The sequence below is a fragment of the Triturus cristatus genome, chromosome 2_1, assembly GCF_964204655.1.
Source record: "Triturus cristatus chromosome 2_1, aTriCri1.1, whole genome shotgun sequence".
Lineage (NCBI taxonomy): Eukaryota > Metazoa > Chordata > Amphibia > Caudata > Salamandridae > Triturus > Triturus cristatus.
The window spans coordinates 411254742-412361022 of record NC_140581.1 but is presented as its reverse complement, the minus strand read 5'-3'; the positions used below and the strand labels follow the sequence as shown (position 1 = coordinate 412361022).

Here is a 1106281-nt window from a genome sequence, read left to right as displayed (position 1 = left end):
ATTACTCAAATGAGGGAGCTCCGGGCTCTGAGGACCAGTCAATCGTCCTTAATTCGGCAGCCCGGATCTTGCCTCAGAGGTCCCCCGTGTCCTCACAGGTATCCTCTCGGCGCTCGCTTGGCAGTGGAGCTGGTAGACACACTGGGAGTCTGGCAAACTGACGTTGTTAGCGGCGCAGCACATTGATAGGACGGGCATGCTAATGTGGTCCGTCAATCCAGCCCCCATGCACCTTACACACTCACCCTATCGCATTCTCAAGAATATCTTTTGTGATATTACTTCATTCCGTGCTATAATTAGAAACGCCAAGTGGCATCAGAGGAAAGGACACGAGCACACCAAAACGAATTTCTAAGGGGTTTGGAGGGCAGAGCCCTTTTACACAGCTCCACCCAGAAAAGTTTATTTTATCGAATTCGAAGCTTCTTTGCTTTGCTGTATCACCATTAGACAAAACAGCCGTCGTATTTTATGCAGGGAAGCGACGCACATAGGCATGCTTTGCTAGACTATTATACAACACTTCTTCGGGCAAAACATTTTCTTCATCAAATGCTTTATAGCTGCTAGATGGATTATTGCAGACTACGACTTTAAAATCACAACACTAATTGTGTGTAGACCCACCGTATATTATATACTGGTCTCGGGTGAACACATTTAATTGGGGCCAATTTATGCATGCTTATAACTCTTTATAAATAATTATTCTCAACTGGGGCTATAGAATACAAATATGTAGGCAAAATGAAATAGGCAATACCACTGCACTTATACACATCGTAGTTAGATATATTTCTACAACTAAGTACAAAAAGATTTGTCTGACAACATATGAAATATTTGTCACACCAAATCCATGGAGATTTCCTGGACAAACTCTGCTTCCCATTCACTGTTCGTGTAAACACAAGACTTAGATAATGCAAAATATTGTTTGGCCACCATTGGACTTTTGTAACTGCCTTCTGCACCATTTGGACAGAAAGTGCTTTCCTTCAGTTCACGGTGAGAGCAACTAACACGTGCCACAATTTTTCTTCTCCATGTCAATGAACTTCAGCTGATTTCTTGTATTCGCTTTGTACCGCTATACTTCAGATACATGTACATAGATTAGAACCTGGTACACACAGTCCTCTATGTTTTTTAGAAAGTGTCATGCTGTCCAATAATTCAAGGCTTCTTACAATACTTATTATGTTTTACGTACAATCTTTGCCCTGTTGGAAATTTTTTCTGCAGAGCGGAACATGCTGAACACAAGTCATCAGCTGTCACCTGCACACAGAGTTATTCTTCAATACAAATATTTATAACATGTTCAATACCTCTACACAGCTAAGATGCATTAGGAGCACATGCGTTTTGTAAATACTTACATCCATTAGCTGGACCCAGCCTGTACAAAATTGGGTAGAAAAGTAATATGACAGTTACCTGAGACTATGTAAACTGTAAAAAAAAAGCAGACTCATTAGATGATGTCATGAGTGATGTCATCAATGATGTCAGTTATGTCATAAAAGATGTCATGGAACATGTCATGAGTGATACAATATGTGAGGTCATAAGCAGTGCATGACGGGGGCACAAGTTATAGCTACTCTGCTTACTATCACTGGTGAATTTCTGTGTTTTCTTTTTAGTTCAGAACGTTAATGTTGTCCTGACTATTCTCTTAACTATAACGTTACTTTAACCTTCAGTTTTTCCAGTGAATATATAGGCAGTGAAGGGATTAAATCCCAAATTAATAACGTAACAAGAGACTCATTTCTTACACAGAGAATATAACGACACATCTACCTCTAATGTACCTTTTCACACAAAATGTACTCCTCTCTAGGAAGAGTAGAATAAGGAAACAGAATTTACATTGGGCTCTGCAAAAAAACTGATCACTAAACTTCCAGCTGCTCGACTATTCCTTACGTAAACAAAAAGAACCATATTTCGCTGGCACTGAAAGCACTCCGTTGGCTAAGGTTACCACACGTATTGTTATGTGCCAGAGTTAGGGCCATGTAGCAACGCTGCACATTTTCTAACATTGTCCTCTATCTGCACAATAACATTTTTTGCTGTGACCTTTTGCACAGTATTTGCGTGCATGGCAATGTTGGATTAGTTTCACTGAAACTGCTTTGCTTATACATCTGGCTTTGTGCAACATTATCATGATGCGTCGAACACTGAGTACAAGGCCTTTACGCACAATGTACAAATGTTGTTCTATCTTCATCCACGGGGCAACAGGGCTATCTGCATAGTCATAACAATGCCAGTCTGTGTATACATTTATGTACAATGTACAAATGTCGATTTGCCTTCATCCACGGGGCGACAGGGTTATCTGCATAGCCATAACAATGGTAATCTGCGTATACATTGCACAATGCTTTTTATTATAAATAAAGAACCATTTCCGGGGGTAAGCGGAGGAAACACTTCTGCTGACATCAAAAGGTCCTACATGCTCAGGCTTCGCTAAGCAGCTGTCTAGCATATGTCCATGAGGGGGGTCCAAGTCGTGACCAAGACGGGGTCCTGACATTCTTTCCCGCCAGGTAATGGGGTTGGATCATCTCAAGAGAGGGGGGGTTCTTGGCTCTACACCTACACACACTCTATAAATACCCAGAGTAGGAATTGCATAGTAGGAGTATGTCTGAGTACTACCTTGTACTGTATGCCTGCATATATACTCTGTCTTAGCACCATGGTGGAACTATATCTACTATTTACTCTTTTAGTGCTTGTAATCACTTTCATTTGCTTCTGTTTACTGATTATCGCAGCACATGTATTCTATACAAGAATTACGTTGGTTCAATAAATGTATTGAAAACGCCCCATTCTGTATTCTTTGTATACTTCTCTGATAACAAGGGTGCACGAGTAACTGAGCAAAAAGGTTCTAGATCTGTTACCACGATCCCTGAGGGGTCAGGGTTGTCATGTCCAGGGGTTGCCAGAACCTTGTTCAGGTTAAGGGGGCTTATGGTGACACTGTGAGCTAGCTGGTCTCTAGGCCAACATATACTATTAGGGTGCATGGAATACGTCTAGGCACCTCACCCAAAGTTTATGTTGTTCACAAACGAGCAGATCATAGTGATTAGTTGGAACTACACAACAATATATCCATCACAGCTTTTAGACTTGCCCATCCATGGTCTGGGAACGCACTTACTACAATGAAACCTAAAACTATACAACCAAAGGAGAATCAATTGGAGAATCTGGAGACTCCAATGGAATTGGCAAGGTTTGCAAAGTTTGCATATAAGACTAAAGAACTCTTAGGTAAAGCCGGCACATCGCACCTTTGAATCGAAATGATTTGACGCGAAGAACTCATGCTTCATTTAGGATTGTACATTTTTTACTTCATTGAAATGAAACCGCCTACGTATATTTAGTACTCAGTTTATTTATGCCACTGTCGGACCCATTTATTTTACAATAACATCGAAACTTTTTACTCAAAGCATAGTTTGAACATTCCGAAGATAATTACGAATGCATTTTATAACTCTGTCACTCCATCCCTCCCCTGCAACACTTGCTAAGATTGCACACAAGGGGAAGGACCCTTCAGTATTGAATTGATTTATTGGCTTTAAATCAGCACCTTATTGATTTTATCTGTTTTAAAGCCCCGTTTGTTAAAAGCATCGTTGTTTGTTTTAGTAGATACAATATATCAAAGCTCGCTTGGTATGTATTAATTGTAACGAAGTAAGTGAGATTTTATTTGAATTTTTGTAACAATTTTTATTAATTGACACAATAAACTCATTCATTCATTCATTCATAGTTGTTAAGTTTGTGCTCTTGATTTTCTCCATGTTTAGTAAAGTTTGAAGCAGGGATAGAATGAAAGGAATGGATTTGAAAAGGGGAAGGCTGGAGTATGGATAGAATGCTAGGAACGGAACTGAAAAAGGAAGAAGTATGTTTTTTGTAAGTAGTGGTCGAGTGTGCCTGTTAGTTGAGTGGCATAACTAAAAAGGAGGAGTGCACGTTTTTAGAAGGATGTTTGGGAGATCATAGTAGCCACAAAGGTTTGGGATGAGAGAGGGAGGAGAGAATGGAAGGACGAAAGGGATTTTTTTGTTTTTAATAGCAAAATGTAAATAATTTATACATACATATATATACACACATGATGCGTATTCAAGTTATATTTGCTTGATTAAACCTCTCTATATAAATACCCATCTGTACATTAAAGCAGCAATATTCACATGGTTTGCTGTCCATATTTATCTTGTGGTACGTTTGTTTCGAATAACTGTAATTAACTTATATATACATAAATAAACAGATGCGACTTATTGTAGTTATCAATAGCAGGCATAATCCTCCACATGTGCATCTTTATGGACATAGAAGCAGCAATTTTTCCATGGTCTCTATATATGTTTCTTTGGTGTGATAGTTTTCCCCTTATAAAAATGTACTCAATTACTACAAAAACACACAGTTGGTAGCAGTTGCATTGGATAAACGTAAAGGTATTGAATAAACTCTCAAACAGAATCAGACTGATAAACGGCCATACGGAACTCAGACTTGCTAGACATTTTAAGTCAGGTTCGTATATGCTGCATGCAAATCTACCGCTACACAATTTTGCTTTTAGCTTCATGCATAGTCTGATCACATGCTACTGCGAAATGTAGCACACTTTGTAGCATAATGCTTGACGTGCATGCTCAATATGATTAGTTGACACCACTCACAACGTTCCTGCAACCAAGCACAAATATTCTTAAACCAATATCCATTGGTTCTTTTTTTTTTATAAACAATTTTATTGGTTTTTATAAGCAACAAAATGAACGGTGCATCACATTGACATATAAAGCGTTTTAGTGCATTTGTTAAAGTTTCCCCCCTCTGGTCCCACGATAAACAACCCCTGTGTTGCTCCCCAAGACTTTCAAACATTTCCTGCGAACATCAGCCCAGCAAGCCCAGCAATTTGCCCGATATATGCTCGCGTTTGGCCGGGCAACTTCTTGCCTCATACATAGATTTTTCTTGGATGGCGCACCAGTCCACTCCTCTATGCCACTTCACAATGGAGGGAGATGCCAAGTCATTCCAGGTGGCTGCATTGTCTCTCTTGGCTATCAAAATGGAAGTCCCTAGGAACAATTTATCAGTACGGGAACCATCCATCCCCTCCATCACCCCCAAGAGAAGGGCAAGAGGACTAAGAGGGACCACCCAGCCCAGTATGCTACTTAGCTGAGCCACAATCGAAACCCAGTATTTTGAAAGGATGGCGCAGGATGGTAAAAATCGTCTGCCTCACCACAGGGGCATTTTGGGGTTGGGAGGAATCTCGCTTTGTGTAGCCGCACAGGGGTAAGGTATGCATAATGGAGATAGCAGATTTGAATGAGGCGGAGCCTAGACAATATGTTTAGCACCCTAGGGGCTATCAATGCATCCCTCCAATCCTCCTCCTCAAAAGGGCCTATCCAGTGTTCCCAGCGAGTCCCAAGGGAATCCAGTGTGGACAGGTATTGTTTATCAGGGATCGATAGATTTGGGATAGTCCCCCCTTCCCCCAAGTTCCCCATAAGGAGCTTAGCTTCCAACAGACTAAATTCTGGAAATGCCATGTGGAGGGCGAGTGCATGACGCAACTGGAGGTATTTGAAAAATTGAGTCGAGTGTAGGGAGTGTGTTCGCTGCAGTTCCCGGAAGGAGGACAAATGTTCTCCCCTCCATACATCCCCCAAGCAATTGATGCCTATCTGGTCCCAATTTTGGAAGGCCGCTAATGGCCCAACCTCCCACAGCCAAGTCCCATGCCAGAGGAGCGTTTGTAGTGTAATTTTAGCATCCTATTGGGTGTGCCACAGTGCGGACCGCCACACAAGGAGGGCAGTTTGGGGTACTGCTGGTAAAGTGTGGGGAATTGGACCCCCATAGAGCATAGCCTGGACCTGAGAGAACCCGAGGCTCTCCAGTTCCAGTCAGTAAGCTGGATCTGACCAACCACCATTAAACCAGTCGTGGATTACCAGAAGATGGATGGCCAGATAGTACAGGAAGGGGTTTGTCATCCCCATTCTCCCATCATATTGGGCCCATTGGCAGTCATGGCCACCCCGTTCAACCTACGGAACCAACTGCGGGAAAGGTGGAGCGGGAGATTCTGGGATACATACAGAAGACTTGGCAGAACCATAATTTTGAACTGGGCGGTCCTACCAAGGGGGTTGTGTGGAAGCGATTGCCATCGACGTAGGTCGTCTTTTTTACGTTTGAGCAGTGGGTTGACATTGTGGGACTAGGTCAGCTCCGGAAGAAGGGCTACCCAGATTCAGAGATATTTAAACGAAAGTCTTTGCAGGGCGATAGTTGTTTGCCAGTCCACCCATTCTCTTGAAGCATGAAGGTTAAGGCGTAATCCAGACGCTCTCTCAAAGGAGTGGAGGATCTGGAGGCAACTAGGTCCAGATTGAGCTGGGACAGCTAGAAAGAGCAGAACATCATCTGTGTATAGGGCAATCCAATCTTCATGGGAGCCCTGGCAGCGCCATCCTGTATCCGGTCATTGGCCCGAATGAGACAAGACAGAGGCTCTATTGCAAGAGCAAATAAGAGAGGGGAGAGTGGGCACCCCTCCTGACAGGGAATGCTTCCGATAATGCTCCCTTTATGAGGACCTTGGTGGATGGGCTGGAGTAGAGGACTCCCACCATTCTCCGATACTGGGGCCGAAGCCCGCTTTCTCCAGCACGCTCCCCAAGTAGTGCCAGTCGACCGAATCGAAGGCTTTCTCAAAGTCGAGTAGCACTGGAGCTAGGTATGGAGAAAGGAGGTTACGGTGAGCAAGGACCACATGGAGGCGTCTCAGATAGTGCCTTGTGCTTCGATGCGTTATGAAGCCACATTGATTAGGGTGTATGAGAGTGTGGCATCCCTGCATCAGACGGGTGGTGAGAACCATTGCATACATTTTAATCTCAGTATTAAAGAAATTGGGCGGTAGTTGGAACATAAGGCTGTGGGAGGGTCCGCTTTAGGTATAACCACGACTATGTCAGTGTCGGGGGGGAAAGGTGCCTTTTTCTAGAACCTCCTCAAACAGGGTATAGTGTTGTGGGGTCAAGATTTCCCGAAATGCTGCATAGTATTCCGCAGGGAAACCATACGGACCAGGAGTCTTAAGGGTAGCTAGTGATGAGATCGCTCCACCATCTCCCCAGTCGTGATGAGCTCATCCAAGGCCTTAATTTCATTCCCTGGAAGTTGCGGAAGAGGAATACCCTGGAGGAATAGGGAGCTGGCAGCCGGCCTTTGCGAGTGATCAGTTGAGTTAAGCATTGCATAGTAGCTCGCAAAAGTTTGCGCAATTTCAGCAGAGGCACGAAAGACTTGTCCTTGTGCGTCACGGATTTCAAGGACGATTCAGTTGGCCAGGGGATGGGTGGCAAGCCAATGAAGCAATTTGCCTTTTTTCACCCCAGCCAAAAACTCTGGCCACTGAGGACCTCCAAATCAATATAGCAGACTCAAGAGAAATTATTTTGATCTCTTCACGTAATAAGTGGAGCTGCCGGTGCTCCGCCTCCCCATCCATCATGGCCAAAGCCATTTCCAGGCGGAGAGCCTTCGCCTCGAGCTGAGAGAGGTGGCGGTCTTGGGCCTGCCATCTGTGTTTAAGGAACCCCTTGGCATACCCGTGGATCGTGGCTTTGCCCGCCTCCCACAGTGTGCTATGAAGTCGCACTGTTCCCTCATTGGTGTGGAAGTAGTTTTTCAGTACCTCCTTGATACCCTGTTTATATTCTTGGTCCTGAAGGAACCAGGTGTTTAGTCTCCATATAGGCCGTGGAGCTGCTGTGGAGCCCCCGATCTGTAGGGGGAGTGGTCTGACACCGCTCACGCCAGGATTTGTATCTCAGAAACTGTCCTACAGTCCGGGGAAGGCATGAAGATAAGGTCAGTACAAGAGTGGGTATGGTGTGCCGCAGATGTGTGGGTATATTGTAGTGCACTAGGGTGCCAGGTACGCCAGACAGGCCCAAATGGAAGCCCAATCTCCGAGACGTCTAGCACCTAACCTTCTGTGGGAGGATGGTGTACTCATGGTATCCTTAGCGGGTTCTGGAACAGCATTGAAGTCTCCCCCTATCACAGTCATACCTTGGGGGAGGGAGGATATTATCGCCACCGGGTCCCAGAGAGTGGACTCTAGGTTTGCCGGGGGGGCGTATAATGACATCAAATTGATAGTGGTGTCTCCAAGGGTACCTGAGAGGGTGACAAATCGGCCCTGAGGGTCGCTAGTTACGTGGACTGGCTTAAAAGTGAGGGAGCGTAGCAAGAGGATCGCCGTTCCTCGAGCCCCTCAAGAGAACCCAGAGTGCCAAACCCTGTCGAATCCCGGCGTGCTAGGAAGGGACATCGGTTTCCCAACAGGTGAGTCTCTTGCAGTAACAGGACATTTGGATTGACCCTCCGTGCATATTTTAAAATGGCTGTCCATTTAATTTTATCTAGGAGTCCATTAATGTTGCATGACAGGACTCTAAGGGGTTCACCCCTGCTACATGGCTGTGGATTTATGATAATATGTCAATGTGTGGGGTCAATGGCCTGGGTAGCGTAGGTGCTCTGGGTGGTTAGGCCTTGGGAGCAGTTGGACACGGTCAGGTTCACTAAGAGAGCTGCCCGGGGGCACGTCATGGGTTTTGTACATTGTGTTGCAGAGAAACAGAATAACACAAACGAGCAGGGAGAACAATTCCTACCAAAAATCCCAACCAACCCCTCTTCCCATATTGAAGCATCTGTCGCCTAGTGAACTGAGATTTAGCGTATGAAGAGACTAACTATTGGAGTGTGGTGTAAGGGCAATGTGTCATTTAAGGATTAGAATTCCTCCAGTTCAAGTAATGCTAATGGTAGTGCTTGGAATCAGATTTGGGGGCTGTGTGAGAGGTCGGTGTCATCAGAGCTTGGTTTTGGGAGTCAATGGATCCCTCCTCGGTCGTCAGGTCCGATCTGCCAGAATTTTCACGGAGTCTAGATGGCTCTTGGGATGCCAATGACCCGTTCTTCCCACGAGGGAGCCAGCGGGCAAGGCAGATGCTGTTCCACGGGTGTTGCACAGTCCCCGGGACCCGATGTGTCGGCCACGGGAGACATAGGTGCACCTACTCACGTCCTCTTCGGACGGTCGGCTGGGGTGGCGCCCTTCCCTGGACGAATTGGGCATTCCCCAACCACCGAGGTCCATGCTGCCTCTGGTGTATCAAAGAAGTATGACTTATTTTGGGGAATCACTTTGAGCCTGGCTGGAAAGAGGAGTCTTATAGGGGCGATTTAGGTTCCGCAGCTTCTGTTTTACATGGATGTATGATCTTTTTTGGTCCTGCACTTTTTTGGTTTAATAAGGGAAGATCATACTTTTGGCGTCAGTGTGGAACAGCTTGGGAGCGGGCTGATTGCAGGATGGCATCTCAATCCCTGAAGTTTAAAATCCTCGCAAATATTGACCGGTGCGGGGTTCCTGGAGGCGACCTGGGTGCCAGTGAACGGTGGGCCCATTCCACCACAAACCATGAGGACAGGGCATTTGGGGGCATCCATTACTTGATCCAGTCTTTGATGAAGGTGTGTATTTGTGAGGGTTCTGTTCCCTCAGAAAGGCCCACCTGGTGGAGATTGTTTTCTGCATCTTTAGCCCGTCTATGGGGATCGGCCGTGTGGGATAGCAGCTGTTTAACCTACATCTTTAAAGTTGAAACATCGTCTTCGACCAACGAAAGGCGGGATTCCGTCCCCGGGATTTGAGCAGTTCCATCGTGGAGGTCTTGGCGGATGAGGGCCATGTCTACTCGAACCTCCCCAATCTTGGTCTTTACATGCCTTGATAGCCTGCAGGATGGTAGCCAGGTCACCTACTGGGGGACTGGACGAGAGGGGTCGGGCTCGCCATGACCAAGACCACTGACCGCATACTGCTCCATACGGGTCTGGGTCGACGGGGGTTTCGCCCCTCTGTCTTTCCCCATGTCTGTCCGGTTTCCCAGAGGGGGCAGTCCGAACCCCCCACATAGTCTCCGTTCAAGTTCCTGGAACGTTGGCTGGCATAGCCGTAAGGGGAGTGTCACCAACCTGGTGATGGCAGCGCAGCAGCAGACAGTCCATTCCTCCTTGCCTGGCCCTGGAGTCAGGGACAGGGGAGGAGTCACGTCATCCCGTCTGACCCAGATCAAAAGGGAGACGGAAAGACGCGCCGAGAGGAAGGAGAAAGAGAAGACGGGGAAGAAGGACAGAACGTTGGGGAAAACGGCAGCAAAGAAGGTCCGTGAGGAGCAATGCGGGAAGGAGCATAACAGAATGAGCCCGTGTTGTCTGCAAAGATACAGGAAAACCCGGACGAGAAGGAGTCTCCTCGCCGCCAGTCAACCGAGGAGTGTGGCTCCGCCAGGTGCGTGTACGTTTCTTTCAAAGAAACCAACATTAGGGCGAACTAAAAAAGGAGTGTGGAGAATAAAAAGAGGGGAGAGAAACACAGAATAGAAAAGAAAGAAAAAGGATACCCCAAGAAAGGAGCTAACTAAACCCTAGAGAAGGGGAAAAGAAAAGGGAAAAGAGGAGAGAGCAGAGTAGACGCCAAAGGGGCTGAACAGACAAATGCCTACCTCTGTATATTAAGGGAAGAAAGGGCACGAGGGCCAAAGCTATTCAAGTAGTTGTTTGAGGCTTTCCTCTATTATTTTTTTTTTTTGTTGAGTTAAACTTCTTTTGTTGAGTCAAACAAAAAGGTAGCATAGGCACACCCCCTCCCCATAATAGTACAAGTAACCACTACTTCTAGAAAACAAGGGAAGACACTTACCTGCTTCTTTGTTTCTGTCGAGGGTGCTGGTGGGGGAAGAAGTCCGAAGAACCTGAAAGAGAAGAAGACGACGGAACACCTGAATGAATGACTAGGCTCACTTGACAATAAGATACTGTATACGACTAAATAAAGAAGTGATAACGCACTTTAAGACCATCCTGAGTAGTTTCCTAGCAACCGTTTCAGGCATCTGGTCACATTTGGTGGAGAATGCGGGCATAAGCCCTACCATTGAAAAAAATGGAAGCCTTGATAGAGCACCTTGTACAAGGGCAACGAAAACTCGAGTGGGCTTTGGACCGCCAGATGACTTCCGCCCAAGCCAATCAGTAGTTGCTTCGGGACACTCTAAAAACTCAGACAGATCATTTGGCTAAATTAGCTCAAGACCAGGTACAGGCGACATCAGGAGAAACAAATTATAAAACAATCCCGTCCAATGCCCCAATGGTGACTTTACAGAAACTGCTACCTGACGACGATCTTGACGCCTTTTTAACAAACTTCGAGCGTACTGCAAGGGCATGTGCCTGGCCCCTAGAAAGACGGCCCTTTTATCTAGCCCCATTGTTGTCTGGAGACGCCCAGGCAGCATACCAAACCGCCAATCCTCAAGCGACTGCCACCTATGAGATAGTAAAGAAGGTACTACTAGACAGGGCAGGTCTTGACGAAGAAGCATATAGACTGCGATTCAGGCAAGAGAGGGAAAAGCCCGGCGACACCCCAAAAGTGTTATCTTTCAAACTGAGAACGGCCATTGAGAAATGGCTAAAACCCCTCGATCACACCAAGGAAGATATCGTGGACAAAATCAGTCTTGAACAGTTTTTTGAAGGTCTTTCTCACCAAACTCAAAGGTGGTTACGCCAGCATTCAGGACTCACTAGTGAGCAAGCTGTTGAAATAGCCACTTCATTCTCACAAGTTCAGCCCCGAATTGCCTCCCATAAAGTGGAGAGACCCCACAGACATAACCCCAGAGCCGACAACCCTCCATCCAAACTAAAACAAAACAGAACGATCAATGAGAGTAAGAGAGCCAACCAGATCAAACCTGACCTTCAACTTCCGTCTGGTCCCTAAAGTTTCGAATGCGGCGAATGGGGCCATATTGCCAATTTTTGTAAAAATAAGAGAGTATCAGACGAACCAATGGAGATCAATTATGCCCCAAGCCCCGTATAATATACACAGGAGATGGTTCCCGTCTTTCTTGTAAGTGTACAGATCAACAGAAAGTCAACAACTGCCTTGTTAGACTCTGGCTGTAAGCAATCTGTTATAAGGGCAGACCTTGTTTTACCTTGCCAGCTCTTGCCCGAGAGATACATACATATCAGATGTGTACATTGGGACGTTAAACAGTACCCCGTTGCTAGACTGGAGCTTTCCACATCCAACGGATCTACTAACATAGAAGTAGGATTACTCCCTAACCTACCCAAAGACCTCATCATAGGGACTGATAACCCTTATTTCATAGAAATGTTCTACACCATGCTGACCCAATTAAAAAGGAACCAAGACTCCGTTCCCAAGACCGCCCTTCTAGCTCCTGAACCATGGATGATTGATCGTAACTTTCGTTTCACTCAAATGAACGACATGCTTTTACAACCTATCTGGGACAAAGCCCGACAGAACAACACCTAGGCGTTTCCCCATTTCCAAATACGGAATGGACTTTTGTATTGAATCCCGGGGCCCACAGATCCCCCTCAATTGTTAGTACCAAAAGAATTTCAAGACCAGATAATGTTTTATGCCCATTCCCATTTGCTAGCTGGACATCTGGGCTCAGAGAAAACAACCAAAGAAATCCTTACCAATTACTACTGGCCTGGTATTTTCGCCCATATAAAAAAATATTGCTTAGAATGTGAGGTGTGTCAAAAGAAAAAAACCCTACTTACCTCCGAAGGCACCCCTTCAATCCCTACCAATGATAGGTACCACATTTGAGCGAATCGGGATGGACCTAATTGGCCCCTTACCTAAAACCAGCAAGGAATGCCAATATCCTTTTGTCATAGTCGATTATGCCACTCGCTATCCAGAAGCCTTCCCTCTTTGTACTTCTGATAGCAAGTCCATTGCGAAACACCTGATAGAGCTGTTATCCCGTGTTGGGTTTCCTAAGGAAATCGTCCCCGACCGAGGCACCCCTTTTGTATCATGACTCATGAGCCAAATATGTAAACAGTTGAAAATCAAACATCTCAAAACCTCCGTATAACATCCACAGACCGATGGTTAGTTGAAAGATACAACGGTTCCCTTAAATTACTTTAGAAAAAGATTTTGTCAGGGGAAGGAAGACAGTGGGACTAAATGCTTCCACTAGCTCTCTTTGTGCTAATAAGCCAAATTCAGAGCAGCTTAGGCTGTCCTTCCTTCGAATTGCTCTACCGCCAAAAACCCAGAACCCTTCTAGAAATCACCAGAGAAGCATGGGAACACAACATAAAACCCGAAGCAGACATCTTATTAGAATACACCCAGCAACTGAAAGCCCGTATTGGGAAACTCCGAGAGTTAGCGACAAAGAACTTAGAGAAAAGCCAAAACAAACAAAAACAACTATATGACAGAGGGAAGAGACAACGAATATACCGACAAGGCGACTGGGTTCTGGTACTATTACCTACCACTTCTCATAAAATACAGTCCGAATGGCGGGGCCCTTATAAAATTATAGCCAAGGTTGGCAACCTCTCTTACAAGTTAAAAATGTGAAAGCATAGGAAACAGACTTTCCATATAAACTTCTTTAAAAAGTGGCTTGTTTCCTTACCCCGAAGTGTACACCTAGCATGCCTAGAATCTGGCTTTCCACCCACCCTAGAACAGCTATGTATCAATGAAGACCTATCTGAAAAACAAAAGGAAGAACTAAACAGAGAATTACAACCGTTTGCTTCAGTCTTTTCCGATGCCCCTGGAAAAACCCACTTAGCACAACACTCTATCCTCACTCCCGAAGGAAGCATGATAAAACAAAGGCCCTATCGAATCCCTGCAGCCAGAAGAAAGGCAGTACTGGAAGAGCTAGAGCAGATGTTAAAAATGAAGGTGATAGAACCTTCCCAGAGCAACTGGTCCTCCCCTATTGTTTTGATTCCCATACCTGATGGGAGTATAAGATTCTGCATAGATTTCCGGGCAGTCAACTAAATTTCCAAACTAGACACTTATCCTCTCCCTAGGAACTACGAGTTAATTGAAGGGATAAGAGATGCCAAATACATTACCACGATCGACCTTACAAAAGGGTATTGGCAGGTTCTCTTGAGGAGTGAGGACAAAGAGAAAACAGCTTTCTCCACCCCTTTTGGTCTGTTCCAGTTTACAGTGCTACCTTTTGGACTCCAGGGGGACCCGCCACTTTCCAACGACTAATGAACATAGTCCTTGATGCCCATCTTGAATACTCCTCTGCCTACTTAGATGACATCATTATATGCAGCCGTTCATGGGATGACCACTTGAAACATCTACATGCAATCTTGGCAGAGCTAGAAAAGGCCAACCTTCACATAGACGCAAAGAAGTTGAGAATAGGATTCAACAAAGTCAAATACCTGGGCTATTTGTTGGGCAATGGGCTGATTGAACCCCAAACCGAGAAGATCAGGGCCATTACTGAAATCCCCTTTCCAAACAACAAAAGGCCGCTCCGATCCTTCTTAGGATTAGTGGGTTATTATCGTAGGTTAATTCCTAGATACTCCATCATAGCAGCACCTTTGACTGATTTGTTAAAAAAGGGGACATCTTCTACTTGGTTCCAAAAGCCTACCAACGAAGCGCTAACAGCTTTCCACTCCCTGAAAGAGAGCATCACATCCTCCCCGGTCCTCATTGCACCAGATTTCACCAAGGTCTGAATTTCACAAACAGATGCATCCAATGTAGGTATAGGGGTTGTGCTCGCACAAAAGGATGATGAAGGGGTAGAGAAACCGATTTTATATATCAGCAGAAAGCTATTGGTGAGGTTAACTACTCCACAATAGTGTTTGTCCATTAAGTGGGCAGTTGAAAAACTCCGATATTACCTTGAGGGTAAACCTTTTGTGTTATATACAGACCACGCACCATTCACTTGGTTAAGTAAAAACACCCCAGGGTGCTTAGGTGGTTTCTCTCACTACAACCTTTTCAGTTTGAAGTGTTCCATAACTCAGGAAAAGACATTATAGGGACAGACTTCCTATCACGTTTTCCCCTTTTTCCAAATCAGGAAAATTTAGGGATGGGGATCTGTCACCAACCTGGTGACAGCAACGCAGCAGCAGACAGTCCGTCTCTCCTTGCCTGGCCCAGAAGTCAGGCACAGGGGAGGAGTCACGTCATCGCGTCTGACCCGGATTGAAAGGGAGACGGAAAGAAGCGCCAAGAGGAAGGAGGAAGAAGGAAGTTGGGGAAAACGGCAGCAAAGAATGTCTTCGAGGTGCAACGCTGGAAGGAGCGGAAGACAGTGAGCCCGTGTCGTCCGCAAGGATACAGGAAGACCCGGACGAGAAGGAGCCTCCTCGCCGCCAGCCAATCGAAGCTCCCTGCCGCATCCCAGGAGGGGCATAGCTCCGCCAGGTGCGTGTACGTTCTTTCAAAGAAACCAACATTAGGGCTAACTAAAAAAGGAGTGTGGAGAATAAAAAGAGGGGGGAGGAAACACAGAATAGAAAAGAAAGAAAAGGTTACCCCAAGAAAGGAGCTAACTAAACCCTAAAGAAGGGGAAAAGAAAAGAAAAGAAAAGGGAAAAGAGGAGAGAGCAGAGTAGATGCCAAAGGGGCTAAACAGACAAGTGCCTACCTCTGTAGATTAAGGGAAGAAAGGGCACGAGGGCCATGCCTTTCTAGTAGTTGTTTGAGGCTTTCCTCTATTATTTTCTTTTTGTTGAGTTAAACTTCTTTTGTTGAGTCAAACAAAAAGGTAGCATAGGCAAACCCCCTCCCCATAATAGTACAAGTAACCACTACTTCTAGAAAACAAGGGCAGACACTTACCTTCTTCTTTGTTTCTGTCGAGGGTGCTAGTGAGGGAAGAACTCTGAAGAACCTGAAAGAGAAGACGACGTTGTTGGAAGACCTGAATGAAAGACTAGGCTCACTTGACAATAAGCTACTGTATATGACTAAATAAGAAGTAATAACGCACTTTAAGACCATCCTGAGTAGTTTCAGCTATCCGGTCACAGGGAGGTCTTGTGGCTCCAAGAAGAGTTCTGTAGCCAGGTGGAGCCCGTGAAGGCCCAGGCCGCCGTGGTCTCCCGCTCCGATCGCCTGTACTGCGCGGAGGTGGTTTAGTGCGTAAGGAGCATGTAAGGTGGGTTTAGGCTGGGCGGGGGGCAAATGACAGTCCACCCCTGGGGATGACAGGAGTGTGTGGACACTTGTGTGCCAAGAGTGCAGATTAAGGAGCTAGGGGGCTCGCTGGATCCACCCAGGCCTTTGACTTCACCATGTTGTCGTCCGCCGATCAGGGGTTGATCAGTGGTATCCCCCCTCTCAATGGGCCTCTCGATTCGGGCAGGCTCCCCCACATAAGTTAATTCTGGGTCTCGGAGTCTTTGACTTCCTCCGGGGGGTGTCCTATCAGTTGGGGGCCGATGCGGTCCCTATCTCCTGCAGAAACACCCCACAGCTTGGGGCAAGTGACTTCTGTAGGTACTCACCGCCACTACCGAGATGTAGGGAAACCCCGCTGCTCTTGTGGTTTAGCCACACCCCCACTTTCAGCCTTCGTGTAGTGGGGGATGAGGGCCTCTCCTGCAGGCAAACGTGCACTCCAGCCGATCGCGTGCCGATCTGCCCCTGCTCCTCGTATCAGGGACCCAAGGAGGCAAGGCCCGCCAGTTGAGGGCCCACCACAGGCGTTCCGCGGAACGCGGGTCTACAGGCTCAGTTGCCTCCACTGCCCAGGAGGATCCCGCGGTGTGCCGACACCCCCAGGGGTCACATCAGGCCGTCTGCCTGCCGGGCCGGGGGTAGGAGATCCTCCAGCCCCACAGCTCTCAGGATGTCCACTGGCCCCAGCGCGTGACCTAGCCGATCGCAGGACGGGAAGCGCCATAGTTTCGCCCCCAGGGGCAGCTGATGGGCCCACCCCAGGCGCCCCTCACAGTCAGGCCCTATGCATCACATCTGCCAATGGTTCTCGCGAGGTGTCCTGCCGACCACAGGCCAGATGCCTCTACAGCAATGTGCAGCTGGCCATATTTTGGCGTTGGGGGCCCCCTCCATCTTTGATGGGAATGCGGCTGCCCCGCTGAGCCTTAGACGTGCCCACTCCTCACCTCGGGTGCCGCAGCAGATCTTTTTGACTCTATTCCCTCCTAGGGTGCCATCTCAGATGCCGCCACCTTGGTAGGTCCCCAAAGCCACGTCCAGCAGCAGCGGTGTTAGCGGGTCAGACCAGTAGGTTCCTGGAGTCGGTCAGGCGGTGGGGACTCTGGTTTGGCGCATCCCGCGGCACACAGACAGCAAGCCTCCCCGGTGCTGGTTACTTTGCGGCCATTTTGCCGCAACCCGGGCAGTTTCACGGGTTGCCGCTGGCCGCCTCCTCTGTCCCAGTCCGTGCCGGTTTTGGGGTCAGGGCTGCTACAGGCGTGGGCGCCCTACTGCTTGGGGTGCCGAAGCCGGATATCTTGCTCTGGAGGAAAGTTAGGATGACAGGGTATGTTATGTTCCATATAGGTACCCCAATATAGGCTCAGGTAGTCACCTAACCTTTCACCTCTATTCTCCCTACCATTACACTACATAACAGTTCTTGGGACTGACCTTTTACCTAGTTACGGTACTGCATACAGGACGTGGGGTTTTCCCCGAAAACTAGCCCCACCATTCTGCATGAGGATTCTTGGAAACTCAGCAGTACTACCATCTTCTGCATAATAACTATGTACAAGGGTCATTCCTTCTGTCATCCGCAGTCCGACATGACACAGCAAGGTAGAATCCATGAGGGTACCACTTTGGGTATTTAAACACCATATCTTGCTGAGGTAATCAGAGGAGAAAAGGACTTCCATGCAGACACACTGACAGGAGAGGCTGAGGTTCCTTCACGCAGACACTCCAGCTCGCAGTGGTCTGACATCCCTTGCCGGGTGTTCATCACGAGACCAAGACAGGGGTACCACAGTCTCTCAATTCAGGTAATGGGGTTGACTTTATCCTAGAGGAATTCTTGGCTTATACAATCACATACATGCTAGGTACACTTGGGTACATCTAGTTAGGGTTGCATCATAGGAGTACGCATTCTACTGTCATATATTTTATATACTTGCCTGTATTCATTGTTTTAGCACAATGGTAGACATCTACTATCCTTTTACTCTGTTAGTGCTTATAATCATTTATATCTGTTACTGTCTAATGGTTGTTTCAGTACACCTATTTTACACTAGAATGACTCTGGTTCAATAAATGCTGATTGAAAAACGTCCCCAATGTTTATTCTGTGCATTTCTCTAATACGAAGAGAGCACGAGTGACTGAGCGAAAAGTATTGCACTGTTTCCACGATCCTGAGGGATCAGGGTTGTTATGTTCGATAGTTGCCAATGACTATTCTCTCCTTGGTAAGAGGGTTTCTAGTGGCACTGTGAGCTAGCTTGTATACAGGCTAACATACCCGGTAGGGGTGTGTAGAATCAGTCTAATACCAATCTTACAGTGTATGTTGTCTAAATGCGTAGATCCCATATAGGTTCATAAGAACAACACGACATGGCGCCGCCAACGTTGGTTTGGTACTTATTCAACAGTCAAAACTGAGTAGTTTAGTCGTGCTATTCTCAGAGACCCCTACTCACATTTCCCCAGAGACGTCTGGAGTGGGAAGGGAACAGTCTGCCACAGCTGAGTAGGTATATCCTATGTATTGGCTGTAGGTTTATCAAGCTTGAAGGACAAATTGTTACTATTGTGCATAAAACCATAGCTCAGTTTCCTTGAAACTCTTCCTTGAGAAACCTTTGTCAACAATGGCTGACGAGGACGCTGCTGTGCGCGCACAACGTTCTGTAGTCAGGGAGGTAGAAGAGGAAAATGAAATCAACATTTCAGAAAATGTTAGGACTGTCCTTACTCAAAAGCTAACAGACTACGGAGTCACAGCTAGGGGTAGGACAGTAACCTTCGTGATTGAGGCTCATGAGTCATATAGAACAGAGGTATTCTATTCATGGGTTAAATTCCCACAAGCGGATGCACAATCGAATATGTTTCATTCTTACACTGAAGATGAAACACCAGATGAATACTGTCCATATGAGGACATTGAAGTTCCGCTCACCTACCAGGAGCACATAAATGGTTTAAAGGCACCCACCCCACGCAAAAGACAAAGTAGGACTAGGTCGGCTCGGAAGAGATGGAGCCACTTGGCCTGTCCTACCAGCTTACACACCACATCCAGACATTGACTCAATGCCAGTGGCAGACTTACGTCCACTTCATGAAGAAATAATAAAACTATACAGAAACCTGACACAGTTTGTGATGAGAACACTCACACTTCAGCCAACAAGGGCTACACAAACAGGACAAATTCAGGATCTACAACTAAAATTACACCACAAATGCTACACGCAGTAATGGGTAAAATACCCACTATACGTGAGCAAATGCCATTCTGAATATATCAGAAAATAACACAGCTAGAGTCGGTATTTCCACACAAAAGCCCTCAAGAAAAACACAGAATGTTAACAATCTGCTTGCCAATGGGGATAGCTCCCCAGATAGTGGATTGTACCTCTTGGTGTACAATTTTCGCTGCCATATATACCAGAACTCATGGTATCGCTTCATTAGCAGTAATACCAGATGTATTAAGACAAATTCAAACTGAGTATGGAGCAGAAGCTGCTCTGAATTTAGGGATGACATTATTAGGTAATTTTGCCCAGGTATCAGCTGTAATATTAGCAAATATAAAAGGGGAGGCAGCGGCAGTGGCAATACACCAACGCCGGAGGGATTTCACTCCTGTACAACAGGAACGTGAATTATCTAAAATTATTGAACACACCTATGCTGAATTAGGTAGAGATAGTTTGGGAGCTAGAACAACAAAACCTCAACTCACGGGTGGTCCTGAAAAAGATAACAGCAAGCAAGCACCTGATTCCTCCAAGAAGAAATGGGATAATAACAACAAAAACCACAAATTTAGAGAGAATAGATCTCTATCAAGGAGTGGGTCTCCTTAACAGGAGCCCTCCGAAAGGAGTTACAACCTTAGGAATAGAGATAACATTAAAAAACCTGACAGGTATCAGGATACTGATACACGTTCCACTTCCTCTTGTTCCTTTCAGGGTTCACCAAGAAACTTTGAGAGGGAAGGACGGTCAGAACACAGACAAGAAGAGCATACAAAGTTCAGAGACACGCCACGCACATTAGATCATACTTCCAAGAAAGAAGAGAAGCCTAAATCAAAACCTCAATTTAAAAAGAAGAAAGTAGCAGGTTTTAAAGTTAGACATGCCCAGATTCTAAGGTCTCAACTTCTGAACGGGGAATGCGCTCTGACGATGCTAAACAGTGCAGCAGAAGTAACAATAGCTCGCCAGAACCTGATGGAATTTCTGGCGACAGCGGAGTTGAATGAACATATCACGGTGGAGACACCTGATACTAGGGTAAGTGTCCCACATAGGTTACATGAGATAACACTCCAAATGGAGAGGGACAAACCCAGAAAAATTAAAGGTCTCTTTCGGGAGAACCTGACTTTTGGCTATGACATCCTTTTAGCTGAAAAAGATTGGCTGCCTGAAATTGTTATGGATTATCCAAAGGGAGAAAGAGTTATTTTACCGGCTTTTTCTGACCTCGTTCCAATTTACTTAAAACACACATATGCGCAGGTGTGGGCGGTAGCCCTTGCTCTGGCCTTATATCGCAACCATGTTGGGTGGGATGCTGAGTCTCCAGACCATGTAATCCCAGTAAAAACTGCTCCAACTCCACAGAGACAGTACCCAATAAAACAAGAAGCGAAAAAACAGGTCAGGGAGATCTTAGATCAACTTGAATACCAAGGTCTAATTAAAACTTGCACCTCCTCCATGAATAATACTTTGTTTCCCGTAATGAAACCAGATAATTCATAGTTTTATCATAGTTTCATAGTTTTAGACTACAGACATCTGAATACATGCACTAAAACATTTGCAGTACAGAATGCACACAGTGCCACATTAATGAATAACATTGTGTGGAAAAAATACAAAACAACACTAGATATCTCAAATGGATTTTTCTGCCAAAGTATAGGGCCTGAAAGCAGGTATTTAACTGCATTCTCCACGCTAGACTCTTAGCCTCAATTTTGTCGACTCCCCCAAGGGTATAGGAATAGCCCAGGTTGTTTTCCGCAAGGGTAAAAGAGTTACTTCAAAATTTGGATGAAGAAGCAGTGTCCTATGTAGATGATATTTATCATGACAGATGATGATTTAAAGGATCACTTGGCCAGGGTAAGTAACATAATTTTGGGGTTTGCCTCTGAGGGCTACAAATGAAACTTTAAAAAATTGAAAATAGCCCACCTCAATGTCCTATTTTTGGTATACGAGTTATCAAGGAAAAAGCCTGGTAGCAAACTTCTTAGAAAAGTGTGCGCTACTCCAACCTCCAAAATTGCTGAAAAACTTACATTCCACATTGGGATTTTTAAATTTTGGCAGAACATACATTTTAGATTACGCAGAAAAAGTAAAACCTTTCTAAGACTTAATAAGACCTGAATTCACAGTTAGGCATTAGAGACAGGAACACAGATATCGTTCATTCCCTACAACCTGACATGATAGGTTCAAAACATTTACAGACACGCGTAAATGTCCGCAATCTGGTGATCCGTGTTATAGCGGGTCAATCCGAGTACACTCACCTAACCTTCATGGAAGGAGAAATGGTACCCATAGCATACAAATAACACTTGTACACAAATGCTGAAATGCACTTTGCTTCTACAGAAAAAATCCTGACAGCAGTACAGACCGCTGTAGTAAGATAAGGAGCACTGGGTCAGGGGAAACGAATAATTGTCGTAACTCTGGTACCGGCCTTAGAGGCTGCTTTCTAATGCTAAAGCCTTACAACCGCGATGGATACAATGAGCTAATTCTCTCACTGCTATGGATGTAGACTACAGATATGACCCTAGTTTAAAAACACAAGCATTGGGGGCGTGGCTTGGTGAGCCAAGATGGTGGACGCGCTTTGAGCCGGCTCCCGCCCGCCCGCTTCACTTATCCTGCTTAAATATCCTTTCCCCGGAGCTGAGGTGCCCTGCTTGATGGCGGTGAGGGGCGACTAGCAGCGGCGGCAGCCTGAGCGATTCTGACGGCCCGGGACCCCCGCGAGCCACGGAGTGACCGAGCGGCGGTTCCGGCCTGGTACGTCGCGTGAGCGGAGAGGCGGGGCCTGGCCTGCCTGCGTGAGGCTGCGGCGGTGATACGTCCCCGCGCAGGCGGTGACCGGACGGCGCCGATTGCGGCTGGAGGCGGAGCAGCACCCTGGGGACGACAACTTGGCCCAGCCTGAAGGGGACCTGTGGAGGCATCCTGGGGCGCCCTGGCCTGGAGGGGCCCACGTGGCGGTGAGGTGCGGTGAGTGTCCCGGTCGGGCGGTGGGCCCTGAGTCGGTGCGGCGTTCCGGTCCCCTGTGCGCCGCGCTCTGTTTCCCGCTCCCCCCCGGATGCACCAGAGATTGGGAGTTCGGCGGCCGATTCGGGTCGCAGGGGGTGAGGAAGACCTGTGGGGAACGACAGAGATTGACAGACAGCTGTCTGGCCCGGTTGGGGAGGGCTGCAGCTTCCTGGACCCCTGAGACGACGGGGCTTGTCTGAGTTGGCCGGCTGGGTTGGTGTGGACGTCGCGCCTGCCCCGGGGCAGCATTGGAAAGGCAGCGCCTGGATCCTTCTGGTTGAGATTGGGCCTGGTCCGGAACGGGCCGGGTGCAGGCAGATCGGCCAGGACCCTGACCCCCATGGTTCTTCCCTGACGATTGGAGCGGAGGACTCGTATCAGGGGCAACATCCCGGAGGTGGCTACGTAGGGGGTGGAGGGGACCTACCATCGAGCCCACCTGATCTTGTGCGGCCGTGGCGTTGGAGTAAAGGGCTGCGACAATGACCAAAGACAAACATGGTGGCGGTGCGGCGAAGCAGGGGCCAATTGATAAATACACGGGCCCGGGCCTGGCGGGGACGGTCGCGGGGGGCTCCTCGGTGGCTGCACCGGACAATGCAGCCCTCCTAGCAGCTATAACGCAGTCCCGAGACATGCTGGATGCCAAGATTGGGGCAGTTGGTTCGGATGTGATGCTGCTGCGCCAGGATCTGCGCAACGCTGTGGCCCGCATCACAGAGACTGAAACCAGGGTGTCCGGTGTATAGGACGAGGTGGCGACGCTGAGAAAGCAGGTTGCGGCCCTGGAGCCGACCCAGCGGGGCCTGGCGGGCAGGGTCGAGGGCGCAGAAGGACGGGCCCGCAGGAATAACTTGCGCTTTGTGGGGTTTCCGGAGGGCTGCGAGGGGAAAAACATGGAGCGCTTTCACTCCCAATGGCTGGAGGGCTCGCTCCCGCCTGAATCGCTGTCCCGCTGCTTCGTGGTGGAGCGGGCGCACCGGGCACTTGTCCAGAAACCGCCGGTGGGGGCCCGTCCGCGGCCAATCATTGCTAAACTCCTGAACTATCATGACAGGGATGTCATTCTCCGCCAAGCCAGAGAGAAGGAAGCTCTTCAGTTTGAAAATTCCCGTATCCTCATATTCCCAGACTATACGCGTATCGTCCAGCAGCAGCGCCAGTCTTTCCTGGCGGCCAAGGCCAGGTTGCGAGAGCTTCATCTATCCTACGCTCTTCTCTATCCAGCACGCCTGAGGGTTGTCTATGAGTCCCGAACACTGTTCTTTGAATCGCCAGAGGAAGTATTTAAATGGACGGATGAGACAGTAAAGCTGCGTCCTCATGCACCCCCGGGTAGAGAATCAGACTCATCCTAGAATGAGGCGGCGGGAAACAATTCTAAGAGACAGCAGCGTTCCAGATCCCGCCGTCGCAATAAGTCCGGGGGGGCCCGGCGTGGGGCTGGCCCGGAGGCAGGCCGTCCGCCGGCTGGATCCTGAGGGCCCGGGAGCTCCCTTGGCTCAGGTCTTATTGGTCTCTGCATCATGGACTAGCCGTCGGCTGCTTCATCTTCCTTTGTGCATGGGGTTGCCTTGGCCCGGGGGAATGATGTGAAGGGCAGATACCACCGTAGCAAGTTGCGGGTGGGGATTTTGGGGTTTGGTTGTGGGAGGCAAGTTGGGGATCCATTGGTTGGGAACTCCTGAGGTTCACGGTTTGGGCCTTGGGAAGTCTCTCACCGCGACGGTACTCCAATGTTTGTGAGGTATGGGGTGGGGGAGGTGGGGTTGGGGGGTCAGTTGGGTAGTTTGGGATTTAGGTTAGGGGTTGACCGCACCTTAGTACAGAGCTGGGCTTGGGCGGGGACGGACGCCGGAGTCCCTTCGTGGCCATTATGTCACGGTTATGATCCCCATGGCGGCAGATTCCCGGGGGTCTAGTGGGCGATTAGCCACAATAAAAGTGTTGAGCTGGAATGTCCGGGGTGCCCTAGATAAGATTAAGAGGGGGGCGATCCTGCAGTACGCGAAGAGGGCCTCTGCGGATGTGCTGCTCCTACAGGAGACGCACCTGTTGGGGACGAAAGTGCTATGCCTCCAACGATATGGATACACACAAGTGTTTCATTCGGGGTTTGTTCAGGGTTCCAGGGGTGTGGGTATATTGGTACATAAGCGGGTTCCATTTACGCATCATCAGACTTGGGCAGACACACATGGGAGGTACATCTTTGTTATGGGGCGGATAGGGACGGAACAGGTGGTGTTTGGTAGTGTATGCGCCCCCCCACCTGTCCTGGACATTTGCTGAACAACTCATGGCGCACTGGGAGGACATCCCGGATTATAGGGGGGGACTGGAATGACGTGATGGATCTCCCTAGGGACCGACAGTCAGGGGGCCGGGGGAGAGGGGAGGGTGGATGGACGAAACTCAATGCGCTGGTAGGCGGCCTGGCGTGGGTGGATGCCTGGAGGTGATGCCACGGTACTGCCCGCGCATACACGTACCTGTCGGCGGTGCATGGCTCCTTCTCCCGACTCGACTACATCTTCCTCTCTGGGGCCACGGAGTCCCGGTTGGAGGCAGCGGAGGTTCTTTCGCGAGGGCTATCGCACCATTCCCCGGTGTCTGCGGTCATAAGGATGGGGGGCGTGGGGCAGTCGTTTCGCTGGCGGTTCTCGGCGTGGCATCTGCAACAAAATGACTGTAGGGTGCATATGACTACGGCGGTAGATCAATATTTGGCACGGAATGTGGGATCCATGTCCGGGGCGGACATGTTGTGGGAGGCGCTGAAGCCGACACTACGCGGAGCGGATATCTCATACTGTGCGGCGGCCCGCCGCGAGCGCCGAGCGGGGCTGGTTCGGGCGGAGGCTGAGGTCATGGAGTTGGAGCGTAGGGGCCGGGAGGATGGGGGCGAGGCGTATCGTCGGCAGCTCCTTTACGCACAGCAGACATACGGCTCTCTATTGCTTGACAAGGCACGTCAGGTGTGGCTAGCCACTAGGAGTTGATTGTACCAATGGGGGGACAAGTCGGGTGCAATGCTGCACAGGCTGTGTCAGGGGGTGTATCATACCCAGGACCTCCCCGGGATAGTGGACCCAGGGGGCATGCCTCTAGTGGATCCGGGTGCGCTCGCCAATAGCTTCGCTACATACTATGCAGGCCTATATAGTCCCTGCGAATGCCTCACGGAAGCGGAGGTGGAGCGGTTCCTGCGTGATCACCCTATCACGGCTTTATCAGAGGCGGCAAGGATGGCATTGGATCTTCCGCTAACGGTGGAAGAATTAGGGGAGGCGCTGGGTGGCCTGAACCCGGGCAAGGCCCCGGGCCTGAATGGGTTCCCGAGTGAGTTTTTTAGGAAGTATTTCCTACAATTAGGTCCACATTATACGGCGGTGGTGGAGGAGGCCCGAGAGCGTGGATTGTTACCCCGGGACTGGAGGCATGCTGAGATTGTAGTGTTCCACAAGCCGGGCAGACCCCCGGAGGAGCACGCCTCGTATCGTCCGATCTCCCTCCTCAATGTGGAGGCAAAAATTCTGGCGAAAGCTTTGGCCAATCGTCTTCTGCCATACATCACCTCGTTGGTTCACCCGGATCAGGCGGGGTTTATGCCCTCCCGTGCCACGCGACATAACATTCGGCGGGCCCACGTGGCGATCGCTGAAGTGCAGCGGTTGGGGGTTCCAGCAGCCCTGTTGTTGGCGGACATGGATCGGGCATTCGACTCCCTTAGCTGGCGATATATGTTCCTGCTGCTGCAACGCTTGAACTTCGGGCCGCGGTTCATATCCTATGTGCAGCTTCTCTACACGGAGATTACGGCCTCGGTCAGGGTAGCGGGGGCGTCCTCATTGACGTTCCCCGTACGGCGTGGAACATGCCAGGGGTGCCCCCTGTCCCCGTATCTGTTTGCCCTGGCCATGGAACCCTTGGCGGTGTGGGTGCGGATGGACGCGCAATTCTCCGGATTTGAGTGGGAGAATGGACTGGCTGATCGTATAGCCCTTTATGCGGACGACATCCTCTTTTTTCTGACAGACCTTGACCGCACGGGGCCCCGGCTACTCCGTATTATGCAGATATTTGGTGAGACGTCGGGTCTCTTCATTAACCCCCGGAAGTCTACCCTGTGGGTATTGGGGGGTCCAACTCAGTTGCAGGGGTGGGCGTCCCCGGTGCGGATGGCGGCAGGGGGGCTTCAATATTTAGGGGTGTTCTTATCAACTACCCCGGCGGTTTCTTGGGGGCGTAATGTGGTGCCCGTGTGGGAGCGTGTTTGTCAAGACATTAAATTGTGAACCCGCATGCCGCTCACCATCTTCGGCCGGTCCACGATTTTCAAGATGGTGGCCCTTCCCCGCCTTTTGTACCAGCTGCAGAATCATCTGTATGTGATTCCACCGTGCTGGTTCCATCGGGTGAACTCGACCCTGGGTCAGTTCCTGTGGGAGGGTGGGGTGGTTCGGGTGACCCTGCGGACGTGCTTCCTCTCAACCTATGAAGGGGGTCTGGCTACGTCAGATCTGCTCTCTTATTATCAGGCCTCCCACCTGCTAGTTCTGAAAGAGTGGTGGTATGGGGATAGGAGAGACCCGGCATACGCAGTGGAGCGGCGGCTCATGGTCCCACACACACTACACACCCTGCTATATTCCGCCGTGCATCGGGCACGCTTGCCACCGGTGACGCAGGTAATCTTTCAGATTTGGCGCCAGGCGCTGACACGAATTGGGTGGTGGAACGTGATAAAGCGGGAAACCCCCCTGTGGCACAATGGGCGACTACCACATATGGCGGCCCTGTCAGGGTTTGAGGGGTGTGATCGGATAGGCATCTCCACCATAGGCGATGTGGTGCGGGGGTGCGCTTTGAAGTCCTTCCAGGATCTTCAACAAGAATTCAGCATGCCGCGGACACAGTTCTATAGGTACCTCCAGTTCCGTCATGCACTCTCCCCCAGCCTGGCGGGCTTAGACTCCATAGCTGATTTTAGCCCAGTAGAAGCGAAGCTCTTCATGGGTGACTTACAAGAGCGGAAAATCTCCAAGATATACCGAACGCTCGTTATTCACAGCTCCCCCTCGCTCCAGCATCTCAAGGGAAAATGGGAGGACGATGTTGGCCCCCTCGACGAGACGGACTGGACGGAGGCATTGGCCTCGCCCCGGGGGGGCAGCCATAGCTATCCGACTACGCCTAATACAATTTAAATACCTGCATAGGGCTTATTTTACCCGTAGGAGGCTGTGGCGGGCGGGCCTAATTGTTTCTCCGGAGTGTCTCCGATGTGGGCGGTAGGAGGGTTCCTTCTTTCACACAGTATGGCTCTGTGGGTCAATATCCCGTTTTTGGAGAGGGGTGTTGTCTTGCTTATCCGAGGTGCTGGGTTGGGATCTTCCCGCCGACCCTAAGTTGACACTTCTGCACGTTATGGACGATATTGGTGCCAATATATATAAGAGACATTTACTGCTGTTGGGCCTTACACTGGCCAAGAGGGATATAGCCCGGGCATGGAAGGCTCCGGCAGCTCCCTCTCTGAATGTATGGAAGAGGGGTTTGGACTTTAGCATGGGCTTGGAGCTCCCCATATTTGCAGCTAGGGGGTGCCCCCGTAAACATTACAAGATATGGAAGCATTGGGCAGACTACAGGGGTCTTCCCCTGGAGCCGGTTCCGGAGGAGCGGGAGGAGGTGTCCATCTAGTTCCCCGGGGGAGAGGGGGCGCGCGCAGGGACTGGGGTCGGAACTGTCTAGCTTATGTTCATTCAAGATGTCGCTTGTTAGATATGGTATGGTGCGGTCGGGGGGGATCCGGGAGGTGGTGGTTGGGGAGGGTTGGGGGTTTGTTTTTCAACTGAAGTGCATTTTCAAGTATCCTACTACGGTAAAATGTCAATGACATCATGGGTGCAATGCTTGGGCCGGTACCCCTGGGACTTCAGGGGCCTGCAATGTATGTGTTTGTTGACGAATAAAAACTATTTAAAAAAAAAAAAAACACAAGCATTCCTGCAATCTGAACAAGAATATCCTCTCCGAAATGAAATAATACCTCTAGATCAGTATGAATATGTCATTAACACTGACGGATCTGTTCAGCCGGCCATAGGAAGTAAACAGCAATACAGCGCCGCATGTGCGATTGTGAAGGGTCGTAGGCAGGATGGCAAGTACCATCCCAGCGATAGGAAGACACGGTCTCTAGGAGACTGCACGGCTCAGCTGGCAGAACTAAAAGCCATATTACTGGCACTTATAAATACGGATCGAGAATTCCCAACACTGATTGTGTGCGATTCCTTTTACTGTGTCCAGCATACAACAAATATCTTCACTACTGGGGTCAAAATGAGTTTAAAGACTCAAAAGGGGAACGCTCACACCTACAGCGCCGGCCGGGCGCGCTGGGAAAAGGAACTCAACATGACAATTAGTCACAAGGAGTGGGAGGGGGTATATTATAGGGCCCGCCATTCTGCATACCATATGGGGCTAACAGAGACCCTTACCAAAGTGGCGACTTATTGGTATTATACCCCTTCATTCAATAGATCCCACACAAAGTGTGACATGTTGGCGGGGCTGTGATAGTGTAGGTACCCTGATGCACCTCTTATAGGAATGTGAGTATATCCAACCCTATTGGAACCAAGTCTTGGACGAAGTAGATATGCATTTTGGCACAGAAATCCCACGTTTCCCAGCATATGTCCTCCTGGGCCTCCCAAATCCCCTGACTTACCCACTGCGATCCCGTAGAGGTCGCCTGATAGCAATTGCGTTAGGCTCTGCAACACAAAATATTCTAACACACTGGTGCACGGCCCTCATACCAACCTTCACCGGCTGGCTCTATCGCCTGTGGCACGTCCTTGGAATGGAGAAGTTGACCTTGACCGTAGCTGGGGAGGGGGCGAAGTATGCCGAACTGTGGAAACCCTTCCTGTCTCTCTTGGCCTTCGAGTTACGGGAGGTCACCTGCCCCAGGTACCTCCGCTTATTGCGCCTCTCCGATACCCAGCAGACAGAGAAGTGATGAAGGACAAGTACAGGCTTAGATAGTTTAGTTAGTGGACACAGAACACGGGGGGTGTATGAGTTTTTTCCCTTCTCGTTTTTATTCTTCTTCATTGCGGGTTTTCTGCTTTCTTACAAGCCTGGCGTTATGTTCCCGCTGACCTTATTGAGCCAGATGGGCCTTATGCTGAGTATAGCCGCTGACATAATAGCGAACCCTGCATTGTTATGTTTTGTATGTTAGATTTTCAATGAAGAGGATTAAACCACATATGGAACATTTTTTTAGAGCCTGTAGACTTCAGCGGGTCGCATTTTCGACAACATGGACTCATTGCTTTCTAACTGATTTGACCGCTTGTCCATGGCACCGCTTAGTAGTACTATTTCTCCCTTTTGTACGCGGGCGGCCCGGATGGGTTGTAGGCGGCTTGCTGTGTTTAATCATGGAAAGTTTTGCTTTGTTCGTTGCTCCGATGGTATACCCCACCTGCAGCTAGCCGGGCTGCTGGGTTGTAGGCGTCCTGCTAATGTTCCACTGCTTGTGTTCTGTCAATAAAACAGATTTAATACTAAAGACTCAAAAGGTGGCACAATTAAGCATAAAATGCTATGGGAACAGGTAGCTGAGTTGAAAAATGAACTACCAAGAGTTCACGTAATACACACCCTGAGTCACCAACGTGATGGTGTTCACGTTGAAGGGAATTCATTGGCCGATGAAGCCACAAAGGGGGCAGTACAAACTGCTGCCGTAGCTGCAATCACTTGTTTGAAAATGAGAATAGACGGACAAATAATGGTAGCTGTCATTGCTTCACGCAAAAACAGCACAGCCTTACCAAAACCCTTTCCACTCAAGTACTCCTACAAGTTAGATGCAAACAACATTCCGTATGCTCAGATTCCAGGAGTGGGGGATAGAGTAATACCAACCATGGATCGCGGATTGGGTTTAATACTAGCTGCACACGAGGGTCTAGGTTCTGCACAGGCAGGGGTTACCGTGACGGTGTCTTTACTGAAACAACACTATTGGAGGCCTCGTTTAACAAAACAGACGTAGAATTTTGTATTAAAATGCGACATCTGTCAGCAGATGAAGGGTTCAACCATAGCACGCCCCGTGCAGACACCATTACTGATATCAGCCAGACCACTCACGTGTGTCTATTTGGACCACTGTTGCCCCCTACAATCAGATGGGGCTTACAAGTGTATTTTGGTGTCAGTGAATTCATGCTCTAGATTACTATGGGTATGGCCTCAGTGCTCGGCTGACGCTCAAACTGTTATAAAAGATTTGCATGTCTTCATAGGGACATACGCAGTTGGCACATTACTTTCTGACTGTGGCCCTGCGTTTAGCTCTAGGGCTTACAAGAAAGCCATGGAAGGTTTGGGTATAGCACTGCTGTAGTCCTCTCTGTACCATCCAGAGGGAAATTCGGTGGTGGAGAGGAAAAACCAGGACTTAAAGCACTCTTTAACAGCAAGAGTATTGGGTTCAGGTGGTAATTGGGTCAATCACTTATATGGGGTACAATGAGCCCTCAACAACATGCCAAGAAGTTCTCTAGGGGGTGTCACTCCTTAGAAGGTCCTAATTGGGATGAGAACGTGGGTACCCGATCTCGATTATGAAAGCACAATGGCGGATGAAAAACCATTTGATATCAATAAATGTTTGGCTGTTTTACAGGATCTGAATGAGTTCCAAGCACTAATAAGTAACGTGCAAGTAAAACGCACCGCCACTGGGGAAGTCAAATCAGGCACGGCAAGACCTGTCTGGATCCCAAAAGTCGGGGATCTGGTCGGAGAAAAGATCGAGGACAAGAAAGAATTTGGGCCATCATACAGAAAGCCTGTACCTGACCTGGCTGTCGAAGTAACAAGAACAGTACTTCTTCCGCCTCTTGCCAGCAAAAAAGAAGAGATTTGCCTCCATTGATCTGATCAAACCACACAATGTGACCGATACTAAATAGCAGGCCTCGTAGGCTCCAGGGTAGCTGACGCTCTCCTCTCACTACCATACATGAAGTTCAGACAGAAATACTCATAACATTCGAAGAGTCACCAATACAAAATGATGAAATTTCCAACAATGACATGGTACTCGTTCCTCTTGAAACAGAACTTCAAAACACAAATGAAAGATAAATTTCAATTTGGCTTAACACCGATGTCTACACCAATACGCCTCGACAAGAGACACCTGCCGGTTCCACAAAACCTGCTGAGCTACCAAAGATAGATCAAACTGCATCTGGCTACTTCATCGATTGTGATACCTTCTCTCTTGATCCCAGTGAACTCGATTGGCTAAAAACCCCAACACTGTCCCAGGTGAAACAGCACTTATCCTTACTCCAAGATGAGGTGGATGTAAGGGATTTTTTATTAGGTCCCCGAATGCCACGTCAGAAACGTTTGTATTACGCTGTCTATAATGAAATCTGGAAAATCTCTCAGCAAAAAGCTGCGGAGAGACTCTGTGAAATAGATCAAATTAACCTGGACGCTGCAATCATTGCGCACTGGTTATGTGCCTTGGTGATTTCTCAACAGCATGTCCCTATTTTCTGCATACAATCTAACTGAGACGCAGATAACGATGGCACAGAGGGGAGCAAAATATACAATGCTGCGTATTGAAAAACTGGACAAATTACCTTTTACTGTGGCAGAGTCACCATCCACAGAATGGTTAATCCATGGCCATATAACACTACTGGTCAGAACTTTCCAGTTTCAGTACTGCTTTGAACAACAACAGGCAGGCAGATATGAAGCGATGGGTAGGGAATTCATCAAGGAATCTTGGGAATTACCATACAGATTTCGATGTAGGAATGGGGAGATGGAAGTGTTTCTTAGTGGTAACGACTGCGAGAACTCTTTAAGTGGATCTCTCATATGCCAGGATATCATGCTACACGGAGACTGTAAAAGTTCAGTTGCTAACTTATCCTGTCACTTGAAAGGTTCCCGTGAATAATCCGGTGTTCAAGTTACTTTCGAATAGGAGTTACTTGATGCTGAATGATCAAAGTTGTTGTGGGATGCTCTCAGGCATTGCATATCTTGTCACTGTAAGCTCCAGGGTTACTTGCTGTATGCAAGTATTGTTTTCATTGACCTATACAGTCAGGGAGGCGCTGTTATGGCCTTCGTTGAATGTTTCTTTTTTACGGTTTGATACTCTGAGCCGAATGAAAGCCATGCTTTTACAGCAAACCAGGCCCTTAATCTCCGCCCAAGAAACTTTTGATCTCCAGGTTGCAAGGTCATCGGCTGAGATACAGGCACTAGTACGGACAAACTGCCCTTTCCACTTCACAGAAATGGTACAACTTATCTTTAACATGTCTGATACGACGGGCATAGTCCACCTATTTAAGACCATAAGTTCTGAACTGTTAAGCACCTTTCAGACAATCCTTGAAATTATTCCCAACTTCATACACCCTGTATTCAGAAGCATTTTTGGAGGGCTTCCGCTGATCCTGTTCTTAATAGCAGGTATCCTGATTGTAATTTTTCAGTTACGCAATGGATGTCTCAGTCACCAAGGAGATGGAATAAACACTCCTGGAGCGTCGATACTGTGATCGCATGGGCACACCTCGCCTTCGCAAACTGAGTGAATCTTTGTTCTCATTATTTAGACTAGTCTGGATCGACTGTATTCTGACTGTCCTTCGATGCCTGTTCTGTGGACAAGAATGTGTGTTGGACCTCTTTCTAACAGTTCCATCAAGTTGCGCCTCCGGACGTTTATGCTTTACTGGACTCAATAACGGCCCGTGTTCTGCAGTGTCCTCAGCATATTACAATGCTGATGTCTACATTCTTAGAGCTACCACAGGATGCTTCAGCTCCTGTGGTATGGATACCGGCTCTTCAACAAATGCTCAGGCCTTGGTTTTCACACAAGCATCCCCAGCAGTGGTTGTGGAGAATACGGAGGAACATCTGTGCTCGATTGACCTGCTCTGCGAGGTGTTGCAGAGACCATCATCTGCAACTGAAGGCAACAGTGATGTTGTGTCTCCCAGCCAGGACACATAAATATTTGGCTCATCGAATGCTGGGAAAATTTGGCTTTTTCAAAAACAACCAAATTTGGAATTTTAAACAAGACACTTTTTCTAAACTGCATGGCTTTCAGTCACTCATTGTTCGGACTATATATACGAACATATTTAGTACAGACTTCTATCGCATGCAATCTTTTATTTTTTTAGCATTTTTTAGAAATGTTACGATAAAAAAAAAAGAAAAGAACAATTTTTAATGGAGTTATTAATAGTTTGCGTACAACATTTTACAGAATTTTTAGTATGTCTTCCATTCGGATGAGGAGTGGGTGTTATGTTCCATATAGTTACCCCAATATAGGCTCAGGTAGTCACCTAACCTTTCAGCTATATTCTCCCTACCATTACACTACATAACGGTTCTTGGGACTGACCTTTTACCTAGTTGCGGTACTGCATACAGGACGTGGGGTTTTCCCTTATCCATTATGCATAGGGCTCCCAGTTTTATGGTATTTATTTTTTTGTCATTTCCGTCTGCATTTATCCATATTTATTTTTTGGGCATTTCTTCTGTATTTATCCACATTTATTTTTGCCACAAGCAAAAGTCGACGCTACAGCTAGTATTTTTCAACATTTATTTCAATTGACAGTGCACATATGAGCTCGGTTGTTATTGGTCAACACAAAACATTACAAACAACCACACACAAGTAAGGGCGCAAAATCCAGCTGTTCAAAACAAAATAGAAACCAACAGGGCTGTCTTTAATTTGATAGCGCATGGAGGCAAAGGAAAGCACAAATGCAGTTTGCCTGAACCAGCACACTGAAGCCTAACCTGCTGATATGCCACTGCTCTGTTCCAAGCCCACTACTGTTGCTGTAATCCCATTCTATCAGATGGCACAGCAACTTAAGTGGTGGTTTCTGACATATCGTAAGCTCAAATGTCGGTAGAGTCACCTCAGTCTTTCATCTTTCAAAGGATGGTGAATTTAAATCCATAACGCTGGTTTGGTTTGCATTTGTTTTTTCAGAGGGGGTGCTCATTTTTACAACAAGTACAGTGTCCAACATGTTGTCTCTTTATCGGAGGTTTAGTAAAGATATTTTATTATTTTATAAACCTGACTGCGTGCAGGCTTCCAGCAAGGTCTCAAGAGCAGAGCTGCTGTCCATCACCTCGCTTCAGGAAAGTGTATCTTTCTAAGATCATAGTCATACAAGAGCTTTCAACAGGCAAACACAACTACTCGAAAACACAGCTCGCAGAATACAATGCACACTCCCTGAGCTGCAGTTATCCTAATCCTTCGGCTCAATGATTGTTAATTGCTGTTCTGAAGAAAACAAAACAATACGAACCCCCCTGGTGCTGCCGGTTCATACGTGGTGGTCACAGGTTCGAATCCTGCCATCTCCATTTTAAAGCATTTAAAAATACAAATGTCATTCTCCAATGAAAACACAACGAATACATGTGTTTGCAAATGTATTCCACTTTATACTGACAGCTGGTATGCAATATTTGAAGTGCAGGAGGAGCCTAGCGCGCAAGCAAGATGGCCGCGTAGGTGCGAGGCTCCCGAGGACCTCCGCAACCTCCTACGATTATCCTGAAATTATCCTGCCCTGGATGAGGGGACTATGTTGGTGAACCTGAGCTGAGGTGGCACCCGTTTCCCGCTTCCGAATCGGACCTCGGACACCGGAGTGAGCACCGATTGAGGTTTGCGGCCTTCCCCTCGCCGGACCCCGGATTTGCGCTGTGGGGTGGTCCAGTGACAAAGTGAACAACAGCGGCAGGCAGGGCCTGGCGACTCGCGTACCCCGCACTTTCACTTTCGCATTCACACCCCCTTGTCGTCTCTGCGAGGTTGGGTCACGGAGCCCTTGGTGTTGGTGTGGCCTTGCTGGGAGACCCTGCCTGCCTGCAGGCTGTGATCCACCCCGCTGCTCTGAGGGGGCCCCCCCCGGAGCTCGTGGCCCTGCTTTCCTGCCCTACACGACGTGGCTGGTGCGACTGGGAGACTGGTGGCCATGGCCACGAAACAAGATGGAGACCGGGCAAAGACCAAATCGACCCGGAGTGGCGCCGTCCATCAGGCCAACAGTATGGACCGCTATACCCTCCAGAAGGGATCTCCCGATGGACCGCGCAAGTCCCCTGAGAGCCCTCCTGATGCCCCAGACCTGCCCGCAGATCTGACTCTGCGTGATGTCATGGGCGCCATTGCCGAGATGAAGGCCTCGGTGGGCCAGCGGTTTGATACACTGGCGCAGAAGATCGACTTGGTCCTCGTGGATGTTGGCCTGGTGAGGGCCGATCTTTCCAAAACCAACGACCGAGTAGATTCTTTGGCCCACACCGCATCGGGCCTAACGACAGATGTGGCGGCCTTGCAAACAGAGGTGCGCCGGCTTAGTCAGGCGAGTGCGCTTATGGATCGACGCCTGCAGGACTTCGAGAGTCGGGCACGGAGGAACAACATCCGCATTATCGGGGTGCCCGAGGGACGGGAGGAGGCGGCGGCGGATCTCTTTGTGGAGGACCTGATTGCTACCCATCTCCAGCCACGGGGGCTGAGCAAACTCTTCGCTGTGGAGAGGGCCCACAGGGTTCCCGGGGGAAGGCCGAAGGTCGGAGCCCCTCCGAGACCTCTCATCGCCCGGATTTTCAATTTTCGGGACAGAGACGCTATCCTGCAAACCTCCAGACTGCATGGACCGGTCAAGCTTGACAATATGGAGGTTAATTTTTATCCTGATTTCACCCCAGCGGTCCAGAAGCAGAGACTGAGCTTCCTAGGCGTCAAACGCCGTCTTCGGGACCTAAACCTCAAATACGCCATGCTCTTCCCAGCCAAGCTGCGAGTGGAGGTGGATGGTCGCACGCACTTCTTTGATCGTCCCGAAGCGGCCGGGGACTGGCTGGATACCCTGCCCGGGGATCGTGATCGGGGGGGGGCGGGGGGGGGGGCGGCGGGGGGAGACGGCACGCTGGATCGGGACTGAGGGTCTAATATTGGGCCTCACTCTGGACGAAAATGATGCCACTTTCGATTCTGCGTCACTTTTTTATAGTTCCCCTCCGCCTGACAAGGAGCATTGTAGCAGGAGCTTTACGGCGCTGCTGCGCAAATTTTAATATTTTACCTGTTTTTCTTTTTTCCTTAGGTTTTCGGTCTCGCGCAGCATCTCCCCCTCACACGCACAATAATTTGGGTCCCTCACCGCCGTTTGGCGGGCTGGTTCCGGGCTCCGGGGTGGCAGACATCTTGGGTTGGGGGCGAGGATCAGGCTCACAGCGCTTACTGCGCATGCGCCAGATGGGAACGGGCATTTAACGCTCCTCCCCTAGCGCAGCGGGATCGCGCAGCGGGCGTGTCCTCGCGTGGCCGGAGTCGTGCCAGAGTCCTGCCCGTCTGCGCCCGTCCGCGCTAAGGACGCGCTGGACGTCGCGGTACTCTGTGTAAGGACCATTACTCCATCCTTGGGTCAGCCATGCTAACGTACACGCGGGATCGCCTGTTTGCCATCGGCCAGGTAAGCCGCTGTTGCACCCTACCACCGGTACATCCATTGCGTGGCCCATATCATTGCCCCTGCAATGAGTGGGCTCTCGACTGTCCGCATCCTCTCCCAAGGTTTATTTCCTCGGAGACCCGCCGTACTACAGGCACTCTTACCACCCTGAAGATCTTGAATTTAAACGTCAGGTCTGCGCTGAAACACTATCAGCAGATTTGTGACCTCATTGAGGAGGAAGCTCCAGACGTATTTGCCATGACGGAAACATGGCTACAGGACGCTGATACCGCTATTACTAATCTAGCCTGCCCACCCGGCTATTCTATGTACACTCTGAATAGGCTGTCTAGGGGTGGAGGTATCGCGTTAGTGGTAAAATCTATCTACCCGTGCGTCTGGGGTGCCCTAAACATCTCTGGGTGTGAAAGTGCCATGTTCAAGGTCTCTGTCAGCCCCGAGTTTACCCTGTCCGGGATGGTCGTTTATCGCCCACCCGGCAGTGATGTAGCGTTTAGAAGTGCTTTCCCCGACACTGTTGGCCCTTTGGTCGCCGACTGTGCCAACTTTTCTATCTTGGGTGACCTAAACCTACATTTTGATACTCTCTCTGGCCTGACAGTGCGCTCCATCTCTGCTGACCTGGAGGCCTTTCAACTTCCCCAGATGGTGTCCCAGCCTACTCATCCGGGGGGGCATATTTTGGATCCCCTGTTTTCTAATCTGGTGGGGATTCAAATTAATTCTGTCTCTCCGGTGGAATGGACGGACCACTTCTTGGTGTCCGTCCTTTGCCCGGTCTCGGCCACTCCTTTCATCTCTTCGGCCAGAAGGGTTCTGAAGAGGGCATGGAAAAAGCTTCGGTTAGAGGACTTACATCGTCTTCTATTAGAGGAGCCGCTGGGCCCTTTGACGGATGTGGAAAGGGGGTATGACCTCTTCTGTTCTTGGATAACTAGGGCCTTGGACTCTCTGGTACCTATTGTGTCAACTAAAATCAATTCCAGAGAGTCGAGTCCCTGGTACGATGGCACTCTCCGGGCCCTAAAGGGAGCCTGTAGACGAGCAGAGAGGGCTTGGAGGAAAACCTATGGGGCTGAGCTAAAAGCTGCATATGCCAAGTCCGTTAAGCTCTACCATCGGGCTATCTGCCGAGCCCGTGCGGCTTTTTATGCCATCGAATTCCGGAACAGTCCGAATCCGTCAAAAGCTATCTTTAAGGCCTTAAAAGATCTCACAGCAAAGCGGACTACCTCTACGACCGTAAGCTCCCTTTCCCATTGTGAATCCCTTGCATCTTACTTCTTGGGGAAGGTCCAAGCTATATATAGGACATTCCCTAGCATAGGGTCCACTGAGGAAAGTATAATTGGGGTCCATCACCAGACTACCCTGCTTGTCTTTCCCCCCCTTACCTTGGATGGTTTTGATAAACTTGCGTTGCAAGTCAAATCTGGGTCCCCATCTGATCCAGTAAGGCCTACTCTCTTCCGAGATCAAGCTTTCATGGGGCGTACAGCCGTATGCTCCTTGGTCAACCTTTCCTTGGAAACGGGAACTGTTCCATCTAAGTGGAAACAAGCTGTGGTGTCCCTGATTATTAAAAAGCCCACCCTGGACCCTTCTAAGCCTGAGAGCTATCGCCCCATCTCGTTGTTGCCCTGGCCAGCCAAGATCACGGAGGCCCATGTTAACCTGGCCCTGTCTGAACATTTGACTCGGACCAATGCCCTCGACCCCTCACAAAACGGATTCCGTGCTGGGCACAGTACGGAAACTGCGTTACTTGTGATGGTGGAACATCTCCGGGCAATGTTGGATGCTGGTCAAACGGCGGCGCTTATTTTGTTAGATCTTAGCGCCGCCTTTGATACGGTAGATCACAGCATCCTCCTGCGTCGGCTCGAGGAGACTGGTATTGGCGGTCAGGTGTTGCAATGGTTCCGCTCCTTTTTAGATGACCGTTCCTTCTGTGTTGCCATCCCTCCCTTCAAGTCCAACTACCAACCACTGGCCATGGGGGTTCCGCAAGGGTCCTCGCTGAGTCCCACGTTGTTCAATCTTTACGTGAGACCGCTGGCAGATGTCGCTAGGCAGTGGGGCCTTACTTTAGTCTCATATGCTGACGACACTCAGCTGGCGGTTACTCTCAGCGGGGATGCGGAGATTAAGGCCCCCAGGTTTCAGTCCGGACTGAAGGCGGTGGCTAGTTGGCTGACAGGCAACTGCCTTCAGCTTAACGCCACTAAAACAGAGGTGATGGTCGTCGGGAAGGGAGTGGAGCTGTGGGGCGACCACTGGTGGCCCTCAGAGTTGGGACCTACTCCGATCCCGGTATCAAAAGTGAAAAATCTGGGGGTATGGCTGGATGCGGGCCTCTCCTTTGTTGGCCACACTAAAAAAACCGCGGCCTGTTGTTTCGGTCTTCTGAGGGGTTTGAGACCTGTTCTCAAGTTCTTTGACGCCCCGACCAGGCAACTGGTGATCCAGGCTACTATCATCTCTCGCCTGGATTACGCCAGTTCTCTCCTGGCTGGGGCTAATCAGTCTGAACTAACCCGTTTACAACGGGTTCAGAATGCTGCGGCAAGGGCGATCGTGGGCCTGCCCAGATTCTGCTCGGTGACAGGTGTCCTTCGCTCCCTACACTGGCTTCCGGTTAGGAAGCGCATCCTCTTCAAGGTACTGTGTCTTGCTTTTAAAATCTTGCGAGGTACAGGCCCGGAGATCCTGTCGAGTTGTCTGTCGTTCTATGTTCCTGCCCGCAGCCTTCGCTCTCAGGGTCTGGCCCTTGCGGTGGTTCCCAGATTCAGGCTTAGCCGCATGGGAGGCCGCTCGTTCAGGGTTATGGCTGCGTCAGCATGGAACTCCCTGCCTGTTGAGATCCGCATGTTGGAGGACCTTTTGACCTTTCGGAGGGCTATAAAAACCTTCTTGTTTTAGCCCTCTTTTAGTATCTGTTTTTAGCCTGTGGTTATGTTACGTGCTACCTTGTCTCTGCGCCAGGACGCTCCTTGGCTGGAGTATCTGTGCGCACAATAAATAACCGTAACATAACATAACATAACATGGAGGTTGTGTTGGGTCTATTGGGGGTTCTCCCTCCTCCTCTAGGGGGTCTAGTTAGTCTAACTATATATGGGGCGACAGGCACACTGCACGTTGGGGGGGCTGTTCGGGCTCATGCAGGGGTGCAGGGAGGGAGGAGTTCTGTTGGGGTGGGTGGGTAGGGATGGGGTGTTGTTCGTTTTTATCACAAGGCAAACGTATTTTTGTGTTAGTTCTAAAGTGCTTTCCGGGGGACGAATGATGGCTTCTGTATATGATGGGGGGTAGGGAATTAACTTTGTTGTCTTGGAATGTGAATGGACTGGGGGACAGGATCAAACGAGGTGTGGTCCTGCAGTTTTTTAAGCGAATCTCGCCCGATGTAGTCTTTCTGCAGGAGACACACCTCATTGGCAACTCCTTCTGCGCCATGAATCGGCGTGGCTATCGCCTAGTGGCTCACTCGGGTTTCACGTCTGGCTCAAGGGGTGTGGGCATCATGGTGAAGAACTCGCTCCCGTTGGAGATAGATGAGGTGCTCCACGATGACAGGGGACGTTACACGGTCTTGGTGGGAAGACTGGAGGGCAAAGTGGTTGTCTTTGTGTCAGTATACATCCCACCGGGGCTGCAGTCGACCACCTTTGCGGACCTTGGGCGCCTTCTCCTTGGCCTTCCGGGGGGGCTTTTAGTTGTGGGGGGGGAATTTAATGCGGTGGTATCTGGGACTGTGGATCGTCACCCCCCTAGGGACCTCCCCCGGGCACAGGCGTGGCTACCCGGCCTCTTGGATACATTTGGATTAGTGGACTGCTGGCGTTTAAAACACCCCACGCAGCTGCAGTACACCTTCCACTCGGGAGCCCATGGTAGTCTCTCACGACTAGACTATGTCCTTGTCCCGGCGGCCTATGTTGGGAGGGTGGGAGAGGTGCGCCATTTGCCACGGGGTATTTCGGACCACTCCCCGCTCCTACTGCACTTTGATGTCTTTCCGAGGGGTGAGGGTAGGGTGGTCCCAATCAATCCTTGGTACCTGCGCGACCCCACCATTCGCGCTGCATTGATTGAATCCCTTCAGCGATATTTTGATGAGAATGTGGGGTCCGTGCCTTCGGCTGTACCGCTATGGGAGGCCTTCAAGACAGTACTCCGAGGGGAGGCCCTATCCCTTATTTCCCACGCCCGGAGGCGCGAGCGGGAGGAGGTGACCCGGATGGAGGCTGAAATAGCCGAGTTGGAGGGTAATTTAGAAGGTGGGGTGACGGATGCCGCATTACATGTCCTCCAACTCAAGCAAGCGGCCTATAGGGCCCTCGTCACGGAGGCGGCCAGGGGCCTCAGTAGAGAGCAACAGGGGCGACTGTATGATGTGGGTGATAAGGCTGGTAAACTTATAGCGTGGTTGGACAAAAAAGAGAGAGCGAATCGTGTGGTCCCGCTGATTGAGAAAACGGATGGTGTGTGTGTAACTGAGCCAGAAGAAATCGTCTCCTGTTTCGCGGATTATTTCCGTGGGGTGTATTCCCCGGTGTCTCCCTGCTCGGAAGAGGATTCCCGTGCCCTGCTCAGTGATATCGCGCTGCCGTCCCTTTCCGGGGATGACAGGGTGTCGTTGGACGCCGCTCCCACCTCCGACGAGATCGCCCTCGCCATACGCTCGGTCGCTTCCGGCAAGGCCATGGGTCCGAATGGTCTCCCTATCGAGTTGTACAAGTTGCGACCGGATACGCTGGCACCCCACCTCCGGGCTATGTTCCTGGCGGCACACTCGGTGGGCTCCCTCCCGCTGGACCAGCGTCTGGCTACAATCGTGGTCATCCACAAGGAGGGGAGACCTCGGGACCGGGTTACATCCTATCGGCCCATTTCGCTACTGAATGCGGAGCCCAAGATTCTCGCCAAGGTACTGGCCAATCGGCTGGTCGGCGTGGTGGGCGATTTGGTTCATCAGGACTAGTCTGGCTTTATTCCCCATCGCAACACAGCCCTTAATCTGCGGCGTTTGCACGGTGTGCTCGCACGTGCCCCGTTCATACGGGAGCCGGCCATTTTGGCGTCCTTAGACGCCACCATGGCGTTTGACACGCTTGAATGGCCATATATCTGGGCGATGCTTGCGAAGTTTGGATTTGGCCCAGGGTTCATCAGTTGGGTCAAATTGCTGTATTCGGGCCCATTGGCGCAGGTGGTGGTGAACGGAAGAGTATCGGCTCCGTTCGAGCTGGGCCGGGGCACACGGCAGGGCTGCCCCTTATCGCCGCTCCTCTTTGCACTTGCCTTGGAGCCCCTGGCGGAGTGGCTGCGGTGGGAGCCTTCCATCCGTGGTCTCCGCTGGACCCCTGAGTATGAGGACCGCGTATCCCTATACGCTGATGACATCCTCTTGTACCTAGCTTCCCCACGTAAATCACTCATAGTTCTGGTTGATGTTTTGCATTCATTCGGTCGTAACTCCGGTCTGGTCATCAACTGGGCTAAATCGTGTGTGTATGTTCTCTCCGGGGAGGCTCCTATCCTCCCGCGGGGCTGTCCGATCCAGGTCGCCCCGCAGGGATTTAGGTACCTGGGTGTCTTCATTACTCTGGACCCGGAGGCTCGGTATGATCGGAACTTGCTTCCCCCCCTCCAGCGTCTGAAAGAGGATGTCGCGCGCTGGCGGCGTTTGCCGCTTTCGCCGCTCGGCCGGGCGGCATTGTTTAAAATGATGCCGCTGCCGCGTTTCCTGTACGCGTTGCAGAACACTATGGACCTCGTCCCAGCGCGCTACTTCCGCGAAGTGGAGAGTTTGCAGCGTCTCCTGTTCTGGGACGGGAGGCCACGTATTGCCCTGGCTAAGCTTACGCTCCCATGGTATGACGGGGGGATTGCCCTCCCGGATATCAAACGGTACTATTGGGCCTCCCAGCTAGCTGCGATTAATCAGGGCCTATATGGGCCCGCCTTAAACCCGGCGTTTGAAATGGATAGGATGCTACTTCCAGGTGGTGACTATAATCGAGCGCTCTACTCTAGCGCGCCCGACGCTCGCCTAACGGGCCCCACGCGTGTCATGGTGCGAGTGTGGCACGCGGCCAATGCAGCTATGGGGTGGAAGGACCGTTTGACCCGGGCGTCACCACTATACGCGTCCGAGCGGTTGGGCTCCTTGTGGACCTCGAAGGGCTTTGAGAAGTGGGACTTAATAGGCATTAGCAAAGTGGGGTATCTCTGGACGAGGGGAGGCTTTAAAACGTTCGAGATGCTGCAGACGGAATTTCAGTTGCAGGGCAGCGAGTACTTTCGGTATTTGCAGGTCCGGCATGCGCTGGGCTCCGTCTTTCCGGACGTTGCCTCCATCCCGGAGTGTTCCCCCCTGGAGGATAGAGTGCTGGATGGACACGTCCCTGACAGCACGATCTCACTGATCTACAAAAAATTGATCAACGACCGCTCGGACTTGTTGACGGCCCTTCGTGAGGCTTGGGTAGCCGATGGGCTGGAGCTGGACGACGAGGACTGGATCGCCGCGGTGGCCTCCCCGAAAGAGGTGGCCATACCGGCTCGCCTTCGTTTCGTCCAGCTCAAGATACTCCACAGGGTCTACATGACGGGGCCAAAGCTCCTGCGTATGGGCTATGCTGAGGACGGTTTGTGTAAGCGTGGGTGTGGTGCGCTGGGGACTTTTCTGCATATCTTGTGGGAGTGCCCGGAGGTGGAGGGGTTCTGGCGTGGTGTGCATGAGGTGCTGCGAGTGGTCACGCATGTGGCGCTGTTGCCCGAGGCGAGGAGATGCCTGTTGAATGTGTGGGAGCCTACCGATTACTCGGTGCCGCAGACGTGGTGGGTGACTCTGGGGTATATGGTTGCCAAGCGTGATATTGCCCAGCTGTGGGGATCCCAGAGGCCCCCGACTGTCTCGGCCTGGAAGGAACATATGGATTGGTGCATGTTTCGGGAAAAGGTGGTGTATGTGGCGAGAGGTAAGCCTGCGACATGGGTGAAAGTGTGGGGCCCCTGGAACGCCTACCGCGGGGGAATCTGTGCTCCACCGTTATTGCCTGATCCATCGCCGGCCCCGTCCCCTTAGCCAACTCATCCCCCCGGTACCTGGGCATTAGGTGTACCCAGCCCTAGTTCTGATCTCTCCCCCCTCTTGAGATTCCTATGGATGGCTAGGATCCCCCCTCTAGGGGAGCACGTGTTGCTATTTCCGATTGAGGATTGCCTTGTGGGTTTGTTTGTATTTGTTGTTCTTTAAGTTTAAAATGGAACCGTATAGTGGGGTCTGGATAGTGTGGCTCGCAACGATGTTACCTCCTGTGCATGCTCAGCCGCAGCACCATGTGTTTTATAAATGTATATCGTATGCTCCTTTCATTGCTAGCGGCCGGCCGGAAGGTTGTAGGCCCATATTTGTATATTTTTGAGTCTTGTAATAAACGGTTTCGAAAAAAAAAAAAATAATAATATTTGAAGTGCAGGGGCACAAGAGCCGAGGGAACAACAAACTAAAATGGCAACAAACTCAACACACACCGATCACTTTCACAAAGTAAGGACACCACAAGTCCCCACCCCTCCCCCCCACCCACATGAGGACTGATGTTAGGAACCCCTGGGGACACAGCTTGAGATAGTTGCACCCATATTGAAATACGGCAGCTGCCGGTTCATACGTGGGGGGGCCGGAGCCAGACCTCGAGGCTGCAGCGGGACAGACAGTGTCAGGAGCGGCATTCAAGGGGTAGTGTCCTGGGTCGCTGTGACGCCGCCATTAATCTGTCCCCTGAGGCCACAGAAATACCCTTACCTTGCGAAATGGCGTCAGGCTAGCGCAGAGCTCACTTGAGCGGCAGAGCCCTGGAAATGCAGAATTTTAAAAGAATCCAGCATCAGAAACAGGGGCGTGGCAACTCTGGGCTGAAGCACGACAGCGCGGCAAAATTTACTAGTATTTTGCCGTTTCTAAATATAAATACAGACAAAGAAAAAATTGTTTTCCGTCTGTATTTATATGTAGAAATCCATTTAAACGGAAAACCGGGAGCCCTAATTATGCATGAGGATTCTTGGAAGCTTAGCCGAACTACCATCTCCTGCATAATAACTATGTACAAGGGTCATTCCTTCTGTCATCCTAAGTCCGACATGACACAGCAAGGTGGAACGCCTGAGGGTACCACTTCGGGTATATAAACACCATATCTTGCTGAAGTAGTCAGAGGAGAAAAGGACTTCCATGCCGACACACTGACGTGAGAGGCTGAGGTTCCTGCACGCAGACGCTCCAGCTCGCAGTGATCTGACATCCCTTGCTGGGTGTCCATCTCGAGACCAAGACGGGGTTCCACAGTCTCTCAATTCAGGTAATGGGGTTGACTTTATCCTAGAGGGATTCTTGGCTTATACAATTACATACATGCTAGGTAAACTTAGGTACATCTAATTAGGGTCACATCGTAGGAGTACGCATTCTACTGTCATGTATTTTATATACTTGCCTGTATTAATTGTTTTAGCACAATGGTAGAAATCTACCATCCTTTTACTCTGTTAGTGCTTATAATCATTTATATCTGTTACTGTCTAATGGTTGTTTCAGCACACCTATTTTACACTAGAATGATGCTGGTCAATAAATGCTTATTTAAAAACGTCCTGCCATTTATTCTGTGTATTTATCTGAGACGAAGAGAGCACGAGTGACTGAGCAAAAAGTATTGTACTGTTTCCACGATCCTGAGGGATCGGGGTTGTCATGTTCGATAGTTGCCAAGAACTATTCTCTCCTTGGTAAGAGGGGTTTTTAGTGGCACTGTGAGCTAGCTGGTATACAGGCTAACATACCTGGTAGGGGTGTGTAGAATCAGTCTTACACCATTCCTACAGTGTATATTGTCTAAACGCGCAGATCCTATATATGTTTATAGGAACTACACGACAGGGATACTAGAGGGGCCGGAGCATTCTTCGAGTGCGACTCCCATCTTGCCTCACCAAGCCAAGCCCCCTATCCTTTGGTTCTTGGGGCGTTTTTAGGCCACAGCTAGTGGCAGAAAAAAGAGGAATTGGAAATACTTTATTACAATACAATATATAGGTCCCACTCTGTAGCTTCCAATCTCAGCACACGCCTATAACTTTGACTGAATAGAAGTTATTCATCTGCTTGTGACTGCAGCTGCCTTCTTTCTCCTTGACTGACACCTTGTAACTCACTTTAGTGCATTGGCTGCGTACAGGACTACCTTGAGGTGGAAGGCACTATTTATTTTTTATTGCTTGATTCTTGTTGCTTCTTGCTGAAGCGTGCTTTACTGCCCGGGGTAGATATCCCAGTCTTTGTAGCCAATTACACAGACTACACGCTGCAAGTGAAGACCGGAGACAAGCCATAGGACTGAAAAGTAGTTCTCCCTAGTTACTCTCAACCTGTAAGAGTATACCTAAATTGCTCCACCAGGGGCTTGGTGTCTTCCCTACACCGTGCTGTGGTCCTCTTATAATCGCAAGTGAATGACATCCAATGCTACACTACAGAAGAGCTGTCACATCATACTTTCAAAGACACCATCAAGAGCATAAATAAAGGACAGGAGACTACAATATTGCCTCTCTTTATGTCATCATGTATGAATGGGTTGACGCACGCACTCCAGGGTAAACAGAAGTTTAAGCATGCAATTCATTCATCTGATCGCGACCCATGGCTCCCTACATGAACGATGTCTTACGACGAGTTTTCTAATCTAAAGGATAAGAGAGGTGACAGATTAGCATTTTCTGACAATGAAGCACAGAGAACATATTCACTAATAGGTGAAGTAGAAATGTCCTTGTCTGGTACTGGCTCAATCAAAAGCAACATCAAACAACTGTTATACTTCTCAAGGAGGGAGATAAGCCAACACTTACATGCTAGCACACTGATCAAATACCATTCAGTGCAACGGATAACAAGAGTAACCCTGGGCGTAGTTCGCGAAGTAGCACTTCGCGATGCTACGCAAAGTGCAGTTCGCACTACGCGAGCTACGCGTAGCACTTCGCGAACTGCGTAGTACCTTGTTCGCACTGTGCCAGATGTCGTTTTCAATGATTGCACAGTGCGGACAAGCAACCGGCACTGTGCAATCATTGAAAATGGCATCGTGCACAGTGCGAGCTGTAGTTTTCTGCTGCTCGAGTAGATTTTTACTCGAGCGGCAGCTTTCTCAACGCGAAGTGGTAGTTTCTCATCGCGAGCGGTCGCGAGCATACGCGACCACTCGCAATGAGAAACCTGACCCCCTCGCGTTGGGAATCTCGCCGGTAGGTTTATTTTCCATGCTCGCGATCGCCAACTTGATTTTGCTGATCGCGAACAAGGAAAAAGTCTCGCCGGGATGTCATTTTGCTTGCTCGCGGTCGCCAACTTGACGTTGAGGACCACGAGCAAGCAAAAAATGACCGCAGCACTACGCAACACTACGCTACGCGTGTTCGCACTGTGCTACGTGCAGTTCGTGTAGTGCGAAGTAGTGCGAACTTCGCAAACTACGCGAGAGCGTAGCGTAGTGCTTTGCCCAGGCTTAAACAAGAGGGCTCAGGATTCCTCTAAAACCCTCTTCATGCAAAACCAATTCCAGATTCATAGACAAATGGTGCCAAATCCTCAATAAATGATCCCTTGACTTAATCCTGCTAATTGTGGAAGAATTATCTAAACTTCTTGAAGAACTTTCCATCGAGATTCATCAATTAAAAAGTGAATTATCTTCTAAAATGGAGGCTGACGAGTGGTCGAATACACTGGCCGATATTAACAGCCAGCTTACCAGACACACCCAAGAAACCAACAAGCTTAAGATAAGAACATTTAAACGTGACACCATTGATTATAAACTTGGGGAAGTATACAATTGGGTACATTTTTGTTGGTGGTGAACACTTATATTACCAGCAAGAACATTTCTCATTTCATTTTATTGTTTCTCTACAGAACTTTTCCCCTGAGGAAGGCCCACTATGGCCCAAAATGCATTGGGATGATAAGAATTAATTGCCATTTGATGCATGTTTGACGAAAGGACATGTTGCTATCTAATTGAATTTTATCTCCCTCGGAAAACTTTCATTCCTAAGCTCTTTGTAATAACTTTATTTATTACATTGCCACATTACTTACTACAAAAGCCCACGATGCATAGCAACAGAATAACACATAGGATACACCCATCCCCCCTTATCCTTCCCATAAACAGATGGCAGATATAATATGCATCGCAGTATTAACATATTTCCAACACAATTGAAGTTAGTTTAGACTTTCTGATCTTACAAAACAATACTAACACAAGATTACGAGTTACCCTCAGGCAGTTATGACATGTCCGAGTGTTCCAACAAGTACGCTGTCAGTGGTGACCAAAAGTCCTTAGGCCTGGAAGACATTGGCAGCTCCTCAGCATATACCTTCATTTGTTCTTTACAATACACAAGGTCCCTGATCCATTTTACCAAGGTTGGAACAGTTCTGCCCCCCCAAATACATTGCGACAGCCCGTTTTCCAAACAGAGTAGAAATAGCAAAGATATGTCTATTGCATAGCTTTACCTTCTTCATCAGCCCCACCAGACAGAGCTCTGGCATACATACATTCAACCATATCCAGGGTCATATCAGGTAGTACCATTACAACGCGCTGCAAGAAGTTGTGTAAAGTAGCACATCCCCAGGCCAGGTGCATAAAGTTAGCCCCATTATGCCCGCATCTTACACATCTACCATCCTCTCGCAGTCCTTATTTCATCAGTTGCGCAGGGGTATTATACAGCTGATGCAGGTATTGAAAATGTATTATTTGAAGATTGCAATTGGCAGTTAGGTGCCCAGTCTGTGCGCAGCCTGCCTCCCAGTCTTCCCAGGGCATAGGGACAAACAGCTCTTTATTCCATTTATCGAGAGAGGAGAAGCGAAACCAGTGATTTTCCCTTTGGGATGCACTGTATAGTCTAGTAATTCGCCCTTTGCTTCCCCCCACCGTTAAAACCACTTGTAGCGCATTCAGCATCTTAGGCTCTAGAGGGAACTCGGGGTATAGAGTACCCACAGCAATGCGCAATCTAGTGTACGTGAAACCCTGCATAGTCTTATATGCTTGCCCAGCCAGAAAGTCATCCAGGGATAGAAACAGGCCATTCATATACATGTCCCCGAGCCTAGTGACACCTGCCTTTTGCAGAAAGCTCAATGCCGCATGCTCCTGCGCCGCAGAGATACCCGGGTGTGCAGCGATTGGCATGTCTGGCGCATACAGATACTCCCTCCCCGCCCATGCAGCCAGAGCCCCCCACGATCGGGCAGTGCTCCTGACCGGATTGATCTCTTTCCTGGTACCCCCATCGCCATTATGTAGGACCATAGCAGCTAGCGGAGTTGGGAAGGCAGGGTCTGCCTCCACAGCTAAGTGCGGTAAATAGCGCTGTGGGAAATGCCAATAATGTGCAAATTGCGCCTGCGTGCATAGATAGTACAGATGCATATCTGGGGTCTCAAATCCCCCCCCTCCCCCCCCCCGTTCAAATGGCAGCGTCAGAGTGCTCCAGCCGCATCTCGGCTGCTTACAAGCCCACACCAGAGCCAACAAGCAGGACTGTAGAGTTTTAAATAGTTCAATGTTCAGCATTATTGGAATGTTTGCAAACAGGTAGAGGAGTTTGGGAAGAATAGTCATCTTCACTACCGCAATTCTACCGCAATTCTATCTGCCAAAGACAATGGGAGACGTGTCCATCGGGCAACTTGTTCGGTGATTTTGGTTATCACGCGCCCATAGTTCATACTGAGCACCATATCGGGGTCCCTATGCACCCAGACCCACAAATATTTAACTGGCTCCGTTGACCAGGAAAGGCGATACTCCAAGACAATTTCTTGAGTGCAGTCAGTTAATGGAAAGACCGTGGACATAGCCCCACTTATTCCCAACCCAAGTGTCTCCCAATTAGAACGTATTCACGTAATATGGATGCCAGATGCATGGCCGGCTCACGGACGTATAACAACATATAGTCCACATATAGCTATATAGCAAGCGGGTGCTGCCAAAAACCGAAAGCAGCATTAGCATGTCCCTGTCTAATCTTATAAAATGATTGGATAAATCAAATCGAGTGAATATCACAATCAAGCAAAATTAAACAAAATACAACAGATCCAATATCGTTGAACTGTACTTACTTTCCCTTTTTGGGGACCCCCGGCAGTGCATCCAAGGGACGTTTGCCACCGCGGCAACGCTACTTTGAATCATGTATGTTTCCCAACTGTAACAATGGTATGTGACATGAAGTTAATTTTCTCAACATAACTTTTGAAATTACCTTCTTAAATAATACTTTGTGGTTGTATGACAGTGAGGTATCAGTGTTTAAAGACAGAATTTGTTTAGGGAGTGAGGGCAGTTAAATCAGCAAATGGCAAAAAAAATTGGCTATATGTTTGAAGCAGAGACCGGGCCAACCACATTTCTAGAAATTACAAAAAATATTCTATTTAGAGTGTGACTTGTGGGCTTATACTTTTCAGATTTTTTTTTATTTTCAGAGTTCATTTAGTTTGAATATATAGATTCATTTCCAAAAAGACTTTAAGCTTTTTGAATGACATCTAGACTGCCTATTCAGTAAGAGTCTATGATCAGATTAAAATCACACCTCAGGATTACAAGGGAGAAACAATACGAAATGACACCTGGAGACCACGGAATTTGAGTGAAGTTGTGACCAATTAACTATCCATAATCAGACTGCTGGTTTAAAACAGCTGTATTGAGAGATTCATGTAACAGGATGTCAGTGCAATTTTCTACCTTTGGTTGGTGGACATACAAAACCAGGATTACTGGGCTTTGGTCACGCTTCCTGTCAGGAAAAAGATTTTTTATTTGTGGGGTGTGTGACTATATCATCTTAATTAGGCACTATCTTGCTAGGTTACAACACCATTCACTGAAAAAAACTATACTCAACTGCTCTTATACCTCAAAAGATGAAAACAAGAATAATTTACTGTTCACCAGGAAGGTCAGGGGCATAGAGGTATCTTTAATGCAGGTGCACTCCAATAATTTAAATCTCCCTGGTACTCTTCTGCAAACTCTAGTTATAGCTCCAATTGTGAGACAGATCTCTCTGTCCCTGCTTCTTGCTACATCCAATTTCTTGAAAATATTTGAAAAGTCACTCTTGGTCTCTCCCGCTGCTCTCTGGTCTCTAGGAAAATTTCCTAATTGAAGGTTTCCCTCCAGTGAGAGAGAGAGCAGTGCAGTTCACTACCATCTGGATAGTTGCTTCTCCAGCACAGGATAGATGAAGCCTGTCTTCAGCCATCTGTGTCCCTGAAGCAGTATGGGTGCAACCTATTGGCTGCACTCATGGTGCTGCCAGAGGGGTGCACATTTTATCTAATGCACTAATAAGTTATTAGCGATTTGCATAGCCCTGCAAAATTCTGGCTAAAACAAGAACCCCCACTTCATCAGTTCCTGTATAACTTGACTGTAAACCTTCCCAGGAACATAGATCTAAAATGACAGAAGTGAGCCTCCCCATCTCTTTCCCCCCACCGATCTCCTTCTAGCAGGGGGCAGAGCATATTGTCTAAGATGCCTATTTTAGTGAAAAGCTTCTGTCACTTGAGCATCCTTGTGGTATCTTCATGTCAAAAGTCATGTCTGCTCTGGTCCTTTGTAATACAACCTGCTTGACTACTCCAAAATCATTGCTTGATTTGAGCCAGCGGTTTCCAGTGCTCAACACCAGGACTTAATTGTGAACACCGGCACTTGTTACAGTCTGCCGCATGGTAGCACTGTTTGTCTAACTTAGAGATGAGATGTTAAATCCGACTTTTCCTGTAAAGAGGATTTATTATTACCATTCCAAAGATAGGAAACGTGAAAAAACTACTCCTTTCTGATCAGGAATTACAGTTTAGAGGTATTGTAAGGAATTCCCAATCCTAGCTTATGAGAGGAGTAGGCCTCACAGCAGTAAAAACAAATGTAGCTGCTTGTCTCTACTAGGACATGTTAAACTTAGAAGTACATGTCCTGCCATTTACTTACATCGTGAACTGCCCTTTGGGTTACCAAGGGCCTTCCTTAGGTGTGACTTATTTGTAATTAAAGGGGAGTTTAAGGCTTGGCAAGTAGTTTTAAATGGCAAGTCGAAGTGGCAGTAAACTTCACACCAACAGGCGCTGCAGTGGCAGGCCTGAGACATGGTTAAGGGGCTAGATAAGTAGGCGGCACAATCGATGCTACAGGCCCACTAGTAGCATTTAATTTACAGGCCCTGGGCACATGAAGTGCACTTTACTAGGGAATTATAAGCAAATTAAATATGCCAATTTGGTATGAGCCAATGTTAACCATGTTTAGGGGAGAGAGCACAAGCACTTTAGCTCTGATTAGCAGTGGTAAAGTATATGACCTCCTAAAGCCAACAAAAACGAGTACAGAAAAATGGAGGGATGCAGGCAAAAAGTTGGGGGAAGACCACCCTAAAGCTGTCAGGTGTAACAAATACTATAAAAACCAGTACAGAAAAATGCAATAACTGTAGAAAAACATGCACAAGGTGATATTGCTGTGCTTACTGTCTCCCTATTTGCCACAATGTTGTCTTTTGATAAAAGTCTAGAATGCGTACCTGCTCGCTAGATGACAGAGGCCATCAACAATAAAGGGGTTTTCTTCTTGAAGTAACTTTCACCATAGTTTTATTCTTATATCATGCTATAAGCCAGACCTCCTCTTTCCAAATGATCCTTATATATGGTTACCAAGTGAGCAAGTTGAAAAGGAAATGCTAAAAAATAAGAAAAACTGAACCAGGTCCATGCTGATAATCCAGAAATAAAAATGTTTGTATGGGTCCATGACCAGAGATCAGACAAGATGGCTAATTTAGCCTAAGGCCCTATGATTGTCTGGCCTTTACCGCTACTCACTCCTGCATGCATTGAGACTAATATAAAGTAAAACTAACAATCTCATAGTACAACTCCTCCTAAATGCAAGAAAATGTTACACTGATTTATGGATACCACAAACCTTGTATTTTATGTCCCCCATATATATACAGGATTCAGAACATTTCCTGAATGTGTGTTTACAGACTTATATTTTCGAAAAGTGAAAAATAAAATATTTGTCTTAAAAAGAAAAAGGACCATTGGCATCCAGATATCAAGCCACTTATTGAAACATTCAGTACATTCGCGACAAAACAAAGTCTGTCCGTACTGAAGGCAAAATAAGTACAGATGTTATTTTTGCACTTGATGTAGTGCATCAAGATCTTGCCAAAGGTTGCATGGTGCTTTCCAGTTGTGGTATTGTATAACAATGAACAATGGGTCCTGGGCTCACTGTGCCACTGGAATCAAGCTATCCTTGCTGAAGAGGGGTGAAACCCCGAAACCGGTCCTAGGATGCTTGTTTCCGGTCCAGTGAGGACCTGGCTTGGCAGTTCGGGCTGGACTGTTCCCACGAGGCACAGGGTCAAGACTGATTTGCATAGGGCTAGGTCTAAACTGGGGTGGCATGGTGAGCAAAAGAATGATGGATTTAACCCAGATCTCTTGACTGGGGGTGAATGTTTTGTTTTGTTCTGCATTCCGTTCATCAATTGTGTGTCTTTAACAATGAACAAAACACATACAGGTGATAAAGCAAGTGTTATACAATTTCAGGGAAATAGCGCAATCTATGTCAGATCAGGTTCAGAGAGACTAGATATGAATGGCAGGTAATAGATCATGTGAGTTTTTTTTTAAATAGAAAGTACTGCTTGAAGTCACTGATATTGTCACAACCTGATGGATATGTGCCAGATCAGCATTTCAAATCATTGGTGCATTATCAGAGGAAGGTTTTCTTAAACTGAGAGTGTTCCGCTTGAGCGGGGCGTTGTTTCTTTATGTCCTGCTTTTGCCAGAGAGCAGGAAATGGTGTGAATGATTTGGGTTTGTTCATGTGGATCGCATTAAAGTAGTGTATGGAGTCTCATTCGCCTCATGGGAAACCAGGTGACATCAACCAGGGATGTAGTGACTGGTGCCATGCACTGAAATATTTTTCTATAGAAGACTAGACAGGCTACAGAAGGAAGGACTCCGTAAAGGGGAGCTAATAAAGATTGGTGCAGGCCAGTGCATAGCACATTTCTGCATTCTATATGTGAAAGGACTAGGGCTTGAATAGTTAATTTAAAATCTTATTTTGGGAGGAAAATCTTGAGGTTGCGGAGTATTTTCAGCTGCAATCTGGTGTTCGTGGACTTCTCTTTGACGTGGTGATGAAATTAGAATATCTTGTTAGGTGTGCAGCCAGATGTTTTGCTGAGATGATCTTTTGTGCAAGACCCACTTAGCAGCAACTTTCTTTCCTCTGTTCGGGGAGAGAATGAAACTCAGGGCCATATTCTCAAGGAGATATCGCCGAATTAACAGCACTTTAGCGCAGCCAAACTCGCGTATAAATTTATCACCCCATTCACAAGCTGGTACTAACAGCCCATAGCACCAGTTTACCTGTGATAGCAGCTGAAAAAAACATCGCCACAGATGACCCCGGCAACTATCGCTAATGAGATGCAGAGTAGGCGTACCAGTGCAAAAAGCCGCGACAACACCACTCCTCAACATTCTCAACGACCAGCCACATCGGCGATACGACCACAAAATATGCGATAAGATGCGTTAGCAGCAGGAAATTAACACCTGCTCTGATCTGGTGTAGCGTCGGATGGCAGCCCGCACCAGAAAATGGAGCCCATCCCACAGCCACACCTGAAGAACAACAGATGCCATGGAGCTACTCATCATGCAGCTCGGAGCCCCAACAGGCTCCCAACACCCACCGCCACCACCCCGAGGCCCACCAACACCCCCCAGATACCCCCCGCACCACCACCCCGGACCACCACAGAGGCAGCGCAGATAAAGACCGCGGACCTTCGGAATACGCACCAGCCTCACAGACATAACAACAGAGTATGTCATTGCCCACTACAGGCTCAAAAGGACAACCATCCTCCGCATCCTGAACATCATTGCCCACAGGCTGATGGTACCAACACAGCGGATAACCAACATCCCACCTCAGACAAAGCTGCTGGCTGTACTGCACCTGTTGGCTTCTGGTACCTTCCAACCAACAACCACCAGAGTCGGAAGGGTCTCACAGCCAGCCCTATCAAAGTTCCTCGAACCAGTCCTAGATGCCATCATCAGCTTGGTACCCCAGTACCTATACTTCCCCCACACTGTGCAGGAACAGCTGGAGACCAAGCAAGGCTTCTACGCCATAGCTGCATTCCCACACTTGTTGTGGGCAATTGACTGCACATATGTTCTACTTGTGCCCCCTGCCGACACTGCACACAACTACTGCAACAGAAAGCACACGCATTCCATCAATGTGCAGGCAATAGTGGACCACCGGGGACTCTTCACCAATGTCATCGCCAACTACCCAAGCAGTGTGCATGATTCCTACATCTTCCGACAGTCCATCATCAACCGGCGCTTCCAGGATGGCACCTATGGAAATGCTCTGCTCGTTGGTAAGTACCAAATAAAAACACCACACACCTCATCTCCACAATCGTGCATCTCACAACTCTGGGAATGCACACGTTACAAACTCACACACAACATGCCCACCTACCAGACACGACAGCACAACTTACTGTGGGCTAGCCATGTACACAAGCCATCAACGGTATGGCACCTCAGCCACACAATAGCAGATTGTGGGGAGAGGTGGGAACAAGGCATGTGCGAAGGAGGCAAGTGACCCATTAATAGGCATGCATAGAATGCCAAGTGTGGCGTGGATGTGCTGGCCAGACTGTAGTATGCAGACCACACACATATCCATGTCGACACACACTGCTGGTGGATGGAGTGTAGTGGACAGTGGACGCAACCATATCACCCCAGCCAGTGGGGAAGATCCCGGAAATGTAGCTTGTTACGTCCCCCCTGTAAGCATGAGCGGAGTGGGCTGGCCCGGCGTACAACAGTACTGTGTAGGGGTGTGGCTCCTACACACGTGGATCTGGGTGTGGTTCAGTGTGGGCCTTGCCAAGGATGTGGCTGATGCGTGTTTCTCTGTTGTAGTGTCTGCGCCACCTGTCACGCAATCGACAATGTTGCTATGTGGCATGTCCCCGGTCTGCGTGGTCGGCTGAAATGGTACATGGGGGAGGGCATGCCCGCTCGGGGTCAGGGATCACAGATGCCAACTGTTGTGTGTGTCGCTATTAGCGCAGCATGAGCCAAAGATGTACCCTCAACGGCATGTCGAGTTCAGCCAGGCAGGTGCTCTACATCTGTGTCAGCACTGTCCTTGCAATGAGCCTACACACACATGGCCGGCCACATTATACGCAGCTTCATCACTGTGTCGTACTCTGGCTTGTAGACATGCGCAGACAGGCATGTCAATGATGTGCCGTAGGGGTGCATGTGATGTAATCGCGCTGAGCACACTAGTGAATGTGCTCGGGGGGAGGTGCAGCAGTGAGGCTAAGTAGTACACAGTGATGCAGCTCATTTGCAACATGCAGTACATCATACAGGAATCACTAAAACACACATATCACACACCAATAAATCAGCGAGCCTGCAAACACATCATGCTGTATGTAGTCGTGACTCATGTCTCTCTGCACTGTCACAGGTGACCAAGTATATGCACTCTGCGCTTGGATGATGACACCCCTCCATGGCCCGAACACACAGGCCCAGAGGCAGTACAATTTGGCCCACAAACGCACCAGGGTCATCGTGGAACACACATTTGGCATATTGAAGTCGCGTTTCAGGGGCCTGCACGTCACAGGTGGTAAGCCCCTGTACAGCCCAGACCTCTTGTGCAAGATGATCGTTGCATGATATGTGTTGCACAACATATGTATACGCAGCAAAACCCCATGGATACGAGTGCCAGATGCACCGGACGATGATGATGAAGATGAGGCAGGTGGACCACACCCCACTGCAGCCGCAGCAGTAATTGCCCGTAGGGACTACATCATTGACAGTTTCTTCTCTGGTTGACGTCACTTTGTGTGGGTCCTTCGCAGTAATGGCACGGTAAGTTGACTGCCACAGGCACTGCATGTGCTAATAAAAGCATTCCGATATACATTCCCTGCATGCATGTCACTCATCTGTACAAGCACTTCACTCAGACAAATGAGGGTGCGACATGTTGTGCTGTCAATTGAGGAATTTGTTGATGGATGGTGGGTGTCATTTCTGTGCAGTGAGGCTGTTTATGGTGTCACGTATTCTAACTGACAGTTCTGTGTGTCACAGTTGTTAGGGTATCCCACTTTTCGGCGTTTCACATGTGTCCCATATCATTCCATTTTGGCTGTCATTTGTGGCCTACAGGTGACAACAGGGATTCTTTTGTGCTCTGATATGTGCTGCCATGATGCAGGGATGCACTCTGTGACACAAGGCCCACAACATGGGCAACATGTGCGAAAGGGGGAGTCACGGCTCCTGCATTAGTCCGTGCTTTCATTCTTGTTTGGTCATCTACATGGCACGTCGGTGTGCAGGGGGTGTTGTTTGTCCCTCTGCAATGTGAGGGGGAGATGCGGTTTCACAGTGTGTACCATGTTTGTTTCCGCATTGGCGCAGGTTACATACTGAATGCATGTCTATGTGCATTGTGGCTGTTTGTGGGTAAATGCCTATCTGATTTGGACAATGGTCATTTGTTCTGCGTCACAGCTGTGGGGTTGTGCTCGCAGGTTGTCATCTCACCGTTTGTTTATTCTGCTTTTATGTTGCATTTTCGCGCCAGACGCCAAGGAATTTGCTGGCTGGTCGCTGGTTTTCGGTGATTTTTGTACCGCGATTGGCCTCATCACAGGATTTATTGCGTTCGCGTTTCGCATTTTTGCGGCGTGGCATTGATTTTAGCGTGGCCAGTTTACGCGTTATCTGGTGTGTATCACATGGTACCGCCATGTTGTGAATACCTGGTTAACACTGCATAGATTTCCCACGATGGACTGTGCGTTAAGCAACTTTTGCGATGGTTATCACACGTTCTTGAGAATATACCTCTCAGTGTTCTGAGTGCTCAAATGTAGTTTTAAGCTTGTCATTAAGGTCTGAATGTCTCTAGGTGAAGGTGGAAATGGTATTGTGTATCATCTGCATAATGTAGAAAGGAGATACAATGTTTTGTTAGCACTGCCTCTGGTCATTCCACATATAAAGTGCAAGGAAGTGGAGTGTAAACTGGAGTCTAGCGAGTTTTCGCAGGGGGATTTTATTGGATTAGTGAAGAATCTCCTATTTTAATTTTAAGATTATGTCCTAACTGGATGTGAGAATGACATCCTAATCAAATTAGAAAAATATTATCATGGAGATGTGGCTGGCCTGGGCCCAAGACAGCCATGTAGTCATGGAGCTATGATCCAGTTCCCCTCTCTGCTGCTTGTTTTGCAATCTTCAAGCATCACACACCTCGCCAAAGGGGAAAGGGCTGTGAAACGGCGCGGTAGCTGCAGCCTTGTATGAAGCCCCTTAAAGGCGAGATCCTAGTGCCCTTCTCTCTTCGCTCCCTCCGGACTAACTGCTGAGTTAAGCAGGAGCACACAGACTATGTTGACAAAGCACTTGCAGCCCTAACTGGCTTTCCTACTTGGTAGAGGGGGTAGCTACATATGACATAAAAATTGAAACAGTCAAGTGAGCACGGATGGGGAACATTCTGCCAGTGTGCCATGGCCGAACTGAGGCAGTGGCAGACAATTATGGACATCATCCAATCACAAGAGAACTCCACTGGATATGTGGAGAGGGGAACTAGAGGCATGGGGTTCTAGGAGCAGCAGCCTCCAATATTAAGTGTTCATCACAAAAGAGCTGCTCCTAGTGTGATAACCCAAATGAGTTACAAGAACGTCGTGAGTGTGGGCATCTCACAAAAAGATACGGACTGGTCTCACACACCACCTGGTGTCATGCTTCATCATTGACCAGTCCTCGCCCTCCAAAACCTTCGTTTGATGGAGGGCGGGCATACACTTGACGACAAGGATGCACTTCTAAGTGATGGAGTGGGGGCCCGTGACTATGTGAGTGAAGTTAAAAATCATTATAGTAATCAGTAGCAATTCTTTAATGTGAGATGAAAACTATATGATATTAAAATATAAGTACGACGGTGATTGGGATGTTTATTGTTCCCAACCGTCTAGTGAATGATCTCGTGGATGGTCGACATGTTTCTGCCTGGGTGGCCCCGAAGGGTCCGCGGCATTCATCAGGACCTAAATAAAAGAATACTGGGCTCCGTTCTTACCACATTTGGTAATGTGTCACCACTGCATCCTATGAGAATACCCCTCCTCCAGCACAATATCGCCTGCACAGATCTCTCGACGCGTACCATTGGCCGCTAAACACCCAGCCTCCTCTCAACGAATCACGTGGGTCTCCAGAGACTCTCACACGCCTCCTTCCGACATCCTTGCTCCAGGCAGCAGCAGCCGGGGACACCGGGAATCATTTACGCGCTGTCAACTCACGCTAATTGTTCCGTCCTACCCAATTAAGCACCGGGAAGTAACCATTATATATTCTCCGCCCGCGCCCTGTCATTCTCACATTCGGGAGGACCGGGAGCGGACGTATAGGTTGCAGGACGCGCTGATCACCAGCTACAGTAAGAGTGTGTCTGAAGTGATTGATGGTAGATTGAGCAAGACAGTATGGGCATGTGAAAAGGTGGAACGGTACTGACTCACCTCACGAGTCTGGCTAAACATGACGATACATCCCTTTTTAACATAACGCTTTTACTGAAGAACTGTTTTATCATGTTTTCTCTTACAGAGGAAACACAACTGTGGTTTTCTTCTCCGCCTCTTCTCCCATGAGGTAACTTGTCCAAACTATTAGGGTAAGCCTGGTGGCAGCACCGTCTGCCACCACATTTTTCGCACTAGTGTACACAAATAGAGTGCCACCAAGTCACGCACACACTTGTGTCACGCACGACACCCAATGCATGCATTGTTTTGTCTTTTTTCCTTCCTCTTTTCTTTACAGGTACAAACGACCCAGCGAGTTACATTGTCTTTCAAAACTCTATTTCAGGCTTCACTATTGGAAGCAGCTCTTAGACGGTGAAGTGTGACCTATGCCACACTCCCGCAGTGGTGACACATTACCAAATGTGGTAAGAACGGAGCCCAGTATTCTTTTATTTAGGTCCTGATGAATGCCGCGGACCCTTCGGGGCCACCCAGGCAGAAACATGTCGACCATCCACGAGATCATTCACTAGACGGTTGGGAACAATAAACATTCCAATCACCGTCGTACTTATATTTTAATATCATATAGTTTTCATCTCACATTAAAGAATTGCTACTGATTACTATAATGATTTTTAACTTCACTCACATAGTCACGGGCCCCCACTCCATCACTTAGAAGTGCATCCTTGTCATCAAGTGTATGCCCGCCCTCCATCAAACGAAGGTTTTGGAGGGCGAGGACTGGTCAATGATGAAGCATGACACCAGGTGGTGTGTGAGACCAGTCCGTATCTTTTTGTGAGATGCCCACACTCACGACGTTCTTGTAACTCGTTTGGGTTATCACACTAGGAGCAGCTCTTTTGTGATGAACAGACAATTATGGACACCTGAAAGGCTGCTGGGAGGAGCCGGGGAAGATGCTCGGAGCCCTGGGAGGGCTCAAATGATTCGGGGAGACAGCATAGGTGACTAGAAGAAAAGACGGAAGGAGCAATGCTAACAGGAGGGGCCCAGTATGAGCACCGTCCCAAACTCCTCTGAGCACTGGGAGCGAACACCTGGAGAAGTCACCCTTTTGCAATGACTAATGTGCTTCACACAGACCTAGCCTAGAAAACAAAGAATGAGGCAGGGGTGGAGTAGCTCCAGCACATGCTGGAGGGGCTTTCTGAGACAGTGAAAAGGATGGCCTAGAGTCAAACAAGGTGGTGACAGCGGCATCTTGACTGACAAATATGACTCTGCGGTCTCAAATTGGGCATCCTGCAAAGCCAAATACAGTATTTTGAAGTTGGACTCCCACCAGGATCTCCTAGATAATCTTTGCAAAGGGGCAATCTTCTGGTGCAGATGGTGCCTTGGAGACTACTTGTAGATTCTTTATCAGATGAGATGGATAATGTATTGAAGGGCACGCTTGGGCTGCTCTCAGAGCCAACACAGCCAATTGTAAAGCATGCATATCGTCTCCCTCCGAAGTGACAACAAAGTGGACAACACATCTGGAGGAATAGCAACGGTCACTAATGCCGGCAGATTGTGGCAGAAGATTCTACTTTCAGCAATTGGTTAAAAAAAGACAGTGACTTTTGGAGTGAGCTGCTTATTTGTCTTTCCTGACCCACACCTTGACAGTGAAGGGGGAGATGGTTGCTAAGGACCTTGTTGCCCATGTGGAATTCCCAGTAAAGCTCACAGTGGAACATAATGGAAAACATTAGGTTTTCACTCAGATGGAGTCAGGTAGAGCATTTCAAGCAGTTTATCCATCAGCCCTGGTTAATGGTAGTTTCATGCAAGTGTTATACATCAGCCTCGGCTTCTGGCAGTAGCAGGACATAGAGGCATCTGCAAATTTTAGTCCCAGGGTACTTTTTTGGTGGGTTAGGAGTTGATTCAGGGTTGTTTCTGTTGACTGTCATTGTTACCAGTCTGTTGTTTCTCTGCTATCCTCCTCTCCTTTCAGTCCCCTTTGTTCTGCATGTGCTTAGAGTTGTATCTGCAAATAGTTTACGGGATAATTGTTGGATATACATTCTGAGGGTTTTTGTTTGGAAATATTTGCACTCCACTTCACATTTGTTTCCTAGAATAAACAGATTTTAAGGTAAAAAACGTTCCCAAGTATTTAAACACCATGGGCATAGAATAGTGAACAAGCCTCTCACCTCTACAGAAGGATGAGTTAATCTGGCAACAAAATTTTAGCTTTCCAATCACGCCTGGTTATTTGACCGGACTCTCATTACACCAGTACTTTTAGTCAAAAAAGACAATTTTCCTTTTGTGGCTCCTACAAACCTCTCACAACTAGGGGCCTGATTTCGACCTGAGTCCGTCCGACATCGATTTGGCACTGGGACGAACCAACCTCCTGCCGGCGGACCCAACCCGGCAATTAGTATGCGACCAAACACTGTTCGGTCGCACTTCTATTTTTTAAAATGTGAGCATGCATTCCGACCGGAATGCATGCTCTCATTGTAAAGAGAAGATGTGCAGTTCATCCCTGCACCTAGTACGGTGCCTGCCACGGGGTGCAGGGATCAACAGGGGGGCAACATAGGTGCCCCCTCGGCCTCCAACTGGAGGCCGTGCACCCATGTGGGCCCTGCTGGAGGCCCCCAAAGTCGACTTCCGACAGCCTTTCTGTGTCGGAAAGGCCAGCACAGAAAGACTGTCAGAATCCGACATTGTAATCTCTCGGGCGGAAAGAGACACCCTTGGGATTACTGGAGGCTTTCCGAATGGCAGACAGGCTCCCCAAGCCTGTTGGAAGCCATCGGGAATCCAGTTTGGATTCCTTTCCGACTAACTCCATCCAAATAGGTCGGTCGGAAATGAGTCCGAACAGCTGATTACGATGCCGTAGGAATGGCTCCGACCAAAATACCCATCCAAACCAAACAGTTACAGTGGAGAGGTTAAGCTGGACCTGTAATCCAGTTTCACAGGAAACTCGTAACACTTTTTAGGTTGGCACCCATGTAAACTCTAATTGCATCTTTACTAACTGTGATCTTCATTACTCTAGTTCTTCCTTCCTTCTCTATGTGCTATAATTCATTGAGGCCTCCAAATAAAGCCTCAGTCCGCACCCCCGACTTCATGACTTGTCCGGTGGCAGATGTTTCATTGGCATAACTGATTCTTGCTCCATCTGGTGCCTCATCAAGACAGGCACTCTGAATAAATGCTATCTGCAATCCAAAACCTACCCCTGCCCGTTAGTTATGTCCTACCAGCTGCATGGGTCATCAAGTGCGGGCACACCCACAACAATCTCTGCTAGTGCCAATGAAACTAATCAGAATTGTAGAAATAGCTAAAATGGACGGCATTATATAAGCACTGGGACATGGAAGGGAGAATCACAGTAAAGAGCATTAGTTAAGTAATCAAGCCTCACCTCCTTTTTCTTTCCATTACCTATTTGATTGAGGATATAGCAAGCAGTATTTCTTCATAGGAATGTACACAAAGGAACAAAGACAGACCAGAGTAAAACACACTCCCACCACTGCCACAAGCAGACAACGGGTAAAACTCAGTCCAACCGACGGTCATCAAGGTTGTAGGACTTAAAGGTAAAACCGAAAAGGCTCAAAAAGAAGCACCACAAGACTGCCATCTGGTGGTGAGGGGCTCAATAGAAGGAAATCCCCCCAAAGAAGGCCAACCAGATCTGTGCCATACTTCACAGTAATAGAAATAGCCAATGCGGCCTATAAACACCAGAGCAACACCCAGAACAGTGTGGAGGGTGAGACAGCAGCTCCTGTAAAAGCATTGGCTGTCCATATGATCAGACAACAGGAAGCCAAAAAGGAAACAGAACTGACATCAAGAAGCCTAAACTGTGAAGCCACACCTATTCAACCATCATGAATGGGGTTGTTGCACAGGAGTGGCTGAAAAAGTAGTTACTAATGTGAGGACAGGACACCATTCAGAGGGCTAATCCAAGACACCAATCTCCAAACAGGTAGAACAATACAAGTACTACTGAGTCAAAGCTGACCCATTGCTGCGGGCCCTGCATATCTCATCAGGAGCCTGTAAAATAGGCAACGAGCATTAGAAAATGCAATAGGTTTTGCCTATGTGATTATTAAATATTTTGTTTTTGTAAGTTTTAGCTTGGTGAGCAAGTGTGAAAATATGGTGAACTATGCTACGAGGTGAGAGAAATTGATAAATAATGAGACAATTAATAAAGGAAAGCATAAGAGAAGGAGCAACTGAGGAAGCAAGCAAATAGATAAGTAAGGATTTAAGAAAAATGAAAGAGAGGGTCAACGAGCAAGTAAAAAATAAAAGGGAAAAGAAATGAGTGAAATCCGGGTAGTAAAAAAGAAAAAACGGATATGTGTAGTTTTGGATGAATTAAATAAAGGGTTAGAATGCTCTGGTCGCAGCACATACTCTCTGGGCAGGATAGCTGTAAGCAAGAAGAGCCACTCGCTAGTGCAGCTACAAATACGCTGCAGCGAAACTGTGCCATGAGAGGAGGTTCAAAATAAAACGAGAAAAGCTGGGGTAGGGGAGAATGGAGCAACCAGGAGCGGGTGAGGGAAGGCCAGACATCGAATGGGAAAGCAGCAGGTGAGGGCGGGAGGAAGCGGATCGAGGGGAAGTAAGACGAACCGTGCGCCGGACACTGTCCAGCCGAGCCCACAGTAACTCAATGTCTGTGTGTGTGTCCTGGAAGCGGCAGCAGCCCGGGCTGAGACACACGAGGGAGGTGGTGGAGCAGGGAAGCTCTATGGATGATGTGTGCCTGCTGAGGATTGCATCAGGGCTTTCTTTCTCAATACCAGTCTCTGATGAAAATACCCACTGAGTGGAACGGACGATAAATTGGTTCAAATTCTAAGCAGTGGTGACACATTACCAAATGTGGTAAGAACGGAGCCCAGAATTCTTTTATTTAGGTCCTGATGAATGCCGCGGACCCTTCGGGGCCACCCAGGCAGAAACATGTCGACCATCCACGAGATCATTCACTAGACGGTTGGGAACAATAAACATTCCAATCACCGTCGTACTTATATTTTAATATCATATAGTTTTCATCTCACATTAAAGAATTGCTACTGATTACTATAATGATTTTTAACTTCACTCACATAGTCACGGGCCCCCACTCCATCACTTAGAAGTGCATCCTTGTCGTCAAGTGTATGCCCGCCCTCCATCAAACGAAGGTTTTGGAGGGCGAGGACTGGTCAATGATGAAGCATGACACCAGGTGGTGTGTGAGACCAGTCCGTATCTTTTTGTGAGATGCCCACACTCACGACGTTCTTGTAACTCGTTTGGGTTATCACACTAGGAGCAGCTCTTTTGTGATGAACAGACAATTATGGACACCTGAAAGGCTGCTGGGAGGAGCCGGGGAAGATGCTCGGAGCCCTGGGAGGGCTCAAATGATTCGGGGAGACAGCATAGGTGACTAGAAGAAAAGACGGAAGGAGCAATGCTAACAGGAGGGGCCCAGTATGAGCACCGTCCCAAACTCCTCTGAGCACTGGGAGCGAACACCTGGAGAAGTCACCCTTTTGCAATGACTAATGTGCTTCACACAGACCTAGCCTAGAAAACAAAGAATGAGGCAGGGGTGGAGTAGCTCCAGCACATGCTGGAGGGGCTTTCTGAGACAGTGAAAAGGATGGCCTAGAGTCAAACAAGGTGGTGACAGCGGCATCTTGACTGACAAATATGACTCTGCGGTCTCAAATTGGGCATCCTGCAAAGCCAAATACAGTATTTTGAAGTTGGACTCCCACCAGGATCTCCTAGATAATCTTTGCAAAGGGGCAATCTTCTGGTGCAGATGGTGCCTTGGAGACTACTTGTAGATTCTTTATCAGATGAGATGGATAATGTATTGAAGGGCACGCTTGGGCTGCTCTCAGAGCCAACACAGCCAATTGTAAAGCATGCATATCGTCTCCCTCCGAAGTGACAACAAAGTGGACAACACATCTGGAGGAATAGCAACGGTCACTAATGCCGGCAGATTGTGGCAGAAGATTCTACTTTCAGCAATTGGTTAAAAAAAGACAGTGACTTTTGGAGTGAGCTGCTTATTTGTCTTTCCTGACCCACACCTTGACAGTGAAGGGGGAGATGGTTGCTAAGGACCTTGTTGCCCATGTGGAATTCCCAGTAAAGCTCACAGTGGAACATAATGGAAAACATTAGGTTTTCACTCAGATGGAGTCAGGTAGAGCATTTCAAGCAGTTTATCCATCAGCCCTGGTTAATGGTAGTTTCATGCAAGTGTTATACATCAGCCTCGGCTTCTGGCAGTAGCAGGACATAGAGGCATCTGCAAATTTTAGTCCCAGGGTACTTTTTTGGTGGGTTAGGAGTTGATTCAGGGTTGTTTCTGTTGACTGTCATTGTTACCAGTCTGTTGTTTCTCTGCTATCCTCCTCTCCTTTCAGTCCCCTTTGTTCTGCATGTGCTTAGAGTTGTATCTGCAAATAGTTTACGGGATAATTGTTGGATATACATTCTGAGGGTTTTTGTTTGGAAATATTTGCACTCCACTTCACATTTGTTTCCTAGAATAAACAGATTTTAAGGTAAAAAACGTTCCCAAGTATTTAAACACCATGGGCATAGAATAGTGAACAAGCCTCTCACCTCTACAGAAGGATGAGTTAATCTGGCAACAAAATTTTAGCTTTCCAATCACGCCTGGTTATTTGACCGGACTCTCATTACACCAGTACTTTTAGTCAAAAAAGACAATTTTCCTTTTGTGGCTCCTACAAACCTCTCACAACTAGGGGCCTGATTTCGACCTGAGTCCGTCCGACATCGATTTGGCACTGGGACGAACCAACCTCCTGCCGGCGGACCCAACCCGGCAATTAGTATGCGACCAAACACTGTTCGGTCGCACTTCTATTTTTTAAAATGTGAGCATGCATTCCGACCGGAATGCATGCTCTCATTGTAAAGAGAAGATGTGCAGTTCATCCCTGCACCTAGTACGGTGCCTGCCACGGGGTGCAGGGATCAACAGGGGGGCAACATAGGTGCCCCCTCGGCCTCCAACTGGAGGCCGTGCACCCATGTGGGCCCTGCTGGAGGCCCCCAAAGTCGACTTCCGACAGCCTTTCTGTGTCGGAAAGGCCAGCACAGAAAGACTGTCAGAATCCGACATTGTAATCTCTCGGGCGGAAAGAGACACCCTTGGGATTACTGGAGGCTTTCCGAATGGCAGACAGGCTCCCCAAGCCTGTTGGAAGCCATCGGGAATCCAGTTTGGATTCCTTTCCGACTAACTCCATCCAAATAGGTCGGTCGGAAATGAGTCCGAACAGCTGATTACGATGCCGTAGGAATGGCTCCGACCAAAATACCCATCCAAACCAAACAGTTACAGTGGAGAGGTTAAGCTGGACCTGTAATCCAGTTTCACAGGAAACTCGTAACACTTTTTAGGTTGGCACCCATGTAAACTCTAATTGCATCTTTACTAACTGTGATCTTCATTACTCTAGTTCTTCCTTCCTTCTCTATGTGCTATAATTCATTGAGGCCTCCAAATAAAGCCTCAGTCCGCACCCCCGACTTCATGACTTGTCCGGTGGCAGATGTTTCATTGGCATAACTGATTCTTGCTCCATCTGGTGCCTCATCAAGACAGGCACTCTGAATAAATGCTATCTGCAATCCAAAACCTACCCCTGCCCGTTAGTTATGTCCTACCAGCTGCATGGGTCATCAAGTGCGGGCACACCCACAACAATCTCTGCTAGTGCCAATGAAACTAATCAGAATTGTTGAAATAGCTAAAATGGACGGCATTATATAAGCACTGGGACATGGAAGGGAGAATCACAGTAAAGAGCATTAGTTAAGTAATCAAGCCTCACCTCCTTTTTCTTTCCATTACCTATTTGATTGAGGATATAGCAAGCAGTATTTCGTCATAGGAATGTACACAAAGGAACAAAGACAGACCAGAGTAAAACACACTCCCACCACTGCCACAAGCAGACAACGGGTAAAACTCAGTCCAACCGACGGTCATCAAGGTTGTAGGACTTAAAGGTAAAACCGAAAAGGCTCAAAAAGAAGCACCACAAGACTGCCATCTGGTGGTGAGGGGCTCAATAGAAGGAAATCCCCCCAAAGAAGGCCAACCAGATCTGTGCCATACTTCACAGTAATAGAAATAGCCAATGCGGCCTATAAACACCAGAGCAACACCCAGAACAGTGTGGAGGGTGAGACAGCAGCTCCTGTAAAAGCATTGGCTGTCCATATGATCAGACAACAGGAAGCCAAAAAGGAAACAGAACTGACATCAAGAAGCCTAAACTGTGAAGCCACACCTATTCAACCATCATGAATGGGGTTGTTGCACAGGAGTGGCTGAAAAAGTAGTTACTAATGTGAGGACAGGACACCATTCAGAGGGCTAATCCAAGACACCAATCTCCAAACAGGTAGAACAATACAAGTACTACTGAGTCAAAGCTGACCCATTGCTGCGGGCCCTGCATATCTCATCAGGAGCCTGTAAAATAGGCAACGAGCATTAGAAAATGCAATAGGTTTTGCCTATGTGATTATTAAATATTTTGTTTTTGTAAGTTTTAGCTTGGTGAGCAAGTGTGAAAATATGGTGAACTATGCTACGAGGTGAGAGAAATTGATAAATAATGAGACAATTAATAAAGGAAAGCATAAGAGAAGGAGCAACTGAGGAAGCAAGCAAATAGATAAGTAAGGATTTAAGAAAAATGAAAGAGAGGGTCAACGAGCAAGTAAAAAATAAAAGGGAAAAGAAATGAGTGAAATCCGGGTAGTAAAAAAGAAAAAACGGATATGTGTAGTTTTGGATGAATTAAATAAAGGGTTAGAATGCTCTGGTCGCAGCACATACTCTCTGGGCAGGATAGCTGTAAGCAAGAAGAGCCACTCGCTAGTGCAGCTACAAATACGCTGCAGCGAAACTGTGCCATGAGAGGAGGTTCAAAATAAAACGAGAAAAGCTGGGGTAGGGGAGAATGGAGCAACCAGGAGCGGGTGAGGGAAGGCCAGACATCGAATGGGAAAGCAGCAGGTGAGGGCGGGAGGAAGCGGATCGAGGGGAAGTAAGACGAACCGTGCGCCGGACACTGTCCAGCCGAGCCCACAGTAACTCAATGTCTGTGTGTGTGTCCTGGAAGCGGCAGCAGCCCGGGCTGAGACACACGAGGGAGGTGGTGGAGCAGGGAAGCTCTATGGATGATGCGTGCCTGCTGAGGATTGCATCAGGGCTTTCTTTCTCAATACCAGTCTCTGATGAAAATACCCACTGAGTGGAACGGACGATAAATTGGTTCAAATTCTAAGCATTTCTTTATAAGTATCTTACTTTTTGCTTTAATAGACAGTTCTCAAATATGACAAATTTCTTTCTGTACCTGGTACTTAAAGTTTATAAATGAAAGGTTTAAAATACCAAATGTATGTCACAGATTGTTTTCCCTGCTAGTTGTATTGGTCTTGACATAAAAATATAGACCAGGGCGGTAAAATACTGGCCAGACGGCAAGTCTACTTTCTGTGCCATTCCCCCATCCCTCAGCTAACGTGGTACTACTGTTCAAAGTGAAGAACATTTCTGCAAGGTAGGTTGGTAGGTTGGAGACCGGTGAGTTGTTGCCGAGCTGCATGGGCCGGTGCCTGGGGAACCTGCGTCTTCCCACCAATGATCTGTTTAACGGGTCTTTTAGCAGTTTCAATAGCAGGGAGCCAAGTTCTCAACTTTGACAAGCTGAGGAGGCCACCCAGTCAAGAATATGCACGAGTTTGCTTCAAAACTGGAGCCGCCAAGGGAGACACGGAAGGAAAGCGTGCCATGGGCAGAGACGCAAAGCTATATTGAGTACCTGCACTGCTTTAATTTGAGAAGAGAGAGTATCTGCGCCTCTCAGTGGGCGACCGAAACTTTAAATGAGCCTGTGCGTGCACTTCTCAATAGCACACAGCCATTGACTGTGTGAACCCCCGCTGTAGAAACTACAGCAGGGGTGAGGTTCTTTACGTGCCTCTTCTGTCTGCTACTTGGCAGACAAAAGGTCATACTTAATGCTTTAGAAGAATAAAGCATCAACAGAAGAGCAAGGAAGAACGAAAGACGGGTAAATAGTAAAGGAAAGGATGGAAGGAATATTGAATGGAAGGAAGGATGGACGAGTAGGTGGTGAATGAGTGGGGGATTGCATAACTGTGTGAAAGGACGAGTGAATAAATGGCAGGATAAAGAGATGATGAATGGATAGGTAGATGGATAGGTGAAAGGGTGGCAGAGCAAATGGACGGTAGAAAGATAGACACTTAAAAGGGTGGCAAAGCCAAAGGATGAATGGATGAAATGATGAGTGAAATTATGGCAGAGTGAATGCGTGAGTGAATGGATATCACAGTGAATGGATGGATGGGCGTAGGGCAGAGTGGAAGGCTGTATGAAGAATGGTTGTATGGATGGCAGAGTGGATGTATGGAATAGGGAAAGATTGTAGGATGGATAAAATAATGAACGGATGACAAAATGTAAAGGTTAGATAGTGGATATCAGCAGATCGATGCAACAGGGAAAGGCTGAATAGATAGATGCTTGGATTGAAGGGCTCACTTGCTAGTTGCCATCAGAGTATTGGTTTAAAGTGGGGGTATTTTAATTTTTGGGTTACTCCCTTGCACATAGGTACTCAGGGGCAGTGAATACCTACACTATAATTTAATTTCAACAACTAATTACAACACAATACATATCATGCCCTTTAATCATACAGGATACGCATATGGAACATAAAACCACCAGATGAAGGCAGATGGCCAAACCTCGATGGTGGCAGGGTACCAAAACAGTGCCCACGAGCAATGCATGGCTAACTGTGGTTGAACTTCTAAGATTTGCACGACCAGAGGTGGTTGGGCCGCCAGAGTTTATTTTTGTATTTATTATTGCAGATTTATATAGTGCAAACTCGACCTGAAGGTATTGAAGCATTTTACATGAACGCCATTTACATTACGTAAGGATTGATGTATTTATTTCCAGTAAACATGGGGAGATTAAGTGATTTGTTCAGAATAACCGGATGATGAGTTGATGCCGGTTTCCAAACTGGTTCTCCGGTCCCTACGTCGGCAGCTCTGGCCCGTGACATGATGATGCAAGGCGGATTTCTAATGGAAGGGTGGAAGTTTGCAAATAGAGGGCTGTCTGTGACATAGGAAAGGTTGTCTAATCTGCCAAGCTCACAAGGCTGAACTGCATAAATATAAGTTCCCACCTCCCCCGTCGTCCCCAAGTGAAGAGGTAGGTTCCAGAATGTGCACCTTACCTCTGCCAGAGGATATTTAAAATTCGAATACCTTTGGCTTTGAACTTTAGCTAACTTCAATTTAAAAGAAGCCAATGAGAGAAAAATGAAATTCTAGATCCATGATGAGTTGCAAGCGCAGCTTTGTGGCTACAGTTCTTCTCAGTCTCACAATTGAAGAAAAAGAATTACCCGCGTGTCCAGGAAACACCTTTCTCGCTGCTGCTCCAGAAGTTGATAGCCCAGTCATACGTGCGCCGGTGTTGTGTAATATCTGGTATCTCTGTAGGATCCTGTATCCTCTGCTTTTCGGCAGACTTCAGCGGTCTTGCCTATTGGACAGCTTGAACAGGCCCAGAGCAACCCCACCCACTTCAGGAGAGGCGGAGCAGGCAAACGCAGCAGCGCTGTGCCACAAATTCATCCATTGCTCTGTTTATGGGGACACTCAGAAAGGGTTCCAATAAAGTGCTTAACTGTTCCATTTGTTTTTCCTCCCGTGACCTCTATTTGCGGTGACAGCCTCAAAATATTAATAAAATGTAAAACGAAAGCGACAAATTAATGGAGATCTCGAATGCTAACGAAAAGATTAGTTTAAGGAAATTAACACGAGGAAAAGAGACTAATAGGCACGCGTGAAATGCGTTCAACCATGTGGAGATTATGTAAACAAGCAGAGCGAAACCTAAAAAACAAAAGAGTCCCACAAAAGCATATGACAGAACTTGGGCCATGGGACACTGATAAGAGAAACACAGTAGTGGAACAACAGGAAATAGTATGCTACAGCTAATAGAAATGAAGGAAAAGTAAGTTTTAAGATCTGAGTCGAGTCTAAGAGCGGTCAAGGTGGCTTAGAGGACTAATGCATCCACTGTAGAGGCCTGTGTTCAACGTTATGGTCACAGGTTCAAATTCTGGCAGGGCCACTCAGCCTTTGATTCTTCTGAGGTCGATAAAATGAGTACCATTGAGTTGGGTAACAATAAACATCTGCTATTCAGTACCAAGATACCCTCGCGTGAAAGTGCGCTTTACAAATACATGCTATGCTAGGTTATATTAAATACAATAGATTTCACAGGCAAAACCTAAAAAGGGAGTGACTACCAGCAGAGCAACAGCTCAAAAGGCAGCAGAGCATTGATCAAGTAATTCACCGAAGCAGATCAAACCAGGTAGTGCCTACGGTGGAGGGCACCATAGTTAAGAGACACTGCAAAATACCCTAGACAAACGGACACAAGGCTCCAGTTCTAAACACTACATGTGCTGAAGGGGGAACAGCTATGGCCAGAGGAGTTGATAAAAACAACAGAATGGTGAACTCATTTCTGCTAGGAAATGTCATGGAGCATGGAATCTAGAAGCAAACAAGTCTATGGCAAACAGAAAAAATCTGGCTGAGGAGAAGACCCAAAACCAGATCAATGAACTAAAGGGAACAGGCCCCAGTTTCCACTCTGAAGTACTGGGAATTTTAAGCCCAGCGGTGCAGGGGAACACACCCTATGACTTCGGGTTCTTCCTGTTTCAGACCTACAGAAACACAGAGCCTTCTGGGTGAAGTCAAAGATCAGTTTATTGGCTGCAGACCAATTACAGGTATCCTAGAAGTACAACAGCGTGTATGTTCTCAGGAGACTGCTAAAAATCACAGAAACGGGCTTCTCCTTAAATACAAAATATCCTGCTTCAGGCATACATTCCTAGTTTTATGGCATGGTCATTTGGATGTATACATTTCAAACGAAAAGGCAGAGTCATGATGACCATCCCACATTCCAGTCAAACCAGCCCACAATTATTTACCCAGCAAGGCTCAGATCCCACATCAGATATCGGTAGGCCCCAATAAACATGAGCATCTCCTGTTTGGAAAACAAGCCATAAAGCAGGAACAGTCAGGTGCGAAAGAGATTAGCTGGAGGCTCGTGTTTAATGTAAAGGCTTTATGGTGTGTCAAGCCCTGATGCTAATCACAGGTGGCCGGAGGACGGGGAGCTCGTGAGACCGGACTGACCTGGGGCAGCGGAGCCAAGCTGCCCAGGTCACAGAAAAGTCAAAGAAAGGCACATGTGCTCTAAAAGGCCCGTATTTGCTTCATGCTATGTAGCCTATGTGAGGGCAACCATAAGATGGCCACCGCTCTAAAATGGAACCCACGTAGTGATGTATAATAGCGTATACACAGTGCATTCATAGCTAAAACGTTACACAAAGCACTTGTACATACCGCATTAACCATTCGTGGTTCGCTAATACCGGGATAGACAGGGGTAGGGCCCTGCCTCCTACGCGGTCCCAAATTCTAAAGTACGACAGACCCTCCTTTTGCCCTTACATAGGCAATAACTATACTCATTTCAATCCGAGTCTAGGTCAATATTCACGAAGTCATGGAGATGTTGCTCTAGCATCATCCTATTACTTAGCTCGTCCCTCGATACAGGTTTCCTTACACATAATGTAGCACAGAGGCCACATATCGCAGGAGCACACTGTATGCACAGACAGAACAAGAAAAGGATGGCTAAGATCATTCCAATGACCATCAGAACTTTCCAACCCCAGGCAGATATCAGTTCCCAGAACCACCCCACCAGTGACCAATCTCCTTTATCCACGTGTATGGACTCAGATATTTTATGTAGTTTGGAGATGGCTTGATAAACTGTTGGAGCGTTATCTGGTATGAAAATGCAACAACTAGATTGGATAACCTTACATACCCCACCGCGGTCTGCAAGTATGACGTCTAGAACCATGCGGTTCTGCAAAGTCATGAGGCGATCCGCTTGGAGCTCAGCTGTCAAATTACCAAGGGCACCAGCCGTAACATTAACAGTGGATTCAACCACACGAGTCAGTTGTCTCAGGTTCCTACTATTGACCATAGGTCCCCAAAACGGCAGGAAACCCAAAAAGAAATCTCCCGCTTTCTGACCGGCAGTATCCTCCTTACTAATCACGCCTCTCACAACTCTGGTCTTGTGATAGTCAGAGGCGGCAGTAAATGTTGGCGGTAGCAGATTTGCAATATAACATGTGCCCGAGAAATCAGGGGGCAACCATGTATACGCTCGGTCATTGCAGATAAAATATGTACCCTTGGCAGCCAAAAACGCAGGGGAAAACTGTGACGGAAAAGTGTGCGTTTCAGTACAGTCACTTCTTCCCAGCTGAGCTCTAGGATTCTGACCATTACCTTGCAAACAGAACCGACCTAGGTGGGGTACGACCCAGATTGGGGATGAGATTTTTCGCTGTCTTTCACCCAGACTAATACTATACCCCGTCGCGTTCCACCCTACATAAGCTCTCAACTCTTCTTTGGGAATAGATGAGTATGCGTCGATATCTCTGCTCATATCGGCAACTCCTTTCATTAAAGCTTTGTTATTGGTGCTAGGTCTGATGGAACGCGGTTGTCGCGGGGAGTAGGCATCTAATGCAAAGAGAAACATGGTCTGGAATGCCCATGACGATCCATTGTAACTAAACGGCAGCACTAGATAGGGAATACCCTTATTAATGGTATGTGGCATTAAACCACACACCCAGCAATTGGTTGTATTCATGACTAGTTGGTGCTGGTGCAGGAGCTGAATAAACGAGTTATTCACAAACTCTGATCGTCTAGCTTGTTCATGTTCAGGCAGAGGGTGAAAAGAGTGTGAGGAGATAGTAGGAGGAGGTATAGGCTGTACAGTGGGTGCAATGGGCTCTTGAGAGGAGAAGAATACAAATCCTACAGTAAACACGATCATACTACATAATACAAACAGGCATAAAAATACAAAACGTTTTCTCTTCATTATTTTACACATTCTTGCTTTAAAGTTCATTTCCTCAGCGGGTCTCTCCATCTTGAAAAACTTCATCCTCTAATCGTGCCGCTCGCGGCGGGTGAGTATCTTCTGCTAAGGAGTACGCCTGTCAGTCCAGGGAACGCCCTAGACCAACCAGAACCGTTGACCTAACGTCTTCGGCCTGTACCCCAAAGTCTTGGCACCGCGACCCTGCGGCTGAACCCGGATGGTGGTTCGAAAAACAAAAATCAAGAAAGTTCTTCAGATGGGAGAGCTCTGGTATCAAAAACAAAAGGGTAAGGAAAAAGAATATTTATTTGTCCATAGGCCTTGGTCTTAGATTATAATGAAAACGGCCAGGTACTGTCTGATCTTGAAACAAGAGTTAAGGCTCTGTAGTGTCCTATCGAATTAACGGTGGCACAGCTTCTTGCAAAATATCGTCACTCTGTTGTGCTGAAGTTGTTCCTTTTATGCATGCATCACTGAACGGCACAAAACGAGGTACAGTGTCTGTTTCAGAGTCTGCGATACCCTCCTGGACCCACTGGTCATACGGCAGAGGGATCCTTTTCACGTGGGCGCCGTGGATCCAGTTCTTCTTCCCCTTTACTCGAACAGCTGATCTTGTAGACAGAAGTACGAGATGAGGGCCGATCCAACGAGGCTCATCGTTGCTTTTGCGCTGGAAATGTTTTACCAAAACCCACGTGCCAGGGTCGATAGGGTGTCCTGGAGCCTCAGAGGCCTGGGGAAGAGTATCGTGCACCTGTTGGTGTAAAACACGTAATTTAGCCGTCAATTCATACAAGTAATCAAGCAGTACTGGATGTTCGATTTCACTGAATTTTGTCGGTCTTGGCACACCCCATACATTGGCCGGGCGGCCAAAAACGACCTCGTAGGGACTAAGTCCCACTCGTGAATGCACGGTAATTCTGGTGGACAGGAGTGCTAGAGGCAGAGCGTCAGGCCATTTAAGACCTGAGCTCGCCTGGATTTTGGCCAGTTTGAGTTTTAGAGCACCATTGTAGCGCTCTACTAATCCAGCTGATTGGGGGTGATTTGCAGCGTGGAATTTCTGTTTTATCCCTACTCCCTCACACACATTCTTCATCACTTGACCCACAAACTCACTCCCATTATCACTCCACACCATTCTTGGCATTCCAAACCTAGGGAAAAATTCCTTCACAAGGGCTTTGACTGTGGATAGAGCAGTGTTGTCCTTTAGGGGATAGGCCTCCATCCATTTTGAAAAAGCGCAGACAACCACCAACACATATTTCAGGTTGTTGCACCTTTCCATGTGGATAAAATCTAGCTGCAAAACTTCAAATGGATATGATGGAGGCGCAAAATGACCAGCTGGAGTTGGGGTTCCCCTACCAGGGTTGTACTTCAAGCATACCATACAATTCTTGACCACATTCTCTTCACACTTAGGAATTCCAGCATTCTGCCATACTGGAGCCAACAACTTACAGATTCCTTTCGTACTGATATGTGCCATTCCATGTGCCATAGTAACCACTGGAAGCACATATGCATCAGGTAACAACCATCGCCTATGTTCTGACAAATCAATCCAACAACCATTCTCATCCAACTTACCCATACTTTCTCTCCACTTGCTCAACTCTTTCTCTGTGGCTTCAGCTTGAAGGGACTTTACACTCTCTATTGTGTTTTCACACATTCCAACATCACCAACCCATCTGGCAGGGCCTGCAACATACATTTGAGTCTTCACATCTTTTGCTGTTTCTTTCGCGGTTTCATCAGTAAACGCATTACCATGACCAACATCATCAGTGATTTTCTTGTGCGCACTGCATTTCATAATCGCAACTTGTAACGGTAGGGTCAGTGACTTTAGGAGATCATTCACCAACTTGCCATTCTGAATCTTAGCTCCATGCGAAGTCAGGAACCCACGTTCTTTCCACAATCGCCCAAAACTATGAGCCACGCCAAAGGCGTACTGGCTATCCGTATATATGTTCACTTTCATTCCTTCAGACAGTACGCATGCTCTCGTAAGGGCAATCAATTCTGCTGCTTGAGCCGAATTTTGTGGCACACATGCAGTTTCCACAATCGTGTGCAAAGTCGTGATAGCATATGCAGCAGTCGTATCACCATTTGGAAGCTTAAAACACGAACCATCCACCCATAAGGTACCATCACACTCAGTCAGGGGAGTATCTTTAAGATCTACTCTTCCTTTCGTCTCTTCTTCTGTTCTGAACAGACAATCATGTTGCTCAATCTCATCTAGGTCTGCTGGAATTGGTAATAGTGTAGCTGGATTCAACGTGTTGCATCTCTTTATGTGTATATGGTTTGCTAACAGTGTCAGCTCGTATCCAGATAATCACGCACTAGTTAAGTGTTGTGTCTTGGCCCTGTTTAACAATGTGTCCACAGCATGTGGAACCATAACAATCAATGTATTATCCATTACTAGGCCAGCAGACTGTCGAATAGACATAGCTGCGGCGGCTGTCGCTCTCAGACAACTTGGCAATGCCCTCGCTACCGGGTCCAAGGTTGACGAAAAATATGCGCATGGACGCGGTCTATCGCCAAAAGGCTGTGTTAACATTGATAATGCGTAACCATCTTTCTCATGAACATGCAATGTAAAAGGCTTGCTGTAGTCAGGGGTACCCAACACAGGAGCTGAACATAATGCATTACGCAATTCCAAAAAACTTTTCTGACACTCTTCAGACCATGGGATAGGATTCGGTGTGTCTTTGCATGTTAATGCTAACAAAGGTTTTGCCAACAAGGAAAAATTAGGAATCCAATGCCTACAGTATGAAGTAATGCCCAAGAAAGCACGCACTTCTCTCTGTGTTCTTGGCACACTCAACTGTGTAATGGCTTGAATTCTTTCCGGGGTCAGTTTCCTTCCCTCCTTCGATAAGAGATGACCTAAGTAGGTCACTTCTTGTCGACAATATTGCAGCTTTGAGAGAGACACTTTGTGATGAAAGGCAGACAAATGACGCAACAATGACAAGGTAGCCTTTTTGCAAATCTCTTCAGTATCCGCCGCGATTAGCAAACCGTCAACATACTGAATAAGGATAGCGCCACTGGGTAAAACAAGTGCATCAAGCTGCGCTTTTAAAGCTTGGCTGTATATTGATGGACTCTCACAGTAGCCCTGGGGAGCGCGTTTAAAGCGGAAGCTTCGGCCTCCTGAACTAAAGCCAAAAATGTCTCTGCTCTCCTCTGCAATTGGGATGCTAAAGAAAGCATTCTTTAGATCGATCACTGAGAACCATGCAGCAGAGGCTGGAATCATGGTTAACAAGGCAGTTATATCAGGGACAACTGGAAACTGTGGCACAACAATCTTATTAACTTCTCTAAGATCAATCACAAATCTGTACACAGGTGGCTGTGAAGGGTCCGTTCGTTTTAAGACAGGTAAAACAGGACTATTGCAAACGTTGCCTCTTGTCTCTTCAATTACATCCTTTTTAATCAAATCACTGACAATTGCTAACAATGCTTTCTGACATTCATTGGAGATCTTGTACTGGGGAATACGTGGCAATCTGACATTCGCTTTTAAAGTGACCACATATGGCGGTATTTCCAAAAGACCCACATCATTGGGACCAGTAGCCCAAAGGACATCCGGAAGGGATGACAATTCAGGTGGCATTGCATTTTTAGACAAATACATCGGGGAAATCACTTTCTTGCCTAATGTAAGTTGTACTCCTGAGGGAGAACAATATAACTTTGCATGCAATCTTTTTAGCAAATCTAATCCTAGCAGATTTTCACCACAACCTGTCGTTAGGATGAGGGGTGCTTTTAGCTCACAAGGTCCAACAGAAAGTGACATAGGACTAGAAATCGGGTTCCTAACTGGGGCGCCAGAAAAACCTACTGAAACATTCATTTCGCCAGACAAAGGCGCGCCAGGGAGTTTTGAATGCATGATTGAACTCTTTGCAGCACCAGTATCCAGCAAAAAGGGCTCCGTTACATTTGCTGTAGTTACTTTAACATAAGGTCCGCTCTGATCCACTGGCACTGAAACAACTCCCTCTCTCTGTCTACGGCTGTCCTAGTAATCATTATCTTCTACATTGTCGTCTTCTGCATAATAATCATTATTGTAGTACTGAGCTGTATTACCAGTCGCGTTGGCTTGCTGATCAAAGCTATTTATGGTATTTTGAGGCGGAAGAGAACGCTCGTTCTGGGGAACATTTCCACGCCCTCTGCCTCTAGGAGCTTGCTGACCACCTCTACCTCTTGCGCCATACGCATTACTGTTACGCTGCATTAATTTAGGGCAACTATATTTAAAATGACCTTCCTCTTTGCAATATGAACATTGGTTGGGACCTACAGGGATTCGTGGTTGATAATACCCGTTCATTTGCTGATTATTCTGTAATTGTTGGGGCTGCTGATAGATACCTTGTGTTTGCCTATAATTATTCTGCCCTCCACGTGGTGGATAGGCCTGCTGTAAAAGGACCTTTGTTTTCAGTTCTTTCGTTTTTTTATCTGTTCTATCCATCTCATCTTTGTCTCTATTCTCATAATACTGTGCAGTAGCCAGTATTTGCGCTGAAGAGGAAACAGCCCAGGAACATTCTGAGTCTTTTAATTTTTTACACAACTCGGGAAGTAGATTCTGCACAAATTTATCAACAAATAACCGTTGGCCACCTTCAGTGCTCATGTCTTGACCACTGTGGTCGATAAACGTTTCTTCAAACCTGGTGAAGAAATCAGACACTGTCTCATCTTTCTTCTGCTTACATGCGGATAGTTTATCCCAATTTACGCGCATCGCAGGCATTATAGTTTTCATGTAGGTAATAATTCGACCAGGGAGTTCTGCTACCAAAGGATCAGGTTTCGCGCCACCAACTTGGCCAGCATCTGCAGCAATGATATTAGCCCATGTGTTACCCAATTCTGCAGCGTGATCTACATTACGAATGGATCCCCATAAAGGCTGTGGAACAACATTCCCAAACAACATATCTATGTCAGCCAAATTCATTACACATGATTCTGCAGTTTGTGATAACTCCTTATAATAACCGGTAGGGTTTTTACGGGGGTCAGGCAATGTCTGCTTAAGTGCTAACACCTCAGATCGCTTCCATGGGACATGCACCCAAACACGCTGAATATGAGCTGGAGCAGCAACAATATTTCTAGCGGCATCAGCCGCAACGGCTTCCTTCCATACCGGAGGGACTTCTCTCATAGGGTATTGTCGCGCTTTTCCCTTCTTCCCCACAGGGAATTCCTGTTCGAACAATGATTGCTGACAATCCCCATTTCTGAGGGACAGTAAAGTCGCAACTGCTTTATCTACATTGGGACCCACAATCGTACCTTTTTCAAAATCAAATCGCACTCGACACAATTCCTGTGGGTTTGGGTTTGCACCATTATCCTCCAATTCCTCACAGAGGAATTCACACATTTTATCAAAGACATACCTCTGTTTTGGGGCATCCCATTGGTGAAAAACGTTAACAACTGATTCCACATCATAGAGTGAAGGGAAACCAATCCACCTACGCGCCAGATGATCTAACACCTCTTTCTCGTCGGGACCAGGCAGCTGACTGCGCAATTGCTTACGCTGTAAGGCAGGAGTCGCACTAGGTGACCCAAAGAGAGGCGACATTAGACTAGTAACTACATTAGTTAGTCGTTGTCGTGCTGAAGGAGAGGTTGAGGCGAAAACGGGGGGATAGATAGAGGGAAGAAAAACAGATTCAGATACAGGTACCTGGGTAGTGTAAGAAGGAGCGCCAGGGGAAGCCGCTGGCGTGCTAGGCAAAGTCGCAGGAAGCGCAGGGGTAACAGGTAGCAAAACTGGCGGCCCTTGAGAGGGCTGCACTGCAGGGATAGGAGCCAGCTGAGGAGGAGCTGGCGGCTGTGGGAAGGCTTGCGGCATATTTACTGGGGGCTGCACATTTACAAGCTGTGGAGGTGCGGTGGCATTTTGCGCATACGGGGGTGGCGAACTTAGCAAATGGGACATTAGGGAATCTTTCTCTTTTGTCTCATCTTGCACAAGGGGTGACAAAACAGGGTAACATTTATCGATCCCTAGTTTGCGCTGTCTATGTAATTGCTCATTCATTTGTTCCTCCTCATTATCTTTAAATTGCACAGCTGCTTGCATCACTGACATACCTCTTTCTCTCTTATTCCTTTTCGCTAGCTTAATTTCCTTCTGTTTGGCTTCCTTTCACCATAGGCGGAAAGAATCAAACATCGCCGGCCGGGCTTTCTTTTTAAACAATTTCACTTCCAAATTATCTAAGATATCTGTATCGAAACTACCATTTTGGGGCCATTTTAAAACACCGTCCTTTCTGGTGTATCGGATCCATACTTCATTATATGCAATGGGGCCCACGCCATGTTTTACATAAAGCTCATAAGTTGGAGTTCCAATTGGAGGAACCGGACATGAATCCTCTAACTGGAAATCCCTTCCACAACTCAAACAAAATAATCTTCCAAATACACTAGCACCAGGCATCTTCGCTCACTAGTCTAGTTCCAAACTTCAAAGGATTATCGATTACGATAGTCTCGTGAATACACGAGTCCTCTGGCTTTGGGGTTTGCAAACTCCAAATCAAAATAATCCCGAAGGATACCAAATTCAAACTGGGAGACGCTCCACTTATACTTAACTGAATATCGATGATCAATGGCGTCACCAGAAGACTCTCTCGATTGTTTCGCTCTACCAAAATCGTCAAGGGTCCAAAACAGGGCGATTAATCAGGGCAGCAGTCCTTCGTAGCCGTCGGGACGCGGAGAACCTCGCAGAAAAGACTTTCGGACCACGTCGACATGCAGGGGTCGATGAAGTGGCGGCCTTCCTCCAGAATTTCCACACGAAGCTCCTCACGAACCTCTGGCTTGGACCGGTACTGTTGAAATCGCGCCGAGTTGGGTGCCAAACTGAAGTACTGGGAATTTTAAGCCCAGCGGTGCAGGGGAACACACCCTATGACTTCGGGTTCTTCCTGTTTCAGACCTACAGAAACACAGAGTCTTCTGGGTGAAGTCAAAGATCAGTTTATTGGCTGCAGACCAATTACAGGTATCCTAGAAGTACAACAGCGTGTATGTTCTCAGGAGACTGCTAAAAATCACAGAAACGGGCTTCTCCTTAAATACAAAATATCCTGCTTCAGGCATACATTCCTAGTTTTATGGCATGGTCATTTGGATGTATACATTTCAAACGAAAAGGCAGAGTCATGATGACCATCCCACATTCCAGTCAAACCAGCCCACAATTATTTACCCAGCAAGGCTCAGATGCCACATCAGATATCGGTAGGCCCCAATAAACATGAGCATCTCCTGTTTGGAAAACAAGCCATAAAGCAGGAACAGTCAGGTGCAAAAGAGATTAGCTGGAGGCTCGTGTTTAATGTAAAGGCTTTATGGTGTGTCAAGCCCTGATGCTAATCACAGGTGGCCGGAGGACGGGGAGCTTGTGAGACCGGACTGACCTGGGGCAGCGGAGCCAAGCTGCCCAGGTCACAGAAAAGTCAAAGAAAGGCACATGTGCTCTAAAAGGCCCGTATTTGCTTCATGCTATGTAGCCTATGTGAGGGCAACCATAAGATGGCCACCGCTCTAAAATGGAACCCACGTAGTGATGTATAATAGCGTATACACAGTGCATTCATAGCTAAAACGTTACACAAAGCACTTGTACATACCGCATTAACCATTCGCGGTTCGCTAATACCGGGATAGACAGGGGTAGGGCCCTGCCTCCTACGCGGTCCCAAATTCTAAAGTACGACAACTCACCATGCGCCCCTGCACCCAAAGCCATGCACAGGCCTGGGGCCACAACCACTGCAAAACCAGTGGGGTCTAAGGCAATCACTCATACTGGCAACAGTAAATCTGCCCCAGCACTGGTGCTCTGCATGTACCCGAGGCAGGATGGACTGCAGGAGTGAGAGAACAAGCCATTGACTCACAAACACAGTATTCAAGAAGCTAAAATGTAGACTGATGCAATGAACCCAGCAACAAGCTAAAGGATCCCAAGAGGAGGATAAAAGACTAAGGGCCTCATTTACTATATTTTGACGCATGGCAGTGCAGAAAGCATTCCTGCTCTGCTGAGATGCATCAAATAAAAGGGCAGGAATGTGCCATAGCTACAAGATATGGCGCATTCCTGTCCGTCTCCCCTGTGCCGACACAAACAGCAGCCGTGCGGTAACACAGACACCCTTGCACCAGGATGAAAGGACACCTTCCTGCACAAAAACAATTATTATTGGCGTTTTGCTCCTTCTATCACATGGAAAGAGCAAAAAACGAGGAAAAATAAAAGTATTTAGGGGTAGTAACACTAACATGTAATATTCTTTATTGCTTGATTATTCAAAATCATTGCAATTACAACACTTTACATCTCAATCTTAAAAACTAAATTAATCATTAAAAAACTTAATTACAAGCAAAACATCTTCCCAACACATAAAATAAGAAACTGTCCCATATATACAATTTAAAACTTATCAATAAGATCAAATCCAATCACATAACATCAATAATTACAGCCTAATATTGCACATCTTATATTTTAAGATGTCAGCGTGGACAGCATACTATTTCCTTATACATAATTTGAAGATACTCTAACAAATGACAATTACTTTCAGCTAAAAAACTTTACACGTTGTAATTCAAAGTATTAATACTAAGGTGCAAAATTAACTAATACGAGAAAGTTTCTAATGTACGTATTCCTGCACAATTTACATTTCAAGGTACTAATGTGCAATTATTGCAACAGCCATCATATCAAAGCAATAAAGTGCTTCAATTTACTGTAAAGTGCTAAAGTGCGATTATTACGGCAACCATCGTATTAAAACAATAATAAAGTGCATCAATTTATGGTAATAGTGGCACATTTGTTTGTACATTTCAAATTGTCACCCTCACAACATGATCACTAAGTATTAAAGATAATATGCCAGAGAAAACTATTAGTCAAAAGAGCCGTAAAAATACTGGAGATCTACCTTATTGTACCAAACATTGTTCAACTGCCAATAACATTTTTACCAAATGACATAATAATGGAATTGATTCGCCGGATAGTGGAATAATTAAGGCCTGACGAGCAGATCTTACCCGCTCTTCAAGAAAGGTGGTCTCAAAACTGTACGTCGAAGCTTAGTCAACATGGGGCAGGCACACACACACTATATGAGCTAGAGTTTCCTGAGGCCAACCACAAAGTTTACAGTTAGAGTCCAGCCACTGCTTGATCCATGATTGCGAGTCCTCCTTCATTGGGTTTACTCCCATACGTAACCTTAAAAACATATTTTTAAGCTTTGCTGAAAAAAAAACATTCAAATACGGCGGAATACGCAGGGTTTGGTATGAGTTAATCACATACCATGCATACATTTTCTCTGCTAATTCAATTTTATCCAATTTAAGTGATTCAGTTTTGATAAGCTTTTTTAAAATTAACTTATAATTGGGCATTTTCAGATCTTGTAGTGCAATTTGCAGGCCGATATCTCTTAAGGAAGTTTAAATATAAGCTCTCCAGCTAGCCGCAAAGACAGACTTGTCTATTTCTTGCCAACAAATGTTCCCTAGAGATGCTGGGGTTGATGTTGACAATGCAACCATACATTTAAAAAAAAATCCTTTTGAAACCAGGCTCTGTCTCTGGAGACCAAACTCCACTCTTATTCCTGCTTGACACACTGATTTGGCAATCCCAAAAGTTGCTTTGAAAACTTTGACAACCAATAGGTCAAGCACCTTTGCATCTTTCCCTCTGATAATGGGATGGCCATATATGAGGGTTGGATGTAATTTGGCTTTAATTACTTTAAGAATAAAATCATATGATTGGCAGTTCAATGATTTTTAAAACATTTAAAAGCATGGATCAAGGACTCAGGCTTGGCCCTTCGGTCCTTAAAATGAAATTTTAAAAACACACGGTTGTCAAACAACACCCCTAGGTATCTATACGTCTTAACAATGTCAGTTGTACCTGCTCTGGGCTTCCAGGAATTAAACTTCTGTTTGGCTACACCGATTTTCATCACTTTGTTTTTAATAACATTCAATTCAAGGCCATTCTGTTGGGTATAGTCGTCAAAGGCGGTAACTGACTCACGAGGATGGTGTCATCAGCATACTGGAGGTAACTCATTTTCACCCCCCCATCCTAGGAACATGCCCATTAACAATATCCAAATGCTGGGAAAGATCTGATAAGAATAAATTAAATAAACAAGGGGCAAGAACACAACCCTGCTTTAGGCCGTTATATGTTCTTAATATGGTGCCCGTCCATTTCAGTTGCAATGGGCTGTGTGTCACTACTCAGGTATGTTCAGGGGTAGCTTCATGGAGCTCTGCTCTGGCACTTCTCTTGGCTATATTTTCTAATCTCATTCAGATCCTTATACTAGAAGTAGTGCCGCTTACACTGTTAATATACTATCCATTCTTTATGAGAGTGACAACTATATAAGAATAGAACTATCTTCGGCAATTTCTTAGTTCTGATTAATCCTATCGGTTTAGATCTACTGCACTACCAGTAATGGCCATACTGGAGAAGGCTGATCAGAATACGACAGTTAGACGTGCTGCCTTACGTTAATCATAAATAAACACTCCTCAATAAGTAACCCTCTTAAAAGGAGGCTTTCCAGCTAAATATCTCTCCTATGGGTCTCTGTTTTATGTATATACATATAGTCTCTGGGTTAAACTTTTTTTAGCTGTGTAACATAAGGGATATCACTACCCTTAACGATATATAAAAAAAAAAATGTTCATGCCCCCCCTTCTTTTTTTTTTTCAGCTGGGAGTTTAATTGAGACCTCATACAAAACAGAGTGATTTCTCCCGCTCGGACAACTATTTTGATGTTGATATACATTGCCTCTTCTTTGAATTACGCCTTTGGATTGAATTCAACATATAATCGTTAGTAATTTGTACAGGGTAAGGAATTTCCCTAGGGAGGTACATTCAATTGGGCATTAACCATAACAAGGTACCACTTATTCATACGTTTCTTTCTCCCATCTATATAGACTAAACCAGCATGTTGTTGGTTTCGGCATAATTTTGTTTGCCTGGCTTAATCACAGTGAAGACGACTAGCACCTTCATTCATTGCAAATCGTTTTACAGCCGAAGGTAGAATCATTTCAGAATTAGCACCATATAAACTACAAATCTTCTGGGTCACATATATCGGGCTTTCTGTGAACTATTTCCAGATCCTTCTGCACAAGTGACTATGTACTTGGGAAATTCTATCTATCTAAGGTGAAGGTGTACCTTTTCATCTCCCTTTCTCTTTCGAAATATCACTCGGGATGAACCATGAGATCACCACGAGTCATGGGAACACGGGATCCACTTTTGAAACATGAAGTCACAGATTTTTATTAAATTAATCACTTCCTGACACTTTGTTTTGATTAAATTAATGCATTTGAATCTTTTCAGATGGCCCCCAGCTCTTTTGGGTGGGCTTGAGATTCGTTTCCATCTATTATTGGTCCTGAGGAAGGTGGTCTTCCACGGAAAATCAAGTGCTATCCCTGTGGATTGGTCCTTGGAGACACAGTGTCATCAGAAACAGTTCATTCCTTTTTTCCCTCCTATTCATTTGCCTGGACCCTCCATAGGACTGAATCGTCTGCTATTTTTATAAGCATGTGGATGACTGATGTATGCATGTAGCAGTGTGTATGGTGTTTAGTTTTATCTGTAGCTGAGGGGTCAATATATTTACAGTTTGTTATTATGTATTAGTTGTAACCAATGTTGGTTTTTTGCAATAATTGCAGATGTCATTTATATGTATACAAATACAGTGTTTCTCTAAAAGATTGAAATAATATCACAATGAGAAATGTGTTATTAGACATATGATTTTATAAAAAAAAATGTTTTCTTGTAATAAAGAATATAAAAGAGTTTAAAATATTCTTCTGTAGTATTTCCATGATTACATAGATATAGGTTTTCTTTTTTGTTGGCAGGATAGAACCTGAACAGGTCAAACTCAAAGAAATATAAGTCTTGAAAGAGGTTTTGTTATTGTAGTTCTCTTCCCTTCCCCCTCCTCTTAGACTTCAAATTAACTGCAGGGGGGCCTTTTCTCCTCATGATATTTGGAGTTCTTGCTTCTTTATTGTTCTTTCCATCCTTAAAGATTCCTATAAACCCATTTGCTTTGGCCTACTTCTTCAGCTGCCTGGTTTGTGATCCACTTTTTGATGTTTACTTCAGTGGACTTCCTGTTGCCGAACTTTGGAAACCTTATTTGTTCCGTGGTGCAACTTGTCGAAGACTTTTAGTAATTTTTGTTGGGTGTATTAAACTCATTTTCTTTATACTTTCAACCTTTAAACTGAGCCATCTTAAGTTGTGGTACTTTGTAATACCTGGATTTCCAATTTTGGGGATTTTTTGGTTAGTATGCCATATTATTTTTATGATCACCCTTTGGGGCTTCCTTACAAAACTAAATGATTGTCACAAACTGTATTCAACACACAAAGCGGAGAACAACAGCCTAGATCGAGTCATGGCTTCTAAAGGAATGCGTAATTTTTGCCTAATTTAGAAACGCCCTGTTTTATTTAGCCTTGTAGCTACAGCCATTTTTGGTCCATTTCTTGGCAGCCAACCAAAGGGATTTTTATGAGTGTGTCCCTGATTGTTTTACCGTTGGAATCCATGGCTCATGGACTTTTTCATGAATTGGGAAGTTGTCTTGGTGGAACATGGTTGGATATGCTATTGTGATTCCCACCAACTTCTGCAGTCCAGAAGGCCAGCCTACCCTTCTTCCACCTGAATATGTGCAAGAATTGAATTGGAGATCCATCGGCACGCTGAATTGTATTAAGAGGTTTTTTGCTCATCACATGAGAAAGACTTATGGTTGTGACTATTCGACAAGTGGGCTTTCGTTTCACACCCTTCATTCTAAGCTTAAATCCTTCATGGAACTCCGTACAGTAGATGGACATAGACATGATACCTATATTCTGTACTACAGTGGACACTCCCACAGTAGTGGAGAATAGGCATTAACAGGTGGTGAGACGTTCCGTCTGGACACACTTTTGGAATGGTGGAAGGAAAAGAATGGCATTTTTTGTTCTCAACTAATATTTGTTCTTGATTGTGAAAATTCTCAACCGTGGATAAAAGATGTTAAAAAAGTTAGTAACCTTTACATTGCTGTGCAAGAAGCAGAAATTACAAAAGTTGTAGATGTTGAGGATGCAGATTTTCCTCAAATAGGAGATGTCCCTAAAGAATGGGTGGAATACAACTGTAACCTAGAAAATAACATCAGCTGGTCTGAAAAAGGGCGTATGGTGAAAGCAGTGTATGGGGTGTCAAGACACTGGAGTGACTATTCTCTACATTTACCAACAGAAAGCGACATTGCCAAGCACTGGATGATTTATTTCCCACGCATTACATATCCATTGGTATATTTAGCAAACTGGTTTTGTGGTCTAAATCTTTTCTGGGTTTGCAAGACCTGCTACAAATGCATGAAACGATTAAAAATAAATTAGTTTCTACCTGGGACACAAGACAAGGCTTTAAGCTTCTCAAATCCCATCTGAAATCCAGAGCATCTTGATAGACCTCAAATGTTTTGCATGAAAGCCTTTGTTATTATTTTTCCATGAATGGTTAAACAAGCTTCTCTTAAATGGCAAAGCTACCATGGTAGCCAAGTCCCTTTTTCATCTTAGGCAGCACTCCAGGAGACATGTTAACTATGTCACTGCACTAAGTGGTACCATTGTATTTAAACTTTGTTACTGAATTGTATATAAATATGTAAAACATATACATTAAAGAAAGAGTACTCACATGTTTGCCGAAGTGTTTTATTAGAAACATTGCCAGGCTGTTTTCTGTAACTTTCGAGATGTTTAAGGAGTTTGGGCATCATCCTAGGCGGTTAACTGTCATCCAAAATTCTTTTGAAGTTGCATTTCGATTTAAATGAGGCCGCTTTGCCCAGAAGATATCTCCCCTCTTTTTACTTTTCTCTCAGATTAATATCCAATATTTTTGCCTTAATTCCTGGAAGAGTTCCTCAGATGTTTGTTTTCTGGGTTCTTTCATAGATGTCTCCAAGCTCTATTTGTTTTTTCAGTAGTCGTCTTGCTTTTGACAGCGCTTTGCTATCTTTTGCTGACACCAATTTTGTGTTACATGTTGCCTTAGCTTCATTCATTGTGCTTATTGCTATTTATTTCCGTAAGAACGCCTCCCAGTTTTCTGATGGGGTAAGCTATTTATCATGATTGTCCAGAATCGGTTCTTATGACATTTTTTTCTAATGCCATTATTGTTTTTTCAGGGCATTTGAGTCGCTTATAATCTATTGTATAGATCGCTTTAATTGATGGGGCTGGTGTTCCCATTAAGCTATATGCAACCTGTAGCTCTCTTCTTCAAGAAACGTGATCACTTTCACATTTTCAGATTTTAATATGATGTTATGTACCTAAAGAAGGAGAGGGATGTGATTTATAGGCTGGAATTCCCCATTTAGTATTCTTTGACCCAGCTGGGCTACCTATGTACAGGCCTCAAAAAATCATTAAAATGTTACTAGACCTGCAGGTCTAGGAACTTGAAAAATCTACTCAACCTAACTGTAATGTACTTCACACATAAACTGGTATTATGCCACCCTAGGTAAATGTCTTATTTTGAAGAGCCACCTTTTTCTTCATTATCACATGAGAGCACCTTTCAATACGTGAGGTTAACGTTTCTGCTGTACAAATTTATTTATTTGGTTTGATTTACTAGACTAAATATTTGCTCCATGCATAGAATCTAGCCCACATATAGGGTACCCATGACTCTTGACTTGCCTCTCAGTTCACTAATAGCATTGCCATCCGGGCAGGAAAGGAACGATTCTCAGTTCATCTTAAAAAACTAATTTATAATAAATATATTACTAAAGCATGAGATGGCAGTGCACTGTCATTTACAGACAGCACTTTCTCCATTGAAATGGCTAAAACATTCCCACTAACATGCAGTTTTCCTTATAAAATAATATAGTGTATGAACAACCTGTGGAAATTGGGCTTCAGCAAACATATTTATCATTTTCGCATCACCAAGTAAAGTGTTCTGATTTGTTTTCATCCTATTAAAATATTTTTTTCATCACCCAGAATTACAAAACAAGGGCTTTCATAACTACTGAAATGTATTTTGAAATGTTTGTACAGTTCACTTGTTAGCTATTTAAATGTGTTAGAATAAAACATGAAATCCTACAGCCGTTCATTTCACACTTTTTGCACAGTATGTTTGTCAGACAGTTCACTTTACAAAATCCTCAAACTTTGCAGTCAGAGAAAGAAAATTAATTGAGGATGTAAACTGACTTTTGTCTTCTACTTTGTAAGTGAACAGAACACCTGTTGTTTGGGAGCTCCCCAAAAGGGGCGAGTAGGCCCTAAATATAGCTCGCCCTCATAAAATCTGACTTGCCAGAGAGAGTGGGTGAATTGATTTGTTGAGTCTTCAAGTGGCAAGGTTCATCCCTTTTTTGTCAGCTCCGATTAGATGATACTTTTACTTTCCCATTGGCTGGACTTTCCACATTTGGTCTATGATTAGTTGTTGTTATTCTGACTGTGAGTGGTGAGGTTAATTCATATTAAAGTCCCCTGTCATTACAAGATGAATCGTGCCTGGGAGTTTTAGTAATTCCATTATTAGTGCTACTAGTTTCTCTGATAAATTTAGCTTTGAAGACGATTAAGGTGTAGATATACATGTATCTTTGCAAAGGTTGTTCCTTCTTGCCGATTCCAGTTTTCTATTAGTACCACCAAATTCCAGGGTCTTCCAAAGGCTCACATTCAGACTGAATGAATGCTCTAATGTGAGTTACCAGTCCTCCCTTCGGGTGTCCTTTCTGTAGTGATTTTTGTGTGGGGTTTGTAATTTCTATAAAGCCAGGGAGTGGAATAGGCTCTGTTGACCATGTTTCTTGCATGATAATTATGTGAAACCCTTTCCAATAATTTAAAACATACACGTTATGGATTTTGTTTGGTTGAACTCCAATATTCTATTAGGGGCTGCTTATGGGTGTTCACCAAGTCAAATAGCTACACTACCTCGTTTTAAACTTGGTATGGTTGAAGCACTTAGGGAGGCATCCCCAGTGTGAATTGTTTGCGTTGTTCTCATTCCTAATTGCACTGGAGGCCTCTTGGTGTATTTGGCTTTGTGCAGTGATTGGTTTTCCCACTGCGTGCCACAGTACTGAATAGATCATCCTCTCTTTGGGGTGTATGGATTTCTCTTCAAGTGCTGACCAGTCTTCCAATAAGTGGGAGTAACCTGGTACTTCATACCGGGTTAATTTTATGCCCCATGGTTTAATTTTTTTCCCTACTGCCAGGATCTCTTTGGCCATCCTTGCTGATGCCAAGGTTCCTAGAGTCACGTGTTACTGTTTATCTGCCTGCGGTGGCCGAAACTCTATTGTTGCTATATCGCTAGAAGAAATATTTTTTGATATCTCCTTTGATTGCAGAAGTCTTAGAATATTTCCACGGTTTATGAAATCATGCATACCCCTTGACCGAGATTAGTCTGTCTCCCTGACACTTCCTCGGGTGGTTCTGCCGGAGCCCAGTTGCCCTGCCCACTATAGCTTTCCAGTTTCTTCAAAGGTTTGCAAATTATTTTGATGTTTTTGCCCTTTTTGACATTCAGTGGTGATGGGGAGACATCCATCCCATTGCTAGGTTCTCAGGTCGGCCGGGTTTGTCTTCCTGACCCACCCTCATGCTGGTCTGCCAACAGCTAGTTGTCCAGGACCGTTTGATTATTCGTTCCCTTCAGGGGCTTTGTGCTTGTTGTGGTGTAGCTGCCTTCTTTAACATTAGCCGCTGGTAATATTTCTTCTATTGGTTCCCTGAGTACTGGGTCCTGTGTGCCTTCTTGTCCTTCCTCAAGTGGTACTCCCTCCTGTCAGTGGTTATCCGTTTTTTCTTTAATCTGGTGTGCAGTCCTTAAATGGGCTGCTCCTGTTGTTAGATAATCTTCTTTAAACCTTTCCTGCACGGCTGCTGTGTTCTTTTCTACTTCTCTAAAGATATCTCTTTCAGGGCTTTCTACTTCTTTAAAAATTGGCAACATTTTTCTTGGATGCTTACTGCATAATTTGGTTTCTTGAGTCAGACTATCCTTTGCCTCTTTTGCTGTTTTTTTGTCAGGCTTTTGGCATAAGTCTCCCATGGAGGAGTCATCTCTGTGCTCTTCTGTGTAATATTTGAAGGTTTTAAATTCAAACTTTCGTCTTAAGTTGCGCAGTGGTGAATATCCGCTTTAATATGCTGTAGTCTTATTCCATTTTTGGCGTTTGCGATTTTACTGGTAATTTGTGCATCATGGGAGGATCTAAATCAAGTTTGGCAGGTCCATTTGTGTGGTCTGCGGTAGTTGTGAGTCCTGCTGCGTATCAGGGTGCTGCTGTGTACTGTATCAGGGTCAAATTCTGTCGAGGGCCTGTTCCCACAAGCCTAACAAGTCCTGACCATGTCTGTTGTAAACTTTGTTACTATTGTGTTTATAACTGCTGAAAATCTACAGAGTTTGTCTATTATTGGTGAGCACTGGCAGTTTATTTCCTGGAACTCCGAACTTCCCTGTACTCTTTTTACCATGTTAATCAGGTTGCCCAATTTACTGTCTATCCCTGAAGCAAATACTGCCAGTATATTTAGCAGATCTGCTTGCAGTTCTAGTTTTTAGGTCGAGCATTTGAGGCCTCTTGTATATACTTATATGTGTATGTACTTTGTGGGCTCTGGAGATCAGCCCTAGGACTTGTCTGCTTCCGCTTAGGGACTTTTTTTCTGTTCAACTGTCTCTATTTAACAATCTTGATAGAAAACGACCAGTAGAGGTCAGTAAAATACCAGAATTGCTTTCTGCTGAGGGACTTTCTTTTTGATATTTTTCTGGCAACTTCCTCTATTTAACTTTCTTGATAGAAAATGACCAGAAGTCAATAAAATACCAGAATCACTTTAGCATTCTCTAGATTCCAGTCCATAGAAATTGTCTTCCAAGAGCACCCATAGACAATAATAATTTTTTCAAATCTTGTATTTTGAGTGATTTTAGCACCCGAGGACCTGATATTATATTAAAAACAGAACTTTGGACTATACCATCTCCCGCTGAAAGGCACTATTTCTCTCCATGTGTTCCCATACCTGGCGTGTCATGCAGTTTGGTGCTTACATTCCCTCCATGTTAAAGAACAGTAGATGTTTCAGCACCCAGGCTAATGTTCTGCATAGCTGAATACATATAAGGTTCCCAAAGGCGAGACCGATTGCATTGCAAATGCTTGTTTTGATTGGTAGTTAAGGGTGTCCACTGTTGAGTGGTAGCTTTTTAATAGTACTGCCAATGTGTCTGTATTCCCTATTTTATTCACCTGTCCAGAAGTGATAGTATAGGCACATTCAAATTGTGCTCTGCCTGGGTCCTATGTTGTGGCAGTTGTATTGTTCAGAGGTTTATCTGTACGTTCCCATTCCTGGGTGAGTCTGGACTACTTTCCTGACTCTGTTCTAGCTTTTAATCCAGTTTCGGCTTCAACCTGCCCTGCCTTTGTTCGTAGTAGTTCCTTGAGGTTACAGATGCCCTTCGTGTTCGTCGCCTCTTTGTTCTCTTCCTTCGAGGTCTGCTAAGCTCTGTCAGCCAGTTTATTTCCTAGGTTGACAGCATCCATGGCCTTGTATAATTCCACTGTGTGGTCTGCTTGATCTGCTATTTAAGAGGTCTCTCCTCTATGAGGGCTATTTGTGCCTGAATACTTTACTTCAAGCGTTAGCAGGTGTGCTGCATCAGTTGTAGTGAGCCCCTGGTTCAATCGGGTAGAGGTGTTTTGTGTGCATGATTGCTGTCTTTGATCAAATCATCACTGCTGTTGAGTGACTGCTCGCTCTCTCAACGTCCCCTTGGAGTATTGTACCTTGCCTCATCTTTGAGAGTTGTAATAATGCTTAGAGTGGGAGTCACTGGTGATAGGAGGCATACTCTTTCGTCTACCTGTTGAGACAGTAATGAGAAGGCGAGATCCTTGTCCTTGTTGAAACTGATTGTTTCTTGAACATTTGCAGCACCGAGGGCATTGGTATCGGCATTGCTTCTAGCAATGTTCGGTGCTCATCATTCTTCAAACCCCAGCTTGTTTCCACCTGCTCTCATTTCCGTTTGGTTAGACTTAGTTTGGGTGTTACTCATTACTCATTACGCTTAACTTTCTACTACTTTTCTGCTGTCTTTTAAAGTTTTTGAAGTTGCTGGTGAGGATTATTCAAGTTTCGGCACTTCGGGGTTTTAAGTTGAGTGAGCTTGCTTGTGCCCTTAAATTAATGAGGTGTCTCTAACCGGTTTTCTTGTGGCAGCAGGAGAGCAGCAGGATAGGCTGTGGATGTAGGTGGCAGGGGGATAGCAGGTGGAAGCGGCAGCTTGCAACTCTGCTTGCAGTGGTCCACGGCGGCGCCGTCTCAGCATACTCTTGCACCGCTTGCAAGTGGCTCAATTGGTTGGGGCGGATCGGCAGGGTTTGCCTCCTTCACACGGTCGTGCTATCCGAATTCCAATACGTTGTCTTGGATTAGCCTCAGTCAGCGGCCTGGCAATGACGTCATAGAGGCCAAATGTGATTTAGGGTCTTAGTCTAAGACGTTTGAACTGGGGGTCTGATCCTTTTGAAGTGCCCAGTCCTCTGTTCTGCCCCTCCTCCAGAGAGCAGTCTGTCTGTCACATCAGGAGTGACTCTAAATCAGATAGCCCCAAAATACAGGCCATCAGAGTGACTAGAGGTTCACGCCTGGATGTCAGCCACAGTGACAAGCATCAAAAGGTTCCCCCTGAGTCCCAGCCTTAATCTTCTGAATTTCTTATCAGGCCCATCTCTTTCCTAAGATGTGTCCAGACAACTTTTCAGTGACCAAAGAGAACATTTTGAAGTGTACCAGAAGAGCCTGACTCTTCCTTCCTCCTGGGTGTGTCCCACCCAGCTCTCAGGAATGAATCAATCAACAAATTTGGGCCCCTCCTTTGAGGGGTGGTGGGAGAGCGTTGATTGGTACACGCACCAAGAACGACCCATTTATGAGGCCTGTGGCTGCCCTCGGAAGCACGAGAAGGTATGGTGGAGATGGTGTACCCACTATAGACTGCCTCTGTAAGGCTATAATTTGGTTGGAGGACTGTCAGTGTTCAACAATTGGATCCAGGGGAATGATATTCTTTGATTTTACTTATATGTGGATGTAGCTTTTTATTACAAAATTCAATAAAATGTGGTTATTAAAAAAAAAAAAAGATGACACGCCAGCATTTACTGTGTCATAGTGCTTTTTTCCCCTTTTTTTAAAAACTGAAAGCCATGTTGCGCAACAGCTCATGAGTTGAGGTCATATATGTGTTAGGTTTTATAATACAAAGACTTTCCCAATATTCCTCACTTCCAGTCATAAAAAGCATGTTTCAGTAATGAAAAGATCATCACCTCACCTTAAATAAACAGCAAGTTAGTGTTGACTGTACTTGTCATATTTATCCTAGAAGCCTTTATTTATGTATCTGGCTTAGCATATCGGCACCGCAGCTCTATGCTGACTCTACTAGGCACTCTCATCCACGGACACTCAAGCGCATGCCTCGCAACCAACATGCTACACACACATTTCAATTGAACACACAAATGATTGACACATGCTGTCGAGTTCCTACCCATTTGTAGGTTTACATGCGTAAGCCAATAAACACGGGGGTGTTGAGCAAAACTGAAACCAAGCTCTAACAGACGTAGCCAATTAGGGAAAAGTAGAAGGAATAAATAGCTTTTCCTCCAGTTAAGAGTGGTGCTGCTCATTTATACTTTCAAATGGCTCGTTATAACTGACAAATAGGTATTCTCTTTTAGAGGTACTATAAGGCGGTTACTAGTTCTGGAATGCATCCCTTAAATGTAGACCTATAAAAAAAGGTTTCTACTAGGTGCAGTATGATTGCTTCCTACAAAAAATATAACACTTTAAAGCTCTGTAAGCACTTAAACACTGATTTTTTTTGCATATTTTGTGTCACCTTATCTTTTACTATCTTATACCGGGTGTAATACATTTCTACTGTTTACGGCTATATGACTTCACTCTTAGTTAAAATAACGTTGAACCCTGTCTCCCAGCTTGTGGCATGTTTCATCATTGACTGTGCTTCTATGTTGAAATAAACATCCACAGCATAAGCATGTAGTAAAATGTCAAGTTGGTTTAAAAGATGGATTAACATCAAAAAGGAAAAAATTAAGTATATTACTAAAGCAATCCTTAATTACCACAATGCAAAATAAAAATCCTGGGACACAGAACGAGGAGTGCTTGACGTTGGCTAGATTATTCCGGCAGCCATATGAGATAAATGTGGGTGCACTGGAATTATAGGACGTTGTGAAAACCCAGAATGGCTGGGGCAATCTTAGACTTCCACTGGTCTCCCCACACTTTACATTTTTTCCGTTGCCTCTTTAGTTGATTTTGCCGGCTTAAGCTGAAAATGTTGAAGTGGGGTTTAGAACACTGGTACTCGGAACCTCATTAGCAGGAACCCAGTACTGTACAGTAAAAGTTGCATCACAAGCCAGGCAAAAACGTGTGTGTGGGGGGTACTGCATCAGAAACTCACTTTCCTACAATGTGTAGGAAAGTGAGTTTCTGATGCAGTACCCCCCACACACACGTTTTTGCCTGGCTTGTGATGCAACTTTTACTGTACAGTACTGGGTTCCTGCTAATGAGGTTCCGAGTACCAGTGTTCTTTCCCCAAATCTGTACCATTGTTACCACAATTGGCACACCTCTGGCTCACAGAGAAGTCCCTTAAAAAAGGTACTAATTGTACCAAGGGCCTTGTGACCAGATAGGATCTATAAGGGCTGCAGCATGTATTATGCCACATTAAGAGACCCTCACCAAACACAGGCATACTGCCACAGCAGCCTGTGTGGTTTGGTGCAGATAAAAGTGAGGAGTAGACCTAACACACATCCCTGTGTGCCAGGCCTGCCAGCACTGAAAGAGGCATAGGTAAGAGACCCCCTACAGCAGGCCTTACAGCCCTAATGCAGGGTGCACTATACCTCCAGTGAGGGCATAACTGCATGAGCATATATGCCCCTATAGTGTCTAAGTCCATTCTTAGACAATACAAGTGCACAGTGAAGCCATACTGAGTATATAGGCTGGGAGCTTGTCATTACGAGTTACAAAGCTCCATGATGGCTTCACCGAATTCCAAGATGTTTAGTACCAAACATCTCAGCTTAATAAACCCACACTGATGCCAGTGTTGGATTTATTAAGAAATGCACCCACATGGCACCTCAGAGGTGCCCCTTGAAATCCTACCAGCTAGCTAGTGTGTCCTCACCAGCCTACTACCTCTAGACATATTTCTGACCCCCTGAAGAGGAAGCCTTTTATTCTCGTGGTTCAGAAACAAAGCATAGAAAGGCAGTTAAGCTCAAAGGCTTCCCTTCCTTTGTTATGATGACCAGGGTCTCTCCAGCTAGTAGATTTTCTCGTCCCCAGACCAAGACACAATTTTAGCTGCAAGGTCGGCGGGAAAATTATTTAGCAAGAGAGGTGTGTCCCCTCTCAACCAGTGCCACCCTGAAGGTGCCCTGAGCTGAACTGACCCTTTCCTTTCAGAATCCTCCATATTGTTTTGGAGGACTTTAGCCAATAGGGTTAGGAATATGCCCTCCCCCAGAGGGAGTGGACATACAAATGGTCTAGTCACCCTAAAGGTAAGCAGCCCATTGGCCACTACCTTCTGACCCCTGTAACACACCTAAAAGTTAGTATTTAGGGGCACTCCTGAACCTTACTCCTCAGATTACCGACAACCTACGAAGAAAAGGACAAAGAAGAGCCGTGTAGAATTGATGACAGGAGACATCAAATGACTTGGCCCCAGTCTTACCGGCCTCTTTAAAACCCTCAAAGACCCTGCTAAAGAAGATAAAATCATCCCCCAGACCAGCATTCTCCAGAACCCCGAGAGGACTTCCTGCCTTCTAAATAGACTCATATTTCCCCGTGGACAGTGGACCTGTCCAGAAGAATATCAACTTTAAAGACAAAGTTCTCTGCCTGCGGAATAGCAAGACCAACCACATCTGCACCCAATGCCCACAGCCTGAATCCAAGTAGCCCACTGGTCCAGCAAAGGTTACCCAGCACTCCTGATCAAGAGTCCATTGCGGGTGAACCCTTGCCAGACTCCACGTCAACGCCTGAAGCCTCTGCACGATGATCCCCTCCACCATGACCTGCACCGGTAATCTGTTTTCCGACGTCAAAGGACACCCCTTCACCCGGCACCCCTGGGCCTTGGGGAGATTAACCGACGGTGTCCCGATGCTCGAGCACATCCCAGCATACTTGTGCAGCTGCAAGTTTCAATCGATAGGCCTCCTGGCCTTAACCTTCAGCCTTGTCCAAGTTTGAGATTCCCCAATGGTTTGCATTGGGCGCCTTACACTGTGTTGGCACTCTGCACCCGGCCGCCCCAGTGCCGCTGGAGGTGTAGGTTTGGTGCAGTCTTGTGGCCCCCCACTGCTTACCTTAACCGCCATAGTCTGGGTTATCAAAAAGTGCTACTTACCTGCAAGTAGTACCACTTTGATTGCCCCCTTTCTCCATTAGATAACATTGGCACCAGATCCTGAGTTTGACCTCTGCACCTGGCAGGCTTAGTGCCACGAGTGGTGCAGTTTTATCACTTACCTGAACCATACCGGATACTGATTCTTTATCCAGAAACTCAATGTTGTAAATCGTTTACTTACCTGCATATTGCTGACTGTGTTTTTCTCCCATTGGATAAAATTGTACTGTTGAAAAATGCACAGTGTCCAATTTTTCTACTGAAAAGCATTGATATTGCAAAATGTATTTACATGCATAAATAATCTTTGGCTCTATAAAATAAATGTACTAAAAGTTATATTTTTACAAACTACTGGTCTTGGATTTAGTTATTGAGTGTGTGTATTATTTATTGCCTGTGTGTGTACAACAAATGCCCAGCACTGCCCTCCGATAGGCCTAACTGCTCACCCATACTACCACAAAAGAAAGCGTTAGTGCTATCTACTTTAGCCTCTGTATAGCCTCTGGGGATCCACTGGACTCTGTGCACGCTATACCTTACTTTGGTACATTATATACAGAGTCAGCTTCCTACACCCATTTCGATCCCGCCACCTTTCCCAGAGTGCAGCCAGGGTCTCGCATGTTCGTTTTTCTCGAGCACCACACAAGGAGATGGTTTTGATTAAATCATTGCATTTTAATACCAAACCCTTTTCTCTCCTCGCAGCTCTTTTAGGAGTGTTACCCACTGCTGTGCTTTCAACTGCTGAGTAGATGGTTTACCATAAAGATTTCCTGCCATCCTCGAGACCAAGAAGTGCCCTCCTGGGCCAACAGTGTGATCACAACAGCAGGAGTACCGAGAATGCTGCTGATGGCCCTACCCTGGAGGAACCATGATGTTAATACCCCTCGGGTTTAGTCTTTTAAGAAAACTGCTGAGAGGCAAACAGTTGACATTTTTTTTTGTACGTGTCCCATTTTCATTAACGTGTCATAATTAATGGAGTTATGGTGACTTGTAGCTGTAATGACTTCGAAACATAATAATATCATTCTTTCTAATAAGTGAGCACTGCTGGTGTTTAAAGGCATACTAAATCAGGCACCGTACTATAAACGTATTCACTCTTTCCCTCAGCATCAGCTTGAATAGTAGTTATTTACATAAGAATACATCCTATTACCCGCCAGCAGGGCAGGAAAAAATTATGAATTATTCATATATTTTTTAATTTTTTTTTGCAGTTTCTATATAGCGCGAACTCTACACAAAGATATTGGAGCGCTTTGCATGACCACGAGTTACATTACACAAGCAAGCACACATTCACTCTTGTAGGCATGGAGGGGCAGATTTATGTTGCCTGGCGCATCCCTGCAAATCAGCAAGGATGCGCCAGGAATGATGCGTCACGCAAGTTTACCCTTGCGCCACACATGATGCGCCGCATTTATAATGCGGCGCATCATGGCGCAGGAATAAACAGATGCGTGACGCATCCAATGGCGTAAGGTTGGCGCAGTGCTTCAGTTGCGTCGCAAGCGCGACGCAACTCCAGCACTGTTCCAACCAACCCTATCCCTAACATGGTGCGTCAAGCCTTACGCCTGCTTCAAGCAGGCGCAGGGTTTTGGCGCATCAGCGTTGGGAAAGTGACTCAGTCAAATCTTATAGATTTGACTGAGTCACTTTTCAGGGGCGTTCCTGCGACGGAACGCCCCCCCCTATGTCGACACGCCCACGTGAAACCTGACGCAGGTTTTACGTGGCGCAGGCCTTTACATCGTGACGCATCTCCATAGATGCGTCACAATGTAAATATGGCGCAACGTGGCGCAGGGTTTACACCGCCGCTGCGTCACAAAAGTGACGCAACGGCGGCGTAAAAGTGGCGCATCTCCGACATAGATCTGCCCCGGAGAGATTAAGTGGTTTGCGCAGAATCGCAGGGCACGCTGCCCGAGACTTGAACCCAGTACTCTAGCTCCAAAGCAGGTAGCTCGAGCCGTTACGCAACATCCTCTCCCACAATCAACGTGATTGATTTGCATTTCTAAACAGTGATGATGTTTATGTCAGACTTCAGAATAGTGTCTGTACACTGTCCCTTTTTCACATCCACTTATTTGGCCTCGTTCAATTTTATGCTCATCTGTTTCCCTAGAACATTATCAGTGGGACAGGTCCTAAACCTTTCATACACAAATCAGAGACACTGCACTCCTCCCTCCAACTGCTAGAATGGCAGCAGCAGCAGTTGGGCACTTTTGGCACTGTCACAATGCATTTTGATTGCCAAATGGCTGCATTACTGGATATCTCGGCATGAGATTAACATTGAGCCCCTCAAACATCATGTTCGAAGGTAGGTGTAATGCAACTGAGGGAATGCAACGCTACTTTTGATGGCTCACCAGGGTGTCGACGCGCACAGATTGGGAATGCTGGGTATGTGCATTATATTTTCCATTGGTTTACCTGCAAGTGAAAGGCCAATCAAACAGTTGTAAATATTCAGCTCTTTTTGAGCTACATCTCTGACCCCACTCCAACTGGACCCAGCAACAGTTTACATGTTTTTTGTTATGCACTTCGACACTGTGTTTTAAATCATCTTCTCTATAACATGTTTCAAAGAGTTTACTACTGGTATACAGAGTAGTGTGAAACTTGGTGAGAGAGAGAATAACATCAGTGATGATGATAGGAAACGTGGAAAAAGTGAGAATGAAAAACAGTGAAAGAGAGCGAACAGGCGGTGGAACGTATGTGTATCTGGCTTAGCACAGTGCCACAGCGGTTCTGTGCTGACTCTTCTAGGCACTCTCATTCTTATTATTATTGAAAGCTGATATAGCAACTGTAGAGAACGTTACCGTTAAACTCCGCACTTCGCAACGGAGATGAGGTTTTATTTTGGTTAGTGGGCTAGAAATGTATTTTCGTGTGCGTGGGAGTGACTTGCTGGGCGCTCGCCCACGATATTTTCAGGGCTGTTCAAGGGCATCACAAGATTTGCTAGCCGGCTGCATGCTCCAGTGAGATTTTGCAGTGGCCAACACGTCATTCGGGCATACAAGCGACGTCCGGCTGATGTTTTCTGCCATACACAATTCTCTCCTCAAGCATCAAAATCTTCCCAAAATGACAATTTGGAGTTAAAAACCTCCTTAAATTGAAATTTGACGTTTTTTTGTGCGCGGAGTCCTTTTTTTGTTTACTTCTTTTCCAACTGGAAGGAAGTGCCCTAGAGTTGTTTCCAACTTCCTGTTCCTGTCCAGCAGGATCCTCCCAGTGCTCTGCCCATCTCCTGGTGACTTTTTGTCAGGATCAAGTGCTCTTCTCCATGCACAGGAGCAGACTGTCGTAAGTTCCCAATGCCACACCTAGATTTCTCAGCGACGCGCAATATGCAGCGAGTACACCAATGAAACCTGGGGGGGGGGGGGGAGGGGACGGGACAGAGAAGAGAAGGTCACTCTCCGTCTGATTCTTTCGCAGGGGCGGCTGGTGACTTTTCAAAGTGGTAGGGCGTACAAGTTAGGGGCGAGTTTCAATTATCAAGTGAGCCCAACTGATTTAATGGCGGTTCGGGGGCTTATTGCAATTTTCTATTCATTGACGAACCTGGCCCATGTTTGTAAGCAGTCGTTTCTAATTAGTTTATGTTTACATGGTGATGACTACTACAGTATTGCAGCTCGATGGATTAGTGTCGCTATAAATCACACTTATTGCTAATCACCTACCTCTGTGATAGTCTCAGTCAGCTCACCTGAACTCTGTGTGGCCAGTAGGTGGCAAGGAGCTCTCTGCAGCAGATTCATGAACCCACCAAGCTAACTGCCGTGCCACATTAAGTGCTAATATTGAGAGATGGCATTAGAGTTTGACGAAATCAATAGATATTAGATTGGAAGTTTGGGCTCTCATTTTATTCACGTTGTTTAAAATTGCACCTTTTCTTTTGTAGCTCCTAATATATAGAACAGAAAAGTTGGCTTCTATCATTTAGTGTTGCCATAATACTGATTGTCATTCATCCTGGACTTTTAGGTTTCAAACCATTACTATCTGGTACGTCAGGCAGTTTAATTCAATCAAAGGACTACAACTCCCAGAATTCTTTAGGTTGTCAAGTGAAAGCCCGAGAATGGAAACATGGTGTCCTCAGGACACAATGCTTTGTGGCAACCTCACCCATTCTATTTTCTACAATATCGGCATAACAGATAAACTTAAATTGAGACCGTGTTTGATCTTACAGCATAACCTTGCCATGCAGGGTCAAACTGCTTTAAGCTTTTTCTGAAAATATTTTCCGGAATAAGCAAATTGCCCTCAGAAGAACCAGCTTCAAAGCACTAGAGAGGGCTTTGCAATAGCTAACGCCAGTGTCTTTGGAGAACATATCACCAATATATGTTGTAATGTCTGCGAGGCAATGTTTTTTAGACCTGTATATTAAGCCCCTCACACTGTGCAGCCCATTCACAAAGCCATTTACAGACGTAAAACCCTACGGACAAAAGTGGCTCCAGTTAAACATGCCATCTTCTCGCAAAAGGAAACTTGTCAGACGCAAATGGTTTTAGTGCTGTGTAATTGGACAGCACAACTGCATTCAGTGACATGGGACAAACCGTGCTTTATGCCTCCGCTCGGTGCGCCTAAACCTATTGTTTGTGTTAACTTTCCCATCAAAGGTTTTATGTGTGAAAGCATTGTCCCTGATAACTTGTGTGAGTAAACATATCTACCAGGAGATCAATTAGCATTCGGCCGGCAGTTAGTACCCTCTTGAGAGAATTGCGCTGCCAATGATTGCTCTCATGCCAGGTCTCATTTCGGTGGGTTTATGCTAGTATTTAGTACCGCCACTAGAGGGTATCTTGTGCTCTTTTAATCCACTTTACCATTTAACTGTGACTCCATTAGGTTTTGTTTTGGTTATAGGGTGTCTCCGACCTGAATTGTATGTCCGTAATCAGGGAAACTAAATTCGTGAACAGGAAAATTGCCTGTGAGAGACAATACGCTGAAAGTCATATGTTAGCATTTTTCAGTGGCTTCATTCATTCATTCTGCTCAAACAAAGCTGCTTTCGTTTTCTTTCCCAAACCATGTAACATTCAAACACGTCCTTTTGTAATGCTGACGCAAATAAATCAAAAACGCTAGTACATGAGTCAGCTAACACATTTTAATAGCTTCTTGCATGTAGATAAGAACGGGTCGCAGTTGTTGCTTTTGATGTGCCAATTGCACTTGTATGCCCCCAGTCGCGGCTCAAGGGGGGGAGGGATCGCGTGGGGGTGATGTCGCGCGGGGGGGGGATGTCGCGTTAAAATACATTAAAAAAAATCCTTATCCTACCTGAGGTCCTAAGCACATCCGCGCCGCCTCGGGTCCGTCCATTGGCGCCTACAGCCCCTCTCAGGCTCTCAGCCAATCCTGGCGGTGCCAGCAGCGCCAGGATTGGCTTAGGGCACAGAGTTGCTGCTCGCCCGCCTGCCTATTAGGAGACCGAGGTTTGAGCCTTTGCTCAACCCTCGGTCTCCTAATGGGCATGCGCCAGCCTGTGCAGCCACAAGTGCGCATGACTGGGCACGGAGTGAAAATTCGCTCACCTTCCCCAATCATGCGCACTTGTGCTGCTGCCGGTTGCCCCTGCCTGGTCTGTCTGACAATCATGTCAGTCAACATGACGCCGGACGGCCCACCCCCTTCAGACTCTGAAGGGGGTGGGCGGTCCGACGTCATGCTGACTGACATTGTCAGATCTCCCTCTGCTTCTTTGAACTTAAGTAAACTGATTCAGTTTACTTAAGTTCAAAGACGCCGACGCTGCGGGGGGGGGGCTACGCCCCAACGGACGCACCGCTACTGTTCTTTCTTCAGCTTCAAACGCCCTTCTAATTTACTTCTTATCTTCTCCTTGGCTGGACAGGTTAGTATTTGTACTGTAAGAAAATGTTCACATTAATATATATATATATCAACCTTCTAACTATTCTAAAATGTGCGTGTTTTCCCTCCTTTTCACCTACCCTGTCTTGTAGAGACCAATGCTTCTCTTCTTTCTAGTTAATCTTTTTTCTGATGTCTTCTGGGGGCTGTGAACTAGAGATATTTAATGTGTTAGCCCTTTTTTCTTCCTCAGCGTCTTTTCTAATCTCTTTTTTTGTATTTTTGCAGATTTCTCATCTAATTATGTTCTGGAAAGTGCCTTTAACTGGATTCTGGTTGGGTAAGTAGTTCTTCCTTATTATAACTACCCTTGCTTCCACTTAAAAGAATTTATCTTCACTGTTTGTCAACCACTATGTAAATTCCTGCCCACTATAATATACTCGAAGTTACTTCACTCCTTACAGCAGTTCTAATGAGAAACTCTACTTACAACTAACTGTACATGACTCTATTTTCAATATTTCTTCTTTGTGGTAATTCTCTAACTTGTGCTGACTTGAATATCATTTATGACTACTCGTGCGTTTACTTGAAAGACTTGTGCTGATTCTGAGAATTCACTGCGAGATCTCGCACGTTAACTGGGAAGTTGCTCAGCTACTGTTATTGGAACCACATGCACATGACTGAAATAAAGACTCTTCCTCATTAGAAGCACATGCTCCGTCTAAACAAACATTAAATCTGAACAGTCTTACTTCAATTGCATTCCTCCGTAATTCCGCTTGCAACGTGAATACTATGATATGCGCAACGAAGTTTTTTCCTTCACTAACTTCGCGACGCTGCTCCTAAACGACTTTCTCTCCTCAGAACTTCAGTGAAGTGCGCCACTACACAGGCACTACACCTAGATCCTGGTGATTGCTGCCAAACACTAGAGCGCCAACCTGCTGCTCACACGCTCCACTCCTGGCGGTCATTTTTGACACTGTTCTAGCTTTAGATTGGCTCTTCCTATAGCGCTTCTTCTTTTGATTGCTTGACTTGAGAACATTAGCACTTACAGTGAGTCTTTTCCTTAAATGAGGTCTGATAGTCCTGACACTTTTTGTTTGGATTTGGAGCTGGAAGGCTCACTCTTTATGCCTGCTGCCTATCCCATTCGATTTAAGGACTTTGTATTTGAGATTTTACAAGTAAGTTGAAAAAACTGGTGGTGTTTGATTGATTGGGGCCATGCACCTGGATTTATTTGTACTTTTAATGGATTTTTAAAATGTACTGTGGTGGGTTTCCTGTTGTTTCAGTACGAGCCTAGTGATTTCTTTACATTTCATTTTTCTTCTTTTCTAAAGGAAACATGATGTACAGTTTACTACATTTTCGCCATTAAAACATTTGCAATATTGATTTGATTTACTATGAGGCCTACTCTGCTAATTCGCCTTGCCTTGGGCCCAGAGCTAGTCATGGGTGCATGAAACAACAGTTGTTGTGGTGTTTGTTGAATATGAAACACCATTTAGGCCATGTATGGATTTGGATTGAAATATAAAATGTGGTATTACACGTTTTTTTCCCCGCAAAAAGTGTAGAGTAGGTGGGGTCATGCCTTTGAAGGATGTGCGTTGTTGTAAACATATTTATTTTAGCCCTGTTAATTCTCATTGTTGGCTTCGCTGAATTAATGTTGTGTTCCTTTGTCTGGCCATTGTGGGTGGGTGTGTTTGCCATTTGCCTTTGTATCACATGCCATGTGGCTACTGGCCATTTTGTATAGTCAGTGGACTGTCCATAGGCCTGCATGTGCTCTTTGTTTTACATGGCTCCTTGTTGTGAGTGACCATGTGGCTGGCGGCCATTTTGTGTACCTAGCCAGTGCGCTTGTGCCATAGTCCTGCAAGTCTTCTTTGTTGTGGCCATGCTTTCTTGCTGGTTGTTGTGACCATGTGGCTGGCAGCCATTTGGTGTAGGCAGCCAGTGTGCTTTTGCCATATTCCTGCATCCGTTCTTTGTTTTCTAAGCCTCCTGCTTCTTGTTGTGACCATGTGGCTAGTGGCCATTTTGCGTAGGCAGTCAGTGTGCACTTGGCATAACCTTTCATTTGTTCTTTGTTTGTGGCGATGCCTCCTTGCTGGTTGTTGTTGTTATGCATATAATTTTTCTAACTTTCTTAAGAAAAAATGTTGCACAGTTTAGTACATTTTCTCCAAGTCTCCTAATACATTTGCAATATTCTTCTATTTGAATTCACTATGTGGCCTAGTCTGCCAATGGGCTTTCTAGCCTGTAGGCCCAGTACTAGTCATCGGTGCATGAAACAATTGTTTCTGTGTTGTCTGTTGGATGAAACAGCTTTTTTAGGCCACGGATGGATTTGGATTGAAATACAAAATTAGTTTTTTCTGTGGTATTTCATGTTTTTCTTTCATGCACACTGTGTATGGGTGGGTAATGAATTTGGATGTGTATTGTTGTAAACACTTTTAGCCCTGTTAATTTTTGTTTGTAGCATTGCAAAATTAATACTTTATTTCTGTTTTACCATGCCTTCTTTGTCTGGCCCGTGTATGTATGTGTGTATATTTGTCATAGGCCTCCATTTGCCTTTGTTCCACATGTCCATCAGCCTGCGTGTGTTTTGTTTTCCAGGCCTTGCCCTCTTGCCTCTTGTTGTGACCATGTGACTGACGGCCATTTTGTGTAGGCAGCCAGTGTGCTTTCCCTATAGGCCTGCATGGCTTTTCTTTGTTCCCAATGCCTTCCACCTCAGTGTTGGTGTTGTTGAGGACAATGTGGGACTGGCTGGCAGCCATTTTATGCGTCCGGCCGGAGTGGCCCTTTGCCATAGACTGCATGGATGGTTGAGCAATGAGATAGCAGTTTAATAACTTATTATATATTTTAGGATAACTACACTTATGTTTAGTTTATTTTTATTTCTTCATTTTTGTTATTAATTGGCACATTATATTTTTTCCATTTTTTTTTCATATCATTTTACACGACATCTAGCATCAATCAACCCCATGTCTGCTATAGGTACACAACGCGGAAGGGTAAATATGCCAACAAGGGGTTTTGTTTTAGAGTGATCTATTATTCGTAAATTTCAATGATCTGAATCAATAAACATGTTAAGATGAAATAACATCACTGTGAAATCAATCAACTGATATGAACATTTAAAATATATATAATGACAACAACACACACGGGGGTTCTTTTTGTGATTAAAGCACAATGATTTTTATATTTTCATCCAAAGTAAAAAGAGTACAAAAGAGACATCAATTGGAGCAATATATCATGAAAACAGGGGACGGAATTAAGTCCTCATTTCATCTAACAAACACATCTATTCCTGATTCGTTTGAACAGAGATAAAACTCTTTTTGAGCATATAATCTACTGTACATAACATTTAAACTGGAATTAGATGGTAAAGTCGACGTTTCGGTCTTGGGTGGTGTCAATCCGTCAGACCATCTTCAGGACAATAATTGCATAAAACAGACTCCTAAACAGACACAATGCAAATAGTTACAAATATGTAAACATTTTTTGCGCTAACAAATTAATGTAAAAAATCTAAAACATGAACTCCAACCCGTGTGCGAGAAGTGAAATTGTCAATTTTATTATCTAAAGAATTTAAGCTACGCCCATCTTCTAATGTTGAACAAGCTTTTACCAGTAATTTATTTGAAGCCATTACTTTCTATAAACACAAATAATTTTAGTAAGGGACCATGCTTACTTCGAGGTCTCAATAGTGTTCTCACGTAACTTTGATTAAAATCATGGGGATATTTACACTGAAAACGAAAAACAACGGAAATTTAGCATCTAATTAGTTGAAAAATAGTGGTATTGTATCAAGGAGATAACAAATCATATCCTACCATGAAGTACTTGGCACCTGCAGTTGCCTATTCGTATTTATACGGGAGTCAATCCTGCCGTGATTTTATAGCTGTGTGATAACAAAACCGAGAGGTATTATGCACATATTTGTCTGTATGTTTAATGTATCTACTTCGCATAGCCATAGTAGTGCTAGCTCTCATCGTAGAAACCTAATCATATGCTACGCTGTAGGTGATCTCTGCAGTCATTTAAAAATAGATTTCCTAAATAGTATGCATGAGTTATAATCGTCACACATGCAGCGCAAAGAAGTAGATGCTGCAATTTAAGACTAGGTGCATTACTGGTCTACACCCCAATCCAATATTAGAAAAATGTCTAAAATGGGGAGAGAGTTTTAACGTCTTGATGATTGTATCTAGATTTAAACAGACATGATGTAACTTATTGTGTAGATAGTACTAAAGGGTCATAGAAATACAATGATTTAAGCGTGTAAAGCTAACAGAGCGCGTAGCTAACTAACCTAGATATTGCATGGATTATGGACGACTTACATTTCTGACGTTAGTCTTCAGAACGCAGATGGGGGTCCGCCTGAATCGAAACAGCCTAATTTAGTACTGAGCTAACAGTTGCTTTTAAAGGCTAGCTGTGGCTGTAATTGAACACAGCTGAGAGCTGAAGAAATAGACAAGGTAACAGTGTTGACACCGTGGCGGCCATCTTGAAAGAACCTATGTGCACCCAATACCTCTATTGTTATTATGGAGTGCCGTTTATTGAGACAATTCTAGGATATCCACAATTACTGGTTAATCATTGTGAATTTTTTACAGGATAAGGTTATCAAGAGCTGACCAATATTGTGATTCGGTACAGCTAAAATCAGTAAGAATATTCGGTTTGAATCGTGGCAGCCATTTTAAAGTGTCTAGAAAACACGTGAAAACCGTATTATTACTGCATCATTTTTCCAATGCATCCCAGCCTTGTGCCTAATTGAAGATGGTAGTGTGCCACTATGAAAAAAGGGGCGTAGATATTTATTATTTTATTTTAAATTGCTGTGTAACTAAATGGTGGCTATCCACTTGATACATACTTACAAAACCAGGAATTCAAGATAAAATACTAAATGTGTATAGAGTACTCAACATATATTGACATTTCAAAAAGAAATTTATCAAAATGCATATTGTTCAAATCAACCGCTTATTTCCATCAGTGAGTAATACACAAGGTTTCTTAAACATGGCATAAGATATTCTGCCTATATACATTCTATTAACATAGGTATCTTAAACTAACATGTGGTTGTCTAGATTACTGATCTAATGTACATTAAACATTGATGTCAACATTCTCTAGAAATTTTTATCGATGAAACATCAAGTTAATAGTGGTTATGTATCGCCATCATATAGAGATTAGATCATGGGCAGTGTAAGTAAGAAGGAAAAGCCACATTGATAATATCTTGTTCAGACATATGAACAACCAAACTTGACTAACTTGAAGCACATTATGGGAGCACGAATCTGAAGAGACGTTTTTAAAACTTGATTGGACCGTGCGAACCTAGATCAGAGATCTTATGGTTAGGGAAATATAAATGCACAAATACTCTCAAGTAAAGAATCAACAACGCAATTTCAGTCTTGTCCAGATATCAACGGCTAATACAAGCCAAAGAATGCCACTCAGTGGCTGAGTTCAGACCTTGTCTGATGTTGTCAGTACGACAAATCCAGCGGTTTTCCCTCAATGTCAGTATGTGCTCAACATTGGTCTGTCGTATCGTAGGCTTTACCACTTCGATGACCCACCAGAGCATTTCTTTCTCAGTATGTTTCAGTTTAATGTAGTGCTCCACTAGTGGTGCGGTCTCAACTTTGCATCTGATTCTAGATTGGTGTTGTAGGATCCGTTTTTTTACCATTTGAGTGGTCTTACCTATATACTTTAAGTTGCATGGACATTGTATACAGTAGACCACGTTACTGGTATTGCAATTTGAGAAGGTTTTAGCCATGTGATTCTCGCCAAGAAATTCAAAAGATTTAGTGGTCCTTGTAGTAGGACATGCTGCACACTTGCCGCATTTATAATGACCGATAACTGGTGCCAGTTGACGCATATCATTGATTACATTGTGGTCTGTTATATTGTAAGCATGTACAAGCCGATCTTTGAGGTTAGTGCCTCTCTTGAATGCAAACAGTGGTTCCTTAGTAAACTCAGGTAGTGCAGACAGAAGTGACCAATGTTTTTTTACAATTTTCTTAATCCTATTGGTGGCCGTGCCAAATGTAGTGACACAGACAAGTTCAGGTTCGTTGTTCTTGGCTTTCACTTCAAGTAAAGCGTTACGGTCATTGTACCATGCCCTCTTTAGTGATTTTTTCAGTAGTTTGTTCGGATAGCCACGTTGGTGTAATTTCTCTTTGAGCTTTCTAGCCTCCAGAAAATAATCATCTCTCCTTGAACAATTTCTCCGTATGCATGAGTTATAATCGTCACACATGCAGCGCAAAGAAGTAGATGCTGCAATTTAAGACTAGGTGCATTACTGGTCTACACCCCAATCCAATATTAGAAAAATGTCTAAAATGGGGAGAGAGTTTTAACGTCTTGATGATTGTATCTAGATTTAAACAGACATGATGTAACTTATTGTGTAGATAGTACTAAAGGGTCATAGAAATACAATGATTTAAGCGTGTAAAGCTAACAGAGCGCGTAGCTAACTAACCTAGATATTGCATGGATTATGGACGACTTACATTTCTGACGTTAGTCTTCAGAACGCAGATGGGGGTCCGCCTGAATCGAAACAGCCTAATTTAGTACTGAGCTAACAGTTGCTTTTAAAGGCTAGCTGTGGCTGTAATTGAACACAGCTGAGAGCTGAAGAAATAGACAAGGTAACAGTGTTGACACCGTGGCGGCCATCTTGAAAGAACCTATGTGCACCCAATACCTCTATTGTTATTATGGAGTGCCGTTTATTGAGACAATTCTAGGATATCCACAATTACTGGTTAATCATTGTGAATTTTTTACAGGATAAGGTTATCAAGAGCTGACCAATATTGTGATTCGGTACAGCTAAAATCAGTAAGAATATTCGGTTTGAATCGTGGCAGCCATTTTAAAGTGTCTAGAAAACACGTGAAAACCGTATTATTACTGCATCATTTTTCCAATACATCCCAGCCTTGTGCCTAATTGAAGATGGTAGTGTGCCACTATGAAAAAAGGGGCGTAGATATTTATTATTTTATTTTAAATTGCTGTGTAACTAAATGGTGACTATCCACTTGATACATACTTACAAAACCAGGAATTCAAGATAAAATACTAAATGTGTATAGAGTACTCAACATATATTGACATTTCAAAAAGAAATTTATCAAAATGCATATTGTTCAAATCAACCGCTTATTTCCATCAGTGAGTAATACACAAGGTTTCTTAAACATGGCATAAGATATTCTGCCTATATACATTCTATTAACATAGGTATCTTAAACTAACATGTGGTTGTCTAGATTACTGATCTAATGTACATTAAACATTGATGTCAACATTCTCTAGAAATTTTTATCGATGAAACATCAAGTTAATAGTGGTTATGTATCGCCATCATATAGAGATTAGATCATGGGCAGTGTAAGTAAGAAGGAAAAGCCACATTGATAATATCTTGTTCAGACATATGAACAACCAAACTTGACTAACTTGAAGCACATTATGGGAGCACGAATCTGAAGAGACGTTTTTAAAACTTGATTGGACCGTGCGAACCTAGATCAGAGATCTTATGGTTAGGGAAATATAAATGCACAAATACTCTCAAGTAAAGAATCAACAACGCAATTTCAGTCTTGTCCAGATATCAACGGCTAATACAAGCCAAAGAATGCCACTCAGTGGCTGAGTTCAGACCTTGTCTGATGTTGTCAGTACGACAAATCCAGCGGTTTTCCCTCAATGTCAGTATGTGCTCAACATTGGTCTGTCGTATCGTAGGCTTTACCACTTCGATGACCCACCAGAGCATTTCTTTCTCAGTATGTTTCAGTTTAATGTAGTGCTCCACTAGTGGTGCGGTCTCAACTTTGCATCTGATTCTAGATTGGTGTTGTAGGATCCGTTTTTTTACCATTTGAGTGGTCTTACCTATATACTTTAAGTTGCATGGACATTGTATACAGTAGACCACGTTACTGGTATTGCAATTTGAGAAGGTTTTAGCCATGTGATTCTCGCCAAGAAATTCAAAAGATTTAGTGGTCCTTGTAGTAGGACATGCTGCACACTTGCCGCATTTATAATGACCGATAACTGGTGCCAGTTGACGCATATCATTGATTACATTGTGGTCTGTTATATTGTAAGCATGTACAAGCCGATCTTTGAGGTTAGTGCCTCTCTTGAATGCAAACAGTGGTTCCTTAGTAAACTCAGGTAGTGCAGACAGAAGTGACCAATGTTTTTTTACAATTTTCTTAATCCTATTGGTGGCCGTGCCAAATGTAGTGACACAGACAAGTTCAGGTTCGTTGTTCTTGGCTTTCACTTCAAGTAAAGCGTTACGGTCATTGTACCATGCCCTCTTTAGTGATTTTTTCAGTAGTTTGTTCGGATAGCCACGTTGGTGTAATTTCTCTTTGAGCTTTCTAGCCTCCAGAAAATAATCATCTCTCCTTGAACAATTTCTCCGGAGACGGAGAAATTGACCTACTACTATGGCTATGCGAAGTAGATACATTAAACATACAGACAAATATGTGCATAATACCTCTCGGTTTTGTTATCACACAGCTATAAAATCACGGCAGGATTGACTCCCGTATAAATACGATTAGGCAACTGCAGGTGCCAAGTACTTCATGGTAGGATATGATTTGTTATCTCCTTGATACAATACCACTATTTTTCAACTAATTAGATGCTAAATTTCCGTTGTTTTTCGTTTTCAGTGTAAATATCCCCATGATTTTAATCAAAGTTACGTGAGAACACTATTGAGACCTCGAAGTAAGCATGGTCCCTTACTAAAATTATTTGTGTTTATAGAAAGTAATGGCTTCAAATAAATTACTGGTAAAAGCTTGTTCAACATTAGAAGATGGGCATAGCTTAAATTCTTTAGATAATAAAATTGACAATTTCACTTCTCGCACACGGGTTGGAGTTCATGTTTTAGATTTTTTACATTAATTTGTTAGCGCAAAAAATGTTTACATATTTGTAACTATTTGCATTGTGTCTGTTTAGGAGTCTGTTTTATGCAATTATTGTCCTGAAGATGGTCTGACGGATTGATACCACCCAAGACCGAAACGTCGACTTTACCATCTAATTCCAGTTTAAATGTTATGTACAGTAGATTATATGCTCAAAAAGAGTTTTATCTCTGTTCAAACGAATCAGGAATAGATGTGTTTGTTAGATGAAATGAGGACTTAATTCCGTCCCCTGTTTTCATGATATATTGCTCCAATTGATGTCTCTTTTGTACTCTTTTTACTTTGGATGAAAATATAAAAATCATTGTGCTTTAATCACAAAAAGAACCCCCGTGTGTGTTGTTGTCATTATATATATTTTAAATGTTCATATCAGTTGATTGATTTCACAGTGATGTTATTTCATCTTAACATGTTTATTGATTCAGATCATTGAAATTTACGAATAATAGATCACTCTAAAACAAAACCCCTTGTTGGCATATTTACCCTTCCGCATTTATTTGCCCAAGCCCTCAAGGGTATATTGGGTCTGACCCTTATTCAATCTCATAGGTACACAACAGCATTCATTGTCTAGGGATTATTCCTTCCATTGACATTTGTCAGCTGCACCTCCCTGAGTGCCACATCACACGAGTGATGTCATGTGACGCACATAAAGCAAAGTTTCCTCTGTATGTTGTTGTTGTTTTTGCTCTCTTTTATCCTTCCTGAGTGTACAGTCAGTCACCATGAAAGTTTATGTTAGTGTGGTTTTCCGCTTTACAGATACATCGTATTATTAATTATTTATAATAGGGAGTAACCAGTGACCCCACTAAATGATATTGCATTTGTTTGTACTACTAATTGAAATGCAACAATGCCACGTTTCACTGATGTCCTTCTTAACTTTTAGGTGCACAAGAGATAACATCACCCACAGTGCTGCCAGAAAGAAGGCGTGTGCACAATGTGACGTGTGAGTTACCCACACATCACAGACATCTCTTCAACTTGTGAAGCAAAGTGCCACTGCTAACTGAGAGCTTCAAGATGGCCCCACAGAAAGGTGCTACCAAGAAGGTGGCCAGTGAGAAGAGGAAGGAGCTTACCACCACCACTGGTATGTCGCCGCAGTTATTTTTTGGGGAAAAAAAACTGTGCCTTCCGCTCTGGGGAGCAAGCTGGGAGCAGCACACCCACATCAGTGGACCCACCCCATCTAGGCCCAAGCCCATGTCGGTCACAGACGCAGCCAGTCTAATCATGGCAACGCTGACGAGCAGTGATGTTAAAATTGACTTATCGCAAAGAAGTACCCAATTGTTGCAGGAAACTCAGAGAAGTAGACAACATTAGCCACAACCGCCAATAGCAGTTCCACCCAAAGTAGGAGCAGTTCAAGAGATTGAGCTTCATGCTGAGGATGCAGAGCAATCTTCTCTTTCAGAAGATCCATTGTATTTCAGATCTCTAGCTAGAAAAAGGAGGGTTAGTGGTGCATCATCTTCTTCTTCAAGCTCCCTTCTGATGATCTATACACCACTTGGACTTCGCCTCAGTCCAAGAGTGAGACACGCCACGAGGTTAGGAGAAAGAAAGGTTCCAGAAAGCCTTAGAGTTATGGAGACAGATGTAGAAGAGGAGCATGACGACGAGCCAGTCATCACAGATTTTAGCCCAGCCCCAGTGGAGACCGACATTACCCCCTCCCCAACTTCCTGGGGGGATGTGGCAGTGGCACCAGAGATCCAACCATCGCCAGCTGCCATATTTGCAAAGTCCCAGCAGCGACCTACATTCACAATCAACTGAGTAGAAGTAGGTACTGCAGAGAGTCAAACATCAAAACGCCCACCTACCGCCAGTTCATCCGACATTGGCAGTGGCACCAGCGTCAGAAAGTTGAGCTCTCCAGTTTGGGACTTCTTTTCAGCTAGCCAGAAGGAGGTGACGATTGCCATATGCTCCCTTTGTGGAGCAAGTGTTAGTCGGGGTAAGCTTGGTACAAGCTATGGTACTGGGAGCCAAACAACCCATTTGGGAAAGCACAGTTGGGAGATGCACCTTAGTGGCCAAAAAACTGCAAGTGTTGTTGGTGAAGGGAGTGAAAGCCAGCTGAGCAGGGAATCCGAATCCGATCACCGTGGAAGGTGAAGCAGAAAAAGATGTCTTTGTTATGCAGAGCAGCCCTCTCCCCAGGAGTGCAGTAGCATCGCCCACATCAGCAACATCGCAATGGCACAAGACTCAGGTCAAGACACCAAGGCAACAGAGGATAGTGACTGCTCCGCAGAAAAGCACATTGAGCCTACCACCTCCTTTTTCTTTTGTCGAAGATGTGGGTTTTCTTGAATTTGTGGCAGCCCGAAATGGAAGGTTCCCAGCTGTTCCTATTTTGCCAGAGTTGCTGTTCCAGCACTACATTATGATCTGCTGGAATTGCTTGGATAAGCTTTGCGGCCGAGTGCTGTTCACAGTATCCACCTGACAACAGACATGTGGACCAGATGCCAAGCCACTGATTACATGTGCATCACTGCACATTGGATCTCTTTTGTGGGGGCTAGAGAATAAATATCTGCAGGTGTTGACACTGCTGAGATTTTTAAGGCTCCTCGGAAGCATGCAACAGTAGCCACATTTACCATGGAGAAATCCCATACACCTGCCAACATTTTGGACGAGTTTAACAACATGGTTTTGGATGGCTGGGACCAAGAGGGCTTAAGATTTGATTTGTTGCCATGGACAATAAGAGTAATATAGTTAAGGCCATTTCAGGGTCCTGTGTTTGGCCCACTGCGTCAACATCATTGTACAGGACTTTCTCAAAAAAGACCAAGTAAGCAACTTACTGTCCACCTGCAGAAGAATCTGCACTCATTTCAGCCATTCATTTAAAGCTCGGAAACAGCTGAGAGTAATTAAACGTGATAATAAAATGCCAGTTAAAGCATCCATACAGGAGGTGCCAACACATTGAAACTCGAGTTATTACATGCTTGAACACCTGTTTGAGCAGTACAGACCTATCAATGAATATGTCATGCAAAGAGGGGATGCAACTGTGAAAGGCATAATCATTGAGAAGGACCAATGGGCCCAGTCAAATGCCTGAAAGAGACGCTGCTTCCTTTTGAGGTGTTCACACGGGAAGGCAGCAATGAGGACAGTACCATGGGCCAAGCTATCCCGTTGTTGTACATGCTACAGGAACAGCTAAAGGAGGTGTATGCAATGTACACAGGTGTGGAGGAAATAAAAGGTGTATATGAGTGGACAGCTTAATCCTTCGCTTGTCTCCTAATACAAGGGTGCAAAGAAACATTGTGTACTTCAAACATTACATGGATAGCTGAGGAAGGCAGTAAGCAAGAAAAAGAACAGCAGGAAATTAGAGGCCCACCGCTCCAGGGCTCAAGTCCTTCCGGGCAGCCTTCAAGTTCAGAGCCTGAGGGCAGTGCTGTTGGCTCACAGCAGCCAAAACCAACGATAACACCATCAACAAGACCAGGAGCAATGAGACCCAAAATCTGCAACTGAGAGGTTTCTACTGGCAGGGCTTAAGTTCAGTGCAGAAGAGGGAGGCAAAAGAGATCAAGCAAGGTGGCGCACCAACAATGCACATTGAGAGAATGGCCAGTGCTCAGCCGTCTGGCAATAAACTATCTGGCTTGCCCGGAGCCAGTGTCTCCGCTGAGCGTGTTTTCAGTGCTGCTGGTATCGTTGTCACAGTGAGGACCAGTCTCGCCCCAAAACATGGAGAGATTAACCATGATCAAAATGAAAAAGAACTTTATACTAAATACCTAAAGTACCACAGGAGGAAGATGATGAAGATTCAGGTCATGGAAGTAGTGTGTTAAATGACCTACTTCTGGGCGAACCACCAGAGTCTGACAACTAGGCCTGGGCCAACAACAACCATAGAACTTTCTCTCTCAGTCTCTAGTCTATCGCTGATCTGCTTTCTTTCTTTGACGCCCCCAAAAAAAGATATAGCTACTAGGGAACATTATTATTTACTTTATTATTTGTTTGTATCTGGTTGACTAATTCCTCCCCACGTCTTACTCTTAGACACATTTTATTGTCGGATTGGACCTGCAACTGTGTGCAGTGAAGGAATCCCGACTCCCGCCATACCCATTTCCCTCAAGGGCATCGGTTGGGTAATACAAACAAACGTGTGCCTGCCTCCAACCCTGGCCTGTGACTATCTATCCTTTCCTACCCTAGAGGGACTGCCCAAAATGTGACATTATAATTTGTTTTGACACTGGCCATTCTCTGCTTTGTGGACAAATGGATCTGTATTCTACAATGTACCACGAATCATTCATGGTGAGCACACCGGAAGAACAGGTAAATGGCATGCATTGCATGCTGAGTGATTGTTGTTTGTTGTGAACATGTGATGTGTGTTGAGAGATTATTCATGTGGTGGCAGGCAGTGTGACACTGGGTGTTTATCTATAACTAATACACTCAAAATGTGTTTGTGATGATTTACAGTATTGGTGGCCTACGGACGGCTGATCAATTTGCACCTGAAGGTAATTTATATTCCTTCCCCTTTAAGAGCTAGCGAGATTGCTTCAATAGGTCCACTCCACAGTTCACGCTGCTTTGTTTTATTGTTTTCCGCTCTATACTTCTCAAAGAGTCAGACCCGACCAGTCCCTTAGATAATGCAAACAGTCTACACAAAAAATGATTAAATCTTTCCTTTCTTGTTGTGCAACAACACAATTGTACTATAGGCTAATCTACTGCATTTGAGTCGAGACTCTGGACACAGTTGGTACGGAGTTGGATCAGAGATGATGGAATGACTCAGGGCGTGGGAGTGACAACTTCGAGAACTTCCACCAGAAGAAGATGGAAGTTTTCAAATTCACTGAAACTAACTGATTTGGTGATGACTTTGAAATGGCCTAAAGGTAAACAACAGACCTACACAACTATGTGAAGTGGTGGTGAGTGACAGCGGTGCGTTGATTTTACTTGATTGGGAAAATGCTATGTTGCTGGGTCTGTGTGTGTGTGCTCAGTGCTATCTGGCTCAAATTCGAAGCTAGGTGGTAGTTGGGTGAGGGGCCTGTTGTTGAAGGTAACTGAATACAGTTAGCCATGCTGCCTCTGAGTCTTCTCGGTTCACTCCTTATGTAGTTTAACTTTTTTCACCTTGATCCTTCAATATCTTTATTGTTTTTCAATCTATGGCCCTCTTACCCTGCTCCATACTGTAAAACAATATAACATACTAACACTTACCTTACCAAACCACATCCACTAGGCACCCACGATTAACAGACAGTCCAAGAAGAATGCAGATGCAATTCCCAATTTGGCAATACAGTATCATTCTCTTCTTTTTAATAATTAGAAGTGTGTGTATTGTTTATGTTTACTTGACTCCTACAGATATGTTAATTTTATTTGCTAACTTTCAAAGCTCGGTGCCATAGAACATAATGTAACTTAGGTCTCTCTGGGGGCAGACGTCCAATTTGATTTAGTTTACTTGTCCTATTCATCATCATTCCTCCATTTTGTTTTCCTCCCATTACATATTTATGATGGTCGGCTGCCAAAATGAATGTTGTCCTAATGTAGTGTTTGTCTTTATCAAACCTTTCCCTCAAATCCCCCTTCGCATCTATTCATTGAAGCCCTAACCCTCTTCCTCTGCGCTTTATTGAGGTGTGACTGAATTACATTTGCACCATTAATTGATCACACACTTGGTGTGGCAGATGTGGTGAAAGCAACACCTGTGCAGAGCGAGGATGTTCTTCAGCTCTAAGTATAGCCTACACTGGCAATATTATATTTGGATTAGCCACACACGCACAGTATTCAATATTTAACATTTTTTCAGAGGAACATAACTGTCAGCATCATCTTTCAGGTACTGTATTGGTTGAAAGGTTACGCTTGTCCACTTCGTCGTCACTCAAGTCGATTTCATTTTGTAACTTTTACTAGCTCACCATTCTGATTAATTTAATTTAGCATTACTTATCATATTTTCTCTATTGTCTCTCTTCTTCTTGTGTACTAGTAGTCTAGTCTCAAATGACTGTCTCATTTTTTTGTAAAGCTTGCTCATAATAACGGCATTAACTCAGTTTTTATTTCAATTTAATTAGTTCTCTGCAGTAAATATGCCTTATCTTACAGTTTGAGTTCAGCTAGGAGGGAGTGGGACCTCGTTCCTGGATCTGTTGCTGTCACTGTTCGACTAGTGCGCTAGCATGCTGCTACTACTAATACCAACAACATAGCACCTTGGAAAACCATGCAGCCACCGCTTTACCTAATCAGGTAAAAGAAGAACTGTGGAGGATTCATTGCTGAACTGCAATAATCTATACACAATGGAAATTCACCCCCCCCCAGTCCTTAGGGGTTAATATAGATGTAGAGACTAGGAGGAGAGTAGTAGTAGGACAAGTGAGGGTACCACATTACTATTTTGTTGTTGTCACAACATCAACAGATTTTAAAAACTGGCTGCGGGCCTGCGGCAAGGCAGCAGTGTGAAGTAAAACAGTAACCCACCCAAAAAGATTTAAATCATATGTACAACTATAAAAAAATGATTTCCCTAACAAATGTAAATAAACATATTAAACCCACTACAACTGACCCTCCCCTCTCCCAAACCCCAACCAATATCCAAAGTAAAAGTCCAAAAATGAAAGTGTCCATAATAAAACCTCAAAATTCCCCAACTTCCACTTTCCCCAACAAGTCCTACCCACCAAAAAAACAAGCATTTGCAATGCAATTGGTCTCACCGCTGGGACCTTATATGTATTTAGCTATACAGCACATTAGCCTGGGTGCTGAAACATCTACTCTTCTTTAACATGGAGAGAAAGTAAGCACCAAACTGAGTGAGACGCCAGGTATGTAAACGCATGGAGAGAAATATTGCCTTTCAGTCCCATGGCTGATCTCCAGAGCCTACAAAGTACATACACATAAGTATATACTAAAGTATATACAATAGGTCTCGAATGCTGGACCTAAAAAGATTAAAAAAGGGCCAAAAGAGGTCTAGCGGCAGGCTAGGAGCTTCCTTCCAAAGTGTCCAGACGCTCCTCCATCCTGGCTTCCAAGCGGGCCAGCCTCTGCAGAATGCGGCGCTGAAAGGCTCTAAAATAGGGGGGAGCAGCAGTGGTGGCATGGTAGCGGGTGGCTGCCTTGTAACTGCGGTGACGGACTACCGGAGGCACTGGGACCTGGCTAGGGGCCCGGGCATTTGCAGCTTCTGCTGCCTCCTCTTCCTTGACCACCAGCCGCTAGTATTCAGCCTTGATGGCCTCCAGCTTCCTTTGCCGGGTCCTGCCTGCCACCTCCTGCCTGTTGGGTTGTGTCAGATTAGCAGGAGTAGCTATATCAAGAAAAAGAAAAAGACAAATTGTAACCAATACTCATAGCAAAATATATAAAATTATGTAGTGGCACAGTAGCACTAGCAATTTTTGCTGGTATCCTTGGGCCATTCGATTTTGATGCGATAGTTTCCAGCATTATGCACTATGGAGTATACAAGTATTCTTCTCTCTCTTGTTGAGCTAAATTAATGTAGGCAGGCCAGCTCAGCTTGCACCCTAGACAGACATAATCATGTTGCGTTAATTTGCTACTGTCTGCAAGTGGGGCAGCTGTACTAGATGATTATCTCTTTTCTTATCATGGCCATGCTCTGCTAAATGCCTCAATTTCACCCTGACTACAACAAGGCAGATGAATACCTACTATGAATGATATACGTCACATGAGGTACTACTAACTGATTATAGAGAAAACAATTATGCAGACAAGCATCCTCCTGTCTAACCATGGGAAAAGCAATGCACTACAGTCCAGGGAAAAGATTAAGGAACATGTATTGTATTTGGCACGTTCATCACAGACTATCCCATCTACAAAATGCAAAGTTACCTAGCCTTACGTCCCACTTTACTCCCTGGCCTCACCCTTCGTCACCACATTTGACATTACTTGTTCCTAACAAAAAGGATTTGCTTGGCAGTAAGGACAATATTTATTAACTTAGTCGACTGCAGGTAAGTTAGAGGGAATTGGTCGGATAGGTAGATATTTCACTGATCATCATCAAGTGCCTAAGCTTTTGCTAGTAGTGAGTCAATTTGTTCGGTAATTGCTGGAAGGCCAAAATTTGAACTAACGTAATCTGTTATGGAAGCAATAATAAAATATTTCACCTGGCCAAAGGAAAGTGGCGCATGCAAAGAATGTTTTATTTTTTTATTTTATGGATGGCTGGGACAGAAAAAGGAAGTTAGGAAAGGAGTTACTTATGTACTAGGAAGTGAATGAGCACTGGGAGTGAAAGGAAACACAACTATTTATTTTTCACATTACCATGACAATTGTAAAGGAGACTACACATTAACTGAGGCAGACACACATTGCACAGCCAACAATGCAGTACAGCCGATGTAACCAACCATACAGCCGATAGGTCACCTATGCCCGTCACTGGCGAAATGCCATGGGTAGGGACTCGGAGGGAGGTGATCGATGATGATGGGTGGGTACTAGGAAGGAAACATAATATATGTTGCGCTTGAAAACTACTGTGATTCAAGGGAGTAGTCTGAAATACCACCTCAACCCTTTGAATCAAAAACTCTTCTTCCCAGGGATTTTTACATTCCTCATTGCATTGATTCTTCTAGTATTCTTATTCTTTACACTTGGCTTTGCTTCACAGTCACTGTTTAAGTTTTATATTCTCTCCATCCAGTCTTCACCTAGGAATACCATCCATCCAAACATGGCTCTCATTCTCAACAAACCTTTCCCCAACATACATTTGTCATTTAACCACCCACGCCTCCTTTAACCCATCAAACCTACCAGAGGATTCTTTTCACCCATACACTTTCACCCACCCAGGCAGGCATCCTTTCACCTTTCATCCATCCTTCACCCACCCATGCATCCTATCAGCCACCTATAGTATATGCACCCTTTCACCCACACATCCTTCTCTTCCGATCCTATTACATTTCACCTGTCCTTCCTCCTTCCATCATTCTTTCCCTTTTCCATCAACCCATCAAGGTCTGACTCTTCATGAAACGTTCTCTGCTGAATTGAAGTTAGAAGAGGCCATAGTTACTCAACTCCTGTTGTATATGCTAAGTAAAGAGGGGGGTGTTCAACTGTTCACAAATCTCAACAGTACAAGTACACCCTTGCAGAAAGTATATAATTGTTAATAAGCAAGCAATTGCTGGCTCACCCCCTACCGTTGCCGCATCTGCTACCTGGCTGGCACCGCCGTCACTGCTGGCCCAGGGACTGGTGGTCAGAGCGGCTAGAAAAAACAAAACACATTTTTTAGATGCCAGATACGCCTCCACGTATATTTTTTTTAATACCAAAGTGGAAAATACACCACACACATCACTACAATTCGGATACAGACAATATATTCCATCAAAAATTTCAGGTTGGGCATTTTGTTGGTGGCAATGTTTAAAAAGCCTCTCAAGAAGAGAAGCCAACCTGTAAAGGACTGGAGTGGCGAGAGGTATTGATGAATCTGAGTTTTCTGGCCACTCCCTCGTTTTACTGATTGAGCAATGACATGAGAAAGTAATAGAAAGCCTTCTGATCTCAACAAACATGCATTGTATATCTTATTTGGAAATGCAATCTGCACTGCAGAGTAGAAGTACATGACCATGACCAATGGGTTCTCTGAGTCTTACTGTACCACTACTAGGAAGTCCACAAAATATAAACGGGTAGGGGGAAAGCTGACTGAAAAACCAGAAGAAAGGAAGCTACAGACAGACTAGTAGAGACAGTTTGAGGTAAAATACAGACACTAGGAATATGGAAAATAAGTAAATAAGATAATACAAAGATAAAAGAAATTAGAAATGGATAGATGGAAGAGGATTTGGAAAAATAATAATTAGGAAACGGGTAGAAATAAATTATTCAAAATAAGGAGCGGGTAAATGTTAGGGAAATATTAACAACAGGAGGATTTACTGGGGCCAGCAGAGCCATTGGCCGAGGAGCGTTCTTCACTCTGGGAGGTACCTCCAGCTTCCTCACTGTGTCGGGTGACCTCTTGCCCATGGATGCTGATGTAAGACATATAAAGACAAAAAATGTTTGGTGGTAAATAAATAATCTCTCCAAAAAGATTTTTTGACAGGAAACAGCAATTGCAATAACATTGAACTTTCCCAAATCAGGCCGACTAGTAGTAGACTAGATTGCGGACTATCCTTTTTATTTATTCCACGTTTCCTAAACCTACCTAGCCCTCCTATTCCAAAGACTTCGGAATTACTATTGCAACAAATGATGTTTGCGTCGAAGTAACAATCTCATTTGCAATCATTCTCAACCCCCTTTGACGGGCCAATTCACTAAGCCTGCATTTTGTCTTTAAATACATGGATGGGAGCATGCATACACCAAATTGGTTGTTTGCTTGTCACTGTATGAGCTGCAAAAAAGGTCCCAAGAACTGAAGTGAAAGGACGAGCGCCACTAAATTACTAATACTAACTATCACCATCTTAGTGACAGGACAAAGAAGTCTCTAGTCTGCATTACTTATGTTCTTACATAATCTGCCCAAGCAAGCACAAACAATTACGATTAGGTAGCGCCGAGCACCTGTCTAGAATAATGATCACATTATATGAGAATTGTAACCGTAACTTACCTGCATGTGACCAGCATGCTTGCTATTTGGGAAACAAATATTAGCAATAACATACAACACACAAGTAATAATAATATTAATAATTAGCTACTCACAAAGCCCCACGAGCTCAACCCTTATGAGGTCCTGCTGTTGGTCCAGGATGTCGGACCATCGGTGCGTCAGCTGATTATGGGTGCACCGGATCCTAGAGCAGCGATACACTGCCCGGCACACCCTAACCCAGTGCTGCTGGAGTCCGTACCCAGACTCAAGCCTGCCGCCTGCTGCCAGGGTGGAGGGGAGGTGGCACTGGACAAAAGAAAACAGCGCTGTCAGTTCCACCTTCGAAAACAAGGCCTGGGGCTGCACCCCTTCCGGGCGCTGCCTTCCGCATGGCGCGCTGACGTCATTACACTGAAATTGAAACTGCAATTTATTTTTAGTTTCACTGTTTTGGTGCTCGTGGGGCTATCACAGCTCCCCTAAGCACCAAAACACACAAGAGATGTATCATTGGGAAGGGGAGACTCTCACCTTTCCAATGGTACCCCTCCCTAGTGGATCCCTGCTTGGGGATTGCCCCAGGAGGGAGATCCCCAAGCGGGGATCCACCCACTAGGCCCAGGGAGGCGCGGCCCCTTAGGCAAGGGTCTTTGTTCCCCCATATATAAATGGGCATAGTCAGTCTTCCTGCCCCGTGGGGAGGCAGTAGCCCCCATTCTGCTGTCCCCCGGGGTGGGGGGCAAAGAGCACCCTATACAACAGAGATTCTTTTTTTCATAGTTCAGGGGTGGGGGCTGCCCAGAATGGGCATGCCAATGCCCTAACCCTTCCCTCCCAAAAAAGACAAAGTCTTTCTGCACCCCAGGAGACAGATAGGGGATTTGGCCCCTGATCTGCCCCCCAGGTTGGCAGAAAGCCCACTGGGCACGAGGGATTAGGGTTTTTTTTTATACATAGGGGTGGGGGATGCCCAGAATGGGCATGCCAATGTCCCCGCCCAAAAAATATTGCACAGTCTTTCTGCCCCTCTGGGGAGGCAGATGGGAGCAATAGGCTCTTCTCTGCCCCCCGGCGGGGGTGCGAAAGCCCACTAGGCATTATTCTTTTCTATTATACGTAGCAGTGGAGCCTGCCAAGAATGGGCATGCCAATGCCGCCACCACTAACATAATTAGCCACAGTCTTCGTGCCCCCCTTGGGGGCATATCGGGGCAGTAGCCCCCAATCTGCCCTCCCCCCAGGGCAGCAGAAAGCCCACTGGGCGCCGACCCTATTTTCTGCAATGTGCCTAGCAGTGAACTTTGTCCCCTAACAAAGCCACCCCCTTAGGAAACCTAGCAAACCTATGAATTTTTGAAAACCAGGCTTCCAGGGGAATTTAGGATGGGGTGACTTGTGTGTCTCTTACCACGTTATGTTACCCAGAATGCCTTGGAAACCTCAAACTTTGTAAATAGAAACACATTTTCCTCACATTTCGGTGAAAACTTCCACCCACCCAGCATTTCCCCAAGTCTCCCGATAAAAATGGTACCTCACTTGTTTGGGTAGGCCTAGTGCCTGCGACAGTAAACATCCCAGAACACAACATGGACACAACATGGACACATCACATTTTTCCACTGAAAACTGCCCCTTTTTTCACAATGTGCCTAGCTGTGGATTTTGGACCTTAGCTAAGCCAGCACCTAGGGAAACCTAGTAAACCTGTACATTTTTGCTAACTAAACACCCAGGGAAAGCCAGGATGGAGTGATTTGTGTGGCCCTTACCATGTTCTGTTACCCAGAATTCCTTGTAAACCTCGAACACTGCAAACAGAAACAGATTTTCCTCACATTTATGTAATGGAAAGTTTTAGAATCTGCGGGGAGCCACAAACTTCCACCCACCCAGCATTTCCCCAAGTCTCCCGGCAAAAATGGTACCTCACTTGTGTGGGTAGGGCTAGTGCCTGCGACAGGAAATGGCCCAAAACGTACTGTAGAGACTCCAAAATTATCGATCACAAAAAGACTTGATTTTGCGAGGGAGTCATCTGTGTTTTTGGTCCTGGACTCGGTGGGCATCTACGGAAACCTACCAAACCCAGACATTTCTGAAAACTAGATTCCCCTATGTTTTCCTACCCAGAATTCCCTGCAAACCTCAAATTTAACTGAATAAATCACACTTTTCTCACATTTCTGTGTGGGAAAGTTGTGAGATCACAGGGCCGACACAATTTCTTACCACCCAGCGTTCCCCTAGGTGTCCCAATAAAAATGGTACCTCACTTGTGTCGGTGGGCAAAGTATCCGTGGCAGGGAAGTGCCCAAAACGTATTGTAGAGGCATCAAAATTATCTATCACAAAGCTACGTGGTTTTGCAAGGGGGCCATATACGTTTTTGGTCCCAGGCTTGATGGCCAGCTAGGGAAACCTACCAAACCAAGACATTTCTAAAAACTGGAAACCAGGGGGAGTTCATGGGAGTATGTGTTGCATGGATCCCCCAATGTTTTCCTGCCCAGAATCCCCTGCAAACCTCAAATTTAGCAACAAAATAATCACATTTTCCTGATATTTCTACCTGGGATCACCACGCCAGCTCAAATGTCCTACCACCCAGCATTCCCATTGGTCTCCTGATAAAAATGATACCTCATTTGTGTGGGCGTCTAATGCAAAGTCAGCCTAAAAAAATATAGCGCTTCGAGCTCGCTGTGCTATTTTCTCAATTCCTATGTTTTTTACCCTTCCCAGTTGTAGACCTTTGGCCCACCCACACAAGTGAGGTATGATTTTACTCTGGAGAACTGTGGGAACGCTGGGTGGTAGGTATTTTGTGCCAGCACAATAATTCCAGACAGAAATGAGAGGAAAATGTTATTTTTGAGCTAAATGTTAGGTTTGCAGGGGATTCTGGGTAAGAAAACATGGGGGGGGGGGGATCTACGCAAGCAACACCTCATTGGACTCACCTGGGTGTGTAGTTTTCAGAAATGTCTGGGACTGGTTGGTTTCTCTAGATTGCCGCCCAACCAGGTACCTACAACGCAGGTCCCACTTTGAAAACCAGGTCGTTTTGTGATAGATATGGGGCATCTGCAGTTTTGGTCCTGGGCTCTGCGGTCATCTAGGGAAATGTACCAAACCCAGACATTTCTGAAAACTAGACACCCGTGGCAGTCCAGGAAAGTGTGGCTTGCTTGAATCCCCCAACGTTTCTTACCAAGAATCCCCTGCAAATCTCAAATTTAGCTGCCAAAAAAAATCACATTTTTCTCCCATATCTGTGTGGGAAAGTTGTGGGATCACCAAACAGACACAAACTTTCTCCCACCCAATGTTCCCCCAGGTCTCTTGATAAAAATGGTACCTCCCTTGCGTGGGTGGGCCAAGTACCCGCAGCAGGGAAGGGCCTAAAATGATTTGTGGAGACATCAAAATAATCTAGCACAAAATGACCTGGTTTTGCAAAACGGTCACCTGCAATTTTGGTTCCGGGCTCGGTGGCCATGTAGAGAAACCTACCATAGACATTTCTGAAAACTAGACACCCGGGGCAGTTCAGGGAGGTGGGACTTGCGTGGATCCCCCAACATTTTCCTACCCAGAATCCCCTGCAAACTTCAAATTTAGCTGAAACAATCACATGTTATCACATTTCTGTGTGGGATCACCGGGCTGATACAAAATATCTACCACCCAGCGTTCCCCTTGGTCTCCCCAGTAAAATGACCAATAATATGACCTAGATGGCCACTGCTGAGAAGCTCACGGCGGTAGCTCCCGGGGTTTGTGATTATCGACTGATATTTATCCCAATCTAACCCTGCCATACAAGACACATACTCATCCTTGGAAAGCAGATTACATGAGGATCTTAGTGAGACATTCAGTTTTAATACTCACATGCTTGATCTTGTTGTTTTCTCATCTTCATGAGTAACCAGTACCCTTGTCCACGCCAAAACCTGGGCTGATGATCCCCAGTCCTCATCTCGCTGACCACTTTCATGAAGCTTGACAGCGCGGCACTATGCAAGGAGAGATCGCTGGTCTGCCGCCTGAACTTGATGGAAAGGACCGGATATCCAGGTTGCAGTTGGGTTGAAAAGTGTTTTGGGTGAGTGCCCCCACCTCCCCTGCCTCTGTGTGCAATCCTCTCGTTCTCCAACGCAAAGGGTATTCACCGACGTGGACTCTTTGTTCTCGTCGCCTGTATTTCCCCAGTTTTTTTGCTGAATGTAGCTTCGCCGCTGCACCTGGCTTTGACCTCCGGGATCAACCGCATTTGTCGTGTATGGTTCCATTTAAGCCGGCAGCTACCCGCCCCCCACTTTAATGATAATGACATCAGCATCGTGGAGGGCTCTGGTGAGTCGCGCTGGCTCTCTCCCTTACCCCATCAGATCGCTTCTGCTCTTGGGCGATTCTGAGTCCCCTCGTACGCCCCTGTTTTACCCGAGGACCACACATAAGATCCCTTTGTGGACCTGTCTCCTTGTTTCACCACAGTTGGGAAGAGCTCCCAAATCCTTTTTCCTTTGTTCCTCGGCCTTGTGTAAGCAGAGACGCAGGACACGTTTGGCGCCAGTGGGGGTGCCCTTGTTCCTTCATCTGGGCATAATTGTTAAATCCTCCATTTTGGAAATTACATTGCCACCGATTCGACAGGTTTTCAGAAGACGGAACCCCCTCTCCTGAAAAGACACCAAAGTGAAAACTGAAACTAAAGCAGGTCTACCTTTTACCTGCACTCTACCCAACAATAATGGCGGCCATCTTTGACTGTCTGTACCGGTTGCCTGCGTCTTACTGATCCTTATTATTTTTTTTTGTCATTATTGAGAAGGTTATCACATTCAAGACAATCCAATACCCCTTCCTTCAGGCCTATTGTGGTTCAGACAGAATAGTATTTATCTCTTTGATTCTATTTGTATTATCACTTTATATCACAACTCTGTATTAGCACAATAGTAGTTACTGAAAAAGGTCGCTCTTCTGCATTTTCAGCCTACACACCTTCATGTTGTTACTAACGTGGCAGCTATCTTGATGGGAGCTATGAGTCACTCACAAGCATAATGATCCTCCTTCACACATTGCATCTATCGGCACAGTATTCCTGTTGTTTCCTTGGATTTTATTCAATGACCAGTCCTGATCCCTTGCAGAGGATCATTAAGAAGGACCAGATTCATCCTCAACCCTGATTTCCAACTAATGACCTAATTTTGCAAAGAGGATCCCCCTTGTTATGCTAATCTCTGCCTACTCGCCTAAGGGCTCTTCATTTTTGCTCCCTAGTCCTAAAGAACCTCAACTTGGCCCTCCTCAAGAATGGATACAAGGCTTTTCCCCACTAGTCGACATGCCTTCACGATCATCTACCCTCCAAACCTCTCTAAAAATGCGACCAAAAAGCACAAACATTGATTACTCAAAACGCAACCTAAAATACTTATTTCTGATCTTTACTTCTGTGCCTACAAAGGTTCCCTAACTAATGACCTTATCTTCTACTCCAGGAAACGGGCACATTGGAGGAACGTCTTCTATTCCATTCCATGCTTCATATAACGGGTGCCAGGAAAACTTTGTATTGCCTCAAACTGTCAGCTTTTGCCCTCGACCTTTTACAATGCTCATGCCACCATCTCCCTTTATAATAATGGTATTATCCTAATTCAAGCCTCGAATGACAATCTAGTTAAGATGGATATTATCTTCCCCAACCTCAAGACGGTGGTGAATTCTAAGCCTCCTCACCCCTGCTTAATCCCCCCGATTCCAAATGATTTCACATGCACACCTCAGGTGACACCAACCACACATACACCTCCTCTCGCCTTAGGCGAGCCCTGAGCCACTCAGTTCCCTTACTTAGTATCTCCAGAGCCGACAATGTCCTCAATATCAGTGAATCAATCGACTTTGGGACCCACAGCGTCACTCACTTCCCCTAACTCCACAGGGTTACATTACGGGACCATTGCTGGGGAATCCTCTCTCACTCCAATGCTCTCTCTCTCTCCCGGTGAACTTCCATGCTTGATCCTCCCTAACTTGCCTTCAGCCCAGTCTGTGTCCCACATCCTGCCCTCCCCAACCCACTCTACCTCGCTTCCTCCACATCCCATCCACCCCACTTAAGCCCTACCACCCGCCTTACACCCACGGCTCCTCTCTAATTGGTAATCCACAACCCCACATTGACTCACCAGCTCCCTCTGACTATCTTATGACCACTCCGGCCCCCTCAGCTATCCCTCGAAACCACCCCTCCCCTCCAGAACGCCCCACATAATCCCTACCAAACACTCAATTCTCAGACTGGCCTTGCGTCTGGATGAAATCGCCAGCCACCAGCACCATCTCACAATGGAACTCCAGGATTTTAAATCCATCCCTATCGAACACTTCCCTCTACTCAGATCCCTTAGCACTTTAGAGAATCGACCCTTCTTCCTGTCTGGCGCAGCTCCTACACTGGTTACGCAAACCTGTCACCATACTGCGAGAACCTTTCCTCTCCCGAATGCCCCTTCCCGCACAAAAAGACTGAAGGCCGATATCTCGACCAGTGAGATTCGGGATCTACTCCTCTCTTACTTCGATTAACTAGACTGTAACAAGTCCCTAACGGGGCAAATCCAAGCCATCCACGCCAACCCTTACAGAGAATCCTCCCACAACAAGAGGAATAAATATTGACAACCTTTAGCGCATCAATATCCTTTCGGCTTCCACATCACACTTGACTGACAAATTGAAATTCGTACTTCTCAACTGCAGATCAGTGAACAAACATGCCTCCGACATCTATGATCTCATCGTAACTAACGAGCTTGGTATCATTATCCTCACGGAAACCTGGCTAAACTGCTCCTCCGCCCCTATCCTTGACCTTTTAGTCCCGCAAAGCAATTACATAATTTGTATGGACAGATTTATGAAACAGGGTGAAGGAATAGCCTGTATACACCGAAATACACTCTCGTTTTGACACAGAGATTCCACCATGCCAACCTCCAACGAATATCTATCCCTCAACATTTCCAGCAAAAACTGTCCTGTCTGCAAACTACACACATTCTACCACCCCCCTGGTGCCAATCTTTCCTTCATTGAGCAATTAATGGAAATCATCTCATCCAATGACGACCCTCTAGTGTCCCAAATCTTCTTGGGAGATTTCAACCTCCACTGGTCTAACCCAAATGATCAAGCAGTGAACTGTCTTAAATCCTTCCTATTTGATCATTAGCTGACACAATTCTATAATAGTCCAACCCACGAAAAGGGAGAAATTCTAGATCTCATCATATTGAAAGGTAACACAATCTCACTGGACTACATTATCCCTTGCGACTGGTCCGACCAATATTGCATCTTCTTGGTGAGGTGTCCGCGAAGAGCGATCAACCCAAGAAAACGAAGCAATGGAAAAGGAACCTCAGAAATATCAACACTGAAGAGCTAGCAATCTGCTGTTCAAAGGCCTGGTCTCCCCACTCAGAAATGAAGGATGTCCTCACACATTTCTATAATGCCTCTATCTCTGGTATCATGGTCGCCATAGCCCCTGTACAACAAAAAAATGCCTCATCTAAAAACTCCAAACTGTGGTCCAACTACACCCTAAACTCCGAACGCCATATTCTAAGTGCAGCTGAAAGATCCTGGAGAACCATACCATCTACCGATCACCTAAACCACCTTAGAGCTGTCAGGAGGTCTTACAACAAAAAAATAAAGAGTGCAAAAGGCGACTTCTTCCGATCCCAACTTAATCGAGCCAAAAGCCGCCCGAGAAACTATTTGAAATTGCTAGTCAACAATCGTTCAAAGCGCTCATCCGCCCTGACTCTGACGATTTGGCTGCCTTCTTTGTCCAAAAAACTTCAAGCATCAATATCGATCTAGAAACAAAGAGGGCTCTTCTTCCAATTGCTGGGTGTACTGCACCTCTTAACCATCAGGAGCTGCTCCTCCCCCCCTAGCTCTAGACCCAAGAACAATGCCTCTTGGCACACCTTTACACCCCTTAGTGAAAGCGACATTTACAACACTCTTCTTGTGATCAAATCATCCAGCCACTTCAACGACCTTTTACCGCCTCCCATATTCAAAGAAATAAAGGCTGCCATCATCCCCATTTGGGCAAAGATTGTCAACGCTTCACTATTGCAAGGCACGATACTGTCTAACAGCAGCACAAGTATCCCCCATTCTAAAAAAACCTAACTTCAGACAGTTCTGATCTGAATAACTTCCGTCCTATTTCCAAGAACCATACGCTGGCGAAACTTTTAGAAAAATGTGTGCAATCTCAACTCTGTTCTCACATTGAGAAATTCCAAATGTTGGATCAACATCAGTCGGGCTTTTGGAGAGGCCACAGCACAGAATCTGCACTCACGCACATCATGGTCGACATTTTAATGTTGCTAGAGCAAAATGAATCCTGCCTCCTGATTCTCCTTGACCTATCTTCTGCCTTCGACAGGGTTATCCACAGCAAACTACTATCCACGCTAGAACACAGGATGGGACTATCAGGTTTGGTATTGCAATGGTTCCCTTCCTTTCTTCATAACCGATCTCAAAGAGTCAAAGGGAATCAATCCTTATCTCAGCCGTCTACAGTATCAATGGGGGTTCCCCAAGGGTTCACCCTTTCACCCATTCTATTCACTGTCTTCCTGAAACCATTAGCTAATACCCTAAACACCGCAAACATTATTTTTCATATGGTTGTGGATGACGCTCAAGTTTTTCTGAAAGTCTCCTCCCCGGAAGACCTCATCTCACTCAATTCCATCCTGAACACTCAAAAATGGCTCACTGAAAATTACTTCATGCTCAACACCTCCAAAACAGAATTCTTTCTCATCGCTCTCCCTAACCACGCCCCCAAGATTGACTTCTGGATGCAACATCTTTCAGCCTTCAATTGCCCCCCACACATTGTCGAGTCTGCTAAATCTCTAGGATTAATTTTAGGCAGGCACCTGAACATGCAGAAGCATATCAGCAATGCTACCAAGGGAGCTAAACACCAGATGAGGGAATCTCAAACCATTCCTTCCACAGGAAGATTTCAAAAGGGCAGTTCAAGCTCAGGTATTGCCAAGGTTAGACTACGGTAGTTACATACTCTGTGGTCTTCCAAAACAAAACTTGGCTCGACTTAGGGCTTCCATTAATGCCACAGCAAGATTGATTACTGGTACAAAAAGAAATTATCACATATCACAAGCTTTAAAATGGCTACCTTTCGTAGCTAGGATATAACTAAAGATCACTTGCATGACTCATAAAGCCCTGCACTTCAAGACCCCCATCTACCTGGCTCACAAATTAGAATTATCAGGGGGTGGCCATCCGTCTCGTAGTGCAAAATCACTGCTCCTGAAACCACAGTTTTCCACAAAAAGAGAACAAGAAACAGAGCTTTCCTTATGCTGAAGTTCCTGCCGTAAAGAACTTGGCTCTGCTGCTTCTATACTGACATCTTCTCTGATGCTCTGTCTATTACACGTTGATACACCCGGGATTAACAGTGTTAGCAGGCCATTGAACATTTTTGTATTGTATTTATGGAATGTTCTTCCCCCATTCCTGATCGTTGTCTATTTACATGTGTGTAATCTGATGAGGAACAGTGTTGCAGACTATGATCATACTGGAATTGGTTATATTGCCCGCTCCTCTCCCATTATGGGATCGTCAGACCTTGATTGTTTAAGTGCTCTGCATCACGCCGATGTCATGCTCGCGCCTTGAACCTATTTGCAACGGAAACCATCCTTTACAATGCATGCGTTACAACACATGCCATTACCCCGCATTTTTTACTCCGCAAAATCTTTTACAATGCAGGGGTTTACACCGCAAACCATTACAACGCATTCCCCAAAGTAACGCCCGGTGGAGTTAGAATAGTAAATTATGTTTTATCAAAAAAAACAACGGTGGACCTCCTATGCAGCACCTCGTGCCAGTTCCTATTTATAATTTCGCTGTGCAAAACTACCCCTGCGCCAGCCGTTGAGTAGCCCCACTGTGCTCCAGATCTACGGAGCAGGAAGTGTTCGTGTACGACTATCAGGCCTACACAGATCCTTTTTGTATGGGCAACGGTGCAATACATTGTTTGATCTGTGAGTATAACACAACATCGTTCTAAACATTTTGATACTCTTGGACCACGGGACTTTGCTTGAGGATCTCAAGACAACTTGGAGCCCTGAGGAAGTTCCCCTTTGGGAATGAAACGCATTGGGTGGGTATTTTGTGGGTATCTTATAATTGATGTTTTTTTAAGAAAAGAGAATTATCAGAATAAAGAAGTTATTTTTTCTAACTATTGGTTCGGATTGGACTTCCTGAGCTGCGCACCCCCATGAATCAGAATAGTAAATTATGTTGTAATGCAGAATGCATTGTAAGGGATTGCATTGTAAAGCCCTAGGTTGTAAAAGATTTTGCGGAGTAAAAAATGCGGGGTAATGGCACGTGTTGTAAAAGTGCGTGTGGTAAAGTGTCCTATTCATTTGTAACGATTGCTCTTGTCCCACTTTTGTATCCTACCTACCCTAACTGTGAAGCACTTTGATACCCAACAAGGTCATGTTCGCGCTATACAAAATGTCATCAATAAATAAATAAAAATAAACATAAGTAAATGATACATCACTTGTGTGGGTGTGACTGACCAAAAACATAGGGATTGAGGGGTTAGCACAGCAAATTCTTTGCGCTATATTTTTTTAAAAATGTTTTTACTTTAGGGGATTCTGCATTGGACATCCACACAAGTGAGGTATCATTTTTTACCAGGAGACCATGGGGAATGCTGGGTGGTAGGACATTTGTGCTGGTTTGGGGATCCCACACAAAAATGTACGGAAATGTGATTTGCTTAGCTAAATTTGAGGTTGCAGGGGATTCTTGGTAGGAAAACATTGGGGGATCCACGCAAGCCACACACTCCTCCTCTCCCATGGGTGTCTGGTTTTCAGAAATGGGTGGGTTTGGTAAGTTTCCCTAGATGGCCGCCGAGCCAGGGACCAAAAACGTCTGTGCCCCTCTTGCAAAACCAGGTCGTTTTGTGATAGATAATTTTGATGTCTCCTCAATAGGTTTTGAGCCCTTGCCTGTTGCGGGTACTTGGCCCACCCACAAAAGTGAGGTAGCATTTTTATCAGGAGACCTGGGGGAATGCTGGGTGCTAGGAAGTTTGTGTCAGCCCGGTGATCCCACAACTTTCCCAAACAGAAATGTGAGAAGATTTGATTTTTTCAGCTACAAGTCCTATATATCCCTGCAACCAGAAGAGTCCAGCGGACTTAACGGTATCTTGCTTTAAAAATATCTGCCATACTTGAAGTTACAGGTGAAAACATTGGCACAAATGTCTGTTTTTTTCAAACTACATTTCAATATCTTTTTATTTGAATTGGTAGTTTCTATAGGAAAACCTTCAAGGATCTACACAAATGACCCCTTGCTGAATACAGAATTTCGTCTACTTTTCAGAAATGTATAGTTCTCCAGGATCCATTTTTGCTTTCCCACCCATTTCTACCACTAACTGGAAGGGGGTTGAAAGTACAAAAAAATGGGAAAAATAGGCTATGATCCAGTAAAATGCCAAGACTGTGTAGAAATGTTTGTCTCTCTGACAAAAGTCTGCCTGTTCCTGAAAGCTGGGAAGATGGTAATTTTGGCACCAGAAACCCTTTGTTGATACCTTTTGCAGGGGAAAAAACAGATGCTTTCTTCTGCAGTACTTTTTCCCCATTTTCCCTAAAAAACAAAAAGAGAATTGCTGTATTTTGGCCAATTTCACGTAGCCCTCCAGAGGAATCGACAAACTCTGGATACCTTTAGAATCTTCAAGATGTTGGAAGAAAAGGATGCAAATTTGATGTGGATACCTTATGTGGACATAAAGTTATAGGGGCCTAAGCGCAAACTACCCCAAATAGTAAAATACAAAATAAAAAAGGTTTAGCATGGTGGGAGGCCTAGCAGCGAAGGGGTTAAAGAAGGATCACAAAATAGGTCCCAGCACCTCAAACAGAGTAAGAAACAAGATGGCTGTCCCATGTGTGACTGTGTGGTAAAGTTTACGAGATAATTCTGCCCGTACATGCAATCCGCATTGCCGTACGGCTGAAATATTACGCGAACTGCAAGCAACTCCACCCGCTCGCAGAACTCCACCCGCTCGCAGAACTCTGCATATTGTGGTGGAGTTTTTTTGGCGGCTTTGCGGAGTTTGAGTAGTGCTGCTATGCTACCTCCGTCCACCCTTAGTTTAAGTAGGCCAGTCTGAAGGAGCTGAAAGAGCAAAGTCTTTAATTATTTGCAGAAATTGGGAAGGGAGGCACAGCATCTCAGGGACTCTGGAAGGGAGTTTCATAATCGAGGGCCGAGGAAGGAAAAGGATCGGCCACCAATTGGGTGAGTTTGACTCTTGGAAGTACAAAAAGAGATTGATTGCTTGAGTGCAAAGTACGAGCAGGATGGTAAAGAGAGCCCAGGTCTTGCTAATATTGTGGTCCTGAACAGGCATGCATTTTGTACATGTAGCAGAGAGCTTTGAAATGTATTCACTTATCCACTGAAAGTCAGTGTAGTTGGCAAAGAAGACTAGATGCTGAGGAATGTTTAGGGAAGCAAAACAAGAGCCTAGTGGCGGAGTTCTGGACCATCTGCAAGCGTCTCAACATTGCCTTGTCAGCCCCTAGTTACAGGATGTTGCCATAATCGTGCCTGGATAATATCATGGTCTGGATGTCTGTTCTCTGGGCAGAGAAAGGAAGTATCCACAGAATCTTATTAAGCCATTTCATGATAGCAAAGCATGTGGAGGCTACTCTGACCAATTGTGGCTTCATAGACAAGGTGGGCTTGAACCATAAGCCAAGGTTCTTCACTTTATTGGTGGGAGTAGGTGGTGTTCCTAACATGGCAGGCCAATGCTGCGGCCCCCAAAGCTGAGGGTACCATCACCTCTGTCATTTCACCATTTAATTTCAGAGAGTTTGTAATTATACAGTGGAGACTAGGCTGAGGCAGGAGTTGAGGTCCTTCGAGTTAACTTCCTGCCAAGACGACAGCAAGAAAATAATCTGGGTGTCGTCTGCGTACGAGTACAACGTTAGCCCACAGCCTTCCACCAGGTCTGCCAGAGGACGGACATAAATGTTGAAAAGCATAGGGCTAAAGGCGGAGCGCTGAGGAACTCCAGAGGTATGTGGGAGAGATTCAGAAACAGTGTTCGACGAGAAGATCTGAAATATACGAAGCGTCAGGAAAGAAGAGAGCCGTGCCAGTGCCGTGCCATGCCTTAAAGGCCAAGCTGGGTCAGTCTATCAGCGATAATTTTGTGTGACACAGTGTTGAAAGCCACGCTGAGTTCCAATAGGATCAGCACAGCTGTTCTGCCCGCATCTAGGAGTCACCTTAGATGCTCTGTGACTACTAGCAGGGTGGTTTTGGTGCTGTGCCCATCTCTGATGCTTGACTGAGAGGGGTGAAGGGCACATTGTGTTTCCGCAAATAAGGTAAGTTGAGTATTACATGTTTTTCCAATATCTTGGAAAAAATGGGTAGTAAAGAGATAGGTCTAAAATTGAACACACTGTCTTGGTCCATGTGGGGTTTCTTTAGCGGGGGGGGGGGTTCATTGCATGTTTCCAGGCATTAGGTAAATACCTCTTCTGTAAGGAAGAGTTTAAAAGATCCAGCACCAACTGCATAAACTCTGGGCTCAAGGTGATCAATTTAGCAGGTGGGAGGGGATCTAGAGGAGATCCGGACTTGATTGACAGCAGTAAGTCCATCAGGCGAGGATAGTCCAATGGGAATAGACACTGCAGTCCTGCAGACACATATCACTGTCGGGTTTTCAATCCTAATTGGGGGTATAGTCAAAGAAGAACTACCATTCCTCGTTGTGGCCAGGGTGGTCCTAATATTTGTCACCTTATTAAGGAAAAGTCAGAAAGAACCTGACATTGAGCCTGTGACAGTGAGGGAGCAGGGGACATGTTGATTGGATCTGATAGGTCTTGAACAATTTTTAAAAGTGTTTTGGGACAGTTTTGTGCTTGAGATACTGTTTCTGAATAAAACGAGCACGATCCTTCCTGCAGTGCAAATGATACTGGTTCAGAGCCAGTTTTTATTTATTCTTTGAGTCTGTATCATACAGTTTCCTCCATGCCCTGGATTCCTTCTTTGTGCATGATTGTCAGACCGCCACCCAATCTCTTTGGTCGGTCCTGTCGAATGATGGAATAGCTGGGAGGAATGAGCAGTCTAGAATTGCTGTTGAGGGTTCATTGAGCCATGTTTCAGTGAGGAATGCAATATCGATTTCATTATCAAGTATGGCTTCTGCAATATCAGTGGCGTGTCTAACTGCTGATATGCAGTTTAGGAGCATGCATATTAGCAGGCTAGAACTATTGTTTGTGGTATGAAGTGTCTGAATAGTGGTGCATGAGCAGGCGGTCTAGGTGAGGTGAATGTTCTAGGGATTCTTTTTGTGCCCATGATTACTGAGCTAGTGGACAGAGGAGTGTGGACCGTATTCTAGGTCATAGTGATGTAAGATACTAAGAGAGCTTCGGCTTCCGAATCAGATACATGACTGCAAGCTCGGTGGGGTCTGTGGGACACACGACTCAAGGGAATAGTGGTCCAATAGGGAAGATGGCTCATAGTTGGAGAACCTATAAATGGAGACAACTTCTCCCTACCAGGAGTGTGGTAGAGGGTTAACTTTGCCTGGATCAGAAGGTCCTTTTTTAAATGTGAGAAGTCTGTAGCTAGTGAATCAAGTTTTTGTTCTATTCGATGCAGGAGCTGGGAAAGTCGTTCAGTGAAGTTTCCCTCTCTAGAAGAGGGTGTATATGCAACCAGTCTCATGGTTAAAGAGGGTGAGTGAGCTTCACTATAGGGAGGGCCTGCGTCATTGAGGTTGGAGATGCAGACATTTTGTGAGAGCTGAGAAAGGTCAGCATTAGTATAACGGGGTGAGCCCATGGTGAGTGGTCTGGAGTTGGGTTTGGGCCATCGGGTTCTGGGTGTATGTCTGTGAGTTTTGTTATCGTTAGTTCATTGGTTGTGGTGGGTGCCATTGAAGTCAATATAGTATTTACTTGAACGCGTGTGTCAGAGGGTTCAATAAAGGAGCGTAACGTGTCAGTGGAGTCAGCAGGGCAGGGCATGTTCCTTGTCCTAAAGATAGAAATGGAGAATTCCCCTCTAAGGGGCCGATTCCGATCTCGCTGGAAAAAGGCTCCGTCTGACTCGGATCTGGAGGGTTTTCCAACCAACTCGTGCTCCGAGAGCCCGAGTACGATGGGAACAAGCGGTGACTGACACGGTTCGTTCGAAGCCCCGTTGAAGTCAATGGGAGCCTGTTGTACGACACGTACATAGACTCCCATTGATGAACAAGGTACATTGCGCACAAAGGCGCCCCCTGTAGCGGGGACGCGTCTGTGCCACCCGCACCGTACATGCATGTGTAGGGGGGTCCCTTGGGTCCCCCCCCTTTGATCGACTCGTAAGGCTACAGGTGAATGGGGGTCTGGCGCTGACCCCCGAAGACTGCTTCCCGGAGCGTTTACATGTTGGAGACTGGGACTCGATCCGGCTGTCCGAATCGTGCATCGTACTGGCTCGGTCGTAAATCGCCTCCACTGCACGGCACGGTTTGCTTACGGACGAGACGTACGGAGCGGTTCAGACCCGGAAACGATTCGGTCGGTGAATTTCGCGTTGCTCGCATCGTACTTGCTCGCTCGTACAGCTGTACGAGTCGGACGGAAAATACGCGTACTGCTTGTACTTTTTCCAGCCGGATCGCATTCGGAGACCTTTTGAGCGGGATCGGAATTGGCCCCTAAAGGTTAGGGAGGGGGATGTGGTGAGTTTAGTACCGTAGGGGATTTTGATAGATTTGGGGACTTTTAAGTGAAAAAGGTTGATGATACTGACTGCAATGTCTGGCCTCTTGGTCTCTGCCGTGTCACACTCATGGCAGAGCCTGACGTCAGCAGCCGTGTTACACCGGCTGTGCAGCCAGGCTTCTCCCATGCTGTCTGTCGCATAATTCAGACCCATCACGCTGACTGCGGTGCCTGGCACCTGTCACACTGGCTGGTCTCGTAGTCTCTGTCTGTCACACCAACTCCCTGTGGGCCCACATGGTCTGTAATTATTAAAGAAGCTCGTAAAGCATCTCTGCGTCCATGGATATATCATCATCTCCATATATATAATAACCGCCATGACGTTGTCCAATTTATTAAAGAGTTGAAGACACACGTCTTTAACTAACACTACATCACAATACAATAACCAGCCACCTAGCGACATCTGGACTGTCCTAACCTGTAACCCTATCCAGTTCTCCCCTGAGTTTTTGGCTCGGTTCATGCTATAGACTATATAGATCTGTAGTAGCGTACTACTCGCCGAAAAAGCACTCCAACACCACATGAGGGGTAGCAAGCGCTATTTAAATGTAAACCTTTTTACCTCTTCTACCCCTTCCCTATCCTTTCAATCCAAATAACTAACATACTCACCACTCACATTCCTGTAAAATTTTCACTATACTAATTCACCACTAATCCTTTATGGGTTCCGAAGTAACGCGCTGCTCGCCAAAAAAATCGCTTCAACACCCCATCAAGGGTAGCAAGCGCTATATAAACGCAAACTTTTTTCCCCTCGTCTATCACTCCACTATTCTTCTCAATCGAAATAACTGACTAACATATCCACCACTCAAATTACTTTAATATTTTCACTATACTAATTCACCACTAATCCTGGGTTCCAGAGTAGCGTGCTACTCGCCGAAAAAGCGCTTCAACGCCTCGTCAGGGGTAGTAAGCGCTATATAAATGCAATTACAATACAATACACATTTTGTGGGGCGTTTAGAGTAGAAGACAAAGTTGATTTTCTTGTTGCCATTGCTCACGCTAAAGTAGGTAGCAGCTATTCATTTTTCCGGACATTGTTTGAGAAAGCTGCCTTTGAACTTCTTTATTGCACTGTTCAAGAGATTATTAGGATATCTGATGCTCCATGAGTTGGGGCCAAATCTCTCAAGTGCAGTGTCAAGGGATTTGGGGAGGAACAGAGAAAAATTCAGAAAGTCTGGTCATCCAGCAAATCAGAGTAGAGGTAAGGATCTGCTGATGGTTGCGGGCTGATCAGGGTACTATGAGGGAGTTGCCTCACAGGTCTGGGAACAGCTTTCTCATGAAATGCGTTTCTAAGAAGAAGAAAAAAGTTCCAACCACCAACGTTTATGGGAATGTGTAGTTAGGTCACGGGAAACTAAGAGAAAGGGAAAAGAGGGAACAGCCTACAACCAATAGAAACAGAGAAAAGTAAACTGGCAAGCATACAGACCAATAAAAAGTGAAGGCAGGATGTAAATCCCTTTTAAGATATATTAAAAACAATAGATTTCACAAGCACAGCGCAAGTGCTTTGCAGGCGAAACCTAAAAAGTCCTGTTCACTCCTATTGATCTCTACACGGTATGCTACCACTAGGGGTGGGCGGAATTTGCGAAATTAACTTTCGCAAATTATCGCAAAAATGTAAAAAATCTCCGCAAACACGCGGAAATATCGCGAAGATGCAGAAGTTTTTTTTCCCGCCCGTTCGCAGTATTTTCTGCGTGGTCGCGGCTCGCCAACTTACCCATGCAGTTGCTCGCGGGCGCCGCCATCTTGTTTACACTTGTCTCGCGGTGCATGATCGCGAGAAGAAAGACGTGATCGCGCAACGAATGACGTTACTGCGGGCGCGAACTGTCGCGAGACAGCGCAAATGGCTACCAACAATCCAACATTTCGTGGAGAACGCGACCGGATCGGGAAAACTTGTCGGCGAACGCGGGGATTCAGGTAAGACGATCGCGCGCACGCGAGAATGTATTATTTTACAGCGCGAGCAAGCAAAAAATTTCCGGTAAAATGCGGATTGCGGAAATTTTTACATTTTCGCGCTCTCCGCGGAACGCGAAAATGTCAAATTATCGCAATTTCCGCTAGCCTTTAAACACTATGAGTGTTGCGCTTTGGGTATCCCTCCCAATCAAACAAGACCACAATGCATGAGACAGGCCTAATTTATGGCGCACAAAATGATGATCCATGTTCGCCCATCAATCAGTACCATAAATTCAGATATTTTTTAAACTGGTGGCACTTGGAGCAAGTGTGCACATCTGTCTCCATGCGAGGAACTTTTACGCTGCCAACAGCAACAGTTGCCACCACAAGCCTTGGAACCCTAGTATTTGGACATGAACCAGGCTTAAGTCTTTAACAAGAAGCGGGCATAATTTAAATCACAGGCAAGTGATTTAAAGATAACAATGTTTTCTAATGATTGTCATTAGTAGACAAACGGGTAAAGATAAAACGAATAAATCTATCATAAGCTTCAGAAGGATTGTCTGATTGCGTTTTACCTGCAATAAATATTTCCATCGTATACTGTCAAATATTTGACCCTTAAATGAAGGGGATAACAGACGTTTAAAACGATGATCCAGTTAAGGTGGAGGGAGGGAACAGTATTTGTGGAGCGTGATACAGTATTGAAAAGAGGTTGACGCAATTGAGGTCTGTGGAGGCATTTTGATTGTTTTGGGTGAAAGGGGTATGTATGGGAGAAATCGATGGGTGACAAAGACTAATCAATAATCAAATAAGGGTGAGTTAACAGGTATGCTTGTTTGTATGCTATAAAGAACCTGAGTACCAATGTAGACAGGAGCAGGAGAAAAATAACAGAATTGTAATCCATAATCACGCCATACAAAACAATGTAAAGTAAATCCCAGGAAAGGGTGCACCACCTTGGAGTAGTACGCTGAACTCGGCTATAAACACACAAAAATATCCGGGGAGACCTCCACAGACAGGTCTGCGCGGGGCCGCCACCGAGCGGAATTGTGGGAGTTGCGGAGAACACGTGAAGGATTTCCGGAATCAGAGGATACCAATTAACGGGAAGTTTTTTTTAGATTTAGGCCCCATCTGCTTCGGTTTCATGAACATGTCTGAGGAGGGGAACTCACCGTTGTCTCTAAAAGGCGTTGAGTCGTCTCCTACGTCGCCGTCTTCTATTGTCTCTCCTAGCGAAACGCCATCGTCGTCTCAGACTCGACGGGCTTCGTCATCTGAGCCAGATATACATTCGATTGAGGAGGATCCGCTGGGCGCGTTGTACGACTTGACCATCTTACACTTCAACGACGTGTATGAAGTGGAGCCAAGACAAGAGGATCCCGTTGGAGGAGCTGCGAGGTGAGCGTTTGCCAGCGTGCCGTTCTCCATAAGCAGCTCGGCCCTTTTCTTTGTGACGGTGCTCTACAGCACTGGTTAACACTTTTATCTCTCCTCCTTATTCCCCTTTCCCTAGGATCTCTCCATACTTTACTTTTCTATGGCCCAGTCTCTAAATCCCGTCATCATTTGTATGTACCTTGTTCTGTTTTTTTGCAGTTATAACTGCTTTTATATGTGCTACAGGCAGTGGTCAAAGTGGGGGGAAAAGTAGGGGAACTGTGGGCGGAGAATCAGAGGGTGGGACTAAACCAAGGATTGCATCAGTGGGTGGAGTCAGACGTGTGGCCAGAATGTACAAAACATTCCAATTTTCAGTATTTGTTTGCCATTTCCCTGCCCAGGTACAGCTTATTATGTTATTTAATTCAACCAATGGATATACATGATTATTTAAGGTTTAATATGAGTTATTGACAAGTGGAATATGTTTCCAATCACAGAATGTCCCAAATACGCTAAAAAGTGGAAGTACGAGCCATTTGTCTCTGAGCCATGGAGTTTCTGTCATCAGCACTCCTTTTTTCCACAAGAGCAGTTCAAACATGAATGGCAAAATATTCTAGTTTGCAAATGTTTTCTATATAAATATAAATTTGATGTAGCTCAAACGGATCAAAAGTTACTAAAAAATGTGACTTGTGTTGCTGCGAAGTGGAGGCCCTTTGTAAAGGTTGATTGATCACATTTCTCACTGCTGCATTTGTACGTTACACTGGTACGATCAAGGCAAAATCTTTCCAGTGACTGTTAGCGTGTACAAATGTCTAAATAATAAAATATCAGATATGATATTGCATTAAGCTGCAGTCTTTTTTTTGCTGCATAATTTAGTCAACACTGGGGCATAATTTTGTCCTCCTTTGCTGCATAATTCTGGTGCCCCCAAGGCAGGCAGCACATGTTGAAAGTGCTTTTGAGTGCAGCAGAGAGACCGTGAAGTTCGCAAACTTAGTTTGGTGAGTGTGTAAATCCTGCGTTGCCGATCCCTGGTGAGTTGCAGCTACTACTGCTAAAACCTGCCAATGGAGGCACCAATGGGTGAGACGGACTGGCCTCAAGGACAGGGCCGGCTTTAGCACTGGTAGAGCCTTGTGCAACAATGTTTGTTGGCACCCCCCAATGACCACCTCCTCCATTGATTCCCTCACTCCCACCCTTTAACAGTGCCCCTCAAGTCTCCATAATCACACTCTCTTAGATGCATTTCATTTTATTTACAGCACCACTCGTGCCAGTGTAGGGTGTTAGAGCACTTTACATCACACACATTACATAGAGACAATCAACTATACATGTGTAAATCACTGTATAGGAAATGATGCACAAGGCACAGAACTACAAGGTGTAGGAGTCACAAGGCAACCATGCTAGTAGGCAGTATAGTTTAATAGTGATAGGTCTAGAGAAACACAAACTCAGAATTTATAACGTAATACAGTGGTTGGGGGTTCTCTTTAATAATCAAAATTGATTTCTATCCAAAAGAACACTTTTTGCAACATTAGGATAATCAAAGACTGGGAGAACAAACATAACACTCTAACCTATACCTTGTAGTTTGTATGCAGCTCTTAGATGACAGGTAATAGCTCACTGTTCTTTGTGAGGATTTTAACTTCTAAACTGCAAGGAAAGGAACGAAAGGAACTTTCTGACAAAAGCAGTAACCCACTGACCTATTTACATTATGTGTAATTTATGATCTGCATGGTACATGTTCTTTATAGCAGGCGGATTAACCCACTGTAATACCTTTCCATGAGTCAAAACTTACACTAGACAAAACTCCGATCTCTCTCTCTCTAGGAAGAAAATTATTCACCAGAGTTATCATTACATTTTTATTGTTGCCAAAAATGGCTGGAGTCCAGGAAGGAGTCAGTAAGTTATTTTGAAGTCAAAATATACTTGCAAGCACGATGCCCCCACCCAAAGTTAGCGCCCGGTGCAGTCGCACCAGTCACAAGGCCCTAGAGCTAGCCCTTCTCAAGGGTTCTGTGACCTCCGTGAGAAAGTCACGGTTGCTCTAAGGTGTGCTGCTTCGTAGGCCTGCCCGCATGACTGGTGGTGAACTTAAGTATGTATTGTGGTGGAGAGGCCTTCAAGGTTAACCTACACTTGCCACCGCGAGGGTCCACCTGCTGGTGCTAAGACACCAGGACTTCTAAGGTCTTGCAGGCTTTCTAAGGTTTAGCATGGGAATGTGCTCCCTCAGGAGAGTGGTCTGGGGTACTGGTCATGAAGGCTGAACTTGGTTCCCCAGTTCCAAATTCGGCAGCTCTGACCATAGTGCTGTAGAAGCTGAAATAGAAATATTAAGGAATAATACAAATAACACAGATCTCTGTCAGCACAACTGTTAGCAAGATTTATTGGGGAACAACAAATAATGCAAAAGTTCGTGCAGCACGGAGGCAGACAATAAAGATACTGAATGCCCAAAGATGTGACGTTGGTGACAGCTTTTATAGGCCAAAACCACAAAGGATGCGGCATCATCACATACGTAGCACAAATTAAGCCCTATCCATTTGACCAATTAGCAAAGGCCTAGATTGTGCTATACCTTTTAAGGTCCGAAATATACTGTTGCTAACCACGTGTCCCAAGTGGGCAGCTATGGGGACTTTCCACTGTAATGTAATCTATCAACGTTGGTACCTTCCCAGTTAATTATTGCAACATAATAGAAAGGACCAGACATATTGCAAAATGTGCTATGCTGAAATGTCTGTGTCTACGAAGGCATCTTCCCTGTCACGTATTATTCTTGAGCAAACTTTGTGTTACAAAAGCTGTGTCTCTGAAGCAAATGGAAAAGTACAAGCATTTTGTGCACTGCTTTTTATGTCAACTTAGCAGGGCCTAAAATCTTACAGCATTTGGTATCATACAAGAAAGATGGCTTCTACAGTGCTACACCCTCTTCCCCCACTGAACACCATGCTGCCTCACTGAGAGAAACTCGCACTGCCTTCAACTACAACGCAATTGTGCCCCGCTAAAAAAAAAAACCTGGATGCGGGTCAATTTAAATTACGCACTAGACAAGAGCAATATGCTGCTTACAAACAAAAGTAATAACATCCTGGAAAAAGCAAACACTCACAGGGAATGCAAAATTAAGTAAAGCATGTGAAATGTAAGCAGGAACAACATGGTTACCTTAATGCTCTAACACTCACTATTAAGAAATCAATGAGTGCTTTTGCCTGAAAAGTTAAGGACATGACTACAGGGCCTGGAATGGATCCATTTCAATGTCCACTGATTATATCCTTACAAAACATAAGCAGTATGGTAAAAAAGACCACATCCCAGAACACAGAGCCGCAGTACACATTTTGTTTTCCAATCTACGCATTGCATTACCTCCAGGATTGGTGCACTAGTTCCCCGCCTGGGGAAAACAATGCTGTTCAAAGAAAGACAAGAAAACAAAATGTAGCGCTTCACTGACACTCTGTAAAGTGACGCTGAATTGTTTGGGTGTGAATAAAAACAATATGGTCACTTTGCTACCACTCTGTCTTGCTTTATTTAGTTATTATTTTTCATATTTTTAACTTTTTATTCCTGAGGCTGCACTTTGGAATAGAAAAATGTCAGAAAAAGACGACATTTCCAGCAAAAGTGTTTTTCTTTTTTGTATCCATTGCACAGGGGAACAAATAAACGAAAGGAGGAAAGAAGTCACGATTTTCAATTATTGAAGAGGAGCTGCTAGACAGAAAGAGTGGGAATAAGAGGAAGAAAGAAAGGGGGGGCAGCTGAAGGGGCAGAGCAGAAGTGGACACTGTAGTTGTATTCTGTGGGCAAGAAGGAAAAGACAGAGGGCCAGATGTACGACCAGTGTAAATTGCAACTCGCAATTTGCGTTCAATTGCGAGTCGCAAATTGCAAGTCGCAATTTACAATGTACAACAGTGTCAAAGACTGCATGGCTTGTGACCTCCCCTATGTAACTTATCTATGTGTCAATCTCTGCAGACCTCTTGCAACTCTGTTCTTCCTCCTCTGTGACTAGGCCCCATAACCGGGCCTGCGTTGGTCATTCTAAAGTGACCCTGTAGGCAGCAGCCATGTGGGGACATTTATTACCCCTAGCTTATATGTTGCACTACTATGTTGACCATCTTCATACGCCAATCATCATTTAAATTTGTTTTTTTAAAACTTATTACAAGCTATCATCTCTTTTGGGGTTGTAGCTTGTCGCCGCCCTAAGTGTGAAACAAGCGTACCTGCTGTGTGTTGCCATTTAGCGCATAGTTACAGATACCCACCGCTTTTTTTTGGGCCTTGTGTGGTTGGATGATCAGTTCCTGGGGCTACCACAGTTTCCATTGCTAACTTGTGGGCTCAGGACTATTGCTGACCTGAAAGGTGTGACTGCCATAATATCTGGAATGTGAAATTCTGTTGTTGGCTGTCTACACATGTCTACACTTAAGGAGTTCTACTGCTGGCTGTTATTCCAAGCCCATGAATCCTGTGTGGCCCACAGTTCGGACCGGTCTAAATGTGATTCATAGAACCCAATCTGCATGCCCTACCGTTGTTAGGATATTCATGACAATATCTGCATATTTGGTGCAAATCACTCCGGTTCTGTTTGCAGGTCAGGTTTTGCAATCCCTGTTATGCCTATGGGCGAACTCCTTTTGAAGAGTCTTTGGACCAGGTCAGATACAAAACAGTGCATCTCCTTGAGAGCATAAAGATAGCTGAAGTATCACTCTGGGGTTATGGACCAAAAGGCAATGTGTATACCTGTGTGGAGGAGGGGGGAAGGGGGAAAGGTTGTTACCTCTCTGGCACTGTGGATTCAAAGTTAGGGATCCTAGGCACGAATGACTCCCCTGCCAAGCTGAGTTGAGGTTGCACTGACTAGATGCACATTGACAGACATTATGATTGTAAGCTGCGTGAATGGAACCAAGCACACTGACCAAATGTGGTTTACTATTGATTCAATGTAAGGGATCCCAGCCACAAATGACTCCCCTACCATACTGAGTTAAGATTGGACTGGATGCACATTGAACGAAATTATTAGTGCAAGCTGTGTGGATGGAACCAAGCACATCGACCCAACGTGGTTTAGCACTGCAATCTAGACTCTTGCCATGCGTGGCCTTGGCTCCCTGAGCAGATGCCATTGCAAAATGGCAAAAGTTTGAGCTCCACGCCTTGTGTAAATATGTGATAACTGTGACCATTTTCATTGATCTGTTGAAAATGAACCCAGGACAGACCAATAAATGTGTGGGAGCAATTACTCTCTTGGCACATGTGGCTTTCTCTACCTTTTTTTTTCTTCCTTCTTTTTCCTCGACATACTGTTGGGGCCTACGAGTCACCAAGCCTACACCTACTGTAGTGGAGACGGAGCTCCAGGTACACACATTGCTATGTTAGCATAAGCATCTTCAAATTAAAACGCCATCTTGCCACTTTTGCTGCTTTTGCACACAACACTACAGGTAGCTGTTATTATAAGAAAACTGCTTGCTTGCTTTTTTCTTCACATGAGAAACGGTCTGTTGTACACATCCCTAGACGTGCACCGCAACCGTGGTCTGAACACTGTGTGCAGAAGCAGTCGGGATCAAATAACAATGTATGCTTTTGAATTCATGTTGATCGGCCCACGCTCTAGCCATAACACGCACACAGCTGCAAATTTCTGAAACTCAAGTGCCTTTAATATTGCATTTTGCATGCATGATTCGGGCACTTTGGAGAAGACCTTTTCCAGACACAGAGCAGAGCTGATCCTGCGATGTGATTCACCTAAGCTGATCTTTACGGTATGGGGTTCCCCACTCAAACCTAGAGACCTTCTATTAGTTTAATAATACTAGCTTTCTTATGAAGGGAGGATGACTATAATACACTATCATTTATAACATGATTTCTCCCTTCATTTTATTTGGTATTGTAACAATGCTGAGGGTTTTATTTTTAATCATTTGTCTGCTTATGTTAGCTAAAGTACTGCATCTTAGGGCACGTAGTTAAAAATAAACATTTTAAACTATATTGTGTCTCTGATTACTCTTGTTGTGGATTGATATGAGAATAAAAATGAAAGGGTGTTTCTAATTCCCACCATTCCTGAGAGTACTCTAAGTCGCTTGTTCTGGGTTAGCTAATCATTGGTAGCTTCGAGATGATCCTGATAACGAATGAGACACTGATGCTTGTCTGATAGGGGTTCTGGGTACTGAGGTGAGTTTTTGGTACACCGCAATTCACTGAGGTCCTGGTTTCCTGCACATAGTTCTGTGCATGAGTAGAATCCCTGCAACATGGCGCACCTAGCGTTTGGTCTTATGATTTGAGACGCCTTAGTAGTGCTTATATTACGTCCACTACGCCCTCACTCTTGTTTCCGGATAACAGGAGTGACGGTTTTAACCTGCCTAATAGTTACTGTATAGGTTCAATCAAGCTTGTCAATTAAAAAGGTTCTTTTGTTGTACCCTTTTTGTGCGACTGTTAGTATAGATTGTTTTTCTTCTCTGTGTCCTTATGGCTGAGGTAGCTATTGCGGCGCATAGCCGCGCACCTCTCCGGCATCATATCCCTATGAGTTGTTTTACTCTTGGGTTACCTTGCTGGTGGTGAGTGCGGAAGATAATACGTTTCACTCATACTCCTACGGCAGTCCCGGTGGATGATACGCCATATAGGACGCAGGAGATTCCTGTTTCAGCTTGGTAGCATCGTATTTGGTTTAATGGCAACCTCCCCCACACGGTTACACCGGTTCGAATGGGCCCTTTGTCCATTCCAGGGGCCACTTGGCCAGATTTACACCTCATCCTCGTTATTTACGTGCCACGGTTGATGAGTTACGTCAACTCCATACAGCCCTGATTACAGTACATCGGGCTTTGGTACAATATGTTACGCGCAATTTGCAGGTAGGGGCACCTGTTGTTGTGGGGCAACCTGCTGGCCCAGCCGGTTAATTCGGTAATGGGCAAGCGCCCCCAGAATAAGGACGTTTTGCCTTATTGGCTTCCTGAGAAATTTGACCAGCTGGAAGCAGTATTTCCGAACTCTGCTCCTGTGGAGAAACACAGGATACTCACCATCAGTTTGCAGAAAGACTTAGTCCCAGAGGTGGCCGATTGTGATAACTGGGGTAAGGTTTTTGCAGCGGTCTACTCTAAGTGCTTCGGCACCCCGTCTATGGCCGTCTATGGCCGTACTGCCCTCCGTGATCAAACGTTTTCAAGATCAACACGGTCCGGAGGCGGCGGTCGAGTTGGGAATGAGGCTTGTCGGTGTGTTCGACGTAGTTGCCACTCTCATCCTTGTTAACGTCTAGGGAGATGCGGTTCACTTTCAGGTGTCGAATGCTCTGGCCCTCGTAGACGACGTCGATAAACCCAGAGAGTTGCCTAAAATTATTGCGGAGGCATATAGGCCCATAGGCCGCCGTAGTTTAGGGGTTAAGCCTTCTGTTCAGACCGCAGTTGTGCAAGGGGCAAACTAGGATGGGTTCGTCTTTCAAGGACGAACGTCCGGCTTTTCCTAAACAAAATTGGAGAGCTAAGAAACAAGAGAAGCAGCAACAGAAACGGGGGTCTCGGCCAGCGTCGCCTGTGCTAGTGACTGTTGAGCGCACATATGACTTGCGCGATCGCACTAGAATTAGGTCTCCTGATAGATTTCAGGTTACTGAACAACGTTCTCCTCGTTCTTCACAGGAAACATCGGTCTCACAGTTTTGGAGGAGAACGTGGCAAAGGTCGGGGTGCCCAACAAGGACGTGAGCAACCCCGTCAGCCTGACGGTAAAGGCAAGCAGGACGAGTTTGCACGTCAACGTCCCCCGTTTCAGAAGAAGAAAGTTGCTGCACTAACAGCGAGGTATGCCACAGATAGTGAGAACGCAGCTTCAGAACCTGACATGGGCACTAACGCTGCTCGACAGCGCAGCGGAGGTTACAGTAGTGCGGCAAGCACTGCGTCCATATCTGGAGGCGACAGCAACTGACACGTTCATTACTGTAGAAACTGCGGATACTAGAGTGGCTGCCCCTGACAGACTATATGACATAGTCCTTTTTATAGAAGGTGACTTACAACGTACCATAAAAGGGATTTTTTGGGAGAATCTGACCTCTACATATGACATTCTATTGGCAGAGGCGGACTGGCCCCCAGCTTTCGTTTTGGCTGCTCCTACAGGGGAGGAGGTAATCCTCCCATCTTTCGCGCACACTGTGCCAAAGGATCAGGCTCAGAACTTAGCAGAAGAGTGGGCTCAGGTGCTTGCTCCGGCTTTGTACCGTACTCAGGTTGGGTGGGATAAATTGTCACCAAGCCACGAGATTCCTTTGCGGTCTATGCCCCAGCCGCAACCCCAATATCCCATGCGCCGCAAAGCTAGATCTCACATCGCAGAAATCCTTGAACAATTCGAATATCAAGGTGTTATTGAAACGTGTGTCACCGATGAATAATCCTCTATTCACTGTAACTAAACCTGATGGGTCGTACCGCCTAGTTTTGGATTACCGGCATTTGAACTCTCATTGTCGGACCTGTGCTGTACAGAATAGTTGATAGTCTTGTGAGAAAAAGATTTAAGACCACACTTGACATATCCACTGGCTTTTATAGCCATAATCTGTCCTCAGTTAGTAGTCAGTGGACATCCTTTACTTCTGGTGGCAAACAAAAACAGTTTAAAAGATTGGCCATGGGCTATAAAAACAGTCCAGGCGTCTTTGCCACACGTGTAGTCTCTCTGTTAGACCGCATTGACCCTGATGCGTACTCGTATGTTGATGATATCTATCTCACAGATGAATTATGGCCACATCTGTGTCGCGTTGACTGCATCATTGTCATGTTTACGGACTTAGGTTACAAATTCAACTTTGCAAAGTCACACATTGCAGAGTATACAGTGTTGTTTATGGGCTATGAACTCAACAACGAAGGCAGAGGATTAGCCCCTCACTTCCTGGAGAAGTGAGCATGTTTGTGTGCTCCAACAACACTGAAGAAGCTACAATCTTTGCTGGGTTTTCAAAATTTCGGGCATACTTACATTCCCGATTATGCCCAGCGTATCAAGCTGCTATATGCCTTGGTACAACCTAATTTTTCCAAATCGAGCTGGCTGCCAGAACATTCAGCTATCTTGCAATCTTTTCAGGCTGATCTTCTTGCTTCGAAATACTTACTGACACGTGATAACGACACTAACTTGGTAATAAGAATAGTCCCCTGTGCAGTGGGTTTCACGTACTTAACGTTCAATGAGGGCGGCACAGTCCCCATTGCTTACAAATCACACTTGTACACTTCGGCTGAAATGCGCTTTTCCACTGTCGAGAACGTTTTGACTGCAGTGCAGATGGCGATTCTGAAAGAGAGAGCGCTGTCACAGGGAAAACGCATGTTGGTTGTCACACTGTATCCTGCTCTAGAGGCAGTGACAAAAGCCAGTGTACCTAATTCTAAAGCTTTGCATCCACGTTGGATACAGTGGGCCACTTCATTGACATTGCCGGATGTTACCTACATCTTTGATGCCTCATTGCAGACTCAGGAATATTTGCAGTATGAGTTCGTTCATCCAGCTCCTCTGTCTTTGCACCCGCTTGAAGATTATCATCGTGTCATTTACACTGACGGGTCAGCGCAACCGGCGACGAGATCTAAGCATGCATATTCAGCGGCCTGCGCAATTGTGGCTGGTACTTTTGTGAATGGTGAATTCAAGTCTGATGTCGTGCATACGCAATCATTGGGTGATTGTACCGCCCAGTTGGCAGAGCTACATGCTCTGGTGCTCGCACTGGAGTTTGCTGATCCTCGAGTTACAACTCTTATAGTGAGTGACTCATTTTACTGTGTTCAGTCTTTTAACGACAATTTATTATTTTGGTCTCAAAATGAATATCGTGATTCCAAGGGTGGTACAATCAAGCATAACATGCTTTGGGTTCGAGTAGCAGAACTTAAACAGAATCTGCCTCTCGTGAGTGTAATTCTTACTCTTGGGCACCAGCGTGTTGGTGTCCACGCTGTCGGAAACAGCTTAACTGAGAGGCAGTGAAAACCGCAGTGGCAACATATCTAGTAGCAGCAGTTACAAGATCCGAAAGTAAGATTGATGATGACATCTTGGCAGCTATTGCTGTGACCGAGAGGGGAAGTAGTTACCCAAGAGGTTTCCCTTCTAAATGCTCTGGAGCGAGCGCACATAGTGCCGGCAACACCACCAAAGCCAGAAGCTCCGCCAAGGCACATACTGGCACACTTGCTGCTTTTTCAAGACCGGGATTACATCTTGCAGAGAGCCCGCCAAACACGTGGAATGCAGATTGGCAATAGTGCCGTAATTATTTTCCCAGACTTCACAAGGGAGATTCAACGAAACAGGGAATCCTTTTTGGCTGTCAAAAAGAAGCTACATCAGCTGCACTTGCCCTACGCAATGTTGTTTCCTGCGCGCCTTCGAGTGGCAGACCCGGTGGGAACTCGTTTTTTCCCCTCGCCCCAAGATGTTTGGGAGTGGCTCGAGACACTGGGACCGATGACCACTAGTGCCTCCGCCCTGGACTCTCTGCGTCAGAGCCCTCGCAGTCCACAAAACTGGCTCCAACGCCATTGCCCAGAGAACTTAGCCTGGAACGCAGCAAAGCATTGCAGGCTGTAGCGACACGTAGCTAAACAAGTCCCAGCCCTTCATCGAGCAGGAGCTGTCTGCACACTGGAGGATCAGAAACGTCACCGTATCGCAGCAACAATGACAGCTCGGTAACAGATTTGCCAAGGATTATGCCCCGGTCTGCAGACGATCTCATGTGATGTATGTATTGTCGAGGAAGGTGCTTAGGATCTCAAGGACACGATAAGTGCCTGCAGGCAGAAGAATGCTCAACGACTCGGCCGTATAACACACTGCTCTCCAAGCCGCAGCTAAATGGCCCAGGGTCAAATGTCTGGGTTATTTACTGGGGGGGGGGGGGCGGCGGATTGGAGAGTCTGAGGCCCATACTGCGGATCGTTCACCCCCACAACTGTCATTAGATGTTTGTACGCTTCAGAAGTGTTTGGCTGGGACCTAGTTTTCCGGTACCTGTCCTGGGGAGTGGGGTTTTTTCTTTTGGTTGGGAAATGTTGAGGCGGTCCAGGCGTGTCACAGGGGGAGGGGTGGGTTTAATGCATGCAGGAAATTTCTACGACAATGGGATCCCCACTAGCTCTAAAATGTATTTCCTGGAATGTTCGGGCGATGCACTCAATGATACGACGTCATAAAATACACTCCTATTTAGTCCGCAGGGGTATTCAGATCGCATTGCTTCAAGAAACCCACATAATAGCAAAGGAAGGCGCGGTATTGCAGCGTCGCTGGAGGGGTCAAGCATTCTACACCACTTACTCCGCATATGCACGGGGGTCCTTATATGGGTATGGGCAGGGGTACCTTTTCAGTGCACTAAACAGATAATAGATCCAGAGGGCAGGTACGTGGTAGTATCGGGGAGGCTGGATGGCAGGGACTTAGTTCTAGGCAGTATATACGAGCCTAATTCGGACCAACCAGCATTTTTCTCACACCTCTCTAGGAAACTAGCGAACGTCCTTGTGGGTTCAGTAATGTTGAGAGGCGACTTTAATTGCACGTTAGATGTCAACCTGAATCGCTCTCACCCCCCACTCCCTGATGCTCCTGCACACAAACTGGCAGAGATACGCTGCAATTGGCAACAGAAATGGGGTTTGATAGACTCCTGGAAGGCACAACATCCTGCGACCCAGGATTATTCCTTTTCCTCAGCCTTACATGAATTGTATGTCCGGCTCGATGCCATATTGTGTTCCCTTAATGTCCATTATGTGATTTGTAGCAGTGAATACCTCACTTGGACTCTCTCAGATCACAATCCGCGCTCGACCCAAGATCCCTACGTGGCGCTAGCAACCTGAGGCTTTGGATGACCCAGTATTTCATGCCACCATAGGAACAGCTATTGCTGACTACTTCCAAGATAACGCTAACACTGCAACATCCTTTTTAGTGGAGTGGGATGCTTGTAAAGCAGTCATCAGAGGGTGTTGTATCTCTGAGATGATGGGGGTGCGGTAGGTGCTCCTTAAGGAAATAGAAAGGGATGACCAGCGGCTGCGAGACCTGGAAAGAGATAGGCCTGAGAACCCGGCCAAGCAGCAGGAGCTTTTGGAGGCTAGGGAGGCAGTAGGAGTACAAGTAGAATGGCTGCGATGCTTCGACTATAAAATATATATCACACGCGCTCACTCGGAAAGAGACAAGTCGGGAGCCCTTCTGACTTGGTTGGCTAACCCCGCTAGGAGAGGCACAGCGATACTGGAACTTAGAGACCAGGTTGGGGCGGCGCGTTATGACCAGCGGAGCATCAATGACTTGTTTCTGGCCTATTATACGGACCTCTACCGGAGTAAACTGACTCCAGCGAAGGAGTGCTTACACGAGTTCACAAGGAATCGGGAGCTACCAGCTGTAGATGAGGACAGCGCAGTGGTACTAGGGCGGGAGATAGAGCTTGGGGAAGTGAGAGTGGCTATTAAGTCCATGGCTCGCAATAAAACTCCGGGGACGGATGGCCTACCAATCAAACTCTACCTAGCATACATTGATATATTGGCTCCCAGGCTGGTACAATTATATAATGCCGCGAAGCGGGTTAGCCACTTGCCTGCGACTACTAGAGAGGCGATCATTATACCGTTGCTCAAACCGGGGAAGCCGTAATGGGACAAGACTGCATATCGCTTGCTGTCTATGCTTAATTTAAAGTTTTCAATCAAAGAGATCCACCGTAAAGGGTGTTTATTTGAAATTCGGTTCTCACTGTGTTAGGGAAGTGTGTTTCTCATCCCGGTGTGGGCGCACACAGTGTTTGCTTAAATACCCCTCGCACACCCAAAAGGCCCGTAGTGTCATGCTTCATCATAGGGGTCTTCCAGTCCCGCTGCGGGACGGGGCGTACTACGACCTGCGGCTACGCGGGAGCACCATTATTACAGTACTATGTGTGGTTTAAGGGTAGTGAGAGGAAGGGTCTGGAGTGAATATAGAAGGTGATTTAAAAAGGACCTGGCCTCATGGACTTAAAAAAATCTTTAATAGGTCATTGAGGCTGGACCTGTTAAAAAGGTGATGCGGAGATGTCCTGCGTACAATGTGCGGATACTCCTATAAGTCAACATGTTTCGAAGCAAAGGCTTCTTCATCAGGACTGAAAGATCCCCTCAGTACTCACTATGTTGATATCAGATTTGAAGGTGTGCTAAATACCAATGTGAAAAAAGTTGAAAAAATGCAGGAATCTCATGCACTTTATACGATACCTAATAGTACGTCTAGAATGATAATCTGAAAGAGAAAGTACAATTATTTGTGCCTTCCTATGCGCAAAAAAAGAGCCAAACCTGTGAAGAAAATATATCAGAGCGCCACAAGGTGACTGTGGTGTATTTAATACTACTAGTTTGGTGATCTATCGGTGCAGTGACCTGTGGGGAAGGAAAAAGACGTACGAGACACACATACAAAAAACAGAAATCACACACTCCATTTTTGTGACTAGAGTAATTGTTCGAGGTTTGTATGTAAATATATCATACACTGGTCAATACCTACTATATAATGTAGGAGATAATGCTCCATGAGCCTCTGTAATGGGTAGGGAAGGGTGTTGCCCACTGAATTCTGTTAGTATAAAGTGGGAAAAAGAAGAGAGTTTTGGTAATTTTCGGGGGATCTCTTTGATTTCAGTATATTAGAGGAGGACGTATCCACCTCGAGTGTCCGTAGAAGACACTACCTCTTCACTCCCTAATTTTGATATTTGAAGCTATTTTGACAGCGTACAGCTGTGGGAGTAACCCAGTATTTCTATAAACAAGGGGATCTCGGTCAGTGCACCGTTTATCCCGCTCTCCTTTACTAAACCGACCTATTTTTCACAGACGCACACTTTTTTTCGGACAACACACGCTCAAAGAAACAACAGGCCTCACCTTCAATGAAGAGGAAATCGATAGAATCCTGGCAGCCCTAAATCCCTTTGAGGGTCTGAACAGCACCAATCCTGGTCCAAACAGCGCAGACTGGGATGAGTTGGCCAACCTTAGAAGAACCCAGACCAAGACTGCATTACATGGCCTATTAATGACAGAATACCTCAGGGCTAACGCAGCACCCCAAGGTCTCATTGCACAGAATGAACCATTTATATTCACGCACGACAAGTCCTTTAAAAAGAATTGGTCACTGATTTCGTAGCACTGTACCAGGGACTGGCTGATCCTTATCAAGACGGCCACCCGTTTGCACAGGAACTCAAGATCGATATAAGTCCAACTTAGAAGCTACCAATCTCATACGATCTTAAAGAAAAGGCTGGATGAACTCAACCAACAAATGAGTGAATATGAAATTACTTTGAAGCAAAGTAAATTCAAGAAATTGAAAAAAGACAACGCAGCCTTTAGCCACGAACGTGTGTACCCCTCCATATGAGATGACTATGTAGCCAGAAGATCCAACAGTGAACAGAGATCAGAATTTTCTGACACAGGCTCAAGCGATTCGTACTCCAGCCGTGGGAGTAACTCAAGAAACCAGAGAGGAGGAACATAGCACCTGATACCATTCAGGACCCGAGGCAGGGGTTGGGGCCACTACCAAGGCCCACCGATCTATGCGCACTACCCATATGGCCCTCCACCAATCGGTGGACCATATCAACAGTGGAATCCACCACCACAAGAATACAACTACTACGGACCTCCTACTTTTTTAGGAGCACGTCACAGACCCCCGAGAAGAAGGAACCGGAGAGGCAACCAGGTCCACTGGAACAACGAGTCAGAAGATGCAGCCAGAATGGCAACGAGGAGCATGACCGCAACGGCGAACCAACCCACAACCAGCAGGAGGGGCAACTAGTTGTCAATCTTACAGAACACACACCCACAGAGCCACAAATGAGCGTCTTTGAGAAAGGCCTGGGTTTTGTCCCCACCAATAGGATGGACAAATTCAAACTCTGTCTCGAACTAAAAGAGTTTATGAGGAACTTGAAATTACGAGCATTTTTTGACAAAAAAGAGACAACGGAAACAATTGAGGAACAGACCTCGGATACTTGATTACGACCCAAATCCACCTTCATGCCTCCGGACTCAACACTAGCAGTTGAACTCCTTACCTTTGAGAAGGCCGTGATGGAAGAAATAACTGGTTTGTCAAACGAAGACAAAAAAAACCTCCAGAATACAACACGCCAAGAAAAGGAAGCATTACAAGAACTAGCCAACAATACCAACCTGGTAATAAAACCTGCTGACAAAGGGGATGCCATCGTGATTCAAACAACACTCAATTACGACACCGAATGCAGGAAACTACTGAATGACCCAAGGAACTATGAGATCACCCATGATGACCCCACTGAGGAAATACGGATACGGATTGCAGTAATGGTCGAAGAAGCGACCACACATGGTTGGATACCAGGAAGGAGGCTGACTTTCTGATTCAAAATCACCCAAGACGCCATCCTTTTATACCATCCCTAAGATTCATAAGAACCTGGAATACCCTCCAGGACACCCCATCATGTCCGGGATCGGCTCCATCCTTGCGCCACTCTCTAAATTTGCCAACGCTTTCCTCCGGCCCCTGGTCCAGAAAACAGACACCTACCTAAAAGATACTAAGGCGGTACTACAACTACTTGAGGATCTCGACTTTGACCCAGACCAACATCTCTTACTGTACAAAGGGGTGCACTACCTACATAGACACAGGACCAGCATGGGGAGCACCTTCACCCCCAGACTGGCTGGTCTTTATATACTTCACCTAGAAACCACCAAGATATTACATCAAGACAACCCATTCCATGACCGCATCGTTGTCTGGAAACGGTACATCGATGATGTCTTTGTGATATGGAGAGGCGACGCCGACTCTGTAGGGACCTTCACGATGTGGCTGAATCAGCAAAACTCTTTCCTGAAATTTCCAGGACCAATCTGGTATTTTTGGATTTAAATATCTATCCAGACAATGGCAGGTTGAAAACCACGACCCATTTCAAAGCTACTGCGAAAAACTGCCTACTACCGTACAATAGTTTCCACCCATGACACCTGCGGGACAATCTCCCATATGGACAAATCCTCCGCCTACAAAGGAACTGTTCCGAACTCACAGATTTCAAAAGACAATCCTCAGATCTAGAGAAGAAACTACTGAAACGTAATTACCCGGAACGAATCGTCAAGAAAGGGCTAAAACGAGCAAGGAACAATAATAGAGAAGCCCTTTTGGAGAACAGTCCTCCGAGGCAACAAGAAACAAGACCTATCTGTGTAACCACTTTCAATAGCCACTCCAACCAGGTGTCAAAAATAATAAACAAGCACTGGAGAATACTGAACTGCGGTAGCCTCAACTTTCCCAAACTGATGTTCTCCCACAGAAGAGGTAGAAATTTAAAGGACATCCTGGTCTACACAAGACCGCGACCGACACCAAAAAGAGACCCTTCTTTACTAAATCTCGCACCTGTACAAGGCCACCACCCCTGTGGCAACAGCAGTACATGTAACCTCACCAAGAAAAGCAGGAACATCACTTTCACGAATGGAGCGGTCTGGGAGGAAAGAAAATTTAGTAATTGTAACAGCAAAAACGTGGTGTATATCATCACGTGCCCTTGCTGACTGGAATATATCGGCATGACGTCCAGACTGTAAAAACCCGCATAGGCGAACATAAGAGCAATGTACGCTGTAAAGAAAGTACCACCAAAATGGCGAGCCACTATCTGACCATGGCCCGCACTGTGGATGATCGAAGGTGGACCGTAATTGAACAAATCCACAACGAAAAAGACTTGCTAGAAAAAGAACAACGGGTGTTCCGTCTGGGGACCAACGATGACATACGATGGGCCCAACTGTCTTAAGAACTATGTCTCTACTTTTTCCCAAACCTGAATTATGCAACCTTATTAGAGGGCGGAAGGGGTTTCTAGATCACATGAGTTATTAGTACTCATGATCACCACATCTGCTCATGCCCTGAGGTTGATATAACGCACCCTAGGTTGCAGTTTCAGGCAATAGTAATTAACTTATAAAATGCACCAGACCACACTATGGTGTTTTTGAAAAATTAGGACAACTGTCAATCTAAGCATACCAGTCAACCCTCAACCGTCTGCCCTATGTGGAGATATCCTTTACTCCATTGAATACAATAATATTTCTATCATAGGTGCTTTGCCTTATTATTTGTATTAATTTTATGTTCCATTTCCTCCTGATAAAACACTTTTTAGCGTTTTTCCACAAGACTCTCATGGACCCAAACGGGTCCGTGCTACCGCAACTCTTCTGTTTTCTTCATTGAGCCGATCTCCACGACACAGTGCTCTAGTTGCGAGCCCGTACCGGGCCTTTCACTCACTTCCGCTGCATCTTTGGTACGAGCCACAGCGTTCTAGTGCATGCGGCCGTGATGACAAGCAGGAACTAATAGAGGTTTAGTTCCGGTGCCAATGGGGCGTGTCTCCTCACAGGTGCAGCCACTTCATACCAATTAATGACAACATAAATAGAGCCTCCCCGCGGTCTTCCTTCTCACCATGGAGCCGCGGGTTGGCGTCATTTGGAGCGAGGCAGTGTCGACCGAGACGTAAGTACCGCTTAGCCGTCAAAAAAACCCTTGTGTTGCAGGCGCTCAAAATCGGCCAGCAATTACCAACACTCTCTTCTTTTTCCCACTTTATATTAACAGAATTCAGTGGGCGACACCCTTCCCTACCTGTTACAGAGGCTCATGGAGCATTATCTCCTACATTACATAGTATGTATTGACCAGTATATGATGACATCATTTACATACAAACCTCGAACAATTACTCTACTCACAAAAATAGAGTGTGTGATTTCTGTTTCTTGTACGTGTGTCTCGTACGTCTTTTTCTTTCCCCACAGGTCATTGCACCGATAGATCACCAAACTAGTAGTATTAAATACACCACAGTCACCTTGTGGCGCGCTGATAGATTATCTTCACAGCTTTTGCCCTTTTTTGGCGCATAGGAAGGCACAAATTATTGTACTTTCTCTTTCAGATTATCATTCTAGAGGTACTATTAGGTATCGTATAAAGTGCATGAGATTCCTGCATTTTTTCAACTTTTTTCACATTTGTATATAGCACACCTTCAAATCTGATATCAACATAGTGAGCACTGAGGGGATCTTTCAGTCCTGATGAAGAAGCCTTTGCTTCGAAACATGTTGACTTTAGACCCTTCCTCTCACTACCCTTACACCACACATAGTACCGTAAGAACAGTGCTCCCGTGTAGCCACAGGTCGTAGCACGCCCGTCCCGCAGCGGGAAGGGAAGACCCCTATGATGAAGCCTGACACCAAGGGCCTTTTCGGTGTGTGAGGGGTATTTAAGCAAACACTGTGTGCGCCCACTCCGGGATGAGAAACACACTTCCCTAACACAGTAAGAAACTAATTTCAAATAAACCCCCTTTACGGTGGATCTCTTTGATTGATTGCAGTATATTTGAGGAGGACGTATCCACCTCGAGTGTCCGTAGACGACACTACCTCTTCACTCCCTAATTTTGTTATTTGAAGGTATGCTTAATTTAGATAAGCAGGATTTTTATGCTACTGCCTTGCTCCCCCACATGACTGCCCTGATACACATAGATCAATCCAGGGTTATCCCCACCAGAAACACGGTGCTTAACATTTGGCGCCTCCTACGAGTCCTAGAGGCTGACTCTTATAGTGTAGCCAAGGTGACGATCTTCGCCGTTGATATAGAAAAAGCATTCAAAAGCCTGAAATGGCCTTATTTGTTCCATGTGATGCGGAAAATGTGGCTTTGTAAGGATTTTGGGGGTTGGACAGCTCTCTTATATGCCGACTCTACTGCCAGGGTTAAAACTGGGGGGCTAATATCAGACACCTGTAATGTGGGAGGGGGGCACCCTTTCTCCCCTGCTGTTTGCCCTGGTGATGGAGCCTCTGGCAGCGCAAGCCAGATCAGAGCGGGCGTACCAGGGACTAACTGTGCATGGACAGATCCATCATATCGCGGAAAGCTATCAGGGGAGCGAAAAGCAACTTTGACTTCTGGGGCACATTGCCATTATCTGTGGCTGGCCGCGTAGCCCTGCTCAAAATGGTCACTGTCCCGAGATTACTATACTAATTTGGGACCCTGCCGATCTGGATCCCGACAAAGTACTTTGCCTAGCTCCGATCAATGATCACGAGTTTTCTCTGGGGTACTGGCAGGCGCAGAGTGGAACTTGCTACACTTATTCGGCCAAAAGCGATGGGCGGGCTAGCGCTACCTGACTATGAGACTTATTATTTGGCGGCGCAATTTCAGTGGCTCACGCAGTGGGTAGCGAGTTGTACCAAGGGAGAGGATGAGCGGAGGTTGGAGTTTGTGTCGCTGAGGCTGTTATTTCACATCATCTTGAAACTCCCTGCCAGACCTGCAGTCCTCACCACTGAGCTCGACGCAACATGAAGATGCTGGAACAGGTACCTGCGCAGAGCTAAAATTAGACGCCCTTATGTGCCGGAAATCCCGCTACTCATGTGCACGGCCTTGCTGCATGATGGTAACTGGCAGAGGCTGGAACTCTGGGTGGAACAGGGGTTGACTAGCATAGGAGACCAAATGAAGAGGGCGCTATGATTCTATTCAATGATCTACAAACCCACTTTGACTTACCTAGGGGGGATTTCCTATTGTACACAACCCTCACGGCCGCTGGGGAGGAGGACTCCCAGAACCCAAAACATCATTGGGCTGTCAACAATACATGGTCATGGCAACAGGTACTTTCAAAGCAGTGACATGCTCATACAGGCGTATGACGAGGGAAACACTACTCCCCCTGACTGAATTGCGGCTTAGTGGGAAACTGACCTCGGGGAGGATATCCCAGAGAAGGCCTGGGGGGAGTTGGTAGAGAGAGCCTGGAAAAGCACCCGGAACGTCAGGTTCCAACTAGTATATTTTTATATCTTACACAGGGCATATCTTACCCCGGGGAAGCTCAATAAGTATTTCCCAACCCAAATAGCGGCCTTCCCGCGCTGTAATACCGAAGGTGCAGATTTGAAGCATATGTTGTGGACTTGTGTCATGCCCCGCGGTCACGTCTGGAGAGGCGGAAGGTATTTAAGGAGCATCGAGGGCTTCTAACGCTGCTTAGCGTTCTAGCTGTTAGCCCGTTTCCGTCCCATTGTTGTGTTGCCTGACTTCCTGTTTGGTAGCGTTTCCTGTTTCCGGTTCACAGTTCGTTGTTTGCCGCGGACTGTTCAGGCTCCGTGCTGTTCCTTGTGCGGCAGTGATTGCAGTTCCCGGAGTTGTCGGATGACATCCTCGATAGTCGCACGCTGATTCCCTTTTCCCTGCTGAGGTCGCCCACGGTCCCGAAGCCTCGGTCAAGTAAGGCCTCGGTGTTAGTAGCGCGGTGCTACTCACGGGGCGGTTCCCTTCTCTGTTGTGAACTTCTTGTGTTGGCATTACCCGAATCCTGCGTTTAAGGATTCTCTCTGTCTCTTCTGGCCAGAGCATATTATTTTCTCATTAAGTATTTCATTACCCTCCCATTAGGCGGGAGAAGCTGGCGTGGACCCTTGGGGTGTATCATAGGTTACAGTGGTATTCATCATCGAACACGGTAACCATTGGTCATTGCATGAATATATTTGGGAGACAGTAGTTCGTGCATATCTCTTACCTTTGTTTCCGCTCATACTCCCCTACAGCTCTTCGTTGTTACATTAATCTCCACTTATCAGTGAACACCCAAGGAGACTAGCATCCCGCCGATGCACACTCATTAGTAGATAGGGGTAAGAGCCACCATCACATTTATAGAAGTTTGATCCAAGAAGGTGGTGAACGTGGTTATAATCTTTGCATATTCACATAGGGGTCTTGACATCTACATTAGAATACATACGGAGAACCCCCAAAGGTCAAGAACAGCATGCTGTGAAGTTCTGCCGGCTATCAAGAAAGTGGTGTGCTGCAAGATCTACCTTCTTCCCCCGCCTACCCTTGTTTTGTTTCCCTGTTTTCCCTAGCGTCCCTCCTGACTCTAGTGTCTGATAGAGCGGAAGGGGCGTGGGGGACGACAGTGGACTTCTCTTCAGGATTCCTGGCGCTCCTGCGGAACAAAAACCATTGATCCTTACAGAACGCTAAGCCTAAAATAGATAGTTCTGCCCGAGCGCCATGGACCTGGGAGCAGTCACACTAGCTGATTTAGCTGGCATGTTGGGTAATCTACAGGCGGAGACACAGGCTTTGTCGACCAGACTCGACTCTCTGCAACACGGGCATGGGCCAGGTGCTGCTGGGGGAGGAGTCGATCATACGCCCTCCGTGATCCATGTCACTACCCCTACCTCCATCCCTCTGGCCCCTCCTGAGAGGTTCTCGGGTGATGCTTCCAGGTGCGGGGCTTTCCTCAGTCACTGCCAATTGCACTTTTCGTGTAAAGCCTCTTGCTTTCCCACGGATCAAGCCCGCGTGGCCTTTCTAGTGTCTTACCTCAGTGGAGCAGCCGCTGATTGGGCTATACCCTTAATAGATCGAGATGATCCCCTCTTGTATAATTATTCTGCCTTTACAGGGGAATTTCGTAAACTATTCGACAGGCATACTTACACCCATTCAGCTGACACCGAACTGCTGGCTTTGAGACAGGGTAACCAGGATTTAGTGAGTTACATCACCTCCTTTCAGAGATTAGTGGTTGAGGCAAATTGGCCCGAAGAGAAACGAGGCACTTTATTCTATAGAGGGCTTCGTGACGATCTAAAGGATGCGCTCTCTCAAATTGTTGACTTGCCCTCTGCCTGTAATGAGCTGATAGATTTAGTGGTGAAAATTGAACATCGCCTCCAAGAACGAAAGCTCGAAAAAGGAAAGGGGGAACCACGATTTATACCTGCTAAAGAGAAGAGAGTGGAAGCTGTGAAGGGTACAGATGACAGTGAGCCCATGCAGATAGGGATGGTGAGAGGGCCGTTGTCAGCGGAGGAGAGGCAAAGGAGAAGAACAAATCGGCTCTGTTTGTATTGTGGAAAGGCTGGTCATTTCCTAAGAACTTGCCCAGTCAAACCCAATACATCCAAGAGTTCGGGAAACTAGAAAGCCGGGGTTTCGTGGAGACGGGAGCCTTGGGCAGTTCTGGTCTAACAGTCTCCTCTACTGAACATGACATGACACCTATCCCTCACCTCTATGTATCCACCTATCTCACCGTAGACAATCTTGGTATCCATGTATCCACCATGATCGATTCAGGGGCCTCTGGGAATTTCATGGATGAGGAGTGGGCAAGGAACAATTTGATTCCCTGTGTCGTGAAGGACGTTTCCACCAATGTCTTTACGATAGATGGGAGCTCGCTTGTCTCGGGGCCAGTGACCCATAAGACAGTTAATCTCGATATGCACATACAACCTGATCATCACGAGGTCCTTGAATTTGATTTAATTCGGTCACCACAAATACCTGTTCTACTAGGCATCCCATGGTTACACAAGCATAACCCCATTATTGACTGGAAAGAAGGGACCCTCACGTTCCGCCCTCTTCCACACGGTGAGACTCGGGTGGCAGTGGTGCAGCATCCGCTCGAGATTGACGTAACCAACCCTGTTCCTGACTTACCTGCCTGTTACAAGGATTTGTACACAGTTTTTGATCCCAGGGAAGCAGAGGTCCTTCCTCCGCATAGGGTATATGACTGCAGAATAGACCTTGAGATTGGAGCCAGGATTCCGTGCAGTAGGGTCTATGCCCTAACGGAGAAGGAGAACCTATATCTTAGAAAATACTTGGATGAGATGTTGGAAAAGGGGTTTATTAGACCATCTAGATCACCTGCCTCTTCGGCTCTGTTTTTCATTCCTAAGCGTGAAGGGGGCTTGCGGTGTTGTATTGACTATAGGAGACTGAATACTATTACCATCAAAAACCGTTATCCCTTGCCTCTGATCGCTTTCCTCCTTGACAGAATACGCAACGCCAAGTACTTTACTAAACTAGATCTGAGGGGCGCCTACCATTTGGTACGGGTCAAGGAGGGAGACGAATGGAAAACGGCCTTCTGCACGAAATATGGATTATTCGAGTACTTGGTGATGCCTTTTGGGCTTTGTAACGCCCCAGCGGCATTTCAATTCTTCATCAATGAGGTGCTCTGGGATATGCTGGACGTTCATGTCATCGCGTACATTGATGACTTATTGATCTATTCTTCTTCCCTGTCTGAACATGTGGGTCATGTCCGAAAGGTGCTAGAACGTTTGCGTGATAACAATCTATACTGCAAATTGGAAAAATGCTCCTTCCATACGCAAGAAGTGCCCTTTTTGGGATTTATTGTTACGCCCCAAGGTCTCCGCATGGATCCCATCAAGGTCAAAGCAGTCCTTTCGTGGCCGGCACCTGGTTCGATCAAAGAGCTTCAAAGGTTTTTAGGGTTCGCCAATTTTTATAGGCGTTTTGTTCAGAATTTCTCAGAATTGGCACTTCCTCTCACTGCGCTATTGCGAAAGGGGAGTTTGTATGTGTGGTCTGCTGCGGCTGAATCCTCCTTTCAGCGCATGAAGACGGCCTTCACTTGTGCACCTGTCTTACGACATCCTGACCCAGCCTTGCCCTTTGTGGTGGAGGCAGACGCCTCGCAGGTGGCAGTGGGAGGGGTCCTGAGTCAAACGGACCCAGAGAGTGGCGAATGTCATCCTGTAGCTTATTTCTCTCACAAATTTACTCCGGCTGAATACAACTATGCTGTGGGTGATAAGGAATTATTGGCAATAAAGAAGGTTTTTGAGGAGTGGAGGCAGTACCTACTGGGAGCCAGGTTTCCTGTGGTTGTATACACAGACCATCGCAACCTTCAATACCTTAAAACTACTAAGGCACTGTCCATGAGACAACTTCGTTGGTCTCAATTCTTTTGTGAATATGAATTCACTATACAGTTCCGTCCTGGATCTAGAAATGGCAAGGCTGATGCCTTATCCCGGCTGGGATTTCAACATTTGGAAAATCCGGTGGAAGCTCCATCTATCATTCCCGAGAACTACATCATTGGAGGAGTGATCACCGGAGAGGTATTTCAGGAACAGGTTAAGGAGTGTCAGCTCTCGGCGGACATGCGGGCCATTGTAGGGTCGCATGAGACTCGTGAGGTGGATGGGTATGTTTGCGTCCAGGGAGGAGTAGTATTACCTACATCCGGTTTGCAGGCTCAGGTGCTAGATTGGTATCATTCACATCCCCTGTCAGGGCATCCTGGTATAAAGAAGACTATTAAGACCATACGGGAACGGTTTTGGTGGCCAACCATGTTGCGAGACATAGAACACTACGTAAAGACATGTCATGTTTGTGCCCAAACCAAGAGTTCCCATCAGAATCCCGTAGGTCTTCTCCTACCTATTGCCTCTCCTCCGGGTCCCTGGCATACGGTCTCCCTAGATTTTATAGTGGATCTACCAGTAACAAAGAAAGTGAATAACACCTTGCTGGTAGTTGTGGATCATTTCACTAAGACTGCACACTTCATCCCTTTACCTGGTCTACCCAAAGCTTCAGAATTGGCCTCTATTTTCCTACAACACATTGTCCGCCTCCATGGCTTGCCTTCGGTTCTGATCTCAGATAGAGGGGCTCAATTTGTATCTCGGTTCTGGAAATACTTATGTGCTCTGCTACGGATTGATGTGCGACTCTCTTCTAGCCATCATCCGCAGTCAGATGGCCAGACCGAGAGGGTCAATCAGTGTTTTGAACAGTATGTACGAAATCAAGCTTTGCACTCAGTGGCTGACTGGGACGAGTGGGTATGGTTGGCAGAAATATCGTATAATAACAGTCCACATACATCCACCACTATGACACCTTTTTTCTGTTCCCATGGTTTCCATCCTAAGTTGTTGCCTGAAGGGGTCTCGATGGACTGTCCTACTCCCGCTGTCACTGATCTAGTACTGAAACTACAGAACCTACACACTAAGACATTGGAGGAGCTAGACATGGCCAAAACACGATATAAAGAGGGGGCTGATTTGCACAGAAGGTTGGAGCCGATTTATGCTCCAGGGGATAAAGTGTGGCTTTCCACAAAGAACATTACACTCAAGGGTCCTCGCAAGTTTACTCCCAGATATATCGGTCCATACTCTGTCCTTAAGGTGGTCAATCCAGTGGCGGTGAAGCTCGAGTTACCTGCTTCGTTTCGGATCCATCCGGTTTTCCATGTGTCTTTGATTAAACCTGTTGAGCCTGGCACGAGTCTCCCTAGCGCACCCGCTCCTGTCCTTGTTTCGGACGCAGAGGAATATGAAGTGGAGGACATTGTGGACTCACGTACCCGGGGACGTTCTCTCCAATATCTGTTGCATTGGAAAGGGTATGGGGTGGAAGAGCGCACATGGGAATACGCTCGTGATGTACATGCCCCCCTGTTGGTACGGCAGTTCCATCGTCGGTACCCTGACAAACCCAAACCCAGGGGAGAGTTTCTTAGGGGGAGTGTGCTGTCATGCCCCGCGGTCACGTCTGGAGAGGCGGAAGGTATTTAAGGAGCATCGAGGGCTTCTAACGCTGCTTAGCGTTCTAGCTGTTAGCCCGTTTCCGTCCCATTGTTGTGTTGCCTGACTTCCTGTTTGGTAGCGTTTCCTGTTTCCGGTTCACAGTTCGTTGTTTGCCGCGGACTGTTCAGGCTCCGTGCTGTTCCTTGTGCGGCAGTGATTGCAGTTCCCGGAGTTGTCGGATGACATCCTCGATAGTCGCACGCTGATTCCCTTTTCCCTGCTGAGGTCGCCCACGGTCCCGAAGCCTCGGTCAAGTAAGGCCTCGGTGTTAGTAGCGCGGTGCTACTCACGGGGCGGTTCCCTTCTCTGTTGTGAACTTCTTGTGTTGGCATTACCCGAATCCTGCGTTTAAGGATTCTCTCTGTCTCTTCTGGCCAGAGCATATTATTTTCTCATTAAGTATTTCATTACCCTCCCATTAGGCGGGAGAAGCTGGCGTGGACCCTTGGGGTGTATCATAGGTTACAGTGGTATTCATCATCGAACACGGTAACCATTGGTCATTGCATGAATATATTTGGGAGACAGTAGTTCGTGCATATCTCTTACCTTTGTTTCCGCTCATACTCCCCTACAGCTCTTCGTTGTTACATTAATCTCCACTTATCAGTGAACACCCAAGGAGACTAGCATCCCGCCGATGCACACTCATTAGTAGATAGGGGTAAGAGCCACCATCACATTTATAGAAGTTTGATCCAAGAAGGTGGTGAACGTGGTTATAATCTTTGCATATTCACATAGGGGTCTTGACATCTACATTAGAATACATACGGAGAACCCCCAAAGGTCAAGAACAGCATGCTGTGAAGTTCTGCCGGCTATCAAGAAAGTGGTGTGCTGCAAGATCTACCTTCTTCCCCCGCCTACCCTTGTTTTGTTTCCCTGTTTTCCCTAGCGTCCCTCCTGACTCTAGTGTCTGATAGAGCGGAAGGGGCGTGGGGGACGACAGTGGACTTCTCTTCAGGATTCCTGGCGCTCCTGCGGAACAAAAACCATTGATCCTTACAACTTGCCCGTTCCTGGACAGTTACTGGGGGGGAGATAATGACGGTACTGACTGAACTTACTGACCGGGAAGTAGAGCCGACCCAGAAGCACTGCATTCTACACTTGTTCCCCCACATGTCCAAGAATAAAATCACGAGTAAGTTCTTAGACTTGGGTCTATTACTGGCCAAAAGGGATATCACCATGCATTGGAAAGCTAAACAGGGTCCAAGCATAGCACGATGGAAAGCAGAACTGTTAAGTGGGCTGAATGTGAACGTGTGATCAGACAGCAGATAGCCAGAAGAACAGGGAGCGAAAGGGCACTAGAAACGGCGAGGGCCTGGGAAGCGCTTGTCGTGGCACTTAAATCCCCGGATGAAGATGCAGATTTTATAGGTGTTCCCCCAGCGGACATACACTAAACTGCAGGAGGGGGAGGGCTTCCTGAGATCTGGAAGCAAGGTATGAGGGTGGCCCTCTGCTGCCTGGATGGAATGCGATCACCCATACTGCTAATCCAGTCAAGAGTGGCACCCAGATTGGGGCACTAGTCTACTGTACATTAAAGGCCTAGGGGTTAGTGACACGCCTGGGGGGGGGGGGGGTGTAGTTGTGGGAGGGGAGGTTTCAGTCGGGGCTGGATGTCTGCATATGTATGAGACCACAAATGAGTTTCGAAAGAACCAGATAACCTGGACTGATTAATGATCTGTACTAATATCCCAAGTTGGCTGAATGTAAGTTTATAGGTTTACAGGGTTGTAGCATAACATCTCAATGCACCTTGTGTTAAACCTAATAAAATCTGTCTACAAAAAAAATGGACTGAAGCTATAGTCCTTAGATCTCACAAGTAAACTCATGACTTGTTGCCTGTGAAGCTCCATGTGTTCAGAAAGCCTTACAAGTCCTACTTTCAAAATGTAGCACCTGTGCTGATTAAAGTCAGAATGCCGTTTGCATGAGGATAAGACAGGTCGGCTTCTTCACTAACTGTGAGACACTGGATGCCAGTTAAACATCTGGCTTATTTGGCCGATTTATTAATCTCAGTCTTGTATTGAATGTTAGTTGCCCTTGTGCTGCTTGTTGGCATTAGTCGCTATTGATATGCGTGGCAGCTGCTCTACAGCCATGATGTCGAGCAGTACTTGATTGTCCAAGTGATGCTACTTTGCTCTGCCGGGACAGTGTCTCCTTAATGATTTTTGGGTACCCCAGGCAGGAAATCTTCTGGGGTGGCCCCTGTTAAGGAAAACTGAATTTTCTTATTTATTTCCTTCCAGTTCCCCATAACACCAAACAATATTGAATTCTACATAAAAGGTTGACACCGTGGTAGATATCCATACAGTTCATTCTTCCAGGGGGCTCTTGGATGATTGGGGGGGGGACATTGGGCACTTGCCCACTTTGCCTGAACTTAATGCCTCCATGCAGGGAGCATGTCTTACTGACTGCCTTTGTGTGGCAATTATATAATGCCCTTCTTATGTCTAAAGAAGACAGTGCAAACAAAGTACTATTTGCATCATGCTGCAAATGAAACTAACTGCTTCTAGAGCAATACTCTCCACAGCATTGTTTCCTAAAATGTCTCTGGTTTATTTAATTGTTTCGATCCATATGCTGTACTCCTTCCCTTCTAATTCCAGCCCCCTAAAGTCAAATAATCCTGAATTCTACAGTAAAGTTTGACTCACTGTAAAAGAAGTAAACCATAGATGAAGTTCACTTTCCCATAGGGGCTTTTGAAAGGTGGGGGCCATAGGCGGTTGCACACTTTGCACAGACTTTAAACACCTCCATGCTGGGATACTCTTAGTCCGAGCCTTAAGTGTGGCAACAATAGAAGCTCTTATTGTGTAGAAAGGAAATGGGGCAAATGAAGTATGGGAAACTAACTGCATGTACAGTTAGCCACACTTTTGTATATTGTTGAAGTTAGCGTCATGTCCCTGGTTAAGGAAACCTAACTAACAGCATTGCTTTGTAAAGCTGCTCCGGGTTCCGCTATTAGTTTCAGTTGATATGCTGTATAGCAGCTTTGCTCTGACATCTTACCTAATAGTAACCTGCTAACATCATGGAGCTGAATGGTGTAATGATTTAGAATTGAAATTGCCCAACCATATGAGCTCTTGAACTGAACCTCAGCTGGGTTGCGTCAACTTCCTTGCAAAGCTAGGAATGGCAACAAAGTGTAGATAGTACCTGTTTCTAAATGGTGCCAGCAGATATTCTGCTCAAGGGCTCTTGTTGCCAATTGCACAATGCAGTTTCAACCTCATTTCAATGCACATCTCTCATTGCATTGTTATTGCGTGCCTGTACTACAGCCACTGTCGATGGAAATGCCACCCTTTCCTGCTCATGAGAGTAGCAACCATTGGTAGTTCACCATTGAAGCAAAATGAATTAGATGCATCATGTAAATCGAACTAACCTTGTTCCACTACTTTGAAAGAGTAACAAAATTAAGTGTGGAATCCTAAAAGTATGGGTGACTTCCCTCAGTTTGTGATAAAGATATGTTGTTATACCCCAGGACCGGGGACCACTCCAACAATCTACTGTCATATAAACAATATAAGAAAACCATTGCGCTGAGGGGCCACCTAAGAAAAGTTAGGGAAAACTGATTGATAATTGTCATACATAGGCATGGATTTATTCTTCCATGCTGCTGATATGGGGGCAGCTATAAACTGGAGACCCCAAGGATACAGGCAGCGTGCAGGGTAATTATAATGCCTTACTGTGGTAATGTGCAGGACGAAACCTTAAACTGCAATGCAACCAGACAGCTGAAGTTGTGAATAGAATTAATGTAAGTTACAAAGAAAGTAGAAAGCACAATAATTTAATAATAATGAGAACACTAATTTAATCATCTGTGTGAATAACAATTGCGTACTGCCTGATATGCCTTGACACCATACCCAAATTCAAATAATTGTTGAGGTATGTGAATTGCGACAGTCCCCAAATTATTAATTTAATTTCAATAAATGTTGCGCCGCTAATAACGCCTCTAAGCACAGGAATAGGTGTAAAGATGTACTTGTATTAAGCTTGTGGCCGACGGCAAAGAAAGACAGAACCTGGGCATTATATCTCAGTTTCCTAAAGTAAGAAAAGGCTACCGCATTGTGTGCCCGCAGGTTTCAAATTCTCATATTCTTAGAGATGCATATGCAGACGTGGTGTACCCCTAATTGGGGAAAGTTAAAAACCGTGTTCTATGAGGAATGCCTTAAGCAAAAGTGCCCAAAACAGAGAGTTGTGCAAGTGAGCTGTACGTTCTATTACCCATTAAACACTGTTCTATTCTTAATAATCAGACAGTCCAGTCAGGACCCTTTTCGCTTCTAATTAACACAAAATGAATAAAAGAGCCGTAGCCTTATCTATACATCACGAAGGGACAATGAAAGGCGTTACTCTTTGCCTTAAAATCAGAAGATGATTCGGAAAAGGAGTCAACGGGCGGAAAATAGTCGACACACCATCCTCATCCTAGCCACATTCATACATAAATCAGCCTTACCACCTTTTTCCTAATCCCCTGCTGTAACCTTGTGGCTGGCAACTGCCCCTACACCCCGGTGAAGTTAATTAACACCGTTTACCATGCTTGACCACTGCAACATAAAATCTTGTGTTGCTTTGAACTTCGACAACAAACTAAAGTGTTCAGCTACAGGACCCAAGCCCAATGGGAGGGATATTGAAGTCTACAATATACAATACAGACTCTGGCCCAGGGACCTTATAAAAAAGATCATATTGATTTTGGGCTAAGGAATATTAATTGATGTGCCCAGGATAAAAGAGTTGCGAGCTGGCTTCGAGCCTCGAACCTGGTCACTCATTCGAAAACAGTTTGTCCCATAAGCTACCTATACCCTCTGCGTGATCAGGACTCATGGTGCTTTTCTCCCTATTACATTCAACTAGGACACCGACATCCCTTCTAATGTACCCCTGCGATTGAAGTGGCCATCGGACACACAGAATCACAAGATGTTGAGCCAAAGCTGAGACTCAAATTTTGTTCTCCAGTGCCATATTCGGCTGCTCTCGCTTGCCGACAGGCCACATTTCTTCCTAGCAAACCCCTCCCCTAGAACCGAGGCTCTTGCCTTTCGGTTGCCAGCTTATTTGCCTATTGCTGGGTGGCCTAAATTGGAGTTCTGTCCCTAACGCATACCCCGACCGATGCCTACTGACAACTCGCCGACATGCTGAATAAGAGGAGACTCTTACAGTCAGACAAGCATTCTTTTTCATTGTTTATTTATTTATTCAAACATCGGCCCTGCATTAGCACAAAAGCACCCCGCACTGGAAGAGCGGCTGCACCCAGGCTCATCCTGCCTCTCGAAGCTCCAAACTTTCCCAGCATCGCCGCAGCCCAATGTTCCACTCAGTGCCCTCGGCCCCAACTGGGGGCTTTCGCAGCAAGGGTAGCGAGATCTGCCTGTAGATTTACGAGCACCCGGTGGGTCCCCAGGATGCTGAGGGACTGGGGAAAGTGCCCGTTCTGGAGCCACAAGGGGGAAAGGCGACAAAAAAGCGCAGTCCAGATCCCTGCTCTCCAGACTGGAACCTGCCCCATCCATACCCCCACCAGCGCAACAATGCGTGCAGGCCGGGAGCATTGTGTGTCGGACAGTTAGGCACTCTTACTATCGCGCCAAAGCCGACATTGCTTTGTGCCCCTAGAACCTTAACAACAGGCCTCAGCAAGCTCTCACTAAGAGAGTAGGCGCCCAGACCCCCGACAGGGAGTACTCTTTCACGCAAAGATGGCCGAACTTACTCTAGTCACTTAAGATGGGGGGGGTCTTTACCGAGTCTCCTGACCAAACCCAGCACCCACAACTGCCACACGTTCTGCTGAATGGAGGGAGCACCACTGGCACGGTAATGTTGGGCCCGCTCCTTTTGGCTCGACAGACTTCGTATACCCTGTAGACCATTTATATGCTGCACAAAATGGAACTCCGCACAACTCTGCCTAATGGAAGTGGGGCGACCGAATAAAGTGCTACCCCACGTCATAAGAACAGAGGTAAGTCCAACTGTGACGGGGAGGGAGGTTGGAGGGCAAGCTGGTAAATGAAATGCGGCTGTCCACGTTCCCCGCAGGGGCCATTCCAAAAGGGCGTCCCTTTAGTGCCATTTGGACTCAAATGCCACCCTACTGGCTAAGGGTTGGACTCAGGGAAGGAGTCCTTTGCCTTGGCGTGCTAGGCGCGTCACTTTTGTCACACAGAGGTCGGGGGAGGGTACTTATACCTCCCCCCCACCTCTCTGGCGTCCTCTTTGCGCCAGACACGCCGTCTGTACACGTTCGCCAAGGTTGTTTTCATTGTGTCATCGAATTAGGCAGTGAGTGCTGGTCTGGATAAGCTAGGAGAGGCCGTTTTGTCTGGGCCGGCTAGCCCCCCCCCTCCTTTTCGTTGTGGCGGGCGCTGAGGCCATGAGGCCGAATGGGGAGGCATTTGTGTGGGAAAAATCAGGTAGCCAAGGAACAGCGACTTGGATTGTTTGTAGGATGCCTTCCTCCTGGGAGCAGCGTCGGGGTCTAGCTTTAGGATTTGCGGTGAGCCTAGCTGGGTACCCTCTCCTCCCCCACAGCCCAAATCGTTCAAACTGCACCTGGCCTTTTGGTGGGATTTCAATATTGAACTCTGTTTGTAGTAAAGAGTTGTCGTAAGTGTGATTGGACCACGGTTAGGCCACAACTTTGGTGCTCAGGTTGTATACCTTGGAGACGAAAGTGTATTCAGCCTGGCACCCGTCCCCACCGACTGCCCATAACTCCTGGTGACGCGCATGGTCCGACTAAGCTATTCATGGGCACATTGTTCACTCTGCTGCCGGCGCGAGGCCATAACAGTGTGGTCCAATGTGAACAGGCACAGCGCATGGATATACGCTTACTGTTTAGGTGATGGAACACAGTTCAATCTGCAGTTTGGGTTGTGCATCATCAAGATTCGCGGTATAATGGTGCACATATCAGATGCCCTTCGTTGTTTGGGTTCATTGTACGGCCATGTCTAGTGAAATGGGTGCTTTTGTTCCTGTTATCTGTGAGCTCTGTCCGCGGTGTCGTCACGTGAATATCATTCAGTGCACACACCATGGGGTAGTTGAGGGTTTCAGAGGGGCTCCCTAGTACTCTGGTTTGTGCGCCAGCAGCCGCGCAAGCCCCGTTGGGTGGGTGGGGCTCTCAGCAATGGAATTTGATTCGGGCCAACAGCTGGCCTGGGGCATAGACCAGTCGGGCACTGGCAGGTGCCCCCAGCTGGGGGACTTCCTTGACGGAAGTCTTGTTTCATGTTTGGAGATCTTTCATTGACGGGGCAAGAGTGTTGATGTCAGGTTGTAAGCCCCCTCAGTTCACCGTTCCTCACAGGGGCACGACGTTGTAATTTAATGTCGGTTTACCGTCTTTAAAAGAAATCATGGCATGAGGCGCGCATGAAATACAGAAGCAGTTTAACGGTTGTAAAGGTCCGTTGCCAGTGAGTGTGTCCAAGGTGCGATTTCTTATAGTTAGAGGGTGGCTCATTGGCTACTCTCTGAATTTGAGAATCATTAACCTCTTCCAAGTGGCAGGCATGCGGAAGTAGTTTTTTTAGGCAAGAACGGCGCAACTCTAATCTGAGCACTATTTTCTTACGGGATTGCCACTTAAAGGAGCAATTTGTCGCCGGTTTTTTCATTTCATTTCTCTATATAAGTATAATCATACATAGGCACACTCCAAGCACCGGAAATGTTTCACAATAAGCAGCCTTAAAATCTCAAAGTGCCAGGTAGGAGGGTTCACGGATCGTTTTGCTAACAGGTATTCTTCTGGCTGTGCAAGGTGGTTGTGAGTTTGGGAAACTGTGTTAGTTTTGTACTCCTGCAGTAGTGGGGAAGGAAGATAGAGCATGGCTCATCGCAATCGTGCTGCTCTTAACCTACACACCACGGTTAGCAATGTCTCCCGTCTGCATAATCGTGTTATTGCTCGGCGGGCGTCCTTCTTGCCCGGAGAGCCCATTTTGCCTGCGGGGACGTTTTTCTCGTGGTTGGGTTCATAGCGTCATCAGAAATACAATTTTCGTCTGCTGCTACAATCTGGCAAGCCTTCCCTCCATCTTGCTATCTTGAATAGACATTATACTCGAATAAAGTTTGATAGTGTTGATGAACTCCACAACACATTTCATCACTGAATACCCCCTCATTGTGTTCTGTCAACTACCTTGTTCTGAAATGTGTAGGAGGTAGCTGGCATGGGTAGGTTGGATATGCACCGTATCATTGTTTGATTTTGCTCGCAAGAAAGTGTAATTCATAGTCTTATGAATGTCACTCACAGTTGAACTGAAATGATGAAAATGTCACACATAGCAATCTGAAACCTTGGCAGCTATGGATGGGGGCAGCTAGCTCTCGTTTGGCTATGCAACTGAGCTATAATTGTGGCTTATTTCATCTTATGCAAATAGAAGCACTTATTAGCCAATAGATGGGCTTGTTGTAGGTAGTGCTCCTTTTGTAGTAAATATAGGGATGCAATGACATGTGCTGAATATGTAATGTAACTGGCGCTCATGTATAGCGTTTCAATACCTTTGGATTCACATACACGTTACATTTGTATAATTAATATGTAATTCTCAATGCATGTTAGATTAACTCTATGCATGGCGGACCGGTCAGGGTTTTCAGGGAGCGGAATACCTAGTAAATGCGGGGTGTGCCGGTGGCCGGTCTGAATGCCGTAGTCGTTGCCTGAGCAAGCTGGAGATTAATTTTAACTCTTAAACAATCCTTTTTAGCTTGCTCAGGTCTGTTGGTGTCTTTTATATTGGCCAGGTCCTTCTGGAACTCTTCACCGCTGTGTCCAGGACCAGGTGAAAGGTGTACACATCGCCTTCAGCACCTATGCTAAGCAAAGATTTAAGCTTAAGTTTTGAGGGTGATATAATGTTCCCTGGTCTTTCTGAGGGGCTCCATAGGGTAGGATGACCCAGCGGCAAGGAACAGCTAGGGTAGTTTACGTGTGCATTATCGACAATGAAGCCAAGTATGCATCGCAGGGCTCTGCTCACAGTAAAGTGGGCCAAGATCACACAAAGCATAGGATAAGAGTGCGGTGTCAGTCATATTGGCGATTTATGAGAATATGCCGGAGGTAGCGACTGTGACATCACAGACTTGATTTCATTTTTGCGTTGCGGGGTGTCTGCCTTGGCAGTAACCTGACAGGGTGCCCTGGGTGTGGCAAAACAGTATATCAGTTTGGGGTTGATTATTGGTGCGTTAAACCAATTTGTATGGCCGGGGTGCCATAAAATGGGAAGGCCACTTGGGGGCAGTGTTTCTCACTTTGACTGCACATGAATGAATAATGTCTTCATTCCCTAATACCAGTAATGGGCATTGCTCCATCCTTCTCAGCAAGGTAGGCCATAGCGGTTTGATGTGTTGTTTGACTTTGATGAACAATTCATTCAATGCTTTTCTTTCAAAGAACTATTCTCGCCAATTTTAATTCAGTAGTTTGGATGGCGCCTATGTCTCGAATCCATCAATATTTCTTTGACGATCTGGTGACTCGCATTCAAGAGGATGTCCATGGTTCTTTGCATGGTTAATTAATGTTTCCAGTACACAAAGACACCCGTTGCTTAAGGCCTCATGCCCCAATACGAAGGGTAATTAAATTAAACTGGTATGGAGTCTCTTCTGTGCCACGGTGGTAGTGCGGTTGGCTCATTAAATTTACACTGCCTCTGGGATAAGCCAAAGTCTCTGCCTAGCCAACCTAGAGGGTGGGCAGGTATCAGCCTAAGTGTGTGCTCCCTTCTCCCGACTAGAGAGGTGCATACCCTAGCCAACCAGAAACTACATTTACAACATTGGTAGAGAATGCCTAGGAGTGGTTTGCAGTCCACTCGCAACCGCCCCACCGGGCGAATGTTTTATGCCACAAGGTTTGTGGAGGGCTATATTGTGGGAGCCTGGTGAAGAGCTACGGTCAGGCTAGGTTGTCTTGTGCTTTCACCGCACTGTTGAGTCCCAGTCACAAGCGGATTCTATCAGGGTGAGCTGGCTGTGGGTCTGGAAGCGCCAAGGCATCAGTAGCACTGAGCGGCTTACAGCCAGAGGCGGTATCCGATGCAAGAGGCATCGGTTAGATTGGTGCCCTACTCAGAGGTACCGCCTTAAGTGCTTCGAGGTCTGTTGGCACCGCCTTTCAATGGAAGCCATTGTCTAGCGGGCTGCTCTGAGCAGAGCATTTGCAGGCATAAGTAACAGTATCAGCTGCCAGTTCAAACGTGCATCTTTCACTAATTTACTCAGATAACTGCGACAGGAAGTAAGGCGGGCTGGATAACTCTTGCTTCTACCTGCATTGGCACATCTTATCCGGAGTGATTATCAAAGGGATTGCACTTAAGCCAGGTAATGTTAGCACCCATGCACACCAAGCCGATTGTTTAAGGTCACCCTGGGCCGCATTTACACAGCCCAGCAGTAGGCCCTTGTGGTTGTCAGTGCCATGAATTACTAAATTGAACTGAACAGGAGGCGTGTCCGTGGGTTACACCAGCAGAAGTTTGGGGAGAGCTAGACTCCACCCATGGTCAAGGTGTTGGTTTAAGTAGTTAGAGTGGCACTCTTAGTTGACCAGGGGTTCGATGCTACACGAGGGCATCGCCGCATTGCAGCCAGAGCACGGGCATTGGGTGTTTCCCAGGGGGCAGCAAGTGGAGGCAAGGCTCTTTCCAAATCTGGCACCAGAACACAAAGTAGTCAGGGCCAACTTGTCTGTTTGGTGACTTGTGTAGGCACCTGTGTAGTTGTCACTCCACGAAGGGATGAGTTGTCTCCAATAGTGGGAACAATACATATATGTGTGTCTCTGGCCTTACATCTGTGTGCAGCCTGCCTCATTTAGAGGTACGCCCAGGTGAAAATTGTGTATTTAAGGTTTGCATGACCAATGCGGTTTGTGGTATCTCCTAGCGGACCGACTGAAGGTGTACTGCAGCTAAACAGGGAACTGGGAGTCTTGGTTTCCGTCACTTTGGCAGGTTTAAAGCATCTAGGGTTGGAGATGAACAGTAGGTACTGTGCATCTGTGATCCGACGGCAGTTAGGCAAGCGGGGTGCGCTGCGTAAGTGTAATTGCACGAAAGGGTGAGATGTCTCCAATAGTGGGCACAAGACATATATTGTTTCAAACCAGCTTTGATACCATTAAGGTGTTCACCAGGGTTTAGCACAATCAAAGGGGTTTGTGCAACCATCTGGTCAACGGGGGAAGTAAGTGCACCTCAGAACCAAGGGTAGGTGACATGTTCCTGCAGTTAAGCTCAAATGCCCGCCCGGTAAGCTATGGTAGCCTCGCTGGGTGGTGACGCTGTCAGCCAACATAGTGTGCTGCCGTCCCAAGAAATGGGTAAACAAGGTATCAAGCACAAAAGGCTACTGTGTAAAAGAACATTTGGCACGTCCAGTGATCAACAATGATTACAATTTTACCAGGCAGGTAATTTTCCACCTATGGGGTTGCCCAAGGGTGGGCAGTGTGAACGCCCATGCCCCCCTTTTCGGGAATATTGTAGGATGGGGGTTAGGGAGGACTAAGTCAATCCTTAATGTTAGGCACCATATCGCTCAGTGCACACTGTATTAAATTAGACAGATTCTCTTAGCTGGTATGCCTAGGGGGTTTCACCACAGAGGGAGCTGAGCTGGGGGAATTCCCATAAGGAATAAGGAATGCATGGCAAGGGCAGGAGGGCACCCTTGCTCAATGTCACATACTTCTAGGAGGCCTGGAAATGAGCGGTCTCATGTGTGAAATGTGCTATTTTGGTGAGATCAGCAACTACATGGGTCAATGTGAGCTCTGGTGGTCTGAGATGATCCCCCGCAGAGGTTGCACGGAGCTAAGCCAGAGGAGGCCGTTGAACATCCTTGTAAGAGGGAACTGTTCATGGCATAAGTTCGCAGACCTGAGGGGTCTGGGTTTCATCAGACAAGAGTTGATTCAGGCTAATGTTAAAGGCTACTTTGCTACAGATGGGGTCCATTGTCACCATTGCCATCTAGGCGTACGCATAGGTTAGGTTGACAAACATGGGGTGCATTTGTCACAGGTGGGCATGGACACTTTCCACTGGACATGCCAGTGATAACTTTATTTCGGTCGAAGGACCATAAAAGTGCACATGCGTACATCAACAATTACAATGACACAATAAGACAATAAATAAACATATAAAGTTAAAAGTTTTTAAAAAAAAAGAATTAAACTTCAGGTTATCAATGTGGAAATAATTAAGTTAAAAAAGTTTGTCTCCTACGCCACATACTGTGCAAATAGCGGGATACAGCAAAGACAATGTTGGGATGGGTATCATAGATTAGCGACCTGCAAGCCTGCTTAAAATGACGAAATCCAAGATTCCTACAAATAGGAGTCAGCCAACATTTCCTGATTGCGTAATAAGCCGGACAAAAAAGTAGTACATGTGCAACAGACTCTGTTTTATGATTACAAGCAGGACAACTTTCCTGGTTTTGAGTCTGCCACTTAGACGAAAAGGACCGAACCGGTAGGGTACCATATCTTAACTGAATATACAATTTTCCAGCAAGTGGGGGTTCAATTTGATCCATGAATTCCTCTAGTTTGGGATCTTGCTTAACCATGAGGAATTCTAAGGACAACCTACCCATAGCTGAAGAGCTCGAAAAGGAAGAAAAGTTTTTCGTGGATATCCGGGAAAGAAGCTTTTTCCTCGATATCCCAGGGCAACTTGCTTCCGGGTTTGCCCACAATTCCGGGAGTCCTAGTTGGATACAAGCTTCATTAATATGTAAAAGCCAAGGGATCTTTTTATATTTAAGAGCAGGCCAAATCTCTGCAAATTCTGACCTATACGAGGTCAGTTCAGGCACTGACCACAGCCTCTTCCAGTACAAAATTGGTCTTGCACTGATGATCTCCTCTATTGGGACTAGCCCAAGATCAAGCCTAAGGGGGATCAACGGAGTGCTGGAAGGAAGCCCTAGAAGGGATCTTAGAAAAGACTGCTCAGCCTTGAGGAGAGACACTGTCTGCTTATGCCCCCAGAGTTCAGCCCCATAAATTGCGGCCACTCTTGCCTGTCGACAGTACATTTCAAGGGCAGGGGACACTGGTTTAAAAATCGATTTTTTAAAAACTTTATTTAGACCCCCGGCCAATTGGATAAGCTTGAGCGTTGACTTAGCGGTCTGAGAATTCCAGCTAAAGTTCTCCGTTAAGGTGACGCCCAAATAAACGAAAGTTTTGACCCTTTCAAGGGGAATATCAGATAAAACTGGGTTTGGACGCACCCGCTTAGGGGGGTTAAAAATCATATATTTTGTGTTCCCCAGATTTATTTCAAGTCCTCTTAGCTCACAAAACTTCGCAAAACCATTCAGTGTATTTTGTATGCCCGATGACGTTTTGGACAATAACAAAGTATCGTCTGCAAACATCAATGCGGGCACACGACCTGATACCAATTTAGGGGCATCATTATCTGCCACACGATTCAGATGGTCAATAAGACCATTAATATAAAGGCTGAACAGTGTGGGGGCCAGGACACACCCTTGGCGAACACCTTTTTGAACGGGAAAACGATCAGTAAGCTCGCCATGTTTACCACACCTTACTTGGGCAAAATTGTTATCGTGAAGCCTAGTTAGGACGGCCAATAGGTAAGGCGGAAGGCCCAGGTCTGCCAGTACTTGCCACAATTTAGTTCGTGGAACTAGATCGAATGCTGCCCGCAGGTCCACAATCACTAGGTAGAGGCTGCCACCCTCAACCAAAGCTATTTTCCAATACAAGACCTGCAGGCGAAAAATCTGATCTAGAGTAGAAGTACTAGCCCTAAAGCCTCCCTGAAGTGTGGAAAGAATCCCGTTCTCCTCGATCCATCCCAAGACCCTGTCCAAGAGAACCCTCCCCATTAATTTTTGTGAGGTATCAATAAGGCTGATAGGCCTATAATTGGAGGGGGTTAATGGTCAGCCCTTTTTAAAGACGGGTACTATTTCAGCCCCAAGCCAGGTAAAGGCTACTTCACCCCCCTGTAAAATACGATTAAACAGGACAGTCAAATAGGGAGCCCATATCTTTGGTTGAGCCCTAAATAGGTCCCCAGGCAATTTATCCAAGCCTGGAGCCTTATTTGGGAGCATTTTTTCAATTGCTGTTTCCACCTCAACCAAAGTGAAGAGTTCAGATGGGGCATAGCACACTGGGACTGGTAGAAAATCTGGGGTGTCAACAGACAAACTATCAAGATCACTCGCGCCATAGAGATCACTAAAATGATGTTCCCAAATTGAGGCAGCAATATTAGGGACAGGGGCATGAGAATGCCCACTAACTCCAGTTGCAACAATAGTCCAAAAGGATTTAACGTCCTTACAGCTGAGCGCATGGCCCAGCTCTTCCCACAGTACAGCCTCCCCTTCCTTCTTAGCATCGCTGATTGCCTTTTTATATACAAGGAACGATTTGCTCTAATTGCTTCCCTGTCCTTAGTTTTTATTGCCATCAGCAGGTCCTTTTTGGCTGTGCGGCAGGTTTTGTTAAACCACCTAGCTGTTAAGGCCCGGGACTGTTTAACCCTTTTTACTGGGTACAGAGTGTCCTTTAATGCAACAACCAGTTTGCCATGAATATCAGTAGGGCTACCCAGAGGCCCAACTCTCCCCATCTCTTCGATGAATGGTATTATTATTCCATACAGTTCCGCCAGCTTACTAATGGACATTTGAAGTTCTGGCCACTTTACTCTCCTTCTGCAGTTTGTGATTGTCAATGGATCAATCACAAAGTTGTCACCCGGGGCAGGATTTTTTAAGTCCAAGACTCCCCGGTTTAAGGGTCAGGACTAGAGCATTGTGGTCACTATCAGACCTCTCGATGACCTCAAATTCATGCCTGTCCCAATGTCTGGCTTCGATAAAAATGTAGTCGATTTATTGAGGTATGGTTTGCTATGTTAAACGTTACTTTACCAGGTCTGTCTGGCATCACCCTTCCATTACATGCTCGCAGTGATGCAGCTAAGGAGAGTGACTGCAGTTGCAAGACAAGGGGGGTCCATACCTTGACCAGAGGGACCAGTGGGTCAGGAATATTCCATAGTGCATCTACTTCATCACGATCTCCCGTATTTGAGTCCAAAAGAGGCTCAAAGTGGCAGTTAAAGTCCCCGCCCAGGATTAGCACAGTAGAGGAGTCAAGAGACTGTAAGAGTTTGGACATTACAGTAATAGCCTTTGATTCAAGGCCCCTCTTAATAGGTCTTGAATAAACATTTATCAGGGCAATACTCGGGCCATTCACTACGTCCAATAATACAAGTTGTACATCCCGAGAATCAGTTGGGATGTCCTTTGCCTTAATCCCCAGGTGGGAGCCAACCCATATGGACAGCCCCCCCAGGGCCTTCCCCTACCACTCTTACATGCTAAAATATCAAATGTTGCAAAACCCGGGGCCGCACTCTCTTTAAGCATCCAGGTTTCTTGCAGCATGCAGATGTCAAAGGAAGAGATAAATGTACCCCACTCAGGATTGGGGAGTTTATTTTTAAGGCCTGCCACATTCCATGAAATGATTTTAACACCTTCAGCGTTAGGGGCTTGCTTAGTTGTTTGGAAATCCAGTAAGCCAGCGGGATTACTCAAAATGGAGGACCCAGCATCCGCCCCCTGTTTGGTTACACTTTTTGGAGGGGGGCGTGGAGTAAAGGGAGGGACATTTGGTTCTGGAGTCAAGATCCTCTTCAACTGACTTTGTCGTTCAATTTGTCCAAGATTACCATTTTGCAGTAGCCCGAGATGTATTAATGGGTCAGACTGGATTACGACAGGGGGCAATTTTATCATATGTCTCATCTGTCAGTCGCAACCATCAAGGTTCGAAAAGACCTCATATCGGTTCGAAACATCCAGTGGCGTAAAAGGGATCAAATGGTCCAGCCTCCCAGTACGGTTCCCATGGCACCATGGCAATACAGTGTCCCACCTTGGAATGCTATCAAGGATCATTGGTTTAGGATTAATTTCGAACATTTTATGCTCATTTTTATAAAATGGACGAGAATTAATCAAAGAAAAGGAAGGAACCCCAGGGTATCTTGCTCTACTCCCTTGGTTTCTAGGGTAAGAAAAGGTTAACTCCAAGGGAATAATAGAAGTACCAAGTGTCTCTGCAGGCCAATTAAGAATATGCCTTACGGCCGCGGGGTCCCTAAAGTTAATAAGAATTAGATCCCCCTTAATATCCTTCTTCCTACTTCCCAACCAATCCAGTCGGCGAACATGGAGAATTTCGCCATTGATGATATGGGGGAGTGGGCGATTTTGACTCAGCCAGTGTACAGTCTTATTTTTAAGCTGAGAAAATCCCTCCCTCTTTCCATCCGGCAGTTTAGGAACTCTCGCCAACACTACCACATAGGGAACAGCTTCAGGAGGTAATTCAACCTGGGGCTCCCTACAATTTGTGCCCCTAGCAATACTGGGACTCATACACTCATCAAAACCCACGTTTTTTCCATCTCGTTTATCCCCAACCCTCTGAGTTTCATTTGGGACTAACAAGGCCGAATGTCTTGCAGGTTTAGGGATTGATTGGGACAGCTCTTTAGGGCCAGTAATCGTCACACTAGCTCTAGCTGGACCTTCTCCTACGACAGAACATGGGAATAGTTTGGTTACAGCGGGAGGGCGGTCCAACATCACTTTATCTCTAGTCTGTCCCACTTTGTTACTAATGGCCAATTCTATATTCCCCAGCCTTTCCTCAACCCTCTTTAGCCTCTCAATAATAGGTAAAATAAAGGACCTTATAAGGTGCTCAATACTTTCCAGAGGGTCATTTAATTGTATTTCCTTAGGAGGACTATGTTGGGGAGTACCTGCTTCCACCAGGTTTGGTACGGTATTCGAAACAACTTTTAGGGTTTGTACAGGCAACGTGGGGGCTTTAGGGATAGTAACGACAGGTTTAGTAATAATCGTATCACTTCTCCCAAAGTCAGTGTGACTAATTCTAGGTCTACAAACATCTCCGCCCTTCTTTCTCCTTTTCTTAAGTGGTGGGCCGGGAACTTTAGACTGCAATAGATTTCTGGTCTTCCTTTTAGTAGACTCTTTATATACCAGGGAAAGAGTTGGTAACACTTCTGTTCCCTGCAAAGAGTCGTGCGGGCAGGAAATAGTTATTAAATGTGTAGAATCCAAGGAATTAGATGGGGAAGATGGAGGAGATAACTCCCGAAGAAGTGCAGGGACACCATCTAATGAAATCAAATCATCGCTAGAGGGGTTTACAACCGACTGGGTAGCTTGTTGTAGTGAATCGATGGGAGGCCTATTCTTCAAACACTCAATTGACTGGCGGCGCTCGGCCCTGCGCTCAGCTAGTACATCCTCCCTCTCTAGGTCCATGATAACCTTACTAAAGTATCGGTCCAATGTGCCCTTTGCCAAACCACCAGGCTTTATAGATGACAAATACTCTTGATTCTCAGCCATAGTGTCTTAAATAAACAAGCGATCACTACAGGAGAAAGGGAAAGGAAAGAAAAACCACCTCAGGCGGAGAATAACACACACTATAATAGTCCAGATAAGTCCCAATCAAAGTCACTGGCCCACAACAGGCCTATCTCCAGCCCGTGGCAATCCACAGGGAGTGACAAAGTATATCCTAGTAATCAGGTGCTACTAATATGGCCAGTCAGGGTAGGTCCAATATCACAAGATAGGAGGGCAATATGCAGATAAATAAATGGCAGGACAGGCAGGCGCTTTCAACACTTACAGATCTGTAGAGGTGTGGCGGATGTCAGAGGGTATGCCCAGCCCGGCCTCGAACGGGCCTGGACGGGCAAGGACGGGCCCGCCCTTGGCCCGGGCTTCGCCCGGGCGCTGCCCGCGCGCGTCCCGCGCTGCGTGAGGTCACAGTTGGTTTTAAAGACCTCCGGCGCCCCTAGGTGATGCAAATGGATGGCGCCTCACTGGGAACTCTGGGGGATGTAGTCCCTTCAGTGCCCGGTGCCGTTTCCCTCACGTCAGGAGCGAGAGACCCTGTTGTTGGAATCCGTTCCCCTCACGGTAGCGTCGTCTGGCAAGGTAAAGTAGTGATAGCCAAAGAAAGGACAGATGCAGCGTTCATGCGTCCCGCGCTGCGTGAGGTCACAGTTGGTTTTAAAGACCTCCGGCGCCCCTAGGTGATGCAAATGGATGGCGCCTCACTGGGAACTCTGGGGGATGTAGTCCCTTCAGTGCCCGGTGCCGTTTCCCTCACGGCAGGAGCGAGAGACCCTGTTGCTGGAATCCGTTCCCCTCACGGTAGCGTCGTCTGGCAAGGTAAAGTAGTGATAGCCAAAGAAAGTACAGATGCAGCGTTCATGCGTCCCGCGCTGCGTGAGGTCACAGTTGGTTTTAAAGACCTCCGGCGCCCCTAGGTGATGCAAATGGATAGTGCCTCATTGGGAACTCTGGGGGATGTAGTCCCTTCAGTGCCCGGTGCCGTTTCCCTCACGGCAGGAGCGAGAGACCCTGTTGCTGGAATCCGTTCCCCTCACGGTAGCGTCGTCTGGCAAGGTAAAGTAGTGATAGCCAAAGAAAGTACAGATGCAGCGTTCATGCGTCGAGGCCCTAGAAAGCAAGTTGCAGGTCAGAAATGAGCTGTTTTGGTGGAGGGGGGGTGCTCTGGCGGCGACAGGAGCTGCCTCAAGATCTGTGGCAGAGTTACAGGGCGATCTGGAAGCAGACGGGTACAGTAAGGGTACCTCTGCGCGGCACAGTAGGGGTGCCAGAGCCAAAGACCAGGAGCCTCAGCGCAGGTTCCTGGAAAACCGCGACGGCGCCCTGTTAGTCCTTCGGGCGGTTGGGGGCCTGACCAACCGGGGGTTTGTCCTGCTACGCTTCGCCCTGAAAAGGGCGTGAGTAATAAGAGACCAACGTGTCACTTGATCCGGAGGAGGATCACAAAAAGGTGTAGCTCTGATTGGGTGTCCCACAGTGCTGGCTCATCAGGCGGGCGGGGCAGCATAGGTTGGTACAGCTGCCTGCCCTTGGATCGCCCGTAAGATAACCCACTATATTGCATACTTTTGTATGGAATAAACCTGCAGCAATATTTCCCATAACAAAAGTGGTCTTGTGTATTTATTTATTCATGCATGCTCAGACTGTGGGTAGGGGGAAGTTGCCGATAATGGCACTATGCGACTGTCCGCAGCCCCCGCAGCGGGCCATTCCAAACGGGTGGCCCTTTAGTGCCATTTGGGCTCTAACGCCTCCCTACTGGCTAAGGGTTGGACTCAGGGAAGGAGTCCTTCACCGTGGCGCGCTATATGCATCACTTCCGGCGCACAGAGGTCTGGGAGGGAACTTATACCTCCCCCCACCTCTCTGGCGTCCTCTTTGCGCCATACACGCCGTATCCCACCCTACCGCTTACCCGGCGTGGGGTTAGCAGGCTGTACGTTGTAATGTTTTCTTTTTTCGTTGCAGGCGGAGTTACAGGGCGATCTGGAAGCAGCCGGGTACAGTAAGGGTACCTCTGCGGCAGACGGGTAGAGTAAGGGTACCTCTGTGCGGCAAAGTAGGGGTGCCAGAGCCAAAGACCAGGAGCCTCAGGGCAGGTTCCTGGAAAACTGTGATGGCCCGTTAGTCCTTCGGGCGGTTGGGGGCCCGACCAACCGGGGGTTTGCCCTGCTACGCTCCGCCCTGAAAAGGGCGTGAGTAATAAGAGACCAACGTGTCATGTGATCCGGAGGAGGATCACAAAAAGGTGTAGCACTGATTGGGTGTCCCACAGTGCTGGCTCATCAGGCGGGCGGGGCAACATAGGTTGGTACAGCTGCCTGCCCTTGGATCGCCCGTAAAATAACCCACCATATTGCATACTTTTGTATGGAATAAACCTGCAGCAATATTTCCCATAACAAAAGTGGTCTTGTGTATTTATTTATTCATGCATACTCAGACTGTGGGTGGGGGAAGTTGCCGATAATGGCACTATAGAATAGAGGATACTCCGTTACCGAAATTGTCTGACACATTATTGTAAAAAGGAAACACTCGTTCAATCACCAGTGTCTAAGCTGAAATAACCGATAAACGTCGCCAGACCAATACCCGGTGATGCAGGCACAGCATAATTACAACACGCTCGCCTTCTCACATGTGACAAACCCAACGCTGCCTCGGTTACTCTCCTCTTGCCGCGACATCTGCTGCTGGCCACCGAATTCCTCTGCTGATGGCCACCAAAAGAGGAATATTCAGGTGTGACGCTCACCTAAATACCCCACTGACCTCCTAGAAGTGACATCATACCGGGGGTCACGGGGAAAACGAGATCTCACACTCACAGTGGCCTACTTCAAGGCCAGGTGGCCACAGAAAAATACTACCATGGGCAGTGAGGAAACACTAAGGGGCTGTCCCCTCTTGTCCCCCTGCTGGTGAAGTGGCCATCCTCCTTCCAGTCATTGCACGATGGAAGATTTCAGCTGCTTAACCTTCAAGGGATGTCTCATAGCAGGATGAAACACTGCGGTCACCCTCCCCTAAGCACAAGTGTAGAGATTCATTATTCTGCTTTCAGTGAAACACATATGAATCAACAATTCACAGACTCCAAAATACTTGCAACAATTTAATTTGTGTGAACTACTGCAGCCTGGCTCCTGAAACAAGGAAAAGAACAGAGCATTTAAAAATGCATTTTTATGTTAGTGTGAGTCATTTAAACTGAAGCCTACATTAACTATGTCTAACAAAGTGAAAATCACGCTTGATATATGGGTATGCGATATGCAAATTACTATATATATGTTAATGTAGGAAAGTAGGATCTGCTTTCATGGTCACCCCCACTTTTATATTTGACTGACTAGTCTGACTGGGATCCTGTTAATAAGGACCCCAGTCTCTGTGCTTCTTCCCTAAATTGGACATGGTGAGTACACTCCAGATTGGCTACTTGTGTACCTCCCTTATAACCGGGGTCTCCCATGGGCTAAAGCATGCATTATGCCACATACGAGAGACCACTCAAATTGTGACTTCAGGCCTGCCATTGCAGCCTATGCAAGCTGGTGCTAGCTCGACTTACAGCAGATATAAGTTTCCTTACATCTGAGGTCACTGCACTTAAAACCTATAAGTCACCCCTAAGGCAGGCCTTTGAATCCTGAAGGCAGGGTGCTCGGTTCTAAGAGTGAGGGTGCCCCTGCATGAGCAGGACACCCCTACAACCTTCGGAGTCCATTCTCCCGGGTTGTAAGTGCATCAGCCATGAAGATACATAGAGTGGCCATGCGTCATTACGCAATGGCTATCTGTAAACTGGCTGTAACAAGCCCTGTTGTGTTTGCTATCAGACATGTTAGAATCACGGTGTGGGAGGTATGATTTCATGCAGTGTAAAGCTCCTCCGGGAGGCCCTGAGAGCTCCCAGTACCAGTCTTCTAAGCCCGGGCACCAAACTATGGCTGCTGCCGACAAGAGACACGATTCTGCCCTCCTGCTGCTGAGCCAAGCTCGAGAAGGGAAAGGCAGGACAATAGGTTTCCTGTCACAGAGAGGCGTGACCACCTCCCAGACAGGACTTAGTGTATTGGGAAGGGTGGGGACGCTTGCCAGCACCACTAGACTGCTTTGAAGGGTACATTTGGTGCCCTCCTTGCATACGCCAGTTGAAGCCAGTTCAGGGCGCTGTTGGCTTCTGCTCTGTCGCGAAACTGGACAAAGGACATGGAAGTATCCTCCCCACTTTCCAGCCCCTCCTCTGGGAGGGACCCCTGAATTGTCCCAACCCTTTCCTTAGGGCACTTAAAGCATTACCTGTGGGTGGGTCCCTAGATTTGTGGGACAAGATTCAGATCCCAAACCACTTCTACTTCAACCGTCTGAACACTCTGGATCTCGCTTGACTACGCTTTGGGAATTGAGACTGCAACTGGGAAGACTCCTGCTGCTCCTGGTCTCGACGTGCTACAGACAGGCTCTTCACAGGGTCTGTGGACATCCAAGACACCCAAAGGAATCTCCCTTGGAGTGAAGGAGTCACTCCTCTGCCTCTGCAGGCACCGCAACACAGCTGACCGGCCTGCTGATCCTGGGCTCCCACAGACTCCGAACAGGCTCAGCAACACAGGTGGTAGTTCTGCAACTCCCTCAAGGCCTGCACTGTCTTCTCACCCAGTTTGACACCAGTGTCCCTCATTGGAACCGCATGAACAGAATCCCCGTGAACCACGTCGACTTGCCGTTGCTAAGGCTTGCTGACTCTCTACTCCAGAGATCTTCAGACTCCAAGAAGCTCCAGCCTCAAGCATATCCTTCAGCCAAAATCTTCGCCTGCAACGCATCCTTTGCACCGTGGGCCTTCATCCTTTGGCGAGATCCTCTTGCGACTCCTGTGCCTCCAGCCAGTGGGTCCTCTCGAGGGTCTTCTTTGGCTCCAGTGAGCTCCCCTGCTTGCTGGGGGCCTGCCCTGATGTATCTGCTCGTGGTGAATCACTTGGACCTTGCTGGTCCCGACACTGTACCTTTTTCTACAACTACGTTGATTGCCGTTGCAAAGTTTTGTTGGTGTCCCTGCCAGACACTGACTCCTTGGCTCTTAACATCCGACGTGGGACAGCTTGTGAACAGATCCTGGTGTTCCACAGCGATGCCTGGTCCGCACAGTTGCAACTTCGAGTGCACCGTCAACTCTCCTGCATCTCTGACATTGGTGTGCATTCTTCTTCCGTGCCTCCTGGTCACTCCTCAGTGGCATAGACTCTCGCACCTCTCCTTGCAGTACCTCTCATCTTGAATCCACCTTTGGGTTCCACTAGACTCTTTTGCCTTCTTCACCAGCAGCATCTTCACTGAAGTCCTTCATTGTGGTCCACGGCGGTTTCCGACGTCACTTAACACTTATGCACGGGCTTCCCTGGAGGAGGTATCCCGATTCCTGGGATATCCATGGATGGCATGACTCTCCAACCTTCCATGTTGCACAGGGTTTCTTCAGGGTCTACTGGGAAGGGTCCTTCTTCTTAAAAACTAAAAACACGGCTTACCCATTGACTTATATTGAGTCCACGGCCGTGCTCCCACTCTGCACGTGGCCTCCATGGGGTTCGTGGGAACATACCTTGGGTGGTTTCTTGGGTCTCCGACTCTACGTCTTGTGTGTCAGTCTTAACTTAGGTTGTGGTTCGTGTTCCACTATTTTAGTATATGGTTTGGCCTCCCCCTGGAGACCACTGTGTGTTTGTGGTACTTACGTGTTCTATTGACAAAGTATTGTGTCTATTGTCTTTTATATCTCCAAGTAGGAGATATTGCATTGAGTTAGTGAGTGTTACTAATAAATACATATTTATAACTACACTGTGTGGTTCTTTTTCACTTAACCTATACCATAAGTTTAAGTACTGGTAAAACAAGCTGCTTTAAACTTGTCTTGGACTAAGCCTGAAGGCTGCTCTCCACAGCTACCAATTAGAGAGCTTTCTAAGGTTGTCTAAGACCACGAAAATCACCATAAGGGTTGTCTGGATTAGTGCAGGTTGCTACACTTACATAAGTGTGCACCATATACTAAGCCAGCCTCTCGCAGTTAAGTAAGATGAAACATGGTTACAGAGCATCCCCACTCATGTGATATTTTGCATGTGTGCATTGTGCGTATGTGTGACATGACATTTGAATTCCTTAATGTGACATCTTGAAAACCTAACCAGATTGGTAACATGTGCAACATGTTTTGCCTTGCTCAAACTTCTTTCCTAAAAGCAAATTTTCATAATACACTTGTTTCAGGAATGGATGAAGGGAAGGGTCATTGTTTCCTAGGGCTCTGCATCCATGTTGCTATACATGTTTACATTTTAAAGCAAAGCTCTTCCATTTGTTAATGACAAGGAAGGGTACAAGGCTAATTCCATTGAATGGTGCCAGTTGCTGAATTTTTTGTGCTTGTTCAGGGCATATGTTCGATAAACTTTGAGGTGGGTTTTCCTCTGAAGGGACCTGTCTTAGTTTGTTAACCAAGGCCTTTAAAAACACCTGATGTGCCTGATCTTGTACACTCTTGTCATGACCTGATTACAAGAATGCACAGTTTATCCACCAGCCTCCCAAACTCCTTATAGGGCAAAGGGAAACATGGTGATAGTAGGTAGGCAAAGAAACAACATTTATAAAGCAGCCATGGGTAAGTAAGCCAGGAGCACAGCAGTTACTGTAAAGTAAAGAATTAATGGCACAATAAAATCTTGACGGCATTCAATGTAAAACAAAAGCAGATACGCGTACCACTGTTGGAAATTGCCCTTTTTGCCGGGTTATCCCCAAACATATTTATTCTTCCTCCTATTTTTTTCCTGACCTGCTGTTGGTTTTAGGACTCTGGGCACTTCACCACTGCTAATCAGTGCTAAACTGCATATGCTCTCTGGGAAAATTGTGTTATGGATTGGTGTTCCCATGATTGGCATATCTGGCCTAGTAAAGTGCACTGAGTGTGCCAGGGCGTGTAAATCAAGTGCTACTAGTGGGCCTACAGCACTGATTGTGCCACCCACATGAGTAGCCCCAAAAAGGTAACTCAGACCTGCCACTGCAGAGTCTGTGCGCGGTTTATAGCTGCTATGTCGACTTTACAAGTGCACCCACTTGCCAAGCCCTAACCTTCCCTTTTTGTACATATCAGTCACCCCAAGGTATGCCCAAGGTACCCCTGTGGGCAGTGTGCAGTGTAACCAGAGTTTTTTTTCTTTTTTTTTTACTTTCAATTAGAAATTGCGCCGCTAAGCCTAAGTATGTTTTACCTTCATTCTCTGAAATGGAAGTGAAAAATACTCTGTGGAGCAAAGCAGCAGGCTATGTCTGTTTAGGGCTCTACAATGTCGGATAGCCATTGGACAATATCCTGTTGAAGTTGGTGACTTTTAGCCGAAAGGCTCAGAGAGGGAGAAATCTGTATTTCATGCCCAGCAAATGTCCCCCTCTTGGCTGGATCATTTTGTCGCCCTCACCTGGTGAAGATTTCTACGTTTGGACTCAATTCGTTTTTTCCAGCTCTGATTCTTCCAGTGGGGCAAGGCTGCAGCTGAACAAGGCTATATGAGGCTGGATACCTTCTCAGCAAGCTCTTGATGAACTGGATGTGCTGCTGTGGAAAAGTTGGGAGCAAGAACAACCTGCATGTTCAGCCCAGCAGTAATACACCTTTGTCGGATCAACTTGGTAGGTTGGTACTGGCACTCTGAAGATATTTGGAGATAAAAATGTCTATGTCTGATATTTCAGGAGATGTTAGGAGGAGTACACTTTACAGAGCTATGGGTCCTAGTCTCTTGGGTACACCACTTGGAAGGTGGATGGTGGAGCCAAGACACACTACAGAAGAAGTCAGCAGCAGGGTCTAGAACAGCTCTATTTTGAACTGCTCAGCTGGGCATTTGTAGGAAAGGCCTCTTGTAGCCTGTGGTGCCCCTGTAGCTTAAACAAGAGGTCAGACTTATGGCCCTTGAAGTCCACTTATTTGTCCTGCATATAAGAGAAAGAGAGCAAATCTAGACCTTCAGGGCTCTTCTCAGGTCTCAGACAGCAACGTCTACCCTCTTCTGATCTTCTTCAAGTCCAATAGTGTTCTGAGGAAGGTACGGTGAGTGCCACATTTATGCCTGGCAACAGCCGGTGGGTTGGGATGAATCCTGCCTTCTCCCTAACAAATGGAGTAAAAGTTTCCAGGGGGTCCCCCTACCACTTTTTTTTTTAGAATTTCCTGTGTGCCTCAATACCTTTCTCCCCTTGTGCAGAACGTGTATACCCGCCCGAGGTGTGGTGATGGGAATGAACAGCTTCTCCTCAGTGGTCACTCTAAACCAGTTCTGGGAGTAGGTCCTCTCCCTTTGTGATTTGTGCCTGCCTAATAAAATGATTCATCTAACATTAGCCTGTAACAGAGTAGGCAAGCGACAGTTGCCCACAAAGATGGTATAGAATGCAGAGAAAAGGAAGCTCACACATGAGGGTTTATTACGATGTATGGCAGAGTTGCGGATACAGGTCTGACCGACCTCCTGTCAGCGGTCCCGACCGCTTGATCATGATGCGACCGCAAATGTTGCAGTCGCAAGCTCCCTTATCTGTATGGGAGCTTGCGCTGCGGTTGTAAACCGGCCGCAGCACGAGCTCCCATACAGAAAACGAAATTTGTGTTCATCCCTGCACGGCATGGCAGGCACAACAGCGCATGTTTTGGTTGGACAAGAGCGCACAACAAGCTTGCACGCAAAACACTCTGCCTTTGAGTATTTCTTGAAACAAGCAAAGATTGTGCAAAACTTGGTGTGCATGGACTTATTGTCTTGTTATATTGCAAAGTGTTGTCCCACAGTCTATTTGCACCCAGACGCTGAACTGTCCTAAAACAGTAAAATTGCCATTTAGGAACGTAGGCCCTCTTGGGGTCATGGGATATTATTATACAACTAAGAGTAATTTTTTAACAGTGATGCATAAAAGTAGAGGATAGTTTCTGACGAATATATTCAAATTGAAGTGGTGCATTTGAGTTAATAAGAGCATGTTAATATGTATTTTTTTTTACACACATTATTGTTTCAGGTCACATTACTAAATGTGTTCTATGTAGTTTCTGTGTATTTCTGATGGATACATCTGCCAGTGGATTCCTCACCTTGTGAATATCCCCTGCGCCAGCATTCCACGGAACTTTTCTTCCCCAGCACTCCACGTAGGCGACGTCATAATGCATCGGCTCCCCTCGCGACTCCGTATGACGTTACCGGAGCCATAAGAGGCCCACGTCGGTGTGATGACGTCAGTTCCCTTTTTTCCGCGCCGTCGACGCGCAACGGTTTTTTCCAGTGCTCTCCTGATACTTAGTATTTGTAAGGTGTTACTGTTGTAAAATCTGTAATGTCTTCGACGAGGAAGTCGGGCTTTAAGCCCTGTAGGGAATGTGGCGGCCACATGTCGATGACGGACCCACATGAGGACTGCTTGTGGTGCCTTTCGTCGGACCATGATGTTGAAGATTGTGCATGCTGCAGGAGGATGAATCCTAAGGCGTTGAAGGAAAGGAAGGCGAAGCTGTTTATGGCAAAGATCGGTAAGGAGAAGAGAGGAAGAAAGAAGGAGAAGTCGAGGCCGGAGTCGTCGACTTCGAGGTCGTCGAAGTCAAGGAAGCATCACAAGAAAAGAAAACATTCTTCACGACGCCGGTCTTCGAAGAGCAGGAAGTCAAGGTCGGCTTTGCCCCGGCGACGTCGAAGTAAGGACTTGTCACCTTCTCCTTCTCCTTCTCCTTCTAAGTCTCTGGGAGGATCTCCTTCGCCGAAGCGGGCTCCAGCGCGTTCACCGGCACAGTCCCCGGCGCCGTCTCCGGCGTCGTCTCCGGTTCCAGTGGAGTCGCCTGTTTCGGATGGTGAACAGGAACAAGGGGAAGAGCCTACTCCGGTGCCTGAAGATTCTACGGCTCCAGTAGAGGACACTACGGCGCCGCTGCCGAGTACTCCGCAGAGGGATACAGGTTCTGTACCTTATCCTCAGTTTCCTGCTCCAGGTACTGACTCTACACAATTCTTAAATGCCATGTATGGTATTTTTAATCCGGAGCACCAACTGGTCCCGTGGGTCCCATGGCGTATTCGTTAGGGGTGCCGCAGCATTACGCTCAGGCCCCCTTTATGCCCTTTCTGCCGATGGCGCCTTCGTGGCAGTTTCCGTCGTCGTCTGGGGATCCGTCACGGCTTCGGCTGGATCGTCCTGCTTCAGAGCCTTCCTCGACGCCGATGCCGACTCCATCGGCGCCGCGTCCGGCACCTCCGACTCCGTCTATGGCGCCGCCGACTCCTATACCTCTGGCTCCACCGATGCCGCGTACGACGTCGACGACGCCGGCTCCCCGGATTCGATCAAGAAGGGAGGCCCAAAGGTTATTGGAAGAAGGAAGGTATAGGGCAGAGGTAGAGGAAGGTGAGGTTGACACATCCTCTGATGAATTTGAAGGAATACAAGAGGCTAGTGGCCTGGATACGACCCCGGAGTGGGAGCACACCTCATCAAGATCCTCTCCACCACAAGAGCTGGCACCCTACCATACTGTTAATAAAAAGGCCGCAAAACTGTTAGATTTACAGTTACCTTCAGTAGAGTATAAGTCGAACTTGCTGACGGAGGTGCTACACTCTCCAACTTCCACGTCAGAGCCTTTACTGCCTTTTAATGAGGCCATCTTGGAGCCTGTTTTGGAGGTATGGCGGAAACCACTTTCTTCTCCGGCAGTTTCCAGACAGGTGGCGAGGAGATACAGGCTGGCGCCTGGGGATCCGGATTTTCTATCTACACACCCGTCTCCAGAGAGCCTAGTTGTGCAGGCTTCCTGCTCAAAGCACGCTTCGGGGGCTTTCCCTCAGTCTCCCGCAGATAGGGAGTCCAAAAAGGTGGACCAGGCGGCTAAAAAGACTTTCTCTTCAGGAAGTATGGCACTAAAGTCTTCCAATGCCACGTGCTTGCTGGGTCGTTACGTGCATGCCTTGATGGACTCTATGAAGTCTTTAGCCCCTAAGCTGTCTGAGGGCGATAAGACGTCCTTCTTGGAGGTAGTTGCAGACACTCAGGCCGCTGCCAGACAGGTAATCCAATCAGGGCTGGATACGGCAGATTCGGTGGCGAGGATAATGGGCTCATCCATAGCCGCAAGAAGGCAGGCATGGCTTCGTTCGTCGGGGTTCTCCGCGTATGTTCAGGCCACTTTAGTGGATTTGCCGTTTGATGGGCAGAAGTTGTTTGGAGAGAAGGCAGACTCTGCCCTACAAAGATTTAAAGACAGCAGGTTAACGGCTAAGTCTTTGGGTCTGCAAGCTCCTGCTAAGGGTTCTGGTTTTAAGAAGTTTAGAGGATTTGGAAGATCATCCTTTCGCTTCTTCCGGCAGCCTCAGCAGCAACAGCAGCAGCAGCAACAGCAGAATCCCCTCTATAGATCCTATAGAGGGAGACAAAGGGGTCGGAGAGGTTCTGGACGCAATCCCTCTTCTTCTTCCTCCTCCTCTGCTCCCAATGAGGCTTCAGGGAAGTAGCCCTAGATCCCCCATCCCGGATCATGTAAGACCTGTGGGGGGTCGGGTGTCCCACTTTCTGCGAGGTTGGAAATCTGTTACAACAGACCTTTGGGTTTTGAACCTCGTGGAGACTGGGTACGCCCTTCCCTTTCGGGAGTTTCCTCCCCCTTACCCTCCTTGCCATGGTTACTGCTCGGAGGACCATCTGCTTCTCCTGCAGAAAGAGGTTCTAACTTTGCTTCAAAAGGGTGCAATAGAGGTGGTTCCGGAGCAGGAAAGGGGTCAGGGATGCTACTCCCGGTATTTCCTGATTCCCAAAAAGGACGGCAGATTGCGTCCGATATTGGACCTCAGAATCTTGAACTTTTACCTGAAACAGGAGAAATTCAAGATGCTGACCCTTGCGCAGGTTCTTCAAGCGTTGCAGCAAGGAGACTGTATGGTGTCGCTCGACTTCCAGGACGCATACTTTCATGTCCCAATCCTGAAGTCGCACAGGAAGTATCTCCGTTTTACGGTTGGGTCGCAACACTACCAGTTTGCGGTCCTCCCGTTTGGTCTTACTACCACACCTCGAGTCTTCACAAAGGTGATGGCAGTGGTGGCTGCTCATCTCAGGAGGTCGGGGATTCCAGTTTTCCCCTACCTGGACGACTGGCTTCTGAAGGCAGAGTCCCCGGAGATGGTGCAGCGTCATCTGCAGGTAACATCTCAGCTGTTATTCGACTTGGTTTTTTCGATCAATGTGCCCAAATCTCACCTGGTGCCCTCTCAACGCAACCTGTTTATAGGGGCGGTACTGGACACTACTGTGTGTCGAGCATTTCCTCCTCCACAAAGAATTCTCGACATTCAGGAGATGGTCCCTTTCTTCCACAATGGAGCGGTTGTTCCAGTTCTGAAGGTCCTTCGCCTGCTCGGTCTGTTCGCTTCCTGCATTCTGTTGGTCAGCCATGCACGCTGGCACATGAGGGCGCTCCAGTGGTGCCTCCGCAAGCAGTGGTATCAGCACAACGGAGATCTCAGGGAGTCGATCAAGGTCTCCAGAGAAGCTGCAGTGGATCTGTGGTAAATATTTCATTACCGGTACTATTTTTTATGCGGTAAAGTCTAGTAAGAATAACTCAGTAAATATAAGAGGCAGAATCCGTGGTATTAGAGGTTTAAAAAGGCTTTATTCCTATACAAAGGAATGCAATTCGAATGGCAGGCTTCTATTCCATCACCACGAAAGTTCAGGAAGGAAGGGCATACATTATTGACAGATAATCGGTTTTATAGAAAAATGCATTACAGGGAAACAGATGCAAGAGGCGTAACAGCTGATAATACAGATAAAATGTGCATACGTAACTAATAAAGGCGGTCATATGGGCGTAATTTGATAAACTTCATTATACATGATGTCACAAGTGGGTGGATCCATAAAAGAATCCTGCGATGTCAGCAGAAATATTTGGCAGAGATGCGCGCGCAGCCGCATGACGTGTGATTGACGTGCAACTAGAGGGTGAAGGGGACTTGACATTTAGCTCTACATGTGGAGACAGAAGTCTGGGGGTTATGTCAACCTACTCCCAAATCATATCTAATATCCTATGTTTAAAGAACTGTGTTATCCAAAAGGAAAGGTCTCTAGGATAGAATCTATTCTATACTGCCTGTTAGTGCGTGTACAGGCGTCTAAGTGTCTACATGAGATGCGAGGGGGTAGGAATATTCCATGGTAACGGGGCCTATGAATTACTTGCATGAGGACAGCGAGGCCTGGCCCTTTGCACGGTAGCTGGAAGAATGTTTACCTAAACTACTAGACAGGAATGCATCGGCTGAGGAGCGGAGCAGATAATCTTGAAGGTGAAATACAGTTTTTGGCAGGCAATATGCTGGATCAGGCACCGTTAGCCGCGCAGGGAGTAGGACAAAGTTCATAGATACAGATGCAGGCTCAGACTGGAGCTTTCAGAGGCAGAAGACAGGAAAAGGCTTAATGACAGAATTCAGGGCCTACTCGCCTGAATCTGTAAAATGTGGAAAGTGAACCATATAAAGTCGGTGGCCTTTCATACTTAGGAATGGAATATCTGACCCATTCATGGCGGGTCTGAAAGAGGACATGTTGACGGTGGACGCACATATATTTGCGTCTTTAAAGCTGGAATTGGAGGGAACATACATGTACTTGTAGCATGCACATGGAGCCGTTGGGGTCTACGATAGGGGACATAGCTGATCACAAAATTCATATTTCCTCATTCCCTCCTTGTCCCCTACGGACCCTCAGGAGATATCGATCTTCATCAATCCATCGATCTGTTCATATAGCATCATTTGTTCTTCTTTCTTCTTCCGGGATCTTGAACGAAAACGTGGATGTGGGATACACGATGTGGCACACAGACCACAAATCGCTGGCCCACATTGTAGACATAAGCAGCAACTGAATAGTATGAGAAAGCCAATACCTAGGAAGGATAGGATCCTCCATCCCCAGGCTGACAACACGCCCCAGAACCAACCGGACCAAGTCCAGGTGCCTGGACTCTGGTGTATCTGGCTTATAATCTTATGAAGGCGGGTTATGGCTTTATATACTGACGGCGAATTTTCTGGTATGAAAATGCAGCAACTTGATCCGATGACCCTACAAGCTCCGCCCCTATCGGCCAGGATGACGTCAAGGACAAGACGGTTTTGAAGCACAACAATCCGCATAGCAGACTGCTCTTCTGTTAAATTGCCTAAGGCGGAAATAGTTTCGTTCACTACTGCTTCAAGGGTTCTAGTTAATCTACGTATCAGCTTACTATTAGTGACTGTACCTATATAGGGAAAGAAACCTTTATTGAAATCTGTGTATTTTTCCCATGCTGTTTCAGTGTAATCGACAATTGGGAGATCTCTCTGTTGTCTATTGTGTACTAAATGGGTATTTCTGTGATAATCAGGAGGAGCTAGGAAGACAGGTGGCAGAAGGAATGCTATGTAACAGGTACCATCCCAATCTAAAGGTAGACATATATATGCGGTCTGGCCACATATGAAGTAGGAATGATGGGAAGCTCTAAATGTAGACTTGCCTTGATCACTGAATTTTTTTACAGTGGTGCATTTACTATGGCCCATGTGTATGGAACCATTCTTTCTTACACATAATTCCCCTTTTACTGGGAATACTGACATGGCGGGCAAGATTGGTGTAGCTTCAGATTCAACGTTCAGGATCATGAGGTTAAGTGTAAAATTACCTAATCCATATACTTCATTTTCTAGATCAGTTCCTGTTCTTTTGGGAAGTCCCTCCTTGTTAGGGTAGCAGACTTTAAGCAAAACTAGGTTCAGGTTTCCCCATACCCAGTTGTCTTGATAAACTGCGGAATTTGAATCCAGGGAATTAATCAAACTAAACCATGCTCCACAGGAGCCATTGTGTGTGAACGGATATGGAAAGAGGGGCAAAACTCCCTTATAGTTCTGATAGGGAGGGAGTCGGCCACATATCCAACAATTTGTGGCATTGCTGGTCTGATGGGAATGATGTAACATACTAATGAATGTGTTGTTGCGCAGCGCAAATCTATAGGACAACTCATGCGGAGGTAATTCGCTAAAAGAATGTTCTGCAGTTACATTGTAAGCACGCTTAAGAATAGGGTAATACATATGCAATAGTATGCTGAAAATAATGATCAGAAGACTTAGGAAAAACAAAATTAATAAGGTTACTGTGCAGTGACTACGAAGTGATTTACAGTACGCATGCTTTTTATGCTGCATCTGTTGATTTCTTTCTCTATTCCGGTCTAGAGGATACATGTCAGAGACAAATTCAACCGATTCACCTTGGAGAGGACTTAAACAATCAAATTGTCTGACTTGCTAGACCTCAATTTTAGTTTGTAAAGTTCTGGTTTTGACTGCTCAACCAAGGGGAGCTTTGAGTCTGTCTGTGAGGGAATACAAGGTTGAGTATTCACACTGGATGGTAGTCCATAAAATTTCTTGATATGACTCGAGTGCAACCACCCTTTGCGTCCCTCGATCTTACCGGCTGTCCTTGTAGTTAGTAGAACTAGCTTCGGCGACTTCCACCTAGGCTCCAGTTGGGTCTTCCGGTCGAAATTCCGGACCAGAACCAGGTCACCAGGAACCACGTCATGGGGCTTCACCTCAGAATTATCGGGAAAAGCTGCGGCTACCTGTGAACGACAAGATTGTAGTGCAGACATCAAGGAAGCTAGGTAATCTGTCAGCATATTACAGTCAACATCAGTGATTTTGCGAGGTACAGGCGTCCCCCACATATTTGGTGGTCTACCGAAGATCACCTCGTACGGGGATAGCCCTGTTCGAGAATGTGCTACCATTCTCATGTAAAAGAGCGCAACTGGTAAGGCTACTATCCAATCGACACCTTTTTCCCTACATATTTTGGACAATCTAATTTTCAGAGTTTGATTATGGCGTTCCACGAGACCTGCTGCCTCGGGATGTCGGACACAGTGGAATTTCCATTGGTAGCCTAACAAAAGGGAAACGTGTTTCATTAGTTCGGATGAGAACGGCTGGCCGTTATCTGAGTAGACAACACGTGGTAAACCGTACCGTGGGAAGAATTCTCGAACTAACTGTTTGGCAGTAGTCGGGGCGGTGTAATCTGAAACCGGGTAGGCTTCTGTCCAACGGGAAAGAGCACAGACAACTACGAGAACATATTTGAATCCTCGACATCGTTCCATCTGGATATAATCCATCTGGAGGACTTCAAAAGCATGATCGGGAGGTTGAAATCCACCCTGCTCTACGGGGATGCTTTTACCTGGATTAAACTGACAACATATCATACAGGTACGAACTTTTTGTTTAGCTGCTGCTCGCAAGTGTTTGTTGAACCAAATGTGTTGAATGCTGTCTAGCATAGCTTTCTCTCCTAGGTGCGCTGGACTATGTATTGTATTAATGATGACTTGAACCATGGAGTCGGGAAGAAACCATATAGATTTTTCCTTCGTCATCCATCCTTGATCCGTTTGGATCCCTCCTAATTCAGTCCATTTCTTTATTTCTTCTGGTGTAGCATGTGTCTGTATGTCAATTACATCAAGGGCGGGATCCTTAACTGTCATGCAATGTGTTGGTGTCGGAACTATTGTCTTTGTCATGTCAGTTGTGTGAGTCTGATTCTGAGCAGTCTGTTTAGCTGTTCTGTCAGCTAGGTCATTACCCTGAGAAATGATATCGGTAACTTTTGTGTGGGCTTTGCATTTCATAATCGATATTGCAGTAGGTAGATGAATCGCGTCTAATAGGGCTTGAATGAGGGGTCCGTGTTGGATGTGGGCACCGTGAGAAGTTAAATAACCTCTCTCTCGCCATAGTACGCCGAAGTCATGGACGACTCCGAATGCATAACGTGAATCTGTGTATATGTTGACTTTCTTATTCTTGGCTTGAATACAGGCTTGTGTCAGAGCGATGAGCTCTGCTGCTTGAGCTGACAAAGTGTTAATACAATTTGTTTCAATGACTTCAGTGTCTGTTGTGACTGCGTAAGCGGCCACTAACTCTCCTGTACTTGTTCTCATACATGACCCATCTACATACAATGTCAAGTCTGGATCCGACAAAGGGATATCTGTCAAGTCTTGTCTGGGTTTCGTCGTGATAGTAATGACTTCGACACAATCATGTGCCAATGGATCTGTTCCGCCCACTGGTAACAGTGTGGCAGGGTTTAACGTATTACAACGTCTGATTTCTATATGTGGCTGAAACAATGTCAGTTCGTAACCAGTGAGTCTCGCTATAGTCAAGTGTTGTGTTTGTGTGCGGTTCAAGAGAACCTCTACTGCGTGTGGTACTTGTACTGTCAATTGATGTCCTAACACTATGGCATCGCTTTGTCTGATAGCTAAAGCTGTTGCTGCCACCGATTTCAGGCACGCAGGAAGAGCCTGAGCTACTGGATCTAATGTACTAGAGAAATAAGCACATGGTTTGTGTGATCCTGCTTGTTCCTGAGTGAGTACTGACAAGGCAGTACCTTCGCGTTCTGTAACAAAGAGTGTAAACCGTTTACTGTAACATGGTGTTGCTAAAACAGGTGCTTGGCATAAAGCTTTCTTTAAGCTTTCAAAGGCGTGTGTATGTTCTTGAGTCCAAGGGAGGACAGTCGATGTGGCTGCCTCCTGTGTTGTTAACTGGATGAGTGGTTTTGCTAGAAATGCATATTGAGGGATCCACTGCCTACAGTATGAAGTGAGGCCTATAAAAGCCCGCACCTCTTTTTGTGTCTTGGGTGGTGGCATGTTAGCGATTAACTGGATACGGTCGGGTGTAAGCTGCCTTCCCTCCTTGGACAGCGAGTGCCCAAGGTAAACAACTCGCTGGACACAGAATTGCAGCTTAGAAGGGGACACCTTGTGCCCCTTGTCGGCCAGAAATTTTAAAACCGTCAGTGACGCTTTTTCACATTCAGGTTCGCTTCGGGCGGTGATCAGCAGATCATCGACATATTGAAGCAAGGCAGTGTTAACTGGCATGTGGATACTGTCAAGTTCTCGTTTCAGTGCTTGGCTATAGATGCTAGGGCTTTCTGTAAATCCTTGAGGTGCGCGTGTGAATTTAAAGCTTCGTCCATTTAAACTGAATCCGAACAGATATTGACTTTCCGGATCTATTGGGACGCTAAAGAAAGCATTCTTGAGATCAATTACAGTGAAGAACGTTGCTTCTGAGTCAATAGCTGTTAGTAATGACGAGATATCTGGGACCACAGGGTATTGTGGTACAATACATTTATTTAATTCGCGCAGATCAATAACTAATCGATATACTGGTGATGCTTTTGGATCCGTTCTTTTAAGAATCGGAATTATCGGGGAATTACATACATTGGAGTCGGTTTCGACAACCACTCCTTGTGCAATGAGCTCGTCAATGATTTGCAGCAAAGCCACAACAGCATCGGGTGGTAACTTGTATTGTCGCATTCGTGGTAGTATTACTCCTGTTTTTAGTGTGACACGATATGGTGTAATATTCATGCAACCAACATCAGTGGGGCCTTGTGCCCATAAATGTGTAGGTAAATTCTGCAGTCGGTGATCCATGTCTCTGGACACGTAGTGACCTTTGAAGTCACGTAGAAATAGTCGTACTCCTTCCGGAGAACAACATATTATGGCTCCTAGAGCTTTCAATGTTTTTATACCTAACAAGTTTTCTGGACATGATTTAGTAAGCAATAAATCTGTAGTACGTGTCAATGGACCAATCGTAAGTGGAAGAGGTTGTGTTACGTCATTAATTATGGGTTTTCCTGAGAATCCAAGGGAAATATTCTGTGAGCCTGAGAGGGGTGCCCCTGGAACTTCACTGCGTCTTATAGTTGTTCTGCTTGCCCCTGTATCAAGTAAAAACTTTCTGTCTTCCCCTAATAGTTCACTATGTACATAAGGTCCCTCTTGGTCTACAGGAACTTCAATAAGGGGTAAGCCAACTTCCCTCTCTAGGCTATTTCATGTATATCGCTGATAATCGGGATAATCTGCTTGTGCATACTGATACATCTGTTGTGTTGTTGCTTGTGTTGCAGCAATAGGCTGCGCTTGTGGTGGTGCTACGGTCTGTTGTGGAGCTCCCTGTTGCGGAGCTAGTTGTTGCGGAGCTAACCTAGGTTGGGCATGCTGAGGGATTTGTTGTTGATTCTGATCCTGTCTAGGTGGACGTGGTCTCTCCTGGGTTCTACCTGTAGCAATATTATATTTCAGGACTGGACAATCGTGTATATAATGACCTGGTTGTTTACAATAGTTGCATGTCCCTTTCGTAGGACCTGCGGAATCACCCTTTTGATGACCATCAGCTGGGACTGACTGAGCAACAAGCATTTTCATTTTTGTATCTTTCATACGTCTTTGTTCGTGTTCTTGTTCTTCTCTAATTCTATTGTGGTGATATTGTAACATCTGTAACATCTGTGATGGGGTATTACCTTGCCAGGTACTTTCGAATTTCAATACTCTATTCTTGACTTGCAGCAGAGAATTTTCAACTAATTTTGTCACAAACAGATGTGGATATGACTCACTACTGGCTTTTATGCCACTATTTATACCAAAACATTTTTCAAATCGGGAATAGAAATCACTAGTGTCTTCATCTGGCTTTTGTTTACAGGCTGATATTGCACCCCAGTCTTCCTTTTTCGTAGTTAATAAACGTGGCAGTACCTGCACTAGTAGTCCTGCTAGTGCTGTAGTCTTTTCCCCAAGTCCTGCTCCTGCAGCTCGGGCCCTTTCTTCGTTTTCTAATGCTGTCCAATCTATCTTTTGGTCTCCCACCTCCCATTCCTTTTCTTTAAGTTTCTCATAAACACCAGCGGGTAATAGGACTTTTAATATTTTCATAATGTCGGGGTAGGTATACTCTCCCATGAGTAACATGTCCTTTATTTCACGGTGGAAACCTGCTGGATCCTTGTCATGGCTTGGTACTACTTTCTTCATTTCTAATAATTCCAGTTTAGTTATAGGCGTGTACACAAACACGCGTGTAAAGTTATTACCGTCACCTCTGATTGGGTGTACTTCGCGTAACGGGTTCTGTCTATCTATGTGATACATTTTTCTTCCTATGATGGGAACTGGAACGTGTTCTGGGCATACGAAAGTTAAATATTGGTTTCGGAATTCTAGAATCTCTTTAATCAAATCAGTACCTGACCCTCTCCATATATTGGTGAGTAGTTCTGTCAATATGTCAGGTAAGGGTCCTGGATCGGAGTGTTGGCTTTTATATAATATAAGGAGGTGTTGAATCATGTATATACTAGCTAAACGCTGTTCGTATGGGTCAAGATTCAGAAACGTGTGTGCAAGTACATCATCATTGTAGTCGCTGGGACTGTCAGCCCATTGTACTGCTGACCTAGCTAATTCTTGTTCGTCCATGGAATCGAGCATATGGTACCCCCTTCGATCTCGGAGTAATTTATCAGCGGCTTGGAATAGGTGCTCGGGGGATTTTGTATTTAACATAGGATTTGGAAAATGTCTATTATATTCTGGACGTATTGGACGTATCTGATCATTAAAGCCTCTAGTATTATTATGGGGTCTTCCTCTACTTACGTAAGCTATCGTCTCCAATTGTTCTGAATTTTGCTCCTCCTCTTCTTCTGATTCTACTCTGTCTGTTTCTCGTCTTTCTTTATGTATTCGTTCTAGTTCCTTGCGGATTTTTCGTCACATGGCGATTATACACGCCTGTCTATCATGTTTCTCTTCTGATATGTTCTGACCCCATTTGACAAGTTTTTGCATGGTATCATGATCTGCCCCGGGCCTGTCTTGATTCCTAATTACACAATTTATGAAAAAACGTAGTAGTTGTCTTTGTACGTCCACTTTCTGGTATTCCATAGCTTCGTTAATACTTTCTGAACCTCGCCCTGTTTGGACAAAGCGATATATATTGTCTAGGTGTTCAACCATTCCTGGTATCGTCATTAAATATAATGTAGCTCGTCGTATACGTAGTGATGATATGAGCAATTTGTCCTGTCTACCTGGCACTGGATCGTATCTACAATCCACAAGCTGTTCTTTAAACATGTCGGATGTCGCTAATTGGGGTGTACGTTGGAGTGCTAAATCTCTAAGGGTCTGTTTATTTCGCGGCGGGGTGGCAAACATGTCTGTCGTACCTCCTGTAGCACCATCTGAGGCGCTAGGCACGAAAGGATTCGTTGGACGTAGGATAGAGATTGTGGATGCGGGAAAGACTGTAGAAACGGACGGACCTGTGGGAACTTGTGTACGAGTTTGTAGTTGCGGGGATACAGGCGGATGCTCTTGGTGTTGAACACCATCGGCAAGCGGTATGTGTGGTATGGCATTAGCATACTCGGGAGCTACGTCATCTAAATAGGAGGAAAGGAAAACGTCCTTTGCTGTTTTGGGATGTGTTTTCCGGGATAGCCTTAGGTAACCCTTCGGCCAGAAGAGGATACATACCATTCATAAGAGTGTTTCTTTGTCTATCTACTTGTTCTGAGTTTACTCGGGTACCTTCCTCAAGTAATAGATTCTCTCGAGTTTTATTTGAATTCTCTCTACCTTTCTCTTCCTGTCTGAGTGCTTTTTCTGTACGTCTATATGATTCTTTACGCCATAATTCAATGGCATCTTTCTGTGACTGTCTGGCTTTCTTTTTCCATAATTCTTCTTCTACTCTCATGATGCAATCTGCATCCCAGGTCCCCGCTGCGGGCCATCTCTGACTCTCTGGTAATTCTTTGGTGTAGTCCACCCATAAATCAAGAAATAATACGGCATCTAGGCCATGCTTATGATACATAAAGTATCCTGGAGTGTCCCTAGGTGGAATGGGAACAGCTTCTTCGAGTACCCCTTTTCTGGTTTTGATCTGTCTTAGTTTCGAAAAGAGCGGCATTTTTTAGACCTTATTACTAGAACACACTTTATACAATAAACACAATAATGAACAGTCATTCACACCACAATGTATAGAACGTATTAAAACATTTAACATTTAACAGTTTTAACGAACAATGATAACTAATAGAAAACTAGTTACTGACATAATACTGACACTAGATAATACTTATTTATATGCAAGACATACTATATATACTGCTAAACAGTACAGATACACTGCTGAAACAGTGCAGACCGGATTTGTGTACCCAAACCCGTCTTGACCGGCACAGACTATGTGCACGTTAAATGCCTCCCCGGTAATGGTACTCACCGGGTAGCTCGGAACGGAAGGCCTCGGAACGGAACTGAAACTGGACCGGACTGGACTCGACTTGATTGGACTCGGAACTTCGGAACCTGGTGGGCCTCTGTATACCTCGGATCTTGCTCTCTCAGCTAGGCTCTGGTCGGGATACTTCGCACTTCTCACCGCCTCGTCTGGGTGTTGATCGCAGCCTCAGTCGCCCCCGCTTGGCCGGAGGGAGATACAGGAAATCCTGCAGGTACGCGTTTTTGTCCGTTCAGCTGTGGCAGGAGACCGGGCCTGCAACGCACCTCCGGCGCGTGAGATGAGAAAGTGTCCCTATTCGGGCGCCAATTTATGTGGTAAATATTTCATTACCGGTACTATTTTTTATGCGGTAAAGTCTAGTAAGAATAACTCAGTAAATATAAGAGGCAGAATCCGTGGTATTCGAGGTTTAAAAAGGCTTTATTCCTATACAAAGGAATGCAATTCGAATGGCAGGCTTCTATTCCATCACCACAAAAGTTCAGGAAGGAAGGGCATACATTATTGACAGATAATCGGTTTTATAGAAAAATGCATTACAGGGAAACAGATGCAAGAGGCGTAACAGCTGATAATACAGATAAAATGTGCATACGTAACTAATAAAGGTGGTCATATGGGCGTAATTTGATAAACGTCATTATACATGATGTCACAAGTGGGTGGATCCATAAAAGAATCCTGCGATGTCAGCAGAAATATTTGGCAGAGATGCGCGCGCAGCCGCATGACGTGTGATTGACGTGCAACTAGAGGGTGAAGGGGACTTGACATTTAGCTCTACATGTGGAGACAGAAGTCTGGGGGTTATGTCAACCTAATCCCAAATCATATCTAATATCCTATGTTTAAAGAACTGTGTTATCCAAAAGGAAAGGTCTCTAGGATAGAATCTATTCTATACTGCCTGTTAGTGCGTGTACAGGCGTCTAAGTGTCTACATGAGATGCGAGGGGGTAGGAATATTCCATGGTAACGGGGCCTATGAATTACTTGCATGAGGACAGCGAGGCCTGGCCCTTTGCACGGTAGCTGGAAGAATGTTTACCTAAACTACTAGACAGGAATGCATCGGCTGAGGAGCGGAGCAGATAATCTTGAAGGTGAAATACAGTTTTTGGCAGGCAATATGCTGGATCAGGCACCGTTAGCCGCGCAGGGAGTAGGACAAAGTTCATAGATACAGATGCAGGCTCAGTCTGGAGCTTTCAGAGGCAGAAGACAGGAAAAGGCTTAATGACAGAATTCAGGGCCTACTCGCCTGAATCTGTAAAATGTGGAAAGTGAACCATATAAAGTCGGTGGCCTTTCATACTTAGGAATGGAATATCTGACCCATTCATGGCGGATCTGAAAGAGGACATGTTGACGGTGGACGCACATATATTTGCGTCTTTAAAGCTGGAATTGGAGGGAACATACATGTACTTGTAGCATGCACATGGAGCCGTTGGGGTCTACGATAGGGGACATAGCTGATCACAAAATTCATATTTCCTCAGATCTATCTTGGTGGAGCGTGGAGGGCAATCTGTCTCAAGGAAAGCCCTTCCATCTGACTCCATCGGTGGCCACGGTGATAACGGATGCCTCCACCTTAGGGTGGGGTGCTCATCTGGGGGATCTGGAGATCAAGGGTCTTTGGTCTCCAGAGGAAAGGTTGCTTCACATCAACCTTCTGGAATTGCGGGCGATACGTTTGGCGCTCAAGGCCTTCCTCCCTTCCCTTCGCGGTCAGTCGATTCAAGTCCTGACAGACAACACTACCGCGATGTGGTATGTCAACAAGCAGGGAGGAGTGGGGTCTCTTTGTCTATGCAGAGAGGCCTTACGTCTATGGTCCTGGGCTCAGGACCATCAGATTTGTCTGATGGCAAATCATCTGGCCGGGGTGTTGAACGTACGTGCAGACAGCCTCAGTCGGCAGTTCTCCGCCGATCACGAGTGGAGGCTCCATCCGGAGGTGGTTCGTCACGTCTTTCGGACGTGGGGGACACCTCGGGTGGACCTGTTTGCCACTTTCGAGAACGCTCACTGCCTGTCATTCTGCAGTTTCCAGTATCCGATGCAGGGAACGTTGGGGGACGCGTTTCAGTTGAGTTGGGGCTTGCAACTCCTTTACGCGTTTCCTCCCATACCCTTGATTCCTCGGGTTCTGAGGAAGATTCGCCAAGACCGGGCCCAAGTCATATTGATCGCCCCGGATTGGCCAAGAAGGGTGTGGTACACAGATCTTCTCCACCTCTCCTTGTGCCCTCTGCTCCTTCTCCCTTTGAGGGCAGACCTCCTCTCGCAGTCGGAGGGGCAGGTTCTACACCCCCACCTCCAGAGCTTACACCTTCATGCCTGGAGATTGAACGGGGCAACCTGAGTTCCTTCTCTCTCCCGCCTGATGTGGTGGATGTTATTTTATCGGCCAGGCGACACTCCACCAAGTCCATTTACTCCTATAGGTGGTCTAATTTTGTAAAATGGTGTGGAGAGAGGTCCATTGACCCTTTAAAGGCCCATCTTTCTAATGTGCTTCAGTTTGCTCTTTCCTTGGCTCAGCAGGGTTGTGCTGTATCCACGGTTAAGGGCTATTTATCAGCCTTATCAGCTTTTCTATGCCTTCCTGATCAACCGTCACTATTTAAATCTCCGGTTGTTCTGAGGTTTATCAAGGGCCTTACAAACATGTTTCCTCCCACTCCTTTTGTAATGCCACAGTGGGACCTTAATCTTGTTTTAACCTTTCTGATGGGGTCCCCATTTGAGCCTCTACATAGCTGTCCTCTGAGGCTGTTGTCCTTTAAGGTGGTCTTTCTTGTAGCCATAACCTCGGCAAGGAGGGTGAGTGAGCTTCAAGCTCTTAGTTCTGAACCCCCTTTTCTTACATTACATGCTGAAAGGATGGTTCTCAGGACCAGGGCTGGTTTCCTGCCGAAGGTTGTTATTCCGTTTCATTTAGGGCAGTCTATTACTGTCCCTGTTTTTTATCCACTTCCTCATCCCTCCAAGGAGGAGGAAAGACTCCATCGCCTGGATCCAAAGAGGGCTGTGAGTTTTTATCTGGACAGGACTAAAGACTTTCGTCTAGATGATCAACTCTTCATTGGCTATGTTGGTAATTCAAAAGAAAGAGCAGTGCACAAGCACACTTTGTCGAGATGGATTATCCTTGCCATCAAGATCTGCTACGCCCTGGCTGGTAAGACCCCTCCTGAGGGTATTAGAGCTCATTTGACTAGAGCGAAGTCGTCTACATCTGCTTTGGCCCGGGGTGTTCCTGTGGCAGATATTTGTAAAGCCGTGACTTGGGCCTCCCTCCATACTTTCGCAAAGCATTATTGCTTGGACTCGGAGATGAGGAGGGAGGGCCACTTCGCGCGCTCTGTGTTGCAAGACTTTCTGGTGTAGAAAGGTGGACACCCTCCTCCGGGAGTGGGGACTGCTGTGGGAATCTATTCACAAGGTGAGGAATCCACTGGTAGATGTATCCATCAGAAGAACAAGTTACTTACCTTCGGTAATGCTTTTTCTGGTGGATATAGTATCTGCCTGTGGATTCCTCACTGGCCCACCCGCCTCCCCGTTGTCCACCTTTGTATACCTTGAAATAGGTCTTGTTTATATGTTTTTTTACACTTTCTTGTACATTTGTAGGAAATGCTTGTTTATTTAGCATTCTTTTCTTTTGTATACTATGCATATGTGTTGGTATATTGTATACTGTGTATAATTTGAGTCTGTCGTTGGTCCACCTGTTCGCCTCGAAGGCACGGAAAAAATCGGTGGAACTGACGTCATCACGCCGACGTGGGCCACTTATGGCTCCGGTGACGTCATACGGAGTCGCGAGCGGAGCCGATGCATTATGACGTCGCCCACGTCGACGTGGAGTGCTGGGGAAGAAAAGTTCCGTGGAATGCTGGCGCAGGGGATATTCACAAGGTGAGGAATCCACAGGCAGATACTGTATCCACCAGAAAAAGCGTTACCGAAGGTAAGTAATTTGTTCTTTTGGTTCAACAAAGTCAGTCTCATGGCTGGGTTTAATTAAATAGGTTGCACCTGCGGGTACTAGAATGGATTTAAAACGTACATTTCAATTGCTTTGAGAACACCTTCAGTTTGAGCATAAATGAGAAAGTTAAGAAGCCGGTTTTCGGGGTTTAGAAAAGGAAAATTCTATTTTTACATACCTGTAAAGTAAGCTTGCAATAAGATGTATAATAATCAGTGTGGCATGTTTATTCATTTGGTCAACACAGGGCACTGTTTACAAAAAATAACTTTGGGTTTGCAGCGTTTCAACACTTTTATTCTCGGTGCAACAGCACACGTGCTTTTGGTTTCTGGAGTGTTTGTGTGTTTTTATTTTGCCATACACTGCTCACAGTATAATCGAGCACATGGAGAGTGATGTATAGCACATTAAGGGAATGGTTAAAACATTATGAAGGTTGAGTTTGTTTTTTTGTGGTGTAAGATTTTCTTTAATTGTAATGGGCTTTCCTTAAATTTCAGTTACCCCTGAAGAAGGGCTTTCAGCTCGAAATGCATTGGGTCAGTATCCTCATGATTAACCAGGATGTACTAATAATTCCATCTTGTTTCAAGATAAAGCCTGGATGGGCATGTCTAGCATTTGAAGCTTGGAATGAAGTTGCCTCCATTATGAATTAAAAAAGACTGATGAAACATGAAATAAATATGATTCAGTTGGAAGAATTGTTGGAGTTATGTTTTCACTTGAGCAAACTCACGACAAATGCTGTGCAGCTTGTAACTGGAGCGAAGTGACGCACCGGTTTGTTTACATTACTTTAGACAGGGCCATGTGTAAAGTATTGTGAAGGAGGATTGCGACCCCCTCTGTAGACTCTGGTGTAGATGGCATGGTACACCATATCATACCCATAGCTTGCTAGGAGGGGACAGGTATTAACCAACAGGTGAGTTTCTTGGAGGATGAGGATGGCTGGGGCTTGTCGTTTTTCAAAGCAAAGAGCCGCTCCCCTCTTTACACAGTAATAGTCAATAACTCATACATGGTATCGGTGGCTTGAGAAGTGAAGAAGCTCGTGAGCCAGCATCATTGGGGGCCATGTCTAATGTGTGACATCTGGCTTCATATCATCAGAGTGGTGCAAGTGTTCTTTTGTGCATAACAGTGAAAGCGTAGAAACAGTATCACAAGAACAACTTCCAAATGGGCTAACAGTTGTAACTCCTTACCCCCACCCCGCACTTCCACCCAGAAGCATCGGTCTCCCTTCCAACAAAACGAGGTGCAAGTTCAGATAAGTGCTTATTTCGCAGCCCTGCACGAGTGACAATACATGAGTACATTGGTTCTGATGGAAAACAAGGTCACATCATGGGGCCAGTCAGAGCGTCAAGTCCCAGTATAGCAGGGTTCTCTGCATCCAGGAAATGAAGGGAAGGTGCTCTCTCTAGTAGTGGTGTCTCCAGTTGGTCAGTGGAGAGCCTTGGAGGAGTAATTTCGGGGTCTGAGGAACCTTCATTGTAGATTTGAGATTCCGTCTGCCGGATTTATGGTGTGCACCTCGTTTTGCCTTGCGATTTGAAGGCTCATCCTTTGATCACCATGGGAGTGTTTGGCTTTTGCCGATTGCTGTTTGTTCATTGCCCCGTCTCAGGCTGACTCTGAAGAGAAGGATTTGAGGCATCTAGCACTTAAAGTTTTGCAGGACATAAGTGTTTATTGTATTATGAGAGCTCATAGTTTCTGCTTGACCTTGTCTTAGGATTTCCTTCTCTGCTGTACATTGTGCGTGTAGGCTGGGAATATCCTGATGCGTTGTGATTAAAAACGCAGCTCTCCCCCTAAGCATGCCGCTTGCATGATCTGCATCTCTATGGTTAGGGATCTTTGATATCATGAGTTTCAAGGGGGCCCCCGGAGAGAAGGGGTGGGGAGATTCTATGTTAGGGCTCTGTGAATGCGTACAGTGATAAAGGAGGCATGTAAGGATCCAGGTCAAGAGCCATTGTTCGAGGAAGGCCTTAGGTGTTGCACCCTCAACCCCGTTGAGGAAGTCACAAAGCATAGGTTGCAGCTGCTCGCCCAGTTGTTAGTTTTCCAGTCTGTCCTTTCACAATTCTGCAGTTGCGTAGAGGCAGACAACCGTAGAGATGATCTCATGCATCTTGTCCTCCAGTTCTGATATACACCTCTCCACTTCAATGACTTTATCAGCCACTCCACATAGATCTTGATGCAACAAAGAGACCTCTATCCCGGCCTCCTCCTATTTTGAATTCAAGAGCAGAACGGGATGTCGGGATATCCTGTAGGATAATCTCAGTGTCCAGGAGATTGGTTGAGTTGTAATGCATTTGGGGGCCCATTACTGGATACCGATGTTAGAGCCATACATTTATCAATTAGGTGATAGGGCAGCCAGCACATGCAGTCTGGGGAAGTTCTCAAGGTAACCGCTGGACCAGTATTTAGCACGGTCTACATCGCTGAGCCCTGTGGTCCACAGTATGCAGGCCCAGTGGATTAAACCCGGCCCAGAGATCCTCTTCTATCTCGGAGTATAGCACCATGGAGTAGTGCCACTCATTGGGAGGGATTCAGTCAGTCAGCCCGAGCTGTATTTCAAGTGGTATTCAGGTGTAGGAAGAGGGAAGCAATGACTTAGGACATTACCACAGCTCCAGCAGTGGCTCGATGGTCTCTGCTGGGTCAGTCAGTTTGAAGTGGGGAGCTGGGACCCCAGAAATCTAAGTGGAGTGTGGCGGGGGAGTGGGAACCCACCCCAGACTCCTAGGTGGTGTCACTTTGGTGGCAGCAGAGAATTCCCTCTCTACCGCACGGACCCGGCTGTGCATGGCTGCAGTGGCCACAATTCCTTCTTCCGGGCTGGTCTGTTCTCCGGTTTCTCCCAGCATCAGTGGATGAGAGGAATGAAGGCAGCTATACTGGAGGCATTAAGGTTGGGGTAGTCCCTGGCTCACATCTTGCTGTCCTGAAAGCTTTTAAGGCTAGGGTCGTCACTGGCTCACAGGTTGCCTGTTTCAGGGCTTAAGTTAGACAGGAGGTCTCCATTGACTGGGTGGCCCCATCCACCTGTCCAAGGTTAAATGGTTGCACCCTCCACGCCAGCCTGACAGGCACTTTATTTTTAGTTCGGGTAGCTTTGCCGGGCTGAAGAAGTCACAGCTCTTGTGGGCGTGAACTCTTAAGCCTGGCAAAGCACCTTGAGGTCCTGCCCCTCGTGACGAGGGGGATCGTAACTGATTGGCTATAGACATCTGAGCCCTGAAGTGCCCATGGCTGAGTGTCAATCACTGACACCTCATCACAAAGTGGGATGGGGTCAGCAGTCTCACTGACCCTATCCCACTCTGTGACGAGTGAGAGACTACTGCCTTTCAGGCAGCAGTCCTAACCTTCTTTGTATCTCCGAGGCAGAGCTGCTCAGAGAAGTCTGATTTTATTTGTAATGTTTTGTGCGTGCTTGCATGAATATTTGGGAGAGAGTGTTGTGAATTGATTTGTGTGCTTGCCTGTGTAAATGCATGAGTGTGAGTGTTTGTGTGCTTTTGTGCCTAAACCACCCCCTTCTTTGCTAAAAGTACAGGCTGCCACTGATCACAGCCATCTCTTTATTTGACAAAGCAAACCTGATATAACTCTACCAGATGTGGTATTACATTGTTTAGCTTTGCACTAGTGCTGTGGAGGTTTGTACCTGGCTTGGGTAACAATGTTATTTCTGCCTCTTGCATTTAATTATGTCACTTCGTCATCCACAGTAAAGGTGTTCATAAGCCTAGGCAATTGCATTCCTGGCTGTGGTAGTAACATTTTTGTAAAAGCTCGTTGGGCATCCACCCAGGCCTGGTGTTTTATGTATTTTATGTGAATTTGCAGTTTTTAATGTTGGCTGTATTTTTTCCTCAGTAATGACCACTTGTAGTGCTTCCAAATAATTTCCTGGCTGCATAGGAATTTCACAAGAGTCAACAAATTTCCTATATCTTCTGGGCCCTTAGTGTATCAGCTCTGGAGAACATATTTCAAGTTATTCCTTTTATCTTGTGCTTTGGTCGCCCATTTCACCTCGGTTTGTCTGAGTTTCCCAATGTACTCTGTGTGCATAGCCTGTGTGCCAGTGTAGACGAATCTTGTCTACCTTTTCCTATATGGTTTGTCCTAGCTTTGGCAATGCTAACTCGGCCTTATTAATTCAGAAGATTGATAGCTATCCTCTCAACATAGCCAGTTTTCTGTATCTCATTTGTGTTGATTCTTGCTTATCAAATGCTTCAAGTTCTCTCATTTCTGCTGTGAGTTTGTTACTAGTTGTCTATCCCTTGTTACCCGAGTTGATATAGCTATGAATGAATGAAGGAATACATTTATTGTTTCAATTAATAAAAATTGTTACAAAAGGCAGGGCGTGGTGTGTCCATCCATGCACCTTATTCGATCATTGGTAAAAACAACATTGTATCATTTCATTTGACACATTTTGAACAATTACACACTGCATAAAATCAAGAGACCATGACATTTTATATATATTCGCTAGTTTGAAACTGTGAGCAGCCTTTAGTCCATGGCTTAATCTTTACTTATAAGTTCTTTAAGCTGAGGTGCACATTTTGCTAATATAGCTCTGTCCTGTCCCCTTATTGTCAGCTTGAAAGCATCCCATCTTATCAGGGCTGTATGAGACCAGAGTCAATGCACTACGGTGTGTTAAACTTTGTTTTAGTGATTGATTGCTAATATGAGGACTTTGCTTAGCCTCTGCTGAATATTTAGGGTGAATGTACTTGTCAGCTGCCAAAGAACCTACCAACTAAAGACATTGCCAGACTTTGGCAGCTGGCATCAACTGGAAGGGGTGTGGCAGGGGTGCACACTCAAATAAAATAAAAAAATAAAAAATAAACAGGCATGCGTGCAAATATAAACTTAAAATATATTAAGTGAAAACACCTGACACCAGGACCTCCTGCTCCAGACCTCGCCGCGCTGCAGCCCGGACACCAGGAAACTCCCTTGATCAATCAGGGCGCTGCCCTCACCAGAATGAGAGCAGAGTCCCTGATTGGAGGGAGTGGCCTGTCTCTGCGGTCCACAGCGCTGTGAAGGTCTGCGGTTGATCTAACCCAGCTGGCTTAAGACAGCTGGGTTAGAGGTTTCAACTGCGCATGTCTGGCTGGCCATGGCAAGACAGCCGGCCAAAAAGCCATGGGCACTTTGAAAAGTACACATACGACCCACCCGCCTCCCGTTCCCTACTGCTGTCTGAGGCCCTACCCCCGTCCTGATGCTTGTTCAGGAAGGGAGGATGTCAGAATGAAAAATAAAATGGTACAGATGAATTACCAATTTATTTTTCATCTCAGGGCTCTGGGGCATTTAAGTTGGGCGACGCTCTTCTGCTCCAATGGAGGCGCTGCCCCTGTTGCCAGGCATTGACTAGAAGGCAGCTTTGGTTTAAGTACTATCAAATTGCTTTTGCTGCAAAAGCGAAAGATCAACATGGAACCAATGCCAGCCAACTTGGTTTTGTGGATCGGCTATTATGGAAACGGAGGTCATGAAAAGGTGGTGGCCATTTTAAATTAGGCCGGAATCTAACCAGACGACGGGAAAACAACCTGACAGCTGTCCTGGTGGCCATCATTGCCATCTCTCAAAAACTGGCAAGCAGGAACTCCTAACATCCTGCGAAGAAGATGGAGAAGCAGGCAGCAACTTTTTGCTATCCCCCGAAGAATCGTGAGTCTCCAAAAATCCTCCGACAACTGTTATTCTCGTTACATAAATCAGTGACAATGGTTGATCTGTTCTTCGAGCCTACCTGAACTTTAATGTATTCAGAATAATTTGTGTATGTGCCTTAGCACTGTAATACAATGGCTGCCAGAGTTTAAATTATACTAAGCTGGTCACCTTCATGCCATGCTTTTCTCCAGTATATCATGAATCTCCGTTATATTATAGGAGCCAGATTATAGGAGATATGGGTGTCTTGGATGCACATAACAGGGCAAAAATTAGAACCATTGTGCAGTTGGTGCCCACAGTATGGCAAGGAATTAACTATATTGCCAGATCTACCATTGTGCAGTGAATGCCCACAATATGCCAGGATTTACACCATATTGCCAAGTCTGCCATTAGTAGACAGAACATTTCTAACTTTTTTTTAAAATAATTTTTTATGCATTTTTTATGAAACTAACATAACATAAGCCAAGTCTGGCACATGGCTGATACATATTGTTAGCAATTTGGCATCATCCCTCCACAATACCACTGAAAGCCATATATCCACATCCTAAGGACCAGATAGTTGTGACCCTGGCTGTCGTCAACAGAAGTCAGGTCATCAGCGGAAGTCAGGACGTCCAGCACACGGTGCATCCCCCAATTAGATCTCAATAAGTTGTAAATTCAAAAGAGTGTATCTTGTGTTCCAGAAGCCAGGGCCTAGATGGGCAGGATTCTAAGAAGGTTTTTCAATTGTCTGTCCAGTTTTTCCAGCTTTTACTATTTTTATGAGGGCACCCTCTAGCCTGGTACACTGAATGCTCCAGGCCCATTCAAAAATCCATGCCCTTCACCCATCCCTCCCAAGACAGGACCTCTATACTTGTTCCATGCTCTTGCAATGTCTTGCTTAACCACAAGTAATTTCAGCCACAGCAGCACCCTCTGGTACCTATTGTCCGCCACCTCTTCTGCAACATGCAGGAAGATCAGTTTCAGTTCCTTGTACACCCTCCATTCCAACCCCGTCCCAAAGGTCCCCAGCTCTCCCTTTCAGAAGTGTGTAAAGACAGATCAACTCCAGAAGGTGTGCAATAGATCCCCGTCATTGTCGCAGCAACACAAGCAAGTCCTGGAGCCAATCAGTCTCATACACAAGCGTGTCCGAGTAAGGTATGTGAGATGGAATATTTTAAGTCGAATAAGATGCAACTGAACTGCCACTACAGTCTCCCTTAAGTCTGCCAATGCCTTTCTCAAGTCTTCGTTTTAAATGCGGTCCAAATGTCGGGCTCAAGCCTCCCTCACGGACACCATTGGGTTGAATATGTTGGGTTCTGCCTCTTTTGGTGTAACAATCTTTGATAAAGTGTTGATAATTTGTGTGTTTTGATATCAGTTAGTAGGACTTTTACCTCTAATGGCGGATAACCTGGAATTTCAGTGTCTGAAGGTAAGAAAGGTGTATGGGCATGTCTTAACTGGAGGTAGCAAAAAAATTGTGAGCAATGCATTTTGACCTCTTGTGAAACAAGACTGTGCACACGTTAATTACACAGTATTTAGGTAAGTTACCAATTTGTATCAAACAAGATTCATGCAATGTAATAATTGGATATTGAGGGATCACAGGACGATCAAGTAGATTCAGTTTCCGTTTTTATGGTGAAATTCAGAACAATCCAGCCAGCCAACACGTGTTTCGTCATGGGGTACACACACCCCCCGACTTCTTCAGGGCTGGTAAGAAAACATATACAAGGTATATATCACAGACAAGTATCTGAATATAATGACATACAACGATCTAGTTAAAATTCTAACTAGGATGGTGGGAAAACCGACACAAATAAATGTACCATGGATTTGAGAAAGGTGTCCAGGTGTTAAGGGTAAATCACCCAAAACCGTATAGAAATAAACTATAATTTGATTATTCTTGACCGAAACAGAGAGATAGAAAAATCAATAAGTATGCAACGTCCTTAGTGCGTGAAAATACTATGAAGACCCCTTCACAGTAGGTGCCGCGTGAACGAATGTGTCCTCTATTTTTACACGGTGTTACGAGTGCGAGTCTAGTGTATTCAAACTTCATGATTGAGACTATATTACACCGGGTGAACCAAGTGTATGTGGCGAATCTTATTAATAGCCCCACTCAGGGAGAAAATTGCAATAAGCAATATGCATGCGAGAAGATATCGAAGTACCCCTACCTTATCGTAGTATGGCCAATGAATCTGACCTATAAGCAAGCACAAAAAAACCCATACACTATCACGATCCGTTTCTTAATTACTGATTAACCATGAACACACACTGAAAAGTCCTTAGATACACTTTTAAACCATATGCGGTGCAGTGAGTACTTCGAGTCCAGGCTTACCTTACACCTGGTGATAATTCCGACCCAGGGGGTCATATATTTCCAAACACAACCTGTGCGATTAAGCGTTGTCCGCATTTGTTAAGGTCCAAACAAATCTGTGACTAGTGACACTGTTCCGATTCCGACATTCAGGCTCTGCAAAGAGTGATGTAAATCAGTCACTCGCACGCTCTAAAAAGATCGAATGGGGCCAACATTATAACAGGAATCTCCCAGCTCTGTAGTAATTCTTACCCGTTGACGAGTACGTCTATCCGTAGGTGCTTGGTGTTCTCCGCGTGTATTAGCGTTTCTATTAATGCGCATACCCGGAAGTGTTTATATCGGGAAACCGAGGCAAACACTAGAACGTATGTGTGTGAATACGTTTAGTGGTGCGCATGCGTTAGATTGAATTTGTGTCTATCTCCAAGTTTGTCAAGAAACGCGAATTCGAAAGAATAGTAAGAAACAATTCTTGCATGAAAACATGACAGAAAACCATATATAAACTGAACGGTAAAAAGAGTATTTTCTCTTCACTTGATGGATTACATTGGAGAAGCGGTACAAATTACAGCAAAGTATCAATAGGTATTGAAAAAACACTTCTTACAGAAAGGCAAACACATCATGGTGCATATCGGAGAAGAAAGTGAGACACAATATTTATCGATGTATGAAATGTCGTGACAAAAAAGGTCTGCATTACACATTACTCACCATCTGGTATCGTTCTCGGTGTACCCTTGTTCAAATTTCAGAATTAATTGTGACATTTGTCCCTAAGCAAAGGTAGTGTGGTGTTAGTGTTGGTACATGATGTTACTTCCCTCATTTAATACGGTTTATGATTCAATGGTGGTCATTACCGTGTATATACTTTGTCGAGACGATCACATGTTCAGGACCATGCCCCAGAGTCAATAACCCCTCGGATTTCAAAATAAAATGAACCTATCAGTCTCCTAGGAAATAGTGCATCTCATTGTCACTATTAAAACCTAGGTCGTAGGTTCTCAAGCGCATGATCCAAAAGGCTTCTAGTCTCCTTAAATTGAGCTCCCTGTTACCTCCTCTAGGGTTCTGTTTGCAAAAATCTATACCATAGAATTTGAACTTCTTGGTCTGGCCCTGTGTTGGACACTCCCAAATGTGTAATGCCATGGGGTATCTTGAATCTTTCTGTTTTAAGGCTCTTACGTGTTCTGCAATCCTTTCTTTCAGGCACCTTATAGTGCTGCCTACATATTTACCTCCACATGTGCATTCTAGTACATACACTACAAATTTGGTGTTGCAATTAATGTTTACCCTGATCTCATATTATTTATTTGGGCCTTGAAACGTCCTTTTCTTGTCATCCGCCCATCTACAATTGCCACAATATCCACATTTGAAAAAACCTTTGGATCTTGCGCTAAGCCATGTGTCTGGGAAAGCGTTGTGTGTGTAACTCGGACTGAGGCGTGCGCGTAGGGTTTTACGCGTGCACAGTCTTGTTTCACGTTGTATAGCGGGCTCAGGCCCACTTTTAGAGGGTTTAGGGGTTATTTTTCCCTCTTCGGTTGCACCGTTTCTGATTCATTTCAATTTGAGACAAGAACGTTCAAAAGAGAGCGCTCATCAATAACCTGGCAGTGTGAAATAATACCCCCACTTTTGCTAATTATCGCATTTTGACCTCTGCCTGCAAGTCTGATAAAGCCTTAGGGGACCAGCTCATTAAGACATCTCCCAGCATCGTGATGCCAATGGCATCTAATTTGGCGAACCAGCGGAGGGCTGATACCTGGGGAAGTCTGGTCCCCTTCCACAGTGGGATCTCTAGCTTCAGCTGGTCAGCCCATTCCATGGCCTCTGTTGCCTCCTTCCAGATGGTCAGTACCACTCTTGTGGAGGCAGGCATAGTGTACGACTCATCACCACTGTATTGTATGTGTGAAAGGCAATCACGGCCCAGGACCCATCCCTCCACAGCATAGGCCCAGTAACCAAACCCATCAAACCAACAGTCATTAAATACCATAAAGTGCTCCACTTGATAATATAACAATAGATTTGGCGTTGTATGACCCCCCTGAAAGGCGGGTATGCACCACTTTGCAAGAACGATACGAGATTCCTCCCCCTCCATTCCACAGGAGCTCTTACAGTAGAGTATTAGCCCTTGCAAATAAGCTTTTCTGTACTGGAAATGGGAAATTCTGGAGTTGATCTAGACTTCTCGGCAGTGATACCATCTGAAAAATAGCAGAACAAAGACAGTGGAAAGGAAGTCCAAAACTTGACATCCCCGGCCAGTCACTCGAGCTGAGAATGGAGATTGAGCTTATGTGCCAATTGTCTTTGGTGATGTATACCCTAAAGTACTTCTACCCCTGCGTTAGCACCCGTACCTCGGGGGCCAACGACATGACCATTGTGTAATGAGAAATGGGTTATACAGATGATTTAGCTGCATTAATCTGCACGCCTGAATAAGCCCTAAAGATGTTCAAGATTTGTAAAGCTTGTGGCCCCCAGTTAGGAAAATCATCTAAGAAGCAGAATATCGTCTGTATACAGTGAAATTCTATCACTCACTATCTAAAACCATTAGAAGTCGCAGAGCAGTGCATCCACCTGCACCCATGCTGCCAGAGGCTCTATCATAACCGCGAAGAGCAGGGGAGAGACCGGACATCCCTGACAGGTGCCCCTCCCAATGGGGAACCAAGGGGAGGTAACGCCGCCAATCCGTACCCTGGCCAGGAGGTTTCTATAGAGTAATCTAACATAGCTAATGAATGTAGGGCCAAACTGTAGGTGTGTTAGCAGTGCAAAGAGATATTCCCAGTACACAGAGTCAAATGATTTCTGGAACTCAACCAGAAGCCTGCTGTCCGAGCAGGCCAGAGCTCATTTCAGTGGCATTGTTGACTCTTCTCATATTATGCCTATTAGCTCTTGGGAGCATGAACCCCGATTGATCCAGGTGAACTAATTTCTCAAGCACTTCAGACAACCTATTGGACAGTACTTTGGTCCAGACCATAACCTCTATGTTTAGATATGAGATTGGACAGTATTCCTTGCAGCGCATGCCACTCTGACCCTGGCTTCAGGATCACAACTATGTCTGCCTACCTCTCTCTTTAGAGCTTCCGGAAATACCTGCAGTAGGAGCAGGCCAACCTTGGGCCAAAACAGTGCTTTTCCTGGTGCACCAAGGCAGCCCCTAGCTCCTCTGAAGTGACTTCTGTTTCCAACTGTACCCTAGCCACTAATTCCAGCTTGGTCACTGGGAGGTCCTCTATAAAGTGCTGCAAGTCCCTCTGTCATCTCACCTGGTCGGGCTGTAAAATTGTCAATAATATGAGGCGAAGGCGTGTTCTATGTCAGAGCTGCCCTTGACTCGTAGATCTTGGTCAGTGTGAATGTAGGATATAGGGTTACTGGTGGCGTAGGGCGTGCGCAGCCGATTAAGGGTCTTACTAGCATTGTCTCCCCACTGATATCCAGCTATGGGTAGCCAACCAAACAGCACGGGCCTCCTTTCTGTATTCCAGTCACAGAAGTGTTTGGGTGAGCAGTGAATTCCTTAGAATTGAGGCTTCTGCCTCGTTAAGGTATTGTTGCTCTTGCTCGCTTATACGGGATTCCAGGTCAGAGATTTTTTGTTGAGATCATCCCCTCTGACTAATAATTTCTAATAACTAATAACTAATAATTTCCGCTCTCAGAGTGGCCTTAAGAGCCTCCCAAAGGACGCTTGGGGACTCTACTACCCCCCGTCCTTTAAAAAAAAATAAGAAATTCAGTTTTTTTTGTTTTAAAAAGACACAATAAAAAAACTAGATACAGTCGACAGTATGATAGGACACTTTATTGTTTTTTTAATATTTGTATTTACATTTTATTGTTTAGTATCTTAAAATCCACATTTCGTGCCATTTGCAATAGTAGCACATTCAATATGGAATGTTTTTCATGAGGAGGGTATAGAAGTAGAACAGCAGTAAGCATATACGTGTTCGGGTAATTACCCATATTTCCTTTCTTAAGCATCTTACATGTCTTAGTATTGTATTTTTCTACTCTATAAGTTAACCTCATGCTCCTGGCGTAACAATGGTTCGTGTGGGGAGTACATCGCGTTGGCTGCCAATATCTTGTACCGATGTCGCTCTATGTGCTGTATACTTTTTTTTTTTTTTTTTTTAGAAACAAAGGGGCAGATGTAGGTAAAAAGATATATGCGTATGCGAGTTCTTTATAGCGATTTTTACCAAATTGCTGTTGAGAAATCGCAAACCGCCATGTAGATAAAAAATCACAAATGAATTGCGATTCTCTAAAACTCGCAAACCCCCATACTGAATCGGTATTACCAATTTGGAATTAGCTAAATCGCAATTTTAAAAAAATCGCAATATGCCATTCAGGTGCATTCTGATGACATCACACACAGGAAGTGGCCACACCCATGCTGTTTCTGAGTCCTTGAGGCTATGGGAGAGGCAGAGAGCAGGAGCACAGGAGCTTTACAGGAGTGTTCAGGCAGACACCAACTGACAGGATGGACACACATGAGAAGGTAAAGGAGCCTGCAGAAAGGAAAAGGAAGCAGAAGTTTAGTGAGAAGGAGTTGGAGGTCCTCATTGAAGACGTGGTGAAGACACATGACCAGTTATTTGGAAAGAAATCCCCGCATATCCCTGAATCCCAGAAGAGAAAGATCTGGCCATTGGGGTCAACCAGCGCTGGTATGACTTGCGCTCCAGGGCGAATGAGAGGTAGCAGACAGGCTGAAACAAGCAAAGAAGACAGGTGGCAGACCATCCACAGCGCCTGCAACCACACCCCTGGATGATTTGGTGGAGTCTACCCTCCAGCCTGAGACCATCATTGGCATAGGAGACGTGGGCAGCTCAGCCCGAGACAACACCAGAAAAGGTAAGATGCATGTACAGCATGACCTGAACCCACCCCCTCCCCAATCCCCAATGAGCAAGTTAGAATTCCACTCCAGTCCATATTTTGCAAACAACCAGCAATGCATCATGGGAGATGTAGTCCCAAAACCCATATAGCATATCAGTGAGATTTGCGAACACAATTGCAGGGGCCTCACATCAGTCAATTACCAAACGGAGGACTGTTAGTGTGAATAGCAACTCATGTAATTTAATGTAACACAAATGCTGCAAGGTAAGTCAGTAAATGGACATTCTGTATCCACAGACAAACCTGCGCCCCAGACAGAAGAGAGGGAGACAAATGAGGCACATGGGCAACAACCTATTCAGGAGGAAGAATCCCAGACACCCACAGATGTCACACCTACACCACCACCAAGACCTTGGAGGTACACAGTGGAAACACTACAGGAGATGGAGGGGGCAGAGGAGGAGAGCACGGGAGCTCCACAGACCATGCCTGAAGAGCCAGCTCAGTCTCCCGAAAAACAGTCACCCATGCAGCATAGCCACACCAGTAGTCTCCGACGCAGACCAAGGGCACACAGTCCATCTGAGCAGGGTGATGAATCCAGTGTCTTCGCAGGTCTTGAGGGCACCATGGTGAAGGTGCAGCAGCTGCAAATGAAGACAATGCGAATAATACAACGGCAGCTGGTGTCCATGAACAAGAACATGAGGTACATTAAGGAGGGCATCAATGGACTGAACACCACTGTTGCTGAGGGCATGCGGGACATGACTGAGGCAGTACGGCAGTTATGCAGAAAATCGGACAGTGAACGTGGCGCAAGGTGCAGGGAAAAACAGCGCATGGAGAGATACACAAAGGAGGTCAACCGCCTAGGCAATGCCACATCTGTCCTGAGCAGACGCACAGTGGCTATGTAGCTGGAAATGGCCCACTGCAGCCAGGATGTTGCTAGGGTGTTGGTGCAGGTCACCACTGCTGTTGAACTCCTCCAGACAGCCAACATAGCTGCCACAGGGTCTGGGGATGGTGGAGACAGTGAGGAGGTCACCAGCCGCAGCAGCATAACTCCACATGTTGCTGAGCCCAGACGGCGTAGTGCAAGGCAAGGGCCATCAGCAGAAAAGTCCTTAAGGGAGGGAAGTGTACACACTGAGCAAAGCGCTACTGTGCGTGGCCGCAGGAAATAAGTCCATTCTGTTGCTGACATTCGCTGATGGGTGAGGTAACCCATGTGACCCAGTGAGAGTGCATGACAATGTGCATGCAGTGTGGGCGTGCCACGCTGGGTAACTCAAGGCACACAGAGGCCATTATGGTGAGGTGGTGGTCATACATATTGCCTGATGTAAGGACAATAAAACACCATTAAACAATTGGCAGTATTCGCTTTGTGTCATTACTTACTTAGAAATAGTTGCGTGTGATCTCAGCATGCCTCAGTCTCCCATCTGCCTCTCCTACAACACCTGCTGCTTTTTTTTTTTTTTTGCGTTACGCATCCCAGGTACTTTGAGACCGAGTGTCACATTTGATCAAGTTTATTTTTGCAACAACCTTTTTAAAGACATTCTACTAAGTAACTGTATGTTGGATTTTTGTTGTTTTGGTCTTGTGTAGTTTAGAAAAAGATATTTTATTTTTCTAAACTTGTGTGGTGTCCATTTGTGGTGTGTTCCCTGTGTTACTGTGAGTGTTGTTACAAACACTTTACAGATTGCCTTTGGGATAAGCCTGTCTGCTCGTGCCAAGCTACCAAGGGGGTGAGTAGGGGTTTTCTAAAGTGTGTATTCCCCTTACCCTGACTAGAAGCAAGGGTCCCTAGTTGGTCAAAGGTACCTACCTCTGCCAACTAGAGACAACCAAGTTCTAACACTACTAAAATCTGATTCCATCACACTTTAAATTACAAAAAAGTGCTTAATTTTGCTATCCGAACTTCTGAATGTGTATAGTTCGTTAACAGGTATTTGCATTTTGTCTAATGTTAGGAAACAATGACATCCTCCAGCTTTCCTTTTACACTTCATGTACCCCAGCGACTGTCACATAGTTCATTTTACTTTTCTTTCCCTGATTGCAAAGTGAGATGAGTTGGTAAGCACCAGTCCCAGAGGACATAGCCTAACATTTGACCTGTCTTTGAAGAACGCAACTGTTATGATAAATGCCGGATTTAAAGGCATCTTTATTAATTGCCTGGACTTTGCTGACCTGCCAAAAATTGGGTTGCGACCCACAGGTTGGGAATCCCTGGTCTAGAGGAACACTGCCTGCACCCCCACCCCAATGTCTTCCCCACCCCAATGTCTTCCCCAAGAGGAAACACTTTGTTTTAAGAAGCTCCATTTTCTTTAAGGAACACAAGATTATGTACTGCTTTAAAAAAAGATTCCTATTTGAGATTCAAATAGAGGGTGTGGTTTTCCTTACAGAAGCCACACCTTGTTTTTTAGCCAATCACAGTGGGTCATAAATAGCGACCTGCCTAATTTACTTTCATTAGGAAGGGCTTTCTGTAACTCTCTTGACTTGAGATTTTACAACATGATCGATTAGCACGTAGCTCATATCACAAATAGTGAGTGCACGATTTACATACATGCTCTCTGCAGGCGCATCAGGCCCATAGATTCTACATTATTCATCAGAATAGCAGTAGAGGCGTCAGAACTCTGTTCTGAGGGCCACGGAGCATGCAGGAGTTACTGAGCCCAAACGGGGGTGTTGAGGCTGTTTACTCCTGATGTTCAGGGGCCCAACTTATAGACCCTGAGCAAATGGGCCAACAATCCTCTTCAGCACTTGACTCTCAGAAATAGCACAGTTTGAGCTTTTCCAGGTTTCTTGGTGTGGGAGGTAGACACATGCGTGAACCCAGGCTCACAACTCAAAATTCATGCAACAGCAGCAATAAATGATTGTCCAGTCAAATACTTACTTTTACGATTATGAAAAAAGAAGTATTTATATAATACCACAAAGTAAAATATGATATTCACAGTCGATATACACAGTCCCCTGAGCTCAGGGCTCTAGTGTTTCATAATGGAGTCCCTGAGTCCCATTCCCTTCCAGCTAGCTGAAGTGGTTATTCCCCATTCACTATAGCTGACATTTAGATTAAGTCCCACTAGAAGTCAGCCTCAGGAGTCCCACTCTGACTCTCGATTAAAGTCGGAAGTGTTAAAGTGTCATTGACACAAAAATCTGTCTTACCCACACCAGCAGGATCCGAGTGACTGGAATCTCTAAATGCACCTCCTTCATGGGCAGTGAAGCTGCAGCGGCTGCCTCCAGTAAGTTTTTCACACACGGACAAGGAGAACTGTGGTTCGTTGTCCTTGAGTTCCTTACACAATGTCCTGCAGCGGCTGAGGGATTCTCTATGCTCCTCTTAAGCTTGGTAAGTTCCTTGGGTTCCTTCCTATGGATAGGGGGGATGGGGGTGCGATGAATTTGATGCTTGTCCTCTGTCACGGTTTGAGCCCTCTCGTGTCACCAGGGTGGCCTCCTGCCTCAATTGATGGCTTTGGTCAGACCAAACTTCTTGCTTTGTCCGTGTGGCCCCAATGGCATACAGAGTCACAGTGTTTCCTCTCCACACGGGCTACGACCCATCTTCGCAATGGCAAACTTCACAGCGGCTCCACCTAGTTTATGGGGTCAAGAACTTGATACCGCACACAGGCTACGGCCTGATCAGCACGGCAGCAATCTTAATGATGGCACTACCTAGAGTACGGGGTCACCGACTAGGGAATGCACATAGGCAATGACCTGTTCGGTGAAGCAAGGATGACAGCTCACTTCAAGGCGGCCCTAGTATGGCATATGGGGTCCCCAGCTTTTCTCTGTGCACTGGGAATTACCCGATCTGTGCCGCAGCTGCTTCCTCACACCTTGCCATGGAGATCCAATTGCCAGGATTCCTCCACTGGACCTTTATCCCTCAAACGCTCTCCCTTCCCTCACATTCAGACTGGTTTTGGTAAACAGTCAGTGCTGGTGCACCATGCTACTGAAGGCAGGTGGTCTTAGATTCAACTTGGTGATTTCCCCTCACCCAGCTGGTAGACTAACATGCCTTGGCCCCCGGTCCTGGTCACAGTCGGAAGTCTTGCAAAGCTCCCCCTCCTCGCACAGCCCAACTAGCTGCTTGATGGTTGACAATTTCTTTATAGACCATTTCCAGTCATCAAATGTGTTTTAAACTCTTGAGTATTTGAAGTTTCTGTTGGGGGTCGGCTCTCTTTTTAAGTGCCTTTTCCTGTGTTCTGTTTTCCTCCGGAAAGCAGTGTGTCACAGCAGGAGTGACTCCAAATCTGATAGTCCAACAGAAGGCCATGGGAGGGACTAGAGGTTCACAACTGGACGTCAGCCACAAGTGATATGTATATCAAAAGGTTACCCCAGGGCCTCAGCCCTACTCATTTATGATTCTCTTATCAGTGCCATCTCCTTCCTGAGATGTGCCCTGGGCCCTTCACTGAATTAAAGAGCACACTTTGAAGTTTACGAAGAGCTTGGATCTCCCTTTCTCCAGTGTGTCCCACCCAACTTACAGGAATGCAGAAATTCACAAATGTGTCTGGGGGATTCCTCTATCTCCTCTCCTTATGTTCCACCAGTCAGCCCTGGGTCTCCCAAAATGGAACCTAAAGTCTTCCATGCACTGTAGCATTTACAGGCACACATACATCCTTTATGTATTGTACCATTCACAGGCATACATGCATCCAGCACATGCATATAATATACAAGTGCTTAATTTGTAAAATATTAAGTGCCAGGGCTCTGACCAGAAGGCCACTCCAGCTTGCACCACCCATCGCCCATTTCACCGCTGCCAAAACAACTTCTAACCATCTCTCGCACATGTAAATGCAAGAGCTCAGATTATTCCAGGTCCCCCAAGCGAAAGAAATGGCTGGGGAGGCAGGTATTAGTAATTTTTGTATGTACATTGTTTTCCTAAACAACTGTTATACTGCTCATCTCTAAATTACATGAGCAGCACCACCTTGTGGCAGACTGCCGTAAGTGTGGTGTTGACAATTAGGTGCCAGTGCCGAGCACCGGAAACCAATTAAGTGCCGGTGCTCAGCACCGGAAAACTCCGGCTCAAATTAAGCACTGTAATATACACACACTGCACAGCACAGCATTATCTCGTTATTGTACCATTCAGAGGTACATATACACCCAGGACATGTATACCACACACACATTGTGCAGCATTACACACTAAACTTATTTAGGCCAAGGGTAAGTTAAGGACACAACAGCAGAACTTTAAATGAGTGATCCTGTAGGCCTAACTCTAGGGACATTCGTGAAAAGGACCTGTTCACTCCTACTTATCACTACACGGTTTACAGCCAACACTGCACTTGTGCTACTTAACTCATAACAAAGGCAGTAGCCTTTCACCACTATAAGGGTAGCTCTTTGGGCACCCCTCCGAGTCTGAAAAGGCCACAATCCATGGGACATGTCTAGGTATTGGCGCACACTCCTGATTTGTGTTCGCCCATGACCTCAAAAATCAGCAAATGGGATCCAGACATCAGTACAGAAGAAGAACTCAGGGCAGGGGTGTATGTCCATCACCATGCAAAGGACGTTTCCGTCCCAACAAGAGGGTGGCAGGTGGGGGATGGCAATTGAGCAGGGAGACTGGGGATAATGGGATTTCCAAACCACACCAAATGTAGGTCTAGCCACCAATCAATAGTCAACTCAGTGTGGATGTTATTGCATAATTTAATTTAGCCTCTAATCTCTGGACCTATTCTCTAAGAATGATCATCTAAACCATTTTAGGACTGTACCCTCTAATCCCATCCTATTTTTTATGCGATCGAGTACTCTGGCATGGTTAACCGTGTCGAATGCCGAAGAGAGGTTGAGCAGGATTAGGAGACAGGTTTCATTGCGGTCGAGGGCAAGTAGAGCGTCATCCACGATGTGCAGAATCGCTGTTTCAGTACTATGGTTAGGTCTAAATCCTGATTGGAAGTCATTCAACAGATTGAATTCAGAGATATGTTGGCTCAATTGTTGTTCGCATTTTTCCAGGACTTTGGCTAGCATGGGAATGTTTGTTACTGGTCTAAAATTGTTAGGGTCAGAGGGGTTCTCTGTTGGTTTTTTAAAGATTGGTATTAAGCATTGTGCCAGTGAAGCGTTGATGATCTTTGTCCATGAGGGGATGAGCAGTTGGTTTATTGAAGACCAACACTTTGCTGGTAAAGGATCGTTGTAGTGATTGTTTGGTTTAATGGTCGAGATGATCTTTGCAATATCTAGGTCCCTGAAAGGTTTGTATTCTGACCATCCCACATTATATTTAGGCGTTTCCAGAACTGGTTGCAGTTGAACCTCATCTGGGTTGCTCTTAGTGATTCAAGGGCCTTCAGCTGCTTTTTTGAGCTCCACCTCCATCAATTTGGCTTTGGCTGTGAAAAAGGTGGAGAAATCTTCACTACTTAAATTCGAATTTGTACTAGTTGGTGCAGATTTGCTCGTTTCATTGGATTGATCTTTTAGCAGATCGAATAGTTTCCTTTGTCTATTTTTTGCGTTTTTCAGTTCTTTCCTGAAGAAGTCTTTTTTTGAGTTTAGAATGCTTTTATTGTATGCTTTCCTGGCCAGTCATAGTTGTATTAGATGGGGTAAGGAAGGGTTTTGTCGCCATTTCCGCTCTGTGAATCTGAGTGACCTTCTTTCTTCGTTGAGGTCACCGTTAAACCAAGGGTTGCATCGAATATTAATTATGTAGGAAGAAATTTACTGCCCCTTGTTACAAACACAGGGATTATTATCTTCAAGGGACTGTACACCTCAGTCCTTGCACTTTAATTCCCAAACATATTTTTTTTCTTTTAAGAATTCTGCGTATTTCTAAAAGGAACCAGTTCTGCTTTAATAAAAAAAAAAAAAATCATATTGAGGAAGGCATTTGGGCGAGCAGGTATTGCTCCCGTGGACTGTTGCCTGCTCCCCACATGGCCACCAAACATGGTTCCCAAAGGAAAAGGTGTCTGGTATGGACAGCTTCTCTTTAGTGAAACCATTACCATCAGCTATGAAGAGTCAATAACTTTTCAGTGGTTTGTGACTACAGTTGGAGTTGCAAACCATTGATGCATTTCATTGTGATTTAGGATTAGGAGGGGGCACCCCTGTCCCTCCTTCTATCAACTGTGATTTGGAATAATTTCATGAAGGATTTTTCTATTCGCGAATTGGGTTTCATACATAGCAAAATGTTATTTTGTGATTGCAGACTAATTTTGCGAATCAATGTTTACGACCACAAAGTAGCTTTAGTACATCAGGATCAAAGTCTCTGTACGTAAAGCCACTATTTTACTTTTACCGTTATTAGACAAATAGAGGCTTTACCCTGAAAGAGATGGGTCCCATTTTGAACTTTTGGACTTGAGCCAGTTATGATCCGTGTTCAAGGAATAAGCCCTAAGCTATACAATATTCAACCAGCATTACTTCAGAACATTATATCAATTTCATCTTGAATACAATAGATACATTATACACCATTCAATGTATACAAAACTGGGTAAAACAGAAAGAAAACTCCATGAAGGGTGTTCCAGGACCAAGGAACAAAGACAAAGAGGAAAGACTTAAAAACATGGAAATGTGGAACTTCTCATGGCCCTGCATATGGTAACCCTTGAAGGGAGGGTATAGTATGAAGGACTTAGACGACCAAGGTCCTTGGTCTCTACCCAACCAGATTACTTATAAAATGAAATTCCAGGATTAGGCCAAGCCAAGGCAGTGTACTTGATGTATAAGGGTCTGTTCTAATCTCTAGCATTTCATATAATAACAGAGTGCTCTACATGGTCACAGGCAAGCTTAAAGTCGATGAGTAACAGAGAAAGTTGGGTTGTGGACGGTTAATGCTTTGTGATGAGGTATTCTTTATAGAGTTGGGTCTTCAACTCTTTCCTAAATTTTAGCAGAGTTGGGGGCAATCTTGAGGGATATGGGGACATTATTCTAGATCCTGGGCACATAGATAGAAAAGATCTGCGGTCTTGGTTTTTCTTTTTTGCACTTCTTAGTCTGCAGTCTGATGTTGCCATGACTGCGGATGTATCCAGAACTGCCAAAGTTGAGATTAGACAGATGACTCATGTCCTGATGAGACTGGCATATTAAGTACACAGGGTAGAAATGTTGAGAAGATTCCACGGGTATATTTGAAAATATCATTGATAAAAAGACCCAGAACATGCACTTTGAAACACTTAAAAAGACTGGGGTATCTCAACAATTATTCTACATCAGAGTACTCAATTTAACATTTGTCTCATTTGTGTACTGCATAGTCTGCACTAATGTTGAATATATACAGTAGTATGATACTGCAATAATCCTGCCCAATGATTTTTAAATAGTGACCCTGTTCTTGAAACTGTGAAAATAATTCAGGTTAGATTACCTGTGTTGAAGACAATCCCACGTAACAACAATATAATATTTGGTTCATGTACAACATGCATCAAATTATTGGCTCGTTTGAAATATAAGGACAGAGCAACCTTCTATGTGTCCGAGCAAGCTTTCCTTTCTCTTCTCTAGGGTGGCCTAACCCTATCTCATGGCAAGTTTAGGGAAAAGTAATGGGCTAATTGAAGTTACTTTCTGCACTTCCTAAATTTAGAAAATGCAGTAGGATGTGCGGAGTCTGGCCACCTACTGAAATGGTTACCTCCATATGGAGCTCCTTTGGTCCGCGGGAATATGCATCGCCCAAACAGCGACATTGGCGTACATAACCGTCCTCTGTCAGGGAAAATGATAGCCCGTTGTAGGAGGGGACAGAAGATCTGCCACCCACTGCCCAAGCTTTTTCGGAGACTACTCTAATGCCTTTAAGGAGGTGCCGTGCACCTGCGCGGATTGGCAGCCCCCTTCCTATTGTGGGCAGCATATTAGTAATATAGGAAAGACAATGGTTCCTGTGGAATAATATAACCTATACTTGTAATAAAATGCACAATCGCGATACAGAGGGTTTAACTAATGTCAGAGGGCGAAGGAACCACCAAGACCTATGATTCAATATAACATACTTTATTCATTTTCAAGGGAGACAAAAAAATATATACATTGTTCCAGTTCTATTGAAGAAGACATTTGTGCATAGTGTCCCAAGTGAAACGGGAACCTAAACCTAAGTGATAGTGTGATTTTTATGTATAAGGTTTCCACAATTTATACAAATCTACCATTATCAAATACATTCAATGTGATGAGCAGCGATATACAGTGATACCGGCTGGGTAATGGTTCGCTTCTTCTGTTTTTCGACAGCGTTTCGACCCTCTAATCAATATGGGCTCTCTTCGAGACTAATGATAAAGGGACATCTATGAGAGACAATATGGAGAGCATAAGGCCCATATACCGGCACAAATGCGAAAAATGAAAAGGATATATGATGGAGGGGGTACCTGAAATTGCAATTGCTCAGCCTCGTGAGAATGATGTGCCACACATGAAAAAGAAAATAAGTTATTACTCACATGAGGACACCTCCGGGTACTAGTGGTCTGACAGGAAATGAAAAGAGGAAGAACGTGGTTAAACAACAGTTGTGGTATTAAGGAGAATGCTAAAAGAAGGGAAGGAATCCGTGGTTTAAAATAGTTGCCCAGGAAGCACTTACCTCAATGTGAGGGAGGCTGGCAATCGGAGGATGTAAATCGGCCTAATCGGCTCCTTGAATAACACGCTACAGCCGTAGCGATCTTGCAATTCCCTTGAAGGTGAGGACGGCGATGGAACAGTGTCAGTGCACTGAAATTATTCCTACGGAATTAGAAAAGAGTTTGTTGGTTGCAGAAGGGTTACGGGCGTGAGGCTAAAGTGGCAATATTTGCCGATTTTTACCAGGATCATGGATTAGTGTAGAAACGCGGGACAGCGCACCGCGTATGTTTTCTCCAGAGCTGCCTGAGTGTTTGTGTCCGGGTACGATGACAGAGATTCCAGGGCAAATTGATGCTTTAGACAGTGTTTTCCCGCCCTCTAGTCTCAGGAGCAGCAGGCCTGGCTGGCAATAACTGCTCCACCGTTCCATCCGGTTCTCGGTAACCGTAAAGAGTGAGGAAAGACCTCAGTGGGAGGTGGGGAAGTGTGGCACATAGTGGAGTCGCCGCGTTAGTGGCAAGTGCTAATATTTATACTGTACAGGCGATTTATACTTGGTAAAGGGAGCAGGTTAGTATATTTTGCATAGCGTGAGGAACGTTGATAAATAAAATAACAATTCATACTGGCTTTGGCAACAGGTTAATAACTTATTCCTTGGTATGGAAAGAGTTGAAATAGGATTTCCTTGATGATATAGACATGTCACAATAAAGGATTAAAAAACATAAGCAGATCGAAAGTATTAAACCACGTAACATCTTGAGTGATTGTATGTGCACACCAGTCATTCAATTACTGCTGATAATGCATCCAAATTTCTATGACGGACCAAATCCTGTCTAAGCAATACTGTTCAATACGTAGGACATGCATACAGTAGAGCCGCATTGCGACCAATTATTCACATAATATACTGTGCCATAGATATCATATAAACAGGTACGTCCTAATCATACTGCAGGTCAGTTAACAGAGTCACAAAAAGTGTGTTTAGAGAGAGGAATTCTACACCACTGTTGGTAATCAATATAGACAGAACACCTGGAGTAGATTTAGAAGGAATCAACCAGTGACAATCTCAGAATCCTCGGGGGGGTTCAGACGATTCTGACACACAACCAGGCCCCAGCCGAGCAGACAATCATCCAGGTCAGCCTTTTTTAGATTGGGAGGCAAAGCCAAGACCAAAACCTGGTACCAATACGCAGGAAACACTATCAGTGGGGTCCCCAACCCTACTAAGTCACAACATGAACCAAATGGAGACTATCCCCATCTTTAATCTATCTCATCATGTTATGTCATCTGCAGAGATTTCACTCTTAAGCAAGGGGTTGTCCTTTTGTTATTATGGAGAGAACCAATTTCTTCACCCTAAAAGCAGACATTTTTCAGTTCTTTAGAAAGATAAGATTACAATTATTTTTCAGAGATAAAGAACCCATGACACAAGATTCCCTGACAGGACTACGACCACCATCTACTTTCTAGCCCTCAAATTGCATCACGCTACCAGAACGTTTGACTTTTGAAAGGCTGGTCATACAAGGTATTGACAGAATGAAAACAACGAGATCATTCATACCCTACAACATCACACTACAAGAACGACAAGCTCTTAGAGCACTCAAAAGTGATGGGTCCATAATACTGAAACCTGCCGATAAAGGCAGTGGAATTGTGGTACAAGATTCCAAAGATTATGAGAAAGAAATCCTCAAACAAATCGGTGAGAAAAAACACTACAAGAAACTAAACACCAACCCCCTCACAGAAATCCGAAATGAGATTTTACAAGTCACCACTGTGGGTAGAGCTGAAGGATACATCTCTAAACACGAATTCAAATTCCTGAATGCAGACAATCCCAGAACTCCAGTGCTCTATACCTACCGAAGGTACATAAGAGCACCACGAGCCCCCCTGGTCGCCCCATACTATCGGGTTGCGTGTCTATTTTAGAACCCATTGGGATGTACATAGACCATTTTATTAAGGAATTTGTCCCCTTGCAAGACACATACGTAAGAGACCCGATGTACATGTTCAATCTTGTAGACGGTATGCCTTTCAATATGGAAACTGACCTGTTAGCAACCTTAGATATTAGCTCACTACACACCAACATACCCCAAACTGAGAGTATCAAGGTTATAGACAAACTGCTGGAAACTAGGCCCAAACCCATTCATGTACCCACAAGTTTTATTATCACACTATTGCGCATTGCTCTACAGAGCAACTACTTCTTGTCAGGTGGTAATTACTACCTGCAGTGCTCCGGTACCAGCATGGGAGCCGTTTTCGCACCTAATCTGGCCAATATCCTCATGGACCATGTGGAGCAAAAATTTGCCCTCAACGACAACAATATGTACCGCTCCAACATTAAGTGTTGGAAGCGGTTCATTGATGACATTTTTCTGATTTGAACAGGCAGCGAGACTGACTTTAACAACTTGGTCACTTACCTCAACAGTATTCAGACCCATCTTACATTTACATCCACAGTACACAAGCTTACCATAGCATTCCTGGATCTTAACATCAGCCATGATAATGGGACACTTTACACTTCCCTCCACAGAAAACTGACGGAAAGGAACACTCTCCTCTCATACCGAAGCCAACACCCCCGTGCATTAAGGGATGGGCTGCCCTTTGGCCAATTCCTCAGGGTATGCCGCAACTACACACACAAAGCAGATTATATGCGAGAGGCTGAGATACTTGAAACCAAACTGGTCACAAGAGGTTACCCCAACAGACTAGTGAAGAAGTCCTTAAAGCGTGCTAGGGACTGTCCCAGAGAAGAACTTCTCAAAACTAAAGACAAACCTAATCTTAACAAAATTGTATGTGTCACATCCTTTGGCACCCACACCAACCAAGTCCGTCACCTGATCACAAGAAACTGGATCATAATTAAAAGTATTGATCCCACAATAGACACACCTCTGTTTGCTTACAAATGAGGGAAAACATGAAAGATCACCTTGTTAGGTCAGCAACAGACAAACACACACAGAACCAATACACTAATTACTGCCTGGGGTCTACCAAAAATGAAAGGGCACCATAAATGTGGAAACTGTGTTTCGTGCAATTTCACATTTAACACCAACACATTTGAACATGGTAATGTCAAACACAATTTAGAATCTTTCTCTAACAGTAACACACGGAATATTGTGTATTGCATATGGTGTCCATGTGGCATCCCGTATATTGGACAAACACAACAACCTATCAAAGCCCGTATTAGCCAACATCGCAGTCGCATACGGAGATCTGTTAGAAATGCCCCCCTGGTATCTCATTATAGCGACAAAAACCACACAGCAGAGGAGATAAAGTGGCAAGTAATTGACATTGCCACCCTGCCTGAGAGAGGAGGTGACATCTCACAGATACTACAACGGAATGAATGCTGCTGGATAGACAGGGTTAATTCAATAGAAGAATGGCTCAACTCAGATGAAGAATGGAAGGGATATGTCACTACCCTTCACTAAACACTCTTTTGTGACTCTGTTAACTGACCTGCAGTATGATTATAAAGTACCTGTTTATATCATATCTACGGCACTGTGAATTATGTGAATAATTGGTCGCAATGCGGCTCTACTGTATGCATGTCCTACGTATTGCACAGTATTGCTTAGACAGGATTTGGTCCGTTATAGAAATTTGGATTCATTATCAGCAGTAATTGAATGACTGGTGTGCGCATGCAATCACTCATGATGTTACATGGTTTAATTCTGCCTAAGTTTTTGAATCCTTTATTGTGATATGTCTATATCATCAAAGAAATCCTATTTCAACTCCTGCCTTACCAAGGAATACGTTATTAACCTGTTGCCAAAGCCAGTATGCATTGTTATTTTATTTATCAATGTTCCTCATGCTTTGCAAAATATACTAACCTGCTCCTTTTACCAAGTATAAATCGCCTAAACAGTATAAATATAAGCACTTTCCACTAACGTGGCGACTCCACTATGTGCCACATCTGTATTCTTTCTTTCACTTCCCCACCTCCCACTGAGGTCTTTCCTCACTCTTTACGGTTACCGAGAACCAGATGGAACGGTGGAGCGGTTATCGCCAGCCAGGCCTGCCGCTCCTGAGACTAGAGGGCGGGAAAACACTGTATAAAGCATCAGTTTTCCCTGGGATCCCTGTCATCGTACCCCGACACAAAGCTGACTCAGGCGGCTTTGGAGAAAACATACGCAGAGCTCTGTCCGCGTTTCTACACTAATCCATGATCCTGGTAAGAATCGGCAAATATTGCCACTTTAGCCTCACGCCCATAACCCTTCTGCAACCAACAAACTCTTTTCTAAACCCCGTAGGAAAACATTCAGTGCACTGACACTGTTCCATCTCCGTCCCCACCTTCAAGGGAATTGCAAGATCGCTATGGCTGTAGAGTGTCATTCGAGAAGCCGGTTAGGCCGATGTACATCCTCCGATTGGCAGTCTTCCCTCACATTGAGGTAAGCTCTTCCTGGGCAACTATTTTAAACCACGGATCCCTTCCCTCCTTTTAGCATTCTCCTTAATACCACAACTGTTGTTTAACAACATTCTTCCTCTTTTCATTTCCTCTCACAACACTAGTACCCGAACGGGTCCTCATGTGAGTAATAACTTCTTTTCTTTGTCACTTGTTTCACATCATTCTCGCGAGGCTGCGCAATTGCAATTTCAGGTACCCCCTCCATCATATATCCTTTTCATTTTTCGCATTTGTGCCGGTATATGGGCCTTATGCTCTCCTTATTTTCCCTCATAGATGTCCCTACATCATTAGTCCTGAAGAGACCCCATATTGATTAGAGGGTCGAAACGCCGTCGACAAACAGAACAAGCAAACCATTAACCAGCGCATATCACTGTATATAGCTGCTGTTCACATTGAATTTATTTGATAATGGTCGACTTGTATAAATTGTGGAAACCTTGTACATCGAAATCACACTGTCACTTAGGTTTAGGTTCCTGTTTCACTTGGGACACTATGCACAAATGTCTTCTTCAATAGATTTGGAACAATGTATATTTTTTTTGTCTCCCTTGAAAATTTATAAAGTATGTTATACTGAATCATTGGTCTTGGTGGTTCCTTCTCCCTCCGAGATTAATAAAGTTAGTGCATTTTATTACAAGTATAGGTTATATTATTTCACAGGAACCATTGTTTTTCCTATATAACAAATTATCTTTCTGTCACCCCCTTACCTCTCGTGGCCCCACCCCTAGAATACATACTGGTTACCGATTATGGCCAGCGGCAAAGGCAAAATATCTTCCCTGTTTACAGAACTGGTGGGGGGCACTAAACCGCCTAGCACCTCAACTATGACCCAGCAAAAAGCCTCCATGGAACTCATCCTGAAAGCGATATTGTTGGTGTGAATACAAAGATGCATGGGCACAAAGATCTCGGAACTGACAACAGAAAAGAAATCCCTACAAACAAACATGGGCTCTTTTGAAGCCAAAGTGAATGGCCTGAACAAGTTAACCACTTTGCTGGAAGAACTATTGGACAATACAGACTCTTGTGGCCCGGACATGTGGCACTTCAAACAGTAAGTGTTCGATTTTGAGGACAGGGCGAGATGAGATATCGTCCGATTCTGTGGAATCATGGAAAAGATGAAAGCGAACAATGACATCCATAGCTTACTGCTGTGTCTACTTGACATGACTTTTGCCCACCCTCTGGAACTACAGTGGGTCAACAGAGTTTGCTCCAGAGTTCCACCTAGAGATAATGTGACCAGATAGAGACCGATCATAGTTTGCTGCCCACATGCAAGCAGGCGTACCTGATTTCAACAGAATCCCAGAAACGTGGCCCTTTTTACCATTATGGCCACAGAATCCAGATAGCTGCAGATTTTTCTCCCTGTGACACCAAGTTATCGGGAATCGGCCTAACCTACTCAGGGTGTATTTCATTGGTGTCATCACAGCAGACAGAGGCCCGTTCGGGTGGTAATTGGGGTAGCAGTTACCCACTCTGCAAGGTACCATGGGTCACAGGGGCTGTATCAACATCTTCACCCAGTTGCTGGAAGGGCACAAGAAGACCAGCTCATTGCGGGGAGATAGGTCTACGGGGGATCCGCTGGATCTCCTCATTACGAATCGCATCCTCATCCACTGTGCCCCATTAACACAGGGCGCTCCTCCAGGCCTCCATCTGCGTGGCTACCGGTGAGCAACAGTGTAGGGTAATGGTGCACTTTGCCAGCAGTAGTGCAAGGGCAGCAAATCGTGTTTGCACTTTGTGGTGCTTCCTTTCTGTTAAAGATGCGGAAGGAGCATGCCTCCCATGAGGTTATGTCCGGCAGCCTGGTGACCTCCCGGTACATGTCATGTATGGAACACCAGTAATCCTGAAGGGCAAGATATGACCATAGCATGTGCATAAGTGGGACGTCCACAGTGTGGCAGCGATGGCATTCGAACTGCATGTCCGAGAAGTATTGGTGCAATTGACGGTGTGAGGTATGCCCTGTGTAGTATAAAGAACTGTATATTTTTTTTATCTTTCATTGCAGGAAACTTTCTTTGGGAATTTGAGAGCACATTCCCACTCCTTCTCATGGAGGGGACGTGCGAATTCCTGCAGAGGGGGAGGAGCGAGGTAGCCGTCAGGCCATGTATGGCTTTATGCAGCCAGGTGTTGAGGTGGCGACCCAGCCCCATGGTCAGTATGATCTGTCGGACCGAGTGTGTCTCGGGTTCTCGCCCGGAGAGGTCCCAAAGGGTCCCACTCGAAGGATCTGCCGGTGAAGAAGGAACTGTCCCGGTGGTAGCCCCCTTTCCTCAGGCAGTTGGGCAAAAGGGAGAGGGTTACGTTTCGCAAAGAGGTCTCCCACCTCAACAAAAGAATGCTCAGTCCAGACCCGCAGGTTCTTCGTGGTGTAATAGTCTCGCTCACAGGGCAGGCCGATGAGGGGCAGGCCAGGAGTGTATAATGGGACCGCCCAAGAGAGGCAATGGATTTTGGACATGCACATCCATGCCACCGCCACCTGCGGGGGCCAGGTGGACGCAGGGCGGGAGACCAGGAGTAGTCACCTGAGAGCTGGAATCGGTGACCTGCCTCTGCTGAGGCTTCATCAAGGTAGAGTCTAGCTGTCCAGTGGGACAGCCATTGCATATGTGTCTCTAAAAAAATATGCCTCAAAGGATGGCGCTTCACGGCCCCCGGTTCAGGCGGTAGGTGGAATTTGGATAGAGCCACTTGACGGTGGTCAGATCCCCAAATGAGGGAACAGAGGAGGGAGTCCAGCTCCTTAAAAACGGACCAGGTAGGAACCACTGGAAGTTTCTCAAAGTGATAGAGGAGGTGAGGCAATGCCACCATTTTCACTAGGGCTATCCAACCTCTGGGAGCCAGAGGTAAGGTGCTGCAGAAATGTATCTGGGCCCAGATACTCGCCAGTGCCCTGAGGAGATTCCCCTTATAGGGATCGCTAGCAGATTGGTGAAGGCGGATTCTCAAATAACAAGGGTTGAGGCTCTGCCAGTGGAGGCAGGCGGTTCCAAGAGTCACCTCTCGCGGTATCTGCTCAGGATGGAGCAGGTATATGACCAGTTTTTCCCAGTTGCCCAAAATCCCAGCCACTAAGGCATACTCCGCCAGTGTGTCCCGACTTGGCTTAAGATCTGTCACTATATCTCCCACATAGTGGAGTAACTCACCCGTGTATAGAGATATCACACGAGTCCTGTCCACCAGCAGGCGCACGGCAAGCGGCTCCATAGCGAGCGTGAACAGTAAGGGGGATAACAGGTATCCCTGACACGTCCCGATGCACCAAGCACGGGACCGAAATAAGGCAGCCCAGCTGCAAGCAGGAGACTGGATTGGAGAATAACAGTTTAGTTAATCCAGGGGCCTTGGCCCTATCCCCAAGCGGACCAGGACAGCAAATAGATCGCGCAAGGATAAGGTGTAGATCGCCTTCTCCAAGTCTAGAATAAGGCACGCCGCCAGGGGAATCTTTCCACGTACGTGGTCCTGTATATGAAAAAGACAGCTGAGATTTTGTGAGGTACTTCGGCTCGGGACAAACCCGTTGTGATCAGAATGTACCAAGCCTGAAAGGATCTGATGCCTATCGGGCAGCAAGCTTCTTGCCTAGTATCTTGTAGTCAGCCCCAAGTATGGTAATGGGTCTATAAAAGGAAAGTCGTGTGGGATCTCTATCTGGCTTCGGGATGGAAACCAAAAGGGATTCACATAAGGATTGAGGGAGTATCACTCCTTCCACAGCTGCTTCATTCATACCTGCCATTTATGGCGACCAGAGGGCCGAGAACGCATGGTAGTACTCCAGGCACAACCCATCGAGCCCGGATGTTGACCTGTGGGCTAGGTCGCAAATTGCTTGCTTTACATCTGTGGCCGTAATTTCTGCATATAAAGCAGTTCTTGTGGTGACAGGGATTCGGGGGAGCGGGACACTTGACAGAAAGCCATTTGGGTAGCCCGCGCAATACACCGACGAGTAATATTCATGTAAGGCTTGCATAATGTTGGCTTGCGATCAGAGTGTGGCACCTTGTTGCGACACAATTTCTGTGATAGATTGGGTTTCTGTGTCTTACCGAGCAAGCAGCGCCAAGAATGCCTGCTTGTTACGTAGGCTACAAAGTTGTAGCGACGCTGGCCTTCCACAAGGGTTGTGTGAGCCAGTTGTAAGATGAGGGCAATATCTGTTTCTTCTGCTTTACTTAGGCCCATTAGCGTTGTCTACACTCTACCGATGTCCTTCTCGAGGATCCTGTGGACCCCAGCAATCTGGTGGATGCAAGCTCCCTGGACGACCACCTTAAAGGCGTCCCATTCTAGCATTCTAGTGGACGCCATGTTGTGGTTTTCTGTGAAGTACTGTTTGATGCAGTGTTCTTGTTGTCTCTGGAACACATGATCGCTGAGGCAGTCTCGCGCTAACCTCTAGGCCGGAGTAGGAGGCAGAGGAGGCGCCCACTGGAGACCCATATCCATATTGCGCATATCGTGGTCAGAAATTATCCTACCCAGGTAATAAGCGTGTCAGAGTAGGGGAACCAGTGTCAGATTGCAGACAAAGAAATCCAAGCACACAGACAGGTCGTGTGGGGCTGAGTAGAAAGAGTAGAGTGGGGGAAGTGTGGTGATCTGTATACCACATATCTGCAAGGGACTAGTGGTGTATCCAGGTTCGAAAGCGTTCTGCCTACGCATACAGGAAGGACCGGGAAAGTGGAGGACGGGATCCGCCTAGTTTGGTGTCTAGAACACAATTGAAACCACCTCTTAGGACCCAGAGCAGTGTTGTGCGTTGTGCGAATGTACCTAAGAGTGGTTCTTAAGAAGTACCTTGCTCGGCGTTCAGGCGTGACTGCTGCCCAGGATAATGGGCTGGTCGTCCAGTCTACCCTCCAAGAGGGCATAACAACCATCCTCGTCTACTTCCCTGTTAAGTTCCTGAAAGGGGACTCCAGGGCAAACTGTAGGAAAGTGCCTCTTTTTGCATGGTTACTTGCTGCTTTTTGCCTGAAACATGATGCACTTTGACTTGGTATGCCCTGGGTCGCTGCTAATCAGGCCTGTGTTCTTTACCAAAGCTGTACCTTTGTACCCACAATTGGCACATCTCTGGCAACAGGTAAGCCCCTTGTAAAAGGTACCATGGGTATCAAGGGCACTGTGACCAAGGAAGGCCTCTGAGGGTGCAGCACCTATTGTGCCACCATTAGAGGCCCTGTACCTTAACAGTCACACACTGCCATCACAGGCTGCGTGTTTTGGTGCAGAGACAAGTGAAAAGTCGAAATGGCACACATCCCTGTTTGCCATGCCTGCAGCACACTGTCTGGGGTCTAGGTAAGACACCCCCCTAGCAGGGTGCACTAACCCCCAGGTGTCTGGGTCCATTCTTAGACATTGTAAGTGTAGTAAAGCCATAAAGTGTATATGGTCTGGGAGTTGGCCATTACAAACTCCCCAGATCCATAATGGCTTTACTAAAACCCGGGAAGTTTGGTAGCAAACTTCTCAGCACATAAAGGATTTAATGTAAAATGCACACAGAGGTCATCTTAGAGATGCCCCCTGAAAATAACGGCCCTTGTGTGGTTCCTTAATAGCTGTCAGCCATTTGCTATCATTAACAGGTTTCTGGACTGCTGGGTAGAGAGCCTCCGCTCTCTGGGTCCAGAAACAAAGCCCATCTTGGCCAGAAGGGTCATGCCTCATCCCCCAGGATGTGCTGGGTCCACAAGAGGGGATAGCTTCAAAGGCCTGCCACCTTTGAAAGCTGTCCCTGCCTTTTGCTGCCCCCAGCAATTGGCTTCCACTGGTTCTGACCCCCGATTTTGGGCGGGAGAATCGGCGGGAGAACCAAGCTAGGAGGAGAGGTGTGCCCAACTTTGCCAACTCCACCCATCAGGTGGGGGTGCCGAGGTAATGCACTCATCTCAGTCCTCTCCATCTTGGAAATTAGGGGACCCAGCCAATTAGGAAGAGGCTCATGCCTCTCTCCTACTGGAGGATGGCATAATAGTGGGTGTACCCTCTCCAAGGAAGGAACCCATTGGTCCCAACCTGCAAACCCCTTTTTGATGCCCCTCAATTCAGTATTTAGAGGGAACCTTAACCTTGCCTCCTCCTATTCGAGGAAGAAAGAAGGACCAAAGAGCTATGCTGACCTAAGAAGAGGTCACTTATTGCTTTGGCCCCAGCCCTACCAACCTGTCCGGATTTTAACCTGCCTACAGCGAGAACCCCCGGCGAGTACAACAGCCAGCAGGCCGCCAGAGCCTAAAGGACCTGCCCTGCACTCATCTAACAGAATCTGTCTCCCGTGAGGACCGGATTAAGGACTTAACCACAGAATCCGGATCCAGGCAGCTCTGCGATTCTGCACACGATGTCCGCGTCCCAAGTTCTAATGGTCCAACCCCACAAGGAGGTCTCCCCAGCGATCCTAACTTGGGATCTGGTGATCCCCGACCTCCCTCAAGCTTCAAGATGATGTCTGCAGCCTCAACCTGAAGGGCCTCCCAGACCGCGACCGGAGTTGGTAAGAAAACCTCATGCCAAAAGAAACCCCGGGATCCGACGCCCCACAACCTTGGGTGGCCCAACCGACAATGTCCAGGCAACCCCCAAGAACCCATCTTACCTCTCCAGCTGGTGGTCGCCTTCAGGAAGTCTCCCTGCCAAGCCAGCAGCCTCTTCACCGAACCAAAGGTCTCCATTCGAATCCATAGGGGCCCCGACATCTCCTTGGCACCCTGCACTCGGCTGCCCCTGTTGAGTTGACCTTTTGCCATAAAAACAAAGTAACTGTGCTTTAAATCAAGAAAAGTCTTACCTACCTTGTATTGTGAGATCCCCAGTGTAGTATGTTGGCATACCACCCTGAGTAATCTAAAAGTAACCAATGGTAATTACTTTGTAATTTAAAATGTTTTTGAACGGTTGTAGATTCAACCACAACTGCATTTCCTTGTAAAGTCTTGAATTTGAGAGTATATTTCACTTACCCTTGCCAAGACCTGCTTTGATCTAAAAATAAAAGATAAGTATACCTTTTTTATACTTACCTAAGTGGCCGGGATTCGGTCTCTGAGTGCGTGCCATCAGTCTTGATTGAGTGAATACAATAAACGCTTAACGCCCCCTCTGGATAAGCCTAACTGCTCGCTCACACTACCACAAAGAGAGCTGTTAATACTTACCTAATTTAGCCTCTGCTATTCCTCTGGGGACTCCCTGGACTCTGAGCACACTATCCCTTACTTAGTATAGTATATACAGAGTCCGCTTCCTACACGGATCCACACCAGTGCCCTCCAAGCTGAGTAAGTTGTGGTGCAGAATATACGCCCCCACCTGCGCAGGTGGTCGAGTTCCCTCTCAGTTAATCTCCTTACAGGAGATTGACTGTCGCCTTCTATCTCTTGGTAGAAGAGTAAATAGCATAGTGCTTTCTAGCAGTGTACATGCTGCAAATGTTGAGGGTAAGGTATCTAATGTCAGTGGTTGGGGTCATGGCTTATCTGAAGCGGTGTGTGCCTGGGGCAGGTAATGTGGGTGGGCAGAAATATGCAGGGAAACACTTCTGTAACTGGATAGGGCTAGAACTCCAAAACTGAGAGCCCATCGCAAATGGTGATTTGTCCAAACTGCAGTTCTTCTGTGTACTTTAGAGTACAGTGGGGGGTTGAATGAAGATAAGAAACAATGTCTGGGCTCGTAGAGCAACCAAGAACCCATCAAAGTCAAATATAAGGTTATAAGCCATAGAGATGGACTTCTAACAGCAGTGTAACAGCCGACTTTCGCTCTTGATGGGGTACTCTGGTGAAGAGCCTAGATTAGGGTTTCCACTGTCTGGGGAGTTGCAGTGGTTGTGAGTCACCATGGGAATCGTCGGAGTGGAGAGATTCCTCCTCAGAGGAGATCAGGTGTGGGCTGCTGTCATCGTCAGAGTTCGTTGGGTGGGGGCTCAAATTTGTTGCCGCCTGGATAGTCTTCCGATCTGTTCCAGATTGGGGGAACTGGTGGGCGAGATACGGGATGGCGGCTCCGTCACGCTCTGAACCAGTCTTTTTGTCTTCCTCCGACCTCCTCTCTGTCGGACTCACAGACCCTCTGAGTGCTCAGCCAGACCCACCACAAGTCTGCCCCCTTGCTGCTCCGCCCAATACAATGCTTCCTTAAGGACAGTGAAGAACACAGTGGTCCTGTCAAATTATTTTGGGATGGGCAGGGAATAGCAGTGACTATTGCACTCCTTATTGTTGGAGATGGCGCTTGACTTCCAGGAAAGAGAAGCAGTGGCATTGGACGGCACATGCATAATCTGGAAACAACATAACAACCTTGTCCTCCTCTCGAAGAGGTCCAGCTGATCTGACTGCTCGGGAGTATTTCGCCACCGTCCCTGAAGTGGAGCAGCTTTGACAACATCAGGCGAGGAACTCGAGAGTGGCAGACGTGCTGGTAGACGACACGCCCGCTCCAAGAAGTAGAGGGTAGTGAGCTCAAAAGCCAGGGTTAATGAGCAAAACCAGAAGTCCTAGTAGGCAAGGGGGTCCGATTCTTCGACATCATCTGGGAGACCCACAAGGCAAATGTTGGTTCTCCGGGAACTACCCTCCAAATCCTCTGCCTATTTCTCCAACTGCGCAGCTTGGACCTGCAGGTCATTAATGTTGGAGCTGTTTTCCTTAGTGAACAATTGCAGGACTGCAAGGGTCTTCTCCCCATCCATGACTCTGGCAGCCAGCTTGCATTGATCGTCCCAGAGGAGTGCGAAGACGGTTGAAAGTGACCCGAAGCGGGTCTCCATTGTAATGCGGAAGTGTTCAATGGCCACCAGGACCCTATCCAGTTCCTCTGAAGTGGTGAGGGTCAATCCACACTCCTCAGTCAGGGGATTAGTTCTGTCAACATGGGGGCCTGCCGCAGCCGGAGGCCAGGCGCCGGATGTTGAACGCTGGCTCCCCATCATGCTGTTGATAGTCGGGTCCAAGCAATAGGTTCCAGTGGGAGAAGGGGCGGAGAGTGAGCAAAAGAGACAGCGGACACCCCCTGCAGCGCCCCGACAGTTTCAATCCAGGGTGCCCCCATGTCTGTTTGACTGGGGCAAGGGACCCAGAGGTGCCACCCTGGGCCTGCTCAACATTGCAGCTGCTCTAATAACTTATGGCCCTTAAGGGTAGCCCTCTTCAGACAGTCCATCTGTGCAGGAGGGACCAGCAGGAGCCCACCACTGATAAAACCTCATCCAGGGCCTCACAACTGTGTTAGCCTCGCACTGGAGTGCTGTCTTGGGGAAGGAGGGCGTGTGCCTCGATTACGGCACCGGTGCACCACTCAGAGGAAGCATGTGGCAAGTGAGGCTTCTCCTCAGGTCTCCTCATGGCCAGCCAGGTCCAAGGTAAAGTTGCTCCCAAGTGGGAAAAACCAAGATAAAGTCCAGCGGGCCTCTCGCTGTTAACTAGGCCCACAGGGCCTCACGACAAGACTAGCATCGCCCCAACAGCACCGTCTCGTGCATATCTCGATTTTTTGGCGCCAGTGTACCACTCAGAGGAGGGGTGTGGCAGGCAGTGGTTCTCCCCAGGCCCCCCCCTGCCGGCCAAGAAGTTCCAAAGTAAAGTTGCTGCCAGGTGGGAGAAAATAATGTAAAGTTCAGCGGGGGCTCCCGCTGTTAATTTGGCCCGAATGCGTGCTAGGAGGATCAGGCAGCAAGGGGGGATTACTATATTTGTGCGGCCTGTTCTCCTGGCCTGCCCGCACCACCTCTCACCTTGTCATGATGTCTCCTCTGTGTCCAAACGGAGGTTGCAGCTGCTTCTACACGCCTCTCTCAACTTCTCTCCCAAGTCATCAGCCCGCTGCCTCCCCACGTGGTGGAACAGCAGCTGCCCAGGACTCAGAACTTCAGCCCCGGTGGTCACAGCTCACCCGGTAAGTTGCAGCAGGGGCTCCTAATTGGCCAGACCTCGGGCCAGCACTGCCAACTCTCCACGAGTCTACAGAAATGGGGGCACCGGGGGAAGCCTCTTCGTCCGTAAGGGATTGTCGTTCTTGGGCCGACTCCGATGGGTCACACCGCCCTTTCGATTCACACCCCACCTCTTCCATCAGGCCGCCAAGCTCCCAGCAGGAGTTGCGACCCATGGGGTCCGCTGCTGGTCGAATCCCTCCACAAAGGCGGTTCATTGCTGAGAGGTCCATCTACAGTGATGTGCCCCTGGTGCCCAGGTGCCCCACACCACGCATCGGCCTCCTATGCCAGTGCCATGCTGAACACAGTCACCACTCTCAGCAGGCGCCAGGTCGCTGTGTTGATCACCCCCATTCTTCATGTGGCTTGTCTTCGAGGGGGGCCAAAAAGGACCACTAATGCCTTTGCGCCAACAAACTGTTGTATGGCTCTGATGAATGCCGATAGTCGTGCTGGATTGCGGAGCACTACTGAGTCGCATCTGCCATCTTGGCTGTCCAAGCCATGTTCCCTGTATGCACTCATCTCTTAATCTAGCAATGGCCATCTTTTACCTCGTGGATTCCGGCACAGGTCTGGAGTTTTAGACCCACTTACGAAAGACATGCATCGATCAGTTACCCACAAATCCCCTACACACTTGGCGTTTACCTATAAAAACACACATTACAGCAATGATGGCCGGCCCGGTCTAGTGGTAGACCTATACTATACTAAGTACAGGTTACCCCCCCACACATTAGCTCCCTCCTCTGAACCCCAAATTACCCTACTGCCACCATGGAAGAATGACCATTACAGATACTTCCTCTCAATGTAAATAGTTAAACCAACTGTATTAAAAGGAAGAAAGTTCTCTCCTACTTAGCTTCCAAACAGGCAAACATTGCCCTCCTACAGGAAACACACCTGTCCTGAACAGAAGCCTCAAAGCTCAAACGAAACTGGGTGGGCCAAATGCTCTTCAGCTGTAGGAGCCTCACCCTTTCAGGCACCGAATGACTTAGTGGCACACTCAACATCAAGGAAATATGGAGTAATCATCCTGATACTGAAATTACTGGAATTAAACATTCCACACTGCTAGGTAGATGATGATGGAGGATTGGGGCATTGTCGTTTGGATGGGCTCTGTCTTCACCCCACAGTGAGAAAATAACCTTTAATCCTCCATCTAAATAAAGTACTGACATAAATGGGAACCTCACTAATTATCTGGGGGGCGAAGGGGGAGGGGGGGGGGAGGAGAGCAACCTTACCCCAGATGTAATCCTGAACTGGAGTGGCCAAATGGACACAGCCATGGTAGAGACAGAGCCACACTAAGTGAAATAAGGGAAGACCATGGCCTGACCAACATATGGCATCTCCTACACCCCTCAAACAAGGAGGTTATTTCCTCATTGCACACACTGTCACACCACGGGTCCTTGACAGTCATAGACTAGAGATTGCAATGTCAGACTACTTCCCCATTAGCTTAACAATTGACTGATGCCTGACACGATTCCATAGGAAATCACGGCGCCTCAACATATCCCAACATAAAGGTACACATAGAGCACAATTGAAGTAGCACATAACCACCTATCTGAAAAACAATAAAGACTCAGTCAGATACCAGCAAATATTGTTGGTGGCTGAAAAAGCCACAATAGGGGACGAACTGTGAGAAACTCGGCGCTGATAAATGGATGCAGGGTTAATCAGTAGAGGCCCTTAATAAAAAAATTTAAATCCTTGACACAAACCTCCTTGCCAACCCAGCAAAGAACTCCATACGTTGGCTAGGAAAGGCCATATTGGAGCTCAGTACCCTGTGGATCAAGAAAGCTTAATATATGCTATACAGATGTAAAGCTCGCCATTATGAACAGGGAAAAAGGCAACCCTGATAGAGAGGCGATGACAGCCATCTTTGCCATCTATCACTCTGCAGGATAGCCATTTCCAAAGCCACAGGAAATCCCCACTGCATTTGCAGATTACTATAAAGCATGGTATAGCTCCAAAGTTGGAAACAGCAAATCCAAAGAACATTCTTCCTTTCCTCAGTGACAAAGGAAGGACTTTCCTCACAGGGGGGAAATAACAAAGGAGAAATTAGCCCAAGCAATTTCCAACCTACTGTACAATAAAGCACCCAGGAAAAATGTTTTTCTGGGTGAGTTCTACTGGTGGGTGAAACCAGAAGCAGTGGACTCCCTTTACAACGCCTATAAAGAGGCAGGGAAAACGGGCAGCCAAGCCTCCTTCTCAAATAGGGCAATTTTAATAGTCCTACCTAAACCAGGTAAGGACCCGCACGACTGCCTCCTGAGAGGATGTGGTCCGTCGGCTCAAACTGCCGACTTTGGTGCAGGAAGCCAGGGTTCGAGCCTCGAGGTCGTGTCCACATCCTGTGATTCTGGGCAAATCACTTAATCTCCCCGTGCCTGAATATGTAATGTAAATACGGTGCTCATCTACAGCGCTCTAATACCTTCGGGTCGAGTTTGCGCTATATAAAAGATGCACTAAAAAAAATGCTGATATGGCCAAGAGACTCAAACATGTGATGCCCACACATCCATATCTCATAGTTAGGGTTTGTACCAGGCAGGGCGGTAAGTTTAAGAGAGTGGTCTCTGGGTTCTACAGTCTCGTAGCACATTACCTCCATTCACAGCCTCTCTTGGCACAACTACACGCTAAATGACAGGGACTGACCAAATAGAATACACAGAGGATAATTGGGTCAAAGTGATTGGGAATTGCGATTCTCCTATTAACATGACGAGAGAATCTGGTTTTCATTAAAGACTCGGAGGCTAACATTATGCATATCACTTTTAATGCGTCTCCAAGCAGCCGCATACATCATAAAGCATATGTGTTCCAGAATAGAACACTCAAAGCAAGTAAAAGGCATGAGCCCATAATAAACAGCCTCTTTTGAATGTGGAGTAAAACAGGAAAGGTCTTCTAACGTTGAATAAGTTGTTGAAAAAGTCGATCAAACAGTCCATTAAGTCAAAACCAAACGAAGAATGTGAAGAACAGAGGGAGCGATGGATGTCTGGATCAGTTCATGAGAGATTATATGAAAGAAAGGTAAAGATAAGAATGTAAAATTTCCAAAAAACTAAATAAAGAGTAAAATATTGCTTGGATAAAAAGGCATTCCTGAAGGGAAGGAAGAAATGTGAGTTAGGTATAAAGACAAAATTACAATTGAAAATTAAGCTGTAAAAATGTTCTAATAAACAAATTTAGTAATATAATACAAGGATAACATTAAGTAAACAGTGAGTAATATTAAGGTCCTAGGGGAAAGGGTGGGTGGGATACTGTTAGCCTCTGAGTCTTTAATAAAATCCAGATTCTCTTGTCATGTTAATAGGAGAATCACAATTTCATTACAAGATCGAAGGCTACATTATGCATGTTGGTAGCCATGTAAAACTACATCAGACATGTGAGTAATAGGTTTGCAGTAATGCTGAGAAAAGGTACTAGCATTAGACCAGTCGGCAGCTTTAAGAATATCATCCAACTTACCACCAGACCAGAAAGATTTGCTGGCCATAGCACCTCTGATCGAATGAGCTTGGAACAGGTTGAGATCGATGCCAGCTAAATTCATTACAATTTTAACCCATCTAGAGATAGAAGAAGAGGATATAGCTTTGTGCGGTTTAACAAAAGAAATGAGAAGTTGGTTAACACCAGGAGGACGAAGAGGATTCATTCTGTAGTCATATTCTTTCATACAGTCAACTACACAAAGTTTTTTGCAAGAATCGAAGCGAGGATAGAAAATAGAATCGGACATAGTCTTGGTTCTTTTAAAAAGTTCGAATTTGACTCTGAACATGTTATAGGACCTAGAAGAGATCTCCAGAGCTTTAACTTTGGAGACCATGCGACAAGAAATTAGGCAAAGTAGAGTGGCCAGTTTGATAGAGAGGTTTTTTCTATTGAGGTGAATATTATCGGGCCAGCTTGAAAAAAGATCAAGAATTAGATTAACGTCCCAGAGAGATTGGTATCTGGGTTTGGGAGGTCTCCTGAGTCTAATACTTTTGAGGACTCTACAAATAATTGGCTTTTTACTAATCGTCTTACCATTGATCAGAGAATGACCTGCGGAAATAGTGGATCTGTAACAATTGATCGATCTATAGCTGAGACCTCGATCGAATTGTTCGACGAGGAAGTTAACTATGTCAGTGATAGGTGCTTCCACGGGATCCAAGTTCCATTCCAAGCACCGACGTGACCATGATTTCCAAATGCTGTTATATCTGTAATGTGTGCCGGGGGCCCAGGATTCACTGAGGAGAGTTGCAGCAGATGACAAAAGTTGTGAGAGTAGGTTGGATCTCCTGACACTCTCCATGCAAGAAGGGTCAAAGTCCCTGCTTGAACCAGTGGGTGAGTTAGACCGTCTGTGTATGTAAGGAGGTCTGGTAGTGAAGGAATTAGGAAGGGGAGGTCGTAAGCTAGTTCCAAGGCCGTGGGGAACCATGCTTGAGATGGCCAGAAGGGAGTTACTAGAACTATTGAGCAATGTTGTTGTCTCACTTTCTGAAGGACTCTCTGGATCATTGAGAAGGGGGGAAAAGCGTATGCGTTGGTCCCCTTCCAGCATTGAAGGAAGGCGTTGACTGCTAGAGCACCCGGGTCGGGCATCCAGCTGAAATAATTGTCTAGTTGGAAGGTTAGTCTGCTCGTAAAGAGATCTAAATCTAGGGGACCCCAAAATTTGTTGATGGAATTGAAAACTGAAACGTTTAATTTCCAATCGCTTCGGTCTAAGAGGAATCTCGAGTTCCAATCTGCTGAAAGATTGGTTTCTCCTGGAAGATATTCTGCTTTCAGTGCGATCTTGTGTTCCAGGCAGAACATCCAGAGTTTTTTGGCTAAATTCGAAAGATCCGCAGATTTCGTTCCTCCGAGTCGGTTTATATAAGCAACAGCGGACATGTTGTCCATCTTTAAAATCACAGATGTGCCCTGAAGAGAATGTTTGAAACTCATGTGGGCATAGAGGCCGGCGGTGAGTTCCAGATAGTTTATATGGTGAGAGGATTCCTCTCGAGACCAAACTCCGCCAGTGTTTTGGTTTAGGAGACAGGCTCCCCAGCCATGAAGGCTCGCGTCGGATTCTAGAATAAATTCTGGTGTAGAGCCAAAGATTGCCCTGCCATTCCAGGCATCCAGGTTGTCTAGCCACCATGTCAGTTCCAATATGGCTTCCTGGTCTAGAGAAATGAGATCCCCGTAGCAAAGACCAGATCTTAGAGCTCTCCCTTTTACTCTTTGGAGAGCTCGATAGTTCAGAGGGCCTGGAAAGATGGCTTGAATGGAGGAAGAAAGGAGACCTAGAAGTCTGGCGAGTTCTCTTAAGGATAATTTGTCTTGTTTCAGGACATGTCTTATCTCCTTCCTGATTTTTGAAATTTTGTTTGGTGGGAGTAAGAGAAGGCACTTGGTAGTATCTATAGTAAAGCCCAGGAATTCCAGGGATCTTGAGGGAGATGATATCGATTTTTCTTTGTTTATAATGAAGCCAAGGTTCTCTAGAAGATCTATTACAGACTTCAAGTCCCGAAGTTGTTGAGAATGGTCCTGTGAAAGGATGAGGATGTCGTCTAGGTAAATGATTAGACGAATTCCCTTTTCTCTTAGGGAAGAAACGATCGATCTCATCACCTTGGTGAAACACCATGGTGCTGAGGAGAGGCCGAAGGGGAGGGCTTGGAACTGGAAGAGGTGATTCTTCCACATAAACTGGAGAAAGGGTTGGTGATGTTTGGCCATAGGGATGGTGAAGTAGGCGTCTTTTAAATCTAATTGGACTAGCCAGTCCCCTTCCAGTAATAAGTCTCTGAGAAGATGGATGCCTTCCATCTTGAAATGTCTGTAGACGAGATATTTGTTGAGCTCTCATAAATTTATGACCGGTCTCCAGCCTTTGTCCTTTTTCTTTACTAGGAAGAGAGTACTTAAGAAGGTTAGCGTTTCCAAAGGAACTTCTTTAATCGCACCTGTCTAAAGCATGGAGAGTATCTCTTCTTCTATTATTTTCACTTGATTTAGGTTGAGAGGGATGTTTCTGGGGAACGAAGATTTTTTTACATTTTTTTATTTTATATTTCTTTTTATTAAACCATTTCGACTGTCATACATAAAAGGACACAGTAGCAGGCGACAGCAATTCCCATCAGATTAGAGTCTTACAGTTCAAAAATAATTACAAGCATCTTTCCTGGCGGTTAGGGGTTTTCCATAGCCTCATCCTCCGGGTTTTCCATAGCCTCATCCTCAGATGGGGAACGAAGATTGAATCGGAGTGTGAATGAAATCTATTGTAAAACCTTTTATAGTATTCAGAACCCAAGGATCTTGAGTGATCAATTTGCCACCGACTTTCTGGGAAAGGGAGGGTGGGGGAGAAAGAAAGATTGTACTCACTTTGTGAATTAATGTCGCTGGAGATACCTCTTCCTCTGAAGCCTCTGGAGCGTGGACCTCTTCCTCTTTGAGGGTAAAATTGAGGGGGATTAGAGGGATGGTAGCCTCTCCCAAATCCTGTTTCTTGGGTATGGCCTGCGGTTGAAGCGGCCGCAAGGTAGGCCCCGTAATCCGGCCCTGCCAAAAAGGTTATTGTTGAATACCCTTTTCATGTTTTGGTGAGCCTTATCCAAAGCTGTAAAGGTCATAACGTATTTGCCAAGGGTCTTGATAAGATCCTCTCCGAAAAGTAGGCCTCTAGGATTGGCTGAGGGTTCTTTATCAGCCAGGTTGCCTAATTTCGGACTAATTTTGGTGAGGACCACCCTTCTCCTTTCAGAGTTTAGGCTAGCGTTTGTGTTGCCTAGAAGGATTAAGGCTCTTTGTGACCAACCTCTGATTGCTTCGGTGTCCAGAGGTGTGCCGTTGATGTGGCTCTCTTCTGCAGAGTCGATGATCCTTGCTAGGGGGCCTAGGATGTCTAAGACGCGATCCTGGCAACCTTTAAGGGATCTCTCCATGCCTTTTCTTGGATCCCTTCCAAGTTTGAAGAGGTATTTAATTAGCTCGGGATGAAGATTAGGGGTCTGACATACTTTATCATCGATACAGGGCCTAGAGCATTCAGCTCTCAATAAGTTACGGGTTTCTCTCTCCAAAGAGTTTCTTAACCACTTCTTAATAAATTTACTCACATGCTCTTGAGGGTACCATTCAGAGCTACGAGGGTGTTTGATATTAAGGGGAGAGAACATCTCCTCTCCTGAGGTATCTAAGATTACATCTTTAGAGGTAGAGGGGAGTTCATCGTCTAATGGTTGATCGTAAAATTCTTGATCATCATTGTCTAAGTCCAAGACTTATTCATCGAAAAAGTCTGAGGCATCATCCTATAAAGAGTCATCATCATCTCTTAATAAATTACTTTGAGCACTAGGATAGTTTGTGCCGCTAGGGACACCCACAAATTGTGTGCCGCTAAGGACACCTTTATAAGTCGTGCCGCCAAGGACACCTGAAGTGCTCTTGGGGGTCATATAATCAATGTTTTTATTCTTTTTACTTCTTTTCCCCCTTGTTTCGGTGAGATCATTAAATGAGTTATTTTGCGTGTCGCTGGTAACGTCCACCACAATAGGGAGTGACCTCTTGTGAGGCATGACTTTGGACAGAGTCTCCAGCATGCAAGATCTCATTTCGTTGTGGATGATGCTCTTAAATGTTTGGTTATCCATATTAGGGATAGGTGCGCTGGCCTCATCTGAGTCTATGTCAGACATTATGCCTATGCGCCTTGAAATTTTATTTGATATTAAAATTAAATAAAAATTGATGTGAATAAATAACCAGGATATTATAGCTCTCCTTTTTAAAAAAATGTTTTAATGAAATTTACATTAAAGAGAAATACCTTAAATTAAATAGAACTCCCCCCCTTTTTTTTTTTGGGAATGTAATCAAATGAGATGTCTCAAATTAATTATATCTCCCCTTATTATTATTATTTTTTTTGATGTATGAACTAAGTTTAGATAAAGAATGGTACCCTTTGAAGATTAAGAATTATTTAAATGAATTTATGGGAAGGATAAATGCAGAGAGAGCAGTAGCGCGATGAGAATCCCCAGCTGATCTGTAAACGCGAGCAACTGAAAGCTTGCTCGCGCGTCGATCAGCTGGAGAGTTAATTGTGACAGTGTGGGTTGAGGAAAGATCCCTGGCAACGCGAATTCGTAACATGGGCGTTGCCAGGGTATCTTCCTCTAATTCAGAATAAGCAATGACGTACGCGGGCAAAGTTTAGGCGGCAGGGGCGCGACGGGACAGAATGTATAGAGAAGCGCCGGTCTCCGTAAATTGGAGAGCGGAGGGATCGGGGCAATGAGAGAGAGGAGCGCAAGCGTCTCGGAAGGGAAAGAGGCAGCGAGACAGTAATATGGTAAAAACACACATTATTTTACATTTTTAAAGTATACACAATATACAAGGTTACCTGAAAAGAAAGAACATCATATGACTAATTGAAATAAACTATGACTAATTAAAATAAAGTAAGCAGGTAAAAGGCTAGAGATATGGAAAGTGAACTTATCTGCTCGTTGCCGCATTCAAAAGAGGCTGTTTATTATGGGCTCATGCCTTTTACTTGCTTTGAGTGTTCTATTCTGGAACACATATGCTTTATGATGTATGCGGCTGCTTGGAGACGCATTAAAAGTGATGTGCATAATGTAGCCTCCGATCTTGTAATGAAATCTGGACCAGGCGGTTAAAGAGGCCAGGAGGAAATGTACTCTCGTCAAAATACTCAAACTGGTACTAAACACCACAAAAACTCCAGACAGCAGGACTACGACAACACACTACGCCACACCATACCAACTGCTGGAGGTGTGCACAAGAGGGATGTGACATACCAAATATACTCTACCACTGTCCAAGCCTGAGGCAATACCTGTCCTCCGTGCAGACCACCCGAAGCGACACTTCACTCACCCATCACCTTGTCGTGTAGTCCTACATTGTGACACAGCAGACCTCCCGACCCTGACAAGTCACATGAGACAGTTGATAGCTACCTCACTAACCAATTCAGAAAAATGCAATTGTAACACTACAGAGTGCCTTAAAGCACCTACCCATGATGAGTGGTTGATTGAAATGTGTAGAACAGCAACATTTGGAAGGCTTATTTACAGTCTACAAGACAGTGCAGAGATATTTACACGAATATGGGAACCCTTCCCAGATGGTTTGAACCCCGTCCTCCTAGACCATTAGGGAAGCAAATACAGCCATCATCTGTGTTTGTAGCACCGGCAAAGACCATAAGACACAAAAGAACCACACACTCATTGTTCATAACCCCTATCATCTTCACCCCTCCGTGCTTGATTTGTTGGGATTGTTAGGATAATTGCCTCTCTAAGTTACATTCACGACTCCTTCTTCTGTGACAAGTAACGAGAGGAATGTTATTGCTACTGTTATTAGTATTGCCATTTTTTGCTCATACTTGCAATGTTACAGGCAATATTTTAAAATTTTATTTTTTTCCTTTGGGTTATCCGAATCTAGAATGTGTTTTATGATCCGTGCAGCAACCTGACCTGAACTGAAAGGTACTGTGCTTCCTGACCCAGGGTGACTCAGACCCCGCAGGAACCTTTGGCACTCCTTATGTTATTGTATTATATTTCACTTGTTTTATCTTGTTTTATGATACTTTGTTATAACTTGCTATGTCACACGCTCCTTTTATCCCTCACCCCCCCCTCCCCGCCCTTCCTACCCCTTCCTTGCTCCACCCACCCAAACAAGGACAGGACTCTGCTTCTGGTTATAAGGCCTTTTTTTGAGCCTTTGTTAAAAAAAGACATGACCATAGACAATTTTAATTGATGCTGGTCTCTAGTTTTGTTTCCTCTCCTTTTCTAACCTACTGACCACGCTTCTTTTCTCATGTTCTATATTTGGAAAGGAGGGAGATCTCCCTTTATATTGCAGTGTCATAATGCTTTCTTTTATATCATCTGCTCTAAAATAAACCCCCAAGAGAGCGCTGCCTCATATTTTGGATTTGATGCTAAATCGATTTCGAGGCCGAGTCCAGCCTCGCCGCTAGCACCAGCAGGATCCCCTTCGTTTTGGACGTTTTTGATGGGAAAAAGATATATATACCTTTCAATAAATATACAAACAAAAAAAGTACAATAGGAAAGTCGAAATACCAATTTATACTTAATTTGTGAGATTTTTTCTTAAAATCTGCTGCTCGGTACTTAATTGTATTTTATTTTGGCTATACTGTAATCAATTTTAAATGATCAGTGGAAAAACTGTAGTCCTCAACACAGCTCAAAAATCTGGTAATTTGTTTATAACATACAAGACATGACACTTATTTATGAGAGCTTGCATTTATGTCAAAACCTTTTTGTTTATCTGTAACTGAATTTATTTTCTGTAATGGCAAACTAATTATTTCATTCATGATAGGTTTGCAACAGCTGTGAAAAAATTCAGTTCTCAGAATCCACTCATTATCTTCAGCGGGGATTGTTTAAATCCATCGGTTGTAAGTACGATAACGAAAGGTAGACACATGATTTCCATCCTCAACTCAATTGGAGTACATTTTGCAGTGTTTGGTAAGTACATATTTATCACAATTGAAATTAGTTACAAGGCAAGTTGAATTTGTTGTCTACTAAATATTACCCATGTTTATAGAGTTCTCACACTGCCACTTATAGTGGCTTTTTCGAGCTGAGGCAGCAGTATGGGGATGTGTTTTAGTGGGCACTAACAAACTGAATATGTAGCACATCTGGTAGCCAAGTGGATAGAAGATCCGGGTAGGTCCATACATTTGGCTTAAGATTTGCAGTTTCAGTCCTTTGTTTTACTAACCGATTTTGCTATCTAGGAAGGGTGGAAAACAAAGGCAGTACCAGAGCGATGAACATTGAGAATGTATTGATACCCCCACCCACCAAACTGTTTTATCGCAGTGGCTTGCACAGTAACTTTGGGAGGATTGGGGGAGGGAGTGGGAGTTGCAGACCGTATGTCTCTAGTCTGGTGGCATGAAATCACCAAACTCGCTAAGCAAACCGAGGATGAGCATGCAGAGTCTGTGTAAAGCATAGTATTTTGTATTTATCTACACCAGTGGAACACTCTAGGTATGACGGTTTCAGACTGACTATGAAGAAAGTCACATATTTCTGTACCTATTGGAGCTTCCCATGATCTTACATGGAAATCTGACATGACTTGGATTTCAGTAGTCCACCCTAGAGATGACAATTATGAGTAAATGTAGGCACAAGATAGGCTGATGAAAGATTGCATTTGGTTCTATTGTTTATCTGTGGACAAAACTAGAAGACAATTGACATACAATCTCCAATGATGAGAAATGGGCTGTGTACATTATGGTCCTTGTTAAAGTAAAAAATATGTGGGCAAACAGTCAGGCAAGGAAGCAAAAACGAGCTGCTGTGTAAGGTTAACTAGAAAAATCAGTTTATTAAGTCTCGCCTACGCAGTGCGCATGTGCTACATAGGGTGGACCTCTTGTAATCGATCCACTTTTCTCCCCAAAAACGTGCACGCGTTGCATTGCTTTCAATGGCAACGCATGCATGTTTGGCGATTCCCTTGCAGATGGTTCCTGCTTGTTTCCGCAAGGGAAACAGGCGCAGGCCCCCTCCTCTCTCCCCTCACCCTGCTGCTGCCTCCTCTTGTGGAAATATGGATTTTTCTGGTCAGTTATGTCCCCTATCTTGGACCCCAACAGTTCTATGTACATATCACAAGTACATGTATGTTCCCTCCAGTTCCAGTTATGAAGACGCAAATACATATTCGTCCACCGTCAACATGTCCTCTGTCAGATCCGCCATGAACAGGCCGGATATTCCATTCCTAAATATGAAAGGCCACCGGCTTTGTAAGGCTCACTTATGCCATTTTACAGTCCAGGCAAGTAGGCCCTGATTCTGTCATCAAAACTCCTTTTGCCTTCTGCCTCTGAAAGCTCCAGTCTGAGCCTGCATCTGTGACCATGAACTTTGTCTCATTCTCTGCGCGGCTCACGAAGCCTGACATCAGCCTATTCTCTGCCAAGAACTGTATTTCACCTTCGAATTATCTGCTTCCCCCTCAGCCGATGCATTCCTGCCTAGTAGCTTAAGTAAACATTCTTCCAGTCACCGAGCAAAAGGCCCGGCTTCTCTACCCTTATGCAAGTAATTCATAGCCCTGTTACCATGGAATATTCCTACCCCCTCGCATTCAGTGTAGACACTTAGACGCTTGTACATGCACGCACAGTCAGTATAGAATAGATTCTGTCCGAGAGTCCTTCTTTTATGGATAACATAGTTCTTTAAACATAGGATGTTAGATATGATTTGGGATTAGGTTGACTTGACCCCCCAGACTTCTTGTCTCCACATGTAGAGCTAAATGTCAAGTCCCCTTCACCCCCTAGTTACACGTCAATTACACGTCATACTGCTGCGCGCGCATCTATGCCAAGTATTATCTTATAGATCCACCTATACATGACATCACAACCAATTATGTTCCTTTTTACTCTTTATTACACCCATTTCTGGTTACGCAGACAAATTGTCATTTTCCTTATCTATTGTTACGCCTACTGCATTCGCTTCATTGTAATGTATGCACTATAAAAGTTACTTCTTGTCAATAAAGTATGTACTTCACTTCCTGAACCTCCGGGGTGATGGAACTTGAAGCATCCGATTATAATCGATTATTGGAATAAAGCCCATTCCGAACCTCTAATACCACGGATTCTGCCTCTCATTTTACTGAGCTATTTTATAATGTTTCTGTATCAAATTCAGTCCCGGTAAAGGAATTTTATTTACCACATGATGGCGCCCGAATAGGGACACTTTCTCATCTCACGCGCCGGCGGTGAGTTGCAGGCCCGGTCTCCTGCCACAGCTGGACGGACAATAACGCGTACCAGCAGGATTTCCTGTATCTCCCTCCGGTCAAGCGGGGGCGACTGAGACTGCGATCAACACCCAGACGAGGCGGTGAGAAGTGCGAAGTATCCCGACCAGAGCCTAGCTGAGAGAGCAAGATCCGAGGTACACAGAGACCCACCAGTCCGAAGTCAAGCCCAGTGTCCGACGAGTCGAGTCGAGTCCAGTCCGGTTCAAGTTCAAGTTACTGAGGCCTTCCGTTTCCGAAGCTACCCGGTGAGTACCATTGCTGGGGAGGCATTTCTGACGTGCACATAGGTTGTGCCGGTCAAGACGGGTTTGGGTACACAAATCCGGTCTGCACTGTTTTAGCAGTGTATCTGTACTGTTTAGCAGTATATCAAGTATTCCGAAGTATCCAGTTATTGTCAAGAATTAAGCTTGGTGATTAGTTATGCAGACGATCATCATTGTTGTTTCAGTTAAAGGCTTAATGTTAAATGTTTAATGTGTTTAAAACGTCCTGTATAGTGTGGTATGAATGACTGTTCATTATCGTGTTTATTGTATTAAGTCTGTCCAAATTCAAGTATCAGGTCAGTTGGTCAAAATCAAGTATAAGGTCAGTTCTCAATATGCCGCTCTTCTCGAAATTAAGACAGATCACTACTAGAAAAGGGGTTCTCGAAGAAGCCGTTCCTATTCCTCCTAGGGACACTCCAGGGCACTTTATGTATCACAAACATGGCTTAGACGCTATATTATTTCTTGATTTATGGGTAGACTATACCAAGGGATTACCAGAAAGTCAGAGGTGGCCCACAGCGGGGACCTGGGATGCAGAGTGCATCATGAAAGTCGAGGAAGAGTTATGGAAAAGGAAAGTCAGACAGTCACAGAAGGACGCCGTTGAGTTATGGCGTAAAGAATCTCATAGACGCACAGAAAAAGCACGTAGACAGGAAGAAAAGAATAAAGAAAGTTCAAATAAAGTTCGAGAGAATCTATTAATTGAGGAAGGTAGCCGAGTGAAATCAGAACAAGTAGACAGACAAAGAAATGCCCTTGTGAATGGTATGTATCCCCTTCTGGCCGAAGGATTACCTAAGGCTACTCCAGAGATACCGAAAGACTTGCCACCCCCATTATTCCCAATCAAGGTACATCCTAAGGGGCATCCTAGAACCGCAGAAGATGTTTTTCTTTCCTCATATTTAGATGACGCAGCTCCCGAGTATGCTAATTCTGCCCCACATAGGCCGCATACCAGGGAGGTTCAACGCCAAGATCCAGTGCCCGTATCCCTACAGCAACAAATCGAGTCACAAGTTCCGGCAAGCACATCTGTTTCTGTATCTGTTCCTACAGCTACTTCTATAGCTGTGTCCACACCTATAGTTGCTGTGTCACGTTCGACGAATCCTTTCACACCCGACGCCCCAGATGGGGCCACGGGAGGTGCTACCAATATCTTTTCTACGCCACCCAGAATAAATAAACTTACTTTTCAAGAGTCAGCGCATTCACGTACACCCAAATTCGTAAGTGCCCGTGCACTTAAAGAGCTTCTCGTAGATTGTAGATATGACCCGGTGCCCGGTATAGAGGACGAAATGACCCTGGCCTCATTGCGTATCAGACGAGCCGCAGTGTATTTAGCGAAGTTACCAGGAATGACTGCGCATCTAGACGAAATATATCATTTTGTCCGAACAGGACGAGATCCAGAATGTATTAACAGAGCTATGGAGTACCAGAAAGTAGAGATACAGGGGGAACTGTTACGTTTCCTCATAAACTGTGTGATCAGAAATGTAGACCGACCGGGGGTAGACCCGGAAGCAATGCAAATTCTTACCAGATGGAGTCAGAACATATCAGAAGGGAGACATGACAAGCAAAATTGTATAATAGCCATGTGCCGAAAGATCCGTAAAGAAATAGAACGCCTACACAAAGAGAGATTAGAGGCAGACGAGTTCGAACAAAGCGAGGAAGAAGGGTCAGGACTGCCCGCAGGACAGTCGGACACCATAGCCTATGTAGGTAGAGGAAGATCTTGTAATAGGAATCAGACTAGATGTCATACTGACTCAATACATCCGATATGTCCAGATAATAACAGGAATTTTCAAATACCTATAATTAATATAAGGTCTAACGAGCATTCGTTCCAAACCGCCGACAAACTACTCCGAGAACGAAGGGGTTATCATTTTCTCGATTCTATGGACGAACAAGATTTAGCCAGGGCAGCTGTCCATTGGGTGGACAGTCCCGGAAAATATAGTGATGATACAGTAGTACGCACATTTTTGAATCTCACCCCAGATGAACAGAGGTTAGCTGGGATTTATATGATTCAACAACTCATTATACTATATCGGAGTCAGCATTCGGACCCTGGTCCCTTACCTGACATACTGACTGAATTGCTTATGAATAAATGGAGAGGTCCAGGTACTAAATTAATTAAAGAAATTCTAGAATCAAGAAAGCAGTATATTCTTTTTGTATGTTCAGAGCATGTTTCATTGCCCGTCAAGGAAAGAACCACGTATCACATGGATAGACAGAATCCTTTACGAGAGGTGCACCCAATAAGAGGCGAGGACAACGAGTTTAGGCGCGTATTTGTATATACGCCCATATCAAAAATAGAATTGTTACAAATGAAGAAAGTGGTACCCAGTCATGACAAAGATCCAGCGGGTTTCCACCGAGAAATTAAAGACATGTTACTCATGGGAGAGTATACCTATCCCGACATTATGACAATATTAAAGGTATTGATGCCTGCTGGCATTTATGAAAAACTCAAGGAAAAAGAGTGGGAGGTAGGTGACCAAAAGATAGAATGGTCAGTGTTAGAAGCGGAAGAAAAGGCCCGAACTGCAGGAGCAGGACTTGGGGATAAAACTAAAGCATTACCAGGTTTATTAGTACAGGTACTGCCACGTCTATTAACTACGAAAAAGGAAGATTGGGGAACGATTTCAGCCTGTAAGCAGAAACAAGATGAAGACACTAGTGATTACTATGCCCGATTTGAAAAATGTTTTGGTATAAATAGTGGCATAAAAGCAAGTAGCGAATCATACCCGCATCTGTTTGTAACAAAGTTAGTGGAAAATGCCCTGCCCCCAGTAAAGAATAGAGTATTAAAATTCGAAAGTACCTGGCAAGGTAACACTCCATCACAAATGTTACAAATGCTACAGTACCATCACAATAGAATTAGAGAAGAACAAGAACATGAACACAGACGCATGAAAGACACGAAAATGAAAATGCTAGTTTCCCAGACTGTTCCAGCTGAAGGACATAAAAAGGGTATGACACATTCCGATTCAGCAGGACCTGTAAAAGGGACATGCAATTATTGTAAAAAGCCAGGCCATTACGTACACGATTGTCCAGTTTTAAAACATAATATCGCCATAGGTAAAACACAAGAAAGATCACGGCCACTCAGACAAGATCAGAATGAACAAGGAGCTATGCAGCATGCCCAGGCCATGCCAGCCGCACAACAGCCAATACAGTTTGTGCCAGCTGCACCACCGTTGCCTGTTGCTGCCACACAGACAACAACACGACAAATGTATCAGACCGCACAGTATGAATATCCTGAGTATCAGCGTTACGCATGAACAAGCCTAGAGAGGGAAGTTGACTTACCCCTTATTGAAATCCCAGTAGACCAAGAAGGACCTTATGTACATAGTGAATTATTAGGCCAAGATAGAAAATTTCTACTCGATACAGGGGCAAGTCGAACAACTATAAAACGTAGTGAAGTTCCAGGGGCACCCCTCTCAGGCTCTCAGAATATTTCCCTTGGTTTTTCAGGAAAACCTATTGTTAATGAAGTGTCACAACCTCTGCCACTTACGATAGGACCTCTGACCCGAACTACAGATTTATTGCTTACTAAATCATGTCCAGAAAATCTGTTAGGAATTAAAACCTTGAAAGCTCTAGGAGCCATAATATGTTGTTCTCCGGAAGGTGTAAGGTTGTTTTTGCGTGATTTTAAAGGTCACTATGTGTCTAGAGACATGGATCCCCGACTGCAGATTTTACCTACACGTCTATGGGCACAAGGCCCTACTGATGTTGGATGCATGAATATTACACCATATCGAGTCACATTAAAGGCGGGAGTGGTGCTACCACGAATGCGACAATACAAGTTACCACCAGATGCTGTAGTGGCTTTACTACAAATCATTGACGAGCTCATTGCCCAAGGAGTAGTTGTGGAAACAGACTCCAATGTATGTAATTCACCGATAATTCCGATTCTTAAACGAACAGATCCAAAGGCCCCGCCAGTCTATCGATTGGTTATTGATCTGCGCGAGTTAAACAAATGCATTGTGCCACAATTCCCTGTGGTCCCAGATATCTCGTCATTACTGACAGCTATTGATTCCGAAGCAACATTCTTTACTGTAATTGATCTCAAGAATGCCTTTTTCAGCGTCCCAATAGATCCGGAGAGCCAATATTTGTTCGGATTTAGTTTAAATGGACGTAGCTTTAAATTCTCACGCGCACCTCAAGGATTTACAGAAAGCCCCAGCATCTATAGCCAAGCACTGAAACGAGAACTAGATAGTATCCACATGCCAGTTAACACTACTCTGCTCCAATATGTCGATGACCTGCTGATCACCGCGAGAAGCGAACCGGAATGTGAGAAAGCATCACTGACAGTTTTACAATTTCTAGCCGAAAAGGGGCACAAAGTGTCCCCTTCTAAGCTGCAATTCTGTGTCCAGCGAGTTGTTTATCTTGGACACTCGCTGTCCAAGGAGGGAAGGCAGCTTACACCCGACCGCATTCAGTTAATAGCTAACATGCCAATACCCAAGACACAAAAGGAGGTACGAGCTTTCATAGGCCTCACTTCATACTGTAGACAGTGGATCCCACAATATGCATTTCTAGCAAAACCACTCATCCAGTTGACAACCCAGGAGGCAGCCACATCGACTGTTCTCCCTTGGACTCAGGAACATACACAAGCTTTTGAAAGCCTAAAGAAAGCTTTATGCCAAGCACCTGTTTTAGCAACACCATGTTACAGAAAACAGTTTACACTCTTTGTTACAGAACGCGAAGGTACTGCCTTGTCAGTACTCACACAGGAACAAGCAGGAGCACACAAACCATGTGCTTATTTTTCTAGTACATTAGATCCCGTAGCTCAGGCTTTGCCTGCATGCCTGAAATCAGTAGCAGCGACAGCTTTAGCAATCAGACAAAGCGATGCCATAGTGTTAGGACATCCATTGACAGTTCAAGTACCACACACAGTAGAAGTCCTTGTGAATAGAACGCAAACACAACACTTGACTATAGCGCGACTTACAGGATACGAACTTACATTGTTTCAGCCACATATAGAAATCAGACGCTGTAACACATTGAATCCTGCCACACTTTTGCCAGTAACCGGAACAGACCCACTAGCCCATGACTGTATTGAAGTTATTACTGTAACGACAAAACCCAGACAAGACTTGACCGATGTTCCATTGTCCGAGCCAGACCTGACGTTGTATGTAGATGGTTCATGTATGAGAACAAGTATAGGAGAATTAGTGGCCGCTTACGCAGTCACAACAGATACTGAAGTCATTGAAACTAATCGTATAAATACTTTGTCAGCTCAAGCCGCAGAGCTCATCGCTCTGACACAAGCCTGTATTCAAGCCACGAATAAAAAAGTCAACATATACACTGATTCACGTTATGCATTCGGAGTTGTACATGACTTCGGCGTGCTGTGGCGAGAGAGAGGTTATTCAACTTCCCACGGTGCCCACATTCAGCACGGACCCCTCATTCATGCCTTATTAGATGCAATACATCTACCCACTGCAATATCAATTATGAAATGTAAGGCTCATACGAAAGTTACTGATATCATTTCTCAAGGCAATGATCTAGCCGACAGAACAGCTAAACAGACTGCTCAAAGTCAAACCCCCGACATGACAAAGACAATAGTCCCGACACCGACACATTGTATGACAGTTAAAGATCCTACTCTTGACGTGATTGACATACAGACACATGCTACACCAGACGAAATAAAGAAATGGACTGAATTAGGAGGGATTCAAACGGACCAAGGATGGATGATGAAGGAAAAGTCTGTATGGTTCCTTCCTGATTCAATGGTCCAAGTTATAATTAACACAATACATAGTCCAGCACATCTAGGAGAAAAAGCTATGCTAGACAGCATTCAACACATTTGGTTTAATAAACATTTACGAGCAGCAGCCAAACAAAAAGTCCGTACCTGTATGATCTGTTGTCAGTTTAACCCAGGAAAAAGCGTTCCCGTAGAACAGGGTGGATTTCATCCTCCTAATAATCCTTTTGAAGTACTCCAGATGGACTATATCCAGATGGAACGATGTCGAGGATTCAAATATGTTCTCGTAGTTGTCTGCGCTCTGTCCCGTTGGACAGAGGCGTACCCGGTTTCAGATTACACTGCCCCGACTACTGCCAAACAGTTGGTTCGAGAATTCTTCCCACGATACGGTTTACCACGTGTTGTTCACTCAGATAACGGCCAGCCGTTCTCATCCGAATTAATGAAACACGTTTCACTTCTGTTAGGTTATCAGTGGAAATTCCACTGTGTCCGACACCCCGAAGCAGCAGGTCTCGTAGAAAGACATAACCAGATACTGAAAATCAGAATGTCCAAAATATGCAGAGAAAAAGGTGTCGACTGTGTAGTAGCGTTACCCGTTGCACTCTTTTACATGAGAATGGTAGCACACTCACGAACAGGGCTATCCCCGTATGAGGTGATCTTCGGTAGACCACCAAATATGTGGGGGACGCCTATACCACGAAAAATAACTGATGTTGACTGTAATATGCTGACAGATTACTTGGCTTCCTTGATGTCTGCACTACAATCTTGTCGTTCACAGGTAGCTGCAGCCTTTCCTGACAACACTGAGGTGAAACCCCATGACGTAGTTCCGGGGGATCTCGTCTTTGTGAGGAATTTCGACCGAAAGACTCAGCTGGAGCCCAGGTGGAAAGCACCCAAGTTGGTTCTGCTCACCACAAGGACAGCCGTGAAGATCGAGGGCCGCAAGGGCTGGATTCATTCAAGTCATATCAAGAAATTTCATGGACTATCCTCGGATATAGACATTGTGCCCTGCACTCCCTCACAGACTGATTCCAAACTTCCTTTGGTTGAAAAAACTGAAACTGAACTTTACAAACTAAAGCTTAGGCCCAACAAGTCGAGCAATTTGATTGTTTAAGTCCTCTCCAAGGTGAAGCGGTTGAATTGTCTCTGACATGTATCCCTTGGACCTGAGTAGAGAAAATACCCGGAAAATGTTGAAACGACAGGCGTATTGTAAATCACTGCGTAGCCACTGCATAATGACATTATTAATTTTGTTTTTATTGAGTCTTTTAATAATTGTTACAAGTATGTTGTTGCACATATATTACCCTATTTCTAGACATGTTTATAATGTTGCTGCTGAACATTCTTTTAGTGACTTACCTCCACATGAATTGTCTTATAGACTTGCGCTGCGCAATAACACTTTCATTAGTATGTTACATCATTCCCATCAGACTAGTAATGCTGCCAATTGTTGGGTGTGTGGTCGGCTCCCTCCCTATCAGAATTATGAAGGAGTCCTGCCATTCTTTCCACACCCATTTACACACAATGGCTCCTGTGGAGCATGGTTTAGTTTAATCAATTCCATAGACTCAGACACAGCAGTTTACCAAGATCATTGGGTATGGGGAAACCTGAACCTAGTTTTACTCAAGGTCTGCTACCCTGACAAGGAGGGTCGCCCCAAAAGAACAGGAACTGATCTAGAAAATGAAGTATATGGATTAGGTAATTTTACACCTAATCTCATGATTCTAAATGTCGTATCCGAAATTGAACTAGTCTTGCCCACCATGTCAGTATTCCCAGCGAAGGGTGAATTATGTGTAAGAAAAGTTGGTTCCATACATATGGGCCATAGTAAATGCACCACTACAGTAGAATTCAGTGATCAAGGCAAATCTTCATTTAGAGCTTCTCGCCATTCCTACTTTGTATGTGGTCAGACTGCATATATGCGTTTACCTCTAGATTGGGATGGTACCTGCTACATTGCATTCCTTTTGCCACCTGTTTTCCTAGCTCCTCCTGATTATTATAGAAATATTCATTTAGTACACAATAGAGAGCGGAGAGATCTCCCAATTGTCGATTATACTGAGACGGCATGGGACAAGTATGTAGATTTCAATAAAGGCATCTTTCCCTATATAGGTACAGTTACTAATAGTAAGCTGATACGTAGATTAACTAGAACCCTTGAAGCAGTAGTGAATGAGACTATTTCCGCCTTAGGCAATTTAACAGAAGAGCAGTCTGCTATACGGATTGTTGTGCTTCAAAATCGTCTTGTCCTTGACGTCATCCTGGCTGATAGGGGCGGAGCTTGTAGGGTCATCGGATCAAGCTGCTGCGTATTCATACCAGAAAATTCGCCATCTGTATATAAAGCCATCACTCGCCTTCATAAGATTGTAAGCCAGATACACCAGAACCCAGGCACTTGGACTTGGTCCAGTTGGTTTTGGAATGTGATATCAGCCTGGGGATGGAGAGTTTTATCCTTCCTAGGTATTGGCCTTCTCCTACTATTCAGTTGCTGTCTATGTCTACAATGTGGACCAGCGATCTGTGGTCTGTGTGCCACATCGTGTATTCCACCACCAAGATTTCATTCGTCACGGAAGAAGAAAGAAGAACAAATGATGCTATATGAACAGATCAATGGATTAATGAAGATTGATATCTCTTGAAGGGCAAGTAGGGGACAAGGAGGGAATGTGGAAATATGGATTTTTCTGGTCAGTTATGTCCCCTATCTTGGACCCCAACAGTTCTATGTACATATCACAAGTACATGTATGTTCCCTCCAGTTCCAGTTATGAAGACGCAAATACATATGCGTCCACCGTCAACATGTCCTCTGTCAGATCCGCCATGAACAGGCCGGATATTCCATTCCTAAATATGAAAGGCCACCGGCTTTGTATGGCTCACTTATGCCATTTTACAGTCCAGGCAAGTAGGCCCTGATTCTGTCATCAAAACTCCTTTTGCCTTCTGCCTCTGAAAGCTCCAGTCTGAGCCTGCATCTGTGACCATGAACTTTGTCTCATTCTCTGCGCGGCTCACGAAGCCTGACATCAGCCTATTCTCTGCCAAGAACTGTATTTCACCTTCGAATTATCTGCTTCCCCCTCAGCCGATGCATTCCTGCCTAGTAGCTTAAGTAAACATTCTTCCAGTCACCGAGCAAAAGGCCCGGCTTCTCTACCCTTATGCAAGTAATTCATAGTCCTGTTACCATGGAATATTCCTACCCCCTCGCATTCAGTGTAGACACTTAGACGCTTGTACATGCACGCACAGTCAGTATAGAATAGATTCTGTCCGAGAGTCCTTCTTTTATGGATAACATAGTTCTTTAAACATAGGATGTTAGATATGATTTGGGATTAGGTTGACTTGACCCCCCAGACTTCTTGTCTCCACATGTAGAGCTAAATGTCAAGTCCCCTTCACCCCCTAGTTACACGTCAATTACACGTCATACTGCTGCGCGCGCATCTATGCCAAGTATTATCTTATAGATCCACCTATACATGACATCACAACCAATTATGTTCCTTTTTACTCTTTATTACACCCATTTCTGGTTACGCAGACAAATTGTCATTTTCCTTATCAATTGTTACGCCTACTGCATTCGCTTCATTGTAATGTATGCACTATAAAAGTTACTTCTTGTCAATAAAGTATGTACTTCACTTCCTGAACCTCCGGGGTGATGGAACTTGAAGCATCCGATTATAATCGATTATTGGAATAAAGCCCATTCCGAACCTCTAATACCACGGATTCTGCCTCTCATTTTACTGAGCTATTTTATAATGTTTCTGTATCAAATTCAGTCCCGGTAAAGGAATTTTATTTACCACACTCTCCTCGTCATACTTTTTTTTACTATTAGCACGAGGCGCGCGCGTTTGTTCTGTCTGTGCTGGGTGAGATTGTGGAAGGGTGTTGACAGCTTTATTGTCGAATAGGGGTCACTCGAGTTGTGGGTGGGGGGGGTTAAGAGCAGGATGACATCTTTTATTTGCCCATCCCTTGTTTGGCACCTTCAAGTTTCATTCAGGCACATCATTTTGCAAGCAGGCAATTTACAGTGATTAACACCCTCTGTAGAAGGGATTGCCTGTTGTCAATGCCATAAAGAAAGGACAATAACGTTTGGTTAATCTGAGAATGTGTAGCCTTACTGTGCAACTCGCGACAAACTCATGCATATGCTTGTCATCCGTTTCTGTTGTAGTATTAGCTGCAGGTAGATTTGAGTTGGTTCTTTCCTTCAGCTGTGTCACCAAGGTGACTGCCCTCGCACATCTGTAGCAAAGTTAACACTTTCATCCCAAATGCAGGTTCAAGTAATATAACACACTTGCTCATAGCTCCAGGCAAGGTGTGAGGGCAAAAAAAACAGCAGCATTCCTCCGCCTGATATAATACCTGTGCCTCTGTGGCTGTGCAGAACATAACAATAATAATTTATTAGCTTCATTTAAAATGTGAATATCTTATTTGCTGCATCTGGCAAATGCAAGATAAAAAGATTCCTATTTCTAACAAGCAGCTATTACATAGATTCACACCCGCAAAGCTGTGTCACGGGGAGTTCTCTCTGAATGACAGAAACAGCCGTGGATCGTGTGCATTTTTTACTTGGAAGAAAACGTGTTCGTTTTGTGTTTTTTTCCAGAAGGTGTAATTTCTTCCACCTGTTGCCTTCCCATCCAGCCAGTCACACACGTCATTATTGAATAGAGATGTGTGGCATATGGCCGAACTCAATTTCGCAGTCTCCCTAGGTTACACACGAACTGCACCAGTATGTCATATATTAATTTATTTTGAGCATATCTTGTTTATTTTGTATCCACTTTTAACAGAAACGAAACATAAGCCACATCAACCTGTGACAGTAGGTCAAACACAGGCAGTCATCTTGCCAGTAAAGGCACCGAAATAGTAAAACAAGCATTGGCAAAGCCAATAGGTCTGCCATTGGCTGCCTGTTTTTGGGATTGGTCATTGCTTGCGTTGTTCTGTCATGGATTTTGTAACATTTTATTTTTGATGAGCTGCCAATCTAAAAAATTAAACATTGGCTCTAGGCAAAATTGTTATTTTAGCTTCACAAAACACAGTTTGCCATGGCAGTCGTTGGAAGAGAAGGGAACTGCTTTGTGAAGATGTGCTTTTTGTGAAAGATCTGAACGCCATCACATGCAGTGAAGTGAAGTTAGCTAATAGCAGAAGTGGGCTGACCTATTGCTCCTACTGTATGCTGCAGTGGTTGGAAGGAAAATGTGACTGACATAACGGACCAATGGGTGAAGTGGGCAGGCTGGAAGCATATTTTATATATATAACTTTAGTAATATCAGAATATCTTGGCTAACATCAGACCTAAAATGACTGTGTTTGTCATGTTTTTTTACTTCATGTTCAGGAAAGAGAGAGCTTTTATGGAGCACCCGGGTGGCTGCTGTACAAATTAGGCTAATGTAGCACTGTGACTTTTTGTTACATTTAATAGTTAAATTAAGAGCAGTCTAGAAACAGAAAATGGGCGAAAATGTACCTTTTCTGTCACAAACCGCTGCTGAAAGATATACTTCATAAATCTGCCTATTATGACTCAACCAAATCTGTTTTCCATAAAATAAGTTAAACAAGCAATGGCATAGCCAATAGGTCTCGCCTTTGGGACCTTATAAGTGTTTAGCCATGCAACAGTTGATGTTGTTGCACCAAGGATATTTTGCTGGATAACTAAACACTTCTAAGGTCCCAAATGCGAGACCTATTGGCTATGCAATGCTTGTTAATTGTTGGAATGTTTTAAAGGTGGGGTTTAGTATTTATAAAGTGACTGAGGTTTGTTTGTAGAGAATAGTAGTGGTAGATAACCTTACCATGTTGATGAAACTTGTTTGTAGATTTAGTTGTAGGCACAACTGACAGTGCCACAAGGCCTGATAAACTGACATTATGCTTGATGAAGGCTGGAAGTTGAACATGGAGAACGTTTTACAGCTTAGCACTCTCTTTTCAATAGGCTATTGCCCCAGCTATGTTTATAGTCTGCATCATCAGCAACAGTAGCCAGTGTGAACATATTGGGCTGTTGCATTTGATCACGAGAGTACTCTGAGTAGCAGAAGAAGCAACACAGCAAGGCCATGAATGTGGCGTCTCTGGTGCAGTATAAGTGATACCAAACTTCACTATCAAAACACTAAAATGAGCTGTAGAGAAAAGCTGCTGATGACAGTTGATGGAAACAGATGCATGTTAACTCTTTCATTAACAGAACAAATCCATCATTAATAAGAGGATGAGCTGGTGGATTCGTACATGTCCCACAGATGACTAATCTTCATTTAACATGAGATTTCTGTTCAAGTTGTACGAAAGGTAACAATCCAAGCATCACTACTGGTAGTGTTAATTCAGAACGATGTCGGATGTCGGCTGTATTAATTTCTCAATGCTCTTCATCAAGAAAGGACTCCACAACTGACTTTCAGCAGTCCATTGCACTGCCAAATCTACTTCAGTCCTATTTCTAATTGAACCTGTGTGCAGATGACGTAAAACATTATGAACAAATGCACGACTGCTTCATACCCTTCCTCGTTGCATCCAAGTATGTATTATATGAATATGAGTCCCTACGTAAAAGAGTCAACTCTGCCTGTCTTTTAACCATACTTTTTTTTAAGCCTGTACCCTTTACATGGGTACTCTTAAACCTGATATCTCTCGGATAGGGAACTGTTTATCTCTATTGCTGAAAGTCTGGCACCACACTGTCATTATATGTGGCCGTTTTGCTTTTCTTGGCTTTGTTTGGAAGGTGCACCAGAAATGGAGTCAAAATCGCAAAATCAGTCCAAATATTGTTCTTTATTTGTAAATCAATTAAAATCAACCATCAGCCAATGCTTTTCATTCTTATCGCATTAAGAACTTCAGCAGGGCTTTGTAAGTCAAATAGTGTGGTCACAAAGATAAGGATAGCAGTTGTAGTATCTCACCAGGATATTCACCCACACGTCAGGTTTCAGATTAAATCAATTCCCAAATAGTAATCTTGTATTAAGGGGTTCCCAGCCCAAGCATGGTAGCCAGCAGAAAGTTGATCACTTTTTAGATTACTATTTGGGAATTGATTTAATCTGAAAACTGACGTGTGGGTGAATATCCCGGTGAGATACTACAACTGCTATCCTTATCCAGGTGAACATACTATTTGACTTACAAAGCCCTGATGAAGTTCTTAATGTGATCAGAACGAAACACGTTGGCTGATGGTTGATTTTAATCGATTTACAAATAAAGAACAATATATCGACTGAATTTGCGATTTCAACTCAGTTTCTGGTGCACCTTCCATACAAAGCAATTTATCTTCTCTGGATTACAGTGGCGCTAAAAAACAGCAAGGGACGGAAGTGGATGCACAGGACTATACAATATATTACGACAGGAATTGAGGTGCTGAACCTGTGGTCAGCCGTTGGGAGCTTTGTGTTTATCTATTTTTTCTTTTCTTCGATAGGATGAACCACAAAAAGTCCCTAAATTAACCTGTGCTGAACCTTCTGGTAGCTTGTCACAAAAGCAGTTTGGTTTATCTTGGAGACAATGTGTAAAGTATTTGTGCAGCACACAAACAGCAATAAAGAGAAAACACCACACCAGAAAAACCCTACACCAATTGAGAAAACAATAAAATGTAATACAATATTTGACACTAAAATGGCAAACATCCAACCAGTAGAACTGGAGATGTGCAATATTAAAGGTTTCAGGTAAGTATAGCGCCTAAAAGCACAAAGTGTTACTCGTTTGAGACCAGGTGGAAGGCACCAGTTCAGACTGACCGTGATGGAGCACAGGCTGAATACATGAAACAGGTTACTATACTCCCACTGAAAAAATTACCTTCTAAAATCCAGTGCAGAGATTTCCTTTCCCGGTGGAGGAGGCTGCGAAGAGCATGGAGAGCATCGCAGATGGTCGTCTATGTATCGTGAATATCCTCTCGGGTGAAGCCAACTGTCATTGCTAGAGATTCGGTTCGGCGGTCATTGCTGGCTGTTGCTGTAGCACTTTGCGAGTCGCAAAAGCAAATGTACAACAGTGTCAGAGTTGCCCATTAATATTCATGAGCTACGCATTTTGCGACACCATCGGGAATGGCTGGCCCTCCCAGTGATGGTAGCCTGCTGGGTTCAGCAGACCTCCATGTCTGGGACTCCTTTTCAATAAAGCAGTTTTTTTTAAATTGCAGCCCGTTCTCCTTAAAGGAAAACGGGATGCATTTTTTTTTTTAAATGAAATGTTTTCGTTTCAATTTTTAAGGGCAGGTAGTGGTCCCTGGGACCACTGCCTGCCCTTAAAACATATTTCTGAGCCAGTCACAAAGGGGAAAGAGTCCCCTGGGGACCCCTTCCTATTTGCGACTGCATTACCACCATCTTGAAGAGGGTTTTGCGACTGCAATTGTGGTTGTAAAACATTGGTACATGGCTCTGTGGTCGCTAAAAGGAAGGGAATGCTCCTTCCAAATAGGTAGTCGCTAAACGCTATTTTGCAACTCGCAAAATAGTGTTTTTACATTGGCCACAGGTTTTTAGCATGGGCAAACAGGTTTCAAACCCGTTCGTGCATGCTAAATACCATCGTACATCTGACCCTTCCCCTATTATGTGGCTGTCTGGTAAAAAATGCAAGGGCCAACTACAATTAGTGATGTGACCCAGGAACAAGCTGTAGGCAACAAATGGTAAGAACAAGAAAATGCCAACTTTCTAAAAGTTAGGACAAGGAAAAGGTTTGGTCATGCAATTCAAAATTAATGCATTCATAAATAACCAACTTGGATTCTAAAGCAGTTATATTGTTTTCTTTACACTTTTTCTTTGTTCATTTATTTTCAGAACAAACACGATTGACATTAAATTCATGTCTTAGAGAAGAACAATGAGTGCTACAATACATCAAAACTACAAAAATCACAATACTTTGGACATTAACAAATACTTAAACAGTGACAAGCCATGACAAAACACTTGACCAGTCCTTATTTAAACAAAAGAAACAATGGCAGTACACATTTTTTTTTGTTTCAAAAATACAACCTGCCATCTACAGCTAAACAGCCCTATGATTACAACAGGCTGATTGCCCTGTTTGTACACAGTGTTAATCCGTGAATTAGTGGTGGTTACTGTTAGATGGGTAGGGTCGACGCGTTTCAGAGCCCTATTTGATTTTGGGGTTCTCCTCAGGACCAGGACTTGGTCGAACACTACGACATATAATAAAATGTGGAAATGTTTATGAGTTTACTGTCCCTGGATTGTAGTCCCCCATGATTTTTCCCGATAACTCAACCTATTCTTACCGTTTTGTGGGGAGAAGGTTAGCACCAGTGATACTTGGCAATTAATGTAGGTGCCATGGGTTATCTCGAAGTTAAGAGAGATTGAAAAAATTGTATGAGCTGTAAATCAAACAGCTGTAGTTGAGGATGCACTCTGTTAAAAATGCCGCGAATGACTGGGTAATTAACTGTAACACGGCGTTTGTAAAGATGCTCGTAGTTACAGTGATATCTCATTAACAAGCATTTGCAATGCAATAGGTCTTGCATTATTAAAGTTTGAGCTATTGGCATTGCTAAGTAATGCAACACCAATAGCTCAAACTTTAATAGGCTCTTAACACCAACAGACTCTGTACCAACCAAGGCACTACATGTCTCTAGTTTCACAGCGCCAACCACTTGTTTATAGCATGGCGATCCCAAAAGTCCTGCTACATTAAAAAATGTACCTATCTGATTGCATAGCAAGTGTTATTATTCCCCAACGTGGTTGTACTCCTTGTATAGACTCACGTAATGCAAATATATCCCAGTAGCGATAGCCTACCTCACTGTCCTATGTTATAAGCTAAAGAGAGGTGTGTGGGGTTGGTGGGTAATATTCCTATGTGATGAGTGAATATATTGTCATGCTATGTTCATTTAGCACCCTCAGATGGAGCCGCGGTGCCTTCAGGCTGCTGGTACTTATTTTTTAAACTTTTTAATAAAGTGCCGAAGTAGTTATTGGATCACAAGTTTGAATAGTGAGTGCTGTGAGGTCCAACACAAACAGTACAATTAATGGTGGTGGAAGGGAACATCACAGTAATGTCTCCTGCAATAGAACGCTTTTCAGCGAGTCGAGAAGTCAAAATCATGAACGTAACTGGTGCTATGTAAAGCGCTCTGATACCTGATTGGATTCGGGTCAGGTTCGCGCTATATAAAACTCTGCAAAAAAAATAAAAAATAGGAGGGGCGCTGAATGTCAGGGAGGGGGGGAGGGGACGGGGTCTTACGACGGTGCAGAAAAAAGAAAAATCCGGTATATGAAGAAGGAAAGCTGATGAAGGGCAGTTATAGGAGGTTGGAGAAGTTTTTGAAAATAAATGAAATGTGAATAAACAAGAGAGGGTCAGTAGTGTGTTGACGAGGGAGAAGAGAAGTGGGGGCAGTGCGATGAGGAGGGCTAGCAGCAGTGCAAGGAGAAAGGGGAGCAGTAACACGTGGTGTAAAGGGGAAAAGCAGTGCCACTAGGTGTTGGAGAGCAACAAAGGAGACGCTGGGGGGAACAGTGGTTAGTCGGCGGGGTGAGGGAGCAACGGAGGTGCTTGAGACTGACCAGCTGCACGAAGAGGACGAAATTATTAGCAGAACTTTAAAAACCGTAACATGCTCCTTGGAAAATGCATTTACAGTGAAGAAATTTGTGAATGTGTTTGGGTTAAGTTTTAAGTGAACTTTACGTTACCCTTCGGTGAAGTTACTGGCCTTCTAAAAGATAAGAGAGCCAGACTGCAGAAAGAAATAAAACAAACGAAAAGGGCTACAAAGGGACAATGAAGGAACGAGGCAAGTATAAAATAACAAACAGGAAGTGGGATAAGGGAGGGGGTGGCAAATGGTGAGCACTTTCGCGGCCGCTTTGATGTTCTCAGTGGCCGCGCGGCTCACTGAGAACATCAACGCGGCCGCGAAAGTGATCAGGCGCCCGCCGCACATGCACTGTATTTGGAGGCCTGAAAAGCACTAGTCTGCACTACCAAATCCCTGCTTACTAAAGCTCTCGCCAGAGAAGCGCTAAAGCGCTGGCTCAGGCGAGACCTAAAAAGACTTGCCTCGTGTTTGTGGCCAGATACGCCATCAGCGGTTGTTGGAACCTCAGCGGGAGGATGCACTGAGATCACTCTGACAGTAAAACCTGTTGAATGTAAAGTACACCCTAATTAATAATGGAGCAGGCCTTACTACATTAAATCATGGCCTACATTGGACTGAACTCACGTGTGTTAAATTCAGAGTGGAACGTTTGCCGGAGCATTTAATCGAGTTTTTTTCAGGGCCCTCACATGGCTCCTAAGTGAAAAAAGATAACAGGGACCTAGGGTTGGTGTGTTTCAATGTGCAAAGTGGTATTTGGCGCATATTTTCGAATGGCATGCAACTCACTTGTAACTTGTTTTATTTCCGTGATTTGTGAGGGAATTAAGGCCGGTTCATGTATTGCGGCGCACCGTGTACAAAAACGCATTAAATATGTTCGCATTAGTCTGTGATTCTGGTTTCGAGCAGTTTGAATATTTACAGTATACATTTAAGAAGGTGGCAATTCACTTTTGTTTACAAAAATGTTTAGCCGGTGGGTTCAGGCAACTGTGGCCATTTCGCGTGTTGCGGCGCAATCTTTATTCCAAAGTATGGACCAGCGTAGGGGAACGCGTTAGAGCGCTTAGTTTAGGGCTCTGCTCCTAACTGGTACAGAAAATGAAAAAAAGGAAAATCAGCTGCCGCTCAGCTAGCCGCATCCGCGGTGGATTACATTGCAGCGCGCGCGTTGCTTGACTTGCAAGAGCCAGGTTGTCAGTTTCTGTGCTGCGTTCAACCCTGGCCTCGTCTTTCCAGCATCCAAAAAATGCAGAAGTGAGCGCCGCCACTCTACCGACGTTACTTGTAGATTCGAGGCGTGTGGCATGCATTACGCTCTAGTGCTTGGCATGCTGGTAATTGTAGTATGTGATGATAATAAAGGATGATTTTGGACGTCCCTGTACCGTGTTACTCAAACATAAGTACTGTGGGCCACAAACAATTGGAACAACTTGACCATAGTTGCTACAAAAATAGCGTTGCGCTGTGTACACTAAACTTGATAAAAATTGTGATACTGCCTGCAAGTCTGGTGACATTCAGAATGGTTGGAGACATACATTATTAAAGACATGACATTTTTTGTGGGGCATGTGAAATTATGACGACATGTAATTTTACAGTCTGTTAGTCTCAGACATTTCCTTCAGTCCCACAGAGGCAGTGTTAAAACGCATGATTAAATAGGCTTCTCTCTGAAACCATGTCCTTTCCAAATCCCCCTCCTCAGGGGTTTGGTTTGATTACACTCAAGACCGTCCACCAGAGATCTCTTTCCGTATGTTTGAATTCCTGAAAGTGAGCCACAAGGGGTGCATTCAGTACCTTGTTTTTGATTCTGGATCGGTATTGGCTTATTTGTTGTCTGATTTCTTGCAAGGTTTTGCCAATGTACACCAGAGGACAGGGGAAAGTGATGGCGTAGACCACATTCTTGGTCTTACAAGCAGAAAATTTGTTGTGGTTCTACTTATCAGTTCCATTCGTAAACTCTGTGCCTTCAGCAGTCGAGCTACATGCCTGACAGGTGCCACACTTGTGATGTCCCACTATGGGTTGTAAGTTAAAAAAGGGCGTAGTGACTCTACTCTTTTGGGGTCAACATCTGATGCCCTAATGATCCGCTGTCCGATACTGATGTTCTTTTTCAGAGCGAACAAAGGTGTTTGCAGATCCTCATCACTATCCTTTACCAGATGCCAATTCTGTCTGATGATTTTCTTGAATGAGTTGGTGTGTGGACCGAAGGTGGAAACACACACCAGGCGGGTCATAGGTTTTTTTGGTTGTTTCTCCAGCAGTATTTCCCGTGGTGTAAACCATGCACGTTTGCATGAATGCTTAAATAGCTTTGAGGGATAGCCCTTTTCTTTAAGTTTCTCAGTCAGTAGTTTAGAATTTATTTCAAAGTCTTCTTTGCGTGTGCATTTCTGCCACACTCGTAAGTACTGACCAAACGGCAAGTTGTCCTTGAGACTTTTTGGGTGGTGGCTTTTGAAATGGGGTGCTGTATTATGTGGCTGTATGGAAGAATATGCAAGGGCCAACTACACTTAGTGATGTGACCCAGGTACAGGCTGTAGACAACAAATGGCTAGGACAAGGAAATGCCAACTTTCTAAATTGTATATACGTGTAAGTTCATGTGTGAATTTGATAAGTCTGTGTTTCTTTTTCAGTCCAAAAAATAGTTTTGATCAATTTTTAAATTAATAAGAAACAGGAATGATCTAATAAAAATTCCATTCGGGCAGGTAAAAGAGTTGACTGTTCGTCACTCCATGAGTAGTAGGAGTGTACGGTAGTACGGAGCCGGGTTCATTGTTTTGTGTTCTGAATTTTGCATAGCCCTACCTGGCCCCGGTCGGTTGGGCTTAACCCCTATAGGTTTTTGCAACTTTCTAAAAGTGGCATTTTCAGAATTGTATCTTAAAATCCAATTTTACAGTTAAAGAGGGTGTAGGAAAGTGGATTATTATTAGGAGCGGGTATTTAACTCCCCTGCTAAAAGTATTACAATAACTTATAGGCCCAGTCAAATCTCAATAAATTAACCCTTGGTAGCTTGGCAAACGAGCAGTCATTCTTAACTTAGGAAACTGGTATGTGTAAAGCATTTAATATCACGAAAACAGTGAATAAGTAAAAGACACAACACAATAAAAATTCAACACCAAGTTATAACTACTACGTATATTTTCTATCTTTGAAATTACACCAAAATGACAAAATCCTAATGTAGGGAACCAGAAATATTAATTTATAAAGATTAAATAAAATATTATGCATTCTAGTATCAAAAAGCTTAAAACACCACTTGATCTGGTTGTTTCTGGATTCCTTTGGTGAAAAATAAGGGTCCAGTAGATGATCCTGAATCGCAGGATCGAAACGCCGTCGACCGTTCAGCGCAAATAATAGCGCATCGTTCTCTGTGGTTCCTCCTAATATTTGTCTTCATTGAAAAATGTGCTTATTCATTACTAGAACCACCAACACTCACTGTATATATCTTTTCACCATTCTTATCTTGCGCCGTGTTCCGCTGATTACACATTGTCACTTGCGTCGCCACTTTGTGTGTCACCTACACATTTAAACACCAAGTCCAATTTGGGTTGTTTTCTTGCATTTCTTGCCTACAGTGCTGTTACAACTGTACTTTGTTTCATTTTATTTTCATGTTATAAACATATGATGCCAAGTGCACTACTCAAAAAAATTCTTGCCGGAGTCTCCCTTTCTCCTCCTTGCAAATGTCGTGTACATGCATGTATAATTGTCCTGTATAATGATACCAGTTGAGATTTGTTGTCCTTTACCACTCGTACCTACCCACATCTCAACGTGGTCTATGGGTTACACTCCTGTTTATATACATAAGATTGTGAGCAGCTGCATAGCTGCAAGAGTTGGTCCGTTTGAGTATCTTACTTTCGGATTAATTTATTTGTCCTTTCTCTTCTGCCATTCACTTGACAGTTAGAATATCTAGGGAGACTATCTTACACAGAAGACTACATTCAACGCTTGATTGGGGGCTCTTCCCTCCTCTCTGGGCCTTCCGTTAAGTCGAGGACTGTGGCTGTGGATCAAGTTTCCATAACCGCTAAACCTCAGGCTACCAAACCGCAGATTCCCACACGGAACTCTAAGCCTGGAAAAGTAAATCCAAACCTGGTAGCATCCGCCAGACCCCAGCCTGCCGAAACCCAGGGTCCTCGTCCAAAAGAAAATTTTAGAGGAGGCTATATAGACCTTCCACCAGAGGCCAATGACTATGTGGTCGTGTTGACAGGCGTCCCTGTGATTGGCACTGACCAACACGAAAACCACTGGTCATTGAAAAATAAAACTATGCATTGGCTTAACGTCAACAGACCGATTCCCAATGGCAAAAGAAGCCGAGTAATGATGGTCCGTAGAATACCCTGGGTGGGCCCAACCAAGAAATCTAAGCAAGGGGACTGTGTAGTTGTAACTTTTGAAGACCCACATACGGCGCACCATATCTGTTCCTGGCCAACTAGTGAAGATTCTTTAGTCATACCAAGGCCGCTATCCTATTTTTACCCCCCACGCCAATTGCATACCCAAGCGGATAACTGGTCCTTGGTGCAGCACCACCCATGGAACATCTATCCCATGAGGCAAAAGAATACTCTCTTACACTGGAATGGCCTTTCAACCTACAATAGATTTGGAGGCCTGGAGGAGGTCGATTGACTTTCTATGTTCCCAGCATGCCCACAACTAGAAAAAGCATTGTCTCCACATGTTATAGACATAATTGGAAATCCAACCAACGGCCCTCCAACTAGCCAAGCAGGGCTTCTGACTCTCTTGCCCCGGGCCATGGAACCGATCAAAATGGCCATTTTAGATTGCAAAAGAGTGGAAATGAGGCCAGACAGCCCCTGTTCGATTCCCCCCCCTCCAGTACAATCTAATCCAATGGAGATCGACCTGCCTGATAGAGTTGCCTCCCCAGGCGATTCTTCACTGAGGGTCTTAAGCTGGAATGTGGCTGGCCTTGCACGTAACTTTGATAACCCGGAATGGAACACCTTCCTGGCACCCTATGACATTTGCTTGCTACAGGAAACATGGTGCCAGGAACCTAGACATAGAGTGGGGTTTTCGACCTTCTATGTTCCGGCTGTATGTCACCAAGGTTCTAAAGGACGCCCATCCGGTGGTCTTCTCATCTGGATCAACATAGCACTAGACCTCAGTGTTTCTCAAAGGACCACCGAAACACCTGACCTTCAATGGCTAACAGTGCACTACAAAGGGGGAAGGAAACTAGAACTATTTAATCTCTACTTAAGGGGCAATAGGAACGGAGGATCTCTAAACTCTTTAGGCTTAAGTAACTACCTGTCTGCCTGTGACGCCGACTCTCTCGTCCTGCTGGCAGGCGATTTTAATTGCTGTTTTGAGCCTTTAGCCAAAGAAGATATTCTGGATACCAACGAGGAGGATAACAGGAGGGGCATCCCTATTTTGAACCTCGAACCGATCCCTAAATGGACACAAAAGGCGATCGATATAAATGCTCTTTGCATGGAGCATAACTTGAGAGCAACGAATGGGCGTTCTAAATCAGATCCCATGGGTGCCCATACATACAATAGGACGGGCCACTCATCCAGAATTGACTTTGTTATGCTCAACTATAACCTCTGGCCATATCATCAAGACATGGAGGTTATAGAGACCTGTGACAGCGACCACAACCCTCTTGCTTTAACCATTTCTGTTCCCTGGCAAACTGGGTCTCAAGAAGCTACTAATCAGTTATGGAAAGCTTCACATGAGATTCTTCCCTCAAACTGTGGCAGACGTCTTAAATGGGCAAGAGTCTCAGCGGATGAGGCTAGGATGTCACAAGCTGAAACCATCTTACTAGAGGCTGAATCTAGGCTTGATAGCACGAATAGTGATAGCAAGATGTTTTTATCGTTATTTACGGAGACTGTAACGGCACTAAGTGGGCTGTTCATCATTCCCAAACCCAGCTCCAGAACTGCTTCAAAGGGGGCCCTGAGAACAAGTGAAAAGTGGTTCACAGCCAAGTGTCGACTTGCTAAGGGTGATCTTGTTGCTGCAGTAAAAGGAAAAGACCAAGCTACCATCAGGTCTGCAAGGAAACTTTATAGGAAAACTGTGACTGAGGCCAAGCGGACATATGATTTCAACTTTTGGCGTGATCTAACGGAGGCGAGCACAAGGAAAGATGCTAAGGGGTTCTGGGACTTGCTAAGATCAAGAGACAAGCCCATTGATCAACAACTGACTTGTAATATCCCTGGTGTTGCCTGGTTTGCCCACTTTTCGAAATTGTATTCGGCTCAGACAGGGCCTCCGCAACCAGACCCGCTCCCAAGGCTCAGTTCCACAGATCTCCCACCAAATGAAGTCCTATTTACCACCTTGGAAGTAGAGAAGGCAATCAGGTGTATTGTTTCTAACAAAGCGGCAGGACCTGATGGGATCCAGGGCGACTTGATAAAAAATAATCCCCCATTTTGGAGCAGATTAATTGCTGCTCTTCTTAATGAGGTTATGTTGGGGGGGTCTTTCCCTGACTCTTGGAGGGGCGCTGAAGTAGTCCCCATTTTCAAGAAGGGTAGCAGGGAAGACCCAGCCAATTACCGCCCCATCAGTTTGCTGGATTCGACGCAAAAGGTAGCGGGGAAAGTGGTATTGGGCAGGATTCTGGAGTGGGTGGATGAAAATCAGATATTGTCTGATTTCCAAGCGGGTTTTAGATCAGGGACAGGCACCGTCGAGCAGACATTCCGCCTTTTAATGCTCTATTGGAAGGTAGTGGTGCTAGGAGGGGGCAGCTTATACTTAGTCTTCATAGACTTAAAAACAGCCTTCGACCTGGTTCCAAGAGCATTATTGTGGAAGGTCCTTGACGAGTTAGGTCTACCTCCCTATTTGTTGGCCTTGCTGATAAAATTCCATGAAAACAACTTTGCCCAAATCAGATGGGGTGCCCAGGGAGAAAAAACCCCGTGTATTCCAGTAGACAGGGGCGTCCGCCAGGGGTGTGGGCTTGCCCCCACTCTGTTTTCGCTTTACGTCAATGGAGTGGTGGAGCACCTTCTTCAACATCCTGCAGATGCACCATCCCTGGCTGGAAGGAAAATCCCGACGCTCCTGTTTGCGGACGACACCCTCCTGATTTCGAAATCACCTGTAGGCATACAGTCACTACTTTCCAGCTTCAAGGCCTTCTGTGACACCAAGGGACTGGCCATAAATATTGGCAAGTCCAAATTCCTTGTCCTCAACCCCCCCAAGAAATATGTTAAACCCCCCACTCTAGACTCTGTCACATTAGAACGGGTCAAAGAATTTGACTATCTAGGCATACGTCTTTGTGATAGTATGAGCTGGAAGGCCCATCACCAAAAAGTGTTTCTAACCCATAAGAGGGTTGTTGGTGCGTTACTTAAAGAGCAGCGTGCTTCCTTCATAAAACCTATTGGGGCACTTCTTGATATCTATAGGGGTAGGGTTGTGAGTGCAGCACTGTATGGCGCAGAACTTTGGGGTACCCAGAGAGTGGATACTTTGGCCCACCTAGAAAATAAATTTCACAAAGATCTGATGAGGCTACCCCAGAGCACCCCCACAATCCCCCTCTTGCTGGACGCAGGTACCCGTCCAATCTGCGAGCAAGCTAAATTACGCCCCTTACTACTATGGTCTAGAATTTGGAACGTCCCCGAACTCCACAGCTATGCAGACGCCCTAAAAGATGTACTGTCCTTACCTGGCTGGCATAAGATCGCCTGGCTCAGAGAGGTCAAGAGGGCATTATACAAGCTCGGTCTGGGAGCTGCGTAGGAAAATAAAACAGCACCTCCTAAACAAGAACTGAAGAAGGCTTACTGGTCTTGGGTGGATAACGAGAGACTTGGTAAATCAAATCACCCAAGATCTGTTGCCAACTTCTTGATGGTTAAAGATATTCCCTCCAGAGAACCATATTTGGACTTGATTCACAGTCCACATGATAGGGCATTATATTTTAAATTCAGGGTTGGGGTCTTACCTTTATGTCAGTTCACCTCTACCTGGAAACCACCACTGCAAACTGTACCCTATTGCCCATTCTGCGAGCTAAAAATCGAATCTGTCGCACACTTTCTATTTGAGTGTCGAGTCTATATGGCCCCTAGACGGAGGTGGTTGAAGCCTCTTTGTAGGAGCCTGGGAACTCGCTCACATCTGGAAGCTATAAGAATACTGCTCTCAGATACAAGACCCTTTTTTGCCATTTGTTTGGCTAAATTCCTAGGCTGGGCTTGGCGCATAAGATCTGCTAAACAACTGACGATACAGTAAAGTGTCCCTTTTTCATTTTTCATAAATTTTAAGATTATCCCGTGTAAATATGAAATGTTTTTAATGGTAATATGAATTGTAAATTGCTTTGTTTCGACCATTGTTTTTATGCTGTCATGTTTTGCTTTTATGATATGTTTCTATATCGAAATAAAGCTTTACTACTACTACTACTACTACTACTATAACGGGGGAATTTCAATGGTTTTGTACGAGTGAAAAGTCCAGCTAACTATAACGCCCCTGAAACCTATGGTTTTTTCAGTGAATTTCTAAGGTTTTTTAAATGCTAATTCCTAACTATAACGTGCCTGAAACCTATGGACTTTTCAGTGAATTTCAAAGGTTTTTTAAATGCTAATTTCTAACTATGCCTACAGAGATAGGACATGTGAAGAAAGAAGAAAAAACGCACAGAAAGAAAAGAAGAAATGCAGAAAGAAGCAACAGAAGTCCTCAAAGACGAAGAAAAGTGCAGGAAGAAGGATAACGTGCAGAAAGAACAAACAGAAGAGCAGAAAGAAGCCTTGTTGCAAAATCATCCTGTACCCTCAACTTTTTCAGACGGATACTGGTGGTAACTGAATCTGACTAACCAGTCCTAGAGCCAGTGCAATGTTAAAAGACACTCAGAATACAGTGAAAACACCTACATACACTAGGGAACACTATGCGTTGGCGTCCCCCTGTGATAAGCATGACCTCCTCTGTAAGCCCCTAGTATATAATAGGGCAGGGGATTAAAACTACGTCTTAAAACGCGCCACAGGGCGTGTTTGCACACGTCATCTCAGGCCCCGTTACCTCCAGTAAGCGCCAAAGAGCTGCGTTGCAGAGAGGTGTAAAAAGTGGCACGGCCTGGACCACCTCTCCGCAACGCAGCTCAGTGGTGCTTACTGGAATCACCTGTTGGGCTAGTTAGCCCCCAGAGGCCCTCAGGATTGAAGGGGAATTATTTCCCCAACTTAAAATGCGCCATAGGGCGTGTTTGCACATGTCACCTCAGGCCCCGTCCCCTCCCTTCTCCACTGTGTAAACACGCACTGTGGCCGTTTTAAGTTGGGAGATTAAGTCCCCTTGAATCCTGAGGGTCCCTAGGTGCAAAATAGCCCACTAGGTACGTCCAGTAAGCGCCATTGCAGAGAGGTGTAAAAAGGGACCCGGCCTGCACCACCTCTCTGCAAGGCAGAGCAGTGGCGCTTACTGGAAGCACCTGGTGGGCTAGTTGGCCCCCAGGATCCCTCAGAATTGAAAGGGAATTATTTCCCCAACTTAAAATGCGCCACAGGGTGGGTTTGCACATGTCACCTCAGGCCCTGTCCCCTCCCTTCACCACTGTGTAAACGTGCCCTGTGGCCATTCTAAGTTGAGAGATTAAGTCCCCTTGAATCCTAAGGGTCCCTAGAGTCAAACTAGCCTACTAGGTACCTCCAGTAAGCGCCACAGAGCTGCGTTGCATAGAGGTGTAAAAAGGGACGTGGCCTCAGAACACCTCTCTGCAACGCAGCTCCCTGGCGCATACTGGAGATACCTGTTGGGCTAGTTGGCCCTCAGGGACCCTCAGTATTGAAGGGGAATTAATTCCCAACTTACAACTGGCCAGGGGGCGCGTTTGCAGAGTGCTGCAAGAAGGGGGCGTGGCCTCCGGCGCAATGCCGGTCTTTTATTTATTTTATTTTTTAAGAAGGAGGGCTGTGTGGCCCCCCTTCTTTTTCTAATTTATTGGCCCTGGGTACCCCATCCCCCAGGGTCTGCACCCTAATATTTTTAGTTGAAAAAAATAAATTTGGAAGGGGGCCGCGTGGCCCCCCTCCGAAAGCCTTAATCGGCCCCGGGGACCCCAACCCCCGGGTCATGGCCTTTTTAAAAAAAATTCTTTAGGAGGGGGGCTGCGTTGCCCCCCTCCTCAGGCCACTTATTGCCCCGGGGACCCCATCCCCCGGGGCCGGCCTTTGTTTTTTAATTTAAAAAATATATATATATTTATAGAAACACCTAGGACATGCTGGACAAAGCGTATGTACCTATCAGTATGACGATTTGCGTGATATTCATTAAAAGGCGAATATGCATACAGTGAATCCATGTGGAATGTATTTACACCGCTAGTGAAGCACTGACGTGTCTGACGCCCTACCGTGCCTAATCCCGGCGCCCCCGCCGGTGGGTACTCTCCAAGTAGACACCCTTGCCGTTTATTTATACAAACATGGGTAGCTATTGACGGGCAAATTTAATACACACACACACCAAGCCATTCAAAGGGGATTTGACAAAAATTCAACCAAACTATGCAAGAAACCCCCCTAACGGTTAATAAAACACACATCCACCGCCGGATGTGTAATACTTTTTATTTTACTCTCTGGAAAGGAGACGAACCTCACTTGAGAGTCACAGCGTGCTCCTGGCTGAGCCCAATGCTGTGTTACACCCACCAGTGCCCACCGAGTGCCACACACCGCTGTGTTGCATTCCACCAGCTAGTGCGTATGCTATGACACTCTCTAGCCCATGTGCACTGTAACACCACCCCGTGATTGTCATGCCACACTTGCCTTCGCACGGGTTATATTGCCCCATCTAACGTGCCTTCCTCGATGCCTATGTTATAACGCACAGCGCTATGCCATACATATTACAATCTGGGATCCATATCTTTGTCACAGTGCATATGCAACGTTACACTCCCCAGCACATATTTTATATTACAACTTTAGAGACTAGTTAGGTTACACAACACTGCCCTGTGAATATTACACTCCAAGGCGCATATCGCATAGAACGCGCTGGTGCCTGTGCTATCTCGCGCTCTCCAATTAATCTGTCATTGCGCACAATGTATTGCATATTATATTTCACGCCCGGTTCATCTTATATCACACTTTTTGGTGCATAGTTTATACCATATACTATATCTAGTTTTCGTTTTCAATCGTGCTCTCAGGACTATGTTCTATATAACACTCCGTCCACCTACCCTTTTTCACGGGCATTACATTTTGCGATGGGGGGTGGAGGGTCAGGGTTTTTTTCTGCCAAATGAGCCCGGAGTCAGTCACAAACGTCCTCTTCTTCCTGAATAAAAGCGAGATTATGCTGCATACATGTTCATATTTTAAGTAGTTCGCACAGACACACATTTTTAAAACAATAAAGTTCCTAATACCCACCTTCTCTGAACAGTTAGCTTGCTGTCCCATCCACCTCCTCCCTATCCTCTGTTGTCTAAATCCATGGACTAGCCTCCTCCCTCCTGCCATGCATGGTCTGATGTGCTGCCACTGCCCTCCATTTAGCATGATGTACCAGTCCACTCCTCCTGCCCTCCATTGCCCAATTCTATGGCCCATCATTGACCTCCTGCTTAGCCTCTGTGCTTAGCTTGCTGCCCCTATTCTCCTTCCCCCTGCCCTCCGATGTCTTTGTGCATGCCCCTGCTCCATCCTTTTTGCCCACCATGTTCCATGGACCTGCCACTCCTATCTACTCTGAGTGTTCTGTTGAGCTGCCACTCCCCTCCCACCTGCCTAGCATTGTCAGATGACTGTAACCTGTCCCTGCCACCTCCACCCTGCCTGTCCACATGCCATGCCCCTATCCCCTTCCTCCTGTCCTCCATGGTCCATTTTACTGCCACACCCTTCTGCCCTCCCTGGTCTGTTGTGCTGCAACTGCTCCTCCTGCCTGCCCCACGCGGTCTGTTGTGAGGCCCCTTCCCCTGAACTCTCTTGTCTGTGCCCAGGTCCTGACCCTCCCTTCTATCCTCCATGGTCCTTTGTGCATGCCCCTGCACCCTCCTTCTTGCCCATCATAGCCATTGTGCTGCCACTAACCCTCCCGCTTGCCATGTACGGTCTTCTGTGCTGCCATGAAAACAAAACTGGGGTATTGATTTTCCCCTTTGAGTTACATTGAAAAACAGGAGATTGTAGACAGGAGACAGATCAAATAAAGCCCATTTGAGCTTAAAAACATTGGACGTTTCCTGGCTGAAACGGGTCTGTTGGCATGTATGGTTGTACTACCACTGCCTCTTCCTTCTGCCCACAATGGTCTATTATATTGCCACAGCCTCTCTTGCTAGTCCTGTATTGTTGGTTTGTTGCCCCTGCCCACCTTTCCACTGCCCTCCATAGTCTGTTGTGCTGCCACTGCCCTTCCTGCCTGGCCAGTGTGGTCAAATTGTTGCCTCTGCACTCTCCTACCTGCCTTAAATTTTCAGAGTCCGTGCCCCTGGCCTTTGCCTCTCAACAGTATCCCAATGAAGAACTAGATTGCTAACATTCTACATTTATTACAAAAGTGTGGAACGCCTGACGTCATCTTGATGTAATCAAAACTGTAATACCTAGAGCATTTCCTTTAGAAATTACATATATGAGAGGGTCTTATTTGCATCAAAATTATGGTTAGTGCTCTAAAAAACTAAAATGAGGACATATTTTCTGAGTTTTCAAATAGCGACAAAGATCTTTTAAATTATTTGTAATATTTATCTTTTTTTTATCCAGTTGACCACTTGATTAAATGTTGCACTTAGGGGAGAGGATGTGGTGTTACTTCCAGATCTGCAGACTTTGCAACTGGGGAACCAGGTTGTAGTTTCTGCTTCAGCTCAACATTCTGTGATTCTGGTCAAATCTTAATCTCCCCATGTCTACAACCAAAATGAATTTGATCTTTTGTGATGTAACCAATGCTCATGTAAAGCACTCCAATACCTGACAAGTCTGCACTATACAAAACTGCAAATACACAAAAAATAAGTGTTTTGCACACTTCTGTCATTGGGCTACATGTGGGCTACATCTGGGTGATATTTGTGCTGCATTTGGGCTCTTTGGTCTATGACGTTTCCTAATTTCCTCATTTACTACAGTCTCCTCAGTAGGAAATACTTTCAGTTTTTTACTTTGATTCCACCAAGAAGGCATTCAGATGTGTCACACATTTGCCATAAATTCAGAATGTTAGCACACTAGTTGCTTATTAGATCACTGTAGTAAAGCTACTGCTCACCAGGGAAGTCTGCTGCTGGTATTGAAAGTGCACGTTTCAGTCTGCATGTCAGAATCTTTTAATGAAATAGAAGAGGATTTGAGAAGTCACTCAAAATGTGCCCTAATTTTTCTTTCTGCAGCACTAATCATACTTTCTATGGCAAAATGAACCCCCTCATTTTGTTCCTTTTTTAATTAAATGTTTTAAGAGTTACCACTTTATTCCAATCAGGATGGCTTCAGGTGTACAATACGTTTGTCATAAGTAGGACTGTTAGCGCTCTAGTTGTTCTTTAGAACACTCTGGGAAGCTGCAGTAGAACACAAAGGAATCAACTGACAGTCTCTGCCCTTGTTGGATGTACATGTTTTACTGAGAATGTCAGACTTCATTCTCACATGACTGAGAAAGATAATGTGAATTTACAGAAAATATGCTCTCAGTTTAGCTTATAGATCACCTTCCAAACCTCTGTGGGAAAAGCATGAGAAAATAGTTTTCTCTCAAACATGGTTCATGATATCACAGCAGAAGGCTTTTTCACATGGTAAAATCACCTTAGAACACACCACAATTCCTAAAATGAGTATGGTACCATCAACAAATGATTTATAATGTAACTAAAGTCTTAAAACCTTATATTAACTGCAATGCTTTTTAATGAGGTGCTATCATGTATATTGGTCCCAAGATGGCTGCCAACACTTCTTGACTGAAATACTGACAGCCAATCAGATCTCACGATGAGATGTGTCGTTAGGCTCCGCCCAGATATATCTATCTTTTTAACTCTAATTTTCTCAGGAACTACTGAACGGATTTACACCATTTAAGCAAAAGGCACGAGTCTGAACTGAGGACTACCTCTTTGCCAAATTTGGTGTAATTCCGTTCAGCAATGAGAGGCAGAATCCGTGGTATCAGAGGTTCGGAATGGGCTTTATTCCAATGATCGATTATAATCGGTTGCTCCAAGTTCCGTCACCACGAAGGTTCAGGAAGTGAAGTACATACTTTATTGACAAGAAATGACTTTTATAGTACATACATTACAATGAAGCGAATGCAGTAGGCGTAACAATTGATAAGGAAAATGACGATTCATATGCGTAACCGAAAATGGGTGTAATAAGGAGTAAAAAGGAACATAATTGGTTATGATGTCATATATAGGTGGATCTATAAGATAATACTTGGCATAGATGCGCGCGCAGCAGCATGACGTGTGATTGACGTGCAACTAGGGGGTGAAGGGGACTTGACATTTAGCTTTACATGTGGAGACAAGAAGTCTGGGGGGTCAAGTCAACCTAATCCCAAATCATATCTAACATCCTATGTTTAAAGAACTATGTTATCTCACAAAAAGAAGGACTCTCGGACAGAATCTATTCTATACTGACTATACTGACTGTTAGTGCGTGTACAAGCGTCTAAGTGTCTACACTAGATGCGAGGGCGGAATCTTCCATAGTAACAGGGCTATGAATTACTTGCATAAAGACAGAGAAGCCGGGCCTTTGCTCGGTAGCTGGCAGAATGTTTACTTAAGCTACTAGACAGGAATGCATCGGGCAGGGAACGGAGCAGATAATTTCGAAGGTGAAATACAGTTCTTGGCAGGCAGCAAGCTGATGTCAGGCTTCGTGAGCCGCGCAGAGAATGAGACAAAGTTCATGGTCACGGATGCAGGCTCGGACTGGAGTTTTCAGAGGCAGAAAGCAAGAAAAGCTTGATGACAGAATCAGGGCCTACTTGCCTGGACTGTAAAATGGCATAAGTGAACCATATAAAGGCGGTGGCCTTTCGTACTTAGGAATGGAATATCCGGCCTATTCATGGCGGATCTGACAGAGGACATGTCGACGGTGGACGCACATGTGTTTGCGTCTTCATAACTGGAACTGGAGGGAACATACATGTACTTGTAACATGCACATAGAACCGTTGGGGTCCAAGATAGGGGACATAACTGACCAGAAAAATCCATATTTCCACATTCCCTCCTTGTCCCCTACTTGCCCGTCAAGAGATATCAATCTTCATTAATCCATTGATCTGTTCATATAACATCATTTGTTCTTCTTTCTTCTTCCGTGACGAATGAATTCTTGGTAGTGGAATACACGATGTGGCACACAGGCCACAGATCGCTGGTCCACATTGTAGACATAGACAGCAACTGAATAGTATGAGAAGGCCAATACCTAGAAATGATAGAACTCTCCATCCCCAGGCTGATATCACACTCCAAAACCAACCGGACCAAGTCCAAGTGCCTGGGTTCTGGTGTATCTGGCTTACAATCTTATGAAGGCGAGTTATAGCTTTATATTCAGATGGCGAATTTTCTGGTATGAATACGCAGCAGCTTGATCCGATGACCCTACAAGCTCCGCCCCTATCAGCCAGGATGACGTCAAGGACAAGACGATTTTGAAGCACAACAATCCGCATAGCAGACTGCTCTTCTGTTAAATTGCCTAAGGCGGAAATAGTTTCATTCACTACTGCTTCAAGGGTTCTAGTTAATCTACGTATCAGCTTACTATTAGTAACAGTACCTATATAGGGAAAGATGCCTTTATTGAAATCTGTGTATTTTTCCCATGCTGTTTCAGTGTAATCGACAATCGGGAGATCTCTCCGCTCTCTGTTGTGTACTAAATGAATATTTCTATAATAATCAGGAGGAGCTAGGAAAACAGGTGGCAAAAGGAATGCAATGTAGCAGGCACCATCCCAATCTAGAGGTAGACGTATATATGCAGTCTGACCACATATAAAGTAGGAGTGGCGATAAGCTCTAAATGAAGATTTACCTTGATCACTGAATTCTACTGTAGTAGTGCATTTACTATGGCCCATATGTATGGAACCAACTTTTCTTACACACAATTCACCTTTCGCTGGGAATACTGACATGGTTGGTAAAACTAGTTCAACTTCGGATTCGACATTTAGAACCATGAGATTAGGAGTAAAGTTACCTAATCCATATACTTCATTTTCTAGATCAGTTCCTGTTCTTTTGGGGCGACCCTCCTTGTCAGGGTAACAGACTTTGAATAAAACTAGGTTCAGATTTCCCCATACCCACTGGTCTTGGTAGACGGCTGTATCTGAGTCTATGGAATTGATTAAACTGAACCATGCTCCACAGGAGCCATTATGTGTAAACGGATGTGGAAAGAAAGGCAGGACTCCTTCATAATTCTGATAGGGAGGGAGCCGGCCACATACCCAACAATTAGTTGCATTACTAGTCTGATGGGAATGATGTAACATGCTAATGAAAGTGTTATTGCGCAGCGCAAGTCTATAAGACAATTCATGCGGGGGTAAGTCACTAAAAGAATGTTCAGCAGTAACATTGTAAACGTTTCTGGCAATAGGGTAATATATGTGCAACAATATACTTGCAGTAATTATTAAAAGACTTAAGAAAAACAAGATTAATAATGTCACTATGCAATGGCTACGTAGTGATTTACAATACGCCTGTTGTTTCATCATTTTTCGCGACTGTCCATGATTCAGGTCTAGGCGATACATGTCGGAGATAGATTCAACCGCTTCACCTAGGAGAGGACTTAAACAATCAAATCGTCCGATGGCCTAGGCCTTAATTTTAGTTTATATAGTTCTTTACTGTCGACCTCAGCCAGAGGTAGTTTTGAGTCAATTGGTGAGGACACACGAGGTGGGCTGTTTACATCTGAAGGAAGTCCATGAAATTTCTTGATATGACTTGAATGCACCCATCCTTTCCTGCCCTCGATCTTCACGGCTGTCCTTGTGGTCAGCAGGACCAATTTGGGTGCCTTCCACCTGGGCTCCAGCTGAGTCTTTCGGTCGAAATTCCTCACAAGAACAAGGTCCCCCGGAACTACGTCAAGGGGTTTCACCTCAGTGTTGTCGGGAAAGGCTGCAGCTACCTGTGAACGACAAGATTGTAGTGCAGACATCAAGGAAGCCAAGTAATCTGTCAGCATATTACAGTCAATATCAGTTATTTTGCGTGGTATAGGCGTCCCCCACATATTTGGTGGTCTGCCGAAGATCACCTCATACGGGGATAGCCCTGTTCGAGAGTGTGCTACCATTCTTGTGAAAAAGAGTGCAACTGGTAGTGCTACTACCCAGTCGACACCTTTCTCCCTGCATATTTTGGACAATCTAATTTTCAGTGTCTGATTATGTCTTTCTACGAGACCTGCTGCCTCAGGGTGTCGGACACAGTGGAATTTCCACTGATAACCTAACAAAAGTGAAACATGTTTCATTAATTCGGATGAGAACGGCTGGCCGTTATCTGAGTGAACAACACGTGGTAAACCGTATCGTGGGAAGAATTCTCGAACTAACTGTTTGGCAGTAGTCGGGGCAGTGTAATCTGAAACCGGGTATGCCTCCGTCCAACGGGAAAGAGCACACACAACTACGAGAACATATTTGAATCCTCTGCATCGTTCCATCTGGATATAATCCATCTGGAGGACTTCAAAAGGATGATCAGGAGGATGAAATCCACCCTGCTCTACGGGAACGCTTTTTCCTGGGTTGAACTGGCAACAGATCATGCAGGTACGGACCTTTTGTTTGGCTGCAGCTCGTAAATGTTTATTGAACCAAATATGTTGAATGCTGTCTAGCATAGCTTTTTCTCCTAGATGGGCTGGACTATGGATAGTGTTAATAATGACTTGGACCATTGAATCAGGAAGGAACCACACAGATTTTTCCTTCATCATCCATCCTTGGTCCGTTTGGATCCCTCCTAATTCGGTCCATTTCTTTATTTCATCTGGTGTAGCATGTGTCTGGATGTCAATTACGTCAAGGGTAGGATCTTTAACTGTCATACACTGTGTCGGCATCGGGACTATTGTCTTTGTCATGTCGGATGTTTGGGTTTGAGCAGTCTGTTTAGCTGTTCTGTCGGCTAGATCATTGCCTTGAGAAATGATATCAGTAACTTTCGTATGTGCTTTGCATTTCATAATCGATATTGCAATCGGTAGATGTATCGCATCTAATAAAGCATGAATGAGGGGTCCGTGCTGAATGTGGGCACCGTGGGAAGTTAAATAACCTCTCTCTCGCCACAGCACGCCGAAGTCATGTACAACTCCGAATGCATAACGTGAATCAGTGTATATGTTGACTTTTTTATTTGTGGCTTGAATACAGGCTTGTGTCAGAGCGACGAGCTCTGCTGCTTGAGCGGACAAGGTATTTATACACTTAGTTTCAATAATTTCAGTGTCTGTGGTGACTGCGTAAGCGGCCACTAGCTCTCCTGTACTTGTTCTCATACATGAACCATCTACATACAACGTCAGGTCTGGATCTGACAATGGGACATCGGTTAAATCTTTTCTGGGTTTCGTCGTTATAGTAATAACTTCAATACAGTCATGGGCTAGTGGGTCTGTTCCGATTACTGGCAAAAGTGTGGCAGGATTCAATGTGTTACAGCGTCTGATTTCTATATGTGGCTGGAACAATGTAAGTTCGTACCCTGTAAGTCGCGCAATAGTCAAGTGTTGTGTTTGTGTTCGGTTCACAAGAACCTCTACTGCGTGTGGTACTTGTACTGTCAATGGATGTCCTAACACTATGGCATCGCTTTGTCTGATTGCTAAAGCTGTCGCTGCCACTGATTTCAGGGACGCAGGCAGAGCCTGAGCTACTGGATCTAATGTACTAGAAAAATAAGCACATGGTTTGTGTGCTCCTGCTTGTTCCTGTGTGAGTACTGACAAGGCAGTACCTTCGCGTTCTGTAACAAAGAGTGTAAACTGTTTTCTGTAACATGGCGTTGCTAAAACAGGTGCTTGACATAAAGCTTTCTTTAGGCTTTCAAAAGCTTGTGTATGTTCCTGAGTCCAAGGGAGGACAGTCGATGTGGCTGCCTCCTGTGTTGTCAACTGAATGAGTGGTTTTGCTAGGAATGCATACTGAGGGATCCACTGTCTACAGTATGAAGTGAGGCCTATGAAAGCCCGTACTTCCTTTTGTGTCTTGGGTATTGGCATGTTAGCTATTAACTGAATGCGGTCTGGTGTAAGCTGCCTTCCCTCCTTGGACAGCGAGTGACCAAGGTAAATAACTCGCTGGACACAGAATTGCAGCTTAGAAGGGGACACCTTGTGCCCCTTTTCGGCTAGAAATTGTAAAACTGTCAGTGATGCTTTCTCACATTCGGGTTCGCTTCTAGCGGTGATCAACAGATCATCGACATATTGAAGCAAGGCAGTGTTAACTGGCATGTGGATACTGTCAAGTTCTCGTTTCAGTGCTTGGCTATAGATGCTGGGGCTTTCTGTAAATCCTTGAGGTGCGCGTGAGAATTTAAAGCTACGTCCATTTAAACTAAATCCGAATAAATATTGACTTTCCGGATCTATTGGGACGCTGAAAAAGGCGTTTTTAAGATCAATTACAGTAAAGAATGTTGCTTCGGAATCAATGGCTGTCAATAATGATGAGATATCGGGGACCACAGGGAATTGTGGCACAATACACTTGTTTAATTCGCGCAGATCAATAACCAATCGATATACTGGCGGGGCCTTTGGATCTGTTCGTTTAAGAATCGGAATTATCGGTGAATTACATACATTGGAGTCTGTTTCTACAACTACTCCTTGGGCAATGAGCTCGTCAATGATTTGTAGTAAAGCCACTACAGCATCTGGTGGTAACTTGTATTGTCGCATTCGTGGTAGTACCACTCCTGCCTTTAATGTGACTCGATATGGTGTAATATTCATGCAACCAACATCAGTAGGGCCTTGTGCCCATAGATGTGTAGGTAAAGTCTGCAGTCGGGGATCCATGTCTCTAGACACATAATGACCTTTAAAATCACGTAAAAACAATCTTACTCCTTCCGGAGAACAACATATTATAGCTGCTAGAGCCTTCAGTGTCTTTATTCCTAACAGGTTTTCTGGACATGATTTAGTAAGCAATAAATCTGTAGTTCGGGTCAAAGGTCCTATCGTAAGTGGAAGAGGCTGTGATACTTCATTAACAATAGGTTTTCCTGAAAAACCAAGGGAAATATTCTGAGAGCCTGAGAGGGGTGCCCCTGGAACTTCACTACGTTTTATGGTCGTTCGACTTGCCCCTGTATCGAGTAAAAATTTTCTGTCTTGGCCTAACAATTCACTATGTACATAAGGTCCTTCTTGATCTACAGGGATCTCGATAAGGGGTAAGTCAACTTCCCTCTCTAGGCTGGTTCATGCGTATCGTTGGTAATCAGGATAGTCGTACTGTGCGGTCTGGTACAGTTGTCGTGTCGTGGTTTGTGTGGCAGCGACAGGCAGCGCTGGTGCAGCTGGCACAAACTGTATAGACTGTTGTGAAGCTGGCATGGACTGTGCATGCTGCGGAGCTCCTTGTTCATTCTGGTCCTGTCTAAGTGGTCGTGGTCTTTCTTGTGTTTTACCTATGGCGATATTATGTTTCAAAACTGGACAATCGTGTACGTAATGACCTGGCTTTTTACAATAATTGCATGTCCCTTTTACAGGTCCTGCTGAATCACCGGAATGTGTCATACCCTTTTTATGTCCTTCAGCTGGAACTGTCTGAGAAACTAGCATTTTCATTTTTGTGTCTTTCATGCGTCTGTGTTCATGTTCTTGTTCCTCTCTAATTCTATTGTGATGGTACTGTAACATTTGTAACATTTGTGATGGAGTGTTACCTTGCCAGGTACTCTCGAATTTTAATACTCTATTCTTTACTTGGGGCAGAGCATTTTCTACTAATTTTGTTACAAACAGATGGGGGTATGATTCGCTACTTGCTTTTATGCCACTATTTATACCAAAACATTTTTCAAATCGGGCATAGTAATCACTAGTGTCTTCATCTTGCTTCTGTTTACAGGCTGAAATTGTACCCCAATCTTCCTTTTTCGTAGTTAATAAACGTGGCAGTACCTGTACTAATAAACCTGGTAGTGCTTTAGTTTTATCCCCGAGTCCTGCTCCTGCAGTTCGGGCCTTTTCTTCTGCTTCTAATACTGACCATTCTATCTTTTGGTCTCCTACCTCCCACTCTTTTTCCCTGAGTTTCTCATAAATGCCAGCAGGCATCAATACCTTTAATATTGTCATAATGTCGGGATAGGTATACTCTCCCATGAGTAACATGTCTTTAATTTCTCGGTGAAAACCCGCTGGATCTTTGTCATGACTGGGTACCACTTTCTTCATTTCTAACAATTCTATTTTTGATATGGGCGTATATACAAATACGCGCTTAAACTCGTTGTCCTCGCCCTTTATTGGGTGCACTTCTCGTAAGGGATTCTGTCTATCCATGTAATACGTGGTTCTTTCCTTGATGGGCAATGAGACACGGTCTGAACATACAAAAAGAATATACTGCTTTCTTGATTCTAGAATTTCTTTAATTAGTTTAGTACCTGAACCTCTCCATCTATTCATGAGTAATTCAGTCAATATATCAGGTAAGGGACCAGGGTCCGAATGCTGACTCTGATATAGTATAATGAGTTGTTGAATCATATAAATCCCAGCTAAACGCTGTTCATCTGGGGTGAGATTCAAAAATGTGCGTGCTACTGTATCATCACTGTATTTTCCGGGACTGTCAACCCAATGGACAGCTGACCTAGCTAATTCTTGTTCATCCATAGAATCGAGGAAATGATAACCCCTTCGTTCTCGGAGTAATTTGTCAGCTGCTTGGAACGAATGCTCGTTAGACCTTATATGGACTATGGGTGTTGGGAAACTCCTGTTATTGTCTGGACATATCGGACGTATCGGGTCAATAAGACATCTATTACTATTACAAGATCTTCCTCTACCTACATAGGCTATAGTGTCTGACTGTCCTGTGGGCAGTCCTGATCCTTCTTCCTCGCTTTGATCGAACTGGTCTACCGCTAATCTTTCTTCGTGTAGGCGTTCTATTTCTTTTCGGATCTTTCGGCACATGGCTATTATACAATTCTGCTTATCATGTCTTCCTTCTGATATATTCTGACTCCATCTGGTAAGAATTTGCATTGCTTCCGGGTCTACCCCTGGTCGGTCTTGATTTCTGATCACACAATTTATGAGGAAACGTAACAGTTCCCCCTGTATTTCCACTTTCTGGTATTCCATAGCTCTGTTAATACATTCAGAATCTCGTCCTGTTTGAACAAAATGATATATATTATCTAGATGCGCAGTCATTCCTGGTAACTTCCCTAGATACACCGCGGCTCGTCTGATACGTAATGATGCCAGGGTCATTTCGTCCTCTTTTCCGGGCACAGGGTCATATCTACAATCTATAAGGAGTTCCTTAAGCGTACGGGCATTTATGAGTTTGGGGGTACGTGAATGTTCTGACTCTTGAAAGGTAAGTTTATTTATTCTGGGTGGCGTAGAGAAAATGTTACTAGCACCTCCCGTAGCCCCATCTGGGGTGTCGGGTGTGAAAGGATTCGTTGAACGTGACACAGCAACTACAGGTGTGGACACAGCTATAGAAGTAGCTGTAGGAACAGATGCAGAAACAGATGTGCTTGCCGGAACTTGTGTCAGAACTTGTTGCTGTAACGATACGGGTACTGGATCTTGGCGTTGAACCTCTCTGATAGGCGGTCTATGTGGGGCGGAATTAGCATACTCGGGAGCTGCGTCATCTAAATATGAGGAAAGAAAAACATCTTCTGCGGTTCTAGGATGCCCCTTAGGATGTACCTTTATTGGAAATAATGGGGTTGGCAAGTCTTTTGGTATTTCTGGAGTAGCCTTAGGTAATCCTTCAGCCAGAAGGGGATACATACCATTCATAAGGGCATTTCTTTGTCTGTCTACTTGTTCTGATTTCACTCGTGCACCTTCTTCAATTAATAGATTTTCTCGGACTTCATTTGATTTTTCTTTACTCTTCTCTTCCTGTCTACGTGCTTTTTCTGTTCGTCTATGTGATTCTTTACGCCATAACTCAACGGCATCTTTCTGTGACTGTCTGACTTTCCTTTTCCATAACTCTTCCTCGACTTTCATGATGCACTCTGCATCCCAGGTTCCCGCTGCGGGCCACCTCTGACTTTCTGGTAATCCCTTGGTGTAGTCTACCCATAGATCAAGAAATAATATGGCGTCTAGGCCATGTTTGTGATACATGAAGTACCCTGGAGTGTCCCTAGGAGGAATGGGAACAGCTTCTTCGAGTACCCCTTTTCTTGTTGTGATCTGTCTTAATTTTGAAAAGAGCGGCATATTGAGAACTGATCTGATACTTGATCTTGAACAAACTTAATACCATAAACACAATAATGAACAGTCATTCATACCACAATATGCAGAACGTACTTAAAACATTTAACATTTAACATTTACCTGAAAAATGAACAATGATGACGATCTAAGGAGAACTTAAACCACTAAACATAATACTCGACATTAACTGAATTATATATTTGATATACTGCTAAACAGTACAGATACACTGCTGAAACAGTGCAGACCGGATTTGTGTACCCAAACCCGTCTTGACCGGCACAAACTATGTGCACGTCAGAAAGCCTCCCCAGTAATGGTACTCACCGGGTAGCTTCGGAAACGGAAGGCCTCAGAAACTTGACTGAACTTGAACCGGACTGGACTCGACTCGAACGCTTCGGACACTGGACTCGACTTGGGACTTCGGAAACTGGTGGGCCTCTGTATACCTCGGATCTTGCTCTCTCAGCTAGGCTCTGGTCGGGATACTTCGCACTTCTCACCGCCTCATCTGGGTGTTGATCGCAGCCTCAGTCGCCCCCGCTTGACCGGAGGGAGATACAGGAAATCCTGCTGGTACGCGTTATTGTCCGTCCAGTTGTGGCAGGAGACCGGGCCTGCAACTCACCGCCGGCGCGTGAGATGAGAAAGTGTCCCTGTTCGGGCGCCATTCATGTGGTAAATAAAATTCATTACCGGGACTTAATTTGATACGGAAACATAATAAATATAGCTCAGTAAAATGAGAGGCAGAATCCGTGGTATCAAAGGTTCGGAATGGGCTTTATTCCAATGATCGATTATAATCGGTTGCTCCAAGTTCCGTCACCACGAAGGTTCAGGAAGTGAAGTACATACTTTATTGACAAGAAATGACTTTTATAGTACATACATTACAATGAAGCGAATGCAGTAGGCGTAACAATTGATAAGGAAAATGACGATTCATATGCGTAACCGAAAATGGGTGTAATAAGGAGTAAAAAGGAACATAATTGGTTATGATGTCATATATAGGTGGATCTATAAGATAATACTTGGCATAGATGCGCGCGCAGCAGCATGACGTGTGATTGACGTGCAACTAGGGGGTGAAGGGGACTTGACATTTAGCTTTACATGTGGAGACAAGAAGTCTGGGGGGTCAAGTCAACCTAATCCCAAATCATATCTAACATCCTATATTTAAAGAACTATGTTATCCACAAAAAGAAGGACTCTCGGACAGAATCTATTCTATACTGACTATACTGACTGTTAGTGCGTGTACAAGCGTCTAAGTGTCTACACTAGATGCGAGGGCGGAATCTTCCATAGTAACAGGGCTATGAATTACTTGCATAAAGACAGAGAAGCCGGGCCTTTGCTCGGTAGCTGGCAGAATGTTTACTTAAGCTACTAGACAGGAATGCATCGGGCAGGGAACGGAGCAGATAATTTCGAAGGTGAAATACAGTTCTTGGCAGGCAGCAAGCTGATGTCAGGCTTCGTGAGCCGCGCAGAGAATGAGACAAAGTTCATGGTCACGGATGCAGGCTCGGACTGGAGTTTTCAGAGGCAGAAAGCAAGAAAAGCTTGATGACAGAATCAGGGCCTACTTGCCTGGACTGTAAAATGGCATAAGTGAACCATATAAAGGCGGTGGCCTTTCGTACTTAGGAATGGAATATCCGGCCTATTCATGGCGGATCTGACAGAGGACATGTCGACGGTGGACGCACATGTGTTTGCGTCTTCATAACTGGAACTGGAGGGAACATACATGTACTTGTAACATGCACATAGAACCGTTGGGGTCCAAGATAGGGGACATAACTGACAAGAAAAATCCATATTTCCACATTTCAATAAAGGTTTTGGGAAACAATGAGAATGTGTCCATGTTTTTTAAGTGCTAATCCTTGATGATGTAGCAGACATATGAGTAAACACAATAAAAACGTATATTGCAAAGTAAAATAATTGTACAAAAAGTGCATAAGCAAAAGGTTTTGCCAATGTGCATTAAAAATGAACTCCAACTTCCACAATGCCTCATAAGAAAGCAACTGTGGGAGGAGTATATAAACAATTTAGAAAATAGCCTCACCTACAGTTAGAAAGGCCCTGTGAGTTTGAAACGTGTTCATGAAGTAGAGGTGTTCTCAATAAATAAGAATTAACCCAGATTTATCGAGTGCGACGTATCCGTGGATTCAAAATTGATTTTGGGCTACTTGGTCAGTCCCATGCCAGCACCCGCAGTTGTGCACACCAAGCAGAACCACATTGTTGGGAGCAGATCAATCTCGGGAGTGCCCAGTACAACCCAAGAAGAGGATGAATACTCACCAGGTTGAGCGTTGAAGGATGGAGCCGCCAGTATGGGAGTCTCCTGAGGAGGTGAGTTCGACATCAAATTGCAGCAAAGAGGAGCAGGAAGCAGTCCTTTTAAACCTAAATCTACCTTCCTATCTGTAATGCCAAAAGATGCTATAGATATTTACCATGAGAGAGTCACTGAGACATTAAAAAACTTTACCATCAAGTCAAGCATAAAAAAACGTGATAAACAGTACAATAAAGCACAGTATGCCAAGCTGATCAAGAAACTGAAAAATAATCATGAGATATTTATTAACAAATTGGACAAAGGCTGAAATATTGTGTTATGGCCTAAAAATGAATATTTGCAGGAGGCAAAGCGGCAACTAGCCAATGTAGAGTGTTACAAGAAATCAAACATGAAAGATTACAACACTTCAAGAGAAACCCTGAAAAAAGAACTCCAACAGTGGAAAAGGAAGGGACTCATATCATCCGATGAATATAAATATATGAGCATTGAACATCCAGTTGTCCCAATCATGTACTTTATCCCTAAGTTCTACAAGAACACTATTGCAATTCCAGGCAGACTTATGATTTCTGCAATACATAGCGTGGGAGAGCACATTGCACAATATGTAGATTTCTTTTTACAGATCATGGTCGAAAGGATACAGGGAATTTCATAACAAAATTAGGTGGGATATCATGGGCTGAAGATCTAATGCTCATCACATTAGATATTGAATAACTCTACACAAGTATTGAACACCAGACCGGTCTAAATGTAGTGAAGCATTTTCTAGATACAAGACCCCTTAATTGTTATACACACAACAAAATGCTGCAAGATCTTATCTCATGGTGTCTTCATAATAACTATTTTATGTTTGGCAAAGAACTGTTTAAACAACTGAGAGGTGTAGCAATGGGGGCCTGTTTCTCCCCCAGCAAGCCTGTTTGCATGTTGGCTGGTGGGAGGAACAGGTCCTCAAGACTGTCCATCAAGAAATGTATGAACAACATGTATTACATTGGCTACGTTATATAGATGACGTTTTTATAGTATGGAAGGGTGACAAAGTTAGTGCCACAGAGTTCATTCAAAAATTCAATATTAACTCTGCCAGCCTCGTATTTACATTACACATGAGCAAAATAAGTATAGATTTCCTTGATGTGAGGGTGTACATCAATGAGGGGAACATGCAGTGCACACCCGAAGCACCTCATTAGGAGTATCCCCTACGGGGAACTCCTTAGACTGAAACGCATCTGTAGCACACAGAAAGATTACATAGGCTGCAAACAGCAAACACTCAACAGACTCAGAAAAAGAGGTTATAATGAAGAGATATTGAGAGAGGCGGAACGAATGGCTGAAGAAGGACCCAGAGCCACTCTGTTACCCAATAATGAGGAAGAAAAAAATAAATCCACAAAGTTTGATGATGGTCCCAGACTCATCACAACTTATAGTAAACAGTAAAGGAAGATGAGGTCCATAATCTGCAAAAACTGGTCCATTGTCCTTACGGATGGTGTGTTAGGGACTAGGCTCCCCACACAACCTATTATTACATTCAGGAAATCACTGTCCATGCGGTCCCATTTGGTAAAAAACAGACCAGAATTAAGTCCAACTTGCACATGGCTTCAACCGAGACAGGGATTTTTCAAATGCTCATCCTGTCAAGCATGCACGTTTGGAGTCAATACCACTCATTATACTACTCCATTCTGCTCTGAAGAAGTTGCCATCACAGGAAGTTACAACTGTAGAACAGAATATGCAGTGTATGTTCTGACATGCACCTGTGGCTTGAGATACGTTGGGAGTACCAAGCTGCAGGTGCATGTCAGAATACTACAACATCTAAGAGCAATTGTTAATAATGACACTGCATACCCGGTGGCCCGAAATTTCACACAACAATGATTTGAAATGCTTAAGTTACTTTGTTGTTGATGCCATCCCCAAACCCAGGAGAGGTGGAAATAAAGAGAAACATTTGAGGCAAGTGGAAACGCGTATGATTCTTGAACTGGACTGCAAAATACCAATTGGGTTTAACAATATGGAGGATTTACATAATTTCTTGTATCGTAGATTTTATGATAAGTATCACCATCAAAAGCTGTGACTATGTAGATTTTTTTAGCAACATGATGATAAAATGATTAACTGCTGCAGCTCAGATCCAATCTAATGTTAATCTCAGGTGATTTTAATTGGTATATGTTTTATTCACAGCACTAGCACTTTTTTTCTTAGATGAAACATTGCACTTTTCAGCACTCAGCACTTCAAGGAAGCATAGTTGCACTTTAGGCTGATGCTGTAAAATATATAAGCACTTTACATGAGGTGATGAACCTATGAGTTTGAAGAAAAAAAGTAAAAAAAAGTAAAAATGTAATAATGTAAAAAAGGTATAAAATAAAACGTGACTCTTATTACCATCTATTAGGACAAATAAGCAGGGTAGTATAGATGAACTATGCTACCATTGTTGAGTAATTACAATCCAGCATTTATGCTGTTATATGGCAACTTGGCGAACGTACAACAGAGCGATAAGCAGGCTTGATTTCATTGTAATATGTTTACATGGTATTATTAAATGCGATGTTTTGCACTAATTGGGTCTGAAGATTAACATATCTAAAGACTATGGCAGCTACAAAAACCATGTACAAATCCTCCTATTTAAGTATTTATTTATTTATATATATGTATATATATATTTATATATTGTGACGGAGCAGGGACCGAGGAACACAGTCGGGTAACGGACTGGTGAATGCACAATACGAACTTACACCCTCTTATCCCCCCCCAGCAGAGAGAATGGCTTCCGTCACCTGACAGGGGAAGCCCTCTAGAGACGGACGACGACGGGCCCTTTAAATGGAATCCCGATGACAGCTGGTACACCCCCCTGAGTGATGTCATGACGCAAGAGACGTCAAAAGGGAAGGAGAGTCAGCACAGGACGGACGGCGATCCCCGGAGGAGTTTAGGAGATGATCTGCGACGAGGCGAGGAAAGGAGTGAGGAGAACGAAGGCGAGGAGGAAAGCGGCGGACGGGAAGAGTGAAGCGACTTGGAGGAGGCGTCCAGAGGAAAGGAGGAGAGATCCGGTCCGGAGGACGACGGAAGGGAGAGGAGCGAAGATGGACGGAGAACATCAGGAGGCTCAGGACACCGCGAAGCGCCCCGCCACACTCCCAGGGGAGGGGTGTGGCTCGAACAGGTACGAGGGCGTATGGCGGGTTGGATGGGCAGAGGGGAGAAAACGACCAATCCCCCTGTGTGACCCGTGCTCCCCTAAACACCCTACCTGACCGTAAAACCGCACTACCTACACTACGAACCCCCACACGGAGGTCGAGCACGTATTGAGTGGCACGTTGACACAATATTATGGTAGTCCCTCACCCCTGGCCCTGGTTTTAGGGTGTACCCCCTCAAGAGAGACTATTCTCCTGAACGATCCTTTTCCTTTCTTTTCTTTCTGGGACCCATCCTGTCCGAGTGGGAGAGAACCAGTGACGACCCAAATCAACTGACGCCCACGAAAGCCTGAAGCAGACGGGAGAGAGGGAGAAACCCCCACCGAGAAGAAAACACAAAACCCTTCATCACGGACCCCAAGAACATAAAGGTGCCGATCACGATCCGGTAAAAACCGGGTACGAACCGTCGGACGGAGCATAATCTCCGTCCGACGCGTACCCGGTCGTCAATTCATACAAACAAGGAATTACGATTCGCACGGGTACACCATCACCGTACGATTCGTAAAAAAGCCCGACCGAACAAAAAAACCCTACCAATGCCATCCGGGAAAGCGCCGACCTGACGTCGGGACGCTCGCAGCCAGCCATTCACGACCCAGGAATTACGATTCGCACCGACGTCATCCCGCACGGTGAATATTTTCCGGCACCCAAAAACTGCCGGGAAATCAGGACGACGCGAACAAGGACCACCAGTACGCGACGGACAGACAGGACGACGCGAACAAGGAGGACCAGTACGCGACGGACACACAGGACGACGCGACCAAGGAGGACCCGTACGCGACAGACAGACATGGACCCGAACCTACGAGTCATCCCTGCCCTCATAGCAGTCCACCTCCTCTACAGGTGGCATAGCAGCCGCTGTAAAATCTTGTTACCCGTGTGTCTGGCAGAAAAGTTCAGTGGCAGCTTGTGAAAGTGCGCATTTCAGTATTACCCTATCCCCTCACTTTACGCTGTCTGGACTACTCATTTACAGACCTCCTGGTCCTGATGGAATTTTCCGCCTTAGTCTTCCTGAGGTCGTGGCGTCTCTAGCTCTGAAGACAGCCAATTTTACAATTATCGGTGACCTCAACCTCCACATGGATCAACCACTCACCAGCTCAGTTGGTACCTTACTGGCCGATCTGGAGGCCCTTAAAATTGTCCAGCTGGTCGACCAAGGGACTCATAGCGGAGGACATATACTCGACCCCTTTCTTACGAACATTCCGAATGTTCTACTTAGCGCCCCCACACCCATGGCCTGGACAGACCATTTCTTAGTACAAGGTCATATTACTTTATCGTCCCCTGTGTTTGAACCATTTTCTCTAAGCGTTTTTAAACGCCCTTGGAAGAAGCTTCAATTAGAGGAATTTCAGCAGTTTCTCTTGACACACCGCGCTCCCCTTTCTACAGAAATCACTTGTAGCTATGATAGCTTTTGTGAGTGGCTTACGTCAGCACTTGACTCCTTCATACCTGCCAGGTGGACTAAAATTAGATCTAGTCCCTCGAGTCCTTGGTATACGGACTCGCTCAGAACTCTTAAATCCGCCTGTAAAAAAGCGGAGCGTGCCTGGCGCAAAAGGTATGACGTTGAGCTCAAAAAAGCTTACAGATCCTGTACGAGGCACTACCATCAGGCTATCTGTAAGGCCAGAGCCACCTATTATGCGTTGGAAATTAAAAATAGCCCAAATCCGACTAAGATCATTTTTCAAATCTGTAAGGAGCTAACTAGTAAACAGACTGCTACTCCTGTTAAAGCTACACTGACTCAATGCGAAAAAATAGCCACTTTTTTGTAGAAAAAGTAGAGGCAATCTATAGATCCTTTCCCCAAGAATCTCGGGCGCTATGTCCGTCTAGTATCAAGCTTAACACCACCCCACAACTTCTTTCTATTCGTGGCCCTAATCCAGAGGAGTTTAAAGAATTAACTAGGAAAGTTAGATCAGGTTCCCCTACGGACCCTTTGCGCCCTACACAATTCCAAGAGCTCGAAGAGTGCTGTTTTCCGGCGATCCTTGATCTTATTAATTTATCCTTTGAAACAGGAAGTGTTCCAGTCAAATGGAAACTAGCAACCGTTGTGCCCATTTTGAAAAAACCTTCCCTGGACCCCTCTCTTCCCGAGAGTTACCGTCCCATCTCTCTCCTCCCCTGGATTTCCAAACTAGCGGAATCTCATGCCAACTGCGTTCTGTCTTCCCATTTGTTGGAAGCTAACATCCTCGACCCCTCACAAAATGGGTTTCGAGCGCATCACAGCACTGAGACCGCTCTCCTTGCGGTAGTGGAACAAATCAGAAAGCTGCTTGACAGAGACCAAACGGTAGCGCTGATCCTGTTAGACCTCAGCGCTGCCTTTGATACCGTCTCCCACTCCATCATTCTCCAACGACTTTCGGAAGCTGGGGTCGGCCAGATCGCTCTCGATTGGTTTCGGTCTTTTCTTACAGACCGATCCTTTCAGGTGTCCACACCGCCTTTTGTCTCCGCCTCCCGTTCTATTTTGCAAGGTGTTCCTCAGGGGTCGGCTCTCAGCCCAACCTTGTTTAATCTATACGTCCAACCCCTGGCCGAGGTAGCCCAGAGATACGGTCTCACCATGGTGTCTTACGCCGATGACACTCAGCTGGTGGTGGCACTTAATGGTGAGTCCGCAATGGACGCCGCTGCCTTTCAGGTCGCTTTACGAGGAATTATGGGATGGATGTCGGACAACAAGTTGCAGCTGAATGCCTCAAAAACCGAGGTTTTAATCTTCGGAAAAAACACCGACCTCTGGGGCAACCAGTGGTGGCCCCCGGAGCTTGGCCCTGCTCCGGTGCCTGCTGACGAGGTCAGGAATCTTGGGGTGTGGTTCGACAATAAGTTGTCCTACATTCCCTACACTAAAAGACTGGCCGGGATCTGTTTTGGCACTCTACAGTGTCTCAGACCAATCTTTAAATTTTTTGACCCTACCACCAGGCAAATCATAGTTCAGGCTATGGTCCTAAGTAGATTGGACTATGCTAGTTCGCTTCTACTGGGACTTAATAAAGCGGAGCTTCTCCGTCTTCAGCGCATCCAAAACGCGGCGGCCAGGATGCTGGTTGGCCTGCCACGTTTTTGTTCTGCCCGCCAAACCATCCAAAATCTGCACTGGCTCCCGGTGGAACAGAGGATTAAATTTAAGGCACTTTGTCTTACTTTTAAAATTCTAAAGCTGTCCACTCCTCCTATCCTTGCCCAGACTATATCCCCTTATCTCCCGAACAGAGCGCTTCGCTCTGCGGGATCAAATCTGGCAATTGTTCCCCGCTTCAAAAGAGCTAGAATGGGTGGACGCTCTTTTTCGGTGCTAGCCGCCTCACTTTGGAACACCCTCCCCCTTTCGCTCCGTTCCATTACTAACCTTTTTCCTTTCAGGAAATGTCTGAAAACCTTCCTGTTTGCCACGATTTAGGTCCTTTAGCTCATCTATGACCAGTATTCTCTCACCGTTATGTTTTACCATCTTCTCAGCGCCAGGACGCCACTTTGCTGCGGCATCTGTGCGCTATACAAAATTTAATAACATAACATAACATAACATGATATGCTGGTTGCATCAGGAACAAAATAGGCTTGTGTTACTGAACCATTTGGCAGTAAGTGGGCATAAAGTGTCGGCATGAAAATTACAATTTTGTCAGCTAGAAGTTCTTTATGTGGGATATCACATTGAAAAAGGAGTCAGAAAAGTGCCTCAAGATCCGAACAATGCCATATTGCAGATGAATCCGCTGAGTACACTAAAGGAAGTTTGAATGTTTTTGGGAATGGTTGGATATTGCAGGCAAATTTTTCAATGGTAGCCAAGCCCTTCCGAGGATGACACACAAAGACGTGTCAGATCCTGTACATATGGATGAAGGGTGTATGCGTTCATTCCTTGAACTGCAAAACAGTTTGTGTCGAGCTCCAGCATTGGGAATGCCTGACTTTAATAAGAGTTTTACTCTATTCTGCAGTGAACTAGACGGTTGTGCACTTTCAGTTCTGACGCAAATGCACGGAACAGCACACCGTCCTGTGACATATTTTTCAGTCACATTAGATTCCCATGGCTGTTGCCTTACCTGGATATTTAAAAGCTGTTGCTGCAACTTGTGAAAGTTTGGAGCAGTGTGAGATGATAGTAATGGGGCATCCATTGAAAGTATATGTGCCAATTTAATTCGAGATTTTGTTAACGCGAACACGTACGTAGCATATTACAAGCCGCCGCTTAACAAAATATGAGCAGGTGATATTGGGTGCGGAAAACGTGACTGTAACAAGGTGTATGCGTCTGAATCCAGCAACATTGATGCTGCTCCCGAGTTGTGAAGTGGTTGTGGAAGGAGATGATCACGATTGCCTTGATGTGACTGACTTGTGTTCAAAGCCGAAACCTGACATACAGGACACTCCGTTGCCAGAATCTGACCATGTTTTGTTTGTAGATGGAGCATGTTTGAGAGACTCAGGAGGTACCTTGTGAGCTGCATATGCGATCTGTACAGTGCTGAGTGTTGTTGAAGCATCATGGTTGAAAGGAGTACATTCAGCACAAGTTGATTGCACTCACTAGGGCGTGTTGCATTATGGAGCAGATGCGAGTAACCATATTTACGGACAGCCAATATGGTTTTGGGATGGTGCATCTCAACGGTTGTGGTCTCAATGTGGTTCATGACCTCTACGGGTTCACTTATACAAAACGGAGAGTGTCTGCAGAACCTACTGATGGCATTGCAGCTGCTAGCCCAAATTGCTGTGGTAAAATGTTCGGTTCTTCAATCTGGACATGACTATATGACTGTTGGCAATAGATATTTTTAGGAAACTACACGTTATTGTGCCCTAAATTCATATGCATTCAATGGAAAATCCTTAAAAGAACAATCTGATGAATCGGAATGCAGACTAATGTTTTCAGTTGCTGAGATATGGGGAGAGATTTGAGAATTGCAAAACTCAGTTATCCAGACAGAAAGGGAAGGGTGGATCAAAGCAGGATGTACACGTAGACCAGAAGATGAAATGTGGGTTTATACAGATGGAAGACCAGTGTTGTCAGATAGTCAGTTGTCACCAATGGCAAGAGTCTGCCGTGGACTGACACATATGGGCAGAGATGCAATTATACAACCTTTTAGACAGACAGCAAGGTCCAGGTGAATCACCACAAGCAGGGGAGTTAAGGCAGACCCGAGCAATCAGGAGAGCCCGCAGAAATCAAAGAAGACCCTCATGGGGACCCACAGGCCAGAGGCACTGGAGTCTTGAGAGGATCTCGAACAGCCCACCAAAGTTGCAGGCCCACGCTACAAGTGTTGCGATGAGGACAAAGATCTTGGTCATTGGAGATGTTTGAGTTAGGGCTACTTGGATCCCGAAGATCTTGGATGAAGGAAGCCAACAACCCTTTGCATCAGCAAGTCGATGCAGTGCACAGGAGTTCGGTTCCTGTGGCTCCAACGAGGGATACTGGCCTCAAACTTGGTGAGAGGACAGGGCATGCCTTGAAGGATGTGAAGAACCACCTTCTGTGGCGCTGAGCCTTTAGGAGACCATAGGAGCTTGGGATCAGCAGACCGGTCAGCTTAGTTGCGGTGCCTGCAGATGCAGGAAAGGCGCTCCGTCACTTCAAGGGAGATTCCTTCAGGTTTCTTGGATGTCCACAGGCCGTAGAAGGTTCCTTGTATGGAGCACAGGCACGGACGTTGCAGCAGACGAGCAGGGCGACGAGACCAGGAGCAGCAGTTCCAGTTGCAGTCTTGATGCCCAGAGCGAAGTGCAGCGATGTCCAGAGTGCCCAGACGGTCAAAGTAGAAGTGGTTTCTCTGAAATGAATCTTGGCCCACGACGAACCAAATGTGCCCTTCAAGCAGAGTGAGTAGCGCTGGCAAGCACTCCCACCCAGCTCCAGTAGACTAAACCCTCTCTGGGAGGTGGTCACATCTCCCTGTTGCAGGATACCTATTGTTCTGCCTTCCCCTGCTCGAGCTTGGCGCAGCAGCAGGGGGGCAAAATCGTGTCTCTGGTGGGCAGCAACCATGATCTGCTGTTTGGGTTTAGAAGTCTGGTACCGGGAGCACTGAGGGCCTCCCAGAGGAGCTTTACAGTGCATGGAATCATGCCTCCCTCACCGTTTACGGAGTGGGTTTATGATTCCAACATGTTTGATATCAAACATGACAGGGTTCGTTACACCCAGTTTAGAGATGGTCTTTGCGTAATGACGCATGACCGCTCTATGTATCATAATTTCTGATGGATACATCTGCCAGTGGATTCCTCACCTTGTGAATATCCCCTGCGCCAGCAACATTCAGAAACTTTTGTAGCAGTCCACGCCGATGAGGTCGAAGACGACGTCACAGAGACACGACTCCGCTCGCGAGTCCGCTGACGTCACCGGCTCCATAAGAAGAACGCGTCGGCGTGATGACGTCCGTTTCCTTTTTTCCGGGACTCTCTCTGTAGCTGTATTTGATACTTTGTTTTCTACTGGTAACTGTCTCTCTCTTCTTGTCTTCAGCTGAAAATGACGACGAAGAAGTCTGGTTTCAAGCCTTGCCGAGAGTGCGGTAAGCACATGTCAATAACGGATCCGCATGAAGACTGCGTATGGTGTCTTTCATCGGACCATGATGTCGATGGATGTTCTTCCTTTCGCAAGATGAGCTCAAAGGCTCTAAAGGAAAGGGAAGCCAAATTGTTCATCGCCAGGATGAAAAAGGAGAAAAGAGGCCGGAGAAGATAGAGGTCGGCGTCAAAGTCGACTTCGGGACATGCTTCTAAGTCCAAGAAGCACAAGAAAAAGAGGAGGCATGGATCTCTATATCGCCCGGATAGGGATACGGCTCCGAGATCGACCTCGCCCACCCGACGCCGTAAGGACTTTGTATCTCCTTCGCCTGTTCCTGATTCTCCTGCTGACCTGCCGTCACCTGTGGCTTCACCGGAGCATTCTCCGGCACCGGCTCCATCTCTGGCACCGGCTCCATCTCTGGCACCGGCTCCATCTCTGGCACCGGCTCCATCTCTGGCACCGGCTCCATCTCCGACGCCGGCTCCATCTCCGGCTCCGGCTTCGTCTCCTGTTCCGATTGAGGAGCTTCCAGCTCCGGGTGAGCCTTCGGCTCCGCAGATTCCACAGTTGGCGCCGGTCGGCCCGAGTCAGGTGATGCCTGAGCCATATCCATCGTTTCCAGGCCCAGGTGCATTATCTTAATGCTATGTATGGGGTCTTCTCCAGAGCCTTGTACCCCTCTGGTGCACCTTCGGGTCCTATGGGTCCTATGGCCTTCAGTTTGGGAGTGCCCCAAGCTTATCCTCAGGCTCCCTTCATGCCATTTTTTCCGGCGACGCCGTCTTGGCATCTACCGGCGCCGAGGACATCGACGCCGCTTCCTTCTTCACCGGCGCCGACTCGACCCCGTTCGACGCCGGCTGTTCCTTTGGATCCGTGCTTGACGCCGGGTCTGGCGCCGTCGGATTCGGTCACGGCGCCGCCGACTCCAGCTGTGAGGATCGAATGGGAGGGAGGCCCAAAGGGTACTGGAAGAACAGAGGTACCTGATGGAGGAAGTAGAAGAAGGTGAGCTGATGGAGTCGGACAATGTGTTTGATGAATTGAAGGAGGCTAGTGGCCTGGATTTGTCACCTGAATGGGAGATTACTCCTCCTGCTGATGCTCCTTCAGAGGATGTGGTTTCATACCACACTGTTATTACTAAGGCGGCTGAACTTCTAGATCTGCAGTTTCCATCTGCAGAGTTTAAGCCTAACATCCTGACAGAGGTTCTACACACTCCTTCCTCTGCATCGGAGCCTTTGCTCCCTTTAAATGACGCCATTATAGAACCGGTAATGGAAGTATGGCGTAAGCCCTTCTCTGCTCCTGCAGTTTCTAAGGTCATTGCTAGGAGGTATAGGGCAGCTCCAGGGGACCCAGACTTTTTAACATCTCAGCCTTCTCCGGAGAGTCTGGTGGTTCAGGCTGCCTGTTCCAGAAAATCTACAGGTGCTTTTCCCCAAGTCCCGAGTAACAGGGATGCGAAGAAATTAAGACCAGGCGGCTAAGAAGGTCTTCTCTTCTGCCAGTATGGCCTTAAAATCGACGAATGCCACCTGTCTTTTGGGCCGGTATATCCATGCTCTTATGGATTCAGCAAAGCAATTGGCCCCAAAACTGTCAGAAGAGGATAGGATGAACTTTAATGAGGTCTTGTCGGATACCCAAGCAGCTGCACGTCCGGTAATCCAAAGCGGCTTGGATACAGCTGATTCGGTCGCAATAGTCATGGGTTCTTCTGTTGCCACGAGGAGGAGTGCGTGGCTCAAGTCTTCTGAGTTCTCCCCTGATGTGCAGGCAACGCTCCTGGACTTGCCTTTAGTTGGCTTTGGACTTTTTGGCAAAAAAGCGGATGCTGCGCTTGAAAGATTTAAGGAGAGTGAGGCCACGGCTAAATCTTTGGGCCTTCAAACTCAGCCTAGGGGTTCGTTCAGGAGATACAGGGGTTTGGAAGGTCATCCTTTCGTTCATACAGACAGCCCCAGCAGCAGCAGCAACAGCAGCAGAACACTCTGTATAAAAGCTACAGAGGCAGAGTCCGATGTCGCACTCGAGGTCAGCAGCTCTCCTCCTCCTCCTCTTCCTCCTCCTCAGCCCCTCCCACCACTGCAAAGCAGCCCTAGATCCACCATTCTGGATCATGCTGGTCCTGTGGGGGGCCGGCTTACCCATTTTCTACAAGATTGGGAATCGGTTACTACAGATCTTTGGGTTCTAGATCTTGTAGAAAATGGGTACGCCCTTCCCTTACGGGAATTCCCTCCAAATTACCCTCCTTGCCAAGGTGCTTGCTCGGAGGACCACCTTCTTCTCCTGCAGGAGGAAGTCCTGACGTTACTAAAAAAAGGTGCGATAGAGGTGGTTCCAGAGCGGGAAAGGGGTCAGGGATGCTACTCCCGGTATTTCCTGATTCCGAAAAAGGACGGCAGATTGCGTTCAATTTTGGACCTCAGGATCTTTAATCTCTTTCTGAAGCAAGAGAAGTTCAAGATGCTCACCCTTGCGCAGGTTCTTCAAGCGCTGCATCAGGAGGACTGGATGGTGTCGATCGATTTGCAGGATGCGTATTTCCACATCCCCATCCTGAAGTCGCACAGGAAGTATCTCCGGTTTACGGTAGGGTCGCAACATTATCAGTTTGCGGTCCTTCCGCTTGGTCTTACTACTGCACCTCAAGTCTTTACGAAGGTGATGGCAGTGATGGCAGCCCACCTCAGAAGGTCGGGGATTTAAGTTTTCCCCTATCTGGATGACTGGCTGCCAGAGAAGGTGCATCATCATCTGCAGGTTACAACTCAGCTGTTGTACAAACTGGGTTTTTTGATAAACGTGCCCAAATCTCACCTGGTGCCCTGTCAGCGCAACCTGTTCATAGGGGCGGGACTGGACACTACTGTGTGTCGGGCATTCCCACCTCCACAAAGGATTCTCGACATACAGGAAATGATTCCCTTGTTTTACAATGGAGCGGTTGTTCCAGTCCTGAAGGTCCTTCGCCTGCTCGGTCGGTGTGCTTCCTGCATTCTGTTGGTCAACCATGCACGCTGGCACATGAGGGCGTGGTATCAGCAAAAAGGAGATCTCAGGGAGTCTGTGAGGATCTCCAGAGAAGCTGCAGCGGATCTGTCTTGGTGGAGCGTGGAGGGCAATCTGTCTCAAGGAAAGCCCATCCATTTACCTCCATCGGTGGCCACAGTGATAACGGATGCTTCAATTTTAGGGTGGGATGCGCATTTGGGGGATCTGGAGATCAAGGGTCTATGATCTACAGAGGAAAGGTTGCTTCACATCAGCCTTCTGGAATTACGGGCGATACGTTTGGCGCTCAAGGGCTTCCTCCCTTCCCTTCGCGGTCAGTCGGTTCAAGTCCTGACGGACAACACTACAGCGATGTGGTATGTCAACAGGCAGGGAGGAGTGCGGTCGCTTTGTCTCTGCAGAGAGGCTCTGCATCTCTGGTCCTGGGCTCAGGATCAGCAGATTTGTCTGATGGCAAATCATTTGGCCGGGGTTCTGAACGTGCGTGCAGACAGTCTCAGTCGGCAGTTCTCTGCCGACCACGAGTGGAGGCTACATCCGTAGGTGGTTCGTCACGTCTTCCGGACGTGGGGAACTCCTCGTTAGACCTGTTTGCCACTCACGAAAATGCTCACTGCCCTTCATTTTACAGTTTCCAGTATCCGATGCAGGGAGCGTTGGGGGACGCGTTTCAGTTGCGATGGGACTCGCATCTTCTTTACGCGTTTCCTCCCATACCCTTGATTCCTCGGGTTCTGAGGAAGATTCGCCAAGACCGGGCCCAAGTCATTTTGATCGCCCCGGATTGGCCAAGAAGAGTGTGGTATACAGATCTTCTTCACCTCTCCTCGTGCCCTCCGCTCCGTCTCCCTCTGAGGGCAGACCTCCTCTTGCAGTCGCAGTTCTAAACCCCCACCTCCAGAGCTTACACCTTCATGCCTGGAGATTGAACGGGGCAACCTGAATTCTTTTTCTCTCCCGCCAGATGTGGTAGATGTAATTTTGTCTGCCAGACGTCATTCCACCAAATCTATCTATTCCTATAGATGGTCTAAATTTGTGCTCTGGAATGGGGAGAAATCTATTGATCCTTTGAGGGCTTGTTTATCTGACATTCTTCAGTTTGCCCTTTCTCTTGCTCAGCAAGGTTTTGCTGTAGCCACTGTAAAGGGATATCTTTCAGCCTTGTCGGCATTCCTTTGCTTGCCGGATCAGCCGTCATTGTTCAAATCGCCTATTGTTTTACGATTTCTGAAGGGCCTTACAAACAAGTTTTCTCCTACTCCTTTTATTGTGCCTCAATGGGACTTAAACCTTGTCTTAACTTACCTGATGGGTTCTCCCTTCGAGCCCTTACACAAGTGTCCCTTGAGACTGTTGTCTTTCAAAACTGTCTTTCTCATTGTTATTACCTCGGCAAGGAGTGTAAGTGAGCTTCAAGCTCTGAGTTCAAAACCCCTGTTCTTGACCATTCATGCTGAAAGAATGGTAATCAGGACCAGGGCTGCTTTTCTGCCAAAGGTGGTAACTCCTTTCCATCTGGGGCAATCCATTACCCTTCCTACCTTCTATCCTCCCCCTCACCCTTCCAAGGAGGAGGAGCTGCTTCACCGCTTGGACCCTAAGATTGCGGTGAGCTTCTACCTTGATAGGACTAAAGACTTTCGAGTGGACGACCAGCTCTTCGTGGGCTTTGTTGGCTGCAGGAAAGGCAGAGCGGTGCACAAGCGCACCCTTTCCAGATGGATTGTCTTGTGCATCAAGATATGCTACTCTTTGGCCGGTAAGGAACCTCCAGAGGGTTTAAGGGCTCATTCTACTAGAGCTAAGTCTTCCACGTCTGCTTTGTCTAGAGGTGTTCCTGTGGAGGACATTCGTAGGGCGGCAACTTGGGCCTCCCTTCACACTTTTGCAAAGCTTTACTGCTTGGACTCCGAGGTGAAGAGGGACGGACATTTTGCTCGTTCCGTCCTTCAGGACTTTCTGGTATAGAAGGGTGGACACCCTCTTCCGGGAGTGGGACTGATGTGGGAATCTATTCACAAGGTGAGGCATCCACTGGCAGATGTATCCATCAGAAGAACAAGTTACTTACCTTCTGTAACGCTTTTTCTGGTGGATACAGTATCTGCCTGTGGATTCCTCACTGACCCACCCGCCTCCCCGTTGTCCACCCTTGTATACCTACAATTGTGATGATGATGTTTAAAAAAATATTTGTTACTGTCAAAGGCATTGTGTTATTTCTTTTGCCTTCCTTTTTATTCTTCACACTGTCTGTGTTGCATTGTATATCATGTACTGTGTATATATTGCTGTCAGTCTGTCCGTGTGCCTTGAAGGCACGGAAAAAAGGGCGGAACTGACGTCATCACGCCGACGAGGTCTTCTTATGGAACCGGTGACGTCAGCGGAGTCGCGAGCGAAGTCGTGTCTCTGTGACGTCGTCTTCGACCTCATCGGCGTGGACTGCTACAAAAGTTGCCGAATGTTGCTAGCGCAGGGGATATTCACAAGGTGAGGAATTCACAGACAGATACTGTATCCACCAGAAAAAGCGTTACCGAAGGTATGTAACTTGTTCAGCTGAGGCACTTACAACCTGGGAGAATGGACTACGAAGATTGTAGGGGTGTCCTGCTCATGCAAGGGCACCCTCACACTTAGAATTGAACACCCTGCCTTTAAGATTAAAAGTCCTGCTTTCGGGTTTACTCAAAGGTTTTAAGTGCAGCGACCTCAGATATAGGAAACCCTATATCTGTCGTAAGTGGTGCTAGCACAGGCTTACACAGGCTGCAATGGCAGGCCTGTAGTTCCATTTTGAATGATCCCCCATTTGGGGCATAATGCATGCTTCAGCCCACGGGGGACCCCTGGTGTACCTATCCCCTGGGTACCTTAGTACCTGATACTAGGGACTGATAAGGGTACACCAGTGTCCAATCTGGGATGTATCTAAGTACTTACCATAACACTTTAGGGGTGGAAAGCACGGAGACTAGGGGCCTGATTAGCAGGATCCCAGTCAGACTAGTCAAAAACAGCATAGCACCAGGCAAAAAGTGAGGGTAACCATAAAAGCAGATCCTACAATACTCCCATGTCCTTTGTCCTGTTTGGTGCCAGAGCGGGAGCCAACGGTTCCCTGAACTGGTTTCAACTGAAGTATGCAAGGAGGGCACCAAATGTGCCCTTCAAAGCAGTCTAGTGGTGCCGGCAAGCGCCCCCACACTGTCCCGATGCACTAAGTCCTGTCTTGGAGGTGTTCACATTTGTCCTGCCTTTCCCCGCTCAAGCTTGGCTCAGTAGCAGAAGGGCAGAATCGTGTCTCTGGTCGGCAGCAGCCATAGTTTGCTGTCCGGATATAGAAGACTGGTACCGGGAGCCGGGAGAGCCTCCTGGAGGAGCTTTACAGTGCATGGAATCATACCTCCAACACCGTTTAAGGTGTGGGGTTATGATTCCAACATGTTTGATACCAAACATGGCATGGCTTGTTACAGCCAGTTTATAGATAGCCATCACGTAATGACGCATGGTCACTCTATATTTCTTAATGGCTGATGCACTTACATCCTGGGAGAATGACTCCGAGGGTTGTAGGGGTGTCCTGCTCATGCATGGGCACCCTCACACTTCTAACCGAGTACCCTGCCTTCAGAATTGAAAGACCTGCCTTAGGTGTGGCTTATAGGTTTTAAGTGTAGTGATTCAGACATAAGGAAGCTTATATCTGTTGTAAGTGGTGCTAGTACCAGCTTACACAGGCTGCAATGGCAGGCCTGTAGACATAATGTGAGTGGTCTCGCATGGGTGGCAGAATACATGCTTCATGCCCTTGGTGTACCTATGCCCTTGGTACCTTAGTACCATATACTAGGGACTTACAAGGGTACACTAGTAGCCAATCTGGAGTGTACCTAAGGACACACCATGTCCAATTTAGGGGAGAAGCACAGAGACTAAGGTCCTGATTAGCAGGATCCCAGTCAGACTAATCAGTAAAACATAATGATACCAGAAGAAAGTGGGGGTGACCATGAAAGCAGATCCTACTTTCCTACAAAACCTCTCTCTAAACGCTGCAGTCCTTTCTTTTGACTCAAGGAGTTATGGTGGTCGGGGATGACTTTAACGCGGTCCCCGATACGGATTATGACGCCTCCACAGCATCATACTCTGGTAGGAGCACCCGGTCGGCCTGTCTCTCTTCTTGGGCCGACTCTGTTGGCCTCAGTGACACGTGGCGCTCTTGGCATTCTACCCTGTGTGAATACGCACAGCGGCGCATGCTGCAGACTTTTGCTTAGATTTTCTGTGGCTGCCGGCAGCATACCTCCCTGTTGTTCCAATCCCTACATATTCTCTCAAGCGGCATTTCTAACAATGCTCTTCTTCTGTTTTCTTGGGGACTCCAACCGACCTCTTTGCGCCTGGGTTGGAGATTTAGTGCTTGGTATTTACAAAGCTGAGTGCGCGGCCTTTGTGGAAGAAGAATTAGAGGTGTTTTTGAAGCTTAATGTAGTATTGTTTTCCTCAGCAGCGATGTTGTGTGCAGATAGGAAGCCCTCGTTGTGTGGCCATCTTAAGGGGTATGTCAGCCGAGCCAAGGCCCAGTGGGTGACCGAACTTGTAGGTAAAATTCTACACCTGGAGGCTGCTTTGTGTTGTCCTGAAACCCATGACGTCCGTCGTTCCCCGGCCATAGCCTGCACGGAACAGAGACAGGTCTCTCTTGATGAGCCCAAGCATTGCTGGCTGTCCTCCGTACAGAATGTATATGTGTCAGGGTGACAAATCGGGAAAACTACTGTACTGGCTTGCGACCTGTGGCATCGCTGATAGGGTGGTACCGGCGATTCGGGACTCATTGGGCACCTCCAGGAGGAATCATCTGCCATATCCCAGACCTTCGCTGATTTCTACCAGGGGTGGTTATCATGACACCCACCGCCATCGGTTGAATAGTACACCAGCTTTTGAATGACATACCGCTCCCATCCATACTGGGTGCCTTGGCTCAGGAACTGGATCTGGACCTGCAGCTTGAGGAGGTGCAGGCGGCGGTGATGGCGCTACAATCCGAAAAGATGTCTGGCTCATCTGGTATCTCGTTGAATACTTTTAAGTACTCCAGAGATATTCTATGTCCCCATCTTTTGAACTTCTATACAGCTGCAGTGTGGTGAGGATCATTTCCACCTGATTTACACTATGCCACAATTGTTGTCTTACCTAAGGAGGGCCTTCCCCATTAAAAGTGTTTGACCTACCGTCCGATCTCCCTCATTAATATTGATTTAAGATCTATGCGAAAGTCGTAGTGACGCCGCTGGGACGTGCTGTTCCACTTCTGATAAATACAGATCAATGTGGATTCATACCGGGTCGCAGCACACGTCACTTAGTCAGGAGGGTCCTTGTCTCGCTTCATCGAGGGCTTCTTGGCTCTCCTGTTAATTGACTTTACCAAGGCCTTGGACACAGTATCATTGGATTTTCTCGATGGTGTGTGTAGGAGAGTAGGAGCTGCTCCACATGGGTACCCCACTTTTTGCTGGTGTTTCACTGTTTTTCTACCTTAGTCTTGCTGTGGCCCTGCTAATCAGGACCACAGCCTAGCTGCTTCCTCTCTAAAATGGTTTCCATGTACATTAGGTACATATCTAATTGGATTCTGGAGTGGCTTATAAGCCCCTAGTATATGGTATACTATGTACCTAGGGCATAGGTACCTCAGAGGCCTACCAGGGGCTGCAGCATATATTATGCCACTCCTGGGAAGCACTCCAAAATGGCACCACAGGTCTGCTACTGCAGCCTGGGTAAGGGTGTGCTTGCACCCCTTACAGTGGTATAAGCTACCTATACCCACACATATATACAGACACATATAAACCTATAAGCCACTCCTATGGCAGGCCTTGACAATCCTGAAGGCAGAGTGCTTGGTTTTATGTAAGAGGGTGCCCAAGCATGAGCTGAGCCCCTCTGCAGCTTTCGGAAATACTTCCTTATGGCTGTTCTGTGATACAGCCATACCATATACTCTTAAGTGCATTATAACCTCCCGGTAAATGCTAACTTTGGAATGGCTGCATCCAAACATGTTGTGTTTGGTGTCAAACACTTTGGAATACTACCCCCCCCCCCCCGCCAGTTCTGGCGGCGGGGGTAGCATTCCACCCTTCTAGAGGGAGAGACATGTTCACACTGGTCAAACCCGGTAGGACTTTCCTGAGCCCTGGCATCACAAAATGGATGCCTCTGCCACAAACACGGGTCTGGCCTCCTGCTGCTGATCGAAACTCTGGCAGGGGAGGCCTGGACAATAGGTTTCCTGTCGAAGGGAGGTGTAACCACCTCCCCAGACAGGCAGATGTGTATTGGGGCTGGGCGGGAGCACTCGCTGCTGCTTTGAAGTCCTGCACTGGGGGCACATTTGCTGTCCCTATGCATAGCCCAGTTCAAACCGGTTGCAGGGGCTACCTGCCCCTGCTCTGGCACGTAACTGGACAAAGGAAACGGTGTAACCACCCCTCTTTCCAAGCCTACCCATAGGTGGGGCCTTAGAGTTAGTCCATCCCCTAAACTTGGTATAAGAATAGGAATCCAGTCCCTAGGACTTTAGATTACCCTGGACGAAACTCTGCAACATATATCCTGGACCTTCGACGTTCTACTTTAACTAGAAGACTGAAGAAATCTCCCTTGGGGTTAAGGAGTGACTCCCCTGCTTGGCAGGCACCAAAGAAGCAACTGACCGGTCTGCATCGCTGAAGCTCCCGCCGGACGCCGAAGTCTTTGCATCACCAGAGGTGGATTTCCAGACTTCCCCGAGGCTACCCTGAGTTCACAGCCCAGCTGAGGCCCATGGCTATCGTGGGTGACGTGGAACCATGACCCCTGGACACCGTGAACTTTTGCAGCAACACTATCTTCCTGGTCCTCCTCGAAGTTGTGCTTTGGGCTCTGAGTAGCCCCAGCCTTGAGCACCTCCTGCACCGAAGGTTGTTGGCCTCCACTCCACGAGTGACCCGTGGGCCAGCTTCAAGTGCGACCGCTCGAGGCTCCTTCGCGATCACTAGCCCGTTGGCTAGCAGGTCCCCACGAAGGCAACTCCTTTTCTAATTGGGCTTACCTGGTTGCTCCAGACGTGCCCTGACTTACCCTCGCTGGGTGAGTCCCTCAGACCTTGCTGGTCTGCACCGCAGTCCTTTCTCTGAATTCCAGTGACTTGCCGTTGCCAAGGCTTGTTGAGTACAATCTGGTCGCCGACACCGCAGCACTCGACAGACTTTGTGGGACAGCTCGAATCCGGCTCGTGGACTTCGTCGGCGCCTCCTGGACCTCGTGGCTGAAGAGTCAAGACACCCATCAACTCACCTGAAGCATCCGACATCTGTGGGCATTGGCCCATCCTGCCCTTGGTCACTGGCTAGTGACCCAGACTCTGTCCTCTCTGCTTTCAGGTTCCTTCCATCCTAGATTCAGGCTTGGATCTCTTCGGACACTTCTCCTCTTCAAGGCAGCAGCAGTTCTTTGCAGGCTCCCATTGAAATCGACGACGCAACCCGACACCAAAAGACACCTATGCACCCGGCTTCCCTGGGTGAGGTAACTAGAGTACTCCGGTGCTCCCGTGGGTGCTAGCCCTAGAACTTCTTAAGTCCAAAAGGGTTTGGTCCTGACTCGATTAGAAGTGTCTCTAATCTTTAAATTTCCAACCGCGACATTACCCATAGAAGCTAACGGGAACCCACGATTGTGTTTACACACTGCATACAGTCCCCGTGGGTCCCCTGTGTAACTACCTTGGGTGGTTCCTTGGGGTCTCAGCGATTCTACAGGCTCTAGGCCTTGTGTCTATTCCGGTCGTGGTTCTTATACCACTTTTTTGGTATATGGTTTGGTACGCCCCTAGGGCCTAAACGTGTATTTGTGCTATTACTGATAATTGCTGATTTGTAAACAAAGTCCTTCGAACTCCAGTCTCATAAAGAGACTAGATGGGTGTGTTTTATCTTAAATACATATATTTTGAATATATACCTGGTGTGGTTGTCCTTTCATTTGATCATTCAAGAGATTATAGACTGGTAAAACAAGCTGCTTTACATTCCTTCAAGACTTAGCCTGAAGGCTGCTCTCCATAGCTACCACTAGGATAGCTTTCAATAAAGGTTGTCTCTAACCATTCACCATAAGAGGTTGTTTGGACTGATACAAGGTGCCCACTAGAACTAGTGGACAGCATATATCAGACCACCTTCTCACAGTGTTCTCAGGCGGTCTCAACATTCCTGTCCAGCGCAACTTTTTAAAATATTTAGGGATTCATATATCCCCCTTGACAGACCTGGTGTAGAATCTTAATATCCAGGTTCTGACCCAAACGCTCTAGCGCAACCTTGGCCGCTGGGTGACTCTCCTGTTGAATCCTATGGGGCTTACGGCCCTCTTTAAGATGGTGTGCCTGCCATGGTATTTACATGTCTTAGGTAACTACCCCCACCCCAGCCCTCGCAAATGGTTTTACTCGCTGAACGCCAAGATCACCAACTTGGTGTGGGCGGGTGGCAGGCACAGGGTGGCTTTTCATACATTGCGCAATCTCCCCTTTGATGGCGATCTGGGTTTATCGGACATATACTTTTACTACCTCACAGTCCACTTGGTACCGATTAATGAATGGTTTAAGGGTGGGTAGGACAACCCGGCATACTGCCTAGAGATATATTAGCTGAGCTTGGATGGTCTGCTTGATCTCCTGTATGGAGCGTGTCTGCCCACCACACTGCCCTCATGTACGCGGGTGTCTCTTTCCTGCTGGAGGGTGGCCCTTCGGCTTGTCGGGTGGGACCATCGGCTCACTGAACTGACTTCTTTGTGGCCAGGAACATGGCTATGTCAGCTCTCAACTCTGGAGTGCTTTGTCCCCTGGGACCGGATTAGGTTTTCTTACCTGGGAGATGTCTTTAGATGGGGCCACCTCAAGACATTTTGGGATTTGAGGTTTCGGAACTCTTTCCAAATCTCAGTTTTTTTCAGTATCTGCCACGCCCTCCCAGACGCATCACTATCAGAATACAGTCCGCTCGAGGCAAAGATTTTCTTTGGGCGTTTGAGTAGGGGAGCCATCTCAAAGTTTTATCGTTTGCTGGTCATCCACGCACCTGATGGCCTTAAACGTGCTAAGCAACAATGGGAGGCATAAGTGGGAGACCTGAATGGAGGGAGGCTTGCATGACACTGTGAGTTGGCAATTTCAGCGCAGCTGTGTATGATCCAATTCAATTATCTACACTCCACATACCTCGCTACCAGCGTTTTCAGTGCTTCTCCCCCAACGCCCCCGCTGCTTGCATTCGGTGTGTGCTTCCAGCTGCTGATTTTTCGGTTGAGCCTGGGCAGCGCATGGGCTGCTCTACGAGGCATGCTGATTGAGTTAGGGACTTGAAGCTCCGCCCATGTCCCGCCCTTTTTTTCAATTGGCTCCTGTTACCGTCCTTGCAAAATCGTTGCTTTTCATTCCAGAATAGGCTTGTTAGTCCCTCCTTGGTACCCCCTTGTCTGCATTTCTAACCTCTCATAACGACTGGACCTTTTGCTTGTCTTTTTACACGGTCTGCTTTATCTTGACTGTGAGCACTATTTAGTTCAATGATTTGCCTCTATTCCACCCACTACATCGCAGCATGCCACCTGCTTTTATTTTAATAAGTCATGGTTGTCCGCTTTAACTCTAGCGGACACGTTTCTTAATTTATTTATTTTAGTAGCACAGTCTCCTTTAAGTATAGCGGAAGCACTTGTTTATTTGTTTTGTTTGTTTACTAGTGCCCATGTGGCGCTTTCACATTAATGGAGGCCGCGCCCCTTTCTTTAGACAAAAGAAAGAAAGGTGCGCGGCCGCTATTAAAGTGAAAGTGCGGCAATAGTCGCTTTTACGAAAAAAAGCATTTGTTTGTCAACTTGACAAGTAGATGCTTTTTTTTGTCAAAGCCCCCATTCCCTGGTTTCACTTTAATGTCGGCCATGGCCCTTTCTTCAGACGCAGCTAGTCTAAAGCAAGGGGCGTGGCCTCCATTAACGTAAAAGTGCAGCATGGGGCGCTTTGACACAAAAAATATTTCAATGCAATAGGGCTCACATTTGCGAGAGTTAAAGCTATTGGCATTTTTCCATATGGCATGACACTGTCCAGCTCTGAGGCCCTACTGGGAGGGAATAGGTTGGAAGCTTTCTTCTGTCCTGGGTCGCACAGTGGAACTCACTCCTCGTCATGTACTTTTGGGGCTGGTGGAGGACGTTGGAGGACCACGGGCGGGTCTTTTTGGGGGTGGCTTGTTTGGTCGCCAAGAGGGTATTAGCCTGTGGCTAGAAGCAGCGAGCTCCACCGTCTAGCAGGTTCTGGCGTAAGGGGGTGGGCTGGTGTATGAATCAGGAAAGGCCAGTTTTTGTGGCTCATGGCTCTCCTCAGAAGCACGACCGAGTATAGGGGAAATAGTGTAACTATTACAGACTGTCATTGTAATTCCATGCAGTTTGGCTATACTGATGTCAGTTCCTGCAATGTCAGTGCCTGTACGCGATCTCTGTTTTTGGAAAATGTGCCTTGTCGCAAAACTTTCAATAAAATTGGCTATAAAAAAAACTATGTCTGAAAGGGGAGGAGGTAAATGAATGAAGCCACAAAACAAACTATACCTACAAAGATCTCATCCATAAATGTAATTGGATCTGGCCAGCAGAACCACCGGATGATAGTTTGAAGGCACACTGTCTACTGTTGATGAAATCACACATTGAGATGAAAAATATTTTGACCAAAGAAACATTGCTTGATTGTCTTGCGGGATATTGGTGAGGTTTGTTAATAAGGTGTCGCAGATGGAAATGTGAGACTGTTCATTAGTGAATTCTTTGGTTGCATGCTTTTTTGGTAGTAAGAGGGACGATTCAGATTCCGTGATTCCATTGAGGCTCTGATCATAATATCCAGTGTGCTCTGGGGGTAAATTTTGGGTGATTAATATGAACCTGATTAGTGGGCCTGCCAATTAAATATAACTATTGAATGGACTGTCAAGGGTATTGGCACGGTCAAAACATTAAGGGCCTAATTATGATGAGAGTTGGAAAGCCTCCAACCACCGGTCTCATCGCGGTTTCAGTTTCGACCCCCGCATTACGATGCAGGCAGTTTCAATTGAAACCGGGTGGTCATTCTGGCTGGATTCCGACTGGCTCAAGGAGCCCGTCGGCCAGTCGGAGGCCTGCCCGTAATCTATATGGATGGCGTATCCACCGTAGGGAGTACAATGTCGCTTTCCAACAGGCTTTCCATGTCGGAATTTCTGACATAGAAAGCCTGTCAGAAAGTGACACTGGGGGCCCCTTCACCCTGTGGCCTCCGGTTGGGGCCCATGAGGGCACCTATGGTGCCTCCCTTGTTAATCCCTGCACCCCAGGCAGTGCAGGGTGGAACATATTCTCTCATTTGTCTATGGGTGCTTGTGCTACAGCCGGTTCATGGCCGCAGCACAAGCGCTCATACACAAATGGGACTATGCAACTGCTCCATGTGCGGTTGCATTGTAATCGCAGTGTCAGGACCGCCGACTGGGGGTCGGTCGGTCCCGGGACCACAACGGTGTTGGACAGACATCGCAATTAAGCCCTGAATATCCACACTTTTCAGAAGAGGAAAGTTGCCTTCTTGCAGGAGACACACCTCCACGTGATGGTGTAAAAATTGTAAACACACATGATCAGGTCAGACATTTTACGCTTGACACACCTCTTTTTCTAGGGAGGCTCTTTTTTCGGTCTGATATGGAACATACATGGACAGGCCAGACATTTTCCACTTGACACACCTCTTTTTCTTCGGTCTGATATGGGATTCTTTTCTGGACTGGAAGCGGCAGTTGATCCAGACAATAGATTTGTGCAAGTGGAGGGAAGGTTACAATGACAATACTTGTTAATGATGTATCCATGTGTTCGAGGCATGTGGGCTGCTGAATTCATATCTGTGCATAGATCGCCGCCTAGTGTTGGGTCCGGATGTTTGCACGTTGTTGTCCTGGAAGAGTCTTCGAAGTATCCTGGGATAGGTGACTCCTCCCCTGGACTACAGTGCGCATGGGCATCCTCTCCATCCTCAGATTGTTTTTTTCCGCCATTGGGTTCGGATGTGCTTATCTTGACTCAAGTTAGGAAAAACTTTTTACAGGCCAAAAGGCCTTTAGTTCGCGTCGGTACTGTTCCCGATCGGTATTGATAGTATATTGTTAGTTTACTAACTTCCAGAACCAACTTTTTCGCATTTTCCCCGACCATCGACCCTTCATCGACGATGGAATCGAGGACACCATTCAAGCGGTGTCCTGTATGCAATGCGAAATATCCCCATATCGACGTCCATCAGGTGTGCAACAAATGCCTTTCACCGGATCACGACGAATCTACATGTATGGCCTGTGCCCGATTCCGATCCAAGAAGACTCTTCGGAATCGACGAGCAGCAAGACTCGAAGCGCAGCAAGCGGCACCGGCCCCAGCCAACATCTTCAGCGCCGAAGACGAAGATGTCGAAGACGTGGAGAACCTACCCTCCAGCCCCGCTTCCGAACACGACTCCGTATCGGAAGACGTCGAAGAACAACTCTTTTCCAGAGATGAAGCCGACACCGAGGTAGGAGACTACAATGAGGCCTTAGGGGCCGAAGAGAGTAGCTCCGGTGACGAGCAAGGCCTACCCGTACAGACTGAGGATATCCCAGTGAGCCAGTCTATGGATCCGGTCGAGGGATCGCCTTCGGGCCTTACCCAAGACCTATCCCGCAGTTCTTCGGCCCCGCCCTCTGGCCCGGCCTCGGACATTCAGCGGCAGCCATTACTACTCAAAAAGGCTGGTTTCCCTTCTTCGAAACCGAAACCGAAAGCTGCATTGGTTCACCAGAAACCGAAACCGAAAGTAACGCTGGTCGGATCGAGGCCCACCACACCTTCGACGCCAGCAAAACCCGTCGGCGCCGACCGCACCAAACGAGATTTCGGTGCCGAGCTTGCAGCAGCCGACGTCGGCGCCGACACACGGAAAAAGAGCTTCGGTGCCACCAAACCTCCTCGGCTACCGGCACCGACACAATCGGCTCCGACCCCAAAGGTCAAACTGCCTGCTGCGTCGCACCCCGCTTCGACAGCACCACCAAAGGCACACTCATCAAAGACGTCGACGGCCATTGCCACCCCTCGACTCGATGACTCACCGGCACCGAAGAAGTCCACGCCCGCCTCTACAGAAACGGCCGGCACAAAGGACTCGATGGCACTCCAGGTGCGGACCGTTGCTGCGCAACGCCCCAAACACAAAGCAGTCCTCCAGGACACGTCAGGCTCCGAGCCGATAAAAGCTCCAACGGCCTCTTCGGCACCGACCAATATCACTTTTGGCCTGCCGCCATCCACGGCCCCAAAACTGTTCCAGATCAGGACACGGGTCACCCACACCACGTTCACGCCTGCCGAACGCTCTCCTGCGGAGTAGTCTCCGTCACATGTCATCGACGCCGACACCGGCAGGATGGTGCTCCACAAAAGGAGAATAACTTCAGAGTCAGCTTTGGACTCCTACCGGATCCCGCTTAAGAAAAAGCTGCCGGTGACTTCGGAACCAGTTCTTTCCGAACCTCTCCACTCCTTTTACCAGGATCCACAGTCCTTCTCTCCCACACACTCCGACACTGACGTTTTGGAGGACTACATGGGTGACCACGTCCCCTACCCCGGAGAGATGGACCCTGAAGGCCAACAGGACCCTGACCAAGCTTGGGATGACCCTGTAGACTCGGGTGCACCTATGGATACACAGGACCCGCAACTCTATGGAGCAAAAACATCTCCTACAGAGGACTCTGCCGCATTCAACGCCCTAATTGAACGTGCTGCGGCCAATCATGGGGTGCAACTCCACTCTGACACCGTGGAGGACGACTTTCTCATGGATACTTTCGCATCCTCCGAAAGGAATATAAAAACTCTACCCATGTTAAAGGGTGTCCTCAAACCAGCAAAGGACATCTTCAAAGAACCCACCAGGGCAAGAGTAATAAACCCCAGAATCGACAAGAAATACAGGTCGGCGCCTGGGGACCCTACGTACATTAGAGGCCAGTTACCTCTAGAGTCCATTGTAGTTGCGAATGCTCGCAAACGGGCACACTCGCAAACAACAGGTGATGCTCCTCCCCCGGACAAAGAGTCCAAGGTGCTAGAGACCTCCGGCAAACGGGTTGCGGCCCAGGCAGTTAATATATGGCGCATTGCCAATACTCAGGCGCTCCTCGCCCGCTACGATCGAGCACACTACGACACACTAGAACAATTACTCCAACATCTCCCTGACCAATTCAAAGAAGGTGCAGAGATCCTCATCAGGGAGGGACAACTCCTCACAAACGCATCCATCAAGTGTGCACTGGATGCCGCAGATACAGCTGCCAGAGCCATAAACACTAGCGTCATGTTGCGACGACACGCCTGGTTGCGAATCTCCGGATTCAAACCTGAGGTACAAAATAACATCCTCAACCAGCCTGTCAACCCCGACTACTTATTCGGGCCGGAGGTTGACACCACCCTAGAGAAAATAAAAAAGGACACGGACACTGCAAAGTCCATGGGGGCTCTTCAAACGCAGTCCTTTCGGAGCGGCTCCTTTCGTCGCCCCGGAAATAGAGGAGCAGGTAGAGGACAGGGGTCACAGCAAACCTACAACAAAGGCAACACACAAAGCACCTACGATAAAAACACCCGGGGTGGTTATCGTGGCTCAAGCACAAAGGGCAGAGGACGCGGTTACGGCAACACCAGGTCCTCCCCCAAGAACAAACAGTGACGCCCTCTCCCTTCCTCCCGACCACCTAACACCTGTCGGGGGAAGGCTACAAAGGTTCCTGTCCACGTGGAACTCCATCACCACGGACAGGTGGGTCAAAGACATTGTCAAATACGGTTACTGCCTAGAATTAACCTCAACTCCACCCACAATACCTCCAAAACACCGTCCTATGTCCTCAGAGCACTTAACGCTCTTACAGCAGGAGGTGCTAAGCATGCTACTAAAAGGCGCAATAGAGGTCGTACCCGTCCACGAGCAAGGTACGGGGGTGTACTCCCTGTACTTTCTAATACCAAAAAAGGACGGGTCACTCAGACCTATATTAGACCTGAGACCCCTGAACCGCTACATTCTCTCCGAGCATTTTCACATGCTCACTTTACAGCAAGTCCTCCCGCTGCTCAAACAGGGAGACTTCCTGGCCACACTGGACCTCAAGGATGCGTTTTTCCACATACCCATTCACCCCTCACACAAAAAATACCTCAGGTTCACTGTTCAGGGGCAGCACTACCAATTCAAAGTCCTTCCCTTCGGCGTGACAACAGCACCCAGGGTTTTCACAAAGTGCCTAGCTACTGTGGCTGCACATTTACGGAGGCAGCACATACACGTCTACCCTTACCTGGACGACTGGCTCATTCAAGCAAAGTCAGCCCAGTAATGTGCCAGCCACATGTCCCGCACCATTCACCTCCTTCACAGTCTGGGATTCTCACTAAATTACCCAAAATCCCATCTCCAGCCCGCACACGTACAACAGTACCTAGGTGCGACTATAGACACTCTGGCGGCCACAGCTCAGCCAAATTTAGTGAGGATCAACAGCATGCAAATGCTGATTTCCAAGTTCAAACCCCAACACTCCCTTCCTGCGCGAGTGTTCATGCAGTTGATAGGCATGATGGCCTCCTGCATTTTCATAGTCCCACACGCGAGACTACATATGCGCCCGCTTCAGGAGTGCTTAGCACGTCAGTGGAATCAGGCTCAAGGACAGCTGAAAGACCTAGTGTTGGTGAGCGGTCGGGCATACAACTCTCTGCATTGGTGGAATCCACAAAACCTTTGCAAGGGCCGACCGTTCCAAGAGCCTGTTCCACAAATAATACTGACAGCGGACGCGTCTCTCCAGGGATGGGGAGCTCATGTACTCCACTACACAGTGCAGGGACTATGGACAACACAACAGAAGAAGATGCACATCAACCTTCTGGAACTGATGGCAATCTTCCTGGCAATGAAGGCATTCAAAGTACACTTGTGCAACAAAGTCGTGTTGATCCGGACGAACAACATGACCGCCATGTACTACATACAGAAGCAAGGAGGAACACACTCTCCACAGTTGTCTCATCTGGCTCAGAGCATGTGGAAGTGGGCCATTCAGAGGAACATGTTCCTCATGGCAGAACACCTCCCCGGCAAGGACAACCAGATGGCGGATCTGCTCAGAAGACACAGCCACCAGATGCACGAGTGGGAGTTACACCCATCAGTACTCCAACCGTACTTCCAGCAGTGGGGTCATCCACAGATAGACCTATTCGCCACAAGCGAAAACGCAAAATGCCAAAGCTTTGCCGCCAGGTTCCCACATCCGCAGTCGCAGGGCAATGCGATATGGATGAACTGGTCCGGCAGATTTGCGTATGCTTTTCCCCCAGCACCACTGATACCGCTGGTGGCACGCAAACTCAGACAACACACACTGACACTCGTCCTGGTTGCTCCAACGTGGGCACGCCAGCCGTGGTACACCACCTTTCTCGAACTTTCCGTGGTGCCGCATCAAAGGCTGCGGATCAAACCCGCGCATTTAACGCAGAACCATGGAGAGATTCAGCACCCAGATCCGCAACAGCTGAACCTGGCGATCTGGCTCCTGAAGTCCTAGAGTTTGGCTACCTAAACCTGCCACCTGACTGTATGGACATCATTAAGGAGGCCAGGAGACCCACTACCAGAGCTTGCTATGCAGCCAAATGGAAAAGGTTCGTCATTTATTGTACTAATAATGACATTAACCCGCTAGACGCATCCATACAAAACATAATTTGTTACCTCTTACACCTATACCGATGCAATCTGGCGTACACCTCTATACGTGTCCATTTGACCGCAATATCAGCCTATCTGCAGACTAGGCAGCACCTCTCTCTATTCAGAGTGCCTGCCATCAAAGCATTCTTGGAAGGACTCAAACGAGTCATTCCACCAAGCCACCCACCGGCTCCAATGTGGAACCTCAACTTGGTCCTCACACGCCTGATGGGTCCACCCTTTGAACCTCTACACTCATGCGAGCTTCAATTTCTTACCTGGAAAGTAGCTTTCCTAGTAGCGATCACTTCTTTAAGAAGAGTTAGTGAACTCCAGGCACTAACCGTTCAAGAGCCATTTATACAGGTTCACGCCAACAGGGTCGTACTACGTACCAACCCCAAATTCATGCCCAAGGTGGTATCGCAGTTCCACATAAATCAAACTATTGAACTGCCTGTTTTCTTTCAAAACCCACAAACTGTCGCAGAAAGAGCACTCCATACACTAGATGTGAAGAGAGCCCTCATGTATTATATCGACAGGACTAAGATCTTTAGGAAGACAAAACAACTTTTCGTTGCCTTTGCGCCACACCACAAAGGTAACGCTATCTCCAAAGCAGGTATAGCCAGATGGATCGTTAAATGTATTCAAATTTGCTATCAAAAGGCTAAACGCACATTAACGATTCCCCCACGAGCCCACTCAACACGTAAGTTAGGGGTCTCCATGGCTTTCCTAGGAAACATTCCCCTGCATGATATATGTAGAGCAGCCACCTGGTCCACTACACATACATTTACCAAACACTATTGTGTAGATATGCAATCAAAACAGCAGGCAGCTGTAGGTCAGGCTGTTCTCAAAACTCTTTTTCAGACCGCTGCAGCTGGCACTGGTAGCCGCCGCTAATAGAGGGCACTGCTATGTATTCTATGCACAGATATGAATTCAGCAGCCCACATGCCTCGAACTGAATATGCTACTTACCAGTATGCATCTGTTCTTGGCATGTAGGGCTGCTGACATTCATATCGCCCTCCCTCCTCCCCGGCGCCTGTAGCAGCTGCAGCTCTCAGAATTACTGTAAGCATGGTCATCACTTTCTGTATCTACTCCATCACTGCCACAATGGCGAAAAACAATCTGAGGATGGAGAGGATGCCCATGCGCACTGTAGTCCAGGGGAGGAGTCACCTATCCCAAGATACTTCGAAGACTCTTCCAGGACAACAACGTGCAAACATCCGGACCCAACACTAGGCGGCGATCTATGCACAGATATGAATGTCAGCAGCCCTACATGCCAAGAACAGATGCATACTGGTAAGTAGCATATTCAATACTGAATGTGGGCATATTGTAATTCTTGGACAACTTATCTAAGTACCTGATGCACAGAACACATGCTCTGTCCACATGTATATTAGTAGAGTAGGAGAAATTATGCAGTATTTTTTAGAGAATGCATACTCTGCCTGAGATATCCTGATAGAGTGGTAAGCATTTAAGGTATTCATCAGCACGAGCTGTAACTGCGAGTTCTACTAGGAATGTTATCTGACAAATTCCAAAGCTCCTAGTCCCCAATCTGTGTAATTCTACATAGCACAGGTTGAAACTAATGGAAAATGGGGCCTGTTGTGCAAATGGACAATTTTGCTTTGTTTCCCCTGTGAAGAAAAAAAGTTCTTCTCTATGGAGATAACTGTTGCCTTGCTCTTCCACAAAATCTGGGGGGTGACCCATTATCCTTCCCTTTCAGGAAGGATAGTTATTCTTTTGGCTGGAGTAAATGTCCAACAAGTTAGTTGGGGTTTGCAAGCTTACAAAGCTAACCATACTTTCACTACCTACCCCTTCCGTGGAAGTTTCTACAGTGCATTTCTCAACAGTCATCATGGATGAATCTTCAGTAGTAAATCCAGTTATATCTGCAAAGATTCCCTTTGTGAATTTCTAACAGATGTAAATGTAGGCGTTTATGGGTGAAAATGCCTTTGTGAATTGGCTTTGTGGTGTCAAAGTTGAACTGAATTAATTTTATGGTGTGCACCAAATAAATAAATTTAAAAAATGGCACAGTAGCATTGATGTTGCACTTGTTACCCTCTGAGGCTCTGAAGTAGCAAGTTTCACTGTAGGGTGGATATATGCTTGAGATTGTGGTATTTGATGTGCTATTATATGGGAAGCATATTGGTATCATGTGTGAGTGAACAGAGAGGTGCTTTTTTTATCTTGGGGCATAGCACATAGTGATGTAGAAAGAGGTGTAGGAGATGGGCACAACATTTGTAGGTAGCTATACGAGCAGCTCCAAAGTACCACATTTATTATACTAATGGTTATAAAACGTATGTCCATTAGTGGTATATATAATCTTTATTATACTTTTAAACATCACCAGCTATAAAATTTACATTAAAATATAAAAATCATTTGGCATATTACATAAACATTTCCCTAAAGCGATCAGAATAATGTAAAAAAAAAAGCAAAGCTTTCCTGCAACTTCTTATCTCAAATTTCAAAACATTGAACACAGAAATATTATTGTAATGACAAATGCCTATAGCCTTTTATTACAATATGGGTTGCTGTACATCTCCTTTTTAACATACAAATTCATAAAACTTCATTTTTGTTAACTATTACAGCCAAACCAGGTATTAATCATCATTGGAAATTGGGATACTGGTTTAAGGGGTGAAACCCTATTCAAGCAGCAACCACAATCTTTCAGGGTGAAACACAAGCAAACCCCAAACTAACCTGAGCTTACACATCTGGTAGCTTGGCACAAAAGTAGTCCGGATTATCGTATAGGCAATGTGTAAAGTATTTCTGCTGCCCACTAAGAGTAATAATATAAAAAGACATCACTCAAGAAAATTCCCACACCACTTTAAAACAATAGAGTATAAGTGTAATAAAATCCAATCAGAAGAACTGGAGATGTGCAGTTTTAAAGATTTCAGGTAAGTAAAGCACCAAAAAGCACAAATCACCACTCACAGTTATCTAGTAATGTGAGACCGGGTGAAAGTTACAGGTTCAGGCCGACTGCGATGGAGCATGAGCCAGATACAGAGACCAAGTCCGTTCAGCTGAAAGCTTTACCTTCAATGTCCAACGTGAAAAGTTCCCTTCTTGCGGTGGTAGTGGCTCTGGTGAGCAGGGAGAGCGTTACGAACGGTCTTTGATGTAGTGAGAAGAGCAGGCCTGGGTTTGCAGACCGTCGTAATCTTATTGCGAAGATCAAGTCTGGCGTTGCATAAATCGTTGCTGGAGCTGCGCATTGGTGGTCACCGTGAGCTGCCGATGCTGTAGGGTGAAGTGCAAATCTCATGCTGCTGGGCATTGTTGGTGGTTGCTTTGGCGCAGTGTTTTGTTTGGCAGAACTCTGCATTGGTGGGCATCAGGATCTTGGCTAACTTCAGTATTTCTCCTTTTCTTTGGAGAGGAGCTCAACTAAGGGCACACCAAGGATCCAGGACTTGAGGGGCACCTCTTTGGGGTCAGGAACTTACTTCAGCAGAGGCCAGCAGGGCTCAAGCAGGTCCCGTTGCAGGTCAGTTGGGAAATCACAGAGAGTCTCTGCAGCTTGATATGTCCTTGTAGCTCAAAACAGGAGCCAGTCTGCTGACCCCTTGAGCCACTTCAGCCTGGGATGAAGGTTGAAGGTCCAGACTTCCTTCTCAGCAAGCAGGGTAGCAGGCCACAGAGCAGCAGAGTAGCAGGGCAGCAGAGTGGCAGTCCTGACAGCAAGGCAGCTCAGCAGTCCTTCAGTTGTATTTATTTAATTTAAATGTTTACCATTTATGAAGTGCATGGTTACACCCACCGGTGTGTTCCCGCACTAAGATTCTAAGAAGCAGCAAGAGAGGGGAAGGAAAGCAAGATACAGCCCGGAGTCATGAGTGACCAAGCCAGTCAGATAATAGCATGGCTAAACAGTCCCTGCCAGAGTACTAAAAAAACAGGTTTTAAGCCCCTTGTGAAAAGTCCTTTCCATAGGTTCTGCTCTCAAATTTGAAGGCAGAGAGTTCCAATTTTTGGCCGCTAGATAGCTACAGGACCAGGCTTCCATCCTGGCCCTCTGCACTCTCGGCACCCTTACACGGTGAGCCTCTACAGATCTAAGGTTCCGTGAACGCATGTAGGGCGTTATCATGGATTGTAAGTAGCTAGGGCCTTGGTTTATCACTATTCTATGGCATGGCAGTAACACATGGCTTTATCCGTAATCCTCTTCTCCACTGGAAGCCAATGTAGAGTAGTCAGAGCTTTTGAGGTAGCTGCTCCTCTGAGGAGATTTTGGACCAAGCAGGCAGCTGCATTTTGAATGCGCTGGAGTTTAGTCAAACTCCCTTTAGTGGCCCCAAAGTAGAGGATGTTGCAATAGTCTATTTGTGATGTAACTAGAGCATGGGCAACCGTTTACCTGGCCATTATAGGTAGTAGGTCCAGAGGTTTCCTCAGGACCTTAAGGGTCCCGAAGCACTTACCGGGTCTTTAGGTCTAGCATTCGAGACCTCTAGTATATACTTATATGTATATGCACTTTGTGGGCCCTGGAGATCAGCCCTAGGACTTGTCTGCTTCCGCTTAGGGACTTTTTTTCTGTTCATCTGCCTCTATTTAACTGTCTTGATAAAAAACGACCATAGAGTTCAGTAAAATACCAGAGTTGCTTTCTGCTTGTTCAACTGCCTCTATTTAACTGTCTTGATAGAAAACGACCAGTATAGGTCAGTAAAATGCCAGAATTGCTTTCTGCTGAGGGACTTTCTTTTTTAAATTTTTCTGTCAATTGCCTATATTTAACTTTCTTGAGAGGAGACGACCAGCAGAGGTCATTAAAATACCAGAATCACTTTAGCATTCTCTAGATTGCAGTCCATAGCAACTGTCCTCCACAAGCACCCATAGACAATAATATTTTTTTCAAATCTTGTATTTTCAGTGATATGACCACCGAAGGCCCTGATTTTATATTAAAAACAGAGCTTTGGATTATACCATTTCCCGCTGAAAGGCAATATTTCTCTCCCATGTGTTCCCATACCTGGCGTGTCGCACAGTTTGGTACTTACTTTCCCTCCATGTTAAAGAACAGTAGATGTTTTAGCACCCAGGCCAATGTGCCGCATAGCTAAATACATATAAGGTCCCAAAAGCGAGACTTAGAAGAAAGGAGGTTAACCATCATAGTGCTGTACCCCCGACCCTGCACCACCTTAACCTTTGAAGGAGTTGGTTGTGCGATACGGTGTCGAAAGCTGCGCTTAGGCCAAGTAGAATCAGAGCGGTTCTTTGTCCTTCATCCGTTCACTGTCTCAAACTTTTGTTGGCGAGAAGCAGGGCTGACTCCATAGAGTGAGAGGCTGTGAACTCCGATTAAGTTGGATGGAGTAGATCATTTGAGTTGATATAGCTTGTAAATTGATTATTCACAGTATTCTCCATAAGTTTTGCAAAAAATGGCAAAAGTGAGATGGGGCGCAAATTCTCTAATTGCATGGGATCAGCAGAAGGTTTTTTCTGAATGGGGAGCACTATCGCAAGCTTCAATTTTTGCAGGATTTCACCTAAACGAAAAGAAAGAGAGATCAGCTGTTGTAGGTGAGGAAGGATAACCTCCATCTCTTCTACCAAAAGTTAAGGTGGGGCCGGATCTAGAGGGGATCCTGATTTAATGCTCGTACCAAAACCCTTTAGGTCTTCCAGAGAGGGGGTCCTAGATTAATTGAGACTGTTCTCCTTAGGTGAATCATCAAAGAGGGTATCTAAATTTTAAACAGTTGCGAGATTCTGCCAGAAAGATGTCATTTATCATAGTTACTTTAGAAGGAAAGAAAGAAGCGATCTTGCTACAACTATCTAGAGGTGATAGTACTGGGGAAGCAACACCTTCTAGAGAGGACAGAGAGTTGAGGATACAGAATAATTATTTTAAAGAATTATTAGCATTATCTATTTTTGTGGTGTAAAAATCACAACGCGTTTTCCTAATGAGCATGTGGTACTGTTTAAGTTTGTTTTTATACCTAGCTCTGCTGGCTATACAGTCGCCTTTCCTCCAGATGCCCTCTTAAGCATTTGCATGTTTTTTGGGCTGCAATTAAGACATAATTTAACCAAGGAGCAGTGTTCCTGGACCTAAGTTGGTTCTTAGTTGTCATGGGGGCTGTCTTAGCAAGTGCTCCTAATATAAATTTCTAGCTTCAAATTAGCAGTATTGACATCCTCCCCAAGCTTAAGATCAGTTTTCGTGAGAGTATTAGAAAAGATCTCAGGACTGATTTTTGCCCACTTTCTTGTAGTGATCATATGATTAGACTTGTTGGCAGGTGTAAGCTCACTTAGCGGCATATTAAAAGCTTCCAGATAGTGATCTGACCAAGGAACTATTATCGGTGTGTCGACCTTAATAGTGGAAAAGTTAGCAAATATCGGGTCAAAAGTATGGCTTGATTGATGGGTAGGAGCTCTCACTTTTTGATCTAAGTTGACAGTTTCGAGCACCCTACTTAAAAATTGTGCCTCAGATTTGAGGCTATTATCAAAATGCATAATGGAATCACCTAGTACTATCAAATTGCTGTGACGTAGCGCTTGATGAATGATATTCTCTGCAAGGCTAAAAATTAACTGTGCAGTTGGGCCTGGAGGGTGATAGATTAAATAGCCTGTTAGGGCACAGTATTTTCTAGGTTTAGAGAGAAAAAGATAGCCTCACAATTTGCAAGGTTAGTTGCCTTAATAGCGCATTTCACTGTCAATTTATAAACTATTGTTATCTCTCCTCATCTTTTTAATGTCAGGTCACGTCTCGATATTCCATAGCCTTGTGGGGTAGCATCTAAAATATCAGGTGCTGAGGACTCCACAAGCCATGTTTCCGTCACAAATAAAGCATCTGGCTGCTTCTCCGAGAGGACCTAAAAAATGTTGTGTTTATGTTTGACCAACGACCGGCAGTTTATCAAAAGAAACTGCATTTGATGGTTGGATGTCAGCGGAATCTTCCCTTGCCTTAAATTGAATCCACAGTGAGGGCATTTGAGCGAGAGGGAATCTACCTTTAGCGCGTGCAGACAGTCTTCAAAGGTCTTGGCTGCTCAACATCTCAGCTGTTTAGAGGAGCATCGGATAGGTTGATGGGGTATGGGACTGGCAGGCTTCCGCGCCATAGCCAGCGAGAAATAGTCCTCTTCAAATGGATGTGGCCAATCCCCAGCCAATCAGATGTCAGCAGGACGGGCAGTGAATTCACTCGCCGCGCCCAGCAGTCGATTGCTCGTCAGGTAAAACGGTATACTAAGGTTAAGTGACACACAACAGGATTTAAAAGTATAAAGAGGAGCCAGGCATCTTCCTGCACTGAAGTGCTACAAGGAAATTAGATCAAACATAAAAGGGAGCCAGGCCCCTCCCAGCACAGGGGTGTGGAATTTTCCAAATAATCTAGTTGTCCAAGGGACAAAATGCCACTGAGATCTACATGTCCTGTAAAATCCACTTGTCCCACCTACCCCCGTTCCACATCAAACCGAAGGGCTCCGGCTGACAGAGAAACATTAATATATTTTTGCTTTTGTCAAGAATTCCTGTCATACAAGGGAAACACGCCCTTATGTAAACAGGAGAGCTGTTACATAACTCAAGGAAAACACGCCCTTATGTAAACAGGAGAGCTGTTACATAACTCAAGGGAAACACGCCCTTATGTAAACAGGAGAGCTGTTACATAACTCAAGGAAACACGCCCTTATGTAAACAGGAGAGCTGTTACATAACTCAAGGAAAACACGCCCTATAAAGGGAGGAACCGGGAGGTACAACGCTGTCGGATATTGTGTTCACACCGACGTACCTGCTTCGTGAAGAGCAGTGTTCCGGAGTGGTGCTCCAGTAAGGCAAGAACGGAGGTAGGTCGAGTCGTTACTCCCTGGGCCGTGTCTTGCCCCATCGTCACCTGTGAAGGACCCGGAAGCTCTACCGGTCAACCATTGAGCTTCGCTTTTTGACTCGGCTGAGTCCAAGCGCAGTGGCGCTTTTGCTGGTTGGAGTCGTAACTCCCAGCCCGACCAGAGACACAGGGACTGCCAGCTGTAACGCACACCAGGAGGTGTTTGCCGCGTTACAGACTCGGAAGTCCACAGGATCGATCGAGCGGCTGCTCTCGGTTCAGTCTTCTTGCTTGTGATTGGGGTATCGGTGACGCATCACCAGGAGGTGACTCCGCGTCCCGGTGCAGTCTGAGGAAGAGGTTGAGCGGCTGCTCCCTTCAGGTAGAGACCCCGGCTGGGTGTTTCCCTGACTCCTCGATTCTCCCCAACACTCTTCGTGCCCCTCACAGCCTACCGATTGGCATTGTCGGCCATTTCATTTCTGCCCTCTGTTGGCATACGCCGGGACCGGCGTATATGCAGAGGACGGTTAGGACCATCCGTGCTGTGGGCTGGTAACGTACTTAGCCTGGAGGATTCCAGTGACTATAACTTGTTTATTCTTTGTATTATATTTGCCTTCATTAAAACAACTAACCCTTCACTAGTGGTTGCGTCCTCATTGTCGTGTCTGTTAAACGATCCTGAGACGTTCAGGGCGTTACAGCTTTATTAAAATCAGTAAACCATTGAATGCTGTGCAATAATAATGCTAAAGGAAAACTTGTCAAGCGATATTATCGCGTCCCTGCCCCCCTGCGCCCCCTCCCCTTAACCCTGACGGCAATTCTTTTATTTCTATTCCCCTTTTTTTTCATTTTTTTTGGCTGTGTATTTATTCCCACAAAATACATACATTTCAAACCATACGTAATGTACTAATTTACCGTCACCCTTGGCTGTGTATTTTTTTTTTAAAAACACTTTATTGCATACAGAAACATAAATGCACCTTGCATCATTACATAATATTCCAACGCAGTATCACCATTAGCATAGTGTCCTTTCCAGACAAGCCACAAAAATCAATATCCCTACACACCCCCACCTGTGATAGCCACCCCCCGTCTCCCCCCGCTCTCCCCTCCATCCCACATCACGCACCTCCCCAGGCCGCGAGGATGGTACGACTTCAGCTTCAGTCACTCAGCTCGCACTCTGAGTCTGCCACCGGGGGTTCACAGATATTGCCTCTAAACGTGTTCCATTTTCCCCAAATTCGTTGCCAGCGCCTGGAACAGCCCCTGTTCGCACACACCACCCTCTCCGCTGTCATGGCACTATCCATGTCGCGGGCCCATCTCCCGTGTGAGGGGGTTACCTGCGCCCCCCAATATTGCGCTATGGACCTCCTCGCCATCGCTAGCCCTAGAGTCACCCAGGTTTGATCAGCCTGGTTAAGGTCAGTAGCATCCCACACATTCAGCAAACACATTCGGGGTTCCAGTGCGACCACGTGACCGGTAACCTGCGAGATCGTCCCCATGACCTCCCCCCAGTATGCAGCTATGTTCGGGCATTCCCACAGAGTGTGGTAGAAGGTGCCCGGCAGTCCACACCCCCGTAGGCATAGCGGGCTGCCAGCCCTCCCTATTTTGTGGAGTGTAGTTCTGGTGTAGTATATCCGGTGCAGTATTTTCAGCTGCACCAGCTTTAGTTTGGACGGGATGGCCACTTCCCGGGGAGACGCTAGCGCGTCGAACCATTCTAGTTCGTCCATGGGCCCCACTGCCGCCTCCCAGTTTCGCTTGAGGAGCTCCGTGGGATCGTTTTGATGATTCACCAGTTTACGGTAGGTCAGTGAGATAGCTTTCTTGGTGAGGTAGTCTGCAAGTAGCCGGTCCTCTAGCGGGGAGGGCTCTGGTGGTGTGGTCCCCCTGGGTATAGCTTTCTGTAGTGCATGCCTGATTTGTAAGTATTTAAAGTGCTCGGTCTGTCTCATCTGGTAATCTGTTTGCAAAGTCTCAAACGGTACCACCCCACCCCTCCTCCAGAGATCCCCGACCTTGGAGATGCCTATGCGATCCCACCCCTCAAATTCTTTACGCAGATGACCTACTCCTATCTTAGGGGAGATCCATCACGGTGTTTGTCTCGTGATCACCCCCTCCCATCCCAGCCTTCGCTGTGCCGCGCGCCAGACCTGCACTGTGTGCGCCATAGGGCCCTGCAGCCTGTTCGCCCCCGACCTAACATAGAGGGCTGGGAGGACTCCGTGGAGGCCTAGCTGCGCCCTGTCCAGTCTCAAAGCGGGTTCATCTTGCGCTGCATGCATCCAGTGATTGACTATGATAAGTTGTGACGCCCAATAATATAGACGGATGTTGGGCAGCGTGATCCCCCCATCGTACCAACTCCGCATGAGCTTGCAGAGCGCTATTCTAGGAGGTTTACCGTCCCACAGCAGATAACCCACCTCTGCGTTGATAGATCGAAAGTAGGAGTCTGGGACTAGTGCGGGCGCATTTTGTAGCGCGTAGAGGAAGCGAGGGAGAGCCATCATTTTAAATAACGCCGCTCTCCCCAGCAATATCAGCGGCAGGGAGTGCTAATATTTGACATCACTTTTCAATCGCTTGAGGGGTGGCAGCAAGTTGCTTTCCAGGAACAGCGCTGGGTCCGACGTTATGTGAATACCTAGATATTTGAAACCATCCTCCGCTCGTGGTATTACTACTCCATCAGGGAGTTGCGGTGGAGGCCCTTGTAGGACGTAGAGCACAGACTTTGCCCAGTTAATCGAGTAGCCCGAGAAGCGACCATAGGAATCACAGATATCTAGTAATACAGCTATGGACCGCTTAGGTTGCGTCAGGTAGACCAAGATATCGTCCGCATAGAGGGAGATACGATCATCCCAGCTCTCTGTCCAGCGAAGCCCGGAGATAACCGGATCTTGCCGGATCCAGGCCGCCAAGGGCTCCAGAACCAGAGCAAAGAGTAGTGGGGAGAGAGGACACCCCTGCCTAGTGCCTCGTCCCAGCGCGAAGTCTCTCGACAGTCGGCCATTCACCGTCACCTGTGCCAGAGGGCCTGTGTAGAGGAGCCGCACCCACGCACAGAACCTGGGCCCAAAACCAAAACGCACCAGCACCGCAAACAGGAAGGGCCACTCCACTCGGTCGAAAGCCATAACTGCGTCCAGTGAGAGTATAACTGCATCCTCCTGGATGTGCGGTCCACTGGCCAGTATGCCATGCAACCTTCTGATGTTCATTGCCGTGTTACGCGCCGGCATAAAGCCGGACTGATCGGGATGGATAAGTGTGTGCAGATGCGACTGGATACGGGTCGCCAATAGCTTCGCCAGTATCTTGGCTTCCACATTCAAGAGTGAGATAGGCCTGTAGGAGGTGCACTCGATGGGGGGCTTACCAGGTTTCAGTATTGCGACCAGCGTCGCCACCCTGACATCTCGCGGAAGCATTCCCTCCGCCAGGCTGGCCTCATACATCTGCAGGAAGTGCGGCACTATCGTGGTTGCCTCTCGCTTGAACAGCACCACTGGGATCCCATTCGGTCCCAACGCCTTTCCCGACTGAAGGCCGCGAATAGCGAGGGCGATCTCCTCCGCCGAAAGACTCTCTTCCAGCGTAAGCGCGTCGTCCGGGGCTAGTGTCGTAAGTCGGATGTCCGCAAGGAATTTTAGATTATCCTCTACAGTGGTCGTCACTGCGGAGGTATAGACCTGCTCATAGTGGGGCGCGAAGGCCGTCGCTATGTCGTCCGGGTTTGTCACCTCCTCCCCTGATGATAGGCGCAGCCGCGCCACCCAGCGGTTGGCCCTCTCCTTTTTGTCAAGCCACGCGAGCAGGCGATCCGCCTTCTCCCCCAGCTCGTATATTGTGTGCTGTGTTTTTTCCAGGCGCAAGCTGGCCGCCTCCCACTGATGGTCTCTATACGCTTGTTTCGCTAGATTGAGTGTGTGAGCGTTCGCCTCAGTGGGGTCTTTGGTGTGTTCGTCTTCTGCCACCCCCACTGCCACCTCCAGGGCAGCCACCTGCCGCGACTCCTCCCGCTTATGAGCTGTGATTACTGCAATGGCCTGCCCACGCAGCACTGTTTTGTAGGCCTCCCAGAGGACAATCGGCAAGGCGACCGAGTGCAAGTTTTCTGGAAAGTACTGTTTCGTATTTTTATAGCAATGTCTTTCGGACGCCAGAGACCTTAAGATAGCCAGGCTGTATCGGGAAGGTGCGCCTCCTACCCGAGAGGCCCGAGGAATATGTTACCAGCAGTGGGGAATGGTCGGAGATGCCCCTGGGGAGGTGTTTAACCTCCTGTAGGCGGGTGTCACACGTAGGAGAGGTGAGGAGGCAGTCAATACGCGAGAGACTGTTGTGCACGCTAGCATGATGTGTGAATTGGCGGTCAGTGGGATATCGCATGCGCCAACAATCAATCAGCCCCATGGCGTCCAGGAAACCTCGCATGGGTGTAGGGGTCGCGCCAGGCCATCTTGGGGGGTGCTTATCCCATTCCGGATCCACTATGGCGTTAAAGTCGCCCCCCACTATTAGTTCTCCTTGGGGTAGGCCCAGTATGAACTTACCAAGGGCTGGAAAGGCTAGCGAGTGAAGCGCAGGGGGGAGGTAAACCGTGACGAAATTAAAATTACAGCCCTCCCATTGGCCCGACAGCGCTGCAAAGCGTCCCTGGTCATCAGCCCAGGTCCCAGTCACTATCAAGGGACAGCTTTTGCGGAGGAGGATCCCCACCCCTCTGGAACCGGAGGTGAACTCGGAGTGCGCTGCCATTTTGAACCCCCATCGATCCAGTGCCTTCACGGCCGTGCCAGCCAAATGAGTCTCCTGTAGGAGAGCCACCGATGGCGTGTGTCTCTTAATATGCTGTAAGACCAGCCCCCTCTTAATCTTATTACCCAGGCCATTTACATTCCAGGACATCACTGTCAGCGGGGCACCCGGACCTTGACGATCACTCACTGATATATTCGCCATTATTTCGCTGCGGTGCGCGCCGTGGGTGTGTGCAAATATGTGGCAGGAGTAAAGTCTGTGGTGGACTCTGGAACATCAAAACAATGGTAGTACGCAAACGGGCTGCAAGTGGGTGTACCCTCTCCCCAAACCTCAGGTGCATAAACAAAAACATCAGAGCAGGGAACAATACAACAGCCCCGCAAACCAACAAACCAGAACCCCCCCCAATCACCACCCCCCTCCCTTCTCCCCTGCTAGACGTATCCCCATCAACCCGCCTCTCCAGCCGCGCATAGTGTCTTCTGTAAAACTGAACCCTGAACAAAAAACACCAATATTTTGCTTCCCTCTCCCCCACCCATCTCCCCAGCTCCCCGCTCCTCCAAACCAAACTTTCACTGACATGTAGTTGTCCCTCTGGTACGGTGCATAGCATAGCCAACAGTTGGTGCAACAATGACCCCAACCATTGCAACTGTAATTGCATGTTCATCATAACGCGGCTACCCCAGAAAAACCAGAGGAAACCATACACAACCAAACAAGAAAAACATCCACCCTCACCCACCCCCCTCCCTGTGTCCCTGCCAGACGGACCCCCAACTATCCGCCACCCCAATTTAGCAGAGTGCTTTACTCCCATTAACAGTACTTGCGTGTGGGAGAAAAGAAGTCCGTGGAGCACCGCCGCTCATCCCCTCCTCAAACAAAGATTGACAACAAGAGCGTGCCACAGCCCCTCCATCCGTCTCAACGTTGTAGTTCTGTATCCGCCACCGTCAAGTGGGAGGATCATGCTGAAGACAACTGGGCCCTTGTAACATTTACCTCCTCCATCTTAATGAAGCCATACAACGTCCTTGCGGAGGTGCGACTCAAATAGGCCAGAGGACATGGGTTTATTCCTCGGTCATAGTCTGTAGTGAATGGCCGACCCCCGGCTCTCCTACTTGTTCCTGAGTGTCCCCCTCTGCCCTGCGTTGCTGCTGCCTCCTCTCCGTGCCTCTGGGTCCCGGCACACGCCGCCACCCCTCGAGCCACTCATGGGCCTCCTCTGGGCTCTCAAAAAACCAGGTTTTTCCATCCACCACCACACGCAGTTTTGCCGGGAATAACATAGAATAGGACAGTTCCCTGCGTCTGAGTTCCCTCTTGATGTCAAGAAAGCTCCTGCGACGCTTGGTTACCGCTGCCGTGTAGTCCGGGAAGAATGACACCACTGAGTTCTGGATCCGCAGCTGCGGGGCCACCCTCGCTGTCTGCAGTATAGCACCCCGATCCCGGAAGTTGAAAATGCGAGCTAGGACTGGTCTAGGGGGAGCCCCTGGCTTGGGTCTACCCCCCAGGACTCTATGCGCCCTCTCCACAGAGAAGGAAGCCGAAAGTCCTCTGGGTTGGAGTTTGCGTTTTATGAGATCTTCAAAGTACAAATCCATAGCTGGACTCCCTTCACTTTCGGGTTTGCCTATGATACGGACGTTATTGCGCCGAGAGCGCCCTTCCTGGTCGTCCAGTTTTTCCATCATAAGCTTATTGTCTGCTTCCAACTGACCCACCCTTCGAAGTAGTGCGGAGGTGTCCTGCGATAGCGATTTTGTCACCTGTTCAACCTCTGTTACCCTGGCCGTCATCTTTTGAAAATCTGCCCTCAGGAAAGAGACATCAGTTGAGATGGATCCCACCGTGGATTGCACTTTATCGAGAGCCGCCATAATATCTTCTAGCGTCACTTTCGACGCTCCCTCTTTCTCCGAACTGGTGGCAGGTACGTCTTTGCGCTCGGGTGGAGCGGGAAGGTCTTTATTATAGGCGTATTTATCCAATTTGCCCTGCGAATGCGTCCGAGGACCTTTGCCCCCCATGTTCGCCCACTTGCACCCTGCGCTAGCCAGTAGTCGCCGCCTGCCGCGGGGGTGTAGTCCACGCGCAGCCTGTCGGGTTTCCCGGCGCGCTGGCAGCTGTACCTAGGCAGGGCCGCAGACCCTCGACGTGTCTTCAGTAACTGCGGCCAAACACCGCTACGCGAAACGCCACGGCCAATCAGACAGTGCTGCTGGTGCCTTTAACTGAGGAGCGCGGGTCCACGGACAAAGTTCATCGGCTCACTGGCCGTCTGTCCCCTGCATGGGCTGCCAGGGTTTTAGTGCACGCTCCACACCAGGCAATACAACAGGTATACTGCACACCGTTACCTGCACGAGGCCCGCCTCTGTAAGTCCCCTGCAGCTCGCGAATCAGCCCCTGTGCTTCTCTTACTGGCAAGATGCTTGAGCGCTTTGTAGTGCCTGGATCCTGGTCCTTTCCATGTCCATTTCCGCGCGCTCCTCAGCACGGGTCTCGCCTCTCCCCGTGTGTGCGGCAATTCGCCTTCCACATAGATGCCACACACATCCGCCACATGGGCAGCAGGGGCGCCGGGTCAGAGGGCGGGGGCCAACAGCCAGCGCCCCCCCGCAGCCTGGATCCTGTGAAGGTTTTTCCCCTTGCGTCTCCACTGGGGCAGCATCGGCCGCCACCGCCACCGGCCAGCGCCTCCTCCCGAGCGCCCACCACCTCTAAGGTCTTCCTTCCCGCCTCGCGGGCCTAGGCAGGGCCGCACACGTCCCGGGGGGGACAGAGATAACTCCTCGACGCGGCCGTTACATGCACTCAGGCACCAGAGCTAGTCACCACCTCCGACCCGAGCGCCACTCGCACTCCGCGCCGTCTCACCGCACAGCGTCCGCTCCCAAGGGGGTCCACAGCGTACTCCAGTCCCCGGCTGCCGGCATGCACGCAGGCCACAATCTTCGGTGCGCACCCTCCTGGGCTCCGTCCGTCCGTTCCTTCCGGAGAGCAGCGCTATCGGCGTCCGGCACCTCCGGTTGCTGAGTAATGACGTTTGAGGTAAGATTAATGTGCGGATTTATGCTCGGATTGATCGGGGAGTCGGTGTCACCGCCGGAGCTCCTCTAAGTTGCGGCCATGTTGGTCGGCTGCAGGCCACGTCCCCCCTGGCTGTGTATTTATTCCCACAAAATACATACATTTCAAACCATACGTAATGTACTAATTTACCGTCACCCTTGTAAAAACGTATGGGTGGGATATAAAAGGTGTCAGCCAGCGTGCCTCCTGCCATTTCCCCCTCACTTTTGCAGCTGGCCAGACGTGAGCCCTACGTTCCTTGCGAATCGGTAAGTTGTATCGAAAAAGAAACAGCAAAGTTGGGAGCTTCCTTTAATAATAAGAATCGTTTTTTCGCCAAATGTACCCTCTTTGCAACATTAATCAATTGTGTAATGTATATTTGTCGGTGTGTTTACGCAGTTATGGGCTGAAAGTTAATAGCTCACTATTCTATATTAGGACTTTAAGTTATAAATTGCAAGTCACCAACGGATGTCTCTTTTGAAAGCATTAATCTGCAGATCTGTTCCCATCCTATGCACTCTGTAATCGACTTCGTACATGTTCTTTGCAGCAGGCATATTAACCCTCTGCACTAACTTCACCGAGGTCACAACCTCAACTATACAAAACACGGATCTCTTTCCAGGATGGTAATTCATCACACGAGTTTTCTACATTTCTGTGAGGCCTGGTAATTGCCGGCGGAAAGAAACGCTGCAGCAGGTGCTTCGAAAGCTTTTAGTGCTGGCTGCGCCGTGTGCGACAATGTTTTTTTGCCCATAAGCCAAAGGAGTGAAAGTGTAGGAGTCACATGTCACCCATACTGGTAGGCAGTAGTTTAAGAGTGCTTGGTGTGGAGAAGCACAAACGCAGAGTCGAAAAAGAAACAGCAAAGTTGGGAGCTTCCTTTAATAATAAGAATCGTTTTTTCGCCAAATGTACCCTCTTTGCAACATTAATCAATTTTGTAATGTATATTTGTCGGTGTGTTTATGCAGTTCTGGGCTGAAAGTTAATAGTTCACTATTCTATATTAGGACTTTAAGTTATAAATTGCAAGTCACCAACGGATGTCTCTTTTGAAAGCATTAATCTGCAGATCTGTTTCCATCTGCGGTATGAAGGCTCCGGACCCGCAATGTTAATCCCGCGTTGCGATGGCAGAGCGTGAATCTGAATTAGTTGTAATCGGTGTTTCCCCCATCAAGCGGTGGTAGCGCAGCGCGCCTGCTTGCGATACGCTTTTTTGAAGTCCTCATCTGAGGCGCCGAGGCGGGCCAGGCCTAGGCTTTTATACTAATTAATCTACCCACGCACGGTTGCTAAAAATATAAATAAAAGAAAATCGCAGCAAATATCACACAATTCAAGCGGGCAAAACTGCTTATTTTACCTGAATGCTTATTGCAAGCCTCGTGGCGGCCACGGACTACTGCTTGCAGAGGCTGAGTGACGTTTCACTCCCCCAGCCAATCACTGGCTAGAGCCCAGTCATGGGCTGCTAGCCAATCAGATGCCGCCAAAGGCTCTCTGCAAGCTTCGGATTGGCAGTGAGCCCCAGAGTGCCCACAGCCTGTTGTTTTAACGTGATTAAAACGTGATTAATGTCTACATGTCCGTCGGACATAGACAATAAATCTTCTTGCCCGTCAATATAAACAACATGGTTCGGGCGTCGGGCGATATGATTCCCCCACCCCTGCAGCAGTAAGTGCTACAAGGAAAACAGATCGTAACAAGGGAGCTAGCTACCTCCCAGTACAAAGGTGCTACAAGGAAATAAAACATTCTGGTCTGAGTGGTAGAAACACTCAGAAAGGAGTGGGACACATTCTAAGGTCCTACCGGAGGTCCGATGCAGATGCTGTAGCATCCACATGTCCAGGAGTGTACTGAAGAGTGTGGTCAGAAAGTCCAATATTTATATGTGGAGCCCATTTGGAAGTAGGAGAAGTTTCTAGAATGACCTTGGAAGTTCTTGAAGTTTCCTTCCTCTGCTGGCTCAATGCTGGCTGCATGAACAGTGCAGTGCTGACAAGTCCTTTGTGTGAAAGTAATGCACAGTTTATTCAGTTGCAAGTGTGGCAGTGCTCAGCTCCATCACCCCCCTCCCCCATCCACGAACACCTAGTCCCATTATTGTGTTGTTGTCTGGGAGGAATAAACAAAGTCCGACTATCAACTACACCCAGTCATGTGACCCAGGAACAGACAGCAGTCACCAAATAGAGCAGGAAAAAACAAACTTTCTAAAACAAACAGGTGCCAATACTGACCTTACTACAACAAAATAAGTTTGTGATCACACAGTTGAATTACTGTGACCACCATTTATTTTCAACATTGTTTATGCGAAATCTCTTTTTTCGTTTCTTTCAGAAAATAGTCGTGAACAGTGAAACAGACAATCAGAACTTACATTAAATCAAAAATAAATTGGGGATGATAGCCCACATCACCTATAACATAATTTTTTGTTGTTATGTATCAATTAAATATAACTATCTTCTAGGTGATGTGGCTATCATCAAAAGTTATTTTACTTAATGTAAGTTCTGTTAGTTTATTGTTCCACTTCCTAAAAAATCAGCAAAAAGGTTTTGCATAAACAATGTGGAAAATAAATGGTGATCACAGTAATTCAATTGGGTGATCACAAATGTAGAATTTAGGTCAGTACTGGCACCTATTTGATATTACAGAGTGGCCAAGCCTTGCTGGCATTAAAGTGGCCCAACTCCCCTCCTTTTGTCAACTTTCTAAAAGTGGCATTTTCAGAATTGTAACTTTAAACTGGAAAATCGGACCGAAACAAACAGGCAGGGACAAGGAAAAGACTGGAGCAAGATAAATAGGGTGCTGCTTTTGGCATAACCCTAATACACACAGCTTAATGTACCCCTCAGAAAATCGGCACACTGGACCTGGGCTGAGCTCGCCCATGCTAAAGGACGGCCCTGGTACTACTTTATAATGTGTATAACCTATGCCCACTGCACCACATGAACTAGCTGAAGCCAACCAAAAAACTTAAAACAAAGACACCCTCGGTCACTCTTTCATGCCCCTCCTACCAATATTTTTTTTTAATATATCTTTTTATTAACAAAAATCGACATAATTGTACCGCAAACATGACAGATGTAATTACAGTGGAGACAATTACTTATACAGATACAGTAGGATAATTCATTGGAAATCACGGTGAAGGGGCATCATCACAATCAATATTGCAGGGCGGAACACAAATATTACCACAGTAGGTATTCCAGGGGTCCCAGATCTTGGACCATTTCCGGGGGCAGCCTGGGGCCAAGTACACCGTCTTTTCCTTAAACATACACCAGTCAAGGTCTTTTTTCCAGTCTATGATTTTGGGTGCATGTGTAGCCCCCAGAACTGAGCAATGTTCCTTTTGGCAACCATGAGACTAAGTGTGACCCATAATGTAGTGTGGGTGGAGAGGTCAGTGGGCTCCCAGACATTTAGGAGGCATCGGCGCGCCTCCGGGCGGAGCATAACCCCCAGAGTTTTTCCCATCACCTCATGTATTTTCTGCCAGTATTCTTGGATATGATCATAGTGCCATATTATGTGCATATACGTGCCCAGTTGATTGCTTCCCTGCCTGCAAGACCCGTCAGATGGCCCTCCCATGTGTAGCAATTGGGGACCCGTTATGTAAATTCTGTGCAGGATCTTCAACTGTACCAAACGGAGATTAGCTGGGATTGCAACAGTTCTAGGAGAGGAGATTTTCACTTGCCAATCTTCGTCATCCAGTTCAATACCATCTCTAACCCATTTTTCTCGCAGTGGGCGCTAAGGGTCTTCCATAATGTTGATAAGTTTTCTGTAAATGAGGGATATAGCTTTTTCAGGCAAATGACCATCAAGTACTCTGTCCTCTAGCGGGGATGAGTCTGGAGGGGAGGAGTTTCGGGCAGAACTGATCGCAACGCGTGTCGGACGTGCAGATACTGGAAACGTTCCGAATCGGCCAACTCATATTGGCTCTGGAGAGTTGCAAAGGGTTTCACGTCACCTGCATCCCAGAGGTCTTTGATATGCGATATGCCTATTAATTCCCATTTGTTATTCACAACTACTTGGGCCATAGGTTCACAATACAACAGACACACCCATCGGGTAAACCCTGGCCCAAAACCCAATTTTGCGAGTACAGCAAATAGGTAAGGACACTCCACCGTGTCGAATGCCATGGTGGCATTCAGGTAGACTATAATCGCCGATTCTCAAATGGTAGATGCCCTACCCAGGACCCCATGGACCCTGCTCAGGTTTAAAGCTGTATTTCTACGTGGCATAAATCCTGATTGATCAGGGTGTATTAGGTCCCGAATTACTTTAATCAATCTATTAGCTAGTAATTTAGCAAGGATTTTGGGTTCTGCATTTAACCATTACATAGGGCGGTGGGAGGCACAGTCTGTCCTGATTTTCCCTTCCTTGTGTATTGTGACAATAGTTGCGAGTCTCTGGTCCAGGGGCAGTGATCCCATCTCAAGGCTATCCTCGTATACTGCCTTTAGATATGGGCCAGTTTATCCGGTCGGAGCTTGTAGAGTTCTATAGGGATGCCGTTTTGTCCCAGGGCCTTGCCCGGATGTAGGTCTCGTATCGCGAGCGCTATTTTGTCGGTGGAGAGGTCACTGTCCAAGAATTCTCGGTCTTCGTCCGAGAACACAGGGAGGGAGATGTCTCTTAGGAGATCTGAGGAGTCGTCTTCGGTGTACGGTGCCACCGAACTGTATACAGTGCGGAAGTGATCAGCAAAATGGTTAACTATATCTTGGGGGTCTGTTATAGGTGACATGTCAGTGTTTTTAAGCTTTGGGACGAGCCTGCTGGCATGTTCCTTTTTATCAAGCCAGGCGATCAGTTTTCCAGCCTTGTCCCCCCAGTCGTATATCCGACCCATCCTGTCCTGTCCCATTGTCTTAGCATGGTCGGAAACTAATGCCCTGTATTCGTCCTGACGGAGACAGAGCACATGTAGGGCTTCACGTGTGACATCTGAGCCCAGGTCTTGTTCAAGACCCTCCTACCAATATTGCAATAAGGAGGGCCAAAGCACGCCACTATTCTTGTTTTTTTTTTGTCTGCTCTACCGATATTACAAATGAAGCCTGAGGTAAGCTCTTGGGGACAGGGCCTCTTCGAGTTAAAGTTCCAGGTCTCCTCTTTGACTCCTGTTAAGTAGGAAAGTGTGTGAGGCACTGTGCCAGGAAGAAAAGGATTTTATTTTTTATTGGGGTAGCCAGTTTGTGTTCTCTATTCGTAATCAGATAATATATTATCTTATATCATCTTATATTATATTATATCATCAGATATTATGATATTATGATGGCGAGGCCTCTAACAATTCTGTTCTGGGATTCTTTCCTATATCTTTTCATGTTTTTAGCTCCTAAATTAGGACCAGTCTTACCAGAATTATGCCAGGTTGCAATGTACATTATGGCTGTAGCGAGTGAACAGGCTCTGCTTCTTGCTGAAGAGGATCTTCTCCCCTTCTGCAGTCCGGTAGCTGATACCTCTTTTACATTGCATGCCACGTCATTAAGGAGCATCTTGATGCTGGTTCCATAGGAAAACGCATACTCATCCTCTGAGTTCTTGCGGTGTTCCTGCTTGAGTGGCTTGACGATTGCCTGTTCTCAGGTGCGCATCTCCCTTGGGAAGAGGGCTCACATGCTGAAAAAGCGGAAAGGCACATTCCTCTGGCTACCTCTTGTGGCCTGATGGAGAGCTCAGATAACTCTTTTTGCTAGGTGTTCCTGTGCTCACAGGTGTTTAAGACTGCCCTCATAAACTTTTTTAAATTAACATTTTTAATTTAAGAATATGTTAATTATGAAGATGACGGACGTCCCACCTTCCCAGGAACTCTGCGACAAACTCAGCTCATACTTCCATCTGAAAATCAAGACCCTCTACGACAGTTTCAGCGAACGGACGCCGGACACCCCTTCCCCCCCAACGCCGACGACAAACCAACCATCATGACCTGGGATCCCGCCACCATCAAACACATCACCGCCACCATGAAGAAAACCCACTCGGGAGTCCCAACGGACCCCTGCCCACCGCACATATTCCAGGTAGCCGCCATCGCACCCGAACTCGGACTGAGCATCAACGCCCCCTTAATGTCCGGCATCTTCCCTGACGACTGGAAGCCGGTCGAGGTTAAAACCCTCCTCAAGAAGCCCATGGCCGACCAAGAACTACCGGCCCATCTCTCTCCTTTTTGTGGCCAAAGTCACCGAGAGACCCGTGAACACCCTGCTGACCACCTTCATCGAAGAGAACTCCATCCTAGACGCCTCTCAGTCTGGATTCCGCAGCAACCACAGCACCGAGAAAGCCCTCCGCACCGCCACCGACGACATCCGCATGCTACTCGACCAGGGACACACCGCGGCCCTCATCCTTCTAGACCTCTCCGCAGCCTTCGGCACCGTCTCTCACTGCACTGTCGCAGCCAGACTGTACGACGCAGGGATACAGGGAGCAGCCCTCGACTGGATCCGTTCATTTCTCTCCAGCAGAGGATCAGACTCCCCCCTTCCTCTCTGAACCCACCAACAGCAACTGCAGAGTACCCCAAGGCTCATCGCTCAGCCTACGCTCTTCAACATTTACATGGCCCCCCTCGCCACCATCGTGAGACAGAAGGGGCTCAGCATTGTATCCTACGCTGACGACACCCAGCTCATCCTCCCACTCACGAAGAACCCCGAAGACACCAGATTCTGCTTCCAGGAAGGAATGAAGAACGTGGCAGCCTGGATGAAAGACAGCGGCTTGAAGATCAACTCAGAGAAGACCGAGGTCCTCATCCTTGGACCCTGCACCTCTGCCTGGGACAACACCTGGTGGCCCCCCGCCCTCGGGATTCCACCCACTTCTACTGACCACGCACAAAACCTCGGCATCATCCTCGCCTCCTCCCTCTCCATGAACTGCCAGATCAACTCCGTCGCCTCCACCTGCTTCAACTGCATGCGCATCCTCCGCAAGCCCTTCAAATGGATCCCCTCAGACTGCAGAAAGACTGTCACCCACACGCTCATTACCAGCAGACTTGATTACGGCAACGCCCTCCATGCCGAAATCAACAGAGCCCTACTACACAGACTCCAGACCATCCAGAACGCCGCTGCCAGACTCATCCTCGGAACACCTCGTCACAAACACATGACCCAATACCTGCAAGACCTCCACTAGCTCCCCATCGAGAAGAGGGTCACCTTCAAACTCCTCACCCACGCCTACAAATCCCTCAACAACATCAGACCCAAATACCTCAACGCGAGAGTATCCTTCCACGTACCCAAGAGGAACCACCGCACCGCCAACCTTGCACTGGCAGAAGTCCCCCGCATCCACAGAAACAGAACAGGCGGGAGAGCCTTCTCCTTCATTGCAGCCAAGACCTGGAACGAGCTCCCTGTGAACATCAGACGCTCTCCCACTCTGCACACTTTCAGAAGGGACCTCAAGACCTGGCTCTTCAACTGAACCGGAGCTGCCCCCCGCCCCCTAGCGCCTTGAGACCCTCGCGGGTGAGTTGTGTGCTTTATAAACCCTTGATTGATTGATGTTATTTTTATAGAAATTAATTTTCATGTAATTAATTTAATGATATATATAATAAACAAAATGGCCTTTCACAGGTACTATATAAGGTCAGTTTTCGCTTGGTTCTGTGTTCTTTAGCATAGAGGACAGGAAGCACGCTTCTAAATTATTGTTCAAGAGATAATGGTGATGAGAAAAGACAGAAAAAATGAGTTACTCCTGTTCCTTCTTCTGGAGGATTTGCGCTTTCTGAGGAGGAGGAACAAATGCAATATTTGATTGCCTCTTTGTCGGATGGTCTCCACATGTCGAAGGATTAGTCAGTCCAGAAACCGATATTCTCCTTCTTCTGCCACAGCTTCAGATTCTTCAGTTAATGTTTCCTCCCCATCCACTATTTCCACATGGCTACCTACTGAGTATATGATGAGGAGGTAGCTCAGTTCTATAAAACCACACATAAGAGTAAATACACTCAGAAAGATGTGCTTTCTTCCTTTTTTAGGTATCTGGGCGATAATCGTCAGATTCCTGTGGAAGATGAGATGCTAAGAACCAGCACTGGCCAATTCAAACAATTACAATTTTATCCTCTGTCTTGTTTGGCTATAATAAGGAGGCCATGGACTTGCTTAATAAGGGGATGGAAGAATCCGGAAAAGGCAGATCTTCTGAGGTTTCTGACTCAACCACATCCTTTGGCAAAGGGTGATATGAAAATTACTACAACCATTAAGATTGACCCGAAGTAGGGTAGCCTCCATGGTGATATCTGTAGATCGAAAAGTGCAAGTATCCCTGAAAAAGGGCTACTCGGGACTAAGAGCAGCAATATATGTAGCTATATGCTTCTTAGGGCCAGATGTAGGTGGCCAAATAGCGATCGGTAATGATGAAATTACTAGAATTTCAGCGTTTGCAATCGCTATTTGGCTGCGAGCAATGTAGGTGAGTTCAAACCTACTAGCAAAATAAGGAATCGCAAAATTGCGATTCCTTATTTTGCTCTTGCATTTAAGGAATCGGAAATTGCGATTCCTTAAATGCAATGTAAGTAGCACAAAAGAAAGTGCTCGTTAGCCTTAAGGAATCGCTAATTACCATCAAGTTGGTGGTAATTAGCGATTTCCTTTAAAAAAATCACTTTTTTGCTTTTTTTAAAGTGCCATGTGGCACAAATTCATGTCCTTAGGGCATGTATTTGCGCCCCATGTGCACACATGCACATTTCAGGGGTGCAACAGGGTGTCCTTTTGACACCCTGGCACCCTTGAAATAGCGCCCGCTATTTGCCATTCTTTAATAGCTAATCGCAAGTAGTGAATATCTTCCCATTCATTCCTATGGGCCTCCTAGCCCATAGGAATGAATGGGTAGGTATTCCTTATTAGCTAATCTCAATTTGCGATTCGTTATTAAGGAATGTTAAGGAATCTCTGATATTTTAGCGATTCCTACCTACATTCAATTTTGCGAGTCCTTGATAGCGAATTGGTAAAATTCGCTATTAAGGATTCGCAAATTTCATTTTACCTATATCTGGTCCTTAATCACTAGTAAAGGACTTCAAGCTCTAACCATAACCATTCAGCAAGGTGTGGAGTATTCACAATTGTTCTCCAACATAGAGATGCAGGCCAAGATCTCTGTGGATGTCTCATGATATTTTAAAAGTTACTGCCTTTTATATGGTCTCCAGTGTGGCTGCCAGGCACTAAATCTATCTAAGGGATTGTAAAGTGGAGGGTGCTCAGAAGGCAGGGTTACTCCATATGCCTTTCTATGGAGATCAATTGGAGGATATCCTTTGAAGGGGCTCTAAAAATCTAAATGCACTGCTATTCAGAGCCCAAGTTAAATCAGACACTCTTCGAAGGATTGTAAGAAAAAGATGTCAGAAAGCCTTAAAAATTTACTTTCAAACATTAAGAAACAAGTCCAGTCAGCCCTACGCTCCCGGAAGTCAAAATTGAAAGTCTCCTCCTCCCCACCCCCAAAGCCCAGGGTGTGTTCCTGACTATGCAAAGCTCCAGGTCAGAGGACACTTATCCTTTTCTTGGCATAAGTGGCAAGAAAATATTTGGGATGCATAGATGCTGCAGATATTGGTAAAGGGTTATGCATCCGAATTCAAGGAGATCTCCCCAGACTCTGGTCTGATCCATTTAATGTATTCAAGGATCCGGTAAAGACCTTGGCTTTCTCACATTAGATTTCTGAACTATTAATGAAAAAGGCAGTATGTCCAGTTCCAGAGAGCGGAAAAGGAAAAGATTTTATTCCACTGTCTTCCTGGTCCAAAAATCATGGGGGAAGTACAGGATAATAATCGGACTGAAAATACAGAATGTGTTCCCCAAAACGTCTTGCCTCAAAATGGAGACAGTTCCGAAAATAATTCCTCTTATAACCCCGGGGGAATGGATGTCCGCACCAGACTTGAGGAATGCTTATCTACACATCCCATTTACCTCCCTTCTCAAAGGTTCTTCAGATTGCATGTGGAAAGTCATCATTGGTAGTTTCAAGTGCCTCCATTCTGACTGACGTCCTCATTGAAAGTATTTACAAAAGTTCTGGCACCCACTTTAGATAATCTACACAGCAGAGGAATATTGATACACCCTTATTTTAGACGATTAGCGTATCCATTCTCCATGATAGACAATGCTTCAAAACTACACCAGTATAGTTTGTGAAACATGAGAGGATTATGGCCTGTTAATTAACTCTGAGAAGTCTCACCTCACCCTTATCCAGGACCTGGAATTTATCAGATCCTGTTTCCAGACTCATCCTGGGAGTGTGAGCTTACTACAATCAAAAGTTGAGAAAATATAGAACTTCTTGCTTTCACTGGGGCACTAGTCAGAGATGTCTGCCAGAGAATGGCGCCAAGGTCACATAGTAAGCTACTTTCTATTAAGGAAGTTTCCTTCATATGATTTCCTTCTAGAAGGCTACATGAACCCTTTGTATCTTTCTCTTTTCTACAGTTATCGTGTTTGTGCCTTGGGCTCGCTTTCACCTTGGTGCCCTAGTCCGTCAACACCTAGCTCACTGAAATCAAGAAACACACAGCCAGGAACAAATGGGGCCTGTAACAAAATACATTTAGGACGAAATGCAGTGGTGGTTAGATCCAATACATCTATCCAAGGGAATCCTATAGCTATGCCAACTCTGTGCATTTTAACCATAGATGCAAGCAAGAAAGATTGGGCAGGCATTTAAGGCAGTCAAACAATTCAAAAGAGGTCACTGCCGGAGGAGATGTCTCGCTACTCGAACTGGAAGGAGATGAAGGCTGTTTATCATGCACGCCTTCAATTTTCTCACCTTTTGATGCATTAAGTTGTAACAGCTGATACAGTCCTAAAATCCTACTTGAAGAAACAGTCAGGCACAGGGTTCCAGTCATTTGCATAAGTCAGGCACATAGTCCCATTGCCTGACATATCTCACCTCCCATATAGTCTGCTGGGTGGCAGGTCAGGTAATGTCTCTCTTAGCAACTTACTTTTGGGGGAAGGACAATATCCTAGCAGACAGGTTAGGCAGGCTATTGCCCTCTTCTCACGATTTTTGTCTAGCTTCTTGTATTGTATTTGCCAGTGCAGATTTGGAGGTAGTGGAGGAGGACTCCCACAGAGAACATACAGGAGAGACTTCTGCCAATTGATACCAAACCCGGAATATCTACCGAAAATAGCTAAAATATCGAGAACAGCTATAAGAGATTTCTTAGGGGCTCGCTACCATCGTGAGACAGCAGGGGCTCAGCATTGTATCCTACGCCGACGACACCCAGCTCATCCTCCCACTCACGAAGAACCCCGAAGACACCAGACTCTGCTTCCAGGAAGGAATGAAGAACGTGGCATCCTGGATGAAAGACAGCTGCTTGAAGCTCAACTCAGAGAAGACCGAGGTCCTCATCCTTGGACCCTGCACCTCCGCCTGGGACAACACCTGGTGGCCCCCCGCCCTCGGGAATCCACCCACTCCTACTGACCACATACAAAACCTTGGCATCATCCTCACCTCCTCCCTCTCCATGAACTGCCAGATCAACTCCGTCGCCTCCACCTGCTTCAGCTGCATGCGCATCCTCCGCAAGCCCTTCAAATGGATCCCCTCAGACTGCAGAAAGACTGCCACCCACATGCTCATTACCAGCAGACTTGATTACGGCAACGCCCTCCACGCCGGAATCAACAGAGCCCTACTACACAGACTCCAGACCATCCAGAACGCCGCTGCCAGACTCATCCTCGGAACACCTTGTCACAAACACATGACCCAATACCTGCAAGACCTCCACTAGCTCCCCATCGAGAAGAGGGTCCCCTTCAAACTCCTCACCCACGCCTTCAAATCCCTCAACAACATCAGACCCAAATACCTCAACGAGAGAGAGTATCCTTCCACGTACCCAAGAGGAACCACCGCACCGCCAACCTTGCACTGGCAGAAGTCCCAAGCATCCGCAGAAACAGAACAGGCGGGAGAGCCTTCTCCTTCATCGCAGCCAAGACCTGGAACGAGCTCCCCGTGAACATCAGACGCTCCCCCACTCTGCACACATTCAGAAGGGACCTCAAGACCTGGCTCTTCAACTGAACCGGAGCAGCCCCCCGCCCCCTAGCGCCTTGAGACCTTCACGGGTGAGTTGTGTGCTTTATAAACCCTTGATTGATTGATGTTATTTTTATAGAAATTAATTTTCATGTAATTAATTTCATGATATATATCATAAACAAAATGGCCTTTCACAGGCACTATATAAGTTCTGTTTTTGCTTGGTCCTGTGTTCTTTAGCATAGAGCACAGGAAGCACGCATCTAAATTATTGTTCAAGAGATAATGGTGATGAGAAAAGACACAGAAAAAATGAGTTACTCCTGTTCCTCCTTATGGAGGATTTGCGGTTTCTGGGGAGGAGGAACAAATGCAATATTTGATTGCCTCTTTGTCGGATGGTCTCCACATGTCGAAGGATTAGTCAGTCCAGAAACCGATATTCTCCTTCTTCTGCCACAGCTTCAGATTCTTCAGTTAATGTTTCTTCCCCATCCACTATTTCCACATGGCTATCTACTGAGTATATGATGAGGAGGTAGTTCAGTTCCATAAAACCACACATAAGAGTAAATACACTCAGAAAGATGTGCTTTCTTCCTTTTTTAGGTATCTGGGCGATATTTTTCAGATTCCTGTGGAAGATGAGATGCTAAGAACCAGCACTGGCCAATTCAAACAATTACAATTTTATCCTCTGTCTTGTTTGGCTGTAATAAGGAGGCCATGGACTTGCTTAATAAGGGGATGGAAGAATCCGGAAAATACTGAATACTGAATTCTGAAGTACTTATAAAGCGCTCGAATGCAGAGGCGTCTTGGCGCTGTAGTGACAGAGAGAGCGGTGAAAGCAGATCTTAATGTGAGGAGAAAAGCCAGGTTTTCAATGCCTTTCTAAAACAGTGTTTGGATTTTTGTGAGCGCAGATCAGAGGGCAGAGAGTTCCATAGTCTGGAGGCTTGGTACGAGAAGGACCTGCCGCCCCATCGCATTCTTCTTATTCTTGGCTGACATATCAGATCATGATTGGCTGACCTTAACGTACGCAATGGCACATAACGAGGGAGAAGTTTGGACAAATCGTCTGGTCCCGTGCCGTACAAGGATTTGTGGACCAGACAGAGGGCCTTAAACTGTATTCTGGCTCTAACTGGGAGCCAGTGAAGTTCCTATCTGGCTTTGGACGTTGGGTGACGATAAGGTAGATTTAACAGAACCCTGGCTGCGGCGTTTTGGATTGCCTGAAGTTTATTAAGTTGTTTTTCACCTGTGCCCAAGTAGAGTGAGTTACAATAGTCCACTCGGGACATTATCAGGGCACCCATTACAGTTTTTTTTAGCGTTGGAGGGATGATAGGTAGAATTTTCCTAAGAACCTTAATGGTATAAAAGCGGGTGGAGGTGACCTGGTTAATCTGCGCTTTACAGGAGAGATCTTTATCCACCAGGAAACCAAGATTTCTGACCTTGTCTACAGGACTAGGACAGGTGCCTGCCTCCGGAGGCCACCAAAGGTTGTTCCAAACGGACAAGTTCTGACCGAAGTCGATTATCTCGGTTTTGTCTGTATTTAATTTTAAAAAGTTACAGCTCATCCAGTTTTTTACATCAAGAAGGCAGTTTTTAAAACGCTGTGCCGTGGCTTCAATGGTCTGGGATACTGACACAATAATTTGAGTGTCATCGGCGTAAGACACTAATTGTAGGCCATGAGATTGAATTAAGGCAGCTAAGGGGGTAACATATAAGTTAAATAGGGTGGGCGACAGCGCCGAGCCATGAGGGACCCCGCCTGGGAGGGAGAATTCATCCGATTGAAAGCCTTCCCAGTGTACTTGTTGGATTCGAGAATCCAGAAAGGATGTTAACAAAGTTAGTGCAGTACCGGAAAAGCCTAGAATTTTTAGTCTGTTTAATAGAATCGAATGGTTCACGGTATCGAACGCCGCTGTAAGATCTAATAAGATCAGGGCCGTTCTACCACCCTCGTCCATTTTCCTTTGAATGTTTTCAGTTGCCATGATCAGGGCGGACTCTGTTGAATGGAAGGGGCGAAAGCCATGCTGAGAGGGGTCTAGGAGCTTGTTGTGGTCAACATACTTCATCATTTCTTGATATATGGCTTTTTCGAGAATTTTAGCTGGCAAGGGTAAGCAGGATATTGGTCGGTAGTGCTTGAGTACCGTTGGATCTAACGAATCCTTCTTGAGGATCGGTCGAATGCAGGCGTTTTTCCAGCAGCTGGGAAAGTCATCAGACGTGATATTATGTAGCAGAGGGGTCAGGACAGCTGCCACCGTCTGTGGAATCATGTGTAATATGCGTGGTGGACATGGATCTAATGGGGACCCTGATTTCATCTGTACAATTAGGTCTGTCACCTGTATCTCCTCTAACAACGGAAAACAGGAGTAGCTGGACCCAGTCAGGGGGGCAGTGTCATTGTTATCATTAAGCAAAATTAGTGCAGATGAGCTAAGATCATCGTACACAGTCTGAACCTTTTGCTGAGAAAAGGTTGCAATGTTAGTCACGAGGTTCTGATCAGGGCTGAAGACAGTGTCGCGGGGACTCTTGGTCAAATGAGTGACAGTTTTAAATAGTTCTCTAGTGGTATTAGAGGCTGCCTGAATTTTATTTGTGAAATATGCTGATTTGGCCTGAACTATTGCTGTCTTATATTCCTGTAGGGCTTTGGTATATGCTGATTTATTTTGTGCACTATAATCCGAACGCCACAACCGCTCAAGTCGTCGACATTTCATTTTTATGTGCTTCACCTCTGCGGAATACCACAGCGCAGTTACAGATCTTCTGAGGTTTCTGACTCAACCACATCCTTTGGCAATGGGTGATATGGAAATTACTACAACCATTAAGATTGACCCGAAGTAGGGTAGCCTCCATGGTGATATCTGTAGATCAAAAAGTGCAAGTATCCCTGAAAAAAGGGCTACTCGGGACTAAGAGCAGCAATATATGTAGCTATATGCTTCTTAGGGCCAGATGTAGGTGGCCAAATAGCGACCGGTAACAATGAAATTACCAGAATTTCAGCGTTTGCGATCGCTATTTGGCTGTGAGCAATGTAGGTGAGTTCAAACCTACTAGCAAAATAAGGCATCGCAAAATTGCGATTCCTTATTTTACTCTTCCATTTAAGGAATCGGAAATTGCGATTCCTTAAATGCAATGTAAGTAGCACAAAAGAAAGTGCACGTTAGCCTTAAGGAATCGCTAATTACCATCAAGTTGGTGGTAATTAGCGATTTCCTTTAGGGCATGTATGTGCGCCCCATGTGCACACATGCACATTTCAGGGGTGCAACAGGGTGTCCTTTTGACCCCTTGAAATAGCGCCCGCTATTTGCCATTCTTTAATAGCGAATCGCAAATAGTGAATATCTTCCCATTCATTCCTATGGGCCTCCTAGCCCATAGGAATGAATGGGTAGGTATTCCTTATTAGCTAATCTCAATTTGCGATTCATTATTAAGGAATGTTAAGGAATCGCTAATATTTTAGCGATTCCTACCTACATTCACTTTTGCGAGTCCTTAATAGCGAATCTGTAAAATTCGCTATTAAGGATTCGCAAATTTGATTTTACCTATATCTGGCCCTTAATCACTAGTAAAGGACTTCAAGCTCTAACCATAACCATTCAGCAAGGTGTGGAGTATTCACAATTGTTCTCCAACATCGAGATGCAGGCCAAGATCTCTGTGGATGTCTCGTGATATTTTAAAAGCTACTGCCTTTTGTATGGTCTCCAGTGTGGCTGCCAGGCAATAAATCTATCTAAGGGATTGTAAAGCGGAGGGTGCTCAGACAGCAGGGTTACTCCATATGCCTTTCTATGGAGATCAATTGGAGGATATCCTAAAAATCTAAATAAATGTACAGCTATTCAGAGCCCAAATTAAATCACACTCTTCGAAGGATTGTAAGAAAAAGATGTCAGAAAGCCTTAAAAAGTTACTTTCAAACATTAAGAAACAAGTCCAGTCAGCCCTACGCTCCCGGAAGTCAAAATTGAAAGTCTCCTCCTCCCCACCCCCAAATCCCAGGATGTGTTCCTGACTATGCAAAGCTCCAGATCAGAGGACACTTATCCTTTTTTTGGCATAAGTGGCAAGAAAATATTTGGGATGCATAGATGCTGCAGATATTGGTAAAGGGTTATGCATCCGAATTCAAGGAGATCCCCCCCAGACTCTGGTCTGATCCATTTAATGTATTCAAGGATCCGGTAAAGACCTTGGCTTTCTCACATTAGATTTCTGAACTATTAATGAAAAAGGCAGTATGTCCAGTTCCAGAGAGCGGAAAAGGAAAAGATTTTATTCCACTGTCGTCCTGGTCCAAAAATCATGGGGGAAGTAAAGAATAATAATCAGACTGAAAATACAGATTGTGTTCCCCAAAACATCTCGCCTCAAAATGGAGACAGTTCCGAAAATAATTCTTCTTATAACCCCGGGGGAATGGATGTCCGCACCAGACTTGAGGAATGCTTATCTACACATCCCATTTACCTCCCTTCTCAAAGTTTCTTCAGATTGCATGTGGAAAGTCATCATTGGTAGTTTCAAGTGCCTCCATTCTGATTGACGTCCTCATTGAAAGTATTTAAAAAAGTTCTGGCACCCACTTTGGCTAATCTACACAGCAGAGGAATATTGATACACCCTTATTTTAGACGATTAGCGTATCCATTCTCCATGATAGACAATGCTTCAAAACTTCACCAGTATAGTTTGTGAAACATGAGAGGATTATGGCCTGTTAATAAACTCGGAGAAGTCTCACCTCACCCTTATCCAGGACATGGAATTTATCAGATCCTGTTTCCAGACTCATCCTGGGAGTGTGAGCTTACTACAATCAAAAGTTGAGAAAATATAGAACTTCTTGCTTTCACTGGGGCACTAGTCAGAGATGTCTGCCAGAGAATGGCGCCAAGGCCACATAGTAAGTTACTTTCTATTAAGGAAGTTTCCATCATATGATTTCCTTCTAGAAGGCTACATGAACCCTTTGTATCTTTCTCTTTTCTACAGTGATCGTGTTTGTGCCTTGGGCTCGGTTTCACCTTGGTGCCCTAGTCCGTCAACACCTAGCTCACTGAAATCAAGAAACACACAGCCAGGAACAAAGGTGCCTGTAACAAAAGACATTTAGGAAGAAATGCAGTGGTGGTTAGATCCCATACATCTATCCAAGGGAGTCCGATAGCTATGCCAACTCTGTGCATTTTAACCATAGATGCAAGCAAGAAAGATTGGGCAGGCATTTAAGGCAGTCAAACAATTCAAAAGAGGTCACTGCCGGAGGAGATGTCTCGCTACTCGAACTGGAAGGAGATGAAGGCTGTTTATCATGCACGCCTTCACTTTTCTCACCTTTTGATGCATTAGGTTGTAACAGCTGATACAGTCCTAAAATCCTACTTGAAGAAGCAGTCAGGCACAGGGTCCCAGTCATTTGCATAAGTCAGGCACATAGTCCCATTGCCTGACATATCTCACCTCCCATATAGTCTGCTGGGTGGCAGGTCAGGTAATGTCTTTCTTAGCAACTTACTTTTGGGGGAAGGACAATATCCTAGCAGACAGGTTAGACAGGCTATTGCCCTCTTCTCACGATTTTTGTCTAGCTTCTTGTATTGTATTTGCCAGTGCAGAGAATGCTTTTCTTCCACATTTTCTAATAAGGTTTCAAGAGCAGGGCATATATGCTCTTTGTTTTACGCCTTTCTGCCTTTTCTTCTTATTCCCAATCTGTTAGCCAGGTTGAGTAAGATTGGGGTGGTGTCCTTTACTGAAAATGATGGCAAGGGCATTGGAATGGGTCAATCTGATAAAACAGTGTCCCTTCAATCTCCACTTCCTCTCACCATATGCAGGAGGATGCAGTTGACGGCATGGCTGTTGAGAAGAGGGGTTTAAACAGATTAGGACTTTCTTCACCTGGCTTATTCAGTCCAGCAAGCAGAAATGTTATCCAGTAGAAAATCCTGTGATCACCATTGGCCATCCTTCTCTAAATGATATACGGACAAATCTTTAAATCCAACTGATTGCAAATCTAGATGGATCTGGCAATTTCTGCAGGATGGTTTTGACAATAGTTTAGCTGTGGGCAGCAATATGGGTAGTTAGAGCACCTTGGGTTTTCCTGAAATGGATTCCTTTGGCAGCAGACTGCTGAAGGATTTTTATTTGCTAAGACCAGATTTTTAATCAAGTTGTCCCTTTTTGGCACCTTCCTTTGATTCAACCCTCTAACCACAAGTAGAGGTAGACCTGAAACATCTGTCTTTGAAAGAATCATTGTTGTTGGCCATAGCATCGGCTCGTACACTGGGACAATTCAGTCTATTAAGCCCCCTTATTTAAGAAACTTCTCAGCTAGGTTGCTTGTTAAATTAATTGTCTATTTTCAGACCTAAAATAATGACTTCTTTTCATCATAAGCAAGAAATATTTTTACCTTATTATTTCCAGCACCTACTACTACTTCTGAAGAAGAAGCCTTCTCCAGTATTGTATCTTTATAGATTCATATGTTTGAATCTTCCCCGTCATCATGGTCGGAGTCCCACGGGAACAGTAATAAAAGCAGTGCTTAAGCATTATCATTAAACGTCACTGAAAAAACTGTAGTAGTTAGTAGCCAATTCACATTGATTTAAAACACCCAAACTGTAGTCAATCAGAGCAGAGACCCTGGAGCACTCCTCTCCTGCAGAACCACCATACTTCATTTTTTATTTTTCATATATTTCAAAATTTTATATAAGCGCTAGCTGGACCTGTAGGTATCAGAGCATGTTACATACACACTGTAAAAAAACAGAAGGAAATTACATTACATAGTAGGCAGGCAGTAAGGAAGGAAACCAGAGATAAAAAAATACAGCATGAGAAATAAGTAAACAGTGCATCGGAGGGGGAGAGAACAAAAAACAAAAAAAAGGTGGTTAACACAGTCCGGTCACCAACTATTCTTGAATGTCAAGAGAGAGAGGAGTCAACTCAGATATTGAAGTCTAGGTTAGTTGACGTTGGCCAGGAAAGTATTTGTTAAGGAGATGGAGTTTCAGGTCCCTTTTGAAACAGGAGAAGGAGAGGTTGCATCTGAGGACTCTAGGGAGAGCGTTCCACATCCTGGGAGCGTTGCCAGAAAACGATCGGTATTGGGTGGTTTTCTTTTTCAGTTTCGGAGGAATAAGAAGGAGTGAGTTGGAGCTTCTCAATGTTCTGGTTTGACCTGCTCTCACCAGTTTGTTGTTCAGGTAGTTGGGGGCCAGAGAGTGAAGTGTTTTGTGTGTGATGCACGCCAGCTTGTAAATACATCTTCCTTCCATGGGAAGCCAGTTGAGGGAGTTGAGAGCTGTAGTGATGTGTTCAAATCTTTTTACTCCAGATATGAGTCGAGCGGCCATGTTCAGCACTGCCCTTAGTGGGGCTAGGTGAGCTTTTGGAGTCCCTGTTAGGATGGCGTTCCCGTAGTCGATTTTAGAGAGAACTAGGGATTGGACTACTGTCTTGAGGTAATCATGGGGAAGAAAAGGTTTCAATTTCTTGAAGTGTTTTAGAGATAAAAGAGCACTTTTTGCAGAGTTTTTGATGTGGGCCTCCATTGATAAGTTCTTGTCAAGGTTGATACCTAGAGACTTAACTGAGTCGGATGGGACGAGGGGGCAGTTTAGGGCAACCAGATTCTTGAGCCACTCTTGGATTGGTCGATGGTTGCTTTTTGGAGAGAAAAGATTAGTTCCGTTTTATCTGGGTTGAGCTTTAAGTGGTTAGCGTTGAACCAAGTTTGGATCTCGGTTAGGGTGAGATTGAGGTGTCGTATGTCGCAGGGAGACTTTATTTTGAAATAGATTTGGGTGTCATCAGCGTAAAGGCGGTAATTCACTCCAGCTTTTTTCAAGATGATTGTGAGGGGCTCCATGAAGAGATTGAAGAGGGACGGGGAGAGGATCGAGCCTTGCGGGACCACAAGTGTGACTTTTGTTGGCTTCGAGAGACATGAGTTGATTTTAATTTGTTGCGAGCGGTGTTGAAGGAAGGAGGTAAACCATTTTAGTACTGTGCCATTAATCCCGGAGCACTTCGACAAGGTCTCCAGAAGAGCTGGATGATTTACTGTGTCGAATGCCGCAGATAGGTCAATAAGGATGAGTAGGCAGGTATCACCTTCATCTAAAGCCTTGTGAATGTCGTCAGAGACGTTGAGCATAGCTGTTTCCGTGCTACAGACTTTCCTGAATCCTGATTGAGAGGTTTCGAGGAGGTTGAACTCATCAATGTGTTTGTTGAGTTGGTGAAGAACGCATTTCTCCAATGTTTTTGCAAGGAATTGGAGGTTGGCGATAGGTCTGAGGTTGTTAAGATCATTAGGGTCGGCCCCTGGTTTCTTGAGAATGGGTGTGATTTGTCCTAGTTGAAGGGAGTCTGGGACACAGCCTGAGGTGAGAGAGGCGTTGATGATTTTTGTCCAGAAAGGGGAAATGGTGTGGTTGAGTTCTTTTATAATTGTGGATGGGAGGGGGTCCATAGTGTGGGAGGAAGGTTTTAAGTTAGAGATTATACTGAAGACCTCGTTTTCCGACATTAGCTCAAAGTCGGACCAATTCGCATTGTTTTTAAGCTGGAGGCAGACCTGATTGTCCTTGGTAAGAACTCTTTCTGAATGGTCAAGGGTGGTTAAAAGGGGGCAGGTTAACAGGGAAGGAGGGTTAGCGGTTTGGATGAAGGATTGATCAATTTTTGAGACTTTATTAGAGAAGAAGGTGGCAATTTCTTCACATTGCTCTTTGGTGGCTTTGATTTCTTGAGAGGGAGTGAAGTTTGTTTGGCTTTTGACAATGTTGAAGAGTTCTCTCGGTCTGTTTTTCGCCAGATCTAGTTGGCTGCGGAAGAAAGATGCCTTTTCACTGAAAATGTGTTTTTTGTATGCCTGCCGAGCAGATCTAATTTGCGCTAGGTGCAAGGTCTGGGGGTTTAGTCTCCAAGACCTTTCCGTTTGTCTGAGTTGACGCCTTTCATAATTCAGATCCATGTTAAACCAGGGTTTAGATTTGGTTCACCTCAATTGTTGAGTTTGAGTGGAGCTACTTGGTCTAAAACCTCTGTCATTTTTGAGTTAAAGTGTGTAGTGAGGTCATCGGCCGTCCATGATGAGGGTTGGAGTTGAAGATGGGCATGAATCCTGGATTCAAGTTTGGATAAAGGGACTTCTTTGATGTTTCTGGTCCAGTGTTTAGGTTTGTCATCACAAATAGGTTGGTGGCTGACAAGTGCATCAATCTTGAACAGAATGAGGTGGTGGTCCGACCAGTCAATGGGAGAAATCGCTCTCAGAGAGACCAGTTCATTGTTGTTAATGATCGCATCCAGTGTTGCAACTTTGATGTGAGTTGGTTTATTGCAGAGTTGATTGAGGTTATATATTTCAAGTAGGTTGGATAGGATCTGGACAGTGGAGTCTTCTGGATCGTTCCAGTGGATATTGAGGTCACCCAGGAACATGTCTTTAGAGTCTGTCATGGAGAACCGTGTTATTAGGTCTGTTAGTTCTTCGGGGTGAATGGTACGCTCTCCAGGAGGATGGTAGATGGTGTGGAATTTGATGGGTGAGGTGCCCTTGGCAGTGAGTTCGACACCCAGGTATTCAAACGAAAGGTATTCTGCAGGTTTAAGTTTGGTAATCTGTATTCCAGCTTTGTGAATGATGGCTAGTCGCCCTCCAGTTTTGATTGGCCTGTCTTGTCTGATGATGTTGTACCCTGGAGGGGTGAGAATGTCAAGAATGGGGCTGGAGTGGACATTTAGCCAGGATTCTGTGAGGAAAGGGATGTCAATTTCTTCAGCGAGTAGAGCTTCAGCAATGTCTATGGTGTGTTGTACAGCTGATCTGCAGTTTAGGAGCATGCAAGAGAGAGTGTGGGGAGCCTCGGTGATGGGGGAGTTAGGTGGATAGAGGAGTATTGAGCAGGAGGTCTAGTTGAGTGGACAGTTTTAGGGATTCTGTGCCAATAATAACAGGGATGGGGAAAGGGGCTGACTTCTGTCTCAAAGCGAGGTAAGAGTCGTTGATCTCATCAGGTTTCCGTACCGAAAAGGGTTGGCGATCCCGGTTTGGTCGAAGTGCCTGACTCGCTGACGGACTGGAGGGTTGAGGGGTGCTGTGTGGGGCCATGGGAGAGGTATTGAGTGGGGTAGGAGCAAATCTACCCGGGGAGAGGGAGTACGGTGGCTTGGTCCTGTTGAGAAGGTCTTGTTGTAAGTATAAGAAATCGGCAGCAAGGGAGTTAATTTTCCACTCCATTCTGTTCAGTTGCTGTGCTATTGAGCTGAAAAAGTTTAAGGTTTTAGGCAGGGGCCGAGAATTACTTGGGTCTATGGAGGGAGAGTGAACAGGGGTCAGTGATTGGCTGGAATCCGTGGGATTAGGAGAGGGGAGAGGTTGTTCCCAATCAAGGAGTTCAGATTAGGAGAAGTGGGACTAGTGTCCAAGTGAGGAGGGAAAGAAATTCTAGGAAGGAGGTCAGAGTTCCGGGGAATGTTAGTGAGATTAGCGGTGGAGGCAGGTTGTGTATGTGGATGTGCGACGGCGGAAGGGGAGTGGCCAGTGATAATAGGGGGAAAGTGTCTGCTGGATTGGTGAAGGCGTTGGGCATGGGGATGTCACGGGGGTTGTCAATGAGGTAAGCGGCGGAGACAGGTTGTTCCTGTGGATGTGGGACATTGGAAGGGGAGTGTGCAGTGGTAGCAGGGGGAGAGTGACCACTGGATTGGAGATTACGTTAGGCAAGGGGGAAGTAAGGGTCGGGGGAACAGGGTCTGTGTAGGATGAAGGGGTAGATTGTGAGGGAGGGTTCAGATTCCTTACCACACGTCGTGTGTTAGGGAGTCTTCCTGAGCTCTGCTCAGTCACAGAGGTTCACTTTTAACCTTTTTGACCTGCAGTTTCCAGTTCATCTCTTAACCTCATATCATCATCTGAGGTACAGTTGGGAAGTATGTTTGGCTGTGCTTTCTAATTTCTGAGGCTAAAAAAGGGGCTTTTTAGGCCCTGCAAGACTTGTGGAAAATCCATGCTTTTCTCTGAGGATCCATGTTTGTATTGCCTTTATCCTGATCATAAGCCCAGAGAATGCAAGTACTGCTGTACGTTTTCCGCAAAAAACCCTCAAAGAGTGGAAGGATAGATTGTTTCTATGGCTACAGAAAAAGAAGGCTGTCAAGGACGCAGGCTCTGAGTGTGAGGAGAGAGCTCATACCTCCTCCAGAAAACGGAAAGAAGTAGAACCGTCCTCTTCTCACAGAGACACAAAATATCTAAGCCTCAAAGCAGAGAATCTTCTGAGAAAAAAGATCAAGGAGCCGTCTGGCCCTTCTTCCTTGCATCAAAGATCAACACCTCCTTCTGCTCCTCACAGCCCCTTCAAGGAGTCCTCTACAAAAAATGTCCATCTATCGACGGCCCCTTTGACGAAGCACTCACTGTCATCAGCCTCTATGTCTCCAGGATCAGGTGAACCGTCGACGGTCTTCTTGCCGCCTTCCGCTATGTGGACGACGACTGCTTTGTTGAATAAGAAGGAAATAAGGACACCGTCGTCGACAGTGTTGTGACCTTCTCCGATGACGAAGATTTCCTTGTCGATAACCTCAACGTCTACGGCTGTGCTCACAGCTGCTCTATGGACTAAGCTTCCTCCTCACGCTGCATCATCAGTGTTGCCGTCAAGGATGACATTGGCGATCCCATCGGCGGACCATGTTGACACCTTCATTGACTGGGGAAAAAGAAGTTGTGCTTCCTCCATCAAAAGGCCCCACTCCATCTCTACTTCAGGATTTTTCCAAAATGTCTCCATTGTCCCCATTTCGCCTCCTGTGTTTCCAGGAATCGGAAGATGAAGGTCCATTCGGTCCTTGATACAGCCCTTCACAATTAAGAGTCAAATGTCAGGAGTCAGAGGAAGATGAGGCGGAAGACGATCTGTCAACTTACCTTTGGGGCGACTACTCCTTCTCTCATAGGGAGCATCCTTCTGCTCAGCACTTGGATACCTTCCAGGAAATTACCCTTACGAAGGCCAAGAAGATTAACACCATCAAATCCAAGAACCTTCTATTAAAGTTCCAATTTCTTTTGTCACAGACTTACGTTTCATTCTAAATGATTACTACAAATGCTTCCCTGATGCCAACTCTGCTCAGTGGCCTCCACCTTGGCAGGTAGTCCCTATTGCCACTCCTTCTCCACAAAGGGTTCGCTTAGATGTCAAAAAGATAAAAATATCCCACCCCCTATATCAATCCCAGGTAATTTAAAGGACAGCAACGACGAATTGGAAGAGGGTGTGCTCTAAACAGATCCTGATGTCATGATGAATGGGATGATTACGTTCCACCAATGCCACCCTCTCATACTCCACCAGCAGCCAGTTTGCTGCCTGCTGATTTCAAAACCGGGATAGTGAGCTCCTCTTTGGTGCTCTCAGGCAGTATTCCTGTGTCCCAAGCTCCTGCGTACAATGAGACCAGCCTGGAGGCTTGGTCCCCACTATACGCCAAATAAAACTCCGCTGGTAACCCGTCCGTACCCAGGGTCTTATTATGCGCCATATGCTTGATTGCCACCTGCACTTCCTGTTGAGTGATGTCTGCCCCCATCCCTTTTGCCTCCTCAGGTTCTACTTGGGGCAGCTGCAGTCCCTTTAAGTATTCCCCGATCTCTGCACTGTCACAGGATGTTGTACTGCGATATAACATGGAATAATATTACGTGAAAACTTCATTGATCTTCTTCTGTGCATATTGTCGACAGCCCTTGGTGTCGTCCGTCTCTACTATTAAGGAGCCCCTGCTAACTGGGTTGACAAGCCACACCAGGAGGGATCCAGTTTTGTCCCCTTCCTTATGTGTGGGGTCTAAGTATTGTTTATAATCAAAGCACCTAAGCCTCTCAGTCTGTTGTGCTGCTTCTTCTTGGGCCACTTGCATTTCCTGTTGTAGCTCAGGATGTCCCGGTCTCCTCCGCTCCAATTCCCTAAGACTATTTTCAGACTACTCTACTTCTCATAAAAGTGTGCGCCTAACTCCTGTGCTTTCTGCTATACATTGCCTCCTCAGGATCACCTTGAAGGCATCCAACTCCGTCATTAGAGAGGTGGCCTCTTTCATTGTCCCCGAAGTTCTGAGTGATCCTCCCTCTTATTACCTCCCTGAACACCTGATCCTCTAGAGCTTCAGGGCAGAGTCTCCAGGTAGGAATTGCAGGCCCAGGGTGCGTCCATCTTAGGCCTAAGAGAGTCTGGTTATGGCCTAAGATTTACTGGAAGAGAAATTAAACTGTGCATACTTAGCGATGTGCATCTGCTGTGCATAGGAAGGTGTCTAGGCGTGCATGGACGTCATGTATGGCTGAGAAAAAGGAGTAGTCACAGTCGTTGGGATAGAGAGTTCTCCAGGAACACAGTAACCCCTAGTGGCGCTGCCAGTCTCTAAATTCTTGTGCTGCTCGGGCAGTCGATGAGTCGCGTAGTGGCGGGTGGTATCTGTCCACATGTATATCAGCTACGCTGTTAAATTCTCCCTCCAGTAGCGTGGCGCTAGTCAGGTATTGGGCTAAACAAAGAGACAAGCACACAAAAAAGGTGGGCTGGTCAATATTAGTGGCATATATTGTGGTACTGTAAAAATCGGAACCGTGTAGGTGGCATGGTCCCACCATGCCAAGTTTGGTATCAGCGAACCGCAAATGAGCAACGCGGTATGTATGAGTGTTTTCATCATGTTTCACTGATGAATTCACCGTGTATACGATACTATCCATGGGTTCCATTTTACAGTAGTAGCCATTTTGTGGTTGCCCTCACATAGGCTGCGCACTAAGGCCATGCCTAGGCTTAAAGGACACGTTCACCTTCTGTGACTTCTCTCTGACCTGTGCAAGCCGACTCCGCTGCCCGAGGTCAATCCTGTCCGGCCGGTTCCTTTCTCGCGGCCTAATGTGATTAGCATCAGGGCTCGACCCAACATAAAGCCCCTGTTCGCACACGATCCCTGACTAAGCTGTTTTCACACCTGACTCTGTTTCCTACTTTATGGCTTGTTTTACGAGCAGGAGGTGTCCGTTTTATTGGGGTCTGCTGTTATCTGATGAGGGTTCTGAGCCTCGCTGGGTACAATAACTGCATGCTTAATGAACTGAAATGTGGGATTGTCATTATGTCTCTGCTGTTCCTTTGAATCTAAAATATGTGAATGACCACTTGTAAAACAGGGGCGGTGTTGCCCCCAAAGCGTAATTTTGTGTATATAAGTCAAGACTCTTTTTTGGTTCAGGAGCAGTCTCCTGAGAACATACATCGTGTTGTACTTCTCGGATATCTGTGATTGGTCTGCAGCCAATAAAGACGTTCTTTGAATTCACCTAGAAGACTCTGTGTTTCTGTGGGTCTGAAACAGGAAGAATCCGAAGTCTTAGGGTGTGTTCCCCTGCACCGCTGGGTTCTAAAAACCCGGTACTTCAGTTGGCGCCCAACTCGGGGCGATTTCAGTGGTACCGGTCCAAGCCAGAGGTTCGTGAGGAGCTTCGTGTGGAAATTCTGGAGGAAGGCCGCCACTTCATCGATCCCTGCATGTCGACGTGGTCCGAAAGTCTTTTCTGCGAGGTTCTCCGCGTCCCGACGGCTACTAAGGACTGCTGCCCTGATTAATCACCCTGTTTTGGCCCCTTGACGATTTGGTAGAGCGAAACAATTGAGAGAGTCTTCTGGTGAAGTCATCGATACCTCAGTTACGTATAAGTGGAGCGTCTCCCAGTTTGTTTGGTATCCTTCGGGATTTTGGTATCCTTCGGGATCGCTTTGATTTGGGTCTTGCAAGTGCCATAGCCAGAGGACTCGTGTATTCACGAGACTATCGTATTCGATAATCCTTTGAAGTTTGAAACTAGACTAGTGAGCAAAGATGCCTGGTTCTAGTATATTTGGAAATTTGTTTTGTTTTGGTTGTAAAAGGGACTCCCGATTGGAGGATTCGTGTCTGGTTCCTCCAATTGGAACTCCAACTTATGAGCTTTCTGTAAAACATGGCGTGGGCCCCATTACGTATAATGAAGTATGGGTCCGATACACCAGAAAGGATGGTGTTTTAAAATGCCCCCAAAATGGTAGTTTTGGCACAGAGATCTTAGATAATTTAGAAGTTAAATTGTTCAAGAAGAAAGCCCGGCCGGCGATGTTTGATTCTTTCCGCCTATGGCGAAAGGAAGCCAAACAAAAAGAAATTAAATTAGCAAAGAAACATAAAAGAGAGAGAGGTATGTCGATCATGCAAGCAGCTTTGCAGTTCAAGGATAATGAAGAGGACCGAATGGATGAGCAGTTGCATAGGCAACGCAAACTAGTCATTGATAAATGCTACCCAGTTTTGCCACCCCTTCAACAAGATGAGTCAAAAGAGAAAGATTCCCTAATGTCCCATTTACTAAGTTCGCCACCCCCTTATGCGCAAAATGCTACAGCGCCTCCGCAGCCCGTAAATGTGCAGCCTCCAGCTAATGCACAGCAAGCTTTCCCGCAGCCGCCAGCTCCTCCTCAGCCGGCTCCTGTCCCGGTAGCACAGCCTTCCCAAGGGCTACCGATTTTGCTACCTACCACTTCTGCGCCCCTTGCGACTTTTCCTAGCACATTAGCTGCCTCTCTTGGTGCCCTACCTACTGCTACCCCTGTATCTGTACCTACACCCGTTTTCCTTCCCTCTGTTTTTCCCCCGGCTCTTGCCTCGACTTCTCCTTCTGCACGACAGCGAATAGCTAGTGCAGTCACTAGTCTTATATCACCCCTCTTTGGGTCGTCTACTAAGACCCCTGGTCCACAGCGTAAGCAGTTACGTAGTCAAATACCTGGTTCTAGAGAGAAAGAAGAACTGGACCGCATGGCACGTAGATGGATTGTTTATCCTTCTAGATATGATGTAGAATCTGTTGTTAATGTTTTTCATCAGTGGGAAGCGCCACAACAGCGGTACGTTTTTGAGAAAATGTGTGAAATTCTATGTGAGGAATTGGAAGATAATGATGTAGACTCCAGTCCGCAAGAGTTGTGTCAAGTGCGATTTGAATTTGGAAAAGGTACGATTGTGGGTTCTGATGTTGGGAAGGCAGTTGCGACACTGCTGTCTTTCAGGAATGGGGATTGTCAGCAATCATTGTTTGGACAGGAATTCCCTGAAGGGAAACAAGTAAAAGCGCGACAATATCCGATGCGTGAGGTTCCTCCAGTTTGGAGACCTGGTGATGCGAATGCTAATCCACCTGTTTTGGCACATTTTCAGCGTGTTTGGGTACATGTTCCCTGGAAACGATCTGAAGTTTTAGCCCTTAAGCAGACATTGCCTGACCCCCGTAAGAATCCTGCAGGATATTATAAGGAGTTATCGCAGACTGCAGAATCGTGTGTCATGAACCTGGCAGACATAGATATGTTGTTCGGGAATGTTGTTCCACAGCCCTTGTGGGGATTGATTCGCAATGCAGATCATGCTGCAGACCTAGGTGACACATGGTCTAATATCATTAATGCAGACAATAGACAGGTTGGTGGTGCCAAGCCTGATCCCGTGGTAGCAGAACTCCCTGGTAGAATAATTAATTACATGAAAACTTTAATGCCCGCAATACGTGTAAATTGGGATAAATTATCTGCGTGCAAACAGAAGAAAGATGAAACAGTGTCCGATTTCTTCACTAGGTTTGAAGAAACATTTATCGACCACAGTGGTCAGGACATGAGTACAGAAGGTGGCCAACGGTTATTTGTTGATAAATTTGTGCATAATTTGCTTCCAGAGTTGTGTAAGAAATTAAAAGATTCGGAGAGTTCCTGGGCCGTTTCCTCTTCAGCACAAATACTGGCTACTGCACAGTATTATGAAAATAGGGATAAAGATGAGAAGGATAGAACAGACAAGAAAACGAAAGAGTTGAAAACGAAGGTTCTTTTACAGCAGGCTTTTCCGCCATGTGCAGGTCAGAATAATTATAGGCAAACCCAGGGTATCTATCAGCAACCCCAACAGTTTCAGAATAATCAGCAAATGTATGGGTATTATCAACCGCCTGTCCCTATCGGTCCCAATCAATGTTCGTATTGCAAGGAGGAGGGTCACTTTAAAAATAATTGTCTCAGATTGTTGCAACGCACAAATAATGCTTATGGCGCAAGAGGTAGAGGTGGCCAGCAAGCCCCAAGAGGTAGAACGCGCGTCCTCTTCCGCCTCAAAATACGATGAATAGTTTTGATCAGCAAGCCAATGCGACCGGCAAGACAGCGCTATAATATAATAATGACTACTATGTAGAAGATGATGATACGGAAGGGAATGATTACTAGGACAGCCGTAGACAGAGAGAGGGAGTTGTTTCAGTGCCAGTGGACCAGAGCGGGCCGTATGTTAAGGTGACTACAGCGGGTATAACAGAGCCCTTTCTGCTGGACACTGGTGCTGCAAAGAGTTCTATTATGCGCTCCAAACTCCCTGGCGCGCCTTTGTCTGGCGAAGTGAATGTTTCCGTAGGTTTTTCTGGCGCCCCGGTTAGGAACCCGATCTCAAGTCCTATGGCCCTTTCTGTTGGACCTTGTGAGCTGAAAGCACCCCTCATCCTAATGACAGGATGTAATGAAAACTTGTTAGGATTAGACCTGTTGAAGAGATTACATGCGACATTATATTGTTCTCCCTTGGGAGTACAACTTACGCTGGGTAAGGAAGTGATTTCTCCCATGTATTTGTCAAAGACTGAACTACCAGCTGAATTGTCGTCTCTTCCTGATGCTCTTTGGGCCACTGGCCCTAATGATGTGGGCCTTTTGGAAATACCGCCTTATGTTGTCACTTTAAAAAACAATGTTAAATTGCCCCGCATTCCCCAGTACAAGATCTCTAAGGAAGGTGAAAAAGCGTTGTTAGCAATTATCTATGATTTAATTGAGAAGGATGTAATTGAAGAGACGAGAGGCAGCGTTTGCAATAGTCCGGTTCTGCCTGTTTTGAAACGTACTGACCCTTCGCAGCCACCTGTTTACAGATTTGTGATCGATCTTAGAGAAGTCAATAAGGTAGTTGTGCCACAGTTTCCAGTGGTCCCTGATATAACCGCCTTGTTGACCATGATCCCAGCTTCCGCTGCTTGGTTCTCAGTAATTGATTTAAAGAATGCTTTCTTTAGTATCCCGATTGCAGAGGAGAGCAGAGATACTTTTGGCTTTTGTGTAGGAGGTCGAAGCTTCCGCTTTAAACGTGCTCCACAGGGCTACTGTGAAAGCCCATCCATATACAGTCAGGCTTTAAAAGCACAGCTTGATGCCCTTGTTTTACCTAAAGGTGCTACCCTTATCCAGTATGTTGACGATTTACTAATCGCCGCAGATACTGAGGAAATTTGTAAACGAGCTACATCATCATTGTTGCGTCATTTGTCTACCTTCCATCACAAAGTGTCTCTCTCTAAGCTGCAATATTGCCGACAAGAGGTGACCTATTTAGGTCATCTCTTCTCGAAGGAGGGAAGGAAGCTGACCCCAGAAAGAATCCAAGCCATTGCACAATTAAGCGTGCCAAAGACAAAGAGAGAAGTGCGTGCTTTCTTGGGCATCACTTCATATTGTAGGCACTGGATCCCGAGTTTTTCTTTATTGGCAAAACCATTGCTAGCATTAACATATAAAGATATACCAAATCCTGTCCCATGGTCTGAAGAGTGTCAGAAAAGTTTTGTGGAATTACGAGAGGCATTATGTTCAGCTCCTGTGTTGGGTACCCCCGACTATAGTAAGCCTTCTACCCTGTATGTTTATGAAAGGGACGGTTGTGCATTGTCAGTACTGACACAGCCTTTTGGAGACAGACCGCGCCCATGCGTGTATTTTTCATCGACTTTGGACCATGTAGCGAGGGCATTGCCAAGTTGTTTAAGAGCTACAGCGGCAGCAGCTGCGTCTATTCGACAGTCTGCTTGACTAGTGATGAATAACACATTGATTGTAATGGTTCCTCATGCAGTGGACACATTGTTAAATAGGACCAAGACACAGCATTTAACTAATGCTCGATTGTCAAGTTACGAGTTGACACTGCTAGCAAGTCATGTACACATAAAGAGGTGCAATACGTTGAATCCAGCCACATTATTGCCAATTTCAGTAGACACGGATGAGGTTGAACAACATGATTGTCTGTTCAGAACAGAAGAAGAAACAAAAGGGAGAGTGGATCTTAAAGATACTCCCCTGGTTGAATGTGATGGTACCTTGTGGGTGGATGGTTCATGCTTCAAGCTTCCGAATGGTGATACGACTGCTGCGTATGCTGTCACGACTCTGCACACGATTGTTGAAACTGCACGCATCCCACATAATTCGGCTCAGGCAGCAGAATTAATTGCACTCACAAGAGAATGCGTGTTGTCGAAAGGAATGAAAGTGAACATATATACTGACAGTCAGTACGCTTTTGGTGTGGCCCATAGTTTTGGGCGTTTGTGGAAAGAACGTGGGTTCCTGACTTCGCATGGAGCTAAGATTCAGAATGGTGAGTTAGTGAATGATCTCCTTGAGTCACTGACCTTGCCATTACAAGTTGCGATTGTGAAATGCAGCGCACACAAGAAAGTTACCGATGATGTTGGGCGTGGTAATGCATTTGCTGACGAGACCGCGAAAGAAACAGCAAAAGATGTGACAACCCGAATGTATGTTGCAGGCCCCGCAAGATGGGTTGGTGATGTTGGAATGTGTGAAGACACGATAGAGAGTGTGAAGTCCCTTCAAGCTGAAGCCACAGAGAAAGAATTAAGTATGTGGAAAGAGAGTAAGGGTAAATTAGATGAGAACGGTTGTTGGATTGATTTGTCAGAACACCGGCGATGGTTGTTACCTGATGCGTATGTGCTTCCAGTGGTTACGATGGCGCATGGAATGGCACATATCAGTGTGAAAGGGATTTGTAAGTTGTTGGCTCCAGTATGGCAGAATGCTGGAATCCCTAAATGTGCAGAGAATGTAGTCAAAAATTGCATGGTATGTGTGAAATACAATCCTGGTAGGGGAACCCCAACTCCACCTGGTCATTTTGCGCCTCCATCATATCCTTTTGAAGTTCTGCAACTAGACTTCATCCACATGGAAAGATGCAACAATTTGAAATATGTACTGGTTGTTGTTTGTGCCTTTTCAAAATGGATAGAAGCATATCCCCTAAAAGACAGTACTGCCTTATCCACGGCTAAAGCCCTAGTTAAAGAACTTTTTCCTAGGTTCGGAATGCCAAGGATGGTATGGAGTGATAACGGGAGTGAATTTGTAGGCCGAGTGATGAAGAATGTGTGTGAGGGACTAGGCATTAAGCAAAAGTTTCACGCTGCAAATCACCCCCAATCAGCTGGACTAGTAGAGTGCTACAATGGCACCTTGAAGCTTAAGTTGGCCAAAATTCAGGCGAGCTCCGGTCTTAAATGGCCTGATGCTCTGCCCTTAGCACTCCTGTCAACGAGAATGACTGTACATTCGCGAGTGGGACTTAGTCCATATGAGATAGTGTTTGGCCGTCCGGCCAATGTGTGGGGAGTGCCAAGGCCGACAAAGTTCAGTGAAATTGAATATCCAGTACTGCTTGATTACTTGTATGAATTGATGGCTAAATTGCGTGTCTTACACCAACAGGTTCACGATACTCTGCCCCAGGCCTCTGAAGCTCCAGGACACCCTATTAATCCTGGAACGTGGGTGCTAGATAAAAATGTTTAACGTGCAAAGAATGATGAGCCCCGTTGGATCGGCCCCTACCTAGTACTGCTATCGACAAGATCAGCAGTTCGAGTGAAAGGGAAAAAGAATTGGATTCACGGCATACACTGTAAGAGGATCCCTTTACCCCTACCGTATGACCGGTGGGTCAAGGAGGGGATCGCTGACTCCGAGGCTGAGACTGTGCCTCGTTTTGTGCCTTTTAGCGATGCACGTGTAAAGGGGACAAATACAGAGCGAGAAAGTGACGACATTCTGCAGGAAGCTATATCGCCATCAATTCAATTGGATACCACAGAGCCTGAACTCTTGTTTCAAGACCAGACAGTGCCTGGCGGAAATAGGTATAATTTGAGGCCAAGAACTATGGACAAATAAAAATTATTTTCCTTTGATATTTTCAAAAGTGCAGCTCTCTCATCTGAGAAACTTTTTGACTTTTTGTTTTTCGAACCACCATCCGGGTTCAGATGCAGGGTCGCGGCGCCAAGACTTTGGGGTACAAGCCGGAGACGTTAGGTCAACGGTTCTGGTTGGTCTAGGGCGTTCCCTGAACTGACAGGTGTACTCCTTAGCAGAAGATACTCATCCGCCGCGAGCAGCACGATTAGAGGATGGAGTTTTTCAGGATGAAGAAGCCCACCGAGGAAATTAATTTCAAGAGCAGAATATGTAAAATAATGAATAGCAAATGTTTTGTAGTATTATGTCTGTTTGTACTCTCCAGCATAATGATGTTTTCTGTAGGTTGCGTATTATCATCTTTCCAAGTGTCATTTGCACCCACTGTACAGCCCACACCTCTTCTTACTGTTTCCCAACACTCTTTCCACCCTCTGCCAGAACACGAACAAGCTAGACGTGCTGAATATGTAAACAATTCGTTCATTCAACTCCTGCACCAGCACCAACTAGTTATGAATACAACGAACTGCTGGGTGTGTGGTTTGATGCCGCACACCATTAATAAGGGCATCCCATATCTAGTACTGCCGTTCAGCTATAATGGTTCATCATGGGCATTCCAGACCATGTTTCTTTTTGCGCTTGAAACCTACTCCCAGCGACCACCGCGTTCCATTAGACCTAACTCGAATAATAAAGCCTTGATGAAAGGAGTTGCAGATATGAGTAGAGATATCGATGCATATACATCTATTCCCAAGGATGAGTTGCGAGCTTATGTAGGTTGGAACGCGACTGGGTATAGCATCAGTTTGGGTGAAAAAACAGCGCAAAAGTTCATCTCCGATTTGGGTCGTACCCCACATAGGTCGGTTCTGTCTACAAGGTAATGGTGAGAATCCAAGAGCTCAACTAGGGAAGAGTAACTGTACTGAAACATACACTTTTCCATCACAGTTTTCCCCTGCGTTTTTTGGCTGCCAAGGGCACATACTTTGTCTGCAATGATCGAGCATATACATGGTTGCCCCCTGACTTCTCGGGCACATGCTATGTTGCGAATTTGCTACCGCCAACATTTACTGCCGCCTCTGATTATCACAAGACCAGAGTTGTGAGATGCGTCGTTAGTAAGGAAGATACTGCCGGTCAGGAAGCGGTAGACTTTTTCCTGGGTTTCCTGCCATTTTGGGGACCAATGGTCAATAGTCGAAACCTGAGACAACTGACCCGTGTAGTTGAATCCACTGTTAATGTAACGGCCGGTGCCCTTGGTAACTTGACAGCTGAGCTTCAAGCGGATTGCCTGATGACGTTGCAGAACCGTATGGTTCTAGACGTCATACTTGCAGACCGTGGTGGGGTATGCAAGGTCATCCAATCAAGCTGTTGTATTTTCATACCGGATAACGCTCCAACAGTCTACCAGGCCATTTCCAAACTGCATAAGATTTCCAAATCCATTCACGTAGATAAAGGAGATTGATCACTGATGGGGTGGTTCTGGGGACTGATATCAGCTTGGGGATGGAAGATTCTAATAGTCATTGGAATGATCTTAGCCATTCTTTTCCTGTTCTGTTTAGGTATACAGTGTGCCCCTGTAATGTGTAGCCTCTGTGTTACATCATGTGTAAGGAAACCTATATCGAAGGACGAGATAAGCAATAGGATGATGCTTCAGCAACATCTCCATGACTTCATGAATGTAGACTTGGACTCAGATTAGTATAGTTCTTGCCTATGTAAGGGCAAAAGGAGGGTCTGTGGTACTGTAAAAATCGGAACCGTGTAGGTGTCATGGTCCCACCATGCCAAGTTTGGTATCAGCGAACCGCAAATGAGCAACGCGGTATGTATGAGTGTTTTCATCATGTTTCACTGATGAATTCACCGTGTATACAATACTATCCATGGGTTCCATTTTACAGTAGTAGCCATTTTGTGGTTGCCCTCACATAGGCTGCGCACTAAGGCCATGCCTAGGCTTAAAGGACACGTTCACGTTCTGTGACTTCTCTCTGACCTGTGCAAGCCGACTCCGCTGCCCGAGGTCAATCCTGTCCGGCCGGTTCCTTTCTCGCGGCCTAATGTGATTAGCATCAGGGCTCGACCCATCATAAAGCCCCTGTTCGCACACGATCCCTGACTAAGCTGTTTTCACACCTGACTCTGTTTCCTACTTTATGGCTTGTTTTACGAGCAGGAGGTGCCCGTTTTATTGGGGTCTGCTGTTATCTGATGAGGGTTCTGAGCCTCGCTGGGTACAATAACTGCATGCTTAATGAACTGAAATGTGGGATTGTCATTATGTCTCTGCTGTTCCTTTGAAACTAAAATATGTGAATGACCACTTGTAAAACAGGGGCGGTGTTGCCCCCAAAGCGTAATTTTGTGTATATAAGTAAAGACTGGTTTTTGGTTCAGGAGCAGTCTCCTGAGAACATACATCGTGTTGTACTTCTCGGATATCTGTGATTGGTCTGCAGCCAATAAAGACGTTCTTTGAATTCACCTAGAAGACTCTGTGTTTCTGTGGGTCTGAAACAGGAAGAATCCGAAGTCTTAGGGTGTGTTCCCCTGCACCGCTGGGTTCTAAAAACCCGGCACTTCAATATGCTTACTATGTTCAGTTCTTGTCCTTCTAAGTGTCCTCTAACTAGTACATAGCAGCCCTCCGGATATACCACATAGTCATTTAGTTGAAAGGGGACCCCTGCTTGTTTTCCTATCAGGACCCCTCTCGCGTAAGCTGAGTATGTTGTGTAGTAAGCTTGGCCTCTCCATCGTCTCTGCAGTGCTACCCCTTATTTTTTGGTGATGTGGGTTTCTTGTGAGGGTGCTTTGTACCCCCACCTTTTCAGGTACGGGAATACATTATATCTCTGTGACAATGTGTGCATCCCCCTTATGATCCAGGTCACGCATGTGTATGCTTTTGTACCTGCCATTTGGTATTTTGACATTGGGCGCGTGTCCATTCTCCCCCTCTGTTCTCACCCACCGATCAACTGCGAGTTTCCCAATATGAGAACATAAGTGCTTTAAGCGGCGCGACTCAGACCCCTCCAACAATTGTGAAAGCAAACAAACCTATGCTTGCGGCCCTCTGTTGAATAGCAGCACTAGGCTGCTGTTTACGTTTCAAAGCACTAACATTCATAAAGATATTAAATGGCAAGCATTGATCTATATAGGCAAAATAATGTAAAAAAATAAAAAGACACACAGAAGGTGTCCTGTCCTGTACCACTTAACTTTAATAACACCTTCATTTTTAAAGTCATCTTGCAACAAAGTGTAAATATATGATAAGTGTATTTCACTAACATGCACATGCAAAGCGTTCCACTTTAGTACATTAGATGTAAATCAGTGCATTGGATTTTTTTTTTTTTAATTGACAGTTTTCAAACGAATTTAGAAACATTCATGCCCCCTCCCCTGACAATAATGGCAATAGTACACTAACAGGCAAGTCAGTTGTTATGTTGCTCTCTCAGGCTGGCCTGTGTTGCTATTATATATGGACAACTATATAGTTTATTTAATCAAACACAAGAGAAGATCTTGCTCAGGGCACATCCTGAAGTCATGTATTTTGAGGTCCTCTTATATGTGATAATGAAGAATCAAGAAGCAAAGTGAAATAAAACAATGGTGTAGGATCACACATTTTGGCCAAGTGGGGAAGCAGGGTTGTTCCATATGCAATTCAACCACCAGATGTACGTGTCACTTCCTCTGCACCCATGTTACACCTCCCCCCGACCACCACACTGCTAGCATCAATAAGGCCCTCGATCACACCACAGGCCAAACTTTAACAAGCATTGGCATAGCCAATAGGACTCACCTTTGGGACCTTATAAGTATTTAGTTATGCAGCACAATATCTTTGGTGCAACAACATCAACTGTTGCATGGCTAAACACTTATAAGGTTCCAAAGGCGAGACCTATTGGCTATGCCAATGCTTTTTTTTATTTTTATGGTTTAAATCTTTTATTGACATTTCAAAACACACATAGAAACACCAACAAAGGGAGTTATCAGCACCCTGTGGATTTAAAATGAGTGACATGGCCCATTACCACGAAGATTTGGGTTCAATACTGGACTTTGCCCTTACTGAAAATACCATAAAGAGTTCCAACAAGGGTGCCGCCTAACAGAAAATAAATAAAAAAACTCCCCCCTCCCTAACCCCTACCCACCCCCTCCCCTTGTTCCACGTCCATCAGCCCCGCCCACCCGCTGTCTCTACAGGTCTTGATCCCTACTCTTCCTTCTGCTCATCGGATAAGTGCAGCAAGTGCAAATAGCGAGGGCAGGTGACCTCCCGAAATTCAGAGGACAACAGCGCCAGAAAGGGTTTCCACAATTCCCCATATTTGGAGCCAGCGTTGGCGTAAGTTTCTCCATGCCAAGGACATGTCACAACCGGTATAGCCAGCCCGTGAAGGTCGGAGTGGTGGGAGTGCGCCAGTGAATAAGTATGTTCTGTATCACTGAGCCCAGTGCAATGGCTATCTGTCGACCCCTACGCAATTTAAGCAGGTAAGTCAGAGGATTTGGGAGGCCCAACAGTGTGTACGCCGGGAAGCGCGGTATCGCTGTGTTAAAATGCTTGTTCACCTCATCTAGCACCTGGGACCAATATGGCTGGACGTGCTCACATTCCCAGAGTAAATGAATCACGGTGCCTATCTGATCACAACCCCTCCAACACATTGCGTCCCTCGTCCGGTCCATAGCGTGTAGACGTTCCGGGGTGTAGTACCAATATGTCGCAACCTTTGTGAGGGTGTTGGTAAGCCCCATGTGGTAAGCTGAATGTCGGGCCCTATAATAAATTCCCTCCCACTCCTTGTGAGTCAGAGTTCTACCCAACTCCCTCTCCCAACGAGTCCTACCAGAGTTATAAGTGTGTGTGAATCGAACCTGCAACATCCTGTACAGATCGGAGATTAGCTGTTTGTCCGATGTGCGCGTTACAAGCCATCGCTCATACTGGGAAAGTCTTTGATCTGCAAATGGACGGACCCGCTCGTCAAGCGCCCAGTGGCGAACCTGTAGGTACCGGAGCCTTTCCACTTCAAGTAGCCCATATTCCTGCTTAAATTGCTGAAATGGGAGCACTCCGTCCGCATCATACATGTGATATAGAAAAGGGCATCCGGCCGGTTTCCACCCGCCGAAGGCCACCGAATCCATCCCAGGGGCAAACTCCGGATTATCGAACAGAAGAGTAAGCGGGGAGGGAAAGGTAGTGAATTCATGGGGAACGTTGGTGCGGTCCCATACTTCCAGAGGGACACGGTGATATAGGAAGCGTAGAGATTAGGGGGCCTATGCTGTTTGCGTAGAAAGGGAATTTCCTGCAGAGGTCGTGCTGCTACCGCTTGATCTTGAAACAGCCAATGTTTCTCCGCCTCCCAGCTGCTCCATTCCACCAAGTGACGTAACTGGGTAGCCTGGAAATAGAGCTGGAGGTCAGGAAACCCGAGTCCCCCGCTTTCAGGTGGGAGAGTGGACAACGAACGTTTCATGCGCGACTTCCGCCCATTCCAAATAAACTGGGCAAGCTCTGATTGTGTCTGCTGTATCCAACCAATAGGCAGATGCAAGGGGATAGTGCAGAAGAGGTATAGGATCTGCGGCAGTATGGTCATCTTGACCGCTGCAATTTTGCCCAGCCAAGAGAGGGGATAATACTTCCACTGACTGAGTTCCCTGCGGATCTTCCGGCGCAAGGCTGCGTAATTGAGAGCAACCACCTGGGGAAGTGTGGAGGCCAACTGAATGCCCAAGTATGGAACTGAGTCTCCCACCCACTGGACGGAGAGTGAGCTCTGCAATTACTCCCGGGTGGGTTGAGACAGGGAGAGACTAAGGGCTAACAACTTGTCGACATTCACCTTGAACCCCGCGACCTGCGCAAAGGTATCCAGGTCCGCCAGGCAGGCCGACAGTGCCTCACGCAGGTTAGATAAGGATAACAAGACATCATCCGCGTAGAGGCTGATGGTATGAACATACCCCCCAAACTTGATTCCAGAAATCGCCGGGTTTTGCCTAATCCTCTGGGCGAGAGGTTCCATATAGGCAGCAAAAAGAAGAGGCGACAACGGACACCCCTGCCTCGTGCCACGCTCTATAGGGAAGCTAGAGGACGTGTGGCCATTCACCCGAAGCGAGGCCGACGGGAACTTGTAGCCGTTAAAAATGTGGGTGCGAAACTTCTCTCCCAGTCCCATCCGTATCAACACCCGCTCCAGGTAGGGCCAGTGGACGCGGTTGAACGCCTTTTCAGAATCGATCGTGAGCAGCATATATTCTCCCATCGTATGTGAGACCTTTGCAACCAGATGCAAAACACGTTTCGTATTGTCAGGTGCTTGACACTCTGGGATGAACCCCGCCTGGTCTGGGTCGATAAGACCAGGCATATAGGGTGCTAGCCGACTGGCTAATATTCCCGTATATATCTTAAGATCGACGTTCAATAGCGAAATGGGACGGTATGCTCCACAGCGGGTCTGATCTTTCCCTGACTTGGGGATAACTGCTATAAAAGCCCCCAAAAGGTCTGGGGGAATCGCTCCCGCGGCCGAGAAGGAATTGAATAGTTGAGTGAGGAGAGGCTCTAACAGATTGCAAAACTTCTTATAAAAAATGGCTGAAAATCCATCCGGCCCAGGGGCCAGTTTCAACCGGGAGATGGCAGCGATTACCTCCTCCGTACGAATGTCTCCGTCAAGCTGGTCCGCCTGGTGCTTGGTCAAAGCTGAGAGCATGACAGAATCAAGAAAGGCGGCTCCATTATCAGCATCCAACTGGGAGCTAGCGTACAGGTTAACGTAAAAGTCACGGAATGCCTTGGCTATGTCCCTGTCTTCAAAAACTCGCGTGCCATCCTCTTTACAGATCTAACGTACCCCCTGGCGTTGTCGAACCTCCCGGAGCTTGTGGGCGAGAAGGCGCCCGCACCTATATCCCCCGGTGTAGTAGGCATGCTGCAATCGCAGGGCAGCGAACTCCGCTCTTTCTTGATCGAGAGCCGCAAGTTGCTGCCGTACTGCTTTGAGCTGGCGCCACACTCTGGGGGCTCCCGTCCTCTGATGCTCCAATTCCCTAGTTTTTTGGGTGAGGTCATCCCGCTTACTTCTGCGTTCTAAATTGTCAGCGGTCGAAATAGCAATAAACTCTCCCCTAAGGACTGCCTTCAGCGCCGCCCACTGTGTCGCTAATGTTGTGTCAGTATTGGCATTGTGAGAAAGAAAATCAGTGATGGATCGTCGGATCTGCCTTATTACATCTTCACGGTGTAGAAGAGTGTCCCTAAGGCGCCACACCCTGTCGGGCCGCACTACCGGTGGTAGGGTCAAAGTAGTAACCACCGAAGCGTGGTCGGAAAGGGAAGCCACCCCTATCTCAGCCCCTGATGCCATGGCCCTGACCGAAGAAGAGGCCAAGAGGTAATCCAGTCGGGCAGATGTCTTGTGTTCATGAGAATAATAAGAAAATTTCCGGCTATGCGGATGGAAGCTACGCCACAAATCACACAACCCCAAATCGCGTACACGGTTGAGCCCCGCCACCGAGAGCGCGCCAGTTTGGTGTGTGCATTGGCAAGATCTGTCCTGTATGTTGTCAAAACAAGATTCAAATCCCCACCTAGGAGAATATTGCGGTCATTCGTGGCCGTAACCTCCGTGAGAGCGGAATGCAAAAATTGTTCCTGACCCTCGTTAGGGGCGTAGAGAGAGCCAATGGTGAAGGTCAAGGGACCCTTGGCAAATCTATAAGCTAATAACCGGCCCCTAATTTCCGCCTCTTTCTGCAGGACTTCCCCCCCTAAACCGCTGGGCCACTAAGATCGCTACCCCCGCAGACTTGGTAGGGCCAGAAGAGAAGAGCTGTGTCGGAAACTTTCGGGATCAGAGCCGGCTGACAATCTTGAGCCAGGAGGTGGGTTTCTTGGAGGAGACAGATGTTAGCCTGTGTGTTCTCCAAGCAAGACAGTATGGCTCTGCGCTTTACAGGGTTATTGAGACCCCGAACATTGAGAGTTAATACTTTAAGTGTGTGCGGGGGCATTCACGTTATCCAGGAGACCCACGGAGCACAAGGAGAGCAGCGCATCGCATGACGAGGGGGCGAACAGTGAGCAAGCGGTGTGCGCTCCCAGCGCCATTGGAGCCGCAGTGACCCCTTACAATGATGGACGTGGAACCCCAAAACCCCCCCCTAACAAAATCCCCAACACCATACCCAAAAACCTCAACATCCAAGCAATGAAAATCAAACACAAGTGTCCTCCACCTTCCGGTGAATGGTAATTCAGCGTTGTGGGGTTGATTACCACAATAGAAAGGCCACCCTCCCGCCGACGGCCGGCATAGGAACCAAAGAACCAACAGTCTGTGAGCTCTGCGGAAATCAGCCAGATGGGGATTTGGTCAGTCCCGCGGAGACGGTCTCTAGAGCTGCTTGCTGGCCTCTGAGGATCTCCGCCACTGGAGGTTTCCTGGCACGCCGCCGGTGCCACCCGGGCCTGGAATCCTTTGCTTCCGCCAGGGAACCATCATCTCTGCTGTCCTGCACCGGTAGCTCCACCCCTAACAGTTTGGCCGCCTCTGACAAAGAGCGTAGTTGGTAGAGCGTGTTATCTATGCGGAACACCAGGCGAAAGGGATGGCCCCAGGTGTACGGAAAGTTCCGCTGCTGAAGATGCGCCGTGATAGGCTTGAAGATTCTTTGTTTGTGGAGCGTGAGCGCAGATAGGTCCTGATAAAAGACCGGCGCATGGTCGCGGAACACCACAGGATGTTTTTGACGGGCCTTGTGAAGTATGTCCTCCTAGGTGCGGTAGTCTGGTATGCACACTAAAATGTCGGACTGGAAGGCGGACGAGGGGGTCCCACTCTATGCGCCCGGTCGATCCGCAACTCCGTCTCAGGTGGTCGATCCAAGATATGATTAAATAGTTCCCTCGTGAAGCTAAACAGATCTTTCGAGTCCTCAGCTATCTTTACTCCGCGAATCCGTATGTTATGGCGCCGAGCCCGATTTTCCAGGTCCTCTACATGAGTCTGGAGGTCAACCTGCTGATCATGAATCCGAATGATCTCCTGTTGCAACGCCGCCAGCTCCGTGTCGCGCCCATCACTTTTTTCTTCTAGCGCGGCGACCCTCTCCCCGATGCCGTCCACATCCCTGCGAACTTCTTTAAGCTCCGCTGTGAACTCCTTCTGGAGGTTTTGAATGTCCGCCCTCAGGGCTGTGACGGGCCGCACTCGCCGCCATGTCGTCTGGTGAGGTGCTAACCTGTTCCTTTGGAAACAGTTCCTTCAAGGTCTTGTCCTTACGACCCTTAGGGGGGACCATAACTTGCCACAGGCCAGTCCAGCGGGAACCCCAGTGAGCAATGTCCTCTGTTCCCCTGCTCCTTCCTTCGTCACTAGCCCGTCAGAAGAGGAACCCAATTCCCACCTAGGCAGCCATCCAACGCAGGTGTCCCGCTGGTCCCAGCCAGCACCAAAACCCCTGGCCCCCGGCTCTTCGTGATTACCGGCCCTTCTCCAGTTCAAATGCAACCAGGGTCAAGAGTAGGGAAGCCCCCTCTCGAGCGACAGTGCGTCCTCCGCCTCAGCTCGGCAAGGCTTGACGGTCCCCCTGCAGGTACTCCGGTGTCAGGCTGCGTGCTTGTCTCCCTGGGCCCTCCGCTCTCCTCTGCAACCGTTGTTGCAGCAGCCCCCAGAGTGTGTCCCTGCTGCGCCCGGGGGGTCCCCCTCGCCCCCTGGCGCTTGCCGACGTCTCTCTGCAGGCCCGCTATAGACAGTCCTACTCAAAGCTTCCGCCACACCCCAGTGTCCAGGCCTCCCAAGGCAAAAGTCCCGCAGGGCAGTCCTCCTCGGAGGTGGTCTAGGCGCTAATCAAGAAGGCCGTGCAGGAGCGTTGTCCAGACTCACCGCGCACCAACAGGCAGGGAGTATCCACGGAGGCCACTCCCCACGTGCTAGGGCCCGTGGCTCGATGGCATGGCACAGGGACAGTCACAGAGACCCAAGCTCCTCAACTAGCCACACCCAGGAATGCCCCTCAGCAATCCTGCGGCCACCCTCGGGCCTCCAGTTCCAGCCAGGTTTCAATTAACCTCTGCCGCAAGCAAGCTTCAGCCTTCCAGCCAGTCTCTAAAATGGCGGCCGTCCCCTCTAATGGCTCGGGTACCAGCCACCTCCGTCTCCACTGATCCCACTCACCGCCAAGCCCTGGGTGTCAAACTGTCCGCCAAGGGAATCCCGGGTGGCGCCCCCACTAACCTGTCTGGCAGCCTCGGCAGGCCTCCCCCGGCCTGGCGCCGGACAGTCTCCGCTGCTCTGGGAACTCGTACGCCCCCACTGCTCCTCGGCTCCGATCCCCACCGTGAAGATCCGTCCGGACCGGCCCCAAGACCCGCCGGCAGAGCCGCTTTAACCAGTAAAGGGCGGGGGTCGCAAGGCCCGCTGCATTCTGGCTCACCCGTTCCTCCCAGTACCATCGGGCATCGCCAGGTCTCCTCTCCTCCGATTGAAGGACTCGGTCTCCGCTGCTCAGCCCTCGGGGCCACCAACGCCGCCTTACCGCACTTCTCGGCCCTCTGGCCCTCCGATCACTGCGGCTGGAGCCCCTCAGATGTACCACTGCAAGGCACTTCCAGGGTCCGGGACACCCACTGCGCTGCAGGCCCCACCTCGGCGGCCGTGATATCTGCGTGGCGTCTGGCCGCACCTCGGAGCCCTCACTCTCCCCTCGTGACGACCTGGTGCCTCCGCTCCGGATCCTCCGGGTCACCGCTGGCCTCCACAAAGCTCAAGAGGAGCGCCGACACAGTCAGCGGCTGCCACTTTTGCGGGGCCGTTCCTGACGCCACTCCAACTCCAGGGCCCCGTAGACTAGGCCTCACTGGGCGCCCTCGCCGGCGCCGCGCGGGGGTTGCAAGGCCCGCGGGGGTCGCAAGGCCCACTGCATTCTGGCTCACCCGTTCCTCCCAGTACCATCGGGCATCGCCAGGTCTCCTCTCCTCCGATTGAAGGACTCGGTCTCCGCTGCTCAGCCCTCGGGGCCACCAACGCCGCCACACCGCACTTCTCGGCCCTCTGGCCCTCCGATCACTGCGGCTGGAGCCCCTCAGATGTACCACTGCAAGGCACTTCCAGGGTCCGGGACACCCACTGCGCTGCAGGCCCCGCCTCGGCGGCCGCGATATCTGCGTGGCGTCTGGCCGCTCCTCGGAGCCCTCACTCTCCCCTCGTGATGACCTGGTGCCTCCGCTCCGGATCCTCCGGGTCACCGCTGGCCTCCGCAAAGCTCAAGAGGAGCGCCAACACAGTCAGTGGCTGCCACTTTAGCGGGGCCGTTCCTGCCGCCACTCCAACTCCAGGGCCCCGTAGACTAGGCCTCACTGGGCGCCCTCGCCGGCGCCGCGCGCCAGTGCCGCTCCGCTGTATAGCTCGGGAGGCGAGCCCCACCGCCACTCCGGCCGGCCTCTTGTCCGTGTCGGCCCTCCGTCTGCTGCCTGGCAGAGGTCGGTAGACGCTGATGTGGCCCAGGGGCCGATGCTACAACAGGCCGCCAGCGGGAGCTCGGAGGCAGCACGTCCGCTCACCCCGCCATCTTGGCCACACACCCTTTAATTTTTTTTTATTTTTTTTAAAGGACAAGCAGTGCTATCAGGATTCCGGCTGCCACTTAGAGGTCGAGAGAGAGAGAGGTGTGTAGAGAGAGAGAGGTGTGTAGAGAGAGAGAGAGAGAGGTGTGTAGAGAGAGAGAGTGAGAGGTGTGTAGAGAGAGAGAGTGAGAGGTGTGTAGAGAGAGAGAGTGAGAGGTGTGTAGAGAGAGAGAGAAAGAGGTGTGTAGAGAGAGGTGTGTAGAGAGAGGTGTGTAGAGAGAGGTGGGTAGAGAGAGGTGGGTAGAGAGAGGTGGGTAGAGAGAAGTGGGTAGAGAGAGATGGGTAGAGAGAGGTGTGTAGAGAGAAGTGGGTAGAGAGAGGTGGGTAGAGAGAGGTGTGTAGAGAGAGGGGTAGAGAGAGGTATAGAGAGAGAGGTAGAGAGAGAGAGGTAGAGAGGTAGAGAGAGAGAGGTAGAGAGGTAGAGAGAGAGAGGTAGAGAGGTATAGAGAGAGAGAGTTAGAGAGGTGTGTAGAGAGAGGTGTGTAGAGAGAGGTGTGTAGAGAGGTGTGTAGAGAGAGGTGTGTAGAGAGAGGTGTGTAGAGAGAGGGGTAGAGAGAGGGGTAGAGAGAGGGGTGTAGAGAGGTAGAGAGAGAGAGGTAGCAAGAGAGAGGTAGAGAGGTAGAGCGAGAGAGGTAGAGAGAGGTAGAGAGAGAGAGGTAGCAAGAGAGAGGTAGAGAGAGGTAGAGAGAGAGAGGTAGAGAGTTAGAGAGAGCGGTAAGAGAGGGGGAGGTAGAGAGAGAGGGGTAGAGAGGTAGAGACAGAGAAGTAGAGAGAGAGAGAGGTAGAGAGAGAGGGAGAGAGAGAGGTAGAGCGAGAGAGGTAGAGCGAGAGGTAGAGCGAGAGGTAGAGCGAGAGAGGTAGAGCGAGAGAGGTAGAGAGAGAGAGAGAGAGAGAGAGAGGTAGAGAGAGAGAGGTAGAGAGAGAGAGGTGGAGAGAGAGAGGTAGAGAGAGGGTGGAGGAAGAGAGAGGTAGAGAGAGGGTGGAGGAAGAGAGAGGTAGAGAGAGAGAGGGTGGAGGAAGCACGTGTGTGTACGGGTCCAGGAAATCGCGTAGGGTCTCACCCAGAGGTAGGAAGTAGGCAACAATTAAGGGTGCCAGGGGTGAGCCACCTAGGTAGTTGCTCGGAGGATCCACTAAGGGATAGTGGATTCTACAAGTAAAGAAGCGCCATGTGAGAATCACTGCATGTAGAAATCGCTTCACAATAAGTAGGTCCACTAATGATTGAGGAAGTGAAATCAATACGCGTTAATTATGGGCCATAAAGAAGGCAGGAAAAGCCAAATTAGCATCAAGAATGTGCCATTATGTAGAGAATAGGCTCACTGTAAGTAGTGCAACAAAATTCTATTAGCCATGCAACAGGACCCAGTTGGCGTAATGGTTGTTTCTATACGTGTTAAGTGTAGATGTATAGACTAAAATACATGTAAGGAAATATATCTATAAACATGCAAACATGCTTCCTTTATGTATGTAACAGTATTTGGTAGCACTATAATAAATTAGAATGTTATGAAATAATCAGCTTGAAGACATAAAATCCATAAATGATAAACACAGATACTCGTGGATCTATTTATACTATTGAACATTTTTAGTATGTAAACTCATACAACTATTGTTATTAGATCAAGAGACACGAATGCTGGCACAGCAGTGCATTACAAAGCACATTGCGACGTTCTTTTCATGCACCGTTTTCTGCCCCTTACTTGCAGTTGTGCCTCATAGCGTCGTGTCTGTGTTTATCGTTTGCAGTCCCTTTTAATTCAAGTCCTTTGATTAGCTGAAGGCAGTTTTTGAACAGATGACTAGTGCGATGGCCATTCATCCAGTGCTATCCCGGCATGCATTCTGATGCCAACAGGCCTTTCAGCACCCAGCCAAAGTACCTTTGCATCGTCTGGGTGAAAGCCTCACCTCCCCCCACATACGGCTATATCATGTAAACACTTTTGCGCCGGTGGTCATTGATATATAGTGATATTACCGCATAAGGTAAACTGATGGTGTCAGCGTCGTGTTGCGGCCATTTTGAGACATTCTGGCAATGATATGTGCTCAAAGAACGAATGGGAATGTGTAGGCAATGAAATATGGCTGCAATAGTTTACGTATTTTATAGTTATGCAAAATTCTAGTTATTGAAATGACACTCACAAGATGAAAATTACAGTAAATGATGCACTGCTGTGGTACCATCCAACCGTGTGCCAGTTAGTTAGTGCAAAATGCCGATGACAGCATTTAACGCTGAGAGATTCAAATACCTCTGGCATACCAGCCCTACTTCCTGCACTCTTCCCCAATCGAAGCGGCTTTACTCATTTACGTAAGTGCGGTGTAGACTTCCTTGAATCATACAATTGAGATCACGTCCTGTGCTGGCAAACCACTCAACTGTACATTTCAGTACTGGATAGCTTACTACTGCTGTTTAAAGAACGCAGTTTCATCTCTTCCGGCGTCTGTTGGAGCTGGACAAGTAACTCTGAACGCAGCCCCCAACCAGTGCCCATAATCCTACCTGCAGTATGTCACGTGGCGCTTTATAAATGCGTTAAATAAAGAACAAATGAATCCAGTAAATGCAAAGTCGTTTTGGGGTGAAAGTCCTTCATTGGTTCTTCAATGCAGTGTCACTAGATATTTTCAGCGGGTTAACCCTACACGCACAATTTTCTAGAATGAATCACGAGTGGTAGTGCACCGGAGGTTACTTTGTGTTACCCACAAGCTCTCTTTTCAATTTGAGCTGCCTCCGTGTCTGTTGCAGAAATAAAAGAGATACTGGTTGTGGTATGAAGGACTAATAGCGATGCTGTTGCCTTAACCTAACATGTTTCGGCCAATTTCCATAAAAACAAGTGACAGTGGCAAGCCAGCTAAATGCATTTTTTATACTTTTAAGCGCGCTACATGCTTTCTGTAAAAACGCTTTGTTTGCGCTGGCAGCAGGGGGAGGGGAGAGAGGAGGGGGCCGGCGCCTGTTTCCCTTGAGCACACAAAGCGTTTCCCTTGCGGGAGCGAGCCACGGGCACCATGTGTTTGAAAGTTAATTACAAACATATGGTGTCAAGCTCGCTCCCGCAAGTGAATCGCCACACGTGCACGCGTTGCCATTGAAGGCAATGGAACGCGTGCACGTTTTTGGCTGAAAAGCCGAAGCGATTGCTATAGGTCTTTTTGCCTAAGCAGCGCCTGCGCGCTGCGTAGGCGAGACCTAAAAATGTTTGAAAGTACCCATGATCTATTTAGTTGGTGTTTGTATTTCACTTGTTGATGCTTTGTTTTCCTGACACACACACTGCTCACACCCTGGGCTCTGTTATTGGTATTTGCCAGACGCTGTACCGCACGGCCTCTACGATGTTGGTTAGAGCCAGACTAACATTTTGTCCAATGATTGTTCACTTTCTGATAATTACCACAAAGTTAAAGCCTTTTGAACCACAGCTACCTGTGTTAATTGTTTAAATAGAAGTGTTTCCTTATATAATGAGCTGCAATGTGTGAGAGATTACAATTGTTATCTGTTCTACTATAATGGACTCTGGTTCTCATAGTAGAGGTAATTCCAACAATCGGGCATTGGAATGAGAGGAGTAGTTCAAAATAATTGGTATACTTATTGGATACCTGTTTCACGGCCTGTAGAATGTCTTCAACAATAAAATCTATGGCTTTTAACAAAGGTACTTCTGTAGCTAAAGAACTGTGAGACAAATTAACTTCTTGTGCTGGTAGTAGCAGGTCATATTTATACCTTGATGTTTCACAAGTACTTAGCGAGAATGTTGTTACTCATAATGCATCTCAGTCGTGGCACCAGAGAGATGGAATGCAAGATGGAGGCCTTATGCTGAGGCTCTACCTGCCGAATCCGTAATCTGAGACTTATCCTGTCGAGTGATGCCCAATGAGAAATGGCCATGGTGAGCGCCTGAGCCCTGTGTGTGACGGATCAGGCCTTCACTGCTGTCTCCAGACACATACCTGTGGTTGAGGAGTGGGGCTAAGTGAGGCTGCCTACCTTATGTGGGCCCGCTGTGCTGCACAGATTGTCACCCTTGCAGCTGTGGGAGTTTGGGGGAGTGAATCTTGAAGTTGGCCCTAGAGAAGGAGCAGGCCGTTGACTGGCATCTGCGCTCCCAGCTGGATTGGGTCCCTGGACCGAGACTGCTGGAGGCTCCACAGAGGTCATGGCATGATGATTTGGAGGTGAGAAGGAAACCGCACCTGCAAGGGTGGGGGGATTAGTCCACGGTGCCGACCTCTAGGCTGGGAAATGCGACTTGCTGGTGGTTTCGCCTCTGAGACTCTCTGACAAGCCCAGAGTATATACTTTTGCCACTGTTAGGGTGCTCCATGGTTGACGAGCTGTGGTTTGGGGCCTGACCGCACTCTGTTGACTGAAATCAGGGCCCGCTGCGCCCCGATTTTTATCCCAACACCTTCCTTGGATGAGGCCTTGTCTCTCATACCCTGGATATCTCTGCTCACCTGAGCTTCGTTAGTTGATCCATCGCTCCAGAGGGGGGTTGCCCAGCATCCTAGCCTTGCCGCTGGTCTCCAAACTTGAAATGTAACCTCATTCATTGGTGCCTTTAGTGACCTGCTGGTCACTGGTCTAGTTGCCTGCTGTAACAGCCATTCCCCGGGAACTGACTTAGACCACACCCATCCACCACAGGCGTCACAGGACATGTGACCCTAACAATCAAAGGGGCTGGGCGCCCATGTCCTGGGCCAGTTCTACCAACTATCTAAGTGTGTCTGTGTCCTTCCTATTTATGCATGGGGACTAGGGCCCCACAATGTTACATTGGTGACGAGGGGGCTGTGCGTGCAGCAGCCCAGAAGATTGGCGATAGGGGAAGTGATATGTAAAGGAATCAAGCGAAGAAATTGCTTGAAAAACTGTGTGCAGTGCACTACAAGAGAATTATTTCACTGTTTGAACAATTCGAAAGAAACTTTCAAAATTTTAGTGATATATGCTCAAATGAACCAACTAAACAAAAATTATTTGGCACAATGTTTTCATTGTATTGTAATACACATGAATGAAAAACGAAAACAACAACAATTTCAATTTGTATTGCATAATGCAGTTAACATAGTTTTGTTCATAATCCACATTCATGAGTTGAAATACAATAATCTGGAGTTACAGCTCAGAAGTGTGCTGCCCTATGTATTTCGGGACACATAGTCCCTTCTTCAGGGGACGCTGTGAACTAAACAAAAAAAACTCAAGTTACCGCTACAAAATGAAACACAGTAAGTTCATTGCTACCATGCAATTTGACACCCCCAGCTAGGAGAATAACGCAACAAGAAGAAGCAGACAACTCCTGCCAGAGTCTGTTCATGGAATATACTGAATAGTTTTAAGCAGAAAACGAAGTTTCAACTGTCACAACCACCGGTGATGTTAAAGCAAAAAACTTGTTCACCAAAAGAAGAATGAACCATCACTAAATTACTATGGCCGAGGTGTAAAAAGAAATGAAAACGTACATGTGCCCATGTGAATGTTCAATAGTAGTGATCTTGAGGAACAAAGCGTAGTGTGGTTATCGCTACGACTTACTGCCACACTTTAATATGGTCCTGCACAGGAGCCAATATGCGGGGGACCTGCAAGGGGTCAGTGAGGATGACCTACAAGAGGTCGGCGAGAAGACCTACCAGAGGTCTGAGAAGACAACCTGCCAGAGGTTTGAGAAGACGACCTTCCTGAGGTTTGAGAAGACGACCTGCCAGAGGTCTGAGAAGACGACCTGCCAGAGGGTCACATAGAAGACGACCTGCCAGAGGGTCACGGAGAAGATGACCTGCTAGAGGGTCACGGAGAAGATGACCTGCCAGATGGTCACAGAGAAGATGCCCGAGAAGTCTGACAAGATTAACCAGAAGTCAAGATAGGAAAGTACAAGAAGGAGTGAAACTAAGAAGGTCGCAATGACAGAACCAGGGAGATCCGTGTGAAGTACTTGTCACACAGAGAGGCCTGGTCAGAGAAGAAGTGCAAGACCTGATGGGACTAGACCATTTTGCGAAGTGAAAGGACAAGAAGGAGGAAATTGTGTGGCATGACGCCACCGCAAAGAAATTTCAAGAAGAAAAGAAGTGTGGGATCTGACAACTCGCACACTAGAAGGTAAAGGTGACAGAGTGCAAGAACATCTGGCATGGAGCACAGTACCTTGAAAACATCCTTGCTATCTATGAGTCTTGAAACGCCAAGCAAACCTGGTGACGGCAGAGGTGAGCCAGCTGGACCATTTGTGACACCCACCTTTGGGTTTGGATGGGAGACTGGATGGGGGGAGTGCTCGGACGTCCTGAAGTAGAGGATCTGACCACTCCACACCAGACTTTTTGAGATCCAAGGGGAAAAGACCTCAGGGACGCCGGTGGGAGCGGATCCTGCCACGAGAGATGAGTCTACAGCCGCTCTTCCGCAGGACCCAGGAAGACGAAGATCTCGTGCTAAGTAGCAGGAGTAATCCTATTTGGAAACAACTACCATTCAGGTGGAGCTAGGGACTTGAAGGTGGGACTCGTTGCGCTTCCCTCACGTACCTAGAGGGTGGCGTTGGAGTGACACGGCGAAGTACACCTAGTCCAGTGAAAGCCTGGGGAAGAGGGCCTCCGGGACATCCTGTGAGAGGAGAATACCCACAAGAGGGGCACCCTAGTGAGAGAGGGATATTTTGCCAGTACTACACCATTCCATAGCTAGAAGCAATGCTGCCTTTGTGAAGATGCAACAACAACCAGGACTGATTGGTAAAAACGTGACATCTACCAGATTCAGCATCACTCCACCTGCACCGTCACAGAGAACTGTATATAGAGAGACAGTGGAGTCAACTTCCACGCCTTGAGCCCGAGGAAGACAGGACCCGCTGGGCACTACTATACTGTGCCAAACAGAACTGTTGGTCCTAGCTGCAGTTGTACTATTGTCTTGTTTCTGCAAGCAGCTGAAATTGAAGACTGCGCAGCCTTGCACAGTAAACTGCTCCACATGGAAAAAATACTAGCTTTTATCAAAGCCAAGAATGAGGACTAGAGGCACACCGGTGGAGCAACAATATATGCATTTTTGGCCTCCCGGAATCCACAGCCATGGACAAGACGGAAGTTTACATTAGGAGGATGCTTCTCTCCTTGTTTGGGGAGGCCTTTACGCCTATGGAGCGAGCACATTGTTCCTTAGGGCCCCCTGGGATCCCTGCACAGGCCATCATTGCTCAGTAAACTGTTCCACATGGATAAATACCAGCTATCATCAAGGCCAAGAATGAGGACTAGAGGCAAGCTCGTGGAGCAACAATATATGCATTTTTGGCCTCCCCGAATCCACAACCATGGACAAGATGGAAGGTTACTGTCGGCGTTTCCCACCCTGGGTGCGGTTTACCGGCCCTTCAGTCCCCCTGATATATATATATATACACCTTCAGTTCTGTGTGGGTTAGGAGAGTAAATGGCTTTTTATTGAATTGAAGAAAAGAGAAAACAAGTGTGGAGAAGGGCTGAGTTGTAAAGTCTTTTAGAGAAGGGACTGTCTCTAGGCAGAAGGGGTTCTCTCTGTTCCGTTCGGTGGTCTTGTCTGCGCTTCAGGACTGCTCCTTTGCTGACTACCGAGGTCCGTCTCCTCCAGATGGGGAAGCAAACAAAAAAAAAAAGAAAAGAACAAAAACGTCAGGCCTCTCTCCCGTTCACTAATGCGGTAGGGGTTAGTGACAACCTCACCTAAACCCTAAGTTGTGCAGTGCCTTAGTGGGGGGGGGGATCGGTGTTTCAGTGTGCCGTGCCCAGTATACCCGCCCACCAACCCAGAACATAGAGGAGCCCGGCACTTGCCTGAGCCCACGACCCTCAAGGGTCGTGGGAAGGGGAGTCTCAGCCTCCACTTCCCCTGTAGGAGTACCGGACTCGAGGGCGCTGCTCCTAGAGTGGTTTTCCTCGTCGTTCTTCGGTTCCGGTCTGGGGTAGTCCTGTGGTTGTGGTGCTTCCTCTGCATTTGTCTTCTCTTGTTCCGGCTTTTCTTCTCTGTCCTCTCTCCCGGTCTTCTCCTCCTACGCCTCATTGCGCTCCCCCCGAAACGCGAAGACAGCGTTTTTAGCCCCGCCTCCAGAGCTCTCTGCTTCCGTCCTGTGGGATCCGGCATAGACGTCTGGGCTGTTCACTCCACTTCCGTTGTGGAGCATCTTGTCCGCCATTACGAGGGAATCCGGGGAGTCTGTCCGTGATGGGGATTCATCACATTGCCTTCCACCCAGGAATGGACATGTGGGCCATTCAGTCACGGGATATCTGGAAAGGAAGTCCACGTTCGCCTGGTGTTTTCCGAGGACATGCACGGTACAAAAAGAAAAAGGTTGTGATGCAAGAAACCACCTCAGTACTTTTGGGTTTGAGTCTTTATGCATAGAGAGCCAGGTCAAGGGGGCATGGTCGGTCAGAAGAAGGAATCTTTTGCCAAGGAGGTAATATTGCAAGGCTTCCACTGCCCATTTGATGGCCAAGCATTCTTTTTCTATTGTAGCGTATCAGGTCTCCCTAGGGAACCGCTTTCTACTGAGGAAAAGGATAGGGTGTAGTTCACCTTTTTCACCTTATTGGGATAGGACAGCCCAAGTCCCCTCCCTGAAGCATCGGTTTGAAGAACAAATGTTTTGGTATAATCAGGGCAGGTAAGGACCGAAGTATTACATAACATTGTTTTTAGGAGGGTAATGCTATGTTCCAGAGGTTGGGACCATTGGAAGGGTTTCCCTGCCGAGGTTTTAGTCAAGAGGTCGGTGAGGGGGGAGGCTATGTCAGAAAAACAGGGAATAAATCTCATATAATACCCTACCAATCCTAAGGAGGAACGTACATCTTTCCTATTGGTTGGACATGGAATACAGGTGATGTCCTCGAGTTTGTTCATCTGGGGCCTGATCTTTCCAGCCTGTATATCATAACCAAGATACTCAATGTGCTCAGTTCCAAACGTTATTTTTTTGGTATTAACAGTGAGACCAGCTTGTCACAGGGTTGTTAAGACTGCCTTCATATGAAGAAGGTGAGTTTCCCAATCAGAGCTATGGATGACGATGTTGTCTAGATAGGCCACAGCATAGGCATGGTGTTCTTTTAAGAGAACGTCCATTAATCTTTGAAAAGTGGCTGGGGCGCCGTGAAGGCCAAAGGGAAGAACTTTAAATTGATAAAGGCCCAAGGGGGTTGAGAAGGCCGTTTTTTCTTTGTCTTCTTTGGCAAGAGGAATCTGCCAATATCCCTTTGCGAGGTCGATTGTAGAAATGGTTTTAGCTTCTCCCAGTCGCTCGATTAATTTATCAACACGGGGCATGGGGTACGCATCGAATTTGGATCTAGCGTTTATTTTGTGAAAGTCGATGCAAAAACGAATGCTCCCGTCAGGTTTGGGAACGAGAACGACTGGGGAGGACCAAGGACTATGTGAGGGCTCGATGATGTCCGCCTTTAACATGTCTTGTACCTCTTGGTCCACTGCTTGCCTTCGGGCAGCCGGTATGCGATATAGCTTCAGTTGAACTGGTTCAGCCTCCTCGGTGTCTATTTTATGTTCTACAAGGGAGGTCCTTCCTGGTTTTTCTGATAAGACATCGGTGAATTCGCTACATAAAGCCTGCACCTGCTGTCTTTGGGTGAGGGAGAGTTGGTCGCCTAGGTGTACGGGGTCGTTTCCCATATCAGATAAAGGTGTGAAGTGAATATCCAGGGGTTGCGTGAGGGTGACGTGTAGTGTGGACGTGTCTACGTTTGGAGACGTTGGTCAGGGTTCCTCCCATGCCTTCAACAGATTTACGTGATAGGTTTGGCCCAATTGGGTCTTATGGGGAACAGCCACACGGTAGGAAACAGGGGTAACCTTTTCTAGTATTTTGTAAGGACCCTGCCAGGTTGCTAACAATTTCTTATCAGTGCTGGGAGGAAGGATTAATACTGAGTCTCCTGATTTAAACTCTCTTAGTTTTGTGTCCTTATCATATTTGCATGGACTTCCTCCCAGAGAGACGCTAGCATATCGCGCATACCTTGGCCATACTGTAAAAGGGGTTTACTGTTATCCTCCTCCTCTTCCCATTGTTCTCTTGCCATGTCCTGAAGGGTACGGGGCTGTCTCCCGAATAATAGTTTGAACGGTGAAAACCCCTAGATTTCTGGGCATGGGTGCGGATAGCGAATAACACCAGGGGCAACTGTTTATCCCAGTCCCTGCCTGCTTTATCGACTGTTTTTCTCAACATGGTCTTTATTGTCTTATTATACCGCTCAACCAAACCATCGGTTTGGGGGTGGTACACCGTGGTTCGTATTTGTTTAATTCCTAAGATCTTACATATGTGCTTCATCAAGCGTGAGACAAACGGGGTTCCTTGATCCGTAAGCAATTCGTTCTGGAGGCCTACTCGGGGAAAAAAAAGAGACATTCGCCTGCGCTACGGTCGTAGTGGTCGTGCTAGTCAGGGGAATCGCCTCGGGATATCGGGTTGCATAGTCAACTAGTACGAGTAAGTACTGATGACCTCGGGAGGAGGGTAGGAAGGGCCCTACTAGGTCCATCCCTACTCTTTGGAAGGTCACATCTAATTGGAAGTGGGTGTAATGGAGCCCGGGGAAGGACGGGCTGGTTGACTAACTGGCACGAGGCACAATATCTAGCCACCTCCCGATAGACCCCAGGCCAATAGAATTTATTCAGTAAATATTGCAGAGTATGCTCTTTCTCGTAATGTCCCCCTCCCACTCGGTTGTGGGCGAAGTCCAACACTCTGAATGGTTTGGGGACTAACAATTGTTCGCTTTGGTGCCCTGCTTCTCGGGATACCCTGTATAGTAAACCCTTTTTCACACAGAATAATGGGCCTACCTTGTCGGGGCGATCCTCTTGGATGTGTTCCCAGGCATGTTGCAGAGTGCTGTCGTCGCGTTGTGTGGCCCGAAAGTTCCGGCCAGGGGATTGGGGGGCTTCTGTGGAGAAAAGAAGAGAAGATGGCATAACACTGTGGGTGTTTAGATATGACTTCTGTTCCTCCCTTTTCTCTTTACGTGTTTTGGGTTTTCGTTCTTCTCTGTGTTCCTGGGAGAATGGGCTTGATCTAACCATCCTACCACGGAGGACTGAGATATGAGGGTGGAGAGGTATTCCTGGAACTTTGGAAGATCCCTGCCTAAAAGGACAGACTCAGGTAGGCAGGACACGACCCCCACTTTTCTTAGTTGGGGTTCTCCGTCAATCTCAAGTAGTATCTCTGCGAGAGGGTACATTCTTTTTCCCCTTGCACACAGGTGACCTGGACATACTCTTTTTTCACAATCTGGGACTCAGGGACAAGGTTTTGACTAACAACAGTATGGTGACATCCTGTGTCCATCAAGGCTACCACCGGTTTACCGTTTACACAGATTATTTTTTTTAATATTGAGGGACTCTCCCCAGAGACCAATATACGCCCCCTTGTATATCCGACTTCCATGGGTTCCGGAGGAGGGTTGCGTGCTGGAAACTGTCTGGCTATGTGCCCCCATTCGGCACAGTGAAAGCACTGTGGTCCCTGTAGCGCTGGAACACCTTGGGTTGGTCGGAGCATAGGTCTTATGGATGATTGAGCCTTGGCCTCCGGGATTCTAACAGGAGGTCTGGGATTGGTTGCAGGAGGTCGTTGAGAATGCACTTTAAAATCAGGATTTCTGTAGAAGGCGCATGCCAAATCTACTGCCACGGGGATCGTTAGGTGGGGGATGTTGTTTGACCCAAGACCGTGTAGAGAGGGGAAGAGCCTCCAGATACTGCTCTAGGTAAATTTGTTCTGTCACCTCATCCATAGTGGAAGAGGCTGGGCATAGCCATCGATTTCCTAGGTCTCTTATCCTGTAATAAAAGGCTCTGGGATCATCCCCGGTTGACCACTTTTCTTTGCGAAACTTGCTGCGATAGTACTCACGATCACAGCCCAGTCGCTCCAGAATGGCTTTTTACTTCGTCATAGGGGGTTGTTCCGTCAGGGTTGGCAGCTTGAAATGCGGCTTGAAGTGCCCCGGACAATAAGGGAGCTATATACTGCCCCCATCTCTCTTGTGGCCAGTCTGTGGTGGTTGCGACCCTCTCAAAATTAGTAAAAAAAATAAATTTCTGGAGTACAGAGCTGGGTTCATTGGGATGTACTCGAGCGTTCGTTATAGCGTCTGTTAACCTCAGGATAGCCGAATCCTGGGCTTGTTGATTAGAAACCATTAGGGACGCTTGGTCTTTTAGGGCCTGTTGTAGAGCTTCTCTCTCTTGTTGGGCTACCTTTGTCTGTTCCTCGAAGAGGAGCTGAAGGTGACGTTGGCCCTCTGCCAATTGAGTCACCACTGACTCCATGGTGATGGGCTGTGTCATAATGGACTAGACACCTGTAAATCCCACTTCTGACGCCACTGTCGGCGTTTCCCACCCTGGGCGCGGTTTACCGCCCCTTCAGTCCCCCTGATATATATATACACCTTCAGTTCTGTGTGGGTTAGGAGAGTAAATGGCTTTTTATTGAATTGAAGAAAAGAGAAAACAAGTGTGGAGAAGGGCTGCGTTGTAAAGTCTTTTAGAGAAGGGACTGTCTCTAGGCAGAAGGGGTTCTCTCTGTCCCGTTCAGTGGTCTTGTCTGTGCTTCAGGACTGCTCCTTTTGCTGACTACCGAGGTCCGTCTTCTCCGGATGGAGAAGCAAACAAAAAAAAAAAAAGAAAAGAACAAAAATGTCAGGCCTCTCTCCCGTTCAATAATGCGGTAGGGGTTAGTGCCACCGTCACCTAAACCCTAAGTTGTGCAGTGCCTAAGTGGGGGGGGGGGGGGGGGAAATCGGTTTCAGTGTGTCATGCCCCGTATACCCGCCCACCAACCCCAAAACAAAGAGGAGCCCGGCACTTGCCTGAGCCCACGACCCTCCAGGGTCGTGGGAAGGGGAGTCTCAGCCTCCACTTCCCCTGTAGGAGTACCGGACTCGAGGGCGCTGCTCCTAGAGCGGTTTTCCTTGTCGTTCTTCGGTTCCGGTCTGGGGTAGTCCCGTGGTGCTTCCTCCACCTTCGTCTTCTCTTGTTCCGGCTTTTCTTCTCCGTCCTCTCTCCCGGTCTTCGCCTCTTTGCGCGCCCCCCGAAATGCGAAGACAGCGTTTTTAGCCCCGCCTCCGGAGCTCTCTGCTTCCGTCCTGTGGGACGTCTGGGCTGTTCACTCCACTTCCTTTGTGGAGCATCTTGTCCGCCATTACGAGGGAATCCGGGGAGTCTGTCCGTGATGGGGATTCATCATAGTTACATTGAGCGGATGTTTCTCTCCTTGTTTGGGAAGGTCTTCACGCCTGTGGAGCGGGCACATCGTTCCTTACGGACTCCCTGGATTGCCTGCGCAGGCCATCATTGCTGCTACTGAACTATAAAGACTGAGACACCATCCTGGACTTGGAAAGTGAGAAAATCAAGATATAGTATTCAGGCAACTGCCCTTCTATATATCCAGGCTTCACCCTTGCTGTCCAGGGTGCACGTGGGAGTTTCTCCCTGCTAACCAAATGTTCTCAAAAGATGGCATTAAATACGTCCTGGTATATCCTGCCAGGTCGAGTGTCACATGAATGGCATGCCTCATTTCTTCAAAGATACCAAACTGGCTGTTAACTTCTACTGCAGGCATGCTCATGCCTCCTCTGTGGAGAGTGCTGCAATTGGATGATGATGCTCAAAGCTGCCCTAATGATAATGACTGAAAGACTCAGTCTTTCCCGGATGCAGCTGCCCTGGATTCGGGCTTCCTTCCTTCGAACTGAAATGCAGTCTACAAAACTGGCAGTCTATACAGTATCTCCTTTTCCTAGCAGTTGCCATTTAATGTTTGACATGGTTAATCCCAACTTGCCTCCCCCACACCCCTGCGATAACTATCTGTCCTGAAGACAGTGGATCAGACTCTCCTATCCTACTGAGCTCTCTGCCACCAATCCTTTCTCGCGAGGGAGTGTCTGCCTGCTTCTCTGGCTACCCCTTGAGATGAATCCTGGTGTTTCGCTATGGGTTTGGTTGCCCACCGTTTCGCTGCAGTTCTGTTGGGTGGTTTGTGTTGATGTGGGTGGCAGGGGTGGCCACTGTCAGTCAGTCAAAAGTACTTTATTCGGTTAATTAAAACTATAAAAGCATACTATACATGAAGTTAAAATTGGAGTTAATAAAATATTGATTAGCAGCAGAGATTTTTACACAAAACCAAACATTAAATGGTCAAGAACAAACAATCTCTAATGTGACATTCATAAAAAACATAATACATAAAAGTCAATTAATATAAACTGTATCTTAAAGATCAATCTCATTATTTTCCCCCATATAAATTGTCAACACGATTTAAAGTTTTTGAATAATTCGGTAAAAACAACCAAAATACATCGTAAAATCCTAAATTCATTAAAATCAATTAATATAATCATAATTATAAAATCACTCATTTTTTCTTCTTTATCCTAGTTGCTGCAATGAGAAACCTTGCTATGCTAAAAATCTCCCAAACATTAGACAGCAACTGTAGGTACATAAGTGCTGGTTTGACTTGTAAGAAGCCTTTGTCTTTTAGGATTGGGAGAATAAAGCGCTTCCGAATGTGCAAAAAGTGGTCACAAAAAAAAAAAAAATGTGTTGCATCCTGCACAGAAAAATTATCGCATGAACAGACACCGAAATCCTCCACCTTTCTCCAACCCGGAGGATCAGCAAGAAAAAAGTGTAGCTGATTTAACCTAAATCTTGTCAACAGGAAGCGGTGGTTAGGATTAGTTACCACAATCAAATATGGTTTCCATTGCAGGAGATGTTTTTAATAATTGATGGCTACGAACAGTTGATTTTGTCAACTCCCTTCCTTCTCTCTCCATGGAGACCATATATAGATAGGAACGCTTTGCCCACTGCAGGTCACCCTTAACTAATTTATCTGGTAAGTTAAATAACTCTGGCCGATCCAATTTCACCGCCAACCTTTTAACATGGCTCAACCAGGGATACGGCTAGCTTGATCTAAAGCCAGGCAATCTCTTAATATTTCATGGTTTAGTTCTAATTCGGGGTTTAGCCAGGTTGTAATTCATTTCAGGAGAGGTGCTAGGGCAATTTGGTCCTCAACAAAACCAATCCCAAGCTCTTGGTGGATTATATATGCAGGTGAGGATTGTGGGACCACTAGCAAATTCCTTAGAAATGTGTTCTCAACCACCTGAATTGCGCTAGCCTCTTTAAAACCCCATATGTCCGCACCATAGGTTACAATAGAGATACATTTTGCTCTAAATATTTTTAAGAGTGCTTGCATTGGTTTTGCCCCTAGTTTAAGTGCAAAGGCTAAAACTGCGGAAGTGGATCTTGACAAGACATTCCTCTTTGCCTGTAATTGCGGGATCCATGTGCCTCGTTCATCAAATAGAACGCCCAGATAAGAAAAGGTAGTAACCCTGGTGATCACATTACCCTCACACTGAAGTGTTTTGACCCTTTTAGGCTTAGTGCCAATTATCATGTGCGATTTTGAAAAATGTACGCTTAGATCCAAAGATTTCATAAATATGGCAAAGGAGTTTAAAAGATGTTGTAGACCAACCGCCGTTCTTGCTAACAGTGCGGCATCATCCGCGTATAGGAGTGCCGGAATCAAACGCGCCCCTACACGCGGAATATCTTTACTGGCTTTCCCTAATACTTGCTCCAAGTTATTGATATAAAGGGTAAAAAGTAAGGGGGCCAAAATACACCCCTGCCTCACACCGTTTGTAATACATATTCTCTGGGTACAGTTCCCCTTTTGATCATATCTCACGGTGGCAGTCGGGTCCCTATGCAAATCGGCGAGGAAATAGACAATATTTTTATCTACGCCTAAGTTGAGAAGCATCAACCATAATTTTGGCCTATTCACTCGGTCAAATGCCGAGGAAAGGTCCATAAATGCCAGGTGGAGTGTTCCCTTCCTGGCAATGGTGTACTTCCCAATTAATAGGTGCAGGTTGAGGCACTGATCGAGTGTGCCTCTTCCTTTCCTGAATCCGTATTGCAAAATCGAGAGCGTGTTAGATTCAGTGAACCAAGCTGTCAGTTTGCCAAGTATCACTCTTCCAAGTACCTTAACAGCAGAATCAATAAGTGATATTGGTCTATAACAGCTTGCGTCCCTTTTTAAAAATTGGGACGATTACTGACTCTGACCATGAGCTAGGGAGTCCTATTTTACAAGCGGAATTAAAAACATGAGCCAGTATATTGGACCAGCACTTTGTGTCCAACTTAAAAAGATCAGCTGGGACACCGTCTGGACCGGGGGCTTTATTGCCAGTAATTTGGGCTATGGCCCCACAACTTCTGACTCCGAAAACATCAGAATGTAGGCTTTAACTTCAAAAGTAGTACCTGAAGGTCCTTGGTCACCATACATAGATTTAAAATGGTTATACCAGTCTTGCTCCTGTATAATACAATCTAAGGGGGAGACGGTAGATTCTTCAAAGATAGGTTTATTCACAATGACCCAAAAATGTGCACTATTTTTGATGACATCAATGGAGAGTAAATCATTCCATGCCTCTTGTTTGATCTTATTTTTGCGTTTACAAATTGCCAGTTTATATGATTTCCTTGACGCAGCTAATACACACTTATCTTGTGGTTTAGATTTTAAAGCCACTAACAGTTTTCGATGAGCAACTGAGCAATTGTGATCGAACCATCTCTCCCCTTTATTCTGGTTTTCCCTAGCCGGGCATTTGAGATCAGAAGCCACCTGGGTGCACATTTTAGTATATGCCATAAGGACCTCCCTGTCCCTCGATTTGGCATCTAAACAAAGATTCATCTCTCTTCCGACGGTGTGCGACAGATTCTCCTGAAAATCCCCCGGTACTATCGAGCACAATTTGAGTCTGCGAGCCTGGTCTATAGGATGAATATCCAGAGTGCGAGCCGGTCTATCCAGTTTTGGAGTTTTCCTAAAACCACCAGCCAGTGTCAAGCTAATAGGGTTGTGATCGCTATACACTGACCACTTGATGGTATAATCCATCACCCAAAAGGTCAGAGCTGCACTAATAAAAATGTAATCAATAATGGTGTGCGCACCTCTGCCTTTAAAAGACGGAATGTCTTCGCCCTCTTGCCTTATGTTAGGATAAAATAAATCATGGTCCGCCAGGATACTATTCAAAAAACCACCCTGCGGTGTATGTTCAAAGTGGGTTTCTGAATGATCGGCAGAACTCAAGCTATCCAAGACATAACATTTTAGGTGACAACGATGTATATTAAAATCGCCTAAAATGATAACCGAATAAGAAGTAGTTTGTTTCTTACTATAACAATCAAGAAAACAGTTCAGACTGACCAAATGTTCATTAATTGTAATTTTATCAAATGAATTATAAAAATTGACAATAAGCAGATTTGGAGCATTGGGGAAAATAATCTGTACCACCAAGCAGTTGGGTGAGCCTGAGTCCAATTTACAATGGTTACCTGCCACTTTTAGGGAGATCAAAGTCATAAGACCGCCCTTTGCCCTGCCTATGATGGAGGGTTTAGCTGACTCCATTTAGATTGTATAACCGTCCAACCAGAAATTATTCTCAGTGTCCCAGGTTTCTTGTAGTCCTATAATACAAAATTCACTTAAAAGGTCTAACCACCTGGGATCATCGAACTTATTTTTGAGACCTGCTATATTCCAACTTAAGATTTTAGTGCATTGTACTGAGTTCCTCAATGACCCCTGTGTAAATTTACTCCGTCATCTCTTACTGTTAACTCCGTCCCCATTGTGGCCTTCAGGGCGAGGAACTAGTCAATCATTACTGTCCATCTGGCTAATTGGGGCAAATCTATTTGATGTCGCAAACCTGGACTCTATATTTCTATTATCTGCGGTAGTATTCTTTGCTAAGTGGTCTTTGGTTAGAGCCATGATGTTTACCCTGGGAGACTGAGTAGCATTATATGAGAGATGGGGAAAGGAACCATATGCTCCTCGACCAGCCCTATATCTCAGTAACCCCCTACCATCTCTTGACCTTGTGCCCGTATCAGGTGGATAAAAAAAGCCCAAAGTTAAAGTTATGATCCCTCCTCTGGCGCTGTCACAGCTCTCATAAAGGACCCACCCCACCGCATCTGGCTGATCAAAATGTATCACTATACAGTCACCATCCTTTGTTTTTGGTCTGTTCCCCACCCAACCTACCCGCCTTGCCATTATGATATGTGTGGATGCACTTAGGCCACCCTCAGAAGCCCTACTACACCAAAACATCACTTTCCGCATAAGCTCCTCAGTTGTCTCGATGCTATTGCTTTTGAGCGGAGGTACCCCTGCTAGGATCACTACCAAGGGGGAAGCCTCCGGGGGCAAGTCCAGGATTATTTGTTTGGCAAATGCTCCTGGGGTTGGTAAATTAGACCCTGCAGAGGGTGATGAACCGGGCTTCCATTTCATGGAGCTTGAAGCTCCTGTTGTATTATCGCCCATTTTACTACTACAGGCAACAGAACTGAAAGTAGGTCCCAAAGGCAATGGTGTCGGTGTAATGTTGTAGTCAACGATTGTAATACATGGTGTTAGTTGACTTCTAACTTCCTCGACCTGACCTGTTTTGTTACCCGCAGCATATAATTTATGGGCCTGGCTCCCACTTGCACCAAGGACATCAAGTTTGGACTCTATTTTGTTTAACCTGCCCATTACATGGTCCAAACCAGATTTGACGCACTTAAACAAGTCATCCTTTAGTGATTCGACAAGTTTGTCAATGTGTATAAAAACCGGGTCCAAATCTGCATTAACCAAATTGGTAGAAAGCCGTCTCTCCGTGGGTCGTTGGTCAGTGCACACCTTCCGTATAGGGAGCTTCTTAGTGGCCGGGCCAGTTTTTAAACATTTTTTCCTCCCTTTCTTTACAGAGGCTACAGCTACAGCCCCGTCACTAAACAGGTCCGTGCTTCCATTATGCTCCGGTCTGCTACTGGGGCCGGATATGGAAGCAAAGTCAGTGTTGTTGGTAGGCGCACCTATATTTTGACTTTGAACGATATCTAGACTTATGACATCCTCAGTAACAGTTTCAGCTAAATTGTCAATCCCCAACCCCAGCTGAGCCTCCACGTCTTGGATCTCATTAGTTATAGCCCCCACAGCAGTAGTCAGATATGAAATAATGGAGGCACAATTACGTGGGATTTTTGCCTTAGATTTAATCGATACAGCAGAGCAGAGGTCCTTTCGCTTACCCATTTTGGTGACCTGGCGAAAGAGGGGTGGCCCGGTCTGGTCTCAGCCGATCGCTGACGGGCCCGCCCTTGGCCCGGGCTTTGCCCGGCGCGCGTCCCGCGAAGCGGGAGCCGCGAGCGTTAAAGTAAGCCCCCCTGGGTGCTCACAGCTGCTGGCAATCGGGCGCCTCCGGGCGTGTGCGGCAAAGGCTCCTGGGAGATGCAGTCCCAGCACGGTCACAGGCTTTCTGGTGGTGCGATGCGGGTCCCACGAAGCGGGAGCCGCGAGCGTTAAAGTACGCCCCCCTGGGCGCTCACAGCTGCTGGCAATCCGGTGCCTCCGGGTGTGTGCGGCAAAGGCTCCTGGGAGATGCAGTCCCAGCACGGTCACAGGCTTTCTGGTGGTGCGATGCGAGCCACTGATTCTTCAACAGGTTTGGTTTGTTGGAGTGGGTGGAGGGGAGGAAGTTGGGTTTTTCTACATTGCCACTGACGTTCAATCCACCATGAGTACACGTCCTATGTGCCACTCTTAGGTCTACTCCTACTGCCAATGCTGGGAGCACTTCCCGCAACAGCCAGACACTTCGCGATGTCCCCTTCTAAATTAATTCCATAAAACTTTTCTCCTGGAACATTTGGGGACTGAATGACCCACGCAAAGTGAGGCAAGTCTTTGCTTTTCCACATTAACTGAATATAGATTTGGGGCTGCTCCAGGAGGTGCACCTGCCACCTGCCATTCAATCCAGAGTTCAGGCTGTCTGGGTTGCTTAAACTAATGTTGCTACATACTCAGATTACGCCAAGGGAATTGCAGGGGTAATATGCAAGGACATCTCGTGGTGCATGTAGACAACTGAGGGTGACATGACAGAGAGGGTAGATATGTTATTAATGGGATACTCCACGGGCATAAGGTCACCATTGCGTCCATTTATGAGCCTCCTGCTGTTAAACCGAATTTCTTTTTGGTGATTTGGAGGCAGATTCTTCACCTTGGCACTGGGGCTATCCTTTGGGACGGGGGACTTCAATGTTGTGCTGGATGCGATATTGGATAAATCTGAATCTTCCAGGCGACCGCGCCAACAGGCAGCACCGTAACATAATGTCAGATTGCGACCTCTTAGATTTTTAGCGATGGAGACATTGATATACCAAGAAAGACGCATGAATCTCTGATGCACCCTATGCATGGTCTAGAATTGACTATCGGTTGATCACCATGCACCATGAGAGTCCTTTACCTATCCAGGACACTCGCCGATCGTCCTCCAGTGCTATTGGAGCTGACTCTTGCTAGATTAGGAAACCCGTTTTTTTCAAACTCTAGATTCATTTTATTACGCTATTGGGGAGATGCTGTTACTGGCTGTTTTTAGGAACAAATTGGTGGATTATGAGGATGCGGCAGCAGACATGAGGGATACTCATTATCTGGGCAAAGACACAGTCACTAGGATGTATGGTGAGAGCTACTACTTTTACATAGTCCGTGGATCACTAAGCTCGTGGACAGAAACGGTGAGGCCCATATTGGAAGTGATAATGTTGCACATACCTTAATGGATTTTTATGCTGTCCTGTACCGAACCAGGTACAGGACTCCACATCAAAACATGTACTGAAGTATCGTGATTTCACACTACTTCTTTTTTTTTGTATCATAATTTTTGATTGAAAATTAAAGATATAAAAGTACAAAAAATTGTATTAGAGTTCATAAAGCAGCATGGGATAAGCCGAATGCATATATGCTAAGAAGAATTTTAAATCTGATTATGAGCAATCATGAAAAGAATGAGACAGAATATGCACAGGTAGTATCTTGAAGTTCTGTTTATGGCTGAGCATGTGAAACAAGTGATATGCAGCCTTCCAGAAGATAAGGCTTCTGGTGCAGATGGCCTTACCACCCTCTTCTATAAAGAATATTCTCATATTATAGCACCGCAACTATGTGCCATATACGAAGAGCCTCGGGCAGCGGCTCAACTGCCGCTGTCCTTACCAGAGGCACTTATAGTCACTATCTTGAAACCTGATATATAACCTGAAAGCTGCGATTCATACATACCTCTGCCCATGAATAATATAAACAATAAGATATTGGCCTGCCTAATTTCCAATAGGCTACTCCCACTGTAGCCCAATATTGTTGAGCCTGGCTAATTAGGCTTCATACCCATTCGCCCCACTGCTCGTAATCTGCACACCCTCTTTGCTCTGATATTCCTTAGACCTCCAGTGTGTGTTGCTGCCATTTTCCTAGACATGACTAAGGCGCTCAACTTGTACAAGTCAAAGTACCTTTTCCATTGTTGGAGAGGATTGTCTTCAGCTGCCAGTTTATTAACTGGATCAGGCTATTGAATGCACAATCCACTTGCAGTCTGCAGGTAAACAGTGCTGTGACTCCTGAATTCCCCTTTGCCAGAGGCATCAGCCAAGAGTGCATTTAATTATTCCTTCTATGTGTGATTGCCATGGAACCCCTGGTACTCAAGTTACACCATCACTAGTCCAAGAAAGGGCTTAACTTCAGGGCTAGGTGCTTACTCATGCCCATGTATGCTGACAAGGTCACGCTCAATACATAAAACCCATTAGTCAATGCCTCTCTGACACTAGTGGGTTCATCAAATCTGAGTGCCTCATGGGCAAAACTATCAGTTGGTGGTCTAAATCAGTTATCTTTGCCCTCACCACTGCAAGAAATACATGCATACTTGAATTCCCATTTGTTGGACTTTGCCCTTTCTGTAGGATCATACCCAAAGTTTTTGCCATTGCCTTCCTCTTTTCTGAACCTGTTTTTGTTGGCTTGTAGGACTCTGCTCACTTTACTACTTATAACCAGTGCTAAAGGGCTTGTTCTCTCTTCTATAAATATGGTAGAATTGGCTAACACCCAATTGGCACATTTAATTTACTTGTTAGCCCCCAGTAAAGTGGTACTACATGTACCCAGGGCCTGTAAATTAAATGTTACTGGTGGGACTTTTGGTCTTCAGCGTTCATTGACCCTCCCACTTAAGTAGCCTTTTAAACATGTATCCGGCCTGCCATTGTCATCTGTGTGCAGTTTTGACCCGGCAAAATAAACCTTTTGGCAATGCCTAAGCCTTCCTTTTTAATAGATATAAATTACCCATGGGGTAAGCTCTAAACTATCCAGAGGGCAGGATGCAGTGTATTTAAAAAGTCAGACCAATAGTTTTTAAGTTTTACATGTCCTGGGAGTGAAAAACTCTTACATTTGTTATTCACTACTGCAAGCCCTACTTCTCCCATAGGATAGATTTAGGTTAACTTATTACATTTAATTATTGATAACTTTAATTTTGGAGCAGGTAGAAATCTCAAGTTTGGTATCTATAGAATTGTGTAATTTCAAACGCTCTGTAATGTCACAATTCTGACAATACCAATTTTAGAAAGTTGGTATTTTCCTGCCCTAACTATTAGATGCCTGCAGCCTGATTTTGGGTCACATGCCTGGGTTTAGTTGGCAATTAGACTTTATTTATTCCTCCCAGACAGCCACACAATAGAGGGATTAGATGTACCTGGATGAGCTATTAATTGTCAGGATCAGGAGCAGAGCTGGACACATCCCTACTTGCAACTAAACTGGCTGTGCCCTGTCTTCACACAAAGGAATTGTCACCACTGCCTTGTTCATGCAGCCAGCTTGGAGCCAGGACAGGAGAGTCAGGAAACCTCAAGGACATCAAATGGAATTTTCTAGAAACTTACCCTACTTTAAAGTGGGTCCCGGGTGCAAATATTGGACTCTAAGACCCTACTCTTAAGCACACTCCTGGAACTGTGGATACTACAGAAGGACTGCAGTGCTGCTTTTTTGCAGAAGGACTACCACTCTTCTGCCCTGTTGATGTGCTGCCCTTCTTTCAGAGAAAGGAAGACTGGACCTACCTTCCAGGTTGATGTGACTTCAAGGGATAGCCGAATGACTTCCTTTTCTGAGCTACAGGGACATCACAAGCTCCAAAGGCTCCCTGAAACTTTCCTAGATGGCCTGCTGCCTGGTCCTGCAACTGGACTTGCCTGAGCCCTTCTGGCTTCTACTTGAGTGAGTTCCTGACCCCCAGCCCCCCACCCTAAGAGGTGCCCCTACAGGGCTCGAAAAATCATAAAGATTTCACTAGACCTGCAGGTCTAGTAACTTGAAACATCAACACGACCTAACTGTAATGCACTTGACCTCTGTCTCTGAAAGCGGAGCAAATGTGACAAGTTAACAAGATTTAAAGGCTTTTTTATTGCTCATTCACTTTGTGAGCAATAAAGATGCCTTTAAATCTTGCTATCTTGTCACATTTGCTCTGCTTTCAGAGGCAGAGGTCAAAAGTCAATTTGTCTTCCTACTGGCCAGAAAGGGTGAGTAGGGCCGAAAAATAGCTCGTCCTAATTAAATTTGGCTCGCTAATAGGAGCGAGCCAGTGGATTTTTCGAGCCATGCCCTCAGGTCCTGGACCCTTGATGCGGTATCAGTTGATCTCCCGCTTCAAGAAAAGAAGTCCTGAAGTTCTGGACTCCTCATGACTGCAAACTGGTCTGTTAGTGCCAAGATCTTGCTGCACGCCAATGCGAAGCACCGGTGAACCAGACTCTTTAAAACACTGCAACTGCCAACAACGCCTGGCAACTCGAGATGCTTACTTTGTGCTTCATCATCCACATTCACATCGCTCTCCCTGCACCTCGAGGTCCCCTCCACTGCAAACGGAACAATTTTCACTGGACTTTTGAAGGTAACTCTTTCAGCGGGACTAACCTGGTCCCTGTATCCGGCCCGCGCTACATTGCTCTTGGCCTGACTTTAACCCGGTCTTACATGATCAAATAAATATCAGTGGTTCGTGGTGCTTTTAGGACCTTCCTTGCCTGAACTCTTTAAAATTGCATATCTTCGGTTCTACAGAATGGATTTTTGTTGTTTTGCTGTCAAACAATTTATTACATTTTACTCTATTTCTCTAAACTGGTGCAGAGACCAAAACAATGATCATAATAATGATGGCTATACTTATGATAATGATGTAGATGAGTTTATTGGCATTTGTATAAGGCAACATACACCGTGAGGTACCTTGGTGCTTGCGGAAATCCCGATCTTCAACCCTGCAAGGCAAGGCCCTTAATGTGTTAACAACCATGTCTTCAGTCGTTTCCTAAAATAGAAAATGTTGGTTTCCTCCTTTAATTTCAGAGGGAGACTGCTCCACCACTTAGAAAGCAGATCTTTCGAATTTTGCACATCCAGTAATAGCTTATTGAGTAAGCTCAAATTACTTTTGGGCTTGTACTAGGAAAACCTTTTGGATAAAGGGTTGGATTTTTTATTTACCTAAAATAACTTTTATATGCCAAACAGAGCAATTTCAGCTTCACCCTTTTTATCACCGGTAACCAATGAAGTTCCAATAGCTCTTGTGAGATTGAATCATATTTTTAATGCTGAATACCAGTCAACTTGCAGCAGTATTAGCAAGTTGGAGTTTGTTCAAAGATCCAGCTGGTAATTCTAGATAGTTGACGTCGCAATATATTAATGTGGATGGCACAATTTAGCTTGATAAAAGATAAATTATGAGTTTTAACAGTGGCAGTTGGTAGAAACAGGATTGCACCGCTGCGTTTATTGGTTCGTTTAATGTAAGGTTAGTGTCCAATTTTAATGCCAAGATTCTTTACTGATCTCACAGGTTTGAGCTTTTGTCCTGATGTAGATAACTCGAAATTTAGGTTCCTTGCTGATGTCTTTCAAAAAGGGAAAATATCGTATTTGCCTCCATTTAACATAATGTGTTGGACCCCTGACATACATGAGTTGAAATGTATGGCTTCAGCACTCTACTCCCTGTTGGTTGTAAAAAAAAATTGCATATTCTATGGCAGGACCGGAGGCTCCGATTATGCTATTTCCTTCTTCGCTTTAATAACATATTTTTTCCACAGCAGCCAAAAATAGAAACAATCAACATTTTTATCCTCAAAACAAGGAAAACGATCTGGAGAGAGCAATCATGAGCACAACCAAAGTTTGTAAGACTACAGCTCCCATCAGTCACAGTCTCATCCAAACGTAGTCCTTCCTCAGTGTTAGCCTCCAGTAGAAGGTCTGCCACATCCGTTGTCCCTCCTCTTTCTTCGCTGCTCCGCAGCACCAGATAAGTCGTTTTCTTTTCCTCCCGGTTTTGGGTGTGTTTAACGTGTTTTCATTGTGGTTTCGGGACCGTTATAGCGGTTCTCAGGTATCCTTGTCGGGGTTTCATTATGTGACCTTTCTTTCAGATTCCCCGGTGCCGCGGGAGCGCCTTCGCTCCTTTCGCGGACTCTCCACCTCTGCGGTAGATTGTTGCCGCCACCAGGGGGAGCTCGCGCATCTCGTTGGTCCCGCTACGCGTCTCCTTGATTGACGGAGTGCGAGGCGAGACCAGCGGTCCGACGAGCCTTGTCCCCCACGCCGCCACACCTGAACGCCCCAGTGGGGGTCCGTATTATTCCTGCACTTATAATTTTACGCCCCGGTGGGGGTCTGTATAGCGGCAGTGCCGCGGTGATTGCCTGCGGGACTAAATTCTATCCGCACTTGGCTCTTCAGAGCTTTTGGCGCGCTGGGTGGCGGTTGGGCCCCGTCACTGAGTGGGGGCTGCGCGCGTGAGGCGGGTGCGGCCTCTATCACGGTGTGTCACACTGCCCAATCTTTAAGCAGTCTGCCAGGCTGCACACATACCACCGAGGGGTTCTTGCCCTCCATTGTTGAACTCCTTGATACTCCATGGGGAGGCTTGCCCTTTCTTCACGTTAGGGGTGATTGCCGCCCGGTTACTTGGGCGGTGGGCTACGAAGTGGTGCTGCCTAGCTGCTATGAGCCACTCGGAGTTTGTAGAGGAGGAGCAAGTTCAGTACTTGCCCCTGGACGACCAGTTTTTTGAGGCGGTGGATGATTCCATTTATAGATGTGTGAATGATGTGATGGGGCCTATGGAAGAGCGCCTCTCTAACCGCATTATTGCGGAGTGCGCAAAATTGGCTTTTTCCCAGGGTTCCACTTCTACCCCTTCCCTGGGGGAGGGGCCACCTGTACCTAAAAAGGGTCGCACGGAGGAAGGCTCCGGGGAGCCGCAGGGGGTAGACAGGGACGCGTTTGACCGTCTAACGCGTGCGTTTCTAGCAAAGGCGCCCCTGTCGCCCCCGGCGCCATCCCCGGTCCCAACTCCTGCAGCGTCCGTAGTTCCGGATTCCCCCTCCCCGGACGCAGGTTCGCCGATGGATTCGGACGAGGAAGAAGGGTCTTCGCGGTCCTGGCGCCCTACTGGCTCTGTCGCGGAGTTGCCGCAGGATGCCTCGGGCATGCTGAACCCGGATGACATCATTCATCCGCGGTCGGCGGCCTGGGCACCCGGTGACAAGGTGGCGAAGTTTGTAGCGAGTCGCCTCCGGAAGCCCTTAGAGAAAGAGGCTAGAGGTTGTCTGAGGGCGGAGTGCCCTAGGCCGTCGTTGGACGGGAAGGTGGCCCTTACACCGGAATTAGATTCCCAGATGGCCACCTTCCTGGCCAAGTGTTTGAAGGACCCCCGTAAGGGCATAGACCGTTCCTGGCGCTCCTGTCAGGATAAGCTCTTCGACGTGATAGGGCCTCTGACAAAGATTTTGGATATGGCCGAGGAGGCCAAAGCGACAGGTTCCTCCATCTCTCCCGACGTTCTTTCGAACTGGGCGCAGCGGGCGGTGGTCTTTCTGGGCAACGCCAATTGTGCCCTCTTGACGGACCCCAAGCTAGGCGACTTGGCTTCGTCCGAGGCAGAAGCGGTCGCAGCAGGGGGGCTTTTTGGCGATTCTTTTGTGAAGGAATTGGGCAAGTTTGTGGCCACCTTCACGAGTTTGGACAAGGCCCAGTCCAATATTAAGCGGGTCTTTCAGTCTCGTTTTTCCGGCGGGCCGGTCGTGGCTGGGGCCGCGCGACCGGCCGTGGCGGACATCAGAACCCTGGTAGGGGACAAGGCTCCGGACGAGGTCAATATAACACCTCCACCAACTTTACCAATTTCTAGCAAAGGACAGAACTTCCGGGGTCGTGGAGGCTACAAGAACACCGCCGGTGGCGGGAAGTCTGATTTCCCCTTCCCAAGTTCAAATTGGGGGCCGGCTAGCGCACTTCAGGGAGGCCTGGGGAGCCATTACGTGCGATGGTTGGGTTCTGCAGACCATTCGGGGATTCCACATAGAGTTTTACGATTCACCCCGCCAGGCAGGCCTTCCGCATCCGATACGATTTTCCGCGGCCGATGCCAGTCTGATAGACGAGGAAGTCTCCGCTCTGCTCCGCAAAGGGGCAATCTGTCGGTCAACTTTGCATCCCCAGGGCTTCTTGAGCAATATCTTCCTTGTGGAGAAGACGGATGGGGGGGCGCAGACCGGTCATCAATCTAAAGGGGTTCAATGGCTGGCTGATATATCGCCATTTCAAGATGGAGGGTATTCACCTCCTTCGGGATGTGCTCCTTCAGGGAGACTGGATGGCACGCATGGATTTAAAAGACGCGTATCTGGTGGTCCCGATCCACCCTCCTCATCACCGTTTTCTGAAATTTCAGTGGGGACAGCACGTGTACGAGTTTACCGTTCTTCCGTTCGGGCTGTCCTCGGCACCCTGGTGCTTCACGAAGGTGCTCCATCCGGTAGTGGAGTTGCTGCGAAGCCAAGGGGTGCGGATGATCGTATATCTGGACGATATCCTTCTCATGGCACAGTGCCCGCAGCGGTTACTGTCTCATCTGCGTCAAGCGGTGTCGCTCTTGCAAAGCTTGGGCTTCATCATCAACGGAGACAAGTCGGTCTTACACCCTACTCAAAATATAGTCTTCTTGGGGTTCGTAGTAGATTCGGTGCACGCGTCTTTGAGCCTTCCCCAGCGGAAGTTGGCCAAGATTCGCCACCTGTTACGACAGACTATCTCCAAGTCCCACACCTCCCTCCGTCAGATTGCCCGGGTGGTGGGTCTACTCTCCTCATCCATCCAGGCAATCTTTCCGGGTCCCCTGCACTATCGTGCGCTGCAGCGCCTGAAAGCACATCATCTTCGGAGGGGCGTGTCGTACGACCAGAAGGTGTCTCTGTCAAAGGAGGTCAAGGACGAAATGTCCTGGTGGCTCGCGCATATGGATGCCTGGAATGGCAGAGCCATTTTCGGAGCCGCCCCCGACATGGTGATAGAATCCGACGCCAGCAGGTCGGGGTGGGGCGCTCGCTGCGGCGACTTCTCTACTGGCGACGCTTGGTCATTAGAAGAGCAGAGGCTCGATATCAATTGTCTGGAGCTTCTGGCAGGGTCGTTCGCGATCCAGTGTTGGACCAGAGACAGGGTTCGCTCCTGCGTCCTCTTGAGAATGGACAATATCTCCGCGGTTCGTTACATCAACCGCCTGGGGGGCCCTCGGTCGCAGGCTCTGGCAAACCTAGCGAAAGACTTTTGGGGGTTTTGTCTGGATCATCACATATCCGTGACGGCGGAGTACCTGCCGGGTCAGGCCAATCAGGTGGCAGACTGGCATTCCCGGCATTTACGGGATTCCAGTCAATGGAAGCAGAACGTTCAGGTTTTTCAGTGGTTAGCCGCCCTTTGGGGCCCTGTCTCGGTGGATCTGTTTGCGTCCCGTCTGGACCATCAGCTTCCGAGGTTTTTCAGTTGGAGGCCGGACCCTCTGGCGCAGGCAACAGATGCTTTTCTGCAGGAGTGGAGTCTGGAACAGAGTTATGCGTTTCCTCCGTTCTCCAAGCCTATGAGGATAAAACCTCTGAGTTCCGCCCTCCGGGCGAGAGGCAACTCTTCATTGCATTACGAAAACCGCACAATGCAGTCTCCTCACCCACCATTGCTCGGTGGGTGCGGTGGGTCATGCAAGAGGCGGGGATTGACACAAAGCAGTTTGGTGCTCATTCTGCCAGAGGAGCAATGGCGTCGAAAGCATTCTCCCTGGGGGCTCGCTTGGAGGATTTAATGCGAGCTGAGGACTGGTCTTCGGATTCGACTTTTAAACGGTTTTGTTTTAAACCGGTGGTATATTTCGCACATTTGGTGGTAAGTAAGCTTTGAACTAGCATAATCGGAGCCTCCGGTCCTGCCATAGAATCGAAATTTGCCTAGCATAGTAACGGTAAGTTTCAATTCTATTAAGGACACGGAGGCGAGGATTATCCCTCCGTTGGCACAATCTGTGCGAACCCTCCCGTATGGCAGTAAGTAAGATGTTTTGGTACACTGCACGATGTTGTCATGTCTGCTCGCTGTTTCACATGCTGTGGTGATGCATTATGCAATTTCAGGGTCTTTATGCCTTGTACTTTGCTTCTAGGGAATGATGGTTCCAAACAAGACCAATAACGTGGAGGCGTTCGCGCGAAGAAAGAGGAGGGACAACGGATGTGGCAGACCTTCTACTGGAGGCTAACACTGAGGAAGGACTACGTTTGGATGAGACTGTGACTGATGGGAGCTGTAGTCTTACGAACTTTGGTTGTGCTCGTGATTGCTCTCTCCAGATCGTTTTCCTTGTTTTGAGGATAAAAATGTTGATTGTTTCTATTTTTGGCTGCTGTGGAAAAAATATGTTATTAAAGCGAAGAAGGAAATAGCATAATCCTCGCCTCCGTGTCCTTAATAGAATTGAAACTTACCGTTACTATGCTAGGCAAATTTGGATTCACCTGCGTACATCAAAGCTGTCAGACAAAATGATTACATTAGATCTACTGATGGGATCATGTGTAGATTAAACAGTAGCTGTTACAAAACAAATCTTTGAGGGACGCCTCAAAATAATTATTCTCTTACATTTCAAATTGGCTCTGTCTATGCTTAACAAAACTATGAAATTATCTCCAGGCTATTCCTTCTATGCCCAGTACATCTAGCCAGTTCAACAATACTTGATGGTCAACAGTGTCAAACACAGCTGTGAGGTCAAGTAGGACCAGCACTGCCAGAATATCATCATCAGCTAGCTGTCAAAAATCATCCAAGATAGCGGCCACCATGTTGTAGCTTTCAGAATGTTAGGATGTGGATGTTCATTTAGGTGGGGAGTTCCAGAGAAGTCAATTATCGGCTGACTGATGTGGGAGCTCCATGTTTTTCTGTTCTTTCCAATAAAGTGTTGGCTTACTCGGAAATGGGCAACTAGTTCTTTACAAAATTGGTGATGACCACCAGCAGACATGGAAAGACAGTGTGTGGATCTGAATCAAGTTTGCATCGACGTCTGCAATGGGTTGAAGGGAGAGGAACGTGCCATTGCATTGGAAAGGACTAGCCCATGATCACTGGCTGTTTTGATTGTCGGAAAGGATTCGCCTGTGATTGTCAGCAATTTCAGCTTTTGGGAAAGCTTGTGTGAGGCAAGAAATTATTTATTATTATTATTATTATTATTTAAAAGCATTTCTTTGGGTGTGGTGTGGTTTAAGCTGGGCATGGGCAATTCAACTCGTTGATCTTCCTCGTGCTGCTCTGTTCCGCTTGCAGGGTGTATACCCAACTATTGCGCATGCTATCTTGTGAGCATGTCGCAATGATTTCTGCTGCTGTTCTGTTTTTGGCTTTGCGTCTTATACTTCACATTACATTACAGTTGAATTATATTGCAAGAAGGCACTTACAGGTTTTACACTTGCCAAGTTTCTGTGTGCTCCTTGTTTACTGTAGTCCTTCCCACACAGGTGGCCACTCCCACATAAAGCCTTGACAAAAAGAAAGGACTATCTTGTGCTTTTAGGAGTATAAAGAGGACTTTGTGATAGCACTTTCAGCTCACTATTTATACTACGGAGTCTACCAATATGTCTTGTGTTATATCTCCTCCATTGTTCTTAACACAACCAGGAAATCCACCTATTGTTTTCGAGGGATGGGTGGATATGTTTGAAAATTATCTAGAGGTGCAAGATAGACAAGAGTTAAGGCTCTCTAGGAAAAAAGCTATTCTTTTAAGCATTTTAGGGCAAGAAGGACAATATATTTTTAAGCACTTACCGGTTAATTTTGATCAGGATGGCCAACAGTTTGAGGATATTTACAAAGAAGCAAAAAAAAATTGGTAATTTGATTTTCTAAAGAAACTAATGTTGCTATTTTGAGGTTCAAATGTTATACTCAACCTCAAAAAATTGATCAAAGTGCTAATTAATTTGTCCCTAGACTAAGGGAGCCGCCTATCAAGTTCCAGTTTGGATCTATGACTGATGAGTTAATACGTGATCAACTCATCTTTCAATGTAGGAGCAAGAAAAAGCAGGAAAGACTTTGGGCAGCAAAAAATCCATAATTCTCGCACATCATTGTACAACCCACAGTCAAATGGAACGCCTGAGAGAATCGATCGTCTAGTGTAGGGTGCGATTTAGAGAATTGTAGAAAAGATGTCATATTATAGTTATGGATTTGGGTTGTGCATATCGTACCACAAAAAATGGTGTCACAGAATTGATACCATTTGACCTTATGAGAGGAAGAAAGGCTAGTAAAAAGGTATTTCCTGTTTGGATGTCACCTTTAGTGCAGGTTGAAGGTGTAGCTCCTGACCCAGAAAAGTTGTGGGAAATTAATATTAAAGTAGGAGATTTGATTAAGGTAAAATTTGGACAAGTGGAAGGTGGTCTCAAGAAGTTTCAGTGGCCTTCATGTTTAGACAGGTGGATTAATTCTCCAAAATGGTATATAATCTTATATGGTAAGATGGGTAGACCGCGCGATGATGAAAACTGCAAGTGTAGTAGTTTTCTGCTAAGTAGTGATGATGAGGCTTTGGGAAGGAGAATGAGTGAATCTGGAATGGCTCGGAGAGATGTTAGCATAGAAGGATATGGAGAAGACAACAAGCGGCCAAGTGGTGCCAATGCAAAATGTCACACAGGACATTCGTGGTAGAGAAAGACCTCCTGATTATGTGAGAGAGTTTTATTTATTTATTTATTTATTATTTATAGATTTTCAAAAGCGATACAATACAAATCAAAAAAGGTAACCAACAACAAAAACGGAAAAAGACTGTATGCGTGGCCATCTACACAATCCAATCATTAGACAGAGCATTGTTCTAAAAGCAAAATCACAGTGGGCTCAGCAATGTTCAACACAGTATACACAGACGGCAGGTGCTATCTGATCAACAAACAGACATAACGATTCACAATTTGACAGCTGTATACAATGATCGTCCACCATTCTCCCAGGCATTACACACAGTTCTAGCTGCTCAAAGTCCCCATTAATGCATACATTTAGGTACAGTAATATGTAAGTCAAATAGACTCAACATCGGCTATGGTGTCCACTACAGCATCAGGACTAGTAAACCGTACACGAACCCAGTCAATAAAGGGTTCCCATATTTCCCTGGGCCTGGAGGTTTGTGGCAGTAGTTCCCAGTACGCAGCGAGCAGAGTCGGACCATACGTAACCTCCTTCACCCAGTCTCTGAATGTGGGTTTCCTCTTTTTCCCCCAATGCAGAGCTATCTGTCTTTTGGCAAATAGCAATAATAGCGCATGTAATTTGCGTTTTTTAACATGTGTATCCCTGACCTAACCAAGCAGTCCAAGCAGTGGGGACGATGACAACTCTATACCCAGAATCTGGTTAATTGATTCGAAAATTTGGAACCAATATTCAGTGATGACCGGACATCCCCATGCCATATGGAGGAAGGTGGCGGCAAATGCCCTGCATCGCCAACAGCAGTCATTGTCTCTGAGTCCCATTTTGTATAGACTAATAGGCGTTCTATAGTAGCGATGTATAAATTTGAAATTAATTAGCCAAAGTTTATATAATTAGGTGATAATTCCGTCATCTGAGTACAGCAGTATGACTACTGGTCGTCAGTCAGAGGGGAAAATAACTCAGTATCCCATCTAAGGCGAGCACTGGAGGCAATCACAGGTGCATCATTCTGCATATGAGTGTAAAGTCTGGTGATAAGCTTGCGCGGCGATGGTGTAACCAGCACATTTTCTAGGGCAGCCAGTGGGGTAGGTTGGGAGGGGAAGTCGGCATGTAACTCTCGGCAGGCTGCGCGGAGTTTATGATATAAAAACGACTCGCCGAAAGATATCCTCTGGCCTTCCTCCACGCTTGTAGGGACCCTAAATACTCCTCCCGGATAAAGATCAGCAAAATTATGAAGCGACATTGCCTACGCCACCTTGGCGTTAATTTAATCTCTAACATTGGGAAGCATGGGATTCTGCGCCAGGCGGATGGAAGGTGCGTATAGGATCTGTGTGCCTGCTCTTCTACGTAGCCCATACCAAGCCCATCTGAGAGTTTCAGGAGTGTCTATGCAGTCTGTGGGACGTTTATACTTCTGATACACTGCCACCTTAAGCGGAACAGGCGCAACCACATCTTTTTCAACAGCTACATGAGGCTGAAATGGCGTCTGGTGTACCCAATATTGCAAGAATTGCACCTGTGCACAAAAAGCGTACAACTTCATGTCCGGGGCACCCAATCCCCCTTGCTTGGTTGGCAAGGACAATAGTTCCCAAGACACCCTGGCTTGGCCTTCCGCCCATATCAAGGAGATCAGTAGAGACCTCAATAGCTTGAAGAAGGATTGGGTAAGCATGAGTGGAAGATTCACAAATAGATATAAAAATTTGGGTAGCACAATCATCTTAGCCAATGCGATTTTACCTGCTAGTGACAGTGGAAGTTTGGCCCACAGAGGCACCTTTTCCTCCAACCAGGCAATGGCTTTACCATAATTTAAGTTCCATAGCTCTTGGAAATCCCTACTTCTCCAGATTCCTAAATACTTCACTGCATCATTTTCCCACTTCAACGGGAACTCCGAGGCTACTGCCCTGGTATTATCAGTGAGAGGAAACTTCGCAGATTTAGACCAATTTATAGTTATACCCGAGAGGCCGACAAATTTGACAAATTCTCTCACAATTACATCCAGATTGCGCTCCGGATTCAAGATATCCAAAGTAACAGCGTCGGCATAGAGCGATATCAAAAGACTTCTAGCTTCGAATCCTATACCTTTGTCCGTGTGATGCTGCCGAATACGAGCTGCTAATGGCTCCATCGTGATGGCGAACAATAAAGGGGACAGCGGGCACCCCTGCCGAGTACCCCGCGTTATATGGAACAGGGCGGAGATCATATCATTCACCCGCACCCTGGCTAACGGTTCAGTGTATAGCAGTTTAATCCATTTAAGGAAAAGTGGGCCGAATCCCATCCTTTCCAAAATTCTGAAGAGATATGGTCATTCAAGTGAGTTCAATGCCTTTGTGGCATCTAAGAAGACAGCCGCTGCCTGTACATCAGGGTGTAAGTAATGTAAAACTGAGAATACCGTTTTGAGGTTGTGAGAGGTGGATCTACCGGGTATAAAACCTGACTAATCCGGTAGCGCTATTATGGAAGTAGAGGTTGCAGCCTATTCGCTATCAACTTTGCCAAAATGTTAACGTCCCCATTGGTAAGTGACAGTGGTCTGTAGGAGTCCAGGTCAGTTTCCGATTTGCCTGGCTTTAGTAAAGTAATGATGATAGCTTCGCGCCTTGACTGAGGTAATATACCCGTGTCATGAGCTTCCCCATATACCGCGAGCAGTTTGGGCGCCAACTCCTCCACATAGGTTTTGTAGAAGGCGATCGTCAGACCGTCCGACCCAGGGGCCTTATCTAGAGGCAAACTAGTGATAACATCTTTGACGTCTTCAACTGTGAACGGTAGGTGCATATATTCCCTGTGCCTATCATTAAACCACACCAGCGCCACGGAGTCCAGGAATTCTTGCATACCTTCGGGGCAAACAGTTTGTTTAACTGTGTATAGATTGGTATATAACGAAGAGAACTCATTTAGGATAGCTGAGGAGCCCCTGACAGTGTCCCCCCTTTGATTATTAATTTCGGGGACAAAGGCCATGGAACGCGGGGCTCGAAGCATACCAGCCAGTGTCCGCCCTGGTCTATCTCCCTCACCATATCTCTGGGCTTCTGCGTATTTCCCAAGGAATTTTACCTCCCTTTGCGCCTCTTCCTCATATTCTAGCAGCTTAACCTTTAGCTCAGCTAAAAGGGCGGACTCATCCTCAGCATGTATACGCGTCTCCAAGTCCTTAATTTGTGTCTCAATACTACACAAAGTGGTCCTTATGGCCTTGAGTACACCCGCTTGTCGAGAGATACATTGACCCCTAATGACCACCTTGAACGCTTCCCATAGTGAGGCCTCAGTGTCAACGGTCCCCGTGTTGAGCGAGAAGTAATCAGTTATATCAGTGCATATTTCTTCCTTGAATACCTCATCTAAGAGCGCCTGTGGGGGCAGCCTCCAGGAGAATTCCTTCTGTGTAGTGTTGGGCAATGAAAGAGTCAGAAGACAGGGCAAGTGATCCGATAGAGTCCTCGGTAAATGCTTTACCCTCTACAACCCAGCTGGCCATATCTTTTGTCATTAGCCAATAATCTAACCGAGACCAGGCCCGACGGTGTTCCGAAAAGCACGTACCATCTCTAGTCAGTGAGTTAGGTAGAAGCCAAATATTCACCATGTCGCCCTCCTCTAATAGGGCGTTTAATACTTTGCTAGCTGAGGGGTGGTGTGTCCTCGCTGTGCCCTGCCTGTCCAAGTTGTCATGTAGAATGGCATTGAAGTCTCCACCCCATAGGGTCGTGGTGCAGCCGGTGGCTCTAACTTTAGCCCAAACGTCCTGAAATAACCCAGGTGAGTCTGTGTTGGGGCCATATAGCGCTATAACTGTCAGCAAATTGCCTCCCAAATGGCCCAGGAGAAGTAAGTAACGGCCATCAGGGTCTATGTAGACCTCCCTCTCCCTCCAGTCTAGGCCACGTCGCACTAGCACTGCTACTCCCCTGGAGTAGTTTGAATACACTGATGCATACGTTGAGCCCCATCGTCTGTTTCTGAGTTTTGTCGAGAGCTGGGATCGGAGATGAGTCTCCTGTATCAAGCATAAGTCAATATTGTGTCTTGTGAGGTATGCATAAACTAACCTGGTCTTCCTGCTGTCATTTAGGCCTCGTATGTTCCATGTTAAACAATTCACTCTAGTCTCGTGTTCATCATTAAAGGTTACATATGTGTCATCGCTGGTCCCCATCTGACATATAGATCTGTCTCTAAGGGCCATATGTAGGTAGCTAAATAACGGTCGGTAACGGCCGAAAATCGGTAAATATCACGTTACCGACCAGTATTTAGGCAATTGAGATGTAGGAGGCCAAAAAGCAGGATTCGGTAATTATGAATCGGTAAATACCGATTCATCTTTACCGAATTCTAGATTACCGAATCGGAATTACCGAATTCTTATTTACCGAATCGGTAAATAGGAAATGGTAAAACGAGAAAAGAGATGTAGGTAAATTCGGTATTACCGAATTGCATGAAATTCGGTATTTAAGAGTCGGTATATAACACTGAGTGAAAGCAGGTGGTAATCAGCTACAGTGTATATAAGCAATCCCAAAATGCAACAGCGTGATCACCATGGCGGCTCTCTATGTGATTGCAAGGCGCCTACGTCTACAGGCAGCAGGTATGAGGATTTTGAGACGGGAGGAGCGCATTTACAGACAGCGCATCACACTCTTCCAACAGACTGAGGCTGAGATACATGAAAGGTACAGGCTACACCCCCAAAACATCATGGACCTGATAAGGGACTTGCACCCACTCTTGGACCATCCAACAACAAGGGCGCACACACATGTGCAGGTGCTGTGTAGCCTCCATCTACTCGCATCTGGCAGTTACCAGGGGGTGATAGCTGCGGTAGGCGGGGTATCCCAGAGTTGCCTGTCCCGTTTCTTCAGGAAGTTCCTGGATGCCATGATGCAGAGAATGCAACACTACATTAGCTTCCCAAACACACAGGCTGAACTGCTGAAAACCAAGACAGACTTCTACCAGATGGCACAGTTCCCGCATGTCATAGGCTGCATCGATGGCACACACATTCCAATATGCCCACCAGCAGCCACTGAGTATATCTACAGGAACAGAAAGTCCACCCACTCCATAAATGTGCAGGTAATCTGCGATGCTGCCAACATAATTACTGACATCGTAGCCAAATTTCCAGGGAGCACCCACGACTTCTACATCTTTCAGAACAGTGGGATCTACACACGCCTGGTTGCGGGAGAATTTAGAGGAGGATACCTGCTAGGTAAATCACTGTGACACTCCCTTATACTTACCGCAGATGAATGTGTATTGGTGTATGTGACTAATGGCACCCTCTTTCTCACCTAGGCGATAGTGCATATGCCGTGCGGTCATTTATCCTCACTCCCTACCTACACCCATCAACCCTGAGTGAGAGACGATACAATGTGGCACATAAATCAACATGCAACGTGGTGGAGCGCACGTTTGGACTATTGAAAAGCAGGTTCCTCTGCCTCCACAAGAGCGGAGGCGCACGCCAGTACACACCCATCATCTGCTGCAAGATCATTGCTACTTGTGCAATGCTGCACAACCTTGCCACAAAGAAAGGTACAGAAGTGGAAATAACAGATTTTGAGGAGGATGATGATGATTTTGCACAGCCAGAGCCCAACGCAGCAGGAGTGCCAGCAGCATCAGATGGGAGAGAGAGATGGGCAGAGATCACATGCAACTATTTCTAAGTAAGTATGGAGACACAGCCAGTTGTTGGATGCAATGACGTAGTTTTAATTTGTGGGCACTACGCCACAACACAAACGGCCAAACTGGGCTATCAAATTGGTGACATCCATTGTAGGAAGTCATGGGTTACTTCACCCAACTCTGTCCTGGCAGTGTGTGCTGCATCAGCGTCTGCGGCCACGCACTACAGTGTGGGATGCCAGTGACTGACTGTCCTCACTGGCTGTGGGACCAGTGGCAGCCCCATGCCGTCTGCTGCTCCTCTGTGTGTCTGTGACAGGGGGGGTAATGCTGCTCCGACTAGTCGTGTCCTCGCTGTCCACAACATTCACAGTGCCAGTATTGGCAGACTGGCTCGTCAGCAGCACCTCAAGAGCAGTGGTCACCTTAACCAGACCCCTAGAAACATCAGTGCTGTAGTGCGCAAGCCCCTCCTGCATGGCCATGGAGCGCCTGCAGAGCAGAGAAGTGGCAGTAGCTAGTCGGTTCACTGCCCTCGTATGGTGCTCCATTTTCTGCCTCTCCCTTCGCCGTGTTGCTCTGTCCTCATCCATTTTACTGCACAGCAGCATCACAGACTGGGACATGTCCCACATGCCCGCAGCCATCTCCCTCACTGCTCACACGAGCCCTGCGGCGGCGTCTGGCACCTGTGTGTGCTCCCTCAACGGTGGACAGCACACCAGCATTGCTATCATCCAGTGGCACAGTGGTTGATTCATCCCCCCTCGAGTCTTCTGAGGAGGACTCGGACACATGCAGTCTGGCAACAGCATGCCTCCTAGGTCTCACCACTGCAGGTGGTGTTGATACTGGTGAGGCTAGCAGTAGTGGCGATGCTGGCTGTGGTGGCGTGGCTGGCTGTGGTGGTGAGGCTGGCTGTGGTGGTGAGGCTGGCTGTGGTGGTGAGGCTGGCTGTGGTGGTGTTGTGTGCCCTGCACTCGTGGTGGCCTTCTCGGTGATGTGCTTCCGGGGTGCCCTCTCTCCCTTCTCCTGAGCAGTCCTGCGCGATGTGTCGCCTGTGGACAGAAACTTTACATTAGCTCAGTGTACCTGCAGTCCTGCATTGCTCACATCATAATACATTTCTGCAACACTATCTCATTGTCCTGTGCCTGATTATCGCAGATGTGTGTCACATGCCTTGTTGTTCGGTGCGATTCCTGTCATGATAGGGGTTTCCCTGACTACATCACCCATAATGCATTGCTGGTCTGAACAAAAACCTGTACTGGAGTGGGAATCACATTGCCCAATTGGGGATTTGGGATAGGGGAAGGGGGGGCACAATGCTGCGCATGCTTCTTACCTTTTTTGGTAGCAGCTCTGGCTGAGCTGTCTGCATCCCCAATCCCAACGACACTTTCAGGCTCTATCGTGGACTCCACGAGCTGCTCAAGTTCTGTCAGGGCAGGTGCCCTGTTCCTTCCTCCTCCTGTCTGGCTTGCCTGTTTTTTCAGATCAGCCATCTTCCTCTTGGTGATGATCCGTATGTCATACCACCGCTTCTTCAGCACATCAATGTCCCGGGGGTCACTCCAATGGCATTTACCTGCGACTGGATTCCTTGCCAGATCCTTCTTTTTTCCGATTCTGCAACTTGCAGGGACTGCTTTCCAAAAAGCTTATTGTGCTGCTTCACCACCTCCTCCACAAGTACCTGCAGTCCCTTCAGGCTGAATTTCATTTTCCTCTTCCTTTCACCTCCATCTGTGTCCTGGCTGGCCATTGTGCAGGATCAGTTGACAATGTTCTGGCACTGGCTCTGTTGCACTCCTCAGCACTCCCAGCCTCTTCAGAGGGTTCTGATTGTGTGCACCTGCCTGGGTGTGGCCACTTCCTGGTTGGGAGGGGTGTGGGTTGCACTTGATTGGCTGATTCCTCAATTGATGTGTTTTTGAAAATCCGAATCGGTAAATTCTGAATCGGTAAATACCGATTTGGGAAATACCGATTCGGTATATACCGATTCGGTAAATACCGATTCTGGAATACCGGTCGGTATTGTTTAATCGGTAACCATTTTCCGAATTTTACTGAATCGGTAAAATTTACCGAAAAATTAGGTACATACGAAATACCGATTTCTAAATACCGATTCGGTAAAATTCGGTATTTATGAATCGGTAATTTTAACTTACCTACATATGGCCCTAAGTCCTGGAGCAATCCAATCCCTTAATAGCCGTACACCAACAAACAAACCCAAAGCAACCCCTTCCCAAACCCCCCCACCCACATCAAGCCCCCAATAAGGTTGAGGCATGACCCCCCCCCCCCAGAAAAGACCCAAAACAGAATATTTCAGGGAAATTTCCCATGGGGACGTATGAGTACCGGCACACTTCCCTACCGTAGCAGGGTAGCCAAGAAACGGCAAGAGACTAAACCTGCAATGTGACTTACTAAACAATGTATGCGGACGTAAAGTGACTGACACCATCCCCCGTCATGCGGTTACAAGCAAATATCCCTCTCCAGCCGCCGAATCAAACTAATGCAAGCAAGTGTAAGGGTGTAGGTACATATGAGACCCAGCATATACACTGCTGTAAACTGCGATAAAGTATTTTAGCAATAAAAAACCTATTACAATCATATGTCGCATAGAAAATCGAAAGGCAGTCTCCTGAACCTAAACACAAAGAATAACATTGTCCAAGATTACGAGCAAATAATGTATGAATGAGGTACAAAGATTACAATAGCCCACTATTCAGTCATTGTCACTTAGCTGACGATCCGTTGTTTCGTCCAAGCCCGGGCCAGTCTTGTTCCGCTTTCCACCCACGTGTTTGGCAAATTTCAAGGCAAATTTGGCATCCGTGAAAAAATGAGCAGTCCCATCATAAGAAACCTTAAGTTTAGCAGAATAGAGCAGAGCATACGGTATCTGCGCCTGCAGTAGGTTCTTCTTTCCCGGCAAGAATTCTCTCCTGGCTGCCTGCACCGCAGGGGTGAAGTCTGAGTAGAAGGCAACTTGGTTTCCTTAAAGTGTTATTGTTCCCATCGTGCGAGCCTGGCGCAACACCACATCTCGATCCTGATAGTTGAAAATCTTTGCCAATAGGGGCCCCCACGGGTGGTCCTGCTCCCAGAGTACGGTGGGCCCTCTCCACCGCAAAGACTGGTGACAGGTGCGCGGCAAAAAGGTCCCTAAGCAGATCCGCCACATAGACTTTCATCTTTGTAATCGCCGTCGTCTCCGGCACTCCCGTGATGCGTAGATTGTTTCGACGCAATCTGGCCTCCAAGTCTTCGTTATTAGCTCGGATCACATTTAGGAGCTGGTCCAACTGTGGCAGTTGGTCCTTGGTTTCCACCTGAAACTCATGTATGTCAGTATGTTTATTTTCGAAGACATCCAGCCTATGTTCGTTCACCGATTCCATCTGTGTTGTTAAGGTGTCCAATTTGGCGTCAATAGTGCGCAGGCTGGAACGCATCTCCAGCATAGTTGCTCGCAGGTCTGCGCGCTGGTCTTCGTTGTGCCCATCAGCGGACCTCCCAGCGGCTGTCTCTGTGTCCAACTCCTGTTGCCTAGTGGATCGTTGCTGCTCAAAATTAAGTTTGGGCTGTTTGGCATCCTGTTTCCCCATGGTGAGGCGGGGCAACCAGCACTTCTACTGCACCGTAGGTTCCTGGCACACAGCCTTCAATTGCAGGCGTCGCGGTCTACCCACACAAAATGCGACTCTCCGGTGCCCACAGGTAACCAATATATAGTATGAATTAGCGCCACAGATCCAGCCGAAGTCGCTTATGGCATAAAACATCTAGGGCCTCACCTCCGAGTACGACCAACACCAGGTAGCTCGCCAAGGCACAGACACCACGCCACTGTAACGAGACTCACCACGTCGTATCCACGTATATTATGGCGGGATTCTCACAGGCCAGACGATATATCATCCATGTTACTCAATCTGTATCAACCACTGAGAGTCCTCTCACCAGCCCATATAGTGCGTTGGAATCGCAGAATGGCGGGAGACCAGAGCGCTAATGTCGATGTGACTCACTAGCTCCAAGTCCTTCTGGGTGACCCTCTATCATATCGCCAGGCTCTTCAACCGCGCAGAGCGGCTTCCCCAAGTGTCCAGCTCGCCCACGCTGCGCAGTGTTTACAGGCGTCGTTGCTCCGGCAATACGGGCAATGCTACCGCTGCACAGTTAAAATGGCGCCGTGGTGGTGTAGCACCACACCAGCTCACCAGACCTCTAGCCACTCACCGGGCAGCGGCAACAATGACAGGCCTCTGCGTGTCTTCCTTCCACAACTCGCCACAACCCAGCCGGGTCGGCCGACACTTCCGGTTAGGCCTGTGCTAAATCCACGGTCTCACGTAGAAGGGGCGGCCGCATCGCGGCTCCACAAAAATCTTGTCTCACCTCGCTCTCCTCGTCGCGGCTTCCGGAGGTCACATCCGATCAAGCAGACCCTGTGTTGGGAACGTTCTCTGTTGGACGGCGGCAGTGTCAGGTCGCTCCACGCCTTATCCCAGGATCCGACAGCAGCGGCACCGGCGTGATTCGCCAGACCCACCTAGGCCCGCAATGGATTCACGGCCTTGAGTGCTCAAGGCAGCCGGGTCTCGGCTCCAGCGAAATCCGCCTGTAGTACCCTCACCAAACTGCGGAGCACAAATCTCAGCGATCTGGCATCGGACACGGCCCAATCTCCCTAAGCTTGTGGCCGCAAGTATTACGCCTCCAGCGATGTTGTCAAAGCAGGAATTTGGCTCTACATAATGAGCGGATTTATGAAGGATAGGTTCTCGGCCGGCGGAGCTCGCTCACAGAGCAGCCATTCCGCAGCACGGCAAGCCCCGCCCCCCAAGATAGTTTTCTTTTTCAAGATTTGTGTCATCGTGTAAAATGACAATCCATGTAGATTTTCTTTAGATTCAAATCTGCTTTTTGCAGTAGTTTAAGTATGTGTTTTCTTATTTCTCATCTATTACTTTTTCATTTCTTCTCCTAGCTTTTGTTCTCCTTTATCTTTGTGTCGATTTTTAATTTCTTTGTTTATCTGTGCGTATGTGTTGTAACTTGAGCAACAGCTTTCAGAATGTTAGGATGTGAATGTTCTTTTAGGTGGAGAGTTCCAGAGAAGTCAGTTATCGGGTGGCTGGTGTGAGAGCTCCATATTTCGCTGTTCTTTCTAATAAAGTGTTGGCTTACTCAGAAATGGTCAACTAGTTCTTTACAAAGCACCACATGTTCAGTGCTGCACCTGGTCAAAAAACCTGCTTACAGCTGCTGTAGGAGCATATAAATTGGTTAAAAACTACCTTCTTGAGCAATTTTACCGGCTACAGTAGTTGTGAGACTGGTCTGAAGTTTTCTAGTGCATTGTGGTCTAATGTAAGCTTCATAGTTATGGGTCTGATCATGCTTTCTTCAAGTTGTCTGGGACAATTCTTGTGTTTAAAGAATCATTGATAATGCTTAAAGCACTTGAGTGATTGGTTCCCAATACTTCTTTGTGTGATTTCACAGATAGACTGTCATTTCCAGAGTCTAAGAGTTTACTCCTACTAATTAATTTACTGCATTCCTTATCCTCTATTAGTCTCAGATGGGTAAGTTTTGAGACAGACATATTTTTGTTAAAGTTTTTCTTGTCTCTAGTGTTTGTGAAAGTACCTGAAGCTAGACGAAATTCAATCTTATTTATTTTATCTGTGAAAAGGTTGACAAATTGACTTCATCAAATTCTTTCCTTCAGTTCATTTACTGTTGAAATGACACTTTTGGTACATTAGGAGCTTTTAGAATTTTATCTGAATAATATAGCTTTAGTTTTCTTTAAACTTTTTTATACTTGTTTTTCATTTTAAGCCAGTGCAGCTTCAATACAGGGGCATACTCCCTTCTCCAGACTCTTTTCAGGTGTCTAAGTTTCCTTTCCCTAGTTTATCTTTCACAATACTGATCTGCAGTTTAATATATTCAATGACTTTAAATGTGATCCTGATAATTCTAAATATAGCTTATCAATTATGATTTCGAGTAAAAGTAGCATTTCTAATGATTTGCCTGTGCTAATTTTATGGACAGCCTGTGTCTCCCATATTCAACATCCTAATTATTCTGATTGGTTTCCTCCTGGTCATGTGGATGAATATTTTAAAAGTAAATTGACAGCCCATAGACCAATGGTTGTCAGACTTTTTAATGCCACATCCTCATCGGGCCCTCCAGAATAACTAACATATTTTCTCACAATACTTCTATTAAATCAGCTGCTCTGCACATCTTTTAAAATTCGAGCATTGCAGTTATCTTTTGTTATTCAAAGCATGATTGCTAGTAATATATTAGCAGCCCAGTCTCCATAAAAGTGTGAAATTGCCAACAGTATAAGGGTCTGTGAGGGTTATATGGATCTCTCCCCTCCCCACTTTGACACCGATTGTACACGACTGCAATAAAACATTATTAACATTAACTGATTTGCCCAGTGCTACTCTATTTTCTTTCACTAAAACACAGCTTTTTTTTTTTAGCATGTTGTGTGTTAGGTTCCCCAGGTGCATAGTAAATGATCCTCTTGATCGGAGCCCGGCACCCCCCTATATCTGGCCCCCTGAGATTAATTCAGGCCCTCTTCCAGGGTTATTGCCTCTCAGGTTGAAGACCTCTGCTACAGACAAATCTATCTGACATAAAATGAGGACCAAATATCCCACACCCACCATTACAGACATACTTGCGGTGTCCCTGACCGTTGATCAAAAGATGGTAACATACTTAATTAAAAAGTGGACCGAATAAATGGTAGCAATATAGCTTGGATATCTTGTCAGGATAATCTCCTATAAATAGTTGGTCCCCTTACTAAGATTCTAAGCATAGCTGAACAATCTAAGGCATCAAGATATGTGGTTGACCCTGAAAATCTCTCTAATTTTGTGTTGTCATGGTAATGCCAAGGTGTTTATCTTGTTGGAGAGACTGATGGAATTAATCAAGATAGATTTAAAACTTTGTAAATTGTCGAGGTCAGAGTTCGGCATGAAACAGTGTTTTCTCTTCATGGATTCCTTCATAATGTAGATGAAAAAGTGTGTGTAGACTCTTTCATTTCTGGATAAAGCTCAGTCTTTATTGACATGTGTTTAGCAGATATATTTAGCCAGAACCAGTAGATACAGGATCCAATTATTGTCCAATTTGCCATTGACAACTGTGTCCAGTGGAGTGCCTAGTGTTCCCCACAACCAACAGCATATGTTTTTCTCACTGAGGAAAAGAAGAGGTCATCTGTCTTTTAGCAGAGGACAAAGGACAGTTGAAATTTGGTAAGAGTAGTTCCTTCTTCCGCAGTATGGCTGACAAATAGCTTCTTTTATTCAATTGGTAAACAATATTAGGAAATATCAGAAGATTCCTTGGTCTTCAGGAGTTTTCAAACCAAATTCGTAGCTTTGTAGCTTGTCCATTTCAGTACTCTCTATCGCAGCCAGTACATTTCTCAACAGATGAGGTAAGTTTGATATCAAGGGAGGTGAAATATGTCTTATCAAAAGGAGCTATAAAGAATTGTGTTCTTCATTTTCTAGGATTTGTGAGCAATCTCTTTAGTCAAAAAGAAAAACAAGTTACATGTTCAGTCATAAATTTGAGGAAATGGAATATATAGTTCCTTTATCATCATTTCAAAATGGAGACAATTGTACATCTCAGAGATGTTCTCCTCCCAGGAGAATGGACGGTATGGATGTATCTGAAAAATATCTTTATCCTGGTTCCAGTTCGTGATGATTGGATACAATCGACATGTTGACTTACTTTCAATTTCGTCTACCCTTCGCTCCTTGATGTATCGTCAATCTCCTAAATCCCATGGTGTCACACGCATAGCTAAAGGTTTCTTCAAATTGGTGCATATAGAGGATCGAGCATATAGAGGATATTATCTTTGTAGTACAAGGTCACATATTGCTAGAAAACGGACCTCAAGCTTGCGTACAGTCACTTTGGTTTTCAAGCCCTCAGGCCTCATACCTTCAGACAACGAAACTTGGAAAGAAGTTATTCTGGCTATACCATTTTTAAAGATCTTTTTATGAAAAAGAAAATAGCATTATATACCACAGTTCGATATCATTATGTGTTGCTGGATACCAAAGAAACTTCAGAACCCAATGGACAAGTTTCTTCCCATCCACACCCCTTCTCCTTAACCAGTGTTTCGACAATGCAGTGTTAAGCATGAAACCCAGTCGCACTATGTGGCAGAAGGGAAGCACAGAACTACCCACCCACAACAATCATTCCATTTAGTCCAGAGGGTCTCCCATTTCTTGGGGCAACCTCTGATCTCATAGACCACATTTTTGGCCACCATGCACCAGTCCACATCTCGTTTCCACTCTCTCAGGCAATGTGTTATCTCCGCCCCCCCCACCCCCCTCTCAGTGATGAGCAATATTACGCTTAGCTACTGTTAGTCCCAGGGTCATCCAGGTCCAGTCTATACGGTTCATATCAGTGATGTCCCAGATATTGAGCAAGCACCATTTAGCACAGAAAGACATTTCACTGCCGCACAGGTTGTTCATACAAGTCACCACTAATTCTCAATATCGCTGCACAGCCGGGCAATCCCATATTATATGGAAAAAGGTCCCCCTCTGGCCACACTTTCGGCTACAGCTTTCATCTGCCGATTCACCCATTTTCACCATAGTGGTGCATGCATATTAGGATCTATGCAAAATCTTGAGCTGCAGTAATCGAAACCCTGCTCTGATTGCTATTGCTCCGAGGGAGGCGAGGGCCTCCAGCCACTCATCGTCCTCCAAACCTCCCAGATCTAGGTCCAATTTCTCCTGTAATCATATAAGTGTGTCTGGTGTGTTGTGAATCAGTTTGCGATATGTGAGAGAGGTCGCCTTACGGGACATATGGTCGTCAAGCAATCTGTCCTTCACTCATACATGACACAGCCCTGGTGTATCCCTGCCACTGTGTGGTGGGGGGAGGACCAGGATAATTTACTGCGTGCCAGGCCCATGGCACAGGACTGGTACTGATGCTCCAAGCCGTACCCTTGCGGCTTGTCAGTTGGGGACCTAGGTGCAGGTATCTCAGCCCCACTTCTTCCTTCTGGTCTCCCCTCTATTCTGCTGCATGAGGGGAGTATGCAAGACCGGATTGGGTACAGATATTGAGGAGTCTATGCCCCATAGTCAGGAGCTCAGAATTTATGTGTCATTCTTCATGCTTTGCCTCTTTGGCACGTTCTCAGCTCCCCGTGGGGTGCCTCCAGGCCCCAAGGAGCCTTCCAACTGGGATTCTGCCGACAGGTCAACCCTTCATTACTGCATGGGCCGTTTGAACTGGGTATGGATTACACACTGGTGCCACTGCCGAATTTCATCCCGGAGTCACAACCCATGCCGGAGCATGGCCCATCACCGTCGATGCCAAAACAGGACACACAACTCATAGTGTTGTCCATAACCGAGTGCGCACCACTTCAGCTTTGACCAAGGCCTCACTCTGATCCTACTGGGCTGCAGCCTTTTAGTATCTCTTCCAATTCTGACATGTCTTTGAGCCATGGACGGGCCCTTAACATCCATATTGGCACAGGCTCAGATAATGATACATATGATGCTGAGGCTGAGTTCACCTAACCACATGCCAAGGACAACTGGTATGAAGAACTCCAGGATGCCGGTGGATTAGCTACCTCACTAGGCACTGTGCTGCTTTCTGATACTGGCCTTGCAACTGAAGATAGTACTTATTTTGCAATGGTCAGGTGAAGGGCAGCTGAGGCCCTTGGTCTAAGTCGCCGTACTATATAAGTGAAGACTAACGTATTAACTGAGGTCCTCCAACCAGGCAAACACATTCGGAGCCCCTGTTACTGTTTAACGAGGCCCTCATGGACAACCTTATCAGGACTAGTTTCAAAACCCTTCTCTAGACTCACACTTAATCGGTAGATTGCGAGGCACCATCATCCTGCACCAGGTGGCCCATGTTTATTAAACCAGCTCCTCACTCCTGCAAGTCTTGACGTGCAGGCTTCAGCTAAGATTCACCCCAACTCATCCCTACTACACCGCCAGAGAAGGAATCAAAACTGATTGAAACATTTGGGAAGTGTGTATCTACTCCACAAGTCTGGCTCCTCATTCTGTTAAGGCTAGCTGCCTGTTGAGTTCCTGTTCCCACACAATTTGGGCCTCTGTAGAACATGTCTTTCCTGTCTCTGGTAATGTGTACTCCACCTTACAAAGTTCGCTGTTCCTTGAGGCTTGCACACCACTAACTCTTTGAGGAGAACCATAAGCACCAGCGCGGCCCTTCGTGGGTGTGCCTGGCTGTGGTCTACAGGCTTCTTCGACAATGTCTAAGTCAGCCTCATAGATATGACCTTTGAAGACTTCCGGCATTTTGAAGATAGCGCAGACTCAGTCCTTAAGCACTTTAAGGGTAGCAGGGCCCCGGCGCAGACTTTGGGCCTCTCTTCTGCCTCCACGATAGCCCCATCAGCAGATTTTCTCCCTCAGTGGCTACCATAGGTGTTTCAAGTATTGCCAGCAGATGCAGCCAGTCCAGCAACCTCCCCAGCCTTTTCATGGCCATGACAGAGGTACCCATTGGCCTGTGGATACCAGGGGCAGCATGCATGCACAGTCCTCATCCCCTCCTACTGCTAAACAGCTTTATTGTGCCCTTATTGGCACACAGCCACCCTATCGGAGGCAAGATCCGACATTTTCTGTCAGGGTGGCAGGCATTCACTTTGGATAATTGGGTTCTGCAAATTGTCCAGCGGAGCTACTCTTTACCATTTCTAGCCACCCACTGAAACCTTCCACCACTATCAGAATGGCTGACAGGGCACCATTTGTCCCACTTGCAGCAGGAATTTCAGGCCCTCCTGGCCAAAAGAGCCATAGATAAGGTGCTGGCTTCGGAGGTAGGCTGTGGTTGCTATTCCTGCTTCTTTCTGGTGCCGAAGAAGGGCGGAAGCCTTTGTTCTATTTTTGATCTTTGCTCTCCTTATGCCTTTCTGCAGTAGGACAAGTTGAAGGTGCTCACCTGGATCCAGGTCTTCCCTGCCCTCAACCCCAGAGACTGGATGGTAGCATGGAACCTGCAGGTCACTTACATCCACATCCCAGTCCTGTAGTTTTGCTTTCGGTCATGGTGTGCCAGGAGCATTTTCAATTCGCTGTGCCCATCTTTGGCCTTTCCAGTGCCTGTCGGGTGTTTACAAATCTGATGGCAGTGGCTACAGCACACTTTCAGAGGTTGGGGATGCCAGTCGTCCTTTACCTTGATGACTGGCTGCTGAAGGCATGCTCTCTCCAGGCAGTTATCACACATTTCCAGAATATGGCAAACCTCCTAACCTTTTTTGAGGTCATCATCAACTCCTTCCCATATGCTCACTTTTATCAGAGTCATCCTAGACACAGTGAAGTTTCTCCCCTGGTGAAGATAGTCCAGGACAGTTGGTCTATGATTCCAATGTTTCAGCCTCTCTCCTGCATCTCAGTAAGGATTATTGAGGCTGCTTGGAGTGATGGCCTCCTGCATCCTGCTGGTGGAGCATGGGAGGTGGCATACTCTGCAGTGGGATCTGAGGTCTCTGTGGGTACAGCACTGGGGATCTCTCTGATCATGTCCAGGTTTCAAAGGACCCTAAAAAATTGGGAGCGAACGAGTAAAAGTGTAACATAAGTAAATATATGCCAAACAATAAATATTTGTTTGTGCAGCACAACAGTCATGTGTGCCAAACAATAGCTGAGGCGGGGCTATCTGGTGACGCTTGACGTTGACAACTCCTCAAAGTCCGTCTGCCCTCGGGGAGCCAGGACTGGCGTCGGGAGTCACACAGACCTCGATACATTACCATGTAGGCGCCGTAAGACGAAGCTAGACGCAGAGGAGGTGAGGCATCGGGTAGGCAAGTGCGGCATTGGTCTCTGACTGCTGTGCCAGTTGTTGGCAATTTGGGCACTCAATAATGGTGTATGATGTGTAATTACTTTATTTCGGCCGAGGGCCATAAAAGTTTCATAATGATACCAACATTCATTTTTGTTTAAATCTTTTATTGTTTTTGTTTTAGTGCAACAATAACAGCAGCAATCAGCATTACATAAATTGCATATATAGTCCTTAGATCACATATAGTAGGTACATTCTGGCTACAAGAACATTATAATCTTTAATTTAATGGACATGTAGATGCGGCTACTCCGAGTAAATCGTACTAGACCGGTGCCGCTGTGTAGCGTCCCGTCCTTCTAGATAATTTACATAAATGTTGCTTTTAGAAGGCAACACTAGGAGCCCAGAGCAGCCTGAAGAACCATGATGAGCTGCATGTTTAATAACAGGGGAGAGAGGGGGGGCGGAGAACTTGGAGCTGAGTTACAGCACCTCGCCTTGCCAGTGTGCATTTATGAGTTTGTTGCCCGTTGTGCCAGTTCCCCTTACTTAGACCATATTCCACCCATCAATATATCTTTCTGGGGTATCAGTGTACAGTGTCAAGTGTAGTAGTGGTGGTTCTGGATGTCTCAGGGTCTCTCTTCACATGCACGGTGCTACTTGTCCGGGTCAGGTGTCGATGCAAGTTGGAATGGCGGTTGTGCATGTTGTTGTAGCGCTAAAAGTATTGCTTCCCAGTGTGTGGTGATTGGTATTTTCCTAAGGTCTGTGGTGTCTTCACGGTGAATTGCTATGTCTTCTGCCCTAGCCCATGCGAGTGTGGAGTACCTCCAGGCTTGGAAGTGTGGGGGGTTAGGCGTCTTCCAGCGTTTCGTGATTAACTGTTTGGCTGTTATTATGCCCAGATCTAAGAATCTAGATGTAACCTTGGTGTTGCGTGTCCTGCAGAAATTATGTAGTAAGTACGCGGGCCATTCAAAGGGGATCACCCTTTCAGTGCAGTGATGCTGCACTTCCGCTATCTCTCTCCAGTATGTGCTAAGGCTGGTACAGCTCCAAAACATGTGTAGCAGGTCTGCGTCTAAGACAGAGCACAGAATCGGTACAATGAAAATATCTGTTGATTTTGGCTGGCGTGTAATACGCTCTATGTGTAATGTAAAATTGGATCTGCCTAAACCTCATGTTACTAGGGATCTGAACTGGGCTGGCCAACACTTGCCCCCATTCTTTGTCCGAGAGTTGTCTGCCTAGATCTCTCTCCCATTTGTGTCTGAGGGGATCCAAATTGTCTGCTGCATGTTGGCGCAGCGAAGCTGCGAACCACCTCGTCAGGTGCCTGCCTTGCCTGATTACGTGCAAGTATTGTATAGCAAAATGTGTGGGCAGTTCAGTAGTTAAATCACCCCATAGCGCCGTGAGCGTGGCCTGGAAGGACCTATGAAGGAGAAATGGACCCGCAGGGAGTCCGTCTTCTTCTATGGGCGTCGCATAGGGAAGCAGAGCGCCATCACAGTAGAGGTCTCCCAGGGTCCGTATCGCCGCCACATTCCACTGTTGCAGTTCTATAGCGGAAAGGGTTCCCTGTCCTTTAGGAGTACCCTCTAGGGCAGGGGTCTCCAACCAGTAGATCATGAGCTACTTTAGCTCTTCAGCTACCTCGGAGTAGCTCACCTGTGTGCAGCCCAGTTTATTAAATTAGAAAGCTTTTCTGTGGTTAAATATTTAACATATACAAAAAAAAAAAAAAAAGTACAATACTAATAACATTTGTAGCTCTCAATGTTTTTCATTGAACATAAGTAGCTCTCAGTACACAAAAGGTTGGAGACCCTGCTCTAGATGGAGAGCGGGGGCGTAGGGCGTTGTGTTCTGGGTTATGAAGAGGCTCCTCTTGTAGCACCTGTGCGCAATGTTTAGCCATAGAGATCCTGGAGGCTGCGCACGCGTTCCAGAGTGAAAGAGCTGGATAATCTGGGATTGTGTGAGTGGCAGGTGTGTTGTCGCCGTGTCTTCACATTGGCTATCTGACATCCATCTGGCCACCCACTGGAGCTGTGCTGCCAAGAAGTAGTGTTCAAGACATGGTGCCGCCAAACCCCCTTGATCAATGGGCAAATACAATTTTTTCTGAGTTTTAGGGGTAGTGGAGGGGTACAAATATCACCCCTGTAGGAATTCCAGGGCTCCCAAACTTTACTCCATTTCCCGGGGCTGCCTCTGGCCACATAGACTGACTTTTCCCGGAACATGCACCAGTCCAAATCCATCTGCCATTTCCCTTAATGTTGGCGATTGGTGGGCCCCCCAGAGTTGTGCTATGTTCCTTTTGGCCACCATGAGTGCTAGAGTGACCCATAGTTTCTTGTAGGAGGTGAGGTCAGTTGGTTCCCAAACATTTAGGAGGCAGCGTCGTGCCTCGGGATGCAGGTCTACTGCGAACATCTCCCGGAGTGTGTGGTGTATGGCCTTCCAGTATGTTTGTATGTGCTCACATTCCCAGATAATGTGAAGGAACGTACCCACCTCTCCACACCCCCTTCTACACTCACCACTGTCTGTCCTCCCCATGCGTACCAAGCCCGGCCCAGTAACATAAACACTGTGCAATATTTTTAGCTGCACTAACCGCAGCCTTGCCAGGACTGCCCCTTCCCTCGGGCAGGAGACCGCCTCTCGACAGTGTTCTTCGTCTTATTCTAGGCCGTCATTAACCCATTTGTCCTTTAGGGATTGGAGAGGGTTTTCCATGTTGTTTATCAGTTTCTTGTAGGTCAGAGAGATGGCTCTCTCGGGGAGATGACCGTTAAGTATTCTGTCCTCGAAGGGGGGATGCATTGGGGAGGGAAGCCCCATGGATCCGGTGGGCATGGAGAGCGTGTCGGACCTGAAGGTACCTATAATATTCGGCGCCCACCAGCGTGTATTGCTGCTGGAGAGCGGCAAAGGAGAGGATCTCGCTCTTAACCCAAAGTTTCTTGATCTGGGAGATACCAATGAGGTCCCATTTGTCGAACCTTTTAGTTTGCCACAGGTTCCCCAACCGTTCGGTGCTCCAGAGAGGAGTCGCCAGCGTGAGCCTACGGTCCCATCCCAGGTATTTGTTCACCTCGTGCCACACCTGCACCGAGTGTGCGGTTGGGCTCGTGAGGGGGGTATTTAGGGGATTTAGAATAGAGAGCTCTATTATAGTCTCCACCAGGGAGAAGCCATCTATCCATGGCATATCCTAGATCATCCACGCGGCCATACATTCCTTGATGGATCGCTGTCAAGTGGGCTGCCCAATAATATTTCCTAATATCCGGGAGACTGATGCCACCGTCGTACCAATGGAGGATGAGTTTGGTTAGGCCGATCCGAGGATTGCCATCCCACAAGAGAGTTCTCTGTAGCGATTCTATCTCTTTGAAATACGATTTGGGGACTGGATCCATGGAATTCTGAAGGGCATAGAGGAAACGGGGCAGGGCTATCATTTTGAAGAGAACCTCCTTGACTTCCAGTGGCTGATATCACTTTTCAACCTCTGGAGTGGTGGTAAAAGGTTACGGGTATAGCGAAGCGCAGGATCGGAGGTAATGAAGATTCAGAGATAGCGGAAGCCTTCTGAAGCGATTTGCATCGGGCAGTCTTTCGGGAGGACTAGCGGATCTCTCTGCAAAGCATAGAGCACGGATTTAGACCAGTTTATGGTAAAACACCGTAAGAATATCTAGGAGGCATATCAATGAGGCTCTTGGGGAGGCCAAATACAGCAGAATATCATCTGCGTATAACAAGATCCTATCTTCCCATCCCAGGGACCAACGCAAATCGTGGATCATTGGATCCCTATGGATCCATGCCGCCAAAGGCTCCAGTGCCAAGGCGAAGAGGAGTGGACATAGAGGGCACCCTTGACGTGTTCCATGGCTGAGTTCGAAGGCTGCCGCGATGTGGTTATTCACAACGACTCGGGCCATGGGTTTTGAATATAATAAACCAACCCAGCTAACAAATTCATGGCCAAATCCCAGTTTGTCCAATACAGCAAAGAGTTAAGGCCACTCCACCATGTCAAAGGCCATGGTAGCGTCTAGCGACACCAGGACTGCTCGTTCCAAGATGGTTGATGCTCTGCCCAACACTCCATGAAACCTGCGTAGGTTTAGGGTAGTGTTGCGGTGAGGCATAAAGCCAGATTGGTCAGGGTGCACCAGGGTGTCTATCACTTTTACAAGGCGCATCGCCAATATTTTAGCTAGGATTTTGGGCTCGGCGTTAAGTAGTGATATCGGCCGATAAGATGTGCAGCAGGTTTTTGGTTTACCGTCTTTATGAATGACTACAATGTTTGCGATTCTCTGATCAAGTGGAAGCATCCCCTTTTCTCTGCTATCCATAAACATTCAGTTCAGGCGGGGAGCTATCTTGTCGGGCTGTAGCTTGTACAGTTCGATCGGAATACCGTTAGGACCCGATGCTTTCCCGGATTTGATTGTGCATATTGCCTGAGCGACCTCGTCACATGAGAAGTCGGAGTCGAGGTAGTCGCGATCGGTGTCGGTCAGGGTGGGGAGTACAATATCACGAAGCAGGGCCGCATTGTCTCCCTCTGTGTAATTACCCTCCGTACTGTAAACGTTCTGGTAATAACCGGCTAAACGATCGGCGATGCGTTGCGGGTCTGTGATTGGGTCAGCTCCCTCCCCAGTCAGCTCGGGTACCATTCTGTCCGCCCATTTCTTCCTATCCAACCATGCAATCAACTTTCCGCCTTGTCCCCATGTTCGTAGATCCTACTCTGTGTCTCTTTCCCTCACCTGAGCCCTGTCAGTTGCTAGCCCCTTGAGTTCATCTTGTTTTAAGCTCAGGATATGTAGTTTCTCCGGTGTCACCGTATGTTCCAGCTCTTCCTCCAGGGCTAGTACTTCATCCTCTGCCCTCACCATGTCTTTTTGTCCCTCCTTTTTCCCACCAGTGATGAGGGATAAGGCCTCCCCGTGGATAACCGATTGTTGGACTTGGCCCTTTTGGCAGGTTCACCCCTAAACTTGTTGCCTTTCCTGTGACCTGGTATTGATGGTCCAGTGTAAAGTGTGTGCGCTCTCTGAGTGCGTGTAGTGAGATGGGCCTGCCCTCCCATAGGAATGCATGGGGGATATGTGTGTCCATGGTAATTCCTGGTGTGAGAGGAGCGCAGGGTCGAGTTTATTATGTGCGAACTCGTGAGAATAAATACTGCGCAATGGTGTGCTCAGATTTATTGTGACTGGTGGAGAAGTGCCAGTTTTAGAAGTTGGCATTTCTGTATGCTGTGTGTCTGCCTGCCTGATGTGGAGTGCATGTCTGGCTTGTGATTGACAGGTGCTGTATGGTGTGGGAAATTCCAGGAGCCAGGGTGAGTCAGCCCAGTACGAATAGAGAAATCTGCATCTAGATGGGAGGGAGGAGTTGCACCTGGGACCTGAATAGGGCTGTGCCTTCCCTCCACAATGCCGGCTCCACCCCCTGTGGTGCGTCTGATCCCTGAGCCCCCACCTGACAAAGGAGAGAGGAGCTGAGCAAAACAAAGTGCTCCAAAGCTCCCCTATACCAGTTCTAACTGGTATCCTTAAACCCTGTGCTGTGACACAAAGGGGAAAAGTGGTATAAATGCAGGGGCTGTGACCCCATGAAAATGTTCTCTGCGGTGCTGGTCCTGACGCTGGGGGCTGCTGCTGCTGGGCTCCAGGAAGAACCGCCACAAGGGACTGCCTCCCTGCTGGAGGGCCCTGTGTGCTGGCCTGCCTGAACCCAGCTTTGTGCCCCCTGAACTTGGCCTTTATTTGAAAGAGCGCTTTGCTCTTTATTGCTGGGAAGAGCACTCAATTTATGACCCTGGACCTTTGTCTTTTACCCCTGGGAGCGCTTTTTAAGGAGAGGGCTGGTGACTGTGCCCTAGCGCTTAGAGAGCGCTTCTATTTTGCATCTGCAGCGCTGAGCTGCTCATCATGAACAGGGAATCCCCAGCGTAGAGGATTCCCCCGCATTTCGGTGTTCTTCAGCGAGAGCCCACCCCGCATTTGTGTGCACTCGAGCAGGAGCCCACCACGCTCTATTATTTATTTTTTGGGTGCCCACCCCGCTTATGCTGGTATCTGGCGGGTGCCTACCCCGCTTTGATTATAGAAGTGACGAGCGGGTGCCCACCCCGCATCGCCGCTGAGAGGAGAAAGTTGCTGGGCCGCTTCTAGCGCGACCCGGAAGCCAGGCAGCCTTGCCGGTTGTGGGCGGAGCTAAGCGACCAGCGGGACAATTGCAGCGCGGCCGGTAAAGGAGCCTTATTGCAGGTGGGGTTCCCGTGTCCACGAGGAGAGCCCCACACGCTGCCGGAATCTACTTGGGGGCCGGCCCAGAGACAGGATCAGAGCCTGAAGAGACCGGCGGGAGCCTACCCCGTCGTGAGGAGTCTGCCCGAGAGGAGACAGAGCCCTCAGGAAGAGCTCCGGTGAGTGGGGTTGGGCGGGAGCCTACATTTGGTGACCGAACCCCGTGGGGCTCACACGCACATGGTCGGTGCCCGCTTCGGGTCACATTGTCAGTGCTCACAGCTGCCCCGCTTGTCAGAGGGCAGCTGCAACACGTGGGCAAGTTGTGGTTTCTCTCTGAGTCCCAGAGCGGGACTCCAACGTAACTTGCACGGTTGTGCCAGCACTCTCTTGGGCCATTTCAGTTTGAGAGTCCCAGTGTGGACTCCCAAGGCCCCCGCAATGCCAGTGCTTGTTTTGGTAGTTTTTCCAGCTGCCCTGCGAGAGCGCAGGCACCTGCAACGTTGGGCACAGTAATTTTGTTAGAGTCCCAGTGGGGGACAGAGGGGGCCATTGCCCACATTTTTGCCTGCACAGCTGCCCAGCAAGTAGTGGGCAGCTGCCACGTTTAGGCCTGGTCAGTTGCGCACTTTGCTTTGCTGCTTTTTGCAGCCCGCCCTGACATTGTGGATGGGCATTTGAGCCCCTGTGAGAGGCCAGTTGGCCTGGGGCCAGTTTCAGTGTGTTGTGCCCTCAATTGGGGTACACTGTGTTCATGCTAATGATTACCTAAGGTAGTTTCATGCGCAAGGTGAATTATGCCTCCTCTGTTTTACATTGCAGGATCTCATGCTAAGTTCCTAACTTAACTAGTAGTTACTGGTTGTGCGCTACATTTAGTATTTGTGCTACATTTACAAGTGGTGATTTGTGATGGTATTGACAGTGGCCCCATTGCCAAACTACCAAGGGGGTTAGCAGGGGTTATCTTTGGCGTGTAACTCCCTTGCCCTGACTAGAGTGGTGGTCTCTGCCTGGCTTTGGCGCAAGCCTTAGCCAACCAGATATCCCATTTCTAACACCGATTTATAGGCTTCCCATAACGTTTGGGCTGAGTCCACTGTTCCCTCATTTTCTAGGAAATAGTGTTCCGTGGTCTGCGTTATCTTCTTCCTAATGGTGGGGTCTCGTAAATGCCATGGATTTATGGGAGCTATTCTCCCTACATTTGTGTGGCCTAAGACCATGTGCATCCAAACTGGGGAGTGGTCTGAGATGCCCCTGCCCAGATGTCTGATCTCTCGGACATCATTTGTCTGTGCCTCCGGGACCAGAATATAGTCAATACGGGATAGACTTAGATGGGCCCCTTACTGGTAGGTATATTGGGCCCTATACGGACTACACATCCTCCACCCATCTACCAGCCCCATATCTTTGAGGAAGTTAGAAAGCCCCCCCTATTATGAGAGGGCCAGGAGGGAGTGCTAACAGTGTCGCCCCTAGGTCTTTATACATCTCGGTCTGAAGACCGGGGGAAACATCGACTGAAACACAGGTGATCGTCCGCCCCTCCCACAAACCTGAAATTCCAATGTATCTACCCCTATTATTGGGTCACGTAGATTGTACCTCGAAGGGGAACGATTTCTTAATTAAGATGCCCACCCCTCGTGAACCTGATTTAAAGCCCGCATGTGCAGCCAAACTGTACCCCCCTCGATTCATCGCTTGACACGTGTTCCCAATCAGATGAGTTTCTTGCAACAGTATGACGTCAGGGGCATATCGCTTGATATACTGATGCACCATACTACGCTTAATCTTGTCACCCAGCCCATTGACGTTCCAGCTAAGAACTCTAACCCCTACATCCCAGTGAGTACACATCTGAGATTCCGTAAGCAAGTGGTTCCCGCTCTGTGTATACACGCAAAATTGTCGATTAAACTGAACCTGTAAAAAAAATTGTTGTAAACGAACAACAAAAACAACCCCTCCCCTCCACCCCCCACCCTGCTCTCCTGCACTCTGAGCTTCGAACTGCCCATGACTAAACTTGCAGAGTGCCTGTTGCCCCACCGACGTGACTAAAAGTAGAAAATTGGGGTACGTGGTGCCCCCCCCCCTCCCTTGCCCTCCCCTCAAAAATTACCATCGCTCAATCGTTTACAACGAACTCAAGATACACCCAAAGATATGCAGTGAGAAGGGTCCAGGATAAATAATGTCTCTAATAGGCGAACCCAATCCTAAAGTCAATCTCTCAATCCGACCCATATGACACAGAGTCTCCGATCAGCACACCCCCATCCTCCAGCACCCCCCTCCTGTCAACATTAGAACAACTTCTAATGGTCTCTCGATCAGCGGTTCTCCAGCCACTCCGCCGCAGACTCTGTATGCTCAAAAAACCAGGCTCTACCGTCCGCCTCCACCCGAAGCCTAGCTGGGAATATCATGGCGTATTTGTAGCCTTTATCCTTCAGCGTTTTCTTAATTCCAAGGAACGAGCGTCTCTGTTTCTGGACCATCTGTGTGAAGTCTGGGAAAAATATTATTTCAGCGTTCTCATACTTCAAGGACGGGCCTGTCCTAGCGTGCTGGAGAATGACATCTCAGTTGCGAAAGTTGAGGCCTCTAGCCAGGATCGGACGAGGGGGGGGGCCCCGGGCTTCGGTCGACCTCCACGGACCCTATGCGCTCGCTTGATGCTGAAAAATTTACCCAACCCCTTGGGTTGCAGATTGTTTAGGATAAGGTCCTCCACGAAGAGATCTGTAGCCAGCCCCTCCGATTTTTCCGGGACACCCAGGATACGAACGTTGTTGCGGCGCAGGTGTCCTTCATAATTATCCATCTTGGATTCTGCGAATTTCCAAAATGCTTGCAAGTCTTTGACTTCCAGTTGCAATTGGGAGGTGTCTTCCATCAGGCTGGCCATGGTAAGTTCCATCTGCTTCACACGCTCATTATTCTTATTCATATGTCCGCCCGAAGCAGGTTGACCTCCACAGTGATGGCATCCATCTTATGCTCAAGGTACTTCTTGATACCCGCTTTTGCTTCCAGTACGTCCTTAAGCGTTGGTTCCGATGCTGCTTCTCCCTGCGTTGCACCGCCCTTGCCTGCAGGGAGGAATCCGGCAGTGACATCTTGGGGAGCGCATATCTGTCAAGTCGATTCTGCTGCACGGACTTGGAGCACCGTGACGTTGACATTGGGCCCCCAGCGCTGTACCGGATATGGTGTCCGTGATGCACCACCTCCCAGGGGGAACGACCACACCCTCACTGCGTTCGACTCCACTCGCTACCTCTACAAGACAGGCCCCAGAGTCGGCGACCGGGCAGCCAGCCACCCCCAACCGCGAACCACAGCACCCGTTGTCAGCCAACGTCCAACTAGTGGTACTCACACCACCATCCAAAAGTGCAGGGCGGAGACGAGAATGGGCCACCACACGATGAAACAGCAAGGTATCCCAGGCAGCAAGGATCCGATTGACAGGCCCTCTGGGGGGAGAAACAGGCTCAGCACCATGTCTGCTGTGGTTGGAGGAGGATCAGCGGCCACCCCTGGGTCCGCGGCATGGGTCACAGTGAGGGCGACTCTACTGAATGACTTTTGTCCTTTGACACGATTGTGCAAGGACCTCAGCATCTACATTTGTGGATGTACCGTTCAACTGAAAAGATTGAAAGTACACTCCACCGGAGATTGTAATATTTGTCCTGAAGAAGGTGGTCTTTTATCTTTTGACTTCCACCGAAACGCGTTGACGCAAGGTTTAGAAGGCAGACTATAGATTGTAGTGACATCTGTTTTCCGAACAATCAAGTATTTGAACATCTGCCAAGGAGAACAGTTGATCCGGATCTTATGTCTTCCTATTCTAGTGGATAAGAAAACAACTTTCTTACATGTTCTCCCCACTTTTTTAGTGTTTAGTATTTATCGTATAGAACATTAATTTGTGTTTTTAACTTTTTTAACTTTGTTGTATAATTCTTCTTATAAGTATATGTAACTATTCATTGCTATTGTGTCGACAAAATTTTGTCATATTTTAATAAAATACATTGATATAATTCATGTGAATACCTGACCGGGTCCAGGCTCTGGTGTCCTATTGGGAACATACCACTGAAACTGCTGCTTCAGATGCTCTGGACCGATCCCGTGAAGTGCCTTATGAACAGTACAGAGTGATTTAAACTGCACCCATTTCTTAATGGGTAACCAGTGAAGTCTTCTGATATCACCAGAGACAGAGGCAAATTTAGCCGTCCCTGTGAGCAGTCTAGCGGCCGAGTTCCGGAGAAGTTGGAGTCTATGCAGCAATCGCTTCTGAATGTTAAGGTAGAGGCTGTTACAATAGTCCAGCCTCGTCATAGTTAATGCAGTCACTACTGTAAATTGTTTTTCCTTAGGTAGAAACTGTATAATTTTCTTGCATGTTCTAAGAGCAAATGTGGTAGCCGAGAAAACTGAATTAACTTGGTCCTCAAAATTGAGTTCATCATCCATCAGGACTGCCATGTTTTTTACTTTCCTAGTGGGAATCGTAAGCACGCCCAGCGAATCTGGTCACCAACTTGGGGTCCAGAGCTTGGGGTCATTGCCAAACAGAATAACTTCTGTCTTACCAGAGTTAAGCTTTAAACAGTTTTGGGACATCCGTTTACCCACTGCTTCCATGCAGTCGTGAAATCGTTTTGCTGTCCCCATCTCTTGCCCTGGTAGCAGGGACACCACAATCTGAGTGTCATCTGCGCACGATGTCAGAGCAAATTCAAAGGATTTGATCAGGGGGGCCAGAGAGGGAACATAAACTTTAAAAAGCGTAGGGCTAAGAGAAGAACTCTGCGAAACTCCGCAGGGCAATGAGAAAGGTTTAGAACAGAATGTGCCGAATGACACTGTTTGCATTATGTCTGAGAGAAAGGACTTCAGGAGTTCCCACGCTTTACCTTGGACTCCACACCCCCACTACCGGTCCATCAGCAAATAATGATGGACTGTGTCGAAGGCCGCAGACCGGTCCAGCATAATCATTGCGGCCTTACCTCCCTGGTCCAGTACGGCCCTGATTTCCTCTGTGGATTTTAAAAGAGCGGACTCCGTACTATGCCCGCTCTGAACCCGTGTTGTGTTGGATCCAATCCTTGCGCTTCTTGTAAGTATGTCCTTAGTTGTGCATTCATGCTTTTCTTTACCAGTTTAGCTGGCAGAGGAATGCGCGATATAGGCCGGAAGTTATTAGGATCCTTCGGGTCCAGGTTAGGCTTTTTGAGTCGAGGTAAAATTGATGCGGTTTTCCAGGCTTTAGGAAAATGTCCTTCCTTGAACATCACGTTCATCATAGCGGTAAGCGTTATAACAATGGGTTTTGGGGCTAGTTTTAAAACCACCACCGGGCATGGATCATAAGGTGAGCCTGATTTGATTGACATCAGCGACTTATGAATCTCCCCGATGGATAAAGGTGCGAACTCTTCAAAACTCGGATGAAGACCCGACCGAGATTTGTATCTCGCCCAGTGTTCCATCTGTTGTTGGACCATTAAATGTGGTGAAAATAGCCTCCACCTTACTACACAAGAACCTGGCCATTTCATCACAGAGCTCCTGATTCAAGGGAACACTGGGTATACCAGGGTACACCAGGCTGGTGACTATTTTGAAGAGTTCTTCAGCTGAATTTATTGCAGAATTGATTCGGTTCGCGAAGAATTCTTTCTTAGTGGTATGTAGGAGGTGTTTATAAGCCATCAGGCTTTGTTTATATGCTTCTTTTTCTGCGGCATTATATCCCTTCCTCCACTTCCTCTCTAACAATTTACACTTGTTTTTGATCTTTCAGTTCCTGGGCGTACCATGGGGCAGAGGGCCGTATAGTTGGTGTTGAGGAGGGCGAGGGGCCTGTAAGAGCCCATGTCAGTTGGGTCCCTATCGGGTTTGGGCAGTGAAATCAGGTGTGCCTCGCATAGCGAGGGGGGAAGCCTTACCTCATCTACAGTGGCTGCATAGAGGTCAAGCAGCCTTGGGCCTATTGACGCCCTATATGCTTTATAGTACTCTGCTGGGAGTCCATCGGGCCCCAGAGTCTTTCCCGTGGCGAGGGACGATATTGCTTCCTCAACCTCCTTGAGCGTGATCGGCTCATCTAGCATGTCACTGTGCAACGAGTCCACCTCAGGTAAGTGGATGTGGTTGAAAGAAGCTGTCAGAGCGTGCGGTTCACAGCTGCAGTGGGACTGATACAATTGGCTATAATGTTGTGTCGGAGCCTCATGGATGTCGCGTTGTGTGTACACTAGTGCACCCATGCTGGTTTGCAGCGCTTTGATGGCTTGCGGGTATGTTCTTGGCGAATTAGCCAAGCTAACATGGGCCCTGCCTGGTCAGCCTTGGCGTCGGTGCGAGCGGTGTGCGCTGTACAGTTGTGGCAGCGAAGGCGTTCTAGTAGCTCCGCATGCTGTGTGCGCAGTGGTGTGTCCAGGTACAGTTTATCCCTGCCTTCACCTTCCCCGTCTATCTCGTACTCCAGCAGCTGTTTTTCTATTTTGCTTGAGTCGGAAGAAATTTGCCTGTTTATGTTCCAGGTCATACCCATACAGTGCACTCTCATTGCGACCTTGAAGGCCTCCCACTCCAGCAACGCATTTTCCGCTGTGTTTTCATTAATCTCAAAATATGTGAGTAGGGCCGTGCCCAGTGAAGAGCGAAAAGCTGAGTCCTCCAATGCCGCAGGTTGGAGTCTTCACGTGGGGGCAAGGGGGCGCTCAACATTCCAATTTAGTTGTAGTATTTGCGGGTTGTGGTCGGAGTGTGTCCGGTCTAAATAATCTACCTGATGTACCAAAGGAAGGAGCGCCGGGGACCTCACTATTCTATCTAGGCGTACATGTAGGCTGTGCACCGCTGAGTAGTATGAGTATACCGAGTGTTGGGGTTCTGAGCGCGCCATATGTCTATGAGTGCCCTGTGTGTCAGCCAGTTTGTGAGGGCCTGTGCGTTGGACCCTGCTGTGGTCTTGGACGGGGCAGGAACGATCTATCTAGAGCTGTGCTAAGCACGGAGTTGAAGTCCCCCCCCCCCCCCCCCCCCCCCAAGGAGCCAGGGCACTCCGCTTCACCCAGCTAATGTCTTCGTGAGACTCGACAAAAAGGTCGAATGGCCTACATACGGGGCAATGATGGAACTTAGGAGTATCAGTTGGCCATTAAGTCTTCCGCTGACTAATGTATACCTGCCCTGAGGGTCAATTAGTACGCGCTCACTGGTGAAGGGAATCCCAGCTGTTACCCAGATTAGGACACCTTGTGCATTAGCCGAAAAACTTGTGCCATGTATTGTATTTGGCCTCTCCATTTATTACGCAAGCATCCTAGCTCCACCTGGGACATGTGTGTTTCTTGAAGTAGCGCAATACCAGCGGATCTGTGTTGCAAATAGGAGTAAATCAAGTACCTACACGCCGGGGAGTGTATACCGCTCACATGCCACGTCACTAACTTGCACCATGATTCTTTCTTGGGATGACCAAGTTGGCAACTGAAGGATAAGGTGTAAGGCGTCATAGGTTCTAATTGGTGTGAGTGTGCTCAAACTCAGTGTCTTCAATAACAATGCGTATCTGTAAACTGAACTATGCATAACTATCTGGGACGAATTCCAACCGGGTATTCGTCCAAACTGGAGTGACTAACGTGAGACTGTAACTGTGTTGCTAGTACTTACGGGGCGGACAAGTGTGACGTGCACCTGGCATGAATTGTGTCCACCCTCGGTGTTGTGTTAGTGACTAAGTTTCCACACTGCCAATCCGTGTAATCGATGAGCTTTCACGCTGCACATATCCTATTGTGTGTCGCTGAACGAGCGCTGACTGTGGTTATGGGTAAGGAAACGCCTCCATCCAGGTAGGGTAAGTACCAATAGGAAAAGGGGGGGGAGCAATGACAATATCGAGCACAACATATTCATTTAGGAAACAGATACTTGCGTGAGCTTGGTCACAAAACTGTGCGATATATTGTCCAAAGTCATATAATGTTGTCCGCCGTCTGCGGCGTGACATCTGGTGGTGAATACTCTTCTGGATCACCTAGTCTGGAGGATGTGGAGGAGCCTGCATCAGAGGACCTGGAACGACTTCGCTGGCATTCAGGGTTGTGCGGCGTGGTCCCTTGCATAGCGGCAACATGGATCGCCTCCTGCCTTTCCATTCTTCTTTGCTCTAGGTTGGGAACAGTGGTGGTGGCCGTGGTAGCTGCTCGAGGCCTGCCGTGCCCCCCATGAGTGCGTCGCCGTCTATGGGGCTTGCGTGATTCCGTCTCCGCGGATGGTCTGACCCCCGTCCATGTCCCCGACTCCTCCAACCAGTCCTAGACATCGGCAGGCGAGTCAAAGAAACGTGTCATCCCCTTCGCCACTACCCGCAGTCGTGCATGGATTATCAAAGAGTATTTCAGGTCAAGTTCTCGGAGCTGCTTCTTGACCGCTGTGTACATAATTCCTGCGCCGTTATACTTGTGTTCTGTAACCCGGAAAAACATAATCTATTTACTTCCCAGTTTTATGTCTGGCATCTTACGGGTCTCGCGCAGTATCCAATCTCTGTCGCTGTAATTGAGTACTTTGAACAGGAATGGACGCGGGCGGGTCCCCGAGGGGAGTTTCTGTGCGGGGACCCTGCGTGCTCTTTCAACTACAAACTGAGAGGACACAATGTTGGCAGGTAGTAGTTCTGTGATCCAGCGCTTGAAAAATTCTACCGGGTGTTGGCCTTCTTTGCCCTCCGAGATTCCCACCACACAGACATTTTTCCTGCATGAGTATCCCTCAGCGTCCTCCACTCTGTCCTCCAGCTCATGCACTCGATCAATGAGATCCTACAGGGCCTCAGTATGACTTTGCCTGACGGGCTTTAATTCTGTGAGCGTTAGTTCTTGCTGGCGAACTTTATCTCCCAACATATGATGATCCACTAGCAAAAGAGTGAAGTCTGAAGTCACCTTGTCAATTTTTGACTCTAGTGATGTGCGGGTCTGATCAAGAGCAGATTCGATCTTCTCAACTGCCGCTAATACTGAGTCCAGCTTGGCGGCAGGCGCTGTGTGCAGCGGCTGTGAAGTTGTATCACCTACTGCTGTCCCTGGTTCCGATGTGCCAGTGCGTGTATTAATTTGTTGGGTGCTGGTGCGCAGGCGGCCCATGACTATTTGTTGTCTTTACGGCATTCGATTGGATTCCAAATTGACAGGGACAATCACCCGCACCGTAGCCTCTCCGTGGGCCGGTAATTACCCTGGTAGGTGTTGTTGCTGTTGTTGCAGGCGCTTCCGGCCTCGCAGTTGTTGTGACGTCGAGTAATTGAGCGACGGGGAGCTCTGTCTGGCGGACCGATCTCCACCTCTTCCTAAGAGACTGTGGGGGTCCGTGTCACGTCCTTTGGTGGTCGTCTGTGTGCGGCTGGATGAGGGGGCCGTTCTCGCCTCCCGCCCCGCAGCTATGTTCCAAATTCCGGCCTCTGTCATGCCTGAGCGGGAACAGGGGGAGAAGGCCACACACTGTTCACCTTACCCAGTCCACTTTGTAGGATATTGAGTCGCAGGGTCAGTGGCAAGTGTTCGCCTCCTGTGGTGCATCGCCACCAACCGTGCCCGATTCGCCCCCCGGGCGCAACACAGGGCGAGTGTCAGTCTGATCTGTCCTCCCCAAGGGCCCTCACCAGAGCTAACGCGGCCAGACCAATCCCAGCAATCGGAACAGAGGAGAGGTGGGGGCAGGACAGGCCGCCCAAACCCCATGGTGGTGCGTCCCAATCGCCCAAACCAGCAGGCTGTCCGTGGGTGGATACCACGTGTCAAAATCTGGTGGCGCGAAAGGTGTATGGCGAGTGGCGTCTTTCTGGAGGTTCTGTGATGTTGTTCGGCCCTCACTGTGCCATGCAATTTCTACAGGTGCTTTCTGTCTGCAGGCAGCCGCTTGTCCCCACAATTGCGGCGTAACTCACTGGGAGGAAGTGGGGGAGGAGCAACGGGGCCTCCAGCCACTTCCGAGGCCTGTACTGCGGCGCCTCCCCAGATCACAGCCCAGTCTAGTCACGGCCAAGGTAGTTCAGAAGGGAAAGAGGGTGGCCCCAGCGCGTTCCTTGTTGTACTTGGTTCAGTGCTTGTCCCAGGATCTATGGGAGATGCACACTGCGGCCGAGGAGTTCCCGCTGCCTGGGCCCGATCCGACCCCCTGACCTCACATAAGGCGAGCGTCCACCCAAATGGCCCACGTCTGGGCATACCCTTCCCACTCAGGGTGACAAATGCAAAAAGAACAATTGATGTGCAGAATGCAGAACAATGTCATACATTCACACCAGTACAGAGATCTGGGCCTAAATCCATTGTTTTTTTGCTCCCCATACCATTCCAGTTTGACTTGGCAGTTCCGGCTGGACTGTTCCCACAAGGAACAGGGTTAAGACTAATTTGCATATGGCTGGGTCCAAACTGGGATAGTGTGGTGAGCAAAAGAATGATGGGTAAACTCAGATCCTTGTGACTGGGGGTGAATGTTTGCATTGTCCAGCATTCCGTCCATCAATTGTTTCTTTTGCATATGTCGCCCTAAGTGGGAAGGAAATGCTCAGACGTGGGTCCCATGCTCACTACACCACTGGATTCAAGCTAGCCTGGCTGATGAAGAGTGATGCCCTGAAACCGGCCCAGGATGCTTGTTTTGGTCCATGTAGGACCTGGCTTTGCAGTTCAGGCTGGACTGTTCCCACAAGGAACAGGGTCAAGACTGATTTGCATATGGCTAGGTCCAAACTGGGGAGGTGTGGTGAGCAAAAGAATGATTTTAACCCAGATCCTTGTGAGTTGGGGTGAATGTTTGCATTGTCCAGCATTCCGTCCATCAACTGTTTCTTTTGCATATGTCGCCCTACGTGGGAAGTGTATGCCCAGAGGTGGGTCCCGTGCTCACTACACCGCTGGATTCAAGCTAGCCTGGGTGATGAAGGGGGACGCCCTGAATCCGGTCCCAGGATGCTTGTTTCCGGTCAAGGGAGGACCTGGCTTGGCAGTTCGGGCTGGGCTGTTCCTACAAGGAACAGGGTCAAGACTGATTTGCATATGGCTGGGTCCAAACTGGGGTGGTGTGGTGAGCAAAAAAATGATGGCTTGTACCCAGATCCTTGTGACTAGGGGTGAATGTTTGCATTGTCCAGCATTCTGTCCATCATTTGTTTCTTTTGCATGTGATCGCAACACTTTCTCACCCAAAAATGTGAGGGAAATGTGACTTTTTTGCTACATTTGAGGTTTGCAGGGGGTTCTGGGTACGAAAATGTTGGGGGATCCACGCAAGCCTGACTTCCCTGGACTCACTTGGGTGTCTAGTTTTCAGAAATGTCTGAGTTTGGTTGGTTTTCCTATATGGCTGCCAAGCCCAGGACTAAAAACATAGGTGCCCCGCTATCTAGCACAAAACGGCCTGGTTTTGCAAGGGTGTCACTTTCGTTTTTGGTCCTGGGCTCGCCGGCCATCTAGGGAAAACTACCAAACCCAGACAGTTCTGAAAACTAGACACCCGGGGGAGTCCAGGGAGGTGTGGCTTGCATGGACCCCCCCAACGTTCTGTTACCCAGAATCCCCTGCAAACCATAAATTTAGCTTCAAAAATCTAATTCTTTTCCTCATTGTGTTGTGAGCTGTTTCCTTTTGTGGGCACTAAGCCAACCCACACAAGTGAGGTACAGTTTTTATCAGGAGACTTGGGGTAATGATTGGTGGGTGGAAGTTCGTGGCTTTCCACATATACCAGAACTTTCCATCACAGAAATGTGAGGAAAATGTGTTTTCTTTACCCAAAGTTTGAGGTTTGCAAGGGATTCTGGGTAACAGAAGCTGGTGATAGCCACACAAGTTCCCCCATCCTGGATTCCCCTAGGTGTATAGTTTTAAAAAAATATACAAGTTTTCTAGGTTTCTGTAGGTGCCGGCTGAGCTAGGGTGCAAAATCCACAGCTAGGGACATTGCAAAAAAAGGGTCGGTTTTCAGTGGAAAAATGGGATCTGTCCACGTTGCGTTTTGGGCCGTTTCCTTCACAGGCACTAGGCCTACCCACACAAGTAAAGTACCATCTTTATTGTGAAACTTGGGGGAATGCTGGGTGGCTGAAAGTTTGTGGTTCCCTGCAGATCCCAGAACTTTCCCTCACAGAAATGTGAGGAAAATGTGTTTTCTTTTACAAAGTTTGAGGTTTGCAAGGGTGAGATTTGCAAGGGTTCCTGGGTAACAGAACCTGGTGAGAGCCATACAAGTCACCCCATCCTGGATTTCCCGGGGTGTCTTCTTTTGAAAAATGTACCTGTTTGCTAGTTTTCCCTAGGTGCCAACAAAGCTAGGGTTCAAAATCCGCAGCTAGGCACATTGTGAAAAAAGGGTCCGATTTTGCTGGAAAAATGTGATGTGTGCACGATGCGTTTTGGGCCTTTCCCTGTCGCAGGCACTAGGCCTACCTACACAAGTAAGGTGCCTTTTTTATCAGGAGTCTGGGGGAACAGAATAGCAGAACAAGTGTTATTACCAATTGACTTTCAGTGCAATTCTGCCTTCCAAATGTAAGACACTGTGTAAAAAAGACGCCCTTTAATTTTTTTTTATCTAAGTCACTTGCTAGTATGGGTACTCACAAATTCGGAGATGTGCAAATAACTGCGATAGAGTCCTGTGCGGCTACCCCTCACGGGAGGTCTCAGTCAAAGTTTTTTACCTTCTGACTTCGAAACTTTTCTGGAGCTTTTCTTCACGGGGTTCCTCGAAACTTTCAGCCAGTCCAGATTCGGTGAGGGTTCGCCGGCTTTCCTTGTGATGAGCTCCCGGTCAAACTTGTGTAAGTCCAACCTCCAGGGCTTTTCAACTGGACGGAGCAGAGATCCAAGCCGGCTCGAGGTTGAAGGTCGGCGGCCTGACTCTTGCGATTGGTCCCGGTCACCTTTTCTATGTTCGGACTTAGAAACATTTACAGAGCTTTTTCTCGTGTGGCACCTTGATGCTCTTCACCAGGCCGGTTTCGGTGAGGGTTCACCGGCTTGGGTTTCCACCAGCTCCCGGTCAGTGGGATATGGAGCTTTTTGGCTGGACAAACCTGGACTACAGGCTGGCTCTCAGTTGAGGGTTGCCAGCTTGGTTGGCAGGGATGTCTGTAAAGCCAAGAAACCCTCTAGGATAAAGTCAACCCCATTACCTGAAGTGAGAGACTGTGGGACCCTGTCTTGGTCTCGAGATGGACACCCCGCAAGGGATGTCAGACCACTGCGAGCTGGAGTGTATGCGTGCAGGAGCCTCAGCCTCTCACGTCAGTGTGTCAGCATGGAAGTCCTTTTCCTCCTCTGACTATTTCAGCCAGATATGGTAAATATATACCCATAGTGGTACCCCCTGGGCATATACCTTGCTGTGTCATGTCGGATTAGGATGACGGAAGGAACGACCCTTATACATAGTTATTATGCAGGAGATGGTAGGCCTGCTGTCCTGCTGTGATTCCAAGAATCCTCATGCATAATGAATGAGGCTTAAGGTTTTTGGAGAAAACCCCATGTCATCTTTGGACATTATAACCACAAGACAACCTGGGTCTAGTGCTGAATCAAAAGACTAAACCAGGAGACAGTATTTACAGCTGTTCTGACATCTCTTTAGGAGATAACCCTTCTAGGACAGGACCCATCAATCACAGAAGGTGGTAATTTGTCATCATTTGGGTCTGTATTCCTCAACGTGACGAACCTAGTCTTGACATATTGACCAGGGAACGCACAGAGAGAACGCAACAAAAGAGGGTTGCTGTCAGATCTCAATATGTGTCAAAAACAACAGTATACCCAAAAGTTGTGAAGAGGGCCCTAGAAGAAGCAGCACTAAATAATAATGGTGAAAATAAAAATGACTAGAGGAGCTCAAATGTTCTTTATTAAGCAGAGTGCCCCTGTCATGATTAAAAAGCAGTATGGCAACTTAGCACAAATTCTTTGTCATTATGCTATTGTCCATATTGATAGGGTCGACATGTTTCTGCCCACTATGATCTATAAGTATCTGGGCTTTCCTCAGGACCTTAAATGCTGCTATTTAAAGTGAAAAAAATGTGACAAAAAATTATATTTACAATGGAAATATTTCTAGAATAAAAATCCTACCGCACCGGTCAATTCTTGAATTTCAAGATATCGGAACCGAATACCTAGGGGAACAAAAGAACAGTTGGTAGTAACAATCCTCCTGGTGTACTAAGATTCAGCCATCGGTCAAATCTATTAGATGACTCAAACAAAGGCATTCAGTAATGCTACAAACCACTTAATAATTGAATTAAGTTGCACTTACCCATAATCATTGGGTTGCGCCCTCACCTCAACCTGGTCCTGACTCAGGGAAGGGGGCCCCGCTCTATTTAGAAGGAAAACAAAATGTTACTGATCTTTGGACATTACCATAACTAGGTCAGTACTAAGAACCGTTATGTAGTGTAATATCAGGGGAATGTAGGTGAAAGGTGAATTCACTACCTGAGCCGAAATTGATGCACCTATTTGGAGCATGACACCCACTCCTCATCCGACTGTACAACATACAAAAAATTCTACGTACGGCTAAACGTGGTACGCAACTTTTAATAAGTGAATTAAAAATGGTACTTAAAAATGTCACATTTCTAAATAAATGCTAAAAAAAATAGTGCATGCAATGGAAGTCTGTACTAAATAAGTTTATATATTTAGTCCGAACAATGAGAGACTGCAAGACATGCAGTTTAGCAAAAGTGTTTTTTGTTTAAAATTCCAGATTTGGCTGTTTTTAAAAAGGGCGAATTTTCCCAGCACACGATGAGCCAAATGTTTGTGTCCTGACTGGGAGACGCAACATCGCTGTTGCCTGCAGTCGCAGACAACGGTCCCTGCAACACCTTACAGATCAGATGTTCCTCCGTATTCAGCACAGCCGTTGCTAGGGATGTACTAGTGTCATCCGAGGACTGAGTATTTGTTGAGGAGCCCACAGGAGCTGAAGAATCCTGTGGTGCCTAAGGATGCAGACATCAACATTGGAATACGCTGAGGACACTGCAGAACATGGGCCGTTATCGGGTCCCGTACAGCATCAACGTCCAGTGGAGCAATTGTGGGAAGTGTTAGACAGAGGTCCAACACTCATTCTTGTCCGCAGCACAGGCATCGGAGGACAGGCAGAATACAGTCGATCCAGACTGGTCTAAATGACAAGAACCAAGACTCGCTCAGTTCACGAAGACGAGGTGTACTCAGATGGATAACCATGCAATCGCGGTATCGGTGCTCTAAGAGCGGTTGTTCCATCTCCTTGGTGACTGGGACGTCCATTGTGTAGCAGAAAAAGGACAAGCAGGATACCTACTATTAGAAACAGGATCAGCAGAAACCCTCCAAAAATGCTTCCGAACACGGAATGTATGAAGTTGGGAACAACTCAGAGGATTGTCTGAAAGGTGCTTAACAGTCTTGAACCTATGGTCTTAAATAGGTGGACAATACCCATTGTATCAGACATGTTGAAGATACGCTGTACCATTTCTGTGAAATGGAAAGGGCAGTTTGTTTGTATCAGTGCCTGTATCTCAGCCGAGGACCTTGCAAGATGGCGATTATACGTTTTTTGGGCAGAGTTTAAGGGCACGGTTTGCTGTAGAAACATGGCTTTCATTCGGCTCAGAGTATCAAACTGTATAAAGGAAACATTCAATGAAGGCCATAACGGCGCCTCCCTGACTGTATGGGTCGGTGGAAACAGTACTTGCATACAGCAAGTAACCCTGGAGCTTACAGTGACAAGATATTCGATGCCTGGAAGCATCCCGCAACAATCTTGATCATTCCGCATCAAGTAACTCCCATTTGAAAGCAACTTGAACACCGGATTAATCACGGCAGCTGGGGAACCTTTCAAGTGACAGGATAAGTTAGCGACTGAACCATTGCAGGCACCGTGAAGCATTATATCCTGGCATATGAGAGATCCACCTAAGGAATTCTACCAATTGGTACCGCTAAGAAACACTTCCGTGTCCCCATTCCTACATCGAAATCTATAAGGTAATTCCCTAGATTCCTTAATGAATTCCTTACCCATCGCTTCGTATCTGCCTGCCTGTTGTCATTCTAGGCAACACTGAAACTGAAAAGTTGTGACCGGTAGTGTTACATGCCCATGAATTAACCATTCTGTGGATGGTGACTCTGCCACAGTAAAAAAGAACTTTTTTCAATATTATGCAGCATTGTAAATTTTTCTCCCCTTTGTGCCATTGTTATCTGTTTTTCAGTAAGATTATACGCAGAAAAGAGTGACGTACTGTTGATAAACCGCCATGGCACATAACCAACGTGCAATGATTGCAACGTCCAGCTCAATAACATAATAGAACATAATTGTAATTGTCCGTATTGTAGTATTGACAAGTCCTGTTCTAGTATATCTATAGCAGAAGATACAATGTTGCCCAGTGAATAAATCCTGGTTGTTAATGTAGTCATACCGTTGTCAACTAGAGCTAAAGCCTTTTCTAGGTTAATTTTATCTATTTCACGAAGTCTGTTCGCAGCTTCTTGTTGAGAGATTTTCCATATTTCCTTATAGACAGCATAATAGAAAGACGTGGCTTTCAGGGACTTAGTAAAAATCCCTTTGCTCCACCTCATCTGAGAGTAAGGATAAGTTCTGTTTCACCTGGGATAGTGTCTTGGTTTTTAGCCAATCGAGGCACAACTTCCATACACTGTACAATGTCACTGCTCCCGGATATTCTCTTTGTCCATATCGTGGGTCTGGCCTGTGGATACTAAACCCTTTGGTTGTACCCCTGAATCTTGATTAACATCTGTTTGTGGTTGTGGGCCAATCTAACCATCCCTTCCAATTGGGGTCTGAAGTATTGTACTGCATGATGTCATCTATTGTATCACCTCTATGTGTTGTAAAATTGAGGTGTGAAGGTGTGGGAAACTGAGGTGTGTTCAAATCCTTGTTCTTAGCTAGTCCAAGACAGGAAGTCTGTTGTACTGTTTCATGCATAAATATTATCTTTTGCGGAATGAGGCATGCTCTAATTAGTGCTGCTGTTCCCAGAACTTGCCATTCTTTAGTACCCCAAACTGATTGTGTCTATAGTGTCCTTCCATAAGTTGAAACCCTGTTCAGACAGTTGAGAAATAAAGAATGCAGAATAAATCTGTTTAATGTTAGTCCACATATTTTTCTGTGCAGGCCAGGGATGTGGAATTCCTATAGCCCGATGCCCAGCACATGTTGTTTGGGGTCAAGGGCAACAAGTTTTCATGTGCGTTTTGTCCTTGGGACAAGTAGGCCCAACCCCGTGCAGCACAAACCCTTTGGCTGCCAGTTTGCAGTACCACATTATGGATCAGGGAAGGGCACTGTCTGCAGTTAAGGTAATATTTTTGCCCTTATGTTAATGTTGTCCAAACTTGTATTTATGGGGCCATATGTAGGTAAAACGTGTTTTGCGATTCTCTAATTGCAATTTTTAGGGAATCGCAATTCGAGACTTGCAAAACGGAATGTAGGTAGGATTAGCAAAATATTTTGCGATTCCCACCTATTCCTTATTTGCGAATCCCAAATTGAGATTCGCAAATAAGGAATACCTTGCCATTCATTCCTATGGGCTAGAAGGCCCATAGGAATGAATAGGAAGACATTCTCAATGTGCGATTCTCAATTAGAGAATCACAAATTGAGAATGCAATTTCAAGGTTGCAAGGGTGTCAATAGGACACCCTTTTGCACCCCTGAAATAAACATGTGTGCACATGTGGCGCACATACATGCGCTAAGGGCATGTATGTGCGCCACATGGCCCTTTAAAAAATGCAAAAAAGTGCATTTTTCAAAGAAATCGCAAATTACCACCAACCTGAATTTTGCGATTCCCTATTTTGCGTGTGGATTTTTGTGTGCTACATAGCACACTGCCCAAATTGCGATCGCAAACGCCGAAATTCGGCGAATTTCTGCATTTGCTATCGCAATTTGGCTTCCTACATATGGCCCATGGTTCATTAATTAAGAACCCTTTATTATTTTATTAACCACTACTGACAGTGGTTCCTGTATAAAAATGTGTACACTCATTTCCAAAGTTTAGCAATATAAGGCTATGTATAAGGCTTCCAGAATGCTCTCTTATTTTACAATCGTACAAGCGGCGCTGTATTGCTGTTTATTTCCTATGGATGGCTGAGCAGATCCATCAGTGTAAATAATATATTCATACTGATCTAGAGGCACTATTTCATTTGGGAGAGGATATTCTTGTTCATATTGCAGGAATGCTTGTGTTTTTAACCTTGGGTCATATCTGTATTCGACATCCGTTGCAGTGAGAGAATTAGCCCATTGTATCCATCTTGGATGTAAGGCTTTAGCATTAGGAATGCTTGCCTTTGTAGCAGCCTCTAAGGCTGGTACCGGAGTTTCGACTATTATTAGTTTTTCCTGAGCCAGTGCTCTTTCTCTTGTTAGTGTTTTTTCTATAGAAGCAAAGCGCATTTCAGCATTTGTGTACAAATGTCATTTGTATGCTATGGGTTATGTTTTGCCTTCATTGAAGGTTAGGTAAGTATAACTAGATTGACCCCCTATAACGCGGATCATTAGATTGCGTGCGTTTACGCATGTCTGCAAGTGTTTTGAAGCTAACATGTCAGCTTGTAGGGAACAAAGGATATCTGTGTGTTTCTGTGTCCAATGCCTAACTGAGAAATCAGGTCTTATTAAGTCATAGAAAGGTGTTACTCTTTCTGCGTAATCTAAAATGTATGTTCTGCCAAAATGTAAAAATCCCAATATGGATTGTAAGTTTTTCAAAGATTTAGGAGGTTGGACCAGCGCACACATTTCTAAAAAGTTATCTACCAGGCTGTTTCTTTCACTTGATAACTCATATCCTAAACATAGGACATTGAGGTGGGTTGAATTTGTAGCCCTCAGAGGCGAACCCCAAAATTATGGTGCTCACCCTGGTCAAGTGATCCTGTGATCATCATCCGTCAGATAAATATCTTCTACATAGGACAATGCCTCTTAATCCAAATCCTGAAGTAACTCTGTTACCCTAGCGCTGAACAACCCGGGGCTATTCTTATACCCTTGGGGCAATCGACAAAATTGATACTGTGATGCTAGCGTGGAAAATGCTGTTAGATACCTGCTTTCAGGCGCTATATTTTGGCAGAAGAATCCATTTGAGATATCTAGTGCTGTTTTGTATTTTTTCCGCACAATATTATTTATCAATGCGCCACTATGTGCATTCTGTACTGAAAATGTTTTTGTGCATGTGTTCAGATGTCTGTTGTCTAAAACTAGACAGTATAAATTATCTGGTTCCATTACGGGAAACAAAGGATTATTCATTGGAGAGGTGGAAGTTTCTATTACACCTTGGTATTCAATTTGATCTAGGTTCTCCCTGACCTGTTTTTTTTGCTTCTTGTTTTATTGGGTACTGTCTCTGTGGAGTTGGAGTAGTTTTTACTGGGATTACATGGTGTGGTGACTCAGCATCCCACCCAACATGGTTCCGATATAGGGCCGGAGCAAGGGCTACCGCCCACTCCCGCGCATTTACCGTTCCATAGTAAATTGGAACGGTGTCGGAAAAAGCTGGTAAAATTACCGTTTCTCCCTTTGGGCAATCCAAAACAATTTCAGGCGGCCAAACTTTTTCAGCTAAAAGTAAGTCATAGCCAAAAGTCAAGTTTGCCCAGAAGAGACCTTTTACGTTCCTGGGTTTGTCCCCCTCCATTCGGAGTGTTATTTCATGTAACCTATGTGGGACATTTACTCTTGTTTCAGGTGTCTCCCCCGTGATATGCTCATTCCACTCCGTTGTCACCAGAAACTCCATCATGTTCTGGCTATCCATTGTTACTTTTTCTGCGCTGTCTAGCATCGTCGAAGCCCATTCCCCATTCAGAAGTCGAGTCCTCAGAATTCTGGGCATGTCTGGACCTGGTATTTTCTTCTTTTTAAATTGAAGTTTTGATTTTGGCTTTTCTTCTTTCTTGGAAGTGTAATCTGAAGTGCATGGCGTGTCTCTGGACTTTGTACGCTCTTCATGTCTGTTTTTTTTTCATCCTCTCTCAGAGTTTCTTGATGAACCCTGAAAGGAACGAGGCGAACATGTGTCAGTATCCTGATACCTGTCAGGTTTTTTAATGTTATCTCTATTCCTACGGTTGGATCTCCTTTCGTGGACTCCTGTTGAGGAGACCCACTCCTAGATAGAGATCTGTTTTCTCTAATCTTTTGGTTTTTATTGTTATTATCCCATTTCTTCTTGGACGAATCAGGTGCGTGCTTGGTATTATCCTTTTCAGGACCAGCCATTATTTGCCGTTTTGTTGCTCTAGCTCCCAAACTATCTCTAATTCACTTTCCTGTTGTAAAGGAGTGAAATCCCTCAGGTGTTGGTGTCTTAATACCTCTGGTATTACTGCTAATGACGGGATACCATGAGTTCTGGTATATATGGCAGCGAAAACTGTACTCCAAGTTGTACAATACTCTATCTGGGGAACTATCCCCATTGGCAAGCAGATTGTTGGCATTCTGTGTTTTTCTTGAGGGCTTGTTTGTGGAAATACTGCCTCTAGCTGTGTTGGTTTTTTGAGTTATCCAGAATGGCATTTGCTCACGTTTAGTTGTCATTTTACCCATAACTGTGTATAGCGTTTGTGGTGTCATTTTAATCGGAGAACTCTGAATTTGATTTGTTTGTGTAGCTCTTTTTGGCTGAAGTGTGAGTGTTCTCATCAAGAACTGTGTCAGGTTTCTATAAAGTTCTATTATTTCTTTATGGTGTGGACATAAGTGTGCCATTGGTGGCGTGGCTTGGAGAGTGAAGATGGCAGTCGCACTTTAGGAGTGCTCCAGACCCCTCCGTCATCTGCCTAGCTATCCTTTAACATAGTCACAGCCAGCATCGTCCAGCACCTTGCGACACCCTGCTGGTCTGATATCAAGTGATCCGGCCAGAGGTCGAACCGCTGGGGAGTCGGAGGCGACGTTTACTGACGCCCGGACCCGGCCGCCTGCGCAAGATGGCGTTAAGGCCCACACTTTGAAACTATTGCGCCCAATTGTTGGCGTGGGCCGCAGCCTGCTGGAGGTGTCCTAGGCCCCAGGCCGCAGAATCTGGAGCAGACGTCCCGCCATGGGCCCTCCTGAACTGGCGCGGGTTCCATGCGGCAGTGCGCCTGGAGAACAGAGGTAGAAGCCCAGATCCGACATGAGCACCGCCTGAGAAGAAGCGCCGCCGCGGCGAGGGCTGGACTCAGAGTCTGCCTGCGGCCTCCTCCAAACGTGCGGCATTGAAGAGAGATTGAGGCCCCGGAACTGTGCCCCACCCGTGGGTTGATCTTGAATATGCTGAGGTGATCGCGTCCAGAGCTCCTGCTGATAATCCAACTGGGAAGCACCCTTTGGCCCTGAGGCCCGGACTGCATTGAGGCCTAGGCAGTCGAGGCTGGGCCAGTGCAGCCTGGTGCCTGAACCCCGGGTGACCGCGCACACCGTGCCAAGAATCCCAATCATGAAGGTCCCAAAGAGGAGCGACCTGGGCCCGTGCATATGCGGATGACCTAAGGGATTTCTCCAGAGCAGCAGGGAGCAATCCAAAGTAAAATTCACAAGAGGGCATAGAGGCCTCATCGTATCTGGTGAAGCAGGAACGGCCATTTGACCCGACCCTTGGAGCCATGCCTCCAGTGACGGGGCAGCAGCTGGCAGACCTGCGGCGATCCGGCTAGTCCTGTGACCCCGCTGGGGCGCTAGGTGGCTGGAGCCCCCCAAGGAGGCCTGAGAGATGATCTGTCTGAGGCGGGTGCTTAGGGGCCTGGGTGTTGCAAAGAGATCCGGGACGGACCGTGGACTGGGCTGAAACATGGGGCAGAATGAGGAGATTGATCTGGTGGACCAGCGGATGGCAGCAGACCGGGAGGCCCCCCAAACCTCCCTAAAACACTCCGGTAAGGAGTCAGGGTTGGGGTTGAAGCGAGGACAAAGGCACAACCTCTCCCCCCCGCAGTGACTGTCAGGTCGGCCCAAACTAACCCAAAGGGCCCAATCCCCCTATGGGTGACGACTGGCGATCGGCAGCAGTGGCGTGGTGAGACTCCTGCGGTTTGGGAGTGCGAGGCACCTTCTGAGAATCACACACCCCACCGAATCAAGAACCCTCAACAGGTTCATACCAGATCCTGTTCTTCCTACAAGTGTGTGTTTTAACTGCGGTGTCTGGTGCGCAACCCGGTTGGCAAGGTGAAGACCTAGGAGCACAGCCACTCCTCTACCACCCCGCCAGTGGCAACAGAAGGGAGGCTTCCCCCCTCTCCATTTTTCTTATGTCTGAGACATACAACAGGACCCCGACCCGGGGCCCTGACACAGTGCCTTAACAGACTACCAACACTCCCGGGGGGAACGGGGCCAGACGAGCTGGCAAACCAGGGGACTGCCGGGGCTCCTGAAAATCTTCCATCGTCCTGTCTTCAAACCACCACCTACCTGCAGCGCAGTGGGGCAAACCCTTGATCATTCCCCTCTCCTGCGCACAATTCAAGGTCACAGTGAACATATCTCTGCCTCAAACATAACAAGCAGCACCTTAAAGTGGCTGGCACAAGTGGGGCTGATACCCAGCCGTCATCATGGGGAAGGACCGAGGGCCTAAGCCTTACCCAACGCAGACCAAAGTGGATCAGTACACGACCACCGATCCGGGGGCAGTGGGTGGGCCCGCAGACAAATCCACCCCCGCCGCGGCTGACCTCAATACAGTTTTGCAAGCAATCAGCACCTCACAAACCTTGGTGGAAAACAAAATTGGTGAAGTCCGGGTGGACAGGGGTCTCCTCCGGGAATTCCTCCGGAATGCGACGGCCCAGATCAAAGAGACTGAATCTCGCATTTCTACCGTCGAGGACGACATTACTCAGTTGAAGGAACAAGTCGCTCACCTGCAAACCCATACTAAGGAGCTGCATAAAAGAGCAGAAGATGCCGAAAACAGATCGAGGCATAATGACCTCCGCCTAGTGGGGTTCCCAGAGGGAACAGTAAAGGGGCAAATGGGCAACTTCGTTGAACAATGGATAAGATCCTGGATACCTAAAGATTCCCTCTCCACATGGTTCGCAATTGAGTGAGCTCACCGCTCTCTGACTTTAAGACCTCCACCTGGAGCACCACACAGACCCATAATCGCCAGGATCCTTAATTTCAAGGATAGAGACTCCATCCTAAATGAAGCTCATAACCAAAAACTCTGACATACCAAGGCTATCCCATAATGATCTTCCCAGATTACACACGGGAAGTCCAGAACCAGAGGTGATCATTTGTTAAGGTGAAACAGAAACTGCGCGCTCTGGATCTCCAGTACAGGCAACTCTTTCCGGCTCGCCTTCCAGTAGTGTTCCAGGTTAAAGCTCAATTTTTTGATTGCCTGGAGGCGGCCTGAACTTGACTGACAGAAGAATGCCCTCTTAGAACAAACGCCCCGGCCTTGTTCTCGGGGGCTCGGGCTGGGGGTGCCCAGGTGGGATCGCCCAAACCAAGCAAGCCCCGGATTGCACCCTAGAGACCGAGCACTACTGAATAACTTCCACTCTCCACAAAGATCTGGCTCCATGGACCGCACGGAACCCAGAAGCACCTCGCCAAAACTCTTCACATTGACTCGGCTGGTTTAGTTCTCTTTCGAAGCCCGGCGCTCCTGGAATGACCACCCTGGCCAACAGTGGGCTATCCAAAGAAACATTGAATGAGACATATTCAAGTAGAAGTATCTCGATACATCACATAGACCTTCCCTACTGTATTGAGAAATATCCTTATGTTAAGGTGGGGTCCTCCGCGCAACTCCAAACCCAAATGTTCTAGTTTGGTCAATCACCTTTGTTCATTTGGGATCACAGATGCTTCTATTCTCCAAGTATAGGGAGGGGGTAGGGGATAAAGGGGGTTGGGACCGTTGTCCCGAGTTTCTGTTGTTGTATTACATTCACCACACCAGCATTTCTTCTCAACAGCAGGACAGTCACACATACCACCCACAATACGGAAATACACTTATTGCCCTACAGCCTGTGTACATCGTAGTAAATCCCACATCCAACCCAAGTCCCGCAGGCCTCCATTTACACCCTCATCCACCATGACAGACATATGTAATAGCTGAGATCCACTCCGCATACTATCATAGAATGCCAATGGGTTACTGGATAGGGTTAAACGGACTGCAGTCTTGTGATATGCCCAACGCCAAGCGTCTCGATATAATCCTACTTCAAGAAACCCATCTCATGGGCAACAACTGCCCCTTTCTGGCAAGATATGGCTATGACAGGGCTTGGCACTCAGGGTTCACCCAAGGATCATGGGGTGTGGCAATCCTACTACGGCGCAATCTTCCCTTTGTATTCACAATGGCCACTAGTGACCCCCAGGGATGCTTCATGGCCCTAAAAGGAACTATGGGAGGAAACACTCTTAACTGAGTCTCCATATATTCCCCTCCATCGATGCTCACATCGATCTTGAAACACGCTACAGACCTTATCGCCTTCCTACCCCCGGGGTTGACAATAATTGGAGGCGACTTCAACGCGGTCATGCACCCAGATCTCGACACCACAAGCGCCCCCTCCACCACAAGATCCACACACGCCGAACACCTAACAAACTGGGCAAGTACCCTATGTATCTGTGACACCTGGAGAATCTGGCACCCTCAGAGCAAACAATTCACTCACACCTTTGCAGCACACCACACCCATGCCTGAGTTGATAATATTTTTATGCCTGCACTGGACTCTCAAACGATCAGAGACGTCGCCATCCTTCCCAGGGGCATATCTGACCATTCACCCATGCTTTTGAGAGTGGGAGACCCCCCTGACATACTTCGCCCGATGTGGAGGATGAACGCATGGTTCCTCCAAGACAAAAGACTTCAAGAAAACTGTGGAGACAGAGCTCCAACAGTACTTTCTCACAAACCATAGCTCTGTCTCCTCCCTGGGTACCTTATGGGAAGCAGGCAAAGCCACTATCTGCGTCTTTGCCAAAGGCCAGGTCAAACTCAAAAGCCCAGGCCAAGACACCCAAATTGCCCTCTTGGAGGCCCAGGCAACTCTGCTTGAGAAACGTATGCCTGGAAGGCGAGACGACACACAAGAGTGGCAGCTTGCGCATTTGATAGATGAAATCAAGCAACTCTGCATGTAAGCTGCTAAACTACTATGGAGATCCTCCGTAGCCAGGGTGTATGGCTGGGGGGATAAAAACGGGAAAATCCTACATTAATTAGCTACATACCCTATGGCCAATCGCATAATCTCTGAGAATAAAGATCTGGAGGGCCTCGTCCACCGCTCGCCCTGAGCAATGGCCCAGGTCTTTGCCACTTATTATTATAAATTCCACTCAGTGCAGCGCCCTGTAATCTCCCTTTCAGAGCTAATCAGCCTGGAACACCTCCACCTTCCTCGCCTCAGTACAGCAGAAACAGCTGAACTTGATCTTCCTATTACCCAAGAAGAAATTAATGACGCCATATCGCCCACTGCGTCAGGTAAAACCCCAGGCCCAGATGAGCTCCCACAGGAGTACTATGCTGCTTACCGAGAGATGGGCTTCCACAGGAGTACTATGCTACCTAACGAGAGATACTCGATCCGCATCTCTCTGACGTGTATAAGAGAAATGGTGTATATATACTCCCAAAGTGGTACCCCAGGGGATAAACCTTGCTGTGTCATGTTGGACTAGGATGATGGAAGGAGTGACCCTTATACATAGTTATTATGTAGGAGATGGTAGGCCTGCTGTCCTGCTGTGATTCGAGGAATCCTCATGCATAATGAATGAGGCTTAAGCTTTTCGGGGAAAACCCCATGTCATCTTTGTACATTACCGTAACTAGGTAAAAGGAAAGTACTAAGAACCGTTATGTAGTGTAATGTCAGGGGAATGCAGGTGAAGGGTGTATTCACTACCTTAGCCGATATTGGTGTACCAATATGGAACATAACAGTGGGTCTGTTTCTTGAATCTGGAAAGCCCTGGTTCAATCTTTTTGCTACCACAGAGGACCCACAATGTCATCACTTTTGCATGTTGGAGTTTCAATGAGTCTCCCTGTTAGACCTGTCATCCTTAGGGTTTTCTTCTCCCAACGTTTTGGCTGCTTACCTCCACTTTTTACTGTGTCATTTTGTTGGCCTTAGCCTCTGAGCACTTTTCTACTGGTGACCAGTGTTAAAGTGTATGTGCTTCCCCACTAAACATGTAGACATCAATGCATACCTGATTTGCATATTAAGTTCATGTGCAAGTCCCTTGTAAAGTGGTTTACCATATACCCAGGGCCTGTAAACTAAATGCTGCTAGTGGGCCTCCAGTACTGGTTGTTCAAACCTGTTGCAGACCTGCTATTGTTGGGCCTGTGTGTACAGTTTACTGCCACTTCACATTCAAAACCACTTGCCAAGCCTTAAACTCTCATTTTGGTACACATAGGTCACCCCATAATGTAGGCCCTAGGTATGGGCAAGGTGTTGTGTAACTAAAAGTCAGAACATGTACTTTTAAGTTTTACATGTCCTGGTAGTAACAAACAGCTAAATTCTTTTTTCACTACCGTGAGGCCTACTTCTCTCTAAGGCTAGCATTGGGGATTCCTTAAAGCACGTTTTAGGCTGTAATTCCTGATCAGGAAGGAGTAGCTACATCATGTTTCATGTCTTTGGAATGTTGGTGATAAATCCTCTTCAATGGTAAAATTGGATTTTACATTACGATTTTAGAAATGCCACTTTTAGAAAGTGGACATTTCTCTGCTCTTAACTTTGCTCTGTGTGTCTGCAGACTGTCTCCAATACACTATAATTTGTGCATCGCCTCTAGACAGCCACAAACACAGGAAGGGTTGGGTGTGACAGAAGATTCCTCTGCATTCTGATAGCCTCACTGAGCAGGAAGCGAGAGAGGCAGCTCACACTTGCATCTGAATAGGCTGTGTCCTGTCCTCACACAATGGGCTGATTACCCCCTACAGATAGCCTGGCAGACAGGACTGCATTGAAAGGGATCCTTGGGTGCTTCAGAGGGCTCCTTTGGAGCCCCCCTCTACAACAAAGGCACTTACTGGACCTAAGAAGAACTCTGCTGGATTAAAGACTGTTTTGCTCTAAGGATTCATAATCAACCCCATCAGTATTTCAACATTTTGTCTATATGTTGTTGTGATTTGTAAATTGTGATTAAATTTTTGTAAGTTCTGTATAGAATACTGTTACAATTCATGTCATGTTATCTTTGCTAATTTCCTTTTGTCAATTTGATTGTGTAGCAGCCATAGATAACACAATACATTCAAGCGATATATAAATGTGATATTAGGTATACTTTGTGTGTGATGTATTTTTGACTTACTCTTCAATTTTTAATTACTGATGGGATTGATTATGAATTAATATCATTTTTAACTAAGTAATGAAATGACCTAACAGAACACATTGTAGTGCTTATCTATCTACTCTACCCAGGTTCTGAGGGATACAGGGTTGCACCATTATATTTAATGGTGCTCTAAGGATTGTCACTCTGCCTAGACTGGCTGTTCTGAGGAACTGCATTCTGCTTTGCTAAGCCTCCCTGCTGCTTGCTGTTCTCTGCCCTGCTGAGGACAAGATCTGGGCCCCTCTCACTTGAACCCAGAGTGACTCCAAGGACTTGCTGGCTTGCCTCCTGTTTTCTGAAGTCTCAGGGACACAAAAGACATCCTGCTGGTGCTGCCGGACACAGCCATCTGCTTGTCCTACCTTTACCTGAGGTGCCCCTTTTAGTCCTGGGCCTCAGAAGTGGGTTCTGCAGCTGATTTCTGCATAACTGACACATCGATTTGACTACATGAGAAATTCAGCTGCATATCACTTCTACGCTGACACAGAGACTGCTCTGCAATATAAGATCCACAGCCTGCATGGATCGACAATGACCCTCGGAGCAGCTTATCGACGACTCATAACACTCACTACAGTGGAGTTCTACATCGATGTCGTACCTCCGTTTTGCATGCTCGACGATGACGCAGTAGGTTCTCCACGTAGACAAAAGCTCCATCCAAATTATTTCTTCAGCGGGACGTGTCTCAGTCCTGTAGTCGGACTGCTGTCAATGGTGGTGGCCTGAAATTTGAATTTGCACCGGTCCCTCTCAGCCTCAAGTAGCCTGTTGACCGCTAGTGAATTCTAAGCTCCGTTTTCACATTTTAATCTTCAAAAATTCATATCTTGACTTCTGCTTATTGCTTTTTTGTCTTGTGGTCTTGATTTACACAGATAAATGTTCTCTAATTTAATTTTCTAAACCTGTGTGGAGTCTATTTGTGGTGTTTTTATTGAGTGTTGCACCAATACATTACACATTGCCTCTTAAGTTAAACCTGACTGCTCTGTGCCAAACTACCAGAGAGTGAGCACAGGTTAATTAAGGGTGTGTATCTGACTTACTCTGACTAGGTTGGTAGTCTCTACTTGGACATGGTGAAAACCTCTGCCATCTATAGACCCCATTTCTAACATTCCGGCTTGGAGAATCCTCGAAGAATGGGACTCGGGACTCCTGTATACCTTTCTGCCGATACAGGTCCTACCCAGAGTTCTAAATAAGATCAAGAATGATGGGGTACAAGTCATCCTAGTGGCCCCCGATTGGGAAATGAGGGTATCGTTTCCAGAACTCCTGGACAGGAACATCTGTTCTCTAATCAGGCTTCCCTTTCGGGAGGATCTTCTGTCACAGCACCCAAGCCTGTACATGCCCCACCTCCATGCTTGGAATTTGAATGTTGGCAGATGACTGCCTTTTACCTTCCTTTTGAAGTAATCAATGTCATCTTGGCAGCCAGGCAGCCCTCAACTAAATCGCTGTTCACTTGGCGTTGGGGCAATGTTGTAGCTTGGTGCAGCGTCGACCAGAAAGACCCACTTCAGGCTGACCTTTCCGAACTGTTGCTTTTGCATTGTTCCTAGCCCAGCAAGGCTTTGCTTTGGGCAAAGTTAAAGGGTGACTTGTTGGCGTTTTCATCTTGTTTTAGTTGGCCAGATCAGCCTTTTTTGTTTCAGTCACCTATTGTGATCTGGTTTCTAAAAGGTTTGCAACATATGTTGTCTCCTTCTCACTTCATTATGCCCTAGTGGGACCTGACTTCAGTTCTTAAGGGCCTTATGAGTACTTCCTTTGAACCTATGAACAACTGTCCTCTACGGCTACTTACCCACAAGACAGTTTTCCCAGTTGCAGTAAAATTAAAATTGACACATTGGATAAACAAGCTGCAAGCCCTCTCTGTCAACTCGCCATACACCATGTTCCACCAAGACAAACTGGTTTTGAGGACCCGGGCCTCCTTTCTTCTGAAAGTGATGACTCCTGTTCTTGTCGGGCAAAACATCACCCTCCTGACATTCTTTAGTCTACTTCACCCCTCTAAGGAGGAGGAGAGACTCTATTGGTTGCCTTTGAAAAGAGCCCCTAGTTTTTACTTCTATCGTACAAGGGCACAAGTGTGAACGATTAGCTATTGATTGGATTCTCTGGTGCGAAGAGGGCAAGGCAGTGCAGAAGAGGACCATGTCTTAGATTGTACTCTGCATTCAAATCTGCTAGGCATTGGCAAAAAAGTAGCCTCCAGAGGGATTTCATGGTCATTTCCTCACTAGCTAAGGCTGCTACCCTATGCTGGCATGTGGTTTGCCTCTTCTGGACACCTCCCAGGCTGCTATGTGGGAATCACTCCACATGTTCATGAAGTATTATTGACAGTCAGGTTCGGTGAGATTTACATTTTGCCTCCTCTATCGGGCAGGACTTTTTGGTTTGAGCCAGTTTTTTGATCCACCTCCTGGATGGTAATGCTTTGGTATCTGTTCAAAAGGTGAAGAATCTGTGATTAGAAGTCTCTACCCGAAGAACAAGTGTGAGAAGGTGGCCTGATATATGCTGTCCATTAGTTCTAGTGGGCACCTTCATCAGTCCAAATAACCCGTTATGGTGATAGGTTAAAGACAACCTTTATTGAAAGCTATCATAGTAGTAGCTATGGAGAGCAGCCTTCAGGCTAAGTCTTGAAGGAATGTAAAGCAGCTTGTTTTACCAGTCTATAATCTCTTGAATGATCAAAAGAAAAGACAACCACACCAGGTATATATTTAAAATATATGTATTTAGTATAAAACGGGGAACAACCTTTACAACGCGGTTATTACAGCGCGATGCGGTTACATCGCAATCGTTAAAACGAACGCGAAGTAACCACGCTATGCCATTACAACGCAAGTCTTTACATCGACTTGCGCTAGATGGCGTGCTAACATTAAAAATAGTGTAGTTTACTATCCCAACACCTTCCCTACTGTTAAGTGGACTGGATTTGGAATAGTAAATTACACTTTTCTAATGTTAGCACGCCATCTAGTGCAAGTCGATGTAAAGACTTGCGTTGTAATGGGATAGCGTGGTAACATCGCAGTCGTTGTAACGGCCGCGATGTAACAGCACGCAATGTAACAGCACGCGTTGTTACGTCATACATCCGTATTAAACACACCCCTCTAGTCTCGTTATGAAACTGGAGTTCGAAGTACTTAGTTTACAAGTTAGCAATTATCAGTAATGGCACAAATACACGTTTGGGCCCTAGGGGCGTACCAAACCATATACCAAAAAAGTGGTATAAGAACCACGACTGGAATAGACACTAGGCCTATAGCCCCTAGAATCGCTGGGACCCCAAGGAAACGCCCAAGGTAGTGACACAGGGGACCCACGGGAACTTATGCAGTGTGCAAACACAACCGCGGGTTCCCGTTATCTTCTATGGGCAATGTCGCGGTTGGAAATTTAAAGATTAGGGACACTTCTAATCGAGTCTGGACCACACCCTTTTGGACTTAAGAAGTTCTAAGGCTAGCACCCACGAGAGCACCGGAGTACTTGAGTTACCTCACCCAGGGAAGCCGTGTGCATAGGTGTCTTTTGGTGTCGGGTCGCGTTGTCGATTTCAATGGGAGCCTGCAAAGAACTGCTGCTGCCGTGAAGGGGAGAAGTGTCCGAAGAGATCCAAGGCCGAATCTAGGATGGAAGGAACCTGAAAGCAGAGGGGACAGAGTCTGGGTCACTTGCCAGTGACCTAGGGGAGGATGGACTAATCCTCACAGATGTCGGGTGCTTCAGGTGAGTTGATGGGTGTCTTGACTCTTCAGCCACGAGGTCCAGGAGGCGTCGACGAAATCCACGAGCCGGATTCAAGCTGTCCACAAAATCTGTCGAGTGCTGCGGTGTCGGCGACTAGAATGGACTCAACAAGCCTTTGCAACGGCAAGTCACTGGAATTCAGAGAAAGGACTGCGGTGCAGACCAGCAAGGTCTGAGGGACTCACCCAGCGAGGGTAAGTAAGGGCACGTCTGGAGCAACCAGGACAGCCCAATTAGAAAAGGATTTGCCTTCGTAGGGACCTGCTAGCCAACGGGCTAGTGATCGCGAAGGAGCCTCGAGCGGTCGCACTTCAAGCTGGCCCACGGTCACTCGTGGAGTGGAGGCCAACAATCTTCGGTGCAGGAGGTGCTCAAGGCTTGGGCTACTCGGAGCCCAAAACACAACTTCGAGGAGGACCAGGAAGATAGTGTTGCTGCAAAAGTTCACGGTGTCCAGGGGTCACGGTTCCACGTCATCCACGATAGCCACGAGCCTCAGCATTGCTGTGGACTCAGGGTAGCCTCGGGGAAGTCTGGAAATCCACCTCTGGTGATGCAAAGACTTCGGCGTCCGGCAGGAGCTTCAGCGATGCAGACCGGTCAGTTGCTTCTTTGGTGCCTGCCAAGCAGGGGAGTCACTCCTTGACCCCAAGGGAGATCTCTTCAGTCTTCTAGTCAGGATAGAACGTCGAAGGTCCAGGTATAAGAGTTTCTTCCAGGGTAATCTAAAGTCCTAGGGACTGGATTCCTATACTTATAGTAAGTTTAGGGGATGGACTAACTCTAAGGCCCCACCTATGGGTGGGCCTGGAAAGAGGGGTGGTTACACCCATTTCCTTTGTCCAGGTTCGCGCCAGAGCAGGGGCAGGTAGCCCCTGCAACCGGTTTGAACTGGGCTATGCACAGGGACAGCAAACGTGCCCCCAGTGCAGGACTTCAAAGCACCAGAGAGTGCCCCCGCCAGCCCCAATACACATCTGCCTGTCTGGGGAGGTGGTCACACCTCCCTTCGACAGGAAACCTATTGTCCAGGCCTCCGCTGCCGGAGTTTCGATCAGCAGCAGGAGGCCAGACCCGTGTCTGTGGCAGAGGCATCCATTTTGTGATGCCAGGGCTCGGGAAAGTCCCACCGGGTTTAGCCAGTGTGAACATGTCTATCCCTCTAGAAGGGTGGAATGCTACCCCCCCCGCCAGAACTGGCCGTGGGGGGCGGGTAGCATTCCAAAGCTTTTGACACCAAACACGACATGTTTTGATGCAGCCATTCCAAAGTTAGCATTTACCTCGAGGTTATAATGCACTTAAGAGTATATGGTATGGCTGTATCACAGAACAGCCATAAGGAAGTATTTCCGAAAGGTGCAGAGGGGCTCAGCTCATGCTTGGGCACCCTCTCACATAAAACCAAGCACTCTGCCTTCAGGATTGTCAAGACCTGCCATAGGAGTGGCTTATAGGTTTATATGTGTCTGTATATATGTGTGGCTATAGGTAGCCTGTACCACAGTAAGGGGTGAAGGCACACCCTTACCCAGGCTGCAGTATCAGACCTGTGGTGCCATTTTGGAGTGCTTCCCAGGGGTGGCATAATATATGCTGCAGCCCCTGGTAGGCCTCTGAGGTACCTATGCCCTAGGTACATAGTATACCATATACTAGGGGCTTATAAGGCACTCCAGAATCCAATTAGCTATGTACCTAATGTACATGGAAACCATTTTAGAGAGGAAGCAGCTAGGCTGTGGTCCTGATTAGCAGGGCCACAGCCAGACTAAGGTTGAAAAACAGTGAAACTCCAGCAAAAAGTGGGGGTACCCATGTGAAGCAGATCCTACTGTCCTACAACAAGTTACTTACCATGGGCAACACTTCCTATTCCAGAGTTTATCTAACCGAAGATTCCCTACCGACCCCAACCATCCTCCCAGTTCACTGAACTGGGTGCTTTACTACCTTTAAAGTTCCCACTTTAGAGATCTCCACACTTTTCCCATACAATCTGCGATCGGGCTCTGCATCTGAGGGTGTGGATAGCTCAGAAAGCTACTGACCTCAGCGTGCATTTGGGCTACTCTATATGACTCCGTATGTCACTGCTGGAGTGGTACTGCAGAGCTACACAACGCTGCCTACCAGCTCACAGGGGTTTTCCGGATCCATTCTGACACCTCGAGGAGTATTCAAAAGGTGTGGAACCTGTGGTTAGATAGTTTCTACCAGAAAAGTCATCGAAAGGAGAGTGAAAAGCACTGGGTACACATGGATAGAGCAGTGACCTGCTGGCCACTGTGGGATTTTGTCTGGCTGCCTAAACACTCCTGACCACGCAGTGCCTATGCCGCTACCCCGACATGCACGGTGTTGGAGATCTGGGACAAACTGGCTACAAGACGTGGATTGACCACATTCCCATTGCCACATGCCCCTATAGCACAGAACCAGAAATTCTCTTCCCCTCTCCCACAGTGGGTGTAGGGGAAATGTAGGCTCCTGCAAGATCTCTCTCAAGGCCCGCCTTCAAGGCATTTGAGCAATGCAAGTGGGACTTCCACCTGTCTGAAACTGCTCTTCACCAATATTTCCTGCTTCAACACTAGGCTTTCCATCCTCCCAATGCAGAGGCTACTATCTGCCTACTCATGCTCTTCGGACAACTTGTTTGCAACTATACCGGTTCCCAGGGATTGGTATCTAAAACATATGCAGTCCTGCAACAATAGCTTCTTCTCCCCTGCCATACATATCAATGGAATTGATCCCCGGTTGACTCGCCAGTTATCACAGAGAAACAGTGGAAGCTGCTTTGACAAGACATCCCACGCATACATAGAAGCATTCCTCAACAGGAAGCAGCCTACAAGGGCATGTTTCAATATTATTACAACCCCACCCATATACGTGCCATGCGTCCTACAGACCCGGCCTCCTGCTGGTGCTGTGGGGCCCCGCGAGGTGACTTCCATTACATATGGTGTGTGTGCCCTACCATGAAGACCTTTTGGAAGGAGATCTTGAGCCACATCAAGGGCACTCTGGGATATCCAATACCAGACGACTATCACACAATTATTCCAGGTGTTCGTCCTATATCCCTGACCTCAATGACCCACGCAGACTAGTACCTAGTGTGGCACATTACAGGTGCAGCTAAGCAGCTTATAGCGCGATTGTTGCGCTCCCCGCTGCCCCCTCTCCTTCTCCCCCACAGCCTCCTGGTTCACACAGCTTTGGCACACTATTGTACTGTAGCAGATGATGCAAAAGCTTACCTACACTGACAAGAAATTCCAGCGACTCTGATCACCTCTTGTCCACTACCTATCTCACCTGGAATACTCATGTTTTCAAGCCTCTATGTTAAGGGCTCTCCATCTTTTCTATACCTAGATATGGAGTACCCCCTCCCTTTTTCACAGCTCTGACTGAGCAGAGTCGGCATGCCACTATATTGCAAACAATGCCCCCCCCCCCCCCCTCCCCCTGGTATCATATACGACTTAAGGCCTTGTAAACCTCACTGGGGAGCACTGGCCTCTCCTTCCCCTTAGTCTCCCTTCTCCCTTTCACTTCTCCCAGGTTTATCCCCTCCTTCTTTCACAGATGCCCCCTGTTTGGTGTCCACAGTGCTTGAAAGAACCCTAAACCCTGATATAGCGCCCTAGCGGGTTGGACTTTGCCTCGCCTATGTTTCTCCTATGGATCCCCCCTTTCAAATAGATAAGTCAATGTTGCATGCACGTGCTGTTGCGGCAATGTGTGTGCGTATTGAACGATTTTTCTCTATGTAACGACACCCTAATTGTTCTGCTTTTTCTCCTTTTTGATGTAAAACTCAAGAAACAGAATTTAAACACAAAAAAAAATCATGTGGCTTTATAAAATATCCTTTGCCAGCAGAAAACGGACAAAGGATTGCCATACTTCTAAAAATGGTCTGCAGTATGGTATAATGTACTGTCTAATATGAGGACCTCCTCCTTCAGAAGGCTGAGTCATGCCATCTAGAGTATGTTACTGAAAACAAACTAACATAGCTAGCAAGTGCTTGTAGTATCTAGACTTTAAGTTATTTGTCTCAAGCTCGACAACCACAACTTAGTGCAGCAAGCTTTTTTAAAATACCAAGTAAATTATGTTACTGTAGGATACTTCTACTGCAGAAATATTGTGCTGTATACGTGTATTAAACATGTTAACATGGCTTTTTGTGTTCTAAATTCTCAAATTATTTTCTTTTTCAGGAAACCATGAATTTGATTTTGGTGTGGATCTTTTACAGGATGTCATACAAGAAATGAAGTGCCAGTGGTTCCTTAGCAACGTGTTTGACACATTTACTTCACAACCACTAGGACACGGCCTTGTACAAAAAATGCTAGAATGGAATAAATTAAAAATTGGGTTGATGGGACTAGTGGAAGAAGACTGGCTAGGTACCTTGGGAACTGTTGATAAAGCAAACTTGCAATACATGGATTATGTTGCAGTTGCGAACCAGTTAGCTGTAGATCTTCGAGCTCGCGGAGCTGAATTTGTTATAGCAATGACTCATATGAAGTGGGATAATGATTTTAGGCTTGCCCAAAACTGTCAAGGAGTGGACCTTGTTCTTGGTGGCCATGATCATGAATATGGAGTGAAAAAAGTGGAAAATACTTGGATTGTCAAAAGTGGATCTGATTTTAAAAACTTGACCGAAATAAAAATAAAAAATAACAGCGGATCTTTAGAATATGCATTTCAGAAAATAGATATAATGCAAACTTTGAATGAAGATAAGTTTGTAAAAGCAATAGTGCAGGAAAGTACGCTCAATCTACAGGTATGCTCACATTTTATGTATTCATTTTGTATGTTAGACACTATCGCCTGATGTTTTGCCAAAAATTGTTATGTTCTTCCATAGCATGTATCTGTATAGTGAAACACAGATAAATAGAAACTGCTCTTATATCTGAATTTCCTCCAAGACAGTTCTTGTTTCTATTTTCTCTGCAACAGTGAGAGTCCGTGTTTTAAGTGCCTTCAGTTGTTGATGAATTGCTGACTTTCACAGGGTGTTCTATATAATTTGGCTAATTGCTTTTGATTCCTCCTCCATTTAATTTGCGTAGGCCCCATTTCTATCCTATAAATAATGTGTTTTAGTGACTGTATGATAATGCGTACATGCAACAGTTCATTTGTATGGTATTCTGCGTTCAATTCCCTCTACATCAGGTATAATAAACTTTTTGGGGGATATTATGAATCTTTCAAAAACTATTTGCAAGTATCTCTTGAGCCCTTTTTAACTAGCCATCCCCAAGACTTGGTACTGTACCATTATCACCCATTGTTGAATTTTCATGGTCAGTATAGTTTCCTCAAAAGCAGAGTTTACTATCCCTTTTTCAAGATGATCCCACCAAGAAGATTTCACTTTTGTGGCCCTCCTATCAATGTCACAGTTCGTAAAGTCCTGCCTTGCAGAATCAGAAACTCAATTGGACTTTGGTGATTGATCCACTGACAGTCCTAGTGTTCACACCCACTCTCTTAGAATAGTTTCTAACTAAACATTGGTTCTCATTGAGATGCAAGAGAAGAATGGGGATTGTTAAAATGCAGGAGCACGTTGTCAGCATCAGCCAGCTCAGTCACAGGGTCTTTGTTAACTGGGTCTTCAGAATCTTGAGTAGCATTTTAGACAAGGGCTAAAAGAATGCTTGTAGGAAGGTAGGATGTGCTTTCATGGGTACCCCCGCTTTTTTCTGGTGTCATTATGTTTTTTGACTAGTATGACTGGGATCCTGCTAATCAGGACCTCAGTCTCTGTGCTTCTTCCCTAAATTGGACATGGTGAGTACTTAGTTACACCCCAGATTGGCTTCGAATGTACCCTTGTAAGTCCCTAGTATGTGGTACTAAGGTACCCAGGGCATAGGTACACCAAGGGCATTAAGCAGGTATTATGCCACCCGTGAGAGACCACTCACATTGTGACTACAGGCCTGACATTGCAGCCTGTGTAAGCTGGTGATAGCACCACTTATGACAGATATAAGTTTCCTTATATCTGTGGTCACAGCACTTAAAAACTATAAGTTACCCCTAAGGCCGGCCTTTCAGTCCTGAAGGCAGGGTGCTCGGTAATAAGTGTGAGGGTGCCTCTGCATGAGCAGGACACCCCTACAATCCACGGAGTCTATTCTCCCGGGTTGTAAGTGCAACAGCCATTACGATATATAGAGTGGCCATGCGTCTTTACACAATCACTAACTCTAAACTGGCTGTAACGAACCCTGTTGTGTTTGGTATCAAACATGTTGGAATCATACCCCAACATCTTAAACGGTGTTGAAGGTATGATTCCATAACTGTAAAGCTCCTCCAGGAGGCCCTCGGAGCTCCCAATACCAGTATTCTAGACCCTGACAGAAAACTATGGCTGCTGCCGACCAGATATACAATTCTGCTCTCTTGCTGCTGAGCCAAACTCGAGCAGGGGAAGGAAGTACAATATGCTTCCTGTCACAGGGAGATGTGACCACCTACCAGATAGGACTTAGTGTTTTGGGCCAGGATGGGGGCGCTTGTCAGTGCCACTAGACTGCTCTGAAGAGCACATTTGGTGCCCTCCTTGCATACTCCAGTTGACTCCTGCTCAGGACTGAAACTGGACAAAGGACATGGGAGTATCCTTCCCACTGTCCAACCCCTCCTATGGGAGGGACCCCTGAATTGTCCCAACCCTCTCCTTTGGGTACTTAAGGGCTTACCTGTGGGTGGTTCCTTAGATTCTTCATGGGACAAGATTCAGATCCGAAACCATTTTATCTTCAACCGTCTGGGCATTTTTGACTGCTGCTCCTGGTCTTGTCGTCCTGCCAGTCTTCTGTGCCTGTGCTACATACAGGTTCTTCTACAGGCCTGTGGATATCCAAGACATCCAAAGGAATCCCCCTTGAATTGAAGGAGTCACTTCCCTGCATCTGCAGGCACCGTAAAGCTGACAGGTCTGCTGCTCCTGAGCTTCTTCGGGCTCTGAAAGGTTCAACAACACAGTTGGTGGTTCTGCAATTCCCTTGAGGCCTGCACTGTCTTCACAGCATGTTTGAAGCAAGTATCCCGCGTCGTAACTGCTGGAGCAGTACCCCTGTGCACCACGTTGACTTACAGTTGCTAAGGCTTGTTGACTCTCTTGACCTGAGCTCTTCAGTTTCTAATAAGCTCCAGCCTCAAGCATCTCCTGCACCGCATCCTCTTCACTGTGGGCCTTTATCCTTTGATGAGCTGCTCAAGGTCCTCTTGCAGCTCCTGTGCCTTTGGCCTGTGGGTCTTCTTAAGGGTCTTGTTTGGCACCAATGGGCTCCCCTGCTTGCTCGAACCTGCACTGACTTACCTGATTGTGGTGACTCACATGAACCTTGCTGGTCCTGACAATACACCTTTCTTTGACTACTGCGTTGGTTGCCGTTGCCAAGGCTTGTTGGTACCCCTGCCGGACACTAACCCCCTGTATCTTGACATTCGACATGGGACGGCCTGTGAATGGTCACTCCTGTGTGGCATAGACTCTGTCCCCTCTGCTTGCAGGTACCTCCCATCGTGAATCCACCTTTAGGTTCCACTGTACTCTTTCACCTTCTTTTCCAGCAGCATCTTCACTGAAGTCCTCCATTGTGGCCAATGGCGGTCTCCAACGTCACTTCACACCTATGCACCCGGCTTCCCTGGTGTAGGTTTCCTGGTTTATATAGTGGAAAAGAACTCCTAGGCAACTGAACAGTTTAAAATATCACTAAGTGTTATTAAGCTCAATGTAGCAGATCACAAATTATACTCAGATATATTTCAAATGATTTAATAATCAATTATTAAAATCATCTTCATTCTTTAAAAATATCAAAGACTCAATTTAATCAAAACATAATTTCTCTTTGATAAAAACCAAAACGTGTCAATGGTTAAGTCATCCTGTCCGTCGCTGCTTGCCCACGCTCAACTCCTGATCCATATATCCCCTCTTCCAACAGATCCCCTCCTCCCCTGACTCTGCCTTTTGCTTTTTTGTGTGTGTAGTTTTATGTAGCATACCAAGGTATTGGTGCGCTTTACATAAGCATCAGTTACTTTTATTTTTGCAGTTTTATATAGCACCAAACACCACCTGAAGGTACTGAAGCACTTTACATTAGCAGCAGCTACTTTACAATTGGTAGATTAAGTGATTTGCCCAGAATCAAGAATGTTAAGCCGATATGAAACTCAAACCCAGTTTCCCACCTGCATAGTTGACGGCTCTGGCCCTTACGCGACATTCTCTCCCAAGAGGATGCCACATCGTCTCTCTAGCCTCGGCCTCAGTTCCACATTTTATGATTACGGGCAAATCACTAAATTTCCCCATGGCTACCCTCATTTGCTGTTAGTTGCCGGTCCCCCTCCTGCCTGTCCCTGCTTGCCCCCGCTGAACTCCGTTGCACAGATCACCTCCTCCACCGACTTTTCAAATTTTTGTGTGCAGTTTTATGCAGCTCAAACACCACCACAAAGGAATTAGAGCGCTTTACATTAGCGCCAGTTACTTTTTTTTGTGTTCAGTTTTATATAGTGCCAATACCACCCAAAGGTATTGAAGCACTTTACATTAGCACTAGTTACTTTACAAACGGAGATGTTCATTTTTATAGGCACGGCGAGATTAAGTGATTTGCTCAAAATCAAGGATGTTAAGCTGACATCAAAACTCAAACCTAGTTTACCAGCTCCATAGTCTGCAGCTCTGGCCTCTATGGCACATCTTCTTCAGAAAGGAAGCCTCATCATCTCCCGAGCCTCAGCCTCAGTTACATATTTTGTGATTACGGATTAGTCACTTAATCTCCCTGTTTCTAAACACAGCAGTCATTAGCAAAGCCAGTTGGTTTTGTCTGGGTGAAATCTATTGTTTTCAGGTTTCGGCTAGACAGTGCATGCTTAGCTAAACAGCGCTTGCAATTCTTCTTGCCATAGTCTTCCTTGTACACAGACCACTAAAATGCATTATGTGTACATAAACAAATGCCTTTCTTAAAAAGTTGTTAAAACATGAATAGCACATGTTTTTTTATTTTTATGTAGCCTAACGTCCAGGTCTGTAGATCTCAAATCTGGAGAACCGGGTTCAAGTCTGGGCTATGACGCTCAACATCCTGTGATTCTGGGAAAATCACTTAAACTCCCTGTGTCTAACAAAATTGAATGTGTCCTTGTGTAAGCAACTGGTGCTCATGTAAAGCACTCCGATACCCGATATCTTCATAAAAAAAACTTCCGGAATGGTTTTGGAGCACTCGCTCTGTTCTCTGTCTTGCCATATCGCAAACACAAGCCGATGGTGTTGGATTGCTGTAAGTGCTCACCCGTTGCATTTCACAGTGACACATATTTGTCGCTGATCCTGTTTCAATTAAGATATTTTTTCCCCTTCATTATTGCTTTCTCCTAGCCCACTCCCGTTGTTGCTTGCCCATCTCCCCATCCTCTCCTGCTTCCCTTACTTGACCCATTCCCCCACTACTTTTCTCGTCGCTGCTGCTTATATTCTTGTCTTTTGCTCAATCCGATGGTATTGAAGCGCTTATTCCATTCTCCATCTTGCCATAATGCTGACACCAGCCGATGGTATTGGTGTGCTTTAAGTGCTCATCGGTTACATTACACAATCACATATTCATTGTGGTATGCAGGGGTAAGCATAAGTAATTTGCCCAGAATCACAAACTGTTCACCCGACCCCAAGATTCGAACCTGGTCCCCTGTCGGCAGCTCTGGCCATTACGCTACTTCCTCGCTTCACTTCAAAGATCCTCAACTGTTTCTCACTATCACTTCCACGTTTGTTTAGCAAGACCCGTCAACACCGAATAAGCATTGGCAAGCCAATAGATATCGGCAACGCCCGAGCTGTTGGCCTTGTCAATGTGAATGTCTTTTAGCCATGTTGTCTAGCAGCACATTTGCTGTTCAGCATGGCTTAAAGTGACTGAAAAAAGTGCTATGATGAAGCCAGCGCATACCCCGTCATAACGCTTTTTGTGCTAGGAAGATCAGGGCAATAAGCTCGGCATGAGGGGCGGGGGGCATTGCGAAGAGACTCCTTGCCGGCTCAACATCTTGGGATTCTGGGCTTTCAGTGACTTTCAGCCAATATTACGATCCTCCCCTTCTTGTAGGTCATAAAATCACAGTGAATTTTGAGCAGACCTTTATTTATGCCAGTCTTAACTGAATCATATTTAATGTTGATAGGCTCGTTTTTAAACAAAGATCTATCCTTTTAACGAAGTAGTATTTCAGGTAGGCCCTCAATGGATTCTCTTTCGGGTTTGGAATTCAGTCTATGGATTGTAAAAGGAAGACTTTATATCCGAATAATAAAAAATATAGGTAAGTAAATTGACAATTTACTCTCTCAATAACAGGAGATGGCATAATATAAAAAAATAATACATTGGTATACTATTGCCGTTGACAGCACTTGTTTTAAATGTGCCCGTTATGACGTAATTTTTTTTAATGTTTGTGGCTTAACTCAATACCAGTCAGACAAAAAGATTAATTTGAAATCATTGTATTAGAACGTGTTATCAATCATTTTTTGTCACAGCATTTATTTTCCTCTTTTGGGATGTATTTCAGTATTAGCTTTGAAAGCAATGGATCAGACCTATTACCTTAATATATTTAATGACCAATTGTATCTGTTTTGTAGTACATGCTAAAAGAAGTTCTCTTCACGACTGATACGGATTTAGATGGACGTTTTATCACTGTACGAAGAGCTGAGAGTAACCTGGGAAATCTAATCACAAATGCAATGCTAGAGGCTACTCATGCAGATGTAGCATTGCTGAACTCAGGTAGAGTATGTTACTTCATTACAAGTAGTATCCTTCATTGGCGGCTTGTCTAGTAAATGTTATATTCAGCCACAGTACAGCAGGGGCTAATGAGCAATTTGTTAAAATAAGCATTATTTAATTGTACTGGGCTCTCTATTTGGTCAGTTTAGACCTTCTAGGCCATCGAGTAATTTTGCCTGGAAAATATTACGCTCGCTAATCGGGGTTTCAATTTCCCTGGGAAGTGTATACCCACACTGTTCAATCAAAATTGTTTTTAAATAATTCCATTCCTTACTAATTTGTATGTTACCACAGAGAGAATTATTCATAACTTGTTTTTATATATTTATGATTTATGATTTGTAATTTTTATTGTTGTTAAACAAAATAGCAACGAATATAGACGCACAGCATAACACAACCCCATTACACCGAAAGGAGCTTTTTCTGCTATATCTCTCCAAAAATAAATAACATATAGCATCACTTTCACTAATATATAGAACATGGGTGAGGGGAATGGAAGAATATGAAGTGAGTCAAAACAAAGTTTACTGTAAGCAAAATAACTGTCCATCCTGTAAACCTATACTCACAATTGGTTAATGAGTATCAGTAGTTTATTTAGCCACATAAGCAACCCACTTGTAAATCACACAGTCTAGGTACACCAACCCCTCATCTTTCCTTCTCGCCTCCAGAAAATCCTCCACTGTTTCCAGACATCTAAAGTGTGCCAATTACCCTCACACTAAATCCTGTGGTTTGTGGGGTGCCATGCAGTTGCTTCCACTACCAGGGCAAGTATTCTTTCTTTATAGGTTACATTCATTGCCTTCATCCTTAAACCATTTGTAATCCTGGAAAATGAAAATGATTTTATTGTCACTAAGCACATCCCCCTCATTTTTTAGCCTCCCAGAGGTGTAATATTTGCATTGACTAAACACTAATAATGGCCACCAAGTACTGTGTCCCTCTACCCTTTAACGTAAGTTGGAAGCTTTATGCTGTTGATACTGATGAACCACAATAACAATAACTGTAGTGATGCTCAAGCAAGGGTAATGAAGAGGAGAGGAAGCAAACATTTTAAACACCTGTCTCCAAAGATCATCATGGTCCAACCTTGAGGAGTAACCTGTCTGATCTACCAGAGACGTGTACCACAGTTACAGTTCTTCAGTGCCTGGTGGTGGTGTCTCCTGTGTTGAGCGAGAGACTTTGGGCAAGAGGAGCAGTATTTCTCCCGAAAAGCTGCACCTCCTCTCCACAGATCGCTCTTCTGTATGTTCCTTGAGGAAGACACTGCTCTGCATCCAGAAATGAAAATGAGGTTTAGTAGTGCAATGTTGACCTCAACGCGGTAACGTCTTACATCAGCAGCACCCAGACCTGCGAACCTAGAGACGACCATTAGCGTGGACTATCCTTCAGCTGCCCTAGAAACAGCTAGAGGGCAGGTACCTGCCGAGTTGGCTGCAGCCAAAACTACATGACCCTCTGGCAGCATCAGTGCAGGATAGATGCATCCTCCCAAACTGGCCCTGGATTTATGCCAGCAGAGTAAAAAGCATTGTCAAAGTCAATAGGTCTCGCCTATATAACGGCTATTGGCTTTGCCAATGTGTTTTAGCCATGTTGTAAACCAATGTGGCTGCTGTTTAGCATGGCTAAAAGTTAGTGGCTTGGGGGATAGTGGAATCGAGTGTCATAGAGTGGAGTCTTATGGACTGGCGTAAAAGTGTTGCGGAGTCGCTTAAACTGGAGTGGAGTAGTGTCGAGCAGAACAGAGTGGTGTGTTGTGGAGTGGCATAGAGTGCTGTGGAGGGGTGTGGAGTGTAAGGAAGGCGTAGAGTGAAGGGACGTAGTGTGGAGTAGAGCGGAATAGCATGGAGTGGAGTGTCACAAAGTAGAGTGCAGTGAGCACGCTGACGAGCGCGAATTTGTAACTTGTTTTAAAAATTACTGTGTGACTTTTAATTTGTACAAACTCCTCCTGAGCACTCCGAGCCCCCCCCCTCACCGATCTCCTTGGTCCCACGCAGCCGATCTGAACGCTGCCGCGGAGTGGAGATACAACTGCCGCCATCCGCCGAAAGCCCGCAGGCCACGCCCACAAACGTGAGGCCACGCCCCCTGCACTGCTACTAAAGGCGCGCTGACGCCAGAAATCACTTAGAGGCACTCTACTCCTGAGGCGGATGCCGGGAGCACGCTGACAAGCGCGAATTTGTAACTTGTTTTAAAAATTACTGTGTGACTTTTAATTTGTACAAACTCCTCTTGAGCACTCCCCCCCCCCCCTCCTCACCGATCTCCTTGGTCCCGCGCAGCCGATCTGAACACTGCCGCGGAGTGGAGATACAACTGCCTCCATTCGCCGAAAGCCCGCAGGCCATGCCCACAAACGTGAGGCCACGCCCCCTCGTATCACATACAAATGTCCCTCCACAGGACGTGCAGCGGACGCGCGCAGTGGGCGCGCCAAAGGCAAGCCCGTCTGCGCCCGTCCGCGACCGACAGGGACTAAGGGCCACCCCCCCTGGTCCCCCCACTAGGACTCAATATAGCATCAATGCCCTCCTCACACTTAAACCCCCCAAGGAAGCCCGCTGTCACCAACTCTACCACCCTCTAGCCCTCCCCATCTCCTGCCCCCATTGTAACACTAGTCTCAAACCACGCCGGCATACCCCGGAGCAGCAAAGCTTCACCATACTACTCCTCAACTGCAGATCTCTGCCTAAACACAGTGCAGAAATCTGTCTGCTAATTGACGAGCATAACCCCGACGCTATCCTATTAACCGAGACCTGGTTAACACTTGACTGCGACCCAGATATAGTCCAAGCGCTTCCCCCTGGCTACCAGATCGCCCGCAGAGACCGCACCCGGCGACAAGGAGGAGGTATTGCAGTCATATACAAATCCGCATATCAGTGTCATTGCACACCGGATCCGATCCCAGACTGCGAAAGTATGTCCTTCTGTCTTAAATTTATCCCTAACGATAGCCTAACAGGAATACTCCTGTACCGCCCCCCAGGACCCTTAAACAATTTTCACTTGTTACTGCCTTCGCAAGTAGCAGTCTCCGCCATGTCCCCCTCCAACTTTACGATACTTGGCGACTTTAACCTGCACTTTGACGACCGGTCCGACAACACTGCCAATGAGCTCATCTCCAGCTTAGCCACCATCCAAGTGGAGCAACTAATCAAGACTCCCACCCACAATAAAGGTCATCTACTTGACCCCGTATTTAGTAACTGCCCCAACCTGTCAGTAGGTTCCATCATACACCTTCCGTGGACAGACCACTTTCTCATCCCCCTCACCTGGTCCATTTACAAAAACACTCCTAAAACCCCATCCTCACGTACAAGGAGGAACTGGTCAAAACTCCCGCTAGAACAGTGGGATAACCAACTAACGGCCACAAAACCCCTGCTCACCCAGGACCCCCTACTGGATAGTGGGATCTTCAATGAATGGATCAAGGACTCCCTTGACACCGTTCTTCCCATTAAGAAAACTGTATCAAAAAGAGCTCAAGGATCGTCCCCCTGGTACTCGGAAGAACTCAGAGAACTTAACAACAGTGCAGAAGGTCTGAATGGAAATGGCGCCTTGATTATACTACTACTGACAAAACCAGATACAAGGAAGCCATAAAGGCATATAAACTTGGGATCACTATAGCCCAATCCACTTACTACAAAGAAAAAATTCTCTCTGCCAGATCCAAACCCAAAGAAATTTATCAAATCGTCAAAACCCTTTCCAAAATTTCCCACTCGGCAGTGCCTGCCGATAACCCCATCGGCCGCTGCAATAATCTAGCCGATTTCTTTCACCAAAAAATCAACAATATATATTTTTCCTTCACTACCTCCACTCCCGAGCCAAATATCAATGAACCTCAGCTCCCAGCAGATATAACACGCTCACGCCTAATAACCATGAGCAATGTCCCACCATTAGACCTGGAAACGCTTCAAACTCTCGCACTACAGATAAAATCTGGCTCTCCCTCTGACCCAGCATCCCCCCTTACGATGACAATGGCCAGCCAAATCATTCTCCCCACCCTCCTAGAGTTTCTGAACTGCTCCTTGGAAAAGGGAGTCGTTCCTCCCATTTGGAAACAGGCGATGGTGAAAGCGCTTCTGAAAAAACCCAATCTTGACATGAACGATTCTAACAACTATCGTCCCATTTCTCTGCTACCCTGGCCTAGTAAAATACTGGAGAAACATGTTAATCTCCACCTAACAAAACACCTCGAAGAAAACCTCCTACTGGACGTCACCCAAACAGGATTCCGCCCAAAACATGGCACGGAAACAGCTCTCCTAGCCGTGGTGGAAGAATCAAGAAAGATCCTAGATCAAGGGGGATCAGTGGCAGTGGTCCTCCTCGACCTCAGCGCCGCGTTTGACACGGTGTGCCACAAAACTCTATTACATCGACTTTTCGATATCGGAGTCTCTGGAAATGCTCTTGCATGGTTGAGATCCTTCTTGAGCGGAAGAACTTTCCAGGTCTTCGATGGTGACTCATGCTCCACCAGCAAACCTCTGAGCTGCGGGGTGCCCCAGGGCTCCTCCCTAAGCCCCACGCTGTTCAATGTGTACATGAGACCGCTGGCTGGGATCATTCGTCAATATGGTATCAAAATCATATCATATGCGGACGATACCCAGCTCGTGGTCTCCCTGGCACAGAAGAACAGCAGGCTCCCACAAGCCAACATAGCATCCTGCATGGAAGACATAAAAAGCTGGATGACGGCATCTTCCTTACAACTGAATGGGGACAAAACCGAGATCATGCTCCTCGGCCCCCCTTCCCACACCACCATCACCCAGCTATGGCCTTCCAGTTTGGGTCCACCTCCTTCCCCGAAGGAGGACATCAAGAGCTTGGGAGTCTGGCTAGACAAATCCCTCACTCTTAACACCCAGGCAACGAAGACTTCAGCAATCTGCTTCGGGTTAATCCGGATGCTGAAAAAAATTCTCCCTATCCTACCCCTTGAAGCCAAACAAATCGTCGTTCAGGGCCTCATTCAATCGCGGCTTGATTTCAACAATGCCCTCTATTTGGGAGCACCAGAATACGTATTAGAAAAGCTTCAACGGACCCAGAACTGTTCAGCCCGGACCATACTCCAGATACCCCGCAGAGAATCAGTTAAGGCAGGGATTTGTTCGCTCCACTGGCTCCCTGTCAGGGAAAGAGTAAAATTCAAGGTCCTCTGTATCTCCCATCAAGCCTTCCATAGAGTTGGCCCCCAGATCAACCACTCCCTTCTTACCCCCTACTGCCCCGGTAAACAACTTCGCTCCTCAAACGCCTGTCTTGCCACAGTTCCCCGAATCAAAAGATCTAGGGCAGGAGGCAGGTCCTTCGAGCTCAATGCTGCCAAGCTGTGGAACTCCCTCCCCCCCTCCCTAAGATCTAATCAGATCCTCTCTTCATTCCGCAAAGAACTAAAAACCTTCCTCTTTAGAAACTAAGCCCCCCTTCCCCCCTCTCAGAGTACTATGCTCTCTGTGTCAGCGCTTGGACGCCCTTGGGCAGCAGCAGCGCTATACAAATCCCTTTTTCATTTAATTTCATTTCAGTGATGAAGAGTCGAGTAAAGAACTAGAGGGATTTGAGTAGTGAAGTAGAGTGTCATGGCATAGAGTTGCGTTGATTGTCCTAGAGTGGAGTAGCGTATAGTAGATGGGGTGGAGTGGAGTGTCATGGAGTGGCATAGACTGGAGTGGCATAGACTTAAGTGTCATAGAAGGAGTGGAGTGGAGTGGAGAGGACTGGATTGGAAGGGTGCAGAGTGTTGTAAAGTAGAGTGGCATGGAGTGGTGGAGAGTGGTGTGCATTGTTGTAGAATGGAGGGGCATAGACTGTCATGGAGTGTTGCAGAGTGTCATGGAGGGAGTAGAGTGGCATAGAGTTTTGTGGAGGGGAGTGTAGTACAGTGTCGTAGATTAGAGTGGTGTACAATGGAGTAAAGTGGCATGGAGTGGCCTAGAAGGAGTTGCGTAGAGTGGAATAGATTGCCAGAGAGTGTAGTGGCATAGAGTGAAGTGTTGTGGAATGGTGAAGAGTGTCATCGGTAGGAGATTTCAATTTTCATCTTGAGCGGTCTTCCAACGTGGATACAGATCACAATGAGCCAGATGTACGACCATTGTAAATTGTGCCTCACAATTTGCGCTCGATTGCAAGTCGCAATTTACAATGTACTACAGTGTCAGAGACACTGATTTCGATTCCCAATGGGGTTGCAAAATGCGAGGCTCATGAATATTAATGAACCACTCGCAATTTGCGACCCCATTGGGAATTTCGGGCCCTCCCAGGCATGGTGGCCTGCTGGGCTCAGCAGACCACCATGTCTGGGACTGCTTTTAAATAAAGCAGTTTCAGACCACCATGTCTGGGACTGCTTTTAAATAAAGCAGTTTTTCTTTGGGAATGAAAACAGGATGCATTTCAAAAAAGAAAAATGAAACGCTTTTGTTTCATTTTCTTAAGGGCAGTTAGTGGTCCCTGGGACCACTGCCTACCCGTAAAATATATTTGCGCCTGCATTTGCAAAGGGGAAAGGGTCCCCAGGGGACCCTTCCCTTTTGCGAATGCATTACCACCCTCTTGAAGAGGGTGGTAAATTGCGAGTGTTTTGTGACCGTAATTGCGGTCGCAAAACATTCCTACATGGCTTTGCGGTCGCTATTAGGAAGGGAACCCCCTTTCTAATACCGAGTCGTTAAACACTATTTTGCGAGTCGCAATAAGGACGTGTCTCATCTTTGACTTGTTTCCACATGGGCGTTCGGTTTCGGTCCCATGACGTAGATTGGGAGACCGCTAGATGTGTATTGGATTTTGAGATCTGTCAGGCAAGCTTTAGCCTCCAGAAATGATTGTCTGCGCTGCTGAACTAGCCTAGTATAGTCGGGGAATATCCCTATGCATTGAGAGGCAAACAGCAAAGTGTCTTGCAGTCTGGCTTGTTCCAGAATATTGTCCCTGTCATGGAAGTTCAGGAACCTGGCGATGATGGGTCTCGGTCGCGCACCCAGGTGAGGCTTTTGGAGCAGGGCCCAGTCGGAGCGCTCAAAGATAAAATATTGCGACATGGAGGTGGATGGGAGCCAATTTTTACGCCAGTTGGTGAGGAAGTGCTCCATATCCGTCCCCTCGCAATCCTCTGGGAAGCCCACAAATCGGGATTATTTCTTCAGGCCCTTCCCTCTGCGTTCTCCACAAGCACCGCCAGGCCCTTTGTGATGGACTCCAGGGAGGACACTTTTTTCTGTAGAGAGGTGACGGTGTCTTCAGCTCCAGATAACCGGGTTTCAGCTGCGAAAATTCTATTTACTACGTTGCGCAGGTCCTGTTGTATGAGCATTACGTGTGAGCCGACGGCTCCAATCTTGGCCTCTAACATGTCTCTCGATTGCGTAATGGCAGCCATGAGGGCCATGTTGTCTGGCATGGTGCTGGCAAGATATCCTGAAGCTACGGCATGGGCGCCTGCCCTCGTAAATCTGGTCATAGTACTCTGTTTAGCACTGTTGCTTGAGGGTTTGTCCCACGTCATGATCTGTGTCTGGGGGGACCGAACAAGACGACCCCCGGACGCTCAAGCTAGGAATGCCTCTGAAGAACCACCAATATACTCCGCAGTCTGAGCAAGTTGAGGCAGCAGTATCTAGAGGAGGAATCTCTTACAGGAGGGCCCCGGGACCAGTTGGCAAAGAACCGTTGGGGGTGTGCCCCACCCCCAAGCTACACCGGGGTCTAGCCCGATTGCCTCCACTGGTGAGCACGCCCCCATAACCTCTAGTGCGTAGGGTAGTCCTCCCTGGTCTCTTATCCGCTGTCCGGGTGCCACCACGTTGTAGAATGTTTCCGGTTCTGCCCGTGCCCGCTAACCACGCTTGAAGCCTGTTCAATCCCTGCCACGCTCACCTCTTGTTCCGTGACCTTGTCGCGGTCTACGCAAATGACACAGCCTGCAGCTGGGGGCCGTTGCGGCGACTCTCCCGGATGCGTGGCACAATATGTTTGATCACAGGCACAGAACACCTTTTATGCCTGGGTAGCAGTAATCAATTCCCATAGTGAGCTGCGCTCACTGAAGGCCCCCCAAGTCACTGTGGATCGCTGGACGGGGCCCTCTACTCCTCAGACCCCCCTCAGCATGTTACTCTCCACGGCCCGAGTCGCCTGCTGAAGTCGCTGGTTCTGGACCGCCGGGATGCTCCTGGTCTTCGAGGCGCCACACGAATCCTGGCACGGGTCTGCAATCGGCTCTGCCTGGGAGGCCCAGCTCCTCGTCAGGCACACTTCGGCTGCTCACCCACGGGGCCGCCGGCCGTCTCTGCGTTGGGCGATTCAGATCTCTCTCGGCTGTGGATGGGATCGCCGCGCCTTCCCCACTCACGATGGCTGGCCTGGGGTGTCAGTGGGTACGAGCAAGGGGATGATGTATACCGATATGGCAGGATATTGACAGATTTTGTAGTGGGCTATGGGAGCTCACCTAGAGCGCGTCTGCCATGTTGGACCACTAGGCCATGCCCCCACCTATTTATTATTTTTCTGCCACCAGAGATGGATCCTAGGCCCATCTCGGCTCTTTCTTTCTCTATGGCTTGGGGTTTAGCTTCTAGAGCTATTCTCTTGGCCAGTTTCTGAATATCTGCGTCTTCAGTATCTACCTGTAGGAAAGTGCCTCTTTTTGCAGGTTTACCCCCCCTCCCCCCCCACCTTTTGCTTGACATCTGATGCAACCTGACTTGATGTGCCCTAGGTCCCTGCCAATCAGCTTCCCAGGGCCTGTGTTCTTTCCAAAGCCTATACCTTTGTATCCACAATTGGCACATCCCTGACCACAGGTAAGCCCCTTGTAAACGGTGCCATGAGTACCAAGGGAAGGCCTCTAAGGGCTGCAGCACATATTGTGCCACCCTTAGAGGCCTTGCGCCTTAACACACACACACTGCCACTGCAGACTGCATGTTTTGCTGCAGGTGAGACACCCCTCTAGCAGGGTGCACTAGCCCCAGCGCTCCGTCCATCATCTCCTTGTGTTTGCTTTGTTCGTCCTAAGTTGGCAGGGTGTGCCCAGACGTTGGTCCTTTGCTCACATTGCCACTGGATTCAAGCTAGCCTGGCGTATGACTGGTGTTACCCCGAAACCGGTCCCAGGATGCTTGTTTCCGGTCCAGGGAAGTCCCGGCTTTAACACTCAGGGCTGGACTGTTCCTATGAGGCACAGGGACAAGACTGTTTTGCATATAGCTGTGTCTGAACTGGGGAGGCAAAGTGAGCTAAAGAACGATGATGGATTCAACCCAGATCTGTGACTGGGGGTGAGTATCTGAAAAGTTTCAGTGCTCTGTCCATCATCTCCCTGTGTTTGCTTTGTTCACCCTTAGTTGGCACGGTATGCCCAGACGTGGGTCTCTTGCTCACTTTGCCACTGGATTCAAGCTAGCCTGGCTGATGAGCGGTGTTACCCCAAAACCGGTCGCAGGATGCTTGTTTCTGGTCCAGGCAAGACCTGACTTGGCAGTTTGGGCTGGACTGTTCCTATGAGGCACAGGGTCAAGACTGATTTGCATATAGCTGGGTCTGAAATGGGGTGGCGAACTGAGCTAAAGAACGATGAGGGATTCAATCCAGATCTGTGACTGGGGCTGAGTGTCTGAAAAGTTTCAGCGCTCCGTCCCTCACCTCTTTGTGTTTGGATTTACCATATCTTCTGCAGGGTGCAGTACCATATGTGACCAAAGGAGGTCCCATTGGACCTCTTTTGGCCACATATGGTACTGCACCCTGCAACATGGCTAGGTAAAAAATCATTGGCATTTATAACTATATGTGGGCAAAAAACGTCCCATGGGGCCTTTTATGGCCTCATAAGATACTGCATCCTGCAACATGGCTAGGTAAAAATTATTGGCATGTATAATGCCAATAATTCCAATTCCATTAAATGCAAGACTGATTGCATTTCCATTGCAATACGTCTTGCATTTGTTAAAGGTAGAGCTGTTGATGTTGAAATTGACAATGTTTTTTACTTTTGCTTTGTTATTCTATTGGCAATAATGCTTTACAAATAGTTTTACTCCACTGCAAATAAAAAAGCAAAAGTAAAAAACAAGGCCCTGGCACTATTTTTTAACAATTTGGAAAAAAAATGTCAAAGGCTTGTATCTCACTTCTGCACCACCAATGTATATGATACTGCCACTAGGTGGGAGTATGTGCACAGTGCCCAGTAGTTTCCCTAAAGTGTACAGGACTCAATGTAAAACCCAAAGTGCTGTGTTTGTGGCAGTGTGTTCGAGCAGCCTTAAGCCTTATACAGTGTAGGACATTTATTGCACAACAGTGATCAATAATGGGCAGATGACTCAAAAAGGAGATTTAGATTTAGAAAAATTGTACTTTGTATATTTTTTTAAAACCAAGACCAAGACCTTGCTAAGCTAAGCAAGTTTCAATTAAAGATACTTTTTACATTCAAAAGTCAACAGTTTGAGATTATCCTGTGGAGATAATCAATTGAAGGCTGTATCAAGTGAATATACAACTTACATTTCCAGTCTTCAGGTGGTCAGACCAACACTGAGTGCAGGGTCGGTTGTGGAGGACTGGGGCACCCATAAGGTGCGGATTTCAGTATCTTCATCGGGACGGTCAATACTACCAATGATTTTTACCCTCGCAGATGTTGGGGGCAATGAGTGGGATAGGTTTCAACAGGCGGCCAAAACAGTTACCTTCGCATTCGGTGGTGGTAGATCGGATAGGGGTCCGCCATCGTTGGATCATCCTGGAAAGATTGAGGTAGGGCAGGCGGTGGGTGACAAGTGTTGGTCCTCCCTGTGGTGGTTCTTGGAGTTTGTTTCTTCTTGGACAGTTCCCCTGTCCGTGGGAGATTTGAGTATTAGTTGACGGCAGCATCCCTCCCAGGGTTTCAAAGGTTGCTGGGTGCAAAACGGTTTGCAGAACCTGGAGAAAGGCCAGTAGGGCTGGGGCCAAGGCAGTAGTTGTCTTCAGTCTTCTCTGCAGCGTTGTTTTCTTGCTTCTTAGGTCGTTGCAGATCTGAAGGCCAGGTCTGGGGAACCACCTAAATACTAAATTTAGAGGGCGCTTTAGGGGAGTAGCTGGTATGGTCAAATGGCTCCGAACCTGGGCTGACTACACCGTCTATTATGCCTCCGTCCTGTGGAAAGGGGCATAGACCTAGCCCTGATTGGAGGGGGTCCCCTCATTCACAAGATGGCAGGGATTGAAACTGGTGCTTCACCTTGCTTCCCCACCTTAGGGGTGCAGTTGGGAGAGGTGGACACACCTCCTATCTTTTTTATTTTTCCTGCCCCAAAGTGGGGATGTAAACCAGTGGCTGCCATCTGCCGCTAGCAGCAGTGGCTGGGGGGGCTCATTACAAAGGTGGCAGGCCTTTGATTCTCCCCTCATCGGGCACTGGCCCATCCTGGAGGAGGAGGCATGACACCTCTGCCCAGGATGTGCATTGTTTCTGGTCCCAGAGAGCAGAGGCTCTCTACCCAGGAGTCCAGAAACATGTCTGGTGGTGGCTGGCTGCCTACAGCCGGTCAGAGACCACACCAGTTTAGTAGGGATTCAGGAGGCACCTCTGAGGGGCCCTCCAGGTACATGATACAAGGAATCTTACACCGGCATCAGTGTGGGTTCATGGGAAGGAGTAGTTTGAACCAAACACTCCTACATTCAGTGGAGCCATCATGCTGCTGTGGAACTCGAGTTCCCAGCCCATGTACCCTCTATTGCTTCATTGGTACTTACAATATTAGGAAATGGTGCCCAGTATTGTAGCGGCTTATCTGCTCATGCAGGTATGCCCTCACCTGGATTATAATGTACCCTGCATTAGGCCTAGAGGCCGGCTAGAGGGGTGACCTACCTACACCGTCAGGCAGTGCTAGATGGCATGGCACCCAGGCAGGGTGCCATGTCGACTTTGTCTTTTTCTCCCTCCAAGGGGCATGCAGGCTGCCAGGGCAGTGGCTTGGTCCCAGTTAGAGGGTTCCCAAGGGACTCTCTTCAGCTTCTGGGCCCTAGGTACCCATGGTACCATTTTCTAGGGCCTAACAGGAAGCAGACGCGCCAATTGGCGGTTTGTTTTAGGGAAGGAGCACTGGCACAGGGAATCTGGTGGGAAGGGACCATATGCACTACATTTTAAATCAGGCACTTTCTCACACCTATGTTTTGTGCTGCCTTTAGAACTCTGTGCACTTTATCCTTGCTAACTAGTAGTAAAGCTCCTATGCTCCCCATTTAAACATGGTCAAATTTGTATAATCCTAATTGGTATATTTAACTTGCCTCTAACTTTCTAGTTAATAGTATAAAATCCGCCTAGGGCCCTAAACATTAAATGCCACTAGCGGACTGCAGCACTTATGATAACAGCAGTATGAACATAGCTTCAGGCCTACCACTGTGGCCTAACTCTAACAGTGTGCACTGCGACCCGTCAATTTTATGTTGCCAGCCTTCGCCAAGATACTTGAGAAACTCATTAATAAACAACTATCTGGCTATCTAGAGCAAAACAAGTTTCTCCACCCTTCTCAGTTGGGCATTCGTGCTGGCTTCAGCACCAAGACGAGTTTGCTAGAGGTGACTCATGTGATTAAACAAGCAGTGGACCAGGGTAATCAGGTGTCACTGATTCTCCATCGATCTTTCTCTGACTTTTGACATGGTATCACACACTACGCTTCTGCATCATATTGTTGCTACAGGCATCTGCGGTGCCGCACTGACTTGTCGCTGCTCTTTCCTAGAGGATAGATGCCAATCTGTTTGGATGGCTTCATTCGCCTCTGAACCTAAATACTTAGGTTTTGGAGTTCCACAGGGGTCCTTATTGAGCCCCACTTTTTAAAATGTATATATGACCCCACTGGCAACCTTGATTGAATCATATGCAGTACAAATTGTATCATATGTTGAAGATACACAACTGCTCCTCACTCTGGATAAAAACACCCCCAGTTCACAGAGCAATTTCAAGGCTTACCTGTCAGCAGCATTCCAATGTTACCCCAGCAAAACAGAAATCCTGCTTTTCAGAATTTCACCGCCCTGTTGGGACAATGACCTTTGGCCAATTGACGTACCTGCCCCTCCAGTCCCTACCTCTGTAGCTCGCAATCTGGGAGTAAAATTGTATAGCGCCGCATCCTTTGCCTCCCACGCCGCATGTGGCTGGCGTGGTCGGCTCCTATTTTGGACTTTGAAATTGCTAAAAAAGGTTCTTTACCTTCTTTCCCTTCCGCAGCAAAAAACAGTGATCCAGGCCTTGGTCGCTTCACGACTGGACTAGGTAGATTCACTGAACCGGGGCTTACCGACCTATCTCGTGACGAGAATAAGACTGGTTCAGAATGCCACTGGTTGGCTTTTGCTGTGACTTTCCAGAAGAGTCCACATACAGCCACATTTGAAAGAACTACACTGCCTGGCTCTCAAGGACTGTGTAAGTTTCAAAGGGTTTTGTGTTGACACACAGAGGTTTGACCCTCGGTGTCTGTTTATTGGACGTATTCCCTGCCACCCTTCCAGGGAACTTGGATCTTCCAATTCCCTGCTGGTGGTGATTCCTCAATTCAGAAGGAAAAAATGGGGTGGCATTTCCTTCTCCTATTTGGCTGCTTAGGAGTAGAATGCCCTCCAGCAACAGCTCGTGCCACAGAGAACCTTCAGTCCTTTAACCCCTTGTGTGCCACGCCCTTTCCCCGCCCTGTGCCGGCCGTTGCATTAGCGGGTGGGGTTTATGACGAGCTGGACTCGTCATGGGCACAGCGCAACCGCGGCCCATGACGAGTCCAGCTCGTCATGGGCACAGAAGGGGTTAAGCATTCCGTCAAAACCTGGCTCTGAGTCTGCTGTCTAGAACTATGTATTAGCTGGGCTTTGGATTTACTGTTAGCACCGGGACACTCACCAAGTTGCTGTTGCACTCTATAAATCCCCTTATAGATAGAATAGATATTAGAATGTTAACATGTCCTTACCATACAAGCTATTTTCACTGTGGCAGGCCTAGCTATCCTTTGTAGATTACAGATATTAACATTTTACATTGGCTCTCTAGCTTCTTTCAGCCATTAATTAGTATTGAATAGATGTGAAATGCCCAGGACCAAATAATAGGCTGACCTGAATGAGCAGATATGACTTCTCTGAACCCCACAAAATATGCAGGATGGAGGCTGTGAGCATCCTTTTTGATATTACAATGTCAAATCCTGCTTGAGCGTCAGATCCTGGGGCACACCTGAAAGGGTAGAGAACAGGATGCCAAGACAATCCTTGTGGATCCACTGTCTGGTTACTGAAGGACTCTTTTTTGTACTACCAGACTTCAGTGTCTGGGTTTATTGTGGGTTCAGTGGCTACCTCAAACTAGATTTTAGTGTTGCAAGAGGACAGTAGCATGATCATAGTACACTCCTACCCACCCCAAGCCCTCAGAGCCCAAGTGCAGTGTGACTTAAGACTTTTACCATCCTGAAAATGCCCGAAGTGGGGAGCGCTAGCCAAGGAGTCATTTCCATCTACTATCTGATGGCAGGCATAAATGTGGCATTTCCAGGCACACACTTCAGAACCCTTTCTAAATCTGCAAAAGATAAGAAGCGGACTCTGTGGCCTGTTGTCTGTGGCCTGAGAGGCGCTCTGAAGGACTAGATGTGGTAGCCTGGACAAAGAAGTGGACTGAAAGGGTAATATGGCAGACCTCCTGTTCAAGCTACAGGGATACAAGAGACCTTTTCTTTGAAGTACTCAGTTGACGAGTGGCAGGTGGATCTGGACTTGACCCTGCTGTTCGCCTCTGCCTCTGCCTGACACACTCTGAGACTCTAAGTTCCGCCCCTGAGGTCACAGGGGCCTTTAGTAAGTGTACTCCTATTGTGGATTGAGACTTAAAGAACCAGGTCAGAAGGTAAAATCTTTGACTAGGATGAACCTGGTTTCTGTATTCAACCTACACTGTATCACATTCAGCCTCACTTTGTGCATAGGGTCCCACTCTACTGCAACCATATACTATCATTGGCTCTGTGTGCATTTGGCACCATTTCTACTTAAAGCATTTTAAAAATCATATATGCGGTTTCCCTTATTGGAGTTTTGCTATTTGGGTGTCATTTTGTTCATTACATTTAACTCGGTTTCAAATTCGGTTTGGGATTTTATTGTATTACATTTTCATTTTATTGCTGTTTTGGTACTATATAAATACTTTACACTTTGCCCTAAGTTAATTTTGTATTCTATGTGACGTTGCTACTGTTATTTTTCGGACTTAGAGGGTACACCCTGGCAAGAGTTGTAATTATTCCTTGTGTTGGGTAGTCATACACCTCAAATAATAATCCAATTTAATACAATATGCCAATCCAACAAAACTTTGACCAAAATAAGTGGCTTAGTAGGCCTGTATGAATGTCGGATCTATCCCTATTATTCTGTCCTAACCATTTTTAGATCTTCATACCCTTGGTCAGGGATTTTTGGGGCACCCAATGAAGACTTCTGCCCGCTAGGAATAGTTTGGGCAACAGTCAAAACATTTCCTCTAGTAAAAGAAGGAAACAGTTGGGGTTAGAGCAGCAATTAGCCAGGATGCACCAAACAATTGTATTTGACCCATACAAGGATAAGGTCAGGGCCTTGAATTCACTTGGGTATATTGGTAAATGTAGTTTTAGACGATGAGATGAAATCTGCCATTATGTTATTACATTTCCAAAAAGCTGTAAGAAACTATGGTCTGCACTATTCTCATTATATCCACACTTATCAGATTAGCATTAAACAGATGGGCCAATTCTAGATCACCCTGGACAATTTTATATATATACATATATATTTATATATCTGAAAGAAACACGTTAGTTAGATTCCTCACCTTAGAATATCCCCAGGCGTCAGGCTGGATCCGGAAAGATTTTTCGTCAGCAATACCCCTTGCGCGTCGCTAGGCGTCGTCTGCGTCTCCGCGTCCGTCGTCGGCGTCGTGCGCCGGAATGACGTCGTTGGAGTACTTAGACGCCGCCCTCGCGCGCTGACGTCAGTTCTTCTTTTTTCCGCACCAGACAGCGCCGATCCGGGAAGAGCTTACCCCTTAGTCAATTTTTGACTAAACTTTTTGACTCTTTTTGGTCTTTTGTCGACTCGACTCTGGTGCCGGTAGGATGCCTGGATTTAAGGCCTGTGACGCCTGTCATCGCCTGATGTCGGTGACGGATCACCATCGCCGGTGCCTTTACTGCCTGGGGGCCGACCACGACGCGGAGTCGTGCCCCGATTGTCAGGCCTTGACCTCGAAGGCTAGGCGGGAGCGGTCCCGTAAGCTTCTCGAGCTACGGCACTCGGCTCCGCGCCGCTCACGGTCCCGGTCCAGGAGGAGGTCCAAGGACCGGTCGCGGAGCCGCAGTTACCATCATCGCTCGTCGGGCTCGAAGTCTTCGGGTAAGTCGAAGCGATCAAAGAAGTCCAAGAGGCGACACCGCTCTTCGGACTCTCCTCGCTGGTCGTGCGACTCGGCCAAGGGTCAGGGTGGTCCCAACCCCGCGGCTCCGCTGGAGCCGCAGGAGCCGCGTCGGTCTCCATACCCGCCGGTCCCTGGGACTGACATGGCCTTCCTCTCGGCCATGAGGGGCCTGGCTCTGCCGTCGACGCCTGCCGGCGCGCCTTCGGGCCCCACGGGCTCGGCTGGGCGACCTCGCGTGCCTCCGGCCCCGGCGCCGTCGACGACTTCGGTCCTGACGCCGCAGGTCCCCAGGCCTGTATCTCTGTCTGCGCCGGTCGACCTCACGACGCCTCCTCCGCCGGCGCCGACACCGGTTCCACCTCCGGCGCTGTCTCCGGACTACGCCGTTCCCCGGTTTAGCCCCTGTCCGGACCCGACGCCGGCACGGCGCCGCCCGGTGCCGCACCCGACGCCGATAAATGACCGCTTCATCTACCGTCCGGCTCCGATCGTTCCTCCTGTTTATCAGGAATCGGATGACGGGGGTGACGGGGAGGGGTCTGAGGACCCTATGGCCCTACAGGGTCAACTTTCACAGGACTGGGCGGACGAACTAGGGGATGCCAGTGGTCTGGACACTTCGCCGGACGCTGGCTTCATCTCTCCTCTGACTGTGGCTTCGGAGGAAGGTGCAGCTTTCTCAGTGGTGCTGCGCAAGGCGGCCGAAGCCCTGGGGCTCTAGTTGCCTGCTGTGGCCGTGAGGACTAATATCCTCACAGAGGTGCTTCAACCGTCAGCAAGCTCCACAGAGCCTCTGCTGCAGTTCAATGAGGCCCTCATCGACGTTCTGCAGGGCACTTGGTCCAAGCCCTCCACAGTTCCTCCTGTGGATCGGAACGTGGCCCGGCGCCACCGCCCTGCTCCGGGCGACCCCAGTTTCCTGTCCCAACACCCCACCCCCGAGAGCCTGGTTATCCTGGCCTCCACTTCCCAATCCTCCTTCCCGTCCGCTCCTCCGGATTGGGAATCCAAGAGGCTGGAACAGTTCGGAAAGAAACTGTTCTCTTCCCTGAGTTTGGGCCTGCGGTCTTTGAACAACGCTTGCCTCTTAGACCGTTTCTCCCACTCTCTGTGGGATGCGGTGGACGTGCTGCCACTGTGTCCGGAGTAGGCCCGGACACGTCTCTCCCAGGCACTTGCTGACGGGTGAGATGCAGCGCGACATGCCATACGGTGTGGACTTGACACCACGGACTCGCTGGGTAGGGCGATTTCCACCACGGTGGCGCTCCGGCGCCACGCCTGGCTGAGGTCCACATCTTTTTCGGGGGATGTCCAGAGTACCCTCATGGATATGCCCTTTGATGGCGCTCGCCTTTTTGGTGAGAAGGCGGATAGTGCGCTGGCTCGTTTTAAGGACTCCCGGGCTACGGCCACGTCCTTGGGTCTCTCGGCTCCACGACCGCACACTTCCGCCTTTCGCCCCTTTCGTGGCCAAGGAAGGGGCACCTCCTCACGTCCGCCTAGCCACCGGCCGCAGAACCAACCTGCATGCGGTCGCGGACGTGGGCTCCGCCGTGGCGGTTCTAGAGGACAACGCGGTCAGTCCACATCCACCCCGGCAGCATCCGCCTCAAAGCCCTCCTAGTCCGAGCTTTCAGCCCATTCCACGCCAGTGGGTGGCAGAGTTCGCCATCACCTGCTCCACTGGCGCTCCATCACTTCGGACAGGTGGGTGCTGCAAATCGTCCGAAGGGGCTACTCCCTCCCCTTCGAGACGACCCCTCCAGCCATGCCACCGCAGTGCCACCATATATCGGAGGATCACTTGAATCTTCTGCGGGAGGAAGTTACGACCCTCTTGGCCAAAGAGGCCGTCGAGCGCGTTCCTGGTCCAGAAGTAGGCCGTGGTTGCTATTCCCACTACTTTCTGCTTCCCAAGAAGGGCAAAGGGGGCCTACGCCCTATCTTGGACCTCAGGAGCGTCAACACCTTCCTCCGGAAGGAACGATTCAAGATGCTAACTTTAGCTCAGGTTCTGGCTGCCCTCGACCCTGGAGACTGGATGGTAGCGTTGGATTTGCAGGACGCCTATTTTCACATCCCCGTCCTGCCGGCCCACCGGCGTTACCTGCGGTTCACGGTGGGTCAGGAGCACTTTCAGTTCACTGTGCTCCCCTTCGGCCTCACCAGTGCCCCTCGGGTGTTCACGAAAGTGATGGCGGTGGTCGCAGCTCATCTGCGCAGATCTGGGGTTCCAGTCTTCCCCTATCTCGACGACTGGCTGTTGAAGGCGGGCTCGCCCAGCAAGTCGTCTCCCACCTCCAGACTACGGCCGACCTCCTGCATTTGCTGGGGTTCTCCATCAACGTGGCGAAGTCACACCTGAGTCCCTCCCAGAAGCTCCTCTTCATCGGAGCGGTTCTCGATTCGGCGCAGTTCCGGGCTTATCCTCCGGAACAGCGGGTCCGGGATATTCAGGCTCTGATTCCCATCTTTCGGCCTCTATCCTGGGTTTCGGTCAGGTTGGTGCTGCGGCTTCTGGGGCTGATGGTCTCCTGCATCCTGTTGGTGCATTACGCCAGGTGGCGAATGCGGGCTCTGCAGTGGGACCTGAAGTTTCAGTGGGCCCAGCATCGAGGCAACCTGTCCAACCATGTCTTGATCTCGGAGGGCACAGCGAAACAGTTGCAGTAGTGGCTCACGGACCGTGATTGGGTCAGCGGCAGATGCCTCTCCCTACCCCAACCGGAGCACGTAGTAGTGACGGACGCGTCCCTCCTGGGATGGGGGGGCCACATGGGAGAGGCGAAGATCAGAGGACTCTGGTCTCTGGCGGAGACTCAGCTCCACATCAACCTTTTGAAGCTGAGAGCGATCCGGCTTGCACTGAAAGCCTTCCTTCCCTCTGTCCGGGGAAGTGTCGTGCAGGTGTTCACGGACAACACCACCGCCATGTGGTATTGCAACAAACAGGGCGGGGTGGGGTCGTGGACCCTTTGTCAGGAGGCTCTGCGCCTCTGGACATGGCTGGACCATCAGGGCATCACCCTGGTGGTTCAACATCTAGCGGGCTCTCTGAACGCCAGAGCAGACGAACTCAGCCGCCGGTGCATGATGGATCACGAATGGCGTCTGAACTCGGACGTGGCGCAAGGTCTCTTTCTGCAGTGGGGAGAGCCTTGGTTAGATCTATTCGCCACCGAAGAGAACGTGCAATGTCAGCAGTTCTGCGCGTTGGAATTTCCAAGGCAGCACTCGCTCGGAGACGCTTTTCGTCGCGAGTGGAGTTGCGGTCTGTTGTACGCCTTTCCGCCTATACCACTTCTGCCCAGAGTGCTGAAGAAGATCAGGCGCGACCGGGCCCAAGTTATCTTAGTGGCTCCGGATTGGGCACGAAGGTTCTGGTATCCCGAGCTACTCAGTATGTCAAACGATCTCCCGATACAACTGCCTCTTCAGGAGGACCTTCTGTCGCAGCAGCAGGGGACGGTCCTCCACCCGAACCTGTCCAGCCTCCACCTCCATGCGTGGAGATTGAGCGGCAGCAGTTGATGCCATTTGACTCCTGAAGTCTGTGATGTCATTCTGGCAGCCAGGCGTCCCTCCACAAAGACGGTATACGCCTGCCGGTGGAACAAATTTGTGGCATGGTGCACAGCAAAGGCTGTGGATCCCCTTTCCGCCCCTCTTTCTGAGGTTCTACTCTTCTTTCTTTGGCCCAGCAGGGCTCTGCTTTGGGCACCTTGAAAGGTTATCTTGCTGCAATCTCTGCCTTCTTACGGCTTCCTGATCAGCCTTCTCTTTTCAAGTCCCCTGTTGTTTCCCGTTTTCTCAAAGGCATTACTCACATGTTCCCTCCTGTCCCCTTCGTAATGCCTCAGTGGGACTTGAATCTTGTTCTGACTTTTCTGATGTGCTCTCCTTTTGAGCCTCTTCACAATTTTCCCATTCGTCTTCTGACCCTGAAAACTGCTTTCCTGGTAGCTATCACCTCGGCTAGACAGGTGAGTGAGCTCCAGGCTCTGTCATCTAAGCCTCCCTTTCTTTCTGTTCATCCGGACAAGGTTGTCCTCCGGCCTCGTCCTTCTTTTCTACCAAAAGTGGTGACCCCCTTTCACCTCGGGCAATCTGTCACGTTGCCCACCTTCTTTCCGCCTCCGCATCCTTCAAAAGAGGAAGAGAGGCTCCACCGTCTGGACCCAAAACAGGCGCTGTCCTTTTATTTGGACCGCACCCAACAGTTCCGGGTGGACGACCAACTTTTTGTTGGATACGTAGGAGCTAAGAAGGGGAAAGCGGTACTCAAACGGACCATCTCACGGTGGGTCGTGTTGTGTATTAAACGTTGTTACTCCTTGGCAAAAAAGGACCCTCCTGTTGGGTGGAGGGCCCATTCCACCCTGGCCACAGCGGCTACTACTGCCCTGGGCCGGGGAGTTCCCTTGCGGGACATCTGTCAGGCGGTGACGTGGGCTTCACTGCACACGTTTGCCAAGCACTATTGCCTGGACAGCCAAGTCCGGAGAGACGGCTTCTTTGGCCGTTCTGTTCTCCAGGACTTTCTGGTGTGATCTTGGTTCGCAGACCCACCACCGGGGTTGGTATTGCTGGGGTATCTATTCTAAGGTGAGGAATCTAACTAACGTGTTCCTTTCAGATGAACAAGTTACTTACCTTCGGTAACGATGTATCTGTAAGAAACATTAGTTAGTTAGATTCCTCACCGACCCATCCATCCTCCCCGTTCTGCGAACTGACATCTAGGGTTAAGGTTATCCTTTATAGGGCCCTAGATTTTTTGGCACCAGTGTCGGTCTCTTGCATGCTTCTGCGTTCCTGGCGCGGAAAGCTATGTACAAGAACTGACGTCAGCGCGCGAGGGCGGCGTCTAAGTACTCCGACTACGTCATTCCGGTGCACGACGGACGCGGAGCCGCAGACGATGCTTAGCGACGCGCAAGGGGTATTGCTGACGAAAAATCTTTCCGGATCCAGCCTGACGCCTGGGGATATTCTAAGGTGAGTAATCTAACTAACTAATGTTTCTTACATATACATCGTTACCGAAGGTAAGTAACTTGTTCTTCATCTCTATAATATATATATATCATGTGATCAAGGCACTTCCTGGTGCAATCCGGGAGGCAGTTGGAGTTATTTGGATATCTATCTATATATATATATATATATATATATATATCTATATATATATATTATCTACTGGCGATCGCCAGTAGATAGTTATAGTTAGGACCGTGTTTCCATAGGAAATCTGAAAATTCTATTTTGAATAACTTTGGCGCCGGTTGACGAATCCTCGCGAATTTTTTAAAATAGGTGGGGCGCTCCGCTCCGCTCCTACCCTGAAAGTCTCGGGGTGATTAGTCAAGCGGGGGCCGAGAAAAAAGGGGGGTCCCAAAATGCGTTTTCCCCATGCATTTTTCCATAGGGACCTTTAGTCCAAGGTACAGCCCGAACGGCTGAACAGAATTATTTGAAATTTGGCAAAGAGAAAGTCCTCAGGACAGGGATGTGCCTTTTGAATATCTGGAGTCAATCTGTTCAGTAGTTCCTGAGAAAATTTCAGTTAAAAGTACATATATATCTATAGGCGGGCACCGTGCGCGTACGATAAGCATACCGTACGCGCACGCTGCCGTGCGCGAGCGTAATTCTGATTGGTGGTTACATGACAGTAAACATTCCAGTCGGTCGAAATCAGGAAGTGTCGGCCGCCATTTTGTCTCTCGCAGTCTGAGGCAGTGAAAAACAAAGGTGGAGAATGTGAAAAGGGGGCAGGGTGGACAGTTCCTGACCCCCTAGCCTTTGTCATGGGGTCACTGAAGGACCCCCAAAGATGAAAATTATTTTTTCTGTTTTTTCGAAAAAGCGCGGGGTGCGCGCACTGTGCGCACACGGCATGCACAACGAATCGTGGGCGCTCGGTGCGCGAAGCGCACTGTGCGCCCACAGCGCGCGCACGGTGCGCGCACGGTGAAGAACCTGAAAAATATATATATTAATAAATACATAACTTAGCATTTAAAAAACCGTACAAATTCACTTAAAAAACCATAGGTTTCACACACGTTATAGTTAGGAATTAGCATTTAAAAAACCTTGCAAATTCACTTAAAAAAACATAGGTTTCACACATGTTATAGTTAGCTGGACATTTCCCTCGGAAAAAAACAATGAAATTCCCCCGTTATAGTTAGTGCAGGGAACTATAACTCACGCGACCGCAGTCCTCTGCTGATGACGTCAGATATTACATCACTGATTAAATATGTGTCTTTCTGAAAAATAAATATTTGTAATATATGCATAGCTAAAGATTAATGGAAGAAGACATGGGTAAATAGGTGTCTAAATACAGTGATGTAATATCTGACGTCATCAGCAGAGGATTGCGGTCGCGTGAGTTATAGTTGCCTGCACTGACTATAACGGGGGAATTTCATTGGTTTTTTCCGAGGGAAATGTCCAGCTAACTATAACATGTGTGAAACCAATGGTTTTTTAAGTGAATTATATATATCTATACATTATATATATATATATATATATATATATATATATATATATATATATATATATATATATATATTGCTGAAGTTTCGAGATGGAAATGTGATGCCTGTCCCCGCTGTTACTTGCTTGCAACTACCTTCAATAAACAGATGAAATACTTACCTGTCTCGAGGCTCCTTCCACTGGGGCTACCTTTGTGGATTGATATTGAGCGGCTGAGCCCAGCTGCGGGAGGAGCACACCGCGTGCCAGCGTGCCCGTGGTGATGCCACAGTGGTATCACAAGCAAAACGGGAGGCAGTGATTCATGGAGCTGGTTGGAAGAATGTCAGGTGATTGACAGCGTGGCAGAGCACCGACCCACTTGGTTTTATTTGTGCCCGGATAAACTGCTGAACTTTCGAGATGGACTCACTTGAGAGGAAATGTGTACTACAAGAACCATAAGGCTGTGAGGAAAGCCACGCCCACTGAGGCAGGTTCGCGGAAGTTAAAAGGTACACTGGAAAGCTGTCTTAAGCAAAGCGGAAATACCATTGATGAAGGGAATGGACTCACGAAACGTGGCTGGTTGGGCTGATGAAATGTGATGCCTGTCCCCGCTGTTACTTGCTTGCAACTACCTTCAATAAACAGATGAAATACTTACCTGCCTCGAATCTCCTTCCATTGGGGCTACCTTTGTAGATATATATATATATATATATATATATATATCAATGTGTGTGTGTGTGTATATATATATTATCTACTGGCGGTCGGTTAGGACCTATTTTCCATAGGAAATCCGCAACATTCTATTGGGAATATCGTTGGCGCCGATTGACGAATCTTCGCGAAATTCTCCAAACTTTTGGCCAGCTCCGCTCCTACCCTGAAAGTTTTGCGGTGATCCGTGAAGCGGGGGCCGAGAAAAAGGGGGGGTCCCAAAACGTGTTTTCCCCATGCAATTTCCCATAGGATCTGTTGTCGCAGCTACAGCCCGAACCGCTGAACGGAATGACACCAAATTTGGCAAAGAGGTAGTCCTCAGTTTGGACTCGTGCCTTTTGGTGTGAATCTGTTCAGTAGTTCCTGGGAAAATTAGAGTAAAAAAGTTAGTGATATCTATGGCCGCGGAGGATCTGCGGACCGTACCCGCACCGTAAGCGCACCCTCCCCGAACGGTGCGCGCACCCTCCCGATCGCGCGCTGAATGCTAATTGGCTGTCGAGTGTCTCTCTACATTCGAAACCAGGAACTGTTGGCGGCCATTTTCTGCTTCGGTAGAAGCGAGGCTGAAGATGGAAGGGGAATAAGTGTGTAAAAGATATAAAGGGGGCAGAGTGGAAATACTCTGACCCTCTAGATCTGTTTAGGGGGTCCCAGAAGGACCCCATGTGACCCCCCTTTTTAAAAAAAAAAAAAGCGGCGAAATGCGCGCACTGTGCGCGCATTCTATCGCGTTGGATGCACGGATTCTCTCGCGGTGGGTTCGCGGATCCAAGGGAAAAAAAAATGAAATTGTTGGGAGATAAAGATTAAGCTTAAGTGTTTTGTTCTTGAGTGGTTCTAAAAAGAGCCGTTGTGTTCATTGAGAGTTTTTGGTACTTATAAGTAAGTACCTATACAGAGTCTAAAGTTGTTGAGGAAGACTCTGTTTCCTTCATCAGTAAAGTGTACTCCATCTCTCCTATACATCTCTTGCATATGAAAGCGCAGATTGTTATTGTAAATGGACCCCATTCTGTAGTCTCGGAGAAAAGCAGAAACAGATTTATTCACATGTTTCCTAGCTTTCTCAATCTGTGGACAAAAATGATCAGACCAGTTCCATTTCTGCCTTTGGCATATGTTCGAATACACAAAGGCAGTTTTAGGGAAAAGTGAAATCAGTTGTGCAAAGGTGTCCTTCATAAGCATTTCCAGACCTACCCCAGTCAAAGTGCCTAGGTTATTGCCACCACAGTGCACTATTATGAGGTCAGGGTGTTGGATTTTTAACCCTCTCTGTCCAATCCATTTAATTTCTACATTTGGCAAACCTAGGTCTTTGTGAATGCCTTTGTTTTCTGCATACCTTTGGCTCCAGAAAATGTAGCTGTGTCCCATAATCCACACTGTAAGCATCTTGTAACGAGGTCTGGATGCACTCAGATGGTCTCTGTAAATGAAATGGCAGTTTGGAAAGTAAGATGTTTCTAAAATGGTGGCTAAGATGCAATTTTTAAAAAAGACAAGAAACCATTGGTTGTTTAACAACCTTCTACACTGAAAGGTAGGGTGCATGTTTCTGTTTTTTAAACGCATGATTCTTATTGGTTAACAAAAAGTGCATGAAAGGAACATTATATATGATAAGCTGATATGTTGAGAAGTCAAGCACACTTGCTGTTTTGATTAGCAACATTGGGTGTGCTGAACTTGTGACCTGTGTGCTCAGTACAGTGTTCCATGACCTGTTTCTATGGTAACGGGCAGAAGGCAGATTGGGGGAAGGGCTGAAGTTTATGTCATTTGGAAAGGGTTGAAATGTTTAACCAATAGAAATGTGTGTTTGCTTTTGAATTTATGTGGAAAGGAATGTGATTTGATGTTTACATGTATATGTGTGGAAAATGAGTGGGAAACTTTGCCATTATTTGGTTCTGCTGACAGGTGCACAGTGCAGAGATTCTGTATAAGAAAATCTGGTGTGTGACTGATATCTGGTGTGTGACTGATATACTTCTTAATCTACAAAACATCTTGAAAGGTGAGTTATTTAATTGTGAGGGGTAGTATGTAGACTATTTTTATTTTAATCAGACTAATGTATTTTTTCTGCTAAAGTGTAGGGAGTATTTTTTTTTCTCTACAATCTTTTTGATAAACAAGTTTTATTGTTTTAAACAGCACAATAACAGAAACAGTCTGGTATTCCGAATCAGTACTACACAGCAATACATTAGGAAGCACCCCCCGCTCCCTCCCGCCCCCAGAATCCCCCCCCCAGCCCCCGAACCGCCCCATTAAGGTATGTTGCCTAGCCATTTCCCCCAAACCTTTCGGTATTTCTTGGGGCATCCTCGTGCCCGATAGAGAGTCCGCTCCTGCGCCGCGCACCAGTCCACCCCAGCGCCCCACTTGGCCACACTTGGCGGCAGCGGCTGCTTCCATGCCGTAGCAATGTCGCGCTTGGCCACCATCAAGGCCGTCATGAGAAACAGCTGCTCGGAACGCGTGCCATCTAAGCCATCTGTGATGCCCAGCAGCGAGTGTCGTGGATCATGCGGCACCTCCCACCCCAGGACCTCCGTAAGTTCGGTCTCAATGCCTCTCCAGAACCCCTCCAGGGCCGGGCAGGACCACACCATATGCAGGAAGTCTGCCGGGTCGGAACCACATCGGGGGCAGGCCGCATCCCCGGAGAGGCCCGCACGGTGAAGGCGAGCCGGTGTGAGGTATGCCGCGTGGAGATAATAGATTTGGATGAGTCGCAGCTTAGCGGAGGCCGTCACCAAGCGGGGGGCCATAAGGACGTCCCGCCAGTCGGCCTCGTCCAGGGGACCCACCCATCCCTCCCAGCGCTCCTTAAGACCCGCAAGGGATGTAGGGGTGCAGTTAATGAGGGAGCGGTAGATCCTGGAAATGCCCCCCCTCCCCAGGTTGCCCAGCAGGACCTGAGCCTCCGGAGGGCTGTGATCTGGCAGCCGGACGTCCAGTGGTGTGTAGGTGCGTATGGCGTGGCGCAGCTGGAGGTACCGGTAAAATTGAGAGGAGTGAAGGGAAAAACGCGCTTGCAGCTCTGAAAAGGAGCACATCCGCCCTCCCCGCCAGACGTCCCCCAGCTGGGAAATGCCGATAAGATCCCATGATTTGAAGCCTTCCAGCTTTGTGACCTCCCGCAACCACGTCCCGTGCCACAGGGGAGTGACCCGGGTCAACCGTCCCGTCCATCGGGTGAGGCGGAGCGCCGCTCTCCAGGACAGGAATACAGCCCTGGTGATGTCCGGGCAAGAAGCAGGGATGGGGGCGCCGTACAGGCGATCTTGGATGTCGGAGAAGCCCAAGCCGTTAAGTTCCACCCTGTAGGCCGGGTCGGACCAACCCCCTCCAAACCAATCGTGAATGACCAGGAGGCGGGTGGCCATGTAGTAGAGGTAGAGATCAGACATGCCCAGGCCCCCGTCAAAGGTGGGAATGCGGCACGTCGACAGAGCCAGCCGTCGCCTCCCCTCGCCCCAGAGAAATCTCGTCGCCATCCCGTCGAGCTCGCGGAACCACGGGCGCGGAAAGGAGAGGGGGGTGTTTTGCAACACATACAGAAACCGGGGAAGGATCATCATTTTGTAGAGGGCGACCCTTCCCAGCGGGTTGAGGGGCAGCTGTTGCCACCGCGCCAGATCGACCTTGGCTCTCTTGACCAGGGGGGAGACGTTGAGCGCCCAACTTAGCTCCGGGAGGAGGGAGACCCAGATGCCCAGGTACTGAAAAGATAAGCGACGCAGAGGGATGGTCTCCTGCCAGTCAAAGCATTCCCTGGAGGGGTGCAATGGTACCAGGACCGACTTCCGTGGGTTGAGGGAGAGACCCGACGCCCGGCCGAAACGGCTCAGAATGGATAGTGCGCGCGGTCCGGAGCTCGCTGGGTCCCCCAGGTAGAGTAGGACATCGTCCGCGTAGAGGGCGATTTTGTCGGCTTCCAGGCCGGGCCATTCCCACCCCCGAAGGAGGGGGTCAGATCTAATCAGGGCGGCCAGAGGTTCCATCGCCAGAGCGAAGAGAAGGGGCGACAATGGGCAACCCTGCCTCGTCCCCCGGCCGATCCGGAAGGGCCTTGACAACGCACCATTAACCAGCACTCTGGCACGGGGCCGGGCATAGAGGACTCGCACCATCCCCACGAACCGGGGGCCAAAGCCCATGCGGGACAGGACGTCGAAGAGGTAGGCCCACCCCACCGAATCGAAAGCCTTTTCGAAGTCAACGAGGAGTAGAGCGAGGTACGGGGTCAGTCGATGGCGATGGGCCAAGGCCACATGGAGACGGCGCAGACAGTGGTGCGTGCCCCGAGCGGGCATGAAGCCACATTGATCCGGGTGGACCAAGGTCGACAACATGGGCTTAAGCCGTTGGGCCAAGACCGCCGCATAGAGTTTCACATCGGTGTTGATGAGCGAAATTGGGCGGTAGGCCGCTCTAACAGTGGGCAGCGGCGTGGATTTGGGCAAAACCACAATCGTGGCCAGGTCGGATTCCAGGGGGAAGGAACCCCTCTCAAGCGCCTCCGCATAGTGAGCTCTCAGCCGCGGGACCAGGGTGTCCCTATAGGCCGCAAAGAATTCCTGAGGAAAACCGTCCGGTCCCGGTGTCTTCCCCGTTGACGTACGCCCGATTGCCTCCCCGATCTCCTCGACGGAGATGGGCGCCTCCAGGCTCTCCATTTCGTCCGGCCGAAGCCGGGCCAGGCAGGTGCTCCCGGACGCGAGCAGGGCGTCCAGAGAAAGGTCCGGCGCACGCGCTCGGTAGAGCTGGGAATAGAACTGGGCAAATGCCTCTGCCATCGCCACGGAGGAGGACTGGAGCACCCCCGAAGAGTCGGCAATCGCCGGAATGATGCGCGACGCCCTGGGGTAAGTGGCCAGGCGGTGCAACAGTGCGCCGTTCTTGTCACCCCAGCCATACACCCTCGCTACCGAGGACTGCCAAAGAAGCTTGGCCGCCTCGAGGGACCGCTGGCAAATCTCCTGACGAAGGAGCCGCAACTGTCGGTCCACCGCCGGGTCGTCATGCTCGGAGAGCGACTGCTCCAGCCGCAACGCCCGGGCCTCGCAAGCAGTGAGCTGCTGCAGCTGTGTCTGGCGGTGCCGCACCACCTGTGCCTTGGCCGCCCCCCTGATGGTTGCCTTGCAAGCCTCCCAGAGGGTGCCTGCCGACGAGACAGAGCCCTCATTGGCACCATAGTAATGAGCGAGCTCAGTGCCAACCGCCTCGCGCACTGTCTTATCCTGGAGGAACCAGGCGTTGAACCTCCACACCGGCCTGGCCGCGTGAGGTGGGGGGCCCAGACCCAGGAGGACTGGTGAGTGGTCCGAGATGCCCCCGGGAAGGATGCGGACATCCTGGACGCTTCCGCACTCGGTGGGAGGGACAAAAATCACATCAATACGAGCGTGAGAGTGGTGAGCGGCTGAAGTGTGGGTGTATTGACGGTCGTGAGGATGCCAAAGCCTCCAGGCGTCGCAGAGGCCCTGGGCCTCCGCCCAACCCGCCAGCTGTCTCGCTCGCGCGGCGCGGGAATCCGAAATCGGTCCCGACGAATCCAGCTGTGGGGCCAGGACCGCATTAAAGTCGCCCCCAAGCACGATAGTGCCCACGGGGAGAGATTCCAACAACGAGGCGGCGTGGGATAAAGCCTGTGACAGTCCCGAGGGAGGCACATAGAGTGAAAGGAAGCTGACCGGGCGACCCTCCAGCGTACCACAAATGGCAATCCCGATTCCCAGGGGCGCGCGGGCCACCCTCTGAAGGACGAAGGGGAAGGAACGACGCAGCAGGACCGCCACCCCGCGGGAACCACGGGAGAACCCCGAGTGCCATACCCGGTCGTAGCCATAGTGCGCCAAGAAAGGGCATTTTTCCCCAAGGAGATGGGTCTCCTGAAGGAGGAGGACGTCGGCCCCAACGCGCTGAGCATACTTAAGGACCGCCGTGCGCTTAAGCCTATCCAGCAGGCCGTTCACATTCCAGGACAGGATGTGCAGCTGTGCCCTGGGGGTTACGTCAGCCATGGATACAACGGGTGCATCGGGACATTGCAGGGTCGGAGCCACCCCAGGGGTGTCGGGAGGACATCATGTCGCACTGGCGCGCAGGGAGGAAAGGAGGATCGCCCAGGACCCGTGGGGAAGGCAGGGGGCAGGCAACAGGGGACCAGGGGTGCCCGGCCGGGAGCGAGCGGCAGTAGACCGTGTGCAGGAGCCAGCGCGGAGCGCTGCAATGACGCCCGTGGGAGGAAGCCAAGGGGCGCCAGGACGGGAGCGGGCAGCAGCAGGCCGTGTGTGTGGGCAAGCGCGGGGCTTTGCAGTAACGCTTGTGGGAAGCTGTGATGCGGCGCACCCAGGGAAGACCAGACATGAACAAAAAGGACCACCCCCCCTAGGAGGAATATCCAACAAAACATCCAACAAAACCCACCCCATAACCCCCAACCCCCCACCCTACACTTCGAGAACTGAAGCATCTGTCGCCCTAACTTCAACAACTATTACAAAAGCCCCAAGCGAAACGCTCGGGTGTCAAGAGCGTGGTGGACCCCTCCAGAAGTACGGATGCAAGCGTTCCGGCCTAGACTACTACCCATGAGCGGAGATCCGCTGAGTCCAGGACCATGGCGGCGGCCCCAGCCGCGGGACCGGGCCGCCAGAGCTGCTGCCAAGACAGAAGGCCACCCCAAGTCAAATGACCGGGCTGCGGGAGAGATCAGAAAGGTCCACAGGCGCGATGAGGGGGGTCAGGGACGGGTCCGGCGGGCGCGGCGACCGGCTCCGGAGGCCCCCAGCCGCCTGAGAAGATGTCCCGGATGAGGCAGACGAGTCCCTCGGCATCCTGCCCGACATGCTCGTGGACCGAGGCCCAGCTGTCAACCCCCCCCGGGGCCGCCGGGACTGTGTGCGTCTTCTACGGCGTGGGCGAGGAGGTCTGGTTGTAGCCAGGTCCGTAGGCCTCCGGGCCGGGGACGCTAGCCCAGATTGGCGCAGGGGTCGCTCCTCAGTGAGCCAAGTCCAGGCCGCCCGAGGAGTGTCGAAAAACAAAGTCTTATCCTGGAAGACCACACGGAGGCGGGCCGGGAATTGAAGTTGGTATCGAAGACCCAAGGAGCGCATCTTATGTTTCACCTCCAGGTATGATCGGCGTTGCTCTTGAACCTCCCGGGTGTAGTCGGGGAAAACCATGATGGTGTGGTTATTGAAGAACAAAGGAGACTGCGCCCGCGCCTCCTTCAGAATAGCATCCCTGTCTCTGAAGTTGAGGATCCGCAGGATGAAGGGGCGCGGTGGGGCCCCCACCGGAGGTTTGGCGGCCAACGACCGGTGCGCTCTTTCCACCACGAACCAGGTGGACAGGCTGGCCGCCGGCATCCAAGACTTAAACCACTTCTCAAGAAAGTCATCGGTGCGGCCAGATTCCACCCCCTCCGGAAAGCCCACCAGGCGGAGGTTGTTGTGGCGGGCCCGGTTTTCGGCATCCTCTGCCCGCCGATGCAGTTCCTTGGAGTGGGTCGTGAGCTCCCGGACCTGATCTTGGAGCTGCCGGATGTCGTCCTCCGCGGTCGAAATGCGGGACTCCGTCTCGGTGATGCGAGCCGTGGCATTGCGAAGATCTTGTCGGAGGAGCGCCACGTCCACCTTCACCTCCCCGACCATCCCCTCCAAGGACGTGCGGGAGGCGGTGATGGCCTGCAGAATGGCGGCAAGGTCCGTGCCGGGAGTCGGCGCCGCCTCCCCCCCAGCCCCCGGGGGCTCAGAGGTCGTGAAACGGTCAATCTTGGTCTGGTGGGGTGCAGCCGCCGACTTGGCACCCCGTTCCTTGCCCATGACTGCCCTCGGGGCGCGTGCGCCGGTGCTCAGGCGCCGCGTGGCTCGCCGTCCCAGTGTCCCAACTGCCAGCCGGTGCGGATTCGGGGGGCAGGGGTGGTGCCCTCACCCCGCTATGACGGGCCACCGGGGGTGCCGCAGCCCCGCGTAAAGGCGATCCAGTGTGGTAGAGTCCCACCGTTGCTCCAGGCACAGGGCCCGTAACCAATCAGGCCCCCACAGCGGCCTCTCGTGCTTACTCCGGCGGCGCTCCCCGCCGCGATCGGCAATGGAGCCCCTCCCTGAGGAGGGGGGAGGAAATAGGGGTCCCTCTCCGTCCAGGCGGCGACGGGGGAAGGGAGCGCACGGACACCCGTGTGGCGATGGGCCCCCGCCGCCAACCGCCGACGCCGGCACCTGCTGTGGGCACTTACACGTTGGTCGCACCAGTTCTCGGCCACCACCAGGAAGGAGTCCAGGCCCTCACGCAGGTGCGCGTCTCTCACCTCTGATCGGCGCTGTCTCGGGGTCCCTGCAGGTCTCAGGCGTCCCGTGGGTACAGCGTGCACCTCTCCACACCGGGAGTGGGGCTCAGCAGCTCCGGGCGGGAACGGGACCCCCCTCCTCGGGTCTCGCGCAGTTGGACCAGCCGCCGTCAGCCACACGGCCCGTGCCCCCTTCGGGCGCCGCGGTCTCGCGTAGCCCCGGGCGCCGACCTCAGATCCGGCCAGCCGCGTCTCCTGCGGCCGCGGAAGCGAAAGGCGGCAGAACTCGGGCCAGGCGGCAGGCAGACGGCCAGGAGTGTCACAGATGGTGGAGCCCCGGTCCCGCAGCAGATAGGGACCTCCGGGGCGCCGCTAGGCCGAAGGAACACGGAGAAAGTTCGGATGCGAGGGGTCTAGCATCGGGAGCCTCACATCAATGCGGCCATGTTGCAGTGCGCCACCTAGCGCTCCTTTTTCTCTACAATCTTATTGACTGTGTGTGTGCATGTGGAAACCATTTTGTGATAAGGATTTGTGTTTTTTCATGAGTTTGTAGACGGATAACTATGCAGTTCTTATATTTTGGTAGATTTAGAAACCACTTATTGTTTATGAATTTGTGAAATGAGTTATGTTTCTGCAGTAAAATGTAGTACTCCTTGTAGATGAAGAAATGTGTTTTGGTATAGTGCAAGGGATAGTGTTGTTTGTCTAGAATCACACAGAGAGCCTGTGTGCATTTGGGAACCACTGTGGAGAAGCGTTTGGTAACATCGTGCATTTGCCGACAGATAACTGTTTTGAAACCTGTCATGTTGTCAAGTTTTAGTAGCATTAGAAGCCAGTCTTTGCTTATGTGTTGATTAAATGAGTCAGGCATTGACACTAAAGAGCAGTCGTGAAATATGTAGATGGTGTGCAGTTCCCTTATCACTTCCAGTGTAGTGAATGAGTTTTGGTAAACTCCTAGGAATACTGGTGCTTGTCTAGAATCACACCGTGAGTCTGTGTACATTTGGGAACCACTGTCAGAGAAGCGTTTGGTAACATCGTGCATTTGCTGACAGAAAACTGTTTTGAAACCTGTCATGTTGTCAAGTTTTAGTAGCATTAGAAGCCAGTCTTTGCTTATGTGTTGATTAAATGAGTCAGGCATTGACACTAAAGAGCAGTTGTGAAATATGTAGATTGTGTGCAGTTCCCTTATCACTTCCAGTGTAGTGAATGAGTTTTGGTAAACTCCTAGGGATAGTGTTGCTTGTCTAGAATCACACTGTGAGTCTGTGTGCATTTGGGAACCACTGTGAGAGAAGCGTTTGGTAACATCTTGTATTTGCTGACAGATAACTGTTTTAAAACCTGTCATGTTGTCAAGTTTTAGTAGCATTAGAAGGCAGTCTTTGCTTATGTGCTGATTAAATTAGTCAGGTGTTGACATTAAAGTGCAGTCGTGAAATATGTAGATTGTGTGCAGATCCCTTATCACTTCCAGTGTAGTGAGTGAATAGAAGTAGTCTGATGATTTAGTCAGTTTCTAAGTACTTATGTTGTGAACCATTCATTACCAAATAGACTGCTTGAAATGTCTATGCAGTATGCATGTAGTTCTCTAACCACCTACACAGTTGTTTTTCACACCTTCAATTCTCTCGACAGTATCCATACACTTCCAGGAAACACCCTGTCACTCTCTTTCTAGTCTTCTAGTGACCTATTCAGCACCATGTAGTAATTCATTCACTGTGCCAAAACACAAACATTTATAAATTCACCAAGACACTCTCTTTCCAGTACTCTAATGATTCAGTTACTGTCTAAGTATTCATGCACTGAGCCAGGACTTAGCACATGGACTGCTTCAAACCCCTATGCACTATGCATGCAGTCTTTTAACCACCTAGAGATTTGTCTTTTATACTTTCAATTCCCTAGTCAATATCCATATAGTCCAGCAAACATCTTGTCACTCCCTTTGCAGTCTTTTAGTGACCTTTTTAGTACCAAGTACCAATTCATTCCCTGTGCGAAAAGTCTACCAGTTATAAATTCATCCAGGCAGTCTCCTTGCTGTAGTCTAATCATTCAGTCAGTACCCAAGTACTCATGCAGTGAGCCGGGCCTTAGCACATGGACTGCTTTAAATGCCTATCCATTATGCATTCAGTTCTCTAATCAGCTACACAGTTGTCTTTCGCGGCTTCAATTCCCCAGTTAGTATTCATACACTTCTAGCAAACACCCTGTTACTCACCCAGTGTGTCTCTTTTTAGTACTGTAATCATTCAGTTAGTTAGCATGTAGTCTTTTAGTGAGGTAGGCTTTAGGGCATGAACTTCTTCAAAGTAGTATGCATTATGTATGTAGTGTTTTAATCATCGTCACACTTGTGGTTCAGGGCTACAGTTTTTTAGTCTGTTTTTATATAAAATGTGTTTGAACAGTAATGGAATATTGTACATTTGAAAGTTATTAATATACATTTATTTGTGACTCTTTTTTGCAGATACTGTTTTTCAACGTTAAAATCGAGAAAGTATGCCAAAAAAGAAAAAGAAAAGAACAGAGACAGGAGGATTATTTGAAGAAACATGAACCACAAGTATTGAATGAAAAAGATAATGTGGCTAAAAGGAAAAAATCTTCTGGTAAGATCACAAAGCAATTTATTAAAAATGTTTGTAGGAGCAAACAGAATGTAGAGAATGCTGCAACTTCAAATAATTTTTTAAGTAAGGAAAAAATCAAAATAAGAGGAAAAGTAAAAAAGCAAATGTTCAGTCAAAGGAGATAAAGTATGGTAAAAGAAGACAAAATCAGTATAAGGAATTACGCAAAAAAATATTTTACAAGAGAGTAGTGCATAATTTGCTGAAAGATGTGAAGAAATATAAAAAGAGAGCTTTATTTTATAAAAAGAAGAAGCATATTGAAAGCATTGTGGAAAAGGCTTTTGAAGTAAAAGGGAAACTGTTTATTTTAGTGTTAAACAGAATTCGATCACTAGATAAACCAATCCATGTAATGAAGGCCAAAAGTAGGAGGAAAAGAGTTATTAATAAAATAATTTTTGTGATGTTTTTTGGGGAGAATGGAAACACAGTTCTAGTTCAGAGCCTTTTTTTAATGAAGAGAGTTATTACCTAAGTGAAAAATTATTGTATGCAGTTGACACCAGTGGTAGAGGTTATGAGGTTAGTGTTGGTTGTCCAATGGAGAAAGAGAAAATGGTTGAAAGAAATGCAGAAGAAGTGATAGCTGATGAAGTTTTAGGGAGACGTGCTAAAAACCCTGTGTACACTTGGGATTGCAGTAGTGTTTGTAGTGTACGATCGGAATCTATTGAAAAATTATGTAGTTTTTTACGAGTCTATACTAAAAAAAGTGTAAAACAAAAGATTAAGCTGTTGCAAGGACTAGACCCTTGCAGAGTGAGAAAACATACTGGTTTGCAAGGTCATTCTCTGGCTTGTCTTTCTAGGAAAGTTTGTCAAAGTGTTTTTCACCATTTCAGAATGCTGGCAGTACATCATACTCAAATGCGGAAGTTATTGAGAAGGTTGTATTATGCAAAAAGTCCAGCACTAAAGTTAAGTGAGTGCTCTTTTGCGTGGGTCAGTATCAGATGTGAAGCAGGTCTGTGATGATATTGAGTTTTGTTACATTGGTCCGCAGCAAGAGAGTGAAGAAACTGACACATTAGTAGAACAAAATGTTGAAGACAATGTAGAACCTGTAATTACAGAAAAATTTGAGGATGAAATCGCAAAGTTTAAGATAATTTCAGGTGAAAGACCAAATGTTTCTTGTATTTGTTGTCGGCGAAGTCACTATAAAAATCAGACTAGGGGTGTCAATCTGTATTTAAAAAGTGAAATAGAAGATAATGATAAGTGGATGGAATTTGCAACTTATTTGTTGGTAGAGGATTGTTTTGATTTGGGATGTGAGCAGCGTATTTGCAAATATTGTTATACTAAATTAGATGAGAATAAAATGCCTGCTAGAGCTGTTCATAATAATCTAGATTTGGTTGCTATTCCTCCAGAGCTGATAGATTTAAATACGTATGAGTCTATTCTGATACAATGTGTTCACCCATTTCAGGCTATTGTTCGTATGGAGCCCAAAACAAGTAAATTACCTCCATCAGAGTTGCAAAGAGGATTGAAAGGAAGAGTTGTGTATTTACCATTAGATTTAAGGAAAAATGTTGAAACTATTGGTGTAGATCATGCAGAAAATGAGCCACTAGTCATTCTAGTTAATGTTGTTCCTACTAAGAATAAGAAAATCTGGCAAGAGTTAGTGGATGTTAGAAAAGCGCAAAAGGCATCATTGTATATGATAAAAAATAATGAGTACTATAGAAATGTGTTTGTTGGAGAAGAAGAAATAGATTTAGCAGAAGATAGTGAAACATTAAGTGGACAAATTGAAAAAGTGGACATGTCCAGATGTGAAGAGATCTATGAACATTACAGTGTACATCCACTTCATTCCAAAGAGGTGATGGGAAATACAATTGAGTTGTTTCAAATGAAAAAAGCAACAGGAATTCCCATGAGTGTATGGGAAGAGAGTTTGGAAGCTCATTGTTTCCCGCAGTTGTTTCCAACAGGAAAAGGTGGACGATATGATGAACGTCCTGTGCAGATTCCTGCATCTGAATATCGGACAACAAGATTATATGCAGAAGATCCAAGATTTCGACAATGTATCCCTTATATGTTTCATCTTCTGTTTGAAAGTGACTTGTCTGGACTTTCATATGCAGTAAATCACATTTTAAAAACTGGCATGCATCTGCAAAATGTAACTGCAAAGGATTTTATGGATAAAGTGCATCAGAGAGATGATCATTTAGAATCTCAGTTGATTAATCTGATGGCATGTCAGCGTGGGACTAATGAATATTGGTACCGTCGACATGGAGAACTGAAATGTATGCTACGGAACTTGGGAACTCCTACGTGGTTTCTTACCCTAAGCTGTGCTGAGTACGCTTGGGATGATTTACTTGAATTTCTTCGAGAGGCAAATTCCAATATAAATAATATTGAATACAAGACACCTGGAGAATTGTGCTCTTTGGATCCTGTCAATGTATGCAGATATTTCAATCATAGATTTGAAGCTATGATGTCTTTCATCTGCAATAAAAAGAATCCTCCTCTTGGAGAAGTTATGGATTTCTTTTGGAGAAAGGAGTATCAAGCAAGAGGTGCTCCTCACATACATATGTTGTTATGGGTCAAGGATGCCCCCAAATTTGGAACAGATTCAGATGAAAGTGTTTTGTCTTTCATTGAAGATTATGCTACATGTGCTGTACCAAATAGCAGAGAAGACAAAAATTTAAAAGAACAAGTCTTACGATTTCAAAGCCATAGGTGTGGAAAATACTGTTGACGAAAGTACAAGTCAAAGGATAAGTTCTATACCAAATGTCGTTTTGGATTTCCACGTCCTGTATTAGCGAAAGGAAGAGTGAACAGTTTCATGTCAGCTGTACGACATACCATCACAAGAAAGTCTCCGAAAAACACCTACAACTTAAGAAGAAGCGAAGAATCAAAATACATAAATGACTACAACCCAGTTATTTTATCCATGTGGAATGCTAACATGGATATTCAGTATGTTGCAGACAATTCTATTTCTGTTGCTCGATATGTAACGTCTTGCATTACTAAATCAGAAAAGACTGAATTGAAAGAAATGTGGGAAGAGATTTCTCACGAGGAGACTCTAAGTAAGAAATTATACAGTTTCAGTTTGAAAATGTTATCGCATCGTGAAATTGGAGCATATGAATGTTCAGATCGGTTATCATCTGCAAGTCTATATTCCAAAAGTAGAAGAATCATTTGGGTGAGTCTAGGTCTTGCAGGAATGCGAAATCGTGTACTGAAATCTGTTCAAGAAATTGAATATTTAGCAGAAAATGACCCTGAAAGTACAGATATTTTTAAAACCAATATGTTGGACACATACTATCCAAAGAGAAGTCATCATCTTGAGAACATGTATCTCTATGAAGTGTTGCAAAACTACACTTTTAAACGGAATATTACAGAGAACATCAATGATGGAAAATATGGAGTGATTGGTTCTGAAGGATGTCTCGTGAAACAAAGGAAAGGAAATTTAATTAATCACAGAAAACTGAGTTCCGACACTGCTGACAAAAGGGAATTTTACTATTTAGCCCTTTTGCAAATGTTCAAACCATGGCTTTCTGAACTGGAATTACTTGGAGATTTTCCCAGGTATGAAGATTTATTTAATGCTTGTAAATATAGCATACAATGCAGTGCTTTCGCAAATTATGTGAAAATGTTGAATGACGAAATTGATCAAGAAGCTACAATTGCAGCTGAGATTGCTAGAGACAGTTCTCAAGACAGTCAAAGTTCTGCTGCACTGAGTCAAGATCCACTAGGACAACCAATTGTTGAAAATGAAGCAGCGATTGCCATGAATGAGGTGGAAACAGCAATGTATCAAGCACAAGAAGATGCAATATAGTTAGGAAAGAGCAGATTGACCATGGATTACTTCATGAAAAGAGAGTGTGCTCATGTACATCATTTCAACCTATCCGAATGTATGTGAGTGGTCAAGCTGGAACAGGAAAGAGTTTCTTAATTAAAGTAATTACAAGTTATCTGCAAAAAACAACTGAGTCGCATTTGTCTTGTGTTGTCACTGCTCCAACTGGGTTAGCAGCACATAACATTAAAGGAATTACTTTACATCGTTTACTAATGTTGCCAGTAGAGCATGAGAACACATTGGAATACCACAAGCTATCTGGAGAAGCTTGTTGTGAAGTTTCAAGAGTGCTGAAGAAAATGAAACTTCTCATTATTGATGAGGTGAGCATGGTTTCAAACTTGATGCTTGCCTTTGTGCATTTAAGAATGCAGCAAATTCTTAAAACAGAGTATGACGTGTTATTTGGAGGAAAACACGTCATCGTTTTTGGAGATCTACTGTAACTGACACCGGTAAAAGGACAACCGGTATTTAAAACACTTGCCCATGGAGATATTAGAAAGTCTCTTGGCAGTGTTGGTAATGTGAACATTTGGACTAATTTTGAATACAAAGAACTGACAACAAATATGCGACAGGCAAATGATGCTGAATATGGAAGTATTCTTCAAGATATAAGAATTGGAATTCTTTCAAAAAAAGGGAAAGAAGCTTTGGCGAGTCGATTACTTTGCAATGTCTTTCCAAATGAAAATGCAGTTGCTGCAAAAGTGTACGTGGAAATTTCTAAAAATAAGTCAGTGATTTGCTTAATGCCGACACTGCGTGAGTGTTCAATATTCAACGAAGAATTATTAAAATTGGAAAATGAAGAAATTGTCAAAATGGAAGCCATCGATAAAAAACTACATGAAGGAATCACTATTATTTTAACGGGTATGTTGAGATCAAAACTAGATTGCTTAGAAAAAGAAATATCTAAAACTGCTGGTTTGGAAAAGACACTGTATGTGTGTGTAAACTGTCGGGTAATTTTAGGGCGTAATTTGGATGTAGAGAAAGGTTTAGTTAATGGTGCAATGGGCAAAGTGGTGGATTTTGTGAATTATCAGAAAAAAGAAGGAATTGAATTTTTAAAAATTAAATTTTATCAGATTGATGAAGTTAAAGAAATTGGTCGTTGTTCAGTTCGTGTTTTTGCTTGTTAAAGATTTATATGTCCGTAGGAAACAATTTCCATTTTCTCTGGCATATGCAGTGACTATTCATAAATCTCAAGGATTAAGTGTAGACAGTGCATTGGTGAACATTGGATCTACTGTATTTAAAGAGGGTATGGCATATGTTGCTTTGTCGCGAGTCAGAACATTATCTGATTTGTTTTTGATTGATTTTGATGAGACAAAGGTTACTGCAGATGCAAACTGTGTGAAAGAGTATAATAGGTTACGAAGGGTGTATGCTCCAAATTTAGGTCAATATCCTGTATTTGAAAAGCGTGTGGTTGGTCGAAAAAGAAGGTTAGAGAATATCTGTTCTGAAGGTATCAAGAAAAGAAAAGAACAAGATAATGTTGTGATTGCAGGTAAAAAGAAATTGGACACTGTTGAAGAGATTGTTGGTTATCATTTTGAAAATAGTTCTGGTGTCAACTGCTATGCTAATTTAATGGTCAATGTTGTTTTTTATCTGGAAGGTTTGCAAGCACAAATTATGCAGAATCGGCAAAAAAGATTTTGTTCTCTGTTGCATTCTGTTTATGAAAAATTGACAACAGATAGAAGTAAAATACAATCTGTTTCAGATGTTCGTAATCTTTAGGATGTGTGTTCTGGTTCTACACAATTTACACAAAATATCCAAAAAGATGCTCAGGAATTGTTAATGTATATGCTTACAATTTTTGAAAATGAAGGTGTAGAAATAGAAAATATTTTTGGCCTTTCTTACAAATGGGAACATTATTGTGAAAATTGCATGTATACATGTAGCACCAATGTAGACACTGAGAGATTTCTGTATTTAACATTACCAGACTGTAAATCAGTGGCTTTCAATAAATTAGTGAAAGGTGCAATTCAAAACATGGAGTGTAGCCAATGTAAATCAGAAATGTTATCCACATTATTGTTAACAAAATATGGAAAATACATAATTTTAATGATGCAACGTTGTACAGCTGATGGAAGAAAATTGGATACTTTAATAAAACAATTTGTAGCAGCACAAATATCAATATCAGGAAGGACTTTTGTAGCAATTGCAATAATTTTCCATGATGGTCCTTCCACCACATCTGGACATTACACTGCCTATCTAAAATGTGACAAAGGCTGGACACTTTGTAATGATGCCCAGTTGGTTTTCAAACAACGTTTGCCTAGGGAATTACAAAATTCCTACCTAATATTTTTGAAGCCAAAGTTTTAGGAAGCTAATTCACTCTCTGAGGAATTTATTATTATAATTTAATAGAACTACCATTGGACAGTTTACATAAAGAAAAAGTGCAAAAATACCATTTGGCCTCAAGGAAAGGTTTTTTTTTGAATTATGGACTTTTTGGTGGTCATTTATTCAGTGATTATTTTAATGTGGCAACATTTACAGTTTTTATAAGTTAAAGTTATAAAATTGTGTAATCTGTAAGCATTTCATATATGTATGATTTGTATTTTATGGTATTTTACTGAGAATAGTATGTTGGTTTTTTTTTAACAATCTTTCTGATTCTTTTTTTTTTGCCCGCTGTTAAGTGATGAGTACCATTGACATCACTATTTCGAGTGAAATTCAATATATTCTGAGAACAGCAAAAAAGGCAAACAAATTACTTTGTGGAAATTATGTTGTGTTGTAAAAAATGTATTATTATATGTTATAATTTTTATTTTATTTCTTTCACAGATCCAAATTCTAAAATGAGCAATTTTTAAGAATTTAGATTGGAATGAAAAATAGGCAAAAGTGAATAACATTTTTTATTCCTATTACTGTGAAGGTAAGTTTAACTAAGTCTCAATATGCAGAATGAAGAGGCCTGCAAGTATCTACAAAGTTGAAACATGTTTCTAAAAACACTTTGTTTATGTAGTTTTGAAATCTGACCATAATCAGATATCAAGTGACCTGCAAAAAAAGAGATTTGAGGGGTTCATAATATTTCATCTTTTTAGCTGTTGAAGGACCGCAATCATTTCAATCATTCTTCTTTGAACATCTTTGCTGTCAAAATTCTGTGCTTACCTTCTATCATTCGCAAGGAAATTTAAAAATGGAAATATGTCACTTTTTGTAACATAGTTATTGTGTAAGATACTCTTTAATATTTTCAAAGAGAGGAAAAGGCACTCTGTGCACTTTTTATACTCCATGAAAATATAACTTCATCATGCAGACCACTTTCGGTTAAAAGGGTGTTCTATAAGTGTTGTTGTGCATGATTGCACTTAATACTCATTGAACAAGACACATGTCTAGATTTATTAGAAATCGTAAATCTCGATATTTGTGTGAATGGTGCACCATTCTACAATTGGTGTAGGAAAGCACAACAAAGGGAATTGTTTTCATTTCTCCACATTTTTATATCTTCAATGCATGCTGAAAAGTTCAGCATACATTGAAGGAGAAAAATGCATTTTCTCATTGTTTATGTACAGGAAGATGTGTCTTCCTGTAGAAAAACAAACAGCACATGACACAGATATCCTTGCACTATTGTGCAATGGTGCCTGTGTCACCACATGGCTGCAGTTTAAGCAGCCGTGCAGAGAGAAGCATAGATTTGCAACATATTTATGTACATATGTTGCATCCCTCTGCTTCGGAAGTACTACAGCACACTACAATTAAAGAGTTTACTGTGTGATGCTGCAGCACTTCCTTACAGTTCTGCACTTATACATTCACCATACGCTACTAATGCATTCATTCAGTCAATTACGTACTACACATACATTCATCTAAACTTTCACACACTAACAAAGAAATTTAGCTCTTTTTTTAAACCAGGAAAGTTAGTTCTTACAAGAACTTTTTTTTTTCTTCTTTTTTCTTTTATAATTTTTTGGGGGTTTTCTGAACGATTTTGTGATTTTTTTGGTTTTTCGGAAAAAAAAACAAAAAAAAAAACAGGAGAAACCAAACAATGAACTTCAGGGAACTGTAAAAAAAAAAATATCAAATATGACTTTCCTGCCGGCGGCAGATCAGATCGATCGACTGCTCACCATAGCACAACGTCTTATTGCACTTAGTGCAGAGCACTTTTAAAAATTGAAACTGAGGACGGATGTCCAAGGTTTGGTCTGATGGATGCACTCTTGACGTGCTCGGCTGCGATGAGGTGGATGGCGCAGGAGCAGGAGTGTCTCTCATCCGTCGGCACTCTTCACGTGCAAGATTGTTTGGTTGAAGGCTCCTCATGTGCTTCATCATACTTGCCGTGCCACAAGAGTATTTCTTGTTAGGATCCCCTCTCGATAAGACTCTTTTGCAAATCTTACATGTGACCAAGGTGGCATTGGTCTTATTCTGTCCTTCGGGAAAAGTAAAAAATTTCCACACCACTGAAGCAAAACGTTTTTTGTGTGGTTCCTCCGGCAAAAATTCATCCTCAGAGGTTTGAGGTGATGCCTGCTGCCATGAAACCATTTTTGGTTGCAAAAAGTTAGAGCTAAGTGTATACTTAGTCTACAAAAATCTTCTTCTCTCCAAAGAGATGGTTCTCCAAAGAAGCTCAAAGAAGAATGATTGAAATGGATGGGGTCTTTCAGTAGTTAGAACAGGAAGTGTAATGAACCAATCAAATCTCTTTTTTTGCAGGTCACATGGGATCCGCGTACCGTGCGCTTACGCAGCACGCAACCAGCGCGCATCCGCAAAATTGAATTTAAAAGGAATATAGGATTAGATGTAAAAACATATTAGTTTTAAGACTAGTTTAGAGTTTGTCTTCAATTAATATTCACATGCAATACATAGATATGTTTTTTAAAATGTTAAATACTTCGCGGGATCCGCGCACCTACCGCGTCATAGACGCAGATGACGCATCGCGGAAGCGCGTAAACGTCGCGTTACGTACATCGAACGTGTCGCGTATAGGCTGGGAGTCGCGTACTGGTCGCATAGCGATCGCGCACTAAACACGTACCCAACGCATACCATGCGCGGATGCTATCGCATACGGATCGTGAACGGTGCGCTTAGGGTGCGCGGATCCAAAAACATTGAAAAAATATATATCTAAAATAAAGTTTTGTACATATAGTTAAAAAAATATTTTGAAAATATAAAAAAATATGTTTGAAAAACCCATTAAGTTCAAATAATGTTTTAAAATTTCTAAAAGAATTAATTGGAAAAATATGTTTAAAAAATGGTGATAAAAAAGTATTTTTTTTAAAAAATAATTAATGAAATCGACACACTGAATTTGAAAAATATAGAAATCCAATGAAAATCATTAAACATGATATCTTTAGAGATAAGTTATAGATAGGAATTAGCATGTGATGTCATCAGTGATGTCACTGACCATGTCATGAGTGATGTAATATGTGACGTCATCAGCAGTGCATTGCGGGGGCGTGAGTTATAGTTAGCTGAACTAACTATAACAGGGGAATTTCTAGGGTTTTGTATGAGGGAAATGTCCAGCTAACTATAACGCCCCTGAAACCTATGGTTTTTTCAGTGAATATATATATATATGTGTGTGTCAAAAGCACTCCTTCGCCTCGGAAAGCGTTTGTTGTGTCGAAAGAAAGGAGCACGGACCGCAATTTAGTGCATACGAAAATTGGTTTATTCACTCAAGGTATGCCAGCCATATATGTGTGTGTATATATATATATGCACACCAAGTGCTGTCCGGAAACGCCGTTCGCCTGCCTTCAAGCTTCGGTGCCAGCCATGGCGACAGCTGCCACAATATATCAAAGATTCAGTTCCACAAGGTAGGAACGAGGCGGCACACCAAATTCCATTCGGGTAGATTTAATTACCAAACAACAACGCATTTCAGCCACAGAACGGCCTTTATCAAGTTTGACAAAGGCTGTTCTGCGGCTGAAACGCGTTGTTGTTTGGTAATTAAATCTACCCGAATGGATTTTGGTGTGCCGCCTCATTCCTACCGTGTGGAATTGAACCTTTGATATATATATATATATATATATATATATATATATATATATATATATATATATATATACACACACACACACACACACAAGAAAGAGGCAAGAACCACTCTTTCCGCGTATATACCTTGGAGCATTTGTTAAACGAAAATTGGAAGAACTATTCAAATGAAACTACATGAGATTGCTTTCTAAAATAACATAGGAGTTTGCTGGCAGAGTCATGTCCCACTTTTATTAATGTGACAAATTAATAATACTATTAAAAGGATCTCTCCTAAACAGTCTTTATCTTTTTCAAAACTCTATCAGGAATAATTCGGAAAGAGGCAATTTTAGAATCCAACTAGCAACATGCATCTTCTATTCTTTTTTTTTTTTTATAAACAATTTTATTGGTTTTCATGACATATAAACAGCAGCATTGACAGTTTCTACTTTCAGTACTTATATAGCAATAGTATAGGCCCTCATAATAGACTGCATGCAATTCTGATGACAGATCATGATCAGAACCAGCCCGTCCCGCTCCACCAGCTGTCGTGTGTTACTGTAGTAGCCCCAACCATTTACCCCACACGTGGCCATGCTTACCAGGACAGCCCCTTGCGTCATAGACTAGCTCTTGCTGTGCGTCGCACCAGTCTAACCCTTTTCGCCACCTGACTATGCTGAGGGTGGGGTTCCATGCAGCCGTAATGTCGCGTTTGGCTACCATGATGGCCTTCCCTAGGAAGGTCTTGTCCGTCCAGTATCCGTCCATGCTGTCCATGACTCCCAGGAGTAGAGTTAGAGGATTAGGCGGGACCTCCCAGCCCAACAAATTACTCAGTTCGGACACTATTGTCGCCCAATATGGGGTGAGGTGAGCACAAGTCCAGACCATATGATAAAAGTCGGCAGGTTCTGTCTTGGAACGCGGGCAGGCTGGGGTGGCCAGGAACCCTGCCCGTGTAGGCGAACAGGAATGAGATATGCACAGTGAAGGTAATACACCTGGACCGGCCCGAGCCTGCCAGAGATAGCAATTGCTCTGGGAGCCATGAGGGCGTCTCTCCAGTCCTCATCTTCCAACGGGTCCAGCCATGTTTCCCATCTACGATAAAGGGGGTCAAGGGAGGATGTGGAGTTGTTGATTAGTGAGCGGTAAATCTTAGATACCCCTCCTTTCCCAAGGCTTCCCATCAAGATTTGGGCTTCTAGGGGACTAAATTCTGGGAATGTGGCACCGGCAGGTGCATAAGGGGTGAGAGCATGTCGAATTTGCAAGTATTTGTAGAACTGCGAGGCATGCAGAAAGTAGGCGTTCTGGAGATCCTAGAAGGCGCGTATATGATCGCCACTCCACACGTCCGCAAGTTGTTTTATAACTATCAGGCCCCACTTCCTAAACCCCTCTGGTGCTGCTACCGCACGAAGCCAGTTGCCGTGCCACAAGGGGGTCTGCAGTGTAATCCTAGTCTCCCAGTGTATGTGACGCAGTACTAAGTGCCAGGTGAGCATTACCTCTCATGTCACCGCGGGGAGGGCGCATGCGATCTGGGCTCCATAAAGCATCACCTGGAATCGGTAGCATCCTAGGTTCTCGAGTTCCACCAGTAGGATGCGTCTGACCAGCCGCCGTTAAACCAGTCATGCACCACTAGAAGGTAGGTAGCCAAATTATATATGCAGAGAGTGGTCATGACCAGGCCTCTGTCATATGGGGCTATTTGTGTATGGGTGAAGGCCATTTGTGTTCTCGAGCTACCCCAAAGGAAGGTTTTGGCAAGGCCGCCCAGCTCCCGGAACCATCATCAGGAGAATGCGTACAGGAACCGAGGGAGAACCATCATTTTAACCCCTTCAGCGCGGCGCGGATTACCGCGCTGTGCTGAAGGGTTCTTGCGCGGGCGGGGCCGTGACGGAGCGGTTCCGTCATGCGCACAGCGCGACCGACGCGCATGACGGAACCGCTCCGTCACAAGCATCGAAAGGGTTAAATGGGGCGATTTTCACCATGGGGTTGAGCGGGAGAGTGTGCCACCTACGGAGGTCCTATTTGGTTTTCTTGAATAAGGAGCTAATATTAAGTGTCCATGCAAGGTCTGGGAGTAATGCAACCAAAATACCGAGATACTTAAAGGACAAGCGCCTTATGAGAATAGCTGACTGCCAATCTGTGCATTCCCTAGATGTGTGGCGAGGCGCCAATGTCGACTTAGCAGGATTCAGGCGTAGACCGAAGGCCTGTAAATTGGAGAATCTAGAGGCATCTTGGACCAGAACACGCTGGGTCTGCAAAGAAGTGTTACAGCAAACTGGAATGGCATGGTGAGCAAAAAAACGATAAATTTAGGCCCAGATCTCTGTACTGGGGTGAATGTATGACATTGTTCTGCATTCTGTTCATCAACTGTTGTTTTTGCATTTGGGTCTGCAAGGAAGAGCAGCGCATCGTCCGCATATAGAGAAATACGGTCTTCCTGTTTGCCTTGCCAGCGCCACCCCTGGATCTGCGTATCTGCTCAGATGAGACAGGCAAATGGTTCGATCACTAGGGCGAAGAGGAGAGGTGACAGGGGGCATCCCTTCCTCGTCCCTCTTCGAATGGGAAATACCTCCGAAAGGGCCTGTTGATAAGCCCTCTAGCCGTGGGATTGGAATATAGTACTCGAACTAGGCTACGGAAGTACTATCCCACACCTCTTCCAAAAATCGCCAATTGACCGCGTCGAAGGCATTTTCGAAATCAACCAGAAGAAGGGCTAAGTATGGGATGAGAAGCTTGCGGTGGGCCAATGCCAGGTGTAGGCACCAGAAACAGTGTCTCGTACTATGGAGCAGGCATGACGCTGTATTGATCTTGATGGATGAAGGCTGTTGAGAACTGGTTTGAGGTGCGTGGGCAGGATTATATCGTAGATTTTGACTTCCATGCTTATTTGGAAGATTGGTTGATAATCTGAACAGGAAGCCGAAGGGGCCTGTGTTTTAGGTATGACGACCACAGTTGCTACGTCTGTTTCTGGCGGGAAAAGCCCCTGTTTTTCCACCACCTCATTATATAGTGCGTGGAAGTGGGGTAAGTCAAATTGCGCTGATATGTGAGTTCCCACTTTTGAATGGTCAGCAGAATAGAGCCGGGGTTAGTACTCAGCGAAGGCTTGAGCTATAGAGGTAGGTGTGCGATGGGTACAGCCTTACTGGTCGAGAATCTCCGAAACAGTACGATTTGTCAGTGGTTGCGATGCCAACCAGTGGAGTAGCTCACCGTTTTTATCCCCCCCACCCGTACACTCAGGCTACAGAGTACCTACATAATAATTCCTTTTGACTCAAGGAGAGGTGTTTTATTTCTTCCCTCAACAACTAAAGTTGTCGGCTCACCTCCTCTCCCTCCGGCTTGGTTAAGGTCTGTTCCAAGCGTGTTGCCTGGGCTTCTAGTCAGGTAAGCCAGCTCTCCCGTGATGCCCGCTGGTCTTTAAGGTGGCCTTTAGCAAACCCACTGATTGTGGCTTTGCCGGCTTCCCACAGCGTGCTCGGCGAAGGAACTGTGTTGTGGTTAGTTAGAAAGTATTGTTTAAGCTCCCCCCAAGTACCCGCCGGAAATTACTGTCTTGGAACCAAGTGTTCATCCTCCAAATAGAGCACAGAGCATCAGAGGGACCACCTACGTGAAGAAGAAGGGGAGAGTGGTCTGATATGCCCCAAGGAAGAATACGTACATCGTTTACCTCACGACAGTCCAGAGCGGGCATGAAGAGCAGGTCGATGCGCTTGTGAGTGTGGTGTGCAGCCAAGGTATGGGTGTATTGAAGCGTCTGGGGTTCCATGTCCTCCAAACATCGCATACGCATGTTTTTACTGCCCACTGCATTACTAGCTTAGCATGCTGTGTTCTTTGCGGGGTTGGTATGCCAGTAGCCTCCATGGATGGTTGCATGACTGTGTTAAATAGCCCCCAATTACTGTCATTCCCGGGGGCAGGGAGGATACTACATCAGTGGTGGCGCTCAGGGTGGGCGCCAGCGTCATTGGCGGTACATAGAGCAACATTAAGTTAACCGCCGTCACTCCCAGAGTCCCAACTAGTGCCACAAAGCGGCCTTGCGGATCCCTGGTTACCTTAGTGGGAGTGAAAGGGAGTGTGCGACGGAGGAGGATTGCCACCCTGCAAGAGCCCCGCTCAAATCCTGAATGCCAGACTCTGTCAAACCGTGTCGGGCAAGGAAAGGGCAGTAGTTTCCCATGAGATTAAATTCTTGTAGCAGGAGGATGTCAGGGGTGAACCTTTGGGAGTATTTTAGTACTGCTGCACGCTTCACTTTGTCGAGAAGCCCGTTGACATTCCAGGAGAGGAGTATCAGGGGTCCCTCCCTATATTGTGACTCGGTCATAGCTAGTGCGGGGGATCATGGGTTTCCAGTGGAGGGTCTGACCTGTCTGGCTGAAGCAGGCAAGGGCTAGACTAATGCAGAGGCCTAGATGTCTGCACTGCATGCAGTGTGTGCGTAGATTTACAGTAATAAGTTGGATGCTGTGGCAGGTGAACCCAAGTTAAAAAAAAACTAAGGACAACAGTCCCAATTCCCCCCTCCCACCCTATACTTTTGTAAAGAAAGCATCTGTCGCCCTAATAACAGCAAATTACAACAAGACTAAACTACAGAGCATAGTGTGTGAGTTGCTTGATGGACCCCTCCTTGTGGCCGGAAACATTAATCTCCATGTTAGAGTTTAATACTTCACACCGGCACTGCTGAAAGAACAGGGACAACCGACTCTAGATGAAGTCTCTTTCATGAAGAGAGAACATGACCTCCCCCCAACCAATGGCTCTTCAGTGGACAGGACTTGCGGTCCATCCTCCGTGTTAGACGACTTGACTGGAGTGTTGGATTCTCGAAAGATCACCTTGGGCGAGTGGGACACCTCGCTGCGTGCGTTTTGACCCCTACAGGAGCGGGTACGGCACCTTTGGGGTTTAGAGTTCACTGGCACCACCGCTGCAGAATGGGGAGCAGGAGGAAAAGCCTCTGTGCGAAGCCTAAGAGGACGCTCCTTAGTCGCCCAGGTACACGCTTCCTCAAAGTCTGTACTGGAGGTTAAGGGCTTGCAGCTTCTGTTTGACATCTGCGTAGGACCTCCTCTGGGCCTGAATCTCCCTGTATAGTCTGGAAAGACCATGACTTTGTGCCCTTGATAGTGCGGAGTTGCCTGGGATCGGGCCGCCTGTAAAATTGTGTCCCTTTCCTTAAAGTTGAGAATCCTGGCAATTATCGGCCAGCAAGGTGCCCCTGGCAGTGGCCTGGGCGCCAGGGCCCGATGGGCCTGCTCTACAGCAAACCACGTTGAAAGGGTCTCTTCAGGTATCCAGGATCTGATCCAGGTCTCGATGAAGTTCGCTACTTGTCCAGATTCTGCCCCTTCGGGATGCCCACTAGCCGGAGGTTATTTCGCTGCAATTGGTTTTCTGTGTTAGGGTCGGCCGTCAGGACCATGCTCAATCTCTTGTAAATACTGAGCTGTAATGCACCTTTTTAAGTACCTTTTTGTTGTTTCTGCCTTTTATTATTTTCATTTCTATTATTTGGCACTAATGGGCGTGTGACTCGCCATCTTGTACCCTTTCATGATTCATTGGTAGACTTTTGTGTTATAATTGGCCAGATAACTTTGTTCGACATCTTTATACATGGTGCTGCACTGAACTGTTGCCAAAAGACATTGTTATTGCTCTGTTTGCATTGTGCACGTGTGGCTGTTCGTGCTCGATTCACAGTTGAACAATCACGTTACCAATTAGTCAGTTAACACGGGCTGGAGGCAACATGTGCATCCGCTTTCTTGTACCACACACGTGAAACCCCTGGTGCACGTTCCGGCTCCGGTAACCGCGAGGCACGTGTACGCGGTGTGCTGAGAACCCCACCCAGTCTGAACATTATTTAAACCCCCTGTAAGCGTAAGCCGCTGCTTGCGCTCGTTACAATCTACCCGCTTACCTGAAGTCAGAAGTCATCGCGTCTTCCGCTGGAGCTCCTGTTCCGGGATCCTCGTCCTTCGGCTTCTTCCTGCTTCCGGATCCAGGAGGCTGGTTCCGGTCCTCACCTGCTTGTCTTCCCCCTCGGCAGCAATCGGGAATCCCAGCTTGCTCGATCCTGCTTCCGTTCTTAAAGGAGCCACGTTCTAAAAAACGGAGAAGAAAAGAGACACAGTGAGTTAGTGTATTTGCGCAAATCCACGAAGACTATTCAAGTAAGTTCTCATTCTTTCTTTGTTAAAACACGAGGACAAACAAGAACAAGACTTATCTTTGTGAACTCCTTCCTCAGCCAGGCAAGAACTTCTTGTTAAAGACCTGGAAGGGAAAATAAAGAACTTTAAGGAAAAAAGCCAAGAAACAAGAACACTTATGCATGCAGTTTGTTTTCCTTATCTTGGTAATCAGAGTTGAGAATACATATGTGCAAATATATATATATATACGTTTAAAGGTGTTAGAGCTGGGTTAAGTGTGTTTTGCTTATCTTACAGAGTACAGTATCATTCAGTACACAGAAAGGTTGGCATGTTTATCAGGAAACGTTCTGGCCGATGTAAGACCAGAATTGAGAGGTATATGAATGTTTATATGTGATTATTAGTTACAATTAGATTTTATTTTTACATCTCAAGATTTATAAATGTTTATTTTGTGTCTTGTTGTCCAGAGGAAGGAGACTTTCTGAGGCGACTGAATCCTCACAACGCAGTAGAAGAGTGGCGTGTTTGTCTCTCTCTCTCTCTTTATTATTTTGTCCACTTCCCCCTTCCCTTAAGCGTTTGCATTCAGTAACCCGCATTTATAGTTGGTTTGCTGGAGGTAAGCTCTTGGGGGCAGCCGAGAAAAATCTTCACGTCTCTCAAGGTGACACCCCAGACTTCAGGTGAGTGAAGGTTTGACAGAAGCGCAAGCCTTTACTACCTAAGGGTTTTGAGAGACATGGATTTGGAAGACGAGGGAATAGATAGTCGTGCAATGGCTCAGGCCTTAGAAGAAGATGTAGAAAAGGATCACACCTTCACTGATATGATGCAGAAGATGCAATTAGAAATTAATAAGTTAAAACAAGAAAATATGGAATTGCGACAAGAAGTAGTACGTTATAAGCCAAGAGAGTCTTTATGGGGTGTACCCTTTACGCCTTCTGTTCCAAGATCTTTTGAATCAGATAAAAAGACTCGATCTTTTAGAGGTGGTTTGGATTCAGATTCTAATGCATCTCCTCCGGTACAAGTTACAGTTTCAGTTCCTAATGTAGTCCCACTCTCTGCTCCAGAGCGTTTCTTTGGGGATAGTAATAAGTTTAACGTATTTATTAGTCAATGCCAGTTACATTTCATTTGTAAACCGCAGTTGTTTCCCAATGATGCAACCAAGGTGGCTTTTGTGCTTTCTTATTTAGGAGGTACAGCGGCCAATTGGTCTATACCTTATATCAATAGGAATGATCCAATTTTGCATAACTGGCCTCAGTTTAAAGACACTATGACAAGATTGTTTGCACGACACACGTACATTCAGGCCAGTGATAACGAACTGCTAAATTTAAAACAAGGTAAATCAGATTTGTTAACCTATGTTACAGCTTTTAATAGGTTGCTAACTGAGACTCAGTGGCCAGAAGAAAAGCGCACCTCTTTATTTTATAGGGGCTTGCGAGACGACTTAAAGGACGCCTTGGCACACATTGTAGATCTCCCAGATGAGTACTCCGAGTTTGTGGATCTGGTGGTAAAATTAGATCACCGTTTGGGGGAACGAAAGGGGGATAAAACACGTTATGAGCCACGATTTACAGTTTTGAAACAGGACAAAAAAGAGTCTGAATCAAAGTCAACAGAGGTTGAACCTATGCAAATAGGAACAATAAAAGGGCCTTTGACCATAGAGGAAAAGGATAGAAGACGGAAATTGAATTTGTGCTTATATTGTGCTCGATCTGGACATTTTGCAAAAGAATGTCCAAATAAGCCGAAGGGTCTTAAAAAGGTGAATGCCCTCACACAGAGTACTTCAGAACAGGAAAACTAGGCAACTCGTCAAGGAGGGAGGTCACTTGCTCGAGTAGGAATCCTTTACAGATCTCCAAAATAACTAACATGGTCCCAAAAATACCACGACATTTTGTTATTCAAGTAGTGTTACTTATTAGTACTCATCTGCGTCATTCAATTCCTGTTTTGTTGGATTGTGGGGCAACTGGTAATTTCATAGATATTAAGTTGGCTCAAGACTTACAAATTCCCACAGAGTGGAAAACTCATCCAGAAACAGTATGTGCAGTGGATGGTTCTGCACTCTCCTCAGGCATGATAACAAAAAGGACAAGTCCACTTGTTATGGTTTGTCAGAATGGCCATACTGAAAAAATATCTTTTGATTTAATTGACACACCTACTTTTGGTCTTATTTTAGGGGTACCATGGTTATCTTTACATAACCCTAAAATAAATTGGTCTTCTAGAACGGTGACTTTAGATTCCTCTCACTGTAGGGAATTATGTTATCAGGAAGCATCAAATGATTTTATGACGATCTTACATTGTGCAAATACAGTAACATCCATTCCTAACATTCCACCTGAATATCAGGATTTTAAGGATGTTTTTGACCCTGTAAAAGCCGCCTTTTTACCACCACATAGGTCATATGACTGTCGCATAGATCTCATACCTGGAGCACCTTTACCCAGTAGTAGAGTTTATGCACTCACTGAAGAAGAAACCAAATATTTGAGAACATATTTGGACGAGCTTCTACTATCAGGATTTATTAGACATTCCACATCACCAGTATCTTCGCCATTATTTTTTATACCAAAACCTGACGGCAGTCTTCGCGCTTGCATTGATTATCGCGGATTAAACAAAGCAACCATAAAAAATAAATATCCGTTGCCTCTAATCCCTGTCTTGTTAGATCAGTTGCGTAATTCTACCATCTATACGAAGTTAGATTTAAGAGGGGCTTACCATCTTGTTAGAGTGAAAGAAAATGATGAATGGAAAACTGCTTTTAAAACTAAATTTGGTCTGTTCGAATACACTGTGATGCCATTTGGCTTGTGTAATGCGCCTGCGGCATTTCAATATTTTATAAATGAAGTATTGCATGAGTTTCTTGATGTGTGTGTGATTGTATATATTGATGATATTTTGATTTATTCAAAGAATAAGGAACAACATATCCACCATGTCAGAGCAGTCTTAAATAAATTATTGGAAAATCATTTGTTCGCAAAATTGGAGAAATGCATCTTTAATGTAGATACAGTTGACTTTCTTGGTTATTGCTTGTCACCTGCAGGTATAATGATGGACCCAAAAAAGGTGAGCGCTATTCGAGAATGGCCTGAACCCACGACTCTTAAAGAAGTGCAGAAAGTTTTGGGATTTGCTAATTTTTATAGGCGCTTTATTCCTCAGTTTGCGGAAACAGTTGTGCCTCTTACCAAGCTTTTACATAAGGGGCAGGTATTTTCTTGGTCTGACCAAGCAGCCCAAGCATTTGAATCCCTAAAACAAAAATTCACCTCTGCTCCTCTGTTAAAACATCCAGACCCAGACTTTCCATTTTTTGTTGAGGCGGATGCCTCACAGGTGGCGGTCGGAGGAGTCCTTTCTCAAAGAGATGCTCAGGATGGACAGTTGCATCCTGTAGCTTTCTACTCTAAAAAATTACTCCCTGCGGAGCAGAATTATACTGTAGCTGAAAGGGAGCTTTTGGCTATAAAACTGGCATTCACAGAATGGAGACATCATTTGATGGGGACAAGATTCCCTGTCACTATTTTTAGTGATCACAAAAATTTACAGTTTTTTAGCTCTGTAAAAGCATTAACACCACGACAAATGCGTTGGTTGAATTTTTTTAGTGCTTTTGATTTTGTAATCACTTATAGACCAGGTACTCAACAAGTACAATCAGATGTCTTATCCCGATACGGGTATACACAGGAATCGAAAAAAGATCGGACAGGACCTCCTATTATCCCTCCACAAAAGATAGTAGCGCCATTGGTTCAACAAGGATTTCTAACCAAATTACGTGCTGCACATTTAAAAATAGATGCACAAAGTTGGTTGAAAGATCCTCACCATTCGATACAGGATGGTTTGCTCTACAATAAAACCATGTTGTTGGTGCCTACCAAAGAACTACAAGATGTGGTAGTGGCATGGCATCATGATTCTTCACTGGCTGGTCATCCAGGATATCAAAAGACGCTAGATGGTTGTAAGAAACATTTCTGGTGGTCTTCTATGATTTCCGATGTTAAAGAATATGTAAGTGCTTGTGCTATTTGTGCTAGGAATAAATCTTTGCATAAGGCTCCTATGGGTTTATTACAACCCTTACCTACTCCACCCTATCCTTGGCACACAATCAGTTTGGATTTTATAACCAGTTTATCTAAATCTAACGGTTATACAACTATTTTGGTAGTTGTAGACTATTTATCAAAAATGGCGCATTTTATACCATTGAAAAAACTCCCAACTGCAGTAGAGTTAACAGATATATTTCTTAAGGAAATAGTAAAATTACATGGCTTGCCCACGAAAATTATTTCGGACAGAGGGGGTCAGTTTACTTCTAAATTTTGGACACATGTGTTTAAAACTTTGAAAATGGAAATTGCTTTGTCCACTGCCTTTCACCCAGAAACGGATGGCCAAACTGAAAGGGTGAATCAAACGTTGTTGCAAACGTTAAGATGTTTGATGGCTGATTTTACGTCTGAATGGGATAAAGCTGTTCCTGTCGCTGAATTCATTTACAACAACAATGTACATTCAGCAACACAATGCACCCCATTTTATTTTTTAAATGGTTATCATCCAAGGATCCTTCCAATAACCATGAGTCCTTTTTCACCCCCAGGAGTTACAGAAAGGCTTACCTCTCTGCTAAATATTCAAGAAAAAGCAACAAAACATTTAAATAACTACAAGAAAGTAATCAAACAACAGGCAGACAAACATAGGAGTGACATTCAGCCATATCAAATAGGTCAGAAGGTATGGCTTTCAACTAGAAATTTAAAAGTATTGGGTGTCAGAAAACTATTGCCTAAATACATAGGTCCATTTCCCATAATCAAGCTACTGACCCCTGTGACAGTGCAATTAAAATTACCTCCAGAATATGCAATCCACCCTACCTTTCATGTCTCCTTGTTGAAACCGTACAATCCAAACACTAGATTGGAACCCCCACCCCCACCACTTCCTATTGATGGACATTTGGAGTATGAAGTCCGAAAAATACCGGATGTGAAACGCATGCAAGGAAAATTGTACTATTTAATCGCCTGGAAAGGTATTGATGCTTCTGAGAATTCTTGGGAGCCGGCATCATTTGTGCATGCTCCTAGGTTGTTACGACAATTTCACTTAAGATTCCCACATAAACCACGTCCGGTAGGGAGGCCTTTGAGGGGAGCGACTGTTAGGGTCGGCCGTCAGGACCATGCTCAATCTCTTGTAAATACTGAGCTGTAATGCACCTTTTTAAGTACCTTTTTGTTGTTTCTGCCTTTTATTATTTTCATTTCTATTATTTGGCACTAATGGGCGTGTGACTCGCCATCTTGTACCCGTTCACGATTCATTGGTAGACTTTTGTGTTATAATTGGCCAGATAACTTTGTTCGACATCTTTATACATGGTGCTGCACTGAACTGTTGCCAAAAGACATTGTTATTGCTCTGTTTGCATTGTGCACGTGTGGCTGTTCGTGCTCGATTCACAGTTGAACAATCACGTTACCAATTAGTCAGTTAACACGGGCTGGAGGCAACATGTGCATCCGCTTTCTTGTACCACACACGTGAAACCCCTGGTGCACGTTCCGGCTCCGGTAACCGCGAGGCACGTGTACGCGGTGTGCTGAGAACCCCACCCAGTCTGAACATTATTTAAACCCCCTGTAAGCGTAAGCCGCTGCTTGCGCTCGTTACAATCTACCCGCTTACCTGAAGTCAGAAGTCATCGCGTCTTCCGCTGGAGCTCCTGTTCCGGGATCCTCGTCCTTCGGCTTCTTCCTGCTTCCGGATCCAGGAGGCTGGTTCCGGTCCTCACCTGCTTGTCTTCCCCCTCGGCAGCAATCGGGAATCCCAGCTTGCTCGATCCTGCTTCCGTTCTTAAAGGAGCCACGTTCTAAAAAACGGAGAAGAAAAGAGACACAGTGAGTTAGTGTATTTGCGCAAATCCACGAAGACTATTCAAGTAAGTTCTCATTCTTTCTTTGTTAAAACACGAGGACAAACAAGAACAAGACTTATCTTTGTGAACTCCTTCCTCAGCCAGGCAAGAACTTCTTGTTAAAGACCTGGAAGGGAAAATAAAGAACTTTAAGGAAAAAAGCCAAGAAACAAGAACACTTATGCATGCAGTTTGTTTTCCTTATCTTGGTAATCAGAGTTGAGAATACATATGTGCAAATATATATATATAGACGTTTAAAGGTGTTAGAGCTGGGTTAAGTGTGTTTTGCTTATCTTACAGAGTACAGTATCATTCAGTACACAGAAAGGTTGGCATGTTTATCAGGAAACGTTCTGGCCGATGTAAGACCAGAATTGAGAGGTATATGAATGTTTATATGTGATTATTAGTTACAATTAGATTTTATTTTTACATCTCAAGATTTATAAATGTTTATTTTGTGTCTTGTTGTCCAGAGGAAGGAGACTTTCTGAGGCGACTGAATCCTCACAACGCAGTAGAAGAGTGGCGTGTTTGTCTCTCTCTCTCTCTTTATTATTTTGTCCACTTCCCCCTTCCCTTAAGCGTTTGCATTCAGTAACCCGCATTTATAGTTGGTTTGCTGGAGGTAAGCTCTTGGGGGCAGCCGAGAAAAATCTTCACGTCTCTCAAGGTGACACCCCAGACTTCAGGTGAGTGAAGGTTTGACATTCTGTGTCTTCTGCTCGTCTGTGCATTTCTTTCGTGTGGGATTGGAGTTGCATGACTTTCTCCTTCAGGTGATGCATGTCGTCTTCCACTGTATACAATTGGTGTTTCTGGAGATCTTGTCTCATAAGGGCCATATCGACACTCACTTCGCCTATTTTGTTCTCAACCGAGTCCTGTGAGGAGCGTATCGCTTGAAGGATTTCAGCAAGATCTCCCTCTGGGAGGGAGGCCCTCCAGTGGGCAGCTTCGGCAGACTCTGCACTGACTGGTCTTTGGCGCTGTGCGTATTCTAATGCAAGCCTTATCCCTGGGTGCCACTCAGAAACCTGTTCTTTGCTGCACTTGTCTGGGAAGGGCTGCTGGATCCAGTCTTTCACTCCGGAGAATCTGACCCTACACCAGCAGGGCTGGCGGAACTCTTTCGTCTGCTCCGCCATCTCAATGCCATCACCGGGAGGGCCCACTCACGGAAGTTGTCTCCACAGCCTCCGTTGGCAGCAGGCTTCCTCCCTGTCACAGGGAGAGCAGAAGAGGCCGGGGAGCTGCCGATGCAACATGGGGAAGTCCTGCCTCTCCTCGGCCCCAGTCCGGTGCCACCTGGCTGATGTTCCATCCCCGGCCCCGCGTCACTCATCCACTCATCCACTGCCGTCAACACTGTGAGTCGAGGAGCTGTCCATTGGGCCCGCATTACCAGGTCTGTCCTGTTCTGCTCAGGGTGTTGGGCAGAGAACGAATCCACGGCAGGGATTTCTGCAGGCCTCAGCTACGACTCGGCAGCACAGGCCAGTCCCGGGTCTGTCTCTCCTCGATATGACCCGGATCACGCTGCTGCCATCTTGTCGCTGTTCGGCCCCAGCCACCCGACAGCAGTACAGCTGCTGCTTTACACCCCAGGACCTCTTGGAGGTACCGAACCCTAGCCACCGTTCACACCAGCTCTTGTGAGGTGTAATTTATTGGTTACTGGTGCTGGTAAACCCTCGGGATAAGAGCGGATGACGAAGGGGTCCGGAGCACTCTTAGAGTGTGTCCGCCATCTTGACACTCCAAACCGCTCCAGCATCTACTACTCTTAAAGAAATTGCCAATAGCTAAGGCTTTGTGGGACCTGGCCCTTTTTGCAGGGTTATCTCCAACCTTTTTGCCTTCCTCCTATTTTACTTGTTGGATTTAGGACTCTATGCACTTTACCACTGCTGACCAGTGCTAAAGTGCATATTCTCTCTACCTAAAATGTAATGGTAATTCGGTTCTCCATAATTGGCATGTTGGAATTACTAGTAAGTCCCTAGTACAGTGCACCCTATGTGCCCAGGGCCTGTAAATCAAATGCTACTAGTGGGCATGTAGCACTGATTGTGCCACCCACGTGAGTAGCCCTGCAAGCATGTCGCCGGCCTGCCACTGCAGTGTCTGTGTGTGCAGCTTTATATTGCCATTTCGACCTGGCAAGTGCACCCAATTGCCATGTAAGCCACCCTGATGGCTGGATGCAGTGTATTTGAAAGGCAGGACATGTACTGTTGTGTTTTACATGTCCTGTTAGTGAAATACTGTCAAATTAGTTTTTCACTATTGCAAGGACTATCTCTCCCATAGGGTAACATGGGGATTGCCTTGAAATAACTTTTAAATGGTAATTTCCGATTGGGAGCAGACAGAAATTTGGAGTTTGTGGTCTCCGGACTCACAATTTAAACATACATCTTTTGGTGAAGTTGGTGCAATTTTTAGAAAGTGGGCATATTCTTGCTTAACCGTTCTGTGCCTCTGCTTGTCTGTTAAATATAGGTTTGGTTCAGGATGACAGTTGGGCTGTTTGTGCATTCACCCTAGACAATCACACAAAGGGAGCTGAGGTGTGCCCTGCATATCCTGATGGCCCATCACCTGGCTGATGGGTGTCCCTGAGCTAGAGTCGTGGGAAAAGTCACTGACACCTTACTAGGGCTGTGTCTGTCCTCACACAAAGCCATCTGTACGCCCCTGTAGTGTGCCTGGGACCCAGGTTACAGAAAAGAAGGGTCTTGTGCACTCCAAATACTTTCCTTTGAAGTTTGCCTGCTTCAAAGGCAGAAAGGAATAGAAGTACTGGACCTCCAACACCCCAAAATCAGAACACTCCTGGACCAAGGACATTCTGCAGGAGGAAGAGCTGGATGCTGTAGGATAGACTTTCATTCTGCCTATTGCTTTGTTGTGCTGGCCCGCTGCTTGCTAATTCTGTCCTGTGAGTGAAAGTACCAGGCTTTCCTTTCTGTATCCTGCTCCAAGCTTCTCCAAGGGCTTGAGTTGAGCTTGCCTCCTGTAAAAAGTCTCAGGGCCATTAAAGACTTTTCCTCCCAGTAGCTTGGCTCTTCTGCTGAAAGTCCTAACTTGCCAGGTGGTGCCAAATCCAATTTATGTGCCCTAAGAAGTGCAACCTGGTGATCTTAAGGAGAAAATCCATGCATCAACTCCCAGTGTCTGTTTTATCGACTCATCGCTGTAATATTTCTAAGCACCGCCGCTGCCTGCCTCAAAGCGTGGTTCCTGCTTGATGCATTTACCACAGCTTTTACTGCAGACCCAAGCTTGCCATCGCATCACGTCAGAGGAAAAGCTGCAGCATGAATTTCGGGCACAGTGTCACGGACGTCCGTGACACCAGCTCTGACACCAACGCAGCGCCTGCTTCACAGCTGTGGAATCTTCGCAGTGCCTGCTTTGCCGCTGTTGCATCAACGCAGCATGTCTGGATTTTGTATGCAGCGCCCGAGTCTGCGTGTCCAGAAACCGACTCATCACCTACCCTGCTAGTAAGAAACCAACGCATCACCCCCCCTGCCAGTAAGGAAGCAACGCATCACCTCCCATGCATAGTAAGGAACTGACACATCGCTCTGCTTTTCCAAAACTTCACCTCCTCTGCGTCTTGCCTCATTTTTGATGCATGTAAGGTACTTTGTGCTAAATCAAGCACATCTAATGATTTCTAGGGACTAAACTTGCTTAATCTTCTTAAAGTGATATTGTTTCTTGTGTATGTTGGATTTTTGTTGTTTTGGTCTTGTTTTATTCAGATAAATATTGTCTAATTTTCTAAACTGGTGTGGACTCCTTTTGTAGTGTTTTCACTTTGTGACTGTGTGGACAAATGCTTTATATTTTGCCACTGAGATAAGCCTGACTGTTAATTCTAAGCTAACAAGGGGGTAAGCATAGCTGTGTGACTCCCTTACCCTGACTACAGTGAGGGTCCCTACTTGGACAAGGTGCAAACCACTGCCAATTAGATGGCCCATTTCTAATGGCTTGTGTAGTTTTTTTCTGAAAAATGTAATATGTGGGGAATGGGAAGGTAACTAAACGTCACCACCTTACAAGTGCTCTGCCAAAACTACAATGTGTGGCCACTTAAAGTGTGCTAAATTGGGCAAATGGGCTGCCTTTTGCTTTGGTGGAATCCAATGTTTACTTCTGATCTCACAAGTTAGGAATCCACAGGTATTAAGGAGGCCACCCACTTACTGGCTCACACTACCACAGACACTTCACACATTAGCAGTTATATTACACAGAGCATTTTAACACCCCTTCTAGGTTGGCAGTGTCACACAGCTTACAGGCCTTTCACACACTCAGTCACACTGTATCAAGAACACCCTTCCACCCCCTCAGAAAAGCAGACCTGCACTGCAGACAGCACTCTTGGACCACTCACAGAACAGCAGTTTCACACACTACCAAAGGACCAGCAGCCATACTATACTGGCAGGACTCGTAAACCCCTTAGAGGCTAGCAGCAAACCCAGGAGGATTGACTCATAAGTGAAAGTGCCTGATTGTTCATTGTTTACTGCAGGTGTGGTATTGAAAGTAAGTGAATACAATAATGTGTTGATACAGATGTGTGAATGCAAAGTTTAATCACTGAGTGCATAGATGCTGAGTGAATGAATTCATAGACTTATGGATGAGTCACTGCAGGGATAGCAGTATCCAAAGACTTTCAGTTAGACCAATTGTCTTTGCCAAAGCTTGCTTCATATATATGCATATGCCACACAAAAGAGGAGAAACCTGGCTACCGTGGGCTTACAGTACATATTCTAAATTTAAAATAACATTCACTAGTGAACCCTTTAATTGTGCCATACATTTAAATTTTTGTGAAGGAGACGGTAGTGAATAATCCAACCTTTCACCAAATTAATAGAATAACTATAAGTTTATTGCAGCCTACACCAAAGTGACAGTTTCCTTTTTTTTGACATATCATCAAAAGACTGTCTCAAATGGCACCTTCACTTCAGAAGTCAACATCAGAACCTTCAACAGACAGGATTCAGCAACAAAGCTTTAAACTCTCAACACATTCCCTTCCCAACCAAATGATAGCAAAACACCAAACAAAATAACTCAAAAGATGAAAAAACGAAAAACAAGAATTACTCCTGCATGTAATCCTTCAAATATACAGGGGGGTCTTCATTTTCTCCTTATCTTACACTCTCTCACTCCACTATCACTGCCTACCAAACACCTCCTCATACCTCCACCCGCATCAACAGAATCATGTCTCCTTACTTTCGCTCCTCCACTTTTGGTAGCTCTTCTCAAATTCTCATCACCATATAACCAGTACAACCAATCTTTAACCCTGTCTTAACAGACACCCTATTTTTGGTACAAAGCCACCCTTGTTCCACCTGCTACCATTCTCGAGCACCACATACCACTCATGCATTTTTTCCACTTTAAATGACCCCCAAAGTTGGATAGACCCCTCTTAACAAGTCCATCCTTGACTTTGACCAACCTCAATCTCAATATTACTCGATCTCTTTTTGTGAATGTTCTGAGGATCCCCTCTCACTCCATTATTGAACCTTCGTCTGCCTTGAGACCAATTTGGTTTTAGGCTTGCGCCTCTCATCCTCTCAAGTGGTGAAATCAATACCACACTATTTACAGTTGTGCGTTGTGCCCATACCAACTCTTGTACAAGCTTACCAATATTGCTACCACTGTAAATAGCCATCTGAACAGCACCCTTCACCAAGCAGTTTGCTCTCTTGACAATACCATTGCTAAGGGGATTGTTCAAGCCAGTACGATGGTGCTAAATGCCACAACTATTAAAAAATACTCTAATTTCCAGTGAAGCGAACTGCATGCCATTGTCCATTATAAGGATGACCTGGCCCTTTAACTAAGGCTCTCCATACCTTCAGGTTCAGATCTCCCGTCCCTCCCCGGGGTGATAAGCCACGCTATATTAATACCGATTGATTGGTTGATTGATGCAAACGCTATGCCATGGTTCCCTAGGATCGAGTACATGGCTCCTCTTTGATTGCACCCCTAACTTGAGTCTTTTCTCTTCACCCACTTTATAGTCTGATCGTAAATTCCTGGCTACAACAAATTCTCTAACTTTCCTCTTAGTCCAGGTTTGGCCCAAATGTCCTTCATGAGTGAGCTGTATAATTCTCCTCCTCAATTTCTCAGAGGTTACAAATCTGTCATTTATCATTACAACACTCGGACTAGACTCTGATAATTCATCCAAACCTTACAGTCTGATCGGTGAAGCTACAGCACTTTGCCTTTGCCCCCTTCAATATTTCACCTCCTGCAATACCCAACCAACCTTCATTTCACGCTCCCACTCACATTTGGTGAAAACACCGCCTCCATAAGTGGCAACTTCGTCTAACCAAGCCACAGTCCTTTAACTCTCTCTGGCGAGCACTGCAGCTTCATCCACCAACCTCCAGTTTACAGGCAAACAAGAAACATCATCTGCTTGTTCATTATGCCACCCTGGAATGTAGTCAAGATGAAAGACTTAACAAACTTTACCTGCACCTCCTGGTATCAAAACCTTCACCAGGGGCTTATGGTCAGAATGGAGATTACATTTACTGCCCCACAGGTATTTCCTAAAACACTAAGTACTCCAAGCGGCAACCAAGACTTCCTGCTCTATAACTGAGTTATGTTCAGTGTCTGTCAGGGAACATGACGCAAAAGTAACAATCCTCTCATCTGGCTTGTGTAACTGCGACAACACAGCTCCAGTCCCAATTCCACTAGCATCCAATATTAATTTTTGTTTGTAGGTTAGTATCACACAGTACCAAAATTCCAGCAGAACAAATCTCCTCTTTGATCTGATCAAAACACTCTTGATATTCCCATCCCCACCTGAATGTACAACCTTTACTCAACAGCACACCCATTCTCTCAGATTGTGAGTAATATTCAATCAACCCCTTGACTGATCTTTATCTTAAGGTGAGGGAGACGATTTTATCGCATCCAGAAGTTTTTTGGGGGCTTTACCCCCTCACCAGAGCCAGTGTGTCCCAGATATTATATTTCATTAACTAAAAAAACACACTTAACCATTTGCAGTATGAGACCTGCTTCTAACAACCTGTCCCCGCCACCTTTAGAATCTGGTTATGTTCTTCGACCGTCACCCATAAAGGAGAATGCCATCCTGGAAATAGATAATGTTGGCCAACCCTTTAAAGACTTGAGTCCTCACCTGTTGAAACATGCTTGCTGCCGACTCTAACCCAAAGGTCATTCTTGTGAGAGGAAAATGTACATTCCATAGTGATGAATGACATCAAGTTCCTAAAACCATTTGTTTTTTAATTTGTGTTTATTAAACAGTGGCACAGTACAGTACACTAGAGGTTGTCAGACAGAAAAATTGCACCGGTTAATGAGTACATATCATCTTATTGGTAGCAGTATAGTGTAACTAAGTCTTACAATGAACCTGTGTAGTACGCTGGTGGATTCAGCTTAATAACATCTTGGTATTTTATCCCGTTCCACATCAATAACTCAATTATGTAGTGTAGTCCATGTGTAAATGAACCACCCAAGAAAAAACATTGGCAGGGACTTGGTCACTCACAACATTCAGGTAATGATAAGGAGGCAGCAGGCGTCCAGGGCCCGCGCCCTCTAGAGAGGCCAGCTGCTCCCTCTAGACATGCGACAAACAATCAGATGCCTGCATTGTTTCTATAATCCCTTCCGTCACCACGTCATCCAACCTTTTTTTTACTTCCTCTCTCACTATAATGGAAACCTTCCTTAACCTGCGTTTAACCGGAATAGCCCCATGCTTAACTAAAATTATATGTACATACCCCTTAAGCCGTCCTAGTACCTCCATGAACACATTTTCAATGCCCCTCGGTATGTCTTCCACACTTGTATCATCTCCCACCATCACTTGGCCTAGAGCTCTCGGATTAACCACAGTATGCAGGCCATATTGATTCATCCACTGTAAGATCTGTGGCCCAGATTCTGCCACCTAAATGTTCCCTTCAAATTCTCAAGAATAAACTCTATTGTGGTACTGAAATAACCCACGATGTCAATCTCATCACCCTTATATACACCTGGGCAAATATATTTAGGCAGAAGTTTCACTTGTGGCCATTCATTCTGGAACATGTCTTTTGGTATAATAGAATGCATTGACCCTGTGCCAACAATCAGTTTAACATTGCACTCAGAAATGTGAATTACAGTCTTTTGCCTATTCATCCCCCATTTTCATCCTGACTCAAACATTAAACTATATCACACAAACAGTCATCAAATGAATCCTCCATTTCTGCAACCCTAGGCTTGTTGAAATCTTTGCACATACGCACCAATTGTCCTTTGTTGCCACACCTCCTACACTCCGTACCAATAGCATAACAAGACTTTGATTTCCCGCTGTGTGAGTTACTCCCACACCTATGACATACACCTTTGGATATTGCCAATATTCTTAGAGTATGGTTGGCGGCTTTAGTCACCAGGCCCGCAACATTGTCCTATTTTTCCTCTTTCTCAACAGACCTCACCTCGTCACTATCACCAGTATTACCCCTTTTCTCCATTTCTCTCATAAACTCTGTTACTTTAACTACCTTCGCAATGCCAGTTGCATCCTTCAAGGTTGAAATTTTAGCTGCTGACAACCTTTCTTGAATTTTTCTACTTTTTCATTGAACAAATAATTGGTCTCGAATTAGTTCCTCCGTCATGTTCCCAAATTGGAACTTCACTGATAGTTCACTCAACCTTGCTACAAATTTTTTTATAGACTCCCCTAGTGTTTGTGGTTGCGTATCAAACCTATACCTTGTCTCACAATCACGTTTGTCTTTTTAGCAAACCTATGCTCCAGCCTGAATTTAGCTTCCTTACAGACATAAGGTATTTTCTGACCATCCGGATCCAGTGTTTCAGGAAGAAATTTAAAGATGTGTTGGACTTCTATTCCAAAGGCACTTAATAGAACAGTTTTTTCTGTTATTATCCTAAAGTCTTGGCCATCCAGTGGCAATAAATAATTATCAAACATGTTTCTCCAGTCCTCCGACTGGATAGGTGGAGGCCCCTGTTCTGCCAAGAAGGGTGGAGGAGCTAAAACAGACTAGAATTCCATTTAACTGCAAGACAATACGTTGATACTACCCAAAAGAAATACTGTAAACATTAGCCAACCTCAGAATGGTGTAAGGCCTAAAACACCTCGGTGGAGTGCTTGCTCTGCCTTCTCGCACTAAAATGATTCTTTTTTTTCTCTTTCCAGTTTTTCTTTTTCTAAAGTCTAGCCTAAAGTACTTTCCTCTAAGCAGGACAACTCAGGGAAATGAGTAGCAACACGTGATCAGAGTGTGGCACGATGCAGAAGAAAAGAAGAGGTAAGTTGCTTCTTAAACCAGCCCTTGCACCATACCATACCTCCAGTCATGCTACTTATGATGAATAGCTGCACGCAGCCGCACCATGTGCCTGCCAAATAGTGGTCCAAAACGTGCCTAATAGACATCGACGACACGTTTCTGTGCTCAGTACGTTCCAAATAAAAAATGTTGATCGGATATCAGGTGCCCCATAATGGAGTGCAAGCCACAAAGTCCCGTAGTAAGAACAGTAGCTGAAGGATTCCCGCCAACCTCCGCAGCCCCTGTAGAGTACAAACGACTCGTAGCACCCACCCTGGAGATGCCCAGATTGCAAGAGCTTTGATGTTGTTCATGATGAGCAACACAGTTAAAACCACCAAATTCTGAAGACTCACTCCAGGCGTGGCCAGCAACGTAGGGAAGGTCACCAAACTGGAAGATCCAGCTACCTTCAAGTGGCTCAGAGAGTGACACAGAACAAGCAGGAACCAGTTATCACCCCCGTAATCAAGCTAGCTCCTATCAAGATTCAGCCAGTGGTCAACAGTCTTCTTTTTTAGGGGACAAGACATGGAACCCGAACAGGGGGAGGGGGCAAGAGTAGAATTGGGGCAGGCCATGGGGATGGAACCGGGGATGCAACTCTCAGAGGGGGAACAACAGAGTCAGGTTCTTCCCAGAGGAATCACACTTCGAAATAGAGACCCGCAGACAGACATACAGATGGTAAATCTTGAACAGCCACCCATACCTAGTCTGTCCAATGACCGCATGAACCCCATCATGAATTTATCAAAGTACACTATCATTGAGACAGAAAAATGCATCCTCAGTAAGGGATTATCATTTATCCCCTCAATCCGTCCAGATTCATTTAACACCAAGGTTGAATTACAACGTTTTTTTAGAAAGATCAGACTGTAGTATTACTTTAAGACAAAGCCTCTACAGAACAGGCTAAATGCTTCAACACCATTTAGAACTCCCTCTCATTTCAAGCCAGCAGCGCACATGGGATCCCATAAAATCTTGGCTTATGAGCAGACTGTTTTGAAAGTGTTTAGAAAGAAGTAATGGAGGCTTTAAAGAACAGAGATGACATCAAATACAGTGTAACAAATCCAGAGAGAGAGACAGCTTAATGACCCTGAAAATCAATCAAGACATTGTCATAAAGGCTGCTGATAAGGGCGATGCAATAGTTATACAAGATACAACTGATTATGTTCAGGAAATTTTGAAACAATTGGGGGTTCAAGACAGTTACCTTAAAATTGCAAGAGACCCTAAATCAGAGATTCAGGAACTTATACATGATCTGACAACGAGAGGGATGGAAGGTGGTTACCTGACAGAACAGGAACAAGGCTTTTTAAACCAAAAGGCTCCCCGTATTCCAACAATATACACACTACCTAAGGTTCACAAGATTCAGACACAACCACCAGGTAGACCCATAGTGTTGGGTGTGGTTCTGTCCTGGAGAATATCAACAAATATATTCCTTAAATCTATAGTGACAACAAGATCATACTTAAGAGACACAATGCAAATCATACAGCTGGTAGAAGGGCAATCATTTGATGAGACTAAACAATTTCTGGTGACACTAGATGTCTCATTGCTTTATACAAGCATTCCCCAAGAGGAAGCTCTTCCAGTCATGCGCAAGGTACTTGAGGGGAGGAAACGTCCACATTGGGTACCAACAGAATTCTTATTAGACCTCTTATGTGTGACGATGAAAAATAATTATTTTCTCTTTCAGAACCAATTTTACATCCAGTGTAAGGGAGTAGCAATGGGAGCCGGATTTGCTCCCAGTCTGGCGAACCTCTTTAAGGATGCCTATGAGGATGCACACATATATGACCATGACAACCCCTTCCTGAATAACATAACGATCTGGAAACTATTCCTTTGCGACTTTATCATGATCTGGACCGGTGATGAGCTGAGTCTCATTGACTCTCTAATTGGATCAATGCAAGATCACCAGACATCCAATTCACTATGACGTACCACAGAGACACGATCAGCTTCCTTGACATATATCTCAAGGTAGAAGTCTCCAAGCAGTACACCACTTTATACAGAAAGCCTAAAGAAAGGAACACATTACTCAAATATGAGTCTCATCATCCAGAAATCTAAGGGACAATCTCCCGCATGGACAGTTTCTGAAGTTGAGACGGAACTGCTCGCGCAGAACTGATTTCTTTCAAGAGACTAGCACTTTACTTGAGCGCCTAGGAGAAAGAGGTTATCCCAGGGGCCTCTTGCTAAGGGCGAGGAAAAGGGCATGGTATTGCCCTAGGTAGAATTTGCTGGAAATCAAATCCAAGAAAGACACGGGGAATAAACTTGTCTGCGTGACTTCTTTCAATACTAAGAGCAATACGATCAAACAAATCGTTAACAAATAGTGGATTTTGGTCGCCACTGAAATTGACACACACAAGAAACCTCTTTGCTTTCAGAAGGAACAAAAACGTCTGTGATTATGTGGTGAGTTCCTTCTTGAAAACTGAGAAGAATTCCGACATTCGCACACAACTGAATCTCCCTCCACTTGTAGGGCATTTTAAGTGTGGGCTGTGCAAGGCCTGTGATCTTACCACGGAAGGCAGGAACTTTGATCACTTGGGTCGTACATACACAGCACACCATCATACCAACTGCAACACTAAGGAGTTTATAAATGCAATAAGGTGCCCCTGCAATAGGATCTATGTAGGCCAAACAAAGCAGAAGGTTAAGCAACGCGTCTGGTGGAACACTTCCATGAACAAAAACACTCAATGGAAAGCCTAAGGTGGTGGGTCATTGAGAAAGTGACACGAGACCGGAGAGGAGGAGACATGGAGTCTAAACTGAACACCAGGGAGTGCAAGTGAATACATGTCTTGGATTCAGTAAGTACTGGTTTAAACCAGGTTGAGGAAACAAATAGGCAAACTGGCCTTCTGACATATATCTGATACGTAACTGATTTTTGCCCTTAACCTGCCATGCATGATCTATTTATAGTACCCCTTGGTTATGCAACCTCTTTTGTGAACTGCAACCACCATTGAAATGACATAACCGGGTCGCAGGTAAACTACTGCACCGTGGTTTTCCAACCATTTGATTCAGCAAGGGGTCATGTTTAGAGGGATATGTTCTTGACATTCACATCCCTCCTGCAGGCCCTGGCTCATGCGTCACTTTGTAATCTTGTGAATGTATATGTGTTAGAAATGGGATTTCTGGTTGGCTGAGGCGTGTGCCAAAGCCAGACAGAAACCACCACTCTAGTCAGGGCAAGGAAGTTACACGCCAAAGATAACCCCTACTCACCCCCTTGGTAGCTTCGCACGAGCAGTCAGGCTTATCCCGGAGGCCATGTGTAAAGCATTTGCGCACGCACCCAGCGACAACATCCCAGGCCCACCACAAAAGAAACTCCACACAAGGTTATAAAAAAATAGCCTTTGTATTATCATAACACATTAGAATAGTAAGCACATATTATACACTGTGCCAACTGGCACTGGGGAATATTTACAAGGGATTATGTACACATGACAGGGCCACATGTACCACTGTCAGAACCATCACAAAGCAAACTTAGTAAAAGCACAGCAGATCATAAACGTACAACCTGCAACCACTGGGAATCACTGTTCTTAGCATCAGCCTGTAACATAGACTACCTTATGCACAGTATCACATTAGGCGCCAAACGCATTGTACGCCAACGTCATCAACATAAACACATTATGCAATTCTCTCACCAGTCTAAACACATTAGACCCTAACCTCCTAAGCATAACTATATTAGGGAATAACTCTCACTTGCATAAACCATTATATGCGAACAAACCGCATAATCATAACGCACATTTAGAGGTATCAACACAGGTGTGTAAATCATTCTACATACATTACATTTCCTAGCACCCAAGAATCACAGTAGGGCCTGGCGCCCTATAAATCTAACAATCCCCCCCGGCCAACTGGCCATCTCAGAAAGTGGGCTCAAATGCCCTGGGTCCCCAAAGTCAATGCGCGCTGCCTAGCCGCGGAATCCAATTGCGCCACTGCGCAAAACCTAAACGTTGCAGCTGCCCACTACTTGCTGGGCAGCTGAGAACAATAGCCAGGGTGCCTAAACGATGCAGCTGCCCACTACTTGCTGGGCAGCTGTGGGAGTTAAAAACGTGGTATGGGCTTTCAATGGCCCTTGAAACAGCTATGCAAAACGTGGAAGCCATCTGGCACGGGAGAACAGCATGTCCCCAAGAACTGGGGAAAGGACACGGGCCCCTCTGGCCCTTAACACAGATCTGCCCCCTTCGTTGGAGCCACGCGGGGCTCTGAGGATTATGGGGCCAAACATGGGAGCCACATAGGCTCTGGAAACAATTATGCCCCCCTGGAGCGCACTGGCTCCGTAAATGAATATCTCCCCAAGCGTTGGAGTCACTCGGGGCTCTAGAACCCTCAAGTTGGAGCGGCCCGCTACGGCAGGCCCGCTCTAGACTAAGGAATCCGGCTTTGTGCCTTACAAGGCACCACAATGTGCGCAGGGAGCTTCCCCCTCCCCACCACGGGGACTCCCATGAAGGCTGCCTCCCCCTCGGCCCTACTCACCGGGCCTCGGGCAGGACTCCTCCTCACTCGCGGTGGGGGCAGGCACCAGCAATGTGCCTCGAGCCCCCTCCGCCTCTCCTCTGTACTCGTGGGCGCCTGCGGGGCTCTCCCAGTCATGGGAGCCCAGCACAAGTAGGCACCAGACTTCACCCGGTCCCCTCTCCTCGGGACTGTAGCGGCAATCTCGGCGGTGGGCAATTGAGAGGTAGGCTCCCTAAGTAGAAATAGACAGCGGGGTGGGCACCCGCTCTAATTACGGTAGAGTCGCGGGGTGGGCACCCGCGCATAAAAAAATAATCACATAAGCGGGGTGGGCACCCATAATTAAAAATAAGCGGCAAAGTCGCGGGGCGGGCACCCGCGCATACAGATGAAAGCAAAGTCGCAGGGTGGGCACCCGCGCATACAAATAATCAAAAAATGCACGCGAAGACGCAGGGTAGCACCTGCATACGGTAATTACAAATAAGCGGGGTGGGCACTCACGCTGCAGGCGTCATGGGGGAATCACTGATCTGGGGATTCCCTCTCTCTCTCCCAGCAGCGCGACGCTGCACAGCCCCAGCTCCTCTTCCTGGGGAAATTAGAGGACACAGAGCTCAGCGCTCCCAGTGTGCCAAAAGGTTGCAAAAAGTCCTGGGGCAAAGAAAATAAAGCCAAAAAGGTCCCAGAAGTCTTCCAGGTATTCAGGGGCTGGGCAGGGCCCAGGGAGGCAAGCCTTCCCCTGGGCCCCAGCAGCAGCACGCCCCTGGTAGTTTCAAGTCAAAAAACAAGAACATTTTCATGGGGTCACAGCCCCTTCTTTTATACTACATTTTCCTTTGTCTCAAAGTGTAGGCAATGGGAGAACCAGATACAACTGGTTCAGGAGCACTTTGTTTGGCTTAGCTCCCCTCTCTATTCACAGGACAGGCCAGGGACATCAGACGCACCACAGGAGGTGGAGCCAGCATTGTGAAGGGAAGGCCCAGCCCAATTCAGGTCCCAGGTGCAACTCCTCCCTCCCATCTACATGCATATCTCTCCATTCACCACCGGGCAGACTCATCCTGGCTCCTGGAATTCCCCAGCCCTCTCAGCTCCGGTCAATCACAAGCCAGACAGGCAATTCACATCACACAGCACACAGACATGCCAACTTCTAGAAGTGGCATTTCTCCACCAGTCACAATAAATCTGCACACACCATTGCGCAGCATTTATTCTCACGAGTTCGCACATACCAAACTCGCCCCTGCACTCCTCTCACATCAGGAACTACCATGGACACATATCCCCCATGCATTCCTATGGGAGGGCAGGGCAGTCTCACTAAATGTAACACAGAGCGCACGCACTTTACACTGGGACACAGTGCTAAAGTGCCTATAGGCCTAAAACTCCTAACACTAAATAGGGAAAAAGGGCAGGATAAATGCAAAAAGTTTAGGGGTGAACCTGCCAAAAGGGTCAGGTCCAACAATATGTTAAATCATTCATAGGCCCCAGTCACACCTTTTAATATAACCCTCTGACGTGTTTGTCTAACCTTCTTTTAGGGGAAACAGATGTCAAGATGGCCGCTACGTTTTTCATTTACGTGTGTAAAATCCCTAATGTTGTTCTCAACCCGCACAACCACGAGCGGGTGTTACGCATCTCTCTAGTGATTGTTTTGTTCCATGTGGGGCGTGAGTAGTCATTTGCCATGTCGTTGAGCCCTTACTCTCTATAAGATGGAACAGAGGTTAAGATGGCAGCCACGTTTCTAGTCACAGGTGTCAGACCTCTTTTGACCATGTGACACGTGATGTAAGCACTGATCTATAAAATTATTAATTTCCAGCCGTGGCTCACATTATCACGAGTCTCTGCTAGACAATGAGTCTATCAGGAAATGTTATTTCTTTCACTTAGGGCTACAGGAGTAACCATCCGCTGCACCACACTGCTTCCATACTCACGTGTATCCTGACGGGGCAACAGAGGTCAAGATGGCCGCCACGTTAGCACTCACGGACAGCAGATCTCACATGGCCATGTGACATTGTCACGTGGTGTCCCACCAATCCATTTAAGCAGTGAACACCGAACGCAGCTCACTTGACTGTGAGTTGGTGAGAGACACTCAAGAATACAGGTAAGGAGACTATGACTGTTGTTGGGATGCAGGTAGGCAGGAGCATGTAGTTTTGCATCGCTGAGCGCTTAGTTAATTAATTTTATTCAACATAGAGATCAATCACCTTTTCCTGCTTATCCACGATGGGGAGCAGATTCCTGTGTGCTTTATCTCCTGTGATTATTATGGCGCAGAGTTGATTGAGATTCCTTATCTGGACTGTTTCCACTGACACCGGACACAGCGACTCACTGGCTAGCATTATATTCAAAAGTGGGCTATTAATTTTGGAAAGTTCAAGATTTCCACTTTCCCCCAATCTGGGGCATAAACTTCACTTCCCCATGCTTCTGATTTTGGCACCTTATTTGGTTCTGAACGGTTTGAGAAAGCAACTTGGAACCGTCTCAATTTTATTTGATCCGGCAATTCACCTATTCTTGATGCATTGCAAATTCCTGGCATTTGATCCTAGGACACAGCTGCTTGAAACTATTTTATACTACACCCGGAGTGACTGATTTGTACGGTTTCCAGTCATCTATGCTCACCAGAGATAGATAAAGTTGTTTTTCACTGCAACAAGGCTAGTTCTCCCATAAACTAACACTGGGTTGCACTATTACATTTAATAAGTAATAACTTCCAAGTGGGAACAGCTAGAGAAATGCGTATTCCATTTATTTGAATTGCAATTTAAAACCCTTTTTAATGGTAAAGTCAGATTTTTTTTAGTTTAAAAGCTTTATTAGAGAGTTTAAAGACATAGGTACAATAAAATTCAAAACCATTAAAACTTAAAGTCAGATTTTGAATTACTATTTTTAATAGCTACTGTTACAAAATTGCCATTGTTCTGCCCAATCCAAATGTGCCTTCCTGCGAGTCTCAGGGTCATATGACAGTTAATGACTCTCCTGTGATGTGATATGTATTCCCTCCAACAGGGTACAAAAGGGCCTTGGATGTAGGGGATGGTGTTCCTCTCCTGAGAAGAATGGCTTGGGTGCTTTTGTCTCCAGCCCTTCCTGACCTTTAAAGGGTAGCCCTGTCCTTCAAAGGGTGGCCTGAGGGCTATGCCCAGCTTATTTCTGACTTGCCTGTCATGTCACTGGCCAATTCAGCTCACACCTGGGCCTGCGTTTCTGCCCTTAGTTTCACTAGTCAGGCTGGAGCAAGACCCAGGAGAAAGGGAAGAACTGACAAGAACCAATTTAGAGTTAGATAAAGGGGGTGTTGTTGCATATCCTGGAGCTTTGGCACAAGTCTAAAAAGTTTGGATTCCCAAACCATGGTTGCAGGCACACTGAGTTTAGTGCACCATTGGTTGAGCATTGAATTCCGGGTTACTTTAGTCCCACACTACCCACTGAGCATTTCTGCAGGTGTGGTGTTTGTGCTTTCTGGGATACTAACAATCCCTTAAAGGGCTAGTGATGCACTATTAACCAAAATGATCTTTGATTGTGAGATACCCACTCAAGGATCACTAGAAACGGGATATTCATTTTAATATATTTATTTTAATACTCCTAAATCTATTAGTTGGTTACATCATAGAAGATCAAAATTAAAAGGAGTTGAGCTGTTCATTAACAGTGAATACAACAGGGAAAATTTTAACATCACAATTCGTAACCCATAACACCCTCACTGTTCTGTCTCTAGGTGCTATGCCAGTTCTAGCAGATTAATAATTATTTTAGCTTTTTCTCACATTTCAAAGGTGGTGCGTATACCTGGGACAACAATGTTTGTTGTCTGTCTGGAATAGCTTGTCAGCTGTTTCGAGGCAGTGAAGGCAAAACGCTTTGCAGAGCGTTGGAGAGTCATGCCGGAGCCTTCTTCAGCAAAGGTGGAATCTGATGCTGTGCCATCTGGATATGCGTCTTTATTTGATGTGTGAAGTTCCTCTCTCCTCAGTAGCCTGTTCTGTAGGCTTATATAGGATTTGACCATTGGCTTTTAGCCTGCATTGCAAACTCAAATGGACATTTTAAGACACTAGATCTAACAGGACTAAACCAGTCGAAAGCAAAGTGTGTTACCCATGTGAAAAGCCCCTAAGCATGTGTGCCATCTTTGACTCATGTTTACGTTAAATGTCTACTCCTAAATCTTTGCCATGTAGATATATCAAGAATTTACCAGACTTCTTGCTGATAGTGTAACAATTCAGGCTAAGGGGTGTTAAGGCATAAATACCACTTTCACCAGTTCTGCAAAAGATTGTAAAAAATGCTGACTGTGAACGGTTAAGGCTGGCTAATTTAAATGGAAATTGTACCTAAAATGCATATCTTTACGAATCTCAAACTTTCTACTAAAGCTAAAAGCAAGTGATTAAAATAAATAAAATAATACAAATTATGAAGGGGGACGGTCATAGTGTTTGACATCCATTGATTAACTTATAAACTAACCAATCATTGAATGTGTTTTTGCATGAGCTTAATTAAAATATCTTCATGGCACAGTTACAGAACAGAAGAACATGCTAGAAATGTGCATTTCATCACTTGTTGCATGTTCAAAAACACATTTCCATGCTGAAATGAAAGGGATCTCGACATTGGAAGACATGAGATTTACAACAGTGTCTCCAACCTACAGCCAGCTCTGGGTATTAAAGTGGCACCCTCAGAACCTCTATCAGAGCACTCTTTGGCAGGTTCAGAAGAAGTAATGCCCAGCTGTCTGAAGCAGGGAGAGTGTGCCTGTTTGCCTTGAGCCCAGGATCCACTAAAGTGAGTGAAAGGGTCAGTTGGCTTTTGCTGACCTTCTGTTTCGGCTAGAGGGACACAACATGCTTCTAGAGGGCTTTCCTGCATTCCAGCTGACCAGACCCAATTTTATGTGACCTTGTCTCTTCTGCTGGTCTCTGGGTGAGTAAGTCCTGACCCCAAGTGCTGTCCTCGAGGTCCTGGACCCTTAGCTGGGGAGTGTACTTCCCTCTGATAATTGAAGGTTTCATCTGATCTAACTCAATGACGAAGCTTAATGCAGGGCCTCACTCAGCAGCACCACATTGCTCCTGATAGGCATTTTCACTGGATTTGACACAGAGCTGTGCATCCACAGCACAGTGAAACTCCTGATTGACAGCTTCCCCAGATCTGACACAGAGCCCAGCAGAGCCGTGCAGCTCCTCACTGAAAGTCTCACCAGATCCGACACAGCGCAATGCGGAGCCCCGCAGAGTCACGCCTCACCATCACATCAAAAGTCAGAAGGTAAAACTTCCAGCGGGATGAACATGGTCCTGTGTCCAGCCATGCTCCATTGTGGTTGGCCTGAACTTGTGACTTTGACCCGGTGCTGTTCGCCTGAATCCCCGCAGTTGGCGCTATTTACCTTAAACTTTAAAACTTCATAACTCCAGTTCTACTGATTGAATATTTACTATTTTGGTTTAAAACCTGATAACTCGGGTTCCACCGATTAGATAGTTACTATTTCGGTGTCATTTTATTTATTAAATTTACAATTTGTTTGTAAATTGGTTTGGGATTTTTCTTGTGTTTTATTTTCACTTTCTTGCTGTTTGAGTGCTGCATACATGACTTACACATTGCCTCTAAGTTAAGCCTGACTGCTTTTGTGCCAAGCTATCAGAGGGTTTAGCGCAGGTTTATTTAGTGACTTATGTGGTTCACCCTGACAAGGACTGTGTTTTTTATTTGAGTGGGGCTTCCATTCTGCCCAATTAATAACCCATTTTCTTATCAGTACAAACCCCAAACCAGACAGACTTGCAAAATTGAGTCAAGAATATGTCAGATCTACTTTTGCCTACCTCTTTCATCTGTGGCTTTCCATTTATTGACATGTCTGCAAGAAAAATTATTTTATTTGGAACAATATAAATCAGTGATGGCCAGCCATAAATATGGCTTGAGTTTCTTAGAAAAACATGATCCTACTCACGGTCTTCAATGCTAAAATTGTACTGAATGAGACTTTTTCTGCTGTGTATTGTATAAAACCTAAAAGTTTTTTAATTTTCCAAATATACAGTTATTCCGCAGTGTTCCACTCTAAAAATAACGCATTTCTTACAATTCTGAAATTCTTGTGTCCTTTAATACATTATATATATCACAGTATACATGGCACTCTTTTCGATGCAGTGGACATTTTGAAACTTAATTTAAAAAGTGACATCTACAGCATTCAATGACCAGTACTAACATTTGTTGACATTGTCACGTGCCGCTTGGCATGTGTTCCCAGCTCAGCAATTCAGTTAGATCTATGTCTCTTTCATGGGCTGTCTTTAGATCTCCCTGTAAGATTCACAGCAATTTAAAGATTTCCTAATTTGTGCATATGCCTTTCAGGTTGGCATCCTTGGCTGTGGTATTTCAGTGACTTATGTAACAACTGCTTCTAGCACAACCTTCTTTTTATGGGAAGAAGTAGGAAGGACATGATGTGCATCTTGGGAATTTCAGGAATCCCAGAATGGAGAGGGTTGATTGCAAAATACAGTTAGTGCACATTTGCATTAAATTCTGTGTCTTACTTAGGGCATGGAAGTGAGTGAGGATGGAATTGGCCCCAAGAAAGAATTTGTGAAAGCCTTAAGAAATGCTCCATCCCCAGTCAGCAAACTTGAGGTAAGGGCCTTCTGGAGATAAACTGATTTGTTGCTGAAAATGTATTGGAGATTGTGGAAAAAAGTCGTGTTCTAAGACAGCGGTTGAAGAGTAACCCGAAATTTGAACAGACAGCAAGGCGTCATGAAGATTTTGAATCCACTAAATATGACATTTGTAGAGCTGCGCCCTTACAGTGGTGGTATGACCCAATGGCCAAAAAAAAAATCACAACTGATGCTAGCGGCAAAGGGTTAGGTGCTGTCGCCTTGCGCAGCTTGAACCGGATGGGTTAGAAGTGACGATTACATTTGCTTTGCATCCCCATCGCCAATACAGAAACTGCTCTGTTAACGTGAGGCTAACATTGGCTTCCATATAGGGCATGGAGCATTTCCAGCAATATGTTTGTTGTCCGCATTTTATTTTGAGAGCCTCTTACGAAGCTGTTAACCACCAGTAGGTTACTAAACTGTTTGCCTCGCAGAGTGAGAATGGCCATCAGGATACAATTTAATCATTACGAAGGTCAATATGTTCCAGGTGTCAAAAACAAAGTTTCTGATGTTTTGAGTATACCAGAGACACTGACCTATTTGAGGTTAAACTTTTTGTAAAAAGAGATTGGCTAGTAAAAAAAATGTGCATGGAATGTGCTCAAATGTTTAAGGTATGAGTCTGAAGAAGAACTGTTTTCTTCTTAAGAAGTGGGAAACTGGTTCATGTGTTAGATTTACCGAAGACAATTATACTAATTTGTCACAAATGCTATCTTGGATTTATAAAGAGCAAAAGGACAGTGAAATACCAATATTTGTGGCCTGGAATAGATACGATTCTGATGGGCAAAGTTGTAGAGAATGCAAAGTTGCATGCAAACTGCAAGTTATCTTCAGGCTGAGCGTTTGGTGGTTCCGTAAGTGCTCTTGTTGCCATTGTGGCTCTTCCTCCATCTGCATTTAATTTGCTTGCAGTGGCGTTTGATAGATTTGAGTTCATCTGTATACCAACTTGTTTGTGACCTGGTCCTGGGGGCATTGGTTGCTTTGACTGGAGCCAGGGTTTCTGCACTGGAAGTGATTGAAGAGTCAAAGTTGGAGATGCATCATAGGAGATGATTTCTGTAATAGGTGATATGGGAGCTGCGACCACCATTGCTCCCAAACTACGCCCCACCATTAACTGCTCCATCAAGACCGCCACCTTCCCCTATGGCTAAAACCCCAAGATCAATATCCTGCTAAAAAATAAAACGTCAACCGACCCGACAGACCTCAAGAACTTCAGACCCGTCTCCCTGCTCCCCTTCCCAGCCAAGATCATCGAGAAGGCCATCAACGCCCAACTCTCCAAGTTCATAGAAGCTGACCACGTCCTGGACTTCTCTCAATTCGGCTTCCGTAGCAACCACAGCACCGAGACTGCCCTCCTCTCTGCCACTAACAACATCTGCTCCCTGCTCGCCCGGGGACAAACAGCAGTCCTCATCCTCTTCAACCTCTCGGCCACCTTCGACATCTTCTCTCACTGCACCCTTATCACCAGACTTCACAACGCCGGCATCCGCGACAAAGCCCTGGACTGGATCAGCTCCTTCCTCACTGGTAGAACACAGCGAGTCGGACTTCCTCCGTATTTCTCCGAATCAGCTGAGGAGTACCTCAGGGCTCCTCTCTGTGCCCCACTCTCTTCAACATCTACATGACCACGCTTGCAGTCATCATTAGGAGCCACGGACTCAACATAATTTCTTACTCTGATGATATCCAGCTGATTCTCTCCCTCACCAGTGAGCCCACCATCGCCAGAGACAACTTTCACAACGGGATGAAGGCCATCACCACCTGGATGAGAGACAGTTGCCTCAAGCTCAAATCTGACAAGACCGAAGTCCTAATCCTTGGGCCCAACACCTCCGCTTGGGAAGGCCCTGCCGAGATAGGAACCCCACCACACCCACAGACCAGGCACAAAACCTCTGCATCATACTGGACTCAAACACCTACAAGAACTTCACTGGTTCCCAGTCAACAAAAAAATCACCTTCAAGCTCCTCACACATGCCTACAAAGCCCTCAACGACGCCGGACCAACATACCTGAACCCCCGCCTCACATTCCACATACCCACCAGACACCTCAGCTCCACCCAATTGGCCCCCACTGTGCCTCGGATCAGCAAGACCAGAACGAGAAGAAAATCCTTCTCCTACCTTGCCGCAAAAACCGGGTACACCGTGCCGCTCCACCTCAGGCTATCCCCGTTGCAGACACAATTCAGGAAGGATCTCAAGACCTGGCTCTTCGAATGAACCTCAGCAACTAGTCAGACAAACAACCTTCCAGCACCTTGAGACCCTCATGGGTGAGTAGCCACGCTTAACAAATATTGATTTATTGATTGATTAGGACCAGTTTTCTTGTGGAATCCTACACCAGTCTGTGCGGGTTTGGTGGGAGCAGTTCTATGGTGGTCGGGATGGGCATGTTTAATTAATAATAAGTATCTGGCAGGGTTGGTGGGACCTTTTTTTCGCCTGGGGGTTCCAAGGGTCGACATGTCCTCCCGGAGATTTTTCATATGGGGGTTGGTGATGTCCTCCAGATTGTAGTTGAGGTCGCCAAGGAGAATGAAAGAACTGGATTCTATTGCCGGGGGGTAACAAAGTCCACAATTGTGCAGCCAAAGCTGCCGTGTGGCTCGGGAGGTCTGTAGATGAGGGTGCGCTCAGGATGTAGTTGTAGCTGGTGTGAAGTTTCGAGATCAGGTATTCTAAGCTCTTACTGGTGTTTGCGGGTATGATGGAGCTCTGGATGTTCTCTTTAAAATGAAGGGGAGTATTCCCCAGGTTTGTTAGTCCTGTCATGTCTTGCGATCTTGTATCTAGGGGAGATCACCATGCGATATTGGGGGCGTATGTATGGGCCAGTCAGGTTTCGATCAGGAAAAGCAGTTCTGGTGAGAAGTTGTGCACCCGACCTATCAACATCGGTGGCATGTCTGACAAGGGAAGGGGTGTTAAGTTGGATGCACGATAGGAAGGGAGGGGTGTTATGAACCCCAATGTACCCCAATATAGGCCTAGGTAGTTGCACGACCTTTTACCTACATTTGTCCTACTATAGTTCTACCTAACGGTTCTGGTGCTGACCATTCACCTAGCTAGGTGCCGCAGAAATGTTGTGTGGTTTTCTCTGAAAAGTAGCCTCATTTATCATGCATGAGGATTCTCAATATCGCAGCAGGATTAGCATCTTCTGCATAATAAGTGCATAAGGGTCACCACTATCGTCATCCTAGGCCGACATACCCTTAGTACCATGACACTTCTGGGTAGAACCCCTGAGGTTACCTTTCGGGTATATAAGCACAACATCTTCGCTGGGCAAACTAGAGGATAAAGACTTCCATGCTGACACATTGACACAAGACGCTGAAGTCCATGCACGCCGACACTCCTGCACGCAGTGGTCTGACATCCCTTGCGGGGTATCCAACTCAAGACCAAGATTGGGTCCTTCATTCTCTCACATCAGGTAATGGGGTTGGCTCTTTCCTAGGGGGATACTTGGCTATACACCTACATACATGCTAGGTACATTTAGGTACATCGAGTTAGGGTTTTGCATTGTAGGAGTACTCTTGATTACTACCATGCATCTCTATGGCTGCATATATTCACTGTTTTAGCATCATGTCAAATTCTACTTTTCATTTACTCTGTTGGTGCTTGTTATCGTATAGATCTGTTTCTGCCTAATGGTTGTTGCAGCACGCCTATTTCATACTAGAATGACGCTGGTTCAATAAATGCTTATTGAAAACGTCCCCATCGTTTATTCTGTGTATCTCTCTGAGAGCAAGTGAGCACGAGTGACTGAGTGAAAAGTACTGTACTGTTTCCACAATCCCTGAGGAGTTAGGGTTGTCATGTTCGATAGTTGCCAGAAACTATTTGCTCCTTGGTAAGGTTGGGGGCTTATAGTGGCACTGTGAGCTAGCTGGTCCACAGACGAACATATCCTTTGGGGGTGTCTGGAATCAGTCTGAACACCAAACCCTTAGGTTTTTTTTTGTCTGAACTTGCAGATCCTATATAAGATTTGTAGGAACTACACGACATGGCGCCCAACGTGGGACTTGGTTCTTATTTAACGTTCAAATTTGAGCAGTCGTGCTTTCTCAGAGACCCCAACTCACATTTACCCAGAGACATCTGTCGTGGAAGGGGAAAAATCTGATGCAGCTGAATAGGTATACCCTATGTATTGGCTGTAGGTTTATTCAAGCTTGAAGGCTATAGCTCACGACATTGTGCATAAAACTTTATCTCATTCTCCTTGAAACCTTTTAACAATGTCTGTTGAAGATAACGCTGCAGCAGCATTGAATGCAAATGCAGGAGAGGCAGAACAAAAAGGTGCAAAAAACATTTCAGAAATTGTCAGAAAAGCACTTACATTAAAATTGGCAGATTTTGGAGTCCCAGCCTTAGGTGGGACTGTTACCTTCATGGGTGAGGCACACAAAGCATACAGAACAGAGGCGTTCTATTCTTGGGTCAAATTCCCACCTGCAGATGCACTCACACATACATTTCATTCTTATACTGCGGATGAAATACTAGAAGAATACAGTCCATATGAGGACATAGAAGTCCCGTTAACGTAAAGGAAACAAATAAACTAGTTTAAAGGCGCCCTCCCAAATACTACAGAAAAAGTGAGACTCGGTCTGTTCACCAGAGACGTTGCGACTTGGCCGTTCCTAGCTGCTTACACACTGCATCCAGACACTGACACATTGTCAATAGCAGACTTACATCCACTTCACAAATAAATTATAAATCTTTACAGAAATCTGACACAGTTCATTATGAGAACACTCATACTTCAACCTACAAGGGTTACTCCAGCAGGTCACTTGCATGAACTGCAACTGAAATCACTCCCAACACTGAACTCATTTATGGTAAGAATGCCCACTAAACATGAGCAAATGCCATTCTTTATAGCACAGAAAATAGCAGAGCTAGAGGCAGTGTTTCCACACACAGACCCACAAGAAAAACACAGAATATGAACGATCTGCCTGCCAATGGGAATAGCTCCCCAGATAGAGGGCTGTATGATTTGGGGCACAGTTTACGTTGCCACCTATACCAGGACTCATGGCACCCCTTCAACAGCAGTGATACCAGAAGTATTAAGACAAATACAGAATGAGTATGGGGCAGACCCTGCCCTGAACTTAGGGATGAAATTAATAGGCAATTTTTCCCAGGTGTCTACGATTATGCTGGCAAACATAAAAGGGGAGGCAGCAGCAGTGGCTGTATGCCAACGCCTGAGGAAATGCACTCCTGCACAACAGGAGTGAAAATTACCTAAAATTATCGAAGACACCTATGCTTCATTGGGTAGAGATAATTTGGGAGCTAGACATGCGAAACCACAAGTAATGGGTAATCCTGAAAAGGATAACTCCAAGCAAGCACCTGCTTCTTCTAATAAGAAATGGAATAATAAACAACAACAAAATCGACAGATATGATCCCTTTGGAGTTTTATGTCTCCTTCCAGGTTGAATTGCAGGACGCGTTACTATCCCTATTCCAGCAAGCATTTAGGGGCACAGTACCTGACTCATGGTCTAAAACAACTATAATTGTCTTCAAAAAGAAAGGGAAGGACGAGGTCGAGCCAGCTTCATACCGTCCAATCACATTAATTAATTCAGACAGTAAGATTTTCTCTAAAGTACTTGCTGGAAGATTAGGAAATATTATAGCACCATTAGTCTCACAGCGTCAGCGCGGGTTTGTGGCAGGTAGAGGTACTACGGACCATGTTCGGCGAATAATATCTCTCCTGGACTGGTCCCAGGTTTCTGAAGTTCCAATAGGGGTGGCCCTGTTGGATGCCGAGAAGGCATTCGACAGGGTCTCCTGGGAATTTTTATGGGCAGTTCTTTATTGGAAAGGCTTTCCATCTTCCTTTATTAAAGCTGTACAGGCTATGTACAGGCTATGTATATCTGTCCAGCTGCCACAATTCGTATTTCAGGGAATCATTCAGGGGAGTTTAAGATATAAAGGGGTACTCGGCAGGGGTGCCCCTGCTCCCCTCTTTTATTTGCTCTGTATATCGAGCCCTTGCTGATCAAAATTGAATATGACTTAGAGATTATTCCAGTTCAGCCCGTGATTGAACCTATTAAAGTTTTAGCTTATGCAGACGACGTGGCTGTTGTCACACTAGATGTTGCCAACACGATGAGACGTATTGAAAGCTTGACTTCAGAATTTGGTGCCGTGTCCGGCTACAAGCTGAATCTACATAAAACACAAGTTCTCTTTACCGGCTCCGATGCCCTACCAGGTGTTAATACAGTTACAGAGGCCATCTATTTGGGGGTTAAAATTGCTGTTAATGTACAGTCTATAGTTGATCTAAACTTTGATCCGACCCTAATCTCCACAAACAAAATGTTAGAGAATCTAGATTACTTGCATTTATCTCCATATGGCAGGTGTAACGTTATCAAGATGGTGGTCTTCCCGAAATTTCTCTATTTATTCCGCACGATCCCACTTCTGGTTCCTAACCTAATTTTCACGAAGATTGAAAGAATGTGCTCCCGTTTTATATGGGGGTACAAGAGAACAAGGAGAACCTTTAAAAAATTAAGTTTACCAAAGGTGAGGGGGGGATTAAATATCCCTCAATTTCAATATTATTATTGGGCGGCCATGCTCCAATATATGGGAATTTTGTTTTTTGGTGCCCAGGCCTATATGGATCCAGCTATGTATCCGTCTATATATGAACTTATTGTGGGCTCGGAAGCCAATTACATGTTCTCTAAGTTCTTTGAGCCTAGCTACTACAAAAGGACACGCTTTAAGACTTTGGTCGCCGCTGCTGCAGTTTGGTCTAGAATTTGTAAATACTCTATGTTAAAGGAATATAATCAATATATGCCTGTGGGAATACCAAGTAAACTCCCTTTAATCTTTTGTGACCCCAATATGCGGAGGTGGAGTGCTCAGGGGATTAGAACTATCGGTGACCTCTTCTCAGATAAACAACTGATGTCATTTGTAGAACTTCAAGAGAGATTTGGGCTGCTACGCACAGATTTTTTTAAATATCTCCAAATTCGAAGTTTTTTAGATAAGCTTGATTTAAGAGGACAGATCAGTTTGGAAAAGAATACGATATTGGAATGTATAAAAGGGAGATGTAAGATTTCCCAGCTCTCCAAAATAATGACTGCATTTCAGCAAGACGACCTTGTTTTTTTTTAGCATCGCTGGGAGAGGAGGTTAGGGATAGTGGGGGTTGACCTACAAGCAGCATTTAACTTAGCTGACGTGGTAATTTTTTCAGGTAGACATAAGAGTCAATATTATATGGCCATTTTTGATTTATATTATTCTCCAGCGAAGATAGCCAAATGGGGAACGAACCGAGGGGCCTTATGTCCTATATGTACCTTGAGGGCTGCCGATTTGGTACATATGCTTTATGATTGCCCTGTTCTCTCCCCTTGGCTCAAGGAGATACAAAGTTTCTTGAATTTAGGATTAGGTATCCCTGTTGACTTATGTATGCCTATTCTCCGTTTATGTATCACCTCCCAATGGCTAAGCCCTGATCCACCGTCCTTTACTATGTGGAAGACCAAACTACTATTTTTGTACAATTTAGAAATCGCTCTGTATAAACTTAAAGGTAGGGAAAAAAAGAAATTTGGACTTGCACTATGGGCCCCAATTATGAATTGGGTATGACTATTTTTGTTTTTCTTGGATTTCTATTGTATGTAATTATGTTCTGACTGTTTTCTCCTCCCTGTTTTAGTTTCTATATATGGTCTATGTAACAGAATGTTAACAGTATGTAATGATATCATTAATGCTGATTTTTAAAAAATTAAAAAAAAAAAAAAAAAAAACATCGACAGAATAGATCACAATCACGGGGTGGGTCTCCTCAACAGGAGCCCTCTGACAGGAGGTATAACCTTAGGAACCGTGATAACATTTTAAAAAACCTGACAGGTATCAGGATACTGATACATGCTCCTCTCTTTCCTTTCAGGGTTCATCAAAAAACTCCTAGAGGGAAGGACGGTCAGAACACAGATCAGAAGAGCAAGGAAAGCCAAGAGACACACATCGCACTTCAGACTACATTATCAAAAAAGAAGATAAACCAAAATCCAAACCTCAATTTAAAAAGAAGAAAGTAGCTGACTTTAAAAAAAGAAATGCCCAGGCTACTGAGGACTCAACTTCTGAAAGGGGAATGGGCTCTGACGATGCTAGGCAGTACATCAGAAGTAACAATAGCTCGCCAGAACCTGATGGAATTTCTGGTGATATCAGCGTTGAATGAGCATATCACAGTGGAGACACAGGATACTAGGATAAGTGTCCCACGCCAGTTATACAAAATAACACTCCATATGGAGGGGGAGATACCCAGGAAAGTAAAGGTCTCTTTTGGGAGAACCTAACTCATGGATATGATATCCTTTTGGCTGAGAAAGATTGTCCACCTGAGTTTGTTATACACTGCCCAATAGGAGAAACGGTAATTTTACCAGCTTTTTCCGACCTCATTCCAGAATCACTAAAATATTCATACGTGCAGGTGTGGGTGGCAGCACTAGCTCCTGCATTAGACCAAAATCATGTAGGGTGGGATGCTGAGTCACCTCACCATTTATTCCCAGTCAAAACGAATCCAACTCCACAGAGGCAGTACCCTACAAAACATGATGCGAAAAAACAAGTCAGGGAGATCTTAGATCAACTTGAATACCAAGGTGTAATAGAGAATTGCACCTCTTCCATGAATAATCCTTTATTTCCCGTAATGAAACCTGACAATTCATACCATCTAGTCTCAGAGGCCCATTAGGATGGCGGGCGGAAAAGCACCCCGACCGCCATGGAAGCTGAAAACAACCGCCCGCCGGCACCGTGGGAAAACCGGCGGCCAAATTAGGATTAACCGCCCAAAAAATCTGACCGCGGCGGTACGAAGCCAAGAAAAAACGCCCCTAGCGGGCGGAGATGGCCAAAATCCGTCCGCGGCAGAAAAACAACAACCCGCCGCTAGTATAGCGGCGACACCGCACCAGAAATTAGTATATCCCTGACGGTCCCGCGGTACGTACTGTCGTCTCCGAACCGTCAAAAATATGGCAGACGAAGCCAAAACCCCACAAGAAGGCCAAAAAGTGCACACAGAAAACTAGCCATGCCTTCCAAATACACAAAACATACCCCAATAACACAACCTTATGGCAAAAATACAATCCCAGGACAACACACCTGTCAGCAACACCCCAATTGGACACACCCACATGGCTGAGTATAAAACCAGCCCCTTCCCTGACCACAATCCCTTGCAAAACTCCAGGCAAGAAGGGACACATACCCCAGCTGACAGGAGAGGCAAAGGACACATCACCAGCCACACAGCACCACCACCACCTCCACACCAGCACAACTAACCTCCCTGCAAAACATACACCATACACAGCACAACCACAACCCCCACTCACACTCCTGCACCCACAATCACTTTGCACACCACACACCATGGCCACACAGAAAATGCCCAAATTCACTGAGAGTGAGTTGAAGGTCATGGTAGATGAGATAGTCAGAGTGGAACCACAGCTTTTTGGTAGCCTGGTCCAACAGACACCATTAGCCACAAGGACACAATTGTGGGCTAGGATAGTCCAAAGGGTCAATGCAGTAGGGACCACCCCAAGACCAAAAAAGGAGATCATGAAGCGTTGGCATGATCTGAAGAGGGTGGTCAAGGAGAGGAGGAGCAAGAACCGTGAGCTGGCTCAGAGGACTGGCGGTGGCCCTCCCATTCCACCAAAACTATTCACACAATGGGAGGAGAAGGTGCTTGTCATACTGCATCCAGAGAGTCTCACAGCAGTAGCCGGAGGAGTGGAGGCTGGTAAGTACAAACAAATGACTACCGCCACTCTGCAATGTACTGCCTTGGACAACTACAAAGCTACACTAAATAGGACACATACCATCCATCTGCACCACACACTCACACAAACATGGCTCATAGATCCAACATTCACCCACTCCCATTCACCCCAAACATAGCTAAGAACATAACCATGGGGGCATGTGTACAGGCAGACAGCACTACAACAACCACCAGGCCCCCTGGCCCACACCTGAGCAGGATGGATCCCTCCCCCACCCCACCCAGGAGCAGTTGGAAGCCATTGCAGTACACCAAACAAACTTGCAGGTAGGTAGCCATATTCACACTGAGGGTGTCTGAGGGTGGGGGGCCTGTACCACTACTCCTACCATGCCCCTGTCCCACAGCCTAGCAAGATGGTGCCCTCCCACCACCCCACCCAGAAGCATGTGTCAGCCATTACACAACCCTCATCAAACTTACAGGTAGGTAGCCATCTTCCCTGGGAGGGTGTTTGTGGCTGGGAGGGCTGCACTACTACTCCCAACATTCCCTCTGTCCCACACCTCAGCAGGATGGAGCCCTCCCCCACCCCACCCAGGAGCAGTTCGAAGCCATTGTAGTAGACCAAACAAACTTACAGGTATGTAGCCATCTTCACTATGGGGGTGTCTGGGGGTAGGGGGCCTGCACCACTACTCCCACCATGCCCCTGTCCCCCAGCCTAGCAAGATGGAGCCCTCCCCCACCCCACCCAGGAGCATGTGTCAGCCATTACAAAACCCTCATCAAACTTACAGGTAGGTAGCCATCTTCCCTGGGAGGGTGTTTGTGGCTGGGAGGGCTGCACTACTACTCCCAACATTCCCTCTGTCCCACACCTCAGCAGGATGGAGCCCTCCCCCACCCCACCCAGGAGCAGTTCGAAGCCATTGTAGTAGACCAAACAAACTTACAGGTAGGTAGCCATCTTCACAATGAGGGTGTCTGGGGGTGGGGGGCCTGCACCACTACTCCCACCATGCCCCCTGTCCCACAGCCTAGGAAGATGGATCCCTCCCACCACCCCACCCAGAAGCATGTGTCAGCCATTACGCAACCCTCATCAAACTTACAGGTAGGTAGCCATCTTCCCTGGGAGGGTGTTTGTGGCTGGGAGGGCAGCACTACTACTCCCAACATTCCCTCTGCCCTACACCTCTGCAGGATGGAGCCCTCCCCCACCCCATCCAGGAGCAGTTAGAAGCCATTGCAGTACACCAAACAAACGTACAGGTATGTAGCCATCTTCACTATGGGGGTGTCTGGGGGTAGGGGGCCTGCACCACTACTCCCACCATGCCCCCGGTCCCCCAACCTAGCAAGATGGAGCCCTCCCCCACCCCACCCAGGAGCAGTTGGAAGCCATTGCAGTACACCAAAAAAACTTACAGGTATGTATCGATCTTCAGAATAAGGGTGTCTGGGGGTGGGGGGCCTTTACCACTACTCCCACCATGCCCCCTGTCCCACAGCCTAGCAAGATGGATCCCTCCCACCACCCCACCCAGAAGCATGTGTCAGCCATTACACAATTATTATTATTATTAGCATTTATAGAGCGCGACAGCTACCTCCAACGGAGGTGTCCCTGCGCTAGCATCCATCCAGTGAGGGGGGTCAGAGAGAGAGACTAAAGGACGAAAGTATTCACTTAAGGCAGGCCAAACAGCCAAGTTTTAAGGGCCTTCCTAAAAAGCAGTTCCGCACTTTGCTGCCGAAGGTCATTGGGCAATGTGCTCCACAAGATCGCAGTTCTCACAGAAAAAGCACGCCCCCCCCATCACAACCCTCATCAAACTTACAGGTAGGTAGCCATCTTCCCTGGGAGGGTGTTTGGGGTGGGAGGCCTGCACTACTACTCCCAACATTCCCTCTGTCCCACACCTCAGCAGGATGGAGTCCTTCCCCACCCCATCCAGGAGCAGTTGGAAGCCATTGCAGTACACCAAACAAACTTACTGGTAGATAGCCAGTACGTGCACCCATCCATTTTTCACAAATTAAATGGTGCCATATGACAACACCAGCCCTCTCATTGCACAAAGAGGCATACCTACCCCATTGCCAAGCACAGTGTGCACACAGGTAAGCTAAGGAAACAACCACCAAAGTGTGACACAACAATGCACAAGTAGAAGAAAGTCAGGGCACAATCATGCACAGCAACTAGTTACATGTGCATCACCATGGGGCAAGTGCAACAAGGACCATTCGAAAAATATGAAAGCATGTGTGGTGGCACAAATCAAGATATGCACATGACAGGACAAAGGGATGCAGGAGATGACAATGGCCAGTCCATGGCCAGATGTGACGTCTGCTAGGTCAGACAAATAAACTATGATTCCTCAATTAAACACATGTTGTGCCAGGCCCTAGATGGCAACAAGTCCATGTAAACCTCAATTGTGCACGGTTCGCATGGTATGCCTTGACACCTCACACCATGGACAAGTAATGCTTGTACCACTGCATCATGTCAGGACGCACAGTAGTGCACATAGTCAACAATGTAATGATATGTCAATTGTGCAGTGTACAGAAAGTAAATGACACACAACTAACACAAAGCTTGCCGGTTGCACTGTAATGACCATTTCACATCTGACCCACAGGTGACCAAGAACTCACTGCCGAGGACAACACCAGCAACCTGCGAGGCCAGTCTCCACGCCCGGTACAAGGACTCTCGGATGTTGACTCCCAGGATTCCATGGACGATGAGCTCGAGGCCGGCCCATCTGGTGTGCCAGGGAGCAACAGGTCCCAGGACCCCATCGTCCCCCCACCACATCTGCGGCAACAACAACACCACATCAGACCCATGCTGTCATGGCCTGTGCAGCCACCGCCACCACCCCCAGAGCTGCCTGCAACACCCTCCCTGTCCCCGAGGATGCCCAGCACACCACCGACGTAGGAGGGCAAGGAGAGGATGCGGGTGCCCACAGTGGTGAGGCAACAGGTCCGTGGCAACAGGGTAGGTGGGAGGGGCAGGGTCACCCAGGGACACCAGGAGGCTGGGACCCCCTCCCTGGAACACATCACCAGAGTTCTGGGTGCATACGAACAGGCCGAGGGACAAACGGGCCGGTCGGACGATCTGTTGCACGAGCTCAACCTGCTGATGAGGTCCATCGGCACCCGCATGGGACAAATCATGGACCTCCTGGGCCAGCAAGTGGCGGTTCTGAGGGACCGGCATGCGCCACAGACAACACCTCCACCTCCCTCTGGTGGGCTGCACAATGACAGTTTACCATACTCCCCTGCGCCCACAGAGAGAGGTGAGTCCTCAGACCCCACTGGCCCTGCAGTAGGCCCCCCATCCTGCCTAACGACGAAGGGACCGTCCCAAGAAGACCCTGGGAGTATCTGGAGGCCAAGTACCTGCCAGATGCCAGTCACGGAGCCAGCCATGATGGCAACCCTCTCCACCACTGCATTGACTCTTTGGACTGTCCTTCCCCCCGCTGCCTTGTGAATGGCATCTGTCTGTTGGACTGGGTCACCACAGCAATGTGGTGACTACTCGACTATCTCATCTTCCCCGACTGTCAACTCACTGCTCCACCCCACCCCCAATGGAAATGTACACCCCCCTCGCATCTCACCATAGTATATAAAATATCCTCACACACTTGTTGTTGTGTCTCCTCCGTCTTTATTGCAGGGTGGACAGTCTTCAACATGATCACAATGTACCAGGAGCATGGGCTGTATGTAAGCAAGGAGAAGTCGAAGGCACCTAGGGAAACACAACAAAACAACTGTCACTGGTCTGGGTGTGGCATCACAGACATCACACAAGCCCTAACACCAGGATAACCCAACATGCACATGTCACAATGGCCACCAAGTGTCAACATGCATGTCCTGTTGATGTTCCCAAATGACATGTCCTAGAAACATTTCCAACCACCACTGAGTCTACAACTGGCTGATGCTACAATTCTCATATGCCCCTTCCCAACAACAGCAATATCATCAGACAATGGGTATGTTGCACATTGACACCCACCGTCAAGTGAAGTAGCGGGTGATGAGCTGCTTACGCAGGTTAACACCTTCCTCCTCTCCACTGTCCTCATCACTGGACACGGCTTGGTTTGCAGGCTGGGGCCTTGGGTCCTCACCATCATCCAGGAGCAGGGGAATCTCCTTGCGAATGGCTAGGTTGTGGAGCATGCAGCATGCTACAACAATCTGACACACCTTCCTGGGCGAGTATGCCAGTGTCCCTCCGGTCTTGTCCAGGCACTGTAAACGTGACTTGAGCAGACCAAAAGGACGCTCCACCACACGACGTGTTCTCCCATGGGCCTCATTGTAGCGGACTTCAGCCGGGGACCTGGGATTCCGCAGTGGGCTCAGCAACCAGGGACGGTTGGGATATGCAGGTCACCTAGGTATGAGAAACACAAATAGACATTGCAACATCGCAGAGGCTCAGGGAAGCAGGTCACACACACAGCACGCCACACAACTAGGCATACTCACCCACAATCCATGCACGCCGGGGAAGAAGATTAGCCATCAGCTGGGGCACTATGCTGTTCCGCAGGATGTAGGAGTCGTGGGCTGAGCCTGGGAATTTGGCACACACCTGCGAGATGGTCATATCTGCCAGGCACACCACCTGCACATTGATGGAGTGGTAATGCTTGCGACTGCGGTAAATGTTCTCACTTGCCTGTGGTGGCACAAGACCGACATGGGTGCAATCAATGGCCCCAACAACATTGGGGATGTGTCCATGGGGATCACAGCTTCACAGCTGGCAATTCAGCACCCCTGGGGAAATGGATGTATCTGTCCTTGTATAGCATCATGGCGGACAGTACATCACGCAGCACCATGCTGAACATCGGTTGTGACATCCCACCAGCGCTGGCCACAGTCTCCTGGAACGATCCAGTGGCAAAAAAATGCAGGGCTGCCATCACCTTATAAGTAGGGGTGAAAGCTGTTGGATATGTCCTGCGTGGCTGCAGGTGGGGCTTCAACAGATCACAAAGGGTTTTCAGGGTGGCTCTGTCCAGGCAGCATTTCCGTATGATCGCAACAACCTCCATGTCCTCCAGCACCGTCAAGTGACAAGTCAAATTTGGCCTCCTCCTAATGGAGATGATAGTGGACACATGTCAATGCAATACATCATGAGATGTGCACATCATATCACATTCTGGATGATACAACGACAACAATGACTGACATCTATAATGACTAACAGACCAACTTACATGGAGGGACACCTTCAGCTACACAAAGGGCACACGTGTCAACTTACACAAAACAAGTACCTCAAACACCACCTTGGGCAATGTGAATGCACTTAGGGATATGGCCACAGTACACATGTGCACACCTGGGAGTCTAGCATCCAGCATATGTGTAACTAATCAAAACTACAATCTCATACCTAGCTGCTGTACCGGTCACACCTTAATGCGTCATAACAAGCTGGCACACATCCACCACACAATGACCACAGTCGGCGCTGGAATGACGAATGTGTTCATGAGCAGACATGAGAGGCAATGCTAAATAGATCATCATTCATCGAGACGAGCATTGCTGTGATTGTCACTGGACCTCAACACATTGACATATGTACACATTGTACAGTCCAGGACTACACTGTCCTGCCTACACCAACATCAAATCCTTAAGTGACATGTGAGTGGGTAGGGGCAAATCTAAGTTACACACACACAAACATGGCATGTGTCGCCATCAGTGGAGTAAATTGAACATTGGCATTGTGTGAACAATGATGTGCCATTGAACATGTTGGCACTGTGCACTGGTGATGTTTGACAGATGGCCATCGCCATTGTATGGCACCCATATTGCGGTATCTACCGCCTGGCCCTGGCGGTGTGTCACCAGCACCCCCATTCACACAAGTGCGGTAGTCATAGGCATGGAGACATGCCCATATGGCGGTGGCATGCTCCGCCACCTGAATGGCACTGCCTCGTGACAATGCATGGCACACATATCACGGTAGCTACCGCCTGGCCCCGGCAGTGTGTCACCAGCACCCCCATTCACACAAGTGCGGTAGTCATAGGCATGGAGACATGTGTAAAGTGCGGTTGGCATGCTCTGCCACCCAAATCGCGGTGCCTCGTGTTAATGCATGGCACCCATATCACAGTAGCTACCGCCTGGCCCCGGCGGTGTGTCACCAGCACCCCCATTCACACAAGTGCAGTAGTCATAGGCATGGCGACATGCCCATATGGCGGTTGGCATGATCCGCCACCCAAATCGTGGTGCCTTGTGTCAAAGCATGGCACCCATATCGCGGTAGCTACCGCCTGGCCCCGGCGGTGTGTCACCAGAACCCCCATTCACACAAGTGCGGTAGTCATAGGCATGGAGACATATGGAAATGGCGGTTGGCATGCTCCGCCACTAAAATTGTGGTAGCGCACACCGGGCCCCTGCGGTGTTTCACCGCCATGGAGCTCGCCCTAGAGCCAATGCGAAGCTCGATAGCGGTGGCATGCATTTTTGAAGATTGTGGTAGGCGTGCTCCGCCACCGCGTAGGCGGACATTGGCTGGATTTGAAAGATGCACCATCGCGGTAGCGCAGCCCCAGCGTGGTATCACCGCCATGGAGCATGTCCTTAAAGCCAATGGGAGCCATGATTGTGGTGGCATGATGCAATTTTGAAGATCGCGGTAGGCCTGCTCCGCCACCGCGGAGGCGGTCAGTGGATGCATTTGAAAGAGGCAGACCTGGACCACCCATTGCTGTAGCTTGGCACCTTTGAAACGACCCCAAGGGGCTATATATGTGGGAGTGAGCCTCACATTGCCACTGCTCACAGAGCCTGCTGCCTGAGACCCCTCACCTGCTGCTGCCTCCAGGGACTGCTGCCTGAGACCCCTCACCTGCTGCTGCCTCCAGGGACTGCTGCCTGAGACCCCTCACCTGCTGCTCCCTCCAGAGACTGCTGCCTGAGACCCCTCGCCACCAAAATTTCCTGCTGTTGTCTCACGTCCACAGTGATGGCAAGGACAGAGATGATCCGTGCCAGTCCCTTCACGAGCGAGGAGCTGGAGATCCTGGTGGACGAGGTGCTCACACAGTACCCAAGGCTCTATGGTGCCCCAAATGTCGTGGTAAGTCTTCAACAGTAGTGGGGTAGGGTGGGGGGACCACACATGTAGTTGGGCTGATTCAGTATGTGCCTGGGAGTGTGGGGTAGTGTCATGCACTGCCTGACATGCTGTCTCCAGTGGGAGGGTGTGTGTACCCAATGCCACAGATTTCCCTCCCTGCACATGTATGTATGAGTGACCTGTGTTGTGTTGTCAGCCATACAGTGACACAGAATGTTGTTCAGGCTGTAGTCAGGACAGTGATTGCTTGGCTTGTTGGCTGTGTGTGCCCCTGTTGTCCATCTCAGTGTGAGCCCAGCTGGCCTGCACAGTCCCCGCCTACAAAGACAAGGACAACTCACTGAACTTACAGAGTAGGACATCAGTCACATTGAACTCCAGCTATGGTCCATCTCAGCACTGTGGCTTGCACACAACTGCCCTTGTGATTGGCATTTTGTATTTGTGATATCATGTACATCCATGTGACCACCATGACACATTCAAAGATTCACAGGACAGGGACATTGATGGCTGCGCAGTCTTGGACACAGTGAGTCTGACCCCCAAACTCAGGTTGACATGTGATGTATGTGTTGCTCAAGCAAACAATGTACTGGAGATGTGGGCAGATGTATGTGTTGCTCAAACCAACAATGGACTGGAGATGTGGGCAGGCTATATGGGTGTTTCAGTGCTGGCATCCTGCATGTGTGTGAGATATGCAGGGACTGTGTTCCCCCTCACACCTGCATGCTTTAACATCTGCTTTTCCCATGCAGGGGTCCCATATGGGCTGTACTATAGTCTCTGACCTATCATTGGATATGTGATGATTTTGTATCTTGCTGATATACTGATAGATGTCGGTACTTGACACTGTGTCCCTGATCATTTCTCCCTCTTGTCTCCCATGCCTGCAGCTCAAGTTACACCAGTGAAAGGCTGTGTGGAGGACCATTGCAGCGAAGGTGCGAGCCCTGGGGTTCTCAAACCGACGGCGCACCCACTGCCACAAGAGATGGGATGACATCAGCCGGCTGGCAAAGAATGTGGCGGAGATGACCCTGGGGCTGCTTCCTCGCGTTGGGCGTCTGGCACGGCGCAGTATGACACCACTAATGGGGCGCATTTTGGCGGTGACAGCCTGAGCTGGATGCACGTTTGAAGGAGCATCAGCAGCAAACCAGGGGTGAGCATTTGGGGAGTCTGACTTTGGCTGGGAGTGGCTGCATGTGTACAGAACCTGTGCCAGCGCTGGCCTCTGTGATGTTGGTAGTGTGATGCTGTGGCATGTAAGTGGCTGCTGGCCTGGGTGCCTGTGGCATGCATTTGCACTACCTGTAATTACAAAGGTGATTCGGATGCTGTGCCTTCACTTTACATTCTGAGTTGTGCTCTTCACGTTTCTTCTGCATTGGTGTAGTCTTGGGAATCCCATGGGAGGGAACGGCAGTGTGCCCAATCTGACTGTGCGTACATCAATGCGTACATTGCATGCACCCATATTGGGGAGGGCTAGACATTACAGCAATGTGCAGCATTCTATTGTCCCCAAGGTACGACATGGTGGGTGGCATGGGCTAATGTCCATTGTGGACTGTCCTGTTGCAGTCTGGGTCTGTGTTGTCCCCTCCTGTTCCATCCAGTTCTGCCATTGGCAACAAGTAGTGTGCCCCCATCATGTCCCTAGGTGTGCTCAGAACTAGTTGTGTGTCTGTTGAACAGAGCCACAAGCAGGGTGTTGTGTTGTGTGGTCATCATATGGCTCACTCATGCCTGAGTTTCCAGTTTCCACGCACTGCTTGAGTCTATATAGTGAGTTGGCACAATGTGATTGCACAGGGTGGTGTGCAGCATGTAGATTTGCTCAACGTTTGTCATGCATTTCTTGCATATGTTTGTTCTGTTTTTCCACTGACCTGACCCTACATCTCTCTCCCATGCAGCATCACCTGTGGTTACGGAGGGACAGGACACGGACACCAGTGGGGGTGAAACTAGCACCACAGCTGCCCAGGAGCCCAGTGACACAGATGTCACCAGCGCCTCAGAGGGGGACAGGAGTCTGCTGGAGGAGTCCCAGCCTGAGACACAAGGCACCACATCATCCGATGCCAGCGGGGATGCATCCATGTTGGAGGGCACAGGGAACGGGGACTCTGCATCGACTTCCACCACACAGCGGCCATTGCCCACCCTCCCAGCCACTTCCTCTAGTGCTGCCCGTGTCTGCCTCAGTAAGAGGGAATGAGTGTCCTTCACCCCTGGCACCGCTGCCCCTGCCCCTGTCCCCCCTGCTGCCATCAGTGCTGAGTCTGTGGACCTTTTGCACCAGCTGTGTGTAGGCCAGCCAGCACTCCTGAATGCCTTCATTGACCGCGACAAGAAATTGTCCCAGGTGGTTGCTTTCATGGAGGGCATACATTCCGAAGTGGGCGGGCCGCACCAGACAGGCCAGGCTTTGTCATCAACAGTGACGTCTGCCCTGCAACAGGCCCATTCTCACAGTTCAGCTCCAGTCCCTTTGTCCAAGCCCCGGTCAGTGGCCACGTCTGACAATAGTGACCACGGTCCACATACATACAAGTCACAATGCAGCACATGGAGCACACAGCAGCAGCAATTCAAGCAGTCCCGGGCGCAGACACCATCCCCACAGAAGACCAAAGACACCCCAGAGCACAGGGAGAAAAGCCCGCCAGGCGACACCAGTTGACAATTAGCAAGCAGCAGACGACCTCAGGCACACATGCCTCAGTGGCATCCCCATCCAAGGACTCTCCTGCCCCTAAAGCATCGCGCAAAGATAATCGTACAGTGTCTGTGCCCACCAAGGAGGTGGTGCATGCCAAGGGTACACCTAGGAAGGGCTCAAAGGAAGTATCCCCAACCACCTCGACTCCCATTCCAAGCCCAGTGAAGCAGGGGCCGGAGGGCACTGTAGGGGTAACACCTAGTAAACAGGGGAAGGGGGGACAGAGGCGAAGCAAGGCAAAGCATTCCACTGGGTCCAGCACATCACCAGAGGGGTTGCCTGCACCTGCTGCAGCAGTGGTGGTGAGTGTGCCTGTTGTGCCCACACCACTTCCCATTGATCCACAGTCAGTCAAGCCGTTTAGGATCCCCAAGAAGTGGAAGGGCACCCAACACAATCTCCCAGCCACACCGTGACTCCCGTCTGCATGGCTTCACCTCCACGTGCCACTACACCACCTGGTCCAAACAGCCCTCCAGCTTGCCAAGCCACTGGTAGCTCTACCCCAGCTGTTCCGCTCTCTCCCACGTCAAGTGCCCCGACAGTCCCCGAGACATAGCCAGCTCCCAGTCCGCCTGACTGCCAAGTCTGAGTGGTAGTCACCCTCACACACCTGTGTCTCACACAGGTGGGCCTGTACTGCACATTGTTGCCCCCTGACTGTGTTGCTGACCATGGAAAGGTACAGTCGCACACATTCCCTGTGCAGCTTCTCATGGATATGCTCTGCACTCTGCCCTGGCCACTGGCCTTGCTGTTATGCCCTTGCCTGTGCAGCTTCTCATGGACATACTCTGCCCTGGCCACTGGCCTTGTTGTTTTGCACTTGCCTGTGCAGCTTTTCATGGACATACTCTGCACTCTGCCCTGGCCACTGGCCTTGTTCACTGCTTTTTTGCCCTTGCCTGTGCAGCTTCTCGTGGACATACTCTGCACTCTGCCCTGGCCACTGGCCTTGTTGCTCACTGCTGTTTTGCCCTTGCATGTGCAGCTTCTCATGGACATACTCTGCACTCTGCCCTGGCCACTGGCCTTGTTGTTCACTGCTGTTTTGCCCTTGCCTGTGCAGCTTCTCATGGACATACTCTGCACTCAGCCCTGGCCACTGGCCTTGTTGTTTTGCCCTTGCCTGTGCGGCTTCTCATGGACATACTCTGCACTCTACCCTGGCCACTGGCCTTGTTGTTTTGCCCTTGCCTGTGCAGCTTCTCATGGACATGCTCTGCATTTTGTGCCTTATTCTTCTATACTCATGGTGCCTATCTGTACAATGTTTGAATAAAGACAGTTGCTCCAATTGTCTATTTTGTCAATGTCCTTACTGAATAAAGTTCTTTTGCTATGTGTAAATGGTTTACTGTGCCACATAGTCTCTTTGGCACTTCAACATGGTCAATGTTTGGGCTCACTTGCTCTCCTTTTTTCAGGGGTGACAGGGTCTTCAGTTCTTCCTGGCCCAGATACTTGTGGTGGCAATGGTGTCAATTTCGAATGGTTAGCAGTAGTCATTTACTTGATGAGTTCATGTTGGCTCTATTGTACACGTCAGGTTGGGGGGCACTGCCAGCACAGGGTGGGTTTCTGCACACAGTATTGCAGGCAGGCTGTCCAGGGTCATCATGTGTGTGTTCTTCCGATATGTGTGCCCAGTGGTGTATGTGTGTGGTCATCTTGTGATGGCCAGTCATCCTAGTGCCATGGCTTACTTTCCATTTGTGCTCTTGTATGGCCAGGTAGTGTGCAGTGTGAAGGGGGTGTGTTTGTGGGGAGTGTTGATGCATGCATACCTATGCAATGTCAACTACACATGTGTCACGCAGGAGTTGTGTGCCTGTTGTTTTGATTGTTCATCCCTGTGGATTTGGTTGTATGCCCATGTGTGAGTTGTATGTTGTGCACTGTGCAGTGTGTTGGTGTATCCTTGCAGTTCTGTCTGACTCCTACTTGTTGTTTTTGTCACTGGTGAGTATGCAGAGGGTGTTACTGGCAATTCAGTGTTTCTCAAGCCTTGCTGTCCCATGGTGCCTTCTTGCCTCCCGTGTGGCATGTTGTGTGTGTTTTCATGCCATCCCCTATCTGTGCTTCAGTTGCCTACCCATTGTAGGTCTGCACTCCACCTCTTTGTGTATGGTACACTCTTCCATGTCCCCTACTGACATGCAGTACACTTCACTTTGGTGTGAGCTGTCCCCTTGGTTTGTATGTGTGTGTGCCTCCCCATGACTTATTTTTTGCCACTGTGCTTTGTGGTGCAGTTCTTTGTCTAGGGTCAATGTGTCACTCAGTGCATTTCCCCAATGGGTCATGTGTGATGTTCTGGTGCTGTTTGTCAGTCATGGTTGCTGATATGCAGTTCAACTATGTTTGCTGCCCAGTCCTGTGGTCAAGTTGTTTCCACCTTTGTGACCAGACTTGTGCATGTATTGGGTGTTGTGTTGGATGTATGTGTGTTGTTTGTGTTATTGCTTCACTTCCTGGGTGTGCTGTTGTCTTTATGCTGTGATGTATGGTCTTGTGTGAGTTGCTGTTCTGTCACTGATGTCTGTGTGTGTCTGGTATGCTTGGTGTGCATACACAGCTTGTTGTGCATGCAGTGCTGTGTGTGTATTTTGCCTTGTGATTGCCTGGTGTGCATCTCCTGATGTCGTGCTATGTTTGGTATGTGATTGTTCTGCCTGTGCATCTGTTGTTTGTTTGCTGTGGCTGTGTTGTTCTGTGATGGTGCACTTCTTGTGTGTGTTGTGGTTTGTTGTCTGTGCATTGTTCCTGAGTGATGAGGTTGTGCACTCCTGTTGTGGCTGTGCCCCCATTGCCTTTCCCCAGTTTAGCTGCACAGGGCATGTCTGTTGTTGTTGGGGCTCTGTGTGTGTTTCTGTTGGGTTATGTGTTTGTCTGTTGTATTTGTTTCCACATTTGTGGTGGCATCCCTGTGTGTGTGTGTGTGTGATGTTTGTGGCTGGGCCAAGGGTGTGTGTTTGTTTGTGTGTGTGTATTGCCTGTCAAGTATTGCCAGCCTTCAGTGTGTTTGGCACTGGTGTTGTGTGCTGCTGGTGAGAGGGGGGTATGTGTGTAGATTCATGCTGGTGTTTGTCAGTCCTGAGGTGTGTAAATGGTCCCTGTGTGTAGTGCTGCTGATGTACTCCTGTGAAGTAGCTGTATGGATGTGTGGCTGTTCCCAGTTTGACTTCAGGGCCTTCCTTTCATAATTTCATCCTTGTGCCTATTCATGGTTTGCCTTGCTGTCTCCCTGTGTTGTTGTACTGAACTGTCTGTGGTTTGATTTCACTGACTGTGCCAGCCATGTGTGATTTGATGGTGTGAGGGTGTTGTGCTCTGTTCCTTGTGTTGATGTGATGTACACATGCTTGTTGTGTGTCTCAATGGCCTTCCATTTGTGTGCAGCTTACTTTGTTTCCCTATTTGTTGTGCTCCATTGCTGTTGGCATGTGGGGTGTGTATGTGTGTGTGTCAGTCTGTGATATGTATGTGTGACTGCAGGCTGTTTGTCCATTTGGATGTTGATTCCTTGTATGTGTTCATTTGTTGCTTGTCCTCATTGCTTTTTTCCTGAGTGGAGTGTTGAGTGTGTTTCCCTGGCCCTGTGCTACTGTGATGTGTGTTGTGTGTTCCTGTGCAGCCACTCCTGCATTGTGTGTCTCCATGATTGTTTGTTGTGTGGTGCAGGGTATGTATTGTCCTGGCTTGTTGTTGTGCATGGGGGGGCACATGGTATGTGCCTTCATGGGGTGTGCTAGTGTGTGGTGGGAGTGGGTGTGTCCCTGTGGTCTTTGTGATCTGCCCATGCCTGGCACTGGCCCTGCCTTCTGCATTGTGCCCAAGTATTTGCCTGTGTTCGACGCTGCGGTAACGTGACCGGGACATTGCTGCATGGTGGCGGTAGCTGTGTGTCCAGGATGCAGCGGGGTGACTTTTGCAGGTGGGTGATGTGCGGGTGCACTTGTGGATGTGTCCCTTTCCCCCCTAGGGTGTCTGATGTGGATTTGGACCCTGTGTCAGGCCGTGAGTTGTGTGTTGTGTGTTGTGTTATTGCGTACCTGCGGCGGCGTCCGCAGCGGTCCATGAGTTCCTGGTTATGGAGCAGGTACAGCACCGGAAAGACGTGTAGACCTGGGTCCATAGCGGTCGTGTAGGGACTCTGCTTTCGCGCTCCGCTGTCGAGTTTCCGCCGTCTCTGGTTGGGCGGTGTCTCCGCTGCGGTGCGTCTGCTTGCTTGAGTCATCCTAATTTGTGGAGCGGGCGGACGTCATTCCGCACTGCGGAGGGTCTCTATTGGCTCCCACCGCAGCGGTGGCGGGTGCACTTTGATGGCGGTGCGCGTCGCACCGCGGCGGTTGGAAATTAGCCTATGTTTGACCATACTAATATGGCGGGCGTGAAATCCGCTGCTGGCGGGTGGAAAAAGGCATTTTTCCGCACCGCCAGAGCCGCGGTGGTCCCACCGCCCTACATCCTAATGGACCCCTTAGACAATAGGCATTTGAACACATGCACAAAAACATTTGCAGTACAACACGCACACAGTGCCGCATTAATAAATAACATTGTGCAGAAAAATACAAAACAACACTAGATATCTCAAATGGATTCTTTTTTGCAAAAATGTAGCGCCTGAGAGCAGATATTTGATAGCATTTTCGGCCCTCGGCTCTCAGCGTCATTGCTGTAGATTGCCCCAAGGATATAAGAATAGCCCCAGGTTATTTTCAGCAAGAGTATCAGATTTATTTCAAAATTTTGATGCGGAGGCTTTGTCCTAAGTAGACGATATATATCTGACGGATGATGAACTATTGGATAATTTGACCCGGGTGAACAACATCATTTTGGGGTTCGCCTCAGAAGCCTACAAATTTAACTTTAAAAAATCAAAAATTGCCCACCTCATTGTCCAATTTTGGGATATGAGCTGTCAAGTGAAGGAAAAAGTCTAGCAGCTAACTTTTTAGTGTGCATAACATACTTTTTGGATTACGCAGAATAGATAAAACCTTTTTGCAACTTAATTAGACCTGATTTTTCAGTTCAACATTGGACAGAGGAACACACAGAAATTCTCCATTCCCTACAAGCAGACATGATAGCTTCCAAACATTTACATACACGTGTAAATACTACAAATCTAGTGACCCGTGTAGTCGCTGGTCAATCCAGTTACACTTACCTAACCTTTAATGAAGGAGAAACTGTACCCATTGCATACAAATCACATTTGGACACAAAGGCTGAGATGTGTTTTGCATCCACTGAAAAAATGCTGACAGCAGTACAGACTACTGTAGTGAGAGAAAGAGCATTGGCCCAGGGGAAATTAATAATTGTCGTAACTCCAGTACCAACCTTAGAGTCTGTTATTAAAGCGTTCCAAACGCTAAAGCACTGCATTCGCGATGGGTACAATGGGATAATTCCCTGACTGCAAGAGATGTAGACTACAAATTTGATTCTACATTAAAAATACAAGCATTTTTGCAGTACGAACAAGAATATCCTCTTTCGAATGAAATGATGCCTCTAGATGAGTATGAATACATAATTTACACTGAGGGTTCAGCTCAGCCAGCTGTAGGAAGTAAACAGCAGTACAGCACAGCTTGTGCGATTGTAAAGGGACATATGCGGGACAGTAAGTTCCGTCCTAGCAATACGCAGACCCAGTCTGTAGGAGATTGCATGGCACAGCTGGCAGAACTAAAAGCCCCGATACTGATGCTAAAAAATACTGATCAAGAATTCCCCACACTAATTGTGTGCGTTTCATTTTATTGTGTCTAGTCTTACAATGAATATCTTCACTACCGTAGCCAAAATGGATATAAAGGTTCAAAAGGTTGCACAATAAAGCATAAATTAATTTGGGAACAAGTGGCAGAGCTGAAAAAAGGCTTGCCTTGCGCTCACGTGTTTCATACGCTGAGTCATCAACGTGTTGGTGTGCGTGTAGAAGGGAATTCAGTGGCTGATGAAGCCGCCAAGGCGACAGTGCAGCTGATGCCATTGCTGTCATCGCTTTGTGTAAAAACAGCTCAGCCTTGCCAAAAGATTTTCCACTCAAGTACTCTTTCAAGTTAGATGCACAAAATATTCGGTATGTTGAAAATACAAGTGTGGGGGATAGAGTAATAACAAACATGGATAGCAGATTAGGTTTAATACTAGCTGCACACAAGGGTCTGGGTTCCCCACACGCAGGCATTACTGTGACAGTTTCACTATTGGTGGCCAGGTCTAGCTAAACAGACGAATGACTTTGTCCTTAAGCGGACATCTGTCAGCAGATGAAGGGTTCCAATGTAGCTCGTCCACCGCAAACACCACTACTGATATCAGACAGACCACTCGCATGTCCCTATTTGGACTACTGCAGCCCCTTACAATCTGACGGGGCTTAGAAGTACATCTTGGTGTCATTGAATTCAAGCTGTAGATTCCTGTGGGTTTGGCCCCAGCACTCGGCTGATGGTCAAACTATTATAAAGGATTTGCGAGACAAACAATCAATCAATCAAATAATTCACATGTGAATCATAAAAGCTGCATAAAAGCATTCATAAAATGATTAAAAAACAGTATAAAATTTAAGCAAGTTAAAAAAGAAGTAAAAACTACAGTACGTAAATACAAGTGCAAGTTTGATCATCAAAAGCACACTCAGTGAATGTCCAGGTTTCACTATATCCTCTGTCTAATATTAACAACGTCCCATAAGTATCGAGCCATGACAGTACATATATAAATGGTAGCTAACATTTGCAAATGCAAGAAAGCTGGTCAGCATTGCACAAAGCCCAGTTGTCTTAACAAGGGTTTATCATGTTTTCTTCTGAACTCAGAGAAATGCTTACAAAACAGTATCTGCAGAAAAAAACAGTATGCATAGTGCTCTGCAGGTAAATTTTGTCACAGGTACATTCACCCATATCAGTCGAACAGTTATTAGTAGTGGGGAAACTGATTAAATGGTGGAAGATGTCCAAATAGAATCGAGTCAGAACAAACCTGTGGCGTGCATTAAAAACATTGGCTAAGTAAAACTGAATATTAAAACTGGTCAAAATCATCTAGTTCCTCTGAACAGACAGTTTCAATATTTCAGATGCTAGTCTCGTTTCCTCGAATACAGTTAAACATTTAATTGTAAGTACTTTTCTTCGAACGAGGGCCAGATTCTCGGTGTGATTAAAATATTAAGGGTGACCAATATCTGCTGAAAAGTTATGTACGAATTTGAGCCAGGGAATTTTAATGGTTGATGTGGATCAGAGACAATCAATAATGATTGATCGGTTTAATGTAGTGTGTTCTGAAGACCAGATTTTGTGCCATATTGACACTTGCTGTATCCTGATCAGATCAACAATATAGGGTACTCCTAGTTCTGTGTGACAGACATAGGTTGCACTGTTTTTTGGAACTGCTAGAAGGTTTCTCAAAAAGGCATTTTCTTCAAGTTGGAGACTATCGGTCTGCCCGTAACCCCATAGTTTGGCCTCGTACATAGCAGTAGGTCTACATTTAGCCTTATAAATAGTCAACATTTCCCTCGGGTGTTTGATACCTTGGGTGCTAGCGAACTGCAACAGGGCCCTCGTAGTCTTAATAAATTGAGATAGTCTAGATTTTATAGCTCGTTGCCACTTCCCAGTACGACTAAATACTATCCCCAGGTAGTAAAAGGTTGTTGTGTATGTGATATTTGCACCCTCAATGGAGATGTCTCGGCTTCGAGAGGCCGTGCTTTTAATGTTCATAGCAAATGTTTTACCAATATTAATTTTCAATCCATGGTCCAGCATAAAAGTGGCAAATGTATCCACTAGACGCTAAAGGGCAAGGGGGGTACGAGCCATTAAAACGGCATCATCGGCATAAAAAACTTCCCTGAACAGGACGATGACCTATTTCGGGCAGGTCAGTGCACTTGCTTGCCAAAGTGTCCCCTACACTGTTAAGGTAAAGATTAAACAGAAAGTGGGCAAGGACACATCCTTGACGTACCCCTCTTCTTATATTAAAAGACTTGGTACAATTACCATCAATACCGCAGCATACTCTCCCACTACCCAATGCATACAGGTGTCTGAGAAAGTTTACAATGGCGAATCCTCTCATAGACTAGACATAATGGACCACAGCTTCTTGTGGACCACGAAGTCAAAAGCAGAAGACAAATCCACGAAAACTAAAAACATTTTCCCCTCCTTAATATGTATGTGGCCCAATTCCCATAACTAACAAGACAAAATCCTAAACTTTCTACTTTTGGTATTCACAGAAGGCATTTAGTAGTAGTAAAGTTAGGATTTTGTCTTAAGTCTGTCCTAAGTTTGTCCTAAGTTTGTCCTAAGTTTGTCTTAAGTTTGTCTTAAGTTTGTCTTAAGTCTGTCTTAAGTCTGTCTTAAGTCAAACTTAAGTCAAACTTAAGACAAAATCCTAACTTTACTACTACTAAATACCTTCTGTGAAAACCAAAAGTAGTAGGACAGACTTAAGACAGGGAAGTTTGGGTGTTACATTGCGGTACTCCTCTCTGTATCATCCTGAGGGAAATTCAATTGTGTAGAGGAAAAACCAGGACTTACAGCAATCCTTAACAGCAAGGGTATTAGGTTTGGGTGGCAGTTGGGTCAATCACCTATAAGGGGTCCAGAGGGCACTAAATAAAATGCAAAGCAATTCCTTAGGAAGCCGTACTCCATATGAGATCCTGTTTGGGACGAGAATGTGGGTAACCAACCTTGATTGTGGCAGCACAGTGGTGGATGAAAAAGCATTTGACATCAATGATCGTTTGGCTGTTTTGCAGGAACTCAATGAATTCAAGGCACTACAAAACAACGTCCAAGTAAAACATACCACCACTGGGGAAGTGAAAGCTGTTTTGTCAAGACCTGCTTGGGTCCCGAAGATCGGGGACCTGGTCAGAGAAAAGATTGTGGACAAGAAGGAATTTGGGCCATCTTACAGAGGGCCTATATCTGTCCTTGCTGTCGAAGGAACACGAACAGTACTTCTTCCGCCTCTTGCCGGCATGAAAGAAAAGAGATTTGTCTTTATTGATCTGATCAAACCACACTATGTGGCAGGGTACTGAATAGCAGTCCGCATGGGTTCCTGGGTAGCGACCTATCTCCTCTTGCTACCATACAGGAAGTTCAGACAGAAAGGTTAATAATGTTTGAAGATTCTACTTTATGAAGTAACAGAGTTGCCAACAATTGAATGGAACTCATACCGTTGAAATTGAACAACAACAAAATACAAATGAAACACAGATCACAATTCGACCTAATACAGACATCTATGTGAATATGTCTTGTAACAAGTCATCTGCCAGTTCAACAAAACCTGCTGAGCTACCAAAGATAGATCGAACAGGGTCTGGTGACTTCATCGATTTTGATACCTTCTCACGAGATCTGGGTGAATCTGAGTCACCACCAGCCTCTGTTTCCCACATAGAAAAATATCTAAATTCTACTTTTGACTGAAAAAGACTTACTTTGTTTCTCCCTGACTGTCGGAGTTGCCGGTCACACGCTCTTCGCGATGCGCTGCCGATTACGGGTACCAACAGTTTGAAAACTACCAAGATGGCTGGCTCCTGCATCAACGCGTGCGCGGGAGCCAGCCGGGGGCATAAAGAAGCTACGATCACGGACGGTGATGCTTCGCGTTCCAGCATCGGGATCGAGCTCAGCTGTTCCGGTTCACTCACCCGAATTTCCGGCCGTAGTCTTCTGCGTTGGCTTCTCTCGTGTTGGCGTCGTCCACTACGGTGTTTCCTCGATCGCGGACTGCTCCTCTCCTTATCCGCTTCCAGTCTTCGTTCTTGTCACATCTTGGTTTGTTCCTGCAAAATAGAAATAAACAAAGCTGCTTTACTGTTATATTAACGCCAGCTTGTTCGCTGTAGTCTTTGAGCCTCATATACTTGAATAGTATACTTATCTGATATTAGAGTCCCGCGTTGTGGAGATTGGCTCTTTCTCTTGAAGTCATTCTATTTTTCTTCCTGACAATTAAGGAAATACATTTGTTATTTTTTACATTAAGGAAGAGGTTTCCTGAATTCATTATTTACAAGACAGCTTGAACACAAGTTACATGGTAGGTGGATTAATGCATTACTCTTACTGCCATACTTTTGCATACTTTATTTTCCACATGATATTCACCCTATTGTCTTTTTCTTTAGATTCTTAAGCCCTCTCTTTCACCCCAGTGAATATAGTACTTGGAAAAAGGGAGTTATTCAGGTAGTTACATATGCATAAGATAGATAGCATATATACTGAGACTGCTTACAGAGAGAACACATACTTACCACTTCCTCAATTATTCTTTTGAAACAGACTTCGCTGTTGACCGACCATTCCTGATTCTGGCTGGGGTGCAACATGGGACCTTCTGTATTCCTTGTTTTCTTTCCCTTCTTCCCCTCGTTGCTATTGATACTTTGACATGGTTGGGTGAGATATGCATACTGGGGAAGTAGTGGACCCATCTCCATTTTGCGACATTCCTGCATAACTAAGTAAGAACATTTTATTTGCTAAACCTTGACACCTACAGCTTTGGATGACAATTGGTCTACTTTTCCTAGTCCTTTGGATAGGTTTTGTGACTTTTTCCTGCTCCTGAATGAACATTATCTCCCAGAATGCTCCGTAGTACAACATGTGAACTTGGTTCTGAAACCACATGCATCATCTCTTCATAAACGAAGAGACCTGTCCTTTGTGAACATTACAGCAGTTCCTATTCCTGAAGGAATAGTGTGGGATAGGGTTTCATATGATATATTTGGTCCCACTGAACTTTTGAAAATGCCATATGTATTTAACATTTCTTTGAATGATATCATCAACTCCAGTACATTCTCTGATGATTGGGATTTTGAAACTGTGACTAGTTTGCTGTCTGATTTAGAACAATCTGCTGCATTATCTAATTGGATGATGATTCATGTGATTTTGATACCATGTATTGTTATCAACATTATGGTCATCATTTTTTGTACAAAGCAAGTATCCCACGTAATGTTTTCTCATACCATCAATGGGAAAACTGCCCAACACCAACGAAAGGTAGTTCACAGAAGTTTGCTTATTTTTCTGGGTTTAACGCTTCAGACCCGATCTCATATTATTATAAGGTTGCACCTACACCTGCAAAGAAAAATATGCGCACTAATACGAAACAGATATACTCTGCTTCCTTTATTTCCCAGCTGTCTTTATAGGGTTTCTACTTTTGAAGAGACACCATAGACACAAAATCTGTCTGGGAGACTAAAGATTGGCAAGTTCAGTGAAGTGAGACATTATTTAGAGCATGTCTCATACCACAGCAGATATCTTCCTGAACAACACAGTGCAACAGACTTTCTGTCTTGGACTAGCAAGATCAAGGACTTGAACACACCTTGGATTCCCTCGCTTTCACACTTGGAGGGATGGCAAAACTATACACAACATAGTGAGGATACACTAGATAACATTATACATGAGGGTTCATACAATTCTTTAGACCCCAATTGGAAGGGATGGTTGGTTTGGCCTATCGACACAAATAAGTGTCAGTCAAGATTCAAAGTTACCACTGAAGTGTTTCGTAACCATAGGCCTGACCAATGCTATGTACAAAGAGAACATCCATGGGTGGTGACCAATGTTCCCTCTAATTTCTTTCCTCTGTGTGCGGCAGTGTAAGGTCTATGTGCGCTGAAACCAAGGCTATGTGCGCCAGTAACTAGACCGTGCGTGTGGGTGCAGCGTTAAATATCACTCCAAACTTTTGCTTAAAAAAGTGAAAAAACAGTGCATTTCCTCACATACACATCCACGTGAACGGTGTTAAGGCAGGTTTGAAACCGTCCCACATAGCAATTTGAAACTTTGGCAGCTATGTTGCTGCATTTCTTTTCTTAATAGAGCTGGGCTGTGGGGTGATTGTGTGCATTTGTTAAAGTTTTCAAGTTAATTGCAGCTCATGACAGGCGCTGCGATTACCACTTTAAAAACTTTTAAAAATGCTCTCTTTGAGAAGGAAAAATAAAATTATAATAACTTAGTTATTATAAAAGAAAATTATCCCAGTTTCAGGCCTGGGTTAGGGTAGGGCTGCATCAGTCATTAGACTAACTAATTTTAATGCTGGTGTCCGCACCACCACATTAAAATGCATTAGTCACGCATTCTGGCGCCCCTCTGACAATACTGCAATTCAGGCGCACTGCCAATGAGGCAGCACCAGCACGCTAAAAGTGTCTAACATAGATGAGCATGCAACTGTGCCTTCAAATATAGTCATGAACAGCACTGAGCAGGCAGGCCAGAGTTTAACAGATCAATTAGCCGTGTCCCAACCAGCCTTCCTGTGAGTCTACTCTGGGGGTACCAGCCATCACATGGGTGATCCATGGGGCAGGTCTTGCCTGCTGTTTTCCCACAATCCCACCACCCTTTTGGTGATCAGAAGCACACACATGCTTTGAAGATTGGACACACTGGCGGGCAGTAGCCTTGTTTTTCCTTGCAGCACCAGCCAGCAGAGAAGTCACATTACCTGAGCCTCTTGCGCCGGATGTTATAATTTTACAGCCTGCTGGGCCCATTCCCTCCTAAGCCCCCGCGTCAGCCTGGACAAAGATTGTTGACAAAACAGTCAACTTCTCAGCTCCTGCTGTGCCCTCTGGACATGTGTACTTTCGGGAACCGGAGGCACAGTATTAGTCTTGTCACTTGATCCCATGATTTGAATGTCTTAAGAGCGGCACACAAGTGTTTAAGTGCGACCGGCAGAGGTAGGAGGCGTTTTTAAAAACAAGTTTATAATCCATATTTTCAGATATTCTGTTTGCATAATCTGGGTTTAAAGCAGTAATCGCTTATATACTTCAAAACACTTTGTTTTGGAAATAATCTGCTTTGCCACACTTTTCGAATCATCGTCGTTTAATTAGTGTCTCCGTCAATGAACCTTGCTTTACCTCCCAAAAAGACAATTTTTTTCCTTCGAAAATGGACTTCGTGAGATTCAGGTCATTACCCAACCCTTACCTCAGCTACCACCTTCTCCCCAAACATGGTGTTCCGCAGTCTTACTGCCTTTTCACACGGTAGCTGCTGTTGAGGGCAAATCATTTCAGGGGTCAAGAATTAGGTTTTCAGGGAAATGGAATGGTAATTCCAAGTGTACGTGATTCTGGACCCCAAGAGTAAAAAGTAGAGCTTTCATTAGAATACTCTGCATGCTGCACAGAGAGGGGAATTAAACATCTTTCAGCAATAGAATGAAAATGCAGGTGTGTCGGGCTTTTCTCCCCTCACTGCCAAACAAACTATGTCCATCGGATTCCCTTTCTTTTCCAACTCCAAGCACATAAAAAAAATTGTAGTTACTCTATCCAATCATGTTGATTCACCTCATGAACTCTAGCTCAGCCATTCTAGTAGCAAGACGATCATTTATCCTCAAAGTAGTCTGCTTGCTTTCTAAAAGTACCACAGATGCAGTGGTCGAAGTGGGCGGGATCACCAGGGCACGGCATACACCTACTTCTTTAATTTAATAGATTCCATTCCCCTGATTTTTTTTAAACACGCGTCTCAGGACAACAGAATTAGCCAAACCCACAGATAATGCTCGGCGTTCGTGGCAGTTCGGGACGGGTAGAGAAGGAAAAGGACTCTGTCTCTTCCTTCTTGCCCAAAGAAGACCAGGACAGTGTCCACTTCTGCTCTGCCGCTTGCAAAAGCACTCACTGATTTCTGAATAACGAGTGTAAAAGCGTTAAGGTAACCATGTTGTTCCTGCTTGTAATTCACATGCTTTACTTAAACTTGCATTCCCTATCCTTTTTCCAGGATGTTATTACTTTTTTTTAGGCAGCATATTACTATCGTTTAATGCATAATTTCAATTGAGTCGCAACCATGTGCTTTTTAGCGGGGCACAATTGGGTTGTAGCTGAAGGCAGTGCAAGGTTCTCTCAGTGGGGCAGTATGGTGTTCAGTGGAGGAAAGGATGTGTCACTATGGTCAGAGCTGCCGAATTTGGAACTGGGGATCCAGGTTCAGCCTTCATGACCAGTCCACCAGACCACTCTATTGGGGGAGCACATTCCCTTGCTTGACCTTAGAAGATCCCGCTAGACCTTAGAGGCCCTGGTGTCTTAGCACCAGCACATGGACCCCAGCGGTGGCAATTGTGGGTTAACCTTAAAGGCCTGTCAACCACAATCCATACTGAAGTTCACCTCCAGTCTTGCGGGCAGGCTTATGAAGCAGCACACCCTAGCGCGACAGTGACTCTGTCACTGAAGTCACAGGACCCTTGAGCAGGGTGGCTCAAGGGTGGTGCGATCGCACCGGGCGCTGACTTTGTGTGGGGTGTCATGCTTGCAAGTATATTATGTTTCTAAAAGCACTTGCTGCCTCCATGGCCTCCAGCAATTTTAGGCAACAATAAAAATGTCTCCGGTGATTATTGTTCTTCCTAGAGAGAGATGGAGTTTTGTCAAGTGGAAGTTTTGACTCATGGAAAGGTAGCGCAGAGGGCTAATTTGCCTGCTGCAAAGAACATGTACCATCCAGATCACAAAGTGCACATAATGTAAATAGGTCAGTGGGTTGCTGCTTTTGTCAGTGAGATCATTTTGTTACTTGCAGGTCATAAGTCAAAATCCTAACACAGAACAGTGAGCTATTAACTGTCATCTTTGACCTGCATGTTTTTTCCCCAGTCTGATTATCTTAATGTTGCAAAAAGTGTTCATTTGAATAGAAATCAAATCTGTTTATTAAAGAGAACACCCAATCATGGTATTATGTTCTAAATTCAGAGTTTGTGTTTCTCCAGACCAATCACTATTAAAGTGTACTGCCTACTAGTATGGATGTCAGTTGACCCCTACACCTTGTAGTGCTTTGTCTTATGTAACATTTCCTATACAGAGATTTACACACATATGATTATTTGTCTCTGTGTAATGAGTGTGATGTAAAGTGCTCTGACACCCTACACTGGTATCAGTGGTGCTGTAAATCAAGTTGAATTTATCTGAGTGAGAGTGTAGTTATGGAGACTTGAGGGGCACTATTGAAGGGTGGTAATGAGGAATCAGTGGCGGATGGAATCATTAGGGGGCACCAACAAACATTGTCGCACAGGGCTCCACCAGCGCTAAAGCCAGCCCTGCCCTTGAGGCCAGGCAGCCTCACCCATTGGTCCCTCCGTTGGCCTTGTTTCAGAAGTAGTAGCTGTAACCCACCAGGGGTCGGCAATGCAGGATTTGCGCGCACACCAAACTAAGTTCACAAACTTCACAGTCTCTCTGCTTCATGCACAAGCACTTTTAACATGTGCTGCCTGCTTTGGGGCCACTAGAATTATGCAACAATGGAGGACAAAATTATGCCGCAGTGTTGACTAAATTATGCAGCAAAAAAAAAAAGGCTGCAGCATTATGCATGTCATATACGAAGTAATCTCGTTGGTCAAAAGTTGTTGTTGACCATGTTTCTTGTAAGGCCACAATCCCTGGTCGGTCTTCCATAATTAGGGCTAATTTCTCCGGTGTTTTTTTCGGAATATTCCATGAAGAGATGGTCAAGCCGATGTTAAAAAGGGCGTTTGTTTTCCTTACCCTGTTTGTTGCTATTCAGATTCTCCACAATCCAAGCCCATGAGTATTCATTTGTTGTTATTTCCCTCTTTGGTGTGTTTTTGCTCCAGCTTCTCGTTTCTCTGTTCATTATCGAAACAGATATATTTTCTTTAAAGAAATTTGGAGGATTATTTATAGCACTTTGCCTTTGGATCAATTGCTGCGTTTTAATTTTATTGGTTTCTTCAGGATTCTCCAGTCTTTGGGTCTCGTAAGTTTGAACTGGTGTCAAGTCGTATCCGTATTTATGAAGAGTCTCGCTTTCCTTTAATATCATTCCTGGTATCACTGGGGACCAGAATTCTACAATTGTGGTTTTAGATTTTTCTGGGAAAACTACTAATTTTATTTCGTTACTTGATACTCGAGACTGTAGCGGCTGTATCTTTTGAAGTAAATTTGTGATTCTCTCACGGTTAAGTGGAACGTCGCCTGAGGGGAATAGATCTATGATTTCCAGGTGACACGGTTGGGTCTTCTCAGACTGAGTGTGCGTCTTCCCAGTGGAATGGATTCTTAGTGGGATATCCTTATGAGCCGGCTTTTTTGTTCCAGGTGCTTTACCTGAGAAACTTGAGGACGTTGGATTGAGTTGGTTGGAGTTTACCCTTTGTTCTTTAATTGAAGATTTCTGCTCCTTTTCTGCCAGGTTTTGTACGATTTCTAGTCCTTCATCTTTTTATGGGGACTTGAGAGTGGGGGGCAAGGTATTCAGTAACCTTGTCTTCCGGGCTTTCTTCTTTGCAAACCTTCTTATCGCCCGTCTCTTTGTCCTTTTCTGATTGATCTTATTTAGTCTCCTTTCGTTGTTCGATGTTTCTAGGCCAGGGGAGACACTGGACGGGATTGCAGAAGTTTCTGTTTCTTTTTGATTGGATACTGAAATGTTATTCAAATTTGGTAGTGCTTTTGCTTTTAGTTTGGTGAAGATTGGGTAATATGCAATGGCCGGTTGGTGAGTATCCAGCTTGTTATTTTCCTTGAAAAGTTTTCTAAGGGAATACATCTGATTGGGGTCTTGTGTTCCCTTTTTTTCTTTTGGTATACTCCGACCTGTTTGAATTGCTGCTTCTTTCTTCAGCGGAGTAAGTTCTTTTGTTGTAAGGACGCCTTTTGGTTTGAGGAGGTTTTCCGCATTTGGTTCTTCATCTTTTTCTGTTGCTGGTATTGTTTTTAATTGTTCTTTCCTCCTTTTTTTCCCTCTAGGTATTTTAACATTCCTAATTGGGTATCCAGCATCTGGTCGGAGTTTTCCAAGATGTTCCCAAGATGGGAAAGAACTGATTCCAGAATTCTTTGTAGGGTAAATAGAGCTTTAGATACCGGGGTATTTTTGTTAGCGAGTCCCGTAGTCTTTAAGAGTGAAAAATCTGGTGAATGTGAAAGGGACCCTTCTGGGTCAAATGATTTTTGTGGGGTACTGTTCTGGATTTTCCGTGACTCCTTTGGTACATCCTTGTAGAAAACCAAGTCCTTGATGTTAATGCTCGGACAAGTGACATCGTAGTCTAAAGTTTGCTGTGCTTGATGTATTACTGATTTTGTTGGTTCGAAAATTGTAAGGTTACTAGTTAGTACGTCCAAGATTCTAGGGTTGCTATTTGTATCTACCTCTAGTGCTTTTGATTTTGAGTGAGATCATTAGTATCCGCTAATTTCTTTTCCTCATCGATTTTCATCTCATTTTGTTCTTTTTGTGTTTTCCCCTGTTCATTTGTACTTTGTTTTGTAAAATATTTAATTATTCCAGGGGTCGCTAGAGAATTTCCTTGCCGGACCGACTTCCTGGCGCTTCTTCTTATTGCTTGTTCCGTTCCCAATCTTTTCATAAAAAATGTTTCTGATCTCAGTTTTTTGTACGCCATTTAACAGTGTGGATACTGACTGTATATTTTGGTGTGTAACAGTGGTTTCATACAAAACTGATTGATAAGTAGAGGGCAGTGTATAAACGGCAGTGGCAGTAGGCTGGATGGAGCAGTAGTCGAGTAGTGTAAACTTGGGAAGCCGCTACCTGCACCCAATCTAGTGGGCCGTTTCCGCAGGCTTACCTAGGCACTCGCTCGGCAGCTACTGCACACTCTCTCTCCCAAGTTGACTAACTATCCCTGCCGTTTCTGTTATCCTCAGGAACCGGAAGTGTCGTGCTTGCTAGCCCCCATGGTGAGTCCTCTGCTCCTTAGGTCAGCATCCAAAGCTCCCCTACTGAGCCGCGTCCCTCCGCTAAACCAGAGAGCAGTTTACTGAGTTCATTAATCTCTCCTTGGGGCCAAAGGGTGTGGGGCTGTGGCTCAGGAAACTTGCAGACTGCTGCACTGGTGGAACTGTGAGGCCGCTATCTGACCACTCGTGTACTTAAGCCGTACTGATCCTCAGCTTTGTCAGTCCAATGTCAGGCAGATGCCTACCTTCATTCGCTGTGGGTCTGGCTCCATGCGGTCGCACGGCAGAGCAGATCACCAATCGTCTGCCGCACCTCCCTCGCGCGCCCACTCTACGCTCGCCGTGGCCACCTCTTAAGCTGGATGCTAATTCTGCTGTTCTGCGGCATAACGGCTGGCCTCCCTGCGCTCACCAGTGCCGCTGTTTGTGCGGCTTGTGCAGCACAGCTCCTTAACTCTGACCATGTGTGGCACACGTTGTTTGTGCAGCTCACTCGACTCTCCTTTTGTCGTGAGCTGCATGCTGCGGCGACCTCTTTCACCGGACTCAAAATCCTTAGCGGCTATCTTCCACCAGTGGTTGTCTTTATAATGGGGTTAGGCGGGGGCTGAGCAGAGTTTGGTGGAGCTGGGACTGGGACCAGAATGAGAAGGGGGGAGGAGGGGCCGTTTGCGGGGGGCGGTTTGCGGTTAGTGGTTGGCTTTTGACTTTTGGCTCTGCAGGTTTCTACGCTCACGCTCACCTGTGGGCACTCATGGCCACAGCCTCAGCCGCAGCCTTACACCGCTCATCGCTCCTCTACGTCTCTATTCCGGCAGTGTTCGTGTCTCTCGCCCTGCTCCTCCGTTGATCTGTACTCCGCCACCGCGGCTCCAGCGATTCCCGCGGCACCCGCTGCTCTGCTCTGCTCTTCGCTCTCTCCACTCTCCACTCTCTCACTCTCGCACCACGTGAGCTTCACAGCCACCACTTGTGGACAATATTATTTTGACATTTTTACACATGCAAGCAGTCTCTGCAAAGGATTTGCCTTATCAGTACCAGAGTAACATACAAATCCAGCAGTGAGAAAGGTGATCAGTCAACCTTTGCAAATGGCCGTCCACTTTGCAGGAAATACAAGTCAAATTTTTTAGTAACTTTTGATCAGTTTGAGCTACAAACAATTTATTAGATAAAATCGTCAAATTATGCAGCAGATGATACATTATACGGCAAATATTGGAGAACCAGAATTATTTAGAAAACATTTGCAAACTAGGATATTTTGCCATTCATGCTTGAACTGCTCTTGTGGAAAAAGGGACGAGAAGTGCTGTTGACAGAAAATCCTTGGCTCAGAGACAAATGGTTTGTGCTTCTGCTTTTAAACGTATTTGGGACATTCTATGATTTGAAACGAATCAAACTGTGTAAATGTATTTTAATGTCAATAACTCGTATTAAACCTCAACTAAACATGTATTCATTGGATAAATTAAATAACTTCAGCTGTAACTGGGTAGTGAAATGTGAAACAAATACTAAAAAATAGAATGATTTTCTCTTTCTGGGCTCTATTTCTTTATAAATAATGTCATACCTAGCAATTGGAAAGCTTGGCGGCATTGAATCACCCTGCAGCCCAGCTTTATTAAGAAAAAAAAATGCAGCAAGTCTACAAACACGGCATGTGCTTTCAGAGTCACCTGAAAGCACACCCCGTGTTTATAGGCTTACTGCCTTTCTTTTCCTAATAGAGTGCAGCTGCGGGGTGATTGTGTGCCTTTGTTAAACTTTTCATGTTAATCGCAGCGCCCGTCATGAGCTGCAATTAACACGAAAACATTAAAAAAGGCTCACTATCACCCCGCAGCCCAGCTCTATTAAGAAATGAAATGCAGAAAGTCTACAAACACAGTGTGTGCTTTCAGGTGATTCTGAAAGCACACACCGTGTTTGGTGCTGCATTTCTTTTGTTACTAAAGCGTGGCTGCGGGGCAGATTGTGTGCTTTTGTTTAAAGTATTCCTGTTAATTGCAGCTCGTGACGGACGCTGCAATTAACTTGAATACTTAAACAAAAGCACACAATGTGCCCCGCAGTCGCACTCAAGAAAACAAAAGAAATTAAGCAAGTGCTCCCTCCTTGTTCCCACAGGCTGCATCCTCTGCAACCTGGAAATGCCCATTTTTTGCGCCACTTGCCTTTTAAAAGCGGTGGCGCGAACACTCCCTGGGGATGAGTGTGCACGCCACACACACAGCACTGCGCGCTCTGGGGCACAGAGGTGCGCGTGGGAGCGCACCTTAAAGGAAACACTGGTGGTGACATCCTACAGTGTTGGGAAGGCATGCCTAGAGTGGCTAAGAACCTCAACATTGTCCCAGGTGAGACAACACGTGTCCTTACTTTCAATTGACATGGATCTAAGCAATTTTTGCTAGGTCCCTGAAAACCACATTGTAAACACTTCTTATATGCTATTTATAACGAACTATGAAAAATCTCTCAACAGGAAGCTCTGGAGCGATTGCGTGAAATTAATAGGGTTAACCTGGAAAAGGCTTTGGCAGAGGTCGACAATGCTATGACCACACTAACATCCAGGATTTATTGGCTAGGCAACATTGTGTCTTCTGCCAGTTGCGGTCCGTGCAGGTAGGAGCAATAGGGTGTTAGGGTGAACAACCTTTACAACGCAATTATTACAACGCACTACACTTACAACGAAATTTTTACAACGCAACATCCACTACAACGCATTCCATTACAACGCATGACATTACAACGCATGTTTAAAAACTACCTTTACAACGCATTCCATTACATCGCATACTACCTTTACAACGCATACCATTACAACGCAATCCAACACTTACCCTACTGTTGCACCCCCTGGAGTTAGAATAGTAATTTTTACCCCTATACTATCCAATACTTACCTTAAATGCAATTTAATATTATGCGTTGTAATGGTATGCGTTGTAAAGGTAGTATGCGATGTAATGGAATGCGTTGTAAAGGTAGTTTTTAAAAATGCGTTGTAGTGTCATGCTATGTAATGGAATGCGTTGTAGTGGATATAGCGTTGTAAAAAATGCGTTGTAAGTGCATGCGTTGTAAAAGTGTGCGTTGTAACGACATACATCCACGTGTTAGGGCCCGGTGGGAGGTATTTCGACAGACGATGATGAGGGAAAATTAATTCTTTATTTAATTTCTCCTCGTCATCGTCCATTAAAATCCCCCCTTACTGGGCCCCACTGCCCAACCTCTCTTACCTGCACGGGACGCTGCTGTCTTCTGCAATAGATATAATGGAATGGGATCTGTCCATTCTTCAACATGGGCAATCACAGTTGCGATCAATTCTGTTATGAAGCTGGACGCTACAATCATTGCACTCTGGTCATGTGCCCTGGCGATATATTAACAGTACGTCTCTGTCCTCTGCTTATAATCTAACAGAACAGGAGACAACAATGGCACAAAGAGATGCAAAGTATACAATGCTGTACATTGAAAAATTGGACCAATTGCCTTTCACTGTGGCTGAATCACCTTCCACAGAATGGTCCATGGTCATTCATGAATCTTCTCTGTGTCAGCACCAGTCCTGCACTGTTTCACTGCCTCACTTCCACCCTCTCTAGTGTCTGGAGAGCCAGATTGCTGAGATAGTTCACAGTTGGTGCCCGCCGCCACTTTAGGTCGTTCCCCAAACCCCATGCCGGTGCCTATAGGCATTCGTCGCTGTTTCCCACCCATCCAACCAGTCCCAGGCCTCCTCTGGGGAAGTGAACTTCCACACCTTACCCTTGGCAATCACCCGAAGTGTTGATGGAAAGAGCATGGAGAATTTAATCTCTTTCGCCCAAAGGGCTTGTGCAACTTCTAGAAAGGTTTGTCTTGCTTGTTGCACTTTTATAGTGAAATCAGGGAAAAAGGTGACTGTTGCGTTGTCCACTTTGAGCTGTAGGCCACTACGGGCGACCTGAAGGATCACATCCCTGTCACCATAATTGAATATACGGGCAATAATTGGTCTTGGAGGGTTCCTTGAACGTGGCTGTGTGCCCGGGACTCTATGGGCCCTTTCTACTGAGAAATAGTTTGACAGGCCTCTTGGTTGGAGCGATTTCAGTATAAGGGGGGGCAGAGTCTGTTCAGCCTCTGCCATGTGCCTCACCACTGATTCCTTAGGGAGTGTGTACTTGTCTAATTTTGTTTGTTGGCCGCCCGTGATCCCCTGCCCCAGTCATGGCTCTCCTCCTCCGAGCCTGTGTACTCTCTCAAGTGGGGGGGCTCAGGTAAGTACTATGTGCCTGGTGGCCTGTCGGGCTCTCAACCTCGCTCCCCCAATCGTCCCCGCTTTATCTTCACAAATACAATCGTGCTTGTCGCCCAGTCGCAGTGCCCCCGTGATCAGCTTGTGCTCCAGATTCCTCCCAATGTCATATGCCAGTGTCCTGGATCCACTGGTACCACCCCAGTACAGGTCTATTGGTGTTTCTGTCACACCTCTTACCTCCCATGTAGGTATCTCCATGTTTTCGGTTGGAGATTGCTTGGGAGGCCTTGGTGGCATCAGACCCCAGGCCTTTTGTGTTGGTCTGGCCCAAACCAGCAGTTTCTGCACTTCTTACGGCCACAACATTATGACCTGGGGAGAGTTTTGTCTTCAGGGACATGTGCAGGTATGCCTTTCTCAGTCCACTCCTTGCCACGCTTCGTCGGATTTGGGCTTTTCTGCCGTCGGCCTGGGCTGTCGCAAAGGCCCATCCCGGGCCCCTCTGCTCGCTCTCCCACTGTCTCTAGCTCTCAGGCACAGTTCGCCGCTGACCCAGCGGCACCACTCCACTCTGGTGTGCTCGCCTGAGTTCTGGGCCGGACAAGGTCAATGGGCTCTCGGGTATCTCCTCAGATCATTCGATCGGGCAAACCCCGCCCCTCAGCCCACGGCTCAGATACGGGCTACGCAAGGCCGCTGCTTCAGGACCTGCTCTCTTCGCGGCTGGTACTCTGTTATTACGAGTCAAGCACCACCAGTGGCGGCTGGTGACATTTGAAAGTGGTAGGGCGTAAAAGTCGTGGATGAGTGTTATGTTGCCAGCTAAGCGAGGTAGCCTGACTATCATAAGGGAGGTTCTGGAGAGTTTTAGGGCAAATCATTGCTTTATAATATTATTAGTAGAAGTGCATGATTGTTAAAATGTAATGTCCACTACAGTGAAAATGTGCATTATGTGAATGGCAGTGTGCTACTGCACCATCCTTTAGTAATATATTTGCACACCATCCTTTAGTAATATATTTGCGACAGCAAGCCCAAAACGGCATGATCACCTATACATCCCCCATAAACAAGACTAATTTCACAGAATATTCTTTGCAGTTCTCTACAGGCTGCTCCTGTTGCAACAAGGAAATCAATGCCAGGGACAGGTGGGCTTGGGTGATGTTCCCAGTTATATGATACCAACACTATACCTGTATGCCAGGACACATTTCAGACCACTTCCAAAACACAGGGCCTCACCCTGTGCTGTGCTGAACATGCCAGGAAGCCAAAAGGCTGATAAATTGATTTCTTTCCTGGTGTTCTGACATAAAACCCAATCAGCTTTATAGGACACAATCTTAACACTGCCCCAGCCCTTCTGGCTCCTCACTAGCAACTTCCAATTCAAAATCTCATTTCACAAAAGTTTGGCCCAGCTCTGTTAGCAGGTGGAAATGTGTTCTTTGGCAGTGACGATGAAATGTCAATCAAAGCCCAGACGCCCTCACCCACCTCCTACCGGTGCTTCGACACTACAGGGATAAGTGCTGAAGAGGAGTCACCACTGCCCCCTGGGAATGGTTTTCAGAACACCTTCCGTTTTCTCTGTAAGTGTCTTTCTGTCACCACCTAACGGGACTGCGAAGTGCCGATTAAAAGCAACTGCCCACATAAGATAACTGGGAAATCTGAAGCAATACAACTGACAATTATGAATCAAAACAGAGAACGAAACACCACATTTTAGCAGCGTGACGAGTCAAGTCAGAAGAAAGACTGAGAACAAGTCACTAATGAAAACAAATTAAAGAGAGAACATTCAAACCTATGAAAAATCTGTGCAGACCAATACAAGGAGACATTTTACCTGCGCAGTTTGAGGCATTCTGTAATACTACGAGGAATGATCTCGTCAGACACGCATGTGACACAACTTGCGCGTCATTGCAGCGGCCAGAGCGGCTGACTCCAGCAAAGGGTTCACAGTGCAAAAAAAAGTATATATAAAACGGACACCTTAAAGAGCGAAGTATTTTAATCAACTATTTTGAAACTTAAGATAGAGCATTGCCCAGTGCAGGTTTATGAAAGTGAGAACACCACAATAACTGTTTACATAAATATTTAGTGGGTTTTGCATATCTCCCAGCCTGTGCCCGATCGGAAGTGCTTACTCCCAAAGCATTCGTAAACGTTCAGTGCTTAATTACGTAAATACAAAAAACTACCAGCCCAATTGCAAAATCCTTGATTATTTATATAAGCACAGTGTGTGGTAATATTCTTATTTCCAGGATTACTCCTTCAGCTTGCTCTGCAAACAATCTGTAAGCAAGGAATACATGCAGGGCTGGGTGGATCAATAGAGACACTTTAATATGAGCCACATTTAGCACTAAACAAACAGACAGGTAGGGAGGTTTCCGCTGGTTTACAGGCATTACTTATCTCCATGCCAACCAGACACTGGCGGCGCCGCGCAGTCTGCCACCAACATCGAGTCCAGGTTGCATCAAGGATACAGATCCATTCCTCAACAATGTCCATGAGGTGCATGTAAACGGTGCAGCCAATTCTTACATTTCTCGCTTTTCTTCATGTCCTGGCCCGCGTTGGCGCCTCTCTGCCCCTTCAAACGGTCCGGAACACCACGTCCACGTGACGCAAGTGACTGGCAACCCGGCCCTCAGCCAATCCTGGCGCTGCAGCAGCGCCAGGATTGGCTGACGGCACAGCCTACTCCTCGCCCGCCGCCTGCCCATTAGGAGACCGAGGGGCTCCTAATGGGCATGCGCAAGGCAGCAAAAACACAAGTACGCATGACTGGGCACGGAGTAAAAAATTAAGCTCCATGCCCACTCATGCGCACTTGTGCTGCCTTTCCCAAAGGCGTCTGACAATGATGTCAGTCAACATGACGCCGGACCGCCCACGGTCTGACGTCATGCTGACTGACATTCACAGAGGAGGGACTCGGGAGCTGCGGACATTCACAGAGGAGGGAGCTGCGGCCGCGGGCGGGGGGGCTACGCCCCAATGGACGCACCGCGCCTGAGCACCACCCGTCATGGCGTTCTAGCTCCGGGTCGTGTTGCTGCGTTCTTCTTACCTGCTATTTTCCTGGTTATGGATCAGAGTCGGATGGACAGGGGGATTAACAGGGATGGCTCAGCGGAGCTACTCCATTCTGCAGCGATCCTGAATCGCGGCAAGCCACGCCCCCACAGGTGAATTAGTTTTACAAGGCGGGCGAATGTGACAGTAATGTGCCTTTTTGAGTTAATGGGAATGAGTCATTCTGCAGCATCTGAGAAGTTATTCTACCCATTTATAAAGCCAGTAACTTGCTATTTGTGTGTAAGAATAGGAAATGGGACACCCAGCAGATCTGAGTCAGAAAATGACTGTACAGATGATTGCCAAGCATTAGTTGATCATAAACTTACTCTAAGACCCCTACTATGGGCAGTACATTGGTGCAATGCCACTCCAATTTTATGGTCACCGTGATGTTGTTGCATAACCTATTGAGCAGTAGTACCCGGAAGTTACTGGCAGCACCCTCATGCAAAAAATAACACCCATTGTGCTGCAGTCTTTGGTGTGAAATTATTCCTACAAGCTACACCAGCGCACTGCAAATATTACCAGAATATGTATCATCATTGTGTAGCATTTTCCTGCAGTTACAGTTAGAATACCAATGTAACTGATGTACCCTTGTGTAAGTTGACTACACCTTTTGAGGTAAGTGCAGAGGGAATGGTCAAGTCTCCACGCTTCTAAGTTCCTGGGGCATTCTTGCTTCAAACTGATCAACATAGTGTGGCATCTTTAAATTAAAGGATTTGAGGAAGTCTGATAGAGGTCTGTGGTATCTTTAAATGCAAGTGACAAGATGATCAAGTTTAGGCATCCCAGGACCGAGGCAGAAAGAAACTGATATGAAATGGAGAGTGAGATGATGCTTGATCGGTCCCAGAAGTAGGAGGCGAGCCAGGCTTGCATATTTTCCTGAGTGCCAATATCCTCTGGCCTCTGTAGAAAGGTTAGCTGTTAAACAGTGTCAAAAACGGTGGACAGATCCAGCTATCCATAGCTGTCCATGTTATCTATAGATGACAACGCCATCTATGTTGAGGTTTATGTTTGAGTAGTCCCAGATAGAGATGAGGGCAGATCTGTCACCTCTCCCATGACACTGGCCCCTTTGGAGCCTTAATTGTTTTCGCCCATGAATTTAAAGAGCTGACTGGAGGCTGCTATTTTAATCAGTTCTCCTTATAATGGACCATTGGAGAGCTGTTTGTTGTTGGCCACGTCTAATGTTTCAAGGTTGTTGTTAGTTATTCGCCTGATGTACGAGGACCTGAGAAGATATGCAATTGAACTGGTTGCATTTGAAGGCTTATGAAAGGCAAGATGTCAACTTCTTTGCCAGAGGCCTTGAACAGCTCCTTGAATTGGGAGGTGGAGAGCTGCTTGATAAATTTTAGCACAGTTCATATTCAGTTTGATAGGTTTAATATATTAATGTCACTATATCTCCTGTTCATTTCGATGGATGTCATATTAATAAATGTATTTTTCATATTCATTTGTACATGTTTTATATTCATTTTAAGTTTGATTCATTTCAGGTTTTATTTTATCCATTCAATATGACATTTCTTTCAAAGCTTGCAATTCTTTTAATACATATCATGTATTTCAACATGGGCCATGATAATTACAAAATCAAACGATGTCATTTCATCTTGTAATGTTCATTTCAACATGTTATATTCTTTTCAACATGTTCCTATATTCATTTTAGTCTATATTTAAATGCATCATTTTAATTTCAGACTAGTTTAAATTGATTATAGCATGTTATGTTCTTTTTGAGATATGTCCAACATTTGATCAAGTGTCTCGTTAATTTTAATGCATACCTTATGCATTTAATTGCTTACTATATTTTTTTCGCCGATGGCCATATTAATTTCATTGTGGTTATTTATATTATTAAACGAGTATCATATCCATTCCGTGGTTTTATCGGGTTTGATTCATGCTACATTTACTCTGCGGATTACATAGATTCTATGGGGCCGAATACGATGTAATTTGGAAACTGTCCCGAACGAATCGGTTCCGGACTGGTTTCCAAAATAATCGGGCCCTGTGAGTCTGGACGACCGATTACATTGCTTCCCAACATCGTTCGGTTGGACTCACATTGACTTCAATGGGAGCCTTTGTTCCGAACATGAACACATGTTCCCATAGACAAGAGGGGTGGTTGGGGAAAACCTTGCACCCTCTGGAGGGACCCCATGGTGCCTGCCACTTGTGCATGCTTGGGAAGAGGGGTCCCTTGGGTACCCCCACGGGCTACATGCGTACGCCTCTTGGTGAAAAGGATCCCACAACGGGCCCCCAAAGACCGATTCTGAAAGCCATTTCATCTTGGGCAAACCGAATCGGAACGGCTGTCCGAATCGGTCATCGTAATGGTCCGGAAACCATGTCCATAGAGTTGTAAGATTCAGCTCCGAAAGACTCCGACTGTCCCAATGCCTTTCGGAACCGATTTGGACTGCTCGAACAGTTTCCGGGCATCGTAATCGGTCGTTGGGAAATCTGTACTCTTCGGTCGGGAACAAGGGTTCTGAATCGGATCTGCAATACTGAATCCCATCAAGGGCCCTTCCTAACGACATCATGATCCGGACTGATGTGTTAAATTTACTTCTGGTGTATGCTTTGTCTCCAATGCACTGCAGGAGGCGTTAATCTGTAAGTTTTATATGCATAATGTCCTATAAAAAAATCATGATGAATATCTTTTAATGTAGAACTGATCTTTTGTTTTCCATTTGTAAGATTTAAAAAAAAATGTGGGCGAAGTTAAATAGTGCTATCAAGCTACTTTCTCTTAGCGTTTTATATTTAGAGGCAATTTTGATTTCCATGCATGCATGTAAAGTAATTAACTTAGAAGCACTATGTTAAACTTTTGTTATGTTTGGTAGAACAAGCTGAACAATATTTTATTATCTCAAGGTACTCTTCGTTCAGATCGTGTACATCCAGCTGGAAATTTTACATTGCATGATCTTATGAGTATCCTTCCTCTTGTGGATCCAGTCCTGGTAGTCAAAATAACAGGAGATGTCCTATTGAAAGCTCTGGAAAATGGAGTCTGTCAGTATCCAGCTCTTGATGGAAGGTATGTTATTTTTCTTCTCGAGAAAAAACAAATCACAGTGTAAAACAGAGATTTATATTAAAACACCTAATCCCGGGCAATTTGACAACATTATCTGCTTTTCTCCAATGTAACAAAAATTATTGTCATGCACCTTCAAGGTTGAGTAACTCTAATCAGACAAGGTGTTTGTTTACTCCTTTCTCATCTATTCTGAAGGCGGAATAATGACCGCATTGGTGTTGCAACATTATCGTAATGTAATAGCTAATTTTAGTACTTCTGGGATGGATGATGAAAATGACATTTGTGTCCACATTGCCACTCCATTTCCAAAATGTTTTAACTCTCACTGGGGAGGAAATCAACTAGAAAAAGAACAACAAATTCACTGAGGCCATTGGTTTGGTCCATTCTCTGATAAAATCACATATAAGGAGCTGGGTTAATCAAATTCCACATAATACATATACATCTTTAAATATGTCTCTGAGCATATTTGTCCATCAATCGATACATCTATCCCTCAATTCCTTCCTGTTGTAAAGGAGAAAGCCTAAATAAGGACCGCAAGAGGCATGGCGGTTGATTGAGCCTGGAGGAGCACACTGAGTGCTACTTGTCAAAATGTACTACCTACCTTGTTAGAACATGAAATATTCAATGGATCTTCAATCTTGAATATTAAATTCATTCTTTCAGGCCCTCTTTACTACAGGGCACTCCAGCGCCTCAAATGCCGTCACCTGCACAAGGATCTCACTTATACCCAGTCCGTCCGACTATCAGAGGAGGCAAAGGAAGAGATCGCTTGGTGGTTAACCAACATGTAGGCCTGGCATGAGAGGGCGATCTTCGGGTTCACTCCTACTTAGTGATAGAGTCAGACGCAACCTGGTCTGATTGAGGTGCTCAGTGTGGGAAATTCTCCACAGGAAAAAGCTGGTCACCACACTAACAGAGTTTTCATATGAACTGTTTGAAACTCCTGGCAGGTGCTTTATTGGTGCGATGTTGGACAAAAGACTGGATTCAATCCTGTGTCCTGAAGATGGACATCGTATCTGCAGTGCCTTATAGCAATCACCTGGGGGGTACCAGGTCCAAAGAGCTGGCAAACTTGGCGAAGAATTTCAGGAATCTAGAGAATCACGTCTTTGTGACGGCGGAGTACCTCCCAAGTCAGTCAAATCATGTGGCGGATTAGCACTCTCACCACTTTCACAATGCAAGTCTGTGGAAGCTGGACCCACAGGTTTTCCTGCAACTTTCGGACAGATGGTGTCCATTATCAAACAACCTGTTTGCGTCTCGGCTCAACCATCTGCTTTCTGGGTTCTTCAGCTGCAGGGCAGACTCTCAGGCGGGGGCAATGAATACGTTTCTCCAAGATTGGTCCTGGGAGAAGGTATATGCGTTTTCCCCCCTTTTCAGTGATCACCAGAGCGTCATAGTAGTGGCCATAGTAACACCGTTGTGGAGGTCTCAAGTTTGGTTTGTGTTTCTTCTGGAACTTTCCTGGGATTCTCCTAACCGACTACCCCTTTATCCTCAGATTCTGCTGAGTCCGGATCTCACACAACACAGGTTGGTGATGAAAGGTTCCCTGCAGCTGATGGCCTGGCAGATTACAGGCGATGCTGGACGCCGCCAGGGCTTTCTCAACATGCTGAGTTCCTCCTCTCTAAGGCCTAGGCACGTAGCACCACCAAGAATTACTGATCAGCCTGGAAGAGAGGAGTGCATTGGGCTCAGCGACGGGGTGTGAATCATGAATTGTTTTGTCCCCTCCTAGTTGATCTGCCTACCGATCTATTAATGCCTTCAGGTCTGCCATTTGGGTGGGGCATGCTTCAGTTGATGGCAGTCTGGTGGGAGAACATCCTTTTGTCTGCTTCTTACTTGGGGGGATAAGCCTCTCCCTTTCCCCAAAACTCATTATTCAGGGTTGTGAGGCATCATCCAGGTTCTTAACCTTTTTCTGTACTGGCAACCAAATAGGTTTTTATCCTGAAAGCTAAGTAGGCAATGCTTCTTTTTCTGGTCTCATGCAGATGTGTTTCAGATATGAGAGCACTTGACCTTTCAGGCACAGTGTTTTCTCCAGATGGGGTGGCATTTTCTGTAACTAGACAAACCAAGTCTAATACCTTTGTGATTTCCTACCCGGCTTTTAGAGATGTGCCCAAACTGTGTGTAGTCCAATGCCTCACGGCCTATGAGGACATGACAGAAGAGGTTAGTCCCGCAGGTCGAAAGAAAGCTCCTCATTGCCTTAAGGAAACCATACAAAGTGGTATCTTCTCCTACTCTAGCCCGCTGGGTGAGGTGAGTTATGCAGGAGGCTGGTATTGATACCAAGAAGTTTAGAGCACATTCAGTTAGGAGGGCGATGGCCTCGAAGGCTTTTTGCCTGGGAAATCGCTTGGAGTAAGTAATGCGTGTGGCTGATAGGTCATCAGACTCCACTTTTAAGAGGTTTTGCTTTGAGCCGGTTCTGGATGTGGCACATTTGGTTGGGAGCAAGGTTTAAACTAGCATAATCCTTACCTCCAATCCTGACATAGATTGAAAATTTGTCTAGCTTTAGTGAAGGTAAGTTTCAATTCTACTATGGACAGGAGGCGCAGATTATACAACCTGGCAGTCAGTTTGGACGCTTACCCTCCTCGCTGGCAGTAAGTAATGCCTTTATGTTCAATGTTGTGAACTGAATAAATAAGGACACTAAGTTATTTAGTTGAAGGACATGATTTAAGGGTTCATATGTTGATTTTTAACACGGGGTATGAGAGGCAACAAACAGTGAAACGTAAAGATAAAGTATGTACAAACAAATGAATATAAGGTAAGGAGTAAGTCCATGAAGTTGCTTGTCTTTCTAAAGTGATCTTTTATTCAAGATGTCGGTGAAGTTCAGTACAGCCAACGCGTTTCGCCCAAGCATGGGCTTCTTCAGGGCAAAGTGCTATGTGAGATGTTGTAACTAAAATAAGTCGCGTAAGGTCCGCTCTGTAAGTAACTTGACTGAAGGCGAGTTCTAGGGGAACCTCCCAAAAGCGATGTCGAAGCGTATCCAGGTAAGTGAAGAAAGGTGGGTAGATTGTATCCTAAGATTCAGTTCACAATAGGGAAATGGTACTTGAGCGTGATGATCCGTGTGTGGATAGTGATGCCGGTTCTCCCTTATTCCGATAAGTGTGTCAATGTTCATATGTTGATTATGGCAATTTGTTCTCTACTACTATCAAAGGTATTTACACTGACAAACGGAATGGTCTCTTACAGGTTTCCTCTCTTCTTAGATGATGATTCTAATTGAGCGTGATCCGCACGAACAAAGAGAGATGCCTGAAATAGAAGATAGACTATATTGGCACCTGTTGTTGTGGATTAAAAGATGGACTTAACAAGGTTCCTTAGGGTTTCTGGGAACAGTAGTTTTTTCTTGTTGACTTTAAAATGGCTGCTGTTTTTGAAATACTGTAATAAAGCGAAGTAAGTGTATCATAATCCTCGCCTTGGTGTTCATAATAGAATTGAAACTTACCTTTACTAAAGCTACGCAACTTTTCTTTTTTTTTTTTTTTTTTTTTTGAAACCGTTTATTGCAATCTCAAATATATACAAGTATGGGCCTACAACCTTCCGGCCGGCCGCTAAAGTGACAAAAGCACATGACATACATACGATAAGGCACTTGGCTTTGCATAGACGATAAAGGAGGAGGTATCAACAACGTGGGCCACATAACTCTGAACCCACAATACGGTTTGGTTTTCTACAACACAACAACATAAAACCACACCTGCAAGGCAACCCACGATCAAAAATGACGACATGTGCCCCTCAAGTGGGGAACCCCAACCATCTAAAGAAATCCAGAGGGGGGGAGGGAAACTGATCCAGGACTGGGAGAACAATGTGCCCAGGGCTGAGGGAGGGGGTCAACTATGGGGATGGAGCTGGTGAAGCGGGAGGCAACAACGGCGGCTCGCAAATACCCCCGCGGTAAGCGTTCCAGGGGCCCCATATCTTCACCCATGCCCCAGGCTTACCCCGCGCCACGTATACCACCTTTTCTCGGAACATGCACCAATCCATATGTTCTTTCCAAGCCGACACCGCCGGGGGTCTCTGAGATCCCCACAGCTGAGCAATGTCACGTTTAGCTATCATATATCCCAGAGTCACCCATCGCGTCTGCGGAACCGAGTAATCAGTCGGTTCCCACACATTCAGCAGGCATCTCCTCGCTTCAGGCAACAGCGCGACCTGTGTAACCGCTCGCAGGACCTCATGCACACCACGCCAGAATCGCTCCACCCTCGGACATTCCCACAGAATGTGTAAAAAAGTCGCCAAAGCACCACACCCACGCTTACACAATCCATCCTCAGCATAGCCCATACGTTGAAGCCTTGGCCCCGTCATATACACCCGGTGGAGTATCTTAAGCTGGACGAAGCGAAGGCGAGCCGGGATGGCCACCTCCTTCGGAGAGGCCACCGCGGAAATCCAGTCCTCGTCGTCCAACTCCAGCCCATCGGCAACCCAAGCCTCGCGGAGGCCAGTCAGTAAGCCCGAGCGGTCATTAATCAATTTCTTATAAATGAGGGAGATCGTGCTGTCCGGAACGTGACCATCTAGCACTCTATCCTCCAGGGGGGAGGACTCCGGGATGGAGGCCACGTCTGGGAAGACGGAACCCAGTGCGTGACGGACCTGCAGGTAGCGAAAGTATTCACTGCCCTGCAGCTGAAACTCCGCCTGCAGCGTCTCGAATGTCTTGAATCCTCCCCTCGTCCAGAGATCTCCCACTGTACTGATGCCTATCATGTCCCACCTCTCGAAGCCCTTCGAGGTCCACAAAGAGCCAAGCCTCTCCGACGCATACAACGGTGGCGCCCGGGTCAAACGGTCCTTCCATCCCATAGCTGCATTAGCCGCGTGCCATACTCGCACCATGACACGCGTGGGTCCCGTCAAGCGGGAATCGGGCACGCTAGTGTAGAGCGCTCGATTGTAGTCGCCACCGGGCAGGAGCATTTTGTCCATTTCAAATGCCGGGTTTAGGGCGGGCCCATAGAGGCCGTGATTAATTGCAGCTAACTGGGAGGCCCAGTAATACCGCTTAATATCCGGGAGGGCAATCCCTCCGTCATACCACGGAAGCGTCAATTTTGCCAGGGCTATATGCGGCCTCCCGTCCCAAAACAGACGGCGCTGTAAGCTTTCCACCTCACGGAAGTAGCGCGCCGGGACCAAGTCCATAGTGTTCTGGAGAGCGTACAAAAAGCGCGGCAATGACATCATCTTGAACAACGCCGCCCGGCCGAGCGGCGAAAGCGGCAAGCGCCGCCAGCGCGCGACGTCCTCCTTCAAGCGCTGGAGGGGGGGAAGCAAGTTTCGCTCGTAGCGGGCCACCGGGTCCAGCGTGATATAGACCCCCAGGTATCGAAATCCCTGCGAGGCAATCTGGATCGGACAGCCCCGAGGGAGGACAGGAGCCTCCCCGGAAAGCACATAGACACAGGATTTAGCCCAGTTGATGACAAGGCCAGAATTACGGCCAAAGGAGCGCAGAACATCGACCAGGACAATCAGTGATTTGCGCGGGGAGGCTAGGTACAAAAGGATATCGTCAGCGTAGAGGGACACGCGGTCCTCATACTCGGGGGTCCAACGGAGACCTCGGATAGAAGGGTGCCACCGCAGCCACTCCGCCAGGGGTTCCAGGGCCAATGCAAAAAGGAGCGGCGACAGGGGACAACCCTGTCGCGTGCCCCGTCCCAGCACGAATGGGGCCGAGACTCGACCATTCACCACCACCTGTGCCAATGGGTCCGAGTACAACAATTTGACCCAACTGATGAATCCCGGGCCAAATCCGAATTTCGCCAACATCGCCCAGATGTAGGGCCACTCGAGCGTGTCGAACGCCATGGTGGCGTCCAGGGACGCCAAGATGGCCGGCTCCCGCACGAACGGAACACGCGCGAGCACCCCGTGCAAGCGCCGCAGATTAAGGGCCGTATTGCGATGGGGAATGAAGCCGGACTGGTCTTGGTGGACCAAGTCGCCCACCACACCGACCAGCCGGTTAGCGAGCACCTTGGCGAGGATTTTAGGCTCCGCGTTTAAGAGCGAGATAGGCCGGTAGGATGTAACCCGGTCCCGCGGTCTGCCCTCCTTGTGGATAACCACGATGGTAGCCAGACGCTGGTCCGGCGGGAGGGAGCCCCGCGAGTGAGCCGCAAGGAACATAGCGCGGAGGTGGGGTGCCAGTACGTCCGGTCGCAATTTATACAGCTCGATAGGAATGCCGTTCGGGCCCGTGGCCTTGCCAGAAGCGACCGAGCGGATGGCAAGGGCAATTTCGTCCGAGGTGGGGGCGGCATCCATCAATTCCCTGTCCTCCATTGAGAGGGAGGGCAGCGCGATGTCACGCAGCAGGGCATGGGAGTCCTCCTCCGGGCAGGGAGAAACCGGGGAATATACCTCGCGGAAATAATCCGCGAAGCAGGAGACAATGCCTTCCGGCTCAGTGACACGTACACCATCCATTCTTTCAATCAGCGGGACCACACGACTAGCTCTCTCCTTCTTATCCAACCACGCAATCAACTTACCAGCCTTATCACCCACATCATACAATCGCCCCTGTTGCTCTCTGCTGAGGCCCCTGGCCGCCTCTGTGACGAGGGACCTATAGGCCGCCTGCTTAAGGTGTAGAACGTGCAGCGCAGCGTCAGTCACCCCACTCCCCAGACCACCCTCCAGTTCAGTGATTTCGGCCTCCACTCGGGTCACCTCCTCCTGTGCGCGCCTCCGGGCATGGGAAATAAGGGAGAGGGCCTCCCCTCTAAGCACAGTCTTGAAAGCCTCCCACAGGGAAATGGCAGACGGGACAGACCCCACATTCTCCTCAAAGTACCGTTGCAAGGATTTAATCAAGTCAGCACGAATAGTGGGGTCGCGCAGATACCAGGCATTGATTGGAGCTACCCTGCCCTCCCCCCTCGGGAAGACATCAAAGTGCAACAGGAGTGGGGAATGATCTGAAATACCCCGCGCCAGGTGGCGCACCTCCCCCACTCTCCCGGCATAGGCCGCTGGGACAAGGACATAATCAAGCCGCGAAAGGCTACCATGGGCCCCCGAATGGAAGGTGTACTGCAGCTGAGTGGGATGCTTCAGACGCCAGCAGTCCACCAATCCCAGCGTGTCCAAAAGGCCCGACAGCCACGCTTGTGCCCGGGGGAGGTCCCTAGGGGGATAGCGATCCAGAGTCCCTGAAGCCACCGCGTTGAAGTCCCCCCCAACCACCAGAAGCCCCCCCGGAAGGTCAAGCAGGAGGCGTCCCAGGTCCGCAAAGGTGGTGGACTGTAACCCCGGTGGGACGTACACTGAGACAAAGACGACTACCTTGCCCTCCATTCTCCCCACCAAGACAGTGTAGCGTCCCCTCTCATCATGGCGCACCTCGTCTATTTCTAGCGGGAGCGAGGTCTTGACCATAATGCCCACCCCTCGCGAGCCCGATGTGAAGCCCGAGTGGGCCACCAAACGATAACCACGTCTATTCATGGCACAATAGGAGTTACCAATGAGGTGTGTCTCCTGCAAAAAGACCACATCAGGCGAAATCCGTTTCAGATATTGCAGGACCACACCCCGCTTAATCCTATCACCCAGTCCGTTAACATTCCAGGACAACAAAGTCAGGTCCCTACCCCCCATCACATACAGAAGCCATCATTTGTCCCCCCGAGAGCATCTCAAAAAATCCAATACAATAAAGGGTTTGCCTTGCGGTAGAAACGAACCACACCCCACCCCAACCCACCCATCCCAACAGAACTCCCCCCACCCTGCACCCCTGCATGAGCCGAAATAGCCCCCCCAAAGTGCAGTGTGCCTGTCGCCCCATGGAAAGAAAACTAACTAGTCCCCCAGAGGAGGAGGGAGATCCCCCAAGAGACCCCACACGACCTCCGCAGGAGGGGAACTTACCCTAACAGTCAATGGTGACAATAACACAGTCCAGAGCAAGGCCTACCATTAGTCCCTCAGTCCTGATCCGGCGGGCCCTCCCCACCAACCGCTCCCCCCCCACCTCCCCGGCCCCGATCTCCGGGCAGAGTGTCCAGCCAGTCCCCGGCCGTCTCGGGACGATCAAAAAAGTGCGTGCGGCCATCCACCTCCACCCTCAGCTTAGCCGGAAAAAGCATCGCATATTTGATATTCAGGTCCCGTAGGCGACGTTTGACACCGAGAAAACTCAAGCGCTGCTTTTGGACCGCCGGAGTAAAGTCAGGATAGAAATTGATATCCATATTGTCAAGTCTGACCGGCCCTTGTAGCCTGGAGGTCTGCAGGATAGCGTCCCTGTCCCGAAAGTTGAAAATCCGGGCGATGAGAGGCCTCGGAGGGGCTCCGACCTTAGGCCTACCCCCGGGGACCCTGTGGGCACGTTCCACTGCAAAAAATTTACTCAGCCCCCGAGGCTGGAGATGGGTGAGGACCAATTCCTCCACGAACAGATCCGCTGCCTCTGCCTCGCGTCCCTCCGGCACCCCGATAATGCGGACATTATTCCTCCGGGCCCGACCCTCGGAATCCTCCAGTCGACGATGCATCAGGGCGCTCGCCTGGCCAAGCCTGCGCACCTCCTGTTGGAGGGCCGCCACGTCGGATGTGAGGCCCGAAGTAGAGTGGGCCAAAGAATCGACCCGGTCATTTGTTTTTGAAAGATCGGCTCTCACGAGGCCCACGTCCACGAGGACCGAGTCGATCTTCTGCGCCAGAGTGTCAAAGCGCTGGTCCACCGAGGCCTTCATCTCGGCGATGGCGCCCATGACATCCCGGAGGGTCAGGTCCGTGGGCAGAGCAGGAGCGTCAGTCGGGCCCGTAGGGGATCTACGCAGCACCTCTGGAGATCCCTTCTGGAGGGTGTAGCGGTCCATATTGTTGGATTGATGGGCCGCGCCACGACGGGTCGACTTCACCTTAGCCCGGTCGCCATCTTGTTTTGTGGCCATGGTCGCGGTCCCAAATCGAGCCAATCTCCTCAAAAAGGGGGTAGACAATCCCGTTCAATGGCTCCGGGGGGGGGGCGACAACCGCTCCGCAGGACGGACCGCAGCCGGCGGGCCGGCAGGGCACCCCAACGAGGCCACACCACCGCACACCGCTTCGCAACCCAACCTCGCCTGGCAGCAAGGAGGGCGCAAAAGCGAAAGTGAAAGTGCGGGGTGCGCGAGCCGCCCAGCCTTGCCCGCCGCTGTTATTCACTTTGTCGCCGGATCGCCCCACAACTCCAGTACGGGGGGCCGGCGTGGAGAAGGCCGCAAACCTTAATCGGTGCTCCCGCCGGTGTCCGAGGTCCGAATTGAAAACGGAAAACGGGCGTCACCTCAGCTCGGGTTCAGAAACACAGTCCCCTCATCTAGGACAGGATTCGGTCAGGATTTATGCAGGAGGTCGCGGAGGTCCTCGGGAGCCTCGCACCTACGCGGCCATCTTGGGTGCGCGCTAGGCTCCTCCGCTACGCAACTTTTCATTCTCCATCTTTCAGTACACCTTACAATGCCATGCAAGCTGCAGAGTACTTCAATTTTGTACCTACCGTTGGTTGAGCAGAGCCATCCGAATATAAAATGCTCTGGTAAGACTCAATGGGTGAGGCTTTTGGAGTTTGAGAAGCATGTTGTTCTTATTAAAGAAAAACCTGTGCATGAAGATAGGGATCATACTGAAACTTGCACCTAAAGAAGAGGCTCACCGTACCTACCTCGGGTGTAGTGCAGGAGCATTCAGAACGCATACCTTTGTGTCTGCCTCTGGTGCCAGTATGGGAGAAGCCACAATCATTCATTTTCCTTGCGCCAAAGGGCACTCCTACAAATTAGCAGTTTGCTAAGATGCAAGAATTATTTAAATGGAAGCAAGACCTACTTCAGGTGGAAAATGCAAGTGAGACTTGTATGTAAAAAGAACAGCCTGTTCCTCGTTATAGATCACATAGATATAACTGGAGTGATTTTGTATGACTCCAAGAATTAGGTTGGTCTTACTGTCCCTAGTTTGCAAATATTTAGTCTCGAGCATGTATGCTTGCAGAGCACACAAGATATCCGTGTTTATTCGTCCACTATTTTGCTGAAAATGTGATATCAAGTCATACAAGGGCTTCACTCTCTCAGCATAGTGTGGCAAGTAAATTCGTCCAATGTTAAATCACAGCAGATTACAACTTTTTCAGTGTGTTTGGAGGCTACAAATGAGCACTTTTGAGAAGGAAATCAAAAGCCTGACTCATGTCCTCGTTGAATAACTCGAATCAGAGGACAGTCACCATTAGGTAGGCAATCTTCAACGTTTTAATGTTAATTCTGTAACCATGTGAAGCTATTAGTTGTGAGGAAATGCACCTTGAAACACCCTACTTACCGCAGACACATCTGGGTCTCCTCCTTTCCAATTCCTGGCATCAGCATGACTCCTGCAGACAAAAAGAAAGGATTAACATTAAAAGGAGGTTTACAACATTAAAAAGAACTCTTGTGTCTTTCATCAGGAAGCTGGAGACAAGCCAGTTACGGGGCGGAGGAGGTTGAGAAAAGGACACCGATGCAGGAAGAGTGAGGAGGAGGGAACGGAGACAGGAACTGAAGAGATTGTTGAGAGACCGGACAGGACACCATCCAGGACAGAAGCTGAGCTGGAGGAAGCCGTGGATCTGGAAGAGGCTCCCGACTACTGGTACGAGGAGTGGTGGACACCATCGGAGGAGGCTGAAGAGCGGCTGCTACTCTGGAGAGTAAATATGCTGTAATAAAGGTTTTCAGGACACACTCTTACTCATTTCTTGAGACTGCCTGTTGCATCATATTGTGTATTTGGTGATAACTGGCGAGACACTTTTGGGAGAGGCAACGGGGAATACAGAAAGCACAGAACTCGGGCGTGGTAAACCCGAGTACACAAACCCTGAAGGCAAGGGGAGAGGTCAGCACTGGATGAGACAGGAAAATACTACCTCCCCCTTTTATTTTTCCTATCTGGAGCATGTTGTGGTTATTTTTACCCCCTGGCACTAAGGCTTACCAAAAACACCTCTTGATCCCAACAGTACGTCACTAAGAGTGTGGTGACCATTTAGGAAAGATGTATTTACTGCACCACTACTTATCGCTGCTATTTTCATCTATTTTGATCCTCCAGGTGGAGCCATCTTGAAGCAAGAATCATCTAGAAGACAGAAGGAAACATACTGATTACAAACAGATGTCTATTTCGGCATCTTGTTTTCACTATATTTTCTCATACCATATCCAGACCTAATAAATATCAAGATTAAGAAGTATATCCGCGCCTATATATCTACCTAGCCCTCCCACAATAGTGTTACAACTATGGCCACCCAAGTCAGGTGTGCATCCAAGTCGTCATCAGTAAGATATATATCATCAGTGAAAGACAATACCCTGGGATCGTATTGTCTCCAGGATGCACACTGAGAATAAGCCAGGATATTCTTATAGCCCATAAGCAAACGTTGAAATGACAACCGCACCTCGTCGAAACTGAACGGCAGTTAGATTGTCACTTTCAGGTGCTATGTTGTGACTGAAAAAACAAAGATGTCAAGGGTTGTTTTATATTTTATCCTCACCAGATTCATCATTAAACCTGTGCTGTGCGTGTTTTGCACTGCATATGTTCTCGTATGTACCTTTAAAGTCCTATTTGCAACTATTCTAATATTCATTTAATAGCACGCCTTGCTTCTGCTTTAAAGGGTATTGAGATTGTGCTTGAGGTTGGCTGTGTAAGGGAATGATAAATGGAACTGAATGTTTATCCCACCTGCTTGGTTTCTGTATAAGGCTGTAGCCTGTCTTACAGCCCATTTACTGGTGTACATTTTGCTGAAGTCCTCAGGTACTGTCGGAGAAAAGGTTACCATTATTACTTCCTCCTTTGGGGCTCTTTCCTAATAAATACTGGAGGTGTGTCTTCTCTTTCTCAGCTAGAACAATGTCATAATCTTCAGATAAATATGCCCGGAAGCCAGATTTATTAGTGTGTGGTATATCCCCTTCAATTTGTATTTCTAATTAATTTACCCTATCTGGAGGACTTAAATATTTGTCCGGAGTCTCAACTCGTATGAACTCATCAGTTGGACTCGGCACTAGAAACTTCTGAAGTGTCTGATGAACTATTGTGACTTCTGCTGTGCTTTCTAAGCGCGCTCTTGTCCAAGACAAGTTTTTCAAAGAATCTGTAATTGGATCGGCATAAATCTTAGAAAGTCCTGCTACTTTCTACTCCTTAACGTGAGTCTAATCCTTTCTCTTCTTTCTTCATGCCTTTTGTTCTGTCACCTTTTCTGCTATACTCCTCTTTTCTTCAGTACTCAAATTAACTCTTCCTCTCTGCTTTTTTACTGTTAGTGTCTTGAAAAGAACATGGAGAGTGGATATAAGAATACTGATACATTTCTGTTTTTTTAATTTTCTCATGGTGCCTTAAATAATAACCACTCCTACCAGATACCTGAGATGCGGGAGTTACAGTCCGCCTTTGTTCTCTACTCCTCTGTTTCTTCCTGACTTCCATTGCAGAGTTCTCTGTTTTGAAAACCTCAACCTCGCTTTTATGTTTTAAATGTGGCCTAATGGTTCGAGAACCTATGGTATCATGGCCCACAGAGGTGTAAACTTTCAGTATTATTTTTGGTACTTCCCGTTCACAATCTGGAACTTCTTCCAGTCTCTGGCGTATAGCCAGAACAGATTTTCTCCTTTAATGTTTCATTCTTGCTTTCAAAGCTGTTGCAGCTCCTTGCTTGTTCTGTACTTGATTAAATACCTAAGGAGAACTGCTAATGAAGATATGCCATGCGCGCTGTTGTAAATGCATACAAATATACTTCCCCAGGTGTTAAATTCCTCTTTTGGTGGTGACATCCCTAGAGGGAGACTCATAATCAATATTCTATTTTCGTCTTGTGGTATTGTAAATGAAAAACCTCTTCTAACTGGTTGGTCTACCCAGTAGCCCAAAAGGGTATCTCTCCGTGCTTTGGTGGCATAATTTAAAAACCCTACCAGAGGGCTAACTGGGATGGCATGAAGTCCTTTATGGAGGATTTGCCAAACCATTGCCAACAGGATTTATGGTCAAGGTGGGCCTCCTAGTGGCAAATCAAATAAGTAGTTCTGCGGTGGACACTGATTAACTTTCTGCCACCTGCTACTGTCATGGCATATCTCTTCAAAGGTCCTTTTGGCTAAGATTGCCATCTCAAAAGCCAGAAAGAAGCTCAACTAAAAATAGCACATTTTCCCTTTTTGTGCACATCATTATTTGGCCAACATACTAAAGAAATGCTTTGAATGAAAAATTAGGCTGAGACACTCGAAGCAGCTGGTCTAGAGGCACAAAAAAGATTTAGCAATGTATGTGTAATGAGCTGTGTTATAGTCAGCAGACGGTGTAACACCCAAAATTGGCCTTCTTAACCATAAAGGAACCAAAATCAAAAATCTCTATACCAAACGAGATATCAAAAGAGAAAATCAATGCCCCCAAACTATTCACATACAAGAGGAAGAAAGTAAAAAAGATAATGATGCCTCAACAACCTCCCCCATCCTGACAGTTCCCCACTCCTGATGAAAAATTTGGAAGAGTGGAAATTAATAACATTTACTTCAGGACATTTACACCTTGTGTTCTTCTGAAACAAACATTGAATTCTCAGGTCAGCATCCTACAGTAGGAAACCCAGCTCCTATTAGCCAATGCAAACTGGCCCATTTCATCAAGTAAATAATGGGGGTATACTCAAGATGTTTTCCTAGTAAAGAAAGAGTCATTCCGTACAAAACAGCTCATTTTAGGCCTGCATCTTCTCAACAATTTCATCATAAAAGAAAGGTTCATGATCCTAGATCTCCATCATATTTATCATAATATCAGAAAAAAACCAAATGGCTATGTTCAGTAGATCTACAAGACACATATTTTTACATTCCAATTGAAACCCAACACAGAAAATATCTGACATTTCTTGTAGGGAATTATCATTTTCAATACACTGTTCTGCCATTTGGACTAACATCTGCTGCAAAGACAATCTAAAAATGTGTGGCAATAATCACAGCTTATTTGATAAGAAATACAGTTTAAAAGCATATACTCATTCAATTACAAAAAAGACTTACAATTCATTCTGAAGAGTCTGATCTCAATGTCAACATGCAAAAATCAACTGAGAAGCCAGTGCATGTTCCGGCGTACTTGTAAGCACTTATTAACACAAGGACAGGAAGAGTGTATCCTTGGGAGGAGAGTCTTATCTATCTGTCAGAAATGCCTCAGTCTGAAATAATCCACCACTCTCACAGCTCGTCATATTGCTTTATGATCAATGGCATCCTGCATCTATATAGTCCTAAAAGCAAGACTATTCATGCGACCTCTGCAATAATGCCTAAACAACCATTGGTCACAGTAAAAAGACAATTGGGAAGATCATCTCTGACTAACCACCCATGTAAACCAGTCTCTAACACAGTGGAACAATCATCTAGATTCAGAAAAGGAGTCCCATTCCAGAAATGCTTCCCAAAAGTGTATTAGTGACAGATGTATCATTGACAGGTTTGGGAGCGCACACCAAAATCAACTTAAAGTGTAAGGCCTTTGGTCTCGCAAAGAGCAAATGCCTGCTAGAACTAAAGGCAGTATTTCTAGCCTTGAAGTCTTTCCTTCCTTCCCTCAAATCATTTGCCATAATGATACAGACAGACAACACCACTACCATGTTTTACTTAACCAAGTAGGAATACCCAAATCAAGACACCTGTTTCTTCAAGAACGGACAATGTGGCTCTGGGTGTTAGCCAGAGGGATCAATTTTACAGCAATACATATCCTAGGGAAGTTGAACCAAGAAGCAGTGTCACAAGGAAAATCGAATGGGCCATGGCATAGTTCTGTAAGCAATTTTTTCAAAAATGGTAATCCCCAACATTAGATTTATTTGCTAAAGCAAAATATAATAAATGCTAAGACTTTCCGTCCAGTACCCCAGAACGCAACTCACTGGGCATACTCTTTTAAACAGTTGGTCAAATCCTTTTGTTTAGCCTTTTTCACCAATCCCACTGATTCCAACAGTGATTGTAAGCTTCACAAATCCAGAGCCCAAATGATTTTAAAAGCCCTGATGACCCACTGCAGTGGTGCTACCCAGACCTCCTTCATCTCTCAGATGTCACACACAAGAACCTGTCTTCCAAGCCAGAGCTACAAACCAGACTCCGTGGCCAAATTAACCACCCAAACCTTCAATCCTTGAATTAGGCTGCATAACTTCTTAAGTCTGTCAATATGGGCATTTGCATCTTCCACAGCAATGTATGAACATTTTGAAAGAAGCAAAAAGGCCATCAACAAGAGGCTGTTGCACATTGAAATGGAAAAGTTTCCAGATATTATGTCACTGTTCAGTCCTATTACGTCTCAAAAAGATGTACATCTCCTATGTTTGCTACATTTAGCAAAATAGAATCTACAATTATTTTCTATAAAAAGTCATTTAGCGACCATAACCGAATACAGAAAATCTACTCATCAGGTTTCATTCTTCAAAATCCCAGTTCTCAAAGACTTTCTGGAAGATCTCAAGAAAGTTTTTGCGCCATATCAGAAACCCATCTCCCTCTTGGGAACTAAACCTAGTACTCACTAGACTAATACGCTTTTCATAACTATCTATGAGGCCACATTACAGCATCTTTCATGGAAAACTGCCTTTTTAATTGCTATCATATCAGCAAGGAGAGATAGTTAACTTTGGGCTGTATCGTCAATAGACCTTTTACAGTTTTTCATATTAATAGGTTGTTTTACAAATACAGAGCCTAAAGTAGTATATCATTTTCACATAAATCAAACTATCACCTTACCTATCTTCTTTCCTAATCCACAAATATGCAAAAGTCACTACATTCTTTTCATATTAGAAGAGTATTATGTTTTTACTTAGATAAAGGAAGGACATAAGAAAGATAAAACAACTTTTTATCAATTACGGTCACATTAGACAAGTTTTAGCTACTTCAAAACCATTGCTAGAGGAATAGTAGGTATTTTTTTTAATGTTTTTTTTAATGTACTCACTTTCAAAAAAACCATGAGCAGGTAATCCTCAAGCTTATTCCACAAGGGGTAAGGCTTACCGCTGCATGGTCTAAGACTGTTCTTATCACAGACATTTGTAAAACTGCAACATGGAAATCAACTCACACATTCACTAAACAGTATTGTATAGACATTAGCACCTGAAGCTAGGGTGGGACGGGAGACTCTCAGAAATCTCTTAAGATGATTATACATGTAATGATTTGCCAGCAGCACCTTTACCGTTTTTTCTTTAACTTGCTTCTTTATTCAGATTTTATGACTACCAATAAAGATCCTACAATGAAGATGAAAAGGTTACCTATCAGTGGTCCTGGTTTTGCATGGTAGGAATTTTTCTTGTAGTCATAAGCGACCCACCTTCCTCCTCTGCTGCTGAAGTAGTTATCGCATGTGGACTCACAAAATAACACATATTTTTTCTCTTCTATGCCTTGTAAAAAAAGAACTACGTGAGAGAGGCAACTGCCAGTACAAGACATACTTGGTTAGGACCTCTTCCAGGTTCCTAAAGGGACAGGTTCCTTTTTTAGGTCTCGCCTGACCCAGCGCATGCGCTGGTCTGGCGAGGCTTTTTGAGAGGGCTCCAAAAAGTGCTACCAGGCCAGCCTAGAGCTACAGTGCATGTGCGCGGGCGCGCACGCCGCTTTTGACGCGATTACTTCCACTTTCGCGGCCCCACGGCCGTTTGATGTTTGATCGCGATTGCGATCACTTTCGCGGTCGCTTGTTTTACATGTTCTAAAGCCAATAAATGGCTTAGTGCTCGCTCGTTATAATGAGCAACCTATATGCTTTGATAAGGTTTGTTTTATAGCCTACAGAGTTAACATTTGCAGCACTGTATTTTTGCACTCCTGGTAACTGACAATTACGATTGTAGGTCAATATAATCTACGGTGGTGAGTGTACAGTTGCTACGAGCTGTCGGATAGTCATGTGCACATTCTAAGGTGCATAAGTGTAATCAAAGACCTAGCGCTGGTCGACTTGCGCAGATCGTGGTGGTCAAAGTGGGTTCTGCCAAACGTGTCCTTTTTCTGTTTCTCGCGCCGGTTTCCGCTGCTGTTGGCGGGGAGGTGGCGTTGTCTTTGACTCCGGAAGTCGTTGCCGTGCTCCAGGCTCTCCTGCCTTTACCCGTTCTGAGTTTGTTTCGTTGGGTGTGCAGTTAAGCGACGAAGAAAGGAGACCCGACTGCCGCCATGAGCTTCCTGTTGTGAGTGCTGCACCTCTCGCTATTATTTTGAAGGGACGCGACCCCCTCCTCACTCCAGCGCATATGTGCCCCTCACTCCTCTCTCCGCGGGTGCATGGTCACCTGCACCAGTGCTAACTGTGTTAGAAACTCAGTGTGTGAACACCTTGGTGTGCTGTTTTGTGGGCCCTATTGTAGCTCTTTGTATGGCAACCTTGGACAGCAGGGATGTAGGAGGGGGTGGGAGCCAAATTGTGGCTTTTGGGGGCTTTGGGCATCTAGTGCCTACACTGGCATTGAGGAATTACTTTTACCACTCCATTTCTGTTAGGTTCTTGGTTCTCTCTTATTTTGTCCTGTTTATGCCTTGAGGTGAATCATAATTTACAACTGTGTTATTTTTGGTGTTGGGCTTTAGTATTTAAACTATACTTACTGCCTTTGTTCATGGTGACTCGACTAAGGATCTTTACGTGGCATCGTTCTAGTATTTTAAAGACTTGAAGTTTGTAACTAGAAGTTTGTTATGGATTCGTTCGTATATGTTATTGCTGTCTGTGACTAGTTTGAAACTATAGTTCCAGCAACGGATCCTGTCCTAAGAATGGTTCGCACAAAAAGCACATTTGTTTATTAACCTTTTCAGTCTGACAGCACTTTAGCCATTTAATAAAACATGCTGAAACTAGGTCTCGGGAAATCCTCTGAGTGACAGTTGCAAATGCAACAACGTTTTATCGTCCCACCACATGACAAAGACACACATGTTACAGATCACTAAGAGGCCTGAAAATAATAACTAGCGCAGGACTAACCTACTGGGAATGCATCCAGTAATTCCAGGACTGAAATTACCTTCCACTTTCTCTGACTCCGGACGTATACAGTGAGGCAATATTTTGAAAAGTAAATATCCTCTTAGTGAAATCAGTATAGAACCGTGACTGGGGCAGTCCTCGGGAAGAAGCTGGCCTGCGGTGTCTTCATCTGTCACGGCTGGGTGGGCGATCAGGTGGACCTATTAGGCGTCAGATCAAAAGCTCAAATGAGTTCTCCAATTCAGACATAGTTAAATGTTGACATTTGCGAAGGGCAGAAAGGTATGGCTGGGGTTGTGAAAAATTGGAAGCCACCCTAACCTCTCTGGACGACTGTCAGCACCACGACCCTAAATTGCCCCAAAAAACAACGCAATGAGTGGCGCTTTTTTAAATAACGTACTTGCTGAGCAGGGAGGTAGCCTGTGTCGGCTGCCCTACAAATGAGGAAGGAACACAAGTGAGGCCCTTTCTCCCTACAAAATGTCAGGGCTCTGGGCTCCCCATTGCGTGCACAACTATCGCTGCTTTGCTGTAGTCATGAGTTTTCACGTTGGTTCCCTTTTTTTCTTCTTTCCGAAATGATTCTGAATAGTCTTTTGTGACGGGGGTGAGGGGGAGGCTTTGCATTTCGGAGTCACATACTTGACCTTAAAGCATCACTCTTTGACTGCAGGTTCTTTCCGCGGCGCAACTGGCGTGGAAGGACAAGTTGATCTGTCATTCTACTCAGCCTTTGCCTGCCTGTATTAGCTCAGTGTGTGTGAACCCCGTGCTGCCTGCCCTACCCATTTTTCATCGATGTCCTTCAGGTGGGTGTGGTAGGGGAGCACATTTGTCTCCGCAGTGGGACATGATGTGACCTGCATAATAAAACTCTAACTGAGAGGCCAAGCTTTGCGAGCTACTGGTGTTGAGATTCTTGCAGCCGTACACTAGCCCCATGTCATTCTCGGAACCCTTCCGGCTTTCTTTCTGACAGTTTAAATGTATTAATATTTTTTGTAGAAGGACGGCCCAGTACAGAATGCCGCGCTATTGGAAAAAAAACCTCCGAAATAAACATATTTGCACTGTTTGTTTCAAGTATGCTCTTTTAATATTCAGTAAAGGATTGTTTTTTATTGGGCTCTCAAATTAAAATGTGCACCTATAAGATTAAAGTGTTTGTAATACATTTAAATTTGCTCATGAAACTACGCAGTATTAGAAGACGCAATTAGACAGCACACGAGTTCTCCCAAGAAGCATTCCCTGTAGACTTATTCTGTCGTTCACCATTGCGTCCAGTTTTGCTCTTGCTTACCCATTACTGTTGTGCCACTGTCTGTCACATTCATTAGGTCTCGCGAGCCAAAGGCTTGAAGAGACATTTTATATCTGGGCTTTTCAAAGTGCTGCCGTGGCCTAAAGCTACAGTGCACGTGAACGTGCACGCGCGCAGCGCCATGTGTCTTTCCTCCGTAGCGATCGTAATCACGATCACTTTCGCGGGCTCCTCTGTTGCTGGCATTCCCCCCTCCCTTCTCGTTTGTTTATTTTCTCTGGCTGCACGCATAGAAACAACTGTGTTACATTCCTGATATTTTCATCATGATGCCATTGAGGACTATTCATTTGATCTCACTCTACATTTTATGTGGGCTTAAATTCTTGAACGATTTTATAACTTTGTTTTCGGCAGTTATATTAGAGTGCCTGCTCGAGCCGTGTGACGATTTTACGTCACTCTCTCCCCATATTGGAAGATCTGGACAACACTGCCATCTACTGGTTGTTTTTTTAATTGAATATAAGAATTGCTCTTGTTTCTACCTGACACTTTCTTGCCTCTTGCCATTCGTCATCTTGCTTTATCTGTATGTTTTTCCCCATTTAGTTTCAATTTGGTTAGCATGTGTTTGGCATTATTTTTTCAATATTTAGTGTCCACGAAACGGCTTTACTGTCCATCATGTGATTCAACTGACGATTTTCGAATAAGGGATAATCTGTCACATCTTCTCCTGTTACCGCTATGCAAGACTGAATGTGTGTGCGTTTGAATGTTTTGGGAATCAGGGTAACATCACCTCCTAAGATTCTTCGCCCCCTTGCATAACTGTATCGCGCTTATGTGTGTCCTTCCTTTTTATGTATCTCTCCCTCTACTAGTGTGTGACTACGAAGGACCCACCCCACCCTTGACAGATTTTCTGGTATCCCCTAACAAATAGTGTAAGAAATGGGTCTTTTCACTTTTGAATTTTGATCAGGTACAGTCAACAATGCTGAACCTGATTGACATTAGCTATTGATGTCTCAAGTGTTATGGTTAAAAAATGAGAATAATAATATAGTGATTTCTTACATACAATGGATGATGAGATGCCCCATCCTAATGCATGGAGTTTCCCACCGTATGAACTACCTGCACTCTAAAACCACTGGTGTCCCAGACTAGCTGCATGAGCTGGGTAGGGTGTTTAATAAGTATAAGGTGGCCTAGATATTATTTCTTGTGGTTCACTAGATCAGATGTTCCGACATGTAAGTGACAAATTGAATTTGGATGAGATTTGTCCTTCTTTTGTCTCCCTTTCTTTTTCCCTGATACAGGTAACTGACGAAGAACGGACATTAGTTTCCCAGGTAGGACACACTTACATCAGCATTTTGGGTGATACTACTGCTTCCATGCAAGGAACTAGTAATCATACATTTTTAAAATGACTTAGTATACCATAGAGCTACCAATGAGGAGTAGCTGAATATATCACTGAGACCAATAGTATTGTAGCAGGAGTATCGTACACTTGGAGCGTTGTATATGGAATAGTTGGCATAGGGGCTCTAGAGCAGACTGATTTACATTGTGATGGTATGGGGCTGGTTCTTGACATCACACTGCATTTTTCATATTTTCACATCTGGATGCATAGCTAATGTGTGGTTGTACGAGGTTGCAAAGATTTTCCTTCCCAAACTTTGTGAAGATGTCTTCAAAACTTTTCAAGGTTCACAACCTCCTTAAACACAGCAACATTTTAATTGCGAGAAACAAATCTGTAGGGTTTGCTAAATTGAACCTCAGCAAAACCAAATTCTCTCTCTAAAAAGTTTTAAGTTTACAAAACATTCTCATGTTTGTAAAGGGAAAACATACATTTAGGAAAACTATGCAGGCAGAATTTACATTTCACCAACTCGAAGTAATAACAAGCATTTGCAATGCAATAGGTCTCGCATTACTGAATCTTTGAGCTGCTATTGGTATTGCATTATCATTAGCAATGCCAGTAGCTCAAACTTTAATAATGCGAGACCTATTGCATTGCAAATGCTTGTTTTTAGATCTCGCCTGACCCAGCGCAGGCGCTGGTCTGGCGAGACTTTTTGAGAGGGCTCCAAAAAGTGCTACCAGGCCAGCCTAGAGCTACAGTGCATGTGCGCGGACGCGCACGCCACTTTTGACGCGATTACTTTCGCGGTCGCTTTGATGTTTGATCGCCGCTTGTTTTACATGTTGTACAGAAAAGCATGTTAAAAAAGAACATTTTTAGAACATTCTAATTTCTACCCCCCCTAATTCCCTTGAAATAAAATGCTTTCTGTGGATTTAAAATGCAGCAATGAAGGTTGTTCGGTTTAAAAATAACAAACCTTAGCTTAGCTTTGAAATGTATTGAACAAAGTTAGCACATAGAGACCTTCGTTGAGAGTTGGTTGCAAAGTCCCTAATTGTATGCAGTAGTTTTTAGCTTCTGGTTTCCATTTTGCATCTATACAAGGGTATTTTTTATGGGCACTTTCCTCCGCATCCTCAATGAAGGCAATTCTGAAGGCAAAACAGTGTCACAGAGACGCTTGCCGACCCTTATTCGCATTTTCATGTCACAAAATCTGTAACTGGTTGTAATAAGTAACCTAATGGCAGGCACAAATCATTTTACACTGGGCACTTTTTTGCACACAACGCTTCAGCGGCATGGATCTCTCCGGACACTTCTCCTCTTCATGGCAGCAGCAGTTCTTTGCAGGCTCCCATTGAAATCGACGACGCGACCCGACACCAAAAGGCACCTATGCACCCGGCTTCCCTGGGTGAGGTAACTCGAGTACTCTGGTGCTCACGTGGGTGCTAGCCCTAGAACTTCTTAAGTCCAAAAGGGTTTGGTCCTGACTCGATTAGAAGTGTCCCTAATCTTTAAATTTCCAACCGCGACATTGCCCATAGAAGATAACGGGAACCCGTGGTTGTGTTTACACACTGCATACAGTCCCCGGTGTCACTACCTTGGGTGGTTCCTTGGGGTCCCAGTGATTATAGAGGCTATAGGCCTAGTGTCTATTCCAGTCGTGGTTCTTATACCATGCTTTTGGTATATGGTTTGGTACGCCCCTAGGGCCCAAACGTGCTATTACTGATAATTGCTGACTTGTAAACTGAGTACTTCGTACTCCAGTCTCATAAAGAGACTAGAGTGGTGTGTTTTATACTAAATACATATATTTTAAATATATACCTGGTGTGGTTGTCTTTTCATTTGATCATTCAAGAGATTATAGACAGGTAAAACAAGCTGCTTTACATTCCTTCAAGACTTAGCCTGAAGGCTGCTCTCCATAGCTACCACTAGGATAGCTTTCAATAAAGGTTGACTTTAACCTATCACCATAAGGGGTTGTTTGGAATGATACAAGGTGCCCACTAGAACTAGTGGACAGCATATATCAGTCCACCTTCTCACATCTTGTATAGCGCGGTTTGTCATCCCCGGGAGGTCTCCAAGAACTTGGGTTCTGTGAGCCTTGGTCGAAAAGCCATGTGTTGAGTTTCTTCCAGAAGTCTTCCAGTAAAGGGGTGGTTCGCATGTGTAGGGGGAGGTCGTTTCCGGACTTTGTGGCTAGGTAGGAGAAGGAAAGACCCCCACAGCGCCTCAGATGGATGCGGTGAATGTGAGCCAAAGCGAGGGAGGCAGAGCAGAGCTCCCTGGTAGGTCGGTGGAGCATCAGGCGGTGGTTGATGTAGCCGGGTCCAGTGTTGTGGAGGGCTTTGTAGGCATGTGTCGGGAGTTTGAAGAGGTATCTTTTTTACAGAGGGAGCCAGTGCAGGCTTTTGAGGTGGGGGGTGATGCTGGTCCTTCTGGGGAGGTTGAAGATGAGTCTTGCTGCGGTGTTGTGGACGGTCTGGAGGCGGTTGAGGAGCTGTTTGGTGGCACTGATGTAGAGTGTTGCAGTAGACAAGGCGGCTGGATGCGAGGGCTCTGGTGACAGTTTTCATGGTGGAGGTGAGGATCCATCTGAAGATCTTGCGGAGCATGCAGGGGGTATGGAAGCAGGAAGAGGATATGTCATTGACCTGTTGCTTCATGATCAGTTGGCTGTCCAGGATAATTCTGAGGTGCGTGCGTGGTCGGTGGGGTTCAATGTGGGTCCGAATTTTGTCGGCCACTAGGTGTCGTCCCATTGAGAGGGCTTATTCCTGAACATGAGTACTTCCTTTTTGTCCGAGTTGAGCTTTAGGAAGTTGGACTTCATCAAGGTAGCGACGTCGGACATGGTGTTTCGGAAGTTGGCTGTGGTGGTGTTGGGGTCTTGTGCAAGGCAGAGGATGAGCTGCATATTGTCGGTGTATGAGATGATGTTGAGTCCTCTGCTAGTGGAGTCATGTAGATTTTGAAGAAGGTGGGGCTGAGAGGAGCCCTGGGGTACTCCGCAGATTATGTTTTTGTACATGGAGTAGAAGAGAGGTAGATGGATCCTCTGAGTTTGTCCGGTGAGGATGGAGGAGGTCCAGTTGCGGGCGTTGTCTTGGATGCCAATGTGGTGGAGTCTGGTGATGAAGGTGTGGTGAGAGATGGTGTTGAAGGCCTCGGAGAGGTCGAGAAGGATGAGTGTTGCTGTGTCACCTTGGTCAAGGAGGTGTCTGATTTCATCTGTTGCTGCAACCAGAGCTGTCTCAGTGCCGTGGTTGGATTGGAAACCAGATTGGGAGGTGTTGAGCAGGTTGTTTTCTTGCAGGTACGCTGCGAGCTGGCAGTTGATGGCTTTCTCCAAGACCTTGGCGGGGAAAGGACGGTAATTCTTGATCTCGCTAGGGTTGGCGGAGGGTTTCTTCAGGTGCAGCTTGACCTCCGTGTGCTTTCATTCGTCAGGGATGGTGGCCGAGGTGATGGAAGAGTTGAGGATCTCTGTCAGGCTGCTGCTGATTTCTTTCTTTCCTAGGTTGTAGATGTGGTGTGGGCAGGGGTCCGTGGGCACCCTGGATTAGATTGAGTTCATGATGGAAGTGGTGTCTTGGATTGAGAGCTGTTTCCAGTCGGTGAACTGGTGGCTGAAGGTGGCGTTGGTTGGAGTGCGGGGTGGTTGCGATCGGTGGTTTGTGGTTCAAAGTTGCTGTAGATGTCTGCGATCTTATGGTGGAAGTAGTCTGCCAGGCTGTCGCAGAGAAACTGGGTTGGGTGGATCATGTTCTCTGTGGAGGTTGGGGACTAGAACTCTCTAAGCGTGAATAAGAGTTCTTTGGCACCATTCGCGCTCGCCTTGATGCGGTTATGTGAGCGGAAGGTGGCATTGGTTGGTGTGCAGGGGTGGTTGAGGTCGGTGGTTTGTTTGTCAAAGTTGCTGTAGATGTCTGTGATCTTATATGGAAGTAGTCTGCAAGGCTGTCGCAGAGGGCCTGGGAGGGGTGGATCGTGTTCTCTGGGGAGGAGAACTTTCTAAGGATGCTGAAGAGTTCTTTGGCATGGTTCAAGGTCGCCTCGATGTGGTTGGTGCAGGCATCCTTTTGGCCTTCCTGTGGTGGTGTTGGTAGTTGTTGAGGGCACACCTGAAGAGCTGAGGTCGGTGGGGTTTTTGTTGGAGCGCCTGTCAATACTGTGTGCTACAGAAAATCTCCCAGCGGTATGTCATAAATATCAGAGAGCTCGTCAAAGGACAGCAGGTTGCCATCCTAAAAGAGGTCTCCCACCATGGTCACCCCCATCCCACCCAATCCATGAACCCTCCCAGCGCTTCCGTGTCAGTTAGCGCTGTTAGGCACTGATGGTAGATCCAATGCATAAGGCAAGGGCGACACAGGCAAGGCCCCCAGACATGTCTTACCACTTTCATCTCACCTGTGCTGCCTGGCATATGGCCCCCAGGGGTCAAGAGGATCCGGTAGAGCAAGTGTAGCTCTGGTGCCGTTACTCGACTGTTGTAGGTGTAGCCGATCATACTGCCATTGGTTATACCTCTGTAGTTGGGTAGCTAAATAATAGGCTTCTATGTCCGATGCTGCCAGCCCCCATCGGATGAGGGATGTTGCAGTTTAGCCAAGGCCACTCTGCGCCGTCCCTTCCCCAAATAAGTTTGATTAAGAACGAGTTCACCTCTGAAAATATCTTACGGAGAATAATGAGGGGCAGTGTCGAGAAATAGTATAGTAGTCAGAGCAATGCCACTATTTTTGCAACTGCTCCCAACCTGCAACGGACAGAGGGAATGTCCCAGAAACGTTATGCTGGCATGGAGCACTCAAACCACTTCTCTGATGTTACCATCAAGTATGTTGTTGGGTTTGTGCTATATTCCGACCCCCGGATAGGTCATACATGAGTTTCCTAGGTGAATCTGTATAATTCAGGTGGGATAGACATCGAGTTAGTGAGGGGGAATATTAACAATTTTTGCCAGTTGATGCACAGGCCCGAATTAGTGCCAAATCGTCTCAGCAGTGATACCGCCCCTGGTGAGTCCTCGCCCACATCCTTGAAAAAGAGTAGTATGACATCTGCGTACAATGCGATTTTATGACTGATCCCATGTAGTCCTCTCCCCCTGCGCGCCTCGCTAGCCAGAGATTCTACAGTGATATCAAACCGTTTTGGGGCTAGAGAGCAGCCCTGTCTAGTACCCCGCCCACTCTGTAAGAACGGAAGATCATTTCCCCCGTGCAAACTCGCACCTTTTGGCTGGCATTGAGAAGTTTGATCCATTTTGTAAAGCACTCCCAGTCCCATCATGTCTACTACACAAGAGAGATAATTCCAACTGAGTATATTTAATGCTTTTTCGATATTGATGGAAATAATTGCAGCAGAATCATCTCCCGGCTTAGGTGCCTCCATTATGGACAGAAGGCGGCAAATGTTTACTGCTGTGTTTCTCCCTGCTATAAACCCACTTTGATCTCTGCCGCTGACCGCGGCCCCCGCAGGGGGCCACTAGAGCGGTCGGCGCTCTAGTGTCGCCTGGACACCGGTCACCCCTCCCCGCCCCCTCGTGGGGGACAGGGACTCCGGCCGGTGTCCCCCCTCTCTTTCCTGCCCGGAAGTGACGCGAGGGGCGTCACTTCCGGGACTCCTCTGGGCATGGGGGAGGCTATATAGCCCTCCCCCACCATGCCGGCGACCTCTTGTCGCCCCGCACGCCTCATGGAGGGGCCGCTTGTCGTCCTGTCCCGTCTCGTCGTCATCCTCGGCCAGGTAGTGCCTCGTGCGCCCTTGCGCGATATCGCTCACGGTGAGTGCGGCTCCACCCCCCGCCCCGTCCCTGGGCCTGTCCCAGGTGGTTCATGGGCCATGGTACGGCCTGCCATGGGTGGGGTGCGAGCTCGCTGCAGGCGCGCTTGGCGGGGATGCGGGCACTTTATTTGTGCTAGGCGAGTGCCCCTCGTAGGGCAGTGCGGGGCGGTGCTTGGCTGCTCGAGGTGTCCTCCGGAGCGGCCCTTGGTATTTGGCAGCAGTGTGGGGGTTAATCAGTTTTGCAGCGGTGCCCCCCCTTCCCCGAGCTGCGGATGGCGGCCGTGTCCCAGGGCCTTCCCAGAACAAGAGGACACGGCTGGGGCTCTGGGAACTGTGCCATTGTCCGGCGCATTGTACCCGTGCACTCCCTGCCGGCATCGGAGCTGTACCGGGTGCTCGCGGGGGTGGTGGGCGGGACAGGGATGGAAACAACAGATGTGGTTGGGTGGTAACGGGCTGACCCTGGTCCCCCCTCCCCCCCTCTGTTGGGCCCGACTTCGCAATATTATCACTAGAACTTGTAGGATGGGACAAACTGTAATCTGCCAGTCCCTTACGTTCTTGGTCCCCCGCCGGTGGGGTATTACTGGTGCTGCGCGGTGGGGGACCCTCTCACCGCTCTTCCATAATCGGGCACCGGAAGCTCCAGAGGCGATGCAGCACGAAGCGGGCCTGACCGCTAGGCGATGAACCGCACATGAGATCCGGCCTCAGCTGCCATGCTGAGAGCCCGGCGCGGCGCCACCCGTGTGGCGGGGCTCCTTGTTCGTAGCGAGGTTCCTGATGCGGGTGTTTCATAGCTGGACCCTTTGGGAGGGAACGCCTGGCGTGGGGGCGATGGTAAGCCCGGGGTTTGTGATGCACATTTAAGGATGCCTTGCTGACTAAATGTCTAATCTAGAATGTGTTGCTTCTAGTACAGAAGACAGTAACTAGTTCTAGGCTTGCCCAGGTTGCAAATGGTACGCCACCGGTCGGCACGGTGGCTATGTTGTACCATCACTAAGCCAGAAAGAAGTGGAAATATGGAGGAGATATGATGGAATTAATTTCCGTTGTCGTGTGCTGCACTGTTTGACTAATATCAGGCCATAGATGAGCATGTCTATTTAACAACAGTCCCACAGTATCGATGTCAGCACAGTTTACTGCACGTGCTTGAGCAGCCACGACATGAACCATGCTTCGCAGATGCCTTCACACATGCACACAATTTGTTAAAATTCGTTATAGGACCACTCAATGCAAATACAGTTAGGGGTACAGACCGAGTGGGAGTTCTTTCCAAATTATGGGGTTGACTGTTAGAGCCATCGAGAGAATTCAAACTATACCGGCAGATTGCATCACAGGTCCCGCTGCCCTAACCTTTTTCTGAAATGTGCATGGGTAGGCTGTTATTGTAATTGTTTTCTTGACATCCAAACACCCATTGCTCAAGGCCTCACGCTCCCAATCACGTTAGTCCTTGGGCAGGGCGGACCATAGTGGGGATAGTCCTAACGTAGAACGGTCATTGGGCTATGTTAAGAAACAGTTAAACATGGAACGCTGCCCACAGTCCAAAAGAGGTTTGCTATAAGTTCGCAACTCTGCCCCTCCAATGTGCGTATGTTGGCCTTTATCTGAGCACGGTGTTAAGATGGGATTGACACGTAAAGGAGCAATTTGCAGCTGTTTTTGGCTTTTGTGTGCATGTGTGGCTCATGGGGGGTGTCCATGAACCGGGGGTGTGGCAAGTAGCGCAGTCTGTGGGCTACTGCTAGCCAGGCCTATCAGTAACGGTCACCATTGTCCAACTAGTCAGAGCTACGAATTCTATGGCCTATAGACTACCGTACACGGGTATGTTTGTGTAATTACTGATATCGATAGGTCTTCTGCATCTGCATGGTTTGGTTTTGCTCGCAAGAAGGTGCCAGTCATAGGCCCTTAACTGTCACTCATAGTTGCACAGATATGGTGAAAATCACACATAGCAAACTGAAACCTAGCCACCCAGGTGGGTGGCTAGCTCTTGGAGGGCAACGTAACCGAGCTAGAATGGTGGTTTATTATCTAATGCAAATAGAAGCATTGATTAAGCCAAAAGATGGGTGTAGCTTAGTGCCCTAATCGTATTGAATACAGGGATGCATTGACATAGCGGCAAAAGACTAAGTGGCCACTACATAGCGCTCACTAAGGCTAAAATCACAGCACAAAGTTTACCGGTGGAATTTGACCAAGTGGTTGCTGGTGCGCCGCATGTGAGCGAATTGCAAACTGGCGCTGGGGACAGCCTGCCACGAGTTGGTGCTGTCTGTCTATTGTGGAGATGACCCAAGAGGTATGGATCAATGCACGTGGCATTAAAATCACTGTTGCCAGCTGAACAAGCCATTCGTATAGTTTTGGAGGGCTTGGAATAGGCGCAAGTATCATGCCTGCACGAGCCTCAGGGTTGGTTGTGGTGTTACTATGATGGACAGCACGGCAGGAGCAAGGTGTGGTGCGATAGGAAGTGGCCGCCTGCCATGAGTCCTGGCATGTAGTCGCACAATTGTCAGGTGTTCCGTAGAACTGCCTTGCGGTATGAAGCGCGCGCGTATGCCAATTTCTAGTTTTGCGCAATTATGTTCTCTAGGTACATTTTGCCGTGAATAGCTCTAGGTCGGAGATTGTGTGTTACTCTGCCTACTGTTGGCATTGCGGTACATCTGCCTTGGTGGTAACCGGACAAGGTATTTGTCCTTGACTACTTTGAGGAGCGATTCATTCAATGCTTTTCTTCATAGAACTATTCTCACCGATGTTATATCAGTGTTTTGGAGGGTACCTCTGTCTCCAACCCACCAATAGTTCATTGTTATGCCGATGACTTGCTGTCCACCGGTCCTTGTTCATGACCGCCTCAGGGCGCCCGAGTTAAATCATGGACCATGTAGGTTTCAATTGTTCAATACCAGTTCTGTCTGGGCAATCAACCCGATCGGGTCGCAAGTGATCACTCAGTTGGTCATTGTTTCCCAGAACCCCCGCCCCAGCATCCGTGCAGGTCAGTGGGAAGAAGAGGGGCCTCCAGAGAGGTACACCTCCTCTTTAGTTGCGGGGGTCCCAAAGAAGGCAGGGACTGTACATCTCCCATCAGGGGGCCTTAAACCATAGCGGGTTCTCCTTGGATGTGGCACGGCTGTGTCTGGCTGTCCGTTTGTTTGCAATATATCGAGGTGTGCATTTAAATGCAAGGTGCTCGCTTGCATTAATGGCGGCCGTCGCACACGCGATGTGCGTGTGAGGGGAACCAACCACGGCCTGGCGGCAACCCACAAATGTATTTGGCTGGGTGGTTTGTCCAAGCAATGCAGCGTGAAGCAGGGCGGGGCCTGTGCTTGGCCCCGCGCAGGCTTGATGTTGCTGGACGGGGAGGTTCGCCCCGCCCCACCCCCTCCTACCACGTTTATTTCTGTGGAATTGGCCGCGCCGCCGGGGCAGGTGTCACTGCACTTCCCGTGCTTTGCTGACCCGGTGGCCTTACGATTACTCTGCGATGCTCCGTCACTGGGGAACATGTTTCCGGGGGTTTGCCGTGCAGACGGTTCATGCGCGGGCAAAAAATTTGCCTACAGCCTCGCCATCATAAGAGGGCCCCCATTCCCACACTTGGTAGTGTAAGCGGAATCGACCGAACACTAGATTAACCGGGAATCCAAGTATCACTGCATGCGAAGAGGGGTCTCGCGGTGAGGAGCAGTGGGCACTGCGTGACCAACTTCTGTCTAGGATGCGGCCTGGAATTTTAGAAGGCACAACATTGCACAGTGTAGGCTGTTCGCACAGCGCTCTGTGGGGTGTCAGGCAGAGAACATTAACATGGTACTACCTACATGCCACGTTATTTAGTATAACGTCGGTTGCATGGCGACGCAGTGCCCGCTGCACAAGCCATGGGCGAGCTTGCTATTCATTGAGGGGAGACACTTAAGGCTTATTCAACACAGAAAGGTGACAGTCCCACCATTTCAGAATGGAAGCATTTTCGAAATGCTACGCAGCAAAGCCAGAATTGTGGCTTCGGTCATCTTCTACAACTAACAAGCCTTGTTAAGCCATTGGTACTGGGGTGTTGTAGGTGTAGTGGGGTCTTGTAATATACATCTGGAGGCCATGTAAGAAGCTGCAAAATACCAGCCGGCAGCCCACTGAGCTTAGCACCAAACCAAGGGTTAGGCCTTTATGAGGAACATCCGCTGGCACCATATAGAAACAGGTCCAGATGTACACTGGGGAGGCATTCCCCTGCAACCAAAGGCAGGTTTCGGGTTGCATCAGTTAAGACCTATCCACCCGCGCTTTAGCCAGGGCGGCAGGTGGGTGGTGTAGTTGTCACATACCAAGTGTGCGGTGGTTCAAAAAGTTTGGTAAACACTATGTTAGAGCCTTATGGCGACAGGGCATTATTGACCATTCAGCATTCTCAACATTCAGGATAGGGCCGGTATTTGCACTAAAGGTCCCCGCTGGTTCCCACAGACTTGTCTGCCCCCAGGGTTATCCTTCTATGGGTTAGAACCTGAGACTTGAAGGGGGGGCATCTCCTGCTCCGGTGTCCCAAATATGTCGATAGTCTACGCTGGGGTGGAGGTACCTAAAAGGTCCTGACTACTACTGGGTTTCCCCCAAGCGATGGGATCAATCTAGGTGGGACCACGAAGTCTACAGTTCTTGGGAAGCATCCAGCTGTAGGGCAGTTAGCGATAGATAAGTACTAGCGAGTGGGTAACAGACACCAGCTCTTCAGCAACACCGTGCCCTGGGAGCACACGCGCTGCGCAAACACAGAGCTCCAACCATAAGGGGGCCGAGTAGCAAAAATAACCAAGTAAATAGGTTTATTAGACGGGCCTCTGGCCTTACAGCTGTGTGAAATCACTATCATTCAGAGGTAGGCCCTGGTGAGAATGGGGCGTTTCTTAATGTCCGGATGACCATTGCGGTATGTGGTATCTCCCAGCGGAGATACCACTGGTCGTGTACTGCAGCTGCAGGAAACTGGGAACCGGGGGTACAGACACTTTTACCTCGCTTGGGGGGATGCGGTCAGCCAACATATTGTGCTGCCGCCACAATAACTGGGGTATCAGCGGGTCAAACACAAGGGGACATTATGTCAATAGAACATTTGGCACGCCCAGTGTGTAACTAGAACAAAAGACTTCAACGGAGCAGGAATTTGGCACCACTGGGGATGCTCCGGGTTGGCGGTGGGCACCCCCCTGCCACCCTCCTACCTAGGAGCATGCTAGGAGGGGGTGAAGTAGGACTTAGTCAATCCTTAATGCTTGAACCATACTGCAGACAGTGCGCACTGCTTAAACCAGATAGATTCCCGAAGCTGGGATGCCTAAGGGGTTTCACCACAGAGGGAACTGAAGGGGCATAATTCCCATAAGGAATAAGGGATGCATGGCAAGGGCAAGAGGGCCCCTTGCCCATGGTCACGCGCTGTCAGCTATGAACACTCCTGTGCGTCAGGATTTAGCAAATAAAGGGGACGATTCAAAGGTTAAGCAAAACCCTTCTCGCCATAATAGCCAAAGCAGGCAGGCGGGTGGTGGAGTGGTCGCCTAGCAAGTGGGCTGCTGTCCCATAGATGGGCACGCAGGTTCAGGCACACTCGGTGCTATGAGGACGCAGCTAGGTGAGATCATCAAATAGACGGGGCTTTGTGAGCTTGGGTGCCGGCATCCACCCGCCAAGATTTGGCTCGGGCGGAGGCAAGTGAAGCAGTGTAACTTTCCCGCATGGGGGTGAATAGTTCTTGGCACGACTTCTCAGGCCCAATGGGTCCTTTGTTTCAGCAGACACTATCTGACCCAGGATAGCGTCTAGGACTTTGGGATATAGATGGGGCCACCTATAACCAGTAGGGACGGTTCTCTGTTATGTGGAGTGCAGGAAGCTCTAGACAGGAGAGGTTGCAGGTAAGACTATAGCGGTTTTGGTGGGGGCTCTGGCGGCGACGGTGGCCGCCTCCAGAGTGTGGCGGAGTTACAGGGCGATCTGGAAGGAGGCCGGTACCAAGGGTACCTCTGCGCGGCACCATAGGGGGTGCCAGAGCCAAATCCGAGGAGCCTCATGGGAGGGTCCCAGAAGCCGTGTCGGTGCCCCGCTAGTCCTTCGGGCGGTTGTGGGCCTGAACAACCGGGGGGTTTGCTATGCTACGCTCCGCCCCGGGAAGGGGCGTGAGTAGAAGTTACCAACGGTCACGTGATCCTGGAAGAGAATCACCTGGACGGCAGCAAAGGCGGGGTTCGACCCAGTGCTGCCCGGCTCATCAGGCGGGCAGGCGTCCCAGTTGGTTGCCTGCCCTTGGATCGCCCGTAAGATAACCCACCTATTACATAACGGTGTATGTAATAAACCTGCAGCATTTTGTACCCAACCAAACAGTCTGAGTGTGTGTTATTATTGGGTAATGTATTTTGTTGGAGGGGGGACTGAGGGGTGCCAATGGCGATACTATGCCGCTGACCGCGGCCCCCGCAGGGGGCCACTAGAACGGTCAGCGCCCTAGTGTCGCCTGGGCAGCGGTCACCCTTCCCCGTCCCCTTCTGGGGGGCAGGGACTCTGGCCGGTGTCCCCCGCCCTCTCTTTCCTGCCCGGAAGTGACGCGAGGGACTCCTCTGGGTGTGGGGGGAGGCTATATAGCCCTCCCCCACCATGCCGGCGACCTCTTGTCGCCCTGCACGCCTCATCCCTCCCTACCGCTTACCCCGCGTGGTTGGAAGGTGGGGGTGAGAATATTCTAATATTTCCTTTTTTCGTTGCAGGCGGAGTTACAGGGCGATCTGGAAGCAGGTCGGTACCAAACAGTCTGAGTGTGTGTTATTATTGGGTAATGTATTTTGTTGGAGGGGGGACTGAGGGGTGCCAATGGCGATACTATGTGGACCAGCGTAGGCATACGGGGACGGAGACGAGTCGCCAACATTCAACTTAAGATTTTGTAGTTCATAGTTAGCATTGATAATGGGCAATAAGAGCAGACATCCTGAATGGGCCTGTTTGGTTTGAGCAGTGGGATCACTAGCGCCTCCCTGGTGGTGGGCCGGAGGTGACCTGCATTCTTCTCTTTTGGAGGCTTGTAGTTGTGCCATGTGACGCGTGACTCAGAGCCCCAGGATTCAGCAGGACTAGGCGGCGGCAGGAGGAGGAGTAGCCTGCCACAAGTTGACCCAGGTGCTGTAAAAGCGCTCCTCATATTCTGTGGTGCTGGACGCATTCTTTTGTTTTGTAGGCTTGTGGTTGTGGCAGTGTGACACGGGACTCTGGACTCCAAGCCCCAGCATTCAGCAGGACTAGCCTGTGGCGGCAGAAGGAGGGGCTGGCACCAGTTGACCCGTGTCGCGTAAAGGAAAAACGCTCCTCATCTCCCGTGGAGCGGGATGCCGCAGGCCGCGCACATGCGAATCCCAGAGAACGGAGGAGGATGCCCCCTCCCACCCCCCACGTTTCTCTCACCCCGGCCAATTTAGATGCAAGCTTCCACTTTGCACAATAAAAAAAAAAGGCACAGGATACTCTTGGAACTATTAGAGGTGGTCGTAACCGGATTGTCTCTTGAAGGATTTCGAATGTTTTGGGATTGGATTGGATTGGTCAATGGATAGGCACCCAGGTAGGGGAGCCTATCTACTTGTTTTCATTTGGTATTTCTTTTTTTTTTCATGAGGAGGGCTGGTTTTGTTTTTGTTGGGACCGCCAGATGTTGAGGACTGCCCGACGTGGTCGGAATCTTCTTGTTTCTCTTCTGTCTGTTGGGCATATTCTTTATCCCTTAGAGTCATTGTCACCTTAGATGCTCTACTCTCTTTTTGGGAAAACACAGCCATTTATTTTGTTGGACAAAGCTGGACTAAGTTAGGGGTCGATTTTAAGGGTTGTTTTGGGTTATTATTATGGGGAGACGTGGCCTCTGGGACCACTTGCCAAGGAGCCTGTGAACACCGCTTCAACCATGGACGCTTTCCTGCAGTGGGCCGTAGGGGTGCAGGACATGGAAATCGAATTGGTCTCACGTTGACTCTCGGTCACCTATTTTTCTCCCCTCCCAGAGCTTCCCTGTACTTCTGGCACCTTCACGCCCAGTATCTCCAGCATAAATTTCCTCTTCCGGCCCAGGAGATTTGGCCTCTACTGTGAATGGGAGTATTGGCCTGTTTTCCCCGACGCACCCTGGACTGGAACGTGTCCAGTTAACAGCCCCACGGACAGAGCACGTAGCCCCTGGTGTGGGTCTAGGAGTGGGAAAGGGAGTAAGGGCAAAGAGAAAGTGCCCCTCGATTGGGAACCAAGCTAAGTGCCGGAAGAGTACTAGCATGCACCTCAGCCCCCCAGATTCCATTGCTCCGTCCTGCCCAGATGTGATGATTTAGGTCGATCCTCTTAAGGCATCCTTGCTAGCAGCCTTGGATCTTAAATTAGATCCCATCCTACACTGTCTATCAGCAATTCAGAACGTTTTCCTCATTACTGCAATGTGACTGTTTTGCATTTCCCACCTGTTCTACGTCCCCAGTAGCCACGCCTCCTAGTAATCGCTACAACATGCAGGAGCCCGGCTTGAAGATTGTACCTACTATCGCGACTGAGGTGCAATTCAGCGCTTGTGCCACCCATTGCGTCCTGCATGTTCATCAACATCGGCTCCAATTTTGAATAGGTCACCGTCAGTGGCAATCACCTCTAACGACGGGGCACCTTCATGTCTTAAGCAGCACCAGAACCTAGGAACCACTGCAGCTGGGTCTATCATAACGACCAATGGAAGGACAGGTGGGACAAACTTTGGGGCACCCAGTAACTTCAACCAGAGCCCTTGCTCTTTACACCTGCCACCTGAGTCAACTTCTCTTGTAGTGGTTTTAGCTAACATCCGTCTACTGGCTCCGGGAGCAAAAAAATATTTTGATCAACTGAAGAATAAAGTTGTGCACTGGTTAAACTCCAATATTGCCACAGGGCTACGGGTAGAAAGTCATATTATTATGCTCTGCAGAACATCTTCGGTGGGAAAAGTTAAGAAAAATTGGGACGGGGATTGTGTTACTATCAATTTTAATAGCCCTTATGTGGCAAATAGCATGTTAAGCATGGCTCTCAACTTTATCCTAGGGGTTGTAACTCGGCCATTGGAGCCCTTCCATTGGGCTACTTTTACAAGCCTTCGACCCACCCACTGTTCCTATCCAGAAGATACCAGGGGCAGTCCCCAGATGTGGGCCAGGGGAACCAGAAGGCTGCTATTCCAGGCATAGCCATATCTGAAAGGTTTGCTCCCCTGAGTTCATTAGAATGCTGTGATTGACTAGGTGTAGTCTCTCCAAAGATAGATGCCCCTTCAACACAGTACCTGGAAGAGATGTGTAATACAGATCACAAAGGGCGCAATTTTATCTCTTGGAATATAGCCGGGCTGGCGAGAAAGTTTGATGATCCAGATTGGGTGCGCTTTTTAAGAGGGTTTGATGTAGTCTGCCTAGAGGAGACATGGTCTATTGAAAATAGATATAATCTGGAAGGTTATAAAAGCTTCTTTGTGCCAGCTACTCCCTCCATTGCAGGAAGAGCCAAGGTGGGGCCAGGTTAGTTTTGTCTCCTTAGCAGTCCTAGGTAGTGCCTCTGTGTTGCCCCACCCCTCTTCCACTTTACAGCTGTTGTCATTAACTAGTGGAACGAGCAAGCTATTGCTTTTAATTTTTTACAATGTTGCCTCGCCGGATGCATGTAATATCACAAGGCTGGGCTCTTTCTTGAATAATATGTCTCAGAGAGAGCAGACTTATTCTAACGTTGTTATTTCAGGAGATTTTAATGACCATATGTGTGGGGATCCCAGACTCGGGGGGGGGGGGGGGAGGGATTAAAGACATGGGATGTGCACGCTTTTCTGACTTGCATATGATACACACCCATGAGGGTTCCATACTCAATACTTTTTTGTTCGACTTTGACCTTATGTCCGCTATCAACAATTTGCCTCCGTACAAGACAGACGTTGCCCCCACCTTTACTGAGAGACGGTGTGAGTCCTTCATTGATTTCATTTTTGTCTCCACTCCTTTTTAGGTCTCGCTGAGCCCAGCGCATGCGCTGGCTCGGAGAGACATTTAGTAGGTGAGTTTTCAAAGTGCTACTGGCTGGCCTAGCACTTGCGGTCACGTGAGCGTGCACGCGCGCAGCCGCCAGCTGTCTTTCATGGGTTATTAGCACCACTCGGCCGCACGTCTTTCGCTTTGATCGTGATCAATGCTTGTTACTTCTGATGCGAGCTCTCTTCTTGTTTTTTCTTTTCACGTGATTGCGATCACTTTCACTTTTTTTTTCTTTTCATGTGCTTGTTTAAAGTTGCTGAGAGTACTGAAGCCATTAAAATGTGTTTTTCTGCGGAAAATTCCACATTGAGCCATAGGAGGGCAGCAGATAATCAAACATTTCTATTGAGGAAAACTTCAAACAACACTAAATACACGTGTTCCAAAAACAGTGCCAAGCCCCTTTTACCGTAATACAGGATTGTTGCGAACTGACGCAGAAGCAACGTTATTTACTTTACTTAACATACACTCCTTTCTTCCATTCCACAATGGGGCATATTGAGCATGCAGGCTGGAACTGTGGAACAAGCTGGCAAGAGAGGGTTGTTTGATGGTAGGGTCTGATACGAGCTTCACTTACCAACCATGCCAGGGTCATATGACAAGACAACAGTGGCTCCTTCAGTTCCACCATAGACTGCTACTTTGTCTGTGCTGTGTGACAGTGACTCACTTTGCGGTCACCGCTTCTTTTTGCAGACAGAACTCCTTAGTGACTTGTGGTATCCCCTTCACATGTATATAAGTATAGAGTATGCCGGATTTAATAACAACAATTGTTACCTTCAAGTTGTCAAATCCATTGCGCCACACAACTTGTAACGCAATTTATGATAATATCCATGAAGCGTTAACAGAATCCTACAAAAGCATAATATCATTCTGTCTTCTAAGCAGAACATGTTTTTACTGCCGCAAGTTTCTGGATATTGGCAACTTCAAAAAAGGAAAAACATCACACACTAGCTTTGCGTTCTATGGGCCTCCGCATTCGCTGGCTTTGCACATTAAAATAAGATTGCAAGTTTTGCCGCCGCTTTCGTTAACTTGATGGAAGAGGAAGTCATAAAATTCTATGGCTAAAGCGTGAGAGTTTGTGCGTGTTTTGAAACCCTTAATGACTTCCACTGCAGCTGAATATATAGGTCAGTGGTTAATAAAGACTAGAGAGCGTCTCCGTGCCTTTTTTTTCCTCACATAAAGTACGTGTGGACACAAGGATTGCCTGTTCTGCCCCTCCTCTTGTTAAGTTCACGTTTATAGCTGGCACTGTCTGAAAGTGTGCTGCAGAGCTGGCTCCACCGACGGCAGCTGGGTTTCTCCGGCGCTCTCCCTGTTACGTCACAGGGAGCCGTTTGTGGTGACGTCATTTCCAAGTCGACGCTTGACATCAAGTAGGAAAGGAAAACACACAGCGTAGGCTTTGCGGAGTTCAGCAGCGGAGGTGAATGCAACTCCAGGTCTTGACATGCGGCCCTTGAGACAAAGGTGTGATGTTTAAATACAGCTGTAAATGTGAACATCAAGTCTAGACTCTGAGGCTAAGCCTTGGTTTATCCGCACTCCCCACACAGCCTTGCCTTGCATTGTTTGTATTGGGGCCGCCCCTAGGCGTGGGCAACTACCCATGGGCTCGCTTCTGCTCCCTAAGGGCCCCGCACCTGCTCACTTAGTGACCCCGCACCCGAGCACCACCTTTCAAAAGGCTCAAGTATTGCAAGGCCCGGGGAGACACAGTGGTGCAGCGCTGCTAGGCCTAAGGGGCCTCGCAGCCATCGGCTCATAGTGCCTTAGAAATCTAATCGTGGTATGTGGATGAAAGCAGCTGCTAGATGGTTACTTGAAGTGTGCTGTCAGGTGTTAAGTGATTGATACCTGCGTTAATGAAAAGCAGGGTGTGCTGCAGGCATTGCAACAAAAGAAAAATCATGTCCCATCGCCATTGGACATTACTTTTAAGGATAAGAGACCGTGTCATCAAAGCGTTTTACCTTAATACATCAGAAGTGCGGCGCAGTGGCCAGAGCGGCTTACTTTGGAGCACAGGGGCTTACGGTTCGATCACCGGTGGCAGTTCAGCCCAGCACCATGTGACTCTGGGCAATAGCTCACTTAATCTCCCCAACGTTCCCCAGCGCCTTTGTACTCAGGGTGCATCACTGCTGAAATCACCCCCCTAAGTTACAAAAGGCCTATACGTTTTTACCAGGAAAGGTTATAAGCCAGCGCTCATTCTGCATCAAATCAGTCTAAACAAATTCCTTTTGTGGCTTTTAATCAGACTTGAACAATAGTGAAAACCTTACCATCGTCACAGAACATCACAGTGCTCTGGCTGAGTGTGTATCACGGCACCATAAACAAGCATTGGCATAGCCTATAGGTCTCGCCTTTGGGACCTTATAAGTGTTTAGTTATCCAGCACAATATCCTTGGTGCAACAACATTAACTGTTGCATGGCTAAACACTTATAAAGTCCCAAAGGCGAGACCTATTGGCTATGCCAATGCTTGTTTCGTATATATTTGGTTCTTCACCATTAGGGAAAACATATACAGTGATCCTAACCCAGTGTGTGTTTTGACCGGATGGCCTCAGATAGCAAAGCCACCTTGACAAAGCGTAGGTCAGTCTTGAGGAGGAGACCTGGTCAGAGCTAGTAGAGTCCAGCACCCTGTTTAATAGCTACAAGTTTTGGAGCATTATTAATATCCCCTTCCTGGCAGGCGATTGTGCTAATTTATATGACTACCATATCTCTGAGGATGATTGGGTAAGCCATTTCGAGGGTGTGTTTCAGTCTGATCCCATCTTGAGGAAAGCCCAGGAAATTGCTGCGGGTAAATCTGAGGCCATGTTCTAAGTACTGGAAGTGAGAGCAGGTATTTTGGGGTTGTCAAAAACCAGGCCCCTGGCATTCCACAAGATCTCTATATTTCAAAACTGGATATCTGGGCGCCTATATTATCAATGCCTCAGTAAAGGTCAGACGCCTGGATACCTAGGCTTTATCCACCATTGTAAAAACAACCATTGATGGACAGAATGTAGAACAATGTCATACATTCACACCAGTACAGAGATCTGGGCCTAAATCCATTGTTTTTTGCTCACCATGCCATTCCAGTTTGAACCCAGCCATATGCAAATCAGTCTTGACTCTGTGCCATATGGGAACAGTCCGGCCCGAACTGCCAAGCCAGGTTCTCCCTGGACTGGAAACAAGCATCCTAGGACCGGTTTCGGGGTTTCACCCCTCTTCAGCCAGGATAGCTTGATTCCAGCGGCATGGAGAGCACGGGACCCACGTCTGGGCATGCCCATCCCACTCGGGGTGACAAATGCAAAAACAACAATTGATGGACAGAATGCAGAACAATGTCATACATTCACCCCAGTACAGAGATCTGGGCCTAAATCCATAGTTTTTTTGCTCATCATGCCATTCCAGTTTGAACCCTGCCATATGCAAATCAGTCTTGACCCTGTGCCTCATGGGAACAGTCCAGCCCGAACAGCCAAGCCAGGTTCTCCCTGGACTGGAAAAAAGCATCCTAGGACCGGTTTCGGGGTTTCACCCCTCTTCAGCCAGGATAGCTTGATTCCAGCAGCATGGAGAGCACGGGACCCACGTCTGGGCATACCCGTTCCACTCTGGGTGCAAATGCAAAAACAACAATTGATGGACAGAATGCAGAACAATGTCATACATTCATCCCAGTACAGATATACTTCTGTTGAACTCCTTTGTACACTTCATGGAGGACCAGGATCTGTTGGTCAATCACAGCAAATCATTAGTAATGTAGGTGGGTCCTAAACCAATATAACCTATACTTTCATAATAGGGGCCACGCTGATTCTAAAGACTGTTTTTTCTTACCTGGGGGTAGTGTTTGACGCTGCTTTGAACTGGCACCCTTTGATAAGTCGAAAGAAAAGGGGTTATGGCTAAGGCGAACAGCGCTGTTTTGAACTTTGCTACTAGACTAGGAAGCAGACTGACTGGAGCACTCCTGCAGATTTACAAAGCTAAATGCATCTCGAAGGTCACCTATGAAAGTGAGATCTGGGGCTATACCAAGCAGGGTACATTACAACCTGTTGAAAATACTTTCTTGAGACGGATACTCTGCTTACCATAAAGCATTCCATCTTTTGGAGTGCACGAAGAACTAGGTTTGGGCTTTCTCTCTGATGTGTTGTCTTTTCGCCCCATATCGCTGTGGATGAAAATTTGAACCAAGAAGGAAACGCCCTAAGTAAGGAAATCTTAAAAGACTGTCTTTCCCTTGGTCATACTAACTGCATCTGTTGGCTCAAGTATGTCAGAGAATGTTTAATCAGTATGGGTAAGGCAGACTTATTTGAGCGCCCAGACGAAACTTGCTGCAGGGATTTGATCTGGGTGAAGGCAATTTTAAAAAAAAACTGTAGGTGGGCCAGAGAAGAAGTGGAACTGAGGAAGTGTAGGTACCTTTTAATGAAAACTGTGTCATCTACTGAACATTATCTCGTTAGTCTTAAAAGTATTCATGACCATTTTCTATTGACAACATTTCTATTGGACCTCTTTCACTATCTTTTGGCCCAACCTCGTGGTGCACATAGAGGGCTGTGCCTCCCACCTTGCTGCTGTGTACCTTGACGAAGGTGTGACTATAGGACTCCCTCCCCTACCCCTCCATTAGGTATTATTACTAAACAGTGAGGATAAGGTTCCCACAAATATAGAAGAAACCCAATGTGGACAAAGTGTCGATCGGGTATCGTATGCGTGTTAATTATACGCTACGTATAAGGCAGTATCATAGGAACAGTGTTGGGTCAGTACGGTCCTGAAGAAAGTCCAGGACCCCGGCTAGGCCCACGATTGGGATGAAGCATGTTGACCCAGTGGACAATTAGCACCGTAACCAGGCTGTAATTTCCTGTATCTTGTGCTCTTATTTTCCCTCCGTCACCAAGGAATAAAGATTGTAGAAATAACTGGCAGATTGTAGGGATTTTTACTCAACCCCCCTTTTTTCCATCTTCACTTTTTCACGGGCTTGTTCGCTTTTAGAGGATTCTTTGGCGAACGTGGGATGGCCGATGATGAAGCCTGACACATTGGAGTTGTGTGAGGCCATCCTGTACATTTTGTAGCACACTCTGGTGCTGATCCAAAATATTGGAATCGGGTAGTAGCCTGAGCAATTCCTCTGCGAAGGTACACCTACATAGTAAGGTGGTATGAAGCCACAAGAAGTGGACTTGATGACTGAAGGGTCCATTCGTTTTTTGGTGGAAACATTTTTGTAAAGGGAGGGTATGAACGCTAGTCCCTTGACCCCGAGAGGGCAAGAATTGCTCCCACTCCCTCTGACCCATCAAGGATAGGGTCTCATGTGATATATATGCGATGGAAAATCTCCACAGGATATCATGCATTTTTTAATGTTTTTTAGTCTTTACGAGGCACCTAGAAAGTCTTTTATCATTCCTATTCTTAAAAAAGCAGGTTTTAGGCAGGTTAGACTTGCTTTTATCTTTTTACCACAGCTTTCAAGCTATTCAGTATTGCATGTTCTTAGCTTTTTAATGGTTACTATAAGGCTTAGGTCTAGCTGTGATTAGCTTTTATGGACACTTGTCACTGTGATAACATGAATTTGGTTTTATTTTGATTTGTGTTTATATCCTTGTATTATGTGACTGTGATGGATGTTTTCATCACATTTAAAATACTCTTCACCACTAATATTGTATTTTAATGGTGTCCGGCAATGCCCACACATATTTTGGACTTCTCGACCTTTGCCATAGCGCCTGATTACCACCTCTGCACATATGGGCCAATGACGGTCAAATTGCATTGTTGTTTTATGTATCAGATGGAGATTCTTTGAACCGTGTTCGTTTGACTTCTATGGTTTTCTTTGTAAAAACTGAATAAAGTGCTGATTGTCCTGTTTATTGTGCAGTCACACACAGCTTTGCCAGTTCTGGGGTGAGTTCTCCCATATTTGCTGCATAAACTTCTATTTGGCACAACATTGTTATGAAATAATTAGATGGTGCATGGTGCGTCAGGGAGATGTCCAATTGAAGGTGGCCCACAACTTCACTCAGGTTGAGAGAATAAGATTTATGCAACTGTTGCCAAGTTTGGATGGGGTTGGTTTCACTTCTTGTCCTGGGAATGGGGAGTTTGGATGTTATTGTAAACATTTTAGGGTGATTGCACTGTGTCTTCCATGTTCCTGATAAGCAAATTACTAACCAATGGCAGATAACTACAGCCCGCAGACATGGTGCACACCAGAAGTTACTTGGCTTGTAATCCTACCACAGGGACCAGATATGGCATCCTTCCTAACATACACAATCATCAGTTGGAATGTCAGAGGGTTAAATATTGTGGCCAAACAGTATAAAGTACATGCTTACCTTAAGAGGAGGGGGGCACAGATTGCCCTTCTCCAAGAAACTCATCTCACTGGCCCTGAACGGGTGCATTGCATAAGAGGTGGCTAGGACAGTTGTTTGCCACTACATACTTGGAGTTTTACAGAGATGTATTGATCTGGGTTTGTCTAGGGGTACCATTTCAGAAAACATGTGAGCTAGTAGATCTCAATGGGAGATATGTCCTGGTGTCGGGCAGGCTAGCAGGGTGCGTTCTGCTACTGTTGAGACTTTATGACCCTAATTCACACCTTATAAATCCCAATATCGTAAGTGGAGATTTCAACTGCTTAGCTGACCCAGCAATGGATTGCTTCTATACTCCACCATGGGACTCACCGGTGACGAGAATGTCTCTTGTTTTCCGAGACTGGCAGCAGCAGTGGGGTCTTGTAGATGCCTGGCACCATAGGCACCTGGGAGCTAGGGACTATTATTTTTTCTCAGTGATGCATGATCTTCATGTCCGACTGAACACCTTTCTTTGCCCCCTCCCGAGGCACAGGGAAACATACGTCACTCTGAATATCTATGTCTCACAATATCTGACCATAACCTGATCATGGTCACGTTAGACTGCTACAGAGAGGGCTGTGATCCCGGACTGGCGTCATAAAGTAGTAACTTTAGAGGACCCGGTAATTCTGCAGATAATTGGGGATGCCATTTGTGACTATTTTGCAGACAATGCCCAGACTGCCCTTGTTCCTGACAAAATGGGATGCTTTCACGGCGGTCACTCGGTGTAGGTGCCATTATGAGGTGGTAGGAGTTGGTGTGGGAATTGGAAAGGCGACAACAGGGACGGCCAGACCTGACCTGCAGCGCCAGCTCCTGGAGGCTAGGGAGATATTGGTGGCCAGAGAGCATGCAGAGCGAGACAAGGCAGGGTTTCTGCTGACGTGGTTACCCAATCCAGCACCCAGAAGTTCCCACATACTAGAAATAGAAGCGGAAAATGGGGACAGACACTATGGGCAGAGAGGTAACAATGCCAGATTTCAGAACTACTGCATAACACTATATGTTACCCTCCCCCCGGGTTATTACCGAGAGTGCTGGAGGGGTCCTCGGACTACATAGAGCTTCTGCGACTGGATGCGGAGGCTGCAGAGGAGTTGGGGGGTCCAGTGATGCTGCAAGAAGTCTGAGCGGGGATCAAGTCCATGGCAAGAGGCCATGTTTACTCAAATAGTCGGCATCTGGAGCCTCTTGACCCTCATGTTACACCTCACAAAGTGTTTGCCTTTAGAACAGTTTGTCTGCAGTTCCTCATTTGACTTGTGGAAGCGAAATGGTGGTTGTGCAGGAGGACAGTCAGTCATGATTAGTGTCTGCATCTACCCTCTCCACTTCATTTTGGTCTGAGTGAAGGTTCGACCTGAGTTCGCTCATTTCTAGTATTGTAGGCAACTGCATCTTGGCGCTCCTGCAACACCTGGGTCTGGTAAGGCACCATCAATACGCTGCGCTTCACCTTCTTCATTGGTGGTCTGCGGTGTCTTTTCTGCATCGTTGGGCACGTTTTCCCAGGGTAAGTGGTCGATCCAATTCCAGACCTGCACCGGCTTTGTGAAGAAATGCGTTGTGTCTTCATGAGTGACCCTGAGGCGTACTGGAAATAACATTGTATAAGTTATACAGATGCTTTTGAGTCGTTTTTTCTCTGCTATAAAGGATTCTCATTGTCACTGGACCTCCTGTGTAAATTCAGCGAAAATCATCACTTTTTTGTTTTCAGCTCAAATGACCCCCTTAATGCGTGCTTGAGCCAAGTTGTGGTGCCGGTCTTTATAGTGAAGTAGTTTGGCAACTACAGGACGAGGGCCAGCCCCCGACTGCGGAGGATGGGCAGGTACCCGGTGGGCCCTCTCCAGTGCAAAAAAGGGCAAGAGTCTCTCTGAGGCTATTTCCGTGCAGAGACGTTTTTCCATATAGGAGACCATGTCTGCGCTTGTACCTTGATGCGCTCAGGGAGTCCAAATATGCATATGTTACTCTCTCTGGCCCGGTTTTTCAAGTCCTCTGCGCGTATTTACAATAGCTGCAATCTATGCGCCGTTGTGGTCATTTGCTCCATCATTGCTGTCCGGTCTGGAGCTACTTTTTCCAGGGTGTGCTCAGATTTAGTTATACGCTCTGCAAACTTTCTGTGGTCATCTTTTTAAAGGCCGTGGACAAATTCAAGTCTATCAAATCTCAGTTCAAACGCTTCTCGTGAGGCCTTGATAGCTTGCAGTATTGTGTCCAGCGTGCTGCTCATGTGCTCAGCCTGTGGCGTGTGATCCATCGCCATCTCTGCTATGGACGTGGAAGGGCTGGGGTCCTGGGATACACCTGTGTTTGCAACGTCCTTTTTCTGGTGTATTTACCCATCATGGATTCCGTGAGGGTTCGGTCCCTCACCGGTGCAACCCCCAATGTAGTCTGCTAGTGCTCCTCTTTCCTGGGCCTCAAGGGGGGTGGGAAATGTCTCAAGGTCGCGCCCATGCCAATACTTTATTTTACTTCAGATGTCCAAGGCAGTGCCGACTCTCCGTGCCCTTGGCCATACATCTCCCACCAATTGGTCGCATGGCACTCCACAATCCCAGGTGCTCAAATGTGTGCTGCTTGCTGGCGCTAGTATGTAGCAGATAAATTGGTCTGATATTTATACCTCATTGTAGTCTCTGAGACCTGGTATTAATAGTCTTACAAGCTGTAGGGGTAACATTTAGATCTATGTCCTTTCAGGACGTGCCCTTGGGTGTCAAAAGTCCCCTTGTTCCTGTAGCCCTCGCATTTCAATAAGAACGTCAGATATTCTCCTCTGCTAAGCTCCGCAGCAGTCCCTGCTAGCCGCACGGCCCTCAGGAGGCCCAACCTTGTGTCCCAGCAGCCAAGTCATATGGTCTGCCCGTTGTCTCCCCTTCAGTCGGAGGGCTCCTTTTCCATATGTGCCGACGCCCTGCTAAATCACCCCAGGTCATCCCCTGCAGCCGACAGTGTTTTTGCGGGCTCATTTCCATCCGTCAACCTGTTGTTTTGTCAGGGCCCACGTAGCACCGCATCTGCTGTCCCTGTTCTATCTTAGGGAGAAGGCCTAGCATACCCTGCCGCTGCTGCCCCCATGGCTCCCCTCCCCCTTGCGTGTTCCCGTTGCAGCCTCCCAGCTGCTCTCCCTCCCCCCGACTTCTACTTAATGGCGGCTGCTGTGGGACAGGGTGAACAATACCTCTGACCTCCTGGTAAGGGAAACGGTTCTCCCCTTGCACAGTTCTGTCGTTGCGCCACTGCCCCTAGCACCTCTCTGGATCCGGGTAGGTGTTTGAGTCACTCCACCCACAGGCTCCTGCCTGCGCCTCATCCCTGGTGGTCAAATGGAAGAATGCCCTGTTTGCTGTTTTGCACCCTTCCCCACTGCTGCTCCCCCATGGCCCCTCCCCTCTGCGTGTTCCTGCTCCCGCCTCCCAGCTGCTCTCCCTCTCCCTACTTAATGGCGGCCACTGCGTGACCACGCCGCTAGTGCACCGAAGGTGCGGCAAAGGAAAGCCCGCCTGTGCCCGTCCGTGACCCGACTGTGACCAGTGCCAGTGACCCTGGTCCTCTGACCTCCCCAAACCTACAACTCAGGAACCCGCCACGCACTCCATCCCGGAAGAAACAACAACTGCCAGCTGTCGACGCCAAACACCTCCCAAGACCAGTTTTCCTTCCGACACTGCCACCGCACCTTCACCCACCTACAGACCCCCCCAGCTACCGCCATTCCACCGGACGCCAGCGTACACAGACCACTGAGCTGCATCCTTCTCAACATACACTCCCTACACAGACACGCAGTAGAAATCCAAGACCACCTCAACACCCTCTCGCCCGATGTCGCCTTCCTGACAGAGACCTGGACCAACCCCATCTCCGCACCCGACATCGCAACCACCATCCCTGATGGGTACAAGATCCAGAGGAAAGACCGCCCCAACCACCCTGGAGGTGGCCTCGCCATCGTACACAAAATCTCACTCCGGCTCACAACCGCCATCTCAAATGACGCCTCGCCCCCATGGAACTCCTCCACTTCCAGATCCAGATCAACCTCAGAACAACTCTGGACGGAACTCTCGCCTACAGACCTCTCGGACTCCGCGCCCTGTTCAACAACATCATCGCAGACCTCATCGCACCCCACGCCCTCACCTCCAAGTACTACGCACTGCTTCGAGAACTGAATTTTCACCTTGACAACCTCCTCGACCCCCAACTCCACTGCCCTCGTGGACAACCTCGCCAATATGGGACTGAAGCAGCTCGTCACCAACCCACCCACAAGGCAGGACACACCCTCAACCCCATCTTCGCAGGACGAAACAACATTTGCTTCAGGCACACCACGCAGCCCCTCTGGACGGACCGCCACTGCGTCCACTTCTCCTTCTTGAAACCCACCGCACACATGCCTATACCACGTCCCTGTGCAGAAACTGGAGGAAGATCACCAAAAAGAACCTCAACTCTGCCCTCAGCTGCACTCCTCCACCCACCACGACCGACACCAACTCTGCAGCAAACGAACCCCACAGATGGATCGCCCACTGTGCAAACGCACTCTCCCCCCTCCGAAACTCCTACAGACAACACACCACGAAAGCTACTTGGTTCACCACAGACCTCTGAGAATCCAAGTGCACGTGCCGATGACTCGAGAAAGCATGGAGGAACAGCAAAACATTGGAAGCACTCACCGTCTACAGGACCGCCATGACAGAACACCACCAACTTATCAGCTCCACAAAGAAACTTCATCCAGGGCAAAATCCTCTCCAACTCCCGCAACTCTAAGGAACTCTTCAGTATCATACAAGAATTCACCAAACCCCGAGCAAAACCTCTGACGTCCCTCCCTCCCAGGATCTCTGCAACAAACTTGGCTCCTTCTTCCATCACAAGTTCAGGACTCTACGACAACTTTGACAAACAGAACCAAGGCACCGACACAACACAGGCCACCAGCAACCCCACCCAGCCGACCATCACCGCCTGGACCACAGTCACCACTGAAGACACCGCAAAGACCATGAGGAGCATATTTTCTGGAGCTTTCACTGACACCTACCCGCCACACATCTTCCACAGGGCCCCCTCCGCCATAGTACCTGAACTACAATGTACAATCAACTGCACCCTCGAAACAGGCACATTCCCCGATGACTGAAAATGCTCAGAAGTCAAACCCTTCCTCAAGAAGCCCTTCACAGACCTGACGGACCTCAAGAACTACAGACCCATGTCTCTCCTCTCCCTTGCCGCCAAAGTCACAGAAATCATCAAAAACAAGCTCTCAATCTTCATAGAATCCAACTCGATCCTCAACACTTCTCAATCCAGATTCCGCAGCAACCACAGCACTGAGGCTGCGAGACCGCCTTCCTAGCCGTCACGGACGACATCCGCACTCTCCTCGACCAAGGCCACACAGCAGCCCTCATTCTACTAGACCTCTCACCAGCTTTTGACACCATCTCCCACCGCACACTAGCCGCCAGACTACATGAAGCCAGCATACAGAAAACTGCCTTAGACTGTATACGCTCCTTCCTCCCCAGCCAAACTCAAAGAATCAGACTCCCGCTCTTCCTCTCCGAATCCACTGAGATCTGATGTAGAATTCCCCCATGATCCTCCCTCAGCCCCACGCTCTTCAGCACCTACATGTCCCCACTTGCAACCATCGTCTGAAAACATGGACTCAGCATTGTATCCTACGCCGACGACACCCAGCTCATCCTCTCCCTCACCAAGGAACCCGACATCACCAGACACACTTTCCAGGAAGGAATGAAGGACATTGCATCCTGGATGAGCAGCAGCTGCCTGAAGATCCACCCCCTCGGCATGGGACAACACCTGGTGGCCTCCCGCCCTTGGCAATCCTCCCACACCCATGGACCATGTCCACAACCTTGGCATCATACTCAACTCCTCTCTCACCATGAACCTACCGATCAACGCCGAGTCTTCCAAGTGCTTCAGCACCCTCCGCATACTCTGCAAGACCTTCAATAGATTCCAGAAAGACAGTCACCCATGCACTCATAACCAGCAGACTGAACTTCGGAAACGCCCTCTACGCCGGAATCAACTAATCTCTACTCCACAAACACCAGATCGGCCAGAACGCCGCTGCCATTCTCGTCCTCAGCATCCTGCGACAAGACCACATCAACCAGCACCTATGAGACCCCCACTGGCTCCCCGTCGAAAAGAGAGTGACTTTCAAGCTGCTCACACACGCCTACAAAGCCCTCCACAACACTGTACCCTAATACCTCAATGAAAGTATCTTCAATGCCCCGAATAGAAACCTCCGGTCCACCGACCTTGCTCTGGCTGAAATCCCACGCCTCCGCAGAGCCAGAATGGGAGAAAGATCCTTCTACTACATCGCGGTCAAGACCTGGAACGAACTCCCCCTCAGCATCAGATGAGCCACAGCTGCCCGAAATCCCCTCTTCCCCCTCACAAAGCTCATTGAGAACCTCATGGGTGAGTAGTGTGCTCTACAAATCCCTGATTGATTGAATGCTCTTCCTTTTGACATTCCCCCCTCATCTACTTTGGCTTTGTGGTTAGAAAGTTCTGGGTAGCCAAGTGGCAATGACATGGCATGGGTATGGGAGGCTTGCATTACAGGGATATTTCCCAGCGATAAAAAATACCAAGCCTCCTCTAGATTTTTAGACTTGGGGCTAGCAGTGGCCAAAATACTTGTCACGCGTTGATGGAAAGCTGTAGACCCCCCTACGCTTGAAGCCTGGTCACAGTCTATGCTGAACTGGACTAAGGCTGAGGCTGTCTCGCTGATAAGGGAGGGCACGCTGGGGTTGTGTAAGTACCCCATTTCAGCAGATTGGAATGCACTCCTGACAGCGCTCCAAGTAGCATTAACCCCGGACGATCCTCAAGACACCCCTAATACTGATTAACCTACCTTGCACATGTATTGTACTGGCCTGGTGATGGTGTGATCGGGAGCACGCAACTCACACTGTGCATACTAACCAAGCATGCAGTATTATGATCCTAAAACAGATGCTTATTTACCTGCGAAAATGGCAGCATTATAGTAGCTATGGTCCATCTTTCTTCACCTTTTCCTACCATACAACCCCCTTCCCCCCTTTTTGTGTTTTTATTGTCTTTTGACTTATCGTTATAAGTCAATATTGTTATGCATATGGTGGTTTGATCATTAATCTTGGTTCCACAGTATAACCAAAAGGAGTAATGCGAAATACACGTTAGAACAAAATGCTATAGGAACCAGACTAATGTACTTGGATTTTTCATGGAAATGATAACCTGTATTGATAGAAATTACTTCATTGGTGTATTGAATGTGAATTATTATGTTGTACAGATTCCGGTAGCATGAACATTTTTCCTGGTTTGGGATACTGGCTATAAACTGTGATATCTCTTTATGCTTACTGTTTCTGCTCATAAGCTGTATGCTGTAACATGTATCATCTATATACAAACCCTAATAAACAGATCAAACAGAATTTTTTTTACATGGCATGGGTATTTTTAAACGTGCTATTAGTAGGAAGTAATTCATGATTGGAGTGTACTTTTTGGTTAACAGATGTTTAGAACTATGAAAATGTACCATCATATGTCAAATATTACTGTTTATGATAAGCTATCAGATTGTGTAAATTTACTGCCAATAAAACGATATTTGAAAGAAAAAACAGATGAGTAGAATTTTTTCATAAGAAGGTACGTTTATTACCCAATCTTCTAAATGGCACAAAGAGTCGTATCCTTTAATGGCTTATTTTTCTTTCTTTTTTCCCTTCAATTACATTATGGAATGACCAGGTTTCACAGAAACACATAGGACATGGTGCCCAGCTTTGTCGTACTTCTATGTTTGCATTCAAGTGCTAAATTGCACGGTTAGCTAGTAAATGAACATGCTTCACACGGTGCAATTAATCTACATACGAAGGCACATTGAATGACTGTGCTCACCGTGATTCATCCCTTGATGCTCGTCCCGTAGTGTTGCTATTGGGGATCCAGGTAGTGCTGGTGCCCCTTTAACGGGTTAATTTTTTTTATTACTTCGTGCACATTTCATTATCATGTGAAAAGATTCCTCATACAATTGTTCCTGTGCAATAGTTTATAGAAATACAGAGTTTTCTGTTATGAGGGAGGGCATATTAGGAAACACTATTTTTGTACTGGAAAGTGCCCTTTCAATGAGTTTGGACTTTACTTCTGTAAAGTATGCACTCACTTAAGCTAGCCAAGAGGAGAGGTATCATGTGTGGGGCTGAGGGACACGGCTAGGGATTGACAGAAAATATAATGTACGCTCATATTGACCGTTTCCGTAAAATCTGTTTATGTTCACATTTCTATTAATGCTTGCTTTTGCTAATATTTTCCTTGTTTTTCAACGATTGCATTTCAAATTTTAGATAAAAAATGTCAAAGAATGATAAAGAAGTTTAACTATATGATGGTGGTAGTCTTTAACATCTCAGAACTAGGTATGGGTACTTCCATCCATAATTACTCTGTATGAGTATCTGGCAAGTTGGCGATCCGGACTCAGATGGCATTCTGGAGCACACTTGCCCTCTCGGTAACCGGCCGAATAGCGCTTGTCAAAATGGTAGTGCTGCCCCGTCTGCTGTACTACTTTGCCAACCTGCCGGTGTACATACCGGCATCTTTCTTCACGCCCTTTACGCGCTCCCTCCGCGACTTTATATGGGGAGCGGCGCGCCACAGGGTCGCGCTGTCCAAACTGTGTCTCCCCGTAGGCCAGGGCGGGCTCGGGATGCTATGTTTTGAACATTACTATCTGGCAGCGCAGCTGCAATGGGTGGCCCGGTGGCTGGCGGACAGATACCACGAGGACACTGCGACGGCGGAGAACCCTCCGCTGACGTTTGCTGAACTTCTTAGAATCTTTCATCCGACGGCGGGTGCGCTACGGCCCAAGCCGCTGCTGTTAGTGGTAGCGTGTAAATGCTACCGTAGAAGTCTCCGGCTTACCAGGGCCAGGCTCCCATACGCTCCGGCTATCCCTCTGGAGGGCTCCCCTTGCGGGCGAGGCACGCTTGGGGCTGCAGAATTGAGGGATTGGCATGCGGCTGATATCCACACCCTGGAGGACCTATACCATGAGGGGGGCCTTCTGCCGTTCGCGACCCTTGCGGAGGAGACGGGGCTGGCGCAGGGCCAGTTTCTCTGCCATCGGGCACTGATAGAGACGCTGGTAGGTCACTGGGGTGACTTGCGGGAAGAACCGGAGCAGCACTTAGTGATGCAATACCTTCATGTCCTGGGTCGAGGGGGACACCTGATCAAATGGTTCGCTGGGGCCTTGCGGGCGCATGCGGCGCCGAGCCTAGGGGCATTACGCGAGAAATGGGAGGGGGACCTTGCCCGCCCTATGGTAGATAAAGAATGGGAGAGGGTGCTGCAGGGGCCGAGGAGGGTACCTAGAAATATGAGATTCCGCCAAATACAGTTTTTCGTCCTGCACAGGGCCTACCTCACGCCGGCTGCCATTAACAGATATTTCCATCGCGTGGATGAATGCTGCCCCCGTTGTGCGGAGGTTGATGCCGACCTGCTTCACATGCTGTGGGGCTGCCCGGAACTGCAGGCATACTGGCAGGCGATACATGGGGTGCTCCGCAGGTGCACGGGGCGGGAGATCCCCTCTGAGTGGACCACTTACTTGTTGCACCTCTTTCATAGGCCGCCCCCGGCTAAGGTTGCCTCTCGTTTTATAGATCTGGGGATCATAGTGGCGAAGCGACTTATCACCAAGCGCTGGAAGGCGGACGCTGCGCCGCATGTGCGGGCATGGCGCGGCTCTTTTCTGGTCTGGGCAAAGGCGGAGGAGGCGGCACTTCGGCGGGAGGAGACACTGGGCCTGAGGGTGACGCCAATTGCATCCCAATGGGGGGAGACGCTGCAGGCCCTTCTACAACCGGAGGGGGTGGCCCTAGAGGGGGACAGTGGTGCGCTGCAGGAGCTACGCTAGATGATGGGGTGCTGTTTGCCCTGTCGAGGCGTCACGCCGCTGGGTATGACTGCCTTGACAACGATGACAGTGCAAGCCGCGGCTCGGATAATAGTGCATGAAACATTCCTGGCGGCGGGGGTCGGGGGTATGGAACCCGACGGGAGAGGGGTATGAGGGGAGGGGCCTCTGGACTAGAAATTGCGAGCTGCTGTTGGAGGTTGTTTTAGTTGCTACGCTGTAGAAGGGACAGCTACCCAGTTACAGAATGGGGAGTTTAGCACTGTTTGTATATCTGTTTGGGGATGCACGGGGAATAGCACGCATTTGGCGACAGAGACGGCGATCTGATGCTCTCCACAAGGACTGAGGTCGCAGCATCGCGCATTGTGATAGATTTACTCATGGCCTCACGGGTTGTAACTTTGGACAATGCTGCATGCCACTCATTTAGTGTAACGCTTCCAGATTGCATGCGATGTGTACTGAGACTTTACCATATGACTGGTGTAACCATGCTCTCTGCTAAACTGAGATGTACTGTGTGATTCTAACTGCAAACTCAATAAACAGATTTCTAAATAAAATGAGTATCTGGCAAGTCTGGGGCAGTTTCAGTACTGACTGGATCACTGCCATTTTGCCAATGGAAGGTCAATGAGACCTGTGTCTGTTGCCTATGGTAATCTCTGTGGACCTATAGGCAATCTACCAAGGCTCAAGGGACATAGGGCGGAAATCTGCATTAGCTCATTGCATAATTTTCATACTCCTCAATTATAATGGCTCACTCATCAACTATAGCATTCTCAAAAACTATAGCTCAAAAACTATACACTATGGAAGTGTAGACTAATGTGTTACGGAGCCCCTATTACCCTTTAATGAGGCCCTTATGGATACCCTTTTGGGCACTCGGTCAAAACCATGTTGAGGTGCATCTTGTAATCGGCAAGTTGCTCATTGCCATCATCCCGCACACGGCGGCCCTGCCTTTCTTTCCCAATATATGACGCCAGAGAGCCTGATAGTAAAGGTGTCCACAAGCAAAGTGAATTTCAATGCTTTCCCCTGTACTCCACCTGCTGAGAATTTAAAGGAATAGAGAAATTTGAGTAACACATTTTCCCCTCTATAAACCTTCCACTGTGGTCAGTGAATGCCAGCTAACTTCTAGGCCCTACTCTTAAGCTCTTTGCCATACAGTGGCACAAGTTTTACCGGCTGCTCCAGGTGACCATCAGACATCTCTTTCCGAAGCTATTCAGGACTGTTGCGTTGCTGCGTAGTTTTGTTATGCGTTCTGGCTTGAACACGATCAACTGTTTAGGTCGAGAAACATTTTAACATTCTGCCTGAATAAGGACTGGGATTTTTGCTGGGGATTTCCAAGCATTCTTACTACTGTTTGACTGCTCTCAGCTTCTTGGTGAGAAAGCGGGCTCGGACTTGGATCGGTTCACGGAGAGCAAAGCCATAGCATGCTCCTTGGGTCTTGCTGCTCCCACAAGACAATTCCAGCAACAGAATTTTTATTTTCTCCAGCAGCAGGCCTTCAACCCCTTTTGTGGCTGAGGCTGTGAGTCTCAGGACAGCAGGAACAACATGCAGCTCAGTCCTCTCCCACTCCAGCAACCACAGCCACACAACCACTCTACTGTGTCCTTGCTGGTGCACAGCCACCCAGTCCGAGGCTGGATTACATATTTCCTCTGAGGGTGGCAGACCATCATTTCAGACAAACGAGTTCCCCAAATTTCCCATTGGGGCTATGCGCCCCCATTTCTCTCTAGCCTTCTGCACCTTCCTCTACCATCAGGGTAGGTGATGGAGCATCCCTGCCCATCTTTCAACAAAAGGTGGAGGCCTTTTTGGCCAAGAGGCCATATAGAGGGTTCTAGCTTCTAAAGTAGGAACTGGTTGTCACTCCTGCTACTTACTTAGACCAGATACGTTTTTGACCTATTTTGGATCTTTGACTGCTCAACACCTTTGTGCCAAAGGAGAAATTCAAGGAACCCATGCTAGCCCAGGTCCTGTCTGCCCGGACGAATGCCACATCCCAGAGAGTGGGCGGTGGCATTTTCCTATTGGATGATTATATGCATATTCCTGTCCCACAAGCCAGGAGGTGGCACAGGTCATCTTCCAGCAATGAGAATAACCCTATCTAGATTTTTCCACTACATCTCAGAATGCGCAGTGCTCCCACTGCTATGTTTGTGCATTGGAGTTTTCAAAGGATCTCCCTGACACGCTTCCGTTTAGAGTGGAGCTCGATGCTCCTGTATGCCTCCCCTCCACAGCCACTCCTGCCTGGAGTTCTGAAGAATACCAGGAATGACTAGGCTTAAGTCATCCCAATAGCACTTGATTAGGTCAGGTGAATGTGGTACTCAGAACCCCTGGGAATGAGCTTCTTTCCTCAGATCAAACTGCCACAACAGGAGAATCTTGGGCAGAGTACTGCACTTGGGCCTGCAGAATTTTATCCATGCTAGGAGATTGAGTGGCGGCAGTCCCTCAACACAATCTGAGTATGCCAGTTGTTGGGACCAGTTTCTGGATTGATGCGGCATTTGGCAAACTGACCCATGCCTAGAAAATGTGTTTGACGTATTGTTGTTTTGTCCCCGGCCCAGCAAGGACTCACTTTGGGCACTGTAAATTACTACTTATTGGCTCTTTCAGATAAGCTGGTGTTAAGCACACAAGCTTCCTTTCTGCCGAAAGCGGTTGCTCCATTTCCTGTGGAGCAGACTAGCACCTTCTGGCATACTTTGCTCCACCTCATACCTTTAAAGAGGAAGAGAGACTCCATAATTTTAACTCTAACAGGGCACTGAGTTTTTTTAATGCACCAAAGAGAATCTGATGGGTGATCAGCTCTTTGTAGGGTGTCCTGGGGCAAAGAAGGGTAAGGCAGTGCTAAAACGGACCATCTCAATTATATTGTTCTCTGCATAAAGAGCTGCAACGCACTGGTGAAGAAGCAGCCTCCAGAGGGCTTACGTGTGCATTCCACTGCATTAGCACATGGAACACCTGTGCTGGACATTTTTCAAACAGCAACATGGACATTTTTTCATACGTTCACAAAGCACTACCTGCCTCAGCAGTCATTTCCGTTGAGAGCGTCATTTCACCCGCTCGATCCTGCAGGACTTTTTAATTTGTGCCAGTTCACACACAACCCACCTTGGGAGATACTTCTCTTATATCTGTTGATAAAATGAGGAATTTAAGGTTAAAAGTATCCATCAGAAGAACAAGTTACTTACCTTCGGTAATTATCTTACTGGTGAATGCTTGGTCTAACTACAGATTCCTCACTGGCACTTCTGCCTCCCCATTCTATTAACTGGACTATTTTTCCTTCTAAAAAAGATTCAAATCAAGAGATCTGCTCAGTGGTTGTGCACATCTGCCAATGGAATCCACGTCTGGGGGCGCATATAGCCTAGAAAGCAGGTGATGTCCGCTTGCATGGGTGCCACTTATATGTGGCTCTGCTTGTCACTCCCGGAGCAGAACAGCGTTGGCTCAGAGTCACACAACGCCACCTAGCGTCTTGCAGGCGTGCTGCTTGAAAATATTCAGATCCAGTCTGACACCCAGGGAATATTCACAAGTTCGAGAATCTGCAGTTAGATAGAGAATCAACCAGAAACATCATTACCAAAGGTATTTAACTTGTTTAATTGAATTAAATAGCTGAAAAAAGATCCCTCTGTAGCCACACCTGATTTAGATCAAATCTGATGAAGCTAGAGATCCTAAAGGCAAGAAAAACAATAAATGGTTCATCTGGTTCTGCCTTCACACATCTGACCCTTAAGAAAACTCCTATCCCTTCCCTTCTCCCTTTGCTTCTCCTTCGTTTTGACCTTCACACCCTGTTCATCGACGGGACCTCTGCTCTGTGTGTATAGATGTTAGTTTCTGCCCAAGGTGATGCGTTTTCCTCCAAGCTTGGAATCGCTGTTGGATTGATATTAAGTGCTGAGGTCCACTACCTTGACCCACTATTACATTGAAGACACTACATAGACCTATCACTAAATATATTAGATAGGTATAAAGTGTAAATAACTACAAAATGTGGTCTGCATTGTCGGTTATAAAAACACAGACATTGACCCCATCTCCCTTTACCCTAAGCCTACCACCTTACCTGTAGCCTAAACCAACCCCTCCTCATTGGCTTAACCCTTCATCATACCCTAAACCTAAGCATAAGACTAACACCTGTCCTAAATCTCAGCCTTGCTGCAATCTTAAGCCTGAACCATCCCATAATCCTTTATTTCAACCTAGGACAAATTATAGACCTTACCATACACTAAAACATGATCCTTGTCCTACCGATGTTTCTGTATCTTACCCTAAGTCATCACTACCCATAGCCCTAGAATTACATCCTAATGCTTATCTTCATTGATGTAGCGTAATTCTCAGTAGTACAGTTGTTGCGGTACTTATGATGTAGTTTAGGTAAATGTAGTGAATTCGAATTAGTAGGGATGCATTGCTGAGTTATGCAAGGCCCTCTTCTGCTTTCAAGGGATATGCTTATATGATAAAAATACTACAAACAAACCTTGAAAAAAAGTAAAAGAAATTATTGTTAGCAGTCTACAATTTTTCCATGTAAAACACCTACATTTTTGTTTTAAACTACTTAATTCTTTTCAGTGCATGGTCTGATACCGGTCATAGACAACAGCATTTTGTGTTAAATTTCAGGTATCTTCAAGTGGCAGGAATTGAATTTGGATTCTATCCAAAGGCAGAGCCTGGGTGCCGGATTGTTGAAGGATCTGTAAAGGTTCAAGGAGAGAACATTGATAAAAATAAGTCTTATTTGATTGCCATTAAAGAATATCTAGCACAAGTAAGTATTGGTTTACTTCTCTTTTTTCTCTTTATTATCTTTATTTCGACTGTAAAAATGTCATAAAAGAGGTCAGTACAGTATAAAACAGATCATTACACAATGTAGTAAAAATTTCCAAGGTAAAAATACAGCTTCAAATAGAGATATTAATCATATAAAACATCTTCATTGCCTGTACAAGATATCAACAGAGGATCTCAGTCATCATTAGAAAACTCATGTATAGTGGATAAGATCTCATTTTAGCACGAAACTTCTTCTGATATTCCACATTGCAGCTAAGAATTTACTTACAGCAAAAACAGTTAATGGGGATAGATCAGATTTTAATATTCGATAGGCATACAAATGCTGCCTAAACCCCCATTTTCTGCAAATGGGAATGATCCACTTTTTCCTAGGCTTCATATAAGAAGGGCAGAAAAACATGACATGAATATCATTCTCCAACTCCGCTGGACAGGCAGGACAATTTTTAATGGTTGGTGGGTACCATCTGCTGGTAAGGGCTCTAATTGGTAAGGAGTTATGTCTCCATTGGAGGAATAATTTTCTAAGACTAATGGGGTTAATATCATCCAGGACAGTCTCCATCTTATAATGGTCTTTCAATATTAAAAATGTACTCGACATTGACCCCATTTTGTCACTCAATAAACAAGCAGACAAGTTAGAATCATAGTACATACTGACCAGGTCTTTGCTGGATATATTTCTGCAGGCCACTTCCGGATTTGTCCACAGAGCGGAGCAACCCAATCTCTCAAACTCATCTTTTATATATTGCAACCATGGAAGTTTCCGTATATTTGGATATTTTAGTAATTCCATAAATTCTTGCCTATAAATGTGGAGTTCAGGGGTTGCCCAAAGGCGCCTCCAATAGGTTAAGGGCTTTAGGCCTAGTTCCTCCTTTATTGATCTTATTCCCAAGTCAAGCCTGAGAGGAAGAAGGGGAGAACGAATAGGTAGGGAAAGTAAATTCCTAAGAAACTTGTTTTCCGTGGCAATAACTGCAGGGGCACAATTGTGTCCCCACAATTCACCGCCATAGATTACTGCCCCACGTGCCTGCATTTTGTAAATCTCGAGTGGGGGTCCAATAGGTTTTGTCTGAGATTTATACCATAATTTAATAATCCCCCCCGCCTTTTGAGTTAGCTTTATTTGGGATTTGATCTGGTGTTGAACCCAAGCCAGATTTTCATTTAGGGTCAATCCCAAATACTCAAACGTCTGAACTCTTTCCAGGCTGACACCATCTATAACCGGATTTGGGCGAGATGTCTTTGCAGGGTTAAAAATCATGAACTTTGTTTTGGCCGTATTTATTTCCAGCCCCCGCTCATAACAAAAAGAGACAAAACCATCCAAAACTCGCTGGATACCCATTGGAGTCTTAGCAAGTAACAAGGTATCGTCAGCGAACATAATCGCTGATATCCCTATACCACCAAGCTTTTGTGCGTCTCTATTGGGGACCGCATTCAAATGGGAGATGACTCCATTTACATAGAGGCAGAACAGGGTTGGCGCCAGGACACAACCCTGTCTAACCCCCCCATCAACGGGGAAGCTAGATGACAAGTTACCTTCTTTCCCTCACCTGACCCTTGCAAAATTATGAGTGTGTAGTCGTATTATAATATCCAGAAGGGGGGGTGGCATTCCTAAATCCCGTAGAACAATCCAAAGCTTCCTGCGTGGGACCAAATCAAAGGCCGCACGCAGATCTACAAAGACCGTATATTAGGAGCCGCCCTCAACCTTCGCCGTCTTCCAAAAGAGCATACTCAATCTAAAAATCTGATCAATAGTCGATACACTCTTTCTAAAACCCGCCTGATAGTGGCTCAGAATCTCAAATTCATCCATCCAATCCAAGAGGCGGTCTAGGATCAGCCTTGCAAAAAGTTTTTGGGCTACGTCTATTAGGCTGATAGGCCTATAGTTGACTGGGAGCAGGGGCGACCCGTTCTTAATAATATGGACTACCTCTGCTCCCAGCCAAGTAAAAGGGACCGGCATACCCCCAGAAATGGCATTAAATATTGTTTAAAGATAGGGGGCCCACACTCTTGGTTCATGTTTATAAAGGTCTCCGGGAACCCTATCCAACCCTGGAGCTTTACCCGCAGGAAGCATGGATATAGCAGCCCGAACCTCACCCAGGGTAAAACTAATCACCACTGTACCAGCAGCGTCACTTGTCAACAAATCCCCCGGTGGGGCCTCCATACAGCTTACTTCTCACAATTGTGTGCCCAACTCCATGGCTTATAACAAGTTAAATATGATGTTGCAGATCATTTGTAAATCGGTGTCCATTTTAACATCATTTTGTTCTTGTTGGTTTGATCTTTTTTTAAATGTGTTCACTATTCATCACAGCCCATCTAACACATCCACTGACCAGCCTATACACCCTCTCTTTGCTTTAGAGACCATAAATGCTGTACTTTGTATTCACTACCTATATTTTGGCAAGAAAAGTTTGCATCTCCTTTGAAATTAACTGCACCAGACAATCCTACCTCTGCATTTGATTGCTCCCATTTACCTCACCTCAATCCTATTTGGACCTATGGTCTGTAAGCACATTGGCCTACTTCTAAGCTTGAGGGGAATACATGAAACGGTTCTAAAAGATCTATTCCTACACATTCTCACACCTCTTCCGAAAACTCCACCTCAACCATGCTTTGCAATCTTTAATTCAAGCCTTTGTCACTCTGCTGCCACACTACACATCCTTTCTCTTGATAGCTCTTACTTATTCTGCGTCACCAATATTTTTCCTGTATGTTCTCTTTGTTAAATGTCATTCTCAAATGACCTTGGTTCATGACGTTCAACAACCTTTCTCTAATCTCCGTAAATAGAAGTAGCATCTCAGATTCATTAGAAAGCTTTGCTTCTTCTTTTCTATATGGTTGCAAAGTTACATAAAGCTTTCCTTCCCTAAACCAACCCTTCCATATCAATTATTTTCCACATTTCTACTTAAAGTATCCTCTGACACCTAAATTATGTAGAGAACTTGAAATTTGTTATTATGTTCCACCACAATAGATCAATTGTTTTCTGTTTTCACAGTGCCATTTGAAAAGCAGTCGACACTCCTACTTGTTAAACCTCAAATGTAAACTATAATATTCTGATGGATACTTCTAACTGCAGATTCCTCCCCTTAAGAATATCCCCAGATGCCAGACTGAATCAGCAAGATTTAAATATCAATGTTCCCGCATGCCAATAGGTGGTGCCATGTGGCTCTGTGTTCACTTTGTTCCACCCTGCAAGTGGCGATGGAGCCACATACAAGTGCCACCCTTGCACATTGACGTCAGTTCCTTTCTTTATGTGCTTTTGTATGTGGATCCAGAACTTACACCCTACTTTTTCCTTGTCAGTTGATTAATTTTTTCCAAAATTCTGCTTTTTTTCCTGTGTGTAAGGGAACTATGTCCCCTCCTAAAACCAGTACCTGTCCTGAAGCTCCAAAGATGCTACTTTGCGACTGAAAATGGACCAGGAGCATTTTTGCGTGCTCCCCTTCGACCTCACCTGTGCCCCTCAGGTATTCACAAAAGTCATGTCGGTGTTCACATCATACCTTTAAATGTTGGTGATTCCAGGTTTTCCCTACCTTGATGGCTGGCTTTTGAATGCTGGCTCCCCACAGTCAGTCATAGACCACCTCCAGATGATGGCAAACCTTCTGACATCTTTTGGGTTCACTATCTATGAGCTGAAGTCACACCTGACTTGTTTGCAGTCATTTTTCTTCACCTGAACCATTCTGTATATGGTACGGTTGCATGCTTTTCTACAGGAGGGGAGACTTCTGGACATTTGGGCTATGATTCTTATGTGTAAGCATTTGACCTGGTTCTGTCTGAGAGTGGCTCTGAGGCTTCTGAGCGTATTGGCATCCTGTGTCCTGCTTCTTGACTATGCCCGGTGGCATATATGGACCCTACATTGGTCCCTGAAGTCACAGTGAGTCCAGTAAAGGGTAACCTGTCAGATTCTGGCCAGGCTTCAAAGGAGACTGCAAAAGACCTGCAGTGGTGGCTTCTTGGCCGCAGTTAGACCAGCTACAGACCCCTTTGACTGCCCCACCCAGAGCGGACAGTGATGACTGAAGCATCATTGATGAAATCAGGATGTCATCTGGGAGATGTAGAGACTGTGGTCTCCGGCGGAGATCCGTCTCTTCATTAATTTTGTTGGAGTTACAGGCCATTGGTCTGGCACTGAAAGCCTCCTTACCGTCCATGAAGGAGCTGTCAATAATATTGGTGACCTCAAGCACCTGAACTAAAGTGGGAATTTTTCATGCTATTATCTTGGTGTAAAATATTGTTACTAACTGATCCCTAACTGCTTTTGTGGTGACATTTTCAAACTCTCATCTTGCCTCCAAAAACTCTCAAATAAAACACATACATGGGTGCTTTTTTGAAACACAAATATTTGATGCAGTACTACCAAGTTTCGTGTCTTCCTGAAAAGATTTGATTTTCAAGTCTTGATACTATCTCCTGGAGCTCATGAAGTTAGTATCCGTGAGGTTTATATATTGGCAAATAGTTTAATATCTCCGGACCTTCCATACCTAGTTAAGTCTAGTAAGCGCCTCCTTCTACCTACCTTGAATGTAAATCCATCAGTGTCACCCAGATAGAAATGATATGCCATGAACCTTTCGGTCCACCTTATTAGTGTTCACCTGGGTATTGTGGAACTTGTAGTAGTGGATTCACTGCTTGAATATTGTCCTAGTTCAAGCAGTAAGGTAATGGAAGAAATTCTTGAATTAATCTCAACTGCTGGGAGTATCTAATGGAGCTGTATAAGATACCAGATAACAATGTAAGAAGAATGTAAGAAGTGACAATGTTGTTGATCAGTGAGAATGTTCAAATCTTCTCCAGATTCCGGAAACGGGCATCATGGCAGAAAGTGTTGGAAATATGAATTCATTACGACAGGTGGCCCAGGTGGGTTACCATCTATACTCTATAAGGAAAACTCATTATGTTGAGCTAATGTTCTAAGCCCTCTTTTTAAATTGGTGATAGGAAATCGTATAATACCAGATTCTTGGTGATGTGCTATAATTAAATCCATCTATAAGAAGGGAGCCTATGATGACCCTGAAAAGTATCTGCTGATATCCTGCTCTATGTGGTATCCAGGATTTATGTCCAAACACTACTGATTGCTCTAAAAGCCTGGGCCTTCAGCAGTGGACGCATCCCGAAAGAGTAAGGGGGTTTCAGGCCAAGCTATTCCACAAATGATCTGTGGGGTGGTGTGGAGAGCAGTTGGTTCAGGAGGGAAACTATGTTGCTGTTTTGTGGATTTCATGACCTCTTTCGATAGACTTAATTGTGGGCTCCTATTGGATAAGCTGGCATGTTGGGGTATTGACTAAGATCTTTTGGAAATGATATATCAACTGCATGAGAATAATTGGGTACTGTTTGATTTGCATGGTTAGCCCCCTTGTTCTTTAGCCTTTTCAGCGCAGATCTTCCTGAGATGCTAGGCAGTTCAAATTACTTCTCCCCAAAAATAGGCGGGGTCAATACCCATTGTCTGATGTATGTAGACAACTTGGTCCTGATGCACTGCACCCAAATTGGGTTGAAGAGAAAGCTAGAAACCTTACAAACTTAGTGCAGAAAGAACTTCCTCACAGTAAACACGGAGAAAACAAAAACTGTAATTTTTTTCAAAGGGAAAGGTGGAGTTTGCTTTATTTTTGGATAATGCCCCGCTGAAGCAGGTTGAAGATTATAAATAGTTTGGGATTACTTTTGCTTGGAACTAGAGGTGGAACAGCTATATGAAGAGGGTAAACACTGAACTTCTAAGTGCGGTAAATGCACTAAGAAGGTTTGATTTGTGGTGAAGTGGTCTATCAGTAGAACCTTTAAAGAAGCCAAAGGTACTGAAATTTATACTGTAGGCTTTTTATGGAGCAGAGTTGTTGACTTTGTATTGCCGTGCTTGTTGGGAGTCAAGAGGCTCTCCTGTGTCTCTCAGAAACAATGATTATACAGGCTTTTAGGCTGGAGTTATATCTATCCTCCTGAGCTTTGTCCTCAAAATAAAGCCATGCTAGTTTCTACAATAGCCTATAGGCATTATCTAGCCTTCAAAATCTCAGTAGACCATTCTTTGGAGGTCCTAAGAGCAGAAACCTAATTCCCATATTTGTCCTAGGTTCCAGAAAGGCGGTTGAGATGTACTGGTCTTCAGCTTCCAGTAGGTATTGACCATATCAGGATAAATTGCTGGATTTAAAAATAGAGACTTGTGTGGTAATGGCTACTGTTTCTGCACTTTACAAATGAACTATTCTGTTGTCCATTTGTTAGATTGTACCGTCTTTCTAAGTGAAAGGAAAAAGAAAGTATGCCCTCTTTTGTAAGGTCTGCAGTTAGATCACATAGCAAAGCACTCTGCAGTTGATTTGGAATGACCCAGTTTGGTTTTGTGGTTTTAATTGCTTGATACATTTAACTCCTACAAAAATAGAAATTTTAAAGTCGTGTGTATATTGATGTGGATTATATGTAGGGCTCCCAATTAAATGGTATTTATATTTTTGGCATTTCCGTCAGTATCTATCCATATTTTTTTTGTGGTATTTATTTTAGGTTTTGTGAAAAATAAAGGTGTAATGTGTATATTTCTGCATTTATTTAACCAGTTAATGTGCACATGGGCATGAACGTCTAACAGGTTTCAATGATATATACACACTCAGATGGTAAAATATGCAATTGTAAGAAAATATGTTAATTTTAGTATCAAAGTTGTGCAAATCCACTGCTGTTTAAGTCTCTTTACTAAAATCCCTATTTTTTTTAATCCCCTTGCCTGTCAGTCCGCACAGCTATTTTCTTGGCAGTAATGATTGACAGCATACAGAATCATTTTTATCCGCATTTAAAAATAAATACAGACTGTAAAATAAATGTTATTTATCTGTAAAAATCAATAAAAATGGAAAACAGGGAGCCTTAATTATATGTTAATGATGATCTGTGATATCAGAGCATAAATATGATTCTTAAGAGGTTTCTTATTCTTTTATTCTGAATTACTAATATCTTGTGTGTGAGGATGTTTAATTATTCTGTTGGGCCGTCTTGCAGTGACATATTTATCTACTTTTAAAGCAATGAAATTGTAATGTAGAAAGGTTATGTTGTGTTTGCGTGTGTGTTTGTGTGTATGTATATATATATATATATATATATATATTTCCAACAATGTGCCCATGCGCACAGGAGCGCACTCGACATCACTCCACCATCTGGCTTTCACACTGCAGCCCGCCTCTCAGCACCAAAATTCATTAATTATGCCAACGCGTTTCAGAGTAGCAAGACTCCTTCTTCCTGGGCTCAAAAGGAACGTTCAAAAACTCGCTGTTTTGCATGTCCAGTATTTATTCATTTCCGGAATTCACCAATGATTAGTACTGCCCCCAGTGGGCGTTTGCATAGTGCACAAATTAACAAGATGCACGATGGGACACAGAGTCCTACAGCGAGAGCCATTATCCTTTGGTAAGTTTAAATGTCCCAATGGTTCATTAAATACTCATTACAACCATAGTAGGCAATGGCGCAGATAGGCAGACTCGATATGCAAGAGTGATGTGCTGTTCCTTTTCCGAAAATTCGGACGGCAGCCTCAGTCAGCTGGCTACCTGTTTGTTCACCAGCCGACGATGGTGCTGCTCCCCACGGCTGGACCGCCGTGCAAATTATTTCCAACAATGTGCCCATGCGCACAGGAGCGCACTCGACATCACTCCACCATCTGGCTTTCACACTGCAGCCCGCCTCTCTGCACCAAAATTCATTAATTATGCCAACGCGTTTCAGAGTAGCAAGACTGCTTCTTCCTGGGCTCAAAAGGAACATTCAAAAACTCGCTGTTTTGCATGTCCGGTATTTATTCATTTCCGGAATTCACCAATGATTAGTACTGCCCCCAGTGGGCGTTTGCATAGTGCACAAATTAACAAGATGCACGATGGGACACAGAGTCCTACAGCGAGAGCCATTATCCTTTGGTAAGTTTAAATGTCCCAATTGTTCATTAAATACTCATTACAACCTTAGTAGGCAATGGCGCAGATAGGCAGTCTCGATATGCAAGAGTGATGTGCTGTTCCTTTTCCGATAATTCGGACGGCAGCCTCAGTCAGCTGGCTAACTGTTTGTTCACCAGCCGACGATGGTGCTGCTCCCCACGGCTGGACCGCCGTGCAAATTATTTCCAACAATGTGCCCATGCGCACAGGAGCACACTCAACATCACTCCACCATCTGGCTATCACACTGCAGCCTGCCTCTCTGCACCAAAATTCATTAATTATGCCAACGCGTTTCAGAGTAGCAAGACTCCTTCTTCCTGGGCTCAAAAGGAACATTCAAAAACTCGCTGTTTTCCATGTCCGGTATTTATTCATTTCCGGAATTCACCAATGATTAGTACTGCCCCCAGTGGGCGTTTGCATAGTGCACAAATTAACAAGATGCACGATGGGACACAGAGTCCTACAGCGAGAGCCATTATCCTTTGGTAAGTTTAAATGTCCCAATTGTTAATTAAATACTCATTACAACCTTAGTAGGCAATGGCGCAGATAGGCAGACTCGATATGCAAGAGTGATGTGCTGTTCCTTTTCCGATAATTCGGACGGCAGCCTCAGTCAGCTGGCTACCTGTTTGTTCACCAGCCGACGATGGCGCTGCTCCCCACGGCTGGAGCGCCGTGCAAATTATTTCCAACAATGTGCCCATGCGCACAGGAGCGCACTCGACATCACTCCACCATCTGGCTTTCACACTGCAGCCCGCCTCTCTGCACCAAAATTCATTAATTATGCCAACGCGTTTCAGAGTAGCAAGACTCCTTCTTCCTACTAAGGTTGTAATGAGTATTTAATGAACAATTGGGACATTTAAACTTACCAAAGGATAATGGCTCTCGCTGTAGGACTCTGTGTCCCATCGTGCATCTTGTTAATTTGTGAACTATGCAAACGCCCTCTGGGGGCAGTACTAATCATTGGTCAACTCCGGAAATGAATAAATACCGGACATGCAAAACAGCGAGTTTTTGAATGTTCCTTTTGAGCCCAGGAAGAAGGAGTCTTGCTACTCTGAAACGCGTTGGCATAATTAATGAATTTTGGTGCAGAGAGGCGGGCTGCAGTGTGAAAGCCAGATGGTGGAGTGATGTCGAGTGCGCTCCTGTGCGCATGGGCACATTGTTGGAAATATATATATATATATATATAATTTGTTTGAAACATAATATGTATACTTCTATAAGATATATGCCTTCCAAATAAATATATATTGACTGACTTACTTACTGGCAATATTTTTTTGCCCACTGTGCCATTCTGCATAGAGACCTGCCTTCTGCAAATCGGTCTTTGTCTTTGTCCTGCTTTAATAGGAACTGTCCAGCCTGAACTGCCAGGCCAGGTCCCCTCCACATGGGAACAGAAACAATCATAGATCAGTTTTGCACGGCTTAGTTCTCGTCAGTGATGTACAGTTTCACTCTTGCGGCACAGTGAGCATGTCTGGGCCTACCTGACACATTTGGGGAGTCTACTACAAAAACAACAAAGTGATGGAAGGAATGCTTGAAATAATCTCAGCCACTGGCGTCTCTCAGGGCTGTATTCCAGACTGTTGTGTTTTTTGACACTGTCATTCTATACATTCCATGCTTACTGTGCCACTGAAATCAAGCTGCTCCCAACTAAAGAGGCCCAACAAGACCAAAACCAGTCTTAGGTTGCTTGTGTTTTTGTTCAGGGAGGGCCTGACTTGGTAGGTCAGGCTATATTGTTCCCATTGGAGCAGGACCAAGGCGCATTTTCATATGGCCAGGTCTAATCTCAGGGGCATGGTGCGGAACAAACGATGGACTGGGATACGGCCCAAGTAATTACCAGTAGCTGAGCTAAGAACAAGCATTTCAATCAGCATTTTTGTATTCTTTAATGATTTGATTTGATTTTTAGATTTATAAAGTGCAATGTTTGCCCGAGGGCGTCATGGCGCTTGAATTGGCTAGATGTAAATGAAGAGCAATGACGCCTTAACTAGCAGGACTCCTCGATCCGTTCGCGAAAAGCCATGTTTTTAAAGATTTTCTGAAGGCAATAAGAGAGGTGCTGTTTTTAATCACTAGTGGTAGAAGATTCCAGGTTTTTGCAGTTCCTATTAGAAAACTTCTACCTCCCCAACGTGCCTGTCTGTACCCGGGTAATTGAAGCAGTTTTGACTGTGAGGATCTAAGAGTTCTAGGTGGAACATAGCATTTCTAATGTGATTTCAGATATAAGGGACCTCTGCCCTGGTGTGCTTTAAATGCAATACATTGCGATTTGAAAATTATTCTTTTTTTCACTGGTAACCAGTGTGCGCGCCTAGTCGATGTGACACAGATTCATATTTCGGAATGTCCAAAATCAGTCTGGCTGCCGCATTCTGTAAGCGTTGCAATTTTTGTAGATATTGGGCCTGGATCCCCACATAGAGGGCGTTGCAATAATCCAATCTGGACAACGCTAAGGTAGTTACTAGAGTTTTTAGAGCATAGGCGGGTATAAAGGAGCGAATTTTCCTTATCATTTTCAGAATACATCAGAAGGTGGCAGAGAGGTTATTGATATGGCTGTCAAAGGTCAGTTTATTGTCGAAGATCACACCTAGATTTCTGGCCATTTCGGCGACCAGATTAAGGGGTTGGAGCCCAACAGCAGGACTTCCGTTTTCTCCCCATTCAACTTTAGACAATTGGTCTGCATCCAGATGTTAACATGAGACATACAATTGTTAAAGAGATCAGCAGTCTCGTCCTCGTTGTTAGTTATGGACACGACCACCTGGGTGTCGTCAGCATAGGAGATCACGGAAAAACCATACTGCCTGAATATTGTGGCCAGAGGAGGCACATAAATGTTAAACAGCGTGGGGCTCAGGGACGAGCCCTGAGGCACCCCGCACGGTAGATTGAAGACTTTGGAGCTGGAGCCGCCCAGTTCTACTGAGAAGGATCTATCAGCAAGATATGAGGTTAGAAGAGCAGTAGCGGAATCCTGCATGCCCAGCTCCACCAATATGTCAATTAGTATTGTATGACCGTGTCGAAGGCCGCCGATAGGTCTAACAATATCAAGACGGCCTTCCCTCCTTCATCTAGCGGTCTTCTAAGCTCCTCAGTTGCTGTAATTAGAGCGGTCTCTGTTCCTTGGCCCTCTCTGAAGCCATATTGGGAGTGGTCTAAAAGATTGTTCGAGGAAATATAAGAGGTAAGCTGGGTATTAAGCAATTTCTCCAGTACCTTCGATGTAAAAGGTATTCTGGAGATTGGCCGATAGTTACTAGGATCCTCTTGATCCAGATGGGGTTTCTTCAACAGAGGTAGTACGGTAGCCACCTTTCAGGCCTCAGGGAACTGTCCTGAAAGTATTACTTCAGAGAACAGTAAGCCCAGTTGTTCACTAAGTATTTTTGGAAATAAGTTAACGATTTTTGGGGGGCAAGGGTCAGTTGGGGCCCCAGATTTGGTCTCCTTTACTGTGCCAATGATCTGTTCCCACGAAGAGATAGAGAAGGAAAAGCTAGTTTGTGGCGTGCAAGTATCAGCCACTGACTTTGGAGATTTGGTAGAGGGAGGATTGCTATTCAAAAATGTTATATACTGTCTCTACCTTGTTAATGAACGCCCGACCTAGAGTATTACAAAACTCCGGACTGTTGTCTATTTTGGATTTGGCCGCAAGCTTGGCTAGTTTTTTAACAGTGGAGAAAAGTTCCCTGCTGGAATTCTTAGCCTCCAAGATTTTTGCTGTATAGTATTTGCTTTTTTTCCTCAGTAATTAGCCTCTTATATAACGACAATGATTGAGCATATAATATTTTTGACGCCTGGTCGTAGTTTGACCTCCACTGTCTTTCGGTTCTTCTTCATAATTGTTTTTGCGTTCTTAATTTTTCAGAGAACCAGGGTTCGGATGGCTTTTTCCTTCTAGAAATAATAGTTTTTAAGGGTGCTGCGGCATCTACCGCCATTTTGACCCATGATGTCAGAGTTTAAGTTGCTTCATTCACATCTCCTGCCAGCACAGGTTTGGTTTCCATTAGTGAAGTGTGGTAAATAAAAATTCCTTTACCGGGACTGAATTTGATACAGAAACATTATAAAATAGCTCAGTAAAATGAGAGGCAGAATCCGTGATATTAGAGTTTCGGAATGGGCTTTATTCCGGTGATCGATTATAATCGGATGCTTCAAGTTCCATCACCACGGGGGTTCAGGAAGTGAAGTACATACTTTATTGACAAGAAGTAACTTTTATAGTACATACATTATAATGAAGTGAATACAGTAGGCGTAACAATTGATAAGGACATTGACGTTTGGTCTGTGTAACCGAAAATGGGTGTAATAATGAGTAAAAAGGAACATGATTGGTTATGATGTAATACATAGGTGGATCTATAAGATAATACTTGGCATAAATGCGCGCGCAGCAGTATGACGTGTAATTGACGTGTAACTAGGGGGTGACGGGGACTTGACATTTAGCTCTATATGTGGAGACGAGAAGTCTGGGGGGTCAAGTCAACCTAATCCCAAATCATATCTAACATCCTATGTTTAAAGAACTATGTTATCCATAAAAGAGGGACTCTCGGACAGAATCTATTCTATACTGACTGTGCGTGCGTGTACAAGCGTCTAAGTGTCTACACTGAATGCGAGGGGGTAGGAATATTCCATGGTAACAGGGCTATGAATTACTTGCATGAGGACAGAGAAGATGGGCCTTTTTGCTTGGTAACTGGAAGAATGTTTACTTAAACTACTAGGCAGGAATGCATCGGCTGAGGGGGAGGCAGATAATTCGAAGGTGAAATACAGTTCTTGGCAGAGAGTAGGCTGATGTCAGGCTTCGTGAGCCGCGCAGAGAATGAGACAAAGTTCATGGTCACAGATGCAGGCTCGGACTGGAGCTTTCAGAGGCAGAAGGCAAGAGGAGTTTTGATGACAGAATCAGGGCCTACTTGCCTGGACTGTAAAGTGGCATAAGTGAACCATATAAAGCCGGTGGCCTTTCATATTTAGGAATGGAATATCCGGCCTATTCATGGCGGATCTGTCAAAGGACATGTTGACGGTGGACGCACATGTATTTGCGTCTTCATAACTGGAACTGGAGGGAACATACATGTACTTGTGACATGCACATGGAACCGTTGGGGTCCAAGATAGGGGACATAACTGACCAGAAAAATCCATATTTCCACATTCCCTCCTTGTCCCCTACTTGCCCTTCAAGAGATATCAATCTTCATCAATCCATTGATCTGTTCATATAGCATCATTTGTTCTTCTTTCTTCTTCCGGGATCTTGAATGAAAATCTTGATGTGGAATGCACGATGTGGCACACAGACCACTAATCGCTGGTCCACATTGTAGACATAGACAGCAACTGAATAGTATGAGAAGGCCAATACCTAGGAAGGATAAAACTCTCCATCCCCAGGCTGATACCGCATTCCAAAACCAACTGGACCAAGTCCAAGTGCCTGGGTTCTGGTGTATCTGGCTTACAATCTTATGAAGGCGAGTGATGGCTTTATATACAGATGGCGAATTTTCTGGTATGAATACGCAGCAGCTTGATCCGATGACCCTACAAGCTCCGCCCCTATCAGCCAGGATGACGTCAAGGACAAGACGATTTTGAAGCACAACAATCCGCATAGCAGACTGCTCTTCCGTTAAATTGCCTAAGGCGGAAATAGTCTCGTTCACTACTGCTTCAAGGGTTCTAGTTAATCTACGTATCAGCTTACTATTAGTAACAGTACCTATATAGGGAAAGATGCCTTTATTAAAATCTACATACTTGTCCCATGCCGTCTCAGTGTAATCGACAATGGGGAGATCTCTCCGTTCTCTGTTGTGTACTAAATGAATATTTCTGTAATAATCAGGAGGAGCTAGGAAAACAGGTGGTAAAAGGAATGCAATGTAGCAGGTACCATCCCAATCTAGAGGTAGACGCATATATGCAGTCTGACCACATATAAAGTAGGAGTGGCGAGAAGCTCTAAATGAAGATTTTCCTTGATCACTGAATTCTACTATAGTAGTGCATTTACTATGGCCCATATGTATGGAACCAACCTTTCTTACACATAATTCACCCCTCGCTGGGAATACTGACATGGTGGGTAAGACTAGTTCAATTTCAGATACGACATTTAGAATCATGAGATTAGGTGTAAAATTACCTAATCCATATACTTCATTTTCTAGATCAGTTCCTGTTCTTTTGGGGCGACCCTCCTTGTCAGGGTAACAGACCTTGAGTAAAGCTAGGTTCAGATTTCCCCATACCCAATGATCTTGGTAAACTGCTGTGTCTGAGTCTATGGAATTAATTAAGCTAAACCATGCTCCACAGGAGCCATTATGTGTAAATGGATGTGGAAAGAAAGGCAGGACTCCTTCATAATTCTGATAGGGAGGGAGTCGGCCACACACCCAACAATTGGTGGCATTACTAGTCTGATGGGAATGATGTAACATACTAATGAAAGTGTTATTGCGCAGCGCAAGTCTATAAGACAATTCATGCGGAGGTAAATCACTAAAAGAATGTTCAGCAGCAACATTATAAACATGTCTAGAAATAGGGTAATATATGTGCAACAACATACTTGTAATGATTATTAAAAGACTCAATAAAAACAAAATTAATAATGTCACTATGCAGTGGCTACGCAGTGATTTACAATACGCCTGTCGTTTCAACATTTTTCGGGTATTTTCTCTATTCAGGTCCAAGGGATACATGTCAGAGACAATTCAACCGCTTCACCTTGGAGAGGACTTAAACAATCAAATTGCTCGACTGGTTGGGCCTAAGCTTTAGTTTGTAATTTTCAGATTTGTTAGGTTCAACAAAAGGGAGTTTTGTATCAGTCTGTGAGGGAGTGCAGGGCACAATGTCTATATCCGAGGATAGTCCATGAAATTTCTTGATATGGCTTGAATGAATCCAGCCCTTGCGGCCCTCGATCTTCACGGCTGTTCTTGTGGTCAACAGGACCAACTTGGGTGCTTTCCACCTGGGCTCCAGCTGAGTCTTTCGGTCGAAATTCCTCACAAAGACAAGATTACCCGGAACAACGTCATGGGATTTCACCTCAGTGTTGTCGGGAAAGGCTGCAGCTACCTGTGAACGAGAAGATTGTAGTGCAGACATCAAGGAAGCCAAGTAATCTGTCAGCATATTACAGTCAACATCAGTTATTTTGCGTGGTATAGGCGTCCCCCACATATTTGGTGGTCTGCCGAAGATCACCTCATACGGGGATAGCCCTGTTCGAGAGTGTGCTACCATTCTCATGTAAAAGAGTGCAACTGGTAACGCTACTACCCAGTCGACACCTTTCTCTCTGCATATTTTGGACATTCTGATTTTCAGTATCTGGTTATGTCTTTCTACGAGACCTGCTGCCTCGGGGTGTCGGACACAGTGGAATTTCCACTGATATCCTAACAGAAGTGAAACGTGTTTCATTAATTCGGATGAGAACGGCTGGCCGTTATCTGAGTAAACAGCACGTGGTAAACCGTATCGTGGGAAGAATTCTCGAACCAACTGTTTGGCAGTAGTCGGGACAGTGTAATCTGAAACCGGGTATGCCTCCGTCCAACGGGACAGAGCACAAACAACTACGAGAACATATTTGAATCCTCGACATCGTTCCATCTGGATATAATCCATCTGGAGTACTTCAAAAGGATGATTAGGGGTATGAAATCCACCCTGTTCTACGGGAACGCTTTTTCCTGGGTTGAACTGACAACAGATCATACAGGTACGGACCTTTTGTTTTGCTGCTGCTCGTAAATGTTTATTGAACCAAATGTGTTGAATGCTGTCTAGCATAGCTTTTTCTCCTAAATGTGCTGGACTATGTATAGTGTTAATTATGACTTGGACCATTGAATCAGGAAGGAACCATACAGACCTTTCCTTCATCATCCATCCTTGGTCCGTTTGGATCCCTCCTAACTCAGTCCATTTCTTTATTTCGTCTGGTGTAGCATGTGTCTGTATGTCAATTACGTCAAGAGTAGGATCTTTAACTGTCATACAATGTGTCGGTGTCGGGACTATTGTCTTTGTCATATCGGGGGTTTGAGTTTGAGCAGTCAGTTTAGCTGTTCTGTCGGCTAGATCATTGCCTTGGGAAATGATATCAGTAACCTTTGTATGGGCCTTACATTTCATAATTGATATTTCAGTGGGTAGATGTATTGCATCTAATAATGCATGAATGAGGGGTCCGTGCTGAATGTGGGCACCGTGGGAAGTTAAATAACCTCTCTCTCGCCACAGCACGCCGAAGTCATGTACAACTCCGAATGCATAACGTGAATCAGTGTATATGTTGACTTTTTTATTCATGGCTTGAATACAGGCTTGTGTCAGAGCGATAAGTTCTGCGGCTTGAGCTGACAAAGTATTTATACGATTAGTTTCAATGACCTCAGTATCTGTTGTGACTGCGTAGGCGGCTACTAACTCTCCTGTACTTGTTCTCATGCATGAACCATCTACATACAAGGTCAGGTCTGGATCTGACAATGGGACATCTGTCAAGTCTTGTCTGGGTTTTGTCGTTATAGTAATAACTTCAATACAGTCGTGGGCTAGTGGGTCTGTTCCGACTACTGGTAAAAGTGTGGCAGGATTCAATGTGTTACAGCGTCTGATTTCTATATGTGGCTGAAACAATGTAAGCTCGTATCCTGTAAGTCGCGCTATAGTCAAGTGTTGTGTTTGCGTTCTATTTACAAGAACCTCTACTGCGTGTGGTACTTGAACTGTCAATGGATGTCCTAACACTATGGCATCGCTTTGTCTGATTGCTAAAGCTGTTGCTGCTACTGATTTTAGGCATGCAGGCAAAGCCTGAGCTACGGGATCTAATGTACTAGAAAAATAAGCACATGGTTTGTGTGCTCCTGCTTGTTCCTGTGTGAGTACTGACAAGGCAGTACTTTCGCGTTCTGTAACAAAGAGTGTAAACTGTTTTCTGTAACATGGCGTTGCTAAAACAGGTGCTTGACATAAAGCTTTCTTTAAGCTTTCAAAAGCTTGTGTGTGTTCCTGAGTCCAAGGGAGAACAGTCGGTGTGGCTGCCTCCTGTGTTGTCAATTGAATGAGTGGTTTTGCTAGAAATGCATACTGAGGGATCCACTGTCTACAATATGAAGTGAGGTCTATGAAAGCCCGCACCTCCTTTTGTGTCTTGGGTATTGACATGTTAGCTATCAACTGAATGCGGTCGGGTGTAAGCTGCCTTCCCTCCTTGTCCAGCGAGTGTCCAAGATAAACAACTCGCTGGACACAGAATTGCAGCTTAGAAGGGGACACCTTGTGCCCCTTTTCGGCTAGAAATTGTAAAACTGTCAGTGATGCTTTTTCACATTTGAGTTCGCTTCGGGCGGTGATCAGCAGATCATCGACGTATTGAAGCAGAGCAGTGTTAACTGGCATGTGGATACTGTCAAGTTCTCGTTTCAGTGCTTGGCTATAGATGCTGGGACTTTCTGTAAATCCTTGAGGTGCGCGGGTGAATTTAAAGCTACGCCCATTTAAACTAAATCCGAACAAATATTGGCTTTCCGGATCTATTGGGACGCTGAAAAAGGCATTTTTGAGATCAATTACAGTAAAGAATGTTGCTTCGGAATCAATAGCTGTCAATAATGACGAGATATCTGGGACCACAGGAAATTGTGGCACAATGCATTTGTTTAACTCGCGCAGATCAATAACCAATCGATATACTGGCGGCGCTGTAGGATCTGTTCGTTTAAGAATCGGAATTATCGGTGAATTACATACATTGGAGTCTGTTTCTACAACTACTCCTTGGGCAATAAGCTCGTCAATGATTTGTAGTAAAGCCGTTACAGCATCTGGTGGTAGCTTGTATTGTCGCATTCGTGGTAGCACCACTCCTGCCTTTAGGGTGACTCGATATGGTGTAATATTCATGCAACCAACATCAGTAGGGCCTTGTGCCCATAGATGTGTAGGTAAAGTCTGCAGTCGGGGATCCATGTCTCTAGATACATAGTGACCTTTAAAATCACGTAAAAACAACCTTACTCCTTCCGGAGAACAACATATTATGGCTCCTAGGGCTTTCAACGTTTTTATTCCTAACAAGTTTTCTGGACATGATTTAGTAAGCAATAAATCTGTAGTTCGGGTCAGAGGTCCTATCGTAAGTGGAAGAGGCTGTGACACTTCATTAACAATAGGTTTTCCTGAAAAGCCAAGGGAAATATTCTGTGAGCCTGAGAGGGGTGCCCCTGGGACTTCACTACGTTTTATAGTTGTTCGACTTGCCCCTGTATCGAGTAAAAATTTTCTATCTTGACCTAATAATTCACTATGTACATAAGGTCCTTCTTGATCTACAGGAATCTCGATAAGGGGTAAGTCAACTTCCCTCTCTAGGCTAGTTCATGCGTAACGTTGATACTCCGGATATTCATACTGTGCAGTCTGATACATTTGTCGTGTTGTTGTCTGTGTGGCAGCAGCAGGCAACGGTGGTGCAGCTGGCACAAACTGTATTGGCTGTTGTGCGGCTGGCATGGCCTGGGCATGCTGCGTAGCTCCTTGTTCATTCTGATCTTGTCTTAGTGGCCGTGATCTTTCTTGTGTTTTACCTATGGCGATATTATGTTTTAAAACTGGACAGTCGTGTACGTAATGACCTGGCTTTTTACAATAATTGCATGTCCCTTTTACAGGTCCTGCTGAATCGGAATGTGTCATACCCTTTTTATGTCCTTCAGCTGGAACTGTCTGGGAAACTAGCATTTTCATTTTCGTGTCTTTCATGCGTCTGTGTTCATGTTCTTGTTCCTCTTTAATTCTATTGTGGTGGTACTGTAACATTTGTAACATTTGTGTTGGAGTGTTACCTTGCCAGGTACTCTCGAATTTTAATACTCTATTCTTTACTGGGGGCAGGGCATTTTCCACTAATTTTGTTACAAACAGATGCGGGTATGATTCGCTACTTGCTCTTATGCCACTATTTATACCAAAACATTTCTCGAATCGGGCATAGTAATCGCTAGTGTCTTCATCTTGCTTCTGTTTACAGGCTGAAATTGTACCCCAATCTTCCTTTTTCGTAGTTAATAAACGTGGCAGTACCTGTACTAGTAGACCTGGTAGTGCTTTAGTTTTGTCCCCAAGCCCCGAACCTGGACCTCGGGCCCTTTCTTCTGCTTCTAATGCTGACCATTCTATCTTTTGATCACCTACCTCCCACTCTTTTTCCTTGAGTTTCTCATAAATGCCAGCAGGCATCAACACCTTTAATATTGTCATGATGTCGGGGTAGGTATACTCTCCCATGAGTAACATGTCTTTAATTTCTCGGTGAAAACCCGCTGGGTCCTTGTCATGACTGGGTACTACTTTCTTCATTTCTAACAATTCTATTTTCGATATAGGCGTATATACAAATACAATGTTTAAACTGATTGTCCTCGCCTTTTATTGGGTGTACTTCTCGTAAGGGATTCTGTCTATCCAGGTGATACGTGGTTCTTTCCTTGACAGGCAATGAGACATGCTCTGAGCATACAAAAAGAATATACTGTTTTCTAGATACTAGAATTTCTTTAATTAATTTGGTACCTGGACCTCTCCATTTATTCATAAGCAATTCAGTCAATATGTCAGGTAAGGGACCAGGGTCCGAATGCTGACTCTGATATAGTATAATGAGTTGTTGAATCATATAAATCCCAGCTAACCTCTGCTCATCTGGGGTGAGATTCAAAAATGTGCGTACTACTGTCTCATCACTATATTTTCCGGGACTGTCCACCCAATGAACAGCTGCCCTCGCTAAATCTTGTTCATCCATAGAATCGAGAAAATGATAACCCCTTCGTTCTCGGAGTAGTTTGTCGGCGGTTTGGAACGAATGCTCGTTAGACCTTATGTTAATTATAGGTATTTGGAAATTCCTGTCATTATCTGGACATATTGGACGTATTGGGTCAGTATGCCATCTAGTCTGATTCCTATTACAAGATCTTCCTCTACCTACATAGGCTATGGTGTCTGACTGTCCGGCGGGCAGTCCTGACCCTTCTTCCTCGCTTTGCTCGAACTCGTCTGTCTCTAATCTCTCTTCGTGTAGGCGTTCTATTTCTTTACGGATCTTTCGGCACATGGCTATTATACAATTTTGCTTATCGTGTCTCCCTTCTGATATATTCTGGCTCCATTTTGTAAGAATTTTCATTGCTTCCGGATCTACCCCCGGTCGGTCTTGATTTCTGATCACACAGTTTATGAGGAAACGCAACAGTTCCCCCTGTATCTCTACTTTCTGGTATTCCATAGCTCTGTTAATACATTCTGGATCTCGCCCTGTTTGAACAAAATGATATATTTTATCTAGATACGCAGTCATTCCTGGTAGCTTCGCTAAATACCCTGCGGCTCGTCTGATACGTAATGATGCCAGGATCATTTCGTCCTCTTTACCGAGCACCGGGTCATATCTACAATCTATAAGAAGTTCCTTAAGCGTACGATCACTTACGAATTTGGGTGTACGTGAATGCGCTGACTCTTGGAAAATAAGTTTATTTATTCTAGGTGGCGTAGAAAAAATATTGGTAGCACCTCCCGTGGCCCCGTCTGGGGCGTCGGGTGTGAAAGGGTTCGTCGAACGTGACACAGCAACTATAGGCGTGGACTCAGCTATAGAAGTACCTGTAGGAACAGATGCAGAAACAGATGTGCTTGCCGGAACTTGTGACTCGATTTGTTGCTGTAGGGATACGGGTGCTGGATCTTGGCGTTGGACCTCCCTGGTATGCGGTCTACGTGGGGCGGAATTAGCATACTCGGGAGCTGCGTCATCTAAATATGAGGAAAGAAAAACATCCTCTGCGGTTCTAGGATGCCCCTTAGGATGTACCTTGATTGGGAATAATGGGGGTGGCAAGTCTTTCGGTATCTCTGGAGTAGCCTTAGGTAATCCTTCGGCCAGAAGGGGATACATACCATTCATAAGGGCATTTCTTTGTCTGTCTACTTGTTCTGATTTCACTCGGATACCTTCCTCAATTAATAGATTTTCTTGAATTTTGTTTGAACTCTCTTTACTCTTCTCTTCCTGTCTACGTGCTTTTTCTGTACGTCTATGAGATTCTTTACGCCATAACTCAACGGCGTCTTTCTGTGACTGTCTGACTTTCCTTTTCCATAACTCTTCCTCGACTTTCATGATGCACTCTGCATCCCAGGTTCCCGCTGCGGGCCATCTCTGACTTTCTGGTAATCCCTTGGTGTAGTCTACCCATAAATCAAGAAATAATATAGCGTCTAAGCCATGTTTGTGATACATGAAGTGCCCTGGAGTATCCCTAGGAGGAATAGGGACGGCTTCTTCAAGTACCCCCTTTCTAGTAGTGATCTGTCTTAATTTCGAGAAGAGCGGCATATTGACAATCTGATCTGATACTTAATCTTGAACACACTAAATACAAAAGCACAATAATGGACAACCATTCATACCACAATATGCAGGACGTTTAACACATTAAACATTAAAACATTAAACCTTTAACTGAAACAACAATGATGATCGTCTGCATAACTAAATCACCATGCTTAATTCTTGACACTTACTAGATACTTCGGAATACTTGATATACTGCTAAACAGTACAGGTACACTGCTAAAACAGTGCAGACCGGATTTGTGTACCCAAACCCGTCTTGACCGGCACAACCTATGTGCACGTCAGAAATGCCTCCCCAGTAATGGTACTCACCGGGTAGCTTCGGAAACGGAAGGCCTCGGTAACTTGAACTTGAACCGGACTGGACTCGACTCGCCTCGTCGGAAACTGGGCTTGACTTCGAACTGGTGGGTCTCTGTGTACCTCGGATCTTGCTCTCTCAGCTAGGCTCTGGTCGGGATACTTCGCACTTCTCACCGCCTCGTCTGGGTGTTGATCGCAGTCTCAGTCGCCCCCGCTTGACCGGAGGGAGATACAGGAAATCCTGTTGGTACGCGTTTATTGTCCGTCCAGCTGTGGCAGGAGACCGGGCCTGCTACTCACCGCCGGCGCGTGAGATGAGAAAGTGTCCCTGTTCGGGCGCCATCATGTGGTAAATAAAAATTCCTTTACCGGGACTGAATTTGATACAGAAACATTATAAAATAGCTCAGTAAAATGAGAGGCAGAATCCGTGATATTAGAGTTTCGGAATGGGCTTTATTCCGGTGATCGATTATAATCGGATGCTTCAAGTTCCATCACCACGGGGGTTCAGGAAGTGAAGTACATACTTTATTGACAAGAAGTAACTTTTATAGTACATACATTATAATGAAGTGAATACAGTAGGCGTAACAATTGATAAGGACATTGACGTTTGGTCTGTGTAACCGAAAATGGGTGTAATAATGAGTAAAAAGGAACATGATTGGTTATGATGTAATACATAGGTGGATCTATAAGATAATACTTGGCATAAATGCGCGCGCAGCAGTATGACGTGTAATTGACGTGTAACTAGGGGGTGACGGGGACTTGACATTTAGCTCTATATGTGGAGACGAGAAGTCTGGGGGGTCAAGTCAACCTAATCCCAAATCATATCTAACATCCTATGTTTAAAGAACTATGTTATCCATAAAAGAGGGACTCTCGGACAGAATCTATTCTATACTGACTGTGCGTGCGTGTACAAGCGTCTAAGTGTCTACACTGAATGCGAGGGGGTAGGAATATTCCATGGTAACAGGGCTATGAATTACTTGCATGAGGACAGAGAAGATGGGCCTTTTTGCTTGGTAACTGGAAGAATGTTTACTTAAACTACTAGGCAGGAATGCATCGGCTGAGGGGGAGGCAGATAATTCGAAGGTGAAATACAGTTCTTGGCAGAGAGTAGGCTGATGTCAGGCTTCGTGAGCCGCGCAGAGAATGAGACAAAGTTCATGGTCACAGATGCAGGCTCGGACTGGAGCTTTCAGAGGCAGAAGGCAAGAGGAGTTTTGATGACAGAATCAGGGCCTACTTGCCTGGACTGTAAAGTGGCATAAGTGAACCATATAAAGCCGGTGGCCTTTCATATTTAGGAATGGAATATCCGGCCTATTCATGGCGGATCTGTCAAAGGACATGTTGACGGTGGACGCACATGTATTTGCGTCTTCATAACTGGAACTGGAGGGAACATACATGTACTTGTGACATGCACATGGAACCGTTGGGGTCCAAGATAGGGGACATAACTGACCAGAAAAATCCATATTTCCACAGAAGTATGGAGAGAGTTAATGTCAATGTTGGCCCAGTCTTGGTACGTGAATGCAACAGGTGTAATAGTTGTTGCTATTTGTTGGGAGCTAGCTTTAATTAAGAATATAATAGCTTTACTCCATGTTGCTATACACATTTAAATGAAGCCACGGAACCCTATGAAATCCTCCTAATCGGTACTTGAAGTTGCCAGTAGAGAATATAAACGATATTACACCTCTTTTATGCTATATTTTATAGAGTGCACATACACTGGAGTTTCAAGGCTCTGTAGAAGAGCTCTACAACCAAAATGTTACTAATAAAATTGAAATAAAACGCAATAAGAAAGTGTAGTTAAATGAACCGAAGACTAATAAGCAAAGCATTATTCTTACAGGAGTTTGTATATGGGGTCATGCAGCGAAGCTCAATTGAAAACGTATTCCTTTCCTTACCAGCCACAATAGAAAAAGTTATGTCTCCAAAAGAGACCTTGGTAATGGATACTTCTACGTGCAGCTTCCTCACCTATTAAATTTTCCAAGCTCCAGACTGGATCCAGAAACGTGTTTCATAGCACACTGGCAGCAGTATGGGGTGATGACTCCATCATAAAGCAGGAAATGAATTGCGGAGCTCATCCTGGCACTCTTACATCAGTTCATTTTTTCCCCTCCTTCTTAAGAACCGGACCCACAGATTCTTTCCCCAGATACGAGGCAAAGAGTTTTCTCAGAATTCTTCATACTTTAAAATCAGTACATTCAGAGTTAAAGTCCTGTGGCAACTGTAATGGTCAAATGCCGATTGCTGACCCCCCCTCATTGATGACTAGTGTCTCTGTGCCTGGGTTCTAAGCATGATTCTAGATTGTGCGACCAGTATCTTAGTATGCACCCTAATCCAGTCAAGGAAAGGGAGGCCAAACTCTGTATGGCCTGTGCCCAGGGTAAACGATGAACTAGATGTCAGCCGAGGTCAAGATCCTGGTCTGTGTCCAACTCTACACCTTCGTCCAAGTCCTTCAAGGATAAAAGAAGGAACCATAAGAAGAAAAGTAATCACTTGGATTCCTGCAGGAAGAGATTGATATGAAGAGTTAAGTCACAACTACGCTCCTCAGAAGCCTTCCTCAGTGCCACTTCCACCGTCCATGCCTTTTATGGTATTGGCACCAGGCTACCCCAGTTTCCGCTGCTGGGATCTGATCTAACCATATTCCTCGTTGCGATTCCAGAAATATTTCAGTGGTCTTTGAACCACTGTGGAGCACCGTTAGTCTCCATGGGATTGGGGGTTTGCTAGCTGTTCGTCTCTCGACCCCAAGCATGCCTTTTGCTCTGCTGAAACATCCCCTGGTGCCATTTGATGTTCTTAAGCTGGAATCTTTAAAAAAATATATATATATTGCATTTTTTATTGAGTACCAACAACAGACATATAGCAAGAAATTCCCATTTTTGTTACAGTTATCATAAGTCTCTTTGAGGCATAACAATGGGTATCATAGCTTTTTTGTGTTAAGTGTATACATCATTGCTGTATGCGTCAGTTATATCTTCTACTGTAGATGAGGCTACATGCAATATTAGAAAATACATTAAAAAAAGCAAATACATAACAGAATCATAAAGGGATGATGGGGGAAGGAGAGGGTGAGTTCAGGGGGTGGGCACAGTTCCTATGAGTTTGAAGGGTGCAGTGGGAGATACGTGGAAATCCACTTCAAAGGGGTTACCATTGAAAAAGGGCCACGTTGTACATCAGTGCTGGTTTAACTTCTGGAGGCAGGTGACGGAAGAGATGGTGTCTGGGGGCTTGTTATCATTGCATTAGCGACTTGGGGGGGTGGACGTAGACTGGGAGTTGGGTAGAAGGGAAAGAAGATGGTCCGTAGTGGCTTCCAGATATCCTTCGGTCGAGAGGTAGGGGGTTGGAGAGTGGAATATATATCGCTCTGTGTGTCACAGTATGTCATACGGATCCACACCTTGTTAGTAGGACGGACCCGACTACCCCAATGTATCGCAATTTCTCTCGTAGCTAGGAGCAAGGCAATGGCTGTGAATCTGCATTAGCAGACTTGAACGTCTGCAATGTTGCTCAAAAAGGCAAGCTTGGGAGATGGCTCAATGTTTCCAGAGAACATGAGGGATAGTGTCTGGAATGTTTCAGTCCAGTAAGCGCTGATCCAGGGGCATACCCATGTCATGTGTGCAAAATTGGCATTAAGTGTGTTGCATTTAGGGCATTGTGAGGACCCGGAAGGGTCATATTCGGCCATCTCCTCGGGGGTAATGTATGATCTATGTAGGAATCTAAGGTGCAGTAGCTTATGACGATGGTTAGGATAAACTCGTTGAATTTGAGTGCAGCAGTATGTTGAGTGTTTGTCCGACAGAGGTTGTCCCAAGTTCTCCTCCCATTGTTGTCGTGCACTGCCGTCATGTGTGCGATTTAGAGCTAAACTTGATCTGTATAGTTTGGCGGTAAGGTGCGAGCCGTCCGGGTCCATAATGAGCAAAGTAAGGGGAGGTAATTCAGTGGGAGCAAGAGGGTAGGTTGCCATGATGGAGCATAGAGTGCCTCGCAGCCTAGCAAGGATGAATTTTTCCATGTTATATCGCAGTCCCGTGGGTTGAGTCAAATTGTGTCTTAATGTGCCTGTCCTGGAATAGGCCTCCTAAAGTGTGGAGGTCAAGCTTTTGGAGGGGGCATTGCACCAACGTTTCTGTAGTTAAAGGGAATCAGGGGTTGCGCGAGAATTGTAGTTTGGGGGAATAGAGATATTCATATCTCAGCTTCCTTCCAAGTGGTAGGGAAATTGGGCCTGTGCCACCAGGTAATAAACGTGGAGATCTGGAATGGCGAAACCGCCCCGATCGTAAGGGAGTGTAAGTGTGTCCCAGGCTATACTTGGCCTGCCGTCCGCCCACACCAGTGGAATCAAAAAACCTCGATGCTGGAGGAATAACGCATTTGTCAAGGGTATAGGAATATTTACAAATAGATACAAGAAACAGGATAGGACATTCATTTTAATGAGGGCAATACGCCCAGCCATGGAGAGGGGGAGACTGATCCACCAGTCCACTTGGGTGGCAAGCTTGTCTATGGCGGGGCAATAGTTTAGGCAAATTATTTGATCCCTGTCTCTGTGGAGTATGTTCCCCAGATATTTTATGGTGTTGGCTGCCCAATGGAGGGAGTGTCCACATGTAGGAGGTGTCTTGTAGTCTGTCAATGGAAAGAGTTTGGATTTTTCCCAACCGGAGATGTCTCCAAAACTGGAGATTTCTACTATTAAGGGAGCTGATTTTCAGAGGGATGTCTAATGAGCAGTGCAATGTCATCTGCATACATAGACATCAGGAGAGGGCCATGCCTGAACCGTAAGCCCACATGTAAATGCTTCTCCTGGAGGTGACTGATCAAGGAGTCCATCGCTACGATGAACAGTAATGGTGAGAGCGGACACCCTTGCCTGGTGCTGCGGGAGATAGGGAAGAGATCAAAAAGCGAGCCATTCACCTGTAGGCGGTCTGAGGGCGAGGAGTATAGGAGTGTGACCAGAGCATTAAAGACATAGGGAATGCTCAACTTACGGAGTGTAGCGTGGAGAAAAAGCCATTCGAGTGAGCCAAATGCCTATTCGGCATCCAGGAGGGCTACCGCTGCAATTGTCATGGATGTTGAGAACCGAGAATACCGTTACGAGGTTAAGTGCTGTAGATCATTCCTGATTGAATGGGCGAGAGAATCTTATCTAGCAGAAGCGATAGCGTGGTTGCTAATACCTTAGCCAGGATCTTATTGTCATAATTTAGGAGTGAGAGGGGTCGATAGGAGGAGCACTCTGTGGGATCCCTGCCGGGTTTCAAAAGTAATGTAATTGCAGCTTCGCACAATGTGGGGGGGAGTGCTCCCTTCTCCAGGGATTCTGCATATACTTCCAACAGATGTGGGATCAGAGTTTGCTTAAAAGTTTTTTTAAAAGGAGCCAGTGAGGTCGTCCAGCCGGAGAAGGGTTCACTGAGAAATTGTGCCTGTCCAGAGGTGAGCCATACCATCGCCACCTCCTCCAAGTAAGTCATAAGCGCTGTAGAGTCAGGGGGAGCCGAGAGGTTTAAAGGGATTTATAATATGCAACTAGTTCCTGCATTATGTCAGTAGCATCTGACATGTTTGTGCCATCATCCGGGCATTGGGATGTGATATGCCCCGCTCCCCTGGGGGGTCGTAGAAGGCAAGCCAGTGTTCTCCTAGGGTGCTTGACCTCCCCATAGCGGAGTGCCGCGGCAACCTAAAAGTAGGGCATCCCTATCAGCCGACTCGTTAAATTTGGTCACGAGGGATGCGCGTTTGTAGTGCAGTGGGAATGGGGTCAGGATTGCTAGGCGCGTCGACGTCCGCTAGTTCCCTTTCAATTCTGGCCCGGTTGTTTCATACAGATCGTAGCACTCCAAATTGTGTAGCTATGCAAATGTCACAGATGTATGTCTTAAAGGCATCCCATTGGACAGCTTGTTGCAAAACTGAGCCTGAATTGAGTTTAAAATATTATAGGATTGAGGGTTGGAGTTCAGATCGAAACGCCGCATCAAGTAGTGCTGATGTGGGGAAGGACCATCTGCGTTCCCACCCCATGGCATGAGGGAACGTGACCTGTAGCAACACTGGGGCATGCTCAGAGAGGGTGCGTGGAAGTATCCTAATGTGCTAAGCCATTGACAGGAGGCAGCAGAGAGGAACCAATAATCAAGGCATGTCCAGACGGCATGAGTGGCTGAGTGAAAAGTGTAACCAGGTGTGTTAGGGTAGCGCGTACACCAGGTGTCCCGGAGAGCCAGGGATAATAGCAAGGCATGGGTAACCTGAAGGGATTGAGGTTTATTGCCTAGGCTGTTGCTTGAAGTGTCGTAGCAAGGATTTAGTAAAAAACAACAGGAGCAATAACCCATAAACCTTGTTGAGACTAGGGTAAGTGTGCACAAGACAACAAAATATCTCAACTGGTATCATTTAAAAAGGGCAGTTAGAGATGCATGTATAGAGCATTGCAATCAAGAAAGAGAGACTCCCAGTTGGTAATTTTCGTAAAAATGCACATGGCATCATGTATTGAGCAAAAAGAAATGGCAAGGGACAAGTAACATAAATGAAATGGACAATATTACAGTTGTAACAGCACTGCAAGCAAAATAAATTAGCGAGAACAACCCGAATTGTACGTGGTGCTCAGGTGTGTTCGTGACACAACGGTGTGGTGACGCAAGTGCAAAGTGAGATCAGCAGGGGACGGCGCAAAGTGAAGTGAAATGAATAATTGTACAGTGAAATCAAAGGTTCTGGTAACAAATTTATACAATGATGATTAATATTCAGTTATTCATAGAACCATAAGAGAGCTGCGTCATCAATCGTGCTGACAAGTCGACAGCGTTTCGATCCCGTTATTTAGGATCATCATCAGGACCGGGTTGGTATAATCAGGCGGTGCTGGGGCAGTGGTGAGGCAGAGTACGAATATCAATCGGCGTTTTCAAAAGGACGTAGAATCTGAGTTGTATACGTAGGTGGAGCTCAGTGGCCGTGTCACAGAGAGCATCGGCACCGCGAGAAAAATGAGGGCGGCCGCGGGAACTGAAAGTTATTTTACATGCGAGCTCAGAGTCCTACTGCGGGGATTGCTCGGCGATTCAGGGATAGAGGTTCTATTGAATAGAATTCCAATGGGAAGCGAAGGGCGTCTAAGTCAGCCTGTGTCCAACGCAATCAGTAGCAAGGATTTAGTCATAGGTTTAAGTCACCGCATATGAAAATGACATCAGAGTCAAATCCGTTCTGGAGGGAAACTATGTCATTAAAAAAGGATGGGTCATCTGTGTTAGGAGCGTAAACGTTAAGGAATACGGTTTTCCTTACCAGCAGTGTTTCAACCACCAGTATGTCCCTGTCCTGGTCATCTGCTATTGTGGAATGGTGAGTAAATGGGAGACTATATGGTGTATGAGGATGCAGACCCCCCTTGGATATGTACTGTATCTGGCAAAGTATCTGCTTGCTTCCCATGAGGAGGCGAATGGGAGGATGTTTGCGGGGTAAGTGAGTTTCCTGTTGGAAGGCAATTTGAATCCAGTGTCTATGCAGGTAGGAAAGTACTAACTTACATTTTCTCGGATTGTTAAGTCCCCGGATTTTCCAGGTCAGTATATTGGCCTCAACCTGTGCCCTAGTGGTATCCATCTCGGGATTAGGTCACACATTGCAAAATAGGAGAGATACCCGTTTATGTTAAAAATTGGATCTAACACCAAAAAGACAGAGCTCACGAAAGTCTTGCCTAAGAGGGACAAACTATGTTGCTAGTACTACAGCATTTCCTAACCTAAGAATACACCTTTACCCAATTCTATTCAAACAAGGCGTACGTTCACAGGAAGAGGAAAAATGGATCAAGAAAGAAACACAGAAAAGGGAACAACAATAACTCGGCCACCGCAAGAACAAATTGCTCCTAGCGCACACAGAAACGGCTGTCCAGGCAATGGACTGAGCAACACTGTGATAGTAATTTCATGGAAAGTGTACTGGCTAAAAACAACCTTACAAAATACGGAAGCTTTTGAATTTCTACAGTCTGGGGATCTGTTATGCCTTCAAGAAATGTGGTTACTTGCCTCAGCGGTAATTCCAGGCTTTACCAAATTTCAGCAGCCAGCAAAAAAGTACAACATATTCGGAAGACCATCAGGGGGATTATCGATATACACACGAATCAGCAGCACTATAAAAGCCATACCCCTTCTAAACACGGACATGGCCCAAGCTACTCTTCTGCAAGGCTTGAAATTGAATGGCTGCCCAATGAAGATTGAACTTCCGAACATCTACTTCAACAGCGACGAGTCACACAGACACAGCGACATGAGGGCTCTAGTGGACACACTTGAAGAACTAATGAGCAGTCAGCCAAACTGTGGGATTATAATTGCCGGGGACTTCAACACTTGAAACCTAGGGACCGCACCAGATGAAGCACTGCCCATGGACAGGGCGGAACGCTAATGAATACTTTTTTAAACACGTACAGATTAAATTCAAAACAAATGCCTCATCCTCCTAAGGTAGCCTCGAATATAGAATATAAGGGAAAAAACAAATCCACAATCGACTATATCTTCACGTGCAATCGCTTGTATGGACAAGTGTCAGAATTCCAAAAACCTTTGTTCCAGACTAGCGACCATCGCCCACTGGCCCTAGTCATCACACATTAGAAATGGTCAGCCTCCATTACATTGCTGTTGTGGGTCACACCAATGGGGAGGAAACCCATGCCCTATCAAGGAGATTAAAATGGAATAAAATAGACACATCAGTCATGTGCAAGTGGAAAAGCAATTGGCCCAGACTTTCCCAAGACTTCACAACAGGCAATGTTTGTGAAAACTGCATGAAACTGGCGTTGGAGTTGTACCATCTTCTGATAGACAGACAAATAAAGCACCGTCGAGCCTCTGGAGAAAGGATTTGCTGTCAACTACAACCCCGGTGCAGAAAAGTGGGGCAAAGCAAGCGGGCCTTGAGAACAGCCGTCCGCACTCACAAGTGAGAGGGAGCAGAAAAAACACACCAAGATCAACTCCTAGCAAGGAAAATAAATAGGAAAAACGTGTGGGACAGCAAAAGACAACAGCAAGACTCCCAATGGCTATATATTTTCAGCCTGTTGACCCCAAACAAACAGGTGGAATTTTGGTCATTAACAGGCTCTCAGGGCATGGTCACGATCGGTGCAATGTGGCCGCCAGCCATACATGGATCACCCACGTGACTAATTTGTACTGCCCGTGCTCCAATTCAGACTCAACTGCACCATCAAAGTCTCTCTATCTCCACTTGCCAAATACCTTTCCTCCATCCACTGAAGAAACATCTGAACCTCCGGTTACAGGGAATCCTCCACCTACTGAAGAAACATCTGAGCATCAGGTCGCAGGGAACTGTGTGACAACAATTCTAAAAAACAGAAAGGACCGGGCTTACCAGGACACCTCTTCAAAGATTTTGATTTCTGGAGTACCACACTTACGCCGCTCTATCAGTATTGCCTGGCCAATTCAATAGTCACAGAGACCTGGAAAGGCTTTCTGCTGCAACCCATTCACAAAAAGGGCAACACAGGGGACCCATCGAATTAGAGGCTGATCGCCCTCTTGGAGATTGAGGCAAAAGGATACGCAAGCCTTCTCTTGCAAGACCTGCAGGACTGGGCTAATGACAGTTAAATCCTACCAGCCTACCAATCCGGTTTCAGGCCAGGAGCGTCAACAACGGACAACATCTTAGCCCTTGCTTACCTCGTAGAACAGTCTACTCAGAATAAGCAGCCACCACTCTTCGCATGTTTTGTGGACTACTCCGCGGCATTTGATGGTGTCAACCGGAGTCTGCTGTGGCGGAAATTGCAAAACTGGAGGATACCGGCGCCGCTGTTGAAAGCAATAACCAGTCTCTATACTGGAACCTGGGTACGGGTGAAACTCACGACGAATTCAGCCACCAAAAAGATTTTAACAAACCGAGGGCTAACACAAGGCTGCATACTGGCGCCTCTGCTTATATCAATATCCAATGCCAATCTTTTACCCCCTAAAATTGGCCCGACCAGAGTATTTTTATTGTATTACGCAGACCAAAACAGGCATGCAAAGATCACTGGTAGCACTAAGCAACTATTACAACATTAACGATTTAAGAGCAAACGTGGGAAAGACGAAGGTAGTAATATTTGGGAAGTACGCCAACAAACTCAGACAACAATGGAGACTGGCCAACTTGAAAATAGCAACAACGACCAAATATAACTACCTGGGGGTTTGGCTTATGAGCACCGGGAAGTCTACTGAACACATCGCTTCCATCGAAACAAAAGCTAAGGCAGTGACGTATGTCCTATGCAAACTGAATTCCAAACTAAGCAGCCCATCTACCAAATCCATTAGAAAGGTCATAAGTGCCAAGCTTCTCCTCTCTATCACATACGGCCAACTAGCAATGCCCGTAACTTTTAGCAATATTATGGAACACGTCAATTGTCGAGCATTCAGGCAGATATTCCAGCCCACTCCCGGAATGCCCTGGTACGATTGGAATTCGGGCTAAACAAACAAAGTCACGAGCATTGGACTTCGATTGTGCGGTTCTATCGAGGGGTCTGTGCGGCCCCACCACACACAATGAAAGCACTCCTAAAAACAATCTTTGTGAAAGAAAATAACCCGTGGACCTAAGCCTTGCACACTGCCTGCACTGAACTGCACCTTGACGTGACCAATTGGCAGGACTTTATTCATCAACTCTAAAATCTATATTAAAAAAATAAGTCAGACTACTAGCCAAGGTAGAGAACATGAAGGAACTGAATCTCTCCAGCAGTAACATCAGGATACTTGCAAGCTCCTACGAAGACCGACTCAGGCAGCCATATCTTGATGCCGCCTAAACAAATCAATTTAAAAGCGAATTTTAGCAGTGAGACTCATGGTGTGGCCGATAAAAGACATCAACTCACGCTGGAAAGCTTTAGAGGAGGTCAGGACTTATAGACTCTGTCACCAATATGAGGAATCCATGGCTCATCTGGTTTGCACATGCTACTGTCTGACTCAGGCAAGCCGCACTTTACTGAAGCCTTTGTTTTTAAAGTATGGAACGCGTACTTGCACAGATGCCATGAAACTTCTTTTTAACTTGGACATCCCAATGAAACTGGCCAGATTTGCGAAATTTGTACATAAGGTGAAAGAACTTTTAGGCAATGTCACGAACGCCGCACTTTATTGAAACCTCTGTGGTTAAAATATCGAACAGGTACCGCACGGACATTTTTGGAACTGGATAGATGAGCGAAAATTTGCACACTAAGTGAAAGAACCTCCAGTCATAACCTTAATCAAGGAATAAAACTAATTTAAGGGTTTGACACTCGTTTTTTGGCACTGATTTTATTGTATTTGTACTTTTAAATGCTGTGTTTTTAGATCTATTTTATCTATGTTTTAGACATGTATATTAGATCTGCCAAATACGTACCTACTATAATTGAAGCAACCAAGTGCTGGAGTAACTTTTCTTGACCTCGTTTGTAACAAGTTTTGTTAATTGACACAATAAAATTCATTCATTCATTGTTTTAAAGTTTCAAATGTTTAATACTGCTTATCTTATATTGCAAAATATTTGTACTTGATGAGTGCCATCCTGTATAAGCGTTACAGCCTGCTCATGAGCCATACGTGTATATCCTGACTGAATGTGGAATGATCTATACTAGGCAATAAGAGAAGCATGTGCAAAATATTCAATAAAGATTCATACAAAAATGATTTACATAATTTATTGTACACCAGATGGTGAAGCAATTCAAACATACTATGATGATTTAGAATTCAAGCTAATATCAACACAGTTAGGGGGGCATTTGTTCCCAGTTCTTACAAAAGAGGATTTGTCTCCTGATTTACGACACAGAGTTCTCCGATTTTACAGGCAAAGAAATTGGATTAGTAAAAAGTGAAGAGCCAGTATAGATCAAAGGGAGACCTAATGCTGTGTTTCCCCGTACTCCTCAGTGAAAGCTCACTCGTGAGGCAGATGAAGGGATGGCAGCTGTCACTGATAAAATGATTGAGCAAGGCATTTAAAAGAAGAGCTTGAAAGCCCTTGCATCTCTCCGATCATGGGAATTAAGAAACCAAGCCGAAAATTGAAAATAGTAAGAGCCCTGTGCAAAATCAATAAAATAGTAGTCCCATGTTGTTCCGTGGTACCAAATCTTGCTGTCATTTTGTTACAGATCCTTGCGGACGCAGAGTGAGTTTCTATGATTGATTTGTGCCAATTGTTCTTTTCCATTCCACTTCAGGAGGATAGCCAGTATCTCTTTGCGTTCAGATTTAAGTAAACGTCTGGTGTTGGATCCCAGAGTGCTATAGGGAGAGCCAATCAGTCTTCCCCCAAATCCTGAAAAAAGAGTTAGAGTGTCTGCATCTTCCCTGTAATTTAGTGCTGGAGCAGTATATAGACTACTACCTGATGGTCACATCTAAAACAAAAGAGGACTACAAACTTGATACGATTGCATTGCTGAATTATCTTGCACAGCATGGCCATAAAGTATCCCCGACAAAATTGCAAAACTGCGAGTAAGAAATAGTATACTTGGGCCACAAAATTGATAAAGATGTGAGAAAAGTGTCCACAGACCGCATCTCTGCAGTTCTAAAAATGAACACACTCCAGAGCCCAGATGGAGACATATGCGGCTGCTTTGTAGGCCTCGCTGGCTTCTCCTCCTCCTCCTTCCCCTCCTGGGACGTCAGCGGATCCCTTGCAGTGTGCGGGACCCTCCGCGGCATCGCCGGCGGCTCCGGCGCCGCGTGGTTCGAATCCATGCTCGGAGGATGTGGTGCCGTTGGGGTGCGGCCCTTCGGTGGTCTCTCCTTCGGACCACGGCACCTCTGCTTCGCCGCAAACTCCCGCGGGAGTCCCTGTGGTGTCGCGGGAGGTCGCCGGGGCTCGGGTCACGCCCGAGCCCCTGTCAGTCCTCGGAACAGGCGGCGTCCTTGTCCGAGGCCGAGGCGGTGCCGCTACGGCACCGGCGGCTCCGCAGGGGTCGGCGGAGGGCCCATCTCGCCCTGTCATGAGTCGCGGCTGGCGGGGGACTCCTCGTCCTTCCCCGGGCCCTTCTCGTTCCTCTACACAGGCGGCTGCCTCATCGGAGGTCAGGTCGGCACCGTTCCGGCGTCGCCCCTTCGCCACCCCGGCTCCGGCCTAGCTCCGGTCTCCTGCGCCATGTGCTGTGTCGGAGGTCTCCTCGGTATCTCCTCTGGCGCCGGTCGCCGACGGTGGCCTACCTCAGGCTGCGGACTCTACAGCGCCGACATCGGGTCGTTGACTCGTCTTCAGACGCCTCCTCTTCTCCAGAGGTTCGGCGGTTGCTGGTGTCATCCTCGCCGGAGACGGGCCGCCATGTCGTGGCTTTTTCCCCGATTTCGTTGAAAGACGGCTCCTCGCCATCCCCAAGACCGCGGTCTTCGCCGGAGGAACCGCAGATTCCCCCCTCCTCGGTCCTTCTTCCTTCTGTCCAGCCTTGGCCCTTCCTTCCTCCGGTTGGCTTGGGGGATGGCCGCATTAGCTTGCAGCCGTCGCCTAACGAGGAGCTGCTTTCCCCTCCGCGGGGCCCCACGGAGGCAGATGCGGCTTTCGTCCGTGCTGTTTCCACGGCTGTGGGAATTTTGCGTATGGTTGATCCAGCTGCCCATTTCCCCACCGATCATCTTTGGGAGGTTCTCCACCAGGGCTCTGGTGGTAGGGAACTCTTGCTTCCTTTCCAGGGTTTACTCCTTTCTTCTCTCTTGGGGACGCCCTGCCACGGGGGACCCGGTGTCCCAGCACCTTCTGCACCGCGTGATCCGGTGTGCCTTTCCCTTCACCCTTCGACCAGAGGCCCCCTTTTGCAGTCTGCCTTTCCTGCTTTGCCGCTGCTATTGTCTCCCCCGTCACAGGAGGCACGCTGGCTGGACTCCTGGGGGCGCAATATCTTTGCCTCGAGCAGTGCGGCTCTGTGGGCCCTTAACACACTGTGTGTTTTGGCTAGGGCCACTTCTTGTTTGTGGGACTCGGCAGAGTCCCTTATGTCTGCCGCTTCTCAGGAGGGTCCCTGTATGGACTTGCGGCACCATGTCTTGGATGGTCGGGAGCTGGCGCCGTTTATCCTACGTTCCGCTCTGGACATCTCGGAGGTGCTGGGTTGAGCCATGGCTTCTTCGGTGGCCCTTCGTTGTCATGCCTGGCTTCGGGACAGTGTGTTCCCGGAGAATGTCCGGGAATGGCTGGTGGACCTTCCTTTCGATGGTGCTCTTTTGTTCCATACCCCTGCGGACTCGGCCAGCCAGAGGTTCTTGGCGGGACTTCGTCCTCCTCCTCCTCCTCATCCTTCTTCTCCTCCTCAGTGACCTACGGTTGCTCTGGTTCTTGGAGCTGTTCTTCCGTTTGGGCGGGTCGCCCCGGTTGTCTGGCTGAGGTTGTGGTTCTGTTGGCTGCTGGCCAGCCCCTTTTTGACTGTGTGTTTTTCCTTTGGGTTTCCCACACCATGCTGGGCCTGCGATTGGGCCTTCAGCGTTTCCCATCTGGCTGCTTGATAAGCCTCCTGTGGGGTTTTCTTTTGCCGCTGTTCTTTTTGTTGTCCTCTGCTCCGGAAGTTTCTTCCTAAGAGGTTCCCATGTCTTGGGATGTGACATCCCCCATGTGGGGCAGGGTTGGCTGTTGTATAGCCTTGGTATGTGCTGGGAAGTTCTGGTCGCCTGCGGGCTTCTGCTCTTCGTGGCGTTATGGTATGTTGTGGATGCAACCTTCTTCTTCGCCTTTTTGCTTTGAGTGTTCGTTCTGTGGTGTCCCTGGCATCTGGCGGAGCTTGCCAGTGCCGCCCTCTTGTTCTTTCTGCACTGTTGTGCCTTTTTGGGGCTTTAGTGGGACTGTCATCCTGCCTTCTCCGCTGCTTCCAGTGGGCCTTGCACTCAGCTTTGCCTCTTCTCCCTGTGGGGGGGGATAGTCCCTGGCTTCTGGGCCCTCTTGCGGGTGCAGTTTGCCACTCCGGGGTGTTGAACGATTCTTCCTGGGTGACCTTGAGTTCCCCTTTTCGGCTTCCGCCTGCTCCTTGCCGCCGGCGCCATCCTGTCTCGGATTGCCTTTGCCCTGCCTCTTCTCCTTGGAGTCTTTAGGCTGCTCTTCTCCTTCAGCGCCATCCTGTCTGGGATTGCCTTTGCTCTTCCTCTTCTCCTTGGAGTCTCTAGGTTGCTCTTCTCCTTCGGTGCTCCTTTCCTTGGCCTTGGGCGGAGGTTTTGTTGCCTCACGTGGATGTCGGGTGTTTGGCCTCTTTGCGCCTTGCCTTGTTTCCTCTGCTGTGTGGGGACTGGCTATCTTCTTCACTTTGTTTCCCCTTGCCTGGGGGACGGGGTTCCTCGTCCTGTTTTCGACTCGCCCCCCGGGCGGTCCTCTGTCCTGCCCCGGTGGGTGGGGTCCTCTTCCCCTTGGGTATGGCTAGGGTATCTATTCTACGTGAAGGAATCTGCGGCTAGTAGTCTCTATCAGTTGTACGAGTTACTTACCTTCGGTAACGATGTATCTGGTAGAGACGATTCTAGCCGCAGATTCCTTCACGACCCGCCCTTCCTCCCCGTTCTGCGAGGGCTTGTGATTTGGTCTTTTGCACTCGCCTCCCTGTGGGTGGCTGTGTCTTCTATAAGTACATTCTTTCCCTCTTTCTGTTGGGCTGTCCCCCCTTTTCCTCCCCGTTGTCACATGGGAGGTTAGGTTTGTTGGTACTTCAGGCTCTTTACGACCCTTGAGGTTGGGGTCTCTTGGCTGTGCCCCTGCCCTTGTTCCTGATGAGGGTTGTCACATTCTGTGATGGGGATGTCTTGGAGTTTTGTCATTCCCTGTGTGTCCCCGATTGGTTCCCCTTCCTTGTCTTTGTTTGGGGTTGTAGTCCTGTTGCATGTTATCGTTTTTACACATGTCCCTTGTCTCGGGGGGGGGGGGGTTGCCTCTGTACTGGCAGGGTTGATGCCCTGTTCTTTATTCTTTCTCTGCCTTGGGGTACTGCAGTGCTGGGTGCTGCTCTTTATGGTGTTGTTCCTCACCATTCCCTTTTGTTGCTCTTTCACACACTGTTCCTATACTCTCACAGTTTTTGTCTGCTGACTCCGCGTTTTGACGCGGAAAAGTTATCCGAAGAAAAGTGACGTAGGCGCGCGGGGGTGGGACTTATGTGACCTCGCTGACGTCACGTGCGCGGATTGCGCCTGGGCAGAGCAGCGTGTTGCCGCCCGGCACGCAGGGTTGCTGGGCAAAACGTTTTCCGGATCCAGTCTTCTACGTGTAGGAATCTGCGGCTAGAATCGTCTCTACCAGGTACATCGTTACCGAAGGTAAGTAACTCGTACGTTAGATGATACAATACCCTGAATCATGCCACACTTCTGCCAGTACCTGATGGGGACAATTTCAATGAAGGAGACAATTATTGTAACCATGACTGTATCATTGTAACGGAATTGTGTACCAAACCTTGATCAGATATTTAAGATCTACCACTTGAATAGGCTGCTTTTATTTTATTTGTTGATAGTTCTTGTTTGAGAGATCATTAAGGGATTGTGAGAGCAGCATATGCGGTTTGCACAATAGCATACATTGTTGAAGGATTGTACTTGTGTAATGTAACCTCTGCACGAGTAGCTAAATTAATTTTCATCACAAGCCCATAATATGTGGCCAGTCGATTGAGTGTTACAATCTGTACAGATCGTCAATATGGTTTTAGAGTGGTCTGTGATTTTGCCCAGCTATCATCACAAAGAGGCTTCTTAACATCCTCTGGCATCCCAATTAACAAATGCCATGAATTCTGGACTTTTATGCTCTTAAATTACTTGAGCATGTTGAGATTGTGAAATTTGCAGCACGTAAGAGTGGAGAAGACATGGTTACACTTAGCAACCGATATGTTGATGGAGTTGGAAAATACTGATCTGCTATGCTCAGTAGATTTGAATCAAATGAAGAATGTAATTCTGAAAAATCAAATAGAAATTCCTTCCTATCTAGTACAATGCAAGTGTTAGAGGGGTTGAAAACTCAGCAAAATAATGTGTCAGATGATAATAAAAAACATATGTTGCATATGGGTTGCGCCATAGAAGAGAATGGCATATGGAGGTCACCTGATGATAAATTTGTTTGACCATATTATATTCTGAACCAGATCACTAGGCATGTGCATGGTCCTACTCATGTAGGACATGACTATATGGTAGCCTTTTTTAAAAAAATGTTGGGGTAATAATAATTTCAGATCTACGGTTGAAGGTTTTTGTTAGCATTGTGCCACTTGTCAACAATTGAATATGAGCAAAAAGACTGCTGTGACTTTATGTGACTTTGGACAGTCTGAGGGATCCTTTACTAGATTGCAGATTGGTTATGTGAAGATACCTAGTTGCAATGGATAGTGTTACATTTTGATAATTTTTTGCCACTTTTCTAGGTGGGTGGAGGTCTATTCGACTAGGAGATGTCATAGTTTGACTGTATCTTACACAAAAGTGAAGGGGTGAGGGATTCAGACCCCTCTACTCCGGCACCCCTGGCTACAACTTGAACACACCAAAAGGAGTAGAGAGTAAGAAAATATCTGTCTCTGTGGTGGCACGTGCTCTGTGTCGAAATACTGCCCTCGCTCACACAATTGTGTAACTTGCTTCACCATAGGGCTGCTTCAATACACCCCTGCACAGACCAACGCCTGGGGTGAAGCAATAGGGTAGGGGAAGACAAGACACATCATATAAAGATATACAGAAACAGTTTGACTGGGATCAACGATAGTGGAAGTGCAGTGTGACTTAAAACCAGCTCAGAGGTGTCGCTATACGTAAATTTTAATCCTGGACCCTCCGGCCAGGATTAAAAACGTGAAGGATGGTTGTGACTGGAAGAGATTAAGCACTCCTTACACCCCTCCTTACGGCCAGTTTGTTGACATGTTTCAACCGTAGTGATGTGCACACAGTATAGGGTCATGCCGGCATTCGTCAGGACCTTTCCGATCCCAATACCATGGTCACCTCGTCACCTAGAGTGCGGTTGTACATGAACCAATTGTTTCTGCACCTTGGTATCCGCTAAGTAACACTCTCCCGCAATTTTATATGGAAGAGAAACAAAAAACAAAAAAGAGTGGTCACTATTAGTCATTCCCTCTCGTAGTTTTGCTTACCACAGCGCATCAATCATTGTCAATCCACCACAACACGGGTATAGTGCCCGGAACAATATCCGTGATTTAAAGATAACATGATGTTGTTTAATAATGTGAAACTTATGTAGATTCACCTACTAGAATCGTACGAGTAGATCGCTGTGCATATGTACTTTTTCTCCCATCTCTCACTCTTAATCAAAAGGTCATATTATGCCTTGTCACTTACTGAGTTTACACTAGAACATTGCTAGAACTGGCGAGAGACAAGGAGAGACCCCCTGTAGTCACACTCTGGGGGAGACAAATCAACAAAGAGACATATTTAGTGGTTAGATGGTCATGCACCACAAAAACACCTAAATATCAATACACGTTTAAGTCCTTAGTGCCTAGAGATAACGGTTCTTAGTGCCCTCTATCGGCAGGTAAGGTAGCGTTTGTCCCACAATCTCCTAGAGTGTCCCTACTACCACACAGCTGTCACCTACAAATGCAGAGATATAGGCTGTAGCCCCAGGTATCGTTCCGTGTTTGATCCTCGAGGGCGTTTTCACAGACTCCCTTTAGTATGATTCCAAAGTTCGTCCTCAGTCCGGTTCTGCACTCACCCCCCTCTCCTTACTTCTTCAAGGTGGGTGCCCCTCCCACTTGTCCACTATCGCCGTGAAGGTGAGTGGGAGCGGAAAGTTTCCATTCTGAAATACCCGACCCAGTGCCCAGCTTCCCGTCACGTGGGAGCCGGGGCGTGGTCAGCGTCAGTCATGTCAGTGACGTTTGCCAGCAGCGTGCTACGATGCCTGGGCAACGCCGATACTCCTTGCTGTTTCCTTCTCTCTATCCGGTTGCATAAAACTTTATTGCAACGCGGGTGGAGAAAGCACTTTGACTATCTTTCCCTAAATTAAGTATATCTCCAGAGACCCTCTTATCTTTCGCATATGCTCACACTGCTTGACATTATCATGCAATGCTTATGAGGTACTCATGAATTTCATTAGGCTACTACGGCCAGAAAATGCGATCATTTCCGCTCGCTCATTGTTATGAAAAGTGGAAACAGAGGAGGTGGGTGTGTACTTTTTCAAGAAAAGATGTTGGATCAGATAGACAGCAGGGCAGAGGGGCAATGTCATTCATATGGGGTTTTGTTATGCCACCAGACTCAGGTGTACACCCCTGTGTGTTTAAGCAAAACAGAAAAAAAGGTTTTTTCTTCTTTTCAGAGTGTCCTGTATCTTATGGTGGTGAGAGTCCTCGCTACCAAAAGGCAGGTGTATATGTCCCAAGTAAAGCTGAATGCGATCCAAGTTAAGCCTAATGTGGTCATCTATCTGCTTAGGGTTTGCCACAGGATGTCATCATAAAGGCCCTCAAGGTGACTCTTAAGACGATAAATCCATTTTTGTTCCCTCAGGAGCAGAGCCCTCATTCTGTCCCCTTTGTTTGGGCTCAATCTAGGTTTTCCCACCACTGTCCACCCTATATCCTCAATTGTATGTTGTTTTTCTAAGTAGTGTGCAGTTAGTTTGGTATTTGATTTGAGACACCTGACTGTACTGCGGTGTTCCATAATGCGTGTCTTTACTTCCCTGCTGGTCATCCCCACATATCATTTCTGGCAGGGGCATGTAATGAGGTAGATCACAAAATCAGAATTGCAGTTTCTGTGTGTCCTCTGCTCCCATGGATAGGTCAGACCCACATCTATGGTTTTTGTGTTTTTTATAAGATGGCACACATTACATGATCCACACCTAGAATGTCCTTGACCGGTGGAAGTCCACCTGTTGTCTTAGACCCCCTCTGTTGTTGTGTGTTTGGTCTGGTGTGTACCAAGATGTCTTTAAGATTGGCACTCCTTTTGAAAGAGAAAAGGGGATTGGCTATGTTCATACCGTTTCAGTTACGTATGCGCCAATGTTTTAATATCATTTGTTTTATTTGGTGCGAGGCCGTGTTGAAAGTGGTGACACACACTGGTTTTTCTGTTGATGGCCTCTCAGTTTTCTCCAATAGGTTTTCCCTGTTGGTGTTGGCTGCTCTTTTTCTGGCTTTTGAGATGGTGCGCCAAGGTATCCTCCCTGATTGAGTTTTTCCGTGAGGAGGACAGCTTCTTCCTTGAAAGTGGTTCTCTCAGTGCAGTTTTGCCTTAGTCTGAAGAACTGGCCCACAGGTAAGTCCTCCCTTAAAGATTTGGGGTGAAAGCTACCATACGCTAGCAGTGAGTTCTTGTCAGTGAATTTATGGTAGACCCTGGTGGAGAGCATGCGGTAACGGATGTACGTACTTTACACGCTGGTTCCACTTGTGTTCCTTCAGAATAGGAAGAGAATGGAAATAAGTGGTACATGGTCAGAAGTCTGGTATGCTACACTAAACATGAGCAAAGCGGAAAAGGACTACATGTTCCATGGAGCACGAGAACTCTCATGTGACTTGCAGATGGTGGTGGACATTTTGAACTCAGAGTGCATGTTAATCATAAACCATAGCATCCTTGCTAATCGCTGCAGTTGGCTGAGTGAGTAAATGAAAATGTTGTCTACAGCATTGAAAGTGGATTACCGGTTTCATTGTAGTGATCGACCAGAAGCATTCCGAGTTGTTGAGAGAGTTAATAGTAGTCACAAGTCAAAGTTGTCCCAGATTTGTAATTCAACATCACCGAAGTGGCCAGATGTTTTACCCTCGTTTCTGATGAGTATGAGAAGCGCCCCTAATAAAGTGACAGGTCTCTCTCCAAATTAAATAATTATGGGAAGAGTAATGCAAGTTCCTGGTTTTCCCTCTGCTGCTGAACATTTCTGAAGACCTTGTTCTGGATTATTGCAAATGTTTGGTTGATGTGGTATGGTCTATCTCTCATCAGATGGAGCTGAATGCCCGATTGACAAGTGAGGACACCTGCCACGCACGATCAATAGTCAGGTGACTGGATTAAGTTGAAAAAGCATGTGAGGAAGAACTGCCCTGATATTTGATGAAATTGACCCTACCAAGTAATCCTAGTGACAAATACAGCTGTGAAATGTTCAGGCTTGCCACAGTGGATCCACGTATCTCACATAAAGAGAGTAAAGACTGCATATAAAGAGGTGCTGACACTAGCCACTGATTTAGCTCTTCCAGCTGAAAACTGCACAGTTCAAGTTGCAGGTGAAGATGGAGAAGCAGCAATTGTCCTGAGTGGGTCTTAAGTTGGCTCCATGATGGTTTACCTGAGAGCTTGAGATAGAGAAAAGGGATGCCAGAAGAATGTTGCAGACCTGAAACAGTTAAGAGGATACAAATCGAGTGTTAGAACACATAGAGTCACATTTGAATGACAAGGAGTTGGAGAAAAAAGTGGTCAGAAGGTCTCCATAAGTAAGAGTGCCAAACAAGTATGCTGAACCTGAATGATCATATTTGGAATAGGTCCAACCAGAGCAGAGACTTGATTTGGAAGGGTATCTACATGACTTTATTGTGAAAGGAAGCTTGAGAAAATCAATGTTGAATATGTTTTTATGAAAATTGAAGTCAGATGTTTTGACATTAAAAAGTGCCTGCATTATTTCTTTAAAATCGGATTCCCTACATTTATAGAAGTTGAGTTGTATACCTTAGGTATCCAGTCAAAGAAGTAGGTTTCTTATAAACATTTCTTTCAAACTGAACTTATTGCTGATGACATATTGGCATTTGAAATGTTTGATTTTGCAGCATATGAGTAGTTTAGATTTGTTGCTGTTTTGATAGATTTTTCTGGAAAGAATAATAGCCAAATTTAAAGAAGATATTTTCTATAATATGTTTATTGATGCTCTTGGTAGGTATTCTGGCTAGCCTTCAGACTTCAATTGGATATACTTAACCTAAATCTAAAACTGTATCATATATTAGTACTAATAATTCTACAGATAACAGATTTGATTATGATTTGCCTATTAATGATTTTAGAGAGAACACTCATCCTAACGTATGTAATGAATACTTGATCATTTTGAATTTAGCTACCTTTTATATATGTACAGGAAATCTGTTCCTATCTCGGAGGGGTGGACCTGCAATCGATTACAACTTCCATATGGTCTGACCTGCATCATTATTACTTCAATTCTTAATGATCAAGATTTTGTAATTATCAGTGGTTTAAATATAGATCGCCCATTAGAGAAATGACCTAATATTGGGGGTTAGATTCTTTTGTTGAACTGTTGAAGTAGTTTAGCCTGTTATCACTAGTAACAGAAGTAATAATGAGAAGTGTGTAAGTTGAGAGATGATGAGCAGAATTTTATTAGAGAATTTAATGAGAGAGCAGTGAAAATTAGCAAAAATTCAGATGAAGCAAGAAAGATTGAGGTACAGTTGAGGCTGAAGAGAGGTTCAAAAGTTTCAGGAAGCGAGAAAGTTCGAGGTGCAATTGGGGCTGGAGAGAGGTTTGAACGTTCCAAGAAGCAAGAAAGATTGAGGTGCAATTGAGGATGAAGAGAAATTCAAAAGTTCCAAGATACATCCGAGACTTGAAATTGAGCAAGAGAGAAAAGGAGCTGTGTTATGTGAGAGAAATAATATGAAATGGTTAGAGATAGTGACTGTTAGTATAATTTTGTAGTTGATAATGAATATTTGAAAGGTAAAGCATGTATTTATGGAGGAATTGATTATGGTTATTGTAAAATGGCTTATTTTAACCTACCACAAACTTGGATTGCTACCTGCTGTCTAGCTTTAGTGTTCTCTAGAGTATCTCATGTGAATGAAATGAGTGAAAGATAACTCAAAAGAATGAAACATGGATTTGGACAAGTGCTTGCGGATAATTATGGTGTGTTGATTCCTCCTATTGGTGTTGCCTTGAATGAAGTAAAGATTAGAAAGATGTCTAAATTAGTTGATTGACTTGCAACTAATACTGCAGGTATATTACAAAAATTCAATGAGGAAATGATTGCTTTGCATGCTATACTTTTGCAAAATCTATTCACTTTGATTATGCTTCTCGCTAAAGAGTGTGGTGTGTGCCTTGTGTTAAAAATAAGCAGTGTAGTGCTTTTGTTCCTGATATTATTAGGCTTAATAAACAATACATAACAAATAAATATAACTATTGTTTTGAGTGAGGCAAAAGCTCTTGGAGAGACTGGTGCATCGGCAACAGTTGGTTCATGGTTTAGTATGATTGGAAATAAAAAATCAAAGGTTGGTGAATAGTTTGGTAATGTCAGTGGCAGAATGATTTAAAAGGTCTTAACACTTCTAATTATAATTGTGAGTAATTGGGTTGCTGGTTGAGGAGGGTGTGAGCTCTTCTTAAGTAGTAGCCACAGTCCTGATTAGGGTGAGCCACAAAAGTCACAAAATTAACACCTCTGGTAGCTTGGCTCACAAGCAGTCGGGCTTAACTTAGAAACAATGTGTAAAGTATTTATGCATTACTTGAACAGTAATAAAGTGAAAGCACACAAGAAAAATCCCACTCAAATTAAAATAATAGAGTAGCATTCAATAAAGTATTTGACAGCAAGATAATACAATTCCAATTAGCAGAACCAGAGACGTGCAATTTCAGAGATTTAAGGTAAGTATAATGCCTAATAGCACAAATCGCCACTACCAGTTATCTGGTTGTGAGAGACCAGGTGAAAGTCACAAGTTCAACCAACCACGATAGAGCACAGGCTAGATACAGGCCAGCTACGATAGAGCACAGGCTAGTTACAGGGACCGGGTTAGTCCTCCTGAAAAAGTTACCTTTTAAAGTCCAGAGCAAAGGGTTCAATTTGCGGTGGAGGAGGCTGGGAGGAGGAGGGAGAGCGTAGTGGATGAATGATGCTGTAGTGCAAAGATTCTGTTGGCTGTCGTGGAGAGTCGTTGCTGGAAGTTTGGGTTGGCAACCGTGTGCTGTTGATGCTGTAGTGTGAAGAGCAGATCTTCAATTGCTGGTTGTTGCTGGCAGTCACTGTAGCAGGAAGACTTGGGTTCAACAGAGCCTCACGTTGGCGCAGGCGGCAAGAGCTTGGCTCAAACAGGTTCGGTTATGAACAGCCCAAAACTTCAGCGTTTCTCCTGTTTGAGTCAGAGGGTTACACTCTGATGCCAGCCAAGGTTCCAGGACCTGGGTGGCCACTCTTAGGAATCAGGAACTTACTCTTACAGAACCTAGCAGGTATCATCCAGTTCCAGTTGCAGATCTAGTTGCAGGTCCAGTTGCAGGCAGATTCATGGAGGCCTCTGGAGCTTGTTATGTCCCTGTAGCTCAGACCAGTAGGTCAGTCAGCAGACCCTTGAGTTACTCGCCCTGGGATGAAGGGAGCAGGTCTAGTCTTCCTTCTCAGCAAGCAGGGCAGGCCTTAAGCAGGAAGTCCCTCTTCTTTAGTATTCACAGGATTAGGAGTGTAATGAAGAGCGGGTCTGAGGGTTCTCTTTTTACACATGTTGGCCACTTTGAAGTGGGATAAGCTTCTGGAGTTGTGTGTGTTGTGTGGATTTGACATGTGAATTTAGCAATGATTTTACTTCAGGCAGAACTTAAATCGAGCAGGTAGGGCCCCTCAGTACTCATGTTCTGGAGACCAACACTTATTTTTCTTCATCAGACTTCGACCCAGAGCAAATGAGAGAAAAAATACCTAAAAGGGAAAAAAGAAGCAAGAGAAAGATTGAAACATTTGGATAAAGGATGAAAGCTGGGATGAAAAGAACCTGCAAGTGTGATCTAAAGAGGCAGGGAGCGTCTGGTGATGGATTAAAGAAACACGAGATTGAAACAAGAATATGCAGCCTGGTATTTAGCAGGCAAACATTCAGTAGCGCCGGCCACAGGCTTTTGATTAAAACTTTGGGCCTAGCACTTAATCTTTTACAAATTGAGCACAGACATCAGGGTTCATTTTTTTTGCTTGATCTCCCCAAACTGTTATGAGCCACAATGTACCTCAATATAGGCCTGGGTAGGGGCACGGCCTTTTACCTACATTTGTCTTACCTTGCTCTACATAACGGCTCTGGCGCTGACTATTTACCTGGTTAGGTGCCAAATAAATGTTGTCTGGTTTTCTTTGAAAACTAGCCTTATTTATTATGCATGAGGATTCTTAGTATCACACAGCAGGATTACCGTCTTCTGTTTAATGACAGCCATCGCTATCGTCATCCTTGGACGGCAGGCTTATAGTACCATGGCACATCTAGGTAGAATTCCTGAGGGTACCTTGCGGGTATATAAGTGCACATCTTCGCTAGGCAAACCAGAGGACAAGCTTCCATGCTGACACGAGACGATGAAGTCCCTGCACGCAGACACTCCAGCACGCAGTGGTCTGACATCCCTTGGGTTTTTTTTTGCTTATGTTTAGTGTTTCCAACACTGGTCACTACATTTTGAAAAAACTATATGAAGAAATGGGGTTTCTTTGCTGGTGCATTTCAGCATTGCTTTGAGTTTTTGCTAGCTTCAGGCAATTCTCCTGTTTTAGGACTCTTTTCTTTGCCTGACTGCAGCTGTATTTTTGTCTGTCCATTATATTTACATTTAGTTTTCTGGATTCAGTATTTTCCATGCAAAAGTGCTGAAGTTCTCTTCAATCTGCTTTCTCCGTCTTTTTTCCTGCCTTCTCAATCTGGAGTCCGCAGTGAAGTCTGCAGCCCTTATCTTCACGTTAAGAATCATCTTTCTGTGTCACCAACGAAATCAGCTATTGACACATACTTTCCAGTTGGAAGTGCATGTTAAAGGCAAATTGTGACATCCTGCCGTCAATCTTGTGATGCACAGGTTATCATAATTTAAACAGTGCATACTTGTCGTTGAAATATGTTTACAACTAATTATTACAATGTTGACATTGTGTTTTCTCAAACACCATCACTTAGTGAATACATTTGAGGGTCAATAATGGAATTTATTGGTGCTGTTTTATCCTTGTCTGAATTCTTGTCTGTCCCCAATCTAAATAGATTTTTTTTAATCCTGACTGGGTCTTTTTTTGCTTTGATTGTTTTTTGCCCATTCGGAATCTCAACGCTTCTTCTATAAAATAAAAAAAGTTGAGTTTCGAGGACTGGTTGAGAATATAATTTCTTCTGTTCCCTCGTCTCCCTCAATCGAGAATACACTAAGACAGCTACAAGTAGATAGGGTAAAAATAATATATATCCCGTTTTGATGATTTTTTTTTTGGGGGGGGGAGGGAGTCGATCTATTACCAAACTTTCATGCCAAAGTAAATATGCAAACTTCACCTGCAGTCTACGTCATCGGGTCTAATCTTCTTTTTTAACTTTCTTTTAACAGGTCTTGATAATCCCGAATTACTTTTTGACTATTAAATAGTTTTTTTCTGTTGACTCAGCCAAGTTCATGTCCTTGATCTCTTTCTCCAATGTAGAGAGGTTGTCTTCCAGTTTGTAAGAATATTATCAAATTTTGGAAGAATATAACATTTCAATCATTTTAATACTCTTCACTTCTCCAGATACTCATTGTTGGTTCTTCCATCCAAAAACTTAGAATGTTCTAATTTATTTGGCTTGTCCAAGTATAGTACTTCACTTTTGATTTGATGTATCCTTCCTAACTTCAGATCTGTCTGATCTAAATCTCTATCCAATTCCTCCCTATTGTCATCAAAGTTACCTCAGAGATTAAAAAGGAGATAGGCTCAATACCAGATACTGATAGTTCCATAATTCACGCAATGACTAATTTACAAATTGTAGCTTTGAGAAGATTGCTAGCTCACTACAATTTTCACCCAGTGTCCATCATAAATACTGGTGCGCCACCTAAATTAGACCTAACTTCATAAGGTGCCTGGATGAGATAAACTCATATGACCATTCATTTTGCATACTGTTTTGGTTGCACTCAGTCCAGTAAGTTAGATAGAATATTAAAGTATATTGTTCATAAAAAGTATTCATAAGACACATGGAAGGTCGTCTCTCTGATGCTTCTTTTTACACATTCAGATATTTGAAGGGCAATATGTAGTGCTCTGAAGCAGTTCCTTTCATAGGGGTAAGGGAGGTCATGGGGAAATCAAATTCTGTAGACGTGGTATTCTTAACATTATATTTAAATAACAGTTTTATGAGGATTGGAAATTAAGGAACTGATTGACAGTTTGGCAGAAGGGCTACTCTGTTACAAATGTAGCGGATATCCTGTGCACCTATTGCATGTGCCGTAGAATATAATCCACTTGTAATAAGACAAACAGGATATCCGCCATGTTTGTTACGGAGTAACACATTGTCCAAACTCTGAATTGGGCCCTTTATATTGAAGCACCTCAAAACAAACATTAAAGAAGAAAAAAAGAAAACGGTCTTGGGTAAAATACCACCAATAAATTCCATTATTATTTATCTGTAGGACCAAGTAATCTGTGGTGCAGGGGAAATCCTAATGTCCAGTCCTGAAAACATTATAATAATTCAATTATTACATAAAAATATGTATGATGTGGAATGCTTATCCTGGCTTTTCTCTCATTTCTGACTTCTAAAATGCTAGCCACTTTTGCGACCTACTACTTCAAAACGATCACTACGTTGCAGAACACCAATTTGTTAAAGTTTGTAATAGTTTTTACTAATATATTGATTGCTCTTAATTGAGCCTACTCCCAACTCAACCTTTTTTGGTTTAAATATTTTTGGTTAATATATTGTTCAGTAGTTGTGTTATCACAACTGTAAATATATCCTTGTTAATGTAGATCATGTTTTTTCTAATTTAATTATTCCCTGTAAACCAATGATATACTTTATACCTTATACATGCTGTAATATATATTAAAGAAGTTGTTTTATCAATTATCCTTATCCTAGCCTTAAACGTGACCCTTTTACTAATCGCTAATTGTTGTACTACTCCTAATCCTGTTTCTAGCTTTAACTTTATAACTGTTATTTAATTTCTGTAATTATATGTATTATCCTTAGCTTGCTACTAATGCTTACCTTAATCCTAACTCTTAAATATTTAGTTTCAACTTAATTTACCATTATAAAGCTAATCCCTACACTGCCACTGGCATTTTTATTTAATTCATCCTTGTTTTTTAAAGATTGCTGTTATTTTTTTTTTTTTATTTCAGGAATACAAACAAACAAAGTGCATTATGAAAATCATGTTACATTCCCAACTTGACAGTATTGGAATCCCCCTAGGTTTGGCATTATTCATTGTTAGACAATGCAAGTATATACCTTGCTCAAGATATGTATGTCCAAGGACAATGTTATCAATAAGTGACTATGTCCCCATCTCCTCAGTTTGTGGTGACTTCTACATTGGAACTAGCCCTCCCAAATTCTATTGTGTTTTTGAGGGCTTCCTCGTGCCTTGTAAATTAGTTCTCCAGTGTACAGCTGGTGTCCTTGCTAGTCTTACATCTACCAACACTAGGGGGTTTGAGTGTTTCCAAGTTCAGACATATATCTTTTACTGATGAGCAACCCATATCATATGAAAGTCTTTTCAGAGTGTATAAAGCTATCGTTTAAATTATTATTGCAATTGTATGTGTTAGCTCCAAGAGATGGCCCAAGGTCACCTACATTGTGGATATCACTGCATCCCAGAAAGAACCAATGATCTGGCATGTCTAGGTGTTGTGTAGAAAGTCTCCAGGCTTGCTTTTACATCTGAGGGAGGTCTGTTCTGGACTCCTCTGCATTTTTCACAGGCATTGAGGGGTAAGATCTCTCTGGGGAATATATTAATTATTTAAATTCAATGGGGCAGTATCATGTAGACACAGCTGATTTCCTCTCAGTGAGAAGTTCCAATCTTCTTCTTCAATCTGTCCCAAGTGTCTTTCTCATTTTTTTCTGAGTATCAGGGGTATGATAATAAGGGATCTGTACAATATTGACATTTGATGACTCTGGGGCAGAGGGGACATAGTGAGCTTGGTCTCAACTGGGTTATATACTGGCCTATTTGTACTGATTGTCAAAAGTGACCTGAACGCATGTCTGAGTTGCAAATACTAGAACTCTCAAGACCCAACTCTGAATTTTTGAATTAAAAAAATTTCATATAATTGGAGATAAGTATGTTTCATAGGTTCAATATGACCAAATAGTCCTATTCTCTGAATCCCTCTAGCCGGTTGACCCGAGGTAGACAGTTGCTGACCCAGAGATGGGTCCTCCCGTAAGGGTTTTGTCCCATTTAAGTTATGTTATGTTAAGCCTTTCGGTGCTCATGACGGAATGGTTCCATCATGAGCACCAGTGCTCCTGTGCTCATGACGGAACTATTCCGTCATGAGTACAGGGGCACTAAATTCCTCTGCTGCAGACAGCAGAGGGATTTCCTTTTTTTTGTTGGCCTCGGGAGGTGGGGAAGAGCTTTCTGAACCTCCAGAGGCCATTTTTTTATTTCCAAAACAATGACGATTGATCGCGCGTATGGTGCACTGTTGTTATTGCATTGAAACTGAAACTTAAACTTAGTTTCAGTTTCATTGTTTTGGTGCTCGTGGGGCTGTCGCACCCCCCTCCCCGAGCACCGAAACACTTGGGAGAGGTATCGTTGGAAAGGGCAGTATCTCCCCTTTCCAATGGTACTCTTGCCTAGTGGATCCCTGCATGGGGATCGCCCCAGGAGGAGCCACTCTTTCTGCCCTCCCAGGGGGACAGAAAGCACCCTAGACGCAGGGATTATGTTTTTTATAGGCCAGGGGTGGGGGCTGCCCAGAATGGGCATGCCAATGCCCCCATCCTACCCCCCCAAAGAAAGCAAAAGACTTTCTACCCCCATAGGAGGCAGATGAGGGCAATAGCTTCTGATCGGCCCCCCCGGGGGAGGGAAAGCCCACTAGGCATGAGGGATTTTTATTTTTTTATATAGGTAACGGTGGGAGCTGCCTAGAATGGGCATGCCAATGCCCAACCCCCCCAAAAAAATGCAACAGTCTTTATGCCCCCTCTAGGAGGCAGATGGAGGCAGTAGCCCCTGATCTGCCTCTGAGGGGGCAGAAAGCCCTCTAGGCACCAGGGATATATGTGTTTTATACTTGGGGGTGTGAGCTGCCCAGAATGGGCATGCCAATGCCCCCACCCCAAAGAAATTGCCACAGGCTTTCTGCCCCCCCGGTAGGCAGATGGGGCCAATAGCCTCTTATCTGCCCCCTTGGAGGCAAAAAGCCACCTAGGCACCAGTGATAAAAAAAAAGAATCAAAATTTAGCGTGGGGCTGCCCAGAATGGGTATGCCAATGCCCCCCCTAAAGATGCCATAGTCTCTCTGCCCCCCCTACCCCCCTCCCCAGGAGGCAGATGGGACACTGACTTTTTTTCACTGTGTGCCTACCTGTGGATGTTAGGTCCTAGTGCAGTCAGCACCTAGAGGAATATAGCAAACCTGTATATTTTTGAAAACTAGACACCGAAGGGAATCCAGGATGGGGTGACTTGTGTACCTCTCACCAGGTTCTGTTACTCAGAATCCCTTGCAAATCTCAAACTTAGTTAAAGAACAACACATGTAAGAGGCATATGAGCTGCAGAATACATATTTGTGCATAGATGGCCATCTGGTGTTGGGCTCAGATGTTTGCAGTTTGTTGTTGTCTTGGAAGAAGTCTTTGTAGTCACAAGATAGGTGACTCCTCCCTTGAACGATAGTGCGCATTGGCATCGACTCCATCCTTAAATAGTTTTTTTCCGCCATTGGGTTCGGATGTTTCCAACCCTTTCAACGCTCAACCCATCACCACTCGACGGTATTGTTTCGTTCGCGTGCCCTGCGACGCGCTAACCTCAAAATCCTCGATTCTGGTAGTCGACGCGGGCCGCTGGGCCTACCTGCGCCATTAGGCCCTGCGGCTAATGGAAAAGACTCCATTCAAAAAATGCCCCCCGCGGGGAGCTAAATTTCCACACAGTGACCACCACAAGGCCTGCAACCATTGCCTCTCACCAGAACACGAGGAAAAGGATTGTCAGGCTTGCGCCTCTTTTCGATCCAAAAAGACTATCCGTGATCGCCGGGCTCGACGACATGTTATGGCTCAACAGGCTACACCGGTGCCACACAACATTTTCGACAAAGGCCCAGATGTTCCAGAGGCAGAGGATTCGGAGAAGCTAGACATCGTCTCCGAAGCTGATGACTCCGACGACCACATCACTCCAGGTCAATGAGTGAGTACAAACGTCCATGCCCCTGCCCGATTAGATAAAGGAAGTTTCCGGTCATAACTTCGCCTGAAGGCGTTAGTCGAGAAGAGGAAAAACTTCAGAAGTCCCGTCTCCGGGCCTGGCTCCGAATACAAGGGAAAAGCCTTCCGGCAGCTCGGGACCGAGCAAGCCGCATATTAGTACCCATTAAACACCTTTGGTACCGAAATCAGGGATACACCCTATTCCCGTAACACCCAAAAGGGCCTCGGTATCGAACCCTTCGGCACCGAAAGACCATAAGGCCTCAGAACCGAACAAACACCGAAAACCTTCTGATCCGAAGAAGATTTCTGACTCGACACCGACATCGAAGCCAAAGGAGCACAAGACCCCTCCTACGGATCCAGAGACCAAATCAAAACCACGTTCGGAACTGAAAAAATTGGCACCGAAAGGAGACAACAAGCAGGAAGAACTGTTTCAACCAGATCCTATCGGTCCGAAACAAAAGACATTACATTTGGACCCTAAAACAGGCCATATTGTCAGTCTCCCATCAAAGAAGAAGAAATCAGATACTTCACACCCTCCTGAGGTACCTGTGAAGAAAAGAGACTTTGCAACTTCACCCTTAAGACCCTCTTCTCCTATTCTTCCTACTAAACTTTTGTCTCCTACAAACTCTCCTATACACTCTCCTAGACTCTCTCCATACTCACCCTTACCACCACAGGATGAGGATGATCTAGGGGATGGGGGTGGGCACGATAAGGATCCTTTAGATGACCCTGATGATGATACTACTACACCACAGGATACATGGGAAGATTACAACAATCTTACAGATCCTCCAGACCTTCCTGATCCAGATGTATACCCATCTAGACCATCCCCCCCAGATGACAATATAGGGTTTAGTAAGCTCATTAATAGGGCTGCGCAATATCATGGCCTTGAACTACATGCAGACCCCATGGACGAAGACTTCCTACTAGATACATTTGCTCAGTCACAAAAAACAATACATACATTGCCCATGCTCAAATGTGTCATTAAACATGCACCAGACATATTTAAAGACCAGGATTCTCAATCCTCTGATTGATAAAAAGTATAAGCCTGCCCCTAATGATCCAATTTACATTAAAGGACAACTCCCTTTAGATTCTTTGGTAGTCTCCAATGCAAGAAAACGTGCTAATTCTCAAACCTCTGGTGATGCTCCAACACCAGACAAAGAGTCTAAACTGCTAGCTGCATCAGGCAAACAAGTTGCCTCCCAAGCAGCCAATCACTGGAGAATAGCTAATGCACAAGCACTGCTTGCCAGATATGACAGGGCTCACTATGATGAGCTTGAAGATCTTATTCAACATTTACCTGTCCAATACAAAGCCAAGGCCAACGATCTGGTCCAGGAAGGGCAAATTAATTACAAATGTATCCATCAAATGTGCCATCGATGCAGCAGACCCTGCATCTAGATCTGTCAACACCAGTGTCTTACTTCGCAGATATTTCTGGTTTTAAACAAGAAGTGCAAACAACTATCTTAAATCAACCATTCAATCAAGAAAAGCCTCTTTGGCCCAGCTGTGGATACAGCTTTGGAGAAAATGAAAAAAGACACAGACACTGCTAAATCTATAGGAGCATTACAATCTCAAACAACATAAGGTTCCTTTTGTCACTCCTTTCATAGGGGCGTATCCAAAAACATTAGCACAGACACTACTTCCTCCTCCTACAAGAGTCCCACTCAATCATCCCCCAACAAGGGATATTTTAGAGGTGGGTACAGAGGAAATAATAACATGGGTAGAGGCCGAGATAACAACAACCGAACCTCCCCTACCACCAAACAATGACTTCCCTCCGCTCCCACCAGACCATTCCACTCCGGTCGGAGGAAGACGCTCACGGTTCCTACCCGTCTGGAACTCCATTACTACAGACAGGTGGGTAAGACAAATTATCCAGTATGGTTACAGCCTAGAACTTACCGCAACTCCCCCAACCATACCGCCCAAACAACGTCCAATGTACACGAAACATCTAATGCTCCTCAAACAGGAAGTTCTCTCACTTCTTCAAAAGCATGCAATAGAACCAGTTCCCCTCCAGCATCAAGGCAGAGGGGTTTACTCCCTTTACTTTCTCATCCCAAAAAAAGACGGTAATCTCAGACCAATACTTGACCTCAGACCTCTGAATTTTACATACAATCAGACCACTTTCACATGGTCACCCTTCAACAGGTCCTCCCACTGCTACAACAAGGCGACTTCCTTGCCACTCTAGATCTCAAGGATGCCTACTTCCATATTCCTATACACCTTGCTCACAGGAAATATCTAAGGTTTATAGTGAACGGTCAGCACTATCAATTCACGGTCCTCCCATTCAGAGTGACCACAGCACCCAGAGTCTTCACAAAGTGTCTGGCAGTAGTAGCCGTCCACTTGCGAAGACAACAAATTCATGTGTTTCCATACATGGACGACTGGCTGATAAAATCCAAGTCATACAGCCAGTGTGTTCACCACACTCACCAAACAATTCACCTACTCCACAATTTGGAGTTCACGATAAACCTCACCAAATCACATCTTCAGCTGTCCCACATACATCAGTATCTAGGGGCCACAATAGACACTTCCAAAGCCCTTGCATACTCCAATCTAGTCAGAATAGCCAGTATGCAAACCCTCATAACAAGATTTCAGCCCCAACACTCACTACCAGCTTAAGTGTTTATGCAGCTAATAGGAATGATGGCCTCTTGCATTTTCATAGTACCTCATGCAAGGCTTCAGATGCGCCCCTAACAAGAATGTTTAGCACATCAGTGGAACCAGGCTCACGGTCAACTTCAGATCTGGTGTTGGTGGACAGCTGCACACATCGCTCTCTGCAGTGGTGGAGCACACAAAACCTTTCCAAAGGGCGGGCGTTCCTAGACCCAGTTCCACAGATAGTGCTAACAGCGGATGCATCGCTCACCGGCTGGGGAACCCATCTCCTAAACCATACAATTCAGGGCAGGTGGACTCCTCAACAAAAGTGCTCCACATCAATCACCTGGAGTTACTGGCAATCTTTCTAACATTAAAATCATTCCAAACACATCTCATCAACAAAACTGTCCTTGTCCACACAGACAATATGACAGCAATGTATTATATACAAAAACAAGGAGGAACACATTCTTTCTAGCTTTCTCAACTAGCACAAAGCATATGGAAATAGGCAATCCCACAAAAGATATACCTTCTAGCAGAACATCTTCCAGGGGTACACAATCAGATTGCGGATCTGCTCAGTCATCAGACACAGCACATCCACGAATGGGAACTTCATCCACAAGTAGTTCTTCCGTTTTTTCAGATGTGGAGCCACCCAGACATAGATCTGTTCACCACACATGCAAACGCTAAATGCCCAACCTTCGCCGCCAGGTATCCACACCCATTGTCCAAGGGCAATGCGATATGGATGAACTGGTCAGGCAGATTTGCGTATGCTTTTCCGCCACTCCCGCTCATTCCATTAGTAGTGCGCAAGCTCAAACAACAGTCTCTCAAGATGATCCTAGTTACTCCAACATGGGCCCGGCAACCATGGTTCACATCACTCCTGGAACTCTCAGTAGTTCCACACCAAAAACGACAGCTCTCCCCAAAGCTTCTTAGACAGAACCATGGAGAGATAAGGCATCCAGACCCAGCTCAACTAAACCTAGCAATCTGGCTCCTGAAGTCAGTTCGGTTACCTCAACCTTCCACTGGATTGTATGAACATTATTAAAGATGCTAGACGCCCTAATACTAGAGCTTGTTATGCAGCCAAATGGAAAAGATTTGTAATTTACTGCAATAACAACAAAATTGACCCACTAGATGCTTCAATTCAAAACATTATTTGCTATTTACTGCATCTACAAAGATGTAATCTGGCATACACATCCATAAGACTACATCTTGCTGCCCTTGCCGCTTACCTACAAAACAGACATTTGTCATTGTTTAGGGTACCTGCTATCAAAGCATTTATGGAAGGCCTTAAAAGGATAATTCCTCCCACAATCGCACCCCCTCCAGTGTGGAATTTAAACATTGTCCTTATTAGGCTCATGGGCCCTCCATTTGAAGCTCTACACAACTGCGAACTGCAGTTCCTTACATGGAAAGTAGCTTTCCTTGTCACAATCACCTCTCTCAGAAGAGTAAGTGAGATCCAGGCTTTAACCATACAAGAACCATTCTTACAAATGCATCATAACAAGGTGGTTCTTAGAACAAATCTGAAATTCCTTCCCAAAGTAATCTCTGCTTTCCATCTTAATCAATCTGTGGAATTACCCGTTTTTTCCCCAAAACCAGATTCTGTAGCAGAGAGAGCTCTTCACACACTTGATGTCAAAAGAGCTATACTTTATTACATTGACAGAACTAAATCTTTTAGAAACGCAAACCAATTGTTTGTGCCTTTCTCTCCACCTCATAAAGGAAACCTCATTTCCAAAGCTGGAATTGCCAGGTGGATAGTCAAATGTATTCAAATATGCTACCACAAAGCAAAACGCACATTAACAATTTCCCCTAGAGCGCACTCAATACGCAAACTAAGGGCTTCCATGGCATTCTTAGGAAACATTCCCTTAGATGACATTTGTAAAGCAGCAACATGGTCTACACCACACACCTTCACCACACACTATTGTGTAGATGTGCAGGCAAAACAACAAGCTTCTGTGGGCCAGGCTGTTCTTAAAACACCTTTTCAGACCTCTACAACAGATACAGGTGACCACCGCTAAGGGAGTGAACTGCTATACAGTCTATGCACAAGTATGTATTCTGCAGCTCATATGCCTTGAACGGAAAATGCTACAGTATGCATCTGTTCTTGGCATGTAGAGCTGCAGAATCACATACGCCCACCCGTCTCCCTGGTACCTCTATCTGTTCCAGCGTTATCTTACTTAGATACATTACATATGGACATCTTTTCTGTTTCTTACAAACGCCATCATTTCCCTTCATGGCGATAAACAATCTATGGATGGGGTTGATGCCCATGCGCACTATCGTCCAAAGGAGGACTCACCTATTTTGTGACTACAAAGACTTCTTCCAAGACAACAACAAACTGCAAACATCCGAGCCCAACACCAGATAGCGATCTATGCACAAGTATGTGATTCTGCAGCTCTACATGCCAAGAACAGATGCATACTGGTAAGTAGCATCTTCCTTTCCTCATATTTCTGTGATGGAAAGTTCTGGAATCTGCGCGAATCCACAAACTTCCCCCCAAAGAAGGCAAAATACTTTCTGCCCACCCTCCCGCCCAGGAGGCAGATGGGGGCAATAGCCCACTAGGCACCAGGGATTTTTATTTTTTTATATGTGTAGCGGGGGGGGGCTGCCCAGAATGGGCATGCCAATGCCCCCACCCCAAAAATATTGCCAGTCTTTTTGCCCCCCCGGGGGCGGAAAGGCCACTAGGCACCAGGGATAAAAGAAATTCAAAATTTGGGCAGGCCTCCTACCCGCAACAGGAAACAGCCCAAAACGCAACGTGGACACACCACATTTTGTCTGTGAAAACTGACCCTTTTGTTGCATAGTGCCTAGCTATAGATTTTAAACCCTAGCTCTGCCGACACCTAGGGAAACCAGGAATTGGTTGACTTGTGTGGCACTCATCAGGTTCTGTTACCCAGAATCCCTTGCAAACCTCAAACCTTTGTAAAAAAAAAAAAAAACACATTTCCCCCACACGTCTGGCTCGATAAAGACCTATCGTTTGCAACACAGGCAAAAAAAGTAGCCGTGACATGCTTTGGGCTCCTCAAATCAATTCGAAAGATCCTGCCCCTACTCCCTCCTACCGCAAAAAAATTACTGATTCAAGGCCTAATACTCTCCAGGATCGACTACAGTAACTCCATCTATTTGGGCGCTCCTGAGGCCACCCTGAACTGGCTACAGAGAATCCAAAATGCAGCTGCCCGGATCGTCACCAACACTCCTGCCAGAGCCTCAGCCAAACCGGCTCTGAGGCTCCTCCACTGGCTCCCGGTCAGGGAGCGAGTGCAGTTCAAAGCCCTTTGCCTGGCCCACAAATCGCTGCAAAATAAAGGACCTCCGATCCTAGCCAAATTCATTAAACCTTACAAAGCCCCAAGATCCCTCCGTTCCGATCAGGAACATCTCATCACCATCCCCAGATTTAAGAAGGCCCGCACGGGTGGAAGACGCTTCTCGGTTCATACAGCACGTCTCTGGAACGCCTTACCCCGCGAGACAAGATCAGAACCCAACTATCTGCGTTTCAGAAAGCGTCTGAAAACCCTTCTATTTCCATAATTCCCTTCCACACCCCCTCACTGCCCTCACTCCCCTCAGGTTTACTGTTCCTAGCGCTGGGATACTCACGGGTGACTACGCGCTCTATAAAATTTATTAATAATAATAATAATAATAATAACATTTCTGTGATGGAAAGTTCTGGAATCTGCGTGGGTCCACAAACTTCCACCCACCCCGCATTCTCCAAAGTCTCCCGATAGAAATGGTACCACACTCGTGTGGGTGGGTAAAGTACCCGTGACAAGCAAGGGCCCAAAATCTATTGTGGAGACATCAAAATTACCTATCACAAAACGACCTGATTGTGCAAGCCTGGGTTTTTGGCACCGGGCTCAGCGTCCATCTAGGGAAACCTGCCAAACCCACTCATTTCTGAAAACTAGACACCCTGGGGAGCCCAGTGAGGTATGGCTTGTTTGGATCCCTCAATCCCCTGCAAACCTCAAATTTAGCTGAAACAATTTCTTTTTCCACATATTTTTGTATGGAATCACTGTACCGGCACAAATGTTCTACCACCTAGCGTTCCCCTTGGTCTCCCGACGAAAATCAAGCCTCACTTGTGTTACTGTCTAATGCAGAATCAGCAAAAAACATATTTCTTAAAAAAATTTAGTGCTTAGAATTTGCGGGGCTATACCCTTAATCCCTATTTTTTTTACCCTTTGCGGTCACAGGCCTTTGGCCCACCCACACAAGTGAGGTATCATTTTAAGCGGGAGAACAAGGGGAACGTGTGTGCATTTCTGGCGCACTTTGCAGCTTTACTAAAGATGGTTATGCTGCCGAGATAGCTGTACTTCTTCGTCAATTTGCCGAACCTGATGACCCGGAGATGGTTTGGTCCTCTAAATGCCTTAGTGAGGTACCTGATCTGGGGGGATGATGGATGCCGGGTTTCCCTACAGAAGTTACAGCGCCCGATGGAACAAGGAGGCCTGGGGGTGCCAGATTTCGAGCTGTATATGCTGGCTGCCCAGTTGCAATGGCTGGCGCAGTGGATGGAGGGTGTGAATGTCGAGGGGACCTGGCTAATGGAACCCGATGGTGACCTGGCTTTCTTGCCGTTAAATTGTTATGTTATGTTATATTTATTTATAGCGTGCACGGCTACTCCGAAGAGTGTCCTGGCGCGAGCAATAGAAAAGGAAGCAAAGATCTAAATGAGGCTAAAAGAGAAGGGTTTTTAGTTTTTTCTTAAAGGTTGAAGGATCCTGAAGGTCGCGCAATGTCAGCGGCAGAAGATTCCAGGCTATAGCAGCTGACCTAACAAAAGAGCACCCGCCCAGCCTTTGGCGGTTAAATCTGTGGGTCAGCATCAACAGCTGAGAGGAGGAACGCAGCTGTCTCGCTGGTATATAAAAAGCAAACCTCTTTTGTAGGTAGAGGGGACCAAGACCATAAAGGGCCTTGTGAACAATGGTCAGCAATTTGAATTTTATCCGAGACTCCACTGGGAGCCAGTGCAGGGAGTGCAGATGTACACGCACACTACTCCTATTTGACAGACCCACAAGGAGTCTGAGTGCCGAATTTTGGACTACTTGCAATTTCCTTAGGAGGTAGCCAGGGATACCCACGAAGAGTGCATTCGCATAGTCCAAACGGGACAAGATCAAAGCCCTGACCACCGTTTCTTTGGCAGATCTAGGGATAAGAGGAAGAAATTTCCTCAGTGCCTTCAAGGTGCCAAAGCAGGTCCCCGCCAGCTTCTTAATCTATGTCGAAAAGTTCAAATTTTCATCGAACCAGACACCCAGATTCTTTGCAGTCTTTCTCTCTGCGCTAGGCAGGGGAAAGCCAGAGGGCCATAATCTTTCTCTAAAATTGGCCGTAAACGGACCATAAAGAAAGACATCGGACTTCTCCTCATTGCATTTCAGTTGCGCCTGAGCAAGCCACTGAAACACAGAGGAAAGGCAGTGTTGTGCCGCAAGAACTGAGTCATCTTCACAGCCCCAAGTGAACAAAAGCTGAGTGTCGTCAGCGTAGGCCATCACCGTAGCCCCTAATGATTCCGCTAGAAAGACCAGGGGAGTAATATAGATGTTGAAAAGAAGGGGACTAAGGGATGACCCCTGCGGGACACCAGTGTCCACCTGCTGGGGCACCGAGGAAAATGGAGGAAGCCAGACCTGCTGAGAGCAGCCCTCCAAGAAAGATCTGATCCAACACAACACAGCCCCGGAAACCCCAATCACCGAGAGGCGGTCAAGGAGTAAGGAGTGGGGCACCGTGTCGAACGCCGTAGAGAGGTCTAACATAACAAGAGCCGCCCTCCCACCGGCATCCGGACACTCCCGGATTGCTTTCGCCACCTCCAGCAATGCCGACTCGGTGCTGTGCAGAGGCCGGAAGCCAGATTGTGCCAGATGCAAGAGCCCCAACGCCTCAACATGATTAGTAAGTTGGTTAGTAGCCACCTTTTCACAGACCTTAGCCAAGCTAGGCAGGAGTGAGATGGGACGATAGTTACCGGGGAGCTGCGGGTCAAGAGAGGGCTTCTTAAGAGCGGAAGAATTAGCGCCTGCTTCCAAGATGCTGGAACCACGGCCTCCCGGAGAGCCATGCATTAACTTCGGGATTGATAACATCCTCAGCGACAGCCAGGAGTCTAGCAGCGCAGGGGTCATTTGGAAAGCCTGACTTTGCGGCCCTTAAGAATTTTAAGTGAGCAGGCGAGATCTATAGGCATAAAAGTTGAAAACAACTTGACCCGGGCAGCCCCCAACGGATCCAGAACGGCAGCAGCCTGCCCACTGGCAGGGGCCGTGAAAGTGTCTTGAATGCTGCGTATTTTATCCAAGAAAAACTTGTAAAGAGTGTTGCACCAGGACTCTGACGCCGGTGTGGCATAAGACTGAGCAGTGGGGGACATAAAGCTTTGCACAATCGCGAATGTTTCTTTTGAGTTATTATTGGCAAGGTCAATGCGTGACGTATAATATTGGCCTTTAGCAACCACTATGGCGGCATTATAGCTTTTTTTGTTTAGCTCTAAGGCGAGTTTAGCTTTACCGCAGTAACCACTAGGGCACCAGGCCATCTCCAACACTTTGCAGTCATGTTTCAAAACCTTCAGCTCGGGCGTGAACCAGGGTTTGGAAGGTGACTCTCTTGACAGTTTGGCTGGACGCGAAACGGATAGGGCAGATACCGAGTTCACAATCCAGTCGGAGAACCGGGACACGTAACCCTCAAGGTTTTCATGGAGAGAGGGCCGGGAGGCGGCCAGAGAGTTAATGAACTGCGAAGGATCAATTCTACTATAAGTCGGACGGCGCAAGCTACGTGTCGGTCGTGAGGACCGCGTGACTTCCCAGGAAAAGAAAATAGGGAAGTGGTCTGACCAGGAGACAGGCAGGGGCTTGGCAACCAAGATAGGAAAATTCATACAAATCGGGTCTAAGGTATGACCCCCTAAATGAGTGGGGTGCCTAACCCTTTGAGAAAGCTGAACCATGTGGAAAGAGTCGAGGAAAACAGCGGAATCGCCCACCTCAGGTTGGTCCTTACAGGATATGTAAGATTATAAACCCTGTTGCCATGAAACTAGACATCCCTGCTACACTGAAAATACACCCGGTTTTCCATGTCTCCTTACCAAAGCCTGTGGAGCCTGGCACGTCCAGCTCCTGTGAACACTGACAATGATCCCGAATATGAGGTTTACGCCCCCAAGGACCAAATAATGAGAGAACCGCAGTGCTCGCTCAGCCACTGCATCCCCCCCATGATTGGAGAAAGGCACCAGCTGGGCCAGGGGGGCGGTATATAAGGGAACCACCTAGGGTGAAGTAGGACGAGAGCTGGATACTAAAGTCTAAGGCCTCACAGCCACCCCAAAGGCTCGATACATCACTATGAAGAGCCCATGTATCCCTAAACAGAACGGCTAGACCCCCACTCGTACCGGCAGGGTGGTCAACTCGAAGGCATTTATAACCGCCCGGCGTGGCCAGCGCAACAATGTTGAGACCTGCACTCAGTGTCCCATACAAGTCGGTGTTGCAGCTTACGGCCATACACACCTGGAAACGCTGCGTGCGCATGTTGGGCGGGGCCCTGTGATACTCCCCCACGCTATCATTGGTTGGGCTCCCTCATGGGGACCCACTGACTGTGTTTACGGCGGGACAGCTGCAGGTGTGGACAGAGGCAGGTATAGATTCGGTAGGTGATTGCTATCAAGGTGGCTCGCTGGTCCTGTTTACAGACTTTATGGAGGCCTATGGCCTCTCTCCCGGCCGGTTCCTGCAGTATGAGGCTTTGGTTTGCACCTTTGGACAGCTGTGGGTAGGAGTGGGGGATGAGCCTGCGACTCACCCAGTATTACATGCAGTGAATACGTTGGGCACGGCGGGGCACCAAGTGAAATGGCACCATGAAGCATTGTTTGCCGCAGCCACTGGCCCCATGACAAACCTCCGGAGTAAGTGGGAAAGAGCAGTAGACAGGGAATTTACAGATAGTGAATGGGGTAAGGTACCGAGATCTCACAAGAAAATGTCAAGGAACACCAGACTTAAGTACACGCAATTCAACTATATACATATGGTGTTTATGACACCTCATAGATTAAATGTTACATACAGGGGTGAGATGCGGAAATTTCCGAGGTGTGCCTTTGTGGATGCCGGTTTCATACACATGACATGGAGTTGCGGCATAGTAAGATTGTACTGGTAGGGAATTTTGGCCAGGATTAAAGCTCTATTGGGGAGGGACCTTGCGCTGTCTGTGGAGGTCTGCTTGTTGGGGCTTTTCCCACGTCCTCCTAAACGGAAAGTTGGGTATCAATTTATAGACCTGACTTTGGGCTTAGCTAAGAGGCGGATTGCTCTGATGTGGAAATCAGCCACGGTACCGCAGGTAGTTAGGTGGAACAAGTGAGGTTGTCAGTTGGGCGGGAGCGGAGGCCGGAGCCTTGAGTTGGGAGGAGGCGAGGGGCATCAGGAGAAGACCGATAGCAGATTTATGGAAAGAAGTGCTGGCGAATTGGGAAACCCCGTAGCAAACCAGTAATGCCAGTGTAGAAGAGGTGAGTGGCAGTGAATGATTTGCACTTGTCGGCACGGGTGGGCCGGGCGGCAGAGGACTAGACAACACACAGCCTCCCCCCCCCCTCCCCCCCCCCATGGGAGTAGGCCGGATGACGCTGGTCCTGTGAAATCATGAGCAGTGGATGTGGGATCAAGCCCTGTGGGAAGGGGGCTCATCGCCTCCCCCTTTTGCTTCTCCCCCGTCCCCCCTTCCCCTCCCCTCCCCTCAGATGGCGCTAGCGAGATATACAACATATATTGCTTAACTGTTGAGTCACATGACTGCGCTCTCGGAAACAGGTGCACCCTTTGCCACTCCTTGGCATGCCATGTTCTCTTTGTTCCCTCCCCCTTTTTTGTTTCTTTGTTTTCATTCTCATATTACTGGAGGGTGTGCTTAAGTCCAATAGGTTGAGTGTATGATCGCTGAGGACAGTACCCGATCCAGATATGAAAACGGAGTTGCCCACCAAGACAGGGCGTGGAAGCAGCTTTAGACAGGGGTTATGGTAGTCACTTACTGGGGCGGCGGGCTATTGTGCGAGCAAGGATGAGTTGATACTAATCCCGAACAGAGGATTACCAGGATTGTCGTTGTAATGTGTAATAACCTGTCTAGTGTGATAAATGAACACTACATTGAAATGTTGCTGTTACAAATAATGTGCAGCGAAAATGCGGAAAAACCAAAACTCTTAATAAAAATATGTTAAAAAAATATATACATGGTCTTCCCTCTGTTATGGTGTCTGATCAGGGTGCTCAGTTCATTTCTAACTTCTGGAAAGGGATGGGTGCAGATAGATGTAAGGTTTTCCTCTAGCCATCACCGTCAGACGGATGGTCAAACCGAAAGATTAAATCAATGTTTTGAACAGTACATAAGATGTCAGCTTCTACATTCCACAGCAGACTGGGCCACATTGATATGGATAGTTGAATTTTCATAGAACAATAGTTGCCACTCTTCTCCTACTTACTATCCTTTCTATTGCAATTATGGTTTTCACTCTCAAACCATGCTATCTCCGCTTCCTCTTTCTTACCCAGCTCTTGCTGCTCTTGACTTTGTGAAGAAACTGCATGAAATACTGAAGGCAGCAACATATAACGTAGAAAAAGTCAAAACAGTTTATAAGGAAAAGGCATTTCTCCACTGATGTGCAGAACCTACATATGCCATAGGGGATGAAGTGTGGTTATCTACTAGGAACCTTGCCTTGAGGGGGTTCTGTAAATTTATACCTCGGTTTATTGGTCCTTACAGGATATGTAAGACTATAAACCCTCTTGCCATGAAACTAGACCTCCCTGCTACACTGAAAATACACCCGGTTTTCCATGTCTCCTTACCAAAGCCTGTGGAGCCTGGCACGTCCAGCTCCTGTGAACACTGACAATGATCCCGAATATGAGGTTGAGGCTATCATTGACTTGAGAAGGGTGGGACACAGACTACACTATCACATACATTGGAAAGGCTATGGTGTTGAAGATCGCACTTGGGAATCAGCAAGTCATGTTTCTGCCCCTCGCCTACTACATCTGTTTCACAGACGTTACCCTGAGAAACCTAAGCTAGTAGGGGAGTTATGGGGGGGGGGGTGTACTGTAATGCCTGCCAGACTGGTTCCCGCCTGGCAAACTACTAAAATTGCCGGTCCCGCTATCACGCATGCGCAGGTACCGGCAAACGAGCCTTAAGCCTCACTAATCCCGAGTGGAGACGATTCGCATTCCAGCTTCGGGTTAGTTGCCTCTTCCGGGTCCTTACCTGAACTTTCGGGTCGTCTGTTGATTGGATCCTGCATTGGTCTTCCGGCGTCCTTCTTCCTCCTTCGTTGTGTCTTTGTCTCGTGGCCTCCTGGTCCCCATCCGTAGTTTCCTGGCAGCCTTCTTGCATTGCTCCTCAAAGTACCAGCAGTAGTCCCCGGCTCCTTGTGGCAGCATAATAGTATTGCCTGCAACAAAAAAAAGGGAAAGAAAACAAGAAAGCTGCATTCATTCTTACGGTAACAGCGCTGAACTTGCAATTTCTTTTAAAATTTACTTTATTATTTATCTGATGCGGAACCTGTGTCTTTGGAGATATGTTTTTTTCCAGCTTTTTGTTTAATCCGAGAGTATTCCTGAAAGCATAGGAATTCCTGTTAGGTCTACCTGATGTTAAGGTGGACTTCATACAGTTTTTATATTGTACCACATATACTTTATGATGGCTTTACATTAGGAGTTACAACTCCAGTCATTGTACGCCCATAGGTGGGTTTCAATTTGCTCTTTTTTATATTTTTCTTCTCATTTCTAAACCCTGAATTCTTTATTCATACTCTTCCTTTTAACCTTTTTAGACAAGAACACCCCTTCACTCACACCATTTACCAGTATTAATGGAAGAAGGGAGCTATCCAGGTAGTCTAGACTTATACATATTTGTGTATAGACTTTAAGGATTAGCATTTCCTTGTATACTTGTGTTTTCTGTCTTTTGGTTGACAGAGATTTCTCCTGGCTGACTAGTCCTGTCCTGGAGTGGGGTGTGTCGTGGGACGTTTGTTTTCCCTCCTTAATTTCCCTTCTTCCCCTGGTTACTGTTGGTACTTTGAACTCTGTTGGGTGCAATAGGTGATCAGGAGAGGTTGGGAACCTCTCATATTTGCATGGCGTTCCTGTGGAAACTTGAGTAGGATTTGACAAAAACCCACACGAGTAAGGTACCACTTTTTATCGGGGGACTTTGGGGAACACTGGGTGGTAGGAAATTTGTTTCAGCCCGGTGATCCTACAACTTTCCCATACAAACATTTCAGAAACATTAGATTTTTTCAGCAAAAGTTGAGGTTTGCAGGGGATTCTGTGTAGGGAAATGTAGGGGGATCCAGGCAAGCCATACCTCTCTTGACTCCCCAGGGTGTCTACTTTTCAGAAATTAATGGGTTGGGTAGGTTTCCTTAGATGGCCTCTGAGCACAGGGCCAAAGACCCAGGCTTGCAAAATCAGGTCATTTTGTGATGGGTAATTTTGATGTCTGCACAATACATTTTGGGCCCTTGCCTGTCATGGGTACTTGACCCACCCACACGAGTGAGGATCCAGTTTTATCTGAAGACTTTGGAGAATGTGGGGTGGGTGGAAGTTTGTGGACCCACCGAGATTTTCCGAACTTTCCATCACAGAAATGCAGGAAAAATCTGTTTATTTTTTCTTTACAATGTTTGAGGTTTGCAAGGGATTCTGGGTAACAGAACCTAGTGAGAGCCACCCAAGTCACCCCATCGTAGATTCCTCTGGTTGTCCAGTTTTCAAAAAATGTATAGGGTTTGGTAGGTTTCCCTAGGTGCCGGCTGAGCTAGGGTCTGTTTTCACTGTAAAAATGTGGAGTGTCCACGTTGCGTTTTGGACCGTTTCTTGTGCTGGGCACGAGGCCTCCCCACACAAGTGAGGTATCATTTTTATTGGGAGACTTGGGGTGACACTGAATTGTAGAGCAACTGTTATTACCTATTGACTTTCGATGCATTTCTGCCTTCCAAATGTAAGACAATGTGTAAAAACAAAGTCACTTTGAAAAATGTCGGAGATATGCAAATAGCTACTGTTTCTAAGCACTATATTTTGTTCCCTTTTCGGAAATACATTGGTGTCTTTCATACCTATTTTTCACTGTTTTTATTTTCACAATTGAATTGCTATGAACCCAGTATACAATATAAAACCATTTCAAGACGCTGCTCAGTTATTGGCTCTGGGTTCCTCGGGTTCTTGGTGAACCTACACATCCTATATATCCCCACAACCAGAAGGGTCCAGCGGATGTAACAGTATATTGCTTTAAACAATCTATCATAATCTATTACTAATGCCTGGTACAAGCTTCCAATGCATCTTAGGAACTCATCGGATCTCCTCTCTTTTAGGAAGGGGTTGAAAACGTGGTTGTTCACAGATTAGTTCAGATGCAGAGGGATACCAGTTAGACAGTGCACAGCGCCAGGACACCCTTGGGTAAAAGCACGCTTTAGAAGCCTAAATAACATAACATCATACTGAGAAGAAGTTACAGGTGAAAACGTTGGCACAAATGGCTGTTTTTTTCAACTCATTTTCAATTTTCCTATTTTCAGCTGTTAGTTTCTATAAAACTAACTTTGAAGGATCTACACAAATGACCCCTTGCTGAATTCAGAATTGTGTCTACTTTTCTGAAATGTATAGCGTCCCAGGATCCATTATTGATTTCATACCCATTTCAACCATTAACTGGAAGGAGGTTGAAAACACAAAAAATAGCAAAAATAGGCCGTGTCCCAGTAAAATGACAAAATTGTGTAAAAGTTTTTGGTTTTCTGACAAAAGTCTGTCAGTCCCTGAAAGCTAGGAAGATGGTGAATTCAGCACCATAAACTCTTTGTTGATACCATTTGCAGGGAAAAAACCAAACGCTTTCTTCTGCAGCACGTTTTCCCATTTTTCCCCCCAAAAACAAAATGTAGCTGGATTTTGGCTCATTTCTGGGTTCCCTCCAGGGGAATCAACAAACCCTGGGTACCTTTAAAATTCCCATGTTGTTGGAAGAAAAGGACGCAAATTTGGCATGGATACCTTATGTGGTCAAAACGTTACATGGGCCTAAGCGCGAACGACTCCAAATACCCAAAAAAAGGCTTTGCACAGGGTCGGGAAAGGCTTAGCAGCGAAGTGTCGTAAATTAAGGCAGAATGTGATTAAGCATTTACTGAAAACATTAGTGTTTCCCTTTTATCGTGTTTTCCTCATATGTTGGCCGAAGTCCGGACTCCATTTTGTATTGACATGCTGCCACGTGTTCACCACGAGGAGAGTCCGACTTCTGTGTTAGTTGCTCTTGTAATCTGCCTAGCAACAGTTATAAATAGCTCCCTCCTGTCCATCTGGCGCATGCCCAGACTTGACCACATCTGTTATAATTAGCTTTGCTTGACCATGTGTTTTCGCGGGCTCAAGGAGTGTGTTAGCTCCGCCCATGTATTGATTTAGAATCGAGAATGACCCTAAATGGTAATGTTCTTCGACTTCATGTACTATCCACCCACTCATGAGCCCCTCTGTTGTGTATAAAAGGGGACTGTGTACGCAAGTTCTGTGTGCTACTCCTTGCAATACTGAAGAGTGTTGTGTGGATTGTAGGACCACCCTTAAGGGTTAATAAACATTGTTTTTGTACTTTGCAGTTTCCGTGCCAACTTCCTTATAGATTTCGTTACAGAAGAGCGAACCCTTGTCTCTTGCGGGCCTAGCTGGGCTTGTATTCATCAATTGGCGCCCGTCACGTGGGGCTCATCGGCGACTCGGATGCTCGAAGGACTGGTCGCGACGAAGGTGAGGAGTTTGGCCGGGGACGTGATCACTGCCAGCGGCGTCTTAGCCTTGGCATCCCGAGGTTTTTCTTCCTTCCCTTCCGAGCTGACCATCTGGGTGGCGCCGGTCATCGACTGAGACCTCTTCTGTCGGTCCTGCCGTGAGAGCCGTTTGGGCGATTGTGGAGCTTGGCAGTTGGAACCTGGACTCTTGATTGGTAAGAACCGTTGTACGGTACTTGCTCCGAGTTTTGAAGCCTGGTCTGGCTATTTGAGTTTGATTGATGGTGACTAGTCATATTTTGAATTTGTCTTTGTGAACATATATGCGTTGCAACACATATAGGCAGGTAATGTGGAGAAATTTCTCCGGAGCTGTGCAAACTTGGAACGGCGCAACGATTAAGTGCCATTTTTTTTTGATAATACTGCATATTTTGCATTATTCCTAACATGCCTGCTTTTAGCGCACTCCGTAAGTGGTGCTGCTGTCTGGGTAACCGGTTGAACCTCGAGGAATCTGCTCCAGCTCCCCCAGAGGGGACTCCTAATAGGGATATGTACGTGAAGCATGGTCTTTCTTCCATAATGTACAGCACATTGTGGAGGAAATATACCAAGAAGGATCCTGAGTTGCGATGGCCTTTGTATGGATCGTTTGATATGCGTAAGATTGAGTATGTGGAGCAGTGTATGTGTAAGCGACGTGCTCGTCAGGATATGTTTGAGTGTGTGCGGTTCTGGGTGAAGGAAGTGCGTGAGCGAGAGAAACGTGAGAAAGCATTGTTTGATAAAGAGCAACGAAAGAATGATCATGTGCGAGCACAAGAAGCAAAGCGTCGGGAGGACAAAGAGCAGACGGATAGACAAGAGAAAGAACGTAGGCTACAAGTTTCGGGTCAATATGTTGTTCGCCAGCCACTTTATCCTGTCCTTAATAATCCTGATGACGATTTTTATTTACTAGATCGCTCTCCGCCCCCTTATGTTGGCGCATCGGCTCCGCGGCCGCAAGATTCTGACCCGGCTTCGGGTAAGGTAGACACACGGTCCATGTTGCCAGCCGAGCAAATGGCTGAGCTTCGACAAATCTCCTTCCGTGCGCTGAAAGGCAAGGTATCCCAGGAGGAATTATTTCAAATTTGGGGGCCATGGCAGGAGAGAGATAAAGTGTATTTTCTGGGTCATTTCGCGGATGAAGTGATTAATGCTTTCCGAAAATATTCTCATGTTTTTGAGCCTGACGAAGTGTCTTCGGATGCCAGAGCAATACGTAACGGTGCTTTTTCTCCCTCTAAGGCTCCTGAGGCGGCTCGGCGGCTGTTCGCCTTGCGGGACGAGGTACTGGCCCTTCGAGAGAAAGCACGCCAACGAGCGGAAACGGAGAAGCAGTCGGATTCGTCTGCAGCAGAGGGCCACCCATCCGCCTCCCAGTCAGATAAGGATGACATAGTGCATGCTAAACCAATGCGAGAGGCGGCGCCTTTGTATGTTCCTCCTAAGGGAGCGGGGACTAGCTCCGATATCAACTCCGTCGATGCTAAGGGATATTTCGTGTATAATTGGGTTTATACTCCATGGCATAGAGCCGATGTTATGGCGTTAAAGAATGCATTACCTGACCCCCGCAAGAATCCAGCGGCCTTCTATGAAGAAGTCGAGGGGGCCTTGAATTCTTGCATTATGACCTTAGCGGATATAGATCTGTTCTTTGGCCTTATTCTACCACCGGACACGTGGCGATCTGTCCGAAAGGTGGATGATATAGTTGCTTTTAAGGCCCGGTGGTCTGACCTTGAGGATGAGGATAGGGAGCGGAAGCCCGCACAGAAACCTCCCCGGAATATTCTAGATCTCCCTGCTGCTATTGTGGCTAAATTAAAAACAATAATCCCCCCCAAGAAGATTGACTGGAATATGTTGGCGGCATGTAAGCAGAAAGTTGATGAGTCAGTGGCAGATTTCTTCACGCGCTTTGAAGAAACGTTCCATGATTTTAGTGGCCAGTCGCTTACCGACGACACAGGCCGCCACCTTTTTGCGGACAAATACGTGGCTAATCTGCTGCCGGCAGTTGCGGCCCGGTTAAAAGCGAGTGAGAGTTCTTGGTCCTCCGCGACACCGACGGCCCTTCTGACCATCGCCCAGTATTATGAGCGTCAGGAGCACGAGGCGAAGGGCCAGGAGGAGAAGAAGTCGAAAGATCTCAAAACGAAAGTTATGTTAGCGCAAGTATATGGCCCGCCCCGCCGGGGTAATAACAATAGGGGAAGGAGCGGATTTTATGGTCCCCCTTCGGGCCGACCTGATTTGAATAAGAACCAATGTGCGTACTGTAAGCAGTTGGGCCATTGGGCCAGGGAGTGCCCAGCGTTGCGCGCTTCGCGGCAGGGGCACACTCCGGGTGGCCAGAGAGGTAGAGGGGGCTTCTCGAACTTTAGAGGGAATTCCAACGATAATGCCCGTTTCGATACTGCCGGACAGCACCGAGATAGCTCCAATGTTTTCGATCGCCAGCACCAGTATCACGTGTCGGACAGCGATCGATTGGGATATCACGATTCTCAGCATGCATAGGAATGCGTAGGATGGGGGTCCGAATCAGTTGAGGTGCCGGTCGATCAGACGGGTCCTTATGTATCGGCTGAGGTTTTAGGTTCTACTGATCAGTTCCTAGTGGATACAGGAGCGACACGTAGTGCATTGTCTAGGTATTTGGTTCCGGGGGCTCCCCCATCCGGCTCAATAGTTACATCGGTAGGGTTTGACGGTACACTTTCCCGAAGCCCTCTTTCACAGCCCCTTGCATTTAAAGTTGATTGTTTTTCTGCGCCTTGTCCGTTTCTGCTTGCTCCGTACACACCGGATAACATTATGGGCCTTGATATGTTAAAGCATTTTAGGGCTACAATTCGCTGTTCCCCTGAGGGTGTGAGGGTGATTTTAAATGACAACTACCCCCGATCTGGGCGGATGTGTACGATCTCAGAGGATGCGTTGTTGGCTACCCTCCCCCAAACTTTATGGGCAACGTCGGACACGGATGTGGGACAAATGGTGATTCCTCCGGTCCACATTAGTGTCCAGGAGGGGGCGGTGCTACCGCGCCTCCCCCAGTATCGTATTTCCCAGGAGGGCGAGGAAGCTCTCATACAGATTGTGCAAGATTTGATCGCAGTGGGAGTAGTGGAAGAAGTCCCCTATAATATCTGTAACAGCCCGATTCTCCCTATTCTGAAAAAGGACACGGATGCAAAGGTTTATCGGTTCATAATTGATTTGAGGGAGGTGAACAAGATCGTGATACCTCAGTACCCGGTGGTTTCCGATATCACGACGTTGCTCACCCTGGTTCCGCCTACGGCGACCGTGTTCTCAGTGATTGATTTGAAAAATGCCTTCTTTTCTATTCCCATTCACCCTGATAGCCGATTTCTTTTTGGGTTCACATTAAACAATAGATCTTATAGTTTTTGTAGAATTCCCCAAGGTTATACAGAAAGCCCTAGTATTTACAGTCAGGCTTTGAAGCGACAGTTGGACTCCTTTGCCTTACTCGAGGGGGTCGCCCTCATTCAATATGTCGATGACATCCTGTTGGCGGCTGACACCCTGGAGTTGTGCGAGAAAAGCACGATAGCTTTACTTTCCTTTTTAGCATCCCACAATCACAAGGTCTCTAGGAAGAAATTGCAATTCTGTAGACCAAAGGTGACTTATTTGGGTCACCTTTTGTCTAAGGAGGGGCGTGCACTCACACCAGATCGTATCCAAGTAATTTTGGACACACCAAGGCCATCCACGCAGAAGGGCGTGCGTGCATTTTTGGGTCTTGTTTCTTTTTGTAGACAGTGGATATTGGGGTTTTCACACATAGCTAAGCCATTACTAGCGCTCTTGACAAAAGACACGCCCATCCCGATCCCCTGGTCAGATGAGTGTGACGCTGCTTTTCAGCAACTAAGACAGGCCCTTTGTTCAGCACCAGTGTTAGGGACCCCTGATTATGCAAAACCCTTTTCGTTGTATGTGCATGAGAAAGATGGATGTGCATTATCAGTTTTAGTGCAGATGCACGGCGACAAGCAGCGCCCGTGTGCATACTTTTCGGCTGTGCTTGATCCTGTCGCCCGAGCATTACCAGGGTGTTTTCGCTCAGTTGCGGCGACAGCTGTGTCAATACGGCAGAGTGAAGGAATTGTATTGTCCCATAAACTGTTGGTGTTAGTTCCCCACGCTGTTGATGCCCTGCTTAACCAAACAAAGACGCAGCATTTGACTAGTGCCCGTTTAACGGGATATGAGTTGACGCTTTTGGCTCCTCATATTACGTTGAAAAGGTGCGTGACATTAAACCCGGCCACATTGTTGCCATACCCCGAGACCCAGCCTGAGGCACAGAAAGCGCATGATTGTATTCTTGTGACTGAGGAACAGACAAAGGGTCGTATTGATCTCCAGGATACGCCCTTTCCAGATGTAGATGGAGAGTTGTGGGTGGATGGATCATGCCTGAAGCTACCAGATGGTACGACTTCAGCAGCGTATGCAATTACCACGTTACAGACGATAGTGGAAACAGCACGCATACCACAGAAATCAGCTCAAGCAGCGGAACTGATAGCGTTAACACGAGCATGTGAGCTCAGTACAGGACTGTGTGTGAATGTTTACACAGACAGCCGCTACGCCTTCGGAGTAGCGCACGATTTCGGCCTACTCTGGAAGGAGAGAGGGTTTCTAACGTCACATGGGGTACAGATAATGCATGGGGAGTTAGTTCATAACCTTTTAACTGCATTGACATACCCAAAGAAAATCGCCATTGTTAAGTGTAGCGCCCATAGGAAAGTGGTTGATAAGATTGGAGAAGGGAATGCGTTAGCAGATCGAGTAGCACGGGAGACTGCGATGCAGCCCGGCACTACTGCCATGTATGTAGTGAAGTCACAGGTGGAGAGATGGCATGATGCGAAGGAGCAAGTGCGAGAAATACAAAAGACCGCTTCTGACAAAGAGCGGGAACAATGGGTTAGCGAAGGTGAACTGGATGACGAGGGTTGCTGGAGAAATAAGCAGATGGATAGATGGAAATTACCCACGGCTTTTGTACAACCTATGGTCCAGATGGCACATGGGCTAGCACATGTTGGAGCTTCCGCAATTGTGAAATTGCTTACCCAAGTCTGGGAGCATCCAGAGATTGCTAGCACAGCAAAGAGGGTGGTGCAGACCTGTATGATCTGTCTGAAGTATAACCCAGGGAAAGGCACGCGAACTCCAGCAGGAGGATTTGCGACACCCACTGCACCCTTTGAGGTTCTGCAGATGGATTACATCCAGCTTGAGCGCTGTAACAATTTGAAGTATGTTCTAGTAGTGGTTTGCGCCTTCAGTAAGTGGGTTGAGGCGTACCCTGCGAAAGACAATACTGCAATGACTACAGCGAAGCTATTGCTGAAAGAGTTTTTCCCCCGATACGGCGTCTGTAGACTTCTGTGGAGTGATAATGGCCCTCACTTTGTAGCGGATGTTATAAAGTATGTCTTGAAGGGCCTAGGCATCACTCAGAAGTTCCATGCCGTGTTCCACCCTCAGTCTGCAGGACTAGTCGAGAAGTATAATGGTACACTGAAGCTTAAGATCGCCAAAATTCAAGCTTCAACATCTTTGACTTGGCCAGACGCCTTGCCACTGGCGTTATTGTCAATTAGGTCAGTGCCACACTCTCGAACCGGCCTTACGCCCTATGAGATTGTATTTGGACGACCAATGAACATTTGGGGTCCACCAAGGCCTAAGGCTGTGTATGATGTACCTTGTGTGATGATGGGTGATTATCTGGCACAGTTAACGGATAACTTGGTTTCTATTCATCAACAGGTCCGAGAGGCGCTCCCTGATCGGTCTACTGGCAAAGGACATGGTCTCCGGCCCGGAGACCATGTGATGATAAAGGTCTTCGATAGATCGAACAGTTTGGAGCCGAGATGGATCGGACCTGAGCAAGTCCTTCTGGCAACGAGGACGGCAGTGCGAGTCTCGAACAGGAAGAATTGGATCCATTCCTTGCACTGTCGAAAGGTACCGCCCGGATTGGTGGAGTCTGCCGTGCTGACCGATCAACGAGAAGTCCTAGCAGCAGAGACAGGCCGTGTTGCGAGGCCAAACGACACTGAGGAGCTCTTTTCGGACCACACGACTTCTGGAGGAAGGCGATATCATCTGCGACCAAGGAAGTGAGATCTTCAGTACTGGGACCTACTGTCAGAACGGCCCTTGGGTTAGTGAAACGGAGAGCCGCTGAGGCAAGGGGGGGGGATCAGCCCTGCATTAGTGTAGCGACACCCGTCTTGGCCCGTTGGTGAAGAAATCAACCGCTGCCCAAGGGGAAGAGTTCTGACAGACTTTTAGTTTCAGGAAGATATTAGGGTATTGTTTCCTTTGACATGGAGAAGAAGAAGATTTTTTGTGCGTTGGGGTTCATGCTAACAGTAGCTATCGTTGGTATAACCACATGGTTTGTGGAGGAGGCAACTCCAGCCCGAGAGACACTTGTGTTGACGACTCCAGTGCCTGCGGAGCACTACTTTTACACATTGCCATATCAGGAGTTGAAGCATCGACAATCTTATTTGAATAACACTTTCATTCAGATGCTGCATCATACCCACGTTGCTACGAACGCTACGAACTGTTGGATATGTGGGATGATGCCAGCCCATCAGAAGAAAGGAGGTACGCCATTCATACCACTTCCTTTCTCTCATAACGGCTCTTGTAGAGCATGGTACACTCTGTTGTTTGCTACTCGAAAACCGACAGTGGGACGATTGCTTTTCAGACTTAATAAAGAATGCCATCAGGATAAGAATGGATATCCACAAGCGAATGGAACAATTTGGGAATGGGAAGAGTACCGACCAGACAATGAATCCATTCCCTATATCTTTACGAACACTAGAGACACTATGGGGAAGGACAAGTTTGTGATCCAAGTGGCACAAGCCCAAGCGGACCTGTGTGTCCAGAGTGTGGGTTTTATCCCTGTTGGTGTCAGTGATTGTTTAACTGTTCTGAATATCGACGGACTGAATAACAGCACCTTCCTAGCATCCCATAATACCTATTTTGTATGTGGAAATAAAGGTTATTACCGTTTGCCGGCTGGGTGGTCCGGGGTATGCTATGTATCATTCTTATTACCTCCTGTATTCCTAGCTCCCGCATCTTATCATAAGGATCTGAAATTATTGAATAATGTGACTGTAAATAGGTATAAACGTACTTTATCAATTGACGATGTAGATCAGACTGACACCAGTCTGCAGCAGTATATTGATTTCAACTTAGGACTGTTTTTCTTTGTTGGAGCTGCCCTGAACAGTAGGAAGATCCGAAGATTAACAAGAGTGGTAGAAGCTGTGACAAATCAGACTGCTGCTGCTCTTGGGAATCTTACGGAGGAATTGCAAATTACTAGAATTGTTGCATTGCAGAACCGTATGGTATTGGATGTAATGCTAGCTGATCGAGGAGGAGCCTGTAAAATTATTGGAAGTAGCTGCTGTGTGTTCATTCCTGATCATACGTCATCCGTTTATAACGCCATCAATAAACTGCATAAAATTGCAGCTGAGATCCATACAGAAAACGGCACTTGGTCCTTTTCTGGATGGTTTTGGGCGTTAATTACCGCCTGGGGATGGAAGGTCCTAACTGGTCTCTGCATTATTATAGCAATTCTGTTCTTTCTCTGTATGTGTATTCAATGTGGACCATTATGTTGTTCTGTATGCATTTCATTCTGCATTCCAGATAAGAAAGCTATTGCCGAAGTTGCCCGCCAGAAGGGTCTAGCTAAAGAGGTTAAAGGAATGATGATAATTGACATATACGATGATTATTCTTGGAAGCCAGATGTCTTCAGTAAATGCTGAAAGGGTCGTCTGTCGTAAATTAAGGCAGAATGTGATTAAGCATTTACTGAAAACATTAGTGTTTCCCTTTTATCGTGTTTTCCTCATATGTTGGCCGAAGTCCGGACTCCATTTTGTATTGACATGCTGCCACGTGTTCACCACGAGGAGAGTCCGACTTCTGTGTTAGTTGCTCTTGTAATCTGCCTAGCAACAGTTATAAATAGCTCCCTCCTGTCCATCTGGCGCATGCCCAGACTTGACCACATCTGTTATAATTAGCTTTGCTTGACCATGTGTTTTCGCGGGCTCAAGGAGTGTGTTAGCTCCGCCCATGTATTGATTTAGAATCGAGAATGACCCTAAATGGTAATGTTCTTCGACTTCATGTACTATCCACCCACTCATGAGCCCCTCTGTTGTGTATAAAAGGGGACTGTGTACGCAAGTTCTGTGTGCTACTCCTTGCAATACTGAAGAGTGTTGTGTGGATTGTAGGACCACCCTTAAGGGTTAATAAACATTGTTTTTGTACTTTGCAGTTTCCGTGCCAACTTCCTTATAGATTTCGTTACAGAAGAGCGAACCCTTGTCTCTTGCGGGCCTAGCTGGGCTTGTATTCATCAGAAGGGGCTAAGGGAGATTTATTTGCACACGTACACCAAAAGGTCTCTTGGTGCTGAGTTAGTTAACCACCATAATCTGTATTCTCACCTAGCTATAAGCTTGAATAAAGTAAGTAGTTTAAATGATGCTGGCCACGACTCAATGACGGTTGGGGAATCTGTGTGAGCTCTCTGAGTAAGTGCCTCCCATGCAGGTATTGTAGCGGTGGATTACTCTCCATGGCAGTTTGTATGCTGTGTTTCCCATGAAGCTGTATATCTAGTTGTTGATCTCAAGAAGATGGGTCACTCTGTAACATAAGCCAGGGTCCATCATGCCCAGTTCACCATCATAGTGGGAGGAGTTTTCGGTGGGCAAAGGTGGGTCCAATCAGTCAATATAATCTAGTTAATAACAAAAATATATGAACTTATTTGGTTAGATTAGACTACCCCAGATATTATGGTCTTAATTGAGTGCCAAACGTTAAGTGAAGAGATAGCCACACTATATCTAGTCACTTTAAAACTAGACACATCAAGGAACCTTCTTGGCTATACAGTATTTGTACAGGGCATGTGTAGGGTGTTATGGGTACCTAGCAAAAAACTCATAGGGTAACTGGGGCCCTAGCCAATATGAGAATGTTGCACAAACAGGCTATCATTGCAGCCAAGAACACAGCTTGAAATAAAGCATTGGAGAAGTCTTTGGCTAGAGGTTGTTGATCGTTCTGGAAGTTAGTTGTAGGGGAATGGACAGAATGTGTCTTGGATGTTTCTTCCAGAAGCAGAATGGTAAACCTATTTTAGGAATATTATATGTTAAGTTTGGACCCAGTGGCTGCATCTGACTCCCTTTTGCCAGAGAGCCATCAAAACATTCAGTTTTACATCTGGAAGGTGTGGTAATCATTTGAAGCAAACCCCAATAATGAACCCAGACCCAAATGAGATTCTAGTTGATTTAAACAAGCACAACTCGGTCATATGAACTCCAATGCTTGCCAAGAAATTTGATGTGGCCTGCAGTTTAGATCCTTTGCATGTCACAGAGGCATAGTCTATGATCGTCCCCATTTTCAATAAAGGGGATCATGCGAATCCTAGCTATCAACCAATATCCATCTTGGGCTCATCAGTTAAAATCTTTGTAAGAATTCTATGCTATTGAATAGATGGCAGCATTGGCCTATTAGCACAAGCCTCTTTATAGGAGTCCAGCTGGAGTTTTGCAAAGGCTTGAACACAAGTGAACAATGCATTGGCCTCTATCTGCTTATCACTAAATATGTTACGATCAAGAAAGGAGGAATCCACTTAGCTTTTATGAACCTTTTGACTGCTTTTGACTTTGTTGACAGGTTGAAACCGTGAGATATTTTATTCCATCTGCGAGCATAGCTTGGTTCAGTGAATGTGTTACAAAGGATTCATCACTCCCTATGGTCTTTGGTACTTCACGGGACCAAGGGAGTATTTTCTAAGTCATTTATGATTTCTAGAAAAGTTAGGCTAGGCTGAGGTATAGCTCCTTTTTTACAGTCTATTAACTGACCTGAAAGGGAACAGGTTGATGTCCTGCCAATCCCCCCTTTTCCTGTATGCGGATGACCATAGTATTACTTACAAGAACCAGAAACTCAGTTGCAATGTAGTGGTTGGTAATGAAGTTTGTTGATTTTATGAAGAGTCTTAAAACAAACGTGACAAAATCTAAAATCATGACAGTGGGTCAAATGAATGTATTAGGATCAAAGGGACATAGCTCGAACATGTAGCTTCCTTTCTGTACATTGGAGTTTTGTTTTTTTTACACCAAACTAAACCAAGGACCATTATTAATCAACAGCTTAGCTAATTTGGGAAATACTAAATGAAGGATCCTACGCTTTGCAAGATGGGAATGCATTTACCCTCTATGTTGAGAATGTACTAATGCTAAGAGTGTGGCTTAGGCCACCTATCTGGCAGGGCTTTGCGTTTATGTGAGTACTAACTCTTTTTTTAAATCAGGAAAATGGAGTCCTGCATCACATACTAGGCCTATCACACTTGACCCCTACATATGCAGTACACAAGGAATGAGCAGGACTGTATAAAAATGCACTCACCTGCAGCTCTGGTTTTCCATTTGTTCTAGCAATCTGCTGAACTGACTAGACAAGCTCTAGTAGATATCATTCATATGGAATCTCCAACTTTACTTCTGTTGCTATATTATATAAAAGACTCCGTTGGTAAGATTGCTTATGACAAATGTTTACACTCACGCAATTTGGAGTCTTTTCACATAAGGAAAGCTGCCACCCATTTATACAGGTGACAACTACTGAGCAGGAGGTGGTAGAATTGGTAAAACCCTCAGTTAGGGATAAAAACTTGTCTTGCTTTGGAATAGTAGTTGGGATGGATGGCTAACCCAGGGAAAGGAATTTAATAACACTTTCTAGGGTTGCTAAGTTCTTCAAAATGCAAGGATTCCCATTAGGTGGGTAGGGATGAGTACTTGTTTGTATTGCCCATTTGATGAGATTTCTCTCAAAACCATTATGCACTTTCTTTTCTTTTATAAATATCAATTCTCTAGAAGAACATTTTCAGAATTAGTCCTACTGTAAAGCAGGCTGCACTGCTACAGTCTGACTTTTTTCTTTAGATAATCTATTTATTAAGGTTTTCATGCCATTGATATACATCAAAGCCAAATAATATTTGGAAGGAAAATAGGAATCCAAAATTTGTCACCTATGACATCACCAACCCCTCCCAGAATCTCCTCCCACCAGGGATACAAAGATAATTTCATCTACTCCAGATATTGCTGCCATCCCACCCGCATCAATTCATGGTTCCAGGGATGGCCCATATATCAGTTTCTAGCTGATACAGCACAGGTCCATCTCTGCACACTATTTATATCTGGGGCTGTCACCCGTCGCAATGGCGAGCAATGTCTTGCTTCCCAATCACCAGGCCTAGCCACAAAATTGTCTGTTTAGCGTGGGTAAACCCCTTGCCATTTAGAATATTGAGGAGGGCCATCTTAGGTGGAAGGGTGAGTGTCTGGGCGAGGCCGGCCTGAGTGTCGCCTCAACCAAGCCCCAATACAGTTGGAGGCCGGAGTAATTTGGACAGTGCGGAGGAAGTCCTCAACCTCTTCCCTGTAGCGCAAGTAACCCGTGTTGTCTGATCTGTTAATGTGCCAGAGGCGGCACTGTGGGGCCAAATATATACAAAGTATTTTAATTGTATGAGGCGAAACTTCCCTGAGATTGCAGTTTCCCTGGGGCTCATAAGAACCGTAATCCATTCACTTTCCTTGAACTGCCCCAAATTGCACCCCTACTCCTCCTTTTATATGTAGAAGGAGTACGGGGTACTAATCACCAATGACTTATATGCAGCCATTATCAGGGAGGGGCGATATTGTGAGATTTGCTTCTAGTGGATTATGGGGCACATGCATCAAGCTTGCATTTTGCGATTCCCAAATAGCGAATTTTACCGATTCTCTATTTAGGAATTGCAAAATGCTATGCATGTCGGAATCACAAAAATATTTGCGATTCCTTAACATTACCTAATAGCGATTCGGTAAATAGCGAATCGCTATTAAGTAATGTGCCTCCATTCATTCCTATGGGCCTATAGGCCCATAGGAATTATGGTATTGTATTAGCTAATTGCGATTACCAAATTGGTCATCACAAATAGCGAATGCAAAGCCAAGGCTGCCCGGGGGCCAAAGCCCCCCTTGAAGCACCCCTAGAAAAATGCAAGTGTGCACATGTAAAGTACACACATGCCCTAAGGGAATGTGTGAGCTACATGGCACTTTGAAAAATGCATTTTTGTGGTAGTCACCCCTGATCCACCTTTCCAGTTGCCATGTCGGCTCATCAGCCAGCCTGTATATGCAGTAATTTATAACCAACAGATGGGAGGTTCGATAATAGGACAGAAGATCAATAATCACCAGACTCCTGTCGAAAGCGGCTTGTAGCATTTACTAAAGGCCACCTGCTGGTGTCCTCTCCCAGGATATGCATTGTGAGGGCAGAGGTGAACTTTACCAGCACAGACTTTGGTATGTACTAAGGATAGTTTTGCATGGTATAGAGCAGCCTCGAAAGAGTAATCATCTTCAGCAGGGCCGCTCTCCCGATTATGTATAGAGGAAGTGAGACGACCATTGCTGTAGATCATCCGAGTTACGGCGAGCAGGGAGGTAAGGATCTCCACCCTGAGCAGGGGTGATAGTCTGTATGTTCAGTCCCAGGTGTCGGAATCCCGCCATTGCCAAAGTGATAACATCATCATGGGCCCTGGGCACAGCCTCGTTCTTAAACTGACTGGGAGTAGTTTTGTTTTGGCCCAGTCCACCTGGAGCCCTGAATGGCTCCTGAACATAGCAAGGAGGAATATATGACGTTACAGCGCATGTAATTACAACGCATGCTTTTACAACGCAGTATTTACATCACAACTACCATTACATTGCATGATTTTACAGCGCATGCCATTACAACGCATTATTAAAAACTACCATTACAACGCATTCCTTTACAACGCATACCATTAGAACGCATAATACTTTTAGGCAACAGTAGGGTAAGTGTTGGATAGTGTAGGGGCATAAAATTCTGTTCCCACTCCAGTGAGTGCAACAGTAGGGAAAGTGTTGGATAGTGTAGGGGTAAAAATTACTATTCCCATGTACCCCGAAACCCATTCCCACCCTAATACTAAAGAAATCTCCATTACTTACCTTATAATGCATTGTAATGGCATGCTTTGTAATGGTATGCGTTGTAGTGACATGCGTTGTAATGACATGCATTGTAATGGCATGCTCTGTAAAGCCAGTTGCGTTGTAACAGTTACGTTGTAAAGGTAGGTCGTTGTAATGGATGAGTCTCATCAAGGAGCTGCATGATCTTAGGACTGGTGATAGACCCGCTGCAGGGACACAGGTTCATTCTATCCGGATTTGAACCCGCAGGCAGCCATAGAGGAGTTAAATGTAGACAAATAATAAGGACCAAATCCAATGTTTTTGAGCAGTGCAAACATAGGGCCATGAAACACTGTTGAATGCCTTTTTGAAGTCGATCTACAGTATGGCAAGTGGCCATCCAGGTTATTAGCCGTTGCTAAGGCATTTTGCAACCACCGAATATTGTGATGTGTCGACCTGTGGGACATGAAGCTACTTTGGTCTTTATGGAGGAGGTCCGTGATGACGTTGTCGAGTCGTGTCATTAGGACCTTGGCATGTATCTTGGTTTTAGAGTTTATCAACAATATAGGTTAACTACAAGCCCCACCATTTTGTGCCTTAACTGTGGAACCTCAAATGGACTAGTTAACTGTATGGATAACACAAAGAAGGGACTACTCACCTCACACCACCGCAAAGACATAGGAACTATAGCATTCAGCACACTATCAAACAGAAAAAAAAGGACCATACATGCTGATCTGCCCCCATAGAAACAGACAGAGGACAATACCCTTGTAGCTTTGGTTGCATGGAAATAGTAATAGGACTAAACCACAGATCTCTTTTCCATCACTGGATGAGGAAGCAGCCATCTTGGAACGAGTGATACACAGACACTCTAACCCACAAATCGATTGATACTATTTACTATAAATAATTCCATAACTAAGGATACCGAACATTACCTAGATTGGGACATAGTAAGCCAAGTTAATCCGACCCTCACAAATAGCAAGGACCACTTACCACTACGTGACCCACTAATTTTAATGTAGTGGGGGCCTATCACAAGGACTCATCATCTGGAATAAACAGGGAGGCCTGCAACTTCTCTTACTCCCCAAATATTTCTCCCCCCATACTACCTCTCTCACTATGTGACCCTCTCATTTTTTTTTCTCTCACACCATATTATGGAGCCTATGGGCCCACACACCTACTCCATCAAATACCCCCCCTAACCTCTCAAAAAAGGCGGCCAAAAGCTTCAAACATCGTCTACTAAAATCACATCCAGAAACCCCAATCTCTGACCCCTGTTTTTCAAATAACACAGGACACGTAACAAACGACATTATCTTCTACACCAAAAGGAGAGCACAATGGCGGAAAGCCTTTCTCGCCCTATTCTCAATTGCATCAACCAAAAAAAACGCACACAGGCTCACATTAACTATCATTCCCTCCCCGTTCTACAAAGCCACTGCTACATTTACCATTTATCATAATGGGATTATCCTCATGCAGGCAGCAGACTATAACCTGAATTTACTGTACAACATCTTCCCGAGCATCAAAGCGAAGGTTGCAAGATCCTATTCCACCTCCCTCACAAACCATTCTCCTAACCCTCTGTCAGATTCCTGATGCCCCATCCAGACACTCCCCCTTGGTATCCCATTGTTCATATACATCCACACCAGACCTAACAGACACCCCATCTAACGACATACACCCACATAATCTCCACTCCTTCTCCAGCACCACCACAATCTCTACCATACCCACCTCGCCTTTCACTCGCATCACCTCGCCCCCAGATCTCCTTCACGCCCCCGCGTCCTCCACTACCACTCCCTTACCCCACAACCACACCTTTGCCCACACTTTAGTTAGTACTTCCCTCCCCACCTCCGTCATCATCCAAAGTAACTCCATTGCGGGTTCTGCTCCAATCTCCTCTTCTTACACACTTACTCCAGATCAATCCGCTGTTCCATCTTCTTCCTCTACCTGCACTACTAATCTCACCGTTCCTCCTCCCATAGCTCATTCCAATAACCCCTCACTTCCCCTCTTCACTTCCCCCCTTTCCAGTTACCACCACTCAACAAGAATATCACACAACGAATCAGATCCTCCTGAAATACACATCAATACCCATTCACATCCCCTCTCCACCTATCCCTTCCCTACTCCCACACTGAAAAACCACCATGCGTCAAACCAGTTCATGTCATGCCCCGGGACACCACACTAGCAATAACCCCTCCTCACCTTACTACAGTTCAGGCCACCAATACGATAACTCCTACACCTGACCCCAGACTCGATGAAATACTACTATCCCTTCAACAAATAAAAGAGGACATCCAAACTCTTCACAACCTGATCCGGCCTCAACCCAACCCACAAGCGAATCCTATGCATCGGCAATGCACTAGCCCCCCGCCTCAACTCCCCAAATGAAATACGGTACCCTACCCTAATGCCTCATCCCACCCGGCCAGGGAAAAGAGAACCCTTTCTCCAAGTGAGCTCACCTCCCTGCTTCATTCCTACGAACTTCCTTCCCTACCCTCTAAACCAGCGCACAATGACGACACACAGAAACTGTCCTTAATCCAACCCATCCATCCCAATGCATCTAGAAGCACAAGACACACCCCCAGAGACATTGATGCAAATAACCTCACGAGAGTACACATCTCCCATGACCAGAAAACCACTTTGACCAAGGCCCAGCTAAAATGTATCCTACTAAACTGTAGATCAGCATCACGTCATGCCGCCGATATAGCTGACCTCATTATAACCAATAAACCTGACCTTATCATCTTGACGGAAACCTGGCTAAACGAATCATCCACACCCATCTTAGACATTTTAGTTCCCCCAAATTATTACATCACAAGACTTGATGGATCTGATAAGCTAGGGGGTGGCATTACCTGCATTCATAGGAACAACCTCTCGGTGAACCGCTCCAACTCTCCGGTATTCTCTTCCTGTGAATACCTCTGCCTAGACATCTCGAGCAATAACAAACCAATATGTTCACTCCACTCTTTCTACCATCCTCCTGATAACAACCTCACCTTCATCGAACACATTATGGATATTCTAACCACAAATGTCGTTCAACAGATTACTCAGATCTTCCTGGGGGACTTCAACCTCCACTGGAACGATCTAAATGACCCGGAGGTCAACAGCCTCAAAGCTTTCCTGTCCGACTTCAACCTGTCCCAAATTTGTGATAGTCCCACCCACGATAAGGGCTCAATCCTTGACCTAGCGATCTCCAAAGTAGACTCTATTCAGCTAGAATCGATTCTTCCTTGCGACTGGTGCGACCCTCACATAATCACTTTCCATATCAAGGAAGTAGTTAAATTACTCTCTATCCAACCTAAGAGAACGAAAATCTGGAGAAGGAACCTAGATAACCTCAACCCTACCGCACTCGCAACCGCTAGCCACATCCTCACGCCCCCACTGGATGGACTAGATGATGTACAGGACTGGACCAATCACTACTTCAAATCTATGAACAGGGTACTCGACACCTAGCACCCCTACAATTGAAAAGAGTCACCACAAAAGATTCAAACCCCTGGTATGATGGTAGGCTAAATGAAGACAGAAGATCACTGAGAGCCATTGAAAGACAATGGAGATCCGCTCCATTCGCTGCCCACCTCAAACTACTAAGAAGCACCAGAAACTCCTATTACATAAAGATTAGACGTTCAAAAGCTGAATTCATTTGTAAACAATTAGACCAAGCTAAGAATCGCCCCCCAAAACTATTCGAAATAATGAAAGCTCAATCTAAGGGTATCTCCCACTCTTCCCAAGTCAACCCAGAAACCCTTCCCAATTGTGAAGAGCTTGCCGCTTTTTTCACAACAAAGACTGAAAATTTAAAGACAGATGTACTTAAGGACCTATTATCCCACACCCACCCACACATTATCACCATGATGACCACACCAGTGACCCTGCCTTACTGTCCTACAAAGCTCGATCTCAAGAACAACGCCTCCTGGACCACCTTCAACTTCTACAGCGAAGAAACTATCTTCAACACGCTCATGGCTTTGAATCCCTCCAATCATTTTACAGATCCTCTCCCAGCAACCCACTTAAAGACCTTCATGCCACAGCTAATGCCCCTATGGACCAGGATTATAAACACCTCTCTTTTGCAAGGAACCATCCTGGACATCCTCAAAGCGGGTCAGGTATCCCCTATCCTAAAGAAAGTATCAGCTGACCCGTCAGACCTGAATAACTATCGCCCAATATCCAACATTTCGACTCTGGCCAAATTACTCGAAAAATGTGTCCACATGCAGCTTAGTAACCACATTGACTGTTTCAACCTGCTAGATCAATTCCAATCTGGCTTTCGATCTGAGCACAGTACCGAATCAGCCACGACCCACATTATAGATAACGCTCTACAAATACTGGACCAAAATAAAGCCTGTTTGTTAATCCTACTTGACTTATCCTCAGCCTTCGATACAGTCAAACACAGCAACCTACTAGACCTCCTGAAACACAGAATGGGTTTATCTGGAACAGTGTTAAACTGGTTCACTTCCTTCCTGCAAGACAGATGGCAAAGATTCAAGATCAATCAATCTTTATCTAACCCACCCCAGTCACCTTGGGAGTACCCCAGGGATATTCCCTCTCCCCAACACTCTTCAAACTATTTATGGAACCACTCACTGAGCTTCTCAATTCCTCAAACATCCAATATCACATGTACGCCGACGACACATAACTCTACATGAAGGTCAACTCTCTTGAAGACATAAAGTCCCTTAACTCTACGCTCCAAAAAGCACAGAGCTGGTTGGCAAGCAACCATTTAAAACTTAACACACTAAAAACAGAATTCCTCCTTATCGCTTCCCCCAATCAAACAGTCATGATCTGCGAGTGGATGCAGCACCTAACCGCACTCGATGGTCAACCTCATCATTGATTCTGCGAAATCCCTTGGAATAACTCTGGATAATAAACTAAACATGCAGAAACACATCAGCGCTGCAACTAAAGGAGCCAATTCTCAGATGAACACCCTGAGAAAACTGAAGCCATTCATACCCGCGAATGACTTTAAACAGGCAGTTCAAACCCTAGTAATTCCCAGAGTGGACTATGGGAGTATCGCTCTCTGCGGCCTTCCCAGATCCACAACGGTCCGCTAAGAGCCTCAATCAACACAGCCGCTAGACTCATCACAGGCTCCAGAAGAAACTGCCACATCTCCCCTGACCTTCGTGCCCTCAACTGGTTACCTTTTGAGGCCAGAATCCATTTAAAAATCGCCTGTATGACACAAGGCATTGCACCAAAAGACCCCGAGATACCTTACGGAGAAACTAGTACTATCGGGTGGTAGCAGAACCACTAGGAGTTCTGATAATCTTCTACTTAATCAAAACAAGAAAGAGTATGTAGTTCCTAAAGAGAGTCTTAAGCAGGTGAGAGAGCCAAAATAACTATTACTACGGAGGTAGTCCAACTGATATTACAAGGGGATAGGGAAATTCCCTTGTTTGGAACTAGGGCCCTCACATACCCAGCCAGCTAGGTGTCATGCTTCATCATTGGGCCTGCTCCTCGTCGGGTCGGCGCTGCAATACCCGACGGGCACCCAATGTGGGGCTCTTTGGCAGAGATCTTTTGTTCCACGCCGTATGGTGTAGTGGGGGTGAGGGGCCCAATGTGAGTAGATGTGGTGAATAAGTGTATGCAGTGATTAAAAAAGGTAAGGGAATCCAATAAGAGACCTTTATTCAGATAGGTTCCCTGCCTCATTAAAATGAAGGTCGAGTGGCGTATATGTGACTGTGATAAAAAAATATATTTATGCTCTACTCGTAATTATACAGGTCAACATGTTTCTTGCCTTGCTCGTCAGGAGGATCAAATGGCAATTCTTCAGGACCAAATAACATACATCTGCACATCATGGCGAGGTGGAAGCACCTACCTCCCAAATAATCAAACTGTGGGAGAAGTGACCACAATGATGGAGGACGACCTAAAGAAGAGCAACAATAACATATTTGTATATATCGTTGTAGACATAGTAATAGTAACGACTCTCTCAACACTGCAATTATAAGGTGTTAATAACAATGACCCTTGGTAAGAGCATGCACAAGGGTTGCTTTACATGAGTATCAGACCATAGTTGCAGGTTACATCGTTACAAAGGTTATACAGTTATTAGAGCATAGCTACATAGTTACATGTTAGGTCGAGACAAACAATAAGGACATCTGCGGAAGGGAAAAAGCAGGCAAGGAGAGAGATTCAGAGGAGAGGGCAGGGGTAGACAGCGAATGAAGAAGGGAAAGAGGAGGTGGAGGGAGAGAGACACAGCATGAAAGAAGAGGGGGAGGGTGACGGAGGCACAAAGCGGTAGACGAGTAATAGTTCCGTCCAAAGTCCAGTAAGCTGTGATGCCAGGGGAAGTGGTAACATCCCCCCAACTCCGTTGCAAAAGGCTCCCTTAACGCAGTGGACTCTCTCAGAGGGGTCTCTGAGACTCCAAGGCCTACCTACTGGATCCTTCCCCAAAAAGGGGAGAGGGAGTGCTTTGGCAAGGGGCACCATACCATACCTCAACGGTGAGTGGCTCCCTTGGTGCTGTGGACTCTCTCAGAGGGATCACTGAGACTCCAGAGTGTAAGTAATTGGATCTTTCCCTAACAAGGGGAGAAGGAGTGCTTAGTTGAAGGGCACAAGGGACAGGGGCTAGGCGGCGTAGCAAGCAAGGGGAGAGATTAAGGGGAGAGGGGATAGGAGCAGAGGACATAGATAAAGAATGAAAGAGGGAAAGCGGTAGGGGAGGGTGAGAGAGAGCATGAAAGGGGGGGGAGGGTGAAGGAGGTCACAGCCGGTAAACGGCCAAAAACCGCATCGAAGGTCTGGTAGGCTGAGATCCCAGGGGAAGTGGTATCATTCCCACATCTCCGCTGGGTTCGGGTTCTGGTCGCAGTCAGGGTGGTTGGGAGGCGGATCAGTTCTGGCAGATCAGTAGTGGCTAGTCGCCATCTTAAGGTCAAGCAGATCAGTAATAGTGAACTAAGGCATTGGGCGCCTTTTTTGGTGGCCATTTTGAAGTCAGGCTGTTCACCAGTAATACATTAATGAATCATAAAAGGAAAGAAAGTATGCCCCTTACTTCGAAAACAACTCTCTAATTCTGTTTAGTGTGGAGGAACAGTGATTAGCCTCCGGGACCCTCGGGTGACTGTCTTGCAGATCGCGGTGAGCGATTTTGAGCAGAATGTGCTCTCCGGTGAATATGAGCACGGAAACCCCACCGACATGAAAAAGAAAAAGAGGCAAGTTGTTGGGCGGCCGTCTCAATTTGAATCGCGAGCACCTGTGAAGTTGCAGGATACATCCCTGTTGTGACCACTTCAGTGCCGAGCGCTCCCTCGGACCTGTGAAGGGCAGCGCGCCATGCAGACACTCTGCTGCGATCGAGACTCTGCTAGATTTGGGGCTGCGCTGTTCTCACTTCCCATGGCCGGCGTGCAGATGTTGCTGAAGTGCTGGGGTGATAACTTCCAAAGATATTTTTTACTTTAGCCCCCATCCCAAGAGAAATCATCTTGCTTGTAGCGAGTGGGATTTGAGGCGCCGTGAGTGCGCGGTCAGAGGTAGTCATCGGCACTCGAATGGAGGGCGGAGTGGCAGTCGATAGCCTGACAGGAAGTGAACTGCCATTTTAGGCCAGATGTGGAAGCGAGCATGGAGTGAGCCTCAACAAGAAGGGAGCGTCCATTTTAGGCAAGTAGAGTCAAATGAACGCTGGCAATCAGCACGATGTGGGCTCTTTCCCCATGCAAAATCGACCTGTTTGTTGCGAGCGAGTGTAGATCAAGAAAAAGTCAAACCAGGAAAGGATGCTATGGACTCCGGGAAAAAAGGTGTATTCACACAAGCATGATGATAGTGGCGCCTTAGATCTATGAGACCCATAGAATCCAGGAAAGAGCTCAGCGAGATACGAGGAGGAAGGGTACAGGGAAGGTGACTTGCCCAGTCCAGGGAAGCAGACATAAGGCCATTGAACTATGCCCATAATCGTGAACCTGTTGGGGGCTGCAAGTATTGTCTTACTGAGGCAGGGAAGAAAAAGATTGTGTAAGCGATAGTGGAGTATAGACCAAACAGAATATACTATAGGAAGTCCCCAGAGCAATCCCACCACCTAAGGAAAGAGACTCTGATTGTCTAGGAAGATCAGAGTCATCTGAAAGGGAATACCAACAGGAATCAGGACCACCGCACTCCTGTACCCCATGTGGAAGCCTGCATCATAGACTTTGGCAAATCTGTATCCCTGAAGGCAACAACAGTGTGCTCCTAAGAGATGTGTTTCCTAAAGGAGGAGTAATTTGTCTAACCCGGGGGCAAACAGCCCTACAGTGGATCTAGTTCAGGAGGCCATTAACATTCCACATGAGGCAACATAAGGGGGTGTCTTCATCATGTGTGGTCTTTTTTGTGATGTGATTCTTATGGATCAGAATTAAGGTTGGCCAAAAAGCCATTTGTCAGAGAGGACGAGCTGCACAGGTGGAAAAATTAAACATTAAATAAACCCAACTCGCACTCCCTACTTTAAACCGAGAAGTATCCGTTGTGAAAACTAGGACCAATGGCCACGTCCCAGGCGATGCAGACTGTCCTGCACTGCCAAGTGAACCCACAAAATAGCAACAAAATCAACTTTGTAAGACCCCAACAGAAAGAAATAATACGGATGGTGAAGGACTCCTCAAATGGGCCCGCCACCTGTTTAAAGTGATGGGATGCATGTACATGAACAGCACAGCACAACAGGTCTCCACATCAGATCGAGCCCAGATCAAGTCCAGCTGCTCCCTTAGGGGCAGAGGTCTGTCCCATCTCTGCGGAACTCTAGTCTAGAAGGAAACCACCTCTCCAGGAGTGGACATGATGACTCCGGTCCATCACTCCAGGACCGCTGAGGAGAGCTCCCTCTGTCTGAGCCTGCATAGTGCGAGGTATCGCCTAAGGCGCAAGTCGAGAAATTCCCTAGAGATTCTTGTCTTCTATGGGGGACCTTCAGTCTCGAGAGCACTATCATGATTTGCAGAGAACCTTGAGAGCCGGGTGTGTCCGCCATCTGTGGCAGAGGTGTTGTCTGCATCAGTGAACATCTCACCAGGAGGACACCTTTTCCCCTGCATCAGTCGTCTCTCAGGTTGGCGTCCTCTCCAGCAGGGGCCACTCCTCCACCCATTCAACTAGTTACAGTGTTTCGAAGAAGGAATTGGATTCAAAAATCACTTTGAGTTCGGCTGGAAATAGCAGCATATAATTTAGTCCCAACTCTCCCATGATGGTGCGATATTCGTAATGAACAGCGCCCTTTCGTGTGATTGTACACAGAATGAGGTCTTAATCCTAATAGTTTCAGTTTAATAGTTTAATCTTGCTATAATTGGTCTGGGTAGGACCCTGTGGGAGGCCTTGAACGCAGATCACGGTAGGCCTGTTCAAAAGAAAACAGGAAGATTTCTCATGTTGGAACACAAAGGCATTGAGCCAGGATATCAGGAAACGGCCTGGGTCAGGCCCCCTCCACTCCCTCTGGGAATCCCAGAAATTGTAAGTTGTTACAGCTTAACCGACCTTCCGCATCTTCAAGTCACAGCTGAAGATAATGGAAATACGCTGGGAGCCAGACAATCATGCTTCTAATCTCCCGCAGAGTATCTTCAACCTCAGATACTCACCCCTCTACCACGTTTGAAGATATTGTCTGAGTAGAGATCTCTCCACTGCTACCTCCCATGTTTTGGATTCAAGCACAAATTTGGAATCAGTAATAGCCTGGAGGATAAAGGCCATTGAGGCCTGGTCATTACCTGGTATTGCAAGTGGTTCTCCTACTGCATCCGTTTTTTCTGAAGATGGCTCTTCCAGTGTCTCAGTCATGTATTTGTCCATTTTTTGTCAGGCAGAAGAAGTCAATTATATACCTGCACAGTGGCATAACTACTTCATTAGATTATTGTACATTAACAGAGTTGTATGATTTTAGGATTGTGGGGAAACATTGTCCAAGAGATAAGAGCCCAAAGGATACTAAATATCCTTCGGCCATGACGTAGGAGGCAACGTTGAGGTTTAGACGTCCAGCGTTTCATTACACTATATCAAGTCTTTGATCCAGTCTTTTTTTTATTAGGAGTGAGTCTGTGTATCCTGCGTATGACGACTTAGCAAGGTAGATCGCCAGTGAGGCAAATTTTTCATGCTGTTTTGGCATAAGCCTGTTGTAGGGACAGAATGGTTGGCTGCCTCCGTACACTTCTAGTTGTCCTACAGTCAGAGCAGCACTAATCATTTATGTATGTTGCCGAGGGATTATCCTGTGCCTTCAAGGGCATATTATTAATTTAACAGTTTACTTCATTAAAATTATAGCTGAGAAAAAATTTACTCAGGATGATGCTTTGGTCATGCCATGAGAGCAGAAAGTGGCTATGTTGGTACCCATATTGTCTTATCTATATATGTGCTGTAGCTGGAAATAAATCTTTACTATGTCAGTTATCATTGATGATCTAATATCCAAGGCATAAGGAAATCTTAAGAAGCACGAATACACTTTATACATTAAGTATCAAGATTATATTTGGACACAATACGTGTCCACTTTATGTACAGATTCTTTTAAGGGACTGCACAAAGACACTTTAATTATTGGGTTTCGGGAGCGTCTAAAGACTGATCGTATGGATGATTTTATCAAAATGCATGATCAATAATAAAAATGCAATGTTCTTATTAGTTTATGAATAAAATACTGTTTTACGATATTATATGCAATTTCAATGGTTATTTAGGTATTTTATTACTATCGGAATACTTCTAATGAACGCATGCAATAGCTCGGTTTTCTGAAATCTGTTGTTCTTATTGTAATGATTTTTATTAATTGGACAATAAAGAACATAATAATAATAACACTTACGTATATGGATCTAGGGAACAATGAGGTTTTTGCCTGCTGGCTATCGCTTGCTACTAGGGTGTGAATCAAATTTGTTCTACGCACCATTTAAGTACTGCGCCCTATTGGTCTTACATTTTGTAGAATAGCAGGGATAAAGTTGGCTCTATGATTGAAGCTAAATGCTTGCCTATTGAGTATAGCTGGAGTGAGGATTGGTAAACCCACAGTTGGAGTGGCAAGAGTGGGTGGCGACAGAGATAGCAGTTAAGATTTTTTTATGTAATGTTGAAATCTATGCAAAAAGCAACTAATGGACTCCAGTCCAATGACGCTTGTGGTGAGATACGATGCATGGGTTGGACCTTAGTAGACAGACACAGACGCTTATGACTGACCACAGCTAACTACCTTCAATGAAACTTACACCATGGAATGTGTGGTCGTGAACAGCGCTCAAAGGTTGGAGAGGGGGCTTAGCCTACATGAACAGATGCAACATAAATTTTGCAGTAAAAAAAAACTGCACTTCACACCCAGCGCTGAAAGGGCTTTAAGGGAACAGAGAGTGTCCATAGATTATTTTTGTCGTATGCACCTACTTGGAGAGAGTAGAGGTTGTCCCTCTGATACTGAAGAGAACGCATCCTCTAAATTTGGTAGAACTATCTCAGCCACATACAGTTAGTACCTCTTCATAGTGTAATGCTTCATTTATTATACTTGTCTGACTATAGTTAATACACAAGGTCCTTACATGGATGATCCTGTCGTTCACTTTAGTACAACACTAAACCCTACTCCAGGCAGATCATCGATTAGGAAAATACACGTGTATAGCTGCTAAAACACCGAATCCCATAGCACAGCATCACTCTTAATGGCTAAATGGTGAGTCAGGAACGGGGGTGACTCGACTACACCTTCTACTCCAAAGTACACGATGCATCCTCCCACCTCAACAACTGGCAGATATCTAGTGGCCTTCTCCATTGGTCACTTACATGACTATTTGTATGCTAACAAGTTACTCACCAAACACCCTATCCATAACACTTAGGTGTGCAGTGTACTATTGTAGACTGGGGCTTCCAATCAGAGGCGCTGTTGGATGCTGTGTTAAGAAATGAACTGTGGCAGACAATATCAGAATACCCTGATGGCAGTAAATGGTTCAAACTCCAAAGATGAAGCTATAAATTGAGTCACGTTTACTTAATACTTTTTGCATGTATTCATTTTATAATGTTCAAAAACTCTGGAGTCATTAATAAGGCCCCGTGGCACTGATAGTGCTTTTACCACCTGCAAATAAGGCTGTATTGAACATTTTGCTTTCTGTTGTCTTGCTTATGTTTAGAATTTCCAAATGTGTTAAAGCCAGACAATGTCAGTTCTGTGACTAAATATATTTTTCATTTCAGCATTCTGAATCATCATTTATTACTCTGGGCGTCCCTCTTATTCCGAGTGTCTAATTCTCTAAATTTCCTTGCTGCTTCCCTGTCAGAATTGGCTGATTTCTGCAATACGGAAATGGAAATCCATGATATCAGATCTATTTTAGATATACTTTTTTGTTCCTGACCTTCAAGAAAAGCATTAGCACTAATTTCTTCATGAAACGTTTCTATGTGTTGGTCGATGGTATGTAATCCAACAGGTCATTACAGATGCTGACGGGGCTGTGGCAGCCTCACTCATGTTTTGCAGGGTGAGCTTTACACTCAGGAACATATCAAAGTACCTCTGATCATTTAGATTTCTCTCTTCTGAAATTCCAGTGCGTAACATTTTGACCCTATAACATTTTATAAGGTGTACCCTTCAACAAGACATGTCTTGTCATACTATTTAAAACTCTGTGGTTGTTTAGCTACAGTTCACCATTACCCAAATCTTGTTTAAGCATACTGTTTTCTCTTTAAGCAACCACATTTGAGCTAGGCCTAAAGGGTTGTGAGAACTGGACATGTACTCAATTTTGCAAGCGCTTCTGCTAACCCCTAGAGGTAAAAGCCTGGCTTGTGATTAGAGTGAAAGGTACTAACTCCACCCATCGCTGCTAAGTAGATAAAGTCTATGTGGCTGGACAAGCTGTGATCCGGCACTATGGCCACACCCAAATAAAAGGTGAGCAAGAATCTACCACCGCCAGTATATGTTCATGTTTATTTATTGGTTTGAATGGGGGACATAATCCTGATAAACGACTCAGAAAGATTGCCTGCTTTCTCATTTGGAGTTTGCAGTGGCCTTAATATGATAATGTTTTTTTTGCTAATTTCTCATTGTAAAATGTACTTCCTAGTTTCTTTAGACATTAATGTTTCTGTAATGTTTGCAGTGCAACTGAAATTCCTGGATGCACTGTACTGTGATCATCTCTTCATGGAAACCGTGTCTTGATCAGCGATTTTCAGAATAGTGACTTCAGGGAGCCCAGCTTGTCCTTGGAAGTAAATGTACTTTTCCGGGAAAGCAGAAGATGGAGCTTCTTTGTGTGTTATGATTGGACTGCTGAAAGTATTTTCAGGTTGCGTTTCTTGTGACATTTCATAATGTCTGCTACTTTGTGTGTCTGCACCTGTACTGCAAGTGTCACAGCCAGCTCTGTGGCAGGGTTATCTCAAGAGTGGATTCCCTCACTCTGGTGACTTTTTATTGGATTGTATTGTATACTTTATTGTTTAAAGTTTAACTGAAACTATGTACACTAATTACTTTTCATAAACAAATCACAAAATATCAATTAGAAATCATGCTAAAAATCGCTTATTAAAATCAATGCACAGTTACATAAAACTGTGCAATAATACATTTTCATTAAAAAAACAAAATATTAGTTACAAAGCATATTAAAAATCGATGCTTATTAAAAATAAATGCACAGTTACATCTTTGCCTCCCAGAGCTTAATGGCCTGCCTCAAGAATTTTACGAGGTTATCCACCCCTTTCACTGAACCGCCTTTCAAGCAAAATAATAGAGCCTCTGATTTTGTTCTTATGCCCTCTGCATTAAGCATTGCTTTTAAATATTTTTCCTTGCGTCAAGTAGGGTTGGACATAGGCACATTATGTTTTCAATGGACTCTTCAGCAGACTTACACATCATACACGACTTGCCAATACAGCCCTTTAATTTCCATGGGCCGTCAAAAACCTCAAAAGGGAGATAAAAAAATGAAAATTCTTGAACGCTATCTTCTCCTGGGGCAGCGTACTAAAATCGAAATAGGGCTGCCTCAATCTAAATAAGGTTTCTTCAGTGTATCTAATATGCTTATATCTGGAGGCTACGTCAATGTCCCTATTCAGGATTAGGCTTTTCACTCCCTTATTTACCACTGTTTGCGCGCTGCTTTAGGCTTAGATGCTAGTGCGGCCTTAGAGGGGAACTTGTATTCTTCCAGCAAGTATTTGAATTGTCTTTCTGAAGGGAATGTTCCTCCAGAACATGCGGAATGTGCTTTGCTGATAAGTAACTTAAAGTGATGGTTCCTGCCTCCTTCATCTTTAAAAAGTACATGATCCAATTAATATCAACCAGTGCATGTAGCAGCTTCAAACATAGTTCTAACTTTATGCACCCTAAGGGGGTCGACTGCCTTAAGCGAAATAATTTTTTTAATACAGTTCATGAACATGCGATCCAAGCTTTGTACAAATGAACTAGTCCCCTTTAAGGACCTGTATAACAGTGCATGTATAACCTTTGCCTTTATAACATCCAAAACAGGACCTCTCACATAGAGAGTGGAAAAACGTTTTAGAGCTTCGCAGATACTAGCAGTTTCAATTCTTTACTTCTTCACATGAGAAATCCAGGAAAGATTTTTGTTGAAATCAAATCCTAAATATCAGTATTCCCCGACCTCCTCTACTTTAATGGTATCTATCGTCTATGCAAACTTTGAACTATTTCGGCCAAAGCCCATCACCTTGTTTTTTTTAATACTAGCAAAAAGGTTGCTTTCTAGATTATATGCTTGAATTCGGTTGAGTTGCCTTTGAAGACCAATCTGGGTTGTCGCCAAGATGACCAAATCATCAGCGTAAGCTAAAAAAGGACTTTTGTTTGCCCTAGCTTCGGAGCATCATCTAGGCTCTGAATGAGTACATCTTCTAAACCGGATATATACAGGTTAAAGAAAAGTGGGGCTAAGATACCACCTTTCTTTAAGCCGTCAAAGGTGGGAACTTTGGGTGAAAGACAGTGACCGTCTGACATCTTCACTCTAACCCATGTGTTGCTGTGGAGTTATATGATCAAGTGCAAAAGCCCTTGGGAGATACCCCACCCCACAAGCCTCCTCCATAACTTAGTTCTGGTATCCCTGTCGAAGGCTGTTGAAACATCTTTGAAACTAGCTACCAGGTTGTTTTCTGAGTATGGACTTTCTACCCAATCATGGTCAAGTCTCTGATATTGTCTGATGTACTGCTGTTAGGGCAGAAGCATGACTGATGGAAGGCTAATGTTTTAGATTTTTTTACCCTCAGCTGTAGAAGAGATAATTGATGTTTGGCAAATAATGTATCCTCTGCATCCAGCAAGGCAATACGGAGATAGCTGCTTAGCAAATTTTCTGGCCATTGTTAACATTAAAAAATACGATGTCGATGTACGCCATAACATATGTACCTATAAAAACTATTCACTGTTTTCAAATTCACCTTATATGATATCCCCATCAACCCTGAGTCAAAATACGTGGTCAGGCAGACCCTGCAACCTAGGCCTCAAGCAATTGATTGAAAGATCACAGGTAGGGTGACACATAACCACTAGAAAAACACCCGAAAAGGAAAACCCAGATTGATCCCACAGATAGGCAGTGACACCACATTAGTCTTACGAGATTGGCCCCAATGAAATACGTTTAGCTGGAGGGGTGCACGTTCCCAAAACACCATAAAGTCAGATGACACACTCCGTTAGGAACACTCCTCCAATCAGAACACAGCATGCACACTACACGCAATGATCATGCACTCCCCATGCCGGACATCTGGACACATACCCACATGCCTCGCTTTCTGCCCACGGAAGGTCGAGACCTACCTGCACCTCTCATCAAATGACCTGATTTATAGCCCCGTGACTAGGCCCAGATTGTTTCCTCTAAAGGAATGTACAAATTACTTTTTGACACTTCATGTAATGCATAAAATGACTGCCAAAACCAATGTGCTTTGAGATAGCCTTCAGACCCAGACTCTGTTGCCTGCTCTCCTGGCTGCTGCATTTAATTAACCAACTGTTCCGGTTTTGACAAATTCCTCATGTCTTTTATTTTTTCAAGGTAAATTCATATTCGGGCAAGATCTTGGGAGCCAGATAGGGCAGATTGGTTCTTCGAACCTGACTGCGGCCGATGGAACAGGTCTCCGCCTGTACGGATTCACATCTGCGCGACAAGAACGGTGAGCAGAAGCCTCAATTTTTTGGGAAGTTCTGCTAAATCCGCTGGGCTGAGGTTTGTCCTGAAGGTGCCGTCTGTGGGTAAGAGAATATATCTGATCCTTAGTCCCAGCATTTGGCAAATGCCAACTAGGAAGAGGCGCAAACGTTTTTCCGTGACCACCCTGCCACTGACAGAAATCTGACATATGACCTATTTTATGTGTCCAAACTGAGTAGTTGGAAGGCAGTCTCGGGGGCGATCCTGCAGAAGTCTCCTTTTTTCGATAATCAGCATGCTAGGAAAGGTGAAGGTTGTTTGTTGCTTGGACTGCTGGGCATAACACGGAGGGTATGCTTGATCCCTGGGTGTGATACAGGGGTGGGGCCTGACCGCTTGGTCCGTGACACAGAGGATATGCATAGGCTTTGGGTGTGATATAGAGCTAGCATCTCAATCTGTATTTTTTTATTTTACAGGAGTTTTCTTAGTGCTATTGGTTTCTTAACACTGGTAGTATCTGAACAAAGTGAGATGTGTTATTTGCTTGGACCATTGGTTGTGACATAGCCGGAACTCATGACCACTGGTTGTGACATAGGGTGTAATTTGGACATTAGGGAAACATTTGGACCTTGGAGAGTAAGGTGTAGCTTGTGCTGGGCCAATGAGGGCCTGTAGATGTCTAGTCGCTCCTTTTCCCCCATGTAAATTGTTGCTTTCTTTGTCCTAGAGCCGATATTGATAGATTATATGGGTCATTTAGTCCCCTGTACCATGCAGAGCCTCCCTCGTCATCGGCCAGCATGCCCTAGGAGGGGGCTAAGATTTTTTGACAAAGTCATAATTTTTTCTTCTCTGTCATTTTTCTCTTTTACTTCTATTATGGATTCCAGTGAATGCATTTTTCCTTGATGTTGTGGTGCGAATACATTATTGCAACTGCGTTTTTTGTTGAATGTTGTGTCCAGTTAACTATTCTATGTGTGTATGAAAAAGTTGTCATCTTTTGCTGCTCTGCTGCTAAAAATAATTCATAATGTTTTGAATTAATGATTGCACTATCCTGCAGGTTTTTCTTTATTATATGTGTTTTGTGTACCAAGTTTGTTTGATGCATCTTTGTCCTAAGCGGAGCTCATTGTAAAAGTAAATATTGCCGTCATAACCCTGTGTGCATAGTTTGTCCCACAGACACACTTTACTTATCCCAAGAAATATCCCCTGAAAAAGCAAAATGTCTCATCCACCTGTACCTATGTAGTATTCGGCCCAAGATACAACCTAGTAGAGTAGAACCCCATCGAGTAGTAGTAAACATCACCCAGTATGAGACCATCCCCACCACACTACATACTCACCGAGCCTAGCGATATTCAAACTGAGCTAGACAGGATGCGCAGCTGGTAGGTCCTAGGGGAGGACACAGTTTGGCCCCAAGATTTTCCAGAAAAGAGGTTCATGGAGTTAGCAAACCACAGCACCAATGCACAAACACGTCCACTCCCGCCTCTGTCTGTGGTTCCCGGATGGCCCTTAGCATGTCTGGAGCAGTCTTCTTTAACAACAAATGGACCTCAGGCATGGAGATCTAGTGCAGGGCCATCTACCTCGATGATGCTAGAGGAAATGGGTCTCATAGGATAAGGCTGAATACCAACATAGATATCCCATGTCAGGAAATCTGGTATACTGAGATAGGTACACATGGTTGAAGGGAAAGGGACAACCCTTAATTGAATGGAAACTTATACTCTATTCTTTGTGTTTCAGAGGCAAAGGAATGATCCCGTTTGGCATAAATGAGAATTGTGGAGCAATACTACACGTAAAAGACATGCAATGGGGCACCTCCGCGCTGATGGATATCTACTGGCAATGTAGGGGTTTACCTACGCTCAGCTTGTCCCTTGATTGCGGGGCATCTGTACCCTCATAACCATACAACCCCGACCCTGGTCATCCCTGGCGAAGACCTGTCAAAGTAGTTCAAAGAACAACTCGATTGCATCAGGCTTTTGAAAAAAGAAATGCTGACTATTTTGTCTGGGCTCAGTACAAGGACATTCCGGAAGAATTTTGACTTTTTCTGACACTTAAGTAAACGTTGGAGGGTCCATGCCCTTTTTCACCCTTCAAACAAAGGTGATCGCCCGCTGGTTACTACTAACCAGGTGGGAAATGCTGAAGATGATCAACAATACTGAGCTCGGCCTAAATGCTATGAAGGAGGAACTAAGATCCATTCACCTCATGGTGATGCAACATCGGCCTGTGTTGGACTTGATGACTGATGGGGAGAGGATGTGGTCCGTCGGCTGCGCTGCCGCCTCTGGTGCAGGAAACCAGGGTTCGAGCCTCGAGGTCGCGTCCACATCCTGTGATTCTGGGCAAATCACTTGATCTCCCCGTGCCTGAATGTGTAATGTAAATACGGTGCTATGTAAAGCGCTCCAATACCTTCGGGTCGAGTTCACGCTATATAAATATGCAAAAAAAAAAACTGTGATGGCGGGTGGGGTGTGTGCTAAGATCGGTACTTCCCGCTGTCCTTTTATCCCTGGTGATGACATGGACAATAGGATGCTATCTCTTGCCATCCAAGCATTGCATTGTCTACAAGCTGACATGAAGAAGGAAGGAGGTGCCCATGAGCAGGACTGGTTTGCCGATGTGTTTTCTGGGCTCCCCCAGTGGGTCACCAGACCGTGCACGTCATTGCTCCCAGTTATAGTTTTTGTGTTGTTTTTGTGTGGTTTCCTACAAGTGGGGGGTTTTCTGCTGTATAAATGCAGTCCTCAAATTAGGTGAATGCAAGGGGAGATACTAACAGACACAAAAGAAACACACTGTACCTCAAATAATGTGACTGTAAAGAATTGTGGGGCAATTGAGGTAGTTGAGAATTCAACTAAGGGGGCAATGTTAACATTGAAAAATGCAATGTCGATGTACACCATAATATATGTACTTATAATAACGACCTTGCATCGCTGTTGTTGAACCTACCCGGTATAACCTCCCCATCAACGCTGAGTCAGAAATACTTGGTCAGGCAGGCCCTGCGACCTAAGCCTGAAGCCCCTGATTGACAGATCACAGGTGGGGTGACACGTAACCTTAGACAAACATGCGAACAGGAAAACCCAGATCGATCCCACAGATAGGCAGCAAAACCACAATGGTCTTAGGATTTTGACCCCAATAAAACACATTTGGCCGGAGGGGCGCGCGTTCCTAAAACACCATAAAGCCAGATACCATACTAAGTTAGGAACACTTAGCCAATCACAACACAGCATGCACATTACACACAGTGATCACATGCTCCCCATACCGGACAGCGGGACACGTACCCACTGGCCCCATATTTTATCCACGCAGGTCGAGTTCCTTCTGTACTTCTTATGAAATTACCAGATTTATGGCCCCATGACCAGGCCCAGATTTCTGTCTCCATAGGAATGTACAAATTAGTTTATGACCCTTCATGTAATGTATGAAATGACGGTCGATACCAATGTGCTTTGAGACAGTTTTCCTACCCTAATTCTGTTGCCTGCTCTCCTGGCCGCTGTGTTTAATTAAACTAGTTGTTCCTGTTTTGCCAAAGGCCTCTTTCATTTAATTTTTTCCTAGGTAAATTCACATTCGAGCAACAGCATCATTTATATATAGGACACAAGATTGCTTCTTTCCTTGATGGGAGCACCAGGCCAGAGGATATTACTGAATTAAACATAGATGTTAGAATCGAGTCCCATTTTTGGTATTAAGCTTCATTAAGGCAACGATGAGACCATTGGAGCCAGGGGCCTGTGAGAATTAGCAATTTTTAATTAGTTCCATTGAATCAGCATGACTAATACTAAATTCTTCTTGGTTTACCGGACCCTTCTTGTCCGTTTCGACCATCCCATAGAGTACCGTTAGGTTCTTTTTTCATTGATCATATGTTATATGGTAATCACACCCCACTTTAAAGTTTTTAGTGTCCTTACCATCTATGGCCCAAAATTCTTTCTATTTTTGGTGACTATTGCGGTGTGCAAATCGGACCATTTGCGTTCTTGTTCTGTTTCTTTAAGGTGGTGAACTTCGGTTCTTAGTTGTAGATTTCAGTTTTTTAAGGCGGGGATGTTGCCTACATTCCCTTCGGCCTTCAACAGCTGCCTTACATCCTTTCTGTGAGAGGCTGGCTTAGTATATGGTGCTCACTTATGTAAGTGTTGCACCCTGCACTAATCCAGATAACCCTTACAGTGATTTTAGTGGCCTTGGACAACCTTAGAAAGCTCTCTAAGTGGTAGCTATGAAGAGCAGCCTTCAGGCTTAGTCCAGCAGGAGTGTAAAGCAGCTTGTTTTTCCAGTACTGAACCTTTTTTTTGTTTTTGTTTTGTTTTTTAGAACTCTTTTTTTGGTACATATTCAAGGAGCTGTACATTCAAAATACAGTTATAAAATGTTACTATGTTCTTGGTTATACATTTGTTAGGTATCTGTAGTACAATGTTGTTACTACAACAACGTTGACAATCAATGCACATTGCTTCTGTAGACCTGCCATGCCCCCCATATCTTTTCTCATTTCTTGGGGCAACCTATACTTTTCTAGACTGTGTGTTCTGCTTGCCAGCACCAATCTAGATCATTTTTCCACTTATTTACTGTCGGAGTGGTACTTGCCCCCCATTTACTTGCAATATTCTGTTTCGCTACCACAGCTGTGAGTGCTAAACACTGTCCTACATGTCTCGGCCAATCCTCTTCCCCTGCGGTCCGTAGTAGGAACCATTTTGGCTCCATTGCTACCTCCACGCCCATGACTGCTGCCATCACATCAGCTCCTTTACGCCAGTATGTCTGTAGGGGTAGGCATTCCCTTAGTAAATGACAAAAGGTCCATTATGCTCCACACCCTCACTGGCAGTGAGTATTTTCACTACTCCCCATTCATTGCAGGACTGACCTAGGATAATATGCTCTGTGTAGGACTTTTAGTTGTATCAATCGGAACCTTGCTTGTTATTGCCACTTCTTCCGGGCCTTGTAGTGCCTCTGTCCATTCATTTTCCTCTATGCGGCCAACATCTTGTTCCCAGGTACTCCTCAGTGTGCCTAGGGTGTCTGGGGCGTTGTTAATTATCTTCCTATATAGCAATGAAATTCCCCTTGGTTTTTCCGTCAATATCCTGGATTCTAAAGGAGAGGCTTCCTCCAGAGTCTCCCCCTCGCTGATGTATTCCCACAGTGCATGTCCTAACTGGATGCATCTTAGCCATTCCCCGTTCCCCATTTCCTATTCTGTTTGTAGGGTCTTGAATGTTATGTATGCCTGACCTTGCCACACGTCCCCCAGGGTATCCAAGCCCAGCTGCTCCCACTTGGTGAAGCACCTTAGTTTGTGTACTCCCTTCGGGCGATCACCCTCCCATAGGGGTGTCATCCCAGTAAGTCTACCTTCCCAGCCTAAATATTTTGTCGCTGCATACCATGCTTTTATCACTGTCCTAGTGTGTGTTGGTAGATTCCCCCTTTGTTGTCCAGTTTATAATATTGCCTGAGGTCCTTTCAAGTCCATGGCCAATCTATCCACTCGATATGCTGGTGTCGGCCCTTTCTACAGACATCCATCCGTTTATTTCAACCATCTGGGCCACCCAGTAGTAACCCTGGATGTCAGGTACTTCATAAATTCCTCTCTGGAGTTTGCACAGTGCTATCTGTGATGCAGATCCACACCACAATAGAGCTCGTAGTTCTGAATTCACCATTTGAAAGAAGGAGGGTGTGTCTTGATGTATCCATGCCGCCAGTGGCTCCAAGGCTAAAGTGATTAAAATCTGGGATATTAGGCAACCTTCTCTTGTCCCTCTGTGCAAGGCAAACACTCAAGACACCGTGGCATCAATCCGTACTCTGGCTATTGGTTGTTGGTAGAGAAGTTTAACCCACCCTATGAATTTTGGACCCAAACCAAACTGATCTAAAACCACGAAGAGATAGTTCCATTCCACACTATCGAAGGCCATCCGGGCATCTAGGTGCATGTTGGCCAACTGGTCCCCAGGGCACTGCCCTGTTAGAGGACTCTGAACAATCTCCAGAGGTTCAGTCTAGTTCCTCTGTGTGGCATAAACCCTGATTGGTCCGGTTGTGTAAGGGAAGTAATCACTCCAGCCAGACGTGTGGGCAAGAGCTTTGCCAGGACTTTCACCTCATAGTTGAGCAACGAGATTGGTCTATACCGTCAGTATTCCGTCTTGTTTTGCCTGTTCAGCATACTCATCAGGTGTTCTGCTGTTTCATTCAGCATGGACTTGTACATTTCCAGTGGCAGACCATTTGGTCTCGCTGCTTTGACCGATTGTATAATGTGGAATGCTGCCTTTTTCTCTTCAAGTGTCAGCTCGTCCTCTAGCATCTCTCGATCTTCCCTTGCGAGTCGTGGCAGAGTAATGTCTCATAACAAGTCGCGGCAGTCCTCCTCTGTCCAGGAACCCATCCAACATTCCTCTTTCTCTTATCTAACCAGGCCAGTAGTTTGCTCGCCTTATCCTTCATGTCATAAAGCTTGTGTTGCGTAGCCAATGCCTGTGTCCTGGCACGGTCTTCTAATAAGTCTTGCAAATCTTTTTGGCCCAAGCAATGTCGATCATCAACTATTTGAGAGTCACTACCTGTTACCTGGGCCTCCAGAGACAATATCTTGTTTTCAAGGGTGTGACACTTAAGGTGTTTTTCTCTATATATGGCCCCTATGCTTGCTTGAGCCCTGCTTCTGAGGACCATTTTAAAGGCCTCCGAGAGGGTCACATTTGAATTAACTGAACCCACATTGTCCCTAAAGAATTGCTCCGCCCCTCTCCTCATATCCTCCCCAAAGTCCCTGTCTCTGAAAAACCATGGGTCCTCTCTTGGGGATAGTGTGTGATCCTTTTGGGGGAATAGCTTTGCTTTGACTGGGGAATGATCGGATACTCCTCGTGCTATGTGTGTTGCATCTAGGAATTCCCCCAACCCTGGGCGCTGTGTGATGTGTTAATCAATTCTGGAGAGACTTCTAGTCGCTGCAAATAGGTGGGTGTATTGCTTCGCGGATGGGTGTTGGTGCCTCCGTATGTCCCCGAGGCCCAATGCTTCGAAAAAAACCCCAAGCTGACCTGCATTCCTCACTATGCTCACCCTCGGGGTCCTGTTCCTCGCCACATCCATTTCTGTAGACAAGATGTAGTTCAGATCCCCGCCCAGGACCAGCCGACCCTCTGGGAGTGGTAGCATCAGGGGGCCTAGTGCCTCCAATGTGGCAGTCTGGAGTCCTGGGGGAGACTACACCGAGCACAAATTCAATCTCTTACCCTCCCAGGGTCTACTAATACCACATAGCGCCCCAATGTGTCTAACCATACTTTCCCCTGGACAAAGGGGAATGCCCTTTTACACAGGACTCCCACCCCTCTGGATCCAGAGGTATATCCTGCGTGTGTCAACATGGTGTAACCATATCTATCTAGTGCTTTGCAGTAATTGCCCTTAAGTGTGTTTCTTGTAGAAGAACCACATCAGGGGAGTGTCTTTCAATGTATTGTAGGACCGTTGATCTTTTAAAGTTGCCATTGAGACCATTTGCATCACAATACCACACTTTCATTGAGGTCAGTTTCAACTTGCGTTCCTCCATTATTAAGCAGGGATTGAGTCGAGTGTCCTCTCCTTATTTTATGTCATACATTCCCGCATGGAGTGCCCCACTGCCTATCTGACGTTTGCCCCTATCGTACTTTCTATTGATACCGTACCTAACTAACAACTTAACCCCCACCCTGCTTTTAAGGTTGCAACATTCCCAACTTTCCAACCCACAGAGCGCCTGTTGCCCCAAAACCTGCAAAACAACTCTATATATTCAATTGGGGGAGGTGCTCGTCTCAACAATGCTGATACAGAACAAACACAGTTTTGTTTCCTCCCATCGGAGCCCTTTGTCAGAAAATTATCTTTGTGTACCCCCAAGGGTGATATTCTCTTCAGTAGGCTCAATCCGAATCCCTGAGAGTCTGTGTTCAAGTCTGCCCCTATGGTCAGCCTCGGGGGATATTTTGTGACCCCTCCAGCCTTACCTCAGCAATTGTCTCACCTGCTTATGTTTCTTGTGTCTCATCTGCTCTGGGTGGACTTCCGGATCTTGGTGCTGTAGCTTGTTGGCCTTGTCCAGCTCCACTCTCTTTACCACCTTTATGGAATCCATGTTTCGGTTCGGATCTTTGTCTTTGTCCTGGCCAACTGCGCGCCAGCCCTCCAACCATCCCCCGGCCTCCTCTGGGGATGCAAAGTGGCAGGTTTTCCTGATTGCTATGACCTGCAGCCATGCTGGGAAGAGCGTGTATTTCAAGTCTCTGGGTCTTAGCTCTTTTTTAATGGGTTTAAAACATCTCTGTTCTCGCACTGCAGACAAGTGGTGCTGAGTCTCAATTCAGGCCTATGGAGCCCTCCTCACCTTGGTACAGTCGTGTACTCAGCCTATGCCACTGCCACCTACCGCTATTAAGGCCCTCGCCACCACCCGCACGCCGACCTCGTTGTTTACTCTACGGTCCAGCTTCTAGTCAGGCATGGCCTCAGAATGCAGATGAGGGTTACCCCATGCCCCTCAGGGTTCCAGCGCTGAGTAGTCTGCTTTTTTGGCAGGCTCAGCTGACCCCCCAAAAGCTCCACTGCAGCTCCAGGCCCCACCCGCTTGCCTTGGTGCACCAGTCGGCCGGCTCGTTCTCTGCAGTCCGGCTCTCACCTCTTCAGCGCTCCGGGTCCTGTCTCCCAGTCAGGCTGCCTCGCCCGCGGGCCTCAGCCCACCCTCCGAAGGCTCAGCAGGGAAATACTTTGGTGCCATACCGGCCGTCACCCGGCGCTGCCGACTATCTTCGGCTCCATGCCTCGCACTGAGGTCCGAGCAAGGGGGGGAGGTGGGGGACAGCCCCTCACCTCCTGTGCTTCTTTGGACCAACGTGCATCCCCTAGGGGCCCGGATTCGTTAGGATGTTCTGGAATAGGACCGCAACTCCGCTACACTGCGGCCATCTTGGTCCGCCGACAAGCCACACCCCCACCAGTACTTAATCTTGTGGTATACGTTAAGTGGAAAAGAACCACACAGTATAGTTATAAAAATATATCTTTCTTTATTAACACTGACTAACACAATGTATTATCTCCTACCCGGAGATATAAACACATTACATACAATACTTTGTAAATGGAATTCGTAAATAGCACAGAATACACAGTGGTCTCCAGGGGGAGACAAAACCATATACTAAAATAGTGGAATGCGAAACACGACCTAAGTTGAAAATGGACCCAGAAGACATAGAAGAGCCGGGGACCCAAGGAACCACCCAAGGTGAGTATCTTGGAACCCTACGGAGGTGGTGTGCAGAGTGGGATCACGACTGCGTGCTCAATGTTATTCAATAGGTAAGTCGCGTTGTAGTTTTAAAGAAGAAGGATCCTTCCCAGTGGAACCTGAAGAAACTCTGTGAAAGATGGAAGGTTGGAGAGTCACCCCATCCATGGATACCCCAGAAACCAGGATACCTACACCAGGGAAGCCGGGTGCATAGTTGCGAAGTGACTTCGGAAACTGCCGTAGACCACAATGGAGGATTTCAGGAAGATGCCGCTGGCGAAGAAGGTGAAAGTGTCCGGTGGAACCCAAAGGTGGATTTAAGGTGAGAAGTACCTGCAAGCAGAGGGGACAGAGTCTATGCCACTCAGGAGTGACCAGGAGCCACAGAAGACAAATGGCTACCGATGTCCGAGATGCAGCAGAGTAGATGGTGCCCTTGAAGTTGCACCTGCCCGGACCAGGTGATGCAGAGGAGGACCAGGAGCCGTGCACAAGCTGTCCCACGTTGGATGTCAGGAGCCAAGGGGTCAGTGTCCGGCATGGGCACCAACAAGCATTGGCAACGGCAACGAACATAGTGAAAATAAAAGGTGCAGTGTCGGGACCAGCAAGGTCCAAGTGACTCACCATGAGCAGATAAGTTAGGGCAGGCCGAGCAAGCAGGGGAGCCCACTGGAGCCAAAGAAGACCCTCTAGAGGACCTCATGCAGCTCACCAAACGATGAAGGACCACGGTGTAGAGGACTCAGTGCAGGAAAAGATCTTGTCTGCAGGAGATACTTGAGGTCGGAGCTTCTTGGAGCCAGGGGATCTCTGGAGGAGAGAGTCCACAAGCCTTGGCAATGGCAAGTTGACGCAGTACACAGGAGTTCTGTTCCAGCAGTTCTGACGAGGGATACTGGCCTCAAACTCGATGAAAAGACAGAGCAGGCCTTGAAGGAGTTGCAGAACCACCACCTGTGTTGCTGAGCCTTTCAGAGTCTGTGGGAGCCCAGGATCAGCAGACCGGTCAGCTGCGTTGTGGTCCCTGCAGATGCAGGGGAGTGACTCTTTCACTTCAAGGGAGATTCCTTCAGGTGTATTGGATGTCCACAGGTTCTCTGAAGAACCTGTATGGAGCACAGGCACATACGTTGCAGCAGGTTTGCAGGACAACGAGCCAGGAGCGGCAGGAGTCTTCCCAGTTGCAGTTTTGGTTCCCAATGCGAAGTCCTGCGAGGTTCAGAGTGCCCAGATGGTTAAGTTGAAGTGGTATGTGATCTGAATCTTGTCCCACGACAAATCTAGAGACCCACCCGCAGGTGAGCCCTTAAGTACCCTAAGGAAAGGGTTCGAACGATTAAGGGGTCCCTCCCAGAGCAGGGACTGGACAGTGGGGAGGATACTCCCATGTCCTTTGTCCAGTTTCGTGCCAGAGTGGGAGCCAACGGCTCCCTGAACTGGTTTGGATTGGAGTATGCAAGGAGAGCACCAAATGTGCCCATCAAGCAGTCTGAGTGGAGCTGGCAAGCGCCCCCTCCATGTCCCAATACACTAAGGGGCCGATTCCGATCTCGGTCGGAAGGGCACCGAATCGGGTTCGGCCGGAAAAACTACGAGCCGTACGCGTGTTTTCCGGCCGACTCGTACAGCTGTATGAGCGAGCAAGTACGATGCAAGCTACATGAAATTTACCGACCGACTCGTTTCCGGGTCCGAACCGTTCCGACAAAAGCAAAAGCTCCCGGAGTCGGACTTTGGGGGTCTGCGTCGGGCCCACTGACACCCGCAGCCCTACGACTCGGACACAGGGGGAGACCTATGGGTCTCCCCAACACAGGCATGTACGGTGCGGGTGGCACCGACGCGTACTCACTGTAGGGGGCGCACTTGTTTGAGACGTACCCATTCAGTCAATGGGAGCCCATGTACATGTCGTACAACCGGCTCCCATTGACTTCTATGGGAGTCCGACCGAACCGAGTCCGACAGCATACGTGCGCATCGTACTCGCTCAGTCGGACTGTAGGGGTCCGGCTCGGTCGGAAAACACTCCGGATCCGAATCGGTCGGAGTGCTTTCCGGCCCGGATCGGAATCGGCCCCCAAGTCCTGTCGGTGAGGTGTCTATGACAGGATACCTATTGTACCGTGTTCCTCTGCTCAAGCTGGGCTCAGCGGCAGGATGGCAGAATCATGTCTCTGTTCGGCAGCAGCCATAGTTTACTGTCCGGGCCTAGAAGACTGGTACTGGGAGCACTGAGGGCCTCCTGGAAGAGCTTTACAGATAATGGAATCATACCTCCCACATCATTTACGGTGTGAGGGTATAATTCCAACATGTTTGATACCAAACCTAACGGGGTTCGTTACAGCCAGTTTAATGATGGTCATTGCGTAATGACACATGGCCACTCTATGTATTGTAATGACTGATGCACTTACATCCAGGCAGAATGGACTCTGAACGTTGTATGGGTGTACTGCTCATGCAGGTGCACCCTCACACTTAGAACCGAGCACCCTGCCTTCAGGATTGAAAGGCCTGGGGTAACTTATAGCTTTTAAGTGCAGTGACCTCAGATATAAGGAAACTTATATCTGTTGTAAGTGGTGCAATGGCAGGCCTCTAGTCACAATTTGAGTAGTCTCTCATGGGTGGCATAATGCACTCTTCAGCCCATGGGAGATCCCTGGTGTACCAATGCCCTTGGTACCTTAGTACCATATACTAGGGACTAATCAGGGTATACCAGTAGCCAATATGGAGTGTACCCAAGTGCTCACTATGTAAAATTTAGGGAAGAAGCACAGATACTGGGTTCCTGATTAGGAGGGTCCCAGTCAGACTAGTCAGAAAAACATAATGGCACCAGCAAAATTAATTCTTTGTCTGACATTTTGAAAGCTGACTTAGCTGGGTGGTCGTTCGGATGCCTACCATTTAGTTGGCGAAATCTCAGGCCCAGTAGGGTGGAACTAACCTATCTACTTCGGCCAGAAGATTTATTAAAAGCGACCATTGGATCCAGGACGGCTAACTGTAAGCCTATATGATTGCCCTAGGGCCCTTTATGCCATCGCTGGAAAAGGCTGTTATTAAAGACACCAGTCAGCACAATCCTGGTCTTAGGACATAGACCTACGATAGATTCAACCTCTTCCAGAATAATTGGCACTTTCTTTCTGTCCCAAGCTTCCAAAGGAGGAATATAGATGTTAATCAAGTAGATTTGTATGTTGGTAGCAAATTTGACCCAGATTGCCAGGATATTTCTTTTCTACACGTAGTGCGGTAGTTTGAAACTCTAAGGAGCATTTCACATGAACCGATAAACCACCAGCCAGCCTACCCCACACACCTTTAGTAACTGGTATACCCGATGGATAAGAAATTTTGAATATGAAAAACTGATACTTTCTAGGTTTCCTGAAAAAAGAAAATGTCGTACATAAGCAAAAGGTTATATAATTACAGGTTATGGTTATTTTCTTGCCTGTCCCACCCAGCAGAGTTCCATGAGCATATCTTAAGGGACTCCTTAGTCTGCCTGGCTTCGTCACTACCTAAACCAGAAATTCCATTGTCGGTCTTTTACTGCGATAGGTATCGAGGTGATTGCCAATGGGAAGCGAACTCATCTGTTCATTTTGGCCTTGGAACACCCAACAGTAATTAATACCCATATTATTTTTGGGGACTTTGAAGAAGGGCATATTGTTCAGGATGTTATTTGTGGGGTCTCTGGAGAATTAATTGGACATCTTTTTGAGGAAGTGTTGCTATTTCCTCTTCTCGACCAGTTTTATGGTTATCCCCTGGTGCACAGACAGAATATCGAGTTTTAAATATCGTCATACAGTTCAATTGAAAATATAACGATACAGAAATATCGACAGCAAGAATATAGTGGTAAAGAATTTCGACTTTAAGGTAAGGAATAACGTTTTTGAAAATATCAACGTTAGTAATATCGTTTGCAAAAATATAGTTGTTTAAAATATTGATTTTTAAATCAGGGTTATGTATTTAGTATGTATTTCAAAAGTATGTTATCAATTTTTTTGTATAAGTATTGCTTTTGTTTTTTAATATAAGTATTACATTTTGAGTTGTTATTAATTATATGGTAATTACATTTTGCGTTTTTTAGTTCTTGAGTGGGTTGTGGGTTTATAGGGGAATAGGGTGGGAAGTAATTTATAATAAATTAATTAATATTTTTTATTTATTAGTATTTATTTAATTTAGATTTCATAGTGTTAATTGTGGGAATTAATGTATTAATTATTCATTAATTGGTTGTTAATTTATAGTGTTAACTGTGGGAATTAATTTATTATTAATTATCAGTTGCTTAATAATTATTAATTAATTTATAGGTAATTAATTATGTTAATTGTGTTATTTGTTAGGAATGGGTGGCTGGGTATATAGGGGTAATGGGTGGGAAGTAATTTATTTAGTGATGGTAATTAATTAATTACAAATTAAATATGGCAATTGTGTAATTAATTCGAGATGTGAGTTGGGGGTTTATAGTGGTAAAGGGTGGGAAGTAAATTCTTTTAAATTAATAAGTTGTTAATTGATATTAATTTAATAATGTAAAATTAGTTATGGAAATTTTGTAATGCTTTTCAGGTCTGTGTTGTAGTGTTTATAGTCATAGAGTGTGGAAACTATTTTAGGTTTCATTCATTATTAATTAGTTGCTCATTAATATTCATTCAATAATTGATACATATTTATGGTAATTGTTTATTTTTATTATGTGTGTGGATTTTTGTTTTATAGGGGTAACGTTTGGTGAGTAAATTAAGTCTTATTGGGTTTTTTTAAATGTTAATTAACAATATTTGTTTATTTGATAATTATGGAGGTACACTTTAAAAAAAAAAAAATTGATGTGTGTTGTGAATTGTGTGGTGTTATAGGGTAGGAAATAAAGAATATTACATTTATGTAACAATTAAGGTTTTTGACTATAATTAGTTTCCATTAAATATAGTTATTTGTTTGTAAATTATTTTATCTTTTTTTTAAATAATCTTTGTAGGTAATTTTTGGATTCTTTTTTAACATTACAATACATTTATATCTTGTGCAATTTTTAAGACTTTTGTTTTCGTTTTTTGCATTTTAACATCTTTTGCATTGTAGTTTATATTTTGTTTGTTTTTAAGTTTGAATTGACTTCAGAGGGAATATTAATTTGTACTCACTGAAGTGGGAATAGTAATTTTTACCCCTCCGCTATCCAGCACTTTCCCTACTGTTGCAGTAATTGGAGTGGGAATATATATTGATTAGGCACTGCAGGTATAGTGTATGTATCGAATGTATGAGTATTGCCATCCACAGCTGGACATGTGACCGACGAATTCAACATTTCAATGCAGTATAACAGAGATTATAGGACCACCTAAATGAGAGTAGACAGCTGGTCTGCATTTGACCAGAATGGCTACATGCTGCATAGCCTTCAGAAAACCAGAAATGGATTGAAAGTGGAACACAAACTGGGTTTGAAACTTTTAATATTCAAGCTTGAAAAACCAATAAAGTCTTGGTAAAAGGAGCAAGGGTATTGTGGACATGCACTACTCAGGAGACCCGTAAATAAGAACAAGACCAAACGTTGATGGTGCCATGCTGCAGGGATTTTGCTCAGGATCGGAACTATACTTTTGACCAGAGAACATCAGTATGTAGGGATCTTGTCACTATACAACATCAGAATCTATGGGTCCAAATCTGACTAACTTATAGTGCCTCACTTGCCCTTCTAACCTTTCCAGAGAGACAAGTGATTTGGCACCCCATAACACAACCCTCTCGACCCTCTCAGAGATCGTCATAGCAGGTCATCCCATTTGTTCTCTCATTCGTACTTGTCCACAATAAACTAAAAAGAGACACAAAGGAAGTTTACAATATTTATTTGAACTAGTGTGCTCTGATATGTAATAATTGCGCCACAACTAGGAAACAAATACAGATCAATATTGTCATTAGCATGATTAGCAGAACCATATACAATGAAAAACTCTGTCATATTAGCTGACAGATTTGCCTAAACCCGCCCTCACTACAGAAGCTAAGTGATTATAGATTATAGACTATAGATCTCTGGGTTTAATGACGGATGCCATACCTGAGCATACACAGGTAGTTGCTCTATATTTCAGCTGACACAGCCCTCTCATCTCATGAACTTTGCTCTGTCTGCAAGTCTTGGCTCTGTGTTTCCTAGAACAGCATGTCCCAGGTTATATAACAAAACATGTGTTCAAAAACATCAGCTGGGTTTCTCTATTATATCTAGGTGTTAATGTCTGACCACAGAGACTAACAAGGAGCAATGTTGTTTGACCTTGTCTAGGCTGTTCGACTAAATCTCAGGGAAAGAACAGAATACAAGTACATATGCTGACTATGTGTGAAAATACAATGTGGCATAAAAACAAGTGTGATGTTTGGTAACGTGTGCATAGCAAAAGTAGCCTACAATTTGCATAATTAGGCTTACAGAGGGAAAACGACAATAGACTATGTAGGAAACACATGACAAATGTTATTGCTCAAGCATCGCCAATCTCTTAATTTTTGCCTCCCGATGTGTATAATACTATCAGTGAACAAGATTTTCAAGAAGACAACCAGGTGTGACAGGCCCAGGGATTCAGACCTATGATGAACTTCTAGACTTCAGCTGGCATGCATTTGAGATAATGCATTCATCTCTCTACGGCTCTTATCCCCAGCCCCCTTTCTCCTGGAAAGTGAACTGCCAACACGCGTCTTCAGTTCGCATATTGATGGTTGACTAACAAGGTTTAGGATGTGCATGCTTCGGTCCTGCAGAACCTGGTGCTCCAGGTGAGTGGACTTTGACAATGGGTACACACAAACTGTAATTCTAACAATTCTGTATGCTTCATAACTTGGCAGTGTGGTCTTCGTACGCAGGTATGATAACTGGAAAAATAAATACACAAATAAGCGAACATAGTAGTAACCTCCACAAAAATGGCTAACTACTTTATCACATCAAGGCACACAGTGAATGACTTCCTTCGGACTTTAATTAAGCAGTTTTAACCAACTGGGAGGGGGGTGCTCCCTATAATAAGGCATTGCTATAGAAAGAACAGCAGGTGAACTATCGATTATCCACCCATGCAAGAGGCTTCAATGACTACGTCCTCTGGTTGAGCCTTAAGTGAGTTGATGCTCAATTTGTGCTATCATCTTTTTTTCATAAGAACAAACCTTTATAACATCTGGAAAATTCCATCAAAAAACATATGCCTTGTCCTGAACTTCAATATGATTTCTGGTTAACTTTATATAAGGTTAGTACATTTAGTTTTCTATGTACTTAATAGTTCATACTACCATATTCCCTTAGCAAGTGTCTGAACAGTTTACCTTCTAATAAATGGTGACTCTCTTTTTCAACACTGCCATAAGAGTTCACTCCCACCTGTTGTGCGTTGTTCATGCAAGAAGACAATTGATGGACAGAATGCAGAACAATGTCATGCATTCACCCCAGTAGAGAGATCTGTACCTTAATCCATCATTTTTTTGCTCACCATCCCATTCCAGTTTGGACCCAGCCATATGCATATCAGTCTTGACCCTGCGCCCAATGGTAACAGTCCAGCCCGAACTGCCAGGCCATGTCCTCCCTGGGCTGGAAAAAAGCATCCTAGGACCAGTTTCGGGGTTTCACCCCTCATCAGTCACGATAGCTTGACTCCAATGGCATGGAGAGCACGGGACCCACGTCTGGGCATACCCGTCCCACTCGGGGTGACAAATGCAAAAAGACAATTGAAGGACAGAATGCAGAACAATGTCATGCATTCACCCCAGTGCAGAGATCTGGGCCTAAATCCATCGTTGTTTTGCTCACCATGCTATTCCAGTTTGGACCCAGCCATATGCAAATCAGTCTTGACCCTGCGCCCAATGGGAACAGTCCAGCCCAAACTGCCAGGTCATGTCCTCCCTGGGCTGTAAACAAGCATCCTAGGACCGGTTTCGGGGTTTCACCCCTCATCAGCCAGGATAGCTTGACTCCAGTGGCATGGAGAGCATGAGACCCACATCTGGGCATACCATTCCCATTCGGGGTGACAAATATCCAGACGTGGGTCCCTTGCTCCCTTTGCCACTGGATTCAAGCTAATCTGGATGATGAAGGGTGTTACCCAGAAACCGATCCCAGGATTCTTGTGTCCGGTTCAGGGAAGACCTGGCATGGCAGTTCGGGCTGGACTGTTCCCATGAGGCACAGGGCCAAGACTGATTTGCGTATAGCTAGGTCTGAGCTGAGGTGGTGAAGTGAGCTAAAGAATGATGCCTGGATTCAACCCAGATCTGTGACTGGGGGTGAGTGTCTGAAAAGTTTCAGTGCTCCGCCCATCATTTCCTTGTGTTTGCCTTGTTCGCCCTAAGTTGGCAGGGTATGCCCAGACGTGGGTCCCTTGCTCCCTTTTCCACTGGATTCAAGCTAACCTGGCTGATGAAGGGTGTTACCCAAAAACCGGTCCCAGGATGCTTGTTTCCAGTTCAGGAAAGACCTGGCTTGGCAGTTCGGGCTGGACTGTTCCCATGAGGCACAGGGCCAAGACTTATTTGCATATAGCTGGCTCTGAACTGAGGTGGTGAAGTGAGCTAAAGAATGATGATGGATTCAACCCAGATCTGTGACTGGGGGTGAGTGTCTAAAAAGTTTTAGTGTTCCTTGTGTGGGCTTTGTTCATACAACCTTTTTTTACAAATGCCATCAATTTTGTAGTTATCCCATAAGCCAGGATTTATGTGCACAGACATCTGTGTATACAAAGAATTATCCTAGTTTAGGAACCACATCTATTCTCTGAGTACCCTTACCCTCCAGAGAATTACACACAACTCTTTCCTTTCCAATATGGCCCTGCTGTCTTGTGACACTTAACTTCTCATCATCACATCATCCACAAGCTGACACCACACGCTTCACTAACATGAAAGAGGGAGCACCGGGTCTAAACTCCAACATGTTGGGCAAGGCTGCTTCTATGATGAAGTAAGTGCTCCTCTCCTTCTCAGCAACAACATTGCTTTTAACCCGAACTCTGAGTAGTGGTATTGATGATTGATTGGGTACTATTTTTCAGTGTGACACAAAGAGTAACCTGCCAGTGACTATCTATGGGGCTAATAAGTTTCCGAAAAACAAGCACATTTATTTTCCCATGGTGAGTCTGTACAAATACAACTCTGCCTGTCTGTAATTGATTACTATGCTGATATCATTGGTCGCACTAATATACCTGAGAGATTTTTTAAATAACCCCCTCATTTTTGCAATGAATGTGCATGTTTTGGATGTCTGCGAGTTCATGAGGAGTTGAATGGGTGCTGAGCAACTTGTTCCTGTTAAAAATTGATGTTTCTGGTTGGCAGAGTATACACCCTGTCCAAGCAGGAGTCACAATCTAAGTCAGATTAAGTCAGAAACACAACCTAAATTAGCCTATGCTCACTCTCTGGTAGTTTGGCACAGAGCAGTCAAGCTAAACTTAAGAGGCAATGTGTATAGTATTTGTGCAACACTTTAATTACAGTAGCACAGTGAAAACAGCACAAAAAGACTCCACACCAGTTTAGAAAAATAAAGAATAATTATTGAGTAAAACAAGACCAAAACTACAGAAATCCAAAAAGTAGGACTATAGATAAAAATTGTTAAAGATTAAATGCAAAGATAGTGATTATAAGTCACTAGCAGTTAAAACGTTACTTAAGGTCCCAAGGACCGGTGCAAATCCAAAGTTCAGGCCGACCGCGATGAATGTCAGGCTGGCCACAGAACTCATGCAGGGTCCGCTGAAAAAGTAACTTGTATGGAGCAAAGCATCGACATGGAGAACATAATATGTCGGAATTGTCCATGCAGTCGGGTCGCTGCGTCCAAGATGTGCCTTGCAGACATCATAGAAGTTTTTGGTGCTGCATCATCATTGAGCCTTGCAGACGGTGTCTTAAGCATCTACGCTGCGTCGTCCTCAAACCTCACAGTTGGTACCCGTGTTTTTGTCGAATCGCCACTCCGTCGGTTCTGATCTTCGCAAAGGAGTCACTGCGTCAATTATTTAGGATAAGAGCTGCAGAAACCACTTCTGAAGCCCAGGACTGGAGGAGGCACCTCAAGCAAGGGCAGGACTTAAAAATGTCAGAGTCCAGCAGCACCAGCAGAGTTGCAGGAAGTCCTTTCTGTCCATGAGACTTCAGGAAACAGGAGGTAAGTCAGCAAGCCCTTGGTCCAGTCCCTCTCACTCCCAGACAGGAAACAGGCAATAAGCCAACACAGCAGAGCAGGTAGCAAAGTGGCAGTCCCTCCTACAACACAGCAATCAGCAGGCCAGCACAGCAATGCAGTTAGCAAAGGGTCAGTCCCTGCCACAGCACAGCTGCTCTTCTTCCAGGCAGAATGTCCTTGGTTCCAGTAGAGCTCTGATTTAGTGATGTCAGGGGTCCAGTACTAATACGTAAAAGTGCCTTTGAAGTGGGGGAGACTTCACTGGCTCCAGACTCACTTCAGGAAGGTATGCAGTTCTTTGTGTGGGGACAGGCGAAGCCCTATTCAGGTGCAAGTGCAGCTTTTCCCTTCCAATCTACCTCAGGAAGACCCATTAGCCCAATGATGGGCCATCAGGATGCCAATGTGACACCCCAGCTCCCTTTGTGTGACTGTCTAGATGGAATGCACCAAGCCCAGCTGTCACCCAACCCAGACGTGTTTTCAGAGACTGACCGAGACACAGAATGGTTAAAGTAAGAAAATGCCCCCTTTCTAACGGTGGCATTTTTAGACTTATTTTAATTTTTTTATTTTACAGAGTTTTATATTTTGCAAACTTGACCCGAAGGTATCGGGTATCAGAGCGCTTTACATAGCACCAGTTGCGTTACATGAGGACACGTTCCTTTTTGTTAGGCACGGGGAGATTACGTGATTTGCCAAGAATCACAGGATCTTCAGCGTCATTGCCGAGACTCGAACCTGGTTCCCCAGATTCAAGGTCGACCGCCCTAGCCGTTAAGCCAACTCCTCTTGCAATTTAAATTCCAACTACACCATAAGTTGTGAATTTACAGTGTGAGTCCAAAGATACCAAACTCCAAATCTCTGTCTTTTCCCAATTGGAAATTACACTTAAAAGATGTCTTAAGGCAATCCCAATGTTAACGTATGGGAGAGATAGGCCTTGCAGTAATGAAAAACGAATTTAAGATTCTTTCACTAACACAACATGTAAAACTTAAAAGTACATTTCCTACTTTTTAAATACACTGGGGCTGCCTGGGGCCTACCTTAGTGGTGACTTACATGTGGTAAAAAGAAAGGTTTGGGTCTGGCAAGTGGGTTAACTTCTCAATACAGCCAAAGTTTTAGATTCTTTGGACCCAACTAGCACTGCGTAATGAATATATCAATAATATAAAACACACTTAAAAATAATCTTGACCAAAAACAACTTTTGTATTACGTTATGTATTTTTCGATTCAGGTGTGAAAAACAGTTTGATCTTCAATAAACTAATGCACAATCCACTCCTAACAATAGCATATACAAAACAATAATTTCAGAAAAATAACTACCAGATATTATAAATCAACATAAGGCTCCAGATTTCCAATGTCAGAGTCTGCAGGATTCAATAGCCCAATGCATTTCGGGATGCACTCCCTTATTCACGGGCTGGAAAATTTTGTTTAAGGAACATAAATAAACATAAACTTGAACTTTTTCAAAATGGCAATTGTTTCTTTTGTGCAACAAACAAATTTACAATGAAACGACTAAGAGAATAAAGTTAGAGAAGTGATAAGGGACATAAGAAACCCAGAGTCGAAAAAAAGTCTAATATATAGCTGTTAAGTGCATATTCAAGTTATTAAAAAATAACCATGTGGAGATTTTCCGAAACTAAAAGAATAATGATCTGTGCTCAGATAACCATAATCGTCATGTGGAAAAAATAATAATTCTACATGCTATGCCCCAAAACTATCTTGTTGAAAGAATTATGTATAAACAACACTGTATAACTGAGAAACTTACTGGCTCCTGAAAATCACCCTGCTACGATATCTATGAAACTCAAAACAGTAAAGCACATCCTCCATGAGTACCTGCCCACAATCAAGCCTCATAATGTGCTGAGAAATTCGCATTATAAAAACTCAAACCTACAGGTCACCAAAAAGATGCTGGCACTGAGAGGCTACAATCTCAAACTCACACTGTACCAAACGTAGATCTAAGCAGCTGTGCAATCGATTCAAAATCGTGCAACTGTAAACACACAAGAGACCCAATGTCAGCTACCTCTAGCCTCCTCTTAAAAGTTCAATCAATCGGAATGCCTTATGCAGTATATCTCACCTATTTCTTCGATATTCTGAGTTGTTCCTGACAAGACGCGAATAACCTGGATTCCGCACCGTTCATTTTTAAACCTCCCAGAGATACTCAACACTGAGGAAGGACTCAACTTGTGTTGTGCGCGAACTGCGCCTCTCATGAGAGAATGAAATCCCTATGTTGAACAAGAATGAAACTGTGTTGAAAGACAAACATGCTATCTTCTAAATCTGTTTTGATGCCAATACCCTATGCGAAAATCAAACAGTGCTACTCCGTGTGTGACTAGTTTTGATTCAAACAGTACAAGCACTTAGTGCCACAATACTGATCTCGCTGAAAACAAAGGTTCCGCGGTTTTGAACTGGGTCAAACTTTGTATGGACTAAATGCTGGCTTCTAACTTCATTGAGACCCTCCTCTCCTGACACTTACAACTAGTAGAGATTCAGCATCTACAAAATATGACGGTGCGTCGCCTCATTCTCATTAATTCTTTTAATGGTGGGTTAAAAAAAATAATAATAATTAGGGAAAAGTGCTTCATATTGAAAGATTCTACACATTAAGGGGTCCATTAGGATGCCTTTTTCCGCCCGCCAGCAGCGGACATCACGCTCGCCAAATTAGTACATAGGCCAATTCCCGACCGCCGCGGTGCGGCGCGCACCGCCATCAAAGTGCGCCCGCTACTGCGACGGTGGGAGCCAATGGAGACTCACCGCCGTGAGGAATGACTTCCACCCCGCTCCACAAATTAGGATGACTAAAGCAAGCATACGCACCGCAGCGGAGACACCACCCAACCAGAGATGGCGGAAGCTTGACAGCGGAGCGTGAAACCAGAGTCCCGGTCACGACCGCCATGAACACAGCTCTTCACGTCTTTCCGGTGCTGTACCTGCTACATCACCAGGAACTCCTGGACTGCCGCGGATTCCGCCACAGGTACGCAACAACACAAACACATAACACACAACACACTGCCTGACACTGGGTCCAAATCCACATCAGACACCCTGGGGGGACAGGGACACATCCACAAGGGCACCCACACATCACCCACCTGCCACAAAGTCACCCTGCTGCATCCTGGACATACAGCTACTGCCACCATGCAGCAATGTCCCAGCCATGTCACAGCAGCCATGCCCCCCCTGTGCACCCCATGCACCACAACAAGCCAGGGCTATACATACCCTGCACCACACAACAAACAATCATGGAGACACACAATGCAGGAGTGGCTGCACAAGAACACACAGCACAGTAGCACAGGGTCAGGGAAACACACACAACACCACACTCAGGGAAAAAGCAATGAGGACAGGCAACACATGAACACACACAAGGAATCAATGTCCAAATGGACACACAGCCTGCACAGTCACACATACATATCACGGACTGACACACACACACATACACACCCCACATGCCAACAGCAATGGAGCACAACAAATAGGGAAACCAAAGTGGGCTGCACACAAATTGTAGGCAGTGGAGACACACAACAAGCATGTGTACATCACATAAACACAAGAGGCAGAGCACAACACCCTCACACCATCAAAGCACACATGGCTGGCACAGTCAGTGAAATCAAACCACAGACAGTTCCGTGCAACAACACAGGGAGACAGCAAGGCAAACCATGTATAGGCACAAGGATGAAAGGAAGGCCCTGAAGTCAAACTGGGAACAGCCACACATCCATACAACTACTTCACAGGAGTACACCAGCAGCACTACACACAGGGTCCATCTGCACACCTCAGGACTGACAAACACCAGTAAGAATCTACACACATACCCCCCTCACACCAGCAGCACAGAACACCAGTGCCAAACACACTGAAGGCTGGCAATACTTGACAGGCAATACACACCCTGGTCCCAGCCACAAACATCACACACACACAGGGATGCCGCCACAAATGTGGAAACAAATACAACAGACAAACACATAACCCAACAGAAACACACACAGAGCCACAACAACAACAGACATGCCCTGTGCACCTAAACTGGGGAAAGGCAATGAGAGAACAAACACAACAGGAGTGCACAACCTCATCACTCGGGAACAATGCACAGACAACATACCACAACACACACAAGAAGTGCACTATCACAGAACAACACAGCCACAGCAAACAAACAACAGATGCACAGGCAGAACAATCACATAATAAACAGCACAACATCAGGGGATGCACACCAGGCAATCACAAGGCAACATACATACATACACACACAGCACTGCATGCACAACAAGCTGTGTGTGCACACCAAGCATACCAGACACACACAGACATCAGTGACAGAACAGCAACCCACACAACACCATACAGCACAGCATAAAGACAACAGCACACCCGGGAAGTGAAGCAATAACACAAACAACACACATACATCCAATACAACACCCAATAGATGCACAAGTCTGGGACACAAAGGTGGAAACAACTTGACCACAGGACTGGGCAGCACACACAGTTGAACTGCTTATCAGCAACCATGACTGACAAACAGCACCAGAACATCACACATGACCCATTGGGGAAATGCACTGAGTGACACATTGACCCTGGAAAAAGAACTGCACCACAAAGCACAGTGGCACAAATGAAGTCATGGGGAGGCACACACATATACAAACCAAGGGGACAGCTCACACCAAAGTGAAGTGTACTGCATGTCAGTAGGGGACATGGCAGGAGTGTACCATACACAAATAGAGAGAGTGCAGACTCACAATGGGTAGGCAGCTGAAGCACAGATCGGGGATGGCATGACAACACACACAAAATGCCACAATGGAGGCAAGAAGGCACCATGTGACAGCAAGGCATGAGAAAACACTAACCCAATGGCATTGTGGAGCAGCAGTTCTGCACAGTCCCCACAAACAGCCACCAGACACATGGATTTGCAACAAAACACAACACTGACTTGCCAGTAACACTCCATGCATACACACAAGTGAAAAAAACAACAAGTAGGAGTCAGACAGAACTGCAAGGACACACCAACACACTGCACTGTACACAAGACACAACTCACACATAGCATACAACCACATCTACAGGGATGAACAATCAAAACAACAGGCACACAACTCCTGGGTGACACATTTGTGTAGTTGACATTGCAGAGGCATGTACACATCAACACTCCCCACAAACTCACCCCCTTCACACTGTACACTACCTGGCCATCGAAGAGCACAAATGGAAAGTAAGCCATAGGACTAGGATGACTGGCCATCTCAAGATGCCCACACATATACACCACTGGGCACACATAAAGGAAGAACACACATACATGATGACCCTGGACAGCCTGCCTGCAATACTGTTTGCAGAAACCCACTCTGTGCTGGCAATGACCCCCCCCCCCACACGACCCCCCACTGAAATGTTTACAATAGAGCCAACATGAACTAATCAAGTAAATGACTACTGCTAACCCTTCAAAATGTACACCATTGCCACCACAAGTATCTGGGTCAAGAAGAAATGAAGACCCTGTCAGCCCTGAAAAAAAGAGAGTAAGTGAGCCCAAACGTTGACCATGTTGAAGTGCCACACAGACTATGTGGCACAGTAAACCATCTTCACACAGCAAAATAACTTTATTCAGTAAGCACACTGACAAAATAGACAAAAGGAGAAACTGTCTTTATTCACATATTGCACAGATAGGTACCATGAGAAGAGAACAGCAAGGCACAAGAGCATGTCCATGAGAAGCTGCACAGGCAGGGGGCAAAACACAAGGCCAGTGGCCAGTCCAAGGTGCTGACTGAGTCCATGAGAAGCTGCACAGGCAGGGGGCACACAGCAGTGAACGACAAGGCCAGTGGCCAGGACAAAGTTTGTTTGGTGTACTGCAATGGCTTCCAACTGCTTCTGGGTGGGGTGGGGGAGTGCTCCATCCTGCTCAGGTGTGGGACAGGGGGCATGGTGGGTGTAGTGGTGCAGGCCTCCCACCCCCAGACACCCTGACTGTGAAGATGGCTACCTACCTGTGAGTTTGATGTGGGTTGTGTAATGGCTGACACATGCTTCTGGGTGGGGTGGGGGGAGGGATCCATCTTGCTGATGCTGTGTGCCAGGGCGCCTGGTGGGAGTTGTAGTGCTGTCTGTCTGTACACATGCCCCCATGGTAATGTTGGTAGCTACCTTTGGAGTGAATGGGAGTGGGTGAATGTTGGATCTTTGAGCCATGTTTTTGTGAGTGTGTGGTGCAGATGGATGGTATGTGTCCTAGGTGGTGTAGCTTTGTAGTTGTGCAAGACAGTACATAGCAGAGTGGCGGTAGTCATTTGTTTGTACTTACCAGCCTCCACTTCCCCGGCTACTCCTGTGAGACTCTCTGGATGCAGTATGGCAAGCACCTTCTCCTCCCATTGTGTGAATGGTTTTTGTGGAATGGGAGAGCCACTGCCAGTCCTCTGAGCCAGCTCACGGTTCTTGCTCCTCCTCTCCTTGACCACCCTCTTCAGATCATGCCACCGCTTCATGATCTCCTTTTTTGATCTTGGGGTGGTCCCTACTGCATTGACCCTTTGGACTATCCTTGCCCACATTTGTGTCCTTGTGGCTAATGGTGTCTGTTGGACCAGGCTACCTAAAAGCTGTGGTTCCACTTTGACTATCTCATCTACCATGACCTTCAACTCGCTCTCAGTGAATTTGGGTATTTTCTGTAAGGCCATGGTGTGTGGTGTGCAAAGTGATTGTGGGTGCAGGAGTGTGAGTGGTGGTTGTGCTGTGTATGGTGTGTGTTGTGCAGGAGGATTAGTTGTGCTGGTGTGGAGGTGTTGGTGGTGCTGTGTGTGGTGTGGCTAGTGATGTTGTGTCCTTTGCCTCTCCTGACAGCTGTGGTATGTGTCCCTTCTCCTGGAGATTTGCAAGGGATTGTGGTCAGGGAAGGGGCTGGTTTTATACTCAGCTATGTGGGTGTGTCCATTTGGGGTGTTGCTGACAGTTGTGTTGTCCTGGCATGTGTATTTTTCGTTTTGCCATGTGGTTGTGTCATTGGGGTGTGTTTTGTGTATTTGGGGGGCATGGCTAGTTTTCTGTGTGCACTGTTTGGCCTTCTTGTGGGGTTATGGCTTCGTCGCCATATTTTCTACGGTTCGTCCGCCACGGTGGCTGTGCTTCAGCTCTTCCGCTGGCTCTCCCATTCATCCCATTGTGCGACCGCGGCGGGCGGAGATGGCGGTACGTACAGCAGGACCGTCGGGATATCCTAATTTCCGGTGCGGTGTCTCCACTATACTTGCGGCGGGTTGGTGTTTTTCTGCTGCGATTCCGTCCGCCGTGGACAGATTTTGGCCATCTCTGCCCGCGACGGGCAGTTTTTCTTGGCCTCGTTCCGCCGCGGTCATTTCTTTTGGGCGGTTGATCCTAATTTGGGCGCCGGCTTTCCCGCGGCGCCGGCGGGTGGTTGTTTTCCGCTTCCATGGCGGTCGGGGTGCTTTTCGGCCCGCCTTCCTAATGGACCTCTAAGTTTTTCGATATTGAAACACCTATAGTGCGCCAAAACATTTGGCTAACATCGAACTATCTTTTCTCTGAGCTAAAACCTGTTCCTATTAGCGTTTATTCAAGTAGACCTCTATTACACAGCGAATTGCTCTGTCTGAATAAGTATCCAACCAATGACATTCCTCATACCAAACGTAACCCTAAAAAAGAGAAAACTGCGACCCGTCTAATACAAACTACCAAATATAACTCAAAAATGTGCAAAGAAAAGACCCCTAGCTCCACTGAAATAGAAAATCATAAATCAGATGTGAAATAAGAAATAGTTGAAAAATGGGTTTCTCATGTTAATGGTCCTAATCATTCTATGTATGATGTTCACATTATCACTTCAAATGCTGCCTGTATATAAATACATTATAGAAAACACGCCATATCAACCTGGTCATTGAGAGCTCTTGGTGTCTTGTGTCTAGACATTAATCCAATAGATTTCACGTTGTGCAAGTGACTGGACATTATTGTAGCCTGATACGTGTCTCTATATTTGCTTACACCAAATCAAAGAATCTCAAAGAACAACTGAAGGCTAAAAAAGCAATCTCAACAGAGAGGAAGACTGGTATGCATTGTTGTTACAACTGCATACACTGTGATTGTCGGAGATAACATTTTGCATCCTCAATCAGATGAAGTTATTAAATTGCGCCACTCAGCCACCTGTGACACGCACAATGTAATATATAGCATCAAATGTCCATGTGGATTGTTATATATAGGCAAATTCCGAACGTAAGATAAAAATCTGCATTACTGAGCAGAAGAGCATGATACGAAACAAGAATAAAGCTTCCAACTTAGTGGTTCATTGGTTAGAGTTTCAACATGTGATAGCTCAGCTAAGGTTTCAAATAATTGAGAAGGTAGAGACACGTTCAGGCTACAATAATGTCCAGTCACTTGCACAACGTGAAATCTATTGGATTAATTAGAGATGACAGAACTGGAGCTGCGGGCATGCAAGTGACTGTTCTGACTCGGGTTGTTGAAGAACGTTAAGTTATAGGCACCTGGATGGAGAGTAACATTGATGTCCCTGGGACTCCTCCCCTAGACACTTCACTCCTTTATGATTCGCAGTTGGTATCACAGGCCACCCTTGGGCCTCCCATCAGCTTCCCCATCTGTTAGTATGACACACCCAGGTAAATATACCTCTGTAACATGGAATGTACGGGGGTGGGGACAGCGCGCAAATGCTATGTGATAAAGTTGCTGCTGTAATGGAGGGGAGTCCATATCGTTTTTATGCAGGAGACCCATCTGACGAGTGGGGAGGGGGATAAACTGTGATGTTAATGGCATGGACAGTTATATCACACTACTTATTTTGCATATGCAAGGGGTGCAGCCAAATGGCGGAAATCAAATGTTCTGTTTCACGTGGAAGAAGAGCACAAAGACCAGCAGGGACTGTTTGTCCTACTAAAAGGCTGATTAGAGGGTTCCCTACTGGTTTTAGGCATTATTTATGACCAAAATGTCAACCAGCCACTATTCTTGGTGTCCCTGTTGAAACACCTGGTGGACTGGGTGTGCCTACCATGGCTCCTGGGGGGAGACTTCAACTCCATATATAATATTAAGGACGATCAATCACACCTCCCCCTACCTTGTGTCCCTGCTTGTGGCTATGCCAAGACTCTGTGGTTGTGGGTAAGTAATTGGGCTTTAGCAGACTACTGGAGGGTCTGTAATCCAGGCGTGAAAGAATACCCTTTTTATTTACCCCCACACAGACTGCATGCTCGATTAGACTATATTTTCTGCCCACCATGGACTAGGGATAAGTCCCCCATGCCTCATAGTTAGGGAAAATACTCTCAGACCACACACCCCTGGAGGTCATAAATGAAGGTAAAGCCACCTTACTCGCAGTGGAGTGGGAGACGTTTAGAGTAGTGATTAGGGGTGCCTGCCTACGCACCACTGTAGGAGTTCAGTGAGCCCTGTTGACAGAGCCTGGAGGCCTCCGTGTTATCCCTTGAGCAGACATCAGTACATCCTTCTATCACTATTGCAGGCACTCTACTCAGACCCTGGCCCACGCATGCGGAGACAATAGATGCTTTCCTGGCGAATATGCCGCATCCGATTATACCTGCGCACCTTTTAGAAAGCCTAACTGCCAATCAATGAACAGGACATCAGGGAGGCAATCTAATCACTGGGTACTGACAGCCTCCCACCCGAGTTCTACACTGCCTTTGTCGCACAATTGGTCACCTAGCTTAAAAAGCTGTCCAAGGTGGCCTTGGATACTGGCAGTCTCCCTAGCACAACCAATAAGGGTATAATGACTTTGCTACTAAAACAGGGATGACCGCCAGCTGCCCTTTCATCTTACTGCCCAATCTGCCTTCTAAATACCAACTATAAAATCTTGAGTAAAATTCTGCTGTTTAGACTTTTCACAGATCTTCCCTCGCTGATCCATAGTGACCAGAGCAGGTTCATCACGTTAGGAGCACATCTCTGAAAATAAGGAGGTTTAATCAAGTTATAGAAAGGCCTCTGACGTGTGGCCGCAATCAGCATGTGTGGCCCTTGACCTCCAGCAAGCGTAGCCCTATCTGCTCAAAACCCTGAGGTGATTTGGAATACCGCACTTCATGCTTAAATGGTTCAGACTCCTGTACGAGGCACCTGCAGCCAGGGCAAAGACAGGACAATATATATTGGCTTCATATAAAATATTGAGAGGTATGAGACAGGGCTGCCCACTATATCCTAGCCTATTCGCACTCGTCATCGAACCCCTATCTATGTGGCTGAGTTGCGGCATCCCAACTTGAGGATTGCAGTTGCGAAACACCATCCATGTAGTGTCACTTTATGCGGAATATATGCTAGTGTATATCGGGGACGGGGAGGCTGACTTTAATCACATCTCTGGGGGACTTGAAGGTTTCGGGCGTATCTTGGGGTCAAAAGTCAACCCCACATAGTCTCAGATCTTCCAGTTGAAACCTAGAGCACTGCAAAGAACAATCAGGTTTGAGGTACATGGCCTGCACTTGGCAGCCACCACCTTTTGATATTTGGGGATTAATATCTACCATACCCATACTGACCTACCACACTGTAACCTAGGGAGAGTCATGAGCTCTCTATGCTCACAGATTGCATTTCAGCCTTCTTTGCCGAAATCCGCCCTGGGCTCAGAGCGATCTAACAGATATGGGGAACCTGGAGAAGCTAAAACTACAGGCAGATAAGGGAGGGGGCCCCAGATTTCTGTGGATGTTACTTTTTGGCCCCTCTTTAGTGGCTGACCAGATGGCTGGTTTGAATCCACCTACAACAAGCATTTGCAATGCAATAGGTCTCGCATTATTAAAGTTTGAGCTATTGGCATTGCTAATAATAATGCAACACCAATAGCTCAAACATTCAGTAATGCGAGACCTATTGTATTGCAAATGCTTGTTCTTCTTTCTGTCACTGCCATTTCAAACGTGGCAGCCAAGGACTGAAAAAAATAATGACCCCACACTGAGGGAAAAAACTCTTTGGGTGTCGGGGTCATTATCTATTTGATGTTCAAAAACAAACTCCCACTTTGGAGTTGTTATTGAGAAAGGTGTCCAGTAGTGCTGCCTTTGCTTTTCAACACATGCCGCCAGGTATGACAACTCAGACTGAAGGAACTAAACAGCGCCTTTAAAGTGAGCACCAGGAAGTTATAAGAGCAGGATTTGGAGTGTACCCATCAATTTGGCTAGGTTCCCTGGACAGTGCTGCTCCACATAACACGGAAAGCCTGCAGTAGTTGTTGTCCAAGACAGCTCCTGGAAACGAAATACAGCTTGTTATCCTATGCAAGCACTGGGAGTGGCATCAACCAGCAGTTCCACTAAACAGCCACTTCTGTGCCGCTCTCCAGAGAACGACATTTTGTTAGTTGTCCACCTCCACAGCAGGTTATGTCAAACTGTCTTCCTTGACTTGTACAAACAACGTTATGATAATTTTTTTGTTTGTTGCATATTTATATAGCGCGAACTCGACCCGAAGGTATTGGAGCACTTTACATAGCACCGTATTTATGTCACACATTCAGGCACGGGGAGATTAAGTGATTTGCCCAGAATCACAGGATGTGGACGCGACCTCGAGGCTCGAACCCTGGTTTCCAGCACCCGAGGCGGCAGCGCAGCCAACGGTCCACATCCTCTGGCCACTCTGGCAGTAGTGGCGTAATTCTAACTGCTTGACTACGAGTTTAAAAAATCACTGAAGGCAGAGTGAACAAATACTAGCCAAATGATAATTTACAGCAAGTTTAACATTAACCACCAAATGCCCCTTCTGATTCTTCATTCGCAGAAATCAATGCGTTCAGCAAGATGTGGCCGTCTCTCAGTGGGTAGTAGTACAGCCTGCATGAACCTGCAGAGAGCAGATCATTCCGAAGCAGCGGCCAAATGAAACATTACTATCTTACGTCACAGGTCAGCGGGTCACAGAGGTGGACTGGTCAGTTACATGTCAGAACAAGGATATCATGCTTCAACTAAACCATTCTCTCCCACGTTCACACGCTGTACGTCACGGCCTCACAGATTCTCAGCAAGCCCTTAATGCTAAAAATAAAACTAGGTTATGCGTTTCTGAAGAGCAAGCCGCTGCCTTCCTCCGACAGGCCTCTTCTGCTGAAGAATGCTTCCAGAAAAATAAGTTCGTCAGTGGCAGGGACGAGGAGCACTGAACTTTAGTATAACTCGGGAGATAGTTGTAACCAACTATCCACCTCCCCCCCCGGCGCTTAATTGCCTGACACTGGAAGACGTGTGGGGAGAAATGAAGGATGATGTATCCAAAAAAGCCATCACTTTCATTCAAGTAATTCACTGGCAAATCTTTACCTGCTACTACATCCATGAAAGGTCCGCGGCTACGATGGAATATTTATCAAATACGATACCCTGGTCCACTCGAAAAGAAGAAAGACAGCGCATTCCACAGCTCTGTTGTTCCTCTGCAGAACAGCGCCGTGGAACCTGCAGGCGGAGCGACAGCCGCCAAGAAGACCTTTGTTTTCGATGCGGTGATCAGCAGAGTGTTGACACAGCTGGCGGGAGGCTGCGTTTGCCTGGACCCTGGTGCCGCCATTGTATTAAACAAATACCCATAAAAAGAAAGGCATGGGTCAGCGTTTCGCACCGTAAATATTAAAACATTATTATTCCTGCCCAGGCGTGCGTGCGTGCCCGATGCCTAAATAAGACAAGTGGTCCCTAAATTAAACGATAACAGCCAGCAGTGGAACTACATTGTAGTTGGTCGGTGCTGCTTCCTGCAAAACGGCAGGAAAACGGAAGTGACGTTTCAGACCACCAGCCAATCAATGAGCTACATAAAAGGAGCAATGCCAGATTTAACCAATGGCAAGCCAAAATACAAATATAAACGCAATGGGTGGAGTTTCACCCAACATACTAATTACTTAATGCCTCGGAGAGGCAGCGCATGCGCTGCCCTTTGCGAGACCTAAAAATCAGGATATTCAACCACTCAAATACAAGATGGGATACTGAACTTTTAGTTTCGCCCAGGGAACAGGAGGAATGACTGGACCCCGCTCCTAGTGGCTAATGCCACCATTTTATGCACAAAAGGCTTTGTCTATACAGGTGCAGCAGTATCATTTGCCACCGCTCTGCCACTGCGCAGGTTGCCTGTGGGGCTGAGGACACTTTCCATTTGAGAATTGGTGTCATGTGAGGAGGCGGGTCTCCTAAAAGTGGGAGACTTGTATCAGGAGGAAGTGCTTATGGACCTCCATATGCTACATGACCAGTTTGACCTCCCTTGCAGCCTGTTCCTTTGGTTCAGGGGAATTAGAGAATACATAAAACGGTGTTGGAACGTAACCCCCATTATACCTCCAACTAATGCCCTGCTTCAAGAACTACACACCATGGGGCATGGCCGTAGACTAATACCCTGGCTATATAGAGCAATTCGAGAGCACACCAACCTATCTCTGAAGCCCCTGAGGGAGTCATAGGAGGACATCTATGGGAGGACATTTCATGACAAAGAATGGCAAAGGGCCCTGTAATATCCCCAAAAAGGTCAGCCCCAGTGCAAAGGTTTGCTTCATGCAACTAAACATTCACAAAAGGCCTATCTAAAGCCTGAGAAAATAGGTTGCCTCTTACCGGGGGTACGCACTGATTATGTGTGCTGCCATTATTCCTAGCAAACTTTCGGGATGTCCTGTGGGACTCTCCCTCGCTTAGGTAATATTGGGGTAAAGGACCACAATTGACGACTCTTGTAGTCTGTCTGATAAGCACCTCTCTGAGACCCCACCTGAACTAAAGTAACAACGAGGTTCTAGCTAAGTAATGCATCACCATGAGTTGGAACTCAGCATTCTCACTGTAAAGTGAGACCTGGCACACAGAATACCAGTATTGGGCTGAAGTGAAGGGCAGAACGATTCGCAGGGAGTAGAACAGAGGTCTGTGTGGTTGTCCCATAGCTGATCAATGGGACGTGCTAGCAACAGACCTTAAAAACATGAAGATGGGGATAACAGACCTCTATGACCTGTAGAATACGGAGAAACATCCCTTGGAAGACACTGATACTGCACTCACATCATGCTTGGTATGGTAGAGGAAGACAACCCCCCTATACAAATATGTCTCACTGCTGCAGTGGTGGCCCCAGTCCGGGCGCGCCACCCCTCCCAAAAAAAAAACACCCCTGCACATACAGCCAAAGTTACATGGACTGGGAGAGGGATAACTTGGGAAGTCACAGAATTTGCTTTCAGCTTGTTGATCCAGGAAGTTTGGAGAGAGAGGGAGTGGGGAGTTACATCTGGTATATCGTGGTATACTAGCCAGAGTTCTTTGGGTAGACACTGGTGTACACTATCTGTGCACTATGCAACTTCCAATGAATGTATGGCTGAAAGGCAATTTATCCTGCTCTTTTAAAGGCTATATATGGCATTAGTTTGTATATCTTACTTGAAGTTTTTTCAAAAGCCCAATAAAGTTTGTTTAAAAAAATGTGTTGTAAATCATGGCCTTAATACTTAGACATGCTTAGAAATATTTTTTACGTTTTGTAATTATATCATTTTATTGAGTTTGACTTTGTAGTCTGTTTTGACTTTTTCAGGGAAGGGACGGCTATTCAATGTTTCCAAGTTGCCCAAGAATGTTTAATGTGGAAACTGCACAGATATTATCCACCATTGTCATAAATCATTTTGAATCAGTTAAAATTGCACAAGGAATGAAAAAGTGCATCTCAGGCCATCGAATGAGCTTAATTACGGTATCCCAGCATGCATCAGTAACAGGTTATTCTTTTTAATTTAAAAATATGACCACGTTTCCTTGCTTTTTGCTCTTAGTAATTCTGTAATTGCTTTCGCTATTCTTATTTCCTTACATCTGTTATATATAAATGTTCTACAGTGGTGCCCCTTTCCATGACTATTTTGAAAATCTTATGGAGCGATTGTGATCTCTGTTTAAACTGTGGACAATTTGGCAAGCTGAAAGGCATATGTTTTTTTTTCTCTCAAAACTTTCTTTATTGAATTATAGAAGTACCAACATTACAATCTCGTTAGTGTCCGTGCTAGTATCGCAATTATACCTGTAGCTTACATCGAGGCTATTCGCGAGGACAGTTTCTAGAGATTCTCGGGTAACTTCTGCAGCCATCATACATTACATATACATATTGCACAAAACGCTTAGTGACATATTCTATTCTCCTTTACCCTCCCACCACCTGAAGAAGAAAAGGAGAAGGTAAAAAGGAAAATGAACCAAACAGAAAAGAAAAGAAAAATAAACCTGCAGGAAGAGGTACATGTGCAAGGTAGTACAATACGTTTACACAAGTGGTTTTTGCGTATACTGCTATGGCTCCACTTCAACTGCCTTTGGCGTATCCCAGAGTATCATCTCCTGAGTCTCGATTAAAACTGAAATAGATGCAGCAATCATTTCCTCTTCCGGTACTATACAACCCTAAGGTAGTGTTTCAGTGAGCCGAATGGGCCTGCATTTTCCAAAAATTGTCATGATAGATGGGGGCTGGAGAGAGCATGATTAATCCGGCAAATAGACAGAAAAGCAGAGCGCTGCAGAAATGCCTGAGAAGTCAAGGTTAATCAGCTACGGAGAACATTGTCTGCCAAAAGATGAGACTGGCCGTGGGACCCCAAGACTTCTTCTGCAGACGTAGCTGAAAGACTCATGTGAAATAATGAAAAAGTTACAAGTATTAAATGATTGATTGAGTCAATGCAGCACAGAGTCTAAGGCCGGAGAGATATAGAGAGAAGGCCGTGTACCCAACTCAGTGGTCTGCTGATACTGTGCTGAATAGGGGTAAAGCAGGCCAGGATCCAGGATCTGGGAAGGCCATGAACAAGCATAGACAAAACGAGTTGAGTGCTGAGAGTTGGCTGAGCGGCGTGCTCTGAGCGGCGTGCATCGAGCTACGTGCAAGGAGTATACCGCGAGACACACCAGGATTCACTGTGGAGACACCGCGTCGCACCGAAGAGAGCTGGGATTGAGGACAGAGATTTGTGTGCAGAGGGCTTGCGGTTTACGGCATCCACAGTGGCAGGAGGCAGAGGGTAAGCGTGAGCACGGAACTGTTGCCACCGGCAGCACGGTCAGTCTGCCGGTTTCTATCGCGCCAATTTTCTGCTCTCCACTCTGTCCTCTCCCCCTCTGCTCCTCAGTACCTCCCCCCTGGTGCGAGTCAGCTCGGCCAGGTGTGGCTGCCAGCGGCTCTGAAGGGCCGTGCTCTCCCGAGAAATGCAGGCTGCATTTTGGGTAGGGAGCTTTGTGAGGCACTCTTGGACCGAGCCCCACTGCGGGCAGCAAGATACAACTCAGCCATATGTCCACCTTATGACATGTACCCCGTACCACTGTTTTGTCAGCAATTACAGCACCCACCGAACAGTCAAAGCTGAGTCTGCAGCTCCAGGCAGTCACAGCGTAGAGACGCACTAAAAGCATAACCTGTCAGCCTAAGCTCAGATTTGAAATCAAACAGCAATTACAGCGTGATTGAGCTCTCTGACACCGAGAGCAGGACACTGATTGGCTGACTAAGGAGGAGGCAGAAGCACGAGCGCCACCAGCACCGCGAGGACACGCCTATTAACACACCTATTAACACCGAATATAGTAGCTGGAGAACTCCCGCACGCGGGCAGTGCCGGGCGAAGGGAGGGCCGTCCGGGGTCGAGGAGGGCCGGGCTGGGCCACCCCCTTAACCTCCCGTGACCCAGTATGACATTTCTGTGACATTTTGTTCATTGCATTTTACTGTAGCTTATTGATCCCTGGAAAGTGTATTGTTGTGTAAGCTGCTAAATGGCAGGGAAAGGGAAACGTACAGCGGGGGGTGTGACGGTGACCGGTACCCTAGACCAGTTTATCACTAGAGCCGTTTCGGTCCTTGAACATGAAATCGCTATTACCGAGCGGCGCCTTTCCTCAGAACCAATGTATGCCAGACGTTCATCTATTGGCACATTGGCTCTGGTTAAATCTCCAACTAGGTTAGAAGGTCACAGTAGCGGTGACTTGCAAGGAGATACTGAAGCATGTTCCATTAGGTTACCTGATAGCACGAGAAATAAGGTAGCCAATGGTGTGTCTGTTTCAGCAGTGGAGGGTCCTTCAAGTCCCAAAGTCGCTTTTCCCCAGACAAGGGCTAGCAATAAAGTAGTTAGATCCGCTAACCCTAAGAGGAAACGTGGTGGGGATGTTCAAGGCACCAGGAAGTCGAAAATTTCAAAAACAACGAAAGGTCCGACTAAGACCGGTACCTTAACACCTGATGACTGTCCGGTGCTGGGTGAAGTTAACAAAAGTCTTCCCGACACATCTCACATATCTTACACTGGAGATACGATCTTACAGATTGAACAGGTGGTTCGATCATTAATACTCCCCCCTCCTAGAAAGGGTTAAACTAGTTAGTGAAAGAATCGTATGTTTGGAACAAACGATTCTTGATAACTTTTGTTCCCTAAAAAATGTTGTCAAACTGTCAACAAAAGATAGAACCAAGCCTAGTTCTTTATCCCTTGACAAGTCTTCGATCACCATATCCCCTCCCTCTGTCATACCTGTAGCGGCTCCAAAGGTCAGCACAGACCAAAAGGCCCGGGACAGTAATCACCTAGCTTCCCGGGGGGCTGGCCGAATAAGTATTGTATCTGGGGATAATTCCACTAAGGATGCCACGGGTGTGCGAGAAGCTGTACATCCAGTGACTCATGGAAAACTTACTAAACCTTCCTAGGCTTATATCCATCTCCCCCCTGATTCTCTTCCTTATGTAGCAGTGCTAACTGGTGTTCCTGAATTAAAGGGTGAAAAATCTGAATCCTTTCAGGAACTTAAAAATAAAGTGACTTTTTGGTTAAATAAAAACAGACCCTTTCCAAATTACATGAATGGGAAGATTTTATTTGTCCGAAGGGTCAGCTGGGTGGGTTCTAGACCAAAAGATGTTCTGGGCGACTCCATAATTGTAAATTTTAAAGACTGGCGCATTGCGAGTTTTATTTGTAACTGTGAATTACCAGGGACGTGGTCGGGGATTGAGGTGCATGATCTAAACTATTTTTATAACCAGGCCCCTAACCTTGAGGGTAGAACTAGACAGGACTGGGTGGCAAGTGGAATGAGACCTGGGTTCACCACTCAAACCCCTGCCCTTCACAGTGGTCTGAGTACCCTAGATGATTTGGATTGACCGGGGATGAAAGGGTCTAATCTAAAAGCCCCTAGGGATACTTTGGTAGTTGGAGGAGAGTTTGAGGGTGGACTAGATGTAGCTCACTTAGCCTCTCCCAGGACGTCTATCCCGACTAGTGACCACAATATAAACCTGTATAGGGAGAACCAGAGGCTGTCTGAAGTTGGTCCCAACATTACTCTCCAGGCTACCCCGGCTGGACTAGGATTAGGTACATTAATCTCTTGGAATGTTGCTGGCCTGAAGGCCAAGATGGATTCTCCCGAATGGGTTGAATTCATAGGTAATTACGACATTTGCCTCTTCCAGGAGACCTGGTCCAGTGAGCCCCTGTTTCTGCTGGGCTAGTTGAATTTTCATATACCAGCAATCAAGGGTCATAAGGGTCGCCCTATGGGTGGACTAACTACCTGGGCTCGTCAGGATCTATTCCCTAAAGTTAATGAGATATCTACAGGTTCCACTGACATCCAACTGGTTAGGTTATCCTTGGGCCATATGGGCATACTTGACATCTATAACCTGTACCTTAGAGGGACCAAGGGGGCAAGGTCACGGGTCTTGGAGATCCTGGATTCCCATTTAGAAGAGCACTCAAGTGAGAGGGGAGTGATCATTGCGGGGGACCTGAATGTTATGTTCGAACCCCTCTTGGATCCGGATTCTGATAGGAGTCTTGACCCCGAGGAGGACCGGCTGTGGGGTATACCTGGTTTGTCCCTTGCTCCAATCAAACGATGGACAGAGGTGGTATTGCAGGTAAATGCTCTTTGTTACGAGAAAGGACTAAGGGCATTGAATGGTAGGACGCTGGGGGATAAGAAGGGTGTTAATACTTTTGACAATGGTCGCTCCAAAAGTAGGATTGATTACGTACTTTGTTGTTTGAAGCTATGGAAATCCATCAAAGATATGGTGGTTGAACCACGAGTTGAGAGCGACCATAATCCCATTTGTGTAACACACCGGTGGTGGGGGAGCACACAATCAGCAGAAGAGGTAACGATACTCGCGCCTCCTGAAACTGTCCCTTCTAATAATATGCGCAGACTTAAGTGGCGAGAGGTCAAGTCCAATGATAAGGTCATTGCCATTATTGACACCGAGCTAGATAGAGTAACGTTGAAACTAGAGGGTGCCATGGCCACTGAGGAAGATAGCGCTCAAGTCACAGGGCTTCATGAATCTTTCTTTGAGGGATTACGTAGGCACTTCCTAAAACCAGTGAAAAACGGTAAAAAGGTTCCTCCAAAACGTTTACGCTGGTATGACGGCGAGTGCAGAAGGGCTAGAGTCGATTTGGCTACAGCCCTTTCTAGTGGTGACAAGGCCCGTGTCAGAAAGGCCAGACAAACCTATAAGAAATGTCTTTGCCAGGCAAAAAAGAAATGGGACGAACTTTATTGGCAAGACTTGAAGAGTGCAAGTTATGCTAGAGACTCCAGACTGTTTTGGAATGTCATCAAGTGGAACAGAGGAGGCTTGCCTGACAGACCATCAAACCATGTAACCCAAGAGGGTTGGTTAAAATTCTTTAAACCCCAATATGCATGTAATCCTTTACATAACCTCCCTAGGGAGATATCTTATGTTTTTTTCTCCCAAGGTCCTTTTAGTCCTGATGACGTTCTAAAAGCTCTGGGTTCCGTAGCTACTGGGCATGCTCCAGGCTTAGACGGGGTTCCATCTGATGTCTTCCTTCACAATAAAACTTGCTGGAGCAAGTACATCTCTTTAGTGGCTAATGCTGTGTCCAAAGGTGCCCCAGTCCCTAAATCATGGGGGGGGGGCTGTTATTATCCCAGTATTTAAGAAGGGAGACAAAGCTCTACCAGGGAACTACAGACCTATCAGCCTGATTGACACAATCCAGAAGATCATTGTGAGGATGGTTTTGAATTTGATGTTAGATTGGATTGAAGACAACAGGATTCTGTCCCCTTTCCAGGCTGGTTTTCGCAAACTAACTAGCACAGTGGACCAGGTCTTTCGCTTTGTTCAACTCCACTGGAAAGTAGTCACCCTGGGTAAAGGTAGTCTCTACGTCGCTTTTGTGGACTTAAGAGCTGCCTTCGATTTAGTGCCCCGTCTGCGGCTGTGGGCAGTCCTTGAAAAGCTTGGGCTTCCCGAAGAAGTTTTGATCCTGGTAATGAGGCTACATGAGTCTAATTTCGCAAAAATGCAGTGGGGAGGTCCTGGTGATGTTACCCCCGAGTTTCCGGTTGAGCGCGGTGTGCGCCAAGGTTGTACCATGGCCCCCACGCTCTTCTCATTATACATCAATGGGATAGTTGAATGCATGCTTTCGTCGATGCTCCCAAGCTGGCTGGAGTCATTACACCGATATTGATGTTTGCGGACGACACGCTCATTGTATCAAAAACCCCGAGTGCTCTGCAAAGAGCTTTGTTGGTGTTTGAAGACTTTTGTCTTGGCCACGGTTTGGAGGTAAATGTGGCCAAGACTAAACTCATGGTCTATAATCCACATCCAAGCTATAGAGCGGGGACATTTTTTATGAATGGTCAACCGCTAGAAGTGGTTAATAACTTTGTTTATTTAGGTATGCACGTAACAAACGACAACAAGTGGGGCAAGCATATCGAGATGTCTGCCATGAAATTTAGGCAGATTACGGGAGCACTATTAAGTGAGCACAAAAAATCTCTCACTAAACCCATCAAACCAGTACTCCAAGTTTATGAGGCAAAGGCCTTAAGTTCTGTATTGTACGGGGCCAAGCTATGGGGTTTTGAACGGTTAACTTCCTTAACTGTTGTTGAAAATAAATTATTTCGCAGTATAACCGGCCTCCCACAGAGTACACCTTTGGTTCCCCTCAGATATAATTTAGGCAGGAAGGCCATCACAGACCTAGCTAAACTCCGTCCGGTCTTATACTGGCGGAGGCTCTGGACCACCCCGGAGCTTTCTCCGTATGCCAATGGCCTCTTGGATGTCATAAAATCTGACAAGTTCCACAAGATTAGCTGGCTGAGGAATCTCCGTGAGACCTCGATAGATCTGGGTCTGGAGGGGCTGTGGAGGGACCCAGCGGCGGCCTTGTTCCCTTCTAAGAGATCGCTGGGAATGATTTATTGGGAACGAGTTTATTATCATGTTTGGAGCAGAGCGAATTGCTCCAGGATGACCAGTTGGTACCTGGAGGCAAAAGTTTCTCCCGTTCTGGAATCCTTCTGGGACCTGATCGCCAAACCTGGCGATAGGAAACTGTATTTCCAATTAAGAGCCGGTTCCTTACCACTGAGGTCCCTCACAAGCAGATGGTCCAGTGTTGGTGCGGAATTATGTCCTGCTTGCGGCTTGCAAGCCAAATCAATTGCCCACTTTTTGTTTGTTTGTCCTGTATATGCTACCCCAAGAAGAATTTGGTTGTCTCCAATGTGCAAAATCCTAGGTACAATGAGTAGTACTGTTGCTTTAAGAATTTTACGCACAAGCACTTTACCGATCATCTCTATTGCTCTAGCTAAGTATTTGGGCTGGGCATGGTTTTTAAGAAACAATGATCCTAAGTACTCTCCGGTAGTACCCCCATGAAGTTATGTTAAGTTGGATTGTGGGTCTTTTATCATTGCTGTTTCCCATTCTTCTTTTTGTATATGTTGTTTTTTCAACATTTTAGTTCATTCTCTAGTCTTATGATCTGTTTAATGTCTTTTTATCAAACTGTTTAAGTATTTATTGATGGATTTCAAGCATTTTACATGGTTTGCAACAGTTGTTTTTCCTTGTTTTCTTTGTATGTGTCTTTTATGATATTTTGTAATCGAATAAAGACTATGATGATGATGAAATAGATGTAATGTACGTGTGCGGGTTGGGCAAGCACACAGGAGTAGCCCTCGAGAGCGGAAATTAACTAAAGGGCCCCATGTATATTCAAAGTTCTTGAGTGTATCAGACAGGATATCTGTAATTTGCTCCAGGGTCAATGCCTGCCACAATCGAGCATGCCATTGTGTAATCTACCTTCTTCCACACTCCAGTCACTGCCGTCTTCGCTGCCCCCAGACAGAGCCACAGGATTGATCTATCTCCCTGGGTCTTCTGTCACTGGGTATCCTAAAATATCCTTAATTTATGTCAGAATTTCACCCCGATTGTGGGGCAGTCCGACCATATGTGGACAAAATGCCCTAGCATCCCGCAACCACTCCCGCACATTTCTGTTGATGTAGGAAATATTTTCTTCAGTTTGGTCGGGTAAAGGTACCAGTCAAACAGCACTTTGTAATGGGCTTCTGCCGTTCCCATGGAATGGTTAAATTTAGTTTTGTCCCTCAATAACTTTCCCCACTGGGCCTCAGGGATGTCCTTATCTAGTGTCTGCTCCCAGAAAGTGATATGTCTTGGGCGGGAGTGATCAAGTGTTGTGAGTAATAGAGAATATAAGAAAGAGATTCCTCCACTCATCGAACGCCCCCATATGCAGCGCTGGCAGGAAGTCCAGGTTATAGTGAATTGGGGTGTACGGGGAGGGAAAGGTAGTCCAGGCTGATCTACGGTTGACATTGTCCCACACTTTGAGTGTGGTTCTTGTAGGGGTGCTCAGATAAGTGTTCACCGGGCAAACTTTTTGTGGCTTCCAGAAAAGGTCCCATATACATCTTCCTGCTACCTTTCTGTCCATATGGAGCCAATGTTTATCTGAAGCTCTGGCGGACCATTCTTTAACCACTCTCAACTGTGAGGCTTTATAATAAAGGTGTAGGTCTGGCAACGCCAATGCCCTCATTGTCTTTGGTAGACGGAGCTGTCTATAAGGGAGTCGAGCTCTTTTTTCTTTTTTTTTGAGGCCTGTTATAGCTCTGCAAATTTCTTCTGCGGTGATAGGGTCACTCAAATGTTTATTCTGAGCACGAGTAACTTGTGGGAGGTCCAACCTTCTAAGTACTCCAGTTGCATGTTCTCGGCTAGAATCTCCCCAGTGTAGACCCTCTTGAGGAACTGACCAAACACCTGCGCTGTTGCAGAGTCAGTAACAACTTTCTCTCCCCTGTGAGATTGTATATCTCCTATATATTCTTTCTTCGGTTTTACTCTCAGTTGTCTGGCTATGTGTGACCCCACCTTGTTCCTTTGTGCGTATAAAGTGTGTTAAGTCTCAGGAGCGTGAGTTCCACCCTATTGTTATAAATGGCATTCAGTTTTCCCCGATTGTCGTAACTTTCCTTTGTAAGGCTAGTGTTAGGGTTGCCTTGTGTGTTTTCTCCACCTCTCTCAGTTCTTTCTCTAGCTCTATTCTTTCTTTTATCCTTTGTTTGTTAAGGGCTTCTGCATTCTTAGCTATACAATTGCCCATAAATACTGCCTTAAATGCGTCCCAATTGTTGGTTGGGGTAGTGCCTTGTGGGGTATTCAACTTAAAAAATGTGTTTATGGATGTCCGTAGTTCATCACGGCTCAACCTATTGCGCACTAGGGAACTTGAGGAATACCATCTACGATGTCGCACTGGGAACCCGTCCCATTGCATAGGAATAGTGGTTGGAGCATAATCCAAGCAAGCCTGGCACAGGTAAGTTGATAAATACTTTGCAGTAAATATACTGTTTGAAATGCAATTGTAAATGTTCTTTGAAGTGGTTACAGTTTGAATTACTGGTAATGCAATACTGTGGAATGCTGTACATATACTTTGTATCGATCTAGTAATGAAAATTACAGGTAAGTTCCTTTTACGTTACTTTTGAGTAGGGGCGGAATTTGCGTAGTCACCCTACGCAAAGCTCTGTGAAACGGTAAAAAATCTCTGCGAAAACGCAGAAATTCCACGAACACGCGGAATTGCTTGCTTGCGATGCTTTTTTAGTGTTCGCGATCACAGTTTGCGTGCTCGGGGGGGAAATATCTTGCGAGCACACATTTTGAGAACGCGAACAAATAAAAAATTCCGCGAAGCCGCGAAATGCAGAATTTTGGGCAATTCCGCGTTCCCCGCGGATCGCGAAATTACCCAAATTCCGCAAATTCCACGAGCGGAACGGAATTTACCACCCAGGCCTACTTTTGAGATTACTTTTTCTACTCATTGTGATATGCCTAGATATGACACTGGGACATTTCCTAGAGAAAAGATAAGTAAAGTCAGTTTTGCACAATTGTTATTTTTCCGGTTTCCATACAATTCAACTCCACACTTTCACATTTCAGAGAAAAACAGTCAATAGGTTCCTATGGAGAGAAATGAAGTTAACGGCTCAGGGCAAATAGGGAAAAGGTGCACCCTCAGCAGCACTAGGGCGGCCGGCTGCAGGGTGCTGTTTCGACGTCGGGCGCCCAGTTGGGTTCAATGGGGAATCTCCGGTTTGCAAAGGCATTGCGGGCTGGGGGACGAAGGGGTTGGTTAGGCACTGTCGGTTAGGGCACACAAGGCCGTGGAGCGTCGGGTGCAGGGGTGCCTTTTGGGGTCGGATCTTCTTACCATCTCCTGGTCGCGGTTGGGGGGGGCCTTCCGTATTTAGGCTGCAGGCGTCCGCTGGAGGCTTGATGCAGGTCAGGGGTCGCCCGATCTTTGGTCAGGTTCGCCGGGTGACCTCCTTGTGGTGTTTGCCCACTAGAGCTCGGGACGTGGATGGCGGGTGCAGGATGTGACGGATTTGCGGTGTCCGGCCGGAGCCAGAGGTTGCAGATGAACAAATCCGGTGTTCATGGGAGACAAAATCTTTGTTGTTGAAGGTAGGCAGGTTCTCCAGGGTTTTCGAGGTTGCTGGCTGCAGGACACACCGGGATTTCGCAGGAGCAGGTTCGAGGGGGTGACAGGCCGGTAGGGCTGGGGCCAAGTCAGTGGGTTTCTTCCTCTTGTTAGCTGCTACACGGCTGTTCAGTCCTTCTTCTTCTTCTTCTTCTTGTAGTTTCTTCTTGTTTGAGGAAGCAAGGTTCAGGGGTGCTACTAAATACCAGATTTAGGGGTGTTACATGAAGGCAAAAGGCAGGGACCAATGGGTCCCTTCCCTGGGGTGGGTACACCCTCTATTATGCCACCCTCCAGTGGGAGGGGGGGCTAAGCCTGTCCCTGGTTTGCTGAGTACCCCCATCTGGAAGATGGCTGGGACTGGGAGCTGTGCTTCACCTCGCCTCCCCCACCTGAGTGGTTGAGTTGGCACAGGTGGGCGCACCTCTCTTCCCCACTTGTTTTTCCCACCCAAAGTGGGTGTCAGAACCAATGGGGACCAGTTGCTGAAAGCAGCAAGTGGCCTGGGAAGCTCACTAAGTCGGCAAGCCTTTGAAGCCTCCCCTTTGTGAACCCTGCCCATACTGGGGGAGGAGGCTTGGCACCTCGTCCCAGGATGTGCATTGTTTCAGGCCCCAGAGAGCAGGGGCCTGAAACCTGTCTGGTGGTGGCGGCTGAAGGCAGCCACTCAGCCTGGATACTAGGGGTGGGTTATATTTCAGGGGGCATCTCTAAGATGCCCTCTGTGTGCATTTTTCATTAAATCCCACAACGGCATCAGTGTGGGTTTATTGTGCTGAGAAGTTTGATACCAAACTTCAAATTTTTCAGTGTAGCCATTATTGTGCTGTGGAGTTCATAATGAAAAACTCCCTGCACCATATACTCTTAATGGCAGCACTGCACTTAAAATGTCTAAGAAGGGCCTTAGACACTGTAGGAGTACAGGGCTCATGCACCTGTACCACTGGTATCGTGCACCCAGCTAGAGGGGTGACTGATCTATGCCAGGGCAGTCGGTTGTAGGCATGGCACACAGGGATGTGTGCCATGTTGACTCTTCACTTGGTTCTGCACCAAAACATGCAGCCTGCAAAGGCAGTGTGTGTGTAAAGGTGCAGGGCCTCTAAGGGTGGCACAGTAAGTGCTTTAGCCCTTTAGAGGTCTTCCCTGGTCACAGTGCCCTGGGTACCTGTGGTACCATTTACCAGGGGCTGACCTGTGGCTATTGATGCCAATTGCGTTAGTTTTGGGGAAATAACACAGGCACTGGTAACTTGATTGGCAGGGACCCAGGGCACATCAAGTAAAAATGCATCAGTAGTCTGGCAAAGACAGACCAAAGAACAGGAGACTCAGCCAAAGCTGGGAAGGTCTTCCTAGTCTTTCAGGCGAGGAAGAGTAGAGGAAGTGGTTTGAAAGTTGCACAGCCTATTCTGCCTTACATCCTTCAGTCCAGGTCAGTCCCTTTGGGGAGCTGGCCTACCTCAACAGTTTCAGGACCTAATTCCCAATGCTCCTTTCCTAGCTCTTTAGCGTGTTCACCCCATCTTTTGGTTTGGGTTCAGAGGTGCCTACCTCTGCAAATTCTAACTTAGCTAGGGCAAAGCCCAGCTTACCCACAGAGGTTACCCACAGCTTGAGTAACCCCACCATGACCCATAAGGTCAGGGGGCCTAACTTGCTATTTGGCACCATGGCACTAGGCCACCATGCCAAGGACAGGGCTGCCATGAAGGCTAACACCCAACAGAGGCTACTGACAGCTGTCAGTGCCCAGAACCACACCTTTAGCTCCTCACTGGTAGGTGAAGTAGCTAACTTACAGGCTTCTTTGGGTTTGGGGGCCTGTCTGCTGTTTTAGGGTGGGGGGTCACTATACTTGAGAGTGAACACCCTTCTTCCACCCTCTGTTCTGCCAAATGAGGTGCCACCAATTCAGGCTGGACAGTTGCCTGAGTAGTCAGGTCTTTTTGTTGGCTAGGGGGGACTTCACCAGTGCCAATTTTGGAGTTCTCCCTTACTTGGATAGGATCTCCCTGGCCCACTGGGACTGTGGCTAACAGTTGCCCACCTTTCCTACACTGTTTCTTATTTTTATTTTGGGGCTTATCTGCACTAACTGCTGGTTGAGCCCCCCCAGGTTTCTTGGGTGAGGTCTGGCATTGGACCAGTGCCTCTCTTTGGCTCAGACCAACCTCTGGGTGGTCATTCCCAAGGAGACAATCAAGGGGGAGGTCTTTACTGACTACCACCTTTCTTCATCTAAGGGACCTAGCTAATTCTAGGAGCACTACAACCACAGGCCTAACAGTGACACCCCATGGTACAGCCCTTACTATTTTTGTTTCCCCTGGGACATACTGGTTTGAGATAACCAATCTGTCATCCACCACAGTGTGACTGACACAGGTATCTCTCAGGGCACTGGCTGGGATTCTATTCACCAGTAGGTGGTGGAAGTGTCTACTCCCCTCTTGAATCTCCACCTCACCCTTTGGGCCCATTTTCTAGTTGAAGGCTATGAGGGCTTCCTCATCTGAGGAATCGCCCTCTAAAGCTACACTGGCAACCTCTGGAGCTACACTAGGAGCTGTAATTCTTTGGGGACAGCTAGGGTCCTTGGTGTGGTGTCCTGCCTTTTAACAGTTGTGACACCATACCCTGTTGGGATCTCAATTCTTACCTTGGTACACAGTTTTAGTTTGGTAGGTGTCTTTGGGCCCTCCCTCCTGGTCAGGTTTTTGGGGGGCTACCTGGGGCTCCTTACTTTTATCATTTAAAGGCTCACTGCCCTTCCTCTGGGGAGGTTTTGTAACCCCTTTCTTTTGGTCACCCCCAGTGGATGTACTAGTTACCCTTGTCTTAACCCAAGGGTCCGCCTTCTTTCCCAATTCTTGGGGAGAAATTGGTCCTAGGTCTACCAGATACTGATGCAACTTTTCATCAATGCAATTACTTAGTATGTGTTCTTTCATTAACAAATTATAAAGCTCATCATAATCTTGTCTTTGCTTCCAGTCAACCAGTCATCTAGTGTCTTAACTGAGTAGTCTACAAATTCCACCCAGGGCTGACTCTGGGTTTTCTGAGCCCCCCTGAATCTAATTCTATACTCCTCAGTTGTGAGTCCAAAACCCTCAATCAGAGTTCTCTTCATGAGGTCATAAGACCCAGCATCTGTCCCACTAAGGGTCAGAAGTCTGTCTCTGCACTTACCAGAGAACAGTTTCCAAAGGAGTGCCCCCAGTGAGTTTTCTTCACCCTTCTGGCTTCACAAGCCCTCTCAAAGGCTGTGAACCACTTGGTGATATCATCACCCTCCTCAAATTTAGGTACAATTCCTTTGGGGATTTTGGGATCATGGGATCCTTCCTTTTCTATATTTGTTAAATTGCTGCCACCATTGATGGGTCCTAGGCCCATCTCTGCTCTTTCTTTTTCTAGAGCCAGGAGTCTGGCCTCTAGGTCTAATCTTTTTGTCAACCTGGCTAGCAGGATGTCCTCCTCATTGAGGCTGTCTTCAGTGTCCTCAGTAGTGCCTGATCCACCTGTGTGGGATCTAGGTACTGAGAGGTTTACTCTTGGAGTCAAGGGTACTTGGACCCTTTTCTCCCTAGGAAGTTGATCTACCAGGTCATTCCCTTCCCCACCTTCCTCATCTGACTGATCTTCACCATTTTCAGATGGATGGTCCTTTGCATACCCAGACAACAGCTCCTGGAGCTTTTGTTCGGTGGGATGGGACCCCATGGTTATGTTTTTAATTTTACATAGGGACCTTACCTCCTTGAAAGACAAGTGAAGGTAAAGGGTGAGGTCGAGCTCCTCAACCACGTCCTCTATATCACTGTGGTTATTTTAACCAACAGCTGGGTTCTTATTTTGTGACATTGTTAAAAAAAACTATTTTTCTAAAATTCTAAAGGGACTTAACCAAGGCCCTAACAAGACTTTTAGTAATTTTGCAAAAATGCCAATTTGAAAAAATCTGAATTCTAAAGACAATTTAAGAGTTCTTTTGTTTGATCAGGTGGTAACCAAGTAGTTCAACAAGTGCAAAGTTGTATATCCCACCGCTGATCCACCAATGTGGGAAGCTGGCTCTGTATATCCTATACCAAAGTGAGGTATAGTGTGCACATAGTCCAGTGGATCCCCAAAGGTAGGAAGAGGTAAAGTTAGATAGTACCTCACTCTCTATTTATGGTAGCGTGGTCAAGCAGTAAGGCAATATCAGAGGACAGTGTTAAGCCTTCTTTGTACACACTCAGTCAGCAAATTAATTCCCACACTCAAAGACTGAACTTCAGACCAATTGTTTTTGCATAAAAATATTCTTTTAGTTATTTTATTTTCTAGAACCAAGCAAGCCTGGCACAGGTAAGTTGATAAATACTTTTCAGTAAATATACAGTTTGAAATACAATTGTAAATGTACTTTGAAGTGGTTACAGTTTGAATTACTGGTAATGCAATGCTGTGGAATGCTGTACATATACTTTGTATCGATCTTGCAATGAAAATTACAGGTAAGTTCCTTTCACGTTACTTTTGAGATTACTTTTTCTACTCAGTGTGATATGCCTAGATATCACACTGGAACATTTCCTAGAGAAAAGGTAAGTAAAGTCAGTTTTGCACAATTGTTATTTTTCAGGTTTCCATACAATTCAACTCCACACTTAAAACGTTTTTTAGAGAAAAACATTCAATAGGTTCCTATGGAGAGAAATGAAGTTAATGGTTACCAGGTAAGTAATTGGTCTTTGGAGTTGGGCTTCTGTGGTTAGAACAAGGGTTCCCCCAGGGCCAAGGATGCACTCTCGTTACACCCTCAGCAGCACTAAGGCGGCCGGGTGCAGAGTGCTGAGTCCCAATGTTATCCTATGGGCGATAGGGGGCCTCCAGTTGGTGGCCGCTAGCTAGCAGGCCACTCAGCTGTGGGAGCATAGCTCCTGGACTTTAGCTCAGGGCAAATGGGGAAACAAAGTAGCACCAAAGGTGCACCCTCAGCGGCACTATGGCGGCCGGGTGCAGGGTGCTGTTTCCACGTCAGGCGCCCTGTTGGTTTCAATGGGGAACCTCCGGTTTGCAAAGGCATTGCAGGCTTGGGGACGAAGGTCTTCTGGGTGCGACCACAACTTCGAGAGGTAAGTTGGGAAGTTAGGGGTTGGTTAGGCATCGTCGGATTGGACACACAAGGCTGTGGGGCGTTGGGTGCAGGGGTGCCTTTTGGGGTTGGATCTTCTTACCAGCTTCTGGTCGCAGTTGAGGGGACTTTCCGGATTTAGGCTGCAGGCAGGTCAGGGGTCACCAGATTTTGGGTCAGGATCACCGGGGTGACCTCCTCATGGTGCTTGCCCACTTGAGCTCGGGCCGTGGACGGTGGGTGCAGAGTGGGGCGGATTCGCTATGTCCGGCCGGAGCCAGAGGTTGCAAGATGAACAAATCCGGTGTTCACAGGAGACAAAGTCTTTGTAGTTGAATGTAGGCAGGTCCTCTGGGGTTTTCGAGGTTGCTGGCTGCAGGACACACCAGGATTTCGCAGGAGCAGGTTCGATGGGGAGACAGGCCGGTAGGGCAGGGGCCAAGTAAGTGGGTGTCTTGCTCTTGTTAGCTGCTGCACGGCTGTTCCGTTCTTCTTCTTTTTCTTCTTGTAGTTTCTTCTTGTCTGAGTAAGCAAGGTTCAAGGGTGCCCCTAAATACTAGATTTTGGGGGCGTTACAGGTAGGTAAAAAGCAGGGACCATGGGTCTCTTCCCTGGGGTGGGTACACCCCCTATTATGCCACCCTACAGCGGGACTGGGACCTGAGCCTGTCTCTGGTTGGCTGAGCCCCCCCATCTGCAAGATGGCGGGGACTGGGAGTTGTGCTTCACCTCACCTCCCCTACCTGAGGGAGGCAGAGGTGGGCACACCTCTCTTCCTCACTTGTTTTTCCTGCCGGTTCTCCTGCCCAAAGTGGGGTCAGAACCAGTGGGGACCAGTTGCTGAAAGCAGCAAGTGGCCTGGGGAAGCTCACAAAGGCGGCAAACCTTTGAAGCTTCCCCTTCGTTAACCCTGCCCATGCTGGTGGTGGAGGCTTGTCACCTTGTCCCAGGATGTGCATTGTTTTAGGCCCCAGAGAGCAGAAGGCTCTCGACCCTGGGGTCCAGTAACAAGTCTGGTGGTGGCAGCTGAAAGCAGCCACTCAGCCTGGACACTAGGGGTGGGTTAGTTTTCAGGGGGAATTTCTAAGATGCCCTCTGTGTGCATTTTTCATTAAATCCCACACTGGCAACAGTGTGGTTTTAATGTGCTGAGAAGTTTGATACCAAACTTCTCAGTTTTCAGTGTAGCTATTATGGTGCTGTGGAATTCGTGATGACAAACTCCCAGCACCATATACTCTTAATGGTACCAGGGGCTGACCTGTGGCCAGAGATGCCAATTGGGTTAGTTTTGGGGAAAGAACACAGGCCCTGGGAACCTGATTGGCAGGGACCCAGGGCACATCAAGTAAAAGTAGTAAAAAAAAAAGTGGTGGTGTTACTGCAACAGAAACCCACTTTCCTACAAACCCTTAACCATGACCATTCTTCCTTCCCTATCAGACTTGAATCCCTCAGATTGAAAACTTCAATGATGAATGGAACAAAAGGGCAGCTCCATGGTCTTTTCATGGTGCAGATGCTCTATGGATAATTGGATAAGCTCGGTGGTGCAGCTTATGATATTCGGAGCGTATCAGGTGTGTTTCCTGTAACGTGACCACATCATGTCTGGTCTAGTAAATATTTCCATAGCTCTTCCCTCTTGGCTGGTGAATTAAGCCTTTTGACGTTCCATGTTAATGAACATGACTTAACAGTTCTTAAGGTCTCCCTGTGTAGTGCTGTGTCCCCAAGCCTATCTCTCTTTAGTCTTGTGGTTGAACGGCCCTTAACCCTGTGTTTCTGTGATTGTTGACATCGTATTTGTGCCCATGTATCCTCTGTGCTAAAAAAGGGAGAAGAAAATTTCGCCAATGTAAGGTAAAGCTGGCTTACCTAAGTATTTCTATAGTAATAACTTCCAGTGGTACAATCTCAACAGCCATAGCGACATGTATACCAAGGCTGGCACCCCACCGTGAGGCCCTCCATTTGTTCTTGTGTCGCTTAATTGTTCAAGCTTATTACACCCCTCGTTGATCCCAGTCCAGCCACACTCCTCAGTGTAGCCTCCATGTCAGTTCAATTTATTTATTCAGCGTCTGCGCTGAGCGGATCTGCGTTTGAGGTGTATGTGTTGGTGTCTCTGAGGTTGCCAAGGGTCTGTACCAGCTGTCTCTTGTCCTAGTTCAGTGTGGTCTCCTTCTTCGCTTCCACTTGCGGTATCCTCAGGTACCGGAATGTTCAAGATGTCTGCTGCCTCCTTGAAGGTACTGGCATGGTAAGGCTTATCCAGAATTGAAACGGTGATACCGAAAGGGAATATCCGCCTGTATTTATTTGGCGTCCTTCCTCAATTTTTCCGTGATTGGGCGGAACTGCTGATGCCGAGCCAGGGTAGCGGGTGCAATATCCAGAAAGAGCGCACATGTGAAACCTTGTAAGGACACCTCCCTCACCTTCCCATCTAGGTCTCCATCAGCGCCTAGCCTGAAGCATCTTCACTGGCTTCCCATTAGGAGGCGAACCCATTTCAAAATCCTCTGTCTGGTACATAAGAACATGTACGAAAGCAGGCCTAGCTATTTCGCAAAAAAAACGTAGCTGGTACCAGCCAACTAGGACGCTCAGGTCAAGCACCATATCTCTTCTTATCCCATGCAGAGTTCGTACCGCCAGGAATGCCGAGAGATCCTTTTCTTTCCTCGCACCCACTCTGGAATAAACTTCCATCTCACCTACTCTGTTACATATCACAATTGATTCCGGAAGGAACTAAAAACGTGGTTGTTTGCTCATCAGTAGCATCCTTTTTCTGTCCTTCCGCTTAAGTGGAGTCTTTCGCAAGCGCCATGAGACCTCTGGGTGATATGTGCGCTCAACAGATATTCTTGACTTGACTTGACTTCTGTGCCGCCTGACGGATTGCTTCTTTGATCTTGAAGGAGTGTGGTTTTAACATTACATCTCTTGGTCGTTTCTTGTTTCCTGAGTTCAGTGGCCCTACTGTATGTATTCTGTCTATTTTTATTGTTGGTCCAGCTGAGCCCAGCAGCTCAGAGAACTATCCTAGGATGAACACCTCTAGGTCGGGTCCCTCTGCTCCCTCTTCCAGATTACGTATGTTAATGTTCTGTCTCCGGGACCTATTCGTTAGGTCTTCACATTTTACTAGAGATGCCTGAAGGTGTGTCTGAAGACATTTCGCTGCGACCTCCACCGTATGCATACATTGTTCTAGATCTTCTGTTTTAGTCTCTAGGTCCAAAGTGCGAGTACCCACAGAATATATGTCTAATTGCAGAGAGATATGTTTGCTTTGGAGGTCTGCACGCAGATTCTCTAGGGAGGCATTAAAATCTGACTTCAAATCTGCCCGTAGCTCCTGTTTAAACTCCCTAAGGGACGTCAAGAGGTCCTCCCTAGTAAGTGCCATGTTATCTTGCCTATTCACAGAAATTCCGCCCCTCATATCTGAAGGTGTAAAATAGTTAGAGACTCTGTTCGCCTGACTTTTCTTTGGAGGCATAAAGTCAGGAGGTATCTGTCCGATGACTGTGCAGTAAAAGAGGGTGCAGCCTCGTCCCTTGTCTGGTATACTAATACTTTGGAGGGGCTATCCGGTGTGCAGAGAGCTGTGATGCAGAGGCTGCTGTTCTTCCCTGGGACAGGAGTAAGTTGATGTCCCTGTTTTTGTAATGATGCCAGTATCCTCTAGGAATTTGGCTTCATCCACCTTTAACTCAAGCTGGAGCTGCTCCCAATTGTTGCAAGCGAAGTACACACCTCTTGCGCTCCCCGGAGTAATATGGGGCGTTCGGTGCCAGAGGCCCATTAAACCTGCTGCGGCAATCTAGCTTCTACTAGGGTGGAGCGGGTGGTGACATTGCTAACTGTGAGGCCCAGGCCTCCCAATATCAGCTGGAGGAGCGTGCCGGCTCCTGGACCACATCTCTGTCCTCAGGGGCTGCCATCTTAGGGTCAGGCAGCCCGAGCGCGAGCTCCTCGGTCAAAACGCGCATGGGACCATCTCCCCACTGACCCGGTGAGTGTTCTCCCGTCTCCCCTTCAGAGGCACTCACCGGTGCCTCGTCTGGATCTCCAGTGCTGCTCCCTTTGGCTCTACGAGGGCGGCGTGGTCACGGCGAGGCACCGTCTCCTATCTTCTCCTGTCCCTTGCATGTCGTCCTGCTCCCCCGTTTCCCCGGCAGCACAGGTTAATCCTTGTCGGTCGCCACAATATGCCTTGCTGCGTTGTTGGTTCGTCCGCCTTAGAGGTCGCAGTCGCCAGCACCGGGGGTCTACTTCAGGCCAAGCGCTGGCGGTGGTGTTCCATCCAGACGCATCCCCCCCCTTAACGTCCAGATCCACGGGTCTCTTCAATTCCTTTATATTGCACCACTACTGCTGCTCAGATAAAATGTCATACGATCCACCAGAAGTCTTCTTAATGTGCCATTCATTACTCTTACGGCGGAGCCCTTGCGATTCGTGTCCGCTCGGCCATCTTGGCTGGCCACGCCTCGGCATATGTTTTTTGTCCTAAGTGGACAGCATGCATTTCCCTGCTCTTCATCCCATCTCCTTATTTCTTTACTTGCTAGTTTGATCCCTCTTTTACTTTTTCTGTGAGTACTTCCATATTTCATTCAAATGTTATTTTTCTGCTTGCTCTCTTCTCATAAAACAAATATGGGGCTGTTCACAAAGGTAAGTTATACCTGTAAGTCATTTACACATGTATGTTTACGCTTACACTTTTGAGTAACTCTACTACTTTTGGATAAATACTGTTCATGTGTGTAAAGTTACTCAAAAGTGTTACCTTGGATGTCTCCACACTATGAAACAGGGGGTTGAGCCAAATTTACAAGTGTAAATTACTATAGCCAAAAAAGAGCAGTAGTACATTCAGCACTGTGCATGGCAAACCACTGATTCTGCAACACCTTCCCATAGAAAATAATGGAGAGAGGGACTTAAAATAAAACCCCATAAAAAAATAGTTACATTTACATAATATCTTTCCACCTCTTAAAAATATATTTAATTTCCACATATTTTAAAAATAAATATTATTTAAAGATAAAATAGTTTAATCATTTTTGTAAATGAATCAAGCTTTACTTTTTTAGCATTCAATTTAATTTCAGTTATTTCTGGACATCACTTTTTGTAGTTTCTAATGCTTACTAAGTGAAAAGAAACATTTTACTTTAGTTGGGGTATTTTTAATAAATCTTAAAAATTATTTTATTTAATCTTTAAGTTAATTCAAAATGTATTTAATAGTGCTATAGTACTTTTTTATTGTCCTCTACAATCAAAATATTTGAAATAAATTTGCATTATTATTTAACGTCTCCGTATGGTAAAGTATTGGGACATGTAAAATGTTTATTAAACTTGAAACCAATAATAAAAATGTCTTTGTAAAGTATTTTTATAAAAAATAATGTAAATTAATTTTATATATGTACTCAAATGTAGAACACAATTTAAAATGCTGATGTGCGATTTACTTAATTTCAAATTTAATATTCTTTTATTAAAATGTATTAAATTAAAACATATTTTCTGAAGTTTAAATAAAAAAATTCCTACCTAAAAAAAAAGTTTTATTTATTAATAATTAAATGTGATGCACAGAGTTAATTAAACGTACATTAATTATATTATAACACCAATTAATGTTACATTAATTTGTAAATTCTTAAAAGGTTATTAAAATATCCTAAAATAAACTACTGTATTTGTAGATTTTTTAAACATTATATTAAATGTATTTATGTTTTTAAATAGTTAAAATAATGTAATTTGATATTATTTCCTATGGGTTTTATTTTACGTCCATACCACCATTATTTTCTCTGGGAGGGTGTTGCAGTACCAGTAGATGGCTATGTGTGGTGCTTGGCTTACCTCAGCCTTGATCTGGAGTTTATGTACCACTTTTTTGGGGTCTTTTTTGGCTGTAGTAACTTTAACAGCGCAGTTTATGAATAGCAATGGGCTTACCTTTTTGTGGGTGGGTGTATGTCCCTCCCTAAAGGCCTCCCTAACCTGCCCATAATCCTTCCTTCTCCTGAAACCCCACTTTTATTGTAGTAAGTGCACCCCTTTTTTAACCCCTTACTGTGGTCCCTCCCTCATTTACTACTTAGGGGTTGATTACTAAAAAGATGCCTGACACTGTTGCATGGTGTTTGGAGCACAGGGCCTTGATGGTAGTTCAACACCATGTAGCAGTGACAGTCATCTTGAAAGTACATTTCCCCACACTGTCAGGGAGCCGTAGGCCCAGATGAGCTATTTGGCATGGGTAGATGGAGGAGTGTTTGCTGTCACTACAAATCCCATCAGGCATGGGCCCTCACACACACCTTTCCACACAGCTCAAACAGCACACCAGAAAGAGTGGTGTTCAGACATTGAGGGGTAGTGTACCATGAAGATGCCTGACACATGTGCCTGGTGTCTGAGTTGACTACAAATCCCATCATGGCCTTGTGCTACAAACACCATTCCCCAGTGCCAGCCATTTTGTTAGTCAATTTCCACTCACTGTCAGGTAAGCATGGTTCCTGGTGGGCTGTTTGGGCTAGGTGGGAGGAGGAGTGTTAGCCCTGACTACATCTCCCATCAGGCCCTGTTCTACATACACTTCTACCTCCCAGCCCAAACAGCACACCTGGAACTCTGCTTACCTGACATTGAGTGGCAATGTATTGACAAGATGTTTGACACTGGGGACTTGTGTTTGTACCTCATGGCCCTGTTGGTAGTTGTGGACAAATAGGCACCAGTCATCAGTTTCAGACATCTTGCAAGTACATTCCCAGTTACTGTCAGGGAATGAGAGTTTCAGGTGGAACTTTGGTCCTGGGTGGGACGGTGTGTGTAGCACTAGGCCCGATGTGAGGTGTAGCCATTGCAAATACTCTTCCCACCCAGCCCAGATAACTCCTCTGGGCCTAAGCCTCCCTCACAGTGAGGGGAAGTGGACTAGCAAGATGGCTAACACTGCTGCATGGTGTTGAACTTGAAGACAACTGCAATCAAGGCCTTGTGCATCCACAACCAGTCACTAGTGACAAACATCTTGACAGTACATTCCCAATCACTGTCAGGGAAACACAGTTCTGGGTGGGCCTGTTGTGCTGGGTGTGAGGAGGAGTGTTTGCTGCCCCTCAACTCCTATCAGGCCTGGGGTCACACACACCCCACCCAGCTCAAACAGCCCACCCGGAAGAGTGGTGTCCTGACAATGAGGGAAAGTGAACTGGCAAGATGTTTGACAGTAATGCCTGTTGTCTGAGTTTAACAAAACTCCTTTTGGCATTGTGGTTTGCACATCAGGCCTCCGTGTCAGCCATCTTGGCAGTACATTGCCACTCACTGTGAAGCATGCATCGCTCCAGGTGGTCTGTTTGGGCTGGCTTAGAAGGTGTGTGTAGGACAATGCCTGATGGGACATGGAGTCAGCACAAACACTCCTCCTCCCACCCAGCACAACCAATTCATCTCGGCCTATACCCACCTGACAGTGAATGGAAGTGTAATAGCAAGATGGCTGACCCTGTTGCATGGTGTTTGGAGCACAGGTCCTTAATGGGAGTTGGCTTCAAGTTCAACACTATGCACCAGTGTCAGCCACCTTGCCAGTACACTTTCCCTCACTGTGAGGTAACCATAGGCACAGAGAAGTTAGCAGGGCTGGGTGGGAGGAGGTGTATTTTCAATGGCTACAACTCACACCAGGCCTCGTCCTACACACACTCTTCACACCCAGCTCAACTAGCCTTCCAGAAACTCTGCTTTACTGACAGTGAGTGACAATGTACTGACAAGATGTCTGACACTGGTGACTGCTGTGCAAACCACAATGCCCTGTTGGGAGTTGTGGAAAAATCAGGCACCAGTCCCCAGTGACACACATCTTGCAAGTACATTGCCACTCACAGTCAGGAAAGCAGAGTCCCAGAGAGGCTAGTAAGGATGGGTGGGAAGGTGTGTGGAGGACAGAGCCTGATGGGACATGTAGTCAGGGCGGGCAATGATTCCCCCTCCCAAACAGCACAAACAGCACCCATGGAACTCTGCTTACTTGACGTGAGTGGATATGTAATAGCAAGATAGATGCCACTGGGAACTGGTGTGTGGAGCACAAGGCCCTGTTGGGATTTGTGGCCAACTGAGACACCAGGCACACGTGTCACACATCTTGATAATCCATTTCTAATCCCTGTCAGGAAACCATTCGGTCTTGTGGTCAGTTTTATCTGCATGGCAAGAGTGTGTGTAGGACAGAGCCTGATGGGAGTTGGAGTAATGGCAACCATGCCTCCCCCACCCAGCACAACCACTTCATCTGGGCCTATGGCTACCTCACAGAGAATGAAAGTGCACTAGCAAGATGGCTGACACTGTTTGCATGGTGTTTGGTGCACAAGGCCTTGTTGGGATTTGGATTCAAGTTTAACACCATTCAGCAGCGTCAGCTTCCTTGCTAGCACACTTCACCTCACTGCCATTTAGCCATAGTCTCAGAGGAGTTAGCTGGGCTGGTTGGGAGGAGGAGTATTTGTAATGGCTACAACTCACATCAGGCCCTGTCCAACATACACCTTCCCACCCAGCACTAACAGCCCAAAAGGAACTAAGCTTCCCCACAGTGTTTCGAAATGTACTAGCAGGATTCATGACTCTGGGCACTGGTGTCTGACTTTTCCACAACTACCAACAGGGCCTTGTGCTCCAAACACCAGGCACTAGTGTTAGCCATCTTTGTCAGTGCGTATCCACTCACTCTCAGCAAAGCATAGTTCCAGGGGTGTTGTTTGTGCATGGTGAAAAGAGTGTGTGTAGTACAAGGTCTGATGGGAGAACTGGCCATTGCAAACACTCCTCCTCCCACCCAGCCCTACAAGCCCACTATGAACCATGCTTTCCTGACAGTGAGTGGAAATGTACTGACAAGATGGCTGAGACTGGGGTCTGGTGTTTGGAGCTCAAGGCTATGAAGGGAGTTGTTGTAAAGTCAAACACCAGTGCCCAGTATCAGGCATCCTGCAGGTACATTCTGACACACTGTGAGATAACCTTAAGTTCTGTTGGGCTGTTTGTGCTGAGTGGGAAGGTGTATGCAGGACAGGGCCTGATGGGGCATGGAGTCAGTGCAAACACTCCTCCTCCCACCACAGCTCATCTGGGCCTATGGTTACCTGAGAGTGAGAGGATGTGTTCTAGCAAGACGGCTCACAGTGATCTTTGGTGCCTGAATTGAGCACAAATACCATCATGGCTTCGTGCTCCAAAGACCAGTCCCCGGTTTCTGCCATCTTGCTAGTCCATTCTCCACTCACTGTCAGTTAGCCATAGGCCCAGATTAAGTGGATGTGCCATGTGAGGGGAGTGGTGGTTGCCATTAATTCAAATCCCATCAGGCAATGCCTTACACACACTTGTCCCACCAATCCCAAGGAGCAGCCCTAGGATCCACTTAGAATGAGAGTGAGTGGAAATGTACCAGCAATATGTCTGACACTAGTGCATGGTGTTTGGAGCACAATGCCCTGATGGGAGTTGCTTTCAACTTCAACACCATGCAGCAGTGTCAGCTAACTTGCTAATCCACTCCCCCTTACTGTGAGGTACGCATAGGCACGGAGGAGTTAGAGGTGCTTTGTGGGAGGATGAGTACTTGTTTTCAATAAAACTACCACCATGCCTGGGCCCACACACTTTCCCACTCATCCCAAACAGCACACTTTCCTGAGAGTGAGTGTAAATGTACTGACAAGATGGCTGACACTGGGGAGTGGTGTGAGGAACACAAGGTTGTGATGGGAGGAACACAAATTCGTGATGGGAGGTGGTCTAAAGGAAGACACCTGTCCCCAGTGTCAGACATCTTGCAGGTACATTGCTGCTCACTGTTAGTAAAGCATTTTTCCAGGTCGGCTGGTTGTGCTGGGTGGGAAGTTGTATGTAGGACCAGGCCTGTTGGGAGTCGGAATAACAGCAAACACTCCTCCATACACAAAGCACAGGCACTTCAACGGTCCCTATGTCTACCAGACAGTGAGTTGATGTGTACTAGCAAGATGGCTGACACTTGAGAACTGCTGTCTGACACTCAAACCTCAGCATATTAAATTAGTTTCCCAGAAAATGGCAGAAAGCAGAGTTTGTGAGCTCACCTGACTATGGAGTCAATGTACAAAATACATTATCTGTGTAGGCACAAAGCTAGCAGTCACACATTTGGTTCCTCACAACCATTCACTTGTGTGTAATGAGATTAGAAGAATAGGCACCTAACTCACTCCATTCCCACAAATTTCAGGGTAAATAAACAGTCTGTGAGTGTGCAGGCAGCCACACCTATGTGACTGCTGAAGACATGGACTACGCCCAATACACAGGCCTGAAAAATACCAACATTAGGAGCTAAAGAGTACGTATGTCACCGTGAAACTACAGATGTGGACAACACCAACACACCTATGCCATTCACAGGGTGTCAGGAACCAGGCAATATCTTTGGGCATGTAATGTGAGCTAAACAAAACGTGTCCATTAATTTACATAGCTGGACATGCTCATCAGTCCCATCTTGTCCGACTTACATTGTTCTCCAAATACAGCTGCCAACATCATTGATGAAGGAGGCCAATCTATGTACATTAACTCATCATTAGGTTCAGTCCCATATGTAATGCATATGATTTGAGGGGCAGTGGACTGTCACATCAATTAGTGTATCATTTACGTACCCTCAGGGCGATCTGGGAACACCCCTGGAACGAATCAAGACAGCTAGTCCCAGACTCTGGTTGGGAGCTCTCCAGCATAGATGTCTCTCAACCATCCTCGAATGACAAGGAACGACCTAGCCCATCAGGTTTGGGTCGGCCCACAGCACCAGCAGCGGCTACAGCAGGATCCTCTGCGAACACTCCAGTCTCAGCTGACAACACCCAGCTGACCCCTACCCTGACGGACACTGCAACCTGACCCACCACTGGCAGCACTGCAACACAGGGCACTCTGGAGTTGGTTGACAACAACACCCCTGTCAATGAGAAAGGAGGCTCAATATTAACTGTGCCAGCACCAACTGGGGCTGATCGGGTGGGTAGGGGTGGTGGGAGGGGCATTAGGACCTGCTCCATCATGCAGCTGGTGCTGCTGAGGAAGATCACCTTAACCTCTCCTGGGTGATCCACGCTTACCAGGCTGACCAGGGAAAGATGGGCCAGGTCATTGGGATCTTCTGAAACCTGGAGGAGCTGCAGGCAGGACAGAACCAACGCCTGAACACATTTAACGCCAAAATTGACAATATAATTGGGGAACTGAGAGACATTGGTACCAGCCTCTGCCGGATTGCAGACCACCTAACCACACCTCGCTGTGTGCCCACAACATCTGGTGCTTCAACATCTGCCAAAGCCACAGGGAGGGACGTGGAGTCCGTCAGAGAGTCTCCAGCACCCCAGTTGCCTTCAGCTGAAGGTCCCCCCGCAAAATGTGTGAAAGGTCGTACGAGGCAGAATCCCCGAGAGACAGATGGCAATGCATCACCCCCAGAAAGTGACAATGTGCCCCTGATATCCTACATTGTGTGCAAAGCGTTTACTTTGTTGACTGTCTTCAAACTGTCCCACATTGGATGGAGGGTCTAAGTTGGACTTTGAACTCAAATAACTGTGGATTAACCTTTGAAGACTTCATCTACAAACACTTTCGACTCCTATCTGCACGTTTCTATTTTTTTGTTGTGAGCACACCACCATTATATGGAATTATCTCCTACTGTCATGCAAAAATAAAACACTTTTCACAAAATACTTGCTCATGTCGTGACTTTAAATCCCAAATGTTCAGATTGAAATGATGTGCAAAATCACAAAGAAGAAAGTGTCACCAACATTGGTAACAAATCACTTCCAAAATGTTAACTAATGGCGTGTGAGTTATCTCACAACCTGTAGTACATGGTACAGATTCAATGAAAGTCTATTGTCTACAAAACTGTTGCCATTTGCCAGCACAATTAACACAAATTGTTAGCAAACCACCTTATCATGGTCCATTTTTGTTTCTAAAATTCTTTGGATGTGTGATAACAGACAAAGCACACCTCAATGTGGAACACAGGTTTATTCTCCAGATACAACCTGGCACCTTAACACAAAGTCAGATCACATCACACAGTAACAAAATGCTCCCAAGTAAAAATAAATGACCATCAGGTCAAAAGGAAGTGCGTGCCAGGGATTTCCGCAACAGTTCAGTGTTGGAGTATGTCATAGCATCATGGATCTGGTGAGGTCACAACTCAGCAGTTGACACAGCAAAGTACCCTCGTAAGGAGAAACCTAGAACAGAGCCAGTAACTCAGGAATAAGTTAGTTCAATTTTGCAAACTATTTACAGCACTACAGTACAAGGGGACAGGTGAAGTGACCCTCATCAATCTTGCAACGCTCTATTGGAGTCCAAAACCTGGTTACACCAATGCCCGTAAAGTGGCAAGGGCCAACTAAGGACAAATCCCGTTATTCAGTTGATATAAACCATGACGGTGGTGCCCAGACCATCCATGGAACGTAATATTCAGGCCCGTATGCGTGGCAAGAGTTGGCTGAATGAATAAGGCAATCCGGGGCACAGCGTAATTTATACAACTGGATACGATCTGATCGACGTCCTTACTCCATCGCAGAAGCAGCCGTGATGGAGTAAGGATGTCGATCAGATCAATCAGATCAATATTGATGAGGGTCACTTCACCTGTCCCCTTGTCCTGAGGAAGATCCGCATGGCTGAGGTATTAAAGTCCCTCGGTTGCCGATAAGCCGGATCGAAACATCAACGCTATCCCCCACCGCACCTGGACCAATTTCCCTTTCCCCATTACCCCTGTTTACAGCCTTAAGGAAACTCTCCTTACACCTTTAGAAAATATAATTCAAATAAAAAATTTGCATGTGGCCAGGTTGCATCTAACTATTTATTAAATAGCAGTTCTTGAAAATATGTGCCCTTTACTTTTCTACACACTTGAGCTCTCTTGACTCCTTTATATACACTTGAGCACTCTTTCTTACACGTTCCCTAGAACATTCTCCTACCTTCTTGACCCTCTAGTGATTGTTCCTTTAAATTACTAAATAAATATATTGTAATAATACCTAGTGGTTTTTCTGCACATTTGTTTGTTTTCATTATTTTCACGATTTACAGACATTTGTGAGCTGATTAATGTAAGCTCAAATAAGTTTATAATTCTGCTAAACTAACTCTTCCTTGAATAACCGGTCCAGGACCATTGTTTCTTTATAATAAGTTCTGAGGGATAGGCATGTACTTAGAGGTGGATGTGAGGGGGGCATACCTTCACAAGTAGAGATTATGCAGGCCAAGAGGTAATGTTGACATGTACATATGTGTAGATTATGTGGATGTAAGTAGACCAAAAAAGTTTCCAAATGAAATATGAGGATGTAGTATGTGTTTGATGCAGCTTGCTCTCTGCCACTGAATGTTCATGATTGATTGTTGGAATGGCTGCTTTGAGTACACTGGCATATGCAAAACCTAATGTCCTCACGGGACAATTTGCCTCCACCCAGCCTTTCCTTGTCTGAGTTGTGTGTGCATCAGTGGCAAATTACACTTTGTAGGTAGATGTTGTTACTGATTGATCATTCTTTCCTGTGGATACTGCCCTGGGATGTAGGTGTTGATTTCTTATATTAAACTGTCATGCTGCTGAAAAATTGGAGAGCAGTCCATTGCTTAGAGGGTTATGCCCCCCACCCCCCAAGTGAAAAGTCAAGGATGTGTGTTGTTGTGCCACCTGGGGTCAGACTACTCCAGAAACGCATTCTCACACTTCCCAGTAGACTACACACTAGGATATTAATGGCATTCTGACTTTGAATGTCAGAGGTATGAGGACACCAAGGGAGATGGACTCATTGTGATGAGATCTCTGGTTGTGATGATGAAAACACATTGCACTGTAAGTAATCACACGTGTGACACTGGAACATTACACCCAGTTCCATAAGTGTTTGCATTGTCAATATTTTTTAACCTCTAATCTGGCTTGACAATTTGCACATTAAACACTGCCACAGAGCCTAAGGACAATATGTCTTAGTTGAAGGTCTCCTTGACGTTTTATTAGATTTGGAGACAGTGTTTCAGTGCCAAATGTGGACAAAGCAGACTTCATTCTGCACATATCCCTCACCCTCACAAGATGTACCCATATCCCCTGGCTTGAGGATGGCAATGTCAATTGTGTCGGAGAGCCACAGATCAAGCCACCCCCCCCCCCCCGGCATCCTCACCAGTGCTGGCAGCTTATCTTACACAATGGGCTGTGCACTGGTCTCTCCAACACTGTTGGTGGAGGATACGTCCTGGGACTCATGAGTCTCACGACTCAACTACAACTAAGCAGTACACAATCTATACATTCAAAATGGAATTATGATTTAGCAGCACACACTACAGACTGAGGAGCTAGATGCTGAATTGCTGTGAACATACATTCTCAGAAGATGACCCTATACACATGCAGATTGGGTATTGTGTGCAGCGCACCCAGTCCACACATGGTGACTGTATCCTACATTGTTGTGTGCCCATGCTTTTTTCAAAGTCCTGATGGATTTTGTCTACAGATAGTTCAATAACAACTGGGACACAACCACTTTTAGGTTGTTTGAGTGGGAGGCACTGAAATCTGTACTGAGTGGCTGGGTCTGTGGACTTGTTTGTTGTCTGGGCCAGTATCCTATGGGCTTTACTGTACACATGAGGCATCAAAATGTTATCAATCGACTGCAGTTCCGTTGCAGGCTGTGATGTTAGCCATGCTGACAGATGTTCAAAAACACATCAACCATCTGATTGATTAACTGCATTGCTTTTACTTAGCAACATGACATGCAGAGATGCACACAGAGTGGAATGAGTCAAGTCAACTCCTTCCCTGCCTCCTCTGTTGCTTAACAACAACCCAGCAGATGTTGTTGATTGTGGATCACCTGCCCCAGATGCACACTAGTCAAGGCAACCATCCATGAATCGTTCACAGTGTAGTGTTGTGGCCAATACATTCTCCCCTATTCGGAACACAAGGTAGATGTTTCCTGAATCATGGCTGGATTGAATCCACCTGAACTTTATATGGCCGCACGTTCAGTGATCAACACCCCGTTGGCTGGTACAATAGAGTGAATCTGCGCACTGCCATGTTGACCACTCATGCGCTGGACAGGCCCCCAGCCAATCTTGATGATGCCTATGAGCTTGTACATGAACACAGATGACTGTATCTCTCTTGGGCCACTTGAGTGATTGGAGTCACCCACAAGCCATGTGGCAATTTATGCAGTGTAACTTGTTGAAACACACCAGTGACCTAGCTAAGCCTATGGCCACACACTCCTTTAACCCTGATTGCCAGGAAGTTTTCATCATAGTAGTGGCGCCTCACTTGCTGGCACACCAACGGCATCTGGTGCATGGTGTCCAAAAGTATTCTATCCCTGATAGATCCACGATGCTTAACATTCTTATGCAAAATAGTGTGCTGTAGCTGGTCCATGTGAGGTGTCCCTATATCGCCTACTTTGTGCCAGAATTGCTAAAAGCATGCAATTCCATTGATTGCGTGTACCTGTTTCCCACTCTGTCAAAACTGGACATGGCAGGGCGACTACAACAACACATTTGTGCTTTGGATGCCAAGCCAATTGCCCAAGTCAATTGTCTCCCTATTTTAGATTGCGCAGGGCAACTCGTCAGGGATTTCCCCATTCCCTATTTCTCTTTGTCCTGACAATGTAGCCGGTAGCACAGCAACTTTTCTGGGGGTTGCATGATGGTGAGTTTCATTGGATGATGAGGTACATGTACTATCCAATTTTTGTAGATGACATGATGCTCCATATTCAGTCTATCATTAGGGTCATTCCAGATATTTGTGTGAGACACAGATTTGCAGTGTGTGTGGAGTTTGTGTGTTAGCTGGGCCAAGTATGTAGTTTTTGACCTCCTCCACAAGAGCTGAAGGCGGATGAGCAGAATGTGATGCATGACCTTGATGTTTTTTGGTACTTATGTTATGTATCTCTAACTGTGATGATTCAAAGTATCTCATTGTGTGAATCTTAGCAGAGCCTTATCCTCATATGTCCACAGATGGTTTTTATTATCAATCTTCCAGTTACAGGGCATGGCTGTGTTTCACTTCCTGAGGAGATAATGCTCCTCTGCATCTTGTGTTTGTGCCATCACTTAGCAGTGGCTGTGCCTGTGCCAAATCCAGGGAGTTTGACACCATGCTACGAGTGTTGATCTTAAATAGTGTCATGGTAAGTTTGGCACAGTTTAGGCATCAGCCAAAGCAAAGGCTGTTATGGCGATGCATTTTAAAAGGAATATTATGTGGCAGGACCACTGCAATGGCCAGTGTTAAGTTTGTTTGGTAGGCAGTTGTACAAACAAATGCAGTGCACATGATATTGTGGGATTAATCGTGCTCCCAGAATCACAGCTCCCCTACGGAGCTGACAGCCTTGTGAAAGTGTGTATTTAGGTTAGTTGCCCTCTCGCTACAGCAGGGCATGATTCTGTACTCCCCGTCTCTTATTCTGCATGTCTTGGCTCATTTCCATAATAGAATTGTTGTGAAAGACGGACCACATGGAGAGACACAGGATTGAGTTCAGTGTGAGACCTAATCAGGGCCTGGGAGCGCGTTACCTTTGTCCATTTGCAGGAAGATCCTGACATTGCAGGGTTCCCTTTCTTGGCACATGGCACACTGATGGCTGAGATTGGACACTTGTGGAGAGTGACAGGCACTGAATCGGCACATCGGCCTGCAACTCACAGCCTGCATGTCATAGGTGGAGTTTGAAAACTGGGGATCACATTCGTTGATGTGTTTGGATACATGAAGAATGACCCACTATCACCTTCTGGCTACTAAGGGATGAGTTGTCCGTAGGCAGGTAGTGCAAATAAACTAGGCACTCACGATGTACATACTGTCATGATGCGATGCCAAACTCCATTCTATTAAATTTGACATGTGGCATTGATACCCAGTGCCACATGTCAACAATTGTGCGTCAGGTAAAGTGAGGTGTGAGATAGTACATAAGCTAGGCCTAGGTTATCCATCTGATTGGGTGGATGTATTATCTTGCTACTTGGTAGATCAGCTATTGATTTTGACTTCACTTTCCTGTTTATTTACACATGTTGTATTTTCTTTGACAGCTATCCAAAGTAAACCATGTACTTCTTCTAGGGTGTTTGGGAAATGGCAAGGTAATATGGATAAATGATGTCACTTCCTGCAATGTGACTTCCTATGACATGAGATGTAGTGATGTTTGTATGCGTTTCGGATCTTGGAATGTAGCCTGTGTAACAGATGCATGTAAGTGCAGGCATAGTGCCAGTGAATATGTGTCTGTGGACATACTTTTGTGGGTACATTGGAGTTCTGTTGCCTTGCGATGTTTCATTGTGTGTTGTGGTGGAATGTGGTCAAATGTGTGTTTCTCCTAGTATTTAGTGGTCTGACTGTACCTACTGTTGCAGGGATTCTGCTTATGCGCAGAACTATGCGCAGGAACCCAGGTCCTAAGTGAATTGCAGTGTACCAAAAACTCACCTCAGAACCTAGAATCCCTATCCGGCCAGCATCAGTGTCCCATTCGTTATCCAAGATTTAGCTCGGCGGTCCCAATGTATAGACAACCCAGAACAAGCGACTTAGTATATTTCTCAGGAATGGTGGGAATCAGAAACACCTTTTCGTAATTATTCTCGTACCAGTCCACAACAGAATAAACAGAGACACAGGAAAAGTTTAAAGAGTTTATTTTATAAACCTCGTGTCCTAATATGCAGCAGTTTGGCTAACATTAGCAGACAAACGATTAAAATCAAAACCATCAGCATAGTTACAATACCATAGAAAATGAAAGGAGCAATCATAATAAAATGACAGTGGCTCTAGGCCACCTTCCTTTCTCTAACACACTAATAGTATTATTAGACTAATAAAAGGTCTCTAGGCTTGAATGGGGAACCCCATACCGTATAGATCAGCTCAGAGAGTTCACATCACAGGATCAGCTATGCTCTGCTCCTAGGAACGCTCTTCTTCCGAATGTAAGAAAAAACATGCAACACTGCAATATTAAAAGCATTCGACTTTCAGGTATTTGCAGCTGCGTGCGTGTTATGGCTAAACTAGTGGGCCGATCAACCTGAACTCAACAACATGCACCGTCTAGCGATCCAGACTGTTCCTGTTACACTGTGTACAGACCAAGGTCACTATTCACTGTTTAAGATGTTAACAACAGACAGCTCTCATGTGAAGCAAAGTCGAGTAAGCCTTTCTCAATTCTAATAACATGTGACTACAGTGTCGGGTGCAAAAGTAGCAAAAGCAGCAAGATGGCTTTCTAACATCTAATGCGGTTATGCTAACTTAGCGTTGTACATAGGTAGATAACGATCATCACTACACCTCCCCATGATCAGACCACTAACCACTAGGGGCGCACTAGCAAGAACGCAGAGTTCAAGTTCGATAGAACGGAACCAAGGCCAAGAACTATAAGTCCATATAAGGGAAGGGATAAAGTTCGAGAAAAATTCAATGGAAAAAGGTAAAACGTAGAGAGGAAAAAAAAAACATTTAGTTAACTAAAAATCGATGAAGGACTGAGGACCGAAAGGAAGTTCAAAAGTCAATCCATCAAAGTGTATGCACAATACGTTGCTACTGCTTCCAAGAGGAAATCATTGGAACGTTCCGCGAAAGTATCTGCCATCTAATTCAGGACGGGGAAAGACATGTTCTTCAACCACCGGAGCCTCCAGCACCTGGCGAGGACAACCGGGGTGCACCTCAAGGTAACTGTTCGTCAAGAAGTCAATCGCCGCCGCTCCGATGTCCCAATTACCAAGAACTCCATGCGCTGCCAGTCAGTCAGTCAAAAACACTTTATTCGATTAGTTAAAATCATAAAAGTACAGAAATTCATAAAAGCATAGGCCATGACATAATCAATAAAAAATATGGTTACAATAAAACCATATAATAAAACAACATGCAACATGTTTAAAAATCATTAGAAAATTACTCATATGATGCCCAAGCTAGAAGATTGTTTCGCCTTACAGCGCATAGCAGCCACCAAAAAATTTGCCACACTAAAGATAATGCGAGTACTACTCAGCTGTTGAAGAAACAGCAGGGCAGGTCTAACTTGTGAGAAGCCAGCTTCCTTTAGAATTGGAAGTAAGTATTTTTTACGGCTAGCAGAATAAAACTCGCAAAACATAATAAAATGCAACGTATCCTGACATGAAAAGTCATCACAGTGGCATGGTATGCTGCATTCGGGCTTGCCCCACAGAGGATAAGAGCCAAGTGAGTAGTGAATCAGATTGAATCTAAAACGCAGTAATAAAAATCTATGGAAAGGATTTGAAACAATGCTTAGATAGGGTTCCAGCGAAGGAGACGAGAGAAGCAAAAAATGTGCTCTCACATTTGGTTTTCGAAGTTCCGTCTCCTCGCGGTCCATAGTAAGTCTATCTAAAAAAGACTGCCTGGTCCATGCAATATCTGCTTTAACTATGAGAGATGGAGACAAAAAAAGCTCAGGGCGCCCCATGCTAGAGAACGCCACTCTAATGTACTCTAGCCAGGGGATTCTATTAGCATGATCTAAGGCTAAAACATCACTCAGGATCTGATGATTAAGGGAGATTTCCTGGTTTAACCAGGTTTTCACCCAAAATAACAATGGAGCCAACTTCAATTTATCAGAAACATAACCCAAACCAACCTCCGCATGAATAGAAAAAACAGGTGTTGATTGGGGAACTGATAGCAAAGAACGCAGGAATCTATTTTCTGCAACTTGAATCAAGTCCTGTGTAACATAGCCCCACAGAGCCGCGCCATAAGTGGCGATAGCCAGGCTTTTTGCAGTATAGACCTTCAACAAGGCCTCCATTGGCCTTGCCCCCAGCTTCTTAGCAAAGCTGATCACAGCTGAGGAGGACCTGGCTACAGAGTTGCGTTTAAGTTTAATTTGTGGGCCCCAGGAGCCATTCTCATCAAAGAGAACTCCCAGATAGCAGAGGACCTTAACCCTGGAAATCTCCATGCGCTGCAGCACAGGCCATAATTCCGACACCAGAACAGTCCAACTCGTGGGCCACTAAGGGGCTCATGAGCCGAACATAATCCGGATCAGGAGACACCGGGTTTGACAGACACAAATCCAGAGCCCATTGGAACGGACAATCTAGGCAATGAAAGACAGGCTGCACACAAGTAAAGTAGGCAAACCGAAAGGACAATCCATAGGCTGCGCTCAGAGTCGCCAGCGGTAAGGCGCCATAGAATTCAATCATCTGGTTACGAAGATGGTGCAGCCGGGACATGTTGTCGTGCCACACAAGTTGTGCATCCATAGCGCAAGGCACAGATCAACAATAGTATTCCAGCTACGAGGGCAAGAAGTAAAGGCAGACCTCCGAAGACACTGGAAAAAATAGAATGAAAAAAGGCCGGGATCACTCCAAAAATAGTTTGAAAAGAGGTCACGAGGCCGGAGCCCACGATTTAAAAAAAATTAGCCATGCCACTTGTGGAGGAGGCATTAAAGATAGTATTAATCAAGGTCCCAAAATGAAGTGGGAGATCAGTATTCAAAAGCGCTTGCACTTCAGTGCGCGTGTTAGCTACGTGAAGGACAAATGTTTCCCGGGACGAAGTTAAAGCGACTTCTTTCTGAGACAATAGAGCCCTTATTCTGCTCATCTTGTTGAACTCTGCTTTCAAGGTTGGAATTGAAGGCCATATGGATACATCCAGCCGGCCATGCGGGGGTGGGAAAAGGACGTTATTACAGCAAACTACCCTCTGTGATACAGTCACGATGTAGGGAATTCCCACTAGCATCCCACAGCAAGCTTCATTATTTAACAGCAAATAACTACCGTTAGCAAGCAGCGTGAAAGATGGAGTAAAAACAGGCACCGGAATCCCTTTCAGGACGCAAGCTAAATTAGGGGCATGGACATTACATGCACCATGCAATTGAATGTGCCTACACACAACAGAGTGATCCGGTGCGGAAGTGCACTCTTCACCTTTCAAGTAAACCTCCTTGCCGTCCCTCACACATCTGTATGTGAAAGGGAGCGACCAGACTTCATGCAGGAAGGCAGTACCCAACTGTTCGTACCTGCCTAAAGCATAATGTTTCATGCACGAACTAAACTTGAACAGGGGAAACGGTAAAGTGATCAACCCATGTACTAGCCACACGGCATAATTCAATTCAGCAACAGAGAAAGGCAAAGGTTCTAATTTTTCAATGTGCAGCAATGAATATGTAGCATCTTTCATGGACATGAATTGCTGTTTCGCAGTTAAATTAAAGGGAAGGAATAAAGATGAAGTATTCATGTAATCCCAAGGGACTTTCCCTGCCTTCAATGTTTGCAATGTCCATGCAAACTGCATAATAGACCGCAATTGGTTCTGACCATGATACAATACAGACAAATCATCCTGCACAATGTCCACCACAGATGAAACAATATTATCTAAAGTATAGATTCTGGAAGACAGGGTGTTAATGCTATTATCTATAACAGCCAATACCTTTTCCATATTGGCTTGATCAATTGCACGCAATCTGGAAGCAGCCTCAATTTGTGACAACTTCCAAACTTCGTTATAAACAGCATACACCCATCGCTTGGGTCTGCCAACGGCAGGACCCTTAACAAAATCATTCAAATCTATTTTGTCATTTAATCGCGCTAAATGGAGTTTAACAGACGCTAAAGTGGAATGTTGCAGCCAAGACTGGCATAACTTTCCTACTGAGTAGGTAGTTACAGAGTGAGAGGATTCAAAACGGGGGTCCACACGAACCTGTGTATACCCCTGCGTCAAATCCAGAAACCTATGTTGACAATAGTCCGAACTCGTTTGCCACACCAGCCACCCCTTCGTATTCAACGTAGAAATATTGAAGGACGTGTTGGAAACTTGTGTCTGCAACACATCAAGGGATAGATCTGTATGATTACCCCAATTGGGATAAGCACCCAGATCCGGCATGAAGGGAGAATTTAATTTTTTAGACGTAGCCAATCCAAAACAGGTTGTCTGATAAACTGAGGAATTTAAAAATAACATATGATTCGGGATGAGACAGGCACGATGCAATGCTTCTGTTCCCTGTACTTGCCATCGTTTGGAGCCCCAAACCGATTTAAGATCGACTGTAGCTTTCCAAATATCATACCCGCCAATAGCCAACTCGTCCATAAAGGACTTGGAATACAATAATTTGATGTGTGTCAGTCTAACTTTAGAAGCAGCCTCAGGCGCAGCTTTAAAATAAAAGGAGGCCGGATGGGCTACACTAAAATCAGAAAAATAAGTGAATGTTCCCATTGTGTAAAATTTACCAAATTTCTAAACGTATTTGCTTTGTGTAGGAAATGCGTGCCATAATGTTGATAACAAAATTGTTCATCATAATTAGCAGTATCTAAATACAAATCCTCAGCATCAAATGCAGCATAATATTTCAAATCAGAAAACAGCGCTTCTATGGCTTGAACATCCCAATCATCTGAGTGGATGTTCTGCTTTACGACATCACCCATAGAAACACGAAATACATTTGGCACATTAATCACTTCAGTGGGGCCATGAATTTGAAATTTAACGGCATCCCAAGCGATCCCATCACGTACAGGCCAGGCAGTAATGTTCACAAAAGTCTGGTCCCTCTTCATAATGTGTGATGAGGAGTGGGGGGCCAAAGTTCCATTAATTAGTCGAATTGTAGACCGTTCATTCAGCTAGTGTCCATTGATAAGTCTAAAAAACACTACCACAAAGCCAATGGACATAAACAAAAAAACACATGCGAGCACCAGCCAAATGTAAGTCCAAGGTGGTATTAAAAAATGTCTTTTGAACCAGGCCACCAAAACTGAAACCCTGGACGGGGCAATTGAAGTCACTGAACGAGAATCAAAAGAGTCTTGTGAGAGGGCAACTGTGGTGGATTGTAAAACAGGCAAGGTAACATCCGCAGGATAAGCATACTCCACTTCTTCAAGCACGCCACTAGGTGTTTGTGGCAACAAGGGACCAGTAACGGCATGCATCTCGATGGCAACATCAGGCACTATGTCAGAAGCTCGGGCCACAACAGAATTTCTCAGCATCGAAGGGCAGGAAACCGCCGGAGTCATACTAAGAAGAATCGGCCACTCGTTGTAGTTTGACATTGTCAATCGAAATGTACCTGTTATCCTTTCGACCAGGAAGTGGAGGTAAAATGACAGTTCTCGTACCCTGCACTCCAAGCACTGGAACCGGTGCACGATAAGAGGGGCCGAACTCCTTCTTGTTCTCCACCTTCTCACGGACCAGATCACCAACTCGAGGTAGCCAGCCGACTACCGGAATCTGAAGTACAGCTTCAGACGAGGAGGGTACGTGTTCCTTCGCTAGACTGTTTCTGGCTTCTTGTAGAGTCTGCAATACAGCACAGTGTTCATCTACGTCAAAGGGTGCGGCTGACGCCGCCATGTCTAGACCATCAAGGTCTGGAACAAACATTTGAACACCAAAGAGCATCATGTATGGGGTCCACCCACCCAGAGACCTTCTAGGGAGATTATTAAGTGCACGTTGCACGTCATATAAGTGGGCAAGCCAGTTCCGGCCAGTACCCAAAACTCGGGCTGTCAAAGATTGCTTTAAGTCACGGTTCATTCGCTCCACCACACTATTGCCCTCAGGCCGGTATGGAGACAAAAACTTGACTTGGACCCCCAAATTTCTCATGGCCTCTTTGTACGCTTTAGAGGCGAACGCCGGGCCCTGATCAGAATGGAAGGTACCACACGCAAAACTTCCAACAAAGACACGCAAATCCTTTATGACAGTGCGAGAATCAGCACTCCTTTGTGGCCATACCCACAGAAAACGTGTGCACGAATCCACTGCAACCGAAAGCAGTATCAGAGGTAAAAGGACCGCAGTGATCTAAATAAACACAACCCAATGGTTTACTAGATATGTACAACTGAGTTTGTGGTGGGCGCGTCGCAGAAGAAGGTTTAATCTGCTGGCAAATGTCACAATTAAGAACATAAGCTCTGGCTTGTTTGTACAAACCGCACCACCAGTAATGTTGTTGTAGCAAAGATACAGTAGCCGCCGCGCGGACGCCATGCCCTCGTGGGCTGCTAGTATCAAATAAGGTCTGCAGTCCGCGTTGGGAGTCAATCTGTCACCAACGTCATTAATCCTCACTAATGGGACGTTATCAGGACTTAAGTGATAATGGTAACGAGCAGGGAAACCTTTTGGCGGCTTCGTGCCCTGCTCTGTAGCAGCAATAGCTGCCAAGATGTCATCATCAATCTTACTTTTGGATCTTGTAACTGCTGCTACTAAGTAGGTTGCCACTGCTGTTTTTGCTGCCTCTTCAGCTAAGCTGTTGCCGACAGCATGGACACCAACGCGTTGGTGACCAAGAGTGTGAATTACATTCACGAGAGGCAGACGGTCTTTAAGATCTGCCACTCGAACCCAAAGCAGTTTATGCTTAATAGTGCTGCCCTTGGAATCACGATAGTCATTCTGAGACCAAAAATGCAGATTGTCGTTGTAAGACTGAACACAGTAAAAGGAGTCACTTACAACAAGACTAGTGACTCGGGGATCAGCAAACTCCAGCGCAAGCACCAGAGCACGAAGCTCCGCCAACTGAGCAGTACAATCACCCAATGACTGCGTGTGCACGACATCAGACAGGAATTCACCATTTACGAAAGTACCGACTACAATTGCGCAAGCCGCTGAATAGGCGTGCTTAGATCCAGTTGCGGGTTGCGCAGACCCGTCAGTGTATATGACACAATGGTAATCCTCGAGCGGGCGCAAGGACAGAGGAGCTGGATGAACGAATTCATACTGCAAAAACTCCTGAGTCTGAAGTGCCGCGTCAAAGATAAAAGTGACGTCCGGCGATGTGAAGGAAGTGGCCCATTGTATCCACCTTGGATGCAAAGCTTTAGAATTCGGTACACTCGCTTTCGTCACTGCCTCTAGGGCAGGATAGGGTGTCACCACCAACATGCGTTTCCCTTGCGACAGCGCTCGTTCTTTCAGAATCGCCATCTGCACTGCTGTCAGAACCTTCTCGACAGCGGAAAAACGCAGTTCAGCTGAAGTGTACAAGTGAGATTTGTAAGCGATGGGGATGGTGTCGCCCTCATTGAACGTTAAGTATGTGAAACCAACTGCGCCGGGCACTATTCGTATGACCAGGTTAGTGTGGTTATCACGTGTCAGTAAGTACTTAGAAGCAAGAAGATCAGCTTGCAATAACTGCAATATAGCTGAATGCTCAGGCAGCCAACAGGATTTGGAAAAAGTAGGTTGTACCAAGGCGTAAAGCGGCTTGATACGCTGGGCATAATCCGGGATGTAAGTTCGACCGAAATTCAGAAAACCCAGCAGGGATTGTAATTTCTTCAGTGAAGTAGGAGCACGGAGGCATGCGCACTTTTCTAGAAAGTGCGGAGCCAATCCTCGACCTTCATTGTTGAGTTCTTGCCACTAACGGAGTAACGCTGACAACACCCACGAACCTACCTGTGCTCATTTGGTCCCTGCTGAGGTCTCTGCTGCTTGTTCTTTTTCCCTCCCGCTGCCGCAGGACAGCGCGGCCGCTGTGTGGAGGGCAGTAAGGACTACACTTCCCAAGACCCCTTGCACAGAAGCGGAAGCGACGGATTTCGCGCCCGCAGGCGCTACAAAAGTGAACCTTACCCCGGCAAAGCGGGGGGTTCTTGCCACTAACGGAGTAACGCTGACAACACCCACGAACCTACCTGTGCTCATTTGGTCCCTGCTGAGGTCCCTGCTGCTTGTTCTTTTTCCCTCCCGCTGCCGCAGGACAGCGCGGCCGCTGTGTGGAGGGCAGTAAGGACTACACTTCCCAAGACCCCTTGCACGGAAGCGGAAGCGACGGATTTCGCGCCCGCAGGCGCTACAAAAGTGAACCTTCCCCCGGCAAAGCGGGGGGTTCTTGCCACTAACGGAGTAACGCTGACAACACCCACGAACCTACCTGTGCTCATTTGGTCCCTGCTGAGGTCCCTGCTGCTTGTTCTTTTTCCCTCCCGCTGCCGCAGGACAGCGCGGCCGCTGTGTGGAGGGCAGTAAGGACTACACTTCCCTAGACCCCTTGCACGGAAGCGGAAGCGACGGATTTCGCGCCCGCAGGCGCTACAAAAGTGAACCTTCCCCCGGCAAAGCGGGGGGTTCTTGCCACTAACGGAGTAACGCTGACAACACCCACGAACCTACCTGTGCTCATTTGGTCCCTGCTGAGGTCCCTGCTGCTTGTTCTTTTTCCCTCCCGCTGCCGCAGGACAGCGCGGCCGCTGTGTGGAGGGCAGTAAGGACTACACTTCCCAAGACCCCTTGCTCGGAAGCGGAAGCGACGGATTTCACGCCCGCAGGCGCTACAAAAGTGAACCTTCCCCCCGCGTCGCGGGGCCGCGCGCGGGCACCGCCGGGCTAAGCCCGGGCAAAGGGCGGGCCCTCTGTGGCCCTCAGAGGCACAAGGAGGCCGGGCCGGGCTGGGCCATTTCCATTTCTTGTCCCACCAATTATTGTTGCAAAAGTTGGGCATTGGAGCTGCCTAGATTATCAGAGCTCTGTAGCCAACTTGTTGAATTGGTAGCGGTGTTCGGTTTGCGCAGCACCCATAGGTTGACTATTATGGTGATCGTGAAGCACATTGGACAATACTGTAATTGATATATACGAGGTCCATTGATTCCACAAGTAGGCAATTGTTGTTTAATACATATTGACCAATATCTGACCACTTAGTCCTGTTTGTATTAGGGGAAAAGTGGGTTATCAACAGAAAGGGTGTCATGGCTACTAAACCGAAGACTAGATCGACCAAGCGCAAAGCATGCACTCCGCTGATTACGACAAATAGCCAATCTAACACAGATACTCTTGTCGGCTATTCTGCACCCCCAACGGCCATAGATTTAATGTTACGGAAGGTCATTGGTGCAGTAAACGGGGAAATTGAACGCACTCAGAGACGTTTATCACTGACCCCTACGCAAAACTCCCATATACAAACACACAGCAGTCCTCTGCTAGCCCCACAAGTAAACCTTTGTGACAGTCCTTTGGATAAAAGCCCGGATATCTCAATTGAAAATTTACCTTGTGGCCAACAGCTAATAGAGGCCGACCCATTAATTGGCAAGGTAACAAAAAGACCTGACCCAATTAAGTCTAGGTTGCCCAAAAGATGTTTCAAGAATACACAAGCTAGGAAGCCAAAACCCACCAATAAAGGGGGGAAGAAACAACTAATGGAGGATGAGCTCATAGAAGTAGATACGTCAACACCATTAAGTCCTCCAGGATGGCTACAATCAGTTATAGACGATCTGCAAAAACATATAGAAACTTTCATCATTGCTCAAATAAAACCTCTTGTCAGCAAACTAGATAAAATTACTAATGAGCTCCACAAACAGACGAAGCTGAAGGAAAGTAACTCTAACTCTACTGGAAACTTAACTTCAACTGTAACCCCCTCCCCAAGACTACTTCCTATGGAGAATATTGGTACCAGAAATGAGCTATGCATTACTGCACAGGTTCATGCCCCACCCATAAGTGTAGACCAGCTACAGGATAGATGCCGCCCTGAAAGTATGAAAGATTGTCTCCCTTTAAATAAGGACCAGCTTAGGAGACCGCAGTTAAAGTCAGGTCAGGCTGTGTCTCATGAGCAGAGGGATGTATGGCAGAAAGTTCCTGTTAGCAAGGGAAAATCCCCCCCTTCCCCCCCTGGAGTAAATTTACCACCTGAAGCAAGCCCCTATGTTGTGATTTTCGCCGGGGTCCCCGAACTCAGGGGGGGTCAAAGGGAGGCACACCTCGAATTAAAAAATAAGATTATATACTGGTTAAATATACACAGACCTCTCCAAGGGAAGGAAAGGGGAGAAATTATCCATGTGAGAAGAGTACCATGGTTGGGCAACAGAGGAAAGGACATCGAAGGTGATTGCATTATTGCAAATTTCAGGAACCCAAAGTTAGTGGAGTATATATTGGGAAATTATAATAAAAATGTAACCAGTACTATTCAAACTATGCCTCTGGCCTATTTCTATCCCAGACACGTCCTTACATATCCTTTGGCTCACAATTTGGGTGGGAAGGGAGGAGGATTAGATGGAGGTTGGAGAAGAAATTGTGAATATATTGATCTACCATTATTACAATCTAATGGCCCGCAGTGGGAGAATAGATTCAGTCCCCTCCAATCGTTGGATGAAAATGATTGACTGATTAATCCAGAGGCACGTCTGGCAGGGACGGAAATAAGGACACCCACGAAAATAACTGAACTAACATCAGTGGGAAGGCACACATTGAATCACAGAGAAATCTGCCCGCAAAGCCAGATTGGGGAGAGGCAAAACCCACCACTAGAGGGGAAGGAGGCACATGAATTGGATACCCATGGTCGAAGGCTGTCTGGGACACAGGGACCACGGGTGGTAATAACATCCTGGAACATTGCAGGCCTAGCGGGGAAAATAAGCAACATAGAGTGGAGGAATCAATTAAGGGACTCCCATATAATAGCCCTACAGGAGACATGGGCAGTTGATCCCGATAATTATCATTTAGAGGGGTACAAGTCCTTCTTTGTACCAGCTCAGGAGAGCAGGGCTGGCAGAGCTAAGGGAGGCCTAATAATATATGCTGATGTCAACTTGAAGGGGAGATGGATTGTGCCATCTTGGACCTCAGATAACTTGCAAGCAGTAACCTTCCAGGGACAGGGGCTGAGGGTACAATTATTCAATTTTTATAACCCTGCCCCAGGAAGCGGCATTAATGCCGCACTTGAGGAACTAGACCTTAGACTAAAACAAGAATTTGATCTAAGAAAAGGCGGTGAAAACTCATTTGTACTTTTAATGGGGGACCTAAACTGTCATCTTTGCCCACGCTTGACACCGGTAACTATCCACTGGGATCTCTGCCCAATTAAAAAGGGCCCACATCTGGAGCATACAGCTGAGGGTATATTAATAACAAAAATATTAGGGAGTCACTCACTAGCACATACTATTGATCTGGTAACTCCGGAACCAGGGGGCACTTTGATACCAACTTTTAAAGGAAGGGGATGTTCGTCTATTATAGACTACATCTTTATATCCACCTTTGCCAAACATCGGATCAGGAAGGTAAACGCTAAATGGAGTGCCTTTAGCGATCATAACCCCTTGGTTATAGAAATACCATATAAGGATCTTCCCGAAATGAATAAGCAGCTGGATACCATTTTACAACCCACCGATCAGGGAAGGCGTCTAAAATGGACAAAAATCAATGCCCCTGATTTTTATATTGCATTAGTACAAAAGGGGAGAAAGTGGCTTGAGGAGTGTTTAGATCTGCAAATAGAGGGAGTTGATTTAATTGCCGCCTTTAGGGAGCTGACTAAATGTGCTGGGCAACTATTGGTGGCAAAAGGCCCTAGAAAACTAGTGACCCACCCAAGATGGTTTGATGTAGAATGTGCGCGAGCACTAAGAAATCTTAAGTCAAGCCTTAAGACAAACCCGAGGGACTCAGTGGAGGTGGCAAAATATAGGAAAATCTACAGAACTAAGATTAAAGAAAGAAAAACCACCTTAAAAGTGGAATTATGGGCTGACCTAAGAGAGGCTGGTGAAAACAGGGACTTCACCGAATTCTGGAGGATTATAAATAGGCCCTCTCTTTATGATTGCAATACACCGGTCCTCAGTACAAATATCCTTCCACAGCAATGGGTAGCTCACTTTGAGAAGCTTTATAATCATACCAAGGCTTGCAAACAAGAAGGGGAATGGGTTGGCAATAGGAATAAGGCTCAGGACTTTACACTCACCGAGATCGTGCAAGCAATTAACGGTTTGACACCAAACAAAGCACCTGCCCCAGATTTGTACAGAAGCAATGTTGACTTGTGGGCACCAATTTTATTGAGAGTGCTAAATGCAGCTATCAAAACAGGCCTCCCGAGGTCATGGTCCACTGCCCTAATAGTTCCTATTTTTAAAAAAGGAAATAAGGACAATCCCCAGTGCTATAGACCTATATCATTAATTGATGTTTCGGCTAAAATACTGGGGCGGGTGGTCTTAAATCGCTTAATGGCCTGGACTGAAGAGCAGCACACAATCGTTGACACCCAGTATGGCTTTAGAGCAGGAAAGTCGACCAGCGATCAATGCCTAAACTTATATCTTCTGGTCGCTAAATACACTATTGCAAGTAATGGGACCATTTACATGGGATTTATGGACCTAGCAGCGGCTTTTGATAACGTGAATAGAAGTAAGCTTTGGGAAATGATGACCTCCCTGGGGATTGACCAGGGATTGATAAACATTTTGAGAGAGTTACACTGGAACACCACAGCGAGGGTTCGCTATAGTATGGAGGGGGGGCAAACTGACTCCTTCCAATGTTCCAGTGGCGTAAGGCAGGGGTGCATTCTTGCCCCCTTCCTATTCTCACTATACATAAATGACCTGGAGTCAACCCTCATAGCTAAGGCAGCCGATTGTCCTAGGGTAGGAAAGCGCCAAATACCAGTCCTCCTTTATGCGGACAACGCGGTTCTCCTTGCCCGGACACCGCGTAGTCTCCAAATACTGATCAATGGATTTGTAGATTTTATGAAAAAATTAGATCTGTCAGTTAATCTGACTAAATCCTTTGCGCTGATCGCAGGTAAAAAAACGATCAAAAAACCGACATTTAATATTGGGACCCATGCTATGGAAATAGTAACCACCTTCCCGTATTTAGGTCTACTGTTTGACAGCAAAATTGAGTTTGATAAGTTGTTGGAGGAACGCTGCATTAAATTAGTTTCGTCATGTGGTGCAATCATGAACTTTGCACAAAGATTAGGCTACTGGTCCCCCGAGCAAGTAATGACCTTATATAATTCAATTAGTATAGCCAAAGCGGCATATGGAGCAGAGGTCTGGGGCTTCAGGGATGTTAAACAGCTGCAAATGGAAGAAAATAAATTCATCCGTAGAATTCTGAAGATCCCACACACGATACCAGCTGAAATTGCACACTCTAAACTCGGTATCCCATACATTGCCGATGGGGGCGTGGCCAAGCCGGCTACCATGGCGGCTGCATCTTACTAGGGCTCCGCGATCGGGCCGGACAAGTGGCCACTTCCAGACGTTGCACCCCCTCGGCAAACGCACCTCTGGGCATCGGAGGGTCCTGGGCATCTGCTGCTCCGTTGCGGTGCAACGCTGAAGGGGAGAAGCGGAGTGGCGGCATGATACAGCTCCGGACCGGGACCCGGGAGCGCAAGATGGCGGCGAGCGGACCCTGAAGTCCGCGATCGAGGGACCGGAGGACCACTGGACAACGGGTACAGTCGGCAAACCTACCCTGTGACCCCCGCTGAGCCTAAACTGGTACCTGCATGCCGCTGAGGGATGGTGGAGCCCCGGAGACAGGCTGCAAGCGTAGGCGTCCCCTTCCCTGTCCTGGCGCCAAGAGAGAGAGCGGCCATGACACCTGCAGAGCGCGTCCCGCGCAGCAATCGGCCCCGCAGCTGAGAGGACGAGGCACACCAGATGAGAACCGACGCTTTCCCTGGGGGCGCCTGGAGGCTACGACGCCCGCGGTGAGTGCGGAGCTGCGGGGGGAGCCCTGGTGGGTCTGGAGACAGGATCGGGACGCCTGACCCTAAGATGGCGCCCGACGGGACGTCACCACACTAAGGCCTGGAGCCCATCAATGAGAGCGGAGGGCGCCGGTATTGAGGGAGAGCGTCCTACATTCCTCCCGGATCCTACCCAGGATACCCCACCCTGCGGGACGGCATAAACCCGGACGGCACCCAGAACTCGAGCATCACCGATGGGGGTGGCCACCCTGGGGACCTATCGAAGAGTGCCGAGCGGCGGAGTGCCTTGCGGGGGCTCGCTTTGAGGGAAGACACGAGACGGGATGACGCCTCCCATATGCTGTGAATAACGATCCCCGAGATCGACGGACGGCGGCCTCCTCACAGCGCACAGACAGGAGCAGGATAGCGGAGGATCTCGTGGTGCTACGGAGGCCTGTGGCGGAGCACGGAGAGCCCTGGTGGGGACACTAACCCTTGGTGAGAGCGAGATCGGAGCAGAAGCGCGCCCCCCCCCTGCCTCTTCGGGAGGAGAGGGAGCCCGCGTCCCTCGGCAGACGGGCGCGGAGGATCACGTGGAGCTGAGGAGACCGGTGGCGGAGTACGGGGAGCCCCGGTGGGGACATAAACCATTGGTGTGAGCGAAACCGGCGACGAGACGACCCCCCTGCCTCCTCGGGAGGAGAGGGAGCCCGTGTCCCCCAGCGGACGTACCTCGACCGCAACCATGGGGAAGCCCCGGGGGACCCAACAGACGGCGGTTCCCGAGACGGCCCCGGAGAAAATGCCCAGAGCCCGGACGTGGGTGGGCGCGGCGGAGCCGCTGCCTGACTCCTCGGTATCTGTCAAGTTGGACCAGGTTCTGGCCGCCATAGAGCACTCCAGGGTCTCCATGGAGGAGCGGCTCGGGACACTAGCGACGGACATTAGCCTTATCCGGGATGACCATCGGAAGCTGGTGGATAGAGTGAAGGACGGAGAGAAGAAGATGGAAGACGTACAGCCAACGCTCGATAAACACCAGCAGACGCTCCAGGAGGTGCTGCATCGCCTAACCATCATGGAGGAGCGGGCGGACGATTTAGAAGGGCGCTCACGACGCTGCAACATTCGCGTAATAGGGCTACCTGAAGGAATCGAAGGCACAGACCCCCTGCAATACTTAGAGACTTGGGTGAAATCCTTCACCCCGGATAAGGATCGCTCCGCATTCTTCTCTCTGGAACGAGCCCACAGGGTCCCTGCCCGCCGACCGCCCCCAGAGGCGCCCCCGAGGCCGCTGCTAGCGAAATTCCTCCACTTCCGCGACAGGGATGCGGTGCTACACGCGGCACGAGTGGCGGGCACCCTGCGGGTCGACAACCAACGTGTTATGGTGTTCCCCGACTATGCACGAGCAGTTCAACAACAACGTGCCTCCTTTCTGAATGTAAAGAGACGTCTGCGCGAGAACAATATCCACTACTCCTTGCTTTTCCCGGCCCGTCTCAGGGTGGTCTATGCCGACTCTACTGTGTTCTTCACGAACGCCACGGAAGCTCAAGATTGGGCAGACCAGCACTGTGCACGACAATCTAGGGCGGAGATCGCAAGAGACCCGCATCCTAAGCCTCCACGATCCGGACGGCGGTCGCAACGGCGCCCACGCGAGGGCGTGAGTGGAAGAGCACGTGCCCGCACCCAAGACTCTCCTGACCTCGAGCAAATCGTGAAAGAACGGAGGGAGGCCTTGCAAGCGGTGATCGACCTGCAGGCATCTCCTCTACCGGATGACATTGATCGGCCACCGCATATCTTTACCTCGGAGGAGGAGAATGACAGTGATGGAACAGGGACGGGGGAGAACTCCGTGACACCCCCCATGGTCACTCCGCAGACGGCGGACCTCATTCTAGATGGACAATCTGGCTCCCATGCGAACTGAAAGGGGACTCTTGTACCTATCATTGAGCCAAATGTACTTTCTTCCCCGCCTATTGAACTTCGGCCCTAATCTCGTAGCCTGCTATAGCAGGTGCAACGTCCATTTCTCCTACTACTGGCCCGATTCGTTCCTGGCCCAGCACGCATGCACCGCCGCCCCCTTCATATATTGTTGTATTTCCCCTTAAGTGGGTAAACAGGTTTGGACGCACCGTCCTTGATGATGGGTCCTAGGCATTGGGGATGTTCCCCGACCCCTTTGGTTCAGTTGTATACCCCAGTTGTACACCTTTCCCACCCCTCATATGGAATGAAACAGATCCAGCCATCTCCCACATATGCTTATGCGGCGTCACGGGACGCAGACACCCTTAGCTACCTGGAGCGACCGAGGTATACGCACCTCAATAGGCGTAGTCCCTGCGCTTGGCGAACAGACACAGACCATGACGCATCACACACCACACACTGATGTCACCATCCTCACCCTGAATGTTAGGGGGCTTCACACTCCACGCAAACGATATGCGGTGTATTCCTACGCAAAGCGTCACAACACCCCGATAGTCTTTTTGCAAGAGACGCACCTCATTGCAAAAGAGGTCGGGAAACTACAGTTGAAATGGCGGGGCCTCCTGTGTGCCACAACCTACTCTGCGTATGCGCGCGGGGCGCTGGTCTGGGTGCGACCGGGAACTCCCTTCCGGGAGCTTCGGAGAGTAGTCGACAAAGAAGGTAGATATGCACTACTGGAGGGTCTTTTAGACGGACAGGTAGTACTTCTTGGTAGCATTTACGCCCCTAATGTTGACCAAGACAAGTTTTGGGACCATCTCACAGGGGTCCTTGCCCCATTTGCTTCTATACCCTGGGTTCTGGGAGGAGACTATAATTGCTCACTTGACCTGCACCTTGACCGATCGCACCCACCTCCACTGCACTCCCCGGCACATAAGCAAACCACTAGATTCCGGGCATGGATTTCACACTGGTCGCTAACTGATGCTTGGCGGCTGCACCACCCCCTGGTCCGCTTGTATTCCTTTCATTCCATCCCACACAACTTGCGCGTCCGACTTGACCGCTTCTTATGTACAGCGACTATCCTACCCAGGATCGCCCACACAGACTACCTGGGCAGGATTATATCCGATCACGATGCCCACATTCTCCAGTTACACTGGCGGCCCCCACACCCACCAGTCCCCACGTGGCGCTTGCCGCGGGACTGTCTATCGGACCAGATCTTTCGTCACGATCAGGAGGGTAGCATCCAAGACTATTTCACGCGCAACTCGGGGACGGCGTCCTCTAGGTTGGTGGAATGGGATGCATTTAAGGTGGTGGCCCGGGGAGAGTGCCTGAGGCAAATAACGGGCGTTAGACGCGTGTTGGAACAGGCCCTCACCACCGCGGAACACCGCCTGGCGACCCTCACCAAACGGGATGCTACGTCCGAAGAAGAGACGCGGCGTATAGCAGAAGCCAAAACAGCCTATCACTCGGCCTCCGCGGATCTGCGAAGGTGCAACTTCCGATCATATGCTACCCGGATGCATAACGAGAGGGACAAGACGGGCACTCTACTGGCGTGGTTAGCCAGGCAAGACACGGAAGTCAAACCCATCACCGAGATACTGGACCCTGGGGGGGTGTTAGTGCACTCCCAAGCGGAGATTCTGGGGGCCTTCCGCGACTACTATGCCGAGACGTATAGCGACCCCACCTCTACCCCGCAGGATGTAGTGGATCGCTTTCTCGATCCTTTACCTCTCCCAACAATCACGAGGACAGAGCAAGAGGCCCTAGATACCATACTAGTTTCGGCGGACGTGACGCGGGCCCTGCGTGCCCTGGCCCGAAATAAAGCTCCGGGGCTGGATGGGTTCCCCCTAGAATATTACACAACGTTTTCAACGCACCTAGTCCCTCGGTTAGTGGAGGTGTTTGCGGCGGCGTTGAAGAAAGGAGAACTGCCGAAATCCATGCGAGAATCCGTAATCGTGACATTCCTGAAACCGCATAGGGACCCACAACGGATGGCCTCCTACCGTCCGATATCGCTATTGTCTGCCGATTGTAAACTCTTCGGGAAGGCCTTGGCGGATAGATATGTCCAAATTATACGCTCTCTGGTTCACCCGGACCAGTGCGGATTTATACCCGGCAGATGTACGTCCCAGAACATACGTCGAGTCTTCCACATTCAGGATCAGGTACAGGGGATATACCCTCGAGCGGCCTGTCTCATCTTAGATCTCGAGAAGGCCTTCGATTCCCTCACATGGCAGTTTCTGTTCTCGGTGCTGCAGCGAGTAGGCATAGGGCCCACCCTCCTCGCCTATACGCGCTTACTGTACACCGGACTGACCTCGCGGGTGCGCCTAGGCCGATACATATCGACGGAGTTTGCGGTTCAGAGAGGCACGCGACAGGGCTGCCCGCTATCCCCTCTGCTTTTTGCCCTGGCGGTGGAGCCTCTAGCCATACGACTCCGGCGGGAAGGAGAGGGCTGGGGCATCCCGATAGCAGGCACGGTGCATAGTGTTTCCTTATACGCGGATGACCTGCTGATCTATGTGCGGGACATTGCGGACGATCTGACACCCCTCTGGGACACTTTGCAGGAATTTACCGTGGCCTCAGGACTACGAGTAAATTGGGATAAATCCACAATTTATCCGCTGCATCCGGGACTACCTCCACAGGAGGTTCACATAGGAACCCAGCGAGTGCCTTGGAGCGCGGAGGCCCCCCGGTACCTTGGTATTCGTCTCTACCACTCCTCCACAGATATGTTCGAGGGTAACCATTGCAAGGCACTGGCGAGCATTAGGGCTTCGATCGGATTTTGGAAGAGCCTCCCATTGGCTCCAATTGGGAGAGTAGCGTTGGCCAAAATGATCATGGTTCCGAGATTGCTGTATTTTTTTACCAACCTGCCCGTAATCCCGCCCAGGACCTTTTTCCGGGACCTAGACTCCCTTCTTAGTGCGCTCATCTGGGGGTCCAACAGACACAGAATAGCCCTGACAAAACTACAACTGCCCACCACGCAGGGTGGCTTGGGAGCCCCATCATTCGAAGCCTACTTCTTAGCAGCACAACTGCAATGGCTGTCTCATTGGACAGCAGACAGATACACTGTGGAAACTCATACCATCGCAGGACGGGTATCGGTTCCGGAGATCCGTCGCCTGCTCCTCCCTGGCACACACCCAAAGCCCACGTACCCCTTACAGGTGTTGGTCGCACGTAAGTGCATGCTGCGGATACACCGCATGTCCCCGGGGACCCCGTTGTACTCCCCTTTACTCCCTCTGGTAGGATGGCCCAATCGGGAACACTACTACACGAATAGCGCGCTTCGCACATGGACGGGGTGTGACTTAACGGAGGCAGCGTCCCTTTTCGAGGACGGGCAACTAAGACCGTTCCTTAGTTTGGTGGAGGAATACGGGCTTCCCCCAGGGCAGTTCCTGCTTCACCGCCAACTCCTAGATAGCTACCGACCGCATCAGGACCTAAGTAGCGGGGAACCACACCCACACCCAGTGCTACACACGATCCTACATATGGGAGCAGGACGCCATCTAACTACATGGCTTTACAAAGCCATACGGGAATTGACTAATAAACCATTGGCGACCCTCCGGGCCACCTGGGAGGCAGAAATCGGGCGGGTGCTCCATGAAGGGGAGTGGGAGAAGGCTTTGAGATACCCTAAGAAAGTCTCCAGAAACGCACGATTTAAAAACATCCAATATTATATCCTACACAGGGCCTATCTCACACCTGCACGCCTCCAACGATTCTACCCTGACACTCAGTTCCTATGCCCCAGATGTCACGAACAAAATGCAGACTTTCGGCATATGTTTTGGAGCTGCTCCGTCATTCAAATCTTCTGGCACCACATTCACACCGCTTTGGGTACCCTCACTGGGCTAACTTGCATGAACACTTGGGAGGCCAGCGCCATAGGCATCTTTTGCGTCAGTAAGCAGCACAAGGTGCAGACTCGCTTCCTCTCCTTAGCGGTGCTCTTGGCCAAACGCAGCATAGCCATGCATTGGCGTTCCCCCACCGGCCCTCCGGTGGCAGCGTGGGTGGGAGCTACACTCAAATGGGCGGCAGCGGAGGAGGAGACATTACGGGAGGAGGAGGTGAAGGGGACCCGCAAGCACCCTATATCAATGGAATGGGCCATGTTATTATACCAGTTTAGGCAGCTCTCCCCGGGGGCGGACCCACCAGATGACGCATCTACACAACTCATCCGGAGTACACAGACACAGGCTCTGCCCACCTGAATCCGTAGGCTCCCAGCCACGCGAGGCCTTGACAAACCCTAGCTCCAGGTGCACTATTACGATTTTCGGTCGTAACGACCAGGATAGGCAAACATGAGTATCAGAGGTGCCTCACCATCACGACGCTGCATCCCCCCCCTAGTGCAATTGGATATATTCTTCCATATTCATTCCCTAGTTTATACCTCTGTTAAACCCCAGTTCCTTTGCCATATATGGAACCCGAGATCGTAGGATGTGAGCGTCACGATAACTGTATACACTGTTTATGCCTCTTGGTAACGAATCATCAATCAATACAATTGTTAAGTATCCTTACATGCTGTATGATCGAACACGACCACTTGAAGAATATGAATGATGTACAATGTATGAAATGTGAAAATGGCAATAAAAATAAGTTTAAAAAAAAAAAAATCCCATACATTGCCGATTTGGTTAAAACGAAGCCAGTTTTGGCGTGGCTCAGCATATGGGCTAACCCGGATGCTGAACTAAGCAAGGAAATTATTAATGATTGCTTACAAAGGGATAAAGGAATGTCAATCCCATGGCTGAAATATGTTAAAGTAACCTTAGAATCTGTAGGCCAACACGCACTCTTTAGTACCCCTACTTTAATTACAAGAAATAGTAAAATGCAAATTAAAAGATTGTTGCTGGACAAAATGGAATCCCTCAGGGAAACTAAAGCTCTCACATCAAAACGCTCAGTGGTAGCCCACTGTTTAGTTAAAGAGACAGTGGGTATGGAACCCTATCTATTCCTGTTGCATAATCAACAAGATAGATTTTTAATGTGTCGTTTTAGGCTCAATTTGTTGCATAATATTTTATCTTACCCATCGGGTTTTTCTGCGACTATTGAGCAGAAGGGGGCCTGCGGCTGCGACAACTTGTCTCCGCAGGACACCCTTCATTTTGTATTGTTGTGCCCATTTTATTGTCTCCCTAGACGCATGTTTTTAATTAATATTTTAAAATGTGGGAAATTTCGACATGCGAAGGTAGCTTTGTTGTTCCTTCAAAGAGCAAATGATATGTACACTCTATGCTCAGTGATAAGCTTCTTGAAAGCTGCTGTAAGATTAAGGAACACTAGAGATTAGCTTACTTTTCGCATTGTGATAAAGTGTAACAGTTCAGTTGATGGTTATTTTTTATATTAATGAATTGTATAATTGTATGTGTTGTTGTGTTTTTAATATGTACTTTTTATGATGATTTTTTAACCATCGAAATAAAGAATTTGAACTGAACTGAACTGAGTTCGTACCCCAAGAACAACACCGTATACTCTGCAATGTGCGACTTCGCAAAATTGAATTTGTAACCGAAGTCTGCAAACAAGGGCCCATTCTCGCCGGAGTAACCGCATGGGGAAGGGCACCATTAAACCAAATGTAATGCTGCCAGGCAGAAATAGGAATTTCCTGAGTCCTATACGGCGTATAGTTGGCTGGTAGTGCCGTGGGAGTGTAACTGTGGTATGTATCATCATCCTCACTCATCGCCGGCAGAGTAACCCAAGAGTAGAACAACTCAAACGGGAACAACGCATCGGCACCTACTACAAAAATCACAGCCATACCATCGTCTGACACCCCATAATTCGCCAGATGACGTTTCAAGGGTGCTCGGCTATGAGCCGCAATCTCGACCGCCATTAGGACTCCAACAATAAATCTACAATAAACAGTAGCACTAGGGTTCAGATTAAATAACCTTTTTAATGATCAAGCTTGAATGAACCTATTTAGTCGAAACACAGGTAGGTTAAACCGTCACTCCCGTTATCCGGAAACCAGAGTGAGGGTGTTGTGGACTAATACAAGCACTACTAAGGCGTCTCAAATCAATAGACCAAACGTTAGGTGCGCCATGTTGCAGGGATTCTGCTTATGCGCAGAACTATGCGCAGGAACCCAGGTCCTCAGTGAATTGCGGTGTACCAAAAACTCACCTCAGAACCCAAAACCCCTATCCGGCCAGCATCAGTGTCCCATTCGTTATCCGAGATATAGCTCGGCGGTCCCAATGTATAGACAACCCAGAACAAGCGACTTAGTATATTTCTCAGGAATGGTGGGAATCAGAAACACCTTTTCGTAATTATTCTCGTACCAGTCCACAATAGAATAAACAGAGACACGGGAAAAGTTTAAAGAGTTTATTTTATAAACCTCGTGTCCTAATATGCAGCAGTTTGGCTAACATTAGCAGACAAACGATTAAAATCAAAACCATCAGCATAGTTACAATACCATAGAAAATGAAAGGAGCAATCATAATAAAATGACAGTGGCTCTAGGCCACCTTCCTTTCTCTAACAAACTGATAGTATTATTAGACTAATAAAAGGTCTCTAGGCTTGAATGGGGAACCCCATACCGTATAGATCAGCTCAGAGAGTTCACATCACAGGATCAGCTAGGCTCTGCTCCTAGGAACGCTCTTCTTCCGAATGTAAGAAAAAACATGCAACACTGCAATATTAAAAGCATTCGACTTTCAGGTATTTGCAGCTGCGTGCGTGTTATGGCTAAACTAGTGGGTCGATCAACCTGAACTCAACAACATGCACCGTCTAGCGATCCAGACTGTTTCTGTTACACTGTGTACAGACCAAGGTCGCTATTCACTGTTTAAGATGTTAACAACAGACAGTTCTCATGTGAAGCAAAGTCGAGTAAGCATTTCGCAATTCTAATAACATGTGACTACAGTGTCGGGTGCAAAAGTAGCAAAAGCGGCAAGATGGCTTTCTAACATCTAACGCGGTTATGCTAACTTAGCGTTGTACATAGGTAGATAACGATCATCACTACACTACCTGATGATGACATTCCCTTATTTGATATTCACGACATGCTATTGAATGAAAGTCATTTTGGGATCACAATGATGCTCGGGCACTCTGAAAGTAATTGGCACACATTCAGTGATCATCCCTTTCATTGTAGCCTCTGTGCTTTTACTTGGCAAGGGAGGTTTCAAAAGCACACTGCTGCTGATCAAGGGGGTCGGGGTAGGTTAGACTGGCCAAATGAAACTTGCCTCCCTGCGAGGCCCCTACATACAACGCAACCTCCTTGCAGCTGCCATGACCTGAAAGTGATGGGCGGTTGGGGGAGATAACACTGCTTCTGGCAAGGCACGCGAGGCTGGGCACCAAGGTGAGTATGCGTCAAAGGCTGGCCCCCACTCAGCTAGAGAGCGGACAATATACTGGCATCACATTGCAGTGGCCTGGTGGTGATTGGGGAAGTAAGTCAGTCTTTTGGTGTGGTTTACAAAGGCCCCAAAACCGTGGCCCTCAGGTGACCCTGGTGCACCAGCCCATCGACCAATGCACGAAATGCATTGAAAATCCAAGCCTATACAGAACACTTTCTGAAACAACTCAACACCCATAGGGCTCAATGGGCTTCAGCCCCCCATCATGTGTATCAGCCCAGGCTGAGAACGCATCCCCACACACACCTACAGTCTTTGAGCTGCTGTTGGTGGCTGGTCTGTTGTCTTTGTGCAGCAGCACCCGAGTATTTCACAGGTTTTCCAGGGACCATTTACTAAATGATGAGGCTTTGTTGGTTTGTCAACAGTCCCTAGAGCACCAGCATCTCCACTCTGCCCATTCCTTAAAGTTGACAATTACTTTTGATGCCACAGTGTGAGAATGCATTACCTGCAAAGTAACCTTAGGCTTTGTTTATTGTCAGTTTTCTGCAGCTTGTACTCCACCTGTAGGTATTGCGGCACTTTGCATGTGCACCAGTTGGGAAACAACCATCACAACACAGTCATTACAACGACCTACCTTTACAACGCAACTGTTATAACGCAACTGCGCTTACATCGCATGCCATTACAATGCATGTCACTACAACGCATGCCATTACAACGCATACCCTTACAACGCATTATAAGGTAAGTAATTCAGATTTTTTCATTATTAGGGTGGGTATGGGTTTTGGGGTACACGGGAATAGTAATTTTTACCCCTACACTATCCAACACTTTCCCTACTGTTGCACTCACTGGAGTGGGAACAGTAATTTTTACCTCTACACTAGCCAACACCTACCCTACTGTTGCACTCACTGGAGTGGGAGTAGTAATGTTTACACCTACACTATCCAACATTTAGCTTACTGTTGCCTTAAAAGTATTATGCGTTGTAATGGTATGCGTTGTAATGGAGTGCGTTGTGTAATTGTAGTTTTAAAAAATGTGTTGTAATGGCATGCATTGTAAAATCATGCAATGTAATGGTAGTTGCGATGTAAAGACTGCGTTGTAAAAGCATGCGTTGTAATTGCATGCATTGTAACGTCATATATTTGCATCAGTTACATTGTTCAAGGACACATTGCTGGTAGTATTACCCACCACCCCCCAATTTGGCCACCCACTCCCTAATTTGGCTGTGCATTGCTGGGACTATTAGCCCCCCAAACTCCCTACTCCCCCAATTGGCTCTAAATTGCTGGGAGTATTAGCCCTCAAACCCCCCCCCCCCCCCAATAGGCTCTACATTGCTGGAAGTGTTATCCCCCAACCCCCACAAATGTGACTCTACATTGCTGGGCGTTAGCCCCTAACCTCCCCCCCCCCCAAAAAAAATGTGGCTCTACATTGCTGGGACCCTTCACCAGTGCATGCAGTGAAAATGCAGTTTGTAAATAGGGCCCATAGCCAACACCTAAACCTTTGCTCTACACTTTATTACTTTTGTTTGTGACAGCAAATCTTCTTTATCCCTACAGCTTTCTCCCAGAAAACTAGGATAAATGTGTTCCTAAAAACTATGCAAAACACTTTATCTTAGTTCCCTTGAAAAAATCTTCTTCACTAGAAACAATGACTGAAGATGCAGACAACGCAGAGAGTTGTGCAAAATGTGCACCTCTCAGACGAAGAAGTAAATGCAGATGCAATTCAAATTGCAGAAAATGTTAGAAATGCAGTCACCCTGAAGCTGCTTGCGCATGGTTTAGCACCTAGGGGTGGCATAGTAGCTTTTGTGATTGAGGCACATGAATCATACAGAATAGAGGTATTTTATTCATGGGTTACATTACCATCAGCAAATGCAAGAACAAAAACTTTTCATTTTTACACAGAAGATGAACCACCAGCGTAATATTGTCTGTATGAGGACATTGAGGTTCCGCTGACGTACCAGGAAATGTGTACTGGTTTGAAGGCACCCTACCACATACAAGAAGAAGAGTAAGACGCGGCCCGCTCGGAAGCGTAGGGGCAACATGGCCAATATTAGCAGCCTACACACCACATCCTGACTTAGAAATAGTGCCAGGAGCAGACTTACTCATATTTCACAAAGAATTAATAAAACTTTTCAGAAACATGACGCAATTCGTCATGAGGACTCTTACAGTCCAGCCAGCAATGGTGACAATGAATACAACTAACATTCAAAACACAACGACAAAGAGTACACCACAAACGTTACACACAGTAATGGGTAAAATGCCCGCAAAACGTGAACAAATGCCATTCTGGATAGCTCTGAAAATAACGCAGCTAGAAGCAGTATTCCCAAATACCAGCGCTTATGAAAAACGCAGAATGCTGACAATCTGCTTGCCCATGGGGATAACACTACAGATAGGTACCTCTTGGGGTACAGTTTTCACTGCCATACATACCAGAACTCATGGTATAGCCTCCTTAGCAGTAATACCAGATGTATTAGGACAAATACAAAATGAGTACAGAGCAGAACCTGCTCTGAACTTATGGAAGAAGTTACTAGGTAACTATGCCCAGGTATCAGCCATAATATTAGCAAATATTAAAGGGGAAGCAACATCAGTGTCTATCTGCCAACGCCTAAGGGAATTCAGTCCTTTACAACAAGAACATGAACTACCTAAAATAATTGAAAATGCGTATGCAGAATTAGGCAGGGACATTTTGGGTGGAAAAGCATTATAACCACAACTGAAGGGTAGTCCAGAGAAGGAGACCTTCAAGCAGACACCTGCTTCTTCTAAAAAGAAGACAATAACAAAAAACTAAAAGTTAAAGAAAGCAGATCTCAATCCAGAGGTAGATCTCCTCAACAGGAACAGTCCGAAAGGAGGTACAACCTTAGAAATAGGGATAATATTAAGAAACCTGATAGGTATCAGGATACTGATACATGTTCCTCTCTTTCCTTTCAGGGTTCAACGAAAAACTCAGAGAGTGAAGGGCGGTCATACAGACAAGAAGAGCGTACAAAGTCCAGAGACAAGCAACACGCTCAAGAATATACTTCCAAAAAGAAGATAAAACAAAACAAAAACCACAGTTCAAAAAGAAGGTTGGAGGTCTAAAGATCAGACATGCCCAGAATTCTGAGGACTCGACTACTGAACGGGAAATGGGCTCTGACGATGCTAGACAGTTCGGCAGAAGTAACATTAGTTCTCTAGAACCTGATGGAATTTCTGGTGACAGCGTACTTGAATGATTATATCACTGTGGAAACACCTGATACTAGGGTAAGTGTTCCACATAAATTGTATGAAATAACAATCCAAATGGAGGGCGACAAATGCAGGAAAGTTAGAGGTCTCTTTTGGGAGAACCTAACGTCTGGCTATGACATTTTGTTAGCTGAACAAGATTGGCCGCCAGCGTTTGTCATGGATTGCCCTAGGGGAGAAATTAGCATTTTCTGACCATGTTCCTAAATATTTAAAATATACATATGCACGGGAGTGGGCGGTAGCCCAGGTCCCGGAATTATGCAGAAACCAAGTTGGATGGGATGAGGATTCAACCCACCACATAATTCCATTGAAAAATACTCCCAACTGCACAAAGGTATTATCGAATAAAGCTAAAAAGCAGGTCAGGGAGATCTTAGATCAACTTGAATACCAAAGAGTGATTGAAACTTACACCTCTTGAATGAATAACCCTTTGTTTCCTGTATCAAAACCAGACAACACATACCGTCTAGTGTTGGAATATAGACATTTAAACACTTGCATTAAAACATTTGCAGTACAGAATGCACACAGTGCCACATTAATGAATAATATTGTGTGGAAAAAATACAAAACAACACTTTTTGCCAAAATATAGCGCCTGAGAGCAGATATTTGACAGCATTCTCAGCCCTAGGGTCACAGCGTCAATTCTGACGACTCCCCAGGGGTATAAGAACAGCCCGGGGTTGTTTTCGGCTAGGGTAACTGAAGTACTTCAAAATCTGGATGACGAGGCATTGTCCTACGTAGATGATATTTATCTGTCGGATGATGACCTGGAGGAACCCTTGACCAGGGTGAGCGCCATCATTTTGGGGTTCACCTCTGAGGGTTACAAATTCAACTTTAAAAAATCAAAAATAGCGGGCCCCCTCGGTGGCTACATGGAAGAATGGTTTAGATTTTTGCATGGGGTTGGAGCAGCCTATCTTTGTAGCAAGGGGCTGCCCACGCAAGCACTATAAGATTTGGAAACAGTGGGCAGACTATTGGGGCCTGAGGTTGGAGCCGCCAGCGGTAGCGGAGACCCATTCACTGGGGTAGATGCTGGAGCTATTCTGGTGTGGGGAGGGGGGGGTGTGGGGGTGCATGCTACTAGGGTAGGATTCTTTGATTGGTCCTCTAGGCTGTGGACAGAACTATGCGGACATGGTGCGATTTCAGGGGGGTGGGGAGAGTGAGGGTGGGGGTTGGGGAGGGGTTCTATATCATTCAGCATGCTTTTGTTATGCACTTTGATATTACTTATAAAAACGTCTATTATTTTCATGATTACATATGTCTGATTCAGCAGATGTCTCTGGTGCGCAGAGCCCTGCGTTGTCTATGCTAATTGACGAATAAAGGATGTTTTAAAAAAAAAAATAGCCCACCTTAATGGCCTTTTTCGAGGATATGAGCTTTCAAGTGAAGGAAAAAGCCTGGCAGCTAACTTTTTAGAAAAGAGCGCGCTGCTCCAACCTCCAAAATCATTAAAAAATGTACAATCAATCCTGGGATTCCTGAACTTTGGCAGAACGTACATTTTAGATTACGCGGAAAGAGTAAAACCTTGGTTCCAGTACAGGGAGGACCTGGCCTGGCAGTTCGGGCTGAACTGTTCCCATGGGGCACAGGGTCACGACTGATTTGCATATGGGTGGGTTCAAACTGGAATGGCATGGTGAGCAAAAAAACGATGGATTTAGGCCCAGATCTCTGTACTGGGGTGAATGTATGACATTGTTCTGCATTCTGTCCATCAATTGTTGTTTTTGCATTTGTCACCCCGAGTGGGACGGTTATACCCAGACTTGGGTCCCGTGCTCTCCATGCCACTGGAGTCAAGCTATCCAGGCTGAAGAGGAGTGAAACCCCGAAACCGGTCCTAGGATGCTTGTTTCCAGTCCAGGGAGGACCTGGCCTGGCAGTTCGGGCTGGACTGTTCCCATGGGGCACAGAATCAAGACTGATTTGCATATGGCTGGGTTCAAACTGGAAAGGCATGGTGAGCAAAAAAACGATGGATGTAGGCCCAGATCTCTGTACTGGGGTGAATGTATGACATTGTTCTGCATTCTGCCCATCAATTATTGTTTTTGCATTCGTCACCCCGAGTGGGACGGATATGTCCAGATGTGGGTCCCGTGCTTTCCATGCCACTGGAGTCAAGGTATCCTGGCTAAAAAGGGGTGAAACCCCGAAACCGGTCCTAGGATGCTTGTTTCCAGTCCAGGGAGGACCTGGCCTGGCAGTTCGGGCTGGACTGTTCCCATGGGGCACAGAGTCAAGACTGATTTGCATATGGCTGGGTTCAAACTGGAATGGCATGGTGAGCAAAAAAACGATGGATTTAGGCCCAGATCTGTGTACTGGGGTGAAAGTATGACATTGTTCTGCATTCTGTCCATCAATTGTTGTTTTTGCAGTTGAAGGAACAAGAACAGTACTTTTGCCACCTCTTGCTGGTAAAAAGGAGAAAAGATTTGTCTCAATTGATCTGATCAAACCACACCATGTGGCCAATACTGAGTAGTAGGCTGCAGTGGACCCCGGAGTAACAGACACCCTCCTCTCACAACTATACAAGAAGTTCAAACAGAAAGACTCATCACGTTTGAAGAGTCATCTACATGGAATGATGGACTAGGCAACAATGCGATGGAACTGGTTCCTCTTGAAACTGAAACTCAAAATGAGAACTCAACTGAAAGATAAATTTCAATTCGACCAAATAGATATCTACGTCAACATGCCCCAACAAGAGCAAGCTACAGTTTCCACAAAACCTGCAGAATTACCGAAAATTGATCGAACTGCATCTGGCTGTTTCAATGACTTTGATACTTTTTCATTGGATCCAAGTGAACGTGAAACAATACCAGCCCAAAAATCTCATCTACAGCGATTCAAAGATTTTCTGAACTTTCTTAAAAAGACTTACCTGGTATCACCTTGGGTGGAACTCTGGGTAACTACTGGGGTACTTTTCTTTCTTTTCTGGATAGGCCTAGTAACTTTTTTTAGTATGCTTATTAATGGAACTTATCTTCAAAAAACCTCTGCAGCACAAAAAGTGAATGTGATTCTGAAACCACATCTATCATCACATCGTGAAAAAAGGGACCTATCATCAGTGGACATTACAGCAGTTCCTCTACCTGACTGTATAGTATGGGACAAGGTTGATTACGATATATTTATCCTGACCGAACCTTTAAAAATACCACATTTATTTAAAATTTCATTGAGTGGTATCATTACCTCCAGTACATTTTCAGATGATTGCAATTATTAAACTGTAAATAATATGTTGTCTGAATTAGAAAAATCTGTTGCTTTTTCTAATAACGAAATTTTAGAGGGCACATCAGACTCTGAAACAATGAATTGCTATCTACATTATTAGGATCACTTTCTTCATAAGTCTGCTAATCCCAGAAATGTTTTCACATACCAATAATGGGAACATTGCCCAACACCGCCGAAAAGCAGTTCCAAATCATTTGCACAGAAACTGCCGTATTTTTAAGGGTTTAACAAATTAGACCCAGCCTCATATTATTATAAGGATGCACCAACACCAGCACAGAAAAATATGTTGACAAACACCAAACATATTTATTCTGCTACCTTTATTGCCCAATTGTCTGAACAGGGTTTTGACTTATGGAAAGATACCATTTACTTAAAATCGGTCTGGGTACTAGAGAAACAGAGGCACTATTTAGAGAATGCCTTATTCCTCAGCAAATAATGTTTTTGAATGAAACAGTGCAACAAACGACCTGTCTTGGAATAGCCAAGAACAAAGATTTAAATACACCTTTGATGCCCACACCATCACACACTGAAGGTAACATAACATCACAAGAAGAGGGTACACTAGATGACGTCATGCGATACAATAGATCACACCCCAATTGGAAGGGATGGTTGATTTGGCCCGTAGACACCAATAACTGTCAGGAAAGATTCTTGGGTAAAACTAAAGGATTTAGTATCAATGGGCCAGATCCACGCTATGTACAGAGACAACATTTAGGGGTAGTGACATCATATAGTGTTGGGAAGTTATGCGTTGATTGGCTAAAAACCTCAACACTTACACATGTGAAACAACACTTATCCTTATTTTCAGAGGATGTGGACCTACGGGAATTTTTTATTAGGTCCCAGGAAGCCACGTCACAAACGTTTCTATTATGCTGTCTACAATGAGATTTATAAAATATCACAACAAGAGGCCGTGGAAAGATTCTGAGAAATAGATCATATAAATCTAGAGAAGGCTCTAGCAGTGGTCAACAATGGGTTAACGACACTAACTTCCAGGATATATTCTCTAGGCAACATTGTATCTTCTGCTATTGATCTACTGGAACAGGATCTGTCCATATTACAACACGGGCAATCACAATTGTGTTCTATTATATTTTTAAGCTCGACACTGCAATCTTTGCGCACAAGCTATGTGCCTTGGCATTTCATAAACAGTATGTCTCTGTTTTCTTCGTACAATCTGGCAGAACAACAGATAGAATTGGCACAAAGGGGAGCACAATATACAATGCTGCGTATTGAGAAGCTGGATAGATTCGCTTTTACAGTGGCAGAGTCAACCATCCACGGAATGGTTAATCCATGGCCACATAACTCTTCCGGTCACTACCTTTCAATTCCAGTATTGCCTTGAACAAATGCATGCAGGCAGATATGAAGAAATGGGTGGGGAATTCATAAAGGAATCTTGGGAATTGCCGTACAGATTTTGATACTGGAGTGGGGAAAAAGAAGTGTTTCTAAGCAGTACTAATTGCGAGAATACTTTAAGTGGATCACTTATATGCCAAGATATAATGCTGAATGGGGCCTGTAACGGTTCAGTAGCAAACTTATCCTGCCATTTAAAGGGTTTACCGGCTGCCGTGATCACTCCAGTGTTCAGACTACTATCAAATGGGAGTTACTTGATACTGAACGATCAAGTTTGCTGTGGGATGCTTCCGGGCATCGCATATCTGGTAACCGTGAGTTCCAGAGTTACTTGCTGTATGCAAGTATTGTTTCTGTTGGACTTGGCCCTTTTTGCAGGGTCATCCCTGAACTTTTTGCTTTCCTCCTGTATTTTTTCGGACCTGTTTTTGTTGGTTTTATGACTCTGGGCACTTTACCGCTGCTGATCAGTGCTAAAGTGCATATGCTCTCCCTATGGTATATTGATGTATGGATTAGTGATTCCATGATTGGCTGGTTTGGTTTACATGTCAGACCCTAGTACAGTGCACTGAGTGTGCCCAGGGCTTTTAAACCAAATGCTGCTGCAGAAGCAGCCTGTAAAAGTGTGTCTCAGGCCTGCCATTGCAGAGCCTGTGTGCAGTCTGGTACTGCCATGCTGACTGAGCAAGTGCACCCACTTTCCAGTCCCTAAACCTTCCCTTTTCTGCATATTAGTCACCTCTATGGTAGTCCCAAGGGCAGGGTGCATTGTAATTATAAGGTAGTACATGTCCTGGTGTGTGTGGCATGTCCCAATAATGAATTACAGCCATTTTTGTTTTTCACTATTGCAAGGCTACCTATTCCCCATAGGCCAGAATAGGCAGTTTGATTATTACATCTTATAATCCTAACTGACTCAAGGAACATGGTAGACATTCAAGTTTAGTATGCCTGAACTCAGAATGATAAAATACATCTTTTAGTGAAGTTGGTTTTAACATTCTGTGTTTGAAAATACTACTTTTAGAAAGTAGGTATTTTCTTGTCTAACCATCCAAACCTGCCTCTGCTAGGTTGTGTATTCCTTGTCTGGAGTTTGAGTGACAAGGGCTGGGGAATTCCCGGAGACAGGGTGAGTCAGCACAGGGCTGAATAGAGAGAGCTCCATGTAGATGGGTGGGAGGAGTTGCATCTGGGACCTGAATAGGGCTGTGCTTTCCCTCCACAATGCTGGCTCCACCTCCTGTGGTGCGTCTGATGTCTCTGCCCTGCACTGTGAAAGGAAAGAAGGAGTCATGTAAGCAGAGTGCTCTAGGACTGACCAGAACTGTTTTGGACTAGGCAAAGGCCTCTCTGCCTTTAGAGAACAAAGAGAAACTGGGTATAAATATTGGGACCCAAACCCAAGAACTTTAGATCACTTTGGGAAACAAGAAGAAACCTTTGCTGAGGAGTGGAACCAGAAGAGACTGAGGAGAGACTATCCCTAAGCTTGAGGGATTGGCCTGCAGTGGTTGCCTGACTTCCAAAGAAAGGAGAAAGGACTTTGTGTGCACTTTATTCAACTTGTGAAGGATCTCCAAGGGCTTGGAAAAGAGCTTGCCTCCTGCTGAAGTCTCAGGGACAACAGACTTCACCCACCAGCTCCTCAAGAGTTGTTTAGAAGTGCCTGCTGTTTTGCAAGGCTTTCTGAGGGACTGCGTGTCGCAAGGAGCTGGAAGCGCGACTCACAAACAAGAAGCGTGTTGCCGAACTGCCGCTGCCACTTCACAACACGAAGCGCCTCGCATCGCCGGAGAAGAGGATCGACGTCGCAGCAGACGCCGCCGCATCACCGGGAAGCGTGTCGCAGAAGAATCATTGAGTCATCGCTGGTCCACTGAAGCGCCTCGCATTGCCAGGGTAGAGGATCGACGTCGCAGCAGATGCTGCCACATCACTGAGAAGCGTGTTGCAGGGCCTGTCGCGGCTCATCACCGGAGAAGAGGATCGACGTTGCCGCAGACGCCGCCGCATCTTCGGGAAGCGTGTCGCCGGGCCTTTCGCAGCTCATCACCAGAGAAGAGGATCGACATCTCAGCGGACGCCGCCGCATCACTGGGAAGAGTGTTGAAGGGCCTGTCGCGGCTCGCATCGTTGTGTAAGCAACATGCATCACCAGGGGAGAGGATCGACATCGCAGCAGATGCCGTCGCATCACTGGGAAGCGTGTCGCAGGGCCTGTCGCGGCTCGCATCATGTGAAAGCACCTTGCATCGCCGGAGAAGAGGACAGACGTTGCAGCAGACACCGACGCATCACCGGGAAGCGTGTCACATCAAGAAGAAAGCACCATCTTTGTTTCTTTGCCCCAGATCTTCAACGCATCACCTTCCTTGCAACACTTTCGTTGTCTTGCGTAACGCATCTTAAGGTACATTGAACTCTGAGTGTCTCATTTACCATCTTAAGAGAACTAAGCTAATTCTACCATTTTAAGTACAGTATTGGGGATTTTTGTCATTTTTGGTCTTGTGATAAGTCTATATAAAGAATACTTATCTTTGATATAAAACTTGTGTGGTGTCCATCTGTAGTGTTGTCACTTGATTACTGTTTGTATTTACAAATGCTTTACACACTGCCTCTGAGATAAGCCTGTCTGCTCGTGCCAAGCTACCAAGGGGGTGAACAGGGGTTATTTTAGGAGTGTACCCCCTTACCCTGACTAGACGCAAGGGTCCCTATTTGTCACAGGTACCTACCTATGCCAACTAGAGACCCCCAAATCTAAATAAAATTCAGTACTTGTATAGCGCACGAATCACCCCCAAAGGGGTATCTCGGCGCTGGGGGCCTTTGGGAAGATTAAGCGAGCTATTGCCCAGAGTCACATGGTACTGGGCAGACCCCTGCCACCGGAGCCAGGGATCGAACCGTGATCCCCAGCGTCCAGTATCAGTCGCCCTGTCCGCGGCGCAATACCTCTCCCTGGAGCAAAAATGCAGTGATCGCATGGTTAAACTTCTAGGCACACCTCGCCTAAGGGCCACCTGTATCATCATTACAAGTAGCGATTACTGATTTTCTCCGAATCGCAATTAGGTAATTGATAATCCTAATGTATGAAACTCTTTTCAGTTTCATTAGTGATTCTTAATGGGTCGCAAATAGACATACCTCATGCATATTAATGAGGTAGGTCGCAGTGTGCGAGCCATTAGGAATCTACGCCATCACAGGGATGGTGGCCTGCTGAGTTCAGCAGACCACCATGTCTGTGATTGCTTTTAAATAAAGCAGTCTTTTTTGTTTTCACATGCAGCCCGTTTTCCTTAAAGGTATACGGGCTGCATTTAAAAAGAGAAAATGAAACTTTGCAGTTTAATTTTTTAAGAGTAGGCAGTGGTCCGTGGGACCACTGCCTGCTCTTAAAAAAAATGTTTTCCATTCTCGAAGGGGAAGGGGCCTTCTGGGAACTCCTTCCCAATTGTGAATGGGTTACCACCTCCTTCAAGGAGTCGGTAAAATACGAATGTTTTGCAACCGTAATTTGGTCACAAAACTTTCATACATCCCATTCGGATTCGGTATTTAGAAGGGACGCCCTAAACAATCCCCTTCCAAATACTGAATCGCAAACACAAATTGTGAATTGGTAACGTGTTACCGAATCGCAATTTGTGTTTCATATATATGTAAAAGCATTTTTACGGTCGGAAACGATCGAATAGCCGTTTCCAACCTCAAACATGCTTAATACATGTATGTGGCCCTAAGTGCTTCTTGGTTCTTGTCATTTAGACCAGTCTTGATGGACTGCACCTTACCTGTCTTCCGATGCCTTTTTTTCGGAGTAGTATGCGTGTTGGATCGCTGTCTGACAATCCCATCATGTGTGCAACCGGAGGTTGATTCTTTACTGGACCCAATAACAGCCCATGTTCTGCAGTGTCCCCAGCGTATTCCTTTGTTGATGGTGGCATTCTTAGAGCCACCACAGGTAGTATCAGCTCCTGATGGTATGGACACAGGCTCCTCCTCAGACACCCAGGCCTTGGATAGCACACAGGTTGCCCCAGCACCGGCTGTGGACAGTACGGAAGATCATCTGTGCTCAATTGACATAATCTGTGAGGTGTTATAGGGTCCATCACACGCGGAGGCCACCTGCCAAGACACATAAACATTAGACTAATTTGGCCCGTTGTGTGCTGGGAAAAATCTTTACTTTTAGAAAACAAACGGAAAATTAGAACTCCATATCAAAATTGACATTCCTTTTGAGCAAGTATGGCTTTCAAATGCTTGTAGTAGTTCGGACTATACCTACAGACATATTAGAGCTATAGCTTAAAGTGTCAATTTCTAAAAGAATTCACTTTTTTAACACTTTTTAAAATAATGTTTTTTTTAACACCATAAGAAACTAATGTTTTAACTATTTGCGTACAAGTATCTAGTGCTCCTAGTAGTATGTTTAGAATTTAAGTATGTCATCCATTCGGAAGGCGAGTGGGTGTTATATTCCATATAGGTACCAAATTAAAGGCCTCGGTAATTTTATCACCCTTCACCTATATTCTTCCCTACATTACACTTGTCACAGTTTACAGGGACTGACCTTTTACCTAGATACGACGCTGCATTCAGAACACGGGTTTTCCCTAGTTCGAAATCTCATACATTATGCATGTGCATTCTTGGAAGTACAGCAGGACTACCATCTCCTGTATAAACTCTATGTACAAAGTTCATGCCCAACGTCATCCTTAGGGGACACAGTAACACAGCAAGGTAGGACCCCTGGGGAGACCTATGGGTATATATACATCACATCTTGCTAAGATAAGCTAGAGGAGATCGAAACTTCCCAGCCGACACACTGACCAGAGACGCAGAGGTTCCTGCATGCAGAAACTCCAGGTCGCAGTGGTCTAAAACATCCCTTGTGGGGTGTCCAACTCGAGACCAGGACGGGGTCCAACAGTCTCTCACTTCAGGTGATGGGGTTGACTAAATCCTAGAGGGATTCTTGGCTTAACACCTACACAGGCTAGGTACATTTAGGTACATTTAGTTAGGGAAGTATCGTAGGAGTACGCATCTTTTTATCATGTGTTTTATATACTCTATTTATGATTATTGTAAGATAGTAGAACTATACCATCCGTTTACCTTAATAGGACTTCTAATCATTTATATCTTTACTGCCTAACGGTTGTTGCAGCTCATCTATTCTACACCAGAATAACTGTTCAATTAATTCTTATTGAAAACACCCAGCCTGTTTATTCTGTGTATCTCTCTGAGACAGAGTAAGTAAGCACGAGTGACTGAGCGAAAGGTAGTATATTGTTTTCACAATCCTGAGGGATCAGGGTTGTCATGTTCGATGGTTGCCAGGAACTATTCTCTCCTACTCCTCACACTTCCCAGCCTAGGCGCTACTAGATTAGCACCTTTCAGAGCATCCCCCAGGTCTGCGGTGTTGAAAAGGATGGGGGCCAACACACAGCCCTGTTTAAAAGCCCATTGTTCGTAGCCATTTTAGAGGTCAGTGTCCAGGTGCTCATTTTGTCTAATTTCCACCATAGCAAAAACCAAAGGAAATGATGGACGGAGTGTTGAACATTGCAAGCACTCACCCCCAGTCAACTGATCTGGGTTTAATCCATCACCGTTCTTTAGCCCACTCTGCCACCCCAGTTCAGACATGGCCATAAAATCAGTCTGACCCTGTGCCTCATGGGAACAGTCCAGCCCGAACTGCCAAGCCATGTCTTCCCTGGACCGGAAACAAGCTTCCTAGGACCGGTTTCTGGCATTTCAGCCGTCTTCAGCTAGGCTTGCTTGAATCCAGTGGCAAAGTGATTTCCACCATAGCCTTCTGCGATCAACTTTATCGAAAGCTGTGCTGTAGTCGCTAAAACAGCAAAACAATGGGGGACTTTTCTTATTCACTGCCTGAGATGATAAATAGGCTAACGCAAGAATATTGTCCAGGGTCGACGACTGTGACCTGAAGCCTGACTGATAGAAGGGAATGATACCTTTTTCTTGTGCCCAAGACTCCAAATCCTTCAAAAGGAGGCGATCCTACTGTGTATGTTGTCTAAATGCACAGATCCTGTATACTTTCTATAGGAACTACACAACATTTGGCATTTCCTCTGTCTGGGGAAGCCGTGGTCACATATCAAAGGCGTCAGAGGCCTTCAAAGCCTCCTGCCTTGATCTGCTGATTACTTAGCCATCGTGCTTGGACAACACCTCCGGCTAGAGCAGGTGTTGTTGCCGCCCTCAGAGAACGTAGGCTTTCACCTGCAGGAGATAAGAAACCTGTCAGTGGTGGCAGGTTAGTTGAAACTAGTGAGCCAGCACTCTAGAGGGAGGTAGGTTTTTAGGGGGCAACACTGTGGTGCCTTCTGGGTGGATGTATTAATAAATCCACCCCTGCAAACAGTGTGGGTTTATTATTACAACGTGTTTGATAGCAAACACCATAGATTTCAGTGAAGATATAATGTAGCTGGGGAACTCGTTTTCACCATTGTCCAGCACATGTACTTAAAATGGCTTCCAAGTTCACTTGTGATATTTAAAAATTGACTTTGACATCACAGGGGCATATCTGCTCATGCAGTTATGTCCACACATGTAGTACAGTGCACCATGCTTTGGGGCTGTAAGGCCTGTTGTAGGGGTGGCTACTCTATTCTTCATGCAGTGCCTACAGGCATGGCACTCAGGAGGTGTGCCATGTTGTGTTTTCACTATTCTCTGCACCATGGCGCGCAGCTTGCAATGCCATTTTGCATGTTGATGCTAAGGGGTCTCTTAGGGTGGCACAATACGTGCTGCAGCCCTTGGGGACCCTCTTTAGACTTCCTACCCTGGGTGCTAGGGGTACCACTTACTAGGGACTTACAGGGGTGTAAAAGGTATAGCCATTTGTGGGAACAATTGTACAGTTGAGGGTAAGAGATCTGGCACTGGGGACCTGGTTAGCAGTAACCTAGCGCACTTCTGTCAAAATGGTATCGGATGGATGTCCTCAGAAACACCCGACAATATGGAACCTGTCCCCCGGCACTATGTACCCATGATTCGTCATGAAGATTTAATGTTGGGTACGCACAATGTGACCAATCATATATAATATACTAATCTATCGCGATTGGAGTCATTCTCTAATATTCTTTACATGGATGATGTGACACTCCTGTTCTTTGTTTATACTTTTATTTGATTCAGTTCTATGTATCCTCATGTTTTCGAAAAATCTATTGTAAAATGTTGACATCTTTACCAATGCCATATTATGTATATGATGTATTGCCCCGGACTTTCCTGGGCTCACTTTGCCTGCCAACAATAATATCTGTTGTGAGAAAAAAAATGGCATCGGATACCAGGCAGAAAGTGGAGGTGACCATGTCAAAAAAGGGTCCCTTTTCTACAGACACCAAAAGAAACGGAAGGATGTGGGAGATCCACCTTGGTATAGGGTCCTACCCCACCCCCAAAAGATACAATGAGTCCCTTTTCCCCCCTAGAAGGCAGATAGGAGGTTTGTTCTGAATGGGGGTTTGTCCTCGGCGGATGGAGGATAGAAAGTCCACTTGACAACAGTGATATTGCATTTGGTAAAAACAAATGGGTGGAAGTATCTCACCCTGGCATTGGGCCATGCACCAACCCCAAAAGGGGTAGCACAGTCTTTCTGCCCTCCTCTGGTGGGAAGATGAGAGGTTGACAGAAATCACTTTCTGGAGGGCACAAAGTCCACTAGACACAGAGATTTCAAAATGGTACCAAAACAAACAAAAGGATCAGGGCATCCCACCCTGACATCGGGATATACCCCTACCCCAAAAGGGACAATAGAGTTTTTCTGTCCCCCTTGGGGGACAGACAGGTTTTCCCAATTGGGGGGGTTTTACCACTCATCTGCCCCCAGAGGTGGAACATAGACCACGAGACAGAAGGGATTATACATTTTGGCGGAAAAGGGTGGGGCCATCCCACCCTGACACTGGGACACACCACCACTCCGAAAGGAACAACCCAGTCTTTCTGCCCTCGCCCTTCAGAGCAACAGAGAGGGGTTTTGCCCCAATTTGTCCCAGTGAGAGTGGGATGGCAGAAATCCCACTAGTTGTTAGGAATATTTTTTTTATAAAACAATGAGGTGAGGTCTGGTCCGTTAAAACATCACGCCCCACAACCCTACCTAAAGCCTCAACAGTCTTTCCGCTCCCCTAAGGATTGAAGCATCCTCATCACTATGGCAAGCAAGAGGACATGTAGTTACTTTTCACATATGGTCCAACAGAGTTGGGAAAAATCCCAATTTTGTACCAGTTGCTATGCTAAATGGTTACTCTATTCATGCTTGCGTCCGACACCACATAGGAAAACCTACCATACCCATCCATTTCTGAAAAATTGACCCGAAGGGTGTCCAGGGTGGTGTGCCTTGGGTGGATCCCATGACATTTACTTACCTTATAATTTTCCTCACCTTTCTGTGACTTAATCTTCTGGAGTATTCATGGATTCACAAATTCCTACCACCCAGTATTTCCACACTTTTGCCGATAAAAAACGCTACCCCACGAATGTGGTTGGGCCTAGTGCCCACATAAGAAATGGATCAAACCTGGGAAAATGGGAATCCTTCTGAAGGACTTTCATTGTCCATTGTTTGATCTGTTCCTTATTGGTAAGGAAACATCATGAAATCTTTACAATTCACACTACCTTGGACTCATCTAGGTGTCTAGTTTACAGGAATGTCTAGGTTTGGTAGATTTCCCTGCCTAAGCTTGCACCCAAAATACTCAGCTACTCACAAAAAGCATTGGCGTTGAGTGAAAACATTTTATCTGTCAGTTTGGCATTTTAGGTCCTTTCCTGACGTGGATGCTGGGCCAACCCACATAGAGAGGGAGTGTTTTATCAGGGCAAGATTAGTGTGGGAACGCTGGGTGGAGGGAAATATGTAGATCCTTGCAGATTATGCAACGTTTTCTCACAGAAAGGTGAGAAAAATATGCATTGATTGCCAAAGTTTTAGATTTGTACGGCCTTATGGGTAAGCCAACGTCATGAGATCCACACAAATCACACTACCCTGAATTTCCCTGCATGACTGGTTATAGGTTTGAAGGGCTTTGTGGGTAAAAAGGGGTAAGGGGATCCATGCAAGCTTCTGGGTCACAACCTAGCAACAGCTTCCCACATTGCAAAAAACGAGTCAGGTTAAAGTGGAAAAATGTTCCCTTTTGTGGCCTATCCTGTAGCAGGTTCAGGGCTCGCCCACAAACAAATGGGGTACCGTTTTTATTGGGACAAGTGTGTAAACGCCTGGTGGTAGGATTGTTTGAATCCCCACAGGTTCCTGAAATTGCTCTCACAGAAAAGTGGAGAAAAATGCATGCTTTTAGCTAACCTTTAAGATTTGCAAGACCATAAGGGTAAGAAAGCCTCATGTGTTCCATACAAATCACACCACCTTTAACTTTCCTCGGTGTCTAGTTTTCAGAAATGTCTGGGTTTGGTAAGTGTCTGGGTAGTGGCTGAGCTGGGACTCAAATTTTGCAAGTATCCACATTGTGAAGAAAACTATTGATTTTGCCGGGAGAAATGTAATGTCATATAAATATAAAAATTCAAGAGAGAGGGGCCCCGTACCACAAAAGGGGTGGAGCGCCAACAGACACAGGTCAAAACAAAGATTCCCCTTTTGGAAAAGCAACTTATTTAAAACATAATCACACCTTCATACACTTGATCACCAGGACAAGACACCCAAAAATCATCTCAATAGCAGCCTGTATATAAAAAGATTTATCATATATTTTTATTTTTATAAAATAGATCATTCAATGAAACACAAATTCATAAAAATACACAGAATGACGATACAAAAATATTATAAAAGACAGTGCACAGTATCCTACCTATACATAGAACACACTACACACTACAAATCCAATAATGTGAAATAAAAAAAGGGAGACTCAGTAAGGAGCGTATTATAATCTCTCATCATCATGTAATGTCTTCTGGTTTAGTTTTGGGGTGTTCTGTGCTGCGGGCGCAAGGCCAGCCACACAAGTGGGTTACCATTTTGATTGGGAGACTAGTCGGAAATTGGAATACACAATAGTAAAACATTTGTCATTAACAATTGGATTTGTCTGCATTCTTGGCTTCCAAATTTAAGCAAATGTGCAAGAAAGAACACATTTTGCAAAATATCCACTGAATCAAATGATAATATGGGTGACCCCAAAGTGAGATGTGTACAAATGACCACTGTTAATATTCTCAGTATTGTGTCCTAATTTCAGAAATACATAGGTTTTCATCATATGATTTTTCATTCATTAGATTTTACAATATGAATTGCTGCATGATCAGTTTCCAATGAAAAATCATTGTAAGTTGTAGTTCAGGTGCTGACTCTGGGTATCGCATGTTTTTGGAAGCCTACACACTTTATATATTTTTGCAACTAGAAGAGTCTGACAAGCATAACAGTGTATTGCTTTTTTAAATCGGACATAATTTCTAAAGATTTCAGTCAAAAACATCACCAATTACTATTTTTTCTACATTTTTTCATAATTTCTTTTTTATTCCAATGATTAGTTCTATGGGAAAACTTTCAGGGATCTACACAGATGTCCCCTTGCTGAATTCAGAATATCTACTTTTCTAAATGTATTGTTTTCCGGGATCATGTATGGGTTTTACGTATCTTTCCACCCCAAACTACAAATAGGTTGAAACCACAAAAATGAAGAAATATAGACAACCTCTTAGAAAAGTGCACGAGCTGTGGTAAAAATAGTTTTTTATACAACACTTTTAATGCCAATGGCTTAACATTGACAGAGAGACAACGTAGTCAGAACCTATTTATTTGTTAATAGAATAGAATGACTTTCATCTTTTATCATGTTTATATTAGCCTTCTGTAAATAATTTAAAAAAACAGCTTTACCTGGCCTTATTGGCTTTATTCTAAAAGTTGCTTCCGGTTTAAAGACAATTATGGATACGTTTTTATTTTTGTTCTGTAGTTCCACCCCTTGCATTATTTAAACAACTATTTATGTGACAAGCATAATACTGCATATGTAGCCAGGCAAGCAACTTGATGCTTGTATGACTTACTAGGTTGAATCCCTTGCGTTCCGAATCTTAGCATGTGTGTTACAGGTATTAATCATTTTAGAATTGGCAAACGGTTACTTTGCTTTTAGTTGACTGTTTCACTGTGGGCCAGCACAGTTCCAGTTACTTAATTCCAATTTTATTTATTCTGTGACGTCCTTGATTTTTAGCTCCTTTTCTTCATGTTCTGTTATAATGATCAGAGACAGACACCATGTTCAATTACAACTAGTATCTAATGTGGGGGAGGCTGAATCTGTCCCATGGAGAGGAAGGGAATGTGAAGGAAGGCTTTGAGTGATGGTAAGCAATCGGTACATTACCACTTCGTCCATTCTCCTTGTCAAAGTCATGCCGTAATAAAGATGAACCAAACAGTACATTGACCTTATGCTGCACTAATTGACTGTTGAATATAAATAGTAAAATAAGGTCATGCCACCTTGCTATAGGTAAAGCAATAGAAAGATTTAAAAATTGAACACAAGGTGGCAAGGTTCAACAAAAGGCAGACATATGTAGCTTCACCCGAGACATGACTTCTAAAACCAATTATGTCAGTAACATGGACCAGCTAGAAGAAGGCCTTGTAGACAATTGCAACCCTGAGGAAGAGGTTATAGAGGTGCGTACTAAAATATAACCCAAACAAAAAAGAGACAAGGAAGCTCCCTGAACAAAAGATGACCACTACAAAGGTTAACATATCAAGTATGTGAAAAACAACTCCCATACCTTAAGGATGATCTATTGTCCAGGAGAATAAAACAGAAGAAATGCAAAAAACAAAGCAATCTCCAGTGTCAGCAAGAATGCCCTTATTAGAGAAGAAGCCATTGGGTCAGACTCTAAATCACAATGTCATTCCCAGAAAGGAAACAAGACAACTGAAAATTGCAAATTTGATTTATACCACATGTATTCAAAAATATTGAGGTACAATGAACTTGCATGAGCCTCAACCCCATGCATTGCAATAAAGGACTTATGGCCATGGTGAGACGGTCATAGAACGTGGACAGAGCTTGATGTGTCTGTACCACACCAGATAGAGGAACACATTGGATAAGAGTGACACCAGCGATCACCATTGTGAAAATTAGCAATAAATATACCTGAACATGTGTATCAGAGCAAAATTTGAAGAACCCACAAAGTCATAGCATGGGACATCATATAACACAGATAAACAATAAAGGCACATGAACCATATGTGTAACCCAAAGAGGATGACTTATCAATAGGAGAATCCAGTGCAGTCATGGACTGTCTGACCCTCAAGCACTGTCGAGTCAGGAAAATACATACCCTTGCAATTGTATCTTCTGAAGGGCAGCCATTGTCGAAAGTGCTTATTGCAAGTCTAAGACCAAAGAGAGGGTATCAGAGAAACACCTGTAGTCCCTCTGGAGCAGTGGCTAGTACCAATCAAGTAGAACAAAACAAGTATATATCAGACAGAAACGTGGCACACAGACCTCACAGCTCTGTAAAAAAAGGAAGCACACAAATTCATCCAGCTTAATACCAGCATAGCTGAGCTGCAAAATGAGGTGGATCAGATTCCACTAATGCAGTTGAACTTCCTAAATGACCAAAATAAAGCATCAGCAAACATAGGACACTCCTCAAAGTGACAAGAACAAATCAGGGAAAAGATGAACTGTTATTGCCCTACGTGGTGCATGCGGTAAGAACCCAAACCTCATAACTTGTTCTAAAAGGGAGCACCCTATTCCACTAGACATCCAGGGCTTAATGTCAACATCCCCTGACTACAAAAAAGGCAGGGAAGTCTCTACTATTGAGATCACACCTCGTAAATGAACGCAAATGCATTACAAATGTTAGCCTTGTTTTTCTGTATAATTGCTTCAAAAAACTGTACATGTGATTGTCAATTCTAGGATTATTTGGAAGTAATGTGAGCAGTGAACACAGACAAGGCTTGGTTTGGAAACAGCTTTCACACGAGCAGGAGGAGGCTTTTGATGTGACTGTATTTGGTGTATATATTATCATCATGCATTCTCATCACAGTTACTGATATAAGCTTGCTCACCATGGCACTTTTTGTCTACTAGATGTCTGACACACAGCTCTCTCTTGGTATTTTTTAAACACTTATTCTGCAGAAAATATAGAATTACATTTTATCTGAACACGTGTAGTAATGGGACATTTTCATTTACAGTGTCTTAGTAAATATCTTATCTCCTTAAGATTTACATCACTGTAAAGTATATGTAAAGCCTTTGGCCAGCTCTGCCGTGTTGGACACACATGTATTTTTCTATTCTACTTTATTAGAACACATGTCAAAGCCGGTGTCGTCATCCGTTCCTCCAGAGGGTGTTGTGTAGTTCCCACAAATCAGTAGGATGTGCGCTTTTGTGGACAACATAAACTGTGGGTGAGCTCCCTAGACTGATTCTATGCATCCTCACAGTATATGTTGGCCTGGAGACCAGCTAGCTTATAGTGCCACCACACGCCCCCCTGACCCAGCCAGGGAGCAAATGGTTTATGGCAACCACTGAACATGAGAACCCTGATCCCTCAGGTATCGTGGTAATAGATCTAGAAGCCTTTTGCTCAGTCACTTGTGCTCTCTTGTTCTCAGAGAAGTGTACAGAGAATACACAATGGGACGTTTTCAATATATTTATTGAACCGACGTTATTCTTGTATAGAGTACATGTGCTACGATAATCAGTAGACTGAAGCAGATGAAAGTGATTACAAGCACCAAAATAGTAAATAGGAGGTATAGTTCCACCATGTTGCTTAAAACAGTGTATAGATGCATTCATTTAAAACAAGGTATTAATCACGCATACTCCTACGTACAATACCAACACTATGTGTGTCTAGGGAGTGTGTAGCCAAGAATCTCCCCACAAGATGATCCAATCCTATTACCTGGTGGGACAGAATGTAGGACCCTGTCTTGGTCACGAACTTGACACCCCTCAAGTTGATGTTAGGCAGTTGCTTGGCGAAGCCTCATAATGTAGGCACCTCTCGATGTCAGCGGAAGTGTTTCCTCTGCTAACCCCCGGGATATACGATGTATATGCAGATTAGCATTGTTATGAGTATGCAGATAGCCCTAACGCCCTGTGGATAATGATAGAATGACATTTGTACCACGGGCGTTAAGGCTTTGTACTCTGTGTTCGAGGCATCATGATAAAGTTGTGTGAAGTGAGATGTGGAAGCAAAGCACTTTCAGAGAAACTAATCCAACATTGTCACACACGCGAATATGTGCAAAAGGACTGTGTAAACTGTGATTGTGCAGAAAGAGGGCAATGTAAGAAAATGTGTAGCCTTGCTACAAGGGCCTAACTCGGACACATAACAAGGGACTCCATAAATTGAGCTCCCTGTGTGACTGTGTTGGTGCAGCGTTGGCAGGAAGGTCTTCTATAGAGATAAGCCCTGCGGTATACTCTACAGAAAATGCTAATGCAATGGTTATGTTGTTGCCAGCATCAGGTTTGAAATTGGATAGCTCTTTCCTGAACAGCAGCACTGACTCCATCTTTGCATCGAGGAAGCTGAAGCGCAGCCTAATGTCTAAACATGACCATTTGAAATTTTGTAATTGGAGCCTTGAAAATCCCAAAGGTTAACTCTGGATGCCAAGACTCCTGTTTAAAGCCCCTCTTCCTATGAGCTGCTGGTCTGTGTTGGAATCCTCAATTGGAAGTCGCTCTCTGGTGCATATTGTATACTTTTGTGTAGTTTTTGACCTTCAATCCAGTGTCTCAGCCCACCCACCAAAAATGTCATGTAGATGTACAAGTATTAAGCAGATTCGCCAACTCTTTATTTTACAGTTCTGACATTATGATTCACAAATGCTTTACAAAGCAATACTGCTCTATTGGCATGATCTTCAACCCTAGTAAAGTAGTTGTGTATCATTCAGTATGGCAATTTCTTTATATTGAGGTTTGTGTAGTTCTCATGACGTTGCAAACTGCCTGTTCGGGGATTTCCTCTAGCAATATGCAAATCTTATGTTCACCTTTAAGACTTGTCAAGTCTGTGATCCTGTGGGTAAAATGTTCACAACAGCTTTTGTGTTTCCTTGGGTCTAGAACAAGATATGAGCAAATAGATCTCACAGTGTTTAAAAGCGTATTACCATGCACATTGGTTCTGTTGAAATCTAACTTAAGAGAGATCAGTTTATTTTTATGTAATAAATGAGTGCATTTTATTAATAACTCATACCCTGTAATTGCATGGCACATGCTCAGACCTAGAGGCATCTTGAAACATAATAGAAGATGTTTATTGTTACGTAAGTACATTAATGGTACTTATTAAACTGACCTCCAAAGGATGAAAGGCTGAGAGGACTCTGTAGGATTCGAACCTCTGAGAGAAGCCAAGCACATATTTTCGTAGTGGCTGCATAATTCCACGAAGTCACCTGACCAGGAGTATAATGCATAATGCTCATTCTTTTGATTGAATTTTTGTCATCCTTCTCCTCACATACTATTTCTCCCCACCCTATAACGTTGTATATGATTAAACCTACTTTATAAAAATATTATTAAATGTATACCACTCTCTCAGTTTTTACAAGTGTAAAGTCATTCCATTCATAAAACATGGATTTTCACTTTTGAAGATATTTACTCATGCATACATACTCGTACAGCTGTCTGATTGTGGTTTTACCAAGAGCTTAAGGGGGCTTGCAGCCAGCCCTCTGCTTATCATTGGTTGACTTTACAGTCACTCTCATGTTCATGCTTCTTATTGATGGCTTGCCTTGTCCATTTTGTGTCTGTTCCTTCCCTGGAGCATTCCTAATGTACTTGTGTCATTACATTGCTTTGTTTTAGGGAAGTGATTTTTTCTTGTCTGAAGCACTCCACTAGAGAGCACATATTTTCCCACTACCATATATATATACCCCACATAAAACCAAACTAAACCACATAGCAACAATCTACATAAATACACTCCACACATGCCATAATTTCAATCAGCCGACTTTCACTCAGCGCCACGCAGTTCCATGCCACACAAATCAGCTCAACACATTTTTGTTACACACCATATAATTCTTTTTTACAGAGAAAAATCTCGTTTTTCACTAACGACATCCAGACCGATCTCAATCTTCTTCTGCCCCAACCCCTCTTTCATCCCTCCACAATGGACCATGTGACTCGGCTATATACCTGCCTCATCTCTCCCAAAAATGTCGCTGCCAGGTCCAGATTCAGAACCCTCGATGAGATTGGCATTCTACATCTTCAGACTGCCTTGAAATATTTTATTCACTTCATTGATCCCTCCCCTCTAAACTCCTAAATGAGTCTATTCACCTCCTACTTCCCCTGTGGATTAAGATAATCAATGCGTCTCTCAGTCAAGGCTCCCTACCTGACTGCCTCAAACTTGGTCAGGTTACCCATATCCTAAAAAACCCAACGCCAACCAGTCCGACCCCAACAACTAACACCTCATCTCCAGCATCCCTACTCTGAACAAACTGCCATGGTCCACGTTGTCGATGACTCCCTTCGCTCGCTTCACTTTTATGAACCTTGCCACTTAATCCTAGTGGATCTGTCAGCACCTTCGACACCATCACCATGCTACCCTTCTCGACCTTCTAGAACATAGGATGGGCCTCTCCGGCTCAGTGGTAAAATGGTTTTCCACCTACAAATTCAACAAGTTGCAGCACTACCTAATTAATCACACTCATCTGAGCAGGCTCCCCTATTGATTGGCATTCACCAAGGTTCTATCCTCTCCCTGACATTGTTCAACTTCTACATAAAGCCCATAACCGATATCCTCAAACGCTCCCACATCTTCTACCATATGTATGCTGATGACACCCAACTCTTAATGAGACTAACCTCCCTTGACAACATCCACACATACCAATAAAACCCTAACAATAGCACAACAATGGCTGACTTGCAATCACCTCAAACTCAATGCCCTTAAAACTGAATTCTTACTGATCACACCACCCATTACCAGATCTAACGTCAAAGACTGGCTCCCCCTTCTCTCTGCCTTGAACTGCACTCCACACATCATTGACTCCGCCAAATCCCTAGGTATTACTTTAGACAAAGACCTCTTCAAGCAAAAACACGTCAGCGTCATCACTAGAGGAGCTAACCATCAGCTGCATATCCTTAGGAAACTAAAACCTTTCCTCCCTGCAGCTGACCTCACAACTGTGACTCATGCAGTTGTACTGTCGAAACTGGATTATGGTAGTGCTACCCATGTGGGCCTCCCAAAAACCTCACTTGCCTCTCTGAAGGCTACAATTAATTCACCTACTAGACTCTTCATGGGGTCTAAAAAGAGTGATCACATCAATCCTGACCTTCAAGCTCTAAATTGACTACCATTCAAGGCCAGGATGCACTCATAAAGTGCTGCACTATTATACTCTTTCCTACCTGTCCCAGAAACTAACCATTTCGGGTGGAAACTGACCCTCCAGAAGTACGAGCTCCTGAATTCTTAAGCCACAAAAATTCAAGAAGAAGAAAACCTACAACTGATCCTTCTCTGGAATGGCCTCAAATATTTGGAAAACTCTCCCTCCTGAGATCAGATGCAACCCATCCACATTCCTCTTTATTAGAGAAGTAAAAACATATCCATCAACAAATTCCTCTGCTGCTTCTTGCCACTCCGTAAAATGCCTGTGTCTTGGGCCTATGTTACACTACATCCCTCACATAAATCTATGCATCACTATCTTGGGGAAAACACTGCATCTACACTCCCCACCCACGCTTCCCCTACCACAACTACCTCAGAACCTTTGTATGCACTCTCCATTGTATTCTTCTTTGATTTATTGTTGCTATGTATTTTTATTTACCCTTTGTATAACTTGGGTATTTGCTGTTATTCTATTTACATATACCACTGTATTTAGTTTCCCACTGTATTTTGTTTACTATTTTTTACCTTTACCATATATTTTTATCTACTCTCTATGAAACTTGTGCTTTTGGAATTGTGCTTACTCTGTAAAGCACTTAGGGGGTCATTAGCATGGGGGGCGGATCGCCACTTCCCGTCCGGCGGTGGCGATCCACCCGCCAAAACACCCCGCCAGACGGCCTGTTACCCCTGCCACATTAGCATGGGGGGGTACTGCGGCGGACGGAAAGACTGTCCGCCGCTTATCCGCCAGAAGCAATCGTCACGATTGCCTACCGGGCGGAAAAGACCCACAATTTGGTGGCGGTGCCTTGCAGGCAGCGCCATCCATATTAGGATGTTGACGGTGTCATGCCTTTCCATGGCGGAGACTCTGCCATGGAAAGGCACGCGGGAATGGCTTTGAGGGCCCGTTGTGGGCCCCAGGGGGTGGGGCGCTGCACTTGGGGGTACCCATGGTACACCCCTACATTGGCATGAACAAGGTGGCAAGCACTGCGCGGTACCTGCCACGTTGTGAATGCCAATGCACAACATGCATTTACAACATTGTGTCGGGTGTTGCTTAGAGCACCGCCCGCCACAATGTTGTATATGTGGGATGGAACCGCCGCGCTGGCGGTCGCATCCTGATTGGCGGTGCGAGACCCCCACCCCACTGGCGGCCAATCCCAAAACAGCTAGGGTGGCGGGCGGACTGAAGTCTGTCCGTCATCCTAATGGACCCCTAAGTTGTCATGAACGTAAGTGCTAAGATGCTATGGTTGTTCTCTACCTCGATGGAAAACTATGCATCTATTCGCCCCTCCCTCACATCTCCCTACCTCAACTACCTCAGAACTGTTGCGTTCACATGTCCTACTGTCTAACGGATTCTTCTTCTTTATAATGTCGCTATGTATTTCTGTTTACACATTATATAACTCTGATACTTTTTGCTATTTTGTTTACATATCCCACTGTATACCGTTTACTTCTTTTTACCATTACTATATACTTTTGTATCTACTCTCTACGTACCTCATGTTGTTGGTGTTTGTGCTCAATCTGTAAAGCACTCTGATATCTTCGGGTCATATTCGCGCTATGCAAAACTCTTAAACAAATAAATTAATTAAACAAGAAACTACATAATTCAAATCAACAACACAATTATACACATACATACAATCCACACCACATAATTCCACACCGCGCCACAAAATTCAACAGCACTCCATTTAATTAAATATAAAATTTAATTTTAACACAATAAAAATAAATGTAATATGCATTTTAATAAAATATAACAAACTTAATAAAAAAAGATAAACACAAACATAATTATTTATAAGTATATAATTACTTTAAAACAATAAAATATTATTTTTAATTCATGTTAAAAGTTTAAAATTATATGAAGAATACAAATTATATATATCAATGATTTAAAATATAAAAAACTAAAATCTATTAAATTAAAACATTAAACTATTAAAAAATATTTAAAATTGCATTTCACAATACAGTCAGTGCAACAGTAGGGAAAGTGTTGAATAGGAGAGGGGTAAAAATAACTATTCCCACTCCAGTGACTTTAAAAGTAGGGCAACTGTTGGATAGCAGAGTAATTAAATTCACTGTTCCAACTCCAGTGAGTGCAACCATAGGTAAAGTGTTGGATAGTGAGGGGTAGTAAAATGTACTATTCCCACTCCAGTGGGAGCAACAGTAGGGAAAGTGTTGGATAGCGGAGGGGCAAAAATTACTATTCCCACTCCAAAGAGTGCAACTGTAGGGAAAGTGTTGGATAGCGGAGGGGTAACATTTTTTTCCCCCACTCCAGTAAGTGTAACAGTAAGGAAAGTGTTGGATAGCTGAGGGGTAAAAAAAAATATTCTAACTCCGGTGAGTGCAACAGTAGAGAAAATGTTGGATAGAGGAGGGGTAAAAATTACTATTCCCACTCAAATTAGTGCAACAGTAGGAAAAGTGTTGCATAGTGGAGGGGTAACATTTACTATTCCTACTCCAGTGAGTGCAACAGTAGGGAAAGTGTTGGATAGCAGAGGGGTAAAATGTACTATTCCCACTCCAGTGAGTGCAACAGTAGGGACATTGTTGGATAGCGGAGAGGCAAAAATTACTATTCACACTCCAACAGTTTAGAAAAATATATGTATTAAAAATAAAGAAAAATTATAAAAATAAATATTTTAAAAATTGAAAAGAATATTAACTATATAAAAAGAAAACAAATATATAAAATGAAAACATATTATAATAATTATTACATATAAGAAATACCTACAAATAATATATAACATAATAAAAACATAAAAAGAAATTCTTTTAAACTAGAAAATATTTAGAAGCAAAAACATTAAATACGTAAATGTATTTATTTTATTTCCTACCCTATAACACCACACCAATAACAACACACTTTAACATTTTAATTTAAATTTACTTCCATAATTAACATAATTAATAATCAGTTAAAAAATGTATTCAAAGAATTAAACTAATAAACATTAATTACCTACACATATTTTAACACTATTATGTCCACAACACACACCTAAATTAAACAATAAACAATAAAACACAATTAAAATGTATTATTAAATTAAAAACTATTACTAATAACAACTGGCTATAAAGTAAATACCATTTATTTAATACTCACACTTTACCCCTTTAAAAGTAAAATCAACACACACACAAATAAACACTTACCCAAAAATAAATATCAAATAATTAATTAACACCTATATATTAATTAAACACAAATTACTTCCCATCCATTACCCCTATAAGCACTAAAACACACACCTAGAGTTAATTACACAATTGTCATAATTAATTACCAATTAATGAATTATGATTAATTAACCAATTATTAATTAATCAATTAAAAATACATTTCTTCCCACCCTTTGCACCTATAAACACCAAAACACACACCTAAAATTAATTACACAATTACCATAATTAATTACAAATTAAATAATTATTATTAACTAACAACATATTATTCATTATTAATAAATTACTTTACACATTTAACAATATAACATCTCAACTAAACATATATTAATAAATAAAAAATAATCAATTAAGATATAATTAAATTACTTCCCACCCTATACCCCTAAAACCAACAACCAGCTACGGCATTAAAAACGCAAAATTCAGATAAAAAAAATAACTACTAAAAATGTAACACATATATTGAAAGTACAAACAATTGTTATATAAGAAAACATACATTTAAAACATATACTAAAATACATAGTACTAATTAAAAAAATTGATATTTTTTACAGCTATATTTTTGCAAACGATATTAAACACTTCGATATTTTTAAAAGCGATATTACTTACCTTAAGTCGAAATTCTTGACCATGATATTCTTGCTGTCGATATTTTTGAACCACTATATTTTGACTCGATCTTTGTGCAACTCGATATTTTAACCTGGATATTCTGGTGCCGATTCCGATCCGTTAAAAATATTCCCCGTACGAATCGTATCCGGATTTTTTTACGTACGAATCGTACAAGTCCAGTACAAACTGGCAAGTACGATTCGTATGTGGAAAAATCCATACGAATCGCATTGGGAAAATTCCCCGACACGTCCTCGGACAGTTTTACGTACGAATCGGGAAACTGAAGTCCGAGCACGCAAGTACGATCCGTCCGTCCGAATGCACAACCGTATGGAAAAAACACAGTACGGAGCGAACTCCCATAGCAACCATGGAGACGTCCAAACATGTGCCCGCATACGTGCCGAACAGCCCCCCAGCCCACCCCCCCAAGTACGTGCCGTACCCCCAGCCCCCACATGTACGCGCCGTACCCCCACCCCACCCCGTAGGCACGGAGCGTACCCCCACCCCCGTATGTACGGTGCGTACCCCCACCCCGTGTAGGTACGGAGCGTACCCCCACCCCGTGTAGGTACGGTGCGTACCCCCACCCCATGTAGGTACGGAGCATACCCCCACCCCCGTATGTACAGTGCGTACCCCCACCCCGTGTAGGTACGGAGCGTACCCCCACCCCGTGTAGGTACGGTGCGTACCCCCACCCCCCGTATGTACGGTGCGTACCCCCAGCGCGTAGCGCTGGGGGTACGCACCGTACATACGGGGGTAGGGGTACGCTCCGTACATACGGGGGGTGGGGGTACGCACCGTACCTACACGGGATGGGGGTACGCTCCGTACCTACACGGGGTGGGGGTATGCTCCGTACCTACACGGGGTGGGGTTACGCACCGTACATACGGGGGTGGGGGTACGGCACGGACATGGGGGGGTGCTGGGGTACGGCGTGGACATGGGGAGGTGCTGGGGTATGGCGCGAACATGGGGGGGTGCTGGGGTACGGCGCGGACGTGTAGTGATGGGGGTACGGTGCATACCGGGCCCCCTTTTCACCGTGCATCGTGGCGTACTTAGCTTTTCCGGCACTTTTTGGGTCCCGTGAAAATATTGCCGTGCGAAGTGCTGTGGGTACGAATCGTACTTGCTGGTCCGTAAAACGCTGCCTGACTCCGTGCGAATGTCGCGTACGCGGTGTCCCGGATCGGAATTGTGGGTATATTTTAGCCGGTCGGTGTTTTTTACGATTCGTACGGAAATGGTGTTTCTGTACGAATCGTACTTGCGGGTTTGTAAGGTGGTTTTCCCGGGTACGAGTCGGACGGAGAAAACGCTCCGTCCGACGATTCGTACCCGGTTTTTCCAGGATCGGAATCGGCCCCTTTGTGTGCACACTGATATAATTATTGGTTCCTGGTTCTCAAAACCACCCCAGGACTCAGCATACATCTCATTGTATCTGTTTCTGCTAGAGGCAGGTCCATCTCTATCTGCTTCCATCTTTTTAGCTTGACATTATCTGTGTTTTGTCTAAAATCAGTTTCTCATTTTATAGGTCAACCTATTATATAGTGCATGAGCTGTAAGTTGTCCCCTGGAGCATGGGCATTTTATCTCTGTCCTTACTGCTCGTTTTCTAAGCACCACTTTTTTTTAGGTCTGGCGTTAGCCAAGACCTTTTGATTTTACGAACAAATGTATTATATAGTTACATATAGGGGATTTCAATCACCTTTCTTCATCCATTGGTCTGCTGGGCTGCCATTCACATTTTGCTTCCACCCAATACAGCATATAGTGAGGGCCAGTGGGTCAGCCTACTTAAGCTACTGGTTAACATCACTTTGAGTGACTGCATTTTGCTCTCTCACAAGGAGCATATCCACATATGAGCTAGTTTTCTTCAGAGTCAGGGTTTTTGTTTTGACTTTATAATTACTAGTATTGCCTTTGTGTTTAGAGCCAGATAGCAGGATGCTTCTGATGCACATTCCATCTTTAGCATATCACTTCTCCTGCCAATGCTGTTGTAAATTCCTTTTGAAGTGGTTTGCTTTTCTGACTGCTGTATTTCACAGTATTCCAGATTGTGCCCATTTGAAACCGTTTTTGATTAAGTTATCCTTGTTTGACTTTTTTCTTTCTCTCCTTTTTTTCTACTTTCCTTCCTAATTTATTTTTTACTCCTTTCTTTCTTTCTTTCTTTCTTTCTTTCTTTCTTTCTTTCTTTCTTTCTTTCTTTCTTTCTTTCTTTCTTTCCATTCTTTCTTTCTTTCCAGTCTACCTTTTTCTTTTTCTTTCTTTCTTTTTCTGTCTCTTTTTTCTTTCATTATTTCCTTCTTTCATTCTTTTGTTTCTCTTTCTTTTTGTTGCTTTAGTTATTTCTTTCTTCTTCCCCCCTTTTTACATTTCTCTTTCTTTTTCTTTTTTCTTCTTTTCTTTCTTTTGCCTTGTTTCATTCTTGCCACCTTTCATTCCTTCTTTCCTTCTCTCTCTTTCTGCCTTTCTCTTTTCTTCACTCTTTTTTCTTTGTTTTTCATTTTTTCCTTCTCTAGCTTTTCCCTCCTTTTCTTATTTCTTTCCTCTGTTTCAACTTTTTTTCTTCCCTCTTTTCTTTTCTTTTTCGTTCCTTCTCTTTCATTTTTTCTCTTTCCAACATTCTTGTCTCTTTCCTTCTCTTGTTCCTTCTTTTTTTTCTCCTTTCCTTTTTCCTTTCCTTCTCTCATTCCATCTCTTTACTTTTCGTTTTCTTTCTCTCCTTGTTTGTTTGTTTCTCTCTTTCACCTTCCTTATTCTTTCTTTCACCATCCTTTTCCTTTTTTTGGCCTCTTTGACCTTCCGTTTTCTTGACTTTTTTTAACTTCCTTTTCCTTTGTTTGACCTTTCTTTTCCTTTCTGAGACCTTCCTTCTTTTAGGTTCTGCCTGCACATCGCTTGCCAAATCTCTTGTATTTAATATATCTTAAAAGAACGCTCTTATCATTTCCCACCGCCGAATTACTGTGGTCATTGGTTTTTGTGTGGAACTTTTTTTTTGTTAACTTTCCCTGGCTGCAGGCATTTAAAGCTTTTCACACTGTTTAAGCCTCCTTCACTTTTGAGATAAGATCTCTTCTAGCTATTTACACTATTTAAGCCCCATCCACTGTCAACAAAAGATCTCTTCCCACAGACTAGGCAGACAGCTTCTTTCAGCATGCTGGAATGCTTGCTTTTTATTACTTAGTTATCTAAAGCAGATGCGTTAGCCTTTGAACGTTTGTGGCATTTTCTGTTCATGCCACAGTACCTTACTTTGCACATTGTAGGCATTATCGGATAGATTTTTTCAACGTAATTTATTTGGTCATTATAATCAAATTCTAAATGTTGTAATAAACATTGCACGTTAAAAATAAAGGTAATATACCTAGCTATGCTATAATTTACTACCAAACATGCAGCCACAAGTGTAGTCACCTTGCAGACAACAGGGTCATGATTTGATTGGTGCAGCAGGTGCATTAGCACTGGGCCCAAATGTTGTCATAACTCCTTCAAACACATAATATTACTATATTTGACTACTAAACAGGCAGCCACAATTACAGTTACCTTGCAGTTAAAAGGCACTTGATTTGAATGGTGCAGCAGGTGCTGTGGCACCAGGGCCAAAAGCTCCATGGACCCCACTAAACCCAGATTATTGCTAACATTGAAAACTAAACAGGCAGTCACAAGTGCAGTTACCTTGCAGGCAACAGGGTCATGATATCAATAGTGCAGCAGGTGCAGTGGCACCTGGACCAAAAGCTCCAGGTACCCCACTAAACACAGATAATTGCTGTATAACACAACTAAACAGGCAGTCAAAAGTACAGTTATCTTTCAGGCACTAGGGTCATAATTTGAATGGTACAGCAGGTGAAGTGGTGCCTGGCCCAAAAGTTGTCAGAACTCTTCTAAACACATAATATTTCCATTGCATCAATTAATTCTATTATTTCCCTCTTTCATTTTTCAAAAATTTGCTATTACTTACCCAGACTAGAGCCATAGTAACAGCACAATATATTTCCTTTTTGTACATAAATAAGTCATAACACTTTAACAGAGTTTCTGTAACTTCTATTGTACAGCTACTCAGCAAGTAACAACTTCCAACAAAAAACAGCTTATTACATAGGCAAAACCTACTGCATTTACCAATGCTTGTCTTTCTCTTTCCTTTTTTTCTTGCCTCCTTTCGTGCTTGCTGTCTTTCTGGCCTGCTTTCGTTTTTGCCAATTGTGTATTTGCTTTCCTTCCTTCCTTTTTTCTTTCTTTCTCTTTTCTTGCTTCATACTTTGCTTCCTACTTCTTTCTTTCTTTCTTTCTTTCTTGCAAGAGGCTTGCAGCAAATGATTTTTATTGTTAGATTGGTGAAGGTCTGGCATATACCCAAACAATAATGTTTTGCAAAAACCATGACAAAACAAAATAAGAATTGCCCGAAGGCCGGTGGCCAAAGCCAGACCTAATGGCTTTGCAAATGCTTATTTCTTTTGGTTTAAGCTCTCCATAAGAGTGCATATGTTTTCCATCTGTCTCCTTAATGTACTTCTATCCCCTGCCCCGCTCCATGTTCCTCTCTTTCCCTCATGTGCTTCTCCCCACAAGCTCTCCGTTGGTCTCTCTTGCCTATTTGATTTTCTTCCACCTACGCTCTCCCTGTTGCTTCCACCATGAGCCTATGCCCTTTGTGTTCCTTCTGTCTCGTCCTTCCACCCCCAACCACCCTGTTTTACTTTCTTCACCTATGCCCTCTGTGCTGCTTACGCCCCCTATTTTTTTTGCACATTTTGTTTAGTTTGAGTTACTGTTCCAACTCAGATCAGTGACAAATGAAAATGCTGCATAATTTTTTAAGCGCAAGCATGCGTGAGGTGGGGCAATACATGCCTAGATCTGTTGCATTCAGGCCAGATGATAATCTGCTTTTCTTATTTGAAGGCTCTCTTTTCCACCTGGCAGAACAAACTTTGTGAATAAAAACCTGCTTGAAGGTTTCAGAGTAATCTTGCTAAGAGACGTTCCTCTACTATCAAACTACCAGTCAGTGAGCTGAATTTCTGTGCATTCTTTTGCCAAGTGTTACTCTACAACAAGTTAGAGATACGGGTATGGTTTGACCATTCACTAGGATGGCTTCTTGGCTGCTATGCTCCAGCCCAGAACCCACATAATCCAATATTAATCTCCTTCAACTTCCAGCAACAATATGATGTAGCTAGATGAGCAAAACATAGCGGGCCGCTGAGCACTTCAGCTGATGTGAAGCTTACACACTACTGCCTGATAGTGATCAGCAGAGACCTGCACTGTGTTGTGTGCCTTGGAAACCCAGTGGCGACTCGGGCCGTCAAAAGGCCTAAGGCCCTGCTCGCTGGTCTCAACGAGTCTGGTGCTCATGCAAGTGGAGGCAGCAGAAGACAACACCAGTGCTAGTGATTATTAGAGGCCACAAGTCTCCAATCATCCATGGAAAGTGGGGTGATTCCATGCTGGATGGGCTGTCTGTGTGGTCACATTGTTAAATATTTACCTGGCTGAACTGCATCAGGTGAAAAACATTGCCTTCCCTGCCTTACACTTTAATAATGGTATCCATGAACACAAACTGCTTACATTGTTGATGTACTGGTCATAGGGCACTGTGTGCTGCACCATGTTGAGTGCATAAAATACCCTGAAGCTAAAATACCCTTATGCTAGTGCAATGTACAAGACAACAGTACAATAGGTGCCCCTGAAGTTGTTCTCTGACACGGAATCGCCACAAAGCTCATTTTATGTTTTGCAGACAGTGCATTTAGCCATAAATACATACAACAAAGGAACCTCCCTCCTCTCCAGATTAAGGCCTCGCCTTAAAACCCCAGCATTCAAGAAAAAAACAATGGGTGGTACATCTTTCTCTGTTCAAGCATCCAAACTATGAAATTCACTACCCCCAAACTTAAGCACCACGGACAACTATCTTATCTTCAGAAGACTACTCAAGAGTTGGATCTTTCCTTCATGATCACCATACCCAAAACACAAATGTACAGCATATGCCTGTGTATGTAAACATGTATAATTTGATATATGCATTTCTTTGTAAAAATATATATACACCGTTTTGTTTAAAACTATGGGGTCCATTAGCATGGCGGTTGGAAAACCACCCCGAACGCCATGGTAGCGGAAAACAACCGCCCGCCGGTATAGCGGCAAAAACGTCGGTACCATTAGGATTAACCGCAAAAAAAAAGACCGCGGCGGAACTAGGTAAATAAAAAACGGGCGGAGAAGTCCAAAAACTGTCCGCGGCGGGCGGATTTGCGAGGGAAAATAACCAAACCGCCGCCAGGACAGCGGAGACACCGCACGGAAAATTAGGATATCCCCGATGTGAACGCAGTACGTTCCGCTGTTTCCTACCGCCGCAGTCGCAAACAGTGATGAATGGGAGAGCCGGCGGTAGAGCTGTAGCATAGCCACAGCTGCAGACGCTCCGTGACAAATATGGCGGTCGACAGAAAAAACAAGGCCACAAAGTGCACACAGCAAACTAGCCATGCACCCAAAAACACAGAATACACCCCAACGACACAGCTACATGGCAACTACAAAAATACAAACCCCAGGACAACCCACACAACACATCTGACAGCAATACCCCATTTGGACACACCCACATATCTGAGTATAAAACCAGCCCCTTCCTTGACCAGAATCCTTTGTACATCTCCACAACTGAAGGGCCCAACACCAGAGCACAAAGGAGAGGCACATCGACACAACATTACTACTCACACCACACACAGCACCACCACCACTTCCACACCTGCACCTCTAACCCCTATGCACATGACACACCATATACATCATCACCACCCCCACCACTTACAGCCCTGCACCTATAACCCCTTTGCACATCACACCATGGCACCACAGAAAATGCCCAAATTCACAGAGAGTGAGTGGACAGTCATGGTTGATGAGATAATCAGAGTAGAACCACAACTGTTTGGTAACCTAGTCCATCAGACACCCTTAGCCACAAGAACTCAAATGTTGGTAAGGATAGTTGACAAGGTCAATGCAGTAAGGACCACCCCGCGCAATAGACAGGAAATCATTAAGCGGTGGCATGACCTGAAGAGTGTTGTCAAAAAGAAGAGGAGCAAGAACCGTGAGCTGGCTCAGAGGACTGGCGATGGCCCTCCCATTGCACCCAAAACATTCACTGCATGGAAGAAGAAGGTGCTTCCCATACTGCATCCAGAGAGTCTCACAGGAATAGCCGGGGGAGTGCAGGCTGGTATGTACAAACAAATGTAGACCATTACACAGCTATGTACTGTCCAGCACAACTACATCCCAGAGGCCCAAGTATATCCATATGCATCACAATATCCAACACGTGTCCCACAGATGTAACATTCACTCCATCTGAATCACCCCAAAGGTAGCCAACATTTACAGGGTTGTATGTGTCCAGGCAAACAGCACTACAACTCCCTCCATGCCCCCTGTCCCACCCCTGAACAGAATGTAGCACTCCACACCAACTCAGAAGCAGTTGGCAGCCATTGTATGGTTCACCCTCACCTAACAGATAGGTAGCCATCATCACAAGGAGGGCTGTTTGGGGGTGGGAGGCCAGCAACACAACTCCCACCATGCCCCCTGTCCCACACCTGAGCAGGATGGGGCACCATCCCCCCGAAGCATGTGGCAGAGATTGCATTGCTCACAACAAATTAATAGGTAGGTAGCCATCTTAACAGGGAGGGGTGTATGTGGGTGGGACAGCTACACTACAACTCCCACCAGGCCCTCAGGTACACACCTTAGCAGGATAGAGCACTTCCCCCGAGAAGCAGTTGGAAGCTATTGTCTCACTACAAACAAACTTACAGGTAGGTGGGCCCCTTCCCTGGGAGGGCAGTTTGGGGGTGGGAGGCCTGCACAACAACTCACACCAGGCCCCCTGTTCCACCCGAGCAGGATGTAGCACTCCCCCCCACCCAGAAGCACGTGGCAGCCATTACATTGCTCTCATCAAACTAACAGGTAGAGCCATCTTCACAGAGAGGGGTGTATGTGGGTGGGAAGACTGTACTACTACTCCCACCATGCCCCCTTGTTCCCCAGCTCATCAAGATGGAGCACTCCCTCCCACACAGATGCATATGGCAGCCATTGCATTGTACACTTCAAACTAACAGGTAGGTAGACATTATGCCCTCTTGTCCCACCCCTGAGCAGGATAGAAGCCTCCAACACACACACACACACACAGATGTGTCACAAATCCAACCCAAATATGAAAATAGAACAGGTAAGTAGCCAGTACATGCACCCAGCCATTCCTCTCAAAAAGCATGGTGCCATATGACAAAAACAGCCCTCTCATCACACAAAAATACACACAGATCCTATTGCCACTCACAGTGTGCAGACAGCTAAGAAAATGTAACTGGCACAGCAACCAAAGTGTGACACACCAATTCACATGGAGAAGAAAGTCTGGGCACAATCATGCACAGCAATTAATGCCATCTGTAAGTGCCATGTGGGCAGAGCAGCAAGGACCATATGAAAACAAAGAAAGCATGGTTGGTGGTACCAATTCAGATTTGCACATGACATGACAAAGGTATGCATGAGATAACAATGGCCAGTTCATGCTCAGATATATCGTCTGCCAGGGCAGAGTAATCAACAAAGAGGCATCACAGACAATCTTTGTTGCGCTAGTCCCTAGATGGCAACATGTCCCTGTAATCACAAAACATGACGTGGCGCATGGTATGTTTTGACATCTCACCCCATGGACAAGTAATGCATGTACCTCAACATCATGTCAGGAGGCACAGTAGTACACATACAAACAATTTGATGATTAGTCAACTGTGTGGTGTACAAACAGTGAATATTACACAGCTAACACAAAGCTTGCGGGGTGCACTACAATGACCATTTCCCATCTGTCCCACAGGTGACCAAGAACTGACTGCAGAAGACAATACCAGCAACCTGCAGAGCCAGTCTCTCCCCCGGAAATTGTACTCTGGGATGTTGACTCCCAGGATTTAGAGGACGAGGAGCGCTGAGCCGGCCCCAGGGCGCAACCTGTCCCAGGACCCCATCGTCCCCCCACCACATCTGCAGCAACACTAACAGCTACGCAGACCCCTGCTGTTACGGCCTGTTCGTCCTCCACCACCAGTGCTGCCTGCAACACTCCCCCTGTCACAGAGGATGACCACCCCACCCCACCAACTGAGGAGGGCGGGGAGAGGATGCGAGTGCCTACAGTGGTAAGGCAACAGGTCTGTAGCAGCAGGGCAGATGAGGGTCAGGGTCAGGCACAGACAACCAGAGCCTGGGACCGAAGCCCTGGACAACATAACCAGAGTCCTTGTGGCATATGAAAGTGCCCAGGGACGAATGGGCCTGGCAGAAGAAGATTCCCGCGAGCTCCTCCTGCTGATGAGGTCCATGGACAACCGCATGGGACAAATTGTGGACCTCTTGGGCCAGCTAGTGGCGGTACTAAGGGACAGGCCTGCGCCACAACCCACACCTCCTCCTGCCCCTGCTGGGCCGCAGGATGACAGTTCAACATCCTCCCCTGCGGCCACAGAGAGGGGTGAGTCCTCAGACCCCACAGGCCCTACAGCAGGGGGCCCACCTACCAAGCGACGAAGGGGCCGCCCCAAGAAATCCCTTGGAGTATCCAGTGGCAAAGCACCTGCGTCAGACACGGAGCCAGCCATGAAGGCAACACTCTTCACTACTGCATTGATTGTTTTGGACTGTCCTTACCCACACTGCGTTGTAAATGGCATCTGTCTGTTGAACTGGGTCACCACATCAATGTGGTGACTACTCGATACTCTCATTTACCATAACTGTCAACTCACTGATTCACTAATCACCTCAATGTAAATGTTCCCCACCCCTCACATGTCACCATTGTAAATAAATACCCCATACACACATGTTGTTTCTGCTCCGTCTTATTCCAGGATGTGCAATCTTCACCATGATTACAATGTACCAGGAGAAGGGACCTAAGAAAACACAACAAAACAACATTCACCAATCTGGGCGTGGCATCACAGACATCACACAACACTTACCGTCAAGATAATCCAACATGCACACATCACAATGAGCAACAAGTGCCAACATACACATCCTGTCGAAGTTCCAAACTACCCTGTCCCAGAAACATTGTCAGCCACAACTGAGTCAACAACCGGCTGCAGTCACAAAGCTCACATACACCTTCACAACAACAGCAACATCATCATACGACAATGTGTCCGTTGTACAATATCACTCACCTTTAAGTGAAGTAGAGGTTGATGAGCTGTTGACGCAGGTCAACACCTTCCTCCTCTCCACTGTCCTCATCACTGGACACGGGTTGGTTTGCAGGCGGGGGCCTTCGCTGCTCATCAGCATCCAGTAGGAGGGGGATCTCCTTGCGAATGGATAGGTTGTGGAGCATGCTGCATGCCACTACAATCTGACACACCTTCCTGGGGGAGTACATCAGTGCACCTCCGGTCTTGTCCAGGCAGCAAAACCGTGACTTCAGGAGACCAAAAGTACGCTCCACCACACGACGTGTCCTACCATGGGCATCATTGTAGCGGACATCAGCTGGTGTCCTGGGATTCCGCAGTGGGCTCAGCAACCAAGGGCTGTTGGGATATGCAGTCACCTAGGTGTGAGAAACTTAGAGAAACCTTGTAATGTCACTGTGGCAGAGGACAGCATGTCACACACACAGCACGCTATTTGACTGTGCATTCTCACCCACAATCCATGCACGCTCAGGAAGCAGATTCGCCATCAGCTGTGGTACAATGCTGTTACGCATGATGTATGAGTCATGGGCTGGGCCTGGAAATTTGGCACACATTTCCCAGATGATCATATCCGCCTGGCACACCACTTGCACATTTATGGAGTGGAAATGTTTCCTATTCCTGTAGATGTGCTCACGTGCCTGTGGTGGAACCAGGCCAACATGTGTGCAGTCAATGGCACCAACAACATGGGGGATGTTTCCAAGGGCATAAAAATCTCCTTTCACAGCCGCCAATTCAGCCCCCCTGGGGAAATGGATATATCTGTCCTTGTAGATCATCATAGCGGACAGGACATCACGCAGCACCATGCTGAACATAGGTTGCGACATCCCACCTGCGCTGGACACTGTGTGCTGAAATGATCCAGTGGCAAAAAAATGCAGGGCCGCCATCACCTTAGACGTTGGGGTGAAAGCTGTTGGATATGTTCTGCGAGGCTGCAGGTGGGGCTCCAGCATAGCACAAAGGTTCTGTAGGGTGGCTCTATCCAGAAGGAATTTCCGGATGATGTCCTCATTCTCCATTCCTGCCAGCACTGTGAAGGGATGATGCAGATTTGGTCTCCTCCTAGTTGAGATAAAAGTGGACACATGTCAATGCAATACACCATGAGATGTGCACAACATCTTACATTTTCACTGACATAACACCAACAATGAATGTCATCACAATTGAGTTACAGAGCAGCTTACATATAGGGACACCTTCAGCTACACTTCTCGTACACCTGTCCCCTTTCACACAGCAAGTACCTCCAAAACAACCTCGGACTATAAGAATGCACATAGGGATATGGCTACATCTAGCATGGGCACGCTGAGAGTATATCATCCAGCATATGTGTAAAAATCCAACACTACTGTCTCATACCTAGCTGCCACACCTTCAGGCGTAAGTTGAATATGGCACAGATCAACAACACAATTACCACAGACTGAGCGTGAACATGATCCAAGATAAGTAGACTGTGAAATCTGCACATTCTTCATTGAGACATATTTTGCTGTGATTTTCACTGCACTTTCACACATTGACATGTGTCCACATTGGAGTGTCCATAACAACACTGTTCTGTGTACATGCCCATCAATATCACAAGTGACATGTGGGGGAGTACATGCCAATGTACAAAATCACATACACAAACATGGCATGTGTAGTCAGAAGTGTGTTGAAAATCACATTGGCATTGTGTGCACAATGATGTGCCATTAATCATGTGGCCACTGTGCACTGTTGATGACTGCCCATTGGCAATTGACACAGCATGATGTGTCCATAGGTGATGTCAAAGTGCTCCGCCACCCATTGACTCATGTCAATGTATGGCACCCAAACCACAGTAGCTACCGACTGGCACCAGCGGTGTGTCACCGCCAATGCCCAAGACACAATCGCGGTTGTGATAGGTATATATGTATTGCCAAATGGCGGTTGGCATGCTCCTCCACGCAAATCCCGGTCACTCATGTAAATGTATGGAACCCAAACCATGGTAGCTACCGCCTGGCACCAGCGGTGTGTCACCGCCAATGCCCAAGACACAATGGCGGTAGTGATAAATATATATGCATTGCCAAATAGCGGTTGGCATGCTCCGCCACCCAAATCCCGGTCACTCATGTCAATGTATGGCACCCAAACCGCATTAGCTACTGCCTGGCACCAGCGGTGTGTCAACGCCAATGCCCAAGACACAATGGCGGTAGTGATAGGTATATATGTATTGCCAAATGGCGGTTGGCATGCTCCGCCACCCAAATCCCAGTCACTCATGTCAATGTATGGCACCCAAACCGCGGTAGCTACCGCCTGACACCAGCGGTTTGTCACCGCCAATGCCCAAGACACAATCGCAGTAGTGATAGGTATATATGTATTGCCAAATGGCAGTTGGCATGCTCCGCCACCCAAATCCCGGTCACTCATGTCAATGTATGGCACCCAAATCGTGGTAGCTACCATCTGACACCAGTGGTTTGTCACCGCCAATGCCCAAGACACAATCGCTGTAGTGATAGGTATATATGTATTGCCAAATGGCGGTTGGCATGCTCCGCCACCCAAATCCCGGTCACTCATGTCAATGTATGGCACCCAAATCGTGGTAGCTACCGCCTGGCACCAGCGGTGTGTCACCGCCATGGACCATGCCCTTACAGCCAATGGGAACCGCAACCGCGGTAGGCTTGCTCCGCCACCATGGAGCCTGGGATTGGATGCAATTGAAAGATGCACCACCGCAGTGGCGCCCACCTTGCCCTTGCGGTGTGTCACTGCCATGGACCATGCCCTTACAGCCAATGGGAAGCGCTATCGCGGTAGCATAATGCTATTTTAAAAATCGCCGTAGGCGTGCTCCGCCACAGCGGAGCCGGGCATTGGATGCATTCGAAAAAGACAGACCTGGAACACCAATTGCAGCAGCTTAGAACCACTGAAACAACTCCAGGGGGCTATATATGTGTGGGAGAGAGCCTCACATTTCCACTGCTCCCAGAGCCTGCTGCCTGAGACCCCTCACCTGCTGCTGCCTCCAGGGACTGCTGCCTGAGACCCCTCACCTGCTGCTGCCTCCAGGGACTGCTGCCTGAGACCCCTCACTACCCACTGCCACTGCTGCTGTCTCCAGGGACTGCTGCCTGAGACCCCTCACCACCCACTGCCGCTGCTGCTGTCACCTGGACACAGTGATGGTGAGGACTGAGAAGATCCGGGCCAGTCCCTTCACCAGCGAGGAGCTGGAGGTCCTGGTGGACGAGGCGCTCACACAGTAACCAAGGCTATATGGTGCCCCAAATGTCGTGGTAAGTCTTCAACAGTGGGAGTGAGATTGCAGGGGGGGCACACATGTAGTTGATCTGATGCAGTATGTGCCTGATGGTGTGGGGTTGTGTCATGCACTGCCTAACATGCTGTCTCCAGGGGTAAGGGGTGTGTAGGCTATTTCACACGTTTCCCTGCCTGCATATCAAGATTAGAGAGACATGTATTGTCTTGTTAGCTATACTGTGACACAGCTAGTTGGTAATGCAGGAGTCAGGACAGTGATTGCTTGTGTGAATGGCTGTGTGAGTCCCTGTTGTCCATCTCAGGGTGAGCCCACCTGGCCTGCACAGTCACTGGCCAAAATAACAAGGACAAATCACTGAATGTACAGTGTTATATGTGTCTTTTTTCATTACTCTCCATCAATGAGCCATCTCAGCCCTGTAGATTTCACACGACAGGCCTTGTGAGAAGGGTGTGGGTTTGTGAGATCATGTCCCTCAATGTGACATCCATGACACAGTGAGCCATTCGCAGAGCAAGGACATTGAGGGCTGCGCAGTGTTGGACACAGTGAGTCTACCCCCAAACATATGTTGATATGTAATATATGTCTTGCTCTACCTAAAAATAGACAGTAGATGTGGGCATACTACACATGGCTTTCTGTGCTGGAATCCTGCATGTGTATGAGATGGGCAGGTACTGTGTCCACCCTCACACCTGCATGCATTTAAGTGTGGTTCACCCATGATGATGTACGATGTGAGATACGTTCCTGTCTCTGTTAGACATATCTGTGGATTTTGAATGAGTCAGTACCATGCTACTGTCCTGAGAGATTTTGGTACATAACACTGTGTCACTGATGTTTTTCCCCTCTTGTCTCCCATGCCTGCAGCTCAAAGTACACCAGCGGAAGGCCGTGTGGAGGGCAATCGCATGCAAGGTGCGGGCTCTGGGTGTCTCCAACCGATGGCGCACCCACTGTCACAAGAGGTGGGATGACATCTGCTGGCTGAGCAAGAACGTGGCGGAGATAACACTGGGGCTGCTCCCTCGGACTGGTAGTGTGGCACGGCGCAGCATGACACCACTAATGGCCCGCATCTTGGCCGGGACACAGCCTGAGCTAGATGCACGTTTGAAGGAGCATCAGCAGCAAAATAGGGGTAAGTATTCTGGGAAGGGTGGCTTTGGCTGTGAGTGGATGCATGTGTACACAGCCTGGGCCAGCGCTAGGCTATGTGATGTTGGTAGTGTGATGCAGTGGCATGTAAGTGGCCTCTGTGCTGGGTGCAGCTGTCATGCATTTGCCCTACCTGTACTTCCTAATGTAATACGAGTGCTGGGCATTTACATAGCATTCTGAGTCGTGGGCTTCAGGTATCGTCTGCATTAGGTTAGTCTGGGAAATCACATTGAAGGGAACGGCAGTTTGCCCAATCTGAGTGTGCTTTCATCAATGCGTATATTGCCTGACCTCAGATTGGTGAGGCTTAGACATCTGACACCATTGTGCAACAGTAGTTGTGCCCCAAAGTACAACACTTTGATGGCATGGGCTCATGGCCATTGTGGAAGGTCATGTTGGAGTCTGTATCTGTGTTGTCCCCTTCCGCTCCATCCAGATCTGACAGTGGCAACATGTTGTAGGGTTCATGCTTGCCCCCATCAGGGCCCTAGGTGTGCTCTGAGCTATTTGTGTGTCTGGTTGAATGGAGCCACCGGCAGGATATTGTGCTGTATGGGCATCACATGGCTCACTTATGCCTGTTTTTCTTGTTTACACGCACTGTTCAAGTTTAAAATTGAGGTTGCACAATGTTATTGCACAGGGTGGTGTGCAACATGTAGATTTCTTCATCTTCAGTGATGCTTTGCTTGCATATGTTTGTTCTGTTGCTGCCACTGAATTGACCCTACATCTCTCTCTCATGCAACATCTCCCGTGGGCACGGAGGGACAGGGGACGGACACCAGTGGTGAGGCATCCAGTACAACAGCTGCACAGGAGCATAGTGACACAGATGTGACCAGCGCCTCGGAGGGGGGCAGGAGTCTGCTGGAGGAATCACAGCCAGAGACGCAAAGCTCAACGTCATCTGATGCCAGCGGTGACGCATCCATGTTGGCGGGCACAGGGAACGGGGACTCGGTCTCCTCTTCCACCACACAGCGTACAGTGCTCACCCTCCCAGCTACTTCCACTAGTGCTGCCCGTGTTTACACCAGTAAGAAGGGAAGAGTGTCCTTCACCTCAGACACTGCTGCCCCTGCCCCTGTCCCCCTGCTGCCATCGGTGCTGAGTCTGTGGACCGTTTGCACCAGCTGTGTGCGGGCCAGACAGCTCTCCTCAATGCCTTCCTAGACCACAACAAAAAGTTGGCACAGGTTGTTGCTTTGTCCACCCCCCTGCCAGTGGCCACATCTGACGATAGTAACCACGCACAACAGACCTAAAGGTCAAGATACAGCACACAGCACACAGCAAACAGCAGCAGCAGCCAAAGCGGTCCAGGGCGCAGACACCATCCCCACAGAAAATTAAACCCACCCCAGAGCACAAAGACAAAAGCCCTTCAGGCGACACCAAGGGCCAGAATGCCAAGAAGCAGATCTCAGGGTCACATGCCTCAGAGGCATCCCCAGCCAAGGACTCTCCTGTCCCAAAAGCATCTCACAAAGACAAACAGACAGTTTCCGTGCCCACCGAGAAGTTGGTGCCTGCTAAGAGTACACATAAGAAGAGCTCCTAGGCAGATTCACCCACAACCTCCACTCCCATCCAAAGCCCAGTGAAGCAGGGAAAGGAGGGAACTATAGGGGGTACACCTGGTAAACAGGGGACAGAGGGGCAAAGGCAAGGCCAGGCCAAGCGTACCACTGGATCTAGCACGTCCCCAGAGGGAGAGCCACCGTCTGTACCTGATGCAGCTTTGGTGGTGAGTCAACTGCAATGTCAACTACACACATGTCACCCAGGAGTAGAGTGCCTGTTTGTGTGATTGTTCAGCCCTGTGATTGTGATTGTGTGCACATGTGTATGTTGTATGTTGTGCACTATGCAGTGTGTTGGTGTGTCCTTTCAGTTCTGGCTGACTCCTACTTGTTGTTTTTGTCAATTGTGAGTATGCAGAGTATGTGACTGGCAAGTCATTGTTGTGTTTTGTTGATCATCCATGTGTCTTGATTTTTTTTTAAAACAAATTTTATTAGTTGTTTTTCAACATACTCCATATCACAAAATCCATGTGTCTTGATTGTGTTTGTGATCACTGTGCATACCTGCTCAGCCACACTGACATTGTGGGTGTGTTTTCTCATGCATTGCTGTCACATGGGGCTTTATTGCCTCCAGTATGGCATGTGGTGTGTGGTGTCATACCATCCCCTACCTGTGCTTCAGATGGCTACCCATTGTGAATCTGCACATCATCTATTTGTGTATGGCAAATTCCTGCCATGTCCACTACAGACGTACACACCACTTCACTTTCACATCAGCTGTCCCCTTGTGTTGTCTGTGTGTGCGTCTCCCCATCACTTAATTTGTGACACTGTGCTTTGTGGTGCAGATCTTTGCACAGGAGCAATGTGCCACTCAGGACATTTTCCCAATTGGTTATATGTGATCTTCTTATACTGTTCAGCAGTCATGGTTGCTCATATGCAGTTCAACTGTTTTGCTGCACAGTCCTCTGGTCAGGTTGTTTCCACTTTGGTGTACCAGACTTGTGCATCTGTGGGTGTTGGGTTAGGTGTATGTGTGTTTGCTGAGGTACTGCTTGACTTCCTGAGTGTGATGTTGTCTGTATGCTGTTTTCATTGTTGTTGTGGGTGTTCATGATGTATCACTCATATCTGTGTGGGACTGGTATGTTTGGTGTGCACACACTGCTTGTTGTGCATGCAGTGCTGTTTGTGTATGTTGCCTTGTCCTTGCCTGGTGTGCATCCCCTGATGTCCTGCTGTGTTTGCTATGTGAATTATTGGCATGTGCATCTGTTGTGTGTTTAATGCGGCTGTGTGCAGTGTTTGGGCTGTGTTGTCTCTTGCAGCTGACAGATGATCTGTGTGTGGTGTTCTATTTTCATGTCAGTGTGTGTGTTTTGTTTGTGTGGTGTGTTTCATTCAGATGTGTGTTGCCAGTGTGGTGTGCCTTACTTGTGTGTCTGTCACATGAACTTAGGACTATTCTAGTTCCTGTGCTTTGTTAGGTGCATCCTTGGTGTTTTCTCCTCTTATATTTGAGCTGTCTCTTGTCATTCTTGTGCATGTGCAGGCATGTGGTACACTGTGACGCCATGTAGACTTGATGGGTGGTGTGGTATCTGTCTGTGTGGCATTGTAGGCCCATTTCTCCCAGTTTGTGTCCATGATTGTTTTGTGATGGTGCACTTCTAGTCTGTGTTGTGGTATGTTGTCAGTGCATTGTTCCTGACTGATGAGGTTGTGCACTCCTGTCTGTGCTCTCTTTGCCTTTCCACAGTTTGGCTGCACGGGTCATGTCTGGTCTTGTTGTGCTTCTGTGTGTGTTTTTGTTGAGTTATGTGTTTGGCTGTGATTTTTGTGCAGACATTGATTTTGGCAATGTGTGTATGTGATGTTTGTGGATACCCCCAGGGAGTGTGATTGTTTGTTTGTGTTTTGACTGGACATTATTGACAACCTTCTGTGTGTCTGACACTGGTGTTGTGTGCTGCAGTTGTGATGGGGGTATGTGTGAAGATTCCTACTTGTGTTTGACAGTCCTGGAGTGTGTCAATGGGCCCTGCGTGTAGTGCTGCTGACATACTCCTGACAAGTATTTGGATACATATGTGTGGCTGTTCACCGTTTGACTTCAGGGCCTTCCTTTCATCCCTGTGCCTATACATGGGTTGCCTTGCTGTCTCCCTGAGTTGTTGCACTGAGGGGACTGTGGTTTGACTTCACTCACGGTGCCAGCTATGTGTGATTTGATGGGCTGAGGGTGTTGTTATATGTTCATTGTCTTGCATGTGATGTACACATGCTTGGTAGTTAGCTCTTTGGCCTTCCATTTGTGTGCACCTCACTTTAGCTTTCCTATATGTTGTCCTCCATTGCTGCTGGCATGTGGTCTGTGTATGTGACTGTCTGTCAGTGTGGGGTATGTCTGTGTGACTTAGCAGGCTGTGTGTCCAGTGGAGTGATTGTTCATTATCTGTGTGTGTGTTTATTTTCTGCTTGGACTCAGTTGTCTTGCCATGTGTGTGGTGTTGTGTTGGTGTGTGGGTTGCCCCGGGCCTGTGCTTCTGTGCTGTGTGTTCCTCTGCAGCCACTCCTGCTGTGGCTGTCTCCCTAGTTGTTTTGTGTGTGGGTCAGGGTGTGGGTTCACCTGGCTTGTTGTGCATGGGGGAGCACAGGAGGGGCATATGGCATGTCCCTTTGGGGGGGGGCTAGTGTGTGGAGGATGGAGGTGTGGCCCTGTGGTCTTTGTGCACTGCCCATGCCTGGCGCTGGCCCTCCCTTCTGCATTGTGCGCATGTTTTCCCGCGTCTTCACCGCTGCGGTGACGTGACCGGGACATTACTTCATGATCGTGGTAGATGGGTGACCTGGATGCGGAGGAGTGATTTAGTGACAAGGAGGACATATGTGGGTACACTAGTGGATGTGTTCCTGTCCCCACCAGGGTGTCTGGCGTGGACAGAAACCCTATATCAGCCCATGAGTTGTGTGTTGTGGTTGTGTGCAGGATTGTGAGTTTGCGTACCTGCGGCATCGTCCGCGACGGTCCATGAGTTGCTGGTAATGTATCAGGTACAGCACCGGGAAGACGTGTAAAGCTGGATCCATTGCGGTCGGGACCGGGTGGAAGGGACCGGGACTCTGGCTTCGCGCTCCGCTGTTGAGCTTCCGCCGTCTCTTGTTGGGCGGTTTCTCCGCTGCGGTGCGACTGGCTGTTTGGGGCATCCTGATTTGTACAGCGGACGGGGCGTCATTCCGCACACCGGTGAGTCTCTATTGGCTCCCACCACCGTGGTGGCGGGCGCACTTTGATGGCGGTTTGAGTTGCACCGCGGCGGACGGGAAATGGGCTATGTTTGGCCGTACTAATATGGTGGCCATGAGGACCGCTACTGGCATTTTCCGCCAGCACCGCGGTGGTGCCTTCGCACGCCATACTAATAGACCCCCTAAATTCTTATAGTTCTGCTTAACATGTGTATCTATTACTAATGGTTAAAATATATATAATTTTTTATAATTAACATGTATATAGGTCACTCCATAGTTAACTTATAAATTACTTGATTATATGCTTTTTCGTATCTGTTTTATTATTATGCTATCTATTGCAGTGTGTAAATATGATCATAACAATTGTATTTATAAGTGCTTCACTATTTAAATATAAATAAACACATTGGAAAAGAAAATACCCCTAAATAAAATTTCAAACAAATTGTGCAGTTATATTTTGGATTCCTCAGCAGTCCCGCTTTCGATTTCAAGAAAGGTTCCAACCTACGGACTCTTTAAATTTAGATGGTGGTGCGACCTTCTTCGGCAGAAGAGGCCGAGAATACAACAACCAAAAGCATTTCTTCTTTGCTTTAAGGTGCACTCGACTCCAGGCATAATTATCACAAAAGCAAAGAAGAAATGCTTTGGGTTGTTGTATATCCTTTCATGAAATTGAAAGTGGAACTGCAGAGGAATCCAAAATATAACTGCAACTTGTTATCTGGAGGCCCACTGGAGGGAAAAATGACATTTTACATGACATAAAATGAGCCTTGTCTTTGCGGACCCCAGGTGAGGGGAAGAATTGCCTGTTCTAAACTACGTGTCACTGGAAATGCCCACCAGGGGGCTATAAATCACTTGCAACTAATTGGGACAGGTGTTTCTTTCAGCGTTTCTGTCAAAGACTGGGGAATGTGCCTGTGAACAAAGAGCTTGCAGTTCTGAAATGTGTAAGGCAAAATAAATTATTTCTGGATGCCAGTTGCCGGTTTTGTGATAATTATGCCTGGAGTCGAGTGCACCTTCAAGCAAAGAAGAAATGCTTTCGGTTGATACATATATATATATAATATGAAATTAGTTTTATGTAAAGCAACACACTTGAAAGTTGGAGATTCAAACTATTTATCCATATGTGTGCATATGGGACTTTATATAATACACTTTATATATCTTTGTTACTATTTTCCATATACATATATACCTTTCTATGCAATTATGTATCTATGTATTTGGTACTCTACTCCTGCTGTAAAAGAATAAATACATACATAAGTAAATAAATGAAAAGCAATTAAATACATACAATTTAAAAAAAAACTTCAACTCTCTCCAATTCACTGATTTTTATAACTGTTTATTAACTGATAAAACAATATAAGCATAAGCAGTGTGGGCCATAGCCTTGCACTAGTGTATTTTACTGAATATCTTAACCACTCATACGCCCTACTTTTCGTGGTCACACTGCTTAGAAGCCACGACTATTGACCATACAACAAAATTGAAAAGGAGCGTCCATGTTCATCTATTTCTAGCCCCAATTTTCAAGCAATTTAAAAGTGCAGAAGCATAATCAATAGGTACAATTCTATAAAATTACATTTTCAGGAGTCTTGTAATTGCGTTTTCAAAATCCAACTTTCATCCCTTTTTTGAAACACAACTTTTTTTTACTCAATCAGCCCAGCCAACGCGTTTCACCCCCTAGGACTTCATCAGGGCTGTAAATTTAAAAAATGTACATCACTTATGTGAAATGCATGTCAATCTTAAACACATATAATTAATGCACATTTACAAAGGTCACTCCTAATACCTGAACAGACCAAGGACCAAGTTTATCTTCCCGAAGATCATCCAGAGTATGATAGATTTGTACCCCCAGAAAAGGGAACATCAAGCGGGCCAGTTGATCTCCTGGGGCAGGTTATCAGGTTGCTGCACAGCAGGCGTCATCGGGAAAATATGTGTCTTGGTCAGATTCACCCTCAAGCCAGAAGGTTCACCAAAGCCATGTAGCATTTGAAGCATGAATGGGACGTCCATGGCCATGTCAGAAACATAAAATTAAGAGGTCATCCTCATACAGGAAAATCAAGTGTTTCTAACCTGGATACCTTGCCCCTGCCCCCGAAGCCAGTGCATTGCCGCCAGCGGTGCTATGGCAAGTGCAAACAGGAGTGGGGACAAAGTTTAGCCCCCTTGCAGACATCATAAGAGCACGAAACGATCTAGCCCAGGCAGTAGGTTTAGTATATAAAAGCCGTACCTAGGACCACCCCCAGATGCATCCTGGTCATGACAGCAAACAGGTATTCCCAACTAATAGTGTCAACGCCTTCTCTAAATCTACTGCCAGTAATCCCTCTCCAGGAGACTCTCCACTGAACCAGCAGCAAACAACACTGAATAGAGACAACGAAGATTTAAAGAAGTACTACGTTGGAGGATGAAACTGCATTGATCGAGATGGATCAGCGTATGCATGTGGGGAAGAAGACGGAAATTTTAAAAATCAATGTTCAGCATGGACAGTGGGCGGTACGCTGTAGCGGGTGCACCCTGTGCCACCTTCTTGTGAAGAGGGATGGCCACCGCTTCTCTCATGGTAGCCCGGAGCTCTGCCGTCCTCAAAGCTTTATTTTATATAGTCACCAAGCGAGAGGCTAGCGCAGCTACAAAAGTAGAATAAAATTCTGCAGGAAGTTATTCTGGGCCCGGTGTTTTGGCACAGGTCATATCCTTGATTGCATCTTTGACTTTCTGGGACGAAATAGGGTCTCTCAGGCCCTAGAGTGCAGGGAGAGGCAGAGACCCAAATTGCAGGCAGTCAAGAAAAGCTGCAATATCCTGGACAACTCCCATAGAGTTGTATATAATAATCAAGGAAGACCCCATTGATCTCTGCACGAGAGTAGACATGCCTCCCCGTCGGACCCATCACAGAGACAATAGGGGTTCCATGAGACCCAGGGCGAACCAACCAAGCCATGCCATATCTTCCTCCTCATGGGCCCATGCAATGTAGGCCTTGTAATTGTGACACCAGAGCTTCTCCAATCGACTCTGTAACGTTCCTGAGCTACAGCCAACCGTGCCTGCACATCAGGATTAGCATTGAGCTGGTTTCCCAGGTCATTTATAGTTCCATCCAGAAGTTCCAGCTCACGTTCTAACTCCCATTGAACTCCTACTGAAGACCCCATGCAGCGATCCCCTGACGACCCCTTTACCTCCAACTCTACAAGACAGGCCAATGCAGTGTCTGCATTACACTCAAAATAGTTTGAAATGGGGCGTGGCCTAGCAGCCGAAGATGGTGGATGTGTGCTAGGCTAGCTCCGTCCAGCCTGCACAATCATCCTTAATTTATGCTTTCCTCTGACTCTTTGTGGAAATTGTCCACGCCCAGCCGGGGTGCGCTCGGGACGAGAGCGATCCTTCTTCTGACTCTATCCTGTCGGGAGAAGCCGCGGCTGAGGCGGCTTGGAGCACGGCCCGGACGAGGCGGAGAGACGCCATCTTAGATGGCGGCAGCTGGTGTGCCCTGCGGAGCGAGCGTGGGGCTCAGAAGCATTGACTGGGCCAGAGGAAGTTGCCCGCAGCTGCCGATTGCACGGTGAGGGGGTTGGGAGGGGGTAGAGGCCTCTAGGTGTCAGTGGCGGGAGACGGGGCCCTCCCCCTCCTCCATGCCCTGAAATGGCAGAGGCCCTGTCGGCGGCCTGAATCGGACCTTGGAGGATTAGAGTGGGCGACGCCCGGCGGCAGTGTTGTGCTGCGGTGAGCACCGAGGGTGACCTGCAGGCTCCGGGTCTGGGGCTGCCCCGCACTGGGGGCTGAGTCCTCACCCTAATACTGCTGAGGATCTGTGGGTAGGGGCACTTTCTCCTGGTGCCCCTGTGCCCTCGCACCGGCGGCCATTTTGGGTCACGCGCTTGACGGTATAGTAACTGTGTGGTGCCACTGTGCTTGTGCCTCTGCACCCCCTTGTTTGCCTTGGAGCTAAGTGGAGTGGCTGTGACCGCATCTTGGGGCCTCTGGAGGGAGAAGTAGCGGCCTGCTTTGGCAACTGAATTGGGCCCATGCGTATAACTTGAGACAAAGGCAGTGAGGGTCGCCCATCGTCCTTCCTATGTGCAGTTGGGTGTGATCACAAAAAGGCTGCGCCGGCTTCCTCCTTGAGGTCTGTTGAGGCCCTGTGTTCGGCGGCCATATCGGGTCACAGTGGTCCTAGACCTGCAGTGCTCGAGCCCTCCCTGTCAAGTCTCTTGGTGCTTTTACGCCGGTGGTCCTGTGGTCGGGCCCCAGTGGACACAATGACCCGCGATAGGCTGGTGGGGGTCCCGCTAAGCAAAGTACACTGGACAAATTTACGGGCCCAGGGACGGCCGCGGTGACGCCGGCGGGGGGCCAAGGAGGGGCCCCGGGGATACCGGACAATGCTGCGCTCATGGCTGCGATCACACAGTCCCTTGATGCCCTGGAGACTAAGATTGGGGCAGTTGGGTCTGACGTCATGCTTCTCCGCCAGGATCTGCGCAACGCGGTGGCCTGCATTACCGAGACCGAAATGCGGGTTTCGGGGGTTGAAGATGCTGTTACAACTCTACAAAAAAAGGTGGCCACCCTTGAAACGACCCAGTGGGCCAAGGCGGCACGAGTGGAGGATGCAGAGGGCCGGGCCCGGCGCAATAACCATCGCTTTGTAGGTTTTCCGGAGGGCTGCGAGGGGGGAGACATGGAGTGGTTCCTTACTCAATGGTTAGAGGGTTGGCTCCCTCCGGAGTCCCTGTCCCGCTGCTTTGTGATAGAGCGGGCTCATCGCGCCCTCATGCAAAAACCACTGCCTGATGCCCGCCCGCGGTCGGTCACCGCAAGGCTGCTAAACGACCACGGCCGGGATGTTATCCTTGAACATGCGAGGGCCAAAGAACCGTTGCTTTTCAATAACGCACGTATTTTGATATTGCCAGTCAACATGAAGCTGGTCCAACAACGGAGACAGTCCTTCCTGGCAGCCAAGGCACGACTCTGAGATCTTAAGCTTCCATATGCCTTGCTGTATCCGGCCCGGTTGCGGATGTTATACTGCTCCCGAACCCACTTCTTTGACACGCCGGAGGAGGTGTTCCAATGGACGGATGAGATGGTGCGCCTGCGTCCTCATTCACTGCCCAGGCGAGATTCTGACTCGTCGTCCGGTGAGGCTGCTCGTAATCAGTCTCAACTGAACCCTAAAGATCGCAGGCGGTCCAGATTTCGTCGCCGGTCTCGTTCCGGCAGTGTCTCTGCGCAGGCTGGCTCGGCCTCCCGACAGGCCTCCTCGGGCACCTGAGCTAGAGGAGAATTCTAGACCTCTGACAACACAGATACTGTTGATAGGATCGGATGAGTTCATGTGAAGGCCGTCTTCTCTGTTGGGCTTCCAGGCGGAGGGGCTCCCCGCTGACTTTGGGCTGTACACTGGGGATTCATTGGCTGAGGTGCGCCGGGACTCCCTGTTGGGGTCTGCAGTGGTCACCCGCTGGGACAGATGCTTCATCATTCTTGAAGAGTAGGGTGGGGGGTTTGTTGGGTTGTGTTAGGTTATGTTTATGTTGTTGTTCTCAAGTCGCACTGCATTGTTACACTGCTAGATCACTGGGTACGCGCCACGCGTCTTTCTCCGCACTTTCCCTCTTCTTCGATGTAGCCCATGGCGGGCTCACTTGAGAAGGCCCGGATCTCCCTCGAGACCCTTAGAGTATTAAGCTCGAATGTTAGAGGTGCCCTAGATAAGATTAAATGGGGGGCAATTCTTAAGTACGCTAAGCGGGCCCATGTCGATATCCTCATGCTACAAGATACACATCTTATGGGCTCGAAAGCGCTTTGTTTACAGAGAAATATTAGGGTTACTCAGGTGTTTCATGCTGGCTTTACACGGGGATCGCGGGGGGTAGCGATATTGGTTCATTCCGGCGTCCTCTATACACATATTAAGACGTGGGTAGATACTCAGGGGAGATATTTGTTTCTACGGGGCACGATCAGGGAGGAGCCAGTGGTGTTGGGATGCGTTTACGCCCCCCGCTCCACTGTCCTGGGTATTGGTTGAGCGGCTTATGGCCATATGGGCGGATATGCCAGATGGCCTGGCCGTGATAGGGGGGCATTGGAATGATGTACTAGGTGTTGCCTTGGATTGCTGGAGACCCGGAGAGGGTGCGGTGGTCCACCAGAATACGAAACTCTCCGCATTGGTTTCAGGGCTGGATTGGGTGAATCCCTAGCGCCGGATGCATGGCTAGGCCCAGGGCTACACCTATCTTTCTGCTGTACACAGCTCCTTTTCTCGCATTGATTATTTGTTTGTCCCACATGCGTTGGCAGCCTGGGTGGTGGAGGCGGATATTCTTCCAAGAGGCCTATTGAATGGGTTGTTAAAGAGAGAGGCCCTTCTGCTGGCGTCTGTCGACGTGGAATTTACAGAAGCCGGAGTATAGGGAGTGCCTCGAGAATGCGCTATATCAATATTTGACGCTTAATGTGGGTTCGGTCTCGGACGCTGAACCTCTGTGGTAGGTGATGAAGCCCACCTTGTAGTGTACTTCCTATATTTCTGATAGGCTCTGCGCATTGGAATAATATACACTATAGTTTTAACATAGGACTGAGGTCAGTATGTCTCTATCGAGTACATTAAACTTAATTACTTGTGTGAGGATGACCCCCTTGTCCCATTCCCGTGACGTCATGTCCAACTCTTGCAAATTACGTCCTGCCAGCCAATATGCCAGCCATTGCAGCTGGCTAGCAGAGCAATATGCACGTAAATCCGACACCCCCATTCCCCTCGTGTCATGGTGAGTTGTAGTTTCACTAGGCTGACACGTCTCCGCCCTGTGCCCCATATTAGATCTGATACCAGAGAATTCAATATTTTAAAAATCCTCGCGGGGACAAGTATCGGTAAGTTGGTAAAATAATAAAGGAGCCGCGATAGCAGCACCATTTTCGTAATGGCCACCCTGCCCGCTTCTTTTAGCGCCATCAAAGAAATATGCATACGACTTGGTAGCATTAATAGCCAGGCCAGATAGACCTTGAAAAGACGCAAAAATAGAGGGCATTGGGTGAGGATCCGCATCCATGTCTTTGATATAAAGAATTAGATCATCTGCGTACGCCGAGACGGTATGGGACGTGCTACCACGCGTTATTCCCTTACAGGCGGCGAGAGCACGAAGGCTATGTAAAAGCGGCTCTAACGCCAGAATAAACAGTAGCAGTGACAAGGGGCAGACCTGTCTGGTTCCCCGTGCCACCACGTATTGCCCCAAAATGTGCTGACCCGTGCGCGCCCGCGCAGTGGGTTCTTGTATAATAAGCGCACCCACGCTATATATTCCTCAGGTATAACAAAGCGGGCGAGTACACCAAACATATAATCCCAGCGTAAGGAGTCGAACGACTGCCTCAAATCAAGAGATATACAACCTTCCCTAGTTCCTGTGACTAGTGTGCCCAGCATGACCTGGTGTAGGCGTCTGATGTTGAGTGCAGTGTTCCTACCAGGTACAAACCCACACTGATCAGTGTGTATCAGTGTGGGGATAAACTGACCAAGGCGAGTGGCCAGCAACTTACTGAGAATTTTGTAGTCCGTGTTGAGGAGCGACAAGGGTCAATAGCTTGATATGAGCAGCGCGTCTCTCCCAGGTTTTAATAAAGAGACTACTAATGCTTGCAATGTAGTAGTACGGAGGCCACCCTCTTCCAGTGATTCTCGGTATATGCATTGCAGATGTGGAGTTAATAATTCGGCATACACCGCGTAAAATTCAACCGGCAGTCCATCAGTCCCTGGGGTTTTATTGCGAGGTAAGGCCTTAATTGCTTGCCGTATTTCTGCCCTAGTTATTGGTCTCATTAAGTCATCACGTTGTTGTTGTGTGAGTTGCGGGAGGATTAAACTGTCAAAGAAGTGGTCAAATTCAGTACCAGAAAGTCCAGACGGCGGGCCGTATAGGTGCTCATAATAGTCCCTGAATGCGGAATTGATGTCCAGTTGCGTAGTCACCGCAGTACCCTCCCCATTTCTAATTTCGAGTATGGGTGTGGGCAGTGGGGCATTCCGAACCAACCGCGCCAGCAGGAGCCCCGATCTATAAGCCTGTGTGTGCAATTTCTGTGTGTACAGTCGGTAATCAACAAGCCGTAGTTCCTCAAGCAGTTCTGTGTATTGAATTTTAGCCTCCTGCAATTGTGTCAATTGTTCATTCGTCCCCGCTGCCTCACCCTCAAACGCGGCCAAGCTACCCTCTAGTCTAGAAAGTTGCTCTATGAGAGCAAGTGGTACCCCCGCCTTGGTGCTAATAGCCCCTCCCCTGATGACCGTTTTAAAGGCATCCCATTCCATCTGGCGAGTGCTAGCAGACCCCGCGTTCTCTGAAAAATAAAGGGGAATCGCCTCTGAGAGAGCATTGCGGAAGATCTGGTCCGCCAGCATTGCGGGTTGTAATTTCCAAGATGGTATGGGTGTTGGAACCTTGCCCCACTGCATAATCAATTCCACTGGATTATGGTCTGACAGGGTTTTACCCATGTGAAGCACTGAGGTTATGGACCCCAACAGGGCACCGGAGCAATCAATCAATCAATCAAAGACATTTCTAAAGCGCACTACATACCCGTAGGGTCTCAAGGCGCTGGGGGTAGGGGGGGTGCCGCTACTGCTCGAACAGCCAGGTCTTCAGCTTCTTCCTGAAGGAGAGGTGGTCTTGGGTCAGGCGCAGGTCGGTCGGGAGGGAGTTCCAGGTCTTGGCGGCCAGGTAGGAGAAGGACCTTCCTCCTGTAGTCGCTCTTCGGATGCGGGGGACCGCGGCGAGGGCGTGGTTGGCTGAACGGAGGTGGCGTTTGGGAGCGTAGAAGTTGATTCGGCTGTTGAGGTAGCTCGGGCCTTGGTCGTGTAGGGCTTTGTGTGCGTGGGTGAGGAGGCGGAAGGTGATTCTTTTGTTGACGGGGAGCCAGTGTAGGTCTCTCAGATGTCCGGAGATGTGGCTGGTTCGTGGGATGTCGAGGATGAGTCTGGCTGAGGCGTTCTGGATCCGCTGGAGTCTCTTCTGGAGCTTGGCGGTGGTACCGGCGTAGAGGGCGTTGCCGTAGTCCAGTCGGCTAGTGACGAGGGCCTGGGTGACGGTCTTCCTGGTCTCGGTGGGGATCCACCAGAAGATCTTCCGTAGCATGCGTAGGATGTTGAAGCACGCCGAGGAGACGTTGTTGACTTGTCTGGTCATGGAGAGGGAGGAGTCCAGGATGAAGCCCAGGTTGCGTGCATGGTCTGTCGGTTTGGGTGCGGTGCCCAGGGCGGGAGGCCACCAGGAGTCGTCCCAGGCGGAGGGTGAAGAGCCCAGGATGAGGACCTCCGTCTTGTCTGAGTTCAGTTTCAGGCGGCTGGTCGTCATCCACTCGGCTACCTCTTTCATCCCTTCGTGCAGGTTGGCTCTTGCGGTGGCGGGGTCGTTGGTCAGGGAGAGGATCAGCTGGGTGTCGTCGGCGTAGGAGATTATGCTGAGGTTGTGTTGGCGTGCGATGGCCGCGAGGGGGCTCATGTAGACGTTGAAGAGGGTGGGGCTCAGCGAGGATCCTTGGGGGACGCCGCAGATGACTTCGGTGGCCTCTGACTTGTACGGTGGTAGGCGGACTCTCTGTGTTCTTCCGTCGAGGAAGGAGATGATCCATTCCAGAGCCTTGTCCTGGATTCCGACGTTGCTGAGGCGCTGTACTAGGGTGCGGTGGCAGACAGTGTCGAATGCCGCGGAGAGGTCTAGGAGGATGAGGGCCGCTGTTTCTCCGTTGTCCATCAGGGCTCGGATGTCATCGGTGGCGGCGATGAGGGCGGTCTCGGTGCTGTGGTTGGCTCGGAAGCCAGACTGTGAGGGGTCGAGGGATCCATTCGTCTCGAGGAAGGCGGCCAGCTGCTTGTTGACGGTCTTCTCGATGACTTTGGCTGGAAACGGGAGGAGCGAGATGGGGCGGTAGTTCTTGAGTTCGGTGGGGTCCGCTGTGGGTTTCTTGAGTAGAGCGCTGAGTTCGGCGTGCTTCCAGCTCTCGGGGACGGTGGCGGTGTCGAAGGATGTGTTGATGATGTCTCGCAGGTGGGGTGCGATGACAGCGTCGGCCTTGTTGAAGACGTGGTGAGGGCAGGGGTCGGTCGGTGATCCGGAGTGGATGGAGTTCATCGTGCGGATGGTGTCTTCGGTGCTGATCGGGGTCCAGGCGTGGAGGGTGGTGGTGGGGGGTGGTTGTTCTGTCGTGGTGTGCGTTGGTTGGTTGTTGAAGCTGTTGTGTATGTCCGCGATCTTAGCATAGCATAGGAACCGATCTATTCGAGTGTGCAATTTGTGTGGTGGTGAGTAAAAGGAGTAATCCCTATGCCCAGGGTGCTTTGCCCGCCATGCATCATGGAGATCCCATCCCTCCACCCATCTCGCAAGCGCCTCTGCCTGTTTCCTACTTTCAGTGGCATGTAATGGGGGTGTGATCTATCTAGGGCAATATCCAACACAGCATTGAAGTCGCCCCCTATCACCCAAGGATGTTCAGTCCAGTCCATCAAGGCTGTGCCCAGTGTAGTTAAGTATTTATCCTGATCAATGTTGGGTGCGTATACACAGCCCAGAACTACATGAGCCCCATCTAACAAACCATGTAACACATATCTTCCGTTGGCGTCTATTCTCTGCTCTAGGAGTTTAAAAGGGACGTTATTCGTATCCAGACTGCCGCTCCCCTAGAGAGAGCGGAATATGTAGTAGCAAACATTTGTCCCCTCCATTTTCTCTGCAGCTTAGCTGCCTCGTCCGCGTTAAGGTGAGTTTCCTGCAAATAGGCTACAGCAGCCCTTCTCCTGTTAAGTTGTGCCAGGACCCGGTGCCTTTTATGTACAGAACCCAAGCCCCTCACGTTCCAAGTGCAGTAGGTGTATGTATTATGTAATGCCATTGGGACGTGATGAGCGTAGCTGCCATGTGTTCTGTGGTAGCCAAAATCCTACAAACATAGATTGTCTATAAGCCGAGCATGCATCGATATAAAAAATCCCCAATACTAGGTTCCCCCATGTAACAGCAGTGGACCAAACTTTAAACAAAAATCCAACATGGAATACAAACAATAAAGGCATCATCGCAATCGCCTGGGGGTAGAGGCCAAGACGGCGATAGTTTGTAAGTACAACATATTACTCATTCAAATATATCTTTGTTACATTAACACACTTCACTGTAAAGCTTAGTTACTCTCTCTGGACCCACAAAGCAGCCACCTTCTGTAGTACATATTGTTAAGTCACTGTATACTTTACCACTCCCAGCCGTCTTGAAGCACAGCCCTAGAAGTCCCTGGCAACCTGAGGCGCAATCAAGGGGAACAATGTTATGCTATTTTCAGAGTCAGAACGCACTGTGTCGCCGTCCGATGAGTGCTCCGAAGTCGCAGCCGCCCGGGCATCATGAGCAGCCAGAGCTGCCGCTGTAAGGAGTGTATCTTGCTGACTAGTCGTGATCTTTTCTGACGTTGGTCCAGTGTCCACGGTGATCTTATTAGCACCATTTTCCGAGCAGGGCAGTCCTGTCGACCGCATCGGGGAGGCACGGCACAGTTGTCCCGACGGGAGTGAAGTTTGGGAAGTCTCTGGTGTGAAAGTTATTTCGAGCCAGTCTGCCACCTCCTCTGGATTGTCGAAAGAATAACATTTTTGACCATGGACGAACTTCAGCCTAGCAGGGAACAATAGCGCATATTTCAGGTTGCGTTCACGTAGGTTTTTCTTGACTCCCAAAAAAGTAGCTCTAGCTTTCTGAACCGCCGGTGTAAAATCCGGATAGAGAGAGATTGTCTTGTTCTCAAAACGCACCGGGGCGTTCTCTCTGGCAGCCCGCAGGATAGTGTTGCGGTCTTTGTTGTGTAGAATGCGCACTATCAGTGGGCGGGGCGGTGCACCCAGTTGAGGAGGTCTGGAAGGCACCCTGTGCGCCCTCTCCACACTGTACAAGGATGTCAGGCACTCCGTCGCCACATGGTCTCTCAGCCAGTCCTCAGCAAACTGTGTAGGGTTGGATCCCTTGCTGCGCTCCGGCATTCCAAGGATGCAAACGTTATTGTGGCGGGACCTCCCTTCCGCTTCGTCAACCCTGTCCTGTAATCCCTTCAATTGACGTTGAAATTATTCGAGTTGGGTGGAGTGCTGGGTCTGCTGGGGAATGAGATCATCCAACGCTAGTTTGTTCAATTTGACCTTGTCCGCAAGTTTTTTGTGATCCACTTGTAGTAGGTTGAGGTTAGTAGACATCGCTCCCATGCGCGTCTCCAGTGCCGTTCGTGAGTCTCGTATTTCTTTCAATATCAGATCTAATTTAGCATCATGGGGATCCACACCAGTAGGGGGTAGCACATCACTGTCTGAAGCATTGGAGGGGTCCCTGCCAAACGAGTGTTGTGTTGCACCGTCCACGGCGGCATCCGCTTGTTTCTTTTGGTTGCGCCCCATCGCGCCGCGGCATCCGTCGTTGCTCCAGGATAGGCACTTGGGGGACCTCTGGGGCCCTACACTCCGCAGCTCAGACTCACAGTTCAGTCCAGGTCTCTGGTGCACTCAAACCACTTCCATAGGCCCCGGTTCCGTATGCCACAGGTCTTCAGAGCCCTGCGCCCAGTGGCTGCACATTCCTCATGGGAACCGTCTCATCCGCTACCCGCCATGTCACCCACAGATATTGGAACAGTCTTGGCAATAATAGGCTCGGCTGCACCCTCAAACTAAGCCAGTGTGCTTTTTTGCAGCAGGCGCATAGCGGCATCAGTAGCAGCACTCGTGTATCCGTGAGCTGAGGCACAAATGTTCATCAGTGAGGTCTATCTCAGCGCGATGTTCAGCACCCCAAAGACACTGCGCAGTCATCAAGGTGTAGGCACCATGCATCTAACGCTATTATGGATGTCAGCCATGGATTTTAGCCCCCAGCATGTCCCAGGGAGCAGCTATATCTAGCTCAATTCCTGTGACTCCCCCACACAGTCTCTTGGGCCAGTCCTCATTGCCGACCTTCACCCCTGCAGCCGGCAGCACTTGGCGCAATCAGGAGGGGGGGAACGCAGCTACGGTCCCCGCTGCTCTCAGGTCCGCTACACATGCGCCCACTCACGCTCGGGTTTCTCTTACCCGGGGTCTTAGTCGCACTGGTTCCAAGCTCAATCAGCCGCGTCCGCCATTTTACGCTCGACGGTCGTTAGTGTGACGCCGTAGTTCCCAGTAATGCTTGCTACAGTCGCATCACAAATCGACGCCAATCAGAGGTAACATCACCGAAATCCGTGCCAGTTTTGCCCCGGAGCGCTGTTAATACAGTGGGGCTCTCGACTTCAATCCAGGCCACCGCACAGCGGATTCAACTCCGCTCCTCTTCTCTACGTGGCTCCGGCCGTCCGGTCTCATCACAGAGTGAGGCCAATCGATCCAGATCGGGCACCCAGGTTACAGCCGCCGGGTCCAGGGAAGGTCCGCTGTTTCTGGATGGGTGTCCCAGCCTCGCGGGTCCAGCGGGGCACAGGATATCTAGCTGAGTGTCAGGGCTGGGGACGGAGCTCTTTCAGCTCACGTCCGCCATGCTCAGCAGTTGGCCACGCCCCGACAACCACATAAACATGACAACTTTGTTTCCCTTAGAATCGGAACAATCTCAGAATCGTAGAAACAATAGATAACAGTTTCACTCAGTCAATCGTGCATGCTTCGTTTCTACAGAGGTACACAGAAATGGATAGACGGGCGTTTCAATAAAAAGGGTTTATTGAACAGTCTTGTTTCTCGTGCAAGAGATATGAACTGCTACAATCATAAGACAGAATGCGAAGTATAATACATACAGCGTTAGCAGTAAAATAAAATAATACTGCAATAGCATGGTTTGTAGCTATGACAGATATTCATAAAAATACATACATAAATAACACAGGCTAAAATGTTAATACTCATCTAATGCTTCTAGCTAGTTCTACCCCAGTGTTCCTAACCTAAGTGTAGTACGAGGTAAGAAGTAGGTGCTGTTTGCCTATAGTCTAGTTTAGCTATAGTTGCCAAGATTTGCCAAAAGTCCCTCTAGGTTCTAGTCCGCTCCATACCTTAGAATGAGTGAGGTTGGAATCTCTTTCCGAGTCTCGATCTCTAACACCCCGCAAGGGGAGTCAGAAACACTGGAGCTGGATTCTCTGCTAAGTGGATGACATTGTCTGGTCAGTGCGTCAGGCGGGGACTTGACTTTCTTCCGAACTTGCCGTGCTGAGCCGCGTCGTGCAAGTAGGCAGCCGAACCGTGGTTTGCCATGGTAAGCGAAGGTATATTTATACCTTGAAGGTGTTTAGGAATGCCAGTATTGACGTAAAAGCCGGGCAGAAGAACGTCATGAATGAACCCCTAAGGAATGGATGTTCATGCATAATAAATTAGTTCTTGGAGAAATCAATATCCAAGCAAGAGGAAGTCCTAAAGGCTTAAGAGTCCGGTTTTCCAAGAACTCGTTGTGACATAGATGAACGGATATAGGTGGCCATGCCTGTATTTGGTTAGCATGGATAATGCCTAAATAAGGGTAAGATTTCTATGCCTAAATATGGGCAATGCGAATTGTGCCTATATAAGGACATAAATCGGAAAACCTATATACGGTCTCTAAATCGACACACAACACCCACTCCACTTTCGTATGAACTACATTACTAAATCCTAAACATGCTAAACATATCTAAAATATAGCTACATATGGATGGCTAAGAACATGTTTAAAAACACATTGTAAAATGCATAAAAAATGTTGCCATGCATAAAAATCCATAGGTGCTGTACATATTAAAGCAATGTTTCATTCTAAGCATATATTTACATTGAATGCTAAATGAATGAACATATGTATACACATTATGAAATGGCTCGTAAATACAGAAGAAAAAAGGCCGAAACCATTTCATGTCAAGTTACATAAATCAATTGGTATTGACAAGGTGACATATTGTCTTTGAAAGTGTATCAAAGAATTCTGTTGTCTATGAATAGTTCCACTAAAAGCAGATTACTGTGCCATAAAAAGAAAAATTCAAATTCGGAAAAAAAAATTAATCAAAGGAAAAAGTTCCAAGTTTAGTCTTTGTTTTGAAAAATGAAGGCCAAAATCAGAGTCTTCCCTGTACACTGTGTGCTGAAGCAAAAGTCAGTGTTTGAGGATGGAGAAAACATTAAGGGCCTCATGTAGGTAAATAAATTTTACCGGTTCTTAAATACCGAGCCGTACCGAATCGGTAAATTAGAATCGGTAAGTTATATGTAGGTAAAAATTCGGTAACAGTTACCGATTCGGTAACATTCGGTAATCACGAATCGGAATTCACCGAATCGGTAAATACCGAGGTGGTATTTACCGATTCGGTAAATACCGAGGTGTTATTCACCGAATCGGTAAATACCGAGGTGGTATTTACCGAATCGGAAAATACCGAATCGGTATGTACGGATTCGGTAAATCAAATCACATGACTTGACGAAACAGCTAATCCAGTGCAACGACAGCCCACCCAACCAGGAAGTGCCCACACCCAGGCAGGTGTACATAATTAGCCGAAGTGGCCACACCCAGGCAGGTGTACATAATTAGCCGACCCTGGAGAAGCTTGGAGTGCAGAGGAGAGGCAGGGAGCCGTTGCATGTGCGAGCGGGTAAACGAACAGCATGTCCAGCCAGAGAACACAGAAAGACGGAGGGGAAAGGAGGAGGAAGCTGAAATTTAGCCCCAAGGAACTCCAGGTGCTGGTGGAGGAGGTGGTGAAGCAGCACCAGAAGCTGTTTGGAAGGCAATCCCTGCAAGTGCCTGAGGCTGAAAAGCGCAACATATGGCTGGCCATCCAGGCGCAGGTCAATGCTGTGGGAGTGACCCACAGGGACATTGAGGTCCTCAAAAAGCGCTGGTATGACCTCCGGATTGTAACCAAGAGGAAGATGGGCGACATCCAGAAGGAGGCCAGCCAGACCGGAGGTGGAACCAACAGGGCACCTGCCCTCACCGAACTGGAGGAGCTGGTGGCGGCCACAATCGAGCAAGAGAGCGTCGTGGGTCTTGGGGACGCCGACAGCTCTGCCAGAGCCGCAACACACCAAGGTAAGACGAAAGCACAGCAATGTAGCCCCCCCTACCCCTATCCCACATCCCCCATTGTGAAACGAGAATCACACTGCAGTCCACACGTGTCAGTGCAGACAGGCAATGCATTCCGGGAGATGTAGTCAGGGCAACACTAACCATGACGTAAATGTTACAGGGCAACAAGGCATGTCACGCACTCGAGGCACAAGGAGACAGGGGACATATTGGAATGTGAAATGATTGATTGTGACGCTTGCAATGCAGCCCTTCGGGGACACTGAGCCAATGTTGTATTTCTGTCCACAGATGTGACATCATGCAGGACAGGGCATGCTGCAGGAGAGACGGCACACCGGCCACATAAATCACCTCTAGCCAGCACCAGTTCAGACCAGGGAGCAGGCCCACTGGCAGCCGCACCACCAACACAGCCAGCCTCGCCGCACACAGAGCCAGCATCACCTCACCGAGAGCCAGCATCACCTCACCGAGAGCCAGCATCACCACCACCAGAGCCAGCATCGCCACTCATGTTCGAATCACCGGCCACATCTCCGCTTGCAGGTGTGAGAATGAGGAGGCGTCCAGCAGCCAGGCTACGAGCCTTAGACACCTCGTCAGACGACAGCATGGGCCCAGAAGACCGCACCGGGCCCCAGGAAGGGAGCCATGCCACTGTGCCCCACACCTCACAGGCAGCACAGACGGAAGCAAGAGGGCGCCGCAGGTCGCGTGTCCAGAGTCCACCAGCACCCACTGACGGCCATGGTGTCTTCTTGGGGCTCGAGGGCCAAATGTTGAAGCAACAGCGCCTGCAATCAAAGGCAGTCATGTCAGTCCAGAGGCACATGCGGGTGATGAAGACAACATTAGTCAACATGGACACCAACATTAGCGGCATGGCTGCGGGCATTCGGGACATGTCCCAGTCAATCCAGCAGTTGTGCAGCAAATTAGATGCTGACATCGAAGCACGGCGCCGGGAACGCCAGAGAAGGGACACTACCAGCAGGGCACTCAACCGTCTGGCAACTGCGACTTCTCTACTGTGCCGGCGCTCTGTGACGATGCAGGAGGGCCTAACACAGTGCTGCAGCGACCTGTCTCGGGGGATGGTGCAGGTGACAAGTGCACTAGGGGTGCTATTGACTAGTCAGGCGTCGACAACTGCTGCAGGGGATGCTGCGGAGAGCATCGACACCAGCAGCAGCATCACACCCCCCGTCCCAGAAGCACGCAGGAGCAGCAGGCGGCTTGGGGTTGGCTCTAGTGAGGATGCACAGGCCGTGCAATCCACCACTGCAGCGCGTATGCGCAAACATTGATGTAGCCCTGCTTAGCCACTTCCCATTGGGTGACGTAACCCTGGACATACTCCTTGTATAGATGGTATATTGCCAGATTGGCCTGTTCATGTGTTCATGGCGTGGTGCCACATTAAAACTACGTCAGGACTTCTCACAACTCGCTGTGTCCCCTTACTTACTCAGAAATAGTTGCATGTGATATCTGCCCGTCTCTCTCTCCCATCGATTGCAGTTGGCACTCTAGCTGCGTTGCCCTCTGGCTGGCCTGACTCATCCTCGTTGTCCTCAAAATATGTCAGTTCCACATCTGTACCTTTTTTCGTGGCAAGGTTGTGCAGCATTGCACAAGTGGCAATAATCTTGCAGCAGGTGATGGGTTTGTACTGGCGTGCGCCTCCGCTCTTGTGCAGGCAGCGGAACCTGCTCTTCAGTAGTCCAAACGTGCGCTCCACCACATTGCGTGTTGTTTTGTGTGCCACGTTGTATCGTCTCTCACTCTGGGTTGCTGGGTGTAGGTAGGGAGTGAGGATGAATGACCGGCATGCATATGCACTGTCGCCTGGATGAGTAAAAGGGAACCATCAGTAACATGCCTCTATGCACTATGATTTGCAGGTTTCAAGGGGCGTCACTGTTACTTACCTAGCAGGTATCCCTCTCCGAATTCTCCGGCACTCAGTCGTGTGTAGATCCCACTATTCTGGAAGATGTAAGAGTCGTGGGTGCTCCCAGGAAACTTTGCAACAATATCTGTGATGATGTTCCCTGCATCACAGATCACCTGCACATTGATGGAGTGGGTGGACTTCCTGTTCCTGTAGATGTGCTCTGTATCAGCTGGTGGACAGATTGGGATGTGTGTACCATCAATACAGCCGATGACATGGGGGAACTGTGCCATGTGATAAAAGTCTGTTTTGGTTTTCTGCAGTGCAGCCTGTGTGTTTGGGAAGCTTATGTAGTGGTGCATTCTCTGCATCATGGCATCCAGGAACTTCCTGAAGAAACGTGACAGGCAACTCTGGGATACCCCACCCACCGCAGCTATCACCACCTGATAACTGCCGGATGCCAGCAGATGTAGGCTGCAGAGCACCTGCACATGTGGGGGTATGGCGTGCGCCCTTCTTATTGGATGGTCCAGGAGTGGCTGTAGGTCCCTGATTAAGTCCATGATGGTTTCGGGGTCTAGCCTGTACCTCTCATGTATCTCTGCATCAGTCAGCTGGAATAGTGTGATGCGCTGTCTGTAGATTTGTTCCTCCCGTCGCCACACCCTCAGTCCTGCTGCCTGTAGACGTAGGCGCCTTGCAATGACGTACATAGCGGCCATGTTGTCCACGCTGTAGCATTTTGGGATTGCTTATATGCATTGTTGATGGTTACCACCTGCTTTCAATCCGTGTTAATTACCGACTCTAATTTACCGATTTTCTTGGATTTCTTAATTACCGAGTGCTCCTACATGTCATTTTCATTTTTACCACTTCATATTTACCACTTCATATTTACCGATTCGTTAATTATGTATTCGGTAACTCTGAATCGGTATTTTGGAATTCGGTAAATATGAATCGGTATTTACCGCCTCATATTTACCGAAAATTGGTTTTTGGACTCCTACATCTCACTTGTCTGAATACCGGTCGGTAACGGCATATTTACCGAAAATCGGCCGTTACCGACCGGTATTTGGCTACCTACATGAGGCCCTAAATCTTCTAATCCTGTAGACAAAAAGTCGTCTACCGTTGTAGGTGAAAGTTGGATTACCTCGTTTAGAAGATTAACCGCACATAGATGAGAAGCATCGCCGTCAGCATTGGTCGCATCAGCAATGGTCGTATCGGATGTTACCTGAGTGCCTGTTGTTTCCTCTCGTTCCTCAGCAGTAGCAATTTGCGTCTGTGAGATCTCAATGAATGCCGTCATCAGGATTGGTAGCCGCTGGGGACAACACACAGCATGGGCCGTTACCGGTTGCAGCAGAGTATCGATATCCGTAGGCTTGACTGATGGGAGTGTTATACAGATGTCTAGCACGCATTATTTCCCGCAAAGCAGGCAGCGTAGAACAGGTAAGATGCAATCTTGCCAGATTGGTCTGAATGACAGAAACCAGGTGGTATTTAATTCTCGTAGACGAGGTAAACCCAAAATTTGGACGATGCGCTCACGACACCTTATCTCTAATAGAGCTCTCTCTATGGTGCTTGGAGTGACGTCGGTGATTTGGCTTGCCATATCGGAGCAGTAAGAGCAAAAATAGGATCCCTGCAACGAGTCCAAAAAGTAGTGGCAGTCTGCCAAACACAGAGTGCACGAAGTTGGGAACTATTCCGAGGACTGCTTGAAAAGGTGCTAACAGTCCTGAACACACGGTCTTAAATACATGTACAATACCGCTCGTATCAGACATGTTTAAGATATGTTCTAACATTTCTGAGAAATGTATAGGGCAGTTTGTATTCAAAAGGGCATGTATCTCGGCAGAAGTCCTTGCGACTTGTAGATCATAGATTTCTTTGGCCGAGGTCAGTGGTGCAGTTTGTTGTAAAAGAATGGCTTTCATTCTGCTTAGAGCATCAATTTGTATGGCCATAGATGCGACTCCCTGACTGTCTGTATTTGTGGAAACAAGACTTGCATACAGCAAGTGACCCTGGATGTAACCGTTACTAGATATGGGATACCTGGCAACATGCCACAGCAGCTGTGATCATTCAACATGAGGTAACTTCCATTTGAAAGTAGTCCAAAAATGTGATTAATCACTGCAGCTGGTGAGCCGTGCAGGTGTCAGGATAAGTTTGTAGTGGAACCATCGCAGGCCCCGTGTAAATTAATACCCTGACAAAGGAGAGAACCGCTTAGTGCGTTTTCACAGTTTGTACTGCTAAGAAACACTTCAGGCCCCCCACTCCAATATCTATGTGTATAAGGTAAATCCCAAGACATCTTGATGTATTCTTTACCCAACCTTTCCTATTTGACTGCTGGTATATGTTTTAGGCAATATTGAAAATGGAAAGTTGTAACAGGCAGAGTAATTTTACCATGTATGATCCAGTCAGTAGCTGGTTTTTCTGCCACCGTGAATGGTAATTTCTCCAGTTTTTCAATGCTCAGCACCGTATAGTCTGATCCCCTTTGTGCGTTTTCACAGTTTGTACCGCTAAGAAACACTTCAGGCCCCCCACTCCAATATCTATGTGTATAAGGTAAATCCCAAGACATCTTGATGTATTCTTTACCCAACCTTTCCTATTTGACTGCTGGTATATGTTTTAGGCAATATTGAAAATGGAAAGTTGTAACAGGCAGAGTAATTTTACCATGTATGATCCAGTCAGTATCTGGTTTTTCTGCCACCGTGAATGGTAATTTCTCCAGTTTTTCAATGCTCAGCACCATATAGTCTGATCCCCTTTGTGCCAGTTTGATCTGTTTATCAGTGAGATTGAATTCTGAAAACAGTGAAGTAGTGTTGATTAAACGCCAAGGCGCATAGCCTGAACGCAAGTTTTGGAGCGTCCAGCCTAATAGCATTATAGAATGTAATTGAGACTGACCATGTTGCAACATGACCAAGTCTTGCTCCATGATGTCTATGGCAGACGACACAATGCTGTCCAATGAATATATCCTGGACGACAGAGTTGTTAACCCATTGTCTACTACAGAGAGAGATTTCTCTAAATTAATACGATCAATTTCTCGTATTCGTTCTGCAGTCTCTGCTTGGGTAATCCTCCATATTTCATTTTAAGCAGCGTAAATACCGGCATATATGAAACGTTTTTGACGCGTTTTTCTTGGTCCTAGCAACAATTCCCTAAGGTCTGCGCCTTCTTTAAGTAAACATAAGTGTTGTTTTACATCCTGCAGTGTAGCTTTCTGTTACCAATCAAGGCAGAGTTTCACCACACTCTATGTTGTTACTACCCCAGGATGCTGTCTTTGAACATAGTGTGGGTCTGGCCTATTGATAGTGAAACCCTGTGTTTTGTTCAGGAATCAATCTTGACAGTTGTTTGTGTCTGTGGGCCAGAGCAACTGTTTTTTCCATTCTGGATCTGATCTGTTTTGATTCAAAATATTATGTACGTTGACCTCCCCCCGTGTAGTGCTATTACTTGCAGGTATTGGTATGGTTGGTGTGTTCATGTCTTTGATTTTGGCTAACCCAAGGCATGACAGAGTCATTCAAAAACATAATGTGCTCAGGGATGATACATGCTCTAAACAAAGCTTCTACCCCTACACTTGCCAATCTTTTGTACCCCAGACAGATTTTGTCTCAATGTTGTCTTTTTAAAAGTCGAAACCCTGTCTAGACAGTTGGGCATTAAAGGCTGCAGAATAAATCTGGTTCGTATTGGTTAACATATTTTTCGTTCCTGTCTTATTCATGTTCTTAAAATAAAACGATTCTGGATTTGATAAGTTGAACCCTGAAAAATATGGAAATTTCATTGCAAAAGTTTTTGAGCTACCCTTTGGAGCTGTAGGACAATGTTCCCATTGGTTATACATAAATACATTTCTAGATGATGCAGTTTTATGCAAGAAATGATGACCATAGTGGTTATAACAATATATTTGTTCATAGTCTGATGAACCCTCTAAATATTCATGATTTGTGAATACAGCAGACATCTCTAGATCAGACATCATGTTATTAACAGTATCGAAGTCCCAATCATCAGAAAAGGTACTAGAGGTAATAAAGTCAATTAATGAAATTTGAAATAAGTGTGGAATCTTCAAATGTTCCGGCGGGCCAAAAATGTCATATTCAGTACTGTCCTAAACTATACCATGTGGTATAGGAACGGCTGTGATGCTCACTGCTGACAAGTCTCTTGCTTCACGATGGGATGATTTGTGTGGCTGGAGAAGTAAGTTCACTCTTTTACTTGCTGTGTCCATTTGAATACATATTCCATTTATCAGCATACCCAGAGTTATTACCAGAGCTAACCAAAGTAGAAAGAAGAATATTCCCAAAACAATCCATAGTTCAATCCATGGTGAAACCAGATAAGTCTTTTTCAGGAGGTGAAAAAGATCTACTGCTTGTTCTTTGAAAGTTCTTTGTGCTGGCGTCGTTTCAGGTTGGCTGGGATCCTCAGAAAACGTATCTGTGGGGTTCACCCTCCACGGGCAGCGTAAAAAAGGACGCGACACTAGTGGTATCGAGAGGCTGGTTTAATTATAGGTCTTGACAATTGCTTCTGGAGTTTTACAGTCCCACACGAGAGGGAATTTTGACAGGATTCCGGCCTTCCGGCTTTTTCTCCGGCGTCGTCTGTCTTCTAGGGTCCCCCCCGTGTTGCCTGGTTACTTCACCGGTAGGGACGTAGGCTCGGCACATAAAACAAAAAGAAAGAGAGTCCTCTCAGTCTCAAAGAACGATCTATCAGTCTGGGGCAGGGTTTGTGAGGGACACCGCAGTAAGGAAGTAGCGTGCGAGTGATAGAATGGCCAACACCAAAAGCTATACCATTGGACGGTAGCCGTAGATGAACCGTCCACTGACTACCACGAGGTGTCCCCCGCTTTATCCCAGACCCGCTTCCCTGGACCCAGGATACGACTTCGTACCTGTTGCAGCCAGGAACCTCCGGGTCCCTGGCAGGGCGCAGCGTGGTTCCCGCCTCCTGGCTCCTTCTCCGACTCTTCTCCCGCTTCCGTGTCTCGTCTCTCGGTCTCCGCGGTCCGGTCGCCGTCCTCCTGCTCCGTCGCTTCTCCTCGCGTCTCCGGTCCTCCTTCAGGTTCCGCATCTGCGCCCTTTCTCCCGTAGGTCAGCCAATCCCGTGCGACGTCGTCACAGGGGGCGTGTCCTTCGTCCGCCGGGGAAGCCCATTCCTGAAAGGGCCAGCGCTCCACCTTCTCTTCCAGTGACATCAGCGTGGACCCTGTTCGGGTCTCCGGGGACCGTGGGGCATAAGAGGGAGGTGACAATGGTAAGTCCGGGGTCGGGCGCCGAGAGACAGGAGGCACCTCCCGACACCCCCCCCCCCACGTATAGTCCCGTTCGGGGACATAGGGCACTCGGGAGAGGAAGTCAGCATTAGCGTTGGAAGAACCCTTCCGATGGTAGCTGTCAAACACAAACGGTTGGAGGGACAGAAACCATCGCATAATGCGAGGATTGTTGGATTTGTTACGACACATCCATATGAGAGGAGCGTGGTCTGTGTACAGTTTAAACCGACGGCCCTCTAAATAATAACGTAATTTCTCCACAGCCCATTTAACAGCTAGGCACTCCTTTTCGATTATGGGATAATGCCGTTCCCGGGGAAACAGTTTCCTACTGATAAACAGAATGGGCCTTTCCACATTCCCCTCCGTTAGTTGTGAAAGAACGGCCCCTATGCCGGAGTCAGAGGCATCCGTCTGAAGAATGAAGGGAAGGCCAAAGTCCGGAGAGACCAGCACTGGGTGGCTTGTAATGGCCCCTTTCAGCCGGGAAACTGCCTCTAGGACTTGGGGTGTCGGATGTTGCAGGTTCCTGTCTGATGTTGACTTCTTTAACAGTTCGGTCAGAGGAGCTGCGATCTCCGAGTATTGGGGTATGAAGCGTCTGTAGTACCCCAATAGGGCTAAAAAAGCCCGGACTTCCTTTTTAGTGGTTGGGACGGGGGTCTCCATGATGGCCCTCACTTTTTCAGTTTGCGGCTCAATGCAGCCCTTTCCGAGCAGATAACCCAGGTACCGTACCTGGTGAAAAGCCGCAAAGGACTTACCAGCGTTAATGTGGAGTCCTGCTGCCTGTAGTTCCTGTAGTACTTGTCGGCAATGATCCAGATGAGACGGCCAAGAGGAACTGAAGATCACAATATCATCTAGATATGCCGAGGAGTAGTCCGTATGAGATCGCAGAACGATATTCATTAACCGCTGAAAGGTTGCTGGGGCACCGTGCAAGCCAAAGGGTAAGACTGTGAATTCAAAAAGGCCATCAGGAGTGGAGAAAGCTTTTTTTTTCTGATCGCACTCCCTGAGGGGTACCTGCCAATACCCTTTTGTCAAGTCCAGTGTGGTGATGTATTTAGCCTTTCCCAACCTTTCTATCAACTCATCCACACGTGGTAAGGGATAGGCCTCTAGGGAGGAGATGGCGTTGATTTTCCTGAAGTCAATACAAAACCTGATGGAGCCATCTGGTTTAGGTGCTAAGACTATAGGGGACGACTAGTCGCTTTGGGAGGGTCGGATCACCCCCATGTGTAGCATCTTCTGGATCTCCGAGGACACGGCCGGTCGTTGGGCCGCCGGGATACGGTATGGTCTTTGTTTTATGGGTTCTCCGGGTCGAGTGTCTATACGATGTTCCACCAGGGTGGTTTTGCCAGGAGTGTCTGAGAAGAGATCCTGAAAGGAACAGAGGAGGTCCAGAAACTCCCGAGTTTCCTGAACGGACAACTCTGGATTTACTGTCAGGTCCTCTAGAGTGCATGGGGAGCATGGTTCTGGCTGTGATAAGTGGATGCTTTTGGGAGGGGGACCTAACCACTTTTTGAGCAGGTTGATATGATAGGTCTGAGTTGTGCGGTCGCTCATTTGTAGTCTATAGGTGGTGTTTCCGATGGTCTCTATAATCCTATAAGGGCCCTTCCAACCCCTTTTTTCCTTGCTCAGGGTTGAAGGAAGCGAAACCAAAACCCAGTCATTCACCCGGAGAGTACGTAGCTTGGTACCCTTGTCGTACTGTTTCTTTTGTTGGACCTGGGCTTTCTCAAGATTTCGGTGGGCTAATTCCATAAGCTTACCCAAGGTGGACCGCAGATGTAGGGCGTACTTCAGGAGAGTCTGGGTATTATCCTCTTCCGCTTCCCAGGTTTCCTTTGTCATTTCCAGCAGTGTACGAGGTTTTCTGCCGTAGAGGAGTTTGAATAAGGAACACCCTAGGCTACTTTGTACCTGCCCTCTAATGACAAAGAGTGCCAGAGGCAGTAGACGTGCCCAGGACTTCCCTGCGCTCTCCAGCATCTTTTTGAGGGTCAACTTTAGATTGCCATTGTGCCTCTCAACCAATCCATCGGTTTGTGGGTGGTATACCGAGGTTTTCAAATGTTTTATGTTTATGAGTTTGCATACCTGGGCCATGAGTTTGGACAAATTGGGGGTTCCCTGATCGGTGAGGATTTGTAAGGGGAACCCCACCCGGGAAAAATACTCCATGAGTCTGTCTGCTATGGCGGTGATGCTCCGGAGTGGAAAGGCCTCGGGGAACCGGGTGCAATAGTCCACTAAGACCAATACATGTTGATATCCCTGGGACGTGCGGGGTAAAGGCCCTATGATATCCATACCTACCCTTTCAAAGGGCTGTCCCACGATTGGTAAGGGCTGGAGGGGTGCTCGTGGGGGCTGGTATGGATTCTTGAGCTGACAGACCGGGCATGTCTGGCAATAGGACTTGATTTGCGCGTAGATACCGGGCCAATAGAAGTGTCGTAGTATATTATCGGTGGTTTTCTGGGCTCCCTTGTGGCCGGCCAACAGATGACTATGTGCAAAAAACAGGACCTGTTCCCTGAAAGCCTTAGGGACCAGAAGTTGTGAGGGGCCCTGGGCATGAGGGATGCGGTATAAGAGTCCCTTTTGGATTGAAAAGGAGGGGTACGTTCCTTTCCCCGGTGTAGGGGGCTTTTTGGCCTCTTGCCAGGCGTGAAGGAGCGTAGCATCATTAACCTGGGCCAAATGGAAATTTCGGTCAATAGCCCATGGCTCCTGGGCCAAGAGACCGGGAACCGAATCAATCCGAGGTTTTTGTGGTCTTCCAGAAGAGAGATAAAAACTCCGGATTGTCCGTACCCAGGATGAGATCCTCAGGAAGAGTGTCTAATAATCCTACGGTGACAAAGGTGGAACCTGTTGTCCCGGGACAAGAAAGGGGTACTCGGGCTGTGGGATAGAAGCGCACGTCCCCATGAATACACCTAATAGCTACCTGTCCACCCGGAACCCTTTGTTTTGGGGACACAAAGCAACTTTTTATCATGGACTGTCTACATCCCGAATCTAACAATGCGGCCACGGTGACTGTATTTACCCGGAGACTTACATAATAGGCGGCGCCCCTCTCGGTGGAATACAGCATGTTGCGGGGTCCGTAACTAACGTCCATTGGCTCTTCTGTTTTCCTTCGTGGACAAACCCGGGCAATATGACCCCACTCGCCACACTCAAAGCACTGCGGCTGTCGAGGGACAAGGGGTTCTGGCCGAACAGCTCTGACTTTTTCTGGTTCCTTGATGGGACGGAGAGGTCTACGGGGCAAAGTTGAGGGACGTAGACCTTTTTTCGGGTTCCCATGTTAGAGGACGAGACTGCGCTCTGGCATAAGAGGTGGCCATTTCCACGGGTCTGTCGATGGTTAATCCAGCATGTTGACGTAGCCAGCGCTGGGTGGCAAAGGGCAACGCTTCCAGAAATTGCTCCAGTATGACTGCGTTCATGATGTCGGTTTTCGTGAGATCGTTCGGACGTAGCCATTTTTCTGCGGCCATTTTCAGTTTGAGATACAGGGTTTTAGGGGTGTCGCCGGTAGCGCCCTTTTCTCTACGGAAACGTAGTCTATATGCTTCGGCGTCCATTCCTAAATGTTCCAGAATTACCGCCTTGATGTCGTCATACGGGACATCGCCCCCCTCATTGGCCAACTGATAGGCGGCTTGTGCTTCCCCTGACAGCAACGGGGCTAAGAAGAAAGGCCACTTCTCTTTGGGCCACCCCGCCGCTCTAGCTGCACGCTCAAAGTTAACCAGGAACGCGTCGGGATCCTCGCCGGGGACATACTTTTGCAAAGAGACTGTGGGAAATGCACTTGAGGAGCGGATAGGCGCATGTCCTACTGGACCAGAGGGCATCTCGTCGACAACACGGGACAGGGCATCAAGTTGAGCCTTCATTTGGTCTTTGAACGTTTCCCTGTCGGCCTGGGCACTTGTCAGCTGTCTTTCTACAGCCCATTCTAATTTACGCTGCCCCTCTACCAAGTGCTGAATGAGCGCTTCCATCAGGTGTCCACGTCCTGCGCTCTTATGCCTGCATTCTCCACCAAATTGTGGGGTTCACCCTCCCCGGGCAACGTAAATAAGGACGCGACACTAGTGGTATCGAGCGGCTGGTTTAATTATAGGTCTTGACAATTGCTTCTGGAGTTTTACAGTCCCACACGAGAGGGAATTTTGACAGGATTCTGGCCTTCCGGCTTTTTCTCCGGCGTCGTCTGTCTTCTAGGGTCCCCCCCCCCGCGTTGCCTGGTTACTTCACCGGTAGGGACGTAGGCTCGGCACATAAAACAAAAAGAAAGAGAGTCCTCTCAGTCTCAAAGAACGATCTATCAGTCTGGGGCAGGGTTTGTGAGGCACACCGCAGTAAGGAAGTAGCGTGCGAGTGATAGAATGGCCAACACCAAAAGCTATACCATAGGACGGTAGCCGTAGATGAACCGTCCACTGACTACCACGAGGTGTCCCCCGCTTTAGCCCAGACCCGCTTCCCTGGACCCAGGATACGACTTCGTACCTGTTGCAGCCAGGAACCTCCGGGTCCCTGGCAGGGCGCAGCGTGGTTCCCGCCTCCTGGCTCCTTCTCCGACTCTTCTCCCGCTTCCGTGTCTCGTCTCTCGGTCTCCGCGGTCCGGTCGCCGTCCTCCTGCTCCGTCGCTTCTCCTCGCGTCTCCGGTCCTCCTTCAGCTTCCGCATCCGCGCCCTTTCTCCCGTAGGTCAGCCAATCCCGTGCGACGTCGTCACAGGGGGCGTGTCCTTCGTCCGCCGGGGAAGCCCATTCCTGAAAGGGCCAGCGCTCCACCTTCTCTTCCGGTGACATCAGCGTGGACCCTGTTCAGGTCTCCGGGGACTGTGGGGCATAAGAGGGAGGTGACACTGGTAAGTCCGGGGTCGGGCGCCGAGGGACAGGAGGCACCTCCCGACAGTATCAAAGTTAATGAAATAGCCAGAGGCAGTTCTGTCAATGGTTTGAATTGCATCAGGATTCGTTGAAATCTCTGGAACCAGTTGATCACTTGTTACTTTGTTGTAGACAGGTGTATCAGGAAGAACTGTTATTTGGGTCTCAAGAGGGATGAGTTCCATCGCTTTGTTGCTTAGTCCTTCATTTCTCACTGAAGAATCTTCAAAGGTGATGAGTCTCTCAGTTTGAATCTCTTGGATTGTAGCTAGAGGAGTGTGTCTGCTACATTGGCAGAGTCCACTTGGCTTACTGCTTAGTATCGGCCGCATAGTGTGGTTTGATCAGGTCGATGGACACAAATCTTTTCTCCTTTTTACCAGCAAGGGGCGGCAGTAGTATTGTTCTCGATCCGTGGATTGCTAGGACAGGTACTGGTTGCCTGTAAGAAGGCCCAAATTCCTTCTTGTCCGCGATCTTTTCTCTGACTAGATCACCAAGCTTTGGGATCCAGACAGGCCTTGTTGGGACGGTTATTTTTTCCCCAGTGGTGTTTGGCTTCAGGAACACGTTGCTTTATTTCGATCTTAGTTCATTTAAGTCCTGTAAAACAGCCAAACGATCTTTGATATCAAACTTTTTATTTTCACCCACTGTGCCTTTCACGTCAAGGTCCGGAATCAACATTCTAGTTTCAAATAGCACTTCATATGGAGTGACACCCCCTAGAGAACTTCGTGGCAAATTGTTTAATGAGCGTCGGACCCTATAAAGATGTTTGACCGACCCATCACCCGAACCTAATACCCTAGCTGTTATAGACTGCTTTATGTCCCGTTTTTTTCTTTCCACAACAGAATTTCCCTCAGGATGGAATGGAAAAGAATACCGCAATGCTACGCCCAAACTGGCCATGGCTTCTTTGTAAGCTCGAGAGCTAAACGCAGGACCCTGGACAGAATGTAGTGTGCCAATTGCGTATGTGCCGATAAAGACTCGCAAATCTTTTATAACAGTTTGAGCGTCAGCCGAGCGCTGAGGCCACATCCAAAGGAACCTTGATTTAGTGTTTGTGGGACTGCATGCGTCCACAGGGATGGGTGTATGTAGATAGTCTTATGTTGTCTAACAATGGTGTCTGTACTGGGCTGGCTACGTTGTAGACAGGTGCCTGATGGTGTTCTGTACTGCGATCTCTATTACAGTCTATGCATTCATTGATAAATTGTGAATAAGTGTATTCATTCCTGGCCACCAGTACATCTCTTTTAGTTTTAAAATTGTTTTTGAGATCCCTTGATGTGTTAGACCCTCTCCCAGATGTGCTTCGTAAATCAAAGCTGCTCTTCGTTCCATGTTTGGTATTACCCTATCCCCCACTCCAGGGATTCGAGCAAACAGAACATTGTTCGCATCAATTATATATGAGTATTTGAGTGGAAACCTTTTAGGTAACGCTGCACCGCTGCCTTTGCTTGAAGCATTGACAGCCAGTATTATTTCACTGTCTATTCTTGTTTTTGAACGAGTGATTGCAGCTACGGAAGCCGTTTGCACAGCCCCTTTTGCGGCTTTATCAGCCAATGAATTCCCTTCAACATGAACGGCATCACGTTGATGACTCAGCGTGTGTATCACGTGTTTTGTAGTCCGTTTCGCAACTGAACTACCTGTTCCCAAAGCGTTTTATGCTTCATTGTGCCTCCTTTTGCATATTTGAAACCATTTTGAAGCCAATTCTGTAAATATTCATTGTATGATTGAACACAATAAAAAGAATCGCACACTATGAGTGTGGGGAATTCGCGATCCGTATTTTCAAGTGCCATTTTAAATGCTTGTAGTTCAGCTCGCTGAGCTGTACAATCTCCTAGAGATTGCATTTTTGTGACCATTGGTCTAAATTTGCCATCGAGCATATGACCTTTAACGATCGCGCATGCTGCACTATAAGCTTGGTTACCCCCCGTAGCAGGTTGTGCAGATCTGTCAGTATAAATTATAAATTCGTACTGGTCAAGAGGGAGAATTTCAGTAGGCAGAGGAAATTCGTCTTCGTATTGCAGGAATGCTTGTGTTTTTAAATAAGGATCAAAAACATATTCAACATCAGTTGCAGCAAGAGAATTAACCCATTGTATCCATCTTGGATGTAAAGCTTTTGCATTCGAAATACTCGCTTTTGTAACTGCCTCTAAGGCTGGTACAGGGGTTACGACCATAATGCATTTCTCCTGTGCTAGGGCTCTTTCTTTTGCTACAGCGGTTTGAACTGCTGTCAGAATTTTTTCTGTTGATGTAAATTTCATTTTTGCTTGCGTATACAAATGTGATTTGTATGCAATTGGTACTTTTTCACCTTCGTTAAAAGTTAAGTAGGTGAGTCCGCATTGACCCGGAATGATTCGGATCACTATGTTACATACGTGTACGCGTGTTTGTAAGTGTTTTGTTGCTAACATGTCAGCTTGAAGTGAACGCAGGATATCTGTGTGTTTCTGTGTCCAATTTGTGATTTTAAAATCAGGTTTGATTAATTCGTACAGAGGTTTAACCCTTTCTGCGTAGTTTAGAATGTATATTCTTCCAAAATTTAGGAAACCTAGAATCGACTGTAAGTTCTTCATTGTTTTTGGAGGTTGGAGCAGCGCACACTTTTCTAAAAAGTTAGCTGCCAGGCTTTTGCCTTCACTTGATAGTTCATATCCTAGGAAAAGGATGTTGAGATGGGCAATTCTTGATTTTTTTAAATTGAATTTATAACCCTCAGAGGTGAAGCCCAGTATAATGGTATTCACCCTGTTCAAGTGCCTGTTCAGGTCATCGTCTGTCAGATAGATATCATCGACATGTGACAATGCCTCATCATCATAAATTTGTAGTAACTCTGTTACCCTTACTGAGAATAACCCTGGACTATTCTTTAATCCCTGAGGGAGACGACAGAATTGATGCTGGGTCCCCATTATAGAGAAAGCTGTCAAATACCTACTTCAGGTGCTATGTCTTGACAAAAGAAACCGTTAGAAATGTCTAATGTGGTTTTATATTTTTTACTCACAATGTTATTCATTAATGCTGTACTATGTGCATTTTGTACTGCAAATGTCTTACAACAAGAGTTTAAGTGTCTGTAATCCAAAACTAGACGATATGTATTGTCTGGTTTGGAAACAGGAAATAAAGGATTGTTCATTGATGAGGTGCATGTTTCAATCACGCTTTGGTATTCAAGTTGATCTAAGATCTCCCTGACCTGTTTTTTAGCCTCTTGCTTATTTGGATTCTGCCTTTGTACAGTTGGTTGATTTTTTAACTGGATCTCATGGGGAGGTGAGTCCTCATCCCATCCTAATTATTTTTGTATAATGCTGGGGCTTGGGCAACTGCCCATTTCCTGGCATAAGTATATTTTAGATGTACTGGAACATGGTTAGAGAAGGCTGGCATAATGATGTCGTTGCCATGTGGGCACTCTCCGACAAATTCTGGTGGCCAGTCCCGTTCAGCTCAAAGTATATCATAACCCCTTGAAAGATGCTCCCGAAAGAGTGCTTTCACTTTTCTTGGTATGTCTCCCTCCATCTGGAGTGTTATTTCATATAACCTATGTGGAGAGCTAACCCTGGTGTCTACAGTCTCAACTTGAATGTCCTCATTCAAGTCCACTGTCTCCAGAAGTCCCTTCAGGTTCTGGCGACCTATTGTTACTTCTGCTGCGCTGTCCAACATTGTCTGAGCCCATTTTCCGTTCTTGAGTTGTGTTCTCAGAATCCTCGGCATGTCTGATCTTCAGACCTGCTACTTTCTTCTTGGAGAATTGAGGTTTTGGTTTGTTTTTCTGAACGTGTTGATCGTCTTTGGACTTCACGCGTTCTTCTTTTTGATCTGACCGTCCTCTTCTTTCGGATGTCTGTGACGATATCTGAAAGGTACGAGAGGAACGTGTATCAGTATCTTTATACCTGTCAGGTTTTCTCAAATTATCCCTATTCCTGAGGTTATACCTCCTTTCAGAGGGCTCCTTTTGAGGAGACCTACCTCGGGATTGAGAATCTTTCTCTTTTGAATGTTGTTTGTTATTTTCCCACTTCTTTTTAGAAGAGGTAGGATTGTTTTTAGTAAAGGCCTTTTCAGGACTTTCAGACAGTTGTGGTTTAACTGTGTAATGTCAGGATGAGGTCTGTAGCCGGCTAAAATCGGGCATGTTGCTCCTGGTCTACCTAGTGGACCGAGCCTGGTAATGTGATTGTAATGTTTTAGGGCGCCTATAAACCAGAGATCATGCTCCTGGTATATGAGTGGAATTTCAATATCCTCGAAAGGAATATATTCCTCAGGTGGTTCATCTTCTTTGTAGAAGTGAAACGTTTTAGTTACTGGATTTGATTCTGGGAATACTATCCATGAATAGAATACCTCTGTCTGGTGAGATTCATGTGCATCTATCACAAAAACTGCTCTACCACCTTTGGTGTTAGGCCATGATTTATAAGTTTTAGAGTGATGTCTCTCCTTAAATTTAGAGCGATGATTTTCACATTTTCATCGGTTTCATTAAAACCTGTATAATCAAAAGCTGTTACAATTTCGACGGGTACAGCTCCACCGGTTCCGGTGTTATCCTCGCTTAGGGACATTGTTTAATGAAAATTGAAGAGCAAGTTTCAAGAGAACAAAGATAAGGTGCACAATATTTTGGAACACTGTATCCTTCAACGTTGACCAAACCAAACAGCTAATACATAGGATTTTTGTCCTACTCAGCTATGGCGGATATTATCCCTACCCACTCCAGACGTTTTATGGAGTATTATGAGTAGGGGTCTCTGAGAAAAGCACTACTGAGTTACTTCAGTACCTAGCGTTAAATTAGTGCCTTACCAAACCGTTGGGCGCCATGTAGTGTAGTTCCTATATCCCTGATAGGCTCTGTGCATTGGAATAATATACACTATAGTTTTGACATAGGACTGAGGTCAGTATGTCTCTATCGAGTACATTAAACTTAATTACTTGTGTGTGCCAGCTAACTCAAAGGTCACTAGAAACTTCTTGAATAATCAAGAAGGAATTCGTTTCTGACAACCGCATAAACACGACAACTTTGTTTCCCTTAGAATCGGAACAATCTCAGAATCGTGGAAACAATAGATAAGTTTCACTCAGTCAATCGTGCATGCTTAGTTTCTACAGAGATACACAGAAATGGATAAACGGGTGTTTCAATAAAAAGGGTTTATTGAACAGTCTTATTTCTCGTGCAAGAGATATGAACTGCTACAATCGTAAGACAGAATGCGAAGTATAATATGTACAGCGTTAACAGTAAGATAAAATAATACTGCAATAGCATGGTTTGTAGCTATGACAATATTCATAAAAATACATACATAAATAACACAGGCTACAATGTTAATACTCATCTGATGCTTCTAGCTACTTCTACCCCAGTCTACCCCAGTAGGTGCTGTTTGTCTATAGTCTAGTTTAGCTATAGTTGCCAAGATTTGCCAAAAGTCCCTCTAGGTTCTAGTCCGCTCCATACCTTAGAATGAGTGAGGTTGGAATCTCTTTCCGAGTCTCGATCGCTAACACCCCGCAAGGGGAGTCAGAAAAACTGGAGCTGGATTCTCTGCGAGGAGGATGACAGTGTCTGGTCAGTGCGTCAGGCTGGACTTGACTTCCTTCCGAGCTTGCTGTGGCGAGCCGCGTCGTGCAAGTAGGCAGCGGAACCGTGGTTTGCCATGGTAAGCAAAGGTATATTTATACCTTGAAGGTGTTTAGGAATGCCAGTATTGACGTAAAAGTCGGGCAGAAGAACATCATGAATGAACCCCTAAGGAATAGATGTTCATACATAATAAATGAGTCCTTGGAGTAATCAATATCCAAGCAAGGGGAAGTCCTAATGGCTTAAGAGTCAGGTTTTCTAAAAACTCGTTGTGACGTAGATGAACGGATGTAGGTGGCCATGCCTGTATTTGGTTAGCATGGATAATGCCTAAATAAGGGTAGGATTTCTATGCCTAAATATGGGCAATGCGAATTGTGCCTATATAAGGACATAAATCGGGAAACCTATATACGGTATCTAAATCGACACACAGCACCGTGCGGGGGGTAGATCTCTCCTATTGTGCAACAGCTTGTAAGACTCGGTGGGAGGCTCTGATACAAGTGGAGACTACTATCGGGGATCTCGAATGTGGTAGTCGGAGCGGGGAGGTACATCATATACGACAGCAGTTATTGTAGGCGCAGCAAAATTACGCTGCCCTCCTTATGGATTAGGCTCTTCTTGCCTGGTTGGCCACCCGCAGCCGAATATATCAATGGGGCGATAAATCCAGTAAGATGCTCCATAGACTTTGTGAGGGGTTGTTCCATGCTCAGCCCCTCCCTGGGATAGTGGGCCCAGATGGACGGCCCCTTACGGATTCCCTGGAGATAGCTGAAAGCTTCTCCACGTATTTCACGGAGCTGAATGCCCTCAAAGAATGTCTCCGTGAGGACGAGATTGGCTGTTTTTTAGACGACGTTCCCCCGCGGGCTCTGCTGGACGACGTGAGCGTGGAGCTGGATCTCCCGCTTATGGAGGAGGAATTGGGCGCAGCCCTGGGTGACCTCAATTCGGGCAAGGCACCGGTGCCCAACGGGTTCCCCTGCGACTTTTTAAGAAGTACATTTTGCAGTTAGGGCCGCACTATCTTTGGGTGGTGCAGGAGTCGCGCGAGCGGGGCTGTCTTCCACAGGACTGGAGGCATGCTGAAGTTGTGGTATTTCATAAACCGGACAGGCCCCCGGATAGGCATGCCTCCTATCGCCCCATTTCGCTCCTTAATCAGAAGCAACAATGTTGGCCAAAGCATTAGGTAATCGTCTGCAGACTCAGATCACTACACTTGTCCACCCAGATCAATTCGGGTTTATGTCCCAGCGGGCGACCCGGCACAATATACGTCGCGCTCAGGTGGCTGCTGAGGCCGTTCGGGGATGAGGTGAGCAAGCGGCGTTGCTACTGGCAGATATGGATCGGCATTCGATTCCCTTAGCTGGGGTATCTCTTTGCTCTGTTGTGCCGTCTCAATCTTGGCTCGCGCTTCCTGTCCTATCTGTCTCTACTTTATACTGATCTTACTGATTCAGTACGGGTGGCTGGTGCGGTTTCCTCCACTTTCTCCTTGGGGCGCTGCACCCAGCAGGGTTGCCCGCTGTCTACTTATCTCTTTGCGTTGGCAGTCGAACCGTTGGCGGCATGGGTGTGCATGGATGCGCAAGTGAAGGTCTTTGAATGGGATCATGGGTTGTCGGACCGCATTGCGCTCTGTGCCGATGATGTGTTATTTTTCTTAACGAACGTGAAGAGAGCAGGACCGCGACTGCTTCGCATTCTGCAGATTTTTGGAGAATCGTCTGGTCTCTACATGAATCCACGCAAATCTACATAATGGCATCTTGGGAACACGTCGGGTGTAACACTTGGGCTGAGTCGGTTCGGGTGGTTACTAATGGCATGAAATATCTCAGGGTATTCCTTTCCGAGTCTCCAGCGGTGGCTTGGGAGAGAAACCTGGGTCCGGTCTGGGAACACGTTCGGGATGATTTGAAGGTCTGGTCGCGCATGTCACTGTCAATCTATGGCCAGTCGGCCTTATTTAAAATGGTTGCGCTTCCTCGCTTACTGTATCAGCTGTAGAACTGTCCCTCCTCGATTCCCCCCCGTTGGTTTCGACAGGTGAATTTGGCACTGGGGCAGTTCTTGTGTGCAGGAGGGGCGGTGCGAGTCGCCTTGCAGACATGTTTCCTATCCACATATTGCGGAGGCTTGGCGACCTCAGATATATTGTCCTATTATATGGCCTCACAGTTACTCTTCCTAAATGAGTGGTGGTATGGGGGTCGGGACGACCCAGCGTATGCTGTGGAGCGGCGCTTCATGGGAGACCTTTCTCTTCACATGATCCTATATTCTGCACCGGCGTGCAGAGCTCTGCCGTCGGTGACTCGGGTGGTCTTTCGGATCTGGCGGCAGGCAATGCAGCGGATAGGGTGGTGGAACACGCTGACCCCACTGTGGAATAACGGGCGCCTGCCACAATTGGCGGCATTACCAGGGTTTACAACATCGGCATCTCTACTCTTGGGTGATGTCATGAGGGGACCACCTTGAAGTCCTTTCAAGGCCTGCAGGGCGACTTTCAGATGCCACTAAACAATAACAAAATCCCAGAACTCCTTGACCCCAGGGCGGACTGACAATGGCCAGCCGTCCAAAATCAGACCGAGCAAAGGCCCGTGTGTAGGGTAAAGTGAACCAGCCAGACCATCCTCATGTGCTAGACCCAACTTCCATCAAGCACCCCCAAATTCATGCAGTCACACGTGCAAACCAGTGTCAGCATGTTGGGGGCAGGGAGGAACAAATGCACGCACTTGTGACTGCGTTCCAATTGGCAGCACTGCTCAAAAAGGCATTCGTCCGGGACCCCAAGCACTTAGGGCGAGCCAAATGTTCCCACCCCAGCAGCTTCAGCCAACTCACCAGTGGAACCATTATATTATCAATGGCTACTCGGTCCCACTCGGGCAGAGCACAACCAAGATAGCTATAGTGAAAACAAAAAGTGAGCAGCATACCCTCCAGCACACAGAGAACACATAATGCAGAAGCCATTACAACCCTCCAACCACGACACCCTCTCCACCAGGCACACCAAGAGTCAAATCAGGTGTGACTGGGGGCAAATTCAATTTGTCCTTTGACAGGGTATCCGAAGCGGAGTACACAGAGTGTCAGACATGGAGCCCACATCAGAGTCTGACTGGTGGTTCCACGTGATATCTGTTGCCGCTAACAAAGTCCCTTCTTTTTCTCTATCGGTTTGAGCTCTTGTTGAACCTCGCACCCGAGATGTGGTCGATCATCCCAGTCTCCGTCGTTTCGGCTGTCTGTGGGGTGGAGGCAACAGTGCAGAGGCATTTGCAGTAGAACGTTCCGTCTTGTATATTTCAAAACATTCCCATGCCTCAGCATGCGACAGAAAGATAGGTGTCACCCCGTCCAACATTATCCTCAGCTTCACAGGAAACAACATGGAATATCTAATTCCAACATCTCGCAGTTTGCGTTTAGTGGCAAGGAAGGACAGCTGTGTTGAAATCAGGGAACAAAGTCACTGTTGCATTATCTACGTGAAAGGGGCCCGATCTGTGAGCACTTTGCAGCAGAATGATACCATCCCTGTGATGCAACAGCCTGTCCACCACCTGCGGCGGAAGGCCACTCCGGGACTGGGAGTGCATGATCCAGTGCAAAAAAGGGGAGAATTCTGTAGGAGCCACTTGGGTTTTTATCAATTTCTCCAGGTTAGCGACCATATCAGCACCTTCGGCGCCCTCAGGCAGACCTACAACGTGTACAATATTAATTTATTTTACTATATGGCCTGTAGGCCCAGTACTTGTCATGGGTGAGCGAAATAACAGTTTCTGCGGTGTCTTTTGAATTGAAACATCGTTTAGGTCTGGGATGGCATTGGATTTCATTTTAAAAATGTGTTTTTTGTTGGGGGGTTTCACATTTTTTTCTTCAAAAGGTGTATAGGTGGGGTAGTATGTATTTGATGCCTTTGGAGGAGTGTGTGGTTTCCGTTTTTGGCATTGCTGAAGTTATTCTGTTTTCTTCAGTCTTACCATGCCTTTTTTGTCAGTGTGTGTATTTGCCATAGGCCACCATTTGTCTTTGTTTTAAAAAAATTTTTTATTTAGATTTTTATGAAGAGTAACAAAAGGGGTACTGATAAGTACTCCCATTAAACATGAAAACAACATACATTAAAGTTGCGACAAAAGTCTACCTTACCTATTTTATAAAGGGGGCCCTGTCATAATAAATCCTATGGCGCGGAGATACTCCTTCGGGAGTCGAGTCCAGCGCGATACAAACCCATAAATAAATAAATAAATAAATAAATGTAGGATTTTAAATTGGATAAGGCATAGCCGGGCTCCATTTGCCACTTCTTGCGGGAACATCAATGCGGTCAATCAGCCAAGATCTCCAAATCTGCCAACATTGGCCTCCCACGCAACCCTCAAATTTCAGGAAGGTATCAGGCATATTATTGTTAATAGTTTTATAAGTGTAAGATAATGCCTTCTCTCGTAATTCCTCCATTAAAAGTCTGCCCTCTAAGGGAGGGTTTTCTGGGAAGTCTGGGGGGATATTTTCAGCTTTTCATGCATGTGCAATTTGTAGGTATTTATAATACTGGTAATTATGGAGATAAAAATCCCCTGGAGGGAGAACAAATACTTTAAATTTCCATCCTCTAGCAAGTTGCCCACCTTGGAAATTTCTATTTGATCCCAGGGTGTAAAGCCTTTTGATTTGGTTACTTCTTACAAATGTCTGCCCATTCATAGTGGAGTCTCTCTGGTGATTTTCTGTTTCCATCCCATGCAGGAGTTTGCCTTATCCGATGCCTCCAAAGTTATTTGAGTAGCTGTTAATAGGTCACTTCTTCCCCTGCCGCCATTTCTGCTAATGTTGATGTGGGTGCGCCTGAAATTTGGTCCTTTCTAGGACATGAGTGGGATGGTCCCTGTCCATATATCCCCAGTCATTGATGGTTATTAAGTGGGATGCCAGTAATAGGCCCTGAGGTCTGGTAGACCTATACCTTTGTTGTAGGGGTTGCATCGTAGTTTATGAAGGGCTATCCTTGGAAGGCCATCATTCCACAGTAGTTTCCTAAGGTCAACATCGATTTGAGTGAAAATATAGTCAGAGAGCCTATAATATGTGTTTTGTAGAGCATATAGAAATATTGTGAGGGTGATAATTTTAAATAATGCCACTCATCCCAAGGACGTTAAAGGAAGTTTTTTCCAGCGGCTCGCATCTGTTTGAAAGTCAGTTAATATATATTTTCTTTAACAGAGTTTTATATAGCGCGAACGTGACCCGAATCGGGTATCAGAGCGATTTACATAGCACCAGTTGCATTACATAAGGACACGTTCATTTTTGTTAGGCACGGGGAGATTAAGTGATTTGCTCAGAATCACATGATGTTCAGCGTCATTGCTGAGACTCAAACCCAGTTCCCCAGATTCGAGGTAGACCACCCTAGCCGTTAGGCAAACTCCTCTCCCCTCTCTCTTAACGTTTAGGTTGACACATCGCTCTGTCGTGTCGTGGTATAGATCCCCGGATATTGGAATCCCTCCCTAGTTAGTTTAAGTTGTCAGGGGAGGTCGGTCGGATCAAAGTACCCTCCAACGGGAAAGAGAACAGATGTTTTCCAATTTATCATGTACCCGGAGTAGGCTCGATAATGTTCAAATACTTGAGGATTGTTGGGATCGAGTCTTTAGGTTGGGAAAGATAAAGCAGGATGTCATCTGCGTATAAGGAAATATTTTCCTCTGGGATAGGAGAGCCCTCAATCTGGAAAGCATTGACCTCAGGGTAGGCACAGATCAAACATGCTAAGGGCTCCAAGGTCAGGGCAAAAAGAAGTGGCGATAGGGGGTAGCCCTGTCGGGTTCCTCTCTTAATAGGGAATTCAAGAAACAGCATACCGTTTACCCTCATGGCAGCCTCTAGCTCTGTGTAGAGTAGGTTTATTCATTCCCTGAAGTGTGATCAGAAACTTAGTTTCAGCAGGGTCTGGGTCATGAAGAGCCATCATAGACCTTCTCGGCGTCAAACCAATGCCATCCAATCATGGTGCCCGCGAAGAGTCGCCCTTTTGGCATAAAGCTGGATTGATTATGATGTATCAATGGAGTGATCACTTTTAAGAGTCTGGTGGCTAGGATGGTAGCTAGGACTTTTGTTTCTATGTTAATCAATAAAATCAACTGTTAAGAGCCACAGGAGGTGGGAGGTATCCCGGTTTTGTGTATGACCACTATTGTGGCTCTGAGGAGGTCTGGCGGGAGGATACCATCCTCTCGTGCCTTTTGGTATAATTGAAGTAAAGGATTAGCTAGCATATCTGCTTGTTTCTTATAAAAAATTAATCCGGGATACTATTAGGCCCTGGAGTTATACCGGAATCCATTTGTCTTCATTCCCAATGCCATGTGGCAAGGGGCCATTTTGTATTGTTAGTGTCCATGTGTTCTTTGTTTACCATGCTTCCTTGCTTGTTGTTTGACCATGTGGCCAGTGGCCATTTTGTTTAGCCAGTCGGTGTGCTTTTTGCCGTAGGCCTGCATGTGTTCTTCGTTGTGGCCATGCCTCCTTGTTTGGCTTGTTTGACCATGTGGCCGGTGGCCTTTTTGTGTAGTGAGCTAGTGTGCTTTTGCCATAGATCCCGGATGTGTTCTTTGTTGTGGCCATTTTGTCTAACCAGCCAGTGTGGTTTTTGCCATATGCTTGCATGTTTTGTTTGTGGTGGCCATGCCTCCTTGCTTGCTTGTTTGACCATGTGGCCATTTTGTGTTGCCAGTCGGTGTGCTTTTGCCATGGGCCAGCATGTGTTCTGTGTTGTGGCCATGCCGCCTTACTTATTGTTGTCAGTTGACAATGTGTCCAGGAGCCATTTTCTGTAGCCAGCCTCTGTGCTTTTGCCATAAGCCTGTGTAGGAAGCTGGCTCTGTATATACTATACCAAAGTAAGGTATAGTGTGTACAGAGTCCAGGGAGTACCCAGAGGTAGAGCAGAGGCTAAATTAGATAAGTACTAACAGCTCCCTTTGTGGTAGTGTGAGTGAACAGTTAGGAGTATCCAGAGGGTGTGTTAAGCATTTATTGTATTCACTCAATCAGGGACTGATACAAACACTCAGAGACAGAATCCACACCAAGGAGGTAACTATAAAAAAGTTATACTTTTGTTTTATTTTAGAACGAAGCAGGACTTGGCACAGGTGAGTAATATACACTTTCAAAATGCAAGACTGTTCAAGGTAATACAGTTGTGCTTCAAATTACAATTGTTACAGGTTGGTAAATGGTTTGAAAACAGTTTAAATTACACAGTAATTACTTTTTCATTACTTTTGGGTTCCTTTCGATTACTTTGAGTACTGGGGTTGTATGCCTAGATACTAGGTCTAGATGGGCCACTGCACTGGGGCAGGCACAGTGCAGGGGCCCAGTGTTAGCGAATGGGACTAAGGGGGCCTTAGCTTAGGGGCTGCTGATGAGCAGGCCACTTGGGCGTGGGAGCAAAGCTCATGGATTAAGGTCAGTACTGTAGAGGCCAGACGACCAGCACAGGAGCAGAACTGCCAGCGGCACTAGGGCGGCCGGTTGCAGGGTTCAAAACGGACGTTGGGGACCCTGTGTTTCCCAATGGAGACCTTCGGTTTTGAATAGATGCTGCATGCTCGGGCTGGGTGACATCCTGAAGGGGACCACCGGCTGGAGAGGTAAGTTGGGATCTGGGGGGATGCCCGGACACCGTCGGTTTGGCCACCCAAGGCTGTGGGTCTGGGGACCCTTCAGGTTGAGGCTGCAAGTGTCGTTGGGAGTCTTGAGGGAGGTCAGGGATCATGAGTTCCCATATCAGGATCGCTGGGGAGACCACCTTGGGTGTTGGACCACTTGAACTAGAGCCGTGGCCGTTGGGTGTAGAGTAGTGCAGAATCACAGAGTAGACAGAATCCAGATTCTGGAGGTGAGTCTTTGAGCAAATCTGGTGCTAACGGGAGACAGAGTCTGTAAGAAGGTCGCAGGGCAGGTCCTCCAGACTTTGGGGGTTGATGGCTGCTGGACTCACCAGGGTCCTTGCTGTAGGCAGGTCGGAGACAGGACAGGCAGGTAGGGCTGGGGCAAGGCAGTTGGTTTCCTCTTCTCCATCCTGGGCCAGCACGGCTCTTCAGTCCTTCTTCTGTCTTCCTTGAATCTTAGGAGGTAAGGTTCAGGGTTGCCCCATAATACTAGATTTAGGGGCGTTAAAGGAGTGTGCAGGTCGAGGCCAATGGATCCCTTCCTTAGGGTGGGTACGCCCCCTATTATGCCACCCTGCAGTGGGAGGTGGCATGAGCCTCTCCCTAATTGGCTGAGTCCCCTCATCTTCAAGATGGAGGTGACTGAGATGTGTGCTTCACCGCGCGTCTCCCACCTGAAGGGAGCGGTTGGCAAAGGTGGGCACACCTCTCTTCCTAGCTTGGTTTTTCTGCTGATTCTCCCATTCTAGAAGGGGCCAGAACCAGTTGGAGCCAGTTGCTGGGGCTGCAAAAGGCAGGGTCAGCATCCAAAGTTGGCAGGCCTTTGACGCGTCCCCTTTCGTGGACCCAACCCATCCTGGGGAAGGATGCATTACACCTTTGTTTCTGGACCCAGAGAGCGTGGGCTCTCGGCCCCGCGGTCCAGAAACCTGTCTGGTGGTGGCAAATGGCTGGCAGCCATTCAGGAACCACACCAGTGCTAGTCGATTGTGAGTCTGAGTGCATTTTACGTTAAATTACTTACTGGCATCAGTGTGGGTGTAATGTGCTGAGAAGTTAGCTACCAAACTTCCTGGTTTTTAGTAAAGCCATTAAGGAGCTCTGGAGTTTGTAGTGACCAACTCACAGACCATATACTCTTAATGGCTTTACTACGCTTACAATGTCTAAGAATGGGCTTAGACATTGTAGGGGTATAGGGCTCATGCCTTTGTACCCTTACCTTAGGGCTAGTGCACTCTGCTTGAGGGGTAACTTACCTGGGCCTCGGGCAGTAGATTGCAGGCATGGCACACATGGATGTGTGCCATGGTCAACTCTTCAATTTTCTCTGCACCAAAACATGTAGCCTGCCCTGGCAGTGTGTGTGGGTGAATGTGCAGGGTCTCTAAGAGTGGCACAATAGGTGCTGCAGCCCTTAGAGAGCTTCTCTGGTCACAGTGCCCTTGGTACCCATGATACCTTTCACAAGGGGCTTACCTTTAGCCAGGGATATGCCAATTGTGGATACAGTCTTGGGAAAGAACACAGGCCCTAGGAACCTGATTGGCAGTGACCCATGTCCAATCAAGGCAGGGTGCCTTAGATGCCGGGCAAAAAGTGGCTGGTTACCAGGCAAAAAGAGACACTTTCCTACAGCCTGCATGTGTTCTTTGTTACGGCCATGCCTCCTTAATTGCTGTTTGACCATGTGATAGGTGGCCATTTTGTGTACCCAGCCGGTGTGCTTTTTCAACTGACCTGCATGTGTTCTTTATTGTGGCCATGACACCCTACTTGTTATTTGACCATGTGGTAGGTGGCAATATTGTTTAGCCAACCTAAGTGCTTTTGCCATTGCCCTGCATGATTTTTGGTTGTGGCCATGCCTCCTTGCTTGCTGCATGCCCATGTGGTCAGTGGCCATTTTGTGTAGCCAGCCAGTGTGGTTTTGCCATAGGCCTGCATGTGTTCTTGTTGTGGCCATGCCTCCCTGCTTGTTGTTGTCGGTTTACTATGTGGCCGGTGCCATTTTGTGTAGCCAGCCAGTGTGCTTTTTGACATAGGCCTACATGTGTTTTTTGTCGTGGCCATGCCGCATTGCTTGCTTTTGTTATTTGACCATGTGGCCGGTAACCATGTTGTGTAGTAAGTCAGTGTGGTTTTTGCCATAGGCCTGTATGTGTTCTTTGTAGTGTCCAGGCCTCCTTGCTTGCTTGTTTGACATGTTACCGGTGGCCATTTTGTGTAGCCAGCTAGTGTGCTTTTTGCCATAGGCCTGCATTCATTCTTTGTTGGTTGACCATGTTGTCGGTGCCCATATTTGTGCAGCCACCCTTTTTTCTAGTTTTCAAGGGCATTTTCTATGGAAATTGATAGGAGAGACCCAAGCCTTTTTGTTTGTGTTTATTTATTTACTTCTCCCTGATGTCAGTTGAGTTATTTGGTTGAGGCCTAGTTGCTCATAGTAAATGTATTGCATATTATGATTATGAATAGTGTTTTATATGATGTGTTTTTTTTTGCATTTTTCACCTGCATCCCCTTGCCTTCCTAGTCCCAATGACTTTCTGATCGTCCTCTAGTACATCAGCAATTATTTATTTTATGTTAGTTTTCTTATGTCCATTTTTTTTGTAATAATTGTACTTTTTTTTAAAAATTCACAAATGTAAAACATTTAATAAAATAGTTTTTTAAAATTATTTTTTGTTTTACATTTTCCTACTATTCATTAACCCCCTGCCCGCCATAGGCGCACAGCCACACAATAGCATTAATTTTCTGAGAATTATTCTATTTTCAACTTCACCTCCAAAGATGATGCACATAAAGCATACAGTTGTTATCTTTCCTGATTGTAAATGAAATATTATGTTATTTTGGTGTGGTTTGACTTTGTACTGGTTACAATGTAGTGTTGTTAATTATTTATTTATATCCTTGCCAGAAACTCAGCTAATTAGACAACAACAGCATTAGTCAGTGATAGTAGATCTTCCTGAAGTAAGAGCAGAACAGGAGATTGAGCTTCCTGCTGAAAAAGTAGAAGCGATCCATTGGTTTCCAGATCTCTTACAAGAAAAAGTAAGGGTACTCCACCACCTTCTCCAAGCCCACCTCTGATCATCTAGATGTGGATTAGAACCTGCCTTAGCCCAAGACACGCAAGGAGAGGAAAGAGAAAAGGAAAGTTCCTAAAAGCCTTAGAGTATGGATGAAGCAGAGGAGGATGACAAGCCGGTTATCATCTTGGATGCTACCACAGCCCAAGAGGAAACCTACATTACCCTTCCTCACCTGCTCCTAGGGATGTGGCACTGATACCACCACCACCAGCTCTCATATTTGCAAGGCCCTTGCGACCTGCCTCCACAACTACCTCAATAGAAATATGTACTGCAGAGAGGCAATTGTCGACATGCCCACCTATCTTCACTTCGGTCATTGGCAGTGAAGTGGCACCAGTGGCCCAATGAGAAAGTTGTCCTCCCTAGTTTGGGACTTCTTTACGGTTAGCAATCAAGAGAATAAAATTGGCATATGCTCCATTTACCATGAGATAGTTTGATGCGGTAAGCCTGGTACACACTATGGTATTGGAGGCCAAACGATTCATATGAAAAAACATCACGCAATCCGCTGGGAGGCACACCTGCATGTGGTGTTGGTGCAGGTGTTGAGAGCAGGGAATCTGCTCAGATCATGGTGAAAGGTGAAGCTGAAGAGAAAGAAGAGGGTGACATCTTTACTCAAAGCAGCCCTGTCCCCAGCAGGGCATTAGTATTGCCCCCATCAGTAATGTTGAAATGCCACAAGACTCAGAGTCAGATGGAGACACCACAGCAACAGCATACAGTGACCGCCCCAAGATGCACATTGAGTTTACCAACTTCTTCCCAGAAGTCGCCTGCATCAATGGCACCAAAAAGAAAAATATCCAGGCTACTAACTGACTTCCATGTTTAGGCAGGACGGACAGTATGAATGCAATCACCCAGTGGAATGTTTGTACAATGAGAAGCTAGCTAAAATGATAGTGCTGGACCTCCTCCCTTTTTCTTTTGTGAAAGGACTGGGTTTTCTAGAATTTGTGGGGGCCATCTGCCCAAAATGAAAAGTTCCCTGCCGGACCTATTATGCCAGAGATGCTGTTCCAGCGCGCCATCACAAATTGTTTGGATAGGCTTTGCGCTATCCACCTGATGATAGACATGTAGACCGGTAGCCAAGCCATTGATTACATGTGTATCACTGCACACTGTATCTCTTTAGTAGGGGTTAGAGAAATGATATCTGAGTTTTGATGCTGATGAAACTTTTAATGGTGTTTGGAAGCATGCATCAGTAGCCATGTTCGCCCTCAACAAATCACATACATCTGCAAACATCTTAGAAGAATTTAACAGACAGGTGTGTGAATGGCTTCAACCCAGAGGGCTTAACATTGGATTTGTTGCCACGGACAATGGCAGTAACGTCGTTAAGGCCATGGCAGATGGTGGCTATTTCAGGGTCCTGTGTTTGGCGCGCTGCATCAACATCATTGTGCAGGAGAAGACAGAGTCAACAACATACTTTCTGCCTGCAGAAGAATCTGCTCTCATTCGAGACATTAGTTAAAAGCCCTGAAGCAGTTGAGGATAATTCAGCGTGATAATTGAGTGCCAGTTAAAGCCCTCATACAGGAGGGGCCAACACTTTGGAATTCTACCTATTATATGTTGCAGTTTGCTTGAGCAGTACAGACCGATCAATGATTATGTCATGTAAAGAAGGGATGCAACTGGGAAAGGTATGATCATTTAGATGGACAAATGTGGCCTAGTCAAATGCCTGACAGAGATGCAACCAACTTTTTAAGTTTTCACATGGGAAGTCAGCAAGGAGGACGGTACGATGGGCCATGCTATCCCTTTGTTGCATCTGATTCAGGACCACCTGCAGGTGTTGACGAAAAGAAAAATGCACATGAGTTGTTAGAGAGCTTAATCCTTCGCTTGAGGCTACAAGGCTTCAAAGAGACTTTGTGTCGTCCAAACAGTACATCAGTGCCACAATTCTTGATCCACAGTATAAACCATTACTGGGCACTTTCATTCCTTTTTCAGAAGGGGATGTTTCACAATACAAGATGTGGATTGCTGAGCAAGCCAACAACCTGGAAGAAGAACCACTGGAAGTTAGAGGCCCACCCCCGGACAGAAGTTCTGGGGTTCAGCCTTCAACTTCCATAGAGGGCATTTCCGTTGGCTCACAGTAACCAACACCAGCAGCAAGAACTCTGGCAACAACCACACCCACAGGAGCATCAACCCTAACTTCTGCAATGGCTTTGTTTCAAGTAGTTGGTCTTAAGTCCCATGCAGAGGCAAAGGCAAAACTGGTCGAGCAAGTTTCAGTACCAGTGAGAAATCAGAGGATTGTCCAGGGTTATCTGGATGACCCAACAGAGGTCTATTTGGATCAAAACCCATTTGGTGTATTAGTATGGGAAGAGGCACCAATGGCCAATACTCAGCAGCTTGACAATAAAGTATCTAGCTTGTCCGGTAGTCAGTGTGTCCTCTGAGCTTGTGTTCAGTGCAGCTGGCACAGTTGTCACAGTGAAAAGGACCAGTTTCTAGCCTCAAAACATGGAGAGATTGACCATGATCAAAATGAACTAACACTTTTAACCTCTGAATTACATCATACCTGAAATAATACAGGAGGATGAGGGTGATTGGTCAGACTCAGGTCATAGTAGTGTGTTAGCTGACCAACGTCTGTGTGAACCACTTGAGTTTGAGGATAAATTCTACTTCCCTGACTTAGTATGTCTGGATCACCAGAGAACTTATTATCGTCAAGCTGCTTCGCCCCAAAAAAATTAATATAGCTAGGGGAACATTATATATTTTGTTTGTTTGCGTCTGACTGAATTATGCAGCCCCACTGTATGGCCCGATTGGAGTTGGCCTTGTGTGCAGTGAAGAAGCCCAGCCTTTCCCTTCAAGGACAGCAGGCTGCTTGAAAGGAGCTCTGGGTATTGGACTACAGGCGATGGCAAGTAGCTGTGATAGAGTATGGTGCTGGGAAAGGGAAGTTTAAACTAGGGTGAAGAAGAAAAGGAAAACTCTTCCCAACTCAGAACACTCCTGCCTGCCCTTAGCTCCACCACCACCCTTAATTGCTATCTGCTGTCTCGCAAGTTATTTCTGTAGAATTCTGATGCTGCTGGAGCGCCCACAAGGGGCAACCCAATGCCTCTGATTCCGTGGGTATCCTTTAATTATGATTCTGTGTTGTTGTGACTGCCGTCTCATCCAAACAACACCTATTACAAATGGAGAAAGTCCTGAACATCATCAAGGTCAAAAGACTTAGAGGCCCGATCCCGACAAAACAACCTCATCATTACTGGGGACCCGGATACAACTGCGATCACAAAAATGGAAGACTTTGTAGAATCACTTCTGCGTAAGCTTTTTGGCCCCGACCTTACTGCAATGTTCATAGTTGAATGGGCCCATCTTTCCCTTGGTCCTTGACCACCAGTGGGTGCCACTCTACTACCCATAGTAGCTCGCCTGCTTAACTACTGAGACTGAGATGTCATCTTAAGCCATGCGATGGAGAGAGGGGTTATACAGCATCAAGGTAATAATATTTCCTTCTTCTCTGACTTCGCCCTCTCGGTCCAAGCTGCCCATCGCAATTTCTTACCAGCCAAATGCATTCTGCATTAGGCGGGCATGCCATATGCTCTCATATATCCAGCCAAGCTCAGAGTCTCCCTCAAGGGTAAATCAAATTTTTTTTACAAATGACAAATCGACCCTTAAATTTGCTAAACACGTTGGAGGTCCACAACGCTCTATTAGGGCCTTGTCATGGGCAGCTGTTGATGCCAGGTTGAGTGATAATGACTGAACTGACTATTCGGTGGGTCATGCAGCTGAATGAGCCCTCCCTTTGGAGTTCACGGTGTCTGCTCACACAGATGCCGTTGGTCTGTTAATGTTAATGTTACCACAACTTGTATAGCGCAACAGCTGCCCCAGCAAAGGGGCGTCCCGGCGCTGACAGCAGAGCAACTGACACGTTCGGATGAACCAGGGGCACAGGCTATGCGGCAGGAAACAGGTGTGTTTTAATGGCCTTCCAGATTTCTAAGCAGTTGTTAAGGCCCCGGATTTGAGTAGGCAGCGAATTCCAAAGGTGGGCCGCCCTGTTGCGGAAGGAGCGGCCTCCAGCCCGCACTCTCCGTGTCCTGGGAACCACCACCAGGTGTTGACCTAGTGAGCGGAGGTGACGTGCGGGGACATACGGCGAAAGCAGGTTCGCCAGGATGCTAGGGATGGTGAATTTCAGGGCTTTGAAAGTGATGCAGAGCACCTTGAATTCAATTCGCCTGGCAGCCAATGCAGCCGGTGAATGTCGTCTGACACCGGGCAGGACCTGCGCAGGCCAAGCAGGGTTCTTGCTGCTGTGTTCTGGGCCCTTTGTAGCCTCAGAATTTCAGCCTAATTTGAGCCGAGGTACAGAGAGCAGACATAGCTCAATCTAGACATTATTGATGCCTGAATGATGGTCTGACGTGTGGGTGGATCAAAGGAACCCAATAGGGGTCTGAGCCTCCGCAATAGCCCGAAGCAGGTCCCTGCCACCTTTTTGGTTTGGACTTGATAGCTGAGGGACGAGTCCAGCCATACCCCCAGATTTTTTACGACCTGCTTGGGAGGGAGGGCATTACCAAAGTTTTCAGGCCACCAGAGATCACCCCACTGGCCATGGTCCTTCCCTACCAGCAATACTTCCGACTTACCGGCATTCAGCTGGAGGCAGTTGGTGGTCATCCACTCGGCAATTGCCGCCAGATCGCCCTGAAATTTCAGGGCGTCCCACTCGGTGTCATTTGAGAGTGCCACCACCAGCTGCGTATCGTCGGTGTAGGAGACCATGGTCAGTCCTCTGTTCTTAGCCACCGCAGCCAAGGGTTTGACGTAGAGATTAAATAACAGGGCGCTAAGGGAGGAACCCTGTGGGAACCCTTGTTTGATGGGGTGTATGCCCGAGGCATAGGGAGGGACTAATACCACAAACGACCTATCACGGAGGAATGAGGTGAGCCACTCCAAGGCCGAACCAGTAATCCCTGCCTCCTCCAGGCGTTGTAGCAGAATGGCGTGGGACACCGTGTCAAACGCGGCACTGAGATCAAAAGAATCAGTGCCGACGTTCGCCCAGCATCTAGTGCTGACCAGAGGTGTTCTGTCACTGCCAGGAGGGCAGACTCTGTGCTGTGGCCTCGTCGAAAGCCATTCTGGGAGGAATCCAGCGTGTTGTTCGAGGTCAGAAAGTCTGACAGGAGGGAGTTGACATAGGTCTAATGTTTCTGTTCTCTTCTATGCTGCTCCTATATATTGTACACTGTCATGAGTCTGGTCTGCTGGGCTGCGCCTGATGTTATCCATTCCTCTGCCACCCAGCTGTGACTGGCTGGGCAGTTCACCGGCAAACCTCTGTCCCTCTGGGATAATTCCCAATTCCATTATCTAACTACTACCCGGGGTTTGTTTGTTACAGGGTGGGTAATAAATCACAACCTGATTGGGGAGTTGGTGTAGATGGAGGGTGGAATGGGTTGGTTCTAATAGTTTTATACGGTAGGGGATCGCCTTTTGAGGAATCGTCATTACATGTCTGGTCTGAGATGCTCACAATTAAATTGAATGGCAACATTGCAACCATATACTAAAAGGTAACTGGTTCACTGGCACACAGGTTAGCGGGGCTACAACTTTATGTTTCCCAGCATGGCTAGCCTCTAACGCCCGCATTTCAATGCGCCTAACATGGCATCTGTCATATGTTTAATATGAAATATTTGTGGTCTCAACGGTCGCAGGAAATCAAGCCCATGTAGACATGTATCTTCTTAGACACAAAGTAGACACATGCTTCCTTCTGAAAATGCACCTGTGCAACCCATCACCAACTCAACTGAGGGCTAGATGGTGGGGCGACATATTTACATCTGTATACTCTAACTGTGCCGGGGGGTGGCGGTTTTGATATGCAGGGAGCTAAGATGCGTGACTTCCACTGTCCCTAGCTGATTCAGAAGGCTGATATGTTATTGTTGAGGGTGCTTTACTGGGAAGAAAGGTCACACTGGTGGCAATTTATGCTCCTAACAGTGGTGATCCCGAGTTCTTTAGAGATATCTGGTCCAAAATCACACATCTGGGCAATTAAACTATTTCGGGGTAGGGATTTTAATGCCATTATGGATAAGATCGATCTGGCTCCTCCCGCAGTCTACACCCTAGAGCAATGGCGTTGCTTAGAGCACTTACTCAGGAAAGCGGCTTAGTCAATGCTTGGAGATCGGCACAACACAATGCATGGTGTAAACTAGACTTTTGGTTGGTCTCTCGTGAAGTCATGACCTGGACCACCTCGAGCTCACATTTACTACGTACACTATCTGATCACGCCCCAGTAATACTAAGATTGCAAATTCCACAATCTATCCCCCAAGCTTTTGTTTGGCGTCTGCCCCAGGAGGCGCTGCTAGACACTGCATTTTGGGAAGAACTCTGCAAAGAGATTATAGAATACTTCACTTTCAATAGCAACACAGTTCCGTCAGCGGCAACATTATGGAAGGCATTCAAAGTGGTAATCAGGGGTGTATGTATTGCCAAACAGTCCGGGGTGCTGAAGGCCATTAGGAACACCCTGGAAAGGCTAGAGGGAGATCTTCACAATATGGAAATTCAATACTTTCATACAAGTAACACTGACAAATTTGCTAATATTAGAGAGAAATTATCTGAGTTTAATGTTGAAGCCCAATGGGAAATCCGCTTTCTGAGCCTGCATGCTGTGGCTCTGCGCTATGGAGCAGGGGATCGGCCTGGCAAAACTCTTGCCAACATGTTGAGGCCTCCTTGTACTTCTAACTATCTCACTGAATTGCTTGATATTGACTTTAACCCCATAAGATCCCCGGGTGCCTTGCTTGATAGTATGACTGAATTTTATGCCAGGCTGTACTCCTCTGGTGCAGACCAGACGCCTGCTGCAATGGATGACTACTTCAATATGATTCAATTGTTATGGCTCGAGGAGTCATTCACCATAGAAGAGAATATACAGGTAATAAAGAGCATACTGGGGGGATAGGTCCCCGGGATATGATGGACTAACCTCCTCCTTTCATAAAACATATGCCCCTATCCTAGCACCACACCTTCAGGCAGTCTATCAAGAAGCGCTAAAGTGTGGGACTATGCCCCATCAATGCGCGAAGCTGTAATTTTTACATTATTAAAACATGGGAAACCTGCAAATAATTGTGATAAGTACCGGCTGCTGTCATTGATTAACGTTGGCAATAAAAATGTATGCTAAACTACTCACTGATAGTCTTCAACCCCTCCTACCATTGATAGTTCGGCACCGATCAGTCTGGATTCATACCCAAGCGCTGTACTTCCCACAATTTGTGCATTCTATTTGCCGTCACACATCATTCGACCCCCAGGTGCCTTCAATTGCTGCTCTGCTCGACATCACTGAGGCCACTGAGTGGCCGTACTTTTTTGCTCTACTAGCACGGCTAGGCTTAAGCCCCATTTTCATACAACAGATACTCCTCCTCTATACAAATTCTATGGCCAGCGTGCACATAAATGACCTTATATCAAACCCCTTCCATATAAACCGGTGTTTGCACCAGGGGTGCCCTCTATCGTCTCTCCTGTTTGCAATTGCAGCAGAAATCCCTAGGGGCGCCTTTAGGGCAACACCATGCAAACAGGACTGGAATTCACAACTGGAGGCTTGGTAATCTCTCTGTATGGAGATGACATCACATTGTATGCACAAGATGCGAAGGAGAATCTAGCCCCGATGACTTGCGATCTTATTCACTTTGGAGTGCTGTCAGGTCTACACATAAATTGGACCAAGTCTAAACTGGTCCCAGAGACAGAAAATACACAATCATTCAAAACAGAATATCCACTGGAGTGGGTAACGGGTCCGGTCAGATACTTGGGGATTTGGTTTAGCTGGGACACACAAGAGTTGTGGAGCGTAAATTATGGCCTGACAATCACTTTGTTGAAGGAGATGGTGCGGGCCTGGTCAAGGTTACCCTTGTATCTGGCGCCCAGATAGCACTTGCGAAAATCAATGTCATAGCTAAACTATTATATCTGTTTATTATACCATGTACTGAGAAAACACACATTGCTTCTTAAATGTCCATATAAATTCTTTTTATTGCACGTCCTTCTCATGGACACTTGATACAGTTCATCTTCAGTTTGTATAATATTGGTGTCATAAATCATCAGATACAAGGGTAAAATTTTCATCAACATAAAGTAATATAAACAGCCAAGCCAACATGTGTTTCGTAAGATGTTGGCTTCTTCAGGGCTTAACCGATTTAGTTCAAAAGAAATTTCTTTCCATTCTCATAATAAGGGGTTTCCACAATTCCTCATGACCTAATACTTCCTCCAATGGGTTCATTCAGTAACATACTTTGGCTATAGCCACCTGTCTGTGAAAGGTACCGTCATGACGCTTCCATCAACATTCTTTAAGCGTCTGCAAACCAACATGACTACTCTAATATGGTAGTGCAAGCAACCTAGAATCTCCTGGGATCTTCTCACTCTCCCATAAATCAGGGAGGCATGGGAGCACCAGATTTTAAACTCTACGCCTATTGCGCACAAGCTCAATTCTTGCACTTCTGGCTGTATCCGACTCCATATCAACCACATGTAGCTGTGGAAAGGGACCGAGCTGCCCCTACCCCTCTGTCTGCTGCACTATATCAAATGTATAGCAACCCAAGGAAAGAGGTAAACACTGTGTAAACCCTCACCTGAGATAGGCGAGGGACAGAATATTCAGAAAGGCAAAAAGCTCTATCCTTTATGCCCGGTCAGTCACATTGGCGTATAACCCCCAACTCCTCCCCCTGTCTAAAACAGGGCTGTTAGGCGCCACACCAGCTCAAGCTTGTTATCTTTGCAGATTTGTATCCAGACTAACCCTGGGCGTAGTTCGCGAAGTAGCACTTCGCGAAGCTACGCAAAGTGCAGTTCGCACTACGTGAGCTATGCGTAGCACTTCGCGAACTGCGTAGTACCTTGTTCGCACTGTGCCAGATGTCGTTTTCAATGATTGCACAGTGCGGACAAGCAACCGGCACTGTGCAATCATTGAAAATGGCATCTTGCACAGTGCGAGCTGCAGTTTTCTGCTGCTCTAGTAGTTTTTTACTCGAGCGGCAGCTTTCTCAACGCGAACTGGTAGTTTCTCATCGCGAGCATACGCGACCACTCGCAATGAGAAACCTGACCTCCTCGCGTTGGGAATCTCGCCGGGAGGTTTATTTTCCATGCTCGCGATCGCCAACTTGATGTTGCTGATCACGAACAAGGAAAAAGTCTCGCCGGGGTGTCATTTTGCTTGCTCGCGGTCGCCAACTTGATGTTGAGGACCGCGAGCAAGCAAAAAATGACTGCAGCACTACGCAACACTACGCTACGCGTGTTCGCACTGTGCTACATGCAATTCGCAAACTACGCGAGCGTAGCGTAGTGCTTTGCCCAGGCTTAATCCAGACGAGGAGTTTATCACTCCCCCCTCCCTTGGAAGGCAAGCTACATCAAACCCTTTCTCGGACACCCTGTTATATTACCAATTGCGGGCCCAGGCTGCTCCACGACTATGGTTATGGGTAAATCAGGCGAGTATGGGATTCTGATCTGTGTCTTTTGGGGAACTCGTCTCCAACAGCATCTGGCCAATAGTATTTTATCAAGATTCTCAGGTGTAACCCTTTCTCTACCCAATAGTAGGTTCAATAATGCTTCTAAGCTTGGCGTAAGCAGATCTACCTCCCGTATCTTGGACTGAAGGTCTCCAACCTATCTCTCCACCCACTGCAATTGAGCAGCTAGGTAGTATTGTTGGAAATCAAGTACCGCTAGTCCGTCCTCCCGAGTTGAGTACTGCATTGTTCTCTGGGCTACCCGTCTACGACCCACGCCCCACAAAAAGGACATCATTATAGAGTGTAAGTCCATGTGCCATTTTGGGGGAATCCATAGCGGGAGTACTGTAAAAAAGTTTAATAGTCTTGGTAATGCCACCATCTTTAGGAGGGCCACAAAATTCTATGTTAATCTTTAAAGACCTCATGGCCGTACCTAAGTTAAACTCAAATATGTCCACTTGGGAATTATATATATTTACCCCTAAGTATTCTAGACAGTGGGGCTCCCATGTAAGAGAACCCAGTTCCGCCGTGGGACTCCATTGGGCGTCAGCGGAAACAGCTTGGATTTCTGCCAATTAATTTTCAAACAGGACATCTCTTCAAACTCCCATGTCAATGCTTTCGCCCCTAGCAAATCCTCCTCTATGTGCCCAAGGAAGAGCAGTAGATCATCTGCATAAAGGGCAATGTAGTGTGTATTATTCCATAGTCGTATCCCTTGGTATCGTCCTCCAGTGCGGGCTAGGGAGTCACAGGAGCCCTGTCCCATCCCCATTTTATCTAGGATGCCATATAAAAACTCCCATTCAAGACTTTCAAAGGTCTTTCCATATCTACTGCAAAGACCACCTCTTCACCCATACCTGTATCACCTCTTGTCATAGGTGCTATGAGTCGTCTGATCTTAAGAGTCGTATTGCGCCCCAGGATAAATCCTGCCTGGTCCTGGTGTATGAGGGCAGTCATGAACGGTTGGAGCCTCCTGGCCAATATTTTACTTAATATTTCAAAATCTAGATTTAACATTGATAATGGTCTGTAAGCTCCACATTCCGTGGGGGTCTTATTTCGTCCGCTGTAGCAAGGCTGACCACCGGCAACTCCTGGCTAGCACCTTCCATGGTGCTGGTGCTATGATCCGAGTCCCTTGTATCTTCTCTCACGGGAGAAGAAGCACCACTGGAGTCAGGTGCGCTCAAAGACACACCCGCCACCATGATCTTTTCTTGCTCTCACTGTTTCTCGGCTCTGGAAAGGGCAGCTGTGGATTTGCCATGACCTCTTCGTGGTTGGGCGTCCCCCTTTATCTGCTCCTGAGGGGCTCATCTGGTTGCCTGTCGATCAATCCAGTCCAATGCCTCCTGCTGGGAGTAAAAAAAAAAAAGACGGTGCCCAATGAGGCCACTACTCTCAGTTGAGCCGGGAAGAGCATTGCATACTGGACCTCCATCTGCCACAGTTTCTTTTTGACTACGAAGTTGAATGATCTTTGTCGTTAGACTTCTCTGGAAAAATCAGGAAAAAATCTGCCCGTGGTGTCATCCACCACCAGTGGTTCCTTCTTGGGGGCCTCTGTGAGTAAATGGTCTCTTTCCTTGTAAAATAATAAATGTGCCACCCCAGGGCACTGTGGTCCTCAAGGAAGAGGGGGCCTCGCAGGCACCCTATGTGCTACCTCCAGCGCAAAGTCAGTGGACAGTCCCTCAGTTGTCACCTGCTCCCTGAACCATTTCTCCATGAAGGCCAGCATGTCCCGTCCCTCAATTTTCTATGGTAGGCCAGTAAGACGCACATTGTTGCACCGCAACCTATTTTCAGCGTCCTCAGCCTTCATTGTCAGAAGCTTCACTCATTGTCAGAATCTTCACTTGGGCCTCAACCGCTTTCAGCCTGTCTATGGTTTCAGGTCCTCGATATCTGTTTCCGTCGTGGTCACTCTCTCAGCCAACCGCCAGTGCTCGGCTCTTAGTAGGCCCATTTCCTCTCTAACTGTATCTATGTTATTCTCCACAGCCAGTCTTAAGGCTGTTATGGCCTGTACAATGTCTTAGAGCGTTGGCACTGTTGAAGCATCATCTTGCAACGTGTTGGAGGGGGCCGGCACCGAGCTATCTTCTAAGTCCGTCAGGCTCTGATTCAGGGGATCTACCTCCCTCCTTCTGCTCGTTTTCCCCATCTTTTTCTCCTGGTATATCGGACAGGTGCTCCAGAGAGCTCAAACTGGGCAGCTTTCTCTCCTTTCAGTATCCAAGGAATCACGTAGGAGGTAATCATGCGTGCCAACCTGTGAACCTCCTCCCAAGTATTTCACGCCGCTCCCAGTGTAGATCCCCTTCTCTCCTGGTACTCATCACCTCCCCTGCTCGACCCGACTCAATGTCCAGAAGTGGTTGTTCCCTGCTTATCAATCTTCTTCACATTCCAGTTAGATGAGTGTGTGGAGCCCACAGCAATCCGAGGTCTTTCAATAGGGCTGTCCTGTCGGACTATGCCTTAGACCCTATGAGGGGTCAGTTGTCCCCCCAACCTCCTTCATCCCGGGGGCGGAGTCGCTCTCTGGAAGTGTCACATTATGAATTGGCATCAGCTCTGTAACTGGGATCTGAGCCACACTTCATGTATCACTGTGTGGGTGGGCCTTCCCTGGGATCACTTGATGAGCCAGTGATGGCCCCTTCAATCCTTTTGCAACCGTTGATTCCAGTTGCTCCTCACTTGGTGAATCCTCAGCCATCCTATATAGTACTGCAGGGTTTTTGTTCATACTATATTGCACACCCTTGCTGTACCCGGCTCCCCCACTGGTCATCAGTTAGGGTTGTTCACTCTGTTCCTCTCTTCTTTTTGCAGGGATGCCAGAGCCCTCAGAGCCCTCTGCCCGCACTCCTCACCCACCTATCCCTTCTGGGGGGGTCCGACCGCCCAGAGTGTTGCCGACACCCGCCCACCTCATTCTGTGATGCGCTGACCTTCCGCAACCACAGGGCCTCTTGGTAGTTTGTCTCCTTCTGCACTGCTGCAAATAGGAGCCTGGGGTAGCTTGGCCATCTGGCGAGGTTGCCGAGAATCTCCTCACCACCTTCCTCCTGCAGGATCTCTCCTCCGGTGAGTGTCACGATGGTCCATCGCAAATGCAGCCGTTATTGCTGCGGAGACCGGGGTTCACAGGTCTCCATCTAGGTTGCCGGGGGCCTCCTCCCCCCCATGCCGACTTCTCCACCCTCTGAAACCCTGTCAGGGTCCAACAGTCACCTCGCTATCTCGCCCGGTAGGATAATGAAGGCGATCCACCCTTTCGTGGTCACCAAGCACACCACGTCTCTCGTTCTGTAGCTTGATTTCCTCCAAGGCTCTTCACTCTGGGGTCGGCGCCATTTTGAGTTCAGGACTCGCGTCTCTCACGTCCTCAGTTTTCAGGCTTATTTACTCGCCACTATTTAGGATGTCGGTACTGGGGGTCATGGGAGGGGTAGATGGGCCCCCCTACCAGTGATGCTATTTTCAGGCTGGCACTGAATGAGGATCAGCCAGCGGGAGCCTCTCTAGGAAGGCTGCTGGCCGCGCCCCCATCTGGTATGTACTTATAATGTATGAAATGTACTGCAAAGGTTAAGTGAGCTATATCCCCCTCCTAGAGGCCCATGAGCCCAATTATACATCCACCTTGCGTCCCAGACTTTAATCTGACATACCTAAGTAGAAAAACAGACAGACACTAAAACACACAGTGAGATAGAAATAGAAGCACCTGAACATTCACTAAGCCGGACAGGCAAAACTGATATGTATCTAGTGGTAATGGAGGCTGTTTTACACAGACAGTTAACCCAATAGTCACTAACACACCCAGGAGGCAATCCATGCAGCCCTTTACAGACACATTTACAGAAGTATACATGTCAGAAAGAGAGGTAGTTATTTACTAACAAACTTACATAGACATGCAATCACAGTTCCAGATAGGAATTGAGACACTCATTCAGTAATCTGCTAAAGAATTGACAGTTTGAAGGCTACCATGCAGAGAAGTAACCCTTGTATCGAGTCTCAGGCCCGCTAGACTTGAGCCTGTGCATGTAGTTTTACAGCTAGGGCTGTCTGGCCACTTAAAACTCTTACACAAGGAATAAACTGCTCTTGTAGCATTATATATGAGCACAAGGCTAGAGCATAGTGCAGTGAGCTATGTTCTTAAAAGGTAAAACATATTCTGTGAAGTTTCTGTCAGCTATATGGATTCCTAGAGATCCATGTGCTGAATTATACATCCAGACTTTAGTTTGACATACCTGAGTACTAAAGCAGACAGACACTAAAACACCCAGTGAGATAGTAATTGAAGCACCTAAACATTCACTCACAAAGATAGGCAGGACTATGTGCGCAGAGCTAATGGAGGCAGTTGCACACACACTTAAATACCCCATACTCACTATGATATCTAGGAGGCAATCCATTTAGCCTCTTTTAGAGACAGTTAGAGAACCATAGATGTTAGAAAGTGAGGTAGCCATTTAACAACAAACCTAATTATACTTGCAATAGCAGCTCCAGATGGGAACTGACATTCATTCAGATATCTTGTAAAGAAGTGATACTTTCTAATCCAACATGAGACAAGTAGCTCTTTTAGCATGTCTCAGGCCTGCTACATTTGAACCTGTGCACCCAATTTTACTTGTAGGCTAACCTTCACTTGATAATCATAAACAAGACATAAACTGCTATTCTGCTAAATATAAACCATCACTGAGGTAGACTGCAGCTAGGCCAAAGGGCAGGGTGCTATGTGCTTAAAAGTAAATATATGTAAATTCAGTGAGCTACATGCACTCTGACAAACCATGTACCTATTATTCATCCAATCTGCCTCCAAGACTTCAATCTAGCACACCAAGTGGAAAAGCTGACAGACACTAAAAGACCCACTGAGATCGTGTCAAAAGCATCAAACATTCACATAAATGGGGGCAAGTGATTTGTATCAAGCACTAAAGGAAGCAGTTCCACATACACTGAAAAAACCCCAAACTCAGTAACACAGCCAGGAGGCACTCTATGCAGTCTTTTACAGACCCATTTGGAGAACCGTAGATGTCACAAAGAGAGGCAGGTATTCACGGAGAAACTTACATAGATATGCTATGACATCCCCAGATAGGGACCAAGACAGTTATTAGGATATCTGCCAAAGAGCGGACACTTTCAAATCTAACATGCAGAGAAGTAGGCCTTGCATCATGTCTCAGGCCTACTACACTTGAGGGTGTGCATGAATGTTACTGGTAGGTCAACCATCACATTTAAAATTCCTACAGAACGCTTAAACTACTGTTGTAACATGTATACTTCACCACTGAGGGAGACAGTAGGTAGGCCATAGGGAAGCTGGTATTTGCCTAAAAGGTAACATAAGTACTCTGAAGGGTTAGTGAGCTATATGTGCTCATAGAAACCCATGTGCTCAATTATATATTCACCGTGCCACCCAGACTTCAATATGACACACCTAAGTAGAACAGCAGACAGGCACTAAAACTTCCACTGAAATAATGTCTTCACTTGGCAATCATCTTTACTTGACGGCAAGCTTACTACAGCACTTACCTCTCTTGCATCACAGATGTCCTTCTGGAAGATGCTCACCCTTTCAGTAGCAGGATGGGTGCCTCTCATTAGGATGGTGCTACTTCCTCGACCTCTTTCTTACTTCAACTTGCCGCTATATCTGCCGCCATCCTTTTTACGGCCCATCGAGTGCATTCTCCGTGAGCTAATATGGAATATATCATGATGCAGAGTAGCACTCATGAAGTTATATCTACCATCAGATCAGGGAGGTTTAGCGGTACCCAATTTAGAACATTATTACCTAGCATCTCAGCTACAATGGGTGGCTTGCTTGACGGCAGGGCTATACTTATCAGATACAGCTGAGGACAGTACTCCACATATACTAGACACTCTTCTTCATTTGTTTCATCCCTGGAGCGGGAAGTTTGGGCCCCTTCCCTTACTGTTGCAAGTGGCCAGCCGCTGCTTTCGTCTCTCTTTATTCCTCACCAGAAACATCATATTCTCCAGCAATTCCACTACTGGGGATCCCTAGAGGAAATGGGAAAACTTAACAGGCGGAACTTGCTGTTTTGCATACGTCGGACATCCATACACTAGGTGACCTCTACCAAGATGGCACACTTATGATGTATAAAAACTTGATGCAGGAGGAGGGAATGCCACCAGGACATTTCCTTTCGTACGCCTTTTGGGTTAGCATATTGCAGCGCAGGTCGGGGGATATAGCACAGGAATTTCAGACGCACCTTGTACTCCAATATATACACGTCATGGGAAAGGGCCGATATATCACCCAATGGTTTGTGGATGCACTCCTCTCGCACACTGGAGCAGATCTGATTCCTTTATGAACTAGATGGGAGACTGACTGAGGTGGCCCGTGTACAGCTGTGAAAGAAATACAATTTTGGCGAGTCCTACATATGTCCCTCGTAATGCTAAGTTTAGATTAATACAATACTACATAATACACAGGGCGTATTTGACCCCCAAAAATCAATCGCTACTTTTATAGGCAAGACATGGGCTGCCCTCGTCGTTCCCTCTATGATGCTGATATTATACATATGATATGGTTATGTCTTAAATTGGAACATTATTGGGAGGGTGAAACACAGTATCTGTCTGAATGCAATGATAGACAACTCTCGAACAAATGGGAAACACGCGTATTGGGGATAGTCATCCGAGATAAAAAACACAGAGCCACAAATCGATTTATAGATCTTGGTCTTGAAGTAGCCAAGAATCTCATCGCGAATCACTGGAAATCCAGTGAGCCACCGTCCCTACTAGCCTGGACTCACTCTATACTTAATTGGACAGAAGCAGAGGGAGTGTCCCTTTGTAGGGAGGACACCCTCGGACTGAGCAAATTTCCTATCTCAGACAGCTGGGACTTGATCCTTACACCCTTCAAATATTTGTACGCCCGAATCAGAAACTGGTGATTCTTCAAATGGGGAACCGACACCTAAATAGGGACTGTTGCCCAGAATCCATTTTAAGGGACAGGTTGATTGTTTTTATTTGCGTGCAGACATATAACTGTGAGTGAGAGGTGAATGCGGAAATAGCGTTTTATAGTGTAATAGACGCATCTACTGATTGTCTTGGGGATGATGCTTTGAGTGTAACGAGCCTGTTAGTTTGCTTTTCTGCTTAAATGTTCATTGATCTCTAATATTTGATTATAATTAGCAATACTCATCCTTTGTTCTTACCTGACTGACCTGTTCACCCTGAAGTGTGGGATTTACATATATATTGAAGTTATCAGGACATTGGAAAGCTAGTCACAATGTAACTTCTCTCCTTCTGCTTCATTAAGGCAGATGAGATTGTTGTTGTACAACAGGAAAACAAACATGGGTTCTATAAGTTAACAAAATTGTATGTTATGACATTGTAGCAATGACATGGTGGATTAAGCTTTATGAAAGTTTCTAACGTTTCCAATTACTGCAGCGATACCCCTGTGTTAATACCTTACTCATTTATGCGACATGATTATGTATCTTCCTTATAAAAGTCAATAAACAGATCAAACAACAACAAAAAAGTCTGTGAGAGGCCCCGGAGACCCCAGCCCCTGCGGACATGGTAAACATAAAGAAGGGTGGAGGCGCAAGGCTCATTAGGCCCTGGTGACCCAAAACGCCCTGGGCCGAATTCAATTAAAAAGGGGTGGGGGCCGAGCCTGGGTTTACATTCCTGCACCAGTGGCGGCTGGTAGTCATATGTTTGCACCTGTCTGTGGTCCCCAGGGCCCAAGGCTGCATGGCCTCCCTCCCTTTTTAACTATGATATGGCCCGGGGGATGTGGTCGCCATTGGTATGAAGGCTCCAGGATGGGGCTGTGCGGCCCGTCCGCTTTTTAGGTCAATTCAGCCCCAGTGGATGGGGTCCTTGGGGCCTAATAAGGCTCGGGCAGGAGGCCCGGTGGCCCCCTCCCCTTTTTAATTGAATTTGGCCTGGGTATGAGGTTACCGAAGCCTAATGTGTTGCTTGGTGGGTTCCCCGGATGTCCACAGGGGTCCCCACCTATAATTTAGAGAAGCCCTGGGAGAAGGGGTCCCTGGGGCCACAATAGGCTCGAGAAGGAGCGACTCACATCCCCCACCCCTTTTTAATGGAATCCATCCATGGGGGATAGGGTCCATGGGCCTATTGTGTCTTGGGGAAGGGGCCAAGCGGCCTGCTCCCCTTCTTATTGGATTTTGGCCCGGAGATTTGATCCCAAGGGCCAATATAGGCTTAGAGCGAGGGGCTGAACTCGGGGAAGACTCCTTGCAACTGCCCAGCTGACTTGCTGTGCTGGACCTGCAACTGAACCTGCCTGAACCCTGCTTGCCTGAGCTTGAGTGGATTCCTGATCCCTAAGAGGAGCCCCTCAGCTCCTGGACCCTTGCTTTGGCATCACTCGATCTCCTCGTGGATAAAAATGATAAATCCTGAAGTTTAAAACTCTTTGCAATCGCAAACGGGCCTGCTCAGGCCAAGATCTAGCCATCCATGCCGACTGCCAAAGTGAAGCTCTGGTGAGCCCGACTCCTCGCAATACAGCAAGCGCCAGCGACAACTGACAACGCAAGATGTTCACTTCGCTCTACAGCATTAACAGCCCGTGGTGACCGCCAATGTGAATCTGTAGCAATGACCGTCTGTGACGCCCAACAGTATCTTCACACTCACTAAAGCGCCTACCATCTGTGATGCCTTGCCTGCTGTTCCTACTAGAGCGACGACCATCCGCAAAGCTCTCCCTGCTCCTGGCAGCCTCCACCGCAAACAAAACTCTTTGCGCTGGACTTTAGAAGGTAACATTTTCAGCTAGACTAACCTGATCTCTGTATCTGGTCTGCACTCCATTGCTGTGGGCCTGAACTTGTGATTTTCACTCGGTCTTGCACATCTAGATAACCGCAAGGCACTATACTTACCTGAAATCTTTGAAACTGCATATCTCCAGTTCTGCTGATTGGATTTTTGTTGTTTAGGTGACAAATAATGTATTGCATGTTACTGTATTTCTTTTAATTGATGTGGGATTTTTCTTATGTTGTGTTTTAACTTTATTATTGTTTGTGAGCTGCACAAATAATTTACACATTGCTTCTAAGATACATCTGACCACTTTTGTGGCAAGCTAACAGAGCGTTAAGCACAAGTTTAGTGATTTTTTGTGGTTCACCCGCATGAATTGTGGCTGGTGCTTGAGTAGGGTTTCATCACCACTTCAACCAACGGCCCAATTAGTCTCTCTCTCTCTCTCTCTCTCTCTCTCACACACACACACTCACCCCCCATACACACACACACATATTGTCCTCCCCCCACTAGAAAAACTGCAATAACAAGATGGTAGGGGCATGGTGAGTACCAGGACGGAATAGCCATGCCTTGGTCAACTTCTAACAGTTGAATAAATAATGGTGGGTAGCAAGACTCTGGGAGCTGGTTGGCTAACTGCAGAATTCTATAAGGCTTTTTAAGATATATTGGCCCTACACTTTCTCAACGAATACAATGAAGCTCTTGAAAAAGGTGAGCTCCCTTTGTCACTCCACACGCAAGAAGCTATTGTTGTTTTTCCAGACCCCGGAAATTATGCTTCTAGGTGTCAGTCATACAATCCACTCTCGATGTTAAATCTGAATAATAAAATACTTGCCAAATTTATAGCAACTAGACTGTTCCTACTTAAATCTGGCATTGTGTTGCCTGGTCAAGCAGATTTTATCTGTAGCCTCTTTATTTATCAATGCGCTCACATCCTTTGTAATCCTGCATCAGTTGACCTTCGGGCAGCTGCTGATTTTTCAGAGGCTGAAAAAGCGTTTGACTCTCTAGAGATTAATTTCTGTTTTATACTCCTGTGCAGAGTTGACCTGGCCACAAAAATGCTTAAATTGATCACTTTGCTAACCTGCTTGCAAGCCTATGCATAAACAGTCTATTGGCAGAATCCTTTAATATTAGTATTGGCACACAACGGGGTTGTCATCTATCGCCTGTGCTTTTTAGGTCGAGCCTACAGCGCTTGCGCTGTCAGGCGATGTTGTAGTTACTTTGTATTGTCTGACTCCTCCCACGCTTTCGGATTGGCTTTTGTGTGTGTCTTTTTAAAATTGTGGCATACACATGGCTAATAGTGGGTGTATGTCCGACCTTTTTTTATTTGTTCACCCCATGGAGTATTGCCGCGGGAGCGAGTAGCAGCGCGCAAGGTGGCTTCTCAGGCAGGACGTACGCTTTCCTCTGACAGCTGTCTCTCTACACGATGCTCCTTTTTAATTTAAATTTGTACAATTATAAAGCCTGGGCACTGGGGTGATGAAATGATTTGCCAAGATTCACAAGATATTGAGAGACACTATGGCTCCAATGCTGATCCTGTGGTCCGGAGTCGTCAGCTCTGATGCGGCCACTCATTGGAGGAGAGGGCGGAGTAGAACCGAAGCTGCTCTGTGTGCTTGTTTTAGTTTAGTTACGTGCGGCTCACTGGTATGCAGCATTTCAGTTCAAAGAATCACAGGTGAAAGCCGTTCTTATAGCATGGCTTCCCAAACCATTTTTTAATTGAAAATTTAACTTTTGCACGCAGCAGCACGCCATGCTTGATTTTCATGGCGAGAAAGCAAAAGACACACAATTGATGGACGGAATGCAGAACAAATCAAAACATTCACCCCCAGTCAAGAGATCTGGGTTAAATCCATCATTCTTTTGCTCACCATGCCACCTCAGTTTAAACCTGGTCGTATGCAAATCAGCCTTGACCCTGTGCCTCATGGGAACAGTCCAGCCCGAACTGCCAAGCCAGGCCCTCCCTGGACCGGAAGCAAGCATCCTAGGACTGGTTTCGGGGTTTCACCCCTCTTCAGAAAGGATAGCTTGATTCCAGTGGCACAGTGAGTCCAGGACCCACGTCTGGGCATACCTGGCGCACTTAGGGCGAGAAAGCAAAAGACACACAATTAATGGATGAAATGCAGAACAAATCAAAACATTCACCCCCAGTCAAGAGATTTGGGTTAAATCCATCATTCTTTTGCTCACCATGCCACCCCAGTTTAAACCTTGACATATGCAAATCAGTCTTGACCCTGTGCCTCATGGGAACAGTCCAGCCCGAACTGCCAAGCCAGGTCCTCCCTAGACCGGAAAAAAGCATCCTAGGACCGGTTTCGGGGGTTTCATCCCTCTTCAGCCAGGATAGCTTGATTCCAGTGGTACAGTGAGCCCAGGACCCACGTCTGGGCATACCTGGCGCACTTAGGGCGAGAAAGCAAAAGACACACAATTGATGGACGGAATGCAGAACAAATCAAAACATTCACCCCCAGTCAAGAGATCTGGGTTAAATCCATCATTCTTTTGCTCACCATGCCACCCCAGTTTAAACCTGGCCATATGCAAATCAGTCTTGACCCTGTGCCTCATGGGAACAGTCCAGCTGGAACTGCCAAGCTAGGTCCTCCCTGGACCGGAAACAAGCATCCTAGGACCGGTTTCGGGGTTTCACACCTCTTCAGCCAGGATAGCTTCATTCCAGTGGCACAGTGAGCCCAGGACTCATGCCTGGCGAACTTAGGGCGAGAAAGCAAAAGACACACACAAAAAACGATGGATGTAGGCCCAGATCTCTTGACTGGGGTGAATGTATGACATTGTTCTGCATTCTGTCCATCAACTGTTGTTTTTGCATTTGTCACCCCGAGTGGGAAGGGTATGCCCAGACGTGGGCCCTGTGCTTACCATGTCACTGGAATCAAGCTATCCTGGCTGAAGAGGGGTGAAAACCCGAAACCGGTTCTAGGATGCTTGTTTCCAGTCCAGGGAGGACCTGGCTTGGCACTTCAGGCTGGACTGTTCCCATGAGGCACAGGGTCAAAACTGATTTGCATAAGGTTGGGTTCAAACTGGAACGGCATGGTGAGCAAAAAAACGATGGATTTAGGCCCAGCTCTCTGTACTGGGGTGAATGTATGACATTGTTCTGCATTCTGTTCATCAACTGTTGTTTTTGCATTTGTCACTCCTAGTGGGAAGGGTATGCCCAGACGTAGGTCCCGTGCTCACCATGCCACTGGAATCAAGCTATCCTGGCTGAAGAGGGGTGAAACCCGAAACCGGTCCTAGGATGCTTGTATCCAGTCCAGGGAGGACCTGGCTTGGCTGTTCGGGCTGGACTGTTCCCATGAGGCACAGGGTCAAAACTGATTTGCATATGTCTGGGTTCAAACTGGAATGGCATGGTGAGCAAAAAAACGATGGATCTAGGCCCAGATCTCTGTACTGGGGTGAATGTATGACATTGTTCTGCATTCTGTCCATCAACTGTTGTTTTTGCATTTGATGTTCATGGCGGGCGCCAACTTTCTCCATGGCTTGAGCTACCTCCTTCCCCCACCCCTTAGGAGAAAGGGCCACTGCTTGCCATTACATGGCGCCCGCCTGCACCCGAGCCACGCCCCTCGTACCAGGGGACTTGAAAAAGCACTCCCCAGCTGACAGGAGAACTAAGCCTAACATCTCGCTTCTTGGACATAAAAATGTACCCTTCTTGCGAAATTTTTTGGGATATCATTGAAAAACCCTTTGATAGAAAACTCTATTTTCAATTTCGCATAGGTACACTTCCGGTGAATGCGTTCAAGAAGCACTGGTCCCCAGTATGGGATGAACATTGCCATCACTGTAAAGAACAAATTGAGCACATTTCCCATCTTTTGTTCTGTTGCCCACTGTATTCGTCCCCCAGACGCAAATGGTTAAAACCTGTGTGCTCTAGTTTGGGAACCCGTAGTCAATCTGCAGCCCTAAGGATACTTGAAACAGATTGTTCGATATTGTTTGTGGTTGGGGTAGCAAAATTTTTGGCCTGGTCATGGTCAATTCGTACTCGTTCACTTATGGCAATTGTATCGTAATGAAATATGTATATTCTCAATCTTGCATGAATTATTGTATTTTATTTATAGAAAAATCTATATTTTATGAAATTTGACAAATGGAAGTACTTCTATTTTTATTATGTATTTACTCGACATTCCATGTTTAATATGTATTTTATTGTAGTATTTATTGTATTAGGGATAGGGGAATGCTTTTATGACAAATGTCGAATAAAGCTTTAAAAACGAAACGACAGGAGAACTAACCAATAGGATCATTCCCCCCAGATAAGGTATGAATAGCAAAGGGGGGAGGGCAGGGCAGTGCGCACAGCATGCCCTTCCCCTTCAAGGTATAGTGCTCTTTGCTGCAGATCGTGCATTATGTTTGTGTTCCTGACAGTGCCTAATTTGAGCCGGTGCTTTCCGGTGCTCAGCACTGGCACCTGATTGTCAACACCATACTTAGAACAGTCTACCACATGGTGGCACTGCTCATCTAATTTAGAGATGAACAGAACAACGGTTGTTTATGAATACAAAATACATTAAAATAGTGCTAATACCTGCCTCCCGAGCCATTCCTTTAGCTTTGGAGACCTGGAATAATCTGAACTGTTGCATTTACATGCGAGAGAGATGGTTAGTAATTGTTTTGGCAGCGATGAAAAAGGGCGATGGGTGGTGCAAGCTGCAGTGGCCTCCTGGTCAGAGCCCTGGCACTTAATATTTTACAAATTAAGCATTGGTTCCTGAGTCTGTTTACTCTTTGCCTTTCAGTGCATATTAAACCAATGCACGGCACATAGAACTTGCAGCTTCTGTACTTAGAATCTGTTATGTCGGGGTATGGGGAGTGGGTGTGGTGGGGTCAGGAGAGCACATTCTCAGCCCTTGATTATTAGTCAAGCTCTCGCCGTTGTAAGCCTAAATTCACTTCTAAAACGAAGTACACATTCAAGGTTGTATTGGGATCTTGTTACACCTCAGAGTCGACAACAAAGTGCTGCTGCATGAATGTTACGATTAATACAAAAACTGTTTTCATGCACATAAAAGATTATTTTATTGCAAACTAGCGAAAACAAGAGAAGAAACTGCTTGAAGTCCAAAAACATGGTTGACAGTAAGGAGCCAGCTTTGGTTACTTTTTGCCTTGCTGCCATTCGTAAGTTTGACTTTTCATCACCTTGAAACACTGAGAATCCCAGCTCCTCCGCTAACCACAAAGTGTGATCCTGAGCGTGTGTTCCAATACTTTATTTCCTTTATTCAGAAACATAACGGGCGTGCAGGAATGGTCTGAGGACTGGCTGTAAAAACAGTGCAGCCCATATTGGGCTCCATATTACAAGCTAGGAGCGTACACGGCCTTCTACACAGTTGTGTGCCTGGGGTTCCCGTTGTAATGGAACTGCAGAAGCTTTTGTGCTTCCTGGTCATCATGTGTGGGATAATGGGCAATACCCAAGCAAAAGTCTGTTGCCAACGATATCCTGTTGGAATGTGTCCCTCTGGTGTGCAAGTGTACGAAAACCATGTTCAAAAATATTTATTTTTTAAATCGATCGTTGTGAGTGGACTTAGCAGTACTTTTTCCGAAGAAAAATATATTAACTACAAAGGAAGGCGCACGCTATTATAACTGGAGCCTGTGAACTTCGGTTACCGCTGATATTCGTTTTGAATTAAAGTGCTCATCACGAGGGACAGCATTCTGTGGAAGCAGAGCCGACCCCGTAGCGGCTAGAGGTCAGGATGATGTGCGCTATAGAGGCAGGTGGAAGCAAAAACTAGCTGGAAGTGATGTCATCATGGTGCAAGAAATAGCACTTTAATGTACATTTATTTGTGTGGGTTAAAAATGCAGGAGGACTCACATCAAGACATTTAAGAGGTATGTACAAAACATGCTGTGGCATTTCCCATGTGTCTAAAGTAGACACATGGAGGTACCAATATCCCATTATCAAATATTGTAACCAGAAAATGTAGCAGGTTTACCTACAACGCAATGGGTACACAATGCACACATCTACAACAGTCGATAGTACAGGTCAGATTACCTTAGCAACAGATAACAAGAGTTGTCTGTAGCCAGACACTAAAAACTGAAAATATTCACAAAAAAGTGAATAAAATAGTGTCGGATTCTACTCCTATGGCTTCGTAGCAGTTTCTTTTTGTCATGCTACGACACCATTATTGAAACAAAAAAAAAAGTACATTAAGTTCATTTAAAACTAAAGTAAATAGAGGTTAAAGATGGAGTACACCTGGAGTGTGCTCACTTCACATTGCATCCATGTGTATGCTTGTCAGAATTGTATATGCACTGCGAAGATATCAGAGTAAATGAACATAGCTGCATTCAGAGGTTTAAAACCTGATGTCTCAGCCTTTCATCTTTTAAGGTGAGAAAAGATGTGCCATAGAGTTAAAAAATGGTGTTATGAATGCTCCTAGAAGGGAGATGCCATTTTTAGGGCCTGTGGTTTTCTGGCATTTATATTTTCACCTGTATTCTCCCACAGTTACATTTTCTAACTTTTTCTGCACTTATCCTTACTTATTATTTGTGCAGTGAAAAAATATTGCAAATAGTATTCTCATCCAGGGGATACTCATCAATAGTCATAATCTATGAATAATCCCCGCCCATGTGCGGGATCCCGGAGCATATAGAAAATATATATATACACATATGTGAAAACATATAACTGCAGCCTAACAATGTTCAAAACCTCGCAATGCTGTAAATTACATATATTTGCCTAGTAGTGCACCCCTATCCCATAAGGAAACAAGCATTTGCAATGCAATAGGTCTCGCATTCACACGAGTTTAAGCTATTGGCATTGTAAATGACACTGCCTTTTATTTAAGTTTTAAAAAAGAAAACAAAAATAAAAGGCATTGTTATTTGTAATGTGAGTAGCTCAAACTTGCGTAAATGCGAGACCTATTGCATTGCAAATGCTTGTTCTGCAAATGTAGAGGGGAGTAGAATTACGTGTTGTCAAGTAGAGTGGAAATATGCAGAGTGAAATTATGATGTGTGGGGTGAAATTATGTGGCATGAAAGTATGTTGAGTGGCTTGGAACTGTGTGGCATGGAGCTGAATTGTGAGATGTGGAATTCTTTGGCGTGGTGTGGCATAGACTGCAATTGTATGGAAATGAATTATGTTACATGGAGTTAAATTATGTGGCATGGTGTGGAATTAAGGGATGTGGTGTGGAATTAGTTGGCATGGCGTGGAGTAGGATTATATGGTGTGGTGTGGAATTGTGTGGAGTGGAATTGTGTGGCATGGAATTGTGTGGCATGGAATTGTGTTGAGAGGAATGGAAGTATGTGTCATGGAATGGAGTGGAAATATGTGGCATGGAATGAAATTATGTGGTGGACTTGAATTATGTGCCGCTAAGTGGAATTATGTTATTGAGTGGATTCATTAATAGTGGAGTGGAATTATGTGGCATGGAATTACGTTCCATGGAGTGTAATTATGTGGTATGGCATGGAATTAATTGGTGTGGATTTGTGTGGTGTGGCCTAGAATTGTGGGGTGTTGAGGGAAATTGTGAGACATGGAATTGTGTGGCGTGGTATGCAATTGTGTGACATGGAGTGCAATTCTGCGGAGAGGAAGTATGGGGGTGGAGTGGAATTATGTGATGTGGTGTGGAATTATGGGGTGTGGTATGGAATTATGTGGTGTGGATTTATGAGAAGTGGAGAGCACTTTATGTGGCATGGAATTATGTGGAGTGGAATTATTTTGCATTCACTGAGATAGACATGTTACTGTGTGGCGTGAACTACAATTATGTGACGTGGTGTGCAATTGTGTGGAGAGGAATTCAGTGCGTGAAGTGGAATTATGTGACATGGTGTGAAATCAAGTGGTGTGGCATAGAATTAGGTGGCAAGGAGTGGAATTATGCTCCGTGGAGTAGAATTATGAGATGTGACATGGAATGGTCTGGCATGGAATTGTCTGGTGTGGAATTGTGTGGTGTGAAATTATGTTGGTTTGGGGAGATTAAATTTAGGTGGTACAGTGTGGTACAATGTGGAATTATGTGGTATGGAGTGGAATTATGTCTCATGGAGTGGAATTATGTAGCATGATGTGGAGTCGTGATGTTGCATGGAGTGAAATTATGTGGGATGGAGTTGAATTGTGTTGCATGGAATTGTGGGGTGTTGACTAGTGGAATTATGTGGTGTAGAGTAGAATTAGGTGGCATGAAATTATGTGGAGAAGAATTGTGTTGCATGGAATTGTTTGGCATGGTATTGTGCGGCATTGAGAGGATTGGAATTATGCGACATGGAGTGGAATTATGTGGCTTGGATTGGAAATATGAGGGTGGAGTGCACTTAGGTGGCATGGAGTTGAATTGTGTGGTTCAGAATTGTGTTGCATGGAGTGTAATTGTGTTGACTGGAGTGGAATTGTGCAACGTGGAATTGTGTGGCGTGAAATGCAATTGTGTGATGTGGAGTGCAATTGGGTGACATGGAGTGTCACTGAGTGGAGTGGAAATCATATAGCATGGAGTGGAATTATGTGACATGGGAATGAATTGTGTGGTGTTGAGTGGAATTACGTGCCGTGGAATTATGTGGCATGGAGCCGAATTATGTCGATTTGAATTGTATGGCATTACATGCCATGGATTGGCTTTAAGTGGCGCAGAATTTTTTGGCATGGAATTGTGTGGTGTGCAATTGTGTGCCATGGAGTGAAATTTTGAGACATGGAATTGTGAGGAGTGCCACTGTGTGACATGGAGTGCAATTGTGTGGAGTGGGATTAAGTGATGTGGAGTGGAATTATGTGACGTGGTGTGGAATTATGTGGTGTGGAGTGAAAGTGTGTGGCATATAGTAGAATTATGTGGCATGGATTTATGTGATGTGCAATTGTGTCGCATGGCAAGGAATTGAGTTGAGTGGAAATATGTTGATCTGAATTATGTGGCACGAAAGGGAAGAGGCATTATGTGACACAGAGTAGAATTATGTTGTAGGGAGTGAAATTATGTGGCATAGTATGTGGCATGATGTGGAATTATATGTTGTGCACTGAAGTGGAATTGTGTGGTATGGAGTAGAATTATGTGGCATGGAATTGTGTGAGTGGAAATTTGTGGCATGAGTGGAATTAGGAGATGTGGAATTGTGTTGCATGGAACTGCGAGGCCTTGAGTGGTGTGGAATTATGTGGCATGGGGTGAAATGATGTGGTATGGAGTGGATTGAAAATAGGTGGAGTGGAATTATGTGACTTGGAGGGGTAATATATAGCATGAAATTATGTGGTGTGGAGTTGAATTACGTTGCGTGGAACTTGGTTGCGTGGGATTCTGTGGTGTGGGGTTGAATTGTGAGACATGGAATTGTGCAGCATGGAGAGCAATTGTGTGGCATGAAGGGCAGATGTGTAACTTGGAGTGCAATTGTGTGATGTGGAATGCCATTGTGTGGAGTGGAGTCATGTAGGGAGGAGTGGAATTATGTTACACTTTGTTGAATTATGTGGTGTTCTGTCAAATTATGTGGCATGATGTGGAGTGGCATTATGTGATGTGGAGTAGAATTATGTGACATAGAATTGTGTAGCATGGCGTGGAATTGTGTTGCATTGAGTGGTGTAAAATTATGTGGCATATAATAAAGCATAATTATGTATAGAGGTCATTTAAGTGCCTGCTGCTTGTTTCCTCTGACAGATGGTCACTTGAGAGCAATGTATCAGAGTTTGGAGCTGATCAATAACGTGTCCACAGGACCCGATGTGTTCTCGGCTCAGAGGGGAAACAGCAATTAAGGAGGATGTCTCTGTCTCCCTTCACGCCCAGGGAGGAGGGAGATGCGAGCAGAGCATCAAAGGGCTGGGTGAGAAGGGAGGGGGGAATGCAAGGGTCAAAGCGGCGAAAGTGAAAGTAATCGAGCAGAGCATCAAAGGACTGGGTGAGAAGGGAGGGGGGAATGCAATTAGCAGAGGAGCAGCTGTGCACGTGCATGTGATCTCGTGCACTCAAGGTTTAGGCCAGCCAAAAGTGTGGGTAGCACTTTGAAAATCCCACATATAAAATGTCTCTTCGAGCCTTTGGCTCGCGAGACCTAAAAAGGAAGCATAGACAAATCATAACACAGCACTGCTTTATTGCCATAAAGCAACATGTAATTGTAGGCATTCGCCAGTAGGCTGCAGCAGAGTATCAAGAAACCAAGAAAACTGACACCCTGCCTTTAAGGCATTAGAGTAGGGGGACCGTGCCTTTAAGGCCTGCCTGTGACCCCCTGCTCCCATGATGCATTACAGGTGGCAGTTGGGCCAGTTCTTTTTTCCGGCTCCTTCTGTGAGGATCCTGGAGCTTGAGCTCTTCAGTTTTTGACTGAAATTTTGAAATACAGCTTTTTCAAGCTTTTTTCGACGTTTTCTTACTTCTAAGGGATAATTCTGCTGGTGTCCAGTGAATTTTCGAATTGTTTCCAGTCAGAATGTCTCCTTTATTTAGGAAATGTCCTTCTTGTGGCAACAAGATGGCACTGGCGGATCCACACTCTGTGTGTATCGTGTGTTTACCATCTAAACACGATCCTGACCAGTGTCCCGTTCTCTAAGCGCACTCTGAGGGACAGAGAGCGCATTAAATTACATGCAGGACTGGAGAGGGAACGAAGCCGTCGTGAAGGCGAGCACTCTTCATCAAGACCTCCTTCTTCAGCTACGCAAGTACAAAAACGGCGACACACCAGCTCCCCTGGCTCCAGAAAGAACAGGAGTCCAAGAGGTTCGCCGTCGACGTCGAGGGTGCCGGCGAAGAGGCAGAGAACTTCGACGTCGAGGGATTCATCCCACCATCAAGATTCTCCGCCGCGCAAAAGTAAGTCGGCGTCGAGGCACAGCCCTGCGGGCTCGCAGGTTGCTGGTACAGTGACGTCTGGGCTGTCTCCGTCGACGTTGAGGCTTCCGTCGACGTCGAGACACTCTCCGCCACCCTCGAGGGGGTCGGCGTCGAGAGATGCGGCGACGTACATTCCGCCGCGAGTGGACCGGTCGCCGTCGAAGGTTACCCCCACTCGGCGACATAGAAGGTCGACGTCGAGAGGAAGATCGACGTCAAGACCACCACCTCGACGCCGTGAGAGGTCGACGTCGAAGTCGCCCAGCCGACGTCGAGAGAGGTCGCCGTCGAAGCTGCCCAGCCGACGTCGAGAGAGGTCGACGTCAAGGCCCAGTCGGCGTCGAGAGAGGTCGACGTCAAGGCCCAGTCGGCGTCGAGAGAGGTCGACGTCGAAGTCACGGCCGACGTCGAGGTCACCCAGCCGGCGTCAGTTGCCAGAGAAGAGGAGATCGACGTCGAGGTCTCCGCGATCAGCGTCGAGACCGCTGTCGCACTTGCCGATGGTGACGCAGACGTCGTCGACGTCAAGGGGCTCTACGTCAAGGGCGAAAACTGGAGCGGAGAAGTCCCCAGGAGAACAGTCATCATCTCCGGGACTGCACATCGTGCAAGTATCTCCTGAAGGATCACCCAAGGCTCCAGAGCGATTCGGACTGTCACCGCGCTGGTTACGAGATGGGAACACTGGCGCATGTCGGAGTCCGGGATCGGACTACTCCCGCATGTATTCCCCACCGCGCAGGAGTAAGTCTCCTCCGAGAGAGCCAAGGCCAATTTCACCACGCCGGTCTCGTTCCAGAGACCGTCGCTCCGCGCCAAGACCTCAAAGATCTCCGTCCAAGCGCAAATCAAGGTCAAGGGCTCACCAGAGTGAACGCTCCCACAAGAGGCGACGCACCAGGTCGTCCACTGGGACTTCATCAACAAGGTCCTCAGTCCGGGACTACTCCCCTACTTTTTCCTCAACACCTCCATCGCGAGTGTCCCCAGTGGATGACATCGCAACGTTCTCGGACGTTCTGGGTAGAGGGGCGCAGAAGTTGAACATCGCGCTGCACACTCCTCAGGCGCCCACTTCTGTGATCTCTGACACGTTGCATCATCGGTCGGCTCCCAGACCTCTGCTTCCTTTGGTGCCAGGACTGTTGGAACCAGCAATGGCCACGTTCCTCACTCCGGCTACAGCGGGCTCTGTACCGTCGAGAATAGCAAAGAAATATAAGGCTCCGACCGAGGATCCTTTATTCTTGAGGGCGGACCCGCCAGCAGACTCAGTAATCGTGGCGGCGGCTATGAAATCCCACTCGGCCTAAGTATCTTCTTCTGTCCCCCCTGAGAAGGACAGTAAACTGATGGACTCCTACGGCAGGAAAATGTACAACACTTCAGCCTCGCACATGAAGGTGGCTAGCGCTTCAGCCCTGCTGGGGAGGTATGATCGCTCCCTCTGGGACTCCCTCGCCAGATTCGTGGACAAACTGCCAAGAGACGACAGGCAGGACTTCACGGAGATCCTACAAGAAGGCGGCCTGGTGGCCAACCAAATCATCAGCGCAGCGGCGGATGCCTCGGACCTAGCCGCGCATGGCTACTCCCATGGCGTCTGCTCCCGGCGTTCGGCCTGGCTCAGGCTAACGGGCCTCAAGCCGGACGCGCAGAAAAGAATTCTCAACCTGCCTTTTAATGGATCATCACTGTTTGGGGCTCATGCTGATGACCAGATGAGCAAGATGAAGGCGGAGTTGGACACCGTGAAGGCGGTGGGGCTGGAAAAGCGCAAAGAATTCCGGAAGCGCTTTCGCCAGGGCGACAAACGTGCCTTTCACCAGCGCGTTCAAACACCCCAGTGGTCCTCTCAGAACCAACAGAGGTCCCAGTTTCAGCAAAGGGGTCGGGGCAGAGGAAGAGGAAGTACAAAACAGCAGCAGTCCTCTAACAAGCAGCCCTCCAAACAGTGAAACCTTACTTCCTCCGCTCTCGTTCGCCACTCCGGTGGGAGGAAGTATCACTGTTCACCTGGAAGAGTGGAAAGCCATTACAAGCGACAGATGGGTGCTGAGTATTGTAGAGAGTGGCTACTTGCTGAGGTTCAAATCTCCCCCTCCGCAGGTACCCCCACGGAGACAGTCGCTCCCTCCCATCCAAAACAAACTTTTAAAGGACGAAGTTACCACTCTCCTCTCCAAAAACGCCATAGAGGAAGTTCCGACCAGGCAGAGAAATCAAGGAGTGTACTCCCGGTATTTTCTTGTTCAGAAAAGAGGAGCGGTCAGAGAGTACAGACCCATCCTCGATCTCCGCCTACTCAACGGATTTGTCAAAAGAGAAAAGTTCAGGATGCTGGCACTGCACCAGATCTTCCCACATCTTCACCAGGGGGACTGGATGTGTGCCATCGACTTACAGGATGCATACTTCCACATTCCTGTCTCAGCGAAACATCGAAAGTTTCTCAGATTTCAGATATTTCGCCAGCATTATCAATACAAGGTCCTGCCATTCGGCCTCAAGTCCGCCCCACGAACATTCTCAAAGTGCATGGCGGTGGTGGCTGCTTTTCTCCACAAACGGAAGATATTCGTCTACCCCTATCTAGACGACTGGCTCTTGAAAAGCTCAACTCCGGCTCGACTCCAGAGTCATCTTTCGTTTTGCCTCAACCTTCTACACTCGCTGGGCCTTCAGGTCAACTACAGGAAGTCGGTCCTCAATCCCACTCAGCGGATCCACTACCTGGGCGCCTCTCTAGACTCCTCAAGCGCAAGCGTGTGTCCTTCGGAGGAGAGATTATCCTCCATGCTTCAGAAAGGCCGCGCTCTTCTCAGCACGGACTGCCCCACGGCCAGACAAGTGTCGTCTCTTCTGGGGTCGATGGCTTCGTGCATTTACATTGTGCCCAATGCACGTCTGCACATGCGTCCTCTGCAACAAGATCTAGAGGATCAGTGGTCGCAGAGGTCCGGCCGCTGGGAGGATCGCATTACCCTTAATCAAGCCGCCAAAGATTCCATCCGGTGGTGGATGAAGCGCTCCCATCTGCTTCATGGCGTCCCATTCCATCAGGCGCCCCCGACACAGACAGTGGTCACCGATGCCTCCATGCAGGGCTGGGGTGCTCATATGGGCCGGCTTCAAGTACAAGGTCTCTGGTCCGCTACCGAGCAGAGCTATCACATCAATTTTTTGGAGCTACGAGCAGTCCACCTGGCTCTCAAGTCCCAGTATCCATCCCTGCAAACCAACTATATTCAGGTTCAGACAGACAACACCACAACTATGTTCTATCTGAACAAGCAAGGAGGGACCAAATCACGGGTCCTGTCTCTGGAGGCCCAGTCAATCTGGAGATGGCTTCTGGCGAGAAACCTGACAATCGTCGCGGTTCACCTGCCAGGGACCCTGAACGTGCAGGCAGACGGCCTCAGCAGAGACTTCGTCGAAGCGCACGACTGGGTGCTCAACGAAGACGTCGCTCAAGACATCTTCCGCTTGTGGGGCACACCGGACATCGATCTGTTCGCAGACGCGGACAACAAAAAATGCCCCGTCTTCGCCTCCAGGTTCCCTCAACGGGGGTCGCAGGGGAACGCGCTTTTGATCAGCTGGTCGAGGACATTGCTTTACGCTTTTCCTCCTCTCCCTCTCATCCCGGCTGTGATACAGAAGTTCTACAGAGTCAGAACTCGGATGATCCTAATAGCCCCGGAGTGGCCCCGTCAGGGGTGGTACCCGGATCTACTCCAGCTGTCGGAAGTACCACACAGGAGGTTGCCGTGCCTACCGAACTTGCTGACCAAGGACAAGGGGAGGGTGTTCCATCCCAATCTTCCCTCCCTCCGCTTGACGGCATGGCTCCTGAATTCATCCAATACGGACATCTAGATCTGCCTCCGGACTGTATGAACATTCTTCGGGAGGCAAAGAGGCCCTCCACGAGGAAGTCGTACGGCTTTAAATGGAGAAGATTCTGCTTCTGGTGTAGAGATAACGCCCTTGATCCGATCCGGGGTCAAGAACAGGTTATTCTCCCCTACTTACTATACTTGGCGAAGTCTGGGTTAAAATACTCTTCCATCAGAGTACACTTAGCTGCTGTTACGGCCTATAGGAAGTCTCCTACCCAGACCTCTTTCTTCCAGATGCCAGTGGTAAAGGATTTCTTGGAAGGGCTTAAGAAAGTTTACCCACCAGTGAGGTCTCCTTCCCCTTCCTGGGAACTTAACATCGTTCTCTCTAAGCTGATGGGAGCTCCTTTTGAGCCGATTCATAAGGCCTCCTTGCAACATCTGACCTGGAAGGCTGCCTTCTTAGTAGCCATCACTTCGGTCCGTAGGGTTAGTGAAATTCAGGCCCTCTGCTGCAAGGAACCTTACACTGTGTTTCATGCTAATAGGGTGGTGCTCCGTACTCATCCGAGCTTCCTGCCCAAGGTGGTTTCGGACTTCCATATTAATCAGGTGATCACGTTGCCCACCTTCTTTCCTCAGCCGACCACTCCCCCGGAGAGAGCTCTACACTCTCTTGACCTCCGGAGGGTTTTGAAATTCTATCTAGCTAAGACCCTTACTCATAGAAAGTCAGACAGGCTCTTTGTTAACTATGGGCCCACTAATACCGGGCTGGCTGCGGCCAAGAGGTCTATCTCTAGATGGATTGTCTCTTGTATAGCTTTGGCTTACCAACTGTCCCACAAAGTTCTGCAGGGTAAACCTAGAGCACACTCTACTCGAGGGAAAGCTTCTACTGTAGCACTCCTTCGCAATGTTCCCATGTCTGAGATCTGTAAAGCGGCTACGTGGCGCTCAGTCCATACTTTCACTCGCCATTATTGCCTAGATTCAGACGCGCAGGCCGACGCCCAGGTGGGGCAGGCCTCTTTGAGGAACCTATTTGTATAACTGTAATGCAAGATGTGTCTTTTAATGTATGTTTTAACTGCTTTGTTGCTCGTCCGCGAGACTTTGGGTATGGGCTTGCTATTCTATTCATAGCTTATGACTATTGATGAGTATCCCCTGGATGAGAAGGATTAGTTACTTACCTGTAATCCTAGCTCTCATCCAGGGGTATACTCATCAAAGTCATAAGCGACCCACCCACCTCCCCGGACGAGCATTGTTCTCTCTTTAAATAAGTGATGTATGGAAGGCAGATCTACTCAGGTGCGGAGGCACCGCCAAAAAAGAACTGGCCCAACTGCCACCTGTAATGCATCATGGGAGCAGGGGGTCACAGGCAGGCCTTAAAGGCACGGTCCCCCTACTCTAATGCCTTAAAGGCAGGGTGTCAGTTCTCTTGGTTTCTTGATACTCTGCTGCAGCCTACTGGCGAATGCCTACAATTACATGTTGCTTTATGGCAAGTGTCAAATATTTGGTATCGAGTGACGAGTATGGATTACCTGGATGAACTGTTATATTGGAGGGACTGTTATCCCATATTCGCAGTGCGACAGCTTGGAGCATTAAGAAATGCTCCAGTTCTGATTACTTTAGTATTTACTGTGATTGGAGGTGTTCACAGTCACTGATTGCACGCAGCTTCTGATCTAATTAAATCAAATGCAATATTCACTAAACAAGGGAAGGAGTGCATCCTCTTATGTGTTTTTTGCTTAGCAGTTTACACTAAGGCAGTTCAGAAAGAGTATGGAAACAATTGAGATGTTTCAACCATTTTTCTTTTCAACCAGTATCAGTTTGTTAAAAATCAGTCACGATTTTCATATATTAACACGCATTTGTAACGCAATAGGTCTCAAATTCGTGAGAGTCTGAGCTATTGGCATTGTAATGCCTATTATTTTTGTGTTTTGAAAACCTGCAAGTGGTGCGTAAACACGCACTTTGTATAGTCCTTGCTTCTAGAAGCAAGGCTGGAAGCAAGAGGTGCAGTTACTGCCAGCCTTGCTTCTCGTACGCAGCGACTATAAGTAAAAAGTGCGTGTTTACACACCGCTTGCAGGTTTTCCAAACACAAAAAAAGGCAATGTCATTTACAATGCCAATAGCTCAAACTCTCGCGAATGCGAGACCTATTGCTTTGCATATGCTTGTTGTAATTGCGATGGAGTGGCTTAGCTGCTGTATCAGAGAACTGCTTTTGGCACGTAGACCACAATTCCAAACAGGCCGTATTTTAGTGTCTATGTACACTGGTGGCATCATGCTTTTTGTGTCTGAGACTCGGCCATTAACCCCTTCTGTGCCACGCCCTTTCCGCCTCCTGTGCTGGGCGTTACATTAGTGGGTGGGGTTCATGACGAGATAGTCTCGTCATGGGCACAGCGCGACCGTGCTCCATGACGAGACTATCTCGTCATGGGCACAGAAGAGGTTAACTTTTCACCCCTCATCTGTGAAGTTATTTGTTTTGGACTGCATTAGGGTGTAGTTATTAACTGGGGAATATCTGAGTTATTGCCTCTGACGACCTCCTCTATGAAACCAGATCAGGAATATACCCTAAAAGAAGAATCTGTAAAATACCTAGGCATACTCATACACAGAGCACGTGAAGCGATTATCCATGCAAACTGTGGCCCCCATCTGGGAGCATTTCAAATGCAATAATGATGTATGAACAAAGTCCCCCCATATATGGTGGGGAGGATATAGTTGATGAAGAAGATAATCCTACCTAAACTATTTTTTTAATCAACTTTCCTATTCCTCTGACCATGTCTTTTTGAAAAAAAACTTAAATCCCTGCTGATTAGACTGGTATAAGGTGGTAGACAGGCCCAGAGTGAAGTGAAAGACACTCATATTGCTCTATGGTCATGATAGTTTTGTTGCCGCTAATATGGCATTCTGTTATCTGGCTGCCCAGGGTCACTATCTCACATGATAGTTCCATCCCATGCAGGAGGTATCACCCCTGATACTAAAGAGGGAACAAATTTAGAAGTGCACCCAGCGTACTCAGTTGCAACTGGGTCTGCCATATCCACAAAGAGAGGTACAAACCAAAGCAATAACTTGGGGCAATATTACAGATAGTGCGCCAAGGCACAACAGGTGTGTGCACCCACTTTTTGCGTCCCTGGGACACTATAGCATTACAATTGGAGCCAAAGACGCTTTTTCGGCCCCTTCTGTAATGATGATAGCTCTAGCGCTATCTTCAGAGAGTGTTGCTTTATCTGCATGGGGGCGTTCCTTATGCAAATGAGGGAATCACTTTGACTCTGCGACCACACAATATTATACTCACGGGTGTGGAGGCAGACATGCCCTTAGGAGACACCCTGTCAGTGTGCCCCCTAAGGGCATCCCTCTGGAGTTAAAGGGTATCTAATGACCCCTCATGCATCTCCTGCAGGTAAATGCAGTCTCTCACTGCACCTGATTGCAAGGGATCACACTCCCCTCTTCAAATTACAGGCAAGTTGCCACCTGCACTGTGATACACAGAGTGGCTTTGAAGCAGCCGCTCCTTATTTCAATGAATGAACTGCCCGTGGGCCGCATGTGTATGCGCCTGCCCTAGGGGCAGCACGTTCATTGTCAAAGGATGCACTATTCCTGTTTATGTCCTGCCGCCTGTTTAAAGAAGCTTTGTGACACAAACTAAGACAGTGCGCTCTATCACTAAGAGGTGCCCTGCTGGGCATGTAAAATAATGTGTCAGCATGCAGGATTGGACATGGTATGTTTCCCGTCCATCTCTCTGCTGCTTGATACGCTCTTGACTCTCACTGAAGAAACTGTGGTCACGAGCTATCTTAAAAAAGTGGGCATACAGCAAATGGGACAATTGTCTAAAGAATACCAATTCATATCTCTTCCGCAGTATAAAAATTACGTGGCAACCACTGCGTTAGAAGTCTTTACGTATTACCAGTTACGCCATTCAGTACAACTCAATGTACTGAATGGAAAGTGTTACAAACTTTCCAACTGAGATCACTGAATTCATACCCATGACCTACAGCTTCATGTCATTTGAGACGAAATGCTGGCTATCCAATTTATATGATGTGATACCTAAGGGTCGACATGAGGATACTGTTTGTAGCTTGGGGGCTGGGAGCGGGATCTGAATATATTAATTAATGCAAAATGATGGCTATATTGTTGCAAGCAAGCTACTTAAATTTCCTTTAACCATTCACATATGCATATCCTTTTTAAATATCTCGACCAAGCAAACTAGTCCCCTGGGAGGTTCCATGTGATGAGTCCTTATGTCAGCCACATGTGTCGGAGATGCAGAGCACCACAAGCCAACTTCCTGAATCTGGCGTGCGCATTCTAATGGGTGTGTTTGATGAAATGGAGTAGATGGTCGAGGCAGCACTGGAGAGGACACCATTATTGGCTCTTTTCGGCTGTGTGCATTCTGTTCAAAAACTTACAGAACACTGGTGGGGATGGCGATGGTAGTGGAAAAGCGAAAAGTTGCAATGACAGATTAAAGGCCCTGTCCCCTCATGCAAAGACTGGGTCAAATATATGGCAGTATGCGGTGGCTGATCGGAAAGCTGTATGGGGCCCCTTACTTGTCGCATCTATTTTCCCACCTGCCAAGCATCACTAAAGATCACCAGGAATGACTGGTGCCAGAGGAATGCCCTGGTGTCATTATTTCCGTGATGCTTTCTAAAGGGATATGTTAGGAATGGATACAACAATACCAGCTGAAACTAGATAATGCCCTCATACGTCGCCTTTCTGGATGATCGCACCGTCAGTGCCTTATATTTTCTGTACTATGATGTGCAAGAAATGTGAGTTTTTCCCTTTTGTTTTATTGTTATGGCTTGGGTTTTTTTCTTTACTGTATTACTAATTTTAACATATTTAAAAAAAATATGTCAATCCCAATTCTGATGAGCAATCTTTCAAAGCTTTTTAATAGAATTTCAAGGATCGATCTTCAGCACTTTTCATTAGAAGTTGCTTGGGTAGTGGTTCAGTGAAAAAATCTGCTGGAGCCAATATCCATTAGATTAATAATTTACATATCATTGGTAATGTTCTTTCAGATGGATATGATTGCTCCTGTTGATTACATACGCCCTGTCTGCTACTTTTTCGAGGAGGGCTTTTATTGTTTTTTCAATGTTTTTGGTTCCACTCTCCGTCCTTCGCTTTTGATTAGCATGGGGAAAAACTAGGACGGGCCTGGTGTCACCGGCTTCAGTGGCTACTTATATGCAATCACTCAAACAACAAAACAGTTCAAAGAAGGAGGGTTCAAGGGACAGATTTATAGACCACTATGAATTATATCCCCTATCAAACATGTTATAAACCAAGAAATCCTAGGGTCTAATCACAAATCAATAGTAAATGTGGAACAAAAATACTCCTAGATTGAGGATGTATCTATAAACAACAATGGAGGTATGCTCATGGGGTCATCTAAGGGCAGATCCCTTTAAGGACGTAATCCCTCACTCACCATAGGTGACATGCTTCATCATAGGGACTCTCCTCCCAAAGGAAACACCTAGTTCCTTTCAGGGCTACAACCCCCTCACTGTGAGGGAGGAGCTCAGGGATGTTTTAATGGAGTATGTTGGGTATCCTAAACCCACCTATGACGAGTCTAACGTGTGAGTGAGAACGCAGCGCAGAAAATAAACTAGAACAGTGTGAGTGAGTGTTAAAACTGACTAATAGGCAACCAACAACAATTTTAATCAAGGTATGCCTAATGTCAGGATTAAAATAGCAGTACACCAACGGTATAGATTTAAACCGCTAGGGTGTGATGACAAATGGTCGACATGTTTCAGCCGTAATGATCCAAAATCGGATCAGGCTTTCATCAGGACCTAAGCAAATAATGCTGCTGCTCTCAAAAAACATGAAAAACTAATAATAACTTGAAAGGATATTTGAAACCAATCTCTGGTCTTTCAGTGAATAGATTTATCCATACCTATAGGGGTGAAAAACATACACAATGAATTTCAACGCAGAATATATTGTGAAACACTGAAAGACAACGGGAACTGTCAAAAATAAGCCCACAAGATACAGAAACTCTTACCCGCAATTGCTGGGTGTGAGACCTCACCTATACCTGGCAACCGCTCAGGAAGGGAGCACCGCTCTACAATGAAGGGAAAAGGAAGCAAACTAGGTTGAGTGTCCCTGAATGTACCAACTATTTGCATGCAAAATTGTCTGTCATAGCTGTATTGCATGCATGAGACCTAACAACCCGTTGAAACTCAAGGAGAAATTACCTAAAAAATAGTTACAGGAGACATAAATGTAACAACTCTAAAATGTAGTTTGAAAGCGTAACTGGAACAAGACAGGTGTTCTGTAGAGCCCTTCAGAATAACACCTTTATCTTTAGATCCATACGCAATGATCTAAAACCCAATGGTATAGGAAGAGGACTGTGTGGTGATCATTCTCATTCCATTGCCCTCATCGAATAAGGAATAAGGAACTGACACGTGTGCGCGCCCAAAAGCAAGTAAGTAGAGGGAGGCGGGAAAAGCTGTAAAAGACTATCATGGTGGTCTTACCTGTCCGTCGGTACTTCTTGGCAGAATGAGCCTGCTGCCGGAGGTAGCCGGTCGATGGTAAGCTCCGCCTTTAAATACCCAATGTCCCACTCAATTAACAGATTGCACCTGATATCGTATCACCAAACGGGAAGTGCCTACGCGAAAGAAACGCGCATGTTCTGTCACAAGAGACACTAGAAAAGCATACTGCGCAAGTCCGATAAAGGAAACTAAGTCTGTGCGCATGCGTGTGATATTCAATGGAGCCTGAACACAAAGCGAGCATACTGAGCAAGTCCAGTAGAAGAGACAGAACCTGTGCACATGCGCATAGCATTCAGTGTTGCCCGAGAGTCTAAAACAGCCCGTTCGACGACACGCTGTCGAACACGGGCCGTGAACAACATGGGCAAGCATAGTGCACAGTTCAAACCGTGTCTGCTGTATCCAGCGAAGGCACACAAATAATGCACCAACAGTACAAAAGGCCATTTGGCAAGTCGGAGGAGTGTCACACCCCAACAAATACGTATTGAAGTAACAGGAACAGACAAAAGGACCAAGGACTACCATATCTGCCTAAGTAGACAGATGCAAATATCTGATCTCCAAGTGTGTGTGATATATGATAGGTCCAACCAGACACAAAAAACAATAAGGCTGGGTAAGGATCTTTCTCTGCGAAGCCATCACAATCAAAACAGTCAATAATACTCTATGTAAAATAGTGCAATCAAAGCCAAGTTGCTAAGGCACCAAGCAGCTCAAGAATTCAACCACCATAGAATATTCAGTTCCTTATTCCTTATTCGATGAGGGCAATGGAATGAGAATGATCACCACACAGTCCTCTTCCTATACCATTGGGTTTTAGATCATTGCGTATGGATCTAAAGATAAAGGTGTTATTCTGAAGGGCTCTACAGAACACCTGTCTTGTTCCAGTTACGCTTTCAAACTACATTTTAGAGTTGTTACATTTATGTCTCCTGTAACTATTTTTTAGGTAATTTCTCCTTGAGTTTCAACGGGTTGTTAGGTCTCATGCATGCAATACAGCTATGACAGACAATTTTGCATGCAAATAGTTGGTACATTCAGGGACACTCAACCTAGTTTGCTTCCTTTTCCCTTCATTGTAGAGCGGTGCTCCCTTCCTGAGCGGTTGCCAGGTATAGGTGATGTCTCACACCCAGCAATTGCGGGTAAGAGTTTCTGTATCTTGTGGGCTTATTTTTGACAGTTCCCGTTGTCTTTCAGTGTTTCACAATATATACTGCGTTGAAATTCATTGTGTATGTTTTTCACCCCTATAGGTATGGATAAATCTATTCACTGAAAGACCAGAGATTCGTTTCAAATATCCTTTCAAGTTATTATTAGTTTTTCACGTTTTTTGAGAGCAGCAGCATTATTTGCTTAGGTCCTGATGAAAGCCTGATCCGATTTTGGATCATTACGGCTGAAACATGTCGACCATTTGTCATCACACCCTAGCGGTTTAAATCTATACCGTTGGTGTACTGCTATTTTAATCCTGACATTAGGCATACCTTGATTAAAATTGTTGTTGGTTGCCTATTAGTCAGTTTTAACACTCACTCACACTGTTCTAGTTTATTTTCTGCGCTGCGTTCTCACTCACACGTTAGACTCGTCATAGGTGGGTTTAGGATACCCAACATACTCCATTAAAACATCCCTGAGCTCCTCCCTCACAGTGAGGGGGTTGTAGCCCTGAAAGGAACTAGGTGTTTCCTTTGGGAGGAGAGTCCCTATGATGAAGCATGTCACCTATGGTGAGTGAGGGATTACGTCCTTAAAGGGATCTGCCCTTTAATGACCCCATGAGCATACCTCCATTGTTGTTTATAGATACATCCTCAATCTAGGAGTATTTTTGTTCCACATTTACTATTGATTTGTACTTAAATGCAATCCCATTCATGATTCTCCAGGCACGAGGAAGTGACTTTTGATGAGAACTTGCTATTGCTACAAAAACTTTCAAGATCCTTAGGGCAATTCACAACATTGCAGGGGCTATGCACAAAGGCAACTCACGTTTTTGAGCGATTTACATGTGTAATTTACTCAAATCAAATCAAATCAAAATGTAATTTACTCTTAAACATGTGAGTAATGTTATTACTTTTGGCTATTCACAAAATCCGAGTTTAAGTATAAGAGCAAATTACACGTGTAAATTACTCAGAAGTGTAAGTTACCCTTGTGAATAGCCCCTACAGTCTGATGCATGGCAGGTGGTTCAGAGAAGGGATCTTTAGGAGGCATCATATCCATTAGAAAGAATGTTCAAAGGTAAATGCATTTTTCTTTGGCGACTTAATCTTTGTCCTATGAAAAATGTGAGGGCTTTCACAAAAATAATAGTCAGAAACAAGGGGCACATGGTAAGAAAACAGGTAAGGGGAAAAAGCGAAAGGACTAATAATGAGGATAAAGAGGTTAGCAGTGGTAGGGTGTAGCTATGGGTAGATATTTTAGGATTTAGTTAGGGCAAGGTGTACTGTGATCAGGTTGAGTGAGATGTCCTAGGGTAAAGGTAGGGAGTAGAGGCACTGGCGTTTTAGACACATGCATGAAGACATTGTTAGAGCTACAGGAGAAACGCTATAGCAAGGGAAAGAGATACCAGGGTATTGGTACTAGAGGTTGGGGTAAATATACCAGGCTATAGCTAGGGATAAGAAGCATTATGGTATAGGTGTTGGTACAGGATATTGATAGAAGATAAGGTGCTAGATATGGGGCTGGAGAATAGGTACTAAGGGATGGTACTAGGGCATGGGTTGGATTAGGAGTACAGTGGTACAAACAGAGGCACTAAAGTATAGGAGGAGTAACTAGTGCACAGGTAGGGATACTAGGGTATAGGCTAGGGTAAAGAAAAACAATATTCTTCTAGGGAACGATAGATGGAACTAGCACAAGTACAGACTTAGGAGTGAAGACTGTAAAACATACTGCACAGAGGTTTTTTTTCCATATTAAGGCCATTCACAAGAGTGGAGTCCATATCCCGGGAATGCCGTTTATTTGTAAAAATATTTGTTGACAAAATTGGTCAGAACATGTTTCCTTAAGCATGTTTTGTTTCTTCTAAATCACATAAAGCCGTGTTCAAAATGCCAAGAATTAGACTTTTTCAAGCATTATGATTTTTTCCAGTGTTAGATCTTTTATAGATCTACATGCTTTATGGAATCTTCCCTGAAATCTGGCTGGAAATCCCCAGTAAAATTTGGTTGCACACTTTTTAAAGCATAAATGTCCAAGGACTTGTTTTCTCCCAGCTGCATTTGCCCTTTTGCTCCAACCTTAACTATATCAATGGAGTATTTACTGTCAGTGGTGGCTGGTGATATTTGAAAGTGGTGAGGCGTAAAATGCTTGTCATACTGCACCGTAGCGAGCGAGGCCGAACAACCTCAGGGGGGTTCGTGGCGGTTCTCCCCCTGAGAACATTTTGAAAAAAGAGTAGACAAATGGTGCATTTTCAAGCAAATTTGAGAAAGCAGGAAGGTTAATAAAGCAATTGTGAAAGTGCAGTTATTACATTAAGAAAGAGATGCCATATAACATAGGTAGACGCTTATTCAGTATAACCACAGAGCTTCATAACAGACTTCGAGATACAATGCATTTTTGAGTACCTCACAGATGTTTTTTATTAAACAAACAACTAAACAGGTCGCAAACTAGCAGCATTCAACATATTATTCACTTTTTGTAGATAAAATCAGCACGTCTGTCTGTAAGAGCAGCAAACATTTCAATAACTTAATCGTTACCATCTGGGATTCTTTTAACTAGGTCTCTAGAGAGCATTGCTATAGCATTCAGTCTTTCCTGAATCATGGTGTTCCTCATGAATGTCTTAATTCTGTTTAAGGTGGAAAAACATCCATGTTAACGGTGGATTACAAGATCTTGAGTAAGGTATTAGCTACACGCCTGTTGACCCATATGACTACTTTAGTACACTCAGACCAGGTGGGCTTTATTCCTAAACGTAGCACAGCCACCTCTGTTCGGCGTTTGCTGCGGGTAATGGAAGCGGACCAGGCAGATTACCCCGAGGCGCTAACGCTTTCTATTGACATAGAGAAGGCCTTTGATAGCGTGGAATGGCCGTACCTCTTTCGCGTGCTGCAGGAATTCGGCTTGGGAGATGGCTTTGTGCGCTGGACCACTTTGCTCTATACCGACTCCACTGCCCGCGTGAAGACGGGAGTCACCATCTCAGCTCCCTATCAGGTACGGCGGGGGACCAGACAAGGCTGCTCGTTATTCCCGTTATTGTTTGCCTTGGCCATCGAGCCGCTGGCCTCTCACGCCCGGCTGGGACGCTCGTATACTGGGGTGTGGTTATGGGGGGAGACTCATTACATATCCCTTTATGCGGACGATTTACTGATGTTCCTGGCGGACGCAGAGGGCGCATTGAAAGGAGCGACCACCTTGCTGCATGACTTTGGCCATCTCTCGGGGCTTAAAGTGAATTGGGGCAAGACATGCTTGTTCCCCCTGTCACCTAATAGACAGGCCCCCCAATCACTGGGAGTGATACGCTGGGAGGATCGCTGCTTGCGTTACTTGGGGGTTAACATCTATCATACCCAGCCCGATCTGTTAGAGGGGAACGTGGGCAGGGCAATCAGGGGCTTGATCGGTAGTATCAATTTCTGGAGCACGCTCCCACTCTCGAGGGCTGGACGGGTAGCGCTGCTGAAGATGGTGGCGCTGCCGCGCCTCCTGTATTTTTTTCGCACACTGCCCATATGGATACCGGCATCGTTCTTTGGGAGGCTTCGGGCACTGTCCACGGGCTTTATCTGGGGCGCGGGCAGACGACGGGTGGCACTGACCACACTGCGGCGGCCTAGAGCAGAGGGAGGCCTGGCGGTCCCTGACTTTGAATGGTATTATTTGGCAGCCCAACTACAATGGCTTACGCAGGCGGTGGCCAGGGAGTTTAGAGGCCCAGAGGGCCCGCAGGGCAGACTAATCCCTCGCCATGTGATCTACTTTATAGTTCTCCAGCAGCGGATGGATGTAGCTTGGCTCACTCTGGAGGAACGCACGCTCCGGCTGTGTTGGAATCGCTGCCAAAGAAAGGCTGATATTATCCGCCCTTATGCCCCAGAGATTCCCCTAGGTATGTGCACGGCTCTGCCGCAGGGGGGTGATTGGTCGGGGTTAGCCATCTGGGAAGACCTTGGCATCCAAATGGTGGGTGATCTATACATGGAGGGGGTGCTGCTGCCCTTCCAGGAGCTGCAGGACGCCTATGGGATCCCGAGGGGGGATTATTTGCTTCATGCCGCTCTTGTGGCGGGCTTCCAAAAGCAATGGAATGCGGGGCTATCGGAACCACCGGTCGCCGCGGGCTGCCAATATGTAGTCATGGCAGCGGGTACGGTCAAAGCTATCACCTGCTTATACCGACAGCTGTCGACAGACCGTTTGCAGCCCCTAGTGGCGCTGAAAGATAAATGGGAAGCTGACCTTGGGAGGCCCATCCCCGAATTGACATGGCCAAAGCTGGTGCGGCGGGCCTGGAAAGGCACGCGTAACGCCCGGTTTCAACTGGTGCAATTCTTCACGCTACCCAGGGCATACTTGACGCCCGTCAAGATACTGCAGTACTTTGGGGGCGTCCTAGCACAGTGCCAACGGTGTGGGGTGGACAAGGCTGACTTTCGCCACATGTTTTGGTCTTGCACGTCGCTGGGCAGCTATTGGGAGGACGTCATAGACTGCCTGAATCAAGTGACAGATCGTACCATCGACGCCGAGATGGGCGCCTGTTTGTTGCTTTGGTTTCCCCATGCCCGTCGCACGAAGGTTACTAGTAAGTTTTGCGATTTAGGGTTGATTATGGCTAAGAGGGAGCTCACCATGCATTGGAAGTCAAGGGCGGGACCTAGCTTTCTGAGGTGGAGGGCGAATTTTGCAAAATGGGCAGGCAGTGAGGGTACACTTCGTTTGCAATTAGCGCATAGAGCGGACGACGAAAAGGCACTAGCAACAGCCAGAGCGTGGGAGGCATTGGTAGTTGAGCTCCAGGGACTACTGTGCGATGCCATAGATGAGGGGGAGATGCCAGAACACACTGGGGAGCCAGCGCGGAGAGATTAGGAGGGTGCTCGGGATGATGGACGGTGACCCATACCAGGGAGGGCTCCTGGAACGCACTTAAGTTGGTAGAACTGGGACAGACCACCCCTGCCAATCATATGTTACGGGAGTAGGGCTTACCATCTGAAGACTAGGGGTAGGGGGCACACTGACAAGGGTGGAGGGGGGGATGGGAGGGGAGGGGGGGCCCACACGGGAAGAGTATTTATGTCATTGTATAATTGTGTAGTCGGTCTCATATGATACTCTCCTGTGACCTGTTGGTACCCTCGGGGGCCCTGGGGGGTTGTGTTGTTGAGAAAACAATAAAAAAAATGTTTTTACAAAAGGTGGAAAAACATTGTTCCGGTTCTACTGTTGTCATAGGAATGGTAATGACTATTTTTAGTAAAGCCACTGTCTCTGTAAGTGACTTTTCCATATTACGTTTCTGAATTAAAGCCAGCAAAGAAATGGCACCAGTGGCCTTCTGGGATACACTCATTCCGTACAGTACAGTCAACTCAGTTCTCAGGTACTCTTTTTTGAGCATAGGATAAGCTTCCACAGCCTCATACAGAGCTTGCTCAGGGAAGGATTGATCATATTTTGCAAAGTGTTCACTTTGCAATAATGCAGCACTCACCAAATGTTTTGTGAAAGAAAAACATTCTTGGGCATGCACACTTATAATGTCACATATCTCCTTTCCAATTCGGACCAGACTGCTGATGTTTTTCCTGTGGTTTGAAAAAGTAGAATCCTTTGGCAGTTTGCTGTCTAAACTGTCAACCCCATCTCTCACTTTGCTTTTGCTGGTGACAAACATACTGGGATCTCTTTGCACAGAGACAGTATCTATGGCTCGTGATTGTAACTAGTTGTATAATATGTCGACATAATGAAATAAAAACAGAAATAACTGAAACTGTCTGTCTTGTAGTGTTCTAGCAAAGCCACAGGCTTCATTCTGACTTTTGAAATCAAAGTCTTCATTGGCTTCTATGGCGTCAAAACATTTCTCAAGGTCCTCCCTATGTTGATATATTAGTTTGATTGTACGTATGTTAAAGTCCCAAAGAGTTGAGGGTCCCCTTGGAAGCCTTTTGGCCACAATCTCCTGAAGTACTTCCGTTCCTTTGGGGGAACATGAGAAGAATGCTGCCATGCCTCCTACATCAAGAAAGAAAATTTGTGTCTTGGAGATCTTTGATACTGCCTGTTGCATAATAAGATTAAGTTGGTGGGCGTAACAGTGTACACAATGAGCATTAAGGTACACCTCTCTAATTCTTTTCTATACTCCACCAAGGCTTCCACTCATTATGGACGCACCATCATAACTTTGTGCGCTAAGTTTTTTTTTTGAGGCAGCTCTGCAAAGATCAAGTTTAGTTCACACAGTATAGCTGAAGTAATGGTTTCTGCACTAGAGTCTCTTAAATGTGTGAAACCATAGAACCACCTCACAACTTTACTGTCATTGTCAAGGTACCGAAAGAGTAATACGGACTGTGTTTTTGTGGCCACATCAGTGGAGTCATCAGCCTGAATAGGTGTGTTTTGCACCTCTTGACAATATGGCTTTTCAATATTTCTAGCATACACTCAAGAAGTTCATTTTGTATTGTTTTAGAGGTGCCCTTAAAGACTGTAGCACTTGCTAAATGTGCTTCCATGTCATGGTCTATGCTTGCTATTAAATCCACAAGGCCTCTGAATATTCCAGGATTTGAGGAACTTTCAGATTCATCATGGCCTCGCAATGCTAGTTCGAAAGCACCACAGAAACAAATGCAATAAATTATTTTTGATAGTATGTGTCTATTCCTATCAACTGCTTCATTGTGTTTCTGTATTGTTTTCCGGTATGCATCGTTTATGTGGTGCTCAATCGGTGTGTCTCCCAACATTCCCAGTCTCGTCAGGTTTTCCATATGGATTCTTGTGTGTGCATGCTTCTTGATTTTGTCAGACAAATGCTTCAAGTCTATTACTCCTTGTTTTGTCCAAGGCATGTCACCACCAAACAGCAAGCAGGGGAAGCAGAACAGAGATTTTTTTGACGTGTACCCTGTAAGCCAATCAACCTTTGTGTACCAGGTGTTTGAGAATGTACATTTGTAAGTCTTTCCTCTGTCCTGGGAAATTTGTTGTAGTTTTAGGTCAGGCCGATCAGGTCCTAATTGCTTTATATTTAGTTTCTCTTCAAGTGGCCGTCCAAAGAATGACCTTGCAAGTAGCTGTTAAACTGTATTCATGCCGATGCTGACCTTACCAATATTAAAGAAACCTGTCAATAATCAAAGTACAACGTATAAGGTTTGGTGCAATAATATCAAATTTCAGTATAAATACATATCTTGTGCATTATCGCAATATATCTCCAACAGCTCCCCTTTGCACAACATGACTGCTAAAAATACAGCCTTACTGCCTGCTGCCTCTGTGTGCCATACTGGTTGCTGAAGGCACTGAAACAGACACTGTTTAAGGGCCTTCAACAAGGTAAGGGTAGTGCCTTTAACAACCGTTATTGCACAAAGCACAGGGCTAAGGCTATTAGTAATTTCCATCCACTGAGGGTACAATGTTCAAAATGTGCGCCCACCCCAAACCACCATGTAGAGTGACCACATACATAGCCCTAACTCCAATGTAAAAAAATATAACTTCAGTTTCCTTACCTGTAGCACTGGTGTTTGCTGGGTTGTAGCCGGGGTCAAAGAGCAGCAAGGGAGGTTGGGGCCTCTTATTCTTCGCCCAAAAATTGCCCAAAAATTAGGTAATGGTTGTCAGGCTTTACCAGGTGCTGAAAATAAAAATATAACAATTTATTTTTGAAACATTAGGATAATCAAACAAAGACTAGGAGAAAAAACATAACACTCTAATTTTTACCTTGCAGTTTGCATGCAGCTCTTAGATGACAGATGATAGCTCACTGTTCTATGTTAGGATTTTAACTTACAAACTGCAAGTAACAAAAGGATCTCTCTGAAAAAAGCAATGACTCACTGACCTATTTACATCATGTGCATTTTGTGATCTGCATCAGGTACATGTTCTTTGCAGCAGGCACATTGACCTTCTGCGCTACCTTTCCATGAGTCAAAACTTCCACTAGACAAAACTCTGATCTCTCTCTAGGAAAAACATTAACCATCAGCACAGCATTATCATGAGATGTTTATTGTTTCTGAAAATTGCTAGTGGCTAGTGGCCAGAAAGGTGGTAGCGAGTGGTTTTAGAACCATAATATACTTGCAACTCCATTCAAATTACGCACTAGACAAGAGAGCAATATGCTGCCTAAATAAAAAGTACCAACATCCTGGAAAAAGCGAAGTAAAGCCCGTGAAATGTAAGCAGGAAGAACATGGTTACCAATCCACCCATCAATCAGTCATTGCAGTACTCCACCATCGGTGCACTTCTCCACCCGGGAAAACAATGCTGTTCAAAAAAAGACAAGAAAACAAAAGTACCGCTTCACTGGCAAACTCTGTAAAGTAGCGCTAATATGTTTGGGTGTGAATAAAATCAATCTAGCCACTTTGCGAAACCTCTGACTTGCTTTATTTCGTTTTTTATTTATTTTTCATAGTTTGAACCTTTTATTCTCAAAGCGCACTGTGAAAACATAAATGTTGACCTCCTCCTTACTAGTACAAGGAGACTGAGCCAGCATCGTAGAAACAGCTCTCTTTCATAAATGCGCTTTTTAAACTAATCACAACCAAAATAAAATACAATTAACCTCTTACTTCCCAGGCAGACAGACCTGTCTGTAAGGTTTAGGAGTGACAGCAAAGTATGCACTGACGCAGCAGTCTGTGAGTCAGAGTGCTGCGAGCTCAACCGTGGCAGAGCTGCGTTGTTTGGTGTGCTTTGTGCCTTACTGGGAGGGTGTGGTGTGTTACGATCAGAACGAAAGAGCAATGGCAGTGGTGCCCTGTTTGCACGTGCCTGCCTGGGAGAGCCAAGAGGTACTACCGTTCTAAGAGCCCTTAGTCACGGAGTATAGATTCTTTCATTCCTCTTTTAAAGTCAAGGTGTGAAGGGTTACCTCACTGGAGTGTTTGATGCAGTGAGTGAGGATCCTAGGAGCGCTCGCTGCCATGGCGCTATGCGCACGCGTGCTTGTGCCCAGAAGCACGTGAGTCTGCGAGGGCACGTACATACAAAGCTGTCAGAGAGACAGTCCGAACACAAACTGGTTAGAATAATACATTCATTCCCGAGGCTTCTGAGCGCACAGAACCCTTCAAGGTCACGGAGGGACTGACTGTCTGAGGGAGGGATGGTCTGGTGATGACCAAGCCTTCTTGACAACAGAGTGTAATTTTTCAGTGACTGGTTCTCCCTTCCTCTTTCTCTTGAGTTTTCACAGCTGGAACTGCCCACGTCTCCGGAATATCCAGCTCGAAGTGTCCATGTTGGTTGGTGGATGAAGGTGTATGATGGATGCAGCAAGGATGAAGGCATTGGCACAGGAGACATGAGGAAGGCATTTAGATGAAACCGTAGGGTGGATGTACCAAGGATGAGGGTATTGACTGCGGAGACTTGAATGTTGTGGGTAGATGAACGCATGGGTGGATGTACCAAGGACGAGGGCATTGACTGAGGAGACATGAAGGGTTGTGGGTAGATGAACGTGTAGGGTGGATGTGCCAAGGATGAGGGTATTGACTGAGGAGACATGAGGGATGTGTATAGATGAACGTGTAGGGTGGATGCACCAAGTATGAGGGCATTGACTGAGGAGACTGGAAGGGTTGTGGGTCCTTGAACGTGTAGGGTGGCTGCACCAAGGATGACGGTACTGACCGAGGAGACTTGAAGGGTTGTGGGTCCTTGAACGTGTAGGGTGGATGCACCAAGGATGAGGGCAGTGACTGAGGAGACAGGAGGTATGTGTATAGATGAACGCATGGGTGGATGCACCAAGGATGAGGGCATTGACTGAGGAGACATGAGGGATGTGTATAGTTGAACACATGGGTGGATGCACCAAGGATGAGGGCATTGACTGAGGAGACTTGAAGGGTTGTGGGTAGATGAACTTGTAGGGTGGATGCACCAAGGATGAGGGCATTGACTGAGGAGACTTGAAGTGTTGTGGGTAGATGAACTTGTAGGGTGGATGCACCAAGGATGAGGGCATTGACTGAGGAGTCATGAGGGATGTGTATAGATGAACATGCTTTTTGAATGGGTCTAACGCACCTCTTTCTTCTGGGACCACTGTTGGTAATCGAGGTTTTGAGGATGCTTCTGCACTAAGCCGCATTACTCTCAGGCTGTTTCTGGTCCACGCTGTTTCCGGTATCACCAAGAAGACAACGCCGGCCTGGTAACTTGTGCCTCCCTCGCGCCTCCCGAGTCCCTTTCCGCCACCTCCCGATTCTCCCCTCCCCCATTTTGAGCTGTTTGCTCCCCACCACCCCCACCTTTCAGACAGCCAGGTCATCATCAGTATGGTGGATATAGGGTTACTTACAACAGGAAACAGATGTGGGTGAAAGAAGGTCGGAAGAAGCAGAACAACTAGACGCAGCACACCCAGACAGTGACACTAAAATCACTGACTACACGAGGTGTGTCGTGTGTGTGGCGCGATCTGCTGCAGTAACGTCACGTCATACGTTTTCACCTAGGTGCCACCCATGCACGGAACGTGACCCAATGCGTATTATGCCTCAGAGAGGCTCAGACTGCGCGTGGGGTGAACGTGTGCCTCTCAGCCAATCCAGACGCTGCTCCAGCAGTGCCAGGATTGGCTTGAGCAGGGGATACTCCCCGCCCATTAGGAGACTAGGGGCTCAATCAATCAATCAGAACATTTGTAAACTACACTACTTACCCGTGAGGGTCTCAAGGCGCTGGAGGGGGGGAATGCTGCTACTGCTCGAATAGCCAGGTCTTGAGGAGTCTTCTGAAGGTAAGCAGGTCCTGGGTCTGCCATAGGAGGATGGGGAGTGTGTTCCAGGTCTTGGCGGCGAGGTGGGAGAACAATCTGCCGCCAGAGGTCGCTCTTCGAATGCGGGGGACTGTGGCGAGGTTGAGGACGGCGGAGCTGGCGGTTGGGGGTGTGAGTTGTCTGTTGAGGTATGCTGGTCCGGTGTTGTGGAGTGCCTTGTGTGCGTGGGTGAGGAGCTTGAAGGTGATCCTCTTGTTGACGGGAAGCCAGTGCAGGTCTCTCAGATGGGGTGTGATGTGGCTGCGGTGAGGGATGTCAAGGATCAGGCATGCAGAGGCGTTTTGGATGCATTGAAGTTGTTTCAGGAGTTTGGACGATGCTCCTGCATAGAGGGCCTTTCCGTAGTCCAACCTGCTGCTGATGAGGGCCTGGGTGACCATTCTTCTTGTTTCGGTGGGGATCCACCTGTAGATTTTGCCGAGCATGCAGAGGGTGTTGAAGCAGGAGGACGAGACGGCGTTGACTTGCTTTGTCAGGGAGAGAGTAGAGTCGAGGATGAACCCTAGGTTGTGTGCGTGGTCGGTGGGTGTTGGAGCTGTTCCCAGTGCGGTCGGCCACCAGGAGCCATCCCAGGCCGAGGGGGTGGAGCCGAGGATGAGGACTTCCATCTTGTCCGAGTTTAGCGTCAGTCGGCTGTTCTTCATCCACTCGGCGACAGCTTTCATTCCTTCGTGGAGGTTGGTTTTGGCAGAAGGAGGGAGAGGATCAGCTGGGTGTCGTCGGCGTAGGAGATGATGTTGAGGTCGTGCAGTCGGGCGACGGGGGCGAGCGGTGCCATGTAGATGTTGAACAATGTCGGGCTGAGGGATGAGCCCTGGGGTACACCGCAGATGATCTCGGTGGCTTCGGAGCGGAAAGGGGGGAGGCGGACGCTCTGGGTTCTGCTGTAGCGGAAGGAGGTGGTTCAGTCCAGAGCCTTGTCTAGGATCCTAGCGTCGTGAAGGCATCTGCGTAACGTGCGGTGGCAGACAGTGTCTAAGGCGGCTGATAGGTCCAGGAGGATGAAGGCCGCGGTTTCTCCGTTGTCCAGCAGGGCCCTGATGTCATCGGTGGCGGCGATGAGGGCAGTTTCGGTGCTGTGGTTGCTGCGGAACCTGGACTGGGATGGGTCCAGGATGCTGTTCTCCTTGAGGTAGTGGGTCAGTTGTCTGTTGACAGTCTTCTCAATGACCTTTGTCGGGAAGGGGAGTAGGGAGATGGGCCGGAAGTTCTTGAGGTCCTTGGGGTCGGCCTTGGGTTTCTTGAGTAAGCCGTTGATCTCTGCGTGCTTCCAGCTCTCCGGGAAGGTTGCTGTCTCGAAGGAGATGTTGATGGCTTTCCGGAGAAGGGTTGCGATGGTGGTGCTGGCTTTGTTGAAGATGTGGTGTGGGCATGGGTCTGACGGAGATGCGGAATGGATGGTGAGGCATGAAGCAACCCTAGCTCTCCTAATGTGCAGGCTAGTGCGCATGTTCGGGCTGATCGGAAAAATGACCATCCCAAAACCGAACATGCGCACTATTGCTGCTGTGCTTATTGCGCTAGACCGTCACGTCACCACCCTTCAATCAAACCCTGAGTGCTGCCGCAGCCCCACTTCCTTCAGCGTACTGCTTCCTGATTGCCTCGGGCGTGGCCCGGTGACCGGCCTGCCAGGAATTAGCGTCAGTTAGTAACTTGATGAATCATTTTTAAACGATAAATGGGGCCATATGGCATTAGTGGGGCAACGCCCCAGTGCCTCAATGGACGCACTGCCACTGTTTACTGTACTTCATTCTGAGTGATTCGTCTGTGGAGCTCGTGCACCAATCAACAGGTTTACAGAAACAGTATTTTCTTTTTTTTCTGGGTGGATTGTTTTGTGCCTGAGCATTCTCTACCAAGCAATATACAAGTTACAATGGACCAAATGTACAAAACCCTTTTACGTAGAGAACCTTGGGCCACATGTACAAAAATCTCAATTTGTGATTTTGTGATTGCGATTCTTACTGAATTGCCATTAGTAAATTGCAATTCCTGATGTTAGAAAACGTACATCTTTTAAATAGCGATTCCTAGTGGTTTGCAAATTGACCTACCTGAATATTAAAGAGGTAGGTTGAAGTTTACGACCCATTACAAATGATAGGCATCACTGGGATGGTAGCATGCTGGGGTCAGCAGACCACCATTCCTGGGATTTATTTTTTAATAAACATCATTTTTTTTTAATGTAGTCCGTTTTCCTTAAAGTAAAATAGAATGCATTTAAAAAAAGAAAATTAAATTGTGAAGTCCCATTTTTTAAGAGTAGGCAGTGGTGCGTGGAACCACTACCTGCTCTGAAAAAATATTTGTTTTCCACTCTCAAAGCACAAGGAGTCCCATAGGAACCCCTTCCCATTTGCGAATGGGTTCCTGCCTCCTTCAAAGAATCGGTAAAGTATTAAGGGCCAGATGTACGACCATTGGCAATTGCGACTCGCAAATTGCACCAAATTGCGATTCGCAAATTGCACCAAATTGCGAGTCGCAATTTGCAAGTCGCAATTGCCAATGTACAACAGTGTCTCAGACACTGTTAGCGATTCCAATGGGGTCCTAAATTGCATGCCTCATGCATATTCATGAGGCTGACTCAATTTGCGACCTTATTGGGAATGGCTGGCACTCCATGTCTGGGACTGCTTTTAAATGAAGCAGTTTTTTTAAATGCAGCCCGTTTTTCTAAAAGGAAAATGGGATGCATTTAATAAAAAAATGAAACGTTTTTATTTCATATTTCTAAGGGCAGGTAGTGGTCCCTGAGACCACTGCCTGCTCTGAATTTTTTTTTGCGAGATCCCTTCCCGTTTGCAAATGGTTTACCACCCACTTGAAGAGGGTGGTAAACTGCGAGTGTTTTGCGACCGCAATTGCGGTTGCAAAACATTCTTACATAGGGTACAGACTCGCTATTAGGAAGGGGAATGCCCCTTCCTAATAGCGAGTCGCTATCCCTATTTTGTGAGTCGCTATTTAATTAGTGACTCGCAAAATAGGATTAATACATTGGCCATAGGTTTTTTGCATGCTCAAACGGGTCTAAAACCCATTTGCGCATGCAAAAATCCGTTGTACATCTGGCCCTAAATTTTTTGTGACTGGAATTTGGTTGCAAAACATTAATACATCCCTATTCAGATTCTGTAAATGAAGGGGATGCCCAAAACACACCCCTTCCAAATGCTGAATCACAAACTGTGATTTGGTGAGATGTTACTGAATCACAATTTGTGATTTGAACATATGTAAAAGCATTTTTGCGTTTGGAAACAGCCCGATCACACAGTTTCTGTCTACAAAAATACTTTGTACATATAACCCTCTGTGATTTGCAAAATCACAGGTTTTGCGGCTGTATAAAGACGTTTCAAAATGGTCAAAAGTAGCAGGGGTTAAGAAAAGGTGTAGCCCTAGTTACGATTCTAAAAGAGATGTACCAAGGATTTGTGACTGCAACTGTGGTTAAAAACCATTGATAAATAACAGCCCTGAGCTGTGATGGGAACTGATTCAGAATCATTTGAGAGCTTTAGGAATCATGTTGTCGACTCCACGTGGATAGTGTGCAGTTGGCTATGAGACCCAGCTGACAGTTCTCCTCGCAGAGATTATATATACGTTATAGTTAGGCTGATATTTCACTCGTACAAAACCAAATAAAATCAGCAGTTCTAGTTATCTGAGTTAACTATAACTTGTGCCCCCTCAATGCACTGCTTATGACCTCACATATTACATCAATCATGACATGGTCAATGACATCACCAATGACATCTGAAATGACATCACTTATGACATCATCCGGTGTCTGTGAGTGTTTCTAAAACGTTTATGAGCTAAATATATATACACCAAGTTGTATTGATGAATCAGTGGGAGTATGAGTGCCTGTATGGATGATTTAGTGGGTGCGTAACTGAATGTATAAATGAATGATTATACATGTCTCAGTAAATGTATGGGTGAGTGACTAATTTGTCTGAATGTCTATCAGCCTGTCAGTTGGTGTGTACGTGGCTGCATGGGTTGGTGAGTAGGTACATGAGTGGCTGTATGGGCTATTGATTGGTTTTCTGGGTACCTATATTGATGTATGAGTGTCTGTGTGAGTAGGTGAGGGGGTGTGTGACGCCCTGCATGGATGAGTGAATAGGTGAATCAGTGGCTATATGAGTTTGTAATTTCATCTGAGAGAGGCCGTATGGGTGAGAGAGTGTGTGTATGGCTGTGTCGGTGAGTGAATGGATGTGTCAGTGGTATATGGGTGAGTAACTGCATATGTGAAAGGCAGTATAGGGGAGTGCTGGAGTATAGTGACTATGTGCAAGTGAGTGATTGTGGGAGTGGTTGTATGGGTGAGTGTGTGCTTCTGTCTGTGTCTTTATCGGTGAGTAAGTATGTCTTGGTACCTGCATGAATAAGAGAGTTGGTGTGTGTATAACTGTATAGGTGAGTAAGTGGCTGTGTGATTGACTCTATGGGTGACTGAGAGTGTGTGAGTGGCTGTGTGGCTGTATGAGTAGATATATCAGTGGCGTTTGTTAGTTAGTAAGTGAGTTGGTGTACGAGTGGCTGTATGGGTGACTGAGTGGATGTGTGTGTAGACCTATGAATCAGTGAGTGGGTATGTAAGTACTGGTATGGGTGTGGCAATGGTTTTGAGAATGCTAGTGTGAAGGTTGAAGTGGGTGTATGAAAGGTTAGAATCTGTGGATGATGTCATCAGTTATGTCATTTGAGATGTAATCTGTGATGCCATCAGTGATGTCACTGACCCTTTCATGAGTGATGCAATATGTGAGGTCATAAGTAGTGCATAGTGGGGGCGTGAGTTATAGTTAGCTCTGAATTTCTCTGGTTTTGTACGAATTAAATATTAGCCTAACTATAAAGTCCTTGCAACCTTCGGTTTTTTCAGTGAATATCTAAGGTTTTTTTAATCCTATTCCTGAGACTTTTTTTGGACTCATGTGTGCGACATTCATATTCCATCATCTTCAAACGTATCATAGAAAAAGTCTCCAACTGCCAATCTAGCAGAAGGAAGCTGGAGGACTTTCTACATCAATGGCAGCAGCATCAATTCCCAGCCAGAAAGCCCCTTTAGAGGTACAGACTACTACAACAAATATGGCTCCAAAGTTTTTAAGAATGTCCGCGTATTGCATGGACTGTACTGTTGTTATAGCAGCTGGTGTGCAGTGTGTTACAGCTATTTGAAATGCTGCCAAAAATCATACATGGTAAATTTTTTCCCCCTTTTATATTTTCTGCACGTTTTGTGAGAATAGTTCATAGTGAGCAGCAAGAAGGAAAGACCAGAGCTGAAGGACCCTTAACTTAAACAGCAGCACAACAACACTGAAGCAGAAAGTCCATTCAAAAGTGCAATCTCAACTTGAAGATTTGGCTCCACAGTTTCGCTCGATGGCATCATACTGCATGGTTCGTGGAGTTGTAGGGAGTGCTGGAGGGCAGACCATAACAGCCCTTCACAATGCTGCAAAGAATATTAAATGTTGATTTTTTTAAATTTGTGGCCCTTCATAGTTTTTCTACATTAGCAGGCATTTTATTATCCTACAAACTGGGTGTCTAATAGCTATGTGTTGTTTATTTTATAATCTTCTAATTTCTTGTAACACCACTTACATTTAACATACCATAGAGACAAGTCAAACCGTCCCTCTACAAATAAATACACAGGTAACTTTTGACAGTTATCATGATTGACTTTTTCCCTTTTTATATATAAGTGAAAAGTCTGTGTTTAAATCTTCTAGTAAGTGCATCAACAACATATACAAACATACTCTGTTTTTTTACACAACACTGTCTTAAATTTTGTAATCTCTTCTTTAAAACTACCAACTGGTGTTCAGAATTTTTCATCCTGCTGTTTTATTTTCATGCTCTTTGTAATTAGTCGTTTAGTTATGATTGATATAATTTCTTTGTTTCTTTTCAATGCCCATGTTCATTGCTTTGTTGTGTACTTTCTCTTACATATTGCATTTTGCAATCCCCTTCCCCCCCTTTTTCTACCCCTTCTCTCTCTCCCCCTCCTTCCTAATTGATATTCTGTACTGCATTTTTCTTTTTCATTGTCTAAAACTACCAACTGTAACATATGTGTCTTGATCTGCAACTCCTCCTCTTAATTCTTCATTTTCCTTAGAATCCTGCTCAGGACCAAAGAAATGAAACTGCACATCACTACAAACCTTTTCTACATCTGCCATGCTACCATGCAAAAGTGCGCTTTCCATTTCTCCTAATCATAAAGCAGGAGTCCTCACATAATACAGCCACCTACCTAAAGTTCGCATTGCTGAGTTGTATAACTTATTTTGTGTTTTAAACTTCGCCTTGAAGAGATAGGTAGGACTTTTCTTAATATATCAATGGATTGCTGTCTAATACAAAAACACTACTACAATTCCATTTGTATACGTTAACCTGACTACGCCTTCCTTGTACTTCTTCTGCAATAACCTCTTATATATTTCTAGGTACCATCACCTCTTTTGCTATAGGACTACCATTCTTCATTTCATAACATCTCCTCTTTAATCAATAGCATGAACTAATGTGTTATCCTGGAGATAGCTTTCTTCATTAAAGAAAGGTTCTGTACAAGAAGTATGTATCCATTCTCCACTAAAAACTGTACAACAGTTACTTCTATTCACTAATCTTTTTTCTGGTTTTGTCTCCTCATGCATAACACTATTTCGTCAAGAGTCTTCATTCTATTTAGAATCAAAATGGAAAGCTTTCTCTTCAAAGCAAAGGCTTCATCAAATACTCTTGCAACTCGTTCTTTCTGTTTCACTGCATCTCTCCTTCTTCTGCACTTTTTAAAATTTAACACTAAATTTACAAGGCTGTAACTATGCAATCATAATAAGATTTGCGCAGAACCTATGCAGTCATCTAAACACCCACTTACAACCCATGCAGGCATTGCAATACTGAGGCACACGTGCACTAATGAAACACTCAGGCTCTACTCTTGCACTCATACAATTACGTAACTACATGGGTAGTGCCTGGAGAATTGAATAAGTGCATCAGTAGTGCTCACCTAATTAGATGAGTGCATGACTAGTGTCTGAGTGATTGCATGATTCCATTGTGAAAGCTTGTATTAGTGCAAGACTATCAGCTCAGTAATTAAATGACTACATAGGTACTGGATGGGTGATAGGTTCACTACAATGGTACTCTTGACGTAATTACCTGAGTGCATGAGTAGAGCCTGAGTGTTCTTCAGTGCACGTGTGTCCCTCAGTATTTCAATGACTACATGGGTTATAAGTTGGTGTTATGTTGTAATGATTACATAGTTACAGCCTTGTTAATTGCATAAGTTAATATATATTACCTAGGTGATTAGATGAATGTATACGTAGCGGCTGCATACTTCAACAATACATATTTTCTGCCTGCCTGATTGCAAGAGTACATGTATAGTTTCTGGATAATTGAATAACTCCATGGATAGTGAATCACTGATTTGATGACTGCCTGAGTAGTGGCTGGGTGATTCCATGAGTGTCTGAATACTGACTGAGAAAATACCTTCATTGATGTTAGATACATAACAGTTTCACTATATCTATGAATCATTGGTTATCACCTTCTGTCAGTATCAAACTACTTGTTATACTGTATACATGCTTTTCTTCTGAGCTATGTGTGAGTGAAATCTAGATATCACACTTGATATATAATTGCATATATGACCCTCTAGAAACAAACATTTACTGAGTGTGCACATGCATCAGCAAGTTTCTAAAATGGAAAACAACATTTTGAAATTTTTCAAAGCACAATCCTTTTGCGAATGGAATACCTACATTATTTCTTAAATACTTTTGCTTCTAAAACATATTTTCAGCATAACTCAAACAAAAGTTGCACTTGAAATAAAGCTAGCACAAGAACTCTCCATGTAAATATATACCTCTCTGCATCTTTAAGCAGACTCAAAAGTCCCACTGTATCTGTAGCTATGTGCAGCACAAAAACCATATCTCACCATCTAAGCATATGCAAAGTGGTCATATAAGTTAAAAACCACATTGACAAACACTTCCCAATGCATACCTAACAAGTTTAGTTCTTTCTAATTCATATACAGGCAGACAACATGTTCTCATCTTTTATTTCCCACTACACTATTCCTGCTTAATAATGTTACTAAAAGTACTGCAAATCGCAGATATATCTGTTCTGCACATGATGTTTAGACATTTAAAACATTCTTAGTTCCTCATTGCAACTTTCCACAAGACTATACTGTTATTTTTAAATAAAATACGCAATGTAATAAACAGGCACTAATTCATTTTTCAATTTTAAACAAAGGCACACAACGGCTGATCAAAGGTTCAGCACCTCAATTCCTGTCGCATTTGAAATAATTTCCTGTGCATCTACTTCCGGCACTCGCCGTCGTTGAGCACCACTGGAATCCAGAGACAAAACATTTGAATGGAAGGTGCACCAGAAAAGTAGTCGGTATAACAAATTTAGTCCATCAATCTTCTTTATTCAAACTTTTTTTAAAATAATTATTTTTATTGAAACAAGCATCGGTTCGAATAAACAATACAGAGGGCACAATAAATGGAGAAATAATAATGACGTGTGAAGGGTGAGGATTACATTTCAACATAGAAAGGGGAACATCATGGGGAAAGAGGGACATTTGGTTCAGTGCGATCAGGTGGTGTACAAATCTCTCCCCGGTAGCCATTCCAAGCGCCCCAGATGCTCACCCATTTTTTGGGGCACCCTCTAGCGACATATACCGTCTTCTCCCTAAACATACACCAGTTAAGGTCTCTTTTCCAGGCCTCCAGTGTAGGTGGTTTAGCAGCTCCCCACGATTGTGCGATGTTACGTTTAGCTATCATGAATCCCAGGGTGGCCCATTGTGTCTGATGAGTGTTAAGATCTGTGGGTTCCCATATATTGAGGAGGCAACGCCAAGCTTCCGGTGAGAGCCAGGTTTGTAATACAGCGAATAGTGCCTCGTGTATCTCATGCCAAAAAGAGCTGATGAACTTGCACTCCCATAGAATGTATAAAAAGGCTCCTAGCTGGCCGCACCCTCTCCTACAATCCCCATTGTCTGTGACCCCCCATGTGAATCAGGCGTGGCCCGGTGACGTATACATGGTGAAGGATTTTTAACTGTACCAATCTGAGGTGCGTCAGTATGGCAACCACTCTAGGGGAAGACACCGCCTCCTGCCAGTCTTTGTCATCTATCGTGATCCCATCTCCCGTCCACCTTTCCCTTAATGCCCGCAGGGGGTCGGTCATATTGTATATCAGTTTTTTGTATATTAAAGAAATTGTCTTTTCGGGAAGGTGGCCATCTAGGATTCTATCTTCTAAAGGTGAGAATTCAGGGGGGTTGTGCCAGTTGGTAAGAGCGTTCGAAGTGAGTGTCGGATTTGGGCATAGCAGAAGTATTCTGAGGCTGCTAGGTCATATTCGGCCTGCAATGTGTTGAAGGATTTGATTTCCCCACCCACCCAGGGGTCTTTGATTTGTGTGATGCCAATGAGGTCCCATTTATCGAAGCCTTTTGATCTCCAGAGATTGCCCAGAGATTCAGAGTCGCAAAGGGAGGGTCGCCAACGTCAGTCTATGTGCCCACCCAAGAGCCCTGGAGGCGTCTGGACCGAGTGCTTGGTGGGGCCCGTCAACTTAATGTTGTTGGGCCGCGAGTAGAGAGCCCTATTGTAATTACCTCCGGGGAGGGGCCTTTTGTGCATGGCATAGCCAGGATCATCACTTCATCCATATATGCTGTGGTTTATGTCGGGCAAGCATGCAGCCCAATAATATTTTTTAATATCGGGAAGGCTTATGCCGCCATCATACCAGTTTAGGGTCAACTTATTTAGGGCAATACGTGGTTTACCGTCCGGCCTTCTATTTCTTTAAAGTATTGTATGGGTATAGGGTCAAGAGCATTTTGCAGTGCGTAAAGAAAGCGAGGCAGGGACATCATTTAAATAAGGCTGCCCTTCCCAAAAGTGAGAGGGGAAGATATTTCCAACTTTTGATGTCTTTTTTGAGTCTTTGTAGGGGCGGCAGGAGATTTTGGGCGTATCGGACTGAGGAATCATGAGAAATAAATATACCAAGATATTTAAAGCCCGCAGTATTGATCTGGATCGGGCAGTTTCCAGGGGGGGGCAGGAGGGTCTCCCCTCAGGGCAAACAATAAGGATTTACCCCAGTTGACCGTGAACCCAGAGAATCTGCCCAAAATTGCCAAGATGTCTAGAACCACTATCAGGGATTTCAATGGGGAGGCTAGATAGAGCAAAATGTCGTCCACATAGAGTGAAATGCGATCCTCCCATCCGGGGGACCACCGTAGCCCTCGTATCATCTGGTCCTGTCGGATCCAGGCAGCCAGTGGCTCCAGAGCGAGGGCAAACAAAAGGGGAGAGAGTGGGCAGCCCTGGCGAGTTCCACGGCTGAGTGGGAACGTGGCCGACAGTTTGTTGTTAACCACTACCTGCACCAGGGGTTCTTGATATAGGAGACATACCCACCTAATGTATTTCGGCCCAAATCCCAGTTTTTCCAATACAGCCCAAAGGTAGGGCCATTCAACAGTGTCAAATGCCATGGTTGCGTCCAGGGACACTATCACAGCCGGCTCTTGAAGGGTTGAGGCTCTGCTCAGTACACCGTGTATTCTTCGTAGGTTGAGGGCCGTGTTTCTGTGTGGCATGAAACCAGATTGGTCCGAGTGCACTAGGGTGCGGACTACCTTCAGCAAACGAGTAGCCAGGAGCTTGGCCAGAACCTTAGGTTCAGCATTTAGGAGGGAAATCGGTCTATATAAAGCACAGTCGGTTCGGGGTTTCCCTTCTTTGTGTATGGTGACTATAGTCGCAATCCTCTGGTCCCTCGGTAAGGCCCCACTTTCCAAGGATTCCTCAAACATCGTTTTCAGGTGTGGTGCGAGTTTTTCGGGCGGTTGTTTGTATAGCTCAATGGGAATGCCATCTGGGCCAAGAGCTTTCCCCGGGTTCAGTGCACGTATTGCTTGCGCAATTTCATCCTTAGTTAAGTCGCTGTCCATAAAATCGCGGCCAGCTGTGGGGAGAGAAGGGAGCCTAATGTTGCGGAGGAGGTCTTGTGAATCATCCCCAGTGTGTGGAGTCACTGTCGAGTATACCTTTCGGAAATGGGTGGCGAACCTGTCAACTATGTCTTGTGGTTCGGTGAGAGAGGAGCCGTCATCATCTTTGAGCTCGGGGACTAGTCTGCTTGCCCAGTCTTTCTTATCTAACCAGGCTATTAGTTTCCCAGCTTTGTCACCCAGGTCATATATCCTGGCCTGACGTTCTCTGCTCAGGAGTTTGGCCCTGTCCATAGCTAGAGATTTATAATCAGGTTATTTTAGGCTCAGGAGGTGAAGCTTCTCTAAATCGCCCTCAAGCCGGTAAATGTCGGCCTCTATGTCTAGGAGTTCTTTTTGTTTTTTCCTCTTCGCCCCAGTGATCACAGACAGAGCCTGACCTCGGATCACGGTTTTAAAGGCTTCCCATAGGGACTGGGATGAGGATACGGACCCCACGTTTTTGGTGAAGTAATTGTCAATGGCCCTGAGAAGGTACGTGCGAAGTTTAGGGTCTTTAAGATACCAGGGGTTAATTGGAGACAGCCTACCCACCGCAGCTTGATTAAGTACTATTTGTGTCGATGTCTGATTTCATGTATGTGGGCAATTTGGGCTGCCGAACCCAGGCAATAATCTAGATGAGATAGACTTTGATGGCGCCTTAGTGAAAGGTGTGTTGTGTTTGATCTGGATGATATATCCTCCACGCGTCCACCAACCCCATAGTGTCAAGGAATTCAGGGAGCCAGCTTGCAGCGGGTCCTATTTCCCTAGGGGGGGTAACGGTCCAGCGTACACAAGACCACTGCATTGAAGTCACCGCCAATTAAAAGGAGACCGTCTGGCACTGTGAGAAGGAATGAGCCCAGATCAGTGAAGGTGGAGCCCTGCAGGCCCGGAGGTACATAGACTGACATGAACGTGATCGTACGGCCCTCCCTGGTGCCCAAAATCCCCATGTACCTGCCTCTTTCGTCAGTCCAGACAGAGCCTACCTCAAGTGGGAGTGAATTTTTTACCATAATACCAACACCTCTGGAGCCAGTTGTGAAACCTGCGTGTGCGACCATTTTGTACCCTCCCCTATGCATTGCTTTACAGAACTTTCCGACTAAGTGCGTCTCCTGTAGGAGGACGACATCCGGGGCCTACCGTTTAATGTATTGGAGAACCACACTGCGCTTAATCTTATCCCCAAGTCCGTTGACGTTCCAACTTAAAACCTTAACATTTTTGTCCCCCATGTCGCTCATAGGTCAGGTATCTATTTGCTAGTGCCTCTGCATTAAAAGTAAAGTAGATTACCAATGTACGAACCATAACGATTCTTTGATACAAACCCCCGACCCAACAACCCCCCTCTTCCCTAGCCCAACTACACCCCACCCTGCTGCCCTGCACTCTGGGCTCAAAACTGCCCATAGGAAACTTGCAGAGTGTCTATCGCCCTGAAGAAGAACTATTGGTAGAACACGTAGAGGCGTGGCATCCCGCATACCCACACCCCCCATGGCGTTACACATAGAGAGTCCCCCACGTAGGTCACACCCCAGAATACAAAAAGACAGTCATGGAACGGGGGGTCATATCACCAGGACTAGGTCCCTCTACACCCCGTTACCTGCCCAGCCAAACCAGATAGCTGGCCAGCATAATAGATGTCCCTTGTCCAGTTCATCTTTGTCAGCCATGGGCCTGCACGGCGGTCCCACCCCCGGCGCCACGATCCTGTGGGGCACGTTCCGTTTGATATTCAAGCTGCCTCCTCCGGTTAGTCGAAAAACCAGGTTTTCCCGCTACATTCCACTCGGAGACGCGCTGGGAACAACATAGAACACTTCAGGCCCTTGTCCCTGAGTTTTTGTTTCACCGCCATGAAGGATCGTCTTCGACGCTGCACCCGTTGCGTGAAGTCGGGGAAAAAGCAGATGTCCACATTTTCAAAGCGAAGTGGGGCTCCCAGTCTGGCGTTTTGAAGGATCACATCCCTGTCTCGGAAATTGAGCACTCTCGCCAGCATTGGTTGCGGGGGACCCCCGATTTGGGATGACCCCCAGGTACACTGTGTGCCCGCTCACAAACATAAAACTTGCTAAGGGCCTTAGGTTTCAGGTGTTGTAGGATGAGGTCCTCAACAAGGAGGTCTGGGGCCTGTGCCTCCGCTTTCTCTAGCACGCCCAAAATGCGCAGATTGTTGCGGCGCAAGCGCCCTTCATAGTCGTCTAACTTGAGTTCAGTAGTTTTACGGAAGGTTTGCATGTCTTGGAATTAACCCTGGAGCTGGGTGACATCATCGATGAGACTGGAGGTGGTGAGTTCCACCTGTTTGGCTTTCTCATTCAACTTGGTGAGATCAGCACGGATCAAGTTGACTTCAGTGCTCTTCTCCGTTGCCATTTGGACAAACCGCCGACGGAGGTCTCTAATATTTCTGCAGTGATCGCGCCTCTAGGGGGGAGCATCCGCGACCGAGCAATGCCGCTTTGACATTCGCATCAAGGCCCCCCCCCCCCAGTGCTCCGTCTCACCAGCACTATCGCGGATCCGGCCGATGGCGTCCGGCACTCCACCTGGCACACAGCAGTCAGCCAGCGTAAGCACCCTGTTTCCGAGTGCAGGAGGTGCTGCCATGAGGCCATGCCCAGGGCCGCTGCGGCCTCAGGGGCATATATCAAGCTCTTTGCCATCGCCATCAGGGAGGCGCACATCCGGTGCCCGACAGGAGCCGAGGCCGCGCCTGTGTCATTCACCTATGCCGATAGGCTCCCAAATCGAGCCCCAGGCTCTACCACCCACGCAGGCCCTCCGACAACAGGACCTATATCTCCGGGCCCGGGAGGTCACCAACAGCGGGAGTCGTCCCCAGAGCCTCTGCCCACGGTACGGTGTGATTTCCCACTGCGGGGGAACAGGATTGTCACTCAGGATGTTTGGGGGAAGGTAGGGCACACAGAGCAACTAGATTAGGCGGCTGTTCTGCTCTGGATCTTGGCCACGCCCCTCCTTTATTCAAACTTGAATTAAAATCGGCCCACAGGCTGAGCTAACTATAACTCGTGACCCCACAATGCACTGCTTATGACCTCACATATTACATCACTCATGACGTGGTAAGTGACATCACTCATGACATCTGGAATTACATCACTGTTGACATCATCCAGTGACTGAGTTTTTTAAAACTGTTTATGAGTGTTATATATATTCCAAGGTCTCAGTGAATGTATGGGTCACTGACTAGGTTGTCTGAATGTCTGTACCAGTCTGTCAGTGGTGTCGAAGTGGCTGTATGGATTGGTGAGTGGGTATATGTGTGGGTGTATGCATCATTGATCGGTTGTCTGAATACCTGTATGGGTGTATGAGTGTCTGTGTGGGTCGGTGGGAGGGTGTGTGGCTACCTGCATGGATGAGTGAGTCAGTGGGTGTATGGTTTAGTGAGTGTAAGAGAAGGGTTATATAACTGACTGAGTGTGTCTATGGCTGTGTTGATAAGTGAATGGATGTGTTAGTGGTATATGAGTGAGTAAGTGGATATGTGAAAGGCAGGATAGGTAAGTGTTGGAATATATCAGTGACTGTGTGAGTGATGGATTGTGATACTGGCTGTATGGGTTAGTGAGTGCATGTGTGAGGATCTGTATGGGTTAGTGATTATATGTCAGCATCTGTATAAGTAAGTGAGTGGGTGGATGTATAACTTTATAGGTGAGTAAATTGCTGTCTCTATAGGTGAGTGAGTAGGTGTGTGAGTAGCTCTATGAGTGACTGACAGTGTGCGAATGTCTGTATGAATGGATATATCAGTGGCTGTATTAGTGAGTGAGTTGGTGTAAGAGTGGCTGTATGGGTGACTGAGTGTATGTGTGTGTAGACCTATGAATCAATGAATAGGTATGTAAGTACTGGTATGAGAGTGAAGCTGAGAAGTGTATAGTTGAAATATACATAGCTCGGTGATGTGCGGTGATGAAAATGCAAGGTGTTGTGAGATTGAAAAGGACATTGTTTTGAAAGACTTAGTCAGATATTTTATAGAAGGCTGGCCTAAAGAGAAGAAACTGCAAATCGAAGAGCAGCCATATTGGAAGATGGCAAATAAATTGTCTTTGGAGGATGGCATATTGGTTTGTGTAGACAAATTAGTTCCATCTTATTATTTCAGGAGAAGAATTTTGAAGGTCCAATACTGTGATCATCTACGGTGAAGGAGTGCAAGAGATGCCATACCAGTGACAAATGCTTGATCATGCAGGTCCCTGTAAGAGTTTAGTGGAGAATAGGGGCTGTATCATGGTGTAGGTGCATTTACATTATTTGCGCCTTGTGCACCTTTAAGATGGTGCGCCCAGCGTAAACAATGAAAATGCGCCATATTATCATGGGGGCAGCACATTGACGTGAAATACGGAGCAGCTGCTTTATAGCCACTCCGTGTTTCACAGTGCAGGCTGCAACCCACCTGCTCTTTCAAAGGGGGGGGTCCATAGGACCCCATTTAGCCCCTGTGGAGGGCTGCTCTTAGAAGGCGCACTGATAGTGCACCACCTTTTAAATGGTGCACTGTCAATGCGTCTTCTGAGGGCTTCTTTGCCTCTGCGGCCGTGTCGGTAATATGGTGCGGGCGCAAAGGCAAAGGGATTCCCTAATTTGCAGGGGTCATGCCCCATGCAAATGAGAGAACGCCCCCTTAAAGATAGCGATGATGCTTTTTGTGTGCCATCGCTATCGGTATTACAGAGGGGGCCGCGCAAGCATCTGTGGCTTCTTCTGTAATACCAAAGTGCCCGGGGTGCACAAAGCAGGCGTAAACGTCCATTGTGCCCCTGGGACACTTAATGTAGTATGGCCCTAGGTGTGGATTTTTAAGGGCATTTGAAGTCCTGCCTGTGCAGATTAAATATTTCACTGTATTATTTGATTTATCAAGAGTGGTAAAAGTCATATGTGTATCAGAGCTCACCTCTAGAAGTGTGACACATTTATTTAAAGTTGTGTTTTCAGGAGAAGGGCTTCAAGGAGTAGTACTCACTGGCATAGTGTGCAGTTTGTGTTAAATGTGTTCAATGAGGGTGCTTCTGTACAATTTTGCCATTAAGCATATCAGTACAGCACTGTGCCATTTTAAAGCAATAATAAAGTGGAGCATTTTAACACGTTTTGAGTTTAGTGCATTCAGAATGCTTGCAGAAGCAAGGTGAGCTTACTGAAGGCTCTAGTCACATAGAACCAATTCACTTGTAGTAACATGACAATTGTTCCTTGAAATGATATGGGGCAGAAGGTTTGCTACAGAGTTTTGTCTGTTTTGGGTGATGAAAACTGTTAAAAGATCAGAAATTGCCGAGCTCTTGTGGAAGAAAATCATGGATAGATCTGATTCCATGAACAAGGTGAATTTGTGCAAAGGGGGTGGGGTGTAAGTATCAGTTGATTTTCGGAGATTGTGTGAGAATCAAGAATCTGGTGTTGGTAAGTAATTGGGTTCTTCAAATTTCTGAAGCCTATTCAAGTAAAGAAGATCAAAATCAATTCTGTGACAATGACTGGTGGTTGTTGGTGGTATAGTTCTACAGTAGCTATGTTGAGTAAGGGCTTCAAAGTGAAGGTGATGCCGAGATTGTTATGGGGAACGGTGGGTGTCAGAGACCTCACAAGTTCTCAAGGAGGATAGTTCATCTACAAAGGTGAGGACGTTCGATGTATGAGGTGTAGCACACATTGCACCTGAGAGATTTGGAGACCATTATATTCTGATGACTACATTGTTTTGTGCAGCTTTATTTTGGTTTTGTTGTCATTTTTTCAAAGAAAAACATTTATCTGGGTCAATTATTGTTAGCTACTATTGTTTAGTTAAAAGTTGTGGTTACTCTAATTAGTTCATGATTTGTTTAGTTTTATCATCTATGGGATTGCATATTCCTTTCAGGAGTAATGCAATGCCCTTATGGTGTGTTCCATGATGGTACAGTGGAACGGTTGTATGAAAGAACAACAAAATCCCTAACCCTGCATGCCTAAACAACGCGGTCTTAATAATGACCACGTCTTAACCATTCATTACTTTACCACGCATGCCTTTACCACGAATTTTTTTTTTTTTTTATAACTTTATTTTTGTGCAGGCATGAAAAGATTACAGATGTGGCACGTCCATACCATCATGTCAAACTTACATCTTGTTATTAGTCCACCGCCGTTATGCCCATAACCCTGAGGCCGGGCAGCAACACCTAGGTATTCCAATAGTGTGCAAATGTTTCCAATGTTACGCGTTCCACATGGAACCCCACGATCCTGCTTTTTGTCTATTTTCTCCCACAACACCCCCCCCCCCCTTCCCCCACTACCCCCTACAGAACTAATAGCACGTCCCCCTCCAGGGTTGACAGATAGCTCCCAAGTCCATCCAACTATGTGTCACCAGTCCACCGGTTTCATTCGTGCATAGTGCATTAGTGCTTGTCCCCCCTCCCATAACACAATATAGCATCTCGCATGTACGGAATCTCTAAATGAATCACTGTCACTGTCTTGTACGGGTACTCATCGTTATCAGGTGGTCCCTCCCGCCCATCCCCGCCATCTACCCCTCTATGTGTGTCCTCCTATGTGTCCCACCTCTAGGCCATGGTATTGTCTCCATTTGCTCCATATCTTTCGGAATTTTTTTGGACAGCCTCTAGCTTTGTATGTCACTCGTTCTGCTGCCATATAGAGGTCCAGACCTCTCCTCCATTCCTCTATCACTGGCCGCTCCGCCACCCCCCAATATTTCGCAATGTCCCTTTTCGCTACCACCAGCGCCAACACCAGGAAAATGATATGTGGGCGCGGCAGGTCTACTTCGGTCACCATTCCCAGTAACGCCAGTTTCGGGTCTAGTGTTAGATCTATTCCCAACACCTCCCCCAATTCTGTGAAGATGTGAGACCAATACGTTTGAATTTTCTCACAGGACCATATAGTGTGATAGAAATCTCCCTGTTCGGTATTGCATCGAAGACACGTGGCGTCTGCTATCCTACCCATCTTGTGGAGACGCCTCCGGTCGAAGTATGTCCTGTGTAATACATTTAATTGGATCAGCCTCAGCCGTGACTTAATGGCGACTTCTCGGGGGTGCATCAGTATCAGCTCCCAGTCTAAGTCCTCTAGCTGCCCTATGTCCGCCTCCCATGTACCTCTGAGTTTCGCCAGATTTCCCAACATGTTGTTTGTGAGGGTTTTATATGTAAGCGACACTGCCTGGTGTACCATCTGCTCCTGTAGGAGTCTCCCTTCCAAAGGTGCATATTCCGGTATGTCCTGTAGTGATATCTGCTGTGCATTCCAGGCATGTACTAACTGCAGGTGCTTGTACCGTTGTGTGTGGTGTAAACCGAACTCCGCCTGCAGCATCGCGAACGTCTTCAGCTCACCTTTACTAATCACGTCCCCAATGGTGGAGATCCCTATGTCATCCCACCTTTGGAAGCCTTTCAGTTTATGGAGTTCCTTGAACCATTTGCAGTGCCACAGTGGTGTCTGACGTGTTGGCCTCCCCTCCCATCCCGTGGATCTAGTAGCTCGGGACCATGCTCTAATCGTAATCAAAGTCGCTGGCAGGAGCGTTCTCTCCGCCTTTCCCCCATACAGATAGTGAAGTATATTGTATGCGGATAATTTATGCCTCTCTAATGCATATGTTGGGTGGTCCGCTGGTGCGTGCAGCCAGTCATTAATGGGGGTCAGGTGTTCCGCCCAATAGTATGCCTCCAGGTTCGGTAATGAAATCCCTCCACTATATTGATGTCGCTGGAGTGTCTGGAGCGCAATGCGTGGTTGTTTGCCTAGCCATATGAATGACCGCAGGTCTGCGTGTATTCTGGTGATAGTGTTAGTCGGAAGCGGATAGTACTCATTTTGAAGTGCGTAGAGGAATTTGGGTAGGGTAATCATCTTATACATCGCCGCCCTTCCCAGTAGGGTGAGCGGCAACTGTCTCCATCTTGTCATATCCTCTACTGCCTCCTTCAGTATTCGTTCCACATTTCTCTGGAACAAGAGCTTTTTGTCCAAGGTGACATATACCCCAAGGTACTGGAACCCCTCAGCGGTGGTGAGTAGACGGTCCGGTAGCGTTACTCCCTGTACTGCTCCCCGTGGCGTATACAAGACTGATTTATGCCAGTTGATGGTATGGCCTGCCATTACCCCAAAGTCTTCCAACTCTCTGAACAACTTCCCTACGGAGACCTCGGGGTTCGTGATATACAACAGTACATCGTCTGCATATAACGAAACCTTTTCCTGAGTATCCCCCGACTCGGTACACCTGAAGCCATGGATCTCTGGGTTCTGTCGAATTTTGGCCGCCAGTATTTCTATAGTGAGAGTGAAAAGGAGAGGGGACAGCGGGCATCCTTGTCTGGTGCCCCGCTCCACCCGGAATTCGCGCGATAAGCACCCATTCACTCGTACCCGCGCCTTCGGCGCCGCGTATAGCAGCCCTATCCATTTCTGAAAGTGTGGGCCAAAGCCAAACCGACGCAACACTGCCACGAGAAAGGGCCAATGTACCGCATCGAACGCTTTTTCCGCGTCCAAGGACAGGAACCAGTGCGGCTCCGTTCTACCTTGTATTTCTTGGAGCCAGTTGTGGGTCCGTCGGAGGTTGAGTTTTGTCGCTCTATCCGGCAAAAATCCGGATTGGTCTGTGTGTATAAGGTCTGGGACCACCGTCCGTAGGCGCGCCGCTAGAATTGTGGCCAGTACTTTGACCTCCATATTTAGGAGGGAGATGGGGCGGTACGAGGCACAATCCTCCTTCGGCTTGCCCTGTTTGTAGATCGGCACTATGGTTGCTAATGCTAGATCTCGTGGGAGTCTCCCTAGTCCGTATGCTTCAACATATAGAGCCAACAGGTGAGGCGTCAATAGGTCGGCTGTCTTTTTAAAGAATTCCGCCGGGAACCCGTTGGGCCCCGGTGTTTTCCCCGTTTTTAATTTATTGATGGCTGCGGAGATCTCCTCCAGTGTGATTCCCGCCTCCAAAGGGGCGCTGAGTTCCTCATCCAATACTGGGATATCCAGATTTTCCATATAAAGTAAGGCCTCGTCCACTGACCCGAGGTCTCGGCCCCTATAGAAGTTCTCATAGTGAAGTGCGAAGGCTTCTGCTATGCCCCTGTCGGTAGTTTCCAGGCCTCCCCCATCCTTCCTGATTCGTTCCACCCACCTCGCGGCGTGTTCTTTCCTGCTAAGCCAAGCCAGGAGCTTGCCTGACTTGTCGCCTACATCATACAGGCGGTGTAACGTTGCTAGGGCTTGCGTCTTTGCCTCATTAGAGACCAGTTCCCTATACTCCTTCTGTTTGTCTTGCAGTTGCCGCAGTATACCGTCCCCTCGGTTTACAAGGTAGTGTCTTTCTAGGGTCAGGATTTCGAGTTCTAACGCTGTTGCCTCCCTGTGCTGTTTGCTGCGCTCATCCCGTAGTCTCCCTCTAAGTCTATCTCTCATCACAGGCTTCATGGCTTCCCAGAAGATAACGTTAGATTCCACTGAGCCCTTGTTCTCCGCTACATACACTTTTATGTCTGCCCTCAGACCCCGTACTATTTCAGGGGATTGAATATCCCAGGCTGCCAAGCGCCATTCCGTCTCACGCCTTTCGGTGTTCTTCCCTAAGAGCGCATATAGGGGGGAGTGGTCTGAAATTCCCCTTGCCTTGTACGTGAACTCATCTCCTTCCGACAGGTACTGTCTTGCCACAAAAATATAGTCTAGCCTGGAGAAGGTTTTGTGGGCCCCTGAGTAAAAGGAGAACGTCTCTTGCATCGGGTGTCGCCATCGCCATGCGTCAGTGAGTCCCATGTCCGCCACGTATTTCGCAAGAGCTGTTTGTGTCCCCCCTCTGCGTGTTGCCCCCGAGCGGTCTAATTCTTCCGACATGACGTCATTGAAGTCCCCCCCCACTATTTGCATCGTATCCGCCGTTTCCAGTAAGATGGACGCTACCTCCCTGAGTGTGCGTGGTTGGAGTTTCGGTGGGGCATATACTGAGATGACTGTAATGCGTTGTCTGTTCCACACTCCCTGTACTCCCACATATGTACCCTGTGTATCGCTCCATGTGCGCGCTACGGTGAAGGGGTGTGTTTTGTTAATTAGTATTGCGGCTCCCCCGGCGCCTGACGTGTAGCCCGCGTGATTCAAGACTTTGTATCTCCCCCTCGCTATGAATGTACATTTTCCCGCCCTAAGGTGAGTTTCCTGCAGGAGGATGAGGTCCGGGGCGGTCCTCTTTATGTATGAATTCACTAATCCCCTCTTTATTTTGGAGCCCAGACCATTAACATTCCAAGTCATAATGGAGATCCCCTTGTGTATACCGTCTGTGTTTGTTAGTGTACCTGCCATACTGTGTAGGTCTTCTGGAGGTCAATAGGCGACCATAGCGGCTGTGTGTGACAGTGTTGACTCCCATTCCTCAGATTGTGCCTCTTTGTGCTATCCCTTGTCCAACTCCCTCCCCAACTTCCCCAACTTGTTGCAATTCCCCTGTGCCCTCTCCCGCCCCCCACCCCACCTCTCTCCCCTTCCAGACTCGTCCCCATCAAGGTCCAAGCTGTTAGTAGAAGTCGGTCTGTCACCCCCCCACTCCCTCCCTCTACCGAACTATGGCCCGCAAGAGCCGCCTATAATGGTCCGTGCTGTATCCCCCCGTCGGGCTTGTACCCCCGACAAGGGTATGCACCACTCCTGGGCTCCTGTCCGGACTATGAAAGAACTGTTATTGCTAACAAGTAAACCGTACCTGAAAACACAAAAAGATTTAACGAAAGGAAAAAAAAAAAAAAAAAAAGAAAGAAACAACAACTAAAAGGTTGTTGGCCACTTGCGTGTCATGGCCGTGTCCCGGCCGACAATCCAATCATCCACTTCTTCCAGGTTCACGAATGTGAGTCTTGTGTTGTCGGTACTGTGCTGCAGTGTTTGTCAGATACGTCCTGTTCCAACAGCCGGATCTATGTTTCCAGTGGGTGTAAGGAGCGCTGGCCAGTGTCAGACACCTCGCCCTCCACATCCGAGTCCCTGAGGTGTTCTCCTTCTCCTTCCGAGCATGCCTGGTCCCGTGACCCTTCCTGTGTTCTGTGTGCCGTCCTCGACGTCCCGGGTGATTCCGATCTCCCCCTCCTGGATCCTGCCGATGTGCGTGAATGGTATGGGGTGCCTGTGTATCTCGAGTAAAGTCTCCTGGATCTCCTCCTTTGCTGTTTTGGCGAGCCCCACCGCGCCTTGTCCTGTGCCGCCCTCACCAGCTCCTCTCTCCCTGCCGTTTCCCAACTATTGAAGATCGGTCTCTCCTCCAGCCATTGCCATGCATCCTCCGGATGGCTGAAGAAGTGCGCCTTATCCTTGTAGATGACTTTGAGTTTTGCTGGGAAGAGCAGCATATACGTAATGTTCAGTGATCTCAATTTGACTTTCACCGAGTCAAAGGAGTGCCGCTGCTTCTGGACCTCCTGACTATAGTCCGGAAAAATCATTATGTTGGTGTTCTCAACTCGGATTTCGCCCATTTTCCTCGCTTCCCGCAATATTAAGTCTCTGTCAGCGAAGTTTAGGAATCGTGCGATCACTGGCCTGGGTCTCGCGCCTTCCGGAAATTTCGCCAGGAGCGCCCTGTGCGCTCTTTCGATCACAAAGCAGGAAGAAAAACGGGCTCCAGGGAAGGTGTCCGTGAGCCACTTGTGCAGGAAGGATGCCATATTGTTCCCCTCGATTCCCTCTCTAAATCCCACGAATCGGAGGTTGTTCCGTCTCGCCCTATTTTCGGCGTCATCCACCTTCCAGAGCAGCTGTCTGTGCGACGCCTGGAGCTCCGCCATTTCTCTTCGAAGCGTAGTTATCGAGTCCTCAGCCTCTCCAATGCGTGTTTCAGTCTCAGTCACTCTGGCGGAGAGGTTCTTGAAATCTTGGCGCAGGAGTGTGACCTCAGCGCCCACTTCCCCAATTTTGCCCTCCAACGCGGATCGGGATTCCTGGATATCCGATCTCGACGCCTGGATTGCTGCAAGTAACCTGTCCGTGTCAGTGGCCCCCTCTGCTGCCGCGCCTGTGTTGTCTTTGGATGTCCTTGGCGCCGCGAAGAGATCCAGAGTGCCTTGTTTGGGATGCTTGGGTGGGAGGTCCCTCTTCCCCATCCTAACTGATTCAGTGGTGAGCCCAGCTGTGAGGGATGTGGGCAGAGTGGTTTTAGCGGCCTCCTCGTTGTGTGCCCCACAGGGATCCAGAGTGGCCAGGCACTGCCCGCCGTGCGTCAAATCTCCAGTACCAACCCTTTACGAGGCAGCCCCCCCGTTATCACCTCACTCTGATCGTCCAAGGTGGTGTACTGGGTTGGTGCTCCTCTTCCTCCCCGCCTATCTGGTAGCGGGTATTCCGGCCGTGTGTCTCCGAGTGACCCTCCGCTCTGCCTGACCCACTACGCCTCAGTGGTGCACAGTGCGGTGTGCGGCGTCGCCCCTCCGAGTTAGCTGTGGTGGGCCCACCCTATGCAGAAGCACGTCCAGCAAGGTTCCAACCGGCGCCCCTGTCTACACCGCCGCTGGTTGCAATCTCAGCCCTCCCTCAGGGCCCTTCGACAGTGCAGCGTGGATGTTACCTTCTCCCCTGCTCTCCAACCTTGCGCTGCACTACTCCTGCTTCTTTACAGGGCTAGCCCTCTCATCGCCACTGGTCTCATCAATAGTGCTTCCTCGGGGCGGTCAGGGGGCGCCTCTCCCAGGTTCGCGTGGCTGCCAGTGCGTGGCGGTCGCCAGTGTGGCCTGCGCGCTCACCTCCGTGGGTTGGCAGTGAGGGCGAGAGGAGTGGGGGGAGGGTTATCTGCCACAGTAACCCCTCGTTTCAAGTCAGATGCACCCCACTACCGGCTTCTGTGTGTTTGGGTGCGCAGGGCCGCCTTCTCTCGCACCGCTCACTCACCGAGTGCGTCCGAGGTCGCGGCCGCCATATTAGTAAAGGTGGGCTCTCGGCGTCCGCTGCTCCCCCGCTCTAGCCGTAACCAGTGTACCTCCTCCGTGTCTTTGCTGTAGCCGGTGTGGGCAGGGAGGTCCTGTCTCCCGCCGTGGAGACCGCAGGGCTCTTCTCTGGTCGTCAGTCCGGTGTAGCGGCCGCCACGTTGAGTAGGTGCGCCTCGAGTCTCAGCGACACCCGCTGCACCCGGTCCACTCAGCTTGCGGCCCGGCGTCCCTCTCTGGCCCAGTCGAGGAAGCCGTACAGCATGCCACCCTGGGTTCCGGCCCCTCCGCAGTCCACTCCCGTGCAGCTTTCCTTCACCTGAGCGCCTTCGCTGTGCTCCGACTCTTCACCCGGCGGGCGGACCTGTAGGCACCCGGGCTTGTACGGCTCTCCGGGCTCGGCTGGTGTCAGTGTCCGATGGCGCCTCGTCACTTACAGGTAGTCTCCTGTTCCTGACGGGATGCGGCACTCTGCCCCGGGCCGTTCACCGCGCCGCCATCTTGTCCGGCCGTTACCCCTTCACCACGGGCGCCGCGTCAAGGTCGGCCAAACTCCCTCTGGAGGCTTCGGTTTCGGGCTTTGTCGCGCTCGTCCCTCTCCAGGCATCCACCGACAGCCAGTGTGTGGTTTTAGGCCAGTGGAGATGTGTAATTGGTCGGATATATAGACGTCGGCCGGGAGCTCCCGGGAGACACGTCTAGCCCTGCATGCTGCTGGCCACGCCCCCCCCTTTACCACGAATTTTTGTGGTGAAGGCATGCACGGTAAAGGGGTATACTTGGTTACGGTCGCTACCCCCCTCCCCACCGCCCTAAGACACAAACTCCCCTCGCCACCCCTCTCGCCCTGAGGTGCAAATACCCCTACCCCCCCAACCCCCATGCTTTGCCCTCTCCCTGCCCTAATTCCAAAAACCATGTCCCTTAACCTGACCCTGGCCAGCCCTATGAATTGCCCCGCCCTTCTCTAAGCCCTAAAAACTACTCAGACTACCCATTCCCCTCCCCGTGCCCTGAGGCTTAATACCCTAACCCCTAAAAAAACGAACCCAACATTCCACAGCCCTAAAAACTACTCTGACCCCCCAGCCCTGAAAACTACCCCTAACCCCCAGCCCTGAAAACTTGCCTCACCCCCAGCCCTGAAAACTAGCCCCACCCCTTCTGCTCTGAAAACTAGACCCAAAATCCCACAGCTCTGAAAACTACCTCCAACCCCCAGGCTTGAAGACTAGCCCGAACCCCCAGCCCAGAAAACTACCCCAACCCACCCCAGATAAGAAAACTACCCCTGACCCACCCTCTAGCCCCACTTAAAACAGCCCAACCCACCCCCAGTCCACAAAACAACCCCAACCCCCAACAGTACCCCAGCTCACCCCAAGCACCACTTACCTCACCGCGGATCTCTCTCTGCTTCTATCTGTCCGAAGCTAGATTGCCCCCGAACCATCCCCAGCCCACAACTGACCCTGACACAACTGACCCTGACCCACCCTCCAGCCCAACTTGAAACAACCCCGAACCACCCCAGCCCACAAAACAATGGTGACCCCTCATCCCACAAAAGTACCCCGACCCACCCCCACCCAATCAATCAATCAAGGCATTTATAAGCGCACTACTCACCCGTGAGGGTCTCAAGGCGCTGGGGGGTGGGGAATGCTGCTACTGCTTCGAAAAGCCAGGTCTTGCGAAGTCTTCTGAAGGTCAGCAGGTCTTGTGTCTGCCGTAGGTGGATAGGGAGGGTGTTCCAGGTCTTGGCGGCGAGGTGGGAGAACGATCAGCCGCCGGAGGTCGCTCTTCGGATGCGGGGGACTGTGGCGAGGGTGAGGTTGGCGGAGCAGAGCTGGTGGGTGGGGGCCTAGAAGCTGAGTCATCTGTTGAGGTATGCTGGTCCGGTGTTGTGGAGTGCCTTGTGTGTGTGGGTGAGGAGCTTGAAGGTTATCCTCTTGTTGACAGGGAGCCAGTGCAGGTCTCTCAGCTGGTGTGTGATGTGGTTGCGGTGAGGGATGTCGAAGATCAGGCCTGCAGAGGCTTTCTGGATGCGTTGCAGCCCTTTCAGGAGTTTGGCCAAGGCCCCTGCGTAGAGGGCGTTTCCGTAGTCCAATCTACTGCTGACGAGGGCCTGGGTGACCGTTCTTCTCGTTTCAGTGGGGATCCACTTGTAAATCTTGAGGAGCATGCGGAGGGTGTTGAAGCAGGAGGAAGAGACGGCGTTGATCTGCTTTGTCATGGAGAGGGTGGGGTCGAGGATGACCCCTAGGTTGCGTGCATGATCAGTGGGTGTTGGAGCTGTTCCCAGTGCAGTCGGCCACCAGGAGTCGTCCCAGGCCGAGGGGGTGGATCCGAGGATGAGGACCTCTATCTTGTCTGAGTTCAGCTTTGGCCAGCTGTTCTTCATCCATTCGGCGACGGCCTTCATTCCTTTGTGGAGGTTGGTTTTGGTGGTGTGGGGGTCCTTGGTGAGGGAGAGGATCAGCTGGGTGTCATCAGCATAGGAGATGAGGTTGAGGTCGTGCAGTCGGGCAACGTGGGCGAGTGGTGCCATGTAGACGTTAAACAGCATTGGGCTGAGGGATGAGCCCTGTGGAACGCCGCAGATGATCTTGGTGGCTTCGGAGCGGAAGTGGGGAGGCGGACGCTCTGTGTTCTGCCGGAGAGGAAGAAGGTGGTCCAATCCAGGGCCTTCTCTTGGATCCCTGCATCGTGGAGGCGTGTGCGTAGTATGCGGTGGCAAGCCCCACTTAAAACAACCCCGACCCACTCCAAGCCCACAAAACAACCCCGACCCCATCCCACAAAAGTTCCTCGACCCACCCCTCCAGCCCCACTTACTTCACCGCAAATCTCTCCCTGCTTCCTGCTTCTGTCCGTCCACAAGCCCTACTGCGCATTGCCTTAACCACACACATGCGGCGTGGTTAAGGCATATGCATGGTTAAGGCATGCGTGGTAGGGCTTGTAGAGTCGGAACACTTGTGGTTTAGACCTACGATGTTCTGACTGTTCCCCCAGTGGAACACATGCAAAGGCATCATTTGCATTTAATAGTCAATTGAGCCCATGCATGAAATGGTGACAGCAAATAGGCTAAATAAATGCCTATGTGTCCCCTATGTATGTTAGGAGTCTGTACATGCAGTTTCCATGGAGAACCTATGTTTTTTATAATAACCATTACAATGAATGATTTCCCACGCTTTTTATCTGAAATGTATCCGAAATGTTGTTGCAGTTGTATCTTGCCAGAAACATGAAGAAGAGATGGACATAACTGTGAGTAATTTTAGTAAGATTTCTGTCATGTATTGTGATCAGCTCCTGTACATGTGGATAGGCAGCATCACTATGGTATTATTATGCTGTGTTGCCTGATAGAACAATTGAATACATGTAGAGGCATCCTCGATATTGAAAGTGAGTTGATGCTAGGCCTCTGCTTTGGATGTGCTGCACAAATGACCTGGCTCTAATAACCAAACAGTCAGGATTTGTAAAGTGCGGCTAATCACCCACGAGGGTATCCAGGTGCTGGGATCGTGCTGCTATCAGTCAAAGAGCCATATATTGAGTGCTTTCCTGAATCCCATTATTGATGGTGCTGTTGGGAGATAGAGGGGAAGGTAGTTCCAGGACTTGGTGGCGAGGTAGAAGAAAAATTGGCATCCGCTGCAGCTTTGACGGATGCGTGGGTGTCAGCGAGGGCGGCGGAGAGCTGGTGTCTGGAGGGTTGGTGGTAGTTGAGTTGGTGGTTGATAATTGATGTGTGTTGGTCCTTTGTCGTGAAGGGCTTTGCAGACATGTGTCAACAGCTTGAATTTGCATCTTTTCTGGACAGGGAGCCAGTGGAGAATCTTGAGGTAGGGGGTGACATGGGCCCTTCTGGATTAATCTTGCAGCTGACTATTGGATGGTCTGGAGTCTCTTTAGGAGTTGGGGGGAGATCCCTGCATAGAATGCACTGCCGTAGAGTAGTCGGCTGCTGACTAGGATTTGGTTGACTGTTTCCCATGTATCGACGGGGAGCCATCCAAAGATCTTTCAGGGCATGCAAAGGATGTGGAAGCAGGCAGAGGCAACTGAGTTGATCTGAAGTTTCATAATGAGTTTCTTGTCTAGGATGAGTCTGAGGTTGCTGTTGGTGAGGGAGTGGGTCCGAGTTCAGACGGCCACCAAGCGTCGTTCCACGGGGAGGTGTTGTTCTCAAAGATCAGCACTTTGGTTTTGTCCGTGTTGAGCTACAGGCAGTTGGACTTCATCAAGTCAGCGATGTTTGTCATGCAGTTGTGGAAAGTGGTCCTGATGGTGGAGAGGTCTTCTGAGAGTGAGGCGATGAGCTGGGTGTCGACTGTATAGGAGATTATGTTGATGCTGTAGTTTCTGATGATGTTGGCCAGGGGCATTATGTAGGTGTTGAACTGGGTGCGGCTGAGGGATGTACTTTGCACTAAGCTGCAGGGAATGTTCTTGGGTCCTGACGTGAAGGGTGGAAGGTGGACTTTCTGGGTCCATCCCGTGACGAAGGATGCAATCAGTCCGAGGGTGTTTAGCTGAATCAAAATATGGTGGAGTCTCCTGGCGTGGTGTGATACATCATTGAATGCTGCTGAGAGGTCAAGGAGGATCAGGGCTGCTGTGTCACTCCGGATGAGGAGGTTCCTGATGCCGTTAGTGGCATCGATCAGGGCAGTCTCAGTGCTGTGCCATTCTGGGATGAGTCTAGCAGATTGTTGTTCTCAGGGTATTCGATAAGTTGACGGTTGATGGCCTTCTCTAGGTCTTTGGTGGGGAAGGAGAGCAAAGAGATGGGTTGGTAGTTCTTGAGTTCACTGGGGTAGGCGGATGGTTTCTTCAGGAGGGGTCTGACCTGTCTCTGCATGTTTCCATTGTTCTGGGAATACAGCCGTGGTGATGGAAGCATTGAGGATGGAAGTGGGTGTGGCACCGATTTCCTATCATATAATTCATGGGCACTGCAGTTTTTGCACCAAGTGGGTTCCGGAAGACAAAAGACAAGCAACTGCTTTGGAAGATAATTGAATGCACATGTGCACATGATTAATGTGTGTCACTGCAGCCAAACTGAACTGTCTTCCGTGGCTTTAAGTTTTAAGTACTCTTCAGATTATTATCATTATAACAGTTCACATTTTCAAGGTGTTTCTATGCATAACTCTCTGGGATCGACGGCCATATGTACAAAATTTAGGGCTTGCAATTTCCTACTATACAAAAGCAAATAAGATTTAAATAGCAATTCCTAGTGGGTCGGCAATCGGCCAACCTCATGAATATTAATGAGGTAGGTCTCAGTTTGCGACCCATTAGAAATTGCAGCCATCACAGGGATAGTGCCCTCCTGGGGTCAGCATCCACCATTTCTGTGATTGCTTTTTAAATAAAGCTATCTTTTTTTTAAATTCCAGCATGTTTCCCTTGAAGAAAAACTGGTTGTATTTCAAAAAATAAAATGAAATGTTTATGTTTACATTTTTAAGAGTAGGCAGTGGTCCATAGGACCACTGCCTGCTCTTAAAAAAATATTTGTTTTAATATTCACAAAGGGGAAGAGGGTCCATAGGGGACCTCTTCCCATTTGCGATTGGTTACCAGCACCTTTGAGGTGTCTGTAAAAAATAAAGTTTTACAACTGTACTTTGGTCACGAAACATTCCTACATAGCACTGCAATTCTGCATTTGGAAGATATGCCCTAAACACGCCCTTTCCAAATACCGAATCGCTAAACACAATTTGCAATTTGGTAACATGTTTCTGAATCGCAATCAGTGCTTTGTACATGTGAAAAACATTTTTGCGGTCCGAAACTGCGTAATTCTGCAAAAATACTTGGTACATTTGGCCCCAAGTGCCTACGTTTCAGCAGAAGCATTGCAGCACGCGGCTATCAAAGCGTGAGCAATGTGTACACTACATTGCATGCAACCCATACCTGATGCGCATGGCCACATTTTCTTTTTTGGTACAGAAGTTAGCAGCAGGGGCGGCTGGTGGATTTTGAAACTGGTGGGGCGAAATATTTGTAGCCTTGTACAATGCGTGAGCGAGCAAAGCGAGCGAGCCCGAACTGAAAAAGGAGGGTGCGGGGGGGATTCCCCCCGCAAGAAAATTTTGCAAAAAATGTATTCAAATGGTGGGTTTTACACCACATATTTACTGTAAATTTTGGCAAAAACGGGATCCAAATATAGCATTTTAAAGCACAAGTGTGAAGTAAATATTACAAAAATGTGCCCAATCCTCTAACTGGTCTGCTTGCAAAACGACCCCCAAGCCAAGCACACACAGCCAATGGGAAGAGGCCCTCTAAGTGTTTTCTACCTGTAACACATCTCTTCCTCTTTACTGTATTGGTTAATGAAGTCATCAAGGCTCACACCATTGGTAAGACCGTACATTGCAAATACTTTGAAAATTAGATGGCGAAAAAAATCCATCCCAGGATTGCAGTTCATCCTTGATTTTTTTAAGATTAGCCAGACAAACAGAAATTATATTTCAGCACTACTATCCCCTTAACTACCGCCACAGAGTCAGTCACCCTGACCCTGCCGTCCGGGCCCGCAGGCAACAGTAAAGTAAATTATCGGATTCGCAGCAGAGTAGACAGACAGTGATAAAAATGAAAAACAACAGTTAAACTGTGTCGCTTAGCGGCACCATTGCCTTGGACTGGTGTCCGCAAGGGGGGCTGATGTGACTCCCCCAATCCAGTGTCCAGCTTCCGTCCTGCCTTAATCAAGTGTGGATGGCTCTCAGCTCACATGCGTAGGTGAGTGTGGCTCAATTATCAGAGCGCTCGCCTTTGGCCTGGGAGACACGGGTTCGACCAAAAAAACAAATATTTAGGTAGAGATTAGCGCGCCTTGTTATCCTAAAGCACTCACGCTAGAGGTACAAATAATAAATATATTTTTAGGGCCCCGTGTCAGAAGAATGGTAAACCAGATCGGCAGGCACACGGGGTATCCGGCGGGGAGTTTGGACGCCCACTAACTTTAAGGAGGACCGGTCCACATATGGTCTGTCTATTAAGGTCCAGCCCAAGGTCGCTGCGTCGGTGTTTATGGGGGGAGTTAACAGTTCGAGGCAGGATAGCTGGCTGCCTTCTGCATCCGAGGGTGCTGGTGTTCAAAGTAGGTGGACTCACATAGAGGCGCTATGGCCGCTCTGAGGTCGCGACCGCTGGGGGCGTGGTGAGTTTGCTGGGGGCCCTGGTGGTAACAGGCGGCACGGGGGAGAGGGTGCGCGCGATTTCGCACCTCTGTGCCACGCCGCCTGGTCTTGTGTCAGCCAGCCTTGTTCCAGCTGGACACGCCGTGTCCTAGTCCCGGCCACCGCGCCGTATGTGCATAACAGTTACACTAAAAGCTTAAGCTGCCACTCAAAGTGTGAGGAACCGGGTTGTCGCCGTACATGATGGGGGAAGGGAATAAACGAGAGCTGGTATCACACTTCCACCAGGGGACCTGCAGCCGTCAGTACAGTCAGTAATGTGTCTCTCAACTCCAGGATAGCTCCATGGGTTGAGCGTTCGTCACTGAAGCATGGAGATATGCAAATCTTAGTCTCTCTTCCAGGCAGCAATGTTATTATTACCCAGTGTAGTGGCCCACACCATGAGGCTCATGGTGTGGGCCACTACACGGGGTAATAATAACATTGCTACCTGCAGCCCTTTGAAAAGGCAGGAGTGCACCGTGAGCTAGATAAAAGTATAATAGTGCCTCTTCTATGTCAGGCGCGCAACGCCCATTGGACTCAAAGGGCTTCAGCCCCCCCGTCGTGTTTGGCTGCCCGGGAATGAGACAGCTTCCCGGCGCACACACAGCCGCACCCGAGTACTTCACAGGTCTTTAAAAGACCTTTTGCTTGTTAATGAGGCTTTGATGGTTTTCACCCCTGCAGCTCCACTCCGACTTTTGCTTGAAGCATCAGCCCCCCCCGAAATTTGACTCTAGTTGCGCCTCTGGTTAACAGTGTAGTTCAGGTTTTTTAATTCCTACTTGGGGCAAGTTAATAGTCCAGTTCACTGGAGTCAGAATCACCAAATTATTGGCGGGGCCGGGTCATGCCAAAGGCCCTGTCCAGCCTGTGGAATGCCCAGAGCTCTGTGCAGTGTGCTTTATGAAAGACCCGTGAATGAATGAGCACCTCAGACCCTTTTGACATACACAAAACACTTATTTATATAGTAAATATTCTGCAAATCGCCTAATGTTGATCACCAAAGATGTCTTTCCTTGAGACCAGAAATAGGGAACGAGACCTTAAAAAAAAATCTGTGTGTTGGTTGATTGATGGGGGATATTAGCAAGCCAGAGAATACATACCTCACACTAGAGTTGTTGTCACAGTAAGTCAAATCACAACACTCCCACACACTCTGATGGATTTTCCAGCCAAACCTAACTAAGGTACACACTTTGCTGCATATTAGATATGCAAATAAATATATGTATACATTTGGATTTGATCATATGTAAGCCACACATTCACGTCTATTTTACCCTTTGAAGCACGGAATATTTTAGGCAGTCGTGAGCCTATATTTAAAAATCAATGCACAATAGCAGACATACCAACCCTCCCGATTCAGGCGGGAGACTACCGATTTCAAGGCTAGTCTCCCGCCTCCCGATTCCTGCAAGCAAAAACCCGATTCCTCGGGGCCCCAACACTTGCATCACCCTCTCTCTTCCTGCTATTGCGCTACGAGATGGACATGGGTTTATATTTGTTATCATGCGAGCCTGCTTAGCTTAGCTACGTGTGTTGGAACACATGATTCTAAAGCCCATCCGTTTCTGCAATGGGTGTAATTTACTGATATTTGTGTTTTCCTCGTCTTCATTGCTTGATTTCGCTTGCGAAAAAGTGTCACTCATAGTTGTTGAAATGTCACTTATACTGACACTGAAATTATAAAACTGTCACACAAAGCAATCTGAAACCTTTGCAGCTATGTACACAGCGAGGAAGACGAACTTCTTTGGTAAAGTGATTTTTAGATTTGTTGTGTTCATCATGTATTCAGGTTAGATGCAAGTGGCATGAAGCCGTTACAAGCTGCTTACGTGTCGCACTTCCTTCCTGTAAGTGGTTACTTTCTTATCACCTGCCAGCCAACCTTCCTGTGGCACACAAAATCCAAAATGCTGTATTACAATCAACACATTTCACTCATCTTCTTTTATTATGGCAGTTGTAACTCATGCTGCTGGCACCGAGCCAATGCCACTAGCTTCAGGTGGTTTTAGTCGTCTTGGCCGGGTGTCTGCAAAACGAGATACATCTGCCCTGAAAGCGAAAGTGTGTGAAGTAAAGCCGTCATACACCAAAACATCACCCATCAAATAACACAATGGCCTCTAGGTGGACAGCTTTATGGCAGCCCTGAGCCCCTCCAGTGACCAAGAGACTGGTCAGCCCCAACTCGGCATGCCAGAACCTGCGGTGTTTTACTGTTTTTTTTTTGGGGGGTGTGAACTTCGGGGGGTGTGATCTTGTGCTTCCACGTGTGAGCTCCTTATCGCTCTGCCGCAACTGCAGCGTGGGAGGACCTGCCATGTTGTTTAAAATCCAGTTGCCTGCCCCTTAAGTACAGTCTACTGATGTGACCAGCGTCCTAACAGTGTCTGTGGAAGAAAGCATCTCGTCAGCATCCCGGTGGCGACTTCTTAAGAGGGAAAGTGACATCTCTGGTGAGCCAATGTGTTTGTTTGCCATGGGAATGAGTGCTGGCTATTTCTTTGTCACCAACTGTTAATACATTACACTTGTTGCTGCACATTTCCAATACGTTACGCAGTTAGAAATGCATGGTTTCACTAGCACAAGCATTACCAGTTAAGTTGCTCCACTACTCATTTCAGGCATGTGACAACCCGTGCAGGCTGTATGTGACGTCAACATGGGACATAAGGCCGAATTTTCATCGAAAACCAACGCAAAACAACGTACTGACATCCATCTTTGGGGCATATTATCAAGCCAGGTGATGAAATTATCGCCGCTTTAGCGGCAGAAAACTGCCGCTAAAACGGCGATAATGGGCTTGATAATATGCTCTATGGAATTCCAATTGAAGACCGTGTTAGATGTGAAGGACATCTAACATGGGCTTCAATTGGAATTCCCAAGGGCATATTATCAAGCACATTATCGCCGTTTTAGCAGCAGTTTTCTGCCGCTAAAGCAGCGATAATTTTCTCCTGGCTTGATAATATGCCCCATAGTTCGTTGGTAAGAACTTCTTTCACTTTCATGGCGGTCACGACGTTGTGGGAAGTCTTTTATATTTAATGCAGCCTGTCCACCTAAGAACGTTTATGGAACCTGACATTTGATTTTTGCATCTACGAGATGTTAACCCCTCAGAGCTGTACATCCTACGTGCCGCCATGGTGATCCTCTGAACTGCTGTGTGTTTTTCCATGACTTTGGTGCAGTGTGTGCAGTCTTGTTCGCACACATACTACGAGGAGCAATGTTAGTCTCCATTGCCTGAGGTATGTCTCCACAGCGTTTACTGCCAGGGTACTTTTCATCTTTGTCAGTGTGCATAGACTGGGAACTCCTCGTTGGAACATCATTTTGGTAACGGGTCAGTCATCAGTAGCGCAAAGAGGAGTGCAACTCGTTACAGGGTGCTGGTATTGGCATTTTCTGGCTAGTGGCTACTACTACTGCATGATTTGAATATATCAAACTTTATTGGTTAACTGCTTGCTGACAAATGCGCTCCATGCTTCTGAAATTTAAGAAAAAAGTGCATTTGCGTTTCAAATGTCCAGTCCTGCAGCAGCACACTTCCAAGGCCCAAACCCGATTCAAGGCCCCAATCTCCCGATTTCTTTTTTTTAAAATCTCCCACTTTGCTCTTCGGAAATGTATGCCACACACACCAGATGCCCTCCGTTGTTTGGGTTCATTGTTTATCATTGCTGCAGACATGCCAACTTTTGCCAACCCTCCCGATTCAGGCGGGAGACTACCGATTTCAAGGCTAGTCTCCCGCCTCCCGTCCCGTCCCGATTCCTGCAAGCTTGAGGCAAAAACCCGATTCTTCTGCCCTCGGGGGCACAACACTTCACACTTGCATCATCCTCTCTCTTCCTGCCATTGCTGCGCTCCATGCTTTTGAAATGTAAGAAAAAAGTGCATTTCGTTTCAAATGTCATTTGAAACGCAAATGCACTTTTTTCTTACATTTCAGAAGCATGGAGCGCAGCAATGGCAGGAAGAGAGAGGGCCTGCAGCAGCACACTTCCAAAGCCCAAACCCGATTCAAGGCCCCAATCTCCCGAGTCCCGATTATTTTTTTTTTTTAAATCTCCCACTTTGCTCTTCGGAAATGTTGGCATGTATGCCACAGACACACACCAGATGCCCTCCGTTGTTTGGGTTCGTTCATCATTGTACGGCCATACTCGCTTCGCTTCTGTTCTCACTTTCACTTTCACTGACAGAGACAGACTTTAAGTTTACTTAAGTTAGACTTCACTTCACTTACCCCCGTGTTTTACCGACGACGCGATGATGATGACATGCTCGACCTGGCTCGCTGGCTCCATCGATGTTTTCATCATAAACCGGGCTCCTTGTCGCAGCAGTGCACAGCGTGGCAATACCAAACTGGAAACTTCTGGAATTGGTCTACTCTTTCGACTCCTCCCCCAGACCCCAGCAAACCAATCACTTGAACAACAACAACTGTTGCTGGGTCTGGTGGAGGAGACAAAGGCCACTGCCACACCCCCACAAACTCTAAGCCTGCCGGAATGCTCCACCCTCGGCCATTGGAATTAATGGAGGGCCTCCAGCTCCGCCCTGGGCCAAGGGAATAACGCCCAAAATCGAAATGCTATTCTGCTAGTTAGACACAGGCTGCACCCACCAGTGTGTCGTCACTGCCCTGCTTTCTGGCTCTAGGTCGAAGAAATCTTCGCCCAGCCAAAAGCATGTGCAGACACTGCAGAGCAAAGGCCATACCCCCACACCCCCCTAAAGAAAACCCCAATTTTGTACATGTTTGTTCACTGAGCACTAGCAGCCAGCACAATTTATTCCTAGCTGCTCAGTGTTTTTCATCAGGAATTTTTTTTGTCCCCCAGGGTGGGAGGGCGACGCCCATCTCGCCCCTATGCACCAGCCTCCCCTGGTTAGCAGAATCCTAAAGGGTGCATGGTGGAAAGTGCTGCATAATCAAGAATTGTGTGAGCTCTGGTTTCAGAAACATCAGAACTGACACATATGTATGCTTCTTGCTTCTTGCAGTTGGTGCATCCTGAACGTGGTGTCTCTGTCAAGCAGAACCCTGCAATATGTGAACTGCTCGTCACAGCTTACATTTTTTTTTTGCTGTTTTATATAGCATGAACTCAACTCGAAGGTAATGAAGCGCTTTGCATGAGCACCAGTTACATGGTGTCACTTGGTCAGAAACTGAAGACAGATAGCTACTTGAGTAGGTTCTTAAAGTGTGCTACCATCCCACTTTGAAATCATTTGTGGTGCAAGGCTGTGTGTGGAAACTGAAGACAGACATTGGAATGAGCTAGGTCACAGTATTGTTTGTCAGAACTCATAAGCTACCCATTCTCTTTCCAAGAGCTGTTCTGTCCTGCTCTGTAGAGTTACTAATTAAGATCTAGCACTATATCATACTTTAACTTCTAGTTCATACATTGTTTTTACTCCATATCCACTCCTCTATTATGTAGAGGTCCTATTTTTCCACACATAGTTTTGTTATTTCTTCAGTAGAGCACTATGATAGTGTCGCACATATTTTTTACAGGAACCAGATGAAACTCCCATGAAGTGGCGAGACTGGTTCAGATCTACTGAAAGATATTTAGGAACATTAGATGCTCAAAGCTTCAGAACTGATAGAAGAAAGGTTTTACTATATTACTGGAGTAGAAGACCTGAATGTTTTTGGACACTTACCTGAATATACACCACCAGAAGGTAAGAATCGAGATGAATTCCAAATAGCTGTCACTCAGATAGGAAAATATTTTGAAGATTCAAAGAAGTTAGTAGTTTATAGACACAAATTTGTAATCAGAGTTCAAGTAACTGCTCTTAAAGTTATAGCTATGGATTGTGAATTTTAGAATATAATTTCACAACATATTAGAGATCAACTAGTCACTAGGCATTATGCTAAGAAAATTCTCAGCTGCAAAAATCCATCCCTGAACAAAGTTGTGGATGTGAAAAGAAGCTTAGAGAATGTATAGGAGGATATAAAACAACTGTAATCCTCATCTGTGAAAATGTCGGTAGTGTGATGAAATGCAGCACTTTGGGCCCGATTCTGAAGCGGTTTGGAAATCATTCTGATCAAGTCGGTTTGGGAATGGTTTCCGACCGACTCGGATCGGGAGAATCCGACTGACCCAGTACGATGCATCAGGATGCTTCCAGATTCGATTTGGTTGGACTCCCATTGACTTCAATGCGAGCCTATGTTCCGACCAATTGCATAGGCTCCCATTGAAGAAAAGGGTGACTGGGAAAAATCGGGCACCCTGCGGCGGGCACCCCCTGGTGCCTGCCACAGTGTGCATGGCTGGTAAGGTGAGACCCATGGGTACCCCCACAAGCCCAATTGGGAAGGCTACGGGTGCAGGGGGGCCTGCTACGGGCCTCCAAAGCCTGATTCCGACTGCTAACTTGTGTTGAACGGCATGATTTGGAAAGGCTGTTCGAATCCAGCATCGTAATCGGTCGTTCGGATACACGGCCCGTAAAGACATTCTAGTCTTCTCCGTATGGCTCGATCATTCCGAATGCCATCGGGTTCAGATTGTGATATTCCTAACGCCTAACCTGCATTGTGATCCGTTGGTCAGAAACCTTTCCGGTTTGGTCGGAAAGACACGTTCCCGATCCGATACAGACAGAGCAAAGTCCGTTAGGAGGCCTTCCAAACCGCATCGGAATTGGCCCCTTTAAAAAGACATTCTGTACAATTAGTTAGACCAGCACAGTTTTCCAATCAACCGATGAAACTGCTTTTTATAGATGGGGCACATTAACGTCATCAGCGAGCACTACAAGAAAAGTGGCTAAAAAATGCATATATAAAGTCTGTTGGAGGGAAAAGAAGCAGTGCAAGATGAGTCTTTAATATCAGTGAATGTAGTATTGTGACAGAGGAGATATCAGACAAACGTTAAACGCTTGTACTGATGGTGAAATAGGACAAACTATACACAGGAATTAAAAAATAAAATGTCCACCCTGATATTAATGTTGTAGTACGTAATGTGGATAACTGGTTAGTTGTTGATTCATGAGCTAGGATCACAGTCCTTCTAGTTGATACTTGTATAGATTATTGGTGTAATAAACTAATACTTCTGCCAAATGTTGCTACCATATATTTCAGGGTGATAAAGTTTTACTTGAAATAGTACTTTTGGGTCGACAAAATCCCAAACAGGAATCTCAGAGGGAAAGTGTTTGTTGCAAGAAAGTGCTCAAATATGTTGGGATGGTGGCATCAGGCGGAATTTCGAAGGACAATCAAATCCAGATTGGAGAGCCCAGTATTTTTTTTAAATGACAAAAGTGAAATCCATCAATCAATCAGGGGTTTTAGAGCGCACTACTTACCTATGAGAGGGTCTCAAGGCGCTGGGGGCGAGGGGTACACGCTCCGTTGGTCATTCGAAGAGCCAGGTCTTGAGGTCCTTTCTGAATTGGTGCAGTGTCAGGCTTATCAAATGTGGTGGATGAGTTTGTTCCAGGTCTTGGCCGCGAGATAGGAGAAGGATCTGCCACCTGCTCTGACCCTGTAGATGTGAGGACCGTGGCTAGCGCTTTCTCTTGGGGGCATGGAAGGAGATTTGTTTGTTGAGGTATTAGGGTCCGGTGTTATGGAGTGCTTTGTAGGCATGTTTGAGCAGTTAGAAGGTTATTCTTTATCAACAGAGAGCCAGTGGAGGTCACAGAGGTGTTGGGTGATATGGGCATGTCGTGGGATGTCAAGGATAAGTCTGGCTACAGCGTTCTGGATGTTTTGGAATTTTGAAGGAGTCTTTTGTTGATTCCGGCGTAGAGAGTGTTTCCCTAGTACCGTCAGATGGTGATGAATGCAAGGGTGACGGTCTTCTTAGCATCAGGGGGATTCATTTGAAGGTCTTGCGAAGTATGCAGAGAGTGTTGAAGCAGGTAGAGGACATGGCTTTGATCTAGCGGTTCATGGTGAGTGAAGACTCGAGTATGTTGCGTGCGTGGTCTGTTGGGGTGGGTGGGTTTCCGAGAGCAGGGAGCCACCAGGTATTGTCCCATGCGGAGGGGGTGAAGCAGAGTATGAGGACTTCGGTTCCAACTGAGTAGAGCTTTAGGCAACTGTTGCTCATCCAGGTTGCATTGTCTTTGATCCTTTCTTGGAAATTGCACCTGTTGATGTTCCTTGGTGAGGGAGAGGATGCCCTGGGTGTCGTTGGCATATGAGACTATGTTGAGTCTGTGTTTTCTGACGATCGTTTCGCGGGGACAATGAAGGCGTTGAAGAGAGTGGGGCTGAGGGGGGATCCTTGGCGTACTCCGCACCTCATTTCTGTTGATTCACAGCAGAAGGGCAGGAGTCTTATTCTTTGTGTTCTGCCTTAGAGGAAAGATCAAATCCAATCTAAGGCTGTTCCTAGGATGCCAGGATTGTGGAGTCTGTAGGCTGGTGTGCAGTGGGAGATGGTGTCGAAGGCTGCTGAGAGGTCCCAGAGGATGAGGGCTGCTGTATGGCCTTGGTCGAGGAGGGCACGGATGTCATCAGTGGCGGCTATGAGGGCGGTCTCGGTGCTGTGGTTGCTTTTGAATCCGGATTGAGCGGTGTCTAGGCTGTTGTTGGTTTCTATGAAGTGTGCTAGCTGTGTGTTGACGGCTTTTTCGATGACTTTGGCAGTGAAAGGGAGAAGTTAGATGGGCCCATCTCACTGCTCCATTTCACAGCCAATTGAAAAGAAATGTTTCCCTGTGTTCGGGATGTGGAGAAAGTGAAAACATATTTATGGGGTAGACCTTGCATACATAGGACAAATTATCAACTTTTTGTTTATATTCGGACAGGGAACAAGATCTAGCCAGATAGTTAACTAAGCTGTTGGGTTGAATTTTAAAGTGAATTTCATACCTGGTGGAAAAAAAATCAGGGCTGACTGCCTGCTGAGAAAGTCACACGAGGTGAGAAAATATGATGCGTCTGCTTGGGAGAGTGAAGCTGAGAAGTGTATAGTTGAAATATAGATAGCTCGGTGATGTGCGGTGATGAATATGCAAGGTGTTGTGAGATTGAAAAGGACATTGTTTTGAAAAGACTTAGTCAGATATTTTATAGAAGGCTGGCCTAAAGAGAAGAAACTGCAAATCGAAGAGCAGCCATATTGGAAGATGGCAAATAAATTGTCTTTGGAGGATGGCATATTGGTTTGTGTAGACAAATTAGTTCCATCTTATTATTTCAGGAGAAGAATTTTGAAGGTCCAATACTGTGATCATCTACGGTGAAGGAGTGCAAGAGATGCCATACCAGTGACAAATGCTTGATCATGCAGGTCCCTGTAAGAGTTTAGCGGAGAATAGGGGCTGTATCATGGTGTAGGTGCATTTACATTATTTGCGCCTTGTGCACCTTTAAGATGGTGCGCCCAGCGTAAACAATGAAAATGCGCCATATTATCATGGGGGCAGCACATTTACGTGAAATACGCAGCAGCTGCTTTATAGCACTCCGTATTTCACAGTGCAGGCTGCAACCCACCTGCTCTTTCAAAGGGTGGGTCCATAGGACCCCATTTAGCCCCTGTGGAGGGCTGCTCTCAGAAGGCGCACTGATAGTGCACCACCTTTTAAATGGTGCACTGTCAATGCTCCTTCTGAGGGCTTCTTTACCTCTGCGGCCGTGTCGGTAATAAGGTGCGGGCACAAAGGCAAAGGGATTCCCTAATTTGCATGGGTCATGCCCCATGCAAATGAGAGAACGCCCCCTTAAAGATAGCGATTATGCTTTTTGTGTGCCATCGCTATCGGTATTACAGAGGGGGCCGCGCAAGCATCTGTGGCCCTTTCTGTAATACCAAAGTGCCCGGGGTGCACAAAGCAGGCGTAAACGTCCATTGCGCCCCTGGGACACTTAATGTAGTATGGCCCTAGGTGTGGATTTTTAAGGGCATTTGAAGTCCTGCCTGTGCAGATTAAATATTTCACTGTATTATTTGATTTATCAAGAGTGGTAAAAGTCATATGTGTATCAGAGCTCACCTCTAGAAGTGTGACACATTTATTTAAAGTTGTGTTTTCAGGACAAGGGCTTCAAGGAGTAGTACTCACTGGCATAGTGTACAGTTTGTGTTAAATGTGTTCAATGAGGGTGCTTCTGGACAATTTTGCCATTAAGCATATCAGTACAGCACTGTGCCATTTTAAAGCAATAATAAAGTGGAGCATTTTAACACGTTTTGAGTTTAGTGCATTCAGAATGCTTGCAGAAGCAAGGTGAGCTTACTGAAGGCTCTAGTCACATAGAACCACTTCACTTGTAGTAACATGACATTTGTTCCTTGAAATGATATGGGGCAGAAGGTTTGCTACAGAGTTTTGTCTGTTTTGGGTGATGAAAACTGTTAAAAGATCAGAAATTGCCATCTCTTGTGGAAGAAAATCATGGATAGATCTGATTCCATGAACAAGGTGAATTTGTGCAAAGGGGTGTAAGTTTCAGTTGATATTTGGAGATTGTGTGAGAATCAAGAATCTGGTGTTGGTAAGTAATTGGGTTCTTCAAATTTCTGAAGCCTATTCAAGTAAAGAAGATCAAAATCAATTCTGCGACAATGACTGGTGGTTGTTGGTGGTATAGTTCTAGAGTAGCTATGTTGAGTAAGGGCTTCAAAGTGAAGGTGATGCCGAGATTGTTATGGGGAACGGTGGGTGTCAGAGACCTCACAAGTTCTCAAGGAGGATAGTTCATCTACAAAGGTGAGGACGTTCGATGTATGAGGTGTAGCACACATTGCACCTGAGAGATTTGGAGACCATTATATTCTGATGACTACATTGTTTTGTGCAGCTTTATTTTGGTTTTGTTGTCATTTTTTCAAAGAAAAACATTTATCTGGGTCAATTATTGTTAGCTACTATTGTTTAGTGAAAAGTTGTGGTTACTCTAATTAGTTCATGATTTGTTTAGTTTTATCATCTATAGGATTGCATATTCCTTTCAGGAGTGATGTAATGCCCTTATGGTGTGTTCCATGATGGTACAGTGGAACGGTTGTATGAAAGAACAACAAAATCCCTAACCCTGCATGCCTAAACAACGCGGTCTTAATAATGACCACGTCTTAACCATTCATTGCTTTACCACGCATGCCTTTACCACAAATTTTTGTGGTGAAGACATGCACGGTAAAGGGGTATACTTGGTTACGGTCGCTACCCCCCTCCCCACCGCCCTAAGACACAAACTCCCCTCGCCACCCCTCTCGTCCTGAGGTGCAAATACCCCTACCCCCCAACCCCCATGCTTTGCCCTCTCCCTGCCCTAATGCCAAAAACCATGTCCCTTAACCTGACCCTGGCCAGCCCTAAGAATTGCCCCACCCTTCTCTAAGCCCTAAAAACTACTCAGACTACCCATTCCCCTCCCCTTGCCCTGAGGCTTAATACCCTAACCCCTAAAAAAACAAACCCAACATTCCACAGCCCTAAAAACTACTCTGACCCCCCCAGCCCTGAAAACTACCCCTAACCCCCAGCCCTGAAAACTTGCCCCACCCCCAGCCCTGAAAACTAGCCCCACCCCCTCTGCTCTGAAAACTAGACCCAAAACCCCACAGCCCTGAAAACTACCTCCAACCCCCAGGCTTAAAGACTAGCCCGAACCCCCAGCCCAGAAAACTACCCCAACCCACCCCAGACAAGAAAACTACCCCTGACCACCCTCTAGCCCCACTTAAAACAGCCCAACCCACCCCCAGTCCACAAAACAACCCCAACCCTCAGCCCACAAAAGTACCCCAGCTCACCCCAAGCACCACTTACCTCACCGCGGATCTCTCTCTGCTTCTATCTGTCCAAAGCTAGATTGCCCCCGAACCATCCCCAGCCCACAAAACATTCCCGTCCGCAGCCCACAACTGACACTGACCCTGACCCACCCTCCAGCCCAACTTGAAACAACCCCGAACCACCCCAGCCCACAAAACAATGGTGACCCCTCAACCCACAAAAGTACCCCGACCCACCCCCACCCAATCAATCAATCAAGGCATTTATAAGCACACTACTCACCCGTGAGGGTCTCAAGGCGCTGGGGTTGGGGAATGCTGCTACTGCTTCGAAAAGCCAGGTCTTGAGGAGTCTTCTGAAGGTCAGCAGGTCTTGTGTCTGCCGTAGGTGGATAGGGAGGGTGTTCCAGGTCTTGGCGGCGAGGTGGGAGAACGATCTGCCGCCGGAGGTCGCTCTTCGGATGCGGGGGACTGTGGCGAGGGTGAGGTTGGCGGAGCAGAGCTGGTGGGTGGGGGCCTAGAAGCTGAGCCATCTGTTGAGGTATGCTGGTCCGGTGTTGTGGAGTGCCTTGTGTGCGTGGGTGAGGAGCTTGAAGGTTATCCTCTTGTTGACGGGGAGCCAGTGCAGGTCTCTCAGGTTGGGTGTGATGTGGTTGCGGTGAGGGATGTCGAGGATCAGGCGTGCAGAGGCGTTCTGCATGCGTTGCAGCCATTTCAGGAGTTTGGCCAAGGCCCCTGCGTAGAGGGCGTTTCCGTAGTCCAATCTGCTGCTGACGAGGGCCTGGGTGACCGTTCTTCTCGTTTCAGTGGGGATCCACTTGTAGATCTTGCGGAGCATGCGGAGGGTGTTGAAACAGTAGGAAGAGACGGCGTTGACCTGCTTTGTCATGGAGAGGGTGGAGTCGAGCATGAACCCTAGGTTGCGTGCGTGATCGGTGGGTGTTGGAGCTGTTCCCAGTGCGGTCGGCCACCAGGAGTCGTCCCAGGCCGAGGGGGTGGATCCGAGGATGAGGACCTCTATCTTGTCTGAGTTCAGCTTTGGCCAGCTGTTCTTCATCCATTCGGCGACGGCCTTCATTCCTTCGTGGAGGTTGGTTTTGGTGGTGTGGGGGTCCTTGGTGAGGGAGAGGATCAGCTGGGTGTCATCGGCGTAGGAGATGATGTTGAGGTCGTGCAGTCGGGCAACGTGGGCGAGTGGTGCCATGTAGACGTTAAATAGCGTTGGGCTGAGGGATGAGCCCTGTGGAATGCCGCAGATTATCTTGGTGGCTTCGGAGCGGAAGGGGGGAGGCGGACGCTCGGTGTTCTGCCGGAGAGGAAGAAGGTGGTCCAGTCCAGGGCTTTCTCTTGGATCCCTGCATCGTGGAGGCGTGTGCGTAGTGTGCGGTGGCAAGCCCCACTTAAACCGACCCACCCCAAGCCCACAAAACAACCCCGACCCCATCCCACAAAAGTTCCTCGACCCACCCCTCCAGCCCCACCTACTTCACCGCAAATCTCTCCCTGCTTCCCGCTTCTGTCCGTCCACAAGCCCCACTGCGCATTGCCTTAACCACACACATGCGGCGTGGTTAAGGAATATGCATGGTTAAGGCATGCGTGGTAGGGCTTGTAGAGTCGGAACACTTGTGGTTTAGACCTACGATGTTGTGACTGTTCCCCCAGTGGAACACATGCAAAGGCATCATTTGCATTTAATAGTCAATTGAGCCCATGCACCTGGTGGTGAAGTGCTGCAATGTAAAACAACAGAGAGAGAGACAGACCCCCCGTATCAACCTATAAACAGACACCAATTACTTGCCACTCATTCTATTTTTCACTTTGCTACACCTACAGGATGTAGAAAACGGGGAAGAACTGTGATCAAGACTTGACAAAAACTTATTACCAAATTCACACATCTGTTTCATTGTTATTTAAAATAAAACATTTTATACATTTCTCTTCCTTTATACCACAGAGGGACAGACTCCTTCACATAAACTGCCTCCTTAACGGCTCAAAGATACTGCCACTTCTTATTCTTACACTGTGTCCGTCTTCACCCAGTATTACCTATCTATATATAATGTTCAAGCAGTCGGTAACACGTTCGTGGCACTAAACATGTGATAGGGTGGGTAAAGTCGGGGGAGGCGTGGCAGCTATCTTCAGAAACTCCCTTCAATTCAAGGAACTTCCCAGTAGCTCTTTCTTTCTTCACATTTGAATGCCTTTCTCTGGATCTTCATATACAGTGCAGCCCCATTTCAGGTGACTGCTCTGCCTTCTCTGAGGAATTCACTGACTTTGCAAATGACTAATACTCACAAAGTGATAAATTGATATTTGTAGGAGACTTTAATCTGCACTGGGGCATTTTGGAAGATTCAGCTTACCACATTTCTCTCAGGAAATGCTCTCTTACAACACAGTGCAAAAACAACACCTTCCAAGGACTCCACGCTTAACCTTATCATTTCCAAAGAAGACATGCTAGCAGTCAATGATCCTATACCAGTAGACTGGTCTGACCACTTCCTCATCGCCTTCTCAATGCATCTCTCTCATTCTGTAACCCTTGGCCAACCCAAAAGGGCAACTACGTGGTTTTGCAACACCAAAAACCTTGACCTTGACACTTTCGACAACACAGCTAAGAAGGCACTACCATTCTTCAGCCCCAACTCTGACGTCAATGATTTGTCCACCCAGTGTCTCACCAGTCTTTTTGTCTTGATTGACAACGTTGCTCCACGACAAAGCAAGAAGAAAAGGCCCACACCTTCTGCCCCATGGTTCAATAAGTCCCTCTATGAAGAAAGAAAAAACCTGAGGCACCTGGAGAAGAAATGGAGACAGTACCCTTCCACTATTAACCTATCTAATCTCCAATATGCAAGATTGCACAATCACATCTTTAGAGGAAAAGCAAATCACTTCAGAACCCTCCTCCAATCCAGCAAGAACAGACCTAAAAAACTCTTTGACCTAATCAAAACTACTAACTGTTTTTCAACCCATGAAATTTTATGACCCTCCCAAGAAAGCAGCAGACTTTGCCCAATTTTTCAATGAAAAAGCTAAATTGCTCATTGACCATGTCACTCATCCAACCCCCTTTGAGGACTTCAATTCCAAAGACTCCCTGCACAGCTTTGACGTCATTACTGAAGATGCCCTCCTCAAGAGCATTCTGAAAACAAAACCTTCAAACCATTCTATTAACCCCATCCCTTGCGACATTGCAATACATTTCTACACCGATACTCTTCCCTACTGGACTAATCTGGTTATTCTCTTCCTCAGCTAAGGCTCCCTTCCTGATGCTCTCAAAACAGGTCAGGTTACCCCACTTCTAATGAATCCCTCTTCTGATGTGAATACCGTTAACAAATTCCCTTTCCTTGCTAAAATTGCTGAAAGATGTGAAGCGGAGCAACTCTCTCCGCATATTAAGGACAACAACCTTCTTGGTGAATTTCAATCCAGCTTCATTCAAGGCTGCAGCACTGAAACAGCACTGCTGCAAGTTATCAAAGATGCCTTGAGAGTACTAGACTCAGCCAACTACTGTCTCCTGATCCTTCTGGACCTATTTGCAGCCTTTGACACTGTAAACCATTACATTCTTTTGAACACACTAAAACTAAGAGTGGGATTTGAAGGCACAGTGCTCAAATGTTTTGAATCATAACTCTCGGGCAGATCTCAGATGATTAAAATAGCAAACTCTCTCTCTACATCAAAGGCTGTGGTTCAAGGTGTCCTTCAAGGCTCGATCCTTGTGCCCCCCCCTTTTCAATCTTTACATGGAACCGCTGGGAAACATTCTAAAAAAGTCTGGGATCCATTATCACCTCTATGTTGACAAAACCCAACTGTACCTAAAGGTGTCCTCTGCACATGAGATTTCGATACCACCGCAACTCCATCCAAGATTGGATGACATCTCATGATCAAATTTGAATCTCTCTAAAACTGAATTCCTTCTTCTCTCCACCTCAAACTCTCCAGCTCCTGTTCAATCATGGATGGATAATCTGAACATTCTTAACAACAAACCTAACATAGTTGACAATGCCAAATCCCTAGGTGTCATCCTGGACAAAAGACTCAATTTCCATTACCAAATCAACACCATGGCCAAGAACGCACGCTACCAACTGTGCCTTCTCAGGGGGATTCGGCGTATCATTCCTGAGCAAGGCCTGAAATCTCTGGTTCAATCTGTGGTACTCTCCAGACTGGACTACTGTAATTCTCTCCTTGCTGGCCTCCCCAAAACCAACCTCTCCCTTAAAAAATCTATCCTCCATTCAGCAGCACGTTTCGTCTATGGGGCTAAAAGAAAATGACCATATTACACCCATACTGATTGCTCTTCGCTGGCTTCCCATTGAAGCTTGGTCCATATACAAGACAGCCTGCATCACCCATAAAGCCATACACATTTCCAATCCTCGCTACCTGGCCAACAAACTCAAAATATCAGGCGGCTCTAGGCCTTCATGCAATGCTCAAAATGTACTGCTCAAACCTCCTACTTTCAAAAGGGAAAGACTTATGGTGCAACTTTCTCAGGTAATGCAACTAGAATTTGGAACTCGCTACCTCCAATCCTTCGGACCACCGCCTCTTTCCAGACTTTCAAAACAGATCTTAAAACTCTTCTCTTCCAAAGACACTTCTAGCAATAATTCTCCTCGCCCAGCTTCCCACCAGGCACATGCCTGCTCATTCCAGATCATTACCCTGATTGTCACATGATAGTCACAAGAGCTACTACGACCCTCCGTTTCAATTTTGTAGTATGTATTCTGTACTAGTATAACCCTAATCATGCCACCTTTTCTTATTATCCAATCTTGAGTGAATCTGTAACTCTCACCACGAGTAACTGTTGTACCTATTAGCAGTCTTACCCACTTCCACGCTACTCTCATTCCTTATGTAAATTACTTCGATTTTTTAAAGTGCTCTGACACCTATGGGTAAAGTAAACAGGCATACATACAAATAAATAAACAATAACATGCAATGGCACGCACACTGACCCACCATTAAACCCTCAAACTGCCTCACCAGAGAAATGTCATTTATGTCACATGACAAGTTATGTATTTCCTACCCTCGACTCTGCGTCTACATGGCCATCCTCGGCACCATCTCTAAATAACTTGCTGGCCTCAATCTAATTCTTAAGAATCCCTTATCAAATTTTTAAAACAACAAATAGGGTCACTGCGCACACCTATCTATGCATATTCATTCATCCTAAAAACACCTGAGGTGTCAAAAAAGCGTTTAAAACATATTTACCACAGGGTCTGTGCCACTCTTAAAGAGATCCACAACGGGTCTAACTAGGAGCTTTCTCAAAATACTTCACTTACTCATATCAGATGAATGAAAATCCCTGATAATAAAGCATACACCCACTAAAACCCAAAAACTATAAATATCTATACTCAGTAGAGCAGGTCTATCAGACTATATTGCTAACTTCAAACTCCCTATCACCTAAAACTAATAATACCTTGACGCTCTGTGTCAACACAAAATAGAAATAAAAATAAACATAAAAATATGGTCCATTGTTTTCTATTTTATTATTTATTATTAGGTGGCCAAAAAGCATCAGATAATCAATGACAACATACTTATCCAAACTACTCGGGGACATATACCGACAAACTAACCCCACAATAATCCATTTTGTAAAACCGAAACCACCTTATGCCATAATGAGACAGTCTCATCCTTCCCTACTATTTAATCCACACCGGAGGGTATTACATTTCGGTAAAAAAGCATCAGATAATCAATCGAGAAATATTTGCCCAAAATAATTAAGGCCATATATCAGCAAACCATCCCCACAATAATCAATTTTTTTAAACCAAAAACACCTTGTGACATACTGAGACATTCCCCTTTTTCCCTAGAATTTAATCTCTCCTGAATGTATTAAATTTCAACATATAAAAATGCTTTCTAATTTTTCTGAGATTATCTGTATTTCCTCCTCTCTTCCTACCTACCACTATTTCTAGTATAAAACTGTGAAACTCACTATCTATATATTCCTTTTCCAGCAAGTGGTTTAACAATAGAGCCTTTACTTCTTCATTTCAATGGCTGGTTTATGTACATTCTTCCTTACTCGTAGCTCCCTGCTAGTTTCACATTCATAAACCAGACCACATAGACAGATAGTGAACAATTTCCTAGCTATCGCAAGGGAAAGTTTTCATTCTATTAAGGACATAGAGGCAAGGATTATGCTGTTCTTTCTTCACTTTATTCAAACAGTAGCCATGTTAAACACAACAAGAAAACTTAATTTCCCATGAACCATTGGGAAAGAGAAGAACTCCAGTTCAACCAATCTGAAGGCAGGGTCACTCTTCATATCCCCTGTAGACTCTCTTGCTTCCTATTTTTTCCTGCTACAAAAGCTGAGGATGATGTGCTTCAATCTTGTTTAGATGAGTCTGCTCCTGAAACAAACACGTGCTCGTTAGGTTTTGAGAGGTTCTTGAAGGAATAGGACAATAGCAAAATCCAAATTTGAAGACTGAACAGAGTGACAAGCGATCATCATTATAAGAAAACATTGCCATAACCACAAACCAAATTAGAGTGGTAATAAATGAATACCTATTCAGAAAATCAGAAGTCAATCCCTTAATCGGTGGAGCAAAGAAAAGCAAGTGTGGGCACCTCTGTATCCTTAATAGAAACCTTCTGCTACGATAACTAGCAAATATTTCATTCTACGTCAGGGCCGCAGGTGAGGTTTATGCTAGTTCAAAGCTTATCCACCACCAAGCCTTCAATTGAGGAGACTGGTTTGAAATAGAATCTCCTAAAAGTGGAATTAGAAGACCAGTCTGCGACATTGAGAATATCTTCCAGACGCGCCCCAAGGGTAAAGGCTTTAGAAGCCATAGCCGCTCTGGTAGAATGAGCCCCAGACACCTTGGTGTTGATACCAGCCTCTTGCAAAGCCTATCTTACCCACCTTGCTATAGTAGGAGAGGACACATCTTTGTGTAATTTTTTTAATGGCAATGAGGAGTTGATTTTCACCAGGTGGGCAGATATCTTCCGAATGACACTTAACTTGGGGGAATTCGCAAAAGGCGGATATGAAACATAGCAGGAATTACATTTGGTTCTCCTGGATACATGGAAAGTAACTACCTCCGGAGTGAAGGTTCTTCCCATAATATCCAAAGCCCTGATTCCAGAAACTCGCCAACAAGACACAAGGTATAGCAAAGTCGCCAGCTTTGACGATATCTCCTTCCTAGAAAGGTAGCGATTGCTTGGCCAAAATATCCAAAATATGATAACACTTCAAACAAGCAATAGCTGAGAGGGAATACTCCTCTGTATGTATTCTGCTTCCCCTAATACATGGGCTCTGACCAGAAGTTAATGCTTTTAGTGTGCCAAACCTTACAAAAATCATAATAAAAATGAGACACCAGTCCAAAACAAAGCAGAAAGACAGGCCCAAAAATAAAGTGAGATACATAAAACAGTCTTTCATGACATGAACAATGCTTTATTATACATATTGGAGGAAATCTGTGTTTGAGTACAGTTTTGCCTTAAGCCTAAAAAAGTCTCATCAGATAGAACACTGTGGTGAAGCATGCGCGGCCAGTCTGACTACACAGGTCTTAAGATAATAGATATAAACTTTATGGGTCGTCCAGAATTTTCATATTTTGTGGGCTCAGCTCAGGGTCAGAGCCCAGGCCTTTTGACACCCTGCTGGGCCAAGTTAATTACTCTGCTCGCCAAGAGAATAAAGGCCTCCCCATACATAACAGTGCTTCCCTCAGCTCCTGAACAAGAAGGGATGGGGATGAAGTCTACATCTGTTAATTAGCAATCACTTTGTACCAGGGCTGGGACAGCCAAGGCTCACTGAACAAAGTAGGAAGCCCAGACAACTGAAGCCAACATGAAAGTGAAGAAAGTGGCCCGATTAGGGTATCCCGGGTCACTCACGACCACCTCTCAGCCTTCCATCCCAAATGAAGAGTCGGTCAGACATTATTCAGGTACACTCAGAGTGGAGCTCAGTCTGCCCAGTAGCTATGAGTGCTGCAGAGGGACTGACATCAGCAAGCATAGAGATACATTATGTACATTTCAGAACCAATGAAGGCACGCCCACAATGGAATTTTCCAAGCAGATGCAGCAAAACAGAGAAATACAGAGAATACGTTTCGATTCTGAGGCCGGGCACACACTATCTACTACTTAAGGTCGCTCTGCCCGTGCCTGCCACTAGATAAGTGGGAGAAGGCCTCTATTTAGTGGGAAAGGTATGCGCTGATAAGAACAGTCTATTCATTAGTGAAGCAAGACTTAACCTTGGAGAAATGCAACTCAGCTGAGGCATTTTCTCAGAAATAGTAAGAGGTTAGTTTTGATTATAACTCAAAATGGCACCCACATTGGAAAATGGCACTGCGAATGCTAACTTACATAGAATAATGAGCTAAACATTTTCTAGTAATAGCAAAGAGCATATAAATCAATAAAACAGAAAGTCATAGGTAAACTTCTTAGGAGAACTCCATACTATCAGCATCAGGAAGGGAGATCGTAAGGAGGGAAGAAGTCTCGAAAATGCCCTCATCTATCTGCATTAGGTCATCGATCTCTTTCTGGACCATAATTGCAGCATTGGTGTCATGAATCAATATTTTCCTCCTAGGAGTGAGGAGCGTGGTACAATAAGAACAACAGAAGGGAAGGCATTGAATAAGGGCACAACAAGACACCAATATCACTATAAGTAAATCACCTTTTCAAGAATCCAGCCCCAGCTGCCAAAAAGAGACCAACTGCAGTTCCCACTTTCCATTTCTTTGACATTGTCAAGAATGTATAAAATGTGTTGGGTAATATTCTTTTCCATAATTGTTATCCCGATAACACACTGATCTCCCACTACTGCGCATACACCACCACTCTTGGCTAAAAGAAAATCAACGGCATATCTGGTTTGTTCTGAATATCTTCTTCTACACTCCAACTAAGTGGTGATGTTGCGTAAAGCAGCCACGGTAGTATTAGATAAAATGTAGAGCTTGCACCCAAAATATTCTCTGGCTTTCTCACTTTGGGCCATAGAAGTACCACCCAAAGTGAAAATAGAGGAAAGGATGTAGCCAAAGGTGATGCCATTACTATAATTATTGACCTCTATATCTGTCACCCCTTCGCAGAATTCTTCGGTCAATGTTCTTTTAATCCATCTTACTTTAGGCTTGGCACTTTCACAGGGTACACCCAATGGCAGCACCATCCCAAGTGCCACATCGTTCGTACCATTATGTACATTAGAATATGTTCCAATAGACAAAAAGATAAACCCCAGGTGTGCATAAATTGGTCTATCATAATCCACTGCAGAATATCGGGATTTGCACTCAAAGGTACTAGGGTCTTCTGACTTCACCAAAGGGAATGCCTCCTAATGCAATACTATCCCTGAGCAATTTATATATAATGAGGTATCAGTACTGTTGATAATTGGACAACAAGCAGTATAATAACCAGCTTCTCCGGGAACTGTCAATTTCTTGTAATGCCAACCTACCAAAGTATGCGCTAATGAGAAAAGTGAATAATAATAATAATGAGAAATGCAACTAAGTAGTAAGAGGTTAGTTTCAATTATAGCTCAAAATGGCACCCACATAGAAAATGGCTCAACGAATGCTAACTTACATAGAACAATGCGCAAGCAAGCATTTTTTCAATTCTAGCAGAAGAGGACTTCTCTTTGAAGTTTTGGTGGGAAAGGCCCTGTAGGTGAGGTCAGTGAGGGGCAGAGCTGATGCTCCCAGAGGAGATGTGTCCAGTGACTTCTGGATGGCACCATCTTGGATTGCCCCAACATGCTGTGCAGGAGGCTTGGGACATAGATGGAGAGGTGATGTGGCACCCTAGGATTGGCCTGGGGTGATTGGCTTCTAGAACCTTCCACCCTCACTTAAAAACTGTTGCACAAGGCAGAGAAAATGCTTTTTTCCATTTCTTTTTACTGGGACTGTGACAGTGGCAGCAGCAGGAGAGGAGTACCAGAGACAAAGACTGACAGGAGAGCTGGTGCAGGGAGCCAGTGGAACCAGCTCCCTACAAAGTATACCACCTTGGAGGTGAAGAGGTCTGCAGAAGCTGCTTCTGATGGCTACAGCTTGCCATCAAGAGTACAATGAGCCGAAGAACTTCAAAAGTGGCCCATTATGGCCCAAGTTTTGGCCTGTTAAAGGATTTGACCGTTGACCCCCCGCGGGAAGCCGAGCGCATGGCGCTAAAACAATTTTGCTTAAAATATCTTTGGGGTGGGCAAGGGCCCGGGGGTCAGGGCATGAGTCAATTAAATATTTTCTTGGAGAAGTAGGTAGGGCCACCCCCCCTCATCTCTTCAACCCGGGGCCCTATTCCTGGGGCAGGATGGAGAAGGGGGAGCACTGTCACAACCCCCCAATGGTGGTGGTGCTAATGTCTGAGGGCAGCCACCATCCACCGCAGCACCCTGCCCACACATAGCTGTCAGGGAGAAGACTGCCAGTTCCAGTGCTGGAAAGGGCAGCACAGATCGCATGAGGAGCAACCCTGTCACCCTGGAGTGGGCTCCCTGTGTGACCCCCAACAAATAAAGAAGACAGCTGGGTCCGAAATAAACCAAAAGGTAGCACAAGGCTGCGTGGCAAAGTAAGGAAAGATGTCTCTACCCAGTGCAGCAGGAGAGCTGCTTACGTAATATTCACTGCTCTCCATGACAGGAGCGCTCTATAAGGCCCAGCCAGGCTAATTTCTCTATTTTTCTTCTTGCCTTGTGGTGGCCCTCAAGATGACAGGGACACCACAACATTAAAAAGAAAGTATTGAGAGGGCTTCAGCAGTGCAGCAGTTTCCCCTACATGAAAGCCCTGACCCTATGTTTCTGGGATCATCAAAATGATGACCCCGTAGGATTTTCACTACTATTTAAGCCCTCCCAAGTCTGGAGCTTTTGTTCTACAGCTGGGAGTGCAGTGCTCTCTAGGGGCTGGTTCCATAGTTGCATTTTCTGTGGCTTGAACGTGTATAGAGATGATACCGACATGGTATGGTTAATTTCAATATTTTATTAACCATTTATGTTGACAATGATTGTTGAACTTGAATGAAATGCTTTATTAATGATGATTGCTGCATTTACACATGGTTAGTATTGATTGCAAGATATGATGTTGGTTTTGACATTAGGATTATTTATGTTTCAAGTGTAATGATTCTAAACAAAGCATTCTGCACAACTATTAACCCAATTTCCTACAATTGGTTTGATGCAAAGCATAAAAAGATCAAGGAGAAGCTCATGATTGCACAGATGAAGCAGTTTCGGAGTAAAGGTAAGAACCTGATGATAGGTTGTGATTTAGGTTTTGTGCCCTCTGACAATTCTGGAATGAATGGGGCGGGTACGAGTTTGATGCAGGGTGTGAGAAGGGGAAATGAGATCGTTCAAATGCAAGGTAGTGAAAGAGGAGTTGTGAATAATTCTGGAGTGAATGCAAATGTTGATTTGCTACAGAAGAGCACTGCTTGTCATCTCTGTGGTAAAATCGTCCCCTGGAAGCGGGAATGAAGCCAAAATCCAGATCAATTCCAAAATTATTTTGTTCCCCAGATGTAGCAGTATACAAATAAGGTGCAGACAGTTAGTAGCCCCAGTCCAACCAGCTTATGTGCAAAATGTGCAAAATCAAAGGATGTTCCATATGAATATGCCCATAGCTCCAGTGTTGCAGTATAATATGAGAAACAAAATGCCTTACAGTTCAGAGCACCAGCAGAATCCTTTGATCCTGAATAATGATTGCTCTCAGTTTTCCCAAGAGTCTAATTTCCAATGAAGGGGCCTGGGGAGGAGAATTGCTTCATTGAGCTGTCATGAAGGTATACCAAAGTAGCCCTAATGTAGATGGTGAGGTGAATGGCCACCCTGTGTCTTTCTTGATAGATATGGGAGCTACCCGCTTTACAGTTCGCTCTATGGAGATTCTAAACCTACTAATCTCTGTAAGATTATTCGTAGGCATAAGCAATAAACAGTTGTTATCCAAATTACAACAGATGTCCCTTGTTAGACCTGTTAGCCTTAGAGTGGTCTTTCTCCTCTTTTTTTGCTTATCTCATTTTTGCTGGTCTTAGGACTCTTACCAGCGCTAAAATGCATGTGCTGACTTCTTAAAACATGGTAACTTTGGCTTATACCCAATTGGCATATTTAATTAATTTATAAGTCTCTAGTAAAATGCTACTACATATATCCATGGCCTGTAACTTAAATGCTACAAATGGGCCTGCAGCACTTATTGTGCATCCCACTTCGGTAACCCTTTAAACATGTCTCAGACCTGCCAATGTAGCTTGTGTGTACCATTTTTAACTACCATTTTGAGCTTGCAAAATAAACCTTTTGCCAGGCCCAAACCTTTCTTTTAATATATATATATATGTCACCCCTAGGGTAGACCCTGGAGAGCGCAGAGGGCAGCGTGCAGTGTATTTAAGTATAAAAGTTGGACCTGTACTTTTAAGTTTTATATGTCCCGGTAGTGGAATACTCAAAAAAATTACCATTGACTAACATTGGAGTTACCTTATTACATTTAATAAGCTGTAATTTCCAAATGAGAGCAGGGAATAAATTAATGTTTGGTGTCTTTGGAATTGTAAGGAAAAATCCTACCTTAATGGTGAAGTCGGATTTTAAATTACAATTTTGAAATTGCCACTTTTAGAAAGTAGTATTACAAGATTCTGGGGTAACCCAAAGATAACCCCATAGGACCAGGGTAACATGAGGTACGTTAGAACAGTGAAGTCCTACTGGTATGTGATCAATGAAAGATTAAATGTTTTGTTTGTGCTTTAGGCGAGCGAAAAACAAGGACAACACAATAAGTGAATCGCATTCCATACTGAGTCAGTCAAATGAAATTTTATCTATCAAAAATTAATTAGTAATAAATTAGCAAAAGAAAACATCAAATTCATTTTATAACAGTTGCTCCAAGAAGAATGAAAGGAGAGGTGTTTTAAGTAGTGCTCATGTGCGCAGTGATAAGAGAAAAATGAAGAAGAGATTAATACTGATAACCAAAGTAATTCTAGTTCATTAGCTATGGGAATGAGGGAATCCAATTTAGCCAAGACAAAATAGCCTGTCTAGGGAATTTATACAGTCTTTTATTTCTACCTATTTAGAAATGGGTGGTGTCTGGATAGAACAACCACCCCACATAGGTTTCCGTAATCAGTCCAGGCTGGGTAGTTTAATAGTGTTGACGTTTTGACCTGACTATTGCAAGAGGTGAATTGGATCCTGGCATGCTGGTCTTCATCAGGACAGTAAGACGTATGATGAATTGATGGGCAACTTCACTTCGCGGCAGCCGCAATGTGTGATGTGGGAGGTGTAGATTAAATGTACATCCTTCCCTCTTATTTTTTCAAGGATTGTGATCGAATCTTTAACACCTCTATCTTCCCATGTGGATCTTCCCTGGCGATCAATGGGCCATATGTTCGTGGGTGGTGACCAAATGGTTGATGTAGCTTTACAGGTAAGATCATTTAAATCTATGCAGCCACGTCCAGCACAGGAAATTAATTCCTTGCGGGGCAGTGTCTCGGCAACAAAATTGTGCCGAGAGCTCTACCGCCACTCCGGCCTGCTGCTGTCTATTACTGGTTTATTACTAATGAGTTTTTGATAGATAAAATTGAATTTGACTGTTTGATTCAGCATTCAGTGCGATTCATTTATTGTGTTGTCCATGTTTTTTGCTTGCCTACAGCGCAAACTGAATGTTGCATCTTTCATTGATCACGTACCAGTAGGACCTCACTTTTAGAAAGTAGGTATTTTCCTACTGTAACAATTTAGTGCCTGTATCCTGTCTCTGATGACATGACTGGGTATAGCTGACAGTTGGGTTTTGTGTATGCCTCCTAGACAGACACACACAATAGAGAGCTGAGGTGTGCCTAGGTGGGCCATCACTGGCAGCATGGGAGGGAACAGATGGACCCAGCCCTATTAAAAAAAAATGTAAAGATCAATTTTATTAGGTTTACCAATAAAACACTACAACAGTGTCATTCTCGGTATATTACATCGCATCAGTGACATTTATCGTAACAGATAATGAAAGGGTAATTTGCTTTCAAACCACATTAAACTGGTTAAAAAGGAACAATGGATGGGGTGGCAGGACATGATAGCAGATCCAGTTGGGGGGGAATGACATGAGATGAGTACAGCGAGAGAGGCCCAGGAAAGTGGGGGTCGGGGTGTGTGAAAGCAACAGTGTAGCATTGTTCATGTGAAGTGGGGGATACCAGTAGCAGCCAACGTAGGAGAGCTATGCAGATGGGTGGGGGAGGTCATTGTTTTTAATATGCTGCAGAAATTGTGTTAATAGGGTCTCCCAGTGTGGAGGTATAGGCTGTTTTCTTAAATGTTGCAGTTCTTCGTAATGAAGGGTGTCCTGCTCTGCTATCGTCCACTTAGTCATTGCGCCATACCAGGCATCCAGTGGCGGGGTTGGTGGAATGCACACTTTGTGTTGCTTATGGCACATGAAGATGCCCAGAGAGCACGCTTCCCAGGTATGTATATCAGGCAGTTCCGTGACTTCTCATAGGGTGTTTGCCGGTTGTGTTAAAGGGCCAGGCAGAACCACGGCATATGCATTAGGTCCGCTTCTAGCGATTCACAGTGTGGGCAGGTCACCTGCGCACCGGACAAATTACGGTTTATTTGAGCTGGGGTGGGATACGCCCTGTATAGAAGAATTTTATGTTCTTGAAAACAAGAGTTTCGAGAAAATTGTCAGGGGAATTTAAGGACATGTGTCCATTTCCTGTCATGCAGCACTCTCCCATAGTCATCCTCCCATTTCTGTCGAAGCGAGTCTAGGGCGACCACCGATAAGTCCTGAATAGCTTTGAAAAGCCAGGTAATGAGATGCCAGGCAATACCCATTGTAAGAATGGTCTAAACAACTGAGTGGATGGCAGGTTCTGTGTCTGTGGTGCTCTAAAGGACACGTTAGGTGTGGGCTATCTGTCTGTGAAGTAGGAATTGGCCAGGGGGAAGGTTATAATAAGCTGGTCGAATGAAAGGAGATGTCCATCTGCAAACAGGTTGCCTATGGTATGAAGTGACTGAGCTGTCCAAGGCGCCATGTCTGAGTGCATGTAAGTACCAGGGAAGAGTGCTCTTCGCTAAGCGGTTTGTGATAGATATGCATGGCCGGGCCACTGCAACTTGTAGTGGTTGCACAGGGGAAGGCATAGATTTGGGCATTAAGCAGCCGCAAACTGTGGATGAAGGAGGACTCCCTCCTCACCACTAATCTCTCCCATATACCATCCGGCTGTCCATCGTATAGCCATTATAGTTAAGCTGCTAAAAAATAGGCTTCAAACGAGGGAATGCCCAGAGCCTTGTGGTCTACCAGCAACTGCATTTTCCAAGAGCAAGTCGGTGTCTTGTGGTTACCTAATAGGGTGTTCAATTCCTTTAGGAATGGACTCGGAGGAACGACTGCCAAATTAGCAAAATAATAAAGTTGCATATGTAGAAGAGGTAGGGACTGCCAGAAAGGAATTTGGGCCCTGTTGCCAGGCAATGCTGCGCAAAGGTTACCCTCATTCAAGTCAAGCAGGGTATACTATAACCGGATCCTCAAGTCATCCCTCTGTTTGCAGTCGGATGGCCCGGGGCTTCATCACGGGAGTGAATAACAGAAGTGACAGAAAACACCCCAGGCCTGGTCCCCCAGTGCACCGGGAAAGAGGCAGAGACAACTCGACCTAGTTGCACTCTAGAGGTCGGCTTAGTTACAGTAGTTTGGTATAAGCTAGTAGTCTGGGGCCAACACCCAGACAAGTTAGCACAAGAAAGAGGTATGGCTACGTCATTATATCATACACCTTCTCCAGTTCCAGTATCAGGCAGGGAGCCTGTGGAAACCAACTCCGTATGAGGTCTTGGACATGGAAGAGGCAGTGGATTCTTTTTAACGTACTGCGACCTGGATCAAATCTATTCTGATCATCATGGATCAGCTCCAGGAGGACGCAGGCCTATCGATCAGCAAGAACATTCCCAAGTATTTTGTAAACTGCACCTGGTGTTGCTATCGGGTGATATGTCGTTAATCGTAAGGGGTCTCTGCCCGTTTTGCACAGAGAGACCAGAAGGGACTCGTGCAGTGAGGGGGAGTTCCTCCGCCGACAATGCAACCACATACATTGAAGGCAGGTGGGGAGCCAAGAGTGTCGAAAAGGGGCTGTAATATTTTAGAGGTAGGCCGTCTGTCCAAGGTGCCTCGTTGTGGGCAAGATCTTGAATTACTTGAGCCACGTCATCCATGGTAATTTCAATGGCTTGGCTCTCATTCACATGAATTTGGTGCAGTTCAATCCCCGGTGAGTAAGTGTAGAGAGTGCACCTCCAGATAGTTACATGGAGCACTATAGACTGTTGAATAGTAATCGTAAAAGGATTGGAGGATCTCCTCCTGCATGCGTACTGTATCATCGCTAGGTGATGTTATCTTGGTAATTGGGGTGATTGCATGATCCTATTGTATTAGACAGGCAAGAAGGTGACTGGACTTGTCGTTCTCCTTGTGTACTATTGCCAGGTGGGCAGTACAATTAAAGCACCTGAGGCACTGTAATATGACATTTTGGCTGTAGTGAGATGCGCAATCAAAGCGGGATCGCAATCAGTTTCCTAAACTGTTGTTTGGCAGTGGTAATCTTTCTGTTGAGCAGCCTTTGGACCCCCACTATCTGCTGCATGCAGTCCCCTCTAAGCACTATATTAAATGCATCCCACTCTATCATTCTATTGTGTGCCATGTTGTGGTTGTCAGCAAAGTAATTGCAAATACAGGTGCCTTGGTCGTTACCGAAAGGCGGTCCTATGGGCAATCACGCTTGAGACGCCACGCTGCCGTCATTAGTTGTCCACCGTTAGTCAATGAAATGTGTGTCATGATACAAAACTATGTGGCCTCATTAGTCTGTGCAATGTATCTGGGGCTCTACAGAAGCTGTGCAATGGTAACTGGTCAAGGCTCACGTGCAACTGTTGGGGCACCGAATAAAAGGAGTATACCTTGGTGGTGAGATTATGGGATCGCCATGCGTCAAATAAGGGTCAATGTTGCATCCAGTTCCGAAATCGCGCAGTCTGCACATGGGGCGGGGAGTGGGTTAGAGGGGGATGAGATCTGTCAAGGGCGAGGTCCAATACACAATTATAATCCCCACAGGGAATCGTAGTTTTGTTTGCTAAGCCCGTTGAGAGGGCCTCCAAGTAATGCCCCTGGTCAGAGTTAGGAACATATATGCACTTGAGGATTAGGGGACAACCATCTAGATGGCCCTCAAATAGCGCATAGTGTCCCTCATTATCTTTGATGACATCTAGCACCTGGAAGGGGATACCCTGTCGAATCCAAATGAGGACTCCCCGTCCCCATGCATACAGTGAGTTTGTGGTTGCATGGATTGTGCCCCTCCAATGCTTCGGTAGGCACCCAAGTTCTTCTTTTGTAGTGTGTGCCTCCTGCAATAGAATAATCTGGGCTTTCCGACGCTCTATGTAGGAATAGACTGTGTATCACATGCATGTACTGTGCATACCACGTACTTTAAGCCTGAGGAGCCAAAATCAGTTTGCAGATATCATGTTGCTGCATGGTCTGGGGGAGGGGTGCTCATCACTGGGGGTAGCATCCTATTGGTGTCACTCATACATATTGGGGGGGTATATTTTCTGGCTCTGCCATGATAGGCCAATCTAGAGGGGGTAACTGGGAGTAAAGAACCATGGTATGGTTAAAGCAAAATGATTAGGGGGCGCCTACTGCGGCAGGCAGTACGCCCAAACCAGGTGGCTATACTTAGAGACCTACGGTAGAGTGGTTGGTCACCAAGCTTAGATGGTAAGACCGTTGCTCATGGGCCATGTTTGTAAGGAGAAAAAGGCGGGTGGGGGCCTCCAGTTAGCAGGTGCTGGAGGGGGTCTCCTGATGAGATGCATATAAAAGGAAGGTAGGGCTTCAATCAAGTTGTTCAACTTGGGAGAGGACAATTGTGAGGATCGTGGAGTGTGCATGCATGGGAAGCCCAAGGTGGGCCAAGGAAAAAGTTATATCCTATGCCTGGTGAGAGCCGGAGGAGGCACTGTATGAAAAGGCGAGTGGATAAGCAATAGTGTAGTTCAACATCATTGTATGACAAAAATAGAAGACTATATACAGTACAGGGACATTGGTGCAGGACGCGGATAGCAGATGTGCTTAAATAAGTGTGTCTGCGGTTTGCGGGGTTAAACGCAGAGGATTCAAAGAGCCCTGCTGCGAGTTGTCTGAGGGGAGAGTGTCATCATCCTTGGCAAAGATGTGTTGTCCCTTATCTTCATCAATGCCAGTGGTAGTGGTTCCCATGGTGGCTGCTGCTTGAAAGGCTTGGTGCTTAGGTTCTATGAACTGTTCCAGGTTTTAGTGTATCATCTGCAAGGATTTTGATGCAGAGGTACATTGGGTAGGGCAGGGCTGGATGATGTGGGGCGTCTACGTCATAATGTTGGTCTGACCAGTCCCAAACTTCTTTGGGATCTGTGAAGAAGTGAGAGGTGCCGTCACCATGATCTTGAGGCGTGCCAGGAACAGGAGTGAGTATTTGATTCCTAATTGTCACAAGTGCCAATTGATTTCGAGAAAGGAGGCTTGTTGTCACTGAACTGACCTAGTGTAATCAGGGAACACCATGATCACTTTGTCCTCGATCTGGAGAGGGCCAGTGCTGCGAGCTGCACGGAGGATGGTGTCCAGATCCTTGAAATTAAGCAATTTTGCAACATTGGGTGTGGGGGGAGCCGGGAGGGGGTCAGCTAGTTGATACACTGTGCACTGTCTCCATTCTGAAGAAGGGGGTTAGTATAAGAAGTAGGGGGTGAAGGACCTGAATCAGCTGTCCAGGTAAGTGATGGGGTCCAGACCCTCTACTTCATCCGGCAACCCCAGTATTCTTACGTTGCTACTCCGGGAGCGGTGCACAGACAGAATATCGACGTCGAAATATCGAATAGCATGAATATCGAGTCAAGAATATCTTTGTTAAAAATTTCTATTTTTGTGTAATGTAGAAATATTGATGGCAAATATATTGTAAATAATATCGATTGTATTTTTTTCTTTGTGTTTAATGTTGGTTTTTTAACTTAATTTGTTACTAGTTAGTTCATATGTATTATTTATTTTTATGAGCGGGATGTTCGGCTTATAGTGGATAAGGGTGGGGAATAATTGAAAAATATTTGTTTAAACTTTTAAATAATTTTTAAATTTATGTAAAATTTTAGGAGTGGGATGTTGGGTTTATAGGGGATAAAGGTGGGAGTAATTTAAGAATGTTAGTTAAAAGCAAATGTTAAAAAATTAATTATAGAAATATATAACTAACTTTGAAAAATTCTATATGAATTGTAACATTTTCAAAAATGTTGAAGGGTTTTTTTTGGGTGCCAATATTCTGATGTAAACTTTTGATTAAAACAATATTAAAATAAATATATTATAGGCTAATTATTTTTAAATTTGTTTTTACATATTCCTTTAGTGTTTTTTTTTTTTAATATTAATCAAAAACATTATTTGGATAATTTAGAATTTGTAAATTTTTAAAATTTTAATTGTAATTTAGAATGTAATTTTTGTAAAATTGCAGGCACCGCATTTATTCATTACTGGAAAGGAATGCTACTCATCGTTGGCCACTCACTTGTTGGTAAACATGTTACAATCCCCGGGGCTAAAACAATTTGGCTTGTTTTCCAAAAGGAATACCAGCCCCTTCGATTCTCCCACTCATTACTGTCCTTTCCAATGGAATTTAATTAATGTTAAGCAATCAAGACTGTTGTAGAATGAAGGCCGGGATCCTGTATGTTCTGTCTGTTTCCCAGATCATGACCTCTGCAATAACGTGCATTTCCCACCTACGCATGCGGTTTCTGATAGTTCATTGTGGCCTTCAGTTCCACCTTTGAAGGCAGACTTTAACATGCTAAGCCGACTCAAAGTCTCACTGTTTCAAAAAGATGTGGCATTAATATCTGATCGAGAAACCTTTGAACTTCAGGTTGCAAGGACATCAAGCGCCAGTTTTAAGCACAAATCTCCCTCAGCATTTTGGTGAGCTTGTGCAATGCATCTTAAATGCTTCCAATGCTACACGTATCATGCACTGTTTTAAGGTAATTGGAACTGGCTTAGTCAGTACCTTTCAGAAAATCTTCAGAGTATTACTGGCATTTATACATTCCCTGTTTTCGAGTGTTTTGGGGGGCATACCCTTGTTGGTATTCCTCATTTTCAGCCTTTTGTTTCTATTTTTGCTACTCTGCAATCAATGTTCTGTTTTGAAGCCCACTGGTAAAGGAATTACCACCGGTCGAACTGTGCCATTTGCGCATGCTATGACTCTTTGGAATCCTTTTGTTCCATGAACTGAATGCTGACTGGTCACTGTCATTTTGACTTGCCTGTTTTACCTGCATACAGACCGTGTTTCATTGCCTAAGGTGTCCCTCCTAGTGCGCACTTGACTTCTGCCTTGCACTGCAGTTGTCTGTTCCAACAGACATGAACCTGTTGATGAGTTCGATAACTCATTTCCGGAGTTGTCCCATGACCTTGCAGCTGCTGCAAGATGCATGGTATGAGCGGCTCCCTACTGGGGAGATGGAAGCTTCTGCACCAGGATTTCCAAACTTTGCCTTTAATAATATGGATGCAGGACTACATACTACTTCCTCAACATCGGCTGATAATGAGGATTATGTCTGCTCTTTGGAGCTTTTTAATGTGGCTCTTCAGGAAACAGTGTCTGCGGAGACTAAATCCATTCTGGATTTGCTAAACATTGATCTTGTGCAATAACTCTTGGGTGATCCCTCCTCAACCTGAATATTAGCACTTTGGCTTGTGTCCCCTATTCCAGAAAGCAGCCCTAGGCACACTAGAGTTGGCTGTCTCCTATGAAGGGAGGAAAATCAACAAATCTGCATATTATTGGGGTTTCTGTGTTCACTTTTGAGGGAATGTGACTTAGCAGTTGAGGCTTGACTTGCCTACCCTTTCAGTCCTACAGGCACTCATGCATTAATGAACAAGTACATTCTTGAATAGAACACCAGATCTGTTAGCTTTGCCAATGCTTTTTTAATTGCAGCTTTGCTTTTGATATGATCTTTGATACAGTTTCTGGGCGAGATGATTTCCAAAGAGGCAAAACACTTTGAGCTTTATCACAATGTATTACGCAAATTAAAAAAAATAAAGTGCAATAATGGGACAACGACAATGGATTAGCCTTCAGAATTTGCACAGTGTGCCATCTAAAGAAGTAGCAATAGGACATCAAAAGATACCACTGCATTTTATTTTCACTTAGTCAGGTGGAAAGTATTAACATCAGCACGATTTTAATTGTTAGATTGAAATATCACTGCATGTAGCCTTTTTAGCCATAACTCAGAGAGGCAAGGGACATTTTAGGCTTCATGTTTTCTATAGCTGTTAGGCACTTGGTCTTTTTGTAGTCAAATGTTCAACTTTTCAGCAGTTCTAGGTAAGTTGTGGTGAAGTAAACAATGTAACACCTGTTTATTTTCTGATGAGCTGAGCAATTTGTTTTATTTTTATCACTCCTAATATGGTTTCAAATGAAGCAAGTTTGTTCTTTGCAATACTATGGTCTTTTCTAAATGCTATTTGTCAAATGGTAATAAGGGTTGTATCACTAAACAATATTTTAAGGAGTAATATATCCAAATATGCCATCACCTCCATTTTCCTTTGTCGACAAAAGTGGACCGGTGATTTTCCAGTACTGAACTTTTCACCTACAAATCATTGATTTCAGATGTGTTAGTCTCATTGGTGTAATGGAAGCTATATGAGACTACAACACCCAGAATGCATTACACTATAACACTAACGTCAGGACTGGGAAAAGTGTCCTTAATGATCTAGAGGGAGATTGTTACCCTATTTTCGTTTTGGCAACAGTTTATGGCTCCCCAGTTCATTAAAGGCCTCTCAAACTGCAAATTGGTGCTCCTCACAGATGCCCAAAAGACCTGAGACCCCTGTACCTTGAGATGGGAGATTCTCCATATCTGCATTCTGCATTGTCAGTATATTAGCCCCCTTGATCCCTTCTGCACCAATCCTGGCTGGTAGCAACATGTTTAGCCGAATACTGGTTTCCCCATGTAAATTAAATTCAGAAAAGTCTGACTAAAAGTATTTGTGTGCTCAAGAATTTTGAATATTTGAAAACTTAATGAGAACAAGTGTTTGCAGTATTTATTGCAACCATTGAAACCTGTGTACACTATAATGCTTTGCAAATAGTATTGGTGCCCCTGTTCTTTTGGTAAGAATGATGTTGCAATGGATGATGTCTAAACAGTCCAGTCCATTGCTGATTTCTTGGCTACTGTTCTTTTCTTGATTGAATTGACCTTTTATATCTGGAGGAAGCACTGACTCTGATTGGTAGTTTGTCATGGATAACTGCATGGGCTTGAACATAGACGCTTCCCTCTACCTTGTTGAACATCTATTGGATACAGACCAACCCAAACCCTTCTGCTATTGCTACTTTCAGAACATGAAGGTGAGAATTAGCCCTTTCCACTTGACTAGGAACAAGCCTAAATGCCCCTTGGTAGATTTACTGGCCTAACTTGCTGCTGCTACTGACCTTGCCTCCGTTAAATCCACTAGCAAGCCCAAGGAATCCAGGACAGCATTTAGATACCTTGAACACCTCTCTTGCACTCACTGGCAAGCATACTCCCACCTTGCATCACCTTTGTTGATGTTGCAATGGTCCAGAACCTTGCTGGGTCCTCAGCTAGAGATAGACCCTGTGTCTTTGTGCATGTCGGCTTACATTCTTTTACTGTCATTATCGAGGTTGCCGCCTGAGTGAGGAGCTGCTGACCTGGAGCTCCTAGGAGCATATTAGTCCCCTTTGTTTAAGAAAGGAGACCGAGGTGACCCACATAACTATAGTCAAATTGCACTTCTCAATGCAGTGGGTAAAGTCTTTGCTAAATGCCGTTTGACACAAATTAATGATTGGCTGCTTACGACTGAGATCTTACCATTGGATCAAACTGGGTTTAGGTCAAAACATGGAACAATCGACAACTTAACCGCTGTACAGGTAATTTCTGATAAATATGTTAAGGTTAGAGGAGGAAAAGTGTATTCAGCCTTTATAGACTTCTCCACAGCATTCGATAAAGTTGATCGTTTGGTATTGTGGAGAAAATTGTCGGATCTGGGTATGCCTGTAATTCTTTTGGAGTTAGTCCCTGCTCTTCATTCGGACACTTGGGTGCCGATTCCGATCCTCTAAAACCCGGGTACAAATGGTCGTACGGAGGTTTTTCTCCGTATGACTCGTACCCGGGAATTCCACCGTACAAACCAGCAAGTACGATTCGTACAGAAATACCATTTCCGTACGAATCGTAAAAAACACCGTACGGCTAAAAAATACATACAATTCCGATCCTGGACAGCGCGTACGCGACGTCCGCATGGAGTCAGGCATCGTTTTACGGACCAGCAAGTACAATTCGTACCTACAGCACTCCTCACGGCTATATTTTTACGGGAACCATAAAAGTGCCGGAAAAGCTAAGTACGCTGTGATGCATGAGGAAAAGGGGGCCCGCTACGCGACGTACACGCCATCACCCACATCGTACGTGTCATCATGTACGGTGCGTACCCCAGCCTGGCATATGTACGGCCCATACCCCCACCCCCGTATGTACGGCACGTACCCCCATCCCCGTATGTACGGCGCGTACCCCCCACCCCATATGTACGGCGCGAACCCCCCACCCCCGTATGTACGGCACGTACCCCCCACCCGCGTATGTCTGCACCGTACCCCAGGCGCACCCCCCACCCGCGTATGTTCGCACCATACCCCAGGCGTTCCCCCCACCCGCGTATGTTCGCACCGTACCCCAGGCATACCCCAATCCTCGCGTATGTACGGTGCGGACATACGCGGGTGGGGTACGCCTGGGGTACGGTGCGGACATATGCGGGTGGGGTACGCCTGGGGTACGGTGCGGACATACGTGGGTGAGGGGTACGCGCCGTACATACAGGGGGTGGGGGGTACGCGCCATACATACAGGGGGTGGGGGGTACGCGCCGTACATACGGGGGGTGGGGGGTACACACCGTACATAGGGGGGTGGAGGGTATGGTGCAGACGTACGCGGTAGGGTTGGGAGGCTGGGGGGGCCATACGACTCGTACCCCGGGCACAAGTGTACTCGGGGTAGGGGTCATACAAAGTTCGCTCCGTACGGGGCCTTTTCCATGCGCTTGTGTTTTCGGACGGCTGGTACGGATCGTACTTGCGCGCTCTGACTTCAGTTTTACGATTTGTATGTAAAACTGTCCGGGGACGTCTCGTAGACTTTTCCCGACGCGATTCGTATGTAATTTTCACGTACGAATCGTACTTCGCCGTTTGTACGGGACTTGTACGATTCGTACGTAAAAAATACAGATACGAGTCGTACGGGAAAAAAAAAAACAGGATCGGAATCGACCCCTTGGTGTAAAGTCCTAATGGGAGGAGAAAGGGGCCTCTCCCAAACTATCCCTACTGCAAATGGTCTAAAACAAGGATGTCTGTTGGCTCCCCTATTTTTCTCATTATATATTTCTGATCTTCCTCAGGATTTGGCGCTAAGTGAGGGCATAGCCCCCTTACTGGGGGGAAAACCGATAGTTTGTTTATTATATGCAGACGACATTATAATATTCGACCTAACGCCAAGAGGTTTAAATAATCGTCTACAGGCATTGCATAATTTTGCAGAGGCACATTACTTAAAGATTAATATATCTAAAAGTAAAATCATGTGCCTGCATGGAAGAAAAAAATTGCAGTATGAGAATTATGTATGGTCTGTGGGTGGCCAAAAACTAGAACTTGTAAAATCGTATGTTTTCTTGGGAAAAACAGTGTGTGGTAATCTAAGTAATAAAGCTTATATATCGTGAAAAGGTGGTGTATGTGGCGAGGGGTAAGCCTGGGGCGTGGATGAAACTCTGGGGCCCCTGGAACGCCTACCGCGGGGGTATTTGTGAGCCGCCGCTGCTACCGGCGGCCTCGCCGGCTCCGTCTCCCTAGATGGCGCCCCTCCCTTGGCCGCGGGCGCGCGGTCCCCCAGTGCCTGATCTACTCCCGTCCCCCTCTTCAGAATTTTGCTGCTGGTTTGGATCCCCCACTTATGGAGCACGTGTTGTCACTTTGGATCGAGGGTTGCCTTGCGGTTGTGGTTTGTTTACGTTGTTTTGCGTTAAGAAAATGGAACCGTACTGTGGGCATGGAGCTGTGAGGCCTGCACCATTGATCACTCCTGTCTTCCTACTGTGCACCGCTGAGAAAGCTTTTTGCTGTATGTATGTAATATGCTTTTGATGCTCTAGCGGCCGGCCGTGTGGTTGTAGGCCCATACCTGTAACTTCTATAAACTGCAATAAACGGTTTCAAAAAAAAAAAATTAAAAAAAAAAAATAAAGCTTATATAGAAAATAACATTCGTAAAGCTATCTCTCAAGGGAAAAGCTTGGGCGCCCTTTATAGATCAACTGGGAAAAGACACTTTGCACTTTTATTAGAGGTTTTCTGCGCAAAAATCCCTGCTTCTCTGTTGTATGGTATTGAGCTGCTTGACATAGAGAAATGTTTTTTTTTAGATACAACAGAAGGAAAAATTCTAAGGTGTCTAGCTTCGGTCAACTCTGCTTGTCCTGTGGCAGCTCTAAGGCTAGAATTTGGCCTAAGAAGTAGCTGGGTACAGGGTCTGGCGGGGATAGTGCGATGGGTTGTAAGCTTGATAAAGAGTGACCCCTGCTCACTAAGGGCCTGATGTAGTTAAATATGAAATACCGATTCCTAAATACCGAATTTTACCGATTCGGTATTTAGGAATCGGTATTTCATATGTAGCTAATAATTCGGTAAAAAATACCGAATCGGTAATATTCGTTATTACCGAATCGGTAATACCGATTCGGTAATAAGGAATCACCTTCCCATTCATTCCTATGGGCCTGGAGGCCCATAGGAATGAATGGGAAGCCATTCACTATTACCGAATCGGAAAATACCGAATCGGTAATAGGGGGAGCATATTCAAGGGTGGCAGGGTGTCACATTGGCACCCTGTTGCACCCCTGAATCATGCATGTGTGCACATGTGGCGCACATACATGCCCTAAGGGCATGTATGTCTGCCACATGGCACCTTGAGAAAAGCAAATTATTGCTTTCTTAAAGGTATTCGGTATTTACCACCAACTTGTGGTTGGTGGTAAATGACAAATCCTGAATGCAAAAATGCACTCACTTGAGTGCCTCCTTAAGGATTCGATATTTTGCCGATTCCTTAAAATGAGGATTCAGTATTTTACCGATTCCTTAAAATAAGGAATCGGTAAAATACCGAATCCTTACAACCTGCCTCCTACATTAGAAAGAGCTAAATACCGGTCGGTAACGGGAAAATTACCGATTTTCGGCCGTTACCGGCCGGTATTTAGCTACCTACATATGGCCCTAAGATCCTTAATTAAGAGAGAAGTATTCGAAAATTTAAAGGAACAGTCCGTAATTTGTACAAATTTTAGAATTGCGGCCGACCTGCTATGATTAGATGAATCTCTGTTTTTCTCCCTATCGCCACAACAATTAAAGGCCACTTTGAAACAGGCCACTTGGGAATTAAGCTTCACTAGGGATAGGGAAGCTCGTATTTTAAAGAAGGGCATCCACCTGGCCATAGACTCTTGTATGATACATAAGGCACAGGCTTATATTATGTGGAACCTGCCTCATGGGGTGCGCCGGTTTTGGCTTCTTCTGAGACAAGATATACTCCCTTTAAATAAAACTTTGTCTAAATGGTACGGTTCCTCTTAGACTTGTAACTTGTGTAATAACTCTATCCAGGACATTAATCATGTGTTATTTATTTGTCCTGCTCTATTATTATGCCGGCGCAAATGGGTGAGACCAATCTGTTTGCAATTATCTATTCTTTCGGCCTCTGCACTAACTGCCTCTATCTATGAGCCTCCTAATGAAATGTTTTGTCACAGGATTTTTAATTTTTGTAAGTGTTTTTTAAATTTATATTAATTGTACCTATCATGATGATTGTAATTATTTATTTTGATTCTACTGGATTCCTATATAGTATTAAGGGTATAAGGATCTTTTTATCTTCTTTATTGGAATTTTAGTTTTATAATGTTTCGTAGCTTGTGATTTTTTATTATTGACTTTTGCCTATTTTGTAGACACATTGTTGTATATTTTCAGCTTTTTGCGTTGTTGGTTTATGTGGATCTCCTCTGAGTTCCAAGATCATAAATATAATAAACTTGAAACTTGAAACTCCTTGGGTCTTAAGATTGTAGGGCACTCTCGTTTTAAGTGACCAACATCCTTAACAGGGATGAGCTACTGCCCACGAATGATCAGACACACTATGTGAACATTCAAACATTGTCTTTTTAGAGTTCAGATTACGCTGTACTATCAATTGCCTTTAAGCTAGCCTACTTTTTGCTTGTTTTTAAGTATTTACAAGCACTAGGGTTGTGATCGCAAAGGTTTACCACTTTGTAACAAAGAATCTCAGTTTTGGCAGCAGATTGCAATCCTTTTCACGTTGTCCTGGTTATAATTAGATGTCTCCCGGGTCGGCGTGGACACAGGGTAGGATTCGAGGCGTCCCGTATTGCGGACCGTTGACACTGCACTACTCAGTGTCGATATCCAGCGCCTACTCGTTGGAGCCTGAAACATTGCACCTTAGGGCGTTTTTACCTTATTCTTATAAGTAACTACTTATTAGGGTGCTGTATCAGTGGTAAGTGCTTTATCAGTTGCTACCACTACCAATAAGTGTGTGAACTTTCTGGTCCTGGAGAATTGCGGTTACATCAACCTATGCAAGAAACATGTTGACCATTACTCACTATAGCGTAAAACAACAGACACCTTTACTGTAGGATTACGCACATTATTGTTTTTAATTAAGAGTGGGACCTCCCTCATTAAACTCTGTTACTAAGGATCTCCACTACTTATTTTTAACACACTTTCTCCAACACACACTTCACTTTAGGGCCCTCACCTGCACTTCACCTACCGGCAGTTAAAGGAATAAAGATCTCCACTAAAATGCGCCACAAAGGTCGCCGATCGGGGATTGCAGCGCCGCCCCGATTCGGAGCAGACCTAATGATGAAACATGACATCTGGGCCACACGCTGACGAAATATGACAGCTAGTCTGCCGGATGTGTGAGGGTCTTTTTCCTTAAGGAGGAATCTCCTCCTGACCTTGCAGACTCATACATCTCTTATATCATTAAAAGCCTTTTGAAGAACAGCATACCTTTGTATTTTTAGATTTGTGACCGGGCTACGTATGCTGGACCTGTCTTAAATAGCCTTTGTTCCTTCTTGTTTTGGATTATAATTAGATAGAGATCATGATCAATTTATTTGTGCATCCATTCCTGAACCATTGCAAAATCCTTGTACCTGCCTTACAGTGATATTGTCTTTTGTGTTTGTGTTGGTGATCGCAATTTTTAAGGAATTTCAATCAGCATATAGCGTGCATAGCTTGGGGCCTGGCTTTGCTACTATAGTCTGTTAGATTTCTCTTTTGTGAGTTGTTTTATTTGTACTGTTATATGTTCACTTCTAATTTCATGCTGTAAATATATTTATATATTTTGAGAACCTTTGTTGTGTATTGACAACTCTGGACATTCGTAGCAACTGTTGTATTTATGTTGTACTGTACTGGGACTTGCCCCACACCAGCATCCTAGAGATAGGTCTTTACTGCTTATTGATATATCGCCAGTTCAAGGTGGCTTGGGAGGCCAGCTTTCTGCTTATTGTTATTATGAACAAGGAACACGAGCACTCTCACTTTTGATGGAGTTGGGTGTCTCTGCAACTGCACAGAGTAGAAACAATTTCAGACAAATACCTTACAGTGCGCTCCTAAAATGTCTTGAATTTGTGCTGCATTTGGAATTCTGTAGTTGTGAAGCACATTTTATCTTCACCCTTCTTGTTTCTAGCATATACAATGCATTTGCTTTCACTAATTGCTCTATCCAACCTCTCCTTTCGAATCTCTTAATGACTATTTCTTGCTCCAGTTCCAAATGGCTCTTTTTTGTACTGTTTTATTTTGGCCTTGCTATCTGACCATCGACCATGCGCCATTTCTAAGCTTAGAGATGGAACTGTTTGCATGCGCAGTAATAATTTTTTCCTGTTGACCTCCTAAATGGGGTTATACATGTTATGCAAACTTCAAGAATCCATTGAACTGGCTAGCTTTAATCATTGGTTTCTATTGCTTATAGTTCTAAGTGCTTCAATATAGCCTTATAGCCCGCCGTAGCGGGCTATACGGCTATTAAAGGCCCGCTCCCGCGTTAAAGGCCTGAGTCGAAGGCGAGGGACTTTTACAAGGGAATGGGACTTTAACAGCCAGTATAACCCTGCTACGAAGGGCTATAAGGCTCTTAGAACATTCTGCCACTAAACAACAAATAAAACAAAGGCCTCTCGAAGCTCAAGGGGATTTAAATCCCTTCCAGCTCTGAGAGGCCTTTGTAAAACATTGGAATGTTGCTCTACCGGTCCGTAAAAGCAGGGAGCACTCCATTGTCTTCAGTGGTGCTCCCAACATTCCAATGTTATAATATAGCCTTATAGCCCGCCGTAGCGGGCTATACCGGCTGTTAAAGGCCCGCTGCAGCGTTAAAGGCCCGAGCCGAAGGCGAGGGTCTTTAACAAAGCAGAGGAACTTTAAAAGCCGGTATAGCCCTGCTACGAAGGGCTATAAGGCTATTAGAACATTCTGCCGCTAGAGGACAGAATGTTCTAACAAAACAAAGCCTTCAGGGAGCGCGAGGGGATTGAAATGTTGGAGCTCCGGGCTTATATCAGCCATTATAAGCCCGGAGCACTCCATTGTTTTCAATGGAGCTCCCAACATTCCAATGTTCTAATAACAGTTAGTGAGAAGGGAGACAATTTGAAGAAGGCAAACAGTGTTAGGATTAAGGTAAATAAAGGATAAGAGTGAGATGTAGGGTAGATTTCGAGATAAAGTGAAGGTTTCGATAAGAATGAGGGATAAGGGCGGGGAAACAGTGTGGATTAGTCCTACATTTATAGTTTGGTTTCGTTTGAGAGTTGGATTAGGGTGAAGGATAGGATTGGGTATAAGGGAAGAGTGAAAGAATGATCTTTGATTAGAGCTATAGTTAGGTTGATAGATACAGTTAGGGTTAGGGATAGTTAGGTTTAGCTGAAGCTTCGGATTTGAGAAAATATCAGTATTTAGTTTACGATACAATGCAAGGGAAATAAAATAAAATGTGAACTAAGTTTATGTTTTAACTCAATCATTCAAACTAAAATTACTATAAACAGCAATGGCCATTTGTAAAAGTACCTTTTAATTAGAACTGAAAGCTTAACGTACTAAGACGATGGTGCGAAGTAGTAGGCATTTTTTCAGACTGGTTTGTGAACTAATCTTTACTTCTTTAAAGCAGCCCCACTTCCTTTAAAGAAAGAAGGTCTACTTTAATACTTTAAGAAAGTATGTTGCCATTCAGTGAAGGGCATGGGGGGGAGGAGTGGTCCTGGACCGCTGCTTGTTTGCACCTCAGTGCTGACAACCTACATTCACAGTTAGGAAGCTGTACCTTATGAGTGCTTCTGCATTGCAAATATATTACTACTACAGATCTGTGGTTGCCGCCCAATTGCAGTTGTAAATCATTAATACATTGCATATTGGCTTACAAATGAGAGAGGGTACCCATTACACACCTTCTGTCCTTTACAACCTGGTATGATTTGAAAACACATCTCCCACTCTCAAAAAGCACTTGGTATATAATAACTTACTGTTTACGGAAGCAAGCATGTGAATTTTGCAAATTTCAGGCTTTTTACCGCAAATAGTAAATCTGACCCTAAATTATTTTCTCACTAATTCATATAAACTGTTCACATAGAATCAAGAACTAATAAAAATGAAAATTATTTTATCACTCGGGTTACCTTTGAATTATCCCTCATTATTAGATATTACCTACGCCATCCCAGATAAGTTCATCTATGAACCATATCCATGAGATCCCATACTTACGAAACGTTTTTCAGTCCTCCCTAAAGTTTTTTCTCCCTCAAAGAGACCCATGTAGTGGTTCTGGGGTGAAGAAAGGCGATGATATACAGATTTGCTACAAAACTAAAATAGGCCATTCTGTGGGTAACTCACGTCATAGGCAGAGGAATCAATTGCTGCCACCGTGGTACGATAATCGTTAAATTGTTCCTACCTCAACACAGCGGTGGCTCCTCCACAATGGCAGATGAGTGTCGCCCCACTGGCTCAGAGCCAGCAGCTGAAAAATAAAACAATATTTTATTGTTGTTATATTTTTCAGCTGCTGGCTTAGCCAGCGTGTTGACGGAGGGGCGGTGCCGGCCCATGGGAGGGAGGAGGAATGAAATGGTATATGCACTTCTAAGTGCATATGTCAGTTTGGCTGGCCATCTTAGGCCGGCCAAACAGATATGCACAGTTAGGTTTCTCCAACCCAGCTGTATTGCACAACCGGGTTGGAGAAACAAGACAATGCCTGAGGGAGTGTAAAGCAGCCTGATCAGGGCAATCCTTGCACTGCTCTCCTGCTATTGGGATTAGCATGAGAGTAGTGCAGGGATTGCACAGGGAGTCCCTGATGCTGTCCCAGTGTCTGCAGGAACCAGGAAGCAGAGGAATACTGAGGTGGGGGGAAGCCGTCACCTTCAGGTAAGTCCACGCCCCCTCCACCCGCTCCTCCACTTTTTTTGTGGCCCGCGGCTGCCTCACATTTTTTCTCGCTTTCCAATCACAGCTTTCTGTGTTATTCCTGGTTTCAGTTTCAGATGACTTTCCTCGAGTAGCATACCCTATCATGCCCACATTTTGAGTATAACAATTTTCAAATCCTCCAGCAAAGGTGCATTGAGAGACAGGGGCTTTGAGTGTTTTGCTAGGATGTGTATTTAATTTCCTGTCCTCAAGGGCGTAGCTTTAAGAGTTGCGCATGATCCTTACCTTCGTTCACAATAAATATATTTGGTTATTTACTTCTCAGACCCTCATATGCTGCAGTATGAATAAACTATAGTAAATACTAGTTCTTTATTGTTTTATTTCATGTTAACCTCAAAGTTAGAGTCACAATTAATCTTTTTCATATATTTTTCATCACCAGCCTTTGAGAATAAAGCTGTCGATAACTTACCAATAACTGCAGTGCCTGACGTCGAAGGCCGGATTTATCACGTTTCAGAGGAAATGAAAGCATCCTTACAACAGCTGAGAGTTGCCCGGGAGGAAGGCCTGAGCACCATTGCGACCTTATTCAAGAAAGAAGAAATAAGCTCGGAAGCAGGCCCAGGGACAATGACTTCACTCTAATAGACTGACTATCAGGAAAGCAGCACTGTAATAATTAATAATAATAAGTAATTAGCTGAGTGATATTTACATATCTACGGTATATTAACTAGTACAAACTGATGGCTGCATTCTTGTGGAGAGGTGCTACTCTGCTTTTCTTTAAAATTAAAAATTACATGGATCTTGAAAAGCAAACTTGTGTTTATGTTTTGGAATTTCAGTATCTGAAACTAATCGGATTGAGTCATTATGAGATAGGACGCATTAGCTCATGTTAGTAGATTGGGAGGGAGGGGCGCAGCACAAAACAACTGACCACCTAAATTGTGTGAAAAAGGCCACTTTATTGAATGAGGTACACATCACAAATTTTCCTGGCATACCGCATTACAAAACTTAAACCTCGCTATACATCAAGTGAACTAAACAATGTCCCCACCCCTACGGTTCCCTCATATACCCACCCTGCAGGTAACTCCTTAAAATGTATTGCATTTCAACATTACCAACTATATCTTATGTCCTACCTGTATGAACCTGTAAGTAACCAAGGGGCATATTATCAAGCCAAGCGATAAAATTATCGCCGCTTTAGCGGCAGAAAACTGCCGCTAAAACGGCGATAATGGGCTTGATAATATGCTCTATGGAATTCCAATTGAAGCCCATGTTAGATGTCCTTCACATTTAACATGGCCTTCAATTGGAATTCCATAGAGCATATTATCAAGCCCATTATCGCCGTTTTAGCGGCAGTTTCCTGCCGCTAAAGCGGCGATCATTTTATCGCCTGGCTTGATAATATGCCCCTAAATGTCCTAAACTGAACTTTGAACTCCCTGCCTAACCTCCCTTTGCACATGGCTCACCAACTAGCAACAGCAACCAAACTCCTGCCAACTCCTGGCACTCTTTCCATGCCACCGCAGAGCACCTGTTCCAAGCGGCAACAGACAAGATTGAACTCTGCACACCTGTCTCAACAATGGAGCCCTAAAGAAAAATTAACTCTCAAACAGACTTCCCTTCAAGCCAAATCTAAGGGGACGGGCAGGCGGGGACAAAAGTAACCAGATATTCCCTGCCACCAGCCACCAAGTCACCTGAACCTAAAACGGTGGCAGGGAGCCCATATTTTCCCCTTAAATAATATTGAGCTACACTGGGCTACACATGTACCAACAAACAAAATAGCAGTTGATGAACTGCGCCACACTCGCAGTCTGCCCGGGGGGCAGACCTCCCTGTGGTCGGCTGCCCCTCAAACCATTCTTTGGAGAGAGGGGTGCAGCACATAACAACTGACCACTTAAATTGTGTGACAAAGGCCGCTTTATTGAAACAGGTGTGCACATCACAAAATGTTCCTGGCAAACCACGTTACAAAACTAAAACCTCGCTATATATCAAGTGAACTAAACAATGTCCCCACTCCTACGGTTCTCCCCACATACCCACCCATCAACTAACTCCTTTATATGTATAAGCTTTCAAAATTACCAACTTTCTATTGCCCCTATATTCTAAGACTGCCTGTATAAATCTGTAAGTAACTAAATGTCCTAAACTGAACCTTGAACTCCCTGCCTAACCTACCCTTGCACATGGCTCACCTACTGGCAACGTCAACCAAACTTCTGCCAACTCCTGGAAAACTTTTCATGCCCTGCCACCCAGAAAAAAAAGTGGCGGTACTACCCCCATTTTCTGCTTTGCTAACCCCTTTGTGTCCTTGGAAGCTCAATTCCTAACACCTGATATTTAAAGCCCTGGCCAACACTTCTCTGAGCTCAAACAGATCGAGGTCCATCCCAATCCTGGAGAAATGTACCCTGTCTCTAAGAAAAAACTATCTTGCCTCAAACTCAATATCCGAATTGCAAATCCGTCTGAAACCAAGCTCTGTACGAAAACAGGGCATTTTTCTATTCAATTTCCTCCTTGCTCTATCAATAACAGCGGTCCTAGCCACTCCTCTCCAACTTCACTGCGGCACAATCAGTCTACGAAACAAAGCATCCTTCCCAATTTTCCTTAATGATCGAAAAATCGCTTTTCATGTTCCTCGTCAACAGTACCCCTTTCTCCCTAACTAGGTAATTCTCCTCAAGATGTAAGATCAAGACATCCGGACACCTATCTCCCACCATCATACCATTCAAGGACAGCAATAGTTCTCTTTCATTTCTATGCAATTGGAAAAATATGTTTGTTAAATCCCAATCAGGGCTCAAAATCCCTTTGACCTGAAAGATGTAAGATCAAGACATCCGGACACCTATCTCCCACCATCATACCAGTCAAGGACAGCAATAGTTCTCTTTCCTTTCTATGCAATTGGAAAAAGATGTTTGTTAAATCCCAATCTGGGCTCAAAATCCCTTTGACCTGAATGGCTGCCCACTTTATGAAAGAGTGGTCCATCACCCAGATGGCCACCTCCTCTGCTGCTGGACTTGCTACTGAACCTGGAAAGAAACAAACAAGCAGTCAGGTTTTCACATAGCGGCACCCACCATGCGCCCCTCACTGCCCAAACCCCTCACGTAGCGCCTGTCACACTCAGACGAAAAGCGGCACAGCTGCATACTATCCTTGCTAGACCAGCTCCTACTTCCTGCTTCCCACGCAGCACCAATGCAAAATGAATGTGTGCCATACTCTGCCGCATGCACTCCCAATTCAACCAAAACCTTGTGCAACAACCCCAGCAGCTGATATGCTTTTGTTTCTCCCCAGACCTGTGGCAAAAAATGAGCCCGGTAGCCATCCCATAGTACATGACCCAGTGTTCAGCTATTGTAACAGGGCAGGAGCCTGCTAAATCTATTGCATGCAGACTGACACTCTTCCCCTGTGCACTATGATCAGCTTTGGAGCAGCTAAGCGATATCGTCAAACTACTTTCCCTTCTGGAAATATCCTCCCACTGGATTCCTCCTTCACCGCTCTCTCCGAGCAATTCCGACACTTGAAAGGCCCCAAAGAACATCCACGTAATAAAGGTGGTGAACAAGCAAGTCTCCTATGCGTCACTGCACACCTTCTGTAACTGAAGTAGCACCCTGCAAAGTAATGTCCAGGATACCGGTTTCTTAAATCGGTCCCCCGCCACTGCTTCCGTGCCCAACCCTCCAACTTCATGCAGCCCACTTTGCCCACCGATGGCATGCAGCCCCATAGCAATTTGTCCATAAAAACAATTCCTGCCACTTTTCCCGTGATGGTGACCCGGGAGAGACCCTTTAATATTAAGTCCAGAATGTACTGAACCATGTCTTTGGTCCTCAACCAGGCTTCTTCCCAACAGCGCGGACCTGAACCTTCTACGCTTGTGAGTACGCTAACTGTGTCGACGCAGCGAGGGTCCCTACCATCAGTTGCACCATCCGGTGTTGCCACGGATCACAAGTCTGCTGGCATGGGTGTCGGGTCTCTGTCTGCGTCCTTGGCCAACTCAAGGAATCTTCCCCACTGTGAATGAGACAAAGCATCCACAATGTCATTGTCCACAACCAACACATTCTGCGCCTTGGAGGAGATATCATAACTCAGGCATCCCAACACAAAAAACAGCATTAGCTTCAGTACCTGAGTGTCCCTGGCAGAATGTTGATTCACTACCTCCACCACTGACATATTGTTGACTCGATAAAGCACCCTCCTGTGTGCTAACTCTTCACCCCACAGTGCCATAACTTCATTCATTCCTTGCTACTACCAAAAGAAACAATTCCATGAATGCAATGCTTCTGCCACTGTTGTTTGAGTGCTCTAGCCATGGCTCTGCGCACCATCTACCCTTCCAGGATAGACTGAAACCTATCTCCCTGGTGGCATCCTAGAAGATCTGAACATCCCAGTCCAAGCCATCCTGCCAGGCCAGAGGAATGCTGTTGAATAACTGCAAGAAGAACCATCACATTCTAAGCTCCTCCTTGACCCTGAATAAAAGCCTAAGATGGTGATGAGGTAGAGAAAAGCTGGAAAGCGCACACCCCAGCCTTCTGGAGAAGATTTTGAAGCCCTTACCACCCTGAACGCAAAGTACAAGTGACTCAACAGTACTTGCACCTCCACCAGTTTTATCTTCTCCCTTGTTAGCATGCTAGTCAACAGTGAGAGCATCTTTTCTTTCTTCTCCCGTGGCAACCTGGCCATCATATTTTCTGAATCAATTTCAATGCCCAAAGATGATATCTCTGTTTGCAGACCCACTGTTTTTTCAGTTGCCAAAGGTACCACTAGGCCACCCATGAGCTCTTGGAACCTTACCAGGTGAGCCTGGCAGTTTGCCGAACCAGGTGCCACCAAAAATAAATCATCTAAATAGCGGGTTACCAGCTGATGGCCCATATTTTATGTAAATAACCACTGCAAACACAAGGTGAAGCATTCAAACAGAGTGCAGGATACGGAACATCCCATTGGTAAGGCCTTGTCCACATACCACTTGCCTTCAAATTGTATGCCTAAGAGCTGAAACTCATCAGGGTGCACAGGAAGGAGCCGAAAAGTTGACTTCACATCACATTTCGCCATCAATGCCCCCGGGCCAGCCGTCAGTACCAGTGACATGGCCACTTCAATGGAGTAGTATGTCACCAATACTACTTCCTTTGCAATAAAATCGTTCACTGACCCTCCTTCTGGCCAGGACAAATGCTGTTTAAAACGAAAGTGCCTTTTATCCTTCTTCGGCACCACCCCAATGGGTAAAATGACCAGGTCTTCCATTGGCCTATCATAAAAGGGTCCCGCCATTATGCCTTATGAGGCATCTTTCTCCAGTTTTTTGGAACCGCCTGTCTGTGCTCCTTTGCCGAGCACAAATTGTTTGCCCACCTCCGAACCTGAGGACTCTTGTACACTAACCGTAAACCCCAATGAAACCCCTCCTGCTACATTGATGCTACTTCCAGACACCCATAAAACCCCAGCCAATACTCCAACCTGCCCAGGTTAACCGGAGTACGAGCCTTTTGCCCCAGAAACAGGAGCTCCCTTCCCGCCTCGTGCACCCGAGAATTGCAGTTGCGTCCCTTGCCTTCCCCCACGCTGTTGCCACTTCCCTGCCCCCTGCTGGTAGCCATTACCCATTCTGAAGCAATTGACAAGGGGGTGGCGGCCCGCTCATTTTGAGCACTCGGCGGAATTTACAATATTTCGGAGTGCCCAATATCTTATTGAAATCTAAGCAGTTGCCCCCTGACCCTGGCTGTGCCTTTGCTGCAACCCCCACCCCTCCCCAGATGGGACGGCCCTGATATCAATTGGCAGACTGCTGGCTGTAACAATGGTCTTGCCCAGTTTTGTGGTCCCCGTGGTGTGCTGCCAGAGTTCGGAATCCGGTTCCCCCCATTTTGCCTCTGGATCCCAGAGCAAGTAAACCCAGAATTATTCGTCATATTGGGCCTTTGCATATCCACCCCCGTGATTTGCCCCTTCCGAATGACGACCATGTGCTTACACATGGCCATGCAGCACTCGGATATTTTTCGCAATATACACAGGGATATATTAAAAATGCCATGGTCCAGTTCTCTATTGTGAGAGGTACCTTGGGCCGCTTTCCCTGCTCATATTGTTCTTCCTTGAATCACCTTGAAGCGCACTTCTCTTTCTAGTAATTTATTCACCACATACTCCTCCTTCCAAATAATCTCTTTCGTAGCTAGCATGAGCTGAGCTCCCAACACTTTAGTGACACCCATGCACCCTCTTTATCTTTAGCCCCTTACTTTCTGAACCATCCCTCTTCTCTTCCCCCTTTGCCCCGCCACTACCCGTTCCCGTGTCCCCTCCTTCCTCTGTCTTGTTCGCTCCGCTTTGCTTACCCTGGATACTGTCTCATACATCCATACCCACACTCACATATAGCACGTACTTTCCTTTGTGCAAATGTTCCCTCTCCCCAGCATCCACACCTGTGGATACCATCTTTGGTACTGCTGTTACTTCCTCTGCCTTACCTGTTGCCAAGGTCAGTGCCCATGCAGTCTGCCTTCCCACTGATCGCGCCGTTTCCGAAAGCCTAATCATCCACTCCATGCGATCCAGCAAAACACTCGACATCTGATTAGTTGAGGCCCCTCAACTCCTAGGTTCTTAGTTCCTCACTTTGCCTACCTCCATGCTATACTCTTTGTAATCCAACACTGTGACCCCTATCGGGTCTACCATCTCGCCCCAACTGGGGCCCGAACACAGGTGCACCTTAGAAACCACTTTAAAAGTCACGTCCGCAGTGCGACGTAGAGCTTCTTGGTGGGGGGGCTGAGGTAACCAGTCCCTGCTGCTCTGCTGATGATACTCTCTTGCCCTCTGCCTTGCGCACGCAGGAGTCCATCCTAGCCCTCGCAGCTGCTGGGGCCAATGAGGTTGTGCTGGACCTTCTTATGTCAGCCACGTAGTGATCCCCCACTGGTTTGGGGTGAACCCTACTGGGCCTAACCCTCTCTTCCCCTTGGCGTTGTTGAGCCGCTCTCAGCCCTGCCGAATCTGGATACCTGCATCACTCCTGTACCCCCTTCGCAACAGACGCCGCTCACCATTTCTGCAGCGGCAAACAAGCAGCTACCACCTCTGCCACACCTGCCGACGCCTGCCGTACTAGGTGTGCTGCCGACATTGCAGCCTTCCCTCTGACGACAAGGTTAATATTCCCGGCCTTCCGAAGAAGCTGCAATGCCTCAATCTAATGGGCATCGGATGACATTGCTCTGGCCAAAGTAAGCACAAATCTTTACTAAATTGTACACCCCACTTATAGCACTAATGGACAAAAGTAACCAGCCACCAGGTCACCTGAACCTAAAAAGATGGCATGGAGCCCAAATGTTCCCGTTAAATAACATTAGGCTATATTGGGCTACACATGTAACCCAAAACAAAAAGGGAAGTCGATGGACTGCACCACCCTCCCAATCTGTCCGGTGGCAGTCCTCCCGGTGGTCATCTGCCCCCCAAAACCTCACCTGTCCAGTACAAAGAAAATCCTTACTGCGTGCAGCGCGGCGTCGCATTGCTGCTATGGTGCTGGGATTTCGCTCTGATACAAGGATATGAATTGGACAGGGAGAACACTTATTTACAGCCTAATATTAGTGCTCAAGTGAGCTGATCGACAGAGATTGCAACACCGAGATATCCCCATACCTAAATACTGCTCAGTCTCCGTGGTGAAAATCCGTTTTGAGGATTACCTTCCTCGTGAGTTTTTCCTGACTAATAGATTTCCAGAAAAATACCATTATGAATGACTCTTGGTCCGTGAATGGGACAGTGCAGTTATTTGACAATAAGGAAAGGTGTGCCTATAAGGACTTATAATATTACTTTCACAAAAGGTCTTTACAGACATCCCAGCATATTGCGTCATGGAAATTTGGTGGCACCAAAATAGAAATTTTGCAGCAATTTTGCGGCATCTATGCTTGTGAGATTGACTAGTTATGTAACTCTATTACCTTGTGATGAATGGTGAACTGCATATATGGTTTGCATTTTATTTTTAAAAGGTGTAGTGGACTGAGCAGATGGGACAGCAGATGGTTACATTTTATAATGATGGGGGATAAGGTCTGGTGTCTTAGTGGACTGATACTGCCCCTGTAGGGGCCTGTGTTTGACCTTGTGGTGTCTGGTGCAAACCGGGGGGTCCACTCACCCTTTCATCCTTCTGAGGTTGGTAAAATGAGTACCATTGAGTTGAGTAACAATAAACGTTTGTTACTCAGTGCCAAGATGCCCACAGGTGAATGTGTGCTTTACAAATAAGTATGTTATATTAATGCTACAAATGTCCCACACTAACAAACACTTCCAATGACAAGCTTTTGTAAGCAAAATCATATAAACAATATGCCTTCTAGCCAGGGTGCCTGCATCTGAAAGAAATGTAAATGTGTGCGATTGGTTAAATTTGAAGGATATGTGGGAGCCAATGTTGGCTTTAACTGGTGCAATCATTTGAGGCTCCATGATGACAAAAAATTTTTTTTTTGAGAGGTGATGTCAGCTGAGTTCCGGAGATGTCCATCTAATATACACTCAAAATAAGGTCTGTACAAAGAGGACTGATTGCATATTCCTAAAATTGATATTTTGATAGGGCTTGCTTTAGCCAAATACTGAGAGCTGGATATATATATATATATATATATATATATATATATATATATATATATATATATATATATATATATATATATATATATATAAAACCTACTGGCGGTTGCCAGTAGGTAGTTATAGTTAGGACCTTGTTTCTATTCAAAAAGCGTTTTTTATTTTGCCAATGTCTTTGGCGCCATTTGCCATGAGTGATGTAATATGTGACGTCATCAGCAGTGCATTGCAGGCGCGCGAGTTATAGTTAGCTGAACTAACTATAACGGGGGAATTTCAATGGTTTTGTACGAGTGAAAAGTCCAGCTAACTATAATGCCCCTGAAACCTATAGTTTTTTCAGTGAATTTCTAAGGTTTTTTAAATGCTAATTCCTAACTATAACGTGCCTGAACCCTATGGTTGTTTTAGTGATTTTCAAAGGTTTTCTAAATGCTCATTTCTAACTATGCCTACAGAGATAAAGCACACAGAGAGAAAAATAAGAAATGCAGAAAGAAGCAACAGAAGTCCTCAAAGACGTAGAAAAGTGCAGGAAGAAAGATAACGTGCAGAAAGAGCAGACAGAAGAGCAGAAAGAAGCCTGTTGTAAAATCATCCTATACCCTCAACTTTTTCAGACGGATACTGGTGGTAACTGAGTCTGACTAACCAGTCCTAGAGCCAGTGCTATGTTAAAAGACACTTAGAATACAGTGAAAACACCTACATACACTAGGGAACACTATGCGTTGGGGTCCCCCTGTGATTAGCATGATCTCCTCTGAAAGCCCCTAGTATGTAATAGGGCAGGAGGATTAAAACTACCTCTTAAAATGCGCCACATGGCGTGTTTGCACACGTCACCTCAGGCCCCGTCCCCTCCCTTCCTCACTGTGTAAACACGCCCTGTGGCCGTGTTAAGTTGGGAGATTAAGTCCCCTTGAATCCTGAGGGTCCCTAGGGTCCAACTAGACCACTAGGTACCTCCAGTAAGCACCACAAAGCTGCGTTGCAGAGAGATGTAAAAAGGGGCACGACCTAGACCACCTCTCTGCAACGCAGCACAGTGGCGCTTACTGGAAGCACCTGGTGAGCTAGTTGGCCCCCAGGCTCCCTCAGGATTGAAGGTGAATTATTTCCCCAACTTAAAACACGACACATGGCTTGTTTGCACACGTCACCTCAGGCCCCGTCCCCTCCCTTCCTCACTGTGTAAACACGCCCTGTGGCCGTGTTAAGTTTGGAGATTAAGTTCATTTGAATCCTGAGGGTCCCTAGGGTCCAACTAGCCCACTAGGTACCTCCAGTAAGTGCCACAGAGCTGCGTTGCAGAGAGATGTAAAAAGGGGCACGGCCTAGACCACCTCTCTGCAACGCAGCACAGTGGCGCTTACTGGAAGCACCTGGTGAGCTAGTTGGCCCCCAGGCTCCCTCAGGATTGAAGGGGAATTATTTCCCCAACTTAAAACGCACCATAGGGCGTGTTTGCACACGTCACCTCAGGCCCCGTCCCCTCCCTTCCCCACTGTGTAAACACGCTCTGTGGCCGTTTTAAGTTGGGAGATTAAGTCCCCTTGAATCCTGAGGGTCCCTAGGGACAAAATAGCCCACTAGGTACGTCCAGTAAGCGCCATTGCAGAGAGGTGTAAAAAGGGGCACGGTCTGCATCACCTCTCTGCAACGCAGAGCAGTGGCGCTTACTGGAAGCACCTGATGGGTTAGTTGGCCCCCAGGCTCCCTCAGGATTGAAAGGGAAATATTTCCCCAACTTAAAACGCGCCACAAGGCGTGTTTGCACACGTCACCTCAAGCCCCGTGCCCTCCCTTCACCACTCTGTAAACGCGCCCTGTGGCCGTTCTAAGTTGAGAGATTAAGTCCTCTTGGATCCTAAGGGTCCCTAGGGTCAAACTAGCCCACTAGGTACCTCCAGTAAGTGCCACAGAGCTTCGTTGCAGAGAGGTGTAAAAAGGGGCGTGGCCTCAGAACACCTGTCAGCAACTCAGCTCCCTGGCACATACTGGAGATACCTGTTTGGCTAGTTGGCCCTCAGGGACCCTCAGTATTGAAGGGGAATTAATTCCCCAACTTACAACTCGCCAGGGGGCGTGTTTGCAGAGTGCTGCAAGGAGGGGGCGTGGCCTCCGGCGCGATGCCGGTCTTTTATTTTTTTAAGAAGGGGAGCTGTGTGGCCCCCCTTCTTTTTCTAATTTATTGGCCCTGGAGACCCCATCCCCCAGGGCCTTCCCCCTAATTATTTTTTCTGAAAAGCAAATTTTTGGAAGGGGGCCGCGTGTCCCCCCTCACAAGGCCTTAATCGGCCCTTGTGACCACAACCCCCGGGGCATGGCCTTTTTTTTTATTATTCTTTAGGAGGGGGGCTGCATTGCCCCCCTCCTCAGGCCACTTATGGCCCCGGGGACCCCATCCCCCGGGGCCGGCCTTTGTATTTTATTATTATTTTAAAAAAAATGTATATTTATAGAAACACCTAGGACATGCTGGACAAACCGTACGTACCTATCACTATGACGATTTGTGTGATATTTATTAAAAGGTGACTATGCATACAATTAATCCACATGGAATGTATTTACACTGCTAGTGAAGTTCTAACGTGTCTGACGCCCTACCGTGCCTAATCCCGGCGCCCCTGCCGGTGGGTACTCTCCAAGTAGACACCCTTGTCATTTATTTATACAAACAAGGGTAGCTATTGACGGGCACATTTAATACACACGCACACCAAGCCATTCAAAGGGGATTCGACAAAACTTTGGCCAAAACTATGCAAGAAACCCCCCTCACAGTTAATAAAACACACATCCACTGCTGGATGTGTAATACTTTTTATTTTCCTCTCTGGAAAGGAGACGAACCTCACTTAAGAGTCACAGCGCGCTCCTGTCTGAGTCCAATGCTGTGTTACACCCATCAGTGCCCGCCGAGTGCCACACAACTCTGTGTTGTATTCCACCAGCTAGTGCCTATGCTATGACACTCTCTAGCCCATGTGCACTGTAACACCACCCCATGAATATGTCATGCCACACTTGCCTTCGCACGGGTTATATTGCCCCATCTAACGTGCCTTCCTCGATGCCTATGTTATAACGCACAGCGCTATGCCATACATATTACAATCTGGGATCCATATCTTTGTCACAGTGCATATGCAACGTTACACTCCCTAGCACATATTTTATACTACAACTATAGAGACTAGTTAGGTTACACAACACTACCCTGTCCATATTACACTCCAAGGCGCATATCGCATAGCACGCGCTAGTGCCTGTGCTATCTCGCGCTCTCCAATTAATCTGTCATTGCGCACAATGTATTGCATATTATATTTCACGGCCGGTTCATCTTATATCACACTTTTTGGTGCATAGTTTATACCATACACTATATCTAGTTTTCATTTTCAATCGTGCTCTCAGGACTATGTTCTATATAACATTGCATTCACCTACCCTTTTCACAGGCATTACATTTTGCGATGGGGTGGAGGGTCAGGGGGTGTTTCTGCCAAGTGAGCCCAGAGTCACAGTCACAAACGTCCTCTTCTTCCTGAATAAAAGTGAGATTATGCTGCATACTTGTTCATATTTTAAGTAGTTCACACAGACACACATTTTAAAAACAATAAAGTTCCTAATACCCACCTTCTCTGAACAGTTAGCTTGCTGCCCCATCCACTACCTCCCTATCCTCTGTTGTCTGAATCCATGGACTAGCCTCCTCCCTCCTGCCATGCATGGTCTGATGTGCTGCCACTGCCCTCCATTTAGCATGATGTACCAGTCCACTCCTCCTGCCCTCCATTTCCCAATTCTATGCCCCATCATTGACCTCCTGCTTAGCCTATGTGCTTAGCTTGCTGCCTCTATTCTCCTTCCCCCTGCCCTCCGATGTCTTTGTGCATGCCCCTGCTCCATCCTTTTTGACCACCATGTTCCATGGACCTGCCACTCATATCTACTCTGAGTGTTATGTTGAGCTGCCACTCCCCTCCCACCTGCCTAGCATTGTCAGATGACTGTAACCTGTCCCTACCACCTCCACCCTGCCTGTCCACATGCCATGCCCCTATCCACTTCCTCGTGTACTCCATGGTCCATTTTACTGCCACATCCTTCTGCCCTCCCTGGTCTGTAGTGCTGCAA

General features: G+C 46.4%; 1 protein-coding gene and 1 pseudogene across 1 annotated transcript; both read left to right on the top strand.

The window, feature by feature from the left end:
• The first annotated feature begins 87439 nt into the window (after positions 1 to 87439).
• Positions 87440 to 88939, top strand: LOC146865383 (transmembrane protein 168 pseudogene; annotated as a pseudogene).
• A 54965-nt stretch (positions 88940 to 143904) lies between these two features.
• Positions 143905 to 1094017, top strand: LOC146865382 (snake venom 5'-nucleotidase-like). The gene is made up of 8 exons (XM_085640733.1): positions 143905 to 144161; positions 261698 to 261849; positions 489735 to 490315; positions 496232 to 496379; positions 622192 to 622357; positions 680435 to 680582; positions 814964 to 815147; positions 1093812 to 1094017. Exons 1-8 carry the CDS (start codon positions 143905 to 143907, stop codon positions 1094015 to 1094017), a joined length of 1842 nt encoding a protein of 613 aa, XP_085496859.1.
• The last annotated feature ends 12264 nt before the right edge of the window (positions 1094018 to 1106281 follow it).

What these genes read in the sequence shown, in the direction of transcription:
- LOC146865382 (XM_085640733.1), top strand. Translation starts at nt 143,905, where the DNA reads ATGAACATGTCTGAGGAGGGGAACTCACCGTTGTCTCTAAAAGGCGTT. An exon ending in TGTAGCATTGCTGAACTCAG is followed by an intron (nt 496,380 to 622,191) that starts GTAGAGTATGTT and finishes TATTATCTCAAG; the next exon opens with GTACTCTTCGTTCAGATCGT. An exon ending in TATCCAGCTCTTGATGGAAG is followed by an intron (nt 622,358 to 680,434) that starts GTATGTTATTTT and finishes GTTAAATTTCAG; the next exon opens with GTATCTTCAAGTGGCAGGAA.